Genomic DNA, 1153433 nt, shown 5'->3' on the forward strand with positions numbered 1-1153433 from the left:
CACTGCAACCTCTGCCTCTCAGGTTCAACCAATTCTCCTGCCTCAGCCTCCCAAGTAGCTAGGATTACAGGCACCTGCCACCATGCCCGGCTAATTTTTGTATTTTTAGTAGAGATGGGGTTTCAGCATGTTAGCCAGGCTGGTCTCGAACTCCTGACCTCAAGTGATCCACCCCTCCCCGGCCTCCCAAAATGCTTGGATTATAGGTGTAAGCCGCTGTGCCCAGTCCCTAAAAATTGAAGTGCTTTTGAAAATTTTCCAGGCAGAAGTAAAAAGAGAAGGGGTTTGGACATTTAGGATGTAATGGAACACCCTTTAAAAGTGCTGCTAGCAAAAAGTAAGTAAGTAAGCACTTGAGAAATTTGGGCATATAGTATTGAGTGCATATGAAGATGATATTTTAAGCTCACGAATGAACTAAAAGTCTTATTGAACTGCTGGCAGTTTTGAAAAGTATTGAAAAACTATAGTGGCACAAAGAATTGAAAAGGCAAATACAGCGCCATCCTGTATCAATTGCATATGCCTTGTTCCTTAATGTTTCTTACAATTATCCTTACAGGCTCTGCCACTTGTCAGCAAAAATTAAATGGCAGAGTTATAGTGATATCATTACTGAGATGCTGCCTACTTTTACAAAACACTCCTTAAGACATTTACTAATGCACTACAGTGTATTGCTATAAATAATTAAAATCAAATAAATTCAGAATAGCTAAATAATTTAAACATTTGTCAAAATAAATCAGCTAAGAATATTCTGAGGTTTAATGTATTTGATTTTCATGCTTTGATTTACTTGTTTTGTGTTAAATTAGATAAGATAAAAAAGTTAAACTTTTAATTCATCTATGCCAAATAACATCGGCTTTACTGTGCGGCAAGACACATTAGTTAGAAAACAAATACACAAACACAAAGGACTTATAAATTGATCATGAAATTTGGGTGGGTTCCCCGTGAGTCATGAGTACTTGAAGTTCAAATGGCAGTCCTGTGTACAGACAAATTTTCACACACCATATGTCCCAATTTTTAATTTAATGTATATGACTCTTGGGCTCAAGACACTATTGTATGTATTAATGGATATATAGGTATATGTGTTCTTGGTATCAAGAAATTAGCAATATCAGCCAGGCGCGGTGGCCCACACTGTATGGATCACCTGAGGTCAGGAGTTTGAGACCAGCCTGGCCAACATAGTTATACCCCATCTCTACTAAAAATACAAAATTAGCCGGGCGTGGTGGTGCATGCCTGTAATCCCACCTACTTGGGAGGCTGAGGCAGGAGAATCACTTGAACCTGGGAGGCAGAGGTTGCAGTGAGCCGAGATAATGCCACTGCACTCCAGCCTGGGCAACAGAGCGAGACTCTGTCTCAAAAAAAGAAAAGAAAAGAAATTGGCAATGTATTAAGAGAAATAAGGCATATGCATTAAAAGTTAATTGACAAAGTAAGGCACTAAATGTTAGTATGATAAATTATATAGGAATTCAAAACTAGATGAGATGGCTCTGAATTAACTCAAAGAAACCTTACTGGGAAGAAGAAGGAGAAGGAGAAGGAGAAGGAGAAGAGAAGGAGAAGGAGAAGGAGAAGCCTCTTTCCCTGAGCTTTAAATTATGATTAGGTCCTGGATAGGCTATGAATAAGGGAGAATTTGGAAGCCAGGTAAAAAGTGGAGTATAACATGAAAGAATAGGCAAAACGGCCTGGCTGAAAGAGGGGATTTCATGATAGGAAACAGGAAAAGAGAAGGAAAGAAAGGCAAATTGAAACTTCACTGTTAATAGTCTTGAGTTTTATAAGTCAAGAAGTTTCCATTTCCTTCTATGAAACAGTGGACAGTCATTAAGAGGCTTTTTGAGTAGTAGAGTTCTAAGAAGGTTGCTCATGTAGAATAAGTTAGCAAGGATTCTGAATGTACAGCGGGCCATTAGAAGGTAATTATTACAGCACCACAAGTGGTAACAGGGTCCACTTTAGTAGTGATGATAGCAGTACCAAAGACGGGACCAAAACAAAGGAAATAGCTATAGAGTTTGGTGATTGCTTGCCAAGGAAATGAAAGAGATGAAAGGTAACCTGAAGATGTTATTTTGTTTTGTTGTATTGTGATAAGAACACTTGATAGAAGATCTACCCTGTTCATTTTTTTTTTCCCTTGGAAACAGAGTTTCACTCTTGTTGCCCAGGCTGGAGTGCAATGGCGCGATCTTGGCTCACTGCAACCTCCGCCTCCCAGATTCAAGCCAGTCTCCTGCCTCAGCCTCTGGAGTGGCTGGGATTACAGGTGTGTGCCACCACGTCTGGCTGATTTTTGTATTATTAGTAGACACAGGGTTTCACCATGTTGGCAGGCTGGTCTCTAACTCCTGACCTCAGGTGATCCACTCTCCTCAGCCTTCCAAAGTGCTGGGATCACAGGCATGAACCAATGTGCCCAGCCCCTGTTAATATTTTTTTAAGTGTATAAGACATTATTGTTGATTATAGGCACAATGTTGTGCAGCAGAACTCTAGAATTTATTCATCTTGCTTATCTGAAACGTTATGCCCATTAATTAGTAAATCCCCATTTTCTCTTCCCACACCCCCCACCCCCACCCCTGGCAACCACCATTCCACTCTTTGGTTCTATGAAATGGACTATTTTAGATACCTCATGTAAGTAGAATTATGAAGTATTTGTCTTTCTGTGACTAGCTTATTTCACTTAGCATAACATCTTCAAGTTTCATCCATGTTATTGCATATTGCTGAATTTCCTTCTTTTTTAAAAAAAATTAAGGACTTGAATAGACATTTCTCCTAAAAAGACATACAAATGGCCAGTATCTGAACTATGCACATCAAAACCACAGTGATATACCACCTCACAACTGTCAGGAAGGCTATTATCAAATAAAAGATGGCAAGTACTGGCAAGATGTAGAGAAATTGGAACGTTTGGACACTGTTGGTAGAAATGCAAAATGGTGCAGCCATTGTAAAAAGCAGTATGAAGGTTTCTCAAAAAATTAAAAATAAAACTAACATATGATCAAGCAATCCCTCTTCTGGGATATAAAAGAATTGAATTCTGGGCCAGGTGCGGTGGCTCACACCTGTAATCCCAGTACTTTGAGACGCCAAGACGGGTGGATCACCAGGTCAGGAGATCGAGACCATCCTAGCTAACATGGAGAAACCCCATCTCTACTAAAAAGTACAAAAACTTAGCCGGGTGTGGTGGCAGGTGCCTGTAGTCCCAGCTACTTCAGAGGCTGAGGCAGGAGAATGGCATGAACCCAGGAGGCGGAGCTTGCAGTGAGCCGAGATCGTGCCACTGCACTCCAGCCTGGGCGACAGAGCAAGACTCTATCTTAAGAAAAAAAAAAAAAAGAATTCAATTCTGGATCTCAAAAGATACTAGCAGTCCTATATTCATTGCAGCACTGTTCACAATAGCCAAGATGCGGAAACAGCCTGAATGTCAATCAAAAGATGAATGAATAAAGAAAATGTGTTATATAAAACCTGAAAATTTTGAGAGTGACTGAGAGACTGATGGTACCATTGACAGAGAAAGATAAATCAGGAGTCAGTTTGTAAAGAAGAAAGCGAGTTTGATTTTCAAGCATGTTGTAGTTCAAGGAGCAGCTGAGCTTTCAGGGAGTCAAGTCTGGGCCTGTTACATGGAAAAGACAATAGCAGAGAGAAAGATTTGAGGTTTTTTTTTGGCCTAGAAGCGGTGGCTGAAAAGATTAAACTGAACTAAATTCCCTAAGGATGAGAATGTAAATAGAGAAGAACAGAACCAAACCTAGAAAATACCCTATTTACAGGATGCAAGAGGAAGAGAGGCTATTGTGGAGGCCAAAACACTTAATGGATCTCAGTGCAGGAAATGGAAATATGAAACATGAGTGATGATAATGATTATTATTTTAGAAGTTTGTCCCTCAATATTATTCAAGTAAATATAAGATGTTGAAGTTTTACTTAAGAATAATGAAAAGGGGCTGGGTGCTGTGGCTCACACCTGTAATCCCAGCACTTTGGGATTCTGAAGTGGGTGGATCGCCGAGGTCTGGAGTTTGAGATCAGTCTGACCAACATGGTGAAACCCCATCTCTACTAAAAATAAAGAATTAGCTGGGCCTGGTGGTGCATGCCTGTAATCTCAGCTACTCGAGAGGCTGGGGCAGGAGAATCGCTTGAACCTGGGAGGCAGAGGTTGCAGTGAGCTGAAATCACGCCATTGCACTCCAGCCTGGGAAACAAGAGCGGAAACTCTGTCTCAAAAAAAAAAAAAAGACAAGGAAAGAAAAGAAAAGAAAAAAAGAATAATGAAAAGGTAAGAGGGATACCAAAACTGTTTTTCAGAAATTCTGAAACTAGAAATTATAACAGGCTGGGCATAGTGGCTCACACCCGCAATCCTAGCACTCTGGGAGGCTAAGGCCAGAGGATCACTTGAGCTCAGGAGTTCAAGACCAGCCTGGGCAACATAGTGAGACCCCCCCCCCCCGCATCTCTAAAATAAATAAATAAATAAAAGTAAAAAAAAAGAAATTATAACATATTAAGAGACAGAGATGGCAAGGCACTGTGACTCACACCTGTAATCAGCACTTTTGGAGGCCAAGGCAGGAGGATCGCTTGAACCCAGGAGTTCAAGACCAGCCTACAATTTTACACACATGCACACACACAAATTAGCCAAGCGCAGTGTTGTGCACCTGTACTCCCAGCTGGTTGGGAGGCTGAGGTGGGAAGATCACTTAGGGCCCGGGAGGTCAAGCTTGCACCAATGCACTCCAGCTTGGGTGACAGAGCAAGACCCTGTCTGAAAAAAAAAAGAGAGACAGATAAATGTTGTGGTGTTTCAAATTAAGTGTGTATCGCTCATTTAAGTAAGATGAAGGCTAATAAAGTATATGAATACAAATATTTGAGTTAATAAAGACTACAAAATTTCTAGGAAGGAGAAGATGAAATTGTCCATAATAATCACACACACACACACAGACACACACACACACACCCACACACACAGGGAAACTAAATCACCTGTGCTAGCTAGCTACCCGAGTCACTTAACTAGTTGCATTCTTAAAAATAAATTGACAAGTTGATTGAACTAACATATTTGATTGACTGTTTAGAATCGTGATCAAGATGATCATGCAGCCAAAGCCAAACATATTCAAACATATGGTTAAATCCTGATTACTCACTAATATATTGTAGACAATCCTGTAAACAACTCAATTGTTAGGTCCCTGAATTCTAACTGGATTGATCCCATTTCTACATTATGTAAAGCAATAAAGTAATGTTTAGAAATAATTGCCTTGTATAAGCATGAGACTATTGTTGGTAAATTTTTATGGAACCACAGAATTGTAAGAAGACTCTAAAGAGGTTAATATTGGCTGGGCACAATGGCTCATGCATGTAATCTCAGCACTTTGGGAGGCCAAGGCGGGCAGATCACCTGAGGTCAGGAGTTCGAGACCAGCCTGGCCAACATGGTGAAACCTCATCTGTACTAAAAAAAAAAAAAAAAAAAAAAAAACTAGCCAGACTTGGTGGCACATGCCTGTAATCCCAGCTGAGACAGGAGAATTGCTTGAACTGGAAAGCAGAGGTTGCAGTGAGCCAAGATCATGCCACTGCACTCCAGCCTGGATGATGGGAGTGAGACTCTGTCTCAAAAAAAAGAAAAAGGAAAAGAAAAAAAAGAGGTTAATATTCAAACCAAAAGGCTGTATGGTAAAATAGCATGAATTTAGGAGTCAAGCAAACTTAGACTCAGATAGAACATTGAGAGGGTTACATAAGTGCACATATGTATTACATATGCACATCATAATAAGCGCTTAATGTTGTTAAATAATTAGTTAACAAAGTTCTGACCTCAGATGTGCATGGACAGCAGAGGAAGCCATACATACAAATCGCCAATTAAAATAAAGTTAAATAATGCAATAATAAAAATACTTATTATTATTACTATATTAAGTGCTTACCATGTATCAAATATTATCTCCATTTATAGAACAGGAAACTGGGGCTTAAAGAGGTCATATAACGGTGGACGGTGAGCAGGAAAAAAAAAAATTTAAGAAAAAAATTTATGGCTGGGCTTGGCGGCTCACGCCTGTGATCCCAGCACTTTGGGAGGCCGAGGTGGGTGGATCACTAAGTCAGGAGTTCAAGACCAGCCTGGCCAAGATGGTGAAACCAGGTCTCTACTAAAAATACAAAAATTGCCGAGCGCGGTGACTCAAGCCTGTAATCCCAGCACTTTGGGAGGCCAAGGTGAGTGGATCATGAGGTCAGGAGATGGAGACCATCCTGGCTAACACGGTGAAACCCCGTCTCTACTAAAAATACAAAAATTAGCCGGGCGTGGTGGTGGGCGCCTATAGTCCCAGTTACTCTGGAGGCTGAGGCAGGAGAATGGCAGGTGAACCCAGGAGGCGGAGGAGCTTGCAGTGAGCCGAGATCATGCCACTGGCCTCCAGCCTGGGCAACAGAGCCAGCCTCTGTCTCAAAAAAAAAAAAAAACAAAAAAACAAAAATTAGCTAGACATGGTGGCAGGTGCCTGTAATCCCAGCTACTCGGGAGGCTGAGGCAGAGAATTGCTTGAACCCGGGAGGCGGAGGTTGCAGTGAGCCAAGATTGCACCACTGCATTCCAGCCTGAGCAACAGAGTGAGACTGTCTCAAAAAAAAAAGGAAAAAAAAAGAAAAAAATTTACCTAGTTAATAAGTGATAGATTGAAACCCACATTTGCTAACTCCAGAGTCTGGGCTCTTAAATGCAGACATGTATGGTCTCCAGATAGAGTTGAATAGAAGGTGCTTTGGAAGTAGAAAAGAAGAATCTCTTGGCCAGGTGCAGTGGCTCACGCCTGTAATCCCAGACTTTGGAAGCCTGAGGTGGATGGATCATTTGAGGCCAGGATTTCAAGACCAGCCTGGCCAATATGGTGAAATCCCATCTCTACTAAAAATACAAAAATTAGCCAAGCGTGATGGCACATACCTGTAATCCCAGCTACTGGACAGGCTGAGGCATGAGAATTGCTTGAACCCAGAAGGCAGAGTTTGCAATGAGCTGAGATCGTGACACCTCACTCCAGCCTGGGCGACAGAGTGAGACTCTGTCTCAAAAAAAGAAGAAAGAGAAGGAGATGGAGAAGAAGCTCTTGAGGCTGAGTGGCAAGAGACAGTATAGAGTGAGTGAAAGGGGATCAAGAATGACTTTATTGACAAGATGGCAAAAGCAGCTCCTTAAAAAGTAGGAATTTGGGGCTGGGCGCGGTGGCTCACACCTGTAATCCCAGCACTTTGGGAGGCCAAGGCAAGTGGATCACCTGAGGTCAGGAGTTCAAGACCAGCCTGACCAATGTGGTGAAACCCCGTCTCTACTAAAAATACAACAATTAGCCGGGTGTGGTGGCAGGTGCCTGTAATCCCAGCTACTCAGGAGGCTGAGACAGAAGAATTGCTTGAATGCAGAAGGTGGAGCTTGCAGTGAGCCAAGATCGTGCCACTGTACTCCAGCCTGGGCAACAGAGTGAGACTCTGTCTCAAAATAAAATAAAATAAAATAAAATAGAATAAAAGAAAATAAAGGTAGGAATTTGGTAGACAGCCAAGGAGATAGAAAGGACATTACAGGCAAAAAGGAGAGGAACTTCAAACACATGGGATATGGCTGGCTCACAGAGGGCACATGGAGATGCAGTGAAAGAAGAGGTCATAGAGGTCGCAGGCACATGCCATAAAGCACTTGATGCCTCCTGAGGAGCTGCAGCACCTGGAAGCATGGGAATGCCACCATCATTCTGTCACTAATGTGTGTTATACAAAGGAGGGGGCAGAAACACTAGTTAGGAGGCAATTGTAATAGTCCAGGCAAAAGATGATGAGAGCCTGAGTTAAGAATGAAGTGAAGGGGACACGGTTGAACATATGTAGGAAATAGAATCAACACGGTTTAGTGCTGACTGGATGCCATGGGTAGAGAGGATGGAGGCATCTAGGCTAAGTCCCTGGCTTCTGACTAAGGCAACTGCATGAAGGATGAATTATTCCTTTTAAAGACTGTAGGGACCAGGTGCAGTGGCTCACACCTGTAATCCCAGCACTTTGGGAGGCCGAGGTGGACGGATTACTTGAGGTCAGGAGTTAGAAACAAGCCTGGCCAACATGGTGAAACCCCATCTCTACTAAAAATACAAAAATTAGCTGGGTGTGGTGGCGTGCACCTGTAATCCCAACTACTTGGGAGGCTGAGGTAAGAGAATGGCTTGAACCCAGGAGACAGAGGTTGCAGCGAGCCAAGTTCGCGCCACTGCACTCCAGTCTGGGTGACAAGCGAGACTGCATCTCAAAAAAAAAAAAAAAAAAAAAAAAAAAGACTGTAGGGAGAGGAGCAGATCTAAAATGGAAAATAACAAATTATACATTGAACTTTTTGTGTTTGGGTACCTCTAAGACATCTGGATGGAGATATCTAGCAAATGTCTGCCACTCAGAAGTGATTTATTAATATTTACTAATATAAAATTAATTTAACCCGTCCAAATGTACAATATTATTTTACTAATTCACAAAACATTGTTTTATATAGGCAAAAACAGAGGTATAGATTTAACAGCTTGCACCAGTGGACATAATCATGCAACTAATCCACAACAGATCCTGGTGGTGAATGCTAGGCTGACTCCAAATCTCAGACTCCATTAGACTGTACTGCCTCCATGTGTATACTTCTGCAATAGCAGAAGGAAAATTAAGTCACCTACTTCACTGTTTTAGGCAACTCTGTAGGAATTCAAACATTTGGAGGCCAAAAGCAACCCAATGGAACAGATTCTTAGGTTTATGAAACTGAGAAACTTTTTGGGAGCTCTACCATAGTCTGGTATTTCCCAGAACAAAACCTCAACTAACAATAATAATCTCTGTAGGACAGAAAAAATAGTTTTTTAGGCTGAGAATGGTGGTTCATGCCTTTAATCCCAGTATTTTGCGGGGCCGAGGCAGGAGGATGACTTGAGCCCAGGAGTTCAAAGTTGCAGTGAGCTGTGAATGCGCCACTGCCCTCCAGCCTGAGTGATGGAGCGAGACTTTGACTCTTAAAAGAAAAAATAGTTATTCAATAATCTGAAAGAACTTTATTCTTAGCTTTATTAAGTTATCAAGAAGTAATGGACCAGTCGGGAACAAGGGCTAGAAGTAAAATGTAATTACTTGCTATACCATCTTCCCATAGTCTTTAGTGAAAAGCACTAAAGGCCTGAATTTCTCTAGTATTAATAAAAATGAAAGCACTTTTAAGCATTATAGTCAGCATACTCCTAAGATTAGGGGAAAACACCAAGACAATTATGATCTTTCTAAACTTTGGGGGAGTAGACTCACATAAGTTCTGCAAAATATAATTAGCACTTACCCATTCAGACAAAGAAAGAAATGCACCTCCTTTATTTATTTATTTTTCCTTTATTTTTTATTTATTTATTTTTTTCTGAGATGGAATCTCGCTCCGTCACCCAGGCGGGAGTGCAGTGACATGATCTCGGCTCAGTGTAACCTCCACCTCCCCGGCTCAAGCGATTCTCTTGCCTCAGCTTCCCCAGTAGCTGGGATTACAGGCACCCACCACTATGCCCAGCTAATTTTTTTGTATTTTAATAGAGACAGGGTTTTCACCATGTTGGCCAGGCTGGCTTCGAACTCCTGACCTCAAGTGTTCTGCCAGCCTTGACCTCCCAAACTGCTAGGATTACATGTGTGGGCCACTGTGCCCAACTTTTTTTTTTTTTCAGACGGAGTCTTGCTCTGTTGCCCAGGCTGGAGTGGAGTGGCCCGATCTCGGCTCACTATAACCTCTGTCTCCCAGGTTCAAGTGATTCTCAAGCCTCAGGCTTCCGAGTAGCTGGGATTACAGGCATGCACCATCACACCCAGCTAATTTTGTAGTATTAACAGAGACAGGGTTTTGACATGTTGGCCAGGCTGGTCTCAAACTCCTGACCTCAAGTGATCCATTTACCTTGGCCTCCCAAAGTGTTGGGATTACAGGCATGAGCCACCATGCCCAGCCACCTCCTTTCTTTAAAAACAGACACCACAGAACTCCAAAAGGGGAGAATAATTATGAGAAGGGAAAAGACAGAAATAGAATGCACTGATCTAGGGCTTTAAAAATCAGATACTTTACCTTTTTACACTTGAAAAGGAGAAAGAGGTTGCACAAATTGTAAGTGAGGTAACTGGGATTTGAACCCAAGTACTAAAACCTACCTCTGTCTTCAAATCTCATATTCTTTTTTTCTTATTTTTGTGGGTATATAATAGGTGCATATATTTAATTTCATACCGTTAATCACCCTGTTTTCTGCTTTTCAATTAAGAAGATTAGGCATATTCTTCCAAAACCACAAGTCAAATGTCTGTATGCCTTCCACCAGTCATCATTTGGAGAAGGTGTTTTTCTCAAAAGCAAAATCCTAAGTGAGGGGAAATCTAAGGTACAGGCCACTTACCTTTTCATTCATTCATTCAATCATTAAGTTCTGAGTGCTTACTCTGTGTCAGACACTGTCCCCGTACTACATATATATAGCATGGAAGATGGGGTGGGGAAATGAGCAAATAAATAATACATAGGAAGACTACTGGATAGTTATAAGCGCTAGTGGTAGAAAGGGAGGAGTGGGAAAGCAGAAATTGATAATAATAACCCTGAACTTGAAAACAGAAGCACTAAGTACTAGCTTGGTTTTGCCACACACTAGAGTTTGGTGCTTGGGCAATTCACCTCACTCCCTTAGATCTTAGTTCATCACACATCAAATAAGTCATTTTGAAACATATTGTACTGAGCAGATGTGTTTATATTTGTTCCTTTCCAAAATCCCAGTGAGTAATAGTAAACAAATTAACAACAACAACAACAAAAGAGACTTAAACCCACAAAGACAACAGAAGAAAAGACAACAGTAGACAAGGATGTCAACCACATTTTGGAAGAGACAAGTAATCAAACACATGGCAACTGACAGTGGAAATGAGGAAGCTGAAGCCTCCTGTGGAAAGTCGGAAGCCAAAACAACCCACCAGAGAGAACAAAATGAACTCAGAGCAAACATAGACTAAGCAGGGACTAAAGGAAAACTTCGAAGATAATAATTAATATCATGAAACAAGAAGAGCACAGTGTACAAAGAAAATAATCAGAGAGCAACAACAAAAACAACAAAAAACTGGCTGGGTGTGGTGTTTTACATCTGTAATCCCAGCACTTTGTGAGACCAAAGTGGGAAGATTGCTTGAGCCCAGGAGTTAAAGACCAGCCAGGGCAACATAGAAAGACCCATCTCTAAAACAATAATAATAATAGATCAGCCAGGCATGTTGGCACACACCTGCAGTCCCAGCTACGCTGGGAGGCTGAGGTGGGTGGATCATTTAAGCCCAAAAGCTTGAAGCTGCAGAGAGCTGTGATGGTACCACTGAACTCCTGCCTGGGTGACAGACCCAGACCCTATTAAAAACAAAACAAAACAAAACAAAAAACCACAAACTCTTGGAAATTAAATGATGACAGCAAAAATTAAAAATTCAACTGAAAGATTGGAAGATAAAGTTGAGAAGCTCTATCAAAAAGTAAAACAAGAACACGAAGAGACAGAAAATGGGAGATACAACATAATCATCTACCAAAGTTGCTCTTTTCTTTTTGGAAGGTCTGTGGAGGAGAAAGAGCATTCATCACAGGTTTCCCAGAGAGAAGAGATAAGTCAGTGTACTGCTGACAACATGAGCCAGGGTTAAGGTACCCCTTGGAATTACTGATTTCTAAGATTAATAAAGTAGTTCTGTTTAAAAAAAGAAAATAGGAGATAATAAGAAAATTAGAATATATATATATCCAAAAAATATTACATTCAACTTTTAGGCATTTAGAGACAATAATAAGAAATGGGGCCAGGTGTGGTGGCTCATGCCTGTAATCCCAGCACTTAGGGAGGCCGAGGCCGGTGGATCACCTGAGGTCAGGAGTTTGAGACCAGCCTGACTAACATGGTGAAACCCCGTCTCTACTAAAAATACAAAAATTGGCCGGGCGTAGTAGCGGGCACCTGTAATCCCAGCTACTCAGGAGGCTGAGGCAGAATTGCTTGAACCTAGGAGGCGGAGGTTGCAGTAAGCTAAGATCGCGCCATTGCACTCCAGCCTAGGCGACAGAGCCAGACTCCGTCTCAAAAAAAAAAAAAAAAGAAAAAGGATAAGAAATGGGTCCAGTCACGGTGGCTCACACATGTAATCCCAGCACTTTGGGAGGCTGAGGCAAGAGGATCACTTGAGCCCAGGAGTTCAAGACCAGTCTGGGCAACATGTAGAAACCCCATCTCTACAAAAAAAAAAAAAAAAATTACCCAGGTGTGGTGGTGCACACCTGTGATTCCAGCTACTCAGGAGGCTGAGTTGGAAGGATTGCTTGAGCCCAGGAGATTGAGGCTGCAGTAAGCTATAATCACACCACTGCACTCCAGCCTGGGCAACAGAGTGAGACCCTGTCACAAGAAGAAGAACAAAAAAATAAATAAATAAAAGGAAATTCTCAAAGAAACAACAATACAAAACTTCCCAGAATTTAAAAGTGAGAGTCTCCGTGATAAAAGAGCCCACAATTAAAAAGAAAGGCACACATTGTAAAATTTTGTGAAAATTTTTAAAAGGATCCTAAAAGCTTCCAGAGAGGAAAAAAAGCAAGTAGATCACAAACATGTAAGAATGAGAATGGCAATGAAATTTTCAATCACAACATGGGAATCTAGGAGACAATACAAGGATGTCTTCAAAATTCAGATGAAAACTTATTTTTCAATCATAACACTATAGCCAGGAAAAGTGTTAATATAAGAGTAAAATAAAGACTTTTTTGAGCACAGAAGTTCTCAGAAAATGACTTGCTATGTATCCTTTTGGTGGGAAACTATTGGAGAATGTGGTACACCAAACTGAAAGTTTATTTTTTATTTTTTATATTTTTTTGAGACGGAGTCTCGCTCTGTCGCCCAGGCTGGAGTGCAGTGGCACGATCTCGGCTCACTGCAAGCTCCACCTCCCGGGTTCACACCATTATCCTGCCTCAGCCACCCGAGTAGCTGGGACTACAGGCACCCGCCACCACGCCCGGCTAATTTTTTTGTATTTTTAGTAGAGACGGGGTTTCACCATGTTAGCCAGGATGGTCTCGATCTCCTGACCTCGTGATTTGCCCACCTCGGTCTCCCAAAGTGCTGGGATTACAGGTGTGAGCCACCGCGCCCAGCCTCAAACGGAAAGTTTATTAAGAAAGTAGGAGATATTTTCTTTTTTTCTTTTTTTTCTTTCTTTCTTTTTTTTTTTTTTTGAGATGGAGTCTCTCTCTGTCGCCCAGGCTGGAGTGCAATGGCATGATCTCAGCTCACTGCAGCCTCCGCCTCCCAGGTTCAAGTGATTCTCCTGCCTCAGCCTCTCAAGTAGCTGGGACTACGGGCACATGCCACCATACTCAGCTAATTTTTTTTTTTTAATGTATTTTTAGTACAGATGGGGTTTCACTGTGTTAGCCAGGATTGTCTCAATCTCCTGACCTCGTCATCCACCCGCCTCAGGCTCCTAAAGTGCTGGGATTACAGGCGTGAGCCACCGCTAGGCCAAGAAGGAGATATTTTCTTTTTTTTCTTTTCTTTTTTTTTTTCAAGATGGAGTCTCGCATTGTTGCCTGGGCTGGAGTGCAGTGGCAGGATCTTGGCTCACTGCAACCTCCACTTCCGAGGTTCAAGCGATTCTCCTGCCTCATCCTCCCAAGTAGATAGGACTACAGGCTCTCTCTACCACACCCAGCTCTTTTTTTTTTTTTTTTTTTTTTTGAGACGGAGTTTCGCTCTGTCACCAGGCTGCTGGAGTGCAGTGGCGCAATCTCGATTCACTGCAACCTCCGCCTCCCAGGTTCAAGCGTTTCTGCTGCCTCAGGCTCCTGAGTAGCTGGGACTACAGGTGCACGCCACCATACCCAGCTAATTTTTGTATTTTTAGTAGAGATGGGGTTTCACTATGTTGGCCAGGATGGTCTCCATCTCTTAACCTCGTAATTTGGTAGCCTTGGCCTCCCAAAGTGTTTTGTATTTTTAGTAGAGATGGGGTTCACCTTATTGGTCAGGCTGGTCTCAAACTCATGACTTTAGGCAATCCACCCGCCTCGGCCTCCCAAAGTGCTGGGATTACAGGCGTGAGCCACCATGCCTGGCAGAAGGAGATATTTTCTATTCTGTATTTTTTTTTTTTTTTTTTAGGACAGAGTCTTGCTCTGTTGCCCAGGCTGGAGTGCAGTGGCACAATATCGGCTCACGGCAAGCTCCGCCTCCTGGGTTCATGCCATTCTCCTGCCTCAGCCTCCCAAGTAGCTGGGCACAGGCACCTGCCACCATGCCCGGCTAATTTTTTGTATGTTTTAGTAGAGATGGGGTTTCACTGTGTTAGCTAGGATGGTCTCGATCTCCTGACCTCGTGATCCACCCGCTTCGGCCTCCCAAAGTGCTGGGATTACAGGCGTGAGCCACTGTGCCTGGCCTATTCTGTATTCTGGCTGGTTGTTTGCGTCTCCTTCTGCAGTCATCCACAGGAATGCAGTGGTACAGCTCCAGGAAGTGCTTTCAGAATTTTAGGCAGTCCCATGCTGGCTCTTTCACATGCATGACTTTCTTCTGTCCATAGAAAAACACTCACTCATCCTTTGCCCAAAGAACAAAAAATCCAGGTTAGTTCCAACACAGGCAACCTCTTCTTGGCTCCTCCATTAGGAGGGATAACCAGCAAGGTGCTCACCTTTTAGATTTCCTAAGTGGAGCTAAACACACCCCACAACTGCAGGGGGTACACATTGAGCTTAGTGAGTGGTCCCGTTGAGGCTCTTTCCCTGGACTTGAGACGGGGAGCATCTACCCTTGCGGAAGAGAGAAAGAACATGCAGAACACTACCAGCTCGCTGCAAAACTTCCTCTTCATCACCAGCAAACCATGCCTTTTTGTTTGTTTGTTTGTTTGAGATGGAGTTTCGCTCTTTTGCGCAGGCTGGAGTGAAGTGGGAGATCTCTGCTCACTGCAACCTCTACCTCCCGGGCTCAAGCAATTCTCCTGCCTCAACCTCCCCAGTATCTGGGATTATAGGTGCCCCCCACCATGACCAGCTAACTTTTTTTATATTTTTAGTAAAGACGGGGTTTTGCCATATTGGCCAGGCTGGTCTTGAACTCCTGACCTCAGGTGATCCACCCACCTCAGCCTCCCAAAGTGCTGGGATTACAGGTGTGAGCCACCACGTCTGGCCTCATGCCCTTTATATTGCAACCCATGACTTTTTATATTTTTTATATAAGTGATTATTTATTTATTTTGAGACAGGGTCTCACTCTGTCACTTAGGCTGGAGTGCAGTGGTGCAATTTTAGCTCACTGTAACCTCCACCTCCCAGGCTCAAGCGATCCTCCCACCTCAGCCTCCTGAGTAGCTGGGATTACAGGCACTCACCACCACACTTGACTAATTTTTGTATTTTTAGTAGAGACCGGTTTTCACCATGTTGCCCAGGCTGGTCTCGAACTCCTGAGCTTAAGCAATCCACCTGCCTCAGCCTTTTGAAGTGCTGGGGTTACAGACCTGAGCCACGGCACCCAATCTAGGTGATTTTTTATATTCTGTATATAGTTATGGGTTTATGAGTTCAATGGCCAGTTTGAGATGTCTCCTTTGAAATCTCTGTATCTTGGTCTGAACGCTTACTTTGGAATATGTTCTCCATTGTGCAGGGGATTCAGTTGAGATTTCCATCATATTTTGTTACTCTTTAATAAAAATTAAAATTAAAATGACAGGCTATCACTAAACTGCATCATCTGTAAGTTCTCCTACAGCTCTAAAAATTGTATTGTGTGGGTAGGGAGAGGTACAGTTGAAGAGAAGAGCAAAATGCTAACAATGGTGACACTGAGAAGAGAATTTATGTAACTGTGTGGCGTGATGTGGTCAGGTAAGGGTATAGTGTCTGGCCATGATGCATTCCCCATTACTGTCCCCAAAAGCTTTAGAGGACAAGAGGAGCTAGCTGCAAGGGTGACCACACAAGACTTCAAAGAACTAGTGGCCAGATACCATCATTTGAAGAGACCTGAAGAAAGAAAGTGGTTCAGAAAAACAAAAAACCTTTTTTCTTATCAATTTTGAGATCTTTAGGATGTTAGGGAAATACAGTTCAATAGATTAAACTCTCAGGAGGACTATAATAGTGACTTTTTAATAATATACCAGGTCTGTATGTTTTTTAATAAAAATAGATGGCATTCTTTTTCAGTAACTCCATGGATGCATTATTGAAGAATGAAGGCTACATTCAGGCTGCCTATTACTAATGAAATGTTGCTTGATAGAAAATATAGTAAGAGCTAAGCCATTTCTTAAGGAATAATCAGAGTCCAAGCATTTAGCTCTGATAAGGTGAATAGATCCCAAACACTCTTTGGTAGACTTCCAATCAGAAATAACTGGTGTCTGAGAAGGTTTAGAATTGGAAGAGAGCCAATTCTTTCTCTATCCTCTCCCTCAATAATATTGATTTTTTAGTATCTTTGTACAGTTAAAATTTCTGAGTGTTTTAGGTTTGGGACCAGAGGAAAATTTCAAAACTTTCACAGTTCCGAAATTCAAACAAAAAGGCTTTCTTTAATGATCTTGAAATTCACTGTGATGATTTATACTCTAACCTTTAAGTCATTTAATTTTCAGTGGTGGGAAACATTAGGTAACGAAAAATTACAGTGATCAATCATCAAGTTAGTCGCCCTCAGCAAAATTGTCCATTTGATAGGAAAAATTGCATGTCATTTATTTAATTTGCCTCTATTTGATGACTAGTGAGGCTGGACTTTTTTAAGTGCTTAACGGCCGTTTATATATTTTTATTTGTGAATAACCTTTTGATAGGTAGAGAGCGTCTTTTGATAAATTAGGTAGCAATTTTCAGTAAGGTAAACACACTGTGTTCTGTCCCCACTATTTTTTAATTTGCACCTTAATGACATGATACTCCTTATAATTGAATAGATTACAGACCCCTAGACATAACACAAAACAAAAACAAACCAACAAAAAACAACCGTCATCTCAAATGTGAATCACTATTAATGTTTCTGCCATCACTGATCTGCTCTCTATTTTCAGACAAGATATGAATCTAAAAAGTCAATTGGGCAGGGTGTGGTGGCTCACACCTCTAATCCCAGCACTTTGGGAGGCCGAGGCAGGTGGATCACTTGAGGTCAGGAGTTCAAGACCAGCCTGACGAACATGGTGAAACCCCGTCTTTACTAAAAATACTAAAATAAGCCAGGCGTGATGGCACATGCCTGTAACCCCAGCTACTCGGGAGGCTGAGGCAGGAGAATCGGTTGAACCTGGGAGGCGGAGGCTGCAGCAAGCTGAGATCATGCCACTGCACTCCAGCCTGGGCAACAGAGTGAGAGACTCTGTGTCAAACAAACAAACAAACAAACAGACAAACAAAAAGTTAATTGTTCTAAAAATAAATTCTTACCTTTGAAGGACAGACACCAACCAAAGTTTAACTTGCTTATCTATTATGAAAGTTAATTCACTGTGTTACCTACATGTATTTTCCTTTTTCTTTCTTTCTTTTCTTTTCTTTTTTTTTTTTTTTGAGATGGAATCTCCCTCAATCGCCCAGGCTGGAGTGCAGTGGCACGATCTCAGCTCATTGCAATCTCTGCCTCCCAGGTTCAAGCAATTCTCTTGCCTCAGCCTCCCTAGTAGCTGGGATTACAGGCATGTGCCATCATGCCCGGCTAATTTTTGTATTTTAAGCAGAGATGGGGTTTTACCATGTTGACCAGAATGGTCTCGAATTCCTGACCTCAGGTGATCTGCCTGCCTCAGCCTCCCAAAGTGTTGGGATTACAGGCGTGAGCCACCTCACCCAGCCCTACATGTATTTTCATGTTGAGTGGATAGACACAGGCATTTGGTTTTACCTGATTTAAAATTTTCTCAGGTTAAGTTACTGAAGCCATCCTCCACTATATAAAACTTTGAGGTCTATGTCCTCTGTGTGCTGTAGTGAATCCCAAAGTACCTCCTGAGGAGGGGGTAGGCCCTGCCCAAGGGTGCTCCCTTTGCCTGCCTTTATGCCCTTCTATGCCAACTTTCAAATGAGGTTGTCAATCCTCTCTCCAGCCCAGCTTACTGTTAAAATTTAGGACCCTGCCAGTCGCAGTGGCTCCCGCCTGTAATCCCAACACTTTGGGAAGCCAAGGAGGGTGGATCACTTGAGGTTGGGAGTTTGAGACCAGCCTGGCCAACATGGAGAAACCCCATCTCTACTAAAAAGACAAAAATTAGCTGGGTGTGGTGGTGGGCGCCTGTAATCCCAGCTACTTGGGAGGCTGAAGCATGAGAATCGCTTGAGCCTAGGAGGTGGAGGTTGTAGTGAGCCAAGATTGTGCCACTGCACTCCAGCCTGGGTGATGAGAGTGAGACTCCTTCTCAAAAATAAATAAATAGCTTTTCCTCCCTGATGCAAACGAGGTCGCACGCATGAGGCTTCTCCGCCGCCGCCGCCGCAGACGCCGCGGCGATGCGCTACGTCGCCTCCTACCTGCTGGCTGCCCTCGGGGGTAACTCCTCCCCCAGCGCCAAGGACATCAAGAAGATCTTGGACAGCGTGGGCATCGAGGAGGATTACGACCGGCTCAACAAGGTTATCAGTGAGCTGAATGGAGAAAACAATGAAGACGTCATTGCCTAGAGTATTGGCAAGCTTGCCAGTGTACCTGCCGGTGTGGCTGTGGCCATCTCTGTTGCCCCAGGCTCTGCAGCCCCTGCTGCTGGTTCCGCCCCTGCTGCAGCAGAGGAGAAGAAAGATGAGAAGGAGGAGTCTGAGGAGTCGGACGATGACATGGGATTTGGCCTCTTTGATTAAATTCCTGCTCCCCTGCAAATAAAGCCTTTTTACACATCAAAAAAATAAAAATAAAAATAAATACATAAATACATAAAAATAAAAATTTAGGACCCTACCTTTAAAAATTAAAATTTAGGACCCTACCTTTTTGAGTGCTGGGGTTATACTCCAGGTGCCTGGCATTGAGAATAACATTGAACTCACAATCCTTGTCCAAAGTAAGACAAATAGTATTTATGGAAGTTTGACTGAGTGGTCTATACCCCTAGCATATGTCAAGATCTATCCCTAGGAAAGACCAAACCAGAAGAGAGCTAGCTAGGCCCCAGCCTCTTATCATCTCTTCTTGCTGAATTATGCTCAGACATGACGCCATTGATCTACACTGAAGGGCATTTACATGAAACTATAAAACTCACTGACCTCTCAGTTCCTTGATGTCCTCATCTTCATAGACGTTTTTCATCTACACCACCTGAGGTACTCACTTTCTAGAGTGACATCCTGGAATTGTCATCACCAGAAATGGTACTACTTCCAAAATCACAAATCTAAGATCTCAACCTCCTTGCTGTCCATCCAGCTCCTTTGCTCAAGTAGTGCAATGCCACAACTCAGTCTCAAAGAGTGCCAATCCATTGACACACTGACACTACCACTTTTTTCCTATCTTCACTTCCTTCCTTTTTTTTTTTTAGATGGAGTTTCGCTCTCATTGCCCAGGCTGGAGTGCAATGGCTCGATCTCAGCTCACTACAACCTCAACCTCCCAGGTTCAAGCAATTCTCCTGCCTCAGCCTCCCGAGTAGCTGGGATTACAGGCACCTGCCACCATGCCCGGCTAATTTTGTATTTTTAGTAGAGACTGGGTTTCTCCATGTTGGTCAGGCTGGTCTTGAACTCCCGACCTCAGGTGATCCGTCTACCGCAGCCTCCCAAAGTGCTGGGATTACAGGCATGAGCCACCGTGCCTGGCCCACCTCCTTCCTTATCCACCTTAGGTACTAATGCCTAAATTTTTTCAGCCTTTTTTTTTTTTTTTTTTTTTTTAAGATAGGGTCTCTCTGTGTCACCCAGGCTAGAGCGCAGTGGTGTGATCACAGCTCACTGCAGCCACAACCTCCTGGGCTCTAGACAATCCTCCCACCTCAGCCTCCTGAGTAGCTGGGACTATAGGCGCACACCATCACTCCCAGCTAATTTTTGTATATTTTGTAGAGATGGAGTTTTGCTATGTTGGCCAGGCTGGTCTTGAATTCCTGGACTCAAGCAATCTGCCCACCTCAGCCTCCCAAAGTGCCAGAATTAAAGGTGTGAGCCATAGTGCCTAGCCTTATTTTTTTCATCTTCTAAAAATTATTTTTTTTATTTTTAATGTTTGCGGGTACATAGTAGGACTATATGTTTATAGGGTACATCAGATATTTTGGTATAGGCATACAATGCATAATAATCACATCATGGAAAATTGAGTATCCAACCATCCCCTCAAGCATTTATCCTTTGTGTTATAAACAATCCAATTATACTCTTTTAGTTTTTTGTTTTTGTTTTTGTTTTTGTTTTTTTTTGAGACAGAGTTTCACCGTTGTTGCCCAGGCTGGAGTGCAATGGCACAATCTCTGCTCACCGCAACCTCTGCCTCCTGTGTTCAAGCGATTCTCGTGCGTCAGTCTCACAAGTAGCTGAGATTACAGGCATGCACCACCACGTCCAGCTAATTTTGTATTTTTAGTAGAGACGGGGTTTCTCCATGTTGGTCAGGCTGGTCTCGAACTCCCTACCTCAGGTGATCCACCCGCCTCGGCCTCCCAAAGTGCTGTGATTACAGGCGTGAGCCACCGCGCCGGCTCTTTTAGTTATTTTTAAATGTACAATTAAATTGTTATTGACTACAGTCCTTGTGTTGTGTTATCCAATACTGGTCTTATTCATTCTTTCTTACTATTTTTTTTCTTTTTCTTTTTGTTTTGTTTTGTTTTGTTTTGTTTTGTTTTGTTTTGGAGATGGAATCTTGCTCTGTCACCCAGGCTGGAGGTCAGTGGAATGATCTCTGCTCACTGCAACCTCTGCCTCCCGAGTTCAAGTGATTCTCCTGCCTCAGCCTCCCAAGTAGCTGGGACTATACGCATGCGCCACCACGCCCAGCTAATTTTTGTGTTTTTAGTATAGACAGGGTTTCACCATGTTGGCCAGGTTGGTCTTGAACTCCTGACCTCAAGTGATCTGTCCACCTCAGCCTCCCAAAGTCCTGGGATTACAGGTGTGAGTCACCACACCAGGCCACTAACCTTTTTTTTTGGTTTCCATTAACCACCTCCACCTCCCCACCATTGCTGCCCCCTTGCTACCCTTCCAGCCTCTGGTAAACATCCTTCTATTCTCTATCTCCATGACTTCAATTGTTTTGATTTTTAGATCCCGCAAATAAGCGAGAACATGTGATATTTGCCTTTCTGTGTTAAGGCTTCAATTTATAATCACTCATGTAATTTAAAAAATCCAACAGTACCTCTTGCTTTGGCTATAGTTTGATGCAGGGGATGAAATGATGTCACAAGAACCCAGTTTTTTTCCTGGGTTTAAGAGCATTGGGCTGGGCACCGTGGCTCACGCCTGTAATCCCAGCACCTTGGGTGGCCGAGACGGGCGGATCACGAGGTCAGGAGATCAAGACCATCCTGGCTAACACGGTGAAACCCTGTCTCTACTAAAAATACAAAAAAATTAGCTGGGTGTGGTGGCAGGCGCCTGTAGTCCCAGCTACTCGGGAGGCTGAGGCAGGAGAATGGCGTGAACCTGGGAGGCGGAGCTTGCAGTGAGCCGAGATCACGCCACTGCACTCCAGCCTGGGCGACAGAGCAAGACTCTGTGTCAAAAAAAAAAAAAAAAGCAAAAAGCACTGCTTCCTCTAGGTTGGTTCCATTCTCAGGCAGGCTTTCTTCCCACCATGCCAAGGAGGTTGCATTCATTAGCCTCACAACCCTAGACCCAACCACAAAAGAGATTCCCTTTTGCCCCTGCCCCTCCTCCTCCCCCTCCCCCTCCCTCTCCCTCTCCCCACGGTCTCCCTCTCCCTCTCTTTGCAAGGTCTCCCTCTGATACCGAGCCGAAGCTGGACTGTACTGCTGCCATCTCGGCTCACTGCAACCTCCCTGCCTGATTCTCCTGCCTCAGCCTGCCGAGTGCCTGCGATTGCAGGCGCGCGCCGCCACGCCTGACTGGTTTTCGTATTTTTTTGGTGGAGATGGGGTTTTGCTGTGTTGGCCGGGCTGGTCTCCAGCTCCTAACCGCGAGTGATCCACCAGCCTCGGCCTCCCGAGGTGCCGGGATTGCAGACGGAGTCTGGTTCACTCAGTGCTCAATGGCGCCCAGGCTGGAGTGCGTTGGCGTGATCTCGGCTCGCTACAACCTCCACCTCCCAGCCGCCTGCCTTGGCCTCCCTAAGTGCCGGGAGTGCAGCCTCTGCCCGGCCGCCACCCCGTCTGGGAAGTGAGGAGCGTCTCTGCCTGGCCACCCATCGTCTGGGACGTGAGGAGCCCCTCTGCCTGGCTGCCCAGTCTGGAAAGTGAGGAGCGCTTCTTCCCGGCCGCCATCCCATCTAGGAAGTGAGGAGTGCCTCTTCCCGGCCACCATCCCATCTAGGAAGTGAGGAGCGTCTCTGCCCGCCGCCCATTGTCTGAGATGTGGGGAGCGCCTCTGCCCCGCCGCCCCGTCTGGGATGTGAGGAGCGCCTCTGCCCGGCCGCGACCCCGTCTGGGAGGTGAGGAGACCCTCCGCCCGGCAACCGCCCCGTCTGAGAAGTGAGGAGCCCCTCCGCCCGGCAGCCGCCCCGTCTGAGAAGTGAAGAGCCCCTCCGCCCGGCAGCCACCCCGTTTGGGAGGTGAGGAGCGTCTCCGCCCTGCAGCCACCCCGTTCGGGAGGGAGGTGGGGGGGTCAGCCCCCCCCGCCGGCCGGCCGCCCAGTCCGGGAGGGAGGTGGGGTGTCAGCCCCCCGCCCGGCCAGCCGCCCCGTCCGGGAGGTGAGGGGCGCCTCTGCCCGGCCGCCCCTACTGGGAGGTGAGGAGCCCCTCTGCCCGGCCAGCCGCCCAGTCCGGGAGGGAGGTGGGGTGTCAGCCCCCCGCCCGGCCAGCCGCCCCGTCCGGGAGGTGAGGGGCGCCTCTGCCCGGCCACCCCTACTGGGAGGTGAGAAGCCCCTCTGCCCGGCCACCACCCCGTCGGGGAGGTGTGACCAGCAGCTCATTGAGAGCGGGCCATGATGACAATGGCGGTTTTGTGGAATAGAAGGAGGGGAAAGGTGGGGAAAAGATTGAGAAATCAGATGGTTGCCCTGTCTGTGTGGAAAGAAGTAGACATGGGAGACTTTTCATTTTGTTCTGTACTAAGAAAAATTCTTCTGCCTTGGGATCCTGTTGATCTGTGACCTTACCCCCAACCCTGTGCTCTCTGAAACATGTGCTGTGTCCACTCAGGGTTAAATGGATTAAGGGCGGTGCAAGATGTGCTTTGTTAAACAGATGCTTGAAGGCAGCATGCTCGTTAAGAGTCATCACCACTCCCTAATCTCAAGTACCCAGGGACACAAACACTGCGGAAGGCCGCAGGGTCCTCTGCCTAGGAAAACCAGAGACCTTTGTTCACTTGTCTATCTGCTGACCTTCCCTCCACTATTGTCCTATGACCCTGCCAAATCCCCCACTGCGAGAAACACCCAAGAATGATCAATTAAAAAAAAAAAAATTTGAAAACGTTTCAAAGAAAAAAGCTTTTAGAGAAATTAAATTTTACAGAGTTTAAAAAAAAAAAAACAGATTCCCTTTTTTAAGAGTTTTTATAAAAGTCCTGAGATTCACTAAGAATCACTAAGAGGATGTGCACGTCATCCCCTCCTTCCCTGTCTTGCCTGAATGGGGATATGATGGCTGATGTTTAAGCAGCAATTCTGAGGTAAAAGCCACTTGCAGAACAGGGCAGAGCAGCAATATAGCCAGAGTCTAGCAATATAGACAGCTGCTCTATTAGTCCTGGCAGGCTCAATTTTATACTTCTTTTTATATAAAAGAGAAAAAAAATTTCCACCTTGTTTAAGCCACTGTTATTTTTGTTTTTTTTCTGTCACTCACAGCCTAATCTAATCCTGATACATGCCAAGTGCATGTATCAGGATAGACGATGGCATCTTAGGAGCCACATACTGTGTAATAATGTAAGAGCAAACTTTAACAAGTAGAAGATGAAAGAAAGTTTAATGATGACCAAACCATCTTTTACACCATCTTAATCAATTTTATTCTTTAAGCAATATGTGTGTACGTACCAGGGATGGGAGGGTTGAAATATTTTGAGCTAGGAGTTAATGATTAGATTATTTATATGTTAGAAAGATTCTTCGCATGCTTCGATGGATATTTTGGAAGTGGGCAAGACTGGGGAACTGAGTTTGCAACAATTCTAGCAAGAGACGATAAAGTTCAAAATCAGGGCAACAGTGCTGGAGAAGGCAAAAAGGAGACAGATTTGAAAGATATACACGAGGTAGAATTGGCCAAAATGTGGCCAGTCTGAACGACTTCTGAAGTGACAGAGGCAGATAGATCCTATTATAAGAATACAACAGCTGATATTAGAAGTAGCATTCCAGAGAGATGATTTTTTTTAAATGCAGATATCTATGCTGTAGAATTTTTTATTCACTATTTTCATATACAGTTCTCACAAAAGTTCTGAGAGTCACATGCATGTTATGTCTGAATGAATGGGCATAGTTTATTGGAGTGTAGATATATTTAAATCACTATTACATGTCAGTTATCATTTGGATCAGTTCTTCCTCTTGTAGCAAGAAAGATAGCTTCAATCTACTGCCTCAGGCATGCAACTGAACTGTAACTTTATCTTTCTACAACTCAACTGTCTTTACCTAGAGCCTCCATTCCACTTGATGATAAGTGGTTATAGTTATTTAAGACATTTCGCTATTTAAGACATTTTTTCCAGTCATTATAGATTTAAACTCTGTCAATTCAAGATATTTTTTCCCTCTTTCCAAATTCAGGTCATTTAAACACCTGGATGTTTGTATGAGCTCATTGTGTAGCTGCACCAGACCAATCTGGTTCAACCACTTGTTTTTGTTTTGTTTTGTTTTGTTTTGTTTTGAGACAGCGTTTTGCTCTTGTTGTCCAGGCTGGAGTGCAATGGCACAATCTCGGCTCACTGTAGCCTCTGACTCCCAGGTTCAAGCAATTCTCCTGCCTCGGCCTCCCGACTAGCTGGGATTACAGGCGCCCACCACCATCCTCTGCTAATTGTATTTTTTGTATTTTTAGTAGAGACAGGGTTTCATCATGTTGGCCAGTCTAGTCTCAAACTCCTGGTCTCAGGTAATCCACCCACCTTGGCCTCCCAAAGTGCTGGGATTACAGGCATGAGCCACTGTGCCCTGCCCTTTTTTTAAAGTATTATTATTATTTTTTGAGACAGTCTCACTCTGTCACCCAGGCTGGAATGCAGTGGCAGGATCTCGGCTCACAGCAGCCTCTGCCTCCTGGGTTCAACTGATTCTCCCACCTCAGACCCCCAAGTAGGTGGGACCTCAGGAACCCACACCACAGCTGGCTAATTTTTTGTATTTTTAGTAGAGACAGGGTTTCTCCATGTTGCCCAGGCTGGTCTCCAACTCCTGGGCTCAAGGAATCCGCCCGCCTCAACCTCCCGAAGTTCTGGGATTACAGGTGTTAGCCACCCTGCCAGGTCTGGTTCAAAGTTGTGGTTGTTTTTCAGTTGCCGTGGACCCTCACATCACTATAACCTGAGCATGCCCAGATGAACAAAGCATGCAACCACATGGAGAACCTAAGTGCTCAGACCAAGGAGCAGGGACTGAATTAAGAATTGGAAACCACATGGCAGGATCCAATCAGATCAAGCCCTGGTGTCACCCTATGGCAGGATCTAGTCAGTTAATGCCTCCCAGCATCACCTTATTGCCAGATTCAGTCAGATCCCACATCCTTACCTTATGCCTGTAAAACCTGTCCCAGCCCCCAGCCTGGAGAGGCACTGCTTTGGGAGCTATCCCCAGTGTTTTCCTTACTTGTTGCAAGTAAGAAAATCCCCTTGCTCAATCCTCCTTGGTTGTGGTCATTGGGCTATCACTCGCCAAGCATCCAAACTCACCTATTGTGGGGGTAACAACTGGATTGGAGATAGGGAGTGAAATTGACCATTTTTTTTTTTAAGGGAAGGTCTTATTATGATGCCCAGGTTGGTCTCAAGCTGTCCTCCCTCCTTGGCCTCTCAAAGTGCTGGGATTACAGGCATGACCCACCATGCCCATCCTGGGTCTTATGTTTTAAGTATAGAGGAGTATATAGAGAAAATACTACCACCTAGATGCCCCTCACTGCAAATACGACAAAATAAAATAATGGCTACACAAGTTAGAAAATTATTATTACATTTTTAAAATGTAAATTGACTTCTGATTCACTTTACCCCTTCTGATTCACTTCTGATAGCCTGTCCTATTCAGAAAATAATTGTGAAGGCATAAATGGTGATATTTTAAAGTATTAAGAATGGCATGGCCAGGCATGGATTCTTATAGGAACCACGCTATAGGATTATAGGGTGGTTCACACCTATAATCCCAGCACTTTGGGAGGCCGAGGTGATACAGGAGGGGGCAGGGAAGTGCTGGGTAGAGAAAGGCGGGGTCCCTGGCAAGGGCTCCACCCTGGGGCCTGTGCCTACAGACCTAACTGAGAACAGGTACTCCTGTTTCCATGCCCAGATATTGAATTTTCCAAGACCACTCTGGCCCACCATGCCCCTCATCCTGTGCCCATAAAAACCCAAGACCATAGCAGGCACACACACAAGGGGCTGGATGTCGAGAGGAGCAGAAGAGCAGAAGAACACACCAACAGACACCAGCAGACACTGACAGGCCATCGACAACAGGACAACGTGGAATTCTGTCAGGGGTGGTTCTTGAAGAGCCCAGCCGCTAGGTGGCGCAACTCCAGGGGAAGACCACCTTCCCACTCCATCCTCCTTCTGGCTCCACATCCATCTCACTGAGAGCTACTTCCCCCACTCAATAAAACCTTGCACCCATCCTCCAAGCCCACATGTGATCCGATTTTTCCAGTACACTAGGGCAAGAAGCCGGGATACAGAAAGCCCTTGTGATAAGACAGAGAGTCTAATTGAGCTGCTTAACACAAGCCACCTGCAGAGAGCAAAACTGCAAGAGCACACTGTAACACAGGCCCACTGGGGCTTCGAGAGCTGTAAACACTTAACCCTAGATGCTGCTGTGGGGTCGGAGCCCAAAAACACTCCCCAGTACCTGCATCCTCTACATGCTCCCCCTAGAGGTTTGAGCAGCCGAGGACTGAAGAAGCGAGCCACATCCCTGTTGCATGCCCTGTGAGGGGGATAAGGGAACTCCTCCAGTTTCAGAGGCAGGCGGATCGCTCGAGCCCAGGAATTTGAGACTAGCCTGGGCAACATGGTGACATCCTGTCTGTATCAAAAATACAAAAAAATTAGCCAGGCATGGTGGTGTGTACTTGTGATCCCAGCTACTCAGGAGGCTGAGGTGGGAGAATCATCAGAGCCTGGGGAGGTCGAGGCTGCAGTGAGCCATGATCTCACCACTGCACTCTAGCCTGTGCCACAGAGTGAGACCCCGTCTCAAAACAACAACAACAACAACAACAAAGAATGGCATGAACATATATTCCAACATCATGACATCTAATTTTATGAAATTACATATCAGTTCACTCTATCCATAAACTCTGGAAAATTTTCCTTCTCAAGCCATCCCATTACATAGATGAGACTAGCTTATCAGTTCAAATCACAACTTTGGTTCCAGTTTAGTCAGCCCCGGATTGTGAGAATAGAGGGATTAAGGATAGTGAGGATATTAATCACTCCGTATGGACCCTCAATAGTCTAGCTCATGATTCTCAGGTAGAGCCACTAGGAAAATATCCAGTTCTGACATCAAATATATTATCAAAAGTAACCATTCATAGAAAAAAAGTTATAAAACATTCAGTTCATAAACAGTGTACAAAATTGTAGCTGATAACACCCATTCTTCACTTTCCATAAATCAGACGTTTTCATTTTATTTTATTTTATTTTATTTTTTGGGTGCGGGGACAGAGTCTTTCTCTGTCACCCAGGCTGGAGTGCAGTGGCACAATCTCGGCTCACTGCAAACTCTGCCTTCTGGGTTCAAGTGAGTTTTGTGCCTCAGCCTCCCAAGTAGCTGGGACTATAGGTGCACACAACCAGGCACAGCTAATTTTTGTATTTTTAGCAAAGGTTTGGTTTTGTCATGTTGGCCAGGCTGGTCTTGAACTTCTGGCTTCAAATGATCCACCTGCCTCAGCCTCCTAAAGTGCTGGGATTACAGGCCTAAGCCACCGCACCCCAACCTAAATTTTTTTTCTTTAATTCTCATCCAAAATCTTCAATCTTCATGTCCAAAATAAAATATTATTATCTTTTTTATTTAAAGGTCAGTTATCCTGATTTTGTCTTCTAGAAGGAAACTTATGGATACTTTAAATTTATTTTCAACAAATATTTATTGTCTACTATATTTCAGATGGATACATTTGTGAATAAAACAAACCAAAATAAAAATTAGACTCATGGAGCTCACAGTATCTTGGTGGAGGCAGATAGTGAACAAAATTAATAAGTAAAATACGTATTACATTACATGATGACAAGTGCTAAGGACAAAAATAAAGCATAGAAGGGCATGAAGGTGCAATTTTTTTTTTTTTTTTGAGACGGAGTTTCACTCTTGTTGCCCAGGCTGGAATGCAGTGACGCCATCTCGGCTCACTGCAACCTCTACCTCCCAGGTTCAAGCAATTCTCCTGCCTCAGCCTCTGAATTAGCTGGGATTACAGGTGCATGCCACCACACCCAGCTAATTTTGTATTTTTAGTATAGACGGGGTTTCCCTACGTTGGCCAGGCTGGTCTTGAACTCCTGACCTTAGATGACCCGCCCACCTGGGCCTCCCAAAGTTCTGGGATTACAGGCATGAGCCACCATGCTCGGCCATAAAGGTGCAATTTTACATAGAGTAGGAAGGGAAGGCTTCATGAAGATATTTGAGTGCAGGGTGAATGAGGTAAGGGAGCAAGCCATGTGAAGATGAAGGGGAGGAGCTGCTCCAGAGGGAACAGCAACTGCAAAGGCTCAGAGGTGGCAGCCTTCCTAGATGCTTGAGGACTATCAAGGAAGCCAGTATGGTTATTGAGGAGACACTAAAGGGAAGGTAGAAGATGAGACTCAAGAGGTAATGAGTGTCAGCAATCACAGAGCACATGGAGAATTTCGGAACATTTTAAGGGAATCTCAGAACCAGAAGATGCATTCGAGATCATCTAGCTCACTGGGTTTTGACATTTGTTTACTTTGATCCAAAATAAATACATTTTATTTCTTGACGTGGCACACACATGTGTACATACATACACACACGTTCACACATACACACATAGTAATGAAACAAAAATTTTATGAAACAGGCCAGGTGCAGTGGCTTATGCTTGTAATCCCAGCACTTTGAGAGGCTGAGTCAGGAGAATTGCTTGAAGCCAGGAGTTGAGACAAGACTGCATACAAAGGGAGACCCTGTCTCTACAAAAAATAATAATAAGCCAGGCTCAGCAGCATGCATCTATAGTCCCAGCTACTTGGGAGGTTGAGGTGGGAAGAGCACTTGAACCCAGGAGTTCAAGGCTGCAGTGAGCTGTGATCACGCCACTGCACTCCTGCCTGGGCAACAGACAAAGGCTCTGTCTCAAACAAACAAACAAAATCTATGAAACATATTTATCATGATGTATGATACACCCTGACATTTTGTTTTGAATTCTGGTGGTTACTTACCAAATTGACTTTACAATTCCCCTCTGTTATTTTTGGTTTTTTGTTTGATTTTGTGGGCTTTCTTTCTTTCTTTTTGCAGAATTTTGCTCTTGTTGCCCAGGCTGGAGTGCAATGGCGCGATCTTGGCTCACCACAACCTCTGCCTCCCGGGTTCAAGCGATTCTCCTGCCTCAGCCTCCCAAGTAGCTGGGATTACAGGCGCACACCACCACGGCTGGCTAATTTTGTATTTTGGGGGCTTCCTTTAGCTTTCAGAAAGCATAGCAGAAATAAACAACCCTCATTTTGAAAAACACTCAACTCTTTCAGTTGTAGCTCAATCTTTTTAGTTTCCAGATGAGGAAACAGAGACCCAGAGAGAGCAAGTGATTTGTCAAAATTTTCCCAAAGGTAGTAGCAATGCTGGGACAAGAACCCAGGTCTCCCGACTTCTGGTCCAGGGCTTTGTACAGCAAAAAGAAGCCAGATCCTCCTCTCCAGCACTTCTCATGCTTCATTTTAGTTTTTGAGTTTTTATTTGTTTGTTTGGTTTTGTTTTTGTCTTTTGTTTTTTGTTTTTTTTTTGTTTGTTTTTTTTTTGAGACAGAGTCTCACTCTGTCTCTCAGGCTGGAGCATAGTGTCGCGATCTCGGCTCACTGCAACCTCCGCCTCCTGGCTTCAAGCAATTCTCCTGCCTCAGCCTCTGGAGTAGCTGGGACTACAGGTACGTGCCACGACACCCGGCTAATTTTTTTGGATTTTTAGTAGAGACGGGATTTCACCGTGTTAGCCAGGGTGGTCTCGATCTCCTGACCTCGTGATCTGCCCACCTTGGCCTCCCAAAGTGCTGGGATTATAGGCGTGAGCCACCTGCCCGGCCTGGGGTTTTCGTTTGTTTGTTTTTATTTTTTTGTCTATTTTGTTTTTGTTTTTGTCTTTGAAACAGGATCTTGTCCTGTCACTCAGGTTGGAGTGCAGTTGTACAATCATGGCTCACTACAATCTCAGTCTCCCAGGCTCAAGTGATCATCTGCCTCAGCCTCCAGAGTAGTAGGAACTATGGGCTTGCACTACCATGCCTGGCTAATTTTTTTTTAAGGTTTTTTTTTTTTTTTTGAGACAGAGTCTTGCTCTGCCACTCAGGCTGGAGTGCAGTGGAATAATCTTGGCTCACTGCAACCTCTGCCTCCTGGGTTCAAGCAATTCTCATGCCTCAGCCTCCCAAGTGGCTGGGATTGCAGGTGCCTGCCACCACACCCAGCTAATTTTTGTATTTTGGGTAGAGACAGGGTTTCACCCTGTTGACCAGGCTGGTCTTGAACTCCTGATCTCAAGTGATCCACCCACCTTGGCCTCCCAAAGTGCTGAGATTATAGGCGTGAGCCACTGCGCCCAGCCTTTTTTAGGTTTTTATGGAGACGAGGTCTCACTTTGTTGCCCAGGCTGGTCTCAAACTCCTGTGCTCAAGCAATCCTCCTGCCTTGGCCCACCAGAGTGTTGGGATTACAAGCATGAGCCACCACACCCAGCCATTTTCACTTCTTAAAAAAACATATTAAAGCAGAATTTCCTGAGTAATAGCTTAACTAGCTTTCTTAAATGTGCTCTACTTGCCTTATTTTTTAAGCTTAAACTTTTATAAACACAAATATAACATAATATTTTTAATTAAAATATTAAATTATTTATACCCAGCATGCATAATACAAATATACTTAAAACTGAATTCTTCCATGGATTATTCAAAGGCACATTTTCATAATCATAACATTAATCAAATGAGTCATCATAAATCTCATGAGGTTGTGTGCAGACGGCACATATAAAAGTTCAAGGTCATACACAACTATGGTTAACATACTTCATTTCAACTCAATGGGCATTTAAATAACATCTACTGGCCAGGCGTGGTGGCTCATGCCTATAATCCCAACACTTTGGGAAGCCAAGGTGCGAGGATCACTTGAGGCCAGGCATTTGAGACCAGCCTGGGCAACATAGGAGACCCTATCCCTACAAAAAATTTTTTTTAATTAGCTAGGCATGGTGGTGCGCACATATGGTCCCAGCTACTCAGGAGGCTGAGATGTAAGGATTGCTTGAACCCAAGAAGTTGAGGTTGGACTGAGCCATGATTGTGCCACTGCGCTCCAGCCTGGGAGACAAAGTGAGATCCTGTCTCAAAAAAATAAAAAATTTTAAAAAAGGAACATCTACTATGTGCTAATTGTGCATGTTGGGAAAATAACTATCAATTAATAAGTCCTTCTGGACTTCAGGAACTTACAATCTAGTAAGAGAGATAGTCAAGCCAATAGCCATAATTCAATATGAGAAGATATATGAGATATATATGAGAAGATGTATATATGATATCTCAGATATCAGAGAAGTACAGAGTACTCGTTCCTTAACTACTATAGGAACACAGATGAGGGTTAAGTTAATTTTCCTTAGGGTTAGAGATGGTTCAGAAAGACTAAAAAGAGGAGAAAATATTTGTTCTGGGCCTTAAAAGATGAGTAGAAATTTGCTGACCAGGTGAATAGTGAAACAGGTATAAGGAGAGGAGAGAATAGTATGAATAAAAAGAAAAAGTATAGCATGAAAAGCATGTCACATAGAAGAATCATCTGACTAGACTGTGGATGCCCTCTTATGTGGATGCCCTCTTATGGGTCAGACATGACATGACTAGGTATTTAGACTTTATTCTAGAGCAAATGAGGAATCATCAAAGATCTTTAATAAAGTAATTCTGGAAGCAAAGTAGAAACTAAACATGAGGCTGTTATGGGTTGAATTGAGTCCCCTAAAAAAGATATGTTGAAGTCCTAGGCCCCAGTACCTCAGAATGTGACCTTATTTGGGGCCGGGCACAGTGGCTCACGCCTGTAATCCCAGCACTTTTGGAGGCCGAGGCGGGCAGATCACTTGAGGTCAGAAGTTTGATATCAGCCTGGCCAACATGGCAAAACCCCATCTCTACAAAAATACAAAAATTAGCTGGGGGTGGTGGTGCCTGCCTGTAATTCCAGCTACTGGGGAGGCTGAGACAGGAGAATCACTTGGACCTGGGAGGCAGAGGTTGCAGTGAGCTGAGATCATGCCACTGCATTCCAACCTGGGGTGCCTGGGTGACAGAGTGAGACCCTGTCTCAAAAAAAAAAAAAAAAAAAAAAGAGAATGTGACCTTATTTGGAAACAGTCTTCACAGATGAAGTCAAGTAGTTAAGATAAGGTTATTAGGGTGGGCCATAATCCAATATAATTGATGTCCTTATAAAAAGGGGACATTTGGACACAGACACAGACATGCTCAGAGGGAAGACTGCATGAAGAGACTAGGAAAATGCCATTTGGAGGTAGAGGATTGAGTGATACATCTACAAGCCAAGTGTTGCCAAGATTGCCAGCAAACCACCAGAAGCCAGGCAAGGGGCATGGAACAGATATCCTCCTTCACAGCCCTCACAAAGAACCAACCCCACTGACACCTGGATTTTGGACATCTAGCCTCCCAAACTGTGAGACAATAAATGTCTGCTATTTTAAGCTGCTCTGTTTGTGGCTTTGTTATATACTTTGTTATGGGAGCCCTAGGAACTAACATAGAGGCTACTAAACAGTGCAGTCTAAAGCGATGAGAGATTGAACAAAAACACTGACAGTGGGGAGTTGAGAAAAAGTCACAAATATGAAAAATATCACTGAGGTAAAAGCAGCAATGTTTAGTGATTGGCTGAATACGGCAAAGGAGAAAAAGGAGTCCAAGATGGATGAAGCTCTTATTCTACCTTAATCCATCAATGTGGTGTCAAAACTATCTTGGTGTCCTCATTAGATTGTTCTTGAGGCCAGGGACCTTATAAAAATTCCCATGCCTTTTCCCCTGGCTAAATTTAAAACTTTCTTTGGACTGGAGTCCTCAGTTTTCATTCTATTGGCTTATAACTTCCTTCTCCTTCCCCTTCCCCTCGTCCTCCTCCTCCTCTTCCTCCTCCTCCTCCTCCTCCTCCTTCTTCTTCTTCTTCTTCTTCCTCTTCTTCTTCTTCCTCCTCTTCCTCCTCTTCCTCCTCCTCTTCTTCTTCTTCTTCTTCTTTCTTCTTCTTCTTCTTCTTCTACTTCCACTTCCTCTTCTTCCTCTTCTTCTTTTTTTCTTCTTCTTTTTTAATAGAGATTGAGGTCTCACTATGTTGCCTAGGCTGGTCTTGAACTCCTGGGCTCAAGTGATCTTCCTACCTCAGCCTCTGAAAGTTCTAAGATTACAGGCACGAGCCACCACACCTGGCCATTATAGCTATATTCCGCTCCTTCTACCCAGTCCCTTTAAGAGGTTTCAGTTGACCTGCCAGCTTTCCATTCCGTTTTATTAGTTTTGCCTTGGATGCTGTCTATGAAATTATCTTTAGCTCTACACTCATCCACCTTTATTCCATTCCATCTCTCTGCTATACACAACAAAAACCCCCACCCTCCAGCTCAGATTCAGTACAAGCCCTCACTTGTCTAGGGAGCTAGCATAGATACTAAAAGCCATTAACCAACCTATAAAATATAGCAAAAGAAGACATGGCAAGAAAGCTACTAAGTTCATTTTCTGACATTCTAGAAAATAAATTTTTGATCCAAAGAGAAGCCATTGATCCACCCTTTCTCTAGGACTGCAAATATTCCATATATCCCATCAAAATAGATTGACCTACTGCATATGCCTGTCCCACTGTATCTCTTTGGTACAAACACCTGTTCCAAACTGAGACAACTAGGTTGTCTTTACAGAGAAGTGAAAATAAGTGTCTGTGTGTGTCTAGATACCTAACAGGAAACTGCAGCAGCTAGTCTTCCACATGGACTAAGCAGCAGAGAAAGTGGGCCTGCAGAAAGTCAAGAATTAGCAGATGTCAGAAGGAAGTGGAGATGAAAGAGACAGAGAGACATTCTCCCTTGCAGCTTTCTCTTTTTTTTTTTTGAGACAGTCTTGCTCTGTCACTCAGGGTGGAGTGCAGTGGCACGATCTCCGCTCACTGCAACCTCTGCCACCCGGGTTCAAGCAATTCTCCTGTCTCAGCCTCCCAAGTAGCTGGGACTACAGGAGCATGCCACTGCACCCAGCTTATTTTTGTATTTTTAGTAGAGGCAGGGATTCACCATATTGGTCAGGCTGGTCTCGAACTCCTGACCTCAGGTGATCCACCTGTCTTGGCCTCCCAAAGTGCTGGGACTAGAGACGTGAGCCACTGCGCCCGGCAGCAGCTTTCTCTTTCCCAGTTCAAATACCTTTCTGATGCCAACATCATTCCTGCCTGCGGATTCTGTAAAAACACTCTATATCTTTAGAATAAGTGCTCTCATCTTTTAATATCACCCTAACTGAAGTTTTTTTCAAAGAATCCTAACCAACACAGATACGTAGAGTCTGAAATGCATATCCAATATCTAAGAGAAGTAGTTGGAAATGCGGGTCCTGAATACAGAGCAGAGATTGGGGGAAGACATTTGATATGGGTAAGGGGGTAACTGAAGTCACTGGAGTACATGAGGTTGCCAGAAAAAGCCCAAAGTGAAGGTAAAAGTGGGGAGAGGGAAAAGAGATGAAGGAAGGATCTCTTAAGATCTTCAGTATTGAAGAAATGAATCATAGAAAGAGGAGTCATTGAAGAAGGTTAAAAAGAACAGAAAATTAGGAGAGAATGCTTTTGTGGAAGCCAAGGAATAAGGGTGTTCAGGTTGTGCTTACAGAAAATTCAGTCATGGCCAGGTGCAGTGGCTCATGCCTGTAATCCCAGCACTTTGGGAGGCCAAGGGGGGTGGATCACTTGAGGTCAGGAGTTCGAGATCAGTCTAGCCAACATGGTGAAACCTTGTCTCTACTAAAAATACAAAGATTAGCTGGGTGTGGTGGCCCACGCCTGTAGTCCCAGCTACTCAGGAGGCTGAGACAGGAGAATCGCTTGAACCCAGGAGGCGGAGGCTGCAGTGAGCCAAGATCGCGACAGAGCAAGATTCCGTCTCAAAAAAAAAAAAAAAAAAAGGAGAATGACAACTAAAACTAGATGACACTGCAGTGGGGTGGTGGTGAGGATGGTGGGGGTGGGGGCTTGGATTTAATAATTAGGATGTCCCTGACAGCCTTATCAAAAGCAGTGGTATATTAGGCACAGAGAGTATGTTAGGGGTATATAAGCCTCCTTGAAGACTAACTGGTAGATGAGAAATGATAATAGATCATCATTTCTGATATTTGAAAAGGAGAATGATGGAGGAGTCAACAATCTGAAGGGGAAGCGTAATGAAGAGGTGTTTTGCTTAGTTTTAGAATTGTAGATAATTGAGCATGTTTATAGGCTGAGGAGCAGAAGCCACTGGAGAAGGGGAGATTCAAGGTATAAAAGGTATGAAATAAAAGTCAACTGTTGGGAAAAGCCCCAAAAAGATAAGTGAAAGGGGATTAAACACAGCCAACACCAATTCCTCCAAAACAGCAAAGGAAATAGGGATGAATATCGATATAAGAATTTGGGATGTGCACAAGAAAAAAGTGGAATTGTTGAAAATTTTGTTTTGGTAAACACACACTTTTTTTTTTGAGACGGAGTTTTGCTCTCGTTGCCCAGGCTGGAGTGCAATGGCACAATCTCGGCTCACTGCAGCCTCCACTTCCCGGGTTCAAGCGATTATCCTGCCTCAGCCTCCCAAGTACCTGGGGTTACAGGCATGTGCCACCATGCTTGGCTAATTTTTGTAGCTTTTTTTTTTTTTTTTTTTTTTTGAGACGAGGAGTCTTGCTTTGTCGTCCAGGCTGGAGTGCAGTGGCACCATCTCAGCTCACTGCAACTTCTGCCCCCCAGGTTCAAGCGATTCTCCTGCCTCAGCCTCCCGAGTAGCTGGGATTACAGGCGCCTGCCACCGTGCGTGGCTAATTTTTGTATTTTTAGTAGAGAGGAGGTTTCATCATCTTGGCCAGGCTGGTCTTGAACTCCTGACCTTGTGATCCACACACCTCGGCCTCCCAAAGTGCTGGGATTACAGGCATGAACTACTGCACCCGGCCATTTTTGTAGTTTTAATAAAGACGAAGTTTCGCCATGTTGGCCAGGCTGGTCTCGAACTCCTGACCTCAGGCGATCTGCCCGCCTCGTCCTCCCAAAGTGCTGGGATTACAGGCGTGAGCCACTGCGACCGGCCTAAACACACACTTTTATTTATTTATTTATTTTCTTTGAGATGGAGTTTCGCTCTTGTTGCCCAGGCTGGAGTGCAATGGCACGATCTCAGCTCATCACAACCTCTGCCTCCCGGGTTCAAGCAATTCTCCTGCCTCAGCCTCCCGAGTGGCTGAGATTACAGGCATGCACCACTACGCCCGGCTAATTTTGTATTTTTAGTAGAGACGGGGTTTCTCCATGTTGAGGCTGGTCTCGAACTCCTGACTCAGGTGATCCACCCGCCTCAGCCTCCCAAAGTGCTGGGATTACAGGCGTGAGCCACCGCGCCCGGCCTAACACACACTTTTAAACTGTTTCACTTTTTAAAGATAAACCTTGACGTCACTATTACTCAATTTGAGGAAAGGCACAAGAAAGTAGTAAGATCTCACCAGAATTTAAGTTCTGCTTTGTTTACTTACATCATTAATCAGACATGAGCTAAGAGACCACCTGTTCGCTTTTTTCTGACTTAAACAATGGAGACCAAGGAGAGCTGAAAATTTCATGAGCTTCTCAACATTTCCCCGGCTTTTTTTTTTTTTTTTTTTTTTGCCACTGTCCCCAGGGTTGGAGGGCCCCAGAGGGTATGGGGATGATACTTGGCGTTTCTCACTCTTCTGTGGTACTCATAGCAGTGAAGAACAGACAGTGGCAGCACGCAGCAACAGCCAGAGCCCTTGCTAGAAGCACCCAGAACTGGCTGTGCAAATTTATTTCAATCCTGCCCAAAACTCCTTCACCTTAAAATGCCTTGGAGGTGGCTCTCATCAAGACAAGAAAGCAGGGTGTGGTGGCTCACACCTGTAATCCCAGCACTGGGAGGCTGAGCCTGGAGGATCACTTGAGGTCAGGAGTTCGAGACCAGCCTGGGCAACACAGCAAGACCCCATCTCTACAAAAAGTTAGAAAATTAGCGGGATGTGGTGGCCCCCGCCTGTAGTCCCAGCTACTCAGGAGGCTGAGGTGGATGGATCGCTTGAACCTAGGAGTTTGAGACCAGCCTAAGCAACATAGCGAGACCACATCTCTAAAAAAAAAATTTTTTTTTAACCCAGAAGAAAATTAGCCAGGTGTGATGGCTCACACCCGTGGTCCCCGCTGCTTGGGAGGCTGAGGTGGGCAGATCGCTTGAGGCTGCAATGAGCCGAGATCTCACCACATCAATCCAGCCTGGGGGACAAAAAAAAAAGAGGAATCAAAGCAATGACCCAAGTTATGGCCTCAGGGACTTCCAAAATCAGAGCCCTAATCTGACCAACCCGCCCTGACGCCTGTAAGAAAACGACTCTCACTTTTCATTGGCTGACCCTCCCGGAGTTGAGACCTTGCTTCATTTTCCTTGGTTGTTGCTGCTGTCACGTCTTCCCGCCACGCCCACTTTCCTGCCGGCGCCCAGTGAGCGTTGAGGGAGAGTGATTTGCAGCCGGTCAGGGGCGGGAGTTCGCGGCAGCAAACCTGCTTCCCCCTCCCACGCGCCACCGCCCCCGCCCCGCCCCCGTCCAGAGGCCCCGCCCCTAGCCGGGCCTGGCCCCGCCTCTCTCTCCCGAGAGGGCGGGCACCAGGCGGCGGCCGCAGCCGCAGGAATATGCTGGAAGGCGGCGGGCGGGCGCCCGCGAGGTGCTGAAAGGACAGTTCCCGCCGCCGAACTTAGCCCGCGGGTGGGGCGGCCCGGGAGCCAGCGGGGCACGTGAGCGATGGAGACCATCTGGATCTACCAGTTCCGCCTCATCGTGATCGGGGACTCCACCGTGGGCAAGTCCTGCCTCCTGCACCGCTTCACCCAGGGCCGCTTCCCCGGGCTGCGCTCCCCCGCCTGCGACCCCACCGTCGGCGTGGACTTCTTCTCCCGCCTGCTGGAGATCGAGCCGGGCAAGAGGATCAAGCTACAGCTCTGGGACACGGCGGGACAGGAGCGGTTCAGGTAGGGACCCCGGGGACCTTGGGCACCGCGCCGCCCCCTCAGCCCGCCCGGACGCCCCTTCCCCAGGCGTCCGCCCCGCCGGCCCTGGTCGGGAGAGGCTCTGGCCCTTCCCTCTCGAAAGTGCAAACACTCCATTCTCGCTTCCCCTTTGCCCCTCCTCTTCCAGGGACGACTTCCTCCTCCGCAATTTCTCACTTCTTTCTTTGGCGCCCATTTCCTGCGCCCCCTTTCCATCTTTCCTTTCCCGCCTGAACCGGGGTCGTCCTCGCCGCCCCCTCTTCCCCAACTCTTTCAGCCCCTGTGGGTATTTTTATCCCCTCCGGCTCCCCGGCTGCCTTCTTCCCAAACTCGGCTTCCCTGGCTGCGCACAGCATGACCCGACCACCCTCCTCCAAGCAGGCGCCCCTTTTCCTACCCTAACCCAGCGGCTCCCACGCTGTGTGGCCGGGGAGAACCGCGAGGGAGGGTTCCCAGATTCGTGATGGATCCTTTAGCTTCACAGCAAGGAGCGCTCCAACCCAGGTTCCTGCATGAGCTCACTGGGCATGGTTCACAGAGAGGTGGATGCGGTAATGGTTTGGGCACCTCACAGCACTGAATGTGGTCATCAGAAATACTGGGTCATGACCCGTGGGAATGGGTCTTGTAGGTTAACTAGATGCAACATCAGGGACACTGGCACAGCTGAGGGTGTGTGTGTGTGTGTGTGTGTATGTGAAGGGTTGAGTTGTCTTTAGAAGTTTGTCATGTTTGGTGGGAAAAAGACATATATTGAGATTCGCCAGGAACTTTAATTTTGCTTATGATCAGTACTTAACGTTCCAGGGTGATAATATTTCTAAAGACAGAAGGAGGGATCCAAATGAATAGTCTCCTCCTAAATATCCGCTGGGGACATGAAGGGTTTCACAAAGGCGACTTGTGTAAATAAAAAGTAAATGAAATTATATGCATTTCCTGAATATTTGAGATGGAAGCAGGTTTAAAGCAAATTTTAAATGTCTAGGATTCAAAGGCACTTCGTTTTAGAGGAAGATGGTGAAACTGATGTATTGTACTGTTCTGTTTCTTAAAGACTGCATTATCCATTGGAACTCATTTAAGGAAGCATTTTGCGTTAGTCAGCAAGTACTCTGCTTGTGAAATGCAGTGTTCCATGAGGGGACTTCCCAAACATGGCTTCCCCTCGCCCCCAGCCAGCATCACTGCGAATGAGATCAGCCTACATCTGTGAGAATGGTCCAACATTCAAAGTTTTGGCTTCCGTTCCTAGCAATGATGCTGATTCATAGAGATAATGAGTGAACTGCTTAGCTTGCTTATACCTTAGTTTTCGTGTGTGTGAAGTGGAAAGATGGTAAGGCCAGCGCTTCAGAGAGGTGTTAAAAGATTATTGATTGGATTTGTACAACACGTAGAATTCCATGAAAAATGTTTTTCCTTTTCAAGAAGCCTCCTTTTATTAAAATAATTTTTCAAATGTTTGATTCCTCATCTGTAAAATGAAAGTCGTCGTGATCTCTAACATTCCTTCCAGTTTTACCATTCTAAGTTGATTGCCAATTCCTTCACATGTGATCTCAATCAGAGGTAAACTTTGCGATATATCAGGCTCAGAAAAAAAGCATTTGCTGTTAGCTCTTGACCCCCCCTCTGAAGTGAATACAATAAAAACCTTTATGTCTTAAACTTCTAACAGCTACTTTGAGTTGCAACTACAAGACACATGGGTAATAAAATCTTATTGTGTTTAATTAGTTCCTTAAAAGTAGCTCAACTTGGCTGGGCAGGGTGGCTCACGCCTGTAATTCCAGCACTTTGGGATACTGAGGCGGGTGGATCACAAGGTCAAGAGTTCAAGACCAGCCTGGCCAATAAGGTGAAACCCTGTCTCTACCAAAAATACAAAAATTAGCTGGGCATGGTGGTGTGTGCCCGTAGTCCCAGCTACTCAGGAGGCTGAGGCAGGAGAATCGCTTGAACCTGGGAGGCAGAGTTTGCAGTGAGCCAAGATCACGCCACTGCACTCCAGCCTGGGTGACAGAGCCAGACTCAGTCTCAAAAATAAATAAATAAATAAATAAGTAGCTCAACTTATTGACAAGAAATTAAATGATAATTAATTTGTTAGACTTTAAAGACCTTTCTGCTAAATAGATGATAGAGATGATTGTTTTTTAACTTTTTTTTTTTTTTTTGAGACGGAGTTTCGCTCTTGTGGCCCAGGCTGGAGTGCAATGGCGCGATCTCTGCTCACTGCAAACTCCGCCTCCCAGGTTCCAGCAATTCTGCAGCCTCAGCCTCCCGAGTAGCTGGGATTACAGGCATGCACCACTACACCTGGCTAATTTTGTATTTTTAGTAGAGACGGGGATTTCCCCATGTTGGTCAGGCTGGTCTTGAATTCCCGACCTCGGGTGATCCACCTGCCTCAGCCTCCCAAAGTGCTGAGATTACAGGCGCGTGAGCCACCGCGCCTGGCCTAGATGATTGTTTTTTAATGCCTTGAAGAAGAATGTAAATAATAATTCATTTTATGTACATTATTAAAACCAAACAGTAACTCTCGCATTATAATGCAAGGACATTTAGGGAATGTTTACTGACAGTGAGTCATAATTTATTTTGTTTGGCTCTTTACCAAAGTTCTGTTTGTAAATACATACGTATTTCAGTAGCTACCTCCAAATACTTGCTTTTCTCTCATTTACCAGAATGTTTTACCTTAAGATTGCATTTAAAACAATTACTATTAAATCATTCTGTATCTTTCATCAAGAAATTACAGATTCTAATTTTGAATAATAGATATCATTGCATATTTTATTTTATAGAAAGGTACTGTAGGTCATGAAGATGTATTCCTGTCATTAGTCATAATCATATCATGAAGAATTTGTGGGAAATGTCATGTTTGAAGGTTTATTGGTGATTGGATATAAACTGACAAAAAGGAACCTACTTAGCTCATGAGGTAGCTTGAAAGCATAATAAATGTATTACAGAACAATAGGTTAGTGAGTTGGTAATTATGATCGTGATTAGCTTTCGTTTTCTTTCTTTCCTTCTTTTTTTTTTTTTTTTTTTTGAGACAGGGTCTGTCACTCAGGCTGGAATGCAGTGGCACAATGTTGGCTCACTGCAGCCTCCACCTCCCAGGCTCAAGCAATTCTCCTGCCTCAGCCTCCCAAGTGGCTGAGACTACAGACACACACCACCACGCCTAGCTAATTTTTGTATCTTTTTTTGTAAAGACAGGGTTTGGCCATGTTGCCCAGGTTGGTCTGAAACTCCTGGGCTGAAGCAGTCCACCCACCTCGGCCTCCCAAAATGCTGGGATTTCAAGCCTGAACCACTGCGCCAGGCCAGCCTTAGTTTTCAATGTTCAGACTAACATGCTAATAGAGGCTAACTACTTGCCTGAAATAAAAAGGGACAAAATCCAAGTGAAAAAGATTTAGAAAAATAATGTATATGTGAACATAACTGTAGATTTGTATATTAAAGAAATTTAGAATTACAGTGCCTTCATTAAAGATGAAAGTTTATTTCTCTCTTGTGTATAGAGTGGTCCAAGTTGGTGGAGTGGTTCTGCACCAGACCATCATTCAGTTTCCTTCTTCCTTAATTTTCTGCCATGCCTAGGATGTTACCATCATCTACATGAGCAAAGCTGGGTTATAAGCACACTGTGTGTCAGTTCAGGGGAAGGAGAAAGAGCAGCTCTATACCAAGCAAAGTTTCTTTTAAGCAAGTGAGGCCAACATGGTATAGATTCTTTCGGCTCTCAATTCATTGGGGAGATCTTAGTTACAAGGAGACACTTAGACTGGGCCATTATGTGCCTAGGATGTAGGAAAGATGCCTTTGGCACTGTAGGTGTTAGGGGAAGCTAGTAATCACTTTTTTATAAATTTTGGTTTTGTTTTGTTTTTTGAGACAATCTCGCTCTCTCATCCAGGCTGGGTGTGGTGGCCAGATCTTAGCTCACTGCAACCTATGCCTCCCAGGTTCAAGCAATTATTATGCCTCAGCCTCCCAAGTAGCTGGGACTACAGGTGTGTGCCGCCATGCCCAGCTAATTTTTGTATTTTTAGTAGAAATGGGGTTTCAACATGGTGGCTGGGCTGGTCTCGAGCTCCTGGGCTCGTGTAATCTGCCTACCTCAGCCTCCTAAAGTGCTGGGATTAGTTTAGCAGTAAAGGAAACGAGAATATTGTTTAATACAGTGTTAATAAGGATAACTATATTGGAAGAGCTAGGTGTATGGAGAGCATTAAGTGTAAGAATAGAAATTTTGAACTTTTCCCATAAAAAGCGTTTAAAGTTATATGAATATAATATGAGATAAATACATAGCAATGTTAGCTGTAGAATGGGAAACCTCTAGGCTTTGAGCCAGGTTTGGCCTTTTATCTGACGTTACCTGGCCTTTGGGGTATTAATGTCCTCCTCGTGCAGTGCTGTCAAGGAGTGCTCTGCAGAACACTCTTTCCTGTGATTCTTTATATATATATATGTGTGTGTGTGTGTGTGTGTGTGTGTGTGTGTGTGTATTTCTTTCCTTCTTTTTTATTCTTTCTTTTTTTTTTTTTTTTTTTTTGAGTCAGAGTCTCACTCTGTCACCTGGGGCTGGAGTGCAGTGAAACGATCGGCTCACTGCAACCCCCACCTCCCAGGTTCAAGCGATTCTCCTCCCTCAGCCTCCCGAGTAGCTAGGACCACAGGCATGCGCCACAGCACCTGGCCAATTTTTGTATTTTTAGTAGAGATGGAGGTTTCATCAAGCTGGTCTCGAACACCTGATCTCAAGTGATCTGCCCGCCTCGGCCTCCCAAAGTGCTGGGATTACAGGCATGAGCTACTGTGCCTCACCTGTGATTCTTTTTTTTTTTTTGAGATGGAGTCTTGCTCTTGTGCAGTGGCGCAATCTCGGCTCACTGCAACCTCTGCCTTCCAGGTCCAAGCGATTCTCCTGCCTCAGCCTCCTGAGTAGCTGGGATTACAGGCGCCCCAAGCTCAACTAATTTTTGTACTTTTAGTAGAGACGAGGTTTCACCATATTGGCCAGGCTGGTCTCGAACTCCTGACCTCAAGTGATCCACCCGCCTCAGCCTCCCAAAGTGCTGGGATTACAAGCGTAAGCCACCGCACCCAGCCTGTGATTCTTTTTAAAAGAAGCATTCTGTGATCAAGTAAGTTTGGAAATCCCTGTATTCCATATGGCACTCTCTTAAAAATTCATATCAAAGGCTCGAAGAAGTATTGCAGCAAAGAAACCTGTTTAACTTTGATTAACCTAGTATTTCCCAATTTATTTTAGGGGCTATTTTTAAAATATGAAAATCTAGGCTGGATGCGGTGAGTCACGTCTGTAATCCTAACACTTTGGGAAGCTGAGGCAGGAGAATTACTTGAAGCTAGGAGTTCAAGACCAGCCTAGACAACAAATCAAGACCCTGTCTCTAACCAAAAAAAAATTTTTTTAATTAGCTGGGCATGGTGGCATGGACCTGCATCCCCAGCTGCTCAGGAGGCTGAAGTAGGAGGGTGGTTTGAGCCCAGGAGGTCGAGGCTTCTGTGAGCTATGATCATGCCACTGCACTCCAGCCTGGGTGACAGAGCTAGACCCTGTCTCTAAAAAGAGGAAAAAGAAAATCTATGATAACTGGTGCTCTAAGGAGTATAATTTGGGAATAGCTCCCTTGATAAGTTGCCTTAGCATATTCTTTGAGCAGAACCACTAAATACTTGAGGTTTGTAGCAATGGAAGACCTGCAGACAAACTTAACCAATTAATTAACTTGGTTAAGGGCTGTAAGCAGTAAGTGCTATAAGAGAAAGCCTCAGGCCGGGCGTGGTGGCTCACACCTGTAATCCCAGCACTTTGGGAGGCCAAGGCGAGTGGATCACCTGAAGTCAGGAGTTCGAGACCAGCCTGGCCAAACATGGTGAAACCCCCATCTCTACTAAAAATACAAAAATTAGCCAGGCGTGGTGGCAGGCGCCTGTAATCCCAGCTACTCAGGAGGCTGAGGTGGGAGAATCGCTTGAACCCAGGAAGCGGAGGTTGCGGTGAGCCGAGATTACACCATTTCACTCCAGCCTGGGGGACAAGAGCGAGACTTCGTCTCAAAAAAAAAAAAAAAAAAAAAATAGAGACAGCCTCCCTCCTCTCCCTTCCCCACAGAATCTGGGAGCAGCCCCTAACTATTACCACTAAATCTTCCCGGCCTTTGCCTGCCTCTCCATGTTTTTTCCCCTAGCTCCTCTTCTGCTATGCATCTTTCTCCTTGCCAGGTGTCTTACTGTTACAGGAAAGGGGTCCCGATCCAGACCCCAAGAGAGGGTTCTTGGATCTTGCACAAGAAAGAATTCAGGGCAAGTCTGCAGTGTAAAATGAAAGCAAGTTTATTAAGAAAGTAAAGTGGTGAAAGAACAGCTACTACACAGACAGAGTAGGACGTACCTGAAAGTAGCAGGAGGAACGCATCCGCCCTAGGTACAATGCTTGTATATATATGAGGAGATGTGCTCTCTGCCACAAGGGTTTGTGATAAAGGATTAATTTTCTTTCTTCTTCTTTTTTTTTTTTTGGAGACAGAGTCTGGCTCTGTCGCCTAGGCTGGAGTGCAGTGGTGCGATCTCGGCTCACTGCAAGCTCCACCTCCCGGGTTCACACCATTCTCCTGCCTCAGCCTCCCGAGTAGCTGGGACTACAGGCGCCTGCCACCATGCCCGGCTAATTTTTTGTATTTTCAGTAGGGACAAGGTTTCACTTTGTTAGCCAGGCTTGTCTCGAACTCCTGACCTCAGGTGATTCACCTGCCTCGGCCTCCCAAAGTGCTGGGATTACAGGTGTGAGCCACCGCGCCCAGCTAATAAAGGATTAATTTTCTTAATTACCACATTTTGCAAGAATCGATATTATTATCTTTAAAGCAAAATTAGGAATGCCTTTGTTCTCCAGATATTGGAATATCTGGACACTCCCAAGTCTGGGTCTGTTTAGTAAACATTATTAATTTGTTCCCTTAGCCATAAACATCTAGAGGCTAGGAATGCCCAACTTTCTGGGGAACGCAGCCCAGCAAGTCCTGGCCACTTTTTTTTTTTTTTTTTTTTTTTTTGAGACAGTTTTGCTCTGTCACCCAGGCTGGAGGGCAGTGGTGTCATCCTGGCTTACTGCAACCTCTCCCTCTTGGATTCAAGCAATTCTCCAGCCTCCCAAGTAGCTGGGATTACAGGTGTGTGCCACCATACTCAGCTAGTTTTTGTATTTTTAGTAGAGACAGGGTTTCAGCATGTTGGCCAGGCTGGTCTCGAATTCCTGACCTCAAGTGATCCGCCCACCTCGGCCTCCCAAAGTGGTGGCATTACAGGCGTGAGCCACTGCACCTGGCGTCATTTTCCTAGCCCTTGCTCAAAATGGAGTCACTCTGGTTCGAATGCCTCTGACATTAGTCCCCCTCCAGCTTATTTTTATTTTTTCTTTACCCCTTTCCTCTGTCTATCCATACTGATGTTTACTTTCATCCTCTTCCCCCCACCCCATTTTTATTTTAATGTGTCTCTTACTCTTCCATTTCCTTTTAGCTTATCTTCCCTTATCCCACTGGCTTATCTTCTCTTCTCCCACTGGCTACCGCATGTGTCTGTTTTCTCTTCTGCCTCTTCCAAACATCCATATAAAGTTAATGTTTCAAAGTGATTTAATTTATGTACTCTGTTCTTAATTTTAAAAGCAAGCAATATTAACATTTTAAATTTCTTCTTAAGAGACTTTTTAAAATCTCTAAACTAAATTAGTTATTTTTGGTTTTGTTTCTTTTTAAAAAGTCCCTCATTTGATTCTCAGCTCCCTCACTGTGGTTCATGGCCTTCAAAAGAAAACGATTTTTTGTTCCTTCAGTAGAAAATGATTGGTACCAGTCTGGCAAACATGGTGAAACCCCATCTCTACTAAAAATACAAAAACAAATTAGCTGTGCATGGTGGTGCACACCTATAATCCCAGCTACTTGGGAGGCTGAGGCAGGAAAATCCCTTGAACCCAGAAGGTGGAGGTTGCAAGGTTGCAGTGAGCCGAGATTGCGCCCCTGCTCTCCAGCCTGGGTGACAGAGCGAGACTCCCCCTCCAAAAAAAAAAAAACAAATGAAGAAAATGATTGGTGGGTCCATAATTGCATAGGTAACAGAGCAGAGATGACCATAATCACTGCAGTCTACTGTAGTTCCAAGTTATTGTTAATAGAAAGGTCAGCTATAGTTCTATTATCAGGTAATATAATGTCTTAGTTAAAAGTGTATTGTAAGTAGTAGAAATCTAGCCAAATTCATTTATTTATTTGTTTTTTAGAGACAGAGTTTTGCTGTGTAGCCCAGGTTGAAGTGCAGTGGCACAATCATAGCTCACTGCAGCCCAAACTCTTGGGCTCCAGTGATCCTCTTACCTTAGCCTCCTGAGTAGCTAGGACTACAAGCACATGCTATGGCACCCAGCTAATTAAAAAAAAAAAAAATTTGTAGAGACAGGGTCTCGCTGTATTGCCCAGGCTGGTTTTGAACTTCTTGCTTCAAGTGATCCTCCCTCCTTGGCCTCCCAAAGTGTTGGGATTACAGCCATGAGCCACTGCACCAGGCCCAAATTAGTTTAATAGGGAATAAATTATAAATGATACAGATTTCATGAAAGCAAAAGCTCACTGAACATCCAGGTGTTTGGAAGTATGGAATTATTACTATTTTTTTTTTTTTTGAGATGGAGTCTTGCTCTGTCGCCCAGGCTGGAGTGCAGTGGCGCAATCTCGGCTCACTGCAAGCTCCGCCTCCTGGGTTCAAGTGATTCTCCTGCCTCAGCCTCCCAAGTAGCTGGGATTACAGGCACCTGCCACCATGCCCAGCTAGGAAGTATGAAAAATTTTAAAACAAGAGTTTGTGGACTTCCCCTCTAGTCTATTTCCCTTCTCCAACTCTGTTGGCTCCTAGCTCTCAGTCTCTGAGCCTCTTATTCAAACTCTTGAAAGAAAAAATATCTCATTGACTACTTAACTATCCAGTGAATCAGCTCCCCTGCAGTCAGGTTATTGAGTTACACAGACATATAATACAAATGTATTATAACATAAATATACTAAGTAGGTATTATGGGTCAGATAATGTAAATGTATCTGTAAAGGTCCACTTTTTTGGAAAGAGAAATTCACAGAGAAGGGAAATGAGCAGTCACCCCCAAAGTGTCTATTTTATGGTGTTTGAGAGTAAAATGGTATATAAGAATGAGATGGCCAGGCATGGTGGCTCACGCCTGTAATCCCAGCACTTTGGGAGGCCGAGCCGGGCGGATCACCTGAGGTCAGGAGTTCGAGGCCAGCCTGGCCAACATGGTGAAACCCAGTCTCTACTAAAAATACAAAAATTAGCCGGTTATGGTGCACACCTGTAATCCCAGCTACTCGAGAGGCGGAGGCAGGAGAATTGCTTGAACCCAGGAAGAGGAGGTTGCAGTGAGCCGAGATCACGCCACTGCACTCCAGTCTGGGCAATAGAGCAAGACTCCGTCTCAAAAAAAAAAAAAAAAAAAAAGAATGAGACAGCATCGTTTCTAACAAGTGCACCAGAGTGCCAAAAGATGATCTGTGTAGCCAGACATTTTTAGGCACAGTGGCTCATGCCTGTAATCCCAACACTTTGAGAGGCCAAAGCGAGTGGATCTCTTGAGCCCAGGAGTTCGAGACCAGTCTGGGCAACATAGTGAGACCTCGTCTATAAAAAAAAAAAAAAAAAAAAAATTAGGTGGGCATGGTGGAGTGCCCCTGTAGTCCCAGCTACTTGGGAGACTGAGGTAAGACTATCACTTGAGTCCCAAAGGTCGAGGCTGCAGTGAGCCATGACTGTGCCACTGCACTCCAGCCTGGGCAACAGAGAGAGGCCCTATCTCAAAAAAAAAAAAAAGAAAGAAAAAGAAAAAGATTATTTTCAGTGTCTACTCAGAGCATTCAGAACATTTTGTGTGGTTGTATGATCAGTATAGTCTAGAAGCTAGCCAGACATTTGAAAACCTGTGATTATTTTTCTTTCTTTTCTTCTCCAATAAATTAATTGGTTTAGCAGTATATAGCCACAACCTCAGTGTTGCATTAGTCTGTGTAGGTAATTAATACATCCTGAAGTAAACTATTCACGCCTGTAATCCCAGCACTTTGGGAGGCCGAGGTAGGCAGATTGCCTGTGGTCAGGAGTTCAAGACCAGTGTGGCCAAGCTGGTGAAACCCCGTCCCTACTAAAAATAGAAAAAAATTAGCTAGGCGTGGTGGCATCCACCTGTAATCCCAGCTAATTGGAAGGCTAACACAGAGGAATCACTTGAACCCAGGAGGTGGAGGTTGCAGTGAGCTGAGATGGTGCCACTGCACTCCAGCCTGGGCGGCAAAGCGAGACTCTGTCTCAAAAAAAAAAAAAAAAAAAAGAGAGAGAGAAGTAGTTGAACAACCAAGACACACAAAATTATTAATAGTTGAAAATAACGTGGCCGGGCGTGGTGGCTCACGCCTGTAATCCCAGCACTTTGGGAGGCCGAGGCGGGCAGATCACAAGGTCAGGAGATCGAGACCATCCTGGCTAACACAGTGAAACCCCGTCTCTACTAAAAATACAAAAAAAAAAAAAAATTAGCCGGGCATGGTGGCAGGCGCCTGTAGTCCCAGCTGGAGGCTGAGGCAGGAGAATGGCGTGAACCCGGGAGGCAAAGCTTGCAGAGAGCCGAGATCATGCCACTGCACTCCAGCCTGGGCAATAGAGCCAGACTCCATCTCAAAGAAAAAAAAAAAGAAAAAAAAAAAGGAAAAGAACGTAATGAGAGACCTGCCTGGAGTATTTATATTTTAAAGAGAAGGAACACCAAAAGAGATAGCACCTCACCTTGAAATGTTATTTCATCTTGAAATAACATTTCCCTGTTGCAGAAGTATTGATATGTGGCTGATGGGTGTTGGAATTTTCTCTCGTCATGCCACAGCAGTGACCACCTATTCTGACTCACTGGCTTCATGTTGAGCTTTCAAAACAAGGGCTAGAAAAAGTTAAAGATATGGTTGTGAGTCCATGGATCACCGCAGTGAAGTTGTGTGAAGAAAAGTGCTTTACTCAGTCCGAGAGATGAAATTTCCAGGCATTGTCAGTCAATTTGGCTAGCATGCAATGATTTTTTGATAATTTACCTTCCATAGCAATGTGACTTAAAAGTTTGAAGAGGAATTTCTTGGAATTGTCCAAAAATATTTATTTTAATATATAAAGAACCAGTTATTTGTGTCCTGACTGATTTGGAGGGAATTTCCTTTCTTCTGGCCTGCTCTGTCAAGCAGTGGCAAAGAAAGGTAAGCCCCTTAAGTGATACTGAGGTACACACACAGACACACACCAGGGAATATCATCGGATATAATTTAAGCAATATTTTTATTTTTATTATTATTATTATTTTTTTTTTAGATGAGTCACATTCTGTCACCTAGGTTCTAGTACAGTGGCACGATCTCGGCTTTCTGCAACCTCTGTCTCCCGGTTCAAGCAATCCTACCACCTCAGCCTCCCGAGTAGCTGGGACTACAGGCGCACGCCACCACGCCTGGCTAATTTTTGTATTTTTAATAGAGAAGGGGTTTCACTATGTTGGCCCGGCTGGTCTTAAACTCCTGACCTCAAATCATCTGTCTGCCTCAGCCTCCCAAAGTACTGGGATTACAGGTGCGAGCCTGTTTTAATTATCTCAAGAGCAAAATTCCTACAAGCTTATACTTCATGATTTTAATAAATCTGCCTCTAAATGTCAGTAACTGTTAATCAATTCTGATAATATATGATTCAGGGAAGTTTGCTTTAAAAATGACCACCTCGGCCGGGTGTGGTGGCTCATGCCTGTAATCCCAGCACTTTGGGAGGCCGAGGTGGTTGGATCATGAGGTCAGGAGACTGAGACCATCCTGGCCAACGTGGTGAAGCCCCATCTCTACTAAAATACAAAAAATTAGCTGGGTGTGGTGTGGCATGTGCCTGTAGTCCCAGCTACTCAGGAGGCTGAGGAAGGAGAATCACTTGAACCCGGGAGACAGAGGTTGCAGAGAGCCGAGATCACGCCACTGCCTTCCAGCCAAGCGACAGAGCAAGAGTCCATCTCAGAAAAAAAAAAATCCACTTCACACAATCTACCTGTCCTATTATAAGTTAGGTAGATACTAGGAAGTTCCTAGCTATAAGAGAAGACATTATGAAGAAAGATTATACGTTCTCAAATTATAGGCATTGCGTATCATTTTTCTTTACAGTAGCATTTTCAACATGATATTAATAGACGTAATTTGAGAAAAGGGTTTCTTGATCAAATAGTTTTGAAAATGCTGGGTCATTGCAGGACTTCTCAGACGACTTTTAATATACTAATACACATTGTGAACCCCCAAGGCAGATATGGTGTTTCCCAACCCAGAGTCCTATTACACAGTGTTTTGCAGTACTAGTGTTCTGCAAAACATACTTTAGGAACTGATACCTGAAAGAAAAAGTGTAGGCAATTCCTTAAATTTTAGGAATATATTTGAGGACCTCTTGCAGTTTATTCTCTCATATGATTCTCTATGTCTTGCTGATGCTTCTGGATGATTTCCTCAACTCTCCCTTTTTAAATACTTGATTACTATATTTTAGGTAAAGATCTAATAGCTCTTGAGAGTCCCTAATTTTTGTCCCCTCATTCAAAATTAAAAGATTTATCTTCTTGCCTGACCTCTAGTCACTTGTCATATTTTTACACAGATCATATAAAGTATTAGCACTTGTTTTAAGCACAAAGCCTTCCGATGAGAATCACTAGTAAATCTGGATGAAAGATAAAGGAGCAAATGGACAAATGATCATAATTTTAGATTTCTTAGATATAAAAAGGCTATAGAAAGTCTATGGGATTACGAAAGCAAAATTTAATGAAGCTAATAGGAGGGGAAATTTAAGACAGATTCGGGCCAGTCGCAGTGGCTCACGCCTGTAATCCCAGCACTTTGGGAGGCTGAGGCTGAGGCGGGTGGATCACTTGTGGTCAGGAGTTGGAGACCAGCCTGGCCAACATGGTGAAACCCTGTCTCTACTGAAAATACAAAAAGTAGCTGGGTTTGATGGCAGACACCTGTAATCCCAGCTACTGAGGAGGCTGAGGCAGGAGAATCGCTTAAACCTGGGAGAGGGAGGTTGCAGTGAGCCAAGATCGTACCACTGCTCTGCAGCCTGGGCAACAGAGAGAGATTCCATCTCAAAAAAAAAAAAAAAAAAAAAAAGACTGACATTTGATAGAACAGATGGGTAGATCCTAAAAAGATAATCAAAAATGGAATAGAAAGTATAATTTTTGTATAGCAGAGAACTTTTGGAAGAGAAGAAAAAGAGTAAGAGGTAAATTGAAAACAAAGTCCAAGTGAAGAAGAAAGGACACATGAGAAAACTACAGAGGTCAACCACGCTGTGGTCAACATTTTGGCCATTTTGATAGGTAAGTAACTACAGCCATTGGACTGGGAAGGAGCAGAGAGACAATCTAAAACAACAGTCTCTTGATTTATTTGTTTTTTGAGATGGGGTCTTGCTCTGTCACTCATGCTGAAGTGCAGTGGTGTGATCATAGCTCACTGCAGCCTGGAACTCCTGGGCTAATTTTTGTTTGTTTGTTTAGAGATGGGGTCTTGCTCTGTTGCCTAGGCTGGAACTCTTGGTTTCAAGTGATCCTCCTGCCTCAGCCTTCCAAAGTGCTGCGATTACAAGCATGAGCTACCAACACTCAGCCTCATTTCTTATATAATTAATGTCCATAGAGGCTGTTACTTGCCCAAGGCCTTATAGTTTATTAGTGGTTTGCACAAGAACCTAGTTCTCTGAACGTTTTCAGTGCTCTTCCTGCTATGCCCATCCTCTTGTCATGGTTGAAACAAGTTTTAATGGCATGTTGTATGGGGTGTGTGTGTGTGTGTGTATGTCTCCAGAGGGCAAGCTAGAATTTTGTATAATTTCTGTCCTGAAAAGTATTTTGGTTTGCATACAACTCAACTTCCCATCCCTGTAGACCCAAGTTCATTATTATGTTCACCCAAACCACTATTTTATTGTTATATTCTGAAAACAAAAGGAGAAATAGCTTTACACAATAGTAGCAATACAGATAACTGTCAGCAAACACCTATGGCATCAGTAACAAATAACCCTCCCCTCTGTGCAATACTCAGTGACTACACTGCTACACTTAGTAACAGTAATGAACTTTAACACTGAAGTGGAGAAACTTCTGTGAAATGGTTAGCCTTGTTAGATAAGAAGAAGTGTTGGGTATTGGGCAAAGCTGGGCACATACTGAATGTGATGTTCTAAAGCTTCATAAGTACTATGAAATAGCTTTCCAATCCTTAAATGCTGTCCCATTTTTTTTTTCTGGAGAAGATGAAATTAATCAGGACAGGCTGGGCGCAGTGGCTCACACCTGTAATCCCAGCACTTTGGGAGGCCCAGGTGGGCGGATCACGAGGTCAGGAGATTGAGACCATCCTGGCTAACACGGTGAAACCCTGACTCTACTAAAAATACCAAAAATTAGCCAGGTGTGGTGGCGAGTGCCTGTAGTCCCAGCTACTCGGGAGGCTGAGGCAGCAGAATGGCGTGAACCTGGGAGGCGACGGTTGCAGTGAGCCGAAATTGCACCACTGCACTCCAGCCTGGGTGACAGAGTGAGACTCCGTCTCAAAAAAAAAAAAAAAAAGAAATTAATCAGGACAAGGATTTACTTGTGGAAATCCATGCATTTATTTACCTTAAATATATGCCAGGCACTAAAGATAAAATAAATAAGTTATAGTCTCACATTCAAGGTCCATACAGTCTCTGTACTGGGTAGAATCCAGGCTACACTGCTATAACAGACTGCCAAGATATGGCAACTTAAATAATGTAGAGCTTTATTTCTCTCTTATAATAGTAGTCCAGAGGCTGGGTGCAGTGGCTCATGCCTGTAATCCCAGCCCTTTGGGAGGCTGAGGCGGGTGGATTACTTGAGGTCAGGAGTTCAAGACCAGCCTGGCCAACATGGTGAAACCCCATCACTACTAAAAATACAAAAATTAGCTGGACATGGTGGCAGTTGCCTGTAGTCCCAGCTACTTGGGATGCTGAGGCAGGAGAATTGCTTGAACTCAGGAGGCAGAGGTTGCAGTCAGCCAAGATCGTGCTACTGCACTCCATCCAGGGCGACACAGTGAGACTCCATCTCAAAAAAAAAAAAAAATAATAATAGTAGTCCAGAATGAGCAGTCCTGGATAATCAGGGGGCTCTGCCTCAACATCAGTTTCTAGGGTTCTCTAGTCATTTTCATTTCTTAGCAAGCAGGAAGGAAAAAGAGGAAGCATGGGCAATTGACTTCTTCATGTAGATGAATGTCAGACTGCACACGATCCTTCTTATATCCCATTGATCCAAATTTAGTGTCATGGCCACAACTAGCTGCAGGAGAAGCTGGGGAATATAGTCTCTCGATGGGTTGCTATGTGTCAGCTAAAACTCCTGGAGGTCTGTTAATAGATACTGGAGGCTAGTCAGTGGTCTTTCTCACAGACTTATAGCAAAGAAAGAAAATAATCTCGGCTCAAGGCAACCTCCACCTCCCAGATTCTCCTGTCTCAGCCTCCCAAGTAGCTGGGATTACAGGTGCGTGCCACCATGCCCGGCTAATTTTTGTATTTTTAGTAGAGACAGGGTATCACCATGTTAGCCAGGCTGGTCTCGAACTCCTGACCTTGTGATCTGCCCGCCTCAGCCTCCCAACGTGCTGGGATTATAGCCGTGAGCCACCGCGCCAGGCCAGAAAGAAAATAATCAAACAATTGCAGAAAAAGATGGTAAGTACTTAAATAAGTTTCAGTGACAGAACAGGAGGAGGAATTGTCATCTGTGCCTAGGGTGATGACCAGTTTCAGGGGATGTATCCCAAAGGAGGTGATGCTTGATTCTGGGACATGCTGAATATGTCAGTAGTAAGAGGACAGTAGGAAACATTAACAATAGAAAAAGAAGCCAGCCAGGCCAGGCATGATGGCTCACACCTGTAATCCCAGCACTTTGGGAGGCTGAGGTGGGTGGATCACAAGGTAAGGAGTTCAAGACCAGTCTGGCCAAGATGGTGAAACGCCATCTCTACTAAAGATACAAAAATTAGCCAGGCATGGTGGCAGATGCCTATAATCCCAGCTGTTTGGGAGGCTGAGGCAGGAGAATCGCTTGAACCCCAGGGGGCGGAGGTTGCAGTGAGCCAAGATTGTGCCACTACATTCTAGCCTAGGTGACAGAGTAAGACTCCATCTCAAAAAAAAAAAAGAAGCCGCCAGCCATGGTGGCTTATGCCTGTAATCCCAGCACTCTGGGAGGCTGAGGTCAGCAGATCGCCTGAGCTCATGAGTTCAAGGCCAGCCTGGCAACACAGCAAAACCCCGTCTCTACAAAAAAAAAAAAAAAAAAAAAAAGTGGTTTCTTGTGAAGATAGCAGATTGAACATCTGTGTCTATTTTAGCTTTTTTTTCCCCCTGAAACCTTACTAAAATGACAATAGTATTTTTTCCAACCATAAATCCCTGAACAAGGAAAACAGGTAGGAGCCAAGAGCAACAAAATTTTGGAAGCAGGAAAGCAAATGGGGAATGGTAAATGAATTCACAGATTCAAGAAAACTGATTTCTGAGCTAATGGTAAAAAAAATATCTAAAACCCAACCCAATGTATACTGTTGAATCCCCCCCTCCAAGGACTTGGGAAATGGTGACACCAGATACTTCTGGAAGTGGGAGTACTAAAATAAGGATCATTGAGTGTCAGTCTGTTTAAGAAGGATGGGATTCTGCCATTCCTTCCCCCATTCCATATATCAAACAATTTTCTCTCCCCCGCCAACCACATTGGCAAAAAACTGGAAACTTATTCTTTGAAAAGAATCAAAAATAGGGTCTTTGGCTGGAAGCACCAGGCATTTTGAGGTTGGGGTTCCTTATTGAAAGTAAGGGCTTTAAGTGAATGTTGTTATGTTGGATGCTAAAACTGTCTAGCCCCCTTTCTCCACTCAGCTCCTCAGAGTGCTGGCAGTCAAGCCTTCACCCTTCAAGCAATACACTGGTAAAATTGTTTCTGGGGATTCTGACCAAGCCAAGAGGAAAGAATTAAATATACCAACATTTGAGTTTGCTGAATTAAATGGTCCAGCATGATCATCTTACAGTGAGGCATTTAGTCTTCATGAAAGATTTCAAGAAATATTAGGAAATTTGTCATGTGAAACCTAGGGACCAAAACAAACAAACAAACAAACAGGAAACAGCAACTGGAGAAACAGAAACTTAATAAGGGAAAAAGAGAATGTTAAAAAACAAAAAAAAAAACCTGTCCTTAATTTTCTCTGAGAGATAAGGAAAACATTGCAACCATAAAGGAACAGGATACTATATATATATATATATACACACACACACACACACATATATATACACACACACATATATATACACACATATATATGTGGGTGTATATATGTGTGTGTGTGTGTGTGTGTGTGTGTGTGTGTGTGTGTGTATATATATATATATATATATATATTTTTTTTTTTTTTTTTTTTTTTTTTTTTTGAGACAGAGTCTCGCTCTGTTGCCCAGGCTGGAGTGCAGTGGCGCTATCTCAGCTTGCTGCAAGCTCCGCCTCCCGGGTTCACGCCATTCTCCTGCCTCAATCTCCCAAGTAGCTGGGACTACAGGCGCCCGCCACCACGCCCAGCTAATTTTTTGTGTTTTTTTAGTAGAGATGGGGTTTCACTGTGTTAGCCAGGATGGTCTCGATCTCCTGACCTCATGATCCGCCCACCTCGGCCTCCCAAGGTGCTGAGATTACAGGCGTGAGCCACCGCGCCCAGCCGATACTATTTTTTTTAAAAAAAAGATTATTCTGTCTGGGCAAGGTGGCTCACACCTTTAATCCTAGCACTTTGGGAGGCTGAGGCAGGCAGATCACTTGAGGTCTGGAGTTTGAGACCAGCCTGGCCAACATGGTGAAACACATCTCTACTAAAAATAAAAAATTAGCCAGACGTGCTCGCTTGAACCCAGGAGGCGGAGGTTGCTGTGTGCACTCCGGCCTGGGAGACTTTGGAAAACACAATAGCAAAACTAAAACACTCAATATAAAGTTGAAAAAAAAAATCTCAAAAGGTAGGACAAAAAGACAGTGACTTAGAAAATAGAAAAAGATGATTTTTTTTTTTGAGACAGAGTCTCACTCTGTCACGCAGGCTGGAGTGCAGTGGCGTGATCTCGGCTCACTGCAAGCTCCGCCTCCCAGGTTCACACCATTCTCCTGCCTCAGCCTCCCGAGTAGCTGGGACTACAGGCGTCCGCCACCACGCCCGGCTAATTTTGTTTTTCTGTATTTTTAGTAGAGACAGGGTTTCACCATGTTAGCCAGGATGGTCTTGATCTCTTGACCTCGTGATTCACCGACCTCAGCCTCCCAACATGCTGGGATTACAGGTATGAGCCACCGCGCCTGGCCAAGATGATTTTTCTTTAAACAATAAAGGACTCTAGTCCAACAAGTTCAATATGCAAATATTAGGCATTCCAGAAAGATAGAAGAGAAAAAACAGAGGAGAGAAATAATTAGTAAAGCAATTCAAGAAAGTTTTCTAAAATTTAGGGACTAGAGTTTTCAGATTAGAATGGCCCACCACAATAGATGAAAATAGAAACACTAAGGCAGTCATTATGAAATTTCGGAGCACTGGAACCACAGAGAAGTTCCTACAAACTTCCAGAGAGAAAAAACAGGACACATTATAAAAAAGATCGATCAGGAATCAGATTGGCTTGAGACTTTCCAGAAACAACAGTGGAAACTGAAAGGCAGTGGAGAAATGACTTCAAATTTCTGAGAAAGGAACAGCATCAACAGGCAAAAAAAAAAAAAAAAAAAAAAAGAATAAAAATCTGAGCAAATTCTCTGTCTTGCCATATTATCACTCAACTGTGAGAGCAGAATAAATCAATATGCAAGATTTCAAAATATTACCTCATGTAGCTTTTTTTAAGGAAGCTACTTGAAGATGAAGATGTGCTATACACACACGTACACACACACACACACACACACAAGTAAACCAGGGGTGAAGAGGACATGGGGTACAAGGAACAGCTCTATCTCTGAAAAAGGCAAGGGAACCTCCCAGGAAGATGGTGAAGGGAGATCTTAGGATCACGTGTGTGCTGCAGATACCAAGGACAGCCATGCCAGATTGGAGCAGGGCAGAAGGTTGTAGGAGAGACCTCAGGAAGATGAAATTGACAGAAAAGCTAATGGAAATAAACGTCTTACAATAAGGCAACTGGCAGAGAGTTTGAGATTGAATTATTGAGAAGTACATGGAAAATTTAGCAAAAAGGAGAAAACGAGAAAAAGACGATGTGGTAGGGACATTTAGTGTTCGTATCTAATGCTTCTTTTTTTTCTTGACACATGGGAGGATTATATTTCCCTTCCCTATTGCACTTAGGCAGCGTCATGTGAATAGTTCTGGCCAGGGGATTTGAGCAGAAGTTGCATGTGGTGATTTTAAAGCACAGCCTTCACCCCGCACCCCTCCCCCGACCACCCCCAGCCGAGAGGGATTCTCAGTCTGTCGCCCATCCCCCAGGCTGGAGTGCAGTGGCGTGATCTCAGCTCACTGCAGCCTCAACCTTTCCGGGCTCAGGTGATTCTCCCACCTCAGCCTCCCAAGTAGCTGGGACTACATGTTAGCCAGGATGGTCTCGATCTCTTGACCTCGTGATCCGCCTTCCTCAGCCTCCCAAAGTGCTGGGATTACAAGCGTGAGCCACCGCGCCCAGCTAAAGTTTGTGTTTTTATAAGTTATCTGTATACTTACCACACATCCTCACTTTTCCTGTTCCCCCAACTTGTCAATATTGTTCACCTTAATTTTAGTAAGGTCATTTCTTAGCACTTAGGTTACTCTGACCATGTAGATACTTTTCGTTGTTGAGCCCTGGAGTACGCTATGACTTTCTTTTCCTTTCCTGCACAACTTTTCCTTCCGGTTAATTATCTTGCATATTAATCAAGATGGGCCAGGTTATGCTACAGTAACAAACAACCCAACTCTCAATAGGAAGAACATTAAAGAATTTGGAGCCAGGCCAATGGCTCACACCTGTAATCCTAGCACTTTGGGAGGCCGAGGCAGGCCAATTGCTTGAGCCCAGGAGTTTGAGACTAGCCTGGGCAACATGGAGAAACCCCATCTCTACAAAAATTAGCTGGGTGTGGGGCACGTGCCTGTAATCCCAGCTACTCGGGAGGCTGAGGCAGGAGAATTGCTTGAACCTGGGAGGTGGAGGTTGTGTGAGCTGAGATTGCGCCACTGTACTCCAGCCTGGTGACAGAACGAGACTCCATCTAAAAAAAAATAGAGAAAAGAACAAAAAGAATGATGTTTAAATGACTTGAAAATAAAAGCTGAATAATTTCAGAAATAAAATGAAATGAGAAAAAGATTCACATCAGTTACAAATTCCAGGATGTGGAAAGATACATGAAATCATACGAAACAAAGCCATATAGAAAAAGCCATATGGAAACAAGCAGCAGTCACAGAAATGGTGGGAGAATTATAACCCAAGAAAACATGTCCTTTCATTATGTTAGATCACATAATCCACTGTGTTATATGGAATATAAAATAATATTGAGAAGCTGGTCATTGTCTCATTATTGTTCTGCAAAAGGATACCAGAAAGCACTGGAATAAGTGCCGAAGTCTTTTATACACTTTCTGGTACCATATCAAATAGAAAATAAGCATCCTTTCATTATCACCTTGAAAACAATTAGTGAAGCTAGAAACATTTCTCATTAATTTCCAAATAAATTATTTCCATTTTCACACATAACTTGTTCTGCCTTCCAGAATCCACTGCAAAGTACGATTTAAATTACTACCCATTTAAATGCAGTAGTTCTTTAGAAAAGGTGGATGATTTTGGCCGGGCGCGGTGGCTCACACCTGTAATCCCAGCACTTTGGGAGGCCGAGGCGGGCGTATTACAAGGTGAGGAGATCGAGACCATCCTGGCTAACACAGTGAAACCCTGCCTTTACTAAAAATACAAAAACAAAAAAAATTAGCCGGGCGTGGTGGCCGGCCCCTGTAGTCCCAGCTACTCGGGAGGCTGAGGCAGGAGAATGGCATGAACCCAGGAGGCGGAACTTGCAGTGAGCCGAGATCGTGCCACTGCACTCCACCCTGGGTGGCAGAGTGAGACTCCGTCTCAAAAAAAAAAAAAGAAAGAAAATGTGGGTGATTTCACCTATATGTGTATAGAGTGTGCAATTTTCAGCCCATTTCTCCCCTTTTGACTTTACAAATCCCTACTGTAAATATTGAAAAGAAATAAGCTTTTTTTATATTTCTCTTTTATTCTCCCATTTCCTCAGCATTTGAATGCTGCCTGGGCACAAGCTAATGAGGTATGAACATATTCAGTTGTTTATTTGTTCATTTACAAATAGTGGTAGGACTCATGCATGCCCAGTGCAGTTTTAAACACTAGGGATACAAAGTTTAAAAGAAAAAAAGTCTGGGCGCGGTGGCTCATGCCTGTAATCCCAGCACTTTCGGAGGCCAGGGTGGGCAGATCACTTGAGCTCAGGAGTTCAAGACCAGCCTGGGCAACATGGCGAAACTTCGTCTCTACAAAAAATACAAAACTTAGCTAGGCAAGGTGGCAGGCGCCTGTAATCCCAGATACTGGGATGCTGAGGTGGGAGGATTAGTTGAGCCTGGGAGGTAAAGGTTGCAGTGAGCCAAGATCATACCACTGCACTCCAGCCTGGGCGACAGAGCGAGACCCTGTCTAAAAAAAAAAAAAAAAAGACAAAATCCTTGCTCTCATAGAGCTTATCTTCTAATCGGGTTATAACAAAATAAACTGTAAAAATTATATAGGATGTCAGAATGTATTAATTGCTACAGAGGAAAATAGAGTGTAAATGCTGAGCAGAAGAGAGTCCTAGGGATGGTAAGAAAGCATCACTATCATAAAATGATTATTTGTTATGAAAGAAAAATAAAAGCCACAGGGGAATTGATTCACATATTCAAATGGGAAATATGACCCATTACATCTTGTCAGTATATATATGGCCTCTACAACCACAGACTTGATTTTTGATGGAAAGATCCTGGAGTTACACAAAGAAAAAGAATCTTAAGATTGTTTGTATGAAGAAAGAATATTCTAAGTTACAAGTGCCAAGTTTCAGGATCTTAAGTGAGGGCAGGGACTGTTAGAGTCAATAATAATCAAAGGAGTAGGGAGGCTTGTGTTTTAGCCTCTTGAAAACAGTGCTGAGGGCCACAAGGCAAGTGAAGCAAATAAAATAAAGCATCAACACAATGACTGTTCCCAGAAGGGCAGTAGGAATGTAATGTCATGCTGAAAAACAGGCACCCACAAGGCTAATGCATTCATAGGCTACTTGATGCCAAGAGACTTTGGCATCAAAGTACTTTTGTCCTCTAAATGCCTATTTTACAGTTGGCAAAGCCACAAGAAGGGCATTTCCAGGGTGGGAACATCTGGTTCATTTTACCTAAGGAAGTCAGCAAGTGCTTACTATTTTGTTGCTTTTTTAAGAGGCCTGTGCGTATCCAACAAAATTCATGATAATAACACATAAGATCTATATAATCTTGCCATTTTCAGATTTTTTTTTTTTTTTTTTTTTGGAGACACGGTCTCAATCTGTCACCAACGCTGAAATTCAGTGGCGCAGTCATAGTTCACTGCAGCCTTGGACTCCTGAGTTCAAGCGATCCTGCCACCTCGGACTCCCAAAGTACTGGGATTATAGGTCTGAGCCACTGTGTCCGGCATCTACTATAAATAATCTTGAGCATTCCAGGGCCTATGGAGTTTTGTCCTTCATTTAACAACAGCATCTTATCTTCAGTGCCTTTTAGGAAACTAGACAACTGTTTAATCTGAGATATCATTTACATTTTTTAGAACCTCAGTAATCATGTCATTTGTGTAAAATTCCAAATTCCCCAATAGATCATTCACACTTGATTGCATTAATCATATATTAAGTAATCTTTGTAAATGTATGCAAACTCCAGTGCTGTCAAATAATCCCTTGTCTATATATTATTTTAGGAAAAATAATTAGAGAGGAAAATCAAACAGTTAATAATGTTTACATAAACAAGGCAACCATTTTGTCTCATTATGCTAAAGCAAATATGTATAAGAATGAACCTTGTGGATGAATAAAGTATGGCATATACATACAATGGAACATTATTCCATTGAGTAGAAGGAAATTCTGTCATAGGCTACAACATGGATGGACCTTGAGGACACTGTGCTAAGTAAAATAAGCCAGTCAGGCCAGGCCTGGTGGCTCATGCCTATAATCCCAGCACTTTGGGAAGCCGAGGTGGGCGGATCACCTGAGGTCAAGAGTTTGAGACCAGCCTGGCCAACATGTGAAACTCCGTCTCTACAAAAAATACAGAAATTAGCTGGGTGTGGTGGCGCATACCTGTAATCCCAGCTGCTTGGGAGGCTGAGGCAGGAGGATCACTTGAACCCAGGAGGTGGAGGTTGCAGTAAGCCGAGACCGTGCCATTGTGTTCCAGCCTGAGCAACAAGAGCGCAACTCTGTCTCAAAAATAAAAATAAAGAAGGCCAGGTGCTGTGACTCACACCTGTAATCCCAGCACTTTGGGAGGCCGAGGCAGGCAGATCATGAGGTCAAGAGATCGAGACCATTCTGGCCAATGTGGTGAAACCCCGTCTCTACTAAAAATACAAAAAAAATTAGCTGGGCGTGGTGGCACATGCCTGTAGTCCCAGCTACTCAGGAGGCTGAGGCAAGAGAATCACTTGAAACTGGGAGGTGGATGTTGCAGTGAGCCGAGATCACGCCATTGCACTCCAGCCTGGTGACAGAACGAGACTCCGTCTCAAAAAAATAAATAAAAATAAAAAATAAAACAAGCCAATCAGAGAAGGACAAATACCGTATGATTCCACCTATACATGAGGTATCTAAAAACTCACAGAAGCAGAAAGTGGAATGATGGTTCTTGGAGGCTGTGGGCTGGGGAAATTGGGAATTGCTGTTCATAGGGATAGGATTTTAGTCATGTAAGATGAGAAATTTCTAAAGATCTACTGTACACCTTGGCACTTAAAATTAACAGTGCTGTACACTTCACTGTACACTTAAAAATTGTTAAGAGGGTAGATCTCATGCTATGTGTGCTTCACTGCAGTTTTTTTTAAAAACTGAACTTTAGTCTTGTAAAGCTATGTTGAAAGATATAAGAGATTTGTGAGCTTGTTTTGTACCATTTTTTTCTTACAAAGTCTATGTTGACTCTATTGGTCAGGTCCTTGGTTGCCTGCAACAAAACCAGCTTGAGAACCTTATTCAAAAAAGAGAGTTAGTAGAAGAATGGTTGAGGTGCAGAGACTTGATGGGAAAGTGGAGGCCAGGCTTGGAATGAATCAAAAGATCCTGGGAGTCTGGGCAGTAGGAACTGCAGGAAGCCAGTGTGGTCCCCATGATACTGTTGCCCCCTTTCTGCCTGCTCACCCCCTGCCATAAGAAGCTCCAAATGGCTAGTCGGCAGCTTCAGCTGCTAATTCAGTAGAAGCATCACGGGGTTTTCTAGTGAAAGCATTTCTCCCTTGAATACTAAAACGTTTATATCAGCAAAGTTCAGAGTCACAGGGATTAGATGCAACAAAAAATTTTAGTGACTCATTAAGTGGAATTGTGAGAGGCACCATCACCCTATTTTCACCCTTTGCTTCCCACACCACAGCTTCTGTTTATGGGGAAAAAATACCACCTACTATCTTGCTCACTAATTTAGAATGTAGACATCCTGAAGGATTATGCTAAAATCTTACAAGGTGTCATCTCCTGGAAATGGGCACACCTACCTCTTAATAACCCATTTCACAGTTTTATAGGGCCAGACGCCTCTAGATGATAGTGGTGTGATATGATCAATGAATCCCATGGCATCATTCCATTTCCCTATCTCCACCACTGTTAAGTGAATTACTTGATCTGTGGCAATGTGTAGGATACCATGACTATGTATAAGGCAGTCTGCATGTTCATGGATGGTGGTACTAGCATGGCCTAAATCCAGATTAAATATATTACAATGAGGACATATCTGTGTCCCCTCAATGATGGTCCCCCAGAGTAAGGTACAATATTCAGGATGTCGGTAGCTACTGGAAAACTGGTAGTAAGCAATAACAGTTCAGGCCAACCTAGGTAAGATTAAGTCTATTGAGCCCAGGTACAGCTTCCATCTCCCTACCATGAGTTCAAAGTGGGATAAAAATACTGTTTGATAATTACAGGACAGGACATTTTGTTCCATTGATTATTAAAATTTTTTCATGGCGGGGTCTTTCGGTGGCCATTCACATAAGATACAAGAATGCACATACTCTAGACTCATCAACAGACCTCTTCCTCAGACCTCCTAATTACCAGCCCCGATCTTGTTTTTTACCCAGCATGCCAAACCCTTCGCGTCTGCTCATGACTTGGTGTGGATCTTTACCTACGTCTCTCCAACTCTTCCTCTGGAAAAAGTAAACAGTGAGATGTAGCACTAGAGATTCCACAAATGGAACTTTTCCACTGACCTTCAAGTTCTCCATTGAGCGTGGCTTACTGATGCCAGCATATTGTTTAGAGCCATTTGTAAGACAGACTTGAATTTTTTTCCTCTGTAATTATAGGGAAATCCAGATAAGGCCATGAGTTGAGAGGGTGCTGTAAGAATAGATGTGCTGGGTCTGTGAACTTTGTTATTCCAGGTCCATTCAGGTCCCACCGCATATTCCTTCCTATATATGTGACCTCTCCTTGGTGATGAAGCTCCAGCCTGGTGAATCAGAACACCCAGCTTATGATAGACATTCAGATTGCACAGTCACTTGGTGTTCTACCATCAGGCATTTAGTCTCTATCAAAGCCAAGTTATAAGCCAAGAATTATTTTACAAAAGTATAATAGTATTTGACAAAGAAAGCATGCTTTTTTTTTTTTTTTTTTTTTTTTTTTGAGACAGAGTCTCGTTCTGTCGCCCAGGCTGGAGTGCAGTGGCCCGATCTCGGCTCACTGCAAGCTCCACCTCCCGGGTTCACGCCATTCTCCTGCCTCAGCCTCCCGAGGAGCTGGGACTACAGGCACCCGCCACCATGCCCGGCTAATTTTTTTGTATTTTTAGTAGAGACGGGGTTTCACCATGTTAGCCAGGATGGTCTCAATCTCCCAACCTTGTGATCCACCCACCTCAGCCTCCCAAAGTGCTGGGATTACAGGCATGAGCCACTGCACGCGGCCAAAAGCATGCTTTTATTCCAAAATGCCACTTCTGTAATTGTCCAGTGGAGGTTTCCTGGGCCTGATGAGCATTCCAGGCTGCTAGAGGTACTTCAGGCAGGCACCATTAGATCTGATGGACCATGGGCCAAGTGGGCTTGCACTGTAGCTTGGACCAGCCGAAGGGACTTCTCTTGCTTTCAGCTCTATCAAAGCTAGCAAGCTTTTGGGTTTTCCACTTAATGGATCAGAGAAGCACATTATACTGATAATGTTTCCTCCAAAATTAAAAACGGTTCACGCCTGTAATCCTAGCACTTTGGGAGGCCGAGGCAGGCGGATCACCTGAGGTTGGGAGGTCGAGACCAGCCTGACCAACATGGAGAAATCCCATCTCTACTAAAAATACAAAATTAGCCACGTGTGGTGGTGCATGCCTGTAATCCCTGCTACTCAGGAGGCTGAGGCAGGAGAAGTGCTTGAACCTGGGAGGTGGAGGTTGTGGTGAGCCGAGATCACACCATTGCACTCCAGCCTAGGCAACAAGAGTGAAACTCCATCTCAGAAACAATTATAAAAATTTTAAAAAATGAAAAAGTTTCACCAAGTATTATGCATTTTTTTTTTTAGTAGGGGGTATAAAATATGGTAACTTTTCTTCTTTGGAGAGGTTTCATCAACATACCCCTGATTAAAGGACTCCCTTCCCCCAAGAAACTTCACAGAGATTGCTGGCTACTGTATTTTCATTGGATATATCTTTAGGATGTATGTATTTCTGAATATATAATTTATCCACCCCCTCCAACACTGATAATGCTCATAGCAACTCAATGACCTCAGTGTGAGAACATAAGACCACACTAGTAATAGATATAATGTTGGGCACCTTTCTTTTTTTGCACTGCTAGTATCTCTTTCCCTCAAACTTCCTCACTCTCTCTGATATTTCTCCTATTTTCACAACAGCTATGTAAGTGGCTTAGACCAAATCAACCATTCATTCATTCACTAAGGTGCACTGAATGCCCACTATGTGCTAGGTACTTGAAAACCATTGATATTCAACAGTGAGCAGTATTGACATGGCACCTGCATGACTCTGATAATCAGCAAGCCAGTAGCATGGATCCAGAAAGAGGAAAGGAGGGAAAAGGACGCTATACAAGAGTACTGACCTTGAACACACAATGATCCTGCCCACAGCCTAAGAAACATACTCTAGCCAAACAGAGCAGCCATTTGTCCTTCTATGGAGTGATTAGTAAGAGGGTTAAAATGTGCCTCCAGTTCTCTTTTATGGGGAGAGGAAGGTTGAATGGAACTTCCATTTCTTCCTATAGTAGAAGCATAAATGTGAGGAAAAAAGGAAGAGTTTCTCCTGTTATTAGCAGTATTCCTCAGCAGTGTTGAGTGCCCACTTGGGATTGGTTATAATTAATTCATAGTGACACCAGCCTGCCTGGTTGAGTGATTTTCCCCGGAAACATACAGCTGCATGCTGGACTGATCCAGAGATAGAAGTTTCCCAGATGAATATGACAGAGGGAAAGAGGCTTGGAAATTGAGATATTTCCAAGAGAACAATTATAATGATGTCTCATTGAACTCAAGATATGGAAGAAGGCAAAGGTAGGAGAGTATTAATGGATAGAAAGTGATAGAGTTGGTCAGTGGATTACAAATCTTGATGAAATTAAAGAATCACCACAGTAAAAAAGAATAGACAGGCTGGCAGACTGTGAGGTTTTGATATTTTTAGTGGACTGTGTAAATTTCCAGTTTTGGAGGTAATTAATATTTCTGATGAAAAGGAAATGGATAAGAAAGGAAGAATAGAGAGAAAGGTTTATTAGAGATGAGGGAGTCAAGGAATTTGAGAAGTGACACCAGGCAGCTCATCCAAATGGATGTTGAAATCAGTAAGCAGAATGACAGGAATTGAAACAGAAAGAAAAACAAAGTGCTAAAATCTTTAGTACATGGAGAATGACCAAGCAGTTGGAAGATGACAGCAGTTGGCAGAGCCAGATGGCATAAGCCTCAAAGGAGCAGGAGATTTTTTTTACAACAGGGGTTGGGAAAGAATAATTATCAGGAAGTTGCACTGGGGAAACAGAAGCCATCTCCTCCTGATCCTAGAGAATGGGCAACGTGAGTGTGCTGCAGGGGAAGCAGTGTTCTCAGGGACCAGCAGTTTTCAATTAAGGCAAGGAAAGGAGACTGCTCCTCTGGCAATGGGATAAGATTTGCTGATAGTGTAGCTTTCAAAGTATGAAAGAACCAGCAGCTTTCTTTTATAATTAAAACCAGATCTTCCACTTGAGAGGGACAAGCGACTGCTAGGAGCTTATAACCCCGAACCCTCTCCTCCAGAATTCACCTTCCCTATCATCACATCACCCTCACACTGTATTTAGGGGTTTTGTATCTGCTTTATCATTCTTGCCAGAGAATAGTCTCACCTCTTCATTCCCTCATAACACACCAGACCAGATTAGAATCCATGCCATTTATTTCTCTCTTCCTTCCTTGCTTCTGTTCTTTTCTTCCCTCCATTCCCTGACCCCACAATTTTTTTCCTTCCCTTAAATCATCCATTAATTCAGGGAGACTTTTTTTTTTCTTTCTTTTTTTTGAGACAGAGTCTCTGTCGCCCAGGCTGGAGTGCAATGGTGTGATCTCAGCTCACTGCAACTTCTGCCTCCTGGGTTCAAGCAATTCTCCTGCCTCAGCCTCCCAAGTAGCTTGGACTACAGGCATGCACCACCATGCCTGGCTATTTTATGTATTTTTGGTAGAGACGGGGTTTCACCATGTTGGCCAGGTTGGTCTCGAATTCCTGACCTCAGGTGATCTGCCCACCTTGGCCTCCCAAATTGCTGGGATTACAGGTGAGAGCCACTGCACCCCACCCATTCAGGGAGACTTTCAAAGCCTAGAGGGAAATAGACATAAAGTGCCATACTACAAGAGATTGTTGCTTAAAAATAATTGTTACTCCTCATCAACTCTTCAGTTCCTTACAGGGAGGCCTCCCTACCTAGTGCTTTTAGAGTCTGTTCCCTACCTTCTCATAATTCCTTCAAGAACTTCTAGAGACCTAAGTGTCTCAACTTATGGGAGGAAGGTCAAGAGAAAGATAGCTGCTCCCTCAACACCTCTGTAAGACCTGCCTTTCAGTTCAAGTTTTCCATCTGAAGCTCTGCTTCTTCCCCCAGATGATTGATAGCAACAGTGCCCAATTGTTTTAGGAAAAACACTACCTGCAGGACAACTATATCTGAATCTGAAGCCCCACAGACCCACACACAGAAGCTAGAAATCAGGTTATTACATAGAAGTGACAGATGTTATATTGAGTCCTTTTATTCCCAACTAATTATTAATAAGGGTTTTTTTATAATGTGTATTACATATACTTTGCTATAATTTTATTCTGTAGGATGATTTGCCAACTGTAATCTAAATGTGTTTTCAAAATTAAATACAATCAGTTAATAGGGTTGCTTATTTTAAAAAGAAAATAAAAAATAAGTTTTTTGAAAAGATAGTATTTCCTGGCCGGGCGCGGTGGCTCATGCCTGTTATCCTAGTGCTCTGGGAGGCCAAGGTGGGTGGATCACCTGAGGTCAGGAGCTCGAGACCAGCCTGGCCAACATGGTAAAAACTCATCTCTACTAAAAATTAAAAAATTAGCTGGGCATGGTGGTGGGCGCCTGTAATCCCAGCTAGTCAGGAGGTTGAGGCAGGAGAATTGCTTGAACCTAGGAGGCAGAGGTTGCAGTGAGCCAAGATTGTGCCATTGCATTCCAGCCTGGGCAACAGAACAAAAACTCCGTCTCAAAAAAAAAAAGAAAAGAAAAGAAAACATAGTATTTCCTACAGTGAAAAACATGCCTCTGTGTAATACATAAGCATTTCAGCATTGAGTTTTCAGCCACAAAAGGCATTTTTAAAATATTCTAGTAATGGTAAATTAAATGGATAGGAGGGATAAAAGTGATGCAGGCTTGATGCTGAGTAAATTCAAGCTTTCAGTCTAAGAACATAGCCTTAATTAGATTTCTCTTAAGACACTGCACATCTGCCTAAATTCACACATATAAAGATGAGTGACAAAACAATAACAAATTAGTTATCCCTCAAAGTTAAAATATAGCAACTGCATTATTCATAGCCTGCCAAAGATGGTGGGAGATTTTTCTTATTGTCAATTTCTTTTCTTTTTTTATTTTTAGAATCTAAGCATCGGGTTGGTGAAAAACTCAATTTCTCTATAATACTATAGTCCTTGACAAAAGTTTTTCAAAAATAGCCACTTGGGAATCTCTCTACTAGGAATTCTGAGGAGAAACAGGGAAGCAGGAGAAATAGAAAGAAAGAGGAGGTAAAATGGTTTGCACTCCCACAACAAAGCTATTTATGGCATCAGGGCACTGAACTGAGCTGTGATTTCAGCAATGAGGACAAGTAGGAAAGTATGACGGTAACAAATAACCCACTGGCCATTCACAAAGATCTTGGTGCCTCAGGCAAGTAGTCAGATGAGTTTGCTAAAAGACCATTGACAAACTGGAAACTGAGACTCATGGGATCTCTGGTTTATACAGCATTTAGCACTTTTCCTCTCCAATAAGGTTAATTAATCCAATATTGGCCGCGGTGGCTCACGCCTGTAATCCTAGCACTTTGGGAGGCCGAGGCAGGTGGATCACAAGGTCAAGAGATCGAGAGCATCTTGGCCAACATGGTGAAACCCTGTCTCCACTAAAAATACAAAAATTAGCTGGGGGTGGTGGCATGCGCCTATAGTCCCAGCTACTTGGGAGGCCAAGGCAGGAGAATTGCTTGAACCCAGGAGGCGGAGGTTGCAGTGAGCCAAGATCACGCCACTGCACTCCAGCCTGGGCGACAGAGCAAGACTCCATCTCAAAAAAAAAAAAAAAAATCCAATATAACAAACATTGTATGACATCTGTCATTTGCCATGCAGTATGATTGACATAACAGCAAATCCAGTCAGCATATCAAGAAAATTAAGATAATCATAATGGCAGAATGCCAGTGGTTCAGAGGAACTATAAGAAGAGTACCTAAGAAAGAGGTGAGTGGCAGGGAAGGCTGCTCAGATGGTATGATTATTGAGCTCACTATTGAAGCAGACATAGGAGTTTCTTAGACAGAAAAGGGGTAGAAGATATTCCAAATAGATAAAACAACATGTGGAGGGGCAAGAAACGTAAAACAGTATAGCCTTGACACCTTGCCTCATGATTCAGCCAGGAAACAGATGGCACAATTGTAGGTTAGCCGAAAAGAGTTTAATGAAGTGACTATTTCCAGAGATACAATCAGCATCAAGGATACTAATAAAGGATGGTGAAGCATTCAGAGCTAGCAACAGTGGGAAGCCATTGACCACCTGGTTGGAAGAGGAGAGGACAGAGAATGGTATTACCAGAACGTGGTGACAGCTGTAGCCATGGGAGAGGGTCCACCCTACAGAAACCCTGACTAGAAGCAGAGGAATACCACCACTGCTAAGCCACAGCCCAGCAGAAGCAAACAGAGGGATAAATACTCTGACTTCTCTTTCCTTCTGTCTCCAGCCAGCGCCTCCCATTGGCTGAACCCCCCTGCAAGCTGGAGGGCAAGGGAGTTTGGGAAAGCTTTTTGTGAAGGACAGCTTCCTCAGGCCTAGAGAAGGATGGAGACTAGATCTGGAGAGACATACAGAGAATCGTTAGCACACCTCAGATTCATATCCCAGGTCCATACAGTCTCCTGTTTCTTGAATAGGTGCAACACAAGACTGTACCTGTAACTAATACTGTGACAAGTCTGCTGTCTTCGTGAGTTTGGGCTGTTATAACAAATTACCACAGAATGGGGATTTAAACAACAGAAATTTAGTTCTCACAATTTTGGAAGCTGGAAGTGGATGATCAGGGAGATCCTGGTGCCAGCATGGTCAGGTTCCAGTGAGGGCCCTCTTCTGGGTTGCAGACAGCCACCTTGTATCCTCACATGGTAGAAAGAGGACTAGAGTGCTCTCTGGGGTATCTTTTTTTAAGGGCACTGGTCCCATTCACGAGGGTTCCACCCTCATGACCTAAATTACATCCCAAAGGCCCCTCCTCCTAATCCTAATACCACCACATTAGGGTTAGCATTTCAACATAAGAATTTGGGAGGGACACAGACATTCGATCCATACTACAGCCCTTGTTTCTTTTTCCTAAACTGATAGAGAGAAGAGTTCATTAAATTTTATGACAAGTGAGATTCTTAAGATCTAGTTTGTTGTACAACCTGTGCCCTTTACTCAGTCTTTCAATATGCTTATTTTTAACCACAATGATGTAATAATCTATCAGATTTTTGAAAGCAAAAACAAATAATCAGACAGTATGAGATGACATAGCATGTAAGTGCTTATTTGTCTAACTAAAAATAACTACTACTTTCGTGTTCTGTCAGTGTATGAAACTTGCGTATTAGTCCCATAGAATATTTTTGTTCACTTGAGATACCTCATATTTTATTTATAAATTCTAGTTAAATCATATTAAGATATCTTCAAATGTTATTATGGTGCTAGATTGTTGGAAGGAGAAGAAAAAGAACAAGTTGTCCTTATACAACCTTTTTTCTCTTCATTTTTCAGATCAATAACCCGATCTTATTACCGCAACTCAGTTGGTGGATTTTTAGTATTTGACATTACTAACCGACGATCTTTTGAACATGTGAAAGATTGGCTAGAAGAAGCAAAAATGTATGTACAGCCATTTCGGATTGTATTTCTGCTAGTGGGACATAAATGTGATTTAGCTTCACAACGTCAAGTTACAAGGGAAGAAGCTGAAAAACTGTCAGCAGACTGTGGAATGAAGTATATAGAAACCTCAGCAAAGGATGCTACAAATGTTGAAGAATCCTTCACAATCTTGACGAGAGACATATATGAACTTATTAAAAAGGGAGAAATTTGTATTCAGGATGGCTGGGAAGGGGTTAAAAGTGGTTTTGTTCCAAATACTGTGCATTCTTCTGAGGAAGCAGTAAAGCCCAGGAAAGAATGCTTCTGCTGACTTCAAACATGCTGAAGAACTAACAGGAACAGATTGGGTGTCAGTTCAGGATAAATACCAACATTAACAGCAGAATGATGCAATGAAAGAATTTAAAAAGGTTACAAACCCACACCAATACTATTTTATAAGGTATTTGATTCAGAGCATGATGCTTACTTGTTACACTACTAGATTGGGTATTTTGCTAAATTACCAAGCAAAGCAGACAATCTTTTTCTTGAAATTACCTCCATTCTTACTTTGTTAGCATACGCTGACCTTAGTGTCCAGATATGTCACTATTACTCATTTTTCTTGACAGTTCAAATGGATTTTTGTGCATATATAGTCAATTGAAAAGATTTTATCAGGAATTACATTCTCTTGAGTTAATTAATATTGAATAGCAAAATGCATTTAAATATGCACTGTTCACCTGCAGAGTAAACAATCTCAGAAGTATCGACTAGGACGTAAATAGCAGTTCCTTATATAAAGTACCAGGTTTTTTCCCCATTCTCTGGAAATGTTTGTCCTCCCTTAATTTTGCCTCAACACAAGAAAATAAGTTTTATGTCCATTTTTGTTCCCTAATTTATTGCTTCTAAAAATGCATTATGTTTTACAAAGATATCTAAGGATCCAAGCAAACTACTTTAAGCAAATATTTGTAAAATTAAAAACGGAGGACCGCTCACCAAATGTTTGAAATGTTGCTTTTTTTTTTTGAGACAGGGTCTTGTTTTGTCACCCAGGCTGGAGTGCAGTGGGGCAATCTTGGCTCCCTGCAACCTCTGCTTCCTGGGTTCAGGTGATTGTCAGTACCTTACCTCAGCCTCCTGAGTAGCTGGAACTGCAGATGTGCGCCACCATGCCCGGCTAATTTTTGTATTATAAGTAGACACAGGGTTTCATAATGTTCCCCAGGCTGGTCTCCAACTCCTCGCCTCAAGCAATTCGCCCCCCTCGGCCTCCAAAGTGCTGGAATTATAGGCATGAGCTGCCGTGCCTGGACTATCAGCAGCACATGTTTTGCTGTTACGGTGTACTGTTCGTATTTAGACAAGAAGAACAAAATTTATTTATGTATTGACATTTTCAAAGAAAGTAAATGCAATTTACTTTGAACTATTGTCAAAATTATTAATATAGGTAAACATGGAATGTTTTTAATAATAGCATTTTTGTCCAAGTAAATTTCCAAATTTCCTAATTTCCAATATGAAAAGAATGCAGAAAAGATTTTTCTGGGGAAGAAAAATTGGTTAGATGCTTGATATATTTAGCCTTCAAATTGCATTTTACAATCTCATCAGTACAAGTTAAGATAGAATAATCAATTAAGACAGTAAAATGACTTTTGAGTTTCCTAATTTTTAACTTATTGATTAAACTCTCCTGGAAGGGATATTTTGATCATAGTGTCAAATATTTTATAATGTACATTTCTATTCTGTTCTGTAAACTACTCTTAATCACAAAAGAGTACCAAGTGAAGTTTTTTGGAATCATAAGGTTTTTACTCTTAACCTTTAGTTGCTTCATTTGTTTGAAAACCAAAGTGGCATAGTAGAAAGAATATTTAATAAGAAATCAGAAAACTTGGTTACCAATATCTAACCATGAGTAAGTCACTTGACCTCTCTAAGCACCATTTTTCTTATCTGTAAAATTAGGCTAATAACCCCATTTATTAGTGTGTTTCATGGAAAATTATTTTGAGAATCTAGTGAATGATGCAACAAACACTTTGTAAATAGAGTAAGCATTTTGAGATTGATATGCTGCTCATGGGCATACTATTATATTTACAATGGGTGAGAATTTTGTTTTCTCATGATTTTTCCTTTCGTTCCTATGCAGAGGGAGTAGAAAAAGATGTGTGTCTTCATGGACCCGTAGGAATTCTTGATTGATGCATATCCTCTGCTTATTTTTTTTGGCGGGGGTGGGGGGCGAGGGGGCCGAGGTCTTGTTCTGTTGACCAGGGTGGAGCGCAGTGGCATGATCACAGCTCACTGCATCCTGGACCTCCCAGTCTCAAGCGAGCCTCCCACTTTAGCCTTCTGCTAGCTGGGACCACAGGTGCACGCCACCACGCCTGGCTAATTTTTTATTTTCTATAGAGAAGGGGTCTCCCTATGTTGCCCAGGGTATAGGTCTCATACGCCAGGGCACAAGTCTCATATGCCAGGGCACAAGCAATCCTTCTGCCTCGGAGTCCCAAAGTCCTGGAATTACAGGCATGAGCCCCTGCGCCCGCTTCCTCTGCTTTTTTTACCCTGAGCTATTGTTCCTGCAAAGTGGAAATAATAGAGAGGGACGTTCCTGCAGACTTAACCCAATCAAAAGTCACGTTTGTGCTTTTTGTGCATCTTTGAAGTAAATATTTAATTGTATTTTCAAATACTTGTACATTTTCTGGGTTCATGTATTTTTAATTGTGCTTATGGAGAGATTATAAATTATAACTATATAAGGTATGACTATTTATATTGTCAGCATTTTCTTGATATCATTAGGTTAATTTCACATGAGTTCAAACCGTAATTAACCAAATGAGAAAATACTTGTCCCCCAAAATGTGAAGTAGTCCATTTTACTGTTACAGTTTTCAATATTATATGACAATTTCCCATCAGTCCAAAATGGCATAAACCCCAACACTGAAAATTTAGCAGTTGAAAGTACAGTCACCTGTGCCTACTTCTAAAGTTAAATAGCTAAAACATAAAATATGATTTAAATTTCAGTGGACACCCTTTATAATACTAATGTCAGGAGAGACTAATATTTGGGCTGAAGGATATCATGTGTTCCAAAATTTAAACCAGAGCTAAAGAACTAGAAGAAACAAATAGGAAGGCAGGGCCCAAAATTCAAGGCATGAACAGAAGGAAGCCTAGAACTCGTCTCCTAGCACCTTGTTCACCACACTGTGCTTGGTGTGTGTATGTTGGGTGGAGGGAGGGGAAGGGAGGGAGAGGATGTCAAGAAAAGGGGAAATGTGTTCTAACTGAATCCACAAAATACTAAAATAGGGTTAAATAATTTTTATATTATAGAGGAGCTATTTATGGTAAAATAATAGTAAAGTGAACAACGATTACTGCAAAAATCTGAGTGCTTGTACAAGATTGCCAAACATCTGTCTAACCTTAGCCAGTTATCTTTATGCATTTATATATGTATATAATAGCTGACCTATTTTCTTACACATCGTTATAGAGAATATGGATAACGATGCCAAAATAGTAAAAATATTTGCTCCAGGCAAAATGCTTTTACCAAGTTTCTTAGAAATCAAATATCCTTGATTTTATATTAAAGTTACTTTATTTAAAATTTAATTTAAATTTTAAAATGTAAAACTAGTAAATGATGTAGCTAATTACTAAATAGTTTAAGTAAATGTGGTTTTTTTGTTTTGTTTTGTTTTTTGTTTGTTTGTTTTTTTTGGGACGGAGTCTGGTTCTGTCTCCCAGGCTGGAATGCAGTGGTGCAAACTCAGGTCACTGCAACCTCCACCTCCTGGGTTCAAACAATTCTCCTGCCTCAGCTTCCTGAGCAGCTAGGATTACAGGCGTGCACCACCACATCCAGCTGATTATTATTATTATTATTATTATTATTATTATTATTATTTTGTTTTGAGACGGAGTTTCGCTCTTGTTGCCCAGGCTGGAGTGCAATAGCGCGATCTTGGCTCACCGCAAGCTTCGCCTACTGGGTTCAAGCAATTCTCCTGCCTCAGCCTACCGAGTAGCTGGGATTACAGGCATGCGCCACCATGCCCGACTAATTTTGTTTTGTTTTGTTTTTTTAAGTAGAGATGGGGTTTCTCCATGTTGGTCAGGCTGGTCTCAAACTCCGGACCTCAGGTGATCCACCCGCCTCAGCCTCCCACAGTGCTGGGATTACAGGCATGAGCCACCGGTGCCTGGCTGTAAATGTGATTTTTTTTTTAAAGAAATAATAACAGTCCAATTCTTATCGTAAACTTGTCCCTGATGGAAACTGCTCATCTTGAGCTGCATTCACACTCCCAGTTCATGTAGTGATGTGATAGTAAGTATAAGCCAAAATGTTTAATCAGAATGTTTTTTAATGTGGCTTTTATATGCATAATAGTGGCAAACAAGATTTCCTGAGCCTGGAAACTGGAGAGTTTATTCTAGATTTCCAAAAGTCTCAAGCATTCCATACTTTTTGTGTGTGGCAACCAAAACAGTCTTTTATATTATTGTTAAGATAACTTTACCGGAACAAAGTCTTTCTATCCAACTTTACGTCATTAAAAAATGAATCTATGGATTAATAAAATCATTTTAAGAGTATTTTTGTCAGATTTTATACTGCCCTTGGTTCAGTTAAGAACAAAGCTTTCAAAGCAGCTTTAAAGAGTGCACTGTATTTGAATAATTTACTGGCCGGATGCGGTGGCTCACGCCTGTAATCCCAGCACTTTGGGAGGCCGAGGCGGGCGGATCACGAGGTCAGGAGATCGAGACCATCCTGGCTAACACGGTGAGACCCCGTCTCTACCAAAAATACAGAAAAAATACAAAAAATTAGCCGGGCGTGTTGGTGGGCGCCTGTAGTCCCAGCTACTCGGGAGGCTGAGGCAGGAGAATGGGGTGAACCTGGGAGGTGGAGCCTGCAGTGAGCCGAGATCACGCCACTGCACTCCAGCCTGGGCGACAGAGCAAGACTCCGTCTCAAAAAAAAAGAATAATTTCTTTAGGTCTCACACAGTGAAAAGAACTCGCAAGACTAAAGACCCATTGATAAACTAACTTATCTGTTTCTCAGTAACTACCTAGAAAGATTTCACTTGGACATGCAAAGGAAACATGTAATCTTTAAGAAAAAACAGAAAGATCCTCTTTCAGCATGGGGAGCTGAAAAAAGAAAAAACCGAAAGACTACAAAGGTTTTACTTTTTATTTGTTTTTTAGAGACAGGGTCTTGTTCTGTCGCCTAGGCTGTAGTGCAGTGGCACAGTGATAGGTCGTGGGAGCCTCAAACTCCTGGCCTCAAGCGATCCTCCCACCCCAGCCTCCCAGAGTGCTGGGATGACAGGCATGAGTCACCACGCCCAGCCTATAAAGGCTTTAATCTTAGATTCTATGTATTTTAAATGGTAGGATACAATCCCAACCAGAAGCTAACTCTTGGAAATTTCACAGCTGATAAATAGACATCTCTGCTTCAGAATCTTTCTTAACTGAATGTTTTCACCAAATCTTTCTGAGCTACTGATCTTCACTTGATCTTAAAATAACAAACTGATCTGAACCTTAATGAACTGCTGCATGACCTGGTGTTTCTATACTGCTAATGACTGATGCAAGTAGACACATGAGTGATGAGCTGTGACAATCTATATCAATCATTACACAATCTAGTTCACTTACTGCACATAATCATGGTAGAAAATAAATGAAAACAAAATTTTAAGGTATAAAAAATTAGTGTACCTCATTATTATTTCTGGGTAAATTTTTTGTCTTTTAAAAAATAGTGCCTAAAACATTGTCTTATCTATGTGACATTCAGTGACTACTAATTGATGGTTATTGTGTTGAATTACTCCTATTAAATGTGGGTTCCACATACTTGGTTTCAATTTATACATTCCATGGAAGAATAGACATGTTTTATTATCATCATCTCTTGGCATTTTTTTTCAGGATAACAGACAATGGAAGTAGGATAAGTGTAAACTTTTTGAAGTATGTTATTAATGTTATTTGATTTTAAATAATGAATAAAAGAATGAGAATGAGAACTATGATTGTCATAGAATTATGGTATCCATCTTTTTTTTTTTTTTTTTTTTTTTTTTTTTGGAGCGGTAGCAAGGTTTATTGTGAAGAGCAAAAGAACAAAGATTCCACAGCGTGGAAGGGGACCCCAGCAGGTTGCTTCACGGTATCCATCTTTAACAAGCCATCTTTGGTGGTGCTTTTAAAATAGAAACAACTATTTAACTGCAATTTTGTGTGTATGTATTCACAAATGAAGGGCAAAAAAGAATCAATTTGAGATCCACAATACTTTACATATTACATCATACCATGGTGGAATGTGGGGTAGAACCCCATAATCAGACATTAATATTTGTACAGCAAATATATGAATATTCACACCATAAGAGATAAGATCTATAAATAACCTGTCATTAGTTCGGGTCAGGTTTTTGTTGCCAAATGAGTTGTAAAAAGAATCTTTGATTTTTCAAAGCTTTTTGGATTTCAGAATTGCAGAAAAGGGTCATGTACTATGTACTATGCCTTGTACTATGCTTTAACAGATGTTTCAAAATTTGTAACTTTCCTCTACTTGGCTCATCTTTGTCATGCTTCAACCTTGCACGTAGTGGGAGCTTATGAAATTTTGAATTGAGCTGTTAAATCACACAGAAAATATTTATACCTTCTGCATAAGCAGTTAACTATGTAAAATGTTTACAACAGTGCTTGGCACATAATTATATTATTATAATTATTATTTTTGAGACAGAGTTTTGCACTTGTTGCCCAGGCTGGAGTGCAGTGACGCGATCTCGGCTCACTGCAACCTCTGCCTCCCGGGTTCAAGTGATTCTCCTGCCTCAGCCTCCTGAGTAGGTGGGATTACAGGTGCCCACCACTACATCCAGCTAATTTTTTGTATTTTTAGTAGAGACAGGGTTTCACCATGTTGGCCAGGCTGATCTTGAACTCCTGACCTAAGGTGATCCACCTGCCTCGGCCTCCCAAAGTGCTGGGATTACAGGCGTAAGCCACTCCTCCCGGCCCTGTTTTATTTTTAGTATCATTCTTATTATAATCACTAAATTGTCAAGAAGCTAAGCTTAATCCTTATTGTTGGCTAGAAACTTGATAATGGCTCTCTGGCTAGTTCATTTTAAGTGGTCATGACTCCTTGAAATGGCCTGATTCTTAGAGAAGAATACTTCAGTAGTGCCCTAAAGGACATAGAGCTCCTGGGGATTGCTGGTCATCAACAACAGCATCTGACCAGATGGACAAGGGCTTGAAGGAGTGTCCCAACAGCAGTACTGCAAATTCACCAGCAGGAAGAGTTAGTGCATGTACCCAGTGTGGTAAGGACTGTGGGTCAGAGAACTAGGCTTTTAGTTTGCATAAAATGATTATCACTAGCATCATTTTCTAAAAGTTTTTTTTTTTTTGGTAACAGCTTTGACATATAACTTACATGCCATACAATTAAATCATTTAAAATGTACAATTCAGTGTGTGTTTGTCCACTTGTGCATTGCTTTAAAGAAATACCAGGCTGGGCACAGTGGCTCATGCCTGTAATCCCAACACTTTGGGAGGTTGAGGCAAAAGGATCACTTGAGGCCAGGAGTTCAAGACAAGCGAGGGCAGCATAGTGAGATCCCATCTCTACAAAATTTTTTTTTAAAAGTAGCTGGGCATAGTGGCACACACCTCTGGTCCCAGCTCCTTCGGAGGCTGGAACCCACCAGGCCCAACCTCCAACATTTAGATTACATTTCTACGTGAGATTTGGAGGGGACAAAATACCCAAACCACATCACAGTGGTTTTTAGTAAATTCAGTTGTGCAACCATCAACATAATCTATTTTAAAACATTTTCATGACCTCAAAGAGAAATCCCTGTACCTTTAGCTATCATCCCAACAGTCTTCATCCCCCCACTGTACCCTACCCAGCACCAGAGTCCTAAACAACCATTAATCTATATACTTGCCTATACTGGATATTTCACATAGATGGCAGGTAGGAGGTGGGACTCAACTTGGAAGCGGGGCTTGAACACCGGACCAAATTGAGTACTAGCTCAAACAGGGACTGGGTAGAAGCAGCTTTCCATAAGACACACCCACCAGTGTGCCATGTCAATTTACCATTGCCATAGCAACACCTGGAATTTACTGCCTCTTTCCATGGCAATAACCGGGAAGTTACCTCGCTTTTCCTAGAAATTTCTGTATGATCTGCCCCTTAATTTGCATGTAATTAAAAGTGAGTGTAAATATGACTGCAGACCTGCCTATGAGCTGCTTCTCTGGGCACGTTTGCCTATGAGGTAGCCCTGCTCTGCAAAGAGCAGTAGCTTTGCTGTTGCAGCCCACCACTGCTTCAATACAAGTTACTAACACCTCGCCCTTGAATTCTTTACTGAGTGAAGCCAAGAAACTGCGTGGACTAAGACCCAATTTGGGGGCTTGCTGGTCCTACATCAGATGGAGTCATATAGTGTGTGGCCTTTTGTGACCAGCTGCTTTCAATTAGCATAATGTTTTCAAAGTAGGAGCACCTGACTGGGCGGGGTGGCTCATACCTGTAATCCCAACACTTTGGGAGGCCAAAGCGGGTGGATCGTCTGAAGTCAGAAGTTCGAGACCAGCCTTGCCAACATGGCAAAATCTCTTCTCTACTAAAAACACAAAATTAGCTGGGTGTGGTGGCGTATGCCTGTAATCCCAGCTACTTGGGAGGCTGAGGCAGGAGAATCACTTGAACCCGGGAGGCGGAAGTTGTAGTGAGCCGAGATCACGCCATTGCACTCCAGCCTGGGCGACAGAGCAAGACTCCATTTCAAAATAAATAAATAAATAAGTCAAAGTAGTAGCATCATTTTAATTAAAAATTTTCCCATTATGTAATAAATACTAGTTCATTGTACAACATTTGGAAAATACAGAAACATAGAAAGAGAGAAATCGTCATTAGACTAGGTCCAGCTAATTATTTTTTGTAGAGATGGGGTCTCCCTATCTATGTTGCCCAGGCTGGTCTGGAACTCATGGGCTCAAGCAATTCTCCCACTTCAGCCTCCCACAGTGCTGTGAATACAGACATCAGCCACCATGCCTGGCCCAAAAAATCATTTATTTACTTCCAATAATAGACATTAAGATTGTTTTCAGAGCCAGGCATGGTTTCTCATGTCTGTAATCCCAGCACTTTGGGACACCAAGGGGAGGGGGGGCGGGGATTGCTTGAGCCCAGGAGTTCCGGCAGTACAGGGAGACCCCATCTCTAAAAAAAAAAAAAAAAAAAAATTAGCAGGGCACGCTGGCACACACCTGTGGTCCCAGATGCTTGGAAGGCTGAGGTGGGAGGATCACTTGAGTCTGGGAGGTTGAGGCTGCAGTGAGCCGATATTGCGCCACTGCACTCCAGCCTGGGTCACAATGAGAAACTGTCTTAAAAAAAAAAAAATAAGAACATTTGTTTCCCTCAGATCCTCATTAATACTTAATAATGGCAAAACCTGGTATATTGACAAATGATGGGCAAAAAAATCCCATTTAATTTACATTTTTCTGTTCTTCTGAGTACATTAGCTTTCATAAAATGTATTGATCATTTGTATTCCTTTGATGAATTGTCTAATTGTATCCTTTTCCAATTTTCTATTGGATTGTTAGAATTTTTCTTATTGATTTTTTAGGAATATCCACTATACTACGGAGAGAAATACTTTGTTTTGTATGTTGAAAGTATTCTCTTCCAGCCTGTTAAGACTTGTTTATGCTATCTTTTGTTGTGAAGTTTTCATTTTCAGGCATCTCAAGTCTATTTTTTTCCCTTGTGTCTTCAAGGACTGTGTCTTCATTAGGACCTTCTTCCCCAGCCCCAAATTATAAAATACTGTCCCATATCTTGTTTTTTATATTTATACTTTTAGATAGCAGAATTTTTTTTAATTTTTAAATTTTTAAATATATTTTTTGAGACAGGGTCTTGCTCTGTCATCCAGGCTGGAGTATAGTAGCACGATCTTGGCTCGCCACAGCCAACCTGGGCTCAAGCAATTCTCCCACCTTAGCCTACTGAGTAGCTGGGACTACAGGCGCATGCCACCACACCCAGATAATTTTCCTTAATTTTTTGAAGAGACAGGGTTTTGCCATGTTGGCCAGGCTGGTCTGGAACTCCTGGGCTCAAGCGACCCACCCGCCTTGGCCTCCCAAAGTGCTGGGATTACAGGAATGAGCTACTGTGCTTGGCCCAGAACTTATTTATATATGGTACAATATAGAGGGATTTTTTCTTTTCTTTTTTTTGATTCGGAGTCTCACTCTGTCGCCCAGGCTGGAGTGAAGTGGCATAATCTCAACTCACTGCAACCTCTGCCCCACTAGGTTCAAGGAATTCTCCTGCCTCAGCCTCCTGAGTAGCTAGGACTACAGGTGCACACCACCACACCCAGCTAATTTTTGTACTTTTAGTGGAGACAGGGTTTCACCAAGTTGGCCAGGGTGGTCTCGAACGCCTGACCTCAGGTGATCCACCTGCCTCAGCCTCCCAAAGTGCTGGGATTACAAGCATGAGCCACCGTGCCCAGCCGGGATTTTTTTCTGAGTAAGTAATTCATAATTCCAATGTCATTTATTCCTCTCTCCAAACATTTGAATTGCCATCTTTATATATACTTTCTCTATATTTATATATCTATATTTTAGCTCTATCTGTATCTATACAGAATCTGTTTCCAGACTATTCAGATCCACTTATTATTGGTTTAATGTTGAGCTAATACCACACTTTCATTTACTAAAACTTTAAAATATGGTTTGATGATGACTATCCCAGTTGCTATAAGCTCCCCCATCCCCACCAGCAACCAGACTATGGTCCCTAAATACTATTTCCCACTAAAAAGAACCAAGGTTTTTTGGTGAAATGGCTGATTCCTAGTCTGAGGCAGGAAATGTATAAAATGAGTCTGGGCATCTTGTCACACCAGAAAATAAGGAAGCTACAAAAGAATATTAAGAACTTGCCAAAGCACTTAGAAGCAAACCTGAAGAGGCCAAAGCTGGGACAATACGAATATCAAAATGAATAATAGTGGAGTAAAAGAACATTAAGTACTTATAAATCTATGAGTTCGAAATGACACTAAAATAATAATAATTGTGTAGTGAAAGGAGCCACTTACACTTTTATTCCATGATCCCTAGACCCATGGGGAAACTTTAGCATATAATGGTCTCTGATTCAAAGACTATACAATACTGCATCCTAAGAGACAGAACCCTATCCTTTCAGATTTGTATCTACTAAATGGCGGTATAACTGAGTCTTCAGTAAGCCATTTTACCTTTCAATTAGGTCAACTGCTTCTGGGCGATGAGATATGTGGTAAGACCAAATAATTCCATAGGCATGACCCCACTGCTGCAGTTCCTTTACCACGAAATGAGTTCCTTGATCAGACACAATGTTAGGGATGATGGCATTACCTGGATAAGGCATTCTGCAAGTTCAAGGATGGTACTGCTGCCAAAACAATTGCGAAGAGCAAAGGTAAAACCACATCCAGAATATGTATCTATTTCACTAAGAACAGATCTCTGCCCCTTCCATGATGGAAAAGGTCCAATGTAATTAATCTGCAATGGACAGCTGGTTGATTCCTGTGTGGAGGATTCCTAAGACCATGCCAAGGTTCAGTGATTCACCAGGAGGATTCACAGGATGCAGCATATAGTTGCACTCACAGTTGTGACTTGTTACCACCAAGGATACAAAGGAAATCACCCAAGGGAAAAGGTGCATGGGATGAAGTCTTGGGAGAAGGCACATGCTTCCAATGATCCTCTCTGGGTAGAGTCACACAGGATGTACTCAATCTCACCATCAGCTGTTGTGACAATATGTGTGAAATGTTGTCTACCAGAGAGGTTTGTTAAGAGACTCAGTGCCCAGGGTTTTTACTGAGGGCTGGTCACACAGGCAGCTTCTTCCTGGAACATGTCAAAATTCCAGACTTCCTGAAGGAAAGTAGGAATTCAGCATAAACTATATGGTTTATATGGACAGTTTAGGCATGATATACCATTTTTATCCATTCTGGGAATGGTGGGAACCCTCCTGAAACCCAAGTTCCTAGATGCCAGCCAAGGGCCAAGCTTGTAAGCAGACCTTTCAAAGTATAGCAGTCAGGCCTGCTATGTTAACTCTTTTCTGCCTGGTCTCCCTGGGGAATAATAACAAGTCAGGGGCCCCATGTTGGTCTCTTTTATTGGACATTCAGTGGGGGCAATAGCTAGGTCACAGTTGGCAAGTTGGGGCCCATGCTGTTGAGTTCAAGCACAAAGCAAGGCAAAGGAAGTTAAATTTGGTGCCAGAAGCCATCAGATGACAACTCTCAAAGCTGCTGCAATCTACTTCTTCATTTAAGTTTGGGAGCAACCCTCCAGGACTCCAGTGGACCTCTCCTTACAGGGAAACTTAAGAAGAAGAGGAAGGTTAGTGGAACAAAATACAAGAAGCTTCTTCGGCAACTAGTCTCAAGGCCACAACTGACACTCATCATCTTCTCCTCTACAATCCATTCTGGATTCCCCTCACCCTCATCTAGCATCTCTGCTGGTTACAACGATTTGCCTGATCATGTGACACAGACCCTCATCCCTGATATCGAAAGCACCTTAAACCCCAGGACCAGTGACTGTGTTAGCTTACACGGCACAAAGACTCTGTAGCCAGGTGTGGTGGCTCAGGCCTATAATCCTAGCACTTTGGAAGGCCCAGTAGGGTGGGTCGCTTGAGCTCAGGAGTTCAAGACCAGCCTGGGCAACATGGTGAAACCCCGTCTCTACTAAAAATACAAAAAATTAGCCATGTGTGGTGACTCATGCCTGTAGTCCCAGCTACTTGGGAGGCTGAGGTAGGAGAACTTGAGCCTGGGAGGCAGAGGTTGCAGTGAGCCTAGATCATACCACTGCACTCCAGCCTGGGTGAGAGAGTGAGACTCCATCTCAAAAAAAAAGAGAGAGAGACTTTGCAGAGTCCCCAGGCAAATATGTGATTGAGTTAAGGATTTCAAGACAGGAAGATTATTCTGGAATATCCAGGTAGGCAAGGGAATAACAAGGGAAAGAGGGAGGAAGCAGGAGAGTCAGAGTCAGAGAAGCTATGATGATGGAAGAAGAGGAGTGATGCCATTGTTGGAACAGGGCCATGAGCCAAGGGATGCAGGTGCCCTCTAGGAGCTGGAAAAGGCAAGGAACCAATTCTCCTTTACAGCTTCCAGAATAATGCAACCTGCTGACTTTTTTTTTTTTTTTTTTTTTTTTGGTAATGAAACAGGGTCTTAGGCCAGGTGCAGTTGCTTATGCCTGTAATCCCAGCATTTTGTAAGGCCCAGTCAGACAGGTTACTTGAGCCCAGGAGTTCAAGACCAGCTTGGGCAACATGGTGAAACCACATCTCTACAAAAAATATAAAAAATTAGCTGGGCATGGTAGCATGCATCTGTGGTCTCAGCTATTCAGGAGGCTGAGGTGAGAGGATTGCTTGAGCCTGGGAGGTCAAGGTGGTTGCAGTGAGCTATCATCACACCACTGCCCTCCAGCCTGGATGACAGAGTGAGACCCTGTCTTAAAAAAGAAAAGAAAAAAAAAAAGAGAGAGGGAGAGAGAGAGAGACTGGATCTAGCTCTCTCACCCAGGCTGGAGTGCAGTGGCACAATCATAGCCCTCTGTAACTTCAAGCAATCCTTCCACCTCCTGACATCTTGATTTAAGCCCATTAGACCCATTTTTGGACTTCTGGCCTCGAGACCTGCAAGATAACGAATTTGTGTTGTTTTTTTTTGTTGTTGTTGTTGTTGTTTTCTTTTTTTTTGAGACGGAGTCTCACTATGTTGCCCAGGCTGGAGTGCAGTGGCGTGATCTTGGCTCACTGCAAGCTCTGCCTCCCGGGTTCACGCCATTCTCCTGCCTCAGCCTCCCAAGTAGCTGGGACTACGGGCGTCCGCCAACACGCCTGGCTAATTTTTTGTATTTTTAGTAGAGACGTGGTTTCACCGTGTTAGCCGGGATGGTCTCGATCTCCTGACCTCGTGATCCGCCCGCCTCGGCCTCCCAAAGTGCTAGGATTACAGGCGTGAGCCACCGCGCCCAGCCCAAATTTGTATTGTTTTAAGCCACTGAGTTTGTGGCAAATTTTTACATCAGTAATGGGAAACTAATAGAATATGCCCTTCTCAGCCTGAGGTTACTGCACTTCTCCATTTACAATCAAACTGGACAAGGGAGTCCCACAAGGCACCCAAGTGATGCACATATTTTTCCCTGCCTCACTGCATAACAGCATCCTTACCCTCTCTGATAAAATTCTATTACCCTTGCCAGAATGAAGACTCCATTTCTTGTCTGCTGGTTCCTTGCCATACAATACAAAGTGCCAAGTGCAGACATAGCTTATAATTAACAGGACTCTTACTGTGGCCTCTGGCAAAACTGTTCCCCTTTGGAGATCGGGACCTCTTAACCTGCAGAGTCCAGGATTGCAGAGATAGAGAAACACAATTCTGAAGTCTCAAGTAGCTCACTGGGAGTGATGGTGAGGCCACTTCTGCTTTCACCCCTTAGTTCCTGGATCCATGTATTCTTCCTGTTGGGGACACTTGCTATAAATAGGTCTTCTATTCAAGGTAAACTTTGCATCATGGAGGATAGTGCCCATCCTTGTAAAGTATCTTCACCGAGCAGGCACATCAGCTCTGCCTTTAACAGGCCATTCTAATGCTCCATCAGGTCAGCAGTTTATGGGTGGTGCAGTATACGATATAATCAGGGATCTCATGGTCATGGCCCACCCCTGCACATTCTTTGATATAAAGTGGGTCCCTGATCTGGTGTGATGATATACTCGTGCTTTGCTGAGTCAACGCAAGCAAGAAAGGCAGAATCATACCTAGCATATGTGTCTATTCCTGCCAGAATTAACAATTGACCTTTCAATGTAGTCTACTTGCCACCAAGTTGCCAGTTAGTCACTTTGAGGGATGGTACTTTATCAATGACTCCGTGCTGGTCTCTGCTGCAAGCAGATTGGACATACAATGGCAGACATTCAACCTGGATAAGTGGGGGCCCATACTGTTGGGTCTATGTACAGCCTTCCTCCCTGCCATCACGACTACTTTGCTCACATGCCCTTTATGCCAGAGCTGAATGGGCAATGACAGAGGCTGGCTGATTCCAACTGGGAGAGTAATTTTGTTTTCTTGGTTGTTTAGTGCCTCTTCTGAGGCACATGCTCTCATTAGTGCTAACATGTGATATGAAGACCTTCATAATCAGTACCTGCTTCTATATATTCACTCGGCCCCTATCCTTGACTTCTTTGCCCTCAGTCATCATCCCCTCACGCCCTGATCAGAGAGCCATGCCTTTCCCACTGCCCAGGAGTCTGTCTATTCTACTTCAAGCCATTTCTCTTTCCACACAAACTGAGTGACCAAGGTATCAAAAAAAAAAAAAACAGATCTGGATATTAGTTAAAGTGGTAAAAACAGATTTTACTCAGTAACTATTACAATAGGGGGAAAGGGACTTTGGTATAGAACTGGACTCAATTTGGCCAGGCTCAGTGACTCATGCCTGTAATCCTAGCACTTTGGGAGGCCAAGGTAGGGGGATCGCTTGAGCTCAGGAGTTTGAGACCAGACTGGGCAACTGTGATGTTTAATACTGAGTGTCAACTTGATTGGATTGAAGGATACAAAGTATTGACCCTGGGTGTGTCCATGAGGGTGTTGCCAAAAGAGGTTAACATTTGAGTCAGTGGGCTGGGGAAGGCAGATCCACCCTTAATGTGGTGAGCACAATCTAATCAGCTGCGAGCAAATATAAAGCAGGCAGATAAATGTGAAAAGAAGAGATTGCCCTGGCCTCCCAGCCTACATCTTTCTCCAGTGCTGGATGCTTCCTGCCCTCGAACATTTGACTCCAAGTTCTTCAGTTTTAGGACTTGGGTTGGCTCTCCCTGCTCCTCAGCTTGCAGACAGCCTATTGTGGGACCTTATAATCATGTAAGTTAATACTTAATAAACTCTCCTCTCTCTATATATATATTAGGCTACATCGGTATATTCTATTAGTTCTGTCCCTCTAGAGAACCCTGACTAATACAGATTTTGGTACCAGAAGTGGTTTTAGAGGAACAGAATATTAAGGATGAAGTTCTTTCGTTGTTTTGGAGGGGTTTCTGGAGTTGGCTGCTTAATATGATTAGACCCGAATATGCTAAGGACTCTACTTCTAATAGTATGAAAAACACTGATAGCCCTTGGTGTGAACTGTTTAGGGAGCTATGCCAAATAAATGCATTTTACACTCCTGGTTCACTGCTCGTGAGAGGCAAGGAGTTAATACATTTGACCATATGTGGAGAACCAAGAACATAATGAAGCTGATTGGTTGCTCCTAAGTTCAGTGGACAAAGTGATGAAAGAAAATGATGAACTCAGGGATCCTGTCTCCCAGCTTCTGAAGCAGATACTAAGCCTCAAATCTACTAAGATTGCCGTGAGTGAGAGTCTTACCTCCTGTAGAGAAAGTGCTGAAATTGTGGAAAAACAGACACAAGCTCTTATCATGCAAGTGGCTGACCTGCAATGAAAGATGCATGCACAGCCTCACCAGGTATCTACTGTTAAAGTGAGGGCATTGACTGGAAGATAATGGAACCTTGAAACTTGGAATGGGGATGTGTGAGAGGACCATGGTGAAGCTGGGGACACTGAGTTTGTAAACTCTGATGAACCTTTTTTGCCAGAAGGAACAGCTTCCCCATCCCCAGCAGTGGCAACATCCCCTCCCCAACCCATGCTGCCATCAGCCTTTCCACCCTTGTCTGAGGAGATAAACCCTGTGCTGCCTGAGGCAACTGTGATGCCCTCCCCTGAGGCAGTTGCCACGCAAAATAATGTTGATTCTCCTTAGGAGTCACCCCCAACACCCCTGCTTGTTTCTAGACCTATAACTAGACTAAAGTCCCGGTGGGCCCCTAGAGGTGAGGTTGAGAGTGTGACCCATGAGGAGGTGTGCTACGTTCGAAAAGAATTTTTGAGTTTTCTAACTTATATAAACAGAAATGTGGAGAACAGGCATGGGAATGGATATTAAGGATATGGGATTATGGTGGAAGGAACATAGAGTTGGATCAGGCTGAATTTATTGTTTTGGGCCCACTAAGTAGGGACTCTGCTTTTAATGTTGCAGCTTGGGGAGTTGAAAAAAGTTCTAATAATTTATTTGCTTGGCTAGCTGAAATATGGATTAAAAGATGGCCCACTGTGAGCAATCTGGAAATGCCTGATCTCCCTTCGTTTAATGTAGAGGAAGGGATCCAAAGGCTTAGGGAGATTGTGATGGTGGAATGGATTAGTCACTTGAAACCTACTCATCTCAGCTGGGAGGGTCCAGAAGATATACCCTTGACCAGGCCCTCGCAAAATATATTTGTGAGGGCAGCACCTGCATCTTTGAAGAGCCCTGTAATTGCTCTTCTCTATATGTCAGATCTAATGGTGAGAACTGCAGTCACTCAACTACAAAATTTAAATACAATGGGAATAATTGGATCCCAAGGGGGCAGGGACCGAGTGGCACCACTCAACCATCAAAGGCAAAGTGGGCATGGCTACCATAATGGACAGCAGAGGGAAAGTGGCAATCAGAATAGTCTGACTGGTGTAGAGCTCTGGCACTGGCTAATTAATCATGTTGTTTCTAGAAGTGAAGTTGATAGGAAGCCTACTACCTTCCTACTTAATTTATACAAGCAGAAAACTTCTAGGTCGAATGGACGAAAGACTAGTTTGAATTATAAAAACAGAGAATCACGGCCCCTCAATCAATTCCCAGACTTGAGCCAGTTTACAGACCCAGAACCCCTTGAATGAAGGGGAGGCCAGGTCCCCTTGAGGAAGGACCTCACTACATTACCAACAATTTATGCAGTGAATTGTTCTCCCATCCTTCCCCAAGGAGACCTCCAGCCTTTTACCAGGGTAACTGTGCACTGGGGAAAGTGAAATGATCAGACATTTCAGGGACTACTGGACACTGGCTCTGAGCTGACATTGATTCCAGGGGACCCAAATGTCATTGTGGTCCTCCAGTTAAAGTAGAGGCTTATGGATGTCAGCTAATTAATAGAGTTTTAGCTCAGGTCCAACTTACAGTGGGCCCAGTGAGTCTCCAGACTCATCCTGTTGTCATTTCCCCAGTGCCAGAATGCATAATTGGCATAGACATACTTAGCAGCTGGCAGAACCCCACATTGGCTCCCTGACTGGTAGGGTGAGGGCTATTACAGTGGGAAAGGCCGAATGGAAGCCATTAGAACTGCCTCTACCTAGAAAAACAGTAAATCAAAAACAATATCGCATCCCTGGAGGGATTGTGGAGATTAGCGCCACCATCAAGAACTTGAAAGATGCAGGAGTGGTGATTCCCACCACATCCCCATTCAACTCTCCCATTTGGCCTCTACAGAAGACAGATGGATTTTGGAGAATGACAGTGGATTTTCATAAGCTTAACCAAGTGGTGACTCTAATTGCAGCTGCTGCACCAGATGTGGTTTCATTGCTTAAGAAAATTAATTCCTGATACCTGGGATGCAGCCATTGACTTGGCAAATCCCTTTTTCTTCATTCCTGTCCATGAGGCCCACCAGAAGCAATTTGCCTTCAGCTGGCAAGGCCGTCAATATACCCTTACCGTCCTACCTCGGGGTGTATCAACTCTCCAGCTTTGTGTCATAATCTTATTCAGAGAGACCTTGATCACTTTTCACTTCAGCAAGATATTACACTGGTCCATTACATTGATGACATTATGCTGATTGGATCCAGTGAACAAGAAGTAGCAAGCCCACTGGACTTATTTATTTATTTATTTATTTATTTATTTTTTGCAGTTGCAAGATTTAATAGAGTGAAAACAGAGCTCCCATACAAAGGGAGGGGACCCAAAGAGGGTAGCCGTTGCTGGCTCAAATGCCTGGGTTTATATCTCGATCATTGTCCCTCGTGCTGTGCTCTCAGGCGATAGATGATTGGCTATTTCTTTACCTACTGTTTTTGCCTAATTAGCATTTTAGTGAGCTCTCTTTACTACCTGATTGGTCAGGTGTGAAATAAGTTGCAAGCCCTGTGTTTAAAGGTGGATGTGGTCACCTTCCCAGCCAGGCTTAGGGATTCTTAGTCAGCCTAGGAAATCCAGCTAGTTCTGTCTCTCAGTCCCCGCTCTCAACAGGAAAACCCAAGTGCTGTTGGGGAGGTTGGCCGACAACCGCTGTAACAGCTTCCTGCCAAATTGAGGCATAGTAGGGGTTGTGCGGTTGAGATTTCCTCGGGAGGGGTGCCTTCGACGTCATCAATGTCGGAGTGTGGGCTAGCAGGCCGGTCCAGGGGTCTGCAGTAGATCTTAGTCATGGACTGCATCTGGGGCTCCATTTGAAGAACAATTTGTAGATTTACAGCTTCAATTCTGGAAGAGACAAACTTAACAAGGAGGTTAAAGATACAGGGATTGAAATGTATGGCCTGCAGTGTAGGGGATTATTTCTTTGGCACACTTTACAGGCCCTGACTATCTGCTTGATAATTTTTTAAATGCCTGGTCCAGTAAATAATAATTTGGCCATCTGATGGATGCTATCAATGCCTAAGTTTAAGGTTTGGTGAAGGGTTTTAAGTAATTTTCATCGGTTAGCTGCAGGCAAAAGTATTTTTCCTTTGTTGGCTAGCCATCCTGAGGGTGGGTTCCCTATTCTATTTCTCCTGTTGAGTACTGGGGCTTGGCTTCCTGGAGGGGATTACCCCATAGTAGGGGTCTTTCTATAAGCATTTTTAATGGAGGGTCCTGCCTTGTGGCTCTTTTGGCTTCAATATTCTCTTGGCTATTCCCTTTTATTTTCTTTTCCTTTCCTTTCTGATGACCCCGGCAGTGTAAGACTGCCACCTCTTTAGATTTCTGCACAGCCAATAATAATCTCCTGACGGCTTCCTGATGTTTGATTGGTGTTCTCTCGGAAGTTAGGAATTCCCTTTCTCTCCATATTGCTGCATGGGCATGGAGGACTAGGTAAGCATACTTACAGTCTGTATCTCTATTTACCCTTTTTTCTTTTTCTAATTTTAGTGCCCAAGTGAGGGCTATTTTAGTTTTGCCAGCTGAGTGATAGTTTATATTAGTTTTGCCAGCTGAGTGATAGTTTATATTAGTTTTGCCAGCTGAGCGATAGTTCCTGGAGTGAGGGGATTACTTTCAAGTATTTTATTATTACTGACCAGTGCATACCCCGCCTTTCAAATTCCTTTTTCAACAAAGGAACTTTCATCAGTATACAAGTTGAGGTCAGGATCAGTCAAGGGAACCTCTAGAAGGTCCCCTCGAGTGGCATAGGTTTGAGCAATCACCTGTTGACAGTTATGTTCTATCTTTTTTTCATTGTCTGGAAGAAATGTGGCTGGGTTAAGAGTTGCACAAGTGTGCAGCCACATCACTGGCCCTTCAAGTAATAGAGCCTGATATTTAAGTAAACAGTTGTCTGACAGCCACAAGTCTCCTTTAGCAGTGAGTATGCCGTTGACATCATGAGATGTCCACACAGTAAGATCTCTTCCCTGTATCATTTTAACTGCTTCAGATACTAAGACTGCTACTGCCGCCACTACCTGTAAACAGTGAGGCAAACCCTTTGCCACTACATCAATTTCCTTAATCAGGTATGCCATGGGTTGCAAGCTTGTCCCTTGGACCTGTGTAAGGACTCCTAGAGTTATTCCTATTTTTTTCTGTGACATATAAAGAAAAGTCTTGCCCCGTTGGCAAGCTTAACACTGGGGCTTGGGTTAGTGCCTTCTTTAGGGCCTGGAAAGCCGCTTCTGCTTCAGGTGTCCATCTTACTAAATGGGTATTGGCTTTCTGAGTTTCCTTAATTTCACTGGACTTATTGGTGAGACATTTGCATGCCAGAGGATGGGAAATAAATCTGACTAAAATTCAGGAAACTTCTACCTCATTAAAATTTCTAGGGGTCCAGTGGTGTGGGGCCTGTTGAAATATTCCTTCTAAGGTGAAGGATAAGTTGCTGCATTTGGCCCCTCCTACAACCAAGAAAGAGGCACAATGTCTAGTGAGCCTATTTGGATTTTGGAGGCAACACATTCCTCGTTTGGGTGTGTTGCTCTGGCCCATTTATCGGGTGACCCAAAAGGCTGCCGGTTTTGAGTGGGGTCAGGAGAATGGTTTGCAACAGGTCCAGGATGCTGTGCAAGCTGCTCTGCCACTTGGGCCATATGACCCAGTAGATCCGATGGTGCTTGAGATGTCAGTGGCAGAGAGGAATGCTGTTTGGAGCCTTTGGCAGGCCACCATAGGTGAATCACAGTGGAGGCCTCTAGGATTTTAGAGCAAGGCTCTGCTATCTTCTGCAGATAACTACTCTCCTTTTGGCCTGCTGCTGAGCTTTGGTGGAAACTGAACATTTGACTATGGGTCATCAAGTCACCATGCGACCTGAACTGCCTATCATAAACTGGGTGCTTTCTGGCCCATCTAGCCATAAAGTGGGTTATGCACAGCAGCATTCCATCATCAAATGGAAGTGGTACATACATGATCAGTTTCGAGCAGGTCCTGAAGGCACAAGTAAGTTACATGTGGAAGTGGCTCAAATGCTCCTGCCACCCTGCCTTCTCTTCTCCAGCCTGCACCAATGGCCTTATGGGGAGTTCCCTATGATCAGTTGACAGAGGAAGAGAAGACTAGGGCCTGGTTTACAGATGGTTTTTCATGATATGCAGGCACTACCCGAAAGTGGACAGCTGCAGCACTACAGGCCCTTTTTAGGACATCCCTGAAGGAGAACAGTGAAGGGAAATCTTCCCAGTGGGCAGAACTTTGAGCAGTGCACCTGGTTGTGCACTTTGCATGGAAGGAGAAATGGCCAGATGTGTGATTACATACTAATTCATGGGCTGTGGCCAATGGTTTGGCTGGATGGTCAGGGACTTGGAAGAAGCATGATTGGAAAATTGGTGACAAAGAAACTTGGGGAAGTGGGTATGTGAATGGACCTCTCTGAGTGGTCAAAAACCATGAAGATATTTGTATCCCATGTGAGTGCTCACCAACAGGTGACCTCAGCAGAGGAGGTATTTTAATAATCAAGTGGATAGGATGACCCATTCTATGGACACCACTCAGTCTCTTTCCCCAGCCACCCCTGTCATTGCCCAATGGGCCCATGAACAAAGTGGCCATGGTGGCAGGCATGGAGGTTATGCATGGACTCAGCAACATGGACTTCCACTCACCAAGGCTGACCTGGCTATGGCCACTGCTGAGTGCCCAATTTGCCAGCAGCAGAAACCAACACTGAGCCCTCGATATGGCACCATTCCTCAGGGTGATCAGCCAGCTACCTGGTGGCAGGTTGATTATATTGGACCTCTTGCATCACGGAAAGGGCAGAGGTTTGTCCTCACTGGAATAGACACTTAGCCCAGATATGGGTTTGCCTATCTTGCACGCAATGTTTCTGCCAAGACTACCATACATGGACTCATGGAATGCCTTATCCACCATCATGGTATTCCACACATCATTGCCTCTGACCAAGGCACTCACTTTGTGGCTAAAGAAGTGCGGCAGTGGGCTCACGCTCATGGAATTCACTGGTTTCACCATGTTGCCTATCATCCTGAAGCAGGTGGATTGACAGAATGGTGGAATGGCCTTTTGAAGTCACAATTACAACGCCAACTAGGTGACAATACTTTGCAGGACTGGGGCAAAGTTCCCCAGAAGGCCATGTATGCTCTGATTCAGTGTCCAATATATGGTATTGTTTCTCCCATAGCCAGGATTCACAGGTCCAGGAATCAAGGGGTGAAAGTGGAAATGGCACCATTCACCATCACCCCTAGCGATCCACTAGCAAAATGTTTGCTTCCTGTTCTTGTGACATTACGTTCTGCTGGCCTATAGGTCCTAGTTCCAGAGGGAGGAATGCTGCCACCAGGAGACCCAACAAGGATTCCATTAAACTGGAAGTTAAGATTACCACCTGGACACTTTGGGCTTCTCCTACCTTTAAGTCAACAGGCTAAGAAGGGAGTTACAGTGTTGGCTGGGGTGATTGACCCGGCTAACATTTTTCCTCAACATGAAATCAGTCTACTACTCACAATGGTGGTGAGGAAGAGTGTGCATGGAATATGGGAAATCCATTAGGGCATCTCTTAGTATTACCATGCCCTGTGATTAAGGTCAATAAGAAACTACAACAGCCCAATCCAGGCAGGAGTACAAATGGCCCAGACCCCTCAGGAATGAAGGTTTGGGTCACTCCACCAGGGAAAAAAAACACTACCTGCTGAGGTGCTTGCTGAAGGCAAAGGGAATACAGAATGAGTAGTAGAAGAAGGTAGTTATCAATACCAGCTATGACCACGTGACCAACTGCAGAAACAGGGGCTGTAATTGTCATGAGTATTTCCTTCTTTTTTTTTTTTTTTGCTCTGTCGCCCAGGCTGGAGTGCAATGGCGTGATCTCAGCTCACTGCAACCTCCGCCTCCTGGGTTCAAGCGATTCTCTTGCCTCAGCCTCCCACGTAGTTGGATTACAGGCATGTGCCATCATGTCCGGCTAATTTTGTACTTTTAGTAGAGATGGGGTTTCACCATGTTGGTCAGGCTGGTCTCGAACTCCTGACCTCAGGTGATCTGCCCACCTCAGCCTCCCAAAGTGCTGGGATTATAGGCTTGAGCCATCATGCCTGGCCATTTCCTCCTTCTTTTGCTAAAAACATGTTGGTGCATGTATACACTTGTACTAAGAAAATATCTTTATTTTATTTCCTTGTCCTTTATCATGTGACAAGATTTATTGACTTCACATGAGAGTTTAAGTATTGTTAACTTTATGTAATAGTATTTGAGTTGGGGATTATTGCATTTCCAGTTGTACGAAGGACAGTGGTATTATGTTGGGCATAATTATGAACTTATTGTCTTTATTTGAAGATTATGTATGATCTCAGGAGATGTGTATGGGTCCAAGTTGACAAGGGGTGGACTTGTGATGGTTAATACTGAGTGTCAACTTGATTGGATTGAAGGATACAAAGTGCATGGTGGTGCATGCCTGTAGTCTTAGCTACTTGGGATGCTGAGGTGGGATTGCTTGAGTCAAGAAATTCAAGACTGTGGTGAGCTATGATTGCATCACCATACTCTAGCCCATGCGAGACCCAGTCTCTTAAAAAAAAATAATGTTGGCATGCACGCATATGTTCATTGCAGCACTATTCACAGTAGCAAAAACATGCAATCAACCTAATTGGATTGAAAAAATATAGTCCATATACACCATGAAATACTATGCAGCCATAAACAAGAACAAGATTATGTCCTTTGCGGGGACATGGATGGCTGGAGGCCATAATCCTTAGCAAACTAATTCAGGAACAGAAAACCAAATCCCAGATGTTCTTACTTATAAGTGAGAGCTAAATGATGAGAACACATAGACACATAGAGGGGAATAACACACACTGGGGCCTTTCAGAAGGTGGAGGGTGGAAGGAGGGAGAAGATCAGGAAAAATAACTAATGGGTACTGGCTTAATACCTGGGTGATGAAATAATCTGTATGACAAACCCTCATGACACAAGTTTACCTAAGTAACAAACCTGCACATGTAACCCTGAACTTAAAAGTTAAAAAAAAAAAAAAAAGTGTTGGATGACACAGGATTCCAAGCTTCTTGCCTGCACAGCTTGCTTGTGCCTGCAGTATGACTTGTGCTTGATCCTGGATGCACCACTTCCATCTCTTAAAATAGAGTTGCAGTGCTTGGTGGCTCTGATGGAAACCAACTGACGAAGGGCAAGTGTAGCCCTATGGTCATTTGGTGCTTAATGGTCAGGCTTTTCACCTCTCTCAGTGCCCAGTATCATGCTAGTAGCTTTTCTTAAGGCATATAATTCTCTACTATGGATGGAACAACTATGATCCAGAAACCTAGGGCTGCTTGTGATTCTCCCATTGAGTCTTACCATAAACTCCATTGGGTGTCTTTCCCTACCGCCGACACGTTTAATGCTATAGGATCTGCGGGTTGTTTGGTTCAAGCAGCAAGGCCACTTGCATGACAATACAGACCTGCTTCAGAGCCTTTTCCTTTTCTAGAAACCTGGTACATGGGTAAAACAGCATTGCCTGATTGGACTAACTTGCCTTCAGAATCTGAAGAGACCCAAGATTTGTTCTCCCTTCTTCATAACAGGAGATGTAAGATGCAGCAATTTATTCCTTTTTTTTTTTTTTTTTTTTTTGAGACAGAGTTTTGCTCTGTCACCCAGGCTGGAGTGCAGTGGCGTGATCTTGGCTCACTGCAACCGCCACCTCCCGGGATCAAGCGATTCTCCTGTCTCGGCCTCCTGAGTAGCTGGGATTACAGGTGCCCACCACCACACCCGGCTAATTTTTGTACTTTTAGTAGAGACGGGGTTTCACCATGTTGGCCAGGCTGGTCTCAAACTCCTGACCTCAAGTGATCCACCTGCCTTGGCCTCCCAAAATGCTGGGGATTACAGGTGTGGGCCACTTCGCCCAGCAGCAATTTATTCTTTACTTCAGGTGAAATATCCCAGCATGCACCTGATCACTTTTCACTCTTGTGTCAAGTTCCTGAGTCTTTATAGGGTTTATTTCACATCTCGGAAGTGAATGTAGCTTCCAGCATCATAAAGACTTCCAGCATTATAGCCACGTCTTGCTCATTCCACCTGATAGCATGATGTCATTTATCAAAATGATGTTGAACAGGATGTTGACATAGTCCAGATCTCTTTGGACTATAGGATGACAGAGGACAGGAGAGTTAACATAGCCCTAGGGCAAAACTGTACATTTCTGCTGTGGTCTATTACATGTGAATGCAAACTGTTTCTGATCCTATTTTCTTATGGGGATAGGAAAGATTGTATTCACCAAATCAAAAGCCATAAGCCATGTACCTAGGACCATGTTAATCTACTCAAGCAAAGATACCTCATCTGGGACAGTGCTACGATTGATGCCACTGGTGCCATAATTGGTTGAGTTTGAGAGTCTACTGCCATTCTACAATATCTGTTTAGTGTTTTCAGGGGGAGGACTGGTAAATTAAATGAAGATATATGAGGATTACCAGCCCTGAATCCTAAAATGTCTAACAATGGTCCTAATTTTCACCATCTCCTCCAGTATATATTTATTATCTTGGCCAGGGAACATGTGCACTTTCGGAAGCTACTACTTCGCCTTCCCCACTACGCTAGTTTTTACTACACAATGAAAAGGGGAACAACACACACTGGGGACTTTCAGAGTGTGGAGGGTGGGAGGAGAAACAGGCTAATGATCTAGTATGTGCCAATTACCAGGCACAGTCATGTTGCTTAACAATGGGATGTGTTCCAGGAAATGTGTTATTAGGCAATTTTGTCATTGTGTGACCGTCATAGAGTGTACTTAACAAACCTAGATGGCATAGCCTACTACACACCCAGGCTGTGTGGTAGAGCCTATTGCTCCTAGGCTACAAACCTGTACAGCATATCACTACTGAATACTGTAGGCAATTGGAACACAATGGTAAGTATTTGTGTATCTAAACAAAAAAGGTACTATAAAAACATGATATAAAAGAGAAATAATGATATACCGGTATAGGGCACTTACCATGAATGGAGTCTGTGGACTGGAACTTGCTCTGGGTGAGTCAGTGAGTGAGTGGTGAGTGAATGTGTTGGCCCAGGACATTACTGTACCTACTGTAGACTTTATAAACCCTATATGCTTATGCTATACTACACTTATTTTTAAAACTTTTTCTTCAATAATAAATTAGCATTAGCTTACTATAATTTTTTTACTTTATAAACTTTTTCATTTTTTAAGAACTTTTTGACTCTTGTGATAACACAACTTAAAACATAAAATACACGTACAGCTGTACAAAAATATTTTCTTTCTTTATATCCTTATTCTATAAGCTTTTTTCTATTTTTAAATTTTTTTATTTTATTTTATTTTTTTAATTAATTAATAAATTTATTTATTTATTTTGAGATGGAGTCTTCTCTGTCACCCAGACTGGTGTGCAGTGGTGTGATCTCGGCTCACTGCAACCTCCACCTCCTGGCTTTAAGCTATTCTCCTGCCTGAGCCTCCTGAGTAGCACTGGCCTTTATTTTTATTTTTTAAACGTTTTTTAAACGTTTTGTGAAAAATGAAGACACGGCTGGGCACGGTGGCTCACGCCTGTAATCCCAGCACTTTGGGAGGCTGAGGCGGGCAGATCACGAGGTCAGGCGTTCAAGACCAGTCTGGCCAACACGGTGAAACGCCATCTCTACTAAAAATACAAAAAATTAGCCAGGCGTTGTGGTGTGTGCCTGCAGTCCCAGCTACTCAGGAGGCTGAGGCAGGAGAATGGCATAAACCCGGGAGGCGGAGGTTGCAGTGAGCCAAGATTGTGCCACTGCACTCCAGCCCGGGCAACAGTGCAAAACTCCGTCTCAACAAAAAAACAAAAACAAAAATCAAAAAACAAAGATACAAACACACACGAGCCTAGGCCTACACAGGATCAGGATCATCAATATCACTGTCTTCCACCTCCACATCCGGTCCCACAGGAAGGTCTTCAGGGACAATAACACATATAGAGCTATCACCTCTTAGGATGACAATGCCTTCTTCTAGAATAAATCATGATGGACAGAACCTACCTGAAGCTACTCTACAGTTAACTTCTTTTTATATAAATAGAAGAAGTTCACTTTATTTTATTATTTTTTGTTGTTGTTGAGGTAGAGTTTTGCTCTGTCACCCAGGGTAGAGTGCAGCGGTGCAATCTCGTCTCACTGCAACGTCTGCCTCCCAGGTTCACGTGATTCTCCTGTCTCAGCCTCCTGAGTAGCTGGGATTACAGGCAGATGCTACCATGCCTGACTAATTTTTGCATTTTTAGTAGAGATGGGTTTCACCATGTTGGCCAGGCTGGTCTTGAACTCCTGACCTCAAGTGATTCACTCGCCTTGGCCTCCCAAAGTTCTAGGATTACAGACATGAGCCACCATGCCGGACCTGAGTATACTTTAAAATAACCACTTAAAGTATAGTATAGTAAATACAGAAGCCAGTATTATCATTATCAAGTGTTACTTACTATACATAATTATATGTGCTATACTTTTATATAACTGGCAGTGCAGTAGTTTTGTTTATACCAGCAACACCACAAACACTTGAATAATGTTATGCTATGACATTATGACAACTGTGCCATCACAGGCAATAGGAATTTTTTACCTCCATCATAATTTTATGGGACCACTGTTATATAAGCATTGTTATGTGGCACATAACTGTATGTCTATTTCGATTATACATTTGAGGAATGAGGAAATGACCACTGGATGAGTCTCTAGATACAGTGAACCCACGTGAGCTGTAAGCTGTCCCTAAGCAGGGGATCATTTATTACCTGATCCCTGTATGCCCCTATTCTAACAGCGGACCCATGATGACACTTCAGGTCTCTGAGTGTCATCAGAGTCAACTTGGACCTTGTGTCCAATGGTCCTTGTGCATAGTTACCCAAGTAAATGGCTACAGTTCTCTTTGGAAAAGGATGGAGGCAAACATTACTCTAATACGTACACTTGCTGAGGTGTTGCAGGGTCTTTCCTTCTGGAGACCCAACCTCTTCTTCTTTTTTTTTTTTTGAAACGGAGTCTCACTCTGTCGCCCAGGCTGGAGTGCAGCGGTGCCATCTTGGCTCACTGCAAGCTCCACCTCCTGGGTTCACACCATTCTCCTGCCTCAGCCTCCCGAGTAGCTGGGACTACAGGTGCCTGCCACCACGCCCGGCTAATTTTTTGTATTTTTAGTAGAGACAGGGTTTCACCATGTTAGCCAGCATGGTCTTGATCTCCTGACTTCGTGATCCGCCCGCCTCGGCCTCCCAAAGTGCTGGGATTACAGGTGTGAGCCACTGCGTCTGACCCTGGAGACCCAACCTCTTCTAAAGTCAGTAGACTCTGGATCTGAAAACTGGCTCAGTTCTGAAAACCGGGCAAGGGATTATGACTTTTTATTGGGGTGACTGTTCTCAACCTCCTGATCATACATCCTTGATTTATTTTGATCATATAGATTGAGTATACCAGTTTGGTGGCCCATCTATTTCATTTTAAAAAGTATATTTATTTATTTATTTTTGAGACAGAGCCTCACTCTGTCGCCCAGGCTGGAGTGCACTGGCGTGATCTCAGTTCACTGCAAACTCCACCTCCCAGTTTCAAGCGATTCTCCTGCCTCAGCCTCCCGAGTACCTGGGATTACAGGTGCAGGCCACCACGCCTGGCTAATTGTTGTCTTTTTAGTAGAGGCAGGGTTTCGCCATTTTAGCCAGGCTGGTCTCGAACTCCTGACATCAGGTGATCCACCCACCTCAGCCTCCCAAAGTGCTGGGATTACAGGCATGAGCCACCACACCCAGCCTTGGTGGCTCATCTATTTTTATAACAGGGACATGTATTAGTTAGGGTTCTCTAGAAAAACAGAACCAATAGGATGTTTACGTACAAAGAAAGAGATTTATTGTAAGGAATTGGCTCACACAATTACAGAGACTAGCAAGTCCAAAATCTGCAGGGTGGGCTGGCAAGCTGGAGACCCAGATGAGCTTATGCTGCAGTTCAAGACTAAAGCCTATCTGCCGTAGAGCCAGGAAGAGCTAATGTTGCAAATTAAGTCCAAAAGCTGTCTGCTGGAGCATTCCCTCTGTCTCAGGAGAGGCTCGTTTCTCTCTCCTATTCAGGTTTTGAATTGGTTGGATGAGGACCACCCACATTGTTGTGAGTAAGCTGCTTTACTCAAATTCCATTGATTTAAATGTTAATCTCATCTAAAAACACCCTCACAGAAACACTGGGAATAATATTTGTGGGTACTCCTTGGCCCAGCCAAGTTGACACATAAAATTAGCCATCAGACACCATGTTCTGCAACTATCTCCATAAATCTCTGCAAATAAGACCCCCTCTGACTGCCCCTTTGACCTTGACATACTTTATGATCATTGTGTCGTTATGGTTTCTAAGAATGAAGTGTCGCCATCTAGACTCTGTTTTAGAGTCGTATCATTGCCAATCCTATCAGGGAGCCTAGTTCTGTAAGGACCTCTCCTACCATCAGCCCTATCCTCCGGAGAAGAGCCACAGTTGACCTTCTTAGTGAGTGACACAGACGCCCCTCTTACCAGGACATTCCTTATTGCCTCGGTAAATGATGTATCTCTGGGCCCTTCTGTGGTACAGAATCATCTGGAGGATTTTTCTACTTTTCTAAAATATCCATTTCAGCATGCCCAGTTCTCAGAGCCATTTAACCCTTTCTTCTACTACCTGCCATGTCCCTTAGTCCAGGGGTGCCCAACCCCTGGGCCGTGGACTGGTACTGGTCCATGGCCTGTTAGGAACCGGGCTGCACAGCAGGAGGTGAGTGGGCGAGTGAGCATTACTGCCTGAGCTCTGCCTTCTGTCAGATCAGCAGTGGCATTAGATTCTCATAAAAGCATGAACCCTATTGTGAGCTGTGCATGCCGGGGATCTAGGTTGTGCGCTTCCTCTAAGAATCTAACTAAGGCTTGATGATCTGAGGTGGAACAGTTTCATCCCAAAACCATCTCCCCTCCCCACCATCCACGGAAAAATTGCCTTCCACAAAACTGGTCCCTGGTGCCAAAAAGGCTGGGGGCCGTTGCCTTAGTCCATAGCAAGTGTTTAAAAAAAAAAAAAAAGGCCAGAAACAGTAGCTCACGCCTGTCATCCCAGCACTTTGGAGGCTAAGGTCGGGGGATCACTTGAGGTCAGGAGTTTGAGACCAGCCTGACCAACATGGTGAAACCATGTCCCTACTAAAAATACAAATAAAATTAGCCAGGTGTGGTGACACACCACTGTAATCCCAGCTACTCAGGAGGCTGAGGCAGGAGAATCACTTGAACCCAGCAAGCAGAGGTTGCAGTGAGCCGACATCGTGCCATTGCACTCCAGCCTGGGAGACAAGAGCAAAACTCCATCTAAAAAAAAAAGAAAAGAAAAACCCACCTGTCACAACAATTCTGGCATCTGGCATCTAACTCCGGTTAGTGTGGACATCATCTTTTCTATGTTTCTAGAAGGCATCAACAGAGAAAGTTGGCACTACCTCCTCGGGTTCTTGCCAAAACATTAAATCCAATATCCTATGAAAGAGCTCCAAAATCAATAAAATTTTCCTCACTCAACCTTATATTCTGGCCTGCTGATCAAACACCTTCAGAGACCGATAGCATGCACAATACTCCAGCACATATTGGCAGTCCTATAGCTCTTTTTGGAATACAGTCTCTTTCCTCCCTTATCAAGCCCAGCACATTTTTAACTGGGTTATACAGGCCCACCTCAGAGATATTGCAGGTTCAGTTGCAGATTGTTGCAATAAAGTGGGTCACAAAATTTTTTTTGTTTGTTTTTTTGAGACGAAGTCTCGCTCTGTTGCTCAGGCTGGAATGCAATGGCACAGTCTCGGCTCACTGCAACCTCTGCTTCCCGTGTTCAAGCAATTCTCCTGTCTCAGCCTCCAGAGTAGTTGGGACTACTAGCTAATTTTTGTACTTTTAGTAGAGATGAAGTTTCACCATGTTGACCAGGCTGGTCTGGAACTCCTGACCTCAAGTGATCCACCTGCCTTTGCCTCCCAAAGTGCTGGGATTACAGGCGTGAGCCACCGCACCTGGCCTTTTTTCCTTTTTTTGTTTTTTGTTTTTGTGTTTGAGGCAGGGTCTTGAGCTGTTACCCAGGCTGGAGTGCAGTGGTGCTAGTCTTGGCTCACTGCAGCCTCAACCTCTCAGGCTCAAGCGATCCTCCCACCTCAGCCTACCAAGTAGCTGGGACTACAGGCATGTGCCACCAAGCCTGGCTAATTTTTGTATTTTTTGTAGAGGTAAAGTTTCATCAAATTACCCAGGCTAGTCTCGAACTCCTGGCTCAAGTGATCTGCCCACCTTGGCCTCCCAAAGTGCTAGGATTATGGCATGAGCTACTGAATCCAGGCTTTTTTTGTTTTTTTGTTTTCCAATCCTGCACCTTCTGTAACAGAATTTTTTGTTTGTTTCCCACTGTATATATAAAAGTTATGTTTTTACTCTACTGTAGTCTATTAAGTGTGCAATAGCACTATGTTTGAAAAAATAATGTACATACCTTAATCTAAAATGTTGTGAAAAAAATGCTAATGAACCTAACCTTTCAGCAAACCATAGTCTTTTTGCTGGTGGAGGGTCTTGCCTGGAAGTTGATGGCTGCTGACTGATCATGGTGGTGATTGTTGAAGGTTGGGGTGGCTGTGGCAATTTCTTAAAATAAGACTATGGTGAAGTTTGCTGCATCAGTTGACTCTTCCTTTCATGAAAGATTTCTCTGAGGCATGCCATGTTGTTTGATAGCATTTTATCCACCGTAGAACTTCTTTCAAAATCAGAGTCAATCCTCTCAAACCCTGCTGTTGCTTTATTAACTAAGTTTATATGATATTCTAAATCCTTCATTGTCATTTCAACAATGAAGGATTCAGCATCTTCACCAGGAGTAGATTCCATCTCAAGAAATCACTTTTCTCTGCTCATCCATAAGAAGCAACTCCTCATGCATTCAAGTTTGATCATGAGATTGCAGCAATTCAGTCCCATCTTCAGGCTCCACTTCTAATTGTAGTTCTCTTGTTTTTTCCATCCCATCTGCAGTTACTTCCTCCACTGAAGGCTTGAACACCTCAAAGTCATCCATGAGGGCTGGAATCAACTTCCTTCAAACTCCTGTTAATGTTGCTATTTTGACCTCCTGCCATGAATCACAAATGTCCTTAATGTCATCTAGACTGGTGAATCCTTTCCAGAAGGTTTTTGATTTATTCTGCCAAGATCTGACAGAGGAATTGCCAGCTATGGCAGTTACAGCTTTAGGAAATGTATTCCTTAAGTAATAAGACCTGAAAGTCAAAATGACTCCTTGATCCATGGGCTGCAGAATGGATGTGAGCTAGCAGGCATGAAAACAACATTCATCTCTGTTCATCTCTGTCAGAGCTCTTGAAGCATTTTTGATGAACTGTAGCATTTTGAAAGAAATCTTTTTTTCTGAGCAGTGGGTCTCAACAATGGGCTTAAAACAGTAAACAATGCCACAAACATATGTGCTTTGTCTAGGCTTTATTGTTCCATTTCTGGAGCACAGGCAGAGTAGATTTAACATAATCCTTTTCTTTTTTTTTTTTTTTTTTGAGATGGAGTCTTGCTCTGTCACCCAGGCTGGAGTGCAGTGATGCGATCTCTGCAATCTCGGCTCACTGCAACCTCGCCAAAGTACTGGGATTGTAGGCGTAAGCCATTGCACCCAGCCAATTTAACATAATTCTTAAGGGCCCTTGGATTTTCTGAATGGTAAATAAGTACTGACTTTAACTTAAAATCACCAGCAGCATTAGCTTCTAACAGGAAAGTCAGCCTGTCCTTTGAAGCTTTGAAGCCAGGCATTGACTTCTCTAGCTATGAAAGTTCTAAATGGCAACTTCTTCCAAAAGAAGGCTATTTTGTCTACATTGAAAATTGTTTATCACAGTCACCTTCATCAGTCATCTTAGCTAGATCTTCTAGATAACTTGCTGCAGCTTCTACATAAGCATTTGCTACTTCACCCTGCACTTTTAAGTTACGGCGACAGCTTCTTTCCTTACACCTCATGATCCCAACTATGCTAGCTTCAAACTTTTTTTTTGCAGCTTCCTCTCAGCCTTCATAAAATCGAAGAGTGTTAGGGCCTTGCTCTGGATTAGGCTTTGGCTTAAGGGAACGTTGTGGTTGCTTGGATCTTGTATCCAGACCTCTAAAACTTCCTCCATATCAGCAATAAGGCTGTTTGGCTTTCTTATCACACAGAAAGGGTGTGGCCTTGGGTAACGTGGCTCTCTGCCACTGAGGCAATCCCTGAGGAAACTGCTAGCTGAATGTTGCCTGTCAACAGCACTGCCAGAATCTGGGGCAATAAGTCTTTCACAGAGGGATGATCAGAGTGGGGTATCTCAGTGTCCATCTTAGAAGATTATGAATTAGAAAGACTTAAGGGATATATCAACCACCTATATTGTGTTGATCATATGTTCCTGATTCAACCACAGAAAAGATTTATGTGGCTGGGCATGGTGGCTCACACCTGTAATCCCAGCACTTTGGGAGACCAAGGTGGGAACATTGCTTGAGTCCAGGAGTTGAGCCTGGGCAACATAGTGAGACCCCATCTCCACAAAAAATACAAAAATTAGCTGGGAGTGGTGGAATGTGCCTGTAGTCCTAGCTACTTGGGAGGCTGAGGCAAGTGGATCACTTGAGCCTAGGAAAGTGGGGCTGCAGTGAGCTATGATCACACCACTGCACTCCAGCCTGGGCAACCGAGCACGACCCTGTCTCCAAAAAATAAAGGAATGATGTGACAGTCAGGGAAATTGGAATACTAAACAGTGATATTAAAACATTATTGTTAGCTTTTTGGTGTGATAATGGTATTATTTTTCTAAAGAGCTCTTATCCTTTAGAAATACATACTAAAATGTGTATGAATGAAATGATACGCTATTGATTACAAGTGGGTTGGAGTATACATGAAATAAGAGTGACTATGAGTTGCTGGTATGTGTAGAAGACAAACAATGGCCCCCTAAAGATGACCACATCCTAATTTCCAGAATTTGTGAACATGTTACCTTACACAGCAAAAGAGACTTTGCAGATGTTGTGATCAAGTTAAGGATCTTGGGATGGGGAGTTTAACCTTTTCCAGATGGCCACAATATAATCACAAGTGTCCTTATAAGAGGAAGGCACGAAGGTTAAAGTTAAAAAAAAAAAAGACCACGTGTAAATGGAAGTAGAGGGGAGCAGATCAAAGACAGAAGATGCTACACTGCTGGCTTTGAAGATGGAGAAAGGAGCCACCAGCCAAGGAATTTGGGCAGCTTCTAGAGGCTGGACAAGGCAAGGAACACATTTTTCCTGAAACCTTTAGAAGGAGTGCAGTCCTGCTGACACCTTGATTTTAGCCTTCTGACCTCCAGAACTATAAGAGAATAAGCTTGTATTGTTTTAAGTCACTAAATTTATTATTTATTTATTTATTTTGGAAACAGGGTCTTGCTCTGTCACTCAGGCTGGAGTGCAGAGGTGTGATCTTGGCTCACAGCAACCTCCACCTCCTGGGCTCCAGCTATCCTCTGGCCTCAGCCCCCCAAGTAGCTGGGACCACAGGCACCCGCCAACATGCTTGGCTAATTTTTTTGTATTTTTTTGTATAGATGGGGTTTCACCACATTGCCCAGGATGGTCTCAAGTGATCCTCCTGCCTCGGCCTCCCAAAGTGCTGGGATTACAGGCATGAGCCATCAAGCCTGGCCTTCTTCAACATTTTTTTAAGCCCATATCTTAGTATGTCCTTCCACATTTTATCTCCCTAATACATTTTCAATTGTCTTGTCAAGTTTCTGTTAAAAAAATGATTGAAGTATTATATTGAAATTTTATTGAATATGCAGATTAATTTGGCAGAATTAATTTCATATTAGAGGTGAATGTAACAGGCTGTTCCTGCTAGTCTGAGTTGATTGTGTATACCTAGTGGGAAGATTCAGGCTATCGTCCCTTCTAAGTTTCAAGAATTGAAGGGAGGTCTGTGGTTCTCCAGCCAGTCCACCTATGACAGAATGCACAAGTTCTATTCAAACAAAAGAGAGGGAAAAATGACCAGCTGGGGCCTGGTGTGGTGGCTCACTCCTGTAATCTCAGCACTTTGGGAAGCCAAGGTGGTGGATAACTTGAGTCCAGGAGTTTGAGACAAGCCTGGGCCACACAGTGAAACCCCATCTCTACAAAAAAAGCAAAAAATTAGCCAGGATGCTCAGGAAGGCTGAGGTGGGAGGAACGATTGAGCCCAGGAAGCTGAGGTTGCGGTGAGCTGTGATCTCCCCAACTGCACTCTGGCCTGGGCAACAAAGCTAGACCCTCTCTCAAAAAAAAAAAACAAACAAAAAAAAAACCACTTGACCTTTCAAGATGCAATCTACAATACAGCTTTACTACCACAATGTAAATATTTTAAGCCCTGTTTGTTCCCTTATGCATATTCTCAATTGGCTCATAATTAGCATTTCTAATTATATTTTTTGAAATCACCAATATATTTTAGATAGCTGACTAAATTATGGAGCTCAATGGAGCAGAACAACATAAGCAGAATTGATCCTGAGCATTTTGAAGCATGCCTTGGAGACTAACAAAATAAAACAAAATTTAAAAGTGATAGGGGAAGTGGAGGCTAGTAAAAGGAGCAGCAAAATTTAGGTATTAATGTCGATGTGGGCCAGGAGCAGTGGCTCATGCCTATAATCCCAGCAGTTTAGGAGTCCGAGGTAGGTGGATCACTTGAGGTCGGGAGTTCGAGACCAGCCAGGCCAACATGGTGGAACGCTGTCTCTACTAAAAATACAAAAATTAGTTTGGCGTGGTGGCGCACGCCTGTAATCCCAGCTACTAGGGAGGCTGAGGCAGGAGAATTACTTGAACCCTGGAGGCAGAGGTTGCGGTTAGCCAAGATTGCACTGCTGCATTCCAGCCTGGGCAACAGACCAAGACTCTATCTCAAAAAAAAAAAAAAAAAAAAAAGTTGATGTGACCTCATTGCCTAGACTTGTGAAGTCTTGCAGTATTTTGATTTTATAAGTAATAAGTAGTTTACTAAGCAAAAGTATAGCACAATGCATCCTTTATACTATAACTATTAGATAGCTTTGGCACAGCAAAAATACTCTGACAATTTACTTCAGATATGAATCAATTAAGAAATTGAATTTCATGTAAAAAGTAAATCTGTAAATTACATTACTAAAATCTTATTTTCAAATGGTTCATTTTTATCTTGTTAATTGTCTGAACTGAGCATATTTAAAAATAAGTTATGCCAGGCCCGGTGGCTCACGCCTGTAATCCCAGCCCTTTAGGAGTCTGAGGCAGGCAGATCACGAGGTCAGGAGTTCGAGACCAGCCTGACCAACATGGTGAAACCCCATTAGCTGGGCGTGGTGGTGTGCCTGTAATCCCAGTTACTCAGGAGGCTGAGGCAGGAGAATCGCTTGAACCCAGGAGGCAGAGGTTGCAGTGAGCCGAGATTGCGCCATTGCAATCCAGCCTGGGTGACAGAGTGAGACTCCATCTCAAAATAAATAAATAAATAAATAAATAACATAAAAATAAAGTTAGATAAGGCTTTTAAGTAATAGTAGCATAAATAAAAAGTATTATTATAAAATTTAAAAATAAAATTCTAGTTAGATGAAGTCTCCCAAATGATAGCATTAATAAAAAGTGTCATAATTCTCCAACGGCTGCTCATTTTTGTTTCTTCTACTTAGTGCCACTTAGACAAGATAAATTGTTTGTCTTTTCTGGTATTTAAAAAGTGAACAGTTATGGATAATGAAACAAGTATCAGAAGTGTTGGTATATGTGTGTTGTGTACGTGTGTTTCTTTGAGGGTCTGTCTGAAATTCTCCTTAAGCCAAGTCAACCTGATCTCAGGTAGCTCTTGCCAGTGTAGTTAACTGATATTCCACTGGGGGTAGCTGTTGAAATAGAGTTTTGAACACCACCCATCCCAGCTGCTGCAAACCCAACCGTGGCCACTGAGGGGGCACCAAAGTGGGAGGTTAAGGAGCCTGGAGTTGAAAACCTCAGACTTGCATTCTTTCCAAGGAGAGTTTCCAGCGGCTGGAAAATCTATTTACTGACAGAGGAAAGGAGAGGGGTGAGCTTGACTTAGTCACTGGAGCAAACAGGTCTAGAGGATAAGAAAACACATCCAGTAAAAACATCAGAAAACCTAGAACCATCTCAGGTTAACCACCTGCCCCATGTGAAGAGTCAGGGTACATTGTGGGAGCGAGTCCACAGTTGTAGACAGGGGCACAGAGGAACCAGGGTCGGAGGCAGCCACAGGAAAGGTGAAGTGAAGGTTCAGAAGTGAAGGGTCCACCTCACAGGACAAGAGAAGCATGCCCTGAGCATTTTGGTCGCTGTTTTCTTTGATTTTATTCTCTGAAACCATCCTTCAGGCAGGAAAAGCCTTGGATCACAATTTGGAAGACCTGCATCTAGTCCCAGTTACATCCATCAACAACACTAGCTAATACAGTGGAAGATAAACCGGCCCTAAGCAAATCCACAGGGTGCAAGTTGGTCAGCCCATCGGGTTGGTTAAAATATCCATTTGTGGCTGACTGTGGTGACTCCTGCCTATAATCCCAGCACTTTGGGATGCTGAGGTGGGCAGACCACCTGAGGTCAGGGGTTTGAACCAGCCTGGCCAACGTGGCGAAACCCCATCTATGCTAAAAATATAAAATTAGCTGGGCATGGTGGCACGCACCTGTAATCCCAGGTACTTGGGAGGCTGAGGCTGGAGAATCGCTTGAACCCAGGAGTGGGAGGTTGCGGTGAGCCGAGATCGCGCCATTGCACTCCAGCCTGGGCAACAAGAGCAAAACTCTGACTCAAAAAAAAAAAAAATCCATTTTTTCCGAAAACCATATACCTAAGCACTGTTTTTTTCAAGAATTGATAACTCTGGTGGTGCATAAGGATGTGGTTTTGCAATATTTAAAATTTTTAGACACTTTTGTTATTTTTCAGTATTTGGGGTTGTTATATAAATAGAATAGTATAAGCCCCATATTATTTTATTTTTATTTTTATTTTGAGACAGGTTCTCGCTATGTCACCCAGGCTGGAGTGCAGTGGCACAATCTCGGCTTACTGCATCCTCGACCTAATGGGCTTAAGTGATCCTCCCACCTCAGCCTCCTCAGTAGCTGAGACTACAGCATGCACCACCACGCCTGGCTAATTTTTGTGTTTTCTGTGGAGATGGGGTTTCACCATGTTGCCCAGGCTGGTCTTGAATTCCTGAACTCAAGTGATCCTCCCTTCTTGGCCTTCTAATGTGTTGGAATTACAGGCATGAGCCACCATGACCAGCCAAGCCCCATATTATTTAATTCATCCTTGAATTAAATAATATATCATTATTTATAGAAAATATTTATAGCAAATATAATTGAGGCATAAGCTTTAGGCACTGGTTAACGATTGGTTAACAAACGAAGACTCTTGAAAGGGTAAGTGACTATACAAGAGTTAGAGAAGAATAGCTCCAAATTAGTCATTAAAATTTGTTCCCCAGAATTCTCAGTACCCCAGATAAACCCATTCTCTCCCTGGGTTCCCTGCCTCTTCTAGCAAGGATTAGGAGCATTCCCAAAAATCCTGTGGACTTGGGATAAAAGTGTCCCTCCCCAGCTTCTGCACTTACAACTACAGCAAAGAAGTCCGTTTACTTTTTTATTCTAAGTGAAACTTGGTTCCCTCCTGAAGTCACTGTTTTTTCTGCATCTCTCTCACAAGATGGCTGATGTACCACCGGGCCTACAGTTCGTGCATGGGTCCTCTTTGCTCCCACTGCCACTTCCAGATCATCCTCCCCATTCCCTAAAAACGCTCAGCTCTGAGTCTTGTGTCAGTCAGCTACTCATGCATTAATGCTCCTTTTCATTCATGTAATGACTTCCCAGATCATATGCCCTCATTCCTTAATGAATTTAGATCTTGACTCCAATATCATTCTCTCCAGCATTATTCCTGTGGTCATTCTTAGTGATTTCAACTTCTATATAAAAGATTATTAGTTACTTGGGAGGGTGAGGCAAGATAATTGCTTGAACCTGGGAGGCGGAGGCTGCAGTGAGCCGAGATTGCGCCTCTGCATTCCACTCTGGGCGACAGAGCAAGACTCTGTCTCAAAAAAAAAAAAAAAAAAAAAAAAAGATTATTAGTACCCTGGTGTTTTATTAAGGTTTCTCCTGAAAGCGAGTCTGAAACAAGGACCTGGGATAGAAGTGATTTCTTTGGGAGATAACCCAAGAGGCAGGAATGAGAAAGTAGGGAGAGTAAGATAAGGAAGGAGGAAAAGTGTGCCATCAAGGTCACCACCATGAACAAAGGGGACTCAGGTCCACTGAGATCTCTGGGAAGCATCCTGAGTGCCCCATAAAATTGTCCACCAATGGAACAGAGGTTGGGACACATATCCAGTGGCTGCTGACTCTCCTGGTTGGCAGTTGTCCCCAAAAGCATTGTCTTCCTTGTGCTTTGCTGCACTTGTCTGTGGACCTAGCAGGCTCCTGGACCTTCAGAGAAGACCTTGAGGTGAAAGCAGAAAGGAGAGGTGCTCTTTTCATGTGGGAAGGTATCAGGGACATCTGAGCTCACATAGAATGTTCATAGCCGCTGATGAAATCAGAAATAGGTCAAGAGGATGTGACTGAACACCGAAAGCGTCTGGTATGCCTGGCTTCTCCATTCCTTAACCTCCACTTTTCTAATGATTCTGTTCTCCTGTTCTCCAACTCAACTACTCTCTCTCTCTCTCTCTCTCTTTTCTTTTAGACAGAGTCTCACTCTATTTCCCAGTTAGTGGGTAATGGTGTGATCTCAGCTCACTGCAACCTCCACCTCCTGGTTTCAAGTGATTCTCATGCCTCAGCCTCCTGAGTAGCTGGGATTACAGGTGTGCGCCACCATGCCCAGCTAATTTTTGTATTTTTAGTAGAGACGGGGTTTCACCATGATGGCCAGCCTGGTCTCCAACTCCTGGCCTCAAGTGATCTGCCCTCCTTGGCCTCCCAAAGTGCTGGGATTACAGGCGTGAGCCACCGCGCCCAGCCAACTACTCTCAATCTTGATCAGAGTGTAGCCTTTGTCACTACCCATAATGCTCCCAATAACAACCTAAGCTCAATTTCATTCTCCAACTATCCCCTGCTATCTTTTCAGCCTAGTACCTCTTCCATCTTGACTCCAGCAATCCTTAGACTCCAATGTGAATGGACGGTACTTTGACCCTACTGTTTTTTCACTGTTCTTTGCCTCCTAATTCAGCTTAAATCCAAGGGTCGATCATCATACTCACTCCCTTGTATATATGCTCAATGCCCTCCATCATTCTCTCTCGGCAAAACCCCAACTTTGGTTACATCCAATTCTACGCCTGCACCCGAGTGGCTGAATATGTCTTTTGAATCAAACAGGTCCTGCCACGTAGGAGCTGTGAGACCTTAGGCACATTACTTAACCCTGGTGAATGTTAATTTCCTTAGCTATGCTGAGAGACCTCAATTAAAATCTGGGATAACTAGTCTCAAGTTGGCACTTAGGGATGCCCAGGAATCATTATATATTTCTCTTTCCTCTTCCACCATCATAGATAACAATTTCCCATCTTCTCCTTTTCTCCTTTCTTCTTAAACCTCACAGCATCCTCACTATCAGCTCATGACCTGGCTTCCAACTTCAATTAGAGAAGAGAAGCAATCGGAAGAGAATCTTCACTTCCAAGAGCCTATCGACGGTCTCGTGTCTATCCTCCTAGTAGGTGTGACTGTCCATGGTGCTAGCCAAGGTGCACCTCTCCCCATGTGTGCCCTAAGTGCCATCCTCTTGCCTTATCAAGAACATGGTTCTAGCACATTTTCTCCTTTCTATCCTTTCCATCATCATTTTTCCCCTTCTAAATGATGGATCATTCACATCAGCTACCTGACTCTTCCTCTTCTCAGGTGTGAAGTTTAAAAGATACTTAAGGCCGGGCGCAGTGGCTCACGCCTGTAATCCCAGCACTAAGGGAGGCCAAGGCGGGTGGATCACCTGAGGTCAGGAGTTCGAGACCAGCCTGACCAACATGGAGAAACCCCATCTCTACTAAAAATACATTAGCCAGGCATGGTGGCACATGCCTGTAACCCGGGAGGCAGAGGTTGCAGTGAGCCAAGATTGCACCATTGCACTCCAGCCTGGGCAACAAGAGTGAAACTCTGTCTCAAAAGAAACAAACAAAAAAAGATACTTAAGGTCTCCACAAGGAGGAATTAAATTCCTACATCAAATGTATTCATCTATGTAAAGTGCATAGAACTGTGTCTGACATATGGTAAGCATTATATGTTTTAGGTCTTATTATTACTACATTTACTGAGTGCTTACACGTGCAATACATTTTTTTCCTTTTTCTTTTTCTTTCTTTTTTTTTTTTTTGAGACAGAGTCCCGCCCTCTCACCCAGGCTGGAGTGCAGTGGTGCAATCTCGGCCCACTGCTCAACTCCCGGGTTCAAGCGATTCTCCTGCCTCAGCCTCCCCAGTAGCTGAGATTACAGGCACCCACCACCATGCCCAGCTAATTTTTGTATTTTTAGTAGAGACGGGGTTCCGTCATGTTGGCCAGGCTAGTCTCAAACTCCTGACCTCAGGTGATCTGCCCGCCTTGGCCTCCCAAAGTGCTGGGATTACAGGTGTGAGCCACTGTAATACATTACATTACAGATACAGACAAGGAAACTATGACTCAGCAGGGTTAAGTAATGTACCCAACGTCTCGTAGCTCATAAATGGCAGGATCTGTTTGGTTCTAAAGCACACATTCTTAAGTATTCTATGAGAAATTCTGGGCCACTGATGCACAAGAATTCTTGGCCACTGGTGTACAAGGAAAGTCACCTGGGATGCTTAGGGAAAAGGTAGATTTGGGGCCTCACTCCTGACCTGTAGAATCAGAATCTTCAGAGGGTAGAGCCTAGAAATCTGCTTTTAAAATAAGCACCCCAGGTTATTTTGATGTAAATGATCAGCCACATTTGACAAACTCCTTTATATATATTTTACTGCATACACAGAAAACAAATGAGAAGAATAAAACAAATGGCTAACAGTGGATATTTTAGGAGGTGGGAGAGAAAAGTTTATAGAGAACTTTCATTTTGTAAGGTATTATGGTTTAACATGATGGCTACATTTTCTTAAATTAGCAGGTGATTTTTTTTTTTTTTTGGAGACGGAGTTTCGCTCTTTGTTGCCCAGGCTGGAGTACAATGGCGTGATCTCGGCTCACCACAACCTCCCACTCCCGGGTTCAAGTGATTCTCTTGCCTCAGCCTCCCAAGTAGCTGGGATTACAGGCATGTGCCACCAAGCCTGGATAATTCTGTATTTTTAGTGGAGACAGGGTTTCTCCATTTTGGTCAGGCTGGTCTCGAACTCCCGACCTCAGGTGATCTGCCCACCTCAGCCTCCCAAAGTGCTGGGATTATAGATATGAGCCACTGTGCCCAGCCAGCAGGTGATTTTTAAAAAGATTTTAAATAAATAGAAGTAAAATTATCCCATTTTCTACTACTCACAAACACTGGTAACATTTTGAATATTTTTTCCAGTTTATCCACTATTCAGAGTAGGAAATAAAACTGTAGCTTTCTTTCTTTACAAAGTTGGAATTGTGGCACATATGTGGAATTTTGCATCCTATATTTTTACCTATTATATTCTGAGCATTTTCCCATGTAATTAATCACATAAGAGGCTATGAAATATAAGAAGGAATGGTTGATTTTTATATATGTCTTATATAAATATAAGAAGAAACATATGCTCATTTCTACTTGCCAACATAATTTCACGAAGCCCCTCTTACAACTTAAAAGCTTTGACTTTTAAGGTCAAAGGTGAGGTATGATGGCTCACAGCTGTAATCCCAGCGCTTTAGGAGGCTGAGGTGGGAGGATTGCTTGAAGCCAGGAATTTGAGACCAGCCTGGCCAATATGGTAAAACCCCATTTCTATACAAAAATTAGCCGGGCTTGGTGGCTCACATCTGTAATTCCAGCTATTCAGGCCGCTGAGGCGTTGAGAATCGCTTGAACCTGGGAGGTGGGAGTTGCAGTGAGTGGAGATCATGCCACCTCACTCTATCCTGGGCGATAGAGCAAGACTCTGTCTCAAAAAGAAGAAGAAGAAAAGAAAGTGTGAAAAAAAAAGGCACAAATTTTTTTTTCAGTAATTTATACCATACTGCTGAGTGAAAACAAATATGTTAAAGAATATATGTAGTATACCATCATTTGTGGGGAGAGAAAAAATAATACATACATGAATGCTTATACATGCACAGAATGTCCTAGGCATTCACAAGAAACATAACTGTTGTCTATGAGAAGAAAGAATGGATGCCTGGGGGACTGTGGAGGAAGGCAGGCCTATTTTTTAAAAATTTTCCCCGAATATTTAATTATGAAAAATTTTAAACATATAGATGAGTTGGTTTTACACAGGGAACCCTAGCATAGCCACCACCTAGACTCTACCATTAACATTTTACTATACTTGCCATATATATATATATATATATATATATATATACATACTTTTTTTTTTTTTTTGAGACAGAGTTTCACTCTTGTTGTCCAGGCTGAAGTGCAGTGGCGCAATCTTGGCTCACTGCAACCTCTGCCTCCTGGGTTCAAGCTATTCTCCTGCCTCAGCCCCCTGAGTAGGTGGGATTATAGGTGCCCGCCACCACTCCCGGCTAATTTTTTGTATTTTTAGTAGAGACAAGGTTTCACCATGTTGGCCAGGCTGGTCTTGAACCCTTGATCTCAGGTGATCCACCTGCCTCGGCCTCCCAAAGTGCAGGGATTACAGGCGTGAGCCACCACGCCAGGCCCGCTTTATCAGTGTTTCTACCCAACCATCAGTTCATCTTATTTTTTGATACATTTCCAAGTAAATTATAAATATAGATTCACTTACTCCTAAATTCTTCAGTATGGGTAGCATTAAACTTCAAATTTTGTTAACTATTTTCTCTTTGAATTAAATGCACATTTTTTAAAAATTTTATTATTTTTTATAGCGATAGCTACTTTGCACAGGCTGGTCTCGAACCCCTGGGCTCAAGTGATCTGCCTGCCTTCGCCTCCCAAAGTGCTGGGCTTACAGGATTGCACCACTGTGCTTGGCTGAAATGCATAAATCTTAAGGGTATACTGGCTGAGTTTTGACAAGTGCATACACCTGAATAACTGAAGTCCCTACCACAATATAGAACATTACATCACCCCAGAAAGTCGAAGGAAGACTACTTTTGATTGTATTATTTTTAGCACCTTCTGAATTTTGTATTATGTGCCTGCGCTATTTTTAAGAAATAAATATTTAAGCATTTTAAATATTTAAACATTTTTATAACAGTGGGCCGATTCTAAATTGGATGAGAAAGAGTGAAAACAGGAGATGGCAGATAACAGGTGGGGTCAATGGAATGGAGAACTTATTGAAGTCAGAGTTGTAGCAGTGGTGTTTCCAGAACAAGTGAGTTAGGAAAATTGGAATGCTTCGGTTGACAGTAGGACGCTGAAATCAAGCTCTCAAAAGTTGTCTTAAGGTTCAGTTAAGCATAAGCAAAGGGTGGCTTGGGTAGATGGAGATTAGGATACTAGTTTCCTTTCCCTTCCTACGCTCTCAAGTGCACACTGTATTTTTTTGTTTGTAGTTTTTTTTTGTTTTTTTTGTTTTTTTTTTGAGACAAGAGTCTCGCTCTGTCGTCCAGGCTGGAGTGCAATAGCGCGATCTCGGCTCACTGCAATCTCCACCTTCAGGGTTCAAGCGATTCTCCTGCTTCAGCCTCCCGAGTAGCTGGGATTACAGGTGCCCGCCACCATGCCCGGCTAATTTGTGTATTTTTAGTAGAGACAGGGGTTCACCATGTTGGCCAGGCTGGTCGCGGACTCCTGACCGCAGGTGTCTCGGCCTCCCAAAGTGCCGATTATAGGCGTGAGCCACGGGGCCCTATAGGGATTATAGGCGTGAGCCACTGCGCCCGGCCTCTTTGCAATATTTATCACAACTCCCACTAAGTAATATTTGACTTGTGTAGCCATCCTTAACATTTGGCTACCTTATTAGGCCATAAACTCCAAACGAGCAGGGGTCTTCTCTTTTATTTAATCCTGTATTTCCTGTGCCTAGTATATACAAGTGCTCAAACAAGTATTAACTACTTGATTGGATTCTTTAAGTAGGCCCATCCCTCTTCTCTTAGTCCAGAGCTCTTACTTATTTCTACGCATTATGGCCGTATGAAGGCTGTTTGTAAACCTGCAAAATACAATACCAGGTATCCTGCAGGTTCCACATGTAAATTATATTATCTCATTGGCCAGTGGTGTGTGGTCTGAAGGGGTAAAACCCGGAGGCTTATGGTTTAGGATCTTCTAGGATAATGTGCCTTCAGAAAATCGAAGATTAATATTCATTCTCTAAACAATCTTTTTTTTTTTTTTTCAAACTTTTTTGTAATGACGAGGGTGTTGAACTGGCCTCAAGTGATCCTCCCCCTTCGGCCTCCCAAAGCACTGAACAATATTTTATCTAAGTGCCAAGCATTCCTGAATAGAAATATTAAGAGTCATCACGCTTGTGCAGTCAACACATATTTACTGGGCGCATTCTATGCACGAGTTATTGAAGACAGCTGTTGTAAGCATTTCAGGACAATGCACCTCCCTTAACACCGAGTCCGGGATTTGGGGCGGGGTGCCGGAAAACGCCAGGTCCCGCCAGCAGAGGGCACGGTCCCGGCCTCGCTGCAGCCTCGGGACCCACCGAGGCTTCCAGGCTCCCACGCTCGCTCCCGAGCGCGTCCCCGCCCTCGCGTCACGTGACGTGGCCGCGGAACCTGAGCTGCGGGGCCTAAGCCGAGCTAAATTCGTTGCAGGTGGCCGCGGCGGGTGCAACCACAAAGGCTAATCCGAAGGAGTCGGGGAGGCTCGTGGAGTCGATGCTTCCTCTTCCAAGTCAGGTCGGCTCCCGTTACCTTCTCAGCATTCGCCGTTCCGGTCTTCCTGAGCGCGTGCATGAGGTCTTTCGCGTGGGGAAGCTCCGGTGACCATGTAGGGGAGAAGAGTGAGGAAGCTCCTGGTGCTTGGGACGAGGTCAGCGCTGTCGGCGCGCTGCTCCAGCGCCCACCACACCCTGGTGCGGGCCGACGGGCCCTGGGCCCTGGTGGGAGCTCCGGCCTCCGGTCAAGGCCTGGCCGGGAGCGCCACGAATTCTCGCGTCGTCTCGCGAGAGTCCAAGTTAAAGAACATGGCGACGTCTAATCTGTTAAAGGTAAGACCCTCACTCCAGCTTGGGTTTTACTGTGTGGCCGCCGGGTTCGGCTCTTTGGGAAAGGCACGGCTCAGGTTCAGCTGCGAAGTGTGGGAGTGTTCAGGGGTTGTCCACTGGCAGGGAAGCCGCGGTGGCAGCCGGCGAGTACCGGAACGCGGGTCTGTGGCCTTGGGGTCGACAGGCTCTGGTGGTCGCTCCCGCCGACTGGCCGCTGGGAGAAAAGCCTGGCTGAGCGCTGGCGAGGAGCGATGCTTTCAAGGGACCAGCTCTGGCCGGGAGCGGGAGATGAATGGTCGTGCGGTGTCCTGACCAGCTGGGCCGTTAGTACTGTTAGGTCTCAGTTTCTTGTAAAGCAATGTCTAAGACGCATCAAAGGAAAAACCAAGAAAATGCTGCCTAACAGGTTTCAGTGACTCGACCCCCCACTTCTTCCATTTCTGTTCTCGTTCTGTCTGCACGAAATTCCGAGTCAGACCAGCAGTGCCTCCCACTCCACCCCCCTTCCTCCCTTTTCTGCGTGTTACACCTTCCCTCCTAATTCTCCCATTCTTGAGTTCATCTTTTTCCTTAGGAAACTGCTTTCTAACCCCCACCCAGTTACAGGACACAACCAGATGACAACTGATGAAGCGATACCATCGTTTTAGGGCGCAGGAAAGTTACCTTGTCAAAGACAGTATTTAAAGTTAGTTTTATATAGCAAGGGAGATCTAGGCCCACAGGGGCAGATTCTCCACCAGTTAAAAAGTTTGGAGAAGAATGAGGAAGACTTAGAACTAGTCTGTTCTGTGTATGTGTCTGTAGTAGTTAATCATTTGCCTTAAAAGTACGGACAGAAATGGGGGTAGTGAATAGCTCAGGGAACATAATATTAATGGCAAAAACCGCAGTCACTTTTGCACCAGCCTAATACAAAGGATGAACCACTTCTTCCTGAGGCCTCTCATGCCTTCAGGCAATGTGGATGAATACTAGAAAATAATAGAAAATATACAGGAACCTAACCATCATGTCTTCTTTAGACCACTGATATTTGATTGTCTAATAGATGGGACTGTCTCATAAAATGAAGAACAAATTTTACTAAGAGGCAGTACTGTATATCACCTTTTAAAAGGGAGAGGGGCCCTAGAATTAGACTCCCTGAATAGCCACCACTTAAAAGCTGTATGACTTTGGGCAAGTTTCCTTATGAGTAGGACAGCATTATCAGTAGCGCCTGTATCATAGGAACATTGTGAAGATTAAATTAGTTAATATATCTATAATGCTTAAAACAGTGCCTGGCACTTAATTAGTATAATACAATAAATTACTATAACTACTCCCCCTCTTTCTTTAAGAAAACTAATTCGGGGAATTGAGTAACCCATCCCACTCTGCTTTTCTCTTTTATAATGGTATAGCAAATTTCTCATGCTTTACTTCAGAAAGAAAATTTGTGGGCTGGGCACAGTGGCTCACTCCTGTAATCTCAGCTCTTTGAGAGGCCAAGGTGGGAGGATTGTTTTAGATACATTAATTTAATCTTCACAGTGTTCCTACAATATAGGTGCTATTGATAATTCTGAGTTAGAGGTTATAGTTAACTATGATCACGCCACTGCTCTGTGAGACTCTAAATGAAAAAAGAAAAGGAAAGAAAATTTGTTTTATTTCTGAAGACTCCTATTAATGCATCTGTGTGTTTACATAAACAGTATGCTATTAATTGAAACGTGTTTAAGAAGTAATTTTGTCCGTGATTCTGGAAAATTTTGACTTGTTGATTACCTGGATATAAAGCAAGGTCTTTTTCTCCCGAAAAATAACTCTCAGAAAAGAGTAAGTCACTGTTCTACTTACAAAACCTCACAAAGGATTGTTTGGAGGAGAAGCTACTTTGGTCTATATTAGTTAAGTACTTACCTGTGGAAGCTATTTTGGTTCATATTAGTTAAGTACTTACCTGTGGAAGCTACTTTGGTTCATATTAGTTAAGTACTTGTGGAAATTCTGAATCTACATCCACAGCACAGACCTGTGAATGGGAAAACTGCCTGAATATACAGAAAACGGGGTACTTAGGGTTTAGGTTTAAAAGCTCACAAGAATTTAAAAAGTGTTTTAACTTGAACATTTACAAATAAAGGGAAGGTGATAATATTTTGAAAAAAAGTAAGTGACTCAGTGACTCTAGTGAACTTTCTTGATGTGTAACTTAGAAGTTAGAAGCCAATGTCATAAAAAAAACCACCAGCTTTTCTTTCTTTTTAATTTTTTTTTTTTTGGAGGGGGACGGAGTCTCGCTCTGTTGCCAGGCTGGAGTTCAGTGGTGCGATCTTGGTTCACTGCAACTTCCGCCTCCCGGGTTCAAGCGATTCTTCTGCCTCAGCGTCCCGAGTAGCTGGGACTACAGGCGCACGCCACCACGCCCAGCTAATTTTTGTATTTTTAGTAGAGACAGGGTTTCACCATGTTGGCTAGGATGGTCTCCATCTCTTGACCTCATGATCCACCCTCCTCGACCTCTCAAAGTGCTGGGATTATAGGCGTGAGCCACCATGTCTAGCTGCTTTTCTTTTTTAATATTGGAATTTGACTCTAATAATTTTATTGTCTGTTTAAAGCAAGTGGACTATTGCTGGATCTTAGAAGTCTTTCAGCTATGTAAAGATTTGTGTAGCACATTTTGACATATACAGTTAACTGCTTAGGGGTTTTGTATCTCTGAAAACCTTTCCATGTAACTACTTTATCTTTGTTGTTTTTCCTTACAGAGTGAGTCTGTAGAACATTTGTAGGGATCTGATATTATAATTTTATCTTCTGTTTTAGATTACTTTGAACATGTAATTGTGATTGTTCCTTTTCTTTTGCAATTATCATCTGGGCCCTTAGTGCTCATTTTTTTCATTTCCAGTTTATTGTTCCACCCCAAACAGCAATTGTTTAAACCTTTTCTTGCTGAGCCTCACCCCTCTTAATTCTTAGTACATTACTTTACCCAGCTATTTGAAGTGCCCTTAACTTCCTTGGTCGATACCAAACATTTTTCTTGTTTCTCCTATGTTCTTCTCTGTTCCATGCTACCTCCCAAATTGTCTCATTCTGCTTGTTCTTTTTCAGTCCTCATCTTCCCCCCAGGACTTGGTGGTATGTCCCCTCTTACTTTTTTTTTTTTTTTTTCAGTTTCCCTTTTTTCTCCTATGCCTATAAGAAAGTTCATATGTCGCGTCATATAAACTTTTCTTTTTTTTGGAGATGGAGTTTCGCTCTTGTTGCCCAGGCTGGAGTGCAGTGGTGTGGATCTCCACTCACTGCAACCTCCGCCTCCCAGGTTCAAGCAATTCTCCTGCCTCAACCTCCTGAGTAGCTGGGATTACAGGCACACGCCACCACACCCAGCTTATTTTTGTATTTTTAGTAGAGACGGGATTTTACCATATTGGCCAGGATGGTCTCAAACTCCTGACCTCAAGCGATCCGCCTACCTCGGCCACCCAAAGTGTTGGGATTACAGGCGTGAGCCACTGCACTCTGCCTCCTCATACAAACTTGTACTCTGCCTCTGCCTCAAACTTCTGTTTCTCACTGTCACAGTTCTTGGAAAAGCAGCCCCCATTTGCTGCCTTTATAATTCTTTGCCCTTTAACTTAATGATATGGCTTACTCTTCTCTCCCACCCAATTGTATAGAACCTGTCAGTCATAAAAGTATTAGCAACCTCCTGATTATCAAATGAGATTCTTCTCTGATAATATTTATCCTCTTTTCTGGTATTATTGCTCATTTCCTCTGCTTCTCTTTTGGTTTTTATGACATTCCCTCCTTGGTCTTCTCTCTCTCAAATCACGTTTGTTTTTCACTGACTTCCCTCCCCTGTCCCCAATAGAATTATTTCTCAGGATTTTATCTTCAGCCCTTTTCTATCTTTGTATATTTTTTTCTGGGACAGTCTTAACTCCCATGATTTCACTATTTTTATCTCTTAGCTCTGATCTGAGCTCTAGATCAAAATGCAGTTCTCACCATATCACTTTCCTGTTCAGATACCTTTGATGATTCAAATTATTTGAGATCTTTCCAGCTGGGTCTTCTCCTGATAACTAGTATTCTCTCTCTCTGTCTCTTGTCTCTCTCTCTCATACATGTGTGCGTACACACTCCTACTTAGCTGGTTACTTGTTGGCTCACTAGCATGCCAGAGGTCGTCATCTCCCTAATAACTAACTCTTAACTTTCATTCTCTCTCCTTCTGATTGGATCTAGTGAGATGGAGGCACAAGAAGGCAGTAGTATATAACCGAACCACAAGATAAATCAAACTTTAAACTGAAATATGATTCATACTACTTTTCTCAGTGGACTTTTTTTTATCCTTTAAGAGGAAAGAAAATGGAAATGTAAAGCAGTGATTCAGAGTGTCTATAGAGGCCGGGCATGGTGGCTCATGCCTGTAATCCCAGCACTTTGGGAGGATGAGGTGAGAGGATTACCTGAGGCCGACCTGGGCAATGTAGCAAGACCCTGTCTCTATAAAACAACAACAATAAAAAGTGCCTGTAAAAGTTATTCATTATTAAAATAACTTTATTGACATCCATATGCAAGGTACCATGGAGAATGCAAAGATATGTAGAACAATGTCCATGCTCTTTGGGAATTTACCATATGCTAAAGGAGAGTAAAAGGTACTAATGATTTATGATAAGGCAAAAGTTTCAGATGTGTTACCAACTGCTCTATGCTCCCTCACAGATTGAGGAAATAATTTCTGGTGGGATGATCAGTGAAAATTTTATGGAGAAAGTGTTGGAGCTGGATTTTGAATAAAGTGTTGGAGCTGGATTTTGAATAATGGGTAAGCTTTTTGTATTGGTAATTAGGAGAAAATTTGGTAGGAATCTAGGCTAGATCAGTGTGGCTGCAGTGTAAGCAGGGCTGCATGCTGTGTTAGATATTCTATATGAATAGTGTTCCTTGGGATTGTTGCAGCATAGAAACCCAGAATACAGGGAAACAACAAGAGGGATAGGAGTGAAAGGGAAGTCGGGTCAGATTACAAAGGGCCTTCAGTGCTAGGCAAGGGGTTTGAAATAAAGTTCTATAGTTACTGAGGAATATTTGAAAAATATGTGGGCAGAGATACTCTCAAGCCCTCAATCTATTTTTGGCTTTTACACATAAATAAAAGTTATTATATTTTCTGTATATTTATAATCTGCTTGTGAGATTGGCCATGGATGAGGGGCATTTGTGCCAGTGACATCTTGTTCATTGAAACCGTAACCATAGCAGGAGTAATTAAGTCTATGGGAAATACATTTATTCATTGAACGAGAATTTAGTATTTCCTAATTCTAACTAGATAATGATGAACTAGGCAGACAGCTCCTGCCCTTGTATAATTTACATTTTTGTTGGGAAGAGAGACAATAAACATAAACAGTGAAATACATACTGTAAGTCAAGTTGTGATAGGTACTATGAATAAAAACAACCAGGGTAAAAGAGAGAGTGCTCGGTGCTCTTATTATTATTATTATTTTTATTTTTATTTTTGAGACGGGGTCTCACTCTCTTGCCCAGGCTGGAGTGCAGTGGCACGATCTTGGCTCACTGCAACCTCCACCTCCTGGGTTCAAGCAATTCTCCTTCCTCAGCCTCCCGAGTAGTTGGGATTACCGGTGACCACCACCATGCTCGGCTGATTTTTGCATTTTTAGTAGAGATGGGGTTTCACCATGTTGGCCAGGCTAGTGTTGAACTCCTGACCTTAAGTGATCCTCCCACCTCAGCCTCCCAAAGTGCTGGGATTACAGGCATGAGCCATCACAGCTGGCTTATTTTTGATAAGATAGTGAGGGAATGCCTCTGAGGAGATAATAGTTGAGGTAAAACCAGAATGAAGCAAGGGAGCAAGTCATGTACATATTTAGAAGAGTTCCTTGTAGAGGGAACAGCCAGTGTGAAAGCACAGAGTCAGGATCATGCTTGGCAAGGAATATGGATGTGATACGAAGATTTGAATATCATCGGTGAATGTGGTTAAGGTGCATAACCAGAGAATTCTTTTTAATATGTCTAGTTAAACATAAATGAGAACCTTATTAAGAACTTGTCAATTTTTCATTGGGTTGATAGAAATTGCCCTCTTGAAACGTATATCTAAGAGGGACATGGGCCTTAGAGCGGCCTTCCCCTCCTTCAGTGTACTGTCCTAGAGAGATGGTTGCATTCGACACAGCCTAGGGAGGAAACAAATTTCAAGGGTGTCTGTGTTGGTCATGGGTAGGAATGGGAGAGGGAATAGTGGACTAATCAGTAACTGTAAAACTTTGTGATACATGTAAATGGTAGAATCTTTCATGTTCTATGAAAATAAATGATTGAACAATTACCATAATCTGGAGGTGATGTATGTTAATTAAAACTTCTAAAAGGAAGTGGCAGCTCAGGGTAAATTTTGATCAGTCATTTTTCAGTAGATTAGAGGAGGGGAATTTTAGACTGCTGGAAGGTAGAAAGAGGATACTAGGCATCTTTCTAGTAAAAAGAGAGGTTTTGTTTTTGTTTTTGTTTGTTTTGAGAGGAGGTCTCACTCTCACACAAGCTGCAGTGCAGTGGCATGATCATGGCTCACTGCAGTCTTGATCTCCCAGGATCAAGCGATCCTCCCACTTTAGCCTCCTGAGTGGCTGAGACTACAGGCACATACCACCCTAGGTCTGGCTAATTTTTTATAGAGATGGGATCTCACCATATTGCCCAGACTGGTCTCCACTCCTGAGCTCCAGTGATCTTCCTGCGTAGGCCTCCCAAAGTGCTGGGATTACAGGAATGAGCAAAAGAGCTAGTCAGCCAGAGAGGTTTTTCTTTTCTCTTCTCTTCTCTTCTCGTCTTCTCTTCTCTTCTCTTTTCTTTTCTGTTGAGACAGGGTCTCACTCTGTCCCCCAGTCTGGAGTACAGTGGCGCAGTCACAGCTCCCTACAGCCTTGACCTCCTCAGGCTCAGGTAATCCTCCCACCTCATCCTCCCACAGGTGCAACACCAGCATTCCCAGCTCATTTAAAAAAATGTTTAGAGACAGGGTTTTGCCATGTTGTCCAGGCTAGTCTGGAATTCCTGGGCTCAAGCAATCTGCCCTGTCCTTCCAAAGTGCTGGGATTACTGGCGTGAGCTACCACCCCTACTTGAGGTTTCTCTTAATAAATATTTTGCTTAGTGTCCTGGTGAACCCAGTTGTCAGTAAGAGCCATTTGCCTCCTGCCTTGGTTAGTAGGTGGAGGAAATAGATGCCTCATATGCTCTGTAAGGAAAGCAGGGCTGGGTGCAGTAACTCACACCTGTAATCCCAGTGATTTGGGAGGCCAAGGTGAGAGTATTGCTTGAGGCCAGGAGTTTGATACCAGCCTGGGCAACCCCATTTGTACAAAAACAAACAAAAAAAAACAAACAAAAAGCAGGATACAGCTCAGGTTAAAACTTTGGTCAGAGGCTGGATGCAGTGGCTCATGCCCAACACTTTGGAAAGCAGAGGCAGGAGGATCATTTGAGGCCAGGAGTTGGAGACTAGATTGGGCAGCATAGCAAGACCTACCACCTCTACAAAAATAAAAATTAGAAAACATTGGTCAAATCCATGGAGTACATACAAATAATATCAAAGGTAATTGATCTGTGTAGCTGTGGTTTGTTCATTCCATAAAAATCTGAGCATTTATGCTGTACTGGATACCATTTTAAATTTCAGGCTGGGCACAGTGGCTCACACCTGTAATCCAAGCACTTTGGGAGATTGAGGTGGGTGGATTACCTGAGCCCAGGAATTTTAGCCCACCCTGAACAGCATGGTGAAACTCGTCTCTACAAAAAATAAAAAATAAATACCTGGGGGTGGTGGTGTACGGTTTTAGTTCTAGCTACTCAGGAAGCTGAGTTGGGAGGCTTGCTTGAGCCCAGGAGGTTGAGGCTGCAGTGAATTGAGATCGCACCACTGCACTCCAGACTGGGCGACAAAGCAAGACCCTGTCTCAAAAAAAAAAAAAAAAAAAAAGTATCAGTGATACAATAGTGAATATGACAAAGTTCTTAGACTTTGGGGCTTATATCCTGATGGATGAATACTGACACTAAAGACATAAAGAATACACTTGCATAGTTTTTACTGGTAATTAGGGCGGTAGCGAAAACAACGTGATAAGAATGTTCAAGGCCGGATGCGGAGGCTCACGCCTGTAATTGCAGCACTTTGAGAAGCCCAGGTGGGAAGATCGCTTGAGCCCAGGAGTTCAAGACCAGTCTGGGCAACATAGTAAGACCTCATCTCTACAAAAAATTTAATAATTATCCAGGCATGTTAGTGCATGCCTGTAATCTCAGCTACATGGGAGGCTGAGGCAGGAGGATTGCTTGAGCACAGATCAAGGCTGCAGTGAGCAATGTTTATGCTGCTGCACTCTAGCCTGGACGACAGAGTGAGACCCTGTCTCAAAAAAAAAAAGTGTTCGGAAGGTGGAGCCACTATTTTACTCACTTATTTACAACAGAAAATAATTTTTCCCCAAAAAACTGCTTTTGACTATTTTTTGTTGAATGTTCTTTTTCTTCCTCATGTTGACATTTCAGCCAGATCCTATAGCTTTCCTGGGCTTTTCTTAAAAGTCTGGTTATTCCAAATTAAAATTTCAGTCTCATAGCCAATCAGAGTGTCTCTTGTACCATCTCAAGACTTTGTCTCTGGATGTGCAGAGAGGAATGGAGGAAGGGCATTTTTCTTAGGTTGGTTTGGGAGGCCTGAGGTGGCATTGGAGCTGAGACCTGAATGATCTGCATTCTAAGGCAAAGGTCTTGAGGTGCAGTGATGAGCTTGGCCTGTTTGAGGAACACCTTTAAAAGGTTGCTGTGGCTGGAACATAGAATTGCAGTAGTAAGAATTACTGGTATTCAAATATATACAATCAGCCCTCAGTATTCATGAGTTCCATGTCTGTGGATTCAACCAACCAAAGATTAAAAATACTCAGAAAAGGCTGGGGGTGATGGCGCATGCCTATAATCCCAGCACTTTGGGAGGCTGAGGCAGGCGGATCATGTGAGGTCAGGAGTTCAAGACCATCCTGGCCAACATGGTGAAACCCCATCTCTACTAAAAAAAAAAAAATACAAAAATTAGCTGAGTGTGGTGGCACATGCCAGTAGTCCCAGCTACGCAGGAGGCTGAGGCAGGAGAATCACTTGAACCCACGAGGCAGAGGTTGCAGGGAGCCGAGATCACGCCATTGCACTCCAGCCTGGGTGACGGAGTGAGACTGTGTCTTAAAAAAAAAAGAGAGAGAGAAACATCACATATATGCACTTAATGTGGCACCCGCACACATTTATTTTTATTAAGCCACCTCACTTTTGTTGAGATAAGAAAGATTTTATGAATCCCCTATAGATGCAAGTAGTGTACTTGCAATGTAACAATGGTTATGAGCTCAGCCTCTGCAGCCACACTGCTTGGGTTGGCCTCCAGGTTCTGCCATTTGCTAGCTGTGTGGTATTGGGCAAGTTACTTAACATCTCTGTGCCTCAGTTTCTATATCTATAAATAGCAGTGATCTCAAAAAAACCTCAGAAAAAAATTGCGTCTGTATTGAATATGTACAGACCTTTTTTTCTTATAATTCCCTAAACAGTACAGTATAGCAGCTGTTAGCATTTACATTATAGTAGGTATTGTAAGTAATTTAGAGATGGTTTAAAGTGTATGGGAGGATGTGCATGGGTAATAAGCAAATGCTATGCCATTTTCTATCAAGGACTTGAACATGTATGGGTTTTGGTATCCCGATGGGTGGGGGTGGGGGTGGGGTGGGGTGGATCCTGGAATCATTTCCCCACAGATACCAAGGGACAACTGTACAGTAGTTTGATTCTTTTGGTTAGTGGGGATTGGCAAATGGGGTTTTAAAATCACATAACTGGGAGCAATAGTGGCTTCATAAACAGTAAGGGAACCCACACATTCAAATAACTAACCTCATAATTCACATGAATTATCTAAAATACGACAACTGAGTTCCTTTGGTAAAGTTATTAGAGTGCCATTAATTGGATATACAGTCATTTACTGCATATTGATGTTTTGGTCAACAACGGATCACATATATAATGGTGGTCTTATAGGATTATAATGGGAGCTAAAAAATTCCTATTGTCTGGCAATGTTTATTGTAGCCCTTGTAACGTAGTAGTGCAATAACACATCACTCGTGTCTGTGGCGATGCTGGTGTACATAAAACTATTGTGCTGTCACTCTTATAAAAGTCTAGCACATATAATTGTATACAGTACATAATCCTTGGATAATAGGATAATAAAATTATTATCCTAATAATAATAAGTGACTGTGTTACTGGTTTATGTATATCTTAGTCCATTTGTGTTGCTATAAAGGAATACCTGAGACTGGGTAATTTATAAAGAAAAGGTTTATTTGGCCCACAGTTCTGTAGGCTGGTGAGGTCCTCAGCCTGCTTCTACTCATGGCAGAAGGTGAAAGGGATCCTGTGTGTGTAGAGATCACACGGCAAGAAAGGAAGCAAGAGAGTGGGGAGAGGTACCAGGCTCTTTTTAACAACCAACTCTCAGGGAACTAACAGTGAGAACTCACTCACTGCTCACCACCCTGCCCCCACCCCCACTGGCATTCATCTGTACATGAGGGATCCACCACCATGACCCAACACTTTTCATTAGGCCCACTTACAACATTGGGGATCAAATTTCAACATGAGGCTTGGTGGACAAACATCCAAACTGTAGCAGTACATTTACTGTTATATACTTGTTTTTGTTTTTAGTGTGTGTACCCTCTAATAAATTTAAAAGTTAACTGTAAAATAGCCTCAGTCAGGTCCTTTAGGAGGCATTCCAGAAGAAGGCGTTGTTACCATAGGAGATGACAGCCCCATTCAGGTTAGCGTTCCCGAAGACTTTCCAGTGGGACAAGATGTGAAGGTTGAAGACAGTGATGATGATCCTGACCCTGTGGAGGCCTAGGCTAGTGTGTATGTGTGTCTTAGTTTTTAATGAAAAAGATTGAGAATAAAAAACCTTTTTTTAATAGAAAAGTTTATAGAATAAGGATATAAAGAAAGTAAATATGTTTGTGCAGCTGAATGTGTTTGTGATTTTTTTTTTTTTGTTTTTTGTTTAAAATAGAGACAGGGTCTCACCACGTTGCCCAGGCTGGTCTCAAACTCCTGAGCTCAAGTGATCTTTGCACCTCAGCCTCCCAGAGGGCTAGGATTAGAGGCGTGAGCCACTGTGCCTGGCCTTGTGTTTGTGTTTCACGATAAGTGTTATTTACAAAAAAGTCAAAGTTTCCCAAAAAGAGGAAAGGTTTTTAAAGTAAAAAAGTTACAATGAGCTTATATTAATTTATTATTGAAGAAAAATATTTTTGGATAATTTAGCATAGCCTAAGTGTTTATAAAGTGTACAGTAATGTCCTAGACCTTCACATTCACTCACTACTCACTCACTGACTCACCTAGAGCATCTTCCAGTCCTGCAGGCTCCATTCATGGTGAGTGCCCAATTTAGGTCTACCATTTTTTATCTTTCATACTGTATTTTTACTGTACCTTTTCTATGTTTAGATACACAAATTCTTACCACTTTGTCCTAATTGCCTCCAGCTTCAGTACAGTTACATGCTATATAGGTTGGTAGCCTAGGATAATAGACTATACCATTTAGCCTAAGTGTATAGTAAGTAGTCTCTACCATTAGATTTGTGTAAGTACATGCTGTTATTTTCACACAACGATGAAATTGCTTAACGATGCATTTCTCAGAATGTCATTAAGTGACACATGGCTCTAATCCACAATCAGTATGGCGGGAACTTCACAAATCTTAAAACAACTAAACTGGTTGTGTGGTGTTCAAAATGTTATGGGCGTGTAAAAGTAAGGTGATAAAAAAATTGCCATTAATTCTATGGATGCCATTATTTCTTGCTCTTCCTTCAGCTTGTCTTTTCATCTTAGCTTTTCTTACACCTTTGTCCTAAGCAAGATGTAGCAAGATATACAGCAATAATAACAAATTCTTTGTTTCCTTGTATTATTTTTAAATTTTATTCATTTTTTAGAGACAGGGTCTTACTCTGTCACTCAGACTGGAGTGCAGTGGGATTATCATAGGTCACTGCAGCCTTGAATTCCCGAGCTTAAGCAGTGCTCTTGCCTCAACCTCTGGAGTAGCTGTTGGGACTACTGGTGTGCACCACCACACCCAGTTAATATTTTATTTTATTTTTTATTATTTTATTTTATTTTGTTTTTGTAGAGATGGGGTCTCACCATGTTGCCCAGGCTAGTTTCAAACTCGTGGCCTCAAGTGATTGTCCTGCCTTGACCTCCCACAGTAATGGGATTATAGGCATGAGCCACACCGCCCAGTTTATTTATTTATTTTTCAGAGACAGGGTCTCACTTTGTTCCTCAGGCTGGAATGCAGTGGCATGATCATAGCTCACTGCAGCCTCGAACTCCTGGGCCCAAGCAGTTGTCCCGCCTCAGCCTCTGGAGTAGCTAGGACTGCAAGTGTGCCCCACCATGCCCATCTATCTATCTGTATCTATCTACCTATCTATCCATCGATCCATCCATTCTTAGAGATGGGGTCTTTCTTTGATGCCCAGGCTGGTCTTGAAATCCTAGCCTCAAGTGATCCTCCCACCGTGCTGGAATTATAGGCATGAGCCCTCTCTGTTTTCTTTTAAATGCAACATTTGACATCATTAAAATATTGCCATAATATTGTTTCTATAATTTGATGTGGTATGTTTTGTCCCAGGCGTTATGTAGGGATTTCTGGGTGTTTTCGGGGCGAACCAGTAGGTCAACATTTGTATTATTTTGTTGTAAAGTAAGTGAATTATTTAAAAATGATTCTATTGAATCATTTTGCAAGCCAGTGGATTTTTCTATTTTTGTTTACATTCTTGTGTTTAAACATTTTTATTTTTTAACATGATAACAAATACTGTATTTCTACACCATTATATATCTGCTCCTTTACTCATGACCTAGTAAAGTGGGATTGTTACAGATACGCTAATTGCTTGAAAATGCACTCCTAAATTTCAGTGGGGGATATGCATTTTTTTTAAGCAGTGATATGTTCTAGAAAGATCTATGTAACATCTTATATTTCTGGCTGATAACACTTACCCCCAGCCCAAACACATTTTCTTTTTCCTAAGCCAATTAACACAGGACCCAAACGCATTTTTAAAAATTAAGTTATTCTTCTGTAATCCACCCTCCCTCCTTGGTCTGGGCAAATGATGGTACAGTATTTAGGCCTGAAGCCTTAGCTGTGTGCTTTTGAGATATAAATTTTTTAACTTTCTCTGAGCCGGTGGTTCAAGACTACAGTGAGCAGTGATGGTGCCACTGCACTCCAGCCTAGGTGACAGCAAGACCCCATCTCTAAAAAAAAGTCAATTATAAAATTGAGTTGTTTTGCTTTTCTTATGGACTTTTTAGTTCTTTACATATTCTGGATGAGAGCCTTTCTTGGATATACATATTAGAAATATCCTTTCCTGGCCCAGCGTGGTGGCTCACGCCTGTAATCCTAGCACTTTGGGAGGCCAAGGCAGGTGGATCACCTGAGGTCAGGAGTTCGAGACCAGCCTAACCAACATGGTGAAACCCCACCTCTACTAAAAAAAATAGCCGGGCATGGTGGCACATGCCTGTAATCCCAGCTACCTGGGAGGCTGAGGCAGGAGAATGAGAATCACTTGAACCAGGGAGGCAGAGGTTGTAGTGAGCCACGATCTTGCCATTGCACTCCAGCCTGGGCAACAAACAAAACTCTGTATCAAAAACAAAACAAACAAAAAAAACGCAGTATCTTCTCCACTCTGTGGGCTGCCTTTTCACTCCCTGAATGGTGTCTTTTAATGGCTAAAGTTAATTTTAATACAGTGCAATTTATACATTTTTTTCCCTTTATGGTTAATGCTTGGTTTTAAGGTCATATGAGTAGTTCAGATTTCTACTTGTATTAATATTTTGTTAGATTTTTAAAAACGAAAACAAAATTTTAAAATTCCTTTTATAGATTGAGTCTTAAGAATGTATCCTGGGTGTCTGGTTGAAGTTGTTGTTTGAAAAAAGAAAAAAAACAAAGAATATATCCTGGGACCCTTCGGGAGTCCATGTACTACAGTTTAAGGAACACTATACTAGAATGTGAATTGCTTGAGGACTTTTCATTTATGTGCCCCAATGCACAGTAGAGTCTCAGATGTTTGTTCAATGAATAAATGTAATAAATGACAAGCTCCCCAAAATAAGTTTAAACTCTTCTGTCAGTTTTATTATTCTTGCTTTTTCCTTAAAATTATTTGTTTGGGTTTCAAAAAATACAAGTATTGCTAGAATTTGTTTGAAATTTTTTTCTTTTATAAAAGGAACCTAAAAGTTTAAACAGAGTGTGGTATGAAATTTTTTATTTCAGTGGAAAGAGATATTTAACTTCTTGGAAAACAGTGTCCTCTTCCTCCTCCTCCACCATGTTTGAAAAGAAATGTCTTTTACGTAGTGATGTTTCCGCCGTATGGTTTCTAGATAATTGTCACTAAATTTTTATAATCATAGATCTTTGCAGTTTACTCTCTAAGCCTGATGAAATTAAGCCAAGGGCTGGATCTGGCCCATGGATTAGAAGCCCATTCATTCCTTATCCAGGAAAGGACCAGAGAATAGTTAATTAAGAATGTGGCTTTAACAGAGCTAAACTGCTTGGATTTGATTTCCTGCCCTGCCACTTACTGCCTATAATTTTTGACAAATAATCTAACTTAATCTCAGGTTGTACAGTGTGCATAAAATGGGAATAGGCCAGGCACAGTGATCATGCCTGTAATCCTAGCAGTTTGGGAGGCTGAGGCAGGAGGGCCACTTGATCACTTGAGGCCAAGAGTTTGAACATGCAGTGAGCTATGATTATGCCACTGCACTCTTGCCTAGGCAACAGAGCAAAATCTTGTCTCAAAAAATAATAATAATAATAATAAAGGAATAATATCACTGAACACATAGGATAGTTGTGAAGATTAATTCATACTTGTAAAGTGTTTGGAACAGTACAGCACCTAACATGTAACAGTCAGATATTATAAAGTAAAATAATCACAGTGATTCAGTGATTTACACATCTACGCTGAAGATTATAGTGAAGTTAATAGAAGATACAAATGCTGAACTAAAATTTATTTACAGATGTCAGATATTCAAACCATTCGTGGAAATGTAAGGAAAATCAAAAGAAGTCTTTTGTACAACAGATACCACATTACAAAATTTGTTGGCCTTTATAATCCCCAATTAGTGAAATGCCATATATTTGCAATAAAAAAAAATAGTAGAAAATCTTGGAGTGGAATGATTAAACAAAGACAGTAGAAATGAGAAATTTTTGCTAAATTCCATCCTTCCATAATCTCAATTTCAAGCATCCTACTTGATTACCTGTTACCACCCTGTCTTTCTGACTCTCTCTAGTGCTTTTATTCCAACAGTCCACCTCCACTACTAAAGCCTTCAGTTCAGTGACTCTGCTACCTCATTGTTTAATGTCTTATATCTGTGGTTTATAGTTTTTATCAAATTAGAAAACATTTTTGCATTTTTCTTCAAATACTCTCTACACCCTTACATCAAGATTCCAATTATGTGTACGTTAGGTCATTTGATGTTCCACAGCTTACTGATACTCATTTAAAAAATATTTCTATGATGTTCATGCCATCCCATACCTTTTTGGTCATATAGAATATGTATAGTAGCTGACTTAATGTCCTTGTTTACTGAATGTAACACCTGTGTCATTTCTGGGTCAGCTTCTTTTGGTGATTTTTTTTGTCTTGGTGATAGTTTATATTTTCCTGTTTCTTTGCATGCTTGGTAGTTTTTAACTGGATGTCAGACATTGTGAGTATATGTTTTAGGGGCTTGATTTTAAAATTTTTCTCTAAATAGTTTTGGATTTGGCTGTGATGCAGTTAGGTAACTTGGAATCAGTTTGATCCTTTTGAAGCTTACCTTTAAGTTTCGTTAGAGTGTGTCCAGAATATCACTCGGGGTAGGGCTACTTTGGCTCCACTATAGACTCAATAACTTTCTGTGGACTCTACCCAATGCCTGGCACTTTAAAGGGTGTTTCCACTCTGGCTGGTAGCAACACTAACTGTTTCTGGCCCTGTGTGCACTCTGCTGATTGTTCTGCCCATTCCCATTCCTTCCTAATGGTTCTTTCCCCAGTCTCTTACAGTTTTCTCACACCCAGGTACAGGTTAGTACTCAGCCACAGGCCTCAGGGACCTTCTGTATAGATACCCAGAGCTCCCTTGATGCCACAAATTCTAGTCACCTCAGCCTTTTCAAACTCTGAACTCTGCCTCTTAAATGTAGTGAAACCCCTAGCGGCTGTTTGGGTTTCCCCTCCTTGTGATGAGGCCTGGAGACACTCTCTAGGCAGTATGTTTGGACATTTGTAGCGCTCACCTCATTTGTTTTTCTTTTCTCAGGAAGCGCTGTCCTGCACTGCTTTTGGTTTTCTAGTTTGTTTAGGCAGGAGGGAAAATCTGGTTCCTGTTATTCTGTCATGATGGGAAGCAGAAGTCTCTTTCTCTTTTCACCTTGAAGTCCATTTTCTCCGCCTTACCCAACATAAATTCTCTTCTCAATCATTATAGTTGTTCCCTTCAATACACTTTTTGCTTCCTTGCCCCTGTCTTGTTCTGCTTGGGAAAAGTGTACAACCCTGGTTAAATCTGTCTCTTCACTTTTCAGTGCCAGTACCTGTGCAGCTGAATGTCACTCGAGAAAAAGACACAACCGTGCTATTTGCACCTTAAATCCATGACCACAATGAGGCCAGTCATACTGCATTTCCAGAGTCACTTATTCTTCCACTTTCCTAGATGTATTTTTCACATCTTTTCTGTCAACATTCTAACATTTCCTCCCCGATCTTCTCAGACATTGTCGTTATTTCCACATCACTGGGAAATTAAAGCAATAAAATATGAACTTCTCAGAGTCGTACGACATCTATCCTTGTACCAGCACCTACATGTACATTCTTTTGCCTTCTCCTCTTAGCCTGTAGTCACTTCCTCCACATATGCGCTAGATCCCATTCCCTCTTGCCTATCCAGTGCAATTTAAATTCACTAGCAGTTTCTCTCCCTTTCCCCACATCATCAACATTTCATATCCTGGAATGTTCCTGTCAGCATACAATCATACTGTATCCTAGCTTTAAAAAATTATTTGGCCAGGCGCAGTGGCTCACGTTTGTAATCCCAGCACTTTGGGAGGCTGAGGTGGGCGGATCACGAGGTCAGGAGTTCGAGACCACCCTGGCCAATGTGGCGAAACCCCATCTCTACTAAAAATAGAAAAATTGGCTGGGCATGGTGGCGGGCACCTGTATTCCCAGCTACTCGGGAGGCTGAGGCAGGAAAACCACTTGAACTTGGGAGGCGGAGGTTGCAGTGAGCAGAGATCACGCCACTGCACTCCAGCCTGAAAGACAGAGTGAGACTCCGTCTCAAAAAAAAAAAAAAAAAAATTATTATTTTTTCACTTCCTCTCACCCTATCAATTACCATGCCATTTCTTTACTCTCTTATACAGGAAAAATTGTGAAGGGTTGTCTGTACTCTTTCTAGTTTTCTTCTTATTTATTTTTGTTTTTATTTACTATTTGTTTTTTGAGATAGGGTCTCACTGTCGCTGTCGCCTAGGCTGGAGTGCAGTGGCGCCATCATGGCTCACTGCAACCTCCGCCTCCAGGCCTTAGTAGCTGGGATTATAGGCGCCACCATGCCCAGCTAATTTTTTTTTTTTTTCTTTGAGACAGTCTCCCCCTGCTGTCCAGGCTGGAGTGCAGTGGCACAATCTTGGCTCACTGCAAACTCCGCCTCCCAGGTTCAAGCAATTCTCCCACCTCAGCCTCCTGAGTAGCCGGGATTACTGGGGCCTACCACCACACCCAGCTGATTTTTGTATTTTCAGTAGAGACAGGGTTTCACCATGTAGGTCAGGCTGGTCTCGAACTCCTGATGTCAAGTCATCCACCCACCCCGGCCTCCCAAAGTGCTGGGATTACATGTGTGAGCCACCGTGCCCAGCCAAATTTTTTGTATTTTTAGTAGAGACAGGCTTTTTCCATGTTGCCCAGGCTGGTCTCGAACTCCTGGGCTCAAGTGACCCGCCCGCCTCAGCCTCCCAGTGTTGGGATTACAAGCATGAACTATTGCGCCTGGCTCCTCGTTTCTCTTAATTCCACTCTTCATTCCACTCTAATCTGGTATTTGTCCTTACTACTCTGCAAAAACTTCTGTGGACAAAGTTTCAGTAACTTCCATATTGCTGTTTCAGTGGTTATCTTACCTGATCTGTCAGGAGAAATTCTTAAAATTGATTATTCTGTCTTTCTGACACACTTTATTTACTTTTTGTCCAGAATACCATACTCTTGGTTTTCTTGCCACCTGTGCTCTGGTTGCTCTCTTTGTCTCCTTTGCTAGTTCTTACTCCTCTCTCCGCCTCTTAATGTTGGATATCTAAAACCTCAGGCTTGGGTCTCCATCTTTATGTATCACTTCTCTCACAGTGATCTCATCCAATAACAGGTTTTAAAACCCATCTGTATTCTGATGACTTCAAGTTTTTATTTTCTGATAGGCCTTTTAAATTCTAGATTTCCATATTGGACTGCCTATTCAACATTTTCATATGAATGTATAATAGATATGTTAAATGTAATACATCTAAAACCAGTCTCACAAGCTTTCCTTAATAAGCCTGTCAAATCTTCTTTTATTCTAGTTGATGGTAGTGCCACACTTACTGGACAAAAGCCTTAAAGTCATGCTTTACTCCCATTTTCTCATATCTCAGATGCTTACTGTTAGGAAGTCCTGTTAGTACCACCTTTTGGGCATCTAAAATTGAACCACTTCTCATACCTCCTACCTCCATTGCTATCACCTCAGTCCAAGTCACCATCAGTGCTTCCTAATCCTACACCCAGTTTTAACCCTTGCCCCTTATAATATATTCTCAACATAGTAATGAGGGAGATTTTAAAATGTAAATAAGATTATGACACTTCAGGCCAGGTGCGGTGGATCACACCTGTAATCACAGCACTTTCGGAGGCCGAAGCGGGCGGATCACAAGGTCACGAGTTAGAGACCAGCCTGGCCGACATGGTGAAACCCCGTCTCTACTAAAATACAAAAATTAGCTGAGCGTGGTGGTGCACACCTGTAATCCCAGCTAGGGCAGGAGAATTGCTTGAACCCAGGAGGCAGAGGTTGCAGTGAGCCGAGATCGCCCCATTGTACTCCAGCCTGGGCAGTAGAGTAAGACTCCATCTCAAAAAAAATAAAAAATAAAAAAGATTATGACACTTCTTGCTCAGAATCTTTTAATGGCTCTTCATCTCACTTATAGTAGAAACCAAAGTCTTTATAATGGCCTTCAGGGTCCTACAAGATCCAGCTCAGTAAGATCCAGTAAGCTAAGTTACTTCTATGACCTTATCTGCTCTCTCCACTTTGTTTACTTTGCTCTACCTTGAATACATTAAGCATGTTTCTATCTTATGTTCTTTGCATTGGCTGCTTTCTCTGCCTAGAATACCCTTTTTCCAGGTATTCCCCCATTGTCAACTCCCTGTTGGCTTCCCCACGGCCCATTTGTGTGAGAAGAAGAGTGCCTGTGAAGGGATTAGTTGTGCTGTAAGGAGTGAAGGATAGAATACCTTTTTCCAGGTATTCCCCCATTGTCAACTCCCTGTTGGCTTCCCCACGGCCCATTTGTGTGAGAAGAAGAGTGCCTGTGAAGGGATTAGTTGTGCTGTAAGGAGTGAAGGATAGAGGGGCAGGAGTATGGCAAATGTTGTAGTTCTCTGAAGAGCCAGTGAATGAGAGAATTGTAGACCTACTAGCAACTGTTGAGTCCAGCTTATTTGCTATTCTGAATAGTAATGAAAGAATTCAAGAGGCTTTGTAGCAAGTTAATAGAGATGAGGCAGCCTTCAGTCAGTCAGTGAAAACGTACATAAATCAAGGTTCATAGTCTGAAGATTCTTTTTCTTATTAATAAGGCATTCTGTTTTGTAGATAGTGGATTTGGTGTCCTGCCACTTAGTTATGATTTAATGATATGCTCTTCAGTTTAATAGAGAATAGGTCAAGGAACTACTTGAGCATCATTTTTGGAATCTATTATAAAAGTTTAATAGAAAACAATTAATTATTAAATTCCTTTTAAAATTGAGTATTAGGGAAACGTGTTTATTATGTGTTCCATCAAAAAGGAGAGCAAAAATATGTTTCCTGGTACTTAACAATGTCTATTAGGAGATTTCAGAGCCTAACCAGTGTTTAATTTATCTCCAGTACCTGTCTACTCTGGTACTCTGCACCTTTTATTTTTAATTGCAGGACTTACACTATATTTAATTTTATAAATTAGCAAAAGTGCTTGTGGAAATAGACTTAATTGAAATTAGAAAGTATCCTCTTGTTAAGAAGGTATTCTTTTTTCCATGTCAGTCAAGAAAAGTGTTCTTTCTATGGTTCTTTCATATTTGTTTATTTGCACACCTCTTCCTCATAGGGAAGAATAAAAGAAGAAAATGAGAGTTACAGGAAAATAATAAAAAGTAGAAAAAGTAATGTGAGGCCAGGCATAAAGTTATTGTACAAAGTATATGCCGCAGCATCACAATTCTGACTCTGAATTTCCCAGTAGCCAACACTAAGAGGAGTGCGAAGTTACTTACGTGATTCATTTAAGTCCATAAGGTAAAAAGAAACTAGTTGTTCAGGAGAGAAGCGTAGCTAATCCCAGTACTAAGTTTTTAGTGGATATCTCCCATGGGTCCTTATGATAAGAATACAGTGGCTGGGTGCGGTGGCTCACGCCTGTAATCCTAGCACTTTGGGAGGCTGACGTGGGCAGATCACCTGAGGTCGGGAGTTTGAGACCAGCCTGATGAACACAGAGAAACCCCGTCTCTACAAAAAATACAAAATTAGCCAGGCTTGGTGGCGCATGCCTTTAATCCCAGTTACTCGGGAAGCTGAGGCAGGAGAATCGCTTGAACCCGGGAGGCGGAGGTTGCGGTGAGCTGAGATCGTGCCACCGCGCTCCAGCTTGGGCAACAAGAGTGAAACTCTGTCTCAAAAACAAAAAGAAAAAAGAATACAGTGTGATAGAAGCAGGCATCTGGAGCAAGACAGTATATTAACTTTTAGGATGAACTATGTTCGTGAATATAAGCAGGATTTATAAGAGTATGATGTTAATTTGTGGTTCTTAACCTAGTTTGGGTCATAGACCATCTAACATTATTTTTATGTAATTTTATCATGAATTTGATAAACATGCAGATTGTGGACTAACTTCAAGAGATTCCGATCCAGTAGGCCTGAGGTAGGTTTTAGGAATCTGTATGTGTAATCACCACCTCAGATGATTTTCACGTAGGTTGTTGTCAGATCATATGTTGACAAACTGTTTCAGTGTTATAATTTCAGGGAGTTTGCATATTCCATACAATCACTGTATGCATCTCAGGTTCTTAACCTGAGCAATATCAACAGATTTGTATAACTGAAAAATAATCATGAGTCTGGGCCTGGTGGCTCATGCCTGTAATTCTAGCACTTTGGAAGGCTGAGGAGGGTGGATCATATGAATCCAGGAGTTCGAGACCAGCCTGGGCAACATGGCGAAACCCCGTCTCTACTGAAAATACAAAAATTAGCCAGGTGTGGTGGTGCGTGTCTAATCTCAGCTACTCGGAGGCTGAGGCATGAAAATCACCTGACCCTGGGAGGTAGAGGCTATAGTGAGCCAAGATTATGCCACTGCACTCCAGCCTGGGCAACAGAACGAGACTCTGTCTCAAAAAAAAAAAAAAAATCATGAGTTTCATAGGGTGTTTGGTGCTGGTGTACTAGAAAGTTAGGTTTTACATTTAAGTCTTTAATCCATCTTGAGTTAATTTTTGCATATGGTATAAGAAAGGGGTCTGGTTTTACTTTTCTGCATATGGCTAGCCAGTTATCCCAGCACCATTTATTGAACAGGGAGTCCTTTCTCTTTTGCTTTTGTCAGGTTTGTTGAAGATCAGATAGTTGTAGGTGTGTGGTCTTATTTCTGGGCTCTATTCTGTTCCATTGGTCTTTGTATATGTTCTTATATCAGTACCATGATGTTTTTTGGTTACTACAGTGCTGTCGTATAAAGACACATGCACACATATGTTCATCACAGCACTGTTCACTCTAACAAAGACGTGAAATCACCCCCAATGCCCATCAATGATAGACTGGATAAAGAAAATGTGGTACATATACACCATGGAATACTATGCAGCCATAAAAAAGAACAAGATCATGTCCTTTGCAGGGACATGGATGGAGCTGGAGGCCATTTTCCTTAGCAAACTAATGCAGGAACAGAAAACCAAATATTGCATGTTCTCACTTATAAGTGGGAGCTAAATGATGAGAACACATGAACACATAAAGGGGAACAACACACACTGGGGCCTACCAGAGGGTGAAGGGTGGGAGGAGGGAGAGGATCAGGAAAAATAACTAATTGCTTAATCCTGGATAATGAAATAATCTGTACAACAAATCCCCATGACACAAGTTTACCTTTGTAACAAACCTGCACATCCTACACATGTACCCCAAACTTAAAAGTTAAAGAAAATCGTGACTTTTGTTGAAATTTACTGGCCAAAACAAACCAGATGGTCCTAGTTCAGTGGCTTACTGCTATAACCTCAGCATTTTGGGAGACTCAGGTGAGTGCATCAGTTGAGCCCAGGAGTTCAAGACCAGCCTGGGAAATATAACAAGACCCCATCTCTACAAAAAAATACAACAATTAGCTGGGCATGGTGGTGCGCACGTGTAGTCCCAGCTACTTGGGAGGATCAGGCAGGAGAATTGCTTGAGCCCAGGGGATCAAGGCTACAGTTAGCTATGATCACTCCACTGCCCTCCAGCCTGGGTGACAGAGCAAGACCCTGTCTTAAAAACAAACAAAAAACAAATCACATGGTCACATTTAACTTGAAAAGGAGTACTAATGACTAACACATATGGGGTCTCTCTCTCTCTCTCTCTCTGTTTTTGGCAATGTAATTGATCATTATTTTTCCTAATATTGCACTACTTTTACATTCCAGAGATAAACTGTATGATTATGAGGTCTGATTGTTTTGATATGACACTTGTTTGATTTGATAATATTTATTTAGATTTTTGCATCTTTGTTCTCTGGTAAGATTGGCCTGGAGTTTCCATTTCTTACGCTTTTCTCAGCAGTTCAGTGTCAGGGTTTTTTGTTAGCATTATAAAAGGAGATGAGTATTTTTCTGTTTTTTTTTTCTCCTCAGTTTTCAGAGTTTACATAGATTTCCAATATACTTTTTGTGAGTTTAGGACAACTACAAAATTAGATGATACAGTCTCCATATAAGACTATTCTCACTTCTGACACCAACTGTAAGCTTGGGGGATTCCCAAAACCACTCTCAGGTTTGATAATTCATTAGAAAGGCTCATAGCATTTAGTGAAAGCTGTTGTACCCATAGTTATGATTTGTTATAGGGAAAGGATTCAGATAAAATCAGCCAAAGGAAGAGACTCATAGGGCTAAGTTTAGGAGAGTTCCAAATGCGAGCTTATCTTGCCCTCTCCCCATGTGGTCAGGACACATTTCTCTCCCGGCATCAATGTATGACAGTATGCACGAGTACCATCAAATAGGGAAGCTCACCCAACCTTTACTGTTGAGTTTTGATGGAGCTTATTCACATAGGTGTGATTGATTACTTGCTCACAGGGATTTCAGTCTCCGTGTTGAGTGACCCCCTGTGACCCCAAACCCGTATCTCAAGTTGTATTGTTCGTCTTCCCAGTTGGTGAGCCTCTACATAGGATTATATAGGTGTGGACAGTCCCCTCCCTGAATTGCATTATTAGCCAATCCAGTATGACCCAAGGCCTCCCAAAGACATACTTTTTAGACGTAACTTTCTAAGTGTCCAGAGATTATCTACTAGAAGCCAAGAAGAAAGACCAGACTGTCTCCTTGGACAAGGCCAAATTCTTCACTAAACACATTTGTACAATTTTTCTCTTTTATGATTGTCTTCCTGTGATTCCTCAATAACGGATTAAGCCTGTAGGGATTCCATTATGGAAAACTGGTTCATTTAAATTTGAGCCCTTCATTTCTCTAGCTGTCTCATAAAAATTACAGGATACTTTTTATTTAACTGCATTTAAATTAAACTCCCTTTTATCTTTTTTTTTTTCAAGAATAAAGGTTCTCTTCAGTTTGAAGACAAATGGGATTTTATGCGCCCGATTGTTTTGAAGCTTTTACGCCAGGAATCTGTTACAAAACAGCAGTGGTTTGATCTGTTTTCGTAAGTACCCCACTAATTCTGTTTGCTAGCATAAAGGAAATTTTAGTGATGTCTTTCCATACCCAAATGGAATGTGTAACTCTAAGTTTATCTGTTTACCTATTAAAAAGTATTACTAGTTACATTGAGGGTCTCCAAGACCTCTCCCAGGTATGATGATTTGCTAGGGGGCTCACAGGACTGAACATACAATCATACTCACAGCTTTGAGTCATTACAGTGAAGGGATCCAAAGCAAAATCAGCAAAGGGAAAAGGTACATGGGGTGAAGTGCAGGAAAAAACAAGCACATGCTTCCAAGAAGAGTCCTTTCCCAGGGGAGTCACACAGGACACACTTAATTTTTCCAGCAATGATTGACAGCGTGTGATATGTTGTCTACCAGAGAAGCTTATTGGAGACTCAGTACTCAGGATTTTTATGGGGGCTGGTCACATAGGCAGTCTCTCTCAACATGTACCAAAATCAGTGTAAACCATATTGTTTATATAAACAGTTTAGGTACAGTGAGCCACTGTTATTTCAGGAAAGTGTAGGAAACTGTTGACCATTCAAGTTCTCAGATGCCAGCCAAAGGCTAATCTTACAAGCAGGCATTTCTAGGGGATGCAGTCTCAGGGGTGCTGGTAGTTGGTGCTGTTAGGTATGATTGTAAGTTCAGCAGTCAGGTTGAATTAAAAGGACTCATGGCAGCTTGGAAAGGGAACCCTGAGAGATTTCCTTTAGGAAAAGGGGGAAAGCTTTCAGGACTAGTTGTGAAAAGCAAAAATCATTAATGTCCTCCTCCTCCGCTGTCTCTTCCCAGCTGCTGTGTTTTGTTTTTTCTTCCTAATAAAATCAGTGTATCCCTTTCAGTAATGAAAATTTCATGTCTTCTCAATCATCCAGACCTGCATGAGGGACAAAAGTCTTTTTCACTAAAAAACATTTTTAGACAACTTAATTAGAAAGACATATTATATTTAGGAATTGGTCAGGATGAAATCCTGAATTTTTAAAACTTTTCAAAATGGGCTTATGTTATCTCCCACCCCTTTTGTCCTGATCATTTATCTAGTGGGTAGCCTAGAAAACATCAGTTCCTTTCTGGGGACAGCTGCATTTAATAACCAGACTGACTTACTGAGGTGTGTGTGTACCAGGAGGGGTGACAGGAAAGAGAGAACTAGAGTCAGGTTATTAAATCTGTTGTTGCAAACTGTAACCAATCCAGAAAGGCAAACACAAGTCAGTAGCAGTGAGACATCTCAAGAAGGGGTCAAAATCTAATCTGTAAGAAGTGGGCGAAGGGGCTACACTCTTTGTGATGTGCCCCCTCCCAACTACAGCTTTTGGTAGGAACCACCAGTTGGGAATACTGTTAATCTCCATATCAGATACATAAGACCAATCAGCAGCTTGATTTTGGATAGTCCCATCAGAGAATAAGCCTTTTTCTTTGGTTATCTGTGAGTGGTTGAGGTGGTCCAGCCAGAATCCATGATGTTTTCATAGTTTCTGGCTCCACAGGAGGATATCTTTTAAATATTCAGTAATCTTTGACGGCCAGACAAAGTGGCTTACGCCTGTAATCCCAGAACTTTGGGAGGCCAAGACAGGGTGATCGCTTGAGCCCAGGAGTTCAAGACCAGCCTGGGCAACATAGTGTGAGACCCTGTCTCTTAAAAAAAAAAAAAAAAATTATCTGGGTGTGGTGGCACATGCCTGTAGTCCCATCTAATTGGGAGCTGAGGTGGGAGGATTGCTTGAGCCCTCAAGCAGATTGCTTGCTGCATTGAGGCTGCAGCAAGCCGTGACTGTGCCACTACACTCCAGGCTGGGTGACAGCAAGACCTTGTCTCAAAAAAAAAAAAAAATTGAGGCAAAGTCCTGTTTATTGAGTATATGCCTGCTTTTGGTTCAGCACAGCTTGTGTTGAGGTTGAAATAGCCCAGTAGCAGAGTGTCAGGTTTCAGCCTAGCCTCAGATCCAGGTAATTGAGATCTGTGATTTCAGGATTCCAAAACAGTTAGTGTCTTGTCTTTGGCAGCAGTAAAGCCAAGATACTGCAGGCTCGCAGCCATATTTCAAGTCCGAGTGATCAGCGAGACTGTCCTAAGTCCTTTTTACCTTGTCTTAGGATCCAACTTGATCTGCTCAAAAATATGCACATCAGGCTGGAAAATCATCAGCTTCTAAGGGTCAGACATCTAATTTCACAAGAATTCAATAGCAATGAAAAACTGCATTTAAAATTCCAAAAGTGTATTTCTTCCATCTGGAGATTTCGTTTGTTTTCATGTTGTCTCTCTTTTTCCAGGGTCATCAGTAGTTAAAAAAGTCATAGTAAATATCATCCATTGTGGAGATTTATTCTGCTCCCAATACTCAGAGAGTTTAAATTCCAGTCCCTTCAGCAGAAAAAAGCAAGAAATTTTGTCTCACTAACTCTTCCTGATTGGGACAATCCCTCTAGCATTTATGAAATGACTAGCAGCATATTACATATTATGTCAGTTTTGATTATACATCTAGATGCAATAGCTGCAAAGTACAAAGTCATCTTTCAACCCCCCACTTTACTTTAAATTTATTTATTTATTATTGAGACAGAGTCTTGCTTTGTTGCCCAGGCTGGAATGCAGTGGCACAATCTCAGCTCACTGCAACCTCCACCTCCCAGGTTCAAGTGATACTCCTGCCTTGCCTCTTGAGTAGCTGGGACTACAGGTACCCACCACTGTGCCAGGCTAATTTTTGTATTTTCATTAGAGACAGGTTTTCACCATGTTGGCCGGGATGGTCTCGAACTCTTGACCTCAAAGTTACCTGCCCACCTTGGCCTCCCAAAGTGTTGGGATTACAGGCGTGAGCCACGGTGCCCAGCCATCCTTATTCCTTATTTTAAATTTAATCAACCCCCAGCAGTAAATTCAGTGTTTATAAGAGTAACACATTACAGCTGCTGGGAAATCCTGACTGGAATGCAAGGTGTAGGGAGGAACTGCAGGCAGCAGCAGCTAGTCTGAAGAAACAGCTGGAGTGGTTCACTCTCCCCACTCCTGTTTCTCCCCTAGTTTATCTAAAGCTTTGCTCCAGCCCTGGGCTCTGATCTTGCTATTATTTTTTCCTATTTAGAGGAGAGAGCATACAAACTTTTAACATTTTTGGTCCACCCAAAACTCACCTTTGGGAACTTTTGGGCCTCTTCCCACCTGGAGGCAAGAAAAAAAAAACAAAAACAGAGACATCATCCAGACTCTGTTTTTTCTCTCTTCACTTTAGTCAGCATGGCCAGAAACTGCCAGGGGAATGAGGTAGCCAATTTTCCTGGTTTAGAGCTATCATTTTCAAATTTCATAGGTAATTTTTACCTGTCACAACAGACAGAAGCTCAGCTGCTGTTTCATACTGTGAATGATTTTATAGCCACCCAAGCAGCAAATGTTTGTCATCCTACTGCTTCTTCCCTCTTCATGAGTCCAACTTCTAACACCAGCTGTGTTGGCAATCCCAAGGTCACCCCTAGGCTCAGTGATTGCTGGGAGTATTCATGGGACTTACCATGTAGTTGTATTCATGGCTATGAATTATTACAGTGAAGGAAGCAAAGCAAAATCAACAAAGGGAAAAAGTGTGTGTGGCAAAGTCCAGGAGAAACGAAATCCAAACTTCCAAATGTCTTCTCGCAGAGGAGTCACACATTAAGCTTAATCCTCCAGCAACTGACAGTGACAACACATATAAAATATTGTCTACCAGGGAAGCTAATTAGGGGCTCAGCACCCAAACTTTCTACTGGGGGCTCGTCATGTAAGCAGCTTCTGCCTGGCACATACCAAAATTCGAGACTGGCAGAAGAAAAGGAAGTGTTCAACGTAAGTCACACTGTTTGTGTAAACAGTTTGGAAATGTAAAACATTCTCATTAAGGAATGATGGGAATCCTCCCAAAAATCCAAATTGCCACATCCTAGCCAAAGGCCAGTCTTGCACACGGGTCTGTCTTAGGATAGCAGTCTCAGACACACTATTAAAATGCTGTATCAATGAATTATAGATGTATAATTGCATAAGCTGTACACATTGGGCTATTGTAATCGTTTTCTCTCTTTATCACTTAAAATATTCTAATTTCCGAAATGATGTAGGACCTTGCTGCATACTATCAATTAACTTATACTTCTTGCCTTTGGGAAATTAAAGTTTAGTAAGAAACAGCTGAGGCCTTTTAAAGCTTTATTACATTCATGTATACATATATTTTTTGTAAATTATTCAATTAAACTATTTTATGAATGATATGTTGGGTGTGGTGGGGTGTTTTGTTGTTAATGTTGTTTTTGCCAGTCTGTGTTGATAAGATTTATTATTGAGAATAGTGCTTGTTCTCTGAGTACTCCTGACTTAGAAAAGGAGCATAGCCCTACTAAAGGGGACTTCAAAGTAGAAATCGTCAATAACCTTTTACTTGCTACAGTTAGTGGCCTCAACATGATGTTTTTAAAGATCTTTTGGCCAGGTGTGGTGGCTCACACCTGTAATCCCAGCACTTTGGGAGGCTGAGGTGGGTGGATTACCTGAGGTCAGGAGTTCGAGACCAGCCTGGCCAACATGTCTACTAAAAATACAAAAATTACCTGAGTGCGGTGGTGGGCCTCAGTAATTCCAGCTACTTGGGAGGCTGAGGCAGGATAATCACTTGAATCCGGCAGGCAGAGGTTGCAGTGAGCCAAGATTGCACCATTCCACTCCAGCCTGGGAAACAAGAGCAAAACTCCATCTCAGAAAAAAAAAAAAAAAAGATCTTTCATCTCCTTGGAGTACCTAAAGCAGTTCAGTGTATCGTCCTTTTAGGTAAAGGGATTTCTGACTGACAATAATTAAAACCCTTGTAAATTTTAGCCATATTTTGGCCATGTTAATCGTTAACATTTAGGTTGCTTATATCTTTCTAAATCTTAGTTACTAAATAATGTATTGATGTTAAGGTACATTGACTGAGATTTTCCCCCCTTTTCTCCTAATCTATATTCTTTCTCTATTGAAGTACTCTTGGTATTTTGGGTGGTATAAGAGATTGTTCTGCATGTTGTGCAATATTTATCACTTCTGTCCTTCACTCTTTTTTTTTTTTCTTTTTAAATTGAGATAGAGTTTCATTCTTGTTGCCCAGGCTGGAGTGCAATGGCGCAATCTCGGCTCACTGCAACCTCTGCCTCCCAGGTTCAAGCAATTCTCTTGCTTCAGCCTCCCAAGTAGCTGGGATTACAGGCATGCACCACCACACCTGGCTAATTTTTTGTATTTAGTAGAGATGGGGTTTCTTCATGTTGATCAGACTGGTCTTGAACTGCTGACCTCAGGTGATCCACTCACCTTGGCCTCCCAAAGTGCTGGGATTACAGGCATGAGCCACTGTGCCCGGCCTGTCCATGCTTATGAACTCCAGTCATGAACACTCCTTCTGTGTCTTTCTCCTCACCCTTCTGTGTCTTTCTCCCCACCTTGCATTATAAAAACAAAGATTCTCACATGTTTCCAGATACCCTTCTAGGGGAACAATACCTTCCTTAGTTGAGAACTGCTGCTCTAGATCCATTTACAATTTTACCCATTTTTAAGTGTACAATTCAGTGGCATTAATTATATTCACAATGTTTTGCAAACATCAACACAGTCCATTCCCCAAACGCTTCATCATCAGAAACAGAAGCTCTGTACCCATTAAACAATAATTCTTCATTCTTCCTCTCCTCAGCTCCATTTTAGTTTCCATCTATGAATTTGCTTATCTAGATAACTCATATAAATGGAATCGTATAGTATTTGTCGTTTGGAAAGACATACTGTTTTTTAATGGGCTTGGTTATTCAGTTCAGGTTTAATGTTATGACTGATATTCTTGCTTTTGTTGCTTCTATAACTTTATCATGGATCTGATGTTATTGTTTCTTCATTTTCCCTTTGTTTTTATTAATTTTAAAGTTTATTTCCATTAGTGGTTGCCTTCGTGTTTCTTGGTCTTAGTTAGAAGCATGTGATTGTCCTACTACTTGGAAACAAAATACATATCATTTTATCACACCAGGGTCACACTATTTCTTGTTCTCTTCTACACAAGGAAATCAAAACCTCTGGAATAGTTTTTACTTCTTGCTGCTTTTCCTGTCGCTTCTGTCTGCCTCCTTAAGACTTTTGAGAAGCTTCTATTTCCTCCCTCTCCTATTTCCCAACTCCTAGATTTTTCTAATAAAGTTTTTAAAAAGATTTACCTTATAGCATGTTCCCTTTTAAAAGCACTTTGGGGCTGGATGTGATGGCTCATGCCTGTAATCCCAACACTTTGGGAGGCCGAGGCTGGAGGATTGCTTGAGGCCAGAGTTCGAGACCAGCCTGGGAAACACAGTGAGATTCCATTTCTACAAAAAATTAGCCAAGGCTGGGTGTGGTGGCTCATGCCGGTAATCCCAGCACTTTGGGAGGCGAAGGCAGGTGGATCACCTGAGGTCAGGAGTTCGATACCACCCTGGTCAACATGGTAAAACCCTGTCTTTACTAAAAATACAAAAATCGGCTGGGTGTGGTGTTGTGCACCTGTAATCCCAGCTACTTGGCCAGCTGAGGCACGAGAATTGCCTGAACTTGGGAAGCAGAGGTTGCAGTGAGCCACGATTGTGCCACTGCACTCCAGCCTGGCTGACAGAGTGAGACTCCGTCTCAAAAAAAAAAAAAAAAAAAAAAAATTAGCCAGTCGTGGTGGCACGTGCCTGTAGTCCCAACTACTCAGGAGGCTGAGGCAGAAAGATCCTTGAGCACAGGAGTTTTAAGTTACGAGCTTATCATGCCACTGCACTCCAGGCAGGGTGACAGGGAGAGACCCTGTCTCAACAAAAAAAAAAGTACATTGAGAACATTCTTCCCTGATACAGCAAGGCAGAGAAGTAACTGGTGATTGAGAAAAGAGAGCTGGAGAAGATGTACCAAATCCCTTCTAAATTTGACTCTTCTTTTGATAAGATTTCTAGGGAATTATCTAACTCCACCCCCTTTTACCACACCATTCCCTGTTATCCTATGAGACTCAAGTCCTGTTTGAACCTTTCTGACATATATGCAAAAGTGATTTGAGTACGGCAGGGTTACAAAGGTAGGTTTGTTTTTGGGATGCACAGGTCTCCTCTGATGGGTGACTTTGGCTCCAGAATTCTTCAACAGCCTTACCAACCTTTCTTAGAACTGTGCTGATTCTTACTGCTCAAGCTTCCTTTCTTGTCTCCTCTACAGGGATCACACCTACACCCAGCTTTCTGTAGCCCATTTTCCTTCACAGGTGTTCCCTTAGTAAATCTCTTATATTAATAATCTCATTAGCTTCTTTTGTTTCTGTTTTTTCTTTTTTTTTTTTTTGAGACGGAGTCTCTGTTGCCCAGGCTGGAGTGCAGTGGCATGATCTCGGCTCATTGCAACCTCTGCCTCCCAGGCTCAAGCGATTCTCCTGCCTCAGCCTCCCAAGTAGCTGGGATTATAGGTGCCTGCCACCGTGCTGGCCAATTTTTGTATTTTTGGTAGAGACGGGGTTTCACTATGTTGACCAGACTGGTCGCGAACTCCTGACCTCAGGTGATCCACCCACCTCAGCATCCCAAAATGCTGGGATTACAGGTAGAGCCACCATGCCCACACCCGGCCTGGTTTTTTCTTTCTTTTTTCTTTTTTAGACAAAGTTTTGCTCTTGTTGCCTAGGCTGGAGTGCAGTAGCGTGATCTCGGCTCACTGCAACCTCTGCCTCCTGAGTTCAAGCGATTCTCCTGCCTCAGCCTCCCAAGTATCTGGGATTACAGGCACCTGCCATCAAGCCTGGCTAATTTTTCGTATTTTTAGTGGAGATGGGGTTTCATCATGTTGGCCAGGCTGGTCTCGAACTCCTAACCTCAGGTGATCCACCTGCCTCGGCCTCCCAAAGTGCTGGGATTATAGGCGTGAACCACCGCACCAGGCCCCATCAGCTTCTTAAAAGGCTTCTTAAACTAACACCAGTCAATGTGGAATGTCTGGCACATAGTAAGCAGTTAATACATGTTACTTTTGTTATAGTAAACTAAATAAAAGATGATGGGGACTATCATGGTAATGGGAGGGAAACGTCCACATTAGAGAGACATTTGCATGATAAATATAATAGGACTGTGATTGAATATAAGGGATAAAAGGGGGTTAGTTTGCCCAATTTTTTTCTTATCACTTCACATTTTCACATTTTACTTTACAGGGTAGCCACATTGATGTGCTTATAGTCCACTGCAGTTACCTTAGTCATCCACAATTCTTTTTTTTTTTTTTTTTTTGAGACAGAGTCTTGCTCTGTTGTCCAGGCTGCAGCGCAGTGGTGCAGTCTCGGCTCACTGCAACCTCCACCCCCGGGTTCAAGCAATTCTCATGCCTCAGCCTCCCAAATTGCTGGGACAACAGGCGTGCCTCACCACACCAGGCTAATTTTTGTATTTTTTTTAGTAGAGACGGGGTTTCACCATGTTGTCTAGGCTGGTCCTGAACACCTGGCCTCCAGTGATCCACCAACTTTGGCTTCCCTAAGAGCTGGGATTGCAAGCTTGAGCCACTGCACCTGGCCCACAATTCTATATACTGTCGATTTTTTTTGATAAAATATCCTCTCTCCTATTTTTGTACACCTTTGCCTGGCAAACTCCTATTTTTGGAGATTAAGCTCAGGAACCAACTATTCCAGGAAGCCTTTCCTTTTCCTCTCTACCTCTCACTCACCCTTACCCTGTCCTTGAGTTCCTAAACCATCTTTTGTTTATATGCATAAAATAGTTGTAAACATATTATAATCAATTTTTCTATCAGTTTCTTTTTTTTTCTTTTTTGAGACAGAGTCTTGCCCTGTTGCCCAGGCTGGAGTGCAGAAGTGCAGTCTTCGCTCACTGCAACCTCCGCTTCCAGGGTTCAAGCGATTCCCTTGCCTTAGCCTCTTGAGTACCTGGGACTACAGGAGCGCACCACCACGCCTGGCTAATTTTTGTATTTTTAGTAGAGATGGAGTTTCGCTATGTTGGCCAGGTTGGTTGCGAACTCCTGGCCTCAAGTGATGTGTCCACCTCGGCCTCCCAAAATGCTAGGATTAAAGGCATGAGCCGCCATGCCCGGCCTGTTTCTTTTTTAAAAAAATTGTTTTTAGAGGCAGGGCATTACTCTGTCGCTCAGGCTGGAGTGCAGTGGCACAATTGTAGCTCATTGTAACCCTGAACTTCTGAGTTCAAGTGATCTTCCCTCAGCCTCCTGAAAAGCTAGGACTACAGGCATGTGCCACCATGCCCAACTAATTATTTTATTTTATTTTTGTATAGATGTGGTCTTGCCATGTGGCCTAGGCTAATCTCGAACTTCTGGCCTCAAATGATCCTCCTGCCTTGGCCTCCAAGAGTGCTAGGATTACAGACATGAGCCAATATGCCTGGCCCAGTCTCTTCTTTTAGACTCTAGATTCTTTTAGTCATTAGATGAGACTGTATAGGTATGCAGGAGTCATTTAATCATTTTGTAATTTATTCTAAGAGTATTGGGAAACCATTAGAGGATTTAAGTATGGGGTAATATGATGTGACTTGAGTTTTGTAAAGATCACTTTAGCTTCTTGTTTAATAGATTGGAGGGTTTCAAGAGTAGATTTGGTTTAGTGTGAGTTCTGGAGCCTGATTTCCTGGCTCCACCATAAACTTAACTGTATAATCTTGGATTGTTTTTCCTTCAATTTCCCCATCTGTAAAATAAGGATAAAATAGTAGTACTTTAGAATTGCTATGAAGATAAAATAAGTTAAAAGAACTTAGAATAGTATCTGGCTGGTGCCTCATGCCTGTAATCCAGCACTTTGGGAGGCCAAGGCAGGTGGATCACCTGAGGTCAGGAGTTCGAGACCAGCCTGACCAACATGGCAAAACTCCATTTCTACTGAAAATAAAAAAATTAGCCAGTGGTGCATGCCTGTAATCCCAGCTACTTGGGAGGCTGAGGCAGGAGAATCATTTGAACCCAGGAGGCGGAGGTTGCAGTGAGCCAAGGTGGCGCCATTGCACTTCAGCCTGGGCAACAAGAGTGAAACTCCATCTCTAAATAAATAAATAAATAGTATCTGGCACATGATAAGCAGTCAGGTGTTACCTTTTATATTGTTATTTAACAAATATTTGTGTGCTTATAGCATCCTAGGCACTGGACCAGATACCATTATCAAGCTGAATTGAACCAGTGAAAAAAGCATTCAAATTAATATGGAGACAAAACTTTGGGCTCTACTAGTGTCTCTAAAAATTGGAATATAGGCCAACCCCAGTGGCTCATGCCTATATGCTGGCCCTTTGTGAGGCTGAGGCGGGTGGATCACTTGAGTTCAGGGGTTCATGATCAGTCCAGACAACATAGGGAGACCGTGTCTCTACAAAAAATAAAAAATTAGCCAGACATGGTGGCACATACCTGTGGTCCCAGCTAGTCGGGAGGCTGAGGCAGGGTTGAGCCCAGGAGGTTGAGGCTGCAGTGAGCTGTGTTCATGCCACTACACCTCAGACTGGGCAACAGAGTGAGACAGTGTCTCAAAAAAAAAAAAATTAGAATATAAAACAATTTGATTATTGACATGTTGTAATTCTGGAGTTGTTTTATTTGGATTTCTTTGACTTTTTTTAATACTAGAGGCTCCATTATGAATTGAATGAATCACTGGGGAACATTTTTTGAATGAATGATTCTTCACTATGACCCTGTCCTTTCGTTGTTTCTCTGATTTACAACTTGGTCATTTGATTTACAACTTGGTAATTTTTTTACTTTTTTTTTTATATTTTAATTTATTATTATTATTTTTTTGAGACACAGTTTCACTCTGTTGCCCAGGCTGGAGTTCATTGGTGCCATCTTGGCTCACTGCAACCTCCGCCTCCCGGGTTCAAGTGATTCTCATGCTTCAGCCTCCCAAGTAGCTGGGATTACAGGTGCACACCACCACGCCTGGCTAATTTTTGTATTATTAGTAGAGATGGGGGTTTTACCATGTTGGCCAGGCTGGTCTTGAACTCCTGACCTCAAGTGATCTGCCCACCTCAGCCTCCCCAAGTGCTTGGATTACAGGCTTGAGCCACTGCCCCTGGCCTACAACTAGGTAATTAAGAAATTAATTTTCTGAACATGCTGTACTAGTATTAAATATATTTCTATAATGAAGAACTTTTTTGTAAACTATGTCAGCTTTATAAGTTCTGAGTTTTTGTATATCAATTTATGATAGCTTTTGTTTTTGTTTTTTTGTTTAAAGGAGAAACAGTAATTGATGTGTAAATGGGTAATATATGGGGAAGCTAGGAGATATGCTTTATTGTGATTTAAGTGACTAATTTTTTTAAAAAGACAAAATAGGCTGGCCCACAATCCCACCATTTTGGGAGGCTGAGGCAGGAGAATTGCTTGAGGATTTGAGTTCAAGCCCAGACTGGGCAACATAGCAAAACCCCATCTCTACCAAAAATTTAAAAAACTAGACAGGTGCATGCTTGTAGTCCCAGCTACTCAGGAGGCTGAGGCAGGGGGATCCCTTGAGCACAGGAGTTTGAGACTGCAGTGAGCTATGGTTGTGGCACTGCACTCCAGCCTGGGTGACAGAGTATATAACAAAGCTGGGCATGGTGGCTAACACTTTTAATTCCAGCACTTTGGAGACTGAGGCAGGAGGATCCCTTGAAACAAGGAGTTCAAGACCAGCCTGGACAACATAGCAAGACTGTTTCTACAACAAAATTTAAAAAAAAATTAGGCGTGGTGGCATGCTCCTATAGTACCAGCTCTTAGAAGGCTGAGGAGGGAGGATCGCCTCAACCCAGGAGGTCAAGGCTGCAGTGAGCCGTGATTGTGCCAGTGCACACTAGCCTGGGCAACATAGTGAGACCCTGTCTCTAAAAAATAAAAATAAAAAAATTTTTAAAAATAATTAAAAAGGACAAAATAGTATACATCTATTGTGTTAAAGAATTAAAAGGATTTGTAGTTGTTTTTGCACAGGAAAATATTAATAGCAGTTAACTTTGGGCAGTGACATTGGGAGATGGAGACATGCTTTCATAACTAAATTTTATGTGGTAAGTAGCAGAGAATTAAAGAGGAAAACAATGGCTAAAGAAAATAAAAATAGAAACAAATGTGTATGTGAGGCAATTACAAGCGTACTTGGTTTATATGAGTGAATTCAGACACCATTTACTTGGTTCTAATATGGCCCATGGAAACTGTACTGAAATAGAATTTAAGATGTTTTGTTCAGTTCTTGTTTCATTATTAATGTTTGTTTACCTACTTTATATTCACAGGGATGTGCATGCAGTCTGTCTTTGGGATGATAAAGGCCCAGCAAAAATTCATCAGGCTTTAAAAGAAGATATTCTTGAGTTTATTAAGCAAGCACAGGCAGTAAGTTCTACATGCTTATTTTAGACTTGTTTTAAAACTACTCAGATAATATCATATTTTATTATTTTGAAAGTAGAACTTCTTGAAGTAATTTCAAAATATTGCATTGACTTTTGACACATTTGTTAAATAAATTTATTAATGAAATGATCGTCATTAGTTGGATTATTTTTTTCCCACAGTGATACTTCTGTCAAGAGAGTACATATTATATTTAATTAAAAGATGCTATAGCGAATTCAGTTTTTTATATTTTTTGGGAGTCCCCACCACCATTATTTTTTGGCTACACATCAGTCCACACAGATCTTTTTTTTTCTCTCATGACTAATACCTCTTCTCAAGTTGACAGTAATTTCTTCAATTCCAGATCCTTCTCCAATTGTAATTTATTTAGACTGTCCTTTGTATTGCTGTTGCTGAGCTGAAATTCAGCACTCTTACATTGCTGTTATGTATAAATCAAAAATTTTGATCAAAAATCAAAAGCTCATTTAGGCATTAGATCAGTAATGCAAGAGTTAGTTTTGTTTTGTTTTTTTTCTGTGACACCTTGTAATGTTGTTTCAAATCAGCCACGGCCTCTCTTATGAATAAATCCCTTATCATTTTGAGGAGGACCCTAAGGACGTGAGATTATTTTCCTTTCTATAACATGAGGTCTGGGACAGGGCACAGTAGCTCAGGCCTGTAATCCCAGCACTTTGGGAGGCTGAGGCAGGCAAATTGCTTGAGTCAAAGAGTTTGATACCAGCCTGGGAAACATGGTGAGACCTTGCCTCTATACAAAATAAAAAATTACCCAAGCATGATGGTGCACACCTGTGGTTGCAGCCACTCGAGAGGCTGAGGCAGGAGAATTGTGTGAGCCTGGAAGATTGAGGCTGCCGTGAGCCGTGATCATGCCATTGCACTCAGCTTGGGCAGCAGAGTGAGACCCTGTCTCAAAAAAAGGCAAAAAAACAAAAAGGTCTGGTCTGATGGCTAGAAGGCTAGGCTAGAATTTCTTATTTTTTAGTTGGATCATTCCATTAATGTCTTGTACAACATTAGTAAAAGTTGTTTGTTAAATCGTGTTATTAAATACTAAAAGGTGCTTAGCAGTTGAAAATTAAAACTGAGTTTTTTCTATGTATGACTTAAGATATTGAAATCAAGTATATGATTGGCATATATTTTAATTTTGCTAGTAGCCACTACCATGATGGAGTAAGACTAATCTATTGGATATTACTTAAGAAATTAAGTGTTTTATTGATAGTTTCTTGACAAATTTTTTAAATTGTAGTTTTATAGGAAGTTATCTTTTAATGAAAATCTGTTTTCAAGCACTTAGAAAATTAAATGTTTCAGTATCAATTTAAAACTATTTTCTTAGAACTAATTTAGAGATACAGTTTCTACTTGCATTGGGAAATGTACCACGTTTTCTTTTTATGACTTGATAAAGATAAATTATGTTTATTTCAGATAGATAGAGCTTTATTCTTCAGTTTCTGGAAATAAACTTATGAAGAATTACCTTGGATGTTCTTAACAGATGTTAAAAAATATGCTGAACACTGGCAAAAAAAAGTAGGGGAGGGTTTCACGGTAACATGACTGAATAAAGTCTGGAAATGTAGACCTCAGCAAGAACCCAAGAATGGGATTTAGCACCACTAATTCTGAGCAGTTAATAGGAGTAGCAATGCCAGACATGGGTCTTAAAAAGACCCATCTTAAAAAGATTTTTAAACGCTTAAGAAATTTTTTTTTTTTTTTCATGAATCATTTTACTTAGGCAATCTTCAGTTGAACATACCTTGTTAGGAAGGACCAAATCTCCCAGATGGTTGAAAGGCAATATGCATTGAAATGTTTATAACATTTTTTAAAGAACAAAAAAAAAAGTAAAAATAATAAACATAGGTGGAGTCTTTTTTGTTTAACCTAGATTAACACAACTGTTTTATTTGTTCACAATTCTGTGGCTTAGCAATTTGGGCTGGTCTCAGATGAATTTGCCTAAGCTTATTAATGCAGCAGCAGTGGGCTGTTGGACATGGTGGTCTAAGAGAGCATTAAAACTCATATATGGTTTTTGATGTGGCTTTCTTTTCACTGTGTGGTTTGTCATTCTCAAGGAGACCAGCCTTTGAGATGAAAGTGGAATCTACAATACCTATTCATGGATAGACTGAGAAATCTTTCACTGTTACATCGGTGGCATTCTGTTGGTCAAAGTAAATCACAGGACCAGCCCAAACTCTAATAGTGGGGAAATAGACTCCACCACCTTTTTTTTTTTTTTTTTTTTTTTTTTTTTTTTTTTTGAGGTGGATTCTCACTTTGTCGCCCAGGCTGCAGTGCAGTAGCGCGATCTCGGCTCACTACAACCTCCGCCTCCTGGATTCAAGCGATTCTCCTGCCTCAGCCTCCCGAGCAGCTGAGATTACAGGCGCATGCCACCATGCCTGGCTAATTTTTGTATTTTTAGTAGAGATGGGGTTTCACCATGTTGGTCAAGCTGGTCTCAAACTCATGACCTCGTGATCTGCCCGCCTTAGCCTCCCAAAGTGCTGGGATTACAGGCATGAGCCACCGCACCTGCCGTGACTCCACCACCTTTTAAAAACTTGAGATATAATTAATATACCATAAAATTTACTCTCTTAAAGGATATGATTCAGTGGGTTGTAGTATATTTCATAAAATTGTGCAACCATCACCCAATAATCCCAGAATATTTTCATCACCCTAAAAAGAAATCCTATACCTATGAACAGTCACTCCCTTCTCCCAACCCACTAAATCACTAATCTGTTGTCCCTATGGATATGTCTATATTTGACATTTTCTGTAATTGGAATCATAATATGTGGCCTTTTGTGACTAGTTTTCTTTCACAATATTTGTTTCTCTTTATGGCTGAATAATATCTATTGTTTGGATATACCATATATTGTGGGGTTTTTTGGTTTCTTTTTTCATTTGTTTAGTTTTTTTTCAAGCCAGGGTATTGCTCTGTCGCCCAGGCCAGAGTGCAGTGGTGCAATCATGGCTCACTGTAGCCTCAACTGCTGGGGCTCAAGCAATCCTCCCACCTCAACCTCCTAAGTAGCTGGGACCACAGGCACGCACCAACACACCCAGCTAATTTTTTGTATTATTTGTGGAGATGAGGTCTTGCTATGTTGCCCAGGTTGGTCTCAAATTCCTGAGCTCAAGCAATCCTCCCGCCTCAGCCTCCCAAAGTGCTGGGACTACTGTATGAGCCACCACGCCTGGCCCATATATTGTTTATCCGTATTTCAGCTAATGGATATTTGGGTTGTTTCTATTTTTTATCTATTTTGAATAATGCTGCTGTGAACATTCGTGTACAAGTTTTTTTGTGAACATGTTTTAATTTCTTTTGGATATAAGAGCTTGTACAATAATTTAAAAATTATGTACAATTTAAATTTTGGCATGAATATGTTCTTAATTTTTCAAAGCAACTGCATTTATTTCAAATTGGTACACCTCTTTTTTTCAGCGAGTACTGAGCCATCAAGATGATACGGCTTTGCTAAAAGCATATATTGTTGAATGGCGAAAGTTCTTTACACAATGTGATATTTTACCAAAACCTTTTTGTCAACTAGAGATTACTTTAATGGGTAAACAGGGCAGCAATAAAAAATCAAATGTGGAAGACAGTATTGTTCGAAAGGTAAGACTATTTTTCTCCTTGTTTTCCTAATATTCTTCAGAAAGAGGGTAATTTGGAAGCATTTGAAAGTAATTTGAACTTTTAAGTGGGTTTTTCTACTTCACATGTCAATTGCTTTTCAGCTCTTAACTAGATTTTATTGAATAATATTCTTTTTTGTCTTTAGCTTCAATCTTCTTTCATCTTTTTATGTGGTCTTAAGCTATAGATCTGCATCTTCAACCATTATCTCCTTTACTTTTCCTTTTTACTTTCTCCTTCTCCTGGTATTCAGTATTTTATTTCTCTATTCTTTCTTTGTACTCTTTTTTTTTTTTTAAACTGGAGTGTCACTCTGTCGCCTAGGCTGGAGTGTGCAGTGGCGCAGTCTGCTCACTGCAACCTCCGCCTCCTGTGTTCAAGCAATTCTCCTGCCTCAGCCTCCTGAGTAGCTGGGACTACAGGCACGTGCTACCACACCCGGCTATTTTATTGTATTTTTAGTGGAGACCAGGTTTCACCATGTTGGCCAGGCTCGTCTCGAACTCCTGACCTCAGGTGATCTGCCTGCCTCAGCCTCCGAAACTGTTGGAATTACAGGCGTGAGCCACTGCACCCAACCTATACCCTTACTAGAAATTAAATTACTTTTCTCCCTGTCTCAAAAATCCCCTTTTATTAGGTTACCTTCTGATATCTTTATGTTTAATTGTGGCTAAACTGCTATCTTTATAATTTCCCTTTTACTTAACTCTTCTATTATAAATTCAGTATATACTGTGCTTATTTTCTATTTAAAAATTGTGTCAAGTAACCAGTCATGATTTAATGGAAAGAACTCAGTGCTGAATATGAAGGGTCCTAGGTTTCCCTTTCAGCTCTTCAAACTCCGTCCTCATTTTCCATATATCTTTCCACTTGTAAGAATAAAATGGGACCGTAGATTTGAAAAGTAAAAAATGCCATTTGAACTTTAGTCAATTTACTGTTTACTGTGATGGTTACAGTAAAACACTCAGGCATTACAATAGTGTAACCTGGGCATTGTTGCCCCATCCCAGCCTTAAAATTTGATCTGATGTTGACAGGGATACTGTAAATTTAGATACCCAGTGGTTCTTCAGTGATAGAAATCACTGCAATATGGGAAATTTGTGCCAAGGGAAAAAAAAAAGTGAAAAACACTTCTGGCTGCGATTTAATTTGTAGTCTCATAATCTTGTCCTCTTTTTTTGGCCATTCTATTGGTTGTGGGAAGCAGCATCCACTTAGTGATTAAGTGTATCAATTCTGGGGCCACAGTTTTTGGATTCAAATCTCAGTGTTGCCACTGATGAGGTGCATAAATGTGGAAAGTTAGCTTTGCTATCTGTACCCCAGGTTTCACATATCTAAAGGGGGGATAATCATAGTACCTATATCAAGATTATGAGGATTAAATGAGTTACATGCAGACAATACATAGAGCAGTCCCAGGTATAGAATGAGTGTTATAAAACTGTTAACTCTTGTTGTTATTGTTGCTGTCATTAATGTATCTCCTACATCTGACCAAGTTTCTTGGAGTACTGATATAATCACCAATGTTTATATACCATTTTTATCATTTTAATGGAACATCTAAACAGTAGATTTGCAGACCTTTTATAAGGTCCAGTATCAGATTTTCAGTTGGTCCTTTTTACATTTTTTATGTGTCTTTACAAACATATGCATATGTCTATTTCAAACACACCAATATATCTGAAATTCAACCATGGAACTATAGGAGAATAAACATTTTCCATGTATTATCATAGTTAATTTTTACAACCACTGAAATTTGCACTATTATTTTGACCATTTTATACATAAGAAAGCAGATAAATAAGTAACAGCTGGGATTCAAATCCAGTTGGATTCTGAAACACTTGTTCTTTATTTACTTTTGTTTTGTTTGAAATGGGCTCTTGCTGTGTTGCCCAGGCTAGAGTGGAATAGTGTGATCTTGGCTTGCTGCAGCCTTGCCCTCCTGGACTTAAGTGATCCTCCCACCTCAGCCTCCCAAGTAGCTGGGACTACAGGCACATGCCAGCATGCCTAGCAAATTTTTGTATTTTTTGTTGTTGTTGAGATGGGTCTTACTGTGTTGCCGAGGCTGGTCTCAAACTCCTGGCCTCAAGTGATCCTCCCACCTTGGCCTCCCAAGGTTTTGGGATTAGACCACACGCAGTCGACCCTTCTTTACCATTATGCTAAATATACTGCTTCCCCGAAGTATTCAAGTGAATGCAACCTAAGTTATTTTGAGACAGGGTCTTACTCTGTCACCCAGGCTGGAGGGCAGTGGCGTGGTCTCGGCTCACTGGGACTACAGGCGTGCACCACCACACTGGGCTATTTTTTTTGTATTTTTTTGTAGAGACAGGATTTTGCCCTGCTGCCCAGGCTGGTCTTGAACTCATAGACTCCAGCGATCCACCTGCCTCGGCCTCCCAAATTGTTGGGACTACAGGCGTGAGCCACTGCACCTGGCCCAGGCCTACAAATTTGATTTCCTTTTTTGGTGTTTGTACATGATACTTTGTATATTAATAATTGAAAATTATGTTACAATTTGTTCTTGTTTTCCTAGCTTATGCTTGATACATGGAATGAGTCAATCTTTTCAAACATAAAAAACAGACTCCAAGATAGTGCAATGAAGCTGGTACATGCTGAGAGATTGGGAGAAGCTTTTGATTCTCAGCTGGTTATTGGAGTAAGAGAATCCTATGGTATGTTCTGAACTTTTATGATCATAATTTCTGTTTCATGGAAATTGTAGAACAATTATGGAATAGCACAATCAAAGTTAAGTTTATTGGCATACAAAGTTACATCTACTTTTTGTACTAGATACTTTTTTTGAGAGTAAGCAAATGATAATTCTGCTTAAAAGAATGTATAAAAATTCATATTAATGTGGTTAATATTTTCTTCATGCCATTAATTTCTTGGCAAGTCGTTTTAGTGAACTAAATTAGATATATAAATTTGAATGTGTAGCTCATAAAAGGTAACTAGTTCATTAAAAGGTTAGGTATTTATGTTTTCAGGAAGTAAGTTACTTCCATGAAAAGGAGAGCATGTAGGAGTACATTCTCTCTTACTTCTAATTTGTTTCCTGTGACTTAGAGTATGCTTCTTCCCCACGCTTCATCCTCCTCCTGGAGGCCTTTCTTAATTCCCAGAGTAAGTTAACTTCTCTCATTTAGTGCTTCACAGTACCTGTGCCTCCTTGGCATAGTACTTTTGTTTAATTGTGTTGTTAGCACCATGTCTTTACTGAACATAGAATGCATGGCACAAAATCACTCTAGGTAGGTATTTATTGAGTTAATGAACCTATAGAGTTACTTTTGACTGGCTTTTCTTCATGGCCCCCATATTCTTTTAGTTATCAAGCCTTTAGATTTTCATTAGCAGTGCTCCTGAAATTTGTTTTTAATTGAACTGCCACCAGACATTAAACTTCACATGCAGAGTTTTGAAATAGTCGTCTTATAATCATCTTATTGCTGTTGTTTAACCCATATGGTGTTCATAAGATTAATGTTTAAGCACTATTTTATTGGTATTTTTTCTACTTACCCCTTAAGTGGTATACCATGCTTTTTTTTTTTTTTTTTAAGAGATGGGGTTTTGCTCTGTTGCCCAAGCTGGAGTGCAGTGGCGTGATCATGGCTCATTGAGCCTCCACCTCTCAGGCTTAAGCAGTCCTCCTATCTCAGTGTCCTGAGTAGCTGGGACTGCAGGCATGCACCACCACACCTGGCTAATTTGTTTCTTTTTTTTTCTTTTTTTGAGACAGAGTCTCACTCTGTCACCCAGGCTGAAGTGCAGTGGCATGCTCGCTGCAACCTCCACTTCCCAAGTTCAAGCAATTTTCATACCTCAGCCTCCAGAATAGCTGAGATTACAGGTGTGTGCCATCACTCCCAGCTAATGTTTGTATTTTTAGTAGAGACGGGGTTTTGCCATAGTGGCCAGGCTGGTCTTGAACTCCTGACCTCAAGTAATCTGCCCACCTTGGCCTCCCGCAGTGCTGGGATTACAAGTGTGAGCCATTGTGTGCAGGCTTAATTTTTCTGTAGACACATGATTTTACTATGTTGCCCAGGGCATCTTCACAACCATTTGTAATTTACCATTCTACCTTACCTTCTATTAACCTTGCAATCCACTTAGACAACCTAGTCATATTTTCTTGTGCTTTTCTGCTTCTGAATATTTACTTACCTTACTAATCTCCGTTTATGCAAATTCTAGTTTATTCTTTAAGATTCAGTTTAAATCCCATTGCTTCTGTGAATGTTTTCTTGATTATTCAGTTAGAAGTCAGTTTCTTACCTATGCAAAAATAGTCTATATTATCTGTATTATTTATTTGTTACTTTACTGCTTTATGCTGTTATCTTTATAAGTTTCTTATGGAGAAGGATTTTGTCTTATATAATTATATGTTCTCTTGAGCATTGTTACCTTGCACATAATGACTCCTCAATATTTATTTCATTTATTATACTCAAAATACTGATTTTGATCATAATTGGAGTAATACTTTATTTTCTGTTTTTCAGTTAACCTTTGTTCTAATCCTGAGGATAAACTTCAAATTTATAGGGACAATTTTGAGAAGGCATACTTGGATTCAACAGAGAGATTTTATAGAACACAAGCACCCTCGTATTTACAACAAAATGGTGTACAGAATTATATGAAATATGTAAGTTAGAACTTAGTATATGTGATAATTTGAGCAATTCCCTTGATATTCTTAAAATGATTGCTATTTTGCTTCTGGACAGGCAGATGCTAAATTAAAAGAAGAAGAAAAACGAGCACTACGTTATTTAGAAACAAGACGAGAATGTAACTCCGTTGAAGCAGTAAGTAATTTTGTAATTGTACATTTTATGGGATTATTTGAAATACGGAAGCATAGGAATGGCAAATAAACAACATAAATAATATTATTTAACAACCAACATTGTTAATTGATTTTAGTTCTTTTTGCCTATGAGCCATAGCACAACTTTGTAGGAGGTATCTTGTTTAGAACACATTGTCCTTTGGAGCTGGTATGCAAGATCAAATCTATTTGCCATACCTGTTCTAGACTTTATTTAATATAATTAATTTTTGGTAAGTTTTCTTTTATTATGTTTTATGCATATCTAAAGTTAGCCATTTTGTGATTTTCATGTTGCAAGTAATATATGCTCCCTTAGGGATACAGTTGACTCTCTTTTTTTGTACCGGTTATGTTCTCTGAAGTGGCTGCAAACACCAAATTAGTGAATAATGAATCATTTATTCCTAGGGGATATTTCTTCTCCTTCTGGGAAGATGTTTCAAACTTCATTTGTCATGAGGTAAAAATATTAATTATTATTATTTTTAGAAACAAAGTCTTGCTCTGTTGCCTAGGGTGGAGTGCAGTGGTGCAATTATACCTCACTGTAACTCCTGGGCATAAGGGCCCCTCCTGCCTCAGCCTCCTAAGTAGCTGGGACTACAGGCACACGTCACCCTGCCTGACTAATAAATATATATATATATATACTTTATCTTTTTTTTTTGAGACAAGGGCTCTCTCTGTTGCCCAGGCTGGAGTGCAGTGGTGCAATCTCGGCTCACTGCAACCTCTGCCTCTCAGGCTCAAGCAGTTCTCCTGCCTCAGCCTCCCAAGTAGCTGGGACTACAAGCGCATGCCACCATGCCTGGCTAATTTTTTTATTTTTAGTAGAGATGGGGTTTCACCTTGCTGCCCAGGCTGATCTTGAACGCCTAAGCTCAGGTGATCCACCTGCCTTGGCCTCCCAGAGTGTTGGGATTACAGGCGTGAGCCACTGCACCCGGCCACCTGGCTAATTTTTTTATTTTATTTTTCATAGAGAGCAGGTCTTGCTATGTAGCCCAGGCTGGTTTTGAACTCCTGGCCTCAAGCAATCCTTCTTGCTCAGCCTCCCAAAATGCTGGGATTATGGGCATGAGCCACAATACCTGGCCTCAAAATATTAAAAAACAAAAAACTAGTCAGTGACAGTACCATGGTAGGTGTTTTCTTTTACGTGGAGGACTGACCTTAGGGTGCTTCAGTATAAGGAAAGTTAGAATCTAGTTGGGACAGTCTTGGAATTGTTGAAACACAACAATAGTATTTCCTCTGGTTCCTTTCAGTCTTTGGAGCCTTGATTTAGATTTGCATTCTCAGGAATAACATTCTAGCTTGCCCATAATCAAATATTTTTCAACTCTGAATGGGATTTAAAATTTTTTTTTACTTTTGACTTTTCTTTGGCTTTGTCCATCTTAAGTGGTAGTCGTGTTTATTTTATTCTTTGTTCAGAAATCACACCGAGTTGGATGTCTTTTCCCTTTGGTTCTTTTAGTTTTTGTTTTGCTTGTCCTTGATTTGCAGTATGTATCCTCTTTGGTTGAAATAGTTTTGATATTGGCAAAAGGAAGGATAATTTAGTGGTTATTTATAGAAGTTCTTTATAGTGATATAAATTCAGGTTTGGGCTACATTCAGAAGGCCGGGAAGGCTGTTGACTTTTTTTTTAAACAGGTGGGCCACAGAGTTGTCCCTTAGGAAGATTAATCTGGTGACAGGAAAGATGGAAGACTGGAATGGGGAGGAGCTGGGAATAAGAAGTAGAAAGCATTTGCAGTAATTCAGGCAAGGTATTAGGCAGACCAAGTAGAGTTACAGAAGTGGGAATGGAAAAGACAAGGGAAGAGAGAAACTTCTTAGAGGTGGAACATTGTATCACATGGATGGGGCTAGATATCACAGAGAATCAAGCCAATAATGTTCTGAGGTTTCAGCCAAGGAGAACTGTGCTGCTACTGAGAGATTAGGTATAAAAATAAGTCTTAGTGAGGGAGAAAGGATGAGTTCATTTTGGAGGATTTGGGTATTTGTTGTAGATTGACGTACATTTAGCACCTGGATGGGAATGTTACAGTTTTATAAGGTGAAATTGTTCTGATCTCCTACTGCAATTTGTATGTTAGTCATATCATAGCCACATTAAACTTATGAACTTTCAACTGTAAAAGGCCAACTAAAAGAATAAGTCCAGAGTAGCTGGGACTACAGGTACGTGCCACTACACCTGGCTAATTTTTTATTTTTTGAGATCACGTCTCACTATGTTGGTAAGGCTTGTCTCAAACTCCTGGGCTCGAGCAGTTCTCCCACCTCGACCTCCCAGAGTGCTAGGATTACAGGCACGAGCCACGGCACTTGGCAGTAACGGTCAAAAGTTTGAAATGAAATAGGATATTTGCATAGTTTCAAAGTATCGTCCCCAAGATATTTACTAAAGGAGAAGCCTGAAGACACCATCTTAATTAAGTGATCAAGGTGAACATCACCAGTAGTAGGACATGCTGACATACCCCGTGATATGATGCACTAAGAAGAATACAATATTATTTCTGTTTTACTCTTGCCAAAAATGTGTAATCTTACTGTAATAATGAGGAAAGATTAAACAATCGCAAATTGATAGCCTACAAAATGACTAATATTCTTCAAGGTGTCAAGACTGTAACAGACTGAAGGACAAAGGAACTGCCACAGATTGTATGAGAGTAGGAGAAATTACAACTATATGCAACATGGGCTTGTGGATAGGATCCTGGAATAGGAGAAGGATATTAGTGGAAAAACTGGTGAAATGAATAAGACCTAGAGTTAAATTGATAGTATCGTACCAATACTATTTTCCTGGTTTTGATAGTTGTACTATAGTTATGTAAGATGTTAATGTTGGGAGAAGTGAGGTGCTATTTTTCTGCTAACTTTTCTGTAATCATTAATCAAAGAAGTTGAAAAAATAAAGAATATTGGCTGGGTGCAGTGGCTCACGCCTGTAATCCCAGCACTTTGGGAGGCCAAGGCAGGCAGATCATGTGGTCAGGAGTTCAAGACCAGCCTGACCTACATGGTGAAACCCTGTCTCTACTAAAAATACAAAAATTAGCCGGACGTGGTGGCGTGCACCTGTAATCCCAGCTACTCAGGAGGCTGAGGCAGGAGAATCTCTTGAACCTGGGAGGCAGAGGTTGCAGTGAGCCGAGATTGCGCCACCACACTCCAGCCTGGGCGATAGAGCAAGACTCTGTCTCAAAAAAAAAAAAAAAAAAGAATATTATGAAGAGTGCCTTTTTTTTTTTTTTTTTTTTTGAAACATAGCCCTGATGTGTCACCCAGGCTAGAGTGCAGTAGTGCAGTCTCCGCTCACTGCAACCTCTGCTTCCCAGGTTCATGTGATTCTCATGCCTCAGCCTCCCGAGTAGCTGGGACTACAGGTGCCCACCACCACACCCGGCTAATTTTTTGTATTTTTAGTAGAGACAGGGTTTCACCGTGTTAGCCAGGATGGTCTTGATCTCCTGACTTCGTGATCTGCCCGCGGCGGCCTCCCAAAGTGCTGGGATTACAGACGTGAGCCACTGCACCCGGCCCAAAGTGATTTTTTTTTTTTTAAATGAAGTAAGAGTAATACTATAGAGTGTATTGGTGGTGGTAATGCTTCTCCTGCTGCTTTTACTTTATGGAATATGGTCAGAAAAGATCTCTGAGGGAATGATATTGGAGTTAAGACCTGAATGATAGGGAACTAGCCTTGTGAAGATCTGAGACAGTTAAGTGTTGCATTAGATGTCTGAAGCCCTACTCTTACAGTTTTATTTTTACTTATAGGAGAGCCACTTAGACCCTACTTAGATCTGATTTTACATACAATTCTAATAAGCTTGATTATCACTCGCTGGGCCTATAGCAGATGAACAGAAATGTATTGAATGTATTTAATGTAAAACAAGGTAAGAGGCTTCCGAGCTGTGCTGCTGAACAGGCATGTTGACAGCAAAAAGTAACACAACCATAAGAAAAGAGCAAGAAAAAAAATTAAGCCAAATGCCTTTTGTGTTTTAAGAGGCAGAGTCTCGCTATGTTGCCCAGGCTGGAGTGCAGTGGCTGTTCACAGGTTTGATCATAGTGCACTGCATTCTCGAATTCCTGGCCTTCAGCAGTCTTCCCACCTCAGCCTCCTGAGTTGCTGGGACAGTAGGCGCATGCAACCACACCCAGCTTTAAGCCAAAATGACTTAAAATTTGTGTTTGGTTTTTAGTTTTTAGGTGATAGTCCTGCATACCTTAGTATTTCCTGGGGAAATTCAATTAGTATTTATTATATACCCACAGTGTGTCAGGCATTATGCTAGTTGGGGATAATAAGATAGACCTAGTCCCTATCCTCAGGATGACACTAGAATAAAATGGATTGTTTATACAATAGAGGAATAGAAAAGTGAATTGGTAGTGTAAGTCTTGATCACTTCAGAATGACCAGGGCACCGATAGGGAGGGAGTGTATTACAGTGGTTAGGGTCATACATGTTGGAATTAGATGAGGATTTGAATCCCACAGATGTTATTTTACCAGCTGTCTGCGTTTTGGCAAGTTATTCAACCTTTGTAGTCTCTCTTTTCCTAACTATAAAATGGAATAGGCCGGGCGCGGTGGCTCACGCCTGCAATCCCAGCACTTAGGGAGGCCGAGATGGGTGGATCATGAGGTCAGGAGTTCAAGACCAGCCTGGCCAACACGGTGAAACCCTGTCTCTACTAAAAAAAAAATACAAAAAAATTAGTTGGGCGTGGTGGCACGCACCTGTAATCTCAGCTACTCGGGAGGCTGAGGCAGGAGAATCGCTTGAACCCAGGAGGCGGAGGTTGCAGTAAGGAGAGATCACACCATTGCGCTCCAGCCTGGGTGACAGAGCGAGACTCTGTCTAAAAAAAAAAAAAAAATTGAATAATACCCTTTTGTATTAGCAGAATTAAATGAAATATGTTACATTAAGCATTTGAGCACTGTGCCTGGCATGATAGCTTTTACTGTTAGGCACTGGTTCAGAGAAAACTGCTTACTAATTCTAAGACAAGTAAAAACTATTTTACCATCTGTGCAAAACTGATTTAAAAAGCTGAATAAGCAACTAGGTCACAAGTTATAAATTATTAACATTAAAATAAGCACTTATTAACCTTCAGTATTTTGGTATTTCAGGCATGGTATCCTCTCCACAGAGGAGGTCTAAAATTAAAAAAAAAAATTAAGCTTGGTGTTCAAAAAGACAAGGTGATCCAGACTTTTGTAGTGCCACTAATGATAGTAGTACAGAAAGAATCTTAGTCAAACTAGAAAGGCCAGGAAATTAATTATTGAATACATTACAGATATCCTTGTATGGTTAAGGGCCTGATAATGATAGAGTAGAATCATAAAGTGGGGGAACTTAAGATAATTTTTAGTTCAACTCTTACGTTGTAGCTGAGGCAAAGCAAACTATTCCTTATACAGAGCTATATAACTAATGAAAATCAGAAATGCTTTTTTTTTTAAACGAAATTTGAGCGAGGTAGAAATAATTATGCAAATTGAATACCACTAAAAGAAGAATCTGGCTGGATGCCGTGGCCCACGCCTCTAATCCCAGCACTTTAGGAGGCCGAGGCGGGTGGATCACCTGAGGTCAGGAGTTCAAGACCAGCCTGGCTAACATGGTAAAGCCCTGTTTCTACTAAAAATACAAAAAATTACCCGGGCATGGTGGTGCGTGCCTGTAATCTCAGCTACTCGGGAGGCTGAGGCAGGAGAATCGCTTGAACCCGGGAGGCGGAGGTTGCAGTGAGATCGCGCCATTGCACTCCAGCTTGGGCAACGAGTGAAACTGTCTCAAAAAAAAAAAGAATAAGAATCTACCATGTCTCGTAGCCTACCTGTCTCACCTTTCATTTTCCAGACCTATGAATTCATTCATTCAACAGGTACTTATTGGAGTGCCTGCTGTGTTTTATAGCAGGCATTATTTTTGAAGAGTTTATAGTCTTGCTGTAGAGGAGGTTAAAACATCAAGCACATTGATAGTTAAAGTGTTTCACCTTGCAGACCTCTGGGGAGAGATTGCTATGGATTTAGAAGTTGTGCTCATCTCAGGCAAACATACAGGAGTTGATGGCATATGGCAAAAAGTTTTTTTCTTCACGGAATCTAGCAAAAGGAGACAGAAAGGGAATACAAGGTGAGAGAGATGGCTTATCACTATACTTTCCATTCAAGATGTATTTTCAAATAACAAGTTATATATTTAGGATCAACTATGTATATAGTAATTTGGTAAATGGGAAGAAATACAAAAGAGGAATAACATGATCTCTGTCCTCAAGAAACTGACTCTCTTAGGACAAGACTCATTTGAAATAAGGAGAGAATTCTATCTAGCAATCTCCCTACTTTTTGCCTAGGTAAAATAATTTTCTGGAGGATTTTTTAATATATAGAAATCTATACCATAATTGTTCTCTTCATTTTTTAAAAAAGCTTTGTAATGAAAGTTTTAAAATATTTACACAAGTAGAGAAAATACTATAATGAACGCTACCCCCATACCCAGTCTTCCAGATTCAACAGTTATCATTATTTTGTCATGCTTGTTTTGTTGATCCTTCTGTTTGTTTTCCTTTCTTTTCCATTCCTTCCTCTCTATTTCCCTCCCCGTTTTGCCTCCCTTCCCTCCTGCATTCCTATATTTAAAAATAAATTTATGATGTTGCTCATTTTTACTCCACACACATTGTATTAGTCCATTTTCACACTGCTATAAAGATAACTACCTGAGACTGAGTAATTTGTAAAGGAAAGAGGTTTAGTTGAACCAGTTCCACATGGCCTGGGAGTCCTCAGGAAACTTAAAATCATGGCAGAAGGCAAAGGGGAGGCAAGGCACATCTTATGTGGCAGCAGGAGAGAGAGAGAGAGAGAGAGAATGTGCAGGAGAAACTGCCACTTTTAAAACCATCAGATTTTGAGAATTCCCTGTCACAAGAACAGCATGGGGGAAACCTTGCTGATCCAATCACCTCCCACCAGGTCCCTGTCTCAACACGTGGGAATTACAATTCGAGATGAAATTTGGCTGGGGATACAGAGCCAAAGCATATCACAATCTATATTATAATGTAACCTATATGCACTGTAGTATTACTAACCAGTTCTCTAATGATGACCATTTTCATTGTTTATAGTTTATTTCTTATAAATAGTGCTTTCTGGAATATCCTTAAATACCTCTATCTTTTTAACATCCTTGTGTATACATCTTTTCTCACACTTGGCTTCCTCTTGGAATAGAATCTCCTGGAAATTAGATAGCTGAGGTAAAAGTCCCTGAACCTTTTACAAATTGCTACACAATAAATACCAAACTGACTTTCAGGAATGTAGTCCCATCAACAGTGTGCTTGTTTATCCATATCGTTGCTGATCTGAGTTTTGTCAGTCTATTGATTCCTACCAATCTGCCAGTATCATAGATTTTAAAATATTTTTTGTGTGCATTTAAAAATTAATGAATATTAATAATTGTAAATATTAAATATAATTATAAATATATAAAATTATAAATAATTAAATATTTATTTTATAAATATAAAATATTTTGTGCATACATACATGGTGTATGTAGTTGTATGTATTTATGGGTTACATGAGACATTTTGATACAGGCATGCAACGCATGATAATCACATCAGGGCAAATGGTATCAATCACCTCAGGCATTTATCCTTTGTGTTACAGACAATCCAATTATATTCTTTTATTATTTTTAAACATAAAATTAAATTATTTTTTACTGTAGTCACCCTGTTATGTTATCAAATACTATGTTTTATTCATTCTGTTTTTGTTTTTGTTTTTGTTTTGTTTTGAGACGGAGTTTTGCTCTTGTTGCCCACCCAGGCTGGAGTGCTGTGGCGGGATCTCAGCTCACCGCAACCTCCGCCTCCTGGGTTCAAGTGATTCTTCTGCCTCAGCCTCCCAAGTAGCTGGGATTACAGGCATGCACCACCACGCCCGGCTAATTTTGTATTTTTAGTAGAGATGGGGTTTCTCCATGTTGGTCAGGCTGGTCTCGAACTCCTGACCTCAGGCAATCCACCTGGCTCAGCCTCCCAAAGTGCTGGGATTACAGGTGTGAGCCACTGCACCCGACTATTCATTCTGGTTTTTTTGTACCCATTAACCATCCCTATTTCTCCCCCACCACCTCACTACCCTACCCAGCATCTGGCAACTATCCTTTACTCTCTATTTCCATGAGTTCAATTGTTTTAATTTTTAGCTTCCACAAATGAGTGAGATCGTGTGAAGTTCGTCTTTCTGTTCCTGGCTTATTTCACCTAACACAGTGTTCTCCAGTTTCATCCATGTTGTTGCAAATGGCAGGATCTCATTCTTTTTTTATGGCTGAATAGTACTCCATTGTGTTTATGTACATTTTCATTATCCATTCATTTGTTGGTGGACAGTAAGGTTCCTTCCAAATCTTGATTATAAGTAGTGCTGCAATACATGTATACATATGTAACAAACCTGCACGTTGTGCACATGTACCCTAAAACTTAAAGTATAATAATAATAAAATTTAATGTTAATTTTATAATAATAATAAAATTTAAAGTATAATGATAATAAAATTTAATAAATAATAAAATTAATAAAATTTAAAAAAAATAAATAAATAGTGCTGCAGTAAACGTGGAAGTGCATCTATCTCTTCCTTTCTTCCTATGCTCATTTCCATTCTTTTTGGTATATAGCCAGCAGTGGGATTGCTGGATCATAAGGTAGCTCTGTATTAGTTTTTTGAGGAACCTCCAAACTGCTCCATAGTGCTTGTACTAATATTACATTCCCACCATCATTATACGAGGGTTCCTTTTTCTACACATTCTCACCAATATTTGTTATTGCCTGTCTTATAGATAAAAGCTACTTTAACTGGGATGAGATGATGTCTCGTTGTAGGTAATATCATCTGCAAACAAGCGTAGTTTGACATCTTCCTTTCCAATTTGGATGCTCTTTCTTTCTCTTGTCTGATTCCTCTAACTACAACTTCCAGTATTATTTTGAATAAAAGTGGTGACAGTGGGCATCCTTGTCATGTTTGAGATCTTAGAAGAAAGATTTTTAGTTTTTCTCCATTCAGTATGATACTAGCTACGGGTCTCTCATGTGGCTTTTATTATGTTGAGGTATGTTCGTTCTATACCCAGTGTTTTGATGGTTTGTATCATGCAGGAATGTTGAATTTTATCAGATGCTTTTTCAGCATCAATTGAAATGAACATACGGATTTTGTCTGCCATTCTGTTGATGTGATGTATCATTTGATCAATTTGTGTATGTTGAACCATCCTTGCATCCACGGATAAATCCCACTTGGTCATGATGAATGATTTCTTTAAGGTGTTGGTAAATTTGGTTTGCTAGTCTGGGCTCAGTGGCTCACGCCTGTAATCCCAGCACATTAGGAGGCCAAGGCAGGTGGATCACTTGAGGTCAGAAGTTTGAGACCAGCCTGGCCAACATGGTGAAACCCCATCTCTACTAAAAAAAATACAAAAATTAGCGGGCGAGGTGTCAGGTGCCCGTAATCCCAGCTACTCGGGAGGCTAAGGCAGGAGAGTTGCTTGAACTTGGGAGGTGGAGCTTGCAGTGAGCCAAGATCATGCCACTGCATTGCAGCCTGGGCAACAGAGTGATACTCTGTCTCAAAAAACAAAAACAAAACAAAACAAAAATTTGGTTTGCTAGTATTTTGTTGAGGATTTTTGCATCAATATTCATCAGTGATATTGGCCTGTAGTTTTCTTTTTAAAATGTGTCTTTGTCTGCTTTTGGTATTAGGGCAATACTGGCCTCATAGAATGAGTTTGGAAGTATTCCCTCCTCCTCTATTTTTCAGACAGTTTGAGTAGAATTGATATTAGTTCTACTTGAAATATTTGGTAGGATTCAGCAGTGAAGCCATCAGGTGCCAGGCTTTTCTTTGTTGGGAGAAATTTTATTTCATTTTATTTATTTAATTAATTAATTAATTTTTTTTTGAGACGGAGTCTTGCTCTGTCACCCAGGCTGGAGTGCAGTGGCATGATCTCGGCTCACTGCAAGCTCCGCCTCCTGGGTTCACACCATTTTCCTGCCTCAGCCTCCCAAGTAGCTGGGACTACAGGCGCCCGCCACCACACCCGGCTAATTTTTTGTATTTTTAGTAGAGATGGGGTTTCACCATGTTAGCCAGGATGGTCTCTCTCCTGACCTCATGATCTGCCCACCTCTGCCTGGCAAAGTGCTGGGATTACAGGCATGAGCCACTGCACCTGTTGGGAGAAATTTTATTATGGCTTCTATCTCATTATTTGTTATTGCTTGCCTAGAAGTTACAGTCCTTGTGGCCTAGACTGCCTTTCAAGTTTATTTGGAGCCCCAGAGTACTTTAGCTTATAGTGCGAGGCTTGCTAGAACTCAAGTCCTTACCACTGGAATGGGCGATTCCCCTCTGTCTAGGGCTGGTCTAAATGCTCCCTCCATGGGCATGTGTCAGCTGAGTTCATCCTACTTTTGCTTTCTGCTGTGAAAGGGTGGTGGTGAGTTCAATGCAGTATCTCACAGTTGCTGCTCTCTCCCTCTCCCAAGCACACAGATTCTCCATGCCATACAGCTGCTGCTGGGGGATGAGGGAGGGGTAACATTGGCGATTCAAGACTATCTTTCCTACCCTCTTCAGTGCCTCTTGCAGTGACATGAAGTTAAAACCAGGTACTATGAGTGCCCACCTGATTTTTGGTTCTTATGAAGGTGTTTTTTTGTGTGTAGATAGTTGTTAAATTTGGTGTTCCTGCAGGAGGAATGATCGGTGGAAGCTTCTATTTGGCCATCTTGCTCCACTCCTCTATTTTTTATTATTTTTTTTAGAAACAGGGTCTCACTATGTTGTCCAGCCTGGTCTGCATATTTATTCTTATTCCTGACCATTTGTATTTATTCTTTTGTGAATTCAGGATAATCTTTCATAAACATCACTTTTATTGTTTTACTTTTCTATTCAAAAACTAGAGTACTGGCTGGCCGTGGTGGCTCACGCCTCTAATCCCAGCACTTTGGGAGGCTGAGGCAGGCAGATCACAAGGTCAGGAGATCAAGACCATCCTGGCTAACACGGTGAAACCCTGTTTCTACTAAAAATACAAAAACAAACTTAGCCAGGCGTGGTGGTGGATGCCTGCTGTCCCAGTACTCAGGAGGCTGAGGCGGGAGAAATGGTGTGAACCCAGGAGGCAGAGCTTGCAGTGAGCCAAGATCACGCCACTGCACTCCAGCCTGGGCGACAGAGCGAGACTCTGTCTCAAAAAAAAAACCAGAGTATCATTATTTCATACCCCTGATTTTTAAGACCCTTCATAATTTGACCCTAACCTATTTTTCTAACTTAATATTGTCCAGCAAGAGTCACTCTACTCCAATAAGAAATATTTTTTTATTCATACAACTCACTCTGTTACTTTTTTTTTTGGATTCATTTTAGCAGTGTTTTCTTCTGCCTACCCAAAATCTTGCAAGGATTCTTTTAACTCACCTTGTAATAAAATTGTAATAAAGTAGCTCAGATCATCTAGCCTTCATCAGTTTCTTCCTATTTGAATTCCCGTGGTAACTATTGTTTCTACCACTAGGTTTAGGAGCAAATTATAGACTGCCTTGTATTTCTTATCAAGCACCAGCTGTGTGCCAGGACACAGCACAGTCTTTATAGCTGTGGACAGAGCACAATCTTTGTCCTTAAGTTTATAGTATAGTAATGATGCATTTTCCAGTTATTTGCTTATTAGTGAAGATCTTCTTTTCATACACATCTGTACATATGAACCATACACATGTTTTTAGGTATATAGTTTATGGGTTTCCAACTGGATTGTAAGATCATTGAGGGCATGAACCATGTTTATACTTCTCTATTCCTTAAAACACGTAACTCAGTTCTGAGCATGTAGCCATCACTAAGTATGTACATGCTCTACTTCTGTAGTAAGAAAAGTTGGAGGCTATGGAGATACATACCTGGCCTCAAATTATAACTCAAGACCTTATGAACCAACTGTGCAACATTTGGAAGTTATGTGGCTACTCTCAGTCTATGTCCTCATAAAGTAAGTATCTGCCTCATGAGGTTGCCATGTGGGTTAAATGAGATCTATATGTAAAGCATTTAGCATAATGCCTGGTACAAAGTAAGTGCCCATTAAAGGATACCTGTTATAATAATTTGTTTAACCTCTCAAGCTAGAAATGGATTCAACATCCTTTTATTTCCCTAATCCCTTTCATTTAAGCATTTACCAAATTCTTCTCAGTTTACTTTAATTATGTTGTCAATTTAGCTCTCCTTTTAATCCTCGTTGTAACCCACCATAAGAAATACATTTTATATTGTGGCTTAGAATATACTGTTTATTTGTACATATCTGAAACAAAAGTCTTATGAAATAATATTCATTGTTACAATATGTGATACACTCTGATATTTTTTGTTCTGTCCTATGTACATTTTTTTTTTTTTTAAACCTGGTCACAGCCATTAAAACTGATTTCACAACATACAGTCTGAAACACACTGGTCTGGATTTTTAGAATCTGCAAAATTTCAACTACCACTGAACAGGATAATGTTCAAGTGAAAGTTTTCAATGAAATAGAAAACACAGAGCTTAGAGTTTATTAGGATTCCACTTTGTCTTTGTTCTCTATTAGTTATATATTGTTAGATTTACCTATGCTCAATCTGGTTTCACTGCTTAAGGTGGAAGTGTTTAGTTGGGCCTATTCCAGTGATGTTATAGAATAAGATTACTCAGCAGTTGGGGCAGAGATTTCCACCTTGCAAGGAAAGAGTTTCTTAACCATTTTATATGTGTAGTCTTTTCTTTATTTTTCTTTTTTTTTTCCTTTTTTGAGACGGAGTTTTGCTCTTGTTGCCCAGGCTGGAGTGCAATGGCACGATCTCGGCTCACTGCAATCTCTGCCTCCCAGGTTTAAGCAATTCTCCTGCCTCAGCCTCCCGAGTAGCTGGGATTACAGGCACCCACCATGCCCGGCTAATTTTTAGTAGAGATGGGGTTTCTCTGTGTTGGTCAGGCTGGTCTTGAACTCCTGACCTCAGGTGATCCGCCCGCCTTAGCCTCCCAAAGTGCTGGGATTATAGGCTATGAGCCACCACGCCCAGCCATGTGTATTATTTTCTTAGGACAGAAATATACATGGATATATGCATTTAAAAGTCATCAGCATCATTCTTGTAGAGGAGCCTGAAAAAACCTTTTTTTTTGTTTTGTTTTGTTTTGTTTTGTGACAGTCTTGCTCTGTCGCCCAGACTACACTGCAGTGACATGATCAAGGCTTACTGCAGCCTTGACCTCCTGAGCTTAACTGACCCTCCCACCTCAGCCCCCCAACTCGCAGGGACCACAGAAAATTCTTTATTCGGAAAATTTTAAGCATTTTTACAATGTAGGAAGAACAGTATAATGAATCCCCATTACCTAAATTCAGCTTTAGTAGTTACCAACATTATGTCAATTCCAAAGGAATTTTTAATAAAAAATTTTTAAGGGACACATAATTGCCTCCCTTAATTTACAGATAGATGATTTGTTTTTCAGAAGAAATATATCAGCCTTATTGTACTTAACTTTAGTCCTCACAACCTATTAATTTCATCTGATCCCCAAAAGAGAAGTAAATAATTACATGACACGAGGGAGCAGAGATGACATGATATCTTCTGCCTCATTTAGATTTTCCTGATGGCCTCCTAGAGCACTAGACCCTTGCTATCTTACCTGAAATAGTTCAACAGCCTCGTTACCATATCCCAACCACCCACTCCTTACCACCTGCCTTACTACCATTATACTGATCTTTAATAATGACTTGAGGAGAGGAGAATCTCATTACATTTATCCTCTGTTTAAAACTTCCTTGGGGCCAGGCCTGATGGTTCACACCTGTAATCCCACACTTTGGGAGACTGACAGGGGGATCATGTGAGACCAGGAGTTTGTGACCAGCCTGGGGAACATAGCAAGACATCATCTCTACAGAAAAGTTTAAAAAATTAACCAGACTTGATAGTACATCCCTGTAGTCCTAGCTACTCAAGAGGCTGAGGCAGGAGGATCACTTGAGCCTAGGAGTTCAAGGCTGTAGTGAGGTATGATAGTAGCTATGTAGTAATGCCACTGTACTCCAGCTTGGGCAGCAGAGCAAGACTCTGTCTCTTAAACAAACAAAAAAACCTTCCTTTGTTCTTCCTTCCCTACCTATGAAATAAAACCCCAAATCATAGATTTTCATTCATAATCTGGTTGCAGCCTATCTTTCTAGCCTTCTCTTCCACTGTCTGTTTCTTCTCTACCATTTTAAGCTTCCTGGTATTCCTAGAATACGTAACCTATTTTAGGGCTTGTACTTACTTTACAGGATCCCATTTAGATACCAACTTGTGGATGAGGCCATTTTAACTACCCTAGAAAAAAGTAGTTTCTAAGTTTTTTTTTATTTTGTGTGTGTTTGTGTATGTGTGTGATGCCACTTAACTGAGTTATATTTAGTTAGCAGTGTAGGTTTACTGCCCTCCTCACTCTCAATTAGACAGTGATCTCTTCGAGAGCAGGAATTATATCTTATTCTTGTCTCTTAAATACTTCCTTAGTGCCTGCACGTAGTAGGCATCCAATAATGGTTTGTTGAATGAATGTATTCACACTTCTAGAATTTTATAACCTAATTTTAAAACAGGTTCTCTCCAGACAGGAAGAGTTAATCAAAGTTTGGTTTTGTATATTTTTCTCTCCCCTCCTTGAGGACTTTTGTTAAAATTTCTAAAGAGAGTCTAGTTCTATAGTTTTTTTCCTTAGGGGAAAATACACTTTGGTAAACTAGTATAGCATATCCATCTTCAATAATCCTATAGTTAAGGTAAGTGAAATCTACTTTCAGTATAATTTTTTTTTTGTTGAACAATATTGTTTTATTTTGTGAGTTAGAATAGATTTGTGCTATACAGCTTATAGTAGCCTTGACTAATTTTTGATATATTTCAGCTCATGGAATGCTGTGTAAATGCCCTGGTGACATCATTTAAAGAGACTATCTTAGCTGAGTGCCAAGGCATGATCAAGAGAAATGAAACTGAAAGTAGGTAAAACATCACATAAAGTTATCATAATCTTCTAAGAGGGTATCTTTGAAACAAATCACTTACTAAGTTGCTCTTAGTTAATTCTTTTCCACATAGGTATATGTGGAACTGTTAGAGTGAACTATACTTAAGGAAATAGATAAAATATTTAACACAGAGGCACTGCTAAGAGTATATAAACTTAAATTTTAAGCATTTTCCCTCTTAGCTATCAACATCTGTGTATGTGTATGGTGAATTTCTACTTTTTTCTCAAAAGCAAGACACTGCTTTTAAAGGCCAGTTTAAACTGGAAACATATGTTATAGATTAGAACCAGGTATTTGACTTTTGTGTGGAACCTTGTGATGAATCTTTTTAGAATGTAATAAAACACTCCCTGTTAATAGTCATCTCTGTCCCCCAAAATACTTTATAAGATTTCTAAAGGATTTTTTTATTACTTCAATGTTTTCTTAAAAAGATGTGTTTTGAGAGGTAGCAAGTATATAACAAACTAAAAAAAAAAATTGTACATATACCTACTACCCCAGTAAAACTGCTTTTAACATTTTTTTGCTTTTGTTTTTTAAATAACGTACTTCTACTGAGTTTCCAGGTTTTATTATATCTAACTGCAAGGTCCTGTTTAATCTCTAGTTGCATTTAAAGTGCATATTTCAATTCACTTAAGTTCATACACTTTTTAGGAGTAATTCAGTAGTAAAAAGCAAGCTGCTTTATTGGCGTAAACAAAATACTTGTATTCTGTGTGCCAGTCTAATTAGAGTTATGTCTGATCTATGTTGCACTCTTTTCAAAAGGATTTATTTAGTGGTAATCAGTACCGTGAGGTAGGGTTTTTGTGAAGGTCAATAAAATGGCATAACATGAAAAAGTGCTTTGTAAATTGAAAAATTATTTATGAATACAGTTTTATATTCTAATCTCTAATATAGTTGCTTTCGTAATTATTACTCATGTTTTTTACCTTTTGATGATATGGCTGTATATGTAGTATTACAACTACCTTATGAAATAAACTAATCTTGTGTGTAAATAAATATTCCTTTGCACTGAAAACCAAATGACTCACCTTTTCTTTTGAGACTGGGTCTCGCTGTGTTGCCCAACCTGGAATTCGATGGCACGATCACAATTCACTGTAGCCTTGACCTCCTGGGCTCAAGCGATCCTCCCACCTCCCAGCCCACTGAGTAGCTGGGACTACAGCCGTGTACCACCATGCCTGGCTAATTTTTGTATTTTTTGTAGAGGCAGAGCCCCACCTTGTTGCCCAGGCTGATCTCCACTGCTTCTGGCCAAATGACTGACCTTTTAAAGAAAGGAGTTGGGTTTTGCAGTATTTGATCACTTTTTTTATTTTTATTTTTTGAGACCGTCTTGCCCTGTCACCCAGGCTGAGTGCAATGGTGCAATCACGGCTCACTGCAGCCTCAGCCTCCTGGGCTTAGGCATTCCTCACACTTCAGCCTCCCAAGTATCTGGGACCAAAGACATGCACCACCACACCCAGCTAATTTTGTTTGTTTGTTTTTGTGTAACGATGGGTTTTGCCATGTTGCCCTGACTGGTCTTTTTAACTCCTGGGCTCAAATGATCCTCCCACCTTGGCCTCCCAAAGTGCTGGAGTTACAAGCGTGAACCACCACACCCAGCCTGATCACTTTTAATTCGATTTTTTTTTAAACATAATTTTTAGACTAAGTACAGTGGCTCATACCTATGATCCCAGCACTTTGAGAGACCAAGGCGAGAGGATTGTGTGAGCCCCGAAGTTTGAGACCAGCTTGGGCAACATTGGGAGACCCTGTCTCTACAAAATTACAAAAAACATTAGCCAGGCATGGTGACATGTGCCTGTGGTCCCAGCTACTCAGGAGGCTGAGATGGGAGGATTGCTTGCGCCCAAGAGGTCAAGGCTGCAGTGAGCCGTGATCGAGCCACTGTACTCCAGCTTGGGTGACAGACTGGGACCCTGTCTCAAAAACAAAAAAACAACAACAAAAAAACGAACAACTACTCCTAATGGCATTGTATCCACAGAATACTATTAACATTACAAACTTAACTAATGTTTCTCTAAACTCTTACTCTAGTAAATGAAATGATTACATGAATGTGTTCTCTCCTTCCAGAATTACATTTAATGTTTTCATTGATGGACAAAGTTCCTAATGGTATAGAGCCAATGTTGAAAGACTTGGAGGAACATATCATTAGTGCTGGCCTGGCAGATATGGTAGCAGCTGCTGAAACTATTACTACTGTAAGTTTTTTTTCAATGGCAATGATAGATATATATCAAGGCTATTTTTTAAATGTAGGATTATTGAAAATAGTGAGCGGTTACCAGAGGCTGGGGGTTGGGGGAGCAGAAGAGGTTGGTTAGTGGGGTATAAAGTTATAGTTCAATAGGAAGAATAAGTTTTGGTGTTCTATTACCCATTAGGGCGGATATAGCAAGTAACAATGTAGTGTATATTTCAAGATAGAAGAGATTTTTTATGTTGTTACCACAAAGAAATTATAAATGTTTGAAGTGATGGATATAGTAGTTACCCCAATTTGATCATTATAGTATATACATGCATTGAAATATAACATTGTACCCCATAATATGTACCATTATGTGTTGATTACAAATAAAAACATTAAATTTTTAAAAATACAGAATTGAAAATTGAAAATAGTAATTGAAATTACTATTTTCTCTGTAAAACAGGGAGCTGGGCAAGGTGGCTCACGCCTGTAATCCCAGCACTTTGGGAGGCCGAGGTGGGCAGATCACAAGGTCAGGAGATCGAGACTATCCTGGCTAACATGGTGAAACCCCTCTCTACTAAAAATACAAAAAAAATAGCCAGGCGGGGTGGCGGGCGCCTATAGTCCCAGCTACTTGGGAGGGTGAGGCAGGAGAATGGCGTGAACCCAGGAAGTGGAGCTTGCAGTGAGCCGAGAAGGTGCCACTGCACTCCAGCCTGGGCGACAGATCGAGACTCCGTCTCAAAAAAAAAAAAAGGAAGAAAGAAAAAAGAAGTGGCAAAACAGTAATATTGGAACACCTTTTAGTTTTATTTTTAAGAAAAAATATCCCCAGTTTTAAATGAGTTTTATTAAAATTATGTTTATTTTCTCATTTTTTTGTGTTATTCTTTTTCTTTTAAAAACTTAATGTAAAACCTTTTGTTTCTAGGACTCTGAGAAATACGTTGAGCAGTTACTTACACTATTTAATAGATTTAGTAAACTCGTCAAAGAAGCTTTTCAAGATGATCCACGATTTCTTACTGCAAGAGATAAGGTATATATTCCTATATATATAAAAAACACTTTTAAAAGTTTTATTCTCATAATTTACTTCTAATAATCAATTTGCATTATTTTTCTATTAATTATAAACTTAAAAACCTAGCAACTGTTATTTTTCATCAGTGGAGAACAACTATATTCGTTTTGTCTTGGCTGTAAGCATTTGTTAAACATTAGATAGCCTTGTGAATTAGAATTTAGTTAGAAAGTTGCTTTTTTCTCATTTTTCCAAGAATGTTTTTCTGTTTTTGAATATTACTGATCTATTGAATTCCTATTCATCCTTCCATTAAGACCCAGCTCAAAGAATACTTCCCCTGGAGCTTCCTTGATGTCCTGCCTCCCTCCACAGCTCATCACCAGCAGAGTTGATTCCTCCATCCTCCGTCCTTTCATGGGACTCCTTCGGGAGTTATGTTATACTTATCCTTGTTTCCCAGGGAAGCATTTGTATTGCATACCATCTTTTTCCATCCTCACTAGTATAGGATAATGATAATAAAACACCATACTGTCCTTAGCATTGTATCTTTTTTAGTGTAATAAACCTATAACAAGAAATTGCTGTTAGTTTTTTCTCTTCTTTGACTACCTTTCGTTACTTCCCAAGTTTGAATGATTCTAAAAAGACAACTTTCTCCATTCTCCAGTAGGATTTTTTTCTCACTCTTTTTGTCTATTTTAATTTTTTTTTTTTTTTTTTTTTGAGACTGAGTTTCGCTCTTGTTGCCCAGGCTTGAGTGCAATGGCATGATCTTGGCTCACTGCAACTTCTGCCTCCCAGGTTCAAGCGATTCTCCTGCCTCAGCCTCTCGAGTAGCTGGGATTACAGGGACCAACCACCATGCCCGGCTAATTTTTGTATTTTTACTACAGACGGGGTTTCACTGTGTTGGCCAGGCTGGTCTCGAACTCCTGACCTCAGGTGATGGGCCCGCCTCGGCCTCCCAAAGTGCTGGGATTACAGGCCTGAGCTACTGTGCCCAGACTCTTTTTGTCTATTTTAAAACAAGTAAATAGGCCAGGTGCAGTGGCTCACGCCTGTAACCAGCACTTTGGGAGGCCAGGGCGGGTGGATCACCTGAGGTCGGGAGTTCGAGATCAGCCTGATCAACATGGAGAAACCCCATCTCTACTAAAAATACGAAAAATTAGCTGGACGTGGTGGTACATGCGTGTAATTCCAGCTACTTAGGAGACTGAGGCAGGAGAATTGCTTGAACCCAGGAGGTGGAGGTTGTGGTGAGCTGAGATCGTGCCATTGCACTCCAGCCTGGGCAACAAGAGCGAAACTCTGTCTCAAAAAATAAATAAATAAAAATAAAACAAATAAGTAGGTAAAGTAGGAAAGGAGTTAAGGGAGTATAGACATGGTGGGCGTGGTGTGAAGTCTTAAATTGAGTAGCCTGCAAAGGCTTCATAGGAAGCCAGATCATGTAAGACTCTGAGCCATGGGAAGGAGTTAGTTTTTACTGTGAGTAGGATGGGAAGTCATTTAAAAATTTTAAACAGAATGGTAGAATGTGATTTATGTATTAACAGGATCATTCTGGCTGTTGTAAAAAATATACTGAAGGGAAGAAGGAAGAAAGAATACCAGTTAAGAACTTATTTAAATAATTCAATTAAGTGATGATGGAGGCTTGTCCCAGAGTGATGGTAGAGGTGGTCAAAAGTAGTTCGATAATTTTTTTTTTTTTTAATGCAAGTAGCTTATTTGGGAAATGCAGGGACGATAGCGTGGCGTATTAGTAAGTCAGATCTACAGTGAGCTACTTGAACTTAATTCTGCAAGGAAACTTATTTAAAACCCTGCTCAAAATTACCTCACCTATCAAGTGTTGAGTTCTTGAAGTTTCCTGCCTGCCACTTGCATAGGCAACACATATTTCTGCAGTTTTAGGAAAAAACAGCTCTTTGGGTGCATGTGCAGATACTAATAGTGGGAAAAGTATAAGGGATGTGGGAAGGTTTGACAGCATTTGTTACACCAGGTATGTGGCTTGGAATTGGAAAATAAAAATGACAGCAGGCTCTAGAAGTGACTTGTCAGGGAAGTTCGCTGTGTCGCCCAGTCTGGAGTGCAGTGGTGCAATCATAGCTGACTGCAGCCTTGAACTCCTGGGCTCAAGCAATCCTCCCGCCTCAGCCACCTGAGTTTCTGGGACTGTGAGCACATACCACCACACCTGGCTAGGTTTTTAAAGTTTTTCTATAGAGACAACATCTAGCTATGTTGTTTGGGCTGGTCTTGAACTCCTGCCTTAGCCTTCCAAAGTTCTGGGATTATAGACGTGAGCCACCACCCCTGGCCCCCTTTCCCTTTAAATCATGTTCTTTGAGAACTCTTCACCCGCACTGATGTTGTCTCAGCCCTGTCATCTCACTGGTGAAGGAAATAAAGATATCCACCATCTGACATAGTTACTCATTTTCTTGTTTTGTTTTGTTTTTGTGGCAAGAGCACCCAAAGTCTACTTAGCATGAATCCAATATACAGTATAATTTGAATTTGTTTTGTTTTATTTATTTATTTATTTTGAGACAGAGTCTTGCTCTGTCACCCAGGCTGGAGAGAGTGCAGTGGCACAACATGGCTCACTGGAGCTTCGACCCCTCTGGGCTCAGGTGATCTTCCCACCTCAGCCTCCCGAGTAGCTGGGACTACAGGCATGCACCACTATGTTTGGCTAATTTGTAATTTTTTTTGTAGAGATGAGTTCTCAGTATGTTGCCCAGGCTGTTCTTGAACTCCTGGGCTCAAGCGATCCATCCACCACAGCCTCCCAAAGTGCTGGGATTACAGGCATGAGCCACCATGCCCAGCCCAGTATAATTTTACTACCTATAGTTCTCATGCTGTACATTAGCTCTCTAGACTTTTTCCATCTTGTGTGTCTGCTACTTTGTATCATGTCACCTACATTTCCTTGTTTCTTTCCCACCCATTTTGCCACTGGTACTACTCTTTCATTCCTCTTTCTGTATATTTGAATTTTTTTTAGGTTCTACCTATAAGTGAGATCATGCAGTATTTTTCTTCCTGTGTCTGGCTTATTTTTAAGGTCTTCCAGGCTTCCGTCATATATATGTACCAGTTTCTTTATCCATTGATGGACGCTGAGGTTGTGTCCATATTTTTGCTATTGTTAATAATGCAGTGAATGTGGGAGTGCAGTTATCTTTGTGAAGTGGTGATTTCATTTCCTTTGGGTATATGCCTAGAAGAGGGATTGCTGGGATTATGATTACATTATGAAGATAGACTATTCAGGATTTGCTATTGAATCAGAAGTAGAATGTGATAGAGACTAGTCAGGGATGACACTCAGATTCGTGTTCTGATCAATTAGAAGGATATGTTCACTGCGATAGGGAAGACTGTAAGAGAAATAGTTTTTGGAGAGATGGTTGCAGAGAGATCAGAAACTCGGTATTGAATAAGTTAACTTTGAAATATCTGTTAAACATCCATATGGTAATGTTGAGTCTGGAGCTTAAGAGAAAGAATGGAGCTGGAAAAATATGTTTGGCAGCTTCAGCATATAAGTGGTTTTTAAAGCACTGACACAGGCTCTAATCACCAAAGTAATGATTGGAGATAGAAAAGAGGACAGATCCAAGGATTGGCCTAGGGCATTCTGATATTTCATTGTTAGAAAAATGAGGAGTCGTCTTTCATGAGAAGGGAGAAATGATCCAAGAGAATGTTATGTGCTAGAAGACAAGTGAAAAAAGTACTTTCAGGAGGAGGGTGTGATCCGCTGTTTTTAAATGCTGATAATAAATAAGATGGAGATAAACCATTGTCTTCAGCAACATGGAGGTTGCCAGTGACTTTAACAAGAACAGTTGTGTAGGCTGGGTGTGGTGGCTTACGCCTGTAATCCAGCACTTTGAGAGGCTGAGACAGGTGGATCACTTGAGGTCAGGAGTCAACATGATGAAACCCTGTCTCTATTAAAAATACAAAAATTAGCCAGGCACGGTGGTGCGCACCTGTAATTCCAGCTACTCAGGAGGCTGAGGCAGGAGAATCGCTTGAACCCAGGAGGTGGTGGTTGCAGTGATCTGAGATCAGCACCACTGCACTGCAGCCTGGGCAACGAGTGAAACTCTGTCTCCAAAAAAAAAAAAAGAAAAAAAATCTCACTTGAGGCCAGGCATGGTGGCTCACCCCTGTAATCCCAGCACTTTGGGAGACCAAGGCAGGCAGATCACCTGAGGTGAGGAGTTTGAGACCAGCCTGGCCAACATGGTGAAACTCCGTCTCTACTAAAAATACAAAAGTTAGCCTGATGTAGTGGTGGGCACCTATAATCCCAGCTACCCAGGAGGCCAGCTAAGACAGGAGAATCACTTGAACCCAGGAGGCGGAGGTTGCAGTGAGTGGAGATCATGCCACTGCACTCCAGCCTGGTCGACAGAGTGAGACTTCATCTCAAAAAAACAAAACCAAACCAACAACAACAAAAAAACCTCACTTGAGAATATTGATAATTATAATATGACAAAGAACTTGCTAAAGTCTTTGACTAGGCAAATTCTGTTTGGCCAGATATACCATTAGAAATAAAAACTAACATATTTTTATGTGTTTTGGGATGTATAAAAATTTATCTGTATATTTTCAATATTAAAAATATTTTATTCCAAATTATTTTTTGCAGGCGTATAAAGCAGTTGTTAATGATGCTACCATATTTAAACTTGAATTACCTTTGAAGCAGAAGGGGTAAGTTTTTTAAAACCATACTTTAAAAATACTTAAATTTTCTTTAGTGTAATAGGGGTTAACTAGGTATACAAAGTACCCTGTTAGGTTTATTTTTGTTATTGTTAGTTTTGTGACTTTTGCAGCTTTTGGCTATTAAAGTTCATTTATAATTTTTTATTAAATTATTTTACAATACAAAAATTGACTTTATTTTTTCAGGTAAAAAAAAAATATTCCTAATCTTTTAGGATCTCTACTTGTTTTTCCCTCATTAGTCACTAAAAGTATTCTATTACCCATAGAAGCAGAGAAAATGACTCAATTTACCATAATGTTATAAAAAGAACTCAGTTTAAATGTAAATTTTCCTATTACCGTTTTAAAAAATTGTTCTATAATTGGTAAGATGAATATGCCTGTGCTAAGCCTAGCTTATAGAAAATCTGACAACTGGAATCTGAGCTAGTTATAGCACTTTCAGAGTAGTACTAAATAGCAATAAAGGTTAGTTAAAAAAAGTCTTTTGATGTGCTTCTAGCTAAGAATTACCATTTTAAAGAAATTTTATATATAATGCTAAAATATTTGAAAAATACTGAAAAATAACGTTTCTTAAGAAGGAAAAATAATCAGGTATTTTTCATTTAGTGTTTTCATTTTGTCTTTTCTGAGCAGTGTATGTTGCTTGAGTAATATTACAGTGGAAGACATCTGAGTCATACCATATTATAATATTGATATATTTTAGAAGGGAATATGTTCTCTTTTATAAACTGTGAAATATGTGAAACATATAGCACTGCATCTTGGCCATCTCTTCACATGAGTAGATAGATCTTCTTCTCTTTCACCCTAGCATTTTTTGTATTATTTATTAATTTTAATTTATTTATTTATTCGAGACAGGGTCTCACTCTGTCACCCAGGCTGGAGTGCAGTGGTACGACCTCAGCTCACTGCAACCTTTACCTCCCGGATTCAAGCAATTCTTCTGCCTCAGCCTCCCGAGTAGCTGGGATTACAGGCACACACCACCATGCCTGGCTAATTTTTTTGTATTTTTAATGGAGACGGGGTTTCGCCATATTGGCCAGGCTGGTCTTGAACTCCTGACCTCAAGTGATCCGCCCACCTCAGCCTCCCAAAGTGCTGGGATTACAGGCGTGAGCCACCGCACCCAGTCCCAAGCATTTTTTTTAATGAAAATGTTCAAACTTACAATAGAGTTACTATGGTTGCTTTATCAAATATGTTATCTCCTTATATACATTCGTCAGTCAACTTTTTAAGTGTATTTCTAAAGAAGTTGCAGGCATCAGTAACCTTTAGTCCCTAAACACTTCAGCATACAGTCATTTATTGAATTTAATGTTTATGTTTTTAGGCAAAATTTATATACTGTCCCATGCATAAATCTTAAGTGTACATTTGAGTCAGATTTGACAAATGCCTATACCCCTATTAACATGTATGATGTCTTTATCATCGTACAAAGTTACTTCATGTCTATTCCCAGTCGGTCCCACCCCACCTCCTTCCAGAGGCATCTGCTGTCCTGATTAATTCCCTCAATATAGATTAGTTTTGCCTAATCTAGGACTTTGTATAAATAGGATCATACACTGTGTACTTCTTGTGTAAAGCTTCTTTCATTCTGCATTGTGTTTTTGAAATTCTTTTATGTTTTGGCATGTAACAGTAGTTTGCTTTCCAAAGTGGTTATTCTCTTTTACACTTCCACCAATAGAGTATGAGAGTACCAGCTGACCCTCATTCTCACCAATGTTTAGTGTTCTTTTAACTTTAGTCATTTGGGATGTATGTAGTAGTATCTTAATGTTTTAATTCCCGTCTCCCTCATGACTCTTGATGTTGAGCAATTTTTCATCTTTTTTTTTTTTTTTTCCGGTATTCGTATATTTTCCTTTATGAAGGGTGATCATAGCTCACTGCAGCCTCCACCTCCTGGGCTTAAGCAGTCCTCCTGGTTCAGCCTCCTGAGTAGCTGGGACTATAAGCACACACCACCATACTTTACTAATTTCTTTTAGAGATGAGGTCTTGCTGCGTTGCTCAGGCTGGTGTCGAACTCCTGGCCTCAAGAGATGCTCCTGCCTCAGCCTCCCAAAGTGTTGAGCTTACAGGCATGAGCTACCATGCCCAGGCCTTTTGCCCATTTTTTTTGGTTGTTTGAGACGGGGCCTTGCTCTATCTCCAGGCTGGAGTGCAGTGGTCTGATCTTGTCTTACTGCAACATCCACCTCGTGGGTTCAAGTGATTCTCTTGCCTCAGCCTCCTGAGTAGCTGGGACTACAGGTGTGTGCCACCACGCCCAGCTAATTTTTGTATTTTTAGTAGAGATGGAGTTTCACCATGTTGACCAGGATGGTCTCAATCTCTTGACCTCGTGATTTGCCCGCCTCGGCATCCCAAAGTGCTGGGATTACAGGCATGAGCCACCATGCCTGGCCCTTTTGGCCATTTTTAATTGGATTCTTTCTCTTTGTTGTTGAGTTGTAAGAGTTCTTTATATATTCTGGTACTGGATCCGTATCAGATAGATGATGTGCTAATATTTTCTCCCATTCTGTAAGTTGTCTTTTCATTTTCTTGATACTATCCTTTGATGCACAAAAGCTTTTAATTTTGATTAAGTTCAGTTTACCTATTTTTTTCTTTTGTTGCTTTTGCTTTTGGTTTGGTTTCATATTTAGATCATGAAGATTTATCATTATTTATTTATTTATTTATTTATTTATTTATTTATTTGAGAGTTTTATAGGGCCGGGCACAGTGGCTCACGCCTGTAATCCCAGCACTTTGGGAGGCCAAAGCGGGTGGATCACTTGAGGTCAGGAGTTCAAGACCAGCCTGGCCAAGATGGTGAAACCCTGTCTCTACTAAAAATACAACAAATTAGCCAGGCGTGGTGGCTCATGCCTGTGATCCCAGCTACTTGGGAGGCTGAGACAGGAGAATCGTCAGAATCTGGGAGGTGGAGGTCGCAGTGAGCCGAGATCGTGCCATTACACTCCAGCCTGGGTGACAGAGTGAGACTTCGTCTCAACAACAACAACAAGAAAGAGTTTTATAGTTTTGACTTTTACATTTAAGTCATTGATCCATTTTGAGTTAGCTTTTGTATATGGTGTGAGATACAGCTCTAACTTCATATTTTTGCATGTGGATACCCAATTGTTCCAGCATTCATTGAACAGTCTTTTCTCCATTATCAAAAATCGGTTGGCTGCCAGGCGTGGTGGCTCACACCTGTAATCCCAGCACTTAGGGAGGCCGAGGCGGGCAGATCACAAGGTCAGGAGATCGAGACCATCCTGGCTAACATGGTGAAACCCTGTCTCTACTAAAAATACAAAAAATTAGCCAGGCGTGGTGGCGGGCACCTGTAGTCCCAGCTACTCGGGAGGCTGAGGCAGGAGAATGGTGTGAACCTGGGAGGCAGAGCTTGCAGTGAGCTGAGATGGCGCTACTGCACTCCAGCCTGGGTGAGAGTGCGAGTCTCCGTCTCAAGAAAAAAATCAGTTGGCTATGATGTATGTGTTTATTTTTGAATGCTTAGTTCAGTTCTATTGGTTTATATATTTGTCCTTATGCTGGTGCCACATCGTTGTGATTTACTGTAGCCTTGCGATAAGCTTTAAAAGCAAGATGTGTGCATGTTTCAAGTTGGTTCTTTTTCAAGATCATTCTGGCTATTTGGGTTCCCTTCTAATTCCATATGAATTTGAGAATCAGCTTTTCCATTTTTGTGAAAAAGACCTTTGGAATTTTGATAGGAAATGCATTGAATTGTATTAATGTTATGTCTCCCAATTATGAAAATGGAATTTCTTTTTATTTGTTTTTTGTTTTTCTTTCAGCAGTGTTTTACAGCTTTCAGTGTACAAGTCTTCCACATTCTTGGTTAAATTTATTCCTTGGTATTTTCTTTGGATGCTGTTGTAAATTGAATTGCTCTTCCTTCCTCCCTCTTTCCTTTCTTTTCCTTCCCCTTCCCCTTCCCTCCCTTTCCCTTCCCCTTCCTTCTTCTCTCTTTCTTTCTGTTTTTTTTTTTTTAAGACAGGGTCCACTGTGTCACCGAGGCTGGAGTGCAGTGGCGCAATCATGGCTCACTGCAGTGTTGCCCTCCTGAGCTCGAGTAATCCTCCCACCTCAGCCACCTGAGTAGCTAGGACCACAGGTTCAGGCCACCACACCTGGCTATATTATTTTTTGTAGAGACAGTCTCTCACTGTGTTGACCAGGCTGGTCTTGAACTCCTGGGCTCAAGTGGTTCTCCCACCTTAGCCCCTCAAAGTGCTAGGATTACGGGCAGGAGCTACCATGCCCAGCCTGGAATTGTTTTCTTAATTTTCTTCTGGATTGTTCCTTGCTGGTGTATAAAAACACAACTGATTTTTTTTTCTGTTTCTTTTTTTTCAGACAGGGTTTCACTCTGTCACCTAGGCTGGAATGCAATGGCATGATCACAGCTCACTGCAGCCTTCGCCTCCTGGGCTCAAGCCTCCACCTTCTGAGTACCTGGGACTAAGGGCCATACCACCATGCCCGGCTAATTTTTTTTTTTGAGACAGGGTCTTGCTGTGTTGCCCAGTCTGGTCTTGAATTCCTGGGTTCAAGTGAGCCTCCTGCCTCTGCCTCTCAAAGTGCCAGAATTACAGGCATGAGCTACCATGCCCAACCACAAATAATTTTTATGTGTTGATTTTGTACTTTGCAGCTTTCCTCAGTTTATTTATTGGCTCAGATACCTTTTTTGTAGATTCTTTCAGCTTTTCTGTATATAAGATCATGACATCTGCAAATAGAAATACTTTTACTTCTTCCTTTCCAGTTTGGTTCTATTTTCTTTTCTCTGACTAATTGCTCTGACCGGAACGTCTACTACAGTAACAAATGGCAGGGGTGAATTCAGGCATCCTTGTCTTATTCCTGATTTTAGGGTGCTCACTCTTAGTCTTTTGCCATTATATTGTTTTATGTTGGTTTTCCATAACCTCACTATGCTGAATAGCAGTTTGGCACTCTGTCTGGTAGATATACTATAGCTTATTTAACTGGTCCTTTACTGCTGCATTAAGTAGTTTCCGATGTGTTGCTATTACTGTTAGTGCTACAGAGGATAATATTGTACATTGAATATTTGTGAATCTTTATCTACAAGATAGAGTCCCAGAAGTGAGGATTGCTGGGTTTCTCTTAGTTTTCTGATTCTAAGGTGACTATGTCCTACTTTTAGCTCCACATTAAAGTAGAACATTTCTAGGCTGGGTGCCATGGCTCATGCCTGTCATCTCAGCACTTTGGTAAGCCAAGGTGGGAGGATTGTTTAAGGCCACGAGTTTAAGACCAGTCAGGGCAATGTAGTGAGACCCATCTCTACAAAATGTTTTAAAAATTAGACGAGCATGATGGTGCGTGCCTGTAGTCCTAGCTATTCAGGAGGATTGTTTGAACCCAGGAGGTCAAGGCTGCAGTGAGCTATGATGGCACCACTGTACTCCAGTCTGGGCAACAGAGTGATACCCTGTCTCAAAGTAGAAAATTTCTGTGGAGTAGAGTAAGTATCATTAGCTGATCCAGGCAGTAGAATAGGTGGTGTGGCTATTGGAGGTGTGGAGGAGGTGATGTTCTAGAACAAGCTTGTCCAACCCTGCGGGCTGCATGCGGCCCAGGACGGCTTTGAACGTGGCCCAACACACACATTTGTAAACTTCCGTAAAACATTATGAGATTTTTTGGCGATTTTTTTTCTTTAGCTCATCATCTGTCATTAGTGTTAGTGTATTTTATGTATGGCCCAAGACAGTCCTTCTTCCAGTGTGGCCCAGGGAAGCCAAAAGATTGGACACCCCTGCTTTAGAAGAATAAACTGATAGTAGCATCCAAGTTATTTGGGAGACTTGCTTCTGAGGAGGAGTGGAGTAGTTTGTGGTAGACCAGTGCTGCTGCTGAGAACAACTAGAAAATCAGGTAAATGTAAAAAATAGTAATTTCATGTTATTTAAGAGCTATAGAAACAGCTATGACGAAGGATTGAAATGTACAGAAATGCCAGATAAACCTTTCAGAGGTTACTTGAGGATTTGTAACTGTGTTTCCCTAAGGAGACGCAGCAGCTGAGAATGTAGTTTTGGCCTAGGCTAAGCAATACTGCTGGGGGGCAGTAGATGTTTTGGTGGTCACACAGGACTGGAGTAACAAAACCCATTGGACACTGAATTGAAAGTCCAGGAGGGACATATCTTCGATTCAGTGGCTAACCCTGGAGATGGACTGATTCCCTTTCATAGCAAAGGATGAACCCATTCTTAATGCAAGATAACATCATCTTGTTCTTGTGTGATTCTTATATATACAGTGTCCAGTATTCAGTACAACATTACTAGTCCTATGAAGACAGATAAATTAATGACTTAACTAAAAGAAAAATCATTTTAGAAGCGATCTCAGGTGATCCTGATGTTGGAGTTAGCACATAAGGACTTTAATTAATTAAGATTAATAGCTTAACCACAATGAGCTATCACTTCATACCCAGTAGGATGACTAAAATAAAAAGGACAGATATAACACGTGTTGGTAAGGATATGGAAAAATTGGAATCATATTGTTGGTGGCACAGCTGCTGTGAAAACAGTTTGGTTGTTCCTCAAGAAGTTCAACATAGGCTGGTCCAAGTGCAGTGGTGTTTACAACTAATTAATCACAACCATTTACAGATGTAGTTGTTCCTTCTCCACTCCCACTGCTTCACTTGACTAGCCTTTCAAAACAAACAAAAGAAGGTCAACAGAGTTGCTGTATGGCCCAACTGTTCTACTCTGAGGTGTATACCAAAGAGAAATGAAAACATACTTTCATTCAGAAACATGCTCATAAATGTTCATAGTAGAGTGGCATTACTCTTAATAGTCAAAAAGTGTAAACAACCCAAATATCCATTAGTTGCATAGATAAGCAAAGTATGCTGTATCCATACAGTGGAATATTATTCAGTTCTAAGAAATGAATTATTATTCTGCTATATGCTACAAGGTAGATGAACCTTGAAAACATGGTGATTCAAATAAGCCAGACACATAAGGACAAATTTTGCATGAATATGGTTGTATGAGGTATCAAGAACAGGGAAATCCATTGAGACAAAAAGTAGAATAAAAGTTACCAGGGGATGGGGAAGGGGGGGATGGGAAGTTACTGTTCCATGTATACAAGATTTCTGTTTGGGATAATGAAGAAGTTCTAGAAATAGATAGCGGTGATGTTTGTACAGCATTGTGAATGTACTTAATGCCACTAAATTTTACACTTAAAAATTATTAAAATGATAAATCTTTTTTACTCTTAGTAAAAGATATGTGTTAAAAAAGGAATGAACTACTGGTACATGCTGTGACACATGGATGAATCTTGAAAACTTGATGCTAAGTAAAAGAAGTGGGTCACAAAATACCACTTATTGTATGATAACATTTATCTGAGATACCCAGAATCAGCACATCCATAGAGTAGACTAGATGTTGCCCAGGCCTGGGAGGTGAGAGGAGGATAGCTAGAGAATGGGATTTGACTGCTGGCAGGTGTGGGGTTTCTTTTTGGGGTAATGAAAGTGTTCTAAAATTTTATTATGGTGATGATTACGCAACCCTCTGAATATACTTTAAAAGCACTGAATTGTACATTTTAAGTGAGTGAATTGTATGGTTTGCGAATTATATATCAGTAATTATTAATAAGCTTAGATAATAAATAGCAATGAAGATATAATACATATTAATGGATAGATGGAAATTGTTATCTGAGGAAAGAAAGTGTCTAAAACCATATATAATTGGAGTCATAGAGCATAGAAAAGAGGGTATTAACCAATATTTGAAATGGTATTGACTAAAATTTTCCAAAATTGATTTAAGATTTAAGGGTGTCTGTGAATCCCAAGTGGGATAAATACAAATTAAACCATTCCTAGGTACATCATAGTAAAACAGCTTACAACTGAAAACAATAATAAAACTTTTAAAACAGCCACGGGGGAAAAATAACACACTACCTTCAAAGTAACAATATAAGACTAATAGCTAGCTTGTAATCCCAGCTAGTTGGGAGGCTGAGGAATGAAGACTGCTTGAGCCCAGGAGTTCAAGACCAGCCTGAGCAATGTATCTAGATGTCCATATCAAAACAAAAATAAAAACTGATAGCTGTCCTCTTGATAGGTTGAATGAAGGAGGGAGGTAGATCACTTTGATTGTTACAGTAGTTCACACCTGAGCCAGGCATTGCAAGGAGAGATGGATGGATTCTCATTAAGTTAGTGGAGTATGGCTACCTAAGGGAATACAGAAAGACTTCCCTAGAGCATGCCAGTATGGATACTTTCAAGGGAAATCCATTTCTAAATTTTCAACTTCCACATTCACTCTTTTCTAAAATTCCACCCTGTGATGGAAGTATCACAGCAGTTTTTCCTTTCTGTTTCTTTCACAATTACCCATTCCCAGTTTGCAAAGAAAGGCATACCTCTCTTGATTCTTACTGTGGTGCTTTGCCTCAGAATGTAGCAGCCTTCAGATGGCCTAAGACAGGAATATTTTGAAATACTGGTATTGATGTACATAGAATTCATTTTTAATGAGTTAGGTATCAGATCCTAGTCAGATAGTTTCTACTTCTTTGCTTTCAGCACAATTGATGTTAGCTATTATTTTTGTGTTCTCTTTTTATTTTATTTTTTTCATTCCTCACCTAACTGGTAGATGTTAGCCATTCTTTAAAGATGGATCATTAAAAATAAATTTTAATATTAGATCAGTATGGATTTTTTTGTTTTGCAAATGGCTCAGGAGGTGTTCAAATAATTGAATGATATAATAAGAAAAACATATTCTAGTCTCATCTACTTATTTATGTGAATAAGACTTCTCAGGGCAAAGACATACATTTATACAAATAAAAGAAATTATGCTGATTCCTGGATTTATAATTGGGAGGAAAAAAGTTTCATCCACCCCACTAAGAGTTGATGCATCCAGTAAAATTTTACATATGCATATATTTTATGTATGTGTATGCACGATGTAATTGTTGTTTGGATTATTTGTATACTTAAAATTTGGATAGCTCAATCCTTGGAAAACAATACTTGAATTTTATAAGCACAAGAAATTTCAAAATCTTCAATTTAAATTTATTTACATATATTTTTAGAGAAGTAGGATTAAAAAATAAATGTAAGACTTTCAAGCATGAAAATACAATATACTGCTGGGTGCAGTGGCATGCACCTGTAGTCCCAGCTACTCAGGAGGAGTCCAGCCTGGACAATATAGATAGTGAGACCTTGTCTGAATTTAAAAAATTTTTTAATTTGTGTATGTTTGTGTCTCAGTTATTTTTTAAAAAAACAATATGCTCTGTTTAAATTGTTATCAGGAGCCAGGTGCGGTGGCCCACGCGTATAATCCTAGCACTTTTTTGGGAGGCCGAGGCAGGTGGATCACCTGAGGTCAGAAGTTTGAGACCAGCCTGGCCAACATGGCAAAACCCCATCTGTGCTAAAAATTCAAAAATTAGCCGGGCATGGTGGCGGGCACCTGTAATCCCGGCTGCTCTGGAGGCTGAGGCAGGAGAATCGCTTGAACCCGAGAGGCAGAGGTTGCAGTGAGCCAAGATGGCATCATTGCACTCCAGTCTGGGGGACAAGAGCAAAACTCCATCTCAAAAAAACTAAAAAAAAATTTGTATCAGGAAAGTGAAATGGAGATACAAATTCTTTATTGCTTAGGAAGAATTCATTTATAGTTTTTTTTTTAATGCATGATGGTATATATATCATCATTATGGAATGTAGGTTATATTGGATACATTTTAAAGAGTGAAATAACAGTTTTAATATATTAATCATAAAAAGTTTTAAATGTTAACATAAATATCCAAGAATTTAACAGTTTTTCTAAAGTATTTTAACAGATTTCTGAAAAAAAATTTTAATTATCATTGCCAAGGTCAGCACTAGGGTGAGGCAAGAAGGCACCTAGAGTGCAAAATTGAAGAAGGTTCTTACTCTCAGGATTCTGCAAGTGCAGCATCAGCACTTAGGGGAACGTAAAAGTGAGTGCCTCCCTAAATTAGGCACCCTAGGATGCTTGCTTATCCTAGTTCCAAACCTGATCACTAGATTATTTAACATGAGAAATTCGCTTGTGAATCATTGACTTTAGAAAAAAATAATTGCAAACATTAATCATTTTTCCATCAACTGCTTTTAATTTGTTTTTTAGGGTGGGATTAAAAACTCAGCCTGAATCAAAATGCCCTGAGCTGCTTGCCAATTACTGTGACATGTTGCTAAGAAAAACACCATTAAGCAAAAAACTAACCTCTGAAGAGATTGAAGCAAAGCTTAAAGAAGTGGTACATGAATTTTTTGTATTTCAACTTTTAAAATTACCTTACTTTGAATTTGTGTTTTGCTTATAGGACTTTCTGTGATAGTATCAATTTAAAAATGTATTATCTGTAAAGAACTAATGTTACGAAGATTTGCAGTGCAAGACCTCTCGGGGGGTTATTTTTCTTTCTGAAAATTTTTATTCTACAGCTTCTTGAAAGGAATACCATTTAATTCCTCTCCTTTCTTGGTTATTTTTAGGAATTAAGTTCTAGCTACTAATACAGGACATATCATTCCAACAAATTTGGAATGATAGTTGACAGATTGGGAGTTTTTCACTCCTTCCTTTTTGTGAGAGTCCAAGATAGATAGCAAGGGATGAATGAGAGTAGATTAAGTAGTTGTTTTCATCTTTGTCACCCAGTTGTTAGTGTAATGATGTAAGCCCAGGAATACAAACAAGAAAAAAAATAAGATATTGGGCAAGTGTAGACAGAAAGGCCGAGAGAGATGACTAGTGTCAGAAAAAAAAGTGAAAAAGATAAGTAGAAGAGACACTTTGCAGGGGGACATTGATTTTTTTCATGTAAAGTATATCGTTGCATTTTATACAAAATCTAAAAAACTGATATTTAGACCGACTAACAATTTGGTTATAGTCTCAGTTTTGCTAACCTTTAAAGTAGTGTATCAGGACTGGGTATTTCTCAGAGATGGATAATTCAGTAGGCCTCTATCTGTATATGCTCATAAAAGTTTCTGACTTGTGACAATTGGTGGATATAGAAAGGTCTAAATTCGAGAGATGGTAAGAGTATATAAGAACTGAAAGTAACTTTATTTTTCATACAGCTCTTGGTACTTAAGTATGTACAGAACAAAGATGTTTTTATGAGGTATCATAAAGCTCATTTGACACGACGTCTTATATTAGACATCTCTGCCGATAGTGAAATTGAAGAAAACATGGTAGAGTGGCTAAGAGTAAGTAAATTTTTTTAAATATTTGGTTTTCTAATACATTACATCATTTATATGTGTGCTTAAGTAATACATTTTGGAGATATTGTTAATGTCAAAGAAGTAGGAAACATTTTATAAGAATATAGCGTCAGTTAGGCCGGGCGCACTGGCTCATACCTGTAATCCCAGCACTTTGGGAGGCCGAGGCAGGTGGATCACCTGAAGTCAGGAGTTCAAGACTAGCCTGACCAACATGGCAAAACCGCGTCTCTACTAAAAATACAAAAATTAGCTGGATGTGCTGGTGCACTCCGGTAATTCCAGCTGCTTGGGAGGCTGAGGCAAGAGAATCACTTGAACCCAGGAGGTGGAGGTTGCAGTGAGCCAAGATCGTGCCATTGCACTCCAGCCTGGGTAACAGAGTGGGACTCCATTTCAAAAAAAAAAGAATATACCATCAATTATATAAAATAAAGTGATATCTAATAAATGTTCTTAATACTTTCAGTAAAGTATCTTTGTTCTTGAGTTGTTTCTACTGTTTCACTCCCATTTGTACCTCAACTCTCATTTAAACTGACCTTATTAATAAATAGACTACAGGGGCTGGGCACGGTGGCTCACACCTATAATCCCAGCACTTTGGGAGGCCAAGGCAGGTGGATCACAAGGTCAGGAGATCGAGACCATCCTGGCTAACACAGTGAAACCCAGTCTCTATTAAAAATACAAAAAAATTAACGAGGCGTGGTGGTGGGGGGCCTGTAGTCCCAGCTACTTGGGAGGCTGAGGCAGGAGAATGGCATGAACCCTGGGGGGCGGAGCTTGCAGTGAGCTGAAATCGAGCCACTGAACTCCAGCCTGGGTGACAGAGCAAGACTCCATCTCAAGAAAAATAAAATAAATAAATAGACTGCAGGACAAATTATTATATCTTTAAGGTATTTTCAGTACTAAATGCTTAACTTTAGAGATGTTTATAAATGATAACAATAAATACTTCTGTATAGCAAAAAGAACCTTTAAATGATGGCCTATTTAGGGTAATCAATGCTGATTATAACTAAATTCCCATATAAAGTATTTTGAGTTCTTTTTTTGTTTTAATTATTAAAGTAAATATCTTTAATTTCTGTGTATGTATATAACTCTCTCCACATATATATGGAGAGAGAGAGAGTGCGAGCAAGCACACACGAGAGAGACCTACAGATATTTTAACTTATAGCTAGCCCTTCGCATGGAACTTTAGGATAGTAAAAATTACTGTGCTAACTGAAACTGCTTAGTAGGAAAAAGAATGATTATTCTGTGACTTTTTAAAACTATTGTCAAAAGACTCAAAACTCTTACTGTCACTTATAAGTATATAGGAAAAAGGGGAAAATAGCAAAACTAATACATATTTACTACGAGAAACCTTTAGAATTAAATTTTCTTTCTTTCTTTCTTTTTTTCTTTTTTTTGGAGATGTAGTCTTGCTGTGTTACCCAGGCTGGATTGCAGTGGTGCAATCTTGACTCACTGAAACCTCTGTCTCCCAGATTCAAGCAATTCTCCTGTCTCAGCCTCCTAAGTAGCTGGGACTACAGGTTTGTGCCATGACGCCTGGCTAATTTTTGTATTTTTAGTAGAGACACGGTTTTGCATGTTGGCCAGGCTGGTCTTGAAATCCTGGTCTTAAGTGATCCGCCTGCCTCGGCCTCCCAAAGTACTGAGATTACAGGCGTGAGCCACCACACCCGGCCTATGTTATTTCTTTGTTAAAAAAAAAATATCAAGACCCAACAGTAAAATGACAAACAAGGCTAGGCATGGTGGCTCACACCTGTAATCCCAGCACTTTGGGAGGCTGAGGAGGGCAGATGGCTTGTGCTCAGAGTTTGAGATGAGCCTGGGCAACGTGGTGAAACCCCATCTCTACAAAAATTTAAAAAATTAGCTGGGTGTGATGGCATGCACCTTAGTCCCAGCTGCTTGGGAGGCTGAGGTGGGAGGATCGCCTGAGCCTGTGAGGTGGAGGTTGCATTGAACAGAGATCTTACCACTGTACTCCTGCCTGAGCAACAGAGTCAGATCCTGTCTCTCTCACTCACACACACACACACACACACACACACACACACACACGACAAATAATTAAAAGCAGGCAAAGGATTCGAATTGACATCTCTTCACAGAAGATAGACAGATGGCCAATAAGTGCATGCAAAGATACTCAACATCATTAGTCATTAGTGAAATGCAAGTGAAATGCTCAACATGTTGGCTCCTGCTTATCCCAAATATTTTGAAAGGCTGAGGTGGGAGGATTGCATGAAGCCAGGAGTTAGAAACTACCCTGGGCAAAATAACAATACTCCATGTCTACAAAAAATACAGAAATCAGCTAGGCATGGTGATGTGTGCCTGTGGTTCTAGCTACTCAGGAGGCTGAGATGGGATGATTGCTTGAGCCCAGAAGTTCAAAGTTGTAATGAGCTGAGATTGTGCCACTGCACTGCAGCCTGGGCAACAGAGTGAGACCCTTTCTCAAAAACAAAAAAAACACAAAGAGATACTACTTTATTCCCACTAGGGTAGCTAAAATAAAGACAGATGATAACAAATGCTAGTAAGGAAGAGGAGAAATTGGAACCTTCGTAAGTTGCTAGTGGAGACATAAGATGGTGCAGACACTTTGGAAAACTGTTGGGCAGTTCCTTAAAATGTTGAACGTAGAGCTGACCCAGCAATTTCACTCTTAGGTAATTCATTTGAAGAGAAATGAAAACATGTTTCATGTAAAAACTTGTAAACAAATGTTCATGGCAAGATTACTAATAATAGTCAAAAAGTGGAAACAACCCAAAATGTCAGTGAGCTAATGAATAAAATGTGATTTATCCATACAATGGAATATTTTTTGTGATAAAAAGGAATAAACTAATAATACATGCTGCAATATTAGGTGAACTTTGAAAACATAATGCTGAGTGAAAGAAGCCAATCCCAAAGACCATATCGTATGATTCCACTAATGTGAAGTGTCCAGAATAGGCAAATCCACAAATTCCAGGAGTTGGGGCCAGGAGGGGAAATGACGAGTGACTGTAAATAGTATGGGGTTTCTTTTTGGGGTGATGAAAATGTTCTAAAATTAGATAGTGGTGATGGTTGCACAGTTCTGTAGATATACTAAACTTCATTACACTGTATATTTTATTTTTATTTTTATTTTTTATATTTTTTTGAGACAGAGTCTCACTTTGTTGCCCAGGCTGGAGTGCAGTGGTGCGATCTTGGCTCACTGCAACTTCTGCCACCCAGGTTCAAGCGATTTTCCTGCCTCAGCCTCCTGAGTAGCTGGGATTACAGGCGCATGCCACCATGCCCAGCTAATTTTTGTATTTTTAGCAGAGATGGGTTTCACCATGTTAGCCAGGCTGGTCTTGAACTCCTGACCTCAGGTGATCCACCCGCCTCAGCCTCCCAAAGTGCTGGGATTACAGGCATGAGCCCAGCCAAATTGTATACTTTAAAATAGTAGATTTTATGGTAGATAAATTATCTGACACAGTAAAGCTGTTAATAAAGAGTAGTTTGAATAGCTTTTGCCTTCTTGTGTAACTTGACAGAGTAAGCATCTTTTCTTTGCCTTGGAGAGTTGTCACACCCCCTGTAATTTGGATGATCTTCTAGCATTTTATCTTTTGGGCTGTCAGTGTCATGAAATACTGAGAATTCCTTTATAGCATTTTTGCCAGGATCACTTCTTCTAGGGTATCTTATCTTTTTTGTCACTCACCACTTTTATCTTTTATGTTGGTAATTTGCTTTCACTAAGTTCCTCAACACTGGCATTGTCAGCCTTACTACCACAGTCAGCTTTCTTCTATAACTCCATTTATGTTCTATTTTATTTTCATTTCCAGCATTATCACTTTTCATTTCCTGTTTACTTTTATATCTTTGCCAATTATCTTGTTTGATTATTCTTTTTTGTAAGTAGTCATGTGGGTTTATTACTGGAAGACAAGGATGCAATGAAACTGCATACTTTGCTGTCTGCAGTTTAACTGAATAAACAAATGACTAATAGGTTGTGTTTACATTTTTTAAAAATTTATTTATTTAATTTTTTCAAGCAACAGGATCTTCTGTTGCCCAGGCTGGAGCGCAGTGACACAATCAGAGCTTAAACTCCTGGGCTCAAGCAATCCACCCACCTCAGCCTTCCGAGTAGCTGGGACTATCTCGGCAGTATGCCGCCATATCCTGCTAACTTTTAAAATTTTTTTGTAGTGATGGGGGTGTCACTGTGTTGCCCAGGCTGGTCTTAAAATCCTGGCTTCAAGTGATCCTCCTGCTTCAGCCTCCCAAAGTGCTAGGATTACACACCATGCCAACTAATAGATTTTGAAAGAAGTATTGTGGTTAGTCATTGTTACTTTTGTCATGATTTGTGGATCAAAGAGCTAGAAATAAAGTTTTTACTTCATGCAGTTAAATTTATTATATAGTGTCAACTGAAAGTTGAGCTTTGTTCTTGGGGAATTGGTATTATTTAACTGTACTGTGGTAACTGAAATTCATACATACTAAAAATGCGCAAAGCAGGGACCCCTTGTAATACCGTATTTTGTTTCTAAGTAGCAAATTTCATAGGTATTAGACAATAAAATTCTAATAAATGAGAAAAATTTTGTATTAAAACATTTAAGACTTAGTTTTTCTATTAAAATTTTTCCCAGTAATATATCAGATTATGTATTTATTACCTCTTCCTTCTTTGGTTTATATTTATAGGAAGTTGGTATGCCAGCGGATTATGTAAACAAGCTTGCTAGAATGTTTCAGGACATAAAAGTATCTGAAGATTTGAACCAAGCTTTTAAGGAAATGCACAAAAATAATAAATTGGCATTACCAGGTATTATTTTATAATTACATGTATATATTTTTTAAACTTAGAAGAATATCTTTGTTTTCCAGTAAATTAAAAATAAACCTCAGCAGTAATAGATCGAAAGATGTTATGAAGTCCATTTCCGTGGAGACAGCTATCAAAGCAGTGTGTTAGATTTACAGATCTTTATTTCAAAACAAAAGGACACTTTTAACAAAATCTTTATAGTCTTATTGATTTTTCACCCAAAGTTACCCTGTATTTATTTTGAATTTTATCCATTGTTAATTTACTTTATATTCCTGATATTCTTCTCTATAGCTGATTCAGTTAATATAAAAATTCTGAATGCTGGCGCCTGGTCAAGAAGTTCTGAGAAAGTCTTTGTCTCACTTCCTACTGAACTGGAGGACTTGATACCGGAAGTAGAAGAATTCTACAAAAAAAATCATAGTGGTAGAAAATTACATTGGCATCATCTCATGTCAAATGGAATTGTAAGTAGATAGTGTGTTAGTTATTTCAGCTTTCAGTTTGGATGAAAGTAGCAGGACTCCGCAGAATTGCTTAAACAAAATAGATTTTTGCCTCTCTCACATGTAAAAGTTTGAGCAGAAATAGTGAATTTTTTTCATGAAGTTGATAGGGACATAGGCTTCTGGTTATACCATCATACTTAAGATACTGCCGTTGTCTACAGAATTCAACATGATCCCAACTATCTCAGTATTCCTGGCAACAGAAAGCAAAAGGTGAGGGTAGCTTACACCTTTCATTAGGGACAACTTCTAGAAGTTTCCTCTGTCATTTTCCATTTGCATCCGCCAGTACTCAGTCACTTGGCCACATTTTGTTACATGGAAAGCTGGGAGATGAGCGTGTATTCTGGGCAGTCATTAACGTCTTCTAAAATGTTTATTACTGTGAAAGAGTGGATACTGGAAGACAGCAACCTTTTTCATATATAAATTCATGTCATAGATATTAAGAGAGAATCATCATGAGATTCTTTATTAAAAATCTGTTTTATCTATTATAGATAACATTTAAGAATGAAGTTGGTCAATATGATTTGGAGGTAACCACGTTTCAGCTCGCTGTATTGTTTGCATGGAACCAAAGACCCAGAGAGAAAATCAGCTTTGAAAATCTTAAGCTTGCAACTGAACTCCCTGATGCTGAACTTAGGAGGACTTTATGGGTTGGTTTATGTTTTTTTGTTTTTAAGACTGTATCCTCTCATGTAGCAGGAAATATATGATTGGCTTGTAATATATTAGTAAATTCATAACAGTTTCAGAATGTCTTATCAAGAAAAATAGAGGCCGGGCACAGTGGATCACGCCTGTAATCCCAGCACTTTGGAAGGCCGAGGTGGGCAGATCACTTGAGGTCAGGAGTTCGAGACCAGCCTAGCCAACATAGTGAAACCCCATCTCTACTAAAAATACAAAAATTAGCTGGGCGTGGTGGTGGGCGCCTGTAATCCCAGCTACTTGGGAGGCTGAGGCAGGAGAATCGCTTGAATTCAGGAGGTAGAGGTTGCAGTGAGCCAAGATTGCGCCACTACACTCCAGCCCAGGCAACAGAGTGAGAACTCCGTCTGAAAAAAAAAAAAAATTATGCACACACACACACACACGAGATATTTATGGAAAAAATAAATTGCAAATAGGCAAGTTACCAAGGCAGAGAAAAGTGCTTCAAAAAAAAGGAGAGGCTGGGGCAGTGGCTCATGGCTGTAATCCCAGCACTTTGGGAGGCCAAGGTGGGAGAAGAGGATTGCTTGAACTCAGGAGTTTGAGACTAGCTAGGCAACATAGTGCAATCCCATCTCTAAAAAAAAAAAAAAAAAACAAATTAGCCAGCTTGGTGGCTGTATCCCCAGCTACTTGGAAGGCTGAGGTGGGAAGATTGCTTGAGCCCAGGAGGATGCAGTGAGCCACAATCACACCACTGCACTCCAGCCTGGGCAACATAGTGAGACCCATCTCAAAAATTTTTTTTTTTAAAAAAGAGAAAGATTGAGTTGGTATTTAAGTGTTACCTGTGAGGAATGTGACCAGCTATGTACTTTTTTTTTTTTTTTTTTTTTTTTTTTGAGACACTCTTGTCGCTCAGGCTGGAGTGCAATGGCGCAATCTCAGCTCACTGCAACCTCCGCCTCCAGGGTTTAAGCGATTCTCCTACCTCAGCCTCCCAAGTAGCTGGAATTACAGGCATGTGCCACCACACTCAGCTAATTTTATATTTTTAGTGGAGACGGGGTTTCACCATGTTGGTCAGGCTAGTCTCAAACTCCTGACCTCAGGTAATTTGCCCGCCTCGGCCTCCCAAAATGCTGGGATTACAGGCCTGAGCTACTGTGCCTCAGATACATACTTAATTTTTATACTGAGAATGTGTTCAAAGATTTTATGATAATCAAAAATCTAAAAACTTTGGTCTGTTTGAGGACTTGTAGATTGTACTCATTAGCCCCCTGCTCACAACTACATTTTATTACTACTCCATAGACCTCTTAAAAGTTCCAGGTTTTTTTGTTGAGACAGAGTCTTGCTCTGTCCTCCAGGTTGGAGTTCAGTGGCACAATCTCAGCTCACTGCAACCTCCATCTCCCAGGTTCAAGCGATCCTCCCACCTGAGCCCCCCAAGTAGCTGGGACTACAGGTGCATGCCCCACGCTGGCTAATTTTTGTATTTTCAGTAGAGACGGGGTTTTGCCGTGTTGCCCAGGCTGGTTTCAGACTCCTGAGCTCAAGTAATCTGCCTGCCTCAGCTTCCCAAAGTGCTGGAATTACAGGCGTGAGCCACTGCACTTGGCCTGAAGTTCCAAAATTAATTATTACCTATGGAGGAAATAGCTGGTATATAACTGGCAGATGGTGTTTACTATGGTCCTGTGTGACCAATCCCAGTTTCTTGTCTTACTGTAAAGAGAGCATTTATTGCTTTCTCATAACCAACTCTTTTCACCTCTTCTCTTTCCTCATTATGCATTCAAATGTTATATTCATGGAAGTACCACACATTTTAAGTTTGTGTTTGTAATCTTTTTCTTGCCTATGTTGATTATGTGGGAGAATTGATCTTAGTATTCCATACTGTTTATAGATGCTAATTGTTTTCTCCTTATTCTTCATAGTCTTTAGTAGCTTTCCCAAAACTCAAACGGCAAGTTTTGTTGTATGAACCTCAAGTCAACTCACCCAAAGACTTTACAGAAGGTACCCTCTTCTCAGTGAACCAGGAGTTCAGTTTAATGTAAGCTCGTTAGTTGATCTAAAATAAAAACACCTTGTTTGAATTTTAGCACTTTGTTTTTTGCAAAATAATTGTTTTCCTTACATTATATTTAAAACATTATATACTGTCATCACTCTAAACTTACATCATTTAGTTGTTTATGGAAAATATTAATCAGATGTTTACTTTTCTATATTTTTCATTGATACATTTTTGGTCTCTGACATTATACTGTATTGCATTTCATCTTTCAGGTTGATATCTTTTTGTGCTCTAAAGCAACTTTATTCAGAGAAAGCGTTTTTTGTGTTGTTTTGTTTCGTTTTTGTTTTTGTTTTTGTTTTTGTTTGTTAAGACCCAGTTAGGCAATAACACTGAATCCTAACCCATATATCTTCAATTAGCTAGTCACTTTCATGGCAATATAAAATATTAACTTTGTTTTTACAGAGAATGTAGTCACTTGTTTTATTAACAGGTTAGTTATCATGTTTAAGGAAAATACATAGAGTTTGTTTTAAAGCAATATGTAGGTTATTTGTCATTTAACCTTTAAACAGTTCTGATATTTTAGCATATTTTTAAATCTTTTCTCTCAGACATTGTTGCTATAATAGGATTTTTAAAGTGTTTTTCACCATAAAATACTTGATGCAATTCTTTTTGTAGAAAAAATGCAAAGGTTCAGAAAAGGGGTAAAATCAACTTGATTGGACGTTTGCAGCTCACTACAGAAAGGATGAGAGAAGAAGAGAATGAAGGAATAGTTCAACTACGAATACTAAGAACCCAGGTTTGTAATGTTGACAGAATGTCTGAAGTTTAAAAAAACTTTAGTTTTTTTTTTTTTTTTTTAAATTTTGAAATCTTTTTTGAATTTAAAAGCATGTAGGGGCTAAGTGCAGTGGCCCACACATAATCCCAACACTTTGGGATGCTGAGGCAGGATTTCTTGGGCAACAAAGTGAGATCTTGTCTCAATCAATTTTTTAAAAATATATTAAAAATTTCCATTCCAGTTGAAATATGAATTCCAGTTTCATATTCCATTGTAATGTGAAATTAGGAAACTTATTTAGAACCAAAAAAGTTCTCTAATATTCATTTCTTCTTTTAAAAACAGTTTAAAACTAGGATTAAGACCTTCTGAATATAATAAGTAACACCTACACATGATTGTTTTAATTTTAGAAATAGTCCTTTTAAAACCAAATTTTTCAACTTTTACTATTTTCATTTAATACTATTTGAAACTTCTGGCCAGTGTACTTTTTTTTTTTTTTTTTGAGACAGGGTCTCACTTTGTTGCCCAGGCTAGAGTGCAGTGGCACCATCTTAACTCACTGCAGCCTCAACTCCCTGGGCTCAAAGGATCCTCCCACCTCTGCCTCCGGATTAGCTGGGACCACAGGCATGCGCCACCACACTCAGCTAATTTTTGTATTTTTAGTGGAGACAGGGTTTTGCCATGTTGCCCAGGCTGGTCTCGAACTCCTGGGCTCAAGCAATATGCCTCCCTCGGCCTCCCAAAGTGCTGGGATTACAGGTGTGAGCTACCATGCCCAGCCCAGTGTACTTTTTAAAATATAAAACAAGACGAAAAGATTAAAAATGCATATTACCTATAGATCATGTAATAGGATAATGTGGCAGAGAAAAGATGAATGAATAAAAACCAATTGCATTTCTATGGGGCAATAAATAAAAGGAGAATAAAATAAGAAAAATACATACACATTTTTTAAAAAGTACTGTGTAGGAGCTGTATGAAAAGAGTGGCCCTTTACTGGGAGATTCAGAAGGAGAGTTGAATAAATAGAAAGGTTGAGCTCTTTTTTTGTTGCTAAAATTTTTAGTTGTAATTTAGACACAATGGAATGTATCTTTCAAAGTATAATTTTCAGTGAGTTGTGATAAATATATATACCTATGTGAACATTACCCAATTAAGATACAGAACATTTGTGTCACACCAGTCATCTTCCCATGTTTCCAGGCAGGCTCTCCGCCTACCCCAGCTGATTCTTATTACCATCACTTAGTTCTGCCAGTTCTAGGTTTTCATATAAATGGAACCAGACAGTATGTACTTTTATGTCTGACTTTTTTTGCTCAGCATGAAAAACTATATTCTTCCATTAAAGGTTGAATAACTTAAACAAAAAAAAAATTTTTTTTTTTTTTTAATGGACTCAAGCGATCCTCCTTCAGCCTTCCCAGTAGCTGGGACTACAGGCACATGCCACGGCACCTGGCAGCTAGGCTGAATAACATAAAAGATTGGTTTTTCTGATATTAATATCAAGTTCAAAATTTTAAAATTTCACATGAAAATTCAACTAGGAATATTTTTGGAATTTTACAAATTGTTTTTTATCAGAATAAATAAGAATGATTGAGAAACTTAAAAAAATAAAAAAAAGGTGGTAGTGGTGGAACTTGCCCTGCCAAATACGAAAATATTTTAAAAATCTGTAGTAATAAAACAGTATGGCAAGAAGATTAATTGAAGAAAATAACTTTAGGCTCGGCGCGGTGGCTCACACCTGTAATCCCAGCACTTTGGGAGGCCGAGGTGGGCAGATTGCCTGAGGTCAGGAGTTCAAGACCAGCCTAGCCAACATGTTGAAGCCCTGTCTCTACTAAAAATACAAAAACTAGCCAGCTGTGGTGGCGCATGCCTGTAATCCCAGCTACTTGGGGGTGCTGAGGCAGGAGAATTGCCTGAACCTGGCGGGCAGAGGTTGCAGTGAGCCTAGATTGCGCCACTGCACTCCAGCTTGGGCAATAGAGTGAGACTCCATCTCAAAAAAAGCAAACAAAAACAAACAAAAAACCTTACTCTGTAAGTATAGAAGAATTTATACAATAAAGGAAATAATTTCTATGACCTATGGAAAGAAAATGAATTATTCACTAAGTGGTGTTGGGAAATTTTTCTGTTTGGAGGAAAAGTAAGAAGATATTCGTAGCTATGCCAGGATAAACTCCTGGAGTAAAGAGTTGAAATGTGGCCAGGCGCGGTGGCTCACGCCTGTAATCCCAACACTTTGGGAGGCCGAGGCGGGTGGATCACAAGGCCAGGAGATCGAGACCATCCTGGCCAACATGGTGAAACCCCGTCTCTACTAAAATACAAAAAACTAGCCAGGTGTAGTGGTGCATGCCTGTGGTCCCAGCTACCCAGGAGGCTGAGGCAGGGGAATGGCTTGAACCTGGGAGGCGGAGGTTGCAGTGAGCGGAGATCGCGCCACTGCACTCCAGCCTGGCAACAGAGCAAGACTCCATCTAAAAAAAAAGAGTTGAAATGTATAAGCGGGTGTAGTCGTACGATAAGATGTGCAGAGAAATTGAAGTTCTTTTGTTTTGTCTTAATGTGACCCATAATTATGTACAATCCAATAATCTAAGCTGTCTTTAGGTAATGCTCAGACTTTATTTCCTCCTGATCCTACTCCATTCATCCTCATTCATTGCTATTTGCATAGGTGGCATCTGGATATATTGAGTGTGAGAGGGATTTGCTTGACTGGTAATGACAGTAAAGGGAGTGTCATATCTATGCAGTTATGACAGTGTCCTGGATTCTTGCTTTTGGCAGCTATGAAGTAGTTGATTATCTTTGGGAATTTGGCTTTCTGTTGGTAACTGCTGCTGTTGTCTACAGCAGATGAATTTATGGTTCATTCTTTTTCTAGTTGCTAAGGGCCCCATGGCCTCTTCCCTGCTCTCTTTCCCCTGCTCTTACTGAGCTCTTGAAGCCTCTGAGACTCCACTACATCTTCTGTGTGGCTCCTTGGCCTACATGGCACACTGTCATTGTTCTCTGCAGAATAATGACAGGATCACCTTGCCCTGTCATTAAAGGCCCTGTGGCAGGTCCATTAGCTCGAAACTCTTGCTGTCACACTTGGGAACTGAGGGAGAGTCAGAAGTGCAGATTATTTCCCTCATACTGTGCTACTCTTTAAGTGACCTCCAGCATATCAAATGGGGACCAGGGCCAGTGTCCCTCTGCTCTCTTTTCCTCTTAGGTTCTCTAACTACCACCTTCACCTCTATCTAAGGAGAAACTGGGATGTTTACAAATGCCTCTGCTTTTCCTCTGGGTTCCTGTAATCTTCAAGTGCCTGAAGGAACACACTTTCCTTCTTCCTTCTTCCTCTCTGAACCCCTGACATAAACCCCAATTTATGATGATCAGGAGCCTGGTATCTGAATACCATCAAGGGTGAGAGGAATTCACTTGACCTTCTGGTGTCATCATATCTTTTATTTATTTTTGTTTATTTTATTTTATTTTGAGACAGGGTCTCACCCTGTTGCCCAGGCTGGGGTGCAATGGTGTGATCTTGGCTCACTACAACCTCCACCTCCCAGGTTCAAATGATTCTCCTGCCTCGGACTCCTGAGTAGCTGGGATTAGAGGTGCTCGCCACCACACTGAGCTATTTTTTGTATTTTTTGTATTTTTAGTAGAGATGGGTTTCACCATGTTGGCCGGGCTGATCTCGAACTCCTGACTTCGTAATCCGCTCCCCTTGGCCTCCTAAAGTGCTGGGATTACAGGCGTGAGCCACCATGCCCGGCCTATTTTTCTATTCTTTTGAGACAGGGTCTCACTCTGTCACCCAGGCTGGAGTGCAGTGGTACAATCTCAGCTCACTGCAACCTCTGCCTTTCAGGCTCAAGTGATCCTCCTGACTCAGCCCCCTGCGTAGCTGGGACCACAGGCGCGTGCCACCATACCCAGCTAATTTGTTTTTGTATATTTTGTAGAGATGGGGTTTCGCCATGTTGCCTAGGCTGGTCTCAAACTCCACGACTCAAACGATCCACCCACCTCAACCTCCCAAATTGCTGGGATTGCAGGCATGAGCCACCCTCCCTGGCTGGTTATCATATCTATATAGGGGAAGTTGAAGGAGTTTTTCTCTTACTGAATAGTGCCTGACTCCCAAGTCTGTTGATTTGCAGCAAAATTATATTTTTAAACGTTAAAAGCAAATGTTACTTCTTTTTCTATTTTGACATTTCTTTTACAACAAACTCTAATCTGTGCTAAGATAGATATATGCCTTTTGTTTTGGAGACAGGGTCTCAGGCTGTGGTGCAGTGGTGTGATCTCAGCTTACTGCAACCTCCACCTCCCAGGCTCAAGCAATCCTCTTTCTTCAGCCTCCTGAATAGCGGGGACCACAGACACACGCCACCATGCCTGGCTAATTTTTGTATTTTTTATAGAGATGGGGTTTCGCCATGTTGCCCAGGCTGTTCTCAAACTCCTGGACTCAAGCAATCCACCCACATCACCCTCCCAAAGTGCTAAGATTACACACATGAGCCACCACACCCGGCATATACATGCCTTTTGTTGGGTAAAGAGAGAGCTGGTACTGGAAAAGGTAAAAGAGAAAAGAATATTTAATGATTTTCTGATAACTCTTATTGTAAACTTAACAGTAATTAAGGAAATCATCAAGAAAAATTTTGATAAAATGACCTAGATGAAAAAGATTTATTTCTTTAGAAACTTAAAAGTGACTGGGCATCGTGGCTTACACCTGTAATCCTAGCACTTTGGGAGACCAGGGCAGGGGAGTATTTGAGTCTGGGGGTTCAAGACCAACCTGGACAACATAGCAAAACCTTGTGTCTGTATTTAAAGAGAAGAAGGGGAAAAAAAAAACCTTAAAAACATTTAATTGAGTCAATATAAACTGAAGATAATATTTGTAGCAAATATAATTAATTAATCTGGTAAATATATAAAGAGTACTACTTAATGACTTTTAAAACAGACCCCACCTGACCTGTACTGCTATACAAAGAAATAACTGAATACAAGGGAAAAATTTGGTGTAAGGGGTTTGTTATATTTTAATTAATGTTTAACATGATACCAGGTTATATACACATTGTTTTCACAGGTAAGATAACTTTTAAGAATGTGAATGGCATGGGAAAAAAGGAATTGAAGGAAATAATATTAAAACATTAGGTGTAGTTTTCTTTCAGCAGAGAAGCAGAGGTAATTTTGCTTTTCCTTATTTTTCAAAATCTCTATAGTCAGATTTTTTTTAAATACATACTTTAAGTTCTGGGATACATATGCAGAATGTGCAGGTTTGTTACATGGGTATACACGTGTCATGGTCATTTGCTGCACCCATCAACCCGTCATCTACATGAGGTGTTTCTCCTAATGCTTATCCCTCCCCTATCCCCCCACCCCAATAAGCAGATTCTCTTTTATGGGGCATGAGAAAACAAAAGATGTTTTTATTTGTTAAGTAAAAGATACTAGTCTCAACATTAATCCCCTAGTGATTATTATTCATTTGGGTAGATGTTGGATAGAGGATGAATATGCATAAAAAGTCATTTTTCAGTTTGTTGTACTTAAAATAATTTCGTATATTAATGCGCTTTTATTTTTATTTTTTCTTTTAGGAAGCTATCATACAAATAATGAAAATGAGAAAGAAAATTAGTAATGCTCAGCTGCAGACTGAATTAGTAGAAATTTTGAAAAACATGTTCTTGCCACAAAAGAAAATGATAAAAGAGCAAATAGAGTGGCTAATAGAGCACAAATACATCAGAAGAGATGAATCTGATATCAACACTTTCATATATATGGCATAATTTTGAATATCATGGACAATATTTAGAACCCAAATTTTGGAGTGCTTGGGCAGAAAGTTGTAAAGTTTGTGCTGGAGAAAGGTTTATTTGGACTTTGATTACATAAATATTAAAATCTCTGCCTTACCTTACAAAAACAACTATATTTTGCCAATCACATTAGTTAGCATGATGGCATTCCCTTCATGTTGCACACTCTTTGACAGCATGCTGTTTTGTGGAGAAACTTGCATTCATGAAGAGCCCATTATCAACTTTTAAAAGTGAATTTGATTTGTACCCACCAGGAGAAATACAGTTGGGAAGGGTGAGGGTGGGGTTCTTGTTGCTTTTTTCTCTTTTTTCCTCTCTTAAAAAATGTACTTGCACAAGGAAGGATCTTCAGATATTCATGCACTGAAAAATGCTGTTATCTTTTGTTTTTAAAAAATGCAATTAAAACTAGAAATAGCACTCTTGGTTTCTTTTGATGAAAAGAGTGAGCTGGTCAATGCAACATTGGGAAACGGCAGATGTAGGTGAGAAGTTAAGTATTTAATAGTATCAAATTGTTCAAACATTGCTCAGTATAATAACTGGATTTTAATGGTGACCTAAAAATGGTATTAAATATTTTCAACTTTCAAATGTTGGTTTTCTTTAAGCAGGAGACTGCTATTTTAGTTGTTGTTAAATGATGAGGAGTTTTTTTTTTTTTAAATATGGCTGGAAAGCTTGTTTTGAAAAATGAAGCTTATATTAATTGTTGCTTCAATAGTTTAAAAAATTTATGGAGATAGGTAGGTCATTATGATTGCAGAGCCAAAATAGCAAAACAAACATATTAAGTGTGTTTACTAAACATATTGTGTGTTTACTAACACACTTAATGTTTATATACCTAATATTTATTATGCCATATCTGAATTTATTAAAAACAACACAGAAATCTCCTGCTCTGATATAGTTATGTAACTGATCTCTTAATCTGTAGCATAGAAGTATTTTGGTATTTTAAGGTCTCATGATTAGGGATTTGTAGCCTCAGGTTTGAATCAGTCACCTAGGGGTAAGAGAAAAACCACAACATAAGACCTGAAAAACAGAAGCAAAATTGTTGCACTCTTAATACGAGCAGTAAACTTGCCAAATATATGTACATATATATTTATATATTTTAAAAATAAACATTTTTTAAATCGTCAGAAGGCAACATTTACCATGTTCCTTTCAGTCTATCCAAAGTAGCAACTTAACTAGTTGCTGGCAACTGAATACCCAGAGTAGTGGAAATTTTAGGACTTGAGGACGTGAACAACTTGAAAGAGAAAATTGATTCCCCTTGAGGAAAGAATGGCTCAACGTGGATTTTTATTCATTGTGGTGCACGTTTCAAATTTTCTTGCAAATTATTTTATATCTTATTTGATGTTAAGTAATATTTTTAAAGTATGGTTTTTGAAGATAGTAGGAAATGGAGTACAGAAAGGCATACAGTATTATGTTACAGTGGAGTGCTTTCAAGAGCATTTCGTAGGATCTGTCCCCATCCGAAGAGGCTTTGTGAACTGCCTGCTGAATGGAAGGAAAGCAACTTTAAAACATTTAGAGTTTTGCTGAGTATAGCCAAATGCCTGTTCTGAAACTTATAGGAAATTGGAATTTTGTTTAAAATTTTACACTTTAAGGTAGCAAATGTCAATTATTAGACCGAGCATATTGTGAAGAATTAAACTAAAATTAATACGTACAGTTTTCTCTAATTAGGTGACTGTTCATAATGGGTATATTTGGAATTTAGAAGAAATAATTTTGTAGTAATTGTGGCCCTTATGTTTAACAGATAATTCAGCATTGGCGTATTTGCTTGTCCCAATACAAGAATGCCAAAGGAGGAAACAGGAAAAATTGCCGTCCATTTTAAAAATTTAGGTTTGTTGTTTTAAACCATAATTGTTCTCAGAACTTTTTTGGAACTTCTAATTTTGGGTCATTTAATTTAAGAATGAGAGTCATGATGTTTTGATTTATGAAGGTGAATTTAATGCAAAAGTGGGTAACACTACATTCATAGCAAAGTTTTTTATTAAATTTTATAAATTTTTAATAGCCAATTATGTCCTAATTGTATTTTGGGGAATGAACAGCAGCAAATACTGTAAATGTACAGTTTTCTTTTTTTTTTTTTTTTGGTTATGTATACAAAAGTTTTAACTACTTTTTGGTGTTTATGAAAATCATTTAGTTGACAAGGTGCCTATGCCATTGTTAAATTTTCTTTAAGTAATTTAACAACAGATTTGCTAATTTAAAAAAAAATGAAAAAAAAAATCTTACCAGCAGTTTGTAAAGGTCTGGAATCACAGTTGGCATCCTTTATTCAGGTCTCTTCTCTCCAGCGTACACTTAAAATTGGTGCCGAGCAGGGATATAACCTGCAGTTAAGTGAAAAGAAAATCCAGCCTCCCCCTCCAAAAAAAAAAAAAAAATTTAATTTTTAAAAATTAGTGGTATGGCAATAAGACACTTCAGAGGCTATCTTAACCTCTGAATACCCATCTTCTAGTTTAAAGACAGAGACATCCCATCTGGAAAATGTTAACTTGTGTTGCCATCTCGTTGCCGGAGTAAGTAGACATAAGACAGAGTTTAAGAAGTAAAAATATAGAAAAATTTTGATGGTCACAATGAGATAAATATTAGAATATTACTATTCCAATGATTAAATGAGGATCTTGAAATAAATTCTGAAGTCTTCCAATTTTTACATTTATTGGAGGGGTCCCTGAGTTCTGTCAACTTTTTTATTTAAGTCTCTTGCTCTTATTTTGTGCATAAATGTTAAACCTTCCAAAAATGAAATGTTAGCTTTCTTTCTTTTACTTTTTATTAAATTTAATAGAAAATATGACCTGAGTAGTTAAAAAGTATTTTGCATTATTTGCAGTAAGATGTCTCTAGCACTGCTCAAAGGGCAAATTTTAAAACTTCAGTCTGGGTGAAAGATTTGCTAGTTTTACAGAAAGATTTGCTATCTTAAACTCAAGCTGGTTTTTCTGTTCTCATGTAAGTGACTGGGATGCTGTCTTATGAATTCTTCCAAGGTCATGTTTGTGAAATAAACATTACATGAGAGCTTTCCTGTCATCTACACTATATGTTGTCTGGAGTGTTGAACAAATTTATTTTAGTTTCTAAGTTGTAATCTATCCTCATATGGTCTATACGATTTTGAATGTGTGCCACTACATACTGAGATGATAATGCTGTACAATTTTAAGTGGTAGCAGTTTCTGTATGCAGTAGGCTGAAATATTTTGATGAACTGCTTAATTTTTGGATTTTATTTTTTAAGTTGTATAATTTATTTTCTTGCAAAATAAAAATGTAATATAAAAGCTTTTACCTATCCAGAAAATGTTGATGTTCTACTATAAAATAGTTACAAAGAGTTTAATTAAAATTTTTATAGTAGGTATATTTTTAAATTTGAAGGTAAATTAATCTCAGCCAGCCTTAGGAATCAGAAATATGAAAAGTAACCCACTTATTTATATTAGACTTCAAATTCTAATTCAAAATGAGAGCAGTCAGGAATGTAGCTTTTCCACTGATGATAGCATGTGGCTATATGCCTGGAAGAGGTAATAAAAAAAAAAAAATTCCAACCTGAAAGTGGTTAATATATTCATCAACTAAGATAGGCTATGTCATAACAAAATTCAAATTTTATAGCAGATAAAAGTAAAAAATGGGCCGGGCTCAGTGGCTCACGCCTGTAATCCCAGCACTTTGGGAGGCCAAGGTGGGTGGATCACCTGAGGACAGGAGTTCAAGACCAGCCTGGCAAACATGGTGAAACCCTGTCTCTACTAAAAATATAAAAATTAGCCGGGTGTAGTAGCGCGCGCCTGTAGTCCCAGCTACTCGGAAGGCTAAGGCAGGAGAATCGCTTGAACCCGGGAGGCGGAGGTTGCAGTGAACCAAGATTGTGCCACTGCACTCCAGCCTGGGCGACAGAATGAGACTGTCTCAAAAAAAAAAAAAAAAAAAAAAAAAAAGTAAAAAATGTAAAACATAATCATTTCACATTTTGGATATATTTGAAAATTTGTGAAATACTTATTTTTGTTTTTATTTTTATTTTTTGAGACAGAGTCTCACTTTGTCACCCAGGCTGGAGTGCAGTGGCGCGATCTCGGCTCGCTGTAAGCTCCATCTCCTGGGTTCATGCCATTCTCCTGCGTCAGCCTCCCGAGTAGCTGGGACTACAGGCGCCTGCCACCACACCTGGCTAATTTTTTGCAGTTTTAGTGGAGACAGGGTTTCACCATGTTAGCCAGGATGGTCTCAATCTCCTGACCTCGTGATCTAGCTGCCTCGGCCTCCCAAAGTGCTGGGATTACAGGTGTGAGCCATCGCGTCTGGCCTGAAATACTTATTTTTAAGCTAGAAATAGTTTGGCAATAAGGTTGTGAAACTGGACAGATAATAGCAATTAGTTACTGATCAAGTGAACAATTTAATAATCGAAAAAACTCTTGACTATAAGAAACTTGAATTGCATACAGGGACTTAATTACCCAGAGGAACTAAATTTAAAAGAAATTTCAGGCTGGGCGCAGTGGCTCACACCTGTAATCCCAGCACTTTGAGAAGGTGAGGTGGGCAGATCACTTGAGGTCAGGAGTTCAAGAACAGCCTGGCCAACATGGCAATACCCCATCTCTACTAAAAATACATACCTGTAATCCCAGCTACTCAGGAGGCTGAGGCATGAGAATCACTTGAGCCTGGGAGGTGGAGGTTGTAGCAAGCTGAGATCGCACCACTGCGCTCCAGCCTGGGCAACAGGGCCAGACTAATTCATTCATTGATTCATAAATAAATGTTATAGAGCTCCTTTACATTGAGGGATCATTTCTTGTTCCTACTGTAGTAGTCAATAAATGTTTTGGACAACTGGATGGAGGAACACATTTGACTTCATAACGACTCTAAACTCAACCTTGGACTTAAACTGGCATTTGGGAGTTTGGGGTTGGGGGAGGAGTTGACTTGGAAATGAAGCTAGAGAAGGTATTTTCTCAGTATAAAATTTCATCTGAACCAAGAAACAGATTTCATTTAAACCAAGAAATAAGCTTAAGCTTTTGGGCCCCTTGTACAAGGCTCTGGGAGGGGGAGCCCTACAAGTTTTGTATTTTCTTAAAGAGGGTCCTCAAAATATCAAGTTGGATTCAGCCCTGTTAAACCTCAGTGTAAAAAGGGCACATAGTAGGACTGAATGAATGATAGCACATGTGCCTGAGAATATAGTTCAATGTTTTAGTTCTTTTTTTTTTTTTTTTTTTTTTTTTGAGATAGAGTTTCTGTCACCTAGGCTGGAGTGCAGTGGCACAATTGCAGATCATTGCAGCCTTGAACTCCTGGGCTCCAGTGATCCTCCCACTTTAGCCTCCTGAGTAGCTGGGACCACAGGCACACACCACCTAGGTAATTTTTTTTTTATTTGCCTAGGTAATTTTTTTTTTATTTGCGGAGAGGAGGTCTCACTATGTTGCCCAGGCTGGTTTCGAACTCCTGAGTTCGAGCAGTCCTCCTCCCTTGGCATCCAGGAGTGCTGGGATTACAGGCATGAGCCACCGCACTCGGCCAATATTTTACATTTTAAGTGTGGAGACTTTATTTCCCATTCCCCATTCTGGGCTATACAATAGAATATGGACTTTTTATATCACGGAACTCCTGTTTTGACAGTGTACAACCCAGAGCAGGGTGACAATTTAGATTAACAATTGATGGTGAGAGTTGAGTTCTAGACTTTTGTGAACATCTGATTAAAGCAAAATACATGCATATAAAAATATAAACAAGTGCATATATAAATGTTAAGAGTTAACACACCCAAGCTTAGAAATCTTTAATAGTGATGTCCTGGAGTGCGTAAAATGAGTAACAGCTTGCTTTGTGGATTGGTCATGGCCTAACTTCAGGAGCGCTGATCCAAACTTTGATTTGCTCTACTTATCTAGAGAATAACAGAAGACTTCTCTGAGTGTTAATGGCTTCTTCCTATTTTACTTAATAATAAAGGAAATAGAGTATTTCCTTTTTTCCTTTATTATGCTGTAATTACTGAGCCAGACTGATACTGTTTAGATTTTTCTTCAGCAGTGGTTGATGGTCGAGGTGTGGCTCACACCTCTAATCCCAGCACTTTAGGAGACTGAAGCAGGAGGATCACTTGAAGCCAGGTTCAAGACCAGCCTGGGCAGCATAGTGAGGCCCCCATCTCCACAAAAATGTAAAAATTAGCCAGCGGTGGTTGGTTGCACAAACCTGTAGTCCCAGCTACTCAGGAGGCTGAGGCTGCAGTGAGCTGTGATTGTGCCACTGCACTCCAGTCTAGGGAACAGAGTGAGACTCTGTCTTAAAAATAAGTGGAACTTGGGAATACTTTAACATGTTGTTTTCCCATGGCTGCTAAATGTATAATTATTAATATTTACCCCTACTCTACCTTATCTCCTAAATTCTCAGTAGATGATATTGCTTTGAAAAAATAAACAGAGAAAATAAGGCCTTCAGGCATGAACTCTTAACTTGCCTTTTCTCCACCTGTAAACTTTACCTCTAATCATGTACATCTTCATCTGCCTGCCTGTCTCAGAGGAAGAGATCACCTCACTTGTTGCTCAAGACCAACTATTTTATCTTTTTCTGAATTCCATCCTCTCCTTCCCTCTGTGTTTTGCCTTTTAAATATCTCCATCGCATAAATGTTTCAAACATTCTTCTTTTGGATATTTTTTTCTTCGCCTACTCCAGTGGCTCTCCATTTTGGTCCACAGACCGGCAGCATTGTCACTTGTTGGAAGTGTAAGTTCTTGAGCTCCACCCTAGACCTACTCAATCAGAAACTTGTTCAGGTGAAGCCCAACAATCTGAATTTTAAGAAGCCCTCTAGGTGGTGCTGATGACAGTCAAGTTTGAAAATCACTGGCCTATATACATACTGAAGTACCCACCATGCTTGAAAAAATCCCTACCCCTTACCTCGGTCATGCTGTGGCCTTATTTTCCCCCTTCCCTTCTCTGCTAAACATGTTGGAAGAGCATTCCACAGTCTTACTGTCTAGATCTTTTTGAGATAGGGTCTTGCTCTATTACCCAGGCCAGACTAGAGTATAGTGGTATGATCACAGCTCACTGCAACCTCTACCATCTGGGCTCAAACGATGCTCTCACCTCAGCCTCCCCAAGTAGCTGGGACCACAGGTACATGCCACCGTGCCTGGCTTTTTTTCTTTTTTAATTTTTGCAGAGATGGGATCTTGCTGTGTTGCTCAGGCTGATCTTAAACTCCTGGCCTCAAAGGATCCTCCCATCTCTGCCTCCCAAAGTGCTGGGATTATTAGGCATGAGCTACCATGCTTGGCCTTTGTATTTTCAATATGGTAGTAATTGGCTCATGTCTTCACTGTCCTTCTTACCAAGGTCATCAGTTACCTCATTAGTGCTTTTAGAAGTTCATTTCTGGCAAGGTGCAGTGGCTCATGCCTGTACCATCCCAACACTTTGGGAGGCCAAAGTGGGAAGATGGCTTGAGACGAACCTGGACAACAGAGCCAGACCCCGTCTCTACAAAAAAAAAAGTTCATTTTCAAGCTTTCTTACTTGATCTTACAGCATTTGCATCTTGAACACTGCTAGTTACTGAATTTGTTTCATTCCCTGGCTTCAAAGACACTATTCTCTCTTGGTGTCACTCCTCTCTCTCTCAGCTTTGTCTCATTCTCTGGTTCTCTGCCTGCACATCCCATGATTTCATCTCATAGTATGTATACTCTCCCTGGGTGATGTCATCTGCTTCCCTGGCTTTGACACTGTCTGCATGTGGATGCTTCAGACTGTCTCCAGCCCAGGTTTCTCTTCTAAAGTCAACATGTATTTCCAGCTACTTGAACATATCATCTATCACTTGCTCCAGTTAATTCTATCTCAGTCGCCCAGGTTAGCAACCTTGATGTAATTCCCTATTGCGCCCCTGCCCACACCACACTTGATTCCACTTCTGTCTTTTCTCCAGAAGCTGGCCTTTGTTTACCTCTGCTTCTCCTGTGTTCACTGAACACACACACTCTGTAACATGCTTATACCATGATGCACGTTTACTAACTGCTGGGTTACTTCTGGCTTACTTTTTTTTTTTTTTTTAATTTTTTCTTTTGCATGCTTCTCTATTCTGGGCTGGCCTACATTTTTGAAGTGGATTACCTAAATGTACAGAGTGGTTAAGCCGTGGTCAGTAAGATTATGTTTGCTTTTGGCATTTTTGAACCATTGAGCTAACCTCAAGTTTTCTCTTAATTGAGCTTATAATTCAGTGCCTGAGCCCCAAGACCCCAGAAGGTTTGAATGGAGTATTTCTCTTTAGCCTGTGGCTGAGTGATCACTCTAAATCTAAAACATAAAAGCAGGGCAAAGACTTTTATCATTTTTAAATTCCTCACACTTTCTAGTACAATTCTACACTTAATTATGGACCCACTATTTATGAAATTGAGTTGATAGGTTTGGGAATCATTGTTGAATAGACCACATCATCTTCTAAAGTAGAGGAACATATAATGAGTCTGAAGGCATTCTCTGGGCAAGTAGGACTAATGTCTTACACTTAAGAACTTAAGAACTTCCTAGCCTGGTGTGGTGGCTCACACCTGTGATCCCTGCACTTCGGAGGCCGAAGTGGGAGACTCACTTGAGCCGAGGAGTTTGAGCTGACATGGTGAAAACCCATCTCTACAAAAAATACAAAAAGTAGCCAGGTGTGTTGGCATGCGCCTGTAGTCCCAGCTACTCAAAGGCTGAGGTGGGAGGATCACTTGGGCGGGAGAGGTTGAGGCTGCAGAGAGCAGTGATCGCGCCACTGCACTCCTGCCTGGGTGACAGAGTGAGACCCTTTCTCAAAAAAAAAAAAAAAAAAAAAAAAAAGCCAGGCATGATGGCACGCACCTGTATTCCCAGCTACTCTGGAGGCTGAGGCAGGAGAACCGCTTGAACCTGGGAGATGGAGGTTACATTGAGCGGAGATTATGCCATTGCACTCCAGCCTGGGTGACTGAGTGAGACCGTCTGAAAAACAAAACAAAAACACTAGAGAAAATTCTCTCTAAATATGTTGAGTTTACTTGGGGATAAAAGAAAAATTACAATCTGTAATGCATTAATGGCAAGCATCCAGTGTGTTCTGTGTAAGGGGAACTTTTATTAGCAAAAAAAGATTTTCATAAGCTGCTTAGAAACAGAGTCCATGGGTTCCATAGGTTCAAAGCCAGAGTTGTTATCAGTTCATTGACGGAGATGCTGTTACTGAGCAGGTATCCTTTGGAGAATGTCTTGTTTGAATTATTGCAGTCCTAAAGAATGTTTAATGAAAAACCTTATCAGAGCAGGAGAAGCATGAAGCGTGTGAAGCAGTTTTTAGTAAGTCCTTGGAAGCAGTTCTTACCTCCGACATGCATGCATGTGCCTCCTTCCCGGCCCTATTTTGTCTGGGTCCAACAAAAGTGACTATTCTGGTATCTTCAGCTTTCACAATCCCAGGATAAATCATATGAAGGTTTTTAGGAACACTCTACTGTTGTCTTTTGCATCTTTCTGTTTATATCGTAATCATTTTCTTATTCTGATACAGAGCGTACAAACATTTCTGTGTGCCCACTGAAGAAGCTCTGTTGACACTTTGTACCTGTCTCAGGATTTCAGTGAAGGAAGTGTCTTAGCTATGTGCATCCCTCCAGGATGAGTATTAGTTTTCTAGAGTTGCTGTAACAAAGTACCACAGATTGAGTGGCCTAAAACAACAGATTGATTGTTTCACAATTCTAGAGGCTGGAAGTCCGAAATCGAGGTGTTGCCGGGACCATACTGCGCTGTCTCTCTCTCTCTCTCAAGATTCCAGGGAAGGGCCCTTTCTTGCCCTTTTCTGGCTTCTGGGGGTTGCTAGCATCTGTGGCATTCCGTAACTCATTGCTGCAGTGCGCCAGTTCCTACCTCCACTTTCCTGAGGCCATCTTTTTGTCCATCTTCTTATAAGTACACCACCAGTCATATTGGATTTATGGCCAGTGTACACCAGTGTGACGTCATCTTAACTAATCACACCTTCAAAGACCCTGTTTCCAAACAAGGTTCCATTCTGACGTTTTGGTGGATGTGAATCTGGGGGGAACACTTCAACCCAGTACAGTCAATCCTCTAGCCCCATAAAATTCACATTCATCCCACATGCAAAATACACTCGCCTTATCCCAACATCCTCAAAAATCCTGTTTCAGCATTAACTATAAATCCAAAATCTCTAAGTATAGTCAACTCAAAACATTGCGAATCTCATTATCTAAATCATGCAAACCAGGTATCACTGAGACTCTAGGTATGATATGATACATTCTAGGGCAAAATTCCTCTCCTAACTGTGGACATGTGAAACTAGGAAACAAGTTATCTGCTTCCAAAATACAACAGTGGGTGCAATGGTTTGAATGTGTCCCCTCCAAAATTCATGTTGAAACTTGTTGTGGTATTAGGAGGTGGGCCCCTTAGGAAATGAGGCCACGAGGGCTCTGCCCTCATGGATGGATTGGTGCCTTACAAAAGGGCTGGAAGGAACCGCTTAGGTGCCCTTTTGCCCATCTGCTCTTCTGCTACATGAGGATGTAGCAAGAAGGCCCTCACCAGACATGTAATGCTGGCACCTTGATCATGGACTTCCAAGCCTCCAGAACTGTGAGTAGTAAATTTCTATTACTTATAAATTACCCAGTAATAATCAGATGTCTGTTACAGCAGCACAAAGGGACTGCGATGAGGCAAGCACAGGACAGACATTTCCATTATGAAAGAATTTGCAAGGAATTAAAGGGGTCACTGTCTCACACAGGTTTTAACACAAAAGGGAAAACTACATTCATTTTCAAGGCCTTAATGACCCTTTGACTCGATCCAGCCTCTGGGCCCAGGGGGTGCAGTTGGCCTGGGCCTCTGGACCTATAGCTTCGTCCTCTCTGGCCTCTGTATCCATGGCTCTGCCCTGGGAGTCAGTCATTTTCCCTTCAATTTGTTCTGTCTCTGTCCCTTTCTATCCAGGCTGGGAGTATTTCTGCTGGTATAAAATTCTCAAAAATCTTGTCAGTTTTCTGTTGATGTCACGGGGATGCACACCATTAGAACTCTCAAGTTCTCCACGGATCTTTCCTGGATAACCCCAACTCTATTCCTGGCTTCGCTGACACGGTTGAGTGGATCCATGAGTCACACAACTCTCTTTAGCAAATTATTGTCCAGACACACTCTTCAGGCCAGAACTTCTCCTCCTTGGCAGTATAGTTAGGCTGAGAATTTTCCAAATCATCAAGTCCTGGTTCCTTTTTGCTTAACAATTCTGAGGCAGGAGAATAGGGAATTCAGGCCATCAAGGGTTAAGGCAGAAACAAAAGAACAGCAGGTGCAGCCAGGTCTAGGCAAAACTGGGCAGCACACAGGCCACATCCTTGCTCCTGTGATAATGAGACAGAAGTTTCCACATCAGCCTCTGATTGTGTGCCAAGCCTCCACGTCAGCCTCTGGTCACAGGCCAATCCTTCATGGGCTGTGGCCAATTGGAGTCCTCTAAAGGGCACTGAGGGGAGTTGCTTGGTTCCTTTAGCTTAATAAAAACCCCAGTTGAAGAGGCTCTTGAACCACTTGCTCAAGCCTGCTCCCACCCTGTGAATTGTACTTCGGCTTCTTCAATAAATCTGTGCCTTCATTAGCCCGTTCTTTTGTTGCTTTGTTAGTGCGTTTTGTTCAATTTTTTGTTCAATACACCAAGAACTTGGACAACTCACAGTTAAGACATTCCATCCAGTAACAATTCCTACCTCAATTTACCTCCTTCCACTTGCATTTTAATGTAAGCAGGCTGTTTTCCAACTCCTGGCTTCAAGTCATCCTCCTGCCTTGGCCTCCCAAAGTGCTGGGATTACAGGTATGAGCCACCATGCCTGGCCCCGGCTAATTTTTAAATTTTTTTCATAGAGATGGGGGTCTCACTGTGTTGCCCAAGCTGGTATCAAACCCTTGGCCTCAAGTCATCCTCCTGCCTTGGCCTCCTAAAGTGCTGGGATTACAGGCCTGAGCCACCACACCTGGCCCCTAAGAGATATATTAGAGTCTTAACTCGAAGTACCTATGAATGTGACTATTTGGAAATAGAGAACTTGCAGGTGTAATCAAATTAAGATGAGGTCATAATTGGATTTGGATGGGCCCTAAATCCAATGACCAGTGTCCTTATAGCAAGAGTGGAGAAAAAGCCACACACAGGGGAGAAGACAGGGGTTGGACTGATGCCTCTACAAAGCCAGGAATACCAAGGATTTCCAACAACCACCACGATCTTGGAGAGAGGCATGGAACAGACTCTCCGTTAGAACCCACAGAAAGAACCAATCCTGCCAACACCTGGATCTTGGACTCCAGCCTCCAGAACTGTAAGAAAATACATTTCTTTTGTTTTAAGCCACCCAGTTGGTGGTAATTTGCTGCTGCAATCTTAGGAAACAAATACAGATTTTGGTACTGAAAAGTGGGGTGCTGCCATATTAATATACACAAACATGGAAGTGCCTTTATTAATAGATTGGGGTGATGGGCAGAGGAAGAAGTTTGAGGCACATGATAGACTAAGCCTAGATTGCCTTGAAGAGAAAGTGGGTGGAAATGTGAGTGCCCCATCTCTACAAAAAATAAAAATTAGGTGGGCATGGTGACACACGTGTAGTCTTAGCTACTTGGAAGGCTGAGGCAGGAGGATTACTTGAGCTTAGGAGGCTGCAGTGAGTTATGATCGCACCACTGCACTCCAGCCTGGGTGACAGAGCAAGGCTCTGTCTCTCTCTTTTTTTTTTTTTTTGGAGACAGAGTTTTGCTCTGTCGCCCAGGCTGGAGTACAGTGGCACGATCTCGACTCACTGCAACCTCCACCTCCTGGGTTCAAGCGATTCTCTTGCCTCAGCCTCCTGAGTAGCTGGGCTTACAGAAGCCCATCACCACACCCAGCTAATTTTTTGTATTTTTACTAGAGACAGGGTTTCACCATGTTAGCCGGGCTGGTCTGGAACTCCTGACCTCAGGTGATCTGCCCTCCTTGGCCTCCCAAAGTGCTAGAATTACAGGCATGAGCCACCACACCTGGCCAGAGACCCTGTCCCTTAAACAAACATATCTTTTGGAAGGACACTGTTTAACGTAGTACAACGAGTTATTCCAGTAGTCTAAGTTTGACAGAAGTTGTTCGTTGTAGAAGAACTTACTTGGAAATGAATATCAAACATCTTTGTATTATAAATATAATACCCACAAGTTTTTCTTAAATGTTTTTAATTTTCCACTAGTTTCCTGCTGTGAAAATATTGCTCTAATATTCCTAAAACTAACTTCTACTTCTAGAAAGCCACTCTGGGTCTCATGGACATTTCAGAGGGCTTTATTTTATCAATATTTTAATAATACTTTGCAAGACCTAAGTCTCCACTTACAAGTTTGCCACTAGATGGAGGTATTGACTAGATCTCCTTGACAAATGTAATAAATCCCAGATAAACCACTTTTTGAGTAGCTCTTCATTAATACATCTGTCCAGACACTATTGCCTGCTATGACAGGAATGATAATCCAAAGCCACAAATTCAGATATGCAAAAAATGTTTTTAAATTTTTTCTTTGGCCAGGTGTGGTGGCTCACACCTGTAATCCCAGCACTTTGGGAGACTGAGGGAGGATTGCTTGGGCCCAGGAGTTGGAGACCAGCCTGGGCAACATAGTGAGAACCTGTGTCTACCAAAATACTAGTACTAATAATAATAAATTTTAAAATACAAACAAAAATAATTCTCTCTTAATTGTATTTAATTTTCATTCCAACACTCCATTTCTATTTCACAGAAGAAATGTTAATCTAGTCACTTTCTTTTTTTTTTTTGAGACGGAGTCTCGCTCTGTCACCCAGGCTGTAGTGCAGTGACACGATCTTGGCTCACTGCAAGCTCCGCTTCCTGGGTTCACGCCACTGTCCTACCTCAGCCTCCCAGGTAGCTGGGACTACAGGTGGCCCCCTCCATGCCCAGCTAATTTTTTGTATTTTTAGTAGAGACAGGGTTTCACCGTGTTAGGATGGTCTCGATCTCCTGACCTTGTGATCCGCCTGCCTTGGCCTCCTAAAGTGCTGGGATTACAGGCGTGAGCCACCGCGCCCGGCCAAGTCCTAGATTCTTAAATGAAATTATTAGCTACATTTTTGCCTGGTGCTCATATTGGTGATAAAGCTACTCTTATTTTTTTGAAGTTTAGTTTTAAAGAGCAGCTTGCCTGCTGTAGCTCCAGAAATAAATGTACTATTCTTCTCCCCTCAATGCTCCTAAATGTCTCTGAACTTCTCTAGAAGCTGTCCTGATGAACATAGTGGCACTTTTTCCTGGTAGTGCCTCTGATGGCAGAATTGTCCAATTACAGCTGACTTCTATGTTCCTAGTTAGGTTTCTCCTAGGGCAGGTGTCTCCTAAGACACAACTAGTGTAGTGAGTGCCTAGAAGCCTAGACCTAGCAACCAGACTGCCTAGATTCCAATTGCAACTGTGTCACTAACTACTAGCTTTGTGCCCTTGGACAAACTTCTGGAAAATGTGGATAATGCTACTCCCTAATTCAGTGGATTTTTGGGAGAATTAAAATTAAACTGTAAAAGAACTGGTTCATATTAAGAACTATGTACATAGCTATGTAACCAGTCTTTTTTTTTTTCTTCTTTTTTTGAGACACAGTCTCATTCTGTTGCCCAGGCTGGAGTGCAGTGGTGTGATCTCAGTTCACTGCAACCTCCACCTCCCAGGTTTAAGCAATTCTCCTGCCTCAGCCTCCTGAGTAGCTGGGATCACAGGTGCCCACTACCATGCCCAGCTAATTTTTGTATTTTTAGTAGAGATGGGGTTTTGCTATGTTGGCCAGGCTGCTTTTAACTCCTGACTTCAAATGATCCACTCACCTGGGCCTCCCAAAGTGCTGTGATTACAGGCGTGAGCGACCACGCCCAGCCTAACCAGTCATCTTTTACTGTGTGATACCCTAGTCATCAGCTTTGGCCTCTCACAACTGGTAATCTCTATGAGGCCAGACCTTTAGTTTTCTGAGTCATTTCTTTAACAATTCAACTTTTTCAGTTAGAAATATCTGTTTCTCTCTCTCTCTCTCTCTCTCACACACACACACACACAAAGTTTAAACACTGACATACAATGTAATGACTTCCTTTCAATAATTCTCGAAGCAGCCCAGTATGAAAAATATTTGTCTTTGGCCTCTGGTAGAAGGGAAAGGTGTGAGTGTGACATTCCAAGGAAGGAGGTAGGCCTTGGTGAGCTGTTGAATAGAGAGGTTCTTCGGTGCAGGAATCACAGGGGACTTTAAGGGACAAACCTGGAGTGATGGGGAAATTAAAGACAGGGTGCTATATTAAAAAATTACCCTGGCCGCGTGCAGTGGCTCACGCCTGTAATCCCAGTACTTTGGGAGGCCTAGTGGGGGCGGATTGCGTGAGCTCAGGAGTTTGAGACCAGCCTCTGGGCAACATGGTGAAAACCCGTCTCTACTAAAATACAAAAGATTAGCCAGGCTTGGCAGCGTGCGCCTGTAATCCCAGCTACTCGTGAGGCTGAGGCGAACTCAGGAGGCAGAGGTTGCAGTGAGTCAAGATCGCGCCTGGGTGACAAGTGCGAGACTGTCTCAAAAAAAAAAATTACCCCCAAACAGACCTATTTAGGTGGCTTATGCCTATAATATCTGTGCTTTGGGAGGCCAAGGCCAGAAGATCTCTTAAGGCCAGGAGTTTGAGACCAGCCTGGGCAACATAGCAAGACCCCTTCTCTATATAAAATAAAAATTAAAAAAATTAGCATGGTGGAGCATGCCTGTAGTCCTAGCTACGTAGCTACTTGGGAAGCAGAGACAGGAGGATCCCCTAGCTACTTGGGAGGCAGAGACAGGAGGATCCCCTGAGACCAGGAGTTTGAGGCTGCAGTGAGATATGATTGCACCACTGTACTCCAGACTGGGTGACAAGAGCGAGACCCTATCTTAAAAAAAAAAAATACTCCAAAACATAATGGCCTAAAATAACAACCATTTGTTTTCTCTCGTTTCTGTGGACCATGAATTCAGACAGCATGGTGGGTATGGCTTGTCTCTGCTCCATGATGTCTGGGGTCTCAGCTGGAGTGGTTGAAGGTTGGGGACTGGAATCACCTGAGGCCTTTTTACCCATATTTGTATCTGGACTGAGCCTGGAATTTGATTGCTTCAAAATATTTTCACGGCTGGGTGTGATGGCTCACGCCTGTAATCCCAGCACTTTGAGAGGCTGAGTCTGGCCGTCTGCTTGAGCCCAGGAGTCAGCAACCAGCCTAGGCAACATAGGGAGACCTAGTCTCTACAAAAAAAAAAAAATACAACAATTTGCTGGGCGTGGTCGCCTGCGCCTGTAATCCCAGCACTTTGGGAGGCCGAGGAGGGAGGCTCACTTGAGTCCAGGAGTTCAAGACCAGTCTGGCCAACATGGTGAAACCCCGTCTCCACAAAAAATACAAAAATTATCTGGTTGTGGAGGCTTTCGCCTGTAGTCTCAGCTACTGGGATGGCTGGGGAGGGAGGATCGCTTGAGCCCTGATGGTCGAGATTACAGTGAGCTGTGGTCACGTCACTGCACTCCAGCTTGGGTGACAGAGTGAGACCTTGTCTCAAAAAAAAAAAAAAAAATCCTAAAATATTTTCATGAGTTTGTGCTGGGTAGGCCTAAGGGAAACATGCTCAGTAAATCGAAAAATCTCGGATTACACATAAACCACCGGCCCCGGCAGGTTAGACTTGGTGGACACGGGAGCCAGCAGCGTGTCAGGTGCTCGTTGACCCCAGCGCCAGTGTCTCCATCCACGTCCTTCACTCGTCAACCTTTCCTGGCCCAGGCTGCGGTGTCCCAGCGCCAGGCTCCGCCCCGCCCTTGGCTGCCGGCCAATCGCCGCCGACTGAGAGGCGACTATTGGAGGAAGCGGGATGGGCGGTGCCCGCGCCGGGCCGCTAGGGGTGCGGGGTTGGGGAGGAGGCCGCTAGTCTACGCCTGTGGAGCCGATACTCAGCCCTCTGCGACCATGGCTGTGCTGGCGGCACTTCTGCGCAGCGGCGCCCGCAGCCGCAGCCCCCTGCTCCGGAGGCTGGTGCAGGTGAGCGGGGTTCGTCCCCACAGCACTCAGACCCGGGATGCGAGGAGTCCCCGCCTCGGAAGCTTCCAGCCCGCGGCCGTTGCGGCTCCCGCGGCCCGGGCGCGCGGCTTAGGCCCCAGGACAGTCACGCGACGGGTTCTGGTCCAAAAACCGCCTAAGTGCTCCGATAACACCCAGGGACTCGCCTATTTTTACAGCGCGTTTCTACTTCCAAGGTCTCGGCGTAATCATCTTAATGAGCGTTACTGGTGTGTCAAACAAGGGCACGTGTCTGGGCGGGCAGGACCGCCAGGATTGGCGCTGGCCCGGCCTGAGCGGTGGGATCGGGGAGAGTCTCTTTGCAGGCCTGTGCAGCTGCTCCCGAGATTTTCTTTAAAACATATTTGTGTGCGTTATTGTCAGGAGAGGTTCCTTTTCTTTTTTAATACAATAGATAATCATTGGGCATACAAGGGGAGAGGGCACCATGTGATCATAACAGATGTTTTTTGGAGCAGCCTGAAATTTATCAGGGAAAACAAATGACTACTCAGATAATACAATAAATTATACTTGACATATGAGCAAAGCTCACATACTGAGGGCGTTCCAAGGGCTGTCGCTCTTCTGACCGTTGTGTTTAGGGAACACAGCAGGGGCAGAGTCTCAAAGAATTTATTCTCCACATGCGTAAGCAAGGGAGTACGCACCACAGATTGTCAGGCAAAGCCTCAGGAATAGGTAGAGACCTTCAGGGTGTGGTTGGTGAAGCTTGAGTTTTCTAGGTCGATGGGGGCAATAAGCTTGGAGATCCAGTTATGTTGTGAGTATGGACTTGACCCTAGTTAAGTAGGGATTGTTGATATGTTTGTTTTTGTTGCAATGGTAGGTCACTCTAGTTCTTACGTCTGGGCGTAGAATAACATTACTTGCACAAGGGTGCTGGCGGTAGGAGCTTTGCAAGAGATTGTAAAAGAACCAGTCTAGGACTTGACAATTAGGGAGTGAGGGTGCGAAGCCAAGGGAAAAGAAAGAGTCTAAAATTGATCCTGGGTGACTGAGATAATAGAAAAGTCACAAGGCGTAGGTTTCCAGGGAAGATGAGTTTTTAGCCTATTTGTTAGTCTCATGGGATGAGTGAAGAAATCACAAGAAAGTAATTAGGTTATCTTGGGTTTCAGTCAGTATTGACTAGGTGACATAGGTGAACTAGGTACTCTAGAGATGTAAAAAAAAAAAGTTCAGAACCTTCTTAATTTATGGTTTAATTAAGATCTTACAATCAGGTTGGTTGAGGTGGCTTATGCCAGTAATCCCAGCACTTTGGGAGGCCGGGGTGGGTAGATCATTTGAGGTCAAGAGTTCAAGACCAGCCTGGCCAACGTGGTGAAGCCCCACCTCTATTAAAAATACACACACACACAAAAATTAGCTGGGTGTGGTGGCAGGCGCCTGTAATCCCAGCTACTTGGGAGGCTGAGGCAGGAGAATCGCTTGAACCCGGGAGGAGGGGAAGGTTGCAGTGAGCTGAGATCATGCCACTGCACTCCAGCCTGGGCAACAGAGTGAGACTCCGTCTTAAAAAAAAAGATCTTAAAATGAAACACAAATACTCCTCATGAAAAAAATAAGCCTGTACATGCTGTAATGTATGATATGTGACATTCATATTACTGAACTCTAGGAAGCAGTTGTATTGGACACTTGAATTAAATGGTCATTTACTGAACTATAAACAGGATTTCCAGTTTTCTGTGCTATTTTGTAGAATGGAATTTGACCTCTCATTACATTGGCTCTTTTCCCTTTGCTTACCAGGTCTCTTTTATGGTCAACAAATCTTTATGGACTTTATTGGAGCACATTGCCTTTCTAGCTCTAATCACTTTTCTCTCTCTGGTCAAAGGAGTGGTCTTTACTCATTACCTCCCATGTATTCTGCATCTATTTCTCCTTAACTCTCTGCAGTTAAATTTCTTTGCCACTGAAGCTGAAAAATACAGTGATTTCCTTTTTCTTTGTTTTTTAATTATTTTTTTAAATCTATTTTAATTTTAGTTTTTGTAGACACGGGGTCTGGTTCTGTTGGCCAGGCTGGTCTTGAACTCCTGGCCTGCCAAAGTGCTGGGATTACAGGTGTGAGCCATTGTGCTCAGCCCAAGTTTTTTCTTCTTGACCTTTATCCTATATTTGACACTATTGACCACTCCCTTCTTGAAACTGTTTTGTGTTTTGATCCAGTTTTATTCAGCTTCTTTTAATACTCAGACTTAAAAAAAAATTCCTGTATTGTGCCAGTCTTGGGCTTATTTGCTCCCAGATTCATTTATCTTCCCTCCCCTAGTCTGTCTGCATTACTGTAGGCTGACCAATATCAGCTGGCTTCTGGCTGGGTGTAGCCACTGGAAGGCACCAGTGGAAGATTGGAAGATAGGAGGAAGGGAGAAGCCAGAATAATTTGTCTGTCTGTCTGTATCTGGCAGTGTCTGTCTCTCTTGTGGTTCCCGCTTCTGCTGGGATCCTGACCCCTTGGCTTTGGTAACCTTGCTTCTTCCCTTTGACCTAACAGCCTGTATGCTACTTCCTTCCTGTTGCTAATTTCTTTCTTTCTTTTTTATTTTTTGAGATCAAGTTTCGCTCTTGTTGCCCAGGCTGGAGTGCAGTGGCACGATCTTGGCTTACTGCAACCTTGGCCTCCCGGGTTCAAGCAGTTCTCCTGCCTCAGCCTCCTGAGTAGCTGGGATTACAGGCATGTGCCACCACACCCGCTACTTTTTGTATTTTTAGTAGGGACGGGCTTTCACCATGTTGGTCAGGATGGGCTCGAACTCCTGACCAGCTCACCAGGTGATCCACCTCTGATGATCTGCCCACCACAGCCTCCTAAAGTGATTACAGGTGTGAGCCACCACACCTGGCCCCCTTCCCTTTTTCTAATCTTACCCTAGTACACTCAGTTCCCCCGCAGCCAGAGTGGTCTTTTTATAACATAAAAGCTTTCAGTGGCTTGTCATTGCCCATAGGCCAGAATCTAGACCCTTATGATCTGCTGGGCCCTACTTAGTTCTGTGGCCTCAGCTGCTGCCGTGCTCACTCTGCTTTTGCCACAGGACCCTTCTTTCTATACTTAGTATGTGTGCCAATTTTGTTCCGAATTCGTGGCCTTAGTCCTACGTGTTCCTGATGCCTCAAATGTTCTTTTCCTGGATCTTTCCAAGGATGACTCTTTAACATTCATTTCTCAGCTCCATTAACATTGCTAGAAGGCCTTTTTTGACTCTCCCATGTAAAGTAGGCCGTCAGTTACTCTCTAGTTCATGATCAATTTTGCTGGTTTCATAACATTTACTGTAGCTGAAATTTTGTTTCTCTGAGTTATTGGTAACTTTCAGACTGTCTTCAAATATTTGTTTTGTGTCTGCTGCCATCACTGGGATAGAAAATAAATAAAATCAGTCTCTTCTTGGAATTCACAGTCTAGTGAGGAGAAAAGCCACCTGAGGGTTACAAAATTATATATTCTGGAACAATTAGAATGTGCACGGGCGTTGTGGAAGCTGAGATAGGAGTGCTGACCTCTGCCTGGCATGGCTGAGCCCTCCCTGAAAGATAATTGTGTTATGTAGATAAAACTTAATGGGTTGTGTTCATTCAGCATGTATTATTATACACTATATGGTTCAGTGTCCTGACCATACTATAATTTTGTCATTCGTTTCTGATATTGAAGGAGCGCTAGGCACTGTGCTAAGTCATAGGGATGTAACAGTGAGCAAGAGACACCATCCCGCCATCAGGAAGCCTGTATTATGTTGGAGGGGTGGATAATAAAACAAAGATGTGAACCACATACTTACAGTGTAAGAGGTGCTTTGAAGGAAATAAAGATATTCATATAAAAGAGAGGAAAAAGTAGAGGGTAACTTTAAATAGAGTAGTTAGGGTGGACCACTCTGGGAATGTGTCATTAGAAAAGACATGAAGAATAGGCTGGGTGTGGTGGCTCACGCCTGTAATCCCAGCACTTTGGGAGGCTGAGGCGGGCAGATCACCAGGTCAGGAGATCGAGACTATCCTGGCTAACAAGGTGAAACCCTGTCTCTATAAAAATGCAGAAAATTAGCCAGGCGTGGTGGCGGGCGCTTGTAGTCCCAGCTACCTGGAAGGCTGAGGCAGGAGAATGGCGTGAACCTGGGAGGCGGAGCTTGCAGTGAGCCGAGATCGCGCCACTGCACTCCAGTCTGGGTGACAAAGTGAGACTCCGTCTAAAAAAAAAAAAAAAGAAAAGACATGAAGAATAAAAATGAGCCAGCCATGGAGAGCTGGGAAGACTTTTTGTTTTGTTTTGTTTTTGATTTTTTTGGAGACAGGATCACACTCTGTTGCACAGGCTAGAGGGCAGCGGCGCGATCTCGGCTCACTGAAACTTCTGCCTCCTGGATTCAAGCGATTCTCCCACCTCAACCTCCCAAGTAGCTGGGACTACAGGTGCCCACCCCCACACCTGGCTAATTTTTGTATTTTTAGTAGACACGGGGTTTCACCATGTTGGCCAGGCTGGTCTCAAACTTCTAATCTCAAGTGATCCACCTGCCTCGGCCTCCCAAAGGGCTGGGATTATAGGCATGAGCCACTAGGCCCGGCCTGAGGAGACTATTACTGGCAGAGGCACACTGCAGAGACCTTGAGGTATCGGGATAGGGTTTAGAACAAAGAGATGCCAGTGGCTGGCACAGAGCAAGAGTGATGTAAATTTGGAGAGAAAACCTAGAGCCAGATCATGCAGGTTCTTGGAGGATGAGGTAAAGAATTTGTATATAATTCCAAGAGCAATGAAAAGCTGTTAAATTATTTTAAGCAGTAGAGTGATATGATCTGATTTACATTTTTCAAAGCTGGAGGGACTGTAGAGAGGTGTCAGGGGAGGCAGGGAACTAGGTAGAAGGCCATTAATAGGAACAAGAGATGGTGGCTTGGACTAGGTGGCAGCAGTAGACATGAGGCAGAGTGGACGAATTTAGTTATGTTTTGGACGCTGTTCACAGTATCTGGATTTTAGGGATTGCAATAAAGGGAAGGATGAAGGATGATTTTGGCTTGAGCACCTGAGAATACCGGCAACAAACAGGTTTTCTTTTTTTTTTTTTTTTTTTTGAGATGGAGTCTTCTCTGTCACCCAGGCTGGAGTGCAATGGCGCAATCTCAGCTCACTGCAACCTCCACCTCCCGGGTTTAAGCAGTTCTCTTGCCTTAGCCTCTGGAGTAGCTGGGATTACAGGCGCGTGCCACCATGCCCTGTTATTTTTTTATTTTATTTTATTTTTATTTTTTTGTATTTTTGGTAGAGACGGGGTTTCAGCATGTTGGCCAGGCTGGTCTGGAACTCCTGACCTCGTGATCCGCCCCCCTCGGCCTCCCAAACTGCTGGGATTACAGGGGTGAGCCACTGCACCTGGCCACAAACAGGTTTTCTAGGGTTGGAAATTGAGAGCTATGATTTGGACATTCACCTGCAGCTGTCAGGTTGGCGCTTGGGTGTGAGTCTGGTGGTCAGTTGAAAGGTCAGGGTTGGAGATAGAAATTTGGAAAATCATCAGCACATAGAAGCCTTTTTTTTTTTTTTTTGAGACAGAGTCTCACTCTGTCACCCAGGCTGGAGTGCAGTGGCGTGATCTTGGCTTACTGCAAGCTCCACTTCCCGGGTTCACACCATTCTCCCACCTCAGCCTCCCAAATAGCTAGGGCTACAGGTGCCCGCCACCACGCCTGGCTAATTTTGTTTTTGTATTTTTAGTAGATATGGGGTTTCACCGTGTTAGCCAGGATGGTCTCTATCTCCCGACCTCGTGATCTGCCTGCCTTGGCCTCCCAAAGTGCTGGGATTACAGGCGTGAGCCACTGTGCCCGGCCTCATAAATGCTTTTTAAAGCCATGGGACTGGATATAACTAAGGATATAGTGAAGTTAAATTAAAAGAGGCCTGGAACAAAGCCCTGGGACATTCAGCACTTGGAGGTTGGAAGGGGAAGATGAGATAGTAAAGGAGACTGAGGTAAATATGACTAATGAGGTAGGAAGGAGTCCACGTTTGTAATGGAAGCCAAGACAAGGAAGGGTTTCTGCAGTGGATTATACATATTACCTCATTTTATTCTCATAACAGCCTGTGGAGGGTATTTAAGAAAACCAAGGTAAGTGTGTCTAAGTAACTTGCTCAAAAATACTCAGCTTGCAGGGCACAGTGGCTCACGCCTGTAATCCCAGCACTTTGGAAGGCCAACGCAGGAGGATCGCTTGAGCCCAGGAGTTTGAGACCAGCTTGGTAAGATAGTGAGACTCTGTCTCTACAAAACAAACAAACAAAGAATACTGAGCTGGTAAGCCCAGGCTCTTAACTGCTCAGCATATTTCTCAAAGAAAGGTGAGCCCAGTCTTGCTGATGTGTTAAAAGGTTAAGTGAGACAATTATAGCGAGTTGGATTTTGCTACACAGACATTGCTGATGTTGCTCAGAACCAACAGTGGTAAACTGGCAGAAATAAAATCCTGATCTGAGTGGGTTGAACTGTAAAGAGGAGGTGAGGACAAGCAAATAGACACTGTAGGTAACCTGGAGAACCTTTCTTGCCAAAGAGAACTAAAGTAAGGTGAGGCCATGTGCAGTGGCTCATGCCTGTAATCCCAGCACTTTGGGAGGCCGAGGCAGGCGGATCACCTGAGGTCAGGAGTTCAAAATCAGCCTGGCCAACGTGGTGAAACCCTGTCTCTACTAAAAATACAAAAATTAGCCGGGCGTGGTGGCGCATGCCTGTAGTCCCAGGTACTCGGGAGGCTGAGGCAGGAGAATTGCTTGAACCTGGGAGGCAGAGGTTGCAGTGAGCTGAGATCGCACCACTGCACTCCAGCCTTTTTTCAAAAAGAAATGAGGTGAAAGCTCGGGAATGTGGGTCAAGAGACATTTATTTGTTTTTACTTTGTTTTTTAGGTGGGGGGAATCAGATCCTGTTTGTATGCTTATGGAATTATCCAGAAGTAAAAGGGGTGAATGATGTAGAGGAGAAGGAAGGGATAACTGTGCCATCTTTGAAAAGGCAACTGGAAATGGGATCCAGAGTAAAGTGGAGAGAACCAGGGAAGATTCCATTAAACTGGACCAGAAGCTTGAAAGAAGAGAAGTGGCTTAGTAAACAAGGAACAAACTAGCTAAGTAGAAAGGGGACTTTTAAAATTTAATTTTTATTTCAATAGGCTTTTGGGAACAGGTGGTGTTGGATTATATGAATAAGTTCTTTATTGGTGGTATCTGATATTTTGGTGCACCCATCACCTGAGCAGTATACACTGTAAACCAATGTGTAGTCTTTTATTCCTCACCCCCACCCCCCGCCTTTCCCCTGAGTCCCCAAAGTCCACTGTATCATTCTTATGCCTTTGTGTCCTCATAGCGCAGCTCCCACTTATGAGTGAGAACATAAGCTGTTTGGTGTTTCCATTCCTGAGTTACTTCACTTAGAATAATAGTCTCCAATTCCATCCAGGTTGCAGTGAGTGCCATTATTTCATTCCTTGTTACGGCTGAGTAGTATTCCATGGTATATATACCACATTTGCTTTATCCACTTGTTGATTGATGGGCATTTGGGCTGGTTCCATATTTTTGCAATTGCAAATTGTGCTGCTATGAACATGCGTGTGCAAGTGTCTTTTTCGTGTAACGACTTTTTTTTTTGAGATGGAGTCTTGCTCTGTCGCCCAGGCTGGAATGCAGTGGCGTGATCTCGGCTCACTGCAACTTCTGCCTCCTGGGTTCAAGCGATTCTCCTGCTTCAGCTTCCCGAGTAGCTGGGATTACAGACGTGTGCCACCACGTCCAGCTAATTTTTGTATTTTTAGTAGAGTTGGGGTTTCACCATGTTGGCCAGGCTGGTCTTGAACTCCCGACCTCATTATCCGCCCGCCTCAGCCTCCTAAAGTGCTGGGATTAAAGGCATGAGCCACTGTGCCTGGCCTTCATATAATGACTTCTTTTCCTCTGGGTAGATACCCAGTAGTGGAATTGCTGGATCAAATGGTAGTTCTAGTTTTAGTTCTTTAAGGAGTCTTCAGAAAGGGGACTTTTTGAAGAGATACAATGGGCAAGCACTAGGACATCCAAGGATAGGAAATAAAGTGCAGCTGGCTGGGTACAGGGATGTGTGCCTGTAGTCGCAGATACTTGGGAGGCTGAGGCAGGAGGATTGCTTGAGTCCAGGAGTTCTGGTTTATTTTTTATTTTTATATATGAAAATTTTCAAACAAAATAAATTGCAACTGACCCTGCCAGAACCCAAGCTAGAAAATCACTAACCAAAGCCATCTTTTGCCTCTTGTGGTGTGCCATGGTCTATTTCTCCTGTCTCTGAGTATATATGTTGCATTCTTTTGCTTCTCAGTGTATTCATGGCTTTTCTCTTTGTTCTAACCGCTGCTTTTCTGTGGCATTGGCTGGTCAGCTCCAGCCCCTTTTGACTTTTCAGTCCCAGTCCCCACCGTCATCCAACTGACCCAGTCTCTCTGGGTCCTAGCTTGGGTGAGTCCATTCCATTCTTGATCCCATCAGCTCTGGCCAGAGGCAGGGGAGTCACCTTGTAAGTACTTAGGGTTGTCCTTTGAGAAAGACATGTGTTTGGAGAGGCAGTGACCGGCATGTTTACTACAAGTAGGAACTTTTTTTTTTGTAAGTTTTTAAATTATTATTTTTTAAATTTATTATCATTTTTTGAGACTCGCTCTGTCGCCCAGGCTGGAGTACAGTGGCGTGATCTTGGCTCACTGCAAGCTCTGCCTCCCAGGTTCAAGTGATTCTCCTGCCTCAGACTCCTGAGTAGCTGGGCTTACATGCATGGACCACCACACCCAGCTAACTTTTATATTTCTAGTAGAGACGGGGTTTGACCATGTTGGTCAGGCTGGTCTTGAACTCCTGTCCTCATGATCCACCCGCCTCGGCCTCCAAAGTGCTGGGATTACAGGCATGAGCCACTGCGCCCAGCTACTGATAGTCTAATTTCAGATCAGTAGGTCTCTGAATTGTGTCCTGCGTTGTCAGAATTAATTAATTAATCTATTTATTATGGAGTTTCACTCTTGTCTCCCAGGCTGGAGTGCAGTGGCGTGATCTTGGCTCACTGCAACCTCCGCCTCCTGGGTTCAAGCAATTCTTCTGCCTCATCCTCCTGAGTGGCTGGGATTACAGGTGCCCGCTACCACGCCTGGCTAATTTTTGTATTTTTAGTAGAGACGGGGTTTTTTCGCCAAGTTGGCCAGGCTGATCTCTAACTCCTGACCTCCAGTGATATGCCCACCGCAGCCTTCCAAAGTGTTGGGATTACAGGCGTGAGCCACTTGCCCAGCCTACTGTTGACATTTGTTCCTAAGAAGTGTGGAAAGAACTGAGAAGTAGTAGGGGCAAGATGTTTACTCTTTCCTTTTTTAAGAAATAATTTATCTGCTATTATAGGTCATATTTATATGAGATGTGTTTGCCTCATATAAATCAGACAATTGTTGGAAGTGGATAGGGAGAAACAGCAAGTTTTACTTGAAAACAATCTTAAAAAATGAAAATATCTTGTTAGATTCTAAGACTAAATAATTTAGAACCTAGCTTTAACTCAAAACTACATTTTAGAAAGCTATATTTAAGAAAGACTTGGAATTTTTTTTTTTTTTTTTTAGACAGTCTTGCTTTGTTGCCAAGGCTGGAGTGTAGTCCCAGAATCTTGGCTCACTGCAACCTCCGCCTCCTGGGTTCAAGCTATTCTCCTGCCTCAGCCTCTGAAGTAGCTGGGATTATAGGCATGTGCCACAATGCTGGGCTAACTTTTGTATTTTTAGTAGAGACTGGGTCTCACCACGTTGTCCAGGCTGGTCTTGAACTCCTGACCTCAGGTGATCCGTCCACCTTGGCCTCCCAAAATGCTAGGATTACAGGCATGAGCCACCACGCCTGGCCAAGACTTGGAAATTTTAAGATAGTAAACTTAAGAGTTAAAACGTACATTTCCAATGAATAGTTAATTAGAAAAGTTTATTATAAAGCAGTCATTTTTTTCTAATTGTTAAAAGTGATATATTCTGACCACAAAAAACTTGGAAATAAAAGCATAAGGATGCAGGAAGAAACCACTATAACCTTATCACTGAGAAATATAAAATGATATAGTTTAATATTTTTTACATTATAACATTATAAATATTTATATTACAGGAAATAAGATATGTGGAACGGAGTTATGTATCAAAACCCACTTTGAAGGTAAGTAATTTAAATTGTGCTTTAAAATTTCCAGAATTTAAAGGAAATGTCAATAAAAATGCATATACTTATGATTTGGATACATGTGAAAGTCAAAGCAGGATTATGTAACAGTTAGGAATAGCTAACTATTCAAATATTCAGTTAAAGTAGATGACTATAATAGAAAAACATGTCAGTTAGTCTCTGCCAATGTTTGTTGCTTCCTTATAGTCTGCTACAAAACAACATTCCCTCTAGAACTGGGCAGTGTTCTTCTTTTACTCACAGGGACTCGCATTGTATTGTGTGTGGTACAAGCAGAGACTGTATAGAAGATCCTAGAAGAGAGGGAGTGGACCAGTTGGGAATTAGACAAGGAGGGCCATTACAGCATCTCCTAGGACCTTCTGAAGAGTCTCTGTTTTGTAAGGGTCACTAAAGTGACTTAGTTAAGATCTTCTATCAAAATCTAAGCAACCATTCTGTTATTTATCTCTAAACTTAATAGGAGATTGTGGAAGACAAGTGTAAGGAGAGAACTGTCACAGTGCTGTTTTATAGTATTCAAGAGAGCTTTTATCTTCTTTTGCTTAAAGTTCATATTATTGTCTTACTGTTTAAGAAATTATGGCTCTGGGCCGGGTGCGGTGGCTCACACCTGTAATCCCAGCACTTTGGGAGGCCGAGGCAGGTGGATCACGAGGTCAGGAGATCGAGACCATCCTGGCTAACACGGTGAAACCCCATCTCCACTAAAAATACAAAAAATTAGGTGGGCATGGTGGCAGGCACCTGTAGTCCCAGCTACTCGGGAGGCTGAGGCAGGAGAATGGCGTGAATCCGGGAGGCGGAGCTTGCAGTGAGTTGAGATCACGTGCCTGCACTCTAGCCTGGGCAACAGAGCAAAACTCCATCTCAAAAAAAAAAAAAAAAAAAAAAAAAAAAGAAAAAAGAAATTATGGCTCTGGCTGGGCACAGTGGTTCATGCCTGTGATCCCAGCACTTTGGGAGGCCAAAGTGCGTGGATCACCTGAGGTTAGGAGTTCAAGACCAGCCTGGCCAACATGGCAAAACCCCATCTCTATTAAAAATACAAAAATTAGCCGGGTGTGGTTGCAGATGCCTGTAATCCCAACTACTCAGGAGGCTGAGGCAGGAGAATCACTTGAACCCGGGAGGCAGAGGTTGCAGTCAGCCAAGATCATACCACTGCACTCCAGCCTGGGTGACACAGTGAGACTCCATCTCAAATTACATATAAAAAAAGAAATTCTGGCCCTGGCTCTGTCCTAGTTAAGTGGTATTGCCCCACCTAGGATACAGGTCTTGATTCCTAGCCAGAGTTCCTTTCAGTAAGGGACCCTCTTAGAGTTGTTTATTATGCAGTTAACAAGAGTAAAGTGGCTGAGTGTGGTGGCTCATACCCTTAATCCTAGCACTTTGGTAGGCTGAGGCAGAAGGATTGCTTGAGCTGAGGAGTTTGAGCTGCAATGAGCTATGATTGTGCCACTGCATTCCAGCCTGGGCAGCTGAGCAAGACCCTGTCTCAAAAACAAAAATACAAAAACAAACAAAAAAACAAGGTACAGTGATCATTTCTTGAATTTTGACTGAGGAATAGAAAGGAAACTTAAGCTTCTGTCCTCAAACCTCCTGTAGAGAACTGGGAAGGATCTACATCTGTTTTAGAGTTGGTTTCTATAAGGTCTTAAATCATAAAGCACTAGCATTGAACTGATTATCTTGACAGCTGTTCAACTATTGAGATTAATTTTTGATGACTCATTCATAGAAGTGTTTTTTTGATAATATATTTATGTTTATTTAATGAAATACGATTTGGGTAAAATACCTATAATTTTTACCATCTTGTGTCTTGCCAGGAAGTGGTCATAGTAAGTGCTACAAGAACACCCATTGGATCTTTTTTAGGCAGCCTTTCCTTGCTGCCAGCCACTAAGCTTGGTTCCATTGCAATTCAGGGAGCCATTGAAAAGGCAGGTCAGTAGTTACTTGGCTTTTTGTGTTAAGGGAGCAAAAAGATTCCATGGAAAAGATATTTATTTTGCATTAACTATGTATGTAACACTTAGAAATAACTTAATGCCTACATTTCTGCTTTCCCTTGTAAAGAAGTCTTTGTACTATACAGTTTAGATTGAAACTCAAAACTGACAAAAAAAAGAAACCATTCCTATTGTGTAATGTCACCTACCTTATTAGGTAATCACTGATTATTAAATTGAATTAAATGCCTTTTTGACTTTTTTTTTTTTTAATAAAGGGATTCCAAAAGAAGAAGTGAAAGAAGCATACATGGGTAATGTTCTACAAGGAGGTGAAGGACAAGCTCCTACAAGGCAGGCAGTATTGGGTGCAGGTACCTGGAAGACTTTTTTGCTTTTATACTTAAAATGTGTAAAAGGGGCCGGGTGCGGTGGCTCATGCCTGTAATCCCAGCACTTTGGGAGGCCGAGGCAGGCGGATCACGAGGTCAAGAGATGGAGACCATCCTGGCCAACATGGTGAAACCCCGTCTCTACTAAAAATACAAAAATTAGCCAGGTGTGGTGGTGCACTAATCCCAGCTACTTGGGAGGCTGAGGCAGGAGCATCGCTTGAACCCAGGAGGCGGAGGTTGCAGTGAGCCAAGATTGCACCATTGCACTCCAACCTGGGCGACAGAGTGAGATTCTGTCTGAAAGAAAAAAAAAAAAAAAAAAAAAAGGCTGGGCATGGTAGCTCACGCCTGTAATCCTAGCACTTTGGGAGGCCGAGGCGGGTGGATCACGAGGTCAGGAGATTGAGACCATCCTGGCTAACACAGCGAAACCCTGTCTCTACTAAAAATACAAAAAATTAGTTGGGCGTGGTGGCCAGCACCTGTAGTCCCAGCTACTCCGGAGGCTGAGGCAGGAGAATGGCGTGAACCCAGGAGGTGGAGCTTGCAGTGAGCCCAGATCGCGCCACTGCACGCCAGCTTGGGGGACAGAGTGAGACTCCGTCTCAAAAAAAAAAAAAAAAAAAAAAAAGTATAAAATGGCAAAATGAAGGTTATTTAAGCTTAAATGAAATATTAAATGCATGATATAATTTGTAGTTATATTGGCAGAAGAAATGTTGTAGTTTATAGTAACATGCTCTATTAAGTTCTGCAGTTGTGTTTGAGTATCGGTTTTTCAAAAGTGACTTATATTGGTTTTAGGCTTACCTATTTCTACTCCATGTACCACCATAAACAAAGTTTGTGCTTCAGGAATGAAAGCCATCATGATGGCCTCTCAAAGTCTTATGTGTGGACATCAGGTAAGAAACACCGTCCTTCCCATTTATTAATCAGAGTAATACCTAGGGCTAAAAGACACAAAAATCTAGGCATATTCATATTTTAGAAATGAGATTCTTTCTCATAAGTTAGTATGTTTTCTCACATGCTCAAGAGTGTCTGGATTTGCTAAGTCCATTTGAAGTATGGTCAAAATGATAGCGTAGGCTGGGTATCATGTCTGTAAGCACTTTGGAAGGTCGAGGCAGGAGGATCCCAGGAGTTTGAGACCAGCGTAGGCAACATAGCAAGCGAGACTCTGCTCTTTGAAAAAAAAAAAAGCCTAAGTGTCTTGTGTTACAAAGTTGTTTTTAGGCCCAGGCACAGTGGCTCACTCCTATAATCCCAGCACTTTGGGAGGCTGAGGCTGGGGGCAGATCACATGGTGAAACCCCGTCTCTACTAAAAATACAAAAATTAGCTGGGCGTGGTGGCAGGTGCCTGTAATTCCAGCTACTCGGGAAGCTGAGGCACAAGAGTCACTTGCATCTGGGAGGCAGAGATTGCAGTGAGCTGAGATTGTACCACTGCACTCCAACCTGGGAGATAGAGCAAGACTCTCAAAAAAAAAAAATTGTTTTTAGTCAAGGCATTTGGGTCTTTCTCTGAGGCTGGGTGACTAAAAATTCATAAATACTGTATTTGCCAGAATAAGACAGGTTTTCATTATAAAGGAGAACACGGTGCTTAACCCTGGGAATCAAATCATTGCTTGAGCCCAGGCTTGATGACTAATTTGTAGTCATTAAGTTAAGTTCTACAGGCTTTCTAATTAGCCTTGCTGATCTATATCTTGTCTTTACTTGAGATCAAGCAAGAGACAGGCTCCTTAGCAAAAATATGCTGTCATGTCAGGAGGTGAGACCTGGACACACAGAAGAATCAAGATTCTCTCAGATCTGAGCCCTTCATTTTTCAGATGAAGATTTTTTTCAGTGTGTCTGAGACAGCCACAGAGTTACAGGGCTGAGCATCTGCCATGTGACAGTCATTGGAAATAGAGTGGTGAACAAAACATTTAAAAAAATCTGTACATGTGCAGGTCTCTGTTGGAAAAATGCCTAAAAGAAATGCTGAGTCAGGATTTGAACATTTTGGTATTTGCAAATGCTTTCCATAAAAGTTGTACCAGTTAGACTTTCCAAAAATTGTGTGACTTGTCTGGATCTGCACCACCACTGGGTGGTACCAAACCCTTGTCAAACTGGTAGGTGAAAAACGGTCACCAGATTTAGTTTCAGAACTGTTTGTCATGGAAAGTTTTGTCTTAATTGAAGTATTGTGGTTCTCTAGCAAATGCCATTTGTACTATATTGAAATACTTTCATTTAATATTATTTTATTCATTTGTGGATATATACAGTGACTTATAGGCATTCTTGGAAGTGCTTTGTTTTGAATATTTATGACCTTAGAAAACAGTCAGTTTTACTTTATAATGAAGAATTGATACCTTATTTTCTGTCACTTATTATTGCCATCACCCCCAGTAAAAAGTACAAGTGAATAAAACTTAGATGAGAACTGATTAAGAATTTCTCTATTTCGGAATAGGCAAAATATTTATGTTTCTTTGGTATAGAGCTTGCTTGTCTGTATGCCTGATTAAAGACTGTAAGAAGATATTATTGGCTTTATGTTTACATTAATGTTTTATATTAAACTGTTTTTAACTAGCCCTTATAATGCAAGTGATTTTTTTTTGTTGACTTGTAAAGTAGTAACAAGTTGATTAATATTTATTAAACTTATATATGCCAGTTGCCAAGGATGTAAAAATATGACAGGGTGTCTGGCCTCAAAGGAGCATAGTCTAGTGGGAAGACTTGACATGTAAACATATAATAATATTAAAAGCATTGCATAGTAATTGGGGAACACAAAGGAGGAGAAACTGTTTCAAGAAAGGATAGAAATAAATGGTCAAGGCAGACATGAAGTAGTGTTCTGATTAGTTTTAAGAGAAATGTAGGTGTTTTACATGTTGGTGGATGGGGAAAGTGCAGAGGTATGTGTGTGAAATGTGCATGGTGTCTCTGGAGAGCTTTAACTAGTTCCATGTGACCTGAGGTATAGGTTAGGCTGTGAGACTGAAAAAGGGGAGAGAAGGGATACTGTAAAGGCTTTATATATTATGCTGAGTTATCTAAGGTGCGAAATGATCAGACTTACATTCTAGCCAAAATGAGTCAGATGAGTGTTGATGATGCTTTGGTGGAAAGGCTGCATGTCAGAAGATCAAGTGGAAAATTATCTCAGCTGTCCAGGAAGAGATGATGAGGATCTCAGTCAAGGAAGTATGATTATTTTCATGAACTGAGATTACTTCTAATCTTCTAGAGCACATTAAATTTTTAGCAGCATGAATGAAATGAAGGGTTAGAAGTTAAGAATTTCAGGCCAGTCATGGTGGCTCACACCTGTAATCCGAGCACTTTGGGAGGCTGAGGTGGGCGGATCGCTTGAGTCTGGGAGTTTGAGACCGGCCTGGGTGATATAGTGAAACCCCATCTCTACTAAAAATATTATACAAAAATTAGCTGGGTGTGATGGTGCATGCCTGTAGTCCCAGCTACTTGGGAGGCTGAGGTGGGAGGATCACTTGAGCCCAAAAGGCAGAGATTGCAGTGAGCTGAGATCGTGCCACTGCACTCCAGCCTGGGCAACAGCGAGACCTGTCTAAAAGAAAATTTAAGAATTTCAGAAGATGGTTTTACATGAAAGATTTCTGGTATTTTTTTTTTAAAGACAGAGTCTTGCTTTGTCACCCAGGCTGAAGTGCAGTGGTGCGATCTTGGCTCACTGCAAGCTCTGCCTCCCAGGTTCACGCCATTCTCTTGCCTCAGCCTCCCGAGTAGCTGGGACTACAGGCGTGTGCCACCAAACCCGGCTAATTTTTGTATTTTTAGTAGAGATGGGGTTTCACTGTTAGCCAGGATGGTCTCGATTTCCTGACCTCGTGATCAGCCCGCTTTGGCCTCCCAGAGTGCTGGGATTACAGGGGTGAGCCACCGTGCCCAGCCAGATTTCTGGTATTCTTATTAATGTCTGGTTGTGAACTTTTGAGACAGAGCCTTGCTGTCACCCAGGCTGGAGTGCAGTGGCACGATCTCAGCTCACTGCAATCTCCGCCTCTACTTTTTTTTTTTTTCTTTTGAGGAGTCTTGCTCTGCCCCCCAGGCTGGAGTGCAGTGGCACAATCTCAGCTCACAGCAACCTCTGCCTCCCAGGTTCAAGCAATCCTCCTGCCTTGGCCTCCCGAGTAGCTGGGATTAGAAGTGCCCACCACCACACCCAGCTAATTTTTGTATTTTTAGTAGAGACGGGGTTTCACCATGTTGGCCAGGCGGATCCAGAACTCCTGACCTCAAGTGATCCACCTGCCTCAGCCTTCTAAAGTGCTGGGATTACAGGTGTGAGCCACTGCACCCAGCCAACTTATTTCTCATTATATTATTTAACACCATTTCTTTTCATCAGGGTGAAGTGGTAAAGAGGGTACTTCCTGTATTCACTGTGTAACAAATGTTTAATAAATGCATGTAGAATACTTGTTTGGTGGTAGCTGTATAAAGGGTGTCATGGGTTTGCAAAATATTTGTATTAACATTGGGTTTTTCTGGTGTTTCTGCGCAGGATGTGATGGTGGCAGGTGGGATGGAGAGCATGTCCAATGTTCCATATGTAATGAACAGAGGATCAACACCATATGGTGGGGTAAAGCTTGAAGATTTGATTGTAAAAGACGGGCTAACTGATGTCTACAATAAAATTCATATGGTAAATGTGATTTTTAGTGGATAAATGCTATCTAATGTCCAATACTGTTTGATTTTTCTTACTCTATGTACTTTACAAACTGAACTGAAAGATGGGCTCTATAAATGTTGATTTTAGCCGTGTACTTTTGGAGAATATTTTTGTATGCCTATTGCATCGGCATGGCTCAGTCATTAAAGAAATTTTCCCACATTTAAATAGGGTAATTTCTGACGCTTAGCTGGCAACTGCTTGGCTAATTCAAGTATGTGAAGATAAGACATGAGTGGCTGGGTGCGGTGGCTCTGGCCTGTAATCCCAGCACTTTGGGAGGCCGAGGCAGGTGGATCACCTGGGGTCAGGAGTTTGAGACCGGCTTGGCCAATGTGGTGAGACCCTGTCTCTATTAAAAATACAAAAAAATTAGCCAGGCGTGGTGGTGGTGTCTGTAATCCCAGCTACTCAGGAGGCTGAGGCAGGAGAATTGCTTGAACCCGGGAGGTGGAGGTTGCATTGAGCCAAGATTGCACCACTGCACTCCAGCCTGGGTGACAAGAGTCAAACTCCGTCTCAAAAAAAGACATGAGTGAAAAGTGACCTGGTATAGAAAGAAATATATATGTGTGTGTGTATATATATATGTTATTATTATTTTTTTGAAATGGTGTCTTGCTCTGTTGCCCAGGCTGGAGTGCAGTGGCACAGTCTTAGCTCACTGCAGCCTCCGCCTCCTGGGCTCAAGCAATTCTCCTGCCTCAGGCTCCCGAGTAGCTGGGACTACAGGCACGTGCCCCCATGCCCGGCTAATTTTTAGTAGAGACGGGGTTTCACCATGTTGGCCAGGATGGTCTTGATCTCCTGACCTCATGATCTGCCTGCCTTGGCCCCCCAAAGTGCTGGGATTACAGGCATGAGCCACCACCTCCGGCCTAAGAAATATATTTTAAGAAACGTTAACTATTAAACACTATAAGTTAGGCAAAGTTAATAGATATTTTCTAAATTATGCAAAGTTAACTTTAAAATATTTCAACTTTTTATCAGGGCAGCTGTGCTGAGAATACAGCAAAGAAGCTGAATATTGCACGAAATGAACAGGACGCTTATGCTATTAATTCTTATACCAGAAGTAAAGCAGCATGGGAAGCTGGGAAATTTGGAAATGAAGTTATTCCTGTCACAGTTACAGTAAAAGGTAGAGATAATGTTCCAAAAAGGATGAATAGACTTTTCATGTTGCTGAATGTTTTATGCTTAAGTTTTAAATTAGGACATTATCTTGGTTCATTTCAACTGCTTATGGTTAATAAAAAGTGAAGAGTTGCCAGTTCAGAGAGAATATAAATCTACCCAACTTAATGTCAGATTTCAATCCATTTATAAGATCCCTGAGTATTACTTTAAATTTGAGAAATTTATTAGAACTTTTTCCTGTGACAGTCAATACGGTATTTTAAATTGAAAAGGGATTTACTAGAAGGTTACCGGGAGTGCCTCCAAGAACTGAAGGATGAACAGTAGCAACCATTCAGCTCTGGGAACTTCAGGGATTGGAACTGGGTGTTCACTACTACTAAGACATGCTCTCTTGGCTTCTCACACCTGCAGGCTTTTGTGCTTTATTCTCTCAGCCTTTCTAAAGTTGCTGCCTCTACCTCTAGGGTCACATATATAGGGTTCTCAAAAAGGAGAGACTTTCTCACCAGTTCCAGCAGAATAAATCCACAATGAAGACTCATTAACTTGCTTTAGGTTACAATTCTATTCCAGGAATGATTACTGTGCTCTAGGTGACAGAATACTAGAGCTTATCTAGTGTAGGTCAGACAGCTGCCTCTGGGGTCAGGAGAGTGGGGTCTGTGATCATAGAAGGGAGTTGAGGAAGAAAAGGGGACATGGAGGTGTAGAAGATTTAAATTTTGTGGCTGGGTGCAGTGGCTCACACCTGTAATCCCAACACTTTGGGAGGCCGAGGTGGGAGGATTGCTTGAGCCCAGGAGTTTGAGACCAGCCTGGGCAACGAAGTGAGACTTGGCCTCCACACAAAAAAATTAAAAATTAGCTGGGTATAGCAGCACACGCCTGTAGTCCCAGCTACTAGGGAATCCAAGGCAGGAGGATCAATTGAGCCCAGGAGTCCGAGGCTGCAGTGAGCTAGGTTTGTAGCATTGCACTCTATTGGGAGACTGTGCAAGACCATTTCAAACAAACAAAATTAGCTGGCTGTGGTGGCTCCCACCTGTAGTCCCAGCTACTTGGGAGGCTGAGGTGGGAGGATCACATGGGCCTGGAGAGGATGAGGTAAACTGTGATCATGCCAGCCTAAGCAGGAGAGGGAAACCCTGCCTCAAAAAAAAAAAAAAAAAAAAAAAAAATTGTGAAGCTACTTTGTAAGTTTCTCTTTTTAAGATGGTAACATAATAGAGGTTATAGTTAACAGATTCTAGATGAGTGTTTACTTGGGATGGTTTAAGTGAAGCAGGGATACAAAGGGAGGCACAGACTACTAGGCATCTTGTACAACAGTTGCTTGCTGAATGACTACTTGTTTTGAGCGATTTTACTTAAAATATTTTTATTTTAGGTCAACCAGATGTAGTGGTGAAAGAAGATGAAGAATATAAACGTGTTGATTTTAGCAAAGTTCCAAAGCTGAAGACAGTTTTCCAGAAAGAAAATGGTTAGTGTTAAGAAATGAAGCATAAGAAAAAATTGAGCCAGTATACCATATCTAGTTCTTAGAATTGCCTAAGGATTTTGAAAAATTCTAGAAAACATCTAGATGTTATTTAACATTTTCAGTATATCAGGCTCATGTAAAATTGTTTTGGTAGTTTATACCTTCAATATATAAATCCCAGGGAAGATATGTATAACATGACTATAGAATTCAGTTTTTCATATGTAGCAGTCTATGATAGGGTCTTCATTGGCATTGAAAAAAACAGATTTATTGATATAATTTATATACCATAATAACATTCTTCTATTTAAAGTGGTTTGGTAGTTTTTAACATTCATTTATATTTATCTCCAGGTGATTCTAGATAAGAATAAATATCTGATTTGAAAAATATGTAGTGAGTACCTGCTATATATTGAATAAGGAAAGTTAGACCCTGGAGACAAAAATATTAACTGGTCCCTATGTTTCAAGAGTTGTAGACGAGCATTTATCCAGTGCCATCATGCATGTTTGTGATGTTTGAGAAAACTGTTTTATGTACACAAAAAGGCATTCTTACATTGTCTTGCAGTTAGCTGTGTACATGTTTCCTGAGGGCAGGAATTGTCTCCACCCATATTTGTAATTTCTTTAAACATTTAGCAGCCCAGGCAATAGGTATTTGTTGAATTGAACCAAATACATTTATTGTGAAGGAATGTTTTGACTTCAACCTCATTTTTGCTTTCAGGCACAGTAACAGCTGCCAATGCCAGTACACTGAATGATGGAGCAGCTGCTCTGGTTCTCATGACGGCAGATGCAGCGAAGAGGCTCAATGTTACACCACTGGCAAGAATAGTAGGTAAGGCCAGGCGAGGTGGCTCACACCTGTAATCCCAGCACTTTCGGAGGTTGAGGTGGGAGGATTGCTTGAGCCCCGGAGTTCGAAATCAGCCTGGGCAATATAGTGAGACTTCGTCTCTACAAAAAGTTAAAAAATTAGCTGAGCATGGTGGCATGTGCCTGTACTACCATCTACTCGGGAAGCTGAGGTGGGAGGATGCCTTGAGCCCAGGAGTTTGAGGTTGCAGTGAACTGAGATTGTACCACTGCACTCCAGCCTGGGTGACAGAGCGAGACCCTGTCTTAAAAAAAAATAAGGTTTCTAAACATCTATAAGCTCTTCATGAAATTGAGTTTACTTGTTAGATATAGCCAACTCCAATATTAAGTATTACTACCTAGGTTGTACTTGTGGCAGAATTTAATTGATACATATTTCAATTGAGATAGAAGCTCCTTTAATATTTTCATTATACTTTATATAAGATTAAGCTTTAAGGGCTGGGCACAGTGGTTCACGCCTGTAACCCCAGCATTTTGGGAGGATAAGGCAGGATTGCTTGAGGCCTGGAGTTTGAGACCAGCCTGGGCAACACAGTGAGACCCCACCTCTGAAAGAAAAAAATTAGCCAGGTGTGGTAGCATGCCTGTAGTCCCAGTTACGTAGGAGGCTAAGGCTGACGATCATTTGAGCCCAAGATGTCAAAGCTGCAGCCAGCCTAGGCAACAGAGCAAGATCTTGTCTCTTTTTCTTTTTTTTTAAATTAAGCTTTAAAAAACTTCCTGTCCTGTATGATAAATAGCAGAAAATAAAGTACATGCATTTTCCTACAGAGGCAGCTATGTAGGAAAAAAAGAATATGGGATTAGGAGTCCAGAAATACAAAATTTACATGTGTGGTGTTTTAGTATTTATTAACTCTGTGGCCTTGGGCAAGTTCTCAATGTCCTTAAGCCGATTTTTAGCTGCAGAAATCTGTCTTGCCTTCTTCCTAAGGACTTAACAGATGCTATTTTGTTACTTTATAAAAAGCCTTATAACTTCATTTTTTTTCTTAGCTTAGATCATGGTTTCTTAACCTCAGCACTATTGACTTTTGCACTAAGTAATTCTTTGTTGTAGGGACTGTTCTATGCATTGTAGATGTTTAGCAGAATCCTTAGTCTTTACCCAGTGGCATCTGAACTATTCTGACAACCAAAAACATCTCTAGGTGGTGCCAATGTTCCTAGAGGCAAATACCCCCAAACTCCCCCCCAATGAAAATCAGTGTCTTAGATTACTGGAGTAATTTTATAAAGTGTAGAATCCTAGAAAAGGAAGACATATATTTACATATATTAAAGGGGCTAGGAAATGTGCATTTAATGGGCTAAACTTGGCTTGTGCATATTCTATACAGTAAAAAAAAAAAGATTTTAACAACCCCCCCCCCCCTTTTTTTAAACAGCATTTGCTGACGCTGCTGTAGAACCTATTGATTTTCCAATTGCTCCTGTATATGCTGCATCTATGGTGAGAACAAAGTGAGGGGCGATACTCCATTATGCTAGCTTCTGGTTTGCTTATACCAAGGTTGCAGTTTTTAAGATTTTAAATGTTATCTGCCAAAGCAGAGAGATAGCTTGGTTTCAAATCTTCCCATGTCTTCTCCTGAAAAGAGTAAGAGCAACAAGGATAACAAACAAAAAAAAAAAAATAAAGAACAGCTCACAAACTACATCTTCAGTAGAACAGGTAAAACTACACATCTGAATTACTTGTAAGTATCATACAGAACTCACACACCTGGTGTGGTAACCACAAAGCGGAGGGAATGCTGGCTGATGGTTCCAGATCTAGAATGGAAAGCAACTAGTCACTCCCCAGGAGAGGACTCCATTCTGAAAGGGAACAGCTGGCAGCAGGTCTTCAGAGTAAATAGTAAAACTAGAGACAGAAAACCTACATATTCCAAATTGTCAGTAAGGGCTATCCAAGTCTCAGTGGGAAATTGCTAAGCAGTCACAGGAAAAGAAAGTTTTAGGGGTTCAGGGTTCTTAGAAATCTTAAGTAAATATTTCCTTTTGAGAGGGCCTCACCCTGACAGTAAACTTCTGTAAGCACCCAGATAAAAAAAATTGCAGAATTTTAGTAAAATCAGATTCTCCCCACTGCCCCCAACCCCCGCAATGAAAAAAAAAACTGCAGAATCAGTAGGAAACAAGAATAGAGAAGATCAGAAACAAGGGGCCAGTGGAGTGATGATCTGCTCAGAGCTAGCAGATCTCAGAAAATGAAAGGAACACGCAGCTTCTGAAAGTGAGTAACATCACGTTGGAAAGCAAGGGTAATAAACAATTCTGGATTCTGAAGGTAGAATAACTTCTGAGAGCTACAGACATAGCTATATATGGGTACCATATTTTGTTTTGTGTTGTTGGAACAGTGGAAGCTGTTTGAGCTGTATAGGCTAGAAAGCTACCCTTAGTCCACTAGTAGAAGAGAGGAAGATGGAGGAAGAGTTCCACGTTAATTTTATTATCGCTCACAACAATCAAATTTCTTCTGTAAAGAAAAAGGGCACTCACTAGTAATGTTTTAGGGCACTCACTAGTAATGTTTTAAAAAGTATTAGCATAGGGATAATCACTGGCACAAATACACCTTCCTGCATAGCTGAGGAACTACCAAAACAAAACAGATCATATAGTGTAAGATTTTAAATAAATGACTTACAATGAAACTGCAACAGATGTAAATATCTGTGGCCCAGATAACCCTACAGTAACATTTATAAAGCAGAAACTGCAGGGGATGCATTAATATCACTAATATTAGAAACTAATATACCTCTTTCATTAACAGTCAAGAACATAGAAATGGCTGGGTGCAGTGGCGCTCGCCTGTAATCCCAGCGCTTTGGGAGGCAGATCGCTTGAGCCTGGGAGGTCAAGGCTGCAGTGGGCCATGACTGTGCCATTCCACTTCAGCCTGGGTGACAGAGCAAGACCCTGTCTCAAAATAAATCAACAACAACAAAAAAGAATATAGAACCAAGCAACACACAATCAGTAAAGCAGAGCTTAAGAATATATAAAGCATTATGTGCCCCTAAATAGAAAATGTACCTTTTCAAATATCTGTGGAAAGAAAATCAAATTTTCTGTCCCCTATGTCAAAACAGACATAATGCAAACAAAATTCTTTGATATAATGGAATAAGATGAGCAACTAAAAATCTGAAAATGGGCCGGGTGCGGTGGCTCACGCCTGTAATCCCAGCACTTTGGGAGGCTGAAGTGAGCAGATCACCTGAGGTCAGGAGTTTGAGACCAGCCTGGCCAAACATGGTGAAACCCTGTCTCTACTAAAAATACAAAAAATTAGCTGGGCATGGTGGTGGGCATCTGTAATCCCAGCTACTCAGGAGGCTGAGACAGGAGAACTGCTTGAACCTGGGAGGCAGAGGTTATAGTGAGCCAAGATGGCGCCATTGCACTCCAGCCTGGGAGACAGAGCAAGACTGTTGGAAAAAAAAAAAATCTGAAAATAGAGATCCTTCCATCTGAAACCAAGAACTTCCATATTTAAATAACTTATGTCAAACTGTAGTATTTCAAGGAAATGATGACAGTAAGTTGTGATTGCTAATTATTTGAACATCATCTGTCTTTTAAAAAATTTAAGGTTCTTAAAGATGTGGGATTGAAAAAAGAAGATATTGCAATGTGGGAAGTAAATGAAGCCTTTAGTCTGGTTGTACTAGCAAACATTAAAATGTTGGAGATTGATCCCCAAAAAGTGAATATCAATGGAGGAGCTGTTTCTCTGGGACATCCAATTGGGTAGGTAAAAATAATAACTATATCTAGGTTAAGAGCTGCCTTTGTGTTTCTAGCTAAACTTAAAACTGCTTCATAATTCCCATTGCTCTTAAGTTTTCCTTCCTACCCATCTTTCATAAGGCAAAAACCATTTCTGATAGATGGTATCCAATACTGAACAGAGACCTGTCACATCTGTTATTTGAAACCTAATAATGTTTTATGCTGAAGAAGAAAAAGTGTACATTTAGACTTTTTACCCCCTTTTTCTCCTTCCTATTTATTTCATTAGCTTTAGGGTACCGTGGGTTTTGGTTACATGGATGAATTTATAGTGGTGGGGGCTGATTTCAGTGCACCTGTCAGTCACCCAATATGTAGTTTATCCCACATCCCTCTTCCATTATACTCTACTCTTCTATCCATTATACTGTTCTGTACTTTTAAAAGATCTGTGACCTGGCCAGGCACGGTGGCTCACGCCTGTAATCCTAGCACTTTGGGAGGCTGAGGTGAACAGATCACGAGGTCAAGAGATAGAGGCCATCCTGGCCAACATGGCGAAACCCTGTCTCTACTAAAAATACGAAAATTAGCTGGGTGTGGTGGTGCACGCCTGTAGTCCCAGCTACTTGGGAGGCTGAGGCAGGAGAATCGCTTGAACCCAGGAGGTGGATGTTGCAGTGAGCTGAGATTCTGCCATTGCACTCCAGCCTGGCGACAGAGCGAGACTCCATCTCAAAAAATGATCTAAGATCTGTGACCCTTCCTGAAACAAGTCCTCCAAGTTTTAGTTTTAGAATAGTAGTAGTTAATTCAGCAAGTAGTAGTGGCTAGTAAGGTTTTCAAGAAGTTAAATTGGAATAGAAACATTTTGGTTAGTCATAAATTCTGTACTTCATTAAAGAAGTAAATGCTTTCTTAATTTTAGGATGTCTGGAGCCAGGATTGTTGGTCATTTGACTCATGCCTTGAAGCAAGGAGAATACGGTCTTGCCAGTATTTGCAATGGAGGAGGAGGTGCTTCTGCCATGCTAATTCAGAAGCTGTAGACAACCTCTGCTATTTAAGGAGACAACCCTATGTGACCAGAAGGCCTGCTGTAATCAGTGTGACTACTGTGGGTCAGCTTATATTCAGATAAGCTGTTTCATTTTTTATTATTTTCTATGTTAACTTTTAAAAATCAAAATGATGAAATCCCAAAACATTTTGAAATTAAAAATAAATTTCTTCTTCTGCTTTTTTCTTGGTAACCTTGAAAAGTTTGATACATTTTTGCATTCTGAGTCTATACTTATCGAAATATGGTAGAAATACCAATGTGTAATATTAGTGACTTACATAAGTAGCTAGAAGTTTCCATTTGTGAGAACACATTTATATTTTTGAGGATTGTTAAAGGTCAAGTGAATGCTCTTTATAGGTAATTTACATTTAGTAAATTACGGTAAATTAAATTACTTCTCTTTACAGTAAGAGTTGGCTATTCTGGACAAACTAGCAGTGCTTCATATAATCACTCAAACCACAGTGTGTGCAGCAGTACTAGAAACAAGACAGAAGCCCATGTCCTCAGGGTCTAGAGTGGGGGCAATTTCTTATAACCTCAACATTCAGGGTTGGGGGAGGTCAAGCAGAAAACCCTGGAGTTTGGGCTCTGAATTACTATAGCAGCATAGAGAGTGGGAAGGGAGGTAGAAACTGATATGCTGAATGGATATATAAAAAAGGGAACAGATCACCACTTCCAATACACGACAATGCCTGTTCTTAAGCAGGACAGACTGTAACAGAAGTATCTCGCATTGCATTTTATCTGGGAAAAAATTAATTAATTAAAACGCTACAGGCAGGGGCTATGCACACTACCCTCAATTGCAGCTCTGAAGAGGGAAAACTCCCCCTCAGGAAGAGGAGGGGGCAGTAAAGGTCATTGTGTACACATTATCTGTTGGCAAATAATGTATTGTAGATCTTTTGAAGGAGCAAAATGACAATATATGGGAGAAATAGATTAGATTGCTCTTCAGATTCAGAGGAAGAGTAGAGTATTTTCAAAAACATCTGTAATCATCACCAACTTTTGAGGCTTGTTATGTGCTTTATATGTATAAACTCATTTAATTGTCACAAAAACTTCTAAGAGTGGGTACCATTATTATCCCTCCTTTATAAACAAGGAAATTGAGGCATAGAGTAGCTAAATAAATTCCAAGGGCAAAAAGCTGGCTAGGATTCAACTCCAAGTTAGTCAAGCTCCAGAGCCCACGTTCTTAACTTACTATGCTTTAGTTAAATGCCTTTCAATAATTATCTGCCCCGACTTACAAAAACTTCTAACTGAACCAGGAGCTGGATAAGATATAGGAGAAAAGGAAACCCAAAACATGAGAATACTTCATTGAAGATAAGCAGAAACTAACATTGCATCCAAAGGTCATTGATCTGGAAAACATCTGAGAAGTGCTCTGACAATTCTGGGAAAAAATGGAAAAGAGAGAAGAAACAGAGAATCAAGTAAGTAGGTTTTTTAATTTGTTTTAAAGAGATAAGGTATTGCTCTGTCGCCTGGGCTGGAGTGCAGTGGCATGACCATAGCTCACTGTAACCTTGAACTCCTGGGTTCTCAAGTGATCTGCCTCCCTCAGCCTCCTGAGTAGTTAGGACTATAGGCACATGCTACCATGCACAGCTTAAATGGTGTTTCCTAAAAAAAAAAAAAAAGATACTCTGAAGCAATAATTTAATATAACAGAAAACATAAAGATAATAGAAAAACTCAGATTTTTAAGTCCTAAGGGGGAAGATTTTAAAGAGCATTTTTTTTTTTTCTTTTTTGAGACAGAGTTTTGCTTCGTAGCTCAGGCTGGAATGCAGTGGCACGATCTTGGCTCACTGCAACCTCCGCTCCCTGGGTTCAAGCGATTCTCGTGCCTCAGCCTCCTGAGTATACAGGCATGCGCCACCAAACCTAGCTATTTTATTTTCAGTAGAGAGAAGAGTTTTGCCATGTAGGCCTGGCTGGTCTCGAACTCCTGACTTCAGGTGATCCTTCTGCCTCGGCCTCCCGAAGTGCTGGGATTATAGGCATGAGCCACCACGCCCAGCCCTAAAGAGCATATTTTATTGGCAAAATTAATTAGCAGAAAATCATACTAAGACATTCTGGAGAAAATGTATTAAATTCCTCTAACATCTAGTTAGAAAAATAGGTAGCCACAGTTCTTATTTCTATTACATTCAATCCAAGAAAACAAGTGACAGGACATCTAACTGTTTTTAATGAAACAAAATAAGATACTAAAAGGTGTGTCTCAAACACAGAAAAGTTTAGAAAATAAAGTACTCTGATGTTTCCTCCAAAAATGACAAAGGTTTAGGCAAGCCCATGGAATGAAGAATTAAGAATTCAGTTAGGTGAAAGTTTCTAATTTTTTAAATGACTGCTTAAGGACTGGCTGGGGAAGAAGGAAAGGTAGTGGTTGAAGGAAATAAAAATGTTTTACCTCAAATTATATTTATTTGACATATTTTGAGATGGCTATCAGAGGGCCAGCAAACAGAAGTGGTGCTGCAAAGCTGTCTTTTTTGAAAGAAATCTGCGTCTATGGAGAATCTCCATTAATGCAGCCAGGACTTCCCTTGTCTGGAATCTAGAAAAGGTTAAATGAGAGCCTGTCTGACACCTTTAAAGGTCTTAAACATTTAACATCCATTCTCTCAGAAAGCTTCTAACAAGACCACCTTTCCTAGCCAGGTCTCCTTTCCCTACCCGTAACCTGTGTTGCCACTAAAACCTGATTTACCAAAATAACATGTTTTTGGCCATGCTGGGAGCTCACATTACTTCTGTAACCTGAAGATGGTATAAAGTTCCTACACCTGGCCGGACACAGGGGCTCATGTCTGTAATCCTGGCACTTTTGAGAGGCCCAGATGGGCAGCTCACCTGAGGTAAGAAGTTCGACAGCAGTCTGGCCAACATGGTGAAACCCTGTCTCTACTATAAATACAAAAATTAGCCGGTCGTGGTGGCGCATGCCTGTAGTCCCTGCAACTCAGGAGGCTGAGGTGGAAGAATCGCTTCAACCCAGGAGGCAGAGGTTGCAGTGAGCCAAGATCACACCATTGGACTCTAGCCTGGGCAACAGAGTGAGACTGTCTCAAAAAAAAAAAAAAAAAAAAGTTTCTACACCCCACTGGGGGCGGGGTCAGGTCTTTGTCTGAAGGCCCCCATGTATACAACATTAAATAAATGTATATTCCTTTTCTCCAATTAATCTGCCTTTTGCAAACAGCTTTATTTTCCAGCAAACCTTCAGAGGGCCAAGGGGAACTTCAAGGTTACAGTGAAATGATCCTGCCACTGTACTGGGGGACAGAGGGAGACCTTGTCTCTTAAACAAAGAAAAGAAATACCATTTACTTTCTGGTTCTCTATTTTTTCTCTTCCTTTCCATTTTTTCCCCAGAATTTTCAGAGCACTTTTCAAATGTTTTCCAGATCACCAACCTTTGGATGCACTACTTACCTTCAGTGAAGTATTCTAAAATATGTTGAGTTTCCTTTTTTCCTTGTATTTTCCTTTTTTTTCTTGTGTTTTACACCTACCTCCTGGTTTCCCTTGGCCTTTACATGGTGAAATATCGGTAACATGTTATCTTTATCTGCTAAATAAAGGTAAACGCTAGTAGGACAAGTTCTGAGACTGCCCTCACGGGACTTACAAGAATTGCATGCTGGGTCCTGGACAGAAATATAGTTATAACTAGGCACTAAACAGGCTGCACCTTGGCCCACTTCCTAAACCCTCGGGGAGAGATTTGAAGTTTCCTCCAGTCTCCTCATTCGGTGGCCCTGCAATTAAACATCTTTCTTTGCTGCAGCCCAGGGTCTTACATACTGACTTGTCATGCACAATGGGCAATGGACCTGTTATGGTTACAGTTCCATATCTTAAGTTACTATAAGACAACAGCTTTAAAATCCAATAATAAAGTAAAAAGAGGCTGGGCGAGGTGGCTCACGCCTGTAATCCCAGCATTTTTGGAGGCCGAGGCAGGTGGATCATCTGAGGTCAGGAGTTCGAAGACCAGCTTGGCCAACATGGAGAAAACCCGTCTCTACTAAAAGTACAAAATTAGCCGGGCGTGGTCGTGCATACCCGTAATCCCAGCTACGTGGGAGGCTGAGGCAGGAGAATCGTTTGGGCCAGGGAGGTGGAGGTTGTGGTGAGCTGAGATCATGCCACTGCACTCTAGCCTGGGCAACAAGAGCGAAACTCTGTCTCAAAAAAAAAAAAAAAAAAAAAAAAAAAAAAAAAAAGTAAAAAGGGTTGCATGTATCATAAATTATGAGAAGGCAGAAACTGTTAAAATGGGGAAAGAACTACTTTTTATGATGGTCTACTTTGTACTTTTTTTTTTGGCAGAAAAAAAGCCAAAGCTATGACCAAGATAATAATGTTTCATGGATTAAACAAACACTTGTGAAAAAAGTATTAAAGCAAAGACAGGATTCAAACAGTATAAGACTGAATACATATCAAACTTTACCTTTCTAAACAATACCTATTTCTTTTTTAACTTTTTTTTTGAGATAGGGTCTTGCTCTGTTGCCCAGGTTGTAGTGCAGTGGCATGGTCTCATCTCACTGCAGCCTTGACTTCCTGGGCTCAAGTGATACACCCACCTCAGCCTCCCTGGTAGCTAGGACCACAGGTGCATACTACCATGCCTGGCTAATTTTTGGTAGAGATGGGGGTTTCATCATGTTGCCCAGGTTGGTCTCGAACTCCTGGGCTCAAGTGATCTGCCTGCCTTGGCCTCCCAAAGTGCTGGGATTACAGGTGTGAGCCACCATGCCCAGCCAACATTACCTATTTCTAAGCCCCCGTGCAACATTTATAAAACCTGCAACTTATCCTGACCACAATAATAAAAATTTTAGGCAAAAAAGAGCCTGGTATCATTTATTGTAAATAGTTATGTATGAATATTAAAAGTACTTACCCAAATTTTGCTGAAAGTTGAAATCAGAAGCAAATTCACAGCCTTAAATGCTTACATGGTTTAAGAAGGGGAAAAAAAAATCAGATAACTGTTTATTAATTTAAGTTAAATAAACATGCAAAAAGGACCCTGAGAAAGTAGGAAGCACAAAGAATAGGCTCCTATACAACTGTTGAATCTAAGAAGTGTTTTTGACAGAAAAAAGTTAATTGTATCTTAGAGAACAAAAGCCAAAATTAAAAAAAATGTGATATTTGACTCAGGAAAAAAAAGGTCAAAGCCTGAATAGATAATCAGCCAGGAAGAAATTTAGGAGAAAAAAAAATGGAAAACTGCTTAAGCAAAAGGCTCCAGGCCTAGATAATTTAGTAGTGATTTAGTCTCAAGGAACAGTTATTTCTCATTCTAAATAAACTGTTGCAGAAAAAAGAAATAAAAAACAGCATCAGCTATAATAGCAACTAGTTCTTAAAGTGCTTATTATGTTCCAGGCATTAATCTAAGTGCTTTTACATATATTGTACAATTTAAACTTCACACTTTAGCACTGGTACTATTTATTATCCCCAATATTCAAATAAACTAGAAAAAGAAGGAAAGGTTTAAAATTCATTTTAAAAACTGGCATAAGTTTGAAACCAATCTCATTAAAAGTAAACTTTTCATTGGGTGTGTTGGTGTGCACTTGTAGTCCCAGCTACTCATGAAGTTGAGGCAGGAGGATCCTTTGAGCCCAGTAGTTCAAGGCTATAGTGGGCTATGACTGTGCCCATGAACAGCCACTGCACTCTAGCCTGGGCAATATAGCAAGACCTTGTCTCAAAAACAAAAACCAAAAACATTTAAATAAAATATTCACAAAGCAAACTTACTTAAAATAATCACTAATATAAAAAGAAATTCATGAGTTCAATGAAAATATTTTAATTGATGCTTAAACGTGGCAATTAAGTTGAACAGGTACTTCTGATGTAAAATCGTAAAACTCTACCAACAAAAGCAAACATTATACTTAATAAAAGCAAACATTATACCTAACATTGCCATTAAAATGGGGAACAAGACAATGAAGCAGACTTTGATCATTATTAGTTGCACTGGAAGTGCTAATATCAGTGTAGTAAAAATAAATAAAATTGGAAAATAATTATTTACAGATAATACTTCACAAATTAAAAAGTAGCACTGGTAAATCCATTAGTACTAACAGACTTCACTCAGTATAGAAAATAAATAGAACTAAAATATAAAAGATTTTGGGACTGGCACAGTGGCTCACGCCTGTAATCCCAGCACCTCGGGAGGCTGAGGTGGGTGAATCACCTGAGGTCAGGAGTTCAAGACCAGCCTGGACAATATGGTGAAACCCTGTCTCTACTAAAAATACAAAAATTAACTGGGTGTGGTGGCGCACAACTGTAATCCCAGCTACTGAGGAGGCTCAGGAAGGAGAATTGCTTGAACCTGGGAGGCGGAGGTTACAGTCACCAGAGATGACACCAATGCCCTCTGGCCTGGGCGACAGAGTGAGACTATCTCAAAAAAAAAAAAAAAAAGATTTTCAACATTAATTAAGACAGTGTGTTATTAGCACATCTTAAAGAAAGCAGACCAATGGAACAGCATAGAGTCCAGAAACAAACCTACACATTTACCAGCTTATGAGAAAAGTAACTGTGCAATGTAGTTGGGAAAGGATAATCTTTGGTAATAAATAGTGTGGGTTAATTGTATATCAATGTGGAAAATCAATTCCAGATAGATGGTCAAATCAAAATGAAATAGGTTGAACCATAACGCTTTCAGAAGAATAACAAGGGAGAATACTCAGACACCTAACATCCATCCGAAAAAGGACCTGTATCCAGAATACAGAAAGAACACGTAAAAATCAGTAAGAAAAAGGCAGACACCCAATACTAAAATGGGCAAAAACCTTGGACTGTCCACAAAAGATAACCCAAATAGTATTTGAAAAGGTTTTCAACTTCATTAAAAAAAAAACAAAACCCAAAAAACCAACACCAAATTAAAACCAAAACATATACCAATACACACCACTAAAATGGCTAAATGAAAATATCTAACATCAGAAATAACACAGAGTATCGAGAACTTATTATACTGTTGAGTGCAGCATAAGTTGTTACAACCATTCTGGAAAATGAAAAAATCTGAATGTCTGAATATATGCAACTGTGTTCCAGCAACCCTATTCCTAAGTATTTATCCAACTGAGAAGTGTAATGCATTCATAAAAAAATGTGCAAGAATGTTCACAGCACAGTCTGTTCACAATAAGCACCTTTTACCATCTATAAAATGGATTAACTGTAATATAATACAATGAATATATACACAGCATTGAGCATGACTGAGCTGAATTATACAAAACGAGTGTTTCTCACAGATTATATACTCCATGTATCCACTGATATCGTTAAGGAAAACAAAGCTAAATCTCTGGTGCCAGAAGTCACAATAATGACTACTCTAGGGTACTGGTAATGTTCAAAGTGATTATGTGGATGTATTTACTTAAAGAAAATTCACTGAAGGGCATGAATTTATAGTGGTGCACTTTTCTCTTTATGTGTCTCCATAAAAATTTTATATTAATAAAGCAAGACCATCCCTACATAACAGCAATAACCAGTTAAAACTATGAAATGAAGAGCTTTCTAAAAATAGTAACAAACAAAAACATCCAGTTTAGCAAGAAATTTCTGATAGGGATAACTATAACACTTTGATACATACCATATGATCGTTACCCTTTGCTTCTTTATGAATTAGCTTATGACATTAATGTAGTTCAAATATTCCAATAGAAATTTAACCTGAAATAATTCAAGTGATTCTAAAGTTCACCAGGAAGCATAAAAGGGTGAATACTTGAAAAAACAAAAACAGTAACAGTGGACACAAAAGTTATAATGATTTAATCAGTGGCACAGAATAGACGATACACATACCATATAGTGTGTATATATGTGTGTACATTTAATACAAGTCCAAAATCTTTGATCATACACACCTTTGGGGTTAGCTGGGGTTCATAAATCAGAATATTTTGGATTTCTAAAAAATAACTCAAATGTATGCACCATATGCCCCCCAGTTGAGTCTGGAACAGCAGACTAATCAACATTACTATAAATGAGATAAAGACTGTTAAGTAGCCTCGTGTCATTTCAGGTCAGGTTTGCCACAGAATGAGTTCTGATGTTAAATCTAGGGGAAAAAAATTGGTTGCCGGAACCTTTTGGGTTTTAGAATTGTGAATAAGAGATTGTTAATCAGTGTAGGATAAGACAGACATCTTAAATAAATGAGCAGGGGAAAGGAAAGCTTATCTGAACAAACTGTGCAGTGGTTAAATTGTCAAGTGAACAAATTGTCAAGCAGTTAAATATTTAGGGAAAAAATGTACATTGACCCTTTTTTCATATCAGGTACCAAAACAAGTAACAAATGGATTAGGAGCTAACTCCTAATTTTACCAAATCAGGAAACACAAACCTAGAAACAGGTGATGATATAGGTGAATATGCCTCTGGAAATGGATAAGCATATGCTATGCAAAAAAATGACAATTTGCTGGTAGAAATGTAAATTGACGCAAGTTTAATAGCAGCATATGGCAAAATGTACTGAGATCCTTAAAAAAAGGTACACTAACTTCTTGATTTGGTAATTCTACTCTCTAAAATTTCTAAGGAAATAGTTAACATAAACAAATGTTTATAAAAATGCTCACTGCTGTTTTTGTTTGTAATAGCTAAAAAAAGGAAAAAGCTTTATATTATTGGAAGTAAAAGCAGCAGCTGGATGAGGTGGCTCACATGCCTGTAATCCCAACACCTGGGAGGCCGAGGCAGGAGGACTGCTTGAGTCCAAGAGTTTGATATCATCCTGGGCAACATAGTGAGACCCCATCTCTCTGAAAGACAAAAACAAAAAACAAAAAACAAAAAAACCAAAAAAACCCAAAAAACTGGGTGCGATGGGATATGTCTGTGGTCCCAGCTACTCGGGAGGCTGAGGTAGGAGGATCACTTGAGCCTGGGAGATCGAGGCTGCAGTGAGCCATGATTGTGCCACTGTACTTCAGCCTGCAACAGAGTGAGACCCTCTCTCAAAAAAAAAAAAAAAAAACAAAACAAAAAGCATTAGGAAGCTATATGTACCATGTGTTCAACAATGTAGATACAAATTTACGAAAAAAAGACAAAAGTATGACAAAATGATAACATTTATAAAAAGAAAAAAGTACACAATGAGTCCATTGCTTAAAGGAAGCAGCAAAATAACTAATAATAAAGTCAAAACTTATGTAATTTCAGAAAGCTGGGCCTGAGCCTAAAAGATGATGACCAGAGAAAGGATGAATGCAGAATATATAGTAATATGCTTTTGAAATTACTCCTAATAGTCATGACATGTAGCCTTTGCATGAATGCTGATGGATGCTTTTCTTATGCGCAATTTCAACACACTATAGTTCTAATATATCCAGGGCTAAATCTGTAACAAGATTTTACTTAACAACACTTCTCAGATTTGGCATACACTGACTGCATTAACCTCTAAGTAATATCCAAACAACAGACTGGATCCTCATATGTAATTATAAAAACAGCCATGGATTGTTGTAGTATACATCAACCCTGAAATGCAGTCACTGGGCATTTAAGTATTCAAATAGGTTACCAGGTACAATAGTATAATTAAGTTCAGGACCTGTGGACTTTTAAGGTAAAATGGGGATATGATTTTGCTCTTGAACATAAAAGCTCCAAGTACAAGTTATCTTTCAACTTTACTTAGCAGTTCCTGGTTAGTTAACTATGAATCTTGAAGAAAGTAAACTTATTTTATTTGTATATGAATTTTCAGTGCTTAGTACATACAACTATGAATTGAATAAGAAGAAAACTGTGATTTTCAGCATTGTACAAACTCCCAAAAAGAACTGACTTGCAAAGGAATTTAATCAGTTTCTAAACAAGACTGCCAATGTAAAGTAATTCAAACTTTTGAAGTTAATGAAAATATTTATTCAAACCTAACTGTAGTACAGTCTCAAGCTGAGTTAAATAAACATTAACTATATGATATTTAGTTCCTTAGGAATAGACCACTGCCACACCATACAAATTTCTTACATCACAAGTTTTTGCAGTAAGGTTCAGCAATTAAGAAGACATGATTTCTACACTGAGAAATGTTGTGTTAAAGTTGGATGGATTTATTTTTTTAAAGGCCCAGTACAAAAAAATGGTTGAGGAAAGTGACTCTTCAACAAAATATACACCTGTAGAAAAAAATCCCTAATATACTGATATTTAATTGAACGGAAAGTACTAAAGAGAACATACTTTAATATCTAGGCACAATTGGTCAGGTACTAATTATAATTTCTGTTCTCATTTAAAAGTTTAAACCAATTCTTCAACTGGACTGATGTGTGTGAGTCTAATACAGAGAAGGCACCTCTCTCATCTCTCACTCTCCTTAAGGACCTTTTGAGAGAAACTCTTTGTAACACTTTAAGGGACACAGACAATGCACTATATCTAAGTATAGATATAGTTATTTAACATACCCATTGTAGGAGAAACTAAAATATAAAACTATGATTTCTCTTTTTACATCTTATGATGGACACAACACCAGAAGATAATCCTCCACATAAACTCTCACATAGAACACAAGATTTAAATTATATGTGCATTGGTCACTACAATGTAAAGAGTTCTATGAATTAGTGCAATTCTTTAAATCCCCAGCATTTAGGGGAAAAGTACATACCGAGAAATCTCTACTACAAACCAAAATTTTATGGCTCAATAGTCTAACCACTTAAAGTTCTGTAAAAAATCTTAAGTTATAAATGAAAGATCAGAACATTCAATAAATGGTTTACAAAATTCTCTCTTTAAAACAAAGAGAACAGAGTGATCAGAGTAGGTAAAGTGTGAAATTCCAGAAATATAATACTTACAGCAATTATAAGAAAGGGGTAGTATTCACTCTAGGAAAAAAACTCATCAAACTGTTGATTTCTAATTAGATATTTTGCTATCAGTTGAGGTGGTTATTATTTTGTAGTACTTAGTGATTGTGTATTTAAATGTCTTATTGAATAGTTACTGAAGGTAATTTATAAGAATAAGCATCATTTTCCTCCAAAACAAGTGAGAAACTATTCCAGATGAGTAAGTCTCAGAATTAGGGATCATAAGAAGTCAAAAAACACAGTGTAAGAACATTAGGTTGATTTAACCTCTATTTCAACAAGATTTACACAGTATTTACAATATGGAATTGTCAAAGCTATACAGTTTTGCAGATTGGCTTTACTTACATTTCTGCAAACGTTTTTCCCAAAATAAAAATATACCAAGTAAGTCTATTTACAAACTAGGAAGCTGTTTCAGAAACAGCATGATTTAGATATAAAGTGAAGTTTCAGTACAATGAAAGTGCAGGTCATGCTTTCAGATTCTGTCAATATCCCATTCCCTACACTCAGTTTAAGGGATATGAGTTTTTAACACCTACTGTTCTTATGTGTCCAGAATGTTTACTCATCATAATGCAATGATAACAAAAATTTGTCTACATCCATTCCTGCTGGAAATGAACTGGGAAGCTTCTTTTTCTGTTGAAAAAGAGAAAGAAAAAATAAACTCAAAACAAGGCCAAAATGCTTTCTTAGTAAGTCACCTAAAACAGTATATTGGGTTCTTTCACATACTACTAAAATTGTCAAACTTTTTTAGTCTATTAGAATTTTACTTCTATAGAGAAGTAGAGACAAGTTTTATAAACCCAAAGTTACTTAAATATACTTCAATGGCACCTGAATGTTAGTTTATGGCAAAAGACATGATACAAATCCAGAGTGTCTGAATGTTGAATGAGACAAGATAGAACATGCTTTCTATGTTAGGTGGTTATTACTGCTTAGAAAGCTTTACTAACAGATGTTTAGGGTTACAGGTACTTATCAGTTCCAAAACTTAATATACACTAGATACTTTATGTATACTACATTTAGACTTCACAACCTAAGATACCTGGTAATATCATGTCAAGTGATGAGGCTGAGACTCAGAAAGGCTACAGACTTAACCATGATCACAGGACCAATAAGCAGTAGATGCAGGATTCAAACCCAGACTTGTAGGGCAACAAAGCCTAAATTATTTCCCTGATACCATACTTCCTCTATGATATTTTAAGCACTTTCTTTCTATTCAATCCACTTACTAAACAGCTAACCAAATCGAAAATAAATGGATTTCATTTATCAATGCTATCCCTGCACTGCCTTCCTAGAGACAACCATGCTTAAATAAAAAACATAAGGCCAGGCGCAGTGGCTCATGCTTGTAATCCCAGCACTTTGGGAGGCCAAGGTGCGCAGATCACTTGAGCTCAGGACTTCAAGACCAGCCTGGGCAACATGGCAAAAGACTGTCTCTATAAAAAAAAAAAACCAGAAAAAATGACCAGGCGTGGTGGCTCATGCCTGTAATCCCAGCATTCTGGGAGTCCGAGGTGGGTGGATCACAAGGTCAGGAGTTCAAGACTAGCCTGGCCAACACGGTGAAACCCCATCTCTACTAAACATACAAAAATTAGCTGGGTGTGGTGGCAGACACCTGTAATCCCAGCTACTCAGGGGGCTGAGGCAGGGAATTGCTTGAACTCAGGAGGCGGAAGTTGCAGTGAGGCAAGATCACGCCACCGTACTCTAGTGGGTAACAGCGCAAGACTCTGTCTCAAAAAAAAAAAAAAAAGGAAAAAATATTAGCCAGATGCAGTGGCGCATGCCTGTAGTCCCAGCTACTTGGGAAGCTGAGGTAGGAGAATCACTTCAGCCTGGAAGGCGGAGGCTGCAGTGAGCCAAGATCGTACCATTGCACTCCAGCCTGGGCAACGAGAGTGAAACCCTCTCTCAAAAAAATGGAAAAACATACGTAAATTTGATTTTTCCACTGCTCTAATATGCTAACATTTTTAAGGGCCTATGGAAGAGATTACAAGACGTGGGGGAAAAAAAAAACTGAACATCTAAGAACAAAGTCATTTATTACTTGGTAGTTCTACACAATAGTGTTTAATATTGTTTCCCAATCTTTCATGACTATGTCACGCTCATGAAAAAACTTGAGTTCTACCAAGAAAGAAAGAAAAACTTTTTCTTTTCCCCCGGAAAGATGTTTATAAACAAATGCCTCAGCAGTTTTTCCTGAAAATGCTGTTTCACCTAGACACCTTGTGCGTACTACACTAACACTGCTGGACTGCTTTGTTGCCCTACAAGTCTGAGTTTGAATCCTGCATCTACTGCTTATTGGTCCTGTGATCATGGTTATGTATTTTGTCAATGAAAACTAAAAGCTGTCTTAGCCATAACGTTCAGTCAAGTTGTTGTGGCAAGAACTGCTGAATTCGCTAATCACTAAAGCGGAAAAAAAAGGTGTGGTTTTGAAATTAAAACTTTCAAACTTGCCTTAATTTTCTTCTTTTTCATTGGTATTGATGAATTTGTAAGATTTTTACTAGAAGGACGAGAGTTTCGCTCACGTTCATCTAATTCCTCAATTTTCCGCTTTTTTGTGGTGCTCCTTGAAGATGCTCTAAACTGTTGTGTGTTATCTTTCAGAGGAGTTGCTGAAGTAGTCCTAGAAATGGCTGCCCTGGAGAGAATCATTAATGTGTGGGCAGCCATATTTACACTGTTTTCACTTCCTGTTTCACTGGCAGGGCTGCAGGCAGGCAAGTCTGGGGTGACAGGAGGGACCATTACTTTTGATGTACTACTGTCTTCACTGAAACGCCTACTAGAGGGGGCCTTGATAATATCTATAGGTTCTTCTTTATGTTTTTCCCCTGCCCCTGAGCCAGGTGTCCGGGGCACAGGTAAATCACTACTATCAGCAAGCCTACTTACTGAGCTGTGCCTCTGTATATCCTGTAACATTTCTGTGGTAATCAAAGAACTGGCGGATTTAGTTTGTTCTTGTTTTAGATCCTTCACAGCTGTACCTACTGAAAGTACATTTTTATTGTTTGAAGATGTGCCTTGTTTTTTGGTCATTTCTTGCAGTGAAGCTATAGATTTCTCACTTCGCAAACCCCCATTTTGCTGCCCAATAGATAGTTTTGAATTTTCTGGATTTTTCTGTCTTTCTACATCGCTGCATAATTCATTCTCCTTATTAGCTGTTGCTTTATGGAAAGATTCAAGCACAATTTCTGTTGGTGAAACTTTCTTTTCTGATTGAGTTTCTCTTATGGTGGTATGCCGGCTAATGGCACTTTCCGATTTAGATAAAATCTTAGGCAGAGGAGGCTTCTCTTTCTCTCTTTTGATAGCATTATTAGAAGGGGGTTTTAAGGTGGAGGACACATTGGGTGAGTCAAGATTAGGAAAAGAGACTGCATTCCTTTCTTTGTTTTGGGACACCATCTTATGGTTTGGCCCCTGCGTATTTGCCACAGGAGCAGTAGTGCTGTCGAAACAGAGTACACGTCTGTGGCATGGTTTAGCAGCTGGAACTATACTCTCTTCTGGGAAGGGAACTGTGGTTTCTTCTGATTTTTTCCCAAGATCTGTGGCAATACTTTTGTCAGAAACTTCAGTTCTAAAACAAAACAAAACAAAACTATTTCTAGCAGCATAAAGAAATCCTTTATGTTTTAAATCTGAGCATTCAAACAATCTATGATAGAAACTACTTTATACTCACTTTTGTGCATGACATCCAACTGAATGACCTGACGAATCCACCAAATTATTTACTTGTTTTCCTGAAATTATAAATGAACATTCCTGAGAAAAAGAATATACTCCTCTGAAAGAGGATAGAACAGATGACAATTATCACATATCATGAGAAAAAATTTTAAATGGTAGCTAATGTACACACAAATAGAACACGTTGACAAAGCAGCTTTTAAAAAGCAGCTTTGAAATAAGTACAAGATGGCTATTTCCCCACTGCTACAGAGGAAATCCAGATATGGAATAAATGACATGCATCAACTTCAGGCAAATATTATGTTTGTCTGTTTTTCTGAGACAGAGTCATGCTCTATCACCCAGGCTGGAGCGCAGTGGCATGATCTCGGCTCACTGCAACCTCTGCCTCCTAGGTTCAAGCAATTCTCCTGCCTCAGCCTCCCGAGTAGCTGGGATTACAGGCGCCCCCAACCATGCTCAGCTAATTTTTTGTATTTTTAGTAGAGATGGGGTTTCGCCATGTTGGCCAGGCTAGTTTCAAACTCCTGGCCTCAAGTGATCTGCCCACCTGGGCCTCCCAAAAGGCTGGATTATAGGCGTGAACCACCGCGCCCGGTTCAGGCAAATATTATAAATCCAGTCTTTGGATCTACAAATTACAATGCTCAATATAGCACATAATGTACTACTTACATCCAGGTAGTCACTTAAAGAAAACAACAGATTATATCTATTTTAAAATTCTGTCCCGGTACCTATCATGTTTACAAGCCTATGTCACTCAGAGCACATGCTCTGGAGTTCTAATAGCCATATTTTAATTTCCACGAGCTTCAGCATTTATGTGGGAGAGCAGCAAGATATCAAAACTAGAAAGAAGAGCAAAGATGAGATTATGAAGAAACTTACATATTATGCAAAAGGTTTCAGAGGCAATCCTTTAAGAGATTTATTTATTTATTTATTTATTTATTTATTTATTTTTGAGACGGAGTCTCGCTCTATTGCCCAGGCTGGAGTGCAATGGCATGATCTTGGCTCACTGCAACCTCCACCTCCTGGGTTCAAGCAATTCTAGTGCCTCAGCCTCCCGAGTAGCTGGGATTACAGGTGCACGCTGCCACGCCTGGCTAATTTTTGTATTTTTAGTAGAGAAGGGGTTTCACTACGTCAGCCAGGCCAGTCTCAAAACTCTTGACCTCAGGTGATCTACCCTCCTCGGCTTCCCAAAGTGCTGGGATTACAGGAGTGAGCCACCATGCCCGGCCCCTTTAAGGGTGTTAAATAGGGAAGATGCATGAATAGGTTTATGTCTTTGGAAGATCTGGCAATAATGTGGAAGATGGAACTGAGAAGACAGAAAACTGGAAGTAGAAACTCTATGTAGATGGCTATATTCCAGGTAAGAGATGATGAGGGTCTGAGAGACAATAATGGGCATGTACATTTCCAAAAGTAAAGGAAAAAAATAAATTGTGACATTAACCAAGGGGAAAAACACTAGGCAGAAGAAGTCTTTGAGGAAGAGAGGTGAGAAATATGTAGTTTGAAGGCCTTGAGTTACACAAAATTAGCAAGGGTGGAGAATAGTTTAGTTATGGCTCCAGAAGCCACCATAGTATCAACAGTTATAGAGAAAGCAAAGTAAGGTAAGAATGGAAAAGTTTCAATGCATAATGCAATATTAGGAGGCCACTGGTGACTCTAGTGTAGACAGTTTCAGTAGATGCATGAGAAAAGACAGTAATTTGAATGAAGAAATGGAAGATTAAGAGAGGTTAAGAGATTAACATAAAAAGTCAGCAGGTGGGACAAACCTATGTTTATAGCCAGGGAGAGAAGCCAAACAGGAAAAGTTGAAACATATATAGAAGATAAGAAACTGGAGCACATGTAGACTGCATTAACCTTAGAAAGAATGAAGGACAGTTATTTCTTTAAGAAAGAAGGATGATTTTGGAAGCAGAATAGGTTATGTACTGAATGAAAGTGATGATCAGAAAGTGAAGTTTAATACTGGTAAGATGGAAAATAAAACCACTAGCTAAGAGTGAGGAGGAGCAGGACTAGATTTGAGACGTGTTGTGCAAGACTGGAATAGTTTGAAGGAGGAACAGAAGAGAAAGCAGACACGCAGATATTTAAAATGATTGCCAAGTGGAAGGTGGGTGAGAAATACATTTTTTTTAAGTGGTAGGGAATGGTAGCACTTCTAAGGCAATGCTAAGAAGCCCAGGTGTAAAAGTTGAGATGGCTGGCTGGACAGATCAAGGGCTATAGAGTAGCTAGTGGCTATGTAGAAGAATGTGGATATGTAGGTTATTAAGAAAACTGGCCAAAGTGGCTGATGTGGTGGCTTGTGGGCTCTAGGCTGTTTAGTAAAGGAAGTGAATCCGGAAAGAAGACACAAGTTCAGGTAAAAGGTGAGGATTCAAGTAAGAAAAGCTATCACTGGTTGAAGAGGAATTCAATGGGTATATGGAAACAAGTGTGTTTTGAGACACATCACTGGCCTTTAAAAATCTTGTAAGTCTAATAAAAAGGTGAAAAATTCAAGGTGTGGCTATAGGAGAGGTTGGCTGAAGTAAAAATAAGTCTTAGTAGTGGAAAGGATCTAGGCCGGGCGCAGTGGCTCATGCCTGTAATCCCAGCACTTTGGGAGGCCGAGGCAGGCAGATCACCTGAGGTCAGGAGTTCGAGACCAGCCTGGCCAACACGGAGAACCCCGTCTCTACTAAAAATACAAAAAATAGCTGGGCATGGTGATGCGTGCCTGTAGCCCCAGCTACTCGGGAGGCTGAGGCAGAAGAATTGCTTGAACCCAGGAGGTGGAGGTTGCAGAGAGCTGAGACTGCCACTGCATTCCAGCCTGGGCGACAAGAGTAAGACTCTGTCTCAAAAATAAAATAAATAAATAAATAAGGAGTGGAAAGGATAAACTCTGAGGGTTAGGGTGGTGGGTAGATTTACAACATGGGCATTTTGTCATTCACAATGATGAAAAAATGTAGGGAGAGAAGTCTGAGAACCAGGTAACACAGTCATCAAGGTTCTGAGTAAAAATCTGGTGTTATTTTGTGTATGGTGTCTTTTGTTGAACAGAAACTTTAAATTCTAGAGTAGTTCACTCTATCAATTTTTTCCATTTATAAGTTATGTATTTCTCATTTTTAAATTTTATTTATTTTGAGACAGGTCTATGTTGCCCAGGCTGGTCTCAAACTCCTGGGCTCGCATTCCTCCTGCCTCAGCCTCCCAAGTTGCTAGGATTGCAGGTACATGCCACTGCACCCAGTTTCTTTTATTTTCTTCTATTAATATATACACACACATATGTATTTATATATATATATATATATATTTTTTTTTTGTGATAGGGTCTTGCTCTATTGCCCAGGCTGGAGTGTAGTGGCATGAGGACAGCCCACTGCACTCTCAACCTCCTGGGCTCAAGTGATCCTCCCACCTCAGCATCTCAAGTAGCTGAGACTACAGGTGCACACCACCACACCTGGCTAATATTTTTTTTTTTTTTTGAGACGGAGTCTCACTCTGTCGCCCAGGCTGGAGTGCAGTGGCACGATCTTGTCTCACTGCAAGCTCCGCCTCCCAGGTTCACACCACTCTCCTCCTGCTTTAGTCTCCCGAATAGCTGGGACTACAGGCACCCACCACCACGCCTGGCTAATTTTTTGTATTTTTAGTAGAGACGGGGTTTCACCGTATCAGCCAGGATGGTCCCGATCTCCTGACCTTGTGATCCGCCTGCCTCGGCCTCCCAAAGTGCTGGGATTACAGGCGTGAGCCACCACGCCCAGCCCATACCTGGCTAATTTTTTAAAAAAAAATTCTGTAAAGACAGAGTCTCATTATGTTGCATAGGCTGATCTCAAACTCCTGGGCTCAGTGATCCACCTGTCTTGGCCTCCCAAAGTGCTGGAATTATAGGAGTGGAGCCATTGTGCCCAAAGTCTTCTCATTTTAAAAAAAGAAATCCCAGGCCAGGCGTGGTGGCTCACGCCTGTAATCCCAGCACTTTGGGAGGCCGAGGTGGGGGGATTAAGAGGTCAGGAGTTCAAGACCAGCTTGGCCAAGATAGTGAAACCCTGTCTCTACTAAAAATACAAAAATTAGCTGAGTGTTGTGGCATGCACCTGTAATCCCAGCTACAAGGGAGGCTGAGACAGAAGAATCGCTTGAACCCGGGAGGCGAAGGTAGCAGTGAGCTGAGATCATGCCACTGCATTCCAGTCTGAGTGACAGAGCAAGACTCCCATCTAAAAAAAAATAAAAAAATAAATAAATCCTTTATCCTAATGTCATAAAAATATTCTCTTATACATTCTTCTATCATTTAATTGTTTGACTTTTTACTTTTAGGTCTTTAATCATCTTGGACTTCATCTTTGTATGAGGAAGGGATCTACTTTCTTCTCTATATATTGTATATTTAATGATCAATACATTTCATATATTATACCATCCATCTTGCTCTGACTTCTGATGTTAACATTACCATGTACAAGGTCTCTTTCTAAACTATCTTGTTCCATTTGTCTTTTTGTTTTAATTACTGTGGCTCTGCAATATTTTACCATTTGGTAGAATGAGTCTGTCCTCTGCTCTTCTATCTTGGCTAGTCATGGACTTTTATTCTTTCTCATAGATTTTATAGTTTTTCCCATCTCCCAAAATATTCTACTGGGATTTTTAAGGAAAATTACATTGAATTTTTGATTCAACTTGGAATAATTGCAATCTTTACACTGTTAAATTTTCAAATCTATGAACATGGTTCTCTTCTATTTATACATCCTTTATGAAAGATTTCAAATATTCTCCATTTCTAACATTTTTGGTTAGGTTACTTCCTTTATACTTTATCATTTTTGTGGTCATTATAAACAGTATCTTATTTTGTATAACACTTAATAGGTGTTTATTGTTGGCACCTAAAACACAATTTTAATTAACCATACCTGGCAACTTTACTGAATTATTAGTTCTATTAATTTTTCTATTAACTCCCTGTGGCTTTATTGTGTAAAAATCACATCATTTTCCATAACAGTTTAATTCCCTCTCTTCAAATCTTTACACCTATCTCTTTTCTTTTCTGAGACAGGGTCTCACTGTTGCCCAGACTGGAATGCAGTGGCATGATCATGGCTTACTTACAGCCTCAACCTCCTGGACTTAAGCAATCCTTCTGCCTCACCCTCCCGAATAGTTGGGACTACTATCTGCCACCACAGCTGGCTACTTTTAAAAAATTTATTTTCTAGAGATGTGGTCTCACTATATTGCCCAGGCTGGTCTCAAACTCCTAGACTCAAACAATCCTCCTGCCTCAGCCTCCCAAGGTGCTGGGATTATGGGGATGAGCCACCATGCCCAGCTCCATTTTCTTACTGTATTGTCTGGAACCACATATGTATGGATGTATGGGACCTTGTTTATGGTGGAAGTATAATCAGATGTCAGTGGGGCAAAAAACTGATTACTTAATAATTAATTTACTGGTGTTGGAAACACTGGCTTATTACATACAGGGTGGGAATGAGTATCTTTGTGTTATTCACAGCTTTAAAGGGAACCCATGATGTTTACTATAGATAGCCTTTAAGAGCTTTTATCATAAATGGATGCTTAACCTCACCAATGTTTTTTTCTGGTATCAACTTTGTAAGGGATAAAAACAAGTGTCAGACTGTGAAGACATCTGTGATATGTTACTAATAAAAGTATAACACCTCAACAGACAGGAAATTTAATAGAGAAGTAGGAAAAGGATATGAATAAGCAATTCACAGAAGGGAAAATATTATTTATAGTTATAAGAGAAGATTCCAAACTTTATTAGTAATCAGAATAAAGTAAAAGAATGATATGAGATACTACCACTTTAAATCCATCATAGTGGCAAAAGTTAAAATATCACATGGTATCAAATATTGGTAGTGTTGTGAGGGAAGCAGGGAAAATAATGGTAGAAGTATAAATTTTCTTCTCTATGACTCAGAAATTCTGGGTCATAGAGAAGATATACTTCTTCTCTATTATACCCAGTATACCCAAAGATTTCTGGGAATAAGCCCCCAAAGAAACTCTCATATGGGTTCACACAGAGGCATTTACAAAGATGTTCCTCATATCATTGCATGTCACATCGAAAACATCTGAAAAGTCCACTGATAGGACATATATAAAATACATTTATGCAAGTGATAGATATCAAATGGCCATTAAAAGGAATGAACTAGTTATAAGAAAGAACATAAAAATAATATAGAGTAGCTATAACAGGACATAAGTCTAAGAGGGTGCCTCAATAAGTCAAAATGCAACTTAAGCCTACATCAATAGATGTATACTGTTTAGTTTAAGGAAAGGCTGATTTGATAGCAGTTAGTTGAGTTCTCTGTATAATGAGTGCATTTAAGATACTCAGACTACTGAGAAGAAATACAATGTAATGTGTTAAGTGCTGTAGCATAGGTATCACTAAGAATTAAAGAAAAAAATAAAACCGGAATATCCACCTCAGCCACCGCTGGTTAAAAATGCTTCCTAGGAACATTTAAGTTAATTTCGAAGGATAAATAAGAACCAGATTGAGGGTAAGAGTTGGGTAAGAAGGGGGAATTCTAGGTAGAAGAGATAGCATTGGTAAAAGGTACAGGGACAAGAAAGATCACCAAGTATAAGGTGAGCAGCAACTATAGTTTGTACAAAGGGTCCATGCTGGGAAGTGGTAAGAGATGAGATGGAGAGGTCGAGAGTGACTAGATGACAAATGTATGCACATATGTCACCCTGAGAAATTTCAATTTTATCCTTTGGGCAAAGGGGAGTTGCTGAAAGTTTTTAGGCAGGAAAGCAACATATTCAGATTTGTATTTTAGGGAAAAAAAGTCACTCAGCCAGCAGATATGAGGTGAACTGAAACAACAGAGACTAAAAGAAGGGAGACTACATGACACTATTGATACAACTTAGATGAAAAATGACAAATACTTGAACTAAGAAGGAGAGGAAAATGTGTTTTAAGAGTGACTACCAGGTTTTTCACAAGTAAACAGATGGTTGGGACAATGGCTAAAACAGGGAACACAGGAAGGTAATTTGCAAACTTTAAAGCCTTGCTTCAAGTGTGGTCCAGTACCAGCAGCACTGGCATTGCTTAGAAGCTGTTAGAAATGAGGAATTTCAGGTGCTGTACCAGACCTATCAATTCAGTACCTGCATTTAACAAAATCCCCAAATAGTTCATATACACACTAAACTACAAGAAGAACTGCTCTAAAGTCTCATACAATTATACGAGGCATTCATTAAACACTTGAAAGCTGTTGGGAAAAATAGGGACTATACTTAATTTAGGGAAGCTGCAAAGAACAAACCAAGGACTACTGGGCAAAAGCTAACAGATTCAACAAAGGAGACAATTTTCTCAGAACCAAAGCTGTTCAGTAACAGTTGGCTGCATTATGACATCTGTTACTAGCAAATGTAGGGTGATCACTTGTTTTAAAATGGTTTAGGTATTCAGAAAGAAAACATTTAGGTGTTGCTGCAAACAAATGAACATACAAACATAAAGTTAACATTAATGAAATTAAAAATGGTACCTATACAAGGCTTGTTTCTTAGTCCCTGAGCCTTCTGAGATTTTGGAGGGACGGGGAATTGAGGGATACTTCTATTGCATACAGGTGCTGTCAAAGGCATATGAAGAACCTGGAAGAGAAAAAGCCATTAATTACACTAAGCTTGAAAAGCATCACCACACCATTTTCAGTTCATAAATCTTACCTGCCGAGGAGGAGTAGAAAAGTTATTTCCATTCTGTCCAACCACAGATACTGGGATCATCCCTACCATTCCTTGGAGTACAGGCTGGACTGGAGAGGCAATTATTATGGCAGATCCTAAAAAAACAATTCTTGTTAAAAAAAGATTTTCTCTGAAATGTTTTGGCACAAAACAAACAAATGTTTGGCACAAATTAATTACTGCTTTGAAATAAATTCTATGAACAATCCCTCTTCCTTACGATCCACTCTCCAAAAACAAAACAAAACAAAACAAAAAAAACGAAACTGAAACAGTTTTAGGAAAAACAGCAAGGCTAACAAATTAAGAAAAAGTCAATCCAAATATTAAGGTGGTCTTAATGTTATTCAGTCAGTGAACCATGCTGATCAAGCATAAGACTCTACAGCCAAGACATCATATTACAATCATATCTGGATTCCTCTAGAAATAATGAAACTAGTTAGAAAATGAGTGGTGAATGTTTCAAGTCTGAACCTTACACCAGAAAATTACAACCCCAACTGAATATTTATACCCAGGACTACACTTGTAACCCCAACCTATTACATATCTCAATGGTATTGATCAAAAGGGGGTAAGGTAAGCACGTAACTGGTCAAAACTATGGAGGGAAAATTACAATGTCTACATGGTCCTCAGAAGTCAACAACATAGTTTGTGGCTACTGTAATTTAGTCCTGTCCATAAACAAACTTTTGCCTAATACACTACTGTCAGGTTGATCCCCTCATTTTCATGCAACCTACTACGGTCTCTCTGTCTATGCTGGTGCTGCTTCTCTTTATAACTTACAGATTTTATAAGTTATAAAAACTTCCTTGCTTTAACTCCAAATCCTACCTTCATTCTTTAAGCTTTAGCTCAAGCCCCACATTCTCTATTAATTCTGACCTCTCCTTTATGTAATTTGTAACAGCACGTAAAACAGACCCATTAGGTTTAATACTAATTGTTGATATTTAATGAAATTTTATTGTATGTCTATAATGTAACAAAAAGGGAAAAGAGGGAAGCTTGGGAACCAACACATAAGGAAATGTAAATAAATGTGCCATGAGCACTATCTCTGAGGAACATACAATAAAAAATTATCAATATGATAGGCATATCAATCACTAACTACATATAACACAGCACGCAATAAATGCCACAAGAGCCCCTATGAAAAAAGGATTTTTTTTTTTTTTTTTTTTTTTGGAGACAGAGTCTTACTCTGTCACCCAGGCTGAAGTGCAGTGGTGCGATCTTGGCTCACTGCAACCTCTGCCTCCCAGCTTTAGATTCTTCTGTCTCAGCCTCCCAAGCAGCTGGGATTACAGGTGCCCACCACCATGCCAATTTTTGTATTTTTAGTAGATACGGGGTTTCACCATGTTGGCCAGGCTGGTCTTGAACTCCTGACCTCGGGTGATCTGCCCGCCTCGGCCTCCCAAAGTGCTGGGATTACAGTCATGAGCCACTGAGCCCAGCCATAAACAAAGGATTTTAAAGACAGAGATCAATTAGAAAGGATTTTATAAAGGAAGAAATTCAAGTTTTTTTTTTTTTTTGAGACAGAGTCTCGCTCTTGTTGCCCAGGCTGAAGTGCAATGGCATGATCTTGGCTCACTGAAACCTCTGTCTCCTGGGTTCACGAGATTCTCCTGCCTCAGCCTCCCAAGTAGCTGTAATTACAGGCACCTGCCACCATGCCTGGCTCATTTTTTTGTATTTTTAGTAGAAATGAGGTTTCACCATGTTCTCGAGGCTGGTCTCAAACTCCTGACCTCAGGTGATCGATCGGCCCACCTCGGCCTCCCAAAGTGCTGGGATTACAGGCGTGAGCCACCATAACCGGCTGAAATTCAAGTTTTTCTTGAAAATTTCTCCAAAAAGATGATGAATTCCCTGAAGACCATGACTATAAGAGCTATTTTTAAAAACTCCCCCACAACATTGGGTTTTATACAACTATGTGATGAATTAGTCTGTCTTTTCTGTTTATTGTAACTTACTAGCACATAGATTGAGAAGTATTTGTGAAAAGAAAAAAGAAAAACCACTAAAGCCCATAGCTTACTAGCAGATTAAGAAAAATAAAAAAGGTTTGAATTAGCTAGCATAAAGAAGCAGCGTAATCACAAATTTCAGAATCTTTTCTCATACCATCTACTCATTAGTTATTACTTCGCAGTCAATAACATCACATACAAAAGAAATTAGATCCCAACCCAGAGAAACAAATTTCAATTATGTTATTAAAGTTACCTTGTGAAAAGTTTGGTGACACAGCTTGGTTGACAGCAAATACACTGTTTGACCTTGGTGGTGTCTGTAACTGAGGTGGTAGAGGTTGAGCAGTCATAGGTGCAGAATTTCCAGGCAACACCACTACATTAGACTGACTTACAGATGTTCCTAACGCTGTTGGATCAGTCACACAGGTAGCTATCAGAATGTTATTTGAATTGCCAAAAGCTGTGCTTGTGGCTGGCATCAACTGTATATATCCTCCATCCTTGGAAACACATGGTGTAACATTAGCTGAAAAAGCAATGCCATCTTCATTCTGAGTATTGTTTACTGCAGAGTCTTCAGATTTGAATGTTAAAAGACTCTGTTCCATTGAGGCTGAATCCCCTACTTCGGCATATACAACAGCACCTACAGTTTCTTCTGAAGATAGGCATTTAACTAGTTCTGCATTTTTAGTAGGTGATTTAGTAGGAGAAGACAAGATTATAGTTGGCAGGTTTTCTCCATTAATACTAGAAACAGCACTGGTAAGTTCAGTATCTGAGGAAACAAATGGATCATCACTAATGATAACTTTGAGAGAGACGATATTTGATGCATCTATCTCTGCTGAGTTGTTGCTAGAAGGTTTATCATCAGTATTTTGGGACTCAGGGTGAGAATCTCCCACTGAAGAACACACAGATTCTGGAGGAAGAGAGTGACTGTTTTCTACAGGAGTGCCTTCTGGAGGCGTCAGTGCAACTTTCTCACAGTTAGCATTTCCACCTAAAGAGAGAAAAATAGTATTCTCTTCTTTTACAGAAGATGAAGGCTCCTGTGAATTCTCAGACTTGGATGCCTGAGCTTCATTTTCTGTATGATTTAACTCAACAGATGCTGAATCATTAGATGGTTGTTTAGTAGAAGACAGCGAATCTCCAAGATGAATTTCTACTTGTCCAGATACATTTAAATGTGAACTTTCAACAGACACAGGTAGTATTTCACTTTGAAGACAAGAATTATCTTGGCAATTTGATAGCTGTGACATAACTGGTTCTAACACATTAATTTCTATTTTACTCTTGTGAACTTCACTAGAATCTGATGACTTGGAACCATGAAAATTAATTTTAAGTTTTACTGTATCATTAGAATTTTCACAAAATTGACTTTTTTTAGATGGCTTTCCAGTTAATGAAGTATCTTGGGATAAAAGTTGAGAACTCTTCCCAGAGAGAATTAAGTTTTCATTGTTAGCTTCACAACCAAGTGAAACAAATGAAGTTATTGGTATATCAGGCTGATCAGGCTGTAACTGAGATTCACTCGGTACATTTGAAGACAAAGAGTTCTTTTCAATCCCTATAGCCATTTCAGTTTCAGTGGACATCTGATTGGTGTATAATTCAGCACAATGTGGATTACATTCAGCATTAGAATTCCCTCTTTGGTTAAAGTCATTCAAATTAGGCACGGACTCAAAGGTAATGTCAATGTCACACTTCTGTTCAGTGGGTACAGCTGTTTTAAAGGCCTTTTTCTGTATGCTGGTACTTATTTGGGAAAAATTTTCCTGGTCTTCTTGTCTAAGCACATCATGGTTGTTGCTATTCTTCAAAGCATTTAATGGGTCATCATTCTGATAGGATGTACAAAAAGCGGGCTGACCAGACTGACCATCTGCAAAGTATCAGGCAGGTAGACAGATATGGTAAATATGTTCAGCTTCTGAGGTAGTCATTTTTGCCATAAAACTTATTTTGCCAAGAAAATAACTCATCTTTGCATACCAGTAAGTGGAAGTCTGATACGCTGTGTTTCCCATTTACTGAGTATCAAAAAATTTACAGGTACTTTCTAGTTACTGATGACTTTTTACACAAGTGTCAATTTGTTTTCCAAGCTTGGAAGACAGATGATACAAAGAAGGAAAAAGTAAAGAGGTTTAATATTTCAATAGGTAAAAAACATACTGGCTCCAAAAATGAAGTTTATTTTGAAACACTAACTTTTCAACTTCTAACATTTCTTCTGACTTTAATTTATCTACTGTCTCGGCCTCCCAAAGTGCTGGGATCACAGGCATGAGCCACCACACCCAACTTATCTGACATATTCTTAAAGGTGAGATGGGGCCAAGTACATTTTGCATGATTGACACTTGATCTCATTGTGTACTGTTTAACATTAAACACATATTTACTGAAGACCAACCATACTTGGTTACTGGGATACAAAGATGAATGATCCAATCTCTAATCTTGGAGAGGTTAGTCAAGGAACCAACTATAGAACAGAAAGTCATAAGAAAGCATGGTAAAAACTGTAACAGCATAGGAACAAAAGGTACCATGAGAAAAAATTATAAAGGAGGCACTGTATGAGAAGATCTTAAAAAAAAAAAAAAAAAAAGAGTATGATATGAGTAAGGAAAGAGTATTTCCTTTTTTTTTTTTTTTTGAGACAGAGTCTTGCTCTGTCGCCCAGGCTGGAGTGCAGCGGTGCGATTCTCAGCTCACTGCAGCCTCTGCCTCCCGGGTTCATGTGATTCTCCTGCCTCAGCCTCTTGAGTATCTGGGATCACAGGTGCGCGCCAGCCACCACACCTGGCTAGCTTTTGTATTTTTAGTAGAGGCGCGGTTTCACCGTGTTGGCTAGGCTGGTCCTGAACTCCTGACCTCAAGTAATCTGCCCTCCCTGGCCTCCCAAATTGCTGGGATTACAGGCATAAGCCACTGTGCCTGGCCTGGAAAAAGTGTTTCAGAAAACAACAATACAGCATTCACAATTTAGGACAGAAAACATTAACTTGAATCAGTATGAAAAATATTTTTTAAAAACCAGAACATTTATGTCAACTAGCATATACAGCAGTCTCCCATTATCTGTAGTTTTGCTTTCTGTGGTTTCAGTTACCTACAGTCAACCAGCCTAAAAATAGGTGAGTACAGTACAATAAGATATTTTGAGGAAGACTACATTCACATAACTTTTATTACAGTATATTGTTATAACTGTCCCATTTTATTATTAGCTATTGTTAATTTCTTACTGTGCCTAACTTTAAATTAAACTTTACCATAGGTATGCCTGAAAAGGAAAAAACAGTAAATACTATATAGGCTTTGGTACCACCCAATTTCAGGCACCCACTGGGGGGCTTGGAATATATCCCCCATAGATAAGGGGGGACTACTCTAATTCTGTTAAATGTGACACTTGCTGCTGAGTACAGAGCACATCTGAATCCTTATTGTGGGGAAAACAGTAGAAATTGTATAGAGGCCACATAAATTCAGGATAAGTAGTTCCTCAGTGAAGTAGGATGACTTTCTCAGAAAACGGAATTTCAAGTTTCACTTTGTACAGGGAAGAACTTAAGTGAAACACAATCTTCTAGACATAATATATACTGCAAAAAACACAACCCACTATAATTCAGCCTAAGAAGAAATGGAGAATTGGACTTGATTGTTGGCAGAGGAATTAAAGGAGGCACACAGTCTGAGATTCTCCAAGGACAGGATGTGAATGAACACTGGAAGCCATCAGATTTTTTACTGGTGGGAGCAGGTGATAACATTTAAAAACAGGTGCACAAAAAACATGTGCCTTAATAAAAATAAATGTTACAGACTTTTGAGCAACTGAACAACATTAATACTAAATTGTACATGTCAAGAATTGAATTATAAAGGAATGAGGTTGAGTGTGGTGGCTCACACCTGTAATGCTACCTCTGCTTCCCAAAGTGCTGGGAGCATCGTTTGAGGCTGCATGCAGTGAGCTATGATTGTGCCACTGCACTCCAGCCTGGATGACAAGAGGGAGACCTTGTCTCAAAAAACAAACACACACCAACAAAAAAAGCTTATAGTAAAAGAATGAATACTGTAAATTTTCTTTTAATCAAACTACCAAAGATTTATAATTGTTTTTAACAGAGAGAAAAATACAAAAATGACCTATAACAATCTGAACAACTTCTACTTCCAAATTAATATTTTCTGCCTTTGAATTTTGAGACTAATATTAAGATTTGGATTGATGATATTAACAAAATTAAATTCTTACCAGATTCTTCTGTTTCAAAAGAACCTTTAACTGCTAGATTAGTTTCATCTGCTAAGACTATACTGGGATTGGATTCCATAGGTTGACTGGAAATACTTTGTGATATATTTTTATTATTCTTTGTTTTGCCTGTTAAAAAGGGAATATGGAAATAATTAAATGACCAAAACAAAAAATAAACATCAATGAATACAGCTTGTTGGTGATTACGCAAATGTTAAACTTCGATTTAGGGTTTTATGGATGTTTAAAAAATGTTGCTTTTAATATCATTTACAAGTACAAAGATTTTCCCACTAGACAGGTGTTTCTTAAACTTTAGCCCAGTAATTTGCATTTTCTAACGAGTTCTCAGATAATGCTGAGATTGTTGGTTTGGGGGACTATACTTTGAGAACTACTGCACTAAATCATAAGATTGAGGACAATGGCCAATTTTTTGTATTCCCTTTGTACGATTCAATTGTGTTTAACACATTTGTATAGTGGTAGACATCAACACATTCCCTGATGACTGGCAAAAATGCCACAAAAATAAAAAACAAAACTACTCTCCACTTTAACAGCTAAAGTTTCTCAGCTAAAAACAAAACAACAAACACTCCTTTAACATATCCATATAATGTTTGATGAAATGAAAACAAGAACTTTTTTAGATACTCTGGGGAATGTTGATTCACTCTGGTTAAGTTACCAAAGAAATTGTAGAAGCCTTTTTTTTCTGTCTTGAAATAAATAGTCTCCTTACCATAGTCAAAGAGATCAAAGAGTGCCTGAAATGCTGGGTCTGATTCTGTCTGTTCCAATATGTCCTGTATAGCTTCTTCAGACATGTGAATTTCACTCTGCAAGAAAGGAGTGGCGTGAAGGCATGATTCTAACTGAATTTATATATATTTACATATTATATATATATAAGACAGGGTCTCACTCTTTTGCTCAGGCTGGAGTGTAGTGGTACAGTGGTAGAGTCACTGTAGCTCACTATAACCTGAAATTCCTGGGCTCAACTGATGCTCCTGCCTCAGCCTCTTGAGTAGCTGGGACTACAAGTGCACCACTATGCCCAGCTTATTTTATTATTATTATTATTTTTGATAGAGATGGGGTTGCTACCTTGCCCAGGGTAGTCCAGAACTCTTGGGCTCAAGTGATCTTCTTGCCTCAGCCTCCCAGAGCACTGGGATTATAGATGTGGGCCACTGTACTCAGCGTGAATAATATGATTTAATACCAGCAAAATAATTAGCAGACACTCGACTATTTCTGACTTTTTATGTAGTAGCATTCCCCCACTCCAAGAAAATTTCCAATGACATGCTCATTTAAAACAAATTAAAACAAAACTAGATAGGTGTTTCCTAATCCTACTTCTTAGAGGTAAGAACTTTGGTGAATATATTCCTAAACATTAAAATGATATAAAATGAATATACGTATATAAATGGAAATAAAATCATACTATAAAGTTCCCTTTTTTTTTGTTTTGAGACAGGGTGTCACTCTGTCACCCAAGCTGGAGTGGAATGCAGTGGCGCAATCACAGTTCACTGCAGCCTTGACCTCCCGAGCTCAGGTGATCCTCTCACCTCAGCCTTCTGAGTAGCTGAAACTACACATGTGTGCCACCACATCCAGCTAGTTTTTATATTTTTAGTAGAGATGGGGTTTTGCCATGTTGCCCAGGCTGGTCTTGAACTCCTGGGCTCATGCGATCCGCCCACCTCGGCCTCCTAAACTGCTGGGACTACAGGCATGAGTTACTGTGCCTGGCCCATACTATAAAGTTCTATAATCTACTTTCTTTACATTACTCTATTGTAGACTGCTTTATAGGTCCTTCAATATAAATCTATTTTATCCCTTTTATCTGTCTGCTCTGGGTTCTTCATGTAAAATGCTTTCCTTAAATGCTGCCAATCCTTATCTATTCAGCTTTAAAAGTAACATGCCAAAACCTACCTCAAAAGCCCTGTACCAATGGTGGAGGTGAGCTTGTCAACTACAAGCTAAGCTATGGAATTATGTTGTAGAACCATTTGTATTTTTAGTTCTTTTGAGTTAGATTTCTTGCTGGGAGGGCTCATGACTGACAACAGTGTTTCTGGGGGAGTATGAGAAATAGGGAGTAGATACAGTTTAACTCCTTCCTTAATTTTGCACCTTATTATTATTTTTGTGTGTGTGTGTGTGTTCATGAATTTCAAGATTTAATATTGCTAAGATTCCCATACTATTTAAAACCTATAGATTAAATGCAATCCCTATCAAAATTTCAATAGCATTTTATAGAAACAGGAAAAACTACCTTAAAATTCCTATGGAATCTGGGCCCAGTGCAGTGGCTCACATCTGTAATCCCAGCACTTTGGGAGGCCAAGGCAGGTGGATCACTTGAGGTCAGGAGTTCGAGACCCGCCTGGCCAACATGGTGAAACCCCACCTCTACTAAAAATACAAAAATTAGCTGGGTGTGGTGGCGCATGCCTGTAATCCCAGCTACTTGGGAGGCTAAGGCAGGGGAATCACTTAAACCTGGGAGGCTAAGGTTGCAATGAACCAAGATGGTGCCAGTGCACTCCAGCCTGGGCAACTGTGAGTTGAGTGAGACTATCTCAAAAAAACAAAAACAAAATTCCTATGGAATCTCAGAGAAAAGCAAAATAGCCAAAACAATCTTGAAACAGAAGAACAAATTTGGAGATCTCACAGTTTCTGATTTCAAAACTAATTATAAATTGATAGTAACCAACACGGTATGGTACTGGCATAAAGGCAAACATGTAGACCAATAAAACAGAATACAGAGATCAGAAATAAACTCAGGAAAATGTAGTCGAATGGTCTTCAACAAGAGGACCAAGATCATACAATGCAGAAAGGACAGTGTCTTCAAGATATAGAGTTGGGAAAATTGAATACTTACATGCGAAATAATGAAGTTGGATCCTTACCTTACACCATATATGAAAATTTACATTTAAATATTCCATTCATTTTGAGCTAATTTTCATCTTATAAATTTCATATTATACTTTTTTTTTGATGGAGTGTTCTCGTTGCCCAGGCTAGAGTGCAATGGCGCAATCTCATCTCACCACAACCTCCACTTCCCAGGTTCATGTGAATCTCCTGCCTCAGCCTCCCAAGTAGCTGGGATTAAAGACATGTGACACCACACCCAGCTAATTTTGGTCTCAAACTGGCTAGTCTCGAACCCCTGACCTCAAGTGACCCTCCCGCTTCAGCCTCCCAAAGTGCTGGGATTACAGGCGTGAGCCACCACGCCCGGACTCATATTATACTTTGAAGCCTTACATTTAAATCTTCCATTTATTATGAGTTAGACCTAAAAGTATAAAATCATAAGGAAGGGTGGCTTATCCTCGTTTGAAAAGGGGAAAAAAGAAATCATAAGGGAGGCCAGGCATGGTGGTTCACACCAATAATCCCAACATTTTGGGAGGCCAAGGCAGGAGGATGGCTTGAGTCCAGGAGTTCAAGACCAGCCTGGGCAACATAGGGAGACCTCACCTCTATAAATAGAAATAAATAAATAAAATAAAATAAAAAGAAATCATAAGGGAAAAGCTTCATGAGGTTAAACAGCCCATGATTTCTTGGATTGACACTAAAAGCTCAAGCAACAAAAGCAAAAATAGACAAATAGGACTACATCCAATGTTAAAACCTATGCGGATCAAAGAACACAAAGTGAAAGGCAAGCTATGGGATGGGAGAAAATGTTTGCAAATTCTATCTGATAAGGGGTTAATATCAAGAATATATAAAGAATTCCAACTGGGCACCGAGGCTCACACCTATAGTCCTAGCACTTTGAGAGGCTGAAGTGGGGAGATCACTTGAGCCCAGGAGTTCTAGATCAGCCTGGCCAACATGACAAAACCCTGTCTCTGTGAAAAATACAAAAATTAGCCAGGCATGGTGACACACACCTGTAGTCCCTGCTACTTGGGAAGCTGAGGTGGGAGGGTCACCTGAGCTCAAAGAGGTTCAGGCTGCAGTGAGCCAAGATTGCACCACATCACTCCAGCCTGGGCATGCAGCGAGACCCTGTCTCAAAAAATAATGTAAGTCACATAATATATAAGAATTCCTATAACTCAACAACAAAAAACCTGATTGAACAATGAACAAATAACTTAAACAGACATTTATCCAAAAAAGGCATACATGTGAAACGATGCTTAACATCACTAATCATTAGAGAATTGCAAATCAAAAGCACAGTGAGATATCACCTGACACCCATGAGGATGGCCACTATCAAAGCAACAAAAAATGACACGTGTTGATGAGGATGTAGATAAGTGAGAATTCTTGTACACTGTTGGTGGGAATGTAAAATGGTACAGCTGCTATGAGAAACATTAGAAAGCTTCCTCAAACAATGAAAAATAGAATTACCAGGTCCAGCAATCCCACTTCTGGGTATATGCCAATAGAATTAAAAGTAGGATCTCAAAGACGTATTTGTACACCCATGTTCATTGCAGCATTATTCATGATAGCCAAGAGAAGCAACCTAAATGTCCATTGATACATGAATGGATAAACAAAATGTGGCATATACATTAAATGGAATATTATTCAGCCTTTAACAAAGGAAATCCCATCACAGGCCATGTAGAACCTTGAGGATATTATACCAAGTGAAATAAGCCAGTTACATAAAGTAAATGCTGTATGATTCTACTTATGTGAGGTATGTAAAGCAATCAAACTCATCAAAACAGAAAGTAGAATGGTGGTTGGCAGGGGATAGGAAAAGGGGAAATCAGGAGTTGTAAATAAGAGCTTTACAGATCAAATTGTGTCCCTCCCAAATTCACGTGTTGAAGTCCCAACCTCAACAGGACTGTATTTGCAGATAAGACCTTTAAAGAAGTAACTATGATTAAATGAGCCTATAACTGGCTGGGTGTGGTGGCTCACACCTGTAATCCCAGCACTTTGGGAGGCCGAGGCGGGCAGATCACCCGAGGTCAGGAGTTCGAGACCAGCCTGGCCGACATGGCAAAACCCTGTCTCTACTGAAAACACAAAAAATCAGTGAGGCGTGGTGGCACATGCCTGTTGTCCCAGCCACTTGGGAGGCTGAAGCAGGAGAATCGCTTGAACCTGGGAGGCAGAGATTGCAGCAAGCTGAGATCACACCACTGCATTCCAGCCAGGGTGACAGAGCGAGACTCTGTCTCAAAAAAAACAAAAACAAAAAAAACTTACAGCTATCTATTGCACAACAATGTGAATATAATTAACATTACCAAACTGTACACTTAGTAATTGTCAAGATCGTAAATTATATATTTTATTTTTACAATTAAAAATTAAAAAATAAACACTCCCCTTTGGGCTTCAAAATGGTAGGCACTTCTTTCACCAGTACCACAATGTGCTTGTTGTTCATTTTCCTTTATATCACACTAATTTTGCATCCAAGGAAAGGAGGCCTGCATCGAGGTCATAATAAAAAAAAAAAAAATCCTCCTCCTAAATCTAAAGCCTTGGTGAGCTTCCCAGCATGTGAAGCAAAATCTGAAAATCTTCACTAAGAGGTTATTCAGGTCATGGACTGTCATCTGCTTAGAAAGACGGTATCTTTTCCTGAGAATCTGTGGCAGACAGAAGTTAACCTAAAAAGCTTGAAGTTTATCCATAGTGCTGTCATGGTCAGTCAAGTAGTGTGATGGCTTTTCAAGGGGTGGGGCCTGTGCTGCCACCTGTGTCTCAGTTTGTCCAGGATATGCAGGTCCTTTTACAAGGTTCCCATCAGCAATAAGAGACTGGAGACACTCATTCCAGCATTGCATAGAGAGAGCTGTGTCTTGCTGACCCAGACCCTGCCATTGCTGTTTAGGGTCACCAGGCTGAGGCTGAGCCAGATTCTTAAAGGGCAGCACTACCAGGCCAGTGTGCTTTTTCCCCTTGTCACCTTGGCATCTTCCTTGGTATGGGGGTCAGAAAGGAGTCTGCATATGTGACAGCCCCACTCATAGAATTGGTACTATTGACACAGGACTTCTAAGTGTCAAAGAAGAGTGAGAGCTCTCTCCCTGCACACCCTGGGTAGGCTGAAGCATCATGACCCCTGGAATTTTACACCTTATTATCCTGTTTGTAGCCTCAGCTTTCAGAGGGACTTTCAGACGTCCTGGTGCTACTTCTCGAGCCTTTTGGGATTTCTGTGTTACAAAATTCCCTATACTGTCTTAAAAACTGTTATTTAAATCTTTTCTTTTTAGTTCTGAAACGGAGTCTCACTCTGTCGCCTACGCTGGAGTGCAGTGGCGCGATCTCGCCTCACTGCAAACTCCGCCTCCCGGGTTCAAGCGATTCTCTTGCCTCAGCCTTCTGTGTAGCTGGGATTATAGGTGCATGCCACCACACCTACCTAATTTTTGGTAGAGATGGGGTTTCGCCATGTGGGCAAGGCTGGTCTCCAACCCCTGAACTCAGGTGATCCACCTGCCTCAGCCTCCCAAACTGCTGGGATTACAGGCGTGAGCCACCACACCCAGCTAAATCTTAATTCTTAACTTTCTACGAATACAGTATTATGAACAACCAAGAACAGTAGGTTGTGTCTTTACTTTCTTACAATCCTTCACAGTGTTTAACAGAGTACCCTGATTATGGTAAGCACCTGATGTATTTATAAAGAAACAATAAGCAAAAAGTTGGAGAACACAAAAACTTAGAACAGAGCATACATATTTGTTTTTTGGTTTTGAAACAGTGTCTTGCTCTGTTGTCCAGGCTGGAGTATAGTGGTGAAATCAGAGCTCACAGCAGCCTTGAGCACCCAGGCTCAAGTGATCCTCCCATTTCAGCCTCCCGAGTAGTTGGGACAACAGGTACATGCAATAACACCTGGCTAATTAAAAAAAAAATTTTTTTTGTATAGATGAGGTCTCATTATGTTGTCCAGGCTGGTCTTGAACCTCTGGGCTCAAGCAGTCCTCCTGCCTTGGCCTCTCAAAGTGCTGGGATTAAAGGTATGAGCCACTGTGCCTGGCCCATATTTATTAAGTGGTAAGATAAGAGAGGTTTTTGAAAGAAGTACTGGTAGAACTGACATAGAGAAAAACAATTCAAGGGCTCAATGGCTTTACTCAGAATTCAATTGAAAGAAAACCTGCTCTAATACACTCACATGGGCATGCCAATAAAAATATTTCTATTGTCCAATGGTCCAAGTAAAAAGATGTCCTAAAATCACAATTGCAGCTGCTCTTCAAAAAGGGTACTTGGGTCAGGTGAGATAGCTCATGCCTGTAATCCCAGCACTTTGGGAGGCCGAGTTAGGCAGATCACTTGAGGCCAGGAGTTCAAGACCATCCTGGCCAACATGGTGAAACCTAGTCTCTACTAAAAATACAAAAATTAGCCAGGCGTGGAGGTGCATGCCTATAATCCCAGCTACTTGGGAAGCTGAGGCAGGAGAATCGTTTGAACTCAGGAGTTGCAGTGAGCCAAGATCGTGCCACTGCACTCCAGCCTGGGTGACACAGCGAGACACCACCTCAAAAAACAAAACCAAACAAAAACCAAAAATTAGCTGAGCATGGTGGCATGTGCCTGTAGTCCCAGCTACTCAGAAGGCTGAGATGGGAGTATCACTTGAGCTGGGGGAGATCAAGGCTGCTGTGAGCCGTGATTGAGCCACTGCACTCAAGCCCGGGCAACAAAGTGAGACCCTGTCTCAAAAAAAAAAAGTAAATTAAAGGATAGTTGCACATGAACAAATCTTAAAACATAGACTGTTATATTCCTCCCTTACTAGCTCACTCTCTTTTGTATTTACTACCAATAGCAACAGTGACCATTGTCCCCATCTTTCTTCTCTTAGTATTAAGCCTCACAGGCAAGTTGTCATTTGGTTAGCAATCTTTCTTTTTAAAAAGGTCTTGCTCATTTTATTGGCCGGGCACGGTGGCTCACACCTGTAATCGAGCACTTTGGGAAGCCGAGGCGGGCAGATAACGAGGTCAGGAGAGGGAGACCATCCTGGCTAACATGGTGAAACCCCGTCTCTACTAAAAATACAAAAAAATTAGCCGGGCATGGTGGTGGGCGCCTGTAGTCCCAGCTACTCAGGAGGCTGAGGCAGAAGAATGGCATGAACCTGGGAGGCAGAGCTTGCAGTGACCTGACATTGTGCCACTGCACTCCAGCCTGGGCGACAAAGTGAGACTCCATCTCAAAAAAAAAAAAAGTCTTGTTCATTTTATTTTGTTAACTATTACTTGGATTCATTACATATTTTTTCTTATTTTTTTGAGACAGGGTCTTGCTCTGTCACCCAGGCTGGAGAGCAGTGGTGCGATCCCCGCTTACTGCAACCTCCGCCCTCCCAGATTCAAGGATTCTCCTGCTTCAGCCACCCGAGCTGCTGGGATAACAAGCATGTGTCATGATGCCCATATAATTTTTGTATTTTTGGTAGAGATGGGATTTCACCATGTTGGCCAAGCTGGTCTCGAATTCCTGGCCTTAAGTGATCTGCCCTCCTTGGCCTGCCAAAGTGCTGGGATTACAGGCATTGAGCCACCATGCCTGGCCCCATTACATATCTTTATTGTATCATTTCATTGTTTCTCTAAATTATTATACAATTTGTAGCAGTGTAGAAGAAATGTAATTTATATAAACACTGTATTACTGTTTATTACACACAAATATACCCACTAATAAATGTTTAAGTATTGAATACTTAGGAATCCATGACTGTGGATGCAATATAGATTCTATTTTAAGTCATCATCCAATGTGTTTTTCAGGAACAGACTGCATTCAATGAATGAAGAAAAGTTTTATCTTACTATTGTAAATCATTTTATCTAATTAGATGGCAAATCATAACATCTTATGTTGGCAATGGTTTTGAAATGAAACCAAAATTACCATCAATCTTAAGTATAAGTAACACACACGCACCCATGCACACCCCAACCACCCATACCGGAAGTCCTAGGAATTCATCAATTGAAGTCTCTGGCTCCGTAGGGTTGTTATCTGTTTGCTTAGGTACTTGGGCAATATTGTTATCACTGTTAATAAAGAAAGAAAAATCTTTATTATAGTTATGCAATTAGGCAAAAACAATTAGGCATTTTAAACATATATAGCTTACCTAGTTAAAAATTTATTTATGTTTTCTGCTAGCTTTTCTTGAAGAGATTTGTTGCTTAGTATTTTTTCTCGTGCATTTTCAATAACCATTTGCTGGAAAAGAAAGCCACTGTTAGCAAAAGGACAATAAAGAGTATTCTGCTATTTAATATTTATAAGAAAAGAACAAACCGATAAGAGCTGGATAGTTTTAATAAACCTAAATGGAAACTCAGAAGTTGTGATGGCTCCCTCCATATTAATACCTGAATACAACACTTCATAATTTGCAAATGTTTTCACAGATCTTTCACCAACTCTTTCTTATACAGTTCCACACTCATCATCAAACCCCAGTAAATGCCCTATTTTTACAGTGTCGCTCTATAGCCCAGCCTGGAGTACAGTGGCACAATCTCAGTTCACTGCAACCTCCACCTCGCAGTTCAAGCAATTCTTGTGCCTTAGCCTCCTGAATAGTAGCTGGGATTACGGGCGTGTGCCATCACACCCAGCTAATTTTTGTATTTTTAGTAGAGACAGTTGTCCAGGCTGGTCTTGAATTCCTGGCCTCAAGAGATCCGCTGGCTTTGGCCTCTCAAAGTGCTGGGATTACAGGTACAAGCCACTACTCGCCGGCCAGTTTTTTTTTTTGAGACAGGGTCTGACTCTGTCACCCAGGCTTGAGTGTAGTGGTATGATCATGGCTCACTGCAGCCTTGACCTCCCAGGCTCAAGCAGTCCTCCCATCTCAGCCTCCCAAGCAGCTAGGACTACAGGCACGTGCTACCACACCTAGCTAATATTTGTATTTTTTGTAGAGAGGGGGTTTTACCATGTTGCCCAGGTTGGTCTTGAATTCCTGAGCTCAAGCAATCTGCCCACCTCAGCTTCCCAAAGTGCTGGGATTACAGGTGTTTGCCATAGCACCTGGCCAGTATTTTATTAAATGATCCAACAACAACAATGTATTTACAGATATCTATAAACTTACTCCTGTTTCTTTATTTGATACATACACACATACATACATTTGTGTATATATCTGTATTTTTAAACTCAGGAATATTTTAAGTTGCAAAGTTTGGCAGAGTCACTTACTTTTTCTACTGCAAAAGCGTTTGGATCTTGGAAATTCCGTATTGTTGAATGAGGGCCAGACAAAGTGGTACTTTTTCTCTGAGATTCACTGAAACACATTTTAAAAGCTTTTCTTTTAACCACTATATTTAACAGATTTAAAGATAAATACATATACAGACATAAATTTTAAGATCACCATAACAGAACAGATACAGTTGTCCCTGTATCTGCAGGGGGCTGGTTTCAGGACCCCCAAGGATATCAAAATCCACATGTACTCAAGTCCTACAGTCTGCACTAGGAAGCCCATGTATTCAAAAAGTCAGCACACTGCATATAGGCAGGTTTTACTACTAAATTTTTAATCTGTGTTCGGTTGAAAAAAACTTGAGTATAAATGAACCCATGCAGTTGAAACCCATGTTATTCAAGGTCAACTATATTTTCTCTATTTGTGTTAGGAACAAAGGGAAGTACAAAAAGTATTAGTAGTCTTGAATTCAAAAAAATGAGTTTGAAGTCTAGCTTTACCACTTACTACCTATGGTCTGAAGCACAGCAAGCTCTGACTCTCTAACCTACTTTATAATGACCAACTGCATTATTGGGTTTACTAAAGAATGGAATGAAATAAAGTATATATAAAGACTTTATTTAAAAAGTCAGGGTTCCTATAAATGTTAAATATTAATGTTGCTCTTTTATGGCTGGGCATGGTGGCTCACATCTGTAATCCCAGCAATTTTGGAGGCCAAGGTGGGAAGATCACTTGAAGCCAGGAGTTTCAGACCAGCCTGGGCAACAAAGTGAGACCCCCATCTCTACAAAAAATAAAAAAATTAGCTGGGTGTGGCGGCATGTGCCTGTGCTGCTGGCTACTGGGGAGGCTAAGGTGGGAGGATCTTCTGAGCCCACAAGTTCGAGGCTGCAGTGAGTTATGATTGTACCACTATACTCTAACCTGGTCAAGACAGCAAGGCCCTATCTCTAAAAATAAAAAAATGGATATTGCTGTTTGTTATTTTATATGGTGAAGTGAGAAAGGCTCCAATAAAGGAGGCTAACTAAGGTCAGTCTTGAATGAAAGACAACCAAAAGTAAAAACTCTAACAAAAATACCCAGGGCTTGGGAGCTAAGAAACTAGAATAAACATTTTAAAACTATTATCTCTTTCAAAAAATATCCTTCAAACAAAGACACACTTTTCTCAAAAGTGTTTTGGGAAAAACACTTTTCTCAAAGATTGTGCCTGGAAAAATTCCATCAATTGATCTTAGGACTTTAAATGTGTGTGGAGCATAGAACATAACTGTATTATTTACATTCAGTTAAAAAACATGGATTGCAAAAAATCTCAGATAACATCATTTGTAAGATATACCATTATTTTATATACCATTACAGAATAAACATATTTCCCATGAAACAGTGATATGCCATTAATTGAGAGATGCAACCCAATTTCAGGCAGGTTAAAATGTGAAGAAAGACAATGTATTTTGGAATAGTTCTAATATAGATCAGAACATAATCTGGTCCTATTAGTTTATTCACAATGTAAGTATCCTGATGTAATTCTTTTTTTTTTTTTTTAATGGATACGGGTAACTTGTCTCTTTTAAAAAGCATTTACCTTTTGCGTCTACCGGGAGACATTAAACTGGCATGTGCTTTCTTTTCCTGAGCACCAGGAATGACATTTAAAGCTTCTCCAGCTGTATTTCAAGAAAACATAACAGTAAGCCAAAGAAACTGAATAGTTTTCTAAACTTGTAATGGGATAAAAAGCATTAGTGATTATTATTTTATATTAAATTCAATTAACATGTACTGAGTGCCTACCATGTGTAAAGCATGGTAAAAGACACTAAGATTAATAAAATACAGTCTTTATGCCTTAAGGTTTTACAATAAAATCCAAAGTACAATATAGTCTCAACAAAAAATAATACAGTAGAATGGAAAAAGTCTAAGAAGTATAAACTAAGCATTCTGGGTGTAGAAAAGGATTTGGAAAAGGTGAAAATGAGGGAGATCTTGATGGCAACAAATTTTAGCTGCACAGAAAGATAATTGGTTTGTGAACTGAGAGTGCTAACTCCTGAATTCTAATCCCAACTCTGTTATTAACTAGCTTCTTATCCCTTAACTACCATGTGTTTTCAGAAGTTTCAAGTATGCAACAAATAAGATATACCACACACTCTCTAAGGATATTCCTAACTCTAAGGTTCAGCCAGGCATATGTAGGATTTCTAACATGTAAAGATAGAGAAGTAGAAAGGCATTCCTCATTCCAGGAGGACAGACTGACATCAACAAAGGCAAGGAAGTAGAAAATATAATGTACATTCCATTTAAAATCAAATACAACAGCTTCTTTTTCTCTTAATGCCAAAAATTGAGAATTAGAGAGTTGAAGACTTCAATTAGCGTAGAAATAGGAAGAACCCTAGATTAAAATGCCTTAAAGATTTTATATGCTTATAGCAAATCTAGAAGTCTGTTCCACTTTTAGTCTCTCTCATCTTTTATGGGGGGGGCCATAATTTTACACTATGAGTATAAAGACATTAGTATATTATCTCATTCATACAATTTGATTAACAACAAAATTTAAGAGAACAAAATGTAAACTTACTGGTTACAGTATCTTGTGACTGTGAGTGGTTGACCACTACAAAATATGACCTCGATGGATCTGAAATTTGGCCACTTGGTCGAGTAACCTGTGTACCTGTGGAAGGAGGAGTGGTAAACTGTCCTGAAAGGTAAGGTAAAGTGAGCAACTCTGCACTGGCTGGAGCTGTTTGAGATGCAAGCTTTCTCTGCCGTTTGATTTCTGCAATTCCAGTTCTCGTTCGGGCTGAAACATATAAGCATTTAAAAAACAAATTCAACGTCAGGGTAGTTTGGGAATTGTAAGAAGTCAATATGATGCAACCTATTATATAACAACGTGTTACATCCACAGATTGAAGAATGATTCCTAAATATATCAACTAAATTTATGCGACTTTCAGAAGAAACTAAAATGAATACAATCAAGCTTTATAAATCCAAGATTATATTTGTTCTGCAGTAATTAATATTGATAACACCATGAATTAAGAAACCTGAACTTGGCCGGGCGCGGTGGCTCACGCCTGTAATCCCAGCACTTTGGGAGGCCGAGGCGGGCGGATCACGAGGTCAGGAGATCGAGACCATCCTGGCTAACACGGTGAAACCCCGTCTCTACTAAAAATACAAAAAATTAGCCGGGCGTGGTAGCGGGCGCCTGTAGTCCCAGCTACTCGGGAGGCTGAGGCAGGAGAATGGCGTGAACCCGGGAGGCGGAGCTTGCAGTGAGCCGAGATCGCGCCACTGCACTCCAGCCTGGGCGACAGAGCGAGACTCCGTCTCAAAAAAAAAAAAAAACAAAAAACAAGAAACCTGAACTTATGAAATGAGAATTAAAACATTCTACATGAGTCAATGTGAAATGTAGGGAGTATTTACAAAATATTTTAATGATAAATGAAAATATTAATTAACATAACTGTACTTAGAAAAACGGTAGTTTGGCCAGGTGCGGTGGCTCACGCCTGTAATCCCAGCACTTTGGGAGGCTGAGGCAGGCGGACCATGGGGTCAGGAGATTGAGACCATTCTGGCTAACATGGCAAAACCCCATCTCTACTAAAAATACAAAAAAAATTAGCTGGGTGTGGTGGCACACGCCTGTAGTCCCAGCTACTTGGGAGTCTGAGGCAGGAGAATCGCTTGAACCCGGGAGGTGGAGGTTGCAGTGAGCTGAGATCGTGCCACTGCACTTCAGCCTGGGCGACAGAGCGAGACACTGTCTCAAAAAAAAAAAAAAAAAAAAAAAAAGAAAGAAAAACAGTAGTTTAAGGAAAATATATACTTAGCACATGTGTACAATGAATTAAAATGTTCATCTGATAGTTTAAGTTTGAAGTAATTGTGAACATTGTTTAAAGTTGGATACCAACCTCTCTGACTGCCAGCAAACCTTGGGGAACTTTGCATGCTCCTAACAAAGAAAACAAAGTAGTTATCCATCAAAAAATGTTTGTTGCTGACATCCACTATGATTTAGTTACAGTCAGACCTCAAGTTAGTTATGAGGTAAAAGGCAAAAAATCTCTCTCAGACAAAAAAGACAAACACACACATTTTTTGGGCAAGCAACTGTGATTTGCTTTAGGAGAAAAATAGTGGCATGTAGACACACTCACAACACACATAATTTTCATTAAGAAGTTTCTATCCAATGTAATAATGCATTAGAGTGCCTTGACATTACGTTAAGAATGCAATCTGGGCTGGGTATGGTGGTTCATGCCTGCAATCCCAGCACCCTGGGGGGCTGAGGTGAGAGGATCACTTGAGGCCGAGAGTTCATGAACAGCCTGAGCAACATAGCAAGACTCTGTCTCTATAAAATGAAATAAAAATTAGCCAGGTGGCATGTGCCAGTAGTCCTAGGTACTTGGGAGGCTGAGGTGGGAGAAACTTTTGAGCTCAGGCGTTCAAGGCTACAAGAGCTATGATCACACCACCGCATTCCAGCTTGGGTAACAGAGTGAGACCCTACCTCTTAAAAAAATGAACAGAAGATAATTTAACTTTAGAAACTCTACATATTAACATTTTTGAGTAAGAATATACAAAGTATACATTTTTTATTATCTTTCACAATTATAGAGATGCCTTCCCACAGAGAAATTCTGATTTCACATGACTCCATATATAAATACTTCAGAATCCCCAAGTTGATGTCAGAGGACATCCAGCTTTTATAAAATTTATGACTATGAAATTATTTTATTGTACCTCTAAAGAAGATGCCAACAAACATGGAAAAATTCACAGTACAAGTTAATTCTTTTAGTATGAATTAGAGTGGCCCACCCCTTTATTCGATAAAGTCACAGACACGGTGCCATTATCATAAAAAATATGTCAAGTAAGTCTCCAACAAGATCCACAAAACTCGAGTCAGGAAAGAGAAATATAAAGATAAGACTACCAAGTAAGATGTGGTCCAGAGTTAAGAAGAAAGCATTTGGAGCCATTTTAGCAGGTTAAGCAGAGGAAGAAAATGAAACCCATGCTGAAGTTAGGTGGGGTAGTCACTTATAGCTCTGAAAGAAAGGTTAAGAGACTATGGTTTTCATAACAAATTCTATAGTCAAATATGAGATTTTCATAAAATTGATAACAGAAGATTTCAGAATTAGCATTATTCTTCAAGCTTTTTTCTTTACAAGTTAAGAAACCAAGTGGGCATGGGTTCAACGCATCAATTCTGTGAATATGTAATAAAGAGACAGTTGCCTAAGGGAATTCACAGTGGCCTGGGATTAGGTGATTTGTATTCTAACAATATATCTGCCTTTAAATTGCTATGGAAACTTGGAAATGTCATTAAACTACTACATATCTTAGTTTTCTAAATATTTTATTAAAAGTATGCTATTTATTTCAAATTATGTCAGTCAGTAACCTCCACAGTACCAGCAACCTCTAGAGTAATTTCAAAACTGGATGAGTGTTATATAAGTACACTGTGTAGGTCTTAAGAAGATTTAAACCCAAAGTGTATTTGCATTCCAAAATCATTAGGCACATTCTAATAGCTTATTACCTGATCTGAGAAAGTGTATGGTCCAATTTCTTCCATAGAGATGACATTATTGCTGGGACATTATTTGATGTTTCTAAATCATAGGAGAAAAGGTTCTTAATAAACCCAGCTGAAGAAATTTCATCATTCATTCTGAACAAAGACACACAAAAAACCTTGTCTCTCAATTATTGACAGTATGTTGGAAAATGAGAAATAAATCTATGTTGTAAAATAGCTTGCAAAGCTATAATGCGGTTGCTTTCTCTTCTAAAGCCACTGAGTATCAGATACAATATGAGTAGAAATGGACATCTGTAAAATCTCTGAAGCATTTTTTGGCCAATAATTTTACACCTTCATTTTATTAAAAAAAGGAGAAACAATTTTTTGATCTTTGTTCTATCTGATATCATGTGACATATGAAAGTGAATTAAAGTAATCTGTCTTATAATAATTATCATAAAGGTTATGCAAATTCCTTATAAGTGTGGAAATTTAATCCTCAATTTTCTCATATTTAAAAATGGCTTTAAACAATCTCTCTCACTGGGTTATTCTAAAGACTAAATGAGAGGCCGGGCATGGTGGCTCACGCCTGTAATCCCAGCACTTTGGGAGGCTGAGGTGGGCAGATCATGAGGTCAGGAGTTTGAGACCAACCTGGCCAACATAGTGAAACCCTGTCTCTACTAAAAACACAAATATTAGCTGGGCATGGTGGCGTGCGCCTATAGTCCCAGCTACTCGGGAGACTGAGACAGGAGAACTGCTTGAACCCGGGAGACGGAGGTTGCGGTGAGCCGAGATCGCGCCATTGCACTCCAGCCTGGGCAACAGAGCGAGACTCCCGTCTCAAAAAAAAAACAAACAAAGAAAAGACTAAATGAGAAAAAAAACATATGAAAGCACGTAGCACAATGCTTATACACAGACAATGTCAAAAAATGTCAAGCTTCTTTTCCTTTGTTATCATCTTATGCGAATTCTTTAGTGCTAATTGTTTTGTTAATGTTGTAAGCTATTGAAAATAATCAATATTAGAGAATAAGCAGTCAAAACTTTCCCTCTAAAACATCCTTAATTTAGGCAAGTAGAATTTTATATTCTAGTAACTATAAGCCAGTGTATGACTGGCTTCTGTGTTCAGACTTAGACTACATAGAATTAAAATTAAAATGTCAGTTTAAAACTTTTTAACACATAGTGATGTCTGTTTATCAGTGTAGATAACACAGAGGTAAGAGTTTTATTTTACATATTTTTTAAAGGTAGTTTTTGGGTTATTTTTGCTAACATAAAGATTGTTGCAATTTATGTACCACTCAATGTAAACACAAACAAATGGCTGGGGGCAGTGGCTCACACCTGTAATCCCAGCACTTTGGGAGGCCGAGGTGGGTGGATCACCTGAGGTCGGGAGTTCGAGACCAGCCTGACCAACATGGAGAAACCCTGGCTCTACTAAAAATACAAAATTAGCCGGGCATGGTGGCGCATGCCTGTATTCTCAGCTACTTGGGAGGCTGACTGAGGAGAATCGCTTGAATCCAGGAGCTGGAGGTTGCAGTGAGCTGAGATTACGCCACTGCACTCCAGCCTGGGCAACAAGATTGAAACTCCGTCTCAAAAAAAACCAAAAAAACAAAAAACAACAACCAAAAAAACAAAACAAAACAAAAAACCAAAACCCACAAACAAATTAGATGTGTCCCAGAAAAATTTATCTCATTACAACAGGGACAAGTTTTTTCAAGGCTTTTATGAGACATTAATAACCTTTAGAAATCATTTTTAACTAAATCAAGTAGATAAATATTGTATACATCAGCAAAAAAACTCCAAATCAGAACTCTTACCTTTTGTTTTCATAGCTACATACTCATTTAAAATTGTTGTCAAGTTTTTTCCAAATAAGGACTGAAAAGAAAAAGATCAAATATTACCAAAATTGTATAATACTACCAATAATTTCTCACAAGAAAAGATTCTACCATTCAACTTAATAAAAGATCTGACTGCAGAGTAGCGATGAGGAAAGGGTAAAGAAGCAGGTAATCGAAAATGAAAATAGCCACTGAAATTAGGGTTTGCATCCAAGCTTCTAAAGAATCTTGCCTGTTTGACTAGGACATTATAGCTACTTGGGTATCACTGCTTCCAGACCCTCTCAGCAGACAGCTATACATACATGTACAAATGCATATACACAAGCATTTGTATCATCTAGCTGTATATATATATATTAAAATAACTACAGTGTCATACCAATATCTCAGACTATAACCCAACACCACTGGTTTCATTATTATGTTTATTTGTATCTTCTTCCTCACACAGTGAGAAATCTGGCTCCCACTATCTACAATTTGTTATTTGTTCAGAATTGTTAATTTAGAAGAAATCAGAAGGATTTATTTAATATTCATCCACGTTATTGTGTGAATCAATAGCATGTTGCTTTCTATTGCTGAGTAGTGGAGTATTGCTGTTATGAACACATCAGAGTTTGTCAATTTTTGAAAGACATCTTCGTTGTCACCAGTTTTTAAAATTTATTTTTATTTTTTAGAGACAGGGTCTTGCTCTGTCACACAGGCTGGAGTACAGTGGCTGCTCACAGCTTACTATAGCCTCGAACTCCTGGCTTCAAGCCATGTTCCTACCTCAGCCTCCCACAGTGCTGGGATTAAAGGTGTGAGCCATCACGCCTGGCCTGTTTTCAGTATTTTTTTTTTTTTTTTGAGATGGAGTCTTGCTCTGTTGCCCAGGCTGGAGTGCAGTGGCACAATCTCGGCTCACCAAAACCTCTGTCTCCTGGGTTCAAGCGATTCTCCTGTCTCAGCCTCCCGAGTAGCTGGGACTACAGGCGCACGCCATCATGCCCAGCTAATTTTTGTATTTTTAGTAGAGATGGGGTTTCACTATCTTGGCCAGGATGGTCTTGAACTCTTGACCTCGCTATCCACTCGCCTTGGCCTCCCAAAGTGCTGGGATTACAGGTGTGAGCCACCACACTTAGCCTGTTTTCAGTTTTTAGCCACTATAAGCAAACACCAGTGTCTAGGTTTTTCTGTGAGAACAAGTTTTCCAATTGATTTGGGTAATGTGAGTGTTGGTTCACATGAGGAGTACATGCATAATCATATAATCATGTCATAATCATGTCAAACTGTTTTCAAAAGCCACTGTATGACTTTTAATTCTTACCAGTAAGAAACAAGAGTTCCTGCTGCTCTGCATATTTGTGGTGAAGGACTTGCCAGTTTTTAAACCTGTTTTCTTATTTTAGCCATTCTAACAGGAATTAGTATCTCACTGGGGTATTAATTTGCATTTTCTTAATGACTAATGATATGGAAGATCTTTTCATATGCTTATTGCCATCTGTATATTTTCTTTGGTAAAGTATCTTCAGATCTCTTATCCACTTAAAAAATTGTTTGGTTTTTGTTGTTAAGTTTTAAGAATTCTATACATATGTTCTGGGTACAAACCCTTTATCAGACATGTAAGATATAAATATTTTCACCCAGCCTTTTTTTTTTGGGACAGGGTTTTACTCTGTCACCCAGGCTGAAGTGCAGCCGTGCAGTTGTGGCTCACAACAGCCCTGACCTCCTGGGCTCATGCAATCCTCCAGCCTCATCCTCCCAAGCAGCTGGGACTAAGTGCACCACTATACCTGGCTAATTTTTAAAAATTGTTTTCTAGAGATGAGGTCTCACTATGTTGCCCAGGCTGGTACAGAACTCCTGAGTTCAAGCAATCCTCTTGCCTGGGCCTCCCAAAGTGCTGGGATTATAGGCATGAGCCATTGGGTCTGGCCCAGCCTATTTCTTCTAACGTGCCTCTTGTAGAGCAAGTTTTTAATTTTTTATAAAGTTGAATTTGCCTAATTTTTGCCTTTATAGCCCATGCTTTTGGTGTCATATATAAAACTCACTGTCAAATCCAACTTTGCACAATTTTTTTCTTATGTTTTCATTTAGAAGTCTTACGGTCCTGTGTTTTACATTCTGATCCATTTTGGTTAATTTTTGCATAAGGTATGAGGTATTTGTAGAGGTTCTTTTTCTACATATGGATGTCTGAGTGTTCCAGCAACATTTGTTGATAAGACCATCCTTTCTGCAATGAATTGTCTTTAATCCTTTGTCAAAATCAGATGTGTGGGTCTCTACATGGACTTGTATGTGGTTCCACATGCCTAAACTATCAAAAATGCCCCTTCATCTCGATTATCATAGTTTTTTAGTAAGTCTTGAAGTCTGGTAATGTGAGTCCTCCAAGTTGTTCTTTTTCAGAAACTGTTTAGGCTATTCTAGTTTCTTTTCCATTTAAAACTTAGAATTCAGCTTTGTGTTATCTATAAAAATGCTTGCAGGCATTTTGACTGTGAAAAATCTATAATTAAATTGGGAGGAACTAACACCTTAACAATATTGAGTCTCTCAATTTGTACACACAATACAATTCTCCTTTTATTCAGGCCTTAGATCTCAGGCAATTTTGAGCATTTGGATTTCACACATATTTTGTTAGATTATCTCTAAGCATTTTGTTTGTTTGTTTGTTGCTATTATAAACGGGTATTTTCAAAATCCAATTGTTCATTGCAGGCATACGGAATATAATGGATTTGTGTATATTCTGTATTCTATGACCCTGCTTAACTTTAGTTTTGCATCATTTTCAGTTTCCTAAGCAGACATTCATGTTATCTGTGATAGCCTTTAAGGAGCCATGATTAAAATAAAATGGCAAACACCATGTGAAATGATGTAGTTCTGGAAGGTATCCACTATGTACCAAATGATGGTTTGTTGGTCTAGTGATATTTAACAAAAGAGATGACAATAATATATCAAAATATCTGTTTTATATTTGTCTAAAAGGAGCAGCCAGATACAGGTCAGGAAGAAAAAAAAAGGCTTGGAGACAGCAGCAGCGAAACTAATCAGAAACGAGGGTGTCATTTTGAAACTAACTCTCGGAGTCAAAGTTGTAATTCATTTAATAGTTTTGGCATAAATTTGTAAAAAGAAAAGCTGGTCTTCTTTGGGTCTTACCAGTCATGCATGAATATAAACCACCAAATTTCTGCCAATTTCAATTTTTTTTTTCTGATAAGCTGATTTTATGACTATGTTTTTAGTCTCTTGTGTTGATGAAATATTTCCCTTAAGGAACAAATAACTCACCAGTAAGCAGGCTGGAATAAACCCTTCATCTGTACAATGTTCTGCATATTCTTTTAAATCTGAACTTTCCAAAATAAAAGTCTGGCAGGTAGAAATGAGGTTTTCTTGCTGTAAGTAACCTAAATAAAAAATAAAAGTTTAGGTACTTATACTAAATTCTGTACTTTTGGTTAAAACTGCTATTGAAAATGCTGTAGCATGTACTGATGTCACAATTGAAACCTTAGGTGGAATGCTCTAGTGTTTGGCAGCCTTGAACAGAAACACCAGGTTGTGCTGCAATACAAAGTACAGTTCATAGAACAGGTGGCCCTTTCACAAGAAACAATTCTAGCTAAACTAGTAAAATAAAGTGTTTAACAAAGTATAATTACTTCACAGTACTTACAGGAGAACCAATAAATTAATGATAAATAACTATGTCCCTCTACTGCATAACTTCCATAAAGACCAAGTCAGTTGATGGTATAAATTCACTTACTGCGTTATCAGAAAACTATGTTCTCACAACACTGCTATGTATTTGTATACTTCATTTATTTGCCAAATGATTTATAAAAAGAATGAACAGAAGACCTACTCTGCATGAAAGTTGAGACAGGAACTCCCTTAATTCTTAATTTATGCCCTTTGGGAATCAAAGCATTATCAATTCCAACAAGAACATCAACCTTAACTAGTGAAGGAAGGCTAAGGCAGAGTGGGTCAACTGCTTGGCTGAACTAAAGCATGCCCCAAAGCACACACAGACCCCCTTGGCAAACAATGGGATATTAATTTGCTCCCAGTAGTTAAGGAAATCATCATCCAATCAGAGTATCAACTCTTCACAGAATATAGACTGCATAAAATTAGTTCAGCAAACTCACTAGACAAACAGCAACAGCTAAGACAACAACAAACATGGAAGAAGAAAAATCTAATCTCAAGAGTTGTCACATTATATTATTTAAAACATCCTATTTTCCACAAAATATTATGAGATATGCAGAGAAATAAGGAAGTATGGATCATACAGAGTCAAAAAACCAAAAATCTGCCTAGGGAAATCCAGACATTAGACTTGAGACTTTAAATAAGCAATTTTAAATAAGTTGGAAAAACTAAAGGAATCCACGTCTAGAAAATTATGAGAATAATCTCTCACAACATAGAAAATATGAATAAAGAAATACAGTTGATAAGAGCAGGAGACAAACTCCCAAGCAGACGGGTAGGGTACCCGGTGAAACCCGACAACTTTCAAGCCAAAGACAGTCTGAAGCCTGAAAACTGGACTGCCAGTTCTGTGTAGAGCCCATGACCAGAGTGAGAACTTCCTAGATGTCTTTTAGCCAATCAAATGGTGCTTTTTCCAGGTTCACCCATGGACCAATCAGCCTGCACTCTGAGCCCATAAAAACCTCCATTCTGAGCCCATGAAAACCTCAGACTCAACCACACATGGGGACTACCTGCCTTTGGAATCCCCTCTCACATGGAGCTCTACTCACGTTGGGTCCCCTCTCGTGTCGAGAGCTGTTTTGTTGCTCAAGAAAACCCTCTTCCACCTTGCTCACTCCCCAGTGTCCACATAACCTCATTCTTCTTAAACGCAGGACAAGATCTCAGAACCTGCTGAATGGTGGGTGTGAAAGGAACTCTTAACATTGTAGCCCTTCAGCCCTCCGCTGGCACTGGGCAGCTACCCAACAGGAAGCAGGAGTGGGGCTGGGCCAGCCCAGGACTGAAGCAGACTGAAGCAGGGTAGAGGGACGGAATGAGCTGTAACACAAACGAGCTGAAACATGCGCTCCCCTGCCACCTCCGTTTGCCATGCTGTGGGCGGTGGGAAGGAGACAGAGTTGTAACGGTCCTTGGGGGCTCAGACCTCAGAACTCCCTGGGCAACAGCTGGGGCTCTGTGGTTGCTGGTATCTCCAAGTTTTTGGGCGCTGCTGTGTCACCCTCACCCAGACGCCGGCTCCCAAGGTGGAAGACAATCATGGCACAACTGGACCAGCTGCGGGGCTTAATGCAGAGCTGCAGTGGGCATGGAATCCGGGCCAGAAGCAGTCTGCTGGGTCAAGTGGGCAGAGAGGGCCCAGCAATGAGCCTAGAGGCGAGCGAGGCCCAGGCAGGCGCGCCACAGGCCACAGAGATGCTGGACAGCATAGCGGCACTGAATGGATCCTGTGTCATTTCTGGAGGCTTGTCTGGGATCTGTGCAAGGGTAAGAGTGGACCTCTTACACTTTCATTTCTGAGGCTTCTTGCCTTCACATTTTTTTTCCAAAAACGGATGAAGCACTGGGCCTCTGTCAGCCAGTTAAGAGCGAATGGCACAGCTGCAAAGGACAGGCTTGCTGGGGAAGATTTTGTCAAGCCTCTGCCATCACCCTCGGGTACTGGGAATGTTGGCTTTGTTTCAATCCAGTCTCCCTTCACAGAGGTCTAGCCAATGCATAGGATCGGAATAAGGTCCTCGGGCAACTGAAGGCATCTGGCTGAGGCTACACCTCAGTGTTACCTGAAGGCTCCTGGACTGGCCCCAATCCCCAACAGCCCGTTCGGGTGTCAGTCAAGACCTCCAGTCTTTCCTATAGCATTTTCTTTCTCTCTTCCTGGCTCCTATCTCTTCTTCATACACAACGTTAAGGGTGTTGCTGCAAACCACAGTGATAATATTATTGAGTGGAATGAGCATTTTGCTTAGTCATCAGCAGTGTAATTCAGAACAACTTGGTTTTTGTCTGTTCTTAGAAGCAAGAAGGATGCAATGACTGAGAGTTTTCTTTCCCCTGTTGAAGGAATCCATTTGCATTGGGCAAGAGGTTATTTCCCTCAGGCAACTTCCCCTACCTGCGTTTAAGTTGTTTCCGCCCCCGCAATCATGTCAGGAGTCAGCACAGTCCTATGACTACAGGGAGCTTTGCTATGTAAGAGACTGATTTTTTTCCCTCTTGGGAGGCAACTTATTAGGCCAGGCCTCCCCTTCCTTTCTTAGTGTGACTGTGAGGGATGTCTCAGGAAAGCCTTTAATCTGATATTTTTCCCAACCCCTTAGTTATAGTTGAGGGGACCTTTTGTTTACCCATGCCTTTTAAATCATGCCTGAAAGCCCAACTCCTCTGCTAGGCAGGGCTATTTTAGCTGGTACGGGACCCATCATCCTTATGGCTCCAGGACAGACTCTTTGTCTCACCCTAGTGCAGACCAATATTAATTAACCCAGAAGTCTGGGCAACTGAAAGGAAAATTGGTGCAGCCACAACTGCCATACTGGTCTAGGTCCACCTTAAGGATCCCACCTCCTTCTCTAACCAGAGACAATATCCCCTAAAACCAGAAGTTAGGAAAGGGCTAGAAGCCATCACTGATAACTCAAGGATGCAGGGCTTCCTTAAACCCTGCAACAGCCCTTGTAATACTCTGATATTGGATGTACAAAAACCCAACAAAGGAAGGAGACTGGTCCAAGACCTCTGCCTCATTAATGAGGCTGTGGTTCCAATCCATATGGTGGTTCCCAATCCCTATACCCTACTAACTCAAATACTTGAGGGAACTAAATGGTTCACAGTCCTGAACCTAAAAGACATCTTTTTCTGCATACCATTACACCCCAACTGCCAGTATTTATTTGCATTCAAAGATCCATCCAACCAGACCACAAAGCTAACCTGGATGGTGTTACCGCAGGGATTCTAAGACAGCCCCCAGCTGTTTGGGCAGTTCCTTTATCCTCAGGTGAAAGTTTTACAATATGTAGATGACATTCTCCTTTGCGTTCCAATTGAGGAAGTCTCAGGAGGACAGTAAGGCTTGTCTTAATTTTCTGGCTAACAGAGGATATAAGGTCTCAAAATCTAAGGCTCAGCTCTGTCAGACTTCAGTGAAGTACCTAGGTCTAGTCTTGTCAGAGGGGACCAGGGAACTAGGTGAAGAAAGAATTAAGTCCATCTCCTCTTTTCCTCTCCCCAAAACCCTCAAGCAACTGAGAGGATTCTTGGGGATTACAGGACTATGGATACCTGGGTATGGTGAAATAGTTTGTCCCTTATATCACATAATAAAGGAGACTCAGGCAACTAAGACTCACTCCCTAATTTGGGAACCAGAGGCTAAAAGGACCTTTGACCAACTGAAACAAGCCTTGCTTGAGGCACCAGCCCTTAGTCTTCCCATAGGGAAGACATTCAATCTTTATGTATCAGAAAGGAAAGGAATGGCCCAGGGAGTTCCAACTCAGGCCCAAGGTCCAGCCCAGAAACCTGTAGGTTACCTAAGCAAGGAGCTGAATTTGGTAGCTAAAGGATGGCCAGCCTGCCTCCGGGCAGTCACAGCAGTAACCTTGTCAGTACCAGAGGCCACTAAGGTGACCATGGGGTATAACGTAACCATTTATACTCCACATAATGTGGCAGGACTGCTGTTCTCTAAGGGGAGGCTCTGGGTAGTGGATGACCATCTCCTCAAATATTAAGCTGTGCTATTAGAGAGATCTGCAGTTAAGAATCTGTCCTTCCCTAAACCCAGCAACTTTCCTCCCAGAGAAAGCTGGGGAGCTTGAACATGACTATGAACAGATAGTAGTGCAAACCTATGCGGTCAGAGAGGACCTTGAAGAAACCTCCTTAGAGAACCCAGACTGGACTCTCTTTACAGATGGAAGTTCTTTTGTGGAATAAGGGATCCATAAAGCAGGGTATGCAATAGTCACCCTAAATGATATTATTGATAGCATGCCTCTCTCCTCAGGCACAAGTGATCAACTAGCTGAGGTAACTGCCCTCACAAAGGTGCTTGAATAAAGCAAAGGGAAAGCAGTTAACATTTATACTGATTCTAAGTATACTTTCCTAGTCCTCCCTGCCCATGCCACTATCTGGAAAGAAAGGGACTTCCTCACAGCTAATAGGTCTCTCATACCACCAGGAAATTAAGATATCATTATCCTCAGTTTTCCTTCCATGGGAAGTGGCAATATTACATTGTAAAGGCCACCAAAAGTGAACAGATGAAATAGCTGAGGGAACTAAGGTGGCAGACCAAGCAGCTAAGTCGGCAGCAAGAGGGCCCCAGATTTCTGATCCACTTGAGGCCCCTCTGATCTGGGAGGGCTCCAAGAGAAATAAAACCTCAATATTCTCCTGTGGAAATAGAATGGGCCACCTCTCAGGGACACACCTTTCAGCCCTCGGGATGGCTGCAATCAGAGGACAGCAAACTTCATCTACCAGCTACCAGCCAGGTAGTTCTTAAAAGTTCTTAAAATCCTTCAGCAAGCCCTCCACCTAGGTAAGCATAAAACCTATCAATTGGCCCAAATGTGGTTTTCAGGTAAAAATCTGCTAAAAATGGTCAAAAAGGTCACTAATGCTTGTGAGACTTGCCTTAGAAATAATCCCCTCAAGCAACATCTTCTCCCTTCTGGAACCCAAATAATGGGAGGTTACCCAGGGGAAGACTGGCAGATAGATTTCACCCCTATGCAGAAGACGAGAGGCATCCACTACCTCCTAGTGTGGGTAGATATCTTCACTAACTGGGTAGAAGCATTTCCATGTTGGACACAGAAAGCCTCTGAGGTGATAAAAGTACTAATTAATGATGTAATTATTCGTTTTGCACTTCCTAAACACCTCCAGAGTGATAATGGGCCTTACTTCAAGGAGGCTGTCACCCGGGGGTCTCAAAGGCAGTAGGCATACAATACTATCTTCATTGTGCTAGGAGACCACAATCTTCAGGAAAGGGAGAAAAGACAGATGATATTATCAAAAGGTACCGCAGAAAACTGTCTTGAGAGACTCATCTGCCCTGTATTACTTTTCTTCCCATAGCCCTACTACATGTCAGAAACACCCCTTCAAAGCTGGGTTTAATTCCCTTTGAAATGATGTACAGACGACCTTTTCTCACCAATGATTTCTTGCTAGACCAAGAAACCTCTGATTAGATTACATGTATAACATCTTTGGCCCATTTCCAATAGGAACTGAAACAACTGTCAGAGGCCCAATTCTGTGAACTAGGGCCATCTCTATTCAACCCAGGGGACATAGTACTGGGTAAAGGCACTTCCTACCCTCTCTCCCTCTCTAGGTCGGCACTGGGAGTGACCTTATACCATACTTCTTTCTACTCCTATGGCAGTAAATGTCACTGGAAAATATTCTTAGATTCATCATACTCGAGTAAAGGCCTGGGAAAACTGACGGAATTATCTCTGTTGACCTGTAACAGTACCCGAAGTACCAGTGTGAAAAAATCAGAGACCTCAAGCTAAATGACAAAAGGTTAAGTGTCATTAACCTACCATGAACATCCTCTTTATAGTCTCTCCTAGGCTTGCTCTTCTCACCCTTGTTCTGTTCCTCACAAGGCATCTTTGCCAAGGACCCCTTAATCCTGAACCCCCAAGGGATTATATACTCCCCTAAACAGTTATTTTTCTTCTAAAGTTTAACTGTCCCCATACAAGATTTAATTTCTTTCACTAGGGTGAAACAGCTCTAGCCATAACATTGTTTCAGCATGTTTAGTCTATTTTGCTCCTTATTTCTGTTATCTTTGGGACTACATTTTTCCCTTCTAGCTCCTCTTTGTATAATACACATATTTGGTCCATGTATATTTAACCTCCTTGTAAAATTTGTTTCTTCTCAATTAGAGATCATTAAACTCCATATGGTCATGCAAATGGAGCCTCAGACGATGGCTCCCTTTTACTGGGAACTCTTAGGCCTCTGAGAGAGATCAGACTGCTGTTTTTGCAAAACAGCACCCCGTCAGCAGAAAGCAGCAATTGTGGTCATTGTCCTTATCCTAATGGCAGTTAGATGTACTTCTTCAGAGGGAGGATTGATAGCAGCAAGAGACAAATTCCCAGGCAGACAGGGGTGGGTCCATGGTGAAACCCAACATTCAAGTCAAAGGTGGCCTGAAGCCTGAAAACTGCATGCCAGTTCCGGACAGAGTCCACAACTAGAATGAAAACTTCCTCGATGCCTAAGGCCAATCCAATGCCCGCCCACAGACCACTCAACATGCACTCCCACATTCTGAGCCCATAAAAACCCTGGACTCAGCAACACGTGGGGTTACCTACCTTTGGGACCCCTATCACACAGAGGGTTATCCACTTTGGGTACCCTCTCATGTTGAGAGCTGTTCTGTTGCTCAATAAAAATCCTTTTCCACCTTGCTCAGTCTCTCATGTCCATGTAATCTCATTCTTCTCAGATGCGGGACAAAACCCTGGAACCTGCCGAACCTGCCGAACCTGCAGAACCTGCCGGTGGGAAAGGGGCTATAACATTGTAGCCCTCCTGCCTTCTGCCAGGAGCGGACAGCCGCCCCACATGACAGGAAGCAGTGGCAGGGCCAAGCAGGCCCAGGAGCCGCAAGCCAGAGTGGGGCAGTGGGCCTGAATGAGCTGTTAACACAAATGAGCTGAAACACATCCCCCTATCATTCGCTGCCTTGTGGATGGCACGAAGGAGACAGAGTTGTAACAGTCCTTTGATCTGAGGAATGGAAACAAATCCAGAATGATGAAAAGTGAACAGAGTCTCAGAGACCTAAGGGATGCCATCAATTTTACCAACAAAAGCATAATGGAAATCCTAGAACGACAGAAATGCCAGAAAGAATATTTGAAGAAATAATGTCTAGAAACGTGCAAATTTGAGAAAAAACTTAATCTACACATGAAGGTAGCTCAACAGTCTCTAAGTAGGATAAACTAAAAGAGATCCATACCTAGACAGACCATAATCAAACTGAAAATACAAAGACAAACAAAATCGTGAAAGCAGTGAGAAACAACTCATCACATACAAGGGTTTCTCAGTAAGACTGACAGCTGATTTCTCACCAGAAACCAGAAGTAGTGAGATGATATTCAAAGACTTGATATTTACTTTGATTGTTGAAGAAAAAAGATAAAAAACTGATAGCAAAAAAAGGTCAACCAAGAATTTTCTTTTCTTTTTGAGACAGCGTTTCACTCTGTTGCCCAGGCTGAAGAGCAGAGGAACCATTATAGCTCACTGTAGCTTTGAATGCTGGGGCTCAATCGATCCTCCCACCTCAGTCTCCCAGGTAGCTGGGATGACAGGAACTCACAACTATGCCTGGCTAATTAAATGAAAAAATTTTTAATAGAGATGGTGTCTCACTATATGTTGCCTAGATAGGTCTTGAACTCCTAGCCTCAAGCGATCCTCCCACCTTGGCCCCCACAAAGTGCTGGGATTACAGGAGTAAGCCACCACAGCCAGCCTCAAGGAAGAATTCTATATCTAACAAGACTCCAAACTAAAACTTTAAAAATTGTATGTTATCAAATAAACAACTAAAAGAATTAGTTGCTAGCAGATTTTCCCTGTAAGAAATACTAAAGGGGGACTCCTTCAGGCTAAAATGAGATGATACTGGAGAGTAACTTGATAACAACATAATATAAAGCAGTATAGGTTAGGTGCAGTGGCTCATGCCTGTAATCCCAGCACTTTGAGAGGTTTAGACGGGTGGATCACTTGAGGCCAGGAGTTTGAGACCAACCTGGCCAACACAGCAAAACCCCATCTCTACTAAAAATACAAAAAAATTAGCTAGGTGTGGTGGGACTCGCCTGTAATCTCAGCTACTTGGGAAGCTGAGACATGAGAATCTCTTGAACTGGGGAGGCAGAGGCTGCAGTGAGGCGAGATCATGCCAAGGCATTCCAGCCTGGGTGACAGAGCGAGACCCTGTCTCAAAAATACATAAATAAATAAATAAAAATAAAATAGTATAAGTGTTTGTTGTACGTAAACTTTCTTCCCCAACTCTGCTTAAAAAGATAACTGTACACAACAATATGGGCATATAATGTATGAAGGTGTAATTTATATGACCTTAAAAACATGATCCAACTATATGCTGTTGTCACAGGATCCTTAGGGTGTCGCTTTTCCAGTTCGAAACCTCTGTGGCTGGTGGTGCCTTTGCCTGAGTTTTGCTAGGGCCTGCTGGGTTTGTTCCGCCCACTTGGCCAAGCAGGCTGTGTTTGGCTCATGCTACTGGGCCTAATCCCATGCCTGCTGGTGGTGAGCCAGGCATGAAGCAGTGAGGGGTGTATGAGTGAGCTCAGCCACCGAGCATAGTCAGGCATGTTGGATGCAGTAGGGCGGGCATATCCAGGCACTGGCTCCCTGTGAGGTTGCATCTGGATCAGACATACCACAGTGGCTTCCACTGTGGGTACTGGGGAACGTAGTGGCACCCTGAAGCTTGGAGACATCAAGAATCCCAGAGCCCCAAAGAGGGTGTCACAACCCTGGTTTGGGGAGCTCTTAGGTCTGGGCTCCCCAAAGGGCCTCAGCTCTTCTTTCCTTCTCATTGTCTGCAACGTGGTGAGCAAGGGGGCATGTTTCAGCCCTGTTTTACAGATCTTTCAGTCCCGCCTTTCAGTGGGTCCCATGTTATTATCCTGCGTCCAGGAAGAATGAGGTTCACGGTCAACTGGAAGGTGCTCAAGGCGGAGAGGAGCTTCACTGAGTGACAGAACAGCCCTCAGGAGACCTGCAGTGGGTAGCTCCTTTCCGTAGGCAGGTCGTCCCCACGAGTATCCAGCTCTCAGTGGAGAGGATACCCACAGTGGGAAGCTCCTTTCTGCAGTGCCTTTCTGTGCAGGCAGGTCATCCTGATGAGTGTCCAGCTCTCAACAGAGAGGAGACCCACAGTGGGTAGCTCCTTTCTGCAGGCAAGTCATCCTGACGAGTGTCCAACTCTCAGTGAATAGAGCTGCAGTGGGTAGCTCCTTTCTGCAGGCAGGTTGTCCCAACAAGTGACCAGTTCTCGGTGGAGATGAGACCCACAGTGAGTAGCTCCTTCTCACAGCTGGTAGTCCCAACATCTCTGTGAGTCTGGCTGAGTCTGGGGTTTTTATGGACCTCAAATGGGAGTAAGTATGTGCTGATGGGTCCATGGACAGCCATGGGTGGGTGCAGAAAAAGCACCATAAATTCTCACTCTGGGCCATGGATCTGCAGTCTGGCCCCCAGGCTTTAGCTGTCTCTGGCTTGAAGGTGTGGCTTCACCAGGGGCCTGCCCCTTTCCACCTAGGAGACCATCTGCCTCCTGCCACCATCAACCTGACATCCAAGGTGCCCACGGTGCTTAGGCTGTTCATGCCAAGGGGCAGGCCCATGCCGAGTTGCCCTCAGCCTCACCCTTGGCCTCCCTCATGTGCTCATCAGAGCTCAAAGTCCAGAGGGGGACCGAGGCAGCATGAGGCTGGTGTGTTGGTGCTGCCCCTAGTGTGCACACACCCAGCCAGGTCCCGACAGCAGCAGGCTCAGCCTCAACTTTACTTTGAAATCGGAGTGGGCACCGGGAGCAGGGAGAGGCCAGGCAGCGGGAGTAGGCGCTTCCAAGCCTGCAGGGAAAGGGGGGCTTCCCTGGCCCCCGAGAGTGCAGGGATGCCTGCTCCACAGCTGCAGCTGCACCTGGGAGGGCAGGGCTCCTGCCCATCCAACTTGGAAGGGGACAGGGCACCCATCTGTTCCCAGCTCCTGCTGCCCTGTGGAGCACACAGCCCTGGCCACACCTCCCGTGCTGCAGCCGGCGTCTTGGCACCAGGTGCTGGACTGATTCAAAGACACAAACAGGGTGAAAGTAAAAGGATAGGAAAGATGACTGGATTACACCATCCAGTAATCAAGTAAGACTTAAAGTTGTTATGTTAATACAGGTTGAGTATATCCCTTATCTGAAATGCTTGGGACCAGAAGTGTTTCAGATTGTTCTCCCTTTCAGATTTTGGAACATTTGCATTATACTTACTGGTTGAGCATCGCTAATCTGAAAATCTGAAATGCTCCAATGAACATTTCCTTTGAGGGTCATGTTGGTATACAAACAGTTTTGGTTTTGGAGCATTCTGAATTTTTGCATTAGGGATACTCAACCTGTCTCAAAGTAGGTATTAAGACAAATATTGTTACTAGAGACAAAGATAATGACAAAAAAGGTCAATCCACAAAAAGATAACATGGCTGGGTGAAGTAGCTCACTTTGGGGAGGCTGAGGTGGTAGAATCGCTTGAGCCTAGGGTTCAAGACCATCCCGGGAAACCTAGTGAGAACCCACCTCTATGGTTTTTAGAAATTAGCTGGGCTTGGTGGTGTGCACCTGTAGTTCCAGCTGCTCTGGAGGTGGAGGTGGGAGGATAGCTTGAGCCCAGGAGGTCGAGGCTGCAGCGAACCATGACTGCACCACTGCACTCGAGCCTGGGCAACAGGGTGAGACCCTGTCTTTAAAAAAAAAAAAAGAGAGAGAGAGAAATAACACTTATAAACATAAATACACCTAACTGAGCCCAAAGTATAAAGCAAACTCACAGAAGGGAAAGGAGAAACAGATAATTCAACAATAAAAGTTGAAGGCTTCTATACCACACTTTCAGTAATACATAGAACAACTAGGCAGAAGATCAATAAACAAACAGAAAATTTAAACTGTAAAGCAACTAGACCTACCAGATAGCTATAGAACATTCCAGTCAAAAACAGCATAATACACATTTTTCTCAAGTGTACATGGAACATTTTCCAGGGCCGACCATATATTAGGACATGAAATAAGTGTCAATAAATTTATGAGATGCAACTAAAGCAGTGCACAGTGGAAAATTTACAGCTATAAACACCTGTATTTAAAAAAGAGATGCCAGGCATGGTGGCTCACGCCTGTAATCCCAGCACGTTGGGAGGCTGAGGCAGGCAGATCACCTGAGGTCAAGAGTTTGAGGCCAGCCTGGCCAACATGGTAAACTCCGTCTCTACTAACAATATAAAAAATTAACTGGGTATGGTGGCAGGCGCCTGTAATCCCAGATACTCAGGAGGCTGAGGCAGGAGAACTGCGTGATCCTGAGAGGCGGAGGCTGCAGTGAGCCAAGACCATGCCACTGCACTCCAGCCTGGGTGACAGGGCAAGACTCCATGTCAAAAATAAATAACTAAATAAAATAAATAAATAAATAAAAAGATAAGCCAAGCATGGTGGCATATGCCTATAATCCCACCTATTTGGCAGGCTGAGGCAGGAGAGTACCATGAGGTGAGGAATTCAAGAGCCTGTGTCTAAAAACATCTCTTTAAATTAGGTAGGTGTGCTGGCACGTGCCTGTAGTCCCAGTAGTTCAGGAGTTCAAGGCTGTAGTGAACTATGATCGCGCCACTGCACTCTAGCATGGGCAACAGACTGAGATCTTGTCTCAAAACAAACAAACAAGTAAACAAAAACCTTAAAATTTAAAATCAATTACCACATTGGGCCAGGCACGGTGGCTCACGCCTGTAATCCCAGCACTTTGGGAGGCCAAGGCAGGCAGATCACGAGGTCAGGAGATCGAGACCATCCTGGCTAACATGGTGAAACCTCCTTTCTACTAAAAATACAAAAAATTAGCTGGGTGTGGTGGCAGTCGCCTGTAGTCCCAGCTCCTCGGGAGGCTGAGGCAGGAGAATGGCATGAACCTGGGAGGCAGAGCTTGCAGTGAGCGGAGATCATGCCGCTGCACTCCAGCCTGGGGAACAGAGTGAGACTTCATCTCAAAAAAAAAAAAAAAAAAAAAAAAATTCAATAACCACATCATCTACCTTAAGAAACTAGAAAAAGAGCAAAGCAGAAGGAAATAAGCAGAGTATACATAAATGAAACAAAAATAGAGAAAAATGAATAAAAACAAAAGCTAGTTCTCTGAAAACGTCAACAATGTTGACAATTCTGTAGCTAGACCAACCGAAAAAAAAAAGAGAATACTCAAATTATACTAGATCAGAAAAGTAAGAGGGGATATTACTATCAATATTATAGAAATAAATGGGAATGTAAAGGAACAGTATGAACAGTTGTTATCTCAACAATTTAGAGAATCTAGATGAAATGAGTAATTCTTAGAAAGACCCTCATGTAGTTTAGATGTTGCTCCTGCTAAATCTCACCTTGAATTGTAATCCCCAATGTTGGAGGTGGGGCCTGGTGGGAGGTGTTTTGGCCACAGGGGCAGATTCCTCATGCCCTGGTGCTATCCTTGAGATAGTCAGTTCTCACAAGACCTGGTCATTTAAAAGTGTGTGACACCTCTTTCTCTCTTGCTCTCACTCCTGCCATGTGAGAGGCCAGCTTCCCCCTTCACCTTCTGCCATGATTGTTAAGCTTCCCAAGGCCTCCAGAAGGCAAGCAGATGCCAGCACCATGCTTCCTGCAAAACCTAAAGAACTGTGAGCCAATTAAAACCTCTTTTCTTTATAAGTTACCCACTCTCAGGTGTTTCTTCATAGAAACACAAGAACAGACTAATAGACCCAAACTATGAGAACTGACTCAAGAAGAAACAGAAAATCTGAACAGACCTATAACAAGAAATGGAATTTGTAATAAAGAAACCTCTCACGAGGAAAAGCCCAACTGGGATCAAATGCCCTCACTGGTGAATTCTACAAAACATTGAATGAAACACCAATCCTTTACAAACTCTTTTTGAAATAGTAGGAGAGGACTTCTCAACCCATTCTTTTAGACCAATATTGCCCTGATACCAAAACAAGAGAAAGACATCACAAAACTACACGCCAATAATCCTTATGAAACTGGACATGGGAGCCAGGGTCAATGGCTCATGCCTATAATCCCAGCATTTTGGGAGGCCGAGGTGGGTGGATCATGAGGTCAGGAGATTGAGACCATCCTGGCCAACATGGTGAAAACCCATCTCTACTACAAATACAAAAATTAGCTGCGCCTGGTGGTGTGTGCCTGTAATCCCAGCTACTCGGGAGGCTGGGACAGAATCGCTTGAACCAGGGAGTCAGAGGTTGCAGTGAGCCGAGATCGCGCCACTGCATTCCAGCTTGGCAACAGAGTGAGACACCGTCTAAAAAAAAAAAGAAAAGAAACAAAGTGAACATAAAAGTCCTCAACAGGGTGGGCACAGTGGCTCACGCCTGTAATCCCAGCACTGTGGGAGGCCGAGGCAGGAGGATTGCTTGAGCTCAGGAGTTCCAGACCAGCCTGGGCATAATGGCAAAAATGCCATCTCTACAAAAAATACAAAAGTTAGCTGGACATGGTGGTGTGCACCTGTGGTCCCAGCTACTTGGGAGGCTGAAATGAGAGGATCACTTGAGCCTGGGAAGTCAAGGCTGCAGTGAGCCATGATTGGGCCACTGCACTCCAGAATAGGTGACAGAGTGAGACCCTGTCTTCAGGAAAAAAAAAAAAAAAAATCCTTAACAAAATACTAGCAAATCAAGTCCAGCAACATATAAAAACAGTGATGCACCATGACCAAGTGGGATTTAATGCAGTAATGCAAGGTTGGTTGAATAAAAATAAATCAGTGTAATATACTATATCCCTAACGTAAAAGACGAAAGTCACATTATCATGGAAAAAGAACTGAACAAAATCCAACCAATCTGGGCAATATAGTGAGACCCCCATCTCTGCAAAAAATTAAAAATTTAGCTGGGTATGGTGGCATGTGCCTATAGTTCCAGTTACTTGGGAGGGTGAGGTAGAAGGATAGTTTTAGTCTGGGAGGCTGAGGCTGCAGTGGGCCATAATCATGCCACTGCAGTCCAGCCTGGATGACAGAGTAAGAACCTGTTTCAAAAGCAAAACAAAACAAAACAAAACTCTACCAAAGAAACCAAAAAAAACAAAATCCAACACCCTTTCATGATAAAAACACTAGAAATAAAAAGAAATTTCCTCAACCTCATAGAGTTATCTATTAAAAAAAAAAAAAGCCAAGTAACATCATCTTCAATGGTTTAAAATTCAAACCTTTCCCCATAAGATCAGGGAAAAGGTAAGAAGGTCTGTTCTTGTCATTTCTATTCAACATTGCATGTATCCTCTAGCCAGGGCAATTAGGAAAAAACTTGAAATAAAAAGCATCCAGGCCGGGTGCAGTGGCTCACACCTGTAATCCCAGCACTTTGGGAGGCCGAGCTGGGCGGATCATTTGAGGTCAGGAGTTCCAGACCAGCCTGCTCAACATGGTGAAACCCCGTCTCTACTAAAAATACAAAAATTAGCCAGGTGTGGTGGTGCATGCCTGTAATGCCAACTACTCAGGAGGCAGAGGCAGGAGAATTGCTTGAATCCGGGAGGTGGAGGTTGCAGTGAGCTGAGATAGGGCCACTGCACTCTAGCCTGGGCAACAGAGAGAGACTCCGTCTCAAAAGAAAAAAAAAAAAAGCATCCAGATTGGAAAGGAAAAAATCAAGATTACCCCTATTTGCAGATGACATGTCTTATATAGAAAATCCTAAGGAAGCCATAAAAAACAACAACAACAACAACAAAAAAACTATTAGAGGCCAGGCACCACGGCTCATACCTATAATCCCAGCACTCTGGGAGGCCAAGGCAGGCAGATTGCCTGAGGTCAGGAGTTCGAGACCAGTCTGGCCAACATGGTGAAACCCCGTCTCTACTAAAAATACAAAAAAATGAGCCAGGCATGGTGGTGTCCACCTTAATCCCAGCTGCTAGGGAGGCTGAGGCAGGGGAATCACTTGAACCAGGGAGGTGGAGGTTGCAATGAGCCGAGATGGTGCCATTGCACTCCAGCCTGGGCAACAGAGCAAGACTCTGTCTCAAAAAAAAAAAAAAAAAAAAAAAAAAAGGAGTTAAGAAACCTCCCTGGGCGGGGCATGGTGGCTCATGCCTATAATCCAGCACTTTGGGAGGCCAAGGCCAGCAAATCACCTGAGGTCGGGAGTTCGAGACCAGCCTGACCAACATGGAGAAACCCTGGTGCTACTAAAAATACAAAGTTAGCTGGGCAAGGTGATGCATGCCTGTAATCCCAGCTATTCCAGAGGCTGAGGCAGGAGAATCGCTTGAACCCGGGAGGCAGAGGTTGTGGTGAGCCAAGATTGCGCCATTGCACTCCAGCCTGGGCAACAAGAGCGAAACTCTGTCCCAAAAACAAAACGAAACAAAACAAAAACTATTAGAGCTAATAAATGACTTCGACAAGGTTGCAGGATACACAGTGAATATATAAAAGTCAATAAATCTCAATGAACTACCAAAAATTAAGAATGCAATGCTAGTTACAATAGCATCAAAAGAAATAAAATACTTAGGAATAAGTTTAACAAAAGTAAAGGACTTGCATACTAAAAACTGGAAAACGTCACTGGAGGAAATTAAAGACCTAAATCCACGCAAAGACATACTGTGTTCATGGACTGAAAGGTTCAATATTGTTAAAAACTCAATACTCCCAAAATTCACCGATACATTCAACACAATTCCTATCATAATCTCAACTGCCTTTTGTGCAGAAATTGACAAACATCCTAAAACTCCTAAGGTAATACAAGGGGGCTGGAATAGCCAAAATAATCTTGAAAATGAAGAAAAAGTTGAAGCACTTACACTTACCAATTTCAAAACTTACTGTAAAGCTACAGTAATCCAGACGATGTACGGGCATGAGGTTAGACACAGAAATTAGTGGAACAAAATAAAAAATCCAGACCTTTCTTATTTATCTAGTCAACTCTGAAGCATGGAATCCAGACATTTATGGTCAGTTTATTTTTTTTCAGAGACAGAGTCTTGCTCTGTCACCCAGGCTGAAGTAGAGTGGCTCAATCATAGCTCACTATAACCTTGAACTCCTGGGCTGAAGTGATCCTCCCACTTCAGCCAACCCAGTAGCTAGGACTAGAGGCATGTACCACCAAATAAATGCCCAGCTAATTACTTACTTATTGGTACAGATGGGGTGTCTCAGTATGCTGCCCAGGCTGGTCTCGCTCCCCTGGCTTCAAGCAATCCTCCTGCCTTGGCCTCCCAAAGTGTTGGGATTACAGGGTGAGCCATTACAGCTGGCCTGCATTTTTCATAACAGTGTCCATTAATGAATGGACAAACAAAATATGGCATATTCATATAATGAAATATTCAGCTATAAAAAGGAATGAAGTACTAATACCTGCTACAACATGGAATAAGGCTGAAAACATTATGCTATGTGAAAGTCAGACACAAAAAGCGAAATATTCTATTTCATTTATGTGCAATGTCCAGGCAAGGCACATGTATAGATACAGAAAGTAGATTTGTGGTTGGCAGAGGACGGGGCAAGGGGGAATTGGAAGTGACTTAATAGTATAAGGATTCTCTTTGGAGTGATGGAAATATTGAAATTACTGGTGATATCTGCACATTATGAATCCATAAATATCCTGGATTTTCATACCCTGAAAAACAACGAAGTTTACATTTTGTAGTATGTGCATCATATCTCAATAAAAAAATATGATTCCAATTTTTTTTTTTTTTTTTTGAGATGGAGTCCCGCTCTTGTCACCTGTGCTGGAGTGCAATGATGCAATCTCGGCTCACTGCAACCTCTGCCTCCCAGGTTCAAGCGATTCTCCTGCCTCAGCCTCCCAAGTAGCTGGGATTACAGACGCCTGCCACCATGCCTGGCTAATTTTTATATTTTTAGTAGAGATGGGGTTTTGCCATGTTGGCCAGGCTGGTCTGGAACTCCTGACCTCAGGTGATTTGCCCGCCTCGGCCTCCCAAAGTGCTGGGATTACACGCGTGAGCCACTGCACCCGGCCTATGATTTCAAATTTTTAATGTGTCGTATGAGGTTCTACTTGCTTTGTACCCTAATTTCCTCTTCAGCCTATGTTTTACCATTCCATCGCTTCCAGCCAAACTGGTCTTTCAGTCCCACAGATACACATTGATTATATTTCAAGGCCATTGTTTATTCTATTTCCTTTGCTTGGGCAGCTAATCTTTTCTTAACCTAGCTATCTTCAACTCATTCTTCACAGTTTAGTATAATTACTCCCTATTCCCTACTATTAAATATTCCCTTATAGGTATTACTTAATACTTATAAGTATTCCCTTATATTTTCCTTTGAAGTACACTTATCTCAGTGCTGGCATAATAGTCAGTAAGTATTTGTTAGCTACTGAAATTATAAGTGGGAGCTAAAGGATGAGAACACACGGGCACATAAAGGGAACAACACACACTGGGGCCTATTGGAGGTGAAGGGTGGGAGGAGGTAGAGGATCAGGAAAAATAACTAATGGGTTCTAGGCTTAACACCTGGGTGATGAAATAATACGTACAACAAACCCCTATGACACAAGTTTACCTATATAACAAACCTGCACATGTACCCCTGAATTTAAAAGATAAAAAAAAGAAATTATGTCTAACGTCTCTTCCAACTTTATAACGTTCTACTCTCTTCACCTGGAACTGTATCGTTAACCAGGTCCAACAGGTGAAAAACCTAATAAGGTTGCCTACAAAGTCATTATACACTAAGGTTTTAAAAAGGAAAGGGCAAGGATATGGTCATCTCGTTACAGGCAATGCCCTAGCTGTGATTTGGGAATCAACTCACCACTCTCTACTTGTTGATGAATCTGTTTTCCAACCTCTTGCTAACTAATAAGAAGAAACAAACAAATATACAAATCAAAAACCAAAGGCATTGTGTTTTGGAGAAAGCATTTGGATATCTGAAGAAAGCTTTATCTCAGATAACATGACTTCAATCTTCCTATCATTGAACATCAAACCACAGATGTGAAATTAATTAGATCAAAGATACACTGCAATGTTTTCTTCTCTTTTTGTGAAAACTAGCTGGCTGAAAAGTAATTTTTATGATGGCTGGCTTTCCGACCGTTATAATATTTGGAATAGGTGAGTTAGCTGTTACTAGCTTTTTGTAAACACAAAAATTTAAAACTTCTACAGACTATTAGAATCACCTTAAAATTAGGACAGTTGGAGCTTTTTCCTCATATGCTTCAAGATTTAGATTGAACACCTCAAATATACTTCCTTTTCATGGTGGAGTTTCAAGTACTTATCACCCTAGATGCCTTCAGTCACTTGGGGACTTCTGATAGACGGTGGTATTAAAATCTACTATAGATTTGCAGTAGATTTTTATCTATCTTAAAGTAGATTTGCTTTCCCCTAGACCATGCATTCTCAAAAGGAGTCATACTGCCCTAAGAGGCTGAAAATTGGTTCTGGGGCAGGGAGGAATGAAGAAAATCTCCCTCTTTTTATGCATAAATCACAGATACACATGATATATAAACATATACAATATATTCATGACACTAAAACATTAAACTTTCGTGTGGGGAGGAGAGGAGGGTCAGGGAAAAAAAAAAAGCCTAAGAAGATTCCTTAAAGTTGTGTAATGAAATAAAGGTTGAGAAACAATGCCCCAGACAGAATACAGTGATACACAGTAAACCTTTTTCAGAAAAATATTGTCATTTGTGCTAGCATAACCTGGAATCATTACAGATAATTCATGGCATTTCATAAAACATTATACCTCTGTATAGCACACACATGAGATGGGGCTGTTAAAAGCTAGATTACCTCTATAATAAGTGTTTAAGTTATAATGTATCTCAAAATAGTAATATCTAGGATACATTATCTTCTGCTCTTAACAACATGCCCCAACTTTGGCAATCTTGAGTTCTCATTTTAGATTAGATTTGATGTATTCTGGTTTACTTTTGTCCCAAAAGTTCCAAAATAATGTAGTAAATAGTTGACTACTCTCATGTTCACTGATCATTATATAGCAAGTCCTCGAATACCATCATTTTGTTCAATGTTTTTGTTATACTGCTGATGAGAGAAAAAAATCAATTTCTGGCTGAGGACACTGTATGTGTGGAGTTTACACATTTTCCCCATGCCTGCATGGGTTTTCTCCAGGTACACGTTTCTTCCCAAACTCCAAAGATGTGCACGTTGTTAACTGGTGTGTCTAAATTATTACAGTGTGAGCATGAGTGAGTGTACGTGGGCGTGTGAGTGCTCCCTTCAACAGAATGACATCCTGCCCAGGGTTAGTTCCTGCCTTGCACCCTAAGCTGCTGGGATAGGCTCTAGCTACCTGCAACCTTGAACTGGACTAACTGGGTAAGTAATTATCTTGTTTTTATTAATCCATCTTAAATGTATATATAGCTTACATGTATTTCAATGTTTAATATTAGAAGTGTTTTGGACTTTATTTACAAGTGTGGTGATATTTTTGTGACCAAAAATATGCTGAAGAAATTCTTGTATATATCAGTTAGCCTATGGTAAAATTAGTTTGATTATATATCATTTTGCTTAAAGTTGCAGTTTTCAAGAACCTATTGAACCTATTAAATTAGGCCTTACTATATATATATGATTAGTATCTGCCTACAAAATGTTTATTTATCATCATTAAGTATCTGACTATAACCAATTCTCAGTCAGGTAACAGGAAATTTTAGGCACAAATTAATTCTAAATCTCTGGTGTTAGATGAATGAAAATCCAAATATGATGAAAATACTGGCTGGGCACAGTGGCTCATGGCTATAATCCCAGCACTTTGGGAGGCCGAGGCGCATGGATCACTTGAGGTCAGGAGTTCCAGAACAGCCTGGCCAATATGGTGAAACCCAGTCTCTACTAAAAATACAAAAATTAGCCGGGCGTGGTGGTGAGCGCCTGTAATCCCAGCTACTTCAGAGGCTGAGGCAGGAGAATCACTTGAACCTGGGAGGCAGAGGTTGCAGTAAGCCAAGATCTCACTGCTGCACCCAGCCTGGATGACAAGAGTGCAATTCTGTCTCAAGAAATAAATAAATAAAATAGAAAATACAAACTAGGCACTAATCATCTCTTATCAGTATAATACAAATCGTTATTCTACAACTAATATTAGTTATTACTGTTTTTTCCTTTTATTCCTAAAAACAACTTAAGAATAAAAGAAGTGTATTTTTTTGTGTAAACTTACTGACAAAGGTCCCCGAATAGGTAAGAAAGTATGCCTGAGTTTCCTTCTTAACATAATATTATCTTCAGCCTACTTTTATTATAAGTGGAGGTGGTAATGAGTAACTAAATGAATTGAAGGGGAAACAACCGAAAAAGAGAAGAAAGGATAAGATCCTAACTATATGAAGGGTATTTTTTCTTCCTACTTGTAGAGAGGGAAAGATAAAAAGAGAGGTTTAAAGCAAGCAAGAGATAGTAAAGCACGCTATGTGAAAACATCTCCTTCACATATTTTATTATTTCCTAGAAAGATTAGTAATTTAATGTTCGTTAAGCATGCAAATAATTCTTAGGAAGCCGTACCTTATGTTGTCTTATATTACTAGATCCACAAATAACAGGGACAAGGTTTCTGTCTATAAAGTTACAATTTACTTGGAGATAGAAGATATATACACAAATAACTGTAATGCAAAGCAAAAATGGTAAGAAAATAGAGCTGACTCACTTCATGGGAAGGGAGGGGCTGGAGAAACCACTACTAAGCTTGGAAATTATGTGATGTTTGAAGGTGCAGATGAGTACTGAAGGATGGTTGGGAATCCCAAAGAAGCTGACAGAAAGTATATATGCAATCATATTTGGGGAACATGTCCAGTTTGGATGCAGCACAAGGTTTATGAAGGGTAACAGTTGGAGATACAACAGAAAAGACAAAATGGGTAAGGATCATGAAAAGTTTTAGACAGCAATGAGTACATATATTATTAAATAAACAAAGGAGTGTCATAATCAGAGCCATACTTTTGCAAATGTTTTATTAAATATCTATGTTTTGGTGATATAAAGGTGAATAGAACCAGCAGCTCTTGACCTGTTAGGGGTGTGTCAGTTTTGGTCCTGTTTGACCTCAAACACGTTCTTGACCCTTCTGTCGCTCTCTACTGTATGACATAAAGCTTGACTCTATATAGGCAATGTTCCCCAAGCTCTTCTGTCGGCCTGCTACTGGCTGGGCTCAGTAAATAGGAAGCACTGGTGGGAGGCTGGAGGGCAGGAGGAAGCAGCCATATTTTTCCCCCATTCCCTTTCTGCCTCAGTAGAGTCTCCTCTAAGACTACCACTCCCTCATCAGACAAGTCTTCCACGTTCCGCAGTCAAACCAGCCTCTTGATTGCTTCCTCTCTCCTTATCCTTCTCATTAGCATAGTGGCTTCCTACTGTTGCTAACCACTGAGATGCCTTAGTTGTAAGCTGCTGGGCGTCTTAGCTTTTCTCTCACCAGTGTAAACGAATTCTCTCATTAAATCTTTCCATGTTAAATACTCAGAATGGTTTCTACTTTTTTTACTGCATGCTGTCTCATACAGAAGGTAACAAATCTATTCAAGAAAACCTTCACAGATGATAGTTTTGGGGACTCCCAGAACTCTTGAAGCTTGTCCATTCATCCATGACTAAGACTACTAATAAAACAAAAAACCAAGTAAGTTTCAAATTGGGAAGATGAAAAAGTTCCAGAAACTGATGGTAGTGATGGTTGCAGAAAAATGTCAATATAGTTAACACTACTGATCTGTACATTAAAAACAAACAACAACAACAACAACAACAACAACAAACTCATTGTTTTGGGCTTTAAGAACTATACATTTTTAAGTGTTGAATTTTGTTAGTATATTTTATCAAAAAAAAGTAAACACACATCTACAATGAGACATGATAAGGTTGTAACAGAAGTACAATGCTATGGCAACATTTAAGAAGTACTGACTGTACTTGCTGAATGAAGTTTCAGAGATCAGGCATGACCTGAACCTTGAATAGAAGTGTACTAGGAAGACAAAGAGAAGTAGAATACATACAAGAATTTTCAAAGAAACTTCAATTCGTTTGGCATGTCTGCAGCATAAAACAGATGTTAGGAAGTTGAGATCAAGTTGGAGAGGTAGGTAGGATCAGTTCCACAGAGCACCTTGAATAAATAGATAAAAACTGAACTGATGGCCCAGAGGCAACAAACACTTTGATGTATTCTGGCCCACACAACATTTTGTAAAATCCCAGCAAGGCAATAAGGGCTACTTAAGTGGAGTAGTGAGATGCAAAAGTCAGAGTGCAGTATCCTGAAGGATAAAAGGTAGGTGAAGAACAGCAACTAAGTGGAATTCATTGTTCTTTGAATAAATTTGACTTGTGAAAGGGTGACACAGAACATAAGACAGAATGTTCTGTTTAATGGGTGTCTAATGTCTAGTGGGGTCCAGAAAAGTGTTTTTTTGTGTGTATGTTTAAGAATTTAAAAAAAACCTAATTATCTGAACACTAAGGGGAGAAAACTTAACTTCTCTATGTTCAGCAATTGGCACAGTGTTTGGAACATACTAGGCACCCAAAGATTTGCTAGAAAAAAAACATTATGAAGGGACCAATAACAAGAGGAGCTGAAGATGGCGAGGGGGTACTGATAGGAAAAGAATCATGAGTAAATAATAAACCTCATATGAGAAAGATATACACGATATGTATCTATTTAAGATGTAAAATGATAAACGACAAAAGTAAGAGCATTAGGCATGGGGAGGCTTTTTTGTATTGTATACTCCTGCCCATCTGAAATTTTTAGTAAGAATAGAATTATCTCAACTTTCAGACTAAAAGGTATAGTGTGAAAGCTTCAGGGAGATTTGTAACAACAGTAAATAAAATGAATTGCGAGGACAACTGTCTGGGAAGCCATGACAGAAGTCCAAAAGAGAAGTAATGGCAGGCACATTGCGGGATTGGTGGCAGTGAAAATGGAATGTGAATGACAAAGATTTTTAAGATAAGAAAACCATGGCTGGCGTTTTTTGTCCATTAAATGAAAAGCAGGAAGTCAGCAGAGTAGCTGGTTTGTGGAGAAAGAATACTCACACATCGATGTGAATTATTTCAATTAGAAAATGATACTGCTTTCTTAGGGCTTTCTTAACTAGGGGTGATTCTGCCCTCCAGGGGACATACTAGCAATATCTAGAGACATTTTCACTGATCACAACTGGGTAAGGGTAGGGTGGGGAACGGGTGTCCTACTGTAATCTAGTGAATAGAAGCCAGGAATGCTGCTAAACATCCTACAATGTTTGAGCACAGGATAGCTCCCCACAATAAAGAATTATGAGGCCCAAAATGTTAACAGTACTGAGGCTGAGAAACCATGTTTAAGACTATAGTTACCGAAACTCAACTAGATTACCAAACTGCCAAAACTCAGAATTCTTAAGCAAAAGATTAATCAGACATTAACAAAACATTAAACTTGTCATTAAGTTTCTTCAAAAATGGATGGTGGAACCATTTCCGTTTAACGTTTCCTGCAAAATGTGCTTATCAAGAGCCCTGCGCAAATAACATTTTTGTGGACAGCGCTGGGCATTTAAAAGAGGCACAAGACAAATGGGTTTTCCGAACAATAAAATAATAGTAGTAATGGCTGTGAATACTATGGGAGGTTTCATCACAGATGCTTGCCATTTACTTTTAGGGACGTCGCATACGACGTCCGTAAATTACTGGCTCGGGTTTTGAGCTTTACCTGGCTCTCGTCCCCTGTAGTACAATCCTCTTTATTCTTTCAGGGGACAAACAACAACAAAACCCGTCTCTCACACAGACAATACACCCTGACAGACAAGTGACCCACAAACAATCCCTCCTCAAATGAAGGTAAAACTAGGGCTAGAAAACGTTCAACTAATTTAAGGCAATTAACCCTCTGAAATTTTTCGCTGATCAAAGGAACAGGAATTGCTGTTTTAAAATATGCAACTGGCATTTCACACCTCTACACTGGACGACGTATTGCGTGGAGGATGGAGAAGGAAGATCACCCCTACTCCCAAATTCGTAGTTATAAGGGCGGGTTATTAGAAGGGCGCCAGGAAGGTCTCTCTACAAAGATGGGGGGCCGGGGAACTCCCTATTTGCCCTATTTTGGTCCCAACACTGAACCAAGGAAATTGCGCCCAAGGTTGAAGCACACGCAATCCGTCCGTCATGCAGACAAATGCTCTTTCAGGGGTCCTAATTAAGTGTGGAGGCCTGACTTTCCTTCCGAATCCGCCCCAGGTGTTCCACCCCGAGCTTCCCCTCGGGCTTCCCCTCGCCACGCAGCCTCTGAAGAGAGGAGCATCTACATACAAAGAGGCTTAAACTGCCCAGAACCTCCGAATGACGAAGAATCACCGCCAGTCTCAACTCGTAAGCTGGGAGGCAAAACCCCAAAGCTTCCCTACCAAGGGAAAACCTTTGGCCTCAAAGGTCCTTCTGTCCAGCATAGCCGGGTCCAATAACCCTCCATCCCGCGTCCGCGCTTACCCAATACAAGCCGGGCTACGTCCGAGGGTAACAACATGATCAAAACCACAGCAGGAACCACAATAAGGAACAAGACTCAGGTTAAAGCAAACACAGCGACAGCTCCTGCGCCGCATCTCCTGGTTCCAGTGGCGGCACTGAACTCGCGGCAATTTGTCCCGCCTCTTTCGCTTCACGGCAGCCAATCGCTTCCGCCAGAGAAAGAAAGGCGCCGAAATGAAACCCGCCTCCGTTCGCCTTCGGAACTGTCGTCACTTCCGTCCTCAGACTTGGAGGGGCGGGGATGAGGAGGGCGGGGAGGACGACGAGGGCGAAGAGGGTGGGTGAGAGCCCCGGAGCCCGAGCCGAAGGGCGAGCCGCAAACGCTAAGTCGCTGGCCATTGGTGGACATGGCGCAGGCGCGTTTGCTCCGACGGGCCGAATGTTTTGGGGCAGTGTTTTGAGCGCGGAGACCGCGTGATACTGGATGCGCATGGGCATACCGTGCTCTGCGGCTGCTTGGCGTTGCTTCTTCCTCCAGAAGTGGGCGCTGGGCAGTCACGCAGGGTTTGAACCGGAAGCGGGAGTAGGTAGCTGCGTGGCTAACGGAGAAAAGAAGCCGTGGCCGCGGGAGGAGGCGAGAGGAGTCGGGATCTGCGCTGCAGCCACCGCCGCGGTTGATACTACTTTGACCTTCCGAGTGCAGTGGTAGGGGCGCGGAGGCAACGCAGCGGCTTCTGCGCTGGGAAATTCAGTCGTGTGCGACCCAGTCTGTCCTCTCCCCAGACCGCCAATCTCATGCACCCCTCCAGAGTGGCCCTTGACTCCTCCCTCTCCTCACTCCATCTTTCCTGGCCTCTCTCCGGGTGCTTAGCGGACTTGGCCAATAACCTCCTCCTTTTAAACGCCCTGAATTGAACCCTGCCTCCTGCGCATCCTCTTTTTGTGTCACCTTAGGGTTCAGATTTAACTACGCGACTTGACTAGTCATCTTTTGATCTCTCTCTCGTATTTAGTACTTTTAGTCAGCGAGCATTTATTGATATTTCAACTTCAGCCTCGCGGTTAAGAGCTTGGGCTCTGGAATCATACGGCTGGAATTGGAATTCTGTCAGTCGTGTGGCCGCTCTCTACTGTCTTGTGAAGATAAGTGAGATAATCTTGACCTGTGGTGAGCACTCGTGAGCGTTAGCTGCTGTATTTACCAGGTACAGATAAGACAACTACAGTGGATGATAATGTATGTGGTGATAGGGGAGTACTCTGATGGTAGAGGAGTGACTTTGGTTCTCTGCAAACTCAGCCTGAGACTATCAATTCAGTTTGTGGTGAGACCTCGCAGTGTTACCTTGGCAGATGGTAGAAGCCTTCCAGATGGAAGGAAAAATGCGTGTAAAGGCACAAAGTGTAGAAGGACCCTGAAGCTCCAGCGTGAGGCCTGGCATTGAATGAAATATATTTTGTGGGTTTTCAGCTGCTGAAGTCATAGGAATGGATGAGACCAAGAAAACAAAGCTGTTTTTGAGGTATGAGCGGAAGAAGAGATATCAGGAGACTTTCGAAACAGTCATAACGGAAGTTAATATGATCATTGCTAACATTTGCTGTGTTTCAGGCACTGTAAGCATGTATATGGGTCCTTAAAGGGACTCATAGAGGTAGGTACTAGTATTGTTTTTCCTTTTATCATTGAGAAACTGAGGTTTGAAGAGATTAGTGAACTTGCTCTAGATTATACAGTTTGTAAGTGGCTGAACCAGGATTTGAACTAATACAATCTGACTACAGAGGCCACACTCCTTAGCACTAGAAAAGAATGGCATGCCAAGGGCAGAGTTATTTCTAGGAAGATGGGATATAAGCGTCATTGTCAAGTTGTGCAAAGGGGTCAACTTGGTTGAGATCTAAAAAGGAACACTGAATTCGTCAATTCAGAGGCTCGTAGGAAGTAGGAAATCCTTATCTTTTCGTTTGAACCTTGAGTGGAACCTAGATATTCTGGATTAATGTATAAATGAAGTTCATCTTTATATGGTGACACTCATACTCTAGTTGACTACCTAATAGTTCCTCTGCCTTCTTTCAGTTCCGCCAACATACTGTGTTCTTTAACATTGTAGAACCCTTTGGCTATGCTAGTCTCCTTCCCTGAAGTGTTGGTCCTCTAGCCCTTTTTTTGATTGGCACCAGTTAGTTCAGATCTTGGCTTTATTATAAACTCCTCTGAGATATATGTTCCCTGACAGTTTATCTAAAATGATTCTCTCTACAGTTATTTTCTATTACTGTGTTTTTGTTTCCTCAGAGGCATACATCACAATTTGGAATTATGCATTGGTTTATCAATTTACTTGTTTATTGTCACCCTGCTGCCCAGATATGACTTCATGAGGGTAGGATTTGTATCTGTTTAGTTCATTATTTGTCTAGCTATAAGTAGTAAATATTGTTTGCATCTATCAGTGAATGAGCATCTTCTGTTTATGTAGATAATACTGAACTGTTTTGTTTTCTTCAAAGTAATCATTAAGCTGAAGGTAAGAAAAACAAGTTCAAGGAAGTCACACCATGGGGAAAAAAAAGTCAAGTTTAGGGCTGCCTCTTCCGGGAAGTGTCAAATCTTTAGTATATTTAGGAATAAAGGTGCCAAACCTTATGGTTCTTTGGATATTGCTAAGGTATTTTCATTGGTTAGATTACCAGTTTCATTTTCCTTATTGACTCAAGAGGGCTTTAAACTGAGATTGAAGAAGTAAGAAGATTCCTAGATAAAACCATAAGGAATGGAAAAACAAAAATGATAATACTTGTCCACAGGAAGTATATAATCAAATGAAAAGAACTCAAATAACAATCTGTAATCTATAGCAGAGTAAAGCGGAAGTTGTAATAGTGTTGGGGGATGGGGGAAGTCAGAAGAACCACCAGTGAATATAAAAGGAGAAGAGAATCAGAGCCATCTGCTAATAAAATGGGTAGTCAGCTCTTTTTGTTTTTTTTGTCTTGTTTTGTTTTGAGACAGTCTCGCTCTGTCGCCCATGCTGGAGTGCAATTGCGTGATCTCAGCTAACTGCACTTTCCGCCTCCTGGGTTCAAGTGAGTCTCCTACCTCAGTCTCCCCAGTAGCTAGGATTGCAGGCACATGCTACCACACCTGGTTAATTTTTGTATTTTTAGTAGAGACGGGGTTTCACGATGTTGGCCAGGCTGGCTGGTCTCGAACTCCTGACCTCGTGGAACGCCCACCTCGGCCTCCCAGAGTGCTGGGATTACAGGCATGAGCCACCACGCCTAGCCCCGGTAGTCAGCTCTTACTGAGAATATTCAAAGACAGGGCATTCATTTTGTAAGAGACATTCCTTCCTTCATAGGAAGATTGGACCTGGTCTTTTAGTTCCTCCCAATTTTGAGATTCTGTGAGATTGAATCGGGGCAGAGAAACATACTTAATCTTGAAAGATTAAGTAGAATTTAGATGGATGGATAGGAGAAGGACTTTCCCTACCTTTTTACTTCTTGAGATATAGTTATTTGTAGGTATAATATACATAAATATATGTATTTTTTCTCTGTTTACAGACATTCATAGTTTAATAAAAAACTTCTTTGTATTATATAAAGGTTTAGATCAGAACTAGTAAAACAGAATGCTGTTTCTTTTTTTTTCTTTTCTATTTTACTTTAGGTTCTGTGGGTAGATGTGCGGGTTTGTTACATGGGTAAATTGCATGTTGCTGAGGCTTGGTGTACGAATGATCCTGTCACTCAGGTAGTGAGCATAGTACCTGATAGGTAGCCCTTCAAGCCATACCTCCCTTTCTTTCCAACCCTCAAACAGTCCCCAGTCTCTGTTCTTCCCATCTTTGTGTCCATGTTGAAATGCTGTTCTTACTACATTTTTTTGAAGGACATCAAAAGAGAGTTTGATTATATCAGAAGCCCCCAAAAGAAGAGAGCTACTCAGTGGAATCAAGGCATAGTAAAATATAGTTGATCCTTGATATTTGCAAAGGATACCACCATAGCATAGAATTTGCTTCATTTCCTTTTAAAACAGAAATGTCATTTTACTCCTATTGTTATGTGTTAAATAAGAACCTTAATACCAGTTGAGATGGAAGTGGTAGACAAAGCTTACTAGCTCTGATAACCTCCTACTTATCAGCTCCAAAGCATGTTTTAAGCCTTTGGCTCAGCAAAATGACATGTCTCTCCATATAAGCAAGAGTGCTTTTTTTTTTTTCTTTGAGACGGAGTCTTGCTCTGTCACCAGGCTGGAGTGCAGTGGCGCGATCTCCGCTCACTGCAACCTCTGCCTCCTGGGTTCAAGCGATTCTCCTACCTCAGCCTCCTGAGTAGCTGGGACTACAAGAGCACACTACCACGCCTGGCCAAGAGTGCTTTTAAATAGTTCATTGTCAATGTTAAATCCTTGAGTGCTCATTTCCTTATTTACCTGGCTGTTTTCTATTCATCTTTCATGTCTCAATTTAAATGTCATGTTTCTTTGGTCTCAGAGTAATAAAAAGTAAATATACTTCCCCCATCTCCCGCCCCGCAGAGCCTTCCTCTGTTGCCCAGGCTGGAGTACAGTGGCTCGATCTTGGCTCACTGAAAGCTCTGCCTCCCAGATTCAAGCGATTCTCCTGCCTCAGCCTCCTGAGTAGCTGGGATTACAGGCGCGCGCCACCAAGCCCGGCTAATTTTTGTATTTTTAGTAGAGACAGGGTTTCACCATGTTGGTCAGGCTGGTCGAACTCCTGACCTTGTGATCCTCCCACCTTGGCCTCCCAAAGTGCTGGGATTACAGGCGTGAGCCACTGCGTCCAGTGTAAATTATACTTTTATTTTAATCCTGCTACTACTGCAAGCAAGGCAAACATTTTTGTGTTACAGCATTACTTGTATAGATTTTAAGAAAATCTCATTTTAAATACGGAAATGTTAAGAAAAATTATTGTGCCTTTGACCAGAATGTGCCTCTAATTGTACAGTTAAATCTAACTATAAATACTGCAGTATAAAATAATTATATACACATTTTTTCACACCTCTTTCTCTCTATATATGCATATATACATATACATATATATACCTATATGTATTTTTTTTACAGACAGTGATGTGTGTTCTGAAATTGTGAACCATGAGTCTAGTACTTAATGATCTGCTTATCTGCTGCCGTCAACTAGAACATGATAGAGCTACAGAACGAAAGGTAGTAAATTACTTAAATTCAATTTTTCCTTGAAATAAGTGTGATTAGTAACCCATTATTATTTCCTTTTTATTTTCAGAAAGAAGTTGAGAAATTTAAGCGCCTGATTCGAGATCCTGAAACAATTAAACATCTAGATCGGCATTCAGATTCCAAACAAGGAAAATATTTGAATTGGGATGCTGTTTTTAGGTATTCTATTCAAATTTATTTTACTGTCTTTATTTTTCTCTTTCATATTTATTTCTGTTGTGATATTACTTTTGTGTGTAAGTCTTAACATTTATCTTTGCTTCCTATATATCATTATGCCTTGCATATGAATTTGGCATTTAATATTTATCCAAAACATAATTTTTAAAGGTTGTTCATATAGAAACTTAAAAATTATAAATTATTTCTTCAATAAAATGTTTTAGACATATCTCACTCAAAATTGAGAGAGAATTTCTTTCATTTTAGTTAGTTCACAAGACTTCAGATTAGAGGAAAAAATTATAATAAATGTTAGGATATTATTTTCACACCTTTAAATATTACTCTGATTATAAGTAAATGCTGTGTGTTAAATTGTAATAAAACAAGTAAAAGGAAGATTGGAATACTTGTGTATGAATTTGGTTAAAAACAAAAAATACCTCGAACAATGAAAAAACACAACTGATTGCTGGACAGGAGTGGCAAACAGGGTTGATGCATTTTTACATTGAGACATCATTTTCAACCGTGAAATCCATTTATAACTAGAAACAGATTGTAAGGATTAGGAAAGATGAATAAAGTATTTTAAATACTGAGAGTATTAAATAAACTAGAAATAACATTTGTAGTCAAGAGGAAGTGTGTATTTAGTTGTCCTTCAGTGTTTATGACAGATTCTGTTTTATTTTTAGCTCCTGTTTGGTATTAGATTGACTGTTACAGATTTGAAAGCATATAAAATGAAACATGCATGCTGTTTTTCCTCTGATTTTCTAGTTTATTTTAAATACCACAAATATAATTACAACCTGAAGATGAATACTATTTTGTATAAGCTGATCTGGTAGGTCAAATATGCACCCAGCATTCCTGGCTAGTTATGAATATCTTCTAGGCAGGCTTAATTTATTGGCTGGCAACATTACCAACTGCCTAAGAAACAGGTAGATCCTGTACAGAATAACAGAAGGAGTTGAGAGAGGATTGAGAGGGTCCTTACTAGCATTGTAAGCTTTTAATGACAAATTTAGAAAACAGGCAGTAAAGCAATAGAAAGTCATAGAAGATTAAGAGCTTTGCAGACCAGATATTAAATTGGTCTTGTAGGAGTTAGGCCTTGAAAGAGAGATTTAATTGTTTTATTTGTTTTTTTCAGCTGATGTAGTAATCTAAGCAAGGTGGTTTAAAAGTTGCTCTTTGTGATGGCATGAACAGCTTTTGAAATTATTATAATTTAAGTATTCAACGAGTTTCTGAAATTGCATTTTGTTTTCTTGAAGATTTTTACAGAAATATATTCAGAAAGAAACAGAATGTCTGAGAATAGCAAAACCAAATGTATCAGCCTCAACACAAGCCTCCAGGCAGAAAAAGATGCAGGAAATCAGTAGTTTGGTCAAATACTTCATCAAATGTGCAAACAGAAGTAAGTGATGTTATAAATTATAAATAAATGGCTTAACAGATTACTGTCGCGTGAGTTTTTTTTTTTTTTCAGATCATTTTAAGGACTTAACTGTTGCATAAGTTTGTTCTAAATAGAATAAGATAAAAGTTGAGTGTAAGTACATATAATGATTTTTATTTTTATTAAAAGGTTTTTTTTTAGGGCTAGTCAAGTGAAGCAGTGGGAGTTTAGAAGGAACAAAGAAATCTGTAACTGGTTGTGATCAATTCGTTGTAAACACCACTGCACTCAGGCCAGCCTGATTTTTAATATTACAAGTTCAAATATTTGGGGAAATTTATGCAAGCATAGAATGACAGAAATCTGAGGATTGAAGGGATTTATTTATTTAAGAGATAGGGTGTCACTCTGTCACCCAGGCTGGAGTGCAATGGTGTGATGATAGCTCACTGCAGGCTGAAGCTTCTCTGTTCCTAAGTGATCCTCCTGTCTTGGCTTCCTAGTAGCTAGGACTACAGAAGTGCATCACCATGCCAGGCTGATTTTTTTTTTTTTTTTTAAGAGGTGTTATTTCACTGTTCTGCCCAGGCTGATCTTGAACTCCTGGCCTCAAGCAGTCCTCCCCCTGCTCAGCCTCCCTAGTTATTGGTATTACAGATGTGAGCCACCATGCCCAGTGAAGGAATTAAAAATTACTGTTTAAACTACCCAGTCTTGGATGCCCTCTCTACGTCCCTAGCCTTTAGGTAGAAGTGCAGTCTTCATGATTGAATATACTTTCAAGGCTTTCTTTTCCATCTTTGAATAGCATTAACAGTATTAAAAACTGGCCAGGCGCAGTGGCTCATTCCTGTAATCCCAGCACTTTGGGAGGCCAAGGCAGGCAGATCACCTGAGGTCAGGAGATCGAGACCAGCCTGACCAACATGGCAAAACCCCGTCTCTACTAAAAATACAAAAATTAATTGGGCATTGTGGCGCACGCTTGTAATTCCAGCTACTTGGGAGGCTGAGGCACTAGAATTGCTTGAACCCAGGAGGCAGAGGTTGTGGTGAGCTGAGATTACGCCACTACACTCCATCCTGGGCGACAGAGCGAGACTGTCAAAAAAAGAAAAGTATTAAAAACCTGTCTTTTGTTACTGCTTCTCCCTTCTGAGAGTATATCAAAAACTCCTATTTATGTTTTTAGTGTGACATCCTTAGAGATGTTTGAAAGTAGCCACAATATTTCCTAAGTCCTCATCTCTAAAGTTCATAATCTCACTTTCTTCAGCTCACGTGACCTAGGTTTTATGCTACTCTCCTCTGAATATTCTTCACTTTAATTGTCTGTCTTAAAGTGTGGGCCTCTACTTACAGGGAAGAGGCCAGAAAAACAAACAAAAAAGTGTGGGACTCATTTTTTTTAATACAGGCTCTTGCTCTGTAGCCCAGGCTGGAGTGCATGCAGTGGTGCAATCTTGGCTCACTGCAGCCTCCGCCTCCCAGGCTCAGGTGATCCTCCTGCCTCAGCCTCCCAAGTAGCTGGGACTATAGGCATGGGCCACCATGTCTGGCTAATTTTTGTATTTTTAATAGAGACAGGGTTTCACTGTGTTGGCCAGGCTAGTCTCAAACTCCTGACCTCAAGTGATTTTCCCGCCTTGGCCTCCTGAAATGCTGGGATTACAAGCGTGAGCCACTGCACCTGGCCAGGACTCAATCTTTTAGGTATATTCTGATTAGTACAGAGTGAAGCAATTCTTGCTTATCTTTCATTCTGTACTCTTACTGATTAATTCTAAGATCATGTGAGCTTCCTTGGCTGTCAGAACCAACACTTAACTGACATTTTACTTGCTATGATTTGAGGAAAAAAACAACCCCCAAAAATATTTTTTTCTCCTGATGAGCCAAATAGTTCCCATCTTTAACTTGTACAATTAATATTGTGAAGAGTTGATTTTTCGGAACCAAAATGCAGGATCCTGGCAAGCTTTTGTAAGGAAATGGGCTTTACACATACTGAAAAGCTAGAGGCAGAAGTGTGTGTTCAGGGACTCCTGGGCTCTTCACAGATAAGGATGTTGCTTTGTGATACCAACTCTTAATTTAAGAATCAGGAGTGTGAGGCGCGGTTGCTCACACCTGTAATCCCAGCACTTTGGGAAGCTGAGGCGGGCAGATCACCTGAGGTCAGGAGTTCGAGACCAGCCTGGCCAATATAGCGAAACCCCATCTCTACTAAAAGTACAAAAAATAGCTGGGTGTGGTGGCGGGTGCCTGTAATCCCAGCTTCTCGAGAAGCTGAGGCAGGAGAATTGCTTGAACCTGGAAGGTGGAGGTTGCAGTGAGCTGAGATTGTGCCATTGCACTCCAGCCTGGGCAACAAGAGTGAAACTCTGTCTCAAAAAAAAAAAAAAAAAAAAAAAGAATCAGGAAAGCCCCCAAATTGGTAAATATTTAGTAGAAGTATGCAGATTATTAGTGAATATTTCAGATTGGTGGTATGAGACTTGAGTCCAAAGAATAATGGTTTAGTCAATTTTCTACCTCCTCTGAGATGCGAGTTCGTGTGGATAGCTTCAACCCCTTGTCAGAGACTCCAGCAGAGACAAAGGAAAACTACACCAAAATATTCTGCACTCACTTTTGCTCTGTGTAGTAGCTTTGTATCCAGTAAAATATTTTATTTGCTAATAATGCTGGGATATAGTAGGTACTTACTGAAAGAGTGAATGAGAGAAAGATAACATGTCAATTTTGTAGCCCACCAGAAAAGTTTGCAATGTGTACAGTAGTTTTGCCTTGCAGTGAACAAACCTTTTAATTGCAACATTAACAATGGAGATTACGTTTGAAAATGCATCAGCCTGTTGGTTTATAAGAAATAGTTGGTGAAATTATCAATGCTGGTCATGTAAGTAGTTGAAAATTTGTTTTTTTATTTACGGCTTCCTTTTCTTTCAAATTTGACTTTGTTACTTAAACCTTTTTAATATTGGGGCAAAACCAGGGAGTTACTATTCCCTCACCCCACTTCAGTTGTTTTTGTTTGTTTGTTTGTTTGTTTTTTACGAAAAGATTGGAGGGTTGATGGAAATTTAACATATGTCTAAACTTTGCCATTCTTGCTTAGCATTGGTATCCAAGGTATGATGAAAGAAATAGAGATTAGTAAAAAAGAAGTAAAAGGCAGCTGAGAAGAAACAAGTAAGCAAATATTGTTGATTTCTCTCCTTTTTTTTTTTTTTTTTTTTTTTTTTTTTTGAGACAGAGTCTTGCTTTGTTGCCTAAGCTGGAGTGCAGTGGTGCAGTCTTGGCTCACTGCAGCCTCTTCTTCCTGGGCGCAAGCGATTCTCACGTGTCAGCCTCTAGAGTAGCTGGGACTATAGGCACACGCCGCCAGGCCCGGTTAATTTTTGTATTTTTAGTAGAGACGAGGGTTTTGCCATGTTGGCCAGGCTGGTCTCAAACTCCTGGCCTCAAGTGATCTGCCTGCCTCTGCCTTCCAATATGCTGGGATTATAGGTGTGAGCCACCACACTCACACACCCAGCCTACTGTTCATTTCTTTTCTTTTTTTTTTTTTGAGACAGAGTTTTGCTCTTGTTGCTCAGGCTAGAGTGCAATGGCGCCATCTTGGCTCACTGCAACCTCCGCCTCCCGGGCTCAAGCGATTCTCCCGCCTCAGCTTCCCAAGTAACTGGGATTACAGGCATGCCCCACCATGCCCAGCTAATTTTGTATTTTTAGTAGAGACGGGGTTTCACCACATTGGTCAGGCTTGTCTCGAACTCCTGACCTCAAGTGATCCACCTGCCTTGTCATCCCAAACTGCTGGGTTTATAGGCGTGAGCCACTGTGCCCACCCTGTTCATTTCTTTATGTTAGCATTTGTCTGCTTTTGTACAAAGCTTAAATAGAGTCTAGATAGTGCAAAACTCAGCTGCGAAAAATGTTAAGTTCCATAAGATTCCTGAAAGTCTCTGTAAGTAGGCTGGGCACAGTGGCTCATGCCTCTCTAATCCTAGTACTTTGTGAGGCCAAGGCAGGCAGATTGCTTGAGCACAGGATTTTGAGACCAGCCTGGGTAACATGGTGAGACCTCATCTCTACAAAAACACAAAAATTAGCCAGGTGTGGTGGTGACCACCTGTAGTCCCAGCTACTTAGGAGGCTTAGGGAGGAAGATTGCTTGAGCCCAGGGGGCAGTGGTTGCAGTGAGCCACGATCATGCTATTGCACTCCAGTCTGGGTGACAGAGTGAGATCCTGTGTCCAAAAAAAAAAAAAAAAAAAAAGTCTCTGCAGGCAACTTAGTTGTACTTTTAAGAAAGATTTGATCCCAGAAGTTTGAGACCAACCTGGGCAACATAGGGAGACCCCATCTTTAAAAAAACTAAAAAAATTAGCTGAGTGTAGTGGTGCTTGCCTGTAGTCCTAGCTACCTGGGAGGCTGACATGGGTAGATCCCTTAAGTCCAGGAGGTCAAGGCTGCAGTGAGTCATAATGGGGCCACTGCACTCCAGCTTGGGTGACAGAGCGAGATATTCTGTCTCAAAAACAAGCAAAACTATGAAAAAAAAGTCAACATTTCTTGAAATACTTCTCATATTTGGTAGAGGAGGGAGATATATTGGGATAAAGGACATAGGAAGATAGGATTTTATTATAATATTAATTTCTGTAGTTATTCAACACAAATTAATTTTTATTGAGCATTTGCTATTAGGGCAGTCACTGGGCTTTTACGTCAGAATATAGAGATTAATTCCTTTCCTTAAGGATCTAATCATACAATGGATGTTTTAGATTAGAAAAATGTTACAAGGACTATAAGAGAAATGCACAGGGTACTAGAAAAAAGGATCACATGGTTGTGCATTTCATAACTGGACAATGCCTAAAATTATGAAGTGAGCCATAAGTGAAGATGATTTTGCAGTTATATCAGTGTATATTTGTTTACCATAGCCTGTGAATATAACTAGTTTCATCATAGGAAAACCCTAATCCAGAATATATTCATATTTACATGAGTTGTGTTCTGCTCATAGTTATGGCAATAAATATATTCAATTTTAAGATTGTCAGTATGGAAAAATGGCATTTCTGCTGTGACGTAAATATAATTTACTGAAAATGATAATTAAATTATTTTTAAATGTAATTTTGTTACCTTCAAGAATATGTGTGTAGTCATGCCAAGTTTTCAGAATCTCTAGTAAGTAAATAACATGCTGTTAAAAATGACACAGGTACAGGGGTCAAGCACAGTGGCTCATACCTATAGTCTCAGCACTTTGGGAGGCCAAGACAGGAGAATCCCTTGAGCTCAGGAGTTCAAGACCAGCCTGGGGAACATTGTGAGAGATTCTGTCTCTATGAAAAATTTAAAAAATTAGCTGGGCATGGTGGCACAACATCTATAGTCCCAGTTGCTCAGGAGGCTAAGGTGGGAGGATCCCTTGAGCCTGAGAGGTTGAGGCTGCTGTTGGGTGTGATCATGCCACTGCACACCAGCCTGGGTGATAGAGCGAGACCCTGTCTTAAAAAAAAAAATTACAACCTGAGGTGTTTGTATGCCATAAATGCTATTATAGGACTTAGAACTAATTTTGCTTTCCAAGGTAAATATTCTCCTTGTAATCTTATGTTATTCTAATAAATTCATTCTTCATAAAGAGTGCCAAAAAACTTGGGATCATTTTTGGTCTAACACCAGAAATTGTGAATTATTAAGGTTATAATTGTTTAAGAATGATTGCTTTTCGAGATGAGCAGATCACTTGAGGTCAGGAGTTCAAGACCAGCCTGGTCAACATGGTGAAACCCTGTCTCTACTAAAAGTAGAAAAATTAGCAGGGTGTGGTGGTGCACGCCTCTAGTCTCAGCTACTTGGAGGCTGAGGTGGGAGAATTACTTGAACCCAGGAGGTGGAGGCTGCAGTGTGCTGAGTTTGTGCCACTGCACTCCAGCCTGGGTGACAGACCAAGATTCCATCTCAAAAAAAAAAAAAAAAGAATGATTGTTTTTGCTATATATTCCTATAAAAGAGGCGTTGGCAAACTTACTGTGTAAAGAGGCCAGATAGTAAATGTTCTTGACTTTATAGGCCATGTGGTCACCTCTGTCTTAATTACAAAAGCAGCCATAAACAATAAGTAAATGAATGGTTGTGACTATGTTCCAATAAAATGTTATTTGCAAAGAAAAAAAAAATGAATTTTGCTTGGGGCCATAATTTGCCAATTTCTTCTCTACAAAAGAAGTTTAGTTAATAGTAATTTCCCAAATGGAATTATTTAAATAGTTGCCATTCCAAGTGTCTTATTTTTGTTCAAATTTATGTTTTTCTTTATTTGTTTATTTTGAAATAGGAGCACCTAGGCTAAAATGTCAAGAACTCTTAAATTATATCATGGATACAGTGAAAGATTCATCTAATGGTGCTATTTACGGAGCTGATTGTAGCAACATACTACTCAAAGACATTCTTTCTGTGAGAAAATACTGGTGTGAAATATCTCAGCAACAGTGGTTAGGTATGTTTTGAAGGTTGTTGTTTGTGAATTTTTCCTCATGAAATGAAACTTCACCAAAGAAAGCACTCTGTCTGTATCTGTCTATATCCCCCAAGTGACCTGACAGTTTAACAGTACTTTAGTAAAATTATATGGTTATCGAACTGACCCTTAATTTTTATTTATTATGTAGCTTTTGAATAAAGTCATGAATAATATATCAGGTGCCTGATATCAGAGCCGGAATTACAGTTGAAAAATACCATCTCCATCGTCAAGGAGTTGACAGTGGCAGAAGAAAACCCAAGTAAACCAGAGTTCATAATGTGCTGTGATACAGACATATTTGGGTTCAGTAGGTATACAAAACAATGACACCTAAACTCAACCATGATTTAAGTAGAAAGGGAGAAAACCAAGAGAGGGAAGTACCATAAAAGTGAAAGCAGGCAGGGTGCAGTGGCTCACGCCTGTAATCCTAGCACTTTGGGAGGCCAAGGCCGGTGGATTGCTTGAGCTCAGGAGTTCAAGACCAGCCTGGGCAACATGGTGAAACTCTGTCTTTAAAAAAATAGCGGAGGTAATGGCTCTTGCTTGTAGTCCCAGTTACTTGGGAGGCTGAGGCAGGAGGATCACCTGAGCCCTGGAGGTTAAGGCTGCAGTGAGCTGTGATCACACTGCACTCCGGCCTCCATGACAGAGTGAGACCCTGTTTCCATTTAAAAAAAAAAAAAAAAGTGAAAGCAAGAGAGTTGAAAGTTCAAAGGGGCGTGGCCAACATTTTAAGTGTTGTAGAAAGGATAAGACACAAAAGTATCCATTGGATGAGGCAGTTAGCACGCTACTTCTAAGGTAATGGAAATCAAATATATTAGAATAGAATGCATTAGAAGACAATGTACAGAACCCAGTGATTCATTAGATGTGTAGAGTGTGTGCTAGGGAGGAATCTGGTGTTGTTTCCTGTTTATAGCTGGGAGGTACTGAGAGACCACAAAGGAAGGAAGTTATGGTCAGAGATTGAAATACTTCAGTTTGTTGGTTTCAAAGATGGAGCATTTCTGGGTTTGAGAATAAGTGAAAGTAGGATTTGACATTAACAAGATGATTTTAAGTCAGGTGTCAAAGTCTTCTAATACACGAACTCTAAAAGTTTAGAAGCTTTTTTTTTTCATGGAAAGTATTTAAGCTAAATTTTGCTAGCTAAATTAAAAGACATTTGTCCATATTCTTTATTGCCATTTTATTATTTCAAAATGAGATACATGTGAACCACAAAACTACTACCTAATCAGTACCCTCACTCCTGCATTACACTCTACTGTTCCCCTGAGAATAAATGCCTTCTCAGCTAATTTCTTAGGAGTCATTTGTAGCCTTTACGTTACTCTGAACACAAGATAGGCTGTGTCTGTAACAGGGCCCTCAACAAGCCTAGAGACAGCCTTTGGGAATAGGCTGGTGATATCTAGGTTACCTAACCAGATCTTTCCCCAGTATGGCTGGTCATATTTAGGTCATTTTACATTATCACTTACAACCATGGCTGTCACTGAAACAAAGGCAGTCTTTCCCCTAGTCTGCTTACTATATTCTGTCATCTAGTTTGTTCTCTGAAACCCCCTTTTTATTTTTAAACTAACTACTCTTACTTCTTTTTTTTTCTTTTTTCTTTTTATTTAAGCTAACCTTTGCCACTTCTTCCCGGATGTTACTTCTTATAATTAGCTTTTTTGTCAAAGTATTTTTTTACTTAGCTTCCTTTTAAAACTTGCTTAGATGAGGACTCTGTGGAAGAAGCGAAGTCTGTGCTCAAAATATATATTTGGTACAGGTGGTGACTGAAGCCATGACTATGGATGAGATTTGTATATAGAGTTTAGTGTGAGATGAGAAGAATGGCCTAAGATTGAGTCAGCATTTGCATATAAATTTTGGAATCAGCTTACTGATTTCTACAAAAGATCTTGCTGGGATTTTGATACTAATTGCATTGAATCTGTTGCACAATTTGAGAAGAATAGAAATCTTAACAATGTGGAGTTTTCCAATCCATGAACACTGTATATCTCTCCATTTACTTAGGTTTTTTTTTTTTTTTTTTTTTTTTTGCTTCTTTGTTTGTTTTTTTGAGACAGAGTCTCCCTCTGTTGCCCAGGCTGGAGTGCAGTGGCACGATCTCACCTCACTGCAACCTCCACCTCCTAGGTTCAAGCGATTCTCCTGCCTCAGCCTCCTGAGTAGCTGGGATTACAGGCATGTGCCACCACACCCAGCTAATTTTTGTATTTTTAGTAGAGACAGGGTTTCCTCATGTTGGCCAGGCTGGTCTCGAATTCCTGACCTCAGGTGATCCACCTGCCTCAGCCTCCCAAAGTGCTGGGTTTATAGACTTGAGCCACCGCGTCTGGCCACTTGTCTTTTTTGATTTCTTTCATTAGTGTTTTATAATTGTCAGCATATAGATTTTTTGTTGTAAATTGACAATTTTTTTTCTTTAATTTTATATATTAAAAAAAATAGAGACAGGATCTCACTGTGTTGCCTAGGCTGGTCTCAAACTCCTGGGCTCAAGTGATACCCTTCCCTTGACCTCCCAAAGTGTTGGGATTATAGGCATGAGCCAACATGCCCAGCTGCAAATTGACATTTATTTATAATTGTATAAACATAAAGATTTTGTATATGTTTTGTTAGATTTATACTGCAGTAGTTTGTAATTGCATTGTTTTTAACATTTTGATTTTCAAATTGTTCAATGCACAAAAATTATACAGAAGTCCAGTTAATTTTTGTATAGTGACCTTGTATTTTGGGACCTTGCTAAAATCACTTACTAAATCTAGTAGCTTTCTTTGAATGTTCTTTTGGATTTTCTTTGTAGACAAACATGTCTTCTGTAAGCAGTAATTTTTTTTTCTTTCTTTCTGAGCCATGTGGCTTTTATTTTATTTTTGTGCTTTATTACATTGGCTAGGACCTCCAGTGTGATTTATTGTGGTAAAATATATATAACATTTATAATTTTAACTTTTTTAAGTGTACAGTTGTGTAGTATTAAGTGCATTCATATTGTTGTGTAATCATCTCCACCATCCATCTCCAGAACTTTTTTTTCTATACTCAGTAAACAATGATTTACCATTTTCCCCTCCCCTATCCCCTGGCAGCTACCATTCTACTTTCTCTCTCTATGAATTTGGCTATTTGGGGTACTTCATTTTTATGGATTGAATGTTGTGTCCCACCAATTATGTTGAAATCTAACTCCCAAAGGGATGGTATTTGGAGGTGTGGGATTTAGGAGGTAATTAGGTCCTGTGGGTCCAGCCTTCATGGATGGGATTAATGCCCTTATGAAAAGAGGCCAGAGAGCTAACTTGCTGTCTTTCTGCCATGTGAAGATACAGTTCAAAGTCAGTAGTCTGCAGCCCCAAAGAGGGCCCTCACCAGAAACCCACAATGCTGGCACCTGAGCTGCTTTCAGCCTCCAAAATTGAGAGAAATAAATTTCTGTGGTTTCTAAGCCACCTAACCTATAATACTTTGTTATAGCAGCCTGAAGTAGAGGACTCCTATAAGTATTTGTCCTTTTGCAACCTGCTTATTACACTTACCAAAATGTCTTTGAGGCTCATCAGTGTTACAGCTTTTGTCAGAATTTCACCCTTATTAAAAACTGAACACTATTCTGTTCTGTGTATATGCCACATTTTGTTAATTCATTCGTCCATTGGTGGACATGGGTTGTTTCTACCTTCTGATTATTGTGAATAATGCTGCCGTGAACATGAGTATACATCTCCTGAGTTTCCTGCTTTCAGTCTTTTGATTATATACCCAGAAGTAGAATTGCTAGATCATGTGGTAATTCTATATTTAATTTTTTAAGGAACCAACATCCTGTTTTACACAGGAGCTACGCCATTTTACATTCTCACCAGCAGCCCACAAGGGTTCCAGTTTCTCTACATTCTCACTAGCACAACTAATAGAAAATGAGGATTCCTCTTCTAGGCCTTGAAAGTGCTGCATAATTTTGCTTCTTCCTACCTGTCTAACTTAACTAAAGCGCTTCTAATTTCTGTGCTCAAGCTACACTGTCAATTATTCAGTTTCTCAAACCTAGTGGTTTCCATTTTTTTAAATTGACTTTTATCTTTTAGAGGAATTTTAAATTTACAGCAAAACGGAGTGGAAAGTCCACTGGACACACACAGCATGCCCTACTGTCAACATCTTGCACCAGTGGTACATTTGTTACCATCAGTAAACCTATGCTGGGACACATCATTATTATCCAGAGTCCAAGGTTCACTTTTGGTGGTACATATGCTATGGATTTTGACAAGTGTTTTGACATTTTTAAAGATCTTTTTCTGTATCTAATGAGATGGTCATATTTTTTTTTCCTCTGGGAGAGAATGGTAACAATTTTTCACTATTACAGAATCATACAGAATACTTTCACTGTCAGAAAAATCCTCTGTGCTTCACCTTTTCATCTCTTCCTTCTTGTAAACTGTGGGAACCATGGATCTTTTTGCTATCTCCATGGTTTAGCCTTTTCCAGCATGTCATATACAGTTGTGCGTCTCTTAACAATGTGGATATGTTCTGAGAAATACATCATTAGGCAATTTCTTTGTTGCGTGAACGTCATAGGGTGTATTTATACAAACTTAGATGGTATAACACTACGCACCTAAGCTATATGGTATTACTGCTCCTGCACTACAAACCTGTGCAGCATGTTACTATACTGAATACTGTAGGCAGCTGTAACACAATGGCAAGTATTTGTGTCTCTAAACATATATAAACATAGAGGAGGTACAGTAAAAGTATAGTATAAAGGATAAAACATGGTACACCTGTCTAGGGCACTTAACCATGAATGGAGCTTGCAGGACTGGAAGTTGCTCTGGGTATGTAAATGTGTGGTAATGTAAAGGCCTGGGATACTATATACTACTGTAGAATTTGTAAACTCTTATTCTGTACCAAATTTAAAAATTTATGTTTTTCTTTCTTCAATACTAAAGTAACATTAGCTACTATAACTTTTTTACTTTATAAACTTTAAAAATGTTTAAACTTTTTGACTCTTTTGTAATAACACTTAGCTTAAAATACAAATGCATTGTACAGCTGTACAAAAATATTTTTTCCTTATATACTTATAGATGTTTTTTCTTTTGTTCTATAAGCTTTTTAAATGAAATTATTATTACTCTATTTTTTCCTTTAAACTTTTTTGTTGAAAACAAAGACACAAACACACACATGAGCTTAGGCCTACATAAGGTCAGGATCATCAGTATCACTGTCTTCTGTCCCTGCATCTTGTCCCCCTGGGAGATCTTCAGGGACATGCACAGAGCTTTCATCTCCTATGATAATGGTGCTTTATTCTGAAATACCTCCTAAAGGACCTACCTGAGACTGTTTTACTGTTTTGTTTTGTTTTGTTTTTTAAGAAGAAGAAGGAGGAATATAGTATAAAATGGTGATAAAAAGCATAGTAGAGTAAGTACATAAACCTAACATTTTACCAGTAACTTAGTCATTTATTATCATTATCAAGGTTTATGTACTATACATGATTGTATGTATTATACTTTTATATGACTGGCAGTGCAGTGGGTTTTTTTTACACAAGTATCACCACAAATGCTTGTGAGTAATTTCTTGTGCTATGACATCACTAAGTATTTAAATAGGAATTTTTCAGTTCTGATACAATCTTACGGTACCACCTTTTCATATTGCCATTTGTCATTGAATAGAATGTTGTTATGTAGTATGTGACTGTGGTTGGAATCATAACAGTATGTATCATTTTCAGATTGCCTTCTTTCATTTAGTAATATGCATTTAAGGTTCCTCCATGTCTTTCTCTTTCTTTCTTTCTGTCTTTCTTTCTTTCTTTTTTTTTTTTTTTTTTTTTTTTTGAGATAGGGCCTCACTCTGTCACCCAGGCTGGAGTGTGGTGGTGAGATCATGGCTCTGCAGCTTCGACCTCCTGAGCTCAAATGATCCTCCCACCCCCTTCCAAGTAGCTGTGACCACAGACACAAGCCATCACACCCTGCTAATTTTTCATTTTTAGTAGAGATAAGGTCTTATTATGTTGCTTATGCCAGCAGCTTGAACTCAGCCTCCCAAAGTGTTGGGATTACAGGTGTGAACCACCGTTCTCAGCTCCTCGATGTCTTTTTATGGCTTGATAGGCTGAAGTGGGAGGATCACTTGAGCCCAGGAGTCCAAATCTAGCCTGGGCAGTGTAGTGAGACTTCCGTCTCTTAAAAAAACAAAAAACAAAAAAAAGAGGACCAAAGTTACTGATATTAGAAATGAAATGAGATCTAATTGCAGATCCTATAGATATTCAAAGGATAATAAGGAAACACTATGAACATCTATTAATTTAAATGGGCCAGTTCCTCAAAACCATACATTATCAAAAGTCATCCAATATAAAATAGATAATTTGACTAGTCCCATAACTATTAGGAGAATAAATTGAATCCATAATTTAAAGCCTTTCATAAGACAAATTGGGAACAAGATAAGGATGTGCACTCTCACCACTCCTTTTCAACATTATGTTGGAGGTTCTAGCCAGGGTAGTTAGACAAGAAAAATAAAAGGCATACAGATTGGAAAGGAAGAAATAACACTCCCCTTTGTAGATGACATGATTGTCTATATATAAAGTCCCAATATACACAAGTATAACATTGTGAATAATGTTATTTGGGGACTGGGCACAGTGGCTTACACCTGTCATCTCAGCACTTTCGGAGGCTGAGGCAGGTGGATCATCTAAGGTCAGATGATGGCTTCCTCTAAAACAGGACAGATTTACTTGTAGCCTATTGATTATAAAAAGCTTGAGGTTTCTCTGTTATAACTCAGTCCACTGTTTTCGCAGTGTCAAGTGTCCCATTTCACCTTGCCTTTGGTACTGGGGAACTGATGCAAAAATGAAGGTAGTCTGGCTACCATCATTACTGGGAGAAATAAACTGTCCTTTTTCTCTTATCAGGAATCTCAGGTTTCCTGCTAGCACCCAGGAAACTGTCATGCTAATTTGTTAGGTTACAAGTAGATAAAATCTCAGCCAGGCACAGTGGCTTATGCGTGTAATCCTAGCACTTTGGGAGGCCAAAGCAGGTGGATCACTTGAGCCCAGGAGTTCAAGACCAGCCTGGGCAACATGGTGAAATCCTGTCTCTACCTAAAATACCAATCAGTTGGGTGTGGTGGTGTGGGCCTCTAGACCCAGCTACTTGGGAGGCTAAGGTGGGAGGATTACCTGAGTCTGCTGAGATTGAAGCTACAGTGAGCCGTGATCTTACCACCACACACCAGTTTGGGTGACAGAGTAAGACTCTACCTCAAATAAATAAGAAACAAACCAAGCAGAGTAAAATTTCATACCCTTCATAGGTCTCAACACATTTTTTGCATATTATTAATCAAACAGTATTATTATTTTAAAAAACTGTGGAGGCCAGGCCCAGTGGCTCATGCCCATAATCCCAGCACTTTGGGAGACCAAGGTGGGTAGATCACTTGAGGCCAGGAGTTTGAGACCAGCCTGACCAACACGGTGAAACCCCATCTTTACTAACAGTACAAAAATTAGCCAGGCATGGTTTTGTGCGCCTGTGGTCCCAGCTACTTGGGAGACTGAGGCATGAGAATCACTTGAACCCAGGAGGCAGAGGTTGCAGTGAGCCAAGATTGCACCATTGCACTCCAGCCTGGACGACAGAGCAAGATTCTGTCTCAAAAAACAGAAGAAAGAAAAACCCATGGAGCATGTACTGTAAGTGCTTTCTTAGGCCTAGATGATGGAACAGAGGCTTAGAGAAGTTAAGTAATGTTTCTGCGACCTGGCTCTTAAACTGGTGCTCTCACAGCAGTTTATAGTTATTCCTGTCTTAAAGGCATTTTATATAAGATAAAATTAAATACTGATGGAGTACTTTTACTATGTTAAAAATAAATTAGTGCAGTTTTAAAATCCTTTTTCTGTATGGGATTATGGAATATTTAAGTTAAATTGTAACATTTAATACATTTTGATTTTTAAAAAATCATGACTAATAATTTTTTTTTTTTTTTAAGAATTGTTCTCTGTGTACTTCAGGCTCTATCTGAAACCTTCACAAGATGTTCATAGAGTTTTAGTGGCTAGAATAATTCATGCTGTTACCAAAGGATGCTGTTCTCAGACTGACGGATTAAATTCCAAATTTTTGGACTTTTTTTCCAAGGCTATTCAGTGTGCGAGGTAATCTAATCTCTTTTTCTTTTGTTTTGTATTGAAATACTTTTGATCTTGCAAGACCATGTTTTAGACTCAGTAACTAAAAATTCTACCTTAAAATAAAACATTGATCCATCATAACAGAACTAGTGGATTCCTAAAGAGACAACCAAGTCCAACACTTTCTGAATATCCAATATGCAGAACACTACGTGAAGTTTTCAAGGGGGAGATGTGTCTTGCTGATGTTCTGTTGACCAGGAAAGTTAAATATCCTCTAAGTCATTGCATTTCCCCCATTTTGAGGATGGTTTTAATATACCGAGAATAAAATAAAATAGGAAAATATTTTGGAAGTATTACTGTTGTACATTAGTATGGCAGTACTCAATGTATAATGTGAAACATTTTATAAATGGTGTTACAAATCAGTTTTGTTTATTTTTATACAATGTTTTAGCAGGAGGGAGAGCTAACAGAAGTGGTCTCTTAACACCAAATAAGAACTAATTTTTTGTCAGTGTGAAGTAATGCTGTGATTTTTTTTTTTAATGAATAGTTTTGAAATTAAGACTACTGTTTGAAAATTAGGGTTTTGTTTTTTTTTCTTTCAGCATACCACTTCATAACTGTTCAGTTTGTACAGTTTGTTCCCCCTGTTATACCCAGTTGAGCTTGTTTGTTTCTTCACAGACAAGAAAAGAGCTCTTCAGGTCTAAATCATATCTTAGCAGCTCTTACTATCTTCCTCAAGACTTTGGCTGTCAACTTTCGAATTCGAGTGTGTGAATTAGGAGATGAAATTCTTCCCACTTTGCTTTATATTTGGACTCAACATAGGCTTAATGATTCTTTAAAAGAAGTCATTATTGAATTATTTCAACTGCAAATTTATATCCATCATCCGAAAGGAGCCAAAACCCAAGAAAAAGGTATAAAGGAAATGTTTACTGTTTTGAATTTGCTTCTTCATTCAAACATAGAAGTCTAAGTATAAAATTAGTGTTCTTTAGGAGGATATGACTTTCCTCTGGATTTCTCTGGTTGATAATGTTACTTAGCCATGAGAATGTTTTTCATAGAGTTTTTAGAATTTGAAGCAGTGGTAGCAGATTCTGTTATGCCTTTCTATTTGTTCAATACAATATTAGGTATTATGGGAAATACAAAAAAATCTGAGACATTGTTCCCTCTAGGAGCTACTTATGCATCAATACTTAGATACTAAGGGGTCTGACACAGACTGTAGGGCAAAAGAATTTAAAGAAAGCAGGATCTTGTTTATCCACCTATTACTTTTATTAGAAGATAAAATACGTAAATTGGACTAAAACCAGTCAGATTATTCAGCTCCTGAGGAAGATACATACATATTACTTTAATAGGAATTTGAGGCAGAAACAGGGAAATTGCTGCCTTAAGCCTCATAGTTACTCTAGGGCCCTGTTTGCCCTAGAGTATCACTTGTTAAGGAGAATCACTTATTCTCCTTAATTCCTTCATATATGTCCTATACCAAGAGAGTATTGCCCAGAAGGTATAGTGCTTTTCTGTAGTTAGGAACTTTATTGGCTGGAACTGGAGTTTCCTCTTGCTCTGTCTATGATTGCCTTTGGGCTTATACTAGCCTTTGGACCAACTCATCATGGCTAGTATAGTGACTTTCTTAAAACAGCATACCACATTGAGTAATAGCAGCTATAATGGAGGAAATGTCTTGTAGCCACTTTTTTTTTTTTTTTTTTTTTGAGACAGAGTCTCACTCTGTCGCCCAGGCTGAAGTGCAGTGACGCAATGTTAGCTCACTGCAACCTCCGCCTCCTGGGTTCAAGCAATTCTCCTGCCTCAGCGTTCTGATTAGCTGGGATTACAGATGCCTGGCACCATGCCCAGCTAATTTTTGTATTTTAATAGGGATGGGGTCTCACCATGTTGGCCAAGCTGGCCTTGAGCTCCTGACCTCAAACCATCCACCCGCCTCAGCCTCCCAAAGTGCTGAGATTACAGGCATGAGCCACTGTGCCCGGCCGTGTAGCCACTTTTTATCAAAAGTAGCTGTGTATTTGTTTTATGGGCTCTTCTAATAAGTATATCTAGATAATATGTAGCCCATGAAACTACTATAAGTGAAAGAATAGTGACTTTTAATAGTTTTTCATCTTTTACTCACCTCTTATCTCCAGGATGAAGATCAGGCTTATTAGGAGGTGATATGATATGTTTAGGGATTTAGTTAACTGCATATTTAGGGTGAATTTAAAATTGGCAGGATGATGAGGATGCCAGAAAAGCTAATGTAGTTTCAGACTACTTTAATAGATTTTGTAGTACCTTGTTTGTGAGAAATAATAGACCTTTTGTTTCGCATACTAGTCAAGCCACAGTTGGATTACCATGTTCACCAGATTTTGTATAGTCAGCATTTTAAGTTGACTGGAATGTGTCTTGGGAAAGATGACTGAAATGGTGAGAAGTCTGAATAATATGTCATTTTTACACTAGTTGAAGGAACTCGTAATATTTTTCTCTTAGGCCAGAAAAAGGCATACGGAGAACTTGGTCCTCATATGAAAGAGGGAACATATTAATTGTATTTGCCTCAGGTGGGAGAATAAATTGGAGAAAGACAGATTTTAGGTCAGAATATGGAAGAAATTTATAAGAAACACAGTTATCTAAATGTAAAATGGACAGTTATGAAATAGAGTTTGTCAAGGATCTTGTCAGAAGAGGCATTAGTACTGAATGGAAGGTTGGACCAGGTGTCTTCTAACGCTGATGCAGCTTGACAGCTGAATAATTTTGTGGGAGCTAGCAGTGTAAACAGAGTACATACATAAAAATTACATTTTAATTTTTTGGATTACAGGTGCTTATGAATCAACAAAATGGAGAAGTATTTTATACAACTTATATGATCTGCTAGTGAATGAGATAAGTCATATAGGAAGTAGAGGAAAGTATTCTTCAGGATTTCGTAATATTGCCGTCAAAGAAAATTTGATTGAATTGATGGCAGATATCTGTCACCAGGTACAGTAAGTAGGTCATGTCACATTTAGAAATTTCCTGTTAATTTTTTTTTTAAACTGGGCATTTTGGGCTTTTAAAACCTGTGTTCTCACAAAAAGCCTATAAAATGACTCTGTACATGCAACTATTCCTTTCAAACTATCAGAAATATTTGGAATTACCCTTTTAACTTAAAAGTTAATGCTTTTGCAGATATTTGAAAACTAACAATGAACTTTTTCATTCTTAAATGATTGTCTCTAGGAAATAAGGTGACCCTAACCCTAATGATTCGATTCGACTCGACTGTATTCTACAAAGTGCTGGGATTACAGGCATGAGCCACCAAGCCCAGTCTGTTTCTTTTTTGCAATTAAGCTAGAGTTCACATAGCATAAAATTCACGATTTTGAGTTGTACATTTCAGTGGTTTTTAGTATTTTTACTATGTTGTACAACCATCATCACTAATTCTGGAAACTTTTTTTATTTTATTTTTATTTTTTTGAGATGGAGTCTTGCTCTGTCACCCAGGCTGGAGTGCAGTGGCACAATCTCCGCTCACTGCAACCTCCCTTTCCCGGGTTCAAGTGATTCTCCTGCATCAGCCTCCCGAGTAGCTGGGACTACAGGTGCCTGCCACCACGCCCAGCTAATTTTTGTTTTTTTAGTAGAGACTGGGTTTCACCATATTGGCCAGCCTAGTCTCAGACTCCTGACCTTGTGATCCTCCTGCATCGGCCTCCCATAGTGCTGGGATTACAGGCGTGAGCCACCGTGCCCAGCCCAGAACTTTTTTATCATCCCAAAAGAAACCTCATCCCTTCTTAGCATTCAGTCCCAATTCCCTGCATCTCCTAGATCCTGGCAACCAGCCACTAATCAATCTTGGTTTTTGTGGATTTTCCTGTTTGGGACAGTTCGTTTAAATGGAATCATACAATATGTGAGTCTTTTGTGTCTGGTTTCTTTCACTAAGCATAATGTTTTCAAAGTTCATGTTTTACCATGAATCAGTACTTCATTCATTTTTATTGCTGAATAATATTCAGTTGTATGGATATACTCCATTTTACTTACCCATCCATCACCTGATGGCCTAATGTTTCTTAAATAAAACTCTGTTCCCCAGAGATTTGGTTAACATCCTGAGTAGTAATTTCACTCTGTCAAATATTTTCTTAATATTTCTTAAAATTTCTTAAATTTAAAAACTTGAATCCCTTTGAAAGTAAAGGTTTTTGCTTTACTTTTAGATTTCTTAGTGCTTTTAGTAAATGTTCCCAGGAAATAAAACTAATGCATTACTTGGTAATACCTGCTTTCTAAAGTGCCATTACTGTCATGCAAAATGTTTGTTTCTTACTATGTTATCAGATTTATATGTTTCTGTAATGTATTACTCTTGCTTTATGAGTTCCCTGTATCTTCATTTCAGAAAGAATTTTTTTTCCCCCTAATGAAATATTAGAAGACAATAGCAATGAAAAAAGTGTATTTGGCCAGGCGTGGTGGCTCACACCTGTAATCCCAGCACTTTGGGAGGCCAAGGCGGGCAGATCACCTGAGGTTGGGAGTTCAAGACCAGTCTGACCAACATGGAGAAACTCTGTCCCTACTAAAAATACAAAGTTAGCTGGGCATGGTGGTGCAAGCCTGTAATCCCAGCTACTCGGGAGGCTGAGGCAGGAGAATCACTTGAACCTGGGAGGTAGAGGTTGTGGTGATACGAGATCGTGCTGTTCCACTCCAACCTGGGCAACAACAGCGAAACTCTGGCTCAAAAAAAAAAAAAAGAAAAAAGTGGATTTATTTTTATTTTACAGGTTTTTAATGAAGATACCAGATCCTTGGAGATTTCTCAATCTTACACTACTACACAAAGAGAATCTAGTGATTACAGTGTCCCTTGCAAAAGGAAGAAAATAGAACTAGGCTGGGAAGTAATAAAAGATCACCTTCAGAAGTCACAGAATGATTTTGATCTTGTGCCTTGGTAAAGTGTTACCATTTTCTCATTCAGTGTCATTTTAATCTCTTGTATGTTATTTTTCAGAAAACTTTCAGTGGAATCCTTTCATCTCAACCAGAACTAAGTCATTTGTCTACCCCCAAACCTATTACTAGCAAAGGGATATGTGATTGCCATGACAAATGAGATCAATCATTAATGGCTCATTTGCTTGGGCCAAGTGCAGGGCCACCTATTTTAATCATATTGTCATAGCAAGTTAAGAAGGAGGACTGGCTCTCTGATAGGCAATTAGAAGTGTGCACCTCATGGAATTCACTGAATTGTACGCTTCAACAATAGATTTTAGCATACGTAGCACCTTCTAATAGAATTAGGAAGAAGTTAAAGATAATCTTAAGAAATCACAGAATAATTTTGACCTTATGCCATGATAAAAAGTTATTTTCTCTTATTTTCTATCTTCTTTATTCTCATGTAACGTTCACATATATTTAAGTAATCAAATAAATTATGGATACTTTGGAATCCCAAAATATTAGATCTGGTAAGGATGTTTAGAATTTATCTAGTTCAGCCTGTTTGCTTTACTGAAAAGAAACTGAAACCCAGAGAGGTTAAGCAACTTCTGTAGGGACAGAGATTTATAGATTATAGTCAAACTCGTGATCAGTGCTCTTTTGATTACCATGTTGATGGAATGTTTAAGTGTAAGTGACTTCTGGGGAAAAGCATATTGATTTAGATACCTATTGCTTAAGCTCATTTTTATATAGTTAAGAGTAGCTATTTAAGATTCTTAATTTGTCCTTTTAGTCAAGAGTAATTTATTGAACACCTGTTATGGGCTAAGCGTTAGATATACAGAGATGAATAACATAAGACTCCTATTCTTAAGTATCACACATTCTAGAGAATACACAGCAAATGTTTATTGGATTAACTGAATTAATGTAAAGGAAAAACAGTTTTTTGGGTTTCTTTGTTTTCCTGTTTTAGAGGAATCGTTTGGTGACTAAAGAGCAAGGATGTACAAGATAACTCAGAAATAAAATATTGCTAAATATATATATATATATATATATATTTTCTGAGACGGAGGCTCACTCTGTCACCCAGGCTGGAGTGCAGTGGCACAATCTTGGCTCACTACAACCTCCACCTCCCAGGTTCAAGCAGTTATCCTGCCTCAGCGTCCTGAGTAGCTGGGATTCCAGGCATGTGCCACCATGCCCGGCTAATTTTTGTATTTTTAGTAGAGACTGGGTTTCACCATGTTGGCCAGGCTGGTCTCAAACTCCTAACCTCGTGATCTGCCTGCCTTGGCCTCCCAAAGTGCTGGGAAACCACCTGGCCCAAATATTGCTAATTTAATATCCTTTAAAATATTTGTTTAAGGGAAACTTAACAGCTTACCCAGCTAGCCAAACGTTGACAATTTTCCTGCCAATTTAGGAAGTAGGACATAGTAACTATTAACAGCCAGTTTATTTTTAGAGTACTATGGAAATGATGGTGATTCTCTAATTAGGATATTGTAAGAGTACCATGTCTATATATTTCCTTTTAGTTTGTTAATGTGATGGAATAGTTTTCAAATTATCCTTTTTTTTTTTTTTTAGGCTACAGATTGCAACCCAATTAATATCAAAGTATCCTGCAAGTTTACCTAACTGTGAGCTGTCTCCATTACTGATGATACTATCTCAGCTTCTACCCCAACAGCGACATGGGGAACGTACACCATATGTGTTACGATGCCTTACGGAAGTTGCATTGTGTCAAGACAAGAGGTCAAACCTAGAAAGCTCACAAAAGTCAGATTTATTAAAACTCTGGAATAAAATTTGGTGTATTACCTTTCGTGGTATAAGTTCTGAGCAAATACAAGCTGAAAACTTTGGCTTACTTGGAGCCATAATTCAGGGTAGTTTAGTTGAGGTTGACAGAGAATTCTGGAAGTTATTTACTGGGTCAGCCTGCAGACCTTCATGGTAAGTTCAGCATGCATTATGTCTGACTTACAGATAAACACACACAGACACACACACACTCACATATCCCTGATCATTTTCATAGTTTGTTACTTCAGTTAAAGATGTCAAATTCTATTTCAGATGCTTTTCTTGTTTGGCCGAGAAGACTTAATAAATGCATAAGTGAATTTAGTTTCAAATGTTGACAAATTATTAAAGACTAATGTTAAGGAATTTCTTTTTTAGTTAAAAAATTTTTAATTGATCTATAATAGAGTTATATATTATCAAGGTACATGTGATAATTTGACACACTCATATGACACACTCATGTAGGGTGATGGGATATCAGCACCCTACGTATCTTTTCTTCATGCTAGGAACGTTTGAATTATTCTCTTCTTGCTGTTTGGAAATGTACAATAGATTAATGTTAACCGTAGTCACCCTACTGATGTATCGGACACCAGGTCTTATTCCTTCTAATTGTATACGTGTATCCAAAAGACTTTCTTTAAAGAATTATGAAGAGTTTAAATTTCTTTTATGTGCAATTTATCATTATTTATTAAATAGCCATGTTTAAATTGTAGTACTATGCACTGTTAATAAACGAGCTATTTTTTAATCAAGAATCTTCCCAAATGTAATCAGACTTTTAACAGTTTTTATGTTCATTTAGTCACCTTAACTAAATGTATGTGCCAGGCACTGTCCTGATAGATAAAGTCTTTGCCCCTCCAATAGCTTGCTTTTCACAATTGTCCTTTGTTTTGTTATAGTCCTGCAGTATGCTGTTTGACTTTGGCACTGACCACCAGTATAGTTCCAGGAACGGTAAAAATGGGAATAGAGCAAAATATGTGTGAAGTAAATAGAAGCTTTTCTTTAAAGGAATCAATAATGAAATGGCTCTTATTCTATCAGTTAGAGGGTGACTTAGAAAATAGCACAGAAGTGCCTCCAATTCTTCACAGGTAATTTAAGTTCATTAGCATGCTGCTGTTTTTTTTGTTTGTTTTATCAGGCTCTCTCCACTTATTTGATGCCAGATGGCTTTATTTTATAATAATAATGCAGAATTTCCCAGATCTAACCTTAATTATTAAATATTATGTTTGTTTTTACAGTTATCTGTGTCTTTATGCCTGATTGCTTCTGAAATAAAGGGTTGTCTCACTGTGAGAATATGGGGGATGTGCATGAAAAATGCACATATAATTCTTTGAGCATTTATGTGTTCCTTTCTGATTTTTTAAATAAGTAAGTCCATATATTTGAGTCATGTAGATCCTGGATCCTTTCTCATAATGGGAGTGTCTTTTGGGTAAAAGATGTTTTATGAATGAGGTGAGGAAACGAGGAAGACAAAACAGGATGTAAGCACTAGGATAAAGGAATGGAGTCCCTCGTCCACTTAACCTTTCCACAGATTGGTAATTGGAACCAAATGATTGGAGAGCAGACCTCCGAATGGATCCAATTAAAGTACTTTTGCTTTAATTTTACAACCTTTTATTTATTTCAGAAATAATGTTAAACATGCTGTTTCTAAACAGTATTGGAAATGATAATAACAATGGTTGTCCTCCTTAAATTGTCCTTTTAGATATTAAGAAATTTAGTATAGATGAAAGCAATTTTAATCTAGGATCCAAATTTTAGAAGTCAAGATTTATAGCTAAACATGGATGTTAAAGTTTAAAGTATTCTTTACATGGCTTTTGGTCTTCTAAGTGAAGCTTTTTGTTTTTCTTTGTAGTAATTTTCCTCATCTTGTACTGGAGAAAATTCTTGTGAGTCTCACTATGAAAAACTGTAAAGCTGCAATGAATTTTTTCCAAAGCGTGCCAGAATGGTATGTTATCTAATAATGCTCTTTATCATTTTAAGCTATAGCTTTAATTACAAAGATGATAATTTTAGCTGGGTAGTAGCTGCATCTTAATAATTGTAAACTAAATTGGTCCAAAAAAATTGCAACTGTTAGCCAGGGAAGAGGTTGTTTTAATTCAGTGATTGTAATCTATGTTATATAACATTAGACCAAGCTTACTATTTTTTAATGCTGTATAGTATAATATGTGACAAGTGCCAATGAGAAAAACTGAATGGTTATGCTGGGAAATTAAGAATATAAAATTTATATGAAATAAGTTCTTAAAGATGTTACCCATTTCTGTACATCAACTATGATTTGACTATTTGTTAGCTTTAAAAACTAATGATAATTGAAAACAAAAATAAATCTAAACCTGAGTTTAGTTGATTGACTCAAGAGACTTAGATTGTATTGCTGTGACTGAAAATGACTCACTGGCACAAACATTCCTTATCTCCCTCAAGAGGGCAAAAGGATGCGTAACTGCTTACCTATACCAGATGTTAAAGGTTTTTAAACCTATGCTCTTTACTTCCTCTGCTTGGTGAAAAAAGGGATATGTTTGCAGACAATGTTATGCTTAACATTTATATCTGGTGTTTTTAAAAATACTTTCTGAATTTGCCTTTGAGATTGTAACTTGTATTTTTTCTCTATCTATTAGTAAAATTTGCTACTGAATAATGACATTTGATATAAGTAGGTCTCAAAGTCCGAAGAAGAGAAGCATTTAAAAGAATAATCTATTAATTATATAAGTAGTCTTTGAATGATGTAGATACTAGGTTAATGTTTTCCTTTGTAATATATTGCTAATACATATAAGGCAAAGCATTAGGTACTTGGTTTATATATTAAAGATCTTACTTTCTTGAAGTGAACACCACCAAAAAGATAAAGAAGAACTTTCATTCTCAGAAGTAGAAGAACTATTTCTTCAGACAACTTTTGACAAGATGGACTTTTTAACCATTGTGAGAGAATGTGGTATAGAAAAGCACCAGTCCAGTATTGGCTTCTCTGTCCACCAGAATCTCAAGGAATCACTGGATCGCTGTCTTCTGGGATTATCAGAACAGCTTCTGAATAATTACTCATCTGAGGTGAGATTTTTTAAAAAAAGAACTAAGCTTATATATGATTCAACTTTGGTAAACTGTTAGGAAGGAGAAATAGGGGCAGGAAAAACAGCAAGGATGGTGGGAGGCTTCATTTTAAAAGCAAAGTGGCAGTAAAGGGCTCTAAATTGGACAACTTAGCATAATTAAAGGAAAACTCAAGAATAATAATTTGAGTACTTCCTTTGTACTGGAAATTATGGTAGACATAAAATAATTCCTTGTGTAGGTTAGTGAGGAATAGTAAGAGTTTGAGCATAGGGATTATATGATGAAAAAAACCTCTAAATACAAAGGAGGGAAATGTTACAGTAATAGAAAAGAACACGATGTAAACAAATCTAATAGATTTTGGTGGCATCTGAAGAGAGATGAGTGATTAGTAAAGACAATAAATGGACTAGCAATTATTTTAGACGTCATCTAGGAATTTCCTTTAGCCTCAAAATCACGAGTTCTCTTCATGTATACTATTCTCTTGCCAAAACTTGCATTTTTTAAAATGTGAAATGTCTTTCTACCTATTTCTGTGTATTCAGATCATCCACATGTGAAAATCCTTGCTAACGCCTTTCTTAGAATCTCAGAAAGTAAGATTCTAAGAATTTTTATTTTTGAGACAGAGCCTCGCTCTGTTGCCCAGGCTGGAGTGCAGTGACGTGATCTTGGCTCACTGCAACCTCCGTCTTCCAGTTCAAGCAATTCTCCTGCCTCAGTCTTCCGAGTAGCTGGGACAGGCGAGTGCTACCACGCCCAGGTAATTTTTGTATTTTTAGTAGAGATGGGGTTTTGCTATGTTGGCCAGGCTGGTCTTAAACTCCTGACCTCAGGTGATGGACCCGCCTCAGCATCCCGAAGTGCTAGGATTACAGGCGTGAGCCACGGTGCCTGGCCTAATAATTTTTCATCTTTTAATTTCATAGTACTTAATGTTTCACATTTTTAATGGCAGTTAGCATCTTCTTTATACCATGGATATTTACATATGGTTTGTATACAAATATCTCTTGAACTATAACTCTTAAACATAAACTCTTAAAAGGGCATACATGTTTTTATTTATCTTTATATCCTCCACAGTGCCTTATTACATGGTAAATGATTAAATAAAGCCTACAATCCATTCAAAGGAGTGAATTCGGTAGCCAGGGAAAATGACTTGAGGACATGAGAGGGGACAGTGTGCCTCTTTATGATCTTTACTGACATTCTTCTGCACCACAATTGTAACCACTTTCATTACAAAGTAATTTAGTTTTGTATATTTTCTCCTAAAATGCCGTTTCCTACCCTGTAGGAACAAAAAAAATCTGAACATTTTGTGTGTAACTTAGCAGATTCTTAGTAATTCTATAAAATTGTCTAAACTTTTTTTTTTTTTTTTTTTTTGAGATGGAGTCTTGCTCTGTTGCCCAGGCTGGAGTGCAGTGGCCTGATCTCGGCTCATTGCAACCTTCGCCTCCTGGGTTCAAGCAATTTTCCTGCCTCAGCCTCCTGAGTAGCTGAGATTATAGGTGCCTGCCATCACGCCCTGCTAATATTTGTATTTTTAGTAGAGACAAGGTTTCACCACGTTAGCCAGGTTGGTCTCGAACTCCTGACCTCAGGTGATCTGCCCGCCTCGGCCTCCCAAAGTGTTGGGGTTGTAGGCGTGAGCCACCATGCCCGGCCAGCTGTCAAAACTTGTATCTACTAGAAAAAATGTTTTATGCTATTCTGTGGAGTCTAAAAAGCTGAATAAGTCAAGGTTCCTATTCTTCAGAAGCTTAAAATGTCATTTTAATGTCTCTTTATATGACTGTAATTTCTACTTGTGTTCTAAGACTTACAGTCATTTATTTGCCTGTGAAGCTTTTTTTCTTTTCTTTCATCCCTACCTCAAATATTTAAGGGCCTATGTGTACAGTACACCCTCCACCCTAAGATGATATATCCTGCTTGGCCATCAGGAGATACTTAGGCTATTTTTCTTGAGAATCCTGGTTATAATTCTACAGTGATCTCCTAGTTGTTTTTAGAGCTATCCAGGATATGCCACCTTTAACTCAGTTAACTGAACTTTTGTTTTTTAATATGTATGTAGAATTTGTTCTTACAAAAGATAGAGTATACTAAATTATTTATGAAATATATATATTTTTATTTGTGGTTTACTTTAAGATTACAAATTCAGAAACTCTTGTCCGGTGTTCACGTCTTTTGGTGGGTGTCCTTGGCTGCTACTGTTACATGGGTGTAATAGCTGAAGAGGAAGCATATAAGTCAGAATTATTCCAGAAAGCCAAGGTAGGAGAATTTATACTAATAAAGTTTCGGATAAATTTGAATGAAATGTATTCCTGTGAAAATTATTACATTTGTTTGGAAGACATTAAATTTTATGCAGGTTAACCCTTTCTCTTTTATTTATGTAATGTGAGAAGAAATTATACTATGTATTTTTTAAATTGTTTTAATTGTTTAATTTTTAATTATTATTATACTTTAAGTTCTGGGGTACATGATGTAGAGCATGCAGGTTTGTTACATAGATATACAGTGCCATGGTGGTTTGCTGCACCCATCAACTCGTCATCTGCATTAGGTACTTCTCCTAATGTTATCCCTCCCCTAGCCCCCGACCCCCTGTCAGGCCCTGGTGTATAATGTTCCCCTCCCTGTGTCCATGTGTTCTCATTGTTCAGCTGCCACTTATGAGTGAGAACATGCAGTGTTTGTTTTTCTGTTCTTGTGTTAGTTTGCTGGGAATGATGGTTTCCAGCTTCATCCATGTCCCTGCAAAGGACATGAACTCATCCTTTTTTATGGCTGCATAGTATATCATGGTGTATATGTGCCACATTATCTTTATCCGGTCTATCATTGATGGGCATTTGGGTTGCTTCCAAGTTTTTGCTGTTGTGAACAGTGCTGCAATAAACATACGTGTGCATGTGTCTTTATAGTAAAATGATTTATAATCCTTTGTGTATATACCCAGTAATGGGATTGCTGGGTCAAATGGTATTTCTAGTTCTAGATCCTTGAGGAATTGCCACACTGTCTTCCACAATGATTGAACTAATTTACACTCCCACCAACAGTGTAAAAGCATTCCTGTTTCTCCACATCCTGTCCAGCATCTGTTGTTTCCTGACTTTTTAATGATAGGCTGTAAGCATGAAACTCTTTCTTATCTCTTGGTAGTACTCTGTCACTGGTATGATTTGCAAGAACAGAGTATAAGATTTGCCATTTTAAAAAATTGTTAATGAGTTTTGCTTATACTGTATGACTACGTGGAACTTCTAAAAACATTTCATTTTTTCTCTTAAGTGCACTTTATTTTTTATTTTATAGTATGTCCAAGATCAAAGTACACTGTAAAAAGCAATACTAAACTATAATTTTAACTGGAATTTGCATTTTTCCTTCTATTCACAATAGTCTCTAATGCAATGTGCAGGAGAAAGTATCACTCTGTTTAAAAATAAGACAAATGAGGAATTCAGAATTGGTTCCTTGAGAAATATGATGCAGCTATGTACACGTTGCTTGAGCAACTGTACCAAGGTAAGATTTTCTTCTTCTTGTTTTGTTTTTTGAGATAGGATCTTTCTCTGTCACCCAGGCTGGAGTGCAGTGGGATTGTCACAACTCATTGTAGCCTTGACCTCCTGGTTTCCAGCAATTCTCCTGCCTCAGCCTCCCAAGTAATTGGGACTACAGGCATGTACCACCTAGCTAAAATTTTCTTTTTACTTGAAAGTGTAGCCTATGCAGGGAATTGATCACTGGTTGGTGTTACTGTTTTGGTGTCCACTCGTAAGTTTATTTTTTACTTTTATTTTTCTTTTTTTTGAGACAGTCTCTCACTCTTTCACCCAGAGTGAGTGATCACATCACTGCGATCCAGCAGCCTCGACCTCCTGGGCTCACAGCAGCCTCGACCTCCTGGGCTCAAGTGATTCTCCCACCTCAGCCTCCTTAGTAGCTGGGACTACAAGTGTACACCACCATGCCTGGCTGATTTTTGTATTTTTGTAATTTTTTGTATTGATGGGGTTTTACACATTGCCCAGGCTAGTCTCAAACCCTGGGCTCAAGTGATGCTTACATCTCAAAGTGCTGTGATTACAGGTGTCAGCTACCATATCTGTTCACATTCATAAGTTATACAAATTGATTTAAAATTCAGTTGAATGGTACATAAAGGTAATATCCAGACAAATAAGCAATAGGAATCTGAGTTTCTCATGAAACTAATTTTATAATTTCAGGAATTTTTCTGAGATTGCCTTATGACTTTTATATACAACCATATAGATGACTCTTTTATTCCTGGGACACTTTCATTCATTTAATAAAAATTTTTTGACCCAAACTATGTGGTATGCGTAGCGGGGCTAGTGAGCAACACAACAATAACTCCAGCACATAGTTTACTTTCTTTTGCTCAGATCACCTTACATAACATTTGGTAGAAAGAGTGCTACTGTGTTTAATCTTTGTTTTTATCTGCAGCAGCCTGTGGGATAGCCAAGCCAGGCCCCAGAGTATTGATAATAATTGGAAATATATTTCAAACCTAGTATTAGGTACATGGCCATATAGCAATATTATCAACATATTTCTTGGTTTTGTAATGTGTTTTTCCTCCTTTTTGGTGTAAGTGGGGAAGGAGAAAAGTAGAATAAACTCTAACCTATAATTATAGCTCACTTATCTTTAGGGTCAATAGCTGTTACTTTAATGTTGTTAAAGCACAATGAAAGATGTACAGTATAGTTATTATAACTCTAAGAAAAGATGTGTTTTTGAAGCAGCATATATATTGGCCCTAATAGTAAACTATTTATCTACATTCCATTCAAGATAGAGAAAACACTGTCTGCCAAGAATAATTGTTTTTATTTCTTTGTTGCTTGGTTCTTTGTTTGTCTTAATTGCAGAAGAGTCCAAATAAGATTGCATCTGGCTTTTTCCTGCGATTGTTAACATCAAAGCTAATGAATGACATTGCAGATATTTGTAAAAGTTTAGTAAGTATGCTTCCTGTTTTGCTATCATATTTTGATTCTAATAGGCATAATTTTTTTGTTGAAATATCTTTGTAAATAAGGATGCATCTCACAACATATAGCTCTTAACATTTTTACAAATGTGGAAATTAAGGCCAGGTGCGGTGGCTCATGCCTGTAACCCCAGCACTTTGGGAGGCCGAGGTGGGTGGATCACAAGGTCAGGAGATTGAGACCATCCTGGCTAACACGGTGAAACCCCGTCTCTACTAAAAATACTAAAAATTAGCCAGGCGTGGTGACATGTGCCTGTAGTCCCAGCTACTCGGGAGGCTGAGGCAGAATTGCTTGAACCTGGGAGGTGGAGGTTGCAGTGAGCGAAGATCGTGCCACTGCACTCCAGCCTAGGCGACAGAGCGAGACTCCATCTCAAAAATAAAAAAATTTAAAAAATTAAATAAAATGTGGAAATTAAATAATTTGTCTTGTGGGGAAATATACCTGATTGCTTCTTAATATCAATACCTAGCATAGTAGTGCCTGCCTTTAGTTTCTCAATAAATAATACATTTAAAAATTGGGAACGAATCATCCAGGCTCACAGCTATATCTGCGCAACATTGTACCAAAATTTAAAATAATTATTTGTTCTTTAAAAGTGACCAAAAATCTTGCCAGGCAAGCAACATATTCTTATTGTAGTATTTATTTTTCTTCCATACAAATGGGCTTATGCCACATACATTCTTTTTTCTGGAACACTGCCGGGCATACAAAGTAGTTATTGAAATATCTATTGAGTGAAAACATATTCTGTAACTTATTTCCATTTTATGACACATCTTAATCATTTTCCATGTCACTGTACTTATTTTATAAGCTATCTGCTGTTATACTTTATTTATTTAGCAGTGCATGGTATTCTATTGTGTGGTGATAGTGAATAGTATATATGTATATGAAAGCTTATCTGCTCTTTTTTTTTTTTTTTTTTTTTTGAGACAAAGTCTTGCTCTGTTGCCCGGGCTGGAGTTCAGTGGCACAATCTCGGCTCACTGCAGCCCCCACCTCCTAGGTTCAAGAGATTCTCCTGCCTCAGCCTCCCAAGAAGCTGGGATTACAGATGTGTGCCACCACAACCGGCTAATTTTTGTATTTTTAGTAGAGACCAGGTTTCACCATGTTGGCCAGGCTGGTCTAGAATTCCTGACCTCAAATGATCTGTCCACCTTGGCCTCCCAAAGTGCTTGGATTACAGGTGTGAGCCACCACACTGAGCCAAAAAGCCCATCTGCTCTTAATTAACATTTTAAGTGGTTTCTAGTTTTTTGGGTTACAAAGACTTCTGTGGTACAGATTATTGTACTTTTGTCTATTTGTATTTGTGTGTATGATGGATGTAGGATAATTTCTAGCAGTAGACTTGCTTGTTCAAAAGGAATGTGAATTTTACTTTTTGATGGATATTGTCATTGTCCTCCAAAATAGTCATACCAATTTAGGCATTTTCCTACACCCTCTTTGGGTAACACTTTAGGTGTTACAAAACTTCTTAATATAAGAAATAATTTTGAGGGAGGAGCCAAGATGGCCGAATAGGAACAGCTCCGGTCTACAGCTCCCAGCGTGAACGACGCAGAAGACGGGTGATTTCTGCATTTCCATCTGAGGTACCGGGTTCATCTCACTAGGGAGTGCCAGACAGTGGGCGCAGGTCAGTGGGTGTGCGCACCGTGCGCGAGCCGAAGCAGGGCGAGGCATTGCCTCACTCAGGAAGTGCAAGGGGTCAGGGAGTTCCCTTTCTGAGTCAAAGAAAGGGGGGACGGACGGCACCTGGAAAATCGGGTCACTCCCCGAATACTGCTCTTTTGCGACGGGCTTAAAAAACGGCGCACCACGAGATTATATCCCGCACCTGGCTCGGAGGGTCCTACGCCCACGGAGTCTCGCTGATTGCTAGCACAGCAGTCTGAGATCAAACTGCAAGGCGGCAGCGAGGCTGGGGGAGGGATGCCTGCCATTGCCCAGGCTTGATTAGGTAAACAAAGCAGCCGGGAAGCTCGAACTAGGTGGAGCCCACCACAGCTCAAGGAGGCCTGCCTGCCTCTGTAGGCTCCACCTCTGGGGGCAGGGCACAAACAAAAAGACAGCAGTAACCTCTGCAGACTTAGATGTCCCTGTCTGACAGCTTTGAAGAGAGCAGTGGTTCTCCCAGCACACAGCTGGAGATCTGAGAACGGGCAGACTGCCTCCTCAAGTGGGTCCCTGACCCTGACCCCCGAACAGCCTAACTGGGAGGCACCCCCCAGCAGGGGCACACTGACACCTCACATGGCAGGGTACTCCAACAGGCCTGCAGCTGAGGGTTTTGTCTGTTAGAAGGAAAACTAACAAACAGAAAGGACATCCACACCAAAAACCCATCTGTACATCACCATCATCAAAGACCAAAAGTAGATAAAACCACAAAGATGGGGAAAAAACAGAACAGAAAAACTGGAAACTCTAAAAAGCAGAGCGCCTCTCCTCCACCAAAGGAACGCAGTTCCTCACCAGCAACGGAACAAAGCTGGATGGAGAATGACTTTGACGAGCTGAGAGAAGAAGGCTTCAGACGATCAAATTACTCTGAGCTACGGGAGGACATTCAAACCAAGGGCAAAGAAGTTGAAAACTTTGAAAAAAATTTAGAAGAATGTATAACTAGAATAACCAATACAGAGAAGTGCTTAAAGGAGCCGATGGAGCTGAAAACCAACGCTAGAGAACTACGTGAAGAATGCAGAAGCCTCAGGAGCCGATGCGATCAACTGGAAGAAAGGGTATCAGCGATGGAAGATGAAATGAATGAAATGAAGCGAGAAGGGAAGTTTAGAGAAAAAAGAATAAAAAGAAATGAGCAAAGCCTCCAAGAAATATGGGACTATGGGAAAAGACCAAATCTACGTCTGATTGGTGCACCTGAAAGTAACGGGGAGAATGGAACCAAGTTGGAAAACACTCTGCAGGATATTATCCAGGAGAACTTCCGCAATCTAGCAAGGCAGGCCAACATTCAGATTCAGGAAATACAGAGAATGCCACAAAGATACTCCTCGAGAAGAGCAACTCCAAGACACATAATTGTCAGATTCACCAAAGTTGAAATGAAGGAAAACATGTTAAGGGCAGCCAGAGAGAAAGGTCGGGTTACCCTGAGAGGGAAGCACATCAGACTAACAGCGGATCTCTCCGCAGAAACTCTACAAGCCAGAAGAGAGTGGGGGCCAATATTCAACATTCTTAAAGAAAAGAATTTTCAACCCAGAATTTCATGTCCATCCAAACTAAGCTTCATAAGTGAAGGAGAAATAAAATACTTTACAGACAAGCAAATGCTGAGAGATTTTGTCACCACCAGGCCTGCCTTACAAGAGCTCCTGAAGGAAGCATTAAACATGGAAAGGAACAACCGGTACCAGCCGCTGCAAAATCATGCCAAAATGTAAAGACCATTGAGACTAGGAAGAAACTGCATCAACTAATGAGCAAAATAACCAGCTAACATCATAATGACAGGATCAAATTCACACATAACAATGTTAACTTTAAATGTAAATGGACTAAATGCTCCAATTAAAAGACACAGACTGGCAAATTGGATAAAGAGTCAAGACCCATCAGTGTGCTGTATTCAGGAAACCCATCTCACGTGCAGAGACACACATAGGCTCAAAATAAAAGGATGGAGGAAGATCTACCAAGCAAATGGAAAACAAAAAAAGGCAGGGGTTGCAATCCTAGTCTCTGATAAAACAGACTTTAAACCAACAAAGATCAAAAGAGACAAAGAAGGCCATTACATAATGGTAAAGGGATCAATTCAACAAGAAGAGCTAACTATCCTAAATATATATGCACCCACTACAGGAGCACCCAGATTCATAAAGCAAGTCCTGAGTGACCTACAAACAGACTTAGACTCCCACACATTAATAATGGGAGACTTTTAACACCCCACTGTCAACATTAGACAGATCAACGAGACAGAAAGTCAACAAGTATACCCAGGAATTGAACTCAGCTCTGCACCAAGCAGACCTAATAGACATCTACAGAACTCTCCACCCCAAATCAACAGAATATACATTTTTTTCAGCACCACACCACACCTATTCCAAAATTGACCACATACTGGGAAGTAAAGCTCTCCTCAGCAAATGTAAAAGAACAGAAATTATAACAAACTATCTCTCAGACCACAGTGCAATCAAACTAGAACTCAGGATTAAGAATCTCACTCAAAACCACTCAACTACATGGAAACTGAACAACCTGCTCCTGAATGACTACTGGGTACATAACGAAATGAAGGCAGAAATAAAGATGTTCTTTGAAACCACCGAGAACAAAGACACAACATACCAGAATCTCTGGGACGCATTCAAAGCAGTGTGTAGAGGGAAATTTATAGCACTAAATGCCCACAAGAGAAAGCAGGAAAGATCCAAAATTGACACCCTAACATCACAATTAAAAGAACTAGAAAAGCAAGAGCAAACACATTCAAAAGCTAGCAGAAGGCAAGAAATAACTAAGAGCAGAACTGAAGGAAATAGAGACACAAAAAACCCTTCAAAAAATTAATGAATCCAGGAGCTGGTTTTTTGAAAGGATCAACAAAATTGATAGACCGCTAGCAAGACTAATAAAGAAAAAAAGAGAGAAGAATCAAATAGACGCAATAAAAAATGATAAAGGGGATATCACCACCGATCCCACAGCAATACAAACTACCATCAGAGAATACTACAAACACCTCTACGCAAATAAACTAGAAAATCTAGAAGAAATGGATAAATTCCTGGACACATACACTCTCCCAAGACTAAACCAGGAAGAAGTTGAATCTCTGAATAGACCAATAACAGGATCAGAAATTGTGGCAATAATCAATAGCTTACCAACAAAAAAGAGTCCAGGACCAGATGGATTCACAGCCGAATTCTACCAGAGGTACAAGGAGGAACTGGTACCATTCCTTCTGAAACTATTCCAATCAATAGAAAAAGAGGGAATCCTCCCTAACTCATTTTATGAGGCCAGCATCATACTGATACCAAAGCCAGGCAGAGACACAACCAAAAAAGAGAATGTTAGACCAATATCCTTGATGAACATTGATGCAAAAATCCTCAATAAAATACTGGCAAACTGAATCCAGCAGCACATCAAAAAGCCTATCCACCATGATCAAGTGGGCTTCATCCCTGGGATGCCAGGCTGGTTCAATGTACACAAATCAATAAATGTAATCCAGCATGTAAACAGAACCAAAGACAAAAAACACATGATTATCTCAATAGATGCAGAAAAGGCCTTGGACAAAATTCAACAACCCTTCATGCCAAAAACTCTGAATAAATTAGGTATTGATGGGACGTATCTCAAAATAATAAGAGCTATCTATGACAGTCCCACAGCCAATATCATACTGAATGGGCAAAAACTGGAAGCATTCCCTTTGAAAACTGGCACAAGACAGGGATGCCCTCTCTCACCACTCCTATTCAACATAGTGTTGGAAGTTCTGGCCAGGGCAATCAGGCAGGAGAAGGAAATAAAGGGTATTCAATTAGGAAAAGAGGAAGTCAAATTGTCCCTGTTTGCAGACGACATGATTGTATATCTAGAAAACCCCACTGTCTCAGCCCAAAATCTCCTTAAGCTGATAAGCAACTTCAGCAAAGTCTCAGGATACAAAATCAATGTACAAAAATCACAAGCATTCTTATACACCAACAACAGACAAACAGAGAGCCAAATCATGAGTGAACTCCCATTCACAATTGCTTCAAAGAGAATAAAATACCTAGGAATCCAACTTACAAGGGATGTGAAGGACCTCTTCAAGGAGAACTACAAACCACTGCTCAAGGAAATAAAAGAGGATACAAACAAATGGAAGAACATTCCATGCTCATGGGTAGGAAGAATCAATATTGTGAAAATGGCCATACTGCCCAAGGTAATTTACAGATTCAATGGCATCCCCATCAAGCTACCAATGACTTTCTTCACAGAATTGGAAAAAACTACTTTAAAGTTCATATGGAACCAAAAAAGAGCCCGCATCGGCAAGTCAATCCTAAGCCAAAAGAACAAAGCTGGAGGCATCACACTACCTGACTTCAAACTATACTACAAGGCTGCAGTAACCAAAACAGCATGGTACTGGTACCAAAACAGAGATATAGATCAATGGAACAGAACAGAGCCCTCAGAAATAACGCTGCATATCTACAACTATCTGCTCTTTGACAAACCTGAGAAAAACAAGCAATGGGGAAAGGATTCCCTATTTAATAAATGGTGCTGGGAAAACTGGCTAGCCATATGTAGAAAGCTGAAACTGGATCCCTTCCTTACACCTGATAGAAAAATCAATTCAAGATGGATTAAAGACTTAAACATTAGACCTAAAACCATAAAAACCCTAGAAGAAAACCTAGGCATTACCATTCAGGACATAGGCATGGGCAAGGACTTCATGTCTAAAACACCAAAAGCAATGGCAACAAAAGACAGAATTGACAAATGGGATCTAATTAAACTAAAGAGCTTCTGCACAGCAAAAGAAACTACCATCAGAGTGAACAGGCAACCTACAAAATGGGAGAAAATTTTCGCAACCTACTCATCTGACAAAGGGCTAATATCCAGAATCTACAATGAACTCAAACAAATTTACAAGAAAAAAACAAACAACCCCATCAAAAAGTGGGCGAAGGACATGAACAGACACTTCTCAAAAGAAGACATTTATGCAGCCAAAAAACACATGAAAAAATGCTCATCATCACTGGCCATCAGAGAAATGCAAATCAAAACCACAATGAGATACCATCTCACACCAGTTAGAATGGCAGTCATTAAAAAGTCAGGAAACAACAGGTGCTGGAGAGGATGTGGAGAAATAGGAATCCTTTTACACTGTTGGTGGGACTGTAAACTAGTTCAACCATTGTGGAAGTCAGTGTGGTGATTCCTCAGGGATCTAGAACTGGAAATACCATTTGACCCAGCCATCCCATTACTGGGTATATACCCAAAGGACTATAAATCATGCCGCTATAAAGACACATGCACACGTATGTTTATTGTGGCATTATTCACAATAGCAAAGACTTGGAACCAACCCAAATGTCCAACAATGATAGACTGGATTAAGAAACTGTGGCACATATACACCATGGAATACTATGCAGCCATAAAAAATGATGAGTTCATGTCCTTTGTTAGGGACATGGATGAAATTGGAAATCATCATTCTCAGTAAACTGTCGCAAGAAGAAAAAACCAAACACCGCATGTTCTCACTCATAGGTGGGAATTGAACAATGAGATCACATGGACACAGGAAGGGGAATATCACACTCTGTGGACTGTTGTGGGGTGGGGGGAGGGGGGAGGGATAGCATTGGGAGATATACCTAATGCTAGATGACGAGTTAGTGGGTGCAGCACACCAGCATGGCACATGTATACATATGTAACTAACCTGCACAATGTGCACATGTACCCTAAAACTTAAAGTGTAATAAAAAAAATAATAATTTTTAAAGTTTGCATATTATTTTGTTATGTAGACATATTACAGGTTATATATCCATTTTACTATTGTTGGACATTTAGTAGAAAAAGTACTGTAGTTTTCATACTTACACATGAACCTTGAATTGTTTGATTAGGTAAATTTTTTTTTTTTTTTTTTTTTTGAGACAGAGTCTCGCTTCGTCAAACCCAGGCTGGAGTGCAGTGGCATGATCTCAGCTCACTGCAATCTCTGCCTCCTGAGTTCAAGTGATTCTCCTGCCTCAGCTTCCTGAGTAGCTGGGATTACAGGTGCCCACCACCACACCCAGCTAATTTTTGTATTTTAAATAGAGACAAGGTTTCACCATGTTGGCCAGGCTGGTTTCGAACTCCCGACCTCAGGTGATCCACCTGGCTCTGCCTCCCAAATTGCTGAGATTACAGATGTGAGCCACTGTGCCCAGCCTGATTAGGTAAATTTTGACTACAGCATGCTCCTGCAAGAAGCCATCTTGAACATCTTTGTTTCTCTTCCTTGAAGGCATCCTTCATCAAAAAGCCATTTGACCGTGGAGAAGTAGAATCAATGGAAGATGATACTAATGGAAATCTAATGGAGGTGGAGGATCAGTCATCCATGAATCTATTTAACGATTACCCTGATAGTAGTGTTAGTGATGCAAACGAACCTGGAGAGAGCCAAAGTACCATAGGTAAATACATATTTACTACTTGGGATTTCTTTTACTTCTTTATATTGATTTGGCAGTATAAGAGGCCTCATTGATATCAATTTTGTGCTTATTTCATTTTCTCTTAGTATAGCCTTTTAGGATTGTTCCTTTCTTATATACTTTATTTTTTTTTTATTTTTACTTGAATTTATTAGTTTCATATTTTATTCTTCATAGAAGGAACTTAAGATAACTATTAAAGAAATAAAACCAGGCCAGGCATGGTGGCTCACGCTTGTAATCTCAGCACTTTGGGAGGCCAAGGCGGGCTGATCATGAGGTCAGGAGATCAAGACCATCCTGGCTAACGTGGTGAAACCCCATCTCTACTAAAAACACAAAAATTAGATGGGCGTGGTGGCGGGCGCCTGTAGTCCCAGCTACTCGGGAGGCTGAAGCAGGAGAACGGCATGAACCTGGGGAGGTGGAGGTTGCAGTGAGCCGAGATCATGCCACTGCATTCCAGCCTGGGCGACAGAGCGAGACTCCGTCTCAAAAAAAGAAATAAAATCATATGATAGGTTATTTCCTCAATAGAAAGCAGGAAATGAAAACACACCTGTAATGCCATTGCTTTTAACCTTTTTCTATTATTTCTCTGTAGAAACATTCAAAATTGTAGTCAACATCAACATTCACATGTTATGAATGCCTGTTTAATTATAAGTATTTTTCCAGGTAGTTGCTTTTCTTGATAGTCATACTTTTTAATGGCTTCACCATTTTTCTGTCATAAATACCATAATTTACTTGACATTTTTTATTGTCAGAAATTTAGATTCTTTTCTATTTTCCTACAATAAACATTATTGCAATGATCATTTGTCTAAGGGTTTTTTTTTCTCATATTTTAAATTATTTCTTGACAACAGAATCTTGGATAATTTTTCAAAAAGACTTTTGAAGCTTTCAGTATATAATTAATTTCACTATAATTTTGCTTTTCATATACTTTTTTTTGTGAAGAGGAGGAAATTTGAGTTAATATGACTATATATGGCTGTTGTGCCCTTCTCTTAGTGTTAATGAGTGCTTTTTATTTTTAGGTGCCATTAATCCTTTAGCTGAAGAATATCTGTCAAAGCAAGATCTACTTTTCTTAGACATGCTCAAGTTCTTGTGTTTGTGTGTAACTACTGCTCAGACCAATACTGTGTCCTTTAGGGCAGCTGATATTCGGAGGAAATTGTTAATGTTAATTGATTCTAGCACGCTAGAACCTACCAAATCCCTCCACCTGCATATGGTGAGTTACGTTAAATGAAGAAGCTCTTGGATTTTATCTGATGTTGCTGACTAAATGTAATGAGTTGACATGTAAGAATCACATGGTGTCTTTGAAGAATTGAAATTGCTTTCTTGAGAAATGAACCTGAGACTAGTTGGAAAATAACACTTTTAACGTGCTGTGAGCAAATTTAAGTGGATGCTGAAATATTAAAACTTAGATGGGTTTTGGATAGATTTATTCTCTTTAGGTTTAATTGTTATAAATTATTTTAATTAGGCTAAGAAACATAGACCCTGAATGTAAAAATATTACATAACATTGTGTTTGAAGTTGGAACCTTGCCTTTGACCTTAGTTTATATATTTTCAGTTTTTTGGATTTGATTTCAAAATGATAGTGAAGTTACAAGAATACTACAGTTAACGTTTTACCATATTTGCTTAATCATTCCCTCTCTCCACACACACACTCATACGCAGATACACACATCATTTTCTCTGAACCATTTTGAGATGAAATCGCACACGTGATGCTCCTTATACTTCAGTGTATATTTCCTAAAAACAAGGATACACTTCTGTTTAGCCACAGTATAATCATCAAAATCAGGAAGTTAACATTTTGTCATTGCATTTAGGTGTGTAGTCTGTTTAGTCTCCTTCAATCTGGAACAGTTCTTTTTTTTATTTATCATGACCTTCATATATTTGAATAGTACAGGTCCCTTGCTCTGAGTTTGTCTGATGTTTCCTTATGATTAAATTTATACTTTGACGAGAATGTTGCAAAAGTAATTCCTCTTCTGCCTTCACCCTGTCCATTTATCTGTCTGTTGATAGATATCTTCAAATCCAAGCCAACATCACACAGTTTATCTTTTTTTCTGTCCAAATTTATAAATTGCTTTACTAGCAGTTAAAAAAAACACCCCAAAACCTGACTATCCACTCAACCTGAATGCATTTACTTATTTGCTCAACAACCTTATATATAACTAATCTAACCATGTGGGCCATTTTCTTAGCCCTAGCCCCAGTGTATGTGGAGGTAGAGCCTCTGGCCTAGCGAGTAGCAAGTTGGGTCCTAGGTCATGTCCCCAGTTCCAGCAAATTGTCACACATGCCTGGTGAGTCCCTAATTAGAACCTCTGATCACAGTAAATTGTAGGCTGAGTCATTGGTGGAATCCCTGGTCATGTTTCCCACCCTTGGTGAAAATGCACGTCAATCCCTTAGAGTGAGAAGACAAGTTTGGTTGTGCCCTGTTTGGGCCCCTGGTTTAGGTCCTCGCAGATACTCAAGTCTCTATCCCTGACCAAGAGGAAGTTACATGCTTTTCTTGAAGTATTGATGTTTCAAGTCACTTCAGAACATTCAGTAACCTCATGTACATGACTCTCATGTCAAATAATGAAAAGGATCATTTAATTTCCTTTGTTAATATCTGAAAAGGATTAAGAAATATATTATTCTATATGTAAATAGGAAAAAAAATCCCTTATTATTTCAGTATAGCCAGAAAATTATTTGGTAGTTCTCGGAAACTGGCTGCCCAGATAATAACTACCATTATAACTGGTCGTTGCAGCAGCCCTTTCTGTGCATAGTACCATAAAGAGCCTTACAAGATTGCCTTATGGGAAGATAGGTCAAGGTTTTTGACTTCTTCCCTGCCCATGATTATCTCTGCTTTCCAAAATTCATTAATAGTTTTCAACCACTGGTCTATTATCCCCAAGCATTATTTTGGGAGAGTGGAGACTTACAGTTTCAGAATCTTGCTCAAGCTCTTAACTGCAACAGTGGTAATAATGATCATTTATTGAATTCCACAATAGAAGCTAGACTTTTACGTTTATTTTCTCTAATCCTCACAGTTATCTGGCCAGGTAAGTGATATATCTTCACTCTACTGATGAGGGTACGAAGGCCCTAGATGACATAAGGCAAGTTTTTTACCAGAAAAGTTAAGGCTGTGGTACTGGGATTTGAATTTTCTGTTTGACTTCAAAGCCTTTTGTTTTTACTATACACCTCTTAAATATTTACAGCTGTGTGTGTGTGTGTATGTGTGTGCATGTATGAATTTATGTTTATATACTTAAAAAAAATTTTTTTTTGAGACGGAATCTCGCTCTGTTGCCCGGGCTGGAGTGCAGTGGCGCGATCTCGGCTCACTGCAACCTTCGCCTCCCAGGTTCAAGCGATTCTCCTGCCTCAGCCTCCTGAGTAGCTGGGATTATAGGCGCCTGCCACCACCCCTGGCTAATTTTTGTGTTTTTAGTAGAGATGGAGTTTCACCATATTGGCCAGGCTGTTCTCAAACTCCTGACCTTGTGATCTGCCTGCTTCAGCCTCCCAAAGTGCTGGGATTACAGGTGTGAGCCACTGCACCCGGCCTATGTTTATATACTTTTTAAAGTAAATGATTTGTGGATAAACCTGATTTTTTTCCCTCCTACCATCTTAGTATCTAATGCTTTTAAAGGAGCTTCCTGGAGAAGAGTACCCCTTGCCAATGGAAGATGTTCTTGAACTTCTGAAACCACTATCGTAAGAAATTAAAACCTTATGTTATGTTCACTTTAAAGTTATAAAATAACTGATGTGTTCTGTTAAGCTTATAAAGTTGAACTTTTTTTTTTTTTTTACCACAGCAATGTGTGTTCTTTGTATCGTCGTGACCAAGATGTTTGTAAAACTATTTTAAACCATGTCCTTCATGTAGTGAAAAACCTAGGTCAAAGCAATATGGACTCTGAGAACACAAGGGATGCTCAAGGACAGTTTCTTACAGTAATTGGAGCATTTTGGTAGGTACAGTCTATTTTGTGGTCCTATTTTTCTTTTGCTATCTGTGGATACGAATGCAAGTTTTGTATCCACATCAGTGATTTCTTCTGATCTTCCTACATAGCTAATACATCTTTTAAGAATAGCAGAATGTAATTTGTGTTTCCCTCAGTCGCTTGAAGAACTACATTGCTTTTTGTTTAAGGCTTGGCTTTCTAAACCGTTTAACTCATTTCTCTGCAAATTTTGAATCACTTAATAATTTGACATGTATAGTGAATAAAGGATAACAAGCCAAAATCAGTTGAATTGTTCATGTTCCCTAAGTGAACAAATTGGCCTTGTCCTTATCTGGTTATTTTATGCATATTGTCACATTCCAAGATAACACCCTGATACTTACAGAGGAGCACATACATATAATTTAGAACCCTTGTACTATCTGATTGCTAAGTAATTCTAAATCAATAGACTGTTTTTTGTTTTTGTGTTTTTTTGAGATGGAGTCTCACTCCATCACCCAGGCTGCAGGCTGGAGTGCAGTGGTGCTATATCTGCTCACTGCAACCTCCGCCTAGTAGGTTCAAGCAATTGTCCTGCCTCAGCCTCCTGAGCAGCTATGATTACAGGCTCCCACCACAATGCCTGGCTAATTTTTTTGTATTTTTAGTAGAGATGGGGTTTCAACACGTTGGCCAGGCTGGTCCCAAACTCCTGACCTCAAGTGATCTGCCCACCTTGGCCTCCCAAAGTGTTGGGATTACAGGTGTGAGCCAGTGCACCCAGCCTGAATGTGGTTTTGAAATCTTCAATATACCAAACAAAGAAATCTTCAATATACCAAACAAAGAAATTTCTTTCTAAAGTAAGTTTACTGTAATGTAGTTTAGCCATTCTATGGTAGCCCCCAAAAAAGGACATAATGGTATAAAACAAATAATATACGCTAAAATGAATTCTTTTACACTAATTTCTTTTAGCTTGAATTTTTGGCAAGGTGAGTATGTTGGCATATTCCACATAATGACAAATAAGTTTAGCACAGAAAGACATATTGGAAGTAACTTACAATAACCTTTCAGTGAGTTTTCTGAGTGCTTTTATCAGAATGATTATTTAACTTTGGAAAACTTACTTGATTTCAGGCATCTAACAAAGGAGAGGAAATATATATTCTCTGTAAGAATGGCCCTAGTAAATTGCCTTAAAACTTTGCTTGAGGTGAGTTTTTGCATTTTTTTAGTAAGATCTCCATTGAAAATTTTAAAGCAGTCTTTGTTTGTTAATGAGTAATTTTTCTCTATTTCATATTTAACCACAGTTCTTTTCCCGTAGGCTGATCCTTATTCAAAATGGGCCATTCTTAATGTAATGGGAAAAGACTTTCCTGTAAATGAAGTATTTACACAATTTCTTGCTGACAATCATCACCAAGTTCGCATGTTGGCTGCAGAGTCAATCAATAGGTAATGGGTCAAATATTCATGAAGTATTTGGAATGCTGCAGATGGCAGTAGAATGTCTTACATAGTAACAGCTCACAGTTGCAATATTAAAAATAGCTAACACTTGTTGAGTATATACGGTGTGCCTGGCATTTATGTTTATTCTTAATTCTTATACTTCTGTCACTTAGATTCTATTATTTCCTTCAATTTATAAATGAAAACTGTGACTTAGTGAGGTAAAGTAACTTGCTTATGCCACAGAGCTAACAAGTGGTTGACTCGAGTGAGGTGTGTCTACTATCATGTACAGGAGATACGGACTGTTTGGAAATTACTGTGATTTTATGTGAGTTTATGAAATGATAATTAGCACATTTTACATTGTGCTAATTACAATTATATTTACTTGAGTGAACATCCAGTGAAGCACTGGAAGGATTCTATCATGAGGATCTTTTATATTTGAGTACTGGAATAAACATATATTAATTTCATTCTTTTTTTTTTTTTTTTTTTTTTTTTTTGAGATGGAGTTTCGCTCATGTCTCCCAGGCTGGAGTGCAATGGTGTGATCTCGGTTCACTTCAGCCTCTACCTCCTCGGTTCAAGCAATTCTCCTGCCTCATCCTCCTGAGTAGCTGGGATTACAGGCGCCTGCCACCATGCCCAGCTAATTTTTTTATTTTTCGTAGAGATGGAGTTTCACCATGTTGGCCAGGCTGGTCTTGAACTCCTGACCTCAGGTGATCCACCCACCTTGTCCTCCCAAAGTGCTGAGATTACAGGCGTGAGCCTTTAATCATGTAGTTTTTGTCATTCGTTCTGTTTATGTGATGGATTATGTTTATTGATTTGTGTATGCTGAATCAGCCTTGCGTCCCAGGGATGAAGCTGACTTGATAGTGGTGGATAAGCGTTTTGATGTGCTGGATTCAGTTTGCCAGTATTTTATCGAGGATTTTCACATCGATGTTCATCACGGATAATGGCCTGAAATTTTCTTTTTCTTGTGTCTCTGCCAGGTTTTGGAATCAGGATGATGCTGGCATCATAAAATGAGTTAGGGAAGAGTCCCTCTTTTTCTATTGTTTGGAATAGTTTCAGAAGGAATGGTACCAGCTCCTCTTTGTACCCCTGGTAGAATTCGGCTGTGAATCCCTCTGGTCCTGGGCTTTTTTTGGTTGGTAGGCTATTAATTACTGCCTCAATTTCAGAACTTGTTATTGGTCTATTCAGGGATTCGACTTCTTCCTGCTTTAGTTGGGAGGTTGTATGTGTCTAGGAATTTATCACTTTCTTCTAGATTTTCTAGTTTATTTGCATAGAGGTATTTATAGTATTCTCTGATGGTAGTTTGTATTTCTGTGGGATCAGTGGTATTATCCTCTTTATCATTTTTTATTGAGTCTATTTGATTCTTCTCTCTTTATTAGTCTTGCTAGCGGTCTGTTTTGTTAATCTTTTCAAAAAATCAGCTCCTGGATTAATTGATTTTTTTGAAAGGTTTTTTTTGTGTGTGTGTGTCTCTATCTCCTTCACTCAGCTCTGATCTTAGTTATTTCTTGTCTTCTGCTAGCTTTTGAATTTGTTTGCTCTTGCTTCTCTAGTTCTTTTAATTGTGATGTTAGGGTGTTGATTTTAGATCTTTCCCACTTTGTCCTGTGGGCATTTAGTGCTATAAATTTCCCTCTAAACACTGCTTTAGCTGTGTCCCAGAGATTCTGGTACATTGTGTCTTTGTTCTTATTGGTTTCAAAGAACTTACTTATTTCTGCCTTCATTTCATTATTTACCTAGTAGTCATTCAGGAGCAGGTTGTTCAGTTTCCATGTAGTTGTGTGGTTTTGAGTGAGTTTCTTAATCCTCAGTTCTAATTTGATTGCACTGTGATCTGAGAGACTGTTACGATTTCCATTCTTTTGCATTTGCTGAGGTTTGTTTTACTTTCAATTATGTGGTCAGTTTTAGAATAAGTGTGATGTGGTGCTGAGAAGAATGTATATTACTCTGTTGATTTGGGGTGGAGAGTTCTGTAGATGTCTGTTAGGTCTGCTTGGTCCAGAGTTCGGTTCAAGTCCTGAATATCCTTGTTAATTTTCTGTCTCATTGATCTGTCTAATATTGATGGTGGGGTGTTAAAGTCTCCCGCTATTATTGTGTGGAAGTCTAAGTCTCTTCGTAGGTCTAAGAACTTGCTTTATGAATCTGGGTGCTCCTGTATTGGGTGCATATATATTTAGGATAGTTAGCACTTCTTGTTGCATTGATCCTTATACCATCATGTAATGTCCTTCTTTGTCTTTCTTGATCTTTGTTGGATGTTTGTTTTATCAGAGACTAGGATTGCAACCCTTGCTTTTTTTCTTTCTATTTGCTTGGTAAATATTCCTCCACCCCTTTATTTTGAGCCTATGTGTGTCTTTGCATGTGAGATGGGTCCCCTGAATACAGCACACTGATGGGTCTTGACTCTTTATCCAATTTGCCAGTCTCTGTCTTTTAACTGGGACATTTTAGCCCATTTACATTTAAGGTTAATATTGTTATGTGTGAATTTGATCCTGTCATTATGATGCTAACTGGTTATTTTGCCCATTAGTTGATGCAGTTTCTTCATAGTGTCAATGGTCTTTACAATTTGGTATGTTTTTGCAGTGGCTGGTACCAGCTTTGCCTTTCCATATTTAGTGCTACCTTCAGGAGCTCTTGTAAGGCAGGCCTGGTGGTGACAAAATCTCTCAGCATTTGCTTGTCTATAAAGGATTTTATTTCTCCTTTGGTTATGAAGCTTAGTTTGGCTGGATATGAAATTCTGGGTTGAAAATTATTTTCTTTAAGAGTGTTGAATATTGGCCCCCACTCTCTTCTGGCTTGTAAGGTTTCTGCCGAGAGATCTGCTGTTAAGTCTGATGGGCTTCCCTTTGTGGGTAACCCGACCTTTCTCTCTGGCTGCCCTTAACATTTTTTCATTCATTTCAACCTTGGTGAATCTGATGATTATGTGTCTTGGGGTTGCTCTTCTAGAGGAGTATCTTTGTGGTGGTCTCTGTATTTCCTGAATTTGAATGTTGGCCTGTCTCGCTAGATTGGGGAAGTTCTGATAATATCCTGAAGGGTGTTTCCAACTTGGTTCCATTCTCCCCATCACTTTCAGGTACACCAGACAAACGTAGATTTAGTCTTTTCATATAGTCCCATATTTCTTGGAGGCTTTGTTTGTTCCTTTTCATTCTTTTTTCTCTAATCTTGTCTTCATGCTTTATTTCATTAAGTTGATCTTCAATCTCTGATATCCTTTCTTCTGCTTAATCAGTTCGGCTGTTGATACTTGCGTATGCTTCACGATGTTCTCATCCTGCATTTTTCAGCTCCATCAGGTCATTTATGTTCTTCTCTACACTGATTATTCTAGTTAGCAGTTCCTCTAACCTTTTTTCAAGGTTCTTAGCTTCCTTGCATTGGGTTAGAACATGCTCCTTTAGCTCAGAGGAGTTTGTTATTACCCATCTTCCGAAGCCTACTTCTGTCAATTCGTCAAACTCATTCTCCGTCCAGTTTTGTTCCCTTGCTGGTGAAGAATTGTGATCCTTTGCAGCAGAAGAGGCATTCTGGTTTTTGGAATTTTCAGCCCTTTTGCGCTGGTTTTTCCTCATCTTCGTGGATTTATCTACCTTTGGTCTTTGATGTTGGTGACTTTTGTATGGGGTTTCTGTGTGGACATCCTTTTTGTTGATGTTGATGCTATTCCTTTTTGTTTGTTAGTTTTCCTTTTTACAGTCAGGCCCCTCTGCTGCAGATCTGCTGGAGTTTGCTGGAGGTCCACTCCAGACCCTGTTTGCCTGGGTATCATCCATGGAGGCTGCAGAACAGCAAAGATTGCTGCCTGTTCCTTCCTCTGGGAAGGTTCGTCCCAGAGCGGCACCCGCCAGATGGCAGCGGGAGCTCTTCTGTATGAGGTGTCTGTCGACCCCTGCTGGGAGGTGTCTCCCAGTCAGGAGGCACGGGGGTCAGGGACCCACTTGAGGAGGCAGTCTGTCCCTTAGCAGAGCTCGAGCGCTGTGCTGGGAGATCCGCTATTCTCTTCAGAGCTGGCAGGCAGGAACGTTTAAGTCCGCTGAAGCTGTGCCCACAACCACCCCTTTCCCCAGGTGCTCTGTGTCAGGGAGATGGGAATTTTATCTATAAGCTCCTGACTGGGGCTGCTGCCTGTCTTTCAGAGATACCCTGCCCAGAGAGGAGGAATCTAGAGAGGCAGTCTGGCTACAGTGGCTTTGTGGCACTATGTTGGGCTCCACCCAGTTCGAACTTCCTACTGGCTGTGTTTATACTGTGAGGGGAAAACATCCTACTGAAGCCTCAGTAATTGCAGACGCCCCTCCCCCCACCAAGCTTCAGTGTCCCAGGTCGACTTCAGACTGTTCTGCTGGCAGCGAGAATTTCAAGCCAGTGGATCTTAACTTGCTGGTCTCCATGGGGGTGGGATCCGCTGAGCTAGACCACTTGGCTCCCTGGCTTCAGCCCCCTTTCTAGGGGAGTGAATGGGTCCGTCTCGCTGGCGTTCCAGGTGCCACTGGGGTATGAAAAAACACTCTTGCAGCTAGCTCAGTGTCTGCCCAAATGGCCGCCCAGCTTTGTGCTTTAAACCCAGGGCCCTGGTGGTGTAGGCACCCAAGGGAATCTCTTGGTCTGCGGGTTGCAAAGACTGCGGGAAAAGCGTAGTATCTGGGCAGGAATCCACCATTCCTCACAGCATAGCCCCTCACAGCATAGTCCCTCACGGCTTCCCTTGGCTAGGGGAGGGAGTTCCCCGACCCCTTGTGCTTCCCGGGTGAGGCTACACCCCACCCTGCTTTGACTCTCCCTCCGTGGGCTGCACCCACTGTCTAACCAGTCCCAATGAGATGAGCCATCTACCTCAGTTGGAAATGCAGAAATCACCACCTTCTGCGTTGATCTCACTGGGAGCTGCAGACCAGAACTGTTCCTATGTTGCCATCTTGCTGTTCCCTTGTTTTATTTTTCTCTAGTATTTATGATAACGTGAAACATATTTTAATATATTTACTTCTCCGTATTCCACTAGTATATATGTTCCTAAAGGCACTGGTTTTTGTCTGTTCTGTTCATTGTTGTATTTTTAGCACCTAAAACAATACTTGGCATGTGATAGGTATCCAATAACTGTTTTAAAATAAATGAATGTACTTGAAAAAAAATTACATGATGCTTCAAAAACATCAAAGCTGAAAATCATTTGAGTAACTTTAAAATGTAAGCAATCAATAATAAAAGATTACTATATTGTTCAGCAGTCACATAAAGTATTAAAACTAATATTTCAGTATTTGAATATGCCGACAGTAATGTTTTCATAAACTAGATTTTGTGTCTAACTCCTCAGGTTTGGAACTGTTTTTAGTAAGACCATAATGCATTGCAAGGATTTCTAATGAATATGTTTAGTAGTTCAAGCCCTTATTAAATTTCACAGATAAAAGCAAATGTATGCTGAACTTTAAGGACTGAGGTAATATAAGACTGAATTGAATGTAATAAGGCGGCAGTGTAGTGGTGGCATTAAAAAAACTGAAGATTCAAAAAGTATAAATTCAAGAATAACATGCAAGTAGCATTCTTTTTTTTAATTTTACACTTGTTAGATTTTGTCTTAGTCCCTTTGTGTTGCTATAAAGGAATACCTGAGGCTGGATATTTACAAAGAAAAGAGGTTTATTTGGCATATGGCGTCTACATCTGGTAAGGGCCTCAGACTCATGGCAGAAGGCAAAGAGGAATCAGTGTGTGCAGAGATCACATGGTGAGAGAGGAAGCAAGGGTGGAGGCGGGGAAGGCCATGCCAGGCTCTTTTTTTTAATAACCAGCCCTTGTGGGAACTGAATAGTGAGAACTCACTCATTCCTTACCCTCAGGCCTTAATCTATTCGTGAGGGATCTGCCCCCATGACTCCGACACCTCCCATTAGGCATAACCTAATGGGGATCAGATTTCAACATGACATTTGGAGGGGTTAAACATTCAGACAATAGCAGATATCTAATGTTCAGCTATTTTAAGAGCAGTGAGTGAAACTAGAAGAATCAGAGGAACATAAACAATTATAAAAGCTTCGATTACTAAAAAAGGATAAAAGACAAAGTTGATTAAAGAGTTATCCTTAAATATGTGGGTGTTACGCAAAAGGTGTACTGATCAACTTTTTTCCATCACATAAAACAAAATTTAAATGGTACATAAAAACATTAACTTACCCGCTTTCAGAGTGATTAAATGTTAGAGCAGGTTGACATTGGAATCTGTGGACTCAACTAATTGGTGTTCGGCCAGAGAACAGTTTATCTTTTCTGGCTAGTTTGAGTTCAGTGCTGTTCAAATTTGAGCAATAGTTAAAATATATTTTGAGACCCTCTTCAGTTCTAGGAGAAAATAGATTTTGTATTCAAGACCTTAATACTAAGCTGCTGGTCTGAACCTCTTTAAATAAACTCAGGTTTTGTTAGTCTTTAAGAAAGAGCTAGTATGTTATTATGTCTCACAGAGTGATTTATTTTTGTTCTGGAATATGCTTTGGAAAGTAGGGTTTGAAATTAGAAAATTATTTCACTTTTTGTTTGTTTGTTTGCTTGCTTGTTTTAAGATTGTTCCAGGACACGAAGGGAGATTCTTCCAGGTTACTGAAAGCACTTCCTTTGAAGCTTCAGCAAACAGCTTTTGAAAATGCATACTTGAAAGCTCAGGAAGGAATGAGAGAAATGGTAATTTTAAGTAACATGTATTTGCTGTTATCATATGCTTGCTATGAATATCCCATAAATTACTTCACCAAGTTTGGTATAAGAGAGTTTATAATCCAGTAGTTTACAGTATAAAGCTGCTCTAAAACAACTGTATGAATTGATTGAAACTGCATTCTTTCTGGGTCACAATGGGTCAAATCATAGCAATTTCTTTTGGTTTAGCATTTTTATGGAGAAACCCAAAATTTAACTGAGTTTTTATGGGAGTATAAATGGCTCCCTTTTTTATTTTAAAAATCCTTTTATATGTGATCTGATTAAAAGCTAATTAAGGGAACAGGTGACAATGGGAAGAAATGGATTGAGGAGAAGAATCTCACACAAAATCAAATCATTGTGGTGTTTACAGTGAAACTTGTGATATTTCACGTTTCTGTAGAATAATATATTTTTTATGGTAATGATTATCTTAGAGTTCAAATTTTTTCATTTATTTATGCCCTGGTTTGTTTCTTACAAGTATTTAAGGTAGTTAAATAACTGTCAAGTCTGTGATAGCAGGAAATTGAAAGGAACAATTGAAAGAATGTGAGTTTAGAAAAGAATTTCAATAGATTAGAAAGATAAGTGTAAATAACATAAAATCTAATGAGATAATGTATATTATACATTTTAAATCAGCCTGTCATCTGCAAAAAGGGAAAATACTGATCTGACAGCAATTCATTTAGAAAAAGACCTAGGAAGTTTTGTATCTTGTGATTATAGTATGAATCAACATTGTATTACAGTTACCAAAAAGGCTAACTCTGTCTTACACTGCATTAATAGAAGCATATTGTCATGAACAAAGTTAATACAAGAACTTGGATCTTTTATACTTTTTGCTTTATTTTTAGATCTTTTAATTTTTATGGGTACATAGTAGGGGTGTGTGTGTGTGTGTGATACGGGTATACAATGTGAAATAATCACATCATGGAGAATGGGGTATCCATCCCCCAAACAAATATCCTTTGTGTTACAAGCAATCCAATTACACTGTTTTAGTTATTAAATGTTTCTGTATTTTTTAGAGGATAACTATAATGTTTGGTTTGGTTCTGAGTAAAGTAAAAGATTTTTAGCCAGAATGTTATAGATCTGTGTCTTATAAAAAATGGATGAAGGAATTGACTTAGTGGAAAGCTCACATTTGTTTTTAAACATGTCAGTGCTTGTGATTTAGCAAAGGTATTGGTCCTTACTCTTTCTTGTACCAAAAGACAGAACTAGGATTAGTGAGTAGGAGGTTTCTGAAATGTGTATAGCTTGTCAAAAAATCTGGAGTTCAGTTGGGATTTTATAATTGATTGTTAAACATTTACATTTTACATTACATTTTTTTTTTAATTTCTTTTTAAGTCCCATAGTGCTGAGAACCCTGAAACTTTGGATGAAATTTATAATAGAAAATCTGTTTTACTGACGTTGATAGCTGTGGTTTTATCCTGTAGCCCTATCTGCGAAAAACAGGCTTTGTTTGCCCTGTGTAAATCTGTGAAAGAGAATGGATTAGAACCTCACCTTGTGAAAAAGGTATATATGGATGAGTATTTTATTAGAAGCTTCCTTAGGTCACTGTGAAATAATTTAAAAAGTTAAAGCTAGATTTTCTGAGTGGCACTTATTTAAGACTAGGAAACAATTTTATTTTTTAGGTTGGGAATATTGGAAAGCAGTTATACAAAAACTATTCAAATGGTATATTTATGGTATGCACTGTTTCTTACATTCCATTTAAGAGCATTTCACAAGGCTTTCATTGTACTAACAAGAGTGAATGACTTGTCCACCAGACTGACCAGGCTTTTGGAAATAGTATTTATTGAGGGAAACACATGGAGACAAGAGCAGCATAGGTGTTTTGCCCGGTAGATTCTGGGGCAGCACATTGGGATCCAGCAGGGCCAGAAGTCAAATTTTAGAGCTATCAGGCTTTTAAGTTCAGTTATCAGGGGAGAAGGACTAGGGTCCAAGCCTTATAATTACTACATCAGCACAGTATTATAGAATGTTGGCCCCGTCTCTTTTCCATCACCTCAGCATTTATGGTTTAGGAAGTTCCAGACCTTTCCATTGCAAATTTTTATGTGATAAATCAGTGGTAGGTCAGTGGACTGATATTATGCCAGTTAACATTCTACCAGCATAGTTTCCATGGTGCTTTGGAGTAAGCCAGCCTATAATCAGTTAGCCTTTTACCTCTCAGTATAAGACTTGTTCGGTGTTTCTTAAAAGTATACAAATACATTACCTAATAATCATAAGTGTTATGTATTGTTTGGATTTTTCTTATTTGGATTTAAGCCTAAGAGAAATAATTTTACTTTATATTTATTTATTTATTTTGAAAGACAGGGTCTCACTCTGTCACCCAAGCTGGAGTGCGGTGATGTGATCATGGCTCACTGCAGTCTTGACCTCCTGGGCTCAAGCGATCCTCCCAAGCCTCCTGAGTAGCTGGGACTACAGGCATGTGCCACCACACCTGGCTAATTTTTTTTTTTTTTTTTGAGACGGAGTCTCGCTCTGTCGCCCAGACTGGAGTGCAGTGGCATGATCTCGGCTCACTGCAAGCTCCGCCTCCTGGGTTCATGCCATTCTCCTGCCTCAGCCTCCCGAGTAGCTGGGACTACAGGCGCCCGTCGTCACATCCACACACCTGGCTAATTTATTATACAGACGGGCTCTTGCTATGTTGCCCAAGCTGGTCTTGAACTCTTGGGCTTAAGCAACCCTCCCTCCTCAGACTCCCAAAGCGTTGGGATTACAGGTGTGAACCACCACTGGCCAGTAATTTTACATTAAATCTTCCTTTAAGTATAACCAAATGTTGGAAACTCTTAGCATATTTTTATATTTTTATTTACTTAACATTTATTAAGGGTTTGCTATGTGTCAGATACTGTGCCAGTTGAGTACATTTTCTTAATTATTATTCCCATCTCATAGATGAGGAAATCAAGAAAAGTTGAATGAATGTTGTTTCTAGGTCCTACTCTAAATAATATTAACAAGCATTTAAATGATTTATTTTTTTCATTTTTCTTAACACATTGACTTTTTGGTTCGTGCAGGTTTTAGAGAAAGTTTCTGAAACTTTTGGATATAGACGTTTAGAAGACTTTATGGCATCTCATTTAGATTATCTGGTTTTGGAATGGCTAAATCTTCAAGATACTGAATACAACTTATCTTCTTTTCCTTTTATTTTATTAAACTACACAAATATTGAGGATTTCTATAGGTAAGTTTATACATGACATATGTGAAATTTGTTTAATTTAAAATTAGTTAACAATACTTAGCAAGTCCCCTCACCAGCAACACACATACCATACCCATACACATGTGTGTGTGGGAGCCTACATAGTATGAGAAGCAGGACAGCTTCTTTTAATAAGAATGTATTGAAGGGAGTCACTGGACTTCAGATCTGGTCCTAGCTGTGCCAACAACCAGCTATCTGACTTTGGTCAAACCACATAAAGACCCTCTATGCCTTGGTTTTTTAATATGTAAAGTAAGCAAGTTACACAAGGAGATCTTTCAGGTCCTTTTCAGCTTTAATATTTGATCATCTTTCCTTTGGAAAAAATTGAAGATAAATTACTAGTAGCTGGTTATTTCTGCCTTGTTTTTCTTTTCTGTTGCTTGACTATAGGCCTCTTAGTTATTACTTCTATTAGATTTAGAAACTTAATGTAAAACTTTATTTTGCTAACTTTAACTCTGTAGAAGAAAAATTTGAAAATGGAGAGGTTTGAAACAACTAAAAAGTAATGTTTAGGTATCAGGATGATGGGAAGGCATCTCATATTTGTTGAACATGCTCTGTGTTATGGACTTTGCTATGCATTTTACATGTAGTGTATCACAGATCTGAGTTTCAGACTTATCCTAATAGAGTTTTCTAATAGATTATGAGTTGTATGTAGGTAGTTTCCTTTAAGAAGGATATTCCTACAAAAGTAAATTTAGTGGTCCTTATAGTTCATTCATTTTGGCAAGAACAATATAGCTATATCTCTGTATATGCGAGGGATTCATTCCAGGATCCCCCATGTATGCCTAAATTTACGCGTACTCAAGTCACCAAGTTGGCCCTGCAGAACCCACGTATATGAAAAGTCAGTCCTCTGTATATACAGACTTTCACATCCTGTGAATACTGTTTTTCTATCTGCATTTGGTTGAAAAATATGCAAGTATAAGTTCAAACCCATGTTTTTCAAGGGTCAACTGCATTTATGTTAGTTGATTATGCAGAAGAAATAAATATAAATTCAAGTCTCCATTTTTATTTGTTTATTGTTTTGTTTTTTCTTTTTGCTAAGGGTGCTACTGAACAAGGTCCCATTTTTAAATCCCATAATTATGGTGGTGGTATGTTCTAAGCTTTCTAATTTTTTTAATGTGACTATTTAGAATTTACTTAATTTTTCCATTTATAAAATTAAAGAATGTTTAATAATCTGGATAAAGTATGATACTTTAATGCTGATGGTATTAAAACAGTTTTTAAGAACTATTTTATAAAATTTTACTTGGAAAAGTTATATATAACCTGTATTTTAAATTTTTCTATTTTTAGATCTTGTTATAAGGTTTTGATTCCACATCTGGTGATTAGAAGTCATTTTGATGAGGTGAAGTCCATTGCTAATCAGATTCAAGAGGACTGGAAAAGTCTTCTAACAGACTGCTTTCCAAAGATTCTTGTAAATATTCTTCCTTATTTTGCCTATGAGGGTACCAGAGACAGTGGGATGGCACAGCAAAGAGAGACTGCTACCAAGGTCTATGATATGCTTAAAAGTGAAAACTTATTGGGAAAACAGGTATGGCTTCAATTTTTATGTACTTTTCATTCCCTGAATGATATGAGATATAACCTTTAAGTTTTAAGGCTATTTATTCGATTTATTCGTATTTATATATTGAAACTTAGCTTGTGGTAATCATTATCTAGCATAGCCAACCCATGAATTTTTTTGGTTATGTCGTGTTGTCTCCCTCTGATTGGCTTTTAACTAAGTAGAAATGTTTTAAATTAGAAATAATCCAAAAAACCATTTGAATAATTTTCTTCTGCCATTTAAAAATTTATTTTAACTGTTGTAATACACGAATGCAAACTGGTTGTTAAAGTCAAGGAATACTAAACAGTGTACAGAAAACCTTCACTCCCTCTTCAATCTCACCAAGCTTTCCACTTTTCAAGAAAAACAACCGTCCCTCATTCCTATAGTTCTCATACCCTGCTGTTTGTTTTTTTGTGACACTTATTACCTTCTAATGTATGATACAATTTACCTTTTTTTTCTGTCTTTGCTTTTGTTTTTGAGACAGAGTCTTACTCTTTTGCCAAGACTGGAGTGCAGTGGCATGATCTCAGTTCACTGAAGCCTCTGTCTCCTGGGTTCAAGCAATTCTCCTGCCTCAGCCACCCAAGTAGCTGGGACTACAGCTGCGCACCACCACACCCAGCTAATTTTCATATTTTTAGTAGAGACGGGGTTTCACCATGTTGGCCAGGCTGGTCTTTAACTCTTGACCTCAGGTGATCTTCCCACCTCAGCCTCCCAAAGTGCTGGGATTACAGATGTAAGCCACCTTGCCAGACCATAATTTACTTTTGAATTATGTTTATTATTTACCAGTCTTCTCCAGTATACATTTTTCTCTCTTTTTTTTTTTTTGGCTGATGTATCTCTAATATATTTTGAGTATTCATTAAATGTTTGTCAAAAGAAGGAGTCAAGTAAGGAAGGATTTAAAAAGCTTCGTTTGTTTTATAATCATTTATATACATTTCCAAAATTTTTTGAAGCAACTTATATTAAAACATACATACAAATTTTTTAAGATAAAAAAGCTGTGGTCACCCCACATTTATGTATGTATTTATTTATTTTGGATATAAGTAAGGGATAAGTAACCAAACTTGGTCAATATTAGATAAACTTCAAGGGACCTTTTTTTTTTTTAGTTTCCTAGTTATCTATATTGAACCAAGAAATGGAACAGCAAGTTCCTTAGTTGCTTAGGTGGACCTATTCAGAACTGGTTGTAAGTCTGCAGTCTGAAGGGAAATGGTGAGCAGAGGACTCCTTTCCCAAAGACAGCTGGAACAGAAATAGGCACTCCAGAGGTTATGGAATTTGAGAGAGATACTCAGCCTCTAGCCACTCCCATTCAATCTCCCAGCTTAGTCTTCTGAGCATTCTTAATCTTACTATTCTTTTCTTAATGTATTCAAACCAAAAGACAGCAATTTTTAGAGCCTGAATAGGTTTTGGAGGGAAAAGTAATTACGTTCAACTTCGATTGAAACTCTTGCCTCAAGAATGAAGAACAGCAAAAATTAAATCACAGTTTCTTAGCTTTTTGGTTAAAGATGTAAGTTAAATTCTTGGCCGGGTGCGGTGGCTAACGCCTGTAATCCCAGCACTTTGGGAGGCCAAGGCGGGTGGATCACCTGAGATCAGGAGTTCAAGACCAACCTGGCCAACATGGTGAAACCCCATCTCTACTGGGTGTGGTGGTGTGTGCCTGTAATCCCAGCTGTTTGGGAAGCTGAGTCAGGAGAATCACTTGAACCCGGGAGGTGGAGGTTGCAGTGAGCCAAGATTGTACCACTGCATTCCAGCCTGGGCAACAGAGCAAGATTTCGTCTCAAAAAAAAAAAAAAAAAAAAAAAAAAGAATTGTATAAAACACACAAACAAAGCAAGGAAAGAATGAAGCAACAAAGCCAGAGATTTACTGAAAATGAAATTATACTCCACAGAGTGGGAGTGGGCCCTGAGCAAGTGGCTCAAGGGCCTGGTTACAGAATTTTCTGGGGTTTAAATACCCTTCAGAGGTTTTCCATTGGTTACTTGGTATACACCCTATGTAAATGAAGTAGTGGTCTGTAATCAGTCTGATTGGTTATAGGAGGGGACCAATCAGAGGTACTTTCAATTTCTTATCTGCCACAGTAAAAGGGAGGGGGTTGCAAAGGGAGTAGCCTCTTGTCCTTTTGTTACTTGAGCATGGAAAGTTGGGGTTTTCCTTTTGATTTCGTTCTAGGAGGTCAGCATGGATTGACCTTAGGTTCCCTGCCTCCAGACCTTATTGCCCTGCCTCATTTACGTTAGGTTTCTTTCTTGTCACCTTCTAAAATATTTTTTGTTATTAGGAAGTATGTTTTTGAACTTCCTTATGCATTAAGTAAATTAGCCATTTATCACTGTAATTCCTTATTTGGAAAGTTGTTATATTCACCCTTAAGACTTCACAATTCTCATTCATTTAACTAAAGTGCAACATAGCAGACTTATTCTTTATATTTAGAGAATTTGTGTCTTTTGTGAAGCTACCTGTCTATAGTGGGAAGTAGATTAATGAAAAGTCCAAATCTGTTGGGGAGGGTTTTATTCTACTATTGATGAAAGGGGATGTGGATCGCAGCTAGCCTTAGAATTTGGGATGGCACTCAAGTAGAAGTCTGGGAAGAAGTTACGCAGGGAACAAAGATGACATTGTTCGCAGTCCCTGGGAATTCTTAACAGTAAAGTTCTGTAATTGAGACAGAATTCCCAAATAAAGTCAAGAGTAAAATTCAGATAGAGGAGCAGTTATACATCAGTGGGAAATTTGGTTGGCAGAAAAATTACCAGGTCATACAACTTAATGATAGACCTGAAGTCTTATTTAAAATGATTCTCTAAAATTGAAGAATTGGATTAAGGGGGCCTTGTTTGGCTGATTTTCATACTTTTTCCTCTTAGTCTACAGGTTGGCTGCATAGAAGAAAAAGGTAGAGTTATTTATAATCTTGTAAATCTTGGACTTTGAGTCATCTATTTTCTTTTACAGTCATCGAATACTTTTGGAAATAAGGTAATATATGCCTTTTGAGCTGTCTTGACGTTCACAGATATAAAATATTAAATATATTTTAATTTTGTGCCCTTGCAGATTGATCACTTATTCATTAGTAATTTACCAGAGATTGTGGTGGAGTTATTGATGACGTTACATGAGCCAGCAAATTCTAGTGCCAGTCAGAGCACTGACCTCTGTGACTTTTCAGGGTATGTACATTTTAAACTTAGAGAACTAGCTCTAACTTCACAAGTTTTTAAAGAAGTTTATTGGTTGACACCTTCAATGTCTATTTCAATTTATAGACATCACTCTTTTTAAAAAATTTTCTTTAAAAATAGCCACCTTTGAATTGAGGTAATTACCTATCCTCTTTTACCATAGTCTCCCCACAGTAATTACTCTTTCTAAATTGACCACTTGGTTGGCCAACCCAATAACCTTTTCTTAGTCTTTCTGTAATATTTGAACATTGTGCCATCTGTTGGCCCTTGAAATTTTTTTCTTCATACACATTATTCCTAGTTCTCTTCTCTTTATCTAGGTCTTGCCTTTCTAGATCACCTTTTCTTTTTTTTTTTGAGATGGAGTCTCACTCTGTTGCCCTGGCTGGAGTGCAGTGGCATAATCTCGGCTCACTGCAACCTCTGTCTTCCAGGCTCAAGCTATCCTTCCTTCCACCTCAGCCTCTCGAGTAGCTGGGACGACAGATGCACATCACTGCGCCTGGCTAATTTTTTATATTTTTGGTAGAGACGGGGTTTCACTGTGTTGCCCAGGCTGGTCTTGAACTTCTGGCCTCGAATGATTCCCCCGTGTTGGCCAACCAAAGTGCTGGGTCTACAGGCATGAGCCGCCGTACCCAGCCTCACCTTTTCTTTATTGTGCGTTATTATCTGTACAATTTAATTTGGATGTGAATGTCTCTGAGTTGTATATGAACATCAGAGTTGTTTCCCTGGCTTGATTGTAAGCTACTTGAAAATATGCTTTACTTTTTTTTTTTTTTTTTTAATGTGCCCTACTGTGCTGGGCATATAAAATAGTAATAATATCTGAGAAAGTACTTTCACATATGTAATTTCATGCTGTCTAAATAAGTGTTGATTGCCATGTCTTAAAGTACTGCTTTTACAGTACTGGCATAGAGCTTTGATTCTGATCTGAAGTAATACTGAGGCTCATTTATTGAACTGCCTTTTAACTTTATAAGATTTTTTAAGAAAATCATTATAAGATCATTTAAGATTATTTAAGTTACTGAGGGTGAAAGGTATTTAGATAATCTGATTTATATATCTGGACTGTGATATGTCATTTGTGATTTTATTGAAAGTATAGTTTTTCAGTAGAAAAATGGTTTTTGAATTTGGGGGTTATTAAAATCTAAATTTTCATTTTGGAAGTTCACTGGTCTATGAACAAAACTTTTTAAAACGATGACTGTATTTTTTCCCTTAACTCTGTTAGGGATTTGGATCCTGCTCCTAATCCACCTCATTTTCCATCGCATGTGATTAAAGCAACATTTGCCTATATCAGCAATTGTCATAAAACCAAGTTAAAAAGCATTTTAGAAATTCTTTCCAAAAGCCCTGTAAGTATACATGATGAGTTTAATAATAGAACATTCCTTCTTTTTTAGCTAAAAAAACTTTGTAAATACATCTTAAAGAGGAAAAGTAAACAAATGAAAAATTTATCTCATAATTAAAAAGGAAAACATTCATTTACAAGTTTAAATGGTATTTTACTTGTCAGCATTAATTGAAATATGTTACATATGAGAACAGAATCTTGTGACACTTTAGTGATATATTAGCTCAGGGAATATATCTACTTTTTCATAGGAATATACTATTTAATTGTAGTTTACTTTCTGAAAATTAAATAAATTGGCAATAGTTTAAGATAGTAATTTTCTTAATGTAACATTTTGTACTTGATATCAAACCCAAATCTAAATTCTGTTATTTAGTTATTTTAAATATAAAATGTGTAGGTATTCAAATATTTGAAGAAAAAATATAAAGTGTATTTATTGTAGCCGAGTATCTAATTAAACAAGTTTTTACTAAATCTGTTTATTTTCTAGGATTCCTATCAGAAAATTCTTCTTGCCATATGTGAGCAAGCAGCTGAAACAAATAATGTTTATAAGAAGCACAGAATTCTTAAAATATATCACCTGTTTGTTAGTTTATTACTGAAAGATATAAAAAGTGGCTTAGGAGGAGCTTGGGCCTTTGTTCTTCGAGACGTTATTTATACTTTGATTCACTATATCAACCAAAGGTAAATAACATATTTAGACCAATATATAAGCAGTCTTTCTATCCTGTTCTTCCTGTTTTTTTGCTTTGTTTTGTTTTGTTTTGAGACAAAGACTCACTCTGTCCGCCCAGGCTGGGTGCAGTCACGGCTCACTGCATCCTCAACCTCCTGGGTTCAGATTATCCTTCCTCCTCACCCTGCCGGGTAGCTGGGGCTACAGGAGCATACCACCATGCCTGACTAATTTTTTGTGTTTTTTGTAGAGGTGGGGTTTCACCATATTGCCCAGGGTGGTCTCAAACTCCTGGGCTCAAGCGAACTGTCAGCCTCAGCCTCCCAGTGTGCTGGGATTACAGGCATGAGCTACTATGCCCAACCTATCCTGTTCTTTTAATTGAAAGTTTATATGCTTCTAAGAGGTAGATACCAGAATGTTGCTTTCTGAATTTTGCTTTTTAAGATGTCTATTATATTTACTTATTAGTTTTTAAAAATTGCGCTACTTGCCTGGGAAACATAGCAGACCTCGTTTCTACTAAAAATTTTTTAAAAAAGAAAATTAGGGCAAGGTGTGGTAGCTCACACCTATAATCCCAGCACTTTGGGAGGTTGAGGTAGGTAGATTGCTTGAGCCCAGGAGTTAGAGACCAGCCTGGGCAACATGATGTGAAAACCCATCTCTACAAAAATTTTTTAAAAAATAAGCCAGGGATTGTGGCATGCACCTGTAGTCTCACCTACTCCAGAGGCTGAGGTGGGAGGATGGCTTGCGCTCAGGAGGCAGAGGTTACAGGTTACAGTGAGCAAAGATTGTGCCACTACACTCCAGCCTGGGAGACAGAGCGAGACTCTTGTCTCAAAAAAAAAAAAAAAAAAAAAAAAAAAAAGAAAATTATCCAAGTATGATGATATGCGCCTGTAGTTCTAGCTACTTAGGAGGCTGAGGTAGGAGGATGGCTTGAGCTCAAGAGTTTGAGGCTGCCAGTGAGCCTTGATTGCACCACTGCATTCATGCCTGGGCAACAGAGTGAGACTTTCACTCAATTAAAAAAAAAAAAAAAAGCACTACTTCTCCAATTCTAGAAATCTTAAGAAGGATCTTCAACATTTTAATACTAATATTCTAGCTATTGATGGCCTCAAATAAATGTTACTATAGAATTGGGGTTGTTCGGCCGGGTGTAGTGGCTCACGCCTGTAATCCCAGCACTTTGGGAGGCTGAGGCGGGTGGATCACAAGGTCAGGAGATCGAGACCATCCTGGCTAACACAGTGAAACCCCGTGTCTACTAAAAATACAAAAAAATTAGCCAGGTGTGGTGGCAGGTGCCTGTAGTCCCAGCTACTCAGGAGGCTGAGGCAGGAAAATGGCCAGAACCAGGTAGGCAGATCTTGCAGTGAGTCTAATTCGCACCACTGCACTCCAGCCTGGGCGACAGAGCAAGACTCCGTCTCAAGAAAAGAAAGAAAAAACAAAAACAAAACAAGAATTGGGGTTGTTCAATTTAGCATCTCTGATCTTTTCCATTGATTTTAATGAGATTTCTATTTTTTAAGGTCTTTTTTATTGTGGTAAACTATATAACATAAAATTTTTTATTTTCGCCATTAAATGGCCAGTTCAGTAGCATCAATTACATTTCCATTGTTGTGCAACCATCACCACTGTCTATGTCCAAACTTTCATTATCTCAAACTGAACCTCTCTACTCATTCCACAATAACTCCACATTCCTCCTCCCCACTGGCCATTGAGAAACTAATCTATTTTCTGTCTCAATGAATTTGCCTATTGTAGATATTTTAATCTAGAGTTGTACAATATATGTCCTTTTGTGTCTTGCCTTGTGTGGTCACTGAAAACTTTGTACCTTAGCTTGTGTTTAGATAGTGTTTGATAGAGATTTCCTTGGATACCAAGAGTGTTGGGATGAGGAAGCATGAGAGGAGAAAACTTTTCCTAGTGTTTGCAGATTGGCTTTATGCTAGGATTCTTCTTCAACACTTAGCCATGCTTGCATTGCTTGGGATCAGCCCCAAATACAAGCTTAGGGTCTTCTCTGGTCTTTTCTGAGCAAGAGTCTTATCTTGAGCATGTGTGTGGCTTTCTGAATTCCCCCTAATTTGTGGGTGCTTTTGAATATACTAATTTCCCAAAGAAATACGCTCCCCAGCTACTCCTAGGCTTTAGGCAGCCTCTTGTATGTCTCAACAGTAATCTTTTGCCCTATGCACCTGCAGGTTGTTGGTCTGCCTTACAAAGTTTCAAGCAACACCCATATCTTTTGTAGCTGGTATGAAGTTAAACAAAACAGAGCTACGCACTTTACATCAGTCCTTGGTTCCAGACAGGTTAGAATAGACATATACAATAGTTTGCAACTAATCTACTTAGCTCCATGAACTACCATGAGCCAGTGTCTCACACCGAGGATATAGGCCACTGCTTTTGTGATTGTTGCCACGCTGGGGTAGGGGTGGGCAAGGACAAGTAAAGTTACCACAAAGCTTTCCTGCTGTTTTTCAGTTGGATTTTTCTTGATTCAATATTTTCCTGATTACTGTAAACCTTTGACTATTTTACAGAATTCTAACAAAATTAGTTCTGACAATTTTGCCTGTTTTTCAATGTTTCTATTAAAGGATGGAAGCTTAGAGCTGCCTATTCTGCATTTTGCTGATGTGACTTCTCTTTTTGGCTTATAAGCCATTAAAATATTTATGTCAAGGCATATAAGAATTAGAGATGCTGAACAAAAGGACTTCTGAATGAATTTATTTCAGAGTAATTTTCCAGAACTTACTGGTTGTTGTTGTTTTTTTTTCTCCCTATATTAGGCCTTCTTGTATCATGGATGTGTCATTACGTAGCTTCTCCCTTTGTTGTGACTTATTAAGTCAGGTTTGCCAGACAGCCGTGACTTACTGTAAGGATGCTCTAGAAAACCATCTTCATGTTATTGTTGGTACACTTATACCCCTTGTGTATGAGCAGGTGGAGGTTCAGAAACAGGTAATTTTCTGACTCATCTTCAAAATGGTATTTAAAATATATAAAGTATTGTTAGAAGGATTTGAGTGTTTTATGTTTATTTGGTATAATTGGTGATTTTATTGAGAATATTTTTTGTAAAATGATTGGAAAAATATTCTTAATGAATTAACCTTTGTAATCAATTACAGAGCACTTGGTACTTTTGATAGTTTTATCTACTGTGCTGAAGTAGAGAGGTAGTCAAAACTAGGGATAGCAGTTCGCAACGTTATGGTGGTATTTGAGTTACTACTTATATAAACTGTTTCATTAATATTGGCATTTTTTTTAACCTCAGTACCCATCTTGTAGTAGTACCTTACATAGTTATTGAATTATTTGAAAACACAGAAACTAAAAGCTGGGTATCTTAGACGTAATTAGAACATTTAATCTGATCTAGGTTAATAGATTTTATCATTTATTACAGTAAGTTTTGTTGGCTTACTTTAAAATTATTTCTCTCCTTATAATTTTTTCTTTTTAAATTATATTTAGGTATTGGACTTGTTGAAATACTTAGTGATAGATAACAAGGATAATGAAAACCTCTATATCACGATTAAGCTTTTAGATCCTTTTCCTGACCATGTTGTTTTTAAGGATTTGCGTATTACTCAGCAAAAAATCAAATACAGTAGAGGACCCTTTTCACTCTTGGAGGTAATAAAAATTTCATCATCTACTATTTTTTATTAGAGAACATAGTAGTACTTTTCAAAAATCTGTAATGCTCTAGCAGTAAAAAATGGAATCTTTTCTTTAATTGTGATTAAAAATATATACGTAGGCCAGGCACATTGGCTCATGCCTATAATCTCAGCACTTTGGGAGGCTGAGGCAGGAGGATTGCCTGAGCCCAGGAGTTCAAGACCAGCCTGGGCAACATGGCGAAACCCCGTCTCTACAAAAAATTAGTCGGGCATGGTGATATGTGCTTGTAGAATCAGCTACTCAGGTAGCTGAGATGGAAGGATCACCTGAGCCCTGGAGGTCAAGGCTGCAATAAGCCAAGATTGCTCCACTGCATTCCAGCCTGGATGACAGAGTGAGACCCTGTCTCAAAAAAAAAAAAAAAAAATATATATATATATATATATATATATGTGTGTGTATATAAACACATACTTGTGTGTGTGTAACGTGAGATCTACCTACTTAAGAAATAAAAAAATGAATCTTAATGTATCTCTTTGCATTGAAGCCAAAGTATAAATAACAAAACTTCCTGGTAAAGATCCAAATTGTAAGTTTTCAAGGAATGTGATGTAAAATAGTTTTGATTTTAACACATAAGATCCTAAGGTCCACTGATAGCTCAAAACTACCAATGGATCTTTTCAATGTCAATTTAATGTTTGTGTTAGAGATAACGTTTAACTTTTGAAAGCATATTTTAAGTTTTAATCTTTATAAACCTCGAAATTATGTTTAGGTATATTCTTCCATACATATCTTAATTATAATTTTTAAATGATAGTCTGTATTTGACTCTATGTAAATATAAAAACATATTTAAGTATGTTAAGATGTAAAGTTATACTACTAAAGAGAAATTTAAGCATTTCCTTCCAGTTGAGTATGCTATAACAATCTTGAAGTCTGTGTTACCATGAGAGAGTCTATTAGAATTTAAAGGATTAGGCTGGGTGCAGTGGCTCACGCCTGTAATCCCAGTGCTTTGGAAGGCTAAGGCGGGCAGATCATCTGAGGTCAGGAGTTCGAGACCAGCCTGGCCAACATGGCAAAACCCCATCTCTACTAAAAATACAAAATTAGCTGGGCGTGGTGGCACATTCCTGTAAATGCCACCTTTTCAGGAGGCTGAGACATTAGAATCACTTGAACCGGGGAGGCGGAGGTAGCAGTGAGCCTTGATAGCGCCACTGCACTCTAGCCTTGGTGACAGAGCGAGACTCTGTCTAAAAAAGAGTATTAAAACATTGTAGGGTTTGCAGTGGAAGAAATCATTTATTTCTTCCTTGATTAGTAGTAATAGAGACATGAGTCAGTGTCTATAAATGGCACTTAACTAATTTTTTTCTTTTATTAAGTTTTATTTCACAGGCTTAACCAATACGTGTTAAAAGCAAGTTACATTTTCTCTTTTAGGAAATTAACCATTTTCTCTCAGTAAGTGTTTATGATGCACTTCCATTGACAAGACTTGAAGGACTAAAGGATCTTCGAAGACAACTGGAACTACATAAAGATCAGATGGTGGACATTATGAGAGCTTCTCAGGGTGCTAATTTTAAATGACATGGGCTATTTCTACCTGTTTCTTTTTGAAAGAATATTTTGCAAAGTCTTGCTCTTGGTTTCATTGTCACAGACTTAGTTCAGACTCTCATCATTTAGTTCAGACCCTCATTTCTCATCTAACTGTAAAACTGGTCCTAACTGGTCTTCTCACCCTGAACTCTTCCTGTTTTATTCATCCTCTGCCAGATGATTTCTCTAAACCCAAATATGATCATGTTTTTCTACTGCCTAAATTTTTTTTTTAAGAGACAGAGTTTTTTTTTTTTTTTAAGAGTCTCACTCTGTCACCTAGGCTGGAGTGTAGTGGCACCATCATAACTTACTATGACCTTGAATTCCTGGGTACAAGGAATTCTCCTGTCTCAGCCTTCTGAATAGCTGGAACAACAGGCACACACCACTACACCTAGCTACTTTATTTATTTTTTTTATTTTTTGTAGGGACAGGGGTCCCACTATGTTGCCTAGGTTGGTCTCGAATTCTTGGCCTCAAGTGATCCTCCTGCCTTAGCCTCACAAAGCATTGGGATTAGAGGTGTGAGCCACGGCATCTAGCCATGCTTAAACATTTTTCATTTCTTTTTCTTTTTTTTTAAGACGGAGTTTCGCTCTTGTTGCCCAGGCTGGAATGCAGTGGCACTATCTTAGCTCACTGCAACCTCCACCTCCTGAGCTCAGATTCTCGTGCCTCAGCCTTCCTAGTAGCTAGGATTACAGGCACCTGCCACCATGCCTGGCTAATTTTTTGTATTTTTTTTAGTAGAGACGGGGTTTCACCATGTTGGCCAGGGTGGTCTCAAACTCCTGAGCTCAGGCAATCCGCCCACCTCAGCCTCCCAAAGTGCTGGGATTACAGGCATGAGCCACCGCGGCTGGCCCATGCTTAAACATTTTTAACACCTTCCAACCATGTAAAAGAAAATTTTAATTCCTTAGAGCCAGACATACAAGTTAGTCTTGTCTTCTAGTCCAGTTTACCTGAATGAAAGAAATATGTCTCATTTTAATACTTTAGTCATATGTGTTATGTGTGTCTATATATATGTAAGTATGTATTTGTAAGTTTTTCTAGCTTGCTTGTTAATTTGATTTGAAATGTACATTATTACAGTATTTGGGAAACTTTCTACTTTGTGTTTTGATTTTCATCTTCCTATACCAATTAATTTCATATTTCTTTTTTTTTTTTGAAACGAAGTCTCACTCTGTCGCCCAGGTTGGAGTGCAGTGGCACAGTCTCAGCTCACTGCAACCTCCACCTCCTGGGTTCAAGTGATTCTCCTGCCCCAGCCTCCCAAGGAGCAGGGATTACAGGTGTGTGCCACCATGCCCAGCTAATTTTTTGTATCTTTAGTAGAGACGGGGTTTCACCATGTTGTCCAGGCTGGTCTTGAACTCCTGACCTCAAGTGATCCATCTGCCTCGGCCTCCCAAAGTGCTGGGATTACAGGCGTGAGCCACCACGCCTGGCCTAATTTCATATTTCTCTTGTGTTGTTTTTACTCTCAGTACTTTTTAAAATGAATTTTAGTTTTGACTATCTGAGCATAGAGTTTCTAATACATTTGAGATATATAAAATGTATGTAAATAGAAACACCATTATTTCTTGTACTTGTGTTCTTGAGTATTTTATGGGCTAGAGATCTGCCTTGTGCATTACAGCCACTAGCCATTTGGCTATTTAAATGAAGTAAAATTAAATGAAATTTGAAGTTCAGTTTTTTCATTGGTACTGAACACATATCAAGTTCTCAGTAGTACATTTGGTCAGTAGTGATCATTGGACAGTGTAGATTATAGACATTTCCATCATTGCAGAAAGTTCTGTGGGACAGTGCTGGTCTAAACTCTAAATGTTAGATGTTAAAAAGCCAAGCAGGCTCCCAAAGTCCCTTCTAGCTTTAGTGTTGAATGATTCTTGTGCTTCTGTTTGTGATTTTGCTAAGGTGTTGACTTATCTGCACAATTTGTTTAAGACATTTTATTTTCTCTGTTGTCACATATTGCTAATCACTTTCAAAAGAATCTGTTGTATTAAGGAAGTTCAGATTCATTCCCTACATATTTTTTGAGCTACTCATGACTTAAAACCTTTTTTAAACTTTATAGAAGTTTTCTAGTCAGATAATTTAATATATATGCAATTATAAACAAAAGTGTTGTCTTCATGCTAGTTTAAACTAATTTTTAAAAAATTATTTCTAGATAATCCGCAAGATGGGATTATGGTGAAACTAGTTGTCAATTTGTTGCAGTTATCCAAGATGGCAATAAACCACACTGGTGAAAAAGAAGTTCTAGGTAAACTACAGTCATGCGCTGCGTGACATTTCAGTCAACTGCGGATCACATATAGGACAGATTATAATACTGTATTTTTACTGTATGTTTTCTGTTGCCTGTAGTATTCAGTATAGTAACATGCTATACAGGTTTGTAGCCTAGGTGTGTAGTAGGCTATACCATCTAGGTTTGTGTAAGTATATTCTGTGATGTTCACGCAATGACAGAATTGCCCAATGACACATTTCTCAGAACATATCTGTGTCATTAAGCAAAGCATGATTGTATTGGCGGAATGAATGTGAGTTATGCGGTGGTCATCTTTATTATATGAGTGGTTATCTTTATTATATCTTCAAAATAAGTGAGGGTTTGTCATTTGGGATATTGGGGAAATATGAGATGCTAGCTAAGTTACATGCCTATTTAATTAAAATGTCCCTAAAAAGGCCCCTTTTGTACTTTTCTTCCTTAAATATTCATATAAAATGAAAAGTTAGAGATTTACATATGTGTATAACTTAATTTGAAAATGCCTTGTAAATATTTAGGAAAGTCAGAAATACTTGTTTTTAGAGTTAAGTTGCAAATAAATTGACTGCCGATATATTTTATAAATACATTATAACTGACAGGTACTCAGTGTCTTTTGTTATGTAGCAGACATAAGAATGAAGACTTGGAGGGCTAGATTAAACTTAAATAATTAAAAACCATTCAAGTCCTTTCCTACAGCCATTTGAGGGGAAACCTAATGTAAAATAAGAAGCCAACATCATCTCTAGTTTAGGTGTTTAGATTTAGTGACCACGGGATGGAGAAATCACCTGGTTAAAGTCAGCTTGAAGCTCTCGTGATGGTTTTTGTTTCTAATTAGAAAAATAGGAATAAGTAGTGTTTCACAGATTCTACTATCTTTCTTCAACAGCCTTAACTTCTCATTAGGAGCCTAATATCTACAGTACTTCCTTTTTTGTAGATTTTAAAAAATTGAGATATATCCTAATATAGAAAAGTATACAGATCAAAAATATCTAGCTTGAAGAATGTTTGCAGAGTACGCTTGTACATGTAGCACCCAGACTAAAAAACAGAATCTTACCAGAACTGTAGAAGTTTTCTTTAACCAACATACTTACCTCCTTGTCCATAGTGGCACTGCTTTTATGGACAGACCTGATTTACAACAGAAGCCCTAAGTGGCTTTCCTGTGTAGCATAAAATTAATGTGGTTTGTTCTCACAGCTTTCCCCCTAAGATCAGGAATGAGACAAGGCTGTCCACTTTCACTACTGCTGTTCAACAGTGTACTGGAAGTTCTAGCCAGAGCAATTAAACAAGAAAAAGAAATTAAAAGCATGCCAATTAGAAAGGAAGTAAAACTATCTGTATTTACAGACGACATGATCTTATGTATGGAAAATCCCAGAGAATCCACAAGAAAGCTACTGTAGTGCTAATAAATGAATTTAGCAAAGTTGCAGGGTACAAGATCAACACATAATTAGTGGTGTTTGTATATACTAGCAGTGCACAATCCAGAAAGAATTAGAAAAGCAATTCCATTTACGATAGCATCTAAAAGAAATAAATAGCCAGGAATAAATTTAATCAAAGAGGTGAAAAACTTATATACATTCTGTTTGTTAGACGTGAGTCACTAAGTACAGACCACACTCAACGGGAGGGAAGTTAGGCTCTACCCTTTGAAAGAAGGGCTCTCAAAAAATTTGTGAACATATTTTAGTAAATACCATCATGATGGAAAGAGCACGAAGAGCCCTCTGGGTTGCTGAAAATGTCCTGTCTTCATCTGGTTAGGGAGAACACAGGCAGAAAAAAATGTGTATTTGTATGTATAAATTTTCATTGAACTGTGTGTTTAAGATTATGGAATTTGTGTGATACCTCAACAAAAATTTTAACAGTTTTAAGGTTGATTCTCTCTCTCTTTTTTTTTTTTTCTTTTGTCACCCAGGCTAGAGTGCAGTGGTGCCATCTTGGCTCACTGCAGCCTCCGCCTCCTGGGTTCAAGTGATTCTCCTGCCTCAGCCTCCTGAGTAGCTGGGATTACGGGCCTGCGCCACCACGCCTGGCTAATTTTGTATTTTTAGTAAAGATGGGGCTTTACCATGTTGGCCAGGCTGGTCTCGAACTCCTGACCTCAGGTGATCCGCCCGCCTCTGTCTCCCAAAGTGCTGGGATTACAGTCGTGAGCCACCGCACTCGGCCTTAAGGTTAATTCTTGAAGTACAGAAAAACAGCATTATAGTTTTGAAATTAGAAAATTTCAGTTTTATGTATGATCTCTTACCTATGACTCTACTGAAATAGAATTTCTATATGTAGAGGCTGTTGGAAGCTGCTTGGGAGAAGTGGGTCCTATAGATTTCTCTACCATAGCTATACAACATAGTAAAGATGCATCTTATACCAAGGCCCTTAAGTTATTTGAAGATAAAGAACTTCAGTGGACCTTCATAATGCTGACCTACCTGAATAACACACTGGTAGAAGATTGGTGAGTATTTATTGATACCTTATATGTAATCTCAATATGACATTCATGGAGAATGATACTTCACACAAATAGATATTCTCAGTAACTAAAGCTTTGTCCTTTTTTAAATCTCAGTGTCTTTATGAAAATTCTTATATTTTTATTAATTCACATAATTATTTACCCTACTATGTGCCAGACACTTGATATAATGGTGAACATTCCAGACAAGGTCCCTGTTAAAATTTTAGTGGGACTAGACAAATAAACGATAAATAAGAAAAATGCCAGATGGTTCTACACAGAAAATTAAGATAGGGGAATATAAAGGGAGATGTTTTAGGCTCTTGTCAGTATCAGAGGTGCCACTCTCCTCTAAGCGAGGCCTTATTTTGATCCTTTTAAAATAAGTCGTAAAGCAGAGAGGTTGTTTTATAATCCTAGAAGTCTTAAGCTAATCAGACAGGGTCTTCTATTACTTATTCTCTGTGCAAAGCAGAATTGCACCACATATCAAAATTTCAACTGGTTGGTTGAGATTACTTTTGCGTGCATGCTCTTTCTCTCTCTTATTTATTTGTTGATTGATTGATTGGTATCTTTGAGTACTCCATCACCACCATATTTGATGGTAGCCTCAAAGGGTTTTCCTCACAACCAGGCACCTTTCTAAGATAAATACGTGTTTTGATTTTTTTCTGTACTTCCCTTCCTCCTTCTCTTGAGGAATAAATGATTGGCAATAATGTCTAACTGCCATGTTTCCGTTATTGATTTAATGTACCTGTATATTTCTTTCTTTTGTTGTTGTTTTTGTTTCATTAAACAAATTTGTATGGTTTCTTTCCAAACATTTTATTATAAAAAGTTTCAAACATACAGCACAATGGAAATAATTTTATAGTAAACACCCATATGCTTATCATATAGTATCTATATTTTATGCTGTCCTTGCTTAATCACTTCTAGCCATCCGTCTATCCTTGTGTTAACATGTATTAATTCATCTCTCTCTTTTTTTTTTTTTTTTTTTTTTGAGACAGGGTCTCGCTCTATCACCCAGGCTGGAGCGCAGTGGCATGATAATACATCATAGATCATAGCTGACTGTAACCCCAAATTCTTGGGCTCAAGCAGTCCTCCTGCCTCAGCCTCCTAATGTGCAAAGTTTATGTGCTTGAGCCACACCACACTCAGCCAGTTCATCTCATTTTTTAAATGTATATCAAGGTATATCAAGCACAGTTTTTGAAGAGAGTGCCACAGAAAATTTGCGAGCATTAAATGTTTCATTCATTTCATAGTAATTCGAAATTGGTTTTTCTGAAACAGATGCACAGAAATATTAGTGTGACTTCAACTTAAGAATACTAGGAAGCAGGTACAAGTTTTTTGTATTTTTCTTTAACAGGGAAAAACTTTAGATCTTCAAGGGACTTTAGCATATGAAGATGTGGACAAAAGGATTCCCAGAATTTTTATTACTTATATGTATTAGAACATATTATTTTCAAGTATTTCTTGAGTCTTTTTAATTTATAGTAGTCACAATTAAACTGTATTGAATGAAGGGAATTGCAGTTGCAGTGATTAGTAATTCAAGTTTACTGAATGACTAGTGAAAGTCCTTTGATACTTTTATTTGATATTGGAGAATTTTGTAAATGTAAAGTTTCCTAATACAAATTTTAAATTTTAGTTTTGAAATTTTTTCAGTGGAGGTTAACATTCATCAAGATTAATAACTGGTGTACTTGATAGGCATTTGAATTGTTTTTTTCAGTGTCAAAGTTCGATCAGCAGCTGTTACCTGTTTGAAAAACATTTTAGCCACAAAGACTGGACATAGTTTCTGGGAGATTTATAAGATGACAACAGATCCAATGCTGGCCTATCTACAGCCTTTTAGAACATCAAGAAAAAAGGTCTCTTAAGTAATAAATGTTTATTGAATACCCAGCATATCTAAAACAGTTCTGTTTGCTGTGGGTCATGACTGTTAAATTGCTTGAAATAGTATTGTACTAACTATTAACCTTTCCTATAAGTAATTTAAGCCATATTTCATAAATCCAGGGAATGTGTTATTTTTAATTTATTATGGCAGTGTGGAAAAGCTCAGATAGGTAACCTGAGGAAATAGTAGTTGATTTTTGGGGGAGGGGAAATTCTTAAAGACAGACCTTGTTTTTTTAGAAATAGAAAGCGCTACTTTGCTCCCATGAAAGCTGTTAGCTCTGGGTATGGTTTATAGTTATTGTGATCCACAAGTGTTTATTTCCATGTCAAGTTAACATATCACAATCCCCTGGTGAAATATAGGAAGACCCATAGATTTCTCCCTTTTTCCATGTTGATATCGTAATAAGGTTCCACTGTAAGTATTCTGTGAAGCATGTTTAAGAACACTTGTTCCTTCCTTAGTCTAAGCATTCCTCTTTACTATCTTCTTTTCATAAAGTGACTGAGAAATACACAGTTTAGTTTTCACCAATTTAATTTCAGGGCAGAAACCCAACATTGAAGCAGTACTTTCAGTGCATCATAAATATAATTTTAGTGTTAGTAAAATTACTGGTAATATAAACTGTTAATGAAACTAATAATATAACCTGGAAGGCATTATAATTCTAACATTTTAAAATCTCATTTCATTTTGAAATCAAGTCTCTGTGGTAGATGTGGTCTAGTTTTGTTCAAGAGACAGATGAGTCAGAGTTTGTGATTTGTGTAATATGCTACTAATGAGTGACAGAGCTGAGAGTAGAACCTAATTTTTCTGCTGCCTAAAGCAGCAGTTTTTGCCATACCACTCTGCCTCTTGTATAAACATAAATGTTTTCATCTTAAAAGGTAAACATTGCCTCCAGATTTAGTTTTAACTGTATTTAGCTTTATTCAGAAAGATTTGTTATACTCATTTTGTGTAGGAAAGGTACAATGATTTCCACTTCTCTTATTTACATTTTCTAATCCCTTTCTTTCTAGTTTTTAGAAGTACCCAGATTTGACAAAGAAAACCCTTTTGAAGGCCTGGATGATATAAATCTGTGGATTCCTCTAAGTGAAAATCATGACATTTGGATAAAGACACTGACTTGTGCTTTTTTGGACAGTGGAGGCACAAAATGTGAAATTCTTCAATTATTAAAGCCAATGTGTGAAGTAAGAAGATTAATTAGTCTGATATAATTCCTTGTTTATGACCTGTTTATCTAAAGAGTGCTGTGATACTGCACATCATCTTCACATAATATCACCCCCACTCAAACTGTTGTAAATTTATTAAAGTGAGCATCCGTATTTAGTCATAACTTTATGCATTAGGTTTCAGCTTCGGGATAGCAACATACTAGAGGAGTTCTAAGGGGTGCCTTGAATAATTTGTTACTAATGATAGTTAAAATACTGCTGATTATAAATTATTTGCATTAACCAAGAGCCTGTTCTAACTTTGTTTACGTCTTCTGATAAGAGCACCTTTATTTTCCCTGATATGCTTTCTTGAATAAGAAAAAGGAGTGGGGCAGCAATCAGCATAGCTTTTTTATTTTTGAGGATATAGTACAATTTATCTCAACGAAGAGTAAAGGTACATACCAAATGAAACAAAGTTTGTACTCTTCCATCAAATGTGTAATCTAAAACAGCATACTATGATGCTCTAAGATTTACAGAGTTAATTTATAGCACTGTCAAATGTGATTCAACAGAAATGTGAAAATACAACATCTGATGAGGTCAAACATCTGCTGATTACAGATAACTGATAGAGAAGTATTTTCGTAATGTACTCACATTGAAAGCAATGTAAGAAGCAGTTCTTATTTTCTACAGAAAAAGTAGTGACAGTGAATAAAACATCACCTTCTCTGCAATACTACACCGCACTCATACCAATTCAGCAGAGTGGTACCCTGAACACACATACAGCTTATTTCTCATTAGTGAACAAAGCTAAGATTTTTATAAAGTTTTACCTTTGAGCCAGAAAATAAAATGTTCCAAATATACATATGTACACACCCCATTTGTGGTACTTTAAATTCTCTAGCTCTAAAACTGGTGTTTTGCCTTGTCTTTGGTTTGAAAAAGAAAAAGGGTGCAATTAGTAATCTATAACCTGTCTTATGTGTGTGAAGTATGATGAATATGATGGATATGGAGTGTAATGATTCATTCATATGTTAAATATGGAGTGCGGTGAATAGCAAAAGTAAAGCTGAATACTGTTTTAATGTGCCAGATGTATTGGAGCACTTTTCTGCTCTTTGGAATATACCACAAATAATTACCCAAATTTTATGCCCAGAAGTTGGGCTTATTAAAAAATAAACATTTTTAACATGACTGTTGTAGTTCTTCACTGAGGTTAGAAAATGCATAAAAATCAGATTTCCAACTTTTGTCTTAAACTTTTGATACCTTTTTCCCTCTTCTATCATATCAGAAAACTCCTTCTGTTACTAACGCTTTTCAACTCTGAAATTGTATTTAAAGTGGTGATATAATTTCATTTGTAAGCAATATTCTGTTTCATTATGGTAATGGCCTAGACTGGAAATAAACAGTTACAGTGTCACTAACATATATATTTGATATTGATATACTAGCCTAGTGTGGTTTTTTAAACACCACCTAATACATGTTTTTTGTTTGTTTTTTTAGCAGTATGTTGAGTTTATGGCAGATTAATCTATCATCTTTTAGAAATTTAATATGTCAACGGGGCATGAAAATTTTAAGTAAAATGTATTAATTTTACTCATTTTTACTCAAACTATTGGGTGGATTTGTTTGTATATTCTAGGTGAAAACTGACTTTTGTCAGACTGTACTTCCATACTTGATTCATGATATTTTACTCCAAGATACAAATGAATCATGGAGAAATCTGCTTTCTACACATGTTCAGGGATTTTTCACCAGCTGTCTTCGACACTTCTCGCAAACGAGCCGATCCACAACCCCTGCAAACTTGGATTCAGGTATTCTATTAAATTTTTAACATTAATACTGTAAACTCAGTTCTAGAGAAAGATGGATTTAAGATGGAATCCCACTAAAAGCACTTTACAGGATTAAATCTATAACCTCTAAATTTGTTTCTTCATCTATGGAATGGAGATAAAAGTTGCCAACAGTTGCAACAAGTTTTCAATGAAATAATGTGTGTAAAGTGCCTAGGATAGTACTTGATGTATAGTATTCCCTCAGTACATTTTGGCTATTGATAATGGGTCAACTAATTGAGCTTTCAATATGTGTCAGGCACTGTGCTTGCACTGGCAATATTAATGTGAAAAAGAAACACCCACATTCTAGCAATGGAAAAAACAAACACAATCAGATATTTTAGGTACTGTGGTGCAGATACGATAGAATTTTCATATTTTCAGAGCTCTGGCCAACTCAATTTAAAAAGCAGCCTTTGGCCGGGCACAGTGGCTCACGCCTGTAATGCCAGCACTTTGGGATGCCAAGGTTGGTGGATCACTTCAGGTCAGGAGTTCAAGACCAGCCTGGCCAACGTGGTGAAACCCCGTCCCTACTAAAAATACAAAAATTAGCCGGGCATGGTGGCAGGCGCCTATAATTGCAGCTACTTGGGAGGCTGAGGCAGGAGAATCACTTGAACTCAGGAGGTAGAGGCTCCTGAGGCTCACTAGCCAAGATTACACCACTGCATTCCAGACTGAACGACACAGCGAGACTGTCTAAAAAAAGAAAAAAAACCCTTTGTATAACTATAATTAACATTTAGTGTATATCCTTCTAATTGTTTAAAACAAAAATTGAACTGTACTTTATTTACTCTTATAACCTACTTTCCTTCTATGACATATAATGGGTATTTCTCATGCCAAGAGCATAATAGCAAAAGAAATTCCACCAAGGGTTGGGTATGTATAATACATATATGCATGCTTGAAGGCTCATTATGGGTCAGTTTTTTAAACCTAAATTTTATAAAAGGATACAAAATTCACAGATCTTTATTGTTAACTGTCTTTATTATATATTATTAATGTGTTTTATATGCAAACATAAAGCTAGGTGCAAATTCACTTGTTGTACTTAAAGACCAATCAATTCTAATACAAATGTTGATTTAATGTGATATTTTGCCACAACTAATCTGCTCCTCCCAATCCTTCCAGTCACTTCAGCAAAGGTTGTGATTACTCAGTTCTTCCAATTGTTTCTTTTAGTTTTACTGCTACAACCTTCATTTGACATGACTCTAATGTCATTTAGACTTCAGTTTGCTATGCTTTATATTTTATGTATTTTATTTTCTGTTGGCTAACAGCAATTACAAATCTACTATTTGGAAAAATATAAATTATAAACATAGACATAGATGCCCATCCTGTGATCCTACTAGATTATAGGCTGTTCTCTAAATGATCTAGAATGTGCTTATATGAATTTTCCTTAGGCCACTGAAATGAAAATCCTAAAATAAAAATTCTCATAGAGGCTTTGTAAACTATCTAAAATGTATCTCTTATCTTTAATTGGGAAAATACAGGTATAAGTGATTTAAGCATTTAAAACTTTAATATGTAATTTACAGTACTATTAAAAACAATTTTTATTACATAGTTTAAGGTAATCATTGTTTATGATAATCTGGTAATTTGTTATCATGAACATGGCCAAGACTTTTTTCATGTTTATCACTTATGTATTTATGTCACAACCATTGGAAGGTAAAGTAACTGTTTTATTTTATCTGTATACAGTGCCAATATTTTTATTACCTTAAGTGAAAATTTAAACTTCACATATAAAATTCTGTTATTGAAAAGGAAATACATATTTTTGTAAAATTTAAATGGTGTATCTTTTCTGATGGCTATAAGCCTCATTGCCTTCACTAAACGTCCCATGTGCATCTCAAACTCAGCTGTCCAAAAGCAAACGTGTCATCTTCTTCATCCCTTCCCCCAGCCTACTTTTTTAAATGTGTACCTTTTTGACAAATGGCACTCAGTTGCTTACTCTAGAAACCTCTCTCACGTATTTCATCTGATTACCAAATCTTGCCAATTCCATATTATGAATAACTTAGTCCATTTGTTTCTCTCTGCCCTTAGCATCCTTACTGCTTTCTAGCTCCATGATTTAGCACAGTTGAAATTCTTTCATTAAATTTTCCAAGTTATTTCTTGCTTCCAGCCATCTCAGATATTATTATTATTGCCTGTAGCACTATCCTTTCCTGCTCTGATGACTATTACTCTTCTTTCAGATATCACTTTTTCTTTTTTCTTTTTTTTTTTTCTTTTTTTCTCTTGAGACAGAGTCTCGCTGTGTCACCCAGGCTGGAGTGCAGTGGTGCAATCTCGGCTCACTGCAACCTCTGCCCCTCAGGATCAAGCAATTCCCGTGCCTCAGCCTCCTGAATAGCTGGGATTACAGATGTGTGCCAGCATGCCCTGCTAATTTTTGTGTTTTTAATAGAGATAGGGTTTCACCATGTTGGCCAGGCTGGTCTCAAACTTGGCCTCAAGTGATCCGTCCGCATCAGCCTCCCAAAGTGCTGGGATTACAGGCATGAGCCATTGCACTTGGCCAGTATCACTTTTTCTATGAAACTTTTCTTGTCTAGGTGAGGTTCCCTCTGCTAAGCTTCTGTAGCATTTTAAACTTTCCTATTATAACACTTATCATATTGTGTTGTAATGTCCCAGGCTAGTCAGTGAGTTCTGTGTGGTCTGACATGATCTGTCTTGTTCATGCTTATATACTGAGGACCTAGCACATAAAAGATCTTATTGAATCAATTAATTAGTCCTCCTTTGAAATAAAATATAAATTACAATGTAAGTTCTCACTTTTTTTAAGATAACAGTTTCTTTTAAAAGCAAAAGAAATCCTATTAAATTCCTTCAGAACCAATTTTGTGTTAGGTACTGCCCACCAGAACCTTATAGCATAGTGGGAGACAGACACATAAACAAGAAGGAAGAAGGTGTGTAAGCAAGAATGCCTGGGACTGAGGGGAGATATTTTTGTTTGTCAGAGTCAGAGCACTTTTTCCGATGCTGTTTGGATAAAAAATCACAAAGAACAATGCTTGCTGTTGTGGACTACATGAGAAGACAAAAGAGGTAATGTAATGAGTGTTGCTTCTTACGTTTAGGATCTAGAGTGTAACTTGTTAACTATCGGCTGAATTTTAACATGATTATTTTAGGTGAAGGTGTTGCAAAGTGTTATATTTAATTTGTGTGATATTTATATCTCCTTGCAGTAATCCATATTCAGGATAGCAGTTTGGTTAAATCAGTGTCAAGAACTCTCAATTCTAGTACCAGCTGTACCAGTAACCATGTTACCTTTGTTAAATTATGCAGCCTTCTTGGCTCCAATTTATTTCATCTATGTTAGGGATAGGAGCAAGTGTTTTTCCAAGTTACATTTAGCTGTATTACCCCTCTTTTTACTTTTCTCTTTGCTTTAGTTCTAAGAAGTAAATAGAGTTGTGTAAATGTCTTCTTTATGTATCTTTATTTTAAGATGTAAGTTTCTTTACTGTGTGCAGTGGTCTCAAAATCTGTGGCAATACTGTGCTGTGACAATGTTTATTTTCTTGTTTCTGGTAAATTGTTTTATAGTATAGTATCTTTGTTCCTGTTATTTCTCATGAGATTTTTAACAGTGCATACAGAAATTGCTAGAATGGATGGTCTGACTGATGAGTACTGCTTGAGAGTTGACCAGAACTCTGAAGAAATAGTGTAGTAGGCCTATAATTTGAATAGGTAGGAATCGATGTCTCATAAGTGTGTATGGTGGTGGTAGGGGTGGTTGGTAAAGAATGAGAGGGAGAGGTGAGTGAAAAATGAAATGTTTTTAAGCCTAAATGCATTAATATCTTAAAAAATTAATTCCTATGTAGTCTTAAACCATTCTTCTTCTCTAGTAGAAAAAGAAGTTTTATGCTTTTCAGTGTCTTTGCTTCTGGTTATTTTACCTTAGAGTTTTATACCAGATTATCTTCTGAGGAGGCCTATCAGAAGCTTTAATGTAGTGGAGAGCATTTGTTTTCTTGGTGTTGGGAGGCAGTTTTACCTTTGAGTCATTCATTTCAGACTTACCATTGGGGTAGAATGGTGTTGACATTAGCAGGAGTTGGAGAAGATAAAAATTCTTCATATTCCATTTTAATGCTGAATAAGATCCTGAAGAATATTCCTGGAGAAAGTATGAATGGGATATAGAAAAACGGGTAAAGACATGCATTCAAGTCCAAGCTTGTGCTGTGTAAAAATTACTTGTTATCCTGTACAGTATGTTGGGCAAAAACAAAGAACAACAATAAAACAACAACAACAAAAAAATTGCTTGCTGTCTTTGAACCTCAGTCTTATCATCTTTCAAAATCAGAATAATGTCTGTAGTGTCTTCCTTTCCATGGGGAAATTATTTCACTTCTCTGAACTTAACATTCATCGGAAAATTAACTTTAGTTGAGTGCTTGCTGTGTAGTAGGGTGTGCCTTATTCATCAGCTTTGCAGGCATTATTTAATTGTTGCACCCATTCTCCAAGGTCCATGTTGTTCCAGCATTTGCAAGTAAGGAAACTAGGAAACTGAGGTTTAAGAAGTTAAGTTGCTGAAGATCACACAGCTGGTAGTAGGCAATATAGCTAGATTTGAACCTACCTGTATTGTACTTCAACACTAGTGCTCTTAAGCACTACCATGTCCCATCTCTACAATGCTAGTTTTGAAAAAGATACTATCTATGGTCCCTTTCAATCTTGACCTACCTATTAACACAGTGGAAGATTTTTATTAAGTAACTCAACCTAGGCAATACATTAAGGAGAAAATAAGTCACAATAGGAAAGACATGTATTTGTGTCTTAGATGAAACAATATTTTTTATTAAATTGACTGTTTTAAAGTGTGTGTTGGGGGGTGCTTGTGTGCATTTGTATTAGCTATTCTGTGTATCCTATTCTTAGTCTGTGGTACATGGATTTCTTGGTAGAGAGCAGATATGAACCCCAATTTTGTATCAGGTGATAGTCTACAGGTTTTATCAGATTCTCTGATAGGTTTGAGGGAAAAAAGAAAAACCAAAAAGATTAATTAAATAGGACTCTTCAGCCATGTTATCTTATAATGTTTATAGGTATATATTGGGGAAATGTGGTTTTTGGGAATTTGTAATTTTCTGTTAAGCAGTCACTACCATTGTATTCTATATCAACATGCTTTTATTTTGATATTGAAGTTTAAAAAAGTGAATGACATTATATCTCATTTTTCTTTAGACCTTCTTCAGGAACAATTTTTAATGATGCTTTCTGGCTGGATTTAAATTATCTAGAAGTTGCCAAGGTAGCTCAGTCTTGTGCTGCTCACTTTACAGCTTTACTCTATGCAGAAATCTATGCAGATAAGAAAAGTATGGATGATCAAGAGAAAAGGTAATGGAATTTAGAATTTTTGGTTTTTAAAATTAATGTTGGCATTGTCTCAATAAGGGTATATAGTAAAGATTTATTTTGCCTCCTGTTCCCCATTTAAAAGATATTTTAGATAGAAATTTTGTTTTAAAGTGAAATTATAATAAATTTTTAAAAAGGAATATGTAATTCCTGTTCTGAAATAATAGGAATGCTTATTACTTAGGTATTATAAAAATTTAACAGATAGCAAATTCCTATAGGACAGAGTCCATACTTAATTTTCTGTATATTCCCCATAATAGCCCTAGCATTGAGAACTTAATTTAAGGGTGATAAATATTTTTCAAATGATTAAATTATTTCCTAACTTCAGTCAGATTAGATTTACCACTAATTTCTAAACTATTCAAGATTCATTTTGGATATAAAATATCCAAAATTATAATCCAAAATGGCTATAATGTGACTGATTTATTTCTGTGACTAATTAAGTTTCATTTCTTTATCTACCTATATTTCTAGTGAATTTAATTCGCTTTCCTCTGACTGAGTTAGAACTGTCATAAGAATCTAATAAATATACTCCTAGATCATGGGGAAGAACAAAAAATAAGAAAGTAAGAGTAAAAAATAAAGTAAAACACTTTATTATCCCAACTGCTCTTTTCAAATGTTTGTTCGTTTGAAATGGCCTGGGTCTCATTATTTCGCCCAGGCTGTGGTGCAGTGGTGCGATCATAGCTCACTGTAGCCTTGATCTTCCGGGCTCAAGTGATCCTCCTGCCTCAGCCTCCAAGTAGCTGGGACTATAGGCACACACCACTGCATCCAACTCATTTTTTTTAATTTTTATTTTTAATAGAGACAAGATCTTGCTATGTTGCTCAGGCTGGTCCCAAGCTCCTACGTTCAAGCAGTCCTCCCACCTCAGCCTTTCAAAGTGCTGGGATTACAAGCATGAGCCGCTGCACCTGGTCCCAAATTGTTTTTTAAAGCGGTTATACCCATTTGTGTACAGAAATGTAGTTGATAAGGAAGTGGATCGGTAGGAAGCCTTATATTTGAAGAAGGGTGCCAAAGTATAACTGTTCCTAGTTTAGTTAAAAAAGTAAAGAAGGTTGGGCACAGTGGCTCACGCATGTAATCCCAGCACTTTGGGAGGCCAAAGTGAGAGGATTACTTGTGACCAGGAGACTGAGACCAGCTTGGGCAACATAGTGAGACCTCAGCTCTACTAAAAATAAAAATAAATCAGCTGGGCATAGTGGCCTGCACATGTAGTCCCAGCAACTCAGGAGGCTGAGGGAGGAGGATCGCTTGAGCCCAGGAGGGAGAGGCTGCAGTGAGCCATGATTGTGCCACTGCACTCCAGCCTAGGCGACAGAGCGAGACCCTATCTCATAAACAAAAAAAAAAAAATTAAGAAACTGGAATATGTATATAGGTAAATATTAGAGGCAGTATCACTTATGATAGTATTTATTTTATGTACTAGATTATTACTGTTATAGACACCACAGCTGTCATGGTTTTAGAATTGAAGTTACTTACAGAACTGAATGTTATATGTATAAAATGCATAAAGTTAAGGCCTTGAAGTAGGCAAATCTGAGTTCTAATCCTGACTGTCAAACTTTCTAGTTTTATAGTCTTGGTTTAAGTGGATCCTACTGATCTACTTCCTTTTCAATAGTTAATATCAGATGTCTTAAATTTATATCTGTTAAGTATTAAATTCTGTCTTATTGTGGTCTTTATTTGTGTGTCTGTAATTATTGATTGGGTTGAATTTCAGGTGAAACCACTGACAGAGTATATAGTACCTGAATTGGATGGCATCTGCTCTATTTTTAAACAATCCAATCTCTTTATAAATAATCATATTTTTGCATATAGGCTTCCCATATGTAGATTATTCTTAAAATATAATTTTCATTCACAAATTCCTTTTCCATCCTAGGTATAAATGGTATTATGTTTTAAAGTATAAGTGATTTATTCTGTTTTGTTTGCCACCTTCATTAGTTTTTTTCTGTCAAAGTCTATAGTATATGTATTCAGGAGCTTCCAAATAGTATGTTCTCATTAAAAGAGGTGTTCTTGTGACAAACAGAAGTCTTGCATTTGAAGAAGGAAGCCAGAGTACAACTATTTCTAGCTTGAGTGAAAAAAGTAAAGAAGAAACTGGAATAAGTTTACAGGTAAATATTAGAGGCTCTATTATTTATGACAGTATTTATCTCATACTTTGGGTTATTTTGTTATAGACACTGTACAGATGCCATGTGATTTTTAAACTGAATTTACTTACTGGACTAAGCATCATATATATAAAATTATGGTCTGAAGCTTAAGCCTTAGAGTAGACAGACTTGAGTTCTAATACTGACTCTGCCACTTCTTGAGTTCCTTATCTGAAAGACGAAGGTAAAACCACCTGTCTCAGAGTTTATGCCATGCATTTTCTGCCATAGCACCCTGTTCATTTCCTTTATAGCACTTAGGGTTTATAATTATATATTTATTTGTTTGCTTGTTTATTGTATGTTACAGAAGAAGCAGATTGCCTCTTCTATAAATTTCTTGATATCCATTCTTAAATTGGCTCATGTTACTGTCTGGGATGCTTGCCGAATTTCTTTGGTCAACTCATTCCTCCACAATGACAATTTCAGCTTCTCCATTCTGCTTAAACCTCTCATCTTCTCTTCTATGCCGCTGCTTTCAGCCTGCCTCCTACTTGGAGAAAATAGAAGGCATAGAGAGGAAATCTCGCCACATCCCACTCTCAAACATTGAAATCTCCTGGCATCTCCTCCTTTAATAATCTTCCGTCATGTTACAGAAACAGTTTATCCTTCTATTTGAGACTAATTCTTCCTGTGCTTTGTTTTTTTATCTGCTCTTTCTCAGGTGCTTTATTTTTTAATATGCTGTTCTCCCTCTGAACTATGTTCTGAACATTTTAAAACCTCTCCTGTTTAAAAATTCCCTTTCTCACAAAGACAAAATAATTTCCCTCTTCCCTATGTTCTCTTTTAGGTATCACCCTCTCTCTTCCTTCCTCTCACAGACAAACTTTGTGAAAGAGTTGTCCATATTTGCTGTCTGCATTTCCCCCCCTTCCATTTATTCCAGTAAAATAGCACTTGCTAATGTCTCTCATAAACTTCATGTTGCTAAGTCTGGTGGTCACCTTTCATTCTTCCTTTTCCTTAATGTTTTATTAATACTTCACATCATCAACCATGCCTTGCTTGAACTGTGTTCTGTTTACCTTTTTGATCCACTCTCCTGATTTTTCTCCTTTCACTTTTGCCTTCTTCATAGGCTCCTCCTCTCTACTGAGTTTTTGGAATATCGTGTGTGTACTAAGCACTGTGCTAAGCATGGGTACTGAACTTTTCTACTCTGAGGACTTGATTTCACGTTATGAATAGAAACATTTGAGTTGGAACTATAGAATTATGCCAATATAAATGAATTTGTGTGTAGAAAATATTTCACAGAGCAAGCACCATATAGGCAGTTCAATTGCTTGATCAATTTTCTATGCAGTATAGTTCCTAGTTTTTTCTATTTTATTTTTTTTATGTTTTCATTTTTATTTAACTGAGATTGTTTTAAACAGAATATATCTTTTCTGTGTAAATTTTACAACAAAGATTTCAGTAACCAAACTACTTTATCCATATCAAATTTTACCAATTCCAATACAGTTTTGTGCTATTTTTCAAAGAAAAATCCACGACCTTTATTCTTACCAAATTGAGTTTTCAAGAGTCAGACTTTGTAGGACTGTATTTTCTAATGTACAGTTTTTTTGTTTTTTTTTCCAGACAGGATCTGGCTCTGTTGCCCAGGCTGGAGTGCAGTGGTGCAGTCATAACACACTGCAAGCTCTGCCTCCCAGGCTCAAGCCATCCTCCAACCTCAGCCTCACAAGTAGCTGGGACTACAGGCATGCCCCACCATCTCCAGCTAATTTTTGTAGAGATGGGTTTAGCCATGTTGCCCAGGCCGATCTTGAATTCCTGAGCTCAAGCAGTCTGCCTGCCTTGGCTACCCAAAGTACTGGGATTAAAGATGTGAGCCACTGCACCCAGCCCATGTACAGTTTTAGGTGTTGACAAGATTGTTTGGTTTTGTTTGTGTGATTTTTTTTTTTTTATGTGATATAAGCCTGGTAGGTCGGTACTTATTTCTTATCTAATTCATGAAATTGTAGGCAATTCTTCTCGGGTAGACTACAGTCCTCCTGTTGTCTAGGACCAGTCTACTGTGTTGCTGATCCAAATCATTAGTATATACAGTTGACCCTTGAACAGTGTAAGGGTTAGAGGTGCTAACCCCCTGTGCTATTAAAAATCAGGGTAAAACTAAATTAGTAGTCAAAAGTTAACTACTAATAGTCTACTGTTGACCAGAAGCCCTACCGATGATATAAACAACACAATTTTGTATATGTATTATATACTGTATTCTTAAATAAAGTAGCTTGAGAAAAGAAAATGTTATTGAGAAAATGATAAGGAAGAGAAAATGCATTTACAGAACTGTACTGTGTTTATCAATACCGTAAGTTTATATCATCTGTTTACAAAGAATCATCTGTCTGAAATTGTAGGCAACCACTGCTGGTTGATATGTACTTTAGGCCTCAATCTACAGAATGTATCAAACAATTCACCTTTTTCTTGTAATGGCATGACTTTTCTCTGCATCTTGGAAGCACCTCCAGCCACTGTGGTGTTAATCAAGGCTTATAGTATTGCAGTAAACACAGTGAAAAAATACATGAGAACCTGGAGAGATTACTTTTCATTTCTGGATACAATTTACTAGAGAAATGAACTGCTCATGTGGAAATTATTAGTGTCACATGGCATTTTAAGCAGATACTCACAACACAATAATGCTTACCACAGTAGCAACTGAGGTAGCTGCAAAATTATTACAATAGTACAATATGTACGATAGTTAATCTTATGCAATTATGATTTAATACTGCATCTTTACATTTGTTTATATTTGTCTTAACCACAAATAATGCTGTGTACAGTGTGTGTGTGTAAGTTTTGATAAATTTTAACTCTTTGTAATAGATTTGTGTATATTTTATGGTAGTAAATGATGAAATGTATCATATCAAATGTATACAAATGATGGAATGTGTAGACTAGTTGTACATTTATTTTATGCATTCATGACATAACTTTTAAAAAATTTTTCAGTAGTTCTAAACTGTGTGGTTTGTGAATTTTTTCAAATTGTGGCAAACCTCCAAAAAGTTTTCAATATATTTATTGAAAAAAAAATCCACATATAAGTTGTCCTGCACAGTTCAAACTCGTGTTGTTTGAACTGTATTTCAGAACTGTATTTCAGAATCATTACATTTTATTTCTATAACATAACATTTAGAGTTGGGAGTTACATATTGGTAATGATACAATTTAAAATTTGCTAAATTTATAGACCGATTTTTTTTCCTTCTTCAATTTTTGTTGTTTCCATGTTTTCAGGATCTTCTCTTAGAAATCTACAGAAGTATAGGGGAGCCAGATAGTTTGTATGGCTGTGGTGGAGGGAAGATGTTACAACCCATTACTAGGTAAATTGCATTTTTCTAAACAACGGTATAGTAATTCTGTTTATGAAGGAGTTATGTGTGTGTAAAACCCAAAGCTATTTTCACAATCTTTTCTTATAGACTACGAACATATGAACACGAAGCAATGTGGGGCAAAGCCCTAGTAACATATGACCTCGAAACAGCAATCCCCTCATCAACACGCCAGGCAGGAATCATTCAGGTACATTTTTTCCCAGATTTGGTAAAGCCATCACTAGTGTAGTGCTGAGGTTATTTCAGTATGTTGGTGGATATTTACACAGCCAGATAAACTCTAGAGATAAGACTAGAACTTATCTGTTTTTCAGAGGATTAGGCTAAACATTCAGGGATACTCCTGAAGCAGAGGGATGCAAAAAAAAGAGAAAAAATTCAGGGAGACACAGGAAAGTCAGACAGGTCATTGACCTAAAAGATAGTGTAGATTTCTTGATCATAGTGTTGTTGGATAACAACAGAAGACATTGCTCGAGCATATACAATGTGCCAGGTAGTGTACTTACTGCTTCACATGGAAAATCTTATGTAAACTATTTCTCATAGTTTGCAACAGAGTTGGTCCCAGAACCTGTTGTTTCTATTACTGGCTAATACTCCTTAGCCATTCTTCCATGAAATATTAGAGCCCTTTGAGCTCTATTTTTGTGTTTTTTGGGAAACATTAAACGATATTTTGGGATTAAAAAAATGTTTTTGGCCAGGCGTGGTGGCTTGCGCCTGTAATCCCAGCACTTTGGGAGGCCGAGGCGAGCAGATCACGAGGTCAGGAGGTCCAGACCATCCTGGCTAACACGGTGAAACCCCGTCTCTACTAAAAATACAAAAAAAAAAAAAAAAAAAAAAATTAGCCGGGTGTGGTGGCGGGTGCCTGTAGGCCCAGCTACTTGGGAGGCTGAGGCAGGAGAATGGCGTGAACCTGGGAGGCAGAGGTTGCAGTGAGCCGAGATCGCGCCACTGCACTCCAGCCTGGGCAATAGAGCGAGACTCCATCTCAAAAATAAATAAATAAATAAATTTTAGAGATAAGGTGTCACCCTGTTACTGATGCTGGAGTGCATTAGCGTGATCATAGTTCACTGCAGCCTTGACCTCCCTGGCTCAAGGGCACCTCTCGCTTCAGCCACCCAAGTAGCTGGGGCTACAGGTACACACTACCATACCCAGCTATTTTAAAAAAAAAAAAAAATTGTAGAGACAGGTCTTGGTTTGTTGTCCAGGCTGGTCTCAAACTCCTGGGCTCAAGTGATCCTCCTGCCTCAGCCTCCCAAAGTGCTGAGATTACAGGCATGAGCCACCACACCCAGCTGATATTTTGGGATTTTAAATGATATTGTGAACTAAAATTTGTCTAAGTTAATTTGTATCTTTGCTGTTTTTTTCTCTGGTTTTCTGTTGATATCTTTGATTACTTAACTTAAAAACAAAATAACTCCTGTTTAGGCCTTGCAGAATTTGGGACTCTGCCATATTCTTTCCGTCTATTTAAAAGGATTGGATTATGAAAATAAAGACTGGTGTCCTGAACTAGAAGAACTTCATTACCAAGCAGCATGGAGGAATATGCAGTGGGACCATTGCACTTCCGTCAGGTAAGAAATTTGACTTGATTTTTTTTTTTTTGCCTCTCTCCTCATTCTAAACAACAACTGTTTTTCTCTTCTATGAATATAACAGGAGTTGTTTTATATATATATATATATATATATATATATATATATATACACACACACACACACACACACTATATATATATACATACCATATATATAGTGTGTATGTGTGTATATATATATAAAAAAATATATAGTAGATGTTGCAAGCTATAGATAGCCCTAAATCCTTCAGTAAGATAGCAATAAGCAGTTAATGCACCTAGGCTTGAATTTTACTCTCTTATTCCATTAGGACAACTTCACCCCACCCCTAAATATTTCTAAAAACAGAAATATGAAAAGGGTTTTCGAAATGAGTATCATCTCGCATAGTTTGTTGGACTGAGGCATGCCAAGAAAAGTATAGGCATTCCTCTTTCTACTTCCTGCTACAAACATTTTAGTCAGTAAGATAGCACTTATATTGGCTGGAGGATCCACAAAGGACTGCTTATCTTTATTTATGAAATATTTTCTTTTATTAAAAAATAATACGGCCAGGCACGGTGGCTCATGCCTATAATCCTAGCACTTTGGGAGGCCAAGGCGGGTGGATCGCCTGAGCTCAGGAGTTTGAGACCAGCCTGGGAAACACGGTGAAACCCTTTCTCTACTAAAATACAAAAAATTAGCCAGGCGTGGCAGCATGCGCCTGTAGTCCCAGCTACTTGGGAGCCTGAGGCAGGAGAATTGCTAGAACACGGGAGACGGAGGTTGCAGTGAGCTGAGATAGCACCACTGCACTCCAGCCTGGACAACAGAGCGAGACTCTGTCTCTAAAAAAATAAATAAAATAAAAAAAATAATATGCCTACTCAGGGCTGGGCACAGTGTGGTGGCTCACACCTGTAATCCCAGCACTTGGAGAGCTGAGGCAGATGGATCACTTGAGATCAGGAGTTTGAGACCAGCCGGGCCAACATGGTGAAACTCCATCTCTACTAAAAATGCAAAAATTAGCTGGGTGTGCTGGAGCATGCCTGTAATCCAAGCTACTCGGGAGGCTGAGGCAGGAGAATGCTTGAACTTGGGAAGCAGAGGTTGCAGTGAGCCAAGATTGCACCACTGCACCCCAGCCTGGGCGACAGAGTGAGACTCTGTCTCAAAAAAACAAAAAAAACACTCAGTTACCCAGGAAGATAACATTTATAATCTGTATATAAGGTCACCATGTTTTCTGAATGAAAAGCCAAGCACCTAATCTAATAAAGGATTTCATATTTATGTAAAGTTTTTTGATAATGTAAACCCTAAAAAATTAATTATGTTTAAGTATGTTTTGTTGCCTTTGTAGAAAAAAAAAATTATTGGCCGAGCGCGGTGGCTCATGCCTATAATCCCAGCACTTTGGAAGGCTGAGGAGGGTGGATCACATGAGGTTAGGAATTCAAGACAAGCTTGGGCAACATGGTGAAACCCCATCTCTACAAAAAAATACAAAAGTTAGCTGGGCAAGGTAGCATGCATCTGTAGTCCCAGCTGCTTGGGAGGCTGAGGTGAGGGGATCCCTTGAGCCCAGGAGGTGGAGGTTGCAGTGAGCCGAGATCATGCCACTGCACTCCATCCTAGGCAACAGAGTGAGACTCTGTCTCAAAAAATAATAATTATTGGAATGCCTTTCAAATATTTCAGACTGTAAGACTGCTATAAAATTAGAGATATATCCTCATATTTTAAAAACCTTTTCCTGTGCGAGTTGATTCTTGCTTGCCTCTGTAAATCAATATATACTATTCTTCTCCTTCCTCTTGTATTTCAGCTACACAGACCTCTCTGTGTTTTCTTGTCAGGCCAAGCTGTTTCTATCCAAGGGCCTTAGATGTATCTTCTCCTTTTCCCCCAGTTACCATGCGGGTGGCTTCTTTTCATTCGGACCCTAGTTAAATAATAATGTATCTTCAGAGAGGCCTTTCTTGATTACCCATTCTATAATAGCCATCTAGCCATTTTGTTTTGTTACCCTGTTTTAATTCTCTGCATGTCCCTTGTTACTTTCCAATACTTATTTATTGTCTGTTCCTCCAAACCAGCACATAAATTCCATGAGAGTAAAGACCTGATCTGACTTGTCCACTTGTGAATTCCCCTTGTGCCTAGTGCCTGGCACATAATAGGTATTTATTGAATAAATAAATGAAAGTAGAGCATATTTAGAACCAGGCAGAGTATCTGAGTAATTTCCTTTTTTTCTGCTTAAAGAATTTAAATGACTCATAAAATTTGTATTTCTTACCAAAAATTCTAGAAATGCATTTTTTAGAATGGAGAAATGTTAATTTAAAAATTTTGTCCTTTGGTGAAGCTATTTATACATGTATATCTTAGGGTTCTGTTTTTAAGTATATTTTTTTCTTTGACTTATCTCACAGCAAAGAAGTAGAAGGAACCAGTTACCATGAATCATTGTACAATGCTCTACAATCTCTAAGAGACAGAGAATTCTCTACATTTTATGAAAGTCTCAAATATGCCAGGTATTATGAAAAGACAAAGTTACTGTATTTTAACATTTAATGTCATGGCTTCTTTTCTGAAAACTTGAGAAACAATTTTAATGTAAGGATTTGCATTGATGAAGAGATAAAGACTTGGTGGCTGTGATCAGATGTTTCCTTGTAATTCTCTGCCCTCCTTCAAAACAAATTGTTTCTGGGATTCCAGGTTCATTCTTTACCCTGACCCTTCAAGAAAGTTTTGGTGATTCCCTCTTTGTTCTCTTCCTATACAAGTATCCTGAGAATTATATCTTGTCTCTTTTGGTAATTGTATGGCATTTAGTGTTCTAATTTATAAAATTGTAACTCACGGTTAATACTTACAAACTTGTTTTGAGGCACAAATGTGATGAGGCATGAGGAAATAATTATAATGGGGTAAACAAATGCAGCATTTTTAAAGCCGTAGTGACTTAATAAATCCTATGTTTATCACAGAAATAAAATTTACTATCATTTAAGTGCCTATGATATGCTAGCCACTGTTAGACTCTTTTCATATGTATTCTCTAATCATGACAATAACTATGGATGTGAAAAAAGGCTTAGAGAAGTCCAGTAACATGCCCAAAGTTACACAGCTATAAGTGACAGAACTGCAATTTAGATCTAGGTCTGTGTGATTCCAAGGTTTACAGTTGATCCTTGAACCACTTGGAGGTTAGGAGTGCTGAGCCCCTCCTCCTCACACATTTGAAAATGTGAGTATTACTTTGACTCCTCAAAAGCTTAACTACTAATAGCTTACTGTTAACCAGAAGCCTTACCAATAACATAAGCAGTAGATTAACACATATTTTGTATAAGTATTATAATACCATATTCTTACAATAAAGTAAGCTAGAGAAAAGAAAATGTTATTGAAAATTATAAGGAAGAGAACATATATTTACTAGTAAGTGGAAGTGGGTCATCATAAAGGTCTTCATCCTTGCCACCTTCATGTTGAGTAGGATAAGGAGGAAGGGTTGGTCTTGCTATCTCAGGGGTGGCAAGGTGGGAGAAACTCTGAGTGTAAGTGGACCATGCATTTAAATTTGTGTTGTTCAAGGGTCAGTTGTATTTTGTTTCCACTGCTATTTTGTATTCACTGTTGCTTGTTAGTATTATTAGATCAGTAGCAAAGCCTATGATGAGAACTCTTTAACAACAAATTTAAACATTTATTTCCCTGAAAACCTCTTCTTTATTTTCAGAGTGTCTTTTCTTTTTTGCTACTAGAGTAAAAGAAGTGGAAGAGATGTGTAAGCGCAGCCTTGAGTCTGTGTATTCGCTCTATCCCACACTTAGCAGGTTGCAGGCCATTGGAGAGCTGGAAAGCATTGGGGAGCTTTTCTCAAGGTATGTAATTCGTATGACTTTGTTATCCTAAAGTGCAGCTTTTCTGTTACCAATAGTGACTTTAAAAAATAAAAACTATAGGCCGGGCACGGTGGCTCATGCCTGTAATCCTAGCACTTTAGAAGGCTGAAGTGGGTGGATCACTTGAGGTCAGGAGTTCAAGACCAGCCTGGCCAACATGGTGAAACCCTATCTCTACTAAAAATACAAAAATTAGCCAGGTATGGTGGTGGGCGCCTGTAATCTCAGCTATTCAGGAGGCTGAGGCAGGAAAATTGCTTGAACCCAGCACAACAGGCAGAGGTTGTGGTGAGCCGAGATTGCGCCATGGATTCCAGCCTGGGCAACAGAGCGAGACTCTGTCTCAAAAAAAAAAAAAACTATGTAGAGACCAAATGTGTGTGTTTCTTTCCTTTTATCAAGATATAAGTTGATTAGCCCTAGTGAATTGTGCTTTTATTAAACATTTTCCAAAATAGTCATTGTAAAAATTTAAGTTTTAAAAATTCAGCTTAAGTGTGCTTTTCTCTTTATAACTTTTTCCCTGGCCTACCAAGATAAAATTGTTTCCTCATGTTTTTGCATAGCATGATAACACTCCATTCAGTTTTAGCACTACATTGTATTACTGTCATTTTATCTCTGCCTTGCTAAACTAGAAGCTCCCTTAAAAGTGGGAACCATTCTATTGTTTATTGTTGTATACCTAGTGTTTTTGTTTTGTTTTCTTTTTTTTCTTTTTATGTTTTTTTGAGACCAAGTCTCGCTCTGTTGCCCAGGCTGGAGTGTCATGGTATAATCTCAGCTCACTGCAGTCTCCACCTCCCAGGTTCAAGCGATTCTCCTGCCTCAGCCTCCCGAGTAGCTGGGATTATAGGTGCCCCGACAATGCCTGGCTAATTTTTCTACTTTTAATAGAGACGGGGTTTCGCCTTGTTGGTCAGCCTGGCCTCGAACTCCTGACCTCAGGTGATCCACCCGCTTCAGCCTCCCAAAGTGCTGGGATTGCAGGCGTTAGCCACCATGCCCGGCCCCCAATGTTTTCTCTTCTGGTGACTGATAATTATGTTTAGTAAACATTCAGTGGATAGTGGATGTCAGTTAATTTGTAAAAGGTGTTCAGAAGGAATTGCTTCTTATAATGGTGAGAGGGAAATGATCCAGGGATTTTGGAAGATGAAATAGTATAGTTACTCAGGATGCTGTAGATCTAAATTCTTTCCTTTTATCAAGATATAAGTTGATTAGCCCTAGAGAATTGTGCTTTTATTAAACATTTTCCAAAATAGTCACTGTAAAAATTCAAGTTTAAAAAATTCAGCTTAAAAGTGCTTTTCTCTTTATAACTTTTTCCCTGGCCCACCCAGATAAAATTGTTTCCTCATGTTTTTGCACAGCATGTTACACTCCATTCGGTTTTAGCACTGCATTGCATTACTGTCATTTTATCTCTGCCTTGCTACTAGATAAAAGAAGTGGAAGAGTTGTGTAAGGGCAGCCTTGAGTCTGGCAGGATGACAAAGTAAAGTGTTTTGGGTCCTCAGTTTCCTCATTTCTAAAGTCAGGGATTTGTATTCGATGGTCTCTAAAGCCCCTTTTAGCCCTGCTATTTTGAATTACTATTATTATTATACGAGGGAAGAAAGAGGATATAAATGACTAAGGTCACTCTACCTTTATGCAAAAATAAAATTTGGAATATGTTTTGGAAGTAGAAAAGAGAAGGAAATTTTAGAGTCAGAAGAAAATAATAATAGTTTTTTCAAAATGACATAGCAGAAGACATACATATTAATGTGGCTTAGGAGGAAAATAAAGGAACAAAAGTCTTTTCTGCTTTCATTCATAAGTACATTGGCAGTACTTACTGCCAGAAATCAAGAAATTTTTCCTCTGAATGAAAGATTATCCTGCTGAAAAGAGTACAGAATTCTTTAAGAAACAGTGAATAGAATGGTAGTAACCAGAGGCAGGGAAGGGTGTTGTGGAGGGAGAGGATGAAGAGGGGCTGGTTAATGAGTGAAAAAACACAGGTAAATAGAAGAAATAAGATCTAGTGTTTGATAGCACAATAGGGCAACTGTAGTTAACAGTAATTTACTGTATATTTTTAAATAGCTACAAAAGAAGATTTGGAATGTTTCCAACACAAATGATAAATGTTTGAGATCATGGATATCTCAATTACCCAAATTTGATCATTACACATTGTATGCTTGTATCAAAATATCACACGTACCTCATAAATATGTACAACTATTATGTATCCATAAAAATTAAAAATAAATTTTAAAAAGAAACACCTAAAGAATAATCTGGCTGTTTCTTTGGTAGAGAAATAGGAAGAAGAGAAGCAGAGGGAAGGTTGGATGAACTGGTGCACAAATGCTTATGCTCTCAGATTACATTCCATTCATATACATCAACCAAAACATTAAATAATAACAAACTAAATGCAGAAGCAGAGATAAGAATTCATCTCGTTCTGTTAATCCAGACATTAAAGAGATTTGCAAAAATGCAAAACAGTGCCATGCTCACTAAGTTTTGTTTTGTTTTGGGAAGTATACAGTTGAAATTCTTTATCTACAGGTTTCCATCTATGGATTCAACCAACCGCAGATCAAAAATATTTGAAAAAAAAATTTTAAAGAATAGGGTATAACACTTATTTACATAGCATTTACATTATAGTAGGTATAATATGTAATTAGAGATTTATGTATAACCTGTGCACATTCTCCTATTACACGTAATCTAGAGGTTATGTGTAATACTTTTTGGAAATGTTTAATAAAAGCACAATCTAGAGGTTACGTGTAATAGGAAAATGCCCTGCCATTTTAAATAAGGGACTTTGAACATCAGCATTATCAAGGTGTCTTGGAACCAATTTTCTGCAGATACAGAGAAACTACTGTAGTTATTTTTCCTAAAAATTGTTATTTATGATATATAGTAGATTTATTATTTTTGAATAAATTAATACATTTTAGATTTTTCTCAGTCTTTCTAATATGATATCATATCTAATATCAGTAGATATGGTCCAACGATCGAAAGTTCTTTGGGGTCTTCAATAATTTGTTTGATTGTAAAGGAGTTCCGCAAAAAGTTTGAGACCTGCTGTGGTAGGGTCATTTAGAGAGGAATTGAAGTTTTGGTTCCTAGCATTTTTGTTACTGTTCCTTCCCTATCAAGCAACTAAAAGAGCTTTCATTTCTTAGTCATCACTTTGTCATCTTACTCTCCCTGCTTCCTCTTTCTTATTTCTTTCAATAAATGTCCCTGAAGGATTGGGTAGTATTTCATAGTTCAGTTATTTGGGAAGGATACTATTCATATAAACTAATTGTGCAATATGCCTTTTCTGTTCCTTTAATAATGTTGGTAAATGAAACCTTTGCCAGATGCCAGCTTTTCCTTCACTGGATTGTGATTTTTTTGACAGCTATAATTATGCATCAAGTCATCCCCAGTAGGGGGTCCCTCATTTCCTTGCTGACATGTCCTCATTACTACAGGCAGTATTGAAGCAGGACTAAAGATGGAGGCATTCTTTATGATAGGTCTGATGAATATGTTCTTGTTTCAGAAGAGTATTTAGAAGGGCTGCTTTTTGTAATGTCAGAGTATTAAAAATTTTTTTTGATGTTTGTCATCTGTGACCTCTCTGCTAATAACTCTTAAGAGCTCTGACCGCATAGCATTTTGTAGTTTTCTAAATTTTGATCCATATGTAGGATTATTTACAAGTTCTAGTCTTGTCACTACAAAAGTTCCTTTGTATTATTATAATATTATATCGTAAGTTCCAGAACTTACATAGTTTTTTTTTTTTTTTTTTTCATTTCTCTTGCTTACATGAACTCTATGTCGTGGCATTCAGATCAGTCACACATAGACAACTCTCTGAAGTATATATTAAGTGGCAGAAACACTCCCAGCTTCTCAAGGACAGTGATTTTAGTTTTCAGGAGCCTATCATGGCTCTACGCACAGTCATTTTGGAGATCCTGATGGAAAAGGAAATGGACAACTCACAAAGAGAATGTATTAAGGACATTCTCACCAAACACCTTGTAGAACTCTCTATACTGGCCAGAACTTTCAAGAACACTCAGGTAAATACAATTTAAAACTATGTCATCTTACCTCTTGACTTTCCTTTTATTATTTAAAAAACAGAAAGCCTGAGGGAAAAAGAAATGTCATTAAGAGATAGAGATCTCTATTAATATATAGTAAAAATAATTGTTTAAGAGTTCCCATTTTGGAATTAGATCTGACTTTTAAGCCTTGGGCAAGGGTACTTAATCTTTTCTCAACCTCAATTTCCTGGTTATAAAATGAGAAGATACGTAACTTACTATATTGATAACAATTCAGTGATTTTATATACTGTGTGTATGTACACACAGATACACATACATACATATAGAGAGAGACAGACAGACAGACAGATAGGCAGACGTGGGGTGGGGAGATGTCATGCAGACAGAGAGGTCCTTAAGATAGTCCCTGACAAGTAGTTAAGTCCTCAATGAATGGTAGTTGCTGCTTTCATTATTATTATTATTCATGGTAGTAGTATCAGTAGTAAAAGTATTTATTCCCATATGTCATTTTCATTTCAGCTCCCTGAAAGGGCAATATTTCAAATTAAACAGTACAATTCAGTTAGCTGTGGAGTCTCTGAGTGGCAGCTGGAAGAAGCACAAGTATTCTGGGCAAAAAAGGAGCAGAGTCTTGCCCTGAGTATTCTCAAGCAAATGATCAAGAAGTTGGATGCCAGCTGTGCAGCGGTTTGTTTTTTTTATTGGCTGGATTAGTGTTTTACTGTTATTTAAAAAAACACAAATGTACTTTAAAATATTTTTAATAACAATTTTATTAGAGCCTTGAAATTAGTAATTTATTAACAAGATATTGTAAAACTAGTCTTGAAAATTAATTTGTAAATGAAGTTTAGAAACTTTTTCCTATATATCACAATTCTATCAGTCCATCATGTGGTCGATTCATTTAATATATCCCAGTATTAAGCCTTTAACTTCCTATAGAATTCAAGAAAGGTATGTGGGAAATGAATGAAATAGCTACTCTAAATTTGAAATGACAAGTGAAAAAAGGGAAGAGGAAATGAATGAGAGAACTAAATTAGAAAATAAAAGCAAGTTGGGACAATTAGGTTGTCAATCCAAATGCTTTGAAAATATCACATCTAATATTTTATCTAACATTACCTGTTGGTTTTTGCAAACTTATGTTGCTACTTCAGCTGTAAACCCAGCATACACACTGGATAAAGTAGAGGCATTGGTGTCCCCAAGGTTTGTCTACAGTGGTGTCCCACAGACATGTACCTGCTTAGTGAATATCAGCTCACTGTGCTTTATTATTTATTTATTTATTTATTTTTTGAGACGGAGTCTTGCTCTGTCACCCAGGCTGGAGTGCAGTGGTACGACATCGGCTCACCGCAACCTCCACCTCCCTGGTTCAAGCAATTCCCCTGCCTCAGCCTCCCTTGTAGCTGGGATTACAGGCACATGCCACCATGCCCAGCTAATTTTTTTGTATTTTTAGTAGAGATGGGGTTTCACCATGTTGGCAAGACTGGTCTCGAACTCCTGAGCTCAGGCAATCTACCCGCCTTGTCCTCTGAAAGTGCTGGGATTACAGGCGTGAGCCACCACGCCCGGCCTTTACTGTACTTTTTGATGTTGGGCACTCATTGTATAGCATCTTCTGTTATTAGAGAAATCATTATACCAAAGCACTGAGTGCCAATATGATATGTGTAAATATTGCTTAATAGTATTGGCCCTGAAGTATGTGCTGTCTGGAGTTACCCAACTTCCTTGTACCTCAGTTTTCTAATCTGCAAATTGGGGTAATAATAGTACTTATTTAATAGGATTCTTGTGAGAATTAAATGAGTTAATATATATAAAGCCTTTACAAAGTGTCTGACATATATAAGTACTCAATAAATGTGACTTGCTCCAATAATGGCAATAATAATAATAAACAGAGGATGATCATTTCCTACATGGGATTATTAAAATAGTTGTATGGCAAAAGCAGATGAGGAAAAACTTTTTTTTTCCCACCCACCAAGGAAAAACATTTTTAACCTGCTTTTTTCCCCGTACATGAAGGGCAGTTGGGTACAGTCATGGTAATGCATTATATTTTAAGATTTTGCCTTTCTTATACAGAACAATCCCAGCCTAAAACTTACATACACAGAATGTCTGAGGGTTTGTGGCAACTGGTTAGCAGAAACGTGCTTAGAAAATCCTGCGGTCATCATGCAGACCTATCTAGAAAAGGTAAGATTTTTGGAGCAACCCTTAAGATAGTTACTTAGCATGAATATGCTTCATCTTTTCATCAAGATCAATATATTTCCAAAGCAAATAAAAGTATGGTTTTATTTTTCTATATATTATTACTGTTGTAGCTCTGTATAGTCTCTAGGGTGGAGTGAAACATTGTTACAAAACAAAGCAGCCAATTTTGAAAGTAAGCCCAAGTATAGTATCTCTTCTTCCTCCTTCCTACCTCCACTACCAGCTACCCTTTCAGCAGGTTGCTTCTGATCATTTCTTCATTTATGCATCTACAAAAATAACTGATTAAGAATAGGCAAGTCAGCCCTTGCTCTTCATTAGCCCAGCCACCCACAAGTAAAGGCTTCAATATACTAGCCCCTTTGACTTTCCTGTTTCTCCCTCTTATTCCTTTAGATTCACTAATTTTGGAAATAGTTACCTCACTAAATAAGTGTAACATGAAACACATGATGCGATTGTCTTTCTTTTCTTTTCTTTTCTTTGAGATGAAGTCTCTCTCTGTCGCCCAAGCTGGAGTGCAGTGGCGCAATCTCGGCTCACTGCAACCTCTGCCTCCTGGGTTCAAGCGATTCTCCTGCCTCAGCTTCCCAAGTAGCTGGGACTACAGGAGTGTGCCACCACACCCGGCTAATATTTTTTATTTTTAGTAGAGACGGTTTCGCCACATTGGCCAGTCTGGTCTCGAACTCCTGACCTCAAGTGATCCACCTGCCTCGGCCTCCCAAAGTGCTGGCATTACAGGCTTGAGCCACCACACCCAGCCTGATTGTCTTTAAATTTTATAAAGTTCTCTGTTTTTGCAGAGTTCTTTACAAGTATTAGCTGTCTGGGTTATTTCTACACTGTCAAAGTTGTTTTGAAAAGTCAAGAAAATACCATAGTTCAGGGCTGTCCAATCTTTTGGCTTCCCTGGGCCACATTGCAAGAAGAATTGCCTTGGGCCACACATAAAATATACTAACATTAATGATAGCTAATGAGCTTAAAAAAAATCACAAAAGAAATCTCATAATGTTTTAAGAAAATGTACGAATTTGTGTTGGGCCACATTCAAAGCCGTCCTGGGCCACATGCGGCCCATGGGCCGTGGGTTGGACAAGTTTGCAATAGTTCATATAATTTAGCTAGCTTTTATATGTATATAAGTTAAATTTTAGTGTATTACCTTAATTTGAGTGATTCTTTAGATGTATTTAGTATTTGTAAATATAATTTAAATTGGTTGTGTTTTCTTGAAGGCAGTAGAAGTTGCTGGAAATTATGATGGAGAAAGTAGTGATGAGCTAAGAAATGGAAAAATGAAGGCATTTCTCTCATTAGCCCGGTTTTCAGATACTCAATACCAAAGAATTGAAAACTACATGAAATCATCGGAATTTGAAAACAAGCAAGCTCTCCTGAAAAGAGCCAAAGAGGAAGTAGGTCTCCTTAGGGAACATAAAATTCAGACAAACAGGTAACTAGGTTTCTACAAGTGACAATTTTATGTTCACCAGTTAACTGAGTGAGTGTTTTTGCATAGAAAGAGTGACTTGGTCTTTTTATCTGATATAGTTTTGAGCTCTAAAGGTCGGCTTAACTATATATAGATTATCTTGGTCTTTTGGGTTCTTTTCGGTTTTTGTTTTTTGTTTTTTTTTTTGAGACAAGGTCTCACTCTGTCACCCAGGCTGGAGTACAGTGGCGTGATCACTGTACTCCAGCTCACTGCAACCTCGACCTCCTGGACTCAATTGATTCTCCCCCTGAGCCCCCGAAATAGCTGGGGCTACAGGTGCACGCCATACCTGGCTAATTTTTGTATTTTTTGTAGAGATGGGGTTTTGCCATGTTGCCCAGGTTGGTCTCAAACTCATGGGCTCAAACGATCTGCCCACCTTGGCCGCCCAAAGTGCTGGGATTACAGGTGTGAGGCACTGTGCCCTGTCTGTCTTGGTCCTACTGTAGTTAATCACAAATTAGTATGTAAGATATTGACGTGTTCTTTTGTGAATAATTCATGCTCTGCTTCTAAGTTCATTGTGGAGAATATAGATATTAGCTTTCTGTTTTGCTTTTTTGGTTTGTTTGTTGGTATCATAGTGGAAAAGGAGATAGATATTGAAATTAATTACAAAAGTTACCTATTTTGATGTAATTAAATCCCTTTATTTAAGCCTGTCTTGAATCTGTATATTTTAGTGTAAGCAGAGGTGTAAGTTAGCTAAATAGCTTGGGGAGAGTCCCCTTTGTCCTTTGATGCTTAGGAAGGTGTGTGAATTGCACAGTTAAGACAAAAGTAAGTTTATTCCCTTTATAATCCTTAGAAGTTTGCTTTTTTCCCTGGGATAAAAACCCAACTTTTTTCATTAAATGTTGTATATCATGTGTGATTTTGTAGTTCTGTTAAAGTTCATGGCTTTTGTGTTTTACCTTAATTATTCTATGCAAGATACACAGTAAAGGTTCAGCGAGAGCTGGAGTTGGATGAATTAGCCCTGCGTGCACTGAAAGAGGATCGTAAACGCTTCTTATGTAAAGCAGTTGAAAATTATATCAACTGCTTATTAAGTGGAGAAGAACATGATATGTGGGTATTCCGACTTTGTTCCCTCTGGCTTGAAAATTCTGGAGTTTCTGAAGTCAATGGCATGATGAAGGCAAGTGTTACTCAGCCCAATATTCTACCCTGTGCTTGAAAAACTTAGACATAAGCCCCTTGATGTCAGGAATCGTGTATACCTCTTTGTATTCCTAGCACTTGGTCCAGTGCTCTACACATAAGTAGCATTTTGTAGTTTTCTAAACTTTGATCCATATTTAGGATTATTTACAAGTTCTAGTCTTGTTTCTACAAAAGTTCCTTTGTATTATATAAGCTGACAAGCTGTAAATGATGCAAGTTTGTGTGGAGGTGATAGAATTTAGCTTGGTCCTATGTCTTTGCAGTTACCATAGGAGAGGGTCTAGAATGGGGCATTAGATTGGAGGATTTAGAAAGCAGTTAAAGATGATGTGATCACAGGTGGGTTTTCCCCCTGCTGCAGAAATATGGGATTTTTACAATAAATTACTTTTGTAAGTAGAGAAAATATATTTTTCAGAAAATGTCAAGACAGCAGTATTGTATAAGTTTTTCTTTGAAAACCTTAGATTATAGTGATGACACCTAATATTAAATTTAAGTTGACAAGCTATATATTGTTAGTCAATTTGAAGGTTAGAGATAAAATGTTTCTCCTGCAGGAAAATAATAAGACTCATAATAGATACAGTCAATCTCTGCTGTAGTATACACTAAATATTACTTTTGGCCTATGGGGAAAAGCAATTACTTCATTTTATTGTACACTGACTTCTCAGGAATCAAGATCACAGTCACACTCAGATCACATTTGTCTTCCTTAGATTTTTTGGAATATAAACAGTACCAAGTATTCTAGTTCTGAATCCAGTTTAATTTAGGACCAAATATTTTGATTTACCAATGCATTAATCTAGAGTACCCATTAGAAAGACCTTCAGATAAGAAAAGAAATGAAGGAAAACAATATAGTTAGTGAAGTTTTGTTAACCACTTGTGCTAATAGAGGAGCACTGTCTTAAAATAACTTACTTGCTTAGATGTGAGAATATTTGAAATACCTTGTTTCTTAATTTTGTGTCTTTTTTTTAATGGTAGAGAGACGGAATGAAGATTCCAACATATAAATTTTTGCCTCTTATGTACCAATTGGCTGCTAGAATGGGGACCAAGATGATGGGAGGCCTAGGATTTCATGAAGTCCTCAATAATGTAAGTAAACCTGAAAATCAAACCACAATAATTATTTTTATTCTATTATTACTATATATTATATAAAGTATATATACCATTCCCTCTAAGAAATGGAAATACAAAATTTTGTATTTTTTGTCTTCTCACATCACATAAGTTACTCATTTTCTCTCTCTAATTCCTCATAGGCCTCTGCCTTTTTCTCACACATGCAGGCATACACGCTCTACCCACTGCAGTATCTAGACAGTAATACACATTTTAATGTTAAGCAAAATGAAAAATATGGATTATATTTTTTTGTTTATTTGCATAAATCTAATAGTTCTTTTCTTACAGCTAATCTCTAGAATTTCAATGGATCACCCCCATCACACTTTGTTTATTATACTGGCCTTAGCAAATGCAAACAGAGATGAATTTCTGACTAAACCAGAGGTAGCCAGAAGAAGCAGAATAACTAAAAATGTGCCTAAACAAAGCTCTCAGCTTGATGAGGTATTTGGATTAAACATACGTACCTTTTAGAAGTGTGATATTCAGTCTTTCCTAGAATATTTCTTTTTAAAATCTTGTGTTATTAAGATGCCATCTAAAATCGGTTCAAGGCTGGCACGGTGGCTCACGCCTGTAATCCCAGCACTTTGGGAGGCTGAGGCGGGTGGATTACTTGAGGTCAGAAGTTCGAGACCATCCTGGCTGACCGACACAGCAAAACCCTGTCTCTACTAAAAATGCAAAAAACAGCTGGGCATGGTGGTGGGCACCTGTAGTCCCAGCTACTCGGGAGGCTGAGGCAGGAGAATCACTTGAACTCGGGAGGCGGAGGTTGCAGTGAGCCAAGGTTGCGCCATTGCACTCCAGCCTGGGCAACAAGAGCGAAACTCTGTCTCAAATTAATTAATTAATTAATTAATTAAAATTGGTTCAAAATTCCTTAATATTTGTCAAAGCATAGGAGATACCAGTAGTAGTTTACTTTTTTCCTCAAAGCAGTTGGCAAAGTGAAACAATAGATTTTGAAAGGCACCTAAGTCATTGACGAGAGTATGTATCTTTGATGTATTTCATTTATGACTGTTTTGTTTGTATCTGAGGAATTATAATCATTCCATTGTCTAGATTTGTGCATAAATTCTGTTTTTCTCTTTGTTTTTCTAACTCTGAGAAGTTTAAATGTTGGGTAGTTCCTTATGTAATGTTTTTTGTTTTTTATTAATAGGATCGAACAGAGGCTGCAAATAGAATAATATGTACTATCAGAAGTAGGAGACCTCAGATGGTCAGAAGTGTTGAGGCACTTTGTGATGCTTATATTATATTAGCAAACTTAGATGCCACTCAGTGGAAGACTCAGAGAAGTATGTTTTTTTTAAAGAAGAAACGTTACTTTCTTGCTGTGTTACTCTCTGTAGAGATATATTAGTTATAGAGCCTAATAAGTAAATCTGCTTAAAATCACAAACGTAATCCAAAAGCTTAATTTATATCTGATGGCTTCAGCATTCCCTGGTTACTTTTTCACTTAATATCTCTTAATAGAACTGGTAATAGGTGACTACACTAAATTAATTATTTGATTTCTTCTGATAATCTTCTGGCATACATACTTATTACAGAGAATTGCATAATAGAGGCAAGTCTATTAAAATAATTGAATAACTGAACATTTCTAGCCTCAAAAGTTTTTTTAAACGATGTGGTTACTAAAACTGCCCTGGGACTTAAAAACAAAAAAAGGCTTTACCATTTCTTCCATAGGTGCTAAAATGCCATTATTTAATTATTATTCTTGCTGTGTCAGTTCAAATAATTACAAGCTGCTATATAATCTTTGGTTTTGTGACTAGTCTCTAAGTATGCTTCTAAGTATCTCCCCATACTTTAATAATTGTATTTTTTTCTATTCAGAATCATATCTTCAAGTTTAAATTCTTATTACTTGAAAACGAATGGGACTTCACATATTGTTTCTCTAAGCAAACAAAAAGTATTGACATGTCTTTTAGTTGCATTTAATGGTAATGTGACAGGAGTATGTTATCTATGTACTATGCAAACTATTACGTAATTATTTTAAGATGTTTAGTCTGGTTCCTCAGGTGGAATCTGGTCTAGTTACCCTTGTCAGGTAACCTGCAAATTTACTTGAAGCTACATTAACCACTGTTGAGCTTTGACTCTGAGCTGCATAGTGGCCAAAGCCCAGAGTCTTCATTTCTCAATCAGAGCCTGAACCACAGATTAGCAACAAGTTGGGGCCAGTGGTATCTGCTGACTATTCCTGCTTGACCTTCAATGCTGTTCCTCAGTTTGTCACTAAAATCTCTTCATTTTTAAATACAGAAGGCATAAATATTCCAGCAGACCAGCCAATTACTAAACTTAAGAATTTAGAAGATGTTGTTGTCCCTACTATGGAAATTAAGGTAATTTGCAATTAACTCTTGATTTTTTTTAAACTAAATTTTTTTTATTAGATTGAACCATTTGAAATAGTATTTTTATGTAGGTCAAAATTGGTTAAATATTGGCAAATTTCATATGTTTCAACCTATAATTTCTCAGTATTATATTTCCTTTGCCCAAGCCCTAAAATACTCAAAAGCTTCTCCTGCTTTCTTTTCCATTGCCTTCTGTTCTACACCTCCCATCTTTCTTATGAAGGTCTATAGACTGTTACTTTCATTGGCCAGAAGGAGAGTTTCCGTGTGCTTATGCCAAGATTAATTTTTGACTTGGCAAGGAAGGTTCCAATTGTCATATATTGTTTTTAAAAATTCTATGTGCAGTAAAATGTATTGGCTGTGATATATCACAGTATTAAGTAATATAGTATGTATTATTATAATATTAAGCTGACTTCATATGCATGATACACTTAGCTCTGTTCTAATATTCTTTTATTGCAAGAAATAATGGAAGTAATTTCATGTGGGCAGGGATATATGTAATAAGGGTTATAAGTTTAGAAAATGATCATCTTAAATACATTGTCTTTCTTTTCATTTTGCAGTTTAGTGCTTAGTATCTAGTTACTTGATTTGAAATGTAGCTGTATCATGTGGATTAACTGCTGTTTTTCTAGCTATATCAGCTAGGTGATTTCGCTGAATGTTTCCTTAAAATGCCAGATTTAGCAGTTATAACCCAGAAAACTCCTTCTACTGTTTTCCAAAATTTACTTTATGTTTTCGTGAGGAGTTATTTCTCAGATGACTTTACATATATTAGTGAATCTTTGATGAAACAGTAGTTAAAGTTACGAGCGTGAGCCACCACACCCGGCCTAAAGTTGTAGTTCTTAACCACTATCACATCGTCATTTGTTTCTCTGTTTAATATTAAAATTGCCATTTATAATGTATTTTTCTTTAAGTGCAAATAGTGTATCTGACCTATTATCAATCATGTTTATACTTTTATTAGGTGGACCACACAGGAGAATATGGAAATCTGGTGACTATACAGTCATTTAAAGCAGAATTTCGCTTAGCAGGAGGTGTAAATTTACCAAAAATAATAGATTGTGTAGGTTCCGATGGCAAGGAGAGGAGACAGCTTGTTAAGGTGAGCCTTCCCTTCTCTGGCTTAGCCCTTAGAGTTTTAGTGATGAAAATTTTTAGTTCATATTTTCTTTCTGCTTTATTTGGGATTTTGTCTTTATTTTGAATACTTACAAATGAGGAAGATTTGTAGAGTAGAAATGCATTATTTTCTAGAACCAGGCTTTTCTCCATTTTTTTTGTGTCTCTGAAAGACAATCATTATTATATGGTTGATTCAAGTAAAAGAATACCATTAACATGTACAGACATGTACAGTGAGGTTGCTTCTTATGAAAAAAAATACTTTGGTGTCTGTCTCTTATTTCCTTGAATAGTGCAAGTTGACGTCCTTTGCATCAGTATACCGGGTCTCGTACTGTGCCAAGTGCTATTTAATGTACCAAAAAGGGAGAGCATTCTTCCCTTACCATTTGCTGACGAGCTCTTTGGGTCCTACTGGGGAGTGGTGGAAAGACACAGTGCTGTTTTACTCAGGTGTTTGCAGTATGCCTTCCTAGGGGGGACTTCCAGTTAATCTAATTACAGAAGTAGCGAGGGGAAACTTTCTAAATCAGTGTAAATGTTGTAGCTTATTCTAAATGAAAGAATGGCAGTAGGTATTTAATTATTTGGGAGACTGTCAAGAGGTGCACAGATGCTCAGATTGGTTTGAGTGCCCTTTGCTATTCTCAGATGACTCTGTGTTTTTATAATAAAATAAACTGTACTTGTTTATTCATGCTTAATTATTCTGAAGGGCCGTGATGACCTGAGACAAGATGCTGTCATGCAACAGGTCTTCCAGATGTGTAATACATTACTGCAGAGAAACACGGAAACTAGGAAGAGGAAATTAACTATCTGTACTTATAAGGTAACTATTTGTACTTCTGTTAGTTCACCAAAAACATATAAAAGATGCCATTTGGTTGGGTGAAGTGGCTCATGCCCATATTCATAATGCTTTGGGAGGCCAAGGTGGGAGGATTGCTTGAGGCCAGGAGTTCGAGACCAGCCTCAGCAACATAGTGAGACCCCATCTTGACAAAAAGTTAAAAAAAAAAAAAAAGCCAGAGATGATGGCATGTGCTTGTAGTCCCTTAGCTACATGGGAGGCTGAGGTGGGAGGATCACTTGAGTCCAGGAGTTTGAGGCTGCAGTGAGCTCAAACTCTGCAGTGAGCCCCAGTCCAGCCTGAGCAACACAGCAAGATCCCGTTTAAAAAAGAAGAAGAAGAAGAAGATGCCATTATTTGGACCAGGAGTCTACAAATGTTTTCTGTGAAGGACCAAATAATAAAGATTTATTTTCTTTGTAAAAAGTATTTATTAATGTTAATTATAGTTAGGTGTTTCTTATAGTCAACTGAAGTATTTTTTCCTTTTTTTTCTACTCAACAATATGTCACAGAAATCTTTCTCATTTTTTAACAGCTGCATTGTGTGTATGTATGTAGTTTTTTATACAAGTCCTTATCGATGGGCATTTGTGTTGTTTTCAGTCTTTTGCTGCTACAAACAACGCTGTATTGTAGTGAATAACCTTGAACATACAAATTTCATACATGCGCAGGCAAATTTGTAGCATGGATTTCCAAAAGTTGGATTGCTGGGTTAGAGGATACATGCATCTGTAATCTGGTACATATTGCCAAATTACTCTCAATGGGAGTGTACCCACTTACATTTCCTCTAGCTATTTGCCTGAGAAGACAATCCTCAGTCACATTCTATGAGCTGATCATCTTTGACTCTTATATTAATTATTCATTTAACCAGTTTAGAAATAACAATAAATCCTTATTTTGAAGGGCCTATTTTCCATAGGTTTGTCTTTTGTGATTTCATTCCTGTACCTCATTTTTAAACTTTCTCCTTCTATAAATGTTGTAACAGGGACTATGGGTGACATGTGCTTTTTTATATATTTCTAGTTTTCCACTATGAACGTGTTTTATTTTTAAAATAATGGCTAAATTAAAAGCCCTAAATAGGGGAGTGAAGAAGAATAAATTAGATCTACCCTCCAAAATGCTGCTTGAGTTAGGCTATTGTAATAAAAAGCAGAACTTGGTTTTGAGCTTCTTAACTGCTTTCAGAGACTAAATATAAAACTTATTGGTTGGGAGAGGGGCATACTGTTCATTAAGGAAAGCACAATTTTTTCCGTAGCCTTCAAGTTTGTGAGAAATTTGTGACATGGAACCTTCTGCAATAATAACTAACATAATAGATGTTTTCCATTAGCAGTTTAAAAAGCTAATTAATCCTCGATGAATGCAAAAAGCAAAAGTTGCTCTATAAAGGCTACTCTGTAGAGGGATTTCTTTGATGTGGTTAAGATCATTGGTACTCAAGCTTTAGCAGACATCATAGTCACTTAGAGAGTTTGTTAAAAACACAGATTTCTGATCCCCATTCTTAGAATTTCTAATTCAGCAAGATTAGGGTAGAACCTGTGAATGTGCGTTTCTAGCAAGATACCAGTTATGTTGATGCTGCACTGGTCCAGGGACAACACTTTGAGACCCACCAGTCTACTTGTTCTACCATCTATTGACCTGACTTCATTTTAGAACAAAGTTGATGATCTATTAGCTATCTCCTATCTGACAGATAATGTAGAGATTGCTAAGAAGTTTTTAGAGACTAGATATTCTGTAATGTGAATGAAAGGAAATTGTTTATGCTCTAAATACCAAACTTTTAGATGACAAAGATAATAGGTGAAGAATTGGGTTACAAAAGTATGGGCTATAGGAGCACCTCCTGAACTCTCAGAAAGTAGCTAAGATTTCCAAGCAGATACACAATTGAACCTCCAAAGTTCATTGCTGTAAAGCACAAAAAAGCAAATGCCTGACCTAGAATATCTTGAAAGCAGAAATTACTGAACTTTCATCTCTACCTTATGACTTTTTCAACAGCTAGTTTTCACACAAAACTATTTTACCATATAAGTTATTCCATTAAGATTTCTAGCCGGGCATGGTGGCCCACGCCTGTAATCCCAGTACTTCAGGAGGCCGAGGTGGGCGGATCACTTGAGGCCAGGAGTTTGAGACCAGCCTGGCCAACATGGCCAAACCCCATCTCTACTAAAAATACAAAAAAATTAGCCAGGCGTGGTGGCACATGCCTCTAGTCTCAGCTACTTGGGAGGCTGAGGTGAGAGAATCACTTAAACCCGGATGGCAGAGGTTGCAGTTGAGCCGAGATCACACCACTGCACTCCAGCCTGGGTGACAGACCGAGACTTCTTCTCAAAAAAGGAAAAATGTCTAGAGGCCAGATGCAGTGGCTCATGCCTGTAATCTCAGCACTTTGAGAGGCCAAGGCAGGAGGATCACTTGAGGCCAGGAGTTTGAAACCAACCTGGGCAACACAGCAAGACCTCATCTCTACAAAAAATTAAAAATTTAGCCAGGCATGATGGCATGCACCTATAGTCCCAGCTACTCAAGAAGCTAAAGCGTGAGGATTGCTTGAAATCAGGAGTTTGGGGCTGTGCATGAGCTGTGATCATGCCACTGCAGTCCAGTCTGGACAACAGAGCAAGAACTTGTCTTAAAAAAAAAAAAGTGGGGTTGGGGGGTAACCCAGATAATTAATTATTTAATGTTATACATCTCAATATTAAAGTAAAACCTGTAAACACAACAGTTTAGGTTTGACTATTTCTTAGAATTACGACAATAAGCCAGTAATGTTATTTTGAGATTACTCCAAGAATGTGAAAGTTGTGTCATCATTATGTTAAACTAAGTGTTCTTGCCTTTAGTTAAGGTTCCCTAGACTACAGCGAAGTAGTCTACCCAGTCCAGTCATCTGTAGAGTCATTCCCAATCCTGAGATTCAGGTCTTCTGTGGTCATTGTGTCAACAAGAGCATACATTGACTACCTGGAACTAGATCTTGGTATACAAACCTTGTGTCATTGTGCAACCTCAAAAGGAGAGACTTGTATATTGAGGCATGCCAGATATCTCTTGTCAGAGAGAATCAGATGGAAATGAAGACAGTTCTTATTGTGTATGTTGATAGCTCAGACATAGCCCTTAACATTAACCAGAATTAGGGTGGCTGGCCCCATTTTTCTCCACCAAAACTATGCATTGTTACAAAGTATACTGAACAAGTCTAAAATCTTAGGTGTCAGAGGATTTGTTTTCTAAAAGGCAAGTCTCTAATAAACAATATTTAAGTGCTGAAAGGAGCTTTGCACTTAACCTGATCATCCTGCCTTGTGCCAATAAATAATTTTTATTCCTTGTCATGCATATTTCAGAGCATCTATCTCAGTCATGGTTCTGGGGAGAGAAGCCATAATATCTTAAGACATTCACTGAATATAATGAATTAACTTCATTTCTGTGTATCTAGGATGATATCAGCTGTGTACTTTCAGAGAACTGAGAAAATAGTCATCAGTCCTTTTTTGTGGTATTCACACAAAATACCCAGATACCCAGTTGAAATCTTCCAGAGAGTCTTTAGTACCAGAGAAAACACTGTCATTTGCTTTTTGAAATTCAAATTCAGCTCTTTCTCCAACAACCAACATCACAGTTGAGACTCTAAGCTGAGGTAGAAAAAAGCCAACCCATTCCTTTCTGTATCAATCTCTCAACAAAAAATAAGGGTTTGATTCCCCCTCCCCGCCCCAGAGCTAGATATTGATAGAGAGTAATCAATGTAAAAGAGACTTTAGACAGAGTACACTACACTGCAAGAATGTTAATGTGATCAAGCATCAGGGGTCACAGCTAACTCAAAGACAGCAGGGGAGAGGGCATGTAGAATACTTATTAGGCAGGAAGGGAAATCAGAAAGGCCATGAGATCATTCATTTGTTTATTCAATAAATGTGAATTTATATACCTACGTTGGGTTAGATACTCTACTGAGTGCTAGGTCTATAGAAGTAGTAAAACATTGCCCTAGTCCTTAAGGTGTTCACATTCTAATAGGGAAAATAAACATAATAAACATAATTATAATGCAAAGTGTATTGTTAGAGATGGTACCACCTTCACTTGGTTGCTCAGACTGAAACCTAGAGGCTTTATTTTCTTTTTACTTTTATTATTATGGAAAATTTCAAACATACAAAAGGAGACAATAACATCATGAACCCCCTTGTACTTGTCACTCAGTTTCAGCAGTTACCAACTCATGGACAATTTTGTTCCATTTCTCTTTCCACCAACTTCCTTCCAATATTATTTTAAAGCAAGATGTCATATCATTTCATCTGTAAACATTTCAGTGTGTAGATCTGTAAGATAATGTCTGTTTTAAAAAACCATTCTCACAATACTGTCATCACTCCTAAAACAATTCACAAAAATTCCTAAATGTCACCAAGTAATGGGAGTCATTTTAAACTCTTGTTTCTCTCTTCTCAAGTCTTGTCTATTCCATCAGCAAGTCCTATTGGTCAACTTCCAGGCAGGTCACTTTACCACCCCTGCTATTACCACCCTACTTCTGCAGTCACATCTCTGTAGATACTAGAGTTTAAACCAACAGTTTACTTCTGCTCTTGGTTTTCCAAAGCTAGTTTTATTAATAACTGTTAGAGTGATCCTTTTAAAATTGTCTAAGACAGAGTACTCTTATTCGGTATCTGTGGGGGATTGTTTCCAGAGCCCCCTGTGGATACTAAAATCAAGTCCCTTATATACAGTGGTGTATGAAGCATTTGCCTATAACCTATGAACCTCCTCCCATGTACTGTAAATCATCTCTGGGTTACTTAAAATACCTTATATAGTGTAAATGCTGTGTAAATAGTTGTACTGTATTGGTTTTTAAAATTTTTATTTTTTATTGTATTGTTTTTATTGAGGTTTTTTTGGTGAATATTTTTGATCCACAGTTGGTTGAATCTGCAGCTGCAGAGGGCCAGCTGTATTCCATTTTCCTGTTCAGAACCCCACATGAGTTCACATTATCCCTGAATGACAATTCTCTAAGTTAAGTGATCTGCCTCTGCTGTTCTCCCTCCAGCCTTATCTACCACTCTCCTCACACTCCTCTCACTTTCTGCTTGTATAGATGAGTCATCTCCACCTGACTTACCTGGTCTTTTGCAATTGCTTAGACACACCAATTTGTTTCTGCCTCAGGGCTTTTCTGCTTCTGCCTGCAATGCTTTTCCCTCAGATCTTCACACCAGTCACTCCCTTACTTCATTCAGGCTTCTGCTGCAGTGTTACCCTCAGAAAGGCCTCCGACCATGTTGCCATTACCCACTTTCTCTCTTTTTTAAACTTAAGTTTTGTTCTCTTATACTTATTATCTAATATTATGAAATGTTTATTAGGATATATGTTCCTCACCAGAATGAAACTTTATGAGGGCATAGTCTTCATCTGCCTTTTTCCCACTCTGTTCTCAGTGCCCTAGCCCTGTGTGTAACATGTAATACGCCCCCAACAAATAAATGTTAATAAATTAATCAAATGCTTCCTTAAGACACAAAACAGTTCAACATATGTGAGAAACTTAAAATTTAAAAATGTATAGAACTAAAGACACCATAAGGACGAGTGACCAGCTGAGAAAACGAATATAATAATGTTAATTAGAACAAAAAGGATCATTTTAATATAAAGAACAAGGGATTTATATGAAGAATACAATGATATTCAACTTTTCTAGTAATCTGGAAAATACAAATTAAAACCACAGTGAAATACTATTACCCTCAGATTAGCAAAATATAAAAAGCCTGACAATATTAAGTATTGCGAAAGTTATGGAATAACTCTACTGGTGGGTATATAAATCGGTACAGTCACTTTGAATAGTTATTTGGCAATATCTGGTTAACCGAGGTGAAGATGTATCTCTGGCTCAGCTGTTAAATTCCTGGGTATATACCCTAGAGCAGACTTGTCCAACCCACAGCCTGCAGGCCACATGCAGCCTACAGGATGGCTTTGAGTGCAGCCCAACACAAATTTGTAAACTTTCTTAACATTATGAGATTTTTTTTGCAGTTTTTTTTTCTTTTTTAGCTCATCAGCAATCATTAGTGTTAGTGTATTTTATGTGTGGCCCAAGGCAATTCTTCCAGTGTGGCCCAGGGAATCCAAAAGATTGGACACCCCTGCCTAGAGAAACTGAAATATGTTCACGAGTAGTTTATTTCATTGCAGCAGTATTTCATGGAAATGTGGAAACAATGTAAATGTTAATATGCAGATTGGATAACTGTTGTATTTATGTAGTATATAGCTGTTAAAATGAATGATGTAGAGTTAAATATGCTCACATAGTTAGGATAAAATAGTATTGAATAAAAAACCAAATTACAGAAATATACATATAGTATCCTAATTTTTTTACTTAATACTTACAACTATTTGTGTACATATAGCTTTGAAATAAAAATATACCAAAAAATACAAGAACATGATAAACCAGCTAACAGTCATCTTGATGGTGGGAGGGACTTAGGGTCAGTGAAGCACACAAGGGGGAGCTTCATCTCTTCCCCAGCAAATGTGAGAAAATCCTAGATTTGATAAAGCTGTTTAATGGATAAAAGGGTATCTGTTAATATCATTTTCTATACTTTATGTATGTTTATAATATAATTTTAAAAAACTTTCCTAGTAAAGTTGCTTATTTTATATTTAGGAGTACATTTTCTCTCTGTGAAGATAATAAGACTAAAGCAAGAGTACATGTAATTTCAATAATGAAGTTACACTAAAATTGAGACCACATTCATGGGTAATAATTTCCAAGTGAAACTCCCCAAATTTAATTGATACTAAAATTTTAAGGAAAGCAGTTAATTCCTCTCCTAACTGGACAAACTAAGTATGGATTAATGACAGATGACGGTGAGTATAGTTAACAGGAGTGACCTCTCAGAGAATCGTGGGGATTGAGTGATGGGCAGGCTCTCAAACATCTAGGCAGCAGGCTGGAAAATTATATTCTTTGAGCTTAAGTTTATTTCCGATTGGTTTCCTCCAAGGAGCTTTGTCTTCTATGGACAGAGAAATATTAATACAACTTGAAAAAAAATGCTTTGCACTGACTCTGATAGCTGAATGATCATCAAATGCTCTTTAATGGCCTTTTAAAATTAAAAGGTATTTAATCTGTAACTCCAGGTGGTTCCCCTCTCTCAGCGAAGTGGTGTTCTTGAATGGTGCACAGGAACTGTCCCCATTGGTGAATTTCTTGTTAACAATGAAGATGGTGCTCATAAAAGATACAGGCCAAATGATTTCAGTGCCTTTCAGTGCCAAAAGAAAATGATGGTGAGTGACACCCAAAATTAAAGGTTATTGTAAGATTATTTAATGGCTTATTAAAGCTGACAGCTGTCAGATATTATAGAATACAAAAAAACTTTAATTTCATCAGGTAATTGTCAAAGATACTAAGTAAAAGAAAAACTCATCAGAATGAAAGTGTGTGAGTGAAAAAGGAAGGATTTTAAACTACATAATATGTCAACCCTTGTCAGATAAGAAATGTAAAGGTTATTCAATGTGTGCTGATTTGTTTTCAATTTGGGATAAACTAATTCTTAGCAAACAAAACACTAAAATGCCAGGCACGATGGCATGCACCTGTAATCCCAGCTACTTGAGAGGCTGAGTCTGGGGGATCCCTTGAACCCAGGATTTTGAGGCCAGCCTGGGCAACAGAGCAAGACCCCATCTCTAAAAAACAAACACAGTAAACAACAACAACAACAAGATTATGAAGTAATTTTTTATGAAACTGATATAGAAAACCTTCTGAGACATTTACAATGTCACATTGGCCATCTAGTCTGATATTCATTCGCTGAATCAGCAACATTTATTGTATGTTTTCTGTCTACCAGGTACTGTGCTGACTTAAGACTTCACAAATATCAAATATTACGACTAATCATCATAATCCTTATCCTCATTTTAAAATGAGAAGTTCAGAGAACTTGCCCAAGGCCAGTGAGCTAATAAACAGAGCAAGGATTTGAGCCTTGTCTAAATCCAAAATCCATTTATTGTTCATTTTATTGTGCTTTCTGTGACATGTTTTTTAAAATGTGTGATAAGTGCTATAGGTGTTGTGATGGAAGTCTGTACAGGGCACACAGGGTACAGTGTAGGTATGGAGGAGGAAGTGCTTAGTTCTGCCTGGGGTGGGGAGAATAGACAGAAGTAGATCCAAGAAATGCTTCACAGAGGAAAAGGTGTGTGAGCCGAGTTTTGTAAATGAGTTGTTTTTCCAGGCAGAAGGAGCATATAAGCAAAGGAGAGGAGACATGAGCAGGAAAAGACAACATAAGCATAGGCTTAGTGTTTGAGGAAGAAAAGATGAGATTGGAGCAGTAATTGTTGGTCAAAAGATGGAGTGTTGCTTTATGAAATGCAAAGGAGTTTGCACCTTATGCTATAGGCCTCATAAGACCCTAAAGGATAGTAATATCAGACTTGCATTTTAGAAAGAAATTCCGACGGCACTGTGGGTTCTATTTTTGAGAATGCAAACTGGAGGCATGAGATGGTCTGAACTGAGATGAACAGCAGTAGGAAGGGAGAATCGTGGGTAGAGATGAGAAATATGAAGGAGGCAGAATTCATAGGATTTGATTGCTGATTAAAAATAAGGTTGGGGGGCGGGTGTGGTAGCGCATGCCTGTAATCCCAGCACTTAAGGATACCAAGGCAGGAGGATTGCTTGAGCCCAGGAGTTTAAGACCAGCCTGGGAAACATAGTGAGACCACATCTCTACAAAAAATAAAAAGTCAGCCAGGTAATGGTGGCACATGCCTGTAATCCCAGCTACTCAAGAGGCTGAGGTGAGAGGATTGCTTGAGCCCAGGGGCCAAAATTGCAGTGAGCTGTGATCACACCCCTGCACTCCAGTCCAGGTGACAGAGACCCTGTCACCCTGTCTCCAAAAAAAAAAAATGTTGGAGAAAAGGAGTAGCCAGTGCCTCCCAGTTTTCTGTTTGGGGCAGCTGGGTAGATGGTGAAGCTCTTTACTGCATTGAAGAATAGAAGAGGTGACTAAAGTTTGCCAGAGATGAAGTATTTGAATTTGGAAGTGATCCAAGTGAAGATGCTGAATGGGCAGCTTGAGAAGCACATTAAGCTAAAGCTTAATAAAGATATCTGGGCCAAACAGATTTAGAAATCATCAGCACATAGATGGAAGGGAGTTGAAGTCGGTAAGCTTTGCTTCAGGTAGTATTTTATGGCAAGAAGATGTTGGAGGATAGAGATCTGAGTCATATCAGCTGCCATCTATGAGGGATTCTTCTGTTCTTTCTCTTTTCCTGTTTTCTATTGCAACCCAATGCTGTGATGCCACCTGAGGTTATCTGGAACTACTTAGGCATTTCTGTGTTTATTTCTGCTTAAGAGTACAGGATTATTCAAATTAGAATTTAATCAAAACAAGTAACAGTCACTGTAGGTGTGCTTCCTCCCCCAACAATTAATATGGAAATCCTAAAGGGATTATCACTTGTAATTAATTGCTTCCCTGTCCAGACTGTTAGCTTCTTGTAGGTAATGTATCCTGTTCATCTTTATTGCCCCTATATCTGTCATATTTTTATATAAAAATGTGTATATTAGTTTAATTGAACACAATATTGAAAAATAATTATATATATTCTCTATTTAAAGGAGGTGCAAAAAAAGTCTTTTGAAGAGAAATATGAAGTCTTCATGGATGTTTGCCAAAATTTTCAACCAGTTTTCCGTTACTTCTGCATGGAAAAATTCTTGGATCCAGCTATTTGGTTTGAGAAGCGATTGGCTTATACGCGCAGTGTAGCTACTTCTTCTATTGGTAATCTTCTTGTACATATAGTAGATTGAGCACTTTGTTGTTTGGCAGGTTTTATTTTTGTTTGATTCAGCACTTTTTCTACATTCTGAGTTGCAGGGGGATGATAGTGATGATGTGGTTAGTAACCAACCCATCTTCATTATTAAATCATATGTTTCTTGTTCATCCTGATTCTTAGTGTCTACCTTTTTATAACTTATGCAGAAGAGAATTCTCCTACTTCAATAAATAATAAAAAGACAGGGTTTTCTTCTTTGTTTTATAGTGAATATGGCATATTTTCTCTCCTCTCAATATATTATTTTCTGAGACTTTCTTTGGAAAATAATGAAACCTGTGATAACTTATTTCCTTTAATTATTTTTGTTCTTTTGCATATAACCTCTAAATATCATCACCTAGTGATTAATACTTTTTAATAGAATTTTGTTTTCAGAATAGAAACCATGAGATATATTTAAATATTTTGTGTACAATATATATTTTGACTTTTTTTCCCTAAGAAATTAGAATAGGTAGATAGTATGGTTAACAAAATCCTAGAGTATGAGAACTAATGTAAACATTAGAGATCATCTAATCTATTTGTTGTTTTTTTTTTTTTTAACTAAAGACAACTCCCTCCATCACTTACATACTATACCCCAGGAAGGCAGGGCATGTATGTTTTGAAAGAGTTCCCAGGTAATTGTGAAACTCTCTTCTACATAGAGAATCACTAATCTGATACAACTAGTTTATAAACAAGAAAGTAGGCCTAGTTAATGACAGAGCAAGCCAGACACCCAGTCATTCTGATTCCCTACCCAGTGTGTTTTTTTGTAATGCCATGTGATTTCTCCCATTAGTGCATGTCATCATCTGTCTTAAATACAGAAATGCAGTTTTTTGGGGGGATACACACCTGGTGAAATGAATTAATGATTAATTTGTGTTAAATATAATTCATCAAGGAGAAGAAAGTTTCACTGAAGAGTGAAGAGTTTATCCATAGACTTCTCATTTTATAAGTATGTTCAATAAAAATTTGAGTACATATAATGCACAGCTTTGACCCAGGTAAATAATGGGTCTCAACTTTAGCCACAATAATTTTTTAAGTACTAATATTTTAAAATGTGTGCCTATTAGTAAAGAGAAAATTTTTTTAGCAAATCATCTAGGATTTGTAAAATGCAATATGCATTAAAATAGCTGGCAAGATTTGAGTTAAACTCAACATGGCCGGTTATGCACATCATTTAAGTAGGCTAAAAATCCTAAACTACTTAAAGATTATACCAAGTCAGTGGTCTTAATTGAAATTATGGCTATATATTAGAAAGAGATGGAATCAGTGATTTCAGATTGTTTGTTTCTTTTTTCTCCAGTTGGTTACATACTTGGACTTGGTGATAGACATGTACAGAATATCTTGATAAATGAGCAGTCAGCAGAACTTGTACATATAGATCTAGGTAAGTAATAAAATCTATGTATCTATTCTTTTTAGTAAATATTTGGTCATCATGGAATGTTGTTTGCCTACCAAGATATTACAAATATAAGAGACAGATAAATTGAAGCAGTAAATATTGGGTTTTTTTGTTTTCAGCATAAACAGTTGTCCTAGAAGAAACAGTTAACTCTGCCTGGGGTACTGAGTGAAACTTAATAGATGAGGTGTCTTTTGAGCCTGGTCTTCAAGAAAGAAAGAAAGCATAATTCAGACAGAAGATAGAGCAGATTCAAAAGAAGGAATCAGGGCTATTCCACCAAAACAAGGAGTAATTTTAAGATGTAGCATGTTGTGGGAGTGGTGAGACATTAAATGTGTCTGGAGTGAAGTAAGCCTGTAGTTGAGTCGCTTGAGAGAGAGATTGGTACTAGACTGTAAAAAGCCAGGCTAAGGAGTTTCAACTTCATTGCATTAAACTATAGGAAATAAATGAAGGACATGATAATATTTTATTTTCAGAAATATAATTTCAGGAGCACTTTGGGGAGTGGTATTGGCAGCAGGAAGAAAAATTAAGGGATATTGTAATAGTTTAGATGAGAAATGATGAAGATTTATACTAAAGTTGTAGAAACCAGAATATTGGATTTGAGGGACATTTTTGTAGTAAACTGTACCAGTGATATTAGATGAGGAAATAGTGGGGGAGTGGGGCCCCCAGATAACTGAAGCTTCTAACTAAGGAATATATCAAGTTTTGTAAATAGTAAGAAAGTGATGAATTTAGTTTTGCTCATTATTTTGAAGTATTAATGGAATTTCTAGGTGGAATAGACAGTTTAATATATAAGAAAGAAAGAATATATAGCTTCTATGTATATATATAGACAGTTTAATATAAAAGAAAGAGAATATATATAGCTAAGGAATATATCAAGTTTTGTAAATAATAAGAAAGTGATGAATTTAGTTTTGCTCATTATTTTGAAGTATTAATGGGATTTCTAGGTGGAATAGACAGTTTAATATATAAGAAAGAAAGAATATGTAGCTTCTATGTATATATATAGACAGTTTAATATATAAGAAAGAAAGAATATATATAGCTAAGAAATATATCAAGTTTTGTAAATAATAAGAAAGTGATGAATTTAGTTTTGCTCATTATTTTGAAGTATTAATGGGATTTCTAGGTGGAATAGACAGTTTAATATATAAGAAAGAAGTGTGAATGTAATGTAAAGAAGTGTGAATGTAATGACAAACTTCTATTAAACAGTATTAATCACTAGGTGATAATTTTTAGAGGTTATATGCAAAAGAACAAAAATAATTAAAGGAAATAAGTTATCACAGGTTTCATTATTTTCCAAAGAAATTCTCAGAAAATAATATATTGAGAGGAGAGAAAATATGCCATATTCACTATAAAACAAAGAAGAAAACCCTGTCTTTTTATTATTTATTGAAGTAGGAGAATTCTCTTCTGCATAAGTTATAAAAAGGTAGATGCTAAGAATCAGGATGAATATGAAACATATGATTTAATAATGAAGCTGGTTTGGTTACTAACCACATCATCACTATTATCCCCCTGCAACTCAGAATGTAGAAAAAGAAGTGTGAATGTAATGACGGAGATCCAGAATCTTCAGCAAATAGATTTCAGTTGAAGTCACTGGGCTGGAGGAGGTTCTGATCTCACACATCATCCGTGATAAAGAGACCTAAAGATGAAATCATAAGGGAAGTGAGCCTTGGAAAGGCTGAGCCAGAAAAAAACTGAGAAGTACTCAAAGGAAGTCAGGATCTTGGAAGGCAAGAGGGGAAAATCTTTTATGAAAGAAGTAGTGCTCAATAGTATCTGATACAGAAAGGTCAGAGAGGATGAATGCTGAAAATAGACCTTTGAATTTAACAAGTAATCAATCCTAGAGGCCTTGGAAGTCCCCTTTGGATAGAATGGAGGAAACCATACTGTAAAAAGGCAAGGACTGAATGGAAGTTAAGGATGTGTAGATTAAGAATGTGGAATCTGCCAGGCGCGGTGGATCACACCTGTAATCCCAACACTTTGGGAGGCCAAGGCAGGTGGATCACGAGGTCAGGAGATTGAGACCATCCTGGCCAACATGGTGAAACCCCATCTCTACTAAAATACAAAAAATTAGCCGGGCGAGGTGGTGGGCACCTGTAGTCCCAGCTACTTGGGAGGCTGAGGCAGGAGAATCACTTGAACCCAGGAAGCAGAGGTTGCAGTGAGCTAAGATCATGCCACTGCACTTCAGCCTGGGCGGCAGAGCAAGACTGTCTCAAAAAAAAAGAATGTGGAATCTTCCTACAAGAAGTTTAGAAGGGAAGGGAAGGATGGCAGAGAAATTTGCTGCAGGAATGAGAGACACATTTGGTCCTTGCTTTTTTAAGATAGGAGAGGTTTAAACCTGTTAGATATTGAAGATACAGGAGAAAAACAAAAGATAATTGAAATAGCAAGGGAAATCATAAAGTACGTGAGTCTGATAGCATTGGCTTTAGATTGGAGGCATGTTAGCTTTTCTGCTGAGAGAGAAGGAAAAGTGATGCCAATAGGAAAGTCTTAAGCTGGAGAGGAAGGAGTATGAGGGAATTATATTTGCTATTGTGTTTTTGCTGAGAAATAGAAAGCATGCTCATTTGCTAAGAATTGGAGGGATGGTAACTGGCCTTAAAAGAACAAATAAAATTCTAAAATTTACCATGGAAATGAGACCAAGACCTGACTAGAAAGGGATAAATAAATAAGACATGCCAAGCAGTTTAAGGGGCACTTTCAATCCTAAATTTGTAGTGGAGCCAATAGGGTTGTTGTATGATTTTCCAGCAGTCCTCAACATCCTTGGAGCTTAAGTTGTAGTTTAAAATGGGAGATGTGGTGGAGGGACAAGGGGACAAGGAGATTTGAAGCACTGATGAGAGTAATCAAACTTATTGTCTCTACCCCTGGGCTGAGTTAGGGAAAGAAGAGGGCTAATAAACTAGAAATCTCAGTCAAATTTGAAGACTGTTTAGTAAGAATAAGGGGTAGAAGGAGAAGAGGTTTTGATTAGAATGTACAATTTACAATGTCTAAGAAGCAGTTTTAGCAGACTCATTTCTGGAGTACAACCCATATGAGTGGTTCATTAAGATAGAATGAAATTGAATTCCATTAGAACAGAGACAGTCACGGATATTATATGGTTTTCCCCAGAATGAATTCTAGAGTTGGGACAGAGGGGAAGATTGTGAGCTAGGTCCATGCCAACATTCAGCGAATGTGAGAGAAAACCTTACAGGTTTACAGAGTAAACGTGAAGATGGAAGGGATTTGTTAGAGCTAGAAGGTGGGGATCTCAACAGAGGAGCCAGACTTTATCTGAGAATGAAAGGAGAGTGGTCTGGAAGATGCAAATTAGAGGTAGGAGTATGCCAACCTGAGTCCATTCAGGTCGTGCTAAAAGCATCTATAAATGAGAAGGGTAAATTGGTACAACCCCTTTGGAATATTGTTTGGCATTATCCACTAAAGCTGACTTTATGTATATCCTGTGACCCATCAATTCCACTCCAACACAAATGCATACATATGTATAAAAATGTTTATAGTAGCATTATTCATAATAGCCCCTAACTGGAAACAATCCAGATATCCATCATAGGTAGAATGGATGAACAAATTGTCGTATATTTATATTCTCTTTGTATATAATGAGATTGAATGAATAATAACACACAATATAGAAGACTCTCACAAATATAATGCTAAGTGAAAGATTCCAACATAAAAGAGTACACATGTATAATTCCATTTACATAAAATTCAAAAGCTGATAAAATTAATGTATAGTGTTAGAAATCAGGATAGTGGTGACCCTTTGAAAGAGGTGATTAGTGACTGGTAGGAGGGACTGAAAGGGGGCCTCTGGAATGCTGGTAGAGTTCTGTTAACGTGGATTTGTTCACTTTGCAGAAATCCCAGTGAGTCACACTTGGGTGATTTGTATACTATTCTGTGTATGTCTGTTTGGTTACCTGTTGCTGCATAACAAACCACCCCAAAATTTAGTAGCTTAAAATCACAATTTATTTATTATTATCTCTCATAGTCTGTTGACTGGGCTCAGCTGGACAGTTTTCACTTAGGATCTCTCATGCAGCTGCAGTTAGCATCTGGGGCTGGAGTTATCTTAAGACTCAGCTGGGCCAGAGTTCATGATTGCTTCTTCACTTACATGTCTGATGCTTCAGCACTCCCATGTGGCCTCTCTGTCCACAATAGTGTCCTGGACCTACTCAGCATCTTGGGGCTCCAAGGGGAAGGAAGTGGAAGTTAAGGGCTAGGCCTGCAACTTGCACAGTATCACTTCCATCACATTATGTCATCACATAGTCATGTCATAGGGTCCATCCTGGTTCTTCCCTGTTTCTGGGACTCCAGTAACCCTATGTTAGGCCTTTGCAATGTATCATTTATACTGTTACCTGCTAGTCTATATTTTCTAACCTTTTTTTCCTTTTTTCTGACTCACTCCTTGGTGTCAGTGGACATATCCGGGGAACCTGGACTTTCAGCCCTACTCAGCTATAGCAAGCCCTTTCCCTATTGAGTGTCAGTGGAGGCCAATTGGGGAATCTAGTCTTCTGCCCTTACCTAGCAGTAACAAGGTGGTGACTCCCAAAGGCATTAAAGGCAGAAGTTTAAGGAAGATCCTGAGTCTCGTAATAACTAAAAGGTGTAGGTGTCAATTGAAAATCATTAGGCATACCTGGAACCAGGAAAATCTCAACTTTAATGAAAAATGGCCACCTGTAGGTGCCAACACTGAGATGACAATGATGTTGGAATTATCTAAGATTTTAAAGCAGCCATCATAAAAACACTGAAGGAACAATTACAAACATGCTTGAAACAAATTAAAATATAGTAAGTCTCAGCACAGAAATAAGTAGTCTCAGTATAGAAGTAGATATAAAGGAGAACCAGATGGAAATTTTAGAACAGAAAAATATAGTAAATAAAATAAAAAATTTCAACTGCAGAATGAGGAGACAGAAGAAATTATCAGTGAATAGAAGACAGAGCCGTAGAAATTACCCAAGCTGAGCAACAGAGGAAGAAAATTAAGAGGAAACCTTCAGCATCTAGGGCTAAACAGAGTTCCTAGACTTGATACCAAAAGAACAATCTTTAAGAACTCTCAAAACTTAACAACAAAATCTACTTATAAAATGGCCATGTACTACAAATGTGTATAGCAGCTTTATTCATAATAGCCAAGAACCGGAAAAATCCAGATGTTCTACAGTGGGCAAATGCTTAAACAAACTGTGTTACATCCATGCCCTGAAATACTACTCAGCAATGAAAAGAAACAGAACTATTGATATACATAACAATTTGGATGAATCTCCAGAGAATTAGGCTGAGTGTAAAAAGCTATTCCCAAAAGGTTACATACTGTATGATTATTCCACTTCCATTTATATAACATACTTGAAATGACAAAATTATAAAAATGGAGAACAGATTAGTGGCTGCTAGAAAAATAGGGGGTCAGAGGGCTGGGTGATAGGCTATGGGAGGGAAATAGGTGCAGCCGTAAAGGGCAGTATGAAGGATCCTTATGATAGGAATATTATATATCTTGACTGCATCGATGTCAGTAGTAGTATAGTTTTGCAGGACATTACAGTTGGGGTGAAATGGGGAAAAGGCATAAGGGATGATCTTTTCTGTATGATTTCTTACAACTCGAAGTGAACATATAATTATCTCATAAAATGTCATTAATTTTTTTTTTTTGATGGAGTTTCACTCTTGTCGCCCAGGCTGGAGTGCAATGGCACGATCTCAGCTCCATGTATCCTTCACCTCCCAGGTTCAAGTGATTCTCCTGTCTCAGCCTCCCGAGTAACTGGGATTATAGGCACCTGCTACCACACCCAGCTAATTTTTGTATTTTTAGTGGAGACAAGGTTTCACCATGTTGGCCAGGCTGGTCTCTTAACTCCTGACCTCAGGTGTCAGGCCTCCTCAGCCTCAAGGTGCTGGGATTACAGGCGGGAGCCACCACACCCAGCCTAAAAATTTTTTAAATATAAATATATCATCTCCATTTTAAATTATACCAGTAGTTACTTCATTTTTAAAAATCACCCTTTAACCTAGATTTCTCTAGTTGGGTTAAGAAGTAGTTAGGTTATTTGGATTTGAGGTGGATCTCACAGACAGTGACAAAGATGAGGAAGGCAGCCAGAGCAGAAGTAAACTACTGTACATACTAGTGTTCATAGAACGTAGGTAACATGTGGTTTCTTGCCTTTGTAAAGTTCACATTCTAACTGGAAAGAAAGTAAATTAGCTGTCAAACCTCCTAACTTCACTGTATTCTTTACTTTAGGTGTTGCTTTTGAACAGGGCAAAATCCTTCCTACTCCTGAGACAGTTCCTTTTAGACTCACCAGAGATATTGTGGATGGCATGGGCATTACGGGTGTTGAAGGTGTCTTCAGAAGGTAAGTGATATGAAGTAAAGGAGGGAAATAATTTTTGATGTCAAAATTACATGGGCTGGGCATGGTTCTTTGCACCTGTAATCCCAGCTGCTCAAGAGGCTGAAGTGGGAGGATTGTTTGAGCCCAGGAGTTTGAGTCCAGCCTAGGCAATACAGCAAGACCCTGTATCTAAAAAAATACACACACACAAACACACACACACACACACACACACACACACACACACGGGTTAGAGATTTGTATAGATTATAGAATTTAGTGCTAGAATCGTATTCCAGTGCCTTATCAATACTAAGGAAAAGACCCTGGGTAAAAGCAATAATAGTTCCTCTTCCTTCCACCCACCTGGGACCTAAGCCCATGTAACATACATACTGTTATTCCAAACCTCCTCTGGAAGCATCCCACCTTTACTTTTAACACCTCTATCCTGGCTGACTCCTTCTTAATGATCCAAACTACTATTGGGTGCTCATCACTGTGCATATAGAAGAGACTACATTTTTATTTATAGGAGCTTGTGTTCTAGTATAACATTGTGCTACTAAAAAAGCTTTGCAGTTCCTTGTAGTTTTCCCAGCATAGGTCTGTGTACTCAACTTGGATTGGGGCAGATTGCAGTCAGTGTAAACTAATAATTGCCACAATAATCAAAGACTGAGAGCTGAGCCCAGTGGTGCATGCCTGTAATCAATAGTGTTGTGTTATTCTTGTAAATGCCAAGCTTGTGAAATAGTCAAATACATATTTGTATTCATTTCAAACGTCTAATGAAAGCCCACTCTGCCAAGTATTATGCTATTTTGAGATACAGATATGTAGATTATTAAGCATAGGCTCAGCATACTACACATGAGAGTATACAGATAAAGATACGTTGACAACATTGGTGTGTAACAAAATCCGTATTTATAATGTGTTTGACTCTAGATGCTGTGAGAAAACCATGGAAGTGATGAGAAACTCTCAGGAAACTCTGTTAACCATTGTAGAGGTAAAGTATTTTATAAGGAAGACTTTATTTTTTTTCTTACCAGGTAGACTGTGTATCTCATCAGGAAGTCACTGATGTGAAGAGCACTGCTTCATTTTAACATAGGGGGATGTGGCTGGGCAGCAGAAAGGAGGAGATTGTGCACTTAGCCTTTTCACACATCCAAAAATACTGGTTTAGAAATGCCTTCAGCCCCCTTGAGTTTCTTGGAATGTTAGAGCATTGTAAGTAGTCTCTAGTTTTCAATTCATAAATCAATTCTTTGACATTTAGATATTCCATATGGTATTATTATTTTCAGAATGGTTTCCATTAGGGTTTAAGAAAAATCAGAAATTTATATCTCCTTTTTCCCTGCTCAGGTTCAGAACTAATTAGTCAGACAAATGGAGATCAAATTGTCAGCATCATTACTAGAGGAACATGGCTTAGGAATGAGGGCCAGACTAGTTTACTGCTGGTGCTACCTCAGTACCTCTCTGCTGTCTTAACTTTGGGACAGCTCACCTGAATAGGGTTTGGGCCTGCAGAGCAAACACATGTAATCAGGATCACTGCCTTGTCTTGATCCAGGGCAGAAAAAAGGAAGTCAAACAAATTTCAGTGTCTGTGCTGTTAGTACCTATGCCAGTCATTCACCAATCTGGTAAGGGTATGTGAGACAAGAAATCAGGAGTGTGGCCTCCCCAGGGAAGCATGGCAGGTAGAGTGCAGTATGGGCTTGCCACTTTTCCACTACTCAGCTTTTCTTCCTTTAACCTGATTTATGTTGGACTGGCTGCATGTTAGTATTACTTTTACTGCATTTAAAAAACATTGATGCTGATCAAATTCAAACCAGGTTTCTAGAGATGGGGCAGGAATATGTGCATTTTTAAAAATCTCTCCTACTGTTCAACTAGGATATGAGAACTGTCTTAATTCATTGGCATTAACCATTAAGCCTGTGGTCAATAAGGGTGGGGCTTTATCCCTTGGAAGATGAGTAACAGTCCATCAGGGTGGTCCTGTGTGCACCTTTATGAACCGAGGCATCTTTATAGATCTCCTTTGGACTGCAGATGGTAATACAGATTTTGCTACAAGGAGTTTGCTGAAATAGGTCCCAATAATACGTTGGTAAAATTAAATCCAAGGCTGTGCTATTCCCAAGGTTAAAAATACATTCTTTTTTCTTTTACCGATTTCAAATTCTGTTCATACATGTTGTCATTTGTTACAGTTTGCCATTGGTTCTGCAGTAAGAATAAATGATAAGAAAATAAGCATGATGTGTAACATTTTAAAAAAATAATACATGGTAACATGGATGCCTCAATAATGTCGAAATTAAACTCTAAAGTTATATTATCTTGCACTTTTTCATGTAAGAAAAAGAGGGCTGGGCGCGGTGGCTCATGCCTGTAATCCCAGCACTTTGAGAGGCCGAGACAGGTGGATCACCTGAGGTCAGGAGTTCAAGACCAGTTTGGCCAACATGGTGAAACCCCGTCTCTAATAAAAATGCAAAAATTAGCTGGGCGTGATGGCGGGCACCTGTAATCCCAGCTACTCAGGAGGCTGAGGCAGGAGAATCGCTTGAACCCAGGAGGTGGAGGTTGTAGTGAGCTGAAATTGCACCATTGCCCTCCAGCCTGGGCGACAAGAGCAAGACTCTGTCTGTCTTAAAAAAAAAAAAAAAAAAAAGCCCAAACTTTTCAAATTAAAGAGTCAAAGCAGCTTAACATATTCTTTAGTATTTTACTCTACCTAGTTTCAGTCAGAAGGGATTTTTATGCTAAGGTGGATTTGGGAGTTTCTTCCAGTACTTGTATCCTACCTAACACTCACCAGAAGAAGGTAGTTCTTTTAGGGCCTCAGAAATCTTACTAGTTTAATGCCAAACTGCTTATGGACTTCACTTTTTAGAGTAGTAGGAGATCAAATGAGAGAAGTGACAGTGGCCAGATCCTTTGCCATTGTAAGGACTTTGGATTTCCTTTGAGTGAGGGTTTTGAGTCTGAAAAGTGATTTGCATCTCCACCTACAATAACTGTCACCTTTAAACACACCCTCCGGGAGGAGGAGCCAAGATGGCCGAATAGGAACAGCTCCGGTATACAGCTCCCAGCGTGAGCGATGCAGAAGACAGGTGATTTCTGCATTTCCATCTGAGGTACCAGGTTCATCTCACTAGGGAGCGCCAGACAGTGGGCGCAGGTCAGTGGGTGCACGCACTGTGCGCGAACTGAAGCAGGGCAAGGCATTGCCTCACTTGGGAAGCGCAAGGGTCAGGGAGTTCCCTTTCCTAGTCAAAGAAAGGGGTGACAGACGGCACCTGGAAAATCGGGTCACTCCCACCCGAATATTGCGCTTTTTGGACCGGCTTAAAAAACGGCGCACCACGAGATTATATCCCGCAGCTGGCTTGGAGGGTCCTACGCCCACGGAGTCTCGCTGATTGCTAGCACAGCAGTCTGAGATCAAACTGCAAGGTGGCAGCGAGGCTGGGGGAGGGGCGCCCGCCATTGCCCAGGCTTGATTAGGTAAACAAAGCAGCCGGGAAGCTCGAACTGGGTGGAACCCACCACAGCTCAAGGAGACCTGCCTGCCTCTGTAGGCTCCACCTCTGGGGGCAGGGCACAGACAAACAAAAAGACAGCAGTAACCTCTGCAGACTTAAATGTCCCTGTCTGACAGCTTTGAAGAGAGTAGTGGTTCTCCCAGCACGCAGCTGGAGATCGGACAACAGGCAGACTGCCTCCTCAAGTGGGTTCCTGACCCCTGACCCCCGAGCAGCCTAACTGGGAGGCACCCCCCAGCAGGGGCACACTGACACCTCACACGGCAGGGTACTCCAACAGACCTGCAGCTGAGGGTCTTGTCTGTTAGAAGGAAAACTAACAAACAGAAAGGATATCCACACCAAAAACCCATCTGTACATCACCATCATCAAAGACCAAAAGTAGATAAAACCACAAAGATGGGGAAAAAACAGAACAGAAAAACTGGAAACTCTAAAACGCAGAGCACCTCTCCTCCTCCAAAGGAACGCAGTTCCTCACCAGCAACGGAACAAAGCTGGATGGAGAATGACTTTGACGAGCTGAGAGAAGAAGGCTTCAGACGATCAAATTACTCTGAGCTACGGGAGGACATTCAAACCAAAGGCAAATAAGTTGACAACTTTGAAAAAAATTTAGAAGAATGTATAACTAGAATAACCAATACAGAGAAGTGCTTAAAGGAGCTGATGGAGCTGAAAATCAAGGCTCGAGAACTATGTGAAGAATGCAGAAGCCTCAGGAGCCGATGCGATCAACTGGAAGAAAGGGTATCAGCGATGGAAGATGAAATGAATGAAATGAAGCGAGAAGGGAAGTTCAGAGAAAAAAGAATAAAAAGAAATGAGCAAAGCCTCCAAGAAATATGGGACTATGTGAAAAGACCAAATCTACGTCTGATTGGTGTACCTGAAAGTGATGGGGAGAATGGAACCAAGTTGGAAAACACTCTGCAGGATATTATCCAGGAGAACTTCCCCAATCTAGCAAGGCAGGCCAACGTTCAGATTCAGGAAATACAGAGAATGCCACAAAGATACTCTTTGAGAAGAGCAACTCCAAGACACATAATTGTCAGATTCACCAAAGTTGAAATGAAGGAAAAAATGTTAAGGGCAGCCAGAGAGAAAGGTCGGGTTACCCTCAAAGGGAAGCCCATCAGACTAACAGCAGATCTCTCGGCAGAAACCCTACAAGCCAGAAGAGAGTGGGGGCCAATATTCAACATTCTTAAAGAAAAGAATTTTCAACCCAGAATTTCATATCCAGCCAAACTAAGCTTCATCAGTGAAGTAGAAATAAAATACTTTACAGACAAGCAAATGCTGAGAGATTTTGTCACCACCAGGCCTACCCTAAAAGAGCTCCTGAAGGAAGCACTAAACATGGAAAGGAACAACCGGTACCAGCCACTGCAAAATCATGCCAAAATGTAAAGACCATCGAGACTAGGAAGAAACTGCATCAACTAACGAACAAAATCACCAGCTAACATCATAATGACAGGATCAAACTCCCACATAACAAAATTAACTTTAAATGTATATGGACTAAATGCTCCAATTAAAAGACACAGACTGGCAAATTGGATAAAGAGTCAAGACCCATCAGTGTGCTGTATTCAGGAAACCCATCTCACGTGCAGAGACACACATAGGCTCAAAATAAAAGGATGGAGGAAGATCTACCAAGCAAATGGAAAACAAAAAAAGGCAGGGGTTGCAATCCTAGTCTCTGATAAAACAGACTTTAAACCAACAAAGATCAAAAGAAACAAAGAAGGCCATTACATAATGGTAAAGGGATCAATTCAACAAGAAGAGCTAACTATCCTAAATATATATGCACCCAATACAGGAGCACCCAGATTCATAAAGCAAGTCCTGAGTGACCTACAAAGAGACTTAGAATCCCACACATTAATAATGGGAGACTTTAACACCCCACTGTCAACATTAGACAGATCAACGAGATAAAAAGTCAACAAGGATACCCAGGAATTGAACTCAGCTCTGCACCAAGCGGACCTAATAGACATCTACAGAACTCTCCACCCCAAATCAACAGAATATACATTTTTTTCAGCACCACACCACACCTATTCCAAAATTGACCCCATAGTTGGAAGTAAAGCTCTCCTCAGCAAATGTAAAAGAACAGAGATTATAACAAACTATCTCTCAGACCACAGTGACATCAAACTAGAACTCAGGATTAAGAATCTCACTCAAAACCGCTCAACTACATGGAAACCAAACAACCTGCTCCTGAATGACTACTGGATACATAATGAAATGAAGGCAGAAATAAAGATGTTCTTTGAAACCAACGAGAACAAAGACACAACGTACCAGAATCTCTGGGACACATTCAAAGCAGTGTGTAGAGGGAAATTTATAGCACTAAATGCCCACAAGAGAAAGCAGGAAAGATCCAAAACTGACACCCTAACATCACAATTAAAAGAGCTAGAAAAGGAAGAGCAAACACATTCAAAAGTTAGCAGAAGGCAAGAAATAACTAAAATCAGAGCAGAACTGAAGGAAATAGAGACACAAAAAACCCTTCAAAAAATTAATGAATCCAGGAGCTGGTTTTTTGAAAGGATCAACAAAATTGATAGACCGCTAGCAAGACTAATAAAGAAAAAAGAGAGAAGAATCAAATAGACACAATAAAAAATGATAAAGGGGATATCACCACCGATCCCACAGAAATACAAACTACCATCAGAGAATACTACAAACACCTCTACGCAAATAAACTAGAAAATCTAGAAGAAATGGATAAATTCCTCGACACATACACTCTCCCAAGACTAAACCAGGAAGAAGTTGAATCTCTGAATAGACCAGTAACAGGAGCTGAAATTGTGGCAATAATCAATAGTTTACCAAACAAAAAGAGTCCAGGACCAGATGGATTCACAGCTGAATTCTACCAGAGGTACAAGGAGGAACTGGTACCATTCCTTCTGAAACTATTCCAATCAATAGAAAAAGAGGGAATCCTCCCTAACTCATTTTATGAGGCCAGCATCATTCTGATACCAAAGCCGGGCAGAGACACAACCAAAAAAGAGAATTTTAGACCAATATCCTTGATGAACATTGATGCAAAAATCCTCAATAAAATACTGGCAAAACGAATCCAGCAGCACATCCAAAAGCTTATCCACCATGATCCAGTGGGCTTCATCCCTGGGATTCAAGGCTGGTTCAATATATGCAAATCAATAAATGTAATCCAGCATATAAACAGAACCAAAGACAAAAACCACATGATTATCTCAATAGATGCAGAAAAAGCCTTTGACAAAATTCAACAACCCTTCATGCTAAAAACTCTCAATAAATTAGGTATTGATGGGACGTATTTCAAAATAATAAGAGCTATCTATGACAAACCCAGAGCCAATATCATACTGAATGGGCAAAAACTGGAAGCATTCCCTTTGAAAACTGGCACAAGACAGGGATGCCCTCTCTCACCACTCCTATTCAACATAGTGTTGGAAGTTCTGGCCAGGGCAATCAGGCAGGAGAAGGAAATAAAGGGTATTCAATTAGGAAAAGAGGAAGTCAAATTGTCCCTGTTTGCAGATGACATGATTGTATATCTAGAAAACCCCACTGTCTCAGCCCAAAATCTCCTTAAGCTGATAAGCAACTTCAGCAAAGTCTCAGGATACAAAATCAATGTACAAAAATCACAAGCATTCTTTTACACCAACAACAGACAAACAGAGAGCCAAATCATGAGTGAACTCCCATTCACAATTGCTTCAAAGAGAATAAAATACCTAGGAATCCAACTTACAAGGGATGTGAAGGACCTCTTCAAGGAGAACTACAAACCACTGCTCAAGGAAATAAAAGAGGATACAAACAAATGGAAGAACATTCCATGCTCATGGGTAGGAAGAATCAATATTGTGAAAATGGCCATACTGCCCAAGGTAATTTACAGATTCAATGGCATCCCCATCAAGCTACCAATGACTTTCTTTACAGAATTGGAAAAAACTACTTTAAAGTTCATATGGAACCAAAAAAGAGCCCGCATCGGCAAGTCAATCCTAAGCCAAAAGAACAAAGCTGGAGGCATCACACTACCTGACTTCAAACTATACTACAAGGCTACAGTAACCAAAACAACATGGTACTGGTACCAAAACAGAGATATAGATCAATGGAACAGAACAGAGCCCTTAGAAATAACGCCGCATGTCTACAACTATCTGATCTTTGACAAACCTGAGAAAAACAAGCAATGGGGAAAGGATTCCCTATTTAATAAATGGTGCTGGGAAAACTGGCTAGCCATATGGAGAAAGCTGAAACTGGATCCCTTCCTTACACCTGATACAAAAATTAACTCAAGATGGATTAAAGACTTAAACGTTAGACCTAATACCATAAAAACCCTAGAAGAAAACCTAGGCATTACCATTCAGGACATAGGCATGGGCAAGGACTTCATGTCCAAAACACCAAAAGCAATGGCAACAAAAGCCAAAATTGACAAATGGGATCTAATTAAACTAAAGAGCTTCTGCACAGCAAAAGAAACTACCATCAGAGTGAACAGGCAACCTACAAAATGGGAGAAAATTTTCGCAACCTACTCATCTGACAAAGGGCTAATATCCAGAATCTACAATGAACTCAAACAAATTTACAAGAAAAAAACAAACAACCCCATCAAAAAGTGGGTGAAGGACATGAACAGACACTTCTCAAAAGAAGACATTTATGCAGCCAAAAAACACATGAAAAAATGCTCATCATCACTGGCCATCAGAGAAATGCAAATCAAAACCACAATGAGATACCATCTCACACCAGTTAGAATGGCAGTCATTAAAAAGTCAGGAAACAACAGGTGCTGGAGAGGATGTGGAGAAATAGGAACCCTTTTACACTGTTGGTGGGACTGTAAACTAGTTCAACCATTGTGGAAGTCAGTGTGGCGATTCCTCAGGGATCTAGAATTAGAAATACCATTTGACCCAGCCATCCCATTACTGGGTATATAACCAAAGGACTATAAATCATGCTGCTATAAAGACACATGCACACGTATGTTTATTGCGGCATTATTCACAATAGCAAAGACTTGGAACCAACCCAAATGTCCAACAATGATAGACTGGATTAAGAAAATGTAGCACATATACACCATGGAATACTATGCAGCCATAAAAAATGATGAGTTCATGTCCTTTGTAGGGACATGGATGAAATTGGAAATCATCATTCTCAGTAAACTATCGCAAGAACAAAAAACCAAACACCGCATATTCTCACTCATAGGTGGGAATTGAACAATGAGAACACATGGACACAGGAAGGGGAATATCACACTCTGGGGACTGTGGTGGGGTGGGGGGCGGGGGGAGGGATAGCATTGGGAGATATACCTAATGCTAGATGACGAGTTAGTGGGTGCAGCGCACCAGCATGGCATATGTATACATATGTAACTAACCTGCACAATGTGCACATGTACCCTAAAACATAAAAGTATAATTTAAAAAAAACTAAAAAAACAAACAACAAAACAAACAAACAAAAAAAACACACCCTCCAATGCTTTGTGTATTTTACACTCATCTACCTAATCTTCCCTCCGTAAATCTGTCCGAATTTCCCCAAATCATTTGGTGTGATTGTTCCAATCTTCAAGAATAATTTTCCCAGTGATCTTACCACAGTAAGACCCTTTCTGCCTTCAGCTTTAGGAGGGTGCTTCTCAATTAGCATCCTGGTTCCCAGTCCTCTGGGACATCATTTCTTTCCTCTCTTGGATTCATTTCTTTTCTTCTCTTAGATTTCATTGAGGCACAGTCACTATTTCTGAACTGATCTCCCCGCTTCCTAAGCCCCTCCTTCAGAGCACTTTAACCTGGGTGTATTTCCCTTTTCTTTTCAGTGTATTTGTCTCTCCTGGCCTTCAAGATTTTATTTTCTTCCTAATGGACCATTCTCTCCTCTAAGATTTTATGTGTTATGCTAAGGAAATATATCTCTCCCTCTAACTCAGTGATGCTTAGCCAAGAGCAGTTTTGTCCCCTAGAGGACAGTTGGCAATGTCTGGAGGCATTTTTATTGTCACAATTGGGGATGGGAGATGAGGATAGTATTGGCATCTACTGGGTAGAGGCCAGGGATGCTGCTGAACACCTCAGAATGTACAAGTTAGCCCCCACAGCAAAGAAATACCCCATCCAAAATGACAATAGTGCTGAGACTGAGAAACCCTGCTCTAGCTTAATCAGTCTGTATTCCTTTACTGTTTCCAACCACTTCTGTCTTGTCAGACTGAAACATAATTTTTTACTTATTCCAGTTCCTCCTTAATTCTAATATTTGCAAGTATGATTCCTGACACAAGCCCTTGGTTTTGAAGTAATTTAGATTTTTCTTCTACTTCAACCCAAGAAAACCATCTAGTCTGTATTAGAGGCCTTCATTCCTTTTCATTAGTTCATTAATAAAATATATTAATATTTCCCTTTTGTGGGTGAAACTGGTTTGGATCTCTGAAATCTAAAGCCATGTCAGTGCCCAACTTGAAGTCACATAGGAAACCTTGAACTTAACGGACAAGCTACATGTAATCAAGCTCAGTTTCTCCACAGTATTTAATGGTCCTGGAGGACACTCAAAACAGCATTAAAAAATAGAGAGATTTTGGTTCTGCTAATCTAGTACGTGTCCTGAAACTAAATCTGCTAAAGGCATTTTATAGTCCCAACCTGCAGATTTACTGAGAAACTGTATACAGATAGCAGCAAAAAAGTGTTCCAACCTTGTAATACTGGAATGCCCTGTAGAATCATTCTTTATATTGTCTCCACTTATTACTAAGATTTGTAAGCATTTGCTAAAGCCTATTTTTTTTAAAGTTCTGTGTTTATAAATACCAGAGCAGTTAGCTGTTCTGAACTGCCAATATCAGAAATTCCTCATGAACTCACTTTCTAAAATTTACGACCTAAAGCTACTTGCTCTAGCCATGTCAGTTGTTTTGGTATCCTAATTCTACACCTAATATATATCTCAAGATTCCAAACGCAGCACCAAACCTTGGGTTTTGAGGAGGTTTCAACAAATTATACCTTTCTGGATCCACCCAGATTTAGAACTGAGAGAAAAAGAGCCATAGGAATAGGGTGGAGATCAGAATTTCAGATTTGTTACTGATAAAACTATTGGAGAAGACGGCTTAGGAGTGAGGTCCAAATAGGCTTGCTGGTGCTCTCCAGTTCCCACATCCCAATCTATACCTTGAGACAGCCTGGGCTGAGGAAGAATTGGGCCCTACAAAGCAAATACACTAACCCAGGGTTAAGAGTAGAGAGAGAAGGAAAGAAAGTGACTAACCTTTTAATAGATTAGTTTCATCCAGTCAGGAAACATGGGTCAAGGGATGTCACCCCTAACCATGGAGGAAGAATGAATTCAGAATGAAATGAGAAGCTTGGAGCATTATGCTAGGATAGTTTCCTCAAGGAAACATGAAGTGTGCATGATGTTTGTTCCCCTCCCCCATCAACTACCATGTGACTGGCTTATTTGTATGATACTGGTTCTACTGTTTCTAAGTATGTGATTAAAATGTACATTGTTCTTTTAATACATATGTTCTCTCTGTTTAGGTCCTTCTATATGATCCACTCTTTGACTGGACCATGAATCCTTTGAAAGCTTTGTATTTACAGCAGAGGCCGGAAGATGAAACTGAGCTTCACCCTACTCTGAATGCAGATGACCAAGAATGCAAACGAAATCTCAGGTGAGCAGTATTTTAAGAAGGTCCTGTTGTCAGTTTTTCAGATTTTCTTATTCCCAAGGCCTTTAAACTGTTCACCTCACTGAAACCTTTGTGTTTTTGTCCTTAGTGATATTGACCAGAGTTTCAACAAAGTAGCTGAACGTGTCTTAATGAGACTACAAGAGAAACTGAAAGGAGTGGAAGAAGGCACTGTGCTCAGTGTTGGTGGACAAGTGAATTTGCTCATACAGCAGGCCATAGACCCCAAAAATCTCAGCCGACTTTTCCCAGGATGGAAAGCTTGGGTGTGATCTTCAGTATATGAATTACCCTTTCATTCAGCCTTTAGAAATTATATTTTAGCCTTTATTTTTAACCTGCCAACATACTTTAAGTAGGGATTAATATTTAAGTGAACTATTGTGGGTTTTTTTGAATGTTGGTTTTAATACTTGATTTAATCACCACTCAAAAATGTTTTGATGGTCTTAAGGAACATCTCTGCTTTCACTCTTTAGAAATAATGGTCATTCGGGCTGGGCGCAGCGGCTCACGCCTGTAATCCCAGCACTTTGGGAGGCCGAGGTGAGCGGATCACAAGGTCAGGAGTTCGAGACCAGCCTGGCCAAGAGACCAGCCTGGCCAGTATGGTGAAACCCTGTCTCTACTAAAAATACAAAAATTAGCCGAGCATGGTGGCGGGCACCTGTAATCCCAGCTACTCGAGAGGCTGAGGCAGGAGAATCTCTTGAACCTGGGAGGTGAAGGTTGCTGTGGGCCAAAATCATGCCATTGCACTCCAGCCTGGGTGACAAGAGCGAAACTCCATCTCAAAAAAAAAAAAAAAAAAACAGAAACGTATTTGGATTTTTCCTAGTAAGATCACTCAGTGTTACTAAATAATGAAGTTGTTATGGAGAACAAATTTCAAAGACACAGTTAGTGTAGTTACTATTTTTTTAAGTGTGTATTAAAACTTCTCATTCTATTCTCTTTATCTTTTAAGCCCTTCTGTACTGTCCATGTATGTTATCTTTCTGTGATAACTTCATAGATTGCCTTCTAGTTCATGAATTCTCTTGTCAGATGTATATAATCTCTTTTACCCTATCCATTGGGCTTCTTCTTTCAGAAATTGTTTTTCATTTCTAATTATGCATCATTTTTCAGATCTCTGTTTCTTGATGTCATTTTTAATGTTTTTTTAATGTTTTTTATGTCACTAATTATTTTAAATGTCTGTACTTGATAGACACTGTAATAGTTCTATTAAATTTAGTTCCTGCTGTTTATATCTGTTGATTTTTGTATTTGATAGGCTGTTCATCCAGTTTTGTCTTTTTGAAAAGTGAGTTTATTTTCAGCAAGGCTTTATCTATGGGAATCTTGAGTGTCTGTTTATGTCATATTCCCAGGGCTGTTGCTGCACACAAGCCCATTCTTATTTTAATTTCTTGGCTTTAGGGTTTCCATACCTGAAGTGTAGCATAAATACTGATAGGAGATTTCCCAGGCCAAGGCAAACACACTTCCTCCTCATCTCCTTGTGCTAGTGGGCAGAATATTTGATTGATGCCTTTTTCACTGAGAGTATAAGCTTCCATGTGTCCCACCTTTATGGCAGGGGTGGAAGGAGGTACATTTAATTCCCACTGCCTGCCTTTGGCAAGCCCTGGGTTCTTTGCTCCCCATATAGATGTCTAAGCTAAAAGCCGTGGGTTAATGAGACTGGCAAATTGTTCCAGGACAGCTACAGCATCAGCTCACATATTCACCTCTCTGGTTTTTCATTCCCCTCATTTTTTTCTGAGACAGAGTCTTGCTCTGTCACCCAGGCTGGAGTGCAGTGGCATGATCTCAGCTCACTGAAACCTCTGCCTCCTGGGTTCAAGCAATTCTCCTGCCTCAGCCTCCCGAGTAGCTGGGACTACAGGCGTGTGCCAACACGCCCGGCTAATTTTTTGTATTTTTATTAGAGACGGAGTTTCACCGTGTTAGCCAGGATGGTCTCGATCGCTTGACCTCGTGATCCACCCTCCTCGGCCTCCCAAAGTGCTGGGATTACAGGTGTGAGCCACCGCGCCCGGCCTCATTCCCCTCATTTTTGACCGTAAGGATTTCCCCTTTCTTGTAAGTTCTGCTATGTATTTAAAAGAATGTTTTCTACATTTTATCCAGCATTTCTCTGTGTTCTGTTGGAAGGGAAGGGCTTAGGTATCTAGTTTGATACATAGGTAGAAGTGGAACATTTCTCTGTCCCCCAGCTGTCATCATATAAGATAAACATCAGATAAAAAGCCACCTGAAAGTAAAACTACTGACTCGTGTATTAGTGAGTATAATCTCTTCTCCATCCTTAGGAAAATGTTCATCCCAGCTGCGGAGATTAACAAATGGGTGATTGAGCTTTCTCCTCGTATTTGGACCTTGAAGGTTATATAAATTTTTTTCTTATGAAGAGTTGGCATTTCTTTTTATTGCCAATGGCAGGCACTCATTCATATTTGATCTCCTCACCTTCCCCTCCCCTAAAACCAATCTCCAGAACTTTTTGGACTATAAATTTCTTGGTTTGACTTCTGGAGAACTGTTCAGAATATTACTTTGCATTTCAAATTACAAACTTACCTTGGTGTATCTTTTTCTTACAAGCTGCCTAAATGAATATTTGGTATATATTGGTAGTTTTATTACTATAGTAAATCAAGGAAATGCAGTAAACTTAAAATGTCTTTAAGAAAGCCCTGAAATCTTCATGGGTGAAATTAGAAATTATCAACTAGATAATAGTATAGATAAATGAATTTGTAGCTAATTCTTGCTAGTTGTTGCATCCAGAGAGCTTTGAATAACATCATTAATCTACTCTTTAGCCTTGCATGGTATGCTATGAGGCTCCTGTTCTGTTCAAGTATTCTAATCAATGGCTTTGAAAAGTTTATCAAATTTACATACAGATCACAAGCCTAGGAGAAATAACTAATTCACAGATGACAGAATTAAGATTATAAAAGATTTTTTTTTTGTAATTTTAGTAGAGACAGGGTTGCCATTGTATTCCAGCCTTGGCGACAGAGCAAGACTCTGCCTCAAAAAAAAAAAAAAAAAGGTTTTGGCAAGCTGGAACTCTTTCTGCAAATGACTAAGATAGAAAACTGCCAAGGACAAATGAGGAGTAGTTAGATTTTGAAAATATTAATCATAGAATAGTTGTTGTATGCTAAGTCACTGACCCATATTATGTACAGCATTTCTGATCTTTACTTTGCAAGATTAGTGATACTATCCCAATACACTGCTGGAGAAATCAGAATTTGGAGAAATAAGTTGTCCAAGGCAAGAAGATAGTAAATTATAAGTACAAGTGTAATATGGACAGTATCTAACTTGAAAAGATTTCAGGCGAAAAGAATCTGGGGTTTGCCAGTCAGTTGCTCAAAAGGTCAATGAAAACCAAATAGTGAAGCTATCAGAGAAGCTAATAAATTATAGACTGCTTGAACAGTTGTGTCCAGATTAAGGGAGATAATAGCTTTCCCACCCTACTTTGTGCAGGTCATACCTCCCCAAAGTGTTTACCTAATCAGTAGGTTCACAAACTCTTGGTCATTATAGTATATGCCTAAAATGTATGCACTTAGGAATGCTAAAAATTTAAATATGGTCTAAAGCAAATAAAAGCAAAGAGGAAAAACTTTGGACAGCGTAAAGACTAGAATAGTCTTTTAAAAAGAAAGCCAGTATATTGGTTTGAAATATAGAGATGTGTCCCAATTTCAAGTATTTTAATTGCACCTTAATGAAATTATCTATTTTCTATAGATTTTAGTACTATTGAATGTATTACTTTACTGTTACCTGAATTTATTATAAAGTGTTTTTGAATAAATAATTCTAAAAGCATATACTAAGACTCATTCACTTTATTCAAATATTTGTGTGTTCTGTGTGCCAGGCATGGGACTCGTTCTAAGGAGAAAGCAGTGAGCAAGGCAGGCATAGTCTGCCTATATAAAGCTCCCAATCTGAGGAGGATAGGCAACTGACCACGCAGTGTGAACCGGGGAGCCTATTGCACAACCAGTCTGATAATGCTGCATCTCAGTCTAAATATCCTAGTAGTGTTTCTTAGTCGCCTCCTGACGAAAAGGCAAATATGAATGTTCTTTCTTTGGGCCTAGAAAGTGATCTAGTTGACATTTCTAGCCTAAAAGATCTGTACTAGAATATGACAAGTGCAAAGATCCTGGTATCCTAAATGCAAAGTTTTTTACCTGTTTATCATATTTTTAAAATAAATTCAGTCCTCTGGAGTTTTAGTCTCTTTTGCCTAGATTTTAACAAAATGCATTTTGCATAAATATAGTGGAGTCAAAGTTTCCACAAAGATTATAATGACTCAGAATTTGGTAAGTAAGGAGATCTCATAATAGACATTATCCTCTGAAAAATCCCTTTGCCATTAAAAGTACAGCATACACAGTTTTATGTACAACAGTATGTAGAAATATATACTTTCATTGTGTATGATCCAAAAGCAGTGGTTCTTAACCAGGGGTGATTTTGCTGCCTCACTTGATATTTTCAAAATAAAGTTATTGTTATTTTGATGGGAACAAAATGGTATCATGTCTCATTTTAATTTGTACCTCACTAATTACTAGGGAGATTAAATGTTTTAGTATACACTTGTTAGTCAGTATGATTTTCTCTGATGAACTGCCTGTACGTATTCTTTGCTGATATTTCTACTGATCCTTTGTTGGTTATGTAACATCTTAGCTAACATCTTTTCCAATTCTGTAGCTTGTCTCTTCATTCTCTTAATGGAGTTTTTTTGGTTGACAGACATTTTTATTAGTGTTTTCATTAAGGTTAAATCTTTCAGGTAGGGATTTTCCCTTGTTCCTAATGTCACTCAGTTAAGTTTTAGTTTTCCTTGCAGAGATCTTGTATAGTTTTACTATGTTTATTCCTAAGCACTTTGTTTTTTTAAATGTTCTTATAAAGGACATTTTTTTCATAAGTTTTTCCTAATTATTACTGTTAGAATTAAAATTAGTTTTTACATATTGATTTTTCTATCCAGTAACCACAGTAAGCTCTTTTAATTCTTTCTAGAAATATATCTGGATTCTTTTGGATTTTCTATATATATAGTCATATCATCTATGAGTAATGTTTGGATTTTCTATGTATATAATCATATCATCTATGAATAATGTCAGAAATGGAATTGTTAGATCATATTCCAATCTATACTGTTTGCTTTTTTTTTTTCCTTGCCTCATTTTACTGGCTAGGACCTCTCTTTAGCACAATCATCAGTAGAATATTGGGACATTCTAGTCCTGTGCCTCATCTCAAAGATAAAAGTGTAAGTGTTTACCTTTAAATTTACTGTTTGCTGCAGGGTTTTGTTTTGTTTTTTTTTAATGTGTGTATTTCCCTTATCAGATTAAAGAAGTTCCTTTCTGTCCCTAGGCTGCTGTGAGGTTTTATTACAGATGGTGAATTTTAGCAGTTTATCTGCATTTATTGATGATGATTATTTTCCTTGAATCTGTTAATGTAGTGAACTACACTGTTTGATTTTCTAAGGTTAAATCATCTTATACTCCTAGTATAACCTCAACTGATCCATTTTATCTATTGCTTTATTTTGCTTGCAAACGTTTTGGTTAGTGTTTCCAAGTGGGATTTCCTTTCCAGCATTTCTTGAGAAACTTTTTGTTTTCCCAAATTTTGAATCCCAAGAAAAATCAGTAATAAAATCAGGAAAATAGGAAAGATATTATAATTCTCCGGTGAGAATTAAAGCTTAGCAATCAACATAGACACATTGCTGATTTGAAGGAATCCAGCAACACAAACAGCACTGAACACTGAGACATAGTATTAAAGGTTAAGGTCAGTATTCCCATACTGGGACAGAAACATAGGAGAGAAGTGGTCATGATCTTGCTTATTAGTTCTTGCCATGATATAAGTGTGTGTTCATAGCCGGTATACTACTAATGGTGAGTCACTTAAAAACACCCACACACACACAACAAAATTTACCATCTCGTTTTTAAGTATACGGTTCAGTAGCGATAAAATACATTTCCAGTGGTGTGCAACCAACCTCCAGCACTTCTTTAACCTTACAAAACTAAAATTCTATACCCATTAAACAACTCCCCACTCCTCTATTCAACCAGCCCCTGAGAACTACTGTTCTACCTTTTGTCTCTCTGCATTTGACATTCAAGGTACTGTACCTTTTATAAGTAGAATCATGCAATATTTGTCTCTTTGTGACTAGCTTATTTCACTTAGCATAATGTCCTCAAGGTTCGTCTATGTTGTAATATATTGCAGAATTTCCTTCCTTTTTAAGGCTGAATAATATTCCATTGTGTATGTGTATATACTGTATATATTTTATTTATCCATTCATCCATCAGTGGATACTAGAGTTGTCTCTACCCTTTGACTATTGTGAATATTGTCACTATTTACATGGGTATACAAATATGTCTTCAGAACTCTTTTTTCTTTATACCCAGAAACGGAATTGTTGGATCATATAGTCATTCTATTTTTAACTTTTTAAGGAGCCACCATACTGTTTTTCCACAGTGGCCGAACCATTTTACAACTCCACCATCAGTGCACAAGGGTTGCAATTTCTCAACATCCTTATCAACACTTATTTTCTGTTTTTATGTTTTGAGTAGCAGACATAATGGGTGTGGGTGACTCTTACAAGTAGAAGCATTGTATATTTTACACAAATCCTATAAATGGTATTCTAAGTTTTAGAAACAAAAAATGTCCTTCAATTGACGGTTTCAAAACCTGATTCTGTGTATTGTTGTTAACCTTGTTAGGAGATCGTAACGTTAGGTTACTTGAAAACTACCCAAAATGTTCCCTACTGTAGTGTTTGAATATTTAATATAAACTTATAACTCTTTGTAACACTAAATTTTATTCATTCATTCATTCATTCATTCATTCATTCATTCTGAGATGGAGTCCCGCTCTGTCGCCCAGGCTGGAGTGCAGCAGCACGATCTCGGCTCACTGCAACCTCTGCCTCCCAGGTTCAAGCGATTCCCCTGCCTCAGCCTCCCAAGTAGCTGGGACTACAGGTGCCCACCACCATGTCCAGCTAATTTTTGTATTTTTCATAGAGACAGGGTTTCACCATGTTGGCCAGGCTGGTCTCAAACTCCTGACCTCAGTGATATGCCCGCCTCAGCACCCCAAAGTGCTGGGATTACAGGCGTGAGCCACTGTGCCTGGCCAATAATTCTTATTTCTTAAACAGTGTTTTTAGATTTCCATGATTATGAGAGTTGCAAAGGTTTTAAGACAGAAAAAGGAAATTAGCTGTTTGCCAGATTTATTTTAAATCATTGCAGTGTAAAGCATCATGGACAAGTGGACTTCACAGGCATTTCAAAGATGAAAAGGACAAAAACACAGAAAATAATTGTGGTAAGTCAGTGCCATCTATGAAATGATACCAATTCTACAAAAACTCTTCATAATATTAGAATAACCCATTTTATGAAGCCAGCATACTCAAAACCAGACAGAGAATTACAAGAAAGATGCCGGGCACACATCTGTAATCCCAGCACTTTGGGAGGCCAAGGTGGCAAATCACTTTTAAGTCAGGATTTTGAGACCCTGGCCAATATGGTGAAACCCCATCTCTACCAAAGATTTAAAAAAAAAAATTAGCTGGGTGTAGTGGCACATGCTTGTAATCCCAGCTACTCAGGTGGCTGAGGCACAAGAATCACTTGAACCCAAGAGGCAGAGGTTGCAGTGGGCCGAGACGTGCCACTGCACTCCAGCCTCGGTGACAGAGTGAGACTGTCTCATAAAAAAAAAAAATTAAAAGAAAGAAAACTAAAGACCAATATCCTCCATGAACATTGATGTAAAAATCCTCACAAAATATTAGCAAATCAATTCTATCAATATAAGAAAGAGGTAAATCATGACCAAATGGCATTATTCCAGATTGACTCAATCAATGTAACTAAATAAACCATATGATCATGCCAATAGTGCAGAAAAAGCTTGTGAGAAAATTCAGTACTCATTCATGATAAAACTCATCAAACTAGGAATAAAAGACATCTGACAAAGGACATCTGTGAAAAACTTACAGCTCACGTCATATTTAATGATGAAAACCTTGGTTATCTCCAAAGATCAGGAACAAGGCAAGGATGCCACTCTTACCACTTCTATCCCACATTGCACTGGAGTTCCTAGCCATGCAGTAATGTAAATAGAAAGCAATAAAAGACATACCGTTTTAAAAAGGAAGAAGTGGGAGGAGCCAAGATGGCCAAATAGGAACAGCTCCGGTCTACAGCTCCCAGTGTGAGCGACGCAGAAGACGGGTGATTTCTGCATTTCCATCTGAGATACCGGGTTCATCTCACTAGGGAGTGCCAGACAGTAGGTGCAGGACAGTGGGTGCAGCGCACCGTGCGCCAGCCGAAGCAGGGCGTGGCATCGCATCACACGGGAAGCGCAAGGGGTCCGGGAGTTCCCTTTCCTGGTCAAGGAAAGGGGTGACAGACGGCACCTGGAAAATCGGGCCACTCCCACCCGAATACTGCGCTTTTCCGACGGGCTTAGGAAACGGTGCACCAGGAAATTATATCCCGCACCTGGCTTGGAGGGTCCTACGCCCACGGAGTCTTGCTGATTGCTAGCACAGCAGTCTGAGATCAAACTGCAAGGCTGCAGCGAGGCTGGCGGAGGGGCACCCGCCATTGCCCAGGCTCGCTTAGGTAAACAAAGCAGCCGGGAAGCTCCAACTGGGTGGAGCCCACCACAGCTCAAGGAGGCCTGCCTGCCTCTGTAGGCTCAGAAACCTCTGCAGACTTAAATGTCCCTGTCTGACAGCTTTGAGGAGAGCAGTGGTTCTCCCAGCACGCAGTTTGAGATCTGAGAATGGGCAGACTGCCTCCTCAAGTAGGTCCCTGACCCCTGACCCCTGAGCAGCCTAACCGGGAGGCACCCCCCAGTGGGGCAGACTGATACCTCACATGGCCAGGTACTCCTCTGAGACAAAACTTCCAGAGGAACGATCAGACAGCAGCATTCGCGGTTCATGAAAATCCGTGGTTCTGCAGACACCGCTGCTGATACCCAGGTAAACAGGGTCTGGAGTGGACCTCTAGCAAACTCCAACAGACCTGCAGCTGAGGGTCCTGTCTGTTAGAAGGAAAACTAACAACAGAAAGGATATCCACACCAAAAACCCATCTGTACATCACCATCATCAAAGACCAAAAGTAGATAAAACCACAAAGATGGGGAAAAAACAGAGCAGAAAAACTGGAAACTCTAAAAAGGAGAGCGCCTCTCCTCCTCCAAAGGAACGCAGTTCCTTACCAGCAATGGAACAAAGCTGGATGGAGAATGACTTTGACGAGTTGAGAGAAGAAGGCTTCAGATGATCAAACTACTCCGAGCTACAGGAGGAAATTCAAACCAAAGGCAAAGAAGTTGAAAACTTTGAAAAAAATTTAGACAAATGTATAACTAGAATAACCAATACAGAGAAGTGCTTAAAGGAGCTGATGGAGCTGAAAGCCAAGGCTCGAAAACTACGTGAAGAATGCAGAAGCCTCAGGAGCTGATGCGATCAACTGGAAGAAAGGGTATCAGCAATGGAAAATGAAATGAATAAAATGAAGCGAGAAGGGAAGTTTAGAGAAAAAAGAATAAAAAGAAACGAACAAAGCCTCCAAGAAATATGGGACTATGTGAAAAGACCAAATCTACATCTGATTGGTGTACCTGAAAGTGATGGGGAGAATGGAACCAAGATGGAAAACACTCTGCAGGATATTATCCAGGAGAACTTCCCCAATCTAGCAAGGCAGGCCAACGTTCAGGTTCAGGAAATACAGAGAACGCCACAAAGATACTCCTCGAGAAGAGCAACTCCAAGACACATAATTGTCAGATTCACCAAAGTTGAAATGAAGGAAAAAATGTTAAGGGCAGCCAGAGAGAAAGGTCGGGTTACCCTCAAAGGGAAGCCCATCAGACTAACAGCGGATCTTGGCAGAAACCCTACAAGCCAGAAGAGAGTAGGGGCCAATATTCAACATTCTTAAAGAAAAGAATTTTCAACCCAGAATTTCATATCCAGCCAAACTAAGCTTCATCAGTGAAGTAGAAATAAAATACTTTACAGACAAGCAAATGCTGAGAGATTTTGTCACCACCAGGCCTGCCCTAAAAGAGCTCCTGAAGGAAGCACTAAACATGGAAAGGAACAACCAGTACCAGCCACTGCAAAATCATGCCAAAATGTAAAGACCATCAAGACTAGGAAGAAACTGCATCAACTAACGAACAAAATAACCAGCTAACATCATAATGACAGGATCAAATTCACACATAACAATATTAACTTTAAATGTATATGGACTAAATGCTCCAATTAAAAGACACAGACTGGCAAATTGGATAAAGAGTCAAGACCCGTCAGTGTGCTGTATTCAGGAAACCCATCTCACGTGCAGAGACACACATAGGCTCAAAATAAAAGGATGGAGGAAGATCTACCAAGCAAATGGAAAACAAAAAAAGGCAGGGGTTGCAATACTAGTCTCTGATAAAACAGACTTTAAACCAACAAAGATCAAAAGAAACAAAGAAGGCCATTACATAATGGTAAAGGGATCAATTCAACAAGAAGAGCTAACTATCCTACATATATATGCAACCAATACAGGAGCACCCAGATTCATAAAGCAAGTCCTGAGTGACCTACAAAGAGACTTAGACTCCCACACAATAATAATGGGAGACTTTAACACCCCACTGTCAACATTAGACAGATCAACGAGACAAAAAGTCAACAAGGATACCCAGGAATTGAACTCAGCTCTGCACCAAGCGGACCTAATAGACATCTACAGAACTCTCCACCCCAAATCAACAGAATATACATTCTTTTCAGCACCACACCTATTCCAAAATTGACCACATAGTTGGAAGTAAAGCTCTCCTCAGCAAATGTAAAAGAACAGAAATTATAACAAACTGTCTCTCAGACCACAGTGCAATCAAACTAGAACTCAGGATTAAGAATCTCACTCAAAACCGCTCAACTACATGGAAACTGAACAACCTGCTCCTGAATGGGTACAGTACATAACGAAATGAAGGCAGAAACAAAGATGTTCTTTGAAACCAACAAGAACAAAGACACAACATACCAGAATCTCTGGGACACATTCAAAGCAGTGTGTAGAGGGAAATTTATAGCACTAAATGCCCACAAGATAAAGCAGGAAAGATCCAAAATTGACACCCTAACATCACAATTAAAAGAACTAGAAAAGCAAGAGCAAACACATTCAAAAGCTAGCAGAAGGCAAGAAATAACTAAAATCAGAGCAGAACTGAAGGAAATAGAGACACAAAAAACCGTTCAAAAAATTAATGAATCCAGGAGCTGGTTTTTTGAAAGGATCAACAAAATTAATAGACCGCTAGCAAGACTAATAAAGAAAAAAGGAGAGAAGAATCAAATAGACACAATAAAAAATGATAAAGGGGATATCACCACCGATCCCACAGAAATACAAACTACCATCAGAGAATACTACAAACACCTCTATGCAAATAAACTAGAAAATCTAGAAGAAATGGATAAATTCCTCGACACATACACTCTCCCGAGACTAAACCAGGAAGAAGTTGAATCTCTGAATAGACCAATAACAGGATCTGAAATTGTGGCAATAATCAATAGCTTACCAACAAAAAAGAGTCCAGGACCAGATGGATTCACAGCCGAATTCTACCAGAGGTACAAGGAGGAACTGGTACCATTCCTTCTGAAACTATTCCAATCAATAGAAAAAGAGGGAATCCTCCCTAACTCATTTTATGAGGCCAGCATCATCCTGATACCAAAGCCGAGCAGAGACACAACCAAAAAAGAGAATGTTAGACCAATATCCTTGATGAACATTGATGCAAAAATCCTCAATAAAATACTGGCAAACTGAATCCAGCAGCACATCAAAAAGCCTATCCACCATGATCAAGTGGGCTTCATCCCTGGGATGCCAGGCTGGTTCAATGTACGCAAATCAATAAATGTAATCCAGCATATAAACAGAACCAAAGACAAAAAACACATGATTATCTCAATAGATGCAGAAAAGGCCTTGGACAAAATTCAACAACCCTTCATGCTAAAAACTCTCAATAAATTAGGTATTGATGGGACGTATCTCAAAATAATAAGAGCTATCTATGACAGTCCCACAGCCAATATCATACTGAATGGGCAAAAACTGGAAGCATTCCCTTTGAAAACTGGCACAAGACAGGGATGCCCTCTCTCACCACTCCTATTCAACATAGTGTTGGAAGTTCTGGCCAGGGCAATCAGGCAGGAGAAGGAAATAAAGGGTATTCAATTAGGAAAAGAGGAAGTCAAATTGTCCCTGTTTGCAGATGACATGATTGTATATCTAGAAAACCCCACTGTCTCAGCCCAAAATCTCCTTAAGCTGATAAGCAACTTCAGCAAAGTCTCAGGATACAAAATCAATGTACAAAAATCAGAAGCATTCTTATACACCAATAACAGACAAACAGAGAGCCAAATCATGAGTGAACTCCCATTCACAATTGCTTCAAAGAGAATAAAATACCTGGGAATCCAACTTACAAGGGATGTGAAGGACCTCTTCAAGGAGAACTACAAACCACTGCTCAACGAAATAAAAGAGGATACAAACAAATGGAAGAACATTCCATGCTCATGGATAGGAAGAATCAATATCGTGAAAATGGCCATACTGCCCAAGGTAATTTATAGATTCAATGCCATCCTCATCAAGCTACCAATGACTTTCTTCACAGAATTGGAAAAAACTACTTTAAAGTTCATATGGAACCAAAAAGGGCCCGCATCGGCAAGTCAATCCTAAGCCAAAAGAACAAAGCTGGAGGCATCACGCTACCTGACTTCAAACTATACTACAAGGCTACAGTAACCAAAACAGCATGGTACTGGTACCAAAACAGAGATATAGATCAATGGAACAGAACAGAGCCCTCAGAAATAATGCTGCATATCTACAACTATCTGATCTTTGACAAACCTGAGAAAAACAAGCAATGGGGAAAGGATTCCCTATTTAATAAATGGTGCTGGGAAAACTGGCTAGCCATATGGAGAAAGCTGAAACTGGATCCCTTCCTTACACCTTATACAAAAATTAATTCAGGATGGATTAAAGACTTAAACGTTAGACCTAAAACCATAAAAACCCTAGAAGAAAACCTAGGCATTACCATTCAGGACATAGGCATGGGCAAGGACTTCATGTCCAAAACACCAAAAGCAATGGCAACAAAAGCCAAAATTGACAAATGGGATCTAATTAAACTAAAGAGCTTCTGCACAGCAAAAGAAACTACCATCAGAGTGAACAGGCAACCTACAAAATGGGAGAAAATTTTCGCAACCTACTCATCTGACAAAGGGCTAATATCCAGAATCTACAATGAACTCAAACAAATTTACAAGAAAAAAACAACCCCATCAAAAAGTGGGTGAAGGACATGAACAGACACTTCTCAAAAGAAGACATTTATGCAGCCAAAAAACACATGAAAAAATGCTCATCATCACTGGCCATCAGAGAAATGCAAATCAAAACCACTATGAGATACATCTCACACCAGTTAGAGTGGCGATCATTAAAAAGTCAGGAAACAACAGGTGCTGGAGAGGATGTGGAGAAATAGGAACCCTTTTACACTGTTGGTGGGACTGTAAACTAGTTCAACCATTGTGGAAGTCAGTGTGGCGATTCCTCGGGGATCTAGAACTAGAAATACCATTTGACCCAGCCATCCCATTACTGGGTATATACCCAAAGGACTATAAATCATGCTGCTATAAAGACACATGCACACGTATGTTTATTGCCGCACTATTCACAATAGCAAAGACTTGGAACCAACCCAAATGTCCAAAAATGATAGACTGGATTAAGAAAATGTGGCACATATATACCATGGAATACTATGCAGCCATAAAAAATGATGGGTTCATGTCCTTTGTAGGGACATGGATGAAATTGGAAATCATCATTCTCAGTAAACTATCGCAGGACAAAAAACCAAACACCGCATATTCTCACTCACAGGTGGGAATTGAACAATGAGAACACATGGACACAGGAAGGGGAACATCACACTCTGGGGACTGTTGTGGGGTGGGGGGAGGGGCTAGGGATAGCATTAGGAGATATACCTAATGCTAAATGACGAGTTAATGGGTGCAGCACACCAGCATGGCACATGTATACATATGTAACTAATTCGCACATTGTGCACATGTACCCTAAAACTTAAAGTATAATAATAATAAAATAAAATTAAAAAAAAAAGGAAAATCCATAGCTCCTGGGTTTATTTAAGTAACCCTTACTCAGGGTTAGCCTGCTAAGGGACTTCTACACAAGGACAAATAACATTAGACTGTACCTAGAAGTTCCCTTGACAAGGTGAAGGGAGCACAGGCCAGCTGCTTTACTTTCTTACTCCTCAAGCAGGACTTGGTGATAAATGTTATATGGAATGTCTTGGAGAGTAAATAGTCATGGATATAATTTCTCAAAAAGGGGTAATATTTGACAGATTTCATGGGGGAAGTTTATTTGCTGTGAATTGTCAGATCTAGCAGGCACAGTAGATACCCATTACATGAGACATTTGGGAATTATCTCCAGCAGATTTGAAAAGCACAAGTAAGTTACACAGCAAGAGCCCTCATCTCCACGTCACCTAATTCAGTTGCCCAAATGCTTCTCTCTCAGGCCACACTGATGATACTGACTATGGTATACCTATGGTACATCACTCAAGGTAGAGACGTTCCCTACGAACTTGGGCCTTGCTCATGAATGAGTTGGCTCAAGCTAAAACTGCATTGATGCCTTACTACAGCTCCACTTAGGTATAGCCCTAAAGAACAGTGCTAAGGGAAAATCCTAGTGGGCAAAGCTTTGAGCACTATACTTGGTCATTCACTTCTTATTGAGAGAGAAGTAGCCTTAAGTAGAGATACACATGGATTCTTGGGCAGTGGCAAATTGACTCATTGGTCAGGTACTTAACTTGGAAAGGGCAAAATTAGATCAGAGACAAGGAAATCTGGGAAATGTCATAACAATTGACTTATAAGGTGTGGATCTTCACATATCACTTTTATGCTTACCAGAGAGCATCCACTACAGAAGAGACATTAAACAACCAGATGTATAAGGTGACTTTGGCACTGAGGGCCAGCCAACATGCTCTTGGCCACCCTAGTGCTTGTGCAATTAGCTCATCTACAGAAGAGTCATGATGGCATGGATGGAAGCCAAGCGCCCAAAATCATGGGCCTTTTCTCAGAAAAACTAATCTAGCTGCTTCCACTGCTGAATGACACTTGGCCTTGATATGACACCATCATTTGAAAAGACCAATCAGTTCTTTGGTGGCAACATGATTATATCAGACCCATTCTTGTTTGGACATTGCAGCAATTCATTCTTAACAGGGATTACTACTTGGTCCAGGTATGGATTTGCCTTTCTTGACTATGGTGACTCTTATCAGAACCACTATCTAAGGACCTATAAAATGCATGATTTACTATTATGGGCTTTCTGACCAAGGGACCAATTTTACAGTAAAGGAATTTAAAAAATGAGTAGAGTATATGACAATGGAAAACACTAGTCCTATCATATGCCACACAATCCAGAAACTATTAGAATGTTAAATTGGCCTGTTAAGGAGTAACCTAAGGTTCTAGCTTAAGTATGACATGCAGCTAGGTTGGAGCATTTTCCTCCAGGATGTGATATATACATTGAACCAAGGGCCATTATATGGTGCTCTGTCTAAATAACTTAAATAGTGTTATGACATATGGGTCCAAGAACCAAGGGATGGAAATTAGGTTGGCCCCTCTCACCACTACTCTCAGTGATCCCTTGGGAATTTGTGCTTCTTGTTCCTACAAGTTGAGACTCAGCAGAACTGAGTCCATGTAGCCACTGGATGCATGTATCCTCCCTGTATCCAGTGAGGGAATGGTTCCCCTGGAGGTCACAATAAGGATTCCACTGAACCTAGAACTATGATTGCTACCTGGTCATGTTTGGCTCCTCATGCTGGTAGATAAATATCTGGTTTCTCTGTCCACTAGTAGGAAAATTCTGAAGTACATTCTGTATGGTTCCTCAGAGCATTCCTAGCAAACTGAGGCCTGGATACCCACAGTAATAACCCATTCTTAACACAAAAGTTTTTTGGCTTTTCTCCCTTCCCTGTGTCACTTTCTCTAATTTCTAATTTCTCTAATTTCTAATTCTCTAATTTCTAATTCTCTAATTTCTAATTTGTGCTTTCTGGGATCATCTCCGAAATAAACTATCTGTACCAATGTCTTATGGTTTCCTTTGAAAGGAATCACTAAGATTGTTCCTTTTCTCTTTGTGTTGATTTTAAATGTATTCACAAATTCTTTGACAATCTTCCTTTTAAGAGATAGAGCTTAATTCCCCTCTCCATAAGTATAGGCTGGACTTGATGCATTTCTAATTAATAGAATAGGGCAGAAGTGATGGTGTGTGGCCTCTCAGACTAGTTCTTAAAAGGCATTGCGGCTTCCTCCTTGCTCTCTCTCTCTCTCTCTCTCAGGTTGCTTGCTCAGCCATGTTATGAGGCCACTCAAGCTATCCTATGGGGAGGTCTAAGTATCAAGGAATTGAGGCCTCCTGCCAACAACTGTTCAAGTGTACCATCTTGGAGGCAGATTCTCCAACCCAGTCAAGCTTTCAGATGACTGCAGCCCTGGCCAAAATCTTTACTGCAACCTCCTGCGAGACTTCAAGCCAGAGCCACCCAACTAAACCACTCCCAGTTTCCTAACCCTCAGAAACTGAATGAGATAATAACTGTTGCTTTAAGCTGCTATGTCTTGGGGTAATTTATTATGCAGTGATAGAAAACTAATTCACTGCTCTAACCTGGAAGAAAGGGAATGGGAATCCAAAGAGTTGTATTGCATGCAGAGTAGTGAAGGCAAATCGTAGGCCCCAAAAAAACTGAGATTAGGGGAATGATCTAGGAAGGAAAATGAAAAAAGGAAAGGGCAACATTGATGAAAGCAAGTAAAGAGAAAAATGTAAACAAGGAAAGATAACATTATAAAAGAAAGAAATAACTATGACATAAAATAGGCAGTAACTAAGTGTGAGAGAAACCGAGAATTGCAAAGACAAACTAGAATGAGTAAGCAGACAGAGAATCAAGAGGAAGAAAGAAAAAAGGTTCAGTGAAGAAAAAAATGGAGTAATGAGAGGATAAACGTGGGAGAGGGGATTTAAAGAAGCAAGGCACACTAGGATATGGGATAAAGGGACCGAGAGCTCTGCCTTCCATGAATGCACTAAATGCCTCAAGTAAACATGCAAAATAATCAGTCTGAAGCTTCTTGCACCTAAATGTAGTCTCTTTACTTAAGTGTGACTGTTAGAATACTACAGTTTCTCAGAATACTAGGAATAATTTCTATATTTGCCATGATCATTGTATTCAGTCCAGTGTTCTATTTCTGCTCAATCTTCCTTACTTAACTGAGCTAGATTCTGTGCCCAGAATATATACACAAGTTATTCCAGTCAGAATACACTATCTCTTGGCTATAACTGATGGATGGAAGGCTCAAAGGGCTATAACTCAGAATAGAAATAAAGTACTTTATAGTCCATAAGTAGAATCAGGCGTTAATCTAGTTACATTTGGTTCTTGATAAACATTTTCATAGTAAGTATCATCTGGTATTCCCATTTGCATCTTTGATATGTCTCCTCCATAGTTATATATGTTTTTCTGTGCTTGATTAAACCTGAATCCTAAAGAGAAGTGACAAATGATTAGAAAGATACCAGATATAATAAGATGCTCACTCAAAATGCTACTGTGTTGTGGTCTGTTCCACATTCCTTTTCACCATTCTTAAAGCAAATATCTTCACCTGAAACCAGAAACACCCCAAATTTCTGAGTTCATCCCACTTTCACTCCCACATATCACTGTCCATCCCTACAAAAGGCTCTGCAGGACCTGGGTTTTAGGTCTGATCTACTAATAACTAGCTGTGTAATTTGGGACAAATTATTTAACCTAAGTCTTAGTGCTCTCATCTGTAAAATGGGGATAATAACCGCACCTACCTCATCATATTCCTGCAAGAGTTAAATGTGACAGTGCATGTAAAGAACTTAGAGCATCTGGTATTTAGTTGGTGCTCTGTAACTATTAGCTAACTTCTTCATTCACAAAGGGAGAAATGCCCTTTTCCTCTCAAGAGCTCATGTTTCTCAATCTGCTCTGGATTTACCTTCTCTTGCTTCTTGAAGAAGTGACACACATTATCCTCTTCTCCAATGCCAACATCTTCAATGTATCACCTTCACTGGCTTCAGTTATGCAAATCTCCACTACTTAAAATAATTTTCACTTGCTTTTATGCTCCTTCCAACTACCATCCTATATCTTTCTTCTTTTCACAGTAATCTCTTTTAACTCAGTAACTTATATTGTTTCCTTTTTTTTTTTTTTTTTTGAGACAGGGTCTTACTCTGTTGCCCAGGCTAGAGTGCAGTGGCGCAATCGCACAGCCTCCACCTCCTGGGCTCAAACAACTCTCCCGCCTCAGCTTCCCAAGTAGCAAGGACTACAGGTGTATGCCACCATGCCCTGCTGACATTTTATTTTTTGTAGAGTGAGAGTCTCTTTATGTTGCCCAGGATAGTCTTGAACTCTTTGCCTCAAGTGATCCTCCAAACTTAGCCTCCCAAAGTGCTGGGATTACAGGCATGAGCCATTGTGCTGGGTCTCTGTGCTGATTTAAATTTGTAAAAGATGACTATCTATTGAGCAGAGAAGGGAATGGAGAAGCATTGGTTTGGAGGCTATTGCAGAAGCCTGTAGAGGGGTGAAGGCAACTTGGGCTGAGTGGGTGGCAGTGAGCTGGAAATAGGTGGATTGGTTAATGCTAAGGATGGCTCATATTAATGGAGTATGCATTATGAGATAGGCACTATTCTAAGCTCTGTGCATGATTATCTCATTATCTCACAACCTATGTGCTAGGTACTACCGTTATTCTTCTTTTACTAGTGAAGAAACCGAGCTAGTAACTTGCCCAAGATCATATAGCCAGTAAAGAGTGGAGCCAAAAATCAAACCCAGGCACTCTGAATCAAGAGTCCACAATCCTTTGGGAAGCCAAGATGGGCAGATCACGAGTCCAGCCTGGGCAACATGGCGAAATCCCATCTTGACAAAAATACAAAAATTAGCTGGGCATGGTGGTGTGTGCCTATGGTCCCAGCTACCCAGGAGGCTGAAGTGGGAGAATTGCTTGAGCCTGGGAGGCAGAGGCTGCAGGGAACTGAGGTCCAGGCCACTGCACTCCAGCCTGGGCAACAGAGTGAGACCCTGTCTCAAAACAAAAACAAAAACAAACAAACAAACAAACAACTCCACAATCCTAACCTCTTTGCTTTACTGCTTCTCCTATCTGCTAGTAGGACAGAACTCATACACCATCATTAGGCTTTGGCTATGTTAAAATTATTGGCGTTTCTGGGGTCTGATGACACTCTTCTTCAACATGCTGGCTTTTACTTTTAGCATTTCAGTACTGCTAACTACTGGCAGAACAATAGTGGCCTAGAACCTAAAAACTATTTTCAACATTTTGAGGCATTTATTTTGCCAAGTGAAGTCTGCTCATGAAAAATTGTTACTAAAACTATAAGTAACTTTTTTTCTTCACTCTGTCACCCAGGCTGGAGTTTAGTGGTGCAATCTTGGCTCACTGCAACCTCCGCCTCCCTGTTCAAACGATTCTCTTGCCACAGCCTCCGAGTATCTGAGATTACAGACATCTGCCACCATGCACAGCTAATTTTTGTATTTTTAGTAGAGTCAGGGTTTCACCATGTTGGCCAGGCTGGTCTCGAACTCCTGACCTCAGGTGATCCATCTGCCTCAGCCTCCCAAAGTGCTGGGATTACAGGTGTGTGCCACTGTGCCTGACCAGTAACTTTTAAAAAAGGATTCATATTTTGGCTAGGCGTGGTGGCTCTCGCCTGTAATCCCAGCACTTTGGGAGGCCGAGGTAGTTGGATCACAAGGTCAGCAGATCAAGACCATCCCGGCTAACACAGTGAAACCCTGTCTCTACTAAAAATACAAAAAATTAGCGGGGTGTGGTGGCGGGTGCCTGTAGTTCCAGCTACTTGGGAGGCTCAGGCAGGAGAATGGTGTGAACCTGGGAGGCGGAGCTTGCAGTGAGCCAACATCGCACCACTGCACTCCAGCCTGGGCGACAGAGCAAGACTCCGTCTCAAAAAAAAAAAAAGATTCATATTTTTAAAATCACTTTATTCAAACTTAAATAATATAGGACATTTCCTTCTATTCCCAAATAACAATCTTACATACAAAGGTAAAAATGACTTGACAAATGCATCTAAATTTATATACTATGCAGATTACTGAAATGTTAAATGCCTAGAAATACGTGTGTGGAATGTATTTTTTGTTCATGAGAATTTCCTATAAAGTACTGCTAAAAATCACCTACCTTTGAAGTTAGCCGAAGAGTTGCTTGTAGCAATTTCCTTCCAGCTGGCAATGTACCTAAGCACATTATATGAGGATTCATTAAATTTAATCGATTCATTAGTACATACTTAGACTACTTCTAAAATTCCACTTTTCAGAAATCTTAGATTAATGATGGCATGTTCACTAGCCTCCATGTGTAACTCTCAAGACTTTCTCACCTTCTAGTAGCTCACATCCAGCTAAGAACCTTCAGGACAAGGAGTTGAAGGAGGTATAAAAATGGTGCCCACCATCTGCCATACTTAGTGTCCTTTCACCTCCCTCTAGCATGCCCCCTCATTTTATCCTGTTAATTCCAGAAAGATCATGTCCTCAGCTGAGTGTTTACTAAGAAGTTAGTTAATAACATCCAAATTTAAAGCATGGGCAGAAAACTCTCCTGGAGACAACAACAAAAACTTTCTCCTTTGTTCTGGATTACCAGATTCACTGTCTCTGATACGTGAAGGGAAATTTAAAGCATCTAGTTTCTGAGCTCATTAGAGCAGCAGCGCTGTCTTTGCAGTGTCCAGAACACGTTAAGAGATACATTTAGGTATGGCAAATGCAGCTGTCACCTCAGCTCCTGAACAGAGACTGAAATAGAGAGACGAGGGTTGCCTGAGAAGAGGTAGAATAGGGAAGGACAAGGTACAACCTTCTGTGAGGATGATGGAAAAGCACCAAGAGGCAGGTTTCCTAAGATTTATTTCACCTTAGGCTCCATATCCCACTTTCCTAAGGTGCCTTTACAACTGCACCCACTTTAATCAAAAAATCAGGTCAGGATTTGGTTACAGTAGGTGCTAAAAGGGAGCTAGCACAGAGAGGTGGAGAATTAGAACTGTCACGTAATTGGCTGGGCGCAGTGGCTCACACCTGTAATACCAGCACTCTGGAAGGCCGAGGTGGGCGGATCACAAGGTCAGGAGATCGAGACGACCCTGGCTAACACGGTGAAACCCCATCTCTACTAAAAATACAAAAAATTAGCCAGGTGTGGTGATGCATGCCTGTAGTTTCAGCTACTCGGGAGGCTGAGGCAGGAGAACGGCCTAAAACCTGGGAGGTGGAGCTTGCAGTGAACTGAGATGGTGCCACTGAACTCCAGCTTGGGTGACAGAGCGAGATCTCAAAAAAGAAAAAAAAAAAGAATTATCATGTAATTCAGAAAACACTGTGATTTTCTTTTCTTTTCTTTCTTTCTTTTTTTTTTTTTTTTTTTTTTTGAGACAAAATCTCGCTCTTGTGCCCTAGGCTGGAGTGTGATGGCACGATCTCGGCTCACTGCAACCTTGGCCTCCTGGGTTCAAGAGATTCTCCTGCCTCAGCCTCCCAAGTAGCTGGGATTACAGGTGCCTGCCACCACGCCCGGCTAATTTTTGTACTTTTAGTACAGACAGGGTTTCACCATGTTGGCCAGGCTGGTCTCGAACTCCTGACCTCAGGTGATCCACCCACCTCGGCCTCCCAAAGTGACACTGTGATTTTCTAATTATTTGTTCCATTTGAATTATTTTTACTTCTGTCAACCCTGTGCTCCTGAAGTTTTTTGCAGTAGGAGGGTATATACTTCCAACAGTATTTAATACTTATTTTTATGGAGACAAGGTCTCGCTCTGTCTCCCAGGCTGCAGTGCACTGGTGCCATCATGGGTCACTGCAGCCTCAAACTAATGGGCTCAAGTGATCCTCCTGCCTCAGCCTCCTGAATAGATGGGACCACAGATGCATGTCACCACACCTGGCTAACTTTTTAATTTTTTGTAGAGATGGGGTCTCGGTATTTTGCCCAGGCTGGTCTTGAACTCTTGGGCTCAAGTGATCCACCTACCTTGGCCTCCCAAAGTGCTGGGATTATAGGCGTGAGCCACTGCACTTGGCCTATCCAACAGTATTTAATTACAATCAGACGTTGTGTCTGAATTTGGCTCCTTCTTACTACTGCTACCCCTTGGTGCTCTGCGAACTTTCTTCAATGGCCTTCAATAGGATACTGCTGGGTGACTTAAATGAAAGGATGCAGGACAAGAGCAGGTGGTGTAACTCCTTCCACAATCTCTCAGTAGGCAATTCAGTTTGGTTTGACCTTAAATTTTAGCAGACTTTGTGCTTTCAGTGGTTGCTCAGGAGCACTATAAAGAGTCATCCTGCTTGCTTGGATTTATACACAGAAAAGACTTTCATTCCACCTTCAAGAAACCAAGATAAAAGACCTTGATCGATAGTGTGCTGAGCCCTGACAATCTGGGGCACAAACACTTACCATAGCTAGGCCCCATCACTGTCCCTGCTTTATCCAAGATTAGCACATGACTTTTATTCCATTATTTTAAAAAGAACTTCTCATAAAGAACATACCAGCAGTAATTGATAAGAAATCTAAGTTTTACAGACATAGAAGCAAGTCTGATGAAAGCACTACCATGCTGTTTATATCACAGAGCTCATCTTTCTCACGAAGAAATTTGTAGAAATTTTTAGATAATAGTTATCAAGTGTGTGTGCAGTCTACAATGAATCCATTTGTTAAATTACAAATTTAACACTTTAAGAGCTCAGAAAAAGTCCCTAGCCAGAGAGGTCACAAAACTACATATCTTAGAAATCAAAGGAGCAGCTTCAGATATAGAAACTATCCATAACAGACATAGGCACAGAGCTCTCCCCAACAGAGTATCAGGAAATTATTTAATATTTTCTAGCTGGTGATTGCTTAATAGGTATGTCAAAATTCACTTGCTGTTTGAAAAACGTGATGATCCTGGAAGAGGAACATCTGAATATCCATTAGGATGAATGCCAGCAAAAGCCACGGTAGCTGTCCTGTGGCATTGTGCATAACTCCGTGATGGTGATGTGGGGATTGTTCTGGGTTCTAAACAGCTGCAGCAACATAGCTCTGGATACAGGAATTTGCAACAGTACTCATTAGTGTGTTTGAGTCCACTAGTGAAACTGGCTCTATCCATTCTTCCAAATGATAATAACAATGTTCGGTTAATAGTTGCAGTACGCATCTGAAGATGGACATGGTTTCATCTCAGGAGAGCATCGGTCTGTCATAACGGACTAGAACAAAAGCCTTTGGGGAGAAACTGGTTGTTATCACTAAATATCAGTGTTCAAGGCATTTATGCCATTCTAACTGTCCAACTGTAGAAAAATGTCCATAGACGTTGAAGGATACTTTCCAAGGAATTAGGGGTGACCAATTCTCTAGAGGGGACAAATGTCAGACTTTTAAATTTTCATCAAACAAGGTGTCACCAAGCCAGTTACAAATATCTAGAGGTCTACAAAGGTCAAACGGGGAAGTAGACTGTGGAGACCATAAATGTGCTGGAAAGAAGGGGCTTATGCCTAATGTCTGCAGTTAGCTAGGGGAAGGCCTTTGCAAAGTTTGGTCTTACTGAGATAATCAGTGCTTGTGGCCAAGTAGTGCTACTGAAATATACCCAGATAATCACACTTGAAATTTCATCTGAAATTTTTGTTGTTCAAGGCTCAATGTAAAACCTTGCTAAGAGTCCATGTTGGTACAAAATTATGAGTATCCTCAACTCAGAAGATAAACTGATAGAAATTATACATAACTTGGAAGCAAGGTATTTGCATTTTTTTAATGGAAATTTTCAGTTGCTCTTATCATCTGAAAGCTAGGTATATCCATCCCACTCCTATATGCTATGAAGAAATTGCTTCAAGTCTTACTGGTTTATCCTGGGTTTTTTTGTTTTGCTCTGTTTTGTTTTGAGACAGAGTCTCGCTCTGTCACCCAGGCTTGAGTGCAGTGGCGCGATCTCAGCTCACTGCAAGCTCTGCCTCCCAATGGCATGAATCGTGGGTTCATGCCATTCTCCTGCCTCGGCCTCCCAAGTAGCTAGGACTACAGGCACCCACCACCACGCCCGGCTAATTTTTTATATTTTTAGTAGAGATGGGGTTTCACTGTGTTAAGCAAGATGGTCTCGATCTCCTGACCTCAAGATCCGCCCTCCTCAGCCTCCCAAAGCGCTGGGATTACAGGCATGAGCCACCTCGCCTGGCTGGTTTTTTTTTTATTTATTTTATTTTTTATTTATTTATATTTATTTTTGAGACGGAGTCTCGCTCTGTTGCCCAGGCTGGAGTGCAGTGGCGCGATGTCAGCTCACTGCAACCTCCACCTCCTGGGTTCACGCCATTCTCCTGTCTCAGCCTCCCTAGTAGCTGGGACTACAGGTGCCTGCCAATTTTTGGTGGGTTAATTTTTGTATTTTTAGTGGAGACGGGGTTTCACCGTGTTAGCCAGGATAGTCTCGATCTCCCGACCTCATGATCCACCTGCCTCAGCCTCCCAAAGTGCTGGGATTACAGGCGTAAGCCACCACACCCAGCCTGTTTTTTGTTTTTTAAAGGGAAGCCATTAAGACTTCACCTACTATCACTTAGCGGATGATGGCGGGGAAAGTCTTATGTGGACCGAGATGCCTATTTTTTCTTCCCTTTGAACTCAATGGTTTTATTCTTTTTATATTCCAGTAATGACAGAATATAGAATATCTGGTATCAATTTTTTGTACTTGTTTGCCGGCCCTTAGCTTGAATCGGCCAATGGTACAAGGGAAAGGCAGAGCAGGATTTCAAAAGCTCACCTGAGAAAATTCTCTATCCAGTCCTGGGAAACTCATTCAAAATGGACCTCTCCTACCTCTCTTTCCCTTTCTTCCCTCTCTTTTCCACTCAGCAATTTTTACTCTTAGGAAGAAAAGTAAAAGCAAGGCATTGCAGCTCCTTTGTTTGGCTGTCATTTCTTGCATCATTATTACCATCTGCATTTGTTCAGTGTCCCAGGAACTACAGACATGCTGTCTATAGGGAATCTCAAGACTGAGGTCTGCACAAAATATTGGGGTTATTGAATCATAGCAATTTCTTCTTATTTAAAAATATTTTAAAGCATCTACTATGGACACTTAGTCCTTTATTTTTTATCTTTTCCTTATTATTTTCTGATCTATCCTTCTCATCAGTATCTTCTTTTTTCTTTTATTCTTGTTTTGATTTTCCTTTGTCTTGATCATTCTTCCCCCTTTTTCTTCATTTATCTTTCCTTGCATCATTATTCTCTCCCCTGCTTCCTCTGGCTTCTTTTTTTCATGTTCTATTGTTCAATGACCATTAACTTGATTTTTCCTACCCCATTTTCTTATCTCACTTTTACTGATTTCTTCTGTTTTCTTACATTTCTTTACTTACACTATCTTCATTTAAATTTTTCTGCCTCTTCATGCAGTATCCACATTCTTTATTGTAGTTGAGTAAATATTGAACATTTTAAGCAGCTTTATTGAGGTATATAATTCATATGCCATACAATTCCCCCATTTAAAGTATAGTATCCAGTGGCTTTTAGTATAATATTAGCAGAGTTGTGGCTCCACCACCATAATGAATTTTCTTTTCTTTTTTTTGAGACGGAGTTTCACTCGTTGCCCAGGCTGGAGTGCAATGGCACGATCTCAGCTCACTGCAACCTCCACTTCCCAGATTCAAGTGATTCTCCTGCCTCAGCCTCCTGATAGCTGGGATTACAGGTGCCCGCCACCAGGCCTGACTAATTTTTGTATTTTTAGTAGAGACAGGGTTTCACCATGTTGATCAGGCTGGTCTTGAACTCGGGACCTCAAACAGTCCACCCGCCTTGACCTCCCAAAGAGCTGGGATTACAGGCGTGAGCCACCACGCCTGGCCCACAATGAATTTTCAATTATTTTCATTGCCTCAGAAAGAGACCCTGCACCCCATAGCCACCACCACCCCCTCCCCCCAGTTAATTCTCCACCCCCAGGAAACCACTAATCTATTTTCTGTCTCTATAGGTTTGCCTATTCTGGGTATTTCCTATAAATAAAATAACACATGATCCTTTGTGATTGGCTTCTTTCACTTAGCAGATTCATCAATGTTATGGCATAGATCAGAACTTAATTTCTTTCTTTTTTTTTAAATAGAGGCGCTGTCTCACTATGTTTCCCAGGCTGGTCTCAAATTCCTAGGCTCAAGCAATCCTCCCATCTCTGCCTCCAAAAATGCTGGGATTACAGGCGTGAGCCACTACACTTGGCTTTTTGTGTGTGTGTGTGTGTGTCTCGCTCTGTCACCCAGACTGGAGTACAGTGGTGTGATCATGGCTCACTACAGCATCTACGTCCTGGCTCAAGAGAACCTCTTACCTCAGCCTCCTGAGTAGCTGGGACTACAGTTATGCACCAGCAGGCCTGGGATAATTATTGATTTTTTGTAGAGATGGGGTCTCGCTATGTTGCCCAGACTAGTCTCAAAATCCTGGGCTCAAGTAATCTGCTTGGTCTCCCAAAGTGCTGGGATTACAGGCATGAGCCACCATGCCCAGCCCACTAATTTTTATTGTGGAATAATATTCTATTGGATAGATCTATCATATTTCATTTAGCCATTCGTCAGCTCATGGACATTTGGGGTGTCTTCTGCTTTTTTGCTATTATGATAATGCTGCTATGAACATTTATGCACAGGTTTTTGTGTAGACATGTATTTCCCCTTCTCTTGGGTATATATCTAGGAGTGGAGCTGCTGGATCACATGTCAGCTCTATGTTTAACCACTTGAGGAACTGCCAGATTGTTTTCCAAAGTGGCTGCACCATTGCACATTCCCACTAGCAGTGTATGAGTTCCAATTTCTCCACATTCTTGCAAACACTTGTTATTATCTGTCTTTTTAATTATAGCTATCCTAGTAGGTGTGAAGTGGTATCTCATTATGGTTTTGATTGCATTTCCTTAATGGGGCTACATTAAATATTCTAAAATTTCCCCCACACAAGAAATCTTAAAAATGTTTTCTAAGGGCCATAGTACATCACTGAAAACTTATAACATTTTAGTGTCTCATACAGAAAGGTTAGGGAATATAGATGAAAGAAAACCTTTGTATTATTAATTTCATGCTCTTAGCCTTTTTTCTAAATCCCAAAGTAAGAAGCAAAGCAGACTAAAGCATAAGAATAAAGTCTAAGAATAAAGAGTCCTAAGTCTAATTTTCTGTTTACTATTTTTGGATCATTCATTTTCTTACCCCTCATGTCTTCTTCTGTTCTTTCTAGACAAATAATAGATACTCGGGTTTTTTTTTTCTTTGAAGATTGTTTGTGGCCCCAAGATTCAACAAGGAAATAGGAAATGTTAGAAAAAAACTATGATGACTGCCCTTGTTCCCCAAGAATAGCAACATGTACTTACTCATCAAAGTTCAGTGTATTTGTCCAGTTCAGCACTTCATCCACTTCCCATTCCATCACAGAATCTATCCCCCCATCTTCAAAAGCTCTAATCAGCCCCTTTGTTGCAGTGTGAATTAGTCCTAGAGTTTCATGATGTGTTGACTTAGCCTCCAGACTTCCTGAGTAGTACCTAAATAGGCAAAAGGGAAAGAGAAGTAAATCTTTTGAAATAGGAGATTACAAGTAGATACAGGCAATATATATTGTTGCTATTTACATATTAAAACTATTTGCATATTGAATAAAGTTTTCATTCCTATATAACTCAGATGCATCTAAACCAAGATCTATGTGATGGAATCTTCTGGGGGGAAAAGCAACTTAACCACACTAACTTAAAATCACCCCTCAATAAGTTGCATTTTTATGATACGAAGAAAAACTAAGTTATTAAATTGTTGAATCTTAGAATTATAGAGTGGAAAGGGTCTTAGAAACCAAATAACTAACCTACTCATTTTTATAGGTGAGGAAATAAATCTTTGAGGAGTTAAGTAAATTTTACAAAATCAAGAGGCTAATAGCAGATAAAGAGGGAAGGAAAGTGAAAAAAGGAAAGAGAGGAAGAGGTAAAGGGAAAACAGATACCTTTTCTTTGTGCCAGGTACTTTTCATACAGTCTTATTTAATTCTTTTTAAAAAGACACAGCCAGGCCCAGCGCGGTGGCTCACGCCTATAATCACAGAACTTGGGAGGCCAACATGGGTGGATCACGAAGTCAGGAGTTCGAGACCAGCCTGGCCAACATGGTGAAACCCTGTCTCTACTAAAAATACAAAAATTAGCTGGGCATGGTGGCGGGCCCCTGTAATCCCAGCTACTTGGGAAGCTGAGGCAGGAGAATCGCTAGAACCTGGGAGGTGGAGGTTGCAGCGAGCCGAGATCATGAAACTGCACTCCAGCCTGGGCGACAGAGCAAGACTCCATCTCAAAAAAAAAAAAAAAAAAAAGACACAGCCATTTGTGGCAGCTATTTTTATTCCCCTTTTAGAGATAAAGAAACTGAGACCTGGAGAAGTTAAAATATCATTCAAAGCTGGGCACAGTGGCTCAAGCCTGTAATCCCAACACTTTTGGAGACTGAGTCAGGAAGATCATTTGAGGCCAGGAGTTTGAGGCCAGCCTGGGCAACAGAGAGATCCTCATCTCAATTAATAATTTTAAAAATTTTTAAAGAAATTGTTCAAGATCATGTAGCAGTAAATACTTATGAGAGCCAGTATTCAGACCCTTAGTTTTAAATTCAGCCTCCTTCTGCAGCACTGCCTGTCTTAATCTGAGCACATAAAATAATACATTCACTGATAATGAGCTGAGTAACTAGAGAGAAGTTAGTAGTCCTTACCAAGATCATCAAAACTTTTTTTGGTATTTATTTTAAGATCTACATTGGTAGCCATTTTAAAGGGTCACCTATTATGAAGTTGTATTCATTTATTAATTCAACACTCATTGATTAGGAAACAGCATAGTGGTGATATGGAGCAAGACTCTGGTATCGAATTATCTGGATGTGAATCTTGGTTCTGTGTTACATAATCTGCTAAATAACCTAGCCTTTCTGGGCCTCACTGACCTCTTCCTTAAAATGGTAATCAGGGCCAGGTGTGGTAGCTCATGCCTATAATCCCAGCACTTTGGGAGGGTAAGGCAGGAGGATCACTTGAAGCCAGAAGTTTAAGAACATACTGGACAACACAGTGAGACCCCATCTCTACAAACAATAAAAAACATAGCCAAGCACAGTGGCACACGCCTGTAGTCCCAGCTACTGGGGAGGCGGAGGTGGGAGAATTGTTTGAGCCCAGAAGTTCAAGGCTGCGGTCAGCTATGATAGCACTACTGCACTCCAGCCTGGGTAACAGAGTGAGACCTTAACTCTTAAAAAAAAAAAAAAATCATAACACTACTTCCTCCTAGCATTCTTGAGAGGTTTAGAAGCATAAATCCATGTGGGATGGGCATGGATGGTGGCTCATGCCTGCAATCCCAGCACTTTGGGAGACTGAGGTGGGAGACTCCCTTGAATCCAGGAGTTCAAGACCAGCCTGGGTAAAATAGGGACAACCTGTCTCTACAATTTTTTTTTTTTTTTGAGATGGAGTTGCTCTGTCTCCCAGGCTGGAGTGCAGTGATGTGATCTCGGCTCACTGCAACCTCCACCTCCCGGGTTCAAGCAATTCTCCTGCCCCAGCCTCCCAAGTAGCTGGGACTACAGCCCACCACGCCCAGCTAATTTTTGTATTTTTAGTAGAGATGAGGTTTCACCATATTGGCCAGGCTGGTCTCAAACTCCTGACCTCGTGATCTGCCCGCCTCAGCCTCCCAAAGTGTTGTGATTACAGGCGTGAGCCACTGCGCCCAGCCCAAATTTTTTTTTTTTTTTTTTGAGATGGAATCTCACTCTATTGCCCAGGCTGGAGTGCAGTGGCGCCATCTCGGCTCACTGCAAGCTCCGCCTCCCGGGTTCACGCCAGTCTCCTGTCTCAGCCTCCCGAGTAGCTGGGACTACAGGCGCCTGCCACCACGCCTGGCTAATTTTTTGTATTTTTTAGTAGAGACGGGATTTCACCGTGTGAGCCCGGATGGTCTCGATCTCCTGACCTCGTGATCTGCCTGCCTCGGCCTCACAAAGTGCTGGGATTACAGGTGTGAGCCACCGCGCCCAGCCAAAATTTTTTAAAATAATAATAATAAAAAAAGAAGTGTAAATCTATGTAAAGCATTTAGAACAATGACTGGTACACAGTAAGCATTCATAGGCTGACACTGTTATCGGGTGGCAGGGCTATAACAGTGAGAAGATACATCCTTGCCCTCATGAAATTTTGACTTCATCAGATTTTAAACGGATAATGATCCATGAGAGCAAATGCTCCGTTACCCAGGCTGGAGTGCAGTGGCACGATCTTGGCTCACTGTAACCTCTGCCTCCTGGGTTCAAGCAGTTCTCCTGCCTCAGCCTTTCAACTAGCTGGGATCACAGGAGCACACCACCAGGCTTAGCTAATTTTTGTATTTTTAGTAGAGATGGGGTTTCACCATGTTGGCCAGGCTGGTCTCAAACTCCTGACCTCAAGTGATCTGCCCGCCTCCACCTCCCAAAGTGCTGGGATTACAGGTATGAGCCAGTGTGCCTGACCTCTTATTTTTCTTTTTTCAACAGTGATATATGATAATTCAGATATCTTTTTTCTCTTATTAAGGAAGTATAAAATGCACTTTGTTTTCAAGAGAGTCATAGTAATTGTTCAAATAATTTAATTCTCAGGTTTTGAACTCTTTTAAAATGTTACTATTGGCCGGTTGCGGTGGCTTATGCCTGTAATCCCAACACTTTGGGAGGCCAAGGCGGGCGGATCACGAGGTCAGGAGATTGAGACCATCCTGGCTAACACAGTGAAATTCTGTCTCTACTAAAAATACAAAAAAAAATTAGCTGGGCGTGGTGGCAGGTGCTTGTAGTCCCAGCTACTAGGGAGGCTGAGGCGGGAGAATGGCATGAACCTGGGAGACGGAGCTTGCAGTGAGCTGAGATGGCGCCACTGCACTCCAGCCTGGGCAACAGAGCAAGACTCCGTCTTAAAATAAATAAATAAATAAATAAATAAATAAATAAATAAATAAAATAAAATAGTTACTATTATAATTAAATGGTATAAATATTGATAAAATAACAGGTTTGCAAGTAGAAAGTGTTTCAAATATAGTGATCAGAAATAAAAGATCACTTTATAAACATAATTTGTTTTATAAACAAACTAATGATCTTTTAAAAAGACCTAAAATTGGCTAGGGTGGTGGCTCACGCCTGTAATCCCAGAACTTTGAGAGGCAAAGGTGGGCAGGTCATGTGAGGTCAGGAGTTTGAGGCTGGCCTGGCCAACATGGTGAAACCCAGGCCCTACTAAAAATACAAAAATTAGCTGGGCATGGTGGCATGTAGCTATAGTCCCAGGCACTCAGGAGGCTAAGGCAGGAGAATGCTTGAACCCAGAGGCAGAGGTTGCAGTGAGCTGACATGGTGCCAATGTACTCCAGCCTGGGCAGCAGAGCAAGACTCTTTCTCAAAAAAAAAAAAAAAAAGACATAAAATTTGTCTTCGTAGGTAATTTTGCAATATATTTTTAGTTGTATTCACCTTAACATGATCTTATATTCTTTCTAAACTAGGAAATTTAGAGGGAAAGAATATTATAAGAAATGTTTGTCTAAATGTCACAACAGAGAGAGAAGTTAAAACAACAAAGACCTAGGAAGAATCAAAGCTTAAGTTGCAAAGGAGGTTGAGGAAAGCTAAGATCTATAGGACACAGGAAGGGACTAGATTTAAAAGCCAGAATTCTTTTAGTAAGATAGGGGTAAAAAATAAAAATTTTGTTGATTTTGTTCATTACTGATTCTCAGCAACAGTCAGAATGAAGAGTGTTTAAATGCCATAAATGAACAAAGCACACAAAGTAAAATTTCTCATTCACCCCCTGCAACTCTATGAAAAGGAAATGTAACACCCAGTCATAAGAAAGCATTCATTCATTTATTTATTCTATAAGCAACATATATTCATTAAACATGAACTAAGTCTGAGATCCTGTGCTAATAAATAGAACAGAGTCTCTGCTCTGTAGGGACTCAAAGTTTAGTGGAGGTGGCAGACAAATACACAGTTAATTGCAAAAATGTGACCACTGAGTATATAAAAGATCCATGGGGCACATCAAAAGGAAGTACCTAATTGTGTCTAGGTATGTAAGGGAAGGTTTCAGAAGGAGCTATTTGGGCCAAGTATCAAAAGATGAAGATGTTGTTGCCATGCAGCTGAGCACCCTAGGGAGAGGAAATATCATGGGAGGTGTAGGTAACGGGGAGCCCTTAACATATTTTAAGTAAAGAAATTATTTCTGTCTTAGAAACATCAGTTTAGTGTTTATACAGAGAAGACGAAGGGACTAGAGACCAGGAAACTAATTAGAAGGTAGATGAAAAATGATGAGACATCACAGTGGAGAATGAAAGAAAAGATCAGATTTGGGAGATATTTTGGAAGTGGAATTAATAGGACTTGATGACAGATTACATGTAGGCACTAAAAGAGTGATAAATCTAGGATAAGCCCTCTGTTTCTGGCTTGGATGACTGGCTAAATGCAGTGTCATAAGCTGAGACCAGAAGAAATACTGAGAAGAAACAACTTTTGTGATGCGGAAGATTAGAAATTCAGTTTTGGAACTGTTGAGTTTGATATAGAAATGCCCACATAATTAGAAATACAGAGCTCAGTTATGGATGACGATTGTGTTGAGGGTAAATAAACACAGGAAAGAAGAAGTAAAACGCATATTATTCTTCATGTGCATTGGCTTATCACCAGATGCTGTTTCCCAGCTAGTAATGTGACGGTGCTTCAGCAAGTCATGCCACCATTCTGTCAAAGCCAGCTGTTTCTAGGTGATGGCACATATGGTAGGTGAATTTTGTTGTTCTCAGCCTGTAACCACACTTCCTTTGCTGTTAATAGGTCCCCTATTAGAGGCAATGTTGTATGAAATAAAATGATGACGATGGATAACGCATTCTGTTATGAGAGGTGTTGTTGCCAGAAGTAATGCAGGCAGAGAAATAAAATTAATATCCAGAATATTTGTCTATCACTGTGAGGACAAATGGATGCCTCCTCTATTATGGGAATGGTCTATTTTAATCAGCCTGTCACCAACTAGCCAGCATATCTCATTACTGGGGGCAAAGCAATGGCCTTTGCTATACAGTCAGCTGTGACTGTAGCCAGAACAACTTTGGTGAGGGGGAAGACCAAGTTGTTGAGTCTATATAGGGCCTCCATCCCTGTAATCCTGGCCACTTTGGACAAGACTCCACGGTGCAACCACTGAGGTGCCGGGGGAAAAAATGACATTCACAGGATGGATCATCTTGTCCATCTGATTACCAAGAGCTGTCTGCCTCATATAAGCCCTTTGGAGGGCATTCACATAGGACAAAAATATATTTTGTATCCATTATGAGTATACCTCTACCCTGACCTATACTCACCAATTTTCCAATTTTATTCTTTGCAAATGTTGATCAGCTGGGAAACTATAAATGTTGGTCAGCACAGTCAATGAGATCCCTACCTCAGGCTTTTTCCCCTTCAAATGAAGTGGAAAACCAAACATACCACAAGTTGTGCCCACTGGAAGGATATCTTTTGATCATTTTCTAGGCCAACCGAGGAATTGAAATCATTAACTGTCCATTTTTAGATGATGCAGCATCCTGTATAGATCCAACTTATTCCTCCAACATATTCCCCCCTGTTAACTTGTCATGGGGACTTCCTATGAAGCCAAAGGTATGGAGATGATGTGGAGGCAATGCAGCGTAAGTAGTGGTTGCAGGAGTATGAGCCACCTGCTCATGCAGCTTACTTGGGCCTTCTGGACCTTCTCAGACTCATTCCCATACAGACCACATTTATTTTACACTAAAACAGTGCTACGTACTCTCAATTTTATGGTTTAATTGATTAGATAAATCCCAGGTCAGTCCATGATCATAGCACTTGGTATCTTATTGTCAAGCAACCAGTCTCTACCAGGACCAATTGCAAATCTGGAACAGATTTTCAAATGGAATATAGCTTCTGGCAGAAGAAGGAATTCACTGCCTTCTTCCTAAACCCTAGAGGTCTGTGCTGTGATTCTCCCATTAGGTCTCTTTAGAGACTCTACAGTTTTTCACTACCATGGACATTTCTAATGCTGTTGGGACTGCTGGGCCATAAAGCCCAAGTTGTAAGGCAGCTTGACCACATTGTGGATCTGCTACACACCTCTTTCTTGCTCCATGTCCCATTGAAGCCAGCTTGTTTGTTAGATCACCTAGTAAAGGGGTTGGAACAGCATGCCCAAAATATGTCATACATTAGCTCTCAAATCGAGAGAGGGCCTCTAAGTGTTGTGCTTCTTCAGGATGGATGGTACAAGGTACAGTAACTTGTCTCTCATTTTTGAAAGGATATCTCAAATGTCTTTAAGCTTCAATTATATGCCAGATCCTTAACTTTTTGCAAAGTTTATCTGCCTCCTTTTAGTGTGCATTTATCCTACTAAGCCACCAAGGAGCTGTTATTTTCTGCTCACCACATCCAATCAAGGTAAGGTCATCAATGTAATGGACAGGCATAATGTTCTATGGAAACAGATGTACAAGCCCCTGGGGACAAGAGCAGGAAAGGTGATGTATCTTCGGGAACAACATGTAAAAACACACGGTTCTTTCTGTGAAAATACAGACTGCTTCTCCTGTTGCTTAGTGATTGGGATGGGAAAGAACACATTTGCCAGGTCAGTTGCAGCATACCAGGTGCCAGGGGCTGTGTTGATTTGCTCTGTTGAAGAAGCCACATCTGGAAGCCTCGCTGCAATTGTGCCATCAGCTGACCTCTACCACTTCAAAGTTCCATTAGTCCCAGTGAACTAAAGGAACCAGTTCCATCACAGCTTTCCCCACTGTCATCTCCAGCCTTGTAAAGGACAGCCACCACAGAGTTCATCAAGAAATATGCTGCTCCTGGGCCAGACGTGGTGGCTCATGCCTGTAATCCCAGCACTTTGGGAGGCCGAGGCAGGCAGATCACAAGGTCAGGAGTTCAAGACCAGCCTGGCCAATATGTTGAAACCCTGCCTCTACTAAAAATACAAAAAAAAATTAGCCAGGCATGGTGGCACATGCCTGTTATCCCAGCTACTCGGCAGGCTGAGATAGGAGAATTGCTTGAACCTGGGAGGCAGAGGTTGCAGTGAGCCGAGATTGCGCCACTGCACTCCAGCCTGGGTGACAGAGTGAGACTCCGTCTCAAAGAAAAAAAAAAAGAGAAAGAAATATGCTGCTCCCCTCGCTCCCCTCACCAAGCTATTACTTCATAGCTTGATGAAAAAGGTATCTCCTGGAACTTCCTGGGGTGATGGCTAGACGGTGGTTTAGTAGATTGCACATAACAGAAACAAACACACAATTCCCTGAACTTTTAGAAATCCTTTTTCTAATGGAACAGAAATTAAAAAAAGAAAAAAAAAAGAATGTGTAAACAAAAACTCAGCTGTACGTAAGAAAACCCAACTCCCCCTAAGAAGGAGAAAGAGCTGGAGTCCTTTAAAAATTAACTGCCTGTTTTTCTGTGGCTAGTGAGCCTTATCTCTCCTTCTTTCCCAGGCATTGTGAAGACCCTGTTTCTCTAGCTGTGCAGCTGCAAGGTCACTAGACAGATAAACTCAAGTCATAAAACATGTTTTCCTTGAAAAGTAAGAAACGATGTAATGCACTTCTCAATTAATTGAATAACTATCTTTGTTTCTTGCTTCTGTAATATGCTTCCCCCTGCACAGATCTCCCCCAACCCCATGAAATGCTTAAAAGGTAACTTAACTCTTTGTTCAGGGCTCAGTCCTTTGGATGTTAATCCGACTGGGCCAGTACACCTAAAATAACAAATATCCTCCTCTACCCCATCGGTCTCTCTGATTCCTTATCAATCCTGCTACACTACAGTATACCAGAGAAGTTCCAGCATTTTGCAAAGGTAGAACTTTGGTTGGCTCTACCTAAATCAGGCTTTGATTAGCTAACTTAACAGACCATTAACATAATTTCTGGCCAAAGCATTAAATCCACAATCCCAGGTGAGTATGGCCATATCAGTAAGTTCGGCCCAGCCAACTCTCGATCTAACAACCTTAGAATCCACCCTCACACAATGCTTCTGAGATTCCTGGCAATGTAGATTAGTAATTTCTTGTAACTGTTCTGGTTTATAAACTATCTCCTCTTGGAGTGGACCTTGTACCTCTGTCTGGGCTGTCCTGAAATACAAATCTCATTGTGAGCTAAAGGCAATGAGAAATAGTAGAGGGGGAATCCTGAGGAGAATCAGCTTAAGTGTGTGTGGCAACTGTGCCAGTGCAGTCACTGAAAGGCTTTTATGCAGAAAAGGGCCGCTTCCCTCAAAAGGGAGAGTAAGGGTTCCCTACACCAACAAGGCACTTTGGAAGTTCAAGATTCTTAGCCTTGTGTATGTTTGCCCAAATGTCCTAATCCCAGGCCTCAGAGTTCTACTTCTTCCCCACTAGTGCCCTTATCTTAGTGCAAAAGACCTGGCAGAGTTAAGCATTTGGTAGTACTGTAGGCATTGTAACCCTGTGACCCTTGCAATGGAACCCAGGGTTGCCCTCAACCCATGCTGTGACTATGAGATAAAGGACCACTTCAGAGCTGCCAGGGAGGTCTTCTGATTTTCTGCACAGGTTTTTAATTTTTTTTTTTTTTACTATTTTATTGAGGTATGGTTGATGTACAATAAACTACACATATTTAAATTGTACAATGTACAGTTTTGACATGTCTATATACCTGTAAATCCATCACTACAATAAAAAATAAATCTATCCATCACCCTCTGACGTTTCCTTGTACTCCTTTGGAATCCCTCTCTTTTTCCTCTTTCCTATCTCCAGACAACTACTGATCTGATTTGTGTCACTTCAGATTTGTGTCTTCTAGAATTGTATGTGAATGGAATCATACAGTATGTATTCTTTTTTGATAGATTTATTTCATTCGGCATTATTTTGAGGTTCGTCCATGTCATTCTGTCTATCAGTAGTTCATTCTGTTGTACTGCTGCGTAGTATTCCTTTGTGTAGATATCCTACCACTTGCTTATCCATTCACCTGCTGATGCAAATTTGTGCTGTTTCTGGTTTTTCGCAATTAAAATGACAAATAAACCAGCTATGAACATTCACATACAATCTTTCTGTGGACATGTTTTTATTTCTCTTGGGTAAGCATGTAGGGGTGGAATGACTAGGTAGAATATTTGGTGTGTTTACTTGTTTAAAAAAAAACTTGTCAAACCGTTTTCTGAAGTACACATTCTAATTTGCATTTGCTCCATATCCTTGCCAACAATTGGCATGACAGACTATTTCAGTCATTCTAGTGGGTGTGTAGGGGTATCTCATTATCATTTTAGTTAGCACTTCTCTAATGATTAATCATAGTCACTGGTTGAGTTATGCTAATTTGCTAGGTATGTATCTTCACTGATGGAGTGTTTATTCAAATTTTTTGCCCACTTTAAAATGTGATTGTTTGAGAGGTTTTTTTTTTGTTTTTTTTTTTTTTACATATTCTTGATTCAAGAACTTTGTCAGATATATATTTTGCAAATGTTTTATCCCGGTCTATGGCTTTTAATTTTGATAAAGTAAAATTTAAAATTGTTTCTTTTATAGTTCCTGACTTCTATGTCCTCTTTAAAAAATCTTGGCCAGAACAAAAGGCACTAAGATTTTCTCCTTCAATTACTTTTAGATGCTTTATGGTTTTTGCTCTTATATTTAGATCTATAATCTCTTTTCAGTTAATTTTACACATGCTGTAAGAGAACACTCAAGTTTCATTTTTCTGCATTTGAAAATCCAATTTGTTGAAAAGACTATTTTTTCCCAATTAAGTTCCCTTGGCACCTCTGTTGAAAATTAATTAACAATATACATGGGGGTTTATTTATTTATTTTTTTGAGACGGAGTCTCGCTCTGTCGCCCAGGCTGGATAGTGCGAGGATAGCAGTGGCTGGGGGGAAAGGCTGACTGATTCCAAGGAATGAGTCATCTTGCTCACCTGATTATTAAGATTCTTCTCTGTTGAGATTGTTCTTTGGTGAGCATTCACATACGACACAAGCATCTTCTCACTTGGTGCCCATCTGGAGAAGTCTGCACATACCTCTTCCCCAGACCACTTGTCACCAATTTTCTAACCATGTTCTTTCCAAATCCCTGACCATCCAGTCAAACCATCCATCAATCACCATCCATCTATAGATCTATACTTCTGGCCATCTTTTCTTTCAGGCACAATATACAACCAGGTATGCTACTTGAGGTTCTGTCCCAGTAGGATTTCCCTTCCCCTCTGTACTGCAAGTGAAGCTGTAATGTATATGGAACTTCCTGTGAGTCCCACCTTTTACTTGACCCCCTTAGGCCTGTTAGGACTTGAGTTTGACCAATGGAATGCAAAATAAATGTTGCTGTGACTTCCAAGATAAGGCCTTAAAAAGCCTTGTAACTTCCACTTTCTGTCTTTGATACTTTTTTTTGTGTTTGTTTCGAGATGGAGTCTCGCTCTGTCACCCAGGCTGGAGTGCAGTGGTGCGATCTCTGCTCACTGCAAGCTCCGCCTCCTGGGTTCACGCCATTCTCCTGCCTCAGCCTCCCAAGTAGCTGGGACTACAGGCGCCTGCCACCAAGCCCGGCTAATTTTTTCTTTTCTTTTTTTTTTTTTTTGGATTTTTAACTAGAGACGGGGTTTCACCATGTTAGCGAGGATGGTCTCAATCTCCCGATCTCGTGATCTGCCTGCCTCAGCCTCCCAAAGTGCTGGGATTACAGGCGTGAGCCACCGCGCCCGGCCACATGGGGGTTTATTTCACAATTCCATATTCTGTTCCATTGACCTATATTTCTGTCTATATGCCAATACCACAATGTCATGATTACAGTAGCTTTATAAGTCTTGAAATCAAGTAGTATAGTTCTCCAATGTTGGGATTCGATCAGGCTGCTGGGAAAAATATTAGTTATGATGGCCACAAAACCTTTTTGGAAGGCCTGAGGGTTTTCACATGACCTCGGTAACAGACCGGGCCGAAGGCGGCCTGGTCCCATTAACTTTAGTTAAAAAGATTAAAGTAGTAAACAACGGGATGTGGCGAAGTTTTACCTAGTTAGCTTGTTTACTCATGCGGTCTTAAGACAAGCCTTTGATGTGTGCTTTTTACTCGGGAAGTCCACAATGTCAGTTAGCCTCTAATGGCGTTCACTCAAACTTTTGTTAACTAATCTTAATGAATAAATATGAGTCTCCCTAGCTGATTGGGGCCAGCTGCAGTGACAAGCCTCTCTTGGTGTGTAGGCGGTTGGACACTCAGCAGGACTGGCAAAACAGAATATCTGTGTGTCAGTGTGCGTTTTATTCATCTGTCGTTTGGGTCAGGGTCTGCGGGCAGACCCCCTGCAGCTAATGCCCTCTTGTGAGGAGCAATACCTCATTTCAAATTTGTTTTTTTCCCAAAATACTACGTATTTCCTTAGTAAGTGTTTCATCAACTTACATTTGCCTCATCCACTCTATTTTTCTAAGTTTTCTTTTCTTTTCCAAATCTTGCCTTCTCTTCAGTTTAGAGAAATGGAATTCACTTTCCTTTTTGTCTTCCACCACCATACCATCAGTAGATAGCCAAAACTATTGAGAAACAAAAATGAACATACAAAATGTTGAAATATCGATTGTGAGGTTATCTGGCAATAGACAAGAACTTCTATGTGTTCAGTAGGAATATGGCAAGATAGAAACAGAGGAGAGGATAGATACTTTCAAGGTATTTCTAATTAAGTGATGGGTGAGTAGTACACTCAGCCTTCAGAAGCACATGCTACAGATAGATCAACAAAGTACTAGTGTACTGAGGTGCTTAATAAGTGTTGAATGGATAAATAAACAGATATATTCTAAGAGTGTCTCATCTTCTCACATGAATAGACCTGACCTACTCTTAGTGCTGATGGCTTTTGATGACTCTAATCCTCAAGGAGTACAGCCACCCTTCAGGAATGCAGAAGTCCCTGTACCATGTCCTAAGACTTTGTGGTTTCCCCGTTATGACATTTTCTCCTAACTGGTTGTCTATTTTCCCCCTTCCAACTCATTCCCCCTGCTCTATCACACATACCCTAGATAATAAGGAAAGTTTGTTAATCCTTCCAAACACTATATATTTGCCCTTATTAAACCACTTAACATGTTTACCACACTGTACTGAAATATCCTGTTTACTTGACTGTCTCCCTAATTGAAAGGCAAACTACTTAAGTCTATCCCCTGCATCCAGAACAATGTCTGGTATATGGTTGATATGCAATAGTTTATTATTAAACAAATGAATGAATTCATACCTTGATCATTTTCACTTTTCATACTTGGTATATTCTTTTGTGTTTGTTTTTGTTGTTGTTGTTAGTTTGTTTTTTGAGACAGAGTCTCACTCTGTCGCCCAGGCTGAAGTGCAGTGGTGCCATCTCAGCTCAAAGTGCTGGGATTACAGGCATGAGCCACAGAGCCTGGTCATACTTAGTGTTAATATATTCAACATACCAAATTCTACAATCCGTATACTGGGTATATAATCTGCTGAGTACCAGAGAGTATCTAAAGATGGTCTAGATTCAAAGCTGATAATTAAAAGTAGAAATAAATGTAGTAAGAAAAAGATAAATTGCTGTGCCTTGAAGTATTATTAGCAACCCCTGAGTAGCTAACTTAAGCAAAATTTATCAATTAAATTACTAGGATTTATTATTTTAAAAAATAATTTTAAAATTAATTTTTGAAAAGACAAATGGGTTTCTAAATACGTAAGGTTAAAAATTAACATTTCTCTTTTCTTACTGTATCAGAAACTGGCCTCCAGCCATTGTTTTCTATACGATGATACCAGCCACTATGATCCTCTTCCTGAAGATGATCATTTTTATTATGAGATGTATGCTTTGCTGGAAGTTTTGCATAATTTCTAGGGCTGTTAGCACAGAGATCTTCAATAGGTCTGTGAGTAAAAATCTTATAGTATATATCAGGTGGAAATTTAACCTGTAGAAGGAAAAGTTCAAAGAGCCATTGTAATGTAACTACAAAAATGTTTTACATTTTGAAAAATTACATTGTTTCAATTTCATAAAAATGTGCTTTATAACTACTAAATAAGCATTCATCCATACTTACTCCACCTAATCTGAATCGCACATGAATGCCAGCAGCAGCATCTAGAAGCTCTGCCTATAAGAAAATATATTATTCTTATATATTATTCTTCAGGATTCTGTATGTATCAATTCACTATTTCTCACTCTATTATTTTAAATAATTGCTAAATATTGACTATTTAGGAAATCAGTCAGGTGAACCAACCTCAAATAATCAATTTTAAATTAGAAAAATTGTTAAAAAAATTTTTTTGAGATGGGATTTCACTCTGTTGCCCAGGCTGGAGTGCGGTGGCATGATCTCAGCTCACTGCAGCCTTAACCTCCTGGGCTCAAGCGATGCTCCCATCTCAGCCTCCCAGATAGCTGAGACTACAGGTGTGCACCACCATGCCTGGCTAATTTTGTATTTTTTTTTTTTTTTGTAGAGACAAGAGTCTTCCTATGTTGCCAAGCTGGTCTCGAATTCTTGGCCTCAAGTGATACTCCTGTCTTGGCCTCCCAAAGTGCTAAGATTACAGGCATGAGCCACTGTGCTCAGCCATTAAAAAAAATTTTTTTTTTGTAATTAGAAAATATTTTATGAGGCCGGGCATGGTGGCTCACGCCTGTAATCCCAGAACTTTGGGAGGCCGAGGTGGGTGGATAATGAGGTCAGGAGATCGAGACCACGGTGAAACCCCGTCTCTACTAAAAATACAAAAAATTAGCTAGGCATGGTGGCAGGCACCTGTAGTCTCAGCTACTCAGGAGGCTGAGGCAGGAGAATGGCACGAACCCAGGAGGCAGAGTTTGCAGTGAGCCAAGATCGCCCCACTGCACTCCAGCCTGGGCGACAGAGCAAGACTCTGTCTCAAAAAAAAAAAAAAAAAAAAAGAAAAGAAAAGAAAATATTTTATGAGCTAAGGACTTAATTTCTTTTTATTATTATTATTATTATTATTATTATTATTTTATTATTACACTTTAAGTTTTAGGGTACATGTGCACAATGTGCAGGTTAGTTACATAGGTATACATGTGCCATGCTGGTGCGCTGCACCCACTAAAAGGACTTAATTTCTTATGGACATCTATGGTAAATGAAAAAATGATACCAAACTGTTTCCTTTTTATGCAATATATAAACATAAAAGCCAAGTAATTTTTTAGTCATAAAACTTAACTTTTAAATAACTCCTCAAATATTACATATAAAATATTATCTTGCAGGTAAATTCAAAGAAAAAATTATGACTGATCAACCTAAATTCAACAGTAGATGACCTTTCCTAATTAGCTATTGTTAAATTTAAAAATCCATGTTTAAAATTCTGGGCCGGGCGTGGTGGCTCACACCTGTAATCCCAACACTTTGGGAAGCCGAGGAGGGTGGATTGTTTGAGGTCAGGAGTTCCAAAGCCAGCCTGGCCAACATGGTGAAACCCTGTCTCTACTAAAAATACAAAAATTAGCTGGGTGTGGTGTCGGATGCCTGTAATTCCAGCTACTCTGGAGGCTGAGGCAGGAGAATCGCTTGAACCAGGGAGGTGGAGGCTTCAGTGAGCAGAGATTGCACCACTGCACTCCAGCCTGGGCAACAGAGACTCTGTCTCAATAAATAAAATAAAATAAAATAAAATAAAATAAAATAAAATAAAATAAAATAAAATAAAATGATATAAGAATTGTATATAATAGGTTTTCTAGATTTTAGTTTGGTATGCAGCACCAAATGGAAAGTAGAGAAAAAAATTCTTGGTCCTTTATCGGAAGACAGTTCAATCTTGTCTCCTGATCATATTAGGTTAGATCAGAAAATAGATGTTATTCAACCTATAGAGTCTTAAAGACAACATTAATTTTGCAGAATAATCTTCTCTTGACTAAAACTTTTATGAATTCAAATATGAAGTGTGAGATCCTGTTATAAAACATATTTTCTATATTTGAGCCATAATAATATATACACATTTTTTTCACTAAGGTGGACAGATCTTAAGTGTACAGCTCCATGAATTTTTACATATGTATTGTACTCTCTTGTGCTTGGCTTATTTTGCTCAACATGAATCTGTGATAAATCTCTAAGATTCGTGTATGTAGTTGTAGATAGCAGCAGTTAGTTCTTTTTCACTGCTATCTAACATTCCATCATATAATAGAATATATGACAATTTATATTATTGTTGGACATTTGATATGTCTCTAGTTTTGGGTTAAAATGAATAAAACTACTCATTCTGTGAACATTCATTTTTATGTCTTCTGTGGGTTATAACAATCATTTCTCTTTGTTACATACCCAGGAATGAAATATGAGAGGTCATGAGGTATATATGGTATGTAAGTATACAGATGGCCCCGACTTAAAGTGGTTCAACTTACAATTTTGACTACAATGGTGTGAAAGTGATATGCATTCAGTAGAAATCATACTTCACATTTTGAATTTTGATCTTTTCCCAGGCTAGCAATATGTGGTATGATGCTCTTGTCGTGATGCTGGGCAGTGGCAGCAAGCCACAGCTTCCAGTCAGCCACATGATCATGAGGGTAAACAACTGATACTCTACAGCAGGGGTCCCCAACCCCCAGGCCATGGACTGGTACCAGTCCATGGCCTGTTAAGACTGGGCCACACAGCAGGAGGTGAGCGGCAGGAGCATTACTGCCTGAGCTCCCCATCCTGTCAGATCAGCAGCAACATTAGATTCTCATAGGTGCACAAACCCTCTTGTGAACTGCACACGCACAGGATCTAGGTTGCATACGCCTTATGAGAATCTAATGCCTTGATGATCTGCGGTGGAACAGTTTCATCCCAAAACCATCCTCCACATCCCAAGTCTGTGGTAAAATTATCTTCCACTAAACCGGTCCCTGGCACCAAAAAGTTAGGACTGCTGCTCTACAGTATAGACTAAGTTAAATTGGTAAGTTATGTTTGGCAGGTTAGGTATATTAAGTGCAGTTTTTGCTTATGATATTTTCACCTTACAATGAGTTTATCTTAACATAACCCTGCCATAAGCCAAGGAGCATCTGTAATTTGCTGTACTAGTGACTACCAAAGAGTTTTCCAAATTTTTGTAACAATCCCCCCACCAGCAATATATGAGTTCTGGTTGCTCCGTCTCTTTATCAACATTTGGTACTGTCAATCCTTCTAATTTTAGCCATTCTGGTGGGGTTATAATGGTAGCTCATTGTAGTTTTTAATTGTATTTTCTTATGACTAACCATGCTGAGCACCTTGCATATGCTTATTGGCCATATGGATCTATCAGTCATGCTAGTAGTTTATCAATTTTATTAACATATTCAATGAACCAACTGGCTTTTATTTGCATAGTGGCACCATCATGGTTCAATGCAGCCTCAACCTCCCTGACTCAACTGATCCTTCTACCTAACCATTCCAAGTAGCTGGGACTAAAGGCACGCACCATCGTGACAGGCTAATTTTTTTAATTTTTTGTAGGTAAGGGATTTCTCCATGTTGCCCAGGCTGGTCTCAAACTCCTGGGCTCAAGTGATCTGTGCACCTTGGCTTCCCAAACTGCTGGGATTACAGATGCGAACCACCCTGCCAGCCACTTCTACTTTCTATTCATTGATTTCTGATTTTATCTTCACTATTTCCTTCCTTTTACTTTTTTTTTTTTTTTGAGACAGAGTCTTGCTCTGTCGCTCAGTCTGGGGTGCAGTGGCCTGATCTTGGCTCACTGAAACCTCTGCCTCCTGAGTTCAAGTGATTCTCCTGCCTCAGCCTCCTGAGTAGGTGGGATTACAGGCACACGCAACCACGACTGGCTAATTTTTTCATATTTTTAGTAGAGACGGGGTTTCACCATGTTGGTCAGACTGGTCTCGAACTCCTGACCTCATGATCCCCCTGCCTTGGCCTCCCAAACTGCTGGTATTACAGGCATGAGCCACCATGCCCGGCCCCCTTCCTTTTACTTTCTTTGGTATTAATTTGGTTATCTTTTTCTAGCTTGAAGTGTAAACTTTGTAAATTGATTTTTAATTTTTCTTCTTTTCTAATATTTGCATTTAGAGGTATAAATTTCTGTCTGAGCTCTACTTTAGATACATTCCACATGTTTTGATGTCACATTTTCATTATGACTTAGTATAAAATATATTCTAATTTTCTCTTTTAATCCATAGATTATTTAATTTCATGTGCTTAATTTGCAAAAATTTGGTGGTTTTCTACTTCTGTATTCTCATTAATTTTTAGTTTAATTCCACTGGGACTAGAAAACATTCTCTGTGATTTCAAAACTTGGAAATTTGTTGAGACTTTCATTAAATCCAAGCATGTGATCTATTACGGGAAACATTTTCTGTGCACTTAAAAATAACATTACTTTTGCAAAACTGTAGACATTTTGCAGTGTTGCAAAAGTAGTGACAGCGTTCTCTCTATATATCAATTAGGTAAAGAATTTAAAATCTACAATATCTGTACTAAATTTTTTTGTGTGCTTGTTTCTATCAGTTACCAAGAGAGTTGTGTTAAAATCTTCGACTATGCTTGATGATTACTATATTTCTTCTGGTAATTATGTAAGTTTTTGTCTTATAAGTACAGAATTTTTATATTTTTCTATTGAACTGACTCTATCATTATGAAACTGCTCTCTTTATATCTCACAAAACTTTATCCCTTAAAGCTTAATTTGTCCAATACTAACATAATGACACTGATTTTCTTTTTCTTTTTTCTTTTTTTTTTTTTGAGATGGAGTCTCGCTCTGTCATCCAGGCTGGAGTGCAGTGGTGTGATCTCAGCTCACGCAACCTCCACCTTCCAGGTTCAAGTGGTTCTCCTGCCTCAGCTTCCCAAGTAACTGGGATTTACTTTTGCCTGACTAAATTTTGTATTTTTAGTAGAGACGGGGTTTCACCACGTTGGCCAAGCTGGTCTCGAATGCCTGACCTCAAGTTATCCACCCACCTCGGCCTCCCAAAGTGTTGGGATTACAGGTGTGAGCACCATGCCTGGTCTGACTTTCTTTTAATTAAAGTTTGCATGATGTATATTTTTCCATTGTCTTATTGTTTTATATTCTTATTGTTTAAAGTATGCCTCAAAAATAATAAACAGATGGGGTTTTTGTCAGTCTGACAACCTTTGCTTTCATTTGGGTTCTTTAGTCTATTTACATGTAAAACATACACATGAAATCGTATAAAATGCTCAATTAAAACCAGAGAAGGCAGTAAAGTGAAGGAATACAGAGAAAAAAAAAACAATGGCAACAAACAGGAAACAATTACAAATACAATAAATATCGATTGAACTATATCAATAACTTTAAATGTCAATGATCTACATATACCAATTACAAAGGGCAGATCAGAGACTGTCAGAGCGGATAAAAAATCAAGACCCAACTATATGTTATCCACAAGCAACCCACTTTAAATATAAAGACACAGATTAATAACAAAGAAAAGAACAAAGACGAACCTGGGCAATATAGTTAGACTCTGACTCCACGCAAAAAATTTTAAAATTAGCTGGGTGTGGTGGCATGCACCAGTAGTCCCAGCTACTTCAGAGGCTGGGGCGGGAGGATCACTTGAGCCTGGCAGGTCAAGGGCGGCAGTGACCCATTATGACACCACTGCACTCCAATCTGGACAACAGAGTGAGGCTTTATCGAAGAGGAAGAAAGAAGAAAGAAGAAGAAGAAAGATATATGATACTAACACTAATAGAACGAAAGCTGAGCTGCTATATTAATTTCAGACAAGGCCAAATTAAGATCAAGGAAAACTGTCAGGACTAAATGGAGCATTACATGATGATAATGTATGTACTTAACAACAAAGCAGCAAAATATGTGAAGCAAAAACTGATAAAACTGCAAGAAAAAATATAGTAATTTACTAACATAATTGGAGATTTCAATACCCCTCTATCAGTAATTGACAGATTCAGCAAGTCAGAAAACCAGTAAGGCCATAATTGAACTGAACAGCAGCATAAATTAACTGGATCCAATTGACATTTATAAAACACTTCTTCGAACAACAGAATATATATTCTTCTCCAGCACAGACAAAATATTTGGCAAGACAGACCACGTTCTGGGCCATAAAACACACCTTAATACACTTTTTTATTTGTACAAATTTGTGCAGTATATGTGCAATTTTGTTACATGCATAGAATGCAGAGTGGTCAAGTCAGGGCTTTTAGAGTATCCATCACCCAATTAATGTACATTGTATCCATTAACTAATTTCCCATCGTCCACTTCCCTCCAACCAGCTCATCCTTCCAACTCTCCACTGTCTATCACTCCACTCTCTACGTTCATGTGTATACATTTTTAGCATCCACTTCTATGTGAGAACATTTGATATATATATATAAGATCATGTCACCAGTAGAAAAAAGATAATCTGACTTCTTATTTTCCCATTTGAATGCCTTTTATTTCTTTCTCTTGCCTGATTGTGCTGGCTAGGACTTCAGTACTGTCCTGAACTTGAGTGGTAATAATAAGCATCCTTGTCTTTTTCCAATTCTTAGAGGAAGCGCTTTCAACTTTTCCCCATTCCATACAATATTAGCTGTGGATTTGTCATATATGGGCCTATCTTAACAAATTTAAAAGGAATAGAAATCATACAAAGTATACTCTCACACCTCAATAGTATTAAACTAGAAATCAGTAACAGAGAGATAACTGGAAAACCCCAAAACTTGAAAATTAAATAACACACTTCTAAATAACAAGTAGGTCAAATAAAGAGTCTCAAGAGAAGTTAAAAATACTTTGAAATAAATGAAAACGAAAATACAACTTACTAAAATTTGAGGGATTCAGCAAAAACAGAGCTTACAGGAAAATTTATAGTACTGAATGTGTGTATTAGAAAACAAAAAATATCTGAAAGAAATAATCTAATGTTCTGCCTTGAGGGACTAGAAAAGCAAAGCAAATTAAATTCAAAGCAAGCAGACGAAAATAAATAATAAAGATTAGAGCAGAAATCAATGAAATTGATAACAAGAAATCTATAAAGAAAATAAAAGAAACAAAAAGCTGGTTTGAAAAGATCAATAAAATTGATAAGCTTCTGGCTAGGGTAACTAAGAAAAAAAGACAGATATTACACATTACTAATATCAGAAATGGTCCTTGTCATTTCTGTCTAATTGAATACTTTATTGTCATGATGATGGTTACTCTTCATGGACATCTTAATCTTCCACACACATCCCCTTTTTTTGGAATAAAATTTGTAAAGAATGAAAATGGTGAAGGAAAAAAAAAGAAACAAAATAGAGGTCATCATTACTGATTGCATGGACACTAAAAAGGATAATAAACAAATTTTATGAGCACAAATAACTCTATGCCCTCAAATTTTATAACCTAGATGAAAGAGACCAATTCCCTAAAGACATAATCTACCAAAAATCACAGAAGTAGTAGATAATTTTAATAGGCCTATCTCTATTAAAGAAATAGAATCAATAATTAAAACTTTTCAAAACAGAAAAAAAGCACAAGGCCCAGATGGATTCACTGGTAAATTCTACCAGACATTTAAAAAAGAAATTTATTTTACTATTTACAGTCTCTTCCAGAAAATAAAATCAAAGGGAATACTTCCTAACACATTTGATGAGGCCAGCATAACCCTAATACAAAAACCACACAGAGACATTACATGAAAGGAAAATTATAGACCAATATCTCTCATGAGCATAGACTTAAAAATCCTCAAAAATTTAGTAAGTCAAATCCAACAATGTATAAAAATAATTATACACCATGATCAAGTGGGATTTATTTTGCAAGGCCACTATTATATTGTATCAACAGGCTAAAGAAGAAAAGTCATATGATCATATTAGCAGATGTAGAAAAAGCATTTGACAAAATCCAACACCCATTCATGATAACAACTTTGGCAAACTAGGACTAGAGGGGAACTTCCTCTAATTAATAATATCTACAAGAAACATACACCTAATATCATACTTAATGGTGAGAAACTAAATGTTTTCCTACAAAGATGTCCCCTCACCTTTTCTATTCAACATCACACTGGAAGTCCTAGCTAATGCAATAAGACAAGAAAAGGAAATGAAAAGTATACAGATTGAGAAGGGAGAAAAAGAACTGTCTTTGTTCTCAGATGACATGATTGTCTATGTTAAAAAATCCCAATGAATCACAAGGTTAATATACTAATCAACTGCTTTATTATATACCAGCAATAAGCAACCAGAATTTGAAATTTTAAAACACATTGTCATTTATATCAGCACGCAAAAAAGTAAAATACTTAGGTATAAATCTAACAAAATATATAAAAATCGATATGAGGGAAACTACAAGACCGTGATGAAGGAAATCAAAGAAGATTTAAATGAATGGAGAGATATTCCATACACCCGAATAGGAAGACTCAATATTGTCAAGATGTCTGTTCTTCCCATCTTTCTGGATCTATAGATTCAATGCAATCTCAATCAAAATCCCAGGAACTTATTTTGTGTATAAGGACAAACTGATTATAAATTTTAAGTGGAAAGGCAAAAGACCCAGAATAGCCACTATAATATTTCAGGTGAACAACAAAGTTGGAGAATTGACACCACCCAACTTCAAGACTTACCACGAAACTACAATAATCAAGACACTGTGGTACTGGTGAAAGAATACACAAATAAATCAATGCAACAGAAGACAGAGCCCAGAAATAGACCCACACAAACAGTTAACTATTCTCTGACAAAGGGGCAAAGGCAATTTAGTGACAAAAGAATAGTCTTCAACAAATGGTGCTGGAACACCATTTGGACATTGCGGGAATCCACGTTCAAGAAAAAAAAAATCTAGACAAAGATCTTACACCTTTCACAAAACAGTAACTAAAACTGGATCATAACTTAAATGTAAAATGCAAAACTATATAACTCTTAGAAGATAACATAGGAGGAAATCTAGGTGAGCTTGGGTTTGGTGATGACTTTTTAGATATAACACCAAAAGCATAATAGATATGACGGACTTCATTAAAAAGTTGTACTCAATGAAAGACATTAAGATAATGAAAAGACAGGTCATAAACTGGGAAGAAAATACTTGCAAAACACATATCTGATAAAGGGCTGGTATTTAAAATATACAAAGAACTCTTTAACCTTCACTATAAGAAAACAAACAACCTGAATTAAAAATGGGCAAAGGACCTGTAAAGCTATCTTCACTAAAGAAGATATACAGACGATACATAAGCATATGAAAAGATGGTCAACGTTGTATGTCATTAAGGAATTACAAATTAAAACAACAATGAGGGCCCGGGCATGGTGGCTCAAGCCTGCAATCACAACACTTTGGGAGGCTGAGGCAGGTGGATCACTTGAGGTCAGGAGTTTGAGACCAGCCATGGCTAACATGGTGAAACCCCGTCTCTACTAAAAATACAAAAATTAGACGGGCGTGATGGGGTGTGAATTCCAGCTACTCGGGACACTGAGGCAGGAGAATCACTTGAACCTGGGAGGCAGAGGTTGCAATGAGCTGAGATTGTGACACTGCACTCCAGCCTGGGCGACAGAAACTCCGTGTCAAAACAACAACAACAACAAAACAAAAACAATGAGATACCTCTATACACCTTTTAGAATGACCAAATTCAAATACTGACAACACTAGATGCTAGCAAGGATGTGGAGTGGTAATTCTTTGCTGGTCGGAATGCAAAATGGCACAGCCACTTTGGAAAAAGTTTGGCAGTTTCTTATTGAACTAAATGTACTCTTACCATAAGATCCATCAATAGAGAATTTAAAAGAACAACAGCAAGAATATAAGTCAAAGGGGATAATGAGAAATAAGTGCATTGTCTGGGAGAAGATAAAAATGCAAATCTATATATGATTTCATAAGTCAAATATGCATGTTGCAATCTCTTGAATAAGTTTAAAAGAATGATAATATATAGAGAAAAATATAAAAAACTCATTCCCATAGAAGGCCATAACATGTTGAAAAAGAACGTAGAACGTCTGAGACATACAGAGAGTAAATAGTAACAGGGTAGATTTAAATCCCCAAACATCAGTAATTACATTACATGTGAATGAAGTAAATGTTCTGACAAAAGACAAAGAGTATCCTACTGGATAAAAAATGTTAGCTAACAACCTGCTGCCAGGTCAGGTGCGGCGGCTCACACCTGTAATCCCAGCACTTTGGGAGGCCGAGGCAGGAGGATTGCCTGAGTTCAGGAGTTTGAAACCAGCCTGGGCAACATGGCAAAATACCATCTCTACTAAAAATACAAAAAATTAGCCGGGCGTGGTGGCACATGCCTGTAATTCCAACTACTGGGGAGGCTGGAGCACAAGAATGCTTGAACCCGGGAGGTGGAGGTTGCAGTGAGCTGAGATAGATAGTGCCACTTCACTCTAGCCTGGGCAACAGAACGAGACTCTGTCTCAAAAAAACAAAAACAAACAAACAAAAAAAAACCTGCTGCCTATAAAAAGACACAGCAAAAATGTAAAGATTCAGAATGTTGGAAGTAAAATGACAGGAAAGATGTACCATGCAAATAAGAGACAGTTGGTGTGCGCATGTTCTCACTCATAATGGGAGTTGAACAATGAGAATGAACACATGGACACAGGGAGGGGAACATCACACTCTGGGGCCTGTCAGCAGGTGGCGGGCTAGGGGAGGGACAGCATTAGGAGAAATACCTAATGTAGATGATGGGTTGATGAGTGCAGCAAACCACCATGGCAAGTGTATACCTATGTAACAAACCTGCACATTCTGCACAAGTATCTCAAAACTTAAAGTATGATAATAAAAAAAGGAAACACAATATTACTGACAGTAAAACTTTCTGATTTGTTAAAAAAAAAAAAAGAGACAGTTGGTGTGGTTGTATTAATACCAGAAATTTGAGACCTTAAGGGACACACTTTATAATGATAAAAGGTTCAATTCAAGAAAGATACAATAATCTGAAGTATTCACTTAATAACATGGTCTCAAATATATACAAACCACCAGAAAAATAGACAAATCTTCAGTCATAGTGGAAGCTTTTAATACATATCTCTCAGTAACTGATAGTATAACTAGACAAAAATATTCAGTAAGGCTATAGAAGATTTGATCAACATAACTGAAAAATTTGACCTAATTGACATCTATGCAATACTATGCTCAATAACTAAAAAATATATATTCTTTTCAAGTACAGATAAAAATTTATAAAAAATAGACAACAGAGGATTGAAAGTACAGCACAATCAAGATAAGGGCTGACAACAAAAAGATAACTGGCTAATTTCCAAATTAAATAACTGAAATAAAGTAGAAATTTTAAAATATTTTGAACTGAATTTGATATGAAAATATGACATATCAAAACTTGTAAGCTGCAGCTAAGACCATTCTTAGATAAAAATTTATGTCCTTAAATACATATACCAGAAAAGGCTACAAGTCAATAAATTCAGCATCCATTTCAAAAAGTTAGAAAAATAACAGCAAACAGAATTCAAAGAAAATATAAAGAAGGAAATAATAAACAGCAGAAAATGATGAGGTAGGACACAAATGAACAACACAAAGAAACAACAAAGCTAAAAATTGTTTTTGGAAAAGACCAATAAAAGTAATAAACTCCAAAGAGACTGCTCAAGAAAAAAAAGAGGAGATGCAAATAACCAATACCAGGAATAAAATAAAGATAACTATTACAGATTCTAAGGCATTAGAAAGATCATAAAAAGTATTATGAATAATTTTAAGCTAATAAATTTGAAAATTTAGATGAAAACTTCCTAGAAAAATACAACTTATCAGAGCTAGCACAAGAAGAAATACAAAATAGAAATAGAACTATAATTCTAAATTGAATGTAATTTAAAATCTTTTCATGGAAAAAACTTCTGGCACAGATGGTTTCATTAGTAAATCCTTACAAAGTACATTTAAGGATGAAAATAACACTCAATGTGAAAAAGAAATTCAGAAAATAAACAGAGTAGAAACATTTCCCAATTTGTTTTAGGAGGCCAGCTAAATGTGATACCAAAATCTGACAGAGACAGTAAATTAGACGTTCTGCAGGAACACAGGTGCAAATATTTATACCAAATATTAGCAAACTAAATTCAGTGATATTTTAAAGGGATAAGATAATCATAACCAAAATGTACCTATTCTAGGAACGCTAAGACGATTTAACATTCAAACAAAAAATAAGAACAAAAGAAAAATTGTATCTCAATTAAAGCAAAAAAGGTCTCATAAAATTTAGCATCTGTTCTTGGATTTCTAAAAAACTCTTGTCTGGGCACAGTGGCTCATGTCTGTAATCCTGGCACTTTCAAAGGCCAAGGCAGGAGGATTGCTTGAGGACAAGAGTTTGAGACCAGTCTGGGCAACATAGGAAGACTCTGTCTCTACAAAAAAAGTTTTAAAAAATTAGCTGGGCATGGTGGCCCACACCTGTGGTCCCAGCTACTTGGGAGGCTGAGGTGGAAGGATCACTTGAGCCCAGGAGGTTGAGGCTGCAGTGAGCTATGATGGCACCAATGCACTCCAGCCTGGGTAACAGAGTGAGACCTGGCCTCTAAAAATAAAATCAAAAAACTCTTTTAGTTCAACAGGAATAGAAGGAAACTTCCTTAATCAGATAAAAGGATTCTATAACAAACAAACAAACAAAAATAGCATACCTCATACTTAATGATGAAATATTGATCCTTTCCCTCTGAAATCCAGAATAAGACAGTGGTTATCACTTCTATTCACCATTACTGAAGGCTCTAGCCAGTGTATAATGGCAAGAAAAAGAAATAAAATGTATCATGTTTGAAAAGGCAAAAACAAAACTCATTGAGGATGACATGATTGTTTATATTGAAAATCCAAAATAATCAATGTACACATTATTAGAATTAATAAATGAGGATTGCAAAGTTGTTGGGAACAAAGCTAATGTGCAAAAATTGATTGTCTTTCTACATAATAGCATCAAAAATAAGAAAATAAAAATTTTGTAATTAACCATTTATAGGAGCATTAAAAAGCAAGTTATAAATCTAGCAAAAGATATGTAAGACCTCTCTATAGAAAACTATAAAGCATTTGTTCAGAGAAAATTTAGAAGAACTAAATAACATTTCAAATTAGGTTTTCCAAAAGAAGATGCTTATATGAAGTTTGAGTGCCACAGGTTTATTAGGGCTCAATACCTATGGAAGAAAGGGGAGGGAAGAAGAACTGGGCAGAAGAAGAGTTGGAACTGCAATGTAAGCCACACAAAGCCTGGGCCAATTCTGCTTGGACCTCTAAAGTGAATACTGCCACAATGGCTTCTAGACCCATCTCCTCACCCACCACATTCTGCTCAGTCACTGGACATGGGTTGACCTAGCATCACTGGAAAGGGTTGACCTAGCATCAGGCAGTTCTTTGCAATTAGGGTAGAAACTGAAGATCCTCACAGCTGGAGGCTGTCTGTGGACTGCAGTCCCTGAGATTGGGTAGTAAATCCTTCTTAAAGAGGGATCTAACAGCATATCCCTTATTTCCCACAAATGTTCATGATTTAGAGCTCTCAGTATTGTCATGATACCAGTTTTCCTCAAATTGAGCCAAATATTCAATACAATCTCGATCAACATTCCAACAGACTTTTAATTTAATTTTTTATTTTTATTTTGTAGAGATGGGGTCTCACTATGTTGCCCTGGCTGGTGTCAAACTCCTGAGCTCAAGTGATCCTCCTGCCTCAGCCTCCCAAAGTGCTGGGATTACAGGTGTGAGCTACCGCACCCGGCCAAAATTCCAATAGACTTTAAAAATATGTTTTATTTTGGTAAAAATCCACACAACATAAATTAACCATTAGTGACATTTAGTACTTTCATATTATACAGCCACTACTTCCACAATATTTTCATCACTCCAAAAGGAAACCCCATATCTATCAAGCAGTCACTTCCTTCACCCTAGCCCCCAACACCTGGCAAGCACTAGTCGTCTTTCTCTTTTTTGATAATCTCTATTTGTTCAGACATGTCCATGTATCTTTCTCCTCAGCTTCATTCTACCTAGATTTTTAGGTTTGCCTGTTCCTGCCTTGTCTGCTGTCTATTGCCTGAGGTGGCTGCAGGTTGTATATGATTTTAAATCCTATAAGCTGGCCCATCCCTGTGATGGCATGGAGAGGTGTGAAATAAAGGGAAACTCTGTGCAGGTTCCTCGGGGAACTGCCAGACAAATCAAAATACACAACCAGGCCAGGTGCGATAGCTCACGCCTATAATCCCAGAACTTTGGGAGGCCGAGGCGAGCGGATCACTTGAGGTCAGGAGTTCGAGACCAGCCTGACCAACATGGTGAAACCCTGTCTCTACTAAAAATACAAAAAAAATTAGCTGGGCTTGGTGGTGGCGCCTGTAATCCCAACTACTTGGGAGGCTGAAGCAGGAGAATCACTTGAATCTGGGAGGCGAAGGTTGCAGTGAGCCGAGATCGTGCCACTGCACTCCAGTCTGGGTGACAGAGCAAGACTCCATCTCAAAAACAAAAACAAACACACACACTCAAACATAACCACAATTTTTGAGAACAAGTTCTATATTTTACACTCTGGCCCCAAAAAGCCACACCAGGAATAGGGGCCTTTGTTTCCACAGCTGCTGCCAAGCTGGAGAACAAGGCATGTTTGATAGGTAGGCAAAAACACCACCCTGCTTTCTTCAAGTTTAGTAGCCTTTTTCTCCATTAAAAGCATTCCCCTGGTTGCTCTAAGTTTTTAATTAGATTCCAGAGTTCCAATAAAGTTGATTCTGATGGTTATTCTTTTTTTTTGAGACGAAGTCTCACACTGTCACCCGGGTTGGTGTGCAGTGGCGCAATCTCGGCTTGCTGCAACCTCTGCCTCCCTGGCCCAAGCGATTCTCCTGTCAACCTCCCGAGTAGCTGGGACTACAGGCGCATGCCACCATGCCTGGCTAATTTTTGTATTTTTAGTAGAGACGGGGTTTCACTATGTTGGCCAGGCTGGTCTCGAACTCCTGACCTCATGATCCGCCCGACTCAGCCTCCCAAAGTGCTGGGATTACAGGCGTGAGCCACCGCGCCTGGCCGACACTTATTCTTAGAATTCCTTACTCTACAATTTTCACTTCCCCAACAGATTTATTTTGGTGTGGAAATTGAAAAGCTAATTCAAACATTTATGTGGAAATAAAAAGCATTCAAGAATAGCCTGGAGTGTTTTCTTGAAAAAGAATTGTAAGATTGGAGGTCTTCTCTACCATTTAATAGGACTGTTATAAAGCTGTAATAGTTACGACAACAGTAGAAAAATAGACCAATGGAACAGACCAATACATAAATGGCCACCTGATTTAATTATTTTAAAGGTGGCACCGCAGAGCAGTAGGGACAGGATAGTATTTTCAATAAATAGCATTTAATCACTTGGATATCTGTAGGGAAGAATGAGAATGTTGACCTGGGCTGGGCATGGTGGCTCACACCTGTAATCCCAGCACTTTGGGAGGCCAAGGTGGGCGGATCACGAGGTCAGGAGATGGAGACCATCCTGGCTAACATGGTGAAACCCCGTTTCTACTAAAAATACAAAAATTAGCAGGGCATGGTGGCGGGCACCTGTAGTCCCAGCTACTCGAGAGGCTGAGGCAGGAGCATCACTTGAACCTGGGAGGCGGAGGTTGCAGTGAGCCAAGATCGCACCATGGGACTCCAGCCTGGGCGACAGAGCAAGACTCTGTCTCAAAAAAAAAAAAAAAGCTGGCCTGTACCTCACACCATACACAGAGGTCAGTCCCAGGTGGACTGCAGATCTAAGTATAAAATGCAAATCAATAAATCTTGTATAATATGAGAATATTTTTATAACCTTGGAGTTGGAAAAGGTTATAAAAAGCACCAGCTGTGCATTCTGGCCAGATACTATGCTTTTCGCACGATCTTCCCAACCTGCACACCAGGAGATTCCCTAGGTTGCCTATGCCAACAGGGCCCTGGGTTTCAAGCACAAAATTGAGCAGCCCTTTGGGCAGACACCAAGCTAGCTGCAGTTTTTTTTCATACCCCAGTGGCACCTGGAATGCCAGCGAGACAGACCCATTCACTCCCCTAGAAAGGGGGCTGAAGCCAGGGAGCCAAGTGGTCTAGCTCAGCGGATCCCACCCCCATGGAGCCCAGCAAGCTAAGATCCACTGGCTTGAAATTTTTGCTGCCAGCACAACAGTCTGAAATCGACCTGGGACACTGGAGTTTGGTGGGGGGAGGGACATCTGCAATTACTGAGGCTAGAGTAGGCTGTTTTCCCCTCACAGAGCACCTGGGGGAAGGGGTGGCTGTGGGTGTAGCTTCAGCAGACTTAAACGTTCCTGCCTGCCAGCTCTGAAGAGAGCAGCAGATCTCCCAGCACAGTGCTCGAGCTCTGCTAAGGGACAGACTGCCTCCTCAAGTGGATCCCTGACCCCCATGCCTCCTGACTGGGAGACATCTCCCAGCAGGGGTTGACAGACACCTCATATAGGAGAGCTCTGGCTGGCATCTGGCAGGTGCCCCTCTGGGACAAAGCTTCCAGAGGAAGGAACAGTCAGCAATCTTTGCTGTTCTGCAGCCTCCACTGGTGATACCCAGGCAAATAGGGTCTGGAGTGGAACTCCAGCAGACTCCAGCAGACCTGCAGCAGAGGGGCCTGTTAGAAGGAAAACTAACAAACAGAAAGGAATAGCATCAACATCAACAAAAAGAACATCCACACAGAAACCCCATTCGACGGTCACCAACATCAAAGACCAAAGGTAGAGAAAACCACAAAGATGAGGAAAAACAGGCACTAAAAGGCAGAAAATTCCAAAAACCAGAATACCTCTTCTCCTTCAAAGTATCACAACTCCTTGCCAGCAAGGGAACTAAACTGGACAGAGAATGAGTTAGACGAATTGACAGAAGTAGGCTTTAGAAGGTGGATAACAAACTCCTCCGAGCTAAAGGAGCATGTTCTAGCCCATGTAAGGAAGCTAAGAACCTTAAAAAGAGGTTAGAGGAATTGCTATCTAGAATAACCAGTTTAGAGAAGAATATAAATGACCTGATGGAGCTGAAAAACACAGCACAAGAACTTTGTGAAGGATACACAAGTATCAATAGCTGAATTGATCAAGCGGAAGAAAGGACATCAGAGATTGAAGATCAACTTAATGAAATAAAGCATGAAGACAAGATTAGAGAAAAAAGAATGAAAAGGAGTGAACAAAGCCTCCAAGAAATATGGGACTATGTGAAAAGACCAAACCTACATTTGATTGATATACCTGAAAGTGATGGGGAGAATGGAACCAAGTTGGAAAACACTCTCCCAATACAGGAACACTCAGATTCATAAAGCAAGTTCTTAGAGACCTACAAGGAGACTTAGACTCCCACACAATAATTATGGGAGACTTTAACACCCCCCTGTCAACATTAGACAGATCAACGAGACAGAAAATTAACAAGGATATTCAGGACTTGATCTCAGCTCTAGACCAAGCAGACCTAATAGACATCTACAGAACTCTCCACCCCAAAGCAACAAAAGATACATTCTTCTCAACATCACATCGCACTTATTCTAAATTGACCACATAATTGGAAGTAAACACTCCTCAGCAAATGCAAAAGAATGGAAATCCTACCAGTCTCTCAGACCACAGTGCAATCAAATTAGAACTCCGGATTTTAAAACTCACTCAAAACTGCACAACTACATGGAACCTTAACACCTGCTCCTGAATGACTACTGGATAAATAACGAAACGAAGGCAGAAATAAATAAGTTATTTGAAACCAATGAGAACAAAGACACAATGTACCAGACTTCCCAGGAAACAGCTAAAGCAGTGTTTAGAGGGAAATTTATAGCACTAAATGGCCATAGGAGAAAGCGGGAAAGATCTAAAATTGACACCCTAATATCACAATTAAAAGAACTAGAGAAGCAAGAGCAAACACATTCAAAATCTAGCAGAAGACAAGAAATATCTACGATCAGAGCAGAACTGAAGGAGATAAGAGACACAAAAAAACCTGCAAAAAATCAGTGAATCCAGGAGCTGTTTTTTTGAAAAGATTAACAAAATAGACCACTAGCCAGACTAACAAAGAAGAGAGAAGAATCAAATAGATACAATAAAAAATGATAAAGATGATATCACCACTGATCCCAGAGAAATACAAACTATCATCAGAGAATACTATACACACCTCTATGCAAATAAACTAGAAAATCTAGAAGAAATGGATAAATTCCTGGACACATACACCCTCCCAAGACTAAACCAGGAAGAAGTCAAATCCCTGATAGACCAATAACAAGTTCTGAAATTGAGGCAGTAATTAATAGGCTACCAACCAAAAAAATCCCAGGACCAGATGGATTCACAGCTGAATTCTACCAGAGATACAAAGAGGAGCTGGTACCATTCCTTCTGAAACTATTCCAAACAATAGAAAAAGAGGGGCTACTCCCTAACTCATTTTATGAGGCCAGCATCATCCTGATACCAAACCCTGGCAGAGACACAACAAAAGAAGAAAATTTCAGGCCAATATACCTGATGAACATCAATGTGAAAATCCTCCATAAAATACTGGCAAACCGAATCTAGCAGCACATCAAAAAGCGTATCCACCACGATCAAGTCGGCTTCATCCCTGGGATGCAAGGCTAGTTCAACATACACAAATCAATAAATGTAATCCATCACATAAAAAGAACCAATTACAAAAACCACGTGATTATCTCAATAGATGCAGAAAAGGCCTTTGATAAAATTCAACACCGCTTCGTGCTAAAAACTTTCAATAAACTAGGTATTCATGGAACGTATCTCAAAATAATAAGAGCTATTTATGACAAACCCACAGCCAATACCATACTGAATGGGCAAAAGCTGGATGCATTCCCTTTGAAAACCGGTATAAGACAAGGATGCCCTCTCTTACCACTCCTTTTCAACATAGTATTGGAAGTTCTGGCCAGGGCAATCAGGCAAGAGAAAAAAATAAAGAGTATTCAAATAGAAAGAGAGGAAGTCAAATTGTCTCTATTTGCAGATGACATGATTGTATATTTAGAAAGCCCCATTGTCTCAGCCCCAAATCTTCTTAAGCTGATAAGCAACTTCAACAAAGTCTCAGGACACACAATCAATCTGCAAAAATCACAAGCATTCCTATACACCAATAATAGACAATCAGAGACCCAAATAATGAGTGAGCTCTCATTCACAATTGCTACAAAGAGAATAAAATACCTAGGAATACAACTCACAAGGGATATGAAGGACCTCTTCAAGGAGAACTACACACCACTGCTCAAGGAAATAAGAGAGGACACAAACAAATGGAAAAACATTCCATGCTCATGAATAGGAAGAATCAATACTGTGAAAATGGCCATACTGCCCAAAGTAATTTATAGATTCTATGCTATCCCCATCAAGCTACCATTGACTTTCCTCATAGAATTAGAAAAAACTACTTTAAATTTCATATGGAACCAAAAAAAAAACCTGTATAGCCAAGACAATCCTAAGCAAAAAGAACAAAGTTGGAGGCATCATGCTACCTGACTTCAAACTATACTACAAGGCCACAGTAACCAAAACAGCATGGTACTGATACCAAAACAGATATATAAACCAATGGAACAGAACAGAGGCCTCAGAAATACCACCACACATCTCATCCTTGACAAACCTGACAAAAACAAACACATCTTTGACACTATCTCATTTTTCACAAACCTGACAAAAACAAGCAATGGGGAAAAGATTTCCTATTTAATAAATAGTGCTGGGAAAAATGGCTAGCCATATGCAGAAAACTAAAACTGGACCCCCCTTCCTTACACCTTATACAAAAATTAACTCTAGATGGATTAAAGACTTAAACGTAAGACCTAAAACCATAAAAATCCTAGAAGAAAACCTAGGCAATACCATTCAGGACCTAGGCATGGGCAAAGACTTCATGATTAAAACACCAAAAGCAATGGCAATAAAAGCCAAAAGTGACAAATGGGATCTAATTAAACTAAAGAGCTTCTGCACACAAAAGAAACTATCATCAGAATGAACAGGCAACCTACAGAATGGGAGAAAATTTTTGCAATCTATCCATCTCACAAAGGGCTAATATCCAGAATCTATAAGGAACTTAAACAAATTTACAAAAAAAAAAAAACCCCACCAAAAAGGGGGTGAAGGATATGAACAGATGCTTCTCAAAAGAAGACAATTATGTGGTCAACAAACATATTTTAAAAAGCTCGGCCGGGCGCGGGCTGACGCCTGTAATCCCAGCACTTTGGGAGGCCGAGACAGGCGGATCACGAGGTCAGGAGATCGAGACCATCCTGGCTAACACGGTGAAACCCCGTCTCTACTAAAAAAAAATACAAAAATTAGCCGGGCATGGTGGCGCGCGTCTGTAGTCCCAGCTACACGGGAGGCTGAGGCAGGAGAATGGCGTGAACCCGGGAGGCGGAGCTTGCAGTGAGTTGAGATCGCGCCACTGCACTCCAGCCTGGGCGACAGAGCGAAACTCCGCCTCAAAAAAAAAAAAAAAAAAAAAAAAGCTCATCATTACTGGTCATTAGAGAAATGCAAATCAAAACCAAAATGAGATACCATCTCACGCCAGTTAGAATGGCAATCTTTTTTTTTTTTTTTTTTTTTTTGAGACAGAGTCTCGCTCTGTTGCCCAGGCTGGAGTGCAGTGGCGGGATCTCGGCTCACTGCAAGCTCCGCCTCCCGGGTTCACGCCATTCTCCTGCCTCAGCCTCCCAAGTAGCTGGGACTACAGGCGCCCGCCACTACGACCGGCTAATTTTTTGTATTTTTAGTAGAGACGGGTTTCACCGTTTTAGCCGGGATGGTCTCGATCTCCTGACCTCGTGATCCACCCGCCTCGGCCTCCCAAAGTGCTGGGATTACAGGCGTGAGCCACCGCGCCCACCCAGAATGGCAATCATTAAAAAGTCAGGAAAGAATAGATGCTGGAGAGGATGTGGAGAAACAGGAATGCTTTTACACTGTTGGTGGGAGTGTAAATTAGTTCTACCAGTTGTGGAAGACAGTGTGACAATTCCTCAAGGATCTAGAACCAGAAGTACCATTTGACCCAGCAACCCCATTACTGGGTATATACCAAAAGGATTATAAATCATTCTACTATAAAGACACATGCACACGTATGTTTATTGGAGCAGTGTTCACAATAGCAAAGACTTGGAACCAACCCAAACGCCCATCAATGACAGACTGGATAAAGAAAATGTGCCACATATACACCATGGAATACCATGCAGCCATAAAAAAGGATGTGTTCATGTCCTTTGCAGGGACATGGATGAAGCTGGAAACCATCATTCTCAGCAAACTAACACAGGAACAGAAAACCAGACACCGCACATTCTCACTCATAAGTGGGAGTTGAACAATGAGAACACATGGACACAGGGAGGGGAACATCACATACTGGGGTCTGTAGAGGCGTTGGGGGGCTAGAGGAGGGATAGCGTTAGGAGAAATACCTAATGTAGATGACAGGTTGATGGGTGCAGCAAATCACCATGGTACATGTATACCTATGTAACAAACCTGCATGTTCTGCACATGTATCCCAGAACTTAAAGTATTAAAAAACAAACAAACAAACAAAAATACCAAAAAACGAAACAAAACAAAAAACACCAGCTTGGTGTAGTGGCTCATGCCTGTTATCCCAGCACATTGGGAGGCCAAGGCATAAGGATTGCTTGAGCCCAGGAGTTTGAGACGAGCCTGCGTAACCTAGGGAGATCCCATCTCTACAAAAAATGAAAAAATTAGCTGGGCATGGTGGCATGTGCCTGTTGCTCCAGCTACTTGTGAGGCTGAGGTGGGAGGATCGCTTGGGCCCAGGAGGTTGAGGCTGCAGTGAACTGTGATCACACCACTATGCTCCAGCCTGGGAGACAGAACGAGACCCTGTCTCAAAAAAAGAAAAAGAAAAAAGAAAAAAACAAATTAAAAAGGCACCAACCACATAGGAAAATATTGATAAATTGAACTACATTAAAATTAAGAACTTTGTTCATCAAAAGACACCACTGCTTCAAAATAACCTAGAGGTTGTAGAAAGTGGGTAGAGGTATAGATGAAATAAGATTGGTTATGAATTGCTAACTGTTGAAGCTAGATGATGGGTACATGGTGGCTTATGATTTTACTCTTTCTCCTTTTGCATATATTTGACATGTTTTATAATAAAAATCAAAGGAAAGACTCCATTAAGAGAGTGACAAGCCACAGAGTGAAAAAAAGATGCAAGTAACAGATAACTGACAAAGGGCTTCTATGAAGAATATATAACCCTTGTGCATTATTGGTGAGAGTACAAAATGGTACAGCCACTGTGGAAAACAGTATGGTTGTTCCTAAAAAACTTAAAAATGGAATTACCATATGATCCAGCAATTCCACTTCTGGATATATACCCAAAAGAATTAAAAGAAGGGTCTCAAAGAGATATTTGTATAACCATTTATAGAAGCATTATTCATAATAGCTAAAACATGGAAGCAACCCAAGTGTCCATTGGTGGATGACTGAACAAGTACAATGTAGTATATACACACAATGGAATATTATTCAGCCTTAAGAAAGGAAAGAAATCCCGCAATAAACTATTACATGGGTGAATCTTGAGGACACTGTGCTAAGTGACATAAGCCAATCACAAAAAGGCAAGTACTGTATAATTCCACTCCTATGAGGTAATTAGTCAAATTCATAGGGACAGGAGGTAGAATGATAGTTGCTGGGAGATAGGTGGAAGGGAAAATAAGGAGTTACTGTTTAATGAGGATAGAGTTTTGGTTTTGTAAGATGAAAAGATTTATGGAGATGGGTGGTGGTGATGGTTGGTGATGGTTACACACATTATAAATGTGTTTAGTACTACTGAACTGTATTCTTTTTTTTTTTTTTTTTTTGAGACAGAGTCTTGCTCTGTCGCCCAGGCTGGAGTGCAGTGGTGTGATCTCTGCTCACTGAAAGCTCCGCCTCCCACGTTCATGCCATTCTCCTGCCTCAGCCTCCCGAGTAGCTGGGACTACAGGCACCTGCCACCACGCCTGGCTAATTTTTTTTTTTTTTTTTGTATTTTTAGTAGAGACAGGGTTTCGCCATGTTAGCCAGGGTGGTCTCGATCTCCTGACCTCGTGATCCGCCCGCCTCGGCCTCCCAAAGTGCTGGAATTACAGGTGTGAGCCACTGCGCCCAGCCTGAACTGTATTCTTAAAAATCGTTAAGATAGTAAATTTTATATTATGCGTACTTTACCACAAAAAGTAAATTGAGAAAAAAGTAGTTTTAAAAAAATACAAAGAACTGATTTTTAAAAGACCAATAAGGGTACGGTGGTTTACACCTGTAATCCCAGCACTTTGGGAGGCCAAGGTAGGCAGATCACTTGAGTCCAGGAGTTCAAGACCAGCTTGAGCAACATGGCAAAACCCTGTCTCTACTGAAAATACAAAAAATTAGCTGGACGCGGTGGCATGCGCCTATAGTCCCAGTTATTCATGGGGCTGAAGCAGGAGGATTGCTTGAGTCCAGGAGGTTAACGCTGCAGTGAGCCCTGATCGTGCCACTGCACTCTAACCTGGGTGACAGAGTGAGACCCTGTCTTAAAAAAATAAATAAATAAAACAAAAAAAAACCCAAAACCCATAAGGATAGGGAACACACACACACACACACACACACACACACACACACACACACACACACAGAGGAGAGTTGAATAAGCACTTTCCACATCACAAAAGTATCAGGGAAATACAAATTACAAACTGACAATATTATGTATTGGTGAGAATGTAAAGCACTAAGAATACCAAAGATTGCTAGTGCAAATATAAATTAGTACAATAGCTTTGGGAAATAATCTGGCATTATCTCCCAGAGTTGTGATAAGGATAATTTGTTGCTCACCAATTCCATTTCTAGGTGTAGTATAAACAAAAAAAAAATGTGTACACTTATCCATGAGGAGACATGAAAATTCCCAGAAACAGTTATTAAAATAGCCCCAAACTAGAAAAAATACAAAAGTCAATCAACTGTAGAATGAATAAATAGCAATATATTCATAAAAGAGAATAATGGCTATTAATTAAAAATGAATGAATTTTAGCTACATAAATGTATTGTTGGATGAACAAATATATACCCCAAAGCATACTATAGGATTCTATTTATATACAGTTCAAAAACAGGAAATTAAAGTATTATGTTAGAATATAAAATAGTGGTTACCTTTTGGAAGAAGGGAGTTGGCAATGATTTGCAGGGTACCCAAAGGGAGTGATTTGGAGTATGAAAACATTGATCTGGGTGACGGTTACATAGGTGTTTGCTTTGTGATGATTCATTGAGCTATATATGTTTTATGAACTTTCAACATATGTGTAATACTTTAATAAAAACAGTTTTAAAAAGAAACAAATATGATGAGCACACTGAATTGATAAAGTAATCACATTTTATGGAAAAATATAGGATGCTATATCAATAAGTAATGTCCTTACCTCTTTGGGATTAATATATTTCACTATCTGACGTGGTTCTCCTTGTCTTCTTAAATCAATCAGACTTTTAAAGTGTTGAAATATAGCGACATTCTAAAGGTTCAAACACAAGATTTCATGATCAAAACTGGATTTTCTATTTCTACTTCGCTTTTTGTCTAATCAGGGCAAAAACGAATAAAGTACCATAAAATAGATTTTTATGTATCCACACTAGATTTTAGAAATATTATGCACTCAGGGTTTGCTTTGATAACCCTAGTAGTATTAGTATAATTCTCACAAAGAGATTTATTCTTAAATTTGTAATTGCATCACTACCAACTATAAATGTAATATCCCAAACTTTGGTAAAGTCATCTCAGTGTACTCTCCAGAGTAATCTAGAAAAAAACCAAAATACAGACTACTGATTAAGAACCACTGAGTATGGGATACTCTTGTCTGGGTTCAGCTGTTAGTATTTAGCAGCTGTGACTGTCGACAAGTTGCTTAACCTCTTTGCACTCAGTTTCTTCAACTATAAAGTGGGAATGATAGTAGCCATCTCATACAGCTTTGGTGAGAAATACATGAATTAATATTTGTAGAGCATGTAAAGCTTTCTGACACAAGAAAACATTCAATAAATATTAGCCATTGTTACCATTGCAGAATCCTCCTTATTCCTATAGTAATCCCACTGATGTATTACAGGATTCTGTAATGGTAACAACGACTAATATTTATTGAGTGTTCATCTATTTTTCACATTAGTGCAAATTTAGCTAAACAATCCCTACCAATTAGTCCATCTTGGAAAATTATTTCTTTGGTAACTCTCCCCTCAAGCCCCATCTCCCTAAAAATGCTTTAATAACTCTTGGTAAACACCCCACTCCCCATTTGCTTATGTTAAAGCAAATAAAATAAATTCAAATTTAAGTAACCCATAGTACCAATATAACAATCTAAAGCCCCACTACAATTGCCTATGGAAGATGGTACAGCCCATGTCTATACTAATAGTATTCTTTCTGAAAGGAGGATATAATTTTCCCCAAATAAAACTCCAAATTGAGTATCAAGAAATACTTATTATGGTTTAAAATCTGAATAGTATCTTCTAAATAGGTGGTTACTATATCAGTTGTCTACTAATACATAACAAACCACCCTAAAACTTAGTGGTTTAGAGCAACAACCATTTATTATTTCTCTCTTCCTGTGGGTTGACAGGGGAGTTCTGCTGGTCTTGGTTGGACTCATACATGTGGCCTTAGTCAGCTGCCAGATCAGCTGGAGTTGAGTGATTTAATATGGCCTCACCCACATATCAGGGTCTTCAGCTGAAATTTTTGGAATATCTAGGATAGCTGGGCCTCTCTTTCCAAACAGACCTTCAGTTTGAGCTTCTTCATAGTATGGAGGTTTTAAAGTACCAAAGAGAGACTGGGTGCAATGGCTCACGCCTGTAATCCCAGCACTTTGGAGGGGCGAGGCATTAAAAAAAAATTTATATATATATATCTCTCTCTATATATATATAGATATATATAGATATATATATATGCCGGGCTCAGTGGCTCACGCCTATAATCCCAGCACTTTGGGAGGCCAAGGTGGGTGGGATCATGAGGTCAGGAGATCGAGACCACCCCGGCTAACACAGTGAAACCCTGTCTCTACTAAAAATACAAAAAAAATTAGTTAGATGTGGTGGCAGGCGCCTGCAGTCCCAGCTACTCGGGAGGCTGAGGCAGGAGGATGGTGTGAACCCAGGAGGCGGAACTTGCAGTGAGCAGAGATCACGCCACTGCACTCCAGCCTGGGTGACAGAGTGAGACTCCGTCTCAAAACAAAACAAAACAAAACAAAACAAAACAAAAAAAGTACCAAAGACAGAAAGTGGAAGTTACAAGGTTTCTTAAGGCCTTATCTTGGAAGTCACAGCAACATTTATTCTGCATTCCATTGGTCAAACTCAAGTCCTAACAGGGCTTGTTAGGCTTGGCCCCTAAGGGGGTCAAGTAAAAGGTGGGACTCACAGGAAGTTCTATATACATTACAGCTTCACTTGCAGTACAGAGAGGAAGGGAAATCCTTCTACTGGGACAGAACCTCAAGTAGCATACCTGGTTGTATATTGTGCCTGGAAGAAAAGATGGCCAGAAGTATAGATCTATAGATGGATGGTGATTGATGGATGGTTTGACTGGATGGTCAGGGATTTGGAAAGAACATGGTTAGAAAATTGGTGACAAGTGGTCTGGGGAAGAGGTATGTGCAGACTTCTCCAGATGGGCACCAAGTGAGAAGATGCTTGTGTCGTATGTGAATGCTCACCAAAGAACAATCTCAACAGAGAAGAATCTTAATAATCAGGTGAGCAAGATGACTCATTCCTTGGAATCAGTCAGCCTTTCCCCCTAGCCACTGCTATCCTTGCACTATGTGCTCATGAACAAAGTGGTCATAGCAGTAGGAATGGAGGTTATGTCTGGGTGTGGTGGCTCATAGCTGTAATCCCAGCACTTTGGGAGGCTAAGGCAGGTGGATCACTTGAGGTCAGGGGTTCGAGATCAGCCTGGCCAACATGGTGAAACCACATCTCTACTAAAAATACAAAAATTAGCTGGGCATGGTGGTGTGTGCCTGTAATCCCAGCTACTCAGGAGGCTGAGGCAGGAGAATCGCTTGAATCTGGCAAGCGGAGGTTGCAGTGAGCCGAAATGGTGCCACTGCACTCCAGCCTGGGTGACAGAGGGAGACTCTGTCTCAAAAAAAAAAAAAAAGGAATGGAGGTTATTCATAGGCTCAGCAACATGAATTTCTACCCACTAGATCTGGCTACTGCCACCACTGAGAGAGTCCAACTTGCCAACACAGAGACTAACACTGAGCCCCTGGTATGGCATAATTCCTTGGGGGAACTACCTAGCTTCCTTGAGACAAAAATTGATTATTTGGAACACTTCCATTATGGAAAGGGCAACACTTCTTTTCTCACTGGAATTGACATCTGATCCTTCCATGTGCACAGTGTTTCCACAAAAACCTTCTGTGTACTTTGAAAATGCTTTATTCTCTGTCATGGTATTCCACACAGCATTGCTCCTGATTAGAGAACTTGGTTCACAACAAGTGTAGCACACCAATGGGCCCATGCTTGTGAAATTCATAAATCTTACCTTGTTCCCAATCACCCTGAAGTAACTGGCCTGATAGAATAGTGGAATGGCATGTTAAAGACTCAGTTGCAATTTAGAATTCAGTGATAACACTTTTCAGACTAGGACGACATCCTCTATGTTGTAGTAGATGCTCTGAATGAATATCGTGCTATTTCTCACACAGCCAGCATCCATGAATTTGGGAATTAAGTGGTAGAAATGGAAGTGGCTCCCTCTCAATATTATCTTTAATGATCCACTAGTGAAAATTTTGCTTCCTGTCCTTCTTTGTACCTTTGTGCTCTGCAGATATAATGGTCTTAGTTTCCACAGGAAGAACGTTTCCACCAAAGTACATACCAATGTTAAAATGGAAACTGATACTGCCACCTGACCATCTTGTTCTCCTCATACCAATAAACCAACATGAAAAAAAAAAGACAATTACCATACTGGCTGGGGTAATTAATCCTGATTCTTAGGAGAAAATGAGCTATTACTACCAGTAGAAATTAAGGAAGATGTCTAGAATTCAGGAGAACTTTTGGGGTGTTTTTTAGTAATACCATATTCTGTAAGAAAAGTTAATGGAAAATTATAACAACCCCAAACAGGCAGAATTGTTAAAGGTCTAGCCCCTTTAGGAATGAAGTTTTGCGTCATTCCCTTCCTCCACCCCTGAGCAAGGAACCACAACCAGCTGAAGTGCTTGCTGAAAAAAAGAGAGAATATGAAATAGCTAGTGGAAGAAAAAAGTTAAAAATACCAGCTATGATTCCCATAATTAGCTGCAGAAACAGGTAGTATCTATGAGTATTTCTTCTATATATCTGCATATAAATATTAGCCATTTTTTTCTTTTGTTTTCTCCTGCTCCCATTCCCCTAAAACAAATGTAAAGTGTGTTAATCATAGTGTGGTAGGCAGCATAACGCTCCCTAACAAAAGATGTTCACACCTAATCCCTGTAATCTGTAATGTGTAAATATGCTGTTACATGGAGAGGGTGAATTAGGATTGCATTTGGAACTAAGGTTGCTAATCAGCTGACTTTGACACAGGGAAATTATCCTCATTGGCCCAAGGTAATTGCAAGGGTCCGTATAAAGGACATAGAAGAGTCAGCAAGAGTGGTGTGATGAGGGAAAGACTTGACAGGTCATTGCTGGTTTTGAAAATAGACAGGGGTTGCTCCAGGAAAGGATTTTAGGAGGAAAAAAAAAAAAAAGAAAGAAAATAGAAGGGCATAATGAGCCAAGGATGCGGGCAACTTCTAGAAGGAGGAAAAGGCAGGAAATTCTTCCCTAGAGCCTCCAGAGAGAACACAAGCTCTGCTGACGCTTGATTTTAGCCCAGTGAAGCCCATTTCAGACTTCTGACCTCCAGAACCGTAAGATAATACATTTTTGTGGTTTAAAGCACTAACTTTGTGGCAATTTTTACAGTAGCATTAGGAAATTAATACAAGTACTTAACCTTCCACCTGGTATTTAAAGTATAAGATATCATAGGTAGAGTATGGTTCAGCAAAAAGAGGAATAAAAATGATCCAAAAAGGGATAAAGGTACTTTTGGGAAGGTTGTGAATATGCTTTGGCCTGTATGAGGAATGTTAGGTGGAAGCATGGTTTTGATTCTATTTGGAAGTTAAATATGGTTAAAAGGGATTTGTATGGATGCCAAGGTGACAAGGGGTAGACTCAGCTGGGTTATTCTATTGTCAACTTGACCAAACAAGGACAAATATAAAGAAAATGACATATAGACACATCATAATCAAACTGCTAAAAACCAAAGACAAAGACGCAATTTAAAAGCAGCCAGAAAATAAATACCACAATACTTTCAGAGTAGAAACGGTAACACTATTTATTGACTTTTTAATAGAAACTATGGGAGACAGAATACAATGGAATGCCATCTGAGTGCTGAGGGGGGAAAAATCCCAATAACATGCCAGTCCAGATTTCTATGAAATGTGATAATATTCTTTGAAAATAAAAAGGAAATAAATATGCTTTTAGACAAACAAAAGCTGAAGGGATTTTTCACAGGAGGTCTGGCATCTAAGAAATCTTATAAGAAATACTACAGACACATCTATAGTTCCAGAACTTTGGGAGGCTGACATGGGAAGATCACTTGAGGCTAGGAGTTTGAGACCCACCAGGTCAACATATTAAGAACCCATTACGACAAAAAAAAAAAAAAAAGGGGGGGGGTGGACAAAATTTTAAAAATTATCTAGGTGTGGTGATGCACACCTGAAGTCCTAGCTACTCAGTAGCTTGAGGTAGGAGGATCACTTGAGCTCAGGAATTCGAGGCTACAGTGAGCTATGATTGCACCACTGCACTCCAGCCTGGGTGACAGAGCAAGAACTTGCCTCTCAAAAACAAAATCAAACTACAGAGAATTCTTGAGTTGGCAGAAAATTAATACCATAAGGAAGCAAATAAGGCTGCAGGAACAAATGAAGGGCTCTGGAAATGGTTTGTATCTGGATAGATAAAAATAGATACTGAAGGCTGGGTGCAGTGGCTCACGCCTGTAATCCCAGCACTTTGGGAGGCTGAGGCGGGCAGATCATGAGGTCAAGAGATCGAAACCATCCTGGCCAACATGGTGAAACCCCGTCTCTACTAAGCATACAAAAATTAGCTGGGCATGGTGGCGCATGTCTGTAGTCCCAGCTACTCGGGAGGCTGAGGCAGGAGAATCGCTTGAATCCGGGAGGCAGAGGCAGAGGTTGCAGTGAGCTGAGATAGCACCACTGCACTCCAGCCTGGTGACAGGTGAGACTCAGTCTTAAAAAAAAAAAAAAAAAAAAAAAAAAAAAAAGGATAAGGAAATTAAACGGAAAAACACCCCACATTCACAGATTGGAAGCCTTAGTATTGTTAAGATGACAGTATTACCCAAAGCAATGTACAGATTCAATGTAATCACTATCCAAAATCCCAACGGCACTTTTTGAAAAAATAGAAAAGCCCATCCTAAAATCTATGTGGAACACAAGGGACCCTGAATAGCCAAACAGTCTTGAAAAAGAATAAAATAAGTGAAAAAGTGTGAGTTGGAGAGCCATACTTCCGGATTTCAAAACTTACTAAAGCTACAATAATCAAAACAGTTTGGTACTGGCCTAAGGACAGATATATAGGCCAATGGAATAGCATAGAGAGCCTCCAAATAGACTCATATATATGTCGTCAACTCATTTTTGACAAGGGTTTCAAAACCATTCAATGAAGAGGACAGTATTTTCAACAAATGTATCCGTGACAATTATATACCCACATGAAAAATAATGAAATTGGGTCCTTAATTTACACCATATGCAACATTAAATCAAAATGGATCAAAGATTTAGGTGGCATGCAGTGGCTCACGCCTATAATTTCAGCAATTTGGGAGGCCGAGACGGGCAGATCACTTGAGGTCAGGAGTTTGAGACCAGCCTGGCCAACGTGGTGAAACCCTGTCTCCACTAAAAATACAAAAATTAGCTGGGCATGTGGCGCACTCCTGTAGTCCCAGCTACTCGGTAGGCTGAGGCAAAAGAATCCCTCAAACCTGGGAGGCGGAGTTGGCACTGAGCTGAGATTGAGTCACTGCACTCCAGCTTGGGCAACAAAGCAAGATTTCGTCTGGAAAAAAAAAAAATCAAAGATCCAAATATAAGAGTTAAAGCCATAAAACTCCTAGAAGAAAATATGGGGGAAAAGCTTCATGACGTTGGATTTGGTAATGATTTCTTGGATATAACACCAAAAGCACAAGAAACAAAATGAACAAAAAGATAAACTGGACTACATAAAAATCAGACTGGGTGCAGTGGCTCACGCTTGTAATCCTAGCACTTTGGGAGGCCAAGGCGGGCAGATCACTTGAGGTCAGGAGTTTGAGACCAGTCTGGCCAACACAGTGAAACCCCATTTCTACTAAAAATACAAAAATTAGCCAGGCATGGTGGTGGTCGCCTGTAGTCCCAGCTACTCAGGAGGCTGAGGCAGAAGAATCATTTGAACGCAGGAGGCAGAGGTTGCAGTGAACCGAGACTGTGCCACTGCACTCCAGCCTGGGTGACAGAGCGAGACTCCATCTAAAAAAAAAAAATTAAAACTTTTTGTGCATCAAAGGACACTAACAAGAGAGTAAAAGGGCAATCCACAAAATGGGAGAAAATATTTGCAAAGCAGATCTTCGAAACATAAAGAACTGCTACATCTCAACAACAAATGCAAAACAACTCAATGTAAAAATGGGCAAAGGTCTTGAATATATATTTCTCCAAAGAAGACTTACAAGTGGTCAATAAGGACAAAAAAGATGATCAATATCACTAGTCATAAGGGAAATGTAAATCAAAACTGCAATGAGATACGACTTAACATCCATTAGAATGGCTATTACCAAAAAACTTGAAAATAGCAAGTATTGGCAAGGATATAGAGCAACTGGAAACCTTGTGCATTGCTGGTGGGAATGTAAAATGGTACAGCCACTGTGGTAAAGTTTGGCAGTTCCTCACAAAGTCAAACATTGAATTACATAATCCAGCAATTCCACTTCTAGACATATACCAAAAAGAAAGCAATGGCTCAAACAGATATTTTTACATCAATTTATTAGCAGCATTATTCACAGTAACCAAAAAGTGGAAATAGCCCAAATGTCCATTAACAGATGAATGGATAAATACAATGTAGCATATAGATATATAATGGAATATTATCCATCCTTAGAAAGGAATGAAATTCTGATACATGCTATAAATTGGATGAACATTGAAAATGTTATGTTGAGTAAAATAAGCCAGATACAAAAAGATAAATCCACTTAAATGAGGTACCTAAAATAGGAAAATTCACAGAGACACAAAGTAGAATAGAGATAACTGGGGTCTGGTGGTTAGGAGGTTTTTGTTTAATGGGTACATGAGGTTTTGTTTGGGATGATGAAAAAGCTGTGGAAATGGATACTGGTGATAGGTGCACAACATTATGAATATACTTAATGTAATTGAGTTATACACCTAAAAACGGTTAAACTGGTAAATTTTATGTTATGAACATTTTACTACAATAAAAAAGTGAACACTGGCTGTTTAAAACAAGAATAATAATGTCTCCTGGTACTTAAAACAAAAGTGTAAGTGAAATATCTGGAAATAACAGGACAAAGGTGAAGAGGCTAAAGTGAGTTAACATGTTATGAGCTTCTTACATTGTTCTGAAAAGGGTAAAAGTACTAATTTAAGGTAGAGACTAACTAATCAAGGGCAAATATTGTAACTTTGCCCTTTCTAGCTTAACCCTCTAAAAGAATATATAGCTGTTCTAATCATCTATTACTGTGTAGTAAAGTACCTCAAAACTTAGTAGTGTAAAAACAACCACCATTTTATTATGCTCATAATTATGGGTTACGAATTCTGGTAGGGAATAGTAGGGAAGTCTTGTCTCATCTCCACAATGACTGAGGCTTCAGCGGGGATGACTTGAACAGTAGAAATGGCTGGGATGGCTCAAGTGGGGCCCAATATCAAGGACCTGCATTCTAGCTGTCAGCTAGGTCTCTTGGTTCTTTTCCTTATTACACTTATTGGGCATGGAATATAAAAAATGGCCTTTTCACTTACGTATCTGCTTAAGTGGGCTGTAATATCTGTTAAAACAGGATAGTCAATCATCAATCTCTGGAGGCAACCTCTCCATGAGGCTAGCCTGGGATTCACTTCAGCATGGCAGTTTCAGGGCAGTTATCCTTCCTACATGGTGGCTGTTCTCACTCAGAATGAACATTTCAGGACACAGACTTGGACACTGCAATGCTTTTTATGACCTAGACTAAGAGGTTCCAGAATGTCATGTCCTATTTTAGTGGTTTTAATGGTAAAGCAAGTTACTAAAATAGCCTAGATGAAAGGGAAAATATGACCGATAGGAAGAGGAGGTTCCAAGATGGCCAAATAGGAAGAGCCCCAGTCTACAGCTCCCAGCATGAGCAACGCAGAAGACAGGTGATTTCGGCATTTCCAAGTGAGGTACCGGGTTCATCTCACTGGGGCTTGTCAGACAGTGGGTGCAGCCCAAGGAGCATGAGCCAAAGCAGGGCAACGCACTGCCTCACCCAGGAAGTGCAAGGGGTTGGGGAATTCCCTTTCCTAGCCAAGGGAAGCCGTGACAGATGGTACCTGGAAAATTAGGACACTCCCACCCTAATACTGTGCTTTTCCAACAGTCTTAGCAAACAGCACACCAGGAGATTATATCCTGCACCTGGCTCAGAGGGTCCCACACCCACGGAACCTTGCTCACTACTAACACAGCAGTCTGAGATTGAACTGCAAGGCGGCAGCGAGGCTGGAGGAGAGGCGTCTGCCATTGCTGAGGCTTGAGTAGGTAAACAAAGCAGCCGGGAAGCTCGAATTGGGTGGAGCCCACCAACAGTTCAAGGAGGCCTGCCTGCCTCTGTAGACTCCACCTCTGGGGGCAGGGCATAGCTGAACAAAAGGCAGCAGAAACTTCTGCAGACTTAAACGTCCCTGTCTGACAGCTTTGAAAAGAGTAGTTGTTATCCCAGCATGGAGTTTGAGATGAGAGAATGGGCAGACTGCCTCCTCAAGTGGGTCCCTGACCCCCAAGTAGCCTAACTGGGAGGCACCCCCCAGTAGGGGCAGACTGACACCTCATACGGCCAGGTGCCCCTCTGAGACAAAGCTTCCGGAGGAAGGATTAGGCAGCAACAATTGCCATTCTGCAATATTTGCTGTTCTGCAGCCTCCGCTGGTGATACCCAGGCAAACAAGGTCTGGAGTGGACTTCCAGCAAAGTCCAACAGACCTGCAGCTGCGGGTCCTATTAGAAGGAAAACTAACAAACAGAAAGGACACCCACACCAAAATCCCATCTGTATGTCACCATCATCAAAGACCAAAGGTAGAGAAAACCACAAAGACGGGGAGAAACCAGAGCAGAAAAGCTGAAAATTCTAAATATCAGAATGCCTCTTCTCCTCCAAAGGAATGCAGCTCCTTGCCAGCAACAGAACAAAGCTGGATGGAAAATGACTTTGATGAGTTGAGAGAAGAAGGCTTCAGATGATCAGTAATAACAAACTTCTCCGAGCTAAAGGAGGATGTTCAAACCTATCACAAAGAAGCTAAAAACCTTGAAAAAAGATGAGATGAATGGTTAACTAGAAGAAACAGTGTAGAGAAGACCTTAAATCACTTGATGGAGCTGAAAACCATGGCAAGAGAACTAGGTGATGCATGCACAAGCTTCAGTACCCGATTCAATCAAGTGGAAGAAAGGGTATCAGTGATTGAAGATCAAAAGAATGAAAGGAAGCCAGAAGAGAAGTTTAGAGAAAAAAGAGGAAAAAGAACGAACAAAGCCTCTAAGAAATGTGGGACTATGTGAAAAGATGAAACTTACGTCTGATTGGTGTACCTGAAAGTGATGTGGAGAATGGAATCAAGTTGGAAAACACTCTTAAGAATACTATCCAGGAGAACTTCCCCAACCTAGCAAAACAGGCCAAAATTCAAATTCAGGAAATACAGAGAATGCCACAAAGATACTCCTCGAGAAGAGCAATCCCAAGACACATAATTGTCAGATTCACCAAAGTTGAAATGAAGGAAAAAATATTAAGGGCAGCCAGAGAGAAAGGTCGGGTTACCCACAAAGGGAAACCCATCAGAATAACAGCGGATCTCTCAGCAGAAACTCTACAAGCCAGAAGACAGTGGGGGCCAATATTCAACATTCTTAAAGAAAAGAATTTTCAACCCAGAATTTCATATCCAGCCAAACTAAGCTTCATCAGTGAAGGAAAAATAAAATACTTTACAGACAAGCAAATGCTGAGAGATTTTGTCATCACCAGGCCTCCCTTACAACAGCTCCTGAAGGAAGCACTAAACATGGAAAGGAACAACCAGTACCAGCCACTGCAAAAACATTGTAAAGACCATCGATGCTAGGAAGAAACAACATCAACTAACGAGAAAAATAACCAGCTAACATCATAATGACAGGATCAAATTCACATATAATAATATTAACTTTAAATGTAAATGGGCTAAATGCTCCAACTAAAAGACACAGACTGGCAAATTGGATAAAGATTCAAGACCCATCACTGTGCTGTATTCAGGAGACCCATCTCATGTGCAGAGACACACATAGGCTCAAAATAAAGGGATGGAGGAAGATCTAACAAGCAAATGGAAAACAAACAAACAAAAAAAGCAGGGGCTACAATCCTAGCCTCTGATAAAACAGACTTACACCAACAAAGATCAAAAGAGACAAAGAAGGCCATTACGTAATTATAAAGGGATCAATTCAACAAGAAGAGCTAACTATCCTAAATATATATGCACCCAATACAGGAGCACCCAGATTCATAAAGCAAGTCCTGAGTGACCTACAAAGAGACTTAGACTCCCACACAATAATAATAGGAGACTTTAACACCCCACTGTCAACATGAGACAGATCAACGAAACAGAAGGTTAACAAGGATATCCAGGAATTGAACTCAGCTCTGCACCAAGCAGACCTCATAGACATCTACAGAACTCTCCACCCCAAATCAAGAGAATATACATTTTTACAGCATCACACGACACCTATCCCAAAATTGACCCCATAGTTGGAAGCACTCCTCAGCAAATGTAAAAGAACAGAAATTATAACAAACTGTCTCTCAGACCACAGTGACATCAAACTAGAACTCAGGATTAAGAAACTCACTCAAAACCGCTCAACTACATGGAAACTGAACAACCTGCTCCTGAATGACTACTGGGTACATAACAAAATGAAGGCAGAAATAAAGATGTTCTTTGAAACCAACCAGAACAAAGACACAACATACCAGAATCTCTGGGACACATTTAAAGTAGTGTGTAGACAGAAATTTATAGCACTAAATTACCACCAGAGAAAGCAGGAAAGATCTACAATTGACACCCTAACATCACAATTAAAAGAACTAGAGAAGCAAGAGCAAAAACATTCAAAAGCTAGCAGAAGGCAAGAAATAACTAAGTTCAGAGCGGAACTGAAAGAAATAGAGACACAAAAAACCCTTCAAAAAATCAATGAATCCAGGAGCTGGGTTTTTAAAAAGATCAACAAAATTGATAGACCACTAGCAAGACTAATAAAGAAGAAAAGAGAGAAGAATCAAATAGACGCAATAAAAAATGATAAAGGGGATATCACCACCGATCCCACAGAAATACAAACTACCATCAGAGAATACTATAAACACCTCTACGCAAATAAACTAGAAAATCTAGAAGAAATGGATAAATTCCTGGATACATACACCCTCCCAAGACTAAACCATGAAGATGAATCCCTGAATAGACCAATAACAGGCCCTGAAATTGAGGCAATAATTAATAGCCTACCAACCAAAAAAAAGTCCAGGACCAGACGGATTCACAGCCGAATTCTACCAGAGGTACAAAGAGGAGCTGCTACCATTCCTTCTGAAACTATCCCAATCAATAGAAAAAGAAGGAATCCTCCCTAACTCATTTTATGAGGCCAACATCATCCTGACACCAAAGCCTGGCAGAGACACAACAAAAAAAGAGAATTTTAGACCAATATCCCTGATGAACATCGATGCAAAAACCCTCCATAAAATACTGGCAAACCGCATCCAGCAGCACATCAAAAAGCTTATCCACAGGGTGGAGCCAAGATGGCCGAATAGGAACAGCTCCAGTCTACAGCTCCCAGCATGAGCGACGCAGAAGACAGGTGATTTCTGAATTTCCATCTGAGGTACCAGGTTCATCTCACTACGGAGTGCCAGGCAGTGGGTGTAGGACACTGGGTACAGCGCACCGTGCACGAGCTGAAGCAGGGCAAGGCATTGCCTCACTCCGGCAGCGCAAGGGGTCAGGGAGTTCCCTTTCCTAGTCAAAGAAAGGGGTGACAGATGGCACCTGGAAAATCCAGTCACTTCCCATCCTAATACTGCACTTTTGCAACGGGCTTAAAAAACGGCACACCAGGAGATTATATCCCACACATGGCTCGGAGGGTCCTACGCCCACGGAGTCTTGCTGATTGCTAGCACAGCAGTCTGAGATCAAACTGCAAGGCAGCAGCAAGGCTGGAGGAGGGGTGCCTGCCATTGCCCAGGCTTGATTTGGTAAACAAAGCAGCCGGGAAGCTCCAACTGGATGGAGCCCACCACAGCTCAAGGAGGCCTGCCTGCCTCTGTAGGCTCCACCTCTGGGGGAAGGGCACAGACAAACAAAAAGACAGCAGTAACCTCTGCAGACTTACATGTCCCTGTCTGACAGCTTTGAAGAGAGTAGTGGTTCTCCCAGCATGCAGCTGGAGATCTGAGAATGGGCAGACTGCCTCCTCAAGTGGGTCCCTGACCCCCGAGCAGCCTAACTGGGAGGCACCCCCCAGTAAGGGCAGACTGACAACTCACGCAGCAGGGTACTCCTCTGAGACAAAACTTCCAGAGGAACGATCAGGCAGCAGCATTTGCAGGTCACCAATATCCACTGTTCTATAGCCACCGCTGTTCTGCAGCCACCACTGCTGATACCCAGGCAAACAGGGTCTGGAGTGGACCTCTAGCAAACTCCAACGGACCTGTAGCTGAGGGTCCTGTCTGTCAGAAGGAAAACTAACAAATAGAAAGGACATCCACACCAAAAACCCATCTGTATGTCACCATAATCAAACACCAAAAGTAGATAAAACCACAAAGATGGGGAAAAAACAGAGCAGAAAAACTGGAAACTCTAAAAAGCAGAGCACCTCTCCTCCTCCAAAGGAACGCAGCTCCTCACCAGCAATGGAACAAAGCTGGATGGAGAATGACTTTGACGAGCTGAGAGAAGAAGGCTTCAGACGATCAAACGACTCCGAGCTACAGGAGGAAATTCAAACCAATGGCAAAGAAGTTAAAAACTTTGAAAAAAAAATTAGACGAATGGATAACTAGAATAATCAATGCAGAGAAGTGCTTAAAGGAGCTGATGGAGCTGAAAGCCGAGGCTCGAGAACTACGTGAAGAATGCAGAAGCCTCAGGAGCCGACGCGATCAACTGGAAGAAAGGGTATCAGTGATGGAAGATGAAATGAATGAAATGAATGAAATGAAGTGAGAAGGGAAGTTTAGAGAAAAAAGAATAAAAAGAAACGAACAAAGCCTCCAAGAAATATGGGACTACGTGAAAAGACCAAATCTACGTCTGATTGGTGTACCTGAAAGTGATGGGGAGAATGGAACCAAGTTGGAAAACACTCTGCAGGATATTATCCAGGAGAACTTCCCCAATCTAGCAAGGCAGGCCAACATTCAGATTCAGGAAATACAGAGAACACCACAAAGATACTCCTTGAGAAGAGCAACTCCAAGACACATAATTGTCAGATTCACCAAAGTTGAAATGAAGGAAAAAATGTTAAGGGCAGCCAGAGAGAAAGGTCGGGTTACCCACAAAGGGAAGCCCATCAGACTAACAGCGGATCTCTCAGCAGAAACTCTACAAGCCAGAAGACAGTGGGGGCCAATATTCAACATTCTTAAAGAAAAGAATTTTCAACCCAGAATTTCATATCCAGCCAAACTAAGCTTCATCAGTGAAGGAGAAATAAAATACTTTACAGACAAGCAAATTCTGAGACATTTTGTCACCACCAGGCCTGCCCTAAAAGAGCTCCTGAAGGAAGCACTAAACATGGAAAGGAACAACCGGTACCAGCCACTGCAAAATCATGCCAAAATGTAAAGACCATCAAGGCTAGGAAGAAACTGCATCAACTAACGAGCAAAATAACCAGCTAACATCATAATGACAGGACCAAATTTACACATAACAATATTAACTTTAAATGTAAATGGGCTAAATGCTCCAATTAAAAGACACAGACTGGCAAATTGGATAAAGAGTCAAGACCCATCAGTGTGCTGTATTCAGGAAACCCATCTCATGTGCAGAGACACACATAGGCTCAAAATAAAAGGATGGAGGAAGATCTGCCAAGCAAATGGAAAACAAAAAAAGGCAGGGGTTGCAATCCTAGTCTCTGATAAAACAGACTTTAAACCAACAAAGATCAAAAGAGACAAAGAAGGCCATTACGTAATGATAAAGGGATCAATTCAACAAGAAGAGCTAACTATCCTAAATATATATGCACCCAATACAGGAGCACCAAGATTCATAAAGCAAGTCCTGAGTGACCTACAAAGGGACTTAGACTCCCACACAATAATAATGGGAGACTTTAACACCCCACTGTCAACATTAGACAGATCAACGAGACAGAAAGTTAACAAGGATACCCAGAAATTGAACTCAGCTCTGCACCAAGCGGACCTAATAGACATCTACAGAACTCTCCACCCCAAATCAACAGAATATACATTTTTTTTTAGCACCACACCACACCTATTCCAAAATTGACCACATAGTTGGAAGTAAAGCTCTCCTCAGCAAATGTAAAAGAACAGAAATTATAAAAAACTGTCTCTCAGACCACAGTGACATCAAACTAGAACTCAGGATTAAGAATCTCACTCAAAACCGCTCAACTACATGGAAACTGAACAACCTGCTCCTGAATGACTACTGGGTACATAACAAAATGAAGGCAGAAATAAAGACGTTCTTTGAAACCAACGAGAACAAAGGCACAACATACCAGAATCTCTGGGACACATTCAAAGCAGTGTGTAGAGGGAAATTTATAGCACTAAATGCCCACAAGAGAAAGCAGGAAAGATCCAAAATTGACACCCTAACATCACAATTAAAACAACTAGAAAAGCAAGAGCAAACACATTCAAAAGCTAGCAGAAGGCAAGAAATAACTAAAATCAGAGCAGAACTGAAGGAAATAGAGACACAAAAAACGCTTCAAAAAATTAATGAATTCAGGAGCTGGTTTTTTGAAAAGATCAACAAAATTGATAGACTGCTAGCAAGACTAATAAAGAAAAAAGAGAGAAGAATCAAATAGATGCAATAAAAAATGATAAAGGGGATATCACCACCAATCCCACAGAAATACAAACTACCATCAGAGAATACTACACAGACCTCTATGCAAATAAACTAGAAAATCTAGAAGAAATGGATAAATTCCTTGACACATACACCCTCCCAAGACTAAACCAGGAAGAAGTTGAATCTCTGAATAGACCAATAACAGGATCTGAAATTGTGGCAATAATCAATAGCTTACCAACCAAAAAAAGTCCAGGACCAGATGGATTCACAGCTGAATTCTACCAGAGGTACAAGGAGGAACTGGTACCATTCCTTCTGAAACTATTCCAATCAATAGAAAAAGAGGGAATCCTCCCTAACTCTTTTTATGAGGCCAGCATTATCCTGATACGAAAGCCAGGCAGAGACACAACCGAAAAAGAGAATTTTAGGCCAATATCCTTGATGAACATTGATGCAAAAATCCTCAATAAAATACTGGCCAACCAAATCCAGCAGCACATCAAAAAGCTTATCCACCATGAGCAAGTGGGCTTCATCCCTGGGATGCAAGGCTGCTTCAACATATGCAAATGAATAAATGTAATCCAGCATATAAACAGAACCAAAGACAAAAAACACATGATTATCTCAATAGATTCAGAAAAGGCCTTTGACAAAATTCAACAACCCTTCATGCTAAAAACTCTCAATAATTTAGGTATTGATGGGACGTATCTCAAAATAATAAGAGATATCTATGACAATCCCACAGCCAATATCATACTGAATGGGCAAAAACTGGAAGCATTCCCTTTGAAAACGGGCACAAGACAGGATGCCCTCTCTCACCACTCCTATTCAGCATAGTGTTGGAAGTTCTGGCCAGGGCAATTAGGCAGGAGAAGGAAATAAAGGGTATTCAATTAGGAAAAGAGGAAGTCAAATTGTCCCTGTTTGCAGACGACATGATTGTATATCTAGAAAACCCCATCATTTCAGCCCAAAATCTCCTTAAGCTGATAAGCAACTTCAGTAAAGTCTCAGGATACAAAATCAATGTACAAAAATCAGAAGCATTCTTATACACCAATAACAGACAAACAGAGAGCCAAATCATGAGTGAACTCCCATTCACAATTGCTTCAAAGAGAATAAAATACCTGGGAATCCAACTTACAAGGGATGTGAAGGACCTCTTCAAGGAGAACTACAAACCACTACTCAGTGATATAAAAGAGGATACAAACAAATGGAAGAACATTCCATGCTCATGGGTAGGAAGAATCAATATCGTGAAAATGGCCCTACTGCCCAAGGTAATTTATAGATTCAATGCCATCCCCATCAAGCTACCAATGACTTTCTTCACAGAATTGGAAAAGACTACTTTAAGGTTCATATGGAACCAAAAAAAGAGCCCACATAGCCAAGTGAATCCTAAGCCAAAAGAACAAAGCTGGAGGCATCACACTACCTGACTTCAAACTATACTACAAGGCTACAGTAACCAAAACAGCATGGTACTGGTACCAAAACAGAGATATAGATCAATGGAGCAGAACAGAGTCCTCAGAAATAATGCCGCATATCTACAACCATCTGCTCTTTGACAAACCTGAGAAAAACAAGCAATGGGGAAAGGATTCCCTATTTAATAAATGGTGCTGGGAAAACTGGCTAGCCATAGGTAGAAAGCTGAAACTGGATCCCTTCCTTACACCTGATACAAAAATTAACTCAAGATGGATTAAAGACTTACATGTTAGACCTAAAACTATAAAAACCCTGGAAGAAAACCTAGGCAATACCATTCAGGACATAGGCATAGGCAAGGACTTCATGTCTGAAACACCAAAAGCAATGGCAACAAAAGCCAAAATTGACAAATGGGATCTAATTAAACTTAAGAGCTTCTGCACAGCAAAAGAAACTACCATCAGAGTGAACAGGCGACCTACAAAATGGGAGAATATTTTTGCAACCTACTCATCTGACAAAGGGCTAATATCAAGAATCTACAATGAACTCAAACAAATTTACAAGAGAAAAAAAAACCCATCAAAAAGTGGGCCAAGGATATGAACAGACACTCCTCAAAAGAAGACATTTATGCAGCCAAAAAACACATGAAAAAATGCTCATCATCACTGGCTGTCAGAGAAATGCAAATCAAAACCACAATGAGATACCATCTCATACCAGTTAGAATGGCGATCATTAAAAAGTCAGGAAACAACAGGTGCTGGAGAGGATGTGGAGAAACAGGAACACTTTTACACTGTTGGTGGGACTGTAAACTAGTTCAACCATTGTGGAAGTCAGCACGGCAATTCCTCAGGGATCTAGAACTAGAAATACCATTTGACCCAGCCATCCCATTACTGGGTATACACCCAAAGGATTATAAATATAAAGACACATGCACACGTATGTTTATTGCGGCACTATTCACAATAGCAAAGACTTGGAACTAACCCAAATGCCTAACAACGATAGACTGGATTAAGAAAATGTGGCACATATACACCATGGAATACTATGCAGCCATAAAAAATGATGAGTTCATGACCTTTGTAGGAACATGGATAAAACTGGAAACCGTCATTCTTAGCAAGCTATGGCAAGAACAAAAAACCAAACACCACATGTTGTCACTCATAGGTGGGAATTGAACAATGAGAACACATAGGCACAGGAAGGGGAACATCACACTCCAGGGACTGTTGTGGGGTGGGGGGAGGGGGGAGGGATAGCATTAGGAGATATACCTAATGCTAAATGATGAGTTAATGGGTGCAGTACACCAACACGGCACATGTATACATATGTAAGAAACCTGCACATTGTGCACATGTACCCTAAAACTTAAAGTATAATAATAATAAAATTTTAAAAAAAAGCCTTATCCACCATGATCAAGTCGGCTTCATCCCTGGGATGCAAGGCTGGTTCAACGTACACAAATCAATAAATGTAATCCAGCATATAAACAGAACCAATTACAAAAACCACATGATTATCTCAATAGATGCAGAAACGGCCTTCAATAAAATTCAACAGCTCTTCATGCTAAAAACTCTCAATAAACTAGGTACTGATGGGACGTGTTTCAAAATAATAACAGCTATTTATGACAAACCCACAGCCAATATCATACTGAATGGGCAAAAACTGGAAGCATTCCCTTTGAAAACTGGCACAAGACAGGGATGCCCTCTCTCACCACTCCTATTCAACATAGTGTTGGAAGTTCGGGCAGGGCAATCAGGCAGGAGAAAGAAATAAAGGGTATTCAATTAGGAAGAGAGGAAGTCAAATTGTCTCTGTTTGCAGACGACATGATTGTATATTTAGAAAACCCCATCATCTCAGCCCAAAATCTCCTTAAGCTGATAAGCAACTTCAGCAAAGTCTCAAGATACAAAATCAATGTGCAAAAATCACAAGCATTCCTATACACCAATAACAGACAAACAGAGAGCCAAATCATGAGTGAACTCCCATTCACAATTGCTACAGAGAATAAAATATCTAGGAATCCAACTTACAAGGGATGTGAAGGACCTCTTCAAGGAGAACTACAAACCACTGCTCAACAAAATAAAAGAGGACACAAACAAATGGAAGAACATTCCATGCTCATGGGTAGGAAGAATCAATATTGTGAAAATGGCCACACTGCCCAAGGTAATTTATAGATTCAATGCCATCCCCATCAAGCTACCAATGACTTTCTTCACAGAATTGGAAAAGACTACTTTAAAGTTCACATGGAACCAAAAAAGAGCCTGCATTGCCAAGACAATCCTAAGCCAAAAGAACAAAGCTGGAGGCATCACGCTACCTGACTTCAAAGTCTACTACAAGGCTACAGTAACCAAAACAGCATGGTACTGGTACCAAAACAGAGATATAGATCAATGGAACAGAACAAAGTTCTCAGAAATAATACCACACATCTACAACCATCTGATCTTTGACAAACCTGAGAAAAACAAGCAATGGGGAAAGGATTCCCTATTTAATAAATGGTGCTGGGAAAACTGGTTAGCCATAGGTAGAAAGCTGAAACTGGATCCCTTCCTTACACCTTATAAAAAATTAATTCAAGATGGATTAAAGACTTAAACGTTAGACCTAAAACCATAAAAACCCTAGAAGAAAACCTAGGCAATACCATTCAGGACATAGGCATGGGCAAGGACTTCATGACTAAAACACCAAAAGCAATGGCAACAAAAGCCAAAATTGACAAATGGGATCTAATTAAACTAAAGAGCTTCTGCACAGCAAAAGAAACTACCATCAGAGTGAACAGGCAACCTACAGAATGGGAGAAAATTTTTCCAATCTACCCATATGACAAAGGGCTAATATCAAGAATCTACAAAGAACTTAAACAAATTTACAAGAAAAAAATCAAACCACCCCATCAAAAAGTGGGCAAAGGATATGTCTTCTCAAAAGAAGACATTTATGCAGCCAACAGACACATGAAAAAATGCTCATCATCACTGGCCATCAGAGAAATGCAAATCAAAACCACAATGAGATACCATCTCACACCAGTAAGAATGGGAATCACTAAAAAGTCAGGAAACAACAGGTGCTGGAGAGGATGTGGAGAAATAGGAACACTTTTACACTGTTGGTGGGACTGTAAACTAGTTCAACCATTGTAGAAGACAGTGTGGCAATTCCTCAAGGATCTAGAACCAGAAATACCATTTGAGCCAGCCATCCCATTACTGGGTGTATATCCAAAGGATTATAAATCATGCTGCTATAAAGACACATGCACACGTATGTTTACTGCAGCACTATTCACAATAACAAAGACTTGGAACCAACCCAAATGTCCATCAATGATAGACTGGATTAAGAAAATGTGGCACATACACACCATGGAATACTATGCAGCCATATAAAAGGATGAGTTCATGTCCTTCGTAGGGACATGGATGAAGCTGGAAACCATCATTCTGAGCAAACTATCACAAGGACAGAAAACCAAACACCGCATGTGCTCCCTCATAGGTGGGAATTAAACAATGAGAACACTTGGACACAGGGTGGGGAACATCACACACCAGGGCCTGTCGTGGGGTGGGGGGAGGGGGGAGGGATAGCATTAGGAGATATACCTAATGTAAACGATGAGTTAATGCGTGCAGCACACCAACATGGCACATGTATACATTTGTAACAACCTGCACGTTGTGCATGTACCCTAGAACTTAAAGTATAATTAAAAAAAAAAGAAAAAAGAAAAAAAAAAGAAAGGGAAAATATTGCCACCTCCTGTCAACAGGAGAAATAGAAAACAACTTATGGCATCTTTAATCAATCAAAATAACTAAAAAGTTAATAGAGAAGAAAATAATGACAAACTAACAATATTTAATTACCACCAAGAAAGGGAAAAGGGAGGGGAAAATACAGGAAGAACAGATCAGATAAGTAGAAAACAAACAGCAAGATGGTAGCCTTAAGCCCAATGAATACAGTAATTACAATAAATATAAATGGTCTAAACATGCTAATTAAAAGACAAAGATTATTTAGAATTATGCAAAATTAAATCCAACTGTATTTTGTTTACAAGAGACACAATTTAAATATAAGGGCACAAAAAGATGAAAAGTAAAAGAATAGGAAAAGATGTCATGTAGGTACTCACCAAAAGAACACTAGGGTAGCTATAACAATATAAAATAAAATGTTCTTTCAGACAAGAAGTACTGTAAAATATACGAAATATCTATTGAAGTGATCACATGCTTTTTGTCCTTTATTCTGTTAATGTGGTCATCGCATTTATTGATTTGTATATGTTGAACCACCTTGCACACAAAGGATAAATCTCACTTGATCATTATTTTAATGTGCTGTTAAATTCAGTTTGCTAGTATTTGGTTGAAGATCCTATTCATCTATGTTCATCAGGGGCATTAGCCTGTAATTTTATGATAGCATCCTCATCTGGCTTTGGTATCCAACTCATGTTGGCTTTGTAAATGAGGTTAGAAGTATGCTCTCCTCTTTAATTTTTTGAAAGAGTTTGAAAAGGGCAGATTATTATTTCTTCTTTAAATATTTAGTAGAATTCAACAGCAAGGTCATCAGTGAATTCAACAGTGAAGCCATCCTGGGCTTTTCTTTGACGGGAGGTTTTTTATTACTGATCCAATTTTCTTACTCATTATTGGTCTATTCATATTTTCTATTTCTTCATGATTCAGTCTTGGGAGGTTACATGTATCTAAGAATTTGCCCATTTCTTCTAAGTTATCCTATTTATTGGCTTATAATTGTTCATAGTAGTTTCTTATTATCTTTTGTATTTCTGTAGTATCAGTTGTAATGTCTCATCTTTCATTTCTGATTTTATTTATTTGAGTCTTCTTTTTTTTTTTTTTTGAGACACTTTCACTCTTGTTGCCCAGGCTGGGGTGCAATGGCATGATCTCAGCTCACTGCAACCTCTGCCCCCTGGGTTCAAGTGATTCTCCTGCCTCAGCCTTCCGAGTAGTTGGGATTACAGGCATGTGCCACCATACCTGGCTAATTTTGTATTTTTAGTAGAGACGAGGTTTCTCCATGTTGGTCAGTCTGGTCTTGAACTCCCGACCTCAGGTGATCCGCCCACCTTGGCCTCCCAAAGTGCTGGGATTACAGGCGTGAGCCACTGCACCAGGCCTACTTTTACATTTTTGTTTATTTATTTATTTATTTATTTACTTTTAGAGATGTAGTCTCACTATGCTGCCAAGGCTGGACTCAAACTCTTGGGCTAAAGTGATCTTTCTGCCTCAGTCTCCCAGGTAGCTGAGACTACAGACGTGTGCCACCACACCTGATTTTCTTGTTTTTATTAGTTAGTCTAGTTAAAGATTTGCCAATTTTGTTTATCTTTTCAAAAACCCAACTCCTGGTTTTGTTGATCTTTTCTATTGTTTTTCTAGTTTTTATTTCAATCATTTCTGCTCTAATCTTTATTTCCTTCCTTCTGATAACTTTGGTCTTAGTTTGTTCTTCTGTTTCTAGTTCCTTGAAGTGTAACATTAGGTTGTTTGAGATCTTTCTTGTTTTGTGATGTAGGCATTTATTGCTATGAAATTCCCCTTTAGAATTGCCTTTGCTGCATCCCATACGTTTTGGTATGTTGTGTCTCCATTTTGTTTGTCTCAATATATTCCTTAATTTACCTTTAAAGGTCACATATGACAAGCCCACAGCTAACATCATACTCAATGGTGAAAAGTTAAAAGTTTCTTCTCTAAGATCAGGAACATGGATGCCCCTGCTTACTACTTGTATTCAACATGGCACTGGAAGTCTCAGCCAGAGAAATTAGGCAACAGAAAGAAATAAGACATACAAATTGAAAAGGAAGATGTTAAATTGTCTCTGTTTCCAGATGACATGATCTTATATACAGAAGACCTTAAAGACTCTTATCAAAAAACTGTTAAAAATAATAAGCAAATTTAGTAAAGTTACAAACTCAACATACAAAAATCAATGGTGTTTCTATAAACCAAAGATAGAAAGTTCACAAAGGAAAAGTAAAACTGTCATCATTCAAAGATAACATGACTAAGAAAATCCAAAGGAATTTATAAAAAAGCAATTAGAGGCCAGGCACAGTGGCTCATGCCTGTAATCCCAGCACTTTGGGAGGTCGAGGCGGGCGGATCACGAGGTCAGGAGTTCGAGACCAGACTGACCAACATAGTGAAATCCCATCTCTACTAAAAATACAAAAATTAGTCAGGTGTGGCGGCACATGCCTGTAATCCCAGCTACTCGGGAGGCTGAGGCAGGAGAATCGCTTGAACCCAGGAAGCGGTGGTTGCAGTGAGCTGAGATCACATCACTGCACTCCAGCCTGGGTGACAGAGCAAGACTCCACCTCAAAAAAAAAAAAAAAAAAAAAAAAACATGGAGAGAAATTTAAGATCCAAAGACATGGGCCAGCTGTGGTGGTTCATGCCTGTAATCCCAGAACTTTGGGAGGCCAAGGTGGGTAGATCACTTGAGCTCAGGAGTTAAGAGACCAGCACGGGCAACACGGCAAGACACCCCATCTACAAAAAGTACAGAAAGTATCCAGGCATGGTGACCCATGCCTGTAGTCCCAGCTATTTGGGAGGCTGAGGCAGGAGAATTGCTTGAACCTGGGAGGTGGAGATTTCAGTGAGCTGAGATTGTGCCACTGCACTCCAGCCTAGGCAACAGGGTGAGACTCTGTCTTAAATAAACAAATAAATATACACAAATAGACCAATGCAACAGAATAGACACTATAGAAACACTTTACATATATGATTACATGATTTAAACAATGGCACCACAGCAATTCATTGTGAAAAGGATGGTATTTTCAAAGGTATTTGATCAGTTGGATATCCATAAGAAAAAAATGAACTTTGTACCTCTAAGTATACACAACAATTAATTTGAGATGGATACTATATATCAATCTGAAACTAAAGCAATTAAGCCTCTAGAACAAACATAAGGAAAATATCTTCTGACTAGGTTAGACAAAATTTCTTAAACAGGACCCAGAAAGCACTAACCATGAAGAAAAAGTGGTGGCTGGGCATGGTGGCTCACCTCTGTAATCTCAGCACTTTCGGAGGCCAAGGTGGGAGGACTGCTTGAGGCCAGGAGTTCAACACCAGCCTTGGCAACATACCTAGACCCTGTCTCTACAAAAAATTAAAAAATTAGCCAGGCATGGTAGTGCACACCTGTAGTCCAAACAGGAGGCTGAGGCAGGAGGATTGCTTGAGCCCAGGAGTTCAAGGTTACAGTGAACTGTGATCATGCAACTGCACTCTAGCATGGGCAAAAGAGTGAAACCCTATCAAAGAAAGAAAAAAAAAAGAAAGAAAGAAAGGAAAGAAGGAAAGAAAGAGAAAAAGTCACAAATTGGACTTTATTAAAATTAAAGACTTCTTTTCATTAAGAACATCTTAGAGGAACGAGGCAAGCCTGGGAGAAGATATTCAACACATATAGTATTTAACAAAGGACTTGCATTCAGGATGTATGAACTCCTCCAGAGAATACTTATAACGTAATAGTACAGGTAATAGATCTTGGCGGTTTGAAGATGGAGAGGAGAGGTAAAGAAAAGGGTAGGGATACTTTGTTCTCATCATATATAATGGGAAGTCAAGTGATTCTATGTCAGCCTGATGGAACAAGAAACTAAGACTTAAATATTCTTTAAACCAATAAGGTAATAAAATAGAGGAATTAAAAAAAAACATGATGATACTGGGAGGGGAGATAAGCAGGGCTGTGGAGGGTAAGTAACCTACCCTCTCAATTATCTTTGCAGAAAGCCAACAGATTACTTCTAAAGTTAATAAAAGATAATTGTACACGCACATTATTTAGAAGCATGGAAGTAACTACTAGAAGATCTACAATAAAAATAGTTAAAAATGGGCCAGGCGCGGTGGCTCACACCTGTAATCCCAGCACTTAGGGAGGGAGAGGTGGGTGGATCACTAGGTCAGGAGTTCAAGATCAGCCTGGCCAAGATGGTGAAACCTCATCTCTACTAAAAATACAAAAAACTCAGCTGGGTGTGGTAGTGGGCGCCTGTAATCCCAGGTACTCGGGAGGCTGAGGCAGAGAACTGATTGAACCTGGGAGGCGAAGGTTGCAGTGAGCCGAGATTGCACCACTGCATTCCAGCCTGGGCAACAGAGCAAGACTCCATCTCAAAAAAAGAAAGTTAAAAACGGTTGCTTTTAGTGTATGAGGGTGAAAGAAAGTAGGATGGGGTAAAATATTTATTTTTCATAATAAATTATTCTATATTACTTATTAAAGAAGTACTCATGTTACTTTGATTAAAATATTTAATTTTTTAAAATCCCTACATTTACATTACTATAACTATGCAAATAATTCACTTCTACAGCCAAGCAATGTGCTAAAACTATGCATCCTTTTTTTAGAAGTCACCCACTTGACTGTATCTAGAATCAAGATGCTGTGTCTAGAATCAAGAGCAAATGTATTCTCTTCACATCTTAGAACAATTTTAATCTGTCATATCTGAACCATGACTTTCACAGTTAGCTCTTTTTCAGAGTTTCTAACCTCTTTTTTCTAAATCCAGCCTCTGTCATACTTTCTATTGCATGGGGTACCATTTTCCTCCCATATATAACCCTCTTAGAGGCACTCAATATCCTGATCTAATTTAAATTTATTACTATTTTTGTTTTCTTCAGGTTCTATCTTTTTTTTCTTTCTTTTTCTTTTTGTTTTGACATTATTGGTTTTCCCTAAAAGTGAACCTTGGGTGTGGTGGCACGTGCCGGTATCCCACCTACTCGGGAGGCTGAGGCACGAGAATCACTTGAACTGGGAGGCGCCAAAATTACACCACTGCATTGCAGCCTGGGAGACAGAGCAAGACTCTGTCTCAAAAAAAAAAAAAAAAAAAAAAAGAGGTGGTTGGAGAAGATCACCAGACAGGAAGTCTAGCTTCTGGTCTTTGTTCAGAGTCAGCATGGTCTTCAAAGAGGGTTAGATGCTCAGGCCAGCCTCTCAGGATCAGCACAAATCATGCAGTGGTGAACAGACTTGGGTGTCGTTTCCCCCAGGTGTGGGTGAAATTCCTAGACTAGACCAGATATCATTGGGTAAAAGGTGTGCCTGTTTAACATTTGGATAAATATCACTATTGTCCAACATACAGAAGTTTCTGTCCACACCACCTCCTCTCAGAACAAGAATGCCTATTTCCCCATGCCCTAACCAACTCATATTTTTAAGTATTTTATTAATTTTTTGACTAGGTAATGTTTGCAGATGGCACAAAATTTAAAAAAGTAGGGAAGGGCATGCAGTGAGAGGTCTCCACATTCCCGTCACAGCCATCCCAGTCCTGTCCCCAGAACCACAAACTTTGATCTCAGCCTTTCTGGTAAATGGAAAGTGGTATCTCACTCAATAAATCTCACAATTATGTGGGAAAAAAAAAGTGAACCTTGGTTGTCCATTAATACTTAAGAATGAAAGTCTGTGTCAGTTTTTCTAGGCGCTAGTACGAGTATCTTTTGTTAGTATTCTGTCTACCCAGTGTTCTCACTCAGGAGTGGGAAAATTGCCTGGGGGCTTCATGACATGAGTGGAGTAAGTAATTACCAGGCTTTCTCTAATGGGTATCGTCAAGTAGCCAGCTATTAAGCAGGGTGTCTCTCAAATACCAAAATTAAGAGGCAACACAACAAAATTAAGAGGGTTTCACTGTGGAATGCCAAATTCATGCTAGAACTAGCTTTCTCAGATAGTTCATTTGATTTTTCATTTTTCATTTTTTTTTAAAAAAGAGATAAGACTCCAGGGTTTCTTTGTGTCTTTTTTGCCTAATAGTATGTATCTGTCTACAAGCAGATTTGTGACTAGCAGTAAACATCCACCTACCTGCAGCTCTTGGTCTGCAAAAGACTGGAGACAACTGGCACAGCTGCCCCATATACAGACCTTCAATTAACCCCTGTCTTCAGTCCTTCTCCTTCCAGCTCTTTTAAATTGTTAACTCCAAATTCATATCCTCTCTGGGGTTCCAATGGCAAACCAATTCCCTCATTGGAACCCCTATGAAATGTGTCTAGGCAAGTGTTTCTACAGTTTTTCCAAAGGATGCTATCATCTATTTTTAGTTTTCCAAAAATTAGATAAAATTTTTATCTGCTCATGAACCCCCTTCTCTTTGTTATGGATTAACCTTCTACACAGTGTCGTTTCAATGGGGTTCTGGAGAGATAGAAGGTGAAAATGTGTCCTCCGTCTACACACACACACACACACACACACACACACACACACACACACACCTCTTTATTTACATGGCTTCTCTGCTGAAGCTCCTTCAAGGGCAAGGATGTATTCTGAAATGCCTAGCACAATGTCAGGAACACAACAGCTAGTCAAAGGTGTGTGGCTGGTTGGATGTGAGAGAAAATAGCTGCAAACGATAGAAAAGCTTACGCCTAGATGATGTGTATGTCAATCAAAACCAACTAAGGAAGAATAAGTTTTAAAAGAAGATTAGCTGGGTATAACAGTGCTCGGCTATAGGGCAAGTTACTTGGGAAGCTGAGGTTGGAGGATCACTTGAGCCCAGGAGTTTGAGACCATCCTGGGCAACATAGTGAGATCCCTGTATCTTAAAAAAACACATATTATTTTAGTGTTAGAAATCAACATAGTTATACCCCAGCATAGGTTTTATGGCCTTGGTAGAGGCAAATAATGAAGCAACTTTACAAAATGGGATTAACTGATACAAAGGTGGTCTTGTAAGCCATAAAACCTTTGTATCAGTGTGTGCTAGAAACAGAGCCATATTACTTCACTTAAAATTACCAGGCACAGAGTCCTGCTGCTATCAGAGAGAAAAGAGTGAGGTCATTTTACCTCTTGGCTCTCACCCAACCAGATAATTCAACTTGGAATATTCCTTACACCTATAAGACCAGCTCTACCCTTATAAAAGCACAAGTGACCACGACATTAACCCGGATATAGTGTATTATTAATAAACTTGAAGCTCCTCGAGAATAAGTACTCAATAAATATTTAATGAGTGGCTATATTCCTAACATCTGCTCACAATGCTGGTTCCTCAGTCAAGAAATAAAGTGTTGAGAGGTGAAAGGCAAATAATCTTATTAATGATACTTTCATTGATAGCCATTATAAAAGTGCCTGGCCCAGATCAGGAACTCAATAAATATTTGTGCAGCTAGTGAAATAATTGTAACTTTTTGAAATGTTAAAAAAGTCTGCTTTGTTGTTGTTGTTGTTGTTGTTGTTGCTGCTGCTGCTGCCCAGGCTGAAGTGCAATGGCGTGATCTCGGCTCATCACAACCTCCGCCTCCCAAGTTCAAGTGATTCTTCTGCCTCAGCCTCCCGTGTAGCTGGGATTACAGGCATGCGCCACCACACCCAGCTAATTTTGTATTTTTAGTAGAGACAGGGTCTCTCCATGTTCGTCAGGCTGGTCTCAAACTCCCGACCTCAGATGATCCGCCTGCCTCAGCCTCTCAAAGTGCTGGGATTACAGTCGTGAGCCACCACGCCCGGCCAAAAAGTCTGCTTTTTAAAGTGAAGAATGGCACACAATTCTGCAAGTATACTAAAAGCTACTGAATTGTACACTTTATATAAAAAGTATTGAACTGGCTGGGTGCAGTGGCTCACGCCTGTAATCCCAGCACTTTGGGAGGCCAAGGAGGGTGGATCACCTGAAGTCAGGAGTTCGGGACCAGCCTGGCCAACATGGTGAAACCCCGTCTCTACTAAAAATTCAAAAATTAGCCAAGCATGGTGGTGCACCTGTAATCCCAGCTACTGGGGAGGCTGAGGTGGGAGAATTGCTCAAACCTGGGAGGCAGAGGCTGCAGTGACCCAATATCATGCCACTGCACTCCAGCCTAGGCAACAGAGAGAGATTCTGTCTTAAAAAAAAAAATTGAACTGTACACTTTAAATTTTATGACATAAAAATTATATTTCAATAAAACTTCTAAATAAACTCACAAGGAAACTTTTCCAGGCCTGCTGAATGACTCTGGCAGCCTTATCCTGCTTTGTAAATTCTGATTCCTCTTTCCAAGGCATTTGAAATTCCTAAAAGAAAATGAGCAAAAAGGGTACATTTAAAATAATTTTAATTTACTTTCATTTTTATTTATTTATTTTTTTTAGAGACACATTCTTGCTCTGTCACCCAAGCTGGAGTGCAGTGGTGCGATGATAGCTCACTGTAGCCTCAAACTGCTGGGCTCAAGTGATCCTCTTGCCTTAACCTCCTAAGTAGCTGGGATTGTAGGCGTGCACCATCACACCTGGCTTTCTTTTTTTAATTATTATTTTTTTGTAGAGATGGGGTCTTGCTATGTTGCCCAGGCTGGTGTCAAACACCTTCTGGCTTGGCCTCCCAAAGTGCTGGGATTGTAAGCGTGAGCCACCGCGCCCAGCCTAAAATTATTTTATATGCTCTATTATAAAACTACCACTAGAACTCAATGAAAATTAAATAGAGTTGTATAAATAAAACAATTAAAATAAGATTTTGTATCAAAATAATAAAAATAAAAATAGTCACCTTCTTATTTTTTAAGAGACAGAGTCTTTCTCTGTTGCCTTGGCTAGAATGCCATGGCAGGATCATAGGTCACTGCAGCCTTGAACTCTTAGGCTCGATTGCTCCTCCTGCCTCACCCTCCTGAGTAGCTGGGACTACAGGCACATGCTACGATGCCTAGCTAATTTTTAAAATTTTTTGTAGAGACAGGTTCTTGCTATGTTTCCCAGGCTGGTCTTGAATTCTTGTACTCAAGCGATCCTCCCACCTCTGCCTCTGAAAGTGCTTGGATTACAGGCATGAGCCACTGCACCAAAAGTAGTCAGCAATTATTGGTGATTTAATATGTTCTAATTTGTATATTTTTTTCTAGTTCCAGCAACAACCCTGCATAACAGATTTTGCTAATATGCTTGTGTTAGAGATGAGGAGCCTAGGCTTTAAGGCCTAAGGTCAAATAGTGAGTAACTAAACCAGTTATTGAATTCAAGTTTATCTTGAAAGTCCATGACTTTTACATACCCTGTTGTATGACTTCAAATAAACCTTTCTTAACGTGCATAGAGACAGAGTTGCATCCACAAAATTGCGCAGGTCCCTAACCTAAAATTAGACCTTATGTGGTCAAATATAAAAGGAAAAAAAGGTCATGCACTGAATACAGGGAGAAACATGGATTTTTACTTAGTCTTAAGAGTTATTAATACTTCACAGAATAATGTCACTCATTACATTTACAGTAGCAATATGGTTCTGACATGCTTTATCATAATCCAAAGTGAACAAATTTTGCTTAAAAGCTTAAAATTCTGGGCTGAATATAGTGACTCATGCCTGTAATCCCATGGTTTTGGGAGGCCAAGGCAGGAGGATTTCTTGAGGCCAGGAGTTCAACACCAGCCTGGGCAATATAGCGAGACCCCCATCTCTACAACAACAGCAACAACAACAAAAAGCTGGGCAGGTTGGCACATACTGTAGTCCTAGCTACTTGGGAGGCTGAAACAGGAGGATGGCTTGAGCCCAGGAGTTCAAAACTGCAGTGAGCTATGATTGCACCACTGCACTCCAGCCTGGGCCACAAAATGAGACCATGTCTCTAAAAATAATAAAAATGTAAACTCTGAATTGGTGCATGTAAAATGCAAAACGTGTAAGGATTTACAAATCCCAAAGCCCTGACCTATTTAAACATATAACATACATCTACTAATGTTTAGAAAGACAGAGGCTAAACAGAAAACTTTCAAAAAGGATACGCCATTCATAAGAAAAATGTATTTATATATTTCTCAACTTGCCATTTTTCCCTTTTGACGTTTAAAGTTATTCAGATGCTTAAAACTAAAGGTGTTTTCTTCCTAATTTGGTAAATTGTTGTTTTTTAAATTCACATTTTTAAGAGTTGGGAGAAGGTTCGCTATGAAAAAAACTTATGTCTTTTTTGCTTTCCCTACAAATAGCCTTATTAATATAGGAGGCATGGGAAGACAGGTTAAGTCTTTGGACTCTGAGGCAAGATAGACCAGGGTTTAAATCTCAACAAATTCTACCTCATTCTTAGCTGCATGATTTTGCCGAAGTTACTTAACTCACTCAAACTTCAAGTTACTCATCTGTAAAATATGGGGACTCATTGTACCTAACTCATAGAATTGTTAGGATTAAGTCAGATAACACAGGTAAAGCATTTAGTATAGTTTCTGACCCACCATAGCCACTCAATAAATCATATTATTATAATACAAACTATTTTCCAAAATAAAAACTATTCATGTGCATTATTCCAGTTAGGAAACTGAGATAACATTTTAAGTACAATTATTCTCTTAATTTACAAATAACTGTTAGCACAAATGAGATTAAGGAATGATATTTCAGGCCTAAAAGATTTGTTAATTTTTTTTTTTTTTTTTTTTGAGACAGAATTTTGCTCTGTCACCCAGGCTGGAGTGCAGAGACATCATCTCAGCTCACTGCAACCTCCACCTCCCGGGTTCAAGTGATTCTCATGTCTCAGCCTCCTGAGTAGCTGGGATTACAGGTGTGTGCCACCACGCCTGGCTAATTTTTGTATTTTTAGTAGAGACAGAGTTTCACCCTGTTGGCCAGGGTGGGCTCGAACTGCTGGCCTCAAGAAATCCACCCGCCTTGGCCTCCCAAAGTGCTAGCATTACAGGCATAAGCCATTGCGCTCAGCGGCAACAATTTTTGTAGGATAGTTTTTACAAGTGGAATTGCTATGACAAAAGGTATGCACATATATATTTCTGTTTTTTGTTTGTTTTCTGAGACGGAGTCTCGCTCTGTCGCCAGGCTGGAATGCAGTGGAGCGATTTTGGTGCACTGCAACCTCCGCCTCCTGGGTTCAAGCGATTCTCCTGCCTTAGCCTCCCCGCGATTTCCACTCACTGCAACCTCCGCCTCCCGGGTTCAAGTGATTCTCCTGCCTCAGCCTCCCAAGTAGCTGGCACTACAGGTGTGCACCACCGTGCCCAGTTAATTTTTGTATTTTAAGTAGAGATGGGGTTTCACCATGTTGGTCAGAATGGTCTCCATCTCTTGACCTCGTGATCCACCCACCTCGGCCTCCCAAAGCGCTGGGATTACAGGCATGAGCCACTGCGCCTGGTGCACATATATATTTGAATTGACTCTCTCTGGAAAGGGATATGAGAAATTACTAAGAATGATTGTCTCTAGGAAGGGACCTGTGGACTGAGGAGCCTGGGTTCGGAAAGGGAAGAGATGTTTTTGTTCCAGTATACTCTTTTATGCTGTTGGTATTTTTCCACAATGTGCATTTAGTTCAGATATATACAATATAACTTCATTAAAAAAAACAGCGTGCATATTGAAACCTAACACTGCCAAACTGTCCTCAAAAATGGTGTCTAATTTATGCCCATAAACATTCTATGGGAATGCTTGACTCTAAATTTTAGAAAAGTAAAAAACTAAACGTAAATTAGATATTAGGATTAAAATGGGTCTTTTAATACTTTCCAAGAACTAAACTGTGAGATTTTTTACCTGTTATCAATGTAGTGTGTGTGTTATTTAACGTGACAGCATTAGCATTAATTCATCACAATTTCATCATTTTCCCAAATACATTCCCAATTTTGTAGGTGGAAATTTAACACTGGATCTTAAAAATCCCTTGAAAATCCTGAACCAGTTTATTGAATACTTTGATCTAAATAATTTTACACGGGCTTTCTGCATACACCTGCTTCCTGCTTCTCTAGTGACATAGGCTAAAGGGTGTTTAGAAGCTGCCAAAAAAGTATGTCATAAATGCCACCATTATATGTTTATGAATACACAAAATATAGAGGAAATATATTCCAGCATTCAAAATTATCTGATTCAGAAATAAACAATGAAGTTCCACAATTTCAAGAAAGAACATATTCAATTGTGTCAAATATTGTTGCAAGGGCAAGTAAATACAGAGGAAAAAAAGGGAGATTTGGCCAGATAAAGTCACTAGTGACTGTACAGGCACTGCTTCAGTGGAGTAAGCAGGGAAGGAAGTTTGGGTTGGGTTGAGGAAGTGGGAAAGTTGAGACAGTAAGTACAGTAGTAATTCTTTGGAGTGCTGTAAGGGAGCAGAAAAATGGGGTGTAGCTAGAGAGTGAGAATGGATTAAAGGTTTTTTTTTAAAAAAAAAAGGCTGGGCGCGGTGGCTCACGCCTGTAATCCCAGCACTTTGGGAGGCCAAGGTGGGCGGATCATCTGAGGTTGGGAGTTTGAGACCAGCCTGACCAAAATGGAGAAATCCCGTCTCTACTAAAAATACAAAATTAGCTGGGTGTGGTGGCGCATGCCTGTAATCCCAGCTACTCAGGAAGGCTGAGGCAGGAGAATTGCTTGAACCTGGCAGGCGGAGGTTGCGGTGAGTCGAGATCATGCCACTACTCCAGCCTGGGCAACAAGAGTGAAACTCGGTCTAAAAAAAAAAAAAAACAACAACAACAACAAAAAACGACAGATTCTAAAGCATGTTAAAATGTACCATCCAGTAGTGAGGGAGAAATTAAAGTGACGGAGAACTTAAAGGGGCAAAAAAAGGGATAAGTTAAATGGTAAAACCTTTGAGTAGGTGTAAGAGGACACCATCTGGAGCAGAAAGGAGGGTGGGACCGTTGCTGGCTTTAGATAAGAAATAAGATCGACTTTATATGGTTATTATGATGCTCCAGATAAAATAACCATTGTGAAAACCCTTCATAAGTTTTAAGATACTAAAATGTACTACCAGGCCGGGTCTGGTGGCTCAGGCCTGTAATCCTAACATTTTGGGAGGCCAAGGTGGGCAGATCACCTTAAGTCAGGGGTTTGAGACCAGCCTGGCCAATATGGTGAAACCCTGTCTCTAGTAAAAATACAAAAATAAACTGGGTGTGGTGGCGCACACTTGCAGTCACAGCTACTCGGAAGGCTGAGGCAGGAGAATAACTTGAACCCAGGAGGCAGAGGTTGCAGTGAACTGAGATCACGCCACTGCACTCAGCCTGGGCAACACAGCGAGATGCCTTCTCAAAAACAAACAACAACAAAAAACTAACCAAATAAAATGTACTATCAAACAACTGCTCAGGCAATGAAGTATTTTACTACACCCATGTGCCACTTGTAGATTCACAGATAAGTATTTTCCAAGCTTATTATATCCCTAATCAATAAAATTTTTTATCATAATAGATGATGTTTTCACTTATTTATTTTTACGCTTCGTGGAAAAAAGCCCACAAGACGTGTTTGGATTCTTGGTTTCACTTTTAAAGCAGCAAACAATCTTTACTTTGCTTGAATTGGAACCTGTATACGTCCTATTTTGTTTCCTCTACTAAATTTATTGAATAAACAAATGATTCGCGTGGCCTTTATAAGTTTCGTAATTTCGCTTTTCCTTTTTACCTGTGGTCCTTGATGCTAGGGGCAGGAGAAGAAAAACTAACCTATTCTTTAAAAACGCGTTTCCCTTTTCCATCTCTAAAAAAACTGAAAAGACGTAAAACAAATGGGAGGGGGCAAAGGAAAGAAATGAGGAAAAATCTAAGGAAGATTAATGTGTACTTCCCGGTCAGCGGGAAGGTGGACGGAGTAATATCTTTGCGGAGGATTGGGGTGTGGGGATCTGTGAAGGCGCAGTATGAGCAGTAAGGACTTGTCAACCAGCCCGACGCAACTTCACCGAGGGCGAGGAAAGGAGCTCTGAGGAAGGGGTTACTCCCGGGCAGGACTGTAAACCAGCTGGAGGCCTCGCTGGGAGGGCTTTAGAGGAATGAAACGTCCTTAAGAGGGGCGGATGGGGAATGGTATCAAGGGTATGGGTTCTTTAGGGCCTTGAAACAACGAAGGCTCAAACCAGTGGGCACAAAGGCTACCGGAACAGTAGTACGCGCTGAGAGAAGGGACACTATTCCCTTCACCTACCAATCGCTGCTGGCCCGGGCGCCGCTGGACTCCTAGGTAACGTCGCAGGCGGAAATGACGTAACTCAATCCGTTCTGTCCCGCCCCATTGCCCTCCTAGCCCCGCCTTCTAGGCCCCGCCTTTCCTCTATTCGCGCTCTGACAAAGTGCAGGGGATATAGACCAACCGCTTGTGAAGGCTGCTGGTTCTGTTAGAAGCCCGCTTTCGATTGTCAGTGGCTTTGAGGCAAAGGATTTTGGAAGGGAAAGCAAAGTGATTGTCTACGAAGTTGGGCTTAGTATATAATAAAGCCCAGTCATTTCAACCAAGAACCTTAAAGATGTTGAGAAATATAATGAAATATTTTCTATTAATTTTTGTAAAATTTTTCTTGAGATAGGGTCTCAATCTGTGGCCGAGGCTGGAGTGCAGTGGCGCGATCTCGGCTCACTGCAGCCTGGAACTCCCCTGGCTCAGGTGATTCTCCCACGTCAGCCTCCCGAGTAGCTGGGACCGTAGGAGTGCACCACCACGCCAGGCTCATTTTTCTATTTTTATTAATAGTGGCGACAGGGTTTCTCCATGTTGTCCAGGCTGGTCTTGAACTCCTGGGCTCCAGCGATCCCCCCCTACCCCATCTCCCGCCTTGGCCTCCCAAAGTGCTAGGATTACAGGCGTGAACCACCGCGCCCGGCCTATTTAATTAGTTTAATTTATTCATTTGAAAATGAGACAACTGATCCTTCTAGCTATTTGACAGGTCTTGCTCAAGGTCAAAGAATACGTGACTTGCAGTCCAATGTTATTTCTAAATGTAAGCTCTTCAGCTGGTTAAGCTAAACTGCTTTAAGTGAAAACAGACGACCTCTTGAATGAGTTTTCAAATGACCTTAAATAATGCAAGCACTGCTTATCTAAAGCAAGTCTGACTTGCTTGAATTCTGAGTCTGACACTTTGGCAGTGCTTTAGTTGGTCACAGATTATTGCAATGTGAAAAAATCTTGTTCAGAACTGCCCAGTTTTGCTATGTTCGTCCTATGTTCATGCATGGAATATAATTTGTTTGTAAGGAAGATAAACTTTTAAGGAGGGAAAAGAAACACCTGAAGAGAAATTTCCCTGTATAATGAAAACATTTGTACAGAAAAAATTCTTGGTAGGTTAATTCAGTGACTCACTGAACTTCCAGAGTTCTTTAAAATCATCACAATCATAAGCAAGGGGTGAGCTTCAGTTCCTCTTTATGTAGTTGCCTTGATGCATTAATACACAGTAGTTATGAACAATAAACTGTAAAAATATAGTCATGGAAACATTATGTATATCTTAATTTTCAATCTAATAGAAACTGGGTTAAAAAATTTAAATTCAGGCCAGGTGTGGTGGCTCACACCTGTAATCCCAGCACTTTGGGAGGCTGAGGTGGGCGGATCACTTGAGGTCAGGAGTTCAAGACCAGCCTGGACAACATGGTGAAACCCCCTCTCTACTAAAAATACAAAAATTAGCCCAGCCTCCCAAGTAGCTGGGACTACAGGCGCCCTCCATGATACCCGGCTAATTTTTTGTATGTTTAGTAGAGACGGGGTTTTACTGTGTTAGCCAGGATGGTCTCAATCTCCTGGTGGCGCGCTGCCTGTAGTCCCAGCTACTCAGGAAGCTGAGGCAGGAGAATTGATAGAACCCGGGAGGCAGAGGTTGGTTGCAGTGAGCCGAGATAGCGCCATTGCACTTCAGCCTGGCAACACAGCAAGATTCCCTCTAAAAAAAAAAAAAAATTAAATTCAAAATTACACAACAATGTGAATGTACTTAAGTCCACTGAATTGTACAATTGAAACTAGTTAGAAGGATAAATTTATGTATATTTTACCACAATTTAAAAATTTTAAATTAAAAAACTGCAAAACTAAGCCAGTAAATAATTTAGAACAAAAATTCCTAAATGTACTGGATGAAATATAAAAATAAATTTAAGGTATACTGCTGTTTAGATATTATTTTTATTAGGTTGGTGCAAAAGTAATTGCGGTTTTTGTCATTAAACATACATAATTAAACATAATGGCAAAAACCGCGATTACTTTTGCATCAACCTAATAAACTGCATATTTTTAATGTAGTGCTTATCTGAATTATTTTAAAAAGTATTTACAATAGTTACTGTTGAGTACTTATGTTACCTCTAACCTGATCCACAAGAATTCAGCAATTTCTACATAACAGGCTAGAACATTTTCTTATTGCTCTAATACATGTAAAAATTGTTCAGTTCTTTAAAAGTATCTTTCTTTAAAGTAGCCACAAGGGATCATTAAGACTAGAAACTGTCAAGTGTTAGGTTTATTCATTTATATGTACCTGCTTAAATCTAGGAACAGTTTACTAAGACGCAGAACTCAGAAGAACTTCTGGGTGGTTTCACAGAAATCGTTCCTTCCTTCCTTCTCTCTTCCCCTCTCCACTTATTCTCTTCCTCTTCTTTTTCTCTCTTCTTTGTCTTACTACTATTATACAATATATCATATTATATTTATGAAATTAATATTCTTGCTTTCCACTTACAAGGCAAAGATTTTTCTTTATAAACCATGTGAAGACAAGAGATAAGGAAACAAAAATGAATTGGCATGAGGAAAGGGGAAATATCTGTAGTGCCGAGGGAGAAGAGTCACAATTACATGCCATTTTGCCTAGGGAGAAGAGTCACAATTATATGCCATTTCTTTCCTCTCTGCTTTGGCACTGGAGCAAACTCCAACAATAGGGGACTCCAAGGCTGTCTCCCGGATGTGAGCATGGAATCTTTTATAATTGTGGAAAATATGTCATGTAGTAGAAAACCACAATGTCACACATGAGGAGTGGGTGTGGGTCAAAGGCACAGGTCCTGCAGTGGTCCTAAAGGAGGCCAGAGGGACCTCCAACCAGGCATCAATCCTCTTGTTGAGGCTTAGCAGTTTGAAGAGGCTAGAGGAAGGGAGTTGGCACCTTTAGCTAATTCTTGGCTGAGAAATCTGTCCTCTTCACTACAGTGACTCTTGTTATGCCAGGGGACTGTTTGTCTTCTGTGTACCCTTGTTGTATTTTCTTTTTCTTTTTTTTTTTTTGTTTTTGAGATGGAGTCTCGCTCTGTTGCCCGGGCTGAAGTGCAGTGGCAGGATCTCAGCTCACTGCAAGCTCTGCCTCCTGGGTTCACGCCATTCTCCTGCCTCAGCCTCCCAAGTAGCTGGGACTACAGGCGCCCTCCATGATACCTGGCTAATTTTTTGTATTTTTAGTAGAGATGGGGTTTTACTGTGTTAGCCAGGATGGTCTCGATCTCCTGACCTTGTGATCCACCCACCTCGGCCTCCCAAAGTACTGGGATTACAGGCGTGAGCTACCATGCCTGGCCCCTTTTAGTATTTTCACCATCAACAAAAATAATGGTGCCAAGCTTAAATATTTTTTCTTTTCTTTTCTTTTTTTTTTTTTTGAGACTGTAACCACACAATGAGTTCTCCTTGTCTGCTGCCTAGACAGAGCCAATTTATCAAGACAGGGGAATTGCAATAGAGTTTAATTCTTGCAGAGTTGGCAGTATGGGAGACCGCAGTTTTATTTCTTGAATCAGTCTCCCTGAAATGTCAGGGATTGTGGTTTTTAAGGACAATTTGGTGGGTAGGGGATCAGAAAGTGGGGAGCTGCTGATTAGTTGGGTCAGAGATGAAATCAAAGGGAGTCGAAGCTGTCCTCCTATGCTAAGTCAGTTCCTGGGTCGGGGCCACAAGACCAGATAAGCCAGTTTATTGATCTGAGTGATGCTAGTGGAATCATCAAGTGCAGGGTCTGCAAAATATCTCAAGCACTGATTTTAGGTTTACAATAGTGATGTTATCCCCAGGAGCAATTTGAGGAGGCTCAAAGTCTGGCAGCCTTCAGATGTATGAATCCTAAATCATAATTTCTATGTTTCAGCTAATTTGTTAGTCCTGCAAAGGCAGTCTAATCCTCAGGCATGAAGAGGGCTTCTTTTGGGAAAGCGCTGTTACCATCTTTGTTTCAAAGTTAAACTATAAACTAAGTTCCTCCCAAGGTTAGTTTGGCCTATGCCCAGGAATAAACAGGGACAGCTTGGAGGTTAGAATCAAGATGGAGTTGGTTAGGTCAGATCTCTTTCACTGTAATGATTTTCTCATTTATAATTTTTGCAGAGGTGGTTTCAAGACAGGATCTTGCTCTGTTGTCCAGGCTGGAGTGCAGTGGCATGATCATAGCTCACTGTAATCTCAAACTCCTGGGGTCAAGCAGTCATCCCACCCCAGTCTACCAAGTAGTTGGGACTACAGGTGTTCACCACCATGTCCAGCTAATTTTTAAATTTTTTCTTTTGTAAAGTTGAGGGTCTCACTATGTTGCCAGGGCTAGTCTTAAACTCCTGGGCTCAAGTGATCCTCCTGCCTCGGCCTCCCAAAGTGCTGAGGTGTGAGCCACCGTGACTGGCCTTTTCTTTCTTCTAATGTTATTATAGATTTCTGCCCTTTAGGGACTGAGTGGTGATTTTGGTTCATTTACTCATGAAGACATAATAGAATCAAAATTAGACCAATGCAGTTACAGAAATACCAGGGCTATAAGTGGTTACAACCTCTTTCTTAAAAAACAAAAGGTATCTTTTTCAACTTTTTATTTAGAAAATTTATTTTATTTAAAAGGTATATATATACATAAGTCCCAAGATATAAAGTTCTAAACATAGATTTAAAAAGAGCAAAATGGAAAAAATATAAATATTTGCTGTTCCTGTTTATATCTTTTGTGCATTTATTGTCTTTTCTAAGGTTGGCATTTTTCTTTATTTTGCAATTTGATCCATACTTACAGTAAAAAAAAATCTAAATATTATAGAAAGGTATAAAGCAAAAAGTAAGAATTCCCTTCACTCCATCTTCTCCTCAGATATTGGTGAATCTCCTCCCAAACTTTCAACCACATAGATGCATTTTTGTTTTCAAACCAGAAAGCCATTAACACTAACTCTTTAAAGGCTGCGGCTGAATTGGCGAGATGAAGAATTATGTAGATTAAGGCTGCTGTCTCCCTATAGAATTTTTTGAGGGATTCCACCTTTTTTTAAAGCACATCCTTCCTGTTCCACACACTGAATCTGCCTGGTTTGTCTCAACTTGCTTTTAACTATTAGGCCTGTTTGGCAGAGGCAATATAAATTTTTAAAAATGTAAGATGTTTAAAATGCCATTAGCCTTTAGCACCTGGAATTTGAGGCAGAAAGGTATGAGTTAGGCAACCTTTCTTGCCATAATCCCAGTTTTGACAAGCCTCAAACACAATGTACAATATTTAAGACACAAATTCATTAGGTATGGGCTCAGGACAGCTTGCTCTTATTTAATACTTGCGTGCTTGTGGTTTTGCACAATGGATGGGTATTAGAGTTTGCCTTGGATACTTGGCATTGATTAGACTGTTCTGAAATTTGGTTATGCTTAGTCAAAAAATTCTGTTTATTGTTCTTCAGCAAGAATAGATGTAACCACTTTAAAAATAGTTACATTGTTTTCCAGATTAAGTAAATATTTCAGTTAGGAGAATACATATTTTTATTTTTATTTTCAGTTTTTGAGATGGAGTCTCACTCTGTCACCCAGGCTGGAGTGCAGTGGTGTAATCTCAGCTCACTGCAACCTCTGCCTCCCAGGTTCAAGTGATTCTCCTGCCTCAGCCTCCCGAGTAGCTGGGATTACAGGCAAATGCCACCATGCCTGGCTAATTTTTGTATTTTTAGTAGAGACGGGGTTTCACCATGTTGGCCAGGCTGGTCTCAAACTCCTGACCTCAAAAGATCCGCCCATCTCGGCCTGCCAAAGTGCTGGGATTACAGGCGTGAGCCACTGCAACCGGCCAGAGTACATATTTTAAAATTTGGAATGAGGATAGCTCTTGTTTTAGAACATGCACTTTAGTGAACTGAACCTTGGACTGATGGTTACAAGGAGTATGTAATGAGCTTTCAGGCTATGAGTCCTAAATCCTGACCCTGTCCTAAAAGAGAAAGGAAATTTCCAAAGTCTTCATCGTAGCAACGACACCCACTGAAATAGAAAAGTGGTGGAGTGAGGAATGGATGCTTGCCTTTGTTCTTGGCCTATTATTAGTGAATCCCAAGATAGCAGGCTTCCTGAAGATTGTTGTAGAGGTTTTCAGTGTTTTCAAGGATCCCCTTTTCAGCTTAAAAATAATGAATGCCTTTCACCTGACTACAGTTATCTTTCACCTATTCAATATAGAGATAATGAATGATGCCTATAGCATACCTTCATCTATGTTAATAACTGTATTGTCTTTGATGGGTATACAACTCAGATAGATTTGGAATTACTAACTTAAGGTACAATTTCTCCTTAATGTTGTCTCGGGCTTTGGCAAAATTTAGTTTAAAGGATATGAGTAGTGCTTTAAAAAATATTCCCTCCACAGTCTCCATGCCACCTTTAATAACAGAGTCATTCTCTTCTTCCTTAAATATCCTTATCAGACCTTCTAAAAGGAAGCTGTTATTAATGAAAGCCAAAAGCAGCTTGTAAGAGGAGAAATTATGCAGTGACGGGGGGCGGGGGGACAACCCTGAACAAATATTTTCTCTTCATAATTGGAAGTGGAAGAGAAAAAGTGAACAGGGGATAGAAATAAACCAATAAAATATGTAAACCAATAAATATGTAAACAGTTTTGCAGAGGCTGATTTATATTTTAGCAAGTCTCTCTATCGGCTATGATCCCCAAGTTTTCTTTTTAGAGAAACTATGATGCTGATAATAGCAGTTTTTACGCAAAAGATATTAATATTCAATGATATTTGGTAATGCTTGTTCAAATACAGGTTGAACATTCCTCATACAAAAATCTAAAATCTGAAATACCCCAAAATCCAAAACTTTTTGAGTGCTGACACCACCACTTGGGTCGCTAAGATAGTGACACCTTTGCTTTCTGACAGTTCAATGTATACAAACTTTGTTTCATGCACAAATTATTAAAAATATTATATAAAATTACCTTCAGGGTATGTGAACAAGGTATATATAAAATATAAATGAATTTTGTGTTTAGACTTGGATCTCATCCCCAAGATACCTCATTATGTACATGCAAATATTCCCAAATCTTAAAAAATCTGAAGCCTGAAACACTCCTGGTCCTAAGCATTTCAGATGAGGGATACTCAACCAGTACTGCTATATCCATCTACATATATAAAGCCACCGGGAGAACTAGTCCACTTGGTGCAGTCTTCTATACTGTCCTTCACAGCTTAGATTCAATCTTTCCTTAAAGTGTAGCCGGGATACACAGGAGTGTGATTCTGGGCTGACTCAAAGTTCTTCTCTTGAAGGCTTTTTCCTGTGGCACTGGCAGATGGCTGTGCTATCTTCTGGCTGAGGAACAAGTTCCATTCCATCACGTACTTCGGGTTTGCTGGACTGGCGCTCGGCATATTTCTGAAACGTGGGTTTAAAGGGAACTGAAAGGTTAGTTCACACTGCATTCTGTTGACTCCCCCACCCACTCCCATCCGCAGTCACGCCATCTTTTCTAGTTGCTGTGTGTCTGCAGACTAAAACCAAAGGTCTGGTTTATTCCAGTCCTAAAGTTACATTTTAACTTTAGCTATCACAGGCACTAGTTATAATTCATAATCTAGCAAGAAACCCCAATCCACAATTTTATGTGTTGGTTGGAAGCCTCTACAAAAGGGATGCCAAGCCAGACGTCCCTACCTGAAACAAACAGCAGCTCTCAGCATTTATTTTCCACTTGTTATTGAATAATTAACTTTGTTGAATACTCAAGCCAGCAAACAAACAAGATAACCATCTGAAAAGTTGGCAGTCTCACACATTCTTTCTTTTAGGCCTATAGTCACACGCATTTTTGAATGGCAACAGGTCTGTGTAATGTTCCTCCACTGTGGCCCTGAGTGAAATATTTCTATAAATGGAGTTTTTTTTGTTTTTGTTTTTTTTTTTTTTTGAGACACGGTCTTACTCTGTCACTGAGGCTGGAGTGCAGTGGCGTGATCTTGGCTCACTGCAGCCTCCAACATCCTAGGCTCAAGTGATCCTTACACCTCAGTCTCCTAAGTAGCTGGGACTACAGGCGCGTACCACCATGCCCAGCTAATTTTTTTCATTTTTTGTAGAGATGGCGTTTCACCATGTTGCACAGCCTGGTCTTCAACTCCTGGACTCAAGCAATCTGCCTACCTCAGCCTCCCAAAGTGCTGGGACTACAGGCATGAGCCACCCTGCCCAGACATAAATTGGATATTTCAATTCAATGATTCCATGTCCCTTTTGCTGTATATTCCTGGTACTGGACCAAATGCAACAAAATGTTGACACAGTAGATAAGCCTAATTAATATTTTAGAGAGAGAAATTCCTAACATTAAAATTGAAACTATTTGGGAGGCTGAGGCTGGAGAATCACTTGAGGAACCAGGGAAACACGGCAAGAGCTTGTTTCTAAAAAAAATAAATAAATTAGCTGAGTGTGGTGGTGTAGTCCCAGCTACTAGTGGGAGGCTGAGGTGGGAGGGGGGAAGAATCGCTTGATCCTAGGAGGTTGAGGCTGCAGTAAGCTGTGATCATGCCACTGCACTCCAGCCTAGGTGACCGAGTAAGAAATATATATATTTTTAGATGCATTTTGCTCTTGTTGCCCAGGCTGGAGTGCAGTGGTGCAATCTAGGCTCACTGCAACCTCTGCCTCCCAGGTTCAAGCGATTCTCCTGCCTCAGCCTCCTGAGTAGTTGAGATTACAGGCATGTGCCACCACACCTGGCTAATTTTGTATTTTTAGTAGAGACGGGGTTTGACCATGATGGCCAGGCTGGTCTTGAACTCCTGACCTCAGGTGATCCACCCTCCTCGACCTCCCAAAGTGCTGGGATTACAGGTGTGAGCCACTGCACCCGGCCAAGAAATTGTTAAAAAAACTGTTTAACGATTAAAGCTAGACCAACAGAGGGGACAGACCAATTTAAGGGAAGGAAGGGCTGCTTCTAGTAAATAGTGTAACTTATCATTTTTATTTTTCTATGAAAATGAAAATATGAGAGGGTAGTATCCACAAGCATCTAGGGAAATTTACTTTTACTATGCCTACAGAAAAATAAATTTAGGTTAAAAACAAGAACATAATTTCCTTTTTTTATTCTTCCTGTCTAGATTTTTCTGAGTAAAACTCAAGGTAGTTACTCAAAAGACCAATCCTCGGATTCCCAATAAACACTATACTTCAGGATTCAGCCCTAAGGTGTTAGAACTGTTATACATATTTCTCATTAGTTTGTTTGCTACAGCAAGCTAAATATTTGCATTCTGCCTTGTACTATAAAAGGCATGAATCTTAAGTATCAAGGAGAATAAGGAGGCGACATTTTGAGTAAAAAGGGATGTTAATGATCTCCAGTCCAACCATCTTGTTTTCCAAATAAGAAAAAATGTTTTTCTCTGAGGTTCCAGAACACCTACACTAGGAATTCAATAAAGCATTTAATAAAAGAGAGCACTGAGAAGATGGGAGGAGTTGCTAATCTATATTTGTGAGGGCTCCCAGCGTCGTTTTACATAATATGGAATAAAGATGAAAATATGGAGGCCACGGCTGGGCGTGGTGGCTCACACCTGTATCCCAGCACTTCAGGAGGCCAAGGCAAGGCAGATCACCTGAGGCCAGGAGTTCAAGACCAGCCTGGCCAACATGGCGAAACTCCGTTTCTACTAAAAATACAAAAATTAGCTGGGCATGGTGGCGTGTACCTGTAATCCCAGCTACTTGGGAGTCTGAGGCAGAATTGCTTGAACCTGGAAGGCAGAGGCTGCAGTGAGCTGAGATTGAGACACTGCACTCCAGCCTGCATGACAGAGTGAGACTTCATCTCAAAACAAACAAACAAACAAAAAACAAAAAAAAGGGGGCCACCAAATGAAGACTTAGCACTATCTTTCCCTAGGCAAGTGCCTTGGCTTAGCCAGTGGTCCATAGGCTTGACTGTGAGTCCTTCAGGAAGCCAGGCAGGAAGTGTACAGGCCAAGCGGGTAGTCTGAGGACACCCGACCCAGCAGTGTGGACGGACACTCTGAACTGACCTGCAGTACTTGGTAATAGTAGCAGTAAAGCCTGTGTGGCTGTAGTAGGTCCCTAGCCATCAACTGTCCTTCTTTTGCAATCTTCTTGGCTTCTTCATCATTTTCCTGAAAGGTTAAAAAAAATAAAAATGAATGAAAATTACTACTGCGACCCACAAAGAGAGGGTTAAGTGTGAGGTGGGACAGATGTGGGGTTGAAAGTGAACAGCATGGGAAAGCCAGAACATAATGGAATTATAACTTAAGAATGAGGCTACAGGGGCCGGACATGGTGGCTCACACCTGTAATCCCAGTACTTTGGGGGCCCAAAGCTAGAAGATCACTTAAGGTCAAGAGTTCGAGATCAGTCTGGCCAACATGGTGAAACCCCATCTCTACTAAAAATACAAAAATTAGCTGGGTGTGGTGGCGGGTACCTGTAATCCCAGCTACTCAGGAGGCTGAGGCACGAAATTCCTTGAACCCGGGAGGCAGAGGTTGCAGTGAGTGGAGATCGTGCCACTGCATTCCAGCCTGGGCGACAGAGTGAAACTCTGTCTCAAAAATAAATAAATAAATAAATAAATAAACTAATAAATAAATAAATGAAAGAATGAGGCTACAGGAAGAGACAGAGTATTTTCCTAGACATCTCCGTTAAAGAGAAACGATCACATGTTTGGCCCCTCTTCCACAGTACTAGGAAGCCACTCCTTCTCCCCACAGTGCAACAACCCACATGCAGCCCCTATTGTGACCATCTTGGTACCTTCCTGGCCACCCAGGAAGTACTCTTCAGCTTCCGCATCTGTCCCACCAGCCTATTTCCTCTCTGCATAACAGGAGAATGAATCCGTTTTCACGTTACAACATCTTTTAAAAGCTCCATGCAAATACGCAGTCAACGTCAAAAAGTTGTGTTATAAAATGGTAGCTATAAAAGACTGTATTGCTTTTGTAACCGAAAAATTCAGTCATTAGTACCCACAGGCTGTTCATTCAGTACCAGAAATAGTCAGCGTTCCTAATTATACTTTTGGAAAACAGTTAATCTTCTACAATGCTGCCCGCAGGTAAGCCATTTGCAAGCAACTGAGGCTCTTATGAAGGGTCACAAAAGTGATTCTGCCTCAGGCGCCCAATTATTTCTATAACCATATATTGTTTCTTAGAATCTTAGTATAAAGTCTCATAATGGAAGGGTACATTTTTATAGCTTTATAATAAAACGCAACAGCTTTTTAATACTTTTCCTTTTAAAAAAGGAATTCCTATTTTATAGGAAACGTGATGCTTGCGTTGTATAACACGCATTCATTAAGAATTTGTGCCTTTTTTCTAACTGGGGATAAGAAAAGAGTACTGTAATTGCCTGAAATATTTTCTTGTTCATAAAGCACCTTAACTCTGGTCTTTCAGTCAGTAATTTGCATTTTGTATATTCTTGTTTGTATGTGTAAACATAGCATTTAGAAAATCTGTATTTTATATAAGGCTGGACTTCAAATCTTCTGAAAATCTTCAAAAATGTTGATAGAGGGTATGCAAAATGATTCTGATGCTGATTCTTTAGATATTTCAAGGGAACAGCAATTTCAGAAAATAATATTTCTTTTCATTCCATTATGTCAAATCAAATTGTATTGTGATGGAACTCATCTAACACTGATGAATTTGTTATTGCTTAAAGAAATAAAAATTGCTGGACGCATACCTTAGCCCATTTAACTTTCTCTAATAAATCACTCAGATTTCTTTTAATTGGAACATAATGCTTCCAAGGTTCTAGTGCCATGTAGAAATGTTCATAATATGGCGAGTCCTGCTTTAAAACCAGACTGTCGCCCAGCATGAGATATGGATATCTGTAAGCAGCCACGGTCCCATCCACATTTACTTGATACTTGTACTGGAAGATGAAAAACAAACATAAACAAACTTTCAGTAGTCATTTGCTTCACTTCTGCTCCTCATCAACACTGTAATACCAACTACAGAGGAATTATTTTCCATTTTCCAACTTTTTTGTGTTTAAAAGTTTTATTTTATAACTTACATCTTCTCTTTGTATAAAAATCACAAGCAGCATTTCTCAGATTAATTTTAAGAAATACATTGTTTAAAGGTAAGGTGCTAAATTTTTGGAAATAGGAGTGAAGACCTATTTCAATCATGTCTCTGTAATAATGGAATCCAGATTTCTGTAACAAGGTAGGAAAACTATTTTCTTTTTAAGTTTTAATTAATTATTATTATTATTTTTTTGAGACAGTGTATTGCTCTGTCACCCAGGCTGGAGTGTAGCGGCGTGATCTTGGCTCACTGCAACCTCCACCTCCTGGGTTCATACAATTCTGGTGCCTCAGCCTCCTGAGTAGCTGGGATTACAGGCACCCACCACTGCAGCCAGCTAACTTTTTCCTATTTTTAGTAGAGACAGGGTTTCCCCATGTTGGCCAGGCTGGCCTCAAACTCCTGACCTCAGGTGATTCGCCCGCCTCAGCCTCCCAAAGTGCTGGGATTACAGGCGTGAACCACTACGCCCAGCCAGGAAAACTATTTTCAAAATTCTTAAAGCTCAATACTGATAACAATGAACACTTTCATTTATTCATTATTTCATTTGTTCCTTATACGCAGTCTATGAAACAGGCAGGCATTGTCTCTATTTTACAGTTTTAGAGCTGAGGAGATAGAAACCTGGAGACATTTAAGGACTTGGGCAATGCTGGCAACATAGTAGGTAAGCTGTCTGCATATTTGTTGGGTTAATATACTTTGTTTTCCATTTCAAATGTAGTTTTCATAGGCATTAAACCTCATTCAATTAGAATAATCTGAAGCAGGTATTATTAACCCCTTCTTTTTGTTTTTACAAATGAGAAAACTGGTATTCAGAGAAATGTATAAACCTCATTCTCTGAGTCCAAATCCCCTGTTCTACTCATTGTATCACTCTGGGATGAAGAGGACACACTCCCAGATTTGGTAAATAAATTTTTCTTAAATAATTGGTACAAGGGAGTTTTTGAGCCCATCAGGTTTTGTCACATTGTTCACATCTCTCCTCTGGGCCTCGTGATAATGCTCTGAAGGAGTAGGCAGGCATCACACGGGTTTAAAGACCAAGGCACCAAGACAGGAAGGTCCCATAGTTGGTGGCAGAGGCAGGATTAGAAGCAGGCCTTGAACCCTAATCCCAACTCCCACTTTACATATATGGAATTTATGCTTTTTCTATTTATAAAAGACATTTGAGATCACTTTATGTAAAAGGTATTTATATTCCCAGTTTATGAAAGCAAATACAAAAAAAAAAAAGAAAGAAAAACGAGACATAAATATACCAAAATCCCAGGTTAATCCTTGTACTATATTTTGAGAATTAAGTACAGTTCTGAGCTATTTGGTAAACTTAACAATGAAAGAAGGAAACCACAATGGGTTTTGTAATTCCTGATATCTAATAAGAAAGTGTGAACATGTGTGTCAGTTCACAAGCCAGGTGAAATTTGCTGAAGCCCACCTATTTTGGTAGACTTTTAATACAATTTTATCGCTTCATATCCATAGAAGAAGACTCAAATGCATACCTTAAAGAAATCAAAGAAACCCATCAACTTGGCTTTTCCAAGCTCCTTTTCTTTCTCTTGGAAAAAGAAATATCCTGTAATTCCTGCATCTAGTAGCTGAGGATTTTCTTTGGACAGCTGTACCAACTGGAGCCTCTCCTCTCGGCTGTCTCTACCTCTGAAGAAAGCTCTCTCTGTTTTATTGATCCAGGAAGGCCCTACAAGTTTGAAGCCATAAAAAAATTAGGATTATGAATTTGACATTTTAATATGGCAAGCATAATCCTCTTTAATCTACCATTGTCATTTAAGATGCTAAAGCTCTTTTATCAACTCATCTTCTAAAGTAGATGTTATTTCAACGAAAATATGGGATTGAGTCTCAATTTGCCAGAAGCACTTTCAAGTTTAGAGTTTAAAAAAAACAGTCTTTTTATTTGCTGTATTATGTAAAAGAATGCTCTAATTTCATCCATTTGTCTGCTAGTGAAAGCTCACGCAAGTATTCGTGTATTCTGTTGTATAATACTAGGAAATACCTGAAATAATGTCGGACCGTGTTCAAAGCAAAAAAGAGATTCAGTGACTGGGTCCACTCACCAAGGCATTAGCTTCTTCCATTTTCTGTGTTTCACAATAAAACGTGAGCTAGCCCTTTGTTCTTACAAAGGGTGACCAGAAAAAACTATATAACTGAGGAACATCCACAAATCTTTAATCCCTAGGTTGGTCAGAATTTTCAGTACAAGACTTTTTCTAATATGCTACTGAATGCAAACATATATGTATAACCCACTCTGTCTCTAAGCTTTTTCTTCATTAATTAGCCTTGCATTTCCCTGAATACCTGTATTTCCCTGAATAGAGAGGAGATCATTTGTAACACCCCGCATGGCTTCAAGCATGGAGTGGGTGATGTCATACGTTGGAAGGACAACATCTCTTGAATCCAGAGAGCCACACCATGAAATGATAGGTATGGGGCTAGGGGTTCCATTGACTTTTCGATGCTCCAAGGGCCAATCTCCAAGATTAACATAAAATTCTAAATCTGGGAGAAGGACCTAAATAAACATATAAACAAACATCAGTGCTGGGAAGATCTCAGTCTTTGGTACTAAGTACAACAGTTCTTTGGTTTTCTTACATATTTTTGACAGGGCTAACCATTCAAAAACAGAGAAGAGAGAAGAATGCCTGTCATTGACAGGATGGCTGTGAATTTGTCACCTGTGAGGATCCTGCATGACAAATTCACTTAACCAGGAGTCAGCTACCTCTGTCCAGAGATGCATGTAAAATTCAGTGTTTGAGGCTGGGCGTGGTGGCTCACACCTGTAATCCCAGCACTTTGGGAGGTTGAGGCGAGTGGATCGTCAGGAGTTCAAGACCAGTCTGGCCAACATGGTGAAACCCTGTCTCTACTAAACTTACAAAAATTAGCTGGGCTGGTGGCAGGCACTTGTAATCCCAGCTACTCAGGAGGCTGAGGCAGGAGAATCGCTTGAACCTGGGAGGCAGAGGTTGCAGTGAGCCAAGATCGCGCCACTGCACTCCAGCCTGGGCGACAGAGCAAGACTCTGTCTCCAAAAAAATAGAAAAAGAAATAAAATAAAATAAAATGTAGTGTTAGAGAAGTGAAAATTGTGTAGAGAGGTAAGAATGAATAGCTTCGATAACCCTCTGCCAGCTGCCTAAGCAAGAGAATCTACAAAGTTAGAACCAAACCCTTGTTTTCCTTCACTGTCCCCATCTTTGCCTCATGTGCCCTTGCCTCTGGAACCTGCCAGTCCATTTCCATCTCCACGGTCAATGTCTCAGTTTAGACTCTCATCATTTCTTGCCTAGATTGCTGCAATAACTTCCTTACTAGGTGTTCTGATTCTGGGCTCTCCATACTGTAATCTGCTCTCCACAAGGCTGCTCAGATTTCCAAAACTAAAATTAATTCTAAAACTAAAATTTCTAAAATAACTTTGTTAATGTCACTACCAAGCTTAACAGAACCTTAAGCCTATGGCACAAGATCTCAACTCTCTGGCTGGCATTCAAGGCCTCACAATCTTGTCCCAGCTTGGCTATAAGCCTCATCTTTCATCTGCCCACCTACCAGGAAACCTTAGGCTACTCTCTGAAAATGCCATCCACCTCAACATGTAATTCCATTCACTTGGAATGTTTTACTTATTTAACTTGGCAGTCTCCTTTCTCATCCTCCAAGCCCAGATCTAACACCACCTCTTCTATGACTCACCCTCCTCAGGCACTTAAACCCTAGGTACTTAATTCTCTTGAGGCCTATCATCATATTGGGATATAATTATTTGTTTGTATTCACATCCCACCCCCACTTCCAAACAACAAAAACAAATCCCACTACAGTGGGCTACTCAGAGACTAGGACTGAGTCTCACTTATCTTAGATTTATTTCTTCCCCAGCCACTGGGCAAAGAACAAAAGGAAAGGGCAAGAGATGTGAATATTCACCCTCTTGCTTCCCTGTCATTATTATTATTATTATTATTTTGAGACAGTGTTTCACTCTGCCACCCAGGCTGGAGTGCAGTGGCGTGATCTTGGCTCACCACAACCTCTGCCTCTCAGGTTCAAGTGATTCTTGTGCCTCAGCCTCCCAAGTAGCTGAGACTACAGGCACGCACCACCACACCCGGCTAATTTTTGTATTTTTAGTAGAGATGGGATTTCATCTTGTTGGCCAGGCTGGTCTCAAACTCCTGACCTCAAATGATTCATCTGCCTCAGCCTCCCAGAGTGCTAGGATGACAGGTGTGAGCCACCGTGCCCAGCCTCCCTGCTATTATTTATAAACTCTTTAATAAACTCCACATTGGAAGTGCTCACTGTGGAGTAGGGTTTCTCAAGCTCATATTATTGACATTTGGGGCTGGATAATTCTTTGCGATGGGGTTGGGGGGTGCTATCCTTTGCACTGTAGGATGCTTACCCACTAGATGATAATAGCAACCCCTGAGTTGTGACAACCAAAAATGTCTCTAGACATTGGCAAATGTCCTCTGAGGGGCAAAATCATCCCTGGTTGAAATCTACTGCTATGAAGCCAGCAACATGGATTAAAGAGGCAAGAATACAGGGCACAGTTGACTAGTTGTAGCCCGGGAAGAGAGCACTACCTTTAGGAGCAGATGCCCATCACATGCTTGTATCCTCACATTGTGGGCTGGTGGTGGAGGGGTTGGGGACTGCTATTTAAAGTAAGAACTGACTGCAGCCACACAGTCAGCATACTTGGGGAATTGTATAACATATCAGGAAAACTGTGTTTTTTTTGGTTTATAAAACTCCCTTGGCCAGGCGCAGTGGCTCATGCTGAGCACTTTGGGAGGCCAAGGCGGGCAGATTACGAGGTCAGGAGTTTGAGACCACCCTGACCAACATGGTGAAACCCCTTCTCTACTAAAAAAACAAAAATTAGCCAGGCATGGCGTGCATCTGTAATCCCAGCTACTCAGAAGGCTGAGGCAGGAGAATCGCTTGAACCCAGGAGACAGAGGTTGCAGTGAGCCGAGATCGTGCCACTGCACTCCAGCCAGGGTGGCAGAGTGAGACTCCATCTCAAAGCAAACAAACAAACAAACAAACAAAAAAACTCCCTTTATGGTCTCTCTAAGTAAGAAAGATAAATATTGCCCACCTCCATCCTTCACCCTGTATGATCAGAAACAAGAACAAAAGGTGGTTTAAGTTGCTCTGCTTAAGAGGAATTTAGAGTTCTGCAAATGTGGAAAGAGAGGCTGAATAGTGAGATAAGGGGGCGCTATTGGGGGATGTGGGGAGCCTGAAAAACAGAGGGCCTAACCACATTAGTGAGAGGCTAAGAACTTAAGGTCAAGGACAGCCCTGAGAAATTCCCAGAGGCAAGTATGACTGAGAGTCTGATTAGTGCAGAGATGTCTATTTTTAAATATCAGGGTTTTTGTTTGTTTGTTTTTTAGTATGCACTGGTGAAAAAAAAAACAACCTGTTTCTGGTAGCCCAAGCTTTGACAAAATGTCCCATGCACGCTATCTTCTAGGTATGCTTAGGGTAAAACAAGGAAAATGTGTTCTAAGTTCAAGTCATTTTGAGGTGAAGAGAAGAAAACAGCTGCAGAAGGTGAAATCTAAGCAGGAGTAGTATTCAGCGGAACAGAGAACTTAAAGCGGCCTCTTGACATGGTTGTGCATGCCTATAGTCCCAGCTAGGATCAAGGCTGAGGCAGGAGGATGGCTTGAGCCCAAGAATTTGAGACCAGCCTGCTCAACACAGCAAGACCCCATCCCTATTTAAAAATAAATAAATAAATGAGACTGTTCTGTTTGGATATTGTAAATATAGACTATTTGAAAAAAAGAATAAGAAGTAACCTTGTTATAAATCTCTGGAAGCTCAAAGAAAGCTTGGGAGTGTCCTGTATGGCATACCTACCTGGGATGGGGGCTCAGCCACTTTATTCTATTTTATTTATTTATTTATTTATTTATTTATTTATTTATTTGAGATGGAGTCTCACTCTGTCACCCAGGTTGGAGTGCAGTGGCGCAATCTTGGCCCACTGCAGCCTCCACCTCCTGGGTTCAAGGGATTCTCCTACCTCAGCCTCCTGAGTAGCTGTGATTACAGGCGCCCACCACCACGCCCAGCTAATTTTTGTATTTTTAGTAGAGATGGGGTTTTGCCATGTTGGCCAGGCTGGCCTTGAACTGCTGACCTCAGATGATCCACCCGCCTCAGCCTCCCAAAGTGCTGTGATTGCAGGTATGAGCCACCATGCCTGGCCTCAAGCCACTTAATTTTAAATCTTACAGGAAAGTAAGATCCACAAAGATGGAGAACATGATGAACACTCAGGTTGCAAATATCTTAGATGCCCATTTCTCAGCCTGAAATCTGTTTCATCCTTTGTCATTATAATTCTAAACATTTAAATGTTATACCTAAATAATTAAACTGTATTATCAATTCATTCATTCTCCTACCTTTCTTGTCAATGATAACAAAATCTCATCAGAGAACATCTTGAAGTCTGTGTATTTCCCTAAAGATCTCCGGTAAACATGGTTATTGAGAATCGTGTAATGAACAATGGCACCTCTCTCATCCCCAAACCTTTTGGGGACTTCTTTTAGCATTTGCTGGAGATTGATGCTGGGAAAGGAAGCAAAATCTTTTGCAATCTGTGGTTCCTTGGTTGGACAAGAAAGAGTCTTCTGCCAGGCCTGAGGATCTTCCGGACACTCACAGTACTCATGGTACACTGGTCCTAGGGAAGGAAAACATGAAAAAGGCCGCACTCCATTAGCAAGCACCACAACACAGGGAGTCACTTCTGTCTCTGCTTCTTGGTGAATTCTAAGATTATCCAGAGATAATCTGCCCTAGACAAATCAGTGGTGTAAGTGATTATGTTAGAGTCCTACACTTTTACTTTCCTTTTCACACCACCTTGGATAAACAGTTTAGTATATGCCCTCTCCCAATCTAACCTACTCTCGGTCACTTAGCTCATAAATTCATCTCTAATAAGGTATAAATGGCTGGCAAACATGAAACAACTTACCTTTTAGCAAGGAGAAAAAGAACGTATTAATTTTTAGACATTATGTAAACCAAAAATAAAATTCTAAGCCTCCTAGACCGTCCAAATGGATCCCTCCTTTTGGCCAAGGGCATTCCAAAGTTAATCTGAAAAACTAGTTCGGCCACGAAGGGAAAGGGGAACCAGGCATGCCTCATTATACCCTCCTCCCTTTTGGAATTCAGGCCTAGCTGACCAGCATTAACATCAACACAAACTTTGTTGAACTGACTCTTTAAGTCTGATAAGAAACATTTGCAATCTCCTCTGTCGCCTGCTACCTGGAAGCCTCATCTGCATGATAAAATCTTGGTTTCCACAAACCCTTATCATAAGCCCAGACATTCCTTTCTATTGATTCTAAGTCTTTACACAATAACTTAATTCTTTCAACCAACTGCCAATCAGAAAACCTCTGAATCTACCTATGACCTGGAAGCTACCCCCAACCCCTCCCAACCACCCCCACCCCTTCCAGTTGTCCCTCCTTTCCAAACCAAACCAATGTACATCTTAAATGTATTGATTAATGTCTTATGTCTTACTAAAATGTATAAAACCAAGTTGTAGCCTGATCACCTTGAGCACAGGTTCTCAGGATGTCCTGAGGGTTGTGTCATGGGCCATTGGTCATTGAGTCTGAGAGATGGGGGAACAATAAGGTAAGCCCTACAATTCCTACAGCTTACTGCTTAAGGGAGCTTCGAGGCTGTAGTGCAGGGAGGGAAACTGTAGGCAAAAACAGGTAGTCTCACTGAATTGAATATTTGGCTCAGAATAAAGCTCTTCAAATATTTTAGAGTTGGACTCTCTTCTTTTTTCTTTCTTTCTTTTATTTTTGTTTTTTGGTGGCAGGGGGACAGAGTCTCACACTGGCTGAGACTCTGGCAGAGTCGCCCAGGCTGGAGTGTAGTGGCGTGATCTCGGCTCACTGCAACCTCCTCCTCCCATGCTCAAGTGATTCTCCTGCCTCAGCCTCCCGAGTAACTGGGATTACAGGTGTGCACCACCATGTTTGGCTAATTTTTGTATTTTTAGTAGAGACGGGGTTTCACCATGTTGGCCAGGCTGGTCTCAAACTTCTGACCTCAGGTGATCCACCTGCCTCGGCCTCCCAAAGTGCTGGGATTACAGGCGTGAGCCACCATGCCTGGCCATAAGTTTGACTCTTTTCATTGACAACAAGTAACAGGGACTGATGTACCACCCCACCTGAAACAACCAGAAAACACTCCCACAAAACATATGAAACAATAGTTTTTTGTTGTTTTTGTTGTTGTTTTTTTGAGATGGAGTCTCACTGTGTTGCCTAGGCTGGAGTGCAGTGGTGTGATCTCAGCTCACTGCAACCTCCGCCTCCTGGGTTCAAGTGATTCTCCTGCCTCAGCCTCCTGAATAGCTAGGATTACAGGCACTCACCACCACGCCCAACTAATTTTTTGTATTTTTAGTAGAGACGGAGTTTTGCCATATTGGCCAGGTTGGTCTCGAACTCCTGACCTCAAGTGATCCACCTGCTTCGGTCTCCCAAAGTGCTGGGATTACAGGCGTGAGTCACCGCACCTGGCCTTAAACAATAGTTTTTAAGGCACTAGGTATTAGGCAATGAAGGACAGTGAGTCTGAGAGATGGGGAACAAATAAGGTAAGCCCTACAATTCCTACAGCCTACTGCTTAAGGGAGCTTTGAGGTTGTAGTACAGGGAGGGGGACTGTAGGCAAAGCCAGGCAGCCTCACTGAGTTGAGGAGACAGAGCTGGCAGTCCAGGGAGACCAAGGCAGCTCTAGACTTTGTAGGACAGAGTATCTAAAAAGGAAGCACTGCACAGAGAGAACGTTAGAGATCTATAGAAGGTCCTCTTCACATATTGAGCAGAGCATATGATCAGTGCATTTTGGATGGGTTCTTCCCCTGTATTGATTCTAAAAATAATACAGTTTAATTATTTAGGTATAACATTTAAATATTTAGAATGATAATGACAAAGGATGAAAACAGATTTCAGGCTGAGAAATGGACATCTAAGATATTTGCCACCTGAGTGTTCATATGTTCTTGGGGAAGACAGGGGAAGAACCCATCCAAAATGACCAGAGAGAACAGTACTTATCGGTGGGTACCAGCCAGATTGGAAAGCCTCCTAATTCACAGGGCTTGGGTAAAGTATGCAGAAGGGTATTACCTCAGTAGCGGGGAATAATTAGCCCTAGACTACACATGGCTCTAGTCCCACCTAACAAACTGTAAAAGCAAAACTTGGAAGGATTAAACTATTTCCCAGTGATTTAACTGCACCCCAGAAAAGAGCTCAAGAAGATGAAAAAGCATCAAGAGGTGAAAACTACACTGTATAGGATTGACAACAGATCGTACATTGCAGAAGAAAAGAGAACTTAGAGACAGTAATAGAAACTATACGAAATGAAACAAAGAGAAAAAAGAATTTAAAAAATGAAAAGGGTATCGATGAACCACAGGATAGTTTCAAGCCCAATATATGGGTAATTAGTATCCTTGAAGGTAAGGTGGAATGGAACAGAAAACATATTTGAAGCAATAATGGCCATAATTTTTCTAAATTTGATGAAATTTAAATCACTTGGATGGTTTAAATTCCAAGAAGTTCCACAAATCCAAAACACAGGAAACATTAAGGAAACTGCACCAAGGCACATAATAATCAAACTTCTCAAAAGAACTGATAAAGAGAAAACCTTAAAAGCAACACAGATGAACAAAGATAAGGAAAATGCTAGATTTATTGTTAGAAGCAATGCAAGTGAGAAGACAGTGGAACCACATCTTTAAAGTATCAAAAGAAAAAAAACCCATCAACCTATAACTATAACTAGAGACAATGTCTTTTAAAAACAAAGGCAAACTAGGCCGGGCATGGTGGCTCATGCCTGTAATCCCAGCACTTTGGGGAGCCGAGGCAGGGGGATCACTTGAGTGCAGGAGTTTGAGATTAGCCTAGGTAACATAAAAAGACCCTGTAGAAACAAAAAAATGTTTTGTAGAAACAAAAAAATATTTTTTAATTAGCTGGGCATGGTGGTATGTGCCTGCAGTCCTAGCTACTTGAGAGGCTGAGGCGGGAGGTTTGCTTTAAACTAGCAGTTTTTGTTTCTGTTTTATTTCGTTTTGAGACAGGGGGTCTCACTCTGTCCCCCAGGCCAGAGTGCAGTGGCACGATCACAGCTTACCGCAGCCTCGATCTCCCTGAGCTCAGGTGATCCTCTTACCTCAGCCCCCTGAGTAGCTGGGACTACAGGTATGTGCCGCCACACCCAGCTAATTTTTTGTAGAGATGGGTTTTTGCCATGTTGCTCAGCGTGGTCTTGAATTCCTGGGCTCAAGTGATCCTCTGGCCTTGGCCTCCCAAAGTGCTGGGATTATAGGTGTGAGCCACTGCACATGGCCTAGCCCAGCAGTTTAAGGTTGCAGTGAGCTTTTTTTTGAGATGGAATCTCGCTCTGTCACCCAGGCTGGAGTGCAGTGATGTGATCTTGGCTCACTGCAACCTCCACCTCCCGGGTTCAAGCGATTCTCCAGCCTCAGCCTCCCGAGTAGCTGGGACTTCAGGCATGCGCCGCCACCATGCCTGGCTAATTTTTGTATTTTTAGTAGAGACGGGGTTTCACCATGTTGCCCAGGCTGGTCTTGAATGCCTAAGCTCAAGCCATCCACTCGCCTCAGCCTCCCAAATTGTTGGGATTACAGATGTGAGCCACCACGCCCAGCCTGCAGTGAGCTTTGACTGTGCCACTGTACTCCAGCCTGGGCCATAGAGCAAGACCCTGTCTCAAAGTAAACAAAAAACAAATCAAACAAACAAAAGGCAAAATAAAGTTTTTTCAGACATTCAAAAGCTGGAAGAATTCATCACCAGCATTCTCACAGTAAAATAAATATTAATAAAAATCCTTTAAGCAGAAGGCAAATGTTACTAGATGGAAATATGGATCTACACAAAGGAATGAAGAGTTTCGCAAATAGTAACTACATGGATGTAAATACACAAGATTTTTTTCTTATCATTTAAATCTCTTTACTTAATTTTCTTTCCCTTAAAATTTAAATTGAGCTCCAGGAGGTATGTATACAATGTTTACTTTACTGCACATGACTTTGAGGTCATCAGGTTTAGGCCATTCTGAAAGGCATGGGACCTACACACAAGGCTGACTCTGGAGTATATAATAATCACTTACCTTTCAAAATATAGGGAGACTGAGCCACATGTTCATCACCATAAAGGACCTCTATCTTCAGGCCTTCATCGACAGTTTCATACATCCTATATCTCATCAAAAATGTTCCATCATTCCTGTCCAAAGGTTTAGGGACATGTATCCGGACCAACTCTTTAGGTGAAAGAGATTTGACTACGACTTTGAATGGTGTTTCACCTAAAAGGAAAAGAAATATAAACAACTCTACCATGTCATGATAATGATTTACAATTATTGGATAGGTGTTATTGGATAACTTAAATATGTTGCTTTTTCCTGCAGCATTGGTGGTTAAAAAAAAATCATTTCCTTTGGAAGATCTTTGAGGCCAGGAACTGTCATGTCTGGTTCATGCATTCTTTTTTTTTTTTTTTTCTTTTTTGAGACAGGGTCTTGCTCTGTCATCCAGCTAGGAGTGCAGAGGCAGAATCCTAGCTCATTACAGCTCCAACCTCCTGGGCTCATGAACCTCCTGCCTCAACCTGCATCAGCCCCATGAGTAGCTGGGACTATAGGAGTGTGCCACCATGCCCAGCTAATTTTTGAAATTTTTTGTAGAGATGGTGGGGGGCGGGATGGGTTGGAGGGGGTCTTGCTGTGTTGCCCAGGCTGATCTCAAACTCCTGACTTCAAGCGATCCCCACTGCCTCAGCCTCCCAAAGTGTTGGGATTACAGGCTTGAGCCACAGAGCTTGGTCTGGTTCATGTATTCAAACCACGGATCAGACTCAACATTTGAATCATTAGTCATTCAATAAAGATTTACTGCATGAACAAAAGCAAATCATTTTTTAAAAGCAAATAAAAAATAAACTTTTTGCTTATTTGGTCTTTCCTCCTTTGGGTAGGATTAAAGCCCAAATAGTTAAAAATCCATGGACTCTAAGCATGACAGATCTCTCTAGTAATCGAACTTCCTCCTTATAAAACACACACAAGCTTTCTTTGTATACCATTTCAGTATCTAATAACCTTCATTTCTGTGAAAATTTCCCCGTTTATTAAGCCCAAATTTCAAGTGGTACTTCTAAGGCCATTTCCTTACGTAGAGAGAGATTACAGCTAGTTACCAGACTCTTGTACAAGCTCACACACACACACACACACACAAACACACACATACACATCTTTGTAAATACTAGAGATTACTTCTGAGTCTGTTTCCTCAGCTTGAAATGAAACAGTTACACTGTAATAATCCATTCCACCTTCAAAGTTTTGTGGGGTTTCTGTTCTACGTAAATAATAACTATTCAACAAACTTTCCCTTTCCTATTAGCTGACATTTAGGCTTTGAAATGATACTGTTGTGATTAGTGTTACTGTGGCCAGGAATAAACTTTGAAACTTCTTCCTTCAGAGAGTGCAGAGGATATACCATTTAGATCACCATATCAAAGGAAAATGCTAAAAAAGTAATGAATCCTTGGAAATCCACAGTCCTAGCAAAAGGAAAATTGTGACCAAAGTTGTTTTTCACTTCGCATATTATAAAATTTAGAATATTTAAAATATATCTTTTGAAATTACTAAACACGTTTGTGAAATTCTTAGTTTCTAAATCGAGTGAGTGTAATATCTACTTTCTTTTGATCTTTAAGGGTTTTTTTTCTTGTGAGTCTGCAGAAATGTTTCTCAGTCTCTTCAATTTAGTAATAACAATGTGGTATCTGACATCTTGCTATTAAATATTAATAATCGAGTACCAAACATATACATTTTAGGATCCTTGAAACAAGTATGATAAAATTACGAAATAAATCTGCTAACCTAAATGAAGTATAATAAACATGGAAGATGCTATAAAGTGGTAATAATTTAATAGGAAATTATTAGAAATGTTGGCCAGTTACCTGAACTGCACAAATGAAACACATAAATTATTGCTTTGCATTATTTCCCACATGGTTTCAGAAAGGCAACATGGCACAGCAGATCGAAATCTGAAGAGGAAAGTCTGGGAATTGGAAAGCCATTTTCATTGCTCCCTCCCCAAACTGGAAATGTACAAAAAGGTTTTCTTATTTCCTGATCAAACAGTCTTATTCTCCATATATTATTATTTTAAATAAACAAAACAGTTATAAGACAAGAATATTATTGACTATGTGACTTTTGGGAAAGACAGAAAAAAACAACTAGCTTCAAAATGCGTCAATTATTTGTAAATTGAAAGTATCAGACTAAAGAATTATGGTCGCTTCCAGTTGTAATATTTTTTGTCGCTGAAATATCATTTAAAAGTTACATTTCAAAATGTATGTATACAACTATAATATAGCCATTGGAAATATATATTTTAAATGTTCAGTTATTTTTTACAGTAATCTGTCATGCCTGTGTCATTGTTGACATGAAATTAATGTTAGAATCAATGCAAGATAATATGGATCAGGACTGAAACAGAAATAAGAATTCTAACCTCATAAAAGAGAAAATGAGAAGAGTGAAATTTCAAATTCCTTCAAATGGAAGGCATGAAAATTCTCATTAGCTCTGGGTACTAATATAGTGGGATAGAATTGAGGCTCAACGGCAGGCGTGGTGGCTCACGCCTGTAATCCGAGCACTTTGGTAGGCCAAGGCAGGTGGATCACAAGGTCAGGATTTTGAGACCAGCCTGACCAACATGGTGAAACCCCTTCTCTACTAAAAATACAAAAATTAGCCGGGCATGATGATGCGCACCTGTAATCCCAGCTACTCAGGAGGCTGAGGCAGGAGACTCACTTGAACCCAGGAGGCGGAGGTTGCAGTGAGCCGAGATCGCGCCACTGCACTCAAGCCTGGGCAACAAAGCTAGACTCTGTCTCAAAAAAAAAAAAAAAAAAAAAGAATTGAGGCTCAGCTTGAGTTTTCTACTCAATAAATTCAAACTTAAGAAAAATAGCTAACTGGATGAGAATGCAGTGACTATGTAGACAAAAGGAGGTTGGCAGCATCAAAGTGTTACATCATTAGAATCAGAAATCTTGAACACGTTTGATTTGGTAAGAAATCAAAAGCATATTTAGAAATTCACTTAGCACTTTTTATGGGCTTGAGACTTTCATATGTATTTTCTATGTCATTTATTTCCTACAAGAAATTTGAGGTAGGTATCTGTCACTCCCATTTTATAGATCAAGAAACCAATGCTCCAAGAAATAAAGTAACTTGCCCAAGGTCACATACATAATGAGCAGCAGAGCCAATATTTGAATGTAGCTTTGCAGCAGTCACAGTTGGAGGAATACTTCTGGCACTTCGGATACAATGGAGTCATCTCCTCCTCTGTTGTTTAGGAAGCTCATTAAGGCCCTCTACAGCTGCAGCAAAAGTGTTGACCCCACACGGTCAAGGGAAACAAAATCCCAGAAGGCTAAGGTGTTGTACCATGAGGCTAAATGGAAATCCTCCAAAAATATCTGGCTAGCTGCCAACGACGAACACCCTCCAAGATCTTATTGTAAACTGACGTACGACAATCATATTAAGGATGATTTGATAAAACAGAAAGAGCAATGAAGTAGAAGTTCAAAGGGCTGTTCCTGCCTTGGCTCTGACACATTCACTGTGGAGCCCACTGGGCAAGGCATTTTAGCTTCACTGAGCCCAGTTTCTTATGTGTAAAGACAGTAATATCTATCCTTCCTACCTTACAAGACTATTTTGGAGGACAAATTAAGCAAGCCATAGTATAAAACACTAAAGTACTACACAGCCAGGAGGTAAGATTATTTTATGAAGATATTATTACTGATGAAGGTAGAAGACTGAGTAGAAAATAAGTATTTATATCCTTCCATCTTGACATATTTCAATCATCCCTCCCTCCACCCCTTATTTCTTTTCATCTACAATAGTTACTCAGCATCTCTAGCAAGCATTGTGCTAGAGACTGGGAATATAATAGTATCAACAGGTACTGCCTACATTCATAATTGAAGGAAATGTTCAATTTAAGCAGGAGTTTACTGAAAATAAAGATACAGTTCTTCCCCCCACCCAAGGACAAAGACCCTATAATTTCTGTTTGTGAACCCCAGTTTGAGATGTCCTGCTTTAGATCACTGAAGTTCACAATATTTTTGTTATCTGGGTACTTGGATATATGTAGCATAATAGTGGCATTCAGGGAAATTCTACACTGTCGAATGGGAGTGATAATAAGGGAAACTTTCTAAGTTGTGTACAACAGGCTACAGCTTGAGAAGATTTTTCCTCTTTTCCAATTAGTTCTTTTGTGTGTGTGCAGTGGCACAATCTCAGCTCAATGCAACTGCAGCCTCCCAGGCTCAAGAGATCCTCCCACCTCAGCCTCCCCAGTAGCTGGGACCACAGCTGTGCACTACCACGCCTGGCTGATATTTTGGATTTTTTTGGTAGATGGGTTTTGCCATGTTGCCCAGACTGGTCTCAAACTTCTGAGTTCAGGCAGTCTACCAGCCTTGGCCTCCCAAAGTGCTGAGATTACAAGGCATGAATAACCAGCTATTCAGTTGGTTCTTGAAGAGGGAAAGACTTCAGGACTTGGAAGTGAATGTTGGTGGCAGAAATGTAAGAAACTAGTTGGGTGAGTTTTCAGAACTATACGGCACCTTTTTAACTGGAAGCCAGAAATCAAGAGGCCTGAAAGGAAACAAAGGGAATCCAAAGGAATGAAAGTAAGGTTGTCCAAAAAGTTCCATTTTATTTATTTATTTAGAGAAAGGGTCTTGCTATGTTGCCCGGGCTGGAGTGCAGTGGCACAATCATAATGCACTGCAACCTTGAGCTCCTGGGCTCAACTGATCCTTCTGCCTCAGCCTCCCAAGTAGGTAATTTTTAAAATTTTTATTTTAAGTAGAGATGGAATCTTGCTATGTTGCCCAGGCTGAGAAGTCTTTCTAAGACTAAAAAAGGTAAAAAAAGAAAAGTCACAGATCACAGGGGTAAACCATGCAGAATCATAAATGTAACTTTCCTTCTGTTAAGATATTTAATAGAAACTGTCTGTAAACTTTTTCGTTTGTTTAAATATATTTATGTATATATAATATATGTACATATAAAACATATACACAACTTTAAGTCATGTATCATTTGGATTTTAACTGAGAGTCTTTAACATACATTAGAGATTGACAAACTAGCTAATCCAGCTCAGTGCCTGTTTTTGTAAATCCTGTAAGCTAACAATGATTCTTATATTTTTAAAATGGGGATGGGCATGGTGGATTATGCCTGTAATCCCAGCATTTGGGGAGACTGAGGCAAGAGGATCCCTTGAGGCCAGGAATTTGAGGCTGCAGTAGCTATGACTGTACCACTGCACTGCATCCTGGGTGACAAAGACCTTGTCTCTTAAAAAAAAAAAAGGAGGAGGGGGGTTGGAGAAAAATCAAAATAATAATATTCTGTGACTTATGGAAAACTATATGAAATTGAAATTTCAGTGGCCATAAAAAGTTTTATTGTAACATAAACGGGTTTGTTATATGTCCATGGCTACAAAGCACAGCTGAATAAATGTGAGAGATGATATCACCTACAAAGCCTAAATTATTTACTATCTGGCCCTTTAAAGAAAAAGTTTGTGAAACCCTGATATACACACATGCGTTTCTGTCAATAGAGTCGGAATTATTTTACCTAAATGCATATCATGCATATGAAACCAGTTGTCTGAGTATTTAGGGTCTAACTGGTAGACACGTTATCAAAGCAATGCCCAAAGACAACTTCAGGAGTGGTGTTCTGAATCAAATGTAGAAAACAAGCCACTGAGGTAGTTAAGGGAGAGGCAGATTCTTGCCTCAGCTCAAATTTCTCCAGTGGCTCTCTTTTATCTAGTTATAAAGTCATTTGCTTGGCATTCAAGGCGCTTGAAGACCAGAGGCTACAATCAACCAGGCTTTTCCGCTCAGTATCATTAAATTACAGTACTTATTTTCCCGAACACCACGGTCTCCTACGCCTCTGTGCTTCTGCACATGCCATGGCGTCCTTCTATATGCCTGCCCAGCAAACCTTCTCATCCTTCAAGTCTCTGCTCCTGAAATCTTCCTGGATTTCTCCAGTCTCTGGCAGTGCTTCAATGTTGCCACTGCACTCTGTACATACCTTCAATTATCTTGTACAGTGATCAGTTATTTGCATGTCTTTGACCAACAGACTGTAAGTTCCTTGATGGTCAGGCATTGTCTTTTCATCCTTAGATTCCCAGCAGAATTACCAAACACAGAAGTAGACATCAAAGAAGTATTTCTTGAATGAATGAAATTTTAAAAATCATTAAATCTAAAAGTGAATTATGTTTGGTTCCTAAATTCTCTGCTTTGCCCAGCTGTCAAGACCCCCTTACCCCTTTCCCAAGTTGGGACACACTTCTGGCAGCTATGTTCCCAGCTGGACTAGCAGGGGCAGAGGCACTGGTTTATTCTAATTGTCTCTTCGCTGATACAACAAGGTGCTAGTTGGCCAGAGCCCCAAATTATACATTAGCAAATCCTGACTGACAACAGCGTGAAACCAGCAGGACAAGTTTTAAGAAGTTGCAAAGGTTAAGACGTGAAGGACAACGTGGGAGGAGGACCGGGCAGAAAGGGATTCAGGACGAGATCCATCTCACCCTCCGTGGAGGGAAAACCGAATGATTTCTACTGAGTTTCCCTAGTTCCTGTAATCTGCTTTCAAAAACTCAGAACTAAAAAGGAAACAAAAAACTAACACGTAAACCCCTCCTCCTTCCTACGGCTCTGACATTTCCTCTGCGTAGGATTTCGTTGCTCCAAACCCACCAGGCCTAAGCCATGTAATCCGACGCGATCCGTCGGCTTGATGACTCACCACTGGAAAGCGCTCCCTGCAATCCCTCACAGTTCAGACAACTAAGTCCGAGATGGAAGGCAACGTGTGACTCACGGCACACTCCTTGTAACGCCCGGGCGCCGTCCATTCGCAACATCAGTCCCTGCACATTAAATGCGGAAGGGCCCTTCAAGTTCATTCATTCATTCATTCCACAAACTTTCGTGGTGATTTTTGCCCGCTTTGAGTATGGGCGGGAGGAGGGAAGAGGAGCTGACCAGACCCAAAAAGGGGCGACACACGCCGGGGAGGGACGCCACGCAGGCCGCGGGCGGACTCCCGGGCGGCGGGGACGCGCGGGGACCCGGCCGCGGGACGAGGGAGGCCGGCGGCTGGACACTACCTGCGGGAGAGCGAGTGAGGTTCTGGCCCTCCGAGTTGACCGCCTGCAGGTAGAAATAGCGGACCGGCAGGACGACGGCCGCCTGCAGCCCGGGCCCCCACACCAGGCTCCGCGGCGCGCTGACCAGCACCTCCGGGGCCCCCGCGGCCACCAGCAGGGCGAGGCGCAGCTGCAGCAGCAGGGCCCGCGGGAGGCGGCGCATGGTCGGCGGGGCACAACTGCGGTCCAGCTCCGCGGCGGCGAGGAGGGGCCGGCAGCGCCGCGGACCGGGCGGGGACTGGGGCCCACCGCGGGGCGGGTCTTTCGGGCGGGAAAGATTGCGGCGCAGGCTCCCTTTCCCGCCCGCTGTCCCGCCTCGTCTCCCTCGGGCGGGAACGCGAGCCAGTGCCGCAATCACCCACTGCGCGCCCTGTAGGGGTCGACGATGGGTGCGCCCCTTCCTCCCCGCAGCCCCATAGGCCCCGTGGAGGAAAGGGGTGGAGAGGCCCGCCCAGAGACCGAGGCTGCGAGTGTGCGCTGGCTGTTGATTGCCAAGGCTTCAGGCACGCCTGGCCTCCACTTCCAGTGGTCTTTCCCTTTCTTTTTCTTCCTTCCTTTCCTTCTTTCTTCTCTTTTCTTTCTCTGTTTTTATACAGACAAGGGGGCTGGCTCTGTCGCCTAGGCTGGAGTGCAATGGCGCGACCACAGCTCACTGCAGCCTGGAACTCGTGGGCTCAGGAGATCCTCCCGCCTCAGCCTCCCGAGTAGCTGGGACTGACTGTAGGCACACGACACCACGCTGGCTAATTTAATTTATTATTATTATTATTATTATTATTATTATTATTATTATTACTATTACTATTTGTAGAGACGGGGTCTCCCTATGTTGCCCAAGGTGGTCTTGAACTCCTGGTTTCAAGCAATCCGCCCGCCTCGGCTTCCCAAAGTGCCGGGATTACAGGCATGAGCCACCGGGTCCGCCGCTCAGGTGTTTTTAAAGGACGTAGACCCGGTGGTGATTGTTGTGGGACGATGAAAGGGTCCGGCCCCAAGATCGATGTAGTTTAGGGAAATATCTTTTCCCAAGGAATGTCTCCGAGTTTACAAGATGAGCGCCAAGGTCACGCCCCCCGCCCTCCCTCACAGCCCTCTGTTCACAGCAGCACCGTTCTCTTGTGGCCGGTTTTGTTGCTTTTCTGCTTAGCAGCCTCCCTCACAGAACCGTGATCCCCCCACCCCACACATCCCTTTCCCCGCTTCCTCCCGCACTCCTCTTCTTCCAGCAGGTGTTTACAGAACATCCACGGAGTTTGGGCCAAGCCCAGAGTGAGGAGCTGGGCACTGGGGTGGCAGAAGACCAGGCCTTGCCTTGAGCCCTTGTGCGAGCTTTACCTCAAAGCCTCTGTAATCGAAGTGGGAGAAGGGGTGGTGGTGCGTGGTTGGTCTCAGCCACCTCCACCACTCCTCAGAAGATGAACGCTGGATCCAGGAAGAGATTGTCAAGGTTACTATCTGCCTCTCTTTTTTGATCATTTTATCCAATTTGTTAATGGATACAAATTTGTTAATGGATTGTTAATAGATCTGAATTTATTTAAAGCCAATAAAGATTCTCCTCTGGCTGAATGATCCAGAAGGAACTCACACCCCAGAATGGACACAGGATTTCTGCACCCTCTTGGGGGAACTTAATGCCCAAAACATCAGAGCCAGGCACTGGACAAGCCTTTGTCCGCCTCACGGCTTTAACCGTGCTACTCAGCATTCTTGCTGTGACCAAGTTTTACCAGGGCAAAATCTTTCCCACATTTTCACACTTCTCTTGACCTATTTTAGTAATGCTAAGCAGTGGTTATGGACAGTATTCTTTGTACTTTGGAAAGGTTTCAGGAACTGGTAGTCAGTTGCCGGTAAATTTTAGGGCTAAAGTGTAACATTACTTGGTATTACTTTCACTGATAAATTTTATTTTGTGGGGATGTCTCCTTGCTTTAAATAGAAAGCTTTGCTCTGTTCCAACTATCGCTTAAAAAAATTGTATGGAACACATTTTGCTCACACTCTTTCAAAATCTGACTTAAAACAATTTCCAGAGAAATAATCTGAGGTTTAGCCGGTACTGGATTATAGTAAAACATGGCCTAATAAATTACATAACATTTGGGTTAACACCCAGTATTTTTTTTTTTTTGAGAACACGTCAGGGAAGCCATATAATTGTACCTGAACACACTAGCGTTTAGCAATACTAAGCCTGCACCAACCTGTTTTCTTTCTCATCTTAACCTGTCTCCAAAGAGTATATCTCTTCAGAGCAACCAGTGCTTTGACCAGACTCTTTATCATTAATCAAATTTCATTCATTCAACACATATTTATTAAATGCCCACCATATTTTAGATATTGTATTTTGACTTCAAAGTGCCTGTAGTTTAGTGGAGAAGAAAGACTAAGAGGCAATGTAAATAGCGTATAGGTGTTAAAATATGGGCCTCAAGAACTGCATGGTCTAGGATTTTATCCCACTTACAAACTAACAAGTTGGCCTGTTACTGTTTCATGGATGCTGTCAAAAGATACAACACTCCTGTATCAAAGAACTTTATTATTCACTGCAAAAGCAGTAGCCAGAGCTTTATGTTGGTTTGCTTTTTGTTCCTAAGCCTCCCAAGCCCTGTGGGGACAGTGCACACAGACTATGATGGATGCCTGAAGTGGGTTGCATTACAAGAGAGGAGCACTGAGCTAAAGGAATTTGCCTCTTTTAGGCTACACAGAATTAAGCCTGCTCTTTGAAGGTGGGGAGATGTTATCTCATCCCTCAAACGTTGCTTGCTACAAACACCGCCCAGAGAAATGGACTGATAAAGAGCTGGACATTGGAGTGGCAGAACAGCAAGAATGATCAGAGAAGTTCAAGGGCCATGGCAGAGAGCCTTTTCCAACATAGTACAGTGTACTTATACACTACATATGAAGGCCAGCTAATCTAGTCTTGGGAGAACCAAGAGAGGCTTCTGAAAGAGATGACATCTATGCCGAACCTTGAAGGTCAAACAGGAATCAGCCACATAAAGAGAAGGAGGAGAGCATTCTGGATAGCAGGAACATCATGTATAAAACTTTGAAGTAAACGATACACTCCGAGAAGTTTTTCATTCCCTTTCACATTCATCTCCATATTGAACTCCAATCTCAAACACCTATAATTAAAGTCAGTGTGTGACTCTGGAAGGTCTAGATTCAATACACTTCTGTGAATTGCAGTGGCCTCTGGAATCTTTACATTAATGTCACATAAAATTCACAGCTAATTATTGTCGACTCAGTTCATAACATTTCCACCTTTTCGGTAACTCTTCTTTTTTTACTCCACAGTCCGCCTGGTTAACAGTGAGGCTTTGTAACAGCATAACTTTAACTATGGCTACAGTTTATTGGCTCCTATTTTGGAAACTGACTCATGCTGAACTAATCCCCTTTCCCTGGGAGTTTAAAATCAAGGTTAGGAGATTTTTAACGTACCGACTGCTCTCCAACAGCAGCATTATAACCTTTGCTATTTTTTTCCCTTGTATTCTGAAAATAGAAGAGAAATACAGAAAACTCTCTGGGTTATGTATAGTGCACTAGAGTCTGGTACAGTTCATGAGCAGCGTCTCTATCTCTGGTTTCTGAGACATCCTTGCATCCTTATAATAAATTCCTCTTTAACTTTAGAAATTGTGTAATTTTCTTTCTTTAATTTTTATTTATTCATTTATTTTATTTTATTTTGATGGACTCTCGCTCTGTCAGCCAGGCTGGAGTGGCACCCAGCCACTCTCGATCTGTCACCCATATCTACAATGGCGAGATCTTGGCTCATTGAACCTCTGTCTCCCAGGTTCAAGCGATTCTCCTGCCTCAGCCTCCTGCCGAGCCTGCAGGTGCACCCCACCACACCTGGCTAATTTTTGTAGAAATTGTCTAATTTTCCATGTCACCAATGAATAAAAAAACGTACATAGGGTTAGACAAGATTAGATCCTATAAAATGCACAAAACTTTATTTTAATAATTTCAATAATATTTATTCAACCCACCCTTTATATCATGACTTTATGGCATGCATTATGCAAGGTATTGGGTATATAAACTCAGTCCCTGCCCTTCCATGTATTACAGTCTATAGGGTACATTTTAGACTGTGAGACTATTGGTTTAAATATTAACTTCCATCCAGAACCAATTTCCTCCAAAACATTCCACCTTGAAACAATCAATTGTGCCCAGATTCTTAGGGTTGTATAAGAACATTGATTCTTCCACAGTCAACATATGGCCTGAAGGGAGGGGATGTCAGTTTCCAGAGCAAAGAAAAAGGGTCTGCTGGGCAATCATATCAGTACCTACTACATCTCTTCAAAACATTTCTAGAATGGAATTGTAGTTTCCAGACTGGAAAGATGACATAATCTAGAAAGGATGATTGGGGAAAAGAACATGGGCCTAGAGGGAAACTTAGTGCTGGCATTTATATTATTAAAACACAATGTTTTGTAGAATCAAGTATGATCATCAATTTTTTTTTTTTGAAACAGATTCTCACTCTGTCACCCAGACTAGAGGGCAGTGGCACAATCTCAGCTCACTGCAACCTCCGCCTCCTGGGTTCAAGAGATTCTCCTGCCTCAGCCTCCCAAGTAGCTGGAACTATAGGCGTGCACCCTGATGCCGGGTAATTTTTTATTTTTAGTAGAGACAGGTTTTCACCATGTTGGCTAGGCTGGTCTTGAACTCCTGACCTCAAGTGATCCACCTGCCTCGGGCTCCCAAAGTGCTGAGATTACAGGTGTGAGCCACTGCGCCCAGCCAAATCATCAATTTTTTAAGAAAGAAAAGTAATTTATTAAATATTCTCCTGTACAGAAATCCTTTAAAAACGTATATTTAGTTTTTAATCTGTACACCCCCGATAAATAGTTGCACTTAAGTACATGAATAATAATAATTATTCTCATTTATTTATATTTTTCTATATATATGTATATGTGTGTATATTTACAGTTTCTTCTTTGGAGGAAAGAAACTTCTCTCTCTTTTCTCCTGTTCTTGAACATCCTCTCCCCCAACACCTGTCTACAAAACAACCAACATTAATAACCAATGTGTCCCTCCATGTGTACACATGCATATGCAGGTTTCTTGGTGAATGCTTTACAAAAATGGAATTTTACATTTCTCCCTCAACAGTACCTCATGGAAATTCTTCTAAGTCAACTTAGTGACATTGAAAATTAGACAATTTCTAAAGCAAAAGAGGAATTTTCAATGGCTTTTCAATATTACATATGTAAATGTTCTATAATATATTCAGTCATTTCTTAATCAGGTATTAACTTTGTTTCCAGGTTTTGCCACAACAAACATTGTAGCAATAAAAATCCTACATGCAAGTCTATACATACTAGTGTTTTTATTTCTATAGGAGCAATTTCTGGACCAAATGAAGGTAGTGATTCAGGATATCGGCCCACTTGATGTCTTGATTCAGCATCTTCCTGGTCATAACAGAGACAGCAGCCCCCTTGGCAGGTCCAATTCTGTGGCATGGTTTTTAGAATTGGTCCTGGAATTTCAGCTCAAAATCTATCTCCTTATCCCTATTAATGAGTTTGTGAGCAAAATTTACAATTTAATGGATCTTTTCCTTCTTTCTTTCCTTCCTTTCTCTCTCTCTCTTTCTTTTTCGTCCTTCTTCTTTCTTTTTTTTTTTTTTTTTGAGATGGAGTCTCACTTTGTCATCCAGGCTGAAGTGTGGTGGCATGATCTCCACTCACTGCAGCCTCTGCCTCCTGGTTTCAAGCGATTCTCCTGCCTCAATTTCCCCAGTAGCTGGGATTACAGGTACCCACTACCACAGCTGGTTAATTTTTGTATTTTTAGTAGAGATGGGGTTTTGCCATGTTGGCCAGTCTGGTCTTGAACTCCTGACCTCAAGTGATCTGCCTGCCTTGGCCAAAGTGCTGGGATTACAGGCATGAGCCACTGCACCCAGCCTCCAACAGATCTTTTTCTATTTGAACCAGCTAGAGAGGATTCTATTGTCTATCACTAAAAATCCTAGCTGATCCACTGTATTTTAAATTTTAATAAAGGACAGTAAAACTATTTTGAATAAAATGCTGTTGACATTCTCCTGTCCTTGATAGAAAAAGGGCTTTGGGTTGCTTTTCCAGAAAAGGTAAAAGATTAGTACAAATCTATTAATTAATTTGCTTGGGGGAAATTAACATTGCATGACTTATATTCAACTAGAGAGACCTGCTTATCTTTCATCAGTGCTACTGGACAGTAGATGCCCCAGCTCCATGTAGCTCCCTCTTCCTGAGACAGAGTCTCACTCTGTTGCCTAGGCTGGAGTGCAGCTGTGCGATCTTGGCTCACTGCAACCTCTGCCTTCCGAGTTCGAGTGATTCTCCTGCTTCAGCCTCCAAGTAACTGGGATTACAGGTGTATGCCACCATGCCCGGCTAATTTTTGTATTTTAGTAGAGGCGGGGTTTCACCATATTGGCCAGGCTAGGCTGGTCTCGAACTCCTGAGCTCAGGTGATTTACCCGCCTTGGCCTCCCAAAGTGCTGGGATTACAGGTGTCAGCCATAACACCTGGCCCCTCTTCCTTTATAAATGTGTGAATCTCCAGAAAGAAATGTCAGACCTTCTTCATTCCTCTCCTATTATGCAACAAAGCACATTGATTTCCTGATGTTGGTTCGTTGCTTTTTGGGTACAAATAAGAAAGAAGCAAGCCACTGTTTTTTTAAAAACCACCTATATGGCAGATCTCATTCAACAGCCATAAGAGAGACTGGTTTGAAAACTTATGCCTCCCCTGAGCCCCCTACATTTTATATTTTTCCTGAAACTTTCACACTTAAAAATAATCATTTGGGCTGGGCACGGTGGCTCACGCCTGTAATCCCAGCACTTTGGGGGGCCAAGGTGGGTGGATCATGAGGTCAGGAGTTCGAGACCAGACTGACCAACATGGTGAAACCCCATCTCTACTAAAAATACAAAGATTAGCTGTGAGTGGTGGTGCATGCCTATAATCCCTGCTACTCAGGATGTTGAGGCAGGAGAATTGCTTGAACCTGGGAGGCAGAGGTTGCAGTGAGCCAAGATCATGCCACTGCACTCCAGCCTGGGCAATAGAGCAAGACTCCATCTCAATAAATAAATAAATAAATAAATAAATAAATAATCATTTGAGGATATGAATAAAAACCAAATCAAATAGTGCATCTGTTTAAGTCATTTATTTCAATACAGGCATTGTTTTAAATTTGCACCTTGTCTTTAACACATTTCATAACCAGAGAACAGGTCTGAGAACAAGTACATAAAAGGATTATTTGACAAAGTTTTAACAAAAGTGCTTACAGCTTATTTGTTTCAGATATACAGAACTGCCAGTCACAAAGAGCCACTAAGTGGCAATACAGCCACAAACTTGCCTGGGAAGTAAAATATTTTACATATTTACACTGTACATTTAAATGGGATATTCTGAAGCATTATTATTATCAATAAACTCTAAGCAAGAAGTTCTCTTAAACCCTCTGGCACTTAACAAAGAATATTAATTTTATGGGGCTATGAGTTTTACAGTTTGATTCCCATCTTTGCCATAACCTAAATGGATTTTTACCCCCTCCAGTACACATATTTACCTCCTACACAAAGTAGCTGTTATTAGCTTATCACCAACCAAACCTTTGTTAGTAGCAGTTGGAATTTTGTTGGCATCAATGTATTTACAATGTAGGAGTAAATTATTTAGAGGGGAGTCTCTAAAAATTAAAATAACTTCATTAAACCCTATTTTAAACAGACTTTACAGTATAAAATTTATGGTTATAGAAATCTAGTATCTAAACAAGTTTATAATTTATAAGGTATTTATTACGATTGATTCCCCTATGATTTACTCCATTTACATGAATGTTTATTTTAATAATGACTATATCTTTCAGAAAACAAGTTATGAATATAAAAATGACTATTATAAGTTACCATAGCTATACCAAAAATGAACATTAAAATGCAGCGACTTGTATGTTAAAATACATAGAAATTTGCTATACTTCTTTAACAAGTGCTTTATAAAAGTATAAAATTATAAAAGGTGCTATTTTCATGAATTTTGTGTTTTCCTGATACTTCAGCCAGACCAACATGCAAACGTTACAAATAGAGCAACTGAACACTGGCCATCAATTACCTTTGAATTTAAACAGTACATTCCAGCGCAGTCTGGGCCCCAAAGCAGTTTCACCCTTACCTAACTTACCTAACTCTTAATATAGCCTAAACTCACTGAAAAATAAGCTAACTTCATTTCACCTTTTGTAGCATACACGTAGACTCAGAGTATATACTGAAATATAATTTGAAAGCTGATCATTAAAAAAATCAAGAACCTCAATATTAAAATATTAACTCTGAGTATCTTAAAATTGCATAGAAAATGTAGGTCATGGTTTATTAAAGTTTTACTTAAATAATCAGATAAATAGGGCTGGCGAGGTGGCTCATGCCTATAATCCCAGCAGTTTGGGAGGCTGAGGCAGGCGGATCACCTGAGGTCAGGAGTTCGAAACCAGCCTGGCCAACATGGCGAAACCCCGTCTCTGCTAAAAATACAAAAATTAGCTGGGCGTGGTGGTGGGCACCTGTAATCCCAGCTACTCGGGAAGCTGAGGCAGGAGAATCGCTTGAACCTGGGAGGCGGAGGTTGCAGTGAGCCGAGATTGCGCCATTGCACTCCAGCCTGGGCAACAGAGTGAGACTCTGTCTCAAAGAAAATAATAATAATAATAATAATAATCAGATAAATAGAAAAAGAGGAAAGGCAGAATTTACAAACATATATTAACCAAGAAATAGTGTTATTTATTCTTTACCATACAAATTTGCATTGAAAAGTTCACAATATTTGATTTTTGAGCTTTCTGAGCTCAGGATTGGTCAGAGCTTGAAGTTTAAAATAGTTGACAGATTTAGGGAATAGCTTTCATGTTAGTTACCGCATGTTCATTAGCTTTGAGTTGCATGGGAACCATGTAAAGTAACCCACGCATTTTGCGTCTATGTAAGGGAATGATTAGAAGGATAACAACAACATAGTTCTTTCTTAACTCTCTATCAGTTCCAGATCTCTATACACTTCACCAACATCTATCATTATTCTTAGTTTATAATGATGAAACAGACTAGGTATAAAAAATGGAAAATTAGATTAGGTCGCGAAGCAAATATAAACCAAGCAAGATAAAATCCACTCATGTTGACTATCATAGTATTGAGATCCAGGAATCCATGCTGTCTGTAGTTAAAGCAGATTATCTTCACTGCCATCTATTGGTCTTTATCCTGAATTAGGAGAGAAATCCCCCGAGGTTCTGCATGGCAAATAAAGAGTTAGGAAAGCCAAAATATCAGTGGGTATCATAAGTGATTTACTCTAGATAAATCACTGAATCATAGTGACAAGCCCTTAGGAGCTCTGCCTTAGAATTTCCCAAGGGTTTCGTAGATGATCCTGCAGCAAAGAATGAATTCCAGGGTGTCAGATCTGACTTGATGGCATTTTAGGGACTTGGCCAAGGTTCCCACTTGATATTTGGGACTAAAATGCCCCACCTGAAAAGAAGCGTTCTACCTTGCAATTAAAGAAAATGTGGGCCAGGCACGGTGGCTCATGCCTGTAATCCCAGCAGTTTGGGAGGCCGAGGTGGGCAGATCACCTGAGGTCAGAAGTTTGAGACCAGCCTGGCCAACCTGGTGAAACTCCAACTCTACTAAAAATACCAAAAAAAAAAAAAAAAAAAAAAAAATTAGCCAGGTGTGGTGGTGGGTGCCTGTAGTCCCAGCTACTTGGGAGGCTGAGGCAGGAGAATTGCCTGAACTTGGGAGGAGGAGGTTGCAGTAAGCTGAGATCATGCCATTGCACTCTAGCCTGAGCAACAAGAACAAGACTCCACCTCAAAACAAAAACAAAAACAAAACAAAACAAAAAAAGACTGGGCATGGTAGCTCATGCCTGTAATCCTAGCACTCTGGGAGGCTGAAGTGGGCGGATTGCCTGAGCTCAGGAGTTCGAGACCAGCCTGGGCAACACGGTGAAACCCCGTCTCTACTAAAATACAAAAATATTAGCTGGGCGTGGCAGCGTGCGCCTGGGTGCGCCTGTGATCCCAGCTACTCTGGAGGCTGAGGCAGGAGAATCGCTTGAACCCGGGAGGCGGAGGTTGCAGTGAGCCCAGATCATGCCACTGCACTCCAGCCTGGGTGACAGAGCAAAACTCCGTCTCCAAAAAACAAAAACAAAACAAAACCAAACAAAAAACAAAAACAAAAAAAAGAAAATGTGAAAATGGATAGTTCTGAGGAAATGGGAAAAGCCAGTTGCTGAGAGAACTGCAGTAAAGGTAAGTCGGTCCCATGAAGGGATACCTACTTCCTACCTCTGCTCCTCAGCTATGTTCTCTTCATAAGCAGAAATTCTGTGACCAGGCAACTTTCTGTATGGTCAGGTTGCCTGGCCTAAGTCCTTGGCTTGACTAAAAGCCCTTAATAATCCAGCCAGTCCCCCACGGTTTCAGAGGAATTTCTAGGACTGCTAACCTTCTATTGGCTTACTAGGGATTCAGGTCCTAATCTATAACCTCAACATGTGCTTTGACCATGTGCCTCCCAGGCTCCACTACGGATATAACAGGAAGTACTTACAAAATTCCTTTATCTTTTTTTTTTCCTTTTTGCAATCAGTTTCTCAGGTTAAAAAATAAATTCCTTTATCTTTGTTTGAAAGAGAAGATCACCACCTTAAACTTCCTAAATGTTCATGAGTCAAACAGGATGATAATATTTACCCCACTGTTATCATCCCTACCTTTTATTTAATGTCATGAGTATAGGGTGTGGACCGGAAGAAGCAATACAGAGTTTCACAGTTGTGCTGGGTAATTCATAAGTTTTGTATGTGCCTGGGATATTAGGGTTGTAAATCACAATTAAAGATGAAAAATGTTAGGAGGGAAGTAAAGCAGAAAGCCCAAATCAGACAGTGAATCAGGGATTAAGTGGGAGTGGTGGAAAGGCAGGCTAAGAACATTTACAGAGATAGAAAATAGCAGAGACTCTCTCAAAACAAGAATTCATTGTTCTAGCATTCAGGAAGTGTCTATATAGGGTGTGGAGGAAAAAAAAGGAGATGTGGGACATTTCAGAGCAGACACTGCCCAGACTAGATCTTTTATCCTTCCATGCACATGCACATGTACACCTTAGTTCCATTATAAGCTTTTGGTGAAAAAAGTAAAGCATTTTATTGAAAAAGCCTCACAGTTCTGACTCTTTGTCATTTTCATCCAGGTAGTATTCATCATCTGTGGTTGTGTCTGTGTCACAATCTGAGTCCACTGGGTCATCCTCATAGATATTAAGCGGTTCACTTGGAGATAAGCCATCTTCTGGCACCTGACTACTGGGAGAATTTGAGCTTAATGACTCTGAGGGGTTGGGAGGGTTCCTCAAATCATCTTTTAGGAAGCCAGGGTTCTTAAGAAAACTTGGTTTCCATAATCTTCCTTGTGTAAGTGACCTCTTTACATTTTCTAAGAAAGCTAACTGTTGTTCTTTCCCAAAGATCCCATAGTCGATAGGTCTGTATATAGATATTGCAGACCTGGGACCTGTTTTTGTCCCGCTGCGATAAGCCCAACTTTCATTTCCATCACAGGAGGGGAGTTCAGAAAAAGATCTGAATCTTCGACTGTACCCATTGTTGACAGAGAATTCATTCCCAAGGGTCAGTCGACTCAGGGCATTGTCAATAGAAGTGCTTTCAGAAAAATGGCGCTCCCTGACTTTTGGAGGATGGCTTTTTCGTAGTAGATCGCCATGAACATTAATGCTTTTTAAACTCTTTGAACGATAGAGGTGTGGCTCAGGTTCCCACTCCAGAGATGAAGCACTCCTTTGTTGCTGCAGAAAACTGGCCAGTGGACTGCTTACTCTAGATTTCTGTGCAGGCTCCAGTGGAAAAGGAGGGCTCAGCCTCCTCTGATTGTCAGAGAATTCTGCTTCCCTGAGGCTGGTGAATGTGATGGGTGATGGGGCTCCTGATTCTCTTACTAAATTCTGAGCTGCTGTGACGTCTTTAGAATTCTCATGCTTTGATGGTGATTCTGAGACGTTTTTAAACTCATTCTGATGTCGTTGTGAAATGCTGTTAGACTTCTGGTTGCTGACGTGTGTAGAAGGTTCTCTGTTGGGTAGTACAGTAATGGGGAGAAGGTTCTCGGATTTCTTCACATGCTTTCCGTTCTCACTCAACCTGCTTTCGCCAATGGACTCTGCAGATTTTGGAGTAGGCTCAGGGAACAGTGGGTTGCACTCCACTGTGCCAAGAGATAAATGGTCAAAGCCAGATCTGCTTCCACTTTGGGGGAAGATAGTAGCTACATGTCTTCTGGGGCTTACATCTTTAGCTGGGAATTTTCTGCTGGCTTTAGACATGGCTGCCAATCTGTGTTTAACTGAAGATCTATTTTCCCCCTTTACTAGGTCATCCAAGTTGGTTTTATTTTTGTTTCCTTCAGGAAGTGAAGGTTGATCCCAAGCTGACTTCTGCATTTCATCTTCAGCCTTCCTGCTCTCTGTCATATTTGCCTCCTGACTTCTTTGAGGTAATTCTCTTGGTTCAGACTGCAGACTCTCTAAGTTTGGTTCATCTGACTGAGTCTCCTCACCAAGCTGTAGTTTATGCAATGCTGGAGTAAGGGCAAAGACTTGACTCTCTGAGTGAGAAAGTGTTTTATTAGTCATTTTTTGGCAGTTGGTTCCAATGTCCCCTCTGCCTTCCCTAGGCTGTGATCCACTGGAGCCATCACCTACAGCTGTGGATGTGTGATCTTTCTGGGGACACTTGCCACTTCCAGTAAATGGAATGGCTCTACCACTCCCTGTACACTCCCAAGAACTTCTTCTAGTTTGGGAATTTCCAATATTAACTTCTGAAAGAGCTGGAAGACTAGAGGGACCACTGTTACTTGAATTAATGGATTGTTGACAATTTTCAGATTTTTCTTCGGATACATTTTTTCTCTGAAGCATCAATGAAGTATGCAGGGTTTCACTTTGCAACTTTTTGCCTCTTTCCTTCTTGTTTTCTGAATCACCTAGAGGTGTTTTAGCTAAATTATCTGAAAAAATCTCTCTAGCTTTAGATTCCTCTTCAGGAAGAGAAACAGCTGCCTCAACAGAAGCCATTTCCTGTAATGTAGGAGCTAGGGGCCCCCTATTTGATAATCGGAAGGCAGTCATATTTTCAGTGGTGAGCGTCTGATCAGAGTTGACGGACATCTTTAGATTTTCACATGAAGGTGTTCCTGACTGCTCTCGTGTAGAATAATTCTGTTTGTCTTTTTCTAAAGCGTTAGGAAATGTTTCAGTCTCCACTTGAGGTGATTCTATAAGTAAATTAGTATTTTGTGTATACTGTTGAAGGAGGTTACAGAATTTTTTGCTGGGTTTCCTCGGTAGAGTGTAATATATTGAGACCACCTCCAGACATTTTACATTATCTTCATCACCAGAAACAGAAAACGTACTAGTCGTCTTAACTTTATGTAATGTTTTCCCACGTTCTTTTCCTGACAAGTCTGAGCAAAAAGGTAAAGGGTCTTCATTTGAAAGAGCAAATACACTTCTCCTGGAGGCAGCCATTTTACCCTCTTTCTCAGTGTATTCTTGGAAGTTTTCCTTTTGGTGTTGTCTTTTGGTTAAAGAACAATCTCTAACAGATGAGTCACTTTCCACAGGGCTAATGATTCTCTCCCAAGCCCTTGGTGTTAGCTCAGAAGCATCCATGCCTGAGGTCAATGGCTTTTTTCTTCCTTCTCTTCCAGTTGAGGCATGTGGCTCCCCTGAGGGACATGACATAGCCCTGTTGATGAGGAATGGAAGTGGTCCTTTTCTAACGGAAGTAGATCCACTGCTTTTTACATTTGTCATTCTCTCTGTGGCTTCAGGTGCTTCCAGGGCTGAGTCTGAAAGGACTTTGGAACATTCATTCGCTGACTCAGGAGAACTGGGACTAAATTTGTTTAACATATAGTTCCCCATTGCATCTTCCACATTATTTTTGATTTGGAAGGGAGGTGGCCCATTCCTCAATGAAGCAGCCATTATTTTACTTCCTGACTGCCTGCCATGTATGAGAAAACTGCTTGATTTTCTTGGCAAGGTACAATAAATTGTGTCAAGTTCAGAAACTTTGGAATTGCTTTGATTTGCTTCAATGAGGCTCCTGTGATCACTGGTGGGTACTGATATACTTTCTGTTTTGCTTAACTTTTCAATACAGGATATATGATGCCTTATTTTTCCTTTTCCTCTTTCATTCCTAAAAGGAGAGTGTGAATGGCATTTGACATCAACCACTTCATCATGTGTAGGCACAGGACTATCATTTCTCTCTTGGTTTTCTGAGTGGCTTACAATAAACTGATTCTTTTGGTTCTTCCCAGCATTGTCTTTTTCTTCTCTTTCTCCTAGCGATGGATCTTTGTCTGAAGGACTTCTCCTGGAGAACACTGTAGTAGATGGAACCACAGGAGCATCAAGGGAAGAATTCTTTGATGGTGAGGAATCTGGTAGTGCAGCTGATGACAGATCTAAAGAATCACACGAGGTCTTGTGGCCAGGAGTTAACTTGCATTTTGAGTATTGTGCATTTTGAGTATCAGTCAGTGCAGAGCTCCAGTGGTTATTTGTAATAATTCTTGAAATATCTTCATTATTTACAGTTAATTCCTGGTGACAACCTTGGTCTGTCCTGGGGAAAGATGGTGGTGTTCTGTGTTCCTGAATGAAAGGAAGGGAAGCTGTTGAGCCAAGTTTTCTGTTTTCAGTAAACCTCTTATCTTGTTTAATGTCATTGGATTTATCTGTGTGCGGTATATACATTTTGGAGGTATCTTTCCTGGAAAAGACTCTGGGTGACTTTTTTGAACTTATTATGGTAGATGCATTAAAACCAAACCCGTTGCTCTTGGCTGAGTCCTGGGATAAGGGATTTTGAAAATCAGGTAAAGAGTTTGAGATCCCTGTCTGTGAAACAGGTTGGGGTATTTCACCTGCCTTGTTTGTCTGGTCCATCTTGCTTAGCTGTTTGTCTTCTTCTGAAATAGATTCATTTAAGTCTTTCTCATTATTTACTTCTGTGACCAAGATATTGGGCTGGCTTTTGGCAAGAGGCAGAGAGTCAACTGAATTGCTGCTGGTCACAGTGACTTCTGTATGGCTTCTCATTGGATGAGAGGCAGGCTTATTTGGAAAAATTTTCTGCAAAGTGACTGTGGGATTCTGCAAGTTGGGACTCTGAGGATTCCTTCTGTCATCAGAAATCTGGGAAAAGGAAGTTTTGAATGAGGATGCTAGAGTCTGAGCAATTCCAAATGAGGAAGCTTCTTTGTTTATATGTACTTCTACAGGAGAACTGTCCTGTTGACTTACCAACTCACTAGATTTGACGTGATAGCTTGAACCAGTCATGGAGCAAACATTTGGTGTGCCAAAATGAGGAGTCAACTGGGTCTCATTACCATGTGATACCACCATGCTATCCAGTGTGGATCTCTGAAAATCAAACTGCCAAGGATGTGGCTCTTCTTGGCCTCTGGAAACATCTGTTCCATAACCAGAAGAAAATGATTCCCAGTGTTCAGAAGAAACATTATGGCCATGAATGGCTGATACACTATTTGCTTCCATGGAAATCATTTCAAAGTCTCTGTCAGAAGAACTGAATGATTTCCTGCTTCGATGAAAGTCAGACCAGAAAGAATGTCCTTTCTCTTGGCCCCAAAAAGGACCTTGTCCAAATCTCCTCTGTTCTCCGCTTCGTCCAAAGGTATTGCTGAAGAAAGATCTGGTAAATGTGTTGCTTTGATGGTAGAATGGCATGTTCTCTGAGTTCTCAAAAGTGTCGGGACTCATTGCATTCTCCATGGGAGCATTTAAACTAACACGTTGGTAAACATTCTGTGAATGGTACGATTCATATCTCTTATTCTCCTGAAAACCCCTGGGATACACATACTTGTCAGCGGGATCAATTTCCATTGGTGATGGTGCCCTCAGGAACTCTTCCTGGTTCTCCCTGTCTCTAGAGGAATCTGATCTGTTCCATATGATGGATGATAAAGGAGTTCTCTTTGGACTCTGCTGGTGCCTTGGTGGTATAAACCCACTCTTGCTCTGAGTTGTGGCTGGAAAATGTAAGCTTCTTGCTGTGAAATGCCCTGTGGCTGGTAAGGCCGACCGTTGCCTGCTGTCAAAACACAGCGAAGTACTGCCAAAAGTATTCTTTTGCACATAATCTTCTTTAAAGACTCTGGGCTCCCTTGTCCTATACATATCATAAATTGTGCTTGTCCTAGGAGAAAAGGTTTTAAAACCTTCCCTAGGAGTTCCTGGTCTTAGGATGTCATAGATAGACATATTGGAAGTTTCATTATAGTGTTTTTTGTGCCTTTCTGTGATATTACCATGTCTGTTACCACTGGAATAAAAGTGACCGAACTGTGTTCTTGATCCATAGTTGAGGGGTGTTCTGGTATTCACTGAGCTTGCAGACTGTTCCTGAGCCAATTTGCTATCCAAGTCATCTAAAACTGAAAAGAGAATGTGAATCAACCTTTTTCTGTATGTTTTTACAGTTTAATAATAATTTGAGTTATTGAAGGCTCCTTTTCAAGAAACATAATCATTTATAATTTTATTTTTATCATATTATCATGTTATAACATTAATTTTGATTATATTTTTAAGATAGCCTGACTTTTATAAGACTATAGTGAAAATTTCTTTCCTACTTTTTCAAATCACTTTTTTTCAAAGTAAACCTTCCATTAACGCCGTAAGGAAATTGAACTATATTCTTCTAACAATGAATTTTAATCATGTTTTTTTTTAGTGCATCTAAAGTGTATTGAGTTTTTCTAAGATATGGACCAGTAATAAAATGGAATTAATAATGCAGACATTGAATAACTAGACAATTGTTAGTATTATTAAGCCTTGTCTTTCTGTTTCTTTCATGTCACTAGGTTGCTACAATAATTCCAGCTGTGTATACCTCCTGGGATCATAATAGAAATGAACCTCTGTAAGTAGCATATGATTTCTAGGTTGTACTGTTAAGAAAACAGTATTACCACTAAAAGCTTAGCACCTAATTTATGAACATACTTAGTTGGATATATAATATTATTAAATGATATGCCAATGGTAGATTTTTTTTTCTGGAAAAATTAATACCCATTAACACTCCTATAAAACAGCACTTTCTATGTGTCAGGCAGAGTCCTAAACGCTTAATATATTAACTCACTAAGTCGTCACACAAACTTAGAAGGTTGGTCCTATTACTATTCTCATTCTATAATGAGGAAACTGATGCAAGAAGAGATTAAGCAAATTCCTAAGATCACACAGCACTGGGATTTGAACCCAGACAGTCTGTTTCCTGAATCCATGCATACAACCACTGTACAATGCAACCTCTGTGCCATAAAAGCTCACTTTTGGGCCGGGCACGGTGGCTCATGCCTGTAATCCCAGCACTTTGGGAGGCCGAGGCGGGCGGATCACGAGGTCAGGAGATTGAGACCATCCTGGCTAACATGGTGAAACCCCGTCTCCACTAAAAATACAAAAAATTAGCCGGGCGTGGTGGCGGGCGCCTGTAGTCTCAGCTACTCGGGAGGCTGAGGCAGGAGAATGGCGTGAACCCGGGAGGCAGAGCTTGCAGTGAGCCAAGATGGCGCCACTGCACTCCAGCCTGGGCGAAAGAGCGAGACTCCGTCTCAAAAAAAAAAAAAAAAAACCAGAAAAAAAAACTCACTTTTCATATTTTGCTCTTTATGAACCATACAGATGATTTTACTGTGAGACGAGCTCATAGTTTTACAAAGACGTGAAGTTGCTGTTGTCAAATAATGATGACTTTTCTCTCGGTAGCAAAGTCAGGGAGTGGTGTCAAAGTCAGTGCCCAGGGGCCCCCTTACGATAACTGAAGACCTAGACCAAGCCCAGACCCAGGGCTCATGCTCTCTAGGACCACAGCCTCTGTGATCTTAGACAAGCCACAGCATCCTTTTGGTGACACAGTTGGCTTTTCTTTGAATTGTATCCATTTAATTGTACTTGACATGTTTTCCTCAATAAAAACCCATTAGATTTTGAATAGAATCATAATCTTTTGAGGTGTGTAGACTCTCTAAGACCCACTCTATAATAGATATAGTTTACTATATTCATGTTCAATAAATACAAATAAATTACAAATTTTATTTCAACTGTATAATGACAGGAAATGTAAGTGTCTGAGCACACATAAGTGAAATGTACATGCAACATGCCAATTAAGTTAGGGCAGATGCTAAAGGGATTTAAAAAAATCTGTTCTGGATTTTTCCCTATCCTATTTTATTTGCAAGTTGGTGTTATTAAGTTTGTACAACCAAAAGAAAAACTGATCTTGAACATTAAGGATATGTAATTAAGGAATTCTTTTAGGGAATTATCTGTGAATGTTTTAGTGAAAAATATTTATTTACCCCTAGGACCTGAAGTAATTTGTTCCCTATAGCCACAATAAAATAATCAAGCAATGCTGAAGTATAAGGTGGGGCAAAAAACAAAACAAAACAACTGCATAATGAATAAAAATCTATCTTTAAAACAAATTATAATGAAAATCTCTTTGATACCCATTCTCCCTTTCAAGCTGTTTATGTTTTTCTTTCCCCTTAAAGTCTTGGTTGACTACAAGAGCAGAATGTATTTAGAACAGAAAATACAGAAAAGTATAACAATATAAGTAAAATCGCCAGGAATTCTACCTAGAGGTAACCATTCTTAACATCCCCATGACAAGATTTTAAATTAAAGCCACTTAGAATCCCAGATTAACAATGCTGTTTACTCATCACTCCTGACATCAGAAAAATTCCTGTTCTGCTTCTCTACATTAGTTTCAGAAAGGCCACATTATTATTATTTTTTCATTATTTTTTCATTCCATAAACAGTAGCTCTCCTCTTTCAACAAAACCTTCATTTTGGAACAAAGATTTTCCTCTGTTCTCTGCCAGGAAGCATCTTACTGAAGAAGGCCCCTACGTTGACTGTCCAGCTGACTGTCTCTACCCGACTGCTGTCCCACACAATATGGGCCAGGCGATGGTATTGCCTTTGCAAACTAAATGAAGTTCCTCAAAGTGAAGCTGGTGGCGACTTCAGAGTTAACTTTTCAAATGGCCGGGCTTATATAGAATAACCTTTGTAAAAGTAAACTATGATCATATAATAAGATACATGTGCATTTGGAACGCCACTGCTTTTGGAACCTGTCTCAGTTTTTATCATCATACAAGGTTAATTGTCTAATGTCAATTAGATTTTATCACAGTGCATTTGGGTCCTAATCTGGAACAATAAAAGTCTATTAAACAGCAAACTTTGTAGATGTATTTCCTAAAGATGTATTTCCTTTTTACCTGAGGTTAATTTTTTTTTTCTGCTTGCTCTGTCACCCAGGCTGGAGTGCAGTGGCATGATCTCGGCTCATTGCAACCTCCGCCTCCCAGGTTCAAGCACTTCTCCTGCCTCAGCCTCCCAAGTAGCTGAGATTACAGGTGCGTGCCACCATGCCTAGCTAATTTTTGTATTTTCAGTAGAGATGGGGTCTCAAACTCCTGACCCCTAAGGTTAAATATTAAACATTATTACTACTCCATATATTTATCAGTCCATGATTCAAGAATATTTGCTTAGATTATATTTAATCATAAGATTCTTAATACTTGTGTTAATAACATATCAGCATCCTCTTCAAATAAGCTAAACATGAGGATGTAAAAAATAAAGTACAGTGTTTCATATGTTTTGAGTAGTTTGATACAAACTAGTTATTGTTTACTTCCTTTAGTTATCAGTAGTTGCAAAGGCAATTTAATGCATGAACTTACCTTGGAAAAACTCATTCTCCAGCAGTGAAGCATCCCACGGTGGAGGCATGCCACTCTCCTCCCTCATGACTGCTGGCTTTGGGACAAATGTACTGTCAACTAGATGATTTTCCAGAGGTGAATTGTATATTTTTGCCTGCTAATTTTAAAGCAGAGAACACAATATTATTTCTGAGCCTTCACCAGTCAAAATACTCACACGCTCCCACCAAACTGTCCCAAGCTTAAAAGTATTAGTCTAAGGACTGCAAATCCATTTTTCTAATATTTATTTCTCAATTTATAATGTGTTGTTTTTGCCATTTGTAACTGACCTGCAACTTCTCTATACCTACATTAATTATTTCAGTGATAAGCCTTCAGGCAAGGTACTGAGCCTCTCTCTGCCAAGTTTCCTACGAACTTACACAGCACTGTCAGAGGCGTTTGAATCAGGGCAACTCCATCTCGAATAGGGGCTGGGTAAAATAAGGCTGAGACCTACTGGGCTGCATTCCCAGCCGGTTAAGGCATTCTAAGTCACAGGATGAGACTGGAGGTCGGCACGAGGTACAGGTCATAAAGATCTTGCTGATAAAACACGTTGCACTAACGAAGCCGGCTAAAACCCACCAATACCAAGATGGCAACAAGACTGACCTCTCTGGTCGTCCTAACTGCTACACTCCTGCCAGCACCATGACAGTTTCAAATGGCATGGCAACATCAGGAAGTTACTCTATATGGGCTAAAAAGGGGAGGCATGAATAACCCACCCCTTGTTTAGCATAATACCATCAAAAAATAATCATAAAAATGGGCAACCAGCAACCCTTGGGGCTGCTCTATGAAGTAGCCATTCTTTTATTCCTTTACTTTCTTAATAAACTTGCTTTCACTTTACGGACTCGCCCTGAATTCTTTCTTGTGCGAGATCCAAGAACCCTCTCTTGGGGTCTGGATCCAGTATTACTTTTCTGGTAATATCTTCCTGGCGACCACGGAAGGGCCAATACTAAGGAAACCTTCCAACCAAAGGCTAACTTTGGGTAAGTGGTGGGGTGTGGTAACAGCATTACACAGATCTTAGTGGGGGTTCCTTGCAGAGAGGAAAGAAATCGACCCCTCTTGAGTTTGGAGTGCTGTCTCCATGGCTCCAATGGCTTGGATTTTGGATTTCCTAACGTTGTACCTATTTTTTCAAGACCCTGTTAGCTAGAACTCGTAGTGGACCTTAAGATTTGTGAACTTGGCCGCGTGCAGTGGCGCACACCTGTAATCCCCGCACTTTGAGAGGCTGAGGTAGGCAGATCACTTGAGGCCAGGAGTTCGAAACCAGCCTGGCCAAAATGGTGAAACCACTGTCTCTACTAAAAATACAAAAATTAGCTGGGTGTGGTGGCGAGTGCCTGTAATCCCAGCTACTCCAGAGGCTGGGCCAGGAGAATAGCTTGAACTCGGAAGGCGGAAGTTGTAGTGAGCTAAAATCATGCCACTGCACACCAGCCTGGGCGACAGAGTGAGACTCTGTCTTGGAAAAAAAGAAAAAAAGAAAAAAAAACCCACAAAAAACCAAAAATACAAAAATTAGCTGGACATGGTGGCAGATGTCTGTAATCCCAGCTACCTGGGAGGGCTGAGGCAGGAGAATCGCTTGAACCCGGGAGGCGGAGGTTGTAGTGAGCTAAGATCGTGCCACTGCACTCCAGGCTGGGAGACAGAGGGAGACTCTGTCTCAAAAAAAAAAAAAAAAAAAAAAAAAAATTGCGAACCTGAGGATTTAGGGGGAAAAATGTGTTTCTATTAGAGGTCATCTAGAATAGGGGTCCCTGACCCCTGGGCCACAGACCGGTACTGGTCTGTGGTATGTTAGAAATCAGGCTGCACAGTGTGGGGTAAAGGGCGAGCATTACCGCCTGAGCTCCGCCTCCAGTCAGATCAGCCCTGGGATTAGGCGTTAGATTCTCACAGGATTGCGAACCCTATTGTGAACTGCACATGCGAGGGATCTAGGTTGTGCTTTCCTTATGAGAATCCAACTAATGCCTGATGATCAGAGGTGGAACAGTTTCATTCCCAAACCATCCACCACCACTTTCTGTGGAAAAGTTCTTTTCCACGAAGTGGGTCCCTGGTGCCAAAAACGGTGGGGACTGCTGATCTAGAATGGTAGAACCCCTCAGATGCCCATAATAAGCTGATCTGGTAGTTCTGCAACAAAGGCACTCAAAAGTTTGATTGTATAAATAATAAATGGCTTTAAAAAAACCTATTGCTAGTTTTTCAATGAAAGGATTTAGGAGAATGATATAGAACTAAATTTGTTTTCCTTTATTATTGTTTTATTTATTCATTTATTTATTTATTTATTTTGAGGCGGAGTCTCCCTCTGTGGCCCAGGCTGGAGTGCAGTGGCGCGATCTGGGCTCTGCACCATCCACCTCCCTGGCTCAAGCAATTCCCCTGCCTCAGCCTCCCGAGTAGCTGGGATTACAGGCGCACGCCACCATGCCTGGCTAATTTTTTTGTATTTTTAGTAGAGATGGGGTTCCACCCTATTGGCCAGACAGGTCTTGAACTCCTGACCTCAGGCAATCCTCCTGCCTCAGCCCCCCAAAGTGCTGGGATTACAGGCATGAGCCACCTCGCCCAGCTATTATTATTATCTTTGTTTACTAACAAATGTTTATCTTTATTTCATAAAATCTAATCACTGCCCTACTTTCAAGCTTTTGTCTTCATAACCTTGCAAACATTATCCACCCCATGCCTTCACTTTCTTGTGCCAAAACTCCATTTGCGTTTCCTCTGTCAAACTGGCTCTGTCACTCATGACTCCACTTTAGCTCATCCTGCACTCATCCACTTCCCTTTCCAGTCTTTATTTTCAGCTCACTCTGCTACCCAGTCCTTGCCTCTTGAATCCCTCTCCCCACCTCAAAATTTCCCTTTCTATTTGACCTTCACCACTATGTTTTGTCTCATCTTTCATGCCTAAGACCACATGTCGATCCTTTCCAAAGCTCCAACTTCTTAATTTCTCCATAACAGGTCTGTCTGATTCCACGGCGCTGGTTCTCTTAACCCCTACATTCCTTACGACCTTGTGTTTTCACTCCTGCTTGTTTTCTTTCTCAAGGTCTAGGTCAGTTATTTCCTACAGAAACCTGCCCAAATTTCATTGACCTATGGTTTTCAGTTCTATGAGCAAGCCACAATTGACTACTCACAAAGGAGATTTATTAATACGGAAGGAGTGCTCCCATGATAACTTATTGGTCACTGAATATGATTTAGCATACTAATATAAAATTCGGAAGTAAACAAATGTTAAAAGCAAAACACAACTATAATGGGATACTGATTAGAGGTAATAAAACCTCAAACTAATCATTTGAGAAATCAGATCAGTTAAAGTTAATTCTTTTTACCCTACATCAAAGTGTTCCCTTTTGTCTGTCCAACTCAGAGGTTACCCTACATCAATAATTGTTAGTATTAGTGATAATAACAATTAGTTACAGATCTTATAAGTCCTTTCTTCTCAAATCTGCAATTTTGGTAGTTGGTGCAAAGTAGATATATCTGATTAAGAGAACAGTAGGCATAATTCTCTCTCGACCATTTAACACCAAACAATCTTTTCTCTATGTATGTAGACCAGTACATTTCTTGTGGCCCCCAGGATCACATTCCTTTGTAATGATAATATACAGTGAAATGAAAAGTACATGAACAGAGGGGTCACGTGAAGAGATGACCCTCTCTAGATTGGGAAGAATCACTACCCTCTAGAGACCCTGAGTATAATTTCCTCTGGTTTTATTTCTGCCCAGACCCTCTACTTCAAGACCTATCCTACTCAACGTGTTCAGGATGCTTTCAACACACAGAGATGTAAATTATATACCTAGCAAGAGAAAATACCGAGGTTTCATTTACACTCAACTGTAACTCTGCAAGGGTGAGGTTAGTGATTTTTTTTTTTTTTAAAAAAGGAACTGTTAGTCAATAGTAGGTATCAGACCTAAAGATTGAAAATTATCACTACCCTATAGACTTCTAATTTTTATTTAAGCTATGTGTGAGATATTATTATTATTGTTGTTAGCAGCAGCAACTAAACATTGATTATTCTAGGCAATGTGTTAAGGGCTTTATGTGGGTTACTTTAGTTCATTTAGTTTTAACTACCCTATGGAGTTGGTACTCTTATTATCCCTACTTTGAGAAAACTGAGGTTTCAAGAGGTCAGGTCATTTGCGTTTGGTCACACTGGTGGAGGGAGGAGTTTCATTTCCAGTTTGTCAGATTCCAGAGCCAATGCTGAAATACCTCATTCTACTCATGATCAAGTTTTGCAGCTCTTGGCTTATTAGTGCATTAAATCCTTGTAGCAGGCATTCTCTGAAGCCAAACACAGGTCATAGAGCTTCTGGGAAGCACCTGAAGTTTCTTGTGACCTAGAAGAGAAGTAAATCTCTCCAGGACCCAGAGCAGACACTGACTGATCCTAATTAGGGCTCAGTTTTGGACTCAGAAGCCCCTCAAAATAATGCTCCGTGCTTTGGAGTTGCCATAAAAGGTGAAGCCTATTTCCCAGCCCTGGCCTAGAGGATAAGGATGTTCAAACACCTTTTTTGCAGCACAATTGTGTCAAAATCCTTTCCAATTTTTTTTTTTTTAAGAGACAGGGACTTGCTCCATCACCCAGGCTGGAGTGCAGTGGTGCAATCACAGCTCACTGTAACCCCGAACTACTGGCTCAAGCAATCCTCCCACCTCAGCCTCTTGAGTAACTGGGGCTATAGATGTGTGCCACCATGCCTAATTTTTTAATTTTTTGTAGAAATGGGTTTGCTATGTTGCCCAGGCTGGTCTCAAACTCCTGGGTGCAAGCAACCCTTTCACCTTGGCATCCTAAAGTGCTGGGATTACAGGCATGAACCACCACGCCCAGCCTCCAACTTTCTTGTATTTGAACAAAATTACTCATTTATTTTTAATATACTTAAAAATATCCTCTCTTACTGAATCCTTATAACAAATTTGTGAATTAAGTAGGAATTATCATTCCCATTTTTTCAGATGAGGAAACTGTATCTCATGCAAGTGCCTTACTGAAGTCACATGAATAATCTATATGGTGGCACTGGCTACTCATACTCATATGATCTGATCCCAAACCCTCTTCTTTCCATTATTTTTTTTTACCGTTATTTCACTAATGTACATATCTTCAGTTAGATGGTAAACTCTCTGAAGAAAGGAAACTTGTCTTAGACATTCCATGCCTTTCATTGTATATGGCATGACACTTTGCACATAGTTATGAATTGATTTATGATATACCAAGGTGGAAAACTAACTATATAAGGCTGTGTGTGGTGGCTCATGTCTGTAATCTCAGCATTTTGGGAGGCCAAGGCGGGCAGATTGCTTGAGCTCCAGAGTTCAAGACCAGCCTGGGCAACATGGTGAAGCCCTGTCTCTACCAAAAATACAAAAACTTAGCAGGCTTGATGGAACATGTCTGTAGTCTCAGCTACTTGGGAGGCTGAGGTGGGAGGATCGCTTAAGCCCTGGGGGCAGATGTTGCAGCAAGCAAAGATTGTGCCACTGCACTCCAGCCTGGGTGACAGAGTGAGACTCCATCTCAAAAAATAGAAAACTAATTATATAAGATTACTAGTATATATTATTAACAGACATTGAGACACTGAAGATTTGTAATATTAGGATTCAGAAAAGCACTTTGGAGGCAGGACAGTATAGTGGTTAAGCACATGAGCTCTACATAGGTTCCAATCCTGGCTCTGCCCATTAATATTTACATGACTTTGGGATTACTAATATATATTATTACAGAAATTGAGACACTGAAGATTTGTAATATTAGGACTCAGAAAAGCATGTTGGAGGCAGGACAGTGTAGTGGTTAAGCACATGAGCTCTACATAGGTTCCAATCCTGGCTCTGCCCATTAATATTTATATGACTTTGGGCAAGTTATCTAATCTCTTTGTACCTTAGTTTCTTTCTTGGTAAAAGGAAAATAACAGCAACAATAACAATACCCATTGCCTAGGGTTGCTGTAAGAATTAGGTGAATTAATATTAATAGTTGTGATGCATTTAGAATGATGTCTAGCACTTAGTAATCCTTATTGTTGCTGCTACTATTCTTTTGTGGTTATAGAGAATTTCCTGGAAGACTCCTGTTGATGCTGGTAGCCAAATGAGGTAGAAAAGTATCCCACAGGATGAGAGGCCATTGCAAAATGCTGGCTTTCAGGATCTCAGTTACATGGTACATAAAATAGGCTGAAGAAAATGAGGTCTTTTACACAACTCCAATTCACTCCACTGATACTGTCTGTGATTCTGACCTGACTAGACAAACAAACCTCTGTCATAGAGTAGCCTTAGAGTACTTGAGAACTTCCTAGGGCAGCCAAACCTGTAGAACAGCTGTCAGAGCTGAAGCCTAAACTCACTGATGTTATCAAATGCCTTGGTAAAATCAACAAATTAAATTTTCAAGGTGTTCCTGAATTTGTTCCATGTCTGTTCTCCTGCACAGGTCATATCCACCAATGTAGCTGCAACTTAAAACCACTCATTCATTTCTTCTTTCAATTACTGAGTGTTCAGTTTGTGCCAGGCAGTGGGGATACACAGCCTGATATGGTTCGGTTGTGTCCCCAACCAAATCTCATCTTGAACTGTAGCTCCTATAATTCCCACGTGTTGTGGGAGGGACCCAGTGGGCGATGACTGAATCACGGGGGCGGTTTCCCCCATACTGTTCTCGTGGTAGTGAATAAGTCTCATGAGATCTGATGGTTTTATAAGAGGTTTTCCCTTTAGCTTGGCTCTCATTCTCTCTTGCTTGCCACCATGTAAGATGTGACTTTCACCTTCCGCCATGATTGTGAGGCCTCCCCAGCCACATGGGACTGTGAGTCCATTAAGCCCCTTTTTCTTTAAATTACCCAGTCTTGGGTATCTCTTTATCAGCAGCATGAAAACAAACTAATACACAGGCCCTGCCTGAGGAGCCCACACCAATCTGGACAAAAAGCCCAGTGTAAGAAGTGCCACATTGGAGGTGTGTTCCTAAGGGTACAGAGCTGGCAGTATCACTGGACAGTAGCCAGAGTTTGTTCAGAGATAAGGAGTAGTCAAGTGGCCCAGGCATGCTCCTAAACATCCTGCAATACGCAGGAGTCCAAAATGTCAATGGTGCTGAGATTGAGAGAAACCCTGGGCTAGATGATCTCTAAGTGTTTCTCTAGCTCTAAAATTTCTATGTTTTCTGAAATTTCTATGTGTCTTTTGCTTCTTTTAAGCTTATGCAAATGTTTAAGTAGCAGCTTCCTTCTTTTTTAAGTGGAAGATCATCTAATAATATAGTACAACTTCCCATGAAATAGTGGAATCTGCTTGTACCATTCCTGCCTGGCTGCCAACCAAGTGATGAGAAGTTCATCACCTCAAATCTTGGGGAGAATCGCTATGGCATCCATGGTCAATTTCCAGCTCTCTGTGGGGTTGAGGGGATAGAACTTCCTTGAATAAGTAAGAGAAATCTACACGTCATGCAGAAGTCTTATTTTAGATATTACTTTAAAAATTTAGAGATAGTGCTTTCATTATTTTTTTCTTTCTCTCTCTCCTTTTTTAAATTTTTCTTTTTCTTTTCTTTTTTTTTTTTTTGAGACAGGATATCTCTCTGTTGCCCAGGCTGTAGTACAGTGATGCAATCGTAGCTCACTGCAGCCTCCAACTCCTGGGCTCAAGTGATCCTTCCACCTCAGCTTCCTGATTAGCTGGTACTACAAGTGTGTGCCACCACACCTGTCTAATTAAAAAAAATTTTTTTTTTTTGTAGAGACAGGGTCTCACTATGTTGCCCAAGCTGGTCTCAAACTCCTGGCCTCAATCAATCCTCCCACCTTGGCCTCCCAAAGTGTTGAGATTATAGGCATGAACCACTCTTCCCAGCCTCTCTCTTACTTTTCATAATAGCTATTCATGGGGAGCAACAGTCACTGGGTTCCATTTCCCTTATTTGCCCAGCTCTTGCCTTTTAGACTGACATGCTCCAAGCAGTGAAATGGTTTCGTGCAAGTGGGAATCAGGACTGTCAAAGTAAGATGTCTATTAATCCCTAGACTGGATTTTCAAATCCCCAAAACTTCAAATTAGCTCCACTTCTTTCAGGCATTTGCCTTTCTTTTTACATTCCTTTTCTGCCTCAGACCCCGTGGCTCTCAAACGGCAGAGGATGGTCAGTCTGAATACTTCCCCTAGGAAAACCGAGAGTACAGAAGCATCCTGGAGCAGGGCTCTGTCCTCTCAGAGGGCAAAGCTGGATGGGGAGGTCATGCCACTTCAGTCCACTGCTTAGTTAAAGCAGAGTCTCCGCAGGTGGCGAGCAACTGGGGTCCATGTGCAAACAGCACATCAGAGCTGAGGAGCTGCTGGCATTACTGACTTCATGCTGTGGAGTTCCAAAAACCCAGGCTTTCTAATCCTCAGTCTGCTATTTACCAGGGTGACCTTGAGCATGATCTTTAACTCGTTAAACCTCACTTTCTTCATCTTTAAATTGGGGAGAATAATAGTACCTCTTTTATAGAGTTTCTCTGGGGATTAAACGAAATGATCTGTGTCAAGTGCCTGGAGGACAGTAAGTTCTCCATTAGAGTGTAGCAATTTTTAGTGCTGGTGTCATGGTTGGGGCTGAGGCATATATAGGAGAAAAATAGGGCTCAGTGTTATCACCCAGAAAGAAGTAGTGTAAAGAACCTCTGTTTCCAGTTGGGCATGGTGACTCACGCCTGTAATCCCAGCACTTTGGGAAGCTGAGGCGGGAGGATCTCTTGAGGCCAGGAGTTCAAAACCAGCCTGGCCAATATGGTGAAACCCTGTGTCTACTAAAAATATAAAAATTAGCTGGGTGTGGTGGTGAGGGCCTGCAATCCCAGCTAATTGGGAGGTTAAAGCAGGGGAATCGCTTGAACTCTGGAGGCAGAGGTTGCAGTGAGCCAAGATCATACCACTGTACTCCAGCCTGGGTGACAGAGTGAGAAACTGTCTCAAAAAAAAAGAACCTCTGTTTATATGCACTCCTCCTCACCAGAATTTTACCTCATGCTTTTTGCAAAGAGAGAGGGAGGGAGAGAGAGAGAGAGAGAGAAAGAAAAAGGGAGGACCCAGTACTAAGGCTTCGATCCACTGATAAATATACTTGCTCTCCTCCTGCCCGCTTTCAAAACCTTCCTAAAGGTCCCTTCCAAAACTCTCCATTTCTTTTATCTCCAAACCATACGAGTTACACAGGAAGACACAGGAATGTGTAGATCAAAGTTATGACCATGAAAAAGCAGAAACAGAACACTTAAGCTTCTTTATCTTGTCAGCATCCGAACATGGTGACAAATTTAAATTTTAGCCTCTGAGGAAGCATCTCGCTGGGTCAACCCTCATGCGAACTTTTTCCTGCATCTCACCTATGAGAGGCTTCCTCTTTGAGTACAAATGATAACCACACTCAGAAAGGATCTGGTGCAAACCCATCCTGGCTGGCAAACGTGGCTGTGGCTGCCTCTGGCCGCCTCCTCTGCCCAACACCTCAGGGCTGTACAGGGGCAACACGTGGCAAAATATCAGAGATGCCACTGATGGCATAAGTGGAAACATGATGGCCTCACTCCTTCCTGGCAGAGAATTCCAGTATCAAAGTCAACTGGAAGCCAAATATAATTGGGAAAATTTGAACTCTTAGGGAGAAATCCAAGCTTCTAAAATAAATTTAAAACTGAGCCGAGGGGAATACTACTGAAATAGGTAGCCACCCTGGGATTACATAAATTCTGAATTTCTTAGAGTAACCTGTAGTTATCTGGTTACTTACCACAGCAGCTCCCCTCACAGGCATAGGAGGTCCTGCATGGCCATCACATCTGTGGAAATAATTTGAAATGATTTCTTTGAAGAAGAGCCTAACTTTTACCAGGCGGAAAAATCAACAGCACATTTGCCATAAGATTTTGACACCTTGAGAAGATCTATTTCTAATTCACTGTAGAAAGATGTTTCTTCGTTAGTGCATTATTGAAAAAAATTAGAAACTGTTTCCTATGATTACCCAGAATCAATACTTTACATCTTTGTCCCTCAGGTAGCCAAGAAAAAATTACATATTAGTGGATTTGCATTTGAGCACAACATGACACATAAAATATAATAGCTATGTTTGTTGCACTGTTTATTCTGTGTCAGGCCTGATCTTTGTGCGTGTTAATTCATTTAGATACATCACTCTCCTGAGATGGATATTATGGCTACTCCCATTTTACGGATGAGAAGATGGAGGTACAGAGAAGTCAGAATACATAGTTAGTTGCTGAGCTAGGAGTTGGGCAAAGTCTGTCTGGATCTAGAGCCCTCTTTCTTTTCTTTTTTTTCTTTCCCTTTTTTTTTTTTTTTTTTTTTTTGAGATGGAGTTTTGCTCTTTGTCGCCCAGGCTGGAGTGCAGTGGCATAATCTCGGCTCACTGCAACCTCCGCCTCCTGGGTTCAAGCAATTCTCCTGCCTCAGCCTCCCGAATGGCTGGGATTACAGGCGCCTGCCACCATGCCTGGCTAATTTTTGTATTTTTAGTAGAGATGGGTTTTCATCATGTTGACCAGGCTGGTCTCGAACTCCTGACCTCAGGTGATCTGCCTGCCTCGGCCTCCTAAAGTGCTGGGATTACAGGTGTGAGCCGTGGTGCCTGGCCAGAGCCCTCTTTCTTAACCAGTAGAGCATGCTGACTTTTTCTCCTAATAGGAAACAAATTTTCTGTTTCTTTGCATTTTTATTTTAAAGAGCAATTAAGTAACGACCAGATTTAACAGTACATAATTTAAAGTAAAAAAAAAAAGAGAGAAAAAAACCACTACAACAACAAAGATTGCTTTAGGATGCTGACTTCTATAAAGATGGCTGACTTACTAGGAAACCATTTTGGAAGTGAACAAGTATTCTTTTACTATTTGTGTTGCTTTCTCAGATTCAACGAGAAGGTGACAAATTTAAGGCCTAGGCCCAGAATTGAGATAAATTTTAATCTTTTATTTATTTATTTGAGACAGGATCTCACTCTGACACCCAGGCTGGAGTGTAGTGGTATGATCTCAGTACACTGTGGCCTCGACCTCCTGGGCTCAGGTCATCCTCCTACCTCAGCCTCTCAAAGTGCTGTGATTACAGGCATGAGCCACTGCGTCTGGCATAATCTTTTAAATCTACAGTCTCATGCCAAGGGGTTCTCTGTCTGAATTCATGATTTAATAGACTGTCCAGGTGTGGTGGCTCCTGCCTATAATCCCAGCACTTTGGGAGGCCGAGGTGGGTGGATCACTTGAGGCCAGGAGTTCGAGACCAGCCTGACCAACATGGTGAAACCGTGTCTCTACTAAAAATACAAAATTAGCCAGGTGCAGTGGCAGGTGCCTGTAATCCTAGCTACAAAGGAGGCTGAGGCAGGAGAATTGCTTGAACCTGGGAGGCAGAGGTTGCAGTGAGCTGAGATCACACCATTGCACTCCAGCCTGGGTGAAAAGAGCAAAACTCTGTCTCAAAAAAAAAAAAAAAAGATTTAATAGACCATAATGACTGAGAGCTCTGTATGAAATCAGGCCCTTTCCTCCACTGACAGAACAGTAATGGGGATCAAGAGCTAAAGAAACTGGGTCTCTAGATCAGATCAATTAAAAGTGGCAAGGCACAGTTGTCCATTCAAACTTCCAGCAGCTTCATGGTTCATAAAAGTTGAACATAAAACCTGGGAGACCAAATACTCTTATACCCTTAAGATAACCACATGTATTTTATAGTTTAGCTCAGATTTTAGCAGAAATTGAAATGAAAACTATGGATTTTTCCATATAACTCTGAAATACTGGATCTACTAATAATATCTAGGAGTTAAATACTGCTTTTATTTTTATTCTTCTTTTCCATACACATTTATTGAGCCTGTTTTCCTCCTACACTCTACATACTATGTTGAGCTCTTTGGAGGAAACAAATATGACTCAGATAGGGACCCTGTTCTCTGAGAGCTTTTAGGAAACAGCAGATATGTAAAGAGCCAAAACCTAAGTCAAGACTTGATAAGGACGATGAAGAGGTATAAGTAAAATGCATGGGAAATGCATAGGGGCCAGCAAGCACTTCCTGGGACAAACAGGGAAGGCAATAGGAAGATGGCAGTGGAAGTGGTACAAGAGGCTAAAGAATAGCCTGAGCAAAAGCTTGGGCACAGCAAGGGAGGCCGGGGACTGGCAAGTAATCCAATATGCCTGGAGCCAGGACTACATGCCAGACTGTGAAGGTTCTTTCTGGAATCCTGCTGGGCTACAGCCCTCATGGTGCATCCCCACAGTCCGACACTCACCAGCTCACCAGGTACCCCTTCTGATTTGGAGTGATGGCAGCAGGAGCAGGTTTCTGAGAATGGCAGGTGTGTGGGAGATGCAGCTAAAGGGCCAGAGGGTGCCTGGAGCACAGCTGGGATGCTACCACCAAGCGTGAGGGCGTGCCGCTAGTGGAAGGACACATAATTGCCTAAGGGTGCCATGGTTGTGTGTGCTCCTGTGGACTTGGGTAGAAGAGTATAGGACTCAGCAGTTTTGGGGGCCCAGAGTCTCTGCACCCACTCCCAGGCCTTCCCACAAGTTAATTTATGTTTCTCATGTGAAGAGTTTCCACTTAGAGAGTGAATAAAAGCAACAGTGGTATCATGAAAACTATGCTGGTAAAAGGCCCCTGGACTTGGTCATTTCAAGGGATACTAAGTTACCTCATCTTTTGCATTTACCCACAAGTTCTATTGATGCTGTATCTGAGAGATTTCACATATATCCCCACTTCACCACCTCCAGTCATTCTGCCTGACAGTCAACTTTCACAATTTCTCTTCTGGACTCCTCTCCATCCTTCACATCACCAATAGAAAGATATGTCTAAAATGCAAATTTGATCTTATCAACTTCCTGCCTAAAAATCTTACAATAAGGTGTTATCCAAAATCTTAACATGAGGCCCGGCGCAGTGGCTCACGCCTGTAATCCCAGCTGAGGTGGGCAGATCATTTGAGGTCAGGTGTTTGAGACCAGCCTGGCCAATATGGTGAAACTCTGTCTCTACTAAAAATACAAAAAATTAAGAAAATTTTTAAAAATCAAAATCTTAATATGACATAAGGCTTTTCTTTAATCTGGCAAACTTCCCTGGATAATCCAGAACCCTTTAAGTCTCATCTGCTCACATTCCACTCTTCCACAGGTACTCTAGACTTGTCAAATTAATTCCACCTCCATTAAATATTCTCTCATTTCCATACCTTTATAGATACCATTCAGAAATTCTCACTCAATAGAGTAGGATGGGGCTCAAGAATATCCTTTTCTAACTGGAACCCTGGGTGATTTCCCCCCAAGTGTTGGTGGGGCACACTTTACCCACTGAGGAGGACCTCCACCTGGATGGCCACAGGCCATTGAGATCCTACTTGTCCAAAACGGAATCTATGTCCTCCTTCCCTCGCAGTCCTTCCTATCCACCTAATCAACAAATCCTGTTGATTCAAACTCAGAAATCCCTCTCAAACCCATCCACATCTCTACATCTCCCTGCATTTACCCTAGTTAAGACATTTATCATCTTTTGGCTTTTTTGCTGTAATAGCCTCTTAACTATCTTCTGTGTCCAAGTTTTTGTCCCAATCCAATCAATCCTTTATACTTTATTCAGAGTGATCAATATAAACTGAATCACGCCACTTCCCTGCAGTCTTCCATTTGTTCTCAGGTGAAAGTTGAAACTTTTTTCTGCATTCATAAAGCCCTGTATGATCTAGTTCCTACATACTTTCCAGCCTCATAAGTCCTAGATCCCTTCTGCCATAGAGAATTTTTTTTTTTTTTGAGACAGGGTCTTGCCTAGTTGCCCAGGCTGGAGTAGAGTGGCATGATCATGGCTCACTGCAGCCTCTACTTCCTGGGATCTAGCAATCCTCCTACCTAAGCCTCCTGAGTAGCTAGGACTACTGGTGTGCACCACCACACTGGATATATATATATATATATATATATATATTTTTTTTTTTTTTTTTTTTTTTTTTTTTGTAGAGATGGGGTTTCACTACGTTGGCCAGGCTGGTCTTGAACTCCTGCGCTCAAGTGATCTGCCTGCCTTGACCTCCTAAAGTGTTGGGATTACAGGCGTGAGCCATCATGCTTGATCTGGGATTTTTACTTGTAACCCAATGACACAGGACTGTAATGAAACTATTAATAGATAATGATCAACCTCATCATTTGGCCAGTTTCTCTTGAAGCAAGGCTAGCCAATAAAAACTTTGTATGACCATTTAAACAAAACGAAACGAAAAACAAAAACAAACAAAGCTTCCTTCACTCAGACCATCCTCTCTGCCGATGAAAGCCCAGCCTGCCATAGAAAATCAGATAGGCCTCTGAGCCTATGCACATTTTGTTGTTTTGCCTAAAACACTTTTCTACCATCTCTTTGCCTGGATGACTATCTCATACTTGAAGAATCACTAGAAATGTCACTTTCTCCGGGAGCCCTACCTGGACTTTGTCTGTATGTGCTCCCGCAGCGTATGGAGTTTCCCCATCTTAGCATTGTTCTTGTGTGTTTCTCTACTTCCTTCTTGTTGTCCTCACAAGAGTACAGCCTGGGAATGCAAGCCCTGTTTTGTCCCGCAGTGCTGCACATGGTATTCTTCAGGCAGTTTTGCTGAATAAATTAATGAATGCATTCATTCTTACCTGTACGACTTCTGCTCTTCCTCAGATTCTTCATGATCATCTATCTACCTAGTTTCCCCAGTCAGAGTGGAAATTTCATCTCTACTTCTTTCTCTTCCTTACCCACCACATTCATTTGTTAGGTTCTCATGAGTCTACATTCTATTTTTTTTTTTGGAGATGGAGTCTTGCTCTGTCATTCAGGCTGGAGTGCAGTGGTGCGATCTCAGCTCACTGCAACCTCTGCCTCCCGGGTTCGAGTGATTCTCCTGCCTCAGCCTCCCAAGTATCAGGGATTACAGGCACCTGCCACCACACCTGGCTAATTTTTCTAATTTTTAGTAGAGACAGGGTTTCACCATGTTGGCCAGACTAGTCTCGAACTTCTGACCTCGTGATCCACCTGCCTCGGCTTCCCAAAGTGCTGGGATTACAGGCGTGAGCCACCTCGCCCGGCCTACATTCTAAATCTTGCACAAATCTGCCCCTTTTTTTGTTTTCCTTCTTGCCTCTACCTTAGTTTAGGCCACCATTATCTCAGCAATCTCTACTTGGTCTCCCTGACCCTAATTTTGCCCCCTCAAATCTATTCTTTGCACTACAGCTAGAGGAAAGTTTCTCAGTCTCTACACTGTTGACGTTTCTTTGTCGTGGTGATCTGTTGTGAGCATTGTAGGATGTTTAGCAGCACCCCTGGCCTCTACCCACTGGATCCCAATTGCACCCTCCCCTCTTCAGTTGTGGAAACCAAAAATGTTTTCTTTTTATTGAGATAGGGTCTTGCTCTGTTGCCCAGGCTGGAGTGCAGTGGCACAATCACAGCTCACTGAAGCTTGACCTTCTGGGCTTAAGCAATCCTCCTGCCTCAGCCTCCTAAGTAGCTAGTACTACAAGTGTGTACCACCATGCCTGGCTAATTTTTTAATGTTTTGTAGAGGTGCAGCCTGACTATGTTGACCAGGCTAATTTCAAACTCTTGGCCTCAAGTGAGTCTCCCGCCTCAGCCTCCCAAAGTGTTGAGATTACAGGCGGCCACCACATCTGACCCAAAAATGTTTTCAAATGTTGCCAAATGTCCTTTGGGTAACAAAATCACCGTTGGTTGAAAACCATTGAGGTACAGTAATCTCTCTAAAATGAAGACCCAATTATGTCACTTCTCTGTTTAAAAATCATCAATGGATGCATGTACACACATGGAAATATGCCAAAGGGTAGTGTTTGTCCAGATGAACTGGCTTTGGGTGATTTTATCTGTCATGTGTATAAAACAAGGAGAAGAGTGGTATTATTTTAAAAGTATTAATGGTTCCCCACTGTCTACAGGAATGAGTCCAAGCTCCTTAGTATGGCATTGCTCATATAAGGCCCGTGTGTTGTGGCCTCTGCCAACCTCTCCTGCCCCATCCCTTAACAGCCCTCACCTTGTACTGGGTCATTGAACCTCAGTGACCTAGATGAATTCCTGCCTTCTCCACTCTCTGCACCTTGGTTTATGTCATTTCTTTTGCTGAGTGCAGCGTCTGGATTCTTAATTGCCTGGCTTAGTCTTATTTGTTTTTCAAAAATTAGCTCTCTTCTTCCAGGAAGGGATCTTGATCCTCTAGTCTGAGTTAAGTGGTTCTACATGTTTTCCTGGCAGGAACATCATGTGTCACCATAGTACTCACCACCTTCTACTGTAATTGTCACTGTACCCAGCTGTTACCTATGCAGCTAGGCCACATGGCATCCCTGTGTGAATTCTAAAGGGCACTCCTTTCTCAAGACCCCTTCTTGTCATTTGCTGGAAATTGCCATAAGATGTGTACAAATCCATGATGGTCATGATGCAGGTGGCACATCCTAAAGTTCTGTGGCGTGCTGCCTGCCTGACCTATGCAGCAATATGGTGTTCCCTACCAGAATATAAAATCCTCCAGGCAGGGACTTTGCTTTCATTTCACTGTTTTGTTTCCAGCACTTAACATAGGGTCTGATCCAGAGTGGGACAGAAGCTTGATAAATAAATGAAAGGAAAGCTATCACCTGGCTTTTATCCCCCATGCCAAAAATTCTGACAGCCCTTACCAGAGTGGGAGGAAGCTAAGCTGCAGCAGTTCCGAAATTTGAATGAGCACCCAAATATTCTGGAGAATTAAAAATAAATAAGTAAAGCTCCCTGTGCCTTACTTCAAAAGCACCAGGTTGGAGCCTGATTATGTGTCTTCATTTAACAATTGTTGATGAGATTCTAATAATGATCGGTCAGACCAGCTGGGAACCATAAGCCACCCAGGATAAAACTTAAAACCACTCCCCTCGTCTTGTTTCTCCCTCTTGCCACCACAATGCTGCCTTTTATCTGTGGACACCATGCCTGGAATCACAGAAGGAGCATTTCCAAAGAAGGAGCTTGCTTTCTCTGACTTCTCCTGCAATCTAGGTGTCTTAGATTCCCATGTCTTCCAACTCAGACATAGGCACTCAACTAGCAACGAGCAAGAGTACACAGTGGGGCATTTGGAAGGAGGAGGGAGGCAGGTGGAGAGAAGGCGGGTAACAGAGAGAGATCAAGAGACAGAGAGAACAGGAAAAAAAAAGTGATCTGCCCTTTTAATTTTCCAAAATAGAATTTGACCTTTTTACTTATGTAATCTAGAGGTTGCAGCTGGACTGTCTGAGCCGTGTACGACCTATGGGTCAGGCAAATTTGGACATGCCTGAGAGTAGCTAGGTGGATCCACCAAGGCTCTTTGCATCTGAAGGGCAACGCATATCACTTATTCATAGTAGGGAGGGCATCACTGGAATAACTGGGGGTCTGGAACAAGAAAGGAACAACTATAGATTCTGCTTGGCAGCTGAGAAGACTGCATGTATAAGCTGATGACGTACACCATTGGATGCCCTGTGGAAGGCATTTGTGAGATTACGAAGTTACTGAAATTCTATGTTAGGGGCTGAGCACATGTTACATGCACTAGATACCCTAGAACAAGATCCGTGCAAACATGACTTGCAGGAAGATGTTGAGGGAAAGCTACATGTACATATGTATACTTTTCTTGGATTTATTGGCTAGGAATGTATACATTAAAACATGAATGGAAAATATTTTTCTTTTTTCCTGTGGTTGGAATGGAGCCAATCATTTACAAATAGGATTAAAATCATAACGGGACAGTTTGGGAAGTGTATATGTTTGAGAAGAGGAGCAAATCATATTTGAGGCAGAAGTGGTAAATCTTTTTGCCTTTTTTTTTTTTTTGAAACAGGGTTTCACTCTGTCACCCAGGCTGGAGTGCAGCGGCTCACCGTACCCTCCACCTCCCAGGCTCAAGTGATCCTCCTACCTCACCCTCCCAAGTTGCTGGGACTACAGGCTCGCACCACCATGTCCAGATAATTTATCTTTTTGGTAGAGATGGGGTTTCACCATGTTGCTCAAGCTGGTCTCAAAATTCCTGGGCTCAAGTGATCCTTCTGCCTTGCCCTCCCAAAGTGCCGGGATTACAGGCGTGAGCCGTCATGACTGGCCTTTCTTTTTGGATTTTTACAAATTCACCAAGTCTCTGCGTTCCCATGGCTTTTTATCTCTGATATTAGGAAATCAGAGCTTGAAGATACCATATACTTTTATTGGCTGGGCCTTAAAGGGAACAAGTGAATCTGGTGAAATGATGAAGTCCATGTTCTTCTGGGGAGGGTTACCTATTATCCAGTGCATTTCTCAGTTAGAACCAAAGCTTAAAAGAGAGAAGAAAAGTTTCTGATAAGCACGTTTTAAAGTGCTGATCAGAATTCTTTCGCCTTGTATTGATTCTTTTTCTCTGATTTGCAAAAGATCCTCTAAATTGCTTTACTGATTTGTTTTCCAGAACACTGAGTGTGACAGTCAAGCCCTTGACGGCTTCAGCAAGTAGAAGCCTGACTGTTGCCTGCAGAGGATGACTGTGTGTCCCTGGGCCATTAGTCAGTCCCTCCCAGGGTGCTCGTAGGTAAGGAGGAGGTCCTGAATCACAGTCCATTTTGCAGATTGATTTTCTATTTCAGATCAACACTGCCAAAGAAAGTTAGGTTCTACCTGAGATTATAGAGCCCTTCAGAATGTATGACCTGATTTATATCACCTGTCGTAATACAATGCCCCCTTTAATAAACACTTCTTTTCCCACATATAGGATTCATATCCAAATATTTAGGTCACATTCAAATTTAAAAATAAAAACGACATGCTTTTATATTTCATCTTCTGAAACCTCTTAGGAGCAAAACCCAGTGCCTTTAATTATATTCTGCACCAGCAGAATTAATAAATACTTATCAATATCAATAATAACAAGATAAATGTTAAATATTCCCATTTATGTTTTGAAAGTAAAACGTATTTGAAGATGACAAGTTCTGAAAACTGCTAAACACACATAAATATATTTAAATGATGAAATTTATTTTATTTCTGCATGTTGTGTCTATGTTTCAATTCTTCCTGTTAAAAGAGAGCTGCAAGTATTTTGATATCTAAGAAGGACATTTGCTAAACAGAATGTTGCAAGAGTTTTAATTTTTTCCAGTTTGGTCTATAACCGAAAAACATGATACCCAGAATGAAGATTATAGATCTATATCTTCTTTGATCCACCTTTGCAATAATTTGCAATATGAGCTTGGAAATAACTTGCCCATAGAATTAACAGTTTCCTCAACTTTTCCCAGTTTACTGATATTAGATGGTTCAGCTATACAACATTCTGCCTTAAAGAAAATCACCTAAGATACAAATGATATCACAAATCCTAGCTATACCACGCAGTGGAAATATTTTTTTCTCCCTCAAATAAATATTTACTGGGCAAGAAACACTTCTCAATTTTAAATCCCCCAAATGTGAGAATCACTAGTGTCTCAAAAATTTTTACAGAGAAAAACGACTCACCTATTTGAAGAGTATTTCCTTGCTAGTGACTCTGGTAGCTACAGTCACATAAATCTACATTGTGGTCTGCTCTTTCTTTCATCAGACAAAAACAGCCTCGGGTGAAAGCTGGAAGTGAAAAACCCTCCATTCACCCAAGAGGGGAGGACAGTGGTCTGTTAAATCCAGCAGCCTCATCACACAACCCACCAGCTGCTTGCTGCCTCTTGTTTCTCAGCGACAGTGACCTCCAACACCTTTTATTTAGTGCTGCAATACACCGTGTGGTTTGACGGCACGCGGAACATATCACGTGCCAAGCCAACACCTTAAGAGGGTGGGAAGCTTTGAAACCAGGAAGACATGCCGAAAATATTTAGCAGTCAGCTCAATTGCACTTAAGCATAGCCTTGCTTGTTTTTCACAAAGTAATCCAACAACATAATGAGTCAAGTGAACTGATTTGCACAGTTCTAAACTGGGAACCATCTGGAACTAAGTTTCCACTGCTCCTAAAGCTTCTCCTCCCTCACCTTATACATTCTGAGCAAACACATGGGAACAGCCTTCAGTATTTCTAGTAACAGTAATTACATTTCCTCCCTCTGTTTTAGAATTCTATTTTTCTCTAGTCTCTTTGTTCATCTCACATTTTCTCTCATCTAGTCGTTACCCCAACTCTCCTTATGACCAGGACGTGACCAGGACGTGACCAGGACACATACTCTGCAAAGAAGGAGTAGTTTTTATTTAAATATATCTTCCTGGACAGGACATAGGCCAGACTCTTGGAGCAGTGGAAAAACTGGCAATCATTATTTCCCAATATTTAACCCATCACTCACCAAATGCACCACCAATGCACTCTGCAGCTCGTTAGAAGTTGGATTTCAGGTGAGCCACATTTCATGGTTTCCTAAGAACTTTGTCACTATGCAAGTTAAGTCCCATTTCCTTTGTTCTTAATACCAATTGAATTGAAATTCTAAGAACAAACATTAAACATTTTGAACACAAAACAGGCTGCTGGCCTCTGATATCGGATAACAAATGGGCCGTAACATGACCTGAGTTTAACTCACCCTTTCTGTCCCAGTGATGGAAGCTTTGAAGTCTCCTTTCCAGATTTCCTGAATGAGAACAGGGAAGCAAATGACGATCTGAAGCTCATCCGGGAAGAAAAAGGTGTCGGCTTTTTTTGATTAGTTACATTTTTAGATCTTGATGTAGGTAATTCTATCGGATCTAGAAAAAAAAATTGTAAAAATTTTGCATCAATTACTTCCAAGTAAATATACTTGAAAGAATGAAGCCTTTGCTCTTGTGTCACTTTCTCCCTCTTATGCAGACTAGAAACAGGGCAGGCAACCTCACATGAAGACCTCAGGGATTAAGGCAGTCAGAGCAACCTCTCTCCTGCGCCTCTGATGGTTCTGCTGCATAGAGAAAACTCAAATTAGTAGGGAATCTTTCCATGTGTACTGTGAATCAGAGTTCCTAGAGTGTTCCTCCTCTCACCCAAGCTAGGAAATCAGGGACCCCATTCAATTCTCATGTTCCTTAACCATGCTGTCCTTCAGAAGTTTTTATTTCAGTACCTTAAAACCATGGTGATAGATACATACTACATAACTTCTTATACTGAAGAAAGTAAAGGAAAAGGAAATTAAGCCATTTAGATTTTTCTTCATTCCTTTCCAAAATCTCTCTCTGTGGATATGTATTTGCTACACACATGGTTTACATATGTGTTTGCATGTAACATATACAGGGTGAGCATCCTAAACCCGAAAAACTTGAAATCAAAAATTTCCCCAAAATCCAAAAAAATTTGAGCACCAACATGATGCTTAAAGAAAATGCTCATTGAAGCCTTTCAGATTTGGGATTTTTGGATTTGGGATGCTCAACTTTTCAGCTTATATAATGCAAATATTTCAGGATCTAAAAAGATCTGAAATTGGAAATACTTATAGTCCCAAACATGTCAGATAACGGATATTCAACCTGTTTATGTATAATATATATGTATAGATAATATATGGGTATCAAAAATTCAAAGGCAACATCAACATATACAAAATCCATAATATTGGCCAGGCACGGTAGCTCACGCCTGTAATCCCAGTACTTTGGGAGGCTGAGGTGGGCGGTGCATCACCTGAGATCAAGAGTTCGAGACCAGCCTGGCCAACATGGAGAAACCCCGTCTCTACTAAAAATACAAAAAAATTAGCCAGGTGTGGTGGCGCACGCCTGTAATCCCAGCTACTCAGGAGGCTGAGGCAGGAGAATTGCTTGAACCCGGGAGGTAGAGGTTGCAATGACCTGAGATCATGCCACTACACTGCAGCCTGTGTGACAGAGTGAGACTCCATCTCAAAATAAATAAATAAATAAAATTAAACAAAATCCATAATATTATAATGATTTGGGACATGCTGACTTTATAAATATTAGGGGAATTTAGGACAAGGGAAAAGTCATCAGGGTATGTATGGGGGTGATCTAAAAAATCTGAACTGTGAGTCTTTTTACGTAGATATGTTTATTATGAGAGTTGCAAGATATTATCAACATAGAAGTTTAGAAGTATTTTTACATGTTTCATGATGTTACTAATGTTAATAACATGCAAAAATGCAGTCAATGTGACTCCGCGTCAGTAAAAAGATATTTTATTTTAGTATTTTATAGTTTCTAGTGCACTTTGGTTATCTTCTCAATAGTCCTGTGAAAGCAAGTTTTAGTATCCTTTTAATCTATATAGAAGGCATTTATTAGAAGTCATTCATGGAGTTTACCAAAGTTCCAGAAGTGTGGCAGCTCCTCCACCACCTTCCCTCCCTTCTCCTCTGATCTCTGATTCTCCCTTCCTCCACCCCTCCCCTTTTTCTTCCTCCCCCTGCATCATAGTCATCCCATTTATTTAAGTGCTTACCCTGTTCCAGCTTAATATTCTATTATTTTTTTTTTATTTGAGGTGCAGTCTTACCGCTGTTGCCCAGGCTGGAGTGCAGTGGCATGATCTCAGCTCACTGCAACCTCTGCCTCCCAGGCTCAAATGATCCTCCTGCCTCAGCCTCCAGAGTAGCTGGGGCTACAGGTGGGCACCACTATGTCCAGCTAATCTTTTATTTTTCTGTAGAGATGAGGTTTCGCCATGTTGCCCAGGCTCGTCTCAAACTCCTGAGCTTAAGTGATCCTCCTGCCTCTGCCTCCCAAAGTGCTGGGATTGCAAGTGTGAGCCACCCCCGACCCCCTGCCCAGCTTAATACATTATAAACATAATTTTACTTAATTCTCGTAACCACCTTATGAGGTGTAGGTATCATTGCATTCATTTAAAGATGAAGCAACTGAGGTTTACAGAGAATAAATGACTTGGACAGACTCGCATGAATAGAGACAGAGTAGAGATTTGAATCCAGGCCTCTGTTGACATCAGTGTCTATATTCCTACCCACTATGCTATCTTGCCTGATTCAAAAAAACCCAAAAAACAAAAAAAAATCCAAGACATTATTACAGTAAAATTTCAGTTCACTTTTTTTTTTTAGTGTATATTGTATTATAAACTTTTGTGGCTTATGACTTTAAAATAGTTCTAAACATGGATTGGTTACATTGGAGATCCACTGGGCCATTATCTACAATACTATGCCACAGAAACAAAGAAATCAACTTTAAATCTAAAATCTTTTTCTTACCATTTTTTGCCATCTCCTTACTTAGCCTGTATGTAAGTGGTTGTTTTAACATTTGGCTAACATCTGTTTCATTGCAAAACTTTTTTCTTTGAATTTCTTCAAACCATTCACCAGTCACTCCCTGAAGCCATCTGATATCCCTCTTTGTCTTCTGAAGTTTGCTGAAATAAAATAAAACATTAATGTGGTCTTTATTTATTTTCTTAACATCAAGCTCATCCTTAAATCAATGTACTTTTTTTTTGATATGGGGGTCTCATTCTGTCACCAGGCTGGAGTGCAGTGGCACAACCTCGTCTCACTGCAACCTTCACCTCCTGGGCTCAAGCGATCCTCCCACCTCAGCTTCCCAAGTAGCTGAGACCACAGACGCATACCACCACACCCAGCTAATTTTTTTCTATTTTTAGTAGAGATGGGGTTTCACCATGTTGCCCAGGCTGGTCTCGAACTCCTGAGCTCAAGCGATCTGCATGCCTCAGCCTCCCAAAGTGCTGGGATTACAGGAGTGAGCCACCTGGCCCAGCCTCAATGCACTCTTTAAATTCATTCACATCTAAAGCCAATCCATGTGATGGGCTAAACTTGACTTAATGGAGGAGCAGCATAATCTGTAAGTCTAGAAAAAAAATGGCTCTAATCAGAATTTCCCTTTCAACTATGCATGTATTTTAGGTGTATTCTTTTTTTTTTTTCTTTTTTAGTATTCTTGTAAATATGATGGCAAACTAAAAGTTTTTGCCAGTAGTTAAAATAATCATCAGGCTGATGAGGACAACCTGGATTAAGCAATGTGCTAAAACCTGACCTAATAATGCAATTAAATGATAGATGTTCTAATGACACGCAGAAACTAGAATATTCTCGTTCTGATTACTCATTCATTCACTTGTTAATTCATTAAATGTTTGTTGAACAATGTTAATCAATTTAGTGTTTATGAGGGCCCAGGTAGGCAATGGATTCAACAGTGAATGTAAAAAATAGGATACTTGCTTGTCCATCCAGTGGTCAAAGATAAAAGCTAACATGCAGAAAAGAAATTATTGAATGTAACAATCTTATTAATATTATCATTATTTTTTGAGACAGAGTCTCTCTCTGTCACCCAGGCTGGAGCGCAGTGGTGTAATCTTGGCTCACTGCAACCTCCGCCTCCCGAGTTCAAGTGATTCTCCTGCCTCAGCCTCCTGAGTAGCTGGGATTACAGGAGCCCGCCACCACACCTGGCTAGTTTCTGTATTTTTAGTAGAGACGGGGTTTTGCCATGTTGACCAGGCTGGTCTTGAACTCCTGACCTCTAGTGATCCCCCTGCCTTGACCTCCCAAAGTGCTGGGACTACAGGCATCAGCCACCGCACCCTGCAGAATATAATGGTCTTAGATAATGAACTTCTTTACACACAAAAACACAAAAGCCCATGAGTGAGCCCAGGTCTAATGCAAAGGTAGTAAGGGATGGGGTAATTTGAGACGGACAGAAAAGCCATGCAGCGCACAAATGTGTCTGCCCCATAATGTCAGAACATGTGGCCTGAAATCCTATTACTTTTTTTTCTTCTCTCCTCCCCTTTCCTGCCCAATTCTCTTTCAAATGAAAATGCTGCTTTAAGTTCTTAATTAAATCACTGGTTGTTGTGATTTATTAATACTTTTTTCAAAGTAGATCATTTTGCTCTATTTAAGGAAGACCCTAGAACTGTTTGGAAATGAGAGGTGCCTAATCCAGAGGGAGATGTTCCTGGATGGAGGCAAAATGAACAGAAAGTGGAGTTTGAAGAATGATGACAAGGCTTACAGTGTGGTTGTTTTTAGATACTGATGAAAAAGTTAGGCATGTTGTTGGGTTCCAACCTTGGGAGATTCTGCAGCTTGGAAAAGTATTCCGTGTGGCTCAGCAGCTGTTATCCTTTGTTCAGGGTCTGTCGTAAAGCACAAGTGTTAGGGTCTTTGTATTGCTAAGGGGGTGATGAGCAAGATATCTGTGAAGTGGCAGATTTGGAGTTAAAAGGCAATGAACTGAGATGGCTGCAACTCAGGCTCTTGCTTGGGGCTATGATACTGCTATTTTATAAAATATTCGAGAAAGAAGCCAGAGGTCACCCTGCCCAGACTTGCATTTTGCAAAGCACTAGACAGCAATCAACATGTTCAACTTACAGAATTTGCATTGGTGCCTCCTTTTTTGCCATTTCCACCCTCCGATGCGTGGTACTCCTGTCTTTGTTGCTACTTCATTTATTAACAGAGCAGACTCAGAGATCCTAAGTATCTGCTTCTAACCAATATTGGCTGCCTCTAACTTATGAATGCCTCACTTACTAATGCCCCACATTTGTACACAACCTCCACTTCCTTGGAGCCCTCGCTAATTGTCAGTTCCCCAAAAGCAGGCACCACCCTTTTCTGTTTCTGAAAACATCGGTCTCATTTCAGGAGACAGTCAAGCTACTTGACTTAGAAGTGTTCCATATAAACAACATTTTCCCCCGTACAGGCTTGATGTAATATTAACTCTCTTTTTACAATTTTTATTTATTTCTGCATTTATTTCTAGAGACAACGTCTCACTCTGTTGCCCAGACTGGAGTGCATTGGTTCAGTTATAGCTCACTGAAGCCTTGACCTCCTAGGCTCAAGTGATCCTCTGGCCTCAGCCTCCCCAGTAGCTGGGACCACCATCCCTGACTAATTTTTGTAAAGACAGAATCTCACTCTGTTGCCCAGGCTTGCCTTAAACTCCTGGCCTCAAGCGATCCTCCCACTTCAGCCCCTCAAATTGTTGAGATTACAAGCGTGAGCCACAATGCCGAGCCCTGACTCTCTTTTAAAAATAATCACAGTTCACTTAATCGTACCTCAAGCTTTCCTTCCACGGTTGTGTACATATCCACCACTGCCTGCTTCTTTTCTGTCTTCTGGCCAATGAAGCCAGAAATCTGTATTTCCCTGAAAGTACTCAAACACTTTGAATTCCACTCCAGGAAATTTATCTTACAGCAATAACCCCACCCCAAGAACATTAATTTAACTGAGCATCATGTAGTTGCTAACAATAATTATGTAGACAACATAGAATCCTGGGAAAATGCATATGACAAAACATGAAGCAGGAAAATGAAAATACAACATTTATCTATGATTATAGCTATGTAAAAATGATCCCCCTTTTGGGCACACACACACAAAAAATGGAAAACACCTGATGTTTTAGAGTAGAATAATTATAGGTATCATTTCTATTTTTAGCTTATTTTATTATTTTTCATTTCATTTTAGCTTTTTTATTATGTACAATATATGGAGCTATCTCTTCTTTTTGTTTGATTGTGAATTTTTATTTGTGTTGTCACTTTTCCATTATTTTTTTTTTGGAGACAGAAATCAGTAATATTATCATAATCTGAACACAGCCAATATTACTTTTTCAGTGTGATTTTTCTGCTGCATTTCTCACACAATTGTGATAAAATATATCCAGGCTGGGCATGGTGGCTCACACCAGTAATCCCAGCACTTCGGGAGGCCGAGGCAGGATGATTGCTTGAGTCCAGGAATTTGAGACCAACCTGGGCAACATGGTGAGACCCTGTCTCTACAAAAAATTTAAAAGTTAGCCAGGCGTGGTTGCTTGCACCTGTGGTCCTAGCTACGTGGGATGCTGAGGTATATATGTAATATTCAATATACGTTTGTGGAAGGCCGCCTATGGTGCAAATGCTGGCATACAATGGTAAGCAAAGCAGATAGGGCTCCCACCCTAGAGAGATTACAGTCTAGTGGGAGAGACAGATATGAATCCAATAACAATATTGATATAAGGTAACAAATAGTGATAAACATGACTTATTCACTCAGCACACATTTGAACCCTGGGCAAAGAGCAGTGAACAAGTCCCTGCCTTCATGGGATTTAAATTCTGCTGGGGTGGGAGTGTGTGTGGGGGGGAAACAATAAAAAAGTAAATAAGGCTGAGTGTGGTTGCTCTTGTCTGTAATCCCAGTGCTTTGGGAAGCAAGGTGGGAGGATCAATTGAGGCCAGGAGTGAGAGACCAGCCTGGCCAACATAGCGAAAACCCACTTCTACAAAAAATTTTAAAATTAGCCAGGTGTAGTGGTGTGCTCCTTTAGTCCCAACTGTTCAGGAGGCTGAGGCAGGAGGATCCCTTGAGCCCAGGAGTTGGAGGCTACAGTGACCTAGGATCATACCACTGCACTCCAGCCTGGGCAACAGAGTGAGATTTTGTCTAAAAAAAAAAACAACAGTAAATAGCTGCTAAGAGAGCATATAACAAGGGGACCTGGGCTGAGGCACCACCAGTGAAGATTTCTCTGAGATGACATAGGGCTGGAAGAATGAAGGATGAAGGATGAGGCCAAAGGGTCGTGGCAGAAGGGTCTGAGAGAGAGCTTTCCAGGCAGAGGGGTAGCCTCTGTAGAGCAACAAGTGCCCCAAGGGAAGAAGCAAGGAACAGAAATAAGGCCTGTGTAGCTGGAGTGTGGAGATGGAGAGAAAGCCCAAGACAAGCAGAGAGGCCACTGTTAGATAACGTAGCATTAGGCGTAGGGTTCTGCAATTTGGTGTTTGGTCATGGAGCAATGATTGATGGCTCAGCAGGGATAAGACCCGTTGGATTTGCATTTTAGAAGATCATCCTAGCTGCAGGTGGAGAGTAGATTCCAGTGCGGGGCAGGAGACCAGTCAGGACACTTGTAGGGTCTAAAGAAAGAGGTGTTTGCTGGACCAGGATGGTAGTGGGGAAGCTGGAGAAAAGTGGAAAGTGTTCAGGGTGACTTAAGGTGAAAAGTGACCCCCAGGTGATGTGTTTTGGGGAGTAGGGGTAGAGACACATCAAAGAAGATTCCAAGACTTCTGATTTACATAAGTGCCTAGAAGGTGCCACTTACAGATATCATGCATACATAATCTTTAAAAACCCAAAAGTTAGCACTGCAAAAACTTAACATTACCAAAACTTTAATAACACCTTTAACATCACTCATCTTCAGAGCAATCATTAAGTATTTGCATAATATTCAAGCTAGTATGTTTTTCTTCCTTTATTTATTACTCTCCTAATCCAGGACATTGAGATTTTTCTTTATAAATACTGCTTTAAAAATACTTTATAAATACTGCTGTAATAAATATCATTGTGCATTTTCTATTATTTTTTTTTTTTTCTGTCACCCAGGCTGGAGTACAGTGGCACAATCTCGGCTCACTGCAACCTCCGTCTCCCAGGTTCAAGTGATTCTCCTGCCTCAGCCTCCTGAGTAGCTGGGACTACAGGCACGTGCCACCACGCCCAGCTAATTTTTGTATTTTTAGTAGAGACGGGGTTTCACCATATTGGCCAGGCTAGTCTTGAACTCCTGACCTCGTGATCCACCTCCCTCGGCCTCCCAAAATGCTGGGATTATAGGTGTGAGCCACTGCGCCTGGCCATGCATTTTCTATTTTTACAGTGCCTCTGCCAGACACTAAAGTAGAATGATTGGGTCAAAGAGTCAAAACATTTTTGTGATTTTTTTTAAAGTTAAATTTTATTTTTTCTAGAGACAGGGTCTCACTCTGTTTTCCAGGCTGGAGTGCAGTGGTGCTATCATAGCTCACTGCAGCCTCAAACTCCTGGGTTCAAATGATCCTCCTGCCTCAGCCTCCTGAGTAGCTAGGACTACAGTTGCACGCTACTATGCCCAGCTAATATTTTTATTTTTTGTAGAGATGGAGATCTCTACAAAAGTAGAGAGGTCTCACTCTGTTGCCCAGGCTGGTCTCTCACTCTTGGCCTCAAGTGATCCTCCCACCTTGGCCTCCCAAAGTGCTGGGATTACAGGCATGAACCACGGAGCACAGCCCTTTTTGTCATTCTTTATACATACTACCAAAATAACTGTACCAATATCACTTATGCCAGCAATGTACAAGTCTGCCACTAGGCATCCTTGGAAGACAAGGTATTATTATTTCAAGTATTTTTATTTTTCTAATATTTTGGTGTTACTATTTATAATTGTTAGTAATTATTTTTAAGAATCTTTCTTTGTTTAATAAAATATGTTACATTTCTTTGATAAGAGGAAGGTTTGAACCCTTCCCTTATGTTTGTTTAGTAATTATACTTTGTGACTTGGCAATTGAGCGTTTCGTCAATTTTTAAATCAGTGTCTTGGCTGGGCGCAGTAGCTCATGCCTGTAATCCCAGCACTTTGGGAGGCCAAGGCAGGTGGATCACCTGAGGTCAGTAGTTCAAGACCAGCCTGGCCAACATGGCGAAACACCATCTCTACTAAAAATACAAAATTAGCTGGGCTTGGTGGCGGGTGCCTGTAATCCCAGCTACTGAGGAGGCTGAGGCAGAAGAATCACTTAAACCCAGGAGGCGGAGGTTGCAGTGAGCCGAGATTGCACCACTGCACTCCAGCCTGGGCGACAGAGTGACACTTCATCTTTAAAAAAAAAAAAAAAAAAAAAAAAAAATCAGTGTCTCAGAGTTCTTTACTGGAATAAGAAATGTTTAATTTAAAAACCAGCTCATTTTTCTTATGTGTTTTAAATAAGAAAGTTTTTGACTTTTTTTTCTTTTTTTTGTTATCTTATTGTGATGAGATTGACTTTCATTTTGATTAAATTTTGAATGCTGAGCTGTACAAACCTGACTCTGGCTAAGGCTGTTGGAAGTAAAACATAAATAATCCATGGATATGTTTATGTTAGTATTTGTTTCCTGAAGATAGTGAGAAATGAAATTCAGACAGTAGTGTCATGCAGATACATGAAGGGGGCAAGATTTTGAAGAAATTCAAATATTTTTAAAGCAGAAATATTTTAAGGATAACTCTGGAGATGGCTGTCAGGAAAGTGATGAACAGGTACAGTCATCAGCCAGAATATTCAAGGTTCAGGTAGTCGATAATGGCATTATGTTTACTATTACCAAGGAAGCAACACAGAAATAGTTTTGACCTTTGATGTAAGGGTGACCCAGGAAGGGAAACGATGACATAAAAGTCTAAATTCAAACTCTCTGGGTACGTGTAATTCATCTTCTTAACCCTACACACCCAAGAGCCCTATGAAGTATAGTTTGTACATTGACAATGGTTAACTGAGCTTCTGGTACTAAAAGGAGCAAAACAATTATAAAATCAGTGGTCTAGATTCATTCATTTACTTAAAAAAACTATCAAATACACTCAACATTAGCAAGTAAGAAAAAATTCTAAACATAAAGTGGAAGTGTGGTGACAAAACTTGAGGACAGTACTTTCTATTTCCACTAGCCTCAGTTTGACAAAGATAACATTTGTTTGTAAACAGAATTCAACCAACTTCATAACCAGCCTGCACAACGCTCTTCCTCTTCCATGTGGGCTTGTTATATGTTCAGCACCAACTGGGATGTACCATCCACTTTATGCCAATGAGAACCTCAGGGTTGAGAATGACATACATACAGGGAAATTACTAATACACAGCTTGCTTGCTTAATTAGTCCAGCTTGACTCAACATATCACAAGGGACTGTTGTCTACACTTCTAATTTGTTTTACCCTGAGGCTGATCAACTTGATTAAACTAAATCAGGTCTTTTCTTGCTAGGCCAGAGGCCCAGCCCTCTGTTCCAAGTCAAAATGTCCTTTCTTCATTCACATGAATCCGTCTGTGAAATGCTGCCTTGGATTTCATCCTAGCACCTCTGGAACACACCACTCCTCTTATGTTCCGATTCCTGAGTTAAACTTATTTTTCCTTTATTTCCAGCCTTGAGTTATGACACCCACCTCCCCCTCCTCTTCTTTGTCTTTCCCAACTTAGTCCTTGCTGACCTTTGCTTGTCACTTTTGTTTGACTTTATTCTGAGCAAGGCTTTGTGCCCATCTTTTCTCCAGGACAAATTAATTATGTACTAACCATTTAGAACGTGCTCAGTAAATGATAGCTGTCCATTTATCTCCCGGTCATTGTGTGTAAGTAATCCTTTGGCCCCACTTATCTGCTCCTTGTTAATGATACCCTCCCTGGCCCATTCTTGAGTTACTATCAGGTAGGAGACAGAGCCCAGGAGTAGTGTCAGGTTCTAGCTGGGTGATCTTGGCCAAATATTTAACTTTCTTGGTTTTTCTTTCCCCACTTGTCAAAGAGGAATAAATGATGTGTAGATTGTTTGCAAAGAATTCCTCCACAATTCCCATCATTCCTGGAGGTACACTCCTTGGCAATGTGACTTTTTGCCACTCTTAGGAGGTGGGGTCTCTTTTACCTCTTTCCTAGTGGTTGTAAGGAAAGTGGATGAACAGGTACAGTCAACAGCTGGAAAATTCAAGGTTCGGGTAGTCAGTGATGGCATTGTGTTTACTATTACCAAGGAAGCAAAACAGAAATAGTTCTGGCCTTTGAAGTAAGACTGAGCCAGGACAACTACTGTTAAGAGGCACCTCCTTTCACCTCCTCCTGGAATCTGGGCCAGACTTGCACTTGCTAAGACCAATAGAATATGGTGGAAGTGAAACTGAGACTTCTGAGTCCAGGCCTCAATGGATCTTATAGCTTCTGCTCTCTTCCTCTTGGGATCTTGAGACTTCTGTATAAGGAAGCTTGGGTTAGTCTCCTTGAGGATGAGACCATACACAGAAAGAGGCCTGGCAGAGAGCCATTGCCAACTACCCAACATGTGGGTGAAGGCATCTTAGACCATCCAGACCCAGCCAAGCTGTCATAGTGGTGCCCAATGAGTGATCCCCGGCAACCCACCCAGCTGAGCCCAGACCAAATGGCTAGCCCACGGAATGGTAAGCTAATAAACAGAAGTAGTTTTAAGCCTTTAAATTTTGGGGTGAGACTGGGAGCAGTGGCTCACATCTGAAATCCCATCACTTTGGGAGACCGAGGCAGACGGATCATTTGAGGCCAGGAGTTCGAGACCAGCCTAGCTAACATGGAGAAATGCTGTCTCTACTAAAAATATAAAAATTAGCTGGGCGTGGTGGTGCATGCTTGTAATCCCAGCTACTCGGGAGGCTGAGGCAGGAGAATTGCTTGAACCTGGGAGGCAGAGGTTGCAGTGAGCCAAGATTATGCCACTGCACTCCAGCCTGGGCAACAGAGTGAGACTTCGTCTCAAAAAATAAATAAATAAATAAATAAAAAATAAAAATAAAATTTGGGGTGGTTCGTTATGTACAAATTGAAAAAAACATGGATACAGATGAGGTTATCTTGAAGACATCTTCCAGTCTAAAATCTATGGTCAGAAAAGCCTCAACATTCCTACATCACATCCAAATCATTGGGAAATCTTATAAAGCCGAAAGAGGTCTCCAGATATAATCTGGCCAAACACCCTGTCTTCGGGTGAAATCATACCAATAAAAAATAATAACCGATGATATGAACTGAGCTCTTGCCATCTGCCGGATTTTGCAGTTCTTATTGCCAATCCTCACCCTAACACTGCTCCAGCATCGTCCTCATTTACAGAGAGGACATGGAAGTTCTGCTGGAGCTGCCGAACTGAGACGCGAACCCACACGCCTCTGAGTCTAAAACCCATGTTCTCCTAACCGTGTATCTCATTGTCTGTGGGTATTATTAACCCCACTAAGAAACAATGCAATTGATACAAACTTACAGTGACTTTTGCCAATTAAACAGGCAGTAATGAGAATTCAAATATGATTGAAGAGAGAGCAGTTATGCAAGTTTGAAAACAAACAATTCCCTAAGCCAGGAATAGCTTCCATTTTCTTGTCAGAAAAATCTCAAATGTTTCTCAGAATAGTTCCCTTTATCAGCTCCTCTTGCCAAAGGCATCCATTCCTCTTTTTGATGTTCTCACTTCTCTGTTTATCTCCTCTCTGACATCTCTGACATTTCTCCTTCACTTTTCTTACTCCCTTGCTTCTGTATACACATTGTTTTTTTTCTTTTACAGCTGATCTTCGCGGACCTGACCGTCTTGTTACACCTCGTTCTCCTTCCAGGCAGCTAAGCACCCCAATCTCTGTCAACCCTCCACTCCTTAAGGACATCTTGCCAAATAGTCCCTTGATCTCCTACAAGTTCAGCCATCAGCCAACCCCAGAATGAAGTTTCCAATTACATCAAATCCTGTGAAAGTGACTTTGTCCTTTGATTTGCAGATCAAAGCAGTATTAAAGTTTTCCTCCCACGCAGGAATCCAAACATAATTTTGTCATATTGCCCAGCAACCACAACACAAGGAAAAGCACAAATGGAGAGGATGGGGCAGGAACTGTATCCCGAGTCAGAGCTTAAACGTCGGGCCAGTGTCATAATGGAAGACGGATCAGGATGTCCAAGCAAGAGCCTTTTCCAAACCCTGAAGCCCCAAGAGACTCACCATCTGGGGAAAGTGTGGCCTTTTGTTCTCCTACTTTAGAAAGGCGATACTTCCAGGTAATAGGTTTCTTATCACTCACCCTCCAGGGAAAGCTTTAAAACAACTGTTGTGTGTTCCCAATCAGAAAGAGGCAGAGTGAAGGAAGAGAAAGCCCTGTGGTTCAGTGGCTGCACCAGTAGCTTTATCATCCGGGGCCTGGTCTCTCTCCCTGTTGATCTTCTGAAAAGATTGTTATTTGAGAGCCTTTGTCGCTGACATCAGAGCCTGCTCTTTGGTTCAGCCCACGGCCAAGACTCAGGGAGGGGCAAGGATTAGAAAAAGCAAGCAAGTATATTGAAAAATGTGTTCTTTTCATAAGGGTAAAGTTAAATCATACACGGAAGTCTGAAGGAAGGGAAGCTCAGATAAGGAAAAGTGGTAAACTTTATAAAGTAAGCAAGCAACAACAACAGTAACAGCAACAGCCCTTTAGGACTCAAAGAGAGGCAACAAAATAATGGCACCAGCTTTTAAGCCAAGCTGGATAATAAAGCCCACTTCAACTCCGTGAATGGCTGTGATAGAGACTGCCTACTCTACGATAAAAAGCAATATTTTCTGTATTTAAAAAATTGACCATTGTATGGTAGCTCATGTCTGTAATCCCAGAGCCTTTGGGAGGCCAAGGTGGAAGGATTACTTGAGCCCAGGAGTTTGAGACCAGCAACGTACTGAGACTCCGTCTCTACAAAAAACCCCAAACAAACAAAACTAGCTGGGCTTGCTAGTGTGTGCCTGTAATCCCAACTATTCAAGAGACTGAGGTGGGAGAATCTGAGCTCAGGAGGTCAAGGCTGCAGTGAGCTGAGATCCTGCCACTGCAATCCAGCCTGGGTGAAAGAAAAGAAGAAAAAAGGCCGGGTGCGGTGGCTCATGCCTGTAATCCTAGCACTTTGGGAGACCGAGGTGGGTGGATTACTTGAGGACAGGAGTTTGAAACCAGCCTGGCCAACATGGTGAAAGCCTGTCTCTACAAAAAATACAAAAAAATTAGCCATGTGTAATGGCAGGTGCCTGTAATCCCAGCTACCTGGGGAGGCTGAGGCAGGAGAATCGCTTGAACTGGGGAGGCAGAGGTTGCAGTGAGCCGAGATCATGCCACTGCACTCCAGCTTGGGCGACAGAGTGAGACTCTATCTAAAAAAAATAAAATAAAATAAATTGACCATTGTAACCCTTCTGGATGTTTCTTTTACAAAACACAAACTCACAACAGAAGGAAAAGGTAAGTTATCTAAGTAACAATAAGGATGTGTAATTACCATCTGGTTCAGATCACAGTGCCCTTGGTCTCTCACCAATAGTCACCCTTTACCAATAGTCACCCTCAAGAAGGTGCTGTAGAAAAGACTTGCTGTCCACCCTGAGGTCAGACTTAGGGTTTAAGTGTCAGTCCCTCTTGTAGCTCATCAGAGCTCTTCTGTTTTCCTAGGTTTACATGATCCCTTTTTGAATGTATACCTTTTACCTGAGCCAGCTTGGAAATCACCCACTGTAACTTCTGTATTTACCAAATTACACTGAATAACTTGTCATGTGCCTATTTGGTTGTGTCACCAGGCTGTCAGCTCCTTGAGGACAGGTGCTGTGTCTCATTTGTTTTGGTATCCCCAGGGCCTAGCATAGTCCCAGACTCATGGTCGATCAACATATATTTGCTCAATCTAGGGGATAATAAATGAGTTCTACCAACTTATTCTGCCATCATTGCGAAGCAGTTCAGTTGCTATTTGACATAAGTGCAAGATGTGATCCTGTACACAAATTAAAATCATGTGTGTAAAAAGTAATTTTTCCATAGGAATAATACTGGAAAGCTAATCATAGCTAACAGTTACAGAGTGCTTGCCCTGGGCCAGGCACGTTACACGTATTAACTAATTTAATCTTCACAAGAACCCTTATGAAGGTAGATAATATTATCCCTATTTTACCAATGAAGAAATTAAAATACTGAGAGGCTAAATTGAAATCAGACTTCCTGGGATGAATGTGGCCCCTGACCTTTTTTTTTTTTTTTTTGGTGACAGGGTCTTGCTCTGTTGCACAGGCTGGAGTGCAGTGGTGTGATCTCAGCTCACTGCAACCTCTGCCTCCTGGGTTCAAGTGATTCTCCTGCCTCAGCCTCCTGAGTAGCTGGGATTACAGGCATGTGCCACCACGCCCAGCTAATTTTTGTAGAGATGGTGTTTCGCCATGTTGGCCAGGCTGGTCTTGAACTCCTGGCCTCAAGTGATCCTCCCGCCTCAGCCTCCCAAAGTGCTGGGATTACAGATGTGAGCCACCATGCCCAGCCGCCCTGAACTTTATTAACTGGGTGTGATTTTAACCTCTCTGTGCCTTAGTTTGCACATTTGTAAAGTGGGGATAAGAGTAATAATATCTCCTGGAGCTTTTGTGAGGACTACTGGAGTTAATGCATGTAATGCATGTTCCTGGAACAAATGAAACACTGTCATTGTGACCTGTGAAATGTGCAGGATGGGTGGTAAAGGTGGTGGAGGGATAATGGGGTTGGGGGTGGGAATTATGTATCACCACTCCCAACACAAAAGAGATCTATGGTAGTAAAGAGAATCATGGCCAGGCACAGTGGCTCGGGCCTGTAATCCCAGCACTTAGGGAGGCCAAGGTAGGTGAATCACTTGATGTCAGGAGTTTGAGACTGGCTTGGCCAACATGGTGAAACCCCCTATCTACTAAAGATACAAAAAAATTAGCCGGGCGTGGTGGCGCACTCCTGTAGTCCCAGGTACTTGGCTGGCTGAGGCAGGAGAATCACTTGAAGCCAACAGGCAGAGGTTGCAGTGAGCCAAGATCGTGCCACTGCACTCCAGCCTTGGGTGACAGAGTGAGACCCTGTCTCCCCCCGGCCTCCAAAAAAGAGAGGGAATCATCCTCAGATTTCCTTATCCTGTAAAGAAACTCAAAAGCATCAGCTATTTGGCAAACGCCCAACAGATCCACTCCCAGATTTCTATGTCGTACTTAAATCACAGCATGATCATGAGAAAAGAAACTGCAGGGCAGATGTTCACAAACACAGCTTAGATGGCAAGCTCAAGACAAGAGGAGTGCACTGGGCAAGGCTCCGCCTGTCATCACCCGGCTAGCTCTCACACTGCACTGAATGCACTGGCTGATGCCATGGTTTAGGCCACATAATTGCAAGAATATTGCATGTACTTTATTAAAATGTCTAAAAACACATACTATTCCAAATCTGAATAAGGCATACTATTCCAGCATACATGAATAGCTTATACTTTTATTTATCTTAAACCTGGATTCTAGTCTAATTTCAGAAAATAACCATTTATTGATTCAACTAACATTTATTGAGCATTTACTATATATCATACACTGTTCTAGCAGCTTGGAATACATTAGTGTACAAAAGAGACAAAGATTCTCACCTTTCTGGAGCTTGCAGTCTAGCAAGTATCTCCATAGCCACCTCCCTGGCCCAAGTCACCACCATCTTTCACCTGGATGTCTGCAGGAGCCCTGACATGGTTTGGTTGTGTCCCCACCCAAAATCTCATCTTGAATTGTATTCTGAATTGTAATCCCCACGTGTTGGGGGTGGGACCTCGTGGGAGGTGATTAGATCATGGGGGCGGTTTCCCTATGCTGTTCTCATGATAGTGAATGAGTTCTCAGGAGATCTTATGGTTTTATAAGGGGTTTATCTCACTTCACTCGGCACTTCTCTCTCCTGCCGCCATGTGAAAAAGGATGTGTTTGCTTTCCCTTCCCATTATATTTGTAAGTTTCCTGAGGCCTCCCCAGCCATGCGTAACTGTGAGTCAATCAAATCTCTTTCCTTTATAAATTACCCAGTCTCAGGTATGCTTTCATAGCAGCGTGAGAACGGACGTATACAAGCCCCTATCTGTCTCCCTGCTTCACTCTGGCTCCCCTTCCATCCAGGCTCCATACAGGAGCAAGAGCGATGGCCAAAGAACAAAATTCCAACAAAATGAGTTTTAAAGATCTAATTGGCATTTATTAGTGATTCATGAATTGAGTAGCATCTTGCCTGGCAGAACAATGGGTTTTTACAAGATAGCTTGAGCAGGAACAATAAAGCAGCATAATACAAAAAAGTGGACTGATTAACATCAGGCTACCTCAGGATACTTTCCTTGTAAGGGTTAAAGCAGGGGAACCTTCCTTATCATGCGGGTGTTGCCTGGGCCCTTTGCGATTAGTTGTGAATCTGCTGTCTTTTTTTTTTTTGGAAAAGCTGGACTGTTTGGGGATTTGCCTGTTTTTGTTTTTTAAGTTTCAGTTTGATCATGTGGCACTTAAGAGTGTTTCCATTTTGGTGTGATCTATTGGGACCTACTACAGGAGAAGGTCAGTACCAGACAGTGGCATCCCATCAATTTTATTTTTTGTTTTGTTTTGTTTTGTTTTTGTTTGTTTTGAGATGGAGTCTTGCTCTGTCACCTAGACTGGAGTGCAGTGGCCCAATCTTGGCTCACCGCAACCTCTGCCTCCTAGGTTCAAGCGATTCTCCTGCCTCAGCCTCCCGAGTAGCTGGGATTACAGTAGGCATGCACAACCACGCCCAGCTAATTTTGTATTTTTAGTAGAGATGGGGTTTTGCCATGTTGGCCAGGCTGGTCTCGAACTCCTGGCCTCAAGTGATCTGCCTGCCTTGGCCTCCCAAAGTGCTGGGGTTACAGGCTGAGTCATCAGGCCTGGCCCCCATCAATTTTATTGAACATGATTTTTTGTAAATGTAAGATATATCATGCCATCCCCTGCTTAAATCCCTCCAGCAGCTTCTCATCATGCTTAGAATACAATGTTAAACTCTGTGGTCTTCAAGGCTGCATAGTGTCTGACCTTCTGCCTTTTCTACCACTTTTAATCACTCCTCTTTCCTCTCCACTCAGCATTTGGCTTCTTTTTTCCCTCTTAACAGGCCAAGCTGGCTCCCACTGGGCTTCAGACTTGTTCCCTCCATCTGAAATGCTCTTCCCTATTTTGTCACATGGCTATGCCTTTGTGCCATTTAGGCCTTAGCTAAAATGTCACATCTTTAGAGAGGCCCTCTGGCCCTCCAAAATAGATTATTCCTTCTCCCATATTCAGTTACTTTCTATCAAGTTACTTGGTTTACTTTTCTTTTTTTTGTTTGTTTGTTTGCTTGTTTTGAGATGGAGTCTTGTTCTGTCACCCAGGCTGGAGTGTTTCCAGAAAACAAGACAGACAATGTCCTCATGCTTGTAGATTGTATTTTAATGGGGTACAAGAGATATAATCAATAAGAAAGTAAATAAGTGAAGAAATTTCAAAAGAAGATTAACAAGATTAAGAAAAGAAAAGTAAACCATGATCTCGGCTGATTGCAACCTCCGCCTCCTGGGTTCAGGGAATTCTCGTGTCTCAGCCTCCCTAGCATAGCTGGGATTCCAGGCGCCTGCCACCACATCTGGCTAATTATTTTGTAATTTTAGTGGATACGGGGTTTTGGCATCTTGGCCAGGCTGGTCTTGAACTCCTGACCTCAAGTGATTCGTTCTCCTCAGCCTCCCGAAGTGCTGGGATTACAGGCACGAGCCACTGCGCCTGGCCCTGGTTTACTTTTCTTAATCCTGTTAATCTTCTTTTGAAATTATCCTCTTCACTTATTTACTTTCTTATTGATTATATCTCTTGTAGCCCATTAAAACATAAACTACAAGCATGAGGACGTTGCCTGTGTTGTTTTCTGGAAAGATGTCTGACTTAGGGTATGGACTCAGTTAGCTCTTGGTGAACAAGTTAATGAATATGAGTTTGGGAAATTCCCTTTTCTCTGGACCTGCATTTCTTCACCCACAAAATTAGGGGGTTGAACTAGAGGCTATCAAGGATGCTTTCCCACTTTTTATTTTTTATTTTTTTTGAGATGGAGTCTCACTCTGTCACCCAGGCTGGGGTGCAGTGGCATAATCTCAGCTCACTGCAACCTCTGCCTCCCAGGCTCAAGCAATTCTCCTGCTTCGGCCTCCTGAGTAGCTGGGAATACAGGTGCCCACCACCATATCCAGCTAATTTTTGTATTTTTAATAGAGATGGGGTTTCACCATGTTGTCCAGGCTGGTCTTGAACTCCTGACCTCAAGTGATCCCCTTGCCTCAGACTCTCAGAGTGCTTGGATTACAGGTGTCAGCCACTGCGCCCAGCTCCCACTTTTTAAACTTTATTTTATTTTATTACAGACAGGGTCTCACTATGTTGCCCTGGCTAGCCTTGAACCTCCAAGCTCAAGCTATCCTCTGCCTTAGCCTCCCAAGTAGCTGGGACTACAGGCACATGCCATCGCATCAGACTTCCCACTTTTTGTGATTCTAAGTACACTTTTGCTAAGGTTGCAAAGGGTATGCCCCACTATTTAAGAATGTGGTCAACAAGTCCATGTTTAGCTCAGATCTCATGGTTTCTAACTCTGTCTCCCTTGGGCCTCTGTATTTCAGCCTGGGAAGTCCCAGTCTGGTATATTGTCCTCTTGTGTCTGCTGTCCTTTCTTTCACTTTCTTTGAACTTTCTGTTGCTCCTGTCTGGATCCATTACATGATTAAAATGAAATGAACAGAAAAGGACACATGATTCCAGATTCCAACTGACAATAACTTTATAGAAAATGAAGGCAATATTTGGTATCATTTCTAGTACCTTCATGCTGCTGCTGAAGGTGATGGGAACCTGCACACTGTAAACATATATTGTTTCTGGAGGCGGAAAGTTTACACTGGTAAACACACTTCATGTGACAGCTATGATGCTGGGCGCTTCCACCTAGATTATTTCATTTAATCACTACAGGAATCCAGTGAAGTAGGTATTGTACTCATTTTACAGTAAAAGGAGCTGAAGTCACGAAAGGTGAAAACACTTGCCAGAGGTTGTAAAGTGGTGAGTGAAAGAATTAAGCTTGTACCTAGCTCAGACCCCCCTCACCCCACCAGCATGATGATAATCGTTGAGTAAGAACAGTTATTTCCAGATTATTTCCAGGAGCCTGATTTATTCAACCCATGCCTAGAATAAACCTCCTCTCTTGAGTCTCTGTACTTTTTTTGCATGCTGGTTGTCTCATCACTGGATTGTCAGCTCCCCAAGTCAAGTGTCGATTTCCTGAACACACAGCAAGCAGGGAAGAAATATTTGTTGAATAACCGAAAAAATGAATACAAGAGAATGAAAAACTAGATTTTAGCTTTTGCGTCCCTCTTATTCCCCTTTATACAGATGCTCAGACATCTTCCACTGAAACTTGTAGGACAAGGGTTAATGGCAAGTTGAGTGTCAGGATTCTAAAAGTGCAAGAAAGCTGCTCGGAGCTGCAGAATGGGGACATAAATGCCTCTTGCAAGTCTGGTATACTAGCACAGCTGCAAAGCAGGTTAGAACCATGAAGGTTTTCATCCATAGACAGAGTGTATGATCTCAACGTCTTGAATTTGTTAATTATATTGTTCATGGCTTCTTTCCAAAGACAACTACATCCTTAATTCTGACCACATCCTCTGCACTGCTAGTTATGTAGAGTTAGGTAACAAGATAGAATGGTACACATGAATATGCATCTCTCCTTCATTTTCATTAATAAGAATGCAGAACATCTTTTTTTCCCCTCATATTCAGGCAATTTAATTCTTATTCTTGGAATCTGTCTTGTTAGGAAAAGAAGACAGAAAGAGCAGCCTATGCTATTTCATAAAGTTAAAGGAAAGTGATGCTCCTATAGATCCCTTCTGTGTCTAAGCAAAAAGGTGACAAGATGACATTACTTTCACTTCTCATACTGTAATTAAAATCCACTATTATTGCATTCAACTTAATTCACCCTTTGTATCATGCAGTTTTAAGGGTGTTGGGAAACCAACTCAAATCCAACATTCTGGACTTTGCTTTAACTTTAAGGAATTTAATGTTGCAATATGAGACTCTCACCACCCTCCTTCCCACCCTACCCACACACACTAGTCAAATATGCAAGCCAGACGAAAGAACGATAGATCTCAAATAGCTATTCAATCTTTGTGTTAGGATGCAGAAAGCTGAGGAAATGCCTGGAGGTTTTCTAAATGTCAGCACCATGAATCTACTGCTCTTGGTTCCCATCAGGGATAGTGGAGGTTCAGAGAGTCCATGACTCTCAAACCACATCTGCTTCAGGATTCCCTCACTGGGTCAAAGGAAGCTTGTTGTTGACATCAGTTAAAGCTCATTGGTTTGGATTACAGTTTACTTATTTTCAAAGAGTTAACTTTTGAAATAACCCTTTTCCACATGATTGCTGCCTTTTCCAATTCCTCTCTGGCAAACAAACCCGCCTTACAAAGATGAGTGTGGCATTGAAACCCTTTTTATCCATCTACTGATAAACCAACTGACCTGACAAACCACTCCACCTCATCAGAAATTACTGCAGAATCACACGCCAAAGGGCTTTAACTTTGAGCATTCCTCTTGAATCCTTGCACTAAAGGTTATCATTAGAATGATTATTCTGCCTCGGTGATTCAAAACACACATATTGTTTTCATATGGTATTATCTCATCCAGAAGACCTTGTTAAGTTTTGTCTGTAGATGTAGTCACATTTATTTACCAAAACATACTCCTGAGAACCACTCCTGGAATAATTATAGAACAAAATCTGTACTTGGGGGTAAAATGAAATACTGCCAGCAGTACAAACGCAAGTGTCTACTCCAAATTATGTAACTTATTTATGGAAGTTTGATTTTGTGTAAAAGATATTTTTCTGGTAATGTCATTGTTATATGTTCTTATTATTCACTATCATTTTAACTTTCAGATTCTAGTATCTAAATTCCTCTTTCTCAATCTCAATAATAAAGTTTGTGATCATTCCCTATCATGTATTAAATAATTTATCATGAAATCTTAATGAGTTTTTGGAGAGAAGGCCTAAAAGAAGCTTTGTTACATGATATAAATAATAATATAACTAACATTGGAGGACATTATGCATTTTAAATAAATGTGTCTCAGTGCATCAAGAATAGGTACAAAATAATTGAACTCAGTCTGTAAACAATCAGCCTATTTCCCAAAAATGAAAAGACATGTCAATGCAAAGAAGCAGTAGTGCCAGGTGTGCTTTATAGAAGGAAAGAACTGTTTATTTGGTATATGTTTATGGTTGTAGCCTATTATTTATTAATAATGATCTTAGATTTTAAAAGACATCAACTATTTAGCTTTGATTCCCTTTGACATTATTGGCATAGAAAAAGAAATCTGGATATCTGATTCCCTCCATCTTGTTTTGTTTTGTTTTGTTTTGTTTTAAATCATTCTGGCATCTCTATTCTCTTTGCCAACACCCAAAAATAGCACTCGATCAAGCCACAGAAGTAATGAATTAAGCATGGTGGTAGATCTGTCTGAAAGATGTGGACCACTTTTCTAGCAAACAGGTATCCCATGAAGTGTTGGGAGTCTGTCCTACTCATAGTAAAGTGGTCATGGGTAGTTCCTGTGCTTTGCCTCGTGGGATCCAACATTTTTTGCATTCCTACCCTAATCACCCAAAAGCTAAACATGAGCAAGAATGCTGCCCAGTGAATTCTATTTGTTCTATTTTGGAGAGTGATTAACAACTTAATAACGTCTTTCCTCTTGGCATGTCTTAAAATCATAATGCCAAGTAAGACAAACTAAAGTGACATGGCTAAGAGACACATAGCGAGAAGGTATTGAGCAGTACCATGAAGAGAAGCCATCAGGCACCAGAGTCTTGAACAGGAGGAAGCTATGGGGCAGAGAGGAAACTTGCAAGAAGAAAATCAGCCCTGGCAATGGAAGTGAGTAGGGAGAAGCAGAACAGAGAAGCTGGACCACAAGCCTGTGGTTACTAGCCTGGTTGATTGATTGGCACCAGAATGCTGCAGTATTCTGATCAACATTCCGGTTCCTGAGGACTGGCCGTGCAGGGTTGAGGCCGTTTCCTGTGTTTCCTTACTTCTCCATTAGATCCTGACAATAAAGTGCCACCCATCCCTTGAGGAAACTGCTCTATGTTCCTTGTCACCTGAAAGAACATAATGAAAACATCCAGCCATAAGCAGCATGTAGGAATTTGTTCACAGAGGAATTCTCCAGCATTGATTGGGACAGGAAATTTCAAATGTCAATAAAACTGACTTTGCTTTGCCATTATACAATTTTTTCTGTGTTTTTTTTTTTTTTTTTTTGTAATTGTGAAAGTAAAATTACATCAGGCCGGGCTGGGTGGCTCACGCCTATAATCGCAGCACTTTGGGAGGTCGAGGTGGTGGATCACTTGAGGTCAGGAGTTTGAGACCAGCCTAGCCAACATGGAGAAACCCGTTCTCTACTAAACAACAACAAAAAAAAAGAATACAAAAATTAGCTGGGTATGCTGGTGCATACCTGTAGTCCCAGCTACTAGAGAGGCTGAGGTGGAAGAATTGCTTGAATCTGGGAGGGAGAGGTTGCAGTGAGCTGAGATCGCACCACTGCACTCCAGACTTGGCAGCAGAGCAAGACGCTGTTTCAAAAAAAGAAAGAAAGAAAGTAAAATTACATTCAATGCAAAAGACTTGGAAATTAAAGAAAAAACTTGAAGGGGCCGGGCATGGTGGCTCACACCTGTAATCCCAACACTTTGGGAGGCCGAGGCAGGAGGATCAAGTGAGCCCAGGAGTTCAAGGCCAGCCTGGGCAACATGGTGAGATCCTGTCTCCATTTAAAACAAACAAACAAACAAAAACTTGAATAAAAGAAATCACTCATAACTCCCACTGTCAGAGATACTGCTGTGTGTGTACATATGTTCATTCATGTGTTTTAAAGCAGTAGTCACAGGACTAGGACTCTGACTCAGTTTTAGCTAAAGCATGAAAGCAAGAGATTCAAGACATCTAAGGGAGTTGTGAGAAGACCAATCAGGAGAACTTGCTTTGTGGGATTTTTAAAAACAAACAAAAGCCAAATCTCTCTAGTTAGGGTTTAAGTCCCCTTACATGCATTGACTTGGAAGAGTGAAGACAGAGGGAGGATCTGTGAGGAGGCTTTCTCTAGAGCCAGGGAGCTTAACTGGTACGACTGGAAGAGCTTAATTTTGTCCCTTGTGGTTTGGAGGAAAGGTAGACTGGTATCTGCCTCCTGCCTGAGAAATTTGAGCTGGAGAAACTGGGGCCTGCCAGTTGCTTTGACTGCAGAATGAAGTGCATAGCTCAGCTGTCAATCAGCCCTCATTTCCAGGGTTTCTCAAGCAACCACAGTATGACTGTGTCCCGTGGAGAAGATGTGGGCCCCAGGAGAGGCTGAGGAGGCATGGGGTTCTCTTAGTTCATGCCTGCTAGAGTCAGCTCCAGGGGTGAATAAACCTGAGTAGAAAGAGGTTGTGGGTGAACCCCTGGATTCCTAGCACAGAGCAGGGGAGAGCACATTATCTGCATGGAAAGAGCTGCTGGGGAACAGTGCCGGGCCACGGGCCATCTCAGCAAACCCCAGACGAGCACACAAGAGAAGAGGCAGATTTAAACATCTGCCCTACCCAGAGAGAGTGATGCCACCTCACAACCATTCTAGTCAAGCAACAGCTTTTCTGCATGTGCCTTCCATCCAAACTTAAACCTGCCTCCCAGCCACCGTCCGGTTCAACCCTGGAACAGTAAAAAACCACCACTGAAGGGGTGGAGAGGCAGAGGTTGATGGGGAAAGGGAAAAGGATCAAATCCTCTTCACTGTCCTAGGCGTCGCTCTGCAGCAAGCGGTGGCTGTGTGAGGGGCTGCTCCTCTGAATAAAGCTGGGATTAATCTAGGACCGTATGTTCTAATTATCTCTGAATTGAGACTGTGTTTGTGTCTTAAAGTGACCAGAAAAGTCAAGGGACTGCCTTTGTTTGTATCCAGTGGCATTTAAAGGGATAGTAGGAGACGGCTGCACACGGTGGCTCATGCCTGTAATCCTAGAACTTTGGGAGGCTGAGGCGGACGGATCACTTGAGGTCAGGAGTTCGAGGTCAGCCTGGCCAACATGGTGAAACCCTGTCTCTACTAAAAATACAAAAAAAAATAAATTAGCTGGGCATGGTGGTGGGCATCTGTAACCCCAGTTATTCAGGAGGCTGAGGCAGGAGAATCGCTTGAACCCAGGAGGCAGAGGTTGCAGTGAGCTGAGATCGCACCACTACACTCCAGCCTGGGTGACAGAACAAGACGGTCTAAAAAAATAAAAAAGAAATAAAAGGATAGTAAGAGACAAAACTAAAGATGTTTTCTTGTTATATTCCATGATTCCTACTTGCTCCACATGTCAGTTATGTATGCCTGCATTTTCAAAAAATGCTCTTACCCTATGCATGCTTTGTGTAGTCTATGTTTCCCACTTAGCATTACATTAAGAATGCTATGCTATGTCAGTATTCCACCACTGCATCTCTGTACTGTAACATATGATCCTACTCCCCTCTCGTTGGAGTTATTTCTAATTTTTTAGAGTCATAATGTTGAAATAAACCCAGTTCAAAACTAGCATTGTGCCCATCTCTGATTAATTCCTTAGAATCAATTTCCTTGATGTGGAATTGCCAGGCCAAAGGATGAACATGTTTTAATGACTTATGAACTATATCACACCAAATTACCCTGGAAAAAGGTTGTATCAAATTTTCCCTTGTATGACGGTCCATTTCCCCATGTGCTTGCCAATGTTAGTTATGTCTATTCTTTTTGATCTTTGCTAATATGATAAGCCAAAAAAAGTTTTCTTTTTTTTTCTTTGTATTTCTTTGATTACTAGAGAGGTTGAACATTATTTATTATGTTTATTGGATATGTGTAGCTTTTTTTTTTTTTTTTTTAAGATGGAGTCTCACTCTGTCTCACTCAGGCTGGAGTGCAGTGGTGAGATCTCAGCTCACTGCAACCTCCGCCTCCCGGGTTGAAGCTATTCTCCTGCCTCGGCCTCCCGAGTAGCTGGGATCACAGGCACCCACCACCACGCCTGGCTAATTTTTGTATTTTTAGTAGAGATGGGGTTTCATCATGTTGGCCAGGCTGGTGTCAAACTCCTGACCTCAGGTGATCCGCCCACCTCCACCTCCCAAAGTGCCGGGATTACAAGCATGAGCCACCATGCCTGGCCTGTAGTTTTTGATAACTTATCTGCTCAATACCTTTGCTGATTATTTTAGCCCAGGTACCATTTAAAATATTGGTTCTATGAAATCCAAGGTAAAGAGCCAAGCAAATGGCAAAATTGGCAACTCTTGGCATTTGCTTCAGAGTGTAATTCACAGGCTAGTCTATTTCACACTAACTGGGGACTCAGATTGGCCACTACAGCACACCACAGATCAGTGCTGAATGTTGTCTTCAACACACCTAAGCTTCTTGGTTGTTTGCTTCCTATTGCTCTTGCCTTTCTTCAAGTTGCACGATCACTACAAAGAGAGGAATAATGTGGCCGAACCACACAGACATTAGTGTCATAGACACTCTCTGTCACTCTCTTCATCTTTTCCCAGCCAATTGCCCTGGGAATTGGCATGGTAGCATAAAATCACTGTCCGAGCTTACGTGAGGGTGCTGGGCCTGTGGTGTGGATAATCAGGTGAGGGGTTCTAATTCCTTTATTATTTGGGCTGATCAAATGACATCTATGTGTCTCATCTTCCTCATCTGTAAAGCTCAGTTCTTTGTCACCAGCCCCATGCTTACCTATCTGGACTTCTTTCCTATGACTCCGTCATTTAAACCCAGGGTGCCAACCATTCCAAGCACTTTGCCATGCTCTCTAGGCAACTTTCCAACTTTCTCTTTTGTTTACAATGCCCTTTCTACATATTCTTTGTCACACGATCTAACTTGTGCTGGCACTTAGCTAAAGGGTTGAAAAACGCCTTTTCAAGTGAGGAAAAAAAATCCAATTCAACCATAATGAGCACTTAAATGTGTAAGGATGATATGAAGACACTAGGAAATTCAGGATCTATTGGTGGAAAAAGATATGTACAAAGTAGCTATGATACAACACAGGACATGGTTGATAATATAATATTAATAGAAAATCAAGATTCTTGCTTTAGCATTATGAAGAAGGATAAGATTAATTCTAGCTAAAGGCTAGGAAAGAATTCATGAAGACAGGCCTTAAAAGACAATCGGAACTAGACTTGCTGGGGAATAAACTCCACTAAGGCTGGGTCTGAATCCATTATTGTTCATCATGAGTGATACTCATTCCCCAATGGATGAGTGGATAATATGGAAAGTAGGTAAGGTGTGCATGGAGGGGGGTGGTGGGGAATAAATGGGTGAAGGCTTTCATAGGCAGACTTTCCTTCTGAGTGAAGGAAGCTTTGTTTTTGTTTTGTTTGTTTTAAGTGGTTACAAAGTTTTTATTTGCTGGCCTTGCATCAAGAGAAACTGACCAAATGATGAGGTTGATTATTATCTATTAATAGTTTTATTACAGTCTTGTGTCACTGGGTTATAAATAAGAATTCCAGGCCGAGCATGGTGGCTCATGCCTATAATTCTAGCATTTTGGGAGGCCGAGGTGGGAGGATTGCCTGAGTCTAGGAGTTCAAGAATGGCCTGGGCAACATGGCAAAACCCCATCTCTAAAATAAATAAATAAATAAATAAATAATCCCAGCCCCTCTGAAATTCTCTCATTTTCTTTGATAGATGCATAGAAGAGGACTCAATACTAGGATCATGCAAGTCTTCTGGAGGCTTCCTATGCTCTCATGTAAAGAACAAGACTTGGAGGGGAAACTAAAGATTTCCTTTTGTGGTCTTTTGCCGGTCACTCAACACAGATAGCACCAACACACCACTGCGTTGTCACTCCCTGACACAACCTATTCAGCTGAGAGACAGAGCTAGGGAGAAAGGGGCCACAAAACCCTTTAACACAGATTTAACTTCTATTTTTATCAGAAATGATTTCATGCCTCTCTTCTATTTAACATTTACAGAATTCTAAAACAAAAACAGTTAACTTAAATCTCACTCTCTATGTGCAAGGTTGTTAAAAATTAGTGAACATTTAGTAGAAGTTACTGATGGTGAACAGACTGCTAAGGAAGGGAAGAGAAGGAAGTCAAGTGGGATGAAATCTGACAAGCCAGAGTTTACCCACAATAAACAAACACCAGCCTTCTTTAGGACTTTAGTTTCCAATATTGATATGAACAGTCTTTCTGAATTGAAGATTTACGTATTCCAACTCCTGATTATAGCACAATAAATGTGTTATGTAGAATTGGTTTAATGGAAGCATTAAGCCATAATTGGGAGTCATTCTCCTTTACCTACCTCCCACTTATCCACCTGCCACTTCAATGCCAGCCTCTATGAAGTTTTGCCTAATAATTTTAGCTCCAATCCATCTTTCTCTTCTCCAAAACCCTACCTCACTGCTGTCCATGCCACCCCTTAAGTACTTAGTCATGCGTAGCCTTATATTCTTGTTTGAATTCTCATGTCCTGTCCTCCCAAACAGATTATACATTTCTTGGGTCCCATACTTTGCATTTACCATAGCAGATTTCATAGCCCATACAAACATTAGGCCTTCAAAATATTTGTCAAGTATTTCTTCAATAAAAATGAAAACATCCCAAATCTTGATCCCCTAAATGTTAAATGGGACTTAGTTAAGCAAACTAACATCATGATATACTGGAAACAGGTATCTCTTTCCTTTACCCTTGTGCCTGCTGAAGATCTTATTCTCAGCCTTGCTGTTTTAAACTCAGGGGTGTGTGTACAACATATTTAAGCAAATTCTGGAATACCAAAGCCAAGCAGTCTTCCAGGGGCTTCATCCTGGCACACAGCAGCTTACCTGGTGGGTGTTGGGTAGCACACAGTAGAATGGCCGCTTTGTCTCTCTTGAGTGACTCTGGACAAGCTTCAAAACCAAAATCCACAGTGCCCTATCCTGGTGGGCAGAATACACTGAAGACAGGGGGTTTCCGACTCGCTGAAGACAAAACACCCTTCTGCTGACCCCGTACCAAAGGGGAGGGTGCCGGTGAAAGCCAGCTTGTTACTGCTTCAGGGAGGAGAAGCAGTTACTGAAATAAAGTGTCTTACTTTTTTTGGGAGGGGGGGAGGGCGTCTCAATAATCAGTTGGCCTTAATTATTTTTGCTTAGAATAGGAGAGATAAAGCTCCTGACTGAAGTCCAAAGCTGCAGGGGAGGAAATGACCAGGCACGCGGGTTCCTCTGGCTCGCTGGGCACCTGCTGCCTGGCAGGCTGCTCACCATGGCTGGCCGGCGTGGTGGTTCCTGAGAACCAATCGGTTCCCCCCTCTACTGTCAGGTGGCTGCTCTCAGCTTCTCTCCCAGAAGTCCTTCACCAGGCCATCTGGAGCCGAGGAACAAGTTCCAAGTTCTCTTGGCCAGAATTCTGCTTTGAAATCTGTCCACACCTCCCCCCAACCCCCAGTCTTGGTCACAGGCCTAAAATTTGACCTCAATCGCTGAGAAATAATGTACAACAAGAGATCTGCCTTTAAATATTTCAAAGTTGATGGAAGAGTTGATGTCCTTTAGTATTCAGATATATTACCTTACCCTGGAATCACAAAGTATAGAGTCCACTTGGACCCACTCGTTTCAGCAGTAGGTCAAATGCCATAAACTCATCAAAGCCAGAAACCTGAGTTCATATGAGCTCTCCTTTCTCCTTCCTCCTGCAGCCAGTCAGCCACCAAGCCCTGCTAATTCGACTTTCCAAATATTTATTAAATCACTTGCCTTCTCTTCCTCCCTAATCGAGGCCCCTAAACACAATTCTTCCCTAATCCAGGCTTCACTCACCACCCATGGCCATCCACCTAATTTGACCTGGTCATTCAGTGACTCTAAACATTTCAGTGGCTCCTCCTCCCCTCCAGTTTTGTCAAGCTCAGGGGCCTCGGCTCAGCACACAGGTCCACGTCCCACCCTGCCACCCCAGCTCACTCTTTTGCTTGTGGCTTCCTCTCACGTTGCACTCTGGTGACATTCACTACGATGGTGTCTGCATCTCCCTGTAGTCTTTCACATCTTTATGGCTTGCCTAATGTTGTTCACTCCACTTGCTGTTCACTTCACCTTTATTCACCTGTTACCTCCTTCAAGACTCAGTTCAGGCACCACCACCTCCAGCAAGTCTTCTTTGAGACTTCCCATGAAGTTAAATTACCTCTGCGGCCCTCTGTGTGACTATCTTATCATTCGTCACGTTATAGTGAATGTACTATTTCTATTTATTTATTATTATTTTCTTATTTTTTGGAGACAGAGCCTCTCTCTGTCACGCAAGCTGGAGTGCAATGGTGTGATCTCAGCTCACTGCAACCTCCGCCTCCTAGGTTCAAGCGATTCTCCTGCTTCAGCCTCCCGAGTAGCTGAGATTGCAGGCACACGCCACCATGCCTGGCTAATTTTTGTATTTTGAGTAGAGACAGGGGTTTCACCATGTTGGCCAGGCTGGTCTCGAACTCCTCACCTCGTGATCCGCCCTCTTCAGCCTCCAAAAATGCTGGGATTATAGGCGTGAGCCACTGCTCCTGGCCTGAATGTACTGTTTTTAAACCCACCTCCTTCACGGCATTGAAAGCTTACAAAGAACATTTGTATATCTCCGGTACCAGGTTCACAGTAGGATCTCAAATATATCTGCTAAATAAGTGAGTGCTGTTGAACAGAAATGTTATTGAATCATGATATGGAAAAAAAAATCTATGGGGCTCTCACTTTACAGAGGAACACGGAGGTGCCTAGACCTCTGACTCCTGATGCTGTGAGGCACTGGCAGGAGGGTCTTGGGACAGTGACAGTTTCCAAAGACAACTGCCTCAATGCTGCAAATGGAGGAGCTTATCATACCCGGCAGCTCCAAGAAAAAGGTAAAATTGCAGTGCTACTCCCAATGCTTAATGTTGATGGTTGACCTGCAATCAAAAACTCCAAATGACTGTCTACCTTCCAGAAAGGAAAGCAGATCTGAGCCAAGAGAGTAACTAGGGCCTGGCCTGCCTCCTGAAATGGCCCAGGCCCCTGGAGGTATGGAATCTTCCAGCTTTAGGAGACTGCCACCTGTGAGTGTCTGCAGCACCTCAGAGATGAAGTTCAGGTAAGCTGAGAACAGAATAGCATTTTTAATTTTTATTATTTTAAAAAATAAAAAAAATTATTTTTTATTTTTTTGAGATGGAGTCTCATTCTGTCTCCCAGGCTGGAGTGCAGTGGTACAATCTTGGCTCACTGCAACCTCCGCCTCCTGGGTTCAAGCAATTCTCCTGCCTTAGCCTCCTGAGTAGCTGGGATCACAGGCACATGCCACCATGCCCAGCTAAGTTTTGTATTTTTAGTAGAGATGGGGTTTCATTATGTTGGCCAGGCTGGTCTCAAACTCCTGACCTTAAGTGATTTTCCTGCCTCAGCCTCCTAAAGTGCTGGGATTACAGGTGTGAGCCACTGCGCCTAGCTTATTTTTAAGAGATAAGATCTCACTCTGTTGCTCGGGCTGCAGTGCAGTGGCGTGGTCAGCTCACTGCAATTTCAAACTCCTGTGCTCAAGCGATTCTGCCACCTCAGCCTCTTAAACAGCTGGAACTACAGGCATGTGCCACCATGTCCGGCTAATTTTTAAATTATTCTGCAGAGATGGGGGTCTCGCTACGTTGTTCAGGCTGGTCTTGAACTCCTGGCTTCAAGTGATCCTCCTACCTTGACCTCCCAAAGTGTTGGGATTACTGGCATGAGCCACCAAAAAGTATTATCACTTTAATAATAAAACTATCATTGTTTTGGAGAACTGTTTGGAAATTGTGGCATTTACAATATTTGTGAGGTGGGTTTTAGACACGTGCAAGTTGTTTTTAAGAAAAGATTTACATTTATGTATTGTTTTGTGACTGTGAACTCTCCTTAAGGCTCTGGAAGGCCCAGGACAAGGTGTTATAAGCTGACACATGGGGGAAATGAAAGGAAGTCTAAGGAAGAAGCTGGAGCCTCAGCTCGGTGGAACTGGGAATACAAAGAGCTGGGTAGAGCTGTCTGAGGGTGAGGCCTGGTGTGGCTTTGAAGGTGGAGACAGCTACCCTGGAGGGAGTGTGTTACTCATAAACCTTTTAAAGACTTGCCTGGATGGTAGAGGCAAAGCAATTACACAACCGTGGATAGACATGACCTAATTTATTGGCCTTCCCAGTTACCTACTGTGGAGCCAGTGCTATACCATAACCCACAACTAAGAATGAATTTTGGTGGAGTGAGGAGGGGTGTTGCTGAGAATAGGGGAGAAACTGATGTCCTTAAGGAGGAAGAGGCACTGGGAAACAGACCAGAGTGCAGAGAGGTGGACAGACTCTCCTTGATGCACTCCCCATGGAGAAGGCCATTGTCAGAATTCCGCCTGCTTTTTCTACTCTGAGGAGTGAAGAGCTTTTTTTACTCTGAGGCGTGAAGCCCTTAATACCACCACTTAGAGGACGACTTTGGGCAAACAGAGCTCTCACTTGGCCCCTGGTAATGCTGAAGGGGAGCTCCCAAGGGCAAACTCGAGTGCAAATGTAGTAATTCAGCCAGCAACTGAGACCTCCCCTCAAATATGTACAATCCCAAAAGTCATTTTCAGACACCTTTTTGACATCTGAAGAAGGGAACCACACATAAAATACATGACAGCAATGTTTAAAATAGTCATTGAACAGGCTGGGGCGGTGGCTCACGCTTGTAATCCCAGCACTTTGGGAGGCCAAGGCGGGCGGATCATGAGGTCAGGAGATCGAGACCACAGTGAAACCCTGTTTCTACTAAAAATACAAAAAATTAGCCAGGCGTGGTGGCGGGCGCCTGTAGTCCCAGCTACTCGGAGAGGCTGAGGCAGGAAAAAAGGCGTGAACCCGGGAGGCGGAGCTTGCAGTTAGCCGAGATAGCACCACTGCACTCCAGCCTGGGTGACAGAGCGAGACTCTGTCTCCAAAAAAAAAAAAGGCATTGAACATAACTGCTCAGTTTGAGCCAATGTGAGCAACTACAGTGGAGTTCAAAGAAGCCAGTTCACAAGGCCAGGATCTAACCAGCTTGTGGGCACGACAGCATTTGTGTTTATGCATAACCTACACCAAGTGCGCAGTGAAACAAAACCAAAACAACCAAAAGTAAAAAGTGATTCTTTACAGTTGCCTGACTAAATAGCTCCGGGGCAGAAGAACCCTTTGATCCTGCCAAGCAGTTTTAAAGCAGCAAAGTACTCCACACGTTTACTCACTGTCCCCTGACTGGTTTCTCTGCTGCTTTTTATCTCTGTGGAACCAATCTACTGCATCACTTTCTGTTTTCCTAGTTGGACCCTGACTGATGTGCAGACAATGATCTCCTAAGGATCCTTACCAGCCCACCTGTGAGTGGAAACATTAAATTCACAACATGTGAGGTTCTTATTTTGTTTGCTTTCTTGTCTAGCAATTTTTATTTTTAGTTTTAGTTATTGATTTATTTATTTTGAGACAGAGTTTTCCTCTTGTTGCCCAAGCTGCAGTGCAATGGCGTGATCTCAGCTCACTGCAACCTTTGCCTCCCAGGTTCAAGCGATTCTCCTGCCTCAGCCTCCCGAATAGCTGGGGTTACAGGCACCTGCCACCATGCCCAGCTAATTTTTGTATTTTTAGTAGAGATGGGGTTTCACCATGTTGGCCAGGCTGGTCTTGAACTCCTGACCTTAGGTGATCCACTCGTCTCGGCCTCCTAAAGTGCTGGGATGACAGGCATGAGCCACTGCACCCAGGCCCATGTCTAGTAATACTGTTAGTCATTTACCTCTGCAATTAAGTAATTTTTGAAGTAAATTAATTTTGATACAAGTTAAAAAACGGGCTGCTCGTGTCTGTAATCCTAGCAGTCTGGGAGGACGAGGCAGGAGGATTGCTTGAGCCCAGGAGTTTGAGACCAGTCTGAATAATATAGAGAGAACTTGTCTCAAAAAAATGTTGAAAAAAATAAGAGAGAGAGAGAGAGAGAAAGGAAGGAAGGAGAGAAAGAAAGAAAAAGAAAAGAAGGAAGGAAAGAAGGAAAGAAAGAAAGAAAGAAAGAAAGAAAGAAAGAAAGAAAGAAAGAAAGAAAGAAAGAAAAAGAAAGAAAGAAAGAAAGAAAGGGAAAGCAAACCAGCAAGGAAGCAAGCAAGCAAGCGAGGGAGAAAGAAAAGGAGTCTACCACCCTACCAGGGTACTGATTTGACCAGCAAAACAACCAGATCTAAATGACAATCAGTCCACTTGATGGAGACCTCATGATGAATGGTCTACCCTTGGTTGGGTTTGCCACCTGACGTAGAAAATGGGAAGAGGAAAAAAACTGAAACACAATTAATGAACTATGTATGTTGTATAGGTATAACAACAATCACACTTCTCTGTATGAAAGCTGTGTTTTCCCCTGTGATTTCCTTCTGAGATTTTATACAAACTGGTGCTATAGCATTTCGCCTCATCAACTCTTTGTGGTTATTTGGTTGCTACAGTCTTTTCCCTAAAGGGAATTATCAAGGGCCTCAGAAGGAGATGGAAATCAATGGTACTATGACAATTTGCCAACTATTTGAAAAAAATAAATTTATATAATCCTAACTTATAGACAAAATATATGTCAGGTGAATAAAAAAGTTACATTAAAAATTAAGACGAAGTGAATATTACTCTAATCTCTAGATGAGAAGAGTATTCTCATCTTAAAAACAAAAGGTGAAGCAGGAGGATCACTTGAGGCCAGGGGTTTGAGACCAATGTAGGCAACATAGTGAGACCTTGTCTTTACAAAAAGATTTTATTTTATTTATTTATTTATTTATTTTTGAGACGGAGTCTCACTCTGTTGCCCAGGCTGGAGTGTAGTGGCACGATCTCGGCTCACTGCAAGCTCCGCCTCCCGGGTTCACACCATTCTCCTGCCTCAGCCTCTGGAGTAGCTGAGACTACAGGCGTTCGCCACCACGCCCGGCTAATTTTGTGTGTTTTTTTTTTTTTAGTAGAGACGGGGTTTCACCATGTTAGCCAGGATGGTCTCGATCTCCTGACCTCCTGATTCACTCGCCTTAGCCTCCCAAAGTGCGGAGATTACAGGCGTGAGCCACCGCGCCCAACCTACAAAAAGATTTTTAAAAAATTAGCTGGGTGTGGTGGTGCACGTTCATAGTCCTAGCTACTCAGGAGGCTAAGGCGGGAGATCACTTGAGTCTAGGAGTTAGAGGTTACAATGAACTGTCATTACACCACTGCACTGCAGCCTGGGTGACAGAACAAGACCATCTCAAAAAAAAAAAAAGGAAATTTAAAAAGAGGTACATTTGGCTACATAAAACTGAGAAAAAATCTATTTTCAGATAAAGAGAAGTGTGCAAACTGAAACCTGGGAAATACACAGGACAAAAGTCAATTTCTTTAATGTGTAGTGAAATATATAAATCAATAAGACACAAACCACACCAAGCCATATTAAACAGTGTTGACTGCCTTCTAGAATGCATTTCCCTCAACTCCCCTCCTTTCTGATTTTGTTGTCAACATCAGAGTGTTCAATCTCAGGGGATGGATCATGTGTGGTCAAAGTCTGATATTTCAATCCCATTTCTTGCTTTTCTAATTCCCTTGCAGCTAAGGATGACCATATGACATGGTTCTGGTCAAGGAAATATAAAGTAGAAATCTGCTCGAAGGCATCACAGAAGGCCTTTACTTCCATGATAAAAAGGACTCTTCTTGGATATATACCCAAAAGAAGCAGTTGTCACCACTATTTCCTTTTTCTTTCTGCCTCGAATATGAATGTGATGTCTGGAGCAGCTGCAGCTATTTTGCGTTACAAAGGCACCATTCTAACATACTTAAACCACTAAACCAGCTGGCAGCTACCTACTTCCAGATGTATTCTTATGTCAGAAAAATGTACCCCCGATTTGTTAAAGTCATGGTTAGATTTTCTGTTATTTGTGACCAGAAGCTTTCTGGATACAGATCCTCATATATAAATGGGTAGCTATGTGAATAGACAATTCACAAATCAAGAAATGTGAATAGTAAACATATGAAAATAGTTTAAGTTCATTATAATCACAGCATTAGAAATTAAATGAAGCATAATTTTTTTTCCCACAAAATTGGCAAAGAGTTTTAAAAAGTAATACCACCATCCAGGGATAGAAAGGATTCGTTAAAACAAAGGCCTTCCCGCACTGCCAGTGAAGGTGCAATTTGGTAGAACACTTGGAAAGCAGTTTGGTAACATGTAATGAGAACTTAGAAAACATCTATATTATTTACATGAGTAATTCTACTTTTTGGAATTTACCCTTGAGATAATTTAAACTGAATTAAGAATGTAAGCATAAAGGCTTGCCAGTGTTACTTAATGTAGCAATAAGAAACAAATAGAATAAGAAAACACTAAAGTGACTAAAATATTGGAATGGTTAACTAAATTATAGAATATATGCAGTAGAATAGTATACAACCACAAAAGTTATGTTGACCCTGAATCTTCAGTATGAAGGGGTTATTTTTATGTTATGATGTTCATAAATAACAAAAATACCTAAGACCACAACTGTGTTAAAAGTAATGTGGGCGAAGGCTGGGTGCGGTGGCTCATGCCTGTAATCCCAGCACTTTGGGAGGCCGAGGCAGGCAGATCACTTGAGGTCAGGAGTTCAAGAACAGCCTGACCAACATGGCAAAAACCCATCTCTACTAAAAATACAAAAATTAGCCGGGTGTGGTGGCACATGCCTGTAGTTCCAGCTACTCGGGTGGTTGAGACAGGAATATCCAGGCAGAGGTTGTAGTGAGCCGAGATCACACCACTGCACTCCAGCCTGGGCGACAGAATGAGACTCCGTATCAAAATAAATTAATTAATTAAATAAAATAAAATGACATGGGGGTAACAGTTTGACAATTCCTCAAAAAGTTAAACATAGAATTACCATATGTTCCAGTAATTCCATTCCTACCTATATACTCTGGAGAACTGAGAACAGGTACTCAAACAAATACTTGTGAGACAATTGTTCATAGCAGCATTATTCACAATAGCCAAAATATGGAAACAACTCAAATGTCTATCAATGGATGAATAGATAAATAAATTGTGGCATATGCATACAATAGATTATTATTCAGTCAAGAAAAGGAATAAAGTATTAATACATGTTATAAGGTGGATGAACCTCAAAAACATTACACTAAGTAAAAGAAGACAGACAAAAATTATATAATTCCATTTACATGAAATATCCAGTATAGGTAAACCCATGGTTGCTAGTAGTTGAGGGGAGGTGGGAATGAAGAGTAACTGTTTAATGGGTTCTATTTTGGGTTGATGAAAATGTTTTGGTACTAGATAGAGGGGGTGATTGTACAACATTGTTAATGTACAAAATGCCAATGAATTGTTAGCTTTAAAGTGGATAGTTTTATGTTATATTAATTTAACTTCAATAAAATTTTATTTTTCATTCTTTTTTGAATTTGCTTCTAATTTTTATGGATATATAGTAGTTGCACATATTTATGGGATACATGTGATATTTAATATAAGAATACAATGTGTAATGATCAAATATGAGTAAGTAAGATATCCATTGCCTCAAGCATTTATCATTTCTTTGTGTTGGAAACATTCCAGATCTTTACTTCTAGCTATTTTGAAGTGTACAATAAATTATAAACTCGTTTCCTTATTGTGCTATCAAACACTAGATATTATTCCTTCTATCTAACTGTATTTTTGTGCCTTCTAGCCAAGTCCTTTTCATCCTCCCTTCCCCACTACCTTTCCCAGCCTCTTGTAATCATCCTTCTATTCAATACCTCCATATGACTAACTCTTTTAGCTCCCATATATGAGTGAGAATATGTGATATTTGTATTTCTGTACTAGGCTTATTTCACTTAATATAATATCTTCCAGTTCCATCTATATTGTTGCAAATCATAGGATTTAGTTCCTTTTCTATGGCTGAATAATATCCCATTATGTACACTAATGTATATACACTACATTTTCCTTATTCATTCATCCATTCATGAACATGTAGGTTGATCTGTATCCTGGCTATTGTGAATAGTGCTGCAATAAACATGGAAGTGCAGAGATCTTTTTGATACACTGATTTCCTGTCTTTTGAATATGTACCTAGCAATGGGATTGCTGGATCATATGGTAGTTCTATTTGTAGTTTTTTGAGGAACCTCCAAACTGTTATCCATAGTGGCTGTACTAATTTACATTCTCATCACCATCTGTTATTTTCTGTCTTTTTGATAATAGCCATTTTATTTTATTTTATTTTATTTATTTATTTTTTGTTTTTTTTGGTGAGACGGAGATTTACTCTTGTTGCCCAGGCTGGAGTGCAATGGCGCGATCTCGGCTCACTGCATCCTCTGCCTCCCAGGTTCAAGTGATTCTCCTGCCTCAGCCTCCCGAGTAGCTGGAATTACAGGCATGTGTCACCACGCCCGGCTAATTTTGTATTTTTAGTAGAGACAGGGTTTCGCCGTGTTGCCCAGGCTGATCTCGAACTCCTGACCTCAGGTAATCTGCCCGCCTCGGCCTCCCAAAGTGCTGGGATTACAGGCGTGAGCCACTGCGCCTGGCCAGATAATAGCCATTTTAACTGGGGTGAAATGATATTTCATTGTAGTTTTGATTTGTATTTCCCTGATAATTAGTGATGTTTAGCATTTTTTCATATGCCTATTGGCCACTTGCATGTATTTTTTTGAGAAGTGTCTATTCAGATCTTTCGTCCATTTTAAAATTTGATTTTTTTTTGCTATTGAGTTGCTTGAGTTCCTTACATATTCTGGTTATTAATCCCTGTTGGATGAATAGCTTGCAAATATTTTCTCTCATTCTGTAGGTTGTCTCTTCATGATGTTGATTGTTTCTTTGCTGTGGAGAAGCTTTTTAGCTTGATATAATCACATTTGTCAATTTTTGCTTTGGTTGCCTGTCCTTTTGACGTCTTACTCAAATATTTGCCCAGACCAATGTCCTGGAGCATTTCTCCTACATTTTCTTCTAGTAGTTTCATAGTTTGAAGTCTTAGATTTAAGTCTTTAATCCACTTTGATTTGATTTTTGTATATGGTGAGAGATAGGGGTCTACTTTCATTCTTCTGCATATGGATATTCAGTTTTCCCAGCACCATCCATTGAAGAGGGATCCTTTCCCCATTGTATATTCTTGGCACATTTGTTGAAAATGAGCTGGCTGTAAATGTGGATTTATTTCTGAGTTTTCTATCCTGTTCCATTGGTCTATGTGTCTGTTTTCATGCCAGTACCATGTTATTTTAGTTACTGCTGCTTTGTAGTATATTTTGAAGTCAGGTGATGTGATGACTTCAGCTTTGCTCTTTTTTGCTCAGGATTCATTTGGCTATTCTGGGTCTTTTGTGGTTCCATCTTCATTTTAGGTTGTTTTTCTATTTCTGTGAAGAATTTCATTGATATTATAATAGGTATTGCATTGATTCTATAGATCACTTTGTGTAGTATGGGTATTTAAACAATACTAATTCTTCCAATCCATGAGCATGGGCAACCTTTCCATTTGTTTATGTCCTCTTCACTTTCTATCATCAGCGTTTTATAGTTTTCATTGTAGAGATCTTTCAGTTCTTTGGTTAAGTTTATTCCTTTATTTGTAGTTATTGTAAATGAGATTGTTTTTTAGATTGTTCAATGTTGGCATATAGAAATGATTTTTGTATGGTGATTTTGTATCCTGCAACTTGACTGAATTCTTTTATCAGTTCTAACAGCTTTTTTGCAGAGTCTTTAGGATTTTTGTTTTAAATGTAAGATCATATTGTCTGAAAACAAGAACAATGATTTCTTTCTTTCCAATTTGGATGCCCTTTATTTCTTTCTCTTGCCTAATTGCTCTAGCTAGGACTTCCAGTATTCTGTTGAACTAAAAGTAGTGAAAGGGGTATCCTTGTCTTGTTCCAGATCTTAGAGGAAAGGCTTTCAGTTTTCCCCCACTCAGTATGATGCTAGCTGTGGGTCTGTCCTATATTGCTTTGATTGTTTTGAGGTATGCTCCTTCTATATGCAGTTTGTTGAGAGTTTTTTTTTTTTTTATCATGAAGAGATGTTGAATTTTAATGAATGCTTTTTTGACATCTATTAAAATGATCATATGGTTTATGCCCTTGATTCTACCAATGTGATACATCATGTTTATTAACTTGCATATGTTGAACCATCTTTGCATCCCAGGGATGCATCCCGCCTGATTATAATGAATGACCATTTTAACGTGTTGTTGAATTCAGTTTGCTAGTATTTTGTTATTTTTGCATTGATGTTTATTAGTTATTGGCTTATAGTTTTCTTTCCTCACTGTGTCTTTGTCTGGTTTTGGTATGAGGGTAATGTTGGCCTTATACAATTAGTTTGGAAGTAAAAAAAAAAAAAAGTAAATATGGGGAGTTCTGCTTCCAGATAAGATAGAGTAAGTGCTTTCACCCTGTCTCTCCTAGGAAATATAGCCATAGAACCTGGTCACAAGGCACAGAACAGATATCTGATAAGTAAATTGTAGTAGGCAAATTGTGAAAGAATGTAAAATACCACTGAAACTGCTGTGAATTTACTTTTTTCCCTCTCCTCCACTATACCCTGATTTGGACTCAGAGTAGTGCAAAACCCAGAAATGAGCATTGGTGCAAATGGAGAGAGTTCCAGGAAAAGCCCCCTAGTTCAGGTTTGAGGAGTAGGAAAAGGGTTTTCTGGCAGCAACAGCAGTGGTAGCTGGGGCGCATACACACTAAAACTCTCAGGGAAGGGAATCTTCCCTTCGAATTAGAGGAGCTAGGAGAAAATATAGAGGAAATACTTCAGGACATTGGTCTGGGGAAATATTTTATGAATAAGACCTCAAAAACATAGGCAACAAAAGTAAAAATAAACAAATGGGATTATATAAAACTCAAAAGCTTCTTCACATCAAAAGAAACAATCAACAGAGTGAAAAGATAACCTGCAGAGTGGGAGAAAATATTTGCAAACTACTCATCCAAAAGGGAATTAATATCCAGAATACACAATAAATTGAAACACCTCAACAGCAAAAAAGCTGACAATCCAATTTAAAAATGGGCAAATGATCTGAATAGACACTTCTCAAAAGAAGACATACAAATGGGTGAGAAATACATGAAAAAGATGCTCAACATCACTAATCATCAGGGAAATGCAAATCAAAACTATAATGAGGCATCATCTCAGTATGGTTAGAATAGCTATTATCAAAAAGGAAAAAAAAAATAACAAATGCTGGTGAGGATGTGGAGAAAAGGGAACTCTTATACACTGTTGGTGGGGAATGCAAACTAGTATAGCCACTATGGAGAACAGTATGGAAGGTCCTTCAAGACACTACATATAGAATACCATATGATCCAGCAATTCCACTGCTGGGTATACCCAAAAGAAAGGATATCAGTATATTAAAGAGATAGCTATACTTCTATATTTATTGCGGCACTATTCACAATAGCCTAGATATAGAATCAACCTAGGTATCCAACAGATGAATGGATAAAGAAAATGTGGCATATATATACTGTAGAATACTATTCAGCCATAAAAAGAATGAGATCTTGTCATTTGTGGCAACATGGATGAAACTGGATGACATTATGTTAAGTGAAATAAACCAAGAACACAAAGCTAAACACCACACGTTCTCACTCATAAGTGGAGGCTTAAAAAAGCTGACGTCATAGAAGTAAAAAGTAGAATAGAAGATATTAGAGGCTGGGAATGGGGAAAGGAAGGAGAAGGAGAGACTTGTTAAAGGATATAAAATTCCAGCTAGAGAGGAGGAATAAGTTTTACTGTCTACAGCACTGTGGGATGACTATAGGTATTTAATAACATTAATATGGCTGGGCATGGTGGCTCATGCCTGTCATCCCAGCACTTTGGGAGGCTGAGGCAGGTAGATCACTTGAGCTCAGGAGTTTGAAAGCCCAGGCAACATGGCGAAACCCTGTCTTTACAAAAAATAGAAAAATTAGCCAGGCGTGGTGGTGAGTACCTGTAGTCCCAGCTACTAGGGAGGCTGAGGTGGAAGGACTACTTGAGGCCAGGAGGTGGAGGTTGCAGTGAGCCCAGATTGCACCACTGCACTCCAGCCTGGGCAACAGAGCAAGACACTATTTCAGAGAAAAGAAAAAAATATATATATATGTATGCATATATATAGTTTCAAATAGCTAGAAGAGAGGATATGGAATGCCCCCAACACAAGGAAATGATAAATGTTTGAGATTATGAATATGCTAATTATCCAGATCTAATCACCATGTATTATACGTATCAAAAGATCACCATATACTTCATGAATATGTACAATTATTATTTGCTAATTAAAATTAAAATAATGTAAAAACCAAAAAACGCTTATACTGGAAAAGAAGAAAGGTCTTCAATCAATAATCTAAGTTTTCACCTTAAGAAATGAGAAAAAAATAGCAAAATAAACATAAAGCAGGCAATGGTAAATATCAGAGCAGAAATCAATTAAATTGAAACAAAAACAATAAAGAAAAATCAAAGTAAGACAAAAAGCAGGTCCTTTGAAAACATCAATAAATTTGATAAACCTTTAACACGACTAAAAAGGAAAAACAGGGAAAGAATACAAATTATCAATACCAGGAATGAAAGAGGGGCTATTCCTACATAATATTCAGACATTAAAAGGATAATAAATAAATATTATAAATAACTTTATGCATATAAACCTGACAACTTAGAATAGATCCATTTCTCAAAAAACACGCACTGTCAAACTCACTCATGATGAAATAGCCGAAAAAGTTCTATATCTATCAAAGAAATTGAGCTCATAGTTTAAAACCTTTCAAAAAAGAAACTTCCCATTCCAGATGGTTTCATTGTTTCATTTTACCAATCGTTTAAGGAAGAAGCAATGCCAGGGCTATATAATCTCTTCCAGAAAATAGAAGAAAACACTTCCTAAGTCATTTTACAAGGCTAGAATTACTGACACCAAAACCACACAAAAATAGTATACAGGCTGGGCGTGGTGGCTCATGGCTGTAATCCCAGCACTTTGGGAGGCTGGGGCGGGGGATCACTTGAACCCAAGAGTTCAAGATCAGCCTGGGCAATATGGTGAAACCCTGTCTCCACTAAAAATACAAAAAAGTTAGCTGGGCGTGGTGGCACACGCCTGTAGTCCCAGCTACTTAGGGAGGCTGGGGTGGGAGGATTACTCAGGCCTGGAAGGCAGAGGTTGCAGTGGGCTGAGATCACGCCACTGCACTCCAGCCTGGGTGACAGAATGAGACCCTGTCACAAAGAAAAAAAAAAAAGGATAGAAAACCAGAAAACTATATATCAGTACCTCTCATGAACCCAGATTTTTTAAAAACCCTCAATATTAGCAAATGTAGTGAAATCATATAAAAAGAATAGTACATGATGATCAAGTGGGATTTTCTTGAGCATGTAAGTGGATTAGTTTTCTCAGGCTACCCCAATAAAGTACTGCACATTGAGCGACTTGAACAACAGACATGTTTCACAGTTTTGGAGGCTGGAGGTCAAGGTGCTGGCAGGGCCATGCTCCCTCTGGGGGCACTAAGGAAGGGTCTGTTCCAGGCCTCTCTCCTAGCTTCTGAAGTAGTTCCTTGCCTTGTGGCAGCGTTACTCCTGTCTGCACAAAGCATTCTCCCTGCGTGCTTGTCTGTCTTTGTGTCCAAATTTTCCACTTTGTATAAGGACATCATTAATATTAGAATAGGGCCCATCCTAATCACCTCATTTTAACTTGATTTTCTCTGTAAAGACCCTATTTCTAAGTAAGGTCACATTCTGAGGTATTGGCAATTAGGACTCTAACATAGCTTTTTTATTTTTTGGAGGACAGTTCAACCCACAACAGTAAGGCTGGTTTGATATTCTAAAATCAATTACTGTTAATAAGTATATCGCCAGGCGCAGTGGCTCATGCCTGTAATCCCAGCACTTTGGGAGGCCAAGGTGAGCAGATCACGAGGTCAGGAGATTGAGACCATCCTAGCTAACAAGGTGAAACCCCGTCTCTACTAAAAATACAAAAAATTAGCCGGGCGTGGTGGCGGGCTCCTGTAGTCCCAAGTATTCGGGAGGCTGAGGCAGGAGAATGGCGTGAACCCGAGTGCAGTGAGCTGAGATCGCACGACTGCACTCCAGCCTGGGCGATAGAGTGAGATTCTGTCTCAAAAAAAAAAATAAAAAAAAAAATAAATAAGTATATCAATAGTCTATAGAAGAAAAAGCCACATGGTCATAGAAGTTGATGCAGAAAAAGCATTTAATAAAATTCAAGATATGTTCAAATAAAAGCTCTCAGCAAGCAAGAAATAGAACCAGATAAAAGTCATCTACAGGCCGGGCATGGTGGCTTATGCCTGTAATCCCAACAGTTTGGGAGGCCGAGGCGGGTGGATCACTTGAGCCCGGGAGGTGGAGACCAGTCTGGCCAACATAGCAAAACCCCATCTCTATTAAAAAAAATTAACAAAAAAATAAAAATAAAAAAGTCATCTACAAAAAAATCATAGCTAACATCGTAGTTCATAGTGAAAGACAGTGCTCAGCAACAAAGCAAGGAAGTACAATGTCAATACTCCTATTCAACATCATGCTTGAAGTCCTAGTCAATATTAGGCAAGAAAAAGAAATAAAAGGCATACATATTGGAAAGGAAAAAATAAAACCATCACCACTTACAGGAGACATGATTGGCCATGTAGAAAATCACCCAGAAAAATCTGCCCCCCTCAAAAAAGAACATCCTAGAGCCAATAAGTAAGTTTAGCTAAGTGGTAGGGTACAAGATCAATATCAAAAATCAATTGTATTTCTCTATACTAGCAATGAACAATTTTAAACTTAAATGTAAAAATTTATATGGAAAAGCAAAGGAATGATATAGACAAAATAGTTTTAAAAACAAAGAATAAAATCGGATGGCTTATTTAACTCAGTAAAACACCTTTGAGAGTCACACAGGTTGTTGTATGTATAAATAATTCATTCTGGCTGGGCACAGTGGCTCACACTTATAATCCCAGCACTTTGGGAGGCCAAGATGGGCAGATCACCTGAGGTCAGGAGTTTGACACCAGCTTGGCCAACAGGGCGAAAACTTGTCTCTACTAAAAATAAAAAAAAATTAGCTAGGTGTGGCGTCACACAGCTGTAATCCCAACTACTCAGGAGGTTGAGGCTTGAGAATAGTTTGAACCCAGGAGGTGGAGGTTGCATTGAGCCAAGATTGTGCCACCGCACTCCAGCTTAGGCGACAAAGAGAGACCCTGTCTCAAAAAAAAAAAAAGGGAGGAAGCATACTACTTGACGTTAAGACCTACTATAAAGCCACAGTAATCAGGATACCATAGTATTTGTGAAGGAAAAGACATAGAGGTCTATGGAAAAGAGCAGAGTCCAAAAATGGACTCCAAAAATATAGCAAATTTTTTACAAAGGGGCAAAAGCAATTTAATGAAGGACAGTCTTTCAACAATGGTGTTGGGATAATTGGGCATTAATATGCAAAAATAAAATGAACCTCAATCTAAACCTCACACTGCACATAAATCTTATTTCAAAATGCATCAGTGTAAGACATAAAACTATAAAACTTTAAAAAGAAATCATAGGAGAAAATGTTTGTAATCTGGGCTGAGGCAGAGTATTCTTAGAACGCTACTAAAAGCATGATTCATAAAAGAAAAAAGTTTGATATGTTGGATTTCATCAAACTGGGTAACTTTTACTCCACAAAGACACAGTAGGAAAGTTAAGACAAGCTACAGATGGGAAGAAAATGTTTGCAAACCTGGTGTTCAACAGGAGACTTGTATCTGGAATATATAAAGAATTCTCAAAATTCATCAATCAGAAAACAAATAACCCAACTAAAAACTGTTCAAAAGATTTTAGCAGATACTTCCCCAAAGAGAATATATGGAAGGCAAGTAAGCACATAAAAAGATGTTTACCATCATTAGTCACTAGGGAAATGCAAATTGAAACATGAGGAGATACCTCTACAAACCTATTAGAATGGTTAAAATAAAAAAATATTCAAAATACCAAATGCTGGCAAGACTAAAGAACTACTATGCTCTTGTCTGAAAGTATGTGTCCCCCCAGAATTCATATGTTGAGCCCTACCCCTCAAGGTGATGGTAGTAAGGGATGGGGCCTTTGGCAGGTGATTAGGTGGAGAGGGCTTCTCCCTCATGAATGGATCAGTGCCCTTTTACATGAGGCCTGAGAGGAAGCCTTTTTGCCCCTTCTACCATGTGAGGACACAGAAAAGGCACCCTCTATGAGGAGGGGGACTTCACCAAACACAGACTCTACCAGTGCCTTGATCTTGGACTTCCCAGGGTCTAGAACTATAAGCAATAGATTTCTGCTCTTTATAAATTACCCAGTCTAAGGTATTTTGTTGTAGTAGCCTGAATGACAAAGACAGAGATTGGAACTCTTATATACTGTTGGTAGGAATGCAGAATGGTACAGCTGTGGGAAAAACAGTTTGGCAGTTTCTTGCAAATTCAAGAATATGATCCAGCAATTCCACTACTAATAAAAATCATGTTCACACAAAAGCCTGCTCATGGATGTTGATAGCAGCATTATTTAATATCATCAAAATGTGTAAACAAAACAAGTGTTCTTCAGTGGGTGAAAGGATAAACGAACTGTAGTAATCCATATAATGAAATACTAAATACTACTCAGCAATATAAAGGAATGAATTATTTATTTATTTGTTCATTTATTTATTTTGAGATGAAGTCTTGCTCTGTAGCCCATACTGGAGTGCAGTGGCACCATCTCAGTTTACTGCAACCTCCACCTCCCAGGTTGAAGTGATTCTCCTGCTTCAGCTTCCTGAGTAGCTGGGACCACAGACGCGTGCCACCACGCCTGGCTAATTTTTGTATTTTTAGTAGAGACAGAGTTTTGCCATGTTGGCCAGGCTGCTCTCAACCTGGCCAACATGGCGAAACCTCAAGTGATTCTCCTACCTCGGCCTCCCGAAGTGTTGGGATTACAGGTGTGAGCCACCTTGCCTGGCCAGAATGAATTATTTATACATACGACAACCTGTGTGACCCTCATTTTACTGAGTTAAAGAAGCCATTCTCAAAAGGTTATGTATTCTGTGCTTCCATTTATATAACATTCTTTAACAAATAAAACGGTAGTGTTGAAGAACAAAATAGTGGTTGCCAGGATAAGTTACTCCCTCCCTGATCCCCTTTCCTCCCTCCCCCATCCCCTTTCCTCCCTCCCCCATCCCCTTTCCTCCCTCCCCCATCCCCTTTCCTCCCTCCCCATCCTCTTTCCTCCCTCCCCCATCCCCTTTCCTCCCTCCCCCATCCCCTTTCCTCCCTCCCCCACCCCCTTTCCTCCCTCCCCCATCCCCTTTCCTCCCTCCCCATCCTCTTTCCTCCCTCCCCCATCCCCTTTCCTCCCTCCCCCATCCCCTTTCCTCCCTTAACTGCTGTTAAATGCATCGTTTCAAAGTGAAAACCAAGGTAAGCTTTATCAATATAAAAAAACACAACTTTTTGTTGGGGTGCAGAGAATTTGGTCACTGTCATCTCCCATTTCCTCTTTCATCTAGAAAGCCTAACACACCATGGAATGAGGAAGCTGGCTCCTGTGATCTGTTAATATTTGAAGTATGGCCTTTTAATAGGGCCATTGGCAATGTCAATAAGGAAACATCCTGAGAAGGAGAGGGCGATGAGCCTATAGCTCTCAAATCTCACAGCTTGGGGAATAACTCACTACAGAAAAACCGACCTGAATGAAGGTGAAGGAGAGAATCCACCCACGTTTACGAAAGACCATGCCTTAGCTAGCACTTCTTAGTTCTTAGCCACCTTCTTCTCAATTTTAAGACCCTGCTGTGCTAAACAGGAAGGAAAGCATTTTCTTTTCTTTTCTTTTATTATTACGATACTTTAAGTTTTAGGGTACATGTGCACAATGTGCAGGTTAGTTACATATGCATACATGTGCCATGCTGGTGTGCTGCACCCATTAACTCGTCATTTAGCATTAGGTATATCTCCTTACTAAACTTAACCTGACCTCCTTTTGACCTTCATGTGGTTCTCAGGTTTAAGACCATCTGTGCTAATGAGGAATGAAAGTATTTTCTGACTAACCTTCACCTGACTTTCTTTCGCCCTTCACCTGGTTTCCTCAGATCTTTCTTTCCCTTAGTTTGTATTGCCTATAGCAGTAAGTTAAGTTCCATTTGACTAGGTATTGAGTACCGAAGTGTGTGAGGCTCTCCATCCCTGAAATAATCCTTGACCACAAGGAATCAAGGTTGATGTACAACTTACCATGTACCAACTTACCTGTGCACACATTAACATTGTAAAGAAAAGGACAAGGGCAGAAAAACATTTAGACATTTTTAAAAAGAAATTTACCCTTACAAGTTATTTATTTTTTAAAAGACATTTTTAAAAAGTATTTTACCTTCGTAACGGACATTTATGAAAGTAAAAAATAGTCAAACATTCCATATTTATTATCCAAAGAAACAGTTTTATTTATTTATTTATGTATTTATTTCAAGACAGAGTTTTGCTCTTGTTACCCAAGCTGGAGTACAATGGCGCGGTCTCGGCTCACTGCAACCTCCACCTCCTGGGTTCAAGCGATTCTTCTGTCTCAGCTTCCCAGGTAGCTGGGCTTATAGGTGCCAGCCACCAAGCCTGGCTAATTTTTGTATTTTTAGTAGAGATGGGGTTTCACCGTGTTGGCCAGGCTGGTCTCAAACTCCTGACCTCAGGCAATCCACCCATCTCAGCCTCCCAAAGTGCTGGGATTACAGGCGTGAGCCACAGCACCTGGCCCTATTTTTAATAACATATGATAACTAAAAAATAAAACAGTAGTAAAAGGGTTAAAGTCCCTTTAAATGTGATTCCCCAAAGATAATCATTTTAACAGTATAAAGTCTTCCTTATAGAATGCATATATGCATTTTTAACATAAATGGTTGCCAGCAATTTTTTCTATATAGGCAGATGGTATCAGTTATCTTCCCATACCCATTATGCCATTTTCCTTAGTAATAACATCTCCAACTTTTAGCTGAGCATTTGACTACATAGAATTGTGTGTTTTTTATTTTTATGGTGAATGGAGATAAAATAGCAAGAGATTTAAAGTGGATAGATCCCAGTCCTGGTTCTGTTATGAGCTAGATGGGCCAGGTGAGGAAAGTCACTTCAACTTTTTGGTACTGTAGGAGGCAGCACAGCACAGTGATTATGTACAGATGGAGTTCCCAAATCGGACACTCCCTAGCAGTATTATCTCAAGCATGTCACTTACCCTTTCTAAGCTTCCTTTGTCGAATGGAGATAAAGATATCCCTTAACTCATCAGGTTGTTGTAAGAATTAAATGAGATAGTGCACACAAAGAGCTTAGCATGGGTCAATACTCAACAAATGTTAGCTATTATTACAGTTGTTTTATTAGCTTTTGGAAAAGAAGATAATAGTATTTGCTTTATCAGGTTGAGGATGAGGATAAAAAAATATGAAAGACTTTATAAGCTAAAAGAGTTATAATATCACTAAGCTTAAAAAGAACACTGCTGCTTGGCATTGGGATATGGAACGATATTATTATAGTAGTTCTGTGTGTATTGCCTGTGGGGACAAATCCACAGGAGTAACTAGACAGGAAAATGTATCTGAGAGGAAGTTCTCCCTCAGTTTAAAGGAATTAACTAAATTGGATGCCATTGGAAAGTGCAGACAGCTCAGAGATCCGTGGTGTGTTAATCTGGTACTTTGTTATGTTTCAGAACTTGCTCAAGCCTCCTGAGCACACTTGTGACTTCCAGGCATTGTTCTTGTTGTCCCTTTTCCAGGCCACACAGGACTGCATAAGGGCGAGCTACAGTTCATCTTACACATTCTATCGCCAATGAAAACCTTTCATAGACTGAAGCCATTTGGGACAGAATCTGTGTTTTATTTTCCACTGTATTCTCAGGGCCAATCCAGTGTCTGGCACACAGTAAAAAGCCCAATCAGTAGACATCCAATGTCTCTAGAAACTCTGCCCCTTAGCCAGAGGCAGATTTCACAGGCTGGGAGAGGAGAGGGCAGGCAGAATGTGTAGGGGAGGCAGGAGGCTTGTGTATCTGGCTTTTAACCTCTGCCGGATGTGGCAGCTGCCACCAGCTATAGACCACTTTATGACTTTGACATATACAGTCCTGTTCAGACCTGTGCCACAGCTCAAGGATATTAGTGTAAATCAATCAGAAAAAACTAAATTCTGGAAAACCCTCCTGGGCTGCAATCTTGCCATGGAGCAAAAAATGGTCTAAATCTAGACATGCCATTTAAAAACTTGATTACTCCAGGCACCGTAACATCTGGTTCTGATGCCAGATAGATTTAGGTTCAAATTCTATCTCTGACGTTTATGAGCTGTGTGACCTTAGGCAAGTTCCTTAACGTTGCTAAATTTCAGTTTTCCTTCTATAAAAAGCCATTAATAATACCCCAAGAAATGGTTGTGAGGATTATTCAATCTTGATGGGTAAAGTAGTTTTGAAATAGATCTGGATTATAAATTCTGGCTCTGCTGCTTAAGTTGGACAAAATACTCGACCTTTTTTAATTGTTTCCTTCTCTGTGAAATGAGAATTAAAGTGTATACCTAATGAGGTTATTGGGAGGATTAATTAAATCTGTATAACATGTTTAGTACAGTGCCTAGTATATAGTAAGGGCCTAATAAATGTTAGCTGTCGTTATTACCACAATAATTACTATTATTACATAAAAAGGCAGCACTTAATATATGTTGGTGTGGCCATCTCCTCCACCTTAATCTCCTACTAATGAGAAATATCCAAGAATTGGACAATTGGGTCAAGCGTAAGGCGTATCTTGATAGATATTGCCATAATGCTCACCAAAAAGCTTGTAATCAACTTACAACGTCACTAACAATGTGCAAAATCTGTCCATTTCATTCCAACCCTCACCAACATTTTTTTTTCTGTCATTTTTAAAGGGGCAGCATGGTATCTCAAGGTTACTTCAATTTTCATTTATTACTGTGAGGGTAGACATTTTCCCATCTGTTATGTTTACTGTTTGGATATCTTCTGGTGTGAATGATTTATTTCTATCTTTTGCCTATTTATCAGTTTGAATCTTGGTGTTTTTCTTAAAAATCTGAATAAACTATATATTAGAAACATTAACTATTATATTTAATGCAAATACTTTCCTGGTAAGTTGGAGCCAGAGAGGTCTGGTACAGATGAGGGGAGATCAGGAGAAAGTTCTATGTGTTCAGGAACTTTTCTGTGGGTGGGGCTGCTGCCTTCTGCATGATGAACTCAACTACCCTCACACCTATCTCAGAACATCTCTGGCCCTGCATGACACTGTAGTTCTTTTTTAAAAAAAAATGATTTTATTTATTTTATTTTTAAAGACAGGGTCTCTACTGTGTCACTCTGGTTGGAGTGGAACAATCATAGTTCACTGCAGCCTTGAACTCTTGAGCTCAAGGGATCCTCCCACCTGAGCCTCCTGAGTAGCTAGTACTGCAAGTATGTGCCACAATATCAGGCTAAATTTATTTTTAATTTTTATTGTAGAGACATGGTCTCTCTGTGTTGGTCAGGCTGGTCTCAAACTCTTGGCCTCAAGCGATCCTTTTGCCTCAGTCTCCCAAAGCACTGGGATTACAGGCGTGAGCCACCGGGCCCAGCCCCAACTATAGGGTGCCTGTATTTCTTCTTAGTTGTCTTGCAGATACCTCAAGCCTATCATAGATATAAATGAACTCATCAGCCATTCCCCAACCTGCTAAATTTCTAAACTTCCCCATTTGGACCCTTATTGTTCTAGTCAAGAGGTCTTGAAGCTCTTTCTCAATACAGTAAAAAGGCTTCCCTGAGTCTCTCAGACAGGCCTGTTGAAGCATCTCTTTTTTGTTGTTGTTCACATATGCCAAGCCAGAACAGAATGAAATTATACTCTTGAGTTATAAGTCATGTGTCCTGATTTTTGATTTGGAAAATATGATCACACATATCAAGAAAATGAGCAGAAGAGGCAGCCAAGTTGCCATGTTGTCTCAGGCCCTTTCTGCATGCCAATATCTGATACTGAAATTAATACATGTGAGCCTGAAGTGGGTAAGCAGAACAATCCCATGGAGCCTGCAAGCCAGACATGGGTATTTGATAGTGGAAGTGGGGAATTAATCAAAGGAAAAGACAGTACTAGAAATCATTGCCTTGGGTATTTGGTCCACACATCTACTTTCCTTAAATGATTTTTGTATTTTAATGGTGATATTTTTCAAATTGTTTGGGCAATTAAATACTTTTAATAATTAGTATAATACAGTATCGATTTTGTCTTAGCATTATGGCTTTTTCTGTTGATGCTTCCATTAGAATATGAGTGCCATGAAATTAGAAAATGTGTTTTGACCTTCCTTCTAATGCCCAGCCCAATGGCTTTGTGTAGATACACGTGCTTTGTGTAGATCTATGTGGAGATCCAGTTCCCTCTAAAGTCAACTGCAGTGGGCATCGTGAGTTGCAATAGAGAAAACACAATAAGGCAAGCAAGCATCAGGTCAAAAATAAAAAGTCAAGATAACATCTTAAATGAAAGCTTCTCTCCTTGTTATTTTCTAACTCTCCCCTCAATTTCCCCAAATATACAATGGATCACTTAAGAAGCCCCATCCTCTTCAGAGACAAGAAACATTTCCAATAACACACACTGAGAATAACCGCAGTTTCTTAGTGCCTTTGGAATATGCACTGAAATTCCGTGCAGTTCTGAAATTCTTCTTCTGAAAGTTGGGTGTGCCTTGTGCGGTGCATGTGCATATGTGTAGGTACATTATGCACGTGGGTGTGTGTGGGTGTGGCATACTGTTCTCCTGAAGGCACACTTTCTACACTGTTCAGGGGAGGGGAATGATAAAGCCACTTTTTCTCAAGGCAGATGGTATGAAATCCATATTCCCCAACCTCAAATATTCCTTCATCCCTCAAAGAGTCATGTTTAGGGGAGAAGGGTGAAGTCAGGGCATTGGGCTTAGTGTATTCTAATTCTTTCTACAAAGACCAACTAGATTTTCCAATTTGAAGAGGGTCCCTGGAGGGTTTCTTTTGTCGGCGGTGGGGGACAGGCAATTCTAGAAAGAATTGGGAACCTGGAACTCGCATTAGCAAGCAGTTGATCATAAAACAAAATGACTTGCTAAATTCCAATCAATGGCACACAGTGTGGTCTGAGAGTGATGTCCTGAATTCCCTTCCACAGTTATCTAGAGAAGGACTTAGATGGATATATTCCAATATTGGCGAGAGAGTCCCTTTAATTCATTCCAGCACTTATCCCACACTTCCCCAGCAGAAAAACTGGTTAATGTACATCCTGGGTAATTATCTGTGTCTCTGGATTTCATTCTTTAGTAACTAATCCCTCACCTACAACAGTGTATAGTAAGGTCAAGGATGAAATTTCTCAGAAACTCGCTCCCCACAGCACCACGCACAAGAAGACCCACCCATTCCAGCCAACCCCGTGTGTCCAAGTCCCATTCGCCCACATAAGCCTCTATTTGACAAATTCCTCGAGCTCCTACCCTTGGGGTGGGGACCTTTCGCCTCCCGTGAGGTGCCGGCTCTCCCGTGCTTCGCTGACTGCCCGCATTGGGTGGGGAGATTCGCCTCTGGTGCCGAGGGAAAACTGCGTTAGGCGAGGGTGGAAGCTCTGTCGGACCCGTGCGAGCACGTGGGTGCGCGCGGGCCGCGGAGTGAGCAGCAGCCAGGATTCCTCTCCAGATCGCGCCCCCGCCGCATTTCATTGCCTGAAACGGCCCACGCCCCGCGATGGCCCAGCAGACACCCGGCACAGCACAGCGTCACTGCGCGGCCCCCGCAGCGCACGGACCCCCCCACCCTGCCCGACCCCAGACCCGCAGCCGAGCCCGTCTGGTATGTGGTGGGTGGAGAGGGTACCAACTAAGCATCCCAAAGTCCTTCAGGGAGCAACTCCGCGCAGTTTTCTCTTCCCGACCCGCAGCCTCCGCAGCAGCCGCTCGGAGCACCCCCGGGCAGGTGCCCCGCGCGAGCTCAGCGCCTTCCCCGCGGATCCCCGGCCCCTGCGGGACCCAGGCCCAGGACAAAAGAAATGAATTTGCTCTGTACCTGATCCTGTCCTTCTCGGCCCTCTGTAACTCCTCATTCCTTTCCAGCACCTGAAGGATCTTCCTGGCCTCTTCGTCATTTAAGAAACTGAAATCAAACGCCGGAGGAACTTTCGTCATTTTCTTTACTGTGTGTGAGTTACACTTAAGCTCCTTGGCGCCTCCTGTTAGGAAGGCATTTTTCAACCTGTACAAGACCAGTTTCACGAACTTGATCCCACAGCCAATAATAAGTCCGCCCCTTTGAAAGTCTAAAACCACAAACCTAGGGAACGCCCACACCTGAAGGGCTCATATTGACAATACCTTAATGACATGTTTCTCTCAACCTGTCCAACCGAGATGCAAAGTGAACGGCTAAAGGGAGAGAGGGAACCAATCCCGTTCCAAGGGGGCGGGCCCTCCCTTGTCCCCTCCCTCGTCCCCTCCCTCGTCTCGTCCCGTCCCTCGTCCCCTCCCTCGTCCCCTCCGGTCACCCTCCCCGCCCCCTATCTGAGTTGTTAAGCAAACAAGCCTACATAATTCTGCCTCTTAAGTGAGGCAAGGCTAAGTGTTGGCGCCAAAGTATTTGCTTTTGCTGTTGCTGTTTGCTCGCAGAACTTGAGCTTGATTAGTAAAGGAGTGAAAAAGGAGATTCATGACTAATCCTCCCTTTCAATAATTAAGAGCCCATAGAAAATAGAATTGCAAGTAGGGTTTGTAACTGGCAAAAGGGTTACTTATCTGAAAGACCAGGAAGAACTAAACTCAATTACACTACTGACTGTGGATGAACCTGGCTGAAGGGCGGAAATTAGTGTATCCTTGGAAACGAATTATTTGCCAAGCCTCTCATCCCACAGACACCCCCACCTCCACTGTCCCACAAAAGTCATTCTTAGACTTTAGAAACAAACAAACAAACAAACAAAACCGTTTATGGTATTTTAGGAGAAGACAGCCCAGAAGCAAAGGACTGTAGAAAACACCTGTTAGAAGTTTTCTGTAAGATTTTATTATCATCTTAATAAACTCAGAGAAGTAATACACATGCCATTTAAAAATACCTAATCCTCTGGTGAAAGCAAATGGTAATCCTATGAAGCCACAGAAATAGCTTTCCTAGAAAGTCAATTGTTCCACAATGCAATGAAGAATAATAGAAACTTATAAAGATATTCACATATATACTTTTTTTTTAATTATCAAGGCTTTTACAGAAAACATGTTTTTATCTTGGCTTCACTTCCTACCCAAAAATAACTCTGTCAGATTGACTTTCCTGCCCCATAGCCTTAATTTGGTCATTTTGAAGATGGTGGTGATGATTACTAACATATAAAATGTACTTCTACATATATCATTTCTTTTCATGGCACATAAACCCAATTAAAATTTTGTATCTGTACAAGAACATGATATCAAAAATTGCCACTTGTGTTTTGTTCTCTGGGCTACCCCATTTGATCATCATTATTTAAAACATGCCTAGGCAGCTAGCCATTCAGATAACTTTCTGTGGGTGTCTGTTATTTGTGTGAACCAGGAACCAATTTTGTTCACCCATGGTGTACACAATACAGAACTCCTTTATAAATAGTGTCTGTATTAATGATCCTGTTTTGGGAGTATGTCTTGTATATGGTGTCCAGTTTTTCTAGTGTGTTCATTTATTCAGCATACACATGGGACTTTTCAATATGGTCACTGGTGGGATTTTACACTGTTTCCAGTATATCAGTGAACTGATTTCAACCAACGTATCCTGGTGCCTATTACATGAAGGCATCACACACTGTGAACAACACAGTCCTTGTCTTTAGAAAGTTTGTAATCCAGTGGGAGAGATACACAAATAGAAAGATGACTATGTAAAAAAGAACATAATAGAGGAATAAAGAAAATTCCATGAGCACACAGAAAAGTTAGTGCCAACTGAGTGGATGGAGAGAGGATACGGTATTTAGGTTGCTGCATGAAGAGTCAGATTTCAAGAGGAAGAAATAGGGGGTGGTGGGAGGAGATGTGTGAGTCTATTCTAGGCAAGGGGATCAGCGTGCTGAATAGCAGAAGTACAGTCTAGGAATCTTCTCATATTCCCTCAACCTCTTTAATGGCCAGACTGAACAAAAGCTTGGAAGCTAGAAAACACTGGAGCATGTTCATGGATTGTTAAGTGATCTGTTTTGGCAGAGCATGTAGTCTCCACAGGGGTAAAATCTTCCTCTTTTTATGTAGAAAGCACAAATCTACACATGATACACAGATACACAGTATATCTGAAGTATTAACATTGCACAAGGGAGGTGATTGTGAAAAAAGTTCTAAAAAGGTGCATTGTGGGGACAGTAGTGAGAAAGAGGTTTAGAAACACTGGGCTAGTGCTCAGAGCACAGTGAGCTGAAAGGTAGGCTGAGCTCTGACTATGAATGCCATGTGATGAAATCTAGACTTCATTGTGTAAGCACTGAGGAGCTAATACAGGTTTTGAGGGTGATAATGATACAGTTAAAATTGAACTTAAGGCCGGGCACAGTGGCTCACATCTGTAGCCCCAGCACTTTGGGAGGCGGAGGCGGGCAGATCACGAGGTCAGGAGATTGAGACCATCCTGGCTAACACAGTGAAACCCCGCCTCTACTAAAAATACAAAAAATTAGCCCAGCATGTGCACCTGTAGTCCCAGCTACTCGGGAGGCTGAGGCAGGAGAATCGCTTGAACCCGGGAGGCGGAGGTTGCAGTGAGCCGAGATCACACCACTGCACTCCAGCCTGGGCAACAGAGTGAGACTCTGTCAAAAAAAAAAATTGAACTTTGGGTAGATTACTCTGATAGCAGTAGACAAGAAGAGTAGAGTGAAGATGGCATCAAGGAAACCATTGTGTTGGAATGCTGATGCAGGAGAAAGGGAAAGAGGACCCAACCAAAGGCAATGTAAGTGAGAGTAGAAAAAGAGGGTGGAATTCCAAAGATATTGGCTGGATTTGATAACTCATTAAAAAGGAGGATTAAGAAAGACAGAGACGCAAAGATGATGCAAGATCTCAAGAGAGATGTCTAAAAGGAGACCAGTCTATTTGATAGTATGAGAAACAAGGTTTGTCAAGAAATCAGGTGTTCAGTTTTTGGCACAAGCAGTTTGAGGTACCTGCAATTCATCCACATGGCAATTTAAAATGAGAAATGTGGGACTCAAGTTCTTGAAACAGGGATGGAGAAGTAGACTGGGAAGTTGTCTGCTTAAAAATGGTTGCCAAAACCCTAAGATAGCAAAGGAAGGATGAGGAGCAGAAGCTGAGTTGAGAACTTTGAGTGTCCAACCTCATCAGACTTCAGCACTGAGGCATGCTTCAGCCCTGGGTTGTGGCACAATGGGGCATACTATTGAGAAATTTTTATATTGAGAAATTTACAAGGCATTGGGGACTGCCCTGGAAACCATACAGAACTGCTTTTGTGGAGTTTTAAACACAATGCTCTTAAAATTAAAATAATTCTCCAAAGGTTTGTTTTATGGGCTTATTTAGCCGGAGGCAAGCAGCCATTTTCAATCTTAGTATCCGGTAATCCTGGCAACCTTTTGCCCAGGCTCTCAGCTAAAGAGATACTCATCAGTTTAGTATTTAATAGTCACAGCTGGATAGAAAGCAGTGATCTTTAGAAATCTCTCATAGTCCCCTACCCTCTCTAGTCTGTTGGCCAAATCCCCACCACAGGGCTTAGTTTTTTCCATCCTTGACAATCACCAAGCCAAGAGACATGCTGATCACATCACTTGCTTGAATGTCTGATTTTTTTATTTTTATTTTTATTTTTCTTGAGATGGAGTCTCACTCTGTTGGCCAGGCTGGAGTGCAGTGGCTCAATCTCAGCTCACTGCAATCTCCGCCTCCAGGGTTCAAATGATTCTCCTTCCTCAGCCTCCCAATTAGGTGGGATTACAGGCGCACGCCACCGCACCCAGCTAATTTTTGTATTTTTATTAAAGAAGGAGTTTCACTATGTTGGACGGCTGATCTTGAATTCCTGACCTCAGGTGATTTAAATATTAACATAGTTTGCTTTATCATTAGATCAAAGTAATAACACATTATTATCAAAAGTTCTCTGATAAAATTCAAGATTGCTTTTTGTTAGGACTAAACTAAATTGAGCTAAATTTAAAAATACTTGGTAATCCTTTAGAAAGGATTTTTCCTTGATGTGGCAAGGAATGTCTGTCCCAGACAACACCAGTATTATAATTAATGGTGAGTCTGTGAAGTAACAACAAATCAGAGGTACCTGCTATTCCCTGTCTTGTGTAACATTGTTCTGGTAGTTCTAGTTGATACAATAGGGAAGGAAAAAAACAATGTGGTGTAACTCTTAGAAAAGAGAAAATTGATCATAGATGATAATTATCTACTTAGGAAAAAGACCAAAGAAATTTGTTAAAAAAAACCACAAAAACTATTAGAACTAAAGAAGGAGTACGAATTAGTGGCCATGTGTGGCTTCATTCAAAAAATATTTATGGAATGTCTACTATCCATTGGGAAATGTTCTAGGAGCTGTGTAGACAAGATGTTCCTGCGCTCAAAACGTTAGCTTCTAATGCATAGAGGTTAAAAAATAAATAAATAAACAAATCAACATCAATTTAGAGTGTGATAAGTGTTGTGAACCAAGTAAACAGGGTGGAGAATGGGAGGGATGCAGGGAGGGCTCCAGCCAGAGTGGTCAGGCTGGAGACTGACCCGCATGATGAGATGTCATATGAGCTAAAACCTGAAGGATAAGAAGCCAGACATGTGAAGAACTTACGTGTACAAATGTCCTCAAATTGGTTGAATAAAATGTGGGTAGAAAGTAGATGTATGTGCTATTTATAAGTTCTTTTTGAACCTTCATCTTCATCTAAGAAATATTCCACAGAATTCCTTGCCCAGATAATGGGCTTAGTTGTTATGGGCATGTAGTATTTGTTTAACCTGCTGTATGTCAGGCTCTGTGACAGGTGCTGGAAATGCAGAGGCACCAAGGCAAACAGGTCTCTGTCTTCAGGGAGTTTGCACTTCCTTGGAAAGAGACAGATAATACATTAGTAAATAAATAAAAAGATTTACCACGTGTGATAAACGCTATGAAGAAAATTAACAGAGTGATATGGTGGAGAGTAAGTCTGAAGAGGAGGGGATAATCTTACATGGGGTAGTTGGGAAGGGTACCCTGAGGTGACACATAAGCGGTGACCTGAGGGGTGTCAAGGATCCAGCTTTGCTAAGACACAGGAGAAGCGCTTTCCAAGCAGAGGCAAGTGCCAAGATGCTGAGGCAGGAGAGAGATTGGCAGGCTCTGGGCTGATGTCTCTGGACCGTGGTAAATATCCAGAAGAGGGACATAAAAAAGGAGGTTGGAGAAGTAAGTGTGGGCCTGATAACATAAGGGAGCTAGGCCAAGCAAGGGAGTTCAGATTCCATCCTAAGGACGTGGGCTTGGAGTCAGTATCTTTGGTTCAAGCTCTGGCTACACTATTTATTAGCTGTGTGACCTTGGGTAGCCATCTCACCTCCTTCCACCTCATAAGATTGTGCAATTAAATGTGCTAATGTCTGGGAAGTGTGTAGCATATGGTAAGCCCTCCGGAAAAAGAGACGGAGAGAGAGAGAGAGAGAGATCTTCCCAGCTAGGTGGTCAATGGGATTCTGCCCAGTTTCCTCCTCACACCTGGCTGGCTTCTGGGATAATAAAATGAATTTCCAGATGTTACCTCTTCTCTCCCTGCCTCCAAGCTAGAGGAACTCTTTCCTCTGGGCAGAACTCACCTCACATCGTATATGACATAAGGATTAAATGTTTTAAATTGAAAATGTAGCATAATGACACCAAAGTGGTAAAAGAAAAAAAAAAGATATTTGTAATCCTACCATCCTAATTCAAGGACTGTTTCCATATTTTAATATCATTCTAAAGTTCTTTCTCATGTATGCATGTGTATAAAGCTATAGTTATAATCACAATTGTGTATATACATATATACAAATGCATACTCATAACACAGTTGTAATCACAGTGTGCATATTTTGATAAAGGCTTTTAATATTACCATGAAAGACCTCTGTAGATGTCACAACCTAACTGGATTTAAAAAAAGAAACTTCAGTTCTGAAAGTTCTTTGAGAACTTTAAACTGCTTTACAGAAATAAGATTGTTGGTAGTTTTTATGTTACTTCAATAACCAGTTCTGGCATTTTATAGTATTCACTCTTTGAACATTCTTCCTTATAGCAATTCTACCTACTTCCATGTGGTTGCCTTTCTGTTTAGAAGAAGTGCCCTTTCAATAACAATCCTTGTGCAGACATCAAGTAACACCTGGAAAAGAAACCTTTTTGTTTGTTGCTGGGCAGCCTTCTCATCAGTAAAGAAAGCAGGGTAAGTGAGAGCACTGACAATGCTGATGGGATGCAGGCTTTAATAACTACTGTCGACCTGAGAGAAGGAATGCCATGCCTGCTCTCAATAGATTTTGGAAAGTTTTCAGTAACTCACTTCTTCATAAGCAAAGACCTACATTTGTTTGCTTCCATAATACTAATCCCTTGAACTTGATTTTACTCTTTGAGTCCAGGAGATTGCAATCTGGGTAACTTGGAATCTACAAGTAAGGTGAGAAGAGACGGCCCTTTCCTATGCTTTCCCTTCTATATTGTATGGAGATGGGGGAAAAGCGTACAGAGAGTGGAAGAAAATTCAAATATGGGAGACTGAACTCAGCATCTTCTAAACTTCAAAGAAATGTCCACTCAGAATGAAAGGAGTGAGATTGAAAGTTAAGTTGTCCTTTCTCCATCAACAGCCTAAATACTGGTATGCTGCAGTCTCTTTGCAACCTTTTATTAGATGGATCATTGCAATTAATTAATATACCACTCACATCTAATCAAATGGTGGCTCCAACTAAACCTGAAGTTTCTTTTTATCTCTGTGCATTTTAAAGAGTTTATTAATGTATTTGGATTTTTTTTCTCATTTTGATTCAAGTACTTAGGTTTTAAACTAGAAAAAAAAATGTTAACTGTTTAATGTGACTGGCACAGTATGCGGATGATAGTTCTTCAAAACTTGTGACTTAAGAAGGCAAATTTCCACTAAATAGAATTTGATAATTTCATTTCTTGTTTTTAAATTCATTATCAGGACCTACTAGTGTCTGGGTGGAAGACTTTAAGCAGAGCTAACTGAGTTAACTCACCAATGAAGGCCTTCAGAACTTAACCTCCATAAATTAATTTTGGTGTATTTTAAGTACTTTTTGGTTCTTCACTTGCTGTATTAGTCATTTGTTCTCATATATGGGGCGCACTTCAAATAATACATTAACCATACACATTTTAGGATTCTAGCCATCCCTTTTTCCACCACACACAATTGTTTTCCTGGTTATCTTTGTTGTTTCACATGGTCAGGTGTTTATTGTCTAGTGACAAGTTCAATGACAAGTACAATGTTATTCAATGCCTTCAAACAGGATAATGACACATAAGTTTCTAAATACAAGCTGTTGAAAGAACACAAAGAAGTTGTTGCCATGCCTTAAGAAGCATGCTAAGTCCTGCAGCAGAGCCCATGGATCGGCAAGAACTGTTCACCATACAGGGGCTTCCTGCAGGTAATAGAATATTCCTACCGGAGTGAAATTTGTCATATATGCTTGTGGTCCTGAGTTAGAATGTCTAACTTGAGTACTAATTGAGCAGAAAATGTCAACCCTCTTGGAATAGAGTAACATCTGGGTCTTGCTAAAACCTATTAAACTAATTATTGTGCAGATCAAAATATGCCAGTGCTTTAATTAACTGTATGTTTTAATACCCGTAGTCACATGATGGTATGTATCATATTAGACATTCTTCTGGTTAAGTTGCTGACTAGGTAGACAAACTTTCAAATTAATAGCATACTTCAGTTAATAGTCATAGGAGAGAAAATGCACTTAACATATAAAGAAATACAAATAAAAATAGTATTTCCAAGACTGACTAAGAAATGGTCACATAAATTTACAACCATACTAGGTACAATCCAAGCTTGTAAACAACAATTTATATAATAACAGATGCCCTTCTACTTCTGGCCTATTTGTTAAAACCTTAAGTACTGGAATCCAATCAATATTTTTCCCTTCAAGGTGTAATTTCAAAGTTGAGTATTTAAATATGACAAATAGTAAAATCTATGAAAACTTTGATCATTTCCCCTATATTGTAAGTATTTGAATATGAAATGATGGAAACTCTCTTTCTTTCTTTTCTCTCCCTCCCTCCCTCTCTTTCCTTTCTTTTTTCTTTCTTTCTTTTCTTTTCTTTCTTTTTTATTTTTATTTTTCTACAGGGTCTGACTCTGTCATACAGGCTGTAGTGCAGTGGTGCAATTTCAGCTCACTGCAACCTCCACTTCTTGGGCTCAAGCCATCCTCCCACCGCAGCCTCCCACGTCGCTGGGTCTACAGGTGTGAGCCACCAGGCTTGGCTAATTTTCATATTTTTTGGAGAGAATGGGTTTCACCATGTTGGCCAGGCTGGTCTCGAACTCCTGGAATGAAGCAATCCGCCCACCTCAGCCTCCCAAAATACTGTGATAACAGGCAAGAGCCACTGTGCCTGCCCTGAAATGATAGACTCTACATCCCTTTCCTATTTGCTTTTAAGGCTGGTCCAACTGTGATGACATGGGAACCATTTAATGTGCTTCCCCTCATAGCTTATCAAATTGCTCCCTTGAAACACTACTGTATCCTGCATCCATTTCTAATGCAGCCATCCATTCATTTATTCTGGGTTATTTTCACTAATTCATTTAGGGTTATTTTTGTTCATTCCATCATTCAACAGATATTTATTAGGCACCTGCTGTGTGCCAGGCACTGTTTTACAGCTGTTCTTTACCTCTCTATTTGAATTTCTCTTTTCAGTTTAATTTCCTCCAAATTCCTTCCTTGATAGTTTTCAATGGTTATTTGCCCCCATCTCCTACACCTCTCTTTTTGAGGGGTGTATCCAATGTAGATTTATGTTATCCACCGATTTTCCAGAAAGGCAAATAACCTGGGCCAGAGGGGTTTCTCCCATGTAACTCACTGTCCACCTGGGACTTCCACTAAAACTGCCTTTTTTTTTTTTTTGGAGATGAGGTCTCATTCTGTTTTCCAGGCTGGAGTACAGTGGCCAGATCACAGCTCACTGCAGCCTTGACTCCAGGGGCTCAAGCGAGTCTACCATGTTAGTCCCCCAAGTAGCTGGGACTACTGGCGTGAGCCATCATCTCACCCATCTAAAACTGTCTTTAACATAAAGCAGATTATAAGGGGTTAGTAGGATAAGAAAGGAAAATAGAAACCCAATACTTACTGCAAATACTATGCAAATCATATATAATTTCTCAGGTTGGTTTAAAAATCATATTTAAATAGATACAGGTGATACAGTGTGGCTCTGTGTCCCAACCCAAATCTCGTCTCAAATTGTAATCCCCATAATCCCCATGTGTTGAGGGCAGGACCTGGTGGGAGGTGATTGGATCACGGGAGCGATTCCCTCCATTCTGTTCTCGTGATAGTGAGTGAATTCTTGTGAGATCTGATGGTTTTATAAGCATCTGACATTTCCCCTGCTTGCACTTCTCTCTCCTGCCACCATGTGAAAAAGACCTCTCTTTTCCCTTTGTCTTCTGCCACGATTGTGAGTTTCCTGAGGCCTCCCCAGCCATGTGGAACTGTGAGTCAATTAAACCTCTTTCCTTTATAAATTACCCAGTCTCAGGTAGTTCTTTATAGCAGTGTGAGAACAGACTAATACAATAGGGTTGCCTTTTGGATTGCTGAACATATTTTGGAGCTAGATAGAGGTGCTAGTTGTACAACACTGTAAATGTACTAAATGCCATTGGATTGTTCATTTTAAAATGATTAATTTTATGTTATGTAAACTTCACCTTAATACAAATAATTTTTAAATCATATTTCACACCAGTCATGGTGGCTTGTATCTGTAATCCTAGCTACTCAGGAGGAGGATTGCTTGAGGCCAGGAGTTGGAGACCAGCCTGGGCAACATAGTGAGAATCCGTTTCTTAAAAAATTGTTTTAAGAAAAATCATATTTCACTATTTTTGTCCATGTTGATAACATTGTGAACCTCCCCATCCTCACTGCAGTAAGCTGGGGATAGTCCACATACAAGCTCAGTACATTAAGCATAATGCCATTATTAACTCAAGCTTCTCAAAATGTGAAGTTTAAGTTTAGTAGGACAGCATTAAGCCAAAGAGGCTGTAAACACTGGCAAGATACAACCACTCTGTTCTGATGAATAGGCCATTTGCTCCACATGACTGAATGCTGGAACAAATATGACCTCCACCTGTGGGCAGAGAGCAGTTCCTAATAACTACCTAACAATGATAAGGTGCAAGGCTTCCTTATGGATTGACCTGGAGGAGAGAAAGGCTGTTTCCAGGAGAAGCGAACACAGACTTCAGAGATCTTTAGGAAAAGATGGCTGGGATTCTGGAATGATAAGGAAGTATAACAGGCTGTTATTCACGAGTTGATATTTGTTAGAAATGGACCTAGTGGTCAGGTCAGAAAAGAAGATCTGATGGTAGTAGACCTGTTTCAATTTTTTTAAGGGTAGGCAGTTGGTTTTTCTACATTTAATTGAAGAAAGGGCTGAATAGGCCGGGTGCAGAGGCTCATGCCTATAATCTTTGAGAGGCTCAGGTGGGAGGATTGCTTGAGCCCAGGAGTTTGAGACTAGCCTGGCCAACATGGTGAAACCCCATCTCTACAAAAAAAAAAAAAAAAAAATTAGCTGGGCATGGTGGTGTGTGCCTGTAGTCCCAGCTACTTAGGTGGCTGAGGTGGGAGGATCATTGGAACCCAGGGAGTTAAGGCTGCAGTGAGCCAAGATTGTGCCACTGCATTCCAGCCTGGGTAACAGAGCAAGATCCTGTCTCAAAAGAAAGGCGGGGGGTGGGAGAGGGCTGGATATTTTTGCCAATTAAAGAAAACTTTATTTCCTTTTATTTCATCCTACCCTCATTACCCTACTCAGCCTCTTGGTAATTTCTGTATTTGTTTTATGTGTATTATTATTGCAAATTAGAACTCAGAAGATTTTCATAGTTAGGAGGTCTGAGCCTTACCCCTTTTCTATAAGTAAGTGTCCTGGTTTATAGATGACAGGATGGGAAGTCAATGGGAATGTGGAGATGACTTTTAAAGAATATGACTCTAAGACAGTCAGAAAAGTGGTCTGGAAGTAGGTGTTAAGGCCAAGGAGAATGCCAATGCCTGAGGGTCCTGAGACCCCAGGGTCAAAGGGAAGAAGACAACACAAGAAGTGGCTACTACCTGTGGTCAAGAAGGAAATTCAGGTTATTAGGATGAAATCAGTTTTAGGTTAAAGGGGAAAGGAACACTCACATAAAGGTCTGTAAGTGTACAGGAAATTTTAGTAAAATTAATAAGGGTTTCAGTGGCCATAAAATAGGTAAATTAGAGAAATAGGCTTGGTTGGGTGGAGATGAATTGGATGGGACTGACTTAGAAGGAATTGAGAGTAACAGAAGTAAGAGGTGAGTGGACAGGAGGGAGATTCCCTAAGAACAAGATCACTGGGATTGGGATGGGTTCTTAGCCAACAGAAAAAAAATTCTGGGACAAGAGTGTCAAACCAATGATCCCCAAAGTTCCAGGTGGAAACGGGTTGTGATGGTGTAGCACCTTGAAAGGGTGCCTCAAGGTGGAGACCCTTTCCCTGCTAATGGGTTTTAGCCATCATTTCCATAAAGAGTTGATCACAAAAGCAGTGACCCTTCTGCTGGGGCTCTTCTCATCCTCCAAAGACTTAGTGTCTGAGCAGTGCTGGCTTGGGGTCACAAGTGAAAGTCATGGAAAATAGCTGCCTAGGTCCAACATAGGAGATGTGATTCTTATAAAAATTATACTGTGTGACATATTAGAACAGTTGTTCTCAACTGAAGCTGATTTTGTCCCTTGGGGTCATTTGCCAATGTCTGGAGACATTTTTCACTGTCACCTGTGGGAGGAGAAGTGGTACCAGCATCTACAGGGTAGAGGGCAGAGATGCGGCTAAATATCCTACATTATACAGGACAGCCCCCCTCCTACGCCCAGCAAAGAATTATGTGGTCCAAAATGTCAACAGTGCTGAGGCCAAGAAACTTTGTGTTAGAGCAATTTGGATTCAGAGAACCTAGGTTGTGGGATACACTCTGCTAATTGCTAACTCTGCGTCCTTTGAAAAGCTACTCAGTTTCTCTGATGCTTCATGTGCTTGCCATGCCTACTGTATAGTGGACATATATGATGAATCATTCTGAAAAGGATGAAGAGAAATACAAATGTAATAATTCAGCAGCAGAGGCAGGACTGCAGAACCTCCCCACCAATTGTGAGGCAGGATTGCAGCAGCCTCTGCGCTGGCCTCCAGCCTCCATCCTCAGCCCTTTTTAGTCCATTGTTTGAAATAGAAAGCAGACTTGTTTTTCAGAAATATTTCTTTCAGCATATGTTCAGCTATATGACTTCCCTAATCAGGAATTTGTGAGATCTCACCATCACCTTCTTCTTTTTTTAAAAATAGAGACAGGTTCTCACTCTGTTGCTCAGGCTGGAGTGCAGTGGCACGATCATAGCTCACTGTTACCTCGAACTCCTGGTTTCAAGCGATCCTCCCTCCTCGGCCTCCCAAAGCACTGGAACTGCAGGTGTGAGCCACTGCACCCAGCCTCACCATTACCTTCTACACCAAATCCCCAAACTGCCTAGCTCTAAAGCCAGTCATGATGTCACCCTGTTAAATCCCCCACACCAGTCCCTGTCAGGCATGCCTGCCCAGACAGCTGGTTTCCTCCTCGTGGGCCCTGTCTTTGCTCAGACTCTTTCCCCACCTTCTGCTCCCCAATCTCCACTCCACTTATCTCTTTCTTACCCATCCTAAGTCTTGGCTCAGCTTTACTTCCCTTACAAAGCCCTCTGTACCTGCTCCAACCCACCTGCCTTACTTTTCCAAAAGTTTTCCACCTAGTAACCAGCCCCACACAATTTAATATCAACTTACTCACCTTTTTTTAAAAAAATGGATTTTAAATTTGGGCTCTCTAATGAGCTTGCAAACTCCTTGGTTTTATAATAAGCCCTTTAAAGACAGGTTCATACCAAGGACTCGGCTCAAGGCTCACTTTGTGCAAGAAGCTTTTCCCAACCCTTCCCCTTATGATTCACCCCTGCCTGATGACACCCTCCCTCAAGCCTCCTCTCCTCATACAGGTTTTTTTCAGAGCACCTAGAACTCTTTATATTACTTTTTGTTTATATACCTTTTCCCACTAGCTAAGCAAAAACTCTAAAGCAGGAACCATATCTTAATTACAATCTGGTCCAGGTTCAATTTTGTCATACCACTTACAGATTTTTTTAAAATTTGTAAACCATTGAGAACATTTCTATTTACCTTTTCAGACTACAAAGATCGTAAATGATGGACTTTTCATTGTGACCACTAAGAGTCATCAAACCAAGACTCAAGACAAATAGGAGGTCTAAAAATCTCTGTCTCAGGAAGTTCTTTGAAATAGGAATCCGAGAACAAACAGAAGTACATCAGCTGTTCCAGGCAATAGACTGATACAACATAAACATAAAAATCACTAATGAAAATATCACTAGCTAACATATGTTAGGAAAAGAGACAAGAGCTTTGTTTCTCTTTCAGCTTTTCACTCACATGCCTTGAAAAGCTGAAATAACTGAAAGACAGAAAGAATTCTAGAGTACAATACTGGGAGTACACAATATTAACATCAAGAATAAGAATTATTTTTCAAACTGACTTAGGCCTATGTTTATTAAATGTCTTATTATTTTTAGTGTGGGGTGAATATGGAGTCAACTAGAAAAGAATTCATCATAATTTTTACTCATTCAATGTAAAAATATCCTCCAAAAAATATTCTTGCATCAATACATAACTATCAGAGCATCAAACAATTGGAAACCTTGTCATTGCTGGTACTTACATCTGGGCAATTGGAAATGATGATGTGACTGGCATGGTGGCTCTACGATGTACTAACCATTGTCTTTGTTTTGTTTGGCTTATATATATGTGCTCTTCTAATTTGCATGTATAATTGCCTAATGCCAAGCAATTACCCACTTTCCTCACACACTGATTTATACATGCAGGAATCCCTCCCCTTCACTAATCTTTCAAACCTCCACCCAGAGTTGCATCAAACAAGGGCCCAAGTACCTGCCAAATGCCTTCTCTTAGACTAAATTATACATTTCTAACTAGTCTCAGTATATCCTTACATTTTATCTCCTTTAAACACTAGTATTTCTCAAAAGATTATCTGAGGATCAGAATCACCTGGGTTGCTTGTTAAAAATGTAAATTCCTGGGTCCACCCAGACCTACTGAATCAGACTCACTAGTAGTATCAGGAATCTGCATTTTCAACAAGTACTGTCTGACAATGCATATGCATGAGAAGGTTTGTAGCCACAAGTTTTTTGGTTTTCAAATTTTACTTTCCTAAAGATTTGAGGCCCATTACCTCACAACAGTATAGTACAAAATAAAGGTGGTTTTGTGATTACCAAATTCTCAAAATGAACATTCAGGACTAGCTAATATTCTGGAAATAGAAGACGCTTTAAATACACAACTGATTTTTTTTTTTTTAATTTTTTTAGATGGAGCCTCGCTCTGTCACCCAGGCTGGAGTGCAGTGGTGTGATCTCAGCTCACTGCAACCTCTGCCTCCCTGGTTCAAGCAATTCTCCTGCCTCAGCCTCCCCAGTAGCTGGGATTACAGGCATGTGCCACCACACCGGGCTAATTTTTGTATTTTTAGTAGAGATGGGATTTCACCATGTTACCCAGGCTGGTCTTGAACTCCCGGGCTCAAGCAATCTGCCTGCCTCGGCCTTCCAAAGTGCTGGGATTACAGGCATGAGCCACCACGCCCAGCCCACAGCTATTAAACTTAGCTTTCCCTAAATGTTCCTCTATGTGTTGTTGAATGTGTATTTGCTGAGTATAGGAGAAAGGAAGTTTTCCATGCTTCTCTGCAGCTCCTTCCCAGAAGCTAAGAGAATTGGGCTAATACCTATTTGGTGGTATAGAAAATTGCTCAAGCAGAGATTGCAAAGACTTCTGTCTTAGAGAGCTGCTCTCTGCAAGCCAAAGTCACATCCTCTGGCCTGGTGCAGGGGCTCACACCTGTAAACCCAGCTACCTGGGAGGCTGAGGCAGGAGGATCGCATGAGCCCAGGAATTGGAGGTTACAGTGAGCCATGATCATGCCTGGGTGACAGAGAAAGATCCTGTCTCAACAAAACAAAACAAAACAAAAGACAAAGTCAAATTCTCTGTGTGAGAGAGAGGGGGAGGGGATCAGAGAAGGGGGAGGAGAAAAGGAGGAAAAGGAGAGGGAGGAGGAAGAGAGGAAAGAGGAGGGGAAAGAGAAGAGAAAGAAAGGAGAGGGAGCAAGTCCAGGGCTGAAGGCTGATTCCAGCAACCATTGTCCTTGAGAATTATTCCTGCCTGAATTAGTCCTCTATACTCAAACTCCTTTTGGGATCTTGGTATCTCACAGTGATACATGATCTTTGCTGATATTATCCTATGTATGTGATTCTTAAGCAGGGGCAATTTCTCTTCACACCCACCCCAGTGGGGACAATTGGCCATTCCCTAGACATTTTTGATTGTCACAGCTCCAGGGATGGGTTGGGGAGGGATTGGCGGTAGAGGGGGTGGGTAGCTACTGGCATCTAGTTCTTAGAAAACAGAGATCCTACTAAACCTCCTTCAATGCTCAGGATGACCCCTGAAGATAAGGAATCATTCAGTGCAAAAGGTCAATACTGCAAGGTTGAGCAGCTTTCTTCTATTTGATATTGTTCTGCCTGATCAGCCTGATGTGTGACCCTGGTCATTCCCTACCTCCCATCCCACTCCCTTTGCTATCAACTGGAACATGTTTCTGTTTATGTCTTCCACCCACAAATGTAATGCCTTTTCCATCTTAATTCAGCATTTATTATGCGCCGTGGCCATAACTTTTGCAGTCTGAGGTGTAAAAGCAAGACTAGCACACATTTCTTTTTTCTCCTTCAAAATTTCACTGATAGAAGATTTGTTTATATAGTTGATCTTAGCAAACCCCCTCATTGTATGAATTTTTTTCTTTCCTTATTAAGTTGAGAACTCTCACCCTTTCACTTAAAGGAAGCACTTTACAACTTCTCTTTGGCATGACTGAATTTCCAGCATCACTACTGTTGTGCTTTGGGGCCATTATGAAATAAAACAAGGGTGACTTGAACACGAGCACTGTGAGACCTCAACCGTCAATCTGATAATCAAGACAGCTGCTAAGTGACTAAGGTGCAGGGAATGTAGACAGCATGGATACACTGGACAAAGGGAGGATCCATATCCTGTGTGGGATGGAGCAGGATGGTGTGAGATTTCATCACACTACTCAGAAAAGTGTGCAATTTAACACTTATGAATTGTTTATTTCTCGAAGTTTCCATTTAATATTTTCGGACCGCAATTGCAAAAAGTGCAGTCTTAGATAAAGGGGGCCTATTGTATGTGGGCTCATGAGCAGCTAGGCTATAAAAGAGGCTCAGCCTTGCACTGTTGCTCCCCTGCAGAAAAGCTCGGATGTTATTTCTCTCCATTTTCTTCCTTTTTAATTTTTTAAATTAATTAATTAATTGATTTTTGAGACAGGGTCTTGCTCTGTCACCCAGGCTGGAGTGCAGTGGCACAATCAAGGCTCACTGCAGCCTCAATCTCCTGGGCTCAAGCAATTCTCCCACCTCGGCCCCCCTGGAACTACAGGCAGGCATGCGCCACCATGCCCAGCTAATTTTTGTATTTTTGTATTTTTTTTTTTTTTTGTAGAGAGAGTGCTTTGCCATGTTGTCTAGGCTGGTCTTGAACTCGTGGACTCAAGCAATCCGTCCTTGGCCTCACAAAGTGCTAGGATTAGAGAGATGAGCCACCATGGCCCCTTTTTTAGATAAGCTGATTTTCAGACCTCTTATTGAAGAACTGAGTAAAATAATAAAATTCCAAGTAATTCTTATAGCTATTTTTTATTTACCTTTGAAAGTGATATTGATATTTTTATTGATATACTTCTCTGCCAAACATTTGCCTGACTTGGCTTCCTAAATGAAGCTATTTGGAATGGATCTGCAGACCCTATGGTGGTGGTAGACAGGAAGTACCCAGGAGAGTGCAGAATTGGAGGGCAAGAAAGGAAAAGAGTGTCATACTCTGGTGATCATGCCATGCTTTTATAAGACATGGATTACCACAATAGCCACAAAATTTTGTTTCATTTTTTTTTCTTTGGAGGGAGGGGATAAGAAACTAAAATGAATATTCTATTTGACAATGTTTGCTTCAGACTTGAAAAATCCATCATGTGCAAAATGTCAAGCCTCAAATAGGACAGTAGACTACCCAGGATTTTGAATAATTTAATTCAGTATTTATGTCCATCCCAGGAATATGGTGAGGAGTCACAGATCAAAAGTGCTGCATTCTCCCACTTTCCTGTAATATAATAGCTACAATTTATTTGTTATTATATTATTAATCCTTTTTTTTTTTTTTTTGAGACGGAATCTCGCTCTGTCACCCAGACTGGAGTGCAGTGGCACGATCTCAGCTCACTGCAAGCTCCGCCTCCCGGGTTCACGCCATTCTCCTGCCTCAGCCTCCCGAGTAGCTGGGACTACAGGTTATATTATTAATCCTTTTAATATATTTTCTTATTAATCTTTGCAGTAATTCTATGAAGATTATTACCCAAATTTCACAGTTCTAAGAAGCACATTTTCCCACCACCGAATGTCTCTGAAACCAGGACGGATCATATAGTGTCCCATAGTCACTGTCCGCAAGACAGCAGCTACACACTGATTGTCACTGCCTGCTCATCAGCAAATTTGGTTGTCACTTTTTGTGGCATGAAAGTAGCAGCATCGAAGTATGGCTTGGAGGAAAATCTTGGAGGCAATTGTAGGGTTGTCTTGTAAGAGCTAAGCATCATCAATGCTCTTGATGGCATACACGCCAATATTATATAGAAAAGTAGGGACATCAGTGACTGTGAGTCAAAAGCAATTCAGAAAAGTCTTACTGGGCAGATCACCTGAGGTCAGGAGTTCGAGACCAGCCTGGCCAACATGGTGAAACCCCATCTCTATGAAAAATACAAAAATTAGCCGTGTGTGGTGGCGTGTGCCTGTAGTCCCAGCTACTTGGGGAGGCTGAGGCAGGAGAATCGCTTGACTCTGGGAGGCGGAGGTTGCAGTGAACTGAGACGGCGCCATTGCACTCCAGCTTGGGCAACAGAGTGAGATTCCATCTTAAAATGAAATAAAAGAAGAGTCTTACTATGTTGTATTTGAGGAATACATTAAGTAATTTATTTTGCTAAGACTTTTATTTTTATCTGTGCATTACGGCGACATATGATTAAAACCTGTCTAAATGTATTGAAAGAGCTCTTTCAGTAAGTATGAAATAAAAATTCTACATTACAAGAAAGCATTGTGTCTTAATGGCAGTGTTTTATTTTTACTTGTACATGAAAGAACAATGAGTCTTACAATATATGGATTATTAGATTCATTGAAATATGGTATTATCCCCTTCCTGTCCATAAAGAAAATGAGCCTCAACGATATTATCTTTTGCAAGGTCACAAAACTATTAAGTGGCAGAACTAGGAGGTGACCCTAGGTCTCCCGAACTCCACAACCTGTGCTTATTTTCCATTGCATTGTATTGAGCCGCTACTGAATTTTTATTAAAAATCACAGACTACTCTGTTTATTTTCACTAACATTTTGTGGATCTAAAATGAAAACTAGCTAATGTTTTTAAAAATCTTCCTAAGTTCTTTTACAATGTGATACATGAACTCAATAAATTTATTAATAAGACTTTTGACTTTGTGGAAGCAAAATTTAACCCTTTGTTTCTATTTTACTGGAGCTTGTCCAAGCATTTTGTAATTTAAAAGAAGGAATCAACATTTACTAAGCTTCAGTTAGGCCAGGCATGGTGGCTCATGCCTGGGATCTCAGCATTTTGGGAGGCTGAGGCTGATGGATCACCTGAGGTCAGGAGTTCGAGACTAGCCTGGCCAACATGGCGAAACCCCGTCTCTACTAAAAATGCAAAAATTAGCTGGGCGTGGTGGTGTGTGCCTGTAATCCCAGCTACTAGGGAGGCTGAGGCAGGAGAATCTCTTGAACCCGGGAGGCGGAGGTCACAGTGAGCTGAGATGGTACCGTTGCACTCCAGCCTGGGTGACAGAGCAAGACTCTGTCTCAAAAAAAAAAAAAAAGTTTCAGCTACACAGGGCACTGTGTTTTCAAGATAGGTATTATTAGCCCCACTTTACAGATGAGGAGGAAACAGAGTCACAGTATTTAGATAATTCATCTAAGGACAACTGCCAGTAAGTGGCAAAGCTGGGACACAGTTCTTTTGACTGTGAGTGTGGATTTACCTCCCCAATATGCAAAATCAATAAAATGTATTAACTTATCATTATTAAATGCTGCTGAACCAAAGTTACATGTGTCTGGCAAGGAAGAATTTAATGCAAACTTTTTTCCTTTACATATACTTCTTTTATATTGTAGTGTTTGGTGTTAAATAGCATGGCTGGTTCTTAGGCAACCACAGCCAGACATAAAACTATCCTAACTCCTCGGTGATACTCATGTCAGTTTTTTTTTTTTAATTTCTATTTTTTGAAGACAGTCTCACTCTGTCTCCCAGGCTGGAGTGCAGTAGTGTGATCTCGGCTCACTGCAACCTCTGCCTCCTAGGTGCAGTCGATTCTAGTGCCTCAGCCTCCCGAGTAGCTGGGATTACAGGTGCATGCCATGACACTTGGCTAATTTTTTGTATTTTTAGTAGAGACGGGGTTTTGCCATGTTGCCCAGGCTGGTGTCGAACTACTGGGCTCAGGCAATCTGCCCACTTCAGCCTCCCAGAGTGCTAGGATTACAGGCATGAGCCACTGTGCCTGGCCTTATGTGGATATTAATGCTGCATTAGGTTTCTCAACATCCCTGCTTCCATTGACAAAGGAGCAATTTCACGCTGTGCTCTGATTAGAAGCACTGGAGATGTCCAACGAGCCTTTAAAGCAGGGGTTCCCAACCTGGGGGCCACACAGCAGCAGGTGAGTTCATATTTTAGAGAAGTCAGAAGTGTTTCTGAGTTTCTATTTCAGAGAAGTCAAGCTATTCATTCTTATATAAGTTATTATCAGATTAAACTTCAAAAACCTTTATACTTCTAGAATGAAAAGTAATTTTAGGTTGGGCATGGTGGCTCACGCCTGTAATCCCAGCCCTTTGGAAGTCTGAGGCAGGAGGATTTGTTGAGCCTGAGAGTTTAAGAACAGCCTGGGCAACACAGGGAGACCCTGTCTCTACAAGAAATTTTTAAAAATTAGCTGGATGTGATGGTGTGTGCCTGTAGTCCCAGCTACTCCCAGCTACTCATGAGGCTGTGGCAGGAGGATGGCTTAAGTCTGGGAGGTCAAGGGTAGGTGACACAGCGAGAGCCTGTCTCAAAACAAAACACAACAAACTTTAAAAAAAAGTGCACAAATAACAAGATTAAGATGATCATACACAGTTTACTTATGTAACTAGTAAAATTTAAGAAGCTGTTATACATTCAGATTTCATTATTGTGTTAATGCTCAGTAAGACATGCCAAATGAATTATTATTGTACTGAACAGGCAGAACATGTATAGCCTACTTGTGCTGATGAGTCATGATTTTTAAGTTTCCGCTTATAATGCGTATCAATCAGTCACTATGTGATGACTAAATTAAAATTGGTAAAAGACCTTATAGCCATTGATAATGGGGGAAGAAATTATGTTTTATGCTCTATTCTTACTCTACCCAGATCATTACCCAATAGTCTAGTCTGGGCCACACTTACAGGGATATATATACAAGTATTGGTTATTTAGTAACTCTCCAGGTCAACAGGTGGCATGAGAAGAAGCTACTTCTGAAAGAAGTATTAAGGATAGTGTCAAGTCAGTTCAAGAAGCTTATGTGAAGGGCCTACCATTAGCCCAGCATGTCAAAGTTGAGAAGTGCATTAATTCATTCACTTATTCATGCATCAACTATATCCTGGACATCTATTGTGTGGAAGACACCTTGTGGGAAGCCAAAATTGCTAAAGATTATTAGCTAGTTGAGAAAACTTAGTTGTGCTGCTGTCTACACAAAAAGGTTGAAAAGGGCTGAAAAAGACAAGTGGCCTATTTCTTTCTTACCAAAGTCCAGGCAAAATGCTTTGCTTATCAACACAGTGCCATATTAATAAGGTTTTAAGCTTTTTTTAAAAAAAAAAAAAACTAAGGCTGGGTGTGGTGGCTCACACCTGTAATCCCAGCACTTTGGGAGGCTGAGGCAGGTGGATCACGAGGTCAGGAGTTGAAGACCAGCCTGGCCAAGACGGTGAAACCCCGTCTCTACTAAAAATACAAAAAATCAGCCAGGCGTGGTGGTGGGCATCTGTAATGCCTGCTACTTGGGAGGCTGACGCAGAGAATTGCTTGAACCCAGGAGGCGGAGGTTGCAGTGAGCCGAGATCACGCCACTGCACTCCAGCCTGGGTGACAGAGTGAGACTTTGTCTCAAAAACAAAACAAAACAAAACAAAACAAAACAAAACAAAACTAAAGTTTTTGGTTTTTTCTGTGATTTGAAGCTCTTTTTTTTCTTTTTATCTTCTTTTTTTTAAATTTAAAAGGTTTTTTCCTTGTTGCTACTATCTAGTCAATTATATTGCTTACGAGATAACAGAATTCATGTTATCTCAAGAGCAACTGTCATGCTGATTGTGTTAGGAGAGGCTTTTCCAAGGGAAAACTTTTTTCTCTCATCCTCACTTCCAATAGCTATTCACAATAATTTAGGGCATGTTATTTGAGTGAATATTTAATTTAGGAATAAATATAACTCCTAATAATGCATACAAAAGATTTATGAAGTGAGAGAAAATACTTATGACATTTCTTCCATGGTCATAAAACTAAAATATATTTGTACATAAAGAGCATTTATTAATTTTTTTTTTTTTTTTTTTGAGACGGAGTCTCACTCTTTCGCCCAGGCTGGAGTGCAGTGGCGCGATCTCCGCTCACTGCAAGCTCCGCCTCCCGGGTTCACGCTATTCTCCTGCCTCAGCCTCCGGAGTAGCTGGGACTACAGGCGCCCGCCACCACACCTGGCTAATTTTTTGTATTTTTAGTGGGGATGGGGTTTCACCGTGTTAGCCAGGATGGTCTCGATTTCCTGACCTTGTGATCCGCCTGCTTTGGCCTCCCAAAGTGCTGGGATTACAGGCGTGAGCCACCGTGCCCGGCCCAAGATTATATAAATTTTAAAAAGCAAATAGCTGGGCACGGCGGCTCACACCGGTAATCCCAGCACTTTTGGAGGCCAAGACAGGCTGTTTGCTTGAGCCCAGGAGTTCAAGACCAGTCTGGGCAACATGGCGAAACCCCGTCTCTACTAAAAATGCAAAAATTAACCGGGCGGGGTGGTGCACACCTGTGGTCCTAGCTACTTGGGAGGATAAGGTGGGAGAATAGCTGGAACCTGGGAGGCAGACCGAGCCAAGATCACGCTGCTGCACTCCAGCCTGGGTGACAGACAGAGACCCTGTCTCAAAAAACAAAACAAAACCCAAAAAACAAACGGGCCGGGCGCAGTGGCTCACACCTGTAATCCCAGCACTTTAGGAGGCCCAGGTGGGTAGATAACCCGAGGTCAGGAGTTCGAGACCAGCCTGGCCGAGATGGTGAAACCCCGTCTCTACTAAAATTACAAAAATTAGCTGGGCACGGTGGCAGGAGCCTGTAATCCCAGCTACTCGGGAGGCTGAGGCAGGAGAATCCCTTGAACCAGGGTGGCAGAGATTGCAGTGAGCTGAGATCGAGCCATTGCACTCCAGGCCGAGTGATAGAGTGAGACTCTGTCTCAAAACAAAAAAACAAAAAGCAAATAATTCAGGCCCTTTGCTTTTGTCTATATGTAGGTATGCTGCCTATTATTTACCTGAGAAGCAAAACAAACTGGATATTCCAACTGAAAATGTGACTGTTATGACTCATAATTCCTGCTGGATTTCAAATCCTATTGTCTTATGATTACCTCATTGGAGTTGTGTGAATCACCTTGTCTTCCGTGCGTTGACTAACTAGAAAGAACCTCCTGGTTTCTCCTGAGAGATTGCTTTCTTTTTGTTGTGGTCACCATCACCATGACACTGCAATAGGGCGATCACATTCCAGAGCAGTGGATGGTGTACTAAGCCAGGAGCCTGAATTAGGGATAGCATAATTCCATCCTATTCCTTAAATATTAGGTGAGCAGCTACTCAGTGTAATGCTCAGTATAGTACTCCATGGTCTTTTAAAACTTTGCAACCTGGCAGAGGAGTAGAAAATGTAAGGGAACAGCTGAAAAAATGGGCCAAGATAAAAGGTTTAATCTTCAAACTTTCAGTGTTAATCAAGCCCCTCTTAAATTGAGATGAGGACTGACCTAAACACAATTATTTTCCCTTTTTGGGATAGGAAATCCTAAGACAGTTCCCAGGGCTTGAGGCTATCACTAAGAGCTACTTAAGAGTTTCTGAACTATAAGATCTGGCGTAATTAGCCAGGCGTGGTGGCTGCCAGGGCCTGTAGTCTCAGCTAATGGTGTGTGTTGTGGGGAGTGAGAGGATAAGGAGGGAGGATGGAATTGTTTGAGCCAGGGAGTTCGAGGCTGCAGTGAGCTATGGTTGGGGGCCCCTGCACTCCAGCCTGGGCGACAGAGTTGAGACCCAAGATCCAGTCTACATCCCTCAAATTTTTCATGATGCCCAATGTTTTCCTTTGTAAGCAGGGCTTAGATTCCAAATAGATTCCACTAAAACTGTGAATGAGAAACAAGGCAAAGTCTTGTTCTCCTTCTCCAGTGTGTTCCCCTCAATGCTCTAAGAGCATTATTTGTTAATGGAACATCATGTTTGGGTACAAGGGGAGGCGAAGGGAAGAGGGAAGGAAGGAGAAGGCAAGGAGGATGACTAAAGGTACTTCAGTGGTTCAGAAAGAGGTAGAAGATTTACCTGTTGGCTACTGCCTTGTTAGCCTACTAGATGCAGATGCTGTTTGTGGGCAGGAAAAGCTTGTCATCTTGCAAAGGTGCACAGGAGGCAAGACTTTTTTTTCCCTATGTCCTTTCTGTATTTTCTGTTAACACCAGATGCACACCAGAGATGTTCTAAGCAGGTTAAAAGTGGCTTGGGATTATATCTGATTAGCAAAGAGTTAATGAATTTGTGGCAAAATTCTGAGTGAATTAAAAAAGAAAGTCAGCTGCAGCATAAGCTTCCTAAGCCACTTATGCAGGATGCTTAAGGACAGTCTAACCTGTTAGAGAATCATTACAAGGTATATACCACTCTATCCCTTTCCTTACCTCTTGTAAGCTTCTGTGGCATAATGAGACTTCATGTTTATTTTAGTGTATATATTTGTTGGAGTTACTAATAAAATAAGAAATTAAAAGAGAACATTTTTAAAAAATTCAGATACGTTTGAATAGACAAAAGAAAGAGGCATTTGTTTAGGGATTAGAGGTAGGTGGATGGGGGTGTGTATGCCCCCACATACTCATTTGTGGAATTTGTGATGCATTTTTAAGGAGGAACAGTCCTGGTAACCATTAAGAAATATTTCTGCCAGACACATTTGTTTTCCTAGAGTGTTCTTAGGACAGTATTCTGAGAATATTTCAGTCTGCTTCCACTTAGCACTTGAAATACACAAATCCTGAACAGAAAAGGTTCACATTGCGTAGTCCCCTGCCTGAAAAATAATCATATCCAGTTTTCACTGGAGTTTCTGGGAAAGCTGAAAATTTCACTTCTACAACTCAAGTTTTACCCAGAATCAAATACAGAAACCTTATAAAGAAACATGAATTTAAAAAATTAACTATATTGTGTTATTTCCTCTATTCCCTTCCCCCTCCCTCCATGTAAATAAAATTGGTAACATCACAAACAGTAGTTATTCTTTTGGTAAATATGATTCATGTCTATAGCAGCCCCTTGTGAAATGTTATTTCATACTATCTAATTCTCATGGCTGCCTGAGGCTGGTGGTTGAGAGATGATTATCCTTATACATGGAATGTTAGATGAAATCTGGTATCACTCTGGCCACTAATATAAATGTGTACTGATGCTGTCCGAAAATGGATGGTCTACCTCACATGGCTTTCATGATCTGTAAGATAATCCTTACTGTTCCTATCATTGTGTGTCTGTGAATGTTTTCTCTGTCTCTGTCTGCTAAGTCAAAGGCTATATACATTTTATATATATGTTCATGTATTTATGTATAGATCTTTTGTGTCTACATATCTATGTAGATCTATGATTTTTTGCCTCAAATTCTTGAATTTTATATCCATTCTTTAGGAATCAAATCTGATGGCTTATTGTTTATCTATACATATTTGTTTTTTATTGAGTATAGACTGCTTGTCTTCCTTTTGTCCACCAAATTAATATCCTACAAATAGATGAGTTGTTTAACAGTCATTGTTATTGAAAATTAATTTTCAGTATCTTGTTGATAGTGACTGCAATCATAAGCGTCACTCTCTCCAACCCAAAATAGTACTGCCATCTGTCTGTATAATCAGAGGACTGGCCCCAGGACCCCTGCAAATCCCCAATCCCCACATACTCAAGTTCAGCAATCCACCCTGTAGAACCCCCATAGATGAAAAGTTTACCCTGCGTATATCAGGATTTCCCATCCCAGGAATACTGTGTTTTCAGTCTGTTCTTGGTTGAAAAGAATCTCATGTAAATGGATCAGCGCAGTTCAAACCCCGGTTGTTGAAGGGGAAACTGTATGTGGATTTTGACAAAAGTGTCCTGGATCTTTATAGCCTTTCTGTGTAGAAATATGTTTTGCTCTTCTTGTACCTTGTAACATGATACCATCTGGCTTTTACTAGAGTGTCGTTTATGGCCGTGGTGGAAGCTCTTAGTCTAACATTGGGTCAAGAATAGGCATGGAAACTCCCAGACATGGCAAGGCCATCTTTGAGATTTCTGGTAGGATAAGGAGGTGGAGCTTCTACTCTTCTTGGGAAAATTCTTTCAGCTAGTTCTCCTCTCCCCTCTTGCCAGTGGTTGGGGGAAGCAGGACACCTCTTCTCCCCAAGGGGAAATGGAGCAATTTTTTTTTATTATAAAAGACCAGATTCCTTGGAACATATCCTCGTGGAGAAAAAAATAACTCTATCTATTAGATAAGTAAAATAAATTCTGTTCTAATATATAAACAGCCATATTCTAATAGGTCAGAACTATTTTTCTCTATTTTACAGATGAGAAAGGGTAGACTCAAAGAAGTTAAATTTCTTACTCAAGTTTACATAGCTATTATGTATTATTGCAATTTTTGTAGGTAAAATTGAAAAAGGTTATATGACAAGCTCATATCATTCAACCTAATAGAAAATCCAGGGCTGCAGTGCATGGACTCTATCTCCCACCCTAGAGTCTTATCTTATGTTGAAGTGAACTAAATATGGCCTGAGAAGGACTCTGTACTTCTATATTTGAGTCCTTGTGGAGAACCATAACCTAGCTTAATAGGCAGACAAAACTGAAAACTAAACTTAGGAGTATGCACCTGTAACAATAGCTGAGTGTTGGTCAATCCCAGCAGCCATACTTCAACCACTCATAGACTGCTGAGTGTTCAAACTGCGTTCAAATATGGCAAACACTGAGCTGTAACCAATCTCACTGTTTCCGTACCTCATTTCCGATCCCTGTACGTCACTTTACTTTTTTTAATCTATAAATTTGTTCTGACCACGATATACCCCAGGAGTCTCTCTGACTCTGCTGTAATTCTGAAGGCTACCCTATTCACAAATTGTTTCCTTTTTTTTTTTTTTTGCTCAACTAAACTCCATCAAATTTGACTTGTCTCAAGTTTCCTTTTAACACTTACATACCACTGTTTCTTACTTGGATCTTTAATGATGACTTGAATTGTTTTAATTTAAATGTTACTTAATATGTACAAACAAAAAATTAGGTACAAACTTCTGATTCATGTAGCTTTATTAAACTATATGGGCAATAATTTTTTTAAACTTAAAAATTAAAAAAAGAAAACTAAATAACCTAAAAATCTATTTACCAATATGTATGTCATGAAACAGAGGGTATAGTGTTGCTGAAAGAAAACAATGAACTAGGTTTTTAAAAAAATCAGCCATTGGTTACTTTAATGAAATATTCATTTTAATACTGTATCCTCCCGATGCAACGCTAATGAATAAAACACACTGTTTTCAGAATTTTTTTAACTGCATACTTACTACTATACATAGTAGTCATGAACTGTTGAACTTCTGTGTACAGAAGTGAAATTTATGTAACCTATCTACTCATTTATGACAATATGCCTTTTATAGTATTTGCTGTGTGATGACTCAATTCTTCTACCAGTTATCTCTATCTGACTACTTGTAAAACTTTCTCTCACTTCATGCCTCCACTTGGATTGAAACCATCATTCATATATTACATTTGCTTCTTGTGTTTTTTTCTCATTGGTTTATAACAATCAAAGTAGTTCATGACTCCACTGTATCATATCATTTTCATACAAGCAAATGGAAGTCTCAATGGATTAACTTTTCTATAAAACTAAAGTTTTTTTCTATGAAATTGCCTTTAATTTTGAATTTTCACTTCAATGAAATAAGTTTGATTTTGGTAAAAGAATGAAACATCAGTACTACTTTGAACACAGTTAACTGTCATTTTAAAATCAAGACATAAAAGCAACCACAGATGCTTGCCAAGAAATTAAAAATTCAATGCTAAACATGTAGTTCTAACAACAAAGAGGACTAAGATAACACAGAATCTTCTCTCGTAAACCTCAAAATGCTGGATGCAATGTAGCTATTTAGAGGTACAATATAATTATATGTAACTACATAGAGAAAGGAAACTCCCCATACCAGAAATGGAAAAAAGATGTGAAAGCCTTGTGGTAAGCACACAGACTGACTCTGCAATTTTACACTTAGAAATTAACAATGCTATTTAAGACCATAGGTCTTAAGCCTATGCAGGGACACTGAGAGCGATGTGCCTGTGTGAAAGAATGACTAGAAGAACTCTCCCCATAGTCTCAGGGAGACTCAAAGGAAACATGTCAATGCCTAGGTTTTTGGGCAGAAAACAACATAAGCTCTTTCAAGAAATTAAAACCCCAGGTACTCCATGGACAGATGTGGAATTTCCTGTATTGTCCAGAAACTCCCCGAGTCACAAAGTTAATGTAAACCTCAACTTGACAGTATGCCAGAAGCAAAAATTAAATAAACAAATAGCTGGGCATGGTGGCTCATGCCTGTAATCCCAGCACTTTGGGAGGCTAAGGCGGGTGTATTGCTTGAAGCCAAGAGTTAGAGACCAACCTGGCCAACATGGCAAAACCCTGTCTGCACTAAAATAAAAAAAAAATTAGCCAGGCATGGTGGTGCGTGTCTGTAGTCCCAGATACTCAGGAGGCTGAGGCATGAGAATCTCTTGAACCTGGGAGGTGGAGGTTGCAGTGAGCCGAGATTGCACCACTGCACTCCAGCCTGAGTGACAGAGTAAGACTCTGTCTCAATAAATAAGTAAAAAATTAAAAAATAAATGTATTACTCTGTTTTCACGCTGCTATAAAGAACTGCCCAAGACCAGGTAATTTATAAAGGAAAGAGGTTTAATTGACTTCCAGTTCTGCATTGCCTGGGAGGCCTCAGGAAACTTACAATCATGACTGAAGGCAAAGGGGAAGGAATGAATCTTCTTCACAGGGCAGCAAGAGGGAGAAGTGCTAGCAGGGGAAATGCCGGGCACTCCCAAAACCATCAGATCTTGTGAGAACTCACTATCATGAGAACAGCAAGGGGGAAACTGCCTCCATGATCCAATCACTTCCCACTGGGTCCCTCCCACGACATGTGGGGATAATGGGGATTGCAATTCAAGATGAGATTGTGGTGGGGACACAGACAAACCATATAAATAAATAAATAAACAAACAAATAAGCTACTTTACAGGGTACTTCCAAACCCAAGGCTACAAAGAAAAAATGATCCCCAGTGAAATGACAAAATACAGGAGGAAATAATCCACCATGTGTGAAAGTTATCAGATTCAATAAACAGCAGTTATATACTCCCTCCCAAGCACTTCAGCTTATAGCACTATAAAATAAGTATGTTTAAAACAAGAGATAAGAAAGAATAGGAATTACAGGAAAATAAGATCAAAGTCCTACTTTTAAAAAATAAAATTTCTAAAAATTAAAATAAAAAAATACAGCTACACTAATTCTTAAATAGACAATTCATGACCTGAAATTTAGATCTAAGGAAATATATACAAATGTGACTCTCAAAAGCTTGAGAAATGGAAAATATGAAAGATAGTTTAAGAGATATGGAAGAAAGAAGAAAAATGTCCAGTGCCTATCTAATAGGAATTTCCAAAGGAGAGAATGAAGAGTGGGAGAGGCAGTATTTCAAATGATAATGTCTGAGAATTTTCTTAAATTAATGAAAGACATGAATCTTCAGGATAACTAATGATGGAACACCTCAAATGAAAAGAAAATATTAAGACACCCAAAGATTTTTAAAACTTAAACTAAAAGAGAACATTAGTTAAAATGACAATAGACTTTTCAACAGAAATTATCAAATTCAGAGTCAATGGAATAAAAGTTGCAAAACTGTCAACTTAGAATTCTATCCCCAACTAAATTATCATTCAATTGTCAAAATAAAATAAGGCAAAATAAAAATATTTTAATACAAAACAGAGAAGATTTACCACTCACATTCCTTGCTAAAAGAGCTAAAGAAGGATTTACTTTAGGCAGAAACAATTTGAACAAAAAGGGAAGGATGAAGGCAAAGAGGGGTTGAGTGATCAAGGAGAAGGAAGATACTGGTTTTGACTTCTTGCCTCATTTCTTCCCCATTCCAGAAGGGCTTCTATGTTCCTTTCTATTCTTATTTTTTCTATTTTTAATTTTTTTTGTAGAAACAGGATCTTACGATGTTGCCCAGGCTGGTCTCAAACTCCTGGGCTCAAGCAATCCTCCCACCTCCCAAAGTGCTGAGATGACAGGCACGAGCCACTGCACCTGGCCTGTCCCTTTCTATTCTTATGGTTACTTGCCCTCTATCATCTCTTCTTCATTCTGTGGAACTTCCTTCTGGTTAGTATCTTCTTCCCTGGGCACCATCAGGCTCAGCATGAATTATAGTAGGGTACTGTGAAACATAATAAATGAGGGGAATAAGAAATAGCCCGAAGAATATTTTCAAGATATTTTTGATGTAATGATTATATTAATATCATTAGATTATCACTGGAATGAAAATATGAAATTTTAAAGTCCTATGTCCAATGGTTCAAGGCCACCAATTTGAAAGACCTGCTCAATAACATTTGGCCTCTTCTCTCACGGTTGTTTTAATTTTTTCTTAGCACCAGGCTCATTTTTTATCATGGTTAAAGGCTTTTCCCAATCAAACAGGCCAACATGTGTTCATTGTTTTGTAAAAAAGTTTTTCATTTGAGGTGGGGCTTGTGTGTTGAAGATGTGTCTGTGGTGCAATTGGCATTATTGTTAAAGGCAGACTTCTCCAAGAATCAACATAACTCCGTCTAGCATGCTCTCTGGGTGCAGCATTGATATTGGCATGCACACCCACAGAGAGCTCATTTGCCAGGTCCTCCCTGTTCAATCATGTTGTAAACACCAGTGCTTAAGCAGTAGTGAAGTTATTGCCTGGCTAAACAGAAACTCTCACTCTTCAATAATTGATTCTTTTAGATTCATTTGAACAGTTTGGGAAGGAAGGACCTCAACTTCCATATCTCTGCCTCCATTAAACAGGAAAGGACACAGACTTAGATTTAAATTACATGTAAGATTCTGTGGTTTTAGTCTATTCTCTGTCCTTTCCTTGTCTTCTCTTAAGTCACTTTTGTTTTGATACACTGGGTGGGGAATTGGCAATTCACCTTAACTCACAGTGAGTAATGGAAACACTGCGAATCTAGATAAGCTTTCAAAGGTAGGTTACCCAATTGAGCATACTTTAGTGTTTCTATAGGGGCTTTTTTCCTAAAAAGCCACTTTTCATGACGTAGCATAGACTTCCTGGCTTGATCTGATAAAACATATTCGGTGAGATAAATGTCATGGTTTCTCTCTTACAAAAAGGAAGACAAGTAGGTACGGAGAAATTAGGGGCAGCAATAGCATTGAGAGGATAAGTCATCATCTGTATTATAGGTAATCAGAAAGACCCCAGGCCCACAATTTCTTCTCCAATGGCCCTGCTTAGGTGGTAAATGGGGTAAAGTCAAGAGAAAGTAACTTACAAAGGGTATTATTAAAACAGTGGACTTATTAAAACATGCAGCAACGGAGTTCTTATTGAAGAGTGGGTTGAATACATGCTTTTACCTTTACTCTCTTCTAAAGCACCACTAAGATTACAGTAAGGACTTTAACAAGGCAAAAATCCACAAGGACAAATTAAACAGAAAAAAATATGGGGGAAAAAACCTTTGGAAGCCGGAAAGCAAATGGGCTAGTGTAGATGAACTTAGCAGAACCCAGAAAAAAGTAAAACCTAAGAAGTAGTGGAAGGCAAGAAGCAAGTTGCTTCACCCTACAGAGCTCAGAAAGCCTGGAATTGGAGGTGCTGGGCATCAGTAAGATCATGATGTAGATAAGGTTAATACAAGGTTAGTTGAAAGCCTATGTAAGAAGCAATTAAATCACTGGGTCAACTCTCTGACTCTTCAGAGATAGAATCAGATGGTTTTTTCATCCTGACGTAAGACTGGAATTGTGTTGCTCTCCAGGAGTAGAACTAGGCTTTGGGCTGAATGGCACTGGGCACGACTGAGGGTGGGGTTAGGAGCTGCAATGAAAATGAGCAAGGAGGCCGCATGCAGTGGCTCATCCCAGTAATCCCAGCACTTTGGGAGACCAAGGCAGGAGGATTGCTTGAGTCCAGGAGTTCCAGGCTGCAGTGAGTTATGATCATGCCATTCCACTCCAGCATGGGTGACAGAGCAAGACCCTGTCTCTCAAAACAAAAAAGAAGAACAAAAAGAAAATGAGCAAGGTGATGGAAGAACTAAGTGTAAAGCCGCATACCTAATGGTGAGACTCCCAGCTTGCTCTGGGAATACTGGTAGTCAGATGATAACCTCCAGGCAGGAGAGTGGATAATTTTTCGCAGTGAAAATTGACTACCCCATGAGAAAAAAAAGATGAATTTGAAATGCTTGTTTGGAGCCCCAACAAAATCTTAGCCAGCTCACACTAGAGTGGTGGTTCTCAATTGGGACGACTTGGTCTTCCCTCCCACTAGGCATCTGACAATGCCTAGTGACATTTTTTAGTTACAATGAAGGAGGGATGCTATTATCATCTAAGGGGCGGTGGTCAGGGATGCTGCTAATCATCTTACAGTGCACTGGACAGCCTCCCACAACAAAGAATTATCTAGTTCATAGTATCAATAGCGCCGCTATTGAGCAACTCTGCTCTACAGCAAAGTCCACCAGTTGAAAAGCACAGCCACGACTCACAGGATCAAATCAACTTTTTGATGCCTTATTCTTAAAAATGAAGAAACAGCCAAAGAACACTAAACACTCGGAATCTGAGAAAATCTTGTAACCAAATCTTTTTTTTTTTTGAGACAGAGTCTCGCTCTGTCGCCCAGGCTGGAGGGCAGTGGCGCCATCTACGCTCACTGCAAGCTCCGCCTCCCGGGTTCACGCCGTTCTCCTGCCTCAGCCTCCCAAGTAGCTGGGACTACAGGCGCCCGCCACTACGCCCGGCTAATTTTTTGTATTTTTAGTAGAGACGGGGTTTCACCGTTTTAGCCGGGATGGTCTCGATCTCCTGACCTCGTGATCCACCCGCCTTGGCCTCCCGAAGTGCTGAATTACAGGCGTGAGCCACCGTGCCCAGCCAAATCTTTTTTTTTTTTTTTTTTTTTTTTTGAGACAGAGTCTTGCTCTGTCACTCAGACTGGAGTGCAGTGGCGTGATCTCAGCTCACTGCAACCTCTGTCTCCCGGGTTCAAGCAATTTCTCCTGCCTCAGCCTTTCCAGTAGCTTGGGTTACAGGTGCTAATTTCTGTATTTTTAGTAGAGATGGGGTTTCACCATGTTGGGACCAGGCTGGTCTCAAACTCCTGACCTCAAGTGATCTGCCCACCTCAGCCTCCCAAAGTGCTGGGATTACAGGCATGAGCCACCACGTCCAGCCCAGAAAGACAGACATCTTAACAATCATAGACAAAAAAGGGAAATGTAATGAAGAAGGATAAAATACACATGTTGTGTTTTATATATGTAAATATACATATGCATATATATACATTAAATCCTCTTTAAAAATCTTTAAAGTACATTCAAGAAGCAGGAATAAGAGGCTATAAAAAGGAATGTGTATAGAACAGAAGAAACAGAATCCTAGGAAAATGATATGTAAAATAAATTCAATAAAGTGTTGAAGCCAGGTGTGGTGACTCATTCCTATAATCCCCGAGACTAGGGAGGCTGAGGCAGAAGGATTGCTTGAGACTAGGAGTTGGAGAACAGCCTGGGCAATATGCAAGACCCCCATCTCTACAAAAATTTAAAAAAGTATATTAGCTGAGTTTGGTGGTACATGTCTGTAGTCCTAGCTACTTGAAAGACTGAAGCAGGAGGATCTGCTTGAGCCCAGGAGTTTGAGGTGGCAGCAAGCTGTGATCACACCACTGCACTCCAGCCTGGGTGACTGAGTGAAACCCAGACTCATAAAAAGGGTTGGTCGGGGGGCGGGGGTTGAAAGATCAAGTTGAAGTAATTGTTCATAAACTAGAACAAAAGGGCAAACAGATGGAAAACTGGAGAGATTAAAAAAATACATAGGATATGTTGCGATCCAAAACTCAACAATAAAATTCTAGATCAAGAGAACAGATAAAATGAAGGTGAAGAAATTATCAAAGAAACAATATAAGAAAATTTTCTGCAAGTGAAAGACAACAGTTTCTTGACTAAAGGGGGTGACCACAAGTGATGAAGAAGATCCATATTAAAGCACATTAATGTGAATGTTTCCAATTTGGTGATTAGGAGAAAATAAGTAAGTAAATAAGTAGAGATAAAGAGAAATACATCATATACAATGGATTGGGAATGGAATGACATCATATTTCTTAAGAGCAACACTGGAAGGTAAAATACTATGGAGTTGAATGTATTTGAGCAATACGTTCAAATCTCTGAGGAAAGTGATTTTCAGCGTAGAATTCTGTGCCTAGCCAGATAACCAAAGAAGTGTGAGATTGTGATGAAGACATTTTAGAATAGCCAGGTCTAGCATACATGTAACCAGAGTTCTTGAAAGATATATTAATAAATAAAAAACAGGCATATTCCAAGATAATGGCTGATACTTTTCTAGAATTGTTATCATTATGTTTTTTGAGACAGAGACTCACTCTGTGGCCCAGGCTGGAGTGCAGTGATACAAACACAGCTCACTGCAGCCTTGATCTCCCAGGCTCAAGTGATCCTCCTGCCTCAATCTCCTGAGTAACTGGGACCATAGGTGCACACCACTGCCATGAGACCCTTGGGGTTTCACTTAGCCAGCCAGAAACCTCTGTGGTAGGTGGCACCTTCTGCCTGAGTATTGCTCACGCCTTCTGGACTCGTAGTGCCCACTTGGTCTGGCCGGCTGTGTTTGGCTCATGCTACTGGTCCAGGTCTCACACCTGCCCAGGGCTAGCAAGCATTGGGTCCAGCCACTGTGCACCACCAGGCACACAGGCTGCTGCGGTGGGGCAGGCACGTTCAGGAGCTGGCACAGATGCTGGCTCCGTGCAAGGCTGCGGTTGGACCAGATGTACCGCACATAGCTTCCACTATGGCAACCTGCATTCCGATGAGGGGAACATGGTGGTACATGGAAGCTTGGAGACACCAGGAAGCACAGAGCCCCAAAGAGCGTGTCACAGCCCTGGCTTGGGTAGCCCCTAGGTCTGGCCTCCCTGAAGGACCACAGCTCTTCTCTCCTTCTCATCACCCACAAAGCGGTGAGTTGCAGGGGCATATTTCAGTCCTGTTTGTGTTACATACAGTTCTTTCCGTCCTGCCATTTGGCACATCCCAAGTTCTTGTCCTGTGTCCAAGAAGAATGAGGTGTGTGGACAACTAGAGGGTGAGCAAGGCAGAGAGGAGCTTCACTGAGCAACACAACAGCTCTGGCAAGCTATCCTGACCAGTGTCCAGCTCTCAGTGGGAAGGAGACCCAGAGTGGGTAGCTTCTTTCTGCAGGCAGGTTGTCCCAGACCAGTCAAGGAGACCCAAATTGGGTAGCTCCTTCCCACAGCTGGTCCGCCCAACATCTCTGTGAGTCTGGCTGAGTAGGGTTTTTAATGGGCTTCAGAAGGGAGGAACTGACAGCCAGGCCCCCCATGCCTCAGGCTGTCCCTGGCTTGAAGGTGGGGCTTCACTAGGACCCACCCCTTTCTGCCCAGGAGCCTGCCTGCCTCCTGCCACCATCAATCATGTCTTCCATGGCACCCAGGCTGTTTGTGTGGAGGGGTGCCTGCAGGGTCACGCCAAGCCTCCCTCAGCACTGCCTAGGGCTCCCTCCCATGCTCCTCAGTGCCCAAAGTCTGGAGAGGGCTGAGGCAGCAGGGGACTGGCATGTCAGCACTCCCAGAGCATGTGCATGCCCAGCTGGGTCGTGACAGCACCTGGGCTTGGCCTCAACTTTGCTCTGAAATTGGAGTGGGTGGTGGCAGCAGGGAGAGGCCAGGCAGCTGGAGCAGGCACTTTCAAGCCTGTGGGGGCAGGGGAGGCTTCCTGGGCCCCTGAGAGAGCAGGGATGCCCGGGTGGGCAGCTGTGGCTGGGAGGCTGCAACTGCACTGGAAGGGTGGGGTTCCCACCCAACCAACTGGAAGGGGGCAGGGTTCCCACTGGCTCCATGGAGACTGCAGCCTCAGCCAGGCCTCCCAACCCCACGCTGCAGCTGGCATCTTCACAGCATATGCTCCAGATAGGCCGATCCTACCATCACCACCACACCCAGCTACTTTAAAATGTTTTTTGTAGAAGTGGGGTCTCTCCACATTGCCCAGACTGGTCTCGAACTCCTGGGCTTGAGCAATCATTCTGCCTCCCAAAGTGCTGGGACTACAGTCATGAGCCACTGTGCCCAGCCAATTTTCCAGAATTATTTAAAGATACTAAACCTCAGATCCAGGAAAGCTGGCTAACCCAAAGCAGGGCATACCAAAAATCCCCACAACTATACACCCAATAGTGAAATAACAGAAAAAAAATTAGAAAATCCTAAAAGCAGCTGGAAAAAAGCCAGATGACTTAACAAAAGAAGACTGTTAAAATGTCAGCAACAATAAAAGCTAGAAAACAATGGCATAATATCCTTAATGTGATAAGAGAAAATTACCTTCAACCTAGAATTCTATATCCACCAAAGTATTTTTCAAGAACAAGTTAAAATATTTCAGGCAAACAAAATAGAGAGCTTACCACTCAGAGTTTAGAAATCAGAAGAAATTCTAAAAGATGTCTTTTAAGTCAAAGAAAATGATGCCAGAAATAAGCCTGAGAAGTAAGAAGAAATGGTGAATAGAGATAATGATAAATATACGAAGAAATGTAAAGCAACATTAATCACACAAAAACTTAACGTCGAATTAGTTATATATATATAACTTTACATATATAATTATATATATATAACTTTACATATATAATTATATATAAAATGTTATATATATAATCATGTATGTATAACCTTATATATAAATGAACATCCTGGGCAATAATAGCATATAAGTTCGGGGGGAATGATTAGGGCTAGGGTATTTTAAGATCCTTATATTTTTAAAAAGGATGGTAAGGATAGCATTAACTAGAAAGAGAATAATTATAGAAAGTATAGCTCATAAACTATTAAAGGGAAAAATAACATGGCCAAAAGAAAATAAAAATCCAAAAGAAGACAAGGAATAAGTGAATTAATAATTAAGTAAACATAAATGAACCAAACTCTCCAGTTATAAGACAGAGATTGTCACACTGATAAAGAAATTCTAGCTATATGTAGTTTCTAATAAACACACCAAAAATATAAGGGCACAGAAAGTTTAGAAGTAATAGGATGGAAAATAAACCCTAAACAAATAACAACAACAACAACAAAAGCAAAAATCATTCTCAGAAATAAAGAATATTACATTGTGATACAAGGCTTAACCAACTTTTGGCTTTTATTTCGACCTTCTATATAGTATACATTGATTTATGTTTAATTGAATTTCATCTTACTTGCTTCTTTTCACCTTCTTTGGATTTATTATTTTGTTCATTTTCTAGCTTGTCTTTTTTTTTAACTTAAGTTGGATGTTTTGGTCGTGAATTTTCCTACCTTTATCTATTTAAAATACAGGTATTTTAAGGCTATAAATGTCTCTCTAAATATTTCTATAATTGAGTCATACAAGTGTTTTCTTTATTATCATCTTTTAAGTAATTTTTAAGTTTCCATTTTGGTTTCTTTTTGGCCCATGATTATTTTAAAAGTGTGCATGAAAAATTTTCAATCTTGTGGAGCTTTTCTAGTTTGTCATTGATTTCTCATTCAGTTGCATTGTGGAGAGGTTATATATGATGCTAAATAATTTGGAATTTATTGTAATTCACTTTTTTGCTTGATATATATTTAGTATCTATATGTGTTCACTCTATGCTTGAAAATAATGAGTATTGTCCAATTGTTATATGGAATATGCTATATATTTATGTCTTAGGTACTTGATTGTGTTGTTCAAATCTTGTATGTACTTGTTATTCTTTTTCCTATTTGATACATAAATTAGAAAGAGTGTTGTGTTAAAAAAAATTTCCCATTTTGCTCATTGATTCATTAAATTTTCCTTACCATTTTTTGCTTCATATATTTTGAGACTATGGAGCTAAGGACTAAAAGTTTGTAATTATCACTTTTTAAAATGAGTTAGCCACTGAAATTGTCATAAAAATGCAAGTTGATGGTTATCAGGTATGTATAGATGCTCTCAGTGTGTTCTTTTTTTAAAAAAAAAAAATCAGTACTAACTTATCTTTCTGGATACCTGCTTTCAATCTATTTTTGGCTTTTGGAGATTTCCCTCATTTTGTTTTGAGGTACATTTTGAAAAAAAATATTTTGTATATCTTATTTTTTATTGGTTTTCAATGGGAGGGTTATTCTAGGCATGTATTCGACCATGATGCTGGAAAATGAAAACTACCTTTCTTATTATAAGCCTTTCCTCCCTTATTTCCTGCATTCTATTTTTTCGATTGGATTTTTCTTGAACTCCTTTTATGCCCTCTAATGGTTTGGAGCTTTGGAAATGTACTGGAATTTAGCTTACTCAGCATCCATGCCAATCCCCTTCTGGTTTGCATTTGGATATTACAGGGTTAGAAAGCTAATATAATATTTCTCAGATTTCCCTGAAGCAAGACATCCACATATGATATCATATCCACCCACATACCCACATGTGGGTGCATTCCCTTTCCCAGATGCACCCCCATGAAATAGGAGGTAGGTGACTGTGGGCAAGGAGTTTGGTTCTTATTGAAACAATGTCAAAAACATCTGGTTCTTCTGGTAACAGCTGTGGGGTATTTTCTGGCATGTGGTCTTTGTATCATGAGTGTCAAAATGCCAGGCATTGGTGGCAGTATTTTTCCATTAGAATAGTTCTGTGTTATGGTTGGCCATTTTCCTTTGCTACTTTTGTCCCCATCTGTATGGTTACTGGCTGTTTAGCATTCAAACTCAGCATGCTGGCCCTTTCAGAAATCTTCAGAGTTACCCCCAGGCAGCTGGAAGCTTTTTAGCTGGTTTTTTTTTTTTTTTTTTTTTTTGGTTTTTGGGTTTTTGTTTTGTTTTGTTTTGTTTTTTCTAGCTTAGTTTCTTGGCGTATTGCAAGGTAGTCACTGGTATCCTTAAGGGATGCTCCTGCTGAGTGTCAAGATCACTTCTTCACACTTCTTCCTTTTCTCTGAGATGTTGGTCCCTTAAAGTCCTGACTGCTTTGGCAAGCCTGAACTCCAGTTTTTATCTCTTCAGCCTTATGAAATTGCTGAAGCTCTGCTAGTTTCTCTGTCTCTTAGTAGCAGCCTTCCGCCCAGCTTCTCAGCCTCTCTCCTGAAAAGCTGAAATCAGCAGATGCCCCAAGGGAAATAATGGCACCTATAATAATGAGCTCACATCAATGAGCTGCTCTTTTCGCTTTTATCTTAGCCCCTCAAATAGATCTCACTATTTTGGAGGCTGTCCTATATTTATATCTATCTATATTCATCCTCCCTCTCCCAACTTTCCTGGTTGTTTTCAAGTTGAAGTGGTTGATATGTTCAGGCTACTTCATTATAGCAAGAAGTAGAATTCCTCCACCACCTTCTTTCTTGTTACCATGGTTTTGAACATGCTGTTTCCTTAGTCTTTTCTTCTTTTTGTTACTTATTTTGGAGGATAACTCCTACTTTAAGATTCAGCTCTATCATGACCTACTCTGATAATCAACCTCCAAGTCTAATTTAGATTTGCCTCCTCTATGTTCCCTTGTGCTTATTCCTTAATACATAGTTTTAAAATTATTTAATGCAGTTTTCAACCTATAGACCAAACTCCTTGTGGACAGAGATTTTGTTTTGTAGTTTTATATTCCCAGTGTGTAGGACAAATCTGGCATATAGTAGTTGCTCAATAAATACAAAGTTAAAATTGAAATTCAGCAGTGGCTCAAGCCTGCAATCCCAGCACTTTGGGAGGCCAAGGCTTGCGGATCACGAGGTCAGGAGATCGAGACCATCCTGGCTAACATGGTGAAACCCCGTCTCTACTAAAAATACAAAAAAAAATTAGCCAGGCGGGGTGGCGGGCGCCTGTAGTCCCAGCTACTTGGGAGGCTGAGGCAGGAGAATCACGTGAACCCAGGAGGCGGAGCTTGCAGTAAGCCGAGATCGCGTCACTGCACCCCAACCTGGGTGACAGCGCGAGACTCCGCCTCAAAAAAAAAAAAAAATTGAAATTCAGGCCAGGTGTGGTGGCCCAGCCTGTAATCCCAGCACTTTGGGAGGCTGAGGAGGGTGGATTGCTTGAGCTCAGGAGTTTAAGACCAGCCTGGGCAACATGGCAAAACCCCATCTCCACAAAAAACACAAAAATTAGCCAGGTGTGGTGGAATGCACCTGTAGTCCCAGCTACTCAGGGACTGGGCTACTCCAGAGGCTGAGGTGGGAGGATTGCTTGAGCCCGGGAGGCCAAGGCTGCAGTGAGCTACGATCATGCCACTGCACTCCAGCCTGGGTGACAGAGTGAGAACCTGTTTCAAAAAAAAAAAAAAGTGAAATTCAAAATGCAATAATTTTCTATATGGCTGTCGGACTTGGGAAGGATTTAATGAGAGTAAATAATCAAGAAGTATGCTTTATGCTTCTAGTTCCAAGAATAGACCCAATTGTATGCATGATAAAGAGGACAAATCTTTTTCTTATGGGTTGAATGGTCCTTTCCATTAAAAACTAGGAAGTCCACTCTCCCAGAGCCACACCTTCCAGAGCCACCAGATCTTTGGATAGGCTGTTGTCCCTGTACTAATAGCTCTCTCTTCTCCTGTTATAGTTTTCTGCCAATGTGTTCCAGCCCCCAGGAAAGCCTCACGGGATTGCCTGGAGAGGGTGATGCCATGTGGCTAATCCATATTTTAGGAATCTTGGCTTACATCCACATATTTTATCATTAATTGTTAGTCATTTAACTAGGTTATTGATACTTCAACTTTCTTCACAACACAGCTCACAAAAATGGATACTATTGTAAGTCTCCCTCCAAACTTACATCCCAGCCAATCAAAGTGCTGACATTTTCCTGTTGACTTGATCTTATTGGTGAGTTGACCCAGGCTTTACTTTAGCTATTCTCCTGTCTGGTATTGCTTTCTGTTCTGTCTTTCTTTCACCCATTAGACCTGTTTTAGAGCCTCTCATTTCTATTGTTTTGTCCAAGAAGCTTGTTCCATCTTTTTTGCAGATATTTTAACAAGCTTCCTTTTTCCTAGCCTTACTCATAACACGCTATCAAAGTTAAGCTTCAGTAATTCAAATCCAGTATAGAAATTGCACATAGAAGAAACAATATACTTCAAAAACCACCATTGCTCATTATCTGTGTGTGTGTTTTTTTTAATGCTCATATGTCCATGGGAACTTGGTTCATGCCTATTCTGAACTACGTAAGTTGTCAAGTTCTAGCGCATCATGGACTTTTTATTATAAGTGATTTCTCCTGTACTCCTTTCTTCCATCTCCAGTCAGAAATGATTAGCAGCTCTAATTCTGTTTCTACATTTTCCTGCCAGAAGAAGGCATGTGAATGGAATGCTGACAAGCAGCATTTCAAGATCCACTGATATTTCTTGAAGAAACCAGTCAATAGTTTGTTTCTTGGATACCTCTCCTAAATTAAACCATCTCATAGTTCTCAAGCACATTCTATTGGTGTTGCTCAGAGTTTTGCCAAACATAGGGATGAGTGTGCTTAATTCAACTTGCCTTGATGGATAGACTGGTTTCCACTCCCTCCTACTTCCTTGTCCACCTGGAGAACAGAGTTGGAAATGAGGATTCTTGACCACAGTGGCCCTGGGAGATCTAACCACTGGTATCTCATTTTTTTTCAACTGATCTTTTATGAAAAGGCCATATTCACCTACCAGAATTTAGTTGCCAGTCAGGATAGCCAGTGTAAATAAATCGCGTTGTTTGTGTCTCAGAAACAGAAACGTGTATTGCTGCATTTGGTTCATTACATTCACTTACTCTGGTCAGGGATAAATGTTAACAAGAATGCAAATGGCAACAAAGGTTTATGGCATTCAATTAAGGTGTATATATATTATACTGTACGTAGTACATGAGAGTTTTTATTGTTCTAAATAAATACCTGACAATGTCCAATTTAATAGAATCTGAAGCTGAAAGTGACAAAAACACAATACTTTCTCCAAAAATATGACTGAAAATACACACTGTAGAAGTTGTACATGAAAGGAGCTGTATTATCCACAACAATCAAGTGTTCCATATGCTTATATTAGGCTGAAATGGCATTTATTGTAGTCTAATCAATATGCCTTTGAGTAGGGCCATCTCTGCTCCCAGGAATCCTCCCAATGTCACTGAGGCAACTCTAATAACCAAATATGATACCCCTAAGATTGGGCAAAGACTAGCCTATTTCAATGTTCCCTTTCATTTTTCACTCACTGCAAGGAAAACACTTTGTGGTATTTTGTATATTAATAGTAATATCCAAGATATATTTAATTTAATATTGACAATAAAGGAAGAACTATAACAAAATTACTTGGGACAATGTTATTTTTAGTGAATGTTTTTATCATAATGAAACTAATGATGGGCTGGGAGCAATCTCTCATGCCTGTAACCCCAACACTTTGGGTGACCAAGGTGGAGGATGACTTGAGGATGGGAATTTGAGAACAGCCTGGGCAAGGTAGGGAAATGCTCATCTTTAGAATAAGAAAAACAAATTAGCTGGGTGTCGTGGCTAGCATCCATCTGTAATGCTAGCTATTCGAGAGGCTAAGGTGGGAGGACTGCTTGAGTCCAGGAGCTCAAGGTTACAGTGAGCTATGATTGCACACTGCATTCCAGTCTGGGTGACAGAGAAAGACTCTGTCTCTATGAGAAATAAAAAGAAAAAAAAAAAATATTTTAATATGATTAAGATGAAAGCAGATATCTTGATGCTATTGGAAATGCTTGTACATTACACCAACCTCCAATTGTCAGCCAGAGTACTGCATTTCATGAGCATTCCAAGTATGACTGCTTAGATATTTGAACAATATCACAGAAAGTGAGGTAGGACTTTCTCATTTGCTCAGTAAATGGTGGGACCATTCATTGAGTAAATGAGCCTCAAATAAGTCGATGTGTATTTGTAAGTATAATGATAAAAACTAGGTTAAGTCAAAAGATTCTCCACTTAACCTATCAATCTTTACATTGCTTCAAGGAAACCAGAATAGTTTTCCTAATTTTGAATGTTAGCATTGGTTATACAAATACAGGCATGAAACCAATAAAATTTCACTTAAACTCCACAAGCTTCTAATAACTCCTTCTTTACATTGAATAAACAAATTATATGTGCTGAAATCATAAGAAATCTTCAGGGAGCAAATTTATTGAGTGCCTCTTCTGCTTGGTAATGAGGATTATTTAGAAGTACAAAAGAAGGACTGGCTCAAGAAGTTTAGAATAATGATTTGAAACAAAGAAGAATATAAAAGAAGATAATGGGCATTATATAACCTCGACAGAATATCAAATGAATGCCAAGGTAATTTATCCACTTATACATAGTGATTTGGTAGACACTGAGACAAGTATTGGGAATAGAGTGGTGAAAAACTAGAATTCTCATCTTATAGATCCTACATTTTAGTCAAGAAGGTATAAAATAAACAAGCAGAAAATCTGTACTAAAGTTACTTTGAGATAATTATAGGTGTTCTAACTGCAAAGAGTAACCAGACAACGTTAGATGCATAGGTCAGAGAAGGCCACAGTAAGGAGGTGGTGAACTTTGGGCTGAGGTCTGTCTGATCAGAACAAGTCAGCCACGTGAAGATCGGGGGAGAAGGCAAGTTCAAAACTGCACTGGCGAGAACAAGCTTGGCGTGTTTGGAGAAATCCGAGTGTGGTGAAGTATTGTGAGCAGGGAGACTTAGGAGATCAGATGGGAGATGTAGCTAGGACCAGAATACGAAGATCTGGAAAGGTTTGGTAAAGAGTTTGGACTCTTATAAGTGCAATAGGAAGCCAGCTGGAGATTTCAAGCAGGAGAATGTCCTTATTCCATTTGTTTCCAAAAAACTGTGATGCTAAGAGTGTATGCAAGAGAAATGAAAACATATGCCCCCATAAAAACTTGTACATGAATGTTTATACCAGCATTATACCAGCATGTTTATGATGAATGCATAAACAAAACAGCATTATACCAGAATGTTTATGATGAATGCATAAACAAAACATGGTTTATCCATACAATGGCATATTGCTTGTCCGTAAAAAGAAATAAAGTACTGATACATGCTACAACATAGATGGACCTGAGAACATTAAGAGAAAGAAGCCAGTCACAAAAGGCTACATATTGTATAATTCCATTTACGTGAAATGTGCAGAATAGGCAAGTATATATATAAACAGAAAGTAGACTGAAATTTGCTTAGAGCTGGTGGGAATAGAGAGATTGGAGAGGGTGGTAGCTAAAGGGTATAATGCTTCTTTTTGATGCGATGAAAATGTTCTAAAATTGATTGTGGTGTTGGGTGCACAACTCTGTGAATATACTAAAAGCTATTAAATTACACACTTTTAAATGGTTGAATCTCAATAAAGCTGTGGCCCAAAAAAGATTGTGATAAACCCTATAGAAATCCTGAAACTTTCTTCCTGGGTTGACCAAGAGAAGTTTAATAGAGAAGTCATCATTTGAGTTCGCAGTAAAGTATGTGAGAAAATTAGGGGAGAAAAATCTTGCATTTGTAAAATGCATGATTAATTGTCAAGTAATTTTCCAATCTATTTTCCAAGGGACATTATTTTTGTTCTGCAATAAAGATGCTATTAATGGTCACGTAAATTTGAGAAATAGTCATATTTCTTTCTTGGAGATTCACAATGAACTTTATCAGCCTACTAAAAAGTTCTGAGTAATTCTGCAGCTTCTGAGGCTCAGAATAAAAGTGTCTGCTCAAAAGAATTTGAGGCTAAATCACTGGACAAAGTTCTCTCTCATCTCAGCATTAAGGTGACAGGAAGACAGAGCACTTTTTGGAAATGGAAAAGGAAGATACAGTCAAGGAAGACCTGGAATAACACCACAAATGTCTAAACTTATCAAAAAGACAGGAGTATCTCAATTGCTGTGCTCTGAGGGCAGAGATGGAAATCACAAACGTGCCAATATAGGAGCAGAATGAAAGGTCGAAAGAGATTTCCAACTGAATTTAACCCCATAGGGCTTTGGCATCCTAGTAAAACTTGAAACACAGACTTTGTGAATGCTTCTTCTCTCAGATACTTCTGAGTCTCTGCTCTGGTCTTTGCCTGGCAGCAGAACTCTGGGTCTAGGCTGCACTGACAGCTGGGCACTCAGAACCAAAGTGAGGCATGTGAGAAACTTTGGATTGCATTAATTGAAAATCAGAGTTGCTGTGGGAACTCCCAACTCTACTTAGGAATGATATTCGTGTAGTTTTTACTCAACAAATATTTATGGAGCACTTGCTGTGTGCCAGGTGCTGTTCTAGGTACGGGTATACAGCAGGGAGCAAAACAGAAAAAAATTCCCTGCCCTCATATGACCAATATTCTAGTGCAATGGACAAAAATAAGAGGAAATATACATGGTAAAAGGCCTTTGTGGAAAGATAATTTTGTCTTTTTTTGAGATGGGGTCTTGCTCTGTTGCCCGGCTGGAGTGCAACAATGCAGTCATAGCTCACTGCAGCCTCAACTTTCTGGGCTCAAGCAATCCTTCTGACTCAGCCTCCTGAGGAGCTGGGACTACAGGCATGCACCACCACACCTAGCTAATTTTTTATTTTTTGTGGAGATGGGGTCTCACTATGTTGCTCTGGCTAAGAAAAGGGGATTTTTGATAAAAGACTTAAAGGAAGTAAGGAAGCCAGCTTCAGAAGGAATAGTAGATGTAAAGACCCTAATGTTGAAAACATGCCTGGTGTGTTCAAGGAAGAGCAAGGAGGCTGGTATAACCAGAGCTCAGAGAGTAGGGGGAAAGTAGTAAAAAATGAGGTCAAAGAGAACACAGGAAGTCAGATCATGGGGTTCTTACAGGTCATAATAAGGACCTCACTTTTTACTCTGAATGGGACCGTAAGCCATGGAGAGTTTTGAGCAGGGGAGTGACATGATTAGACTCAGATTTTAACAGGATCACTCTACCTGCTGTGTGAAGAGACAGGAGGTAACAATGATAGAAATTAGGAGAACAGTAAGAGGCTAATGCAATGATGTGAGAGAAGGAAGAGAAAGGTGGGTGGGACCAGGTTAGTGGTAGTGGCAGTAATAAAAAGTTACTGAATTCTGAAGATATCTCAACAATGGCCCGGTTGTTTAAAAAAAACTGAATTCTGAAGATATTTTGAAGGTTGAGCTAACACAATTTATAAATGGAGTGAGGATGTCCATTTAAGAGTGACACTAAGTTTTAACCTGAGAAACTCAAAGGATTGAATTGTAATAAGCTGAGCTGGAGCAGATTGAGAGGAATGGTTTGAAGGAGTGAACTTATCAGGGCTTAAGGCTAAGCTGGACATGTTAAGCTTGAAGTTTTAGCCATCCAAGTGGAGTTGTCAAACAGGTAGTTGGATACACAGGGCTAGAAGCTAGAAAAGAGGTTTGTGCTAGAGATATAAATTTGGGTTTCCTCACTTTCGAGATGGTATTTAAAACCATGCAACCAAGAGACTTCATCTAGGAAGTGAGTTGGGGCTCAAAAACTGATACCCCAAATATGGCATTCTGACATACAGAACTGAAGAAGACTCAAGGCCTCTCTCAAAGAAGTTGAAATTCCTTTATCTGCCTAACATCCAGAATCAACAAGAACAATGATTATTTTTTCTTCCCCTCCTTCATATCTCTCATTATCTATCACAGAAAAGAAGACCAAGAATGTAACCACACCTAAACAGACCCTTTCACAAGATAATGTCTGTTTCTCAGACTCATTCAAATTCCAAAGAGACATTATTTACCAGCTAATCTCTGTTTCACATCCATTCATTCTCCCTAGTAATAATTTATTTCTCCTCAACAGAATTTCTCTTCTTCCCCCACCCCATAACCTGTTTTACCAGGATCCAAGCCCTGATTCTTTCTGCAACCTCAAGATGGTATTGTCGATGTAAAAGGAAGAAGCTGAAGCAAAATTAATATAAGTAGAGAGTTTATTTGGGCCAAGGTTGAAGATTGCAACCAGGATCATAGATTCCAGTTGCCCTGAATATACACTCTAGCAGTGTATAATTTATAGAGCAGTTACAAGGCAATTTTTAAAGGCAAAAAATGGGGACAGGGAGTGAGCTGGTGCAAAGTTGTTTGTCAGGAATTCTCACTGGTTTTCAGAAATAATATTGATTAGTGATTGGCTATACATGGTTAAGCTGTAGGGTGTGGGTTATATTATAGCGCCTGGTGTGGCATTGTTAGGTTCATTTATAGCTATTTGTGGCAATAGCAAGCAGTTTCAAGAGATGAATACAGAGAGCTCATATGGGGGAGTAGGGTGTGATTTCTGTCTCATTTAATGCTTCTCTGGGCCTAATAATTTGAAAGAGCTCACATTCATTCTTCTTATGAAAGTTATTTTCTTTCCTCAGTGTATAAGCTTCTGCAGCTGACAGGGAGGTTGGGTCTTCATTCTGAAAGCTCTTATGCATACACATTAAATAAATTTGTATGCTTCTTTTTCTATTATTCTGCCTTATGTCAGGAATTTTCAGTGAAACTTTGGAGGGCAAAATGAAAGTGTTCCTTGGCCCCTACAAAAGAAAGAAAGATCTAAAAACTTGGATCTCTCCAAAATTTAGGGGTCAGACCTGAGAGGGAACCAGAAAAGGAAACTCAGGAGTGGCAAGACAGATTAAAAAAAAAAAAAAAAGAAATCCAACAACTGTGGTGTCCTGGAGCCAAATGAAAAGAGTGGAGGAGAAGAGAGAAAGCAACTGTGTCAAATAGTGCTGCTGGGATTGACACCTGGATTTGGCATTAAAGTAACCTTGATAGAACAACGTAGGTGGATTGGTGAAGCAAAAACCTGATTAGAGTGGATTCAAAGCTAACAGGAAGAGATATTAAAGACACCAAGTACAGACTGAACTTTCAAGGATGTTTTCTGTAGAGATGTAAACCAAAAATAAAATTCTAAGCCTCCCCAACCAAACAAATGGACCCCTCCTCTCAGTCAAGGGCATTCCAAAGTTAACCTAAAAAGCTAGTTCAGGCCATGATGGGAAGTGGGGGTTGGACATGCCTCATTATACCCTCCTCCCTTTGGAATTCAGGCACAGGTGACCAGCATTAACATTATAACAGAGCTCTTAAGAATGACAAAATAGACTTTTTGTAGAAATAAGGCACCAAATTCCAGCCTGACTCTAGTATAGCATCATGTGACAGACAGCAGGCCCTGAAGAAATTGAATCATTGGCCTGGCACGGTGGCCCATGCCTGTAATCCCAGCACTTTGGGAGGCTGAGGCAGGCAGACCACTTGAGGTCAGGAGTTCAAGACCAGCCTGGGCAAGATGGTGAAACCCTGCCTCTACCCAAAAATACAAAAATTAGCCAGGTGCAGTGGTGCATGCCTGTAATTCCAGCTACTTGGGAGGCTGAGGCATGAGAATCGCTTGAACCCCAGAGGCAGAGGTTGCAATGAGCAGAGATGGTGCCACTGCACTCCAGCCTGGGTGACAGAGTGAGACGCTGTATATATATAAAAAACAAACAAACAAACAAAAAAAAACAGAAAGAAAGAAAGAAGAAAGAAAGAAAAAAGAAAAAAAATTTAAATAAATAAAAAAATTAAAAAAAATTGAAGCACTTTACCCCAAAATGAAAAACTCTACACTCTGTAGAGAAACTCCATTCCTTTCCAGGTCTTTTCCCTGATCCAGGAGAGAACTAAGGGTCTGGCACCTTTTTAGATCTGATAAGAGCTCTGAAGCCTGCTACCTAGAGGCCTCATCTGCATGATAAAACCTTGGTCTCCAAAATCCTTTATCTTAACCCAGAAGTTCTTTTCTATTGATTCCAGGTCTTTAGAGAATAACTCCTTTAACCAATTGGCAATCAGAAAATCTTTAAATCCACCTATGAATGACCAGGAACCCCTACCCCCTTCAAGTTGTCTTGCCTTTCTGGACTAAACCAATGTACATCTTACATGTATTGATTGATGTCTTATCACTCCCTAAAATGTATAAAATCAAGCTGTAGCCATACTACCCCTGGGTACATGTTCTCAGGATCTCCTGGAGCTGTGTCACAGGCCATTGGTCACTCATATTTGGCTCAGAATAAATCTTATCAAATATTTCAGAGTTTGACTCTTCATGTTGACAGAGAGGAGAGAGATGGCATAATAGCTCATCAAGAGAAGTTTTTGTTTCTGGTTTTTTTTTTCTATTAAAAAAAGTGCTGGGCATGCCGGCTTACACCTGTAATCCTAGCACTTTGGGAGGCCCAGGTGGGTGGATCACTTGAGCCCAGGAGTTTGAGACCAGCCAGGATAACACGGCAAACCTCGCCTCTTCTGAAAATACAAAAATTTGACAGGTGTAGTGATGCACGCCTGTGGTCCCAGCTACTTGGGAGGCTGAGGTGGGTGGATTGGTTGAGCCTAAGAGGTGGAGATTGCGGTGAGTCGAGATGGTGCCACTGTACTCCAGCCTGGACGATAGAACGAGACCTTGTCTCAAAAAATAAAAGAAAATAATAAAATAAAATTGGGACGAGGAGAGAAAGTGCACAATTGCTGGGCTGCATTGAGATCCTTGAGTAGCCTAGAGGGGATGGCATCTGAAGCATTCATTTTAGGGCTGTCCTAGGATAGAATTGTGTTCAATTCATCCATAGGAACCTGTGTAAAACAAAATTGGAAAAGAGTGGTCTTTGGGATTTTGATTTAATTTTAAGAATGTGGGGCTTTACTATCTTGCACATTAGTTAAAAGGATGAAGGAGATTCATTGTTTGTATTTTCTGGAAACAGAGTCTTGCTCTGTCACCCAGGTGGGAGTGTAGTGGCACAATCTCAGATCACTGCAACCTCTGCCTCCTGGTTTCAAGCAATTCTTGTGCCTCAGCCTCCCGAGTAGCTGGGATTACAGGCATGCACCACCATGACCAGCTAATTTTTCTATTTTTAGTAGAGATGGGGTTTTGCCACATTGGCCAGGCTTCTCCTGAACTCATGTCCTCAAGTGATTTGCCTGCCTTAGCCTCCCAAAGTGCTGGGATTACAGTGTGAGCCACTGTACCCCCAGCCATTATTTGTACTTAAATGTCACACTGGGAATTTGATAATGAAAGGGAATTTGTATTGTTGCAATTTTAGGTTTTTAAATATTGTTGACTTTTTCTTATTTGGAATCATGCTGCTAGGCTCATTGTATACCCATTGTTGTTGAGCTCTAGTTAAGGACTATATGTCCTAATATTTTTCTCAGGACAGTCCTAGTTTATGGTTTATGTGTCAGAGTAATTATTGATAGCTCTCCCTTCCACTCTCAAAAGTGTGCCAGTTTGTTTTATAAATGCCAAAGTCCAAACTCTAGGTGAGGTGGTAGGAAAAAGATCAGGGAGCAATATTTTGCCTAAGACATAGTATGGCCATGACCCATTTCAGAGGTTTTTTCAAAGCATAAGATGAATAGCCCACCAGAGGTCCCACGAGAAAATTCAAAGGACAAGATGTCATTGTATCTGATTATAACTGTAGGTCCTTTACCTACAGGGTCCTTTACCTACAGGGTCCTTTACCTACTGGCACCAAGATACCAGGTTGCAGCAGAGAAAGAGGTGTAATCATAGGGCCTTTGAAGAGGAAATGGGAGAAACCTCAAATCTGTCTCCCTGAGGAGTTTGGGGATAGAGTTTTTAAGGGTTTTGGAGTGGGCCAAAGCATGGAGATTGTTGATCAGTTGAAAAGTGCAGAGTGAAGTCAAGGGACAGGGAGATAAGGAAACTGTTTTCTCATGCTGATTTGGTTCCTCTGTGGGGGTCTTTAAACTGGTTGGCATCAGCTGTTTCCCTGGGATTTGGGATCTAAAAAACACCTTAAGCAATTCATAAGCAAAAGCCATATGATTCTAACATCAGAGATCCTAACTGTAGGAACAGTGGGAATGCAAATGGTCAGTATCTAATGTTACTTTCAGTTACAAGGAAGAGGGCAAAGCGCAGCCTGATTAACTATAGCTGCTTAATTATAACTATATTTCTGTCCAGAATTCTTGTTAACCCTGTGAGGACAGCTTGATAATTACAGAGATTTGTAGTACACATACACATAGGGTGACTCTGAGGGTAGTGGCTGATGTAGGGACAATGGTTTCTTTTTTAACAGCTTTATTGAGATATAATTCACATACCAAACAATTTACACATTTAAAATGTACAGTTTGGCCAGGCACTGTGGCTCACACCTGTAATCCCAACACTTTGCGAGGCTGAGGTGGGCAGGTGTCTTGAGCTCAAGAGTTCGAGACCAGCCTGGGCAATATGGCAAAACCCAGTCTCTAGAGAAAATTTATAAATTATCTAGGCATGGTGGCACACACTTATAGTCCTAGGAACTTGGGAGGCTGAGGCAGGAGGATAACTTGAGCCCAGGCGGTTGAGGCTGCAGTGAGCCATGTTCATGCCACTGCACTCCAGCCTGGGCAACAAAGTGAAACCTATCTCAAAAAAACAAAAACAAAAACAAAAACAAACAAACAAACAAAAGCCAGTACAATTCAATGGTTTTTAGTATATTTTAAAAGCTATGCAAAATAATAATAATAAAATATTAAAAAAGAAAGAAAGCTATGGAACCATCACCATGGTTTTAGGACATTTTCATCCTCAAAAGAAATGTCATGCCCATTAGTAGTCATTCTCCATTTTCCCCACTGCCTCCCTACCCTCTCCCACTGCCCTAGGCAACCACTCATCCACCTTCTGTTTCTATACATTTGGATATTCTGGTTATTTCATATGAATGGAATCATACACTTTGTGGTCTTTTATGACTGGCTTTTTTTTCACATAGCATAATGTCTTCAACAGTGACTTCTTGCAGTTGGACCCAAGGCTGTCCCGATAGAGTCTGACTTATTTCTTGGAGGGAGGTAGTTACACTCATGGATGGCCAAAGCTGTAATTATTAAACTGAAGAGTGCCAGGGGACTTGGCTTTTCCTCCACTCCTTATGTTCCACAGAGGGGAGGGATGATCTCTCTAGAAAGAAAAAGCACGGGAAGAATCCCATAACAATGCCAAACAGCATGAGAACTCTATGCAGAAAGAATTGCTATGAGCTCGATGGAGGAAACACTTGCAGTGTGTTTTAGGTGATGGCTCAGATTTAGATAGAAGAATATGAGGGCAGAACCTAGTACAGAATCAAGTAGGCAGAAAATGGAAAAATCTGTTAAATTATAACCTGTCATATAAATACCTAAGGGGTATGTTGATGCTTGTGTCTACATGTTAAAGACGACCATAATCACCCAAATGGTATCATGAACAAGATGCTTGGAAAATCCCAGGCAAATATTTATAGGCATACACTGCATACTTCGTTAATAATAAAATATGCATAGCTGTGTTATGGCCTGCAGTGATAAATATCTGCATATTTAGAAAACCACCTGCTTTCAGAAATCATTTTCTCCTCTGTTACTGCCTTGCTTTCCTTGATGACTACAAGGATTCTATTTACTTTAAATTATTAAATTCAGGATATAATTTGAACATAATAAGAAGTACAAGTAGAATTTCAAATATAGCATTAACAGCTGGGCACAGTAGCTCATGCCTATAATCCCAGTACTCTGGGAGGCCGAGGTGGGAAGACTGCTTGAAGCCAGGAGTTTGAGACCAGCCTGAGCAACATAGCAAGACCCCGACTCTACAAAAATAAATTTAAAAATGAGCTGGTTGTAGTGGCATGCACCTATAGTCCCAGCTACTTGGGAGGCTGAGATGGGAGGATTGCTTGAGCCCAGGAGTTCAAGGCTACAGTAAGCTATGATCATGCCATTGTTCTCTAGCCTGGATGACAGAGTGAGACCCTGTCTCTAAAACCAACCAACCAACCAGCCAACCAACCAACCAACACAAACAAAAATGTGATAGCAATTAACTGTATCTTCTGCTATGTACTGAATATTTGTTATTACACACTAGATTGTTCTTGCTGATAGAATTTTGAAGCCATTTTCTGTTTCCAGATCAGCATGGGAGATAGTGGTTTCTGCACACAAACAAATTGGCTTGTTTTTAGCATGAATGATTTGTGTTTGTGCTGAACAAGACTTTGCCAGCTAAATGGTCTGGCAGAAGCACTACGCATATATATAGATAACCAAGCAAGAAATGCTTTCAATTTACTTGCTATATTTTTGAAGAATAATGTATCTGCCTAAATAACCTAGTGGGAATTACCTAGCTTTCTCTTCATTTGTTTTTCTAAATATACATTACTCCAAATATTTTAACAATTAATGAAGGTATGACTGGACATTCATCTTTTTCACTTGATATATGGAAATATAAAACCATTATCATTTTGATTTCATTCAATCACTATATCTGGTTATAATTCAGCTGTGTTTTTAATCACTAATATACTCCAGGAAGTTCCATGGTGACACTGAATGTATTACACTATCAATTTATTAAAGATGCTTTCCTTACCAAAATACTTGTTCCAAAAGTTTGTTAAAAAGTCAATTATTTATAAAGGTGAATATGGGGGGAGGAGGCAGAGCAAGGTGGTCAGATAGAACCCTCCAGCAAATGAACAATTATTCATGTAAGAAAGCACATTCATAAGGCAGTACCTGTTTAACATTATATCAAGGAAAGAGGAATTGAAGAGGATAGGAAAGACAGCCTCGCATTGCCTATACCACCCTCCTCGATCCCTTGGCAGTACTACACTGAGCGTGGAGAGAGAACATGTGCTCTTGTGGGAGGGAGAGCAAAGTGAGTGTGGGACTTTGCTGCCTGTCACAGTGGAAAACAACACAGAGAAGAATTCTGCTGGCACCCACAGAGAGATTATCTAGACCAAAGGGGAATCCTCTGCCCCAGCGGTAGTATCCTGAGTTCCCGTCCAGCTCCACCACCGGTGGCTGAGGCCCAGAATAAATTTGGGAGGCAGTCAGGTCACAAGGACTGTAGCCCTTGGGCAAACCACAGTGCTGGGCTAGGCTCAGAGCCAGTAGACTTGGGATGCATGTGACCCAGTGAGACACCAGTTGTGGTGGCCAAGGTAGTGCCTGACTTATCCCTCCCCTTAATCCAGATAGTGCAGCTTGGGGAGAGATTCCTCTACTTGGAGAAAGGAGAGGAAAGAACATAGAGGACTTTGTCTTGCAACTTGGGTGCCAGCTCAGCCACAGTAAAATGAAGCGTCATGCAGATTCCTGAGGCCCCTAGTTTGAAGCCTTAGCTACCATCACATGATGGTATTTCCAGACCCAGCCTGGGCCAGAAAAGGAAGAACCTGGCAGAATCCACCACCTGCTGACTAAAGAGCCCTAGGACCTTGAATAAACAAACATCAGCAGTTGCCAGGCAGTAGTCCTAAGGGCCTTGGGTGAGACCCAGCACTGTACTGGCTTCAGATGTGACCCAATACAGTGCCAACTGTGGTGGCCATGGGAATGCGTGTGTCACCTCTCCCCAAATCCAGGTGGCGCAGCGCAAAGAGAGACTCCTGATGGGGGAAAAAGAGGAAAGAAAGCAAGAGTCTTTGCCTGGTAAACTAGGGATTATACTTTATTTTACCCAAGCCCATCAAGGCAGTGCTTCTAGGAGTCTGCAGCAGTTGCAGCGTTACTGGGCTTAAGGCGCCTCCTAGTGCTGATATGGCTTCAGTGACCACAGGCTTAGATCACAATACTAAATTCCTTTTCAGTACAGCCTTCCCAAGAACAGGCACAGACAAGCCCAGGCTGCTAAGATTGGAATAAATACCTAACTCTTCAATGGCCAGACATTAATGAACATTTACAAGCATTAAGAACATCCAGGAAAACATGACTTCACCAAATGAACTAAATAAGACACCAGTCACCAAAATTGGAATGATGGAGGTATATGATCTTTCAAACAGAATTCAAAATAGCTGTCTTGACGAAGCTCGGTGAACTTCAAGATAACTTATACACACAAGGAATTCAGAATTCCATTGGACAAATTTAACAAAGAGAATGAAATAATTTTAAAAATCAAGCAGAAATTCAGGAGCTGAAAAATTCAATTGACAAACTGAAAAATGCATGAGTCTCTCAACAGCAGAATTGATCAAGAAGAATTGGTGAGCTTGAAACAGGTTATATGAAAATACATAGAGGAGAAAAAAAATAAAAAGAATGAAGCACACCTTCAAGATCTAGAACATAGCCTCAAAAAGGCAAATCTAAGAGTTATTGGCCTTAAAGTGGAAGTAAAGAGAGATACTGAGGTAGAAAGTTTATTCAAACAAATAATAACAGAAAACTTTTTAAACCTAGAGAAATATCAATATCCAGGTACAAGAAGGTCATAGAACACAAAGAAGATTCAATCCAAATAAGACTATCTCAAGGCACTTAGTAAACTCTCAAAGGTAAAGGATAAAAAAAGGATTCTAAAAAGCAGCAAGAGAAAAAGAACAAATAACTTATATAGGAACTCCAATATGTCTGACAGCATATTTCTCAGTGGAAAGTTTTTAGGCCAGGAGAAAGTGAAATGACATATTCAAAATACTGAAGGAAAAATATTTCCATTCTATACTATTATATCCAGCAAAAATGTCCTTCAAACATGAAGAAGAAATAAAGACTTTTCCAGACAAACAAAAGCTGGGGAATTTGGTCAACACCAGACCTGTCCTACAAGAAATGCTAAAGAGAGTTTCTTAATCTGAAAGAAAAGGACATTAATGAATAATAAGAAACCAGCTAAAGGTGTAAAACTCACTAGTAGTAGTACACAGACAGATACAGAGTGCTCTAACACTGTAATTGTGGTGTGTAAACCACTCATATCGTGAGTAGGAAGACTAAAAGACCTATCAAAAATAATGACTACAACAACTTTTCGATAGATACATAGTATTAAAATATACAAATAGAAAAAACAAAAAGTCAAAAAGGATGAAAAGGATGGAGTTAAAAGGTAGAGATTTTTAGATTTTTTTTTTGTAATTAGAGTTGTCATCAGTTTAAAATAATTGATTATAAGATGTTATTTGCAAGCTTTATGGTAACCACAGATCAAAAATCTACAACAGATACCCAAAAATTTTTCCAAAAGAAATTAAAATATACTACAGAGAAAATCACTTTTACACAAAGGAAAATGGGAAGGAAGGAAGAAAGAAAGAGAGGACCAACAAAATAACCAGCAAACAAATAAGAAAATGGCAGTAGTAAATCTTATCTGTGAGTAATAACATTTAATGTAATTGGACCAAATTCTCCAGTCGAAAGACATAGTAGCTAAATGGATTAAAAAAAAAAAGACCTAAGTTTATGTTGCCTACAAGAAACATATGTCACCTATAAAGACACACATAGGCTGAAAATAAAGAAATGGAAAAAGATATTCAATGCAAATGAAAACAAAAAAAGAGCAAGAGCCAGGCATGGTGACTCACACCTGTAATCCTAGCACTTTGGGAGCTGAGGTGGGAGAATTGCTGGAGGCCAGGAGTTCAAGACCAGTTGGGCAACATAGCAAGACCCTCATCTCTACAAAAAATTTAAAAATTAGCTGAGTGTGGTGGCATGCACCTGTAGTCCTACCTACTTGGGAGGCTGAGGTAAGATGATCACTTGAGTTCAGGAGTTTGAGATTACAGTGAGCTATGATCACACCATTGCACTCCAGCCTGGGTAACAGAGTGAGACCCTGTTTCCAATTAAAAAAAAAAAAAAAGGAGCAGGAGGCAGGAGTAGCTATGCTTATATCAGATAAAATGGATTTTAAGATAAAAACTGTAAAAAGTGACAAAGAAGTTCATTCTATTATGATAAAGGGGTCGATTCTGCAAGAGACTATAACAGTTGTAAATATACCTACATCCGACACTGAAGTACCTAGATATATAATGCAAATATTATTAGAGCTAAAGAGAGAGACAGAACCCAATACAATAGTAGTTGGAGGCCTCCACATCACACTTTCAGCATTGGACAGGTCTTTTAGACAGAAAATCCACAAAGAAACATTGAACTTAGTCTGCAGTACAGACCAAATGGAGCTGATAACATTTACAGGACATTTCGTCCAACAGCTAAAGAATACACATTCTCTTCAACACGTGGAACATTCTCAGGTATAGAACATGTATTAGGCCACAAAATTTAAAAACATTAAATAATATAAAAATTCAAAAACATTGAAATCATATCGAGTATCTTTTCTGATCACAATGGAATAGAACTAGGAATTAATGACAAGAAGAACTTTGGAAACTATCCAAACACATGGGAATTAAACAATATGCTCCTGAGTGACCATTGAATCAATGAAGAAATTAAGAAAGAAGTTTAAAAAATTCTTGAAACAAATAAAAACAGAAACATAATATACCAAAACCTATGGGATATGCAAAAGTATTGTAGTACTAAGAGGGAAGTTTATAGCAATACATTTCTATATCAGAAAAGTAGAAAAACTTCAAATAAACAACCAATGATGCATCTTAAAAAACTAGAAGAGTAAGAGCAAACCAAACCCAACATTAGTGGAAGAAAATAAACAATAAAAATCAGATCGATCACTTGAGCCCAGGAGTTCAAGGATGCCGTGAGCTATGATTGCATTACTGCACTCTAGCTTGTAACAGAGTGAGACCCCAACTCTAAAAAAAAAATTAAATAAAACTACAGGCCAACATCTTTGATAAACATAGATGCAAAAGCCCTCAACAAAGAAACTGGCAAACCAAATTCAACAACACATTAAAAAGATAATTCGGGCTGGGCGCAGTGGGTCACGCCTGTAATCCCAGCACTCTGGGGGGCCAAGGTGGGCATACTGCTCAAGCCCAGGATTTCAAGACTAGCCTGGGCAACTTGATGAAACCCATTCTCTACTAAAACTACAAAAATTAGCCAGGTGTGATGGTATGCACTTGTAGTTCCAGCTACTCGGGAGGCTGAGGTGTGAGGATAGCTTGAGCCTGACAAGTTGAAGCTGCAGTATGCTGAGATCATGCCACTGCACTCCAGCCTGGGTGACAGAGTGAGACTCTGTCTCAAAAAAAATAAAAATAAAAATATAATTAATCATAATCAAGTGGGAATCATTGTAGGAATGCAAAAATGGGTCAATCTAGGCAACTCCATAAACTTGATACATTATAGCAATAGAATGAAGGACAAAAACATACGGTCATTTCAATTGGTGCTGAAAAAGCATTCAATAAAATTCAACATTCTTTTGTGATAAAAACTCAAAAAACCAGGCCTAGAAGGAACATATCTCAACATGATAAAAGCCATGTATGACATAACCATAGTTAGTATCATACTGAATGGGGAAAAAACAGCAAGACTTTCCTCTAAGATCTGGAACAAAACAAGGATGCCCATGTTGACCACTGTTATTCAGCCTAGCACTGGAAGTCCTAGCTGGAGCAATTAGACTGAAAGGAATAAAGGGCATCGAAATTGGAAAGGAAGAAGCCAAATTATACTTGTTTGCAAGTGATATTATCTTATATTTAGAAAAATCTAAAGACTCTACCAAAAAAACTATTAGAACTGATTAATTCAGTAAGGTTGCAGGATAAAAGATCAACATAGAAAAATCAGTAGTATTTCTGTATGTCAACAGTGAACAATATGAAAAAGAAACCAAGAAAGTAATCCCATTTACAACACCTACAAAGAATATACAATACCTAGGAAATAACTTAACCAAGGAAATGAAAGCTGTCTACAATGAAACTATAAAACATTGATGAGGCCCGGTGTGGTGGCTCATGCTTGTAATCCCAGCACTTTGGAAGGCTGAGGCAGGTGGATCACCTAAGGTCAGGAGTTCGAGACCAGCCTGGTCAACACGGTGAAGCCCCATCTCTACTAAAAATACAAAAAATTAGTGGTGGCGGGTGCATGTATTCCCAGCTACTTGGGAGTCTGAGGCAGGAGAATTGCTTGCACCTGGGAGGTGGAGGTTGCAGTGAGCTGAGATCATGCCATTGCACTCCAGCCTGGGTAACAGAGCGAGACTCTGTCTCAAAACAAAACAAAAAAACCCCACAAAAACAAAAGAAAACAAAATGATGAAATACAGAGGACTCAAAAAAATGAAAAGATATCCATGTTCATGGATCGGAAGAATTAATATTGTTAAAATATCCATACTACCCAAAGAAATCTAGACATTCAATGCAATCCCTATGAAAATATTAATGACATTCTTCACAGAAATAGAAAAAATAATCCTAAAACTCATATGGAACCATAAAAGACTCAGAATGGTCAAAGCAATCCTGAGCAAAATGAACAGAACTGGAGACATCACATTACCTGACTTCAGATTATACTACAAAGCTATAGTAACCAAAACAGCATAGTACTGGCATCAAAACAGACACATAGATCAATGGGACAGAATAGAGAACCCTGAAATAAATTCGTGCATTTACAGTGAACTCATTTCTGACAAAGATACCAAGAACATGCATCGGAGAAGGGACAGTCTCTTTAATAAATGGTTCTGGGAAAACTGGATATCCACAAGCAGAAAAATGAAACTAGACCCTGATCTCTTGCCATATACAAAAGCAAATCAAAGTGGATTCAAAACTTAAATGTAAGATCTGAAACTATGAAGCTACTAGAAGAAAATATTGGGTAAACACTTCAGGATATTGGTCTGGGCAAAGATTTTTTGAGTAAGACCTCAAAGACCAAAATACCTCAAAGACCACAGGCAACCAAAGCAAAAATGGACAGATGAGATCACATCAAGCTAAAAAGCTTCTGTACAGCAAAGAAAACAATCAACAAAATGAAGAGACAACCCATGGAATTGAAAAAATATTTGCAAATTACCCATTTGACAAGAGATTAATAATCAGAATATCTAAGGAGCTCAAATAACTCGACAGTAAATAATCAAATAATCTGATTGGAAAATGGGCAAAAGATCTGAACAGACATTTCTCTAAAGAAGACATATGAATGGCCAACAGGTATATGGGTGTATGAAAAATGCTCAATGTCATCGATCATCAGAGAAATGCAAATTTAAAACCACAATGTGATATCACCTCACCCAGTTAAGATGGCTTTTATCCAAAAGACAGGCAATAATGAATGCTGGCAAAGATGTGGAGAAAGGGGAACACTTAAACACTATTGGTGGGAATGTAGTACAGGCACTGTGGAGAACAGCAGGAGGTTCCTCAAAAAACAAAAATGGAGCTACCATATGATCCAGCAATCTCACTGCTGTGTGTGTATCTAAAAGAAAGGAAATCAGTATATCAAAGAGATATCTACACTTCTGTGTTTATTTGCAACACTATTCAAAATAACCAAGATATGGAATCAACTTAAGTGTCCATCAGTAGATGAACAGATAAAGAAAATGTGGTATATATACGCAAGTTGGGCAGACCCTAGAATCACAGCAGATTCAGAGAGACTCCAGGGATGCCTCGTGGTCAGAAAAAATTTATAGATTAAAAAAAGGGAAGTGACATACAGAAATCAGAAGTGAGGCACAGAAACAGCTGAATTGGTTATAGGTTGGCGTTTGCCTTATTTGAACACAGTTTGAACACTTAGGAGTCTATGAGTGGTTGAAGTATGGCCACTGGGATTGGCCAAGACTCAGCTATTGTTACAGGTGCATACTCCTAAATTAGATTTTCGATCTTGTCTGCCTATTAAACTAGGTTACAGTTTGTCCATAAGGACTCAAATATAGAAATACAGAGTCCTTCTCAGGCCATATTTAGTTTGCTTTAACACTATGTAAAACATAGAAATATATGGAAATTGTACATAGGTAGTGAACAATTAGATTCAAGGTTAACTTGAATAACTGAACTCAGTAAGGTTGGCCCCAGTACATGACAAACTGCTATTTATGAAGATACTAATTCTTTTTAGAACAGGAGAGTTGGAAGTCTTTCCATGATGAAATAAATCAAAATTATGTTTTGTGGTGCCACAAACTGGGAGAGAATACCAATGATATCAAGTATTAAGTCACATATGACCCTGGGCGTATCATTTAATCTTTCTTGCCTTCAGTTTTCTCATCCGGAAAATGAGTTGTGTGAGGTTTAGAAAGAATGTATGTAATGAAGTTAGAAATAGCACTTACTAGGTGCTCAATAAATATTAGCAATTACTTCCTGTTAATTAAAAAGAAGCGTTGGAAGAATGAATTAAAAATAGAATTTTGGGAGTACTGATTGTAAATAAAGCATGTCCTAGAAACTCAATGTTTTAATAAGACAGACAAACTTACCAGTACACCAAATTGCTGAGTGACTATAAAAACCCAGGCCAAATTCAGTCCACTCCCAAGGGAAAACTAGCACTTAATCCTACCCTGCCACCTGCTGGCCCATGATAGACCAAAAATAACTATCTGGAAGTTCCAATTTCTCACTAAGTGAAAATAGTGGCAGAAATTAAGTTTATCTCAGACAAGTGATTAGGGCATGAGTCTTCAAGTATTTTTACTAGTGAACCACAGTATGAGAATCCTTATGTGTGATAGCCACAGTAATTTTTATTGATAACATTGATGAGTTGAGATGGTTTTGTTAAGCGTCTTATTAATATCTATGGTTCAAATATGAATCAAGGGCAGGCAGGGTGCAGTGGCTCACACCTGTAATCCCAGAACTTTGGGAGGCTGAGGCAGGCAGATCGCCTGAGTCCAGGAGTTCGAGATCAGCCTGGGCAACATGGCAAAACTCTGTCTCAACTAAAAATATAAAAAAGTAGCCAGGCGTGGTGGCATGTGCCTGTGGTCCCAGCTACTCAGGGGACTGAGGCAGGAGGATGGCTTGAGCCCAGGAGTTCAAGGCTGCAGTGAGCCCTGATTGTTTCACTGCACTCCAGCCTGGGCGAGGCCCTATCTCAAACAACAACAACAACAACAAAAAAATCAACAGCATATGGAAACTTTATTTATTACTATTTTCCCTTTGTATGTTAATTTTCATAGTTTTATTATGGTTTAATTTTGGTGGTATTCAACTTGAACTGATTATAATCAGCTTCAATTATTATGATTAATTGTAATTTACTAGACCAGAGGTCCCTATGAAACAGAATTGCCTGGTTTCTGTTTCATACTTATAGAATAGGAATATTTTTGGCTAAAGCTCAGGAAGCACTATTTTTTAAAAGCTTTCTATGTGATTCTCGTGCAACTAACTTTGGAGGCCATCATGCTTGATTATAAATTTCTTGAGGCAAGGACAGTTTTTTTCTTCATTTTTGTATTCTTGAGGCTTAAGAATGTCTAGTACAAGACAATTAGATAAATAAAGGAAAAAAGTTATACATAAATGAATGAACAAACACATGCATAGACAAACTAATTGATTCATGACTCCTGGGTAGTTAGCAACACAACAGTTGTGGCAAGCTTAAACCTCGTGGCCTTTTAATTTATGTGTACTAGCCAATTAGGTAAATATATTTTTGTTGTTTAAAGGTTTGACAGGATGCATTCTGGAATCAAGGTGGCTGCATGCTGGCCCCGCCAAGTTTTAGAGGATATGAGTAAAAGGAGATGGAACCAACCAAAGCTGCAACTTCAAAAATTGTATAGAGGTGTTGTATCCTAACAATGACTTCAGACTGATTATATTAATAAGGTATAAGGAAACAAAGGTAATTTCACTATTTGAATAAACATATATCTTGTTGTATTAATTTCTTTTCCAACTTAAAAAAAGTCAAATATACAGTTGAATTGATTTACAAATAGTTATTTGCCATTTTTACGTAACAAGAGGACATGGATGGGTTCACCTTTTAGCATCTTTAGGCCAAGTTATTCTGATCTTGTGGACTCTCTTAAAATTAAACAGTATTTAACTTTATTGGCAATGTAGAAAGGCAGTTACAATGCAGAGAGCAGACAAACTTAAACAAAGAACTGGCTGGGTGCGGTGGCTCACACCTGTAATCCCAACACTTTGGGAGGCTGAGGTGGGCAGATCATGTGAGGTCAGTAGATCCAGGCCAGCTTGGCCAACATGGTGAAATCTGTCTCTACTAAAAATAGAAAAATTAGCTGGGCCTGGTGGTGGGTGCCTGTAGTCCCAGCTACTTGGGAGGCTGAGACGGGAGAATTGCTTGAACCTGGGAAGCGGAGGTTGCAGTGAGCTGAGATCGCACCACTTCACTCCAGCCTGGGCGACAGAGCAAGACTCAATCTCAAAAACAAAAAAACAAAAGCAAAAAACTATTACTGAAGAGGTCCACTGTGTGCCTGGGAGAATTGACCCATAAACAATTAACTCTAAAACATAATTTAGTAAAATGATTTGATTTACTAAAAAAGGGAGAAAAAATAATCTGATTTTTCATTCAAAACAATTAAGGTCATTATGAAAGAAAGAAAATTAGATTGGCATCAGACAGCTTGGCAACAACACACTAAACAAGACAACAGTGGAACAACCCTTTAAAAGAAACTCAAGGGAAAAAAGTGAAAACTAAAAACTTTACAACTTGAGGCTATTGAAAAACAATTTAAAGCATGCAGGACCTCAGCGAATATTGCACCTGTAAGTTCCTTGGAACCAAGAGGTGATGTGGAAAACTTTGGCAGTTGAAGAATGAGCATTAAATGTAATTTTAGATCTAAGTCTAAACAAAGTGGAGTAAGCATGGAAGAATAAAGCATAAATGCAATATGCTCTGACAATGCAAATGAAAGAGAAAATAAACTCATGGATTTCCATAGTGATAATAAATGGAAATCAAGGGGTATCACTGACTCAAGGAAAAAGGAGTATAAGAGCATCATATAAAGGACTTATTATATAGGCAACTACTACACACAGTGTTCTAAAAACAAAAATAAAAAATATCAAGATGACCAAAGAAAACAGATAATATAGGAAAATAACACATCATATATATTTTACAAAATTTTATACAAATTACTATGACAGAACTGAGACCAAATGTATCACCCATAACAATTAATTTAAGTGGACTCAAATTATCTACAAATTTAAAGAAATGTTTTCAGATTGGCTCACAGTGAAGCAGTGAAAAATCACTGTTAAAATTTAACAGCTTTTTTTCATTTATATTGCTTTAAATCTGTATAAATTCTGAGATAAAATACTAAGCTATTATATAACTTCTTACTAGACATCAGAAAAAAATTTAAAAATTAACAGAATCAGAAAACAGAAAAAGAAAGCCATTATAGAGGAACAAAATAATATTCTTGATATAATTGAATATATTTTTTAACACAAATGTAGAAAATATTGAGAAAAAAGAGAAAGATACTAGTTTCATTAGAACATAGAATTGAGAGCAGGATGGGAATTTACTTTTTACCTTCATGTCAATCATAAGAGATGAATTTAAATAAAAATTAGAAGGGAAATAAATTGGATATACGTTTGTACAACATTTTCTCAGTTCAGGTACATGGCCAGGTAACTTGAATATTAAAACATGGGTCATTCTTGTTGGAAACTATCACAAGCCAAAAAGAAAAGAAACGAAAAAAGAAAATCTTTAAAAAAAAGGGCACAGGTGGAAGTTTCTGTGAGCTTGTTTTTTTTTTAAACACAAAGTTTTTCAAACAGTAAAAAGTTACTAGATTCTGGTTACTTCATTGTACCTTGAAGGAGTCTGCCTTTATTAAAAACTGTCTGGAGATGAAAAAAATCAACGATATTATGCAAATGGATGAAAAGGCTGGCATATATTACCTCTTCTTAGAAACCATAAAGAAAATGAAAAAGCACATCAGCAAAATGTTAAGTATTCAAAGATCAAACCTGATTTGAAAAGTATAATATGTGTAGTTATTGGTGCTATGAAATAGTTTATATTTAGAGGATAAAATATAAAACCAAATAGTTAACACTATCATATTGAATAAAATCATTTGATTATTCGAATAAGGCAAGAATTCAAAATATTGTCCAATTGCTTTAGTTACAACATGTATAGATCCCAGATAGAACAAATAACAATTTTGTTAGATTTATAGATTTCTAAAATCCTGTATTTCTATATGTGAATATAGATTTTGCTAGCAGATGACATAACTGTGGAATCATCTGATCTACATATTTAATAGACTACTTATAAACACAGACTAGAAACCAAAATAATGTGAGGGGAAGGAGATCTTTTGATCTGAGACCATGTAGTTCTGTTCTTGTAACGTCTTGAAAGCATGTCACCACCATCTTGGTTCAGTTACTTCTCCACAAAAGTAAGAGCAGTAAGAGATTAACTGAAGTCTGAATTCAGAGTAAATGCCAAAAAAGTTTCTTACAGCAGTGTAAAAATTGTGACAGTGAAAAGAAATAACCTGACTGAAGTTTGAAATGCTACAGTTTTGAGGTAAAGGATGTTATGGCAAACTGAAAATAATCTTCCCTTAAAAAAATAAAGTCCCTTCTTGTTCATCGTTATCTGGGAAACTGAAATCTGGTTCTGGTAATAATGATAATATAATTACTATTAAAAATGTGAAGGTCAGAGATATGACAGTAACACAATTTATGTACATAAAGAACACAATTGATTTCGACAGGAAGATTTCCAACAAGTATTACAGAGCACTCCATAGTTGTTGTGCATTCTTTAAACTTGATGGTAAAAAAAAAAAAGGTTAAATTCTTTTTTTAAACTTTTTTTTTGAAATAGCGTCTCCCTCTGTCACCCAGGCTGGAGTGCAGTACTGCTGTCATAGCTCACTATAACCTTGAACTTCTCAGCTCAAGTGATCCTTCCACCTTAGCCTCCTGAGTAGCTAAGACTGCAGGTGCGCAACACTACACTTGGCAATTTTTTTTTTTTTTTTTTTTTTGAGATGGAGTTTAGCTCCTGTTGCCCAGCCTGGAGTACAATGGTGCAATCTCGGTTCACCGCAACCTCCACCTCCTGAGTTCAAGCTATTCTCCTGCCTCAGCCTCACAAGTAGCTGGGATTACAGACATGCGCCACCATGCCCAGCTAATTTTGTATTTTTAGTAGAGATGGTGTTTCTCCATGTTGGTCAGGCTGGTCTCGAGCTCCCAACCTCAGGTGAGCCACCCGCCTCGACCTCCCAAAGTGCTGGGATTACAGGCGTTAGCCACCATGCCTGGCCTAATTTTTAAATTTTTTTGTAGAGATGGGGTCTTGCTATGTTGCTCAGGGAGCTCTTGAACTCCTGGCCTGAAGCAATCTTTCTGCCTTAGCCTCCCAAAGTGTTGGGATTACAGGTGTGAGCCATCACCTGACAGTTTTTAAACTATTGAAAATATTGTATAATCCAAGAATGATACAATTACCTTTTAGCTGTTGGAACATTGTTGAAGCACTGAAACTAACATTTACTGAGGTTAATTTTGAAACCCTTGTAAAATACATGACGTAGAAGTCCAGTTGAGGCTATCCTGCTACTAATACTCAATTAGAGGCAGTAAACAATGTTCTTTCATAAATTATTGATATTTTAACAGATAAATTGTCTAGATAACATGTAAAATGCTAGTCAAAGTTATATTTTTGAAAACATCTATATTTAAATGTATTTGCTCAGTACCAATTTGGCATGACTTTTTGTTGTGAACATTTTATATTTTAAATCATTTTTATTAAAAAACATAATACACCTAATGACTTTGGAATGTGATATTGAGTTCTTATGACTAAAATTTGAATTTTCCACTATTTTATGTTAAGGATTTGATTTATATCACAAACAAAAATGACTTCTATGAAGGATTTTGTTTTGTTCTCTGAGTATTCCCTGTTCTTATTTCTTGGATATGAGGCCTTATTTTCCTATTGTTGGCGGGGGAGGGAAATATAATTTTTCCTCTAACCTCATAAAATTGTAGTTAGAACAGAGCCCAGTGACAAAAGACAGATTAACAAGAGTAAAATGAAGGAGTTTAGTAATGTGTGCAGTGTACATCACATGAGAGTAACTTCAGTGGAAAGTAACTCAAAGCAGTGGCTGAGAATTCTGGCTTGTATAGCATCTTCAACAAAGGACAATACACTTGTAGAGAAATGACAGGAAAAAGGAAAACAGTTTTGGGCTTCCAAATATGGGAAACCGTGGAAGGTAAATGTATGTGAAGAAACTAATGGAGTAAGATTAGTTTGCAGATTCCTCTGGTGCTGTCTCTGGGCTGCTATGACAACTAGAATTGTTTCCAGTAAAGGGCAATTTATATCCTCTGTTTAAGCAAAAAAGTGGGAGGATAGGAAGAGCTCTTCCTGTGTTTGCTGCTTCTTAATTGTCTTTAGCTAAAAAATAATTTTTTATCAAAGAGGCATATTTTGGGGTTACATATTCTGTTTTTTTTCCACTATAGAAAGCTATGTAGAACAAGTGTAGAGTCTATTGAACTATTATTAGGCAAATATCCTCATACCTATCACCTAGGTCAAGAAATAGAACTGTGCTTTTCATTCCCATAATTCTTTGAGCACTTCTTATTTTCTGGCACTTCAAGATATTCCAGCTTTCTTGTACTTTCTTTGTGTCAGCCCTGGAATTAGCTATTTCTTCAAAGAGCTCTGGATCATTTGATTGGAAAAAATGGTTTTACAAACTGACATCCGGGCAATGGTTGTGCTCATCACTACCATTATTATCTTGCTCAACCAGATAATCTTTTAAAAAAGTTTTAAAGCACTGAAAGAATATAATGATCTTTTCAGAGTTTTTGAGACATGCAATTTGAATAATTATGATGATAAACTGTTGAAAACTTACAAATAGAAACTAAGCGATGGATAATATTAGATGGGGTATCAATGTATGATGAACTACAAGTATTACTTTTTTTTTTTTTTTTTTTGAGACAGAGTCTCTCTCTTGTCACCCAGGCTGGAGTGCAATGGTGCGATCTTGGCTCACTGCAACCTCCGCCTCCCAGGTTCAAGTGATTCTCCTGGCTCAGCCTCCTGAGTAGTTGGGATTACAGGCACACGCCAGCACGCCTGGCTAATTTTTGTATTTTTAGTAGAGACAGGGTTTCACCATGTTGGCCAGGCTGGTCTCGAACTCCTAACCTCAGGTGATCCACTTGCCTCCGCCTCCCAAAGTGCTGGGATTACAGGTATGACCCACCATGCCCAGCCAAATATTACATTTTCTCCTTAAATTTTAGTATGGACGCTCCCTCCCCTGTGGAGTATTGCCTCTATTTGTATCAATAGCCATAGTTACCAGGCGCATTTCCAAATTTTTTTTTTTTTTTTTTTTTTTTTAGTTCTTTAGGATCTTTGTGAATATTGGTTGGCAGTGGAGAATATAGTCTTAAAATGTGTTAAAACATATTTAATGTCCTCAATATCACAATTGGAAGCCTATCTAGGGGTCATTTCTACAGAAAAGAAGGTATTGGAGCAACTAAGCATAGAAACCATCATAAAGCTGTCACTTTAAGTGATCAATATATGAACTATTTTCATCACAAATTATTAAATCCTAATGACTTTGGAATGTGATATTGAGTTCTTGTGACTAAAATTTGAATTTTCCACTATCGTATGTTAACAATTTGGTTTATTTAACAAACAAAATGACTTCTATGAAGAGTTTTGTTTTGTTCTCTGAGTATTCCCTGTTTTTATTTCTTGGATATGAGGCCTTATTTTCCTAAGAATATTGATAGTGATTTTTTTTTGAAGGCCTATTTTGCTCTCTGCATTAGTTTACTAATTTTGGCTTACAACTTTTAAGTTAAAGGATTTCCTAAAATATTTGTTGGTCTTTGGTTATTCGCCCATATTTAAGAATAAGGCTGAGTAGAAATGAGTGAATGGAGGGCTTATTAACTGATAAGTTTCACTAAAGAGCAATGGGGTGGTTAGTGAGTTGTCATTTATTTGGCTGCTGCCAAAATGTCTTTTTTCTTTCTCTCTCTTTTTGTTTTTGTTTTTGTTTTTTTTTTTTTGAGACAGAGTCTGGCTCTGTCACCCAGCCTGGAGTGCAGTGGCAGTATCAGGGCTTACTGCAGCCTTGACTTCTGTAGGCTCAAGTGAACTTCCTGCCTTGGCCCCCTAGTTTCTGGGACTACAGGTGTGTGCAACCAAGCTCGGCTAATTTTTTTGAATTTTGGTACAGGCAAGGTCTCACTATGTTGCCCAGGCTGGTCTCGAACTTCCGGGTTCAAGCAATCCTCCCACCTTGGCCTCAGAAAGTGCTGGGATTATAGCTATGAGCCACCGTGCCTGGCCCCTAGATGTTATTGAGGTCTTTCTCTTGGACATTCAGTTTTCCTAGAGTTGAACCTTCCAGTTTCTTGCCTGGGGCGCATATATGCCTGACTCCTACAGTTTTAGGAAAAAAGTGAGTTATAGCTGAGGGCCTTATCGTTCTGTAGGTATGCATATGTGGTATACATATGTAGTAAAATACACATCACATAAAATTTACCATTTTAGCCATTTGTAAGTATACAATTCAGTTGCATTAATTACATTCTCATTGTTGTGCAACCAATCTGCAGAACTCTTTTCATCTTACCAAACTGGAACTCTGCACTGATTAAACAGTAACCCCCTGGTTGCCTGAGTCCCTGGCAACCACAAGTCTACTTTCTCTATTATTTTGACAACTCTAAGTTTCTCATATAAATAGAACCATATATAGTATTTGTCCTTTTGTGACTGGCTTATTTCACTTAGCTTAATATTCTTAAAGTTTATCCACGTTGTGGCATGTGTCAGAAATTCCTTCTTTATGAAGGCTGAATAATATTCCATTTTAGGTACATATTATGTTTTGTTTACTCATTCATCAGTTGATAGACACCTGGGTTGCTTCCACATTTTAGCTATAGTGCTGTGGTGAACACGGTATGCAAATATCTGAGACCCTGCTTTCGATTATTTTGGCTATGCATACCCAGAAGTGAAATTGCTGGCTCACGTGGAGTTCTATTTTTAATTTTTTGAGGATGTATATACACTTTCATGTAATCACTCCTTATTGAGCTTTACTGTCTACCACATCTAGTGTTCCTGAGTGTGGAAATTCTCTTGTTCACCTCCTGTCCTCACTCCCTTCCAATAAGCCATGTCTTGTTTGGAGGATGGGCATAGAGTTGAGAGTAGTGATCTGGATATGTGGGGTTGGAAAGGAAATTTGAGAGCCCAAAATTCTGCCTGTGAACTTTGAACTCAATTTTCCAATCTCCTTTGCTACAGCTAAGCTCTCCCACCCACATCCGGTGTTTTCCTGGAGGCTGTAGGTAAATGTGTCAAAAAATTCAATTCATTGAAAGCCAGTTCACTTAAATGTCCAACTTGCAATAACTTTTCTATTACCTCCTTTTTTTTTTTTTTTTGACGGAGTTTCACTCTTTCACCCAGGCTGTGGTGAAGTGGGGCGATCTTGGCTCACTATAACCTCCGCCCCCGGGGTTCAAGCGATTCTCCTGCCTCAGCCTCCCAAGTAGCTAGGATTATAGGTGTGCACCACCACGCCTGGCTAATTTTTGTATTTTTAGCAGAGACAGGGCATCACCATATTGGCCAGGCTGGTCTCGACCTCCTGACCTCAGGTGATCCACCCACCTCGACCTCCCAAATTGCTGGAATTACAGGCGTGAGCCACCGTGCCCGGCCTCTATTACCTACCTCCTTACGTTTAGTTATCATTTTGTCTCCATAAAAGCATTTTAAGGCAAATTCAATTTGATTCCGTTCCAGTTTCCTTGCTGTTGCAGCTAGAGTCTGAGGGGCCCAGAGGAAAAGGAAAACCCAGAGGGGCATAAGAAGAATATAGAATATTCATTTTTATTCCTGAGGAAGTACAACCACCATGGATGGAAATCAGAAGTCACTAACTAGCTGTTTACTTCTGGGCAAATCTTTTGGCTCGTTGGCCCGAAAAGTGCAAAACGAGGGTCACAATTTTCATTCACAGATTGTATGTGTTTACACACATACTCACGAACGCTTAGCAAAGTTGAACCTGGAGCAAATGTGTTAATAGCCCTTAAAGGGTCAGTGTATGACGTCACCATAGTAACAACAACAGTGCGCATGCGTTTTTTTTTAAAGAGCCGGCGTGCTCCCGGCTCGGCTCAGCTCGCCCCCTTCCGTGGAGTGCTGCGCCCCCGTTTCCCCAGGCTGCCCCTCCCAGCAGGAGCCAATTCGCCAATCACAGCCCTCCTTTTCCTGACGTCATTGGCGCGTGCCCCGGTTTCAAAAGCTCGGGGGCGGGCTTCTGAGTTCGCGCATGCGCCTCTGTGCGTTTGTCCCATGCTGGTTCCGTGAGTCTGGCCTTAGGTGTCTCGTGTCTGGGGTTGATCCGAGCTGTCGCCGCCGCCGCCGCAATGGGCAAAACGGCCAACTCTCCGGGTTCGGGAGCCCGACCCGACCCGGTGCGGAGCTTCAATCGCTGGAAGAAAAAACACAGCCATAGGCAGAACAAAAAGAAGCAGTTGAGGAAGCAACTGAAGAAACCCGAATGGCAGGTCGAGCGCGAGAGTATCAGCCGCCTCATGCAGAACTATGAAAAGGTGAGGCCGGCGCTGGGGAGGGGGCTCGGGCCGGCCAGCAGCGGGGCAGCGTCTCACTGCGGCGAGGAGTTGCAGAGTGGAGGCGGCGGATCTGTCACCGGGACCCGGCCGGGAATGAGAGGTCACGCCGGGTGCCACAGCTCAAACCTCTGCACCGTTCTGGCCACTCTTCTGCTTGCCACACTGTTCCTAAAAAAATAATAGAAATGCGGCCGTACCTAAGGGTAGGGAGACTAATGCTGTAATAGCTACAGTCATATTCATATTAATAATACTGATGACAATAGTGGTAATAATGACACCTACATTTTTAAGCACTCACCATGTGCTTACAGTAATTGTTTGACTTGATCTGAGGTATGGATATTAATAATCCTATTTAACAGATGAGATAATTGAGGTTCTAAGAGGAATGAAACTTGTCCGAATCTTTCACGCTTAGTAGGTGGTGTGGAATTGGAAGCTAGATCCATGTCTTTCTAATCCCAAAGCCTTTGCTTTTAACCATGAAGCCAGACTGCATCCCTCAACATCATCTATGCTCCTTCCTGTGGCCACCTCATTTTCTCCACAGGCTTCATGTCCCCATCCAAGAATTGGCCTAGAAAAGCTGGACCGCTGGTCTGTTTCTGTCACCTATCATCCCCACATTGTAGCTGGTGTTCCCAGATGAGTATACCTGTAATGATCACTTTGACCTCCTGACTTCTTCCCCCAACCTCCAGACTCCACAGGTCTGTCAATTCCTCTTTTCCCTTTCCCTAAATCCCATGTTTGTTGGTCTTCACCCACATCTTTCAGCTTCTCAGCCCCCTTCTAGTGCAGTACAATCAGGGATTTAACAGATGGAACATTCTTGTAACTAAGGTTGCCATTGTAACAAATTACCACAAACTTGGCGGCTTAAAACAACAGAGATCTTGAGGTCAGGAGTTCGAGACCAGCCTGACCAACATGGTGAAACCCCGCCTCTACTAAAAATACAAAAAAATTAGCTGGGCCTAGTGGTGGGTGCCTGTAATCCCAGCTACTCGGGAGGCTGAGGCAAGAGAATCGCTTGAACCCGGGAGGCAGAGGTTGCAGTGAGCCCAGATCGCACCATTGCACTCCAGACTGGGTGACATGAGTGAGACTCTGTCTTAAACAAACAAACAAAAAAGCCCAGCAACAACAGAGATTTACCTTGTCACAGTTCTGGAGGCCATACGTCTGAAATCAGTTTCACTGGGCCAAAATCAAGGTGTCAGCAGGGACTTGCTCCCTCCAGAGGTTCTAGGGGAGAATCTGTTTCCTGCCTCTTGTAGCTTCTGGTGGCTGCTGGCATTCCTTGGCCTGTGGCTGCATAACTCCAGTCTCTGCCTTCTCCTGTGTCAGTCTATCTCTGTTCCTCTGTTATAAGGGCGCTTACGATTGCGTTTAGGGCCTACACAGATAATCCAGGATAATCACCCCATCCCAAGATCTTTAATTTAATCACATCTGAAAAGTCACTTTTGCCATGTAAGGTAACATTCATCCCTTCCAGAAGTTAATACATGGACATGAGTTGGGATCATTTTCAGCACCACATCCTAGCTCCACCATCTCAGCAGACCGTAGAGCTAGAAACCTAGGAGCAGTCTTAGCTACTTCTCTCTTACCTACTCTTATATCCAGTCGGTCACACTGCTGATCTGTTCTGCTTACATTTTTCAAATGCTTCTTCATCCCTACTGCATTGTCTTCAGTCCCCATCATCTCTTGCCTGGATTACTATAGTAAATATTGCTTTCAACAGGGATCAGCAAACTTTCTCTGTAAATGATAGTGAATGTTTTCAGCTTTGTAGTCCTAAGGGTGGAACTACTCAATTGTTCCCTTGTAATACAAAAGCTGCCATAGAAATACTTAAATGAATGGGTGTTGTTTTTCAGTAAAACTTTAATTAGTGAAACAGGTGGCTGATGGGCTTTGTCCCCTAGGCCTTAAACCTTTTAATTTGTCCTCTGTACTTCTGCTAGAATGATTCTTTCCAAGATGAAGATCTAATCATTTTACTGCCGATTAGAACCCTTCCTTGGCTCACAGTTACTTTTAGAAAAATTGTCAAATACAGCGTGTCAACATGTTCTAGTCTGCTGCAGAGTAAGTTATTTGTGGTCAGGCTGACCTGGTTTAAATCTCACTCTTCAGGTATTGGCTAGCCAGGTTTCTTCATCCCTCTAAGTCTCAGTTTCTTCTTTCAAAAAACCGAAGTTATTAGCCACCCAGAGTGTTGTAAGGCCCAAATGAGATAATGTGTATACACCAAGTGGTACATGATAGGCATATATGAAGGAACAGCTTGCAGTTTTGTGAATTGTACATGCTTCTTGTGCTTCTCATCCTGGTACTTGATGTTTCCACTGTGTGCAGTGAGCATACCCATCTGCCCACTCTAAGGAAAGGTACTCTTCCTTCAAGATTTAGTGCAAACTTCTCTTCATCACCTCCCCTGACCGAGTTAGGGCTACTGTGCATCTGTAGCATTTTGTAGATACCTTTATGACAACATTTATCAACTGTCTGCGATGATTGGCTTCTTTAACTTTTTTAAAAAAACTCTCCTACTAGACCATGAACATTCAAGGTCAGCAACCAGTGATACACTCGTCTTTGCACTCCCCAGAGTCTGGTAGCACAGTGCTTGTCCTTGAATAGGTGCTCAGTCAGTGTTTAGATGTTGTTTGCTGTAAGACTAGACCTTTCCCAGGTGGCTTTGCTCTGGTTGGCAGCATTGGATTATTCTTTTTTGTTTCTTGTAATTGTGAACATTTATCAAACTTTTATTCATGCTGGCTTTCCGTATACTCACCACAAATAACCCTGTGAAATTGTTCCCATTATACAGGTGAGACAACTTTAAGGCACAGCAAGGTTAAATAATTTGTGTAAGGTTAAACAGCTAAGAAGTGAAAAAGGAGTTCTAAGCCAGGTAGTCTGATACCAGTGCACCAAACCAGTAGGCTTTACTGCATTGCATTTATTTAAATCCCATTTGTTTCATTGTTGAAGGAGCAGCTTTTTCCCCCGCTAAGCATTGTTCTGTTTTACTTCTTTAATTTTAGAAATATTTTCTTAAGATTTGGTTGAGAAATAAATGCAGTGTGAAATCAGTTGTCAAGGTTAGCAATACTAGGATATAATTATTTGAATAGCAGGATTATCATTCTCTAGGTAAACAAGGTGCAGGCCCTCACTATGTGGCTCCTCAGGTGGTAGCATTGTACATAAAACTTACTACATAGCCATGGTACACAGGTGGTGCTCAGTAGCCTCACTGGTGAACTACTGAACAATTTGATTCCGAAACCTTTTAAAACAATTTGACAGGCACTTGTCTAGGCGGGTGTGAGTATATATGGAAAAAAAATACGTGCCCAAGTCCCTAGGGAACCTGGGCATGTAGGGGTTGATACAGTTTGACACGTTATATTAGTATGCATAAAATGTTATAATAGTAAGTTTGTAACATGTACCTCAGTGCTGTGGAGTTAGAGGATGGTGTAATTAGGGGAAGTTGAGTTATCCTATACTGAGCTCCTTCTGGTCAGATGCATTACAAAAAACATGCTTCTTCTGGGTATGCTTCCCTTCCTCCTGGTGGTTGCAGCCTCACGTCTGGCTTGGGGAGCTGATGTGGGCTGGATTTCATCCCCTGCATCTCAGTCTTAGCAGATTTCATTGTGGTGCATACAAACTGTCCAGTGGTTTGCAGTTGCCAAGAGTGGAGCTAAGCTTTTTTTTTTTTTTTAAGATGGAGTCTCACTCTATCACCCAGGCTAGAGTACAGTGGCACCATCATGGCTCACTGTAGCCTTGACCTCCTGGGCTCAAGTGACCCACCCAACTCAGCCTCCTGAGTAGCTAGGACTACAGGTGCATGCCACCAGGCCTGGCTAATTTTTTTGGTAATTTTTGTAGAGATGGAGTCTTACTGTATTTCCCAGGCTGGTCTTGAACTCCTGTGCTCAAGCGAACTGCCCACCTGTAATTCCAAAGTGCTGGGATTACAGGTGTGAGCCACTGTGCCTGGTGGAGCTAGTTCTTGAATGATGAGTTCATCAGATAGAAAAGATTGGCAAGGATGTTCTAGGTGGAGGGAACATGGGGAAATACAGAGAGGTGAAAATGCATGGCATTCTTTGAGGGAGGAAATGCTCCTTGGAGTGTTGGATGCATTCCTGAGTTGGCTTCAGATGGGTTCGAGAAGAAGGTTGGACTGTGATGACATTGGAGGCTGCAGCATGCAGTATAATGGCTTCTTAAAGTGTCCACATCCTAATACCTGGAACCTGTGAATATGTTAGATGGTAAGGGGTAATTAAGGTTGCTAATCAGCTGACCTTAAAGTAGGGCGATTATCCTGGATTAGGTGGGCCCAATGTAATCACAGGTGTCCTTAGATGTGGAAGAGGGAGGCGGAAGAGTCAGTGTCAGAATGACGTGATGTGAGAAAGACTTGGAGTCTGTTGCTGACTTTAAAGACAGAAGAGGGTCACCACCTAGGAATGTGGGCAGCCTCTAGAAGCTGGAAAAGGCGGGGAAATGGACTCTGCCGTAGAGTCATCAGAAAATAACGCAGCCCTGCTGCCACCTAGATTTTAGCCAAGCGAAACCTATTGTGGACTTTTGACCTCCAGAGCTCTAAGGTAATATATTTGTGTTGGTTTAAGCCACTATTTGTGGTAATTTATTACAGTAACAGTAGGAAATTTATACAGAGGCCATGCTCAAAGACTTTATCTGGAAGCCATGGGAAGTATGTGGCGGGACTCTGTATAGAGAGAATATATCTGAGCTGTAAAGGTTGGAGGGTAAGAGATCAGGTAGGAGACTGGAGACTATTGGTAGAGTCTAGGTCTTGGGTCCTTTGAGAGGCAGATGACAAAATGGGATTGGGTGAACTGGAGCTTTAGGGGTTACAGGCACAGGAGGGGGAATGTCCGTGAAGGCTGAAGGAGAGGGAACAGGAGTAGGGAGGGAAAGGAGAGAAGGATGGAAGGAGCAGCAGGTAGGAAGGTAGGAAGAGTCTCAGACTGCAGCACAGTTCCAAGAAAGATTCAGCCAGGCTGATGGGGAGTCACTGATCCAAAATTGTCCATCAGAGGAATCCCCGGGCCTGCAGTAGCACTGCTGAGCCCCGCCATTGACTAGGAGCAGCCCGGGGGAAGCATGGCTTTTCCATGGTGGGTCTAGAGGAGGCACAGCTGGCATTGTCAGTCAACTATGCTTCTCACAGCAGGAGGGTGGTGTATTTCTAAGGGGTGGTGTGTGTTGGAGGGGCTGCTGGAAAACTGGGGATTGAGGCTCACTGAGAAATGTTGAGCTAGCTGTGTTAGTTCAGCAGCTGTTTTTACTATTGCTGAATGACTCTTTGCATCTGGGATTCATTTAGACTGTAATCAGCTGTACTGCATAGAAACTGCATTCAAATCCTGATTTTTTTTTTTTAAATCAAAATTTGGTCTGGTGTAGTTGAGGCGGTTTGCTGTTCTTCTCTTGACGGCAACAGGTGGAGCATTCTAGGGCGTTTCAATGCTTTTTTCATCAGGCATTATTCACTTTAGCGAGAAATAGGCATTACCAGAGAGTTGTGAGAAGTATAAGAGGATGGTCAAATGTCACCCTTTTCTCCTCCGCTTTTCAACTTTTCCAACAGCCGTGGGAAGCCTTTAATAAGGACCATCCCTGAAATATCTCTTCCCTGAATTCAGAAGAATAGTGAGACAGATTTGTAGACTGAGTATGAGTATTATGGAGATGTAAGTGATTTTTCCCCCCTAAGAAAGGGATAAAGGGAAGGAGAAAGAGTTATTTTTTTGAGGTAGAGTCTCGCTCTGTTGCCCAGGCTGGAGTGCAGTGGCTCTATCTCTGCTCACCACAACCTCTGCCTCCTGGGTTCAAACGATTCTCCTGCCTCAGCCTCCCAAGTAGCTGGGATTACAGGCGCACGCCACTGCATCTGGCTAATTTTTATAATTTTAGTAGAGACAGGGTTTCGCCATGTTGGCCAGGCTGGTCTTGAACTCCTGACCCCAGGTGATCCGCCTGCCTTGGCCTCCCAAAGTGTTGGGATTACAGGCGTGAGCCATCGTGCCTGGCTGGGTTATTTTCTTTGTAGGAACCGTAGCCATCTCCTGCTGTGGCTGCTATGTAATCCTTGGAATATAACAGAATATCTAGAGCAGGGTCAGCAAACTCTTTTTCTGTAAAGGGCTGGATAGTCTGTGTTAGGCTTTATGGTCCATACAGTCTCCGCAACAACTACATAGACAATAAATAAATGAATTATTGTAGTTGTGCTCGAATAAAACTTTACTTACTAAAATAGGCAGCAAATTGGATTTGGCCCGTAGGCTGTAGTTTGCTGGGCCCTATTTTAGAACATCAACAGAATCAAAAGTTCCTTTTCTTCGTCTTCTTTTAAAGAATATGGCGCCTGTAATCCCAGCACTTTGGGAAGCCGAGGCGGGTGGATCACGAGGTCAGGAGATCAAGACCATCCTGGCTAACACGATGAAACCCCGTCTCTACTAAAAATACAGAAAAAATTAGCTGGGCGTGGTGGTGGGCGCCTGTAGCCCCAGCTACTTGGGAGGCTGAGGCAGGAGAATGGCGTGAACCCGGGAGGTGGAGCTTGCAGTGAGCCAAGTTCGCGCCACTGCACTCCAGCCTGGGCGACACAGCGAGACTCCATCTCGGAAAAAAAAAAAAAAAAAAAAAAAAGGAATATGGTATATAGTTTTCTGTTGTAATGCTTGATTGAAGAGTGTTGGAGCAGTTTCATTCTTCTAAACTTTCCCTCCAGGAGGTTAACTGACTTTAGGAAGATAGATGTGCTGTGCAATGTTTTGTTTGAGGAGCTCGCTTTGCCTGTACTGTGTCTCTTGCTGGGGATTGAAGAGTGTGTTGGCAGCCTGCCTCCTTCTGTAGGCATTCCATTCCCTTTGAAAACAGCTTTTTAGCTGATAATACCACGAGTGCTAGAGTGAGCTACACCTAATTTTAATGCCTTGTTTGGAAGATTATCTTCTAATTGAGGTTCCTTGCTGGGACAGTATGTTATTTGAATAAACCGTTCTTCTAATGCTGGTACACTGATTCTGCCTCCTTTCCAGTGATATCTGAAATGATTTGTAGGGATTAAGACAATGTTTTAATATTTGTATTTTCAGCATTGGAGGGCACAGAGTAAACACTGCCTGGGCAATGTTAAGAATCATAGGAAAGATGTGTAGATTGTAAAATGAAGTACAACTGTCATCCTTTTACTGCCTAGAGTGTAATTTAAATAAATGAACCATACAAATGCAGCTTTTTCCTTTTGCGAATCATGTATAATTTGGCAGCATATTTCCAGAACTGAGCAGTAGTTCCTGCCTTCAGCATCTGTAATAAAATAATTCTCCTGAGCAGCTGAAATGAAATTCAGAAAATTGGGTTTGTGCTAATAAAGAACATCAGTAATGAATATTTGAATAATGTAAAGTTAGCAAAATGTTACTTATTGTGGCTTCAAAGCATGACAGACATTTCCCCTGTGTTGAAATAATACTCCTCCTTCAGTAACCCCAAAATGAATAGTTATCAGGTTGGATTTCATAGGCCACTGATTTATGGTTAAAACTTTGAAAGGATTGTGCTAACAAGAAATATTTCTCCAACTAATTTCACTCTTTTTTCCAAATTGTGTGTATAGAACTATTTTCATTGTGATCTGTGGTTTGTGGTAATTTTGTCCTTGTTTCTTAAATTGAGATCCCTTGAAGGATGATAGGAAGTAAATTTTCTTCCTAAAATTGATGTGGTTGGTGATGCTTTACTGTGTTCAACATTTTGGAGGTCAGATAGTAGTATGTGTGGTGTGTGTGTATTGGGTGACTTTTTTTTCCTTACCAATTGAAATGCTTACAAATGTATATTCGATTCAGGGACAGCCTCTTCAGGGCATATTTCGTTACAGAAGGAATGATGGCTTTTAATTAGAAGCGATGATTGAATTCAACCCTGAATTACCAAGGATGAGCTGGGCAATACAATGTAGAGAAGAAATGGCTGTGTCGTGAAACAAATGAGTTACCCTGATTCCTTTTTCTTTTTTTCCAGATAAATGTAAATGAAATCACAAGATTTTCAGATTTTCCCTTGTCCAAAAAAACATTGAAAGGTAAGTATATGGTGATCTTGGGATGTGTTATTGGATTTCTTGGCATTTTTGATAAATGGGAGAAGATTTAGAGGGTTTAGCCTGAAAAATCTTATTTTGGCAAATTTTGATATCATGAAAACCAATGAAAATAAGCAATATTCAAGTTTTAACAGTACGTTATTCTCATTCTTTCTGGACTAATTAAAAGAAAAACAAGTTTCCAGCATCCTCTGAATAAAATGAAATCTAATTTTGTTAGTTAAAATAAGCAAGGGAACAAACCAAGATGCAACACCCTTTGTATCTGTTTGCTAGGGCTGAGATGACAAAATATCAGACTGAGTGGCTTAAACAACAGAGACTGATTTTCTCACAGTTCTGGAAGTTGGAAGTCTGGGATCAAGATGTTGGTGGCATTGGTTTCCTCTTAAGGCAAAATAAGGGAAGGATTTGTTCCAGGCCTCCTTGGCTTGTGGATGGCTGCCCTCTTGCTGCCTTTTTATTTTTGGATACATAAAAATTGTATATATTTGGCCAGGTGTGGTGGCTCATGCCTGTAATCCCAGTACTTTGGGAGGCCGAGGTGGGTGGATCACAGGGTCAGGAGTTTGAGACCAGCCTGGCCAACATGGTGAAACCCCGTCTCTACTAAAAATACAAAAATTAGCTGGGTGTGGTGGCGGGCACCTGTAATCCCAGCTACAGGCTGAGGCAGGGGAATCACTTGAACCTGGGAGGCGGGTTCATGCCACTCTACTCCAGCCTGGGCAACAGAGTGAGACACCGTCTCAAAAAAAAAAATTGTATATATTTACAGTGTATACATGATGCTTTGAAATATGTATATGCTGTGGAATGGCTAAATCAAACTAATTGTATATGTGCTAATATTACCTCATCCTTTTGTGTTTAGAACTCTTAAAATCTACTTAGTATTTTTTCTTTTTTCAGTATATTTTAATTAACTATAGCAGTATATATTAAGAGAGATATATAATAGATCTCTCTTTTTTTTTTTTAAGATAGGGTCTTGCTCCGTCACCCAGGGTGCAGTGCAGTTGTGTGATCTTAGCTCACTGCATCCTCAGCCTTCTGGGCTCAAGTGATCCTCCCATCTCAGCCTCCTGAGTAGTTGGAACTGCAGGTGCATGCCACTGTGCCTGGCTAATTTTTAAAAATTTTTGGTAGAGATAGAGTTTTGCCATGTTGCCCAGGCTAGTCTTGAGCTCCTGAACTTTAAGGAATCTGCCTGCCTTGGCCTCCCAAAGTGCTGGGATTATAGGCGTGAGCCACCACGCCTGGCCTACAATAGATCTCTTGAAGTTCTTCCTTCTAACTGAAATTTTGTATGTTTGATGAACATCTTCCCACTCTCCTTACTTCCCCCAGCTTCTGGTAACTACCATTCTACCCTCTGCTCCTTTGAATTTGGCTTTTTTAGATTCTACATATAAGTGAGATTATGTGGCATCTTTATTGCTGTGCCTGGTTTATTTCAGTTAACATAAGGTCCTCCAGGTTCATCCATGTTGTTGTAAATAACAGGATTTCCTTTTTAAAGGCTGAGTCATATTCCATTTGTGTGTGTGTGTGTGTGTGTGTGTGTGTGTGTGTGTATGTGTATGTATATAACATATATTTTCTTTACTCATTCATGGACACTTAGGTTGATTTCATATCTTGGCTTCTGTGAATAATGCTGCAATGAACATGTGAGCACAAATACTTTTCAAAGTAGTGGTTTTATTAATAAACCCTTTGGATTATACCCAGGAGTGGAGTAGGTGGATCACAGAATAACTTGTCTCTCTTCACATGGTTTTCCCTCTGTGCATGTGGACCCTTGGTGTCTCTTTGTTCAAGTTTCTTCTCATAAAGACACCGTTTGTGTTGGATCAGAGTCCACCCCTATGGGGCTCTAACTTAATCAACCTCTTTAAAGGCCCTGTCTCCAAGTATAGTTATGTTCTGAGGTACGAGGCATTAGGGCTTCAACATAGGAATTTTGGGGGACACAACTCACTTAGCCTATAATACCATCCTACAGGGATCTTCTAAAGTATAATTCTTCCCTCCATGTTGCCAGGTTTGCAAGAAGCTCAGTACCGTTTGGTGACTGAGATACAGAAGCAGACCATTGGATTGGCTTTGCAAGGTAAAGATGTACTTGGAGCGGCCAAAACTGGATCTGGCAAGACTCTGGCTTTTCTTGTTCCAGTAAGTACATTGTCATTGGGTCAGACTGTCTGTTATACAATTTTATAACATTCTGTGCCCAGATGCAGATTATATAAAGAGATGTTTTCATGTTAGATTTCATGATAGATTGGCTAGAATGCGAGCTTCATCAAACAGGAGCCACATGTGTGTCTTGTTCTCACCATTTTCCCCAGGTTCTAGCACAGTGCCTTGCATGTGGCAGGCACTCAATAACTTACTGAATGAATGAACTATTGTGCCTTGACAAGTCATTACATTCTTGATGGAAGTGGAGTGCTCCAGTATGGCAGGTTAAAGTGGTTCTGTGCTGCAGTAGGACTGGTGGGAGACAGTTTCTGCTCTCACCCTTGTGAGCCTGCCAGTGGCATTTATACTTGCCACCTTGTTTAGGATAAAGCTGAAATATGCTCAGTTTAAGGAGCTTTAGGCATTTGTTGAGAATTTTCTGGGACATTGCTATCGGTCTTTTATGGCAGCAAAACAGTAGAGCTTCTTAGGCTTTCACTTCCATCTCTGTTACGTTGGTCTCCTAATTTTTCATTCCTATAAAATGACCCAGAAAAATCTCATTTTAGTTTTTGTTCCAAATATTGCAAAAACCACTTTTCTCTTAAATCCTAGTGTGTTTTTGCCCCCTTAAAAAAAAAGGCTCCCTATAGCTAGATAATTCAGTTACTATATAACTACAGCAGCTACATGGGTGAAAGTTTATTTACTTATTTTTATTTTTTTTTGAGATGAAGTCATGCTGTGTTGCCCAGGCTGGAGTGCAGTGGTGCAATCTTGGCTCACTGCAACCTCTGCCTCCCAGGTTCAAGCGATTCTTTCTGCCTCAGCCTCCCAAGTAGCTGAGATTACAGATGTGGGCTACCACGCCAAGCTGATTTTTGTATTTTTGGTAAATACGGGGTTTCATCATATTGGTCAGGCTGGTCTTGAACTCCTGACCTCAAGTGATGCACCCGCCTCCTCCTCCAAAGTTCTGGGATCAGGCGTGAGCCACTGCGCCCAGCCAAAAGTTTTAGTGTGGTTATTTAGAAAATGATAAATATTATTCTTAAGTGTGTTGTAAAGGTCTTTGGGTTGTACATACCTTTCACTGATAGCCAGTTTCCTGATGGCATGGCTCTGGCAGCAGCTGAACTACCGTGGGGTTTCTTTTCCCTTTCCTCTGAGTTGGGGGTGGATGGTTCTGATGGAAGATAAACAAAATCATTTACTTTGGACTGGATAAAACTTGAGTGGTATGCCTTCTGCTTGGAAGATCCCTTTGATTTGGAGGGGCAAGGTTGAGATGCAGGTCAAAAAGCTGACTTCTGATGACTTACTGAACATGAATTTGCTGTCTTTTTGAGGTGCTGGAAGCCTTATATCGTCTGCAATGGACTTCAACAGATGGGCTGGGGGTTCTCATAATATCACCTACGAGAGAACTGGCCTATCAGACCTTTGAGGTTCTCCGAAAAGTAGGAAAGAATCATGACTTCTCAGCTGGTCTCATCATTGGTGGAAAGGTTTGTCCTTTTGTCTATGTCCTTCCTTTCCTTCTGTAACCTATACTGGAGTACTGTGGCCGATGACAGGGAGGCAGCAGAGACTTCATCTAAACAGACTGACCTAGACCAGGGCCTCATGGGATAGTAGCACTTGGTGTGGTCGCTGCTATCTACGATCTGGTTGCCAATTTTGCAGGCCCAGAAAGTCCATTTTTTTTTGTCGGGGAATCTGAATTGATTAGCCTCTCTAAGACATATTTACTCTAATCCTGTAAAGTTATTTGTTGATATTCATTGGGAAAGATATTTCCATATATGAACTAGTACCTTTTAATAAGGTATCTATCTAAGAGGCTGAATAATTCAGAGGATTGCTACATCAGCAGCGTAAGAAAGGAAGGTAGACTCTTTAGAGGAATGTTTATAGTAGGTCAAGATAAGACCTGCTGCTCACTTTTGTTCTATCTTATAGCACATCTAGAATGCCTCTATCTGCTAGAATCTCCACTAGACTGTGAGGATAAATACTTCAATTTTTATGCAAACATGCACAAAAGAAGAAAGAATAGCATCACAAACCCTTACGTACCTGTTGCCTAACTTTAACAATTAACAACATTCTGTTTTTTCCCACCGCCTCCAGGACTGTGAGAAGTGGTTCTTGTATCAAGGAGAGAACCTCGGCTTTTTTCAGTTCACAAAGTACAGTCCTTGAGCGGTGTCAGAGTCTGTTCAATGTCCCTGGGTCCTGAATTAAAGAATGAGAGTGATTCCAGTTTATGTCAGTTCTGATCCAAATAGGAAATCCTGACTTGGAGTATTCATTTGATTATTTTTTTTTCTTAGCCTCAAAATCCTGGGTATGAATAAGAATTTAGAACTCTGAGCTCCTTATGTCTTCCTGTAAAGACTTTTATTTAGCCCAGAAATGTGGATATGGTTCAGAAATACAAGGGAAAAGTTATGTTTATTTCCAAGAGTATCTAAAATGTTGTGATGAAATGCCCATGCAGATGGCTTTTATAGCTTTGGTACACAGGCTGCTGAGAGTGATGTGTCTGTGTAATCAAAATAAATAACTGTTTTCAGGATCTAAAACACGAAGCTGAGAGGATCAACAACATAAATATACTCGTGTGCACACCAGGTCGGCTTCTTCAACACATGGATGAAACAGTATCTTTTCATGCTACCGACCTCCAAATGTTAGGTGAGTCAAATCAATTTCTAATTTAAAAAAAAAAAAAGCTCAGACTTAGGAGAGAGCCCTTATACATTTTTATGATAGAAATTTTATGTTAGATAAATGTTATGATTCAAAACAAACTTAAAAATTACTGAAACATTTTGGCATTTGGGCTCTAAACCCAGAAAGTAAAAGTAGACTTAAAAAAATCAGAAGAATGTATGTACGCTTATATGTGAAATTAGGCACGTTAGTATTAGACCATGCCAAGGTTTTTAACACCTGCTTCTAATAACTTGAAAGGTCAAATTGGCATTTTTTTAAATGAACTTTTTCTTTTTTGCTTGGGAATACTACCTGATGTGTATTTTTAAATCAACTTTATCTTTGAACATTTTTGATTTGTAGGAAAGTTGCAGTGGAGAGTTCCTGCATTATCCTTCAGCTGGTTTCCCCTAATTTTTTTTTTTTTTTTTTTTTTTTTTATACAGAGTTTCGCTCTGTTGCTAGGCTGGAGTACGGTGGCATGATCTCGGCTCATGGGTTCAAGTGATTCTCCTGCCTCAGCCTCCCGATAGCTGGGACTACAGGTGTGCACCACCACGCCCAGCTAATTTTTGTATTTTTAGTAGAGGCGGGGTTTCACAATGTTGGCCAGGATGGTCTTGACCTCTTGACCTTGTGATCTGCCCACCTTGGCCTCCCAAAGTGCTGGGATTACAGGCCTGAGCCACTGTGCCCAGCCTTCCCCTGGTGTTAATGTCTTACATGACATGGTACTTTTATCAAAACTAAGGTTAACATTGCTACATCATATAAATTCCAGACTTTATTCAGGTTTTACCAGTTTTTCCGCTAATGTTCTTTTTCTGTTTTAGGATCCAATCCAGGATACCCATTGCATTTAGCCTAATGTATATTTTACATATGATAGTTCAACTTGCATTTTCCTTTTTCAGTTCTTGATGAAGCAGATAGAATCTTGGATATGGGCTTTGCTGATACCATGAATGCTGTTATTGAAAATCTCCCCAAGAAACGTCAGACTTTACTTTTCTCAGCAACACAAACTAAATCTGTAAAGGACCTTGCACGCTTGAGTTTGAAAAACCCTGAGTATGTCTGGGTTCATGAAAAAGCAAAATATAGGTATGTACTCTTTGAGTCAATCAAGATAAATGTTTTTTACTTTTTTAGTTTAGGGATTTGGTATTTTAAATATCTGTTTTCTGGGAATTAAGACATTCTATGAGTTATTGGTTATGCAAAGCATAGTAAATATACCAGTTAAAATTACCCAAATTCTGCATATATCTTTAAATGTCAGGGTACTTGAATGTAGCATTTCCCAAAATGTGGTCTGGGAGGGGAACAAATGTTTTTCCATAGATGTTAAGAGGTATTTTACCATTTGCCAACACTACCTCTTAATAAACGAAGGGAGAAGGGATGAAATAGCAAATGGTGAGTCAAAGTGAAACAGTTTTATTTCTATTTCTCACAACCTTTAATATTTTCAGGGACATTGTGATTGTTGAAAGCAGTGGGAGGGAGGTGGATGTAGCTTGCTACATTTACCAAATTTTTTGGGTACGGAATCATCCTTTTTAGCAGGATTATGCAGTACTAATGTGTTATGGAACACATTTTATGAAGTGCATTAATATTTAGCAAAATACCTTTCAGTCTAAAATTCTAGCAACTATTGTTTTGTCTTGGTCTCATTAAAAACTAGAGCTTAAAGTATATGTGTTACAGTAAAAGTATGTATGTTTGTGATATGCAAGTAGTTGGGGAAATTTTTATTTATCTCTTTTTTTCGAGACAGGGTCTTGCTCTGTCACCCAGGCTGGAGTGCAGTTGTGTGAATATAGCTCACTACAGCCTTCAACTTCTGGGCTCAAACAATCCTCCTGCTTCAGCTTCCTGAGTAGCTGGGACAACCAGGGCATACCACCATGCGTGGCTAATTTTAAAATTTTTTGTAGAGTTGAAGACTTACTACATTGCCCAGGCTGGTTTCAAATTCCTGAGATCAAGCAATCCTCCCACTTTGGCCTCCCAAAGTGTTGAGATTACACTCAGGCATGAGCCACTGTGCCCAGCTGGGATATGTTTTAAGTTGTATTTTCATATGACAATTAGAAGCATATATATTTGGTATGAATCACTGCAGACTTCCAGGAGAAATGTTTTCCAGTAAATATAAAGTTGGATTTTTTGTTGAAGATAGCAATGTAAATTCAACTCTTCTATTATTTATATCTTAAAATTTTTATTTCTTCTTGCTCTGAAATGTTAGCCTAAAAAGAAATAGATTTGGAAAATGAATTGTGTTATCTGGAAATTCCTTAAATAGAGAAAATATGAGTATTCAGGCCCATCTTGACCTTGTATAATGTATGTCTAGGATTTAAAAAGCCTGAGACGAAGAGGCCAGATTCTTTGCTTCTGGGTGATCTTGGGGAATCTGAGTACTGGTATCTTTGACTTTCAAGAACTTGGGAATGGAATAGTAAGATATGTGAGGTATAGTTTTTTTCCCTTGGCTTACTTTCGAGTGGACATTGATCTCTTAAAGAGTTGAGATAGCTATGAAAATTTTTGTGACAATTAACAATTAACTTGAAAATGTAAAGACTGCTTGTCTAGGATTTTTCACTTTTCTCTTTTTTCTGTTTGCCTCCAGCCTATTTTTAATATTCATCAGACAGATTTTTTTAATCATTAGATGTCTCTAAGACCTTTCATAATTTATGCAAGTTAATTTGTACGTATTATTTCCTATCCCCAATTTCTGTAGGTAAGAGTTGGTTATTTTCTGTAAATTACAAAGTTTTAGAAAAAAACTACAAAGACTTTGATATTATTTCACAAATGATTTTTGAAACCCGGTCCCATCACTTATAAAAGTGTGGTGGACAAAATTTTCAGAAAAAAATTTTGGAAGGTAGACATGTATTGACATAATTTACAAAACCTCAGGTTATATGATAATGGCTGCAGTATTCTAATATTCCAAATTTATAGGAAACATAAAAAAGCAGATGCTCTTAGGAATTTCATCTAATGTCAATGTTAGCTTTTCCACTTTAGTAGCTTATCAATGTGGTTCATACACCAGGAGAGATAATAATCAAGAATATTTTAAGGTGTTAGAGAGTATCTACTCTCAAATTGTGAAGGACACAACAACTAAAGAAAAATTAGATCTTTCTGAAGTTGTAAGTCAGAGCATACTTAGAAAAAGTATACTAGTGTTTTCATTATGTGGTTATATATAGACAACTGGTATTTCTAATGATTTTATTTTTGAGAGAATATGCCTTTGGGCCATAGCAATTTGCTGTTTTTCAGTGACAAGTTGAATTCTATGGTGGATTATGAAAAATTTCAAATTTGAGATATGTCATGAGCTTATGTTATTAGGTATATACAAATTTAGAATTGCATTGTCAATTTGAAACATTAATCATTATGAAATGCTTCTTTTTTGCATGTATGTGCTTATTTTCTGTGGACAGTCTGTCTTTTTTGGTTTGGTTTTTTTGCCTTTTTCTTATTGGCTCGGAGGAGCCCTTTAGATAAATTAATTATTTATTTGTAATACGAGTAGCAAAACACTTCCCTACTCCCGGTGTTTTTTCATTTTATAAAATGTTTCTTTTCATCTTTACTAATTCTTTTTTGCCTTAAAGTCTAGTGTTTTTTGAGATGGAGTCTTGCTCTGTCGCCCAGGCTGGAGTGCAGTGGCATGATCTCGGGTCACTGCAGCCTCTGCCTCCCGGGTTCAAGCAATTTTACTGCCTCAGCTTCCCGAGCAGCTGGGATTACAGGTGCCCACCACCATGCCCACCTAATTTTTGTATTTTGAGTAAAGACGGGGTTTCACCATGTTGGCCAGGCTAGTCTCGAACTCCTAACCTCAGGTGATCCACCCGCCTCGGCCTCCCACAGTGCTGGGATTACAGGCCTGAGCCATTGTGCCTGGCCAACTTTAAGTCTAGTTTGATATTAGTCTACCTATAGCAACTTTCTTTGAGTTAGCATTTGCATGGTGAATCCTTTCCCATCCTTGTACTTTCTACATTGTTTACACCCTATGTTTTTAGATTTGTCTTTGTGAGTAGCATATTTTTAATCTGGTATGATAATTGCTTTTGACAGTTAATTTAATTATTATTTGGGTCCCTTTACTTCTTCCTACCTTTGTGTCTTCATTGTTAAGTATTTTAATTCCACGTGTATCTTAAGCCCCATAAGCCACTGTTATCACTGTTTGCAACATCAGTATTTATTTAGACTTACCCAGTTCTTCTTCTTGTATTGTCACCCTTCCACCTGAGAATTTTTCTTTTGCTCAGATAATTTCCTTTTTAGTGCAGACTTGTTAGTGAAACAGCGTTTTGACCTTTCTGAAAACCTCTTTATTTCATCTTCATTTTTTTTTGAAGCCTATCTTGGCAGTTTTTTTTTCCTCTTCAAAGACATCTTTGTTGTACTCTAAGTTCCATTATTTCTGTCAAAGTCATCTGACAGTTCTCTTGTTCCTTTGAAGGTAATTTTTTCTTTATTTCTGGCCAGCAAATGCCTTAAGGTCAGGTTGTCTTGATCTGGTCTAGCCTGGCAATTAGACTCTGGGGTTATCCTATTTCTGGTTTGTCCTGAGACTTGGGGTATAATCTTCACAGATGGGGCATAGCCTTTCTCAGGGTCTCAACCAAAAGACTGAGGTATCTACCAGGGCCCCTCTGTCTTGGCAAGTTGTGAACCTCGTAGCATTGTGACCCTGCCAGAATCTCTGCTCAGTTCTGTAGCTTCCCAGTTGGTTGGTTTTTGCTTGTTTTTCCTCATTTTGACTTATGTGTGCTCTGTTTAGGGGTTGGCATGTTCCTCAAGGGTAAATTGTATGAAAAATTTTAGATTCAGTTTTCCTTCTCTCTGGGACTTGCGACTGATGTGTTTAGGCTTAAGGCTGCTACCTTGTTTCTCCCCTGTCTTGCAATCAGCAAATGCTTTTGGGGAGAAAAGTGAGGTTGTTAACAGAGGGCTTGGCTCAGGGCATTTCTGTTTTTTCCTTTAGCACCTCAAGTCCTACCTGCCTTGGTAGCTCTCAGATGCTGCCAGTCTTTTTGTTTTGTTTTGTATTTATTCCTGCTTTTGTAGTTGCTATTCTAGGCCAGAGGGTTAATCTGATACAAGCAGCTTCTTAGCCCTGCAATTTTAGCAGCTGATAGAAATTATTGCCTAGCTCCATTATTTCATCAGGGTTTGCAAAATTGTGATATTTTAATTCTATTATTTCTTCATTAGTTTAAATACTTTCATATCAAAGAGCTTTCACATGAACTATGTGATTCTGAGGTACAGTTCTTACAGGAAAGCCAGAATATTAGAATGTATGCTGTAACACCAATGAGTTGGTTCCCTAGTATTTTCTGAAGGTTAGCAGTATTTGTTTTTGGTGGGGGGTGGAGGTTGTGTGTACTAAAAATGAACTCAGATTTAATGATAATTAATGATGAATTAATGATACTTAACTCATAGATTAAACATCTTTTTATGTCCTTGAATCAATAGAAATTTTTATATTTAATATTCATCTTGTGTCATCCCAAACTTCGCTAGTAGATGCTTCAAGTTATTATCTTGATTCTTCAGATGCATTTTAGTAATCTTTGGACTCCTTGCTTTCTGGTGTTCTAAGTTTATCTTATCTATTTCCAGTTCTTTTTTTTTTTTTTTTTTTAAGGTTATAGATTTTCTTTTTTTTTTTTTTAATTTTTTTTTTTATTATACTCTTAAGTTTTAGGGTACATGTGCACATTGTGCAGGTTAGTTACATATGTATACATGTGCCATGCTGGTGCGCTGCACCCACTAACTTGTCATCTTGTCATCTAGCATTAGGTATATCTCCCAATGCTATCCCTCCCCCCTCCCCCGACCCCACCACAGTCCCCAGAGTATGATATTCCCCTTCCTGTGTCCATGTGATCTCATTGTTCAATTCCCACCTATGAGTGAGAATATGCAGTGTTTGGTTTTTTGTTCTTGCGATAGTTTACTGAGAATGATGGTTTCCAATTTCATCCATGTCCCTACAAAGGACATGAACTCATCAGTTTTTATGGCTGCATAGTATTCCATGGTGTATATGTGCCACATTTTCTTAATCCAGTCTATCATTGTTGGACATTTGGGTTGGTTCCAAGTCTTTGCTATTGTGAATAATGCCGCAATAAACATACGTGTGCATGTGTCTTTATAGCAGCATGATTTATAGTCCTTTGGGTATATACCCAGTAATGGGATGGCTGGGTCAAATGGTATTTCTAGTTCTAGATCCCCGAGGAATCGCCACACTGACTTCCACAATGGTTGAACTAGTTTACAGTCCCACCAACAGTGTAAAAGTGTCCCTATTTCTCCACATCCTCTCCAGCACCTGTTGTTTCCTGACTTTTTAATGATTGCCATTCTAACTGGTGTGAGATGATATCTCATAGTGGTTTTGATTTGCATTTCTCTGATGGCCAGTGATGATGAGCATTTCTTCATGTGTTTTTTGGCTGCATAAATGTCTTCTTTTGAGAAGTGTCTGTTCATGTCCTTCGCCCACTTTTTGATGGGGTTGTTTGTTTTTTTCTTGTAAATTTGTTTGAGTTCATTGTAGATTCTGGATATTAGCCCTTTGTCAGATGAGTAGGTTGCGAAAATTTTCTCCCATGTTGTAGGTTGCCTGTTCACTCTGATGGTAGCAATCAGCGCGATTCCGTGGGCGTAGGACCCTCTGAGCCAGGTGTGGGATATAGTCTCGTGGTGCGCCGTTTCTTAAGCCGGTCTGAAAAGCGCAATATTCGGGTGGGAGTGACCCGATTTTCCAGGTGCGTCCGTCACCCCTTTCTTTGACTCGGAAAGGGAACTCCCTGACCCCTTGCGCTTCCCAGGTGAGGCAATGCCTCGCCCTGCTTCGGCTCGCGCACGGTGCGCACACACACTGGCCTGCGCCCACTGTCTGGCACTCCCTAGTGAGATGAACCCGGTACCTCAGATGGAAATGCAGAAATCACCCGTCTTCTGCGTTGCTCACGCTGGGAGCTGTAGACCGGAGCTGTTCCTATTCGGCCATCTTGGCTCCTCCCAAGGTTATCTCCAGTTCTTATAAAATCCTTCTAGCAGGATCTGGTATATAAAGACCATAGTCTAAGTGCTAACAGGCATGGTCATTGTGTTAAGCTTTACAGTGGACAGGCCTTTTTAAAAGAGTTCATGCTGATAATTACAAATGGTATTTAGAATTACAAGGTTTTTATTAAGCCTCATTTAAAAAATATGTATCTCTTTTCTCTTCTGCCAAACATTCATTCCTAAAGACTTCTGTTTCATCTGTCAGTGTATCTAAAATAGTTTCAGGATAATACCAATATTATTACTGATAATATGATTACTTATAAAAGTTTAAGATTCCTTTGCATTTCTCTTTTTCTCCTTAGACATCCCAGTAAAGATGTAGGAATCAAATTCCTTCAAAGGCATTTCCTTTGAAATAATTCCTTTGTCATTTAGTCATCAACTTGATATATATTTGGGCTTATTGTTTTCATTTTGCTCTTTTGTAAAACTTCATTCTGTTTCCCATAATTCCCTATAGATATGGCCTATTTCTTCTTTAAAGACTGTTTTTTTAGAGCAGTTTTAGGTTAATCTCAAAATTGAAAGGAAGGTACAGAGATTTGCCACATACCTGCTGTCCCCATGCAGCCTCTGCCATTATCAACACTCTTGCTAGAATGGTGGTGCATTTGCTACAATGGATGGACCTATGTTTTTGCATCCTTATCACCCAAAGTCTGTTACTTTAGGGTTCACTCTTGGTGTGGTACAGCCCATTGATTTGGACAAATTTATGATAACATATGTCTACTGTTATAGTATTTCACAGTATATTCACTGCCCTGAAAGTCCTCTGTGCTCTGCCTATTCATTTATTCATCTCCCCTGGCAGCCGCTGATCTTTTTACTGTCTCCATAGTGTCATCTTTTCAGAATGTTGTATAGTTGGAACCATACAGTATGGTAGCCTTTTCGTATTGGTTGCTTTCACTTAATATTACGCATTTAAGATTGCTCCATGTCTTTTCATGGAGTGATATGATAGCTCATTTCATTTTAGCACTGAATAATATTCCATTGTCTGGATGTACCACAGTTTATTTATCCATTCACTTACTGAAGGACATCTTGATTGCCTTCAAGTTTTGGCAATTATGAATAAAGCTGCAATAAACATCCTTTTGCAGATCTTTGTGTGGACGTATGTTTTCAACTCTTTTTGGTAAATACCAAGGAACGTGATAGTTGGGTCAGGTACTAAAAGTATGTTTTTTTGAGACAGAGTCTTGCTCTGTCGCCCAGGCTGGAGTGCAGTGGCATAATCTCCCTTCACTGCAAGCTCTGCCCCTCGGGTTCATGCCATTCTCCTGCCTCAGCCTCCCAAGTAGCTGGGACTACAGGTGCCCGCCACCACGCCCGGCTACTTTTTTTGTACTTTTAGTAGAGATGGGGTCTCACTGTGTTTGCCAGGATGGTCTCGATCTCCTGACCTCGTGATCTGCCTGCCTCAGCCTCCCAAAGTGCTGGGATTACAGGCATGAGTCACTGCGCCCGGCCTCAAGTATGTTTGGTTTTAAGAGACTGCTATACTGTCTTCCAAAATGGCAGTATCATTTTGCATTTCTGCCAGCAGTGAAGGATAGTTCCTGTGGCTCCACATCCTTGCCAGCGTTTGGTGTCGTCACTGTTCTGGATTTTGGCCATCTAATAAGTGTGAAGTGACATATCGTTATTTTAATTAACTTTTGCCTGTTGACATATGATATGGATCATCTTTAAATTGTTTTTTATTTTTTTGAGACAAGGTCTTACTCTGTCACCCAGGCTAGAGTGCAGTGTAGCATGATCATGGCTCACTGCAGCCTCGAACTCCCTAGCCTGAATTGATGCTCCTGCTTCAGCCTCCCAGGTAGCTGGGACTATAGGCACATGCCACCATGCCCAGCTAACTTTTGTATTTTTTTGTAGAGATGGGGTTTCACCATGTTGCCCAGGCTGGTGTAGCATCTTTTCATATGGTTATTTTTTTTATCTACATATCCTCTTTGGAGAGGTGTCTGTTAAGATTTTTGGCCTCCTTCCCCCTTTTAAAATTGGGTGTTTCTGTTCTTATTGTTGAATTTTAAGAGTTGTTTGTATATTTTGGAGAACAGTCCTTTATCAGATGTTTTTTGCAAATATTTTTCTCCATTCCGTGGCTTATCTTCTAATTCTTTTGATAGTGTGTTTCACAGATCAGAAACATTTAATTTTAATGAAGTCCAGCTTATCAATTCTTCCCTTTGTGGATCATAACTTAGTCATATCTAAAACCAGTTGACTTGTAGTTTTTGGTTTGTCTGTCCCTCCTCCTTTTTTCTTTCACTGTAAACACAGACACACATGGGTGGGCATGTATATGGATATATAATGTATAGCCCCCTGATAAATAGTACCAAACTATCTGTACTATTCTGCCCCTTACCTCTTTCCTTAACAGTGTGTCCTAGACATCACTCCTCAGCAATATATGGATAGAATCTTCATTCCTTTTTTACAGTTGCATAATAATTAATGTATGTGGCTGTGTAATTGTTCATACTGCAAGTCCCTACTGATGGACATTTGGGTTGATTTTCATCATTTTTTGCTTCATAAATAATGCCATATATTTGTGTGTGTGTATATGTGTGTGTTTAAAACCAGAGTAATGTTGGAATAAAGTAGGTTTATTAATTCAAAGAGTAAATGCATGTATATTTTTCTCCAACATTTTATAATGAAATTTCAAACATATGGTACATTGAAAGACTTCTACCATAAATACCTTATACCAAACACCTAGATACTATCTAATGGTAGCATCCATTTACTTGCTTTCATCCATCCCTTCTATATTAACCCATTTTATTTTTGATGGATTTCAGGGTAAATTGCAGATATCTGTATTCTCTCCAAATACTTCAGCACACGTATTACTGAGAGTTTAATATTTGAACAGATTTTTTTTCTTTTGGCATAAAATTTGTGTACCATGAAATATGAAAATTGTAAGTATACAGTTGAATTTGATGAATGTGTATATCTCAGTAATCTAAAGCCCTAATGAGATGTGGAATACTAATCAGCCCAGCAAGTTCTCTTACACCTCTTCTTAGTTAATCCTTGACCCTGCATTTTTAGAGGTAATCACTGTTCTTGTCATGCTTTGTTTGACATTGATTTACAAGGGATTTTGAATGTGTTTTAAAGTAATGTGTTGAATTTGTTTCCTAAGGGACAATAGAGAAAAATTCTTTTTTTGGTGTATGTGTGTAGGAAATTTGCTTGAGAGATGTGCCACTATTAAAACTTGTTTCCTTTTTTGGTCTGGATTTCAGTTACTTACATGACATATTCTAATGTTTTTCTTTTCCGTAATTCCACAAGCACCCCTGCCACTTTGGAACAGAACTACATAGTCTGTGAGCTGCAGCAAAAAATAAGTGTGCTGTATTCCTTTTTGAGAAGCCATCTGAAGAAGAAGAGCATTGTATTTTTTTCCAGTTGCAAAGAGGTATTGGCTGTTTATTTTGCTTTCTGAACGTATGTTGAATGTCCCTTTTGAAATGGCAAATCAATTAGACAAATTATTATATTGTACGAGAAGTACAGTGCTAGGTGTGGTGAGGGATCTTTCGTGTCCTTGTTGCAAAGGAATCCGTGGCTGAGACTTTCAACTCCACAAGGACAGAAACTGTGTCTTTTCTTAGGTATTATGTTAAGTGCTAACAATACTGGAAATGTAGTCCTCAATAAATATTAGTAGAATGAATAATTGTTATCCAAGCTAAGCAGAGGTCTTTATAATCTGATACCTCCCTTACCCTCCAAGAATATGGGAATGAATATACCATTTATTTCCATGCCGTATATCTTTGTTTATGCTGATCTGTCTGGAATGCCCTCCCTGCATCTCTTCATCTAAATCTGGGGAAATACTTACTTTGAGGCTAAGTTCAAATGTTATGCCTGAAAGTCCCTTTCTGACACTCCCTTTTTAAAGAATCAGTTGTTCCCTCCCCTAACCTTCTGAAGTGTTTTGTTTATATCTTAGTTAATAAACACTTCTTGAACACTAGCCCTGTGCTAGGAATAAAGAATAAGGATTTCAGAGATGTCTAAGAGAACTTTGTCTCCTCTCTTAAGGAGAAGGGACTACGGTCTTTGTGCATGTGTGCGTGCGTGTGCCTCTTCTCCTGTACTATATTTCAGATTCCCAATGACTTAATAGGGAATGTAGTAGATCAATTCTAGATTTACAGCTTTTGCAATAACTTTCCATGATAAATATGTAGATGGGTTTCTCTCTAGCTTATGGGAAGTTAAGTGGTGATCTGATGCTGTTGTCTACTGAACCTTATTTTACCATGTAAAGAATGACTTCAGCCTTGGTGCGGTGGCTCACGCCTGTAATCCCAGCACTTTAAGAGGCTGAGGTAGGAGGATTGCTTGAGTCTAGAAGTTTAAGACCAGCTTGGGCAAGATGGCGACACCCTGTCTTTAAAAAAAAAAAAAAGACTTCAGTTTTTCAAGGACCGATTTTAGATTTTCAAAGCTTCCAGTCTCCTGGGAGCATTCCTCAAGGCAACTTGGAAGTGTATCCTGAGCAGTAGCCAACAACAAAACAATAAACTTCACATCTCCTAAAGAAGAGTTAGTTGGTTTTGGCATCTAGGTGCTAGGAAATGATTCTGAAAGTTCTATTTAAAGTTCTGTTTAAAGTTTCTACTCTTTAGAGTAGGAGATGGCATCAAAGGTGGCCTTGGCATAGTTGCCCAGGGTGGCAATGCAGCCTCTTGGTCGAGGTATAGCAATTGTCAATACCCACCATCAGCAGCAGCTTCTTGGGCATGGGGCTGAGATGATACCAGTGCCTCCTGAGGTGGGGATAAGTCTCACCAGCACAGAGAGGGTCTGTCACCCTGCAAGGGCTGGTGAGCTTGCCGATCTTGTTCCCCAAGTAGCCTCTTGGCACAAGGACAATGGAGAGCTTGGCCAGGATAATGGCTCCTCAAATGGCAGTGGCTACCTCCTTGGAGCACCTGATACCCGTATCAGTGTGGCCATTGTAGTCCCCAGTGGCAACATGCCTTGAATCCAGTGCGTTGGCCAGTGTGGGCCACTTTTGCGCCATGTAATCTTTGAAACCTCATTCTTGAGAGATGCCCCCAGGAAAATGTCAAGGACCTCAGACTCCTTGATGGGCAGGAGAAGAGATAGATCTCCTCCAGGGACTTGGTCTTCATGTCCTTCACCAAGCAGCACAGCTTTGTGACTGGCATCCACCCCTTGGCTTTGCCTCAGTGGCCTTGGTTGCAGGTGCTATTGCTGAAGCCTCCATCGAAGCCTCTGTGGTTTCCAATTCCTTGTCCCGTGGACCCTTCCGCTGCACCAGCATCATCTGCCATTTGATGTTTTCTTGGAGAAGCTGTTTTTACATCTTTACGAAAGAAAGGCCTAAGTCCAGCTATCTCTGATACTTGCCTGATATATTGTCCCAGAATCAGAACCTCCCTGGCAGTAGCAAATTGCATTTGAGAAAGTGAATGGCTAGTGATTGGGTAACAAGCAATTCACTTGGTTTCCCATTCTTTACTGTCAGCAAAATTGAAGAGAGACTTTAATGGGGTCTTTCTCTTTAATTGAGCGACTGGATCACCAAAAATTATTTGGAATAATCCATTATGACTTTTGGCCTATTTTATAGGAGCTCAGAATTAAACTTCCTTTGAGTTTGTTTTATTTATGTGAACAGATTTTAACCCCCATATTAGAGAAAATAAAATAATGCTGAACTCTTTTCAGTCTAGTAATCCATAGTATCCATTTATGGGTACAAAAAGAGAACCAGAACAATTAGCTCTATATAGTCCCACACATTGAGATATATTTACAATGTTTTTATTTATGTCTAACAGTTTTTTAAATCAAATCCCAACATATTTCTTGGTTTGATCAGTTCTGTATTACTAATTATTTTAATAATTGCTGAGTCTGAGAGGAAAGTTCAGTCAGCCTATGGCCACAGGAAATTAAAATAAGTTTTTTCTTTTGTAGAAAATGAGTTATGATAACATCAATAAAAGGCTTTCAAGCTTCAAACTTAAGATGCAATTCTGTGACGTTAGGAAATAGAAATGTGAATTAAAGGAGGGAAGGAAATTAAATTGCTTGTGATTAAATAAGAGTTTCTTTACTTTTTTTACTTGGTTGGAATTGGGTATCACATTGCTCTGCTGTTGAGACTCTGTGGGATACGTTGATAAGAGAAAAGCTTTATTGCTGCCATCTGCCATAAGCAAACTTATTCTTCTGTTGATGCCCCAGGTCCAGTATCTGTACCGAGTGTTTTGCCGGCTACGTCCTGGTGTTTCTATCCTTGCACTCCATGGTCGACAGCAGCAAATGAGAAGAATGGAAGTCTATAATGAGTTTGTCCGTAAGAGAGCTGCAGTACTCTTTGCTACTGATATTGCAGCCAGGGGTCTGGGTAAGAAAACTTCCTATCATGAAATTTCTGTGATTGTGTGAAATGTAATTTGCTTATAAAGTATATTTTGGGAAATCTGATAGACTCAAACACTTGGGTTTCTTTTCTTATTTTGTAAGAGAAAAGTAAGTAGTAAATTGGTAGCAGTTGACTAACATTAAGGATGTATCAGTGAAAATTTCCACAGTATTTGCATCTTTTTTACTATTTCATGATAATCACACCATAGAATCCTGAGGAACCTACAAAATCAAAGGGGGTTAAAAGTTTAAAGATATGAAAACAATTCCCATTTCTTTGAAAATTGGAAACTTGTTTATAGATACTGAACTCATTTAACAAGAAAAATCAGTGAAGTCCATGTTTTCATCATTCTAATTTTTATCTGATAAATAACTACATTTAGCGTAGTTAAATTTATTTTCAAAACCTGCTTTGTTGATTATACAACTCCTGGCTTTGTGGGAATGGGACGGGGATGGACGTAACTAGAGAGGAAAACTAGACTTAGGAACAAAGGGTGAGAATAAATAGGTGATAATTTGAATCCTTCAGTCACTTAATTTTATTGTATTGTTAATTACAGCAAATTTGAAGCATAAACAAAAGCTGAATATGTTTAATCTACCCTCATATACCCAGCTTTAACAATTATCTTTTTCATAATCCTCCCCCTGTCCCTCTTGGAGTACTCTAAAGCATATCTCAGATGCCATATTTATTAGTATAGGCTGGAGTACAGTAGCATGATCATAGCTCACTACAGCCTCGATCTACCAGGCTCAAGTGATACTCCCACCTCAGCTTCCCCAGCAGCTGGGACTACAGGCATGCGCCATGCCTGACTAGTTTTTATTTTACTTAATTTTTTATTATGCTTTAAGTTCTGGGGTACATGTACAGATTGTGCAGGTTTGTTACATAGGTATACATGTGCCATGGTGGTTTGCTGCATCCATCAACCCGTCATCTACATTAGGTATTTCTCCTAATGCTATCCCTCCCCTAGTCCCCCACCTCCAGACAGGCCCCAGTGTGTGATGTTCCTCTCCCTGTGTCCACTCTTCAACTCCCACTTATGAGTGAGAACATGCAGTGTTTGGGTTTCTGTTCCCGTTGGTTTGCTGAGAATGATGGTTTCCAGCTTTGTCCATGTCCCCATTAGAAGTGGTGCTTTCGGGTTATTAAATATTAGGGTATTTCACTGTTTGTCCGACACAAAGCAATCTGTCTCTTCCGTGTCAGATACGAAGTAATCTTCATATTCAAACAGTCATTAATTTTAGTTCATTTTGTCAAGAGAAATGTTTACTATCTCTTGGTTCATGCAATTAATTTTATTTTTAATAGAGTTCATAGATGATATCCATCAGTTTGATGTGATGAAAAGTCCTGGCAAGCAATATTTTAAGATAAAAATAGTGCAGCAGGGCAGATCTTGCAACCAGTTTCTTAACTTCACATCCCTTCTCTGTAGATTTCCCGGCCGTGAATTGGGTTCTTCAGTTTGATTGTCCTGAGGATGCCAACACATATATTCACAGAGCAGGTAGAACTGCCAGGTAGGTGTACTGACTAATTTCTTTTCTTTTGCTACTATCTAAATAACAAAGCATGCTTTTCCAACTGCAGATAAACGAAGAAAGGAATCAGGTAAGTGAGTGCTGGTTTGGCATTTTGTGGTGTGAGTTGACAGCTACTGTAAATCATTATGGCTAAGACTTGATTAGTGCTGCAAAAAATCCATAAAAATCTTATTTTAGTTTGTTTAAACTTTCTTGTACTTTACTTTTCAGCAAAACTGCTCATTGAAAGTCATCTCATTGAATCCTAATGACCTGTCAGTTAGGTCTAGGACTGCAGTAGTCCTCACTTATCCTCAGGGGTTATGTTCCAAGGTCCCAGTGGATGCCTGAAATCTCAGTACCAAACCCAATATATGCTATGTTTTTTCAGTCTAGTAACTGAGACAGCTAAGTAACAAGTGGGTGGGGTCTTAAGCGTGCATATGCTGGACAAAGGGATGATTCACATTGTGGGCAGGACACAGTGGGATGGTGTGACATTTTATCAGGCTACTCAGAAGGGTGAGCAATTTAAAACTTATGAATTGTTTATTTCTGGAATTTTCCATTTAATATATTTAATATTTTTTGGGCCTTGGTTGACTGGGGGTAACTGAAACCACAGAAAGCGAAACCACAGATAGAGGGGGGACTACTTACTGTATTATTAAATCCCTATTTTCAGGTGAGGAAACTGAATCTTTGAGCAGTTAAACAATTTGTTCAAAGATCCACAGAGCCAGGATTTGAACCCAGGCAGTCTGGCTTATCTAGTCTAGATCTTGTGCTCTTACCTTCTAAAGTATAGGCTAATAAGAGGCTAAGTGATTTGGAATCATAGATATCTCTTTTTCCTTTCTTCCTAGTTCAGGAAACAGAGACATTGCTGAAGACCACTCCCTATCTCTCCTTCTTCCTATACTCCCCACTTCCTCCCAAAAGTATCCTATGTTTGCTCAAGAGGTATGAGGAACTGTCTAGAAAAGAATGTAGTAGGCTGGGCATGGTGGCTCATGCCTGTAATCCCAGCCCTTTGGGAGGCCGAGGTGGGCGGATCACGAGGTCAGGAGTTCAAGACCAGCCTGAGCAACATGGTGAAACCCTGTCTCTACTACAAATACAAAAAAATCAGCCAGGAGTGGTGGTGTGCGCCTGTAGTCTCAGCTCCTTGGGAGGCTGAGGCAGGAGAATCACGTGAACCCGGGAGGCGGAGGTTGCAGTGAGCCGAGATCGCACCACTGCATTCCAGCCTGGGCGACAGAGTGATGCTCTGTCTCAAAAACAACAAAACAAAACAAATAAAAAAAAACCATAGTAAAGTCAGTCATTTGGAATTAAGTGGCATAGAAAGGTATATGAATGAATCAAAAAGGATTACACAATCTGTCATTGCTGTTAAGCTGTAGCAGCAAAGCTGGGAGGTATACATTCTTGGTGGAATTGTAAATGGTTAACATTTTTCTGGATAGCATATGGTAATACTTATTAACAACCTTACAGTTCTTGTTTTTGTCTTAGTAATTCCACATCCAGAAATGGATCTTAAGAAAATAGAGAGCTGAATAAAGTTTCAATGTACATTTGTCTTGCTGATGTTTGTAGTGTTTAAGAATTGGAATTTATTATGATCTTTAGATTATGATTATGGTTAGCCACAGATGGACTATTTATTCAGTTTTACATTTTTGCTCTGTTTTCTTTCTCATCAAAACTGGATGATTGGGTATTTATCATATGGATTCCAGGATTGGTCTAACTGGACCAATGGTTGCTTCCAATTTCATGCCACAAACTCTTCTCAAAACTTTCCCAGGGATGTGAGGATCTTTAGGCCCGAGCACAGACTGTCCTGTTTGGCAGGCTTGCTTTACCACCTGCCCTGTGTCCACTTCAGCAAGTGGCCCCAAGTATGAAAGTGTACGCTATCCCTTGCTTACCTAGGAAGTCCCCTTGGCGTTTAGTTCTTTTAGATTTCTATACATTTATATTTTTTGGGTAGCTTTGAAGAAAATTTTTTTGTTTTTGTTTTTATGTGGTCACTTTTTGTTTCAGCTGAAGTGAAGGTTTTTATGTCTTTTTATAGCCTAGCAAGAAATAGATCTTCTTAAAATTCTATTTAATTTTCATAAGATGTTTGAATGTATGAGTGTTTAAGTGTTTTTTTTTTTTGTTTTTTTTGATTGATTCATGTTTATCCTGTGGGCCATCTTTAAACGTGGTTTATAATAAAAATGCACTCAAATTAAATGTGCTTCTTTTGACCAGCATGAAAGAAGGGAGAGAACAGTATAATAATGAAAGACTATTTAAAAATAGGATTTATGAATTAGTGGGTTCAAAAATAAGTCTTTTAATTGCAATTAATGATGTAGTTTTAAACAAGCAATGCAGTTAGGATTAGGTTTTGTATATGATACTGTACATTTAGACAAACTTGTTTTTAGAACTTTCTTTCTTCTTGGAACTAACTAAAATGGGACATGGGTAGAATAGTTGCCTGTTCTCCATTTTTATGAGGGGGTAGATGGTGCCTCATTGGTCTTTAATGTATTGAGTACATGGTTTTTGTTTTGTTCTGTTTTGTTTTTTTTGAGACAGAGTGTCGCTCTGTCACCCAGGCTGGAGTGCAGTGGCACAATCTCAGCTCACTGCAACCTCCGCCTCCCGGGTTCAAGTGATTCTCCTGCCTCAGCCTCCCAAGTAGCTGGGACTATAGGCGCGTGCCACCACACCTGCCTAATTTTTGTATTTTTAGTAGAGATGGCGTTTCACCATGTTGGCCAGGTTGGTTTTGAACTCCTGACCTCAAGTGATCCGCCCGCCTCAGCCTCCCAAAGTGTTGGGATTACAGGTGTGAGCCACAGTGCCCGGCGAGTACCTGTTTTGATTGTCATTCATAGTGAGTATTTTGGAAAGTCATCAGTGGTGGTTGGTGGAATGACCTTCTCCACTGTTATTCTCCTCAGTAAATGTGTAGTTGTGTAAATTTTTACATGTACCTGTGCACATATCTGCATTCTGTGCTCCTGTGGGCCTCTGGATAGGCAGGGTTGGATATGGTATCTCACAAGTGCATTGGGCCAGGGGTGTAGGCGCTTTTTATTTTTATTTTTTCTTTTCCTTTTCGATATCTTTAATATAGTGTATTCTTTAATGTGATTATTTTCATATGTATTACATTCTTTTTAGATGTGCCAGTGGTATTGATGGGGACAGGGCAGACTGATTCATAAATAGAATACATTTAGCAGTAAAATTCTCCCTATATGAAGATTATTGGACATGTCAATATAAATCAGGAAAAGATTCTAGAGGGGGGAATATTTCAAGGTTCTTGGTTCCTAGAGAAGTTGTTGAAAATTTTATGTAGTTGAACATGCCGTGGTGAACATTAAATTGGGTCTTAATGACTGAGGAGATGAAGAGGAGTTAGAACAACATCACATTATTGTGTCTGAAGAGAGAGAATACTAATCTGAAAAAAATGTTTTAATGTAATTTTTAGTATGGTCGTTAACTTTTAAAGCACAAGCCTGTTTGACCTTTTGTAACCAATTAAAAGTATTTTTACTTGACTATTTTAGATGTATAGTATGTGGAAAGGTTTAGCATATATAATGCTTTTTTTTTTTTTTTTTTCTGGCAGTTTAAAACTTGCCAATAATGGGCTTAAAGATAATTAGAAAGTTTTGTGGGCCATGAGACTGAATAATTGAATTGAATAAAGGCTAAATTAAAATTAGAATCTAATTAAAATCCTGTGTATTTGGCTGTAATTAAGACCAAGTTGCCAGATAGTGTTTGCTTTTGCAATTGAACTATAATATATCGATATAGGAAAACAAATTCATTAGCAAAATAGCTAAGATTTGGGGAATCTTTTTTTCTTTCCATATTTTAGCTAAAAAAGTGATTTGGGTACTTTTGTCTTGAAGTACCTAATTCTGTATTAATTAATTTTACCTTTCTAAATTCCTTTTGATCTATAGCAGTTGAGAAATTTCCCTGTATTTTCCTTAACCAGCACACCCCTTTTAACAAAATGATCTCCTTTAGAGATAAGTGAGGCCAGGTATATGAATATAGTTTTATAATGCTCTATCCTGTGATACATTCTGTCACTTTAAAAAGCAATTCTCTTTAGGGCTTATAGTTCTTTTGGTACAAAACCAAGCTCTTCCAGTTTTTATAAAAATGTCCAGTTGAAAGTAGAAAATATTTGGGAATGGAAAATAGACATCAGATATTCTCAACTTTAAAAAATGTTTTTATTTGGGGAGGGTAGGGGAGGGTTGTGGGTAGAAGATGGGCATTTATATATAACTATTTTTTTCCCCCAGAATAGTAGAAGATAAAATAATTTCAGCAATATTCTAATTTAGCCTTATGTGCCTGGCTACATTTTGTGGCGCTCAGAAATTCTGTAACATAAGGAGCAGAATGTGATTCCACTAGGGGACAGCAGAGGCCAAACCTTAGCATTGCACACTCACTGGCAGCAGCTTAGATCTTAGAAAAGAGGAAGATGGCCACTAGTTAAAATCTGTAATAACTTCTGAAGAGTTCATGGCTGGTTGTGGGAGAATACTGGTACTTTATGGAATAGCTAATGAGAATTTTTTAATAGTGTCTTTAATTGGTTTGTGAATTGAAATAATAAAAGTAAAAAGACAGTTTTCATGAGCATTAACTTTCCAAGGCTTACCATGTGTACCTTAGATATAAGATAGGAGCAATCTTTGTTAGTGAAAATGATTTCTTTAATTCCTTTAGCTTACATTTGTGAAGGTCTGCAGTCTGCTCCTCGTAGATAGTGGCTGATGCTTCTTTACGTGACCTGCTTTTGTTGGTATCTATGATTTAAAGGTTGCATAAAAGGTCACAGCAAATTTATTTTGCATCTTGAAGCAATGAGGAGCTGGGGGAGAGTATAGCCAGTATGGCTGTAGGAGTAGATAAGGAGGGCTGATATTTCTTAGGAGTCTATTTCCCAGGTACCCTTGGGAGTATTTCTTAGGAGTCTGTTTCCCAGGCACCCCTTAGGAATAGGGGTGCCCCCACTTTATTCTCCTGTCTAGTCAATACAGCAGGCACAGTGTTCCTTCTAAAACATAAGTCGGATTATATCACTCCTCTGATGGCATACCATTTCACTCAGAGTGAAAGCCAATGACCCCCTGGGCCTAAACTATTCATCCGTTTCCCCCCAGTTTGCTAGTATTCTCCCCTTGTTCTCTATGCTCCGTACTGGTCTTGCTGTTTCTTTTATGTGCCAGGCGTGCTTTTGCCCGTAGGGCCTTTATACTGGTGCTGTCTCTTTTCTGCTGGAATGCATTTTCCTCAAGTATCCACATGGCTGTCTTCCTCACCCTCCCCAACCACTCCTTTTAACCCTGCTTGACATTCCTTTCTCCAAAGTCCTTTATCACCTTCAAATATACTGGAGTATTTACTTAGTATATTTTTACATTGCTTTCACCTTGATTGTAAGTTCCATAAAGGCAGCAATGTTTGTCTAGTATATTGATGTACCCTAAGTGCTTAGAACAGGACCTGACATGTAGTAGACTACATTTGAGATAGTGATTCAGACTCATGAATCAGATCTTACCTAATATGTTAATTATTTATTGTTGTATAACAAATTGACCCATGGCTTGGTGGTTTAAAGCAATAACCATTTATTATCGCAGCAACCATTTATCTTGTAGCTTCTGTGGGTCAGGTACCCAGTGTGGTTCATCTGGGTCCTCTGGCTCTCAGTCTATCACAAGGCTGTAATGAAGGTGTCAGATGGTACTTTAAGGTTCAGCTAGGGTTGCATTCATTCTCAGATTTATTCACATGGTTGTTTCCAGATTCATTTCCTCCTCTGCTGTTGGTCAGAGGCATCTCTCAGTTCCTTTTCATCTGGTCTTCTTCACAGGATAGCCACAACATGGTAACTGACCTCATCAGAGAGGGCAAATGACAGCTGAGGGAGAGAAAGATGAAGCAGTAATGTCTTTCATGACCTAGACTTGGAAGTCACAGTCCATCTTTCCTGTAACATCCTGGGGTTGCATGTCAGTTCTGTTCCTTGTAGGGGGACTACACAAGGGTGTCAATACCAGGAGGTGCAGATTATTGGGAGTTGTTTTATAAGCTGCCTACCACACCCAACGTCAAATTTTACCTCTGATTTCAAGGATAAAAACAATCCTGAGGTAGAAGTGAAACAAGAAGAGGTGTGGGATCTCCACTATAGCTCCCTGGTTATTTTCTTGCCAAATTAGGGCATGCTCTGGCCCAGGTTAACATAGGAGACTCTAAATAGTGTGTGGCTTAGATGGACACTTGCATAGATGGACTATTTGTATACTCGGTTACAAAGCCCACCAGAGAAACATACTTTCAAATCCATAAATTGTGAACAACCATGGTGCATCCTATTAAAAGCCTCTCATAGGTGAGGACTCTCACCTAGCAAATACCATGTTTGTTTCCCTGGAGATCTGTCATTAATATGTTTTCTAGGAGATTTGACCATATCACTTTTATTGGGGTGGAGGGAGCGCAGGGCATCCTCTTCCCTACCTCCCACCCCTGTACCACACAAAGAACGAATGGACTGTGGTTTAGCCTTTTGCTTCCCAAACTCAATAAATATTTGTATGAATAAACTCATTTAGCCCATAGAACAACTCATGAAAGAGGTTCTCATATTAGGAAACTCTTTCTCAGAGACTTTGAGGTAGATTATGTCGATGATTTCTCAGTTTAGTAAGTACCAGGCCTGGGATTTATGCTTAGATCTTTCTGACTCTAGAACTCATTCTTGCCAGTGTGCCCTGATCCAGCTGTTTACATCTAATGGATTACATCTAATAGCGCAGACCTGCAGCTCCCATGCAGGGCTTCTAGAATGCATGAGAGCCAGTTACTGGGAGAAGAAAGGTAGATGTCTTCAAATTTGTTGACATTTGTGGTCATGAAGACGAACTAGTATATGCATTTTCTTTCTTTGGACTAGGAGAGATAGACATCCTGTAGTTGTTCCATCACTGCTTTTAGAAAGTCAGGAATCTTAGGTTTGAATTGGACTTTGTCACTAATGACCGTGTACCCTTGGACAAGTCTTTAACTTCTCTAAGCCTCAGTTTCTTCTCTGGTAAAATGGGGTTAATTGTATCTAACTCTTATTTCCTGGAAGTATAATTTTAGGTAGCAGTACCACTTTGATTTGCGGTTTCTTTTTATTCTTAATGTGTTACAATTTACCTTTTTTTTTTTTAATTCTTTTCAGGGGACAAAGTTGATAGAATTTAATGATTTCTACCCTTTCTCTGTGAACCCCATAAATCCTTGTTCTTAGTCAGTGCTAGAAGCTTTCCATGCAATACGTATTAGCCAGCTTGGTTTCTCTCTAATTACTTACAGTGAACTTCATTTGTCACTGTTGGGCCTGACATGGTATACCTGTTTGTTATTTGAGATCTTAAGGTGCAGATGACTTTCTTTTCCCCAGAATATTTCCAAACCTGTTCTTTTTTCCTTTTTTAAATCTAGTATAGAATCGTCAGACATTCCATAAGTCAGAGATACCCTTTTTCTTGGAATAAGCTCTCCTTTGTACCATGTTGTGCAGGAGGAACAGAACAGTTGGACTCAGATCCCTTATGGCTGTCTTTCTGCACCTGCATAACAGACTGCACTGTTCTCCCCCAGTGACATGAAATCTTGGGGATGGTTGTCATAGGTAAGGCTGAGGTATAGGGAGAATAGAAGGAGATACAGGGCGGGAAAAAGAGAGGACTGTGCGATAGTAGAGCGTAACCAACAAATGTCTCCCTTTCTCCACTTCTTGATTATTGTATTGTGAGCAGTGACTAGCATATCAGTAGTCAGAGTTGTAGAGTTTTAGATCCTAAAGGGACATAAATCAGTCAATTGTATAATGTAGAAATAAGAAAATGTAGTAAATAGTGATTTATTTTATCTAAAGTTATACAGCTAATAGCTAATAGTACAACAGGACTAGAACCCAGTTCTTTTGACTCTAAATCTGGTGTTTTTTCTTTCTTCTTCTTCTCTTTTTTTTTTTTTTTTTTTTTTTTTGTGACTGAGTGTCTGTGACTCTGTCGCCCAGAGTGGAGTGCAGTGGCGCGATCTTGGCTCACTGCAACCTCTGCCTCCCGGGTTCAAGTGATTCTCTTGTCTCAGCCTCCTGAGTAGTTGGAACTACAGGGTGCGCCACCATACCTGGCTAATTTTTGTACTTTTAGCAGAGACGGGGTTTTGCCATGTTGGCCAGACTGGTCTCAAACTCCTGACCTCAGGTGATCCACCCGCCTGGATCCCAAAGTGCTGGGGTTACAGGCGTGAACCACTGCGCCTGGCCAAGTTTGGAGTTTTATCTGCTGAAACAGCTTCTAGTGTTCACTCACCAAATATTTGTTGTGCATGTTTTAGGGACACATGACACATGACACATGCCCTCAAATTTAATAAGATAAGGACATATACTGATATTGGTAGTATTAGGATGTATGTTAAATAAGGTAAGAGTGAAACAAAAGATATAGGTCTTAAAAACATAGTTTTTTTAAAAAACTTATTTTTAATAACTTGTAGTACAAAAATAATGCTTACTAACTGTACAGATTCTAGACAATAATGACAAAACAATTAAAATCACCTAAAATCCACCACTTAGAAATGTTTTTTTCGTGTATGTCTGCATATATTTTTTCTAGTTACAAAAATGGGATTGTTCTAAATAAACTTTTTGTAACCTAACTTGTAACATGGAGAACCAGGCTAAGAGAACTGAGGGTGGCTAGGCAGTTGTGAATAGCGTATCACAGACCATGGTAGGACAATAGTGGGAAGGATGAATGAGCAAAGTTTAAGGGACAATTAAAGACCCAACTAGAATGGAGTTGATGGGTTGGAGAATCTGAATTTGAGTGGTAGAAGGCAAATTATTGCTAGAATGGCAGGGCTTTTTTCCTGCCTCTGGCTCTAGTTTGTTTGAAGGTTATTTCAGTGGAAGAATTAACTGGTACACCCAAGCCAATGGACTGGATTCCTATTTTAACTAGAAATACTAGTGAGCTGCAGGATGTGGAGATAAGCTTTCTGATATCAGCTAGACAATCATGACCAATCTGTTGAGTATTCTTGTTTCTGGAGGGAATTCTGGTATAACTGAAAAAGTGGTGGATTTAGAGGTTTAAAGTCTCTGATATTAGTAACCAGCTGATTTTAGGCCAACCTCTTGGGCTCTCAGAAATACTATTTTGTATTGCTACTTCCTACTGGTTGCTTGCTTTTAAGATCTGCAAGTTTATATATTAATACAAAAAATGTTTTTCATAAATTTGGAAGAGCTGCATAAATTAAATATAGTATTGATATTGATGGCAAAAATGAAATTTTGTTTCAGATGCTTGTTATCGGGCGGCTAGACTCTGTTAAAATAGTTCATCATGGTGACTAGTTAATAATACTGTATTGTATTCTTGAAAAATGCTGAGAGTGGATGTTAAATGTTCTCACCACAAAAATGATAACTCTGTGAGGTAATGCATATTTTAATTAGCTAGACTTAACTATTCCACAATGTGTGTATACTAAGACACAATGTGTATACTCTAAGATATCATGTTGTACATGATAAATATAATTTATCGATTTGAAATAAATATGTTTTGAAAACAAATCTGTCTAAATATAGAATTTTAAAGTGTAGATCTTTTTTTTTGAGGTGGAGTCTCACTCTGTCTCCAGGCTGGAGTGCAGTGGCGCGATCTCTGCTCACTGCAACCTCTGCCTCCCAGGTGCAAACAATTCTCCTGCCTTGGCCTCTCGAGTAGCTGGGACTACAGCCGTGTGCCACCACTCCCAGCTAAGTTTTGTATTTTTAGTAGAGACAGGGTTTCACCATGTTGGCCAGGATGGTCTCGATCTCTTGACCTCATGATCCACCTGCCTCGGCCTCCCAAAGTGCTGGGATTACAGGCCTGAGCCACCGCGCTTGGCCTAAAGTGTAGATCTTTTGAAGAACACTTATTTCTTATATGTTTAGCCTTGGGCCTTGAATATTGCTTTTGAAATCTAAAAGCTTGCTCATGGGTAAATAGACTTTGTTCTTGCAAGCATTTTTTAAAAAAGTGAAATGTTCTTATGCCTTCTTTTAAAAAGTGCTTTTATTCTAGAATAAAAGCTTACTGGGGAACTTTTGGTATTAGCGTGTGGGAGATAACTTGTGGTTTATGTTTTAGGGAAAAGATGTGTGTAATGTAAAATAGGTAAAATGGCCAGTAATCTTTTTAATGGGTGCTTGCCTTATGGATTTGACTTTGGGCATTTTCCATTTTCCATTGGGAGTCTTTTTCTTCTAAAATTCCACTGTTACTATTTGTCTTAACCTTGTGTAGCCTTCTATATATATTCTGTTAGCTGTGGCTTTAAAAGGTTTGATCATGGGCCCTTTGTGACTTTAGTCCTGACTCATCCTCCCAGGTGCTCCCTGGGAATGAGTAGATGAGATGGACAGAGGTGTGACTAGCCTTATTATTCCTTTCTAGGAGTCAGTTGGAACATGAGAGAACATTGAGTGAATGCCTTTTTGGTCTCCTAGGTTCTCTTACTCTTTGCCAAAGTTCTTGCCCTATGTAGATTTGTGGGCCTATTTATTTCATCTTGCCATCTATGAACTTGAATATAGAGTATTAAAAGGATTGACTGTTGCCTAGCCCTCAGCTCACTGTTCTCTGTCCTTATGGTTCCAAACAGAATAAGCCTTTCTACTTCTGAAGGTAATTCGCTTAACCTCAAGAGTCTGGCTGCCTCAAGGGCGTTTTGGAAGTGTACTGCTTAGGAGTCAGCATTAACTGATTCCTGTCCTCTTTGGACCTGCAATCTTTCCTTGGTGGAGTGTGAGAGCTTCAGAAGTTACGACATCTCTCCATTATCTTGTCTGCTCAGTGTGTCACCTCACTGCTTCATGTGCTAGTGAATGCTGCCTTCATACATGGTTTGGTCCCATACTGCTTAGGGGTCTGCTTTAAATTCATAATTTTGTTAGTGAACGAAGATGAAGATCTTTGAGTCATATTATTTTGTGTTAAAATACTATGAGGAAGGTATTTGGTATTAGTCTTTCAGTTCTAAAACAGATAATTGGTGAAAGTAGTAAATTGTATGTTCAGCCTCCCTCTGTCCCCTGTCTGTTGACTAGAAAAAGCAAGTAGGTGTGAAGAAGATGAAAGTATCCACTGGACTCTCAAATGGTGCCTTATCCCATGGAAAACTCGACTACCCCATCTATATCCCTTCCCCTAATGTCGGACAAATTCCTAATTATTCTTTAGGTCTTAGTTTAGATGTTGGTTTCTCCAGGCAGTGCCACCTCTCAGTATGTCAAAGCCAGTTTTTCCTTCCAGCATTTGATGATAAAATTCTACTTACATATTGGTGGTATTCAATCTCTGTATGCAGAGACATTCTGGGGCCTCTAAAAGCAGGCTCTAATGTACCTTTCTAGCAATCTTTCCTGCTGTTTGTGTACGCTGGCTTCAGTGGAATTTCTCTTTTTCTTATTCACTCTTTAATACATTTTCCTTGTATTTTCTGGCTTCCACTCCCTTGTTCATGCCATTCTCCTCCTTTGTAGTACCTTATTCTCTTCACTACTTTAGATGCTAATGACTTCCGGCTGCATGGATGGTTTAGTCCAATACTGCCTAGGGGGACAGCTTTAAACTTGTATTTCTTTTCCATCTTCAAGGCCCACCTGAAATTTCATTTCATATTCTATGACATGTTTTTGTTTTTCTCTGGCTAACCCTGAGTGGCCTCTTTTCCTTTCTGAGTTGGTGTTTATTGCCCATGGTTGTCCTTTAGCACCTACTTATTTACTGTTTTGTGACTGTTCTCTTGACTGTTTTACTTGTGTGTTTGTTTTTTCTAGTTAACAGGAACATTAGATCACTGGAGACAGGGATTTTCATCTTCTGTTTCTTTATGTTCTTTACAGTTCATGCCCACCCACCACAAAGTTTCTCAGTAAAAAGTTTATTTGCTTCTCACATTTTATAGTATGAATCCTGGTGAGAGTGCTTTGAGATTTTTTCTTCTTTTTATTTAAAAAATTTCTCCAAGTATCCGTTGTGTTCTCTGTTTTACTGCTTGTATGTAATGGCTGACATTAAGGTATTGGGAAAATCTGTATGCAAGTAGCACAAGAAGCTTAGTAACTACAGGATGTCTTGTGGCCCATGTCAGTACAAATTTCTGAAGATGCAGCAGGAAATAAGATTTTACTAGGTGAGGGAAGAGAAGTAACATGGATTGGAGGCAAGCATTTTACTTGAACAGTTCTATTTCTTTCTTTTTTTTTTGAGACGGAATCTTGCTCTGTTGCCCAGGCTGGAGTGCAGTGGCATGATCTCAGCTCACTGCAACCTCCATCTCCTGGGTTGAAGCAATTCTCCTACCTCAGCCTCCCTAGTAGCTGAGATTACAGGCACCTGCCACCATGCCCAGCTAATTTTTGCATTTTTAGTAGAGACAGGGTTTCACCACGTTGGCCACACTGATCTCAAACTCCTGACCTCGGGTTATTCACCCGCCTCGGCCTCCCAAAGTGCTGGAATTACATGCATGAGCCACCGCACCCGGCCGAACAGATCTATTTCTTATAACTAATGCTTCAGAACAATTTTACTTCCAAGGTGTAAATAAAATCCCCAGGAAGAGGAATTGATTTTTTTTTAAAAAAAGTATATATTGGGTGCTGTATTTATTCAAAGATTAACTTTATTATGATCCTCTAGTGGCTTGAGTGAGAAATTGTCTCCTTGTTATATGGGTAGAGAGCTATTTAAGAAAATCTCTTTAATTGATTTCTTTCTTAGAATTTAGATCATCATCTGTGGAACAGCCTAAAAGTCACTGGGAATGATAACTAGTGATGAAAATGATATGAGGTGTTCAGAGCCCTAGTTTTCTGTTATCAGAGATTAAAAGCCAGTCTCTGACATTTATGGTTAGACAAAAATGGTTTCCATGTTTACCTATGCATCACTCTGTTAAAATGTAAAATGCAGATTGCATTGATGTGTTAAAGATTTTGTTTCTTTTTGTTTAGGTACAAAGAGGATGGTGAAGCTTTGCTAATTTTGCTACCCTCAGAAAAAGCTATGGTGCAGCAGCTTCTTCAGAAGAAAGTACCTGTGAAGGAAATCAAGTAAGAGCTACTTGTTGTCTTTATGTTTTTAGGAAAATGAGGGCATGAAATTGTTTGCTTAATTATGTGCACCTAATTTGCCCCTTCCCCTAATTTATTCAACTGCCTGGTTTGACTTTTATAAAAAGGCTCTTTTTAGAACAGTTTTAGGTTCACAGGAAAATTGAGAGGAAGATAGATTTCTCATATACCCCATTCCCCAAACATGCACAGCCTCTGCCATTATCAACGTCCCCCACCAGAATACATCTGCTACAATTGATGAACCTATGTTGATGTTATTCACCAAGGTCCATAGTTTACACTAGGGTTCATTCTTGGTGGTGTCCATTCTGTGTGCTTGCACAAATGTGTAATGATGCATACCTACCATTTTAATATCATATGGCAGTTTTCACTGCTCTAAAAATCCTGTGCTCTGCCTATTTATTCCCCTCCCCTCCCCCTGAACCTCTGACAACTACTGATCTTTTTACTGTCTCTATAGTTTTATTTCCAGAATGTCATATATTATAGTTGGAATTATACGGTACCTAGCCTTTTCATATTGGCTTCTTTCACTTAGTAGTATGCATTTAAGTTTCCTCCATGTCTTTTCATGGCTTCATAGTACATTTCCTTTTAGTACTGAATAACATTTCATTGTCTGGACGCAACAGTTTTTATTCACCTACTGAAGGAGATTTTTTTGTTAGTTTTGTTTTGACCTTGTTTATATAACCAGCTATAGCCTGGTTATAAAAAGGACAGATTTGTATTGATTTTATGCAAATAACCACATTGCCATAAAGGCTAGTAAGTTGTCTGAATTCTGAGGGGTCAGGGAGAATAAGGTGCTATATAAAGAATGTCATTTATAGGTTACTAAATAGAGGGTTAAAGATAGATCAAGAAGAGAAAAGATCTTTTCATTCCCTTAATAAAAATATGTTAAACCACATCAGTAATATTAAAACCAAAAAGCTACAATTAGATTCTTCTCAGCAGTTCCCTTAATCCTACTTAAGTCTTATAACTAGTGGATGTTGGATTAACGTTCAGCTTTCAAAGGTCTGAAGGACATCTTAATTGCTTCCAAGCTTTGGCAGTTATTAGTAAACCTGCTATAAACATCCATGTGAAGGTTTTTGTGTAGACCTAAGTTTTCAACTCCTTTGGATAAATATTACCAAGGAGCTTGATTGCTGGGTCAGAAGGTAAGAATATGTTTCATTTTGTAAGAAGCTGCCAAACTGTCTTCCAAAGTGGCTACACCATTTTGAATTCCTGCCAGCAATTAATGAGAGTTCCTGTTGCTCCACATTCTTGCCAGCATTTGTAGATATTCTTTATCAAGGTGAGGAAATTGTCCTCTATTCCTAGTTTACTGAGTTAAAAAAAAAAAAAAAAAAGATCATGAGTGGATATTGGATTTTGTTAAAAAAAATTTTTTTTTTAAAATCTGATGAGATCATGTGATTTTTTTTTTTTCTTTTTTAGCCTGGTGATGTGATGGAGTACATTAAGGTCTTTTTTTTTTTTTTTTGGAATGTTAAACCAGCCTTGCATTCCTGGGATAATTCTCACTTGGTTATGATGTATAATGATTTTTATATCTTGTTGGATTCAATGTGCTAATATTTTGTTAGATTTATACCTAAATGTTTCATTTTTGGGAGTGCTAATAATGTAAATGGTATTGTTTTTAGTTTCAAATTCCATTTATTTATTGCTGGTAAATTGGTGTTCATAGTATTTTTTTTTTTTTTGAGACAGAGTCTTGCTCTGTCGTTCAGGCTAGAGTGCAGTCTTGCAATCTTGGCTCACTGGAACCTCTACCTCCTGGGTTCAGGCAATTCTCATGCCTCAGCCTCCCAAGAAGCTAGAATTACAGGCATGTGCCACCATGCCTGGCTAAATTTTGTATTTTTAGTAGAGATGGGGTCTTGCCATGTTGGCCAGGCTGGTCTCGAACTCCTGGCCTCAAACAATCTGCCTGCCTTGGCCTCCCAAATTTGTTCATAGTAGTCTTTTTATCCTTTTGATGTCTGTGGGTTTTGTGGTGATGTTCCCTTTTTCATTTGTGATAAAAACAGGAAAGTGATTAGCTTTTGTATATTAATCTTCAATCTTGTAGTCTTGCTATGATTGCTTATTAGTCTAGAAGTTTCTTTGTCCATTCTTTTCGATTTCCTATATAGATGATCATGGATCTGTGAACAAAGCCAGTTTTATTTCTTTCCCAATCGGTATGCCTTTTATTTCCTTTTCTTGTCTTATTGCATTAATTAGGACTTCTAGAATGATGTTGGACAGCAGTGGTGAGAGGGGACATCATTGCTTTTTTCCTGATCTTAGCGGGAGAGCTTCCAGTTTCTCACCATGAAGTATGATATTAGCAGTAGGTTTTTTGTATTTGTTGAGGACTTGCATCTATCATTATGAGTGATATTGGTCTGTAGTTTTTTCTCCCCTGTAGTGGCCTCATAGAATGAGTTAGGAAGTATTCCCTCTGACTCTGTCTTCTGAAAGAGATTATAGGAAATTGGCATTTCTTTCTTAAATGTTTGGTAGAATTTATGGGCGAGCCCATCCGGGCTTGGTGATTTCTGTTTTGGAAGGTTATGAATTATTGATTCAATTTTTTTAATAGATAGTAGCCTATTGAGAGTGTTTATTTCTTGTAAGAGTTTGGCAGATTTTGTCATTCAAGGAATTGGTCCATTTCATCTAGGTTATCAAATATGTGGGCATAGAGGTGTTCATAATCTTTTTATCCTTTTTATGTCCATGGGATTTGTAATGATATTCCTTCTTTCATTTCTAATAATAACTTGTATCCTTTTGTTTTCTTAGTATGGTTATAGGCTTATGACTTTTTTTAGTTGTTTATTTTTTTCAAAGAACCAGCTCTTGGTTTAATTTTTTCCCCCCTATTGATTTCCTGTTTTCAATTTCAGTCATTTCTACTCTAGTTCTTATTTATTCTGCTTGCTTTTGATTTAATTTACCCCTTTTCTGTTTCCCAAGTTGGAACTGTAGATGATTGATTTTTAGGTACTTTCTTTCTAATACAGTCATATGTTGCTTAATGATGGGAATAAGTGTGAGCAATGGATCATTAATTTTAGGCTATATGGTATAGCCTATTGCATTTAGGCTGCAAACCTTTATAGCATGAATACTGTACATGCTGTACACTGAATACTGTGGGCAATTGAACACAATGGTAGGTATTTGTGTATCTAAGCATGTCTAAACATAGAAAAGGCACAGTAAAAATACAGTATAAAAGATAAAAAGCATACCTGCATAGGGCACTTACCACAGTGCTTGCAGGACTGGAAGTTGCTCTGGGTGTCAGTGAGTGGTGCATGAATGTGAAGAGTTAGCACATTACTGTATACAAGTGTAGACTTGGTAAACACTGTACACGTAGGCTACACTAAACTTTTTTTCTTCAGTAACCTTAGCTTGCTGTAACTTTTTTTGTTTTATAAACTTTCAGCTTCTTGATTCTTTTGTAATTACACTTAGCTTAAAACCCACATTATACAGCTACACAAAAATATTTTCTTTATATCTTTACTCTACAAGCTTTTTTTGGTTAAAAATATTTGTTTTCCCTTAAAACTTTTTTTTTTTTAAATGGAGCCTAGGCCTACACAGGGTCAGGATCATTAATATCACTGTCTTTCATTTTCACATCGTCCCACTAGAAGGCCTTCAGGGGCAGTAACATGCATGGAGCTGTCATCATTTATGATAACAATGCCTCCTTCTTTAGTACTTCCTGAGGGACCTGCCTGAGGGTGTTTTTATAAGTAGAAGGAAAATACTGTAAAATAAAAAGTATGGTGAATAAATCAGTAATAGTTGTTTATCATTTTCAAGTATTATGTACCATACCTAACTGTAAGTGCCTGTCAGTGCAGTGTGTTTGCCTACACCAGCATCACCATAAACACATGAGTAATGTATTGCCCTATAGTGTTATGATGGCTGCGACATCACTAGGTGATAGAAATTTTTCAGCTTCACTAGCACACTGCAGCCTCAGTCTCCTAGGCCTAAGTGATCCTCCCGAGTAGCCTGCGCCACCATGCCTGGTTAATTTGTTTTATTGTTAGTAGAGACAAGGTCTCACTATGTTGCTGAGGCAGATCTTGAACTCCTGAGCTCAAGCAGTCCTCCTGCCTTGGCCTCCCAAAGTGCTAGAATTACAGGTGTGAGCCATTGCTCCTGGCTGTCATTACAGTCTTATGAGACCACTGTTGTATATGCAGTCCATCACTGACTGACACATCATTATGTGGCCCATGACTGTATATGCATTCAGTGCTATAAATTTCCCTCTAAGTACTGCTTTTGTTGCATTCCACAAAGTTTGCTAAGTTATTTTCATTTTTATTTAATTCAAGAGAAATTTTAAAGTATTTTGATTTTGTTTTGACTTGTGTTATTCAGAGGTGTGTTTAATCTCCATGTATTTTAGAATTTTCCAGTTACCTTTCTGCTATTTCTATGTTATGTTATGACAGAGTTTTGATCTGTCGCCCAGGCTGGAGTGCAGTGGCACGATCTCGGCTCACTACAACCTCCACCTCCTGGGTTCAAGCAATTCTCCTGCCTCAGCCTCCTGAGTAGCTGGGATTACAGACACGTGCCGCCATGCCTGGCTAATTTTTGTATTTTTAGTAGACGTGGGGTTTCGCCATGTTGGCCAGGCTGGTTTTGAACTCCCGACCCCAGGTGATCTGCCCTCCTCGGCCTCCCAAAGTACTGAGATTACAGGTGTGAGCCATTGTGCCTGGCCTCTGTTATTTCTAGTTTAATTCCATTGTGGTCTGAAAGCAGATATTGTATGATTTATATTATTTTAATTTTGTTAAGATGTGTTTTATGGCCCAGAATGTGTTTTATTTTGGTGAATGTTCCATGTGAGCTTGAGAAGATGTGTATTATGTTGTTGGATAAAGTAGTCTCTAGATGGCTGTTGTGTCCAGTTGATTGATGGTATTGTTGAGTTCAACTATGTTCTTACTGACTTTCTGCCTGCTGGATTTGTCTATTCCTGATAGTAGGGTGTTGAAGTCTCTAATTATAACAGTGGATTCATCTTTCTGGTTGCAATTCTATCAGTATTTGCCTCACATAGTTTGATGCTGTATTGTTAGGAGCCTATACGTTAAGGATTGTTGCCTTTTTGGAGAATTGACTTCTTTATCATTATGTCATGCCATTTATCCCTGATAAGTTTATTGCTTGGAAGTCTGCTCTGTCTGACATTAGTATAGCTATTTTTGCTTTCTTTTGATTAGTGTTAGCATGATATATTTTTTATCAAACCACTTTCATTAATTTATGTGTCTTTATATTGAAAGTTGGTTTATTGTAGACAACATACAGTTGGGTCTTGTTTTTTGATCCACTCTGACAACATCTCTTTTAATTGATGCATTTAGGCTATTGATGTTGAAAGTGATTTTTGATATAGTTGGATGAATATCTAATGTATTCGTTACTGTTTTTTGTTAGTTGCCCCTGTTATTCTTACTTTTGTCTCCTCTCTTTCAGCCTCTTGTGATTCTGAGCATTTTATGACTGTTTTCTCTCCTTAGCATACCAGTTTTTTTTTTCTTTTTCACTTTTTTTAGTGATTGCTCTAATGTTTTTGCAAGTAATCCAAAGCCCATTTTGAAATAATGACATAATGCTACAGCACTTCACAGGTAGTGTGAGTACCTTATAACGTAATTCTGATTTCTCCCTCGTGTCCCTTATATCATTGATGTCATTCATTTCACTTATGTAAAGCATACATAAGCGTATATACATAAGATATATACATAAACATACATAATTAAACACGCTGGGGCTATTAATTTGAAAAAACTTAGATTAAGAATAAGAAAAATTTTATTTTACCATCATTTATTCCTTTGATGTGCTCTTCCTTTGTTATGAAGATCTGAGTTTCTCACTTACGTTTTTTTTTTTCTCTCTAAAGAACTTTTAAACATATTTTGCAAGGCAATTCTACTGGCAATAAGTTTTGTCAATTTTTGTTTGTCTGAAAAAGTGTTTCTCTTTCACTTTTGAAGGATAATTTTGTGGGATACAGAGTTCCAGGCTGGTGGTTTTTCTCTCTCCACACTTTAAATATTTCATTTCACTCTCTCCTTGCTTGCATGGTGTCTGAGAAATCAGGTGTAATTCCTGTCTTTGTTCCTCTATAGATGAGGTGCCCCCCGTCCACTTCTTTCAGGATTAAAAAAATATTTAATTTTCTGTAGTTTGACAGTGATATGCCTAGGTATAGTCTCAGTCTGTCTTTTTCTGTCTCTCCCTCTCGCTTGGGCATTTGTCCTGCTTGGAGCTTTCTGAGCTCTTGGATCTGTGGTTTGGTGTCTGACATGAGTTTGGGGGAAATTCTGAGTCATTACTGTTTGAAGCATTGCTTCTGTTTCTGTTCTCTTTCTGATATTCAGAAAGAACATCATGTGTATGTTCACTTTTTGTAGTTGTTCCATAGTCCTTGAAGTTCTGTTGTGTTGTTTTCAGTCAGGTTTGGAAGTTTTTATCAAGTTCAGAGATTCTTCCCTCAGCTGTGTCCAATCTAGTAATGAACCCATCAAAGGTATTAGTAATATGTGTTACAGTTCTTTTTGTTCTCTCGCATTTCTTTTCGGTTCTTTCTTAGGATTTCCATCTTATTATGTTGCTCATCTGTGCATGCTGCCTGTTTTATCTATTAGAATCCCTAGCATATGAGTCACTGTTAGTTTAAATTACATTTCTGGCCTAATGCTTCCAACATCCCTGCCATGTCTGGTTATGATGCTTGCTCTGTCTCTTCAAATTATGTTTTTTGCTTTTAGTATGTCTTGTAATGTTTTTCATGATAGATACGATGTACCAGGTATTATAAAAAGAATTGCTGTAAATAGGCCTTTAGTGATGTTAGTGCTGTGGTGGTAAGGTGTGAGAGGGTGGGGGCTGTGAGGAAAGCATTCTTAAGACCTATAGTAGGTCTCAGTCTTTTTGTGAGCCTATGCCTCCGGACTGTGAACTTTACAAATTCTTTTCAGTCTCTGCCTTCCCATCACCCCAACTTAAGTGGGAAAGGATGGCTAGAGTTGGGCATTTCCCTCCCCTCAGGTCAGTTAGGCTCAGATAAAACCCTAAGAGGCTTGACTTTCATTAACAAGGCCCACCCTCAGGAGAAACTAGTTAAGAACAGAGTGCTCAGGCATATTTCAAAATGGTTCATTTTCCCCTTGTTTTGCTGAAAGCATGAGGGAATTTTTCTGATATTTACTGTGAGAACTTGGTTGAGCTCCTGGAGTAAAACTCATGAGTGTGGGGCTGCCTTATGAATGGGTCCTCCTGGAGTTTTTATTTCTCAGACTTGTCCACATTGAGGCTCCAGCAGGTTTTATCAATTACAGTTGAGGGTCTCTCACCCAGGCACTGCCTCCCCCAGTTGTTTCTGCTCATGACTCAGCTCAAGTAAGCTGTGATCCCTGTACTCACCTCTCTCTTTCCTGTGTTGGGACTGTGGTTTGTCCTGTGTTGTCCATCTTTATCATGGATAAAAGAAGAGTTTTAAATTTTTTTTTCCAATCTGTTCAGCTTTTTACTTATTGTTATGATGGAGTGATGACTTACAAGCTCCATCCATAGGGAACTGGATATCAGAAGTCTGACTCTTTTTTTTTTTTTTTTAAAGTCTTAAACGGCCTTTTCTGAAGACTATTAGTGGAGAACATGAGATGGAGAACTTGTTAACTTCAGGAAGCACTGATGATTGAAAGAATGAAATCTCTTGGATGGAATTACTTTTGGGGTTGTCTATCCATTTCAGAGAGTTGTGATCTCCTGTCACTAAGGATGTGTACATTCAGCATCAGTGGGATCCATCAGAATCTTACTTGTATTGGCGCTGTTGAAACACCCTGGCTTGATTTGCCTAAAAATAATTTGGAGAGTGGTTAGATTTGGGGAGGAGAGTTGAGGATGTAGAAGAGACAAAACTGGCTGTGACTTGGTAATTGTTGAGGCTGAGTGAAAGTCTCTAACTTTTCTTTTGTATATTTTGAAATTTTTTATAATAAAAATAAGTAAAAACAATCTCACCTACCACCACCTATCACCATTCTGGCTTTGCAGAAACAACGTGGTTCAGCCTAAAATCAGAGAAACAATGAGGTCTCTTTTGTGAAGCCTAGACCTCTTTAAAATTTTTTTTTTCTTTCCCTGTAGCTTATCTGGGCAGAGTTAGATATCATCTCTGTTATAGTATGCCTAATTTCTAAATAAGGAAATCACTACAATCTTTGGCTACTTGTTTATTACTTGAAATTGATTTTATGATATTTGACTGAAACAGAAACATTTATAAAAATGACATTAGGGCTAGGCATGGTGGCTCACACCTGTAACTCAGCACTTTGGGAATCCAAGGCAGAAGGATTGCTTGAGGCCAGGAGTTCCAGACCAGCCTGGGCAAAACAGTGAGACCATGTCTCTGCAAAAGAAAAAGCAAACAACAGACTAGCCGTGCATGTTGGTGCAAGCCTGTAGTCCTAGCTACTTGAGAAGCTGAGATGGGGGAGGGTCACTTGAGTCCAGGGGTTCAAGGTTACAGTGAGCTATGATTGCACCACTACACTCCAGCCTCACTGAGGGAGCGGGGTGAGACCTCTTAAAAAAATTAGATTTAATTTATTCCATTTCATATAGAATGGATCTCTCATGGGAGACTACTTTCTATCTGTTGAGTTAAGTAGCCAATGCTAACTGTGGTGTTAATCCAAGTATTTCACTCAGCATGGGATGTTTGGAGAAAGTGTCTGACATGTCATTTCTTTCTCCTGTGTTATTCATAGTAGGTAAGAGTGTCAAACTTATGTCTAGTTTAATTTCCGTCTAATCTGATTCATAGATGAGAAATAGTTATACATTTAAAAATACTGAGGAAAATAGGAAAATGCTGCTTACTATTTTTAGTCTCCAAATTTGAGATATCTTATTTTAACCTTTATCTTTTTGTTACAAAGAATCAATCCAGAAAAACTTATAGATGTCCAGAAAAAATTGGAATCTATTTTAGCTCAAGATCAAGATTTAAAAGAAAGAGCTCAAAGGGTAAGTCATTTTTCAGTTGGATACTTTCATTGACTGGAAAAACAGTAAAGTTTATCATTTTCTGCTACTTCTAGGTTGCATGTTTATGCTTCAGATATTCAAGCAGTGTAATTTGCTGACAGATAAGTCTAGCTTATTTTTTTTTTTGAGATGGAGTCTCACTCTGTAGCCCTAGCTGGAGTGCAGTGGCATGATCTCAGCTCACTACAACCTCTGTCTCCCAGGCTCAAGTGATTCTTGTGCCTCAGCCTCCCGGGTAGCTGGGACTACAGGTGTGCGCCACTACCACACCTGGCTAATTTTTTTGTATTGTAGTAGAGACAGGGTTTTCTCCATGTTGCCCAGAGTGGTCTTGAACTCCTGAGCTCAGGTGAACTGCCTTGGCCTCCAAAAGTTCTGGGATTACAGGCGTGAGCCACTACGCCTGGCCAGTCTAGCTTATTCTTTAAAATTTTGAAAAATATTTTTTATATATATGGATTGGGAAAAATCATCGTAAGTTTTTTCAAAGACATATGGAAAATCCTCTCAAATGTGATTTTTTGGATGCACAGTGGCCTGATTTCTAATACTTGATAACATTATTAAGTTTTTATTTCTTTTGTAAAATTGCTATAACTCCTGATTGTACTTTCTTGACTGTGAGATTAATATCTTCCTACATTAGATTAAATTTCTAGAAAGCATAGAACTGCAGCCAAATTATCTTTAGGAATGAGATTTTAACTTACGTTTATGACTTGTTGTTCCCCAATTACTTTTCTGGACTTAAAGATCTTGATTAGCAAATACATAAAGAAGTCAATATTTAGTTTTATTTTTCTTAATTGATAAATTATATTTCTGGTATGTAACATGTTTTGAAACAAATATACATTGTGTAATTGCTAAATGAAGCTAACTAGCATAGGTATTACCTCACATACTTGTGGTGAGAAATCTATTTTAGTTAAACTTTTTTTTTTTTAAAGTTTTTAGAATATTCCACAGTAGATTCTTCGGTAAAAGATGTGAAATTATTTTTCATTATGCTTTCCAATCTTTCTAATCTTTGAATTAACAGATATTTGAGTTCTTATCATTTTCACCTGTCCTTTATTGCCATTTATTGCATTTACAAGATCTTTGCATCTCCCATAGCATATCAGCAATGAGCCAGAGAGTAGGGATTCAGAGGTTGGATTCTATTTCAGCAGATAGATGAGGTGGGAGGAAGAATATAAAGAAGAGTTATAGAAAGGTCACCCTAAGTCGATAGGGTAGCCTGAGCAGAAAAACATTCAATAGTTAGGGTTTTATGTAATGGTTTTGAAACTGTTATTCCTGGCAAAGAAGTAAGTTTTTTTGTTTGTTTGTTTTTGATACGCAGTTTCGCTTTTATTATCCAGGCTGGAGTGCAATGGCGTGATCTTGGCTCATCGCAACCTCCGCCTCCCGGGTTCAGGTGATTCTCCTGCTTCAGCCTCCCGAGTAGCTGGGATTACAGGCATGCGCCACCACACCCGGCCAATTTTTTGTATTTTTAGTAGAGATAGGGTTTCACCATGTTGGCCAGGCTGGTCTCAAAACTCCTGGCCTCAAGTGATCCGCTTGCCTTGGCCTCCCAAAGTGCTGGTATTACAAGCGTGAACCACCACGCCCAGCCAGAAGTAAGTTTTATATAAAGAAGAGATCTTAAATTTTTTGCTAACTTATTTTATATTTTAGCAAATTATCATTGGTGTGCTTAGAATAACATTAATGATGAGGCTAAAATTTAAGTGCTTACTGTGTGCCAGGTACTTAGTTATGACAAAACTGTTTTACATGCGTTGTTACCTAATCTTCCAGACAACCAGTGAGGTAGGTGGTATTGATTTGACTGTACAAATGGGTAAATGCTAGCTTGAAAATTAAAAAATGTCTTGGATGGCTGGTTGGGGTGGCTCATGCCTATAATCCCAGCACTTTGGGAGGCTGAGGTGGGTGGATCACTTGAGGCTGGGAGTTTGAGACCAACCAGGCCAACAGGGTGAAACCCTGTCTCTACTAAAAACAATGACAAAAAAATTAGCTGGGTGTGGTGGTGCATGCCTGTAATGCCAGCTACTTGGGTGGCTGAGGCATGAGAATTCCTTGAACCCTGGAAGCAGAGGTTATAGTGAGCCAAGATTGTGCCATTGCACTGCAGCTGGCCTACAGAGCGAGGCTCTGTCTCAAAAAAAAAAAAAAATTGTCTAGAGTAACATAGTTATTAAGTGGAAGACCTGAGACTGAACTCCAGGTCTAGCTTTCTTGAGATCTACTGTGTTATATCAGGAGAAATTAATTCCAAAATATGAGAGCATCAAATGGTAAGCTATACCAAGTTGGACTTCTATAAGCTCACTTTACCTGAGAACCTTTTCATTAAAGGATCTTTGAACAAATGGTTAATATTCATTTTTCTTAAAAATGAATAGGCATGCAAACATGTACATTTTTTTTCTAGCAAACATCCTTCAAACTTGCAGTTGAAACCTAGGAGCTTTGGAAGTAGTACACACATTTAAAAATATTAGATTAATTTTGGTATGTCATGACTTACTGCATGCCTAAGAGGTCATTCAGTTATCTATCAGAAAATATGAAACATTGGAAAGATGTTTTTTCACTGGTTTGTGCATACAACGGATGAGCCTTCCAGAACACTGATTATAGAAAAGTGTGTTGAAATAAATGATGTGATTTATTGGTTGTCACGCATGGTTTAGCAGAATGGCCAACTGTGTTGCCAGCAGCAGCAAGCTATCTAGTTTCATAGAAGTGATTTTCTAGGTTTTGATTATAATCTGGATAGAACAAAAGTGATAAGCAACTGAGGTGATTGCTTGTGGATGATTGTAGGGGAAAAAATTATTTTTAAACTGGTGCCATTCATTGTTTTTTATGCCTATGGAGACAGAAAATGGTTTGGAGATTAGTTGGGTAGAAAGGATTAGTGTAAAGCTAGATAAAACATGAAGTTTAGGAAGTATGCAAACAGGAACTAAATATACTTTACAAAAGTCAACTTAAAAAATTACCTAGATGAGTTTTGTTATCTGTGTATTTGACAAACTGATAAAGGATCAGGACCCTGTTTATATTCTGGTTTGTGTAACTCTAGTATGAAGATAGTTTTTTTTTTTTTTTTTTTTAACAGAAACAAAATATTCCAAGTTAATGATGAATTACTTGAAATCATAAAAAAGAAAAGCTTTAGCAATAAAGTTTTTCCTGAAATGGTTTTATTAAATCTCAATATGTAAAATTTTATTTAATTGAAAACCTTATCTTTTGATACAATAATACAAAATATTATCAATAACTAGCATTTGTTGTTACTATATTCCAGAAAATATGCTAGGTATCTACATGCATTCTTCTAATTTTATTCTCATAACACTCTAAGTAGAAGGTAATGTATCCCTTTTTTGATAGATGAGGATACTGACATGTAGAGAAACAAGAAATTTGCTCAGTGAGTAAGAGTTTAAGCTTTGAATAGATTCCAAATCTATATTATTCCAAAGCCTATATTTTCCCCATGGTGTACCTTATTGTAATGGAATTATACTGACTTTTAGAGTAGCCTTTTGGAAAGAAGATATTCTGGGTTAGGTTGGCTTGAAACCAAATGCAAAGTTTTTTTCTAATATTACAGTTCTAAAAGGTAGGTTTTCATGTGTGCATGGAATGGAGATATACTGAACTATTTCGTGGTTTTTCAGTACTATTGAATTTATCCCATTGGCTAATTTTCTTATATTTTGGTCTAAACTCATTTTTAATTTCTATTATATTGTACTTTTCAACCTCTTAATTTACAGTGTTTCGTCTCCTATGTACGATCTGTATATCTGATGAAGGATAAAGAAGTATTTGATGTGAGCAAGTTACCTATACCTGAATATGCCCTGTAAGTATTCATAATATAGTTGTAATAGTGAATCCTCAAGGTTAGAGGGAATTAATTAATTAATTTAGAGATGGGGTCTTGCTATGTTGCCCAGGCTGTCTCAAACCCCTGTGCTCCAGCAGTCCACCCACCTCAACTTCCTGAAGTGTTAGGACTACAGGCGTAAGCCACCACACCCGGCCAGAGAGAATTTGTTTGAAACCTGGTTCTCTGAGATTCTTAGTTTAAGCCACTCTGCCTTACGTTAAAAGAATCTGTTTGTTAAAGATTCTCAGTGGAAAAGATGAAATTGACTTGGCAGAAAATTAGTTCAGTGTTCAGTTCTTGTTAATCAGGGAGCAGTTTATTATTTGTAAGTATAAATTCCTTAAAGTGACATTGGCCATTTCCTATAGTTTGATCTTAAAGGAGACAGAGAGCAACCAATAAGCATTCTTTGAAATCTTTAAGTGTCTATAGTTTTCTCGTTCTCTGAAACCCTTGCCTGGATTACCATAGACATTTTATGCTTTGAATGTGAGCCTCTTTGCTGATTCTTCTTATGTTAGGTTGTTTTCTTCAATTGCTTACTGCCTGAATATTCCTCCTGTCTTGGTGTTTCTTACAGGTACTCATAGTTACTATGGCAAGATGCTCCTTTTTAGTAACTGAGGTTACTATTGTATGAAACAGAATGGCTGGTTTTGTTTTGGCTTAGTATTTGAGGGATTTTTTGCGGGGGAGGAGACAGGGTCTTATTCTGTCACCCAGGCCATAGTGCAGTGGTGTGATCATGGCTCACTGCATCCTTGACCTCCCAGGCTTAGGTGATCCTCTCATCTCAGCCTCCTGAGTAGCTGGGACTACAGGTGCATGCTACCATGGCTGGCTAGTTTTTTTGTAATTTTTGTAGAGATAGGGTTTCGCCATGTTGCCCAGGCTGGTTTCAAACTCCTGGGCTCAAGTGATCCCCCCACCTCAGCCTTCCAAAGTGCTGGCATTACAGGTGTGAGCCACTGTGCCTGGCCGGGTTTTTTTTTTTTTTTTAAACCTTTTGACCTATAAAGAAGGAATGTTTATTCTTCAGTGGGCTCTTACTGTGGGAGTGGTAAAAACATTGGCACAATCTTATAGAAGCACCTTTGAGATAATCATACTTTGAATATCAGCATGAAATTTCCCAGACTATGGTGAAATATGTGATTACAAGGCAAGGTCTGTATGTTTGGCTTGCTCTTAGGAATTTGAGTGCCTTTACCTTTAAACTGAGTCTAACTACAACATATATCTAAGTGAGCTGTCGTTTTCTATTCTCTGTTAGATTGTATGTTTACCATAACAGGTAATATGTCAGTTATTACATTTTTGAACCTTTTAAATTGCTTTATAGCAGTGTAGGGCTGCTGACTTTCCATTTAAGTGACAGATGGAAAGCCACATGCCATGGATAACATGTTGTTGTTTGCTCATATGTTTAAATACCAGTTCCTAGTTTTATTATTTCTGAATATGATCCATGGCTTAGGTTATTAGTGGACTTTTGGCTCCCTGTTAATTTTTATCATGGTTTTCTGATTTGACCTACCTTGATATTAGCAGATAGGAAAGGCACAGGTCTTTAACACTGTAGGCCATATTTAGGGGACCATTTGTTGCAATAGATTCCAGTAAATTTTATCTATTGGTAGTTGATGACTTTTGCTTTTTGTGATGCTTAGAGAAGGCAGAAAATTAACGTTGAGAACAAATTTTAGTATAGTTGAGTTTGGTATTTTAATTTTTTTAGATATTTAGCTATGTTGTTTCCTTGAGGTATGTAATTTCCTTTAGAAGCCTTTGATACCTAAAGCAGTGCTGTGTATGTAAGATATATTAAAGGTTTTAAAATTTTACTAAAGAAACATGTTTTGAATACCTAATATGTGCAGGTCATTGTACTAGATGTTAAATTGTAGATGTATAAGATGTACTGCTGCCTTCAATAAACTCAGTTTTGGTAGCTGAGAGAGACATAAAAATGTAAGTGCAATACATTGAGTGAAATTCTCTGGATGAGTTTGTGATCCTAACCCTAACAGTGGTGATGGTGATGACATCAAGTTCTCATTAGTTCCCTATATGCCAGGCACTAGTTTTAACAGCATTACATCTGTCAACTAATTTATTCTTACAACAACCCTGTGAGGTAGGTACTCTTAGCATCCCGTTTTGCAAATGGGAAAGCTCCGGTATGGAAAGATTAAATCATATTCGTAAGATCTCACAGCTAGTAAGTGGCAGCCAGATTTTGAACCCCAGCAGTCTTATTTCTGAATCCATGCTTCTCAGCATTACATCTCTCAGTTTCTTTGAACCATGTCAGATAGGAAAAGAGCAGTGGGTCCATGTTATGATGTTACTGTTTATTCAGAGCAATCCTTGATAAAATCTAAGATTTTATTTCCCTTCGATCATTGAGAACTTAATGAAGCTATTAGCTTTGATCCAAGCTGGGAAAGACATGATAATAAATTGAATATTGATCATTGATGGAGAAAACAATATTTTTTAATTTCTTTTTTTGGTGTTTGGTTTATAAAATCCATTTTTATAGCAATGATTGTGCCATATTCTCTTTTAGGAAGGGAGATGGGGACCACATTCCAGTTCTTTCTCTGTAGAGAACTGTTTTGTCCTTTCATGGTCATGTCTTCTCTGGTTTATTTAGTACTTAACATTTTATGAGGTACTCTCATGTAGTTAGTTAATTGGATCCTTACAGCAACTGTGAGTTAGGCCTGGCAGGTACTGTTATCCCCATGTTATAAGGAAGCTGAAGCTGAGAGGGTTGAATTGGAAATTGGCAGGTCTAGTACTTGAACTGTTATCTTGTTTCTGGTCCAGTGCTCTTTATCTTATTCCATGTTACCCTCTTAAAGAAAAAATAGTGTCTAAAATGTTTTCTGACAGGTGTTGAGTGTATTTTGCCTTACTTTTTGGATCAACTAACCTGTTAGTATTGAGTTGTATCTCACAGGAACATTTTCTTTAAAAAAGCTCTAGGAATCTCTGCTCTTGAGAAACTCTTCTATGACACCTATAAACATATCATCAGTGTTGAGATGACTGTTTTCACGTTTTTCCATATTTAAGGTCTCTTGGTCTTGCTGTGGCACCACGCGTAAGATTTCTTCAGAAAATGCAGAAACAACCCACCAAAGAATTGGTAAGGAGCCAAGCCGATAAAGTAATTGAGCCAAGGGCTCCCTCCCTCACCAATGACGAAGTGGAAGAATTTAGAGCCTACTTCAATGAGAAAATGTCCATCCTTCAAAAAGGTGGAAAAAGACTCGAAGGGACAGAGCACAGACAGGATAATGATACTGGTAATGAAGAACAGGAAGAAGAAGAAGACGATGAAGAAGAAATGGAAGAGAAACTGGCAAAAGCAAAAGGATCTCAAGCCCCATCTCTTCCTAACACCAGTGAGGCACAGAAGATCAAGGAAGTTCCTACACAGTTCTTGGACAGAGATGAGGAGGAAGAAGATGCTGATTTCTTGAAGGTGAAGCGGCATAATGTGTTTGGATTGGACCTTAAAGACGAGAAAACATTACAGGTAAGTTTACTCCCAGTGGAGGGTCTTCTATTACATTGTCTTACTATGTGCTTATTGTTGCCTTTTGGGGACTGAGAGAAAGTGAAAACTAAGAAACTTAGACTGGGTTTCTTTGCAATGAACTCTTCCTCCTTTCCCCCATACTTAAACACAGAATAAGTGCCAATGAATTTTCATATTTTTCATAACTTTGGGAGCTCTAAGAGGTTAACAACTTTAATCTTATTTACTGGTTTTCTGATGCTGTGTTTTAAAAGTTGCCAAAGTCCTGATTAAGTCTCAAAGGAAGGCAATGAAGTTTTTTGGTTTATGGCATGAGGATCCTTCGTTAAAATTCTTAAGATACTGCTTTCTGATTGATTAAATTATAAGGAACAGTTGTAATTATTTAAATATAAGTTTTACTCTTAGTGCGACATTTGTTTATGGGAACCAAGCCAGTGTCTTAAATAGAAATTGAACAGTTCTTTTTTAAAGGCTACTTATGAATGTTTATGAAAAGTTTTCCTGTAAATCCTTTGTTTCTCCGTAGCCATCTTCTAGGAGGAACAAAAGAAATAATCCATTTAGATAAAGCACTTGTTTTCTAGGATGCTTTTGTAGGTGCACAGTAAATGTGTTTCCCCTTCTCCCTTATTCCCCTTCCTACTTCATATGCCTTTATTCTTGATCATCTTTTTAAAAGGGAATTGAATAAAAAATGAAGCTTGATTCTTACTCTTTATACAATGTTGAATAAAATTTCAAGATTCACAGTAGGAAATACATAATAGATTTTGACTGTGAAACTTAGAAGAGTGTTTCTTTAAGTAACTAAAAATTAAAAAAAAAACCTAGAAAATGTGCTTATTGAACACTTAATATGTGTTATGTGTTAGTCATTTTCTGAACATTATCTCATTTAGTGCTTGAAATAAAGGTCGTTACTACTATCTCATTATACAGGTGACGGAAAAAAAATAACTGTGGCACAGAAGCAATATAGTACTGTAGTGAGGCACACAGGTAGTAAATGGCAAAGCTGGAATTTGAACATAGGTGTTCTGACTTTAATATTTATGCTCTTGTCCAATAATCCTGTACTGTCTCATCCTGCTTCAAATTAGATCATTTTAAGTCTGTAGTTAAGACTCATTTTATCAGCAAAGTAAATACAAGAAGTTAGATTTTCGTTTTAAATAATTTAGCCACTGTATTAACTATTATGTATATCACTTTCTAAGAATCATGAACATAACCAAAGCTTCAAATTAAGATGAGAAGGAATGATATAGTTTTATAATACCATGAATTGTTCACGTAAGTAGGACATGTGTCTAAGTACTAATAGCTCATCTGGCATTTGAAAAATGTATATAGCAAAACAACTTTTTAAGCTTTTAAAAAAGTTTTACTCTATGTCAGTTATCTAAATCAATCTAACTCTTTAATATATACAGTTTGAGTTTTGGCAAATGTATGGTGTTGTGTAATTACCACAATTAAGAATAGAACAGCGTCATCACCCCAAAACATTTCTTATTCCCTTTGCAATTGCTTTACCCTTCACTCAACCTCTGGCAACCACTGATCTGATTTCTACCCCTGTAGTGTTGCATTTTTCAGAATGATATATAAATAGGATAATACAGTATTTAGTCTTTTGTGTCTAGCTTCTTTCATTTAGCTTAACGTTATTGCATGCATCAGTAGTTTGTTCCTTTTAATTGCTGAGTAAGTATTTCATTGGATGGATGTAGGTTTTCTTAAGCTTTAAATTGGCATTGGTTGTTTCCATTTTTTGGTGATTATGACAAAAGTCATTATAAACATATACATTTTTATGTAGATAATTTTCTCATTTCTTGGGGAAACGAGTGGGGTTATTTTCTAGGAATAGGGTTACTGGGAACATATGTTAAGGGTATATTTAACTTTGAGAAACTCCCCAGTTGTTTTCCAAATCAGCTCTTCCAATTTGTGTTCTTGCCAGCAGTGTATAGAGTTCGAGTTGCATCCCATCGTGTCAGCACATGGTATTGTCAGTCTTTTAATTTTAGCCATTCTAGTAGGCATGTAGTGATACCCTACTGCAGTTTTAATTTGCATTTCCCTAATGACTGAACATCTCTACATGTGCTTATTTGCCATTCATATATCTTCTTTGGTGAAATGTCTTCAAGTCTTTTGTCTCTCTTTTGAAATTGTGTTGCCTTAGTAAGTTCTACGAGTTCTTTGTATATTCTGAATACATATCCTTAATCAGATATATTTTGCTAATACTTTCTCCCAATCTATGGCTTGTTTTTATTTTGAGTGTCTGGCAAAGAGCAGGTATCTTAAATTTTGAAGTCTGATTTCAATCACATTTTAGGTAATTTATATATGTGTCGTATCTGATAAATCTGTGATTGACCCAAAGTCACAGATTTTCTCCTATGTTCTCGTCCAGAGGTTTTATAGTTTTAGCACTTACAATTTGGGCTAGGATCCTCTTCACCTTAATTTTTGTATATAATGCTAAGTAAGGGTCAAGGTACACTTTTTTTTGCATATGGGTATCCAGTTGATCCAGTACCATTTGTTTGGAAAAAACTATGCTTTTTCCATTGAATTACCTTGACTCTTTGAAAGTCAGTTGACTTTCAAAGATACGTCTGTCCTTTCACCAATAACACCAATCTTGATTAGTGTAGCTTTATACTAAGTCTTAAATCAGATCTTTGAGTCTGTCAACTGATATATATTTTCTTAAAATTGCTTTGGTTATTTTTGGACCATGGCATTTTCATGTAAGGTTTTGAATCAGCTAGTTACTTCGTATAAAAAGCTTGCCGATGACTTCATTGAGGTTGCATTGAATCTGTAAATCTAACTGGAGAGAATTGACATCATAACAATACCTTTTTATTTAGGCCTTCTTTAGTGTCTTTTTAGCATTGCTTTATAACTTTAAGCACATGTAATGTGCACATATTTTGTTAGAGTCATCTCTTACTATTTGATATTTTTTAATGCTATCATAAATGGTATTTTTAAAATTTCAATTTCCAATTATTTGTTGCCAGTATATAGAAATAGTTTGTTTTTTGTAGACTGATCATTCTAAACTGACCTGTTAGTTCTTGTGGCTTTTTGGGAGTTTCTTGGGATTTTCTTTTGTAACTGATTATGAGGTTTGTGAATGAGGATGGTTTCATTTCTTCCTTTTTCATCTGTGGACCATATATTTCTTTTTTCTTTCTTTTTCTTTTGCTTGATTTTACCGAGTAGGATCTGTGGAATAGAAGTGGTGAGAGTAGATATTGCTGTGTTGTTCCTGATCTTACTGAGGGGGAAGCATTCAGTCTTTTACCATTACATCTGATGTTAGCTGTAAGTTTTTTTTGTAAATGCCTATGAGTTTGAGAAGCTTCCATCTATTCCTAGCTGGCTTAGTGTTTTTATGATAAAATGAATTGTGACTTGTGTCAGATGCTTTTTCTGTAAACATTAAGGTGATGACGTGGTGGTTTTTAGCCTGTTGATTATGGTGTATTGATTTCCCCCTGCTACATGTTGAATCAAATTTAAATTCCTTTGAAAAACTCCATTTAAGCAAGATTTCTTTATATTTATATTATAGGATTCTATTTGCTAATATTTTCGTTAAGGATCTTTCTGTTGTTGTGAGGGATATTGGTTTGCAGTTTTCTTTTTTTGCGATGACTTGACTGGGAATATGACACATTTTGAAAGCTTTTTATATGTTTTGCCAGCATAGAGGTCATGTTGATCGTTGCCCTACTAGCGTCTGTATTGTTTGAATCTCTTTTTGATTCCAATATGAATATTAATAATTTATATCAATATTAACAGTTATTTAGAAAGTTATGATTTCTTTCTTAATTTGTGTATATATTGCTTACACATATTTTTCCCTGTTATGATATTAGTCTCTTTCCTGTTGATTCGTAAGATGTCCTCAAACAGTAAAGTTATTGTCTCTGGCTTTTAACTTTGCTTTGTGTCCCTTGTCACACACAGTTGTTCATTTCCCTGCCTTCTCTACTTTATTCCAAATTCCTTGAAATGTTGTCTTTTGTTTACTCAAGTAAAAATACTCAGAATTTTATTGCCATATGAATAAATTCAGAATTGTATTCTCACTTTAAACAGTAGGGTTCTTGATTTTATTTTCTATTTTAGAAATCAATTAATAGCTAATTTAAAAAAATCCATTACACCCACAATCAAAACAGTAAAAATTCACATTCTGTTTTTTTTAAAATGTTAACTACTAAGGTACAATGTCCTTACCTAACGTCAGTGTCTAAGTTTTCTTGTTTGGACCGTTTTATACTTTCAAGTATAGATTCACATTCACTTAGGAATGACTAAGTCTTTTTAGTCATTCCTAGAAAGGACACATAGAAAATACATGTGAAGAGATCATCAACTATTTCATCCTTCAACTTTAGCGTTCCTATTTGAACAACTACATTTTCATTTTATGCTGTGACAAGGGCATGGTTAAAGATGAGTGAAAACATGATCCTTATGGGTACATTTTAGTAAATGCAAATTTTATTAAGTTGGGGGAAAAAAGTCCTAGAAAAATGAAAAAAGAAAAAAAAAACCCAGAAAGCACACACAGTATACAAGCCCATTTGAAAATTATTTTTAAATTCAACAGACATGAAATTACTTTGGCAAATTGCTGTAAAAATTTAAATGCTCATTCTAAGAAAACAACAACAACAAGCCCTTTTCCTAACTTAGGTTCCTTTCCTCTCAGTCCTGCTCAGACTTAGTGTTTCTCACATCCAGGGCACCAGAGATGATGTTCTTCCAAGGTTGAGTGCTCTGTTCTTGAGGGGCAGGGCGGGGGACTCTGCAAGAGTGGTTTTGAGAAAAATTTCCTGTAAAATACCCTTTTACCCAGATTATAAAATGCTTATTTTTGGTGGAAAATCTCTAGTAAAACACAGAAAATCACAAATAAAAATAAAAATAACCTGTAATTTCACCACCTAGAGATAACAACTGTCTTTGTTTTTTTAAGTATACATACACATTTGTTCTTTTTTTTTTTTTTTTTTTTTTTTTTTAGAAATAGGGTCTCGCTCTGTCACACAGGCTAGAAGGCAGTGGCATGATTGTGGCTCACTGTACCCCCAAACTCCCAGGCCCAAGCGATTCTTCTGCCCTAGCCTCCTGAGTAGCTAGGACTTCAGGTGTATGCTACCATGCCTGGGTAATTTTTAAAAATTTTTTTGTAGAGGTGGGTTCTTTCTGTGTTCCCCAGGATGGTCTCAAACTCTTGGCCTCAAGTGATCCTCTCACCTTGGCCTACCAAAGTGCTGAGCTGACAGGCAGTAAGCCGCTGTGCCCTGCTCATATACCCATTTTTAAATAAGTGAGATGCTCCTAGGTATATATATTTCCCCATGTCATTAAAGTGTCTTCGCAAATATTTTTATGGTTGCCTAATATGCCATTAACCTTTATTTAACCATTCTCCTGCTGTTGGATACTTAGGTTAATATCCTTTTTTTGAATCTCCGTTTAAAGAGTTCTACTAATTGGCAGGTTTCTTCTCTCCTTCACTTTCACTACTCTCACCAGCATAACATGGAACTGATTCTACAGTTCGAAAATGCAAGATAGGAATCTTCTCCTTATCTCATGTAAACACTTACTTTATAGTAATTGTTTCAAAAATTTTACCCCCAAATGATTACCGAGCTTACACATATTAGGGCATAAGATGACCTAGGTCTCTTTGGGTTATCGACAGGGTTCTAAGAGGGCCCCAGTGACACTACGTAATACCTCCTTATGCCGCTCTTATTGAAGGAGGGTCACAAATTCCTCCAGACCATATTCAGATCTGCTCATCTCCATCCAGAGAGGTTTTAGCACATCACAGCTTGCTCCTGGCCTGATAAACTATCAGTCCCTGAGGAGTGATTGAATAACCCACATTTCAGTAACTACCATAAAATATGATTCTGCATCCACTCAGTGGCATCGTCTCACAAGTGCCTTTGATGCAGGGAGCAGCCTCTGCTTGTGACAGTGCAGCTCGACTGAGCAAATATCCTTTTCTCAGAGTGAAAAAAACAAAACAAGGAAGAACAAAAGAAATTGTTGCAGGCCTTTTTTTTTTTCCTCCATTAAACATATGATGCCTGACTGGATTTTCTACTTTGTACTTAATAACTCACTTGTTAATACTATACATCAGGCCAGGCATAGTGGCCCACACCTGTAATCCCTCTGAGGTGGGAGGACCACTTGAGCCCAGAAGTCCAGGGCTACAGCAAGCCACGACACTCCAGCCTGAGCAACAGAGAGAGACCCTGTCTCTAAAACAAACAACACAATGCACGTCGTTAATGTACACCAGAGAGGAGATTTGGTCTGCAAATTCTTTAATGATATCTCTTGTGACCATTAGAATACCTTCCCAACTACTAGTAAGCTGATGAATCATTTTGAACATCTGGAAACATTCTTCTAAAGTTTGTTTTTTTCCCTTGTCAATCACAGTTTTGTCTGATCGTGGATTCTGGATCCATTAGTTCTAATGGATCAATTCAAGTGGGCATGAAGTTCCACTTTGGCAATTCAGAGTAAAAGCTTACCTTCCATGGCTGATGCTCTTCTGCCTCCATTATAATTTTACCAGGAAAACAATAGTCCCTCTCCACTCTTATTCTTGGTATGAACAATAGGATGTATTTCAGTCAGTAAATTCTGTGGTTCTGAATTTCCTTCAGATTGCTTTACTTCTAAACATTTCGAAAAGATTAGCTGTATGTGTAGCTCTGGGTTCAGCTTCACCTCTTAGAGATTTCTCAACCACTAGGACCTAGACAGGTTTTCCCTTATGACTGAAAGTCTCGTAGAAAAGTGACAACTCGGGCTCCCCTAACACACATCTCAGTGGTAGGGAGCTGTCTTCCTGGGAAAACATAATCCAGGGCTATCAAACAAAAGGAAAATATTGTCTTACTGATCAGTGTGTTTTCAGGGCCTGGTACAATGACTAGTGCAAATTTCACAAATATTTTGTGAATGAGGGAGTGAATTAACTGAATTTCTTATTCCTTCACTTTGGTTTTGTTTGCTGTGAGTTATATAGAACTCATAGGTAGGGTTTATTTTTGGAAAACCTGTATTTTGTGAAGTTCACCTCATGACTTACAGTGGTTCAAAAGGTATTGTTGAACTTCCTATAAATGTGAGCATAAAAAACTTACTTGACTCTAAATGATATACTTATGTAGGCCGAGCTTTATAATTTAATTTGGATAGTAAGTGGTAGTATCTAATTATAGTGTTGTAAAATTCGGTTTACTAAGACTACATTTGCATTATACTATAAGAAGTTCTATCTTTAAAGTACACACGTACCTGCATGTTTTTTTTTTTTTACTGTAATAAATTTAAAGTATTATGTCATGTCTGTTGAATATGAGGAACATTTTGGGGCAGTTGATAGGATTTTTGATGCTAAACAAGGAATGTTTTGCTGTTTCTTCCTGTACATTCCCTAGTACTGTGCACAAACAGTAGAGTTGAATTTCGTGGTTCTCCAGTTGAAATAGAAAGGCTAATTGCCGTTTCTTTTTTTTTTTTTTGAGACGGAGTCTCGCTGTGTCACCCAGGCTGGAGTGCAGTGGCCGATCTTGGCTCACTGAAACCTCTGCCTCCCAGGCTCAAGTGATTATCCTGCCTCAGCCTCCCGAGTAGCTGAGATTACAGGCACGTGCCACCACACCCAGCTAATTTTTGTATTTTTAGTAGAGACGGGGTTTCACCATGTTGGCCAGGCTGGTCTCAAACTCCTGACCTCAGGTCATCCACCTGCCTCAGCCTCTCAAAGTGCTAGGATTACAGGTGTCAGCCACCATGCCCAGCCCTTTTTTGAACTACCTCACCTAGTCTTAACTTCACCTGTTACCTACTTTCGAATTTTAAAAATTAATACTTATTTTCACTCGTGTTAATATCTTTTGATTCTTCTCCATGTTTTTAAGCAATTGGTTTTGAATGTGACCCTGCAACCGTGATCTCAATTGGGTTTCTTTTTTTTTTTTTTGAGACAGAGTCTCTCTCTGTCACCCAGATTGGAGTGCAATGGTGTCATCATGGCTCGCTGCAGCCTCGACCTTATGGGCTGAAGTGATCTTGAATTGCTGGACTCAAACCATCCTCCTGCCTCAGCCTCCCAAAGTTCTGGGATTATAGGTATAAATCACTGCACCCATCCTGGCTTTCCATTTTATCCTTTACTTTTGCATTTCATATTTTAGTGTTGTATGCATCCATCAGTCACTGGAGGCTGCTTTTTTCCTTTATTACCTATTTTTAAGGATAGACGAGATATAGAAAAATCAAATCATACATAAAATGGGAATAATACTATCATTTGCACATATAAATGAGTATATTCCCTGTGGGAAGACTAAGCACTTTTCCAGACACTGCTGACTTTGTTGAAATTTTTGTTGCTCATGTTTTAGAATTGTCTTTGTAGACACCATACCAGACACAGAAGGGAACTGGCTTTGTTACTTATAACTTATCCTCTTTATCTTGATTATCTTTTTTTCCCTTTCTTGTCTCTCTGGAAAAAGAAGATTTGTACAAGAACCAAATTGAAACTTGGAGCCAGTAGGAACCCATTGGATTGTAGATTTTATGGAATATGTCTAATAATCATATCATTATAATTAAGACCATAATTATTTGGCATTTTACCATATACTGAACACTTTCTGCATAAGTTCTCATTTTTCCTTATGACAAGAAAGGTAGCTATTAAAATTTCGGAGGAGGAAAGGAAGGCTTTTAAGTGACTTGTCCAAGGTCACAGTGGTGAAGTTAGCAGTTAAACCTATTTGTGATGCTAAGTCACATTTTCTTTCTCTGCTGTCGTGCCTACCATTATTTGTGTGTAGTTTGCTTTCTGTAATTGGGTAATGTCAGTGTAATTGACAGTATTGTAAATAATTTTGGGCTACTCATTGTGTGCGCACACTTGGAGTATAAAATGAATGTTTGCCTTTAGACTTCGGCGTAAATGGAGACGAGAGGTACTGAGTGCCAGGTGCAAGCAAGGCCTTCTGGAATGCTGCCTTGTCACAATCCTTTTCTGTTTGACGAGATCGATGCAGTGAAGGACAACAAGATTTTCTTAGCAGTGGAGAAGTGCCACGAGTGATGAAGCAATAAGACATGTGCAGGAGAGAGCGCAGGTGTAGTGATCAGGCACAAAGGCAGTAAGAGATGGCTGGTTGACCTCCCACCATAGGGAAGAACCTTGTTTTGGCTAATTGTCTTGTTGGGTGTTCAGAAAGTTGACCTCCAGGGAGACAGTGTTAGATAAGAGCATGAACATACAATTAAAATGATTAAATTAAAATTTATTTTTGGAACACTTATTTCCTTAAATGTGAGAATGAAATCTCTAAGCATATGCTTTCTTTTCTTTTTCAGTTTAAACCTTTTTAGAAATGAGACTGGGTAGATTCCATTTTAGCTCAACAAATGTCCTTTTAAAGCTTTCTTAAAAGTAAACATAGGTCAGTTTTAATTAAGATTTGAATGATACCCATAGATTATTCATTGTACCTTAGAGTTGATTCCAGATCCTGTTTACATTGATTTAGTCCTACTTTTTTTTTTTTTTTTAGTAGCTTTTTCTTTTTTTAGTACTGTAAGAACTCACTGTTGGTGTTAAAACACAGATTAGCTAACTTTGAAGCTTATAAGTATACTCTTATAAAAAGATTCCAAGTTCCAAATCAAGATTCTCCTATGTGGGAGCTAGGATGTTTCTGCCTCTTGTCTCTTCACTTTTTCTCTTTCTCTCTTTTTCCCTCCTTTCAGCAGCAGTTACCTAACGGATGCCAGGGACTGTGTTAGGTACTTAGTGACTTTTAGGAACTTGGACTAAGTATTTGTAAAATAAGTACTGGAAAATGATTAACATCTATCAATTTTTTTATAACTTACCATGCACTTTGACTATCATATCTCACTTATTTAAATTCTTACCACAGCCTTGTGTAGTGTTGTTGTCATGTTACAAGTTCAGACACAGGCTTTGACAGGTTCACTTACTTCCTTGCCTAATGTTGCATAGTTAGTGAAGCGCTAGCACTGGAGTCTGTACTTAGGCCCCTCTGACTTGCCTCGGTATGATTGTGCTTGCTTTGATTCCCGTCATTTCTACATTTAGTGGTGGCTTTTAGTGTTCCATTTTCACTTCCCACTTACACTGCCATTCTGCCCCCAGATTCTTATTACCTCATTCTTGGCTCGGGGGGATAAGCTTCATAATTGGTTCTCGTTGTTCTTCTGAGTCATCTTCCTGTGAACCTTGGTCAAATTAGTATTTTTTTTCAAGTGGTTTACCTTCCATGCTACCCTTAAGTTCACCCTTGCAGTTGGGTTTTGTAAGCTAGCCCCTATCCTATTGTCCTGCGAGACCATTCTTCCCAGTTTCCACTTAAACAGTGAAGGATTCCTTCCTGGATTATTTTCTTCCCACTCCAGCATTTCACATCTTTCAAGATGCAGTGCTTATCTTGTCTCTTCTTTGAAGCCATCCCTTACTTCTTCAACCCACTGACCTCTGGATTCCAATGGTCTATTTTGCTAGTATTTTTTTCTTTTTCTTGACATTTCATAATGTAGCCACATGTCTCTTAATTTTTATCTCTTCCATACCTGGTGATTTGTGTTCAGGGGCCTTATGTAATGTTCAGTTGACTTAAACAGAAGGAAGAACTCTAAAGTCAAGACTACTGTACTCCGAATTTTTGCTACCATGAAGTGAAACAATGGTAGCATGATCTCAGATGTTGCCAGCTGAAATAGTTTGGTATATATGCTCATTTGTCTTATAGGTGTCTTTTCTGTTTTTTGGCATCCTGTGCTTAATTCTTTTTTTGTAATCTAAGCTTTGTTCCAATTCAAAAGGAGTTGTTATTGTGTAACATGAAGCTTAGATGCATATATTGAGTTGCTTTATGTATTTTTTTTCCTATTTGAGTTTGGTATGCAGATGACTTCCTGAGGATGTAAATTTTCAGTGGAAAGCTTAAAGCTGGTTTTGGCATGATGTTTATTCTGTAACATGCTGAATCATTATATCAAATATTGAGTCGTTTTCCTTTATCTCCTTCTTTTATACAATATTCAATATTTATAACATCTGCTAACTACTGAATTTTTAAATCTACTTTTGTGGTTGAAGTTTAAACAGCTACTTTTACAGGCCGTATTTATCTTTATTTTAAGGTAGTTACACAGGTAATGAAAGAAATGTGAAATAGGACAGGCTGTTCTTGAAGGTCATGTGAATTGCCCTTTGAACTTGTTATATGATTAGAAATAAGGAGTTTTCAAATTCATAAACAAGTGCTTGTTTATATGGCTCTAACAAATATAATTGTACAACACTGCTAATATGGCAGATTAGTTTCCAGAAATGCTGTTCATAAGACCACTTTTTAAGTCTCTAAGCAGTGTGTGTATCTGTACCTGAACTTGTTAATGGGAGGACTGTCTTTGTGATGGCACTGGATTCAACTTTCACATTTCTTTTCAACACTTTTAAATTGTCCAAGCAAATTTTTGTTTTGACTTTGTTCTTTTCAATGCATATTTTGAAACACGGTTTCAAGTCCAAGGCAACATCTGAGGCTAGTGCCATCTGTTGGTGACAGTTAGAATTAAATCACTTTTGCTTTGATGCGAAGCTTTGTTCTTTACCATGAAAGTGTACATTTTAGGTGAAATGCCGGCTTATTAAGTGAAGACTTCATGAAGTTTTTAGAAAAATTTATTCAGCAAATATTTGAACACCTGCTGTGTGCTAGGCATTGAGAGCTGTTAGCAAAACCAACAGTATTCCCTGTGCATTAATGGGTGGGATGGACAAAAAATGAATATGTGTGCTATGGTAGGGGCAAGATGAAGCAGTGTAAGGGGGATATAGAATTCAGGGAAGGTGGGTGGCATGCTGCAATTTCAGATAGAATGATCAGAGGTGGTCACCATGGAGGGTGTATAAGGCACTCTTCTGTTGTTGCTGGATCATGAACTTTAGAGGTTTTAAGCATTGAAAATATTATTGTTCCTCCTCCCCCATAGGTAATTTGAAATGAAAACAGTATGAAACTTGAAAATAGTAAGAAAGTCCTGAAGTTATTTTCTCCATGATGGCTACTTCACTGCTTTTGTTGAAATAAATTATTTCAAGAACATTAAAAAAAAAAAGTATTCCAGCTTTACTGGTTCTCTGAGCATATGTGTAAGCTGCCAGTTGGTTTATTGAACACTGAGAGCTAGGCACTCTAGGGGGAATGTGAAGATAATTCAGACCTTCTTTGAACCTTGCACTAGCAGGTTGATTGGTTAGAGCAGTGGCACTTCAGTAAATTAAGTGGGAACAGGGATGTCTGCATATTAAGAAATGCCTATTGTTTAGTGAAAGTGAAGTATAAGTATAAACTTACTTATAAAATAAGTGTAAGATTAGCATACAGATTTCATGATGATTTAAATCTTAAGTCTTTAGGACAGTGTTTCTCAAGCCGTCTTTGCTGAAGGGTTAATGTTGTAATTTTGAAGCAATCACAAACCAATGACTTTGTAAAATATATTAAAGTTAAAATATGAGAAAAATGAACCCCTCTTTGCTTCCCTAGTTCTTTTTTTTTTTTTTTTTAACCTTTTTGCTTCTTCCTTTGTCTCCCTCTAGGTTGGATTATTTTATCTTTTAATAATAAAACCTCATTCTGTATTCTTCTGTTTGTTTCTTCTGTTTATATGGCCATAAAATTATACAGTGTTGTGGTGTGTTTTTGCATGTGTGAGTGTGTGTATTCGTAACATAGTGAATGTTTAATGGAAATACACTGTTTGTCACTGAATACGTTTTGCAGTTTATCACCCTTTCTATGCCTCTTGGGTTATCATGGATGGGCGGGATTTGGCCTTATAAGTGATACCACCGAAGTTGAAATGTGAGGGTTCCTTGATTCTTTTTGGTATTGGGCTCTGTTATGGTTTGAATGCATCTCCTCCAAAATTTGAATGTTGTCAGTGGAATAGTATTAAGAGGTTGGGGCCTTAAGAGGTGATTAGGTCATGAGGGCACCTTCCTCCTTAATGGGATCAAGACCCTTATAAAAAGGCTTCTTGTAGTGTTCTTCCAGCTTGCTCTTCTGCCATGTGAGGACACAGTTTTTCCTTCTTGCCCTCTGCCTTCTGCCATGTGAGGATGCAGCAAGAAGGCTCATACCAGATGTCAAATGCTGGTGCCCTGGTCTTGGACTTCCCAGCCTCCAGAACTTTGAAAAATTTCTCTTCTTTATAAATTACACTGTTCCAGGTATTTTGTTATAGCAGCACAAAGCAGACTAAGACAAGTTCTCTAGTTGAATTGTCCACCCTATACCCCTAAAGGGAAGGAAGATTAAGAAGAAGAATTAATATATAGGCTTCTGTAGGCACATTGTCTATATAATGAAGTGTGTAGTAAGATGAATGTCTTTGAATCAGGTAGCACTTCTTGCTTTTTTTTCAGCATTCTCTGCAGCATCTTTCACATGTTAGGCACTTAATGCTTGTTTGTAGCATGGAGTCCATTTCTTCAAATGAGCCTCTTCCAAGGCATTCATTGACAACACTTTCATCCCTAGTATCAAAATAATAAAATGTAGTTCTTCCTCAACACATTATGATCAGAAACATCTATGATTTTTGTTTTAATAAACCAAATTTTTAAAACTTATTTTTCAAGCCAGGAGTGTTTTGCCATAGGACAAAAAAGTTTATCTCTATTAAGCAGGTAGCAGATCATCAATCTCTGGAAATTTTTTCCCCTCCAGAAGGCTGTTGCTGTTTTTTATTTCTTTTATTCTTTTAGCTTGCCTGCTGGCTGTTAGAATAGAGGTGACAGACGGTCTTGATATACTGTTGGGCAGAGAATCTGCTGGTTTTTATTTGGCATAACAAATGATTGAAAACAGTGATGTTTTGTTACAGTTCTAATAAGGCCGACATGGTAGTGATTCTTAGGGTGCATAAATTCTAGGCTCTAGAAAAAAGTGCCTTAGTAAACTGGGCACTGTAAATGTCCCTGGACTATATAAGAAGAAATTTCTTGGCATTAATGTGCATGAGATAGATATCACTTATTGCAGCTTTTGGAAAAGTGCATAAAGGATGAAGCTAATATTTTCAGCGATGATCTGTCTTGGAGCCGTTTTCCTTCCTGTTGGTCTATTCTCTCTCCACCTCTTTCATTGCTAGACTCAGTGAATCAATTTCTCAGTGACAACCATGATAAGGCATGCCTACACCTAATAATTCTCACCCAAGTTTGTTTTTAAAATTAAAATGGCCTATTTCCTATTATATCTTTGGGTGATAACGATTAGAATAATTCTTCCACCTGCGTGCATTTTCATATGCACTGATTTTTGTCATGGGAAGAAACAAAGCAGAGGAATGTTTTCTTCCTTGCTGTGATACCTAATTTTGGAAGGTACACTAATTTCAAAATGTTTGATATGGGAAATGGTTGCATATTCCAAAAACACTTAGCACGACCTTGCTAAATAATGCTCTCTCCTGTGGTTTGGATCAGCATTGTTTTGTTTTCTTTGCATCTTTTGATCTATCTGAACTGTCTTCTGCTTGCAGATATATTCATAAAATAGGATTTTGCAAATTGAAGAGTAGGTAAATTACTATTAAAGCGCTGTATTTGTACTCCCTACTCAAATCTTCTGAGACTGAACTTTTTTTTTTTTTAAAGGAATCTATGAAAATCTGGCTTTCAGCGAGTCTTATTTTCTTTTTACTGTTTCCTCTTAAGAGTTTTTTAAGTTGGCTGAATTTACTCTACTTACTCATATGTGTTTTAGTAGCTATTGAGCCATTTTATTTAATAGCTTGAATAAACTATTGGTTATTGAATCTTTTTAGAAATACTTATTTCTAATCCCCTCTCTTTCCTAAAAAGGAGGGAAGAAGAGATATTTTATTATCCAAGAATATGCTATCAATATCCTGGAGCCCACCTATCTAGTTTCCAGTGTGTCAACTAGCACCAGCTTAGCTAACCAGACTTACAGTGAGTTTGTAATTACATGATTAGGTATGGCATACCCAGTTACTCCTTCTTTTCTCTGCCTACCCCAAGCCCCATTAGCTCTGTTTTATGACAGAAATTTCAGATTTCTTTGGCTTTTCTGATTCATTTACTGACGAAAGAGACTTTTTCTAGGTTTCAAGAATTATGAAGAGTCTGAGATTCTACCCTACTTGCAGGTTAACGTATTAGCCTGCCATACTTTCTTATGTTGCTGGACAACTCATGGCACAGCAGGCAGTATGAGCTTGAAGTTTGCATTGACTCCCCTGCCCCTCAAGTCCCACAGGGGCCACATGGAGACAGGCCTGGGTTGGTGCTGTCCACAGAGTGGGTTTGTGTCCTAGGTGTAAAAGCTCAAGCTTAGGAGACCCCTATTGTTATTAAGACTGCTAGCAAACCTGGACAACTTTCGCCCCTGAGGGAGAAGTTATCTTTATTCTGGTCAGGAAACAACTCTGCCCCCCCAGGGAGACACTTTCTGTCTCTCCTAAGGCTGTATGCTATCCAGACATCCATAAAATCGTGTGGACAAGTTGCTGACACAAGATGTACAGAAACATGAGATGTCCATGGATGATGGCTTCCCAAAGTTAGGTAGTAGCAAAAAGTAGAACTCTGAATTTTTCTGTTTTTGTCGGCTTCTCCCAAACGAGAAAAGTTACTTTAAATGATGAACATGAATTCCAGAGAGACACAGATTCCTCCATGTGAAAGCCATTGCTTTTGTTTTGTTTGATAAGACCCTAAATTAGTGGGCAGTTAGCTTTTCTGGGGCTAAGTATTCCAAAGTGTGCTTTCTGAGCAATCTGTGCTTACTGCTGTTAGAGCACTCAGCATACTGCTGTCATACCTGTTTTTCCCACTATACTGTATACTTTTATGAAGGTAAGGAATATATATTATTCATTTTTGGGTTACCTCTCAGGTTTGCCTGTCATTATAATACATTCTTAATAGCTGGCTGTTGAGTGTAATGAGTGAATAAATCATTAGAAGCTTTTCCATTCAAATCTGGTTGTTCTTTTATCTTTGCTTATTCAGATTCTTTACCCCAATTTGAGAGTGTACCGTCTGGTAGAAAAAGTATCAGGAATATAAAGGATTAGTAAATATTAGTTTTCTGAATGGGTTGATCTTAGATAGAATCCTGTGTTAGTTTTGAAAAGCTGGGTCAGATGCCGAGTGAGTATCTTGTGTGAAATCATTCCTAAACCTAAATTAATCCACCCGTCATCCCTTTCTTATCAGATTGCTTTGATCTCTAGGACCAGTTTTCTTTGTATGGTCCTCTCATATTATCTTAAATTTTAGATTTTAGGGTTTTGTTGTTGTTGTTGTTTGTTTTCGTGAGAAGTTTTGGCTACCCACCTTTTTTTTTTTTTTTTGAAAAAATTTGGGTTTAGTGGTATATGTGCAGATTTGTTATATAGGTAAATTGCATGTCATGGGGGTTTGGTGTACAGATTATTTCATCACCAGGTGATAAGCATAGTACCTGATAGGTAGTTTTTTGACCCTCACTCACCTTCCTGTCTCTACCCTCAAGTAGGCCCCTGTGTCTCTTGTTGCCTTCAGATCCATATGTACTCAATGTTTAACTTGCACTTATAAGTGAGAACATGTGGTATTTGGTTTTCTGTTCCTTTGTTAGTTTGCTTAGGATAATGGCCTTTAGCTCCATCCATGTTGCTACAAAGGACATGATTTCACTATTATTTTTTATGGCTGCATAGTATTCCGATGTGTGTACATACCACATTTTCTTTATCCAGTCTGCCATTGATGAGCATTTAGGTTGATTCCATGTCTTTGCTATTGTGAATAGTGCCACAGTGAACATACGTATACATGTGTCTTTAGGCTAGAATATTTATATTCCTTTGGGTATATACCCAATAATGGGATTGCTGGGTTGAATGGTAATTCTGATTTGAGTTCTTTGAGAAATCACCAAACTGCTTTCCACAGTGGCTGAACTAATTTACATTCCCACCAGCAGTATATAAGTGCTCCCTTTTCACCACAACTTTGCCAGTGTCTGTTATTTTTTTTTACATTTTAATCTCCATTTTGACTGTGTGAGATGCTATCTTATTGTGGTTTTGATTTGCATTTCTCTAATGATTAGGGATGTTGAGCATTTTTTCATATGCTTTTTGGCTATGTATGTCTTTTTGAAAAGTGTCTGGTCATGTCCTTTGCCCACTTTGTAACGGAGTTGATTTTTGCTTGTCGATTTAAGTTCCTTATAAATTCTGAATATTAGACATTTGTTGGATGCATGGCTTGTTAATATTTTGGTTATCTGCCAGGGTTTTTATAGTTTCAGGTTTTACATTTAAGTCATTAATCTATCTTGAGTTGATTTCTCTTTATGGTGTGAGAAAGGGGGTCCAGTTCAATCTTTTGCATATGGCTAGCCAGTTATCTCAGTACCATTTATTGAATAGAGAATCCTTCCCCCATTGGTTGTTTTTGTTGACTTTATCGAAGATCAGATGGTTGTAGGTGTGTGGCCTTATTTTTGGGCTCTCTATTCTGTTCCATGAGCCTATGCATCTGTTTTGGTACTAGTACCATGCTGTTTTGGTTACTGTAGCCTTGTAGTATAGTTTGATGTTGGGTGATGTGATGCCTCCTACTTCATTCTTTTTGCTTAGGATTGCCTTGTCTATTTGGGCTATTTTTTTGGTTCCATATGAATTTTAAAGTCATTTTTTTTCTAATTCTGTTAAGAATATTATTGGTTGTTAGATAGGAATAGCATTGAATCTGTAAATTGTTTTGGGCAGTATGGCCATTTTAATGTTGATTGTTCCTATCTGTGGGGATAGAATGTTTTTCCATTTGTTTGTGTCCTCTCTGATCTCTTTGGCCAGTGTTCTGTATTTCTCTTTGGGGAGATCTTCCACCTTCCTGGTTAGCTGTATTCCTAGGTATTTTATTTTTGTGGTTGTTTTGGACGGGATTGCATTCTTGATTTGATCCTCAGCTTGGATATTGCTGGTGTATAGGAATGCTGCTAGTTTTTATAGATTGATTTTTGTATCCTGAAACTTTGTTGAAGTTTATCAGATCAAGGAGCTTTTGGACAGAGACTATGGGATTTCCTAGGTGTAGAATCATGTCATCTGCAAACAGGGATAGTTTGACTTCCTGTCTTCCTATTTGGGTGCCTTTTATTCTTTCTCTTGACTGATTGCTTTGGCCAGGACTTCAAAGAGCTAGAAAGATCTCAAATTAATAACCTAGTCATCACAACTAGAAAAACAAAACCAAGAGCAAACCAACCCCAAAGCTAGAAGAAGAAGACAAAAAGTAAAATTAGAGCAGAACTGAAGGACATTGAGACACACAAAAAAACATGCAGGCTGGTTGCAGTGTCTCCTGCCTGTAATCTCAGCACTTTGGGAGGCCAAGGTGGGTGGATCGCCTGAGATCAGGAGTTCAAAACTAGGCTGGCCAAAAGTGGTGAAACCCTGTTTCTACTAAAAATACAAAAATTAGCTGGGTGTGGTGGTGTGTGCCTATAATCTCAGCTACTCGGGAGACTGAGGCAGGAGAATTGCTTGAATCTGGGAGGTGGAGGTTGCAGTGAGCAGAGATGGCGCCACTGTACCCCAGCCTGGGCAACAAAGTGAGACTCTGTCTCAAAAACAAAACAAAACAAAAAAAAAACCCTGGGCATGGTGGCTCATGCCTGTAATCCCAGCACTTTGGGAGGCCAAGGCAGGCAGATCATGAGGTGAGGAGTTCGAGACCAGCCTGACCAACATGGTGAAACCCTGTCTCTACTAAAAATAAAAAATCAGCTGGGTGTGGTGACGTGCACCTGTCATCTCAGCTACTCAGGAGGCTGAGGCAGGAGAATCGCTTGAACCTGGGAGGTGGAGGTTGCAGTGAGCTAAGATCGCGCCATTGCATGCCAGCCTGGGCAACAGAGTGAGACTCCATTTCAAAAAGAACAACAACAACAACAAGAAACAAAAGATCAATAAATCCAGGGGTTGCTTTTTTTGAAAGAACTAGATTGATAGACTGCTAGCTAGACTAATAAAAAGGAGAGAAGATACAAATAAACACAATCAGAAATGACAGAACATTACCACTGACCCTACAGAGATACAAAAAACCCTTAGACTGTTATGTACACCTCTATGCGCACAAACTGGAAAACCTAGAAGAAATGGATAAATTCCTGGAAACATACAACCTCCTGGGATTGAACCAGGAAGAAACTGAATCCCTGAAGAGACCAATAATGAGTTCTGAAACTGAATCAGTAATAAAAAGTCTACCAACCAGAAAAAGCCCAGTACCAGACGAATTCACAGCCAAATTCTAGTAGATGAAGAAAAGTTGTTACCATTCTTACTGAAACTATTCCAAAAAATTGAGGAGAAGGGACCTCCTCCTGAATTCATGAGGCCAGTATCATCCTGATACCAAAAGCTGGTTGAGACACAACAAAAAGAAAACTTCAGGTCAATATCCTTGATGAACATAGATGCAAAAATCCTCAACAATATACTAGCAAACTGAATCCAGTGGCACATCCAAAAGCAGATCTGCCACAATCAAGTAGGCTTTATCCCTGGGATACAAGGTTGGTTCAACATATGCAAATCAATAAATGTTATCCATCGTATAATCAGAACTAAAAGCAAAAACCACATGATTATCCCAATATATTCAGAAAAGGCTTTCAGTAAAATTTAACATCTCTTCATGTTAAAAACCCTCTAACTAGGCATTGAAGGAATAAACGTCAAAATAATAAGAGCAAGCTATGAAAAACCCACTACTGACATCATACTGAATGGACAAAAGCTGGACACATTCCCCTTAAACTGGAATAAGACAAGGATGCCCTCTCTCACCACTTGTATTCAGCATACTAGTGGAAGTTCCACCTTCTTTTAAATATGGTTGGAAAAATTAACTTATTGTATTGAACTATTAGTAATTTTATTTTAGAGTGAGTTCACCATAGAGATCAGTAAGATCTCAGTGCTGTCCCAGTGCTGTTCCGCACTTAAGTTTTGGACCTAAGTGTTTATATGGTTTTGAGTAGGGTAAGATAAAGGGTGTGCGTGCTAATTACCATTGCCAGAAGACTTTGCAAGACCTTTTTCTATGGCTGTGTACTTCTTCAGCTTGAAAATAACCTTGGTAGAGGGAGTGGCAAATGGAAGCAGGTGTCCCATTTTCAGTGCCAGCGCAAGTGCTCCTAAACACACACATGCTGCTTGAACCCTTTGTCCCCATAATTGAGAATCTTGGAGAAGCAATATAAAAACTGCCAGGTAATACTTATGTTCCTTTTGAGACATTTAAATAAATTTAGTAATCAAAATTATATAGTTATTTTTAACCAGAAATGAAAGTAGGCTTTTTGGCAGGCCTATGTGTTCACATCTGTGCTGGGTTTATATGTTCTTGCCAACAGTGTACTTAGTGGTATAACAGAGAAAAATGATTCATAAGCTTTTTCAAATTCAGACCTACGACTCATTTATACTTATATTCCCATTAATATCGTTAGTATGAATGGCTTTATATAGTTTTCTAGGACTCCCTCATTGTAAGTTGAGAGAGAGGGTAGTCTCGTCATAGGAAGCATTTCTTTGATGGTATCCATATATTGAGTTGCATACATTGTATGAAATGTAAAGCCTTAGCAGATGCCTAAAAATGGTTATTTAATGAGGCCATTTATGTCCCTCGTTTCTCAGGTTGGAAGATTCTGCTGGACTACTTAGAACCCCAACTTTATTCATAGTCTGTTGAGATCTCTGTTAAAAAACAAAAAACAACAATCCACAGCCACTTCAGGGACTCATTTATTCTTCCAGTGAAAAGTCCATAGTGTACAGACCCCAAAGTCTACTGATGAAATAATTAAAAATACTATTGAGCCTTTATGCAGAGTGGGTTAGCCTGAGTATTTGGGAGTGTTAGTTGACCTTAAATACCCTCTGCCATGTCCCCTCTTAACCCTCAATAGTTAACCAAGTATTCTTTTACTCACTTATTATGGATATATTACTGTCCCAAATATGAAAAAGTTAGACTTGTCAGCCTTCAATAAACTTACATAGTGACACAGGACATTTATGTGGAAATGTTAAGTGAAATGATACAAGATAGCAGTGTAAGAAAGACAATGTAAACTATTTACCTGCAGTAATAAAATATTTTTAATTTGGCCTAGAACTTTGAACTTTGGGGCTAGAATCTTGGAAGATCTTTCTGGAGTAGTGGAGATTTGGTAAGTGTCTAAGGCTGTGTTAGATGTGATAGGTGAAGAAAGAGGGAAAGAGGATATAAGAGCACAGAGTGTGTTGTGGCCAATCAATTTTGGAAGGGTAGAAGAGCTCTATAGGAAATAGCAAGGGCTAATGAAACAAGTGAAGGAAAATTACTTTTTCCTTCCCCCTTCCCCCTTCCCCCTTCCCCCTTCCCCCTTCCCTTCCTTTCCTTCTTCCTCCCCTCCCCCTCCCCTTCCCCTTCCTCTTCCCCTTCTCCCTTCTCCTTCCACTCACTCCCCTTTCTTCCCTTCCTCCCTCCCCTCCCCTCCCCTTCCTTCCCTTTCGTTTCCTTCCTTCCTTTCCTTTCCTTCCCTTTCTCTTTCCCTTCCTTCTTTACCTTCCTTTCCTTCCTTTCCTTCCGTCTTACTCTGTCACCCAGGCTGGAGTGCAGTGGCGAGATCATGGCTCACTGCAGCCTTGACCTCCTCAGTCTCAGGTGATCCTCCCAAGTAGCTGGGACTATAGGTGCTTGCCACCATGGTCAGCTAATTTTTGTATTTTTTGGCAGAGATGGGGTTTCACCATGTTGCCCAGGCTGGTCTCAAACTCCTAGGCAGAAGCAATTCGCCTTGGCCTTCCAAAGTGTTAAGATTACAGGCATGAGCCACCACATCTGGCTGGAAAATTTCTATTTTACGTTTTAATGTTATCCAGTGTTACTACTGTGACCACTTACTTAGTGCCATTTAAATATAAATCTGATGATGACCTTAAGTAAATGAAAGTTAATACAGATCCATCTTAAAGCATGACTTCTAAAAGTGAGTCTTCCTTTCTATAATTCTCTGAAGTCTTAAATATAAACATTTTAACTAGCTTTAATAGTTTGAATTTTTATTGGCAAGATGAAAGTAGATTATTCAGATATTGAAGTCTTCTAGACCTTGAGGACCTGATATGACATAGGGTTAGATATGTTGAAAATTAGTGCATCATGTTATTCCATTGTTTTTCTTTTAGTGTGTCTTGTTCCTTTTGATAATAGCTTTTTTGAGATGTAATTTCTATCATACAATTTAGTCATTTAAAGTATGTAATTTAATAGTTTGTAGTATGTTCACAAACTTGTTCAGCCATTACCATGATCAGTATTAGAATGTTTTTTATCACTTCCAAAAAGAACTCTACACCCTTTAAGCTATTACCTCATAATCCTCTATTCCTTTCAGACATAAATAACCACTAATCTATTTTCTGTCTGTATAATTTACTTATTCTAGACGTAAGTAAATAATGAGGGCTAATGAAACAAGTGAAGGAAATTCACTTGTTTTCTTCCATTTCCTTCAGACATAAGTAAGCACTGGTCTATTTTCTCTATATATAGATTTACTTATTCTGGACATTTCCTAAGGAATGACTTCAAATGGAATCACAGTAAGTGTCTTTTGTAACTGGATTCTTTCACTTAGTATGTTTTTTTTTTTAAGTGTCATGTTGTTGCATATATCAGTATTGCATTTCTTTTTAGGGCTAAATAATATTCCATTGTATGGATATATCACTTTTGTTTATCCATTCATCAGTTAATGGACATTTGGATTGTTTCCATCTTTTTGGCAATTGTGAATAATGCTGCTACAAACATTGATGTACAAATTCCTCAGTGGACATAATTATTCATTTCTTTTGGGTATATACACCTAGAAGTGCAGTTGCTGGGTCAAATGGTAAAACTTGAACTGTATGCCTATATTTTAGAAGAACTATCAGACTGTTTTCCAAGGTGGCAGCACCATTTTACATTTCCCACCAGCAGTGTATGAGTGTTCCAATTCTTCCACATCCTCACTGTCACTCATTATCTGTCTCTTTGATTACAGCCATCTCACTAGATAGGAAATAGTATCTTTATGGTTCTGATTTGCCTTTCCCTGATGATCAATAAGGGCCTTATTCTCATGTTGTTTGTGGGTTGTTGGGTATAGAAAGCATCAGCCTTAAAGATAACAATACCTCTTAGCTTGGTTTGCTATAGAAATGTTTTGGGGGAAGGTAACGCAAGGGGCTATGAGGATAAGACTTGAATCTTGAAGAAAAGAACTTAGCCAAGAATTGTAGTTATAAGGGCTTTTTAGCAAGGGGATAGTGTAAACAAAGAAAGGCTTGCAGATAGAAATGTGTATGTCACATTGTAAGAAGTGACTGGGTAGAATTGAACATGTATGTAAAGGGGTCTGAACATATATATATAAGAGAATAGCTGAATTTGAATGTGCATTGTGCTAGATTAAGAGGCCCAGTATATGAATTTGAGCTTGACAGTAAAAACAGGGATCACTTAAAAAATTATTTTTTGTTTAGTGTGGTTATATATACAATAATTTAAGGTAGACTAGTTTGGTCAATATGTAAATTAAGGATAGCAGATAGGTGTCCTACAACATGCTTAACTGATCAGTTGGTAGTGATACCCTGGAGCTTCTATATTAAAAAGAATGAGACATTCAGTTTGGCTCAGTTGGCCAGAGTGCAGTGATTGATTAATGAGGTCCACTTTTAGCATGGGATGGAAGAGTTTTGACATGATCATTGCTTATTTTCCATTTCTGTAGGGTAGGCTGAGGTGATAGCAGTGAATGTAAGAAACATGGAGAGAAGAGTTAATGCCTTAGTATTTTCAGACTACTGATTGTGGGAGCAAAATATGGCTTCTCCCTTGACAGTCCCTTTAATTTCTGTGGAACTTGTTTACTTACCTGTATACTGCTGATTTCTCTGGCCTAATCCCCATTGTTTTATGCCTCCTATTACTTCCTAGTCTATCCTTTGGATTGTTAAATTAGTGCCCTATCTGATCTTCTTTCTCAAATCCATCCTCCAACATAGTTACTGGAATAGTCTTATTTAAATAAACATTTAACCACTACTATTAATGACCTTCCTCTTGCTGGAAACATTATGACCCTAAAGTTACCGATTCATGAAGTTGTTCTTGTTAGTACCATGTTTATCAAACTTTTTATAGATCCTTGTCTTCCTAGGTACAGTATGTCAGATAGAGACAGACACATACATATACAGTAGGAGTGAAAAAAAAATTGTCTGTGTAGGGGCTTTTGATATGGTAAAATAAGCTAATAGACTGATGTGCGTGCAAAAAATAATTATAAACTTTGGACACAGTATAAAATCTAAGTACTCTAGAGTGTGAGCAAAACTAAGCAGATTTTAGAAGGGACTTGAAACTTACAAGAAAAAACTGGCACAGGGTGGATTTTCTGTTTTAGCAGCCTGTCCTAAGGATGGGCCACAGCCACAGGGTGGAAGGCTCCTACAGAAAGTATGCAGTCTTTCTGGTCTGGGGAACACAGAGATACGAAGCTAGGGCAATCATGTCTGTCAGAGAATGAGCGGAGACTTCTGAACGAGAGAGAGCGCCAGAGGAGGCTAGCTCCAAATTATTACAGGGGACTTTAACTCTCCTTTGTCAGCAAATGATAGAACAATTAGATAAGAAATCAATAGACATTGAGACATTGAAGATCTGGACAACACTGTCAACCATCCTGGCCAAAATGTTATTGTAGAGCACCATATCCAACAATTGCAGAATATTCATTCGTTAGTTCACGTGGTATATTCATAATGCACCATATACTGGGTCATGAAATAAGGGTTGAAGACAGAATGTACTGATTACAACCGAATTAAAATAGAAATCAGTAAGACATCTAGGGAGACCCCAAATATTGGGAAATTAAGGTCTGAAGATAGTGTTCTTGCTAATTACCTGTTTTTGATCAGCTCTTGTACTCATTTATTTAATTTTTTTTTTAAGAAGTGGAGTCTTGTGCTGTCACTTGGGCTAGAGTACAGTGGCATGATCATAGCTCACTGCAGCCATGAACTCCTGAGCTCAAGTGATCCTCCTGCCTCAACCTCCCAGGCAGCTGGGACTATAGGTACACACTATCATGCCTGCCTAATGTTTTTAAATGTTTTAATTTACTATTTTTAAATTTTAAAACTTTTCTTTTTTTTAATCCTCCTGCCTTGGCCTCCAAAGTGCCAAGATTACAGGCATGAGCCACCACGCCTGGCCTAAACTCATTTTTAAATACTGGGGCAGTAGAATACAGAGTGGGTTGGATATGAATTACTGACAACCATAAATATCTAGACAACCATGTCTCTCTCTCTCTCTCTCTTTCTCTCTCTCTCTCTCTATATATATATTATATATAGTTTCTTGATGATCTCAATCTCCTGACCTCCTGATCTGCCCGCCTCGGCCTCCCAAGCTGCTGGGATTACAGGCGTGAATCATCGTGCCTGGCCGTATGTCTAGATTTTTGAAGGCATCTCTATTTTTGAAGGCTAGAGTGGTGATAGAAATAAAAATTCATCATTACGCTCCATGTGTGAAACAGGGATTTGGTTCAGGGTACTATAATTCTCCCAAATAGATGTTTATACTGTTATTGATGGAAATGTTTTTCAAGGAGTAGGGTAGTACTAACATTTATTTCACTATTCAAGGTTATTAGCTTACTGACAAGATGGTATGTTTTATCAGGTCTAAATTTAAAGTTCTTTTGATACTTAAAGGTCAAGGAGCTGATCGTTTTTTGTTACACTTAAAGAAATCATATAACTTTCCTATTAAACACTTCCCTTAATTGCTTGGCTTTCTCTACTGACGCTTCTTAGAGGTGTCATTGCTGTGAGTTTTTCTGTAAATGTCAATAAATATAGCATCTGTAAGACAGAAGTTGGATGAATCACATTTAATGTGTAAAATTTGTCAATGAAGTTGAGTAATTTGTCGTGAAAGAAGTCATATCAAAATTAAGTATTTAATGATCATTTAAAGCGTGCAGAATTTTAACTAGCTGTTTATTTTGATTTAAGTAGAATTATTTGCAAACATTATTAAAATGGCCATTTATCGTCTTGTTGCAAAGCTTTTAAGAAACTTAGGTAAAACAAGTGTTTATAGCTGTATTTTACTGAAATTTTACATGTAATTTTTTGGCACTTCTAGTATGATGAGCAATACTATAAGTACTCTGTAAAAATGATTTTTGTCTTGGGCTTGTAATTTCCTTTTCTAAGGAAGAAAATGATTAGAATCAAGTATGATCAAAGCTAAAATTAAATTGCAAAATCTGTATAAAGTACAGCTGTTGCTTTGAATGTTGTGGTTGTCCTTTGAGCTGGTGCTGCAAGGAAAAAAATGAATGTTACAGTTAATGGAAATGAGAAGCCATTTTAAGATTCTGTTATAAAAGATTTCATTTGAGAAACTGGTTGTTGGAGAGTGTCATTGTTTTCTTCTTTGGGAAACAATCAGGAAAGCTAACCTCAAAGGTTTTTTATTTTAGTATGTTTAGCAGTTAGTGATGCTATAGTACCCACTACCAGCTTATTTAGTACTAAATAGGCAGGTGTGATTTAAACTGAAAGACAGTTATATAGTTGACTTAAACTGAAGATTCACTTGCCAAATGTCATAATAGGAAGATAATGGGAAATATGAATCTTAAGTTATCTTCTAACTAGTTATTAGGTTATTGAACTACTCACACAATTATGCTGTAAATCAATTTCCCTTTTGTACAGAAGTTCCCCCAACTCTCTTTCACTCTCACCCTCTTCCTCTTGTCACAGACCCCCTTCAGCAGTCTGATAATGTCTATGGGGCCCTTCTTAGAGTAATGTTTCTAATGTGTAATATATACATTGGATTAGTTGGTACCACATTTATAGACTTCTCCCACCTGACTTTAATATATTAACTGCAGATTAAGAGGTTTTGTTATGGTACGAATTGAATTAGATAGACTTTTCTTATATATATGAATTTCATATATATTTTATATCTATATTGTATATTTAACTTTTTTCTTTTTTTTTGAGACAGGGTCTCACTGTTACCTAGGCTAGAGTACAGTGGCACAGTTATAGCTCACTGAAGCCTCAAACTCCTGGGCTCAAGTGGTCCTTCCACTTCAGCCTCCTGAGTAGCTAGAACTAAATACATGTGCATCACCACACCTGGTTACTTTTTTTTTTTTTTTTTTTTTTTTTTTTTTTTTTTTTTAGAGATGGGCTTTCACTATGTTGCCCATGCTAGTCTCCAACTGCTGGCTTCAAGCGACCCTCCTGCCTTGGCCTCCCAAAATGCTGGGATTAGAGCATAAGCCTCAACTCCTGGCCCCTAATTATGTTTTAAATTTCCATAAAATAGAGTACTTTTTATTTTGTTGCTTTTTATTCCTAGTATCTCTAGCATTGTATTTTGATCAGATAGATGCTCAGAAGAGTTTAACATATTCACTGTCTGGTATAAATGTCTCAAAATTTATAAGTAAATATGTAAGTAAACCTATCACAGGCCATGTACTTTAACATAAAAAATTCAGGGTTTGGGGATAGTGTAGGTATAGGTATCTAAAGAATCACAATAAGTTATAAAGCAAATAATTTTTACTTTATTTACAAGATTTTGTTATAATCAAATGAAACTTTCCATGAGTTTGGAATCAAAGACTAATTAGAAGAGTCCATCTAATTCAGTTCCTTCCATAACAAAAGCTCTTAATCTGCAGTTAATATATTATGAAAGTCAAGTGGGAGGGGTCCATAAATGTGATACCATCTAATCCAATGTATAATCCAATGTATATTTTATGCATTTACAACATTACTCTGAGAAGAGGCCTGTAGACATTATCAGACTGCCGAAGGGGGCCTATGACAAGAGGAAGAGGCTGAGAGTGAAAGAGAGTGAGTTAGGGGAAACGTGTGTACAAAAGGGAAGTTGATTTACAGCATAATTGTGTGAGTAGTTCGATAACCTAATAACTAGTTAGTAGAAAACTTAAGATTCACATCTCCCATTATCTTTCTGTTATTACATTTGGCAAGTCAATCTTCAGTTTAAGTCGACTGTATAACTGTCTTTCAGTCTAAATCACACCTGCTTATTTAGTACTAAGTAAGCTGGTAGTGGGTGTTACTGGGGCCACTGGAAGGCTTTAAAGAGGTTAAGAAACCAGTGAAAATACAGTTTTGAGCCGAGATGGGAATTAGCAATATTTTACTCCAAAGCTAGAGTTCTCTCCACCATATCAGCCAGGTCTTAGTATATGGTTAAGTTTCCAATAAGTGTTATTCATTTTTGGTTCTAGAGCTCTCTCTCCATGGGGTAGGTGGAGAAGGAAGACATCTCAGAATTATATGGGTTGTGAAGAATGGGGCATGTGGTAAGAACAAGGTACTGACGTCGTGAAGTTACGTCTTGAGGATGGTCATGGTAGTTTGAACACAGATACTGGCTTTTCTGTGGAAGTGTTAGAGCATTTGTGAGGGGTCCTCCAAGTTTAATCTGAGGTTAAACCTACCGGGTTCCTCTTGCTTCTGATGCTTAACACAAGTTAGAGAAAACAAATGGTGTCCTAGTGCATCTGTCAGTGTATGCAGTGTTTTGGGTTGCTACTTTCATTTTTTGGTGTTCTTTTCACTTTCTTTCCTGTGGGATGAATTGGGTGGAGGTGGCTCACTGAGTAATTCAAGTAGAGCCTTGATTAAATTCACAACTGTCACCTGATAGCAAGAACATGCAATAGTATTTTATCTGATAACAAGTGATGCATGCTTTGCATCACTATTATGGATCCATCTTTGTGTACTTATGGATGTCTGTTCTGAGTAGGTAGCTGATGAATGTCATGAATCAGTTGGAACAATTTTGTTGTTCTGGTCTAACAGCCAGATTGCCACATGCCATGTGGTAGTAATTTATTGTGGAATAATCACAGTGGTATTTATTTGAGGTGGTTTGTATTTGTCATATTCATATTACATATACTTTGAAAGTTGGATTTTTCCAATACCAAACCATAAACGTAGCCTAATATTTTTGCCATTGTGAACACCTTAGATTTTAACACCTTAGGAGATAAAGGAATATAAAGTGATTTGATTTTATATTCCTCGGAGATTAAATTCCTAGGAGATTTGATGCTAGATTTCGAGCCACTGCTATACAGTGAATGTCATTTGAGCTTCATTTTTCTCCTTTGGAGCCTGACATGTAATATGTGCTAAATAAATATTTGCTGAATTGAATTCTGCTAGCCAAGCTATAATGTTGGAAAATGTACCACTCTTTGTCATAAATTGGAAATGTGCTTTGTATATATGACCAGTGACTATTAGGAGTCTTTATTTCAGAAGGGAGAACTCTATAATGCATAAAATTTCTGCAAACCAAATGTGTGTTTAATTGTTTTCTACAGATGAACTAACAGCAAGACTGAGTGCTCATTAAAAATTTATGTCTTAATCCTAAGGCACAAACCTTACATAATTACTTGAATGCTTATCCTTGGTTGGATAAAAACTACTTAAAAATAACCACTGTTTTGTGATTTCACATTTGCTTAGTTTTAGATTAAAATAAATAACAGTCCTTTTAAAATAAAGATTGTTTATAAACATACAGACAAATCTACAGAATGCAGTCATCCATTCCAATGTAGATAAATGTTTACCAAAGGAAGCAACAGCATGGTACATATTATGTACGTATGTTGCTTACAAGGATTAATGAAACAAAAAATTTTGATAAGCATTAAAGATACTCTCAAATGGCCGTTCTCCCTCTGTCCATCGTGTTTTCATGGGTTACACATTTTATATATCATGAATGGAAAAGATTCTCTGTTCACGAATTCCTGGTTCAGAACAAAATAGGAAACTAAAGTAAGCATTTACGACATACAGTTCTTGTGGTGTATTTTTGTTTGATAATTGAAAAGCATCACGAAAAATTGCAAGTATTGGACACAATGGCAAATAAGCAAAAGTATTCTGAAATGAATCTAGAAATTTTTTTAGTGAAGTTTTATATTACATGAGTGAGTTTCATTTTTAATTTGGTGTTACTCTGAGCCACGTGGTACTTGCTTTAGTAGTATTTATAGGCTTAATCAATTTAAAATTTCTTAGGCTTTTCTTGAGATGCCTTAGGAATGTGAAGTGCTGAATACAGGGTCGGGTGTGTATATATAAAGTAACATATATTACATTTATTATTGGCTGTCTTTTCCCTTTAAAAAAGTGAATCCAAGATATTAATTTCCTGATTTATCTTTTGCATTTAGTGTTGACATCACCTCATTCATTAAAGAATTTGTTTCTAACAGTTTTGATGCTGATTTATGTTGCAACAAAGTAATAGGCTTTCTATAATGGCCTGTTTTCTGTTCAGATTTGATTCTGCTGTGTTGTCGGAAGTGAATCGTTTAGCTGAATGATTCATTTAACAGAATCATTTACTGTTTCTAGTATACAGTATAGATTCCAAAGGCCTAGCCTTTAATATGAGCTTCGCTTGCCCTCCGTCTGAGTTGTCTAAGTAGCATGAATTATTTCCCCATCAGTGTCCTCATAGTATTTATTCATTAATATGTTTGAGGGCAGTGCTTAATTTTTAAGGTTTATGTTGATAGTGTCAAGTTTAGAATCTACTGCCATAATCGAGTTTTCAGGTGGAATGAGGTTAATCCATTGGGGTTTAGGAAGAAAATATTAGAACTTGTTTTTATTTAATCCTTCATATTTTTCTGTGTATACTTGATTTTATGTATACTCACATTCATTTATTATAAATAAAGTATACATTGGGTGCATATTTAAAATGTTCCTATGAAAAGATGTAAGTGATTAAAAGCACTTGGAAATGAAATAGATGAGTAAGGGTCAAAACTAGAGTATAGCCTTAGGTATATGAGAGGAAGAATGGTAATTCAAGACACACTGTACATCTAGAATCTATGGGTGATAGAAGGAACAAAAAAGATTCTGTTTTCTTGTTCATAACTTTAGTTAGCCTGGGAAATCTATGAGAACGGAGAGCAAACCTTATTCACTATTCTATCCCTTGTGCTTAACTGGATGGGCAACCAGGAGCATAACAGTTAAAAACCAGAAAGTCAGAACATCAGAAAAGGTTGGATTTTCAGACTGATACATTTACATCTGTTTAATTTGAATATGCTAGCTCAAGTGAGCTCTCTTATATTTCCTGCCTTCACTATTTGAGGAAATCTGATTTTGTTGGCTGAATGTCATGACCCCTGACCCTGACACAACAGATGCTGTCGATGGGGAATAAATGTGGGACAGGAATGATTGTAGGCTGTGTAGTAATTATGGTACAAACTGCTGTGGTTTTGTAAGACCTGTTCTTGGCAGGAGATGTTGCTTTCCTTGGGGACTTAGAAAAACCTAGAGGTGTCCATGAGAGCCACAAAGAGAGAACGTGCTCTTAATCAACACTAAAGCAATGCATTCTGATAACACAAGCAAGAACACAAATCCTTCCTGCTAATAAAAGCATTTGCCCTGGAGAAAATCCTTGAAGTTACTTTTTATAGCTGCATGATTTTTTCTCTAACTTATGAGAGTCATGAATTTTATTGTGTACTCAAACTTTTAAAATATCTTTTTGGTTATGATTTGGCAAAGTAGGCCCCTGAGACAAATCTGGCCTATTGCCTGTGTTGTAAATAAAGTTTTATTGGAACACAGACATACTCATTTGTTTAGGGTTGCTTTCAGGCTACAACCACAGGATTGAGTAGTTGTGATAGACCATGTGGGCCATAAAGCCTAAAATATTGAACTGTCTAGCCCTTTATAGAAGAAAAATTGTGTACCTCTGAGGCTTTTGAGCTTGCAGATATTTTATGGATGGTTCTTTCTCTTTTCCCAGTTAGATGATTTTCAGATGATTACATGGAGAAGCTTACTTTTATGAGACAATATAGTGAAATGGTTCACAACGTTGGCTCTGGAGTAAAACTTAGAGTTCAAACCTTGCCTCAGCCATTTGTAAACTGTGTAACTTGGGAAATATTACTTCTTACTTTAGTTTTCCTCTTCTGGAAAATAAGACTAATAATAGTACTAGCTCAAAAAGTTGTTCTGAGAGTTAAAGTGAAGTGTTTAATGCATAACAGATGCTCAACAATTAAATATTAGGTGTTATAACTTGAGCCTTTTTCTTTCTCTCTCTCTCTCTTTCTTCCTCCCCCTTCCCTCTTTCCCTCTTTCCCTCTTTCCCTCTTTTTCTCTTTTTGTAAAGGAAAAGGTAAAAGGAAATATTCCAAAGTCATGTGTCATGTCAGCAGCTGAATCTTTCCTTATGCTTAGCTTCTGGCTATACTGATTGTGTTAGTGCTGCTACAGTTGTCTTTTTAAAAGATGTTTGTTGAAACCATAGGAATGTTAGTTTGCAGTAAACTTTATCTAATGTGATTTGTGTTGGTAAATTTGTATTTATTTTTCATACGTTGATTTAGTGAAATTCAACTTGAGGTTGTCATTAGATTGCTTATGGTGTCCTGTATGATTCTTATATGGAAAAGAATTTACTAGTGCTGTGAGACCACATACATTTGGATGTCAAGCTCACGGAGATCAAATGGCATTCTTGGGTTTAATCAGATTGCAAACACAATGGAGTTTATAGTTGCCTAGAGAATAAGGCCACTGAATAGATCAGAGCTAAATTTAAATTGACCCTCTATTTTCACTCAAGTTAATTTACTCCACTTAGCTATTTATTTAGCTTTTAGGTTGCTCCATGCATTTGGATTTGTCTGTTGATTTAAGATATTGTGGACTTTACCTGATCTTTGGTTTATATACTACTAACCTAGTAACTTTGTTTCTGTAATGTCTTTGTGGGTCAGCTGTTAAAGCTGAAAGTGTGCTAGAGCTGTGTATAATTTTCCGCAGATTTTAGGTTGGCTTCTTTCAGAAGTCCCCTTCATTGCAGCCTCACTAAAGCAAATAAGGTAGTGTTCTCATGTTTCAGAATATCTGTCTGTGTTCCTTGATGGTTCATGATGCCCATTAGGCTTTTGGCTAGTCCTATGGTGAATAAAATACAGTTCTTACGTTTTAGTAAATTACAGTCAACATCGAGTCATGTCTTGTTATCACATACTTTTGGTCTTAATTGAAGGCTAATACATTATGAAGTTATTTGGGTAGAATTATCTCTTTTATAATTCCTCAGACATCCTGACACACAATCTTTCCTGACCTGGGAAAGATCTGAAAAACAAATGCAGTAAACCCAGAACAGATGATTGTAGTCTGAGTCTGTGTTAAACTTTTCACTTTAATAGGTTCTCCCTGTGGAGAGGACAGGGGAAGGCGCTGCTGAGGAAGGCGCTGTAAAGTCTCCCTTCTCTCCCCACAAATAATTCCTCAAACCAAATCATCAACCTGTCTGCAGTCTCCTTCACCTCTGTCTTCTTCCTTATTTCCTCTCTCTCTGCAAGAAATGTTTGTTCTCTTTTCCAAGATTCACGTTGCATTTCAAAGTTTCCGACTTACAAAAACTGTTACCAACTTTTGTGTATCTGTCTGTGTAACATAAGCTACACCTGTTAATTATAATTTTATGTAATTATCCAGCTAAAAATATTTACTGTTAACCATATTTTTCTAGTTTTGGAGACTATTTATGGGATTTGGAAACAGTTGTGTGCACATGTCACACTTCTATTTATTATGATAATTTCCATACTTATCAAGGTTCCTAGGTTGCAATAGCTAGAAGCACTGTGGCCAGGAGTGCTCCCAAGGGATTTCCTGTAAAAGCACAGTTAACTTCCTTGGTGTCAACCTTAAAAATTAAGCCACCTTAATAATCAAGCTTTTTTCCATAGTCTTGTGATTACGCTTAGATGTGACTAGACCCTTCGACTACATTTTTCCAGAACCACTTGTTGGTTGTCCTCTTGAAAACTTTTTTCCCTCTGACCCTAATTTCTTAACCTTCTGACCCTTATAATCTGTTTTTCTCCCAGTACTTGTTTTCTGGCTTTTCCCTGACCTTTGGTTCATTTTCTTACTGTCTGTCAATCTCAGCTAGTTACTGCTTGCTGTTTTTACTATCGACTCTGTGATCGATCTCTTAACCTTTTCCTTTTTTGTTTTGGTTTTATCAGTACCTTTAATGTAATTGCATTCCTTTCTTTCCACTTCATTGACCTGGCAAACTTTAAACCAGAATTAATTTGACTGTCAGACTTCCCTGTGCTTATGCTTGGGCTGCCTACTGCTACAGCAACCTCAGTTGGGCGCTTCTTCTTTTACGCCATAGTGGCAGCATTGTCTTCATGGTTCTTTACCCTCCTAACTAGTCATCCCCCTGCTCAACTGTTTCAAATGTCCTCCAAGAGATGTACAATGTGGCAGAGACTTAGGTTCATGGTGATAAGTGAGGGGTGAAGCTATAGGTTATACTTTTTGTATTCTCATCACCTACTACAGGTTCATGCTCAGTGGGTTTTCAGGGTGTTTGACAAATGCTTATATTATTTATTTTTAGAATCTATACCATCTCAGTCTATAAGAGATCTGAAGTAGCTCACAGGAAATACATACCAAATAGTGAAATAAACTTAGCAGTAAAACTTCTGGCTTTGGTAAAACATTAGGACAGGAGGATCTGTATCATGGAGAAAATGGAATAATACAGGGATTGTATTAGTTTTCTGTGTTTGCTGTAATACATTGCTATACACTTAGTGGCTTAAAGCAACACAAAGTTATCTTAGAGTTCTGTAGGTTAGTAGTCTTAAATGAATCTCACTGGAGTAAAAGCAACGGGTCAATAATGCTGTTTCCCTTTCTGGGAGGCTCTAGAGGTGTTACCCTTTCCTTGTCTTTTTCCAGAAACCACCCACATTGGCCTCTTTCTGTATCTTCAAAGCCAACAACAGTGGGTCAAGTGCCAAATTCTTGCATCACATCACTCTGATCTCCCCTTCTGCCTCCTGTTTCCACTTTTAAGGATCCTTTTGACTTTTGATTACATTGGACTCATCTGGATGATCCAGGACAGTCTCCTTACTTTAAAGTTAGCTGATTAACTGCCTTAATTCGTTTTTGCCATGTAACTATATTCACAGGATGCCAGGATTAGCATGTGGACATTTTTTGGGGTCGTTTTTCTGGCTACCACAGTAACTGATGATAAAGCTCCATTCAGTTGCTCTAGTTAAGTCATAATTGTGCCTCTAAGCTGCCTTTATGGTGGCCGAAAGGAAAATGGGAAGTAGTCCTTGTTAGCTTTTGTATCTATGCTAATGAAAATACCACCTATAGTAGTGCTATTATAGTACAATCCATATGATCACTTCAATTGTTCTGGGTTCTGCACTAGTAGAGGTTGGCACTAGTATGGCTAATAAAATAAATTGGAAATGGATAATTTAATAATTAACCCATTTATCTCAGATGCTATTTAAATTATTTTTAATTATTTGATTATAACAACATAAAACTTTGCTTAAGTTTCTTTTACTTATAGCTGTCATATACCTATATGACCAAAACAAAATAACAAAGCTAAACACCAATAAACTTCAAATAAATAGCATTTGTTTATGGGATGGATGATAGTTTTTTTAGTTGGCCATGTGGGTACTCCACTGGTTTGTGTGACGATTCAGTGTTCCTACTCTATTTGAACTTACGCTAACCATCGCTCATACAGCTCCAGGGGTGTTGTTTGGTATTAGTGTAGTTTTCAATACTCCACTGAACTCAGATGGTAGATATGGTTGTAAGGTAGTCATCTATTTGATCTAGAATGTGCATTTAGATTTTAAGATTGTCATTGAAATGCAAAATTAAAAAGTTTTTATAGCCAACAACTCTTGAGACTTCTTGACACTACATCTGTTCTAGGGCTTTTAAAGACTCTGAACTTGACAAATGCTAAAATGGCAGAATTTGATTGTGTGTCTCATAGCCCCGCATCACTTTTTTTTCCATGGATAATATCTCACGACTAGATTTTCTATGCATTACTTTAATCCAATAACTCAGAGTAGGATGTGGCAGTAAGATTTTTGTTTTAAGATGCTGCCTCCCCAGGTATATTTTATCAGGAATATTTAGTATTATTATAAAATTACCAGGTAAAGAGGGAATTTTATGGCCACATGTTTTTGTGTGGAATGTGTTTTCTTACCTACTTCATTGTGTTGAATTTGTGAAAGAAACGGTTTTGATATGTCTTCAGAAATTGCCTGCATTGATCCATGTTAAAAAAAAAAAAAGAATCTCACACTATAAGAGTTAGACATAAATTGTGTTTGTTAGTGAAGGGTACTCCTATCAATTCCTTTGTTTCTCATTTTCTTTGAATTTGGAACATTCACTTACATCTTTTCCTTTTTGTGTTTTCTGTATGGTGTACGTGGGTTGATTCCCCCCCCACCCTTAGCATTCAATATGCTTAAGTGTTATTTTATATATTGGATTGAATTTTTATGGATGTTATTTGTCTTAACAAAATATGTATCTCTACAGAACATTGGCATAGCTTCCTAGATTCCTTGGTGGGTTAGTGTGTATATGAGGTAGCATGGTTATGGGTGGCCACCTGAGGACTAAGGAGAAGGCAGGGAAGGACATGGAAATGCTAAATTCTTTTCCACTTTCTGTATTTTTAAGAATGACTACTACATCTAATATGTTTACAAAACCCAAACCTGTTCAAACTCATGCATGTTTTCATATTAGTTTATATGGGAACATTCTCAACATTGATCCTTCAGAATTATGTATGGTCATTTTATTTGGGCAACTTAGGGCTGCCTCATTTGGTGAATAATTTCCTTTAAATGTATATGTAAATGAAATATGTTTTTATTTGGAAAAATATAAGATCATACTGGGATTTAATGTGTTTTTATTCATGTACAACATAACACTGTTTTTTTTTTTTTTTTTAAATTGGACTTCAGGGCCTGTATAGGAAAGACAGTTACTTTATCCTGTTTTTGTATCTCAATAACTTAGAGATGAGTGACCTGTTGAAGTAAAAGCCTAGAGTTTAGAAATGGGAAAATTGTTTATGCTGTTCTCAAAAAGGAGTTCTAAGTTTGTTGTTAGTCATTGCCACATATTCCTTTTCTGATTGGCAGGGCTGTTCACTTAAATCTTCACTGAAGTGATGTGAAAAATTTTCAAAGGTGGAAGAGTGAATAAGTATAGTAATTCAGTCACTAAGCACGCCTATTGGAATTCTAACAGTGTAACAAAATTTAATCTAATATATAATACTTTAACCATAGCCTGCATTTTAAAAATAATACAAATATAAGGTATAAAATGAAAATAATTTTCGAGTTCTCATCACTTCTGCTTTTATTATGGAGTGTGTTATAATCTCCAAGGACCTGGTTAGTTTTCTGCCTTTTCTTTTCCTAATGGCAACAGTACAAGCATCCATCAAAAATGAGAACCAGGGCATGAGCGGATCTTTTTCAACTCAGTTGATTACTCAAAGCAGGGAAGTTGTAAAGGAAGCCTGCCTCTGTTTTAAATGTTAGAAAAATGTTAATATTACTTGTGTTTTTCCTTTTGGAGAACAGTAGTAGTCTAGAGGCAGCGCCTCTAAATTTTTTTTGTGTGGCCTATGAGTTCGTTTTGTGTGGCAGTAACTATTTGTGGTCCTCTTTGATTCAGGACTCTCTAAATGGCTTTTAAAGACTTTAAACTTCAAATCTTTTCTATTACAACATTCCCTTGGTTTCGTATGCAGTTACTTCTGGCTTGGTGAGACAGTTTTCCTATCATTGTGTTGTCCTCAGTGATTATTGATTAGAACTCCTTTGTTAGCTGGGCAGCTCAGAAAAACATGTGGGGATCACTGTATTACAGAGACAAGGATTGTAGAAAAAGGGTCAATTATAAATTTGAATTTGTTTTCCTTGTAAGACATTTAGTATCCCTAATGATGGTGTTTCTACTCCAACTTACATATCTTTTGGCCTCTGCCATTTGGGTCACCAGAGAAAGTATCTTGTAAGAAGTAAAACTAACTGGTAGCATGGAGAGCTGTACTGTATACTCAATTTCCTGTAGTGTACATTATGTGGAAGACCATACGTTACTGCCATGGGAGATGTATTAAGAATGGAAAATAAGGTGTAGTTGTAATAAATCATTAAGTAAATTTATATAATATTTTCTACACTAATATAAATATGAAAAATCAAAGTTTGAGTTACTGCCCTCATTAAAAATGAGTACAGTTGACATTTATTGTTTAGACCTTGATCAAATTGCTATTTAAGCTTCTAAACTTTTAATTTCTATTGTGATCTAATAGCTGACAGGAGGAGGTTGAACTAGATCTCTTAACTCCCTTCCTTGCTCTAAAATTCTGATGCCTTGGGGTATTTTTATTCTTTATGGTTTGATATGATTCCCTTGTTATTGAATGCAGTGCTCAAATACAGCATTGACAAAACAGGCATCTACTAGTGAGGCAGAAATAGATAAGCGGCCCCTATGTAGGTAACATATTTGAGGAAATTGGCAGTTATTCCTCTTGGAGTTACTTTCCCACTTAGGACCAGTGTACTGTCAGGTAAATGGTGTGGCTCATTTATGTTTGGCTTATGAAAACAAAGCACACACCAGGGACTACAGGATAATAAATAAATCCTTTTCCATTGTTGATATCACTGAAATGATGGTAATTGGGCATTATCAGTACAGATCAGCAACCCAGGTTTAAAAACTAGGCAATAGAGACCAAAAAACCTAAGAAGGAGTTCCTGAAAGCAGAACATAAGTTACTAGTCAACTAGAAATTATCTTCTAGATGAAGGGGGAACTTGATATTGAAGGTCCTATGAGACAGAGGTTCTCCAAACATCTTAATTGTGTAGGCAAGGTGGATCACATTGGGGCTAAGTAAATGATCCTGATTAAAGTTAGGGGAATGCAAAAGTTAAGTCTAGATCATGGTCTCAAAGTTTTTTCATTTATGTAAAAATTATATACATTTTTACCCTCACATTTATAATATTTTTCTTCCACATCCCCATGGAGAGTGCTTGTCTGTTTGGCTGACAGTGAATACTCCTTTCCTTCTTTCCTTTCTCGGACAATAATATTGTTTTAAGCATTTCTTAAAATGTTGCCCATAGGCTGTGCTGGCTTTCCTTCGCTGTATGTAGAACTCTTTGATTCCCTTTAGTCAGAGTGTCTTTGAATTTCCCTATTATGCCTCAAAGAAATTGCAGCCACAAAGTGATGGTAGAACATATAGATCCTCTTCTCTTGTAACTTGTTGCTACTCCCTGTTCTCATTGATCCTTGAGCAGGCTTCACTACAGTGCATACCTCCCCACAGAGGGGAAGCTGGGTGTCCTTGGCAGAACAGGTGCTCACTTAATAGAGGCAGAGAAGGGTCTGGTGCATTTTCTTCCTCTGGTTGCAATTCCTTGGTGGCCAGATCACACTGTGCGCTGTAGCAGTAATATTGAGAAGTTGATTGCTCCTCTAATGGAGCAGGATGCCATTGCTGTCTTAATTTCATAGGCCTTCCTGAAGGTCATCCTCACTTGGGCTTATTTTTACTGTCTCTCTCTTCTTGGTTTAATAAGAATCCATAGTAACATAAACATTAAAAAAACCTATCCAAAAGGTATTCTATTACTAGAAACAATATGCCAGTAACAAATAAGTCTAAATAATCCAATTACCAGGTAGGAGATCTGTGGCCAGAGATGTGGGGGGATACTTAACATTTCAGAATGCATACTAAGTATTTACCGTATCAGTTAGCACCATGCTTTTTCCAGTATTGAATTTACTGGGCTTCCTTTTAAAATGGGCTAAAAAGCTTTTTATTTTAGGAGTGTTTTATAGTCATACTGTGATACAACTAAACTCATTTGATGAAAGAAAAGTGGACTTTCTTAATTGAATCTTTCAATTGAATTGTGACTCATTGGATAGTAGATGCTATTTTAATTGGGGATTAAGTTGGAGAGAATTTGATTCTGTTCAAAATTTGTGTGTAATAAAAAGCAAAGAGTTTTTATTACTAATAAACATTCTGTATCTAGTAATAATGCATTAAATAGTTCAAGCTTAACATTTTTGTGTAAGGATAGCTGATATTCAAAGGGAATATGCTGTGTTCTAACAGGTTTCAAATTACTTACAGAAAATACAGATTGACAAAGGTTAACAATTCCAAATATAGAGCTTTCATTATTTTATTGGCCAAGTGAATAAAATAATGAGAATTGTAGAAATAGGCCATTTGTTTTTTGAGGGCAAAACAACTAAAACCTTTGGTGGATTCCTGAATGGAAAATCTTTAGAACTTCCTTTTACAGGCAGTATATATTGTGTTAGATAGCAGCAAAATGAAGTTTGCCTCCTTCAATTTTATTTTATTTTTTTAAAAGCTTGCTTGCATGTAATCGTTAAAACATTTCATAAAAGGAATGTAACATCTTCCAGTGAATTTTGGGTTTAGCCACATACAGCACATGATGAAGAGTGAAAGAAATGGTGACAGGTGGTGTTAGTTAATTTTGATGTTGGGGGGAATAGCATCTTGAGGTTATTTTTTATAAAATTCTCTCCAAGGCACAACACTTCTACTGTTTGCAAATGGGCCAGGTGCGGTGGCTCTAGCCTGTAATCCCAGCACTTTGGGAGGCCAAGGCAGGTGGATCACCTGAGGTCAGGAGTTTGAGACCAGCCTGGCCAACATGGTGAAACCCCGTCTCTACTAAAAATACAAAAAATTAGTTGAGTATGGTGGCGGATGCCTGTGATCCCAGCTATTAGGGAGGTTGAGGCAGGAGAATTGCTTGAACCCAGGAGGCAGAGGCTACAGTGAGCTGAGATCGCGCCACTGCACTCCAGCCTGGACGAGAGCGAAACTCCATCTCAAGGAAAAACAAAACAAAAATGAACAGAATAGCTACCCTGATACTGTGAATATAAGCAATCACTATAATTTGAGATGGAATGAGGTTTAGCATGGAATGTATTTCTCAGCATTACTTTCTTTGATTTTTGTCTCTTAAAAACCTGTAAAGATTTGAGAACTGATCATAAAATAACTAATTGAATAAAACGACTTGAATTGTCATCTGTAGTGATTCTAGTGTAAATTATGGCATAAAATTAAAACTTCGGAATGAAAAAACCTGTTCTTCAAAAGTATGTTGTCTTATTTAATGACAACATGCAAATGAAAACAAATTTACATTTATTGCAATTTAAAATTTATTTCTTTGTTTTAACTAAGATATTAACTTTTATGCAAGGTTTCAATAGACCTTTCTATTAAATAATATACTGAAGAAGCCAAATTTCTTTATAGACCTGAAAGAGAGGCAGAGTAATCTACAGTAACATTATTTTGCCAATTCCCTAAAGCGGGTTTGTACCCTGACTCTGAGGGAACAAATATAACAGTCTATTATTTGCTTAAAATTGATGGAGGTGTCACAGCAGTGGTAGTGGGGCTGAATTTACAAAATGGACTCCTTCAGTTTATTCTAAATCCCCATTCTGTCCCTCCCTTGGATTCTTTAACCTATATAAAATTAATCATAGTATTTGAATAGGGATAAGAAAAAGCATTAAACTTAAAGTTTCACATACTGTAGTAGTTTTAGAAGATTACTTACAGCTCTTTCAGAAACATTACTTAAGACTAGATGACAAGAGACTATTAGTTTTAAGGTAAATTAGGTGCTCTGTCTTTAAGTTTGGCCCAGAAAAATATTTGTAGCCCTAGTTTCACTTCAGCTGCCAAAATGCAATAAAATATTTCGACTGCAGTTTGAGAAATTTGACAACCTCATATTAAATTCAAGAGTTAGCCTGTATTTAATATGTGTCAGTTTACTTCTGCATTGCAAAATACATGGCTAACCATGGTGTTTGACACTTGCTCATGCACTTTTTATCACAGGAGCATCACAAAATGATTTTTTATCTGCATTGAAATAAATGAGATTTTCTGTTAAACCAGTGCAGCAATTCAACAATCATTTAGTTCCTCACTGTGTGTTTTGCACATTACTTGGTGAAGTGAGAAGGTATTAAATGGACTAGAAGATTAGGTTAGGTGTTACTGTAAAGAACCTTAAATTGTTGTTGAATTTGGACACATTTTAAGGAAATTTAAGTAGCTTCTCATTCATTTGAAGTATTGAATCATAGGTGCCTACAAAATTGAATGACCAAGGTTCTCCACAGTTGCATTCCTAATTGCTGCAAAGCCTTACGTAAATGTTACTGATAGTGTTTTACTTTTAAAAATGATTTTGATTTGGGTAGATTTCCCATATTATCCACAGGCCTCTACATTTATAGTTCTGATTATATTTTCCTTTGTTTTTGTTTTTGTATTCTTTCTCCTCCACTGTGATAACCTAATGAAAGCATAATTTTTTTGTTTGCTTTTATATCCCTCACAGAATCCAGCAGTTTTCCTTAGGAAGAAGTAAATTAACATGTGGTTATACAATTCATTTTGTATCGTATCCGCTGTTACGTATTCCCAGTTCTTCCTTTGTAATGTCTTACCTGTAACTTTGTTTCTGTCTTAATTGTCATCATGAGAATAAGGTAGCGCAGGATTTTTAAAATTCTTTACTTCACTCAAGTACATACCTATGTATTTAAACTCTTTGCCCTGGTGTCTTTGGAGACTCTTGCTTGAAAACCATTGTAAATGCTGTATTCTTTAGATCTCATATTATCATAATGACTATTAAACATATATAGAACACACACTATGTGACGTGTTTGTTTTCTCATTGTTACTATTTAGATTTGGAGTAAACTTGTATTGTAATAACTTGGGAGTGAGTTTTATTTGTGGTTCATAAAATTTTTAACAAAACGATATGGAGGAAATTGTAGTTTAATGAATGTTGTGGTTTTTGAGATTAAATTTTAATAAGCCGGGGAAGTGCTATGTCATATTAGGAAGGGTCATCTATTTCATCACAGTATTTCCTGCACCAGTGCCTGGTACATAGTTAACACGCCTTGAGTATTTGAAGGACTGACTGAGTGAATGAGTAACTGAGTACCATTACACATCGTTGGTAGAGTAATTAACTGGCTAGACTGGTGTGCAGCCATCAGGACTTTAGGTGCCTTGTTGGTTAAAAGCTTTCAGGTTGGCTTTAAAAGTATGGAAAACTTAATTATTTTGAGAACCCTTTTATTACGTAATAGATGCTAATTGATGTCTTTTAAGTGGTTGTTGGGGCAAGGGACTCTTCCACTTTTGGGGTACCAGCTGTTTCAGCTCTTATATTGGAGAGTCAAAAGAAAAAGCAGTAGTAGGCACTAAGTGATGTGGACCTCATCATACATATCGCCAATTGTCTTTAGCATCTTCATATGATTTCAGCTGCCAGTAAACAATTCATCTCTGGACTTATCTTACTGATTATTGGAAGTCAGCATTGGGATTACTTGTTTTATACTGAGATGCTTTTGGAGAAAAGGCAGTATAAAAGTGCATCTGTGCTAAGGAAATTCATTTTCTCCAATGAAGTAGAAGTCAGATTTCATGTTCCTCTGGGACCAAACAATAAAACCCTGTCTCCTTTCCAATTCCAATAAAGGTATTCAGGCATCGTAGACTTGATAACATGTGGTGAGTATAAGACGTTGATTACTATGAAGAGAGGAAGGTGGAAAAGATTAGACTGCCTTCACTGAGATCTACTGGCAGCATTAGCACCTACAGTGGGGATAAAGGCTGTCTCCTCTTAGTTTTCAGTAGTCAATCCCAGAGAGATGTGCTTTATGCCCTAGCAGTTCACAACTGCAAATTTCAAACTTTTTAGTTTTCCTACTTAGATTCTGCTATTTTATCCCTTGTCCTTTACTTATGCTGTTATGAATACCCTTTACTTAGCTTTTTCCTTGCTGAATTAACTCATGATTTAGTACATTAAGAGTTGTTTTATGTGTGGAACTGCCTATATAATCCTGGACATATACAGTTGACTCTTGAATAACATAGGTTTGAACTGTGAGAGTCCACTTAAATGTGGATTTTGTTTTTCAATAAAAGTAACCCCAAGTGTGCCTGCCTCTCCTGCCTCCCTTTGCACCTCCTCCACTTCTTCTGCCTCTGCTACCCTGAGACAGTAAGACCTGCCCTTCTTCTTCCTTCTGTTCAGCCTACTCAGTGTGAAGACAACCAGGATGAAGACCTTTATAATGATCCACTTCCACTTGATGAATAGTAAGTATATTTTCTCTTCCATATGACTTTCTTAATAACATTTTCTTTTCTCTAGCTTACTTTATTGTAAGACTGTGATATATAATACATGTAACAAAATATGTGTTAATCAACAGTTTATGTTATTGATAAGACTTCCAGTCAACAGTAGGCTATTAGTGGTTAAGTTTTTGGAGAGTCAAAAGTTACATGTGGATTTTTGACTGCCTGCCTGGGGTGGTGGGAAGTGAGGGGAGAGTCAGCGCCCCTAATTCCTGTGTTGTTCAAGGGTCAGCTGTGTATCTGTGGTTTCCAAAGTGAGGAGCAGGATGTTCCTTTGGGATGAAAGAATGAATTAGATTTTTCTATCTATACATTTATCTTGAGAGGAGAAAAGGTTTTCTCTTGTTTATTAGTTGAGTTAACACTGGCACTGTTGTGTCATGTCAAGTGGACGTTTGTTATTATATACAATATGAGAAGTGTCCTGAGGAAGAGTGGGAGTTGGTGAAACAGAAGAGTTTGTATCAGTATCCTGACTTATTTATTGGGTTTCTGCATATTGCAGCATATTTTAATTTGTCTTGCGGCCTGGTTATCTTAAGCATCCAAATTTTGTGGTTATCTTTGATGTCATAAGAGCATACTTGAGGTAACTAAGTCTAAGATTAAGCAATATTTCTACCTCATGTACAATTTAAGACCCTTGGAACACTATTCACTTTTCCAATTTAAATGTTACTACATTCCGTATTTTGGTTTTATTTTTTAAAGTACTTCCAACATTAGTTGTTATCCTCTTCCTCGGATATCCTATTTCCTCGTCTTTTTTTTTGCCCCGTTTTAAAAATGGCATTTTGATTTTTAATATGGTATTTAAAAATACCATATTTTAGTAGTTATTTCAGTGAGAGTATGTTTTGTTTTTGTTTTGTCTGTCTGAAAATGTTTTTGTTTTGTCTGTCTGAAAATGTTTTTGTTTTGCTCTGAAATGTTGATTGGGTATGACAGTTATCTTTGTTAATCTGAAGGTATTATCCCATTGTCTTCTGGCATGTGCTATAGCTTGGACTAGTCTAATTGTCATTCTCCTGAAGTAATTTGAATTTCTGATTGCATTTAAAATTTTGTATACATAGTCACTGATTGGGATTCATATTTCCTGTGTCTGAGGATTCATCTCTTTCATCAGCACTGGAAAATTATCAAGTTTTTTTTTTTTCCCTTCACGACTTCAACTTGATATGTTTCCTTTGATTTTGTTGATGTTGTATAATCTCTTTTTCATATTTTTATTCCTTTATCTGTGCTTTCTTCTGTTTAATTGCTCAGATTCATCTTCTAGTTCATCTCTGATGTCTTTTTCTGTATCTGATTTATGGTTTTAACCCAAGCATTGGTGTTTAAATTTCACTGCCCATTTTTCATTGCAATAAGTTATATTTGGTTCTTTTTCTAATCTGCTCTTAAAAAAAAGTAGTATCTCATTTTTGTGATGTTGATTTATTCTCTTATATCTTTAGTAAATGTTAAACTTAGTTATTTTGTAGTATCCGTCACATAATTCTATTATCTAAATGTCTTGGAAATATAAACTCTTGTGTTTTGTGTGTGTTGATTTTCACAATGATAGGTTGTTTCCATTTTTTTGTATAATTTTGTATTATGAACTCATCCTTAGGTTGCTTCCCACCGTGGGAATTTTGTGTGGTCTAGTTTGAAAACATGTCCCTCCAGGTCCTATTTTATATTTGCTTACTCTTTTTAGTCTCAATAACCCTGTAAACTCTCAAATTATTGAGGGGCTCCAAAGAGCTTTTGTTTCTGTGGGTTATACCTATTGATATTTACTGTATCAGACATTAACACTGAGATATTTATTCAATACTTGTTAATTTAAAATAATAAACTCATAACATGCTAACATAAAATAGTTAATGAAAAATAACTGTCTCAAAATAAAAAAAATTTAGTGAGAAAGTGACAGCATTAGTTTTGCAAATCTCTTTAACATCTGGCTGAAGAGTTGAATACAGCAGGATTCTAATAAAAGCTTCAGAGTTCAATCTGTTGCAACATGTTTCTTTGAAAGGTGTTAAGAAAATCTGGCCTCACACAGATTGGTAGTGGGAAAAGGAGGAGTGTTTTTATTTATTTATTCATTCATTCATTTTAATTTTTGTGGGTACGTAGGTGCATATATTTGTGGGGTACATGAGATGTTTTGATACAGGCATGTAATGTGAATTTAACACATTATGGAGAATGGGCTATCTAGCCCCTGAAGCATTTATTTATCCTTTGAGTTACAGACAATTTGATTATGTTCTTTAAGTTATCTAAAAATAAACAATTACTATTCACTATAGTCACCCTATTATGCTATCAAATAGTAGGTCTTATTCATTCTTTCTAACCACTTTTTTTTTGTACTATTATGCTATCAAATAGTAGGTCTTATTCATTCTTTCTAACCACTTTTTTTTTGTACTCATTAACCATCCCCCCTCCCCCCTCCCCCCTGCACCAACCCCCACTACCCTTCCCAACCTCTGGTAACCATCCTTCTACTCTCTCTGTCCATGAGTTCAATTGTTTTGATTTTTAGATCCTACTAATAAGTGAGAATATGAAATGTTTGTCTTTCTGTGCCTGGCTTATTTCACTTAACATAATGTTCTTCCAGTTCCATCCATGTTGTGGCAAATGACTGGATCTCATTCTTTTTTATGGTTCACTAGTACTCCATTGTGCATATGTACCTCATTTTTTTTTTTAATCCATTCATCTGTTGATGGACACTTAGGTTGCTTCCAGTGTTGCAACAAACATTGGGAGTGCAGATGTCTCTGATATATTTCCTTTCCTTGGGGTATATACCCAACAGTGGGATTGCTGGATCATATGGTAGCTCTGTTTTTAGTTTTTTTTTGTGGAGTTTCCAAAGTGTTGTCCAGAGTGGTTGTGCTAATTTACATTCCCACCAACAGTGTATGAGGGTTCCCTTTTCTCCACGTCCTCACCAGCATTTGTTATTGCCTGTTGTTTGGATAAAAGCCATTTTAACTGGGGTGAGATGATAACCTCATTGTAGTTTTGATTTGTATTTCTCTGATGATTAGTGATGTTGAGCACCTTTTCATATGCCTGTTTGCCATTTGAATGTCTTCTTTTGAGAAATATCTATTCAACTCTTTTGCTCATATTTTGATCAGATTATTAGATTTTTTTCCTATAGAGTTCTTTCAGCTCCGTCTATATTCTGGTTATTAATCCTTTGTCAGATGGGTAGTTTGCCAATATTTTCTCTCATTCTGTGGGGGTGTCTCTTTACTTTATTGATTGTTTCCTTTGCTGTGCAGAAGTTTTTTCTTTTTTTTCTTTTTTTCTTTTTTTTGAGATGGAGTCTCACTCTGTCACCCAGGCTGGAGTGCAGTGGCATGATCTCGACTCATGGAAAGCCACGCCATTCTCCTGCGTCAGCCTCCCAAGTAGCTGGGACTACAGGCGCCTGCCACCACGTCCAGCTAATTTTTTTGTATCTTTAATAGAGACAGGGTTTCACTGTGTTAGCCAGGATGGTCTCGATCTCCTGACCTCGTGATCCGTCCGCCTCAGTCTCACTGTGCAGAAGCTTTTTAACTTGATGGAGGGTTATGAGAAGGAGACTTGGTTCTGGATTAGATGTTGTGGGGTCAGTGGGATGGTCTCTTATTGTTTATCTAAATGAGTGTTGTATTTCAGGAGAAAGGAATAAATGGAGGCTATAGCTTTAATTGGTAAAGAAGTTGTAGTCGTTCTTGTTAGCAAGGAAAGGTAGATATTTGGTTATTTTTGTTTTTTGGACAATGTTGATATGTTTGCTTGTTTTTGTCTTGATCCATCATGGTCAGTAGTCTTGTCTGATGTTGATGTTCTTCTAACAGGAGGACATCAAGTCTTTGCTGTGAGGGTCAGGTCTTAGCAACATCAGGGCTCTGCTAACGGTACTGGTTTTGTAGCTTTTAGGCTGTTTTTAGCTTGTAGTTTGTCCATTGTTCTTGCATGTAAAGATGGTGCCCATGCAAAAAGGTTGTAGTTGATCTTGTGACTCAACCTCACAAGTGTTTTTCCTCAAGGTAACTATTAAACTTCACTATGCAGCAGAAGTGCTTTATGCGTAGTTGTCACGTGGTCACACAAAATATTAAAAAGACTAGTCGTGAGATGAATAATGTCTCCTGCAAGAGATACACCCATGACCTAATTATCACAACCTACGAATATTACCTTAATTGGAAAAAGGGTCATTGCAGATATAATTAAAAATCTTGAGATAAGGAGATAATTTTGGATTAGATTAGGCAGGCTCTAAACCTAATGACAAGTGTCATGATGGGAGAGAGACACACAGGGAAGACAGAGACAGAAGGGGAGAAGACGCAGAAGAAGAGGAGGAGGCAGTGTGATCATGGTGGCAGAGATTGAAGTGATGTGGCTACAAACCAAGGAATGTCTGGAGCCACCAAAAGCTGAAAGAGGGAAAGAATTGGTTCTCCCCTAGTAGCCATTGGCAAGGACTGTGGCTTTGTTAGCAACACTTGGATTTTGGGCTTCTGGCTTCTAGAACTTAAAATAAATGCCGTCGAAAGGCCATGAAGTTTGTGGGAATTTGCAGCCTACCGGTCTGTGGCCTGTTAGGAACCAGGCCACACAGCAGAAGGTGAGCGGCCAGGCGGGTGAGCGGGCATTACCGCCTGAGCTCCGTCTCTTGTCATATCAGCAGCGGCATTAGATTCTCATAGGCGCTCGATCCCTATTGTGAACTGCACATGTGAGGGATCTAGGTTGCACATCCTTATGAGAATCTGACCATCCCCTGTCAGTGGAAAAATTGTCTTCCACAAGAATAGTCCCTCGTGCCAAAAAGGTTGGGCATTGTTGGTAAGGTACCAGTAGTTTAACCCACGATTGCTTTTGTATCATAACTGAAAATGTCAGTATGGTAAAATTTCGGTATTATTGTGAACATAGTTTTGACCATGCAGACTTCTGGAAAGGGTATTTGAAGAACCTGAATAGAAAGTGAAGAACTTTCTTCTTTGAGACTCTGGAGTACAGGATATAGTAACTACTTTCTCACTGCCAACTCAGATATAAAATGTAGCAGAGTTCCTTTTATTAATACATATGATATTTGTTGAATTAGAGCTTGTTACTTATTGTTATGAACTTACGATACTGGCATAAGTGAGGAGTAAGAATGGTTTCTCTCATCATTTGAGTGAAATCTACATGTAAGAGTAAATCTTTTAAGTGACAGAAAGCAAACTCAACCCTAACTTTGTTTTCTGCTTACTTAGACAATTGGCTATTGATTTTAGAGATTTACCTGTCAAGGTAGCTGCACTTACTGTTGATGTCTTGTCTTTTGGTGAAGTCTCCCTATCTACCTGTGTTCTTTAACTGCCATGGTTCTCTCTTGGAAATAATAAATTTTTTTATTTATTGTTCTATTCTTCTACCAAATGATGTCTAGGAGATCCATGAGCCTTTTCTCTCCCTTTTCTGCTTCCAACTGTGTGTACAGATGTGTGCACATGCACACATACTCAAATGCATAAATGCACTTTTCACTTAGTTATCTAGTTGTCAGCTCTTCCTGGAATCTGATTCTATCATTGCACAACTGTATTGATAAATATTGATTTCCACAGATACTTAAGGGTTGGCATTAGTCTATTTACAGCCAAATTGAGGACAAAATATAGTAAGGGCATTTAATTTGCATCTTAGAGTTCCCTATAAAAAGGAACATAAAACTTACTAATGTTTTAAAAAAACTCATTTAATTGCTTTGGAGTGTACCATAGTGCTGAGAAGGGAGACCCAGCCCTTGAACTGCTAGTAGGAGGGTGAATATCGGGCCCAGAGAAGCATAAAAGAAGATGTCTTGCTTGTATTAGATGAGATAGGAAGTACTGGTTCCCAGAGACACAAAGAATGGTGAGCTAGAGAGTGTGTCATAGCTTCAAGGCTGCATACATGAAATCACTTGGTGACTAGAGCAAAGTGCTCTTATGACAAACTTCAACAAAAAAAGCAAATTATTCCTAAGCTAGTACTGTGTAAGCAGTGGACAACCAGAAAGAGAAATCAGGCTTGTTGTCTTACTTGTTACCAGTAGGAAATGTGGAATAACTGAATTGTTGCTGTATTCTGTATATAATAAGGAAATACGTTTTGCCTTGGTTTATTGTACCTTGGGAAGTGAGAATCATTTGTTCATTGGCCGTGTGACTAGGCTGGCATCTTGTGGGCATTGCCCTTTGCAGGCACTTAGGTTGCAATTTTCTTTACACTGCTGAGTTGTTTACCATTGTTCGTCCTTTTAACACAGTATACCATTTTGTTAACATCTGTTTGCTGTTATCTTTTTGTCCTTGGAGGCTTATGCTTAAATTATTTCTTGCATGTTTTAAAATTTATCGCTTGCTGGAGGAAGCAGAGTTGGGTATACTCAATACATTATTTTTAGCTGGAAATATCTGCCTTGATTTAGCCCTTGGTTTTGAAACATACCTGAGGTATTGTTTTTTTTTCCTTGCAATTCCTGGAATCTGTACTTGATTACGTTAGAGAACATTGTTTGGCATTTCTTTTATCCCCTCCAAACTATAGGGTTAAAAGGGATAAAAACCTTTTAACCCTATAGTCTTTCTTATGCTGTATTCTGTGTTTTCTCCAGCCAAGAAGACTTTTCAGCTGTATTTTTTATAGTTTGTATGATGGAGAAATATAGGCTGTTAAATATGCTGTTTCATACCGTTCTCCGGTATGCTTTGAGGATGGATTTGGGCACACATGCAGCCTCTCTCCTCTCCAGTGAAAATCACATACTGCTCATTGTTAAGAGATTCCTGTCTCTGCCCTTACTGAGCTTCTAACTTGCTGGAACAAGAAGACATATCAATTTATATGACTGGGTGGCCGGCAGCATATTGACCTTTGGTAATTTGTAACAACTTTTCTTACCAGTCTGTGCACTTGTTGAAAGGAAACACTACCAACTAGGTCTATGAGTGACAGAGACCACGGTGAAACGTTTTCAAAACCTATTCAGAATTATACATTTGCTTATTTAAATGGTTGGTATTGCCAAATGCATCCTATTCTGAAAGAAGTGAAATAAATGTGAAAGCTGTCTTTAGCTCATTAGTGAAATGAAGGAAACATTGTGAATATCAGGATGACTTGTCATGGGAAATTAAATTGAATTGAAAAAATGTTAATCTCAAATAGATTTTGCTCTGCATACTGACTTTTTAAATGTGTCAGGTTTACATTGACAGAAAGATCTATGAAGACTTTGACCTTCACAAGGAAACACACAGTTATTTGACAATTGAGTGAATGTATTAAAAAAAAATGAGTGATATACCCGTCTGTTCAATTTGGGAGTTGGTGATGAGCTAACTGAAAAGAGTGGAAAGGAAGAATTTATGCTAAGCCTTGGTATCTGAGTCAAGTTATGGAGACCTATGTGTCTGTTTGATTAATTGCATCATCTCAAAGCAATGCCTAACTATGCTGGTTAGCTCAGGTAGCATGTGAGAACAGGGAATGCATTGACTTTCTCACTTTGCTTCCTAAATACTATTTAAAATTTAGATATAGCTATGATATTAAAAAATGTGACTTCAGATACTTATTCTCTATTTTTGTTTTTGTTACTTTCTCAATATAAATCTGCATATTTTTAGTTTTAGTACAATAAGTTAAATTTTTCTTTTTTACATTTTGAGGCATACTTTACATGCAATATAGCCACATATTTTAAGCAAGACCCTGTGCCCTTTCCAGCCCCATGTCCTTCTACGTGACTATTATTTCATTTACCATGGCTTAGCTTTGCCTGTTTAATAACTTCGTATAATCGTACAGCATGTATTATTTTTATGTGTGGTTTTTTTAGTTCAACACAGTGTTTAAAAAATTCATTATGTTGGACGTATCAGTAGGTACTTCATTTTTGATGCTGTGTTGTATCTTGTTGTTTGAATATACAGCAATATGTTTAGCTGTTCACTTGTATATGGACATTTGGGTTATTTCCATATCTGTTGTGGTTTCACCCTTAGTTTTGAGAAACACTCTTCAGTCCTGGAACCTTTCTGGGATTTCAGTGGAAAATCCAAAGTGCCATCAAAGCTCTTCTAATTTGGTGGAACTCAGACTCCAAACTTTGTCTTCCTTTCAGCGAGGGTCAGCTAAAATCTCTTTTCTGTTCTTTCTTCGAACTGTTATTTCTATCTGAGCTCCTTGGAGTTTTGCCACTTGCACGTGCATTTCAGCTGTCAGCCAAGAATTTGTGGAGGATTATACAGATATCTGAGGTACCCTTTCTGTGGCTCACTCTGTTTTGGGATTCTTAATTTCTAGATTTTCTGGGCCTGTGGTGCATGTTCTGACTCCTTAGACTAATAGATAGTGGCTTTCTGTTTCAGTGCTAGCAGTCCAAGCCAAGTAGAATGGCAGTGACCTCAGGGAAAAAGTGGGTACAGTACATAGAATTCCAAGAACGGCCCCTCGAGATTCCATATCCTAATCTTTGGCACCAATAAATATAATATTATTCCCATGAGTATGTTAAATTATTAGTTGACATTAAGATGGGGGATTATTTTGGTGGGCCCAATACTCACGTGAGATCCTTTAAAAACTCCGAGGGTTTTCTGTGGCTGGTGGCAGAAGAGGAGCTCAAATTTGAGGCATAAGGAAGATTTGGCATGTTGTTGCTGGGTTATAGATGGAGACTTTGTGAGAAGGTGGTCTAAAGAAACTGAGAGAAGTCCCTGGCTGACAGCCAGCAAGAAAATGGGGACTTCAGTCCTACAACCGGAAAGGAAGTAAATTTTGCCAACAACCTGAATGAGCTTGGAAGTCAAGTTTTCTCCAGAGCTTCCAGGTGGGGACTTGGCCCAGCTGACATTTTGATTTCAGACTTGTGATAACCCTGAGCACAGAACTTGGCCATGCTGTGCCAGCTTTCTGACTTATGGAATTGTGAGTGAATAAGTGGATATTAAGTGGCCAGGTTTGTGGTAATTTGTTATGCAGCAACAGAAAACTAACACAACAGGGATTTCCTGCAGCATGATTTCCTTCTTTCCTAAGGCTGTCCTTCAGTTTCTGCCTGATTTTGCTTATTCTGTAGTCCTTCAAATAGTAGATTTATATATTCTTTGTTGGATTTGTAATTGTTGCTATGAGAATGTTTGATATAAATTATCCTGCCATTACTGGAGCTAGAACTCAGTCTCCACGTAATTTGAGGGTTCTTTTTTCTTTTTCTTTTCTCTTTCTTTCTTTCTTTTTCTTTTCTTTTGAGATAGAGTCTTGCTCTGTCACTCAGGCTGGAGTGCAGTGGCACCATCTCAGCTCACTGCAACCTCTGCCTCCTGGATTCAAGCGAATCCCAGCTTCCCGAGTAGCTGGGATTACAGGCGCGTGCCACTGCATCTGGATAAGTTTTGTGTTTTTAGTAGAGAAGGGGTTTCACCATGTTGGCCAGGCTGGTCTCGAACTCCTGACTTCAGGTGATCCACCCACTTCAGCCTCCTGAAGTGCTGGGATTACAGGTGTGAGCCACCATGTCTGGCCAAGGGTTCCTTTTTCACTTTAAAATTATTTACACCACTCCTATTCAACATAGTGTTGGAAGTTCTGGCCAGGGCAATCAGGCAAGAGAAAGAAATAAAGGGTATTCAGTTAGGAAAGGAGGAAGTCAAATTGTCCCTGTTTGCGGATGACATGATTGTATGTTTAGAAAACCTCATCGTCTCAGCCCAAAATCTCCTTAAGCTGATAAGCAACTTCAGGAAAGTGTCAGGATACAAAATCAGTGTGCAAAAATCACAAGCATTCCTATACACCAATAACAGACAAACAGAGAGCCAAATCATGAGTGAACTCCCATTCATAATTGCTTCAAAGAGAATAAAATACCTAGGAATCCAACTTACAAGGGATGCGAAGGACCTCTTCAAGGAGAACTACAAACCACTGCTCAGCAAAATAAAAGAGGACACAAACACATGGAAGAACATTGCATGCTCATGGATAGGAAGAGTCAATATTGTGAAGATGGCCATACTGCCCAAGGTAATTTATAGATTCAGTGCCATCCCCATCAAGCTCCAATGACTTTCTTCACAGAATTGGAAAAAACTACTTTAAAGTTCATATGGAACCAAAAAAGAGCCTGCATTGCCAAGACAATCCTAAGCCAAAAGAACAAAGCTGGAGGCATCACGCTACCTGACTTCAAACTATACTACAAGGCTACAGTAACCAAAACAGCATGGTACTGGTACCAAAACAGAGATATAGACCAATGGAACAGAACAGAGCCCTTGGAAATAATACCACACATCTACAACCATCTGATCTTTGACAAACCTGACAAAAACAAGCAATGGGGAAAGGATTCTCTATTTAATAAATGGTGCTGGGAAAACTGGCTAGCCATATGTAGAAAGCTGAAACTGGATCCCTTCCTTACACCTTATACAAAAATTAATTCAAGATGGATTAAAGACTTAAATATTAGACCTAAAACCATAAAAACCCTAGAAGAAAACCTAGGCAATACTGTTCAGGCCATAGGCATGGGCAAGGACTTCATGACTAAAACACCAAAAGCAATGGCAACAAATGCCAAAATTGACAAATGGGATCTAATTAAACTAAAGAGCTTCTGCATAGCAAAATAAACTACCATCAGAGTGAACAGGCAACCTACAGAATGGGAGAAAGTTTTTACAATCTACCCATCTGACAAAGGGCTAATATCCAGAATCTACAAAGAACTCAAATTTACAAGAAAAAGTCAACCCCATCAAAAAATGGGCAAAGGATATGAACAGACACTTCTCAAAAGAAGACATTTATGCAGCCAACAGACACATGAAAAAATGCTCATCATCACTGGCCATCAGAGAAATGCAAATCAAAACCACAATGGGATACCATCTCACACCAGTTAGAATGGCAATCATTAAAAAGTCAGGAAACAACAGGTGCTGGAGAGAATGTGGAGAAATAGGAACCCTTTTACACTGTTGGTGGGACTGTAAACTAGTTCAACCATTGTGGAAGACAGTGTGGTGATTCCTCAGGGATCTAGAACTAGAAATACCATTTGACCCAGCCATCCCACTACTGGGCATATACCCAAAGGATTATAAATCATGCTGCTATAAAGACACATGCACACGTATGTTTATTGCAGCACTATTCACAATAGCAAAGACTTGGACCCAACCCAAATGTCTATCAATGATAAACTGGATTAAGAAAATGTGGCACATATACCCTATGGAATACTATGCAGCCATAAAAAAGGATGAGTTCATGTCCTTTGCAGGGACATGGATGAAGCCGGAAACCATAATTCTGAGCAGATATCACGAGGACAGAAAACCAAACACCACATGTTCTCACTCATAGGTGGGAATTGAACAATGAGAACACATGGACACAGGGTGGGGAACATCACACACTGGGGCCTGCCGGGGGTGGTGGGAGGGGGAAGGATAGCATTAGGAGATATACCTAATGTAAATGCAGCACACCAACGTGGCACATGTATACATATGTAACAAACCTGCACGTTGTGCACATGTACCCTAGAACTTAAAGTAAAATAAAAAAATAAAAAATAATAAAAATAAATAAAATTATTTACATGGGCTTCATGTTAGTTGCATAACATTTCATTGTTTTGGAGTACCATTTTCCTAATCTTAGCTGTTGGGTTGTTTCTGAATTTCGCTGCAAAAAAGTTGCAGAGAGATCCTTGAGAGTCTGTTTTTTGGCTCTGTTGTTTTATTTACTTGGAGGTAAACTGGAGCAAAATTCCTGGGTTAAAGGGATTAGAGGAAATAACAAAACCTTTGGAGTGAGATGAGTTAGTATTTTACCTTCCGTTATGCTACTTAACTGTCCGTGAGACTGTGGCAAGTTAACCTATTTTAGCCTCATTTTCTCCTTATGGGAAAGGATAAGAAAATCTATCCTTAATGGTTGATCAAGGATTAAACTATAAAGTTTTTAGAAAGCATTGGCAAAGAGATGGACATTTAATGGTAGATGAGGAGATGAAGATAAGGACCATAGCTATCGATGTGTTTTGCCACCTTGCTTTCCAAAAATAAAATGCCAATTTATGGTTGGGTTGCTTTCTTTGAATAGATCTTCTGAATAACTAATGAAACAGAGATGAGTATGAATAGAGCACAGGACAGGGTGGCTGAAGTTAAAGAGGAAGGAACAGAGTTTAATATTTACATATCAGTTGTTGAGTCAGAGCTCCAAAAGATATATAATTATTCTTTTCTCTTGAGTTTGCACATCTAAAGGAAATCCTTTTGAGATGACTTTAAGAGGGGTGGTTTTTGGACTTTTTTTCTTCTCTGTGCTTCCCTATAGGTCTAGTCTGTCTGTTTAGGCCAGAAAACATCTTTGCTTGGTTTGTTTCCAGTTTAGCTGTCATTTGAATAATCCAGAGTTCTAAGAATTTTATACTGGAGATCCTTATCCAGTGCTAATTGGATTGTGATTTTCCTAGTGTACCACATCCTCTATAAATATACTTGTCTTTGTGTCCCAAAGGATGCTATTTTATAACAACACATTGAAATAATACTTTCTCAGTATTCTACTCAAGCACTTTATTAATGTAGATGCTTAGGTTATATTGTTGGAAAATGTTTCTGTTATTGACAACTTGCTCTTTTTATTTGGATGGGATAGTAAATAAAGGTACTTAATTTACATAAGCCTATTAAATGAAATTCTCAAGAGGAATGAATTTTAAATGCAGCTTACAATGTGGTGACAGCTGATTCACTTATAAACAAGCTCGTTTAGTGGAATTGGACTAAATGAAAAAACTTTATGCAGTAGTTTTTCTTTTTTTAATTTCAGCTTTTATTTTAGATACAGGGGATACATGTATATGATTGCTACATGGATGTATTGGACCTTGTAGTGAGCATAGTACCCAAGAGGTGGTTTTTCAATCCACACCCTTTTCACTCCTTCCCCTTTCTAGTAGTCTGCAGTGTCTCTTATTCCCATTTATGTCCATGTGTGCTCAGTGTTTAGCTCCCACTTATAAGTGAGAACATGTGGCATTTGGTTTTCTGTTCCTGTGTTAATTCATTTAGGCTTATGGCCACCAGCTCCACCCATGTTGCTGTAAAGGACATGATTTCACTCTTTTTTATGGTTGTATTGTATTTCATGGTGTATATGTGCCATATTTTCTTTATCCAGTACACCATTGATGGGGACCTAGGTTGATTTCATGTCTTTGCTTTCATGAATAGCATGGCATTGAACATGTGAGTGCATGTGTCTTTTTGGTATAATGATCTATTTTCCTCTGGGTATGAACCCAGTAATGGGATTGCTGGGTTGAATGGTAGCTCTTATACAGTTGTTTCATAACATAATTGTTTGTGGTATATGCCAAATAGTATTCATAATACTGAACTATATGGAGGGATTATCTCCATTCCTATCAACCCCTTCCTTTCTCTCTTCTTACCACAGAAGGTAAAAAGAAAGAGATTTTGTTTTGTTTTTCAAAATCGTTCTACCAATTAATAGTTGAAATGCCTTTTTAAAAGAGAAACTAAAAGGCTGAGCTTTGGTTATCAGAGGTTCTAAAAAGTGTAGTTAAAACTGTAAACCAAAGAATCGCCCTCTCACCCCCATTGTTTGTTTCCTTTCTTGGATGAACAATTTGCAGTCTTGGTTTTGTTTTTTTTTTCTGGTAGAAATAAAATTAGCGAGATAATGAATAGGACAACTGAATTGCTCTATTTTTAATTTCTCTTTAAAGGTGTTAAAAATGCTTCTTCTGTAATATTATCAGTAAGGACTTTGTTTCCTTTGGCCATTGGGAGTTAAGAGCACAGCCGTCAGAAGAGATTCTTCTGGGATACTCCCCTCTGACCTCCACAGAAGTAAATTTTCTCCTTGAGGAGGCTACTTGCAAATTCAGCTAATGCAGAACATGGTGTTCATTTGTTTAAAGGCTTGCAGCCCTAGGGCACAGATGTAACGTATCTGTTCTTCCAATTAATTTCTGACAAGCTCAGGTGATGACTTTGATATGTCAGACTGTATATGGTATAGGCCTTGGTTACCTTAGAAACCATCTCTTTTCTTAGGTTTCTGCTTAGGAATTGTAGTTCCCACAGGCAGTTCTGCAGAATATTTTCAGAACTGAATTTGGAAATGGAGGACCCTGTATTCTTCAGAGAAAACACAGCCTCAATTTCTTCTATCAATTCATTTAGCTATCATCCTTGAATATCTCTGGGTATGGTTAGAATCCCTATGATAGGTTTTCCTCAGCTGCAGTTAAATTCTAGACTATTTCTTCATCACTTTAGAGTCTGCGTTCTCATTTCTCCGAGATCCCTTTCTGCATGCTTCTGTTCAGTACATTTTATTAATCTGTTGGAATGCACCTTAGACAATACTCATCTACCATATCCTTATAGCTGCTGTTTTTTAATGTTAATTTGTGTAATACTTAGCAATTAGCTTGGCATATCCTGTGGAGAGAAGTAAATATTTTTTTTTTACTCACAGGTACTATCATATTCATTCCACAAATGAATATGTTCCTTTTTATCTTCCCTTTATAGTGACCCTGTTTGCAGTGTCTACCAAATGACTAACCAGTAGTAAGCTTCAATCAAATCAAGAGTATTTAGAGTGTGAGGAGGATTGGGAGCAAGACTCTTGGGAGTATACATAGAATCCAATAAGAAAGAAGGGTAGGAGGAAAGTCAGAGAGACCAAATCACGAAAGAGTAGTCAGTGGTATCAAGTTAGGCTTGACAGGTTAACTTCTCTGCAATCCTTCCACTCCCCTCAGTGCTCACTGACATGGTCTGAGTTTAGGTCATTTCTCTATTCTTCACCCACATATGCTTTGTCTGGAATATCTTTTCTTTCTTTGCTTACAATGTTATGCCTTCCTGTTAAACCTGTAAAACTCAGATTATTCATCGCCTCTTTGAATCCGTTTCCTAGTGCCCACTCACTATGATTTCTCTTTGTCATGTATAGGTGTCTATTACTGAACTTACCAAAATATTAGAATTGTTTCTGTGACTATTTCTTCTATTAGACTGTGAGCTTTTTAAAGATATGAGACTGTTTCAGTCATCTTTATACATCAAGTGCCTAATGTAGAATTTAGCTTTAATGGAAGCTTAAAAGTAATCAAGAAAGAAATATGAAGACTTAAAATGGGCCATTAGTTTTAGCAATGAGGGAATAATTGGTAATCTTTACCAGAAGGTTTTATTCAAGTGGTAGAGGTGGAGAGCTATATTGAAGAGCGTTGATAAAGGAATAGAGGAGAGGATGAGTGGGCCACAGTTCAAGAAGGCTGGCTGTAAAAGGCAGGAAGGTGGATAGTGGAGGCTTGTAGCTGGCAGGACAGGAATATGTATATGGTGCAGTCTTTTGGATGTACAAACTGGGAGATATGAACATGTTTTATAGCCTAAGTGAAGAAGCCCTTGAAGAGAGTAGGGTTCAGGAGGATGTGGGAGGGGTTAAATCCAGAGTATGGGAGAAAGATGAGCTTTTTAATAGCAATCTTAACCATGCTTATTTTTATTTTTTATACTTTCAACTTTTATTATAGATTAAAGGGTACATGTGCAGGTTTGTTACATGGCTGTATTGCATGTCTGAGGCTTGGGGTACAAATGATCCTGTCAGATAGTGAGCATAGTACCCAATAAGTGCACGCCCCTTTTCCTCTCTCCCGCATTTAGTAGTCCCCAGTGTCTATTGTTCTCATCGTTATGTCTGTGTGTATTCAACGTTTCCATTCCCATTTAGAAGTAAGAATATGCCACATTTTGTTTTCTGTTCTTGCATAAATTCGCTTAGGATAACGGCCTCCAGCTCTATCCATGTTGCAGCAAAGGACAGCCTAAGGCTGCGTAGTATTCTGTAGTGTATATGTTCCACATTTTATTTATCCAGTTCATCATTGAAGGGCACCTAGGTTGACTCCATATTTTTACTATTGTGAATAACACAACATTGAATATACAAGTACATATATGTTTTTGATACTGTAAATTATTTTCCTTTGGTTATATACCCAATAGTGGGATTGCTGGGCTGAATGGTAGTTCTGTTTTAAGTTCTTTGAGATATCTCCAAACTGCTTTCCAAAGTGGCTAAACTAGTTTGCCTTCCTACAAACAGCATTCCCTTTTCTTGGAAGACTCTGTAACATCTTTTATTTTTTTGACTTTTTTAGTAACCTCCATTGTGATTGGTGTGAGATGGTATCTCTTTGTGGTTTTGATTTACATTTTCTTTGCCCTCCTGAACACCCGCTTGTTTTTGAGACAAGGTCTTGCTTTGTTGCCCAGTGTGATCTCAGCTCACTGCAGCCTTGATGTCCTGGGCTTAAGTGATCCTCCTGCCTTAGCCTCCAGAGTAGCTCTTTGCCCATTTTTAAATTATATTGTTTGTTTTTTGCTTGTCGTTTTAAGTTCCTTGCAGATTCTGGATATTAGACTTTTGTCAAATGTCAAAATAATTGCAAATATTTTTTCTCCGATTCTGTAGGCTGTTTACTCTGTTGGGAATTTCTTTTGGTGTGCAGAAGCTCTTTCGTTTAATTAGGTCCCGTTTATCAATTTTTGTTTTTGTTACAATTGCTTATGGGGACTTAGCCACAAATTATTTGCCAAAGCCAGTGTCAAGCAGGGTATTTTCTAGGTTATCTTCTAGGATTTTTATAGTTTGAGGTCTTACATTTAAATCAGTAATCCATCTTGAGTTAATTTTTGTATACAATGAGAGGAAGGGTCCAGTTTCATTCTTCTGCATATGGCTAGCCAGTTACTCTGGTATCATTTATTGAATAAGGAGCCCTTTCCCCATTGTTTATTCTTGTCAATTTTGTTGAAAATCTGATGGTTGTAGGTGTGTGGGTTTATTTCTGGGTTCTCTGTTCTGTTCCATTGGTCTATATGTCTCTTTTGTACCAGTACCATGCTGTTTTGATCACTGTAGCCTTACAGTATTGTTTGAAGTTGGGTAATGTCATCACAAATGGATGTTGGATTTTATCAAAAGGTAAATTTTCTGCCTCTATTGAAATGATCATATGATTTTTGCTTTTGATTCTGTTTACATGGCGAATCACATTTATTGATTTGTGTATGTTCAACCAACCTTACATCCCAGGAATAAAGCCTGTTTTATTGTGGTGAGTGAACTTTTTGATGTGCTGTTAGATTTGGTTTGCTGGTATTTCGTTGAGGATTTTTGCTTCTATGTTCATGAGAAATATTGGCCCGAAGCTTTTTTGTTGTTGTTGTTATTGTTGTTGTTGTTGTATGTCTGCTAGATTTTGGTATCAAGATGATGCTGGGTTCATAGAATGAGTTAAGGAGAAGCCCTTCCTCCTTGATTTTCTTGGAATAGATTCAGTAGTACTGATATCACTTCCTTTTTGTACATCTGATAGAATTCGGGTGTGAATCCCTCTCGTCTGGAGCTCTTTTGGTTTGGTGGATTTTTAATCAGTGATTCAATTTCTGAACTTGAAAGTTGTACTTTCTTCCTGGTTCAATCTTGAGGTTTTGTGTTTCCAGGAACTTATCCATTTCCTCTAGATTTTCTAATTTGTGTATGTAAAGGTGTTCATAATCGTCTCCAATCTTTTATATTTCTGTGGGATAGGTTGTAATATCTTTGTCACTTCCGATTGTGCTTATTTGGATCTTCTGTTTTTTGTTGTTGTTAATTGTGTCTCAATTTTATTCAATTCTTATTTGATTTTAATTATTTCTTCTACCAGCTTTAGAGTTGAATTTTTGTTTTGTTTTGTTTTTTAGTTCCTCTAGGTGTGATGTTAGATTCTTGAGATCTTTCCGACCTCTTGATGAAGGCATTTAGTGCTATAAACTTTCCTCTTAACATCACTTTAGCTGCCTCCCAAAGATTTTTATAAGTTGTGTCTCTGCTTTTGTTAATTGCAAAGAATTTTTATTTCTGTCCTGATTTCATTGTTCATATAATGAACAATGGTTCATTCAGAAGCAGGTTGTTTAATTTCTATGTTTTTGTGTTATTTTTGAGAAATCTTCTTTATCAATTTCTGTTTTTATTGCACCGTGGTCTGAGAGTGTGTTTGGAATTATTTCAATTTTTTTTTTGAATTTACTGAAACTTGCTTTAAGACTCAGCATGTGGTTGATCTTTGAATATGTTACATGTGCACCTGAGAACAATGTATATTCTATGGTTGTTAGGTGGAGTATTCTGTAGATGTTTATTAGGTTCAGTTGTTCAAGTATCGAGTTTAAGTCCAGAATTTGTTAGTTCTCTGCTTCAGTGATCTGTCTAATGCTGTCAGTGTGGTGTTGAACTCTCCCACTACTATTGTGTAATAATGGCGGTGTAAGTGTTTTCGTAGGTCAGGAAGAACTTGTTTTATGGATCTGGGTGCTCCAGTGTTGGGTGTGTATATGTTTAGGATAGTTAAGTCTTCTTGTTGAATAGAACACTTTATCATTATGTAATGCCCTTCTTCGTTCTCCCTGATTGTTATTGGTTTAAAGTCTGTTTTATCTGATACAGGACTAGCTACTCCTGCTCTTTATTTTCCATTTGCATGATAGGTCTTTATTTTTACTTTCAGCCTGTTTGTGTCATTACATGTGAGATCCATCTATTGAAGGCACCAGACAGTTGGGTCTTGCCTTTTTATCCATCTTGCCATTCTATGCCTTTTAAGTGGGGAGATTTAGAACATTTACATTCAGGATTAGTACGATATATGAGATTTTGATCCTGTCTTTATGTTGTTGGCTGTTTGCTTTGTAGAGTTGGTTGTGCAATTGCTTTATATTGTCTGTGAGCTATTGTGCTTGAGTGTGTTTTAGTGGTAGCAGGTTTTAAACTTTTATTTCAATGTTTAGCACTCCCTTTAGGACCTCTTGTAAGGCTGGTGTGGTAATGAATTCCCTCACTGCTTACCTGTCTGAGAAGCATTTTATTTTGCCTTCACTTACAAAGCTTAGATTGGTGGGATATGAGGTTCTTGGCTGTAATTTATTTTCTTTAAGAATGCTGAAAATAGACCTCCAATCTCTTCTGGCTTGTAAGGTTTCTTCTAAGAGGTCTGCTGCTAAACTGATGGCGTTCCCTCTGCAGGTGACCTGACCTTTCTCTCTAGCTGCCTTTCAGGTTTTTTTCTTTTGCATTGACCGTGGAGAATCTGATGACTATGTGCCTTGGAATGGTCATGTTGTATAGTATCTCGCGTGGGTTCTCTGTTTTTTCTGAATTTATATGTCTTCCTCTAGCAGGATTCGGGAGATTTTCGTAGAGTATATTCTCAAATACATTTTCCAAGTTGCTTACACTCTCTCCTTCTCTCTCAAGAATGCCAATGAGCTGTAAACATGGTCTCTTCACATAATCCCATATTACTCAGTGGTGTTTTTTTTAATTTTTAATTCTTTTTTATTTTTGTCTGGGTTGATTTGAGAAATTGGTCCTCAAGCTCTGAGATTCTTTCCTCAGCATGCTCTATTCTGCTGTTAATACTTTTGATTGTAAGGGGCTGGGTGCGATGGCTCACACCTGTAATCCCAGCACTTTGGGAGGCTGAGGTGGGCGGATCACCTGGAGGTCAGGAGTTCAAGACTAGCTTCACCATGGAGAAACCCCGTCTCTACTAAAAATACAAAGTTAGCTGGGCGTGGTGGTGCATGCCTGTAATCTCAGCTACTTGGGAGGCTGAGGCAGGAGAATTGCTTGAACCTGGGAGGTGGAGGCTGCGGTGAGCGGAGATCGTGCCATTGCACTCCAGCCTGGGCAACAAGAGCAAAACTCCATCTCAAAAAAAAATACTTTTGATTGTATTATGAAATTCTTGAAGTAAATTTTTCCCTTCCAGAAGCTCAGTTTGGTTCTTAAAATGGCTATTTTGTCTTTCAAGCTTCTGGATTGTTTTACTGTATTCCTTGGATTGGGTTTCAACTTTCTCCTGCATCTTGATGCGCTTCCTTGCCATCCAGATTCTGAATTCTTTGTCTGTCATTTCATACATCTAAATCTGGTTAAGAACCATTTCTGGGTTTATTTGGAGATAAGGGAACACACTGGCTTTTTGAGTTGCCAGAGTTCTTGTGCTGATTCTTTCTTGTGTGTGAGGGCTAGTGGCTAGTGTTCCTTTAAATGTGATGTAAGTTGGGTATAGTTAGTTGGCTTTGTTTCTGGGTGTTTACAGAGGATCATGACTCTATACAGAATCTTTATTTGTAGCTAGATTTTTTTTTTTCTTTTTTGAGCTGGAGTTTTGCTCTTGCTCCCTAGGCTGGAGTGCAATGATGTGATCTCGGCTCATTGCAAGCTCCATCTCCCAGATTCAAGCATTTCTCCTGCCTCAGCCCCCTGAGAAGCTGGGATTACAGGTATGCGCCACCACGCCTGGCTAATTTTTGTATTTTTAGTAGAGATGGGGTTTCTCCATGTTGGTCAGGCTGGTCTCGAACTCCCGACCTCAGGTGATCCCCCCACCTTGGTCTCCCAAACTGCTGGGATGACAGGCGTAAGCCATGGAGCCCAGCCCTGTAGCTAGATTTTTAAAAGTTTTCACTGGTGTTGTATACTGGCAAAATGTTTTGGTGGTGTATTTTGGGCTGCAATCCAGTAGGTGGTGCTTCAGAATGTTGGTCAGCAGATAGGCTCTTACTTAGCCACACAACTCTTTTGTACTTTGGTTCTTTTGTATTTTGGTTCTGTTGGTAGTTAGTGTCTGTGTTGGTGGGAGAGAGAGATGACCCCTTCACCTGGTCCACTCCTAGGCCATGAAGGAGCCCTGTCCAGTCACTGGCTCCATGCCCACATTTCCTTTGTTAGATGTTCTGGTCCCCGGGGCTCTCTCAGGCAGGGGCAGATAGGCCGTACCCTCTCTGGGCTGGCCCTGTTGAGTGAGACACACCCCACTCCCCTGCTGGTCTGTGAGCCCAGGCATCAGAGGTTAGATTTTGATGTGACAAGCTGTCCTCATTCCTTTGAGACCAAAGGAAGTTCTAAATAATTGACTTAGAATTGAATCTGGGTGCAGAATCCCTTAAATCAGGTACTTCCTGTTCTTGTCACACCTTCAATCAGAGCCAGAGATGAATAGTTTGCCCTAGCAGCAGAGGATTGGTGGCAGTGGCTTTTACTATGTTTAAGTATAGAATTGATGAGCGGGACAAGTAGGAGATGTCGTCACCTATTTGTTTCATTTTGGTTTTTGGAAATGTCCTTATTTATTTCAGACTAATCTATCTAGGAAACAGATCTTTAAAAACTCGTGAAAGATGTGTGCATAAGATTATTGTATATACTCTGCATCATTCAGTTTCAAAGAAAAGTCTGCAGCTATCTTGAGAGGCAATTGAGTAGGTACCTGATACCTGCCTATCTGTCCATATTCAAAATTAGACATATTTTATAAGTTGTGGAAAATTATTTGCATATGCAGTAAAGTGACATCATTCTTGTCTGGCTCATGTAAAATTGGCTTGTCCTTTGTCAGCAGAATGACTGAAGTTCTACTTCTTGTTTATAAAGCCAAACTTGTATCTCAAAAATTGTATTGCCAGGGATAACATGTAGGATGCTTTTCACTGCAGGTAACAGAAAACACGACCATAGGTGGCTTAAAGAACCAGGAAAACTTTGTTACTTACATGATGAGAAACCTGGATGAAAGGAAATTCTAGGGCCGATTAACTCAATAACATTGTCAAGATCAAGGTTTTATCCATCTTTCTGCTCTGACAATCTTAGTTCCTCATTGATTTGGCTTTTGTCCTCAGACTTGTCCCCTCTTGATTAAAAGACCCTGTAACTCCGAACCAATTAAATCAGAATAGCTGGGGAGGGGGACCAGGCATTAGTCTTTTAAAAGCTTCCAGGTGGTTTTATTGTGCAAGTAGCTAGGATTGGGAACACTGAGTTACATCAATTAAGAGCCACTCAGGGGTTTATAAATCTAACCCCCCTAAAGCACATGGTCATTTGGTAACCAAATAAATCAGTTCTTTTAGCAAGTAATAAGGGTGAGAAATTCAACCATAGATGTCCGCCCTACTCCAGATGATGTAAGGTTTTTAAAAATTTCGCTTATTCTTTGACTTCATGTATGTTCACTATCATTACTTAAAAAAGAACTATGTAAGTGGTTTCTACCCCCTCACTTTAGAGGCAAATCTCTGGATAGGCAGTTTTATTAACCCAATGAACTACAAAGAGAATATTTTGGGCAAGAAGGAAGCAGAGGTATTAAAGCATACTTTTCAGTCATTTTATGTGCAGATAAATAACAATATTTAAGGTAAATATAATCTATATTGCCTTTTCTCAGGTGGATTGTAGCCAACTCTTTATCAAAATTGATTCCCTTCTTCACAAATTGTATCAAATATGCTCTCTGTTGTGGCTTTCTCCTCTCGTTTTCTGTTTTCAAATGCATTCTCCCTTAACTAACATGTGCCAAAAAGAATATAATGTCCCTCTTGAACTTTGTCTCATTTAATGGCATCACCTTGTTCCAGAGGATGTAGGTGTACTCAGATGCATGCATTTGTGGCCAAGACATTTCTGTCATACTTAGAGTCTCTGGCTGTTTTTCACTTCAGTGCACAGAATTTGTGCCACTTCATGGTCTCTCTTTTTGTTTTTTTTTTTGACTCTTAAAATTTACCTTAAGGTACCTCCCACCCACACACACTTTCAGTCTCTTTTTTAGTTTATCCCCAACAGTGCTTCTGGAGTTATCCAAAAATATAGATGAGATCCTGTTGTCTTCACATTGCCCTAATGGTTCCCATTTATCTACAGAATAAAAATCCAATGTGGTTGGTTGTCTTTACTAAGATAGCGAGAAAAATATTTCCCATCTCACACATTCTACTTTATAATGTGGTTTTGATATTCTTCCCACAACGAGGTGGAGTCTGTGTCCCTCTACTAGAATATGGACAGGCTTGTGATAATGGTGGAAGAGATACTAGTGTGACTTCCTAGACTGAGTCATAAAAAGTGTCTTGGCTTCTGCCTGTACATCTTGGCATGCTCATTTCGGGGCCACAGCTACCATGCTGTGGGAAAAAGCCCACCAATACCTTAGCCTGTAGCCTTTGCTAAGCTTCTAGCTGACAGCCAGCATCCGTGTACCTGCCAAATGGGTGATCTGAGAAGTGGATCCTTCAGTTTCCCTGCCCTCGCAGCTGATGCTGTGTGGATTATGGAGATGAGCCATCCCTGTCAAGTCCTGCCTACATTAGAAAGTCATGGGGGGAAAAGTGATCATTTGTATTCAAAGTGATTATTTGTATTCAGAGCATCTTTTTTCTTTTTAAAATCAGTTTTAGTGAGCTATAAGGTATGTATAATACATTCACTAATTTTAAGTATACAATTCATTGAGTTTTAACAAATGTTTGTGGTGTTTTTTCATACTGCCACATTTAAATTTTGTTGATTTTCATCATTTCATAGAGTTCTCTTGTATACCTTCCAATTTAGTTCTGTCACCATCCTCAGCCCCTGGCAACTGACAGAAAGCTAATGTGCTTTCTGTCCCAATAGTTTTGCCTTTTCCAGAATGGAAACCTTGTTTCTCTACTAGTTTTGGGCTAGTGTAAATAAACTTGCTATGAAGATTCATGTATATGTCTTGTGGATGTAGGTTTTCATTTCTTTTGAGTAAATGCTATAGGAGTGGGATTTAGTTATATGATAGTTAGTGTTTAAATTTTTAAGAAACTACCAAACTGTTTTTCAAAGTGGCTGTGACTGCGTATTTGACTTTGCCAGCAGTGTATGATAGTTCTAGTTGTTCTTCATCATTGCAAGCTCTTGGTATTGTCATTTAAAAAAATATAGTTATTCGAGTGGCTACAAAGGCTTATCTCATTGGTGTTTTAATTTGCATATTTCTGTGACTAATGGTGTTGACATCCTTCATGCGTTTACCTTTTATATATCATTTTTGAAGTTTCTATTCAAATCTTCCATTTAAAAATGGGTTGTTTATCTTTCTAATACTTAGTTTTAAGATTCTTGACTATATTTGGGTATAAATTCTGTATCATATAGATTGTAAAGTTCTTGGATTCTGTGGGTTGTCTTTTTACTTGCCTGATGGTGTCCTTTGAAGCACAAAGTTTTTAATTTTGATGGAAATCCAGTTTATCAAGTTTTCTTTTACAGTTTATATGCATTATGTTCTTTTAAAAACTTTACCTTAACAAGGTCACAAAGGTTTTTGTCCTTTGTTCTGCGCGCTTTCTAATTTTTAGCTCTTGGATTTAGGCATATGATCCATTTTGATTTTAAGTTTGTATATGGCATGAGTGAAGTTTCAAAGTTCATTTGTTTGTAAAATAGATATCAGATTGTTTTAGCAACATTTATTGAAAAGACTGTCTTTTCCTCATTCAATTATCTTGGTACCTTTAGAAATAAGTTTATCATATTCATATGAATACATTTCTCTTTCTGGAGTGTATATCCTATTCCTTTGATTATCTGTCCTTATGCCAATATTCTCTTGATTACTGTAGCTTTATAATCAGTCTTGAAATCAATGGATGCCCTTTAACTTTTGGTCTTTTTTTCAAAGTTTTTCTGGCTATTCTAGGTTCTTTTCACGTCCGTATATATTTTGTAATAAGCCTTTAATTACTATGAAAAGATTGCTAGAATTCTTGGGGAATTACTAATATTGATCAATTTGTTGGCATCTTGAGAATATTGTTTTCTGATCCTATATTTCCATTCATTTGGGTGGTTTTAAAAGTTTTTCAAAGCAGTGCTTATTAGTTGTTTTCATTGTATGTGTCTTGTACAGAGTTTGTTAAATTTATGTGGTAGCCAGTAGGATTCAATTATTAAAGAAAACTCAAAAGATCCAAAATGACAATGTCTAGAAATCGATGACCTGATGTAGGAAAAGGATGCAATACAGCAACAGGATTAGAGCATTAAAGATATGCGTCGTAGGCAAAGGCTTCCTAATAGCAAGGGGTCTAGAGGGACTGAGCATGACCTCTAATTACTCTCTCTGTTGGCCATGAGGCACCCTTTTTCTCTCAGGTGACACTCCACTGATATGTGCACAGAACCTGGGAGTGCAAAATGGAATCAAAGCTGGGACTCATTATATCCTGTTGACCAAATAGGCTTATTCTTTCACATAATGAGTCCCAGTGGTACAGCCCTCTGGTAGATTTCAATGAGACCAGATGCAAATCAGCAAATCTCACTGTTATCAGTAAACATTACCGACAAGCTGGTACAAACTGCCCTAAAACTTGCCTTGGATGTATTAGTACAAAGCAACACTATTAAGGAGTATATTTCATGACTTGACCCAGGGGTCTAGTGCCAAGTAGGTACACCTTTACCTCAACAAAAACATTTCAGGTAAATTTCAGGCGTGCTGGAATTAACTCATATTTTTCATCCTATTATAAATGGTGTTTTAAAAAACATATATTTCCAACTGTGAATTGCTTTTATATGGAAATAAAAACATGATTTGTGTGTACTGACCTTGTATCTTGTGACCTATTTTGAAATATACAATACATTCTTGTTAATTATAGTAACCCTACTCTGCTATCAAACATTAGAACTTACTTCTTCTAACTGTATGTTTGAGTTATTCCTTCTATCTAACCGTATGTTTGTACCCATTAACCAACCTCTCTTTATCTCCCTCTCTCCTCACAGACACCCTTCCCAGCTGTCTCTGGTACCTATCATTCTATTTTTTACCTCCATGAGATAAATGTTTTTTTTTTTTTACTCCCATGTGAGTGAGAACATGGGATATTTGTCTTTCTGTGCCTAGTTTATGCCACTTAACATAATGACCTCCAGTTCCATCCACGTTTCTGCAAATGACATGATTTCATTTTTTTAATGACTGAATAGTACTAATAATTCCATTGTGTATAGCACATATTCTTCATCCATTCATCCCTTGATGGATACTTAGATTGATTCCATATCTCTGCTATTGTGAATAGTGCTTGCTGCAATAAACACTGGAGTGCACACTTCCCTTTGATAAACTAATTGCTTTTTCTTTGGATGAATACCTACTAGTGGGATTGCTGGATCATATGGCAGTTCTATTTTTAGTTTTTTTTTTTGAGAGATCTCCATACTAGTTTTAGTAGCTTTTTTGTAGGTTTTTAAAGAATTTTCACATTGACAGTTATGTAATCTTTGAATAAGGATACTTTTTTGTCATCCTTACCAATCTCTATGCCTTTTGTTTCTTTTTCTTGCCCTATTGCACTAAAACCTCTAATACAATGTTGACTAGAAATAGCAACAGCCTTTTTTTCTCATCTTAGAGATAAAGTATTGAGTATCTCAGTGTTACATAGGATGTTACCTCTAGAGTTTTGGAGGTGTCCTTTATCAAGTTGAATAAGTTCCATTTCCTTCTGTTCAGTTTTTTTTTTTAATCACAAATGGGTCTTGAATTTTGTCAAATGCCTTTTTTACATTATTAAGACAATCCTTTATTTTTGGTGGGGAGTTTGTTAACGTGGTTAATGGTGTTTATTGGTTTTTGAATGTTAAACCAACTTTTCTTTCCTGGCATGTACCCCTCTTGACCATGAGTCTTTTTATATGTAGCTTGGTTCACTTTGCAGATATTTTAAGGACTTCTACACCTATGTTTGCGAAACCTGTTCCCCTATAGTTTTTTCTCTCTCTCTCTCTTTTTTTTTTTTGAGACAGGAGCTCACTCTGTTGCCCAGGCTGGAGTGCAGTGGCACCATTTCGGCTCACCTGTAACCTCCGCCTCCCGGGTTCAAGTGATTCTCCTGCCTTAGCCTCCCCAATAGCTGGGATTACAGGCATGTGCCACTGTGCCTGGCTAATTTTTGTATTTTTAGTAGAGGTGGGGTTTCACCATGTTGGTCAGGCTGGTCTTGAACTCCTGGCCTCATGTGATCCGCACACCTTGGCCTGCCAAAGTGCTAGGATTTACAGGTGTGAGCCACCACACCTGGCCTAGTTTTCTCTTTTTTTATAATGTCTTTTTCTGGTTTTGTTCTTGGTAATGTTTGACTCAGAATGATTTGGGAGGTATTTCTGCTTCTGTGTTTTACAAAAGTTAGTGTAGCAGCATTTTTTTTTCTCCAAATTGTCTGGGCCTGGAAATTTTTTTTTTTTTTTTTATGGGAGGGTTTTTATTTTTATTTTATTATACTTTAAGTTCTAGGGTACATGTGCACAACATGCACATATGTATACATGTGCCATATTGTGTGTACATATGTATATGTACATATGTATGCATGTGCCATGTTGGTGTGCTGCACCCTTTAACTCATCATTTACATTAGGTATATTTCCTAATGCTATCTCTCCCCCCTCCCCCCACCCCACAACAGGCCCCAGGGTGTGATGTTGCCCACCCTGTGTCCAAGTGTTCTCATTGTTCAGTTCCCACCTATGAGTGAGAACATGAAGTGTTTGGTTTTCTGTCTTTGCAATAGTTTGCTCAGAATGATGGCTTCCAGCTTCATCCATGTCCCTACAAAGGACATGAACTCATCCTTTTTTATGGCTGCATAGTATTCCATGGTGTATATGTGCCACATTTTCTTAATCCAGTCTCTCATTGATGGACATTTGGGTTGGTTCCAAGTCTTTGCTATTGTGAATAGTGCCTCAATAAACACGTGTGGTGCATGTGTCTTTATAGTAGCATGATTTATAATCCTTTGGGTATATACCCAGTAATGGGATGGCTGGGTCAAATGGTAATTCTAGTTCTAGATCCTTGAGGAATCTCCACACTGTCTTCCACAATGGTCGAACTAGTTTACACTTGTGGGAGGGTTTTTAAATAACAAATTGATTTTTTTTTCTAATAAGTATAGAAGTGTTCAGTTTCTTTTTAAACAACATTCAGCAGTTTATACCTTTCAATAAATTTGTTCATTCCATCTAAATCACCAAATTTGTTGATAGGAAGCTGTTAATAGTATTTCTTTAATGTTCCTTTAATGCCTGTATGATCCGTTGTGATTCTCTCTCTCTCTTTCTCTCTCTCTCACACTTGTGATATTGCTAATTGTCTTTGTTGTCTTTCTTCCTGATTCAGGAGAAAAGACATCAGTTTTACTGACGTTTCATAGAGCCAATTGTGGGTTCATTGGTTTTCTGTGTTACATTTTTGTTCCGTGATGACAAAACTCTTGTGTTCTAGTTGATTGTATACTTCTGTTTTATCCTTTCATCTTCCAGCAAACATATGCTTTTGGGGACAGATTTATTATTTTTCTTCCACTGAGTCTTGAATTAAATTGTACTCAGTAATGGTGGATGAAGGTCTTGGAAACTGCCATAAGTTGATTTATTCTTATGTCTATCACAAATAGAATTCGATAGCTAAAATGACATAGAAAGATTTTTATTATCTGGGATGACAGACTTGCCTTTTTAATCTAAAAACTGTCTTTATAATGTTGTATAAATATTTGAACTTTATTCACATTCTTAATATACTTGAAATTAATTCTGGTCTCATTTCCTTTGGTATGTAAAGAGAGAATAGCCTTTTTAATGCATGCTATTGTTTGAATGTGTCCTCCAAAGTTATTGTGTTGGAAACTTGATCCCTGATGTGGAGGGAGGGGTTGGAGGTGGGACCTTTAAGAGGTGTTTCAGCGATGGGGGCACTGCCGTCATGAATGGATTAATGCTACTGTTGTGTGAGTGGGTTTCCTAAAAAAGGACAAGTTTGGCCTCTTCTTGCTCTCTGTTTCGTATGTGTGATGCCTTTCACGGTGTTATAATGCAGCAAGAAGGCCCTCATCAGATGTTGGCACCTTGATCTTGTACTTCCCAGTCTCTGGAAGTGTGAGGAAATAAACTTCTGTTGTTGTTGTTGTTCTTATTCTTCTCCCTCTTCTAATTTTTTTTTTTTTTAGACAAGATCTTGCTCTGTCGCCAGGCTGGAGTGCAGTGGCACGATCTTGGCTCACTGCAGCCTCTGCCTCCTGGGTTGAAGCAATTCTCCTGCCTCAGCCTCCTGAGTAGCTGAGACTACAGGTGCATGCCAGCATGCCCAGCTAATTTTTGTATTTTTAGTAGAGACGAGGTTTCACCATGTTGGCCAGGATGGTCTTCATCTCTTGACCTCATGATCCGTCTGCCTCGGCCTCCCAAAGTGTTGGGATTACAGGCGTGAGCCACCGCGCCCAGCCTAAACTTTTGTTCTTTATACATTAGTCTGTGGTATTCAATTACGGCAGCGCAAAATGGAGTAAAACAATATTTGCATCTGATTTAGGGCATTCTTTTAACCTTACTGCAACTCTTCCTCCCAAGCTGCAGTAGAGATGAATGCAAAGGAATCCACACTAAGATATAACAAAATAGATAAATGATTTATATTACAAAAAGACCGACTCCAGGAGATAGAGCTCTATTTAGTAAAGAGGGCTTACCTAGTACATTCAGCATATGACCAGAGTTATAATTTCATTTACAAATCTTTCAGAATTGCATCTATCATATAATTTGTAAGGAGAGCCATGTCTTTATCACAGCAGCTAAATTTCCAGGGAGTGTAAATACTTCTATTGTGCTTGGCCAACAGCAAGTAACACAACAGTGGTTATTTGCTGACCTTTTCAAATGTTTCCCAGATGAGGAAAGGTATAAATAAATAAAACAATTCTTTGATTTCTGACGAATGGCCTGGGGACTGAAGAGCAGTAAGCTGGGCCTCATTCTGCACCTTGTACAGTTTGTTGCCCCTTTATTTGCTTGTTCAGCCATTCCTCAGTAATGATCCCAAGGGAGCAGAGTGCAGGCTGCATCCTTCCTCTTACCCATGGTAGAAACCGCAGTCTCCTCTTCGAACTCAAACTTTTAATTCTCTTGTTTCTTTCCATTTTTCTAAAACTGTCACTTGACTCCCTATTTTCTGCTCTCACTTCCATTTATTTTCATATATTGCGTACACAGTAATCTTCCTTAATCAGCATTTTGATTGTATCATTTTGCCCCTAAACGTTCAATACTTACAGAAGAAAGGACTCTAAATGCCTAGTCTTCAATAAACATTCTTTTGGTTTTATCTTCTTGGGGCATGTGCTCATCCTCAGTTATTCACCATTTCGGTCTCAATGAATTTTTCTGATCTTTTCTGTTAAGTTTTGTAAAACACATGTAATATAAAATTTACCTTCTTAACCATCTTTAAGTGTATGATTCTATAGGTAAATATATTCATATTGTTGTACAACCAATCTCCAGAAATTTTTCGTCTTGCAAAACTGCAACTCTATACCTTTTAAACAGTAACTCTGTAATTCCTGGTTTTCTCCTCCCATCAGTCCTTGGCAGCCACCATTCTGCTTTCTGTTTCTATGAATTTGGCTACTCTAGATACCACATATAAAATGGAATGGTACAGTATTTGTCTTTTTGTGACTGGCTTGTTTCACTTAGCATCGTGTTCTCCCTCTTGTAGCATGTATCAGAATTTCTTCCCTTTTTAAGGTTGAATATCAAATCTTGTACGAGCGGTTTTGTTTGTTTTTATTTTTTGTTTTTAAGGGAAGAGGGTTGAGGATGTTAGTGTATTTGGTGTCTGAGAAGGATTACTACAGGTTGCAGGGTGGGGTAGGGGAGAAAAGATTTTGGGGCTTCTTAAGTTTTAACTTTGCATAGTGATTCAGTAACTTATTTTTGGAATCTTTTTTTTTTCCTTTACAGTCTTTGTGGTATCTATCTTTTCATTGAAAGCCTGTGGAAACTGTAATGTAAATATTGTTTGAAATCCTGATAACCCAGACAATATGAAAAATGTATCTTTTTGGAGTTCTGTTAATTATTGATAGAAATGTGAATGACAAAGTTTACTTTGATTATTTAATGAAACTTTTTTAATGTAATAAAGTTCAGGCTCTAATTTGGATAGAATATTTATTTTTCTATTTACTGAGTGGTAGATATGATAGTCTGCTGAAAGGGTTAGGTCTTGGCTTTTGTGATCTCAACCATCCAAAGAAGTTCTTTAGGAGAACTCTGATCACTTCACATCTACAAAGTGTTCTCCTTTTTCCTAAATGTGAATTCCGAAGTCCTTAGCATGCTTTATGATCTGATTCAAAACTAAATTTCTTATTCTCCCTTTCACCAGATTCTGGTTCACTCGTCACTCACTTTCACCCCTCCCTGCATCCCCATCAAATGACTGAGAATTTTCCAGATGTGGCATTTATATTTTGGCCTTGTCCTAACATAACAAACAATCTCTCTTCCTGTGATACCATATTCTTGTTTCTTTGTATCGAGTGGAATTTCACTAGTTGATTGCAGCCTTTGTCTGCCAGGGTTCTTCATCTGAACCTCACTCAGACAATGATTATTTGAGTGACTGTTTTCTTAGTTTTCCCAAGGTTGGTACATGAATGTTAACATTCTAGATGTGGAAGAAGTTAATTCATGACCTTCAATGGTTGCTTTAGGGCATTAAGTGTTCATTTTCTTGCAGACTTCCCATTGAGAAAGGTCTAGTCTGAGTTTGTTTCCTTCTTTTGACCTTGCGCAGATTTCATCCTCCTCTGGAATGTTTGTTTTATTGTTATTACTTGTTTGTATTATCAGCTTTTCCACCAGACTGGGCATCTGGAGAACTTTGTCTTATTTATTCTTACATCCCAGGATTCAGCACCATGCCTGAAACAGAGTTGATGTTCAGTAAATCTTAGTGGAATAGATTATGTTGACTTCCTAAAACTAGTTCAGCATGACATAGTTCTAGTTGTTCATTTCCCTTTTTTTGTTGTTGTTAAGAGATGGAGTCTGTCTCTCTCTGTTACCCAGGCTGAAGCGCAGTGGCACCATCATAGCTCACTGCAGCCTCCAAAGCTCACTATAGCCTCCAATTCCTGGGCTTAAGTGATTCTCCCACTTCAGCCTCCCGAGCAGCTGGGATTACAGGCATGCGCGCCACTGCTCCCAGCTTCAATTCCTTTCCTTACTTATTTTTACATTTATGTTCTTCCTTAAAATGAACATCTTGACCGAGCGCGGTGGCTCACTCTTGTAATCCCAGCACTTTGGGAGGCCGAGACAGGCGGATCACGAGGTCAGGAGATTGAGACCATGGTGAAACCCTGTCTTTACTAAAAATACAAAAAAAAAAAAAAAAAAAATTAGCCAGGCATGGTGGCGGGTGCCTGTAGTCCCAGCTACTTGGGAGGCTGAGTCAGGAGAATGGCATCAACCCGGGAGGCAGAGCTTGCAGTGAGCCGAGATCGCGCCACTGCTCTCCAGCCTGGGCGACAGAGCGAGACTCTTTCAAAAAAAAAAAAAAAAAAAAGAACATCTTAACATATACTGCCTTGTTCTCCATTTGGCTATGAATCTATCACACTCCAGCACTTGTTTCTTGTTACCTGTGTGGGTGCTTTACCTGCCTAGAATAGAGTTAAAGCTCCTAATGACAACCTATTGGTATGAACTTTTGGAACCTCCAGTGCCACATTTATAAGAAATCAAAATCTTGTTGATCAATTGACAATCAATATGGGAAACTATTGTTTCCCATCAATATGTGAGATTATGCTTTTGCTTAATTTTATTGGGCACAAATATTGTTGAACAATTTATTTGAATAGTATGTTGTTGCCTTTATAGATATCCATTTCCACTTTCTTAGTTGATGATTTTTCACTCTACATTATGATTTTCACTTATCCTTTGAGTGTTTGATCTACAAATGATTGCTTGCCCAGGTGATGAAGAATTTTCTTGTATTCCTATCTTTCCAGTATGTAGAGATGGAAATGCATATTGGTTGTTGTTTATTATCTGCCATTTTGTCAAGTATTAATATATGCTTAAATTCACAAAGAGGTAACTCTTTGAGTTGGCAGAACCAGACTACTCAGATACAATTGCCTCATTCTCAGACTCGGGAAGACGAGGATAGTGCATCTTGTCCTCATAGAAGAGGCCCTGTAGTTAGAATGTGTGCTTTGGAGTGTTAGAATGGGTATTCTGAATGCAAGAATATGATTGTTTCAGTTTTGTCAAGAAAATGCTTAACTGGACTGTGTATTCTAACAATATTAGAATATAACAAAAAAATCTATCATTATATGTCCTTACCTGCCTAACCTGTGACGAGAAATGACAGGTTTGATATTTTGTAAACTGCCATAGAATCAGCTAGTAGTTTTCTATTCTGTTGGCTTGTCTTTCTCCCCTCCTTAATGCTTGAGATAAGTGTACTTTTTGAGTATGTTTTGGAAACGTGTTTTCAAAGTTCTCAACTTATGAAATGTTAAACTATTCCAAGGTTGTAAGTAGCTTGTCATGTGTAAAGAAAAGTCTGCAAGATGAGAGGTCAGAAGACCTGTGAATCCTGACACTACACTATGTGCTATATCCTGATCATAAGCAAATTTCCTAACCTCTTACAGCCCCCAATTCCTTCCTACTTTCTTTTCACCACTTTATAATGCATCTATCCCCAGAAAGCAATGACCCCTTCCCCTGTTCTTCATAAAGAATTTGAGGATGGTTTTATGTGCTAGACACTGTGCTAAATAAAAACTAGTAAATAGTAAAGTTAGAATTCAAATCCAGGTTTGTTTTTTTTTTAAACACCGAAATCTATGCTCTTAACCAATGTATATACTATCAGCTACTAACTGTCTTTCACCACAATTAATGGTAGAATGATTATCTTGAGTATCTTCTTTAGGGATAACTATTAATTCAAAGGAAGCTCCTTTTTAAAATACAACATTGGAAAAAGAAAAATATAGAAATTCTCAACATAGCACTGTTCTAGTAAGCCTATTTGTAATTTTTTTTAAAAAAGTGGGGGGAGGGAGAAGGAAGGGGAGAGAAAGTGAGTGGGGTGTGTGTGTGTGTGTGTGTGTGTGTTTGTGTGTATGTCTTGTGGCTGATCAGGTGGAACCCATCACTACTTTGTCCAGAAAACTCAGGAGTATGTGTGGGTAGGTCTGGAACAGGATGTACAGGTTGACTAAACGTTATCCAATATGCATGGGACCAGAAGTGCTTTGGGTTTTGGATTTTTTTTTATTTTGGAATATTTGCATTATATTTACCAGTTCAGCATCCAAAATCCAAAAATCTGAAATCTGAAATGCATCAGTGAGCATTTCCTTCAAGTATCATGCAGATTTTGGAGACTTTTGGATTTGGGATTTGGGATGCTTAACCTTCAATAGTGAGTTTATGTAACTTAAAATGTACTAAATCCAACAAAAACTGACTGAAAATATGTCAGGTGGTTGGAATTTTTCTTTGAAGCAATCATTTATGTTTTTATTAGTCTTTTGTTTATGCATAAGAAAGGTGAGGCGTCTAATGTCTTTGACAAAATTTATGGTTGCAATAGAGCAGCCTATTATTTTCCCTCAGATACGTGCCATTTCTCTCTTCTGGTTCTATCATGTTTACAATAAGTTGCTGTTCTTTTGTAATTTTCTGAAACTTTTTTCTCTGAGACTGTGTTATCTAAAACAAACCCTACCAAAACAAAAAAGTTTCCCAGAGTGAGTTGTTTCCATTGCATGGAAAAAGACAGGTGTGTACTCTTATTTTTTTCTGTGTGCTTTGTGAAAATCCCCCCTCCCTCCTATTAACATAGTGAATTTTTGAATGAGAATGTCCTAATGCATGATATCTGTTTCATGAATTTATCTTTGTAGATTTGACCAAAACCAATTTTATATGTGGAAAGTAAATTTAATTATACCAATCCCCTAGACTTGGGTGTAGATACAACTCTTAAGAACTATCAGTCCAAGCAATCTATAAAACTAAATGTTTGCAGCCACCATTTTCTAAATCCAATGTAGGAAAAAGGAAAAAGCATAGTTTCCAGAGAAGGCAATTGGAATTGAATGTATCCTGCAGACCTTATACTCTACGATTACACATACATGCTGTCTCCAGCAGCTTTTGTTTTGCTTTTGGCTGCTTATTTCACAGTTTCTTTTTTTCTTACTTTTCAAATTAATGATTCTTTGCCAGCAGCATTCTTGCAATATATCAGACTTGATTCAATATTGCAAGCTCTCTGCTACCTTTCTTACTCGGTCATTTCCACCCAGGTGAATAATATTACCTAGTAGCAATTTTTTTTTTTTTTTAAAGAACCTTGGAACCTTTAAGAATCTTTGTTTTTCAGGCCAGCCACGGCGGCTCACGCCTGTAATCCAAGCACTTTGGGAGGCCGAGGTGGGCGGATCACCTGCGGTCGTGAGTTTGAGACCAGCCTGACCAACACGGAGAAACCCCATCTCTACTAAAAATAAAAAAATTAGCCGAGCGTGATGGCACATGCCTGTAATCCCAGCTACTCCGGAGGCTCAGGCAGGAGAATTGCTTGAACCCAGGAGGCAGAGGTTGCGGTGAGCTGAGATCACACCATTGCCCTCTAGCCTGGGCAACAAGAGCGAAAAAAAAAAAAAAAAAAAAGAAAAAAATCTTTGTTTTTCCTGATCTTTGCTGTTTTTCTTCATTATATCTCTGAGACATACATATGTAAATCTAATTAATCTATTGAATTCATGTGAAATATACTTAAAGTGTAATTTTATGTCCTTTTTTTAGATAAGTAAATTTCAGATACTACTTTTAGCAGAACACATTTTTTAATGTGTTGGTTATAAAGTGATCTGTAGGTAAAGGAATCTGAAAAAGCAAATGCTCATGTGTTAGAAATGAGTACCTTTAGTTGCCTCTGGACTGTTTTCTTTTTGCTATCCTATGAGGGTTACATGAAACAATCCCATTCCTTTGACATTTCCTCACTTTTGGGTTCTCTCATCCCTTTTAGAGTAAGGCACTGCTGATTAGGCCTGTTTCCAGGGCAATTTCTTGCTGCTCTCTTATTTTTAGTTTTGCTTGTTTTGTTATCATAGGTTTGAAATGTAAGTAAGCGGCTCAGAATGACCTGGTTCTTGTAGCTAATTCAGTAAGCATTTATTGAGGGCATTGTACATCAGTCCAACAAAGAAAGAACACATCAAACTAGAGAGCAGTTCCAAGTCAACTTACTGGTAACCTGTTGTATAAAAAGTTACTACAAGGCCAGGCATGTTGGCTGGTGCCTGTAATACTAGCACTTTGAGAGGCCGAGGAGGGAGGATTGCTTGAGCGTAGGGGCTTGCAGTCAGCCTGGTCAACATATTGAAACCCCATCTGTACAAAACAATAAAAAAAATTTGCCAGGTATGATGGTGTGTGTGTGTGGTCCCACTTAGTTTGGGAGGCTGAGGTGAGATGATCTCTTGAGCTTGGGAGGTTGAGGCTGCATTGAGCCGATTGCACAACTGCATTCCAGCCTGGGTGACAGAGTGAGACCCTGTCTCAAAAAAAAAAAAAAAAAAAACCCTCCAAAAGAAGTTGCCACAAAATTTTCAACTGAAAACACGTGTTTATTATCTCTTGTTTTCTTTGGATCAGAAGTCTGGGCACAGCTTAGCTGGGATCTCTGCTCAGGGTCTCATAAGGCTGCAATTAAGTGTTGGCCAGTTTGCTTTCCCATCTAGGAGCTTGACTGGAGCAGAATCCACTTTCAAGCTCATTCATATTATTGGCAGAATGCATTTCTTTTGACAGCTGTATGACCGAAGCCTTCACTTTTTGCTGGCTGTTGGCTGGAGGCCACCTCCTATGGACTAAATGGCCCCTGCACCAATTCTTATGTTGAAGCCCTAATCTTCAATATGATGGAATGTGGAAGAGGGGCCTTTAGGAGGTATTATATATTAATCAGCTTTCCATATAATGTTGCTTAATCATGGGAGTGACATCTAGTCATCATGACCATATTCTGTTTATTAGAAAATAGTTATAAGTGCTGCCCACACTGAGGCTGAGGGGATTACACAAGGGCATTAGCACAAGGAGGCAGGATCCTGGGGGCTGGGCATCACCTCAGGGTCATTCTCCCACAGGCAAGATGGAAATAAATGGATGGTAAATAAACCTCAAGTGATTACAAATGGTATATTTTATTGCTTATATATTGTGTTCATGCCAGGACTAGATTAAACAGTATGTTGCAGCATGACTGCTATTTCGACTGGACTGTGTACATGCCAAGAATGAGGTCTATCTCATGAGACTAAGCAGTTTCGGTGCCCTGCCACTCTGTGAGGCAGAACCACATATGTTTGAGCCTCCACACTGGAAGCCAGAACTTTCTTCACCACTATTCATTAAGATTTTCATAAAATTATTCATATAGTTGCTTTTGTTTAAAGTAGCAAGTGGTACAAAGATAAATTTCTGGTTAGAATAAAAGTCTCAATAAAAGAATAAGCATATACAGAAGATAATTATTTTTTCAGATTTGTATGTTATTAGCAACATCTTATATTTTCAGATTTCTCAATAAGTTTAACTTCAATTTGTTAAGACTGTTAGCTTATTTCCATTGAACATTTTCATTTTTTATTTTTCCTCCTGCTTTTAATACTAGGCCTTGTGTTACATTGCTGAGTTGATATCACAAATTTAATGACCTAGAGGAGTGATCTTTTTGGATCACTTTTTGGATATAGGTTAAAATCAGAGATAACAAATTTCTTGGGGTCTTGCTTCTACATCCTTCATTTGTTGATGTCAGTATGAACAACAATTGATAGATGCTTTAATTTTAAAGATTTCTGGGTTAAATTTACTTATATTCTTGAAATAAATGTACTTATTTAATAATGAAAGAAGAAAAACTTTGATACTCAGATATTTTTTGAATGTTAAGTTTTTATAATAAACTATAATCTTTCTAAAAATTGTTTACACATTTTAAACTTTTTTTAAAATTTATTTTATTTTATTTTTTTTGAGATGGAGTTTCGCTCTTGTTGCCTAGGCTAGAGTGCAATGGCATGATCTCGGCTCACTGCAACCTACGCCTCCTGGGTTCAAGCATTTCTCCTGCCTCAGCCTCCTGAGTAGCTGGAATTACAGGCGTCCACCACCACGCCCGGCTAGTTTTTTTTATTTTTAGTAGAGACGGGGTCTCTCCATGTTGGCTAGGCTGGTCTCGAACTCCTGGCCTCAGGTGATCCCTCCGCCTTGGCCTCCCAGAGTGCTGGGATTATAGGCGTGAGCCACCGTGCCTGGCCTAAACTTTTCTATTAAGAGCAATAAAAACAACAAAAAGTGGGATGGAAGGGGCTTTAACAGATACGTCTTTTCCCTTAGAAGTATGTTTGATACTGTGATAGAGACATGAGAGTGTGGTGTGTATGGCGAACTTTATGATACTCTGTTTGGTATGTAGGATATCCATACAATCGTTCAGGTAGTGAACGACATTGAGCTTTTATTATGTGCCAGACCCTCTGCTATAGAGCCAGAGAATGACAGTAATCCATACAGTAGTCATCAAGGCCATGTTAGCTGCAGAGCCACAAATAGTAAACAAGTAAGTAAATTAGGTAAATCACAGTACAGTGAGCACTGTGAAGGAAATAAGCAGTGTGCTGTAACTAAGAAAACCGTGGTGGGGAGGATCCTTTAAATGTGGTGGCCAGCAAGGGCCTCTCTCAGAGGGCGCGTTGGATCTGAGGCCTGAAGACTGGGAAGGAACCAGCTGAAGACTAGGGAGGAGCTAGCCATCTAAGAGGTGGGGAAGAATTCTAAATAGAGGGGGGACTGTGTGAAGGCCTTACAGTGGGAGAGAAATTGGTATGATCTAGCAATAGAAGGCCGATATGAAGAGATTAGAGACAGTGATGAGTGGTACAAGATGAGGTTGGAGAGGTAAGCAGTGGTCAGGCTATGTGCCTATGATAAGGAATTTGTGTTTTATTCTAATTTGGGAAGCCATTGAAGGATTCTGAACAGGTTAAAGATGTGATCTTGGTCTGTTTACCCTGGCTGCTGTTGGGGATAAGAGAAGCAGATGTCCTAGGTTAGGCAAGCAATAGCTTGGACTGGGGTGCTGGATATTGTGGATGTAACAGAAATATATTTCTGAGATAGAATTGATAGGATTTCCTAATGAATTAGAGATAGATGATGAGGGAAAGAGAGGAATCCAGTATGCCTCCTAAGTTTTGTACCTGAGCCTGGGAATTAAAGATTTGTAGAGTTTAGTGGAAGTCATTGAAGTGGAAAAGGTTGGCTGGGGGCAAACCTCATGAAGAGTTTGGGTTTTATTGCTTAGTGACAGGCAAACATAAGAAAGGATGTTATGGGTTCAAATTTATATTTTAAACTGTGACTGGTAGCAATGTCAAGCCAGGTGAGAGAGACTCGAGGAAGAGAAACCAGTTTAGACAGTACTGCAGTACTCTTTTTGTATTGGTTAAGAAGGATTGATTTGAGACTGATGCTGGGGGTGGGTTGTGAGGGGAAGTTTTGAGAGATAAGAAAATGAATTGACTAGATGTGGTGACAATGCCTCACGTGTGATAGATGTCTAATAAATATGTGAATGAAAGTAGCAGACTGTGGTGAACAGAAAAATCATATCAGGATATTTGTGGAGAAGATAGTGTGTTCCATTTTTTGGTAAGGTTGACATGCCTTCTAGGCCTCTAGGTGAAAATGCTTGGTAGGCACCTGGACTTTTCTGGGTCTGGAACACTAGAGAGTGTTTGGGATTTGAGAGTCATCTGTGTAGGTAATAGGTGAGGTCATATAAAAATATCTTCTACTAAAGTAGAATGTAGGACGAGAAGGCTGGAAATAGTACCTTCTGAAATACAAAATACAGGGTTTTCAGTAGGAATAGTATGAAGGAAAAGAGATGGATCCATAGTTACTGGCAAGGTGGAAGGTAAATTAGAAAAGTGTCACGTTCTGAAAACCCCATGGATGAAGCATTGAGGCACAGTGCGAAGCTGTAGATACGTCAGGTAACACAGTTTCACTCACAAATAGCCTTATGATGTATCCGCATGTGTGTGAGTATGGTGAAAGGCTAATTTCATAGAGTCATGAGAAGAAATTTTAATCAGTTTGAGTGAGTGAGGGGAGAAAACTATTTTTACAAAACGCTTAGTTAAAATGGGAAGGAGAAAGCATAGCAAGAGAAATGTTTCAATGATGGGAATTTGCGGAGTTTTTTTTACAAATTTTTTTTCCAGTAACTATTGTTGAAAACCATGTGTTGGGGGATACTTTGAGAATGTAATATGTAGACTACCTGTATAATTTGACCTCTAAGTCAAAAAATGCTGAGCAGTTTAGGATTGATTTTTTTTGGGGGTGGGGGGAAATATTGGATGATAGTAGCTTTTATACATTTATTTATGGATTTGTTTATGTTAGAATAATACCTACTTTTAGGATGATTAGACATAGTTTGGGCTACCAGATCAGAGCAATTTTAAGTACCATAAAGATGTTGGCCTTTGAGATCCTTTAGCCACATTGTAGAAATAGGGGTGAAATTTCCTGTCGTGGGAGTATGTAAATCCAGTTTTGCAAACCAGAAAATAAGTGATCAGTAGTCCTTAAGGTTGTTTCCATCTTTGTTTGATATCCCAGTGATAATGTACTATTTGGCAAAGCAACAGGCTACATTTTGAAAAAGATTTACTCATCTACCCAGCCAGCCATCCTGTCAGCCATGCTCATGTCTCTCAGCAGCAAAGGATTTGAGGTGGCCCACCTTTAAAAAAAAAAGTAACAAAATGGCAAAAATGTGAAAAGTGAAAATCTGGTATAGGGAAAATATATTTTATTGAATGTGAAGGCAAGGGAAAGCATGTATGCACACACAAAGAACGTCCATGTGCTTGCAATTAGGGCATGTACGTAGTTTTTATAATTGAACATAGTATTTAGAAGTTTGTCTGTAGTATTGATGTCTATATTGAAAAGGAATGCAAAGGTTTTGACTTCATTCTAACTGTAATAGTGGAAAATAACTTTTTTTTTTTCAGGAAATGCTAGTTTTTACTAGCACTGATCTTAAAATAATTATTTGGGGCAACTTTGAGTGATATATTGGTTGATCTATTAAAACAATGGAGAATACAAACTCTTATATAACCATTAACACCCGCTTCAATTGTCCAAGCATTCACTCAAACATTTAGTAGGCCACTGTACTGACTCAGTAGAGTAGTGGGGATCAGAAACCGTATCGCAGTGGATTGAGAGGTGAATAAGATGTTAAAATGCGAGACATTTTGGGTAGACTTTCAGAGGTAGTTTGGCTTGGATGATAAGGTAATAAAGGGAATGTGGTGTTAGGGACTCCGCCCCCTTCCTCCATGTGTGTTGGTTGACTTTTTGAGCATACGTATCCTTACAGTGAAAACAGGAAACAGAGAACAAGCTGCTCTGTAAAGCGTTTCTGCAAGTGTGAAACACTCCCAATTTCAGTGGCATCATCTTTGGGTAAGAAAGAGAAGGGAAGGAACAAAATTAAAGGATAGGAGTGAATACCAATAAAGGTGAAGGTAAGAATGGAAGAGTGGAGTCTGGGGGAGCTATCTCTCAATTTGCTTGATTCATTCAGAAAATATCGAGCTACCTGCTCATACCAGGCCGTATGTAAGGGCTGGAGACACAGACGTGATGAAGTCTGCCTTCATGGAACTCACATTCTAATGCATGTATCCTCCACAGTATTATGAGCCACTGGATAGCAGTTCTTATGTAGCAGTGTCTGGTATGGTGCTTGGCATACATAGTAGTCATCCAAAAAATGAATTAACAAATCTCTTTTGCATCTGTGTGTTCTACCCTTTTGGCTTAGTCTCATCTTTGGTATAGCAGGCATGTCAAAAATTGATAGAGTTTTATACACCAATAATGAACTTTGAAGAAGCGGTAATAAACATGTTTAAAAAAGCTACCATCAACATTATCCTGCAACCCTTCTTTTATATGTGGTTACTGTTAGAGGTTTTTGCAGCTCAGAATATATTGTTTCTTAGGTCATTCATAAATGTTTGAGTGTTCTTCATGTGGAAAGTACTTGTCTGGGAGCGTGAGTTAAGTAAGGCCGAGTTCCATCTGAATAGATGGACAATTTCACTACAAGTATAATATAATAAGTGTTCAAAATTGTATGGGCATGGAGAAGGAGATAGTTAGGACTGGTTATTTGTTTTCCTTCCTAATCGATAAACATCTGTTGTATTTGTAATGCAGTGGAACTTGCAAATTGTGTTAGCCTGAACTCTGGGCCCCAGGGGAGGGGCGGGTAAAGATGATTAGTTTTTACAGTATTCCTTTCGAACCTATTGGGTTTTTTTTAATTAGGTGTTATTTGATCTTATTATGTTTCATGAGAGCAGTGATGACAATCTGTGTGGAGAAGAATAGGAGATGCTGCACCCAATTGTATTTATAGATTATAAATTTGGTTTGGAGGACTAGGGTGTGTGTGTGTGAGAGAGAGAAAGATGCGGGGAAGAGGTTGACAAGTAGTGACAGTGTTGAGAGTGGTGCGAAATTTATTTACAACCTACTGATTGGGTTCACATTTCTAAAATGAGGTTGCTGGATTAAATCGACAAGCTTCATCCAAAGTATAAATGTTTATGTTTCAACGGAACCTGTGGTTTGCTTCGGATTAGTCCCCCAAGTCAGTGATAAGTGCATGTGTGCACACACAAACACACACACAACTAGAAATCCTGGGAATTTTAACTATCTTTTTCTCCAAAAAAACCCAGAAAACTCGTTGAACATAATGTTATAACCTTAGAGAGAGTTGTTTAAAAGTGAGCACCCAGCATGTTGCCTTTTTGGTGAGTAGGAAAGAATCTTCCAAACTCACCACCAACCCGTTTCGCACCTCCCCTAGATACACACCACACAATCACCATTCTTCTTTGCTATATACTTTTTCTCATAGTACTTAAACATTCTTATCATTTTTCCTTGTCTATCTCCAGTGGAATATAAACTCTCCAAGGGAGATGTTTGTTTTGTTTACCTTCCTTAGTGATCCCTGTAGGAGATCACTAGATTCTGTTGAATCAATCATAGCTGGCCACTTGATACACTGTGTGAGTATATATTGACTATCATTTTTTACTCAGCAGTGTACCCAGTACAGTGTGTGTGTATACTGGGGATGACTTTATTGGCTTTGGCTGTATATACATTCAATCATCACCTTATGGAGATAAATGGTATGTATAAAAATTAGGAAATGTGACAAGACCTGTAAAGTTAAGGGCTAAATTATATGGTAGGAATTGGTCCAAGGTCAGCATATTGGAATGGGCAAAAAATGGCTTCATGAAATAGGTGAAACTTGAACTAGACTTCTAAAAGGATCATGGGGCACAGGTAAGGAAGGATACTCCAGGAAAACAGCCTTCATGATACCTCCTCTCTGAACTTTCTGTCATCTTAATTCCATCTCTCAGGATTTATTTTTGAAAAGGAAACAAATTAAAAAGTTATTCACCATCCTCTGCCATGATCTGGCATATAGCACATAATTAAATATTATTTTTTAATGTAACTATTTGTATAATATCTTTTTTTCAAAAAAAATCAGAAAACTTGTTGAACATAATGTTATAACCTTAGACAGATTTGTTTAAAAGTGGTCATCCAACATGCTTGCCTTTTCACGGAGTAGGAAAGAATCTTCCAAACTCTGACTGTGGCTCTATGTCCAGTTATATTTTGTCATTAACTGCCTACCAGTTTCCCATTGCTTAATACTCTAGAAATGACAAGTGATTCTATTGAATTTTGGTTAGTTGGGTCAAATAGATCAAAGGACAATTATAAAAGGGAAACACAGGAAAGGGGAATTAATTATAAATATGGGGGGGGGAAGAGAGCTGAATAATTAGGCATGATAGGCATTAATTATTGTTAGACATTTGTTATATGTATTGCAGTTATACTTATGTGGAAGATCTTGATCTTTTTTTGTTAATGTTCACTTGAATTTTTTTTATCCTGGTACAGTTAGATATAAGCAAGTTACTGTGTTCCTGATTTTCTTCTAGGAAAAGTATTGATAACTTTGCTTTTGATAGCCTGCAACCAGTCTGCTCATTAATTTCCATATAGCTGTTGTTAGAGACTTTGCCCAGCAAACTAAATGCTATTTGTGGAATAGACAACAAAATCAATAACTAAGACATTTTTGGAAAATCTAGTTAACTTCTTGGATTTGTTAAACAAATCCTGAATACACTGAATACTATGCCTTTGAAATAAGCTTAATTTTTGCCACACAGCACCAGTGAATCTTGCTACAATTGATATATGTAGTAAGTTAATTAACTGCCTTTGTTTTCAGTTGACTTTTTTCGTTCTGAATTTTTTTTAATGGTATTATATCTCTCAAAAACGTACAATTGAAGGAGAGTATTAGTATTTCATAGATTTCTGATCAAACAATTAGATATGTCACCTCTCTGCCTGCACTAATTTATAAATATATTTAAGCTATAATAGTAAACACTGAATTGCAATTTTGTACTTCTTAGATATTATTACTCTTTATCAACTTATGCATGTTCTTCTGTAACTGTTGACTTGATTGATTATAGCATGTGCTAAAAGATGTAAAATGGAGATTTCTGAAATTGTAATAATAAAAAAGCCATAAAAAAATGCCATCAGCTGGCTGCGGTGGCTCATGCCTGTAATCCCAGCTCTTTGGGAGGCTGAGGTGGGTGGATCACGTGAAGTCCAGAGTTTGAGACCAGCCTGGCCAACATGGTGAAACCCCGTTTTTACTGAAACTACAAGAATTAGCCGGGCATGGTGGCACATGTCTGTAATCCCAGCTACTCAGGAGGCTGAGGCAGGAGAGTCTCTTGAACCCAGTAGGTGGAGGTTGCAGTGAGCAGAGATGGTGCCACTGCACTCCAGCCTGGATGACAGAGTGACTCCATCTTAAAAAAAAAAAAAAGAACAAACATTTACTTTTATGAACAGATTTGTACCAAGTTGTTCCTAAATTGGTACAGAATTCATGATGCATGTTTTTGAAAACAGAAACAAATACTATTTGTACTTTCTTTCTGATGTTGAAAAAATTTAAGAGCACATATTTCTTTAAGAAAAATACCTATAGAATAAATTCCTAGAAGTGAAATAACTAAGTCAAAGGGTACGTAAATTTTGAATTTCAGTAGATATTGTAAATTGCACTAATTCACATTTCTACTCATAATATCTGATGCCACTTTTTCTGCAAACACAGCATCTTTTCAAATACTTTATCTTTGCTGGTTAGGAAGGAATTCGTATCTTAGTGAAGTTTACCTTTACATGTCTTATTTTATGAGTGAGCTATTTATATTGGCTCTTCTGGGAACTGTCCAATTGGGCTGATGATCTTAATTTTCTTACTCTTTTTATTCACTCTCTCTATTGGGAAAATTTATCTTTTGCTTCCAACCTGATGACATGCAAATAACTTGATTTTGTTTTGTTTGTCTTTTGTTTTTCAGATTGTCATTTGTTTTGGGTCATATTTTTAAACCTTTTATATTGGTGAATTTGCCAGTTTTGTCTTTTATGGGTTCTAAATTTCATGTTAAAGTTGAACAGGGCCTTCACTACTCTAATGTTATAAAAGAATAAACCCTGGGAGAATTCTAGTACTTTTATGGTTTAATATTTTGCGTCTAAGCTTTTGATTCATTTGGAATTCTGTTGCAAGATGTGAAGTGTGGATCCAGCTTTATTTTGTTCTATATAACTACCCAATTATTCCAATATTGCTCATTAGTCAATCTTTTCTACTGATTTAACCTGTCACCTTTATCTGAAAACCTTATGTATTTTGGGTCTGTTTTTGGTCTTTCTGTTTCATTGATCTGTATATGTTTGTTTATAATGTTTAAATATATTAGAGTGTTACTTATTATTTCTTGTCAGAGTTTTCTGAAATTCTGAACTTAAACTGTTTTTATGTTTATTTCTTGACTTGGAGATATCTGGTGGTGTCAATTTGGGCAATCCACTGTAAGGGTTTATTTTATTCTGGAATTTTTTTGTCTCCTTCTCCCTATCCTTTACCTTCCACCCAAAGCTTTATTAGGAAGTATAGGGTAATATGTATTCCAGAAAGGTTACATTTCTCTAGTTACTCAGATGGCATAGACATAGGCTAAGAGATGGTAGGTCTTTGTATTGTAAATGAAACATGGCCTTGTCTAGTTTTAATTTTTTAGATAAAGATTATTTGCAGTCTAAAGGGTGAATTTTTCTTCCCCTTTCTCAGTCTCTATTTGTAACCATGCCATTTTTTTCATTTTTAATTAACATAATTTGTGAAATGTTGATTTTTGCTTTAGGTCCTAAATCAAATGTGATTATTAGTTTATAGCTTTACAACGTAATAAGCCCCAGGTGTAGGGAATTCACTCTCAGCTCTGATCTCCAGCAGTTTTGGATGACAAGCCATCACACCACTATCTGTACCTTTTTTATGCATCATAGATTACCATAGGAGACTGAATGCAATAAAAATGTAAAATGCTTTGTATAAAAATGAATATAGCATCAGAGATTTCCTGCTTCATACAATCTTGAGCTTAAAATCTTGAATCTTAGAGTAACAAAAAAAAACCTCTCAAACTTTTGGAATGACTCTATCTTCAAATATCACTTTAAAAAGAAAAATGATCCTTCGTAATTAAGTTAATGATCATTAGGGGGAAGATTATAATACATCAATATATTTGTTATAGGAATAAGTGAAATCAGCTAATATTTATCTGAATATCCACAATTTACCCATGTTTAGTGCCATTGATTAAATAATCTAGTGAATTATAAATCCCAAGAAACTGACAGTTTAATGATATAGTCTCTGGGAGCATAGATGAGGGCTCATTGCCCAGCTTGTTAGAGATGAGGCAGAAAAGCGGAATCAGGAAAGACTTATGTTATCGACATCAGAGCTAATCTGGAAGTATAAGTAGGAATGTTCTTTATTTTAAAATTTTTATCAGCAATTCTTATCTTATGAATAATAAATGTTGCCATTCATTTACTCTTCTGCTGAAAATTTGAAAAATAAATACATAACAAAGAAAACAAAAATCAAGCATATTCCTGTTATATACTTTGATGTAACATTACCTTTTGGTTTATATACTCCTGGGTCTTTTTTCCCTATGTACACAAACATACAGACTCCTTTTCCCAATACATTTTAAGTTACAGAGCAGACATGATATTATGATTTGTGGCCTTTTTTTCTTTTTTTTTAAATTATCAATACTAGGGAAAGCTGTCAAGTGAGTAAATACAGTCATCCCTTGGCATATGCAGGGGGTTGGTTCCAAATCTGTGCACACTCAAGTTCTGCAGTCCAGTCAGTGCTGAGAAACTGATGTAAGTGAAAGGTTGACCTTCTGTATACACAGGTTTTATATCCTGCAGATTCCGTATGATTTGGTTTGAAACAATCTGTGTATAAGTGGACCCTCAAAAGTCAAAACCATATTGTTCAAGGGTCAACTGTGTACTTGTATAATGTCATAATTAAGAGCTTAAATTTAATGCTATCATGTGTCCCATTTGTATAAATGGATATATAACATTCTATTCAGAGAACCCTTATTAAAATGCTTTGGATTTCTTTTGATTTTTTTTCTAATAAACACAGTGATAAGAATTCTTTATAATCCTTAAATTTCTGGAAAATGTAAAAATTGATGACTAGATATTCATTCTAGTATTTTAAAGTAACCCATTATATAGCTAAATTTTAGACTCAATAACACTAGATTGAAATCTGGACCTTCATCATGAAAGTCAGAGGATGAGGAAGAGAATTCCTTGAATGAGTAACTTAAACAGTTTTCACTGCCTCACCTTAAGTTTTCTTTTGAATCTATTCAGGTCAGGTTTTTGTCCCTGCCAATCTGTTGAAACTTTTCTTGCTATGGTCTGGAACAGTTCCCATTTTGCTAAACTCAAGGATGAACATCTTAACACTCCTAGCAACTTTTTTTTTTTTTGGAATTGCCCTCTTCCCTTAGCTTTTGGCATGCCATACTATTCCTGGATTTGTTCCAGCTTTCACTGGTTGTTCTTTCTTGGTTGTCTTTGCTGGTTCCTCCTCCTTTTCCCATCTTTAAATGATGGGGGAATACCCCCAAGGCTTTGCCTTATATTCTAATCTCCATCTACGTATGCTCCCTAGGCAAATTTAGTAAGACCTTTTCTTTAAAACTCATATGCTAATGAATCCAAATATATGTCCTGAGCCTGTTCTACTATTGTAAACTTCTTTTAACTAGTTGTTTAATATCTCTTGGATATTTAATACCATTTATTCAGTCACTTCGGACTCAGACCAAGAACCCGTGAGTTTTCTCTAAATCTTTTATCTCCCAGATCTACCCCTTTAAGGAGTCTTGTGTACTTCAAAATATATCCAGACTCTACCACATTGTTCACTTACTGCCCTAATTCAAACCCTCTATCTTGTGTGTAGACCAATAAAAATAGCCTTTTTTTTTTTTTTTGAGAGGGAGTCTCTCTCTGGCGCCCAGGCTGGAGTACAGTGGCACGATCTTGGCTCACTGCAACGTCTGCCTCCCAGGTTCAAGTGATTTTCCTGCCTCAGCCTCCCAAGTAGTGGAGATTACAGGTGCCCACCACCAGGCCCGGCTAATTTTTGTGTTTTTTAGTAGAGACAGAGTTTCACCATGTTGGCCAGGCTGGTCTTGAACTCCTGACCTCAGGTGATCCGCTCTCTTTGGCTTCCCAAAGTGCTGGGATTACAGGTGTGAGCCACCACACCCGGCCAATAAAATAACCTTCTAGTTGGTTTTCTTTTTCACTTTCCTTGCTCCTATTAAATCTTCATAGCAGGCAACCCCCACCTTCCAAAGTAAACAAGATTATGTCATGTATCTTGGTCAAAACTTGCACAGTAAAGTCCTCACTTAACATCATAAATGGATTACTGGAAACTTTGACTTTAAGAAAAATGGCATTCTTTATGCCTTAGGAACTGAACTCTTGTTTGTATCAATTAGCCTATGGCAAAATTGGTTTTGTTATATAGTAGTTGTTTCACTTAAATTTGCAGTTTCCAAGAACTTATCAACATAAACAGTGTTAAGTGAGGACTTGCTGTATTCTTTCTTTCATATTCAGGGTAAAATCTACCTCCTGACTCTGTCCTGTGAGGCCTTACATAATCCAGAATCTTCTTGTGTGACTTTTTCTCTTATTGCCTTCCACCCTGCTCACTCTAGTCCAGTCATCCTGAATTTTTTGTTTCTTGAAAACAACAAACTCATTTCCATTTATGTGCCTTTGCACTACTGTTTTCTCCACCTATAACTCTTTATGTAGATCATTGCATGAGTTCCTCCTTCTTTTCTTTTAGATCTTTGCACCTTCTTCAGAAAGGCCTTTCCTATTTTTCTAAAATTGTTACCTTCTGCCCAGTTACTCCCTAGCCCCTTACTCACCTTTGTCTCTAACACTTAAAAACTCCTTGACATACGTGCATATTTGTCTCCTCACTAGAATGCAAACTCTACTGTACCCCAGGTGCCTAGAATGTTACTTACAGTATGGTAGATAGCCAGTGTTTGTTGAATAAATGACCGAGCTTCTTTATTCTTTGTAGTTCGTATTTTATCCCTCCTAATCCTACAAGAAATTTGAAGTAGGCTTAAAAAGTGCTTTTAAATATATTAAAATAGAAAACAGGAGGGCATGCAAAGTACAGATAGAATAGGAATGACTGATGGGAAACTTAATATGCGGCTCATACAAGGTTTTACATAGTTCTTAAATGTGGATCAGGCATTTGCCTCTGAAGTCTTGACTGTGAAAACAAAAAGAACACCTTGTCTATAAGGAGACAACATGCTGCTACTTTGGAGAAGCACAGCTTTTCTTATTTCAACAACTGTCCTGTGAAACGCAAAATAGTGAATTTTATACAGCAGTGTTTTAATACCTGTCTTTAAAGTAAACTGAAGAAACAACGCCACGATATAGCTCAAGGAAAGCAACTCTGTGGAAACTGATTAGATATTCACACACATTCCTATTTCCTCCTGTCAGCGTTCCCTGCCCTCACCAGTGGACATGCATGCTTCTGAGTAAGGTAGAGCGTATTACAACACCATTATCAAGGTGAAGGTCTTTTCTAGTGACAGAACAGTGAGAGGCAGTTTGTTCATTATTCCTAAAATGTGAGGCTCATTCCAAAGCAGGTTGAAAATTAACTGTATAGTGTGCTTTTGTCAAATGAGGCTTCCTGGAGTTTCTCAAATAGCTGACCATAGTAACTATTGTGATCAGGCTATTCTTTGGTAGTTTGTGGTCTTTTTATAGGAAGTTTTGACATTTAGCATCTTAGATTTGGAATTAGCCAAATTATGGGTGAGTTTCATAACATAACTCCAGGAATCTTAATAGAATAGTAGAGTATTAATTGCATTTAATAGAAAATTTTAGTCAACTCAACCTGTTTACTTCATTTGATTGAAGTTGAATGTATTCAAAATTAGTTGAAGAAAATCTTTTATTAGTATCATAATTAAGTTATTTAATGTTTCATTTATTAGTGAGTCAACTGAATCTTTTAAATTATTGTACGGTACAAATAACCAAAGTGCTTGGAGAAGAAACAGTCTAGAATATGCTGTGAATGGTACCGGTTAGGAATAACATACTAACTTGGAAATGACCACACTGAATGCCAAAGATTGATTTTATGTTCCAATGTACCCTTTTTTGGGGGGACTTATCACTTTTAGTCTTGTATCTCAGACATTCTTTTGGTGTACTAGAGAATATATTTGGGAGATGGATGGCAATTATTTTGCATCTTGTTAGTATCTGTTTAAGAAATTCTCAAAGTTTACCATTGTTGGTGTAATTATTCTATTTTCCTAACTTAACGTTGATGGTTTGGGGTTCTGTTGGTGGGAAAAGTGGCTTGGCAGTATGGTGCAATGTTTTTGCAACACTTGAGAGGAGATTGTTTTCATAGAGTTTTTGCTCTTCCTTGTTCCTTCCCTTCTTGTGACTTTGTTTTCAAATTGCCTTTTTTTCATCACTGTAACTGTCTTAGCTCTGTACAGCTGCCCTTTTCCATGTCTGTTTTGTTATATACATGCTATCTTTTGGCCCAGAGTTATCACTGAAGCTTGTCACAGAACTCTTATTACCTTTCCTGTTTTTTCTCCCCAGCTTTATTTTACCTCTACTTGTAATTACTATTGTCTTTTTCCTAGAGTAACAGAAGAAAATGCAATTTGTCTTTACTTTCAGTACCAGCATAGCCCTCTTGAGGGTAATATTAGAACTTGAAGAAAACATTTAGATTAGCATTTTGACCAATATAAATTGCCTATTTCATTTGGAAATGACACATTTTTTCGAAAAAGTAAAAACAGTTTTCCGTTGATATAATTATTTTTAAAATATACAAGAAAAACAGGAATAGGTGTCCCAGTACAACATGTTTTATTTAGTGAATTTTCTGTCAAAGGGTTTGTTCAAGTAGAAACCATATGCCTATTTCTTTTTTTCTTTTTTTTTGAGACGGAGTCTTTCTCTGTCACCCAGGCTGGAGTGCAATGGTGCAATCTCAGCTCACTATAACCTCCGCCTCCCAGGTTCAAGCGATTCTCCTGCCTCAGCCTCCCAAGTAGCTGGGATTACAGGTGCCTGCCACCACGCCCAGCTGATCTTTGTATTTTTAGTAGAGACGAGGTTTCACCATGTTGGTCAGGCTGGTCTCGAACTCCTGACCTCAGGTGATCCACCCGCCTCGGCCTCCCAAAGTGCTGGAGATTACAGGCATGAGCCACCGCGCCCAGCCCCATACGCCTATTTCTGAGGGAGATTGTAGGGTCCAACATTTAGAGAGTAGACTTAATCTTCCTACAAGCAATGTTCCTAAAGTTTATTTCAATCAGTGGAATTGTGGAGGCCTGAGAAGAGTACAGCTTCAAAGCTCAAGAAGATAAATTTTGATGTTTGATAAACCTGAGTTTAGAGCATGCTTCTGTCCTTTTTAGCTGAATAATTATTTCATCATCTGTAAAATGCAGGCAGTTCCTCAAAAGGGTGGTTGTGCCGAGTAAATGAAATATAAAACATCTAGCGTGGTGTTTGGCACATGGCATCTGTTATTAACTACTCTTCACTAAATTCTGAAAGGTTTAGATTTGTCAGGTAGGTCCCATCTGGATTGGCACTTGTCATCAGAGATCCAGAGAAATTCCACAATGACATATGGCATGGATTAAGGAATACACTTTGTTGGGAAAAGGGAATATTTACAAAGCCAGGATCAGGTAGGGGAAGGAATTGATTTCTCTGTCTCCCTCTTATTCCACATAGGAGGTTCTCAGAGTTTTGCCAGTCTGCTAGACACAGCATAGATTTTCATTCCACTTGAGATATCCCTTCCGTTACTATTCTCCCTTCTTTTAGAATAAGTGGCCGGTCAAATGTATCAGTGTGTAATCATACAAACTACTAGGGAACCAGACATTATAGTTGTGGATGCCTGCAGTCATCTGAGAAATTAAGCCGTCAGGCACGTGGAGACTTTGAGGTTCATGGGAAGTTAGGTCTGCCTTGCTAAGGGAGGAAGCCATGGTCCTGTCAGAAGTTGAGCATGGTTTCAGACTCTTTTGCTGGGAAAGACGATGGGAATGGTTCCAGCTCATGGTCTAGGCTGCCCACAGTGACTCCCGGTGTTTTCAGACAGGTCTGCTTCTCACATCACGCTTTATTGCCTAGGGCCTGTGAATCAGTTTTCCCAACAAATAAGTGTCAAGTTAAATGTGAAATATGTTTATTTCTATGCTATTTAAGCAAACTGATATCAGAATAAGTAACAGTAGAATGCATGTCAGAGTCTTTGAGTGTTACTCTCAAAGAAAATTGATCTTGATTAGCCCAAGCTCAACTTAGTTCCACAAATAATTATTGATTTGTTTAAGCGTGATGTATGTGCTTGCTCAAGGAATTAGAAGATGAGTATGACAAAGCTCATTCCCTCAGGGAGTTGAGTGTTTCAGAGGGATGAAGTAAAAGAAGATTTTAAAACTACAAGTAGAGTGTAAGAAGTATCACGAGAAACATCAACAAAGGGCTGAGGATAGAAGGTGATAAGTCTCAAGTATCTCAAGATATTCAGCAGTGAATCTTAACATAAATTTGCTTTTAGGGGAAGAATTTCAAGCATATTGATAGGTCTTAAATTTTCTAGTCTCTCTGGGATAGTAGGAAGGAGAATGATTTTTAAAAAGTTGATTATGTAGCATGGAGTTTGGGGACTAGTAAAAATTTTATTGAAATTATTTGGGAATTGTTTTACAGTTGTTTTTAGTGGAGGTTGTATTTCTGAAAATATTGCATTTTAGTGTGATGATTTACTAAAGAAGTAGCAGGGACTTATTCTAAGGTAGGAGATAGAAAAACTAATAAGTAAAAATCTGCTAGCAACTTTAAATGGCTGTCAAACTTTTTTTAATGATTAAGTGCTAATGGGGGCAGATGGAAATTGTAAAGCAGTGCAGAGCATTGAGGTATAGAGTTTTTTTCTGTCAGTTGCTCTACTTTTGAAAGAGAAGAAATTAGAGGTCAAATTTAGTCATTTCTATGGTCCTTTTATGAACGTAAGAAAGCGCTTTTTTAAAAAAATGTGAGAATTGTTAAATAATCTTTATTTGATATTACACATAAACCACCCTAAAATGCCTTTCAGTAAGTAAAAGGAACCATTTTAGATAAAAGGAATCTAATTAGATTGGCATAGTTAAGGCCAAAAATATAAAGTAGACATTGCCACCTTATCTTCAACTCTTGCCTTTAAGAGGCAAGTGAACATGAAACACGGATGAATCTTGCTTGGTTCTGAGACAGTGTGAAGGAATTTCACCAGTATTTCAATATATTCACATAACCAGTTATATAAATCTAAAAATAAAACCAATTTCCATTAAGTTTTAAGATGGCATTCACCATCTTTGTGAAAAGTTGATGAAATCGAATCATATCTTTAGAAGGAGTAAACAGTGTTAGCATTTACTGAATTGGAATTGCTATTAAAATTCAAAAAAACAAACATATTCATCTAACCACAGGCCAGTCTTAGTTTTAAAATCAGGACTGCCCAACAAAATATTCTGTCATTCATTGATGATCTGAATTCTGGTATATGAGATCTATTAAATTATGGTACACATAAAAAAGTCATGAGACATTTCTGTTTTGTAATAAATAAGGCAGTGGCCAGTTATTACTGATGAGTAGCGTTTTTGAGATTAGCTATCAAGTCTGCCCTTTCTGCCTTCTTCTTAATGCTGGCAAAGATCATTTTTGTTCCAGGGATGTTCTTCTTGGGAGTCTCCAAATAGTGCATCAGTGTATCCTTTCCCCAGGTGATGCCTTTGTTCTTATTGGTGTCTGTGTAAGAGTATCCAACGGCCTCACCTGTCTCCTGCCTGGAGAGACTATGGAGATTAGGCCCAGTCTTGTGCTGGCCTCCCTTTTGCATTGTGTGGCACTGGGCACACTTCTGAACAAAAATCTTCTTGCCTTTCTCAGCAACACCCATATTTAATTCTCTTCCATCACTGGTGCTACGAAGGTTCCCTCTCTGAAGCTGGATGTCCCGCTCTTTTGAAAATTACACTTCTAAAAATGAATTCCTTCAAGGATTCTTTTCATTTTAAAGAGAACATTTGCTGTCAATCCACTCTTCTCATTTTATGAGGTCTCTCAGCATTGCTTAGGAAAATTATGATTCACAGAGGAAGGTCTAGCACTAAGATGTTTCCATTGGAGATACTATTATATATTGCTTCTCGGCTATTTGGCTAAGATGAAATATAAGATAGATATGGTGTCAAGGTAGGAGCACAGACTAGGTTTTTGGAGGGTTTGGAGTTCCAGCCCTGACTTTGCTGATACTGTCTATGTGATCTCGAAATTGTCTCTTGACTTTGGGAGTGAGTAGGTGATGTTTCTCTAGGTGATCCTGGAGGGTCCTTTTACCCTTCCAAGTTCTGTAATAATTCCAGTGTTTTTTTAAAATCACCACTATATGGCTTTGCACACCACAGTTTTACAAATGGTATGTATAAGAATATCCAATTTTGAATAATATTGGACATCATCCTGGCACATTTTGTCGAAACGTAGTACACATAGGCTAGCCTTTGACTTTTCATTTGGTACTTTCTGCTTAGCTAATATTTATATACAAGGTAGAACTTGGAAACTTTACTGCACATGGTAGTTGTAAACGTAGCTTGGTTGTGGTAGTGATGCTTGTTTCACTTTCTGTTAACATACAGCCCATGTATGTATTGGGATTTAATAATGTAAGCCATTATAGAAAAATGTCGGATGTAACAGTGATCTCCTCTTGGGCGGCTAAGTGGACAGCTTTAACATCTCTTAAATGTCTTAAAATATTGTGTCAAAAATGGTACAAAAAATGGTAACCAGGTACCAAACCCAGTTTGAATTTAGCATATATCTTTCTTCCATTATTGTAGTTCTTTGTGAAGGCTTTAAATCATAGAGAGATTCTCTCTCTATGCACATGCATGTGTGTGTTTTTGTTTGCTTGTAAAAATTGGTGGTTCACTGAATAGCTAGTGTTATATGGCATTTGTTTGTTTAGACTTTAATCATGAATGAATTTACAGAAACTCTGCTTTAAGCCGCACTAACCAGGCTGTCAAGTAATTTGCTTTTCTTATAGGTATTGGAGCCAACTGTGGAATTCTCAGTCAAATGTACAATGAAACATCTTGAATGTTATTTTGATGCTCTCCCATTTTGTTCAAACAAATTCTGATTAAATCTAGCTACTGGCACATTCTTGCTGAGTCTCTGGTATCACTTGGAAGGAAGGTAGTAGAGGTGTGGATCGCTGAGATACTCCCCTAAGAGAAGTATATCATAGTGTCGTATTGTTTGAAATAGTTTCGTGATTTCTGTCCCAGGATTTTTTTTTGAAACAGGGTCTTGCTCTGTGTCCCAGGCTGGAGTGCAATGGCGCAATCTTGGCTCACTGCAACCTCTGCCTGCCAGGTTCAAGCGATTCTCCTGCCTCAGCCTCCCCAGTAGCTGGGATTGCAGGTGCTCACCACCACGCATGGCTAATTTTTGTGTCTTTAGTAGAGATGGGGTTTCACTATGTTGGCCAGGCTCATCTCGAACTCGTGACCTCAAGCGATCCACCTACCTTGGCCTCGCAAAGTGGCATGAGCCACCGCACCTGTCCTGGGACTTTTAACTTAGCTCATTATCACCTTGTTGCCTCCCCTATGTGATCAGTTTCCCTTAACCCTGTTAGCCAAATGACCATGTGACACAAGTTATCTTTACTTTTAATGTTACTGCTTTTTATTTTTTATTTTTATTTTTTTGCTATGTAGCATATAAAATTTCTGAGTTCTAGAAGAATTCCAAAAGCTGTAGAGATGAGAAATTGATATAGCCAATTTGGACACAAGTTAAAAATGAAATCAATACTGTCATTTTTTTGGAAATCTAAAAAGAGAGGGAAAAATGTATCAGGCACCGTTTCTCTAAATTGCTTCCAGCTGCTTGCTTCCTAATATAGAAATATTTATTAAAAGTAGCAGGTTAAAAATTGGATTCCTACAGCAAAATATGAGTGGTTTCATAATTTTGTTAAACAGCAGGAAATAACTGAGATTTTTGTCACTATAGTGGCTTTGTTTTTTTCGAGGGTCATGGTGTAGAGCAAATACATATTTCCCAGCCAGGCGAACAGAACAGTAAATGGCCTGAACAATTTAAACAAACCAAGGAAAATGTCCTAAGGTAGTAAATAGGGAATTATGGGATTTTCCCTTAACTATTGTAACACTATAAATGTTCAAAGAGGTAGAAGGAACCATTTAAGACAATAAATAAATGAACATGATCATAAAACTTAGTTGGGAATGAGGCTTAAGTAAGGAAAATGGCATGAAAAGAAAGTCAGATAGGGGTTGGGTGAAGAACAGAAATTTACATGTTATCTAGACTAATTGCAGGCACAGTGAAAGATTTAAATAATTATTAGGCCAAAATGCTATAAAGAGGTGTCTTAAAATTAAGAAACTTATGTTAATTCTAACAAGAAATTGAGGAAAGGAAGACAAATATGTTGTAGGTGTTGGAATGAGGGCTTGAGGGAATGCATATCTGGAAAATGAGGGAAACAGTGGAGGGGAATAGAAACTGTGTAGGGGATATATATGAAAGTTGTTTTTCTTAAGATATTTAATTAAGGTGACAGGTACGCATGCTCGGGAAGTTAAAAAGCAATTTCTGGAAAGTGTTCCAAGTTAAACCTGAAGGAGGCACCAGAAATCCTGAAGGAGGAATGTAGCAATCAAAAACATTGTGTAGAATGTTCGTATTGGCAGTATCAATAGAGGTTTTGCCTTATGGTCCTCCTTAACCAGAAGGAAGTTTGAACACAGCTGAGATCACTGCATATCTATGTAGTATTGGTCTGGGGTGGGGAAGAAACAAGCAAGACATAATCATCCATTCTCATTCATGTTCACCTATTAAGATCACTTAAAAATGAATCATGGTTATTTCATAGTAAATAGTTGTCATTGTTGCTCAATATATCATTGTATTCATTGACCATTTTCATCACATTATAGATTAGGATTACAATTTATAAACTACAAGGAAAATAGTAGTGCATGGCCTTATTAATCATACAGAAAAAAGATTAACATTTACTGGTAGTTTGTGTCTTAATATAATAAGGACTAATCAAGCCTTGACAAATGAGTAACTTTGATAGGAAATGTAGGCAGTCATCTGTCGGACTTTGGAATAAATATGAATTATCTATATGATATACACATTTGGAAGGGTTTCTAAATGATTTTCTAGATATAATTCATGAAGTGTCAAGATAAAGAGTCAAGTATTTCATAAAAATTAATTTCATAATAGCTGTGATTCTTATCAGAAGAGAATTAGGGTTGGGGTCTTATAGTTTGAAATAGTACATTTAGTATTTAAAAAGGTTTTTTGATGCGAAAACAATTATTTTTAAAATGAAGCTATGTATAAAGTCTGAAAATCTTTTTTTTAAATTGGTACATTTATTAAAAACATAGACTAATGGTCTTATGCTTAAATGTCTTTGTGGTTGTGTGCTGACTTTCATCCAGTGTAACTAAGGGACTGTTCACAAATACACTCTGGATAGAAGTATAATAATAAACAGAAATGGCTGTCATAGAGACATAGTTCCGTTACAATTAATACTTGCCAGAAAATGGAGCTTGACATTGTTTACTATTATACTAACATTCACAAAAGGCCGGATATCACAGGCATAAGGGCACACCATGACCATGAGACATCCTTTCATACTTCCCAAATAGTTTTATATTTTAGCTATGGACCTCAGTTACCAGAGCCAAACTTGTTCTTAACAAGTAGAATTTTTATGTCCATTCAGTCGAAGAGTGTCTTACACCTTTCTGGGTCTCTTTATTTGCAGATAGGAGTAGAAACTGTAACCAACTTCTTCGCATCTTGCAGTCACATGTGATGCCCAATTTTCATATGCTGCCCAATTAGCGGTGACTTGCAGCAGGGCCACAAAGATGAGGAAGTTCTGTATGGAGGTGATCACATCCGCATGCATCTTCCATTTTGTGTCCTCTGGGTCCAACCTCATTGAGAGGCCCTTGATCCAGAACACTGAAGCTCTAATTCATTGGCTTTCAGCTGCCATGCTCTGCTCTCTGAAAATCTTTCTTAATGGGTCATGGATTTAAAGTTGAAAAAAAGCTATGGGAGTTTCTCAAATTAGCAATTCTCAAACATTCTTAAATTAATAGAAATTCGAAAGGCAAATATTGAGTCAAATTATGATGCTACAATCTTCTAAGGCAGTTTGAGCAGAAATGAAACTATGCATTGTAGAATATGAACAGGGTCAAATACTTTGAAGTTATGTAACTTTGAACAAACTGCTAAATTAATCTAAGCTTTAGTTTTCTAATTAAAAATTTGTAGGAACAAGATTTGACTCACAATTGTTCTGAACATTAAATGAGGTAGTCCATATGTAGTTTATTCACTAATTCTTCTTTCAATCATTATTGAATATTTCCTATATACTAGCCTATCTGTCATACATTGGGGATACAGATAGAATAAAAATTGTCTTAACTCTCATGGGAGTTACAGTCTATTAGGAAAAAGCACAGAAGTAAACAAGTGATTACAATAGGGCTTACTATAATGGGGATGAGAGTGAATGCAGAGTCTGTGTAACAGGCTAATGTAATAGCCATTGACTCAAGAAATTACAGTAACAGAGTTGGGTGGTGGAGGCAGATCTGATTTTCATTTTTCTCTTAATTTACGCATTCCCAAACTTATGCATATGGTCAAGGTTTACTATAGTGTGCTTTCTATTAAACCTTTAAACATAAGATTGGTAAATATGGATATTTTTTAGAAGAAAAATCCTACGAGACTTCTTAAACGATTATAAATTATTTCCATAATTCATAATTTATAAGCGTTGTTTCCTATAATTTTAGTTGATTTCTATTGTGGGCCTTTAATCCTCCTTGTATCTATTGTACCCTTCCCTTGCATTGCCCACCCTGCTCCCCATCCTCCAGCCGAAACTTCTTCTCCTTTAGTCTTGTGTAATTTTAGGACTGTTGCTATAGCCGGTATGTTTGTCTTAGCAAATTAATACTTGTGTAGGAATTCTGAAAAGACAAACTTTGTTCCTGTAATAACATTTTAAGTTGATGCCATATTTTCATTGGCTCTTAAATTTTAAAATTTCATCTTTATTTGTGGTAGAAGACACATAACATAAAATCTACTATTTTAACCATTTTAAAATGTGCAGTTCAGTAGTGTTAAGTGCATTCACATTGATGTACAACCAATCTCCAGAACTTTTCATTTTTCAGATCTGAAACTCTATACTTGTTATGTGGGTCTTAATTTTAAGACTACAGTTCTTACAAAAATTTCACAAACATAATATATTTGCTACTTGCTGGGGGTGGTATTAAGTTTATTATTTGTTTTTAATTTTTTTTTATTTCAACAGGTTTTTGGTGAACAGGCAGTGTTTATTTACATGAATAGGTTCTTTAGTGGTGCCTTCTGAGATTCTGGTGTACCCATCACTGAACAGTGTACACTGTACCCAATGTGTAGTCTTCTCCCTTGCCATCCCCAACCCTTTCCCCCGAGTCTCCAAAGTCCAATGTATAATTCTTAGGCCTTTGTGTCCTTATAAGTTAGCTCTCACATATGAGTGAGAACATTTGATGTTTGGTTTTCCATTACTGACTTACTTTACTTAGAATAATAATCTCCAGTTCCATCCAGGTTGCTGTGAATGCCATTATTTCATTCCTTTTTACGGCTGAATAGTATTCCATTTCTTTATCCACATTTTCTTTTTTTTTGTTTGTTTTTTGTTTTTTGAGACCGAAAAAAATATTTTTCATTTTTCAGATCTGAAACTCTATACCTGTTAGGTGGGTCTTAATTTTAAGACTACAGTTTAATTTTAAGACTATAGCTCCGTCGCCCAGGCTGGAGTGCAGTGGCACAATCCTGGCTCACTGCAACCTCTGCCTCTGGGCTCAAGCAATTCTCTTGTCTCAGCCTCCTGAGTAGCTGGGACTACAGGTGCCTGTCACTATGCCTGGCTAATTTTTGTATTTTTAGTAGAGACGAGGTTTCACCTTGTTGGTCAGGCTGGTCTTGAACTCCCGACGTCAGGTGATCCACCTGCCTTGGCCTCCCAAAGTGCTGGGATTATAGGTGTGAGCCACTGCAGCCTCCCAAAGTGCTGGGATTACAGGCATGAGCCACTGTGCCTGGCCTATCCACATTTCTTTATCCACTCATTGATTGATGGGCGTTTGGGTTGGTTCCATATTTTTGCAGTTGCAAATTGTGCTGCTATAAGCATGAGTATGCAAGTACCTTTTTCATATAATGACTTCTTTTCCTCTGGGTAGATACCTAATAGTGGGATGTCTGGATCAAAAGTACATCAAATGGATCTACTTTTAATTCTTTAAGGAATCTCCACACTGTTTTCTGTAGTGGTTGTACTAGTTTACATTCCCACCAACACTGTAAAAGTGTTCTCTTTTCACTGCATCCATGCCAACATCTATTATTTTTTATTTTTTGATTATGGCCATTGCTGCAGGAGTGAGGTGGTATTGCATTGTGGTTTTGATTTGGATTTCTCTGATAACTAGTGATGCTGAGCATTTTTCCACATGCTTATTGGCCATTTGTATGTCTTCTTTTGAGAATTAGCTATTCATGTCCTTAACTTTTTGATGGAATTTTTTTTTCTTGCCGATTTGTTTGAATTCTTTGTAGATTCTGGATATTAGGCTTTGTTAGATGTATAGATTGTGAAGATTTTCTCCCACTCTGTGGGTTGTCTGTTAACTCTGCTGATTTCTTTTGCTGTGCAGAAGCTTTTTAGCTTTAATTAAGTCCCATCTATTTATCTTTGTTTTTGCTGCATTTGCTTTTGGTTGGTCATAAAGTCTTTGCCTAAGCCAAGTCTAGAAGGGTTTTTCCGATGTTATCTTCTAGAATCTTTATGGTTTCAGATCGTATTTAAGTCTTTGATCCATCTTGAGTTGATTTTTGTGTAAGGTGAGAGATGAGGATCCAGTTTCATTCTCCTACATGTGGCTTGCCAGTTATACCAGCACTATTTGTCGAATAGTGTGTGCTTTCCTCACTTTATGTTTGTTATCTTTGTAAGCACTTGGCTTTATTTCTGGGTTCTCTATTCTGTTTAATTGGTCTATGTGCCTATTTTTATACCAGTACCATGCTGTTTTGGTGAATATGGCCTTATAGTATAGTTTGAAGTTGGATAATGTGATGCCTCCAGACCTGTTCTTTTTACTTAGTCTTGCTCTGGCCACACAGGATCGTTTTTGGTTCCATATTAATTTCAGGATTGTTTTTTCTAGTTCCATGAAGAATTATGGTGGTATTTTGATGGGAGTTGCATTGAATTTGTAGATTGCTTTTGACAGTATGGTCATTTAAAAATATTGATTCTACCCATTTATGGGCATGGGATATGTTTCCATTTGTGTCATCTGTGATTTCTTTCAGCAGCAGTGTTTTGTAGTTTTCCTTGTGGTTTTTCACATCCTTGTTTAGGTATATTTCTAAGTATTTTACGTTTTTTTGCAGCTATTCTGAAAGAGGTTGAGTTCTTGATTTGATTCTCAGCTTGGTCACTGTTGGTGTATAGCAGTGCTACTTTAATTTTGTATCCTGAAAGTTTGCTGAATTCATTTACCGGTTCTGGGAGCTTTTTGGATGAGTCTTTAGTGTTTTCTAGTTATACAATCATATCATCAGCAAACAGCGACAGTTTGATTTACTCTTTACTGATTTGGTTTCCCTTTATTTCTTTCTCTTGTCTCATTGCTCTGGCTAAGACTTCTAGTACTGTGTTGAATAGAAGTGGTAAAAGTGGGCATCCTTGTCTTGTTCCAGTTCTCAGGGGGGGAATGCTTTCAACTTTCTATGTTTAGTATAATGTTAGTTGTGGGTTTGTTGTAGATGGCTTTTATTACATAGATTGGCTATGTCCCTTCTTTGCTAACTGTGCTTAGGATTTTCATCATAAAGGGGTGATGGATTTTGTCAAATGCTTTTTCTGCATCTATTGAGATAATCATGTGATTTTTGTTTTTGATTCTATTTATAGTTTATTACAAAAAGATTTTGTAGATGGCTTTAAAACAAAATATCAAATAGTGTGTTCTTAATTTATACCATAAAGTTAGAGAATATTTGAATTACTGTAATTCATTTGATTTAGGGTGACTGAGGCATTATACTTTGATAGCAGCTGGGCTTGCTTTTTCTTTTTTAAATCATAAACAAGTTCTATTAGAGTTTGGTTATTTAGCCAATAGAAATGTGTATAGTTAAATATGTTTGGACTTTGGGGAAACAGTGTTTATCAATCTTAAGAAATACTCTTATCGGGCTGGGCATGGTGGCTTACGCCTGTAATCCCAGCACTTTGGGAGTCTGAGGTGGGTGGATCACGAGGTCAAGAGATTGAGACCATCCTGGCCAACATGGTGAAACCCCATCTCTACAAAAAATATAAAAATTAGCCAGGCGTGGTGGCAGGCACCTGTAGTCCCAGCTATTCGTGAGGCTGAGGCAGGAGAATCGCTTGAACCCAGGAAGCGGAGGTTGCAGTGAGCTGAGATCGAGCCACTGCACTCTTCCCTGGCGCCACTGCACCCCAGCCTGGTGACAGAGCGAGACTGTCTCAAAAAAAAAAAAAAAAAAAAAAAAGAAATGCTCTTATCTTTCATAGGAGTGGCTTCAGCTATAATAGGTAATCTTAAAGATTTTCTCCAGTGTTGACTCTTCTTTATTTTGTTGGTTTACTTCACTTTTAGATAAAATGGTTTTCATTATAAATTATTAGTTGGCCCAAATGGGAGCTACTTTAAGGAAACATAAAAATCTGATTTCTTTGGACTGTCTTTAATTCTAACTTTTATTTTCCTGTGATTTTTGCTTTTCATTTAAAATATCATTTTTTAACAATAGTTTTATTTTCTTTTGTAGGATATGTAGTAGTAATGCTTATATTAGTTTTTTTCATTGATTATATTTTGAATTTTCTTGTAGCCAATGTTAGCTAACATGGTCCTTATGATAAGAACCATTATTGGTTTTGTGACTGGTGGTGGCAGCAGTTCTTTTATCTTCCAGATTATTTCCAGTAACTTTCTACACCTATCATAGGACACTGAGAGTGACTACCAATTTTGTATTTTATGATACTTTCCTTTTAGCTTTTTAAAGTCTAGCATACGTGTTGTAGAAGAGGTGCAAATAGAAATGAAAGTCATATTTTGATGTTTTACATATTGTCAGCTAATCTTTCATTGTATTTCTTAGGGCTGCTATAAATTTCATTCTTGTACCAATAATACAAAATCTTGTCAAAAAATATAACTCCTATCTAATAATAGATATATTTTATATTTTTTGTTAATGAATTGAAGTATAAAAAGTAATAACACTCTATTTCTTGTCCAAGAGTCATTTTTTTAAAAATTCTAAAAAAGTAAAATCTGCACTTTAAGAAGTTAAATTTAGTTTTTAAAAATCTTCTAGTTGGAAAACTAAAGTTTGGTACACACCCAGAAAACATTTACTAAAATTGATTACATAAATTAAAAACTTCATCTTCACAAAAACCAAATCATAGCGAAATAACAAGATTACCTTGTATGGCAAAAGTCTAAATATAAATAATGAGATGTGGAAAACTACTGAAGCATTGTTAACAAATGAAGAGATTTCACAACTTGATAAATTAAATGCCAGGAATTCATTAGAAATACTGGCAGATAATACAAATGGTGCATAGAAAAATAATGCCTTTGAAAAGATGTTCTGTCATACGTAAAATAATACAACTGCAACTTAAAACTTCCCCGAGGTACTCTGTTTCACCTAGTTGATTGGCAACATAAAGCCTAATAATATACTTAGCTGCAGATGCAGTAAATCAATTCCTTATAAATCTTTGGTGGGAATATAAGTTTGTATAACTTTGGGAGGATTATTTGGAAATATATTTCAAAATTTAACTATACATACTCTTTGAGCACTTTCACTTTTAGAAACTTAACCTGGATATATAAAAGCACATGTGTATGAATAGATATAATCAAGGCTTTTAATTGCTGGAGGTAACTCTTTTAGTAACTTCATGTTTTTCCTGTGTACTTGAATATGAATGGAATCTCTCTGGAAGGATACAGAAGCTGCTAACAGCACCTGATCCTTAGGAGAGAAACCGAGGTTGCTGAAGAGGACATGAAAAACAACCTTTTAACTTAAGTACAATTTACAGAATACATGTGCATGTATTACCTGCTAAAGTTAATATTAAAAAGAATGACGTGGAACTAAGACTCTCTTGTCAGCCATGTGTAAAATACACCATCAGTGGACAGCACAGGTGTTTAGCACATCACTGATGTGCTGGTGATGCCACAGTGTGTTAGCGTTTGCCACTCAATTCAAACATCTCTCCCTCAAAAGGAAGTTCCTTGACATGCTCTTCTCACCCCTGACTACCTAGGACAGTCATATTCATTTATTCTGTGTATTTTTTCTAAGATTATATATATAATTAATGTTTTGTTCTAGTTGTTTCATATCTTTTTCCATAGATAGAGTTGGGCTCTGTGAAGGCTGGGAGTCCACCCCTCTTGCACTGCTGCGTCCTCACTATGTAGTATGATGCCTTGGATGGCGCTGACATTTGCAGCATCTTTGAATGAGTGAAGAATAATTCTAGAGTATCAGACAAAGCCAGAGCCTAACAGGAAAATATGATAAGCCTCTTCTCACCCATGTGGGCATTTCTGTTCCTTCTAACAGTGGCTTCCCTAAAACAAATAAAAAGTTTTACTTCTTCAGGGGGGCAGGACACAGAACTCTTTCAGAAACCAATATAAACCATAAAAGGCAGAGATGCAAATACCTCTACATTTTGTCATGTAATTTTAGTGGCTTCATGGATTTCCCTAAAGCTCTTCAACTTGACCACCTCACTTAAGGATCCACTCTGCAGGATTGTTTTTTTTGACCTTTATTCCACTGACAATTTTTGGTTTCATTTTTCTGATTTTTCCCCCTTCTTTCTAGACTGGGCTATTGTGTTTTATGAACATTTTCAAATGTACAGAAAAGTAGTAAGAAGTATACTTTTGGACACCCAAACGCCCAACATTCCACCATTCATATTCTACAGTTAACCTTTTACTGTATTTCTCTCTGTCTTTCTTTGCTTTTTTGAAACAGTATCTTGCTCTTTGATCCAAGCTAGATTGCAGTGGAGTGATCACAGCTCACTGTAGTCTTGACCTCCTGGGCTGAAGTGATCCTCCCACCTCAGCCTCTTGAGTAGCTAAGACTACAGGCCTGTGCCACCAAGCCTGGCTAATTTTTTTTTTTTTTTTTTTAATTTTTAGTAGAGACTGAGTGTCACCAAGTTGCCCAGGCTGGTCGTGAACTCCTGGGCCCAAGAGATTCTCCTGCCTTGGCCTCCCCAAATGCTGGTTACAGGCATGAGGCACCTACCTACCATATTTTCTTTATCACATAACTATCCATCTATCTCTCCATCCTTTTTTATTTAGTGCATTTGAGTAAGTTGCCAATATCATTACACTTTCCTCCATATACTTCAGCTTGTATGGCATTAACTACAGTTCAATATTGTTTATAGGACTCTTTTTTGAGACAGAAATTTATATACAATGAAATGCACAAATCTTACATGTAACATTTGATGAATTTTGACAAATACATACACCTGTGTAACTCAAACTTATCAAGATCTAGACCACTGCCATGACCCCAGAAGGTTTACTCATGTTCTTTCCTAGTACTTTTTGTTTACTGGTTTATGTGATTATAATTTACTATGTTACATTTATATTACAGTGATCCCTTAAGTTTATACTGTCTGATCAGCATTGCTTCTGTCTTTAGATGAGGTCTGATGGAGATCCAAGGTCCTTAAGAATTGTCCTAGCCAGATCGAGACCATCCTGGCTAACACAGTGAAACCCTGTCTCTACTAAAAATACAAAAAAATTAGCCGGGCGTGGTGGCGGGCGCCTGTAGTCCCAGCTACTCCGGAGGCTGAGGCAGGAGAATGATGTGAACCCGGGAGGTGGAGCTTGCAGTGAGCCGAGATCGCGCCACTGCACTCCAGCCTGGGCGACTGAGCAAGACTCCATCTCAAAAAAAAAAAAAAAAAAAAAAGAATTGTCTTAGCCCTAAAACAATTAAGATGTAGTAGGAGTCAGTAACAAAGTCACCAGCCCTGGTGGTTGTGTTGATGGTGGTCTCTAAGCCTTTGTGAGGAAAAGGAGGTGTAGGAATACTGACGAGGCTGACAGAAGTGGGGGTCTTATTAATCCCTTGTGTTCACAGGGGTCATACAGGTTATTTTTTAGGTGAACAGGTTTACTGCCACTGTATTTTTTTCCATTTTAGATGTTTTACCACCGCACAGCTTACTCAGTTACTCTCTGAAGTGAGATAAGGAAATGAGGATTATAGTAACTGAGGAAGAACAATAGTCACACATCTTAGAATAAGCATAGTGGTGGAGAGAGGGTAGGCACAGCAGTTTAGAGCCTTTTGCCACCAGTTGGTGATATTTGTGGAGTCACGGACCCCTGGGAGGTGGAGGAAGTGGAGAATGTCCAGTGGGAAGAAGAAATCTAAAACTTAATCTGTTGTCGTAGAAGTCTTGTGATGTGTATATAGTGATTATATTACCGGAAGGAGGGCCTTGAGTGAGTTGTCCAGGTTCTTGGCATTTTGAACAAAGAATTGGACAAAACGCACAAAATAACAAATGAATGAAACACAGGAAAGAAGCAGCGAAAGCAATAATTTATTAAGGCTAGAAAGCACTCCACAGGGTGGAAGTGGGCTCGAGCCAGTGGCTCAAGGGCCCGTTACAAAGTTTTCTGGGTTTTAAGTACTTCTTTTGAGGTGCCTATCAGTTAGCCCTTATCTGGATGAAGGATTTGGTCCGTGCCTAATTAAAGGCTGAGGTGAATTGGCACCCTGTGCAGATGAAGGGATAGTCCCTGCTTGGCCAATCCAGGGTACTTTTCCTTTCCATTTGAGGCGTGGTGGGGGGTGGGGGGATTGTAGGGAGAGTAGCCTTTGATCGTTTGTTACTCCATGTTGGGAGATGGGGGTTTTCCTTTGGTTTAGCTTTAGGAAGTTTCAGAAAGTTTGTGTTAATTGGCCTTACGGTCCCCGCCCCCAGACCCAGGTGTTTTCCTTTTGATCCAGGTTTAGGAAGTAGCAGAATTGGTCTCAGGTTCCCTGCCTCCAGACCTTGGTGTTTTTCTTGATTCAGCAGGAATTAGCCTTAAGTTTCCTGCCTCCAGACCCTATTCTCCAGCCTCAATTATAGCATATTAAATGTCTCTGATATAATAAAAGTTACCTCAGAGGCAATTAATCTTTTCATTAGCTTTATATGGGTTGGAGATGGTAGTAACTTCTTAAATATGACATAATTTGTGGTCTGAGAAATAAATGTAACTAGATACTATAGCTTTCATGTTGAATCGGAAATACAAAGTCAGTGTTTTAGTAATACCCACATAGTACAACCATCATTGTCAAAACAACTTTCTTGTAGTTAAATCATAATATTATTGCAGATGCACTAGCTATTTTCATAACCGTGACCATTATCTAAAAATATAATACATTGATAACTTGGCACAAGTCTTTATAGTAGGTTTGTTATTTTTAATTGCATGGTGGTTTTTTTGCTTATTTATTTATTGAGACAGAGTCTTGTTCTTTTGCCTAGGCTGGAGTGCACTGGCACAATCTCAGGTCACTGCAACCTCCGCCTGTCAGGTTTAAGCGATTGTCATGCCTCAGCCTCCTGAGTAGCTGGGATTACAGGGGTGCGCCACTATGCCCAGCTAATTTTTTTATATTTTTAGTAGATTCGGGGTTTTGCTGTGTTGGCTGGGCTGGTCTCGAACTCCTGACCTCAAGTGATCCATCTGCCTCTGCCTGCCAAAGTGCTGGGATTATAGGTGTGATTCACCACACCCGGCCTTGGTGGTTTATTTTTAAGCATTTATGTATTCATCATTGTTAATATCTCCTTATTAAATGATTTGCTCTTTTTTGTGTGTACTTACTACCATAATGTAACAGTTGTGACCAATGCGCTGCTTCCCAAAGCTTCTGGTAATTATAGATAAATGTTCTAGATTGGTCCCTCCTCTCTTTTCCTTGTGTGATTCCCTATGGTACAGAGTTAAAAATCAATCAACTAGGGAGACTGCAGTCGGGTATTTTGCAAAGTAAGCCTTTATGCAGTTGGCTTGATCTCTCTATGTAGCACAAAATCAATGTATAAAAGTGGTATTTGAGATTTATTGAATACTTTTTCATATGTTTTACATTTACTTTTTAATCCTCCCAATAACTGTATGAGGTAGATACCATTGGTGTCCTCAACTTACAACTAAACCCAGAGGTTAGGTAATGGTAACTAATCTCATATAGCTTATTAGTGATAGAGCTTGTGCTCAAATACATTTTCCTAACTACTACACCAAAGACTTCTTATTCTGTCTAATGGAAGCTGCATTGGGTTAAGTACCACCAATAGTAATACTAGCTGTAATTTGAGGAGGATAATCCAAATCCTCAGACCTGGGTTATGTCTTGTCACTTTCTCATCAAAGCAGGTTATGCTATGACCTCTTCCAACCCCCTATCTCAGGGGGTCTGCTCACCATTCACTTAGCATAAGTAAGCAGTGGCTTTGAATTTTTAGTATCTTGCTGTAGTGGTTTTAGGTTGTGAGCTAGGTCCTAATCAGTACTTCCTGTTAAGTGTTTTCTGCATCTCACCTTTGGATACAGCTTTTTTTTTTTTTTTTTTTTTTTTTTTTTTTTTTTAGGCAAAGCCTTGCTCTGTCCTCAGGCTGAGGTGGAATGGTGTGATCTTCACTCACTGCAGCCTCCACCTCCTGGGTTCAAGCAATTCCCCTGCCTCAGCCTCCTGAGTAGCTGGGATTACAGGCGCCCGCCACCACACCCAGCTAATTTTTTTATTTTTAGTAGAGATGGGGTTTCACCATGTTGGCCAGGCTGGTCTCGAACTCATGACCTCAGGTGATCCACCTGCCTTGGCCTACCAAAGTGTTGGGATTACAGGCGTGAGCCACCATGCTCGGCCTGGACACAGTTTAATTGTCATTGGATATTTTACTGTGTTCCTATGGTAAATTACTATAATTGGAAGAGGAATGTTGCAACGTTGCAAACAATGTATGGCAATCATTTTGCTTTCCAAGTATACATTTTCCTACTCTAAAAACTTAAGTTTGCAACTGCACATTTTAAGATATGTATGAAATTTTGACTGGAAGATAGCTTTATTTATCTTATGCCCATTTATTATATTATGTAATTTTTAGTCCTTAAATATTATCAAATAGCACAGTTCTAGTAATAGAGAAAATGTAAACGTTATTGGTTTACTAGCCCTCCTATTAATGCTTAAACTCTTTTAGGTTTTGGGAGGAGTTCTTAGTTAATAAGTCAAATAATGTTATTCCTGGACAGTGTTTTCAATGCTTCTCATTAGCCAATGAGTAATAAATGTACCCAGTTTTGAGAAGTATATTGCCAGAGTTGGATTGTTAATATAAAGCAACCATTTTCCTAATCATCTGTGTTTTTTGTATGTTCTCACACAGAAGAAAGAACCTTCTAAATCCAGCATCAAGAAAAAAATGACCAAAGTTGCAGAAGCAAAAAAAGTAATGAAGAGAAATTTTAAAGTGAATAAGAAGATAACATTTACTGATGAAGGGGAGGTAAGATTCTAGAAGTGTTTCATTTCTGAGGTGCATTTGGAGTATTAGAAGAGATCGACTCTCTCTTACTTAGCACTCATTAATGATAGAGTAAATGTTTCTCTACAGCATGCTGGGCCATTCCTTTCACTGTTACTGTAGGCTGTACATCAGCTCTACTGCTGTGAACAAGGATGCCTTACTGCCAATAAGCCGAGATACTTCTTGGTAATACTGACACAGAGTTGGTTTTGAACTTTCTAGATTATGTTTTTATAGATAAGGTTTTCTCTTCATGGTATTGAACATTATGTTCTATGGAACAGACATGAGAATGCTAATACATCTACTTGCCACAGCTTCTTTTGCTTCACTCAGAAAAGCTTCTGCTTTGCACTTCCTCAATTTTAAATGCTGTACTTGCATATATCTTGCTGGACTGGCTATGGGAGGGAATTCTCTGCTTTATAAAGTAGTCTCAGACACAGAGGTGCCTTGTTTAAATTCACCTTTCCCTTAGCCGTATTGTAAATACATACCCATAGTATAGGGAAGGGATTACCACTCACAGGTTACTCATGAAAGTTCATGCTATTATGTAACAGTTGTCTTCATTTTAAAATGATGAAATAGATCCAGTATGTCAAGTGACTTACCTAAGGAGTGGTTACAGTAGGTAGGGTCTTTTGAATATCATCTCATGGCCTCATTCTCACCAGCGCAGGTTTTCCTGACTATCCTCATATTAGCACAGAGCACCTTACCTCCATCATAGCCTCATTTCTCTCACCCTGCCTCACTTTTCTTGACAGCACTTACTTTGTGACTTCAGTCTATATTTGACTATTGTCAGTTTCTTCCACTCCACTTCTTCTTGAGAGGAAGGTATTTTGTTGATTTTGTTTACTATTCTGTCCCCAGCACCTAGAAAGGTACCTAACATAATAAGCCCTCACAAAAATTTATTGATTGAATGAAACATCTATTTCAATAAAATAACAGCTTTTCATATTAACTAATGTAGCACATCATATATTTCATCATCATTAACATAAAGACTGCTTAAGCAGCCTCTCCAGTGGAGTATGATTCCTTTTAATTTTGGAGTTAAAGTTTTGGATGTTATTTTGGGATGTATAAATCAGACGAAAAGTCACAAAATCGTGTGCCATTCAAAGGTGGTGGAAGTTGAAGAGGAAGCGTATCTAAATGACAGATAATGAGTCTTTATGAAGTTACGAAAAAGAGGTCAGCACCTGAGAAACAGACTAAACTAGAATAGTCATATGACATCTGATGTTCACTGTAAAATGAGATGAGTGCTGTTGGTGTAATGAGGTTCCTTAGTATGCTACTAAGTTTAACTGCATAAATTATACCAATTAGCTCCAAAATGAATGTAAATCCTCAACTATAAAATGTTTCAATGTGTACTTAGTGCTAATAGGAAATGTTTGTGGCTGTGAGCCATCCTGAAACTTCTGACTTAAAGCTCTGAAAGAAATGCCACTATATATATTTTTCTAGCCCATAGAAGGATAAACTTTTTGCCCTCTGATTGCAGTGGGGATGAGGAGTCCAAGTAACATGATATTCATATTGTTAAAACTGATCCCTCGCATTGCCTCTTTAGGGTCAGTGACTGCTAGCATGGCTGCTCAGTGATATTTATCAACCCCATTGGTTGCTAAAAGTTGAGGCTCCATAGGAATCTCATCTTGAAGAATGGTTATGGTGGCCACAGAGTGAGAGAGGAGACATTAATACCTGCGATGTGTGTGCTTGCAGTTTCCATTTGCTGGCAGGTTAATTAGCAGTCTTTCAAAACAATGGTAGTTATTTAAATCTTTCTGGCAACTAATTATTAGATAAAACAAGAGTTATTGTTGTCTGAATTGTCTATAGAGTTTTGTGGTGTTAGACTTAGAAATTACTGAGTCAAATAAACCTCTGTTTTTCTGGAAGGGACACAGATATCCAGAGATTAATTTATTTCGCATTACATAGTAATGAAAAAGCCAGGACATTTAGACAGGTCCCCTCATTAGCAGATCAGTGCCCCATCTTCTAGGTCACCTTGTTCCTTACCCTAAACTGTATGTGTAAAATATGTGGATTTGAGCAAGCCTGTGAAACCCAAACTGATTTTCTCCTTTTCAGTTAGTTATTTCAGTCATTATGTAATGTTAGTTGGTATGTGATTCATTGATCCATTTTGAGCACCTGTTTAATATGTGCCAGATACTATGTTGGGCTCCAAGGATAAATGAACAAGACATACAACTGCCCTCAAGGAGATTAATTCTAGTAAGAGAAACAGGAACATAAAACAACGCAGTGCAATGAACTTTGTGTGACAGTAACACACTGGGTACCATGGAAGCCCAAAGGAGGTACAGCCTGTGTCCTACTCAGCCCGACTCCTACTGTGTGCAGATAATTTTGAGCTGAGTTGTGTGGAGAATAGGATACTAAGAATGCTGTTTGGAAAGATGCTGGAGCATCTCTATTTTGTGACTGCCTTCTCTTCCAAATTATTTGGTGAAATTTTCTTTTAATCCTGTTCTCATTGGGTATGGCAGTGTTACTTTACTCTGACTAGGGCAGTCTCTTCTATGGCTTGAAGTTGATTAGAAGATTAAATAATACAGATTAGATTGTAAGGCAGAAAATGGGTATCTGCACCTTTTCAGAATCATCAGACAAAATGAAGTGTCTTTCTGGGGTATTCCCTACTTCCTGTTGACACTGACCTTTTTTTTACCTGTAGTTGGTTCAGCAGTGGCCACAAATGCAGAAATCTGCCATCAAGGATGCTGAGGAAGATGATGACACAGGTGGTATCAACTTACATAAAGCAAAGGAAAGACTTCAGGAAGAGGACAAATTTGACAAAGAAGAATATAGGAAAAAAATTAAGGCAAAGCATCGGGTAAGCTTTCCATCTTGAATTCATACTGAGTAAAATTTAGTGTCCCGAAGTATATCTAAATATTCATTAGCTATTCATTAATAAGTGTATTATTTTCTTCATTGTTTTCTCTGACACTTCTTTTTCTGTGGCTACTCTTTTTTCTGTTTATTTGTTCCTTTGCTGGGGGAGTCTGTATATTGACTCGTTTCTGAGAATGCCACTTAAATCTGTCTTTGGTCTGAGGTGATCTAAATAATATTAGTGGATTTGTTGTTATTATTACAGTTTTTATTTTGAGATAATTGTGGTTTCACTTGTAGTTGATAGAGATATCCCAAGCTCTCCATTTCAATAATTTTGTCATTACTGGAATGTTTTATATAAAACTATGCAGTATGTAGCTTTTTGGAATTGGCTTTTTTCACTCAGCATTATTCTATGGAGACAGAGCCAAGTTGTGTGCATCAGTGCTTTGTTCCTTTTATTACTAAGTAATGTCCCATCGTATGGATGTACTGAGGTTTGTTTCACCATTCAACCATTGGAAAAGATTGATGGTGTTTCCAGATTCAACTTAATAAATTTCCATATCAATTACTTGATAATACATTAAATTTATTATATTAAAATTGGAGACTTTGTAAAACTTCTATAAAAATAAGCATGTGCCCTTGTGGTCTTGAACTTGGCAGTTTTCTGTTATCCTTGATATAGTGGTCACACATGATATTGTTATACCATTATACTACTTAATTCCCTAGAAGTGAACATTTCACTAGATAAAAAAATGAATTAATGAAATAAAGCAGATTGACATTTTTTAAAGAACTTTCTTTAGCGTGCTTTTGATACAGTGATTTCAGGGTGACACAGTGAGAAACACCTGAGAAACACTGCTATATAATATTAAATTTTGTATTAAGAACAAAATACCTTTGGATGTGAACATTGTTAAGTACATTCTGAGAAGGATTCTTAGAGCTTTTCACTCCTATTTGACCTTTCATGGACCAGTACACACTTTTTTATAAAAATAGAACAGCAATTCTCATTTCTTTATTTTAATATTTGATGCAGCTTCAGAGTAGCATTTGATGAAAAAGTAGATATTGGAGATAGCTTTAGGGATGGAAAATGAATGTTGAGAAAAGCATTCCAAAAATATGGAGAACAGATGAACCTGAAACGTACTGGTTGTAATTGTTGGATATTTATGTTAATGAGAGAACTAAGCATTTCTTGCATTGCTGCTCTTAGTGCAGCAATTAAATTGAAATTTGATATTAGCAATTTGTTAAAATCTTTAATATTAAGAGTATCAGGAGCTTGTCATGTTTCAGCTTGCAATCTACTTAGAGTATTTATCCAGGGGACAACTGGGCAAGAATGTACTGCATTTCTAAGTTGTAGCCAGCAGTAAAAGAAATATGAAGGATTTACATAAAATAATGTTCACCCTCTTCCCCTTCCTTGCCATCTCTTTTCTCCCATGTGGAAGTTGTTACTATATCCATGTCATTGAATATTGTTCTGGAAACCTTTAGAAAGTTAATTTCAAATTGGCAAATTGTACTTGTTTTATACAGTGTTAATGTTTGCTAGGCTCTGCCATAGGCTGTGAACATAGAATATTTAAAATATGTGGGTGCTGCTGAGTGGGTGCAGTAGTTTGCACCTGTAGTTCTGGCTACTTAAGAGGCTGAGGCAGGAGGATAACTTGAGTCTAGGAACTTGAGGCAGTAGTGTGCTATAACTGCACCTGTGAATAGCCACTCATTAATAAAAGGCAATATAGCAAGATTCTGTCTCTTTAAAAAACAAAAACAAGAAAAAACTAACATATGTACGTGGGTCCCTCCATCTTCAGGAAGATTATAATTAAGTCTTAGTTAACTGGATATGCTGTTACTGCACAAAAGCTGCTTGCACATCCTTTTTTTTTTTTTTTTTACATAAAATGTTTTGGAATGAATAATATATTCACATGGCTCAAAAATCAAGATAAAAAAATTGCACATTGGCTGGGCGCGGTGGCTCACACCTGTAATCCCAGCACTTTGGGAGGCTGAGGTGAGTGGATCACGAGGTCAGGAGTTCAAGACCAGCCTGACCAACATAGTGAAACCCCATCTACTAAAAATACAAAAATTAGCTGTGCATGGTGGCACACACCTGTAATCCCAGCTACTCAGGAGGCTGAGGCAGGAGAATTGCTTGAACCTGGGAGGTGGAGGTTGCAGTGAGCCGAGGTCGTGCCACTGCACTCCAGCCTGGGCAACAGGAGTGAGACTCCATCGAAAAAAAAAAAAATTGCACATTGAGAATTCATGCTTCTGCCTATATCTGTCTGTCTTATTCATACCTACACCCTTATAGCTAACTACTTTTAATTTTAAACATGTCCTTTCACTTTCTTTATGCAGATAGAAATAAATAGGAATACATATTTTTTCTTCTTTTCTTATATGAAAGGTGTATCGTTGTGCACTTTTCCATTTTCGCTTAGCTTTGAGCTTGTAAATGATTTTCTTTGCATCATTATTAGAACACAGCATGTGATTTTTTAGACTGTCTCCATGACTATCTCATAGCAAGGTTGAACAGAACAGTTTTGGGCTGACGAAGTTGTGAGAGAAATCACTTGAACTTTACATATAGCTGGTTTTGAAACCAGTACTTCTGTGACTACAAGAGTCACAGTATTTTTTTTTTTAAAGTGACAACTTTCTATTTTAAGGAAAATAGGTGTATTCTGCACAAGACATACCTTCCAAATAGGATTTTGAAAATCTTACCTGGAAAAAAAGCACAAAGAAACAAAGAAATAATTAGAATAGTTTTCTCTATTCGACTGATATAAATGTTACCTGACACATGATTGATTTTATAGTATTTTCATTGGTAAACACACATATGTATTTGTGTGTATTAGAGAAAACTTTGCAGTCGTGAGTACTGTAGCATTAGCATGTTTACTACAATAGCATACATAAGGCACAAATATGGGCACTCAAATCATTTATGCACCAAGCTGTCATAGAGTGGATTTCTACCCAGGAAATAAGGAATGTTTTCTTAAGTGGCACATCTTCACATGTGGGAAAGTGAAGCAGTGATGTTTGTTGGGAAGAATACTGTGCTGTACTGTGGAATAACCTGTACTTGAGTCCTCAGTGTGGAATTAGTAGGTTGGTGAAAAAGTAATTACAGTTTGTACCCAGTCCAGTTTGGATTACTAGTCACTGACTGGGACTTTGCTTTCCTAATCTGAAAAATTAGGGAGTAGGAGTGGGACTTAGTGCCAGATGTCAGTGAGATCCTCTGGCTCCATAGATCTAGTTAAGACATGGGAATAAAATCATCCTTAACTGTTTGGAAAATAAAATTTTGATTTGTAATTTTTTTCTCCCTGACAAGTCAGGTTGCTTGCTTTACTTGATGAAAAGAGTTTCTTCCTGCCGGGCACGGTGGCTCACGCCTGTAATCCCAGCACTTTGGGAGGCCGAGGTGGGCAGATCACAAGGTCAGGAGATCGAGACCATCCTGGCTAACACAGTGAAACCCCATCTCTACTAAAAAAATACAGAAAAAAAACCAAAATTAGCCAGTCGTGATGGCGGGCGCCTGTAGTCCCAGCTACTCCGGAGGCTGAGGCAGGAGAATGGCATGAACCCGGGAGGCGGAGCTTGCAGTGAGCCGAGATCGCGCCACTGTACTCCAGCCTGGGCGACAGAGCCAGACTCTGTCTCAAAAACAAACAAACAAACAAACAAACAAACAAAGACTTTCTTCTTTACTTATTTCCAGTAACTTTTAAAACTTTACTTTAAAAACTAAATATATTATTAATCCTGCACAAATTACTTTGCTTTAATTAATTGCTTTACTTGAACACATTGTTGGTTTTTGAAGTCACATTTTTTTCCTAACTGAGTATACTACTACTATAATGACAATTCTTAGTTCTTTTAGTGTAGGGTTTTGCCTTGGGCAAATATAATTCTGTTTCCCTTTGAGGCTGTCACTCATAATTTTGTTACTTCTATGAAAGTATATTGAGAAGAACTGTATGTCCCCAAAGAATATTGAAAATACTGACAACAGGGTCTAGGGGAAGCTTTACTTCAGGAAGACAGAAAAAGGTGACGAAACTTTTGACCCAAAGTTGTGAATAAGGGATGTGCCTGAATGAATTTTGCATATGAAAAAAAAACTTCGTAAAACCTATCACATGCTTCTGTATTTGACACATTTCTTTTAATGTATATTAATTGTAAAAGATTTTGTAAGCCTTGGCATTTTTTTTCAGCATGTTCAAAATATTTTATTATATATTTGGTTTAAAGGATAGGATATTTAATATGTAAGTGAATTTAGTCTTAATGATTCTGTTTGGAAGTAGTTGTTTGCTCTTGCGTTTAAAAGTTGACAGCCTTGAATCATAGCTTTGCATGTGCACTCATTCTTAGTATAGTAGGATTCAACTACTCATTTTGTCCTACTTGTTTTTCCCTCATACTATTACACCTGTCTTTGAATCACATTTTTCATCTACCAAGTTCTGAAAGCTATATAATTTCTAATGTGATTCAAGTAAATCTTTGTCTTAAAGATTTAGAAAACTGAATTATAACAATTTTTTACATTTATTGTTTATTTTAAAATTTTATGTTATCTTTAATTGACACATAATAATTGTATGTATGGGGTACAATGAGATATGTCATTACATGTATATGTTGTGCAATAATCAAATCAGGCTAATTAACATAACCATCACTTCAAATATTTATCATTACTTTGTGGTGAGAACATTTAAAATCCATTCTTTTAGCTATTTTGAAGTATATAATACATTATTATTAACATGGTCACCAAGCTGTGCAATAGATCATCAGAACTTATTCCTCCTGTCTGATGGAAACTTTATACACTATAACCAACATCTTCCCTTTGCCCATCTCCCCTGCAAGCCTTCCACCCAGTCCTTTGGTAACCACCATTCTACGCTCTACTTCTGTGAGCTCTTACGAAGTCTGCTTCTATGAACTGGATTCCACAGATAAGTGAGATTGTGTATTATTTACCCCTCTGCCTGGCTTATTTCACTCTGCTAAATGTCTTCTTGTTGCAAATGATGGAATTCTGTATTTTCCTTAAGGCTGAATAGTATTCCATTGTACATATATATGCTACATTTATTTAATCCATTGTTTGTTGATGGGCACTTCAGTTTTTCCACATCTTGACTATTGTGAATAACGTTGCAATAAACATGAGAGTGCAGACATCTATTTGACATACGAATTTCAATTCCCTTATATATAAGAGATCTAAAGGTTCTAACTGGTTTAGAGTACAAACCAGACCAGACCAGACCAGACCAGACCAGACCATATAGTTTAATGGCATCACTGGGAGTAGAACTCAAGCTGCCTGCTTGCCAAAATTCATAGCTGCTACTCTGGACTTCAGGTATCCTTCTGTAACTGCTTTGGATCATTTAGCAGCTTTAGTTGCTCTTCATGAGTTGTCGTTGTAGCCTTTAAGCACCGCTTTCTTATGAGACCACCCCAGCCTTCAGCTTTGTCTGGCACTTATAGGTAGCTGTGCTTAAATAGGTCTGTTATTTTTATTTTCTCTTTAGAACCTCTGGAATCAATCATTGGAAATAAAAATACAGCAAAAGCTGTAACATTTGCATATGAAACCATTAGTAAACTAGTAAACTGTAAAGACAAAATGCCACTCTTACATACAAGCAATGTGTTTTCTAATAATTCAGTCAGAACTGTTGAAAGATAGGCCATGGATCCTATTTTTGAATGATTTTTACTTCAATGGAGTGAAAATCTGCTCTGTGTTGTGTCATCATTCTTAGTTCTGAAAGATGACTTGTACTGAAGGTGATAATATTTGCTATCACAGCTGAGAATAGAGAAAAACAATTCATTATGAAGCTCTTTCATTCCCTTGAAATTCGAGTGCTTTATCTATATCGGATTATGAATTTAGATAACATAAACATGTCAAGATGTGGCTCTGGACTACTTCCAGAGATGGTACAGCATTACTCTAGGTTCCATTTACTACCAGCATGAACATTAGAAAGTTAAGAAAGAATTAAAGGAAGACTTTAGAAAATCTATCTTGTTTTATTGTTGTTGACACATAATTAAGTTGGCATGGAATCCAGATGACTTAACCATAAATTTTTGTGATAGTTAAGAAAGAGGGAAACTGTAATCAGGCATCTGAGGAATAGTAGCCACAAGAATATTAACAAGTAACACTTGCTTAACTGGACCCTGCAGTAAGTTTACATGTATCGTCATATTATATGCTAATAATTAACTTCTGAAATCAGTGAGCTAGCATCATTTTTACAGATTACAAAACTAAGACTTAGAAGGGTCAAGTAATGTGTCCAGAACCCTGCAGCTTGCAAACAGCAGCCCTGGGACTCTTACCCCAAGGTCTTTGTTACTCTTTAAACTTTATGCTTTTTAACTATTCAGCTGTGTTGCTACCTATTTCAAGCCATCAGACGTTCTTTTACAGGAGGGTAACTCTGAAGCAGTGAATTAAAACGTGGAGGATGATCACAAGAGTAAAGGGTTTTGAAGAACAGATGACAAATAATGGAGATTTTTCATGTTTCCAGAACAAGGTCATTGATCTCTAATAAATTAAGAATAAATTAAATGTTGTGGTTAGTAGTATAGTTTAAGACTCCATACTAATACCACTTATTCCTGAATGTTCATTGCATAGCTAGATATGTACATATACTAGTGCCAGAATCCATTTTTCCATAGCTATGGCCATTTAAGAGTCTAAAGTAAGAGCCAGAGACTGGTCTGGCTCACATGGTCCTTAATGAAATTTTACTAAGATCAGAAGTGTCATCTTGAGGACAAGGGACTCAGTATCTGGTGCCTAATTCTGAAATGGATGTTGTGAATGAAGCTTATTTATATGAGAGGATAAAAGATCCTTTTCATGACAACCCTTTTTCCTTCTAGTTTCAGCCCTTCTACTGTCACAACCAGGTTTATTATTAAAATGGAAGCCAACCTGTTGCTATAGAACATTTGCCTATCATTTGGAGATGTCTGCCTGGGGAGGTGTCTGTTCTTACTCTCATGAGCTTATAACATCTAGTGACATTTAGCTCAATATCTTGGTGTTTGGGCTCTCTTTATATCCAGCATCGAAAATGAGACAAGTATTCAGAATTACATAAATCTGATCTATTTTCATGCTTCCTTTTGGGGATTTTTTTAAAAACCATATGGTGTTGGAGAGGTGGGTTGGTTATTAGGTTGATGGTGAGTAGGTAGAGATTGGGGTTGAGGAGCAGGGAGCAGTTTGGTGCCAGTGGAATCAGGGAGTCTGATAGGATTAAGTTATAAACTGCAAAGGGCAATGGTCTATATCTCTTTTGCCCATTATATGTATGCAGAGCCTACCATGTGGCTCGGTAAATATTCAAAGGATTTAACTAGTGAATCAGTGTTTCCACATCAATTTGTTTTTCTCATTCTTTGTATCCTTGTTATAGTTGTTACAGATTTATACATAGAAGTCCACTTTTTAATGTCGTTCAAGCAAAACTCTGTAAAATAGGTAACAGATTGGAGAACCTTGTTGTGTTAAGTTCCTGGGAAGGATTTAGGTTTACTGGAATTTTGTTCTTGGAGGGCAGGGGATATCTTTGGGACTTAACCATTCTCATGATCTTTCTCTTGCTTACTTTTGTTAAGCCAGTTTTCTTTTTTGAAAAATAGGTTATTCTAACACTGAAGTAAAGATGCATGTCCCCTTCTTCCTTATGTGATAGCTGGGGAGTCAATTCCTTACCAAACTGACACAGTTGCCTGAGAATCACGCAAAGGAATATACTTTCATAACCTCCCAAAAATGAGTCTTATTTTCAAATTACAAATTTTCAAGTATCACCCTAGAATGAAAAAGTTTAAATTAGTAGTCATGACTGCTCATGAAATTCATGTTTCATGGTAGTTTCTTTTCTGGAAGCTAAGGACCTATAGTGTGTGAGAATCCAAAAGAAGTATAATATCTATAAAGGTAGTATTTTATACCTTGAAATTTGATTTTCTGTTTTTCTGTCCCTTGTGAATTTGATTTTCATTATTGAATTTCGTGCTCCCCTTATACTTAATCATTTGTAGCATGGCAGAACTAAAGATAACATTTTGCCTTCTTTTTTTGTAGCATAAAATAGTTTTTGGTACCAGTATGTCCTCAAAAATAAAATAGGAAAAATAAAGCATTTAAGGCATTTGAGCCACACCTAATTAAAAGGGGAGGAGGACTTCAATTACTGAATCTAATAAGATTCACTTATACTTTTCTCCTGAAGTAATTGTACTCCAGCCTTTTATCTTTGTTTTGTCATATGTCATAAACCGTCTTTAGAAAATTATTTTTTTCCTACTCCCACAAAGAATATATTCATTTTCTAACTTTTGAATTATGATAAATCTACTTCCAGTTCTTTCGCTTCTGTCTTGATGTTTACTCTTGGCTCTTTTCAGAGTACTAATAAAGCTTTTTCAGATAAGAAAGAAACGTTTTCTAATGATTCACTTCAAATTATTTTCTTTTAGTTTCACTCAGTATTAAAAGTTTGTCATTAGTGCATTTGTTTCATGTCTTGGTAACATTCACTTCATGTTGTAAAAGTCTTTGGATGTCTCTTGTCCGTCTGAAAATTTTGGTAGAAAATTTAAAAGGGAAAATTATCTCATTTGCATGCACATGTAAATTCTGATAGCCAATTTAAAGCTGAAATTTAAAATATCTTTTAATGACTATAATGAATTAATATTGGAATTCAGTAAAAGTAGAAAATTGTCCATTTTTTTCTGCTGTGATTAAAATGACTAAATGGAAAACCCCAGCATGGTTATGTTTGCTTTAGTAGAAAGGATTTTTCTGATGTGAATATGTCGAAGTTATTCTTTGCAACTTTGAAGTGCCATTTTCAGACACTGATGTGTTGGAGGAAGATCAGTTGTTGAATAATTACAACAAAAATTTGCATGGCTTTTAAATATGGTCAATTATCTGTTTCTTCTGCACAGAAGACTGGCAAAATTAATTGAGTAATGTTGTAAAATGCTGTCAGAAAAAAAAATGCTATCAGGATGAAAAGACCTGTATGGTAGCAGATTATAATGATGAAAGAATTGGCAACATTTGTCTAAAACATATTGATACGGATACAAATACTATGTACGAACCTACAAAGTGAAGTCAATGTTCCAGTGGAGGAGTATGAAGTGTAGTGGTGTGCTAGATTTGAGAGAGTGAGGACTTCGGCTCCCCAGGCCCAGTTTAGTCCCAAGTCCATCACTTACTATGTGTGACATCAGGCAAGTTACTTAGTTACTTTGATCTTCCATTTTTCATCTATAGAATGGGAATAGTAATACCTTTATAAGTTCTGTTACATAGATTTAAAAAGATAACCAAATTGTTATATGAAATGCATAGCACATTGTTGATACTTAATAATTCTGAACTACTTCTGTTGGTAAGAAAATAACAGTAATGTGCTAATGGACAAAGAAATTTTTATGAAAGTACAATTTTATTCCTCTCTGTAGTTCCTTGATATATAGCTATAGTCTTAATGTAAGCAACAAAACACTCAAAAGTCATTGTGATCTTCGTAGAATAACATAAAATATAGTTATATTCCATTTTAGTGTCTAACACAGGAAAACTGCATGGGGGGTGGGGTGGAAAGAGAAGGGAGATAAAGCTACAAATACATGTATCCACAAGCTAAAGCCAGCTCAAATGAAGTGTTAGTTATGATCAGTTATATCATATTTTTTCTTTAATCTTGTTTTGCTTCTTTCATATATTTTGTAGTCTGCTAATCCTCAAAATCAGTAATTGGTGCCAACTTAATTTAGGCACAGATTGTTTAGAAACTGCCATCCATTAACTTATTTTTCCCCAAAAGTTGGGGAAGCATTGAGATTATTTTAATTTCGTGGCAGAACGTCTCTTATAATCTCATTAGAGAACCAATTCAGGGATAAAGTTTGATAATCACTATTGCATTAATTGGCTGCTTGCTAAAATAATACTAGTTATTATTTTCTTCTGTTTTTAAAGTCACATCTGTTAATGTTTAACCCCTGAATGTTAACATTTTTATTTTTATTAGAATGTATCGCAAAAAGCACTAGATTTGGCACATGAAGACCCGGGTTTGAGATCAGTCATTTTCTAAAGAAGCTCTTTGATAATAAGCAAGCCAAAAGCTTTCTGAGTTTTTCTTTTTTCTCCTTTCCATTTCCTTCCATTGAACTTGTTTCTAGAAATTCCAAGTAATCTCTAGAATGTGTCTCTTGTATAATTGTACATTATGTTTTACCTGTCCTGTTAGTGTGTGTTTTATTTGAAAGTCAGTACTAACCATTGCATAGCCAGAGTAAGTGATATAGAACTGGGATTTGATTCCAGATCTGTCTGACACATTCTTAATGATTCATGAATACTTGTGCCAATCCCATAGTAGTAGTCAGTAAATATTTGTTGAAAAATGAATGTCATATATTAGTTAGCTTTAGGAAATAAAACTGTAATGAATGTGTAGTCTGTTTTATACCTAATTATATGCTGCTAATTTTTCTCCTCTTCCTTGTCTCCAGGAGAAAAGACTGAAAGAAAGGGAAGCCAGAAGAGAAGCCAACAAGAGACAAGCAAAGGTAAGGGTTTATATACATTTATTTTTCCAAGCTCTATTAAGGTAGAATGGACAAAAGCATTTTATATTTTGGCAAGAACAATGCTTATAATGTTAAAATGGAATTTAAATCCTCTTCTTTTCAACATGGATTTTATATATTATTTGTATATCATGATATTCCAATTGGATTCAAGCCCATGTGGCCTTCTATTCACTTTCTTGTATTCCTCTGGTGCAGGACGAAAAATCCCTAAGATAATTTGTTACTGGGCTTGGCCCCATTTACTCCACCACTTTTTTCCATATATTTTGCATCTATTAAATACAAAAGGCAGTTGACTCTGTGGGCCAGGCCTGATAGGATTTTCATCTGTATCATCTTCAGGTAGACAGCCTGTGTGAACCCAACCTCATAACAGGTAACTCTGAAAGCATCAGTTCAGCTCTTAGAATCTAGGAGAAAAGCATTCTGTATCTCCCACTTTTACTATATTCTGTAACAGATACTTTTCAGCAAATACATATGTACAGTTTTCCTCAAGTATGTATGTACAATTATAAACACTGTCCATGTGCAGCCATGATTTTTATCTAATGTGTTTGTCACTGAGAAGTGTTCAGCTTCTGCATTCTGAGAACATTTAGTAGAAATGATTTCCTAGAACTAGGGCCCAATAACATATGTCATTTCTCATGCTGTATCTCATTGTGCTGTTTCTGACTAGCCATGATTTCTTCTTGGCAGTTAGCAAAGCTCCAACTCCCTTGAGGAAGCCTATAATATTCTTCGTCATTTTTTTTCCATGCTGGCCATAGCACTTAAGAGAGCAAGTCAGAGATGATAACTCATGCTATAGTTCTGAAGTGGGAAGCAATTATTTAATACTGAATATAAGCAGAAAAGACTGCTTATATTAAATATAAGCAGTATTAAATATCACTCTGTCTTCAAAGGTGCCCAAAAACGAGAGCTCCAGTGTGTGCAGCCTGACTGCTAAATAAGGTGGAGGCTTCTGCATATGCTTTAACGTGCAGGCGTGAAACACCATGGCAGAACCACCACTAGATCTCAGAGGCTGTAGTGGGAAAGATTTAAATTTAACAAGAAAATCTTAAATCTAATAAAAGCATTTGATATTTATGAATATTGCATGTTCAGCATAAAATAAGCCCATTTTATTTCACTAAGAAGCTCTCATTTCTGCATATATAAATGTAAAATGAAAGATATAATCTAGAGCCAAAGAAAGCCCTGTTACTGTATTTCCTTTGTGTTTATTCATGCATATTTGTATATATATTACTAAATATGGTTTATTTTTTATACTTATTGATGGTGTATGCTCGATTTTTTTTTTTCATAATGGTTTAAGCTGTAAGAAGTTGCTATCACCCTTGAGCTATCCTCCTGGAAACCTCTTCTTTTATTCCCCCATAAATTGGTGTGTATATTTGGTTTTAATACTGTGTCTGCTGGGGAAATGAAAAAATGATAAAGTTGTCACAATCAGGCATTTTCACTGGGGGTTGATCTCTGAAGTGAACTCCTTATGCCAAACTCTTCCTTCCATTTCCCACTCCCCTTCTGTGTTTGTCCTGTGTGTTTGTTTCCTGACATCTAAAAAAGGAGGAAGATTTTTCTTGTCAAGGGAAGGTCTCATTTCTATGTAACCACTAAGCATCGGACTAAGAACAGAAAGAAGAGCTGACATGGCTTTGCAGCTCAGCCAGGAGCTTTAAATAGACAGAGGCTGTGTTTTATTATTGCTCTGAATAGTTTAGCTACCTCCATTTCACAGCCCTTTTCTGAGTGCTCAGAGATGGTAGCCCTTTTGTAAGAGTGATATTACCAGAGGGATCAGTGGCTGGTCTGCAGCCAGGACTCAAACATTCCTCAAGACACTGAGGACTGCCTGCAGTGACAGGTTCAGGCTGACTGACAGAGCCCAAGGAATGAGCTCAAACCAACCTTTTGCACCCAACTTCCTTTCAAATGAAAGTGACAGGGGTTGAAGGCTCTCATGGCTTTTGAGGTACCTTTTGGAAGCAGACCCAGAAGAGATTATTTGGAAACACTTGGTAAAGGGGTGATGGCACAAATTTCTGTGATATGTAAGGAGAAATATTATGTAAATTATCAGGTTTCTCTCAGTGCATGTGCTTTAAATGACAGATGTGACTTAGTTTTTGAGTAAACTTTGTCTTCTCGTTGATCCTCTTATGTAAACCTAATCATTGTGTTACTTAGGATATTGCCTTCTGAATCACTTTAGTCAGATTCCAGGTAGAGCTTCCCTTTGATCCCTGAACCTACAAGCTATCCAGAAGATATTTTAATGGTCAAAGAAGGTGGTACTTGCAGACTTAATTTACCAGGAAATGTAGTCATAGCTGTTTATAGCTATTTTAAGCAATCACTGCATAGAAACTGAAAGTGTAAGAAAGGGAGGACTCACGTAGCTGTCTTTCTACCTTGTTTTGTGTTTCATGCAGCAAACATCATTTTATTATACAAGGAAGGATATAAAGGACACAGTATTTTTTTTTTAATTTTGGGGAAAGTGCTTGAATGAAGTTTCATGGAATTATCTTTATTTCCCAGAAAAGAGAAAACTTAATGATAATGTGAATTTTCAATTTTAGAAATGAATCTTCTCTGGCATATTGAAAGTACTTCTAAGAAAAATTGCTTTAAAGTGTGAGTAGGATAAACTAAAGTTGGAATGGACCTCTCAGGAATCTGATATGACTTTTTGTTAAAAGATAGATCTAAGTTCTGCCTAGTTATATTATGTGCAGAATTGGGAATGGAAGATAAATACGAAGCTGAAACTGTTACGAAGGTTTGCTGGGTACCTAATAGTGGTTTGGGAAATATAGGTCTTTTGGGTATCAAAACTTTCTTTAGCAGAGAAGTACTTGAATTGCACAATAGAATTGTTTTTACTTTAGCTAACAAGATGTCGTATATTCTTATGACCTACAGATTTTAAACTAAGATCTAGAAAAATACTTGTAGCAATGATCAATAGACCACATTGCTTTTTGAGTTCAGGTAGGTTACATAATCCTGGAATACAGCTTTACCTCATTATCTAGCTAAATTTCCTTTTGCTTTGAGGGTCACAAGTGCTAGTAGGAATCCCTGGTCGCTGGAATGATTTTGTATAAATGTAAGGAAAAGGAACAACAGTGCTGAAACTTGAGGAAATAGATCCTCAGCAATATCTCACTACTGTGCTGCTTTTGAAAAGAAAGTGTGATTTTTATTTATTTATTTATTTTTTAAGATGGAGTCTCGCTCTGTCACCGAGGCTGGAGTGCAGTGACGCGATCTTGGCCCACTGCAACCTCCGCCTCCCAGGTTCAAGCGATTCTCCTGCCTCAGCCTCCCGAGTAGCTGGGACTACACGCATGTGCCACCACGCCCAGCTAATTTTTTGTATTTTTAGTAGAGACAGAGTTTCACTGCATTAGCCAGGATGGTCTTGATCTCCTGACCCCGTGATCCACCCTCCTCGGCCTCCCAAAGTGCTGGGATTATGGATGTGAGCCACTGCAACTGGCCAAAAGTATGATTTATTAAACAAAAGTCTGAGGCTGATGAAATTGAACACTGACTATGAAGGAACAAAGAGTAGGAAAGAGCTCAAACACTTAAAATAGTTAAAAGTTGCTTTGACTATATTAAAAATGATGATTATAGTTCGTATTTTTAAGGTGTGGGGAAAATATGTCATACATTTTGAGGTTGAAGTTTTATAGATGTACATTTTCACTTGTTTTTATTTTTTGGTTTGTACTGTGTTTTTATTTATACTTAACAAATAGTGGTTTTAGGTAATAGTTTCTTGAATACCTAAGGTAATCTCTGTACAACAGAAAAGTAGTGTTGAAGTTAGAGCTCTCAGAATAGGAGGTCTGAAGAAGTAGTAGTTAATTAATTTTAAAACTCTAGGCCGGGCATGGTGGCTCATGCGTGTAATCCCAGCACTTTGGGAGGCCGAGATGGGTGGATCACCTGCGGTGAGGGGTTCAAGACCAGCCTGGCCAACATGGCAAAACCCTGTCTCTACTAAAAATACAGAAATTAGCCAGGCATGGTGGTACCCGTCTATAATCCCAGCATACTCGGGAGGGTGAGGCAGAAGAATCACTTTAACCTGGGAGGTGGAGGCTGCAGTGAGCCGAGATTACGCCACTGCAGTCCAGCCTGGGTGACAGAGCGAGACTCTGTCTCAAACAAAACAAACAAACAAAAAAAACCACCAAAAAAAACAAAAAACAAAAAACAAAACAAAAAAAAAACCTTAAAAAACTAATGGACTTGAGAGATGCCCTGGACTGACTTTTTAATCTACTGGTCTTCAATGACTTTTTCTCTGACTCAACAGTAGTTTCATAAAGCAAAGCTAACTTTATTCATTTGATATTTTGTTCTTCCTACTTTTTTGGTGCTAAAATATCCTTTCATTTATGAAATAATACTGATAATTTTTTAAAAAGTCTTATTATTTGACAAAGTAAAAACCCATTTCACCACTTTAAAATCTTTTTTGAGCTTTTTCTGATCCATGAAATTGAAGAGCGAGTGTGGCAGCCACTGATCTACTCCAATGGTTTTCAGTATTATATTGAGTGACCTATGGACTCTCCTCTCCACCCCCCACCACCCCCGCGTGAGAATATTATTTGGGCAAGGCTCTAGGGTTCCATTTAGTCCTCATCCAGACCAGCTCAACTTTATTTTCCTCTTTACATTTTGAACTTCCAGGGAATATTTTATTTGAAATATTGTTTTCCTTAAATGTATACATACATAGCTACATAGCTAATACTTTTAAAGTACCCAAATAAGTTAGGGCTGAAAGCAAGTGAATGACTTGCCTAATGTCATAGCTTCTTTGGTGGCAGAACTGGTATATGCCCCCAGGTTTCCTGAATCTTCATTCCCTGTTATTGTTTATTGTCCTATGCCCTTTCTGTATGTTGCTTTTTTTTCTTTTTCTATGTAAAAACAAATCGCATCCATGATACATGATCTAACGACTAGTCATGGAAAATTACTAATAGCAAATACCTTTAGTAAGGAAAGAACTCTGGGCTGAGATCTAGAAGGCAGGCTATGTCTTAAAGTTTCTGGGTGGCTGGGGACAAGCCATTTATCTTTCTGGGCCTGTTCTCAGCATGTGTAAAAGGTTACCCCTTTCATGAAGATTTTTCTGACTCTCTCACATATTATGGGCTCCTGCTTTTGGAACTACTCCCGTGGTCCCCTGTCTAGAGCACCGCCAATAATTACAGTGCTGATGTGGTTGCACTTCTCTCTCTCTTTGGCTCTGGCTCTTGTTTTCCTTTGTGTGCCTATCTCTCATCACAGTGCTTTGTTGGCTGAGGGCAGGCTTTCTGGCTCACAGTTGGCCATCTCCTCGCAAACAGTGCTGAGGTCACTCATATTATGATTTCTTATTTTGTAGACAAGGAAATTGAAGCTTAGGAAGTTGAAGTAACTTTCCCAATAACATACAGCTAGGAAATGGCAGAGCCAGGATGCAAATCTGCTTTATATGACGCTGAAGCGTTGACTCTTAAGCATTAGGCCATAGGTCATTTCCGAGGTAGTCAAGAATATTCAATTTGAGAGTCTTAAAAACTGAAGCAGAAGTTGCAAGTAAATATTTCTTCTCCTGAAATTGCTTTCCTTATCCACAATTAGTTCTCTTTTATAGGTGGCTGCATTGAGAAACAGAATATTAAGAAGCAGAACAGAACCATAGGCGGATACAGAATATTGTGCATCTCCTATTAGTTACTATAAAATCTCACTGGAATCCCAGCAGCTTAATTTTTTCTTACAAATGAAAAATTAGGAAACATTTACCATTATTTCCAGCCCAGGAAGACCTGTTAAACATACCATATTCTCATATCTTCTTGATTTTTAAATTTTATACATGTTTTCCCTCTGCCTAGGATATCTTCTCCTTCATTGCTTTTTCCTCTGAACTGTTTCCGTTTTGAAGCCTTTTCTGCCTCCTTCAGGCCGACTCATGACGTTCTTCCTTTCTGGACCACCGGACTTCGTGTACATTATTCTGCCGTGTTACTTGGTGATTGTCTCTCATCACTAGACTATAAACTCCTTGAGAGCAGCAGCTGAGTTTTTTTCATGGATGGCACATAATAAATGCTCTGTAGATATTTGAATCAGTGAAATGCAACTATATTCATTCTTAAAGTTAACACTTTACATGTTAATGCTATGTCAGTTATAAGATCCTTGAGGTCTAGCACCGGGGCCTGCAGAATACAGTGAATTTCCATTCTGCCAGACTGGATGTATCTAACACACTCAGCCCTTTCCAAGTTCCTACTTCCCTTCTACCCCATCTTGTGTTAAACAAATCCGTGAATTTGTATTAAGATGATAGATTCTTAATATTAAAACAATGTAGTAAACTCTGTAGGCAATCAGAATCCCATTAGAATCCTTCACGCATGCCTTATTTGCGAAGAATTTAATAAATTCTTAAAGGATGAGTTGTCCTAAGATGTGCATATTGATTTTGCCTTTCTTCCTTCTTTTTATCTAACTTCGAGCTCCTCAAGTTGCATATGGAAAACTTGAGTGTATGGTACTGTATGGGTGGTAAAAGGGATACTCTAGGGTAATTTGATATGTTGATTTTCACCTTGCCTGTCAGCTTTGGAACTGAATGCCCATGGAAGTTGTGACTTCATTCTGTGATGCAGTTCCTTGCTCATAAATATTTGTTGATTGACCAAAAAAGTGGATCCTGCTAAAATGTCTTCATTGGCAGTATCATGGTGAATGTTGCATTTGATGCCATTGAACGTGAGTAGCCTGAATAATTGTGACCTTATTCAAATGTGGTTAGATTGTAGGAGAGCTAGCACTCAGATCCAGGTCGGATTGCACTCCTTGACTCTGACCACTGATGACTCTGCAGTGGGTGTTAAGGATGATCTTAAACCTGTTCAGGGCAGCCATTAACTCTGAGAATAAGAGGAAATTTTTCAGGAAACAAGTCAAACCTTTTACACTTGGAGTATTAGACCAGATTAATTTAAGGCAGAATTTTAATGACTATGTCAGAATGTGTTTATTCTAATACTTCTTAGAGAATTAATGTTTGGTGTTAGAGTCAGAATACTGTTTCTTTTATTAAACTTGCAAAATGTACTAACCAGATAAAACTTGAGGAAAACAGATTCCTAATAAATTTGAGTAAGGTGTAAAAAAAAAGGGCTGTGTGTGTACATATCCCTTTGTTTATGTTGTAGAAAATAGTTGTATTATTAAGTGGTCTGATAGTCTGTTCAGTTGGGTGGTCATTTAGATCCTTTCCAATGAAACAGCCTAAACAGTAAATAAATCCAGGTGATGCCCTTTATACTTCATCATGGTTGATTCAGCTTAGGTGAAGTTAGAGATAATTTGACATTTATATGCTTGAGTTAGGGATTTATAGGCACATCTAGCAGAACAAATTAACTGTATTTGAATCATTGTGGTCAGTTTCATTATGTGGCTGAGTCTGTGTTATTCCAGTGGTTACATGCTCTACTTTGTAGAGAACTGTGCCTGTGGGTATGTGTGGATGTGACCATCGTGATTGTGGAGACTGATACTTAGGATCATTTGCCTATATTTTTGTATGTATTAGCATTCATTAATGGTCTAAATGATGGTTATTCTTTTGACTGTTAGTAGTCATTACTGGCTGTTGTAAGATTATACCATCATAATTTCTGATATAGTATACAAAAGTCTCTAAGTTGAAAAAAACATGTAGATTCTTTCCTCCTTTCTTCTTCTTCTTGTTTTGTTTCATAACTCAGAATCCTGTTGCTTATGTGAAGAAAAAGAGGCAGGGCTAGAGAACTATTATAAGACTTGATTTTAGTAATTCTCAGCCTATGGTACAAGAATCTGTGTGGGTTTTCCATGTTATTACTAGGAAATTCTAAAATTCTCAGCATTGACTATACAGTGAATAAGTTATCTATACCATACATATATATTATCATAGCTTAAAAGTATGTAAAGGCTATATTAAGATTAACAAAATATGAACTTATTTGTTTTGCTAAATTCAGAGTACTTTTTTGTCTTGTATTTTCTTAAATGACATATACCACTGTAGAATTATCATCTTGTAAATAGTTTGATGTTAAACGTCTTCCTATACTGAAAAAGATTGAGAACACTGCCATATGGTATGTAAGCAGAAACAGCCATACTCCTAACACTTAGTCAAAATTGAAGACAGTCAGTCGTAGGGAGGAAGAAAAGAGGAGGAAGATGGGGAGGAGGAAGCCACTATTTTTTTTTTCTTTTTTCTTTTTTTTGTGAGACAGTCTCACTTCATCACCCAGGCTGGAGTGCAGTGGTGCGACCTCAGCTTACTGCAACCTCCGCCTCCCAGACTGAAGTGATTCTTGTGCCTTACCCTCCCAAGTAGCTGGGACTACAGGCACACGCCACCTTGCCCAGCTAATTTTTCTATTTTTAGTAGAGACAGAGTTTTGCAATGTTGGCCAGGGTGGTCTTAAACTCCTGACCTCAAGTGATCTGCCCACCTTGGCCTATCAAAGTACTGGGATTGCAGGCATCAGCCACTGTGCCCGGCCGCCACTATTTCTTAAAAGGAAGGGAAGGCTCCATTTCCTCCATATCTTAAAGGAGAAAAAAAGCCAGTGGGAAAAGGAAATAACAGAGATGGAACACAGAAAAAGAACAGACGTAAGTTTCCTACTGTGCTAGTTGATACTACTGAGTGTCAACTTGATTGGATTGAAGGATACAAAGTATTGATCCTGGGTGTGTCTGTGAGGGTGTTACCAAGAGAGATTAACATTTGAGTCAGTGGGCTAGGGAAGGCAAATTCACCCTTAATCTAGTAGGCGCAATCTAATCAGCTGCCAGCGAATATAAAGCAGGCAGAAAAATGTGTAAAGGAGAGACTGGCCTAGCCTCCCAGGCTACATCTCTCTCCCTTGCTGGATGCTTCCTGCCCAGATAAATTACCTGTTGTGACTGCCCTGGACGTGCCTGCCTACCAGACACCTGATCTTGCAAGACCATTATTAAAGTCTCACATTTGCTGTTCTTTGCACCTCTAAGTCCATTCTTGGCGTTTGGACGGGTGAGTGTGTTTCTCACAGCAGCACTAAGTATCACTGTCAGAGACTAGAAATAACCTGAATTGTAGGGTAGATAAATTGTGGCATAGTCATATGATGAAATGTTATATATGAAGGAATTACTGCTACATCCAATAATGGGCAAATTTTGAAAACATGATATTGAGCAAAAGATGCCAGACAGAAGAGTAAATACTATGATACTCTATTTACATAAAGGTTTTTTTGTAAAAGCAAAACTAATATTTTCGGTTAGAGTTTACCTTTGAGGAAAAAAGGGAGTCATTACTGGGAAGGAGTGTGAAGGGGGCTCCTGGAGAACTTGAGAGTGTTCTAATTTCTTAAACTGGGTGGTAGTTACATGGGGTGTATTTACTTTGTGAAAACTCATCAAGCTATAAGCCTATGGTTTGTGCAGTTTTTTGGAGGTATGCCATACTTCAATTAAAGCTCAGGAGTTTGAGACCAGCCTGGGCAACATGGTTAAACCCTGTCTCTACTAAAAAATACAAAAGAAATTAGCTGGGCATTGCGGTGCATGCCTGTAGTCCCAGCTACTTGGGAAGGCTGAGGCAGGAGAATTGCTTGAACTCGGGAGGCGGAGGTTGCAGTGAGCAAAGATTGCACCACCGCACTCCAGCCAAAAAATCTCTCTCTCTCTCCCTTTCATCAATCTAATCAACAAGGTCTCACTCTGTTGCCCAGGTTGTGGTGTAGTGGCACTATCATAGCTCACTGTAACCTTGACCGCCTGAGCTCAAGCAGTCCTCCCGCCTTAGCCTCCTGAGTAGCGAGGACTACGAGAATGTACCACCAAATCTGGCTAATTTTCTATTTTTATTTTTGATAGAAACAGGATCTCTCTATGTTGACTAGGCTGGTCATGAACTTCTGGCACCAAGTGATCCTCCCGCCTCAGCCTCCCAATGTGCTGGGATTACAGGCATGAGACAATGAGCCTGGCCAAAGATTACTTTTAAAAAATGATGCGGGTAGACGAGATCTCTTTATATGCTTTCAGCCTAGATATTTTAATCTGTAGATTCAGAAATAAAAGATATTATGGATAACTCTTGTAATTCTAGAAGCATTAGGAGCCTTAGTCCCTGGAGTCATTCATATTTTATGAAAGCTATGAAAGACAATTAATAATTTATGTTATTCAAATACACATTTCTTTTAAAATCCCCTTGTTCCAAGAAGTGTGATGTTTTACCTCCTAAAACTTACAAAACAATTTCCTCTAAATGAGAAAATGAGCTTTATTTTGACTCTGGTGTAAATTAAAATGAAGAAATTGTATTTTTTAAATAAGGAGGAGCGTAGTCGTCATTCTGCTGTTCAGAGACATTTAACCTCCTCCCCACCCCAGTGAGTTTTAGTTTCTACTATAAACTTATGAGGTGGTTTGGTGGCCTTGGAATGTTGTGGAGATCTCTACTCTTCATGCTATCTGATAGGACACTAAGAGCTATTGAATTGGCATTTATTTAGAATAAAGGAACACAAGGGTGATGAAAGGGACATTGGTCTGAGTGATCATTATATGTGACTACTGTAACTTTATAAATTGAAATAGATGAATAGTAACTGACCATAGAAATTCAGAAACATACAAAGCTTGAAAGATCATCTAATAAAGAAGTGACTATCTTCCCATGAGGAGGCATATTCATTTGACTTACCTCATTCTTACCATAGATTCTGGTTATTTATTTATTTTTCCATGCGCATCTTATGTGAATTAAATATTTATTTATTTCCTTTCACCATCTACAGTCTAAAGGTACTTAGCCTCTGTAACGTACCTGGACTGTGTCTGGTCCAGTACTAAGAGTTTACGATCTTATTAAGGGGGAAGTAGGCACTTTTTGTTAATGTAGCCTCATTTTTATCTTTACTTGAGGAAATAAATCTTTTATGATTCCAGATAAAATGTTAAACTTGGAAAATGCTGCAGAAATGGTATATACGTGATCTAAAAGTTCTTTTATCAAGAATTCTATCATTTATCTTCTTTGGATTATGAGATGATTACTGTTAGAATTAAGTGCAGTTGTTTTATTTTACCTATCTTGATTTTCAGCTATGTACATTAGTTTTCCCCCTTACTACAGATACATTTGATTTTTATTTCATAAAATTATCTCATTTCCTTCAGTTGGAAATGATATATATTCTCAAGCTCATCCATTTATTTATATTAGCACAGCTTTCTTTGGAAAGTATATTATCGGAAGGCTTCAGCCTCATTTAATTGCTTTTAACATGAGTTGTGCATGTCTGAATTCTAAACACAACTGCTATTGATCCCAGCCTCCTGGCATCCATCCAACCCTAAGATTTTTGCCCCACTCAGTAGAGCTAGTACATGATGTTTTTGTGGTTGGTACTTTGAGGAGAACAGAAAGTGAGAGAAGAAAAAAAATATTGTCCTCTCTAAGCAAAAGAGAAAAATGAGAGTGGATGGGTCTGTAAGTCCATATTGTGAGTTCATCAGTAATGCTAGATCAGATTTTGGGCTTCAGTTCATTCAGCCTTTATCATTTACTGCCAGGTTGTTAGAGCTCTCCTAAAAGAGCATTAGATTTGAAAAATACGAGGTCCAAATTCAGTTCTTGCCAGTAAGCTTTGGAATCCAAGGCAGTCATGTTTCCTCCGAGCCTCAGTTTCCTCTTTAGAATAACAGTAGTGGTGTTGCCTGCATTGCCAACCTTCCAGGGTTCTTGTGAAGATAATACATGTGTTAGGGCTTTGTGAACTATGAATCACATTAAAAAATGTGAGCCATGATTAATTAGCATTAGTATACGTTGCCTTTTTAGGCAGGTTCGTTCTCAGATACTTAGGATTTAACCAGTGGTTCAATCGCGGCTGGAAATCACTGAAAGATGTCTCAAAATGCCCATATCTAGCTTCCTCCATCCTTACCCTTCTCCCATCAGAATCATTGGGGTAGGGGACTTACTTACATGTGTTCATGCAGTATATATGTATAATTATGATACTACTACTGCCCCATTAAGAACCAGTGGTCTATATCCATATATAGAATAAACTTTATATATATAGAATAGATAGAATAAACTTTATATGTATAGAATATGTAGAATAAACTTCTATACTTTTTTGGTGACAGGGTCTTACTCTGTTGCCCAGGCTGGAGTACAGTGGCGTGATCTTGGCTCACTGCAGCCTTGACTTCCCAGTCCTCAAGCGATTCTCCTGCCTCAGCCTCCTGAGTAGCTGGAACCACACCTGGATAATTTTGTTTATTTTTTTGTAGAGATGAGGTCTTCCTGTGTTGCCCAGGCTGGTCTCGAACTCCTGGACTCACGTGATCCTCTCACCTCAGCCTTCCAAAGTACTGGGATTACAGGTGTGAGCCACCGTGCCTGGCAACTTTTATACTTCTTACAACCCTGAGGTGCTAGGCCTTTTCCACTTTTGGTTTGGCTACACCCCCATGGCAGAATGTATACTAGAAGATATGAGGGTAAATGTAAGCCCAGTCTCTTAAATTAGTTACAAACTCAGCATGCCCAAACTCTAGTTGTCTTTCAGTGTGCCTGATTGCAGTCAGTCTGTCACCTGTTGTTCTTAGCCTGACCCCTTTTCAACACCATCTAAAACCAATGCTGGGATATAAGGGCATCAGAATATGAGAGGTATGTTGCCAAGAGCCTTGTAAAACACAAGGAGCAGCAGGATTTGGTTTCTCCTTGACGGGTATACCTGTAAATCCTGTTGTGTGTTCAGCTCAGTGTTGGAGGAAGGAGAGAGTGCTTCGAGTGATCACACTGGGAGAGAGTGGCCCTGGTGTGTTAGGTGGAACCATTGCTGACTTAGAGGGTCCGACAGCCTGGGACCCTGATTTCTCATCCTGGTGATAGCAGTAGATCACTGTGTGGCCTTGAGCAAATATCTTAACTATGCTGCTTGAAGTGTCCAGGACTATATATCCTGTGGGGCCTCTTTTAGCTCTACAATTCTGATTTCTGTTTTTCAGGAGCCGATGAACTATTATCTGTCATTTTTATATGCTTTCTAACCTTCCCATGTAATATTTTTGAGGTGTGTCACTTATTCTGTATAGTATGTTTGCCAGTGGTTGAAATACAGCAGGAGACTAACCATTTCGGTAGAAAGGATTTGACTGGCCTCCTTGGGGCTTTTGGAAGGCGTCAGATTTGGGAGGGTCTTATCAGGTTTTTTTTACTGGCACACAAGAAGAATAACAGGAGCTGGAGAAATTGGTGAATCATAGAGGATCTCGAATACCAAGTTGAAGATTTGGGCTGACTCAGGAGAGTGTGGGGGATGCAGCGAGATTTTGAGGGGGAATGAAGCATAAGTGGTAGGATGATCCTAGAAGGATTCATTTGTTTACTCTACGCATATTTCTTGAGTGCCCTACTATGTGTTACCCCTCATAATGCCATGATAGAATTAACCTGCTCTAAGGAACCCACAGTCTAGTGGAGGAAATTTGTAAGTAGTGCAATATAATTAATACCATGATAGAGAAGTTTTGGGAGTTGTCTACATATGTAATGATTGAATCCAAAGAAAAAAAATAATAAAATGTCTATTTGGTATTTTCCATGTGTCGGGTAGTATTCTAAGTGCTAATTCCATGGGGAGTTTAAGTAATGTATTTTAAGTGTACAAACTTCAGCTCTTGAAGTTGTAGGTAATAATGTTATTCCCATTTAACAGAAGAAGAAATTTTAGTATAGAAGGTTGCATACCTGCTTGTGTGTAGTGGATTCAGAATTCCATTTTGGTAGTTGGACTCTGGAGAGTGAATGAGAGAAAGAGCCAGGTCACAAATCCTGGGGAACAGCAACAGTTAAGGAACAGGCAGATGAAAAGCAGCTAGGAAAACTGGTATATTTTTCAGGGAAGTATGAAAAGGGAATTTAAAGGAGGACTTGGACAGGAGTGCCAAATGCCACAAGGAGATGAAGTAGGTTGAGAGGATTCGGCAATGAGAGTATTATTTTTATGTTAATAGGATCAATTTTGTTTGCACTGTGTGGTTTAATGGGGCGGGCTGGAGCAGCTTGGAAGGTCACTTTGGAGACCATTTCAGTAGTTGAGATATTAAGTCCTGGGCAGGACTGTGGATAGGTGAAAAGGGCATTTTATTCAAGAAGTATACCTGTAAGATACCAGTAACTGAATGGAACATGGAGATATTAGGAGAGATGAGCCAAAGATCACCCTAAGGTTTCCAAAACTTGGCATATATCATGTGCTGACTACTTTAGGAAGAACTAAGATCTGTAATAGAGGACAATTTTTAATAGCTGCCAGTATTGAACTATTGCATACCATATACTGTGCTAAGGCATGTCATTTAGTCCTCACATGTAGGTATTATCAATACATTTTGACAGATGAGGGACCTGGGGCTTAAGTAAATTAAATGTACTCAAGGACTGACATTTAGTAAGTGACTCCAAAATCTTAACATTTAGCTTCTGTTCTGTAAGGCAGGTCAGTAAAAGATAAAATAATGGACATAATTATAGAAGCACCACTTATGACTGGTATAAAGAACAGTTCAGAAGTTGGAGAGATTATTTTTGACTTGTAGGATTCACAAAAGAAAGCATCCCGGGGAGGGCATTTGAGTCAGGCCCTGAAGCATCAATCAAGATGAGTGTTTGTGAAAGTTCTTTCATAATAATGAACCGTGGAAATATTATAATAACAATAAGTGGGGTCAAATGTGCTAGGTTGACATCAAACAAAAGGAAACATTAAGTCACAGGTTATTACCAGCAGAATTTTACCTGGAAAGTAGAGATTCTTAAAGTGGAGCAGTACAAGTTAAAATAGAGGGTTTTGAATATTAATAATTATAATAAGTAGTTTGAGCTATATATAGTAAGCAGTAGTCACTGAAGAGTTGAGAGAAGTAGGAATGTGTGCTTATGTACCCAGCTCATGTTTAAGTATTTTTGCATATGCATTTATTTAGTAGTTTGAGTAGAAAGTTTGAACTTTGAAGAGTAAGCCAGAGCTTCATTTGACACTCTACCTTGGGAAATGTTGGTTGTTCAATTTAGGCCAATAATTTTTAAAATTGAGATCTAGTCTCATCCATGATAAAATACCACACTGTTTTGAAAATTAGCTACCATAGTCAAGAACCTGGAAGTGAACAAAATGCTTCTGTCAGTCAACATAGAAGTCATGACACCTGTGTGTATGGAGTACATTCATTCTGCCTCTGAGCAAGGCCCACACCCATACACACTAATTTTCATTTTAGTCATTCCTAACTAACATGGTTTTGTGAGTTATAACACTGCGGAAGATAAATAGCAAATTAGAACATGTAGTCTGTTAAAGGCCAGTCCCTTATCAGAAAGTGATGAAACATGATAATGGACAGCAAGGAAAATGTATAGGAAAATTATTAACAAAACAGATATCATGACTTTAAAACACAGTGGCAGGGGCACAGAGCCCCCAGAAATCTCTCTGGACCCAGAGGGCACTACTTTATTATAACACTGATAGTTATAATGCTTTTCCTCAGACATCAAGGAAATAATAACTTATAATCTGTCTTCAGGCAGCCCTCCATATATGGTCTGACTTAAAGATCTCTTTCATTTGAATGGTAGCTTGAGGAAACTCCTAGTTTTCTAGATATTGTAGCTTTGCATATACTGAACCAGGTTCATTTTTCTTTTGCCTGCAGTTCTTAAGACTACTGACTATATTTCTTTACCTTGTCATAGAGGTTTGCAGTTAGGAAGAAGGGGCAGAAAAAAATTTTGGGGGGCCTCATGTCATTTAATACCTAATAACAAAGGACTTTCATAGCAGCATTGTGAAATACTGTTTGTGTTATCTCCATTTTTCAGATGAGGAAAGGAGACTCAAAGTTTAGGTAGAAGGGCATTCTGGGTGCAAGGAACATTATCAGTATGGCTGGATGATTGAAGACCATGAAGGTATGGCTGTGGAAGAGTGAGGAGTTCAGTGTAGGGATTTCTACTTTTTTTTTTTTTGGCCTACACTTTAGAGTAAGAAATACATTTTCCATCCCTTCCCGCTAACATGTACATACAACATTAAAAGAAAAATTTCACAAAATGATAACTTACCTTATTATTTGCCACATGCTCAGAATTTTCCATTTCATTCTATTTTCTTTTTATAAAATGATGGTCACAATCCACTGATGGCTTCATGATACACTGAGTTGATACTCTAATGAGTTTGATGGCACTGGTCTAATGTTAGTTGAAAGTGGATTATTTTATGGAGAGGCAAAGCTAAAGGGGTATGTTGTGGTTATATTCCAAATGTTTTCCTATGCCAATGTTCTCTGATATGGGCAACAAAAGTCCTTGAATTTGTGTCGGTTGCTAACATAACTATGTCTTTGTGGCAGTGCTGTAATATGACAATAATACCCTATCAGAGCTCCCTAGCAGTTTGTGAATAACTTTCACGTATGTTATTTAATTCATTACCCATAATAACCTTGAGATGAAGGTAAGAGGAGCTTTCTATTGAGTTTATACAGATGAAAAAACTGAGGGTTAAAGAGGTAAATCCCCTAGCCACAATTAAGAATTAAGCTTTTTTTTTTTTTTTTCCTGACTGCTTGACAGTGAGTAGGAGAAAAAGCTAAGGTAAACTCTCCTTTTTGAAAGTCTGGGCAGGAAATAATGATAAGGATGGACATGGAAGCGGGAGAAGTTAGATGAAGAATTAAAGGAAAACCCAAATAATGGCTTGATGAATTTACTTGTATATTAAAAGCCATGCACACAATTCTAAACTCTGGTTCTTTCATTTTTAAACCCGTTGTTTTTTTTTTTGTTTGTTTGTTTGTTTTAGTTATCTTGTAAAATTCCAGCCCATTTACCTGGCAAGGCCAGGGCATAAGATTGCCATTATGCTCTGTCATGGCTTATGCTCGTTTTCATCACTCATCTTCTCTTTGAAAGGAGCTGAATTGAGAAAGCATTTTTCATTGTTTAACGTTGAAATCTAAAAATACTGATATTTGAACTTCAGAAACATATTTGAAATAAGACATGTCAGCAGGTCTTTTGTCAATTGTGAATTGTTACAGATGTGACTGAGTCTTCCATTTTGATGCAGATTATTCTGCATTTTTATTGATAAGCTTTCATTAACATTTTATTTTGGGGGAATTTCTTACCCTTCTAAAATTCATTAAATGCATAAGTCTTGCTGTAAATTTCAGTCTGAGCAGACTGTGGATTATTCATGTTTACAAGTAAACTTCAAAATCTTTTTTTTGACAAGCAAAGTTTGATATGTTCAAACTTTTATGAGTCAGTATATCGATACTGACTCAAAATAATGCTTTCTGCAATGTGTTCATTTTTTAAGATTTTAACTGAAATTTTGGCAGTAGAGATTTTTACTTTCATTATAGAAAATTATGGTAAAATGTGGATATGAATTAGGAGAAGGCTGAAATGGAAGAACTTCATTCTTTCACTTGCTCAGGAGAAACCCTAGAGATAGCCTTCACTTCTTTCATTCTTATACTCCACCACAATTTATTAGTAAATCCTATTTGACTTTATCTTAAAAGTAGATGAGAAAATTTGGTGAAGTCCATATAACATCTGGAGTTTAGTTAATAGTAATATACCAGTGTTGGTTTCTTGGTTGGGAGAAATGGACTATAAAATTACAATAGGAGAAATCTGCGTAAGGGGTATATGGGAATTCTGTACTATCTTTGAAAGTTTCTTGTAAATCTACAGTTATTTAAAAATAAAAACTTTATTAAAAATAGATCCAGAGTTTAACCACTTTTTAACACTCCTGCTATCCCTATCATCCAAGTCACCATAATCTGTAACATGAATTACTAATTGTAACAGTCTTCTAACTAGTCTGCTAGTCTTCTTTCTCTTATCCTCCCACTCTTCTATCCCCAGTTTATTCTGAATTATAGTGGCCAGAATGAGCCTTTAAAAGTAAGTCGCATATTATAATTCTGTTCAGACCCCCATCCTTTAAGAGTTTCCCTGTCTACTTTGTCACAAAAGCTACAAAGTTCACATGTGATCTAGCTTCCAGCTCCTTCTCTGGTCTTATTTCCCACTGTTCTGTCACTAACTCTCTTAACTTTAGACTGTCTAATTACTCCTCAAATGCACTAAGCAGATTCTGGCCTTCGCTCTTGGTATCACCACATAGCTATGTGATTTGTTTCCTTACTGTCTCCAGATTTCTGCTAAAACATAACTTTACTAGAGAAGCATTCACTGATTTCCTGATGCAAAATAGCAACCTCCTCTTATCCTGTATTCTCTTACCTTGATATATTTTTCTCCATAGTACTTCTCTCTACCAGGCAATATATAAATACATACTAGTTTGTTGTTGCTTGTTTTTACTGTCACTAGAATGGGAAACTCAGAACAGGGACTTTGTTCTGTTCACTGCTGAATCACCAGTGCCTAGACCGATACGAACAAACAGTAGGTACTGAGTATTTATCGAGTGAAAGAAGCAGTAACTCTTTAATACAGTTTCTTGTTTTCACTGTGACACTTCCAAAATAGTGTCAAAATTGAAGAATTATAGCATATTGTTTATTGAAAGGCATAATAACTCTAGGGATGTTTCAGAATCCTTTCAGAGGCAGAACAGTAAAACAAAATAAAGAGGGGGAGGGCTAGAAAGCAATGTTACTGGACCCAGATAGATATTAGCACACATGGACAATCTCTAATTATACACTTTGTGTCCAAGTTCATATGTAAACTGGAGCATTTTTTTTTTCTCCATAGAAAAGATGTTCTATACTGTGGTTGATTTCCATTATCACTTAGGCTGCCCATGTACCATACAAGCATGACACTTAGGTGAGTGAAAGGGGTTGCAGTGACTAATTGTACCAAAACAACTGTCCTGGGCAAACCCAGGTATGATCACTTTAATTATAACTCAAAGATGCCTTCAGCTTCTATGGGAAAGGGCATCCTGCCCTCTGCTGGGGGCTTGGAACTCTGGAACACATAAGCTCCTGCTGGTAGAAAAATCTGAATTATAATGTAATGCCTCATTGCATTTGATTCATCCCCTTTTCTTTCCAGCATACTCTACTGGTCACCCTAGCAGTGAGAAAAGAAAGAAATATCTTTTCCTTCCACTGCTCTAGAATTAAAAACAAATTTCAGCTCTGCTTCCTTTGTACCCATCCATTTGCCCACACCCCAACTCCATCCTCCTCCTTACCAGTCCCACGAATTTAAGAAATTGAGCTTTGGGCTGGGCGCGTTGGCTCACGCCTCAATCCCAGCACTTTGGCAGGCCGAGGTGGGTGTATCACCTGAGGTAGGGGGTTCTGAGACCAGCCTGACCAACATGGAGAAACCCCATCTCTACTAAAAATACAAAACTAGCCGGGAGTGGTGTCACATGCCTGTAATGCCAGATACTCGGGAGGCTGAGGCAGGAGAATCGCTTGAACCGTGGAGGTGGAGGTTGTGGTGAGCCAAGTTCATGCCATTGCACTCCAGCCTGGGCCACAAGAGCGAAATTCTGCCTCAAAAAAAAAAAATTAAGCTTTGATAGGGTGAATGCCTCCACCTTGTTTATGTATAAAGGAGTTTCAGTGAGTTACAAAGAAATTTAAGTTAACAAATGATTGCATTGCTAGTAGCAATTTACAAAAATGACATTCATTGCGACATTCTGAATTTGCCTTATGAGTTAACTATCTTGCAGTAATCTTGATTCTTACTTTTGTTCTGTATGTTTTTAAACTCATCTTCTCAGTTGTTTCTGTGGATACCAAACAATGGTACAATATTATATCAAGATAAATCACAAATACATAGAAGAGATTGATGACTAATTGTATTCAAAGTCAATTTTACATAATTAATTTTCCATTAAGTCGTTATTTGCATTGAATATCCTTTAAGATCATTGTGTTCTATCTTCCTGTCTATAAAACAAGCATTTTCTTTACTATGTTTGGCTATTTCAGAGAAAAGCAAATTGATACAAGCATAAAATACTTAAGAAAACAGCCCTCATTCCCTTGAAATTAGCACTTATGTAAGTTTGTGTAGGGGGGTGGAAGGATGCGGGTGTAGTTTATAAAAAGTATTTTAAGTTCCACAAAATCAGGGATACTTTGAGATAATATTCTCCCCAGGTTTAGACAGCTTTGGTTTGCAAAACAAACTTGTTTTAACAGCAAAAATAGGAGTCCATTTTGGTTCAGTGTGCTAGCTTCTCAACTGACTTTTATTATTTCTGGCACTAGTATCATTTGTTTCTTTTAGAAGAGTTTGTAAGTGAATTGTGGCACCCAGTGGGATGTGTGTTTGTGTTTGAATTTGTGAAAATATTTGATAATATTTCTCTATAGCAGTGTTTTTTGGTGCAGATACAAATATGTTTTCTTAAAAATATGGATGCTAATTTCCGTTCCCCCCCCCTCCCATTTCCCTTTCTCTCACGGTCATTCTCTTTCCCTTCCATTCTTTCACTTTCCCACTCCTCCCACCTCTTCTGCTCTCATCTTATAAAGACTTCTGAAAACTAGGAATTACCCTCGTTAAATATGGGCTGTGTTGTGACTTGAGATCAGGAGCCACTGCTCAGGAGGAGGCCTGGAATAAAATCTGTGAGTGTTTATAGAATAAACATCATGGGCATAATTCATATTTAAATCATCCTGAGTGCTCACACAATTGTGTATGACTGTCACATGAATCAGTGCAAGATCAGCAAATTTTGCATTGTCATCTTGTGTTAGGGTAATATGGTATTTAAATTTGGACTAAGTGGCCCTTTTATTAGAGTAAAAAATTGAGTCATGGTATATTGTTTTTCCAGGTGGGTAGACAAGGATGTCTTAATTGTCTGAAGGTCAAGTTTGAGAAAAACTTGACATTTTGTCCATAAGTAGGATGATATTTATCAAAAATGAGTATGTTGCCTCTGTCCCCTTGGGAACAAAAGTTACAATCTATTCTCTTTCTTCCTTTTCACTGTCAGCTTTAGATCTACAGACGTGTTATGCCTGATAGTTCAGAGAAAGATGTTTTTGAATGACTAAACAACCCCTTTATTATATGAGTAAGCCATTATAGGATTGTTTTCCCCTCCTAATCTGTGGTTATCTTTGTCTTGTAACATTGTTCTGCCTGTCCCAAGCAAGAAACCTTTTATCCTTCCGAGAACACCTTCTTTTGGACAAATTCTTTTGTGGTTTGCATCTTCTCTTTTTTCCTTATAAAGAATCTCAAATTTCTTTCATAAAACCTCTTCCCAGAGAGGTTAAATGACTGATTGTCCAAGAAGGAGAATTCAGACTTAAGGCCCTCTGACATACATGTACACTGTCTAGGCATTTTGTTTGAACCAGAACATCCCTCAAATGTTTTATTTGCAATACAAAGCTACTTATGAGAAAGTTTAGATGTCATTATAGTTTTTTTACAGCACAGACTGTAAATCACCAATCCCAAGTAAATTACTCTATTAATCTTTCATTCTTCTAGGTATTGGACTAAATTGGATCAAACAGTACATGAACTTGTTTCATTCAAATAATTGCAAAGAGTCTATTTCTGTTAGGTGTTGTCGCTAACCAAGTAGCTACCTACTTGACCTAAGGGAAGATGCATTCTATTTAATCTGCAAGATTGCCGTGAGTCAGAAGGTATATTGCTTTGTGTTATGTTTTCACAAAAGTAGAAAAAACAATAATTCTGCAGTGTTTTACAGCCACAGGATATGCAGTAAAATCAGTGGTTCACCAAAGATGACTGGACTTACGGGAAAAAAAATACCGTGTGTGATGATGATTAAAAGTTGCTTAAAATAAATTTTTTTTGAAAAGTTGCTTAGTGGAAAAATTGCATGACAATTAGAACTGTTGAGAAACAGAATGAGCCCCCTCATGAGGGAAGTGTGCTGCACACTCTCTCTACTTTAGATGCCATTCTCATTGAAGCAAGGGATTTCTCCCCTTAGTGGAAGCTTGGGTGAAACAGATCCCAAGGCCTTTCAAGACACTCAGAAGCTCATAATTCTGTTGATTACTCTACATTGGAAAGTAATCAGAAGCAGAAAACAACATATTATTTAGCAGAGAGTTATCCGTTAGCATGACAGTTACTTTTTAACCATTTTTATTTTATTAATTTTTTTTTTTTTAAGTTGAGGTATTGCTTTGTTGCCCAGTCTGTTCTTGAACTTCTGGCCTTAAGCCATCCTCCCACCTCAGTCTCCCAAAATGCTGGGACTACAAGTGACAGTTGCTTTTAGAGTGGGTGCTCTGAGATATTTGAAGGTCCTTGAGAATAGTTGTATCTCTTTAGTAGCTCTAAAACCTTTCTAACCTCCTAACAAATCCAGCCTTACTTGACATCTCAAAAGCTCATTTCAGCCAGACTTGTTTTTTTTTAAACTGTCAATGCCAGAATAACGGGGTTTGAATTAGTGAAATGCTGCATTACTTCAGCTGAGTTCCTTTATTGGTGAAAAAGAGGCTCTGGAATCAGAATGTCTGGGTTTGAATTCTTGTGCCAGTTATTTAAACCCTTAGAGCAATTTCCCCATTTATATAATGAAGGTAAAAATAGTACCTATTTCATAGCACTGTTTGGGGGATTAAATGAAGTAACGCATGTAAAGGTACCACAGCTAAAGTTAAACAACCAATAAAATGGGATTATGGAGCCAGGAAGAGGTTTTGCCTATTTCAAGAAAACCCTAACCCAAGAAACCATAGAACCATAAAGTTTCTATGAAGCCTGCGTTACTGTGTATGACATTTTAATTCTGATTTAAAGGAAAAGAGACTGGCTGCGTTTAGTCAATCTAAGCTGGTTGTCTGACACACACATTTCCAAAGTTCTAATACATGTATTTTTTAAATTAGACTTGTTGTATCTTAGCTCTTTATCTCTATTGAGAACTTAATGAGTCATGATTTGAAAGTGCAGATCCTGGTAGGAACCAGAAGGTTTGATGGGTCACAAGCTTGTGAAAAATTGCAGGTACTTCTAATCCCATTTTTAGAACTCCCTGTAGCCTTTTTTTCTGTCATTATAGAAGAACAGTTTCAGGGGTTGTAAACTTAGAAGGGTCTCTCAGCAAGAGATTTGTTGTTGAATCTTTAAGCTCTCATCAGAATGCCTTTTGTGGCTGCTGATGTGTTAAGTGCAAAGATGAAGAGTAGTGCCTGTAATGTACTAATGTTCATCCACAACAAATGACCAGGTGTCCAGGAGAGCAGTTAGAAAAAGAGAGGATCTTTGTTTCCACAGAAAGAATCTAAAGCTAACATCTAATATAATAACTAAGGTCTGCGTTGGCTTTCCAGTTCATGAAGCACTTTCACGTTTCGCGGTCCTGTTGATTAGCTTCTTACTACTGCCCTTTATAAGGAGGTGGTTACCGTTGCACTAGCAGGAACTGGAGATACTCAGTGAGGTTGGAAAGGCCAAATAATGAAACTCCGGGAAGTATCTGTGGGTTTCACTGTTTTCATACAGATGATGCCTAGCTTATAAGACTGTGGGAACCTAACTTAGAGTGACTAAGGTCGTTATGTACACTAGAGCATGTGATGTTCTTCCAGGTTTGCACGTGAAGAAAATAGAACCTTGGAGAATATTATATGTTCTCCGAGAATGTTAGGTTGAATCTTTGAAAAGTATTAGGTTGAATCTTTAAGAAATATTAGGTCGAATCTTTAAAACATTACTGATAATTGACTATTTCTTGATAAAAACAGTAATATCACATGATAGGTTGAATCTAATAACTATTTGTGTATTTCTGATTTGGTGTTGATTTTTGTGATTTGACTCTTAGAGGATAGTCTTTTTTTCACTCATTTTTAGGTCCATTGGGATTACCTTCCTCTTACCATGTTATATATGACATTTGTTATTTTCTGTCATCAAATGAGGAGACAGAAGGTCAGACAGCTTAAGTGACTCGTCTAAAGTTGTACATAAGTTATGTACCAGGAAAAACCTCAGACTTCAAACCTTTTTTCCCTCTATGCCACATCAGCAGACAAAATGGCGAGGGGCCTTTGGAGCCATGAGGTATGAGGAACAGTTACAGAGGAACTATGGATATTTAATTAATTTGGCTCAGAAAATACTTAGGAAGGGAAACATTGACTTTTGAGACACATAGACCTGGATTAAAACCCAGTGTATTGACTAGTTCTGTGATCTTGAACAAGTTTCTTAAACTCTCTGAGCCTAAGTTTTTTCCTTTGTAAAGTGGAGCTATATTAGTACCTCAACTCTAAATTTACTAAGAAGTAAGTGAGATAACACTTGTGCATCACCTGTTAGTACACGGCACTTACAGACTTGTCCACAAATTATTTCCCTCTCTTACCACGCTTTTCTAGAAGAGAGAAATCACATCCTTTTTTTGATTATCTTAGAAGTCATATCAAAGACCAGCATATGGGTGTTAAAATGTGGTAGCTTTCCTTGAAGTTTTTAGAGAGATTTTAGTGTTGTCTTGCCACTACTACTAGTAGTGTCCAGATAAAAGTCAAAAACCTCCCCTATAAAGGAGATTCTTGGTTTGATAGTGGTTAGTCCAGCTGACCTCCCAAACCTTTACTACTTCTTGGGTTCTTTGAAGAAATGGCTAGAAACACAGAGAACAAAAGGCCAAAGCTTGGCATGTTGTCTTCATAAACAATCAAAAATATTCTGGAAAATTCAAAACTCTGAATATATAGCCCCCATTGTGAAAAGCAAAAATGGATGAAATCCTCGTTGTCTTGTGGCTGTTTTTATAGACTATATTTAACTTTTCAAAAGAATGTTTTCAGATTAAAGCTTGGTACAAACTTGAATATAAATTTATGTGGTTGCTTCATATTTATGATTCTTTGAAAGTCATCAGCACCATTTGTCTTTTATTTTCCATGATCTAGACATTATTCTGGGAAAGTAAAACATCTAGTAAGTTGTGTATATTTATAGTTCTTTAAATTTATGTAATACTTTTGGTTATAGACAGCACGAGTGGAATCTCATTTTAACGACCAAATGAGATTCCAGAAGTGTTATATCCAAATCTCAATCACACTTAGAAGCCTATTGTTACAGCATAGTTGCTGTAAAGAACTTCATTGAATTTCTAAAATATTTGTACAAATCAAGCTTGTGTTAGATATTTATTGTGTTACCAATAACAGAGCGATGTCGGTTATGCATGATGGATTTGGAGGATGCGGGGTGCCTTTTGAAGATAATTTACACTGTCTACATTTGATATGTAAAAGATCTATATTTCCTAATCTAAACTTGTGGATCTGAGTAGATACAGACTTCACTATGGGAATCCTGTGGAAGGCACTTAAATAGCTCCCTGGCTTGGAGAATTTTGTCTTGGTAAGGAGAGGGTAGAAACGCACAGTTCCCATTTGCTTTGCCATTTGTTGTAGCTTTCCAAATCTGGCAGAGTTTATCTCATCATTTGAAGTGAAACAGTCTAGGCTGAGGAAAATAAGTTTACATCAAGAAGGCTTATTAAGGCACAGCTGGATGGGGCTAGCAAATGTGTCTTTTTCCTTTTCTTTATCTTGCTTCTGTTTGTACCTTAGTGATTTCTTTTTCCCTCCCTCCTTCCTTTTCTTTCAGACGAAGGAAGACATTTAAAGGAAAGGTTTTTTTACATCTACTTATTTGAAAATAATTTTCATGACAAAATACCAAATTTGACTGTCATTGAATGTTATACAAAGATAGGCATATTGGATTTATATACAGGACAAGATATTTCAGTGTAATGACTTTCCATTTCCAAATATGGAAAGGTTTTTAAAAAGAAAAGATAGATTGGACCAAAATTTTTGTTTGTTCATGTGTTTCTCCCTGGAAGAAAAGGCAACTCAGCTGAGATGCACTGAAGTATCCTCTTGTGAAGAACGAGTTGCCTCAGTGAACTGGAGATTACATGTCAAAAGTTTATTTGTGGATATAGATGTGTACCACACCATCACTACAGCAACAGAAAGTTTTCGTGTCTTTTTTCACCTATTTTTTGTGGCCAGCTACTGTTATTTCCACTGAATTATGATTTTTATATTGGTTTTCTTTTCTTGTTTTCTTTCCCTAATGTGGCAATTTAATTTTCCTTTTGAAATTAAATTATGATTATTTAAAAAATAATTCTCCTTGTTTTTGCCACAATAACCCATCAAGTCTTATGACAAAGACTTCCTATAATGTTTCACTTGGTTCTTTCTTTTTTTGACATGTTATCATGGGATTCTCTATATTAAAGACTTCTTAGATTTATTCCAGCATGAACTGCTGTGGTGAATACTTGCCTTCCTTTGTCATTTGGTTGCCAAGGCCATATGTTAGTGCAAAGAACTTGTGCATTAGAGATTAACATAGTTGTTTTTTTTTTCTCAGTTTGAAAACTTACTATGTATGTGAACTTAGAAAGATTATTTAACTGCTCAACTGTAATTTAGTGGCCTATGGTAGTGAATAGCCACTAAATGCAACTGAAATACTTTTGCTTTCGTTAGCTTCCATAGTGTTCCACATTTGGCACTAACTAGAATTGAGGATAGAACACTTTTTTTTTACCGTGGAAATTTTCTAAGTCTTTTTTTGTTTTGTTTTGGAGACGGAGTCTTGCTCTGTCGCCAGGCTGGAGTGCAGTGGCGCGATCTCGGCTCACTGCAACCTCCGCCTCCCAGGTTCAAGCGATTCCCGTGTCAGCCTTCCAGGTAGCTGGGACTACAGGTGCACGCCACCACACCCGGCTAATTTTTTGTAATTTAGTAGAGACCGGGTTTCACCATGTTGGCCAGGATGATCTCGATCTTCTGACCTCGTGATCTGCCTGCCTCGGCCTCCCAAAGTGCTGAGATTACAGGCATGAGCCATCACATCCGGCCGAAATTTTCTAAGTCTTCTAAACATTTGGATTCATTATTGTGTAGATAATAAGATTAGCTGTATTCTTACAAAGATAAACAGGTAGCTTCCTATTTATATAAATAGTGTATACTATAGTTTAGATCCTTCTTCAAATTTCTGTAGTGAAATTAATATAGGTATAATATAATTTTCCTAAAATGGTAATTTCTACATTGCTCCCACTGATAAAATATAATGGATAAGATTTGCAGCAGATTTGGGAGCACTTAGTAACACATGGTTATGGTATTTGGCCTGGCTATTTTGATACAGAGGCAATGTTGAAGGCCCCAAAAGACAAAGGTCCTTTATTTCACCTGTTCTTATTATCAAGTTACTTCAATAAGTAACCTTGGCCCTAATCTGATGACTCTCACCAGCTCTGGATGGGTGACATTAGAAATAGAATAAGAGTGCTATCTGTGCACAAAATTTTACTAATAAAAAATGAATTATACATTCTAATGGGGTTATTATGACATGGCTTCTTTAAACAAGCCTTGTCAGAATGTCCCTTATTACCAGGTGGCCATATCAAAATGTTCTGTTGCTTCTTAAACCTATCAAGACCAGGTTTTTATAGATATTACTGCATATTTTTTCAGCTTTAAGACATGATGTTAAAAAAAATTGCTAGTAACTAAAGGCAATTTCCTAACTTTTGGATCCTTGAAGACTAGTTTTGAATAACACTCCATTTGACAAAATACTTTCTTAGCATTTGTATTGGTCAGTTTAGGCTGTCATAAAAATATACTTCAGACTGGATGGCTTAAATAACACATTTATTTTCTCAGAGTTTTGTAAGCCAGAAGTCCAAGTTCAAGGTGCTGTCAAGATTGGTTTCTGAGGAGGACTCTGTTTCACCCTCTTACTGTGTTCTGACATGGCCTTTCCTTTGTGCTTGTGCAGTGGGGGGTGTAGAATGATACTGATCTGGTGTGTCTTCCTCTTCTTCTAAGTGTACTAAACCTATTGGATTAGGGTCCTACCCTTATAACCTTATTATCTGTTTTAAAGGCCCTGTCTCCAAATACAGCCACATTGGGGGTTAGGGCTTCAATAAGTTAATTTGGTGGTGGGAGTTGGGGGACAGAAAATTTAATCCATAACAGCATTGCCTTATGTGTTGGATATGTAAAAATTAATTAGACATCATCTTAATCTCTGAAGGGCCCACTTTCTAGCTCAGAAGCCCGCTGTGTAAACAGATTATCAGAGTATAATCTGGTAAATATGATAGCAGATATATTCAAATGACAGTCTCATTTTAGCTGGGTATTGAAAAAAATTGTAGGAGTTGATGTGTACAAGGAAAACGTAGGCACTTCGGCAAAAGGAAGTAACATCGTATACCCTAGGGTTGCTCTGTAGCTAACAGGGAACCTCAAGGAGCATTTAAACAGGAAAGTAACATAATCCGGGTCATTTGGCCCAGACTTGAGACAGATGTGGAATTTCCTATTTCCTTAAGTATGTAATCAAAGCTATTATTACCAAGTGGTACTTAAAGCTGTATTTCTAGAAAAGCTTTCTTCTGTGCTATTTTGAAGTCTTGCTGCTATTGACCATGAATTTTTTATTTTGTAGCCTAAGGCATTTTTACATTGTTCTCTCTTTTGACTGACCTGAAAAAAGCCTTATTTTTATAAGTACCACATATTTATAGACAGACTCTTATGCATCTTTTTGCTTTCTCTGAACCAAACCATACGTATTGTTTAAAACTTCTCCTTAATCATTTTTAAAATACTCTTTAAACCGTTTCTTAATGCGTCACATGCATTGTGAGCACAAAATTTTACAGTATTAAAAAGGATTCAGTATTTTATCCTCTAGAAACCTTTGTAAATAGTCAAAAGCTTGTAGCTTAATGGTAATATTCCCCCTCCCCTCCAAGATGGGGAGGCTGTTAAGTTTTATGACTGCCCTCCATAGGATGATTGCCTTTGTGCAAGTTTTTCTCATAGATCTACTTAGTGATGTGGAAGTCCTGGATGTAAATTAAAGATGAGTAAGCACAGTGTGATCATAATGGCAAGCCTGCTATTTGAGGTAAAGCAATCTGGGAAAATAAGCCTTATAAAACAAGGTCTGTCTATTTCATAACAGGATTATAGTTTGGAGAGTGTTAATCCTTTCAATTCAGTAATATATAGATGGTTCCCAACTTAAAGATGGTTTGACTTAGAATTTTCTGACTTTATGATGGTGTGAAAGTGATCCACATTCAGTAGAAGCCATGCTTTGAGTACCCATACAACCCTTCTGTTTTTCACTTTCAGTATTCAGTGAATTACATGAGCTATTCAACACTCTATTATAAAATAGGCTTTATGTTAGATGATTTCGCTCAATGATAGGCTAATGAAAGCATTCTGCACATGTTTAGGGTAGGGTGGGCTAAGTATGATGTTTGGTAGGTTAGATGTGTTAAATGCATTTTCAATTTGTGATAGGTTTATCAGGATGCAACCCCTTTGTAAGTCAAGGAGTATCTGTATACAGTAGTCCTTTTGTGATAATAAGGGACATATTTTAGATAAATAGTCTATATAGAGTTCCTAAATGTAATTTAATTAAAAAAATTTTTTTTGCCACCACTCTATATGGTGCTGACCAATGTTGCTTTATCTTATGGTAGAATATCCTTCAAGAGCAAACCAGTAGGAGATCCCTAACAAATAGTTGAATTGTCAGGTCTAAATACTTTTGTATTTTTAAACTCTGTTTACTTCCTATTGGAGAAGTGAATAGCATCAGGGTTGCTTTACCATGAGGTAATTATGAACTGTGGGGAAAAAAGAAAATTAGAAAAGCATCCCATCCTCCATAAAATAGATTAGATAATCACTCCAAGTAACTTAAGAGTTCTCTGAAGTCATTTTCTTGCTTTCCTATACCATAAAACCTACATGAAATGGTGTTTGTTCAAAATATGCCCCCACACCTTTACATCTGGGAACAGGCAGAAGCATTCACATTTTCTGTGCTCATTTGAAAAGATAACTCTCGACGCCAGGGCATTCCATTCATGTTATAATCCTAGACTGCTTTATTCATGCTTTAATTCCACATCTGTCTCAGAAATGGAGGCAGTGGTTAGAAAAGATTGAGCACCTAGTCAATGAATGTTGGGCTGAAATGAGCTCAGCAATCTGTTTGACTAAAGAAGACTCGTGTTTAATTCCACCTTGTGAAGAAACATGTTTTAAAACCCCATAACAACTTCATGGTGACATCTATAATGTAAGCAGTTAATCCTCTATTGTGTAGATAATAAGGTAATTTGAAACATGCTCTTAAGTTGTTATATGTAAATAGAGAGTCAAATTTATTTATTTTCATTGATGGATGGGAAGTGAGACTTAACAAGTTTCTTGTCTGTGTTAACTTTTGTTTCTATTTCTGTTAGTACTTTAGGAAATTACAGAGAAGTGCGTTTCAGTAATGTGCAAAAATGCTCTTGGAAGAAAGGACATTAAACTATACACGATACTATGCTTTTTGCTTTTGCTGGGCCAATGATATGACCTTGAGCAAATCATTTAAAATCTCTGGGTCTTCAACATTTCCTCATTTATTCTTAAAATGTTGCGTCCATATCCAAAGTTCTGTTATTCAATAATGTCTTTGTCCATTCGTTCCTCTTTTTTGCTCCTATCATTTCAAATAATGATTATCATTAAAATCATTAAGTATTGGCTTTAAAGGAGCAGGAAAGGGATATGTTACGGGGTTTTTCCCCCCTCTCTTGACATGCTTTCTCTGCTTAAGGACACTTTGTACTAATTTTCACTAAAACTTGAGATGAGAGACTTGACTGGTGTTATTTAGGTGGCAAACTGGCAGAACCAGATCTAGAACCCACTTCCTGGTTCGTCCTATATTCAGTAGACCATATTACCTATGATGATTGCTTTTGAAGTTATATTAAAAAAATCACTGACAGAATCTCTGAAATTACTACTGAGAAAACAGTAGTAATTCAAGATATTATTTTTTGTTATATCATATTCTTTCCTGCATCTGTGCCTTTCCATCTGTTACCACGAATGAATCGTCCCAACTGCAGTTTAAGGCCAGCCTCTCTATTTGGTTGCTGGATCCCATCCTCTCGTTTCTCCTTGGGGATTTTGTTCCAGGATTATACCATGTCTCTTTTGTATTAGCAATTTCTCCGTCTTTACCAGATCTTCTTATTAGTATGCAAACATGTTATCTCTCTAATAAGGGGGGAAGTCTCTTTCTAGAGTCTGCATTCATCCTCAGTTTTGTCACATTGATTTCCCTTTATAGTAAAATGCCACAGAATTCTGTATGCTGTTATTACCACTTCCTCATCTCTCATCTCTTCAGGCTACTTACTCAGCATGTTATACCTCCACTTGACCAAAACCTGTCTTTTCACAATCAGCAGCAACTTCTGTCTTATCAAATACAGTGGTCAATTCTGTCTTTATTTTACTGGACCTCTCAGCCTTTGACACAGTTGTCTGTTCTCTCCTTGAAGCCCTTCTTCAGTAAACTTCAGGATATAAAGTTCTCCTGATTTTTCCATTTACCTCCCTGGGAACTCTTTTTCCATCTTCTTTCCTAACTTCTCTTCTACTTCCAGACTTGAAGTTGTTGGAATGCTTCTGAGCTTAGTCCTTGGACTTCTTTTCCTCTCTGTCTTCACTTGCTCCTGGATGATCTCATCCATTTTCAGCCTTTAAATATCTTTCCAATGTTGATGAACCCTAAATTTCTATCTCTAGCTGTGACCTCTCTCCTGAGCCCCTGGTTCATATATTTAACTGCCTACTTAATATTTCCACTTGGGTGTCTATTAGGCATTTCAAATTTATCACAACTAGACAAATTTTTTATTTACATATCTTCATCCTGATTTCTGCTAAATCAGTACCTCTCCAAGTCTTCTCCATCATGGTATATGCCATCATTACTCACCAGGTTGATTAGGCACAAACCTTCCTTTAACATACCAGGCACATGGCTACCTCTGGGCCTTCACACTTGATGATCCCTATTCTAGAAAGCTTGTTCTCCCCCAGTCTACATATGGACCATCCGCACTCTGCCTGCTTCCCTCCTCCCTCCTTCGTTTCTCACCTTCTGCCTCTTCCCCTCCTCCCGTAACTATTGATGGCTACCTACCAATTACCTGCTAATTAATATTTTTCCAGCCTTGATGTAGGTCTCTGTCTTCATTCATCTCTGCTCTTTCTGCCCTTCTGTAACTCAGAAGTCACAGCACTGGATCGTATCTCAGCTTTTATCCTACTCTACATTCTCCTCTTTTATGAAACTCTTCTTCCTTGGTTTCTCTAACTCTCTATCCCCACCCATTTCAGAATTATTGATCTTATTGGTTCAGTTATCTAATGTTTTGTTTTCTCTTTTGCTGCTTGAGAATTAAATAAAGTTTGCCATCACAGTTCTTTACTTCTTATTGTACTTTTCAAAGATTTTCCCCCTTAACTTCAGTTATGATCTCTTCAGAGCTGACTTCCAAGTCTTATGAATGGAGCCCCACCTTTCTTTTGAGTCTTTCTCAACTTCTACACACGAATGTTTTGATAAGCTTCACACATTAAACATATTTATAATATGACTCATTTTTCCTCTACAGGTGGTCTTTCCATCATGATTTTGTGAAATTTAATGAAATTACCAAAAACACGAATCAAGCTTTTTTGAGTCTTCCCCCTCCCTCCCTTTTTATGTCCAAATTCCATTTACAGACATTCTAATCTCCACTGCTTTAGTTTAATACTCTTTGTCACATTGTTTGTTTTTGTTGTTGTTGGTTTCATTTGTTTGTTAATGTGACTAATGACAGTAAGCTTCCAAATGGCCTTCAGTGTATCTTAATGCCCCCATGTCACTACCAGTTTTTTCTCAAACTCATATCTAATCTTGTCATTCTCCTGGTACCTCTAGTAGCTCCTCATTGCACAGTGAATACAATACATGTAACCTCACAGTGTGGTATCATAGGCCTTCCGTGATTCCATCTCCATTCATTGTCACTTTTTTTTTTTTTTTTTTGAGATGGAGTCTCGCACTCTCACCCAGGCTGGAGTGTAGTGGCGTGATCTCAGCTCACTGCAACCTCTGCCTCCTGGGTTCAAGCAATTCTCCTGCCTCAGACTCTCGAGTAGCTGGGATTACAGGTGCCCGCCAGCACGCCTGGTTAATTTTTGTATTTTTAGTAGGGACAGGGTTTCGGGTTTCACAGGGTTTCACCACGTTGGCCAGGCTGGTCTAGAATTCCTGACCTTGGGTGATCCACCCTCCTCTGCCTCCCAAAGTGCTGGGATTACAGGTGTGAGCCACTGCGTCCGGCCCATTTTCACAATTTTAATGGCTCATTAAATTTCCCCTGCCTCTGCCCCCATTTTCCCATACTCTGCTTTGCAGGTAGTAAGATAAAATGCTTTTTAATTGAGTTAAAACTAACAGCATGGAAAAATTTAGGGATGTACATGATAACAAGTGTAATACTCCCAAGGATAACCTCTGGGGCCAAAATTTAAGAATAATCAGGCAATTCAGCTAAGTCACTTTGAGGTAGAAAATCTTCTATTTATTACACATAGAGGTGTAGAGAATTAAGGGAAAAGATTTTACTGGGAAACTGAGACTTGAGCTGATCCATAAAGGAATAATTGGATTTGGACATGTCAAGGGAAGAAGGCAAAATTCAAGTGAAGATACAGCAGTGGGAATAGCTTTCAGTGAACTAAAAATTAATTTACCCATGTATAATACCAGGTTTTTGGCATTTTATTTTGAGAAGGGGAGGGGATAAGGGGAAGGGTATATGATTCATTCTCCTCTGATATCTGCATACCACTTGTTGGCTTCTGTAGGTGGGAAGTAGCATTTGTTAATTTCTTGTATTTGCCAGGCGCTGTGAAAGATATTTAAGCCTCAGAACTCTAAAAAGCAGGTTGTTAAATCCCCATTTGCAGATGAGAAGATAAATTCAGAAAGCTTAGGTAAAATACATAAAGCAGTACCAGAGCTAGGGTTCAAACTCAGAGCTTTTAGCTCTACAGTCTGTCTTCTTCCTCTGAAAAATTATGTGCAAATGCATTTTTTTCCATAGGTCATTGTCAGTGGCCTGTGAAAATTCATTCTTCATACCAGATTTTTGGATAATAGAATGTAAAAAGCCTCCTATACCCCCTGGAAATCTGAGTTCTTCTAAAAGGCCTTTTGAATTTTGCCGTTGAAAATCCATCCTCATTTGAATGCTGCCTGTATCATTGCTTTACTTATCAGTCAAATTCAGGATATAAGATACCAGAAACAAAGTAGCTTTTATTTATTTGGAATGAAACAAATCAAAACCACTAGACAGGAGATAAGAAAGATGTTTCTTCAAGACAAACAAGCATTTTTCAGTTATTTAACCACCAAGTTAAGTTTGAATCTGTGTTCTTGTGTCGTTGTTTTCCAGCAAACATTATTCCATGAGTCATATAAAACTAATCTCATTCATGACTGATCTCACCCATTGCTAATCTCATTCAAAACTGGTTTCATCAGGCGAAAATTCATGTGCTATTCTGGACATTTGTAGGTTATCCATTACTTTTATGACCATTGTTTTAGTGTAATGAAACATTACTGTATTTTGTCTTCTGGGCTGCCTTAGTCACCATCCTTCTCTATTCTTCCTCAACTAAATATGTAACTCTTGGAAAATGGTATATTATATGAAAACACTAGAAATGGAATAATTAACTCCTTATTTCCATGTTGTAGAGTTTGGAAATACCTACAAATTAGAATATTTTTAATAGAGAAAAGGAAAATTGGGGTGTTTATCTATAATTTCAATCTTCTGAATGGGAATACTTTATTGCCATGTTGTACGTGGCCCATTTAGGTATCATGTAATATTTTCCTTTATCCAATGTGATAGTCAAGGCTATTAATAATAGAATAGAGATAATTAATTGATATTTAGAAATAAGTACCTATTTCCAAAACAGAAAAGTAAGCATTCTTTTTTTAAAAAACCTTAGAAATACTTTTTTCTTTTATATTTGTCTGTATGTAGAAAATTAGTTGCTTGGGAAAGAGTTGTTTTTATTTTTGCTTTGTTCTAGTTCTGTCATTTTTTTTTCTTAAAAAAAAAGAAAAAACTGTGGTACAGCAAGTTTGTTAACGCTCTGAGCAGATTGCTAGTGAATTCTCTTGATGTAAGAATAAACCCACACTAACCGGAAACTCATAGTCTGCTTAAAAAAAAAAAAACAAACCAGAAACACCACTGGTTAGAAATACAGCTTTTGGCCAGATGCAGTGGCTCATTCCTATAATTCCAGCTCTTTGGGAGGCCAAGGCGGGTGGTTCACTTGATGACAGGAGTTCCAGACCAGCCTGGTCAACATGGTGAAACCTCCTCTCTACTAAAAATACAAAAAATTAGCTGGTTGTGGTAGTGGGTGCCTGTAGTCCCAGCTAGTCCTCAGGAAGACTGAGACAGGAAAATCGCTTAAACCTGGGCAGTAGAGATTGCGGTGAGCCGCGATCACACCACTCTCCAGCCTGGGTGACAGAGCAAGACTCTCTGAAAAAAAGAAAAAAAAAGAAAAAAGAAAAGAAATACAGCTTTTTTCCCCCCCACTTTCTAGTTACTAAATTGCCCTTGGTTTTTATAGTGTTTTCAATCAGAGGAAATGGGTATTACTTGTCTGAGATAGTGTTCTTAATGCTTATGAGCCGTATTTTTTAGGTTAGATGATTCATGGATTTTAATAGCCTGCCAGTCACTTCATAGACAAGTCTTCTTAGGAGAGGAATAATGACTATAATGAAAATAAAGATATCAAACCATTTATATTATTTTTCTGGAGGCCATAAACCATAAAAAAAACCTCTCTGTATTGAATGTCAAATTAAATTTGAATAAGGGGTGGCAATACTATTCTAACATGAATTTATTGGTAGCATGTCTGCACATACCATGGGTGGCTCCAATTATCTTAATACTTATACTTGTTCAATATATATTCCCCCCTTCCATTAGCATTGTAGTTATGTTGGCCAAAGAGTCCCCTAAACTTCTTTCTTTACTATACAGAAGCCCAATGATGATCTAAGTAAGTAAAATATACTCTCTTCTGGTTGTAAAGGTCATATGCCATTTGCTTCCTATAGTCAGATATAGTTGTTAATATTACTTGTCTTGACTATTTCTATATATTCCCTGCCTAACTTCTCTGCGCACACAGACTCCTGAAAGACTGTACAGCTGTACCTGTATTTTTGACTAGGGATTATGCTGCAGAATACCTATGTCCTTTCCTAATTGGATGAGATTGGCTTAAACTAAAGCATTTTACTAAGGATGCTGCATGGATGTGCTGCTGCACTGGTAATAGACTAGACGTGGGATATACATATTGATGTGTCTGACAAGATTTATCAAATTCTATCGTTTAAAAAAAAAAAACCACTTTTTTTGAAAGCTAACCAATAGACCCTGGTGTTCATCTCCATGGTTGAAATCTATTTTTCTGCACTACAAGGTAGTATGATTTAGTGATAAGAACATAGTTTGTAGCTAGAAGACTTGATTCTAGTCCAGACCTTGCCCTTTTACCAACAGCATGGCCAAGGTATTTAATATCTGAGCCCTAGTTTCCTTTTTTATAAAATAGAAATAAAGGCCCATCAAATAGGTTTGTTTGAGAATTAAGGGTCAGTTTAGTGAAAGTGCTTTGTAAACTGTATTGATTATACAGATGTCAGAATTCTTATTTCAGGATCTTACAGTGTTTCCAGGTTATCTTTTTCAGCTTTTATTATTACATAATTTGTAGATGTCATAATCACAGGAGAATAAAGCTGAAATCTGTAGTGATTCATAACACATATTGCTTCTTTCATCTAAAATTTTAATGTCCCCAAATTTTAACTTAATTGACAATTCCAGTTCCTTATGTTTGAATAATGGAAATTTTATTTTATTTATGACCTAGAAGTACTGTCACTGTATAAAACTCTAGTGAGGGATTCCCACAATGGATGAAAGGTATTATTCTTTTAAACATTATTCTTTTTTTGTTGATATTTAAGGTTTTTGAAATTTTAAATAATAAAACCTTTAAAACTAATTGAAAAGGTACAAAATAAAATTATCATCTGTGTTCCCACTAATATCAAATGTTAACTTTTTTTTGCTTCAGATTACTTTTTATTAAGGAAACAAAATATTACTGAAAAAAACTTTTGCCAAAGTACGGATGACCATAATAAATGTCAAATTCTGTAGCTCACATTGTAAGTTGAATTACAGCAATATATGGAGAAACTTTAAAAGGTTATTTAATCATAGAATAGCCATTTACCTGTGTGCTTTTATGGTTGCTATGAGACAAGTAGACCAGAATTACAAAGCAAACTCACAATTTTAGAAGACAGAGCCAAGAATGAAAAACAAGCATGAGAATGAGAAAATGTTTTTGCTTTGAAGTTTGGCTTGAATAGCCACATCATAAGTATAAATGATTGTTCTGGCACTTTGAAGCATTATAAAGAAAATGCAATGCAACATACCAATTCTTTAATAGTTTTCAATACTTAAACAGGTTAAGGAATTTCATTTCTTTTGTAGCAGAGATTCAAAAAATGTGTGTTGAATATCCTTATAAAGATAAAAAAGCATATAGAACTTGATATAGGACCAGATAATACGGAATAAACCAACAGATCTTGGGTATTTGTTATGGTATAGATGCATGGATTGCCTTAGTCAAAGGCTTTCCCTGAGAATTTCACTATTCTGAGTATTTGGTAGTTTTACTGTGTCTCCTATAAGGATAAATGCAGGTTCATAGAAATGTCTTAGATAATCATTATCGATTGTAAAAATGAGGAAAAAATATGAAATATGGAACCCACATTCTGTGCCTATACGATAATAGCCTATAAGTAGGCTATTAGTTGAGGAATTCATCTATGATAAGCTGTAGCTCCCAACCGTAGCTGAGAGAGAGACTTCTGCTCTCTAGTTACTTCTTGGGAATAACAAATGGTGTCTGTGTAGTAGGATTTATCAGTGGTATGTTGCAAATGCCCTCGGCTATTCCTATTCCAGAGCCGCTACTTTGCTCTCAAGTCCTCTGAGTGTTACCTGGTTCCTGTAGTGCTGCAGCATCCTCTTTTTCCCCCATTGCTTCAACATGGTACTTGCTGCTAGAATGAGTTTTTCAAATGCCACTTAAAAAAAAAAAAAAGGCCTCTACCCTGCATAGGGGTAGGTTCAGAAACCCGTGGAGAGCTCCTCATTCATTAAACTACTTTTTTCAACGTAATATGATCTTACCCTACAATCCTGCCAGAAATTTACTTGTTTATTACACTGAGTTCTATTCCACAGAGAATTGGGGGAGCATGTGAGAACATTTATAATAAAATAATGGGTAAATATATTTAGAAATGAGGGAGGAACCGTGGAAATACTGACATAAAGAGCTGAAGGTTGAGACTAAGGAAGAAATCCCACCTGTACATGCCATGCCTGTAGCAGCTGAGGTTAAGGTTTAGCTCTGAACTGCTAGATGTGACCTGATTTTCTGCTTCCCCTCCCAGCAGGCTTCTGCTCTAGTGCATGCAGCCTTTCTCCCTGCTCTCCCTCTGTGTTCGAGACCATTTTTGTGTGTGTCTACTGACTATCTTTCCATCTACCACTTAGTTTTTAAATTTTGTCTCAAATCCACGTCCTGCCTCTTATGAAGCCCTTGTGGAACTCCTTTGACCGCTATAGCAGTTACACTGACTGTGCAGCAATGTGGGGTCTTCATTAAGCATTTTGGTGACAGGAATTATGTTTTAGGCCAGCATTCTCAAAAAGATTTTAAGCATTTTGAGGAATTTTTACATTTTTAAAAAACTAATCTTTTGGTTTTTCCTTCATTCTCATCATCCTGCAGTGGTTCCTGTGCTCCCAACTTTCTTCCAGACCCTTGAAAGATCATGTTTCACTCTCCTCCTGAGCCCTTCACAGGCGCTGTGCAGGGCTGAGGTTATAACCTAGCCAATGAAATCATGATTGGCTGGCAGATAATTAAGTCTGTCTATCCAGTTGACTCTTACATGTGCAGAAAGCATTTATGAATGAACAACACATTCTTTCAATAATTAGAACTTTCCATCGTGGACCTTCTCAAATTATATATGACTCTGTGGATAACTTAGCCAATATGCAAAGAAAAAGAAGACTTCTCAAAAAAGTGTTCCAATTCTGCACTTTCTTGCCTCAAAGTATAATTGTAAATCAGTCCCCACCATAATGCCGTTACTCTTGACATTATATTACATATTGTGGTTCAGGAATGAATCTCAAGTCAGCACGAACCCGGTCCTCTAAAGTATGCTACACGTATAAAATTGGCTGTCTGATCACCCATTGTTGTCATAATTTACACTCAGGATTGTGCTAGTTGAATTTGTGAGCAGCAGGCATGGAGCCAGAATTCTCCAGAACACTTTGTGGGGAGGGCACCGGGAAGAGTGAAGAGCTAACAGGGTAGTATAAAAATCCCCCTAAAATTAGCAAAGATGAGTTTCTCAGACCTAACAGCAGTATCCTCAATTTGTTAGTATTATCGATAGCTTCTTAATGTCTCCAACCAGAAAACTGAGAGACCTGGAAAGCCTGCACATGGATCTGGGAATATGCTGCATTGTCTTATGCTTTATGTAGTAGTCAGAACAGGTGTTGCTGTAGTTCGGATATTTGACCCTTCAATCCTCATGTTGAAATTTGATCGCCCCCGAGTGTTGGAAGTGAGGCCTAGTGGGAGGTGTTTGGGTCTTGGGAGTGGATCCCTCATGAAAGGCTTGGTGCCATCCTGGTGGTAACGAGTGAATTCTGAGTTCTTGCTCTATTAGTTGTCAAGAGAGCTGGTGAAAAGAGCTGGCACCTCCCTCCCTCTTTCTCTGGCCTCCTCTCTTACCATGTAATCTCTGCACAAGCTTGATCCCCTTCCCCTCTGGAGGCGGTCTGAGGCTCTCACCAGATGCCCAGTCTTCCAGCCAACAGAATTGTGAACCAAATAAACCATTTTTCTTTAGAAGTTACCCAGTCTGAACTATTCCTTTATAGCATCACAAACGGACTAAGACATATGATTTCATATCCTTTGCCATTAATATTTTTAACCTCATTTGTTGATGTTTTTCTTCATTTGCATTATCCTGTAGTAATGCCCGTGCAATCAGCGTTTTTAAAGACATACCTGAAATAATTATCCTACATATATATTATTAATTTGAAAATATGTGAGTACTATTATTAATAGAACTAGTGAAAAATATATTTAAAAAGGGGTTTCTAAATTCATAATAGTTTTTGTCATTGTATATGTTCTCAGATAACAAGTACAATTATCATTTGGGATGAGATGGGGATTGACGAATCTATACCATTCTTTTAATGATGAAGGAAGTTCTTATTTCTAAAAGGTTAATAACCTTGGACTCAGAATTTAGTCCAAGTTTCCTTAGCATGTGTACAACTGGCCCTTACTATTATTCTCACCTATCCTTCACTGTTGCTCTACTAAACAACCCCTGTTCCTTCCTGCCTCTCCATCTTTCCCTTTGCCCTGTAAGTTCCAACTCATCCTTAAGACTGTTTAGAATCTTATATGTGAAATCTTCACAGTCCTCTTGATTTATTTTGTGTGTATGTGTATGCTAATATAGTAGCTCTATTAACAGGTATTTTACTCTATAGAAGTCTTTCATCTACTGACATATAGCAGATGATCAATAAATACTTGCTGAAGAAAGGAAGGAAAAGATGAAGTGCACATGACAGTTCATTAACATGTATAGTAGCTTCTTAATATAGTGATAGTTTAGGATTGATTTGAAGATTATTCATATCATTGACTTGGTAGTGCAGATTTTGGATGGTAAGGGATATTTGGTTAAATTGTCTTTTGTGGAATGAATTTTGTATTAACTTTATTAAAAATAATTTTATATTAAAACCCAAAGATTTGGGTTCTAGCTCTACTACCGTATTTTTCTACTAATCCTATAATTTTCTTATCTGTAAAATGTGAAATTCTAACAGATTTTCATTCATTCATGTTTTCATTCATTAAATATGTGCTAGACATTGTTATTGTTAATTTTTAAATGTTAACCCATAAATAATGATATTGTTCCTTCTCATAATTATGCACCATGTTTGTGTTTTCCTTATAGCAGTTTATTTTCCTTATTTTTTTGGAGGGAAAAAATTACCTTAAAAAAAAAACTGCACGAAATAAACTGTCTTTCAAATATGTCATCGCCAGAGATTGTAGTCTCAAATATTTATCTTTAAATAATTACATATGGATAGGTGATTTAATCTTAGTCTAGCAGCTCAATGATGTATGGAAATTCTTTTTGTCAGTCCCACCGGGGGAGCATTGATTGCTAAACAGAATATTGGGGACTGATATGCAAGATTAGGTATTTCTTTTCTCCAGAGAAAGTAATAGAAAATAGAAATTTCATGCAAATGTATGCAGTGGATAGTTAGTTATGATTCCCAAGTATTCATCTACCCAAAGTAAATGTCTCCTGTGCAAACAAAATATTTTCTTTGATTTTGTCATGCTGAATGGAAAACTGATTATATTAAATGTTCCCCTATCGAAGTCCACTTGTAAATGACTGCAGCAAACTGTAAAGGGATGGAATAGAGAATTTCAGCACTTGAAGGTTTTCACTGCACAAATGAATTTTATGAAAATCTAATGATCAGATGTTAATTATGAACTAGTTAATTGGTTTTCTTGATTAAAAAAGAAAGGTGAGAGCATGAGAATAATACACTTTGCATGTTTTAGCAGTGGAGATAGTAGATTGGCACTTAGTTTTCAGATAACAGGAAGACTAAGAATTAGGTAATAGTGCAATTGAAATACCTTTATGCATTCTCATTGTCTTTAAGGTGAAGGTGGTAAAGATGTAGGAAATTGATAGTTACTAAAACGTTCATCCTTTCTAATACACTTGAGATGGAGATTCTTCAGCAGAATATTAAAAGATGTGTTTATACACTTTAAAGTGAGTTATCAGTCTTTTTCCTGATTATAAGCCATTGCTTGTTATGTGCTACAGATCATGACTAATTTTAATGTGTAATTCGGATGAATTAAATGTGAAAGTAGAAGCCTAAAGTGAATAATGGAGCAGATTTAAGAAAATTATCATGGCATATCTTAGAGCCATTTCTTTAATTTTTGTAAACACAAACTTAATTCTTCTGTTGCCGAAGTGTCATGGGAAAATAACAAAGTCAATAGAATTCAAAATGCAAAACGTTAAAAATGGTATTTTGCTCATATGGGCATACTCTTTTGTGTTCTTTTGTAAAATACTTTGTCATAAAAAATTAAAGCCTTCAGTAAAGGACAACTATGTGACTTTTTAATAAAATAGTTATTATGAAATTTTGAGGGCACTCGGGCATTTTATAACTCATTCTCATTTTTGAAGAGGAAAAACGTCCTTTACTACTGGAAAGAGTATTATAAGTGATTGCTTTTTTCCCTTTTTTTTAAAACGGAAATTTCTCACATAACCTAGGTAGAAACTTTTGTAGGAAATTGGATTTGTAGTTGGCATTTGCTCTGTTCTATATTTTAGATCATAACTACTTTGGACAATTTCAAAATAAAAAGATGGAATTTTAGGCAACTTGTAATTTAAGTTCAGCCAGGTTTGAAATATCTGCTGTGATTTATAGAGACAAGCTTTGACCTGGCTAATTAACAAAAGCGCATACTAGGGCCAATCTTACAAATGCTTGGACAGTAAAATTAACTCCGTTTTAAAAGGTGTAGGTATTCTCTTAAACTCTTCAGGAAACTTTGCCAGAGCATTACATATCATCACTGAATAAGTGATTTTTTTTTTTGCTTGTACTTAAGGTGTGATTTGTTTCTTCTGAGTTATTAGTTCCCTTGTGTTATATCCAAGTCTCCTTTGGGTATAAACTCAGTCAAAAAAAAAGCTCATTAGTCTCTTATTAAGTGATCTTTTCCTAAACTCTGAGTGTTATTTCCTAGCAGGTATTAAGGATTCACTAGTTTTCCTTTTGTTGCATATTATATCATGACTAGATCCCAATTTAGTTTTCAGACCATAAAGGACTTATATTTCTATATTTCAGTAATACATATCAATATTGATTTTAACGTCTTATAAAATTAATACCTTCTCTATATCTTTACTGGGATTTTTGAAAGATGTAACTAATAATACAAGTTTACTTAATAATATTGTTGTAGCACTAGTCTTTAGTAATTGTCACCAAAAATATTTGAGGAATTTTAACCCAAAATTCAGTAGTTCTGATTAATACAGAGCTAGTAGCAGAGGAAAGATCACAAGTCCTATTTTAATAGCGTAGATGCCCAGATACCAACCACATATGAGGCTTCTGTTCCAATTGTCCTGCTTTCAGAAAATTCAGGAAAGTGTTTTCAGACTAATGAAAAGTTATCAGCCTGCTGCCCAGAATACTAAATTGTTTTCTTCCTTTGTGGTGATAGTTTGTGATTTGAAATAAACCATTTATGCCAAAAAGAAAGTTATATCAACTTCCTCTTTGTGGCAATTCACTATTTACCAAGCAGGACTGGAATGTTTGTATACATCGTGCCACCCAAATGTAATCGTTCAGAGGAAGTGACTCAGAACTTTAAGATGCAAATTAATTGAAAGTGACTTTAGTAGGAGATCCACTTTGCCGTGACTGTATTATCCATCTTAGATCATAGGCGTAAGAATTGTTACTTACATACATCTACTATGAATTGTTATAGAGCAATTCTTGTTAGTTATTTATATATTCTAAAGAGTACTGACAATGGACACCGATACATTTAAAAGCAAAACAAATGAACAAGCATGCTTGTGAATCCAACGTGGCAGATCTCTGTAGCCCCTTAATGGTATTTAGAACTGGTGATTTTTTTAAAGCATTAGTCCTTCACATATTTTTTTTTTTCTTCCTGCCAATGCGTGTTTTAACTGTACTCTCTAGGCTTATTGTGGAAGGAATTGGTTTAGGCACATTTTCTGTGGTGTGTTATTGTGAGTGATAATAAATGCATATACTGGTATCTGTTTAGTTGCCAGTCTCCTTTAGCTCAGGATGCTAACCCATACATGTTTTAGATTTGGAAGTTGTCTGATTGGTACTGTATTATAAAACAATCTAGAGTTTATTGTAGCAAGAGCATTCCTGGTTTTTAGCAGAATATTCACTGAGTTCTGTTTGAAATCATAATCATTCTGTAACTGATACATATTTAGAGGAATTCAAGCCAGTTTGGTATTATACATCTGTCCTCATATCTTAGTTGCTTCTCTGATAGGAAGGAAAGGTAATTTTTATTGAGTGCCTTCCTTGTACTGAATGCTTGGTACACATATAATCCTTACATGATAGTGACATTGTCTGGCCTTGACTAGAAGACTAAGAAACTAAGTGTTTCAGTTGACTGGGGGGAAAAAAAATCCCTGTAGAGAAATAGGATCCAAAAGAGAAAAAGTAGAAAGACTTTTTTTTTTTTAAGAAAAAAATGATAATCCAAATATCAGCTTTTAATTAAGCTGACTTTTGACCATAGAGCTCTTTCAAAAACTTTTTAAAAAATTTCTTATTACACTTTAGCTGAGAGAAACAGCTAACATTCCTGGCTTTTTAACTTCTTTAAACTGAAGGTACCTTCCAAGTGACTCAACACCAAAAACAATAAACCTTTTATGACTTAACCAAGGAAGCACAAATTATCTCCAAAGAGGCGGAAAGCAGGCCTTACAAGATCCAGGACCACCCCCAAAGACAGTTCAAAGAAAGCAAAGTTTGACTAGCTGCAAGCAGGGGACAACCCATGTTTTTGCTTGGCAATATTCTCTAGGGTCTCAGCTTCCCAGCTGACTCTCCACACAAAGGCCTGACAACTGTGTGCCCCATGGATGGATGATTAAAGGAGACAGTGAGATAGGAAATCAAAAGCTGTCCATGGAAGGGAAAAAGATCAATAACAAATGGGTACCCAAAAAGTTGAGTCACACAAATATCAAACCCATTTTAAAAATAAATGTTTCTTTTTTCTTTCCCCTTTTGTGTTAAAGGATTTACGTCTCCAAGGGACTAGTTCCTTGGCAGGGAATCAAACTTCTAGGCCGCCAAGGTGAGAGTGTGGAATTTTAACTGCTAGACTACAAGATGGAGTGGCGTTCTTTGCAAATCCCGCAGGGGACCCGAGGCAGGTAGTTTGAACGTACAAAGGATTTTAACTTTGTTTTAAATCTGATTTCTGCTTTTTTTTTTTAAGAGACAGTCTAAGGCTAGCCATGACACTAATATATGTCTTTCTTTCAGTTTGATCCTCCCATAAATACAAATAAGGCAACTGCTGATAATGTGAGTTCTCCGGAGTCTTTTTCAAATACAGAAGTCTTTTTAATTCAAAGGAACCATCTTCCAGCCACTGACAATTAGGATTTCCAATGGTGTATTATTCTAGTATCAACTCAATCCAATAAGCCTCTTCATGGAAAGCCCATGAAGTAATTTTCTAGGTTTCGAATAAAATTTTACCGTATAAGCAAAAGCTGTTCCTAGAGAGGGTATAGAAGAGATAGTTCCCATGATCCTCCAAAAAGTTCACTCCCCGAAATAGGCTAAGAAAGAAAAAAACTCTTGTTGCCACAGAAGTCAAGGATAACATTTGTATATACAGTGCCTCCAGTATCCCACAAATTTGTGAGGGGGCTGCCCATCACAGACCCATTAATCCATGACACTGGGTAGGCCCACCTAGGATTGGACTTTCCCAGGACTAACCAGACAAAAAGAATCGAGCCTTTTTGTCTGGACTAACCAGACAAAAAGAATGACAAAAGCCCGCTATGGATGGGACTTAAGACAAACTCTCCTGAGGTCTTGGCATATTCAGAACAAAGAGTAGGCTGCTTAATATGTTACATGTCTCGGAGTTCCCAGTCTTTTCAGGCTGGCCACCAGACATGACCGAAAAATCATGTCCCCTAGAGGGTGGAAACCAAGAGCAGGTATTCCTGTTTGGTCACAAAGCAAGCTCTCAAGGATGTAAAATAAGATGAGAGGGACGCTTTATAACAAATGACACAGAAAGACAGAGACAGCTGAAAAGCTATTTGTGGGAGGAAAAGGATCAGACAATATGAATATTCATGTTGAAAATACACCAGAATTTCTACACCCAAGTCAAGTCATACCAATAATTTTCTCCCATTAATCAAAATTTTGGAGAAAAAAAAAAAAAAAACAAGCGAGATTTCTACCATCCACTCAACCAGATTCCATATACAGAGACTGGGAGCCTGACTGGTAAGAAATACTTACACTCTTGCTAGCTTGTCAGGCTCTAGGTTCACTTGAATGTGGCGTCCAGAAGAGCAGAGGGGCTTTGGTATCCTGCTCACAGTGTCAAAAGAGTAGGGGCAAATAGAGAACTTCCCCTTTGCCTTCTGAAGGTTTGTTGAAAGTCAGCTGACAAAAGGTAGATTAATAGAAGAAATGGCATGCCAGTTTATTAATGTACACACATTTGCATGGGAGTCATACAAAATATGAACTGTGTGTGTTAATCTCTTCAAGCAAGCCACCAGAAATCCTAGTATTTTCAAATGTGCATTGAACACAAGAAAGTTCAGAATTTCAGCTGCAACTTCGTGTCTCTGCGTTATCTCTCAATCTCTATTTTATTCTCACTTTCTCACTTTTCAACTGCCTGTAGTTTCTGATCATATAAATGCACTGGTCTATATCAATCCCTTTTCTCTGCAGTAGTTCTGGAACTATCTTTATTGGGTTTTTTTTTTCTCCTCCCCCCAACCCCCCGTGTTAAGTTATAAATTACTTTGATTTTTCCAAGTGGCATTTCTTAACATTATAATCCTGGGATGAAATTTATGATGCCTGAAGACAGATTTTAAAACCAATTACAGAGATCTCAAGAGTGTATTGAATATGCTTGTTCCCATACTTTTGCATTTCAAAATAAACAGGAAAAGAGGGAGATATATGGTGTTGCCACCTGTTTATATTTTCACATTAGAAACACTTCAAAGCATGCACAGCTACCTTTTTTTTTTTTTGTAAAAAGAAAATAAAATAGAAAAAGATAATAGAATACAAGGAAGTGCTTTCATATGATAGTTGGTACCTTTGTGTCACCATAAAGACATGCACAGCAATATTAGAATTATTTTGTCATCCTAAACTTTACCTTTACCTGGTGATACAGTTTGAATATATGTCCCCACCACATCTCATATTGAATTGTAATCCCCAATGTTGGAGGTGGGGGCAGATGGGAGGTGTTTGGGTCACAGGGGCAGATTCCTCATGGCTTGGTGCTGTCCTCGCAATAGTGAGTGAGTTCTCATGAGACCTGGCTGTTTAAAAATGTGTAGTACCGTGTCAGGTGCTGTGGCTGACGCCTGTAATCCCAGCACTTTGGAAGGCTGAGATGGGTTGATCACCTAAGGTCAGGAGTTCGAGAGCAGCCTGACCAACATGGTGAAACCTCATCTCTACTAAATACAAAAAATTAGCTGGGCATGGTGGCACATGCCTGTAATCCCAGCTACTTGGGAGGCTGAGGCAAGAGAATCGCTTGACCCAGGAGGCGGAGGTTGCAGTGAGCTTAAAATGCGTCACTGCACTCCAGCCTGGACAGCAAGAGCAAAACTCTGTCTCAAAAAAAAAAAAAGTGTGGTTCTTCCGTCCTCCCCTCGCTCCTGTTCTTGCCATGTGAGACACTGGCTCTCCCTTTGCCTTCCACTGCGATTGTAAGCTTCCTGAGACCTCACTAGTGTGATGCTTCTTGTATAGCCTGCAGAATTGTGAGCCAATTAAACCTCTTTTCTTATAAATTACCTGGTCTCAGGTATTTCTTTATAGCAATACAAGAATGGTCTAATACACCTGGCTAAAATAATGGCTTCCTACTACAGATATTTTGACTACTGAGAAATCCAAAGATATATCAGCTCAGAATTCCAGGTCCAGTCCACCTTTCTAAAATACTTAAAGTCCTCTGCTTTCCTTCTGCTAACACAAACAATGGCTACTGCTGTCACTGACTGAGTGCCTGCATTAGCCAAGCTTAGTATAAGACACTTTATTTTCTCATTAGGCTTTAGAGTCATTAGTTAGTTATTAATACCATTTTATTCCAGATAATGAATCTCTGGTACAGTGAGGTTGATTTACCTAAAGTTGCACAACCGGAATGGTGGACCCAAGATTTAGCAGAAGTAACTACCACTGCCCTGTATATTCTTCCCATACATGCCCAAGTTTGCCCCATACAGTCATCAGGTTAGCAGTGGAATTGTACCTGGTTGGGAGACTCTGTGGGAGTTAATAATCCTGCTTCCCAAGCTGTATCCTCTGGCAAGGGACTGTCTCTGCTCGAAAGAAGGGTGACTTGGTACCTTTACTAGTTATGTTTCCAGTATCTACCTTGTATGTGCCTACACAGTTCATGTCTTGTGTCTTCGTTTATGCTGTACCATCACCTAATTGCCCTCCTCATCACCTCTACATGTTCCATTCCTCATTTACCCTGAGCGTAAGTGAAATGGCATCTCCTTCATGAAGTCTTTCTTAATATCTGCCACCACCACCACCTTGTCCCAGTACCAGATCTAGCCTTCTGTTGGCCTAGCCTCCCTAGCATTGTAATTATGTCATTTCCCCTGTAGAACATATGTCACTGCCTCCTTCGTTTTAGAATAATACATGCCCCTGTGTTATTGACTGTTTTTGTCTGGAAGCACTTTTAGAGCATGGAACATATTTGGTTTTTCTTTGTATTCCCCAAAGTCCCTTACCATGCGTACATCATGCATAGTAAGCACTCAGTAAATACTTGTTGCGTGAATTTTTTGCACAAGCTAATCGTAGTCCTAGATTTCTAAACCAAGTGAGACAATAAGCCCATTGTTCTTTCTAAGATTTATGTTAAAAGATATTTGTGTGATTTAAAGTTTAGCTTCCATATGTGTAGCTAACTTTTCATTATAGAATTTATTACCAAGTCTAAAACTGTGAGCAGTATATATGAGCCTACGTACGTCTTCTGAGACATTTTACCCTGCATCCTAGAGTACAGATTTTTTAGTTTTGTGAACATTCTGGGGTTATGTTGGAATGCGTCTATAAATAAAGACTTCAGAAAGCATCCCTTTGCTCCAAATAAACTGCAAGCTCATAAACATGCTGTAGTCTTAAATATTTTACTTGCTAATAAGCAACTTCTCTATAAGAAATTTTTCCTCTGTGGCTCTTTTCAGAATTATAAACAAGAGGAAAGATAGGCCAGCCAGCACAAATATCTGAAAGGCACAAATATTTCATTAGGAATAACCAAAATGTTTTACCACCTATCTAGGGATTTTGATATCTAGGGTATTAAAAAAAGTCATTATGGAAATGTATTAAATATCTTAAAATATACTAGGTAATGTTGGATTCTGAAAGAACTAGAGCAAAACTGTCTGTGGGCATTTATGAAATAATGATCTTAAGCAGCCAGTAGAACTTGTGGATAACTTCATTAATATTTGACAGAATAATGAAAGGACTGTATTGTTCTTTGTGTAGAAAGATGATACTCAGACATAAAATCAGATTTTCTTAGTGTCAGATTTCTTAGTCTGTCCTAATTCTTCTCTTAAGTTCTGTTACTCACATGACCAGTTTTCATGAGACTCGTGTCAGGAATAGAGTCTCTAACAAAGAATTTACTGGGGGTTGATTGACACACAGGGCTCTAACTCATGAAATGTTTCTTTTGAGGCCACAGAATATATCTAAACAGCAGCATAAATCAAGAGTTCAAGGTGTGCAGTAATGCTTGTGGCCAGAGGCTTAGGGCACAAAACTTCATGCCTACAAGCTATGTTTGAGCATTAACAATAACTGGACCCAGAATCCTGAGCTAACATACCTTTGGATTTCTTAAGAGTGAAGTTGGTTCTTCATGACATAATGAGAAGAGGGTGGACTTTGGAGTCAAACGTACTGGGATTTCTTCCCAGCTCTATAAACTATGTCATTGAGAAAGTTATTTGGCCCCTTTAAATCTCAGTTTTCAAATCTGAATTTATGTAATGGGAATATTAACACTTTCTATGGTTGTAGCCTTTACCCTGTTGTAAGCTAAAAAGTTAAGGATTTTTTTTCTCTCATTGAATATTCACTTTGTTAACTTTAAGTGAGTATAATTTCTTTAAACCTCTCTGGCAACGATGGGATTTGAAATTGGGAGGTGTTCCTGAATGTATTGAGTCTTTGCTTGAGTTTTTTAGCTGATGTTAAGATGCTATCTCTTCTTCCTTTCCTTTCTAATTTTTCTCTTATTGTGTAACTAGATTGACCATTTCAGAGAAATTAAAGAGAATTTTTACATTATTAAATAATCCTTTCCATTTGTTAAGTAGAATGTAAAAAAATTTGCACCTTTACATTAAAAATCAAAATAACCTTAAATTTTTTTATTTTTTAAATAGTGATAATTTACGTACTGTAAAATTAAAGATTGCTTTGGAAAACAGGCAGTCTTCAAAAAGTTAGTCATAGAGTTACCATACAACCCAGCAACTACAATCCCAGCTGTATACCAAGAGAATTGAATACATGTCCACAGGAAAACTTGACCCTGCAGACCCTTTTGAAGAAACAGAATTCTGTGGCTTTTAATATTCATAATGTTGTGCAACCACCAGCACCACTATCTAATTTCAGAACATTTTGACACCCCCAAAAGGAACCTAGTACCCTTTAGCTCCATTTAATTCCCTTTCCCCCTCATCCTTGGCAACTACTAATCTACCTTCTGTCTCCATGATCTGTCTATTCTAGACATTCCATATAAGTGGATTCATGCAATATGTGGTCCTTTGCGATGGGCTTCTTTCACCTAACATAATGATTTCAAGGCTCCTCCATGTTGTAGCATATACCAGGACTTCATTTCTTTTCATTGATGGTACATTTGGCTTTCCATATCTGTGAGTCCCTCATCCATGGATTCAAACAGACATGAATGAAAAATAGTTGAAAAAAATTGCATCTGTACTGAACATGCACAGACATTTTCTTGTCATTATTTCCTAAACAATACAGTGTAAGAACTGTTTACATAGCCCTTATAAAATATTATATTAGGTATTATAAGTAATCTAGAGACGACTTAAAGTATATGGGAGGATATGCATAGGTTATATGCATATATCATTTCATATCAGGGACTTCAGCACCCATGGTTTTTGTTTGATTCTAACCAACCATGGATACTGAGGGATGACCATAAAGGGTTCTGGAACCAAGCCCCCACAGATACCAAGAGACAATTTTATTCCATCGTATGGGTAGCCCACATTTTATTTATCTAGTTACCATTTATAGGACATTTATGTTGTTTCCACTTTCTGACTGTTATAAATAATGCTGCTATGAACGTTTATGTGCAGGTTTTTCTGTGGATATGTATTAAGTTCTCTTGGGTATATACCTAGGATTGTAGTTGCTGTGTTGCATGATAACTTTATGATTAATTTTTTGAAGATTTCCTATTTTCCAAAGCAAACTGCTCTTTAATTTTAAGGTCCTTGTTTTATTCCACTGTCCTTGAGTCATTGGTATTATAATATTGGGAAGTGGAAGGGAGAGAAAAAAAATTTTTTTTACTCTGATTTTTCTTTTTATAAATGGACATTTTATTTAAAACCAGTGAGTTGGAAATGACCCTATTCTATTAGAGCAGGGAGTCAGAGCAGGGTGGTTTCAACAGAAGCGACTGAGGCCTCTTTACAAAATGCTAAAGGAAAACAATAGTTTTTGGTTGGAAACCAAAATGTTCATTCAGTGACATTCCATTCAGTGGTATCAAGGTGACATTTTTTTTGGCAAGATACTCTGTCATGGTTTGTAATTTTTACATTTGTAGGAATGTTTTCCCCACTATTTAGTGTTTCTGCCTTTTTGAATGCACATGGTTAATGGATTTTCACATTCTACTGGATTCATTCATATGCATTTGTCAAAACCTGAATTCATTCAATTCATTTCTGATTTTAAATTGCTGTTTATTTTTCACCAAAGATGAGCCAGTTTTAGTACCTGCAAAGAGTAGTTTTTCAATAGCTCACTGAGAGAAATGGACTGGGTTCCTACTTGGAGAAGTGATGATAAATTGATGGAACAAACCATGAAGAATGTAGTAAATCAAACATGCACATGACTGAAAACCCATCTCCTCTGTTTATTTCTCTGAAGATAGATCTCAACTAGTTCCGTCAGGGTTTTTTTTTTTTCCCCTGAGATATGACAGTTTTGGCCAAAGATTGAAAATGTAGCCATGTGCCAGAGAGATATATGAGCCTACTAACTCCATGGCTATTTTATGAATTATTGAAATGTTACTCTTACCCTTAAAAAATGTTGCATTTGTGCTTTTATTCTGTTTTTCTGCTTCTGAGCAGCCTAAGACTTGCATATGTCACCAGGCAGCTGAAACCTAAAACATGTTCAAGGCTTTCAGGGATGAATGACCTTAAAGCTCAGGATAGTCTAATTTGAGACCTATGTTCTTATTATCAGTTCAGCCCCGAGCAGTAGTAACTGGGAGTTGCGGGCTGCCCGTGGACTCTTTGAAAGTTATGGCTCTGCTCTCCCCACAAAATGTGTTATGTATATTTACTTTATATTTTTCATATTGTTTCAGGGGTTTTGTGGCTTCCAGGAACCCCAGGTTAAGAACTCCTAATCTAAAGCTCTCCTGAACCTGTTATAATAGATTCCATACAAAGATCTTTTAGAGTTTTAAAAAAATTTCATCTCTTTAATTTCAAAGATATTATTTATTATAAGGTACTATTAGATTGTTTAAGGGGGGGGGGGGTTGAAATCCTGTGATCCAGTCCCACCACCTGAAGTTTCCTCTATATATGTTTTTTATAGTACGTCTTTATATTCTACTAACTCACTGTGAACACTTTTAAATGTCATTAAAATATTATATGGGGGAGTCCTTTTTTTTCAATTTACATACAGTACAATTCACTGTTTGTGGTTCACTTCTATGGGTTTTGACAAATGCATAGTGATGTATCCATCGTAATCAAAGATGCAGTGTAGTTTCATCACCTCAAAAATGCCCTCTTGCTGCCTCCTCCTGATCTATTTTTTGTAGCGATGTGTGCCTTTTCTGGAATTTCTTATCAATGAAGTCATCTCATATGTAGCCTTTGGGGTCTGGCTTTTTTGGGTTTAGCAAGGTGCATTTGAGATTCATCCACTGTATTAGGCTGTTGTTGCATTACTATAAAAAAATACCTGAGACTTGGTAATTGGCTCATGGTTCTGCAGGCTATACAGGAAGCATAGTGGCATCTGCTTCTGGGGAGGCCTCAAGAAGCTTCCAGTCATGGCAGAAGGCATGGAGCAGAAGTAAGAGAAGTGGGGTGAAGTGACACATACTTCTAAACCACCAGATATCGCAAAGACAGTACCAAGGGGATGGTACTAAACCATTCATGAGAAATCTACCCTGTGATATCCGATTACCTCCCACAGGCTCCACCTCCAGCATTGGGGATTACAATTCAACATGAGGTTTGAGTGGGGACACAGATCCAAATCATATCATCCATGTTTTTGTATATATTAATCCTTTTTTTATTGAGTAATATTTTAGTCATCAAACTATTTACTATTAATACCTGGTTTACCATGTAGTACTTTTATTTACCTTCCTCAAAAACTGTGGTGCATTCTAACATTGATACTCCTTTGAGCCTTAATCATTTATTTAGTTTCAATTATGTTATTTTGTGTATAATATTTTATATTTTTCTAGTATGATACACTGCTTCCTTAGATGATGTAAATATTTCACATTTCTGCTTATGTTAGAATTTAGAGAAAGCAGGAGGGGTCCTTGAGGATATGACTGCCAAACTGCTGGAATGTCTTTTCCCAGTGTGCACACATGGGTTGATGATAAATGTTAGTACAGGCACCATCACATGCATTGCTCTTCCAGTGCTCATAACAGCCTTGAATGGTAGATGTCAGTGTTCAGATTACACTGATGAGGAAACAGAAGCTTCCTGAGTTCATGGCCTAAGGACACACAACTAGCCATTAGTGGATCAGAAGTCAAATTAGTGTCTTGTGACTCATCTCCTATTAGAGTGTTTATTATTGTAAGAAAAATAGTGAACTGGACTTGGAATTTTTCTTTTACTTAATATCTTATTTAGTGTAATATTTCTCAGAAAAGACAAGAAATAAAGATGATCAATAAGATGCACCATTATTTAATAGGGCGTTATGAAATTGTAGCATCATCAGTATCCTGTTGGGCTCTGTGAAATATTCATATATTAAGAAAGCAAGTGAGTAAGCAATTTAGGAAGAAGAATGAATTTTGTGCAAAGCAGCCTTAGAAGAAATCTCATTTTGCTAAAAGTCTTAAGGTTAAAATGCTGAATCAGAGTCCTTAACTGGCATACTGTGTCTCAGATTACATTCTTCTTTTATACCAATGCTCAGCACCCAGGAAGTGTGCAGTAAACAGTTGTTAAATGAATATTCCAAGTTCCGAAGATCCTTCCGGTTTTGGAATATGCTCTTTAGGGCTTTTGCATATTCATATGCCAGCCCTTTGCCTGCCATTCTTAACTTTATTCACTGCATGCATTATTTATATCACTTCCTCATAGTCCTTCAGTCAAATATCCCCATTGTTTTGGAATGATGAGGAAAAAAATAAGGTATTGAGAGGAAATTGTGTAAGTGCTACTTTATTGACAGGACCAATTCTGTACTGAGGTGGCGTTTGTCTGAATTTACCTGTTTGTTCCTTGATATGGCTTTTATCCTTCCCCAGCATCCTCCATTGCCTCTTTTTTTTTTTTTCCTTTTTTGAGACGATGTCTTGCTGTGTCCCCCAGGTTGGAGTACAGTGGCGTGATCTCAGCTCACTGCAACCTCCACCTCTCAGGATCAAGTGATTCTCCTGCCTCAGCCTCCCAAATAGCTGGGATTACAGGTGCCCACTACCATGCCCAGCTAATTTTTGTATTTTTAGTAGAGATGGGGTTTCACCATGTTGGCCAGGCTGGTCTCAAATTCCCATTGCCTCTCATCCCCTCAAATTTCTACATGGTTAGGTGGCCAGAGCTGAAATGTGTTGCCTTCCTCTCATTTGCTGTGTCAATTGTATATATTAATGCTGGGTGTTAGGAAGGGCAGAGATGTTTCTGGGCAAGATCCCCATAATTGTAGGGGATCAAAGTTGGGGTTTTCAAGTACACTTCAGCCAGTATATATTAGAGATGCACCAAATACATACACATTTGGCCATATGCCAAAGGATCAAGTATATAAATCAGTATTAACGCTATAACCCAAATCACCATTATAGAATAAATTTCTAGGAGGCAGATAAACTAAAAATATTGCAAAATATTTTTGTTAATATTACAACATTATTATTAAAAAGTGATGGGGCCAGGCTGTTAAAATTTAACATCATGGTGTGGGAACCATAATTTCTCAGCACTGTCAGTTGCTCTTGTGTTTCCTGTTCTGCACATCTGCCTTAGTAAATACATACTCACTTTCAGTAATGCATTTAATAACATCACTAACCTTTTTTGTGTTCATAATTCAGAAAAAATTTTAATTTCTTCTCTAAATAATTTAGTGCCTAGGATTTATAGCTTGGGGAAATCTCAAAATCAGTCTATCTTTAACTACTGAGGATGGTCAGCTATCCATAGCAATCAATTTTTATTTTAAATTTAAAAACTATGAAGAATTAATGCATTCTTGGAAAGTTGTTTTGAAGTTTAGTGGAAACAAAATGTGTTTTGATTACCTCACTTTTCTGTAAAATTTTCTTTTTAATCTTTACATTCCTTGTCGGAATCAAAAATAGTTTATAATAAATTTTGGAATTTTTCCTCTTCATGAAATTTCAAAGTTGACATTTTGCTTTTAATTCATACAATATGGGAAGACTTTAAGTCCTAAATGGAATTAAATAACTAAAATTTCAATTCAGTTCTTAAAGGTTATTTTGTTTTTATGAATGCTGTATGGCATGTAGGAACGTAATAAAGATAATTCTCTGTATTTAGGCTTCTAATATATTTTCTCACTGATAATCACTGACAGCCTAGCATGACTAGGGCAACAAATTAGGAAATTTGTTTTAAAAATCAGGCAGTGGGTCTCTAATACATTAAATATGTTTTTACTCTTGTGTCCCATTTATATTTGGTGTCAGACAACAGACATTACCATGTACTTTGCTGAGTTCTGGGGGAATGGAAATGAAAAGTGTGTTATTATGTAGCATATTTTAGGGTGTTACTGTGTGCCAGGTACTCTAAGTGCTTTACCTATGTTGTTTCATTTCACCTGCACAGTCGTCCTGTGAAACAGATGCTTTTTACAAGTTTTACTGAAGAAACGATGCTTAGAAATACTTGATGACTTGTGTTATCAGGTATAGTATAAAGAAACATGTTTGGTCTTTGTCCCTGGTTCCTGGACAGAACACCCTTAAACCCCTGGGATTTCCTGAGTGACAGGAGTGTCTCTGGTTTTACTTAAGAAGTCACCTTTCAGCACTTGGCATTTATACTAATGAGGTGGCTTAGGGTGGCATCTCTAGATAGCTTCAGGGTAGAGGCTGGTTACCAGAAAGACCAAACAGTTGATTAGAGGGTGGAGCTTTTAGCCCTATTCCCCCCACCTCCCTGGAAGGGAAGGGTGGCTGGAGATTGAATTATAAAAGCCCTTGAAAAGTGAGTTCAGAGAGCTTCTGCATGGGCAGACACATTCATATGCTGGGACGGTGGCCCACCCAGGAAGGGCATGGAAGTTCTGTGCCCCACTCCCGCCCCTTCCCTTGTCCTGTGCCCCACTCCCGCCCCTTCCCTTGTCCTGTGCCCCACTCCCGCCCCTTCCCTTGTCCTGTGCCCCACTCCCGCCCCTTCCCTTGTCCTGTGCCCCACTCCCGCCCCTTCCCTTGTCCTGTGCCCTACTCCCGCCCCTTCCCTTGTCCTGTGCCTCTTCCTCTGGCTGTTTCTGAGTTTAGGCCTCCATAATAAATGGGCAATCATTAAGTAAAACCCTTTCCTGAGTTCTATGAAAAGTTGTAGAGAATTATGGAACCTGAGAGGGGCCTGTGGGAACCCGTGAATTTGTAGTCTACTGGCCACTGGTGTCCGAAGTGTGGGCAGTCTTGTGGGACTGAGCCCTTGACCTGTGGGATCTGTGTTAAGACACTCTGCATGGTTATTGTCAGAAATGAGTTGTATTGTTGGGCACCTGTTGGTACCTGTTGGATTGGTGTGAAGAGACACCATGCATTTGATGTTAGAAGGCACCACAACAGGCAAGAAGCAGCAGAGGGTGTTCCAGGAGAGAAATAGCATGCACGAAGACTTGAGGTGGAAAGAGGCTTGACTAGTGCCGGTATCTGAAAGAACGTGTTGTAAACAGGTGTCTTACATTATCACATGTGAGATTTGAAATCTATTTCAGAATTCTAATTACAACACAGAATTGGAGTGATCAGAATTGGGGAAAGAATACTTGCAGGAAGACGTATTAGGCAGCTGGCGCAATATTCTAGGCAAAAAAAAAAAAAAGGCTTGGGGGCCAAGGATAAGGAAAGTGGAGATTACCACATGTAAGGTATCATAGGAAACACCTGCATGTTTTACAAAGCTTATAAAATACACTTGATACTGGAAAAAACAAAAACACTGTATAGGCACATCCAAAGTTTTAATGATGAGATTTGAGATTCAGGGTGATGTAGGAGAAAACCCCTTGTGTATGTCCAGGTTTGTATGACCTTGGTAAGTAATTTAGTCATCAGAATCACAGTTTTGTAATTTCAAAAATGGGAACAATAAATCTTTTTGACCTACTTCATAGGCTTTGAAGATCAAGTAAGATAATCTATGTTAAAGCACTTTGTACGTTTGTTGTAGGAGAATGCCACATCTTATTTGTGTTTCTTGCCATTATCAAAACCAAAACAAAAATAACCAGTCAGGTAACATTTCTGTTTTGGGATATTTTCACCTGACCTACTTGTAAATGAGTTTTCCAACTAACTGTTTTAAGAAAAGTCATTCCTGTTTTAGGTGAAGTAATTTCCTCAGAGGTTCTTAAACTGTATTTCAGGAACTGCCAGTTATAGAGGTGACACTGATCTCTTCATGTGGGTAAAATACTCCCCCTTTCTGCCCAGGGCTTTAAGAGAGGAGCGTGCATGCGTGTGTGTGTGTGTGTGTGTGTGTGTGTGTGTGTGTGTGTGTGTGTGTGTGTGTGTGTGTGTCTGTGTGTGTCTGTGTCTGTGTGTGTCTGTATGAGGATGATAGGGGGTTCTTGTTTTGAGCAGGCTGGAAGGGTGGAGAAAGATGAGAGAACTAGTCAGTGAGGGGGTAGTGGTGGTAACTTGCAACTTGGAAATATGAAGAGAAAGAAGCATGTTGACAGCCAGAATGCATAATCAGTCGGCCACATGTTAGGGGATCCATAAGGTGAAAACTGCTTTCTATCTCTATCAAATGTTAGACATTTAGCAGGGCTTGTGGAATTGATTCGCTCTTGATTGACTGCTCCCCAGAAATAGCAGAACCTGGCTTTCATTTTAATGCTTATGTGGGTAACGGTTCTAGAACAGCTCATTTTGTTATCAGGGCAGGGACATGATTTTGTTCACTGCAGCATGTCCAGAACCTAAAAGTGTGTCTGCTATACATAATAGGTGCTAAATAAAGATTTGTTGAATGAAGACATCTTTGTCTTAATCCATTTGTGCTGTTATAACAAAATACCTTAGATTGGGGGTAATTTATAAACAACAGAAGTTAACTGCTTGCAGTTCTAGAAGGTGGGAAGTCAAAGATCAAGGTGCCAGCAGATACAGGGTCTGGTAAGGACTTGTTCTCTGCTTCATAGATGGTACCTTCTTGCTGTGTTCTTCACGTGATGGAGGGGCTGAGCAAGTTTCCTCAGACCTCTTGTAAGGGCACTAATCTCATTCAGATAGGCTCTACTGTTAGGACCTAACCAGTTCCCAAAAGCTTTGCCTCCTCTTCTTTTTTTTTTTTTTTTTTTTTTTTTTTTTTTGAGACAGGACCTAGCTCTATCACCCACTGGCGTGCAGTGGCATGATCTTGGCTCACTGCAGCCTCTGCCTCTTGGGCTCAAGCCATTCTCCCACCTCAGCCTCCCAAGTAGCTGCAAACTATAGGAGCGTGTCACCATGCCTGGCTAATTTTTTTGTAGAGATGAGGTTTCACCATGTTGTGCAGACTGATCTCGAACTTCTGAGCTCAAGCAGTCCATCTGCCCTGGCCTCCAAAAAAGCTTTGCCTCTTAATACTATCACTTTGGGGGTTAGGTTTCAACACATGAATTTTGTGGGGGACACAAACATTCAGACCGTAGCATGTTTTTGTAAGGCATCCTCTCAGTGTTAATTAAACTGCTGTCTTCTTGGTTTCTATATTTAAGAGAGGTCTGATGTGTACGACTAAGCTTCTGTGTATATTCTCTTAAATATATTATGTACCTGTCTCAGTCACTTTGGGCTGCGGTAACAAAATTCCATAGACTAGTAATTTAAATAACACACATTTCTCAGAGTTCTGGAGCCTGGAAAGTTCAATATCAAGGTGCCAGTAAATTTAGTATCTCCTGAGGGCCTGTTTACTGATTTGTAGATGGCTTCTCACGTGGTGGAAGGGGACTTAGCTAGTTCTCTAGTTCTTCTTTTAAGGGTGCTAATTCCATTCATGAGGGCTCCACCCTGATGACCATCACATTGGGATTAGGGTATGGACATATGAAAGAAGAGGGGTACAAACATTGTGCATTATAATACCCCTGTAATCCATAGAGTCTAGTTGATTCTCCTTCCTTAATATTTCTCATACCGATCCTCCACCTTCATCTCCACTGCCACTTCCTTCATTAATTATTATAGTTTTAAAACTGATATCCTTCCTTCAAATGTTATACCTTCCAACCACCCTTTCTATTGCTGCATTTCTAAGGTACTAATTTAGTTTCCTGCTAAAATGCTTAAACAGTTTTCCCTTACTTACAGCAGTGAGTTTCCAGCCATGGTGTCCTAACACACTGACATAACTGGGAACGGTGTCAGGCAAACTTGTCTTCCATTTGATTCCTAAATTAGATAGCTACAAAGATAAAAAAGCTACATACCCTCCTCACAATTTGCCCACAAGGATATTCCTGTGGAGAAAGGACAGACAAGAACTCAAAGTCATCCCTCTGCTCATGTGAGAAAAATGCTTATCTGAGTGTTTCCTCTGCCCTATTGCTTCACTAAGCCAGACTAAGGCATGAGTGACTATTCCTCTACCTCCACCTCACATGTCAATTGTGTATTTAGTAAGAGGCTAATCAGAGACTCAAAAGAATGCAATTGTTTGTCTCTTATCTACCTATGACCTGGAAGCCCCCTCCCTGCTTCAAGTTGTCCTGCCTTTTTGGACAGTTGTGAGGTGATAGATATTTCAGAGAATATTTGACTCATGAAAATAAGTCAAAAGGAGGTAAAAACGAGGATGGTTCTGTCAGCCCAAAACATCTGAGACAAATCTCAACCAATTTAGAAAGTTTATTTTGCCAAGGTTAAAGGACACACCCATGACACAGCCTCAGGAGGTCCTGAGGACATGCGCCCAAGGTGGTCGGGGCACAGCTTGGTTTTATACATTTTAGGGGGACGTGAGACATCAATCAGTATCTGTAAGATGTACATTGATTCAGTCCAGAAAGGCAGGACAACTCGAAGCAGGGAGGGGACTTCCAGGTCATAGGTAGTTAAGAGATAAACAGTTGCATTCTTTTGAGTCTCTGATTAGCCTCTTACTAAATAGACAATTCACATGTGAGGCGGAGGTAGAGGAATCATCATTCCTGCCTTAGTCTGGCTTAGTGAAACAATAGGGCAGAGGAAGCAATCAGATAAGCATTTGTCTCACATGAGCAGAGGGATGACTTTGAGTTCTGTCTGTCCTTTGTCCACAAGGAATATCCTTGTGGGCAAATTGCGAGGGAGGTATGTAGCTTTTGTAGCTATCTTATTTAGGAATAAAATGGGAGACAGGTTTGCCTGACACAGTCCCTAGCTTGACTTCCCTTTGGCTTAGTGACTTTGCCGTCCCTATTTTCCTTTTATGGTCCCATTTTGGTAAATTATCTCTTAAATCATTCATGAAATCAAAGATAGAGACAGAGCAGCTAAGAATGTCCATTTTCTTACCGTATGTGGCTAGAAAGTACATACTTCTAGGCTTTGCTAAAAAGACATAGTACTTCAGAATGTTTTCATTATGGTGATACTATTTTTAACTTAGTGACTTGTGTTGTAAATGATAGTGGTTTTATTAATAAATTAAAGGTATTAGTCACATTATACTTTCCATAATACAGGTATTCCACATTTTATTGGTCATTGTCATGAATTGACTGTAATGCCGCACAGACAATATGGTATAGCACCAACATTGCAGTCATTTTGTAGGTCAGGAAATAGCAAGGCCTGGATGTTGTCAATTACAAGAGTCACATTAAAACAAATCCAAATAGCATTTTATCCATTTGAAAGTAAATTTTTATTACTTTGAATTCGTATTTTCTTTATATACCAATGTAAATAAACATTTATATTGGAATACTGAGTTAAGGTATTTATATTAAGTTTAACTTTCAAATTATTCTCTTATTAAATTGTAGGTATTTTGTGAGGGTCACTTTATAATGCTAAAGGGGCATAGTAAATTGTGGCATTATATATTAATACACTTGAATAATGTATTCTGCTCAAAGTGTCAGAGTGCAGATCTCAAAGCCAGCAGAGCAGCTGGAAATTAGAGGAATCGCCAGAGGCAGCCACAGAGAGGGTAAGCCTACCTCTGCCTGAATTCTTGGCTAAGTACCACATTGTACAGGCTCAGGGGAGACCCATAGGAAACTAGAAGCCACAGGATCAAAACAGATATAAGCAGCTCCTTACTATGGATTAGAGTCTGCAGTTTTAATCTAGGCAAAGTACCTGCCTGTTAGAATACAAATTCAGGAGTCCTCAGGAAACATGATAGAATCTAGTGTTTCGGTAATATGTTATCTACAATCTCCAGTTTTCTACAAAAATATTAGACATGGAATTAAACAGAAGAGTGTGATCTATACCCCAAAAAAGGCAATCAGTAGAAGCTGACTTAGCTCAGATTTGAATTTAGCAAAGACTTCAAAGCAGCTATTTTAATTATATTCAAAGAATTAAAGGAAAATATGGTATCAGTGAATGGAAAAATGTTCTGAGCAGGGAAATGGTAACCATTAAAAAAAAAAAAAACTGGAAATCCTAGAGCTGAAAAGTACAGTTACTGAAATTTAAAAAATTGCCAGGTGAGCTCAAAAGCAGTTTGGCATTGTCAGAAGAAAGGAACAGCAAACCTGAACACCCAGTAGAAATTGTCCTGTATGAGGAATAGAAAAAAAAAATGAAGAAAAAGGAACAGAACCTATGAGACCTGTGAAGTAGTCCAGTATACATGTGCTTGGAGTCCTGAAAGGAGAGATGAAAAAGAGACATAAACATATTTGAAGGAATAATGGCTGGAAACTCCCCAAATTTAGTGAAAAACATTATCAGATCCAAGAAGCTTGCAGAGTCCCAAGAAATACAAACACAAAACCATTCCTAGACATATCATGGTCAACTGTTATGATAAACAAAAAATTGTGAAATCAGCCAGAGGAAAATGATACTTGCTTACCCTTCAAGGAAAACAACTGAAAGTATTTGTTGCTGATGCTAAAATTTGAGCTTTTAGGAAAACAAGAATTTTGGAAAACTTGTATTCACCAATATTTCTCAATATTTGACTTTGGAAAATTTGTAACCACCAACAGCTTCCCAATACTAAAAAGGCTTGTTTTTTTTTTTTTGGTTTTTTTTTTTTTGTTTGTTTGTTTTAAAGACATCGATGGTGGATAACAAATGTGACTTTAAAAAAATTATATAATGCAATGTGTCAACATTTAGAGATCTGCATAATCTATGTAATTCAGTGAACAATTATTTTCCAAGTAACCAATGTATGATGTTACAAAATCATTCACTAAAGATCCATTCAAAGTGCAAGGTAGACCAATGGATTTTAATGTAACAAATTTCAAAAAGTTCATTGATATGGTTTCAGTTTTCATATGACAACTAGTTTTTAAGAAGCTATTACACATCAACGTTTGTTATGGAATGAACAAAGAATAACTGCAGTTTTCTGAAAAGGTTCTATTACTCTTCCCTTTCCCAAATACCTATCTGTGAGAGGCCAGATTGTCTTTACATTTTTCAACCACAACAATATTGCAACAGAATGAATGCAGAGCGGATTTGAGAATGCAGCTGTCTTCACTTAACCCAGACATTAAAGAGACTTGCAAAAATGTAAAAAAAAAAAAAAAAAAAAGTTCTTTAGGAAATTACAGCTATTTTTCATAAAATATATTTTTATTTAATACAGTATATTAAATGAATAAATATATTTTTTAAATTTTTAATTTCTAATACAGTAAATGTCAGTAGATCTTCCCCATGTTAACAAAAGCTCTTTGGCATCCTCCATTCTTTTTAGGTGTAAAGGTGTCCTGAGACCAAAAAGTTTAGAACTGTTTTGAGTCTGCTCTGCCTCCACCTTCAGATAGTACATTCCTTTAAGGGCATCAGACGGGAAAATTAGAAATATCTTGTAGCTCAGGAAATTAGAATTCTTGAGTTTATGGTGACATCCAATTTTTGTTGGTGTCTTTGATTATTTTCAAGTAAACAATAAAATAAGCTGTCAAGTGTGCTGCTTAATGCTTCTAATCCCCCCTCCCCCCAACTCAATTTCTTTCCAGACCTTTTATTTTTTACCAAGGACTCTCACCAGGAAAATAATAAGGGACTTTTGCAGTGGTGACTAATTCTTATGTTTAGAGGTTATCAAAGAATGTTAGAGTACTTTAATAGTGAATAGCATAATAGTGCTAGCACAGTCATTACTATGCTATTCTGAACTGTTATTCAATTTCTGGGAACGAGCATTAATCATTTGAAATCAAAAGAATCAAAGAATCATTGAAGTTTATATCATTTGGTATGAAGAATTGTAAAGATGGTAACTGAAAGAAACTGAAATTTTTTTAGTCCCACTTATAATTTTCTGTTAAATGCATGTGCCACTGCTTGTTTCGGTTTATCTGGTAGTTGACAAAACCAATCTACCAGAAATAAATTTGTCGTGTGATGTTCATAACATAAATGTATAATAAGTTTAATTTTGCATTAGTTTGTTTTTTGACAAAAATAACCACCAAAAATTAAAAACAAAAGAAGCCCACTTACCTACCTGCTTGCATGAAACTGAACAGATCTCAACTTCCATACATTCCCTCCCATGCATTATTGCTTTTCCCATTTCTTGGTGTTCCTCCCCTTCTCCCATTCTTCTTAGTGACTCTGCACTTGCATTTGAATTTAGAAGACCCATCACTACAAATAAGCTTGTACAGATCTGATTATTGTTGTTGTTTCGTTTTTAAGAGATGGGATCTCACTCCATCACCCAAGCTGGCATGCAGTGGTGCAATCATGGCTCACTCTAGCCTCAGCTGTCTGGCACACGAGATCTTCCTGCCTCAGCCCCTGGAGTAGCTAGGACTACAGACACATGCCACCATGCCCAGCTAATAGATCTGATAGTTTTTTAAGACTTACACTTTTGTGGTCATAAAATCAGACAAATGTTACTGTACTCTGGCTTCTGATCTTTTATATTTTCACCTAGTATTTTTGGTAGTTTTGAAACTTACATGTGTGGACAGGATCACTAAAACAATTTTGTATGCTATTTCTTTATGTTTATTTTTATTTTATTTTAGAGATGTTGCCCAGGCTGGTGTGCAATGGCTATTCACAGGCGTGATCATTGTGTACTGCTGCCTCAAACTCCTGGGCTCAAGCAATTCCCTTGCCTCATCCTCCTGAGTAGCTGGGATGACAGGAGCATGCCACAGCACCTGGCTTTTATTTCTTTGATAATTGAGTTGAGTTACACAGAAATAATAAAATAGACAATTTTCTCCTGTATTGTGTTTAAAGGACTGAATAGTGATTTGCTTTCTGAATCTTCTTTTATTTTTGAAATGATAAGGATTTTCATTTCTTTGCCAATGGTTGTGGTTCTGAAAGTCACATAAGGGCCTACACCAGAAGAGAAAGCTAATCTGTGGATGTCAATTAGAGGGATATCCATTGGGGTCTGCAAATAAAACCTGATTATTTATCAACTGACTTCTTCAACTGCAGTTTCCCTTATTATTATTTTTTAGGCCAAAGATGAAGAGGAAGCCTTTCTGGATTGGAGTGATGATGATGATGATGATGATGATGGATTTGATCCAAGCACACTCCCAGATCCAGATAAATACAGAAGCTCTGAAGATTCAGATAGTGAAGATATGGAAAATAAAATAAGGTATGTTTTTACTATGGGTATGAAATACATACTTAGTACTCTCACATCAGTCTTTTAATGAATCCAAAAGACATTACTAAGAGTTCTACTCCAAGAGATGTTTGTTGCTTTTTTTTGATACCTTTACTTAGATTCCTGGAAATCCTGCTGCTGTTTTTTTACTCATTTTGCTGCAGATTGTTCTGGTCATGTTAGGGCCTTTTTGATTATTTCTATAATCCCTATTAATAGATATGAGTATGATATATGAGTTGTGTTTTTCCTTTCTCTATTCTTTTTTTTTTTTTCTTATCTTTCTCTGAGTCCTTTATGCCTAAGTATTTGATGCACTAAAATCTGTTCTCTGCAAACAGAGTTAGGGTTTTATTTTTTTTCATTGTCAGAGAACTCTATTAAAGATACTGCTAAAAATTGTCCTTGAATTTTAAAACGTGGACATTATTCTTCCACATTCTTTTATATGGAATTAAATAACAAAATACTGGTGGGGCTGGGCGCTGTGGCTCATGCCTGTAATCCCAACACTTTGGGAGGCTGATATGGGAGGATTGCTTGAAGCCAGGAGTTTGAGACCAGCCTGATCAACAAAGTGAGACCCCAAATCTACAAAAACAAATTTTTTTTTAATAAATAAAATAATGGAACACTTGTACAGAAACAACTCTTGACAAATTCCTTCACTTTAAAGTCTATTTGCTATTATTTATTTGCTACCATTGGCAGAAACAAATGAAACGTGATGAATAATAATATGACTTGCTCACCATTTGTTTTCAGAGTACTATGTATTAGATTACATTAAGAGTTTATTGATTTCAAAGTTGAGAATGTTAAACTTCATGCTCAATCTAAACCAGTGAGCTTCTTTACAGAAGGGAGGTACTAATAACAGATAGAGTTAGTATGATTGAAGGGAAGAGGAAGCCTGATGGAACCCTTGAAGTGCTAGCACAGGGTGTTTGCAGTTGGAGAAGTAGGCCATAGAGAGCTATAATTTGTTTTAAACAAGAACATTATGAAAAGGTCTTAAAGATTTTCTTAGGACAAAATGCTGTAGAGAGACAGAGTTACTCTTCATTTGAATCTTATGCATATTTAAACATGAATTATTTTTTAATAGGAAAATTCACTTATCCAAATTCAGTTTTCTGAGGTGATGCCAGAAACTTCCATTTGCTGTTGGACAACTAGGTGGTTGAACATATGAGCTTTATATAGTATGTGTAGGCTCTAGGTAGTGGACATCATTGTTTTACTACCACAAGAGGCACCACAGATAAAAATAATTTGATTAGGATTTAGAAAAATATACAAATGTTTGTGCCATAAGGATTAAATAATTTAGGTTCTGGGCATATTCCTAATCTTTAAAAATTGACCTCTAAGAGTAAATATACATGCTCTGAGTTCCTTGGTGTATGGTCTGAGACCTAGATGAACCCCAGTGGGGTCAGGTTTGCTTCCCCTTGTGTTCCTATATAAATGCACCTCTTTTAGAATGGTTTATGGGGTCTGTATTTTGGTAGATGTGATTTAATGTAACATACATGACTTTCAGTCATTGTCTTCCAAGTGTTTCCATGTAACTTGACTCCCTGGAAGCAACATTAATTGGTTCTTGCATTTCTGCAGCCATATTTTGCATATCTATCTAATATACCTTTAAAAAATAGTCAACCTTTGAAACCTTTGGCAGGATGTCAGCAGTCCTTCTGCATTTGATTTATATGGATTTTTTCCCTAACATTTTAGATAGTTTCTGGGTCATCTTTCATCTGTGTACAGCAGGCATTTCATTTAATTCTTCTGCCATTTCTTGCCCTTATAGTGACATTTCCATGCTACCACCTAGTTAATAGAACTTGTTCTCTAGTAGCTCATGTGTTTCATCCTGTTAATTGGCTGTAAATGTTTTGTACCTAGAAATTGTCCTTACATTTTTTTTTTGGTACCAACACTTAACTGCTCTAGCCTCAATTCCCACCCCTAATATTAATGTCATGGCACAGAGAATGCCTTGACATATTTGAATTGATTAATTGATTGATGAAGGAGATTTACAGGGTTAAAAAAGAAATGTAATTATAAGAGACTATATCATTGGTCCTAATATTAATAGGTTAAATGATACAAGAGATGACAGAATATAGATGGAGAGTTGGAAGAAGCCAAGTTCATACAGTGTAATGGTGATGAACAAGAAGGTAGGAGTACTGTGAGAGATGACAAAGCATCTTAACTTAAAGACAAGGGTTCAGATGGAAAGTATTTAAGCATTATATGAAAATTAAAACAGTTTTAATTTCATGCACAGCTAACAAGTCAGCATTAGTGGAGACTGGGATTGGTCAACTTGTTTTAAGCTGACAGAAATTGTCTTTTGTTGAAGAGGAGGATATCAACAAGGGCTTGATCACTGATGAGGGATTTTATTCCTGTAGCGTATATAAGGGCTTCCTAGCAGGTTTTTTGTTTTGGCCTGTGAACACAGAGATTGTCTAATCTTATAGCCTCCTTCTAGATGAAAAAACCAAGGCTTTAAAGGCTAAAATAACTTGTCTGTGATCACAATAAAAGTTAGGGACAGATCAGTGTGATCTTTGTAAATTAAACTAACTCCCTAGTTCTAGAATCTCAGTTAGGTTGTATAGAATTACCCTGGTGTTGAGAGAGGTAGCTCAGGATAATGTCATTTGACTAAACACCTGGATCCATGGACTAACCATAAGATAGACATGGTTTCCCACCCTCAGCATTATTGATATTCCGGCCCAGATAGTTTTTTGTTTGAGAAAGGGTATAAGCTGCTTAACATCATCCTTGGCCTCTACCACTAGCATTTGGGACAACTAAAAATGTCTTCAGACATGGCAGGTATCTCTGAGGAAGCAAAATTGCCCACAGTTGAGAACAACTGGATTAGACCCCAGATGGCAGATACATATTACTGGTGCTTAATTTCCCCTGTCCTTCAGTCAGAGTAGGTTTTTTCTCTATTCACTTCCATTTGGCCTAAGCAGTCCTCAGCACAGTCTCTGTCAATCAATTGGAACTGGTACGGAAGGTAAAACCTATTTGCCATTCCTGGACTAGCAGGCAGGATTTGGAGTAAATTATAAGTAGTAGCCTACATCTGTAATTTCTATTTATACTTTAATTTCCATTTTTCTCCCTTTTCTGTGGTTTATTTGCCTCAATGGCAATGAATCAAGATGTATGTAAACTAAAACCAAAATTGTTTTAGATAAAGAAAATGTATTTGGAAGATTGTATATACTAGAATTTTGACAGTGGTAATTGCTGTTGCTGCTAGCATTTGCATAGTAGCGCCAGTAAAGTTTTTCTGTATTCTTCCAGTTTGGCTACACACTGGAAGCATACAGCTTCCATCTGCTTATGCTTCTCATAAGCTGTATGATTACGTGCTAAGATCTTATGATGTCAGCTTTAGTGAGTCCTCTTGACATGTTCACAGGTTTTACTTGCTGTGCTGTCTCTAGCCCTCTACTCAGTAATTGAGGCAATGGCTAGTACTCCAGCCTCTTGGACATCATCACATCTCTCAGTAGGTTATTCTCTGGCTATACACTTAGCATTTTCAGAGACGAATTCACTCTTATGGGACTAGATAGACCAATTGGAAAGTAGCTATTAGTCCTGGCCGGGCGTGGTGGCTCACACCTGTAATCCTAGCACTTCAGGAGGCCGAGATGAGTGGATCACGAGGTCACGAGATCGAGACCATCTGGCTAACACAGTGAAACCCCGTCTGTACTAAAAATACAAAAAATTAGCTGGGCATAGTGGTGGGCGCCTGTAGTCCCAGCTGCTGGGGAGGCTGAGGCAGGAGAATGGTGTGAACCTGGGAGGCGGAGCTTGCAGTGAGCCGAGATCGTGCCACTGCACTCCAGCCTGTGCGACAGAGCAAGACTCCCAGAGAGAGAGAGCCGAGCACAGTGGCTCACGCCTGTAATCCCAGCACTTTGGGAGGCCGAGGTGGGCGGATCACAAGGTCAAGAGATTGAGACCATACTGGCCAAGCTGGTGAAACCCTGTCTCTATTAAAAATACAAAAATTAGCCGGGCGTGGTGGCGGGCGCCTGTAGTCCCAGCTACTTGGGAGGCTGAGGCAGGAGAATTGCTTGAACCTGGGAGGCAGAGGTTGCAGTGAGCCGAGATTGTGCCACTGCACTCCAGCCTGGGCAACAGAGGGAGACTCCATCTCAAAAAAAAAAAAAAAAAAAAAAGAGAGAGAGAGAGAGAGAAGAAAGCGAAGAAAGCAAAGAAAGCACGAGGGAGGAAGGGAGGGAGGGGAAGAGAAGGAGAAAGAAAGAAGCTATTAGTTCCAACCTAAACTAGCATGAGCGAGTTTCTTTGAAAATTTCCTCTGGGTGTTTCTTTTTCCTTTACTTCATTGACACATATAAATATTCAGCATGAGTAACACTTTTGTTTCTCCACATGGAAAAGACACTGTCAGTTGGAACTAGGCAATGGAGAGCCAGATTTAGTGGAGAATGACAGAATCTGGGGTCAATAGTTCCCCCTCAGGGAGGGCTGACAGGGTTTTAAAGAGTTTTTACTTCTGCCTTCTTTCTCAGTTCAGTGCATAGCTGCAATAGAATTTAAACTACCTTCGACCCTCTAAAATTATCAGAATTGTTATCTCCAGCACTGAGATTTCAAAAGGGTTCTGATGTGGATTCAACCCAGTTTAGTTAGCATGACTAAAAGAGAACTTGCTTATAATATGGTTTCAGGGACAAAGAAAATTATGTGACTTTGGGTTTCTTTTAATGAGCTTTAAGAATACCCCCATGAATAGTTTATTTATCCTCAAAAACAGAGCTGTGAAACAGGGGACCAGCTAATCTACCCGCAGTACAGAAGTAGTTGGGGCCAGATGTCCAAACTCCATTTAAGGATCTAGGCTTTCATGTGCTATTTTTGATGACAGGTGTAGAAGGGAGAGCTTGATGTTCTCTGGCTTTTTTACTCTTCTTTATCCATCTTATATATTGGTATAGGCTGTGTTTTACTCTGGCTTTCACCTCTCATTCTTCCTTTGAATATGTGGAATAGGTAGAATTAATAGATGTTAGGATTTGTTGTTGTTGTTGTTATCATTGGAGACACAACAGCTTAGTAGGAAACCCAGCTCTCTGTTTCAGTGGGCTTTGTGACATTCATTGAATTTATTGGTCTGCTGGGAACTGCACAGAGTCCTGTGTTCTTATCTCAAGTAAGTTTTGAAAGAGTTTTGTACCTTTTGAGGAACCAAGACCTCAGATACTGTAATTGCCTTTGGGCTAATGAATGATTTTTCATTTCAAATAGTCCATACAATAAAGTTACACCATGTTCAAAATAAAAATATTTTTAAAAGCTTCTATGTGGAGTGCCAAGGAATAGAGTAAGAATCTTCTGCATTATTTAAATCATATTTTACTTAAGAGTTAAGAATACCCACTTGATCTGTTAGTCTCTGGATTATAACATTTCTTCCATCCATTCTTTCAACTAAAAATGTTTTAGTGCCTGTCATGGGCCAGGCATGGATCCAGAAGATAAAACATTAAACAGGAAACATATCTTTCCTGCTTTCACAAAGCTTTTTGTTCCATGGAGGTTACAGGTAGCTAAATAAGCAATAACACAACAGTGTGATGGATTAGTGCTGTGGTTTGTGCACTTGGGGAGGCGATGGTGAGTGGAGTAGGTAGGGAATGAACATGGAGACCACATAAGTGATGGGTCCAATCTAGGCCTGGTGGGTCAGAAAGAGCTTCCTGCAGGCAGTGGTGTCTACACTAAATCGGTCTTAGGTGTAAGTATTAACTGAGCAGAGGGGAGGGTAAATTGCACTTCTAAAAAGCGTGGCTTCTAAAGTGAGATGAGTGTCTTTAACCGTATTCCGTTTAAACTCTTCTTTCAATAAAATTGTTTCTTATAGCTGTGCTTCACAAGCTGAGAGACTTGATTCTGAGCATATAAGATTAATTTTTGTATATCTAGTAGCATTTATCATGTTTGGTTTTTGGCCATCTTCGTGTGAATTGCTAATGATGTGAAAATTTGCAAAGTATTAAATACAATGAAAAAGAAACAGCCGGATGTTCCAGATGTTCATTATCCAGTCAAATTAAATTTTTAATATATATAATCTTAACCTTTTTCAAACAAAAAAAGGAAAAAGAAAAGGTGATGATTCAACTCTTACTACCTTACATCAATCTTTGCTTTGTAGACTACATTCTCTGAGGCAGGTAGCTTCCTAAAGAATTCTTACATGGTGCAGGGTATTTCGTAGATTATTCTAGGTAGCATAAGACCAATTACATCTATAGTTTGTACTGAGGCTATTGTCCTCATTTAGACCTGATAACTTCTTTATGGATTGATACCTTTTCCAGTACAGAGTAAACTATTCCACATCTAAATATAATTAGGTGTTCTTTTAACCTATTTTTACACATCTCTGAATCAAAAGACTAATCAAGGTTTTTGGTCTGCATGTTTGTTCTTTTATTTGGGTTTTTGTTTTGTTTCTAAAAATCTGTTCCATATTCATTTTTCTATCTTTTGAGTGAACTTGCCTGTCTTTAAAAATGATCTCTTATGTGAGGTAGATGAACTGCTTTAACCACTGTAGTTTCTCCTAGTATTGAGTTCTGTGACATCTCTTAAATAAGTTTTGCTCAGTACCTATTCTAAGATTTTACAGTCAGCTTCATAATTTGTGGGAGGCTTTTCACTTGGAAAACAATGTTCTCAGAAGCCATTTTCATTTCTTTCTTGTTTTTGGATGGAGCTAAAAGAGCTTTTTCTTAGTCTAGGTGATTGTTTAAAAAAACTACTATTCACTGCAGTTTCCAATTACTTGAACCTCTCCTTCATTATGAATCTCATTGTGTGTAGAAAATGTAGAAAGAGGTTGGCTCAGCTTAATTATATAGTGAATTTATTGTGTGCCTGCCATTCTTTCCTCTTACTCTTTTCAGCTTCAGGAGTATATGCCCCCTTCCCATATGCCAAGCAACTTTCAAGAGAAAATCTCAGTCGTTTCTTATTTGTCAAACATTTGAAAATAAGAACAATATTTGGAGAAACTCCTGAGGCAGATTGTTGGGGTGGGGTTTGGGAAAGGCAATATTTGTCTTAGGACTTTTAGAGAAAGGTTGCTACACATTGGGGAAGGAGGATGTTATTTTCTGGGGTGAGGACTGGGTTGAGATGGGGAAGACACAGTTTGAGAAATTGGGAGTTTAAGAAGCTACTCTCTTACTGTTACTGTTTTTGCCCTGTGCTTTCTACTCTATCATTTAGTCAACCATTATATATAACTTAGGACAGTTGTGAGCCTGTCATTTTTCAGAAGCGCCAGGATCTCTAAGAAGGGTGAATAGCTCAGGATGCTATGAGGCTAAGATGAACCACCCTTGCTAGTAGGGTTCTCTGGCAGCTGCCCTAACTCTGGTGCACTGCAACTTTGTTTTCACTGAAAAGACCTTTGTGAGTGACTTCTTAGGATGTTTCTTTTTGTCATTTCACATTGCATTCACATAGAATGCACTCATGCCTAATGACTGCAAACTTTCTATCACTTGGTTACACCATAAGTTCCTTGTCTACCTCCCTTTTAAAATTTTTAGATTGTACCCATGCTTAGGTTTTTGGTTCTTGTTTGATTTTATTTTGTTATTACAAGTAATTTTAATGGGTTTTAATTTTCGCTATTGTAAGTAATTTTTAAAAATTGTTAGTAAATTTTTTAAAGATCGTACCCATGCTTAGGTTTTGGGTTCCTGTGTGATTTTATGTTGTAATTATAAGTGATGTTTTGGTGGGCAGCTTTGTTGAAGACTGGGTTTTCTTTCCTTTGAAGTCATTTGAAGGACTAATGAAGAGTGAGACTAAACTGTAAAACTCCATTTTGTCAGATAGCTGGAACATTAGGGACATGCTTGGGTAGGTGGTGATCTTAGATATTGAAAACTAATCAGGGAAAGTAGATTGAGAGAGAAGTGGATGGGATGTGTTTCTGAGGAGCACAAAATGTTCTACATGCAGATTAGCTGTGAGAAAAAGGCATAGCATAAACTCAACTTGTATGATGTTTAATTTTTTTTTTTTAAATCTGGGAGAAGAGACATAATTATACCTTCTAAACTGCTGTGGAGCAGGGATTCTTAACCTGGGCTCTATGGATGAGCTTTAGGGAAATCTTGAGATTTCGTGAAAAATGATGGCATGGGTGTGCATGTAGCACAGACACTCCCATGCAGTTAACTGGATGATTTATGACGAGAAAAATAGAGTGGGGCCAAAAACTTTTTGCCAGCCCCAAATGGCGTTGTAGATATTTTACAGATGGAAACACATATGTGAAGTAGTGGTATGATGTGCAGTCTTCTGCCTTCTAGTTCTTCCTCACCACCACCAGCCTTTTCTGATTATTAGAATTCTGATCCAAGAGGACCAGTTTTTTCCTCTCCTTTTGCAGTTATGTTTATAATGAACTCTGAGCCCATCAATCTTTTCTTAGATGAAATTGTTTTTACAAATTTGTTTTTAATACTGAGCAGCTAGAAAAGAGACATTAAGGACATGATACATTTTCACTACCGATTCTACATGTGGTAGCCTTTGCTGACAGGAGAAAGCTGAGCACATTTTATGGAATGTACTGCAGTAATTAATCTTCATTAGGACTGTTGCATGGCCTCGTAAATTAAAATTTATGGTAAGGGGAAAAGTCTCTGGCACAACATATTTGAATACCAAAGTGCCAGTACTTTAGGATGGGTATAAAGGTTTCTGAGAATGTTTCAGATGATCACAAGCTCATGTATTAGGTTTAAATTATTTAGGAAAAAATCCAAGCTACATTTATGATATGAATGCAAGAAGGAGAGTTTTATACAAATAGGTGCCCAAAACTGGGCTCTCAGGCGCTAAATTCTTGTCTCTCACAGTAGCTTTCCACAGCCAGTTTAGCAGCATGTTGTAAAAGGACACCTCAGGGTTTCTGTTTAAGGGCATATTCACTGTTCTCCACCTCCAGACACCCACCCTTAGCTTCCTTGCAGCTTTATCAGTCTTTGGTTCACCTGATTTCTTAACTTAGCATTCCAAAGGAAAGAAGAAAAAGCAAGAGATTGAAAAGCTGCTCAGACAGTCTAATAAAGGGAGTGTGCTTTCTTCCAGCAGCCCCTTGTCCTTGCTTTTGTGAAATTTCTGAATAGGCTGTACAGTGATGTCAATCCCCTATTTTGTAATTTAACACATACAAACTTGCACACCCCTAATTGTACATGAAGAAATGCAGCTGCCACAGAAGTTATGAGCTCTGAAATGAGGCATATGCCACTTTCTGGCCGCACAGTCTCTTGTTCAGAGTCAGGCTTACAGAATCCCCCATAATTTCAGTTGCCGTTTTATAACTTAATTATTGGAACTGTCTGCCCCAGCATCCTTGGAAGTTTAGTGCTCACTCCACTAGATTGTGTTTCTATAAGGCACTGCATCCAGCAGGAGAGAAGTTAACAGATTTTCCCAGAAGATGTTTTTCTTCTATGTTGCCTTGGGCCACAGCCATATCAGACAGCACTTGGAACTTTTTTTTTTTTTTCTTTTTCTGATGGAGTCTCCCTCTGTTGCCCAGGCTGGAGTGCAGTGGCGTGATCTCAGCTCACTGCAACCTCTGTCTCCCAGGTTGAAGCAATTCTCCTGCCTCAGCCTCCCGAGTAGCTGGGACTACAGGCGTGCGCCACCATGCCTGGCTAATTTTTTTGTATTTTTAGTAGAGAAGGGGTTTCACCATGTTAGCCAGGCCGGTATTGAACTCTTGACCTCAGGCAACTGCCTGCCTTGGCCTCCCAAAGTGCAGGGATTATAGGCGTGAGCCACCGTGCCCAGCTGGAACATCTTGAAGTTTGGTTTAGTGGTTCTGATTATTGTGTCCTCGCAGCCCAGGAAGTGTGGTTTCTAGGTTACAAAGGACATTCTGACTTGTTTTGTTTGGATTTAATTCACACATCATTTAAAGTATGCTGTTTACCAGTGAGAGGTCTTCCTATTCATGGCAGGTACCAATGATTACCTTCCTCTTCTGTGATAATATGTTATTTGCCCCACTCTTTCCCACACTTGTAAGTTTATTGGCTAAAGTGTCCTAAAAGCCAGAAAGGGAATTAAAAATTCAAGTGGAATAAGCCCTAGGAGTTCTCGCTACATGGAATAATATATCAGTGAATCAGTCTCTCTCCTTATGCCTTTCTCTATCAATACATAGAAATTTAAACTATGCCTGATCCTGGCAGGGTGTTCTCAGAAGCATCTGTTTTACAAAAATAGTTGCTCTAGCAGGTGTGAGATATGAATTACATGAGGTTCTGTGAACCGAGAGACTGAATGCCTTGCCCACATGCACCACTGCTTGTAGTTTTGGAATATTGATCTACACGCTGTATTATTATCAACTTTGCAACAGGGAAAGTAGTTTTGTGAAATTAAGACTGTTAGAACAAAGGCAGGCTACTTGGCTTTGTGGGGAAAACTGTGGGTTTGGGGATTTGACAGACCTGAGTTTGAATCTTTCTTTTACAAGTTATGGACCTTTGACAAGTTACTTAATCTCTGTGACCCAGCTTTCTTCATCAGTCAAAGGAAGATAATTTTTACCTTGCAAAGTTACTGTGAAGATCTAACGAGGGTAAAAAGAAAGTGAAATATGACATTGAATAGGGTCATTAATGTGCAGTAATTATTTTAATTACTAAAAGCAAAACTGGTAGGAGTTTGTAAATGAGTATATACATTGATAGGAATAAAACTTAATGTCCTCTAGGATAGCTACTTTTCCTTGTTTTCCTCATTGAAGTCATTCATTAAGTCCCCAGGTAGCACTAGGCCCTATATTCAAAACAGTTTGCAAAAATATCTTACAGCCTGGTTGAAATTAATGATGTAGTGACAGTAATGTCATGTAACATAGCCTATTCAAAATATGGATGGAGAGTCCACGTTACCAAATTGGAGTGTAGGAATGCCCTTACCTGTCTGTTTTCCTTTGACAGTCACATAATTTAGGCATTTGATAAACTGCTAGTTTACCATGTGACTGGCAGAGAGCAATAAAGAAGAGATACTGGACCCCAGCCCCTCATAGAGCGTACGCTCCAGCAAGAGAGACAGACCATAAGGAAGTAAACAAAAAGCAGACAAGAGGTGGTGACAGGGCCTTGAAAACAATAACTGATGAGAGAGGAATTGGGAGAGTTCACTTTAGCCAAGATGGTTAAGAAGAACCCTCTCTGAGGCAAGACCTGAAGAATTATTGCAAGCCACCTCTGGGAGGAAGGAATGATTCATCCTAGTGTTCTAAGCATGGTTTGCGTAGACAATTATTATTTAAATATTTACCCTAATAGCATCATCATGACTGTACAATTCTGTGTATTCCTGTTAGGAGATTCCTTGGCTGCTTTTCACCTCATCATCATTCTACCCATGTGTCTATCCTGATTGTGATACTGACTTCATAGAAGGTGATGAGTATAGGAAACAGTTGCTAGTCTAGTCCATACAGTGGCAACTCATTAGAAAGGAGTGAGCCAGCATTGAAATTCTCATAAGAACAGAAAAGTGGAATTGAGATGGTCTGAGTACTCTAAATGAGGATGGGAAAGGTAAGTCAGGTGATGTATTAAGGGGCATGTAGTTCTTTGGGGATAAAAAAAGAAAAATCTAATGTGTTTTTATGCTCAATTTAATTAAGTTATAATGTATTGGGGGTATACTAACTCTTTTAAACTATACATCTTTTTATTGACTTTCTGCCTAGGAATTTTAGTTTTTACAGTAAACATGGAGTGAAAAATATAGTTTTCATATTTCTCTTCACTACCTCTCCAATTTCCCCTATTAGTAACATCTTGCATTAGTGTGGTAAATTTGTTACAATTGATGAACTAATATTGATACATTATTATTAACTAATGTCTGTAGTTCAAATTAGAGTTCACTTTCGGCATTGTATATCTTATGGGTTTTGACAAATGTATAATGTCATGTGTCCATCATTATAGTATCACACAGAATAGCTCATTGCCCTCAAAATCCCTTGTGCTCCACCTATCTATCCTTCTCTTTCCGAATCCCTTGCAACCACTGGTCTTTTTATTGTATTCACAGTTTTGCCTTTTCTGGAATGCCATATGGGTGGAATCATATATGCAGCCTTTTCAGATTGGCTTCTTTCACTTAGCAATATATTTTTAAGGTTCCGCTATATCTTTTTGTGGCTTGATAGCTCATTTCTTTTTATCACTGAATAATATTCCATTGTATGGATGTATCACAGTTTGTTCATCTATTGAAAGACATCTTGGCTGCTTCCAAGTTTTGGCAATTATGAATAAAGCTGCTATAAATATTCATGAGCAGGATTTTGTGTGGTAATAAGTTTTCAGCTCCTTTGGGTAAATATCAAAGGGCATGACAGCTAGATCACATGGTAGGGAGTATATTTAGTTTTATAAGAAACTGCTAAACTCTCTTCCGAAGTGGCTGTAGCATTTTGCATTCTTACCAGCAATAAACGAGAGTTCTTTTTGCTCCACAGCCCCACCAGCATCTTGTATTGTCAGTATTTTGAAATTTAACCATTTCATAATAATTTCTGTAGTTTAAAGAAAGCTGTTTTTAACGTTTAAAATACAGTAGACTGTGATAATAATATGCTTTGTCTTTTCAGATTTTGGTTATATGCTGGATTAAGTACTATTCTGCCAAACATGAAATTCTAGCTCAGCATAGCCCTTCCTTATGAACAGGGCTGCCCTTTGAGGAACTGTCTTCTCAGCCTCTCAAAGTGAAGGTTCTTACCTGAGATAAGGCTAATAATAATATACTTAATTTTAATAAAAACGTCAAAGACTATTGTTGCTTGCTGAGGACCTTAACCTAACAGGGACCCAGAACCTCTCTTCCCTCCAACAACATTTGTCCCAGACCCCTACCCCATTCAGTATCCCTTCCTGAGTGTCCCAGCTCCCCAGGAGTTCTCTCATGAGCCATGATAGCACCCTGTACTCCAGCCTGGGCTGAGCAAGACCGTATCTCAGGGGGTCGGGGGACATCTCAAGTTAAAAGACTTTCACCTTACATGGTAAAGACCAATATAATCCAGTTAACATCAACAGAAAAGTAAGATCATGCCCACCATGGGGAGTTGGAGAAGCTATAGTTAACATTTATAATGCATTTACCATGCATATATCACTTATTTAATCTCTCCATGAGGTAGATATTAGTCACATTTACAAACATAAAAATTGGCACCCTGTGACGTTCAGCAGTTTTCCCAAGTTTTAGGCAACTGCCAGGGTTTAAATCGGGTCAGACTGACTCCAAAGCCATTTTCTTTTCCTCTATACCAGAATTTTGGAAATGACATATTTAATAACAGTGCTTGAATCACTGTTAAGTAACTATTTTTAAAAGCAGTCATTTCAACATTAAACAGGGAAGGGAGAAAAGTAGATATTTTTTACATTATGCCATGTGTACATTTCAGAGAAGTTACCTGTAAAGTTAAGGGGATAAAAGGTTCCATGGTCACAGTATCTTCCAAATATACTGAGTTAAACTTGATAGAGACGAAGTTACAATAAGATCCAGGCACCATGAACTAGATGTTATAAAATACCTTTAATAATAAACCTTTTAGGAAACTAAAGATTCTTCTTAATCACCTAGTTACGCTTTCTCCTAATTTTGTCTTCAGATCCTGTGTCTCAATGTTATCCACAAGGTTATTGTGTGTTCTATGCCTTGTGGAAGCCTAAAAGCATTCATTTTCCTGCTTTACCAGTCAAATAACCCTCTAAAAGCAGTAAGGTTGGTCTGATATGAATTGTTTTTAGTGAGCCAACAAAAGCTACTAGAATCAGGGGTCTGGTTTTTGGTTTTGTTTATTTCGCACAGTGCTTGTTTTATATGTCAGCAAGGTATAAAATATAAAAAAGGGATCTACCCTTTTTCCTCTAAAGGGCTAGATAGTAATCATTTTACACTTTGAGGGATACTCATCTCTGCCAGGGCAGTGGTAAAGCAACCGTAGACAATACATAAACAAGGGGGTGAGGCTGAATCATCATTAAAACTTGATGTATAAAACAGGCACTGTGTGAAATTTGGCCAACAGGTATAGTTCGCTGACCAGGCTTTCCTATTTAAAGTTTGTAGTTCACTTTAAAGTCTTGGTTGAAAGCTTTATATACTTTGCAAAATTTACCTTCTCCTTCTCTTTGAAAATGGGAACCAGGCCGAACATGGTGGTGTGCACCTTTAGTCCCAGGGAGGTTGAGGCAGGAGGATTGTGTCAGCCCAGTTCAAGGCCAGTTTGGGCAACATAGCAAGACCCCCATCTCTAAAAAGAAATAATAATAAAATGGGAACCACTTTTTGCCAGTCTCCAGTCTTTGAGGATCCTCTTCCATTCTCCATTGAATCAGAGATGGCCAAATGAACAAGATGGTTTCCACATTCTCTAAGAACCCAGTGTGTAGTTCTCAAGAGTCAGGGATGTACTTCATTTAGAGTAGCTAGTGGCTTCATATAATCTTCATCCACTTTGTTTCTTTCCTGGATACCAATGTTTCTTGTTTTTTCTAAAGGTCTTTCTCCTTAAAAGAAAACAAAAGTTATGAGTTGAGAATTTGCTTTTTGGTCTTGTTTTCCATCAACATTAGGTAGTTTGTGACAAAAATGAAAGTAATTTCAATTTTTACTTTTAATATTTTTGGCAAGTGCTGTATTCGCTTATTATACTCTTTGTTGAAATATTGTATCTGCTGGTGGCAAACCACCCTGAGTCTAAAGTCCAGGATAATGAGGGGAGATCCTACTGTTACTGCATGTCTTATGGAACCTGATACCTTTGTCTTGAAGTCATAGTCATTTGTTGGCTGTGCTACATGCTGTTAAAGAAAAAAATTCATGACACTTACTAAAGAAGGGTAAGTCAAACGTTATTCAAGGGGTAGGGGCCACTGCAATGGGGTTTTTTAGTAGGGGCAAGAGATTGAGCTCAACTGAGAGTACAACTCGGACAAGTGAGAGTTACAGAGATTTACAGGGAGGGGTCATTAATGGAAAGTTATTAAGAAGGAACATCAGGGTTGTGGAGGATTCTGGCTAAACAGATTCCACAGGATTATTACTGAAGGCAAGCCTGCGGGATGGGAAATTTGACCAGATATTAAGGGTGAGAGATTTTTGTTCAGCTGACTTAGCAGGATTCTTGCTAAAACTGGACTAAGTGGGCAGACCTGGACTAAAGACAAAGCCCAGTCAGAAAGAGGACTTAGAATAGCCAGACTCGAGTTTGGTCAAAAGAGAGTATCTTTGTCAGTACTTCATTGAGGGTTAAGGTTTTGATGTGATCACACATTTTTAAAAGGATAATAGTTAGATATTATTGCAAAGAACATCAAAATTACTCATTTTTATTGAAGTGACATGCCGAGTTTTGATCTTTTTATAATCTTAAAAGTATTGTCTCATTTCTCAGAGCCTGAAGTTATTGGGTACTTCTTTTTTACAATATAATTTCCCTTCCGCCATTAGTGTTTTAATTTTCACTGTGGCTTTGATCTCTTCAATTTCTTTGGAATTAATGATACAGTGTTTAGAGAAAAAATACAATGCAGATTTAAATGTCTACTTACATACTGGCTTAAAATGAATCATCTATGCTGCAAAGAAGATAAGAATGTGGTTTTAGTTAGGGAGCATTCTTTCTGACCCTGTATGACATACAGTAGGCCAGTCAGATACTAAACAGTACAGAAGCTCAGCCCAGTGGGTTTATTCATGTCTTCAAGAAACATGTATTAAGCCCTTGGGTACCAAGGCAGTGTGGCTGCACAGAACAAGACAGTTTTTGTCCTTAGGGAACTTGTAATCTAATCGAAGATAAGCACATAGACAGTTGCCATAAGGCATTTCAGATGGTGTGATAGAGATGGTGCGATGGAAGTGTGCACAATGTGAGGGTAACCCTAAGAGGGCACTTGACTCAGATGAGGGTGGGTCAGGGAAGGCTTCCCGGAGCTGGATCAGGTGAAGGAGGGCAAGGAGTGAGGATGGTTGTAGAAGCCCTAGAAAACATAGGTGGATTTGAGAGATGATCAATTCAATTAAGGTTATAAAAGAGAAGGTAGCTCAAGGATGACTTCCAGGTTTTCAGTGGGGGAATAGTCCTTTTCACTTAGAAGGGAAATAAATACAGGAAGAGCAGATTTGGGGAAAACATGTAATAGAAGCATGTTTACTTTGAGATGCAGGTAGAAACATCCAGGAGCTGGTTGAATATGCTGATCTGGTGGTCTGGAAAAAACCCTAGGCTAAAATGCATATTTTTAAGTCATTAGCATTGTGGAAGATTGTGGAAACACTGAACTGCATGAGAATACCCAGAATGAATATGTAAGATGAGGATAGTTGAGGCCCAAGGATGGAACCTGGGGAAATGAACATTTATGTAATGGATAGAGGAAGAGGAAACTGGGAAGGTACAATCAGGGAGGTTGTAGTCAACCTTTAAGTATTTTAAATTTAGATGATTGCTGATTACATCTCACATGGAAGTTGCAGTCATGGTAAAATTTAAACTGTCCATTGACAGGGCGTTAACTCAGCAGAAGTTGTGTTTGAAAAAACAAGTTACTGGGTTTAGCCATAATTTGGCCACTTATATAATTTTTAAAAACATGCAAAGCCAAAATTTAGAACACTGGAACTTGTGATATTAAAAACGGAGGATTAGTCAGCAGACAGGAGCCTGTGCACCCACAGACTGGATTGAGTGTTCTGGGGGTGCTCCCACACGTGACACTCTCCTCTGTTAACTCCGCTGGAAGTCGAATTCGCAGCAAAATCCATTGAAATGTTGCCTTTTTTGTTGCAGTGATGGTAATTCTTGGGGCTTTGAACAACCCTAACCGTCATTATTTTTACTATTCAGATGAATGGACCTTTATTGAATGAATTCTTTAAGTCATCTTCAGAAATGAAGACTAGGAGCCCCAGACCTCAAAAAGCTAACCATTTGGTAGGCAGAAGAAGAAATCTTCCACCTCAAGGTGGAATCCTTGAGGAAGAGGTATCATTTGAACTGGCTTTTGAAGGATAAGGGAGGTTTAGATAGTTAGAAAACAGAAAAGGGAATTCCAGATGGAGATAAAAGAAACTGAGAAGCTAGGGCATATTCAGGGAATAGAAAGGAGCCTCAAAGAGCAAGGGGTATATTAAGGGGGGCTAATGCAGAACAGGTTACAGAGGCAGGCTTATACCAGATCATGAGACTCTTTAAAGATTATACTAATAATCTTTCTAGAGAACCACTGAAATTTTTATGAAAAAGGCAAGACCAAGTGGTGCTTGACAGAGACTACTTCTCTAAGCATGCTTACAATGGGCTCAAAAGAGAAATGTTATACATGAAGGTTTTATAAATGATATTTCAACAAGAACTTTTATTTAAGATGACTGGTTCTTAATTTTTTTTTATTTGAGGGGAGGTGGGCATGGAAACCATTATTGAATGGCTTCCTAAGAAGGCTGATATATAAGACTGAAAAGTAAAATTATCAAGAATTCTCACAGGTTTCTCCATATGATCCATGGAGCACCATTTTCTATCCTGGAATGATGACTTCCAACCTTTTCATCATCACAAGACAAGCTTTTGTGTATCCATTTTCACAAAAATTTCAAAATCATCAAAATAGAATTTCCCTGTCATCATCTGTTTTGTTTTCAATGATAATGGTCCCATGTTTTAAAAGATTTTTGTCTCTCAAGAAAGTTAATATTTCACATTTGTTTCATTAACGAAGATGTAATTTTCAGTTCATCCAAGTATATGAAGTATTGAACGTTTACAAAGCTCAGTTAATATAATTCTAGCCAAAAGCAAAGAAATCCCACAACTTAGTCTTTGCCACACAATTGCAGATTTTTAAAAAAATATTGAAAATAACCCATGATTCATATATCTTGACCTAAGCAGTCTCACCTTTTCCCATACATCTGTAGACACAGGGACCCTAAGTTGGAGATCAGGTTATCACAGGAACAGAGATTATGTAGCATACCTACTCTGTCATCATGTGTTCAGATTACATATTACATGCTGATTTTTTCTCTGTTGTATGATACGTCCTTTCAGTGGCACACCAGACATTACTAATAAAGTCTTTATTATTTGGATTATTGAAAGACTGTTATCTCTGAATTCTTTAGCTCTACTTCTTATTTTTATAGCAGTAGTAGGGCGTACCTACTCTGTATGCTTCTGAGCCTTGTGGAATTAAAAAGAGTAATTGACGTATACCTAGCTACCCAGAACTTCAAATTTAATTTTTTTCTTTATTGCAAAGAGTAATACAGGCTCATTACAGAAAAATGAGAAGACATATATAACAGCAAAAAGAAAATTAAAAAAAATCTTCCAAACCTTTTTCTATGCAAACTTACATATAGACTTTTTAAAATACAAATGGACTCTCTCTTTTTGTGTTGGTTTTATAATATTGTCAGTGTCAAAAGCAATTCCTGAAACATCATTTTTAATAGCTGCATAGTATCTCATTTCTAATTTTATAACCTATTTAATCCTTTATGGTTGGACTTTGGGATTTCTAACTTTCTGAAATTAAAAGTAGCTATCCCTTGAATATCCTTGTGCCTAAATCTTTGTCTAAATCTCTATTTCCTTCAGATAACGTCCCAGAAGAAAAATTGCCAGGAATATATATTTTAAAGATTTTTGAAGGGTACTGCCAAAATGCCCTCAAGAAAGATTGTGCCCATTCACTTTTCCACTCACGAGTTTACATTCTAATTGGGAGTTAAGATGCATACAGTTGGAAAAGAAAATCAATTTAGTATCAGGAAATAGCAATCTTAGGTGCAAAATGACTGATAGATAATTGGCGCTTTTCCAATTCAGAAGAGCTCACTTTTAATAGGCAGATTTGTACCTTTCACGGGAGATAAGGAATTGGAGATGGGTCTTGAAGGACAAGGGGAAGACCCAGAAGAGGGAGGTGCCACATTTACAGCAAACACCGTGGAAATGCCCAAGTGTCTGCCGATCTCGCGAGTGAGGGCCGTGCTTGAGGAGTGAGGGACTGGGAGGAAGGCTGACCTGAACGTTCTAACTTCAGGTTTTCCTCTGGCTCTTTTGTTTCTCGTGAAATTAACACTGTTATTCTGGGGTGATGGTGTAACTACAAGTATCTGAAAAAATTAAAATGGTGAAACCAGGAAATCAACCCTATTAAAAAATCGGTTCAATTTCTCGGATTATTTTGATGTTTGGGGTTTCAGAAAATTTAGAAATTCAGAAAGTTATATTCCATTTAAAACTCAATTACAAATAAAAATTTTAAAATTGAATTCACATTCCAATGTTGTATCTTGTTTTCTTAATTATTAGCAATGAGTGAGTTGTTTGGCTCAGATGGTTACTTTGGTTATCAAGACAAGCTTTTGTGTATCCATTTTCACAAAAATTTCAAAATCATCAAAATAGAATTTCCCTGTCATCATCTGTTCCGATTACATATTACTTGATGATTTTTTCTCTGTTGTATGATATGTCCTTTAAATGGCACACCAGACATTACTAATAAAGTCTTTATTATTTGGTTTATTGAAAGACTGTTACCTCTGAATTCTTTAGCCCTACTTCTGATTTTTATAGTAGTAGTAGGCCTTTTGGTGTGCTGAGTTAAGCCATGCTTTTGCTTTTTAAGATGTGCTTTATCCATTACGTTGCACTGTCTTAATGCTGAGCAGTGATATGTTTGCTTTTGACCCTTGCCTCGAACATTTAAAGAATGTGGCAAAAATCTAAGTCCCACAGAAGTGCTGACACGAAGATAAAATGCAGAGCTCAGGCTTGGACTCGCCCCAATTTTGAAGGAACCCCCTCATTGTCAGTCATCTCAGGGACCTCCTTACCTCCCTCGGCTTAGTGGAGAACACTAATTTCACTCCTTTTTCGACCTCTATTGCATTTTCATTATTTCATTATTGCATATTTCATTATTTTGTTACATTATCCCCCTTTTGGTAATTTGTCTGTAGAATGCCTATACTGTTGTTTAATAATTAACTTGTTATACAGATTGCTGCTTATTTGCTATAGAAAGTAGTATAAAGGGCCTTTCTAGAATTTGAAGTGATCCACAGAGCAGCAAAGCTGCCTATTGTGAAAATACTTGGACTACATAAATTTTCTACCTTTTATTATCCAAACCACCTATTTCCTGCAGGGCATGTAATGTGCAGGAGCACATTAACAGAGGATGCAATAGACAGCCCACTAATTAGGCCATTTCTGATGAGCTGACCTGAGATGCACTTGATGTATAGGCAGAGCAAATACCAGTATTCCCTTGAACCAAATAGATCCTGGCACTATAACCCTGTGGGACTGTCACAGGACTGGCCATACTCATAAAAAGATTAGGGCTCAATACTTTTTTTTAAGACCCTCTTTCACTAAGAATTATTTTAATTCTTTGCTGACTGAATTTGTATCACAGGGAACTCTTTCATGTTCATCTCTCCAGGCACTCTTTTAAAATGCAGTGATTTGTGGCTTTAAAGAACCTCATAGTGCCATCTAGTTTGTCTTTCCTCCAGTGGTGAAAGAGAATGGCTGAGTCAGAGCATTGGACACTTCTGGGAGGAAAATGGAGGAATTATTTCCAGTTTTGCATCAAGCTGGTCATAAATGGATATGCTGATGAGGCACATTCACTTTGATATCCAGGCTGTCTTCTTAAAGAGTAATCCAGGCCGTTGGAAGTTGAGCAGTTTGTTCTCTTTCAGAACACATCATGTGCTTGGGGTATAATGTAATATTTCTGTGATTTTTTTATTTATTTATTTTGCTGATTAGATATAGTGAATGTGAGAATTTAAAAGGGAGTAGTTTTTAGAAAGTTAACGTGTATTGAGCACTACTGTGTGTTCTCATTTATCTAAGTTCATTTAATTCTCACAATTTTAAGTAAATTATATAATCCCTGTCTTTACAAATAAGACAACTGAGGGTTAGAAGTGTTAACTAAAGGTCTGACTGTGTTGATGTCAAACCAGTGCTCTTTCCACAGTTCCTGGCATTTAAATGTTGACTGAGTCAACTCTAATTGCTTTCAAAAGCTTGCCTTTGGGGCTGGATTCAGTATCATTCATATCTGAGTTTGAATCCCATGGGTGTAATCTTGGTCCAGGCATTTAACCTCTCTTAACCTCATTGCAGAATGAGACTAATGCACTCCACACTGAGGGTTGCCATGAATATAAATGACATAATCTATGTAAGGTATTTAGCGCAGTGCCACACTCTGAGGAAGCCCTGGATTCATGGTTGCTGCTACTAATAGATGGACTTTTTATTTTGTTTTAATCATATATCCAATAATTGGGTCATCTTGGAACAGATAATATCTCAAAATGCTTTGAGGAGAATGTTTTGCTTTTTCTTCTGTTTTTAGCATATCAAGTGATTTCCTCAACTTTCAGAAATTAGCTTTGTTTTTATGGTCTATGTCTTGAGTATGTACTTAATACTGCAATAATGTTTGCTTTCTTAAGGCTATCTGTATCTTTGATACAGATTTTTAAATGGAGGAAATTTATTTGATGTCTTAACTAATCTGTAATTTAACATCTCAGGTTCTATTTTATGCATGTTCTCTAGATCACAACTTAATGCAACAGATATTAGAAGCAGTACCTGGTGTCCAGATAGCTGTTAGCTTGCACACTGCTACCTAAAGATAACCTGACTTTCAGTAGAGGTAGTTTGGTGTGGCAGGACAAGCACACACTGGAGCGAGACATACCTGTGGTGCATCTCAGTGTCCTCAAATTGTGGATGATACAGCTGTAACTTCCTAGAATGATTGTGAAGATTGGATGACCCAGTGTGAACAAAGTACCTTGCATGTGCCTGGTGCGTGGTAGGACCTAGCTACTGATGGGAAGGTACTTACTAATTATACAGATATCTTGATGTTGCCATGGTTTCCTTCATTCTTGAATAATATCACTTTACCAACTCTCTGTTAATTTTGTCCTATTTTAAATGTTTGATTTCATACTGAGTCTAAAGTAAATCTTTGGATTTCTTCTCACCAGTGATACCAAGAAGAAGCAGGGGATGAAGAAGAGGAGCAACAGTGAAGTGGAAGACGTGGGACCAACAAGTCATAACAGAAAGAAGGCCAGGTGGGACACTTTAGAGCCTTTGGATACCGGCCTGTCTTTAGCAGAGGATGAAGAGCTGGTGTTACATCTGCTAAGAAGTCAAAGCTAAATACTTCCTGCGCCTGCCTTCTCCTTGAAACCTTGGTTATGACTGCGTAGGCAAGAAGTTGAAAAACAGTTGATTTGGGGGCACTTAGGTACCATATGCCCCATTCCCAAAGGGCACATTTCTGGATAGAAGCGATCGTATCTCCAAGTCCCTCTCACAGGACATGCTTTGTGCCATCACTGAGCATACTCAGATCGAGGGTGGATGATACCATTTCCTGACCCCGTTTTCCAGCATGTGTTCTGTTAGATTTTTATCCATGGGTTCCTACGCCTTGTCATTGGAAACACTGCCTTTGTCTTACTGGCAAGTTCTGGAGCTCTTGTGTCATTGTTAGAAATCCCTGTCTTGCTTACTGTACAGAAGTTTCTGTTGCTGTTAAAATTGCTCATGATTTCGACGTATTTAATATTTTCAAAGAGACTATGATGGACCAGCCCTGAGAAAGAATGAGTATTTTTGAATTGAGATGATCAATAATAAACATATTTCCTATAAAAGAAAGTATTAATGTTTGCATTGTGTCCAGTAACATAAGAGACCTCTCACAGGAAGGTTCTTAAGATTAAAGTGCTTGGCCATTTCCTCAAACTGTGAATTTGTCATATTCTTAAGTTAGCCTGTTCTCAAGGATATCATTTAACTTAACACTTGCAGGTTTGCTAGCAATTGTTTATAAAATCGGTAGAAGTTCTGAATATGAAGACTGACTAAAACATGGCCTCTCACTGTGCACATGGTAGCTGCAGGTCCTCTGCAAGTGCTCCAGTCAGCACCTACCACAGAGCCCCACCCAGACTCAGCTCCTGGTAATGAGTACGATGCAAAACAAGACAGAGCCTCTTTTTTGTTACAAATAACTCAGATTCTTCAAGGGGAAAGAATATGGTAAAGAAATGAGTCTTGACGTGAAACTGATTTTATAGATTTGCCACCTTCTCATGATTCTGTCCCTTTCCTATTTTCCCACTCCGTGCACAAACATTTTCAGTAACAGGGGCAAATAAATTATAAATACAAGGAAGAGGAATGATGGCATTACACCTGGGTATCTCAAACCTTTTCAACTCAGCCTAAGTCCATGTTTGTCTCAGAAAAGTTTCTCCTCTTTTATTTGATATCCTCGTGAGCCCGCACCAACATCATTTCACCATCAAAAGGAAATCAGGTGACACCTCAGCTTCTCGCTCTTCCCACTCTTTTCTTTACTAGTTCTTTTGATGCCTCTTCTGTAACTTTTTTTTTTTTTTTTTTTTTGAGACGGATTTTTGCTCTTGTCGCCCAGGCTGGAGTGTAACGGCATGATCTCAGCTCACTGCAACCTCCACCTCCTGGGTTCAAGCTATTCGCCTGCCTCAGCCTCCCTAGTAGCTGGAATTATAGGCGCCCAACACCATGCCCGGCTAATTTTTTGTATTTTTAGCAGAGACGGGGTTTCACCATGTTGGTCAGGCTGGTCTTGAACTTCTGACCTCAGGTAATCTGCCCGCCTCAGCCTCCCAAAGTGCTGCGATTACAGGCGTGAGCCACCGTGCCCGGCCACAACGTTCTTATCCGTTGTTTCTTCCCTATTCTCACAGCTGCTGCCTTTAGTCAGAGTTCATTCTCCCATCATGATCTGCTGAGACCCCTGCAAGATCTGCCTGGCCACTGTCCCTCTGCTCTCACATTTCTCCTACCCAGCTTTCCCCTGGTGCTCAGAATTCTCTTCACAGCACATGGATCTCAGCACACTTCTCTCCAGCTGTTCCTTCTATTATATTACAGTGCCTATCATACAATGTTACAGACATTTGTTTATATGTCTGTTGCCTCTTTTATATGACAAGTTTCTTGAAAGAGCAAAAGGGCCATGTTTCATCCCCAGAGCCAAACACGGCAACTGTCCTATGGTTGCTTAGTGAATTAATGAGGAGACATTATAAAACCAGCTCAATTTTTAAAGATCTCTTGTAGCACATTCCCCTACCACTTCTCATAGGAAGGATATAGAATGATAGAAATGAGAACTAGATGAAATGGCTATATAAAGAAGAAAGGGGAAAGTAGGTGGGAAAGGAATTCAGTGGACAACAACTTGGGTAGATTTTTAAAATTAGAGTTTCTGGCCAGGCAGGCATGGTGGTTCACGCCTATAATCCCAGCACTTTGGGAGGCTGAGGCGGGAGGATCGCTTGAGGCCAGGAGTTTGAGACATGCCTGGGCAACTTTGTGAGATCTTGTCTCTACAAATAATTTAAAATTAGCTGGGTGTGGTGGTGCATACCAGTGGCCTTAGCTGCTTGGGAGGCTGTAGTGGGAGGATCGCTTGGGCCCAGGAGATCGAGGCTGCAGTGAGCTGTCATGGCATCACTGTGCCCCAGCCTGGGTGACAGAGTGAGACCCTGTCTCAAAAAAAAAAAAAAAAAAGTTTCTGATACAGGATCTCTTGGCCTTAAATATTTTCAAAAGACATAAAGTTGCAAGAGTATGTAAACTGAAGGTTTACCATTGAATTTACCCTGTATGGTTTCAGATTGTTTTCCTGACTCAAGTAAGGAATTAAGGCAGTTTACTCCCTATATATAAATATTGAATACACATATTGCAAGGCCTTTGGTTCATAGACTAGTTTGAGTTGTATTCTGTCGCTGGAACTGAATGCATCCTGACTAATATATATGTTGTAGGGGATTTTAGTGTGCAGATTTTTGAAAACTAATTCTAAAGATCAGAATAGTGCTAATAGAAAACTTGGGTAACAAATATGTTTGTAAGTGGGCTAAATTAGCTACTGTTTTGGCTCCTGTCATTTGTACCGTGTGTATGTTTAGTGGTAATAGACCCTGTTTTCTCTGACATCAGGGGTGGGTACCTGGTTAAAATCTTGCCAGCCATCAGAACCCGACTCCTAGAGACAGAGATTGGCGCAGCCGTAATACCCAGGTGGGGACAATTAGACTCCTTCCCTGGAAGTGATAATAAATTCTGTACCCATGGGAAGTTACTATGAAGGGAGGATGTAGACGTAAGGCCTCGGGCTGCCTCTGAGAGAGTGGGGAGAATAAGACCAACACAGAGGCGAGCAGAGTAACGAGATGAAGAAAAAGCCCCGGATGACATTGTTTGAGCTCCTGGGCTTCACCTGAATGTATTTCGTGGACTTCACAGTTGTGTCATGAATAAGTACATTTCTTTTTTGCATAAAATATTTTATGTTGTATTTCTGTCCCTGGAACTGAATGGATCCTAACATATGTGTCTGAGGGACTTTTACTTTGCCAATTTTGAAAACTAGTTAAAGCATCAGAATAGCACTGGTAGAAAACTCATGCAACAATGCATGATGGATTGTATTTTGCACAGCAAATACTCACTCCAGCCCCCTCCCTCCCTCGGGAAACATTCTTAATAGCTCACCAATATTGGGCTTGGTCGTGTGACCTGCTTTTAGTCCATAGAACACAGCAGAAGTGACTGTGGGCTTGTCACATGCAGAGCTCTGAAGCTGCATTGATGTTTCCATCAGTCCTGCCTTATACCTTCAGATCAGCATGAACCGGAGAGAAGACACTCCTCGGTCTGGGCCCAAGGTGAGAAGGCAGGTGAAGCAGACTTACAGCCACCTCTCAAACCTGCAGAACAAGAAATCCACTGAGACTTGGGGGTTTATTACAGTAAAGCCTGACTAATACACGAGGTGGGAGAAACACATTACCAGTGAGCAAGAGCAGTCATTCATTCGACAAATGTTAATAAATTCAGCAACTCCCATATACCAGGCCCTGTGCTTCTGAGAGATACAGTTCCCTCCCTTGCTACTGTGTAGTGGGGGGAAAGAGAGAAGCAATTTCATAATTTGAGTGCACCTTGAAAAGAGCAGACGGAAAGAGGAAGATTGTTTGAGTGAGGGAATTCTTGCTGGAATGCAGGAAGGAGGGAGGACATAGGTAGTTGCTTGGTCTAGGACCCAGACAATATTTCTTGTTTGATGCTTAATGAAGGCTAAGGGGCCATTCATCAGACTCATGTAAAATGATCCCTAAAATTACATAAGTCTCTGATGGATTCACCCAGCGGCAGAACCCTTTGGAGGACTGCCATCTCATAAGCTTAACGTGGCATTTTAGATTTGTTTGGGGCTGTAAAAAATTGTTAAGTTTAATTAAATGTAATTAATTTTGTTACACAACATTTGAAATATGCTGAACATGAAAAGTCACCTCAACTGCCAGAGGCTGCAGGTGTTCGTAGGAAGTGGGGGGAAGGAGGGAGGATGGGAGGTGGTGGTGTAGGTGAAGGGGAAAGAGTCTGCAACCCAGATTTCAAACCCTGTTTCATGTCTTTTAAGACCACTTTAACTAGACATGTAATCACAGTGTGATTTTCTTCCACAGCCCCTGCTGATCCGACAGCCCAGGGCAGACGTGTTTTATACCATATTACCTAGTGCCCGCTGACTCTGAAATTCTAACCCATTAGCCTGTGAGGGAGGCTGGTGCTTTCAAAAGCTCTGCCCAAACAGGGATGAATTGAGTGAATAACTTTTTTACTCTATGAAACTGAAATTAAGGTAGTGAGCAAAATTGGAAGGTTATGAGACAGACCAGGGAGCACATGATAGGCAAAAAGAGCTCAAATTAGAAGTTAGTTAAAACTATAGGTGAAAAAGAACTGGCAAAAAGACAAGAGTAAGTAGTGAGGGACCCCACTGGTCATAGGACCAGAAGCAATGCACAGAGTAGTGAATCCTGGTCAGGGCTGTCTGGGGAAGACTCCCAGATCCAAGCTGACCCCCTGGTTCTTGTCTCCATGAGGCTTCACCTTTTCATGGGTCTTCTTGGATTCCTGTATAAGTTTGTCTCCTCTGCCTGAGGCGTAAGACCCCGTTGTCCTGCCTGAGCTAGGCTTAGTGAGTCTTTGGGTTTTTTGTACCCTAAAGAGCTTCAGTAAAACTCAGAATACTCCAATGCAGTGCTTCTTAGATTTTAGTGTGTATAGGAATCACCAGACTTAGCAGGTGTGTTTGTGAACCACCCTGTGTTGCTGACTTCTCTAGGAAGCACTTCCTTTGGTCTCCAGGCCATACCCCACATCGTTGTGATGGGGCTTTCACTGAAGCAAGCCTCATGGCCAGCACCAGCAATCTGTTCTTTCTCAATGTGATTGATGATCTTTATCACTGGAATGCTGAAAGTCTTCCAGTGCTCCTCCTTGGAGAGCCTATCTGTGACGTTAGATGTTTTCTCTAGCACAAAGAGTCCTTGGAGCATTTCTGAGTGTCACACCTTCAGGTTGCAGCGGGAAGATGGATGCTGGCAGCTCTCCCATCTCTTTTAAAGTGTTTTAATTAAATTCTTGTTCCTGTCACTCCATGGAAACAGCTCTTGTCAACTCACTACCAGCTTCCATCTTGCTAGATCCAAAAACAGTTCTTGGGGCTCATCCTAATCAACCTTCCAGTAAAAGTGATGTTCCTACCTTCTCGAAATGCTTTTTCACTTAGCTTTCAGAGAACTAACTCTCTCTCTCTCTGTCTCTCTCTCTGTCCTTACTGACTACTACTTTTCACTCTCCTTTTCTGATTGCTCCTCACGTTCTTGACTTCTAAACATTAGGGGCCTTCGGGTTGGTGCAGAAGTAATTGCAGTTTCAGACCATGAATGTTACATCATTATAACTAGGATCAAACACATCTTTATTAATCAAAATAGGAACAATTACAGTCAACGTATTTTTGCCAGTGAGAAATAAGTTTGTTTTTTCCTATAGCATAAAAATCCGTGCTTAAGGCTTCAATGAACTTTTCGAAAGCATTTTCTGCATCCTGCTGGTTGTGAAAAGGTTTTCCCTGCAAAAAGCTTTGATATGCTTGAAGAAGTGGTAGTCGGTTGGTGAGACGTCAGGTGAATGTGGCGGATGAGGCAAAACTTTGTAGCCCAATTCGTTCAAGTTTTGAAGCGTTGGTTGTGCAATGTGCTGTCTGGTGTTGTGGAGAATTGGGCCCTTTCTGTTGACCAATGCCGGCTGCCAGCATTGCAGTTTTTGGTGTATCTCATCAATTTGTTGAGCATACTTACTTCTCAGATGTAATGATTTTGCCGGGATTCAGAAAGCTGTAGTGGATCAGACTGGCAGCAGACCACCAAATGGTCACCAGGACCTTTTTTGGTGCAAGTTTGGCTTTGGGAAGTGCTTTAGAGCTTCTTCTCCATCCAGCCACTGAGCTGGTTGTCACCGGTTGTCATATAAAATCCACTTTTTGTCGCATGTCACAATCTGATTGAGAAATGGTTTATTGTTGGTGTGTAGAATAAGAGAAGATGCGATTTTTTTTTTTTAAATTTAGAATGGTCAGTGTTGAGCTTTTAATTTGGAATGATCAGTGTTGAGTTCTTCGGCAACTTCTCATGTAAGAGGATCAGCTTCGATGATTGCTCTCAATGGGTCATTGTCAACTTCCGATGGCTGGCCACTATGCTCCTCATCTTCAAGGCTCTCATCTGCTTTGTAAAACTTCTTGAACCACCATTGCACGGTATGTTTGTTAGCAGTTCCTGGGCCAAACGCGTTGTTGTTGTTGCAAGTTGTCTCCACTCCTTTATGACCCATTTTGAATTAGAATAAGAAAATCACTCGCATTTGCCTTTTGTCTATCATCATTTCCATAGTCTAAAATAAACATAAACAGCAAGACATAAGTCCTTAGCAAAAAAAAAAGCAAGAAATGCCCATTAAAATGATGTATAACATAACCACATTTATTTCAATAGCAAACGGCAAATTCCAACAATGCAAAAGCCACAATTCCTTTTGCACCAACCTCATACATTCCCTCCCTGAGTGATCTCATCTAGTCTCATGGCATAAAATTGCATCTATACACTGATTACTCTCAAACTTCCGTCTGTAGATCAACATCTTTGCTTTCCAGACTCATATTCAACTATATTCAATATCTCTACCTGGATGTTTAGTGGGCATCTCATACTTAATATGTCCCAAAATGAAGTCCTAATTTCACCCCCCAATCTTCCCCTCCTTTTTCTTTTCCATCTCAGTAAATATCTCCATTGTTTTGGGGAACAAATGGACTCCTTTTTCTTTTCCATCTCAGTAAATTTCATCTCCATTGTTTTGGTTTGTCAGGCCAAAAACTTGAAGACATTCTTGACTTGTCTCTTCCATCTTCCATCCAATTTATTAGCAAATCCTGCCAGTTCTTCTTTTGAAATATATTCAAAAGCCAACTTTTGGACACCATTTCCATGACAGTTTCTACTCTGTTCCATGCCATGATTCCCTTCTTTTGCAATAACCTCTTAACTGGTCTTCCTGCTTCTACCCTTTCCCTCACACAGCAGTCAGAATTATCCTTTTAAATCATAAACTGGATCGTGTGATGACTCTGCTAAAAACGAATGGCTTCTTATCTCACTTCAAACACAGTAGTCCCTCTTTATCTGCAGTTTTGCTTTCCAAGGTTTTGCTTACCTGCAGTCAACTGTGGTCTGAAAATATTAAATGGAAAATTTCAGAAATAAGAAATTCAGAAGTTTTAAATGTGTACCATTTTGAGTAGTGTGATGAAATCTAGCCCCTTCCTGCCCCATCCTGTCTGTGATGTGAATCATTCCTTGTCTAGCGGATCCTCACTTACTGCACTATTCACCCATTAGTCACCCATCTCGGTTATCAAATCTACTGTCAAGATACCACAGTACTTGTGTTCAAGTCACCTTATTTTACTGTATAATGGCCCCAGAGCAGAAGAGTTGTGATGCTGGCAATTCAGATATGCCAAAGAGAAGCCACCTTTAAGTGAAAAAGTGAAAGCTCTTGTCTTAATAAGGAAGGAGAAAAAAACAGTATGCTAAGTTTGCTAAGATGTACAGTAACACTGAGTCTTCTATCTGTGAAACCGTGAAGAAGGAAAAAGAAATGTGTGCTAGTTTTGGTGTCACACTTCAAACCACACAAGTTACAGCCAAAGTGTGTAATATGCGCTTAGTTAAGATGGAAAGGCGTTAAACTTATGGGTGGAGGACATGAACAGACATGTCCTCCAATTGACAGCAATTGAGTTCATTACTATCTGTGGTTTCAGGCATCCACTGGGGGTCTTGGAACATATACACCTATGGATATGTGGGGACTATTGTAAAATCGAGTGCCTTTTCCATAGCCTACAAGGCCATATATTTTGTTCTAACTCTAACCTCATCTACTACTTTTTTTACACCATTTTAGTTACACTGGACTCTGCTGTTTCTTTTTTGTTTGTTTTTTGTTGTTGTTCTTTTCTTTTTTTTTTTGGGAGACAGAGTCCACTCTCGTTGCCCAGGCTGGAGTGCAATTGCGCAATCTTAGCTCACTGCAACCTCTGCCTCCCAGGTTCAAGCAATCCTCCTGCCTCAGCCTCCCAAGTAGCTGGGATTACAGGCATCCACCACGACACCCAGCTAATTTGTGTGTGTGTGTGTGTGTGTGTGTGTGTGTGTGTGTGTGTGTGTTTATTATACTTTAAGTTCTGGGGTACATGTGCAGGATGTGCAAGTTTGTTACATAGGTATACACGTGCCATGGTGGTTTGCTGCACCCATCAACCCATCATCTACATTAGGTATTTCTCCTAATGCTACCCCTCCCCTAGTCCCCAACCCCCCAACAGGTCCCGGTGTGTGTTGTTCCCCTCCCTGTGTCCATGTGTTCTCATTGTTCAACTCCCACTTATGAGTGAGAACATGCATTGTTTGGTTTTCTGTTCCTGTTTTAGTTTGCTGAGAATGATGGTTTCCAGCTTCATCCATGTCACTGCAAAGAAATGAACTCATCCTTTTTATGGCTGCATAGTATTCCATGGTGTATATGTGCCACATTTTCTTTATCCAGTCTATCACTGATGGGCATTTGGGTTGGTTCCAAGTCTTTGCTATTGTGAACAGTGCCCCAAAAAACATATGTGTGCATGTGTCTTTATAGTAGAATGATTTATAATCCTGTGGATATATACCCAGTAACCAGATTTCTGGGTCAAATGGTATTTCTGGTTCTACATCTTTGAGGAATTGCCACAGTGTCTTCCACAGTGGTTGAACTAATTTACACTCCCACTAACAGTGTAAAAGCATTCCTATTTTTCCACATCCTCTCCAGCATCTGTTGTTTCCTGACCTTTTAATGATCACCATTTGAAATGGGGTGAGTTGGTATCTCATTGTGGTTTTGATTTGCATTTCTCTAATGACCAGTGATGATGAACTTGTTTTCCTTATGTTTGTTGGCTACATAAATGTCTCCTTTTGAGAAGTGTCTGTTCATATCCTTTGCCCACTTTTTGATGGGATTGTTTTTTTCTTGTAAATTTGTTTAAGTTCTTTGTAGATTCTGGATATTAGCCCTTTGTCAGATGGAGAGATTGCAAAATTTTTCTCCCATTCTGTAGGTTGCCTGTTCATGATAGTTTCTTTTGCTGTGCAGAAGCTCTTTAGTTTAAATAGATCCCATTTGTGTCAATTTTGGCTTTTGTTGCCATTGCTTTTGGAGTTTTAGTCATGAAGTCTTTGCCCATGCCTATGTCCTGAATGGCATTGCCTAGGTTTTCTTCTAGGGTTTTTATTGTTTTAGGTCTTATGCTTAAGTCTTTAATCCATCTTGAGTTAATTTTTGTATAAGGTGTAAGGAAGGGGTCCAGTTTCAGTTTTCTGCATATGGCTAGACAGTTTTCCCAACACCATTTATTAAATAGGGAATCCTTTCCTCATTGCTTTTGTCAGGTCTGTCAAAGATCAGATGGTTGTAGATGTGTGGTGTTATTTCTGAGGCCTCTGTTCTGTTCCATTGGTCTATATATCTGTTTTGGTGCCAGTACCATTCTGTTTTGGTTACTTGTATTTGGCCTTGTATTATAGTTTGAAGTCAGGTAGCGTGATGTCTCCAGCTTTGTTCTTCTTGCTTAGGATTGTCTTGGCTATACAGGCTTTTTTTGGTTCCATATGAAAGTTAAAGTAGTTTTTTCCAATTCTGTGAAGAAAGTCAATGCTAGCTTGATGGGGGTGGCATTGAATCTATAAATTACCTTGGGCAGTATGGCCATTTTCACGATATTGATTCTTCCTATCCATGAGCATGGAATGTTTTTCCATTTGTTTGTGTCCTCTCTTATTTCCTTGAGCAGTAGTTTGTAGTTCTCCTTGAAGAGGTCCTTCACATCCCTTGTAAGTTGTATTCCTAGGTATTTTATTCTCTTTGTAGCAATTGTGAATAGGAGTTCACTCATGATTTGGCTGTTTGTCTATTACTGGTGTATTACTGGTGTCACAAGGAATGCTTGTTATGTTTGCACATTGATTTTGTATCCTGAGACTTTGCTGAAGTTGCTTATCAGCTTAAGGAGATTTTGGACTGAGACGATGGGGTTTTCTAAATATACAATCATGTCATCTGCAGAGACAATTTGACTTCCTCTCTTGCTATGTGAATACCTTTATTTCTTTCTCTTGCCTGATTGCCCCAGCCAGAACTTCCAATACTGTGTTGAATAGGAGTGGTGAGAGAGGGCATCTTTGTCTTGTGCCAGTTTTCAAAGGGAATGCCTCCAGTTTTTGCCCATTCAGTATGATATTGGTTGTGGGTTTGTCATAAATAGCTCTTATTATTTCGAGATACGTTCTATCAATATCCAGTTTATTGAGAGTTTTTAGCATGCAGGGCTGTTGAATTTTGTCGAAGCCTTTTCTGCATCTGTTGAGACAATCATGTGGTTTTTGTCATTGGTTCTGTTTATGTGATTAATTACGTTTATTAATTTGCATACGTTGAAACTTGGATCCCAGAGATGAAGCCGGCTTAATCATGGTGGATAAGCTTTTTGTATTTTTAGTAGAGATGGGGTTTCACCATGTTAGCCAGGCTGGTCTTGAACTCCTGACCTCAGGTAATCCACCCACCTCAGTCTCCCAAAGTGCCAGGATTACAGGTGTGAGCCACTGTGCCCATCCATGTGATTCTGCCATTTTTTCTGCCTGAAGTTCTTGACTCTCAGATGGCCTGAATGGCTCAAGTGTCACTTTATAAGATGCCTTCTCTGACCAGTCAGTGGAAAATAGCACCCTCTAAACCACCCAGGCATACGCCATCCTAAATGAGTACTTACCACTTACCACCGTCTGACATTGTTTTTGTCCATCTCCATGGTACTCTCCTCTCCTACCCCTGCCAAACAAGCTCCTTGATTGAGGCTTTCACTATGTGATGTGCCTGCTTCCACTTTGCCTTCTGCCATGATTGGAAGCTTCCTGAGGCCTCCCCAGAAGCAGATGCTGCTAACCTTCCTGTACATCCTGCAGAACCATAAGCCTATAAAACCCCTTTCCTTATAAATTATCCAGTCAGGCATTTCTATAATTATTGTTGTTATTTAGAGACAGAGTTTTGCCATGTTGCTCAGGCTGGTCTCAAACTCCTGGGCTTAAGCGATTCTCCAACCTTGGCCTCTCAAAGCGTTGGGATTATAGGCATGAGCCACCACACCTGGACAGGTATTGCTTTATAGCAATGCAAAACAGCCTAATACAGTTACTTATCATTGAATGTCTACAGATAACCATTGTTAGTATTTTAGTGTATTTTCTTCCCTATATATGAAAGAATTTATGAGATTATACTATTTTGTAAATTACATTTTTCTCTAAATATTTGGTAGACATTAAATATCTTTTTACAACACGATTTTCAATGACATACTAAAATTTCATTGAATACAACCTAGAAGCAATAAGCACACCTAGTGCCCAGATCTTGGTTTCTCCAAACAAAGGAAAAAATTGGAGAAATGGCTGATTCTAGAACTGTGGGAAGAAATATACAAGATGAGGCTGGGCATGGTGGCTCATGCCTGTAATCCCAGCACTTTGGGAGGCTGTGGTGGGAGGAAGGTTTGAGGCCAGGAGTTAGAGACCAGCCTGAGCGACCTAATGAAGTCTCATCTTTATAAAAACTTTTTAAAAATTAGCCAGGTGTGGTGGTGCACACCTGTAGTCCCAGCTACTCAGGAAACAGAGGTGGGAGGATTGCTTCAGCCCAGGAGTTCAAGGTTAACAGTGAGCTATGATCGTGCCACTGCTGCAATCCAACCTGGACAACAGAGCAAGACCCTGTCTCTAAAAAATGGAAAGAAAAGAAATATACAAGATGAGCCTGGAGCATCTTGTAGTGCCAGAAAGTAAGAAAGTGTGAAACACACACAAAACTCACAGTGTGAGAATATGCCAAGGAGTACAGGAGCCAAGTGAAAAAGCTCCCAGTGGCTAAAGATGAAAGAATTTGAGCAACAAAATAAAGTAGTATTGACTTATAACCCAACATGCAAAATAAGTATTCATGAGTCCATGCTGATATAAATGATTGAATACATAAATAATTGTGGGAGTAGAGACAAGTCTCTTGTGCAGGAGAATTCACAATAATTCATGTAGTTGTCCTGTCCTTAAGGGGATGAAACATAAACTCCCACTCCTAAAGCGTGGGCTGTGCATAGTGACTTTCCTCCAAAGAGTACAGCATGAAAAGAGCAAAAAAGAGAGTAAATTTACAGTGGAAACACCTGAAAAACAGTAACTCTGCCAAGTGATCAAAGTCAACATCAACAGTGATAAGTGGTGTTGATAGTGTGTATCTTTGATATGAGGTGATAAGAATGGCACTTTAGGCCGGGTACGGTGGCTCACACCTGTAATCCCAGCACTTTGGGAGGCCGAGGTGGGTGGATCACGAGGTGAGGAGATCGAGACCATCCTGGCTAACACAGTGAAACCCCGTCTCTACTAAAAATACAAAAAATTAGCCAGGCATGGTGGCCCATGCCTGTAGTCCCAGCTACTAGGGAGGCTGTGGCAGGAGAATGGCGTGAACCCGGGAGGCTGAGCTTGCAGCGAGCCTGGATTGCACCACTGCACTCCAGCCTGGCGACGGAGTGAGACTCCATCTCAAAAAAAAAAAAAAAAAAGAAAAAAAGAAAAGAATGGCTCCTTACTTCTGTGGTCTTTCTCCCAGAATACATAACCCCAGTTCAATCACGAGAAAAACATCAGACAAATCCAAGTGGAGAGACATTCTACAAAATACCTGACTGGTACTTTTCCAAACTCTCAAGATCATTGAAAACAAGGAAAATCTGAGAAATGGTCAAGTCAAGAGGAGTTTAGGGGACAAATAAGACATTTGGTAAAAAGTAAGAAAATCTGAATAAAGTATGCAGTTTAGTTAATCAAAATTTATCAGTATTGGTTCATTAATTGTGCCAAATATACCATACTAGTGTAAGATGTGAATAATAGGGGAACTGGGTGTGGGTATACGGAAACTCTCTATGCTGGCTTCACAGTGATTCTGTGAATCTAAAGTGTTCTAAAATAAAAGGTTTATTCAGAAAATGACATGCAACAGAAGCATCATATTTTATTTAATCTCTTATGATTGAACATTTAAGTGGTTTCTAAATTTTTGCTATTGAATACATTTATGATGAATGTCCTTACAATCAAATCTTTGCACACATCCCTATTACTTCCTTCAGAATACATTTGTAGAAGGGAAATTGTGGGATAATAGATGTGCGTATTATAACAGTATTAAAGATTTTGATGCAAGATACCTAATGAGGCCCCCTCAGTTAAAGAATAAGTTAACTCTAAATTACAGTCAAGATGAAGGTTTAGAAAAGACTCTTGGATACTTTTTGCATCCAAGCCAGTCACATCAAATGCCACGAGGAATTATTTTCAACACCCTGAGAAAACCACTTACCGACGGGGAGCCTGTGTTCAGGGGTATGTCTTGCATTGGGCGTCTACTGCTCTTACAAGAGATAAATCAGAAGACTTCACTTCCTCATGCTGTGACCATCCCAGTATAAGAAAATAAAAACAAAAAGGGGAATGCAGATCTCCAAAGACCTAGAAGACGTGCACAGAGCCCTCCTGCATTTTATTAGGCAATCAGACTAAGAATACTATAGATCCGTGGCTCTTGTAGTGCGGTCCTCAGAACCAGCAGCATCAGTGTCACCTGGAAACTTGTTAGAAACGTGAATTCTTGGGTTCTACCCTAGGTAGACTGAGTCAGAAACTCTGGAGTTAAGGCCCAGATATTTGTGGGGTTTTTTTTTTTTGAGAAGTAGATATACTTTTTAATGCATTTTGGCAGGTTTATTGATATGTAATTCACATACCATACAATTAACTCATTTAAAGTGTACAGTTTAATGGTTTTTAGTGTATTCACAGATTTATGCAATTATCAACACAATCATTTTAAAACATTTTCATTACCTCATAAGGAAACCCTGTACTCTTTAGGTATCCCCTCTGCTCCCATCATGTTCCCTAGCCCTAGCAGTCACGAACGTATGTTCTGTCTCTGTGGATTTGCCTATTCTGGACATTTTGTATAAATAGAAAAATACCTGCACAGCAAAAGAAACTATCATCAGAGTGAACAGGCAACCTACAGAATGGAAGAAAATTTTTGCAATCTATCCATCTGACAAAAGTCTAATATCTAGAATCTACAAGGAACTTAAACAAATTTAGACCAAAAAAAAAAAAAAAACCAACCCCATCAAAAAGAGGGTGAAAGATATGAACAGATACTTCTCAAAAGAAGACATTTATGCGGCCAAGAAACATGAAAAAAAGCTCATCATCCTGGTCATTAAAGAAATGTAAGTCAAAACCACAATGAGATACCATTTCATTCCAATTAGAATGGCGATCACTAAAAAGTTAGGAAACAACAGATACTGGTGAGGCTGTGGAGAAATAGGAATGCTTTTACACTGTTGGTGGGAGTGTAAATTAGTTCAACCATTGTGGAAGACAGTGTGGCGATTCCTCAAGGATCTAGAACCAGAAATACCATTTGATCCAGCAATCCCATTACTGGGTATACACCCAAAGGATTATAAATCATTCTACTATAAAGACACATGCACATATATGTTTATTGCAGCACTGTTTACAATAGCAAAGACTTGGAACCAACCCAAATGCCCATCAATGATAGACTGGATAAAAAAACTGTGACACATATACACCATGGAATATTATGCAGCCATAAAAAGGTTGAGTTCATGTCCTTTGCAGTGATATGGATGAAGCTGGAAACCATCATTCTAAGCAAACTAACACAGGAACAGAAAACCAAACACTGCATGTTCTCATTCATAAGTGGGAATTCAACAATGAATACATGGACACAGGGAGGGGAACATCATACCTCGGGGCCTGTTGGGAGTTGGGGGGCAAGGAGAGGGATAGCATTAGGACAAATAGCTAATGCATATGGGGCTTAAAACCTAGATGAAGGGTTGATAGGTGCAGCAACCCCCCATGGCACATGTATACCTATGTAACAAACCTGCACATTGTGCACACGTATCCCAGAACTTAAAGTAAAATAAAATAAATCAATAAGAAAATCTAGAGGAAATTGGTAAATTTCCTTTTCACACAACCTCCCAAGATTGAACCAGGAAGAAATAGAAAAAAAAAGAAAAGAAAAGAAAACTACAATATAGACCTGTTGTGTCTGGCTTCTTTCACTGAGCATAATGTTTTCAAGGCTCATTCATGTTACAGGAGGTATTCGCACTTCATTCCTTTTTATGGCCAAATCATATTCCATAATGTGGATATACCACACTTTGCTTACATATTCATGAGTTGGTGGACACTTGGGTTTTTTCTACCTTTTGGCTGTTAGGAATTGTCTTAGTCCATTTTCTGTTGCTTTTATCAGAATACCCGAAACTGGGTAATTTATAAAGAAAAGGAATTTATTTATTTCTTACAGTTATGGAGGCAGAGAAGTCTAAGGTTGGGGTTGGGGGGTGCATCTGGTGAGAGCCTTCTTGTGCTTGGGGATACTTTGAAGAGTCCTGAGACAGTGCAGGGTATCACATGGCAAGGGGGCTGAGCATGCTAACTGCTATCTCAGGTCTTCCTTCCTTTGGTAAAGCCACCAGTGTCCCTTCCTGGATAATCTGTTATTTCATCAACCCATTAATCCATGAATGGATTAACACATTCATAAGGGCAGGGCCTTTATGATTCAATCACCGCTCAAATGCCCCACTTCTCAATACTCCCACCTTGGGGATTAAGTTTCAACATAAATTTTGGAGGGGCATTCAAACCATAGTAGGAATATTGCTGCTATGAACATTTCTGTGCAACATATATTTTCATAATCCTTCAGGAGATTCTAGTGCATGCTACAGTTTAAGAACCATTATTATAGATGGAGTGGTTACAAGAACAAATAGAAGATAGTTCTTTTTAATAAATAGAGATCATCACCTATCCTTTAGGTCATAAGCCAGCATAGAAAAGGAAAAACCTAGGTAGCGAAATCTGATGGTGTGTGGTCCAAGGACAGACATCCTTGTCACTGTAGAGATGTAAGGCAAGGGCCCAGGCATGGTGGCTCACGCCTGTAATTCCAGCACTTTTGGAGGCCGTGGCGAGCAGATCACTGAGGTCGGGAGTTCGAGACCAGCCTGACCAACATAGAGAAACCCTGTCTCAACTAAAAATACAAAAATTAGCTGGGCATGGTGGTGCATGCCTGTAATCCCAGCTACTTGGGAGGCTGAGGCAGGAGAATCGCTTGAACCCAGGAGGTGGAAGTTGTGGTGAGCTGAGATTGCACCATTGCACTTCAGCCTGGGCAACAAGAGTGAAACTCCGTCTCAAAAAAAAAAAAAGAAGAGATGCAAGGCAAGGTTGGGTTGAGGTGATCAAAGGAAAGGAAGCCCTGGTTATAAGGGAAGTGTCCACTTTTTGACCACTAGGCTACCCCTATTAATTTACTGGCATGTCATTGCATTCTTTTTTTTTTTTTTTTAGACAGAGTCTCACTCTGTCACCAGGCTGAAGTGCAGTGGCGCAATCTCAGCTCACTGCAACCTCGGCTCACTGCAAGCTCCGCCTCCCAGGTTCAAGCGATTCTCCTGCCTCATCCTCCCGAGTAGCTGGGACTGCAGGTGTGTGCCACCACACCCAGCTAATTTTTGTAGTTTTAGTAGAGACGGGGTTTCACCATGTTGGCCAGGATGGTCTCGATCTCTTGACCTCGTGATCCACCCGCCTTGGCCTCCCAAAGTGCTGGGATTACAGGCATGAGCCGCCATGCCCGGCGTATGTCATTGCATTCTAAAGGTACTGGGGCTGTTAAGTACTGATGCTTCTCTTTAGAGGAAATGACTCACCAACACCTGCTGTTTCTACAGTTCTTGAAACTGTATAAAGCCTTTTCTACCTGCACTTTCCTTCTACTGTCACAATATCAATATACTCAGCTACAGCTTAGTCTCCCCATTTAACAGATAAGGCCACTGAGGCTTAGTGAGTTTCAATGACCTGCCTGAAGTCATGGAGCAGGGTGTGACAAAAGTGGGAAAACTGGAATCAGAATCACTTCACCCACCCCTAACCTCACCAGAACAGTGTTTTCAATTCTAGCTACACATTAAAATCACTGGAGAGGTTTTAAAAATACTGAAACCCAGGCTCTGTACACAGTGATTCCATTTAACTGGTCTGAGGTGGGGCCTAGGCACTGGTATGTTTTAAAGGTTTTCTTGGTATTTTTTTTTTCCAGTTACTTTCTTTAAAAAATTTTTTTTTAACTTTTCATTTGAAATAATTTCAGACTTCCAAAAAAAGATGTGAAATAGTACAAAGCAGTCCTGTGTATCCTTCCCCCGGTTTTTCCAAATGTTAACATCTTACATAACCACAGCGCAGCTATCAAAGCCAGGATATTAACATTGATACAATACCATTCACTAATCCACAGACCTTATTCAAACGGTATCAATGGAGCTTGGTGGATAGTTCTAAATCATTCTGGAGACCTCATTATTTTTAGTTATTCCATCCCTTTAGTGTACTTGAATCTTTCCTAGGTGATCTTAATGTGCAGCCAGGGCTGAGAACTGCTGGGTGTGGACGGTGGAGCCTGGAGTTAGTATTCTACGAGTAGACTTAATTGGCTTTACGGTGCATTTTTTTCTCCCCGTTCTCTGACATGTAAGAGCTATGTCTGAAAATCTAGTATATTTCTAAGCTATTGTTATGCTGCTGATGGGATGAATCATTTGAAGATTTCTGACTATTTTTATGAAGTGACAGTTATATCTGCTGGGAGGAGAAATGAGCCCTAGTTATATTCATAGCAAGGTTACTGCCACCTAGGTGAAAAATGGAAAATGGTGTATTGGGGAGGGAAGAGTTGAAGAGCTTTCAAATATGAACTCACAAGTCAGTGGGCTAGGTCTTCGCAGAACTCAATGCCATTCTTTGGATGTGAGTCTGGAATACAGTTTAGATTTTAATTAGAGATGTGCTGGACCTTAATGTAAATGTATTTAGATAGGGAAGCCAAAGACACTAAACTGAAAACCTTGCATTTCCTACAGATGGTTTATTAAATTGAAATATGTCTCTTAACCTCTGGTCTTGACCCTGCTGTTGCAAAGATGAGTCATTGAAACATCAGCCTGTCTGTTATCCTGAATGACTGGCTGGAGTGGCCCGGCTGGAGGCACCACTTGGTAACACATGAAACTGGTTAGTTCATGAGGATTTTTACTTTTATTTTCGCCTACAGTCAAACTACCTTTATCCAATTAGAATTTTCACCCTCATCTATTTATTATCTCCTGCTCTGGGTAAAAACAAACCTGAGTGTCTCTGCCGTGTGCAAATTAGCCTGGCTCTGAGGGCCGCAGGGCTGAATAGAAACTATCCTCGAGTGAATAAAAATGTTATTAAATTTAAAACCACAGCCCCCATCACCAGCACTGGATTCCTTTATGCCACAGATGTTGACTGTTTGCAAGTGTTTCCTCTGTGAGGCACTGGCTTGGAAGCATTTGAACCTAATAGCATTATATGTGTGTTTATATCAGAAATCATATGCACAGATACATTGCCAGCCTTCAAATTCATAGAGAAAACAATTGGCTCCCGTGGTGTTAGGTAGCAGCCAGGGCTGTGGCCTTGTGGGTCCCAGCACAGGAGACTCTTTCATAACCCCCTGGGCTTTGGAACATGCTGCTGCCTCTGCCAAGTACACCCTTGTCTCCCACCACCCCTCTTTTCCTGGCTCACTGCTGCCACCTCCTCTTGGAAGCCTTCCTTGATTTCCTCCCCCAACCTGAGTTAGAAGTCTTTTCCATATATTTGCACAATACTCAGTGCTTCTATGTGCTGCAGTAAAAGTAATTGTTTATTTGTCTGATTTCTTCACATGCTAGCACCTAGCCCAGTGCCTGCCACATAGAAAGTGCCTATGATAATGTGTGTGTGTGAATAAATGAATGATAAATGAGAGCTACTGATTCTGCCTAATTACACCAAGCACTATCTGTGTGAAGCCATTTGCACCCATTATCTCCTTTAATCTAGCTAGAATTTAATCCTTTGATTCTGAAGGGATGGTATTTTACCCAATTCTACAGGTAAGGAAACAGGCTGAGAGGGAAGTGACTTCCCCATGACACAGAGCCAGGATTTGAACCTGGCCTAAGTCCACAGCTTGACCTCTTCACCACAGCCTCTTCCTTGCACAGCCTCAGCTGAAGGTCGCTGTGGTTGGTGGAGCAGCCAATGGCTGACCACAGTGGGGACGGAAGGTCTCTGCACAGGGCATGGAGCTGTGGGACTCTGAGAGCTACATTTGCAGGCCTTGGTTCACCTTGGGAGGCGTAATGGTGGAAATGCAGAGTTCCCAGCCATGGGGAGAGGGTGTGCTCTCCTTGATGATGCCATAGACCATGCCCAGCATGTACTGTTTGGTGAAAAAAAAGGATGGCCTGGAAGAGTCCACAAGGACCAGACAGCGATCTGTGCCTTAAACCTCAGAACTGCCTGCAGCCCAGCGTCACTCCCAGTGTGCTGAGGCATCTAGCAGACAGTCTGGCTCCTCAGGAAGGATTTTGAGCCTCAGTTTCTGATGATTTTTTAAGCTTTGGAGCCAGCTCGTTGTCCCAGAGCTCCCATAAGTGCAAGGGCAAATCAGCTCAGTCCCCACCATTCAGAGGGAGCTGTAAGCTGCTTCTCTGCAAAGAAGGCACCAAAGGGATGAGGATGAGGAGGAGGAGGTTCCCAGTTGCCTCCTCAAGAGTGAGAACTCCATGGGAATGAAAACTGCTGCCTGCACAGAAGCCTTGCCACCCAGCTCTTCGGGCGAGTCATGTTCAGTTCTGCCCTCCTCCCAGGCACACACCTCCGGATGTTCTGGAAGACAATGCAGAGACGGGTGAGAGGAGGGATCCCTTTGTGTCTGGAGATTCCCCGTGGGGAGCCTGTGCTTGCTTCCTGGCTTTTCAGATGAGCAGGCACTTCAGTGTGAGGACAGTCCAGGCTCTGTTAAGGTTTCTGAGACTCAGGGTGGAATATCTCACTTGGAGAAGGCTCTTGTCTTTTTAATACCCGTCTCCTTCTACCCCTCTTCTTTCGTGTGCCTCCTACACCTGACAAAGAGAACTCATGTGGGGTGGATCCGGCTTCAGCATGGGCTGTCTGGGTTATTCAAATTTCTCTTCCTCTCCTCCCTGCTAGAATATTAATTCATAGATGGAGGCCTTTCTGGCACCACAAGTATCTTCTAAGTAAGAAGACCCCTCCCACCTCCCTGCCACATGGAAGGGTTGGCCTAATAGGAACCTCTTCTCCCTTATACTTCCTGGCCCCAGCTGACCAGACCACGGTGAGGCCCAGCCTTGAGCCCACAAACTCTGACTTGTTACACAACAGAGAAAAAAATAAACTGGGTCGGTGAGAGTCTCCTGCTCATTGAAACTCAAGGGAGTTTACATTAGGTACTACAGAGTCGCAGCAGTGGAGCTGGGAGTGGTTGTCAGAGCCAGAAGTTTGTGGCATTGAAGAGAGACCAGAGTTGCCACAGCAGGCCACATCTAAGCTGGGATTTGAGGAAGCACTAGCACGCACAGGCTAGAGGTAGACAGAAGCCACAGCTAAGTATTGCATCTCTTCTAAAGCCTCACACTATAAGAATCACATTTTCCCTTTCATTTTTTCCCCTTCTAATCTAAAAATATTACAACTGCTGCCCCCAGTGTAACATCTATGTTCTCCAGGGCCCATGACGGTCCATGATGATCGAGTCTTAACTGTGCCCCCAGCTGAATAAAGTAAACACCTGTCGACATTATTGAAGCAACTGTGAAGATCGGCTGGAAATGGCTCTCTCACTGCAATGCCTGTCTTTGTGATATACCCGTGGGCACACAGGGCAGAAGGAGGCCTGGATGCCTTCTATGTACAGGCAAGGAAATGAAGCCAGCCAGGTGAGCATATATACCACGCTGTCAGTGTCCTGTGGCCCTTCCTCTGGCCACCTCCCAAATAACAGCCATCATAAGATCTTAAGCATGGCTTCTGGGGAGGCTAAGGAACTTGGAGGAAATATTAGGAATCTGTGGGTCCATCATTAAAAAGAGGACTAGGAAAAGAAAGAGGAGAAGATGTCAAGAATAAACTTAACATTCGAAACCGTGATCTCTGGGCTTCAGAATGCTCGCAGCTTAGATCGTTCAAAGAAAAAGCAAGTGCAGAAAATCTTCACGAAGGTATCCTGAATGAAGAAACCCACTAGTTTTATGAGGCATTGGTAGAGTTGTTTTGATTCAACTTTTTGACTTTGGAAAAAAGAAAAGCCAACAAGGGATATTATCAAGGGGCGCCCCTGTGTTTACTTGGACAGACACAATTGCAGCCCTGCCTGATGTGCGGCAAATGCATAGGTATGCTATGTGGTTAAGCTGTTGAAGTACCTTAAGACTTTGCTTCCACTCTGCCATTAAATCTTTGCAGAGATCAGAGAGGAGTCCCCTAAGGAATTTATATTTTGTTTTGATTTATTTTTTTTCTGTGGAGAGAGAGGGTTATTGAGTTCTCAGAAAATGGAAATTAGCCCTGTTCAGAGAGTCTCAAGGAGCTGCCCTTAATAAAAATAGCGGAAATTATGGGTTTTTTTCTTGCCTTACAAATATTTTTTTTTTTGAGACAGAGTCTCACCCTGTCACCCAGGCTGGAGTGCAATGGTGTGATCTCAGTCCACTGCAACCTCCGCCTCCTTGGTTCAAACGATTCTCTTGCCTCAGCCTCCCGAGTAGCTGGAACTACAGGTGCCCGCCACCATGCCCAGCTAATTTTTGTATTTTTAGTAGAGACGGGGGTTTCACCACGTTGGCCAGGCTGACGTCGAACTCCTGACCTCGTGATCCACCCACCTTGGCCTCCCAAAGTGCTGGGATTACAGGCGTGAGCCACCACGCCCAGCCTCAGATCTTTATTCCATATGAGGGACAGTGAGCTGCATTCGTGGAATTGCTGCCTGGACACCTGGGAGGCAAGAGGCTCAGCGCCTGCCCAAGAAGATGGTATGGTTACAAGTGCAGGGAGGGGCATATGAGGCTTGAGGGACTTCTCGTTTGTTTGTTTTCTGTTTTCCCAAATACACAGTACATAGTATAGCAGTCTTTAGAAAACCAACCTGCCTTAAATTGGTTTACTGTTTCTCGAGGACAAGCTGGCAGTTTACATCAAAAGCTGTGAATTATGTGTCTCCATTATATGGCAATTTTACTTTCAGCAATTTATGCTAAGGAAATAATAAAGGATACTGAAGGATCTACATTTTAGAGTTGTTTAGAAGAAAACAAACAAACACACTGGAAATGACACACATTTCCAACAGTTGGAGAGTGGATGAGTCAATTATGGCAGACTCAGTGGAATACTACGCATCCATTAAAAGTTCTGTTGTAAAAAAGGCATAAACAGACACTTCTCAGAAGAAGACATACAAGCGGCCAACAAACATATAAAAAAAATGCTCCACATTCCTAATCATCAGAGAAATGCAAATCAAAACCACATTCAGATACCGTCTCACAGCAGTCAGGATGGCTATTACTAAAAAGTCAAAAAAACAACAGATGCTGGCGAGGCTGCAGAGAAAAGAGAATGCTTATGCACTGTTGCTGGAAAGTAAATTAGTTCAGCTGCCATGGATAGCAGTTTGGAGATTTCTCAAAGAAGTTAAAACAGAGCTACCATTCGACCCAGCCATGTCATTCTTGGATATGTACCCAAAGGAAAAGAAATTATTCTACCAAAAGACACATGCACACCTATGTTCATCACAGCGCTATTCACAATAGCAATGACATGGAATCCTTTGGGCACAGTGGCTCACACCTGTAATCCCAGCTACTCAGGAGGCTGAGACAGGAGAATTGCTTGAACCCGGGAGGTGGAGGTTGCAGTGAACCGAGATCGTGCCACTGTACTCCAGCCTGGGCAACAGAGCAAGACCATGTCTCAAAAAAAAAAAAAAAAAAAAAAGACATGGGATCAACCTACATGTCCATCAACAGTGGATTGGATTAAAAAACATGGTACATATACACCACATAATACTATGCAGCCATAAGGAAGAATGAAAATATGTCCTTTGCAGCAACATGAATACAGCTGGAGGCCGTTATCCTAAGCGAATTAACTCAGGAACAGAAAACCAAATACTGCAAGTCCTCACTTGTAAGTGGGAGCTAAACACTGGGTACTTATGGACATAAAGATGGGAACAATAGAAACTGAGGACCACTAGAAAAGGGAGGGGGCCTGAGGGAGAGGGCTAAAATACTAACTACTGGGTGCTGTGCTTAGTACCTTGGTGATGGGGTCATTTGTACCCTAAACCTCAGCATCACACAGTATATCCCGGTAACAAACCTGCACAGTGTCCCCTGAATCTAAAATAAGAGTTGAAATTATTTAAAAAGGTATATATATATTTTTTTCTCCATATATTTTATTTTCTCCATATATATTTATATTTATATTTTATATAAATATAAAAATATATATTTATATTTTATATAAATATAAAAATATATATTTATATTTTATATAAATATAAAAATATATATTTATATTTTATATAAATATAAAAATATATATTTATATTTTATATAAATATAAAAATATATATTTATATTTTATTTTCTCTATATATGGAGAAAATAAAATATATATATATGGAGAAAATAAAATGAAAATAACAAAAAGTAGATTATTTGAAAGACTTATTTCTATTTTTTTTTAGGTTATTGTAAATCAGAAACAAAGCAAATTTACAAATCAAAGGCCAGGATGAGCATGGGTCTAAGTGAAGGGCAAGACGCCTGGCCTTGGAATGTATTTTAACTCTGGAAAATCCTCTTTGGGACATTCCTTACTTGCCATGACTGCTATCAGGTTTGTTTTAGTCAAAATATTTGTTCATTGTCTCTACTTATCCCAATCCAATAGGACTTCAAAGATTTGAGGGCATTTTTGGTTTTCAATTTTAAAAAGTCACATCTAAAAATAAAAAATTTAAAAATTTATAAATGAAAAATTCTGTTGTAAAAAGATATTTCTTGATATGAAAAGATGTTCACTGGCTGGACCCAGTGGCTCATGCCTGTAATCCCAGCACTTTGGGAGGCTGAGGTGGGTGGATCACGAGGTCAAGAGATCAAGACCATCCTGGCCAACATGGTGAAACCCTGTCTCTACCAAAAATACAAAAATTAGCTGGGCGTGGTGGTGCACGCCTGTAGTCCCAGCTACTCGGGAGGCCGAGGCAGGAGAATCACTTGAACCCTCGAGGTGGAGGTTGCAGTGAGCTGAGATTGCGCCACTGCACTCCAGCCTGAGCAAGAGAGCGAGACTCGGTCTCAAAAAAAAAAAAAAGGCAAAAATGTTCACTATATTCTTACATTAAGAGAGGTCACAAATATAATAATACAGAATGAGCCATTAAATAATTGCATATTTTCATGAGATTATGCCTCATTTTTCTTGCCTGTCTGCATTTTATATCTTCCCTCTGGTATCTACACTGTTTTTTTTTTTCTTTTTAAAAAGGGGCGAAAAGAAAACCAAACTGCTTAGTGATAGTTTGTGAAAAGCAAGAAGTGTTGTGACATTTCTTGGTGCATGCGTGGAAGAACCATGGGATGAATGTGTAGGAAGTGGGGGAGGTGGGGAGTTCCTGGGTTAGAAGAGTTGGACAGAAGGGAGGTCAGCACACGAGTGTGAGCTAAGCTGCTCTTACAAAAAGACCCCAAATACGGTGGGATAAAGAGCAAAGGAGTTTGTCTTGCATGTCTCAGGTAAGCATTCCTGGACCGTGGGCAGTGCTGTCTACTTCCTAGAGGACCAGATTCCTTCCATCTCAAGGCTCTGCCCTTCTCCAGCGCTTTGCCATTCACTGCCTGGATGGCCAAGGCTGAGTCACAGCCACATGTGGAAAGAGAGTATGGAGGGGGTCAGGTCACACGGTTGGAGCTGCAGGCTGCAAGTCGTCCTGGTTGCAACACATCCCACTGGTAAGAGCTTCATCCACGGCCTCATCTAACTGTAAGGGAAGCTGAGCTGGCAATGTAGCATGGCTAGACAGCCCCATGTCTGGCTTTGATTCTACTCCTGTGGAAAAAGGGAAGAGCGGATTTTGGTGGACTACCAGCATCCTCTACTGTTGGTGTTTTAAGAGCCAAGTGGAGACACAGCAAGCAGTGGGACGAGGAAGCAGAGCAGAGAGAGGAGGTGAAGAACGGCAGCCACTGTTAGCAGCTTTCAACCAGGGTGACCTGTTTGATGCATCAGATGATGGTCCCCAAAGCATGGATGGATGATGTGGTTGTGGGCTGAACACTTCTGTTCATACTGCTGATGTGCGGGCATTGCTGCTGTCTCTCCCACTCAGGAAAGAGTGTCAGAATTCAAGTTAATATGACATCATTAGGAGGAACCTGGACTTCAGCAGCAGCCTCCTAACTCATCACTCACCACCACCAATCTATTATCCATTCCACAGCCAGATGAACCTTCTAAACCAAATCAAAGCAGCTCCCTTCCCTGCTTCCAGCCCTTTAGAGGCTCTCTGTTGTTCTTTGGATAAGGTTGAAGACCTTTCCCTTGAGTCATGCTGTCCTTTGTAATAGGGCCTCTGCCTCCTTCAGCAGCCCGATGGCTTGCCATTCTCCAGCCGTGCTGGTTGTCTCAGCTCTCCGGAATAAAGAATCTTTCTCTCCTGCCTCAGGGCCACCTTGAGCAGTCTTCCCCGTGCTCTTCTCCTGGATAACTGCTCCTCATCCTTCAAGATCTTTGAGTAAACATCACTTCCATGCAGGACTTCCTGTATCCCCTCAAACAGGGGAACACACCTGTGCTATACATTTCCATACCCCTTGCATGTTCATAAAGCCTACAAAACATGCGGCTCCTCATGGGATAACATCATCTTCATTTGACAATAGAGAACTCTAAGAGGGTCCAAATCTTTCTGTCTTGTTAGAGTTGGTGTTAAATGGGTGAAGAAATAAAGTACTGGGTTCTTCAGGCGTGCTGTAATCATTTCAAATGGTGCGCTTTAGAACCAGGTGGGAGTTATATTGGGGAAGGGCTACCAGCCAAAGGAGAGAGGCTTTCCATGAAGAGTGTGAAAAGGTGAGCAAAACCTTCACTGGCCGTGAGGGAGACGCCTGAGTTTTAGATACTGAAGCTAAAATAGGTAGGAATCAGATATTTCAGAAGGTGAAAAAAACAAGTGTGTCTGACCTTGTCTTCAGAGCATTCCTGGCCTCTGGGATCTATTTGTATGCAGATGTCATTTCCTATTTATAAATTAGCCTGGAGGGGCTGTGGGTCGGTAGGTGAACTGAAGGACAGTGGTGAGTCTGTAAGGGTGAGAGACTAGAGAGGAAAGGCTGAAAAAAATGTCCAATATTCAGCATTTTGTACATCCATTTAATAAATAGCTTGTGACAGCTTACTGATGTGCCTGCCACTGTGCTGGATGCTTTTGGGGACAAGAGGGGCAGGCAATACAGAGATGGAGGATGGAAAGGTCAGGGTGTGTGGGAGCACAGAGGAGAAAGCAACAATTTGCTCAGGCCAGGTGGGAGAAGGCATCACTGAAAGGGCAAATTTGAAGTGGGCTGTAAAACAATAAATTAGAATTTCCAGTGGAAAGGAAGAAAAAGGGCATTCTAGAAAAGTGAAGAATGGGAGCTTGAAAAATGTCAGTGTTTGGGCAGTAGCGAGGAGTTAATGTGGATCAGGAACCCAGACTGGAAAGCAGTGATGATAATGATCGCCGACATTTAGCAGACACTTCTTATGTGCCAGACACTGCTTAAGTGCATTGCCCATATAATCTCAGCTTACAAGTGGCAGAGCCAGGATTTTGAGCCAAGGCAGTCTGACTCCAGAGCTCATGCTTGCAAGCACGGGGCTATTCCACATTGTCATGGAGACTGCATGCCAGGCTGAGCTCCTGGGAGGGGTGAGGGTTTGGGAAAGATTTTAGCATTTGGAAAATGACGCGTTCAGACTGTGCTTTGGAAAGACCATTCTGAGACCTGTGTGAATACAGGCTGTGCAAGCTGTCATGAGAGGCAGAAAACACGGGATACTGCCCCACCAACGGGAAGCGTAGAATCTCCTTAACAAGCAGACCTCACAAGTGAGCCAATTAAATGCTAGGGTTCTTAACACAGATGAAGAACAAACTCTAAAAGAGCTTAGAGACCAGAGAGAAAGCTAAGCTGGGCAAATGAACACAGCCATTTTAACTTCAGGGAAGGTAGAGTTGAGTCCAAATCAAGATGTCCTTGCCTCTGCAGTGGAATGGCCCTAATTTTGTCCCCAAATATACTGGTTCGAATTGTATCCCCCAGAATTTCTTGCCCCTGAACCTCAGAGTGTGCCCTTATTTGGAAATAGAATCTTTTGGTAAATTAGTTAAGATGAGGTTACTCTGGAACAGAGTGGGCCCCAAATCCAATGACTGCTTTCCTTATAAGAAGAGGAAAAGAGAAGCAGAGACAGACACAGAGGACACAGACACACAGGGAAGATGGTCCTGTGAAGGTGGAAGCCGGGGTTGGAGCAATACCTCTACAAGCTAAGAAAGCCAAAGATTGCTGCCAATCACCAGAAGCCAGCAAGAGGCAAAGAGGAATCCTCCTTTAGAGCCTTCGGAGGGAGCATGGCTCTGCTGATGCTTTGCTTTTGGATGTCTAGCCTCCAGAAACCTGAGGGGATAAATTTCTATTATTTCAAGTCACCTCATCTGTGGCAATTGGTTATGGCAGCCCTAGCAAACCAACACAACAGAGGAGCTGAGAAACCAGAAGTCAAAGTCCTGCTTCACTCTCCTGATTTTTTTTTTTTGGAGACAAAGTCTCACTCTGTTGCCCAGGCTGGAGTGCAGCGGCACTATTTTGGGCTCACTGCAACTTCTGCCTCCTAGGTTCAAGCAATTCTCATGCCTCAGCCTCCCAAGTAGCTAGGATTACAGGCACCCACCACCATGCCTGGCTAATTTTTGTATTTTTAGTAGAGACGGGGTTTCACCGTGTTGGCCAGGCTGGTCTCAGACTCCTGACCTCAGGTGATCCACTTGCCTCGGCCTCCCAAAGTGTTTGGGATTACGGGTGTGAGCCACCGTGCCTGGCCTCACTCTCTTGATTTTAAGGACACATAGTCCACAGCCACGTTGTTAAGGTTAACCAGGATAAAGTCAGGGTGACTGAGGGCAAGGGCTCTGGATTTCAAATCCCTCCTCCTCCACCTACTTTCTAGGTAACCTTGAGCAAATTACTCAATTGCTATGAGCTTGGATTTCTTACCTGTATGATGCAGTTAGTGGTCGTCCTACCTCACAGGATTGTTTTGGGGATTAAGTGAGTTTATATACTTAAATATTTAGAGCAGTGGTTGCTGTTACCCTTATTGTTGTTGGTGGTATCATTTGCTTGGATTTGGGATAGGAAATAAGATGTCCTAGATCTTCAGCACTAATCCCTGCTGCTTTAATCAGGCATGCCCCTGCCTTTGTGCATCGTTTACCCAACATTCCACATCCATGCTCCCAGAAACATGGCCTTGATGATGCCTGAGAGCCATCTGTGATTCAGATGGCACAGGGTCCCCAGGGTCAGCACACCAGGTCTGCTGTGAGATTGTTTGCTCCAGAAAAGGTGGTGCAAGTTGCCAAGCAATGTAGAGGCCACAGCTGTTAGATCCCAGGAATTATACCTCCAAGTCCCACAAGGCCCATTTCTAATGCAACGACTGGGGAAGAACTCCAAAAGCATTATTTGTAGTCTTTCTTTTCCAGTCCCAGCCTACCCTACAGGTCACAGGACAGCAACTGCTGAGTACACCAAGTGTGAGTTTCATGCTGGCAGCAAAAAAAGGTTAGAAGAAATTGGAAGTGTTCTCTGGAGTTCTCACTCTATTAGCCTGCTCTGGTTTCTTAAGACTTTTGGCTTCTCTAAACCCAGGCTTTCTTAGGTCTGGGTGGACAGTCATTCCTTTTACTCTTTAGGGTTCTGACTTATAGAAAATAAACACAAAGAACTGAGTTAAGCAGGGGTCCACAGGGCACTTTTATTTACCAAAGTAAGGGCTCTCCAGAAAACTTTGTAGGCTTGAGACCAAATAGAGCTTTCTGTATCTTCTCCCACCTCAAAATCAGACTTACCCATTGTGGTAGATAAAGATGGCTTCATATCCTTTGACTCTTCTCCCATTGCAAGTAGAATCTATGTCTCGCACTTTTGAATCAGTGTGGGATCTTTGGCTGCTTTGATCAATAGTATATGGGCAGAAGTAACATTGTGCTAGTTTCCTAGTGACTTCTTTTTTCTGTTCTTTTGGAATACTCACTATTAGAACCTGGAGGGGCAGGTGAGAAGTCCAGCTTTCCTGGGAAACCACACAGTAGCCCTGAGACTCCATGGAGAGGAAGAGGCACCCAGCCGAGCCCAGCCTTCCAGCCATCCCCACCATGGTGCCAGACATATGAGTGAAGCTGTCTGAACCACCCCCGCCACAACCTGACCCAGCCACTAGCCAAACACCATGAAGTAACACCAGTCAGCGTCATGTGGTGCAGAAGAATTGCTCAGTTGAGTTCATCTCAGATTCTTGACCTGAAAAATTGTAATATATTATGAAATAACTGTTCTTGTAAGCCACTAAGCTTTGGCATAGTTTGTTACTCATGGGTAATTGGAACACTCACCCAGTCTCAGATAAAGAAACTGGAACCCAGAGTAGAGATTGGGCTTGGCATCATAGGCAGGCATTCTCTGATTCTGCTTAACAAAATGAGCCTGGGAACCCAAGGAGAGCCCAGGCCTCCAAAGCCCAGGGGCCCGTAAGAGTGAGAGGTGAGTGATGGACCCGTAACTTGTTACAGTGCATGGGCCTGCCCGCTGTAAATGGGCCCAGTGGGTGTCAGCCTTTCACCAGTTTTGCTAATCAGATAAATCTGATTTTCTCTGGGAAAAAGCAAGTAAAAAGGCAAAAAGAAAGATCAAGTATCCCTTCCTGGGACTTCTTGAGTGGCTTGAAGTGTTTGTAGATGTTTCTTCTTCTGTGAAAACCTGAGAGCAGAGGAGTAAATATCATATGCTCAATGAACAAAACAAAACCAAACCCGGAAACAGGTTATTTGGTTTGACTTTGCAAGGAAAGGACATACTTAGAATTGGTAAGGTAGAATTTGGCAAAATACTGGATTTTCTCTTCCCAATTTGTCTTTAGTCTGAAGCAGGCCATGTCCCATTATATGCTCTTGGCATTTTTATTTCCCCTGTTGGAGCCCTTATCACAATTGTAATTAATTGGTCATAGGATTGTCTGTGCTTTTCTACCCTGAAAGCCATGACAGTGAAGACTTTGTTCTCTTTTGAATCCCTGGGGCCTAGGTCGTAATAGATGCCCAGTAAGTATTTACCGAGTGGACACCTGAATCAATTAGGTGTGCCTGACATTCAGGTTATGGAGCCCTGATCTCACCCACTCTTAAAGTCTCATTCTGTGAACCAACACCTCAGCTCTCCTGGTCTTCAGCTTTATGGGGAGGACTTTCAGCAGGGGCTTCACATCCCTGGTCTAGCTCTGTAACCCACCTGAACTCCTAGCCTTACCATGTGACCCAGTTGTAGGGTAATTACTCTCTCTTTAGTTTGCAGTTAGTTGAACTGTGTCAGCATGAGTTGTAGACAATGCTAAGACCACCTTCCATTCTAGACCTGCTGTGTGACCCTAAGCAAGTCACCTAACAGATTGAACCCCAGCCTTTTATAAGTAAACGCAATCTCATCTCTGCTGGCCTCACATGGTAGTTGTGGGAATCCAATCTGAAAATGAGGTCAAGTCATTTCATAAAGCTCTTCTTCAACCATTAGCAATGGAGGTACATTCACAGGATTGAAATAAGACTTCAACCAGCTTTTTTGCCATGGCTCAGAAATTTAAAAAAAACAGGTTTATTGAGATATAATTAACAGATCATATAGTTCACCATTTTAAAGTGTACAGCCCAGTGGTTTTTAGTATATTCACGGAGTTGTGCAGACATCACCATAATCAAATTTCAAACATTTTCATTGTCTTCAAAAGAAACCTCATATCTGTTAGTAGTTACATCCCATTTCTCCTTCAACCTTCCCAGCCTGAGGCAAACACTAGTCTACTTTCTGTCTCTAGGTTTCATATAAATGGAATTATTCAATATGTGGCCTTTTGGGTCTGGTTTCTTTCAGTTAGCAGAATGTTTTCAAAGTTCATCCATGCTGTGGTGTGGATTCCTTCATTCCTTTTATTTCCAAATTATATTGCATTGTATGGATATACCACATCTTGTTTATTCATTTTTTGGTTGATGGACATTCGACTTGTTTCCACTTTTTGGCTATTATGATTAATGCTGCTATAAACATTCATCTACAAGTTTTTGTGTGGACGTACGTTTTCGTTTCCCTTGAGTGGAATTGCTGGGTCATATGGTAACTCCATGTTTAACACCATGGCTCAGGAATTTGCTGGCTGGAGAATAGAAAAGTGAGGCTCTTCTGGATGGCAAGGAGAATTTGAGTCTGTGTGTGTGTGTGTGTGTGTTGTACACAGATGTGTGCAGGAGCAGCGCTGCTGGGGTAGGAGCAGCAACTTTTGACTATCATATTCAAAGTAATTCTTGGCCAAATTCCTGGTAACTCTGAAATTTCTGCCCACCTACTCCTTTGTCTGAATGTTGCCCCTATTGGGTGGTCGTCCTCAGACAGCTCTTCAGTCAATTAGAAGACTTTGGCAAAAATCGACAAAAGCATTCTGGAAGAATCAATTAGTTATATGAAATGTACAATAGAGAGTATTATAAATGTTATTATTAGTTGTCACTTGTGTTTTACACCTTTTATATCTACAACATTTATAATAAATGAATGGACATATACACGTATACACATTTTTTCCCCCAAAGAGTTGTTGTGGACATGTGCCTGCACACACTGGGTCTGCAGTGTCAGAGGAGCAGTGCCACCGGGTCGTCTGTCAGTGTTCTGAGCAACTGGACTAGGAGCTCTGGTGGAGGTGGGAGCAGAGAAGGAAGGTGAGTGTTTAAATTTACCAGGACAACGCTGGGTAACTGACAAAATATTAACTGTCATCCTTCCATACCCTTGTCCTTCCCCTCTGTAGCAATCCTTCCAGGGCCTCTGAGAAGGGCCTGTTCCTCACTTAGGACACCTCCTTTTAGGACTAGCTTCTTCTGGCCTCACATTTCCCCAATCACTCTGAATCGCCCCCACTTCATGTTAAGGGGTCCCATTTAAGTCAACTCCTGTGTCCACCCAGGTCTGAGTTCCAAGACGGGATGTTTGTGCTAGTCTTTTTCACTGTTGTCTCCCTGTTGCACAACGTACTCTGCTCGTACCCTGTCCTGATTTCCTATCCTGGAGTCCTATACCCTGTGTCCAGCAAGGTATCCATGACAAACACACATCAGGATGGCCCCGGTGTGCTTCCCTTTTGGTAAGAATGGCCCTTGGCAGGAGAATAATCTCTGGACAGACATCAGAAAGATATTCTTGTGTTTCCATGCTTTGGTTGCACGTGCTTTCCTTGCATTGCCTTTTATTGCCAGTGCAGATGCGAAGAGCCTGCTGGCATCACTGGGAGTCAGCTGCCATCTCTGCAGTAGGTGCCTCCTGAGTGGCGGAATGTTAGTTCCCAGTTGATGACAGTCTCTGATAATACTTTTAGCGTTTTTCTTCTGAGTCATTTCCCTAGGGCTGACTCAATACTGCAAGTTTTGGTGTCTTATTGTTTTTTTTTAAAGGGATGCTTCAGACCTCAGCTCACCTATTAACTTTTCCTTTAAACCAGTCTGCTCTTGGAAGGACTCTGGTACAATGATATTCCTGCCTGTCCTAGCAGGACCTCAGGCCCTTGGGTGGGATCTCTGTTGCTCTTTCCCTGCCTCCTGCTTCCCAAGGCTCCGGTCATTCGGCCACCTACCAAACTCAGAAAAGAGCTTTATGGCACTAGACTGGGAGACGCCAGGGGACCAGAGTGTTGGGGAAAGTGAGGATGGGGGAAGAAAGCCACAAGTTTTCTGTCTGGTCCCAGGCTTGACAGTGAATGCTCGTTCCACCTCTAGATTCCCATCGCTTTTATAGCATTGCGTGAGATCATCACACTCCTGGAAGAATAAAGCCTCTGCCTCTTACGCCTGCCACCTAAGACTGATTGCTTTGTGTTCACGGTCCTCAGTCCATAGGTGGGCCTGAGTGCTGAAATGCCAAATCTGCAGAGAAAAAAGCTTCACAGTGACAGTTTTGAGAGAGAAAACCCTTTTACTAAGTGTATAAAGGTTTTTGCAGAACGAATACAATTCACCTAATGATTAATACCATAAAAAATCGGCATATTGATCCCTTTGTCAGTGAAATAAATTGATCAGGTGCTCACATCACGCCAGTGGATCAATTTTACTGCATCCGATGAGCCGACAGCATTCTTCATTGGATAGTGTGTTAACACCTTAATTGATATATTTCATAATTTTATTGTGGCTTATAGTCACAGGATTGCTTCTGGGGATAATAATTTATTTTTTTATTGGCAAGAGGTTCAGAGCAGAATTTGTGTGGTATTTCTCAAAAGTGGTTAAAACTGAGACATGTGTAACAACTGGAAAACTCCTCTGGTCTTTGGATCCAAACGAGACAGTTCCTGATCAGTGGTGTTCACGTGGGAATGAGCATCTGCATCCACAAGTTTGGAAAGGCCCAGTAAATACCAGGTGGTCCTGTAATCTCAGCATTTTGGGAGGCTGAGACAGGAGGATTACCTGAGGCCAGGAGTTCAATACCAACCTGGGCAACAAAGACAGACCTCATCTCTTAAAAAAAAATTAAAAAAAATTATCTGGGTGTAGTGACCTGAGCCTGTGGTCCTAGCTACTCAGGAGGCTGAGCCTGGAGGATCACTTAAGTCCAGGAGATAGAGGCTGCAGTGAGCTACAATTGTGCCACTGCACTCCAGCCTGGGTGACAGAGCAAGACCCTGTCTCAAAAAGAAAAAACAAACAAACAAACAAAAAACCTACTAGGTGCTCATAAATTATAACTCTGATTGGTTTATTGTAGTTGAATTGCACTGACTTAGACTCTGTTCCAGTTTCCTAGGCATCAGGACCTACTCAGTGTTGTACCAGCCACTGAATCACTGCTTTCTCTGCCTAATTTGCTTTCCTGGTGTCATTGGGGAGACGTGGAGCTTTCTAGGATGCTGGAAACTAGGGCAGACCCACTTCCCCTGGAGGCTGGTTTCTAAATGCTGCTGACAGCCCTCACCATGCCCTAATAGGGAAATATAAGGCTAGCTTCCCTCAACCACTCCCTACCTCTCCATGCCTCTGCCATTCAAACCTTGCCCAAATATTTGCAGGCACACACAAATCCTGAGCAAATAATTGCCCACAGAGTTAAATTGTTTGTAGTATTTAGTATTCTGTGCTGCTAGTGTCTCTCACACACTCTATGATTTTTTTTTTTTTTTCAGATAGAGTCTCGCTCTGTTGCCCAGGCTGGAGTGCAGTGCTGCGATCTCTGCTCACTGCAGCCTTTGCCTCCTGGGTTCAAGCAATTCTCTGCCTCAGCCTCCTGTGTAACTGAGATTATATGTGCTGACCAACATGCTCAGCTAAATTTTTTTGTATTTTTAGTAGAGTGGGGCTTTCACCATCTTGGCCAGGCTAGTCTTGAACTCCTGACCTCGTGATCCACACACCTCAGCCTCCCAAAGTGTTGGGATTACAGGCATGGGCCATCGTGCCAGGCCTCACTCTATGATTTTTAAAGGCAACTGGCAGCAAGCACATTTTGGAGGGTGTCCACAGCACAGAGACAGAGTGAGTGTGTGCAGAACTTCTGGTCCCTTCCAGCCCTTTCCCCAAGCCCCTCACTAAGCACCTGATGTGATTATTCTGTGCTAAAAATAGGAGTGTTATCACAGCTCTTCGGCAGGTGGGAAGCTTTGTGGAAAGAGATTTGCCTTTATGTTTTCCGGCTCCCTTTCCAAGTCCTTGAGTGCCAGATGGACGAATGCAGCTTGATTATCATGTGTGTACAGGGTGTGCTGGGAGATGAGCAGGAGCAGCTCACCACTCATGTGCATGGTCAGAGGCAAGGCCAGGGTGGAACGACTTTCCCAGTTCTCTCCGCAGCCATGCTCATTTCAAACCATGGCATTAAAACCAGTCACTTGTAAATGTGTAAAAAAAATTATCTTGGAAAAATGCTGAAGTTTGCTCTTTTACTACCACACTTGGGATAATATTTGATAAAGGGGTGATTAGGGAATATTAAATCTAAATGTGAGGAGAATAAATTCTTTTTCAAATTATGTATTTATTTATTTTTATTAATTTTAACTTAGAGATGGGATTTTGCTATGTTGCTCAGGCTGGTCTCAAACTCCTGGCCTCAAGTGATCCTCCTGTCTGGGCATCCCAGAGTGCTGGGATTACAGGCGTGAGCCACCATGCCTCCCCAGTTTAAAAATATTTATTCAGTTCCTACCAAAGCAAGAAAGGTTTCCACACATTTGGTGACACTAAGAGTTTATAGTCTAGTTCGAGGGTCAAGATATAAACATAGAAGTTTTGATAATATAATAAATAGTTTCCAATAGCACCTTTTTAGCATATTTAGGGTTTTCTCTTATTTCTTCTGGAATACCTCTCTTAGGAAAGTAGGCAGAGCGGTTAAGCAATGTATCCGACTAACCAAGTAGCCCCCAGCCCAGGAGGAATAGATAGGCAGGGGTGAGGTAGGATGAAGAAGGGAAGGACAGGTGGCAGGATTCTCCAGGAAGCCAACAAGGGGACTCCACAAAGCAACTCTACCCCTGTACTTGATTACATAAAGGCAGCGAAAGAGGTCTGCATTGGGAAGACACGGAAGTGAGCGTTGTTACTGGTGACCTTTTGCCCCAACACCTTGTAATTTCTCCTAATAGCACCATTGGATGTGTCTGTCAGAGCCAGGCCCTGAGGGCTCACCCTGTGTGACCCAGAGTAGGCTAGGTGGCTCCTCTCCATCAAGTGAGTGAACACTAGATTAGCTTGTTTCTCACCCACATAACAGTCCAAGGTCTCTCCTCCATGTAGTCATTCAGGGACCTAGATTGATGGCTGACTGTCTTCCAAGGGTGGGTGCCTTAGCCTGGCTTTTCCCATTAGAAAGCAGAGTCAAGGGCTTGGTGCAGGGGCTTTAATTAGAGGACTTAATTTTGGGATTCAAGGGACTATGAGAAGGTTGCTGGAAAAATGGAAGCAGGGGTTAAAGTGAAGCCATCACAAGCATGGGCTACCAAGCTGGACCTCATTGTGAGAAACAGAGGAATCACCTCACTGGGAATTCTGAGGACTTGTGTATGAGTTTGCTAGTGCTGCTATAACAAAGTACCACAAAGCTGGGTGGCTGAAATAACAGAAATGTATTGTCTCACAGTTCTAAAAATCCCAGATCAAGGTGTTGGCAAGGTTGATTCATTCTGAGGGCTGTTAGGGAGAATCTCTTCTATGCTACTTGCCTAGCTTCTGGAGGTTTGTTGACCCTCTTTGATGTTCCCTGGCTTGTAGGCACATCACTCTGATTGCTGCCTTCATCTTGACATGATGTTCTCCCTATCTGCAAGTCTATCTTCAAATTTTCCCTTTCTAAAATGACACCAGTCATATTGGAATAGGGCCCACCTTGAACTTGATCATCTGCAAAGATCCTATTTCCAGGTAAGGTCACGTTCACAGGTACTGGGAGTTAGGGCTTCAGCATCTGTTTTGGGAACACGATTCAATGCATAATGAGCTGTATAAATGGACCTCAGAACTGTCTGCCTAAGGTACCTAAAAGAAAAGCATTGGCTCCTGCTGTCCATTGTCAGTGCACCAAGGGATATTGCTCTTCCAGACTGCACCCGTGTGAATAGCCAGTGGCTCCTGCTGGCATCCCAAGTGGCTGCAGAGAATCTCCAGGACAGAGAGTGAGAGACATGTGGAGCAGCTTTCAGGGTGCACCCATGGAAGAGCTGCTGGGGTAAAAGTTAAGCCTAGAGGATGTGAGGTGAGGCCAGGAGGTATCTGATATGCGGGAGTGTGGGAGATGCTCCTTCATCCCCTACTCACACCACCACAAGACTCCTGTTCGTCTGCTTCCCCTGTTGGACTAGGACCTCCAAGAAGGCTGGTCTTTTTCACAGCTGTACCCCTGTTGCACAGCAGAGTATCTGGTACATTAAGGCATTTAATTCACACCAAAAGAATAAAGGGTCATACTTTTAGTCCCAGTATCTCCATCACGATTGAAACTTTGGGGAACTTGATATAGCCACAGGAAGCTGCTTCAGTGAATTGGGGGAATAAGATTCCCTCCCCTGTCCCTCTTCCATGCATAGGTAAACTGTTGGGAAGGTCACAAACTGTGACCCGCCTCCTCCTCTCCTCATCCCAGTGCCTCCCCCTTCTAACTCCTGAAGAATGGAGGTACGGCAGGGCATTTAGTTTTTTAAAATTTTTGATATATCCCAACTGTCTTTTTGGTGAAACCGCCTTGTAATACATCTTTGAGGTATTTTAATAACCAAATCCCTTTGACAAGGACCCAGGATGGAGCCTCAGGAGAATAAATAGCTCTCTAACAAAGTTCCTGTATATTACCATTATCATTGTCTTCTTTATTTCAACATGGCTTGCAGAGAGAGAAGAGAGGTCAACTGTAAAATGCTCATTTAAAAGTAATTTCTAAGCATCTGCCTGTGCTGAGCACTGCATTAGGTATTAAGTGGACAGAGCATGTTCAATTCAGATCCTAACAAGCTCGTGCTGAAGCACTTACCCACTTGGTGCTCACTGGGAGGATGGGGACACCGTGACCCAACTCTAGGAGTTACTTGGTAAGGAAAAGCAGAAAAAGAAATCTGTTTTATTCTGATCTAAAAGCATTCGGCAGGCTTCTCGCACCTGCATCATAGATTTTGGGGCATTTGCCCTGGGGGATTGGTCCTGAATTTCCTGTGGGTAGAGCTTACACATCCATTCCCCCTCCCTACATGCACATCTCTGGAGCCTCTCTTACCTCTGGTGGTCTCAGGGATAATCTATGTAGCCTGGGGCTGTACAGCCTGCCCCAGGGCTTTGTGAAGACCTGGCTGGCTATGAATCAGCCCTTCCCCTCCTTATTCTTTTATAATCAGAAGATATTTACATAAAGCATCCCAAGAGGGTTGCAATGGGGAAAGTAAGGTTCTGCACCCTCTACGCCTTCCATCTCTCAAGTGGTATATAATTTGCAGCCTAGCCTCTCCTAGCCTAGAGGTGTCGATGGGGAAGATGACCATGTATTTACTCTGCCCCCTGTGAGGGGTCAGGGGGCAAGGATCACCATAATGTGAGGAGACAGGTTATCTGTGAATCTGCAAGGAGGGAGTTGGAAGGGTGTGGCAGCAAATGTAATGTTGCTAGACAACAGCCCCTCTCTGACCCTCTTCCCCACCATGATGAAAAGCATCTGAGGAGAAGTGAAGGGACGGCATCCTATTTTAGGAGAATCATTCTTTAGGGCCAGTTCTTTCCCGTGCTAAATACAAAGAAAGAACCAGAAGCCCCATCAGAGGTTTTGCAGAGGGCAGATTGTAGCAGCTCCATTCTTGGGCTTTGGAGACTGAATCCCAGCTTTGCTTCTACTTTCTGAAAGGCCTTGGTGAAGTGACTGAAATTTGCCAAGCCTCAGTCCCCTCCTCTGTAAACTGGGCATAATAGTAGAACCCACCTCAGAAGGTGATTTTGAGAATTACACAAGAAAGCCAAGGTAAAGCTGCTTATCACAGGACCTGGGAACAAAATTCAATTTTGACACATCAGCTATTATTATTATTATTATTATTATTATTATTATTATTATTATTTAAGACTTTCTCTTTTTTTTCTTACTTTAAGTTCCAGGATACATGTGCAGAATGTGTAGGTTTGTTACATAGATATACATATGCCATGGTGGTTTGCTGCACCTATCAACCCGTCATCTAGGTTTTAAGCCCCACATGCATTAGGTATTTGTCCTAATGCTCTTCCTCCCCTTGCCCTCCACCCCTCAATAGGCCCTGGTGTGTGTTGTTCCCCTCCCTGTGTCCATGTGTTCTCATTGTTCAACTCCCACTTATGAGTGAGAACATGCAGTGTTTGGTTTTCTGTTCCTGTGTTAGTTTGCTGAGAGAAATGGCTTCCAGCTTCATCCATGTCCCTGCAAAGGACATGAATGAATAGTACTTTTTTTTGGCTGCATAGTATTCCATGGTGTATATGTGCCACATTTTCTTTATCCAGGGCATTTGGGTTGGTTCCAAGTCTTTGCTATTGTAAATAGTGCTGCAATAAACATATGTGTGCATGTGTCTTTATAGTAGAATGATTTATAATCCTTTGGGATTTTTTATGGCTGCATAGTATTCCATGGTGTATATGTGCCACATTTTCTTTATCCAGGGCATTTGGGTTGATTCCAAGTCTTTGCTATTGTAAATAGTGCTGCAACAAACATACATGTGCATGTGTCTTTATAGTAGAATGATTTATAATCCTTTGGGTATATACCCAGTAATGGGATTGCTGGGTCAAATGGTATTTCTGGTTCTAGATCCTTGAGGAATCACTACACTGTCTTCCACAATGGTTGAACTAATTTACACTCCCACCAACAGTGTAAAACCATTCCTATTTCTCCACAGTCTTGCCAGCATCTGTGTTTCCTGACTTTTTAATAATTGCCATTCTGACTGGCATGAGATACATCAGCTATTATTATTATTATCTACTATATGTGGAGTTCTCCTCAAGGGCTTCTTCCTGGGCTTTCCATACTACCATGCATTAGTGATTAGCTGAAAAGACAGTGCTGTTTCAGGATGGGACTGAGAAGCAAGTCAATTGGCCAGCCATGCTGAGATGGCCTATGGGGTAGAGGTTCCCTGGTGTTCTCTGGCTGGGAGCTACAAAGTCTTCTCTTGTAGCTGTACATTGGAAACCTCAGACAGACTTCAGCCCTTCTCAGACTTCCAGCTTCCAGGCTCCGACCCGGTTGGGGTACCTTGACTTCCTGAGAATCTTGCTTGATTGCTAATTTAGACAGTGCCCTCACTCGTGTCCCTGTGGCTCAAATGGCAGGGCCTGGGTGACATCTGACAGGTAAAGTGAACCCAGGGTAGTTTAAGAAGGGCCAGACGCCACCTGTAGTGACACTAGGACTTGATTAGTCAATTGCTCCTGAAATCAGTAAAAGATCTTAAAAAATAAACAGGTTTCCCAGTCTTTGGGAAAAAACGCACAGTGAATAAATCCTCTGAATGCAGTATTTGCTTTAGGAAAATCCCAGAGACTCATGAGGCTCACCAGTATTTGTACTCTCTTTTTCTTGCTGGGCTGTGGCTGGACTATATTTTCCAGCCATCATCGCTATTAGGTAAATAGGTGAGGAGGCACGTAACTGAGTTTAGGCCAATATAATATGAGTGGAAGAGTGGATGAGGCCTATTTCCAGCCCTGATCCATAAGAACCTACCATTTCTGATCATCTTTCTCTCCTCCAGTTTACCAGTGGGCTGGAGAGGATTCCAAAGAGATGGGGTCCTAGGATGCAAGGCGTCTGGGTCTTTGCATGACCATGTGTTCTTGTCTTGTGAAATGATGATCCTGTCTTGTAAGAAACAGAGCATAATGGTATGGCACCACTGAGATTTGGGGGTTGTCACTCTAGCAGCTAGCTTTATTTACCCTCATACAGTTTGATATGGTTTGGCTGTGTCCCCACCCAAATCTCATCTTGAATTGAAGCTCCCATAATTCCCATGTGTTGTGGGAGGGACCGGTGGGAGATAATTGAATCATGGGGGTTGTTTCACCCATACTGTTCTCATGGTAGTGAATAAGTCTCACGAGATCTGATGGTTTTATAAGGGGAAACCCCTTTGACTTGGTTCTCATTCTTTCTTGCCACTGCCATGTAAAAATTGTCTTTCACCTTCCACCATGATTGTGAGGCCTCCCCAGCCATGAGGAACTGTGAGTCCACTAAACCTCTTTTCTTTATAAATTACATAGTCTCAGATATGTCTTTATCAGGAGCATGAAAACAGACTAATACATGGTTTATTTAAGATTATACTTTGTTCACATGCTGCAAATGGATGTCCCAATTCTGGGTAGATAGTATAGGTGAATGTGATAACATCTTGTATTTCAATGTGTACTCTTTTTTCCTTTTGGTCAAGGCCATTGGTGATTGGTTGTTTTGTTGTAAGAAGGCTTCAAAAGTCATTCATTTTAAGTATGTTTCTCACCCATATCTGTTCTCTACTCTCATCCCTCACCCTTCCACATTTTGATGGCCTTACTGTCATCAAAGTGGCATTGGATTTATACTGTGTTGTTAAAGGATGAAGAATCTTAGATTTCTAAGCTGTGGGGAAATTAATAAAATATCAAAAATTGAAACCAAGGATGATGTAACCCTAAAGAATAGTTCTCTTTTGAATACATCTTTTCAGTTTCTTTCTAATACACAAACTTACATACATATACATCCAGTTATTGATAACAGTATTAGCTAGAATTTATTGAGTGATTGCTGCATGTTGGGCATTTTTAAATTTTAAATATTTTTAATTCTCAGAGTAGCTCTGTAAAATGGGCATTGTTATTCTCATTTTCAAATAGGGAAGCTGGGGTTCAGAGTCATAAATTTGTCTAAGATGACACAGCAGCAATGCACTCAAATCCATACCTGCTCTGACCCAGATCTTGCCTGTTGTCTTATATTACCCTATAGTGTGTTATCTTTATTCTGTGGATAGAAATTTTTGGAGCCTCTGGCTAGAGACCTTGACCCTGGGATTGGTGACCCTCCCTTTCCATGACTTGTCCAATAAAAAGGCACAAGACTCTCTAGACCAGCAGACTCTACATAGGCCTCTCTGAAGGGTCTCAAATCAGGCCCAGAGAGTTTTGTACCTGCCTGTCCCATCTATTGCATTGTCTACCTTCAGCATCCATGAGTTCCTGAGTGCATTTTTGTTAGGACCTTGGTCCCAAGCAGATTCAGATTCCTGTCTTTCAAGGGCACTGGAATGGCTAGGATGGGAAAATGACAGCCTCTTTGGGGCCAGTGATGGTCCAGTAGAGGGGCACAAGAGGAAAGATGATTAGAAGGTGAAATAGAGAGGATACATTGGTCACTGTGCAGGTAAGGCAGGTTGGGGGGAAAGGGGGAGTCATGGGTGTTGCCAGGTTTTTGCCTTGGGCCACTGGGTAGGCAGCATACACAGGAAAGGACCAGCCTTAAGGGCAAATATAAAGGAAGCTGGCATCCATGTGTGCTTCCCATATACCACCCTTTCTTGAGATGTTACACAACTTCCTGTAGGCTTTTCTGGACCACATTATCAGGGAAGAGTTTGCAGTGGCCCTCAGGACCCTTTACTGAATTTTAACCAATTGTAACATAAAAGCTAAAAGATGGATTGGTTCATGTTTTTCATCACACAATGTGTCTGTGTTTCATGAAGCTCATTTATGGCAACGTGTACCTTTGCTGGCTGCCATGAGTGTTTTTCTTCTGTGAATATTGTTTCTTTACATATTTATATTTATCACATTTAATCACACATACAAGGCATTCTCCAAAATAGTTTCTTAAAAGGCAACTTAGAGACATATTTGGAAATGAAATTGAGAGGCAATTTTTTTTTTTTTAGCTTTTGCTTTTTATGTAACGGGACTAATTTTTCTCGAGCCTTGATTGTCTCAGCCACTGGTTCCCATACACAACTGCTCATCAAGATCACCTGGGAAGCTTTTAATAGACACAGTTTCTTGCCATGACACCCTCTCCCAGGGGGTTCTGATTCACTGGGGATGTGGCCTCTGCAATTTAAGTTCGTCAGAAAATTCCGATGAGCAGGCAGGTTTGGGAATCACTCATCCGAGCCACAGTCTCCAGATTTATAACCCTAGCTTTGGATGCATCAGCATTTTATTTTCTTTGAAGAATACATGGGCATTTTAGGGTAGAAGTAAATGGTGTTTATTAACAAAAACTAATATTAAATTACTGCATACTTGCTATTGGGATAGGTTCTTTTTAAATAATTATCTTACTTAATGTTATCCTCACTGATAAGTTATAGAGCATCTTCATGTTCCAAAGCCAAGAAAATGGAAACTAAAAGAGGCTGAAGAAATCTTTGAATGACTAGTTCAGGTGATCAAGTGGAGGAATGTAGTTAGAACTGAAATATTTCTGACTCTAAAAGGAAGCCTGTCTCTGAGCCACTACCCTGGGTTGCCAGTTTGTGGGATTAGTGATGCTTCCAGAATTTCTCAGTTGCTTTTTGCCCTTTGGAGAAAAGATGCCTTCCTCTGTTATGAGTGGGAGGGCAGTAAGTCAAGGCAAACACATCCTACAATTGCTGAGCGCTCTAGTGAAGAAAAATGTTGTTATTTCCCTGCCAAAAGAACTAGAGAGAAGAAGATCCTTGTTAGGAAAGACAAAAGCAGAGAACAAAAGCAAAACACAGAATGATGCTTTCCTCCTAGACACTTGAACCCACTAAGATCTTTTATTCTTATCTTTTTATCAGAGTCAGGATTGATTTAAGTTTATTAATGATAAATAACATCTTTTATTGCACAGTTAATGTATCCAGTGAAACTATACCCATATGATGCTTCTGTTTGCATTGTCATAAATCAATGAGAGACTGTTAATAGTAGCACTGGCTTAATCACTCTGATGCCTCTTGTTGCTAATGGGGATTGTAAAAATAGAGGTGTGAAGCAATGTGTTTTCTGAAACTTGTCAGGCTTGAATGGAGCAGAAGCATGGGCCTGGAAAGCAAGACCCATAACAGCCTTTGGGATGAGGATGTGATGATAACAGCTTCCATCACTTTGCTTTTGCATGGCTGTTTATGAAGCATTTTCCTTTAACCTTCCAAGAGTCCTGGAAGGCAGGAGTTTTGTCCTCCACCCTACAGGTGAGGAGACCTAGGCAGACTCCTGGTCCAGAGCTTTCTCCTCACTCTGGGCCCAGACGGACCTGTGCCACTTACATTTGTTCTTTGGAGCCCACTGATGCTTCCCAAAGACTTCTGGAGCCTGCAGTTTTTCAAAGGGCCAGATGCAAAATGAGGTAGGCTGAGATTCCAGGGCAGCTGCAGGCTGCACAAACATACTTCAAGCATTGGTTAAAAGGAAACGGAGAAGCAGAATGGTCATTAAGCACCTCAGAGGGGAATTTGCCATAAATTCTCAGCCTTTTCAATAGCTTGGCTTTATTAGGGCATGAGCCAGTGATATTTTTCTTCATTTCCTAACTTAGTGCTCACACAAGGATTATTACTTTGTAATATTTAGTTTTCTTGGCATTGTAGCTGAATTAAATGAAGACCAAGTGAGAGCTGGAAGGAAAGAACTCCTCCCCTCTGATCTACCTTCTCAGCCCAGTTTCCTGTTTTTAATTAACACAGTGGCGAACGTAAGAACTGACCCACATGCTGTGGGCCTTCATAGAACCAGGACAGGCCTTGCAGAAATGAAGAAAAATATCATTTAAAGTGTTTCTTAAATTGGATTGCTCCTTTTTTTTTTTTTTTTTTCTAGCAGGCCTGTGTGCCAGGCACCCATGTGATTTTCTTGTTAGAAATAGGCTGAGTGGGGGAGGAGAGACATGCAGAATATTTTTTTTTCTTTTTGTGTGTGTGTGTGTGTTTTATTAACTCTGGAGTGCGTTAATTTCATCACACTCCCAATTCCAATTTATCTGCATCTCTGAGACTAACTGGCAGCTGGAGCTGTGAGTGCTGGGACCAGGTGGGGCTAGAGGCTCTGTAGAATTTAGACAGGAATTTTACATCAGAACTAGACACAGATTTAGTAAGAGTGTGGGGACAACCATTGGAGTTCTATGGAAATTGGCAAGCAGTTGATCCTGCAAATGGCTTGGCCCAGAGAAATCTCAGTACCCCAGGAAGAAGGATGACATCATTCTTGTGGACACTTCTGGTTCCCCTGGTGCCTAAGAGGCCAATAAAGAGCTGAGCACTGGTCCAGCAGCCTCTCTCTTTGAGGGTCCTGGGGTGCCGGGCACTTTCCTCCTGCAGCCTTGGCAGGACCTGCAACCTGCCTGCTTTTGTATTACCAGCCCTTGGAGAAAGAGACTCTGTCCTGTTTGCCATCAACCAGACCTGATCCCACTGAGCCAACAGAGAAAAAGAACATGCATCTGAAAGATCCTACCAGCTGGAGAAAGATGAGTCACAACCAACAGAACACAATCTCAGCAAAACAGAGCTGTTGGAGGAAATGAGTAAAAAAGCAATAAGAAAACCTAAAGAAATTTAAGTGCATTTCAAAAGGACTTTCTAAAGGAAAGAAAAGTCGTCACCAATTTAGTAGATGTAACTGAAGGAGTTAATGGTCACTGTTGAGGGCCACCCATGTTGGTGGCTTAGAGGATCAAAGCACAGAGCAAAATCCGATGGAAATCATGAGAAAAAAGCAGATAAAATCATGAGAAAAAATGAGAGAGAGACTGGGAGAATGGAACCAGGGGACAACTTGGAATGAATAGGATTTACAATAGGATACAAAGGAACAGTTAAAGAAGAGGCAATAATTAAATATATAAGAAAAATTTCTGAAAAGACTTGAGTCTATATATGGAAGGGTCTAGCCAAGTTCCAGGTCAGGTTGATGAAAAAAGTGAGACCCAACATACTCTACTAAAAATTCCTGAACTCTAAATACCACAAGAAAATCCTGTAAGTTTTTAGACAGGAAGAACAGATTACTTATAAGGGAATAAGAGGAAGATTAGCATCAGACTTCTCATCTGGAAGCTAGAAGATACTGGAGTGAAAACTATAGCAACTACACAACCTAAGAATCCAATGTCCAGCCAAGATATTCCCCCATCAAGGCCAAAAAAAAAAAAAAAAAAAAAAAACCCAAAAAAACAAAAACAAACAAATGAAAAAACCAAACAAACAAACTACCATGATTTGAAGACATGCAATCCTCTAGCGTATATTTCACTCCCATTCACTATCTCAGCAAAATACTTGAAAAAGACTCAAAACAAATAGCAAATGAACTAGACTGGGAAGAAAATGAAGTGGAGAGGAAACAGTATTGAGCAAAGAACCTTGCTCTCTGTAGATCCTGAACCAGTAAGCAGTCTGCATCCCTGGAGCTGGAAGTGTAGGAGCAGAGAGGAGACCAAGACTTGGAGAAAGAATTTCCAATGAAAATAGGCCGCAAAACTAAACAGGTTCTTAACTCAGATTTATCTAATAGTTAAAGAAAGATAGTTGCAATGTTAAATAAACTTTTCTATATCGTGAAAAAATGAAGAAGATGTTAATTCACTTTATAATAGAGTCCATCTTATTTTAATACTCAGCTCTAATAAAGTATAATTGAAAATTTAAAAACTATAAATCAATCTAACTTAAGAGTACTGATGCAAAAAATAAAATAAACAGCAGATAGAATCTAGTGGAGTTTTAAAAGAATACTGTACTGTGATCTAATAAGATTTATTTTAGAAATGCAAGAAAAGATGGATATAAATATCTGTATCAGTATAACTCTAACGAACAAATGGAAAGAGATTAAAAGAGCTAACTGAAACAGAAAAATTACAAAATTACATTAGTAGATTTTGGAAAGGCATTTTATAAAATTCTTATAAAAGACAGTTAAGTAATACAGGAATAGAAGTAAACAACCTAAATATAATAAAGATCAGTCATGATACCTACCAGCAAGTATTACCTTAAGTGACAAAACACTACATCTATTTCTGTCAAAATCAGGCACTGAAAAGGAATATTCTCATCATCATTATACAACATTGTGTTGGAGTGGTAGTGAATGAAATAAGTCAAGAAAAGAAGTATGCATTTTTTTTAACCTTTCAAAGTCCCCAAGACTCTACTTTTAGATATTAAAAAAGGCTACTCAAGTTAGTAAAATAATTTTGTAAGGTAGCTGGAATAAGATTCATATACAAATACTAAAACTTGTCTTTTTTAGTAAGTAAGAAGTCAGAAATGGAAAAAACTCATTTATAACTTTAAGTACTAAATGAATATATTAAGAAAGACACAGACTTAAATGAGGAAAGCTATACAACCTTATTGAGGGACACACAACAATATCTAAACATTTGGAAAGACTTTCTTTTTCCAAAGGAAAACATTTAGTACAAAAGTAATTTCTTCAAAAATTTATGTACAAACTTTAGGTAATTTCTGTCAACATCCCAACAGAGTTATTATCCTGGAAATTAAACAATCTTGCAGTGTATATGGAGGAAGGATTTTTTAAATTTTTTAATTTTCAGTATTTTTAATTGACACATAATTACACATATTTTTCAGGTAGAGTGTAATATTTCCATACATGTATGTATATAATGTGTGATGCTCAAATCAGGGTAATTAGTATATCCATCACCTCAAACATTTATCATTTGTTTGTGTTGGGAACATTCAAAATGTGCTCTTCTAGCTATGTGAAAATATATAATAAATTGTTTATTATTCACTCTATAGTGCTATAGAAATCTAGAACTTACTCTTCCTATCTAGCTGTAATTTTCTATCTGTTTGGAAGAGTGAGTTTTTTTTAGACTAACAAAGAGAAATATGCAAAACAAAATTGAAGGGGAAACTTCCCTTACCAGATATTATGATCCACTTTTAAGACAATGAGATAATATCAACATGATACTGGTGTTGGGAAAAACAAAGAGATTAGTGGAACAGAATAGATAATCCATAAATAAAGCTTGATGTGTGTGAGAATTTAATGTGTTCCAGCAGGAAAAGGCTGGATTTAATGATATGGTCTTGGGATTCCTGGTTCTCCATCTGTTTGAAAGCAAAACTGGATTCTTTTCATAAGCATACGATAATACAAATCTTGCAAAACAAATTGGGATTTAACTTGTATAATCTGATGGCAGGGGAGGTCATAACCAAAGAAAATATTTTACCAAAAAAAATGAAAAAAAAAAAAACCAAGTACATGATAGTCATAGAAAAAAAATCAGTGAAAAGCAGGATTAATAGCCATACATCTAATAATTTACAAACAACTTTTACAATTGTCATAAAGGGACAAACCACCCAGTGGAAAAATGGACAAATGGTATGCAGAGACTATTTGCAGAAGAAAAACTCCAGATGGCCAAAGCCTTATGAAAAGATATTAAAAGTCACTGGTGTTCAGGGAATCCAATTTTAAGTAACAGTGAGATATGAAAAAACATCAAAGGCCAAAATTTAAGATAGCATTAACTTTCATTGCTGGTGGGAATATGGAGAAGAGTCCTGCTTTCTTCTTTTATTTTTTCCTTTATTTGTTCTTAAAAAAAAACAAAACAAAACCGAGGATACGTGAGCAGAATGTGCAGGTTTGTTACACAGGTATACATGTGCCATGGTGGTTTGCTGTACCTATTGACCTGTCCTCTAAGTTCCCTATCCTCACCTCCCACCACCCAATGGGCCCTGGTGAGTGTTGTTCCCCTCCCTGTGTCCATGTGTTCTCAATGTTCACCTCCCACTTATGAGTGAGAACATGCAGTATTTGGTTTTCTGTTCCTGTGTTAGTTTGCTGAGGATTATGGCTTCCAGCTTCATCCATGTCCCTGCAAAGGACATGATCTCATTCCTTTTCATGGCTACGTACTATTCCATGGTGTATATGTACCACATTTTCTCTATCCAGTCTATCCTTCATAGGCATGTGGGTTGGTTCCATGTCTTTGGGGAGAAGAGTCCTCTTATACAATGCTGGTGGAAATATAAATTGTTAGTTTTTGTGAAAATCAAACTGTCAAACACCATTAAAATTAACACTGTACATTCCTTTCTGTTCAGTAATTCCACTGCTGTGACTTTGATATGGTCTGTATGTTTTGTCATGCCCCCACATTTATATGTTCAAACCTATTCATCAATGTGATGGTATTAGAAGGTGAGACCTTTTGGGAGGTGAATAGATCAAGGGGTAAAATCCTCATGAATGGGTTTAGTGCCTCATAAAAAAGGCCCCAGAAAGATGTCTTGCCCCTTCCATCATGTGAGGATACAATGAGAATGTGCCATCTATGAACCAGAAAGTGGGTCCTCCCCAGATACTGAATCTGCTGGTACCTTGATCTTGGACTTCCCAGTCTCTAGAACTGTGAGAAATAAATTTCTGTTTATCAGCCATCCAGTTTAAGGTATTTTGTTATAGTAGCCTGAGCTAAGTATGACAGACTTTATCCTGTAAGGACAAAAATACTAGTATGTGGAGATGCTGTGAAGGGTAATTTTATGTGTCAATGTGACTGGGCCAAAGGGTGCCCAGACATTTGGTCAAACATTATTCTGGGTGTGTCCGTGAGGATGTTTCTGGATGAGATTAACATTTGAATCAGTAGACTGAGTAAAGCAGGCTGCCCTCCACAGTGTGGGTGGGGCTCATCTAATCAACTGAAACCCTGACTAGAACAACAATGCTGACCCTTCCTCCAGTAAGAGGGACCTCCTTCTGCCTGACTTCCCTGAGCTGGGACATTGCTCTTTTCTTTTCTTCTGCCATGAACTGAAACATTGGCTCTTGTTGAGTCTTGAGCCTGCTGGCTTTTGGACTGGAACTTAAACCATCAGCTCTCCTGGGGCTCCAGCCTGCTGATTGCAGATCTTGGGACTTTTCAGCCTCCAATTTTACATAATAAATCTCTTTCTCTCTCTCTCTCTCGACTTTTATATGTGTGTGTATAAAATATATACATAAAACATGCACACACACACACATACACATGGGAAACAAAGTCAATGTTTATCAGGAGGGGAGTGGTTTTGTCAATTATTATATTTTCATTCACACCGTAATATCTTATGCAGGCATTGAAAAAGCAAAATCAAAAGCAAGACCAAATGAAAACAAACCTGTAACTCCATTGCTTTACTTGGAGGGACTTCCATGAACTGGTTTATAGTGAGAAAAGCAAGATGCAAAGCGCTTAAAATATAATCCCATTTATGTAAAACATTGCCTTATCTCTTATATATGTATATTATATATATATATGTGTGTTTATATTATTATATGAGCACAAAGAAAAATAAGGAAGGACACATGCTAGGTTGTCACCAGAAGATTCCTCGCTGGGGAACGGGGCTGTCATGTGAGTGGAGCTTTAAGAATGAATGGGAGCAGGGGAGCAAAACAAAACAAAAAACCAAGATGTCTGATATGGTATATTTATAAATTTGATTACAAATGTTTATATATGTATAAGGAATTTTAAAAATAAAATTTTAAGAAAGGAAGAAGAAATAGAGGAGAAAAAACTGATGAATGGGGCTGCCATTGACTCTGCAGGTCTAGCCTCATTGGAAGACCAAATTGACTTTGGTTAAGATGGCAACTTCATGGCACCTCCTGACTAACATCATTGAGTCATTTTGTCCATCATACAAGATAAGCCACTTGACCAAAACCATATGCTGTTTTGGGGTCAGCTTTAAAACTAAAGATGGAGTTAGATATACCAGATGTGAGTAGGCCAGTTTGGCACACCAGAGGACTCTGTATTACATTTTGAAAATAATCAAGGCACTGATACAGTGGGTCTGACAATGTTGTTTATGAAAACTAAAAAGGCCTAGAAAGGTTCCCTCATTCTATGCCCTAGAGTAGAAGACACCGTCCTGAGTTGTTCCAGTGCGACTATTAACTTAAGAGTCTTTGCATTCTTCTAAGTGCCAAGTGATACTTATACGATGCCGTGGTTTTCTTGGTGAATTCAGGGGAACCCAGTGTCTCCACTGCACCTTTATAACTTTAGAGTACCAGAGCAGATTTCCATATTCACTTGTAGTAAAAGAATCCATCTCTTTGCCTCTTTTATTCTTGCCGTGAATTGTTGCTCAGCAGTGTGAAAATGTTGCCTGAATTAGTCAGGAGGGGAGGCGCATCTGCCCTTCCAGTAATGACCTGCTGCCTGCCCTGAGCAATTACAGGAAGGGCAAGTGTGGTGGGGTCTGCTGGGAAGGAGGGAAGTCCTGAAGAGAGGTCAGGTAGCTTCTTTTCCATTGTTAGTGAATTGGCCCAGCACTCGACTGCTTGCCAGGAGTCTGGGGTGGGAACATTTGCAGCTGCAAAATGGTCTTTCTGGCCTCTTAAGAGGAGGTAGTGGCATGAAGATGTCTGAATGGGCATCACTTAGACATCTTCCTGCAGGTATTCAGCAGACTCCATCTGTCTGAGGAGGGCACTGGGTTCCCTCAAGGTAGGATTTCTTGCTTGGCTTCTGCTGAGCATGATGTCAGCACAGACGGTGGCTGGATTTTCTCCCCACTTGGTCATCTTGTTCCAAGGATGATGCTTTATGAAAACTGAAAGAGTTAAACAAATTCCTTCTGTCCAAGATAAACTGTATCACGCTGTTCTCTCTGTTCCTTCTTTATCTTGCATCCTTGTGTTCCAGCCTCCCCACCCTGTCCTTCCACTGCAATGTTTCACGTCGTCAGCCAGAGTGTTTAAGTCTCCATATGTTTACATCTATACTAGTAATTGACATCTCAGATGGACCTCTGGAGACAAAATAAATTCTTATTTTTCTGAATGCTTTTGATTAGGATTTGAAAGAATCTTTTGACCAAAACCAACTTGGGGTTTGGGGTTTTAAAATTTTATTTGAAGAAATACCAAGACTATTTAATTGGTACCAGCCTGGAGAAAAGGAGTGAGAAAAGAAAGAGCCCGTGAATGTAGGGAGGGTAAATTATGGCAGGTCCAGTCGTCAGGATATCCAATTTTTCGGGCTACAGATTGGGACACATAGCCTGGCAAATATGTTTGTAAAAATGGAAGTATTATAATAAGGCAGACTGTTCTATATTTTGGCTGTCTCAGAACTTAAAGCAATAAGCATCTATTTAGGTTTACAGAACAAGGAAACAGAGTGAACCACGTGATTTGAATTCCAAGGGAAACAAAATATTCGTTTCATTGTTGCCTCTGAAATCCCATTGGTCCTAGAGGATTTCAGAGGCAGGAGCCCTATTCTGTTGAATAATGATTTAGCGGAGTCACATTATGGCATAACGTCTGCCTGCTTCTCAAGTCAATGATTAGGAAATTGATTTGGAGTGATTTCTGGCCAGTTTTATGGACCTGGCCTCCAGATTGCTAGTGTTTCAAGGAGGCTGGGAACAAAGTAATTAAGGACATTTGCTGTAGGTTTCTGTCCTGAGTGTTGCTTCTGGGCATATTCTGCGCTTGAAAATGAAATTAGAAATTTAAAACCACAATCAACATCTCCTCTGCCATTTTCTAGCTTATGCTGAAACCCCTGGTTTCTGTCTTTCATGCTCGAGGAAATGAAAATGGACCCCTTGATTACTTGTGTCCCCAAGTTGTTGCTCATGTGTCCATTGAGAGGCATGTTAATTGCTCATACAGGTCAGAAATATAAGCCACCAGGATTTTTCAGGGTAGAGCCAAATTGTTGTTCATGTAAGATTTCTCAAAATCCCTCATAATAGACTGAAAACAACTTATTCTGAATTTGGAATATGTAAAAAATCGCTTTAATTAATTGAATTTCCATCTTTTCTGACAAACTTTTAAAAAATTGAGTTTGTTTCTTTCAAAAATTGGGGGTAAATTGTGCCACATTTAGGTGTATAGTTCTTGCTTAAAAAATAACATCTTCTTATTACCTCTAATGAGGGAGCATTTTATGAACATCACAGGGTCCTAGAGCTGGAAGAGACCTAGCAGTCATGATATTCATCCCCTTCATTTTATAGGCAAGACATATACAAAATGTTCAGAGAGGTTGTATTGGCCCCACAGGTAGTTAAAAGTTCAGCAAGATCGACACCTGGCTTTCCTGACTGTCTGGTGCTCTTTCCACTTGACTATATTGCACTGAAGAACATATTGGCCAACTGTCTTCCTTACCTTGAAGACCACAGTTTTCAGTACAGCTAGAGGTTGCGATGGCTCTGCCCTGTTGGTACAGTCTTCTAGTGACTCCATGGCTTGACCTTATAAGCATCACCTCTTTCTCTTTAATTTTTAATTTTAATTTTTGTGGGTACATAATAGGTGTGTATATTTATGGGGGTATAAGAGATCTTTTTTTTTTTTTTGAGACGGAGTCTCACTCTGTCCCCCAGGCTCGAGTGCAGTGGCACGATCTCAGCTCACTGCAAGCTCCGTCTCCCAGGTTCACGCCATTCTCCTGCCTCAGCCTCCTGAGTAGCTGGGACTACAGGCGCCCACCATCACACCCAGCTAATTTTTTGTATTTTTAGTAGAGACGGGGTTTCACCGTGTTAGCCAGGATGATCTCGATCTTCTGACCTTGTGATCCACCCGCCTTGGCCTCCCAAAGTGCTGGGATTACAGGCGTGAGCCACCGCGCCCGGCTGAAATATTTTGATATAGGCATAGAGTGCATAATAATCACATCATGTAAAATGAGCTATCTATCCCTTCAAACATTTATCTTTTGTGTTACAGACAATCCAATTATGGTCTTTTAGTTATTTTAAAATGTACAATTAAATTATTATCGACTATAGTCACCCTTTGTGCTACCAAATACTAGGTCTTTTTCATTCTTTCTAATTATTTGTAACCATTAACCATCCCCATCTCCTCCCCACCCTCCCACTACCCTGCCCAGCCTCTGGTAATCATCCTTCTACTCTCTATCTCTATTAGTTCAATGGTTTTGATTTTTAGATCCCACAAAAAAGTGAGCATCTGCGATGTTTGTCCTTCTGTGCCTGGCTTATTTCACTTCACATAATGATATCCAGTTCCATCCATGTTGTGACAAATGACAGAATCTCATTTTTTTTATGGCTGAATAGTACCCCATTGTGTATATGTATCACATTTTCTTTATCCATTTATCTGTTGATGGACTTTTAGGTTGTTTCTAAATCTTGACTATTGTGAACACTGTTGCAACAAACATGAGAGTGCAGATATCTCTTTGATATACTGACTTTCTTTCTTTTGGGTGTATACCCTGCAGTAGGGTTGCTGAATCATTTGGTAGTTCTACTTTTAGTTTTTTGAGGAACCTCCAAACTGTTCTCCATAGTGGTTGTATTAATTTACATTTCCACCAACAGTGTTTGAGACTTCCCTTTTCTCCCTTGCCAGCATATGTTATTGCCTGTCTTTTGGATAAAAGCCATTTTAACTGGGGTAAGATGACATGTTATTGTAGTTTCGATTTGCATTTCTCTGATGTTCAGTGATGATGAGCACCTTTTCATATACCTGTTTAGTATTGTATGTCTTCTTTTGAGAACTGTCTATTCAAACATTTTGCCAAATTTTTAATTAGATTATTAGATTTTTTTCCTATAGAGTTGTTTGAGTACCTTTTATATTCTGGTTATTAATCCTTTGTCAAATAGGTAGTTTCCCAATATTTTCCTCCTATTCTGTGGGTTGTCTCTTCACTTTGTTGATTGCTTCCTTTGCTGTGCAGGAACTTTTTAACTTGGTGTGACCCTATTTTTCCATTTTTGCTATGGTTGCCTGTACTTTTGAAGTCTTACTCAAGAAATCTTCGCCTAGACCAATATCCTGAAGTGTTTCCCCAATATTTTCTTTAGTAGCTTCATCAGGTCTTATATTTAAAATTTTAAGCCACTTTGATTTGATTTTTATATATTGCAAGACACAGGGGTCTAGTTTCATTCTTCTGCATATTGATATCCAGTTTTCCCTGCACCATTTGAAGAAACTGTCCTTTCTTCAGTGCATGTTCTTGGCACGTTTGTCAAAAATGAGTTCACTCTAAATGCATAAATTTAGTTCAGGGTTCTCTATTTTGTTCCATTTGTCTATGTGTCTGTTTTTATGCCAGTACCATGCTATTTTGATTACTACAGCTCTATAGTATAATCTGAAATCAGGTAATATGATGCCTTCAGTTTTGCTCTTTTTGCTTAGGATAGGTTGTGTTTCCATACAAATTTTTGGATTGTTGTTTCTATTTTTGTAAAGAATATCGTTGGTATTTTGACAGATATCGCATTGAATCTGTAGTTTGCTTTGGGTGGTATGGACATTTTAACAATATTGATTCTTTCAATCCATGAACATGGAATATCTTTCCACTTTTTGGCATCTCTTCAATTTATTTCTTCAGTGTTTTATAGTTTTCATTGTAGAAATATTTCACTTCTTTGGTTAAGTCTGTTTCCGGGTATTTAATTTTATTTGTGGCTATTGTAAACGAGATTACTTTTTTGATTCCTTTTTCAGATTATTACTTTTTGGCACATAGAAATACTACTGATTTTTGTATGTTGATTTTTTTTTTTTTTCAGATGGAGTTTCACTCTTTTTGCCCAGGCTGGAGTGCAATGGCGTGATCTCAGCTCACTGCAACCTCCACCTCCTGGGTTCAAGTGGTTCTCTTCCCTCAGCCTCCTGAGTAGCTGGGATTACAGGTGCACGCCACCACATCCAGCTAATTTTGTATTTTTAGTAGAGACAGGATTTCACCATGTTGGTCAAGCTGGTCTTGAACTCCTGACCTCCAGTAATCCACCTGCCTTGGCTTACCAAAGTGCTGGGATTATAGGCATGAGCCATCATGCCCAACCAGTATGTTGATTTTTTAATCTTGCAACTTTATTGACCTTGTTTATCAGTTCTAATAGTTTTTTGGTGGAGTCTTCAGGTTTTTCCAAATATAAACTCATATCATCTGCAAACAAGGCTAATTTGACTTCTTCCTTTCCAATTTGGATGCTCTTATTTCTTTGTCTTGTTTGATTGTTCTAGCTAGAACTTCTAGCTATGTTGAATAACGGTGGTGACAGTGGGCATTCTTGTCCTGTTCTAGATCTTAGAGGAAAGGTTTTTAGATTTTCCCCATTCAGCATGATACTAGGTGTGGGTCTGTCATATATGGCTTTTATTATGTTGAGATATGTTCCTTCTATACTCAGTTTTTTTTTTAAATCATGAAGTGATGTTAAATTTTATCAAATGCTTTTTCAGCATCAATTTAAATGACCATATGGTTTTTTTCTTCATTTTGTTTTGTTCTTCAATCGTATCATGTTGATTGATTTGTATATGTTGAATCATCCTTGTATCCCAGGCATAAATCCTGCTTAGCCATGATAAATCATCTTTTTAATGTATTCTTGAAGTCAGTTTGCTAGTATTTTGTTGAGAATTTTGGTATCAATATTCATTGGCAATATTGGCCTGTAGTTTTCCTTTTTGGATTGTCTTTGGTTTTGGTATCAGGATAACACTGGCCCCATAAAAGAGTTTGGAAGTATTCCCTCTCCCTCACCTCTTCAATTTTTTTGGGAAAGTTTGAGTAGGATTTGAGTAGCTGGGGGCTAGGCTTTTCTTTGCTATGAGACTTTTTATTATGGCTTTGATCTTGTTACTTATTAGTCTGTTCAGGTTTTGGATTTCTTCCTGGTTCAATCTTGGTATGTTGTTATGTGTCTAGGAATTTGTCATTTTTTTCTAGATTTTCCAATTTACTGTCATATAGGTGCTCATAGTAACCACTAGTGATCCTTTGAACTTCTGTGGTATCAGTTGTAATGTCTCCTTTTTTTTTTTAATATCACTGATTTTATTTATTTGGATCTTTTCTCTCTCTCACTTTTTAGCTTGTCTGGCTAAATATTTGTCAATTTTATCTTTTCAAAAAAATTTTTTTGTTTCATTGATCTTTTGTATTGTTTTCTTCATTTCAATTTCATTTATTTCTGCTCTGATTGTTATTATTTATTTTCTCCTACTAATTTTGCATTTGGTTTGCTTTTGCTTTTCTAGTTCTTTAAAATGCATCATTAGGTTGTTTATTTGAAGTTTTTCTTCTTGTTACATGCAGGCACTTATAAACTTCCTCCTTAGTAGCACTTTTGCTGTGCCCCATAGCTTTTGGTATGTTGTGTTTCCATTATCATTTGTTTAAGAATTTTTTCATAATTTCTCCATTGACCCACTGGTCATTTAGGAGCATATTTCTTAAATGTTCATGTGTTTACATAGTTTCTAAAATTCCTCTTCTTACTGAGTAAGAGTTCTATTCCACTGTGGTCAGAGAAGACACTGGATATTATTTTAATTTTTCTGAATTTTTAAAAGACATGTTTTGTGACCTAATACATGGTCTATTCTTGATACTAATCTATGTTCTGAAGAAAAGAATGTGGTTCTGCAACCATTGGGTAAGCTGGTCTATAAACATCTATTAGGTTTATTTGGTCTGTAATGCAGAGTAAGTCTGATGTTTTTGTCATTTTCTTTCTGGAAGATCTGTCTAATGCTCAAAGTGGGGTGTTGAAGTCTCCAGCTATTATTGTATTGGGGTCTATCTCTTTAGCCCTAATAATATTTGCTTTTTATATCTAGGTGTTCCAGTGTTGGGTTCATATATATTTACAATTGTATATCCTCTTGGTGAGTTGACTCCTTTATTGTTATATGATGACCTTCTTTGTCTCTTCTTTTAGTTTTTGTCTTAAAATCTATTTTGTCTGATATAAATGTAGCTACTCCTGCTCTTTTTGGCTTTCATTTTCATTTTTTAATTTTCAGATTGTGTCTTTATAGGTTAAGTGTGTTTCTTGTAGGCAACAGATCATTCAGTCTGGTTTTTCCCCCTCCATTCAGCCATTCTACATCTTTTGATTGGAGAGTTTAGTCCATCTACATTCAATATTATTATTGATAAATAAGGACTTACTCCTGCCATTTTGTTACTTATTTTCTGGTTGTTGTGTGGTCTTGTTCTTTCTTTCTTTCTTTCTTTCTTTCTTTCTTTCTTTCTTTCTTTCTTTCTTTCTTTTCTCTCTCTTTCTTTCTTTCCTTCTCTCTCTCTCTCTTTCTTTCTTTCCTGTCTTCCTTTGAGCAAAGGAGATTTTCTTTGTGATATGATTTTGTTTCTCAGTTTAAATTTTTTGTGTATTTTTTGTATGTTTGTTGATTTGAGGTTACCAAGAGGCTTGTAAATATTATCTTATAACCCAATATTTAAGCTGATAACAACTTAGCACTGTTTGCATAAGCAAACAAACAAGCAAAAAGAAAACTAATAAAGCCTCTATGCCTTAACTCTGTCCCCCTGCTTTTTAACTTTTTGTTGTTTCTATTTATATTTTGTTGTACTGTCTATGTCTTAAAAAGTTGTTGTAGTTATTATGTTTGATTGGTTCATCATTTAGTCTTTCCACTTAAGATGAGAGTAGGTTACACATTAGTGTTACAGTGTTATAATATTCTGTGTATTTTTTTTGGTGAACTTAATATTACCAGTGAATTTTGTACTGTCAGATGATTTCATATTGCTCGTAAACATCCTTTTCTTTCTGATTAAGTACTCCCTTACCATTTCTTGTAGGACAGGTCTGGTGCTGATGAAATCCCTCAGCTTTAGTTTGTCTGGCAAAGTCTTTATTTCTCCTTCATGTTTGAAGGATACTTTTTCCAGATATACCATTCCAGAGTGGAATATTTTTTTCTGCAGCACTTTAAATATGTCATGCCACTCTCTCCTGGCTTGTAAGGTTTCCACTGAAAAGTCTACTGCCAGACATATTGGAACTCCATTGTATGTTATTTGTTTCTTTTCTGTTGCTGCTTTTAGAATCCTTTCTTTATCCTTGTTCTTTGGAAGTTTGATTATTAACTGCCTTGAGGTAGTCCTCTCTGGGTTAAATCTGCTTGGTGTTCTATAACCTTCTTGTACTTGGATATTGATATTTTTTCTAGGTTTGGGAAATTCTCTGTTACTGTCACTTTGAATAAACTTTCTACCCCTATCTCTTTCTCCATCTCCTCTTTAAGGCCAATAACTCTTAGATTTGCCCTTTTGAAACTATTTTTAGATCGTTTAGGTGTGCTTCATAATTTTTTATTCTTTTTTTTTTTGTCTCCTCTGACTGTGTATTTTTAAATAGCCTGTCTTGAGGCTCACCAGTTCTCTCTTTTGCGTGATCAGTTCTACTATTAAAAGACTCTGATGTATTCTTCAGAATGCCAATTGCATTTTTCAGCTCCAGAATTTCTTCTTGATTCTTTAAATTATTTGAATTTCTTTGTTAAATTTATCTGATAGAATTCTGAATTCCTTGTCTGTGATATCCTTAATGTCTTCAAGTTTCCTTGACACAACTATTTTGAATTATCTGCCTGAAAGATCACATATCTCTGTTTCTCCAGGATTGATCCCTTGTGCCTTATTTAGTTAATTTGGTGAGGTCATGTTTTTCTGGATGGTTTTGATGCTGGTAGATGTTCTTTATAGTGTCTGGACATTGAAGAATTAGGTATTTATGGTAGTCTTCATTGTCTGGGGTTGTTTGTACTTATCCTTCTTGAGAAGGCTTTCTAGATATTCAAAAGGACTTGCATGTTGTGATTTAAGCTGTATTTGCTTTAGGGGGGTACCCCAAGCCCAGTAATGCTGTGGTTCTTGTAGACTCATAGAGGTACTGCCTTGATGGTCTTGAACAAGATCTGCAAGAATTCTCTGGATTGCCAGGTAGAGATCCTTGTTTTCTTCCCATACTTTCTCCCAAATGAGTGGAGTCTTTTTCGTCTCTTCTGAGCCCCCTGGAGCTGGGGATAATGTGACAAAAGCACACCTGGGGCTACCACTCTTAGGACTGTGTTGAGTCAGACCTGAAGCCAGCACAGAATTGGGTCTCATCCAAGGTCTGCTGTAACCACTCCTTAGCTATGGCCTATGTTTGCTCAAGACCCTGGGGCTCTACTATCAGCAGGTGGCAGAGCCTGCCAGGCCTATGTCCTTCCCTTCAGGGTGTCAAGTTTCCCCAGGCCCTTTGCATGTCCAGAGGTGTCATCTGAGAGCCAGAGACTAGAGTCAAAAACCTTGGAACTCTACCTGATGTTCTATTGCATATCAGCTGAGCTGGCACTCAAACTACAAGATGCATCCCTTCCCACTCTTTCTATCTTTTTTCAAAGGCAGAGGAGCCTCATCCTGTGGCCATGGCCAACAAAGGCTCATAGAAAGTACTGCCAAACTACCACTGATGTTCCCTTACATGGGCTCTTCAGTCAGCTTGTGGTGGATGTTGCCTGGCCTGGGACTCACTGTTCAGGACAGTGGGCTCCCCTCTGGCCCAGGGCAAGTCCAGAAATACTGACCAAGAGCCAAACCCTGGAACTGGGGACCCTAAGAGGCCACTTGGTGCTCTATCCCCCAGTGGCTGAGCTGGTACCTAAGGTGAAAGACAAAGTCCCTTTTGCTTTTCCTTCCACTTTTCTCAAGAGGAGGGCATCTTACTCTTGTAGCCACCACAGCTGGGAACATTCTGAGTCTCACTTGAAGCCAGCAAGTTTCAGAGTCTCACCCAAGGCCCTTGACATGGTACCTGGGTATCACTGCTGATTATTCAGGGCCCAAGGGCTCTTCAGTTAGTAGACGATAAATTCTGCCAGAATTGGGTCCTTCCCTTCAAGGCAGCAGGTTCCCTTGTGGCCCAGGGTGTGTCTAGAAAAGTCATCTGGGAGCTAGGGCCTAGTAAGGGGGCCTCGTGACTCTGATTGGTACCCTATCTTGCTGTGGCTCAGCTGGTATCCAAGGTGCAAGACAAAGCCCTCCCCATTCTTCCCTCTCCTCTTCTCAAATGAAGGAATGGGGTCTCTTTGGAGCTGTGAGCTGCATAGCCTGGGGCTAGGGGAGGGGTGAGGCCAGCACTCAGCCACCTTGGCTGGTGTCTCAGTAGGTCACATGCCCCACCTGTCCATTGTCTCTGGGTCCAATTCAGCAGAAGGACTTGCCTAGGGGTTGCAATCCTTGTGGCCTAGACTGCCTTTAAAATTTATTTTGAGCCCCAGAGCACTGTAGCTCTCAGTGGCAAGGCTTGCAGGAACTCAAGTTTGGACTACTGTGATTGGTGATTCCCCTCTGCCTTGGGCTAATTTAAATGCTGCCTCTGTGAACAGGTGTCAGCTGAGTTTGGTTGTGTTTTCTTTTATACCAGGGCAGCACTGAGTTCACAAGCATCACTTCTGTTTGTGTTTTCCATTTAGTAAAATATCATTACTTACATATATAAATATCAATTAAATCAGGCACAGACTGAACTAGAACTAAAAGATTGATTGTTTTTGGTAGGGCCTCAGGGATCACCTTGTTCAACTACTGAGTGTAGTCTCACCATAATCAGGGTAGCTCCTCTCTTTCTATCTCAAGGTAGGCTTGCCTGGGGCAGGCATAAAGAGGTATTGTTCCTTCTGGAAAACTGACCCCTGAGCTCAAGTCCCTTGAGTATTTCTGTTGGAGGAAAGGACCAGGAATGAATCAAATGGGAACACAGGCATTTGTCTCCACATTTACTTAAATAGCTTCAAGGAAACAATGAGTCAAGATCTTAGGTGGCGGTTTCTTGTAGATGGCCTTCCTTCAGAAGCAGAGCTAAGTTTCTTGTGAGAAGATGAACTGAATCTTTTTTATTCTATGCTGATATGGGTTTAGGTACTTGGCTGGTGAGTTTGGAGGGAGAGTTGGTTCTTGGAACCTTCTCACTCACTCCTCTTCTCTGTGGTCTTCCTTTTGGGGGATCTACACATACAAAGAACAAGGACCATATATGATATGATTATATTTTTTCTTTCAATTAACCCGTCTCTGTAACCTTTTCATAAGAGTATTTTCAAGTAGGGGAAGGGGAGAATACATTGTCTTTAGTATAGCATATTTTTTCAGGTGTAATAGATAGGATAGATCTAATATCCTATTTTCAGTTCCAAAAGAGAGTAAGCAGTGAATGCTCTTGTAGCAGTATAACTTACAATGCATATAAGCAATTTTTTTTTTTTTTTTGAGACCGAGTCTCGCTCTTTCACCCAGGCTGGAGTGCAGTGGCGCAATCTCAGCTCACTGCAAGCTCTGCCTCCCGGCTTCACACCATTCTCCTGCATCAGCCTCCCGAGTAGCTGGGACTACAAGTGCCCGCCACCACGCCTGGCTAATTTTTTATATTTTTAGTAGAGATGGGGTTTCACCATGTTAGCCAGGATGGTCTCGATCTCCTGACCTCGTGATCCACCCGCCTCGGCCTCCCGAAGTGCTGGGATTACAAGCGTGAGCCACCACGCCCGGCCTGCATATAAGAAAATTTTAAGTCCTTGCTTTCAAAACACTCAAGACTCTTGGAGACAGCATTAAGAAGCTTTTTCTTGGTACAAGATAATTACTAATAATAAGTTATTAGAAAACTATGTTTTATGAATATAACAAAGATATATTTATAAAACCCCAAATTCCACATTAATAAAGTATGAATTCATGAGGTTTTACTCTACTCAATATTATCCATTAAACTTCATTTTATACCCAACTATGAGTTAAGTTTAAATTCGTTTGAAACTTGAAATCTATCACTGAAGTTTTCACATAAGAAACTTAAATTCTGGGAGGAAATTATGATTTGTCTGCATATAATTTCTAATTTGTATTGTGCTATTTCAGTGTAAGGATAATGACATGAAATAGAAATTGTCTTTTAATAGACAGATGAAGGTAATTATAGTGATTATAATAGATGCTGGCAAATATTGCAATAAATGGACTAATTTAGTTCACATTACAGGAACTGTTAAAACTAAAGCATTAAATTATGTGTGCAATATTTATTAAAAATCACAGAGCACAAATTCCTTTGAATTGGTAATTTTATAGAAACCACCTCTCATCTTTAGCAACCCAAATTCATGGTACTTGTTCACAGATCAATACCTTCTAAAAGTTAGAGCCCAGCAGTATACTCTTCTTTGCACTTTTTTCTGTTCACCTGCTTCCGTCCCTTTCACTTTCTTTCACCCTTCTGTCCTCCCTCCCTCTCTTTCTCCCTTCCCTTTTCTTTCCTTGACACCTGTAAGAGTTTGTCTCTTTCTCCATGGGTATTTACACCTGAGGAGTTATATGTCCAAGCCCTTTGTCTTGACAGGGGTAGAGGCATGAAGAAATGGCCACATGATCAGGGGTTAGAGACTGAGAAGGAAGAAAATCTTGACATCCTTAAAACATTGTGGTCCACAATTCTTTTCATGCTACTCTACTTCCTGGAGATGTAAGGCATTGGATAGTATCAATGGATAAAAAGACAATATCAGAGCTGAAATCATCCTTTCTACTTTGAAGATGACTTTTTACTTGTAGGATATCCTTCCTACTGGATCTTTCTGGGAAGTTCTCATTTGCAAGGTTGATTTAGTTGGCCCTGGATTCGTCTGGAGAGCTTGACCTGCTTGGCTTTTGTGTCTCTTCCTATTCCCTTCTCAGAATTGATGCTACTTTTCAGCAACCCTTGCAAATGCCTTTTCTAAAAATGTTCTCAGCAAAACAAGAATCCTAATAATTATTCCTTCTGAAGCAGATGGCCTAGTGCCACCTGCTCCCCCTCTCTTCTTCTTTTCCAAAATAAATTTTCCTCTTGACCAAACTCTCTTGATTTTGCACTGGCATTTTATAGCATTGTACAAATTATGCAAGACTTAAATCACACCTAATTTCCATCTCTGCCAGCAGGGATTGCTACCCAGAATGGAAATGGGAGAGACTCAAAAGAAACCAGAGGAGACTCAACCATTTGAAAGGAGAATCAAGTAATTGCAGTTGACCATTTTCTGTTAGGAAAGTCTAGGAACTCAGGCTATCAGTTCCTAACCCACCCACAGCCTAGTGAGTAATTTATAAAGCCTTCTTCTGATTGGGTTGTTGCAGTAATAATACTATGTGCCTCTATCTGACAGAAACAGCTCTCTAGTTCTTTGAAAGGATTCATAGAAATTGAGAATGGTTATGCCTATGGAGGTGGCTTGGGCAAGGAAGGCCACAGCAAAGATCTTGCAAAGCCACCTCTTTCAATGGAGGGAGTTGATGATTTGATTGCAGAGACTGTCCTAATGATCTGGGTTTTTGTATTCCTTTATTTAAACAATTTCCAACTTGTTTTTATTCTCCAATAATTCTGAGCCAGATTTTTCCTCCTTTACTTTAATTTGCAGAAAGCTCAAGAGATGTAAAATAATTTTAAATATTGATTTGAGTCAAATATAACTAGATGTTAAGTCTTGTAGAGCAAATTTTAAATAATCTGAAATATAACCTGTGCATCCCCAGTTCTAGCAATCCAAAGCCCATATTTAAGTGTTGGTGAGTACATTCATAAATTTCTCAAAATTCCTGGTGTGCCAATGGCACCCTTGTTTCCACGCTGACATAAATGTCATTTAAATGGGATTTAGGGGCTGTTTAAAAATTAAATGCACCTACTTCATATACCATTTAGTAATACTATATTCAGATCCTGTGTCTTCACCTATGTTGTCTCTTCTCTCTGGATTGGTTTTTTTCCTTCACCTTTAGAAGCTTTTTCTAATTCACCATCAACCCCCCTCCCCACAACTTATAGTAAACTTTTCCCATACCTGGGCTACTCATGTTTCTTTAACATTGTTGCACTTCAGTTTACTTGGCCTGTCCACATAAGACCGTGAGTTCTTTGCTTGCTTTGTTAGCACATACACTAAAATTGGAATGCTGCAGAGAAGATTACCATGGCCTCTGTGCAAGGATGCCACACAAATTTGTGAAACATTCCATATTTTTTAAAAAGAAGGGAAGTCCAATGGAAGAGAATAGAGAACTCTAAAATATGACAACACACCTACAACCATTTGATCTTTGACAAATCTGACAAAAACAAGCAACAAAGAAAGGATTCCCTACTTAACAAATGGTGCTGGGAGAACCGGGGAGCCATATGCAGAAAATTGAAACTGGACCCCTTCCTTACACCATATACAAAAATCAACTCAAGTTGGATTAAAGACTTAAATGTAAAATCCAAGACTATAAAAACCCTAGAAGAAAATCTAGGCAATACCATAAAGAACGTAGGCACAGGCAAAGATTTCATGACAAAGATGCCAAAGGCAATTGCAACAAAAGCAAAAATTGACAAATGGGATGTAATTAAATAAAGCTTCTGCACAGCAAAAGAAACTATCATCAGAGTGAACAGATAACCCACGGAATAGGAGAAAATTTTTGCAATCTATCCATCTGACAAATGTTTAATATCCAGCATCTACAATAAACTTAAACAAATTTACAAGAAAAAAACAACCCCCTTAAAAAGTGGGCAAAGGGGGCCAGGTGCAGTGGCTCACGCCTACAATCCCAGCACTTTGGAAGGCCGGGCAGGTGGATCATCTGAGGTCAGGAGTTCAAGACCAGCCTGGCTAACACGATGAAACCCTGTTTCTACTAAACATGCAAAAAATTAGCCGGGCGTGGTGGTGCATGCCTGTAATCCCAGGTACTTGGGAGGCTGAGGCAGGAGAATCTCTTGAACCCGGGAGGCAGAGGTTGCAGTGAGCCAAGATTGCACCATTGCACTCTGGCTTGGGCAACAAGAGCAAAACTCTGTTTCAAAAAATAAAAAGTAGACAAAGGACATGAACAGGCACTTCTAAAAAAAAAGACATACATGTGGCCAAGAAACATATGAAAAAAGCCTCAACATCACTGATAGTTGTTAGAGACATGCAAATCAAAACCACAATGAGATGGCATCTCACGCCAGTCAGAATGGCTATTATTAAAAAGTAAAAAAGCACCAGATGCTGGTGAGGTTGTGGAGAAAAAGGAACACTTTTACACTGGTGTGTAAATTACTGCAACCGTTGTGGAAGACAGTGTGGTGATTCCTTAAAGACCTAGAGGCAGAAATACTATTTGACTCAGCAATCCCATTACTGGGTATAGACCCAAAGGAATAGAAATCATTCTATTATAAAGATACATGTACATGTATGCAGGATGTATGAGGATGTAGGGATCACTAAAACAAAAACACACAGCCACTGATGGCAAGGGACTCACCTTCTTTTTTCTGTAAGTTTCACTTTTTCAAATTTCCAACTTTTATTTTAAGTTCAGGGGTACACGTACAGGATGTGCAGGTTTGTTACATAGGTAAATGTGTGTCATGGGGGTTTGCCGCACAGATCATGCAGCACTATTCACAATAGTAAAGACGTCAAATCAACCTAAATGCCCATCAATGATAGACTGGATAAAGAAAATGTGGTACGTATACCCCATGTAGTACTGTGCAGCCATAGAAAGAAATGAGATCATGTCTTTTGCAGGGATGTGAATGGAGCTGGAAGCCATTATCCTCAGCAAACTAATGCAGGAACAGAAAACCAAATACCATATATTCTCACTTATAAATAGGATCTGAATGATGAGAACACATGGACACAAGAGAACAACACATACTGGGGCCTATTGGAGAGTGGGGGGTGGGAGGAGGGAGAGCATCAGGAAGAATAGCTAATGGATGCTGGGCTTAATGCATAGGTGGTGGGATGATCTGTGCAGCAAACGCCCATGACACACATTTACCTATCTAACAAACCTGCACATCCTGTACATGTACCCCTGAACTTAAAATGAAAGTTGGAAATTTGAAAAAGTGAAACTTACAGAAAAAAGAAGGTGAGTCCCTTGCCATCAGTGGCTGTGTGTTTTTGTTTTAGTGATCACTACATCCTCAGTGCCCATGACAATGCTGGGCACACAGTAGGTACCAAGTAGATGCCACTGAGTTGAGGAGAATAGCAGTGTTGCTCCTTAGCTCACCCATGCTGCCTTTCATTGCTTTCTTGGAGAAAAGTATTACCTTGCAACAATATTGCCCTGTTAGGATTTGGGCTTTTAGGTACAAGGTGTTGCTATCTTTAGGGCCACCATGACCACCTGGGCTGGAATGCAAAAACAATCTTTTGAAGACGTCAAATGGATCTGACATAGAAACTGACATCCATTTTCTTATACCTGGGTAAAGGGATTGAGCACATTACCGTTATGCTTCAATAAAGCATTCTTTTTTCCCCATTTGAAAGAATAAAAGTGATTGTTGAGATACTTGTGAAATACAGCAAAAAGTAAAATTTTGTAAAAAGTTAAAAAATGAAATGGCTGAAATTAAGTTGTCACTAAAAACCATCAAAATCCTGTCTTAAAAATTATAATTATTTTATATTTTGTAATATTTGATATATAAAATATGCAACACATTTACTATAAAGCATAGTAATAAACACCGTAAACCCAACACTCAGCTTATAAAACTAGAACATTAAAAATATAGTTTCATCTTGGGAGGCTGAGGCGGGCGGATCATGAGGTCAGGAGATTGAGACCATTCTGGCTAACACGGTGAAACCCCGTCCCTACTAAAAATACAAAAACAAGAAATTAGCCAGGCGTGGTGGCGGGCGCCTGTCGTCCCAGCTACTCAGGAGGCTGAGGCAGGTGAATGATGTGAACCCGGGAGGCGGAGCTTGCAGTGAGCCGAGATTGCGCCACTGCACTCTAGCCTGGGCGACAGAGTGAGACTCTGTCTCAAAAAAAAAAAAAAAAAAAAAAAATATATATATATATATATATATATATATATATATATATATGTGTGTGTGTGTGTGTGTGTGTATATGTGTGTATATATATGTGTATATATGTATACATATGTATATATGTGTATATATGTGTATATATGTATACATATGTATATATGTGTATATATGTATACATATGTATATATGTGTGTATATATGTGTATGTGTGTGTATGTGTATATGTGTGTGTGTGTGTATATATATATATATATACACACACACACACACATATGTGCTTTTTCTTCACCCCAAGCCTCCATCTCTACCTTGAAGTAACTATTCTTTTGAAGTTTGGGTTTTTTTTGAGATGGAGTTTCACTCTTGTTGCCCAGGCTGGAGTGCAATGGCGCGATCTCGGCTTACCACAACCTCCGCCTCGTGGGTTCAAGTGATTCTCCTGCCTCAGTCTCCCGAGTAGCTGGGATTACAGGCATGCACCACCACACCCGGCTGATTTTTTTGTATTTTTAGTAGAGACAGGGTTTCTCCATGTTGGTCAGGCTAGCCTCCAACTCCCGACCTCAGGTGATCTGCCCGCCTTGGCCTCCCAAAGTGCTGGGATTACAGGCGTGAGCCACCGTGCCCGGCCTGAATTTTGGGTTTATCACTCCCATTTGTTTGGATTTTAAACGATAGGGAGATGCAGCTTAATTGTCACTTGCTGCTCACTGACAGGGTTTTGATATGAGTCTGCAAGCAACTGATTTATTATGGTCTCTGTGCAGTCAAACCTCTCCGCTAATGTTAAATCTGTACTTGCAGCCACTCCTCAGTCCTAGCATCCCTGCCTGGCTCTACCTCAGATCATCAGGCATTAGAATCACATAAGGAACCCACAACCTAGACCCCTCACATGCACAGTTGACAGTAGGGCTCGCACTCCTATGATAATATAATGTTACTGCTGATGTGACAGTAGGCAGAGCTCAGGTGGTAATGCAAGCAATGGACAGCAGCTGTAAATACAGATGAAGCTTCTTCACTCGCCCACCCACTGCTCACCTTCTGCTGTGCAGCCTGGTTCCTATCAGGCTACAGACCAGTACTGGTCCATGCCCCAGGGGTTAAGGACCCCTGGCCTAAAGAATGGGAAAAAATATCTGCAGACTATTTTACACACACACACACACACACACACACACACACACACACGCGCGCACTCTCTCTCTCTCTCTCTCTCTTTCTCTCTCTCTGTCTCTCTCTCTCTCTCTCTCAATCTGGGCATTGGAAGACAGTCCAGAAACTCAGGCAATGACTAATGAAACATCCTTACTTAGATCTTGAAGCAAGGAGATGTAAAAATTCAGTAAGAGAAAATATTATACTGATGGTTGAATATGATTTATCAAGAAGATTCTGATATATCACATACACATCATGGAATACTACTCAGCCATAAAAAAGAACAAAATTTCCTTTGCAGCAACAGGGATAGAACTGGAGGCCGTTATCCTCAGTGAAATAACTCAAAACCAGGAAGTCAAATGCCACATATTCACACTTAAAAGTGGGAGCTAAACAATGGGTACCCATGGATATACAGAGTAGAATAATAGACATTGGAAACTACAAAAGGTGGGAGGATTGGAGAGGGAGGAAGGTTGAAAAGTTATCTATTGGGTATAATGTTCACTATTCAGGTGACAGGTACACTCAAAGCTCAGACTTCACCGTGATGCAATATGTGCATGTAAGAAACCTGCACTTGTACCCCCTAAATAAATAAATAAAAATAAACTTTTAAAAGGTCTGTTGATGTTAGTGAGGGCACTCCACTTCTGAGGTGGAAGTGAGGGATTCCATTGACACTGGTGTAGTGCCTGTAAAGCTGAACACATGGCACCCTCAGATGACAAACACCCAGTACGTCAAAGTGAAAATGTCTGTAGGGTTTATACATTCCTCCTTGTCATGTTTTTGTAGCAGATCTGGGGCCTGCTTTGACAAACAAGCTGATTAGCTATAGGCAAGACTAAATAGACTAGGAAAAGAAGACTTCTATCTTCCCAGGATTAGTTTAAGCCTTTCTCTGTAGTCTTCAGTGAAAATTAAAACAAAACAAAACAAAACAAAACAAAATCAAACAAAAAACAAAAAACAAAGGGAGAAATTCATCAGCTATCTGTTCAACCTATACAAAGGGACTTACAAGTGGATGCATATTCATTCACTATAAGCAGAAGCCTTAAGTGCTCGAGGACTTAAGTTGAAAGAATACGCTGGCTGGGGCTTCTGGAAGGTGGATGGATATTTGCTCCCAAATTTGTGGCTAATAGGTTTTGGCTAGACTGACTACGGGTCATGGGTAGCCTCAGTTAGTGTTCACTGGGGGCACCTAAAACAGTGCTGTGGATGTAGATCCAGCAGATCTCTACCCTGGCTGGGCTAGTAATTAGCTAGGGTGCCTGGTGGCTCAACTGATAATAAAAGTCACCAATATTTATTAAGCATTTTCTTTGTGTCAGGTGCTGTTCTAAGCCCTTTATGTGTGGAACCAATTTCCTTGTCACTGCAATCCTATGTCATAGGACTTAGGCACTATTATAATCATCCTCATTTTGCATCTGAGAAACCATGGCCCGGAGAGGACAACTCACTTGCCTAAGGTCTCACAGCTTGTGTCTGGACATGTAGTATTGGTGTCTAGGCCATCTGTCTCGAGCTTGCACATGTAACAACAGTGCTGGTCTGGTTTCCCAGCAGGGTCAGAGAGGTTTGGAGGATGTATGCATACTCCCAGCTTGTTCCTCTGAATGGTTTCATGGACTGAATTGTTTGTTCGAACAAACTTATATGTTGAAGTCCTAACCTCCAGATTCTCAGAATGTGACAGTATTTGGAGATACAGTTTGTAAATAGGTAATTACATGAAATGAGCTCACAGGGCAGGTCCTAATGAGTCCTGTCAGCAAATTCAACTATAAGGGCAGGCCCCAACCTTACCCTGGTGTCCTTATAAGAAGAAGAAATTTGGACATGGACATGTACAGAGGAAAGACTATGTGAGGACGCAACAAGAAAGTGGCCATCTACAAGCCAAGGAGAGAGGCTTCCAGAGAAATCCACCCTGCCAACAACTTGACCTTGGTCTCAGCCTCCAGAACCGTGAGAAGACAAATTTCTGTTGTTTAAACTACTCAGTCTGGGCCAGGAGCGGTGGCTCATGCCTGTATTCCCAGCACTTTGGGAGGCTGAGGCAGGCGGATCACCTCACGTTGGGAGAGCAAGACCAGCCTGATCAACATGGAGAAACCCCATCTCTACTAAAAATACAAAATTAGCTGGACATGGTTGCGCGTGCCTGTAATCCCAGCTACTCGAGAGGCTAAGGCAGGAGAATCGCTTGAACCTGGGAGATGGAGGTTGCAGTGAGCCGAGAATGCGCCATTGCACTCCAGCCTGAGCAACAAGATCAAAACTCCATCTCAAAAACAAAACAAAACAAAACACAAAACAAAACAAAACAAAACAACTACTCAGTCTGTGGTGCTCTTATGGCAGCCCCAGCACTAACAGATAGTCAGAGGTGTTCATTGTTGTGTCCACTTCTGTTTTTCTAGATGGTATTGCTAATGAACTGGGCATCTCTGTCCATCTGGTCTGGGCTGAGGGGCCAGGCGTTTTGCCCTTTGTTGGGTGGCTATGGTCAACAGAGCCCTCTCCCCTTCTGATCTGTAGCCCACTGACCTCTGGCTGTGACTGGATTTAAAGATCCTTGTTAAACCATTATCAAATGCAACATATTAAACTACAGTAAGCTCTCTGAGAAAGACGTTTTGCTGAAGACTTTTGGGCCACTCTCTTGTAACTTATGGCTCCTTAGAGACAGAAATAAAAGGTGTGAACAGGCACCTCTTGAAGGCTGAAGGCTGGGAGATCACATAGGTGGTTGAGATTCACATTAAGTCCCTCTTCACCTTCACTCCCCAACACAGGGCAGCCCAAAGAGAAATCTCTTGGATCCTCTTGATAGAGGTTGTATCCTAAACACTGAAGATTTCCTTCCCCCAAGCTCATTAGAATATATGGAAGATTAGAAAATCCAATTAAAACAAGATCCCAAATGGCATTGTCTTAATGTGTCTGAGCTTGATATCAGGTAGGCCTGAGGAGATGGGATCTAAATTCTATTCTGTTTGCATTCTTATGTGAACATTGCTACTTTATTTCACAGACCAAAATATCTTTTATAGATTTCCAGCATGGAAAACAGTGTACTGTGAAAATGGATGCAGTTTCTAGTTTATCTTCTCTTCACTGTGGCCATAGAGGAGAAAATGTACACACACAGATATACACAGACACACACACACACACACACACACACACAGAGCGAGAGAGAGAGAGAGAGAGAGAGAGAATTAATTGATATCCATGTAAATATCTATTTTAAACCACACAGATTTCCAAACCCACCCCTCATCCTTGGTTCTGATTCTGGAGCAGAATTGTTAGTTTGGGGGTGTTTATGCCATGTGATTAGCTCATGCTGAAGGGTGACACATCCTGGCGGCAATCAGATAAGTATCCAAAGCCTCCAATGTGCTGTGCAGAGGAAGATACCAAAGAGGCCGGAGGTAAGGTTGGTCCCTGCCCTTATAGTTGAGTTTGCTGACAGGATTCACTGACTGGAAATAATGAGAGAGCTGCAGGATGCTACCTGTGTGATCCTAACTGCAACTGAAAGGTCAATGCAGCCAAGAGGGCTGGCAGGGCTGGCAGATGACACCTCTCAAAGAGCCTGCTGCTTGCAGCAACCCCTTGTTTCTAGGAACCACCATCCTCCTTCCACAGGGTCACAAGCTGACTCCACAGGTGTACCTTGGAAGCCATGTGCTGGCCGTAGCAGTGACAAAGATGAATGCCTGAGCAAAATTGAGCCAATTGGCTTTTTTGCAGCGAGTCTGTGGAACTGATCCTTAGGCTGTGGACTCAGGAGGTGTGCGGGCTATCTTCTACCATGGAGTAGAGGAACAGAGAGAGCCAATTTATGGAGACACAGGGGAATGAAGCTGGTGTTCAGGCAGAAGCTGCCCATGGCTATTCTAATCCTGTACTTGAGTTCTGTGAGATGACCCTTTATCTTCTTAATAAACTCATTTTGATATATACTGCTCCATTTGGTTTCTGTAACCTGCAAATCAAGATTTCTAACTAAGGCAACTGGCTCATCTGACAAGAAGGTCCATTAGGACTGGGGAAAGGGGTCTATGGGGAACCCCATCAAATGAAAACCCAGTATTTTAGGGTGAGAGAGAATTGTCTAGACTTCCCTGGTGAGAAGGGATCCAGAGTCTAGAGAATTTTCTAACTGGGTTTGTAAGGAAGGACTGATCTTTTATGTGACTGGCTTATGGGAAATATTAACAATTATTCTTGGCTTTTGTCTGTCTTAGCACAACAATCACTGACATTGTCTGTGAACTTTAGGTGGAAATATTACTTTTATAAGCTTCAAGACACCTTCTTTAGTTTATTCTGTGGAACCACATATGGAAATTGTCATTTTTCCCTTTGTCACAACTGGAAAAACAGAAAATTGAAAATATACAGAAAAATACAAAGAAGAAAAAAAATCATTGCAATTCTACTATATGGAGACAGCCAGTTTAAATATTTTCTTACTATTAAAAAACATTTAGCCTGTAGCTATCTATCTAGGTAGCTCTCTGTATCTAAATATCTAACTAGCTAGACATCTACCTATCTAGCTATCTAGTCAACTCTATTTATATTATGTGTTTTCTTAATAAAAATGCAATCATATGGTACTTGCTGTTTGATGATCTAACCTTTCTCCCTTTGCAACATATCATTAACTTTTTTTATATCATAAAGATATTCTACTACAGCATCATTTTAATGAATGTATTGTATTTCTTTATAAGAATATACTATTAGCTATTTCTCCAGTCTCAAATATAAATAATATTAATTAGGCATCTTTATCAGACAATCATCATACGTGGTGATTTCTAAAGGAAACAATATGCTTAAAAAACTACATGAGACAATGGTAAACTAAAAAAGCCAGTGATATTTGCCACATTACCTCTCAAAATGGTTATACTGTTTACCTTTTCCATCAACAGTTTATGAAAGTACCCATCTCCCCAAACCCTTGCCCACATCTTGTATAGACTTTTGTACAAACAAACCCATTTCTATTATTTACTATAATAGTTGTTAATTTGTCCAAATTTCTTAGTTTCTCTTAGCATTTCTTAGTCTGCTATGTGAAGAAAAAATAAATCCTTTCTAGGATTATTGTAAGGGTCAAATAAGATAATTTATTCACAACATTTAGCTCTGTACCTGGCACATAGAAAACATCCAATGAATATTTAGTCATCTAGAAGAGCTAGAAGAGTGAATGGCCAAGAACATGGTTTTGGAGTCCAAGTATCTGAATTAAAACTGAGTCTTCAGCACTGCCTAGTTGTGCGACCCTGGTAGGTCACTTAACCTCTCTGTACCTCATTCCCCGTAAAATTTAGAGAACAGTAATAGTAACTTCCTCACAGGCTTATTGGGAAGATTAATGAATGAATTCATGTCAAGTTCTTAGAAGGAATCTGGCTTGTTGCAAACACTCAATAAAAAGAAGCTATTGTTAGAAAAATATATAATATTTTAAAAATATGTTTAATGTTTAATTTACATTTATTTGGTTACTAGTAAGTTTACATAATTTTAGAAATTATGTGTATCAGTTACTTGCATTTCTTTTGCAAATGCCTATTCATGTTCATTGACCATTTTTTAATTGGCATGTTCATTTATTTTCTTTGAGATTTCTAAGAACACTTTATATATAATATACATAAGAACTGTTTTTGTCATATATGCTGCAAATATTTATCTTGATTTATCTCTTGCCTTTTATTTTTCTTGCCTACGAAGAAATTGAAACATGGCATGACTCAATGGAAAAAGATTCAGAACTCCTGCATCGGCAGGGTTTCCCTCATGGAAATTACAACTTAGTAAAGAAAATGAGTCATATACAAACGGAAATATAGCAAGTAATGAGAGGTAAGAGAGTAAATACGAAATAAGTAGTATCAATAGTAATGGCGAGAGTTGTCTACTTTGTAAAGCTTGTTCCATTGCTGTGCAGTTCAGGTGAGCTATTTTTGTATCATGGAGGTAGTGGGTAATATTCACCATTGAAGTGTCTGTTATGAAGTGATGTTTACCCTTGAAGCAGTGTGAAGTTTGGATTGGAAGATGATTTGAAGCTATGAGACTATCCAAGAGAATGTTGCCATAATCTGGGAATGAGGAGATGAGGAGCTTGATTAGGATACAACCTCAGAACCTTAATGGCAAGTGAATCTTGAAAATGTAGTTTCCAGTCTTCCAGTCCTTTCATACAGATAGAGAGCATACTCCCTGTCTCAAGGAGACCTCTTTAAACTGTTGTCCTAATAATCCTGTACTTACTACTCACCTAGAATTGATCCCACTCTTCATGCATCTGTTTCTCCCCTGGAGTGTGAACTTCTTGGGAGTGGAAATTACCCCATTTCTCTTTGTCTCTTCAGCACCAAACAGAGAGCCTGATTCATAGTGTTCAGTAATGACTCCTGAATACACAGATGGCCCTGCCAGAATCACTGATTTAGTATGGGGAGATCACATTGTTTATGAACTTAGAGCAAGGAGCCAGAGGAAGGAAAGACAGCAGGATAGATCGGAGATAGAGGAAACAGATGGGAGATAGGAGAGATGGGAATTAGAAGGGGAGAAGGGATGTAGAGGGGAGAGATGGGAGATGGTGGGGAGAGTGGGAGATAGAGGGAGAGATACGAGATAGAGGGGGAGGTGGGAGATAGAGGGATAGGTGGGAAATAGATGGGGAGGTGGGAGATAGGGGTAGAGACAGGAGATAGAGGGGGAGGTGGAAGATAGGGGTAGAGATAGGAGATAGAGGGGAGAGATGGGAGATGGGGGAAGGTGGGAGATAGAGGGAGAGGTGGGAGATAGGGGTAGAAATAGGAGATAGAGGGGGAGGTGGGAAATAGAGGAGGACGTGGGAGATAGGGGTAAAGATAGGAGATAGAGGGGAGAGATGGGAGATGGGAGGAGGTGGGAGATAGAGGGAGAGGTTGGAGATAGGGGTAGAAATATGAGATAGACGGGGAGGTGGGAGATAGAGGGGAGAGGAGATGGGACTGGGCATAAAAATGAGATGCTGGAGGAGATAAGAGTGAATGGGATCAAGAGCAGTTAGAAGTATTAGTCTTGGCAGAAAAGCAGGACACTTCTCAGATATGACAGTGAAAGAAGTTCTGGAGATATTTTAATGAGAGCTAGGAAAGCTGAGGGAATTTGCATTAAATTGTGTAAGCTTCATAGTGAAAGTAAAATTACCTATAGAAAGTGAGGTGGCACATTGGAATTAAGTGATAAGGAAACAGGAGTGGCTGCTATGGGCAGTGCCATTCACAGACACTGCCAAGAGAGCTGAATGAAAGAGTTCTAGCGAGAGGGAGGGCCCTGCTAGGATTAGTATTTGATCTTAATAGTTTGTGTTTGATCTTACATTGAAAGGAGCTCAGGGTTATTTTATCATTCTATTTCCATATTTTAGGATACTTAGATTTTCTGGAGAAAGTCTTGGGAAAGAGATAGCATTGCTTAGCTGTGGAAGGGTCACATTTGGGTGGCAAATGAGGTTCTAGGATGGCAATGAGTGCATTATTAAAGTGAGATGTGGGCAAATGGTCCCTGAGAGGGGGTGATGGACTGGGAAGTTAACTCAGATGAGGAAATGGAGATCACAAGAGGCTAGAGAGGTGGAGTAAAAGTCCGGGAATGGAGACACTGACAGTTTATAGACATGGTGTGATGCTTTGCAGCTATTTGGATCCATGAAGACACCTGTGGAATTCCTGTTACTCTGCAGTTACCTGTGGTTGAGTAGAGATTGGGGTCACCAGCTTTGCAGAGAAACTCAGAGGCTAAGGAATGAAAAGCATTTTAAGGAGGGATGTTGGAAACCTTGGGTATGATGATAGAGGGCACCATAGAGAAAGGGCCATGATGAAGACCAGAGGGAAGCTGTGGCCCGATGCCCTGCACATCATCTGTTGAGGGAAAGTGATTGAAGATTGGCTCAGAATGAAGAATGGGCATGAGGAGAAGTCACTTTCACTGATCAGGGTTAGGAGGAACGTTGAGTCAGAAGATCAACGTGTCATTTAAGAGAGTTCTGAGGATGGGGTGTCAGAGTCAGTGTAACGTGGACTCTGACGTCAGACTGACCTGGTTTGAATTCGACTCCTCTAACTACAAACTGGAGATTCAATCTTCTGAGCCTCAGTTTGGGGGTACTGGTTATTACCTAGGCAACATCAAAAGGCTAAGTGAGAATTCTATGTGAAAATGTGTATAAGTGCATAGTATGTAATAAATATTTAATAATGATGCTACTATTAGTTTTCCCATAGGGAAATTTATAACAGGATGATGGTTCTGAAGAGCTGAAGGCAGAAACCCATGGGTTGATATGAGTGGGGTGGAGTCTGACCCATTTGGACACATTTGTGAGCATAGGTCAGGGGAAATAGGAGGGAGGAGTATATGGTCTTTGTGGCAAGTTGTAGGGCCTAGGAGGCAGGAAAGGGTGACATGTTAACAAAGGAAGGGCCAGCGCATCCTGGCAGCTCTGGAAGACATTGGGGAGGGAGGCATGGTGGTGGGCACCAGGCTGGGTATAGATATAATCCATCTCTGAGAAATCTGTAAACACAACATGGTAGAAGGAGCAGGGGCCTGAGTTCATAAGACCTGGGATTGACTGAGGCCTTCTTCTTCCACCTAAATCAGCTAAGGGCTGTGTGACCTCGGGTAAGGTATGAGAGGAGGAATGTGAAAATGGTCTGTAGCCTGTTAGGTGCTGTGTAGTGTCGGGATGGGGGCCAGTGGGGATAGCCCTGGGACTATCAGACAAGAATGCATGCATATAGAGAGCATTACACACTAACAGGTGAATGAGTCTGATGACACTGACTTTGACGTAATTTTTTAAAAAATAGGCTTAATTGTAAAAAATTAGTGAAGTTAACTTTTTTTTAGAGCTGGTTTAGATTCACAGCAAAATTGAGCTAGAAATACAGAGATTTCCCATATACCGTCTTATACTCCCTACTCCACGTGTGCACAGCCTCCCCTAATACCAGTATCCCCTACCACATTTGTTATAATCAGTGAACCTCCATTGACACATCATTATCACCCAGAATCCATAGTTTACATTAGGGCCCAGTATTGGCATTGTACATTCTATGGGTTTTGATAAATGTACAACGGTAGGTGTCTACCATTGTATTTAAGAATAGTTTCACTTCTCTAAAAATCCTCTGTTCTTCACCTCTTCATCCTTTCTCCCTGCTAACCCTTGGCAAGTACTGATCTTTTCACTTTCTCCATAGTGTGGCCTTTTCTAGGATGTCACAGGGTTGGAATAATATTAATAGTACGTGGCAGCCTTTTTTAGAATTTGCAGATGACTCTCATAACTATAGCAACCCTATGAGGCAGGTCTTATTATCCCCATTCAATAGAGTAGGGTGCTGAGGCTCTGAAATTGGAAGTACTTGGCTGGAGATCCCATAGCAGGTGAAGTATGAGAGCATGGTCTTATCTTAGGTTATCAGATCCCCTTCCAGCAATCGTGGCCTTCCTTGGGGGGAAGAGGAGAAGGCTATGGTGACTTTTTGTTGTCCTGTTTTTTCAAAGCCTTTTTCTGTGGCCCTGTATTTTTTCTTCTTTAAGGAGAAAATGTATTCTGAATACAATTTTTCTTCTGTTCCTGTTTCAGTCAGAGATCTGATTTTCTATTTGCTCTAAAACTCCAGTTGAAATACTGCTGTCTCCTTTTCTGTCAAATCAGTCCTGAAAGACACTCCTGCCTCATTGATTCCTCATGCTTACCCCTGGCCAGTCACTCTCTGTTTCTCCCCATCTCATCTCTGTCAGAGATGGATTCTCATTTCAGCCATGGCACCTTCCTCGGAGAGTGATGTTCTTTGTCCTGTCATTGCTTACGTTTCCTTCTGAATAGCCAGCACTCAACCCCCAGCGTTCTCCTTTTAGATGTGTTATCTTGTGATTCGTTATGTTTAGCCAGGCTGTTTCATAAATGAATTCTACAGAGGGACAGACAGATTCTATAAAAACCTCAGTTCTGTTTTGTAACCACGTGTGGCTGACAGTGAGGGACACGGAGGTAGCACCCTCTGAGCTGGGCTTCAGGGCAGAGAGCATGCGTGTAGCAAGCCTGCCTGTATGCAAGAGGGAAGTGAGCATGGACTTGGGAGCTGAGCTACTTTTTTGGCTCCATTAGCCCTGGGTGGTTAAGGGTCTGGGTCTGCCTTGAGCAAAAAAGAGAGTAGAGGTTTATCTTCTTCTCCTGCTCTCTTTCTCTAAGGCTGCCTGCCTGCTTCAGAGGCAAATAACTGCTCAGTGTCCTGGGGAAGGCTTGACCAGACCACAGATGGTCGCAGACTTGGCAAAGGCTCCTGTGCCCTTTACACAGCACAGATACAATGGTGACAGGGGCAAACACTGGATGTGTTAGTGGTTTCCTGTGTGGACTAATGACCAGAGTTCAAGTGAGCTTCCTTGATGCATTGGTTGTGCAGAAAACCCTGGGATCTTTGCACAATCTCAAGGGATAAGCTCTTCCCACCACCTGTAATAATTGAGATGGAATTTTCTGCCACTGTGTTAAAGGGTGCCTCTGCATTGGATTTAAATTGATTTAAAGTACATGCAGAAATATGGTACTAATGTATATCTCAGTTTATAGACTGAAATTCAAGCCTGCTACATCTTAAACCTGAATACAAAACCCTCCAGGGCCGCGGTCAGTCTCATCCCTAGACATGCCCTGTTCCAGCTTTACTTTTCAACATGGCCAAGCAGCTTGCAGTTCCAAGCAGAACTTCTTTTCTACCTTGGTACCTTTGCTTGGGGTGCTGGAGAAGGTGCTTCTAAAACAAAACCACTTATATACAGGTTAGTGTGTTTCAAACTGTGTGATGCCGCTGCTCTGAGTGTTGATAACTCAACCAGGAAGAATCAAGTGACACAGACACCACTGACCAGCAGCCTTGAGGTAGCCTGGCATGAGAGCTCTCTGCTCAGCAGGGCCCCTCTATACAGAATGGGCCTTACCAGTGGATTCCCTCTGTTGGTGAGTTCAAATGCAATGAACAGAATCAGCAGACAGTAGGACGGGAAGAAGCCAAGACATACAAGGAAAAGATGGTAGGCAGAAGCTCAGTGGCAATAAATGCCACGAATAAACAGAAATTAGAGGGAATGAGACCCAAAAACAAAGAAAGCATCTTTTACTGGTAACATGGGAATAGCAAAGCAGAGGAGAGAGAGTGGATGAGAGAGACAGACACACAGAGAGAGAAAGATGCTAATCACCAGTGTGATGGATCACTAGAATCAGGGGCAATGGACCTACTTCTTGGAGGATCCAGAATAACTGAATGCTAAGAATTGTGTTGATTCCTGAATATCCCAAAGGAGATCTGACTATTCTGATATAGAGATGGCTTCCTGTCTCTTATTTCCTTATGTATCTTTATATTAAATTCCTATTAACTGAACCAACTTTTTAGTCTTTCAATCTGGAAAAATCTTAGACAGTCCCCTCTGCTGAGATTGCTCTTCTGCCCCTTCTCCCCGTGGCTAATTTAGAATCTTACTTTAAAACTCAGTTCAGGTGTCCCCTCCTCCTCATTTCTTCTTGTGTTGCTCTGCTTGGGCTGCTATAACAAAATACCATAAACTGGGTTGCTTATAAAAAATAGAAATTTATTTCTCATGGTTCTGGAGGCTGGGAAGTCCAAGATCAAGGTGCAAACAGATTCAATGTCTGATGACAGCCCACTTTCTCACAGATGGCACCTTCTTGCTGTTGTCCTCACATGGTAGAAGGGGCAAGCTAGCTCTCTGGGGTCTCTTTGTGTATGGGCACTAACCCTTGAACAGTGGCTTCATGACCAAATCATCTCCCAAAGGCCCCACCTCCTAATGCTATAACTTGGGGGTTAGAATTCAACACATGAATTTGGGAGAGACGTAAACATTCAGACCATAGCACTTCCCTTTTCTCTCTTCCCCTCAGTCTCCCATCCTCTGTGCTCCCTAAGCCTGTGAATATCTCCATCACTGCACTTATCTCACTGTGTGTAATCATCTGTTTATCATCCCTGTTAGATGTCTGCCTATTGATGACAGGGATTATATTTTATTCACTTTTAAATCCAACTAGCACATGTTAAAACTTGAAATTGAACTCAGGTCTTGACTACTAGTCTCTTTACTACTGCTTTATCCTGTCTTTCAGTAGGTTTTTTCAGCAAGAGACTTTTTTTCCTAGTACCTTTAAAATCACACAAGTTTAGGCCTTGGTATTTTCTGAAACCTGCCTATTCTCAGAGTAAGACACAATTATTTGTTATTCTTAGGTTTGCTTGCTAATTTTTTAGCTGAAAAATAAAATGCTCAGTGATTTCTTTCTCACTGAAGAGTAGTAAGGCTGAAACATTTGTGGTTAAACAAATCTTTAAGATCTATTCCCAGGTGCAAACCATGTCAAAATATACCAGACACCTATGTGGCAAAAAAGGCCCAGAGATTTATAGTGGGCTATGAATGAATTGAAGAAACAAGATTCTGGAAGCTTGGCTACAGAAAAGCTAAACATAGAAGGAGGAATGAGGAATCTACTGACAGGTAGGGGACTAGGGCACAAAATTAAAGGATACATCACTCTCTGGTTTCTGCATGGAACTCGTAGGCAAAGACTCCATAAATTTTGCACCCTAGTCTACGGATTGGTTGTTTTATAACCTGAAACACTTTCTTTTTTAAAAATGCTTTTGTGACTAGGACATTTAAGAAATGGGATGGTGTCTGTTTTGTTCCCTGCCCTATCCCCAGCACCTAGCACAGCTCCTGGCACACTGTCAGCACCCGATGGGTATTGGTAAGTATTTGTTAAATGAGTAACAGGAAGATTTGGAGGAACCAAGGTAGGTTCAGCAATAAGCAGTGTTATGTCTTTTGGAGCAGACAAGAAATAAACTTACTTTTAGAACAGATGACTTAGATTAGGTAAGAGGATGAGAAACAGATCCTTATATTTCCAAAGCAAGGATGAGTTACTTAACTAGTTTCTTCCCTAGTGGGCTTTTACAAAGAAAACACTAACATAAAAAAAAAACCCCACAAAAAACTAGTTTAGGCTAGTGATATGGGATTAGTTGGGATGGACTTTGGAAGAAGCTCCAAATCTTTATTCTGTTATTATTCATTAATTTATTTTTCTAGCAATCATTTATTGAACATCTGCTTGATGTCATAATTGACAAAGCTTAATTGCTGTGGCATAATCAAAGGCCTGGATCTAAATATGAGAGCCCTCTTAACCTAGCTGAAGGAATTTGGAGAAAGGTGGTGGTGTTATCTGAGGGAGGCCTTCTGCGGCTGGGCAGAATCCAGTACCATACTATACTAAAAGCCCTTTGGTTCTATGTGATCAGCACCAGCAGTTGATTGGTTAATTGAAAAAGCTGAGTAAAATGAAGAAGCATAAAACATGATTCATAGGTTCCCTAGAGATCTTATTTTAACTCAATCTGGATAAATGTGCATTTATTTGCTGATCTTTTGACACAAAATCATGGCCTTTGAGTATGGGTACGTCATTGCGGAGTTCAGCCCTGTATTTCTTGCATAACCATACCCACAGTACACCATCTGTGACTTCCAGTTTCAGTTTCTGTAAAATGGAATTAGAATTTAACACTAGGAAGCAATCTGAGTGTAGAACACTTCAAGATTTGTATAACACTCTCCTCCCCCAATCTTTTTAAAATTTTTAATGTTTTTGGATATATTGTTGAGTACACAAATTTGGGGGCACATGAGCTATTTTGATACAGGCATGCAACACATAATAAATTACATTAGGGTAAATGGGGTGTCCATCACCTCAAGCATTATCCTTTGTGTTACAAACAATTCAATTATACTTTTAGTTCTAATATATAAATGTACAATTAGATTACTGTTGACTATAGTCAACCTGTTGTGCTATCAAATACTAGGTCTTATTCATTCTTTCTAACTATATTTTTGTACCTATTAACTATTCTGACTCCCCCATAACAGCCACTACCCTTTGCAGTCACTGGTAATCATTCTTTGGCTCTCTGTCTCCATGAGTTAAATTGTTTTAGTTTTTAGATCCCACAAATAAGTGAGAACATGAGATGCTTGTCTTTCTGTGCCTGGCTTATTTCACTTAACATAATGTCCTCCAGTTCCATCTGTGTTGTGGCAAATGACAGAATGCCATTCTTTTTTAAGGCTGAATAATACTCCATTGTGTATAAGTACCACATTTTCTTTATCTACTCATCTGCTGATGGACACTTAGGTTGCTTCCAAATCTTGGCAATTGTGAATAGTGCTGCAATAAATATGAGAGGGCAGATATTTGTTTGATATACTAATTTCCTTTCTTTTGGGTATATAACTAAAAGTTGAATTTCTGGGTTGTATGATAGCTCTATTTTTAGTTTTATTGAGGAACCTCCATACTGTTCTCTATAGCGATTGTACTAATATACATTCCCACCAACAGTGTACTAGGTTTCCTTTTCTCCACATCCTTGCCAGCATTTGTTATTGCCTGTTGTTTGGATATAACCCGTTTTAACTGGAGTGAGATGATATCTCATTGTAGTTTTAATTTGCATTTCTCTGATGATCAGTGATGTTGAGAAACTTTTCATATGCCTGTTTGCCATTTGTATGACTTCTTTTGAGAAATGTCTATTTAGATCTTTTGATCATTTAACAATCAGATTATCAGATTTTTTTTTCCTTTAAGAGTTGTTTGAGCTCCTTATATATTCTGGTTATTGATTCCTTGTCAGATGGATAGTTTGCCAATATTTTCTCCCATTCTGTGGGTTGTCTCTTCACTTTGTTGATTGTTTCTTTTGCTGTGCAGAAGCTTTTTCACTTGATGTGATTCCATTTGTCCATTTTTGCTTTGGTTACCTTGTGGGGTATTACTCAAGAAATCTTTGCCCACTCCAATGTCCTGGAGAGCTTTCCCAAAGTTTTCTTTTAGTAGATTAATAGTTTGAGGTCTTAGATTTAAGTTTTTAGTCCACTTTGATTTGATTTTTGTATATGGCAAGAGATAGGGTTCTAGTTTAATTCTTCCACATATGGATATCTAGTTTTCCTAACACCATTTATTGAAGAGACTGTTCTTTCCCCAGTGTATGTTCCTGGCACCTTTGTTGAAAATGAATTCACTGTAGATGGATGGATTTGTTTCTGGGTTCTCTATTCTGTTCCATTGGTCTATATGTCTGTTTTTATGACAGTACCATGCTGTTTTGTTTACTATAGCTCTGTAGTATAATTTGAAGTCAGGTAATGTAATTCCTCCTGTTTTGTTCTTTTTACTCAGAATGGCCGTGTCTCTTCTGGATCTTTTGCAGTTCCATATAAATATTAGGACTGTTTTTTCTATTTCTGTGAAGAATGTCTTCTGTATTTTTTCTTTTTTTTGAGACGGTGTCTTGCTTTGTCACTCAGACTGGAGTGCAACCTCTGCAACCTCACTGCACCCTCCACCTCCCAGGTTCAAGTGATTCTCCTGCCTCAGCCTCCCTAGTAGCTGGGACTACAGGCACACACCACCAAGCCTGGCTAATTTTTTTTGTATTTTTAGTAGAGATGGGTTTTCACCATGTTGGCCAGGCTGGTCTCAAACTCCTGACCTCTAGTGATCTGCCTGCCTCAGTCTCCTAAAGTGCTAGGATTATAGGCATGAGCCACTGCGCCTGGCTTGTTATTGGTATTTTGATAGGGATTGCACTGTAGATTGCTTTGAGTGGTATGGGCATTTTAACAATATTGATTTTTCCAACCTATGAATATGGAATATATTTACTTTTTTTGATGTCCTCTTCAATTTCTTGCATCATTGTTTTATAGTTTTCATTGTAGATATGTTTTACTTCTTTGGTTTAGTTAATTCCCAGATATTTAATTTTTTATTTGTGGCTATTGTAAATGGGGTTAATTTTTAAATTTCTTTTTCAGATTATTCCCTGTTGGCATATAGAAATGCTACTAATTTTGTATGTTGATTTTTTAATCCTGTAACTACTAAATTTGTTTATCAGTTCAAAGAGTTTTTTGGTAGAGTCTTTAGGCTTTTCCAAATATAAGATCATATTATCTGCTAAAAAGGATGATTTGACTTCTTCCTTTCTGATTTGGATGCCCTTTATTTTGTTGTCTTGTCTGATGGCTCTAGCTAGGATTTTGGGTACTATATTGGATAACAGTGGAGAAAGTGTACATCCTTATTGTGTTCCAGATCTTAGAGGAAAAGCTTTCAGTTTTTCCCTATTTAGTATGATACTAGCTGTGGGTCTGTCTTCTATGGCTTTTATTATGTTGAGGTATGTTTTTTGCATACCCAGTTTCTTTAGGGTTTTTATGATGAAGAGATGTTAAATTTTACCAAGAGGTTTTTCAGCATCAAATGAAATGATCATATGGTTTTTTTGTCCTTCATTCTGTTGATTTGATGTATTACGTTGATTAATTTGCGTATGTTGAACCATCCTTGCATCCCAGGGATAAATTACACTTGGTCATGTAAATAATCTTTTTAAGGTGTTGTTGAATTCAGTTTGCTAGCATTTAGTTGAGGATATTTGCATCAATAGTCATCAGAGATATTTGCCTGTAGTTTTCTTTTTTTCATTTGTCTTTGTCTGGTTTTGGTATCACGTTAATACTGGCTCCATAGAATAAGTTTGGAAGTATTCTCCTCTATTTGTCAGAATAGTTTGAGTAGGATTGCTATTAGTTCTTATTTAAATATTTGGTATGTTTCAACTGTGAAGCCATTGAGTCCCAGGCATTTCTTTGCCAGGAGACTTTTTATTACAACTTCAATCCTATTACTTATTATAGGTCTCTTCAGTCTTTGGGTTTCCTCCTGATTCAATCTTGCCAGGTTGTGCATGTTTAGAAATTTATTCATTTCTTCTAGATTTTCCAATTTATTTCCATATAGTTGCTCATAGTAGCCACTAATAATCCTTTGAATTTCTTTTTCATTTCTCATTTTATTTATTTGTCTTTTCTCTCTTTTGTTCTTAGTCTGGCTAAATTTTTGTCAATTTTGTTTATCTTTTCAAAAAACCAAGTTTTGTTCCATTAATCTTTTGTATTCTTTTCTTTGTTTCAATTTCATTTATTTCTGCTCTAATATTTATTATTTCTTTTCTTCTACTAATTTTGGGTTTGGTTTATTTTTGCTTTTCTAGTTATTTAAGGAGCTTTCCAAATAATAATGATGGGCACATCTGGTTATTTATGTGAAGTTTTTCTTCTTTTTTTTATGTAGGCACTTACAGCTATAAACTTCTCCCTTACTACTGCATTTGCTGTGTCTCACAGGTTTGGTATGTTATGTTTCCATTATGATTTGTTTCAATTTTTTTTCATAATTTCTCCATTAACCCACTGGGCATTCCAGAGCATATTTTTTACTTTCCATGTATTTGCATACTTTCTAAAATTTCTCTTGTTATTGATTTCTAGTTTTATTTCCTTGTGGTCAGAGAAAATGCTTGGTATTATTTCAACGTTTTTGAATGTTTCAAGACATGTTTTGTGACCTAACATATGGTCTATCCTTGAGAATGATCTATGTCCTAAGAAGAAGAATGTGTATTCTGCAGCTGTTGGATGAAATGTTTTGTAAATATCTCATAGGTCCATTTTGTCTACAGTGCAGATTAAGTCCAATGTTTCTTTGTCATTTTCTGTCTGAAAGATCTGTCCAATGCTGAAAATGGGATATTGAAGTCTCCAGCTATTATTTTATTGGGGCCTATTTCTCTAGCTCTAATAATTTTGCTTTATATGTCTGGGTGCTCCAGTGTTGGGTGCATATATATTTACAGTTGTTATATCCTCTTGCTGAATTGACCACTTTATCATTATATGATGGCCTTCTTTGTCTTTTCTCATAGTTTTTTTCTTAAAATCTATTTTGTCTGATATCAGTATACCTACTCCTGCTCTTTTTTGGTTTCCATTGGCATGGAATATCTTTATTCATCTCTTTATTTTCAGTCTATGTTTGTCTTTACAGGTGAAGTGTGTTTGTTTTAGGCAACAAATAATATTTTGTAAGCAATAAAAATAATATTTTCTTATAGGTAACAAATTATATTGATAACGAATCAAATCTCTTCATATTTGTATTTAATCAGTTTATAATATACAAGTATACCTACATATTATATAAAGTAATACATAATATATGAGTATATAAATATTAAATTAAATTACATAATTATAATAGGTAAAGAGTTTTTTAAACTGTTTATATGGCTGGGCACAGTGACTCATGCCTGTAATCCTAGCACTTCAGAAGGTGGGAGGATTACTTGAGACCAGGAGTTCGTGACCAGCCTTGGCAACATAGAGAGATGCTGTCTCTAAAGAAAATTAAAAATTAACCCAAGAAGTTGACGGTGCAGTGAGCTATGATCACACTACTGCAATCTAACCTGGGATACAGAGTGAGCCCCTGTCTCAATAAAATGAAATAAACTGTTTAGATTATAATCATATAGTTCAGCTGGGAGAAATGTGTGTTAATAGAGACTATGATACCAGCTTAAGCACAACACTCAGTGTGCTGTGGCCATCAGTCGTATGTTTTACGGAGGGCTGGAGCACTGTCAACTCAGTAAATACAGCTTAGTTAGGAGAATATCTATTAAATCCAGATTATATGACCATTTCCCAAATTTGGTCTTATGTTTTGGATGTCCAGAAACTCACTCTTGGGTGAGACAAAAGATAATCAGACTTATGATATTGGCTCAGATTAATGAATACAAATGGCCTAAGATCCATGTCTGTATATCAGCAGCTCATTTATAATGAAAGATAACTGTCAGAGGGCCCTGGCTATTGGAAGGCTGAATGATGAGCATGTTTTGTGCATGCCTTCTTATTTATTATTCTTTTATAGTGTAACCTGTAATATTTTGTACTTATTTTAATGCCAACTTATCTGGTAATTGGACCTGAGGGTTGAATGAGGATTATATGTGTGGGGTATGTGTGTGTGTGTGTGTGTGTGTGGTGTGCTTAGCTTTAAAAGGCTTTTAACTTTTTTTTAGTTTTAGGTTCACAGAAAAATGGAGTGGAAAGTACAAAGAGTTCCCATATACTCCCAGCCCCTACATATGCACAGCCTCTCCTGTTATCAACATCTCCCACCAGAGTAGTACATTTATTACAATTGATGACCCTACATTGACACATCCTGTGACCCAAAATCCATAGTTTATATTAGGGCTCACATTTGGTGTACATTCTGTAGCTTTGGACATAAGTATAATGACACATATCCACCATTATAGTGTCATATGAAATAGTTTTCACTGCTCTAAAAATCCTTTGCTTTCTGCCTATTCATCCCTCATGTCCCTCTACTCCTGACAATCGCTGATCTTTTTACTTTCTCCATAGTTTTGCCTTTTCCATAATTTTATGTAGTTGCAATCATACAGCATGTAGCCTTTTCAGATTGGCTTCTTTCACTTAGTAATATGCGTTTAGGGTTTCTCTGTGTCTTTTCATGACTTGATAGCTTACTTGTTTTTGGCACTGAGTAATATTCCATTGTCTGGATGCATAACAGTTTATTTAATCATTCACAAGGGACATCCTGGATGCTTCCAAGTTTTGGCAATTACGAATAGAGCTACTACTATAAACATCCATGTGTAGGTTTTGTGTGAATATAAGTTGATTGTCAACAAAGAAACAAAGACAAAACAACAAGTTTGTTGTTGTTGTTTGTACTTTGTACTCAATTTTACTGTGAACCTCATTCACCTTGGTATATTACCCAAATAGGAATATTTGGGTAATATACCAAGGTGAATAAGGATATTTTTGTTGGTTTGTCTTTGTTGTTATTTATGTTTCGTTAATTATAAAAGAGACTTGAGGAGGTTGCATGCCACAGGGAAGGATCCATCAGAAAAGAAGAAACTGAGGTTTCAAAGATAGATTACAGATAATTAGAAATACTTATGTTTGGATGGGAGAAAGGATTCTTTATCTGTTGTAATTTGAGAGAAGGAAAAAAGAAAATGTGTCTGTATAAGAAGGAATGTTGGTATGTTGGCATGAAGTTGAGAGAGTGCTCATCAGTGGCTTTTATTTTCTTGGTGAAATAAGAGGTAATGTCTTGAGGGTTTTAGAAGGGTAGGGAAGGCTTGGAAGAGTGGTCCTGGAGTAGAGCTTTCTCTCACTAGGGAAGTAATCAAGGCTGGCTGTGCTATTTGAGGAGCTGGTTGTGACTAGAGGCCATGACTGGTGATGGCCCGGATTTCCAATAGCCCCAGAGCTCAGAGGCGGACATGAGAAGGTGGAATTTGAGTTGTTCTTGGGTAGCTTTGCCAGTTGTGAGCAGGGAGCTTGTAATACGATAGAAGGGATAGTTGCTCTGAGGACTTCTTTGTTTACATTTTTGCTCTTTTACTCTGTTTCTCTGTGATGGGGCCTCTGGTGAGGTGAGTGAAGTGTGCCTAGTGATAGGCTAACACATGTCTGAAAATGCTTGGGGGCGGTTTGTTGGACTCTCCTTATATTGACATGCCCCCAAAACGTGCTCATGCATTTTAGCATTTGGCAGTTCAACAGTTTAGGTAAATTAAAGCTAACTGAGAGTTTTTTTTTTCTTTAAGTTTTAGGGTACATGTGCACAACTTGCAGGTTTGTTACGTATGTATACATGTGCCGTGTTGGTGTGCTGCACCCATTAACTCGTCATTTACATTAGGTATTTCTCCTAATGCTATCCCTCTCCCCTCCCCCCCACTCCACAAAAGGCCCCGGTGTATGGTGTTCCCCTTCCTGTGTCCATGTGTTCTCATCGTTCAGTTCCCGCCTATGAGTGAGAACATGCGGTGTTTGGTTTTCTGTCCTTGCGATAGTTTGCTGAGAATGATGGTTTCCAGCTTCATCCATGTCCCTACAAAGGACATGAACTCATCCTTTTTTATGGCTGCATAGTATTCCATGGTGTATATGTGCCACATTTTCTTAATCCAGTCTATCATTGTTGGACATTTGGGTTGGTTCCAAATCTTTGCTATTGTGAATAGTGCCGCAATAAACATACGTGTGCATGTGTCTTTATAGCAGCATGAGAGTTTTTGTGGTCAGTGTCAGTGCCTAGAAATAGAAAAATAAATATGAAGGGGCTCTTGTGTTCCAGGAGTTCACAATCTAGTGGAAGAGACAGACAAGTAAATTACATGAAAAAAATACAATGTGATAAGTCTAAAGATAAGGACATTTACCTGGGGTTGCAGGTGCCCAAGGAAGGCTTGGCCCCAACTCAGTTGTTGGCTCACCACATTGGAATGGCAATGGGTGGAAGAAAGCTCAGCTTCTGACTCTCACTTAAGAAGGGGTGCTGTGTAGGACACAAGTCTGGATGTGGCTGGAGTGCTGGCTTCCTGCACGGAGGAAAGGACTGAGGTTTCAAAAAGGACAAGCCAGGCTCCCTGTGGGGGCTGTGGAACCAGAGGGGGTGAAGCTTAGCTTGGATGGGCTTTGCCAGGTGCTTCTGCCAGGCTGTGTCAGCATTGCAGTGTGGATTCTCCATGGCAGGGAGCCTAGCAAGAAAGATGTTGAGCTTTGTCTGGTTGCATTCTGCATCAGAGCACAGACATTTGTTGTAAAACCTCACTCAGCAAAGGATCGGACAGGACAGTGGTGGTGAAGAATGGGCTCTGAGATGCGGGTCTTATCAAGTGTAAAGCTTTGGACTTATCTTCATATCTGTGAGTCTCAATAGAGGCTTCAGTGCCTGTGTGACATTTTAGAACAAACACTGAGGTAAAGTTGAGAGGCGGCATAGGCAGAGGCTGTCTCTGGGTTTCAATCTTGTGATCTGACAAGGGAATGGGGTTAATAGTAATAACAACTACAACAAATACTACTACTACTGACATTGATTAAGCATTTGCTTAATGAGTGACAGGAATTTATTGTTCTATTTAACCACTAATTCAGGTTATATGGTAACTATTAGGAATATTATTTTAAAGGCAATAAATCAAGGTTTGAAGAGACTGAGTAACTTGCTCAAAATCATACAGCTAGGGTGACCAACTAGGGCACGAGCTGACTGTGTCTGACTTCAAAGCTCAGCCTCTTACCAACAACTGCACACTGCCCCAGAAACATTTATATCTGTTTGCTTTCCAGTATTCAAGCCATCTTTCCTCCATTAGTTCACTTTAACTTCACAGTGTTCCTGGGAGGCCAGCAGAACAGGTAATAATTGGTCCTATTATGAGGGCAGATGTGGAAATCGAGGCCCTGAGCCAATAGGTGGCGAGCCTAGTGGTGCACGCTGGGTTTGTAGCTGAATTGAGCCTCTAACCAGTGTTCAATGTCTACCCACTCATACCCTGGTCCTCTTTCTCTGTTCCATCTAGCTGCACAGTTCAGTCTCCCTTATAGGACTACAAGAAAGATTAGAGCATCCAACGTCCTTAGAGGAGCTTAAATGCCTCTGGAAACAGCCCAAACCAGGTAGGAGGAGGAAGCAGCTCTGATATTTCCAATACCTGCAGCTGTTAAGGCAACTACTAGGTGGTCAGATACTGAGTTTGAAGAAAGGCACTGCTTAGGCCAGGAACTGGGGTTAACCCCTGTATAGGGTAGTTGGCTAGATACTGAGAAAAATCAACCCAGGAAAGGCCTGCCTCAGATTGACTCAGAGTCGTGGCTGTTTGCCTTCCATTGTGCCCCTCTGCCCCCAAGGTTCTTGTGCCTGCTGACCATCCCTTTGAACTTTGCCTATTCCTTATAATTAAGAATTATGTCTCTCACACCTAGCTGTCACTCTACTTTTCAAAGGCTTTCTCCTTATATGCTCTTATTGGCCTTCTGTAACAGCCATGGAGAAAAGAAAGTCAGGGCAAAACATTTTATAAATGATTTTTAGAGGGCTCAAATGACTTTTTCAAGATATACAGGTATTAGGTGGTAGAACAAGGACTCAAGCATAACCCCATAGCTCTAAAGCCTATGGTCTTTTTGCTACCCTAAATAATTTCCCCAAATCCATCTGGCTGCCTTCCATTTCCTTAAGGCTTAAATGTTCTCTGGCTTATGGGTTACCTCTCTCAATTTGTTTCAAGAAGATTCTGGCAACAGAAATCCTGAAAATCGAGTGGAAATTCCTGGGGATGAGTGAGCTACATGGCATTGAAAACCTTTTTATCAATGGTCCTCAGATCACATTCCAATAGGCATTTACCCACTTTCCTATTGCCATGGGCCAATCTCCCAAGTATTTCCATTGTTTTCTTTTTTAACTTTTATTTTAAGTTCAGGGGTGCATGTGCAGGTTTATTATATAGGTAAACTTGTGTCATGGGTGTTTGTTGTACAGATTATTTTATCACCAGGTATTAAGTTGAGTACCCATTAGTTATTTTTCCTGATCCTCTCCCTCCTCCCACTCTCCATCCTCCAGCAGGCCCCGTTGTGTATTATTCCCCTATATGCGTCCATGTGTTCTCATCGTTTAGCTCTCACTTATAAGGGAGAACATGTAGTATTTGGTTTTCTGTTCCTGTGTTAGTTTGCTGAGGATAATGGCCTCCAGCTCCATGCATGTCCATGCAAAGAACATGATCTTGTTCTTTTTTATGGCTGCACAGTATTCTGTGGTGTATATGTACCACATTTTCTTTATCTAGTCTATCACTGATGGACAGTTAGGTTGATTCCATGTTTTTGCTCTTGCAAATAGTGCTGCGATGAACATACAGGAACTTTCCTTATAATAGAATAGGAACTGTTCTTTCTTTATAAAGACAGGAACTGTCTTTATAATAGAATGATTTCTATTCCTTTGGGTATATACCCAGTAATGGGATTGCTGGATTGAATGGTATTTCTGTCTTCAGGTCTTTGAGGAGTCACCACACTATCTTCCACAATGGCTGAACTAATTTACACTACATTATCTGTGTATAAGTGTTCCTTTTTCTCCACAACCTCACCAGCATCCACTATTTTTTGACTTTTTAATAATAGTCATTCTGACTGGTGTGAGATGGTATCTCATTGTGGTTTTGATTTGCATTTTCTAAAGATCAGTGACATTGTCTTAACAATGCACTTGATCATGTGCCAGGTTGGAGATGCTTAGTGTGCATGCTCACTGCTCTGCCAAAGTCATGCTCTGCCAAAATCATACTCTACCACTGGTGAGTCAGAGGCTCCATTTTCTTATAGGGGAAGCAATACAATTGCTATTAATTTATAATTTTGAAGAACAACCTTTGGGAACTGCATGGTTTTACTTGTTCTTCTTGAGCAAGCCAGCCAAGGGAAGAGACTTTGATGGTGCTAAGAAGGGACATACAAATTACCTAAGAAATTTTACAGCTAGAAAGAACCCTAGAGACTCCAGTCTGACCCTCGTATTTTACAGATGTATGTGTCAGTTGAAATACTTTGGCTATGAATAACAGAAAACCCACCAACCTTGTTTTCCATCCTAAGGACATGAGTTATTTACTTAACAAGAAGTCTGGAGGATGTTATAGTCTAGTTCATTGGCTCAGTGATACCCCCTCAACGATGCAGGTTCTTCCAATCTTTCTTCTCTGTTATGTGTGTGTGGCAACATCCAAGCCTCACATCTTCCATGAAAAGGTGTAAAGGAGAAATCAAGAGAGTATCTGGGGGTGGTGAGAGAGTAGTTTCCTCTTATGTCTGTTTTCCAAGGATGATATGCATCTAGAATCCCCCCACATGACTTGTCCACACATCTCACAGGAACCTGACCCCAAAGATGGCTAGGAAAGTGTGAATCAGCATTTGTAGCCTCTGTAGTGGGATATGATCAGAGGGGAAGGAAATGCCTGATGGGTGACAAACCATTGATATCTGGCTGATGGAGAAACTGAGCTCCAAGGAACAACAGGATTTTTCTGAGACCACGTAGCCTGTTGGAGCTAGGGCTAACATCTAGATTTTCAGTTGAGTATTCAAAATGGGCAACTGAGTATGTGGAATTTCTGCACCACAGTATCTCTTTGTCCCATTAGATCCATGGAGATCATATGGCCTGATTTTTGGCTGATCAAGGTCCCAGAGCTATAATTCAGAGTCTGATTCTTGACAGAGCAAAATGGCCTTGGTGGCCAAGAGACTGAATTTTTCCTTTTGTATCTTAACTTCCAGGCTAAGTTACCAGGGCAGTTACTTTGGCCATCAAAAGCAAATGCTAATGTTTCTCTGTCAGAATTCATCTTTTGCAAGTCGTTGGTGATTTTATATTGGTCAAAGAACAAAAGAAAAATATTTGAGTCTTTAATTCTCTTAAGACAAGCTATTTTAGAAATCCCCAGGAAAGTCAGGTAGGGAAAGATCAATAACTGTTTCCTGGACTCAGAGCAGAAGATGGTTTATTTATGCGCCTGGGATGTTGTTGAGTGCATGCTCGATACCCAAGCCTGTGGTCACATGGACATAGATAACATCAAGCAGTGAATTATTAAAACCAAAAGGGACTGACTTCATTCACGTCTCCTCTTGTGTTGATGCAGCAAAAAGCAACTTCTACTCTTGACTTCCTTGAAAAACTTTCCAGAGCTGTGATTTGGAATTACTTTTGTGAAAGATCTTAAGTTTAATATAGGTCAAACCCATCACATAACAATAATAGAATTCCTGGGAGAGTGTGCGTAAATGCTGTTTGGAAAAAAATCACATGATATTTTAATTGCACTGGAGAAGCAGGCAAGTTAAAGTAACCTTGAAAACCAATCTTTTGAAAGAGAAAACTCATGTTGCAATGCCATTTGTAATGCTAATAAGCTCTACCCTACATATCTGTTTAATATGTGATATGCTAAGTTGGGGTTTCTGGAAGTCCTTTGGTAGTCCTTGGCCCACACTGTGTTTCTATAATATGAATGGGTAGAAGGACATTAGGATACTTATTTTCCTATACCTTGGTGCATGGGATTCTGCCTAACAGCAGATGAAAGGCTGAAAATGTATCAGGAGCTATTGTAATGACTTCCAACATGATTCAGGAGGTACAGAAGAGCATGATGGAAAATTAACATTTGTGTGGAGAATGGAGAGTGCATATAGGTAAATTCTAATTAGTATTCACAGGGACTTTGTGATCCTATGGTCAGATAGTATGGAATGTCTCACACAGGTAGACTTCAAGTATTCATGGGCCTGTGATCATTGCATCTCTCTGTAAGTGAGCAAACTTTGTCCTATTTTAAGTGTATGAGTCTCTCCTCAGGTCTGATATCTATTCTCTGATCCTGCTGACCCTTTCCAAATTTTAGAACTTCATTAGTCTCCGAAGCCTATGCAGTGCAGGCCCTTGTAAGATTTTTATTTGTACTCATTTGCTGATAGAACTTGAACACCCTTCTCAGACTTTTTGACTATGATTCCTAAGCACATTCCAAATGTAGGAATTTTCAGAGAAAGGTGGATGTTTCTAGCATGACTTGTGCCTTTTTATTTGGGATTTTCTGGCATCCCAGGACCCTATTCCTTTGTTTTGGTTAATGGAGAACCAAATTCCTCCCTATTCTTCAAACAACCAAGCCCTTTCAGACCTCAGGGCATTTGTTCATGTTAAGCCTCTGCCTAGAATCCTCTCTACCCCAAACTTCACTGTCAACGGATAAAATGCTTTTGGTTCCAAATATCAGAAAACAAGTAAAGCTGGCTTACATAAAAAAGAGAAAATTTACTAAGAAAATGAGGAGACTCATAAATAACCTAAAAACAGGAATGTATCAGGAACAAGGATCTGGGAGGCAGGAGAGATTAGTTTGTATTTCCTATCTCTCATTTCTCCTTGGTTCTCATCTCTGCACATCCACTTCATTCTTTGCTCTTTGTAAATTGGCTTCTTTGCTCCCTGCTCACATGGTAGAAGACATGGACTCCCCACAGCTCCCGGGTTTATCAGCTATAGATTCAATTATCCAGAGGCTAAGCCTCTTTTTTGGGTTCTAATGTCAAATTCTCAAGGCACTCTGGTTTACTTCATGTCGACAGCCCGTTTCTGGACTGGTCAACCATGTTCAGGGGCCAGGTTCAAGCAGAAGAGATGAAACATATTGTTAATACAATGCCTATGGGCAAGACAGGCAGATTCCAGAGAACAGGGGTGGGGCAAGTCAAAGGATGTCTGCTATACCCCTTTTCCATGCCTGTGAAATGAAAATCTTTCCCTTCTTCCCTACCTCCCTCCCTCCTTCCTTCCTTCCCTCCCTCTTTCCCTCCCTCCTTCCCTCCCTCCTTCCCTCCTTCTCTCCTTCCTGCCTGTCTCAAGAAAAGTCCTAGTTGCTAGTAATACAGCTTAAAATAAATGAATAAACAAACAAACAAACAAACAAACAGAGATGGGGAGGCCAGGCGTGGTGGCTCATGCCTTGTAATCCCAGCACTTTGGGAGGCCAAGGCGGGTGTATCACCTGTGGTGAGGCGTTCAGGACCAGCCTGGCCAACATGGTGAAACCCTGTCTCTAGTAAAAATACAAAAAATTAGCCAGCTTGGTGGCAGATGCCTGTAATCCCAGCTACTTGGGAGGCTGAGGCAGGAGAATAGCTTGAACTCTAGAGGTGGAGGATGCAGTGAGATGAGATTGTGCCACTGCACTCCAGCCTGGCAACAAGAGTGAAACTCTGTCTCAAATAAGTAAATAAATAAATAAATAAATAAATAAATAAATAAAAATAGAGATAGTGTTTTGCTATGTTGGCCAGGTTGGTCTTGAACTCTTGGCCTTAAACAATTCTCCTGCCTCAGCTTCCCAAAGTGCTAGGATTAGAAGCTTGGGCCACTGTGCTCAGCCTAGAAATACAGCTCTGAACAAAACCTGATCCTACCACAGAGATCTTACAGATGAGCAGGAAACATAAGTATATGGAAAACTCTTACTTACCCTTTACTGCCTAGTTCAAATGTCACTCATTTGATAACTCTTCCCTGACCCTCTTTCTGTCCCCAGTTCTTACAAGTTGTTTGGTATTACCTTTTTTTTTCTTTATTTCCTGTGGTTCCATGTACTTACCTCTATTACAGTAATCATATTTCATTCCAGTTTTGTTTCCATGGTTCTGTCTCGGTAGCCTGTACATTCCCAGAGAGAAGAGATGGACTCTGAATTCAGAATAGTTGGTGCAAGGTAGGTGTTCCAGTGAAAGTCTGTTGATTGAAAGAGCTGCTCTTTAGGAAAGAGTGAGGTCAGAGGCCTCTGTTTCTTCCAGGGTGTAAGGCAGATGAGGGGGACCCTACACAGCTACATGTATCAACATAGATGGTTTGACAAGAAGACAGGGTTACCGTGGACACATGACCTATTCAGTATGATCCAAGTTGGAAGGATTAGCCTGCTGCCCACAAGAATGGTAATTGATGTATCTCTCAATAGTTCCAGTGGGAAATGCTTCATAGCTTATTTTTATTACACAAAAGACAGGTCAGACCATTCACCTGGTGGCTTTGTTGAATCTTCAGTTTTCCTCCCTAAAAAGGAGGATTAGGACTGAGGTATCTCCTTTCTGACTACTCCATTATTCATAATTTTCCTTCCCCATCAAGCCCCTCTCTCTGACAAGCTCCAACTGATAGAATCAAGGTTCTTAGCTTATTGAAGGGGAAAATAAGTAAAGTAAAATTCACACAAAGCACTCTTTGAGTGAGTCACAGAACAATTAACAGTACCCAAGTTTGATTTAAATGATAATTTTGTTTTAAATCAGAAGGTTTCTTAAAGTATTTAGCTAGGACTTGTTATGCTTGTCAGAAATGACTCACGGGCCTTTTGGATTTTTGAGTGAATGCCATTGTTAGTTTTCAGTGTTCAACAATGCATAATTGGCACCCCAAAGCCCCATGTTTTTCCTTTTTCCCCTGAGCCAGTTGTGAGCAGTGGGAGGCAGGCCTGTGCTTCTGTTCTCCTGACGTGTCTGCTGTGATGCTGGGTAATTGCCATTATTGCTGGATTGCTCTCTGAGGTACTGGTTGCCAAGGATGTTTGGTGGGGAAGCTTCCACTACATCTGCTTTGGGCATTCTTCTCTGGGTTTTCTTCTTATTCCACATTTTGAGGAGAAAATCAGTGGAAATTTTGCTCTGAATAATTCCCTCCTGCCCTCCCTTTTTGCGGGAAGGTTGATTAAAACAATGACCATGTTAGTTAGCACAAGATTTTCTCTAATCAAGATGTTGTTAGAGGCTGGGCGCGGTGGCTCACACCTGTAATTCCAGCACTTTTGGAGGCCATGGCAGGCAGATCACTTGAGGCCAGGAGTTAGTAACTAGCCTGGCCAACATGGCAAAACCCCATCTGTACTAAAAATACAAAAAAAATTAGCCAGGCGTGGTGGTGCATGCCTGAAATCCCAGCTACTCAGGAGGCTGAGGTGCGAGAATTGCTTGAACCTGGTTTGAAACTGGGATGCAGAGGTTGCAGTGAGCTGAGCGACACTGTACTCCAACCTAGGCTACAGAGCAAGTCTCTGTTTCCAAAAAAAAAAATGCCGTTAGTTCCCTTCTCTGTAAAATGAGGATAATAATGGAACATACTTCACTGGGTTGTTGTAAGGAATAAATGACAAAACACATTGTGTAAAGCATGCATGCTCCACTATCTTGATGTAGAGAAAGACAGAGGAGTCAGGATTCATCCTTCTCCACCTGCCAACTCTCCTGCCACATCCTCCATGGGACTCATAGTCCTGTAAGAAGCCACCTGCCATGGCTGGGGCCACCACTGCTGACCAGTCTCCCATGCTCCAGACTCAAGGTGATCTTATCCCAAATTCAATATCCAAAAAGAAATGGATGACCTTCATATGTATGTGTTTTTAGTCTATTCCCAATGAGCTTTTGCTTCCATTTATCTCTTACTTGAAGTGATCTTTCGTGTTAAACAGTGAGCAATTGCTGAAAAATAAGAGTTAAGAAATCTGGATTCTAATTAACTTTATCACTAATTGTTATGTAAGGTGAGTCACTATTTTTTGGGTAATTGTTATGTAACTGTGAGTCACTTTTTTTTTGGGTAAACAAGGGTGAGAAGATTAATGAAGGCTGTCAAGACCAGTGGAAGAACAAAAGTGAGTTTCCATAACGATACCTTACACATCCAATGTTTTCCTTCCTTTGATTGCATTAAGCCTCGCAAAGGTAGAACAGTTATTTCTCTCTTGCTGTGTGAGATAACTAAGGCACAGAAGAATAGAGTCATTTTCCCATGGCTTGGCTTTGACCTTCCTTCCCCATGCTCCAGTCTTCTGACAGAGTCCTCCTTGCTGTTTAATGTAATAATTGTTTTCTTATGTCTTTCTCCAACCAGAATGAGATCTTCTTGGAGGTAAAATCCCATCTTGTTCATTTTTGTGTTTCTAGTGCCCATTTCAAGGGCACATATTACATGGCCAATAATGTTTGTAGAATGAATGAATGAATGAATGGAAAGAGAGCGAAGACCAAAGACTTGATCCTTAAAAGTTCTCAGGCAACTTTTCTTTATTCCTTTTACACTGTTTCCCACCTCACAGTGACCATAACGTTATTAGCTGAAAAGGAGAAATGGCAAGCTTCAAGGATATACATGGGAAGTGCTAAACCAAGAATATAAATTTTTTTCATTCAGTTTTTTGAAAATGAGAAACATCCAATCTGACATTAATCAGTCACCATAGATGTGCTGTGTGTTGGGCAGTGAGCTTAGTGTTGCAGGCTTGCTGTCTGGCTTGGGAGATCGGAAGAATGTGTGTGAACACATCGCTCAGGGTCAACAGTGAGCACTGACGGTTGTAAGAGCTAGGGGTGGCCACAGGAGGGAGTCTAGTTGGGGATGACCTCATGGAAGAGGCTGAATTGGGCTTGGGCCTCAAAGGGTCAGAGGGAAGTTGCTAGAAAGTGATAATGCAGGCCAGGTGGTGGCTCACACCTGTAAACCCAGCACTTTGGGAGGCCAAGGAAGGTGGATCACTTGAGGTCAGGAGTTTGAGACAGGCCTGGCCAACATGGTGAAATCCCGGCTTTACTAAAAATACAAAAATTAGCTGGGTGTGGACACCTGCACCTGTACTACCGGCTACTGGGAGGCTGAGGCTGGAGAATTGTTTGAATCCGGCAGGCGGAGATTGCAGTGAGCCGATATAGCGCCACTGCACTCCAGCCTGGGTGACAGAGTGAGACTCTGTCTAAAAAAAAAAAATAATACAGAGAGGATTCTAAGACAAGGGAGGCATCAGAGAGGACAGTATAGGGCATGTTTGGGGACTGCTGGGGATGTACACTCTATTGGACTCTCATGGGAAACCCCAGGATCCTTAAGGGGGTGAGAAATTCCCCCAGGTCTTCCACGCCAAGCCAGTCCACTCTCACTCTGTCTAGCGGTCTTAAGATGTGCTTTTTTAACGACTCAAATTACATAATACAGTGGTTCTTTTGTTAGGAGAGTCCCTATTAAAGATTCCATGGGCAAGAAAGAAGAAAGTTGTTTCACCAAAGAAAATGAAAATGATAAATCGGACTGTGCCAAATTTCTCTCTGGATATCCCTTGCTCACCCACTTCCCAGCATGGACATTAGAGTCAGACAAGAAAGACTTGACTTTTTTTTTTGTATCTGTCACTTTCTAGATAAACTTAGTAGTTATTCAACGTCTCTAAGCCTTAGTTTGCTCAGCTATACCACAGAGTAAAGAAAGCTGCCTTGCAAAATTGCTATGAGGATAAAATGCAATGGTATGGGAAAAGTGCTTAGTACACAGTGAGTGTGCAGTAGGTGTGCCCAGCACCATGCTAGATACATTAGGTGCAAACTCAATGCCCAGAGGGACTAGGCAAATGATGTGAATAAATAACAGAGACTATGTGTGTTAGATGGGTATCAGGGCCTAATGGGGACTACCGGAAAAGAGAGAGAAAAAAAAAAGAAACGTTGCATGTAATCTTTAAAATGTGCAACTGTTCTTCAGAGTCACCTACTTGCTGTTTCACTGGAATATGAGCCCTGTGCTATCAGATCTTTCTATTTTTTTGGAAAGGAGCCAGTAATCTAGGATTTCATATGAAATGCTCTGATTTCAAATATGGCTACTGTAGGAGGGATTGCTCTTGCCCAGGACCCACTCTTCCCTTCTTTCTCTGTATAATGGATCCCTCAAGTTTTAGAGAGACACGTGCCCTCCTCTTCTCTCTACCCTCCACAGCTAAATATTCGATTTTTCCACTTCCCTTGCAGTTAGGTGTGGCCATTGGCCAAATATTGTTCAATGGAGGATGAAGATGAGAGCTATGCGCAAGTTCACTGTCATGTCCTTAAAAAGCAGCTCCTTGGGTTTCCTTTCTCTTTCTCCCCTTCTTACTGTGATGAGCCATCAACCACATGGATAGGCTCATCACTTTCAGGGACAGCTGGTAGCAACAAGATAAGAGCAGAGTTGCTCACACTCTTGGATTGCCTACCAGTCCAGATCTTTATGGAAAAAGAATTAAATGTCTATCTCATTTAAGCCACTGTTATTTGGTCCGTAATAAAGCAGAAAGACCAATACCTTAAATAATCAGCAACAAATTTCTCATAAAAAACAAAGGAACACCTTATATAAAAAATGTATATTTATGGGTTGAATTTGCTGATAGGATGTTAGTTTTCTTAAGGAATTAAACAGTGTAAGATGCAATCCATGCTTGTTAGAAACATGAGTACCATTGGAAAAAATTAGACTTGTGTACAAATGATGAACCCATAATATAAAACAGAGTGTACAGACTTTGAGTGGTACAGATTTTGAGTGCTATAAGAATTCTATGAATTAGGTACCAAAGAAAGATTTCCTGCATGTTTTGCTGGGCCACTGGCCATGCATTTGCTATGCCAGACTTCTAGTGTGGTAGCTGTCAAGGGGGTACAGGTGGGTCTAGGGACAGGTCCATTCTATGTTTGCTGCTCCTAGTTACCTTTCAGGAGACACAGCGGTAAGACGATTTGGGCTGGTGGTGCTCCTATTACTAAGCATCCACACTTTGCATCCATTGTATCATTTAAACCACACTACACCATTTGCAGGTGAGAAAGCTGTGGCTGATAGACATTAAATAACTTGCCAGGAATAATGGATAGAATAGAGATTCAAACCCACGATTGTTCGGCACAAAGTTCTTGTTTCTTTCTACTGCTGAGTGGTACCATCTGCTTCCTCGGTGTGCCATGGCAGGCTGAATGGTCTTGTTCATCATATCAAAAAAGATGAGGAGGAAAAATAACTCTGCAATCTGTATTTGGCATTATTGAAGTTGCTTGAAATAAATTCATGAGTGAGAACTTCAAAGGGAGAGAGGAAAAGGATGAAGTAGAAGAGGTGCCTTATTATGTTTCTTTTAAAGTTTAATCACATTGAATAAACCTAGAAGTAACAAATGGTGTTTGGAGCATCATTTGCTTGAGATTCCC

At 39.7% G+C, this 1153433-nt stretch overlaps 9 protein-coding genes, 5 long non-coding RNA genes and 4 pseudogenes across 108 annotated transcripts, besides 68 other annotated features; 10 read left to right on the forward strand and 8 right to left on the reverse strand.

Annotated features, from left to right (window-relative positions):
* On the forward strand, positions 18637–19092 carry RPLP2P3 (ribosomal protein lateral stalk subunit P2 pseudogene 3; annotated as a pseudogene).
* LOC124902747 (uncharacterized) lies at positions 22879–33513 on the forward strand. Its single transcript, XR_007062877.1, has 2 exons — positions 22879–22919; positions 33244–33513. It is a non-coding gene; the product is annotated as an uncharacterized LOC124902747 (long non-coding RNA).
* Positions 38474–38963: a silencer, noted in NCBI's record as "silent region_3874". NCBI's record gives its function as "represses an Ori minimal core promoter by ATAC-STARR-seq in GM12878 lymphoblastoid cells {active_cell/tissue: GM12878}" and the evidence as "EXISTENCE:reporter gene assay evidence [ECO:0000049][PMID:35858748]".
* On the forward strand, positions 38738–73772 carry RAB39A (RAB39A, member RAS oncogene family). The gene is made up of 2 exons (NM_017516.3): positions 38738–39085; positions 72236–73772. Exons 1-2 carry the CDS (start codon positions 38859–38861, stop codon positions 72660–72662), a joined length of 654 nt encoding a protein of 217 aa, NP_059986.1. The 5' UTR covers positions 38738–38858; the 3' UTR covers positions 72663–73772.
* Positions 38994–39213: a silencer, noted in NCBI's record as "silent region_3875". NCBI's record gives its function as "represses an Ori minimal core promoter by ATAC-STARR-seq in GM12878 lymphoblastoid cells {active_cell/tissue: GM12878}" and the evidence as "EXISTENCE:reporter gene assay evidence [ECO:0000049][PMID:35858748]".
* Positions 67510–67669: an enhancer, noted in NCBI's record as "active region_5476". NCBI's record gives its function as "activates an Ori minimal core promoter by ATAC-STARR-seq in GM12878 lymphoblastoid cells {active_cell/tissue: GM12878}" and the evidence as "EXISTENCE:reporter gene assay evidence [ECO:0000049][PMID:35858748]".
* Positions 71935–71994: an enhancer, noted in NCBI's record as "active region_5477". NCBI's record gives its function as "activates an Ori minimal core promoter by ATAC-STARR-seq in GM12878 lymphoblastoid cells {active_cell/tissue: GM12878}" and the evidence as "EXISTENCE:reporter gene assay evidence [ECO:0000049][PMID:35858748]".
* Positions 73773–119187: 45415 nt separating the features above from the next.
* CUL5 (cullin 5) lies at positions 119188–218051 on the forward strand. Of its 6 annotated transcripts, none has more exons than NM_003478.6 (19): positions 119188–119662; positions 144092–144201; positions 156560–156659; positions 160180–160356; positions 162950–163091; positions 164937–165082; positions 165165–165245; positions 180386–180479; positions 182622–182752; positions 183680–183787; positions 188466–188530; positions 198817–198949; positions 199782–199913; positions 204681–204804; positions 205102–205277; positions 205820–205981; positions 207926–208044; positions 208696–208819; positions 214480–218051. In NM_003478.6, the coding sequence occupies exons 1-19, from the start codon at positions 119639–119641 to the stop codon at positions 214672–214674; spliced, it is 2343 nt and encodes a 780-aa protein (NP_003469.2). In that variant the 5' UTR covers positions 119188–119638; the 3' UTR covers positions 214675–218051. The 6 variants fall into 6 exon arrangements, with proteins under 6 accessions (NP_003469.2, XP_016873852.1, XP_005271739.1 ...); XM_017018363.3 differs by having other exon boundaries at positions 216497–218051; XM_005271682.3 differs by lacking the exon at positions 160180–160356.
* Positions 119313–119412: an enhancer, noted in NCBI's record as "active region_5478". NCBI's record gives its function as "activates an Ori minimal core promoter by ATAC-STARR-seq in GM12878 lymphoblastoid cells {active_cell/tissue: GM12878}" and the evidence as "EXISTENCE:reporter gene assay evidence [ECO:0000049][PMID:35858748]".
* Positions 119513–119702: an enhancer, noted in NCBI's record as "active region_5479". NCBI's record gives its function as "activates an Ori minimal core promoter by ATAC-STARR-seq in GM12878 lymphoblastoid cells {active_cell/tissue: GM12878}" and the evidence as "EXISTENCE:reporter gene assay evidence [ECO:0000049][PMID:35858748]".
* Positions 125333–125627: an enhancer, noted in NCBI's record as "tiled region #4319; K562 Activating DNase matched - State 5:Enh". NCBI's record gives its function as "activates a minimal TATA promoter and a strong SV40 promoter by Sharpr-MPRA in K562 cells {active_cell/tissue: K562}" and the evidence as "EXISTENCE:reporter gene assay evidence [ECO:0000049][PMID:27701403]".
* Positions 136211–136310: an enhancer, noted in NCBI's record as "active region_5480". NCBI's record gives its function as "activates an Ori minimal core promoter by ATAC-STARR-seq in GM12878 lymphoblastoid cells {active_cell/tissue: GM12878}" and the evidence as "EXISTENCE:reporter gene assay evidence [ECO:0000049][PMID:35858748]".
* Positions 223905–224672, reverse strand: LOC124902748 (uncharacterized). Its single transcript, XR_007062878.1, has 2 exons — positions 224168–224672; positions 223905–224075 (listed from the first exon to the last, which is right to left on the reverse strand). It is a non-coding gene; the product is annotated as an uncharacterized LOC124902748 (long non-coding RNA).
* ACAT1 (acetyl-CoA acetyltransferase 1) lies at positions 226995–257893 on the forward strand. Of its 15 annotated transcripts, NM_001386691.1 has the most exons (14): positions 232086–232183; positions 238933–239149; positions 239398–239491; positions 242197–242244; positions 244110–244227; positions 244511–244606; positions 245432–245532; positions 249188–249331; positions 250355–250505; positions 251895–251990; positions 252727–252840; positions 254273–254337; positions 256492–256649; positions 257560–257893. In NM_001386691.1, exons 6-14 carry the CDS (start codon positions 244543–244545, stop codon positions 257678–257680), a joined length of 1014 nt encoding a protein of 337 aa, NP_001373620.1. In that variant the 5' UTR covers positions 232086–232183; positions 238933–239149; positions 239398–239491; positions 242197–242244; positions 244110–244227; positions 244511–244542; the 3' UTR covers positions 257681–257893. The 15 variants fall into 15 exon arrangements, 13 of the variants coding, with proteins under 13 accessions (NP_001373611.1, NP_001373610.1, NP_001373614.1 ...); NM_001386682.1 differs by lacking the exons at positions 232086–232183; positions 239398–239491 and adding an exon at positions 226995–227192; NM_001386685.1 differs by lacking the exons at positions 232086–232183; positions 238933–239149; positions 239398–239491 and adding exons at positions 231857–231968; positions 238176–238269.
* Positions 231519–232057: a silencer, noted in NCBI's record as "fragment chr11:107991956-107992494 (GRCh37/hg19 assembly coordinates)". NCBI's record gives its function as "represses an EF-1alpha promoter that drives an FKBP-Casp9 reporter gene in an ReSE screen in K562 erythroleukemia cells {active_cell/tissue: K562}" and the evidence as "EXISTENCE:reporter gene assay evidence [ECO:0000049][PMID:32094911]".
* Positions 231519–232068: a biological region, named in NCBI's record as "ReSE screen-validated silencer GRCh37_chr11:107991956-107992494".
* Positions 231659–232068: a silencer, noted in NCBI's record as "silent region_3876". NCBI's record gives its function as "represses an Ori minimal core promoter by ATAC-STARR-seq in GM12878 lymphoblastoid cells {active_cell/tissue: GM12878}" and the evidence as "EXISTENCE:reporter gene assay evidence [ECO:0000049][PMID:35858748]".
* Positions 234294–234413: an enhancer, noted in NCBI's record as "active region_5481". NCBI's record gives its function as "activates an Ori minimal core promoter by ATAC-STARR-seq in GM12878 lymphoblastoid cells {active_cell/tissue: GM12878}" and the evidence as "EXISTENCE:reporter gene assay evidence [ECO:0000049][PMID:35858748]".
* Positions 234474–234533: an enhancer, noted in NCBI's record as "active region_5482". NCBI's record gives its function as "activates an Ori minimal core promoter by ATAC-STARR-seq in GM12878 lymphoblastoid cells {active_cell/tissue: GM12878}" and the evidence as "EXISTENCE:reporter gene assay evidence [ECO:0000049][PMID:35858748]".
* Positions 247649–247849: a silencer, noted in NCBI's record as "peak1447 fragment used in MPRA reporter construct". NCBI's record gives its function as "represses an SCP1 promoter by STARR-seq MPRAs in K562 erythroleukemia cells {active_cell/tissue: K562}" and the evidence as "EXISTENCE:reporter gene assay evidence [ECO:0000049][PMID:32103011]".
* Positions 261059–261227: a silencer, noted in NCBI's record as "fragment chr11:108021496-108021664 (GRCh37/hg19 assembly coordinates)". NCBI's record gives its function as "represses an EF-1alpha promoter that drives an FKBP-Casp9 reporter gene in an ReSE screen in K562 erythroleukemia cells {active_cell/tissue: K562}" and the evidence as "EXISTENCE:reporter gene assay evidence [ECO:0000049][PMID:32094911]".
* Positions 267505–332928, reverse strand: NPAT (nuclear protein, coactivator of histone transcription). 3 transcript variants are annotated; one of them, NM_002519.3, is made up of 18 exons: positions 332790–332928; positions 307592–307710; positions 304247–304307; positions 302408–302480; positions 300750–300790; positions 299396–299620; positions 298388–298469; positions 296772–296859; positions 295693–295784; positions 295522–295609; positions 287284–287380; positions 286536–286664; positions 282489–284141; positions 280218–280333; positions 280034–280142; positions 272410–272470; positions 271170–272304; positions 267505–269309 (listed from the first exon to the last, which is right to left on the reverse strand). In NM_002519.3, exons 1-18 carry the CDS (start codon positions 332824–332826, stop codon positions 269232–269234), a joined length of 4284 nt encoding a protein of 1427 aa, NP_002510.2. In that variant the 5' UTR covers positions 332827–332928; the 3' UTR covers positions 267505–269231. The 3 variants fall into 3 exon arrangements, with proteins under 3 accessions (NP_002510.2, NP_001308236.1, XP_011541156.1); NM_001321307.1 differs by having other exon boundaries at positions 271170–272325; XM_011542854.3 differs by having other exon boundaries at positions 271170–272331.
* Positions 285350–285429: a silencer, noted in NCBI's record as "silent region_3877". NCBI's record gives its function as "represses an Ori minimal core promoter by ATAC-STARR-seq in GM12878 lymphoblastoid cells {active_cell/tissue: GM12878}" and the evidence as "EXISTENCE:reporter gene assay evidence [ECO:0000049][PMID:35858748]".
* Positions 287473–287617: an enhancer, noted in NCBI's record as "145 bp 11:108047982 sequence used in MPRA reporter constructs". NCBI's record gives its function as "activates a minimal TATA-containing promoter with rs1519074 allelic activity by MPRAs in C283T melanocytes {active_cell/tissue: C283T}" and the evidence as "EXISTENCE:reporter gene assay evidence [ECO:0000049][PMID:36423637]".
* Position 287545: a transcriptional cis regulatory region, noted in NCBI's record as "rs1519074 or 11:108047982 MPRA-significant variant associated with a GWAS melanoma risk locus at 11q22.3". NCBI's record gives its function as "allelic transcriptional activity by MPRAs in C283T melanocytes {active_cell/tissue: C283T}" and the evidence as "EXISTENCE:reporter gene assay evidence [ECO:0000049][PMID:36423637]".
* Positions 328642–328786: an enhancer, noted in NCBI's record as "145 bp 11:108089151 sequence used in MPRA reporter constructs". NCBI's record gives its function as "activates a minimal TATA-containing promoter with rs73006241 allelic activity by MPRAs in UACC903 melanoma cells {active_cell/tissue: UACC903}" and the evidence as "EXISTENCE:reporter gene assay evidence [ECO:0000049][PMID:36423637]".
* Position 328714: a transcriptional cis regulatory region, noted in NCBI's record as "rs73006241 or 11:108089151 MPRA-significant variant associated with a GWAS melanoma risk locus at 11q22.3". NCBI's record gives its function as "allelic transcriptional activity by MPRAs in UACC903 melanoma cells {active_cell/tissue: UACC903}" and the evidence as "EXISTENCE:reporter gene assay evidence [ECO:0000049][PMID:36423637]".
* Positions 329347–329848: an enhancer, noted in NCBI's record as "NANOG hESC enhancer chr11:108089784-108090285 (GRCh37/hg19 assembly coordinates)". NCBI's record gives its function as "activates a minimal SCP1, AML or CMV promoter by ChIP-STARR-seq in primed H9 embryonic stem cells {active_cell/tissue: H9 hESC(primed)}" and the evidence as "EXISTENCE:reporter gene assay evidence [ECO:0000049][PMID:30033119]".
* Positions 332824–332883: an enhancer, noted in NCBI's record as "active region_5483". NCBI's record gives its function as "activates an Ori minimal core promoter by ATAC-STARR-seq in GM12878 lymphoblastoid cells {active_cell/tissue: GM12878}" and the evidence as "EXISTENCE:reporter gene assay evidence [ECO:0000049][PMID:35858748]".
* Positions 333294–333453: an enhancer, noted in NCBI's record as "active region_5484". NCBI's record gives its function as "activates an Ori minimal core promoter by ATAC-STARR-seq in GM12878 lymphoblastoid cells {active_cell/tissue: GM12878}" and the evidence as "EXISTENCE:reporter gene assay evidence [ECO:0000049][PMID:35858748]".
* ATM (ATM serine/threonine kinase) lies at positions 333357–479392 on the forward strand. Of its 18 annotated transcripts, none has more exons than XM_011542840.4 (64): positions 333357–334426; positions 335074–335161; positions 337885–337986; positions 338066–338178; positions 339468–339613; positions 345960–346124; positions 354243–354408; positions 355078–355316; positions 357254–357417; positions 359223–359392; positions 360991–361362; positions 362127–362321; positions 363107–363202; positions 364104–364329; positions 366505–366630; positions 367771–367896; positions 369276–369365; positions 377461–377632; positions 378700–378899; positions 381354–381436; positions 381541–381696; positions 382822–382897; positions 383012–383142; positions 389781–389898; positions 391285–391458; positions 393000–393169; positions 394517–394763; positions 397890–398005; positions 399267–399393; positions 399892–400091; positions 402909–403083; positions 403603–403767; positions 405217–405349; positions 407577–407672; positions 410004–410175; positions 411938–412079; positions 413143–413319; positions 414965–415142; positions 418187–418274; positions 420450–420605; positions 422701–422788; positions 426113–426201; positions 426301–426403; positions 427663–427811; positions 430244–430348; positions 431591–431710; positions 435600–435834; positions 436348–436515; positions 437935–438048; positions 439311–439528; positions 440504–440711; positions 441734–441847; positions 442169–442327; positions 443052–443190; positions 444176–444258; positions 445259–445399; positions 446135–446251; positions 453512–453661; positions 456033–456198; positions 457569–457655; positions 464056–464170; positions 465101–465164; positions 475372–475508; positions 475615–479392. In XM_011542840.4, the coding sequence occupies exons 3-64, from the start codon at positions 337915–337917 to the stop codon at positions 475796–475798; spliced, it is 9171 nt and encodes a 3056-aa protein (XP_011541142.1). In that variant the 5' UTR covers positions 333357–334426; positions 335074–335161; positions 337885–337914; the 3' UTR covers positions 475799–479392. The 18 variants fall into 18 exon arrangements, with proteins under 18 accessions (XP_011541142.1, XP_047282931.1, NP_001338763.1 ...); XM_047426975.1 differs by having other exon boundaries at positions 333357–333476; positions 335074–335864; NM_001351834.2 differs by having other exon boundaries at positions 333357–333476.
* Positions 333764–333843: an enhancer, noted in NCBI's record as "active region_5485". NCBI's record gives its function as "activates an Ori minimal core promoter by ATAC-STARR-seq in GM12878 lymphoblastoid cells {active_cell/tissue: GM12878}" and the evidence as "EXISTENCE:reporter gene assay evidence [ECO:0000049][PMID:35858748]".
* Positions 334194–334243: an enhancer, noted in NCBI's record as "active region_5486". NCBI's record gives its function as "activates an Ori minimal core promoter by ATAC-STARR-seq in GM12878 lymphoblastoid cells {active_cell/tissue: GM12878}" and the evidence as "EXISTENCE:reporter gene assay evidence [ECO:0000049][PMID:35858748]".
* Positions 335740–335859: an enhancer, noted in NCBI's record as "active region_5487". NCBI's record gives its function as "activates an Ori minimal core promoter by ATAC-STARR-seq in GM12878 lymphoblastoid cells {active_cell/tissue: GM12878}" and the evidence as "EXISTENCE:reporter gene assay evidence [ECO:0000049][PMID:35858748]".
* Positions 346939–347139: a silencer, noted in NCBI's record as "peak1449 fragment used in MPRA reporter construct". NCBI's record gives its function as "represses an SCP1 promoter by STARR-seq MPRAs in K562 erythroleukemia cells {active_cell/tissue: K562}" and the evidence as "EXISTENCE:reporter gene assay evidence [ECO:0000049][PMID:32103011]".
* Positions 347459–347659: a silencer, noted in NCBI's record as "peak1450 fragment used in MPRA reporter construct". NCBI's record gives its function as "represses an SCP1 promoter by STARR-seq MPRAs in K562 erythroleukemia cells {active_cell/tissue: K562}" and the evidence as "EXISTENCE:reporter gene assay evidence [ECO:0000049][PMID:32103011]".
* Positions 380007–380151: an enhancer, noted in NCBI's record as "145 bp 11:108140516 sequence used in MPRA reporter constructs". NCBI's record gives its function as "activates a minimal TATA-containing promoter with rs3092991 allelic activity by MPRAs in UACC903 melanoma cells {active_cell/tissue: UACC903}" and the evidence as "EXISTENCE:reporter gene assay evidence [ECO:0000049][PMID:36423637]".
* Position 380079: a transcriptional cis regulatory region, noted in NCBI's record as "rs3092991 or 11:108140516 MPRA-significant variant associated with a GWAS melanoma risk locus at 11q22.3". NCBI's record gives its function as "allelic transcriptional activity by MPRAs in UACC903 melanoma cells {active_cell/tissue: UACC903}" and the evidence as "EXISTENCE:reporter gene assay evidence [ECO:0000049][PMID:36423637]".
* Positions 387426–388225: an enhancer, noted in NCBI's record as "H3K27ac-H3K4me1 hESC enhancer chr11:108147863-108148662 (GRCh37/hg19 assembly coordinates)". NCBI's record gives its function as "activates a minimal SCP1, AML or CMV promoter by ChIP-STARR-seq in primed H9 embryonic stem cells {active_cell/tissue: H9 hESC(primed)}" and the evidence as "EXISTENCE:reporter gene assay evidence [ECO:0000049][PMID:30033119]".
* Positions 418809–580171, reverse strand: C11orf65 (chromosome 11 open reading frame 65). 28 transcript variants are annotated; one of them, NR_147053.3, is made up of 13 exons: positions 577761–577819; positions 572838–572930; positions 571769–571858; positions 542036–542128; positions 517386–517439; positions 517053–517253; positions 515719–515849; positions 503498–503668; positions 496210–496265; positions 493310–493465; positions 465205–466399; positions 445510–445582; positions 441489–441857 (listed from the first exon to the last, which is right to left on the reverse strand). NR_147053.3 is itself a non-coding variant. In XM_047426470.1 (11 exons), exons 3-10 carry the CDS (start codon positions 571847–571849, stop codon positions 445548–445550), a joined length of 822 nt encoding a protein of 273 aa, XP_047282426.1. In that variant the 5' UTR covers positions 571850–571858; positions 572838–572930; positions 577761–577819; the 3' UTR covers positions 441489–441857; positions 445510–445547. The 28 variants fall into 28 exon arrangements, 27 of the variants coding, with proteins under 27 accessions (XP_047282414.1, XP_047282422.1, XP_047282416.1 ...); XM_047426470.1 differs by lacking the exons at positions 465205–466399; positions 493310–493465; XM_047426464.1 differs by lacking the exons at positions 441489–441857; positions 445510–445582; positions 465205–466399 and adding an exon at positions 450445–450654 and having other exon boundaries at positions 493350–493465.
* Positions 449219–449419: a silencer, noted in NCBI's record as "peak1451 fragment used in MPRA reporter construct". NCBI's record gives its function as "represses an SCP1 promoter by STARR-seq MPRAs in K562 erythroleukemia cells {active_cell/tissue: K562}" and the evidence as "EXISTENCE:reporter gene assay evidence [ECO:0000049][PMID:32103011]".
* Positions 498339–498539: a silencer, noted in NCBI's record as "peak1452 fragment used in MPRA reporter construct". NCBI's record gives its function as "represses an SCP1 promoter by STARR-seq MPRAs in K562 erythroleukemia cells {active_cell/tissue: K562}" and the evidence as "EXISTENCE:reporter gene assay evidence [ECO:0000049][PMID:32103011]".
* Positions 503529–503729: a silencer, noted in NCBI's record as "peak1453 fragment used in MPRA reporter construct". NCBI's record gives its function as "represses an SCP1 promoter by STARR-seq MPRAs in K562 erythroleukemia cells {active_cell/tissue: K562}" and the evidence as "EXISTENCE:reporter gene assay evidence [ECO:0000049][PMID:32103011]".
* Positions 512867–513011: an enhancer, noted in NCBI's record as "145 bp 11:108273376 sequence used in MPRA reporter constructs". NCBI's record gives its function as "activates a minimal TATA-containing promoter with rs113090416 allelic activity by MPRAs in C283T melanocytes {active_cell/tissue: C283T}" and the evidence as "EXISTENCE:reporter gene assay evidence [ECO:0000049][PMID:36423637]".
* Positions 512939–512942: a transcriptional cis regulatory region, noted in NCBI's record as "rs140255479 (now merged into rs113090416) or 11:108273376 MPRA-significant variant associated with a GWAS melanoma risk locus at 11q22.3". NCBI's record gives its function as "allelic transcriptional activity by MPRAs in C283T melanocytes {active_cell/tissue: C283T}" and the evidence as "EXISTENCE:reporter gene assay evidence [ECO:0000049][PMID:36423637]".
* Positions 534264–534408: an enhancer, noted in NCBI's record as "145 bp 11:108294773 sequence used in MPRA reporter constructs". NCBI's record gives its function as "activates a minimal TATA-containing promoter with rs4754319 allelic activity by MPRAs in C283T melanocytes {active_cell/tissue: C283T}" and the evidence as "EXISTENCE:reporter gene assay evidence [ECO:0000049][PMID:36423637]".
* Position 534336: a transcriptional cis regulatory region, noted in NCBI's record as "rs4754319 or 11:108294773 MPRA-significant variant associated with a GWAS melanoma risk locus at 11q22.3". NCBI's record gives its function as "allelic transcriptional activity by MPRAs in C283T melanocytes {active_cell/tissue: C283T}" and the evidence as "EXISTENCE:reporter gene assay evidence [ECO:0000049][PMID:36423637]".
* Positions 540813–540957: an enhancer, noted in NCBI's record as "145 bp 11:108301322 sequence used in MPRA reporter constructs". NCBI's record gives its function as "activates a minimal TATA-containing promoter with rs11212628 allelic activity by MPRAs in UACC903 melanoma cells {active_cell/tissue: UACC903}" and the evidence as "EXISTENCE:reporter gene assay evidence [ECO:0000049][PMID:36423637]".
* Position 540885: a transcriptional cis regulatory region, noted in NCBI's record as "rs11212628 or 11:108301322 MPRA-significant variant associated with a GWAS melanoma risk locus at 11q22.3". NCBI's record gives its function as "allelic transcriptional activity by MPRAs in UACC903 melanoma cells {active_cell/tissue: UACC903}" and the evidence as "EXISTENCE:reporter gene assay evidence [ECO:0000049][PMID:36423637]".
* Positions 549147–549291: an enhancer, noted in NCBI's record as "145 bp 11:108309656 sequence used in MPRA reporter constructs". NCBI's record gives its function as "activates a minimal TATA-containing promoter with rs12289561 allelic activity by MPRAs in UACC903 melanoma cells {active_cell/tissue: UACC903}" and the evidence as "EXISTENCE:reporter gene assay evidence [ECO:0000049][PMID:36423637]".
* Position 549219: a transcriptional cis regulatory region, noted in NCBI's record as "rs12289561 or 11:108309656 MPRA-significant variant associated with a GWAS melanoma risk locus at 11q22.3". NCBI's record gives its function as "allelic transcriptional activity by MPRAs in UACC903 melanoma cells {active_cell/tissue: UACC903}" and the evidence as "EXISTENCE:reporter gene assay evidence [ECO:0000049][PMID:36423637]".
* Positions 562752–562896: an enhancer, noted in NCBI's record as "145 bp 11:108323261 sequence used in MPRA reporter constructs". NCBI's record gives its function as "activates a minimal TATA-containing promoter with rs377067236 allelic activity by MPRAs in C283T melanocytes and UACC903 melanoma cells {active_cell/tissue: C283T | UACC903}" and the evidence as "EXISTENCE:reporter gene assay evidence [ECO:0000049][PMID:36423637]".
* Position 562824: a transcriptional cis regulatory region, noted in NCBI's record as "rs377067236 or 11:108323261 MPRA-significant variant associated with a GWAS melanoma risk locus at 11q22.3". NCBI's record gives its function as "allelic transcriptional activity by MPRAs in C283T melanocytes and UACC903 melanoma cells {active_cell/tissue: C283T | UACC903}" and the evidence as "EXISTENCE:reporter gene assay evidence [ECO:0000049][PMID:36423637]".
* Positions 573111–573255: an enhancer, noted in NCBI's record as "145 bp 11:108333620 sequence used in MPRA reporter constructs". NCBI's record gives its function as "activates a minimal TATA-containing promoter with rs55930851 allelic activity by MPRAs in UACC903 melanoma cells {active_cell/tissue: UACC903}" and the evidence as "EXISTENCE:reporter gene assay evidence [ECO:0000049][PMID:36423637]".
* Position 573183: a transcriptional cis regulatory region, noted in NCBI's record as "rs55930851 or 11:108333620 MPRA-significant variant associated with a GWAS melanoma risk locus at 11q22.3". NCBI's record gives its function as "allelic transcriptional activity by MPRAs in UACC903 melanoma cells {active_cell/tissue: UACC903}" and the evidence as "EXISTENCE:reporter gene assay evidence [ECO:0000049][PMID:36423637]".
* Positions 575712–576006: a silencer, noted in NCBI's record as "tiled region #13200; HepG2 Repressive non-DNase unmatched - State 24:Quies". NCBI's record gives its function as "represses a minimal TATA promoter and a strong SV40 promoter by Sharpr-MPRA in HepG2 cells {active_cell/tissue: HepG2}" and the evidence as "EXISTENCE:reporter gene assay evidence [ECO:0000049][PMID:27701403]".
* Positions 577038–577890: an enhancer, noted in NCBI's record as "NANOG-H3K27ac-H3K4me1 hESC enhancer chr11:108337475-108338327 (GRCh37/hg19 assembly coordinates)". NCBI's record gives its function as "activates a minimal SCP1, AML or CMV promoter by ChIP-STARR-seq in primed H9 embryonic stem cells {active_cell/tissue: H9 hESC(primed)}" and the evidence as "EXISTENCE:reporter gene assay evidence [ECO:0000049][PMID:30033119]".
* Positions 577038–577975: a biological region, named in NCBI's record as "NANOG-H3K27ac-H3K4me1 hESC enhancer GRCh37_chr11:108337475-108338327".
* Positions 577831–577975: an enhancer, noted in NCBI's record as "145 bp 11:108338340 sequence used in MPRA reporter constructs". NCBI's record gives its function as "activates a minimal TATA-containing promoter with rs4753840 allelic activity by MPRAs in C283T melanocytes and UACC903 melanoma cells {active_cell/tissue: C283T | UACC903}" and the evidence as "EXISTENCE:reporter gene assay evidence [ECO:0000049][PMID:36423637]".
* Position 577903: a transcriptional cis regulatory region, noted in NCBI's record as "rs4753840 or 11:108338340 MPRA-significant variant associated with a GWAS melanoma risk locus at 11q22.3". NCBI's record gives its function as "allelic transcriptional activity by MPRAs in C283T melanocytes and UACC903 melanoma cells {active_cell/tissue: C283T | UACC903}" and the evidence as "EXISTENCE:reporter gene assay evidence [ECO:0000049][PMID:36423637]".
* Positions 582406–608674, reverse strand: POGLUT3 (protein O-glucosyltransferase 3). Of its 6 annotated transcripts, none has more exons than NM_153705.5 (8): positions 608455–608674; positions 601260–601457; positions 596447–596730; positions 592296–592512; positions 591470–591666; positions 589591–589785; positions 587897–588001; positions 582406–585242 (listed from the first exon to the last, which is right to left on the reverse strand). In NM_153705.5, the coding sequence occupies exons 1-8, from the start codon at positions 608654–608656 to the stop codon at positions 585117–585119; spliced, it is 1524 nt and encodes a 507-aa protein (NP_714916.3). In that variant the 5' UTR covers positions 608657–608674; the 3' UTR covers positions 582406–585116. The 6 variants fall into 6 exon arrangements, with proteins under 6 accessions (NP_714916.3, XP_011540923.1, XP_047282377.1 ...); XM_011542621.3 differs by having other exon boundaries at positions 608091–608674; XM_047426421.1 differs by lacking the exon at positions 608455–608674 and adding an exon at positions 608091–608438 and having other exon boundaries at positions 601260–607508.
* Positions 583755–583899: an enhancer, noted in NCBI's record as "145 bp 11:108344264 sequence used in MPRA reporter constructs". NCBI's record gives its function as "activates a minimal TATA-containing promoter with rs72992191 allelic activity by MPRAs in UACC903 melanoma cells {active_cell/tissue: UACC903}" and the evidence as "EXISTENCE:reporter gene assay evidence [ECO:0000049][PMID:36423637]".
* Position 583827: a transcriptional cis regulatory region, noted in NCBI's record as "rs72992191 or 11:108344264 MPRA-significant variant associated with a GWAS melanoma risk locus at 11q22.3". NCBI's record gives its function as "allelic transcriptional activity by MPRAs in UACC903 melanoma cells {active_cell/tissue: UACC903}" and the evidence as "EXISTENCE:reporter gene assay evidence [ECO:0000049][PMID:36423637]".
* On the forward strand, positions 588754–591536 carry LOC124902749 (uncharacterized). Its single transcript, XR_007062879.1, has 3 exons — positions 588754–588949; positions 590553–590619; positions 591450–591536. It is a non-coding gene; the product is annotated as an uncharacterized LOC124902749 (long non-coding RNA).
* Positions 592972–593150: a silencer, noted in NCBI's record as "fragment chr11:108353409-108353587 (GRCh37/hg19 assembly coordinates)". NCBI's record gives its function as "represses an EF-1alpha promoter that drives an FKBP-Casp9 reporter gene in an ReSE screen in K562 erythroleukemia cells {active_cell/tissue: K562}" and the evidence as "EXISTENCE:reporter gene assay evidence [ECO:0000049][PMID:32094911]".
* Positions 608307–608826: a silencer, noted in NCBI's record as "silent region_3878". NCBI's record gives its function as "represses an Ori minimal core promoter by ATAC-STARR-seq in GM12878 lymphoblastoid cells {active_cell/tissue: GM12878}" and the evidence as "EXISTENCE:reporter gene assay evidence [ECO:0000049][PMID:35858748]".
* Positions 609302–628013, forward strand: LOC112267909 (uncharacterized). Of its 2 annotated transcripts, XR_007062880.1 has the most exons (3): positions 609351–609940; positions 625601–625659; positions 627649–628013. It is a non-coding gene; the product is annotated as an uncharacterized LOC112267909 (long non-coding RNA). The 2 variants fall into 2 exon arrangements; XR_947995.3 differs by lacking the exons at positions 625601–625659; positions 627649–628013 and adding an exon at positions 611100–612155 and having other exon boundaries at positions 609302–609940.
* Positions 615725–717826, reverse strand: EXPH5 (exophilin 5). 24 transcript variants are annotated; one of them, NM_001441070.1, is made up of 8 exons: positions 704013–704058; positions 703708–703794; positions 653796–653863; positions 651942–652102; positions 649314–649476; positions 638426–638474; positions 628525–628663; positions 615725–625165 (listed from the first exon to the last, which is right to left on the reverse strand). In NM_001441070.1, the coding sequence occupies exons 4-8, from the start codon at positions 651991–651993 to the stop codon at positions 619827–619829; spliced, it is 5742 nt and encodes a 1913-aa protein (NP_001427999.1). In that variant the 5' UTR covers positions 651994–652102; positions 653796–653863; positions 703708–703794; positions 704013–704058; the 3' UTR covers positions 615725–619826. The 24 variants fall into 24 exon arrangements, with proteins under 24 accessions (NP_001427999.1, NP_001428000.1, XP_016872887.2 ...); NM_001441071.1 differs by having other exon boundaries at positions 653740–653863; XM_017017398.2 differs by lacking the exons at positions 653796–653863; positions 704013–704058 and adding an exon at positions 717773–717826 and having other exon boundaries at positions 628525–628660.
* Positions 666902–667075: a silencer, noted in NCBI's record as "fragment chr11:108427339-108427512 (GRCh37/hg19 assembly coordinates)". NCBI's record gives its function as "represses an EF-1alpha promoter that drives an FKBP-Casp9 reporter gene in an ReSE screen in K562 erythroleukemia cells {active_cell/tissue: K562}" and the evidence as "EXISTENCE:reporter gene assay evidence [ECO:0000049][PMID:32094911]".
* Positions 673454–673563: an enhancer, noted in NCBI's record as "active region_5488". NCBI's record gives its function as "activates an Ori minimal core promoter by ATAC-STARR-seq in GM12878 lymphoblastoid cells {active_cell/tissue: GM12878}" and the evidence as "EXISTENCE:reporter gene assay evidence [ECO:0000049][PMID:35858748]".
* Positions 703535–703594: a silencer, noted in NCBI's record as "silent region_3879". NCBI's record gives its function as "represses an Ori minimal core promoter by ATAC-STARR-seq in GM12878 lymphoblastoid cells {active_cell/tissue: GM12878}" and the evidence as "EXISTENCE:reporter gene assay evidence [ECO:0000049][PMID:35858748]".
* Positions 703875–703924: a silencer, noted in NCBI's record as "silent region_3880". NCBI's record gives its function as "represses an Ori minimal core promoter by ATAC-STARR-seq in GM12878 lymphoblastoid cells {active_cell/tissue: GM12878}" and the evidence as "EXISTENCE:reporter gene assay evidence [ECO:0000049][PMID:35858748]".
* Positions 703945–704244: a silencer, noted in NCBI's record as "silent region_3881". NCBI's record gives its function as "represses an Ori minimal core promoter by ATAC-STARR-seq in GM12878 lymphoblastoid cells {active_cell/tissue: GM12878}" and the evidence as "EXISTENCE:reporter gene assay evidence [ECO:0000049][PMID:35858748]".
* Positions 726719–727918: an enhancer, noted in NCBI's record as "P300/CBP strongly-dependent group 1 enhancer chr11:108487156-108488355 (GRCh37/hg19 assembly coordinates)". NCBI's record gives its function as "activates an origin of replication core promoter dependent on BRD2, BRD4, P300/CBP, MED14 and CDK7 cofactors, with strong dependence on P300/CBP, by STARR-seq in HCT116 cells {active_cell/tissue: HCT116}" and the evidence as "EXISTENCE:reporter gene assay evidence [ECO:0000049][PMID:35650434]".
* Positions 732257–732336: an enhancer, noted in NCBI's record as "active region_5489". NCBI's record gives its function as "activates an Ori minimal core promoter by ATAC-STARR-seq in GM12878 lymphoblastoid cells {active_cell/tissue: GM12878}" and the evidence as "EXISTENCE:reporter gene assay evidence [ECO:0000049][PMID:35858748]".
* Positions 758390–758439: an enhancer, noted in NCBI's record as "active region_5490". NCBI's record gives its function as "activates an Ori minimal core promoter by ATAC-STARR-seq in GM12878 lymphoblastoid cells {active_cell/tissue: GM12878}" and the evidence as "EXISTENCE:reporter gene assay evidence [ECO:0000049][PMID:35858748]".
* Positions 758470–758519: an enhancer, noted in NCBI's record as "active region_5491". NCBI's record gives its function as "activates an Ori minimal core promoter by ATAC-STARR-seq in GM12878 lymphoblastoid cells {active_cell/tissue: GM12878}" and the evidence as "EXISTENCE:reporter gene assay evidence [ECO:0000049][PMID:35858748]".
* DDX10 (DEAD-box helicase 10) lies at positions 775359–1051217 on the forward strand. Its single transcript, NM_004398.4, has 18 exons — positions 775359–775629; positions 783757–783817; positions 785886–786016; positions 787375–787533; positions 788605–788725; positions 789661–789850; positions 799226–799352; positions 802166–802328; positions 803806–803890; positions 817029–817127; positions 826169–826256; positions 830087–830175; positions 833287–833752; positions 948736–948855; positions 951605–951766; positions 962443–962499; positions 1028163–1028308; positions 1050536–1051217. The coding sequence occupies exons 1-18, from the start codon at positions 775444–775446 to the stop codon at positions 1050711–1050713; spliced, it is 2628 nt and encodes an 875-aa protein (NP_004389.2). The 5' UTR covers positions 775359–775443; the 3' UTR covers positions 1050714–1051217.
* Positions 783649–792068: a mitotic recombination region, noted in NCBI's record as "NUP98-DDX10 recombination region recombines with the NUP98 intron 12 (DDX10) recombination sub-region of the nucleoporin 98kDa recombination region". NCBI's record gives the evidence for it as "EXISTENCE:Southern hybridization evidence [ECO:0000078][PMID:9166830]".
* Positions 800579–801246, reverse strand: RPS2P39 (ribosomal protein S2 pseudogene 39; annotated as a pseudogene).
* LOC124902750 (uncharacterized) lies at positions 809797–889984 on the reverse strand. Its single transcript, XR_007062881.1, has 3 exons — positions 876695–889984; positions 868625–868688; positions 809797–809867 (listed from the first exon to the last, which is right to left on the reverse strand). It is a non-coding gene; the product is annotated as an uncharacterized LOC124902750 (long non-coding RNA).
* Positions 844062–844181: an enhancer, noted in NCBI's record as "active region_5492". NCBI's record gives its function as "activates an Ori minimal core promoter by ATAC-STARR-seq in GM12878 lymphoblastoid cells {active_cell/tissue: GM12878}" and the evidence as "EXISTENCE:reporter gene assay evidence [ECO:0000049][PMID:35858748]".
* Positions 932423–932999, reverse strand: CYCSP29 (CYCS pseudogene 29; annotated as a pseudogene).
* Positions 945648–946398: an enhancer, noted in NCBI's record as "OCT4-NANOG hESC enhancer chr11:108706085-108706835 (GRCh37/hg19 assembly coordinates)". NCBI's record gives its function as "activates a minimal SCP1, AML or CMV promoter by ChIP-STARR-seq in naive H9 embryonic stem cells {active_cell/tissue: H9 hESC(naive)}" and the evidence as "EXISTENCE:reporter gene assay evidence [ECO:0000049][PMID:30033119]".
* Positions 1023483–1023984: an enhancer, noted in NCBI's record as "NANOG hESC enhancer chr11:108783920-108784421 (GRCh37/hg19 assembly coordinates)". NCBI's record gives its function as "activates a minimal SCP1, AML or CMV promoter by ChIP-STARR-seq in primed H9 embryonic stem cells {active_cell/tissue: H9 hESC(primed)}" and the evidence as "EXISTENCE:reporter gene assay evidence [ECO:0000049][PMID:30033119]".
* On the forward strand, positions 1115807–1115913 carry RNU6-654P (RNA, U6 small nuclear 654, pseudogene; annotated as a pseudogene).

Source organism: Homo sapiens, chromosome 11, assembly GCF_000001405.40.
Source record: "Homo sapiens chromosome 11, GRCh38.p14 Primary Assembly".
NCBI classification, from domain to species: Eukaryota; Metazoa; Chordata; class Mammalia; order Primates; family Hominidae; genus Homo; species Homo sapiens.

Bases quoted from the DNA above. Each gene is read 5' to 3' on its own strand.
- RAB39A (NM_017516.3), top strand. From the start codon at position 38,859: ATGGAGACCATCTGGATCTACCAGTTCCGCCTCATCGTGATCGGGGAC. The intron at 39,086-72,235 runs GTAGGGACCCCG...TTCATTTTTCAG, and splicing joins GCGGGACAGGAGCGGTTCAG to ATCAATAACCCGATCTTATT.
- CUL5 (NM_003478.6), top strand. From the start codon at position 119,639: ATGGCGACGTCTAATCTGTTAAAG. The intron at 163,092-164,936 runs GTATGTTCTGAA...TCTGTTTTTCAG, and splicing joins TGGAGTAAGAGAATCCTATG to TTAACCTTTGTTCTAATCCT. The intron at 198,950-199,781 runs GTACATGAATTT...TTTTTCATACAG, and splicing joins AAGCAAAGCTTAAAGAAGTG to CTCTTGGTACTTAAGTATGT.
- ACAT1 (NM_001386677.1), top strand. From the start codon at position 231,897: ATGGCTGTGCTGGCGGCACTTCTGCGCAGCGGCGCCCGCAGCCGCAGC. The intron at 242,245-244,109 runs GTAAGTAATTTA...GTGTCTTGCCAG, and splicing joins TATCAAAACCCACTTTGAAG to GAAGTGGTCATAGTAAGTGC. The intron at 244,228-244,510 runs GTCAGTAGTTAC...TTTTTAATAAAG, and splicing joins GGGAGCCATTGAAAAGGCAG to GGATTCCAAAAGAAGAAGTG.
- NPAT (XM_011542854.3), bottom strand. From the start codon at position 332,826: ATGTTGTTACCCTCGGACGTAGCCCGGCTTGTATTGG. The intron at 284,142-286,535 runs GTAAGAATTTAA...GATACTTTGCAG, and splicing joins TTTTGAAACAGAAGAATCTG to ATGGTCAGTCTGGTCAGCCC. The intron at 269,310-271,169 runs GCAAGTTTGAAA...CTTTTTCAACAG, and splicing joins TGAAAAAGAAGAAAATTAAG to AAAAAGAAGCTTCCCAGTTC.
- ATM (XM_011542840.4), top strand. From the start codon at position 337,915: ATGAGTCTAGTACTTAATGATCTGCTTATCTGCTGCCGTCAACTAGAA. The intron at 389,899-391,284 runs GTAATTTTAAGT...TTTCTTTTTAAG, and splicing joins AGGAAGGAATGAGAGAAATG to TCCCATAGTGCTGAGAACCC. The intron at 475,509-475,614 runs GTGAGCAGTATT...TTTTGTCCTTAG, and splicing joins GAATGCAAACGAAATCTCAG to TGATATTGACCAGAGTTTCA.
- C11orf65 (XM_047426461.1), bottom strand. From the start codon at position 571,849: ATGCCTTGGAAAGAGGAATCAGAATTTACAAAGCAGGATAAGGCTGCC. The intron at 517,254-517,385 runs GTAAGTATGGAT...TTCCTTCTACAG, and splicing joins TGCGATTCAGATTAGGTGGA to GTTAAATTTCCACCTGATAT. The intron at 515,850-517,052 runs GTAAGAAAAGAG...GTTTCTCAATAG, and splicing joins GGAGGCCAGTTTCTGATACA to TTTTGGCTATCTACTGATGG.
- POGLUT3 (NM_153705.5), bottom strand. From the start codon at position 608,656: ATGCGCCGCCTCCCGCGGGCCCTGCTGCTGCAGCTGCGCCTCGCCCTG. The intron at 601,458-608,454 runs GTAGTGTCCAGC...TTTTCCTTTTAG, and splicing joins CCTCACTCGCTCTCCCGCAG to GTGAAACACCATTCAAAGTC. The intron at 585,243-587,896 runs GTCAGTTCAGAG...CCCACGTTTCAG, and splicing joins ACTATTACCAAGTACTGCAG to AAATATGCCGAGCGCCAGTC.
- EXPH5 (XM_017017397.2), bottom strand. From the start codon at position 717,807: ATGCCAGTCACATCATCATTTCCAATTGCCCAGAT. The intron at 703,795-717,772 runs GTAAGTACCAGC...GTTTGATTTCAG, and splicing joins TCATTTCCAATTGCCCAGAT to TTTCTTAAATGACGAAGAGG. The intron at 652,103-703,707 runs GTACAGAGCAAA...ATTTTATTTCAG, and splicing joins GCCGAGAAGGACAGGATCAG to CAAACTTCAGAAGACAAAGA.
- DDX10 (NM_004398.4), top strand. From the start codon at position 775,444: ATGGGCAAAACGGCCAACTCTCCGGGTTCGGGAGCCCGACCCGACCCG. The intron at 788,726-789,660 runs GTGAGTCAAATC...TTCCTTTTTCAG, and splicing joins TACCGACCTCCAAATGTTAG to TTCTTGATGAAGCAGATAGA. The intron at 789,851-799,225 runs GTATGTACTCTT...TAATTCCACAAG, and splicing joins CATGAAAAAGCAAAATATAG to CACCCCTGCCACTTTGGAAC.